We start from the raw sequence: 1,153,433 nt of genomic DNA, 5'->3' as shown, positions 1-1,153,433 counted from the left end.
TTCTGCAAACTCAACATGAATTCACAAAACGTTTTGGCTGAATTGAATCTGCATTTTTCAGCAATTAAAAAAAAAGTTTCACTGAAAAATGTTTCCCAGTGGCAGCTTTCACATCACAATCACACCAACACACACATTTTAACATGTTTTTGCCCACTTTCACTATAAAACCATCCGATTTAGCTCAAAATGCCTTTCCTAACTGCGGGAGACTTTACACGGAAATAGTCACAATTTCAAGTTCATCATGAAGTGAGAAAACTATTTGTACTTCAAGTAGCTTTGCACGTTGGTATTGCCTCCTGTAGCGTGCACTGCCTACCCTGGCATAGCTTTCCTCCTTTGTTAGTTCAGATTAATAATACAGGGTCCAAAATGAAAGATAGTCTGTCCTGCAGAGAATGGAGGGAAACTAAGTAATCCAGCCGCTATAAAAACCCATGGGTGTCTTATCTATTGATTTCATCAGAGACTAGATTGAACCCTAGATTCCATCAAGAGGGTGAGACAATCCTGACTGATAGAGAAGTGGGTGATTTCATGAAATGCTAATAAATGCTTGGGATAGGCAGGACACCAAAAATGGGCAAGAACTGTCAACACTTCACAGTGCCAGAAATAAACAATTCCTGCGCCAGAACACTTGCAAGTCACTTGTGGCCAAAGTACTGTTGAAAGGCTTGTATAAGTGAGTAAGCATATATGAAAGACCTGGAGTTTCATGAAAAGTTTGTTATTGTTACTTATTTTAACTGCCCCCAGGGGTCGATGGATAAACAAATACAAACGGTGGAAGTATGTATAGATCATATGTGCACTGCATCTTTTAGGGTAGCCAGAGTTAGCACTAAACAAGTTTTATGTATTTATACCTGCTCCTGTATTTTCCACTCCATGCATCTGATGAAGTGGGTTCTAGCCCACAAAAGCTTATGCCCAAATACATTTGTTAGTCTCTAAGGTGCCACAAGGACTCCCCGTTGTTTTTGCTGACACAGACTAACACAGCTACCACTCTGAAACCTGTCACGAAACAAGTATCTGTTTCCCCAAACCACACACACAATGCGTATTATTAAATGCATGCATTCCAATATGTAGAGGACTGTGCATGATGCCAATCAGGAAATCATTCCATGGCCATGTGTTCTTCTGAGCTTCATACCTGGCTGCATAGACACTTTTTGTTTAGATCATTAAAGGCAACATACAGTGGAGGGGGAGCAAGCCTACCTGAATATATGTATAAATCATAGAAATTAGAGCAGCTAGTCACCTATTAGGTCACCTTGTCCAACCCCCTCCAGTGCGCGATTGCACCCTATGCTCCCTCAAGTGCTTTTTCTGTCTAGTTTTAAATTACTGAAACAAAGGGGAGTCGTCAGTGGATATGCTACATAGGCTTTTTAACAAAATAAGCCTTCAAGCATTTCCATCCTCAACGCCAGACACTTGAATCATGAGCTCATAAAAGTGGGGCTGATAGAATCATAACTAATATGCATGACAGCTCTCTCACCACATTCCCCTTTCAGCTGTGTAGCAGAGAGACACAAACAAATGGAGATAGACCAAGTCCAGCAATACTTTAATACACCCATTGAAGGAGTTGGGAGAAAGGGCTAGAGCCCTCCTCGTACTGCATAAAACAGGCAGAAACAGTTTGAGTCCACATAATACCACTCACTCTGAGAGACAACACAGTGAGGGATGGTGACCAGCCATGAGGGGTGTGGCATGGGGAACTACAAAATCAAGTATATCTCTTTGTTATGCATGAGTCTTCTTAATTTCTGGTTGTATGAAGGACTTTTTTTTTCTTGTAGTGTGCTTGCTGTTGTAATGTCAAGGGCAAAATTCTGACCTCATTTACACTGGTGTGAATGATCAGGTGTGAGTGCGCTGTAGCCAATGGGATTACACTACTGCAGATCCAACGTAACTGAGATCAGGGAAGGAAGGATAATAGCCTTGTGGATAAGACATTGGACTGGGATGCAGGAGAGTGAAATCCAGTTCCCAGCTCCTCCACAGGCTTTCTTTGTGACCCTGGGCAAGTCACTTCATCTCTCTGTGCCTCAGTTCCCCAACTGTAAAAATATTTTCCTACCTCACGTGGGTGTTGGGAAGATAAGGCCATTCGCATTTTTGAGGCACTGTGACACTTGGGGCCATAAGTACCAAGGATGGTTAAACAGCTAATGTGCCGTGAATGCTGCTTATTACATCTATCATAATCATATGCAAAGGTGTTGTAGCTGTGTTGGTGCCAGGATATTTGATTCTATCAAAGGCGTCTTTCTGTTCCCCGGCACTCTCCCAGTCTGTTGTGTGCGAGCCTGTTGTCTCTTATTTTACTTTTTGATTGCAAGTTCTCTGGAGCAGGAACCATGCTTTTGTTCTGTATTTGTACAGCACCCAGCACAATAGGGCCCTGATCCCTGACTTGGGACGTCTGGCTGCTACTGTAAGGCTGTATCGGACTCATGAGCTTATGTACAGTCTAGCCACTAGAGGGAGACAGAGCCACAATGCAGAAGTGCGGGCTATAATAATATAGGTAGATTCAAACCCTAAGCTGGTCAGAGTTGATAGGCCAGCTGAAAGAAGCAAATCTTGCAGAGTGACATGAAGAAGAACAAGAATAGGCTACATGGCACACTGCATCAGGAAGTATATTCTGGGCGAAGAGATGGTGTAGAAAAGGTGCAGCGTCTGTCCCGCGTAGGAGGAGATATGGGGATTTGGCATTTGGATCCAAGAGGCATTGGGAGAATTCATTAATAACCAATGTATCCTCCAGCTCAATCCAGCTTCAGAAACTTACAGCTTAAATAAACATAAGTAAATTTACTATTCTTCTGTGTGTCAGTTCTTCCTCACCTTCTGTCCAGCTCATTTACTGCAGCTAAATGCTTATAAATAGATTACATTCTGAAAAGACATCTCTTCCTGGAGGGTGGTCACCCAGGATTCCTCAGCTTCTGCCATGGCTGATGTTCCGCCACCACAAATCACTCGAATAACTGCCAAATGGGACAGAAAGGATGGCTGGGCCATTTAGTTCAACAGACTCACCTCCAGGGTCTGAAAGAGGAATGTGTTTGTGCTTTGCAAAATTTAGCTACATGGGGTGACCATACGTCCCATTTTGGCCAGAAGAGTCCCTTTTTTCAGCCCTATCCCAGCCATCCTGACTTTTTTTGGCAAAAGTGGGCATTTGTCCCATTGGCTCTTGCTAACTTCATCTGTTGGCAAGAGCCAATGGGAAAAATCCCCACTTTTTTGACAAAAGTGGGGTGTGGAGGAATGTGCAAGGGGCAAGCAGCAATGCCAGCCTTGTGCAGAGGGTAGGCAGGGCTCGGGCGAGCAGCAATCCCAGCCCCACATGGGGTGGGGGGCTTTGCAGAGCAGCTCAGCCAGCCCCGTGTGGAGGGGGCCTCAGGCCAGCTCCAGTGGGTGGGAGGGCTCAGGCAAGCAACTCGGGCCAGCCCCATGTGGAAGAGGGGGCCTCAGGTTAGCCCCACCCTGTATCCCGTTTTCCCTTTGGGAAATATCGTCACCCTATAGCTACATGTTGTATGAGCAGCAGTTGTGGGGAAAAATGGATATGGTCACTGGATGGAGCATTACTCGTGCTGCCATATGTTAATTTTGTAAGTGTAATAATGAGCTCTACATTTATCTCGTTTGGCCTGCCCCGTTGGTTATCACATGTACATACTGTGAAACTAACAATTTGGAGTTTACTCCATTCTGGCCTGGTACCAAGATATTCTGGTAATTCAGATACATTCCCCCAAACTATTCTCATCACTGGGGTTTCTTTATCTTGTTTTTAACTCAGTCCATGCTGAGCTACAGCATAACCCACATCGGGGGAAGAACAGCTAAAGAAACTCTTAACAAGATTGACTTTTGCAATACTTTGTTTTTAGTTGCAAGAGCTAAACTGAGATAACGCAGACAAGGACAGAGGTTATGATGATTTCAAATATAAGGGCCAGATCCTCAGCTGGTGTAATGACTATAGCCCTGTATTTCTGATCTCTCGCTTACTGCCTTTTAAGGGGATGTCCCATTGATGATCTCACTGTCAACAAAAAATAACATTCAAGAATAAAAATTTCTTCCACACATGGATAAGGGTACCTTTGTCTCTTTTAAATTGGGTTGAGCCCTTGTGTTCCTTGTTTGCTGCCCCCTGAAGGACCAGCCAAAGCAAGCTCTGGAGTCTGATCTGGCTTCCAGATGCATGACTCAGGGGTGCGGAATGAAACAATAAGGTCTTCCTTAGGTGTGAGGGAAGAACGTAACACTGTCTGAAATGAGCCCTTAGAATGATTGTGCAAAGTCACTGTGGGCACCACAAATAACTAGTGTGTCCCCGCTTGTTAATTTCTAAAAGTCCCCTCTAGAAAACTAGTTTCTAGGCATTTAAAATTAAAGGCATCACTGTGTGATAACTGTGTTGCATCCGATGAAGTGAGCTGTAGCTCACGAAAGCTTATGCTCAAATAAATTGGTTAGCCTCTAAGGTGCCACAAGTACTCCTTTTCTTTTTGCGAATACAGACTAACACGGCTGTTACTCTGAAACCTGTGTGATAAATGTTATCCAGCAAACAATATTTGCATTTACCACAAAATCTCTAATACCCAGAGAGGGAAAGGGGGGTAATTGAATGCCTATTCCTCATGAAGCAAGCAGTTTATTTTTAAATGAGGATCCATGCTCTGAACTTTATAACCAGTGTATTGGAGCCAGAGAGTGGAAACCCATGGTGACAATGCAACCAAAACTGAGTATTTAGCGGTGTTTACCTGCTCCAATAATTCACATCCCAGGGTAGAGTTCTGTAGATTAGCTCCAGCTCTCATTAGGCAGGATAGAATTATGTGGGTTAACAAAATAATACTCTTGGTTTTCTTATTCATTCTAAAAGTGGGTGGAGACCTATAAAATCCCTCTGAATCCTATTAAAAAATTCCTGTGATAATTTTTCATCCTGCAGCCCGGTTGAGCTGAACTAATAAATTAACATGTTATCTGCATGGGCATCCATTAGAGGATCAGATGAACATGATTTGAGTGAGTAACTAACAATGCCAGTCCCAAACGGTGGGGACAAAAACAGAGCCAGAAAGAGACAGGTACCCTATTCAGAGGCCAATGGATTAGGGTGTCATCCACACCACTACATGGCTCCAGGTCAAATCTGGCAGGCACCATAAGAGAGAGTGGCTGTTGCCAAAGGAGTGGAGCAGGATACCCAGAACAAAAGACAGGGGACAGGGAAGGTTGTCAGACAGGGAGCCATTGAAATCAGATTTGCATGAGAGCCCAAATGGAGGCTCAGAGGCGTTGTCCCAATCAAAGTCCCATCTTCACACAAAAACCTCTCCCTCGGCTGGGGTGGTGCTTTTCACTCACACTGGCTGGCTCAAGAGAGGGGAGAGGCTAAAACAAGAGTGCTTCCAACGCAACCACTCTTATGGCTGGCACATTGCTGGTCCACACAAGTTAACAGTGACTTCGCTTTGGCATGGAATACGTAACCATGTTTGCTATCGGTGCCCCTCCCTTAATGTCCTTCTCCCAAATTGTGCTGGGGCAGAGGTGTGGTGTTGATGAGGAATTTGTCAGCTTCTCATCCTGTTCATCCGTAGTACATTTTCCCCAACAGAGCTTAGAACAAAGAGAATTAAAACATCCACAGCGAGAGGGGAAGGTTAAGAAGACCTTACCCAAACATGACCCAATCTGAACAGGCCTGGCCAGAGTCTGAAATGTACTTTGAGGGGGAGCATACGAAGCAGGTACGCATTCCACTCCTCTCCCCGTAAAGGCATACTGGTGAGAATGCTCCCAGCTTCTCTGGTTTGGGCTTCTTTCATTGCTCTCCCCCGCAAAAGAGCTACCCCTAGCTGGTTTCCTACATTTTCCCATAAGCATTTTCAGTGTCTGGCCTTCTCAGAGTAAAGTCCCATGCCCCACATTTATAGCCTCACCCCCCTAAGCCTGGACACCTAGGCTCCCCAAGTTCCTCCCATAAGAGGCAGCAAGCAGTCTCCCTTGGCCCTAAGGAATCAGCTTCTGCCAAAAAAAGTCAAAGCTTCCCTCAGAGCAAGCTGCTCACAAGGTAAGCTTCAGAAGGTGGAGAAAATATTGCCAAGCTCTCCCTGGCTTGCTGAGCCCTCGAGCCCTCTCCCACAATTCCAAGTATCCACTCATTCATGTAGCTCTCATTTGCCTTATAAACACTAAGCCTCACAATAGCGGAAGTGCTTGATTTATTAGGCTGCGCCTAGACACAGTGCAGCCCAAGGTGAACTTCGGTACGCATCTCCTTCCTGCTAGTCTAACAATGATAATACCTAGCTCTTAAATAGCACTTTTCAAGAGTTGATCTCAAAGTGCTTTACAAAGAAGGTCACTATCCTCATCCCAATTTTAGACATGGGGAAACTGAGGCACAAGGAGGGAAACAAAAGTTGAAATCTCTATTTTTTTCCAGACTGACAAACCAAAAAAAATTGCATGTTTTGTTTCAGTTTTGACCACTTTTTATTTCTGTTTTTTAATTTATTTTAGCTTAAATTTTTAAATGAAATGTGATCGGCAAACCAGAATTTTCCATACTGAAAATGTCAAAATAGGCTGTTTCAACAATTTTGAAACTTTTTTTTTCAAAATGTTTTCAAGTCAAAAATTTTATCAGCACTGACCCTTTTCTTGAGAACAGTTTCACTTTTGGTGCATCAGTATTTTTCAACATGAAAACAGTTTGAAAAATTCCCAACCAGCAGTAGTCACAACTGCCTGATTGCACTCTCAAGAGGTGTGCAATGACTGTTAATTGCATGCACAAAATTAGAAGTCAGTTTGTGGCTGACTGAAAAAATCCAGCTCTAGTATGTCTGGCGTTTCCCTTATGAAGGAAAAAAACCCGGCATTGTTTGACAGTAATGGTCTGAAACATTACACGTTTACAATACTATTACAACAGTGTTTAGAGTCATTACAAGGGGATAATGTAGCTTTTTTTTTTTTATACAGCAATTGGGAACCAGAAGCCTAGTGAACCTTTGTGAACCCTTTTTAAATAAGCTAATTACTAATTTTAATTCCATTGAAACATAAATTGCCGTGCCTAATATCAAAAGAGCTGAGTCTTTTGAAAATGAAACTGGCTCGGATGCTTTACAGTATGCATTGAATAAATATATATATTTATTTTTACTGTATACCTATCTCCTGGCAAAACTGGCAGGTGATGCAATGTAATAAACCTGGGTATGAAAAATCTCTCATGTACACAGTTTCTTCACTTTTCTTACCTTAAATTCATCAATGCCAGAGAGAATACTCTCTTGGCACTGTTCTAGATTGCATATGTTAGAGGCATAACACACTCTGACCAGTACTTTACGCTTACGTGGTTTAGAATTAGTAATTATTACTGTCTGTCTTTCAGGGATCCAGACAAAAATGGAGCAACCAGACTTTGCTCTAGGGTGACCAGATAGCAAGGGTGAAAAATTGGGACGGGGTTGGGGGCTAATAGGCACCTATATAAGACAAAGCACCAAATATTGAGACTGTCCCTATAAAATCGGGACATCTGGTCACCCTACTCTGCACTCAGATACATGGTTACAACTTGTATTGATCTGAATTGGAGATGTACTTGTGTATTGAGGGTAGAATTTGTCCCATAAGCTGGAGTGCCATGGAGGGGAATGACAGATTTTTCATGGTGAAATAGTTGTTCCCATAAGAAATAGTTAATCTTACTGTGGTGTTGTAGGCTGGTATAAGTACGTAGACAGATTAAGAAACCACATCAATATAGCATCACTATGTTAGAAAACAGCTTTTGACCTGGCTGTAACAGGTTGCAACCTGCCCATAATTTTTGACCCAGCACCAGCCAAGAACTTGAGTCTCTTGAACTTGGTAAAATATACGCACTGCATCCACATTGAAGTCCTAGCCTGAAGGCCAAATGTAGTCCTATTTGGTGAAAATTGATTACATTTGTCAGGTGAATAAAAATCTTTTATTAAATTTGCCTGTGTATTTTAGTTTTTCAGTAGAGCACCGCTGAATTTGTCTGAAGTAGTTAAGAATATCATAAATGAAACATCAGTAACAATTGGACCAAGCCACGATACAAACCCTCCAGGAGAACATGCTTTGCCTGTGTGACTGAAGTCTAAATGCTGCTGGTTTAAATTTCTCCCCACCAGAGGGGAGCAGAAGAGAAATTAGGCTGGAAAGTGGAAAAACATATAGAGAAGCAGTGCCAAGAGGGACGGCATAAATATTTCAGAAATAGTCACAAAGTTCAGAAACAAATGTTTGCACCCGCAAATTCTAATCATTACATTTAGAGGAGCGGTCTATTTTTTCCCCTCTCTCTTTCTCCCCTTTCCCCCTCTCCCCACCATCCTCTCGTCACTGAATGCGTCTGATATGCTATGCCTGGGGAATTCATTTCAGTTGCCCGGGTCTGATTTCTAATTATGATGCAGGATGCAAGGTTATAAATTTCCTATGGGATGCTCATTATATAGAGCATATGAATGTGCTGTAATCAGGCGTATTTGTTGCTATGGAAAAACACAGCAAGCATGCAGCGCCTTCTGTGTGGCATCTTTAGTGTCCATGCACTTTGAGTACTTAGATTCCTTGGCAGCTCGTGGCATAGCAACATGTTGTCTGGCATGAAACCCAAGGACGGTACAAGTTTCAGCCGAAAATTTATGGGGCGTTTTAGTCTGGTGCATTTTCAAGAGGTGCGTTAAATGTAACAGTCTTGTGTTGTTCCTTTATAAAGGGAAAAGACCAAAGCAAAGTATTGTGGGCAGCTACGGATTGAATCTATGGCCCCTCTGTCTTTCCCAAAGACTGAAGCTGTTGTCTTCCTCTAATGTAGATTAACCACAGCCATTTACTAAGGGGAAACAGTTACATAACAGAATTGTTTGACCATTTATTCAAACTCTAATTTATCTGCCATTACGAAACAGCCATGGGATTGGATTTCTATGTGCCTAAACCAGGAACTTTAAGTCGGAATGTCACAAAGGACAATGTCCAGGTAGCATATGCTGGGCTCAGAAATAATCACAATGCCTATTAACTCCCTCACTAACCCAGTTTTTGAGCAGCTGGCTGAGTTGAGGGTGGATGTTGAAGTGTAATTCTTGCCATGCTACCCAGTGAATGGATCTCACCAGCACAAAGAAATACGCTGACCGTTCGTTTTACGCCTCCCTTATTTTAAAACACTTAACCTGAGCCCTGAGGCCTGTATAGCCAGAGTGCATTCGTGAGGGGATATACTCAGTCGCCATAGAGAGAGACTCAGGGTGGCAGCCATATTACTTTGTAACGCGTCCTGCCTGCTAATCGGCAGGGTTGTGTTGACACTGGATGCAGAGGGCAACACAGCTTGCCACACAATGGCTAGCATGTGGAGTGGGAATAAAAGTGGAGGAAATGGTGGCAGTGATACAAAATAATGGCTCTTTCATAAAGCGAATACTCATAAAGGGCATGATCCACAGCCAACTGAAGCCAATAGAAAGGTTCCAATAACTTGTATGGGCTTTGGTTCAGACCCAGAGTTCTTTATTTTTACAGCCTTTGACCCAAAGCTGTTTTTATACCAGACTCTTGCACTGAGACTTTGGAAGTGAACTGCTTGAACCCATATGTGAGACATAGTAGAAAACAGCTGCTTCTATAGTTATGCTGCTTATATCCCCGATCTGAAAAATTATCAGAACTATTGAGCGTGCCAAATGTGATACCCCCTGGTGTGAATCAGGTTCATTATTTGTGTATTCCTTATTCCAGAGTAAGTTAGCTGAAACTCTTGAAAATCCTTGTGTGTCCATTTGTGGCAAGCAAATTAGAATATATTGTTTGGAAATAAACAGGGCCAAACGTGCTTATGCTGCCGTAATAAAGCCCTTCTTTAAATTTCTGCTAAAGGAAAAGTCTTCAAGACTGGAGTGTTTCCTCTAAATCATGAATTTACCCATTACAAAACAGCTCTGAGATGTCTGTTCAGAGTGCATGGGGACTTGGGGGAAAGGTAGAATATATATTGGCGTAGTTCAAACGTCTCTTTATAATGGAAGACGATGGAGCAAATTCATCTTTTTTTTTTAAACGGACACATTTCTATTTGATTTGATGGAGTTAAAGTAAAGCTTGCTTTGGTCCACTGTGCTATTTTGAATGGTTCTGAGAGGCTAGCTTCCTAGAACATACACTTTCCCTAAAGACTAATAACTCAGAGCCCACCAGGAGAATTTTTGGAGAGAGAGAAGATGGGCGGGGGCGGGTGTATGTCTTCCTGTTTCAGAAATAAAGCATGGTTTGTCTTGGTCTCTCTCTATCCTCCACCTCTCCAATTCCTCCTTAGGGTTCTCTTTTTGCCACTTCCTGTGTATGTTCCACGGTATTCAGAGCCAAGTTGACGAGAGCAGCAATGATTAGAGAAAAAAGAAAAGGAGTACTTGTGGCACCTTAGAGACTAACCAATTTATTTGAGCATGAGCTTTCGTGAGCTACAGCTCACTTCATCAGATTAGAGAGTCGAAAGTAGCAGCATTTGAATGACAGCACAAGCAGGCTCTGGCTGGATTAATGCAGGTTCTCACCCTGTCTGTCTTGAATCTAATCCATTCCGGTCTGCTTTAGGTGTTGCTATCAGAAGCTCATGTCTTTACAGATGAATTAAATGTGAAATGGACATTTGACTCTGAAATTTACACTATTAGCTGATACAATGGAGGGCATGGAAGGAGGGAGCTGCCATTGCCCACCTCTAGAACATGGTAAGTGTCTCCTCTTACAGTAAAGGAGAATGGGTGCACCTAGATGTAGCCACTACCACACTTTTTAATTTCTTGCTGATGAACTTGGCTGATAAAGTTGAAGTGCCTGATAAAAGAGGAGATAAAAGAGGAGCTATGACTGGACCACACACAGATTAGCCAGAAGTGACTGCCTATTCTGCAAGCTTCCCCTCATGGGCTACGTGACTCAGAGGGGGTGGTAATCCTTTCAGCTGCAGTTCAAGGACAGCTGATATTGCTTCAAGCCACTGCTGTCTGATCAGTCTTTTGTGGCTTATGTGAAATAAGCTGATGGAGTGTCAGTCCTAGTGGACAATACTAAAGAAGTTTAAGTTCCCTCACAATTGGCATCTCTATTAACAAGCGCCGCAGAGAGGCTAAGTTTTGCACAAAGAATGAATTCACCTCTTGCTCCTGCAGCAGTCAGTGCAGATCTGGGCTGAGACAGATTGATGCACTGTTGCTGCCTTTGCTGTACTTGTTCTAACCATATCTTGTTCTTACTGTGCTTTAACTCCAAGGATCTCCATGCACTTTACAATCATTGCAGTGGGTGGCATTCTCTCAATTTTACAGAGGGGAAAACAGAGGAAGAAAGGATAAATAACTTGTCTAACATCACAAAATGAACTAGTAACAGAGCCAGGAATAGGGGTTCTGAATTCCACCCCACCCTCACTTAGAAAATTCTCCCTCCAGTACAGGAAACTAGAGGCAGTGGTACATGGCTGCTGAGTATAGGGTCCCTGGTTTGGGACCCAAAGTAGTGGATGGGCTCAGGTTCCACCATCGGAACGAAGTGACCTAAGCCGCAAGAAGGGGATAAGGCTCACTTAGGAACCCAAGTAAAGCATGGGATTTATAGGGGCCAGAGACAGGGTTGAAGACCCTAGTAAGGGGAGATGCTTGTGTTGGACTTTTGCTACCCTGGAAGCATTTTTGATTGTGTGACGTGGCTGATTTAATGTGTCGACAGATACAGACCGCTAAAACTTCCCGTAATGAACTGTGGTTTTCAGCGGTGGTCAGAAACCTCAAACATAACAGGAAATGAAGCCGGGGTTTTGTTCCCCTCTCACCACCACCACCAATTTCTTATATGGGGTGAAGTCACTATCATTTAATGCTCTGATCTTCTCACATTTGGCCGAAAAGGGGCCACCTTCTGCTCTCTCTGACACACGCATCAATCTGCAATGACTCCATTAAAGTCAACGGAGTTATTCCGGATTTACCCTGCTGTAAATGAAATCCAAATCTGGGCTATAGAGTCTAGCTCTTTTTCAGTTGCTGTTTTGGAAAATGCTGAAATATTTTTTCCCTCTCTGTGTGTCAACGGCAGCTTCCCAGCCTTGCTGCTAGGTTACCGGTTTGCTTTATCTCCATTTTCTTTTATAAACCTGCGCAGAAATGTCATCTCCATTTGATACCAGTATCAGGCTTTTATCTCCTCCCATGTAAAGATCTTGCCTATGAAATTGGGACGGGGGGGGGCGGGGTGAGTATTTTTTTCTGCTCATACACAGTTTCATCTGATCTTTGATCTCTCCCCACACCATTCCCTCCCCCTCTCTTTATATGAACTGATACTGTGTAAAGATCAATTAATAGAAACCAAATAAGGGGACAAATTATCCCTCTGCCACCCCCCCCCCACCAAAAAAAAAAAGGTCCATTTATTTTCTCAAAAAATAAGTTGCTGGAGGAAATATCTGCCTCTTGGAGAGATGTAGCCCGTTGGGGGGTGCGTGTGTGTGTGTGTGCTGTGGGTCCCCCATTTGCTGACTGCAGAGGCAGAGTCAATTAAAGCTCCTAGCGACAGCGCTTTCTTTCTTTAGTTTAAGCTGTAGCCATGCGTTCTTTTAGTTCTGGTAATCCCCATTTCAACCCCAGGGTATGTCAGCCGAGATGGCAGCCATCACATGACTAGGAGAACTTTTTTCCAGTCTCTAGTGTATAGTTTGATGGTCAAAATGGGTGAGTAGGTACCAAGGGTCTTGGGTTCTGTTCTGTGCTTTGCTACTGATTTGTGCCACCCTGGGTCAAGTGACTTAATCTCTTCCTGGACTCTTTAACATGGTCTAATGCTTACTATACTTACTTACTGATATTGTGTGTGCAAAGGCCAGACACAATGCATGTGGAGTGGAGAGTACAAAAATCCTCATTCTTTCTCTCCACCAACTCTAGCATCCCCGCCCAGGAGCTAAGCAGGAGTGCAGTCCTTGCAGTTACACCCCCCGCCCCCCACAGCATGGGAGCAGATGGGGCAATGGTTCCTATGCTGGACTCCATCTGGGCCATCTCTGCTTGCAAGGCTCAGAACCAGCACACACTGCACCCATTAAGAGGTTGGTGCAGCAGCTGTGCCCTTAGGAAGCTGCGGGAGGCATTGTGTCTGCCTGAGGCCCAAAGGCTCGAGCACAACAGCAACAAGACCCACTCCACCTCTCCATGTAAGGCTGTGCTTCCTATGCAGGACCAAGCCATGAATGTTTGATAAGGGGTTTTGAAGCCCGGAACATCATGCCGATGTGCAAAGCCTTGTCAATAATTGTTTTCATGCTGTGGACCATGTGGCTAGTAAGGAGTCAGATGGTTTAGTTCACCTGCAGGCTTTTTCAGACTTCTCAATCTCAACTGGGAAAACAAACTGAAAGGAAGTAAAATTTAAAAAAAAAATAAATCTACAGCATGCTGATAAAGAAAGAAGCCTTTGAGATGAGAGACACAGCCCTTGGAACTCACCAGGAATGGCCGAGTTACCCAGAACCAGCGCAGTTACAGAAGTCAAATTGCTTTTGCTTTGAAAAAGAAAAACAGATCACGAGAGAGTGCAAAGTGAGTTCCTGGAGATCCAACATCAGTTACCCTCCATTAATACACTAGCAGCTAAACTTGGGAAATCGGTACCTGTTTCTAATTCAGTGGTGTTGGAACAGTTTTTATAGTGGGGGTGCTGAAAGCCATTGAACCCAACTGTAAACCCTGAATGTGATAGAAACCACTTCAAGCCGGGGGGGTGCTTCTGCACCCCCAGCACCTGTAGTTCCAGCACCTGTTCTAAACTGTCTGCTGCTCATAGGAATGAACTCTCTCTAGTCCATGACTATGGCTGACAGCAGATCCAGCTCCGTTTCCTGAATACCATGTCGCTATGAGAGGAAGGGGGAAAAAAAAAGGTGGAGGGGGGGAAAAAAATCACAGGGAACTGATTCTGGTCCCTGATTGGACCACTGCACAACCTTCTAGTGCCAATACTTGAGGCCAAATTTAAAACCGGTGGCCTGAAAACTACAGCTGCATGAAAGTGAACACAAGGATACAAGCAAATTTTTAAAACTTGATGGGCATATTTGCAGACAGTGATTTTTTCCCAATATTTTTAACTGCAGTCAAATTAGCTATTAATATTGCTTATTCATTTACATGGTATTAGTAGTCATATAGCATAGCACCTAATGGCATTAATATTAGCCATCTGTGCTCTATTGCTAATGTTCTCACAAGCCTTTATATACACAGGAGCACATCCTGCTCCCTTTGAAGTGAATGAGAGTTTTACCATTAGGGGAACAGAGAGACTAATCAAATGAGGTTTCAGGCAGCGTAGAGGGGAAAAAAAATGAACTTCTTTTCAAGGATAGGTTCCAAAGAAACAGCGTGAAAAAACCTGGGGCTATACCAGTTTGGTAATTCAGCCTGGAGCTGCCATAAATAAGGTCCACGGGCCAGAATGCATTAAGGAGGCATGAAGATAGGTTTCCAAAGGATAAAGATGGTAATCTCTGCTCAGCTGCAAAGGGCAACAGCTGCTGAATAATTCTTGCAATAGCACTGGCTCCAGAGGCAGCTTATCACCCTGCCCTGTTCTCTTGATGGGAGATTAAGGTTGTGGGACTGACTACTGAGAGAGACGGAAAGAAGAATGTTTAAAGGGGGCAAAGAAATGGCAGCCAGAAGTTAGAATAAAGGAGTAATATTTCCCCCACCCCCAGATTCCCACTGCACCCTCCTGCTATCAGAAAATAGCAAGGGTGTTGTTGTTGTTGTTTTAAAGAGAAGGTTTTCTCCTAGCACACATCCCAAGTGTTAGAATAAAGAAGAGCCCTGGCTCTTGGGCTAGGATTTAAAAAAAAAAAAGCAGCAGCCCTGAGGGAGTTAGATGCCATTGGATTTGGGAGTCTACCTACCTTGTTTACACTGGGCATTTGCCCTATTTTCAGCCATTGGTGTATGGCTGCCACTAGAGCTGCAAATGCAAACCCCTACTGTAGACCAGCAAAGCTGCTATAGTATACATCATGATTTGCCTCAGTGCAGTTTCCTCCAGGCTTGTCTACCCTGGAGATCTGCACTGAGAGCTGCACCCCAGTGGAGACTATGGCTTAGGAAACAGAAATAAAAATGAAATATGATAAAAATGAAGAGAACTCTCAAGCCTTCTTTCACCAAAGGCACAGTGGCTGCAGAACAAGGGGCAGGGAGGTGAAGTGAGAGATCCCCAAAGGCTCTGACAGAAATATGTAGCGCACACACACCCCTTCTTCTAATGAGAGGAAACAAAATATTTGCACAAACCTCAAGGAGAAAGTATAACAGGGTCCTGTGTTTTTTTTTAGTGTTCAGCTGAGCCTCCAGTAAGGCAGTAGGACCGCATCCAGGCAGGCAGAGTTCTGGAGTGACCACTGCCAGCTGATCCGTTGAGCAGCGCACAGCTCAGGAAACCTCCCCCGCGCCTTACATCGAAAGGATGAGCTACCTGACTGTACGGTGGATGGAGCAAACATCTCACATCTAAGAGTACTAAGGGCCACCCGCAGCTAAGACCAACTTTTTCCTCAAACACTAGAAGATGGTGCTATCTGTTAGGCCCCAGTTTAGTAGAACATGTAGGTACTTGCATGAGTCTCATTGACCTCACTAGGAATTAAACAAATGAATAAAGTTAAGCACATGCATGAGGGTTTTGCTGACCTTGCCTGTCCCAGCAGCCACTAAGAAATGACATATCAATAAAACCAGAGGGAAAACGATACATTATTAACACAGATGTCACAATTTAATCAATGCTACATAGGTAACACAAATAATAATTTCAAATATATTTGCCTGTCCTCCAGGGACCTCAAAACAATTTACAAAGACAAGTTAGTGAAGACTCACAAGTCCCTGACAGAAGGTACTGGAGCATTTTACAGATGGGTAAACTGAGGCATCAAGTTTAAGAGTGAGATTCTGAGCTCCATGCCCCTATGGAATAGTACTTCATTCCATAAGGAGTACCACTGAAACCAAATGGGACCAGTCATGGATTATGGGACTAAGCCACAAGAGTGAGGGTATTGAGCTAGCCATAGCAATTTGCACCAGGTTAAACAGCAAGAGTGTGGAAGACACAGGAATGGATCTGAAGAATCTTAACTCTCAGCCCCCTGGTGTAACTACAAGCTACGTATCTCTCACACGCGGCACATAAAGAATCACTGTCTATATACTGACAGGTTTCAGAGTAACAGCCGTGTTAGTCTGTATTCGCAAAAAGAAAAGGAGTACTTGTGGCACCTTAGAGACTAACCAATTTATTTGAGCATAAGCTTTCGTGAGCTACAGCTCACTTCATGGATGATGAAGTGAGCTGTAGCTCACGAAAGCTTATGCTCAAATAAATTGGTTAGTCTCTAAGGTGCCACAAGTACTCCATTTCTTTTTGTCTATATACTCCTCCTTGTAATTCCTCCCTGTATTGTACAGTTGACTTATTGGCCCTCTGCAGTGAGGGAGGGGTGATGGATTCACATTAACGTGCATCCCGGGAAGCTGGCAAATCCCTGGGAGAGCAGCATGATTCATTTTTAACGATACGGCAATTCTTCACCGAGTCTGTGAGCCCCATAAGCCAAGAATTACAAGCCTCGAAAGTCATCATCACTGACTGAGCAGTTGTTGGTGTAGGAGTCTTTCCAGCCCAAGAGGGAGTCGTTAAAGCAGAGGGATCATTTCAAACTAAGTGACAAGAATACATTAGGGGAGGGAAAATTATACTTTTCAACAACAACCGGCAAAGAAAAAGAATTGCTTCCTTGCCAGAAATTCTGATTCAGAGACACGACTTGAGTGCAAATCACTCCCCTCTGTCGATGCTGCATGGAACAAACCTATACACGTAGGTCAGAGGCCTAGCAAGAGCCTGAGGCTAAACTAATTATTGTGGTTTGCTCGTCTTTTGTAATTAATCTAGGAAAGGCTTAAGGCTGTTAGCAGCTTTAAAGAAGTAAATCTGAAGGACCAATTAATTAAAAACAGCAGTGCTTAATGAGGACCTTTTGGTTCTCTCATGTTGATTGTTATATTTGTTGAAAGTTTTGTTTCCGCTGTCTGTCAGATCTTGTCTGGTCTTGTAAAATAGATCTTCTTACTTGGTGCTTAAGCCACTTGACACTGGAACAAAAGCTTTCGATTACAAAGCAATTTGTGGGGATTATAATGGAATGATCTACACCCATGCTCCCTGATTTAACAATCAGTTTGAGTCAGTGTTAAGTTCAAGTGGGAAACATTAGGCTCATGAAACTACAGTTTGGAATCTGCCTGATTTCAGCTTCTTCTCCTTCTGTCTGTGTCCTAGAGATACTGACCAGGCTCCAAAATGACACGCAATTAAAATCTCTTCTGGAAATAGAAATAGGAGGCAATTTTTCTTTTCCCTTAGCCTTATCTATGTTTGCCCTGGAAACATCCATCCATCATGCTGCTATGCAGGTGCAAACCCCATGTGCAGACAAACAAAACCACAGCTTGCACCAGAGGATCAGCTTTAAAGTGGGGGCAGCAGAGGATCAGCTTTAAAGTGGGGGCAGGGCCAAACGGAGGGGAGGAACTCCACCAATGCAAAATTGTGGGCCTCCTTGTTTAAAACTAAGGTTTGCCCTGATGCAGCTATGTTAGTAGCTGGCCATACAGAAAAGGCCTGAACTCTACACTGAATGGGAGCGTGAGGTGGTTTCCATACATTTCTATACAGGTTAAACACTCAGACACTGATATACCAGCAAAAACAAAAAATGTTGCTCATATTACTTATTTTATTTGGAGAGAAGGTACAGGCTATATCAGGAAAAGCATTATGCCACACTGAGATGCAGGAAATTTGGTTTTTTATTCCCAGCTCTGCCACCAATCTACTAGATAACCTTGGCCAAGTCATGTCGCTGCTCTGTGCCTCAGTTTTCCTATCTGTAAAATGGGGATAGTGCTACTATCCTCTCTGGAAAGTGCTTGAAGATCAAGAGATGAAAAACACTACTTAAGAGCAAGGAATGTTACCATAATCATCATCATCAGCCTCAGTAGCGAGACTAAGTATTGAACGGAAATAAAGATCCCTCTACCATCCTAGGGTTTATCTACACAGCAAGCAGCAGTCCACAACATCCAGCCTCAGAGCCCTGCTCTACAGACTCGGGCCCACACTGCGGGGCTAAAAATAGCAGGGTCATCGTTTGGGCTCAGGCTAGAGCTCCGAGCCCCACCCCGTCCCTCAGCTTCAGAGCCTTAGCCTAAACGTCTGCATAACTATTTTTAGCACCATAGCACAAGCCCAGATCTGTCGAGCCGGGCTCTGAGACTCACGGAGGCAGGTTGCCACTCACTGTGGAGACCCATCCTCACAGACTCATAGACTTTAAGGTCAGAAGGGACCATTATGATCATCTAGTCCGACCTCCTGCACAAGGTAGGCCACAGAATCTCACCCATCCACTCCTACAATAAACCTCTCACCTATGTCTGAGCTCCTGAAGTCCTCAAATCGTGGTTTAAAGACTTCAAGGTGCAGAGAATCCTCCAGAGCTGGCCCTTCCCAAACAGAAGTGAGGTATTTTGCAGGGCCATATGGGAAAGAGCTAATACAGCCACTCCCCATCCTGGACTTGAACTATCGTCACTTTCTACAGCTATCATTTTTCACATAAAGCACATTCATTTTAAATTCCCTAGAGGCAAAATATATTGTAGACATCACTTAAAGAACAACCAGCCAACTTTCTGATATTTTATATTCTTTTTTATATTGTTAGATTTGTTTTAAACAAGCAATGTGTTTTATCAAACACAAGCTCCAGTAACTCACAAAAAGAATATGACATTTTTCTCTCCAGGATATTTTGACTGACACATGAAAGGGTTTATCATCTTTCATAGGCTCAAACTGTCCATGTTAACACCCACACGCCTGGTGAATAAGATCTTGATTGCATTCTACACAAGGTGTAAGCTGCCCCCACCAGTGTGCCTAGCCCAGGGAACATTAACACCTCGCCTAGTCTGGTTTAAGATCTTTTTCAGGACTTCAACTTTGTTTCTTCCAGACACCACAAATTCAGCACATCAGTTGTTCCTTCCCCTCAATCCACTGTCTTCTGGAGCCATGTATCTATATTCCCTGCAGGTTCCCGCTCTAGCAGCTGCTTGCCTAAGAATCACCCTCCTACCTCATCCTCCCTTCCAATCAGAACCTCCTGATTCCAGGCACCTCTCTCCCCCACTCCTCAACTGGGGGGACTTCACAGCTTTTATAACCACTTGGTCCCTAGCTGACCAGTCTCAGCTGGTAGGTAGCTGATCCAGGACAGCTGAGGCCGAGTACAATTCCTTATAAAGGGCCAACCACCTTGTGGCACAAGGAAACATCTGACTCTTCAACAAAAAGGGTTTCCCAGTCCACCGAATTACTTATGCGGCATCATATGAACCTTACTCAGTTTGAAAACCCTCCCAAATCAATAAGATTCCCTTTGGAATCACCACTGTAGACCAGGTCACTCTACTGTCCCTGTGTAACAAAGCCAGAAACTGGCATAACCAATCTCTGGTGTCTTATTTGCTGTATGTGTAGATGGTAACATCTGACTGCTTACAGTAAACACAGGACAATCTGTCCCCTATGAGGGTTTTTCGCAGGCAGGAGAGTGCAAACTTCCTGAGTTTTGACCCATTGTTTCTGACTGATTGCTCCATTGGGGGTTGGGAGAGGCAGAAATGGGGCCGTATGGGAATTCAGCCCTGGCACCTGCAGATCACAGGAGAGCTGCTGAAACCAGGGCTATCTGTGTGGGGACACCAAGCCTGACTGCCACAAACTCACACCTTGTGGACACCACAGTTACCAGTGTGTGTGAATGGTAACAGCCACTTAGCCCTGAAATGGGTCTATATTCCACAGCCCTGATCACTGTCTCCACTGCAAAGTGTGAGGGAATATGCTAGCCAGTCAAGATGGCAGCGTCTTACTCTCACTTTGCACAGGTGATGACACTGGGTGCAAGGCAATGGAGAACCCAGGCCCTTCTGCCAGAATAAGGCTTTCCTCTTTCTCCCACCTCTAGTCACCATATCCTGGCATAGAGTTGTGCTGCTACTATCTCTCTTCTAGCTCAGGCGGAAATACTTCTTTGAATTCCCCTTCGAAATCCCATTTGCAACATAGGCATTCTTCACATCCAGCCTGGATTGCTCACGCTCTCTCTGTACCTGGGTGGCATCTGACGGCGACTGGCAACACTGCACAGGCCCCTGCGCAGCCCACTCCCTGCCAGGTCTGTGAAGATCACTGTGCTCTTCTGGGACAAAGATATACCAACAAACACATCCCCAGGCAGACAAGCCCTCAGAAAACCCAGGTTAAGTGTGAGAGAGCTGGAGGCAAACCATTCTCATTTCAGGGGGTTGACCCTCTGCCAGCAGAGGTCAAGCTAATCCAACCCTCTGACCATGTTCAGCACGCATGCAGTGCTGTTGTGGCCACTTTTAGGGTGTGCTGCAAGACACCCCTCAAAAGCAAAGCTTTCCTGCCATAACCAAATTAATGGAGGAGGGAAAGAAGACAGAAGATTATTATTTAATTACGTTATGATGATGCCAAAGGGCCCCTAATCAATATAAGGGCCCCACTGGGCAAGGCTCTACACAAACATATCATAAGAGACAGTTCCTGCCCCAAAGAGCTTACAATTTAGATAAGATAGACAAAGGGCAGGAGGGGAAAACAGAGGCACCGAGAGGTGAAGTGACATGCCTAAGGTCATGCAGCTGATCGGTGGCAGAGGCAGGAACTGACTCCAAGTCTGACTCCCAGTTCAGTGCCCTGCCCACTATAGCACGCAGCCTCCCAAGATTAAGTGGCTTTCCAAAGGTCACATAGGATGTCTGGGACAGAACTGAAAAATGAACCCAAATGTCCCAGTGCATTGCCCTAAACCACGGGATCAGCCTTGTCTGTGGTGCAAAGCAGGGAAGGCAAGAAAGGAAAACACCCATACAGGTTTCTCCCAAGCTAAGCTGGGACGGGAGAAGAGCAGAAGACTGCTGAAACCCACTAGGGCCTGGCCATGTGGCTACGCTCTCAGGAACTATAATGATGGGCTCTATAGAAAACCCAGAAATAGATTATATGGAAAGAAATCCAGTACTTCAGGCAGCACTGACATGTTTTCCTTCGGTTCTGAACCAAATTCATGCCTTTCCCTGTCCTTTCATCCCCGATGTGAGGAATCTTGGAGAACACCCCTTCCCATTCGCAGGCAGATGACATAGGCCCCTCATTACAGCCCCACACCCACTCACAGTTTCCCAGCTAAACTGTCATTGATCGGCATTGCACAAGACTGCCATTTATACCTAATATTGACCTATTCCCATGTGGTGAACTAGCAGAGTTCCAAGAAGCTACTTCCCAGCCCGGCACTCTGAGACTGCAAGTGGGACTTAACTGCATGCATACTCCACATCCCATGCCGGGGTCTCCAATTCAGAGAGGATGAGTTCCGCCTCCGGAGTCTGCTGATGTTCAAATCCCAAATTATTTAGCCCTTCTCAGGTCCACATTGAAAACACAAATAATTATGCAATTTATTCAGTCCTTCCAGGCAATAAGAAAAAAGAAAAAAAAACATGCCAGAGAACAGATAAACCCAGAGAGCTAGAGCCAGAGATTTTCATCTGTCATGATTAAATAATGAGGTAGCCAGAATGCCTCTTTACCACACACAAAAAAAAAAACAAAAAAACAAGAGCCCTCCCCTCAGTTTTATCTTCACTTTCAAGGAGAGAGCTGAGGGGTTGGTCGGGTTTCCTTCTGTCTCTCCTTTGTGGACAGTCAGTCCATTATTAAACATTAAAGTCACTTGTAGACAGTTTCCCACAGCAGAAGGTTGCCAGGAGTCTAGTCTCCAGCAGACCCCAGCTTGACACAGTCAGGAAGCTCCATAGGCACATGCACACAAAACCACCACCTCAAAAGCCTGGAGATAGGCATTTTAGGGCCAAATGAAGCTCTCAGGGGGAAGCTACAAACCAAATGTTTTCTGCGTGCAGTGCCTGCCTTGGCATTATGTCCCTTGTTGCTGCCATCCATTAGCCACTTCAGTCAGCCACTGGCAGGTCTGGATGCTATTGCAGGCCTCCCTGGGGAGCAGGGCTTCGAAGGGAATACACAGCGCGTAAACCATGCATCAGCCCTCTTCACGGTTAGAAACGTCATTCCATACATCAAAGAATTAATCCACTTTCCACGCTGAGGAGCCTCCAGCAGCCTTATCTCTCAGATGTAACTGCTACAGCACAACGTGATTTTTTCGCTTTTGTTTTGTGACTCCCTTCAAGACCATAAGAGGAGGGGGAACGTTTTTTCAAGAGTGCCTAAGAACCAGATCCTCAAAGACATTCAGAAACATTTGACAATCTTGGTCCACGTGACTTAGGAGCCTAAGGCCAGTTGACTTTCAATGAGGCTCCTCAGTGCCTAAAACTGCATTTGAAAATGCAATGTAGGTGCTTCTGAAAATTTTGCCTGAGATCTACATCACATTTGAGCCTTCCCAAAATGCATCAGATCTGTTTATATGTGGTGGCCAAATTCTGCCTTTTACATCTGTGCAACTGCATGCTTTACCTGGGTTGCACTGGTTAAATGAGAGCAAAATTTTGGGCCCAGGATACAAAAAAGGCCTGATGCTCCATTACTCTGGGCAACTGGAAACCAACCAATCAACCAGAAGCTAATAAATGCCTCAATGATGGAATATGAGATACACGATCCAGAACATGCTGAAGCTACCAATCCCAGGCATCAGATTTAGACTAATAGATTATGAAGCCAGAAGGAACCATTATGATCATCTAGTCTGACCCTCCTTTACTATGATCCCCATTTTACAGATAGAGAATGGAGGCACAAAGACACAGGGTGCATCTACATAGTGAGCAGCAGTGAGTCTCAGAGCCCGGGATTGACACAGGCTCACGTGGCACTAAAAATAGCAGTGTGGAAGTTTCAGCTCGGGCTGGAGCTTGGGCTCTGAAGCCTTGGGAGGGCGATGGGTTTCAGAGCCTGAGCCACATCTTCACAGCGATTTTTAGTGCCGTAGCACCGGTGTAAGTCTGTCAACACTGTGTCCAAGACTTACTACCATGGGCTGCTGCTAGTTGTAGACATAGCCTAAGTGAGCTGCCCAAAGTCACAGAGCAAGGAATTGAGGCAAGGTCTGAGTTCCAGTTTAACACCCGCCCTGATCCCTGCACTACCCTTCCTCTACCCTATTCTCTTCCATCCTTTGGAACCTCAGTTTCTGGTCAGAAGGGTTTGAGTATGTTTGCTCCTTGCACCAATAGCCCCCACATAAATTCATGTTGGCATCCTGCAGACAGCTTTGCGTATTTCTAAAATGTAGTTTGGCGAAGGAAGGTGGCATGGCAGAGTGAAAGGACACTCCTGTTGGATGGCTGAAGCAATACCTTGCACGGTGTAAAGTGAGAAGATTGCCTTCTGGGGCACAATCAGTTTGTTTCTCATTTGTGTATATCTCACCTTGATAGGGTCCTAGCTGGGGATGTGCCCCTACAATCGATAGAGGTATCAGAAATACATTGATTAGATATGATCAATGGGAACCATTCCTCAAAGTCTGAAATTGAAGGTCACTGCTGCTCCAACATCCAGAGGTCAGCAGAAACTTGGAGGACAGTGCTGAAGTAGAGCTCTGTGTAAACTTGAAAGCTTGTCTCTCTCACCAACAAAAGCTGGTCCGACAAAAGATACTACCTTACCCACCTTGTCTCTCTTAGTACATGCTTTTCTACTTTAACAAGGGTACTGATTTTTTCAAAGCCAATCAAAGCTGAACAGGGGCTTTATCCTGCTCAACCTTACTTGTGCACAGGAATACAGTCCAAGCCACAGTCTAGCCCATCAGAAGGATATCATCCTTACTTCATGATTGGATCTGAAAAGGCATTATATGATGAACCTCTTCCCCCTGCCCCTGAGCCTTTACCCGAGAAATGGTCCTAGAGTTTTGAGGTTGCTGTCCATTAGCTTACATGTTCTCATTTCTAGTTTATGAGATCTGGGAGACTCATTTGCTATTAGACTAAAGGATAAAGATTAGGTGTGCTGTAATTTAGTATTTCCTTTGCCTGTTGCATATTTAAACAGTGCTTGGCAGAGAGAAGGCAAGGGAGCAGTCAAAACAGATCTTTTTCTGAATCCACGGGACCTAACGAGAAACCAGACTGCGTCACTTGATTCTGGTTAAGAACTTTTGGCCATGTGCCTCTTCCAAACTCTATGCCTGCGCTGCATTCACTTTGCCATCAAACCATGTGTCTGTTTGAACAATCCCATGAAAAACACATTAAAAAATAAACAGAGGAGCTGATCCAGATGTTCTGAAATGCTAAACATAGTGCCTCACACACTATCCTCCTGATCTAGCTAAAAAAACACCAGAAAACTCTAAAGCATTCCTGAGCTGGCTTGTAATGGGCCATTACTTCATTCTAAAAGCGTATATTCTAACACAGGCTTGAGCAATCAATCTCTCTGACAATAAACAAGATCACCCAAAACTCTTTGAAGGTTTGGATCTGCTGCATGAAAACAAAATTCTTTGTTCATTTTTTTTTAAATGAGATTCTTGTGTGTTTTTGGCCTCAGATAAAAATTGGTTCTCTGTAAATAAATGCACATATGTAGGGCTAAGATCAGGGCCAGCTCCAAGCAGGAGATGACATAGCGTGCAGGGGTTGATTTTCCATGATTCTTGCATGGGCATGCAGGGAAGAGGTAAAGGCTTCTTGCACTCTGTTCCCTCGGTGCACCCATGCACAAGCCAGGGACAACCTAGCCTTTAGGATTCACTGCCCCCTATAATTTTGCATAGAACTATCCTCCTCATGCACCTGGGCTCATGCAGCTTCAGAAAACTAGTTCCACCATAATCAAAACAATATTTAGAGCACCAGAGAGCCCTTCCTCTCCCACCACCCCACACCTTAAATCAAATAAATAAATCATCCCTATACCCTGAAAAAGCCAGGTGAGACAGGGATGCCATGATTTCCCTATGGCCCTGCTGACAACTGTTCTATTGGGGCCTAAACCTGCAAAGTGCTAAACCTCATTCAGCAAACCACTTAAATACATTCATAAACTTTAAGCATGTGAGTTTTCTTGACTTGAATGAGACTGGTCAGGAGCTTAAAATAAGCATGCACTTAACTGCTTTGCTGGATCCGGGTCAGAGTGCCCAGGCAGAATCAAGCCCTAACCTGATTTTATGCTAACAGTGTTATAAGAAGAAATTCCAGCCCGCTAAGACTTAATATCTCCTTTGTCTAGTGGCATATGAGACAACCCTTTTCCCCACTGCTGTCTGTCCAGACCAAGATGTTCAGCTCCTTAGTAACTTATCTCCATGATAGCAGCATCCTTTTTGATCAGCCTGTGATAGGTCATTCTTTGTCCTCCGTGCCTTCTCTTCCTTCCTGGTGCAATCCAATCTAGGATGCACCCTGGGCTTCTTCCACAGGTTAGCCTGGTGACATGACCAAACCCCTGTTGCCATCTTTGTCTAATTATAGAGTTTGCAATCTGCTGACTCATGTGGTGCAGCGCTTCCACATTGGTTGTACAACTTCTCCATTAAATTCCCAAGATTCTTCTTAAACAATACTGGGGGAATGCATTCAGCTTCCTATTGTATATTTCCACCATCTGCTACGTTTCTGAGGCATACAATAGTGTTGGAAGAACCACAGCATTGTCCAATCTCAGTTTAGTGTGTAGATGTATCTTCTTACTCTTCCAGATGTTTGACAAATAGAGACTGTTCCACTAACTTTACCAATGCCTTCACCTCTTTAGTGAGTTGGCCATTAGCAGATATTGTACTTCCAAGATAGATTAAGTCATCAACTCTTTCATACTCTTCTCCACCAGCCACACAGCCACCAGGGTTCACAGCATTCTTTCCTATATCCATAATCTTGATCTTCTGTGCATTAATGCAAAGTCTCACTTTGGCAGCTTCTGCTTTTATGCTTCTTTCCATTCCATCCAAGACAGTATCCAATATAACTAAATCATCTGCAAAATCTAGATCTCAATCTAAATCCCAACCAGAAACCCTGGTCAAACATTGCTACTGACGACAGCACAGATTTTGCTACTTCTGCTTCAACTCTAGTATGGTCAGGTGCTCCACGGCAGCTAAAAGATCACCTTAAATTCTGGGATGGAGACCACGGCTGATAATTATGCTCCTCTGGCACAATGGAAATTTACAGTGAGGGTGAAGCTCATCTGTTGAGAAGACAGATCTTTCCCAGGGGCTGGTCCAAGACAGTTGAATGAACTTCGCCAGGAACTAAAGACCACTACAAACCTCACCATTTTCCACTCAAAGTACAGGCATGTTTCTTTGACCTGCCTTACCTAATATAAACATACATATTTTAAAAATATCCCAAAACCCTACCAAAACAAGAGAGACTCTGCTGAACACATTTCTCCTCCTGAGGAGCGGGTGAGAACAAATATCACATGACAGATGTAAGTCACTTTGCTTCATGCAGGGCTGGAAGGCACTCATACTATGGTGATGAGCACAGAATAAGAACCTATATAGAATAGAAGTTAAGCAGGTTTTCAGTGGGTAACCTGCTTAGGCCCCTTTGGTAGTCTTTGTAGGCACCTGTCTCCATTTTTAGATGCCCAAATACCTTTGAAAGTCTGGTCCTTAATCTCTCTGTGCCTCAGTTTCCCCATTTGTAGAAACTGTGGAAAATTTAAAATGGTTAAATTCCTTGAATGAAAAGGGTACATGTTTTATTTTGTTGTTTAATTTCTTTGGGATTTTTTGTTTCTGTATGGTGAGGGGAGGGGGTTGTGTGAAAAATAGCCTTTTTTCAAACATGATGATTTTAAACTAAAAGTTGTCGACAGTGTGAACACTTAATTTTTTGCAAAACACTTTCTGCCTTTTTCTGACATTTTCTTTCATTTGTTTTAAAATCAAGAACTCTTTCAAAATGGTAATAAAAATGTTTCCATTTTTGAAATTCTGACATCATGTGTCTCTCCCTTTTCTCTGTCCCATTAGCAAAAATCCCATGCCTCTGAATTCAGACGTAGTAAGTGTTTACAATGTAAATCTAGCATTGTGTACATCCCATCAGTGAAAATTTCCTTGATAGTCTTCTACCAAAAAGAAATAGCATGTCGCAGCCCACACACAGAAGTCATTTTTTTTCAGGAATCTAGATCTTTGGGGCTTATCATAAATGAATGTTGCAGACCTGTTTTAAAAGCAATTCCAGAACATTTGGAAATTATTATAGTCCACTAGCACTGTAATTCTAGAATCCTGAAATTACTTTGAAGCTTCAACTATGCAGGGCTCATGCCACAATTATGCTACAGAACCGTTTGCAACCTAATTATCGACAAGTGTCATATGTTTATATTTGTGCATAAACATGAACTATTTAAGGACAAGAAACTACTGAACATATACCTTCAGGTTTTTCGGTTAATATACTGCCCCATAAAACAATCTTCAATAAACTAAGAAAATAATAATACATTACACGCTGGTTTAATTGTTAGTTATAGTTTTCCTTGTAAAGCAGCACATATAAGAGGGCACCGTGAAGAAGTGGTATGTTTTACTGAAGAGGCCAGAGAATTACAGCTTAGCAGTATGGAAGTGATTAGCACCTGCATATCAGTGCCAAAAAACAAAGTCAAGAAACCATGATCTCAACTCCTGGCAAAATAAAGAGCCTGAAAAGTCTTGGTTTTCCCAGACATTAAGTGCAATGATGACTGAGATGGTATTAACATAAAATTAACTTCCATCATTTATGTGCCATAGTATATAAAACCTTCTGCAGGTCTCACTGGCAAGACTTTTAAAGGCAATATTTCTCATGAACAGGTGAGAGGGAGTAAATCATTCACCTAAAGCCTGATCTTGCAACTCTTGCTCAGATGAGTAGTCCTTATTTATGCATCTGGTCCCATAAGTTTATCAGCACTAGAACTGGTAGAAATTTTTTCATGGAAAAGTAATTTTGATGGGAAGCCAGATTTTTGTCAAAAATGAAGCTTTTTGCACAACAAAATTTTCTGTTTTTTTTTTTTAATTAAAAACTGGAAACCAATTTTTTCTGTAATCTTTTTAAAGTTAATGAAAACTAAACTAAACGATTTTCAAAAAACAAAAACAAAAAATTAGTTTTCAATATTATGTTGAGAAAGAAGTGTGTGGGAAATTTCATTCAAAATGAAAATCTTTTTTTAATTTCCTTTGAAAAATACTTGCCATTTTCTGACCAGCTCTAATCAGCTCCACTTACATGACTGAGGCCTACCCGTCAGAGCAAAGGCTACAGAATCAGACTACGTGGGTGTACGGTAGTAGAAAATCGATAGAACAGTTGTTTCCTGACAGAGGTATTATGGGGAATTGTCACCGGCTACTGCAAAGCCATCTGAGAGCTCAGTTCAGCAGGACAAATCTATTGCCTTCTATATCATATGTATGTATAAACCTCAGACACTCACAAAGCCCCATTTACATGCCAGTCAAGCTATTCACTAGCAAGCTTGCTAAAACATGATACTCATTTATTTCCGGTGAATCTGGTCTTTAAATTGGAAAAGCAGCAGCAGCTGTGGTGAAAAGTTTGGCAGGGAGAGGACACAAGCGTGGGCTGTAAAAAGAAGCAAAAATCACCAGGCTTTCTACTGATGAAGAAGGGAAACAATCTTCCTCTTCACAATCAAGAGCATGCACCAGGCTCTCAGTTACATTTGCACTTCTTCTGAGCTTTGGGCCAAGTTGTGCCTTCAGTTTACATTCATGGCACCTCCTTTGATCCAGTCAGATTGCACAGGGGTAAGAGGACAGGAATTAGTCCTTTGCTTCCATACAGAATCTCTTTCAAGATTGTTGTGACGGAGGAGCTAATGTCAATCAACATGGGGAGAAGAAAGACCTCTCTCTAGAGTGACCATATGTCCCATTTTGGCCCAGAGAGTCCCTTTTTTAAGCCCTGCCCCCAGCCATCCCGCCGTTTTTTTTTTTTTTTTTGGCAACAGCAAATGGAACAAATGCCCACTTTTGTCAAAAAAGTAGGGTGTGAAAGAACATGCGGGGGGCAAGTGGTGATGGCAACCCTGCACAGGGTGGGAGGCAGGGATCATCAGAGTGGCTTGGGCCAGCTCTGCGCAGTGTCCCATTTTCCCTTTGGAAGAAAAGACTTCTCTCCCACCTAACAATGCCTAGGGGCTGGCAAGGTCACTAGAGTCCCACATACCTTCACAGAACAGCAGCAGTCCATGTGGGATCTGGAAAATGAAGTCAAGCCTCCTGCCTGGATTCATTAAGGGCCCAGTGTTGACACCCTTGCTCACCTTCAGTAGTGTGCTTGTATCATAGGAACTACTCATTTAGTAAGGGTGTCAAAATTAGGCCACAAACCACTAAGTGCCTCTAAGCATCACTTGTTTTCTGATATAAGTCTGTGGTGTTCTGGATACCACCTGTGATATGTAAGTATCTCTCTGATATAGAGCAGCATCTTGTGCACCCAATATCCATATAGAAGCCTACTGTAAGCACCTGTCAGGGTTCCCTCCCCACTCTGAACTCTGGTGTTCAGATGTGTGGACCCGCATGAACCCCCTCCCCAAGCTTATTTCTACCAGCTTAGGTTAAAAACTTCCCCAAGGCACAAATTCTTTGTCCTTGGATGGTATGCTGCCACCACCAAGTGATTTAGACAAAGAATCAGGGAAAGGACCAGTTGGAGTTCCTATTCCCCCAAAATATCCCCCCAAGTCCTTACACCCCCTTTCTTGGGGAGTCTTGAGAATAATATCCTAATCAATTGGTTACAAAGTGAGCACAGATCAACCCTCCCTGGGTCTTAGGACACTGAAAATCAATCAGGTTCTTAAAAGAAGAATTTTATTTAAAAAAAAAAAAAGTAAAAGAATCACCTCTGTAAAATCAGGATGGAAGATAACTTTACAGGGTAACAAAAGATTCAGAAACACAGCAGAACTTCCTCTAGGCTTAGTTTCAAAGTTACGAAATACAGGAATAAACCTCCCTCTAGCAAAGGGAAAATTCACAAGCTAAAACAAAAGATAATCTAATGTGCCTTGCCTTACTTACTTACTCACTCTTTTTGCAATATTGAGACTCACTTGAGGATGGTTTATAGGAGAAGGAGTTTTCTGACCTGATGCTTCTCTGCTTCCCAAAAGAACACACAAACAAAGCCTTCCCCTCCCCAGATTTGAAAGTATCTTCTTTTCCCATTGGTCCTTTTGGTCAGGTGCCAACCAGGTTATTTGAGCTTCTTAACCCCTTACAGGTAAGGAGGAATTCTAGGCTAGCCTTAACTGTATGGTTATGACAACACCCTTGAGCAACAGAGCTCCTTGTTGAGTTCCATAGATTTCCAGAGACAGATTTCTGGACAAGGTGTTCTGCATTTCTTTGACTATACGCCACCTGAATAAAAATAAAAGATAGTAATTGCTCCTTGGGTGATACTACTGGTTTTACTTAATTAAAACGCTTTAGTAGGTTTGTCTCCCATCCTTCCCTGTTAGAGAATATGTCTTATTCAGAGTTGAAAAATTAAAACATACTTTTAAAAGTACTTTCATGTGACCCAGAACAAATTAAAAATTAAAGGAATTCAGTTACTCACTTATAAAATACAATGCCTTTTGTAAAAACAACAGGGAGTCCTTGTGGCACCTTAGAGACTAACAAATTTATTTGGGCATAAGCTTTCATGGGCTAAAACCCACTTCATCAGATGCATGGAGTGTTTCTATGCTATTCATTATTTTTCTTTTAGCTTGTCAGCTGATACTTATGTTTTAAGGCATTTCAAGGCTTCTATTAAAAGAATATCCCTGTCTTAAATAACCCTCAAATCAAAATAATAGTGTTACAAGTATTAGAAAGGGGATGAATGTTCCCCATTCAGCATTGTTATGCAAAACTGTAGAGATGTCTGGTTGGTTTACAGATCTGTTTATCCCAGAGGCTTATTTGAAAGCCATGTCCTGTTGTGTGATAGTATGACTTTGAACCAGAATTGATATAGTATCACAGCAAATATTAGCAAAGCCTGTCAGGATTAGGAGAACCACTCAGACATGCCCCTAAAACAGAATACTGCATTAACAGAGGTTTGAAAAATTAGCACTTTAACAAAAACTAACCATGTGGGGGTGAATTGTAAAAACAGGCAGAAAAATGTTTGGTTTTGTTTGTTTTTTACACCCAAATACAAAAATTCTTTGATGATTCACAGTAGAAGTTCACTATCTTTCCCCTTCTCCAAGTATTCATGTGGCACTGATTACTGTAGCATCTGAGCGCCCCACAACCACTAATATATTTATCCTCACAACACCCCTCTGAAGAAAGGAAGTGTGTTTTCCCTGTTTTACCGATAGGGAATGATTGTCTTATAGGACTGATCCAAAGGAAGTTTGTTCTCATCAATGGGCATAGGATCTGGCCCTAAACGACTTGCCAAGTGTCTACAAACACAGCTACTACCTGAGTGGATCAGACCCCAGGTGCCTCTAGTCCCGTGATCTGTTTCCAACAGTGGCCAGCACTAGATACTTCAGTGGAAGGTGTAAGAATCCTTTAGTAGCATATGTGGAATAATCTGCCCACGAATTAGGTTTCACCCTGGTCTCTAATTGTGGCTTAACCCTGAAGCACTTGGTTTAATATCCATTCCAAAATTGTTACCATTAACAATGACAACTCAGGATATTCTTGATGTTGATATAATTGTTCAATTCCCCTTTGAATCTTGCTAAATTCTTGGCCTCAACAACTTCTTGTGCCAGTGAGTTCCACAACCTAACTATGGGTTGTGGACAAAAGTATTAAACCAGGAAGTCTGTGGCAGACCTAGGACATGAAGAAATATCTGCGGTGTCTGGAACGAGTGGCTTATCCACAAGACCATCCTTTTTTTGCTTCACCATCTCACTCCCCCAGCGCTTCTATTTTGCGGTGACATTCCAGGTGACAAGTGTAAATCTATTGGTTCAGCTGAGTTATTCCCGATTTACACCAATATAAAACCAGTGCACCTGAGAGGAAAATCAGGTCTTCTGCCTCCTCTTTTATCTTCCTTCCTCCATTTTCCTTTAGCCCTCCCCCACCTCTTCCTACCCCAGCAACAGTGACGAAGTTGCCCGGCATTTAGCAAAGGAGAGTCAGGAAGAGCCAGGAGCTCAAAAATCAGCCAGGGCAGTAAATAGATATGATTTTTAATATTTATCACTTGCATACTATAAATAAGCAATGCTGTGATGTGAAACACAGTTCAGTCCCCTAAGCAGCTATCACTCAGAGTCAGTACGTTTGTGTGAGAGAAAGAAAGAGAGAAGGGAGCTATTTTGAAGAACATCCGTTGTTTGGCTGTTGGGTCTGTTTCTCTCCCTTCCCAAGGAGACAAGCTGCCATTTCACTCCTCTGATAAAACTCCTGGTTTGGTAAATCAAGCATCAAGATATAAAGATTTCAGTGGGGTTATAATTCCCCATTGCTCTAGCTGTGAAGTATGCCCATCAGCAATCTCTCAGAGACGGATGCTATGTGTAAATAGCGAATGCTCAGCAAGTTCCAGCAAGATAAACTCACCACAGTTGCTCCCTCTCCAAGCATTTATTTTGGACACAACATTTCTCATCAGAAGGAAATATTCCCTCTGCCCTCTAGCTTAGAACAAAAGGGGAAAGGTATTAAGCAGAGACTTGAGATGCTCCCCTGTGGAGAGGTTTCTTATGAAATGCTGAACCACTTGATCCCTCTCCAAATGTTACATCCTGTTCCTACAGGAGAACACAATTCACTTCCTATTTTTTTTCTCCCTGTCTGAAATGTAATTCCAAGCCACTCGCCACAAAATAACCTACTTTAGTGGGGAGCTACATGGACCCAGTAAGGCCATCTTTACTCTTTCAGACACTGCTGTTCCATTATTTTTCTACTGAGTGATACGAAGACCAGAAATTCGGCTGGATAAAGGGATATTAAGCAAAATAGTGATCAAAAGGGAATGAACTTTGCAATTCTCTATAAAGCACTCCTTGGGTGAAATTCACAGTGGAGAGGACCAGTGTGATGGTGGCTGTACTGGGGATTAAACTAGGAACCTTGAAAGCTAACAACATGAGCTCCCACAGCTTGAGCTAAAGCTCCCTCACTAAGGCTACAACAGACTCATATTCCCTGTTGTTTGGGCACAAAAGGTGACATGTAACACATGAGTGGGTTACACAAGCACAAGGTCTATGCACAACCTAAACTTTCAGGGCCCCATTGAACAGGGTCCTTTCAGCATAATACGAAAGAAAGCCAATACACACAAAAGCCGGATCCTGCTCCCATTGAAGTGAATGGAAAAACTCCCAAAGATTTCAATAGCCCAAAATCAGGCCCATATTTCTTTAGGGGAGTTGTGATCAATGGTTAGGTTACATAGGTTAGCAATAATTGTATTGACTCTTTACTGATATACTGTCAGATTAGATTAAGTGGCTGTAGGGGACATTCCCTCAATAACATCATCCTCTGATCTGGGGACCAGAACAGCAATTAAACAGATTGGGGCTCAGAGCATTTTGAGCTGAACATCCTTCAGTCTCTTCCCAGGAACTTCTCTTCCCCCATGTAACTCCAGAGCAGCCCCAGTGTTCCCCTTTACCAGCAGATTCCTGCATCTCCCTTTACGTTTGATGTCACTATGGATAAGGCAGCCCCCCTCTTCCTTCCCCTTGCTGACATCAGCAGTTCTCCAGATCTCAGCAGCCACCGGCCCAGATGCAACTACATATTGTGAGAACATCTGGAAGCTATAAGTCAGATCAAGGTCCAGTTGTGCTGGGCATTGTCCAAACACATAGTGAGAGACAGACCCTACCCCAAAGAGCTTACAGCGTAAATAGACAACATGAAATAAAGGAAGTATTGTCACCGGCATTTTACAGATGAGGAACTGAGGCACAGATATTAAGGGTATGTCTTCCCTGCAGAGTTAACTGAGCTGATCAGCACCCAGGTCTGAGCACCAAGGTCATTCTAGCTCGGGTGTGAACAGCCATACTGAGTTACTGCATCCTCACTGGGGCTCCATTCACCCATGTGTGTCATACGCCTTCTGGGAGTATATCCTACAGTCCTTTGTGCTGCAGTAAGCAGAGTTGCTCTATGATTCTTTCCCAGTGAATTGTGGGAGAACTTGTCTCCCCTCCTGGGCTAATGGGAGTAAATGAGGGAAGGCATTGGAGGACAAGCATCACACAAGCTGTTTCGTCTGCATTCTCCCACCAGTGTAGGCAGGTCACCAGCCTGAGGGAAAGCAGCACTCATCTGAGCTCTAGCCTATGCTCCCAGCTGGGCCAGCTAGCCCAGGTTTAAAGCACCACCAAACTTGAATGAGAGGATTTTGTGTATGGATGGCAGGAGACGCAGGAATAACTCCCAAGAGCTCAAGTTAACTCTCCAGCAAAAGCATACTCTAAGCAACTTGCCCAAGGTCACAGAAGAAGTCTGTGGCCGAGGCAGGAAATATACCCAGATCTCATGAGGCCCTAGCCCAGTGTCCTAAATTCAAGAGCATCCTTTCCCTCAAGTGCAAGATGGATTTAACAGACAGCTAGAGTGAATCTGATTAGACATTTTAGTACTGCAGCAAAATAGCAGCTACTAATGATGCATGAGGTTCTCTCCAGATTCTAAGGATGAGAATGCCAAGCCTTAAATTAGACAAAGAGCTATTTCTCACAAGTCTTTACTGGATGTTGCATGTATCTCTGCCCTTCCCCAAACCTCCCCCTCAAACCACACTCATCTTCCACTCCTTTCCTTCATGGGTTTTTTAAAATAAGAACTTGGCATATTTTATGCTGGATTTGTAATCTGCATTCTGGAAAGAAAGACTGTGCTCTGCAACATGCTGACCTCTCCACAATATTGTCTCGTTAGCTGCCATATCAGATGGGAACGGAGGAGTCTTTTGAGGGAGTGAAGGTGCAAAGCTTTGGAGGCATCACTCAGGAAACACACCCTAACCTCTTCAGTGAAGAGGGAGGAGTGCTTCCTGAATGTAACCAGCCCTCTTTCTGTGGGAATTTATTCTCAAAGCACAGTTCTCCAAGCTTTATTCTTATCATGGATTTATACTAATCCATCTTGCATATAAATTACACAGGAAATCCTTGAAACACCTGTGTAGTTAATATCTGATGAGCCATGTCTTCCATACCTGACATCTATATCAATTTAATCAGTGGCAAGACATCATTATCTTGGCTTCAGCGGGGGCGGTGGGGGGCAGAAATCTATAGAGGAAAAAAGTAATTATAATACCTTTCAGAAGTAGAGGAGAAGCAGCACTGACTGAGGGTGAGATTGAAAACTAAAATGCGTAAATTCTAAAACTGGCTCAAAAATAAAAATAAAAATTCACCCCCCTCCTCCCCCCAAAAATCAACTTTTTAAAGAGTTTGCAGGATTTGAAAAGGACCCAGGGAGAGGGATTCAACATTTTTCAGTTTTAAAAATACTTTATCAAAATTGTTATCTAAACTATTATCCATTTGTATGTGCTGCATCCATACATCTCTAAAAGTCTATCTTTTACATGGTCCTTATCACCTTAGTATCCCAGTACCTTGTAATCATTAAATGCATTTACCTCTTTGAGGTCAGGAATAGATGTGTGTAAAGAACACATTTTTCAGTTCATTGGCAATTCAAAAACAAAAACAAATACCAGGTTGACCCAAAAATGAAATTTTTCAAGTTTTTCAGTTAATTGAAAAGTAAAAACAGAGGAGGGAGGCTTGAATGAAATATTTCATTTTGATAGTTTAATGTCTGATTTTTTTCTAAATAAAACTGAATGAAATTTCAAAACAAAAAGCTGTTTTGAACCAGGATTTTCTTTTTCTTTTCTTTTTTTTTTTAAACACAACTCATTCAGCTAACCAGACACAAAGTCATGAAATGTTCCAGTGTTGCCAAATCTGCATTTTTTGCTGAAAAATAAATAGTTTGACCCCCCACAAAAAAATCACCCAGCTCTAGTAGGGAATTGCTATGTTCACCATGTTACAGATGAGGCACTGAGATATTAAGTGACTCTCAGAGGATGTTTGTGGCAAAGGAGGAATTGAATCCAGGTCTCCCATGACCCAGACTAGCACTCCAACCACTAGACCATCCTTCCTCTCTGCTGGCTGTCATTTCTTGTAGGCAGAATTAAGGCAGCCTAGTTATTTTTAGTGTATAAGGAAAATCATTCAGACTGAAAGTACATGCTTGCCTTTTATAAATGGTTTCAGAGTAACAGCCGTGTTAGTCTGTATTTGCAAAAAGAAAAGGAGTCCTTGTGGCACCTTAGAGACTAACCAATTTATTTGAGCATGAGCTTTCGTGAGCTACAGCTCACTTCATCAGATGCATACCGTGGAAACTGCAGCAGACTTTATATATACACACAGAGAATATGAAACAATACCTCCTCCCACCCCACTGTCCTGCTGGTAATAGCTTATCTAAAGTGAGCATCAGGTTAGGCCATTTCCAGCACAAATCCAGGTTTTCTCACCCTCCACCCCCCCCCACAAATTCACTCTCCTGCTGGTGATAGCCCATCCAAAGTGACAACTCTTTACACAATGTGCATGATAATGAAGTTAGGCCATTTCCTGCACAAATCCAGGTTTTGTGCAGGAAATGGCCTAACTTCATTATCATGCACATTGTGTAAAGAGTTGTCACTTTGGATGGGCTATCACCAGCAGGAGAGTGAATTTGTGTGGGGGGGTGGAGGGTGAGAAAACCTGGATTTGTGCTGGAAATGGCCTAACCTGATGCTCACTTTAGATAAGCTATTACCAGCAGGACAGTGGGGTGGGAGGAGGTATTGTTTCATATTCTCTGTGTATATATAAAGTCTGCTGCAGTTTCCACGGTATGCATCTGATGAAGTGAGCTGTAGCTCACGAAAGCTCATGCTCAAATAAATTGGTTAGTCTCTAAGGTGCCACAAGGACTCCTTTTCTTTTATAAATGGAAGCTCTGGGGCAAATCTTCAGGTGATGTATGTCGTCAGAGCTCCATTGCAGTCAACAGAGCCATGACAATTTGCACCAGCTGTGGATCTCTCCTCTGTATCTAAATTTCCTCATCTGTGATTAGGGACAATACCTGCCTCCCTCCATGGGCAGCTGTAAGGGTAAGTTAAGGGTTGGAAATGTAAAGCCCTATAAAAGTCATAATAATCATTCATAGCCGCATTTACATTCTATTTTAATTCTGCTGCACAGGTGAGGAAACAGATCTCCAGTAATAAATTTGTTAGTCTCTAAGGTACCACAAGTACTCCTTTTCTTTTTGCAAATACAGACTAACACGGCTGCTACTCTAATCTCCAATATGCGTTTTAACTCTACCACAACCGATTGTGCATTGTGTTGTAAAACTTTTCAGTGCCATTTATTTTTTATTTCACTGTGAACATATCTGGCAACCTTAATTCATGTTTTATGAGAAAAGGATAGCTGTCTAGAAAAAGCAAGTCCCTGGATAGGCTAAGTTTAGCCCTGTAAACATCTTTTGTGGCCCTTTATGAGGGAAAACTTTCCCTGTAAAGTTCTGGCTTTACTGCAAATCCACTTTCCCTTGAACTCATCCATTTGTAAGCACTTTCATTAAAATTCTACTTTCACAAAGAAAGAGCCAGGCTAATTTCATGGGAAACTGGCTCTCTTTTTCACCTTGACATCTTTGACTACGTAAAGGCAGTCGCTGTTAAAATGGACCCTGTCAACAGGCTAGCTATGGGTAAAAATCCTTGTGCTTTTTTATATGTGTTGAGGGGATGGGAGCAAGGGTGGTCCAGTGTAAACACTCCACAGACACAGTTACTCTTAAAAAGGAACAGGAGTTCCGTTTGCACAAGCAATCCTATAACAAACAAACCTGTGTACATGGAGAAATGCTGGAATATACAAGCTACCCCCTTAGGCTGGTTCCGAGGCAGGGGCATCAGGGCCAGCTACTGCAGAGACACCCGGGAGGGTTTCCTCCCACATGCCCACTCGGTGGCAGTAATATGAAAGCACTGGGAGGTTGTCGATGTCAAGTAAAGTAGGCAGGGGAGCCCCGTATGACATTAAATGTTCATGCTTTCTAGATGAGAAGGAAGCAAGGAGCTTTGGGGACAAGGTGTTCGGTTTGATCCCAGCTGAGCAGAAATTACTGCCTTTGAGGGGAGGGAGATTCCACAGACATGTAAGTTCTGCATAGGACAGGACAGGCAACACCAAGGCACCTTCAGCCTCAGCCACAGGGTCAATGTGTAGAGTGAGGACACAGTAGAGAGCAGGGGTGGACAAACTACGGCCCGCAGGCCATTTTAAGCCGGCCCGTGAGCTCCCGCTGTGGCGCTGGGTCGGGGGCCACATCACGCGGCTCAGCCCCGCTCCAGCATTCCAGCTGGGGCGCAGGGTTGAGGGCCTTACCATGCAGCTCCTGCAAGCTGCGGCATGGCCCCACTCCAGCTCCAATGGAGTGCTCCAATGGGAGCAATGTGCTCCAATGGGAGCTGCAGGGGCGGTGTTTGTGGATGGGGAAGCGTGCATAGCCTCCTGGCCATGCCTCCGCGTAGGAGCCAGAGAAGGGACATGCCACTGATTCCAGGAGCTGCTTGGGATAAGCCCTGCTCAGAGTCTGCACCCCGAGCCTCTCCCCACACCCCAACCCCAGTCCTGATCCTCCCTCCTGCCCCCCAAATCCCTTGATCCCAGCCCAGAGCACCATCCTGCACCCCAAACTTCTTATCCCTAGCCCCACCCCAGAGCCCGCATACCCAAAGTATCCTTAGTGCATAGACCAGGGGTTCTCAAACTGGGGGTCGTGACCCCTCAGGGGGTTGCAAATGTTATTACTTTGGGGGTTGCAAGCTGTCAGCCTCCACCCTAAACCCTGCTTTTCCTCCATCATTTAGAATACTGTTAAATATAAAAAAAAATGTGTTTTTAATTTATAAGGGGAGTCACACTCACAGGTTTGCTGTGTGAAAGGGGCCACCAATAACCTCTGCTGCAACTGTCCTGGAAACACACAGAGGTCACAGATCTTCAGAGGAACATTTCATACCCACTAAAAATTCACAAGTATGTATGTGAGAGGGAGAAAAAACATGGTAAATAAGTGGAAGGCAGCATGACCCGGTGGATAGAGGTGGGAGTCAGGAGGCTTGGGTTCTGGTCCCTGTTCCAAAGATTTTATAATCTAAATAGACACGACAGATAAAGGGTGGGAGAAAGAGAGAGAACGATTATCCCCATTGCACAGCTGGGGAGACCAAGTGATTTGCACAAATTCACACAGGAAGTCTGAGTCTGAGCAGTATATTGAGCCCTGATCATCTGATTCCCAGTCCATTGCAATACCAGACTATCCTCCTAGAGCAGAGGTGGGCATACTGCAGCCCACAGGCCACATCCAGCCCACGGGACCCTCCTGCCCGGCCCCTGAGCTCCTGGCCTGGGAGGCTCGCCCCTGGCCCCTCCCCTACTCTTCCCCCTCCCCCTCAGCAACACTCTGGGCGGCCGGGCAGCACAGTTGCAGAGCCACGGTCTGACCCGGTGCTCTGGGCGGCGCGGCTGCAGCACCACCAGCAACCTGAGCTCCAGGCAGCGCAGTAAGTGGGCAGGGAGCAGGGGGGGTTGTATCGAGGGCAGGGGAGTTGGGGGGAGTTGTCAGGGAGCAGGGGGGGTTGTATCGAGGGCAGGGGAGTTGGGGGGAGTTGTCAGGGAGCAGGGGGGGTTGTATCGAGGGCAGGGGAGTTGGGGGGGGTTGTCAGGGAGCAGGGGGGGTTGTATCGAGGGCAGGGGAGTTGCGGGGGGTGTCAGGGAGCAGGGGGGGTTGTATCGAGGGCAGGGGGTTGGGGGGGTTGTCAGGGAGCAGCGGGGTTTGTATCGAGGGCAGGGGAGTTGGGGGGGTTGTCAGGGAGCAGGGGGGGTTGTATCGAGGGCAGGGGAGTTGGGGGGGGTGTCAGGGAGCAGGGGTGTGGTTAGAGGTTGGGGCAGTCAAAGGGCGGGGAACGGGGGGGGGGTTGGATGGGGCAGGAGTCCCAGGGGAGCAGTCAGGAAGGAGAAGGGGGGGTTGAATGGGGTGGCAGGGGGCAGTTAAGGGTGGAGGGTCCAGGGAACAGGGAGAAGAGGTAGTTGGATGGGGTAGAGGTTCCAGGGGGCAAGTCAGGAATGAGAGGGGGGTTAGTTGGGGCAGCCAGGGGTGGAGGGTCCGGGGGTGGTGGATGGGGTAGGAGTCCCCAGGGGGCCATCACGGGACAGGGGGGGTTTGGATGGGGCAGGAGTCCCAGGGGAGCTGTCAGGGGGCGAGAAGCGGGCCGGGGGGGCGGGGTCAGATAAGAGACAGGGGCCTGGCCATGCCTGGCTGTTTGGGGAGACACAGCCTCCCCTAACCGGCCCTCCATACAATTTTGGAAACTCGATGTGGCCGTCAGACCAAAAAGTTTGCCTGCCCCTGCCCTAGAGCTACAGCTGAGTAATTAAAAATGATAAAAACAATGCATTCAAGAAACTAGTCAACATGCAAATGTCCTATGAGCTGGGGAGGGACTGAGTTCATCAGAGACAGTTGGCAGAATTAGCAGATAACATATGATCAAATGTATACAAATTAGGAGTTTTCTGATATCAGGCTTTGTATTGCAGAAATCAAGAAAGTTTTTAGTCTGGCATCCAAGAACAGTCTTCAGGGGCAAGCTTTGGAGAATAGCACAGGGGCCCTCAGCAATTCTAGCGCTGGGTTTAGGCAGTGTGAAAAAACAAGGAAGACAGTTTCTCCATCTGTCCCTCTAAAAATATGTATAAAAAATTCCATCTGAATTTATTTTGCATTCAAGTAATGCATCTTTCTGGATTTCACCAGGAAAACGTCCAAGGGAAGTGGCAGGTTTATTTTTAGCCTCTCTAATCTTTCCAGACTATGGCGGCAGATTGCGGCCCATCCTGAGCTTCCTAAACTCAACTTGGGGGGAGGGATAGCTCAGTGGTTTGAGCATTGGCCTGCTAAACCCAGGGTTATGAGTTCAATCCTTGAGGGGGCCATTTAGGGATTTGGGGCAAAAATTGGGGATTGGTCCTGCTTTGAGCAGGGGGTTGGACTAGATGACCTCCTGAGGTCCCTTCCAACCCTGAGATTCTATGATTCTAAACCTGGCCAAGTTACACTGCTAAAAAAGAATGGGTTTGGATCAATTGTTACATTGCAAGGATATGGAGATGTTCTTAACAGCTAACCCATTGCAGCTATAGGAAATCTGATCATACGCATTTCATTCTCAGTGTCACATATAAGTGGAAGATACATTTGTCACAGGGTAATACATTCAGAATTAACAAGAAGAACCTGTCAGGTTTTGGCTGCAACCACTAAAGCTAAAGCCTGGAGCGAAATAGACTGTCAAATCAGAGCTTTGTTAAAAGGATTAAACTCATTCTTGAAGGTGGAGCTGTGGAAAAGCTTTTAAGCTCTGTATTTACACCTGAAAGGTTTTAAACTGGGATTCTAACAACAGCTGATGTTAAACAACATTCTTAAAAAACAACTCTCCCTACCCTGCTAGTGGGACAGTTCTAGAGCCAGCTATACTGTGAATTGTGCACTGAGAAACTCCACACAGGCTGGATGTTGAAGATTATCACTAATTATTGGCTAGGTTTTGGCATCTACTCAAATTGCTGTAGAATCAGTAACTGTTTTGTAAGTTACTCTTATTACAAAGTTAATATAGTAATTGCGTTGCACAGTGGCAGTATAGTGGCTCATAAAGCTTTGTATCCAGGCTGTGCATATATGTCTGCATATGTTTTACTTTAAGGATGCAAACCATCCCTTTGAAGTTAATGGGTCTACCTGCATGCTTTAAGTAGAGCATGTGAGTGTTAGCAGGATCAGGACACTAAATAGCAACTTTCATATAAGAATCTCAAAAAGCTCTTCTCAAATTAAATTACACAATTAAGACCCATAATACATTTGTGGGTCAAGTATGCACTGTAACACTCATTGTGTAGATGGGGAAGCTGAGACATGACAGAGGTGAAGCAAGTTGCTCAAGGCCACTGAGTGAGACATTGGTAGCAGAGGTATAAACAGAACACAAGAGCCCTGACACCACCTTACCAATTGGCTGGAGACTTGCCTTCATCGCTAGGGATGCCCTGGCCTGTCTGAGGAGACAACCAATAAGAGCTTTGCCACGCAAGTGACAAATGTGGTGATTGTTTTGTCTTGGCCCAGTGTCCACATCGCACAAACAACCTCCTCTCAAATAGACCACCAGTTTGTTTGTCAAATGGGAAGAGCTCTTGGTCCCAACTGACCTGGAAGTGAAAACTCCACGGTCTTTCATTGCTAGTCCCCTTGAGTCATCCATAGCTCCACGCTCTATGATAAAAGATAAAATATTATTTTATTTATCCAAATGTCCCGTGAGACCCAGACGCTTTCAGATAAACAGAGTTTCCAGCTAACAGTGGAAGTCAGTTAGCGAAGGCTGCATGGGCCCAATTCTGCAGGAGTGGGCTGAGGGCTCCCAACGGCTCCTAAAGTCAATGGAAGTTGAGGGCACTCAGCACCTTGCAGGACTGGGTCCCATTTGCCTTAGCAGTGTGTAATGAAGAAGAGAAGGCCTACTGACTTGGCAGACCAGATGGCTTTGCTGAGGCAAATGTATTAATGCCTGGGACTTAGCAGGTCTGATAGGCACAAGATGGCACCACTGGATTGGGAGCAGGACACTTGGAATCCAATCCCAGCTCTGCCACTAAATTGCCGTGTGACCTTAGGTAAGTCCCTTACCCTCTCTATGCCTTTGTTTCCCTCCATACTTAATCTGTCTCACTCTGTGTTTGTCTAGTCAGTGCCTAGCACAGTGGGGGCCCCCAAGCTTGGTGTGAGCCTTTAGGCATTACTATGATAAAATATTCATATTACTAAATAATCATAAAAATAGTCAACTGATGCAATGGTAATAGAAGGAAAAAAAAAACAAGATTTGGGATGCTTTGTTTTTTGGTTTGTTTCTGAAGCCAATCTTGGGTGACAGAAATTAGTTTGTCCCTGTTGTTAGAAAAGACGCCACATCGAATCATCCTTTCTGATGATCAGTCCCTGGCTGTTGAGAATCAATCAGGCCTCCTCCCTACTTTAATGATGACATACGGGATATTACATAGTGTCATTCCTTCTCCCAGCCCATACAATTACCCCTCCTGCCATTTCCACTGTGCCTTTTAAAAACAAAAAACAAAACACTGACTTAATCATGAGGAGTGCTGTGCCCACGCTGAGATATCAACACGCCCCTAGTGACCGCCCCAGCCATGTAATTAGGTTCGTCGCTTTCATAAAAAAAGAAGTGTAATTATAGTTTGGAGAGCCTGGGTATCAACCCTGCCATTCTCGAAAGTCCTCTGGGGAAACACAGGAGAACGACTTATTGATTTCATCCTTCTGACGATGACATGCAGGAATGTTGCTTGAAAACAGGACCCAGTTGCTTGAATTCACCAGCCTTGTGGTGGAAGAGAGAGAAAGAAGCTGTTTCTTGTATTTAAAGAAAAAAAACAGAGAGGAAAAGAAAAAAGAGAAAGAGGGCAACAGTCTGGGCTTTCATTATAAGCCCTGTTATATCGACAATGGCCAGGGAACAAAGGAAGCCATTTCCACGAGTCCCTGCTTCAATTAGTTATTTGAACGAATGAAGATTGTGCCACTTTATCTCCCCCTTGTAACACGATCATTGTATTTTACATCTCATGAGAAAAACAGGCAGGCCAGAGGCCATTATCTGGCTTGGTGTCATACATCACAGGAGATAACATCGTTATTCGTGTCAAGAGGGATGATCAAGGTCTTCCTGTTTTATCAGCGATGAGCCAGGAAAGAAAAGCTGCTGCTGCTTTTGGCAGGTAGCCAGGCGCTGTCTGAGTATTACCCCCTCGGTTCAGTGAGGGGGGGAAACCGGCCAGCGTTACTCATGGTGCAACTGCGCTGGGCTTTACAGCCCAACCCAAATGGCTCTTTAAAAAGTTAAAACCCCTGGCTGATAGGGAGGCTGCTGCATTTTCATTAGCTGACAGCAGCATCAGGTGCCCTCTGGGAGCTGACGGCCAGAGTCTGCTCTGACTTGTACCACCGGCGTATATCACCACTGACTGCAGCAGAGTCCAACCTGATTTACACCAGCCAGAGCGAATGGACTCCTAGAATGGGTTCTGGGCACTTACGTGCCTTTAAAAATCCCAGAGAAAATCATTATGCTGTTCTCTCCACCCATCTCAAACTAACACCAAAATGAAAAGGAGGTAGCTCACGAAAGCTTATGCTCAAATAAATTTGTTAGTCTAAGGTGCCACAAGTCCTCCTTTTCTTTTTGTGAATACAGACTAACACAGCTGCTACTCTAACACCAAAATGGATATCATAGGACTCAATTCTGCCCTCTCTCACACAAGGTGACATCCCATTTTGTTCTGGGGGGTTGCACCAGCTTTTTAAGCCAGGGCAGAATTTAGCATCTCCCTGTGCTATTTGCTTATTTATTTCGTTTTGTTTTCTCAACACCTATCCCAGACTCAACGCCCTGCACTAGTGAAAATGTAGCATTAAGTACCAGATTAAAATATTACAGCTCCTTCGCTAATTGGACTAACCCAGAGCAACAGAAGAACTAATCCACCATACCCCAGCCAAAAAACCCACTGGGAGTTTGAGCTTTCAGCCTATCAACGAACCATGCCTCAAAATGTTTTCAGAAAGAAAACTGTTCAGACAACGTCTTTGGTCTAAAAGAAATATGAAATGAAACCAAAGAGGGCCATTCTACTATTTCTTCTAAAAGTAACCCCAGTGCTAATCTGCGACTCCTTGAATCAAGGAATCCTTTCCACTAACTTCAATGGACTTTGATTTTGTGTGTGGTCTTGTTGCTATGCAGAGCCTCAAACTGTTCGGGGAGAAGGATCTGGTGAGGCATTTCCTTCCCCCTCCCATTCAGTCATTTGAGGGGGAGATCAGTAGTGTACTACTGCAGAGTCATTACAAGACTCAGAGGCCCTAAGCAGTCACTTTCATTTCTTACACAATTCTGGATAGTCAATTTAAAATTCTTAATAGAGCACCACCAGCCTTTTAAAAATATACTTATATTAGCCAGAGGAACTCATTGACACAAGATATTATAGAAGTAAAGTTCTTAGCAGGATTCACATAATATGAACCAGAAAACCTGCAGTTACAGAATAGAAAATAAAAGTGTATAAAGAAATTATATCCCTTTATGTGATTTGGGGCATAAAATAACTGCCTGGAGTTGGGAAGAAATTGCCCCCTGGGCACATTAGCACATAATTTTCCACTCCGTGGGTTTTATATCTGCCTCTGAATCAGCTATTATTGGCCACAGAAATAGAAACATAGGAATTACTATATCAAATAAGACCAATGGTCCATCTAACCTACTATCCTTGGTATGACGAATATGCTAATAATAATTTTAAAAATCGTGAACAAAAAAATTGTTGAACTTGGGGAGATGTAAAAAGAAAAAAATACTGAACCGCAGGTTCCCTTAAAACGGAGATAAAAAATTGAAAGTGACTCAGCAACAGTGAGTCAGGAAGTGAGACTGTCACACAGAGTTAGTTCAATGGAACTTCATATGAAGAGCATGAACTGCTAACACCAGAGTAGTCATCATTATCATAGCTGAGCCAGCACATCTGAATCATCATCAGGAGGTGGCATGGGACAGACACTTCAGAAAGTTCATCATGAGAAACTTAAGAATATCAGATGTTCCTCCAGCTGGGTCATGAAAGAGAAGCATTTCTACGGTCAGTCTGAGCTGATGTAAGAGCGGGCAGCTGGGGTTCTCCTTAAAGGTCATGCAGTCAAAAAAGGTCATGCAGATACCGAGTACTCACTTTGGGGTGGGGGGGGGAGGGGGAGTTGTTAGAGTGCAGGACTGGATGTCATGAGCAGTGGGTTCTATTCCTGGCTCCGACACGAACCTTGGACAGCTCTGACCTTAGACAACTGATATGTTTAATCCTCATTTTACCCATCTGTAAAGCACTTAGCTACCTCACTGGAGTGCTCCGAGAGCTAATTAAGGTTGTGTATGGGGCACAAGCCCAGTAGAAACTGTTCCAAAGACCTCAAAATGTCATTAGAGAAGGGAGAAGCTTTCCCCTGCATGATGATTCCTCATGCACTGAATGTCCAAGTGGAAGAGCTTAGCAGACCCTGAACAGACCACAATGACGGAAAGAGGAAGCTATACAGCAATGTCCATATTTGGATATGGATTTTTCAAACAAAATTTTCATGGATTTTCATCTGTTGTATTAAAAAAAAAGTGACAGGTTTCAGAGTAACAGCCGTGTTAGTCTGTATTCGCAAAAAGAAAAGGAGGACTTGTGGCACCTTAGAGACTAACCAATTTATTTGAGCATAAGCTTTCGTGAGCTACAGAAGTGAGCTGTAGCTCACAAAAGCTTATGCTCAAATAAATTGGTTAGTCTCTAAGGTGCCACAAGTCCTCCCTTTTCTTTTTTAAAAAAAAAGTGGTCAGATGTCCCCCTACAGCAGAAAATCCTTCACTCAGGTCTCCTTGCAGAGTTCCTTTCGAATTTTTACCATTCCAAAGGGAGGGGTTTGCATCTTTGCAAAGTCAGGAAGGGGGTGGCTTGCAGACTCCATACATCCTGTAGACCCACAGGGAAAGCAGCAGCCAGCTGTGCGGATCCTGGAAAGCACTACAGTGGCAGTACAGCTTTCCTGCCCTAGCACAGCAAGGACACAGATTTTTCAGTAGTGGGCTGGCATTTGCAAGCCTCACGGACAATACAGTTTGAAGAGGATGGCTGCCACAGCTAACCTGGGATGAGGAGGGAGATCCAGGGGGAGAGGTTGAGGGGTGGGGTTGGAAGAAGGCACAGTGCTGTAAGCTGTAGGAGTCAGGACCATTATGGTGTAGTATCACTGGGTAGAAGTAATTCTTGGGGATAGGGTGACGGAACTCCAGTAAAAGGGAGATTAAATACATTTTCAAGGCACCAATATAATAATATTGCACTGTAGAAATTGCACAAACCATTTCTAACCAAATGTATTTTTTTTGCATGGGTTTGCAGTGAAAATTAGCAGCACCAGTTCGGTTTTTATCACTACGCTAGGATTGCTAAAGTTTCCATGAAGATACTGTTTCAAGTACCACCACCAGACAGAAAGCCTGCTCCAAAAGTTATGAAGTAACTCCTGAACATGTGTATGGAGGAAGTAAAGTAACATCTCTGTATCTGAAGGCAAAGCCTCTGACAAATGCCACAGATTCAAGAGATAAGAGGTGCGACAGCACCCTTCTGTGCCACCATCAGCATCCTGCTCTCTCTCTCTTCCACAGCAAGAGTGGCGTGATCAGCTTGATCAGTTTATAAGCTTCCTTTTCTTGGATCTCACCATCTGCAGTAACTCAGTTTCCCTGATAGGGTTCAGATCATTTCCTGCAAACAATATCCTTCTCTCTACTTCCATTCCTTTCTAACTTTCATTAGTTTCCTTTATTTTTCTTTTCCCCCTTGGCTCCCCCTCCCACCCACCCAGCATTTATATGATCAGTGAATCTGTGTGCCATTTCTGTCCAGGAATGTGAGGTGTGATCTTGTGACATGCTGAGCACCTGCTACTATGCACTGAGCATCTTACCTATCACGAGTGTCAAGAGTCAGGCTCCTGGGAAAAAAGCTTAGTGAAGAGTCTGCTGCTTCACACAATCAGCTTCATCACCCAGTATCCAATCTAGCATCACCACAGATTTACTTTGTCTGGCATCTTTCATGCAAACCATATCCACTTTACAGAACTAAATAACATTATTATAGAGCAAAATTACCAATAATGGTGAGGGAGAGAGAAATTAAGGAGGTATAAGTGAAGAAAGAAAGCTATGTTGTGTGCCAGGATTCGCAATGAGCTGAAAAGTTGATGAGGCAGTGAGATATGGGAAGGCTGTTTCAAAAAAAAAAAAACAAAAAAAAACAGAAGTAATAAAAAATAGATCCCCAATGCTCACTGGACAAACAATTCATTTTCTATGCATTGGAAAAGCTTCTGAGCTTGATGTCAGGAATTATCCAGGCTGGACGAGGACACCAGAGAAAGAAAACAATGACATGAACCTTACTTTCAACAAGAAATCAGGATGAGGGGCAATAAATTGCCAATCTAATAAGCAACTCCTGCCCTCTCCTTGGAGGGTTTGGAAGGCTTGCTGGCAGTGGATGTGGTGTTGCAGAATGCCAGGAGCCCACACAAAAGATCTATACCCATGGAGTTATTCTCATTCTACAGTGCCATAGAAATGGGGGTTAGGGACAGGCAAGGGGTTGGCAGATGCAGGAGTCGGACAGTGGAACTTCCCATTGAAAGGAAGTGTACCGGCCACAGAACAGTGATTGAGGAGGAATGTATCAGATGAAGTGAGCTGTAGCTCACGAAAGCTTATGCTCAAATAAATTTGTTAGTCTCTAAGGTGCCACAAGTCCTCCTTTTCTTTTTGCGAATACAGACTAACACAGCTGCTACTCTGAAACCAGCAACTACAGAGTGGCCTGGAAGGAGGGTGTTCTTGGCAGGCTTCCCCTGAACTGAGTGCTAGGCCTGGGGAAATCTGACGACAATTTCCTTCATCAGGCATCACACATCATGACATCAACCCATTTTGGTCACACTTGCCTGGATACTTGATGGCTAGAACATCTCAAAAGTTAGCAGAGCAACTGGCTTAAATTGCTCAGCCTTCACTTCGTTCTGGACTTCTGCTGTGAAGGACCCATTCCAGAATAACGGTGTTTCACACTTCAGATACAAACAAACAGAGCATCTGTACTACTGGTGGGGTTTCCTGTTCTGAATAGTTTACATCTAAAAGGAACTTTAATACACTGTCTACAAAGCTCAACTCTCCCTTCTATTTGCATCCATAGAGTATTTTTTAAGTAGTTCTACATCACACACAGATTGGTCTATGTGCCTTTAGCCTCTGCATCTTGTATTGCCAACTCCTCGACCCACAAGCTAAGCAAAGTTGGTACTTGGATGGAAGGCCTCCAAAGCACATAGGTGTTGCAGAAAGGTAGTAGTTTTCCTTCGGAGTCCACACTAACCCCAGCATGATGTTAGAGGCCCCTGCGCTGTTGGAGGCATCATCAACTAGATGAAACGTAACCCCACTTCTGACCACGTTAGGGTGATTAAAGATTCTTTAAGACTTTATCCAAGAGCTGAGGTATTAACCCCGATATCTGAGCCAAATTCCATTGTGGATAGTTACACCCTTAAAACTCCCCTTTGGCCTCAAGTGGACATGTTATTCTTCTTCACTTCCTGATCTGTAGTGGTTGCGTTGCAGTGGTGGCTACATGATCCCTGTGTTCTAGGCCAGATTGTGAACCTCTTACACACATTGACATCAGCAGGTCTATTCCTATGACTAACTGCTTGCCAAAATTAATGAGAAATTTCATATTCTAGCCCTGAGTTCTCCAAAATATCAAGCTCCAACACATAGAATTCCCCCTCATTGTTCTTGATTCTGCATTCAAAGCATTATCCTGTCTATTCCATACTTACACTACATAGGTCAAAATCAGTAATTCATACTATCACTTTGGCTCAGCTGATAGCGGAGAATCTACACGAACAATGGCCATGTGTTAAACCACTGCTGAGTTATCTATAGTTTGTTTATATATAGACTGATGACAGTATTAGAGAGCAGCTGGACAAAATAAAGTCTGGTGAAAAATGTTTTAAGTGTAGATTGTTTATACAGAATTTTTAGTGCTGATAATAAAGTTGGCATTTGTTAGCATGATACATAAGAGTTCTGAAAAATAAATTCAAGGCGGCTATTATTTTGTGACAAGACAGTCATAATAACTCAATGACACTTAAAAACATACTTAATTGGATATATTAATGAAGACATTCCCCAACTTCTAAATTAACTATATTGATTAGATCTATGTAATGAGGAAGGATGAGATTTCAATTTGAGTGTTAACCTGATTGCTGAAATAATTTAATGCAGATGAAAACATTTCCTAAGTCAATTACATTCTGGTCGTTTCGAAATGTTGACTTTGAAATACTTTAAGGGAATATTAAGATTTGAAATAAGATTATTTTGAAGTCCTCCTCAGCTTGCAATCTGCAGGGAGATATTTGCTTAAGGATTTCTTTTGGCAATTTTACTACAAGTATCCCATGTATACAGAAAGTGTACCCAAATCTGATCTCACTGAAGTCAATGGCAAAAATCTCTGTGACCGTAAAAGTTCCCTACTTCATAGGTGATACATGAGTTTTTTGAGAGGATTCAGCACTATCTCTCATTCTTTTCACACAGATTGGCAAAAGATTCTGTATTTTAATTTCTTAGCAATAAAGCAAGACACACAAGAATGGGAAGAGTCCAGGGTGAAAAACCCTGTTATTTTAGCAATGAAGAACAAGAGATGCAAAAGCCTTCTTCAATTCTGTTATAGAGTAATTATTTTAATCTCTAAAACATCATAAAGTAAATTACTTAATAATTCCCTCACAAATTTGAATATGGACACTGGGAGAGAAAATACTTGTCTTTAAAATTGTACGGGGGGCGGGGAGGAGCTAATCTGCATCTGTGAAGCAGGAATACAAATTTACCAAATCTCCTAAACCTGTGTTTGCTGAGGAGAGTCATAATGCCCGCAGATTAATTAGCTTGAATAAAAAATTATGGAGAATGACAACAAGGAACCTTGATTCCCTGTTTGCTATTTTCTCACCCTTCTCTGTGTTAGTTCTCCTTCAGTTTAATTTTGAGTTAGTCCATGAAACAGAAGAGTCTACAAATAATTACAATCTAACTTCCTGTTTTATCTGACTTGCCCATAATAAAGTACTTGAAAATAATGCAATCCAGAATCAAGTGTTCTTTTAATGCACCTAACCAAGAGGAATTCTAATCTATATGTTAGCAATGCGTGCTTGCTCCATTAAAATGCCTTACTCCTACATCCGTGACAGAACTATTTCCTCTGGACTAGGTGTTGCAATGTGGTAATACACCATGACCAAATTTTGATCTCTGTTATGCTGCTGTAGACCCAGAATAACTCTACTGATTTGCACTGGTATAAATGAGATGGGAATCTACCCCCTACAACAAATCATTAGAGGAATTTTTCAAAGTCCCAAGTCTCACAAGCACTTTGTCCGATGTGCCACAAATTTTGCCAATACATTTTCTTTTGACTACAGACCACATATTTTGAAATCTCAAGCAAAAAAGACTCCCCCTATCTCTGTCTCTTTCTCTCTCCCCCAAAAAAGTTAGTGAGATTTTTGGAAGTGTATCAACATCATGTATATCATCACATTGTCCGGAGCTTTTCAACTATGAGGAGAGCTAGACAGCTTATGTTATCTGCTGGCTTCCTAGATCTAGGGTTTATACATATAACGGAACACTAGCTACAGTTTTGACTGTGGCTTCCCAGTTGCTCTAAATTGCACCATCTGGAAACACTCAGATTTCTTTTGGCCCAATCCTCTAATTTGTCTAGGGCCCTCTGTATCCTATCCCTACCCTCCGGCATATCTACCTCTCCCCCCAGTTTAGTGTCATCTGCAAACTTGCTGAGGGTGCAATCCACACCATCCTCCAGATCATTTATGAAGATATTGAACAAAACCGGCCCCAGGATCGACCCTTGGGGCACTCCACTTGATACCGGCTGCCAACTAGACATGGAGCCATTGATCAATACCCGTTGAGCCCGACAATCTAGCCAGCTTTCTATCCACCTTATAGTCCATTCATCCAGCCCATATTTCTTTAACTTGCTGGCAAGAATACTGTGGGAGACAGTGTCAAAAGCTTTGCTAAAGTCAAGGAACAACACGTCCAGTGCTTTCCCTTCATCCACAGAGCCAGTTATCTCGTCATAGAAGGCAATTAGATTAGTCAGGCATGATTTTCCCTTGGTGAATCCATGCTGACTGTTCCGGATCACTTTCCTCTCCTCTAAGTGCTTCAGGATTGATTCCTTGAGGACCTGCTCCATGATTTTTCCAGGGACTGAGGTGAGGCTGACTGGCCTGTAGTTCCCAGGATCCTCCTTCTTCCCTTTTTTAAAGATGGGCACTACATTAGCCTTTTTTCCAGTCGTCCGGGACCTCCCCCGATCGCCATGAGTTTTCAAAGATAATGGCCAATGGCTCTGCAATCACATCCGCCAACTCCTTTAGTACTCTCGGATGCAGCGCATCTGGCCCCATGGACTTGTGCTCGTCCAGCTTTTCTAAATAGTCCCGAACCACCCAAACATCTGTACAGGAGGCAGAGTTTGCAAACTGACAGCTGAATGGCTCAGATCCTTCTGCTAGTACAGGCTGAAGAGTCTGAACTGTCAGCTAAAGCACCTGAGTTCAAGGAGTTTACAGACTCCACTGGTTTAGGCAGCAGAGTTGGTATATTCCACCAGCTGCAGCACAGATTCCAGAAGGTTACAGATACCACTAGGGCAATACTGGAGATGAATACTACGATGTCTCATATTTCATTCAATAGTGTGTCACCTCTACACCACATCAATAACTACAGCAACATACCGTGACAGATATGGACATTTCCTACAATATTCTTGAACAAATCTCGTTGAATTAAGTTTAAGTAACTTTGGAGTCCATTGTACTAAATGCAAAGGTTATGTATTATTGTGGGCCAGGATTGTATGTCACCCCTCTAGGGGGGATATGTGATGTGAGCCCTGGAAAGTCTTAGGAACTTGAAAGGACTGTACTGAACTCTGTGCCAGACAAGAAGGGATTTTTGGGACAAACAAACACTGTCAAGTGGTTTGCCTGGGGAATCTTGAGAGGGAGGTGAATGTAAATGTTCCCCCTCTGGTTATGCAAAAGCCCAGCCTTTGGAAGCAATGCTCTGAGGATGAGGTCACCAAAAAAAGAATTAGATAAATTCATGGAGGTTAGGTCCATCAATGGCTATTAGCCAAGATAGTCAGGGACGCAACCCCAGGCTCTTGGTGTTCCTAGAACTCTGACTACCAGAAGCTGGGATTAGACAACAGGGATCATTCAATTGCTCCGTTCATTGCCTGTGAAGCGTCTGGCACCAGCCACCGTTGGAAGACAGGATACTGTACTAGATTAACCATTGGTTTGACAGTATGGCCATTCTTATGAAGGACTGACTCCTTCCAGAGCCTGAGATTGGAATTGGGGGGTGGTCTCTGGTAAGCTTATAGGGTCTTTTACTGTTTTTAATGTTTTCTCTGTAATGCTTTCACCAGTGTTTAATTTGTGCCAGGGCTTGGCAGGACTGAGCCCTGGCACCTCTAGGCTTGGCAGTTCATAGCCGCTGCACCTCTGGGCTTGCTGCATCAGTTATGAATGTAAAAACATTGCTTGAGCCCTGGCACCTCTTTCATTACAAATTAAGCACTGGCTTTCACCTTAAAGAATAATTGTGCTTGCTTAGAAAAGGGCTATATGGTCACTTTTAACTGCTGGCATTTTCAGGTGTTCATAGCCCCCAAATAGAAAGCAAAGTGCAGATGCTGGTCTTTTAGGCAGACTGGCTTGCTGGGAATATTGTAGATAGAGAATTATGCAGCCCGAAAATAACCAGCCAGGAGCGAGAGAGATGTGGGTCTCTACCCACGAGAGGTGAAGGCTGAGGAGCTGAGTGCCGAGCTGGACCAGAGAGTAAGAATCCAGATGCAGTTGCCCTGAACTCTGACACATACATTTCCTTTGGATGAAGAAAAAACAGAAAAACCTGCTTAGATGGAACTCTCTGGTGAAACTCCAAAATAGACTGGAAGTCCCAAATTGCTTCCATGCATTTCAGTGGGCTTTCATGCTCCCTATAATGAAAACTTCACTTTGCTTATTGTACTCCAGGTTAACTGGGTTTCATGGTTTGTCTCCTTCAAGTACAGCAGTTATTAGTGGGCCCCACATACTACATGACACAAATTCCATGGTAAGCACCCCTGATTCCACCCTGCCACACTTCCAACTCCCCAGGCTTCCTTGCTTCAAATTGCACTCTAGCTCTGGCTCCCTGACCTCTTCCCTGGCTGGTTCTATAGAACAAAGAAGGGAGCAAACGCTGTAATCCAATGAATTCCCCCTTATAGGGAAAGGTGCAAAGCAAGAGGCAGCTGCAGGGAGATGGAAGACAAAATGCTGGGTGCCTGATTCTGCAGCTAAAATGTTGGATTCTGTGGGAAACTCAGAAAAATGCCAGCTTCCAGGGCCACACAATGACAGGGTCCACGAGGTAGGTTACACCTCAAGAAGTCATGGCTTCAGACATTTTGCAGTCTCAAACCAGTATTGGTTACGCTCGGGGCTTGTCGGTATGGGGACATCTACCAGCATCAATTATACCGGTTATCATTACACTGTTCTAGTTATGAGACCGATTCAATCTGAGCAGAAGAGGAAGGAGTTATAAGAGAAGTTGCCAAGAATCCCCAGCTTTTGGTCTGGTTACAGCTGCTGTCAGCACAGTGTGAAAATATGGAGCCTGGTCCTCTGCCACCACTAGTGTGACTCTAGACCAGCCCCTCTGAAGTTAATGGAGTTTATGAATTATGTTTCTTTAACAAACAGAAGTCAGCCAAATCCTGTACGTTTTCCTTTTATGGAATCTTACCTGCCAGTTTCTAACGTCTCTCTGAACCATTTGCAGCTCCCCATTATTATGCCAGCTATTGTCTCTTTCCCACTGATGATTCTCAGAGTCCACACTGGAATTCAGCTGGCAAAAACCAAGGGAAACTTTCATTAAGTGTGATATTCTATCACAGGACCCATTTAGCTCTCCCTGCAAGACAAGGCGCCGCATACATTTCAGAAGCGGAATTGCTGCATGTTCTGGGATCTTCATGCACCATTTAAACCGGGTCCCTCCCATCGCATCCTTGCTCCATGCCCAAAGTACTTGAAAAGATACAGCTAAGCCTAGGCATAATTCCAACACCATTCCAGACCCACACAGAGACCTGACCCATTTTACACCTTATCCCTGCCCCCAAGCCCTGGCAGGTCTGTACCACAGTTGCTATGCTTCCAAGGAAAACTGTGTGAAATTCCCTTCATTAACCAGTTTCTGGCAGTCCATCAACTGCTGAGTGATGTGAGGCCATGAATGTCCCCAGGGACTGAATAAAAGATCTCCCAGTCAGTCCTTTGATTGAGAGCCAGAAGCAGGAAATCTAGACTCTCTCTTCTGCATTGCAGAGTCAAGGCTACCCCACTAAGCTAGGGTTCTGCCAGACACCCTACGCTTTAGACACCCACTATGTTTAGTCCATGCTGCCCAATTTAACTCACTGGTTTATCTTCCATATAAATGAGTTGCCTGAAAACATCCAGCACCTGACCACTTGATTTCCCTGATCTTTATTTGCACTGTAATGATGTGCAAGGTAAACTGCCACCACACCAGATGGGTTAAATTTCTCCTGACCTTGCAATTTCAGTGATCAGGTAGGCTCTCCACTTTGCAGCTGTCAGCTTCCCTGACAAGCAAATTGATGCTGCAAATAGGAAAAGCAACAAACAGGGGAGGAGGAGGTAATGACAAGCCTTTTCCTGTCTCGCCCCAGGTGAGCATTGTAAATTGGCAGCAGCATTCAGGGAGTCTCCCAGGGTTGTCATGCCACTATATGATTATTATACAAGCATCCTAGCACTGTTTTCACCCATACTGTATAATTAACCCCTTGGAGCCATTGAGTCTGGCACTTTCGCTCCTAGGCCCAATGTCAAAAAGACTGCGGCATGTTGCACTGTGAAATCCTAACCACCGCCATCAAAGGTTTAATTGTATGCAATTTAGGTTTTCACGGTTTATTACATATTGGAGCTTGCTGTAGCCTTCCCTGTTATCATGCCGCAACATGCAACAAATCAGTGTAATCTCCAAAACAGCACATTGTCTCACAAGAGTCCTTTCCCCACAGCGTAGATATTTTTAAACAGTCTAGACTAGAAATTGAATAGGAAGAGGTGGAGACTGGGTCTGAAGGATACACGTGTAGCTCCTTAATTGGCCAGCACTGATACATTCTTATTTTAAACTCCTGTAGTTGTTTGGAGCACCCAAAGAGGGCAGCTGAGATTTTTAGCCATTCTTGGCTCTAAATGTTTTTAAACTTTTATAAAAATGCAGATTGTTTTTCCCCCACAATCCGCTTGCTGGCACCTGATATTTGTGCTGTGTCAGAAGATAAATGGACCCATCAGGGATCCAAGTTAGGTAACAAAAGGAAAATGTTTATTCATACAGTATACACGTTCACAGAGCAGGTGTCTCCTAGCCTCACTCATGACTGGCCAGACGAAACAACCTCTATTATTATTTATTTGTAATCTGGTAGCTTCCAGAAGCACTGAGTTGAGGCCCCTTTGGGCTAGGTGGTGTATGTCAGTGTTAACTCTCCCACTTCTCACCAATCTCATGACATTTGGGGCTTTATTAAAGCCCCACCTCCAGAAGTCGGATGATCACATGAAACTCTCCGCTTTCATTTACAAAGAAAAATTAAGTTTCTTCATGGTTGTAACATTGCCAGCACCAATCATTAAACAAAAAACAAACAAACATCAATCATGAGTTGAGCCTCTGAAAAAAACACGAGTTTGGCTTAAAAAAAAAAAAAGTAGTATTTAAAAAAAATACACGTTGGGTGCTTTTTACTTGTCACCTGGTTTTTGAGCTGTTAAGGAGTGACATTTTCAAGCTTCCCTCCACAGAAACGAGGGCTAGAAACTTACATTTAAAAAAAAGGGAGATGAGGTTCTCCGGTCATCAGTTCACTCAAGAAGCTGGGAGAAAAACAAAATATCACAAAACTCACAGTCGTCACTAGAATTGTCAACATTAGACTGCACTAGGCATAGCTATTCTGACACAGGCTCCATAGCATAGGCAGGCCTGTACAATCTAAAGAGACAAGACAAACAAAAGGTGGGAGAAACAAAGTATTATTGTCTCTGTGTTACAAATGGGGACTGAGGCACAAGGAGATTAAGTGAAAACTTTCCCAAGGTCACACAAGCAATCTACAGCAGAGCCAGATATTGAATTCAGACCTGCACCTGAGTCCTCGCTCAGGACCTTAAGCAGAAGGCTAGCCTCTCTCCAAATGTTTATAGTGACAATGCCAGACAGAAGCACACAGCAAGGTCACAGAGGGGTCAGGCTGTCAACAGACTTTCACCACAACTTGTAACGGAACGTTTTTCATCATGCAAAAGCAACTGCTCAAAACCAAGAGGCTCATGCAGAACAGAGTGCCCTGGTGCTCCAGTGAGCTTTGCCGAGCCAGCTACCAGCATTGTGCCAATCTAACGCTGAGTTTAGCTACCTCACTTTGCTTACGTCCTGCGTGAAATGAGTCCACGTTATCTTTCCACAGGCAATATTGCCTCAAGTGACAATACGGTGATGGCAACATCACATGGCATGTATCTCATGATGTGACATTTGGTTTGGGACATTTCAGCCCAGAAGATGAGTCCACCATTCGAACCTTTCAAATTAGACCCATTGAACAGCATGCGGCATGCAGAGGGCAAGGAGAGGGTATTTCAGACGGCACTTCCGAAGGAGACTTATTTGCAGGAGCATTAATACACCAGAGAATTTTTCTTATGAAAAACACCTGTCCTGATGCTCCAGCCAAACATTTCCTTTCCTGAAATGACCCCATTCCATGGGGATCCATCAATAAGCCATGTATTAAATAAAAGCGCCTTCTAGGCTGCCACAGGGTTAGGTATTAAGGGCTATGAAAACACAGGAGTTATGGGACCTCTTACACAAGATACTCACTACGAGTAAGCACTGCAGGGTGAGATGCTTTAAACATCTCCATTAACAATATGGACGAGTGGGCAAACAGCACTCCGATGGAGTTTATACACCGCATGCAGCCAGGCAGTAAGGGAGGGATTAATGTGGGAGTTAGCACTAAGGAGCCAGAAGGACATCAGCTGGAACCAAATACAGCTCTTCTAAGCACTTGCCTGTCAGAACAGAGATTTCTCCTGGAAACCCAGGAAGAGGGAGGAAGAATTGGGGGGGAGCGGAGGAATTCTTTGGGAAAGAGGCCACCTAGTTAATGTCTGGACAACCCAGACTGAGTGGCTAACACAGGCAGGCTGGCTTAGGAATTGGTAATTATGTTGGGCTGGAGAGAGTAACACTTTTTGTGGGGCCTAAACTGATTTTAAAGTCTTAGTTTGGGGATGTACAGACTTAGCCCTGCTAAGATGCAAACTGCTTATCCACTTTCTCAAAATGTGGCTTGAAAATGAATCCCTTTTGGCCTCATTCTATCAGCAGGGCTCTCAGCTACTGCACAGATCTATGGAGCTTTGAATGGCTTCGTGGTTTTGTTAAATAGTGAAAAAAGATCCAGCTGATGAGCTTTGCCACCAGCTGGATTTTTCAGTTACAATGCTGTAGTGTCTTGAGACTCTGTCAGTAAGTTTCAGAGTTAAAGGCTCAAGAAAATTTTCAAAAATAAGTTTTAAAAAACCCAACACGCAGATTTCGCAGTCCCCACTGCAAATTTGTCTCACATTTACCACCCCAAGGACTGGGCTATCAGATCTTTAAATCTTATATAACAGCCCCCTTTTTCGCTGCCATATTGTTGTAGGTATATGCTCTGCGCAACTACTGCGCTCTCCCTCATGAGTGGGAATGAATAATGCATTCATTACTATACAATGCAAACTCAAACAACAGAGGAAGCAGGCGGGAGACTCCAGAGGTCACAGAAATAATTTGCCTCACTGCTGCTAACCCTCAACTACTTTACTACCTTTGCAGGTGTGGCTGTCTGCTATATATAATATCCTTTGCTTCTCCACTCCACCTCCCTCAGCCTACATTTTGGCTTTACACCAAAAAGCCTATACAATATGCTAAGTGATTAATATAATTAAACAACAGTTGTAACAGGGAGAGTAGTGTTAGGGTGCTGATACAAGCTGGAACCCCCTTCATCTCACTCACGGCCCTAAGTAAAGGCAGTTGTTGCTTAGAAGTGATCTTGAGCTTTTGGGCCAGGGGTGTCTACCTGCCACTGTGGAATTTTATGAATCACAGATCGGATTCCACCCTCAGCAATAGTCTGCCACTTGACACCCCGCCTAAATGCCCCCCTCCCCCTTTGCAACTCCAGTGCTGCCTGGAATCAGTGGGGCATTTCTGTCGAGTTCGACTCATCCATTTTCCACACTTCACAGGCAACGACTGTCCCATTCATCCTGCAGAAAACATCCTCTCTAGATCCCACTGAGAGCACAACATGCTTCATTATTGCTAGGGCTGGCAGATGACTAATCTGGTTAAATTGAAGAAAGCTGTTATGGGAGAGGGGGCTGTTTGACAGGACTTACCACCCCCAGAAGCTAGGCAAGATATATTAAGAGCAGTATAACTGGGATGATGCAGTGAAACTGGCCAAAAGGAAAATTTAGTTTAAATATTGAGAAGATCTTACTGTTAGGAGTTTTATTAGATTACAGAACAGTCTCCACAGAAAGTTTTGCTAGCACTAGTAAATGTACAAGGAATGAACTGAGAACAGAATCCTCGATCCAAACTCTCCCTGTCCGTTTAAACCTTGAGAAAGTTAGATGTGGGTCCAATCTTCACTGCTCAAGCCTATCCTAGTAAGAAGCCCAAACCAGATGTCCCCCAAGCTTGTGGTTTGAACTCATCTCTAAAATGACACAATCTTCCATCAGCAGATTATATGGCCTACAAGACTCTATTTTTCAAGATACAAACATTTCTCAGCTTTTAGGTGCACCCCGCCCCCTCTCCCCCACCACTAAATTACTGCTGCCACATGGTATGAAAATCAATTCCAATTAGCCCTCCAAACAGGAGCTAACAATTCATGTGCCACATAACCTGGAAGTAATTTTGTTTTACCTCTCAGTCCTGGGATCATAGTAAAAAATCATGCCTGCCACACAACCTTTCAGGTAACATGGCAGGCACCACAACTGCCTTCCTTTAATACAACAGCTGCCATCTATTTTAAAAAATACCAAAAGGAAATAATTAATTAAACTCACAAAATGACAATGCTGTACAGTAATTCCAAAAATATATTCAGTATAGAACCACCAAAGTAGTCATGATTGCTCTGTTTTCTGTTGCCAGTGCTATAAATACACACACATGTGCACACTGTGAAATCCAATGTTTCTCTTGAGTTCAGAAAAGGAAGTGTGACTGAGTAGAGTAGTGTTTTGTGGGTATGTTTCACTTTCTCCTTGATTCGTCATAAAACTGTATTACTAACAGCTCTTGGGAAATCACTGCACACTATTAGAATACCTCTTGATTAACATTAGCTTCATCATACCTTTCTCATCAACAGTGAATAGATATTTTTACAGTTGCATAATGCCAGTAAGTGTCTTATGAGATGACCCTAAAACCCAGATACATTCATTTTAGAAGGAAAAAAGTGTAGATTTAAATATAAAAAAAATGAGTTATGCAGAAGGAAGTTTGATACAGAGAGAAAAAGAGGATCCACTTTTCTATCATCTTCTATCTATCTCCTCTCTAAACCTGAGTGCAATCCCCAGGTCTTTAGTGGAACAGAGAGCTTCTTAGGAAGATGGTAAGAAGCTATTAAAGTTTAAAATGCAATCAAGTGCATGAAAGAGAGGTCATTTCTTCACATAAGTTCAAGCTCAGGCTAAAGTGTGTAGGAAATGGGAGGGGGAAAATACATCTCAGGAGATCAAAATACATCAATGGAAAAAAATTGAGTGACCTGTTAATAGAGGGATAGGGAAAGCTAAAATCCAGTATATTTGTTCAGATCATAACGAATGTCACTTTAAGAAAGTACCGTGCCCAGGATGGGGAGCCAGGTGAAACTTGGTTTCCAACGTTCGTTGAGCCACTGACACACACACACACACTCTGTGACCTTCGGTACCTCCCTTGTCCTTCTTGGGCACCATTCGTTGACCTCAGTGGGCCTGTCTTCCCAGCTGGACAGTTGGGTAAAGGCAAGGAATTGTTGAAAACCAGACGGTGCCTGGGAGATAAACTCTCCTTCGTTATCGTTAATCTTCCAGAATCAAATTCACATCAGTGCAGAGGGCCCACATGCAAAATGAACATCCTGCATTAAGAGGCAAATCTACCTCCCCCCACCAGTGCTGCATTCCGTTGGCTGAGCACTGAGAAAATGCCCAGAGGAGGGAAGAAAACATGGAGGAATTAGAGTGTGCCCAAGAGAAACCCTCTGGCCCTGCACATCTCCATGCTCACCCCACCCCGCGTGCACTGCAATGTACGAATCCTCCAAGGAAACTGGCTCTGGGCTGTCCATGGGGATGCACAGCATCCACTTCTTCCCTTGCACAGAGGAACTACACCAGGACCATTGGAGGTGGGGCTGATTTGTGCTTAGGGTTTCAGACATGCCCAGAGCTTCGCAGGGGTCACTGCACTGGGATGAATTTCATTCCAAATTAACAGGATGGTGGTGATGTTAACACAGCAGGAGCCTGTGAACCAATGGAGGAAGAATACACAAGAGCATATGGAGGGGACGTCTTTGCTGGATGTCCTTACTCCCTGAACAGGGGTTCTGGAACAAATTTATATAGTGGGGGTGCTGAAAGCCATTGAACCAAATGGAAACCACTTCAAGTTGGGGGGGCTCCAGCACCCCCAGCATCTCTAGTTCCAGCACCTATGCCCCTGAAGTCTAGTTTCTGAATCCAGTCTGAACATTAAAATTGAGCCAGATTTGCAAAGGATTTTAGCCCCAAATGTGCTAAGCTCTACTGAAAACTTAACCCTAAACCCACACAAATCTCTCTTACCCTTTCATCTGGGCACCTCCTTGGTTCTTTGTAGCCAGGAACATTTTCAGAGGGAGGAGGTACTCAGGAAATGCTTTCCCTTCTCCTTTACATCCTCTAATATTTTATGCAGTCAGCCCCAGCCGTTAGCTGATCACAAGCATGCCTGTCACAGGTTAAGCGTGCAAAATCTTGGGCAAGTTTTTTTTAAGTTCTGCCATGGATCCAACTGAATCTTGCACTTCCCTGCACGAAGCAGAGTGAATCAAAGCAAACACCTGGCTCTTCCATGGGTGGAAGTCAGGTAAATTGGACCAGAAAAGGCTGAAGCTCAGATGCAAAGAGTATTAAACTGGCACATTTATACAAATAAGGTGAACAGAAATAGAGCTTGCAGATAGACAACTATTCTACCCAGGGCTCCCTTTTGCAATAAGGTGTATTTACAAGCAAGTCCTAGGGCTTGTGCTATTCAGGAGGTCAGGCTGGATGATCAAGTGGTCTCTTTTGGCCTTATCTATGACACTATAAACAGTGGATTACCTATTACATGCAACAACAAACAAGTTGCTCATTTGCAAGTGACCAAATTCTCACAAGGTGTTGGGCCACATTCTCAGCCCTAATTCCAATGTTGCCAACTCTCACAATTGTATTGCAAGTCTTGCCACATTTGGGGTTTTTCTTAAAGCCCCAGCTGCTGGAGTCAAGAGATTGCATTAAAAAAAATTCTAGCCCTCATGGCTGCACCTTGTCAAGGTGAGTGCAGCCTAAATTATCAGAAACCAGCGGGCAAAGAAAAAGAACCCAACTTTAAAAAAAAAAAAAAAAATCTCGTATTTTGGGAACCAGACTGATGATTTCTGATCATTTGAGGTTGGTACAACTGCAGTTCTGTCCCCTAAGTAATCTGGACACAGATCTCCCTTTGAGAATTCCTCTCATGGAAAGGAGCTCTAAACTGGCATCAAATTAGCAGACTGGGCTCCTACACCAACTTTCCCCCAGCTCCCGTGGCATGATAGGATCAGGGAAGGGGCTCCTCTATGTTACAAGAGTGCAGTACAAAAGCTATGTCTGTACAGATGTAGATCGTTAATAGATCGTGTGCCAGTAGAAGAGGCTTAACAGCATGAAGCACTGTTCATAGGTTTTCTACGACCAATCAGCGTTGTTACTGCACACTGCCAATGGCTTCTGGCATGCAGCTCTTTAGCCCTGATCTGCACTTAACAACTTAGGTGGACATAGCTACATTGCTCAATCCATCCCTTGAGCACCGTAGCTATGCTGACCTAACCTCCAGTGTAGACACAGCTAGGGGGATGAAGAATGTTAGTTACCACTCAGGGAGTTGGAATTCCTATAGTAACGGAAACACCCCTTCCGTCACTGTAGTCTGCATCTACACAATGGGCCGTAGTGACATAGCTACAGCACATAGCATCTGTAGCATAGATATGGCCTGACATTGAGCTTTTAACATGCTATGGCAACTCTCAGCTTGACAGTCTCTGGGCTGCTGCAACTTCCATCAGGGCTGCTGGGTTAGGCTTGAAATCAGGGAGCCATAACCTAGTAGTAATTGTAACTGGGAGATTCTACATCCCTGCATAGACAATCTCAAGCAGCAGGACTGCCGATTGCTTTAGAAACTCTGGTGAAACAGTGAACTGATACATTATTTCACTCAATTGGAATGGGTGGGGGCTTTTTAACATTCGAATATGGTTAGCAGGATGGCTCCATCTGCCCCAGACAAAGTTCGGTGACTCATGTGCTTATGATCAATTCAGTTTTAAACACATCTGTTGTCTCTCTCTAGATGTCTATACGGCACCTAGCACAACAGGGTCCTCATCTCGGTTGGGGGCTCTAGAAGCTGCTTTAGAACAAAATAACAGCATTGACACCACGAGCATTTCAAAGCCTGCTGTTGCTCGTGAGTGAAATTCATGCCAGTGCAAAGTCCCATGAACCACTAACTCTCCAAGTATGCACAACGGAAACCTGATTCTACACCTTATGCTCATCCAGGCAGGGAAAGTGACTTGCCCGCATGTGCGATCAAAACTCAGCCCCACTCAAAATTTCAGATATCAAAGGCTCACAACAAGCTGCTCTCACAAACAATCTATAAATCAAGCGTCATTTGCCAAGCATTTTCAGTGAACAACATTACAGGGAAAAAATTGCAAAAAGACTGAGGCTCAAAGATATTATTCATCACAAAAGTATTTGTTTAGCTCTGCCTATAACCAACCTTTCCTTCAGTGATGGTTTTGCTCCATCCAGGGCTGGGAAGCCAGTTGCTATTCATTTAAACATGTTCTATTTCCACTTTTAGGCATTTTAAGCATTAAATGTGCCCTACCGTATGTGGGATAGAAATTGTGGGGGAACAAAGCACCATCCGCATGGAGACTGAAAATAGAGCTATTGGGATGTAACTACCTATCTGGCCTGTGGACAGAGATAACCCTTGTGGCTCAGTTTAATTCAATCAATAAGGTCTATCATGAGAAGAAACATACTGGAAAACAGCCTTAAATCTATTAAAACCCCAGCTGCAGATTTCATCGCTGACTGGAAAGAGTCTTCAGGGTTTCAGTAAGTGAAAAGCAGGGTGCAGCAGTGGCTAGCAAGGAAGGCATCTTGGTCTCAGCTCCTCCCCTTTTCCCCAGTTAATTGTAGGCTCTCCTTTCCTCCCTTCAGTTCCCCCTCCCCTCTTTGGGAAATGTGCTGAGCTGCTCAGCAGGCTTTCTGGAGAGCTTCCTCCAGGCACAAAAAGAGAAAGTGAGAGGAAGAATTTGCAGTGGGTGGAAGGGAAGCTCTCTCTCTAAACTGTTAACAGACTGGAACTGGCAGCCAGCTATTGTGCACAGCAGGGAGTCCACTGTCTTACAACATCAGAGGAGAGGTGCCTGACAAACCCAGACAGAAGCTCTATTTGTTATGCAGATTCAGCACCATCTCGCATTATCTTCTGTGCAAGGGAGGGGAAGGTAACTGACAGTTCAAAGGTTAAAGGCACAATGTCCCCATCTTTGTGAGCCTCAATTTAAGGACTGTATTCAAATAGCTGGGGAGAAGACAAAAAGAATACCCCTGCAGCTTCCCAACTCCATGAAATAACCACAGTTGAGAAGTCTCCATTCCTCATTCCAGGAGAAGATATGTTCAGAATATTTCTTTATTGTAATTAATATTTAAGTGCCAGGTTCCATGAGTGTTATTCAATGTGCATAAAAGTATCAGAATTCAGCCCTAAACTAGTGGATCTAATAAAGAGATTTCTGATGGCTGAATTTAAGAGCAGATGGCTGTATATATTGTTAGTCTACTTAATATTTAGAATAGACAATTGGATATAGATCAGGAGTCCAGAGACTTGGGCACTTTTACCAGCTTTGACTCCAACTCAGCTTGCCCAGGGTCACACATTTATCCTACGTTTGCCTTGGTTTCCCCTTATGTTAAAGCCGGGATAATAATGCTCAACTCCCTTTCTAAAGTACCAGAGAAGTCATTGGAAGTATCTCCAATGAGCGCTGAGTCAAGCCCTTTGAGATCTATGGGAGGTAAGTGGTATGTGAGTATTATTATGATTACATAGTTTATTTCCATCAGTGTAAAAAGGTGACTATTTTTTGCTCTGTGGTGTATTTTATCACCACTGCCTCTCCTTGAGCTTTTAAAGCAAAGGCACCCTGTGGAGAAACACAACAGCGATGTGAAAGAAAGTAGACTTTTCCCATGGCCGGTCAGACATATTGGGCCTGTTCTTTAAGACAAGCTCACAACTGTTCACACAGAATACGTGTGCACTTGAACACAAATCAAGTAACTGCATGTGCAGACTACCAGTTATCCAATTTGCACTCACAGTAACTGCATGTGCAATCAGACATGCAATTAGGTTCCTAGTGCTTTTAACAGTCAGGCCCATTATGTCCCACCAATAGAAAAGTCACTCCTTATATATTCCTATTTTGCAGTTTTTCCATTTCATTGATTAAATCATGTGAGTGAATATAGCACTAATGAAAGTCCAGGAGTCTCTTGCTAGAGCTGGAACTAGTTCAGGAAGCAATCTGCAAACTTTTCACGCTTAGCCACATCTACTCAGCACAGTCCTGACTTGCAGAACTCCCTGCTCTTCGAGCTCTGGCTCAGCAGAAGCGGTCATTCGTGCTGAGTTGCAATACATTATGGGGTGGGGTGATTTTGTGCTGTGCGCAAATGGGACCTAAAATGAGGTCAGTCACGACTACCAAAGGCAACGTTCAGGTATGGCTTAGGCCAGGGCACAATTTGCACAAGGGAAAAAGAAGGATCAATGGCTAAGACACAGGAGTAGGCATCTGGACTCCTGCTGTCTATTCCTGGCTCTGGTTCACACAAGTGATTTGAGATGCCCACCTGATTTTGGGGGGCCCACCTTTAGACCACTAGGGCCTGAATTTCAGAGGTATTGAATACCAGCATGTACCAGCATACCACCATGGACTTCAATGTAATATTCGGTGTTCAGCTTTTCCACAAATCAGGCCCCTTTAACATAGTTAAAGTTGGGTATAAGCAACCAAGGAACCCAAAGTCAGAGCCACACTATGAAAAAATGGACACTTTCTATCTATACAGGTACTTATAGTGCCCACATTACCAAAGCCTCAGAGCCCTTTAATCACTACCCCTGATCTGTAAAATAAGGCTGCAATGTTCAGGTGGGGCTTAGGGCATGATTAGTAATAGTAGTAGTTAGTAACTAATAGTAATAGGAAAGCTAAATTAATTCCTATCTATCTGTTAAATGCATTGGAAAGGCAGTGCTGTAAGTGCAAAGCATTATTGTTAGTCCAACTGAGAGGAGACTCAGAGCGTTCGAATTTTGGTATTCTAGCAGAATGTTAAAATAAGCTGGATAACCAAAACTTCTGAACGAAGAGGTGATGATGAGATAGGTGAATTTTAAAAAAGAGCACAATTATTTGAAATCCCAAGTAAAAGAATAGCATCTTTTTGTGCACACATAGCAACTTGCTTCCAGCACTCATGCTATCAGGCACGGTCGCAGGCAAACCATGAAGAAAAAGGAGGAGAGCCAGTTACTGAACGAGACATCGTCAGATGGACTGGTATCCAAAGGAGAGGGGAAGTTTTAGAACTTTGTTGCAACTGCAAAAGGTGGAAGGTGGTGGTTGACAACCTCTGCATCAGACATGTAACTTGAAGAAGAAGAAGGCGTCCAACACCATTCAAGCACTAACTTACCGCAACCCCCCAGCATATGCTATGTGGCTTCTCCCACCTTTTCAACATAGTAAAATATTTATCTACACTCTATGCCTTTTTGCAGCAGCTGGGAAACTAGACTATAGTTGACATGGCATCATTCTCCTCTCAGGAAAGGATGTTTTAGCTTTTCCAGCATGATGGGAAGCAATAGTGAGAAACACAAGCCCCAGCAATCAATCAATTCCCCAATTAACAGAGACATGTTAATAGGAAGATGACATAACAGTTGCTGCTGCCATGAAGTTTTAGCTAAAAGATGAAGAGGTATATCTTGTTGATTCAAATAGATCCTAGAGAGGAAATGGCCCACTTGTTACAGCTAGTTGTGCTCTTACCTGTAGGTTTCCTGGAGCCTGTTCCTGAAGGCTATTTAATTTCCTGTGTACTGCTTGTGTTCCGGGTCACCCCATCCCATCAAATGCAATTCATAAATAAGTCATTGTGAGCGCCAGGCTTTTGGGCTTTGCACTCTCCTCTTTTAAAAAAAAAAAGAAAAGAAAAAAAAAGAAGATGTCTAAGTTTGTTCAGCCAAATGTAAAAGGAAAGGAGTCCTGTGGCACCTTAGAGACTAACCAATTTATTTGAGCATGAGCTTTCGTGAGCTACAGCTCACTTCATCAGATGCATACCGTGGAAACTGCAGCAGACTTTATATATACACAGAGAATATGAAACAATACCTCCTCCCACCCCACTGTCCTGCTGGTAATAGCTTATCTAAAGTGAGCATCAGGTTAGGCCATTTCCAGGTTTTCTCACCCTCCACCCCCCCACACAAATTCACTCTCCTGCTGGTGATAGCCCATCCAAAGTGACAACTCTTTACACAATGTGCATGATAATCAAGTTAGGCCATTTCCTGCACAAATCCAGGTTCTCTCACTCCCTCACCCCCCTCCAAAAACCCACCCCCATACACACACAGACTCACTCTCCTGCTGGTAATAGCTCATCCAAACTGACCACTCTCCAAGTTTAAAACCAAGTTAAACCAGAACATCTGGGGGGGGGGGGTAGGAAAAAAACAAGAGGAAATAAGCTACCTTGCATAATGACTTAGCCACTCCCAGTCTCTATTTAAGCCTAAATTAATAGTATCCAATTTGCAAATGAATTCCAATTCAGCAGTTTCTTGCTGGAGTCTCGATTTGAAGTTTCTTTGTTTTAAGATAGCAACCTTCATGTCTGTGATTGCGTGACCAGAGAGATTGAAGTGTTCTCCGACTGGTTTATGAATGTTATAATTCTTGACATCTGATTTGTGTCCATTTATTCTTTTACGTAGAGACTGTCCAGTTTGACCAATGTACATGGCAGAGGGGCATTGCTGGCACATGATGGCATAAATCACATTGGTGGATGTGCAGGTGAACGAGCCTCTGATAGTGTGGCTGATGTTATTAGGCCCTGTGATGGTGTCCCCTGAATAGATATGTGGGCACAATTGGCAACGGGCTTTGTTGCAAGGATAAGTTCCTGGGTTAGTGGTTCTGTTGTGTGGTATGTGGTTGTTGGTGAGTATTTGCTTCAGGTTGTGGGGCTGTCTGTAGGCAAGGACTGGCCTGTCTCCCAAGATTTGTGAGAGTGTTGGGTCATCCTGTAGGATAGGTTGTAGATCCTTAATAATGCATTGGAGGGGTTTTAGTTGGGGGCTGAAGGTGACGGCTAGTGGCGTTCTGTTATTTTCTTTGTTAGGCCTGTCCTGTAGTAGGTAACTTCTGGGAACTCTTCTGGCTCTATCAATCTGTTTCTTTACTTCCGCAGGTGGGTATTGTAGTTGTAAGAAAGCTTGACAGAGATCTTGTAGGTGTTTGTCTCTGTCTGAGGGGTTGGAGCAAATGCGGTTGTATCGCAGAGCTTGGCTGTAGACGATGGATCGTGTGGTGTGGTCAGGGTGAAAGCTGGAGGCATGCAGGTAGGAATAGCGGTAAGTAGGTTTCCGGTATAGGGTGGTGTTTATGTGACCATTGTTTATTAGCACTGTAGTGTCCAGGAAGTGGATCTCTTGTGTGGACTGGACCAGGCTGAGGTTGGTGGTGGGATGGAAATTGTTGAAATCATGGTGGAATTCTTCAAGGGCTTCTTTTCCATGGGTCCAGATGATGAAGATGTCATCAATATAGCGCAAGTAGAGTAGGGGCTTTAGGGGACGAGAGCTGAGGAAGCGTTGTTCTAAATCAGCCATAAAAATGTTGGCATACTGTGGGGCCATGCGGGTACCCATAGCAGTGCCGCTGATCTGAAGGTATACATTGTCCCCAAATGTGAAATAGTTATGGGTAAGGACAAAGTCACAAAGTTCAGCCACCAGGTTAGCCGTGACATTATCGGGGATAGTGTTCCTAACGGCTTGTAGTCCATCTTTGTGTGGAATGTTGGTGTAGAGGGCTTCTACATCCATAGTGGCCAGGATGGTGTTATCAGGAAGATCACCGATGGATTGAAGTTTCCTCAGGAAGTCAGTGGTGTCTCGAAGGTAGCTGGGAGTGCTGGTAGCATAGGGCCTGAGGAGGGAGTCTACATAGCCAGACAATCCTGCTGTCAGGGTGCCAATGCCTGAGATGATGGGGCGCCCAGGATTTCCAGGTTTATGGATCTTGGGTAGTAGATAGAATATCCCAGGTCGGGGTTCCAGGGGTGTGTCTGTGCGGATTTGATCTTGTGCTTTTTCAGGAAGTTTCTTGAGCAAATGCTGTAGTTGCTTTTGGTAACTCTCAGTGGGATCATAGGGTAATGGCTTGTAGAAACTCGTGTTGGAGAGCTGCCGAGCAGCCTCTTGTTCATATTCCGACCTATTCATGATGACAACAGCACCTCCTTTGTCAGCCTTTTTGATTATGATGTCAGAGTTGTTTCTGAGGCTGTGGATGGCATTGCGTTCCGCATGGCTGAGGTTATGGGGCAAGTGATGCTGCTTTTCCACAATTTCAGCCCGTGCACATCGGCGGAAGCACTCTATGTAGAAGTCCAGTCTGCTGTTTCGACCTTCAGGAGGAGTCCACCTGGAATCCTTCTTTCTGTAGTGTTGGTAGGGAGACCTCTGTGGATTAGTATGTTGTTCAGAGGTATTTTGGAAATATTCCTTGAGTCGGAGACGTTGAAAATAGTATTCTAGGTCACCACAGAACTGTATCATGTTCATGGGGGTGGAGGGGCAGAAGGAGAGGCCCCGAGATAGAACAGCTGCTTCTGCTGGGCTGAGAGTATAGTTGGATAGGTTAACAATATTGCTAGGTGGGTTGAGGGAACCATTGCTGTGGCCCCTTGTAGCATGTAGTAGTTTAGAAAGTTTAGTGTCCTTTTTCTTTTGTAGAGAAGCAAAGTGTGCGTTGTAAATGGCTTGTCTAGTTTTAGTAAAATCCAGCCACGAGGAAGTTTGTGTGGAAGGTTGGTTTTTTATGAGAGTATCCATTTTTGAGAGCTCATTCTTAATCAGGTGATTCGTCTAGAAATCAAGCAAAGCAACGAATGTGCTACTGTTACACGACCAGCTCCAGGCAATTTGGAGTCAGGACTCCTGGGGTTCTCTTCCCATTTCTGTCATTGACTCATTTTTCCCACTGGACTTTCTGTGGTTCTGTCACTCCTCCGTAAACAATCCCTACTGCATGGGCTGCTGTGAAGCTCTTAATTTACATTTGCCAAGTGCTCTGAGATTATTCTTTATTTATATATCGTACCAGACGAATGATATGGCCCTTCTCCTGGACAGATTATGGTTTCAGGGTTAAACTGTGCCATTCAGGGAATGTCTTCACTGCAGAGTTAACTCAAGTTATCCACACTCAATTAACTCCTCTCGAGTTGGCCTAGCTCAAGTGAGAGTGGCCTCACTGTGAAATACCAGTTGAGGTGCTATGTCCACACTGGCACTGCACTCACTCGTGTGTGATGCTAGGGCTCCTGGGGGTACAGCCAACGGCTCTGTGCACTGCAGTGAGCTGAGCCATGCAATAAATTCTTCCCCAGTGAACTGCAGGAGACATTGTCTGCTCTTTCTGAGCATCAAAGGACTAGCAATACTCAAGTGGCGCTAACCTGTGTCCGCACGACAGAAGGGTCTTGGTAGCAGTTGATGTGTTGTTCTCACTTGAGTTTTAGGCTATACCCAGTTGAGCCACCCAACTTGAGTTAAAACACCATCGCACGCAAGTGAAGGGCAACAGTCAAATTATCATTCGAATGAACTTCGCAGGTAAGACAAATGCTGCGGCACAGTCCTGTTTCAGCGACAACGCAGAGCTGACCCAACTCAAGGGAGAAGGGGGGTGTTTGGGAGGGACTAGGCCTTAGGGAAGAGCAGGCAGATTGTATGAGTTGGTGCTGCTGACAACCCTGTTCTAACCCCAGCATTCAGTGAGCCCCTGAGAAGGAGTCAGCAGAAGGGACATAGTAGCATGCCCCTGACTCCTCCTCACTCCTTTGGAGAACACAGAGGGAGTTGGTCCTACACACTCAAAGGCCTGAGGTAATAAGACCCTAAGATCCTCAGATGAAAAGAGAGACTGGAGAGAACATGACAGTGATTATAGATTGTTTGAACAGGAATTAGTGTGGGGATGGGGTCCTCCTCTGCTAAAAGAGAAGAACAACTGTCTCTGGCCTGTGGGGCGTGCTGCTGGGATTGGAAATACCAACTAGTGATAATATCGTACCATCAGGACCTCTATAAAAGCTGAGTCCAAGGGCAGCCCTGGTTTCACACATTGGCCTGACTCGAGGTCTTTCTACCACTACTGCTCATTGCCAGCATACTCTTCCTTCCAAGCCCTGCAGAAGAAGACTTAGCAGGTCATAATGGTCCTGGAATAGCCCCAGTTAGTCCAACCACATTTTACTACTCAGACCCACTGTACAGACAGAGACCCTGCCAAAACAACCAATGGGCAGACAGCCCTTGCACGCTGCTAGGTCCTGGAGTCCCTGAAGGAGCCATTCATTGTTCACCTAACATATGGTAAGACTGCTGTCTCCTTTATTCCTCCCCAGAGGTCTGAATAAACTTTAGTTGCATCCTAGAAAAAAAGAGCTGGAGTGTAGTTCCCCATATCTGTCACCTACATGGCAATCATTTTCCTTTCTCCCTCGTGTAGGAAATTCCATGAACCCAAGTGCCATGGCCTTCCTGTCCCTCAGTCCTTCTTCTGTACTCAGGACAGGTCATCCAAGAGTTTGGGCTAAGCATCATGAGAAGGAGGAGATAAAAGAGAACAGAACTATTCCAACCAGCACTGATTAACTTCACTAACTCACCATAGTTGATTAACAAAAACATTTCCACAAACAGCTCCTAATCACTTTGCAGTCTGGGTTCCTGACTCTCCTACCAGAGGCAGAAAGTTCCTGCCAAAGCCACCTCTCCAGACAAAGAACATTCCTTTTCTTTTAGTTCCTCTACCAGCCTCTCCATTTGAGTTTAGACTTTCATCAGCTACTAGAGTTAGTGACAAGATGGAACATTCAATCATTGCCCTTTTTGGGAGGAGGGTAATTTCGGAGTACCCTTGGGTGGGTACCTGGAAGGGTTAACAACTGATCTGGAAGCCTTCTGCTTCACACACGTGAAAAGAGAAAGGAAACCATCTCTCTGAGTAACCTTGAATAACCTTGCACACACCACTAATTCAGACAATTCCAAGGAGGCTGCCAGGGAGGAGGAGGTACTAGCAAGGTCTGATTTCTAACAGGGAAATGTATTATACATCTCATACTTTGGGGAATCTACTGAGAAGGCTGAGAAAGGCTGGCAGTGGGAAGCTATTAAATATATTGCAACTATTACTATTAATACTGTTGAGAAGATAGGCATTGGGATACCATTGAGAGAGACTGAGGAGAGGGTATACAAGCAGCATACAAGCAGACACATAGGAAATTAAGCCACATTCAGCAATCAGCTCAGGGAAATCCATAGGCAAGGTACAACTAGCTATAGCAAGCAGGCAATTTTTGTTCAAATGCCACCCAATTCATCATACACTCTTCTCACTAAATCTCAGCAACAGCCAGTTCCACATTTAACATGGAAATAAAGTGCTTTAAAGCTAGTAAAACCCTAGCGCAGTAAAGAATACATGTCAAACGTGGGCCTCAGTGGCCAAAAGAGGCTCACTGACTCATGGGCCCACTGCGCCAGGATCATCCCAGATGTAACTTCATTGACTTGGATGGAGTCACTCCACAAATGACCGGATCTGGTTAGAGTAGTGTTATCATAGAATCACAGAAGTTTAGGACTCGAAGGGACCTCAAAAGGTCATTTAGTCCAGTCCCCTGCGTTCAAGGCAGGACTAAGTAATAACTAGACCATTCCTGACAGGTGTTTGTTTAACCTGTTCTTAAAAACCTCCAATGATGGAGATTTCGCAGCCTCCCTAGGCAATTTTTTCCAGTGCTTAACTACCCTGACAATTAGGCACTTTTTCTTAATGTCCAACCTAAACCTCCCTTGCTGCAGTTTAAGCCCATTGCTTCTTCTCCTGTCCTCAGAGGTTAACAAGAACAATTTTTCATCCTCCTCCTGGTAACAATCTTTGATGTACTTGAAAACTGTTATGTCCCCACTCAGCCTTCTGTCCTCCAAACTAAACAAACCCATTTTTTTCAATCTTTCCTCGTGTGTGTGTGTACGGATTTGGGAGTACATTCGAATCTCAGGCTCAAGGATGCATTTCCACAGAGATCAAAACTCCATGGTCAACCCTAAGTAATAATGGCACATGACAGACTTAGCTCCCATGATGCTGCAATGGATTGTGCTCCCCGGAATCAAAGAGCTTGATCCAATGGAAAGATTCCCATAGACTTTAACGGAGACCAACCCAAGCCCAAAGTGCACATCATCCCTCTTAGTTCTCAGGAGGGAAAGACCGACTCAGACAAGAAAATGCTAAGGAAAGAACACATAGGATTAAGACTGCTACCTTTTGGAAATGGAATACAAAACAAATAGCTACTGCAAAGGACGATGTTTGTACAGCACCTAGCACAATGGAGTCCTGGTCCATGACTAGGGCTTCTAGGTGTTACAGTTATACTAGCATTCAAAGGGCTCCAGACCCTCTTGATCCTGTATAAACTTCAAGGTTTGAGATTCCCTGAGTAATGTCTGATCTTTTGCTGCCCTGGGTAAATCATTCACTAGAAGATAATCCTTATAACCCCCAAACCCAGTAAAAATTACCATCAAATACAATTTACTATCAAGCAGGAGGTGTATGAGTAAAAGTTGGCACCACTTGAATCAAAAGGCTGTACTTGGTACCTGAGATTCATTGTTAATTATAAAAAGAAAAGGAGTACTTGTGGCACCTTAGAGACTAACCAATTTGTTTGAGCATAAGCTTTCGTGAGCTACAGCTCACTTCATCAGATGCATACTGTGGAAAATACAGAAGATGTTTGTTTTTATACACACAAATCATGAAAAAATGGGTGTTTATCACTACAAAAGGTTTTCTCTCCCCCCACCCCACCCCACTCTCCTGCTGGTAATAGCTTATGTAAAGTGATCACTCTCCTTACAATGTGTATGATAATCAAGGTGGGCCTTCTCCCACGCCCCTTTCTTTTTGCGAATACAGACTAACATGGCTGTTACTCTGAAACCCATTGTTAATTATTTGTCTGATGGTGGTACGTAGGGGCTCCAATTGAGAGTAGAGCCCCATTGTCCTAGGTATTGTACAGATTCTTATTAAAGATGGCCCCTCCCAAAGGGTATAGAATAAAATAACCCCAGCCTATTAAGGAAAGGAAAGAACTTTGGGGGCCTGTTCGTACTCCTTCCTTTCACTGCATTCACTAGGAATGTCGTCATCAGCTTCAATAGAAGCAGGACCGGGCCCTTATAAAGAACCCATCAGCAAACAAAATGAAAACCACTTCCACTTCACTTTGAACCTTACACACTCTCCGCCTGCTTAAACACTCTGTACAACCTAACCAAGCAGCTGTCATCTGCATCACATGTCAGGAAACGGCAATAAAAACATGTTGCGAAAACAGAAGGCGGTGATCACAAAATACTATTTACTTCCTTCCACCAGCCGTCTCCAGAGTCACTCTTTACCCGTTACTGACAGAACGCTGACATACTGCTGCAGCTTCAAGCCATCCTTTCTCCCCGCTCTCCTGCAGCATGGAAATCAGGACAGCTGCTCAAAAGGTGGATCACTCCTACAGTCTATGTGACAGGCAGATGTGGGGGAGGCAGTGGCTTTTTCCATGACTGCTTAGTGCAGGCCCTGACATCAGGAACTGTGTGGTGATATTAGATATCAGCTGTGTTTAGTCAGGGTGAGATCTATTTTAGGCACTTTGCTGGTCCTCTTTATTGTAGTATCTGAGCACCTCACCATAACCCAGTGAGGTAGGGAGGTATTACCTTCCACATTTTACAGACCTGGAACAGAGACACACAGAGATTAAGCAACATAGCCAAGGTCATTCAGGAAGTCTGTGGCAGAGCAGGGAATTGAATCAAGCTCTCAAAAGTCTCAGGTTAGTGTCTTAGCCACTGGACTATCCTTCCTCTCTAAATAAGAGACCCAGGAATAACTACCAGGTCCTGTCTGTGACCAACTACCCCAATAAAAGAAGCAGCCATGCTTTCCAAGAATTCAGTTTCTTCAATGCACATTGGGTGCTCAGCTCTTTTGAAAATCTGGCCATTAAGTGTTACAGTAGGAGTTGATTGGGTACTGAGCACCTGGAAATCTGGCTCTGAGTTTGCTACAAAGTCCTGTGTCACTTTATTCCACAAGGGGTAATAATTTTTATTGTCTTCTCATGATGGACTCACTGTCTGCTTTAGCAGATACTTGCTTCAGCCTTCTACTCAGTCTCTGAGAAGGGCATTAACATGCTACTTAGAAGTAGTTGAGAAAGGCAAAACCCCTCAGTCATCCTGGCACAGCTTTAGGCTTTTAAGAGCTATGATATCATTTCAGTATACTGAAGTATGACTCTGGCAGCAGAAAATGTGGTTGTGAAAATGAAGTAGCGGGTGGATAGCGCAAGCAATGAAAAGCAAAAGAGCTCTCTCAGTGTGACATTGAGAAGTACCTCCTCTAAGCTGCAAATGCTATTTTTTAATGAAATATGCAATTAAAATAGGCATCTTCAAACTGCTGGCTGAAGGTGACACTGCTAGAGAGTCACATCATGTCCACACCGGTAACATGGGGGCCTGGGCACGGGTAATTATACACCAGCTTTCTTTCTATTTCTTCTAGCCAAGGGAGTCCTTTCCCATGTAATATTCATGCTCTTTTCATCAAAGCAAGATGGGAAGAGGCGTATGATCTCTGACACTGGGCTCCTCCCTTGCATTACCAGTGTCACAAATGATAATGCCTCACTTTTTATGGAGCCTGGAAGCTGCCAGCGGGAGGCTCCTTAATGCAGATTCCCATAAAAAAAAATCCCTCATTTCAAATACAATTTGTAGTTTCAATATGGAGGGAAATGCTGCTCATTAGGGGCCATATTCTGTTTGGTCCTGGCACCCACGAGCCCCATTCACTGGGAGTTGTAAGTGCCCAGTGACCATTGCGCCCTGCACCTCTCCTGATCAGATTTTATAAAAGCATTCTGCATGCCGAGCAAGATGAATGAAGCTTCCTATTAACAGCCTGGTCAGGCCCGGGCGAGGGCTTGGTTTGTAGGTAGGTCAGGTCTTCTGACAAACATATCCTAATTGACTTCAGCATAATCTATGACACCATTTCAGGCAACTAGCTCCCCAACTTTCTCAGCATCCTTTGAAAACCCCAGCCCTAAGGTTTAGCTTTTCCTATTTCAGATGGAAGTAGATTTTGCAAAAGGATTTGAATCAGACAAATCTGTCTGCATTTGGTTTCATGGAGCTACCCAATCCGCACTGCGGAAGCACTGCTTCATTCTCTCTATGGCATGAGTGTAGTGGTGTTCCACTTGATCAGATGCTGCTCCCTTTTTATCTTTTAATTTCCAGCCCTGCAAACAAATACATCTGCCAGACTGAATGTAAATAGAATAATGGGCTCTCTGGCCAGCAGGAGCATATGACTCATTAATTGCTTTACACCACAGAACAGAAGCCCATCAACTCCACTACAGCCAATCTCCTCCGAGAAGCGACTTGCATTAGCATTGCATTTTTCAAAAGGAGCTTCTGTGTGCTTTGCCACTGTTTGCTATGCAAATTTTGGTGTTAATTGCACCAAAATGAGAAGCATATTACTTAAGTCAGCACACTCTTCAGATGGGCATCAGTGCGTGTGCGTATGATATTCCACCAGATGTTATTTTATGACTGGAGTTTAATACCTAACCATCTGCTTCCCTCTTATTTTGTCATGGTTTGTATTATCACAGGGACCCTTTTTTCTGTTACACTGGTTTTTATCGTCCGCATTATGTATTTGTGTGGCCAAAGCTAAAAGCTGGCAAGATCCTGAGCACAATATATGCCTGGCAAAGCAAAGCATGAGCAGGTCATAACACCAAAACAGTGACTTAATACCTGTCACAGTTCAAGGCAACTTCATCTGTATTCCCCCTCTGTGGTCCACCAAGAACACCCACTGAAAGGTTTTCAGCTCCCAGCTGTCACCTCTCTTGGGCAGCAACTCCCGTTTCTTCCCCTCCTGACCAGGGTTTTTCCAAGCTACATAATTTCCTGCCTATACTGTGATATCCCTAGCAAGCCAGACTGCCTAAACAGACCAGCGCCTGCATTCTGCTTTCTCTCCGAAGGCTATGAAAAGCTGTAATTGCCAGCAGTTACAAGTTACCTACCACACAGCTCTTTCTAGGCAAATACATTTATTCCTAATATATTAAAAGCAATAAACCCACATACAGGCTAAAGAGCTTACCAGAGGTCACTCCAACTCCAACCTCAAACTCCGGTAGGTGTCACTCCTTCAAAACCCACAACTGGGTTTTCCCCAGGGTTCAAGTTCATAACAGTCTGGTTCTGAATCTAAGACAGTTATGACTTTTGATGTCCAGTCTTCAGGAACGGGTAAGTCAGCAAAGACCCTCTCCCTCAGACCATTGCTTCAAAAGGAAGGGTTTTTGCATAACCACAGGTGGGAATTTGCATTAACCTCTCCATAAGTCTTTCCCAGGAAATCCACTTCACCAGTATTGTCCCAAAAGTCCATTCTCGTCTGGCATATTGTTCAATATAGACCTTTGATTATCCAGGCCTTACATCCCATCTTCCCCTTCAAGAGGTTACATACAATCCCGGCCCCCAGTAATACATGAACCATTCATTAAAATGATGACCCCAAAGATACTTAAACTTAATTCAGTAAGATCTCCCAAAGATATTGCTGGCAATTGCCATATCTGTCACCAGAGCTGTCCCTAGGTACAGTAAATCAGGGTGGCCACCCCAAGCCGCACGCTCTGGGGGGCCCGTGGCAGCCACCCCAAATCGCCATACCCTAGGGACAGCTCTGTATGCGTGTTATGCAGGGGGTGCTAGGCCGGCCCAGAGAGGGTGGGGTTAGGGTGCGGGGGGCCAGGCTAGCCCAGGGGACCAGCAGGAGTCCTGGCGCTGGTAGCGGGGGTTGGGCCTGCACTCACTGGCGGGAAGTGGCAGCAGTGACCCCCTCCCACCCTGCTGGCTCCTGGCGTCGCTTGGGGGAAGGGTGGAAGCCGGAAAGAGGGGGGACGGGGCAGAGCAGGGTTTGGAAGAGGCAGGTGGGGTGGGGTCTGGGGCAGAGGAAGGGGGTGTCCCAGGCCCCACACCCTTCTAGGGACGGCCCTGTCTGGCACAATACCAAAGAGAAGGCAGAATTTAGTTTTTTGGGATTATTCTTGGTGCAGAGGTAATGCCAACTGGCCCCCGTTGGAAGTGGAGTCTCATTGTGCTAGGTGCTGTATGGACAGACAGGAAGACACACAGACCTTATAATCAAAGTCTAATAAACAACTCTGTTTAAAAAAAAAAAAAACACCTATGATGTGTGGTGTCATAAGGTGCTTCTGTGTGGACCACCCTCCAGCAGCAGAACAGACATGCCTGCCTCAGTTTCCCTTCTTTAGAGTCCCTAGTAACTCAACAACAGCTCTCTTGCCTAATAATATCCCTCCTTGGTGCCAGTTTAGGACAAAAATATAAGGTATATAGTCCATAACAAAGTCCATAAAAAACAGTCTATTTATCACCCCTCAGTGCATAGAGGCCTTAAAAATCCCATGACATGACACCCTGCATACCACACTCCAGCAACTTCCATCACATTCAGACTCTTCCCAGCAGGCCCACCCCCGCTCCCACTAGTTCATCCTCCTCACCCAGGGGAGCATCCCTCACTTCCCTTACTCCAGGACTCCTAGAGTGGCTGCATGGGAGATCTTACATCAGTACCCTCTGGCTTCAGCTCTCCAGCATGGAGATGTCAGCAGATAACCATTCGCCCTCAGCTGCTCCCCTGCCTTCAGCTTTCTCCACACTTGGCTGCAGATTGCTGGCCTTCAGCCCTCTTGGCCTTGGTTGTCTGGTTTGGGGAGGTCAGCCAGCGAACTCCTCTTTTTGCTTGCCTGCCTTCAGCCTTCCCCCAGGAACAGCCTACAGCTTCCTTTGGGGACCTCCTGCAGTCTCCTGCTCTCCCGGAACTCTCACCTGCTCACTCCCAAGTAGCTCTCACCTGCTCTTTTCCTGACTGACCCATGGTAGGGCCAGGTCCCTGGCCTTAAATGCAATTAGGAAGCAGCTGATGAGTCACAGGTGCATTGGCTTCTTCCTCCTGAAAGGGACCATGCCACCGTATGACAGGTATAACAAATGCATTTTGTTATATACTTTGCTTGAAGAAAATGAATTTTCTTCTCTCCCTCCAGACTGTATTGCTCAGCCGTGCAAGTGGCTAGACACAGACAACAGTAGGAACAAAGAAAGAGGACTGGCTACCGTAGGCCTGATTCTCCCATGCCCAGCAAGATGTAGTCTTTATACCCACGCAATGAGAGTGTCCAGTGGATGTAAAATACAAACATTTGGATTATTACCACTCTTTTTGAACAATGTAAATAACGGCACAAGGTGTAAGGCAATGGAGAGTCAGACAATGAAGAACTATGGTCCTCTCTTATATTCACTGATCAGGGTTCTTATATTCACTGATCAAGTGTTGGGGATTCCATGTTCCAGCAAGAATGATTCTGCTACCACCCTCTTGGGGAAAAGTATAATCCGTTCCTTCCATATCTGAGGTCTATGTTAGTGACTCCCCTTGATGCTAGTGAGCAGGACACACCCAAATTCAACATGTGACTGTGGACCTGCTCCTGTCTCCTAGTCTTAAAGCCTTCCACTATAAGGATGACATTCACAAGAACGCCCCTCCCCCACTCCTAAAAAAATCCCCTACTGCCCCAAGAGAGAAAAATGACTAAAAGCTAAAGATAAAATATCCAAAACAAAAGCCCTACCCCAATACTAGTATCTGAGCATCTTCCCCTTAAAACTGATAGCTTTAGAGAAGTCCCTGATGGACTTCATGGAGTCTCTGGCAATTCTCCATTTTGGGGGGTAAAAACTCTGCTTGGGGAAGGGTTTTTGTCTTTGTACACTAAAGATATCCCAGAATGCACCATCACTGTCATGATATACGGAATCACAGATCTTCTTAAACAGAAGGCTTTTGTAAGGAGAACTACTGTACACATAGACAAACTTCCATAGAATTTCAGTCCCAGCACTGTCTCTTTTGTTTACCAGTGATCACACCTTCTCTGGAACTCTGTACAGCATACAGATATATCTATATTTGATAGTTGAATAATATACTTCAGGTGAACATATCACAATCACAAATGTCAGAAGTCTCGTTGCTCTCCATGGCTTTTGTGATGTCATAGAGATGCATTCTGGGATACATTCTATCCCAAAGCAGTACAAAGAAAAAAAATTAAAAAGATTAGTTAACATTTGTGCCCTATGCTGGATGCTCCTCAACAGCATGGTGGGAAGTTCACTCCACTGAAATCCGTGCTAAGATCATTTTTCATCTTATCGATCTCTCTTGGGATTTTATAGTAGTTTTCTTTCACAAAAAGCCTCCTGTTTAGGAAAGTCTGTTATTCCAACTGAGACTTAACTTGATTTTCACGTTTGTTTTGCAGTTCACCTTTATGAGGAAAAGAGAGAAAGGAATGGATGGAACTGCGTTTAGGGAAGTCTGGGGGGAAAGGCAGGAGGGCTTTAGGAATCATAACAGTGGTATTCACAACCTGAGTTCAGTGGCCACTACTGCCACAAATCTCCTGTGTGATCGTGGGCAAGTCGCATAGGGCTTGTCTCCACAGGCCGTTATTCCAGAATACCTGTTCCTGATTAACTCCCTGTCTGGATGCTCTTAGGCTAGGTCTACACTAGCACTTTTGCTGGTATAAATTTTGTCGCTCGGGGGTGTGAAAAAATACCCCCCCCCGAGCGACATAAATCACACCAACAGAAGCGCCAGCGAGGGCAGCGCTATGTCGGCAGGAAACTCTCTCCTGCCGATATAGCTTTTGCCACTCGTTGTGGGTGGTTCAATTATGTCAATGGCAGAGCTCGCTCCCGTCAGCATAGAGCGGCTACACGGGAGATCTTACATCAGTACCGCTGTGCCCCTGTAAGGTCTCTGGTGTAGACATAGCCTTAGTTTGGAATAAGAGTCCCTTGTTCCAGATTAAATCATTCTACTTTCTTCTCTAGTCTTATCTTCTCTGGGAGTGGATTAGATTAATTAATTTAAATTTATTCCAGAATAAAAGCATCACATGGAGCACAAATGGAGTTAGTTGGTAGGAGTAAATCCTCTTTAAATTCAAAACGCACCTTATTCCAGATCAATTTTCATGTGTAGACAAGCCCTTAATTTCCCTGCCTCACATCTCCATCTGCCGACTGAGAATAATTTTCTCTCTTTCCTCCCACTCTCTGGCCATCTTAACTATTTAGAATATAAACCCTTTGGAGGAAGGACTGTTTCTTAATATGTACAATGCCTAGCACAATGTGTCGTGACCTCAGCTGGAGCCTTTAGACATGACTGTAATGACACACAAATAAATCAGAAGAAAAAGGAGAAGCTGGAGAGCTAATAGTCTCACTACGGACTCCCAAAATTCCTAGCTCCAGCCCTGATTTCTTGGTTCAGTCTGTGGAAAATAAATTTCTGGTTTCTTCACTAAAAGCACAAGTATAATTTGATTCCCACTAGCCCATATCAACACATGTGGTTTTAAAAATCACCACACCATAGAAGCAGATGTTTCCCAGGATAAAGCTCCCTACAGTTGATTCCCGGGCTCACATATATGAGTATTTTATTAATAGGATTGGAAGGGTTAGATTTATATTGGTAAATGCCAGTAAATGCCTATCTCACTGTATGCCACAAAGTGATGAAAAAGTATTTCCATTGATCATTACAATTTACAGATATGTAGCCCTTTTCTTACTTTGCCTAAGAACTTAAGAGGCAAAACTCAAGAATGAGGGCCTGCAGCTGGGGCTGAGATCAGCTAGCTAACCGCAGCTGAAACCCCTAATCGGCCAGATTGCCTGATTAGCTGAGCAGCACTGCCAGGACAACTCCAAACGTAAGCCCAGCAGTAGCCCTTGGCCAGTGGCTACTCAAGGCTTACGCTTGCAGCTGCAATAGCTCCTGTGCCTGTCTTGTTCCCAGCTTTGCTCAACCTCATTCCTCCTTAACTCCTGCCCTGCTCAGTTTCTGATCCCATCTCTGACCCGGGGCTCTGATTCCAGGATCTTGACTCTGGCTCCACCCACTAGGCTGGGCCACCCAAGCCCCAGTCCTTGATGCAAAATCCAAAATCTAAAAAAAATGCTTAAACTCAGACATTGATATTATCCATCAAAATCATAAAAATTGAATTCTGCCAAGCCTATTTATTAAGCATAAATTGTTGCTGTCAAATTAGTAACATTTTCTGGGAATAGGCATTCCCCAAGTACCTGCTCAGCCTGCACCATTTCTTCACATGGGGTGGAAAGGGAAAAAAAAATAGGGAGGAGATAATATAATCTTATTCATTTATACTTACGCTGCTCTACAAGGATGGTATTATGTTAGGGTGACCAGATAGCAAGTGTGAAAAATCGGGACAGGGGCTAGGGAGTAATAGAAACCTATATAAGAAAAAGCCCCAAATATCAGGACCGTCTCTATAAAATCGGGACATCTGGTCACCCTATATTATGTACTAATCTCTAAGGCTCCAGTCCTCCAAAACTAAGCATATGTTTGAAAGATTGTGGCATTAGGGCTCATTGAATTCAGTGGAAAGACTCCCACAGACATCATTAGTCTTTGGATCAGGACCGTAGAGTATAAATTCTTTGGGGAATGGATGGATATTCCTGTGTGTTTGTATAGCACCTGACACAAGGAAGCCCCAGTCCTGCATGTGTTTTTCTTTAATTACCATAATAATATTTGTTCTAGGTGTGGGTAGGAAGGCTATTGTGTTCTACTGGGCTGACTACATGACATCCTCAATGTATTCTGTTGTATGTAAGTTCTTATCCCACCCTCATCACTGTAGTATCTAGTTTCAGAGTAGCAGCCATGTTAGTCTGTATTTGCAAAAAGAAAAGGAGGACTTGTGGCTCCTTAGAGACTAACCAATTTATTTAAGCATAAGCTTTCATGAGCTACAGCTCACTTCATCGGATGCATAAAGTGAGCTGTAGCTCACGAAAGCTTATGCTCAAATAAATTGGTTAGTCTCTAAGGTGCCGTAAGTACTCCTTTTCTTTTTACTGTAGTATCTGAGTAGCTTCCAGTAGCGCAGTTGACTGAGTATACAGATACACTGTAGTATCTGAGTATCTTCCAGTAGCAACTTGACTAACATCTGTCGTGTGGTTCATTCTCTATTTCACCATCTCCCCAGAGAGTGAATTGGGTGTGCAGTGAAGTACTTGGGTTCCACTATTATCACATCTTCCATCTTATAAACTATGTCTTTCAGCTGTCATCCACCCATTAACTATGAAGTGTAGAGTCTAATGCCTCCAATCTGTCAATGTATTTTTAATGGATCTTATGAATTTCATTGTTTATCATGGGCTGCACTGATAGTTTGGAATGCTCTCTCCTTCAAGATTTTAGAAACAGTCAAAGATCTTACCACAAGAGTCAGACAAATGAAAGTGCTGAAGGTGACAGAGGCAGCCAAAGGGACATGGAAGTCAAAGCAAATTTAAAATAAAATAAATAAGTCACTTTAATTTTTCAAGTCAGTTTCATGGGGAAAATTTTCAAAGGCTTAATGGCCGATCAGGAAGCCGGAGCCCTAATTGTTGTTCGGCCCTCTTTACAGAGCCTCAGAGTGTGCCTTTGAGATATTTTAACACTCACATTCCCATGAGTCAGTTAGGTTGTTCAGATGGCTCATTCATCAACACATGAAGTATTATTTTCAATAGCTGCCTGGTCTTTTGCCATTGTATTGGCTAATAAAAGCTAATGGACAAAAAAGCACCTTTCCTCTTCTTAGTAAGCTGCCATTAAGCTACACATAATATTACTTAGCACTTTACATCTTCAAAGTTCTGTACAAATATTAAGTAACAGGACCACATGGTAATTGTCAGCTACAATAATGAGCAAACAACATGGCATTTATGGTAACCGTACCGAGCAGCCAGTTTTAGGGCGTATCTACACTGTAAGTCTTTGTCTCAAGGGATTTCGTTATAACAGGATTGTACCCTGACCGTTATAGAACAGTTTGGACCTCACTGTATTGTAACCATGCTGCAAGAATACATTATAGCCCTGTAAAGACCCCAGGACAAGAACAGCTGTTCAGCATAGATGGTTCATGGCTAAATTCTAGGTTAAGAACCAAATTAACTTACAATTGATTAGGAATTAAAAGCACAATGGCGAATCTAATCCAAACGTCCTGTGGAATGGACACCAGCCCGGAATAGTGGAAACTCTTGCCTCCAACCTTCAAAGCTAACAACAGCTTTTAACCCCAGCATGATTTTTTATTTAGTGTTAATTAGGGGACTGGCAGCAAAAAATCAATTAATTAATTACATGCATAGCCACTGTAATGCACACAACTGAAATCAAAGGCAGTCAGATTATCTTGCATCTGTGGAGGAAAAGCTGTTGCAAGACTACTGGACAATGGCACTCCATTTCTTTACAAATTTCGAAAAGGAAAAAGCGTGGTTAGGCAAATAGGAGGCAAACGAAGACTCTTCCTGGCCTCTAGTGAAGGTCATTCTCCTGTCTAGACACCACAAAATTATGCCTGTCATGGGTGACAGTTATCCCTGGTTTCTATGCTTATTTTTGCCTTTGGAATATACCAGATTGCAGGAATTTTCAAGATACTATCCTCGGGATGCATCACCTCTAGATATGCCACGTTGCTCTGTAATGCCTGCAATTTAAACAGCGTCCAAAGAGTGAGGTAAGGTCCTAGCATTCCCCTCTAAGGGCTATCAGTTCCCATTCACTGAGTTTCATCCTGGTGCAGCAATTGTTCTGTTTCCACCTACATGGAAGTCACAAGGGTTCTGGCTTCCAATACCCCTGGATTCCCAAAACTGCATGAAGGGTCCTGTGCCACTATGGTCCCCTCTCCCACTCAGCATTCTGCCACTCGGTGGATGAACAGCACACAGGAGATACCATGAGTTGCCCCATAGACCACCCCCATAGAGGAGCAGGGTTCCAAATTTCAAGGTGGGAGAGTGGACAGTGGATCAGATAATGAGCCCTTTGGGGCTGGTGGAGTGAGAGAGATCTTTTGCGTGGCTCGTGGGGAGGGGGAAATGATGCCACAAAGGCAGCACCCCTCTTTCATGTCTCCCCAGCCCCGATCCACTCCAGGGGGATACAAACATTCTGATATTTCACCTACTTGAGTAAAATTACGTAATAAGTTTGTTAAAATGCCCAAGATCTGATTAGCTAAATAACATTAGAGACAGTGATCAGTGGGTGTTAATCAGTACTAATTACAATAGAGTTCCTGTCAAATTATATGTTGCATAAATATGGCCTGACAAACTCATTCAATAAAAAAAAGAGCAAAAAAGAGAAAGAGAGAGAGATGGCAAGTATATATGCTGCTGGGAATCATCAACTGGCAGACATCTCACTCACACAGAGGGATGTGTGATAAAACAGTCAATTCCTACTAGCAGTAACAGCACGTGCAAGCTATATAAAAGGCCTAAGCTAAAGTCCATTTGTGAGGCAAAATTATCTGCCAATATCATTATTGTCTGGATTGCAGTAGCCTTTATAGACCCCAACTGAAATCAGGTCTCCATTGTGCAAGGGGCTGTACAAATATATTATAAGAGACTGTCCTTCCCCCCCAAGAGCTTACAATCAAAATGGGCAAGAAAGAGGAAAAAGGTTGTATGCCCATGTTTCAGATGAGGGAACTGAGCCCCAGTGATCATATGCAACTTACCTAAGGTCACACAGTGAGTCTATTAGAGCCCATATCTCATGGCTGCTAGTCCAGTGTTTTAACCACAAGGTCATCCTTCCTCTTAGTTCAGCTGTGTGATTTTCACAATGGAACTTGTATCCAGGTAAGGGCAGGAGGAAAGTAGGGGGGAGTTAGAGCTTTTTGAGTTGAAGATGTGAAAGCAAGAGGCTTAAATATATGCATGTGTGCATGCAAATGTCAGTTCTAAACAGAGCTCTGGATCATTTTCTGATATTTTGTTTTGCTTTGGCTGTATCTTTTGTGCTGTAGAGAACTTCAGAGTTCATTGCTTGGTATGATTTCATAACAGCCGGTTAACATGGTTCTGCACATCCTAATTTTGAGTATTTTGATAGTTAATCAACAAATACTCCCATCCTAATTGTATTTCCAGTCTGCCCAGTGTCTACCAATAACAGCCAAGTTTTGGAAGAGACAAATGGAAGTGTTACTGAGCCTCTACCCGTGGCCTTATAGGCTCAACCAATTTATCAGTGCCATGAAGGAGAATAAATATTTATAAATGGATGTGTCAGCTGTAATGCGATAAACTATCTCCAGTTGTCACATGGCGGGATCAAATTGCATTAAAATACTTCTAAACACTAAGAAAATGTCTGAGGCCAGTGTATGTGAGGGAGAAGGAAAGAGAATATATATATCAGAAAGGTCCTACAGAGGTAAAGGACAAATAAACCATTTACTGTTTTAACTTTGCACTATTCTTTTTGCTCTTGGTTTGCGAAGCGTAAGTAACCTGCTGATGTATATTAAAACTCTCTTGACTAACCCCAGTTTATTGTAAATATTACAGCAAATCCATTGTAAACAGCAGCAAGAGGCTTTTGGGAACCCATTAATCAAAATAAACTGCTCTGGAAATACCTTTGCTCAGCTTGTTTAACTGGGACTGCAGCTCCACACCGCATAGCTGATTTCAAAATATACAATTTATTGCCTTGGATGGCTTTGCTCAGGGCTGGATCTAAATTCCTCTGGGTACTTTAACATACAGTTAATCAAAACACAATGCCACCTCTATCATATTTACAATCTGGCAGGCAATTAGTCAATAATAAATAAAATGCATTGGAAAGACAAATGATATTGCTATGTCTGTATCAATGTGCTTATAGGCTCAAAAGATTTATCAGTACCACTGGAGAGAATAAATATTTATAAGTGGATGTGTCACTCATAATATGATAAACTATCTCCAGTCATCACATAAAGCATGCATATTTTCAAGTTGACATACTTTATTAACTACCTAATCATTTTTCAAAAGGTGTTTTTCAACTTTATTAGCCACACTTAACTGGAGGAATCTATTCTTATTTTGAATATATGTAAAGCAGTAGCACCCAGGAGCCCCAGTCAGGATTTGGATCCCATTGTGCCAGGAGATGAACAAAGAGAATAAAAAGGGATTTGGGGCTTTGAGGGCTTTGGTGGGTTTTTTTGCAAGGGGTGGGAAGGGAGCTTGTTTTGTTTTTTAAACCACAACAGAGCACTCTGGCCCCAGACCTGCAAATACTAATGACATGCCTAAGATTACGCCTGCATGTAGAGCTGCCTAAAAATGGGGAGGGTGGAACTATTTCTCTCTCGCTCACTCACACACACACACCCCTCCTGGGTTTTTTTTTTAAATGTCAAAATTACCAATGTCATGATCATTTTGAGATTTGACATTTTATCAACATTGCAGATATTTGGACTAATTCAACAGCTGATTAAAAAATGGGAGGTGAAGTTGCTGAAAGAGTTACATCAAAAGTTTTCCAGCAAACTTTTTTTCCCCAAAAATTTGAAACTTCAAAAACCATGAACTTTGCCTATAACTCCTGTTGATTTAAGTGGAGTGACTCAGGGTAATAAAATTAAGAGTGGGCATTAGGCCTGATCTACACCAGAAAGGTTTATTAGTATACCGTAGTTATTTCTGTTTCCAAAATAGTTATACCAGTAAAAGCCACAGTGTGGACACAGTTCTACTTGTTGAAAGGTGTTTTATACTGGTATAGTTATTCCTCTTCCAAGCAGGAATATCTCTATCTCTGAAAGTGCAGTATAAAGCTCTTTTATACCAATATAACTGTGCCCACACTGGGGGACGAGTACTTCTGTAACTATACTAGCCTATAGTTAAACCTGTATAATTGTCTAGTATAGACGTGGCATAACTGTTTGCAAGATGAGCTCTCTGACTGTTTCCTTGTAGACAGACAATTATCCACGGATTAGCCTGGCTGCTATTTACAAGAGAGTTTTTTAGTTTTATTTTATGGTCAGCATCTGATTGAAAAGATAAAAATCATCTGCTCTAAAATACCTTTCCACCGTTTTACAAACATTAATGGCCCAATAATTGTGCTTATGCTTAAAGGGAAAACAAGAGATAAATCCTTGAACTAGTTCAATAAGTTACTAGAATACTCAAAGGACAGATGTTTCTTTGTTTACATATGCACTCAGACACTGTTCCTCTGGGTTTTTCCTGCCTCAGGGGACTTTGCTGTACTTGACTTGCGTGTTGAAGTTTGTGGGTAAGTAGTGGAAATTGGATACTTTTCACATTTGCAAATCACTGTCATATCAGTTAGACCTGATAAAATTTTAAATACTCCCTTGAATGAAGTTTCTAAAATGTTGCTGTTGTTATCCCATTCGTTTTACATTTGAGTTTGGCAACTGATGCCCTTAGTTAACGTTCAGTGTCAACAATGTCATGCTGTTGCTCTTAGAAATGTGTCAAAGTACTGTAGCATGATCTTGTTGCATTTAAAATTAACCACAGGAGTAGTGCTGTGCCAATTTGTTGCATTCACTAGAGGACCAAGCCAATGTATTTGTCACATACATAGAGAGAACATGAACAGCAAACATTTAGAAGGAGAAACTTCCATTCCCTCCTGTTCTTTGCTCGTAGCCTGTATTTTCAATTAATTGTAAAGTTTGCTTTTCCTTTGCCCATCATCAGTTCATACCCTGACTTAGTAGGGGCAAAACAGAGGTAAGATTATGTTGGAAGCTAAATAGATGGTACAAGTTTATTGGGGTAATAGGATGAGGCACCTGAGTTTACATCTCCTGCACTGATTTTCAGCTTCTTTCTTATTCTGTTCCATATCTCTCAAAGGAATTTACACTGAAGTTAGGAGGTAATCTTAGACTTTGTGTTGGCTAGGGGGAAACATGCATTTTTAAGAAGTGTTATTTAACCCACATTATTTGACACTTCTTAAAAATGCACCTCTTCCCCCTCCTCCCCCGAATATGGACACAACCATAGAGCTGCTGTCTGCAAATTACTGCTCTGTATAAATCTTCAGTTTCTTAGAAGCTATATGAATGATGGTTCTCAGTATTCTAGTACTGGATAGTCTATGCCACTTTAGTTGCAGCATTGTCCACTCAGCGTTAGACCTCTATCTAGTTTGCACCACTTGCGTTTGAGTTATAATATCATCCTTTGTAGAGCCTCCTGACAATTTTTTTTCTGCAATTCACACACCCCAAAAATAGCCATTTGTTGGTTAGACAAAACACATTAAATTATTTTGCTTATTCACCTAAACACAAATAAGATTTTAGGTCAGAAGGAAGAATCCATGAAGTCTATCATGTCCATTTCTGTCATTAAATTAAACAGTGGTAACACACCATACTACACTGATCTTGGAGTATGTACCATTACCCTCCAGAGAATGGAATCAGAACTGTGTATTGTTTGGCATAGGCCCCATACAATCAAAAGCTAATGGAGATTCTTTGGCTTGAGTGAAAAGGACCTCAAGTGGTGGAACTAAGCATGAGGATCCGAGTTCCATCCCAATTATCACCATGAAGTTCAGCGTAGCCATGAGTTTCACATAGTAACAATTATACAGTTCCATGTAGCCACCAATTTGTCTCATTTTTAATTTGCCCTCTAAGTAATTCTATATTGCTCCTTTATCAGATTGTTTATACTATATATTCCTACTACTGCTTTTAGTCATTCATGATTTTTGTGTGCAATACTCTCCATAAATGCCTTTGGCATTCATTTCTCCCCCGGCTTAAGTTCACACATGACTGCTTTTGTCAAGTTACTTAAGAGAGACTTAAAGTGGACTGAAGTAATGATCATCAGGATCATTCACTTCACCAATGTGTTGAACTCCAAATCTGCATGTCTACATATTTCCGATGACGTGGCTCCTAAAGCAAAGAGCGTGACTTGAAAGAAACATTAGCAAAACACACCATTATTTCAATTTCAAACAATCTGAAAACAGTATTATCCTTGTATTGCCTACATTTTATAGGTTTCAGAGTAGCAGCCGTGTTAGTCTGTATTAGCAAAAAGAAAAGGAGTACTTTTGGCACCTTAGAGACTAACCAATTTATTTGAGCATAAGCTTTCGTGAGCTACAGCTCACTTCATCGGATGCATTGAGCTGTAGCTCACAAAAGCTTATGCTCAAATAAATTGGTTAGTCTCTACGGTGCCACAAGTACTCCTTTTCTTTCTACATTTTATAGGCGACCTTACTAAAGAAGGGTAGTTTCTAATACTGTATGGGGACCCTCCAATTAAAAAATTCAGGGATGGGATTCTGAAAGGAACACAAAGGAGTCAGAGACTCAACTGCTGCTGAATTTCAGCCTAAATTGTTTTCAATTGAATTAATTTTAAAAAATGAGACTGGCATATTGGGCCTGATCCAGCATCAGTCCTTACTCAGGCACAGAACTCCCATGGAAGATGGACGGTTATACTGAATCAGGCCCACTATGTTTTATAAAACCCCTTTTAAAATTCCAGGCTCCTGCCCCAAAAAAGTTGGGTCTAGACAAGTAGACAGCATCCCTTTAACAGAAGGGAACAGCTCGTTATTCTAGTAGATAAGCTTGATTTCAGTAACTTGCTTGTGATTGTCATCCTAAGACTTGTCCTCGCTGGGTTGTTGGAGGGGAGGGGTTTTTTTTGGCAGGGGGAGGTTGATTTGTTTAAAGGAATGGGGCAGATGGGTCACACAATGTAAGCCGCTCGTGCAGATACACTGCACCAGTATATTAAGTAATGCATACTGGTGCACCTGATCCCAGATTCAAATCAAAGCAAGCTGCACTGGTGCAAGTCACATTTGACAGTGATACAGTGCAAAAAACCCCTAAAACAACCACAAAACAAGTGAAGGTAAGTTTCTAGAGAGACTGCAGAAGGACTACACTAGAGAGGTCCCAGCCATTATGGCTATCGTTGAAGGGTGGATGCAATAGGACCATAAAAAAACAGCTGGCGTGTTCTCTGAAGCAGTGAGCCAGAAACCTGCTTGTCTATCTAGTGTAAACAGCAAAACATTTCCTGGAGAGAGAACAATATACTGGCTTTCTGGAAATGCTTGTAAAAAAACCCTCCATGATCTGGGAAACACCATGGGGACACAGATGACAGCTCACCAAGAGAGTACCATACCATACAAGTGAGAAAACAAGCTTGGCTGCATAGCTTAGTGGAGGGAGCTGGTTTAGGGTAGCTGAGACACAAAAGGATTCCATTGTGTGGTCTATACAAGAGGCTTGGAAGTTCCAGGAAATAACTTTCCCATCTCCACCATTGCACAGGGCCTCCATGCTGCCTTCCTGGCCCTGTGAGCCTTCTAGGGCAGGCTAAGTGTAAGACATAGGAGGCAGGGGATAACTCCATACCCATGGGCTCTCTGATCTAGGGCTGCACCTTAGGGCTGCCCTCAGTCTGCTTCAGCAGCTGCACCAGCCCCCACAGCTTCTGATCAAGGAAGGCACAAGCCAGAGTTGGATCCAGGGCCTGCTCCATGGATATACCCAATGTGTGACTGCTAAGGGCCTTACCTAGTGCATGGACAGAGACAACAACTATACACCAAGCTAAACAGCCAGCACCTATGAGCTGGGGGAATGACTCAGTGAGGTGGGGCAGGGGCAGGAATGGGTCTGCTGCAGTCCCAGCAGGGTCTTTTCTTCAAGGTTTAGAGTCTATAACAAGAAAGTAGCCTCAGTTGCCAGTCTGAAGGTTCATATACTCCCCAGCTGCTGTTCAGCTAGTCTCATGACCCCCTGAGTGTGGAGATCAACCATTTTCCCAAAGGATGTCTCCCAAACGCAGTCCTCCCGCACAAGTACCTGTTCCAGGGTAACGAAGCAGCTTAGCTGGAATTATCCTCTTGTACAGTAGGGGCAAGGTAATATCTCTGGACCATATCACAGGGTCAGATTCTGGAGACCTCGGGCCGGCATAAAGCCCATAAACTTCATTGCAAGTTTCCCTGCATGACTGGGCATGAGTGGGACAGGGTGTGATCGGAGGACAGCTAAGTACAGTAGAACCTCAGCGTTACAAACGCCTCGAGAATGGAGGCTGTTCATAACTCTGAAATGTTCGTAACTCTGAACAAAACGTTATGGGTATGTTTTCAAAAGTTTACAACTGAACATTGGTTTAGTACAGCTTTGAAACTTTACTATGCAGAAGAAAAATGCTGCTTTTAACCATCTTAATTTAAACGAAACAAGCACAGAAGCCGTTTCTTTGCCTTGTCAAATCTTTTTATTTATTATTTCCCGTTCTTTTTTAGTAGTTTACATTTAACACAGAACTGTACTGTATTTGCTTTGTGTGTGTGTCTCTGCTGCTGCCTGATTGCATACTTCCAGCTCCAAATGAGGTGTGTGGTTGACCAGTCATTTTGTAACTCTGGTGTTCGTAACTCTGAGGCCCTACTGTAAAGGGAATCATTCCACCTGTGCAAATAAGCTGATGTTTGCTGAGCTTGCATAAGTTTGGGATGAGGCTCAGACTGTCTGACCATGAACCCCAATTTCAGTGCAAGTGGATGCCACAGAGGGCATCCCAAATTTGGCTCCATCCCATTCCCAAAGAGGATTTGAATAGGATATGCAATCCTGCACCCACAGTGAACTAAGCTGCCAGAGGCAAAACAACCAATCAGGAGTCAAAGCTTTGCCTGTGGTTTGTTTGTTTTACACGGGATTAACTGCAGTGGCTGTATTTGTCCCAACTTCATCTCGCTAAAACATTCCTATAAGAAATACCCAGTGACCTGCAACAAATAGCTCCAGAGCTTAAGATAGAGCTCTGGTACTGGGAAGTCTAAGTAGCAGGGACAGATAATGCCTGAGCTCATACACAGAACAGGAGAATGCTCTGATTGTGAAAGGTTATTAGGGTGTTTAGTAACAGATGGGGGCCCAGATGTAGAAACAATTGTTCAGCTAAAGATCTTTCAGGAGAAGATGATTGGTTTATTCAACAATGTCAAGATTCAGAAGGACATTTGAAGGAGCAAAATTCCTTACGGCAGTGTACTATACCAACCATCATTTCATTTCTAGTAGTTGAACAAAATTGCAAACAGCTGGTGGATTGTTGGAAGATTTTAAAACACTTCTTTCCAAGGTATTTTATTACTGTTATAAAACACATACACTCACCACACATTCCCCTCCTCTCCCAATAGTGAACTTTTATACCACTCATCAATTTTTACTTTTAAAAACTTCTGATTCATTGACACTGCAGCTCAGGAGGATTTCTGCCCCTGTTTCTGCACAATAGTGGGTTCTCAACCTTTTCCACAGTGACACCTTCACCCCTTACAACAGAAAAGAGTTCCAGGACCCCTCCCATCTAGTCATGAAGAACAGGACGGTGCTCACAACCTCCTTGGGGTCATGACCCAAAGGCTGAGAACCCAAGGTTTGCAGGAAACTGTTAGGTAGTTTCTAAAATGAGACAGAAATTTTACATTCTGGATAAGTGACTTGCTTCCCATCATGCTGTGAGGGTTCTCCAAGCATCACAGCAACTAGGGCTAGATTTTCAATATTATGCCATTTCACATGTTGAGATATGCTCGTGAGCGTTCACTTTTGTGCCTCATAACCTTTGCTAAGCTTGAAAAGGCAAAAACTAAATGCTCAGCTTGCCGCGTGTCCCCCGCATATTCTTTGTGGATGTCTTACCATCAATTAGCTCTCAACATGGCCAAGCCTTCCTTCTCCCCCAAAAGTTCTTCGCTTTCCCCGTATTCTGTCCCCATTGGCACCATTACCATGCTCCCCGGTAACCCACATACCTGTTGAGTCTGTCCTTTGAACACGCACATCCTATATCCAAATCCTGCTGCTCTTCCTCTATAGCATGCCTAAGACATAGTCTTTCCTCTCTTTTTCTCTCCCTCTACACAACTAAAATACCTCTATTTACCCTCATCACCTTCTCTCCTATGTACACGAACCTCCTCTTCTCTGGTCGTCCCAACACACACATCACTCCCTTTAGGTCCGTTAAGAACATTGCTGCTAAAATCTTCTTCCTTGCCTATCCTGACAATGTCACCTGCTCCCTGAGTCCCTCCACAAACTCCCCCTCCACACCATATCAAATACAAGCAGCTTGTCCTGCTCTCCAATGCCCTCCTTTCTCTGGTATCCTAAGCAGGGAGAGGCTCTCAAGTTACCTCCCCAAACACCTTGCCACTCCACCTACCCTCTGCCTCACTCACCAGTGAGACCAGCCTTGATCCACATCTCCCAGAAGCACTACTGTTCCATGCTGCCACTTGTGCATGGAAGCCCTCCCTGAAATAGTTGGTCAAGCCACAATCCTTGCTTCTTGCAAATTCCCCCCCTCAAGATACCAGTTCTGTTGTTTCTCGTTGAGTAAATTGCCAACTGGTAATAAACAAGCAGGAGGCCAGCCAGGATTACTGACACCAGTGATATCTTTTGTCTGCCTACTGTGGGATTCTTACACCTCCGTCTGAAGCATCTGGTACTGGCCACTGGGGGAGAGAGGATACTGGACTACATGAACGTGGGGTGTGATCCAGTTTGGCACCTTCCATGTTCATTTATAGCCAGAAAAAGCTTTGAAACTTGCAACGTGTGTTAAGAGCCAGAATCTAGGGCCCCGTGTTCCCATCACTGTTCCCCTGATCTCTCCTTCCCCAGTCCCCCCATTTATTTGCGAAGGTCACTTGTTAGGTCTTATCCTAATTTAGTTTGTAAGTTCTTCAGGGTGGAGACTCTTATGATTGCGTAGCAGCAAGCAAAACAGAGCCCTAACTTGAGTGGGGCCACTGAGCACTATTATAAAAGCAGTCAACAGAAAAAAGTCACCCCAGCGTAGCACATGCACACAGTGCTGTGCACAAACCTGTGGTGATGTCAACACTCAGCATTTATACATGGTAGCACTTTTCATCCAGAGATCCCAAAGCACTTTACCACCCTGAGGCAACACGATGTTACGGAGGGGGAAACTGAAATAAGGCGACATGAAAAACCAAGGTCATCCAGCTAGTCAATGGCAGCCAGGTGCCTGTAATTCTGTGACTGGTGGGGCAATACTGTGCTTTGTCCCATGAATTATACCGTGAGTTCAAATGCAATTCATTATGACAACACCTCCACCACATTCCTAATAGCATAATAATGGTATTTTGCAGCCAGGGTCATAACTGAACTTCATCAAAACCCTTTAGAAGTTGAGAATGAACAACAGCAATGAAATGTGCCTTCTGCAAAGAACACAGTACACTGTTTGGCTACAGGCAAGTACAGTCAAAGTCAAGAATAAAGCAGGGGGTTCAAATTGCCTTAATTTTAATGGCAACTTTAACCAATCTGTTGGAAGCTTTCTCCCATCCTGACAGTGACTCCCTTAACTGGGAACTAAATTTATATATGTAATATCTAGGCAAATTAGGGTGCCTGGAATTACAAACTCAACTCTAGTAAAACATCTATGGAAGATTACATCTACCACAGTCAAGACTCTGCCCCTCCAATGAGCCCATACCCAGCCCCATTAAAATCAGAGGCTGTAGTGGGGCCTCAGGGATCTGACGTGCAGAACTCATTGCAGGATCAGAACCCAGCTTAGCAACTCCCTCTTTTCTTCCTCTTCTGTAAAACTAATGTGAGCACAGAGACTACTGGGTGAGCAGAGTCAGCGCACTCCAAGTGCTTTAACAAAGAACTGGCCAATGACTTGTCAAAGAGCCCCGCTGTCCCTTACTTACATTCCTCCTACAACATAATCTGGTCCTTTCTGCTGATTGGACTACCAACAACTCTACAAGTTCAATCAGAGTGGTATAGCTGCAACGATGGAAGATGTTTTTCCATAGTTGTACAACCACCACCTCTCCAAACACCCATCATTAGGTTGATAGAAGCATTTTCTGTCAACCTACCTCCATCTATACTGGGGGGATAGGCTGGCACAGCTTTGGTCCTCGGGGGTTGGGTAAGGGGGGAGATTTTTCACAGCCCTGAGCAACATAGCTATGTCAACCTAAATGTTAAGTGTAGACCAGGCCTCACTGGAGGGGACATTCTCTGGAGGTGAATGCTTTGATTCTTCTAAATTAGAGATCGGCCGAAGCTGTGGAGTCCAGCAGTTCAGCAGAGTTTAGGATCCAAGGGTTTGGTCTGAGTCTCTCTAAACCAGTGGTGGGTAACCTGCAGCCCATGGGCTGCACATGGCCTGTCAGAGCAAGCCACTGGCGGGCCATGTGCGGCCCGCAGGCCACAGGTTGCCCACCACTGTTCCAAACACTGAAACAATTGAAAATGAAAGTTTCACAGGGTGGATGCTCCTCAAAAACAATAAAATAAAATCTGTAACCAATGAGTCTAATTTTGTAATGGATTTGTTTCAGCCACACTCTCACCCTTTGCTTTGAGATGAATGTTCAAGGAAAGCAAATGTCAGTTGATACTCATAAGTGTTTATGGAAACTAAGTGTTAGATCCATGCACATGAGGACTAGTATCAGAGATGTTTGCATAAAGACCCTCAGATACCATGACTTTCAGTGTTAAAAGCATGATCCTCTACCACTTGAATGTAAAAATAGCAACTTCAGATAACAGCTGTAGTAGACTTTTCTACTCTTACGTGACCCATTTATTAGAGGGGAACACTCTTCTTGTGCAGGCTGCACAGACATTCATGCAGCTGTGGAACAGAAACATTACTATGTGACTTATCCAACACAATTGGAAGTGACAATATTCAAAGAACTGCTCAGAATCAATCCAGTATGTCTAGTCAATAGGGGAATGGATGGAGACTCAGAAGAGCTGGGTTCTATTCCCATTTCTGCCCTTGACCAACTGGGTGACCTTGGGCAAGACGCTGTTACCTGTGTCTCTGTTTCCCTTTGTCTATCATGCCTACTTACACTGTTAGTCCGTATCCTGAAGAGCTGTCTCTCACCATGTGAATGTACAGTGCCTAGCACAATGGAGCCATAATATCTATTGGGGCCCTTTGACACTACTGTAATATAAATAGTATGCTACAAATAAAGTTTGAAAAAAATCCATTAGATTCCATCCAGAACAAATAAACTCAAGGAAATCACCGCCTACATGTGGATATTCCTTGAGCAGAGAGAAATTCTAGTTTCATCAGATAAATTATTCATAGCAAATTATGCACTCAGCTCTAGCAGTTTAAAAATTTGCAACAACCATTTGTTTTACAAACTCACAGCCTGGATGCAAAGTAATCCTATATGGTTATCGCTTTCAATGCATAAATGCTCAGTGCTAAGCTAAAATTGTCTTCTGCTGGCACCTCCCAGCCAGCCTAAGTGGCGAGTCAGGCTTTGGAAATACAAATTCCAGCACTGTCTAACTATAAAATTGTCTATACTCAGGCAGATTCTTAATCCCCAGACCACAGACATCCATCTTAAAATGTTTCATTTATATGGTTGTAAAATCTCGCAACAACACATAAATCCTGACGCCCAAAGAAAGCTTTAAAGAGGAAGCCTGTTTAATTTGCAAGTTCAGCATGTCAGGATGACTGGCAATACACTCGAGTCCTAAATTCCCCCTGAAACTTCTTTTAATAACATCATACCTATCAATGTGTTATGCACAAGTTCTTACTCATCGTGACAGTAAGGGAAAATCTGTTCCATACCTCTTTTCTGCATCATAGTAGCACTTAAGACCCAGTCAGAACAGGGGCCCCATCATGCTAGACACTGTACATACACAAAGAGCTTACAATCCACACAGACAAGACAGCCAAAGGGGCGGAGAAAGGAAGTATTACTGCGCACACGTTACAGAGAGATTAAATGATTTGCCCAAACCACACAGGGAGTCTGTAGCAGATCTTGAAATGGAATCCATATCCGGTGAGTCTCAGTCCCTAGCTCAACCACAAGACCAGCCTTTCTCTTCCCCACATGCTCAATAGGGGGGCCCAGTTTTCAAACTCTGGTGTACATGAGAAGTACAGAGACACCATCAACTTCCCCAAGTGCCACAAAGGTGTTTAGGTCCTAAGATAGGAGTCCTCATTCAATTTTTGGGCACTGACACACTAAAATATCCCTTTCAACCATCTTCAGCATGCAGGTGTGGAATTTGGGGGCCTAATTTAGGTCCTCAGGTTAACTGGGCTCACACACCTAGTGTACTCATTTTATGACGTTCCATTTATCTTTTCCCTTCCCTCATAGACTATGAATCTACATGCATTTCTGTAGACATTTGTAAGGCACAAGATAAGAAGAGTTTTGGTGATGCTGCTGCTTTTCTGAGAATGGTGGGCCACAAATGTGTGAAACTTCAGTGTAAATTGATGACTATGCCCTAAACCTTTCTTTAGTTAAGTTGGGCAATCTGCACATGTTTTTATGCATGTACCTGCCTGTTCAGCTAGTCATTACTCACAGAACAGCTCATTCTGGTTGCTGTAGTCTTCAGGTTTTATTGTTTTAATTGGGCAAACACTACACACCTTGACTTTGCTCATGAAGTCTGTGGTGGGGCAGTGCCCCACCCCCATGCCAGATTGGGCTACAACAGGCTAGAGCAGCTGCGCGAGGTGGCAGCCAATCAGGGAGGGCCTGTTAGAGAGCCAGTCAGGGCCAGTATTACAGCCAGCCAATCAGGGCTAGGCTAGTCCCTATATAAAGGCTGCCCAGGAAAGGAACAGGCAGTCTCTTCCAGGCCTTTAGAGGGTAAAGGTCTGTATCTTGTGTCAGGAGACTAGCACCAGGGACAGTGTAATGCTGGGCAGGTGTAGGGAGCAGAAGGGAACTCCCACCTGGTACCTGCCGGGCTGCAGGCCCTGAGAAAAAGGGCCTAGCCGGTGCAAAGGGGCTGAAGGGGAAATGGCCCAAGGAGAGAGATGGACAAAGAGAGAGAAAAGGAGGGCAGGCAGGAAGGCTGCTGCCAAAGGATCCCTGGGTTAGGACCCAGAGTAGAGGGTGGGCCTGGATCCACCCTCCTTGCACTTCCACCTGGCTGTTTGGAGTGGCCATTATGGGCTGCACCAGACCCATGCCAAAAGGGGTTAGACTTTGGCATGTGGTTGGCCATTGTGGCTGGGGCAAAGAGAAGGACTGCTGATAACACCAAACCCTGGGAAGGGGGTGAGATGGGAGCAGTGGGCACTGCTGGAGGGCAGTGTCCTAAGAGGATGCTGGGAGCAACGTGGGTTGAGATGCCAATCTCGGGCAAGAGATGGGTGGGACACCACTGGCAGAGGGTGTGCTGCAAGAACTGAGCTAATTCCCAGAGTGAACCGTAGGAGGCGCTGGGGTGGTGAGTCCCAACCCCGTCACAAAGTCCAAAGCCAGCTTGTCACACCTCTATTAATTGTGTGTATACAATCAACTCCTAGTAATGAGTTACATTCTGTACATCTAATCTAAACATCTTTTTGCAAGCTCCTGATCTGCAATGCAAATGTGTAGATTTCTGATGAAGCTTTGATTCCATTTGAAGCTAATCTTCAAGGGCCCAATTCAATGCCCACTGAAGTCAGTGAGAAGACTCCCATTGGTTTTGGATGGGGACCTAGCTGCACTGAAAGAACAGTGCTTCTGAGTTTCACAAAATGCGTTTCACCATCGTTTGTGAAATGAGGAGTCCAAAAAACAAATTAGCAGCAGCAGGAATATCAGTTAATCCCCAAATTTCTTCTTTCTTATGGTACTTCTGAAAGATCACTGGTATATTAAACATGGAAGAGCTCATTCCTTATGCTCTATTGACACTAGAGATGGAAGCTAAGACACACCCTAGAAGTCAATGGCGCTGTGCAAATTTATGGTAGCTGAGTCTCTGGTCCAGAGTCTCTGCTCTCCATTTATCCTCCAAAGCCGTGACAAGCAGACAGTGACAGCATTCCTTTCCTCGCACTGCTCTGTCTCACCTCTGAGCTAGTGAGGACCTTTCTTGGTGCGAGAGGATTGGACTTCTGTTACTGTTCAGTCATTGGTCTCTGCTGAATCTGGATGCCAAGCTCAGCCGACTCAGATGGTACTTTTGTGACATTGACACCAGTCACAAGGAAATAGACCGAGCCCACTATTGTTGTTTTCCAAGAGAACAGCTGAACTGGAGACATCTGACTTAGATAGGTGCATGCTGCGTTGGACTATTAATTAGGAGAGTTGCTAAGAAAGGTTCAGAAAAAGGATCAGACATTTGTATGAATAAGAGTAGTGGCTGTACATACACTAGTTAGGGAGAGACAGAGATCATTTCTCATGCTTAAAATACAGGTCTTGACCCCCTCCAACAGGGGGCAACTGCAGGTTGTATGTAACTACATAATACAGTGCCCTTGTTTCCCCCAAGTATAGCATCTTTAAGTCCCCAGTCCTGCAAACCCTTATGCATGTGCTCAGAAATAAGAATATACATAAGGGCTTGCAGGACCAGTGCCTAAAAACTAAGCACTCGGCAGAGAGAAGCATCCATTTTGTGATGAGCTCAGTGTAGACGTCAAAGGGACACACACACATTGCTCTCTCATTGAGACTTCACTTTTGTTTTTATGGTTCCCTTAATCTAAAATAAGGTACATTCTAACAGAATTGATATATTCTCTTTGAGCATGGACTAGTATAGCAAGGAGTACATTTCACTTCATACTAGAATATTGCAAAATCAAGCGCACCATGGAGTTTTACAACTATGTAATACCTAGTTAATTTCAAAGACAGGATTCCGGCCTAGATGGTCCATTGGTCTGCTCCCTGCATGACATGTCTTACATGCATGTTTACTCTCTTGTAACTGAAGATTGTCTATTTCCATGTTTAAGTGAGGGACAGTAGTCAAAACAGCAATTTCCTTCACTCACCATTTTCCAGATTATTACAGAGAATCTGGTATACTCTAGCTAGCCATCCTATGCTATGCTATGGGAGCCAGAGTGTGGATAATGCAATTGGAGCACAGAGACTGTGGGTCCTAGTCAATGAGCGCACAGACTCTGCTCATAGATGCTATACCATCAGTGATGCATCCCAGAGGCAGAGAAATGTGAGACAACAGGCCATGACTCTTCTCAATACCTCCTCTGGCCCTGTGCAAAGGAGAGCACACCACACCACCCTCTCCCAGGGCAGTGGAGCTACTACTTCAACACACGCCTATAGGAGGCACTCAAGAGCAAGTCTAAGTTACAGACTTTGCACAGGCTTTGCCTAACATTTCCAAAAGAAGCCTCTGATTTTGGATGTCCAACATGAGATGCCTTGGGTCTAACTCTCGGAAGTGCTGAATGTTCACTGCTCCAGCTGATAACAGGAGCTCTAGGTCTACCAGTGCCCCAGCTGGGCGTGGGGGAATGAAACTTGAGTTGGGCACCCAAAAGTCAGAGACCACTTTTGAAAACACTGGCTTAATTCTTTTAGTACTCATCCAGCCCTAGAGAACTGGAGAAAGTAGCTCACGATAAATAGACACACACAATTAGCTTTTGACTAAGGCACACTGAATTAAGGGGGGAGAAAACTGTTTTCATTCTAGGATGCAAATAGCATCTTTTTTAGAAGCTGAGAGAGAGAGCACCTCAACTAACTAAAATTGCACATTGACTGAAATATGCGAGGCTGTCTTTCAGATGTATACTTCAGACACAAAATGAAACGTATCAAAGTGCCTGATTTGACGTGGCTTGCAGCTGTAAGGCAAAGTGACTGTCCCATTTTTTCCCCCCTAAGGCAAACACACAAGATTTTCTTGATATCTCTGTCTTTCTAGAAGTCTTTGAAAACCATCTGTAGAGATTCATAAAGGGTATTTGTGTTTTAAGTAAACTGCAAAAAGGGATCTATACTGAACAGATGGAAACAAATCAAAAAGCTTACCAGGATGCAGAAAAAACAGCAACACTTGGAAACCACCAGATACGAATGAGTAGGCAGGTTGTCTGCCATTTTTATTACACTGAGCTTATGCATCTATTTCCCCCCACTTCTTGCAGTGGACAGTGTGGTGTGATCATACCAATATTTTGTTTCTCTTTCACTTTTCCAAAGGCTATAAAATATTTCCCTCAGATGTCCTCGCTATTTTGGACCAGCTCTCCCTCTGCATGTCATTTCAACAGGAATTGTTCTTATTGTCAGTGTCTGTTCACCAAAGTGGCTAAATGCAGCTACTTTTGAAGTGTATTGTATGTGACAGCAAAATTTTTCCATGGAACGCCAAAACATTTATGAACAGATAAGTTGGGGAGAGATGTGCTAGACAGTACAATCAATCCAACAGACTACAGATTTTGTGTTTGTTTTTGGGTAGTGGTTTCAGACACATTTCAAAGAAGTGCAGGATTGTTTACTCAGTAAAATGCTTTCATAGGAGGCATAATAAGGTACGAAATGGTGTGTTACTGGATTGCGTGGGTATTAATGGGACTTCCTGAACGTACCAGCAAAACCCAAAAAAAGAAAAACCTAAAAAAAAAGTCCCCAGTGTTTAAAACGTTTACCTTGATTTTCAGATCTAGGCTGCTTGTTCTTTTATCAGTGGGCTGTTATTAGTCAGAGTTTGCATGTGCACATGTAAGAGAGGCTTCTGTGCTACTGGTGAAAAGCGTTTGTCCCATTTTAGATCAGTCGTGTAACACGAAGTACAAACTGTACCCTGGCTTTGTCTTCACCGCCAAAAAGGTGTGTTTTTACAGCGAGACAGCTCAGTAGGTCAGTGGTGCAAGTACAGTGGTCCGGTCCAGTATGCCGTACCAGTGAGATATTTATAGCTGGTATGGCATACCAAAAAGACACAGGAGAAGCCCGCCCCCCAACCCGCCCCCAGCCCTTCCATGCAGCTGCATCTCCTGAGTTCTCCTGCCTGGGGTCTGTACAGCAGCCCCACCGGAGGACAGGACTGGGGAGAGTAGGGCTGGGGGCAGAACATGCAGCTCCTCCGGCGTGGCTGCTGTACCGCCCCCAGCCCTGTCCTCTGGTGGGGCTGCTGTACAGACTCCAGGCAGGAGGACTCAGACACAGTTGCGTGGAAGGGCTGGGGGTGGTACAGCAGCAACGCCAGAGGAGCTGCACGTTCTGCTCCTTTCGCCACTGCGGTTCCTGCCTGGGGTCTGTACAGCAGAAGTGTCTGGCGCAGCAGAAGTCTCTCCCCCACAGCTAAGGTGGGATGGATGTGGATCATGGGGAAGGGACGGGGAGGGCATAGGGGCCCCGGGCTGGAGGCAGGGCGGGGAGGAGTCATGTGGGGAGATCACACACCCTCTTGTGTCCCTCCCATGAGTGTAGCATACCGGCAAGAAATGATTTCTACTTGCACCACTGTGTAAAGTCCCAGTGCAGACCAGGCACAGGTGGAGACAAACCCAAGGCAGTAAAAACTACTGGTGCTTTGTCTTCATTAAGAGCTTTCCCTCCCTCCTCCCCCCAAAATGAAGATCTAGCCTCTTTCTCAAGGACTGCTAGGAAGAACCAGCAGACATGGGCGCCAGGTTTGTATAATTTTTGGTGGTGCCTAGAACGGATCCAAGTCCCACCCCCACACCTTCTTTTGTAAGCTGATATATATCCTTATCCCTGTCCACCACCCCTCCAGCTGGGGCCAGGAGCAGGGCCATGTCTCCAGGAGGGGGGACCTGGATAGGGATAAGGGGGCCGAGCTCCGGGCGTAAGCCGGGACCCCAGGCATAGGGCCAGCAGCAGAGTCCTAGGCGTCAGCCGGTACCCCACGTAAAACGTGGGGGTGCTTCAGCAGCTCCTGCATCCCTAGTTCCCGTACCTATGAAAATAAGTTTAAGCGGGCCCTTCAAGTTGATGCTCAGTGGACAATTATGAACAGAGACATTGTTCACATCAAAATGTATGTAAAATATAAGCCCAAACATTGGTGGAGCCCTGCCCACGTTCCTAAATATTGGTGGAGCACGGGCACCATGGGCCCATATAACTCACTGCCTATGCCAGCAGGTTTTACTCTGACTCTCTTTTTCTGCAGACCTTTTGCTTCCGAATCTGTTTCTCACACTACTTACGAACAGGGCTACTAAAAGTAGTTTTGTCTATTTAGACTGTCAGCAATTTGGGACAAGGACTGTCTCTTGCTATGTGTTTATAGAGCTGCTAGCACAACAGGGCGCCAATCTTGGTTGGAGTCTCCAGGTTCTAATGCAATATAAAAGGACAAGAAGGGGCCAGTTCAGAAAAAGAAGAGACCTGGAGCCTGTCAAGACCTCCTAATGCTCTTCAACCCATACACATTAACCCCATATCCCAGAGGTATGGATTTTTCAGCATTGACCAAGTCTGATACTACTGACTTCAATGGGAGTTTCCCTTTGACTTCAGTGACAGCAGAATTTAGGCCAGTGCTGAGAACCTTTGAAAAATCAAGCCCACTCAATTCTCTGAAATGCAATTTCTTGATGTCTTTTCTTCCCAGAGTATTTTAACCCTGTGATGATACCTCGTTCTCATACAGCATTTTTCAGTAGATCTCAAGTGCTTTACAAAGTACATCAGTATAATTATCCCCATGTTACAAATAAGGCACATAGAAGGGAAGTGACTTGCCCAAAGTCATCCAGCAGTTAGTGGCAGAGTCAGGAATAGAACTTATGTCTTCTGAGTCCATGTCCAGTGCACTCATCTCTAGCCCATACAGGCCCTGTCCACCCAGCTTCCAGTATTGGTTGAAGAGACCTGACAGCAACTGATGGAAAAATAACCTTCAGCTGATGATGCCCATTCACCAATCTCCAGCCAAATTGTTGTGGTCTTCCATGCAACATTTCTTACCACCATTCTAAGCCACATTACTGGGGAAACTAAATAAAGCCTATGAATGTTCTGTTCTTTCCAATAATGGGCTCACTTTCATTCAGCATCATTCTGTTCCTGAAGGACTATACTTCAAGAGCAACATTCACTTCATGTGGATCAAATCAGAGTCATGGCACTTTGTGTAGGTGAAGTGTAGTGGTTCTGGTGAAGCACAATACCTCCTCCTACCCACATGACATGGACCCAAGACATGGACTTGCGGCATCTGCCTGCAAAGCCACTGAATGATCTTTACTCCAGCCTAAAACTCATGCATGTAAGAACCAGGGCACTTGGATCCATATAACTGCAAATCAGCTGAGCTCGGTCCAACTTAGGCTGGCGTAGACACTTTCTGGTTGCACTACAGTGGGGCCCATTTCACCCTAAAACAGAGGTAATGTTTTTATTGTGGGGAAACAGGGATGTTGTCAACATTGCTGAGAAAAAGGTTGAACAGCAGCCATCTCCATCCCAGCTGTTATAACAGAAGTAAAGATTTGTAAATCAAGGCAGGGTGTTCTGTAGAGGGGCCACAAACCCTGCAGGCTGCTGCTTCTCCTCCTCCCCATAACCTTTGCCTGCAGCAATTAAGCTATAGGCCACAAGGCCTAGTGCTCAGCGACGCATCACTGTGTTGGGCTCTCCTGTCACCACAGGGCCCAGATTCCAAGGATCTCCCTTTAATCCCCCCTTGAGTAAATGACGTGTTTTAACATCTTTCAGGAAGTCATTCTACTAAACAATATGCATAGCAAGCTGTTGCAAAGTGAGACATGCATTCAATCTTCCGCGTCTTTAAAGCCCTAAGATGACAGGAAGTTCTCCACCTCAATCTAGGGTGCTCTAAAGGCCACCGAGGCTCCCACCATGTTCCTATCTTCATATACAGTAAATAGAGCTAACTGAGTTCCTCCCCTTGCTAGGTCCCAAGCTTCCTGCCTTGTGCTTCTTGCTGGTACTGAAGAGAAAATGTTTAAAAGTCTGGAGGGCCTGTCCAGTTTAGCACCCCCAAATTTTTATCTGACATGAGTCTGCAAAAATGATTTCTTTCACAGCTTTTCTGGGACACAAGGGACCATTATGATCATCTAGTCTGGTCTCCTACATAACAAAGGCAATAGTATTTCTGGTTGGTTGGCGTTGTAAGCACAGACCTTACCCCCTGCATCTCCAGCACGTCTTGCTTCCAGATGGACCAAAAATCCCACTAGTGTGGGTGAGTGCTTCTCAAGGTGTGAAAGTGTTACAAATAATCAGACCCATCTAAAGGAACACAGGAACTTTGCATTCATGAGAGCCTACGTGTGGGCTGGATTTTTATGCTGCTTTCCTCCCCCTCTGCTACGCACTCTGGTAACATGCCTGATGTAAAACTCCACATCTTCTGGAAGCTGTTTAGCAAATAAAGCAGGGCTCTGATACATCAGCAGGCATCCTACTAATGCCTTTCACTTTGAGAAGTAAACAGTAGAGTTCCCGCCATTATGTTCGATCACTGTCCAGAAGTTATTAGGAAGCTAATTAAAACGAATAGATTGCTTTAGCATTCAGAGTTCATAGCACATTAATTCAACAGCACAAGATACAGAGGGAAGACAAAGGCTGAAGAAAAGGCCAAGGACAGTACAGAAATATTCCCTAGTATGGTTTTTTTTTCTTGTTGTACAAAAGACAAGCGTGTCTCCTGGCTTATCTAGGTACACTTATAAAGATTTTTTGAAAACCCACTCTTTTCTCTGTGCATTTTGCTGTAAATTATTAGCCTGTGATAAAATTAAATGAAAATACAAATGCTAAACTAGCGTTAAAGGTTCCAATTTTAAGAATCACAAAAGCCAGGAAATTCAGCACTGATACTGAGATTCCCTTTGCTGGACTGGTCATGCTACCAGGTACTGCAACTCATCTGCCCTTCTCAAGCACCTTAGATAGTCGCACAGGGTGAGATTGAACAAAGAGGCAGGCTCTGCTCAAGGAGCAAAACTAGACCCAGTTTCTGCATTGGCACAAAATGGGGGTGTGCATATGAAACATCCCTGCCTGATGTCCCCCCTCAGGGGCCATGCACAATGGCACCCACTGAAGTCAAGTTGCACAGAGCTGCTGTTGGCTGCCTGCATTTGTCTCTCAAGAGAAAGGAGTGGGTGGCCCCAACTGAACTTGCTATTAGGCATCGAGGGGAGGTGGTGGCACTGCCCCCTCTTTCTATAGGATCTGCCAGACAGGGTGACAATTGTGATAGGGGTTTTTAACGTGGACATTTGCACACTAGGAACTGGATGAGTCCACTCATGTAGCAGACAGATACCCAGACAGGGAAGACTTTAGGGATCTGAATATGCAATAGACAGCGGGATCCTTGCATCCTCATTGAGCCCCACTGCTTATAATGGGCATCCATCTGTATGGAGACAATTGCAGGATTGGGAATTGGATCATTTGGGCTGGAGTCAAACAGGTTTGCTAGGGTTGAAAATATGGGAGGGCTAAATCCTGCCCTAACTTGCACCCTGACAAACCTCGTAGGCTCCAAGCGGGATGCACAGGGTACAAGTGAGAGCAACATTTAGGTCAAATACAAGATAAGACAAAACACAGCTTTAAAGACTCATGAAAAATAGCTGTTGCACAACCTTGGATCCTGCAACTAGATCAACACTGATACCTGCTCAAGTCAAAGGAGGTCCCTCTGGGCAGAGCAGTCCGTCTGCTTGCATCTGATTTCAGGGACTTAGAGTGGGAGTCTCAAAAGCACTTAGGTGACTGTCTGTGGGTTTTATACTACCACCTCAACACTGTAGTTCAGGGACACCTTCCAGGTAAAATCACACCAAGTCACTTTGGAAAATACTATGCTTAGTGTCTATTTTTTTTAAATTACATCAAAGTTTCTTCTAAATGTTTTCCCCCCCCAAATATACCATAGTGTCATAGGCCTCATTTATAGCCCTTTCACTGAGAAAGGTGAAGCTAGTGCTATGCAAAATCATATCTTCACTCATTTTTCAGGTCGCTAACTAAAAATAATAAATATAGAAACAGAGACACAGTCTAAGGAAGTTTGCTTGTTTTAAAAATACCAGTGACATGATTTCTTTGCCATATTCCAATCCAATGCAAATTAATACATCTGAATTAAGAGAACATGAAAAACAGCATTAATTATAGAAATGTCAACCCTGCTATATAGAAGCTCAACCACATGCTGCTATAATACATCCTAAAATTAAGAGGACTCCTATTAGTGACACACAGCAGGAATAAATAAATAAATAAACCCAGCTACCTAAATTGAACCTTGTGTAATGTACGGTTGACATTTGTTGACAATGCTAATCCACCATTTGTTAATCCTGGATCACTCGAGCAATGTATGTATATGCTTCAACTATGACCTCAGAGCTTATATTTAAAGCCACACTGACTTTAAAAAAGAAAATTGTTCAACTATTAAATTGGCTAACAGATAAAAATATATCAGATGGAAAGTACTGATTAGAGTCTATTGATTTTTAAACTTGGCTTCTTCAGGTAGAAAATTAAACTCAGATTCAACATCCATTAATTTTTGTCATGCTACAGATAGTAAAAAATGGTGCCACCTTCAGACTGGAGGTAGTATTACAACTTCCAATACCGTATTTAAGAGAATGCAAATAGAAAAGTACGGAATTTAATTGAAGACTCAGAGGTGTGCAGAGCAGGAGCAGTTCCTGATGGGAAGAGGTTAGCAAGAGATTCAGGAACATCCCTTCCTCTACCTTTGCACCCCAAATTTCCACATTTCATAAATATTCCCCACTAGGGATCAGAAGTCAGCACTAAATGACTGACATTTTCAACGGGGGGGAGGGGTAAACAGAGAGATGCTAAGCAATGCACAGCTCTTGAATAACAGTCCTAATGCCCATGGTGAAAGTCCTGCTCTTCAGGGCTAAATGAGGTAATCGGATGTATATTACAGTACATGTACGCCTGCAATAAAGATACCAAACTCGGATGCTAATTCTCATTAATTTTAAGTATCTCAGTCCATTACACGACGATCTTCAGACCCTTTACCCACAAGAGCAGGTTGGGGTAGGAAAGACAAAAAGAGGTACATGTTTACCCTTATAAAAATAAGTATCATCACTAGATGCAACCTTACCTGGCAAGCCATAAAGAAAAGAAATTAAATGCAATAGCAGGTACTCCTTGCTGAGAAGCCACTTTGGATGTAAAGCTTCAGGGGGAAATAATTAAGTTTAAAACAGAGGCTGCTGCTTGTCAATGAAGAGAGATGGTACAGGACGAGAGCATTCTGTACTAATGTAGTAACACAGTTGCAGTGTCTGGCGCTATTGCTTCAATGCACAGTTTTAGAAAGGCATCCAATTATCTCTCCTAGTTAGGAAGGGTCAGAGTTTTTCCTGTTATTACAGGCAGTATTTTTCTCTTGCTATTAACACCTGAATTCATTCGCCGTGACCTGTGCATTCTGACTAAGGCTATGGCTACACTGCAAAACTTACAGCTGTGCTGCTGTAGCACGGCTAGTGCAGACTCTCTAAGCCAGTGGGAGACAGCTCTGCCATCGACTTCATTCCTCCAGCCCCTGCGAGCGGTGGGAGCTATGTCAGCACAAGAAGCTCTCCCACTGACTTAGTGCTGTTCGCTCTGGCGCTTAGGTCGGTCTAATTTACATCGCATGAGGGGTGGCTTACTCACATCCCTGGGTGATATAGTTTATACTGACATAAGCTGTAGTGCGTACATAGCCGTAGTAGATAGCTTTCCCTCTCCTCCAAGCAATCAGTTGGCTTCAGACATCAATTCGACATGCAAGGATGAGTTTACGTTGTACAATTTTCTTTACCACAGAAGTGGTATAATCTCCCCAATCAGCAGCTCCATTGTCTCCTGTCATGGCAGTTTAAGTTCAGAAGGCAAGGACTTGAAGAACATGCTGTCTGGAGGGGATCTCTCTAAATCATAGCTGTGCCACATTGGGGAGGCACTGCAGGGGAACTATCCTGCAACTGTCTTTAATGTACCAGCCCTGTGAATAAACAGAGGTTTTCACTCTCCATCTTTTATGAACATTAATTCTTCCTGCCGTCTTCCAATACTAGTGTGATTCTGGCAGACCAGGTGCCAACTCATGACAAAGCCCCCGGGTCTCACTGAACGCTGACAATGCATAGCTGGAAACCAATCTGGCTCACCCATATGTTAGTATTGTTAAAACAGGGTTTAGATTTATAGACACATTTTTAGTGTTTGGACTTTATGAAATGCTTGTGAGTTACCGCACGTATTAATCTCACTTATAATATCTGTATCCCATGTTATAAAGTAACAGTTAAGTGTTTGCTTTGTAGCTATAAAAGTGTTTGCTATGAAACTGGAAACATACTTCTGTCCCAGCCCAGTCAGGAGAGAAGCATTACCAAGTGTGAAATACTAGTTTACCACAAGAGGGGTTATCTCCTGCCCAACAAAAGAAGGCCCACAGACACCAGACGAACCATTATGGAATATCAGTGGACAAAAGACTTTGTTGATTGCTCATCCTGCACCCACGAAGAAGGGAAGTGCACAAACCCTCCTCCCATCACAGTTTGAACTCTGAGGGAAGGGAATAAAAAAATCCCTGAACAAAAGAAACTGAATCACAATACTGCTTGATATTTGGAGAGGGCAATATTTCTAAGCATAAGCAAGAAATCCCAAAGCTGCTTAGCTTGTGTTAGCCCTGAAGGACATCTAGAGTTTGCATACTATAGCAGATTCTATTATCTTTTGAAACCTGAGATTAACTCATTTGTGTGTGTAGATTTACCTTCTTTAACCTTGTAAATAACTCTTACTTCTTCTTCCTAGTTAATAAATCTTTAGTTGGTTTATTACAGGATTGGCTACAGGCATTGTCTTTGGTGAGAGATCTAAGGTACAATTGACCTGGGGTAATTGACTAGTCCTTTGGGACGGGGAGTAACCTGGATACTGGTGTGATTTTTGGTGTAAGGGACCATCTATCACAAAGGTAAGTTTGCCTAGGTGGCAAGATAGACCAGAGTGTCCAAGGGGACTGTCTGTGACTCCAGGCTAAGGCTGTTATAGCACTTGACGAGTTCACTTGGTTGGTGAAATGTAATTCTAGAACACAACCAGTTCGGGGTTTGTGCTCTGGTTTGTAACAGTCTGCCTGAAGTTGGCACCCACATTTTTGAGCCACTCCCAACCTCTTGACTACTAGAGCCTACTATCTTCCGTGAAACATAGGAATGCTACTGAATCGCTTTGACTGGGTGCATGGTTGACTCGTTTCCACAGTACATGTAGTGCACGCACTCAGCAACGGTGCTTTCAATTGTCATTTTCTTCAGTGGATGCAAAGCAGTCACCTCACTGTCCCCATCCATGAAACATGGGTCTTGTGAGGGTCAGTCAGTCAATGTTTGTGTCGTGCTTTGATGTTCTCAAATGGAAGGTGCTCTAAGTGCAAAGAATTGTTTTTATACCGTATTTATCAGTACAGTTAATATACTATCACAGAGTTGTTATTTGAGCATGTACTGGATGTTAATAAGAACAAGAATATTGTTGCATGTAGGCACTAACTTTTATCATAAGAGCAGTTTATAAACATTAACTAATACTCACCTCATTCCCGTGAGATAGGGAAGTATGGATTAGCTCCATTGTACGGTTGAGGCACAGAGGCTAAGGCTAGGTTTTTCAAAGGGGCTAAAGAGAAATAGGTACATGGGTCTCATTGAATAGTATGGTATATTGCACCCTAATCTGGAATGGTAAAGCTAGTATATTATGGTCCTAATCTGTTTGCAGTTCTCAAATACAAACGTTGCATGGGATTTTAGTTAACATACATCCAAGAATCATCAGCAACATCCTAGGCTGATCAGACAAATGGGAGGTAAGGGTCAGTTTAGCACAAAGCTTCTGGAAAGTTGGCCAGCTGTATCCCTATAATGGTACTATTGTAAAGAATGCTAGGCAAATTAGTGCTTCTTAACGGTCATTTCTCAACTCCAAAAAACATGGATTATATCCACTCCAATCCAGAGTTAAGATGTTTTCTTCCTTTTATTGATAACTCACATGGGGTAATTCAGTCAGATTCAATGGGACTCCTCACATAGTGTTTGCATGTCTCTGCCCATCAGTTGTTGTCACTTTGACACGATATTTTACACTTTACTGATATATGTTAAGATGACAGTGGCATAACTGAAGACGAAAATGTCATTTACAACACTTCATCAAAACGCATTACAGTTTTCTTCAAGCCAAGGTATAAGACGTAAACATGAAGCCAGAATGAAGGAGTTTGTCACAAGTCAGCAAGACTTGCTAGGTCTGCAAACAAAGATTGCCCTCAAGAAACCAGAATCACTCCTGTGTGAGTGGCATATATTGGGGTCCAATTATTCCTTCAGATAGAAAACTCAATATTGCCAACCCCAAATGTTCAAAAATCATGAGTCAGGCTCACCAAAAACATGATTTTGAAGCCAAAGATAATAGATTTGGTGGTTTTTTTATTTGCCTTCTGCTTTTTGAGCCTTTAGAATGCACTGCGGGGGGGGAGGGTGTCACATTTTGAAACTTTCTCCATAATCACAAAGGCTAGAAACTTACTTTTTCTTTAAGAATGAAGGCTGAAATCACCACACATCCACTTGACTCCAGGAGCTGGGGCTTTAAAGAAAACAATAATTATCATGAGACTCATAACAAAATCAGGAGAGTTAGCAACACTGAAAACCTTATAATTAAAATAAGTCCGATGGCTTTCATTCCTGTTGCCTATGAACTCCTCATGAATATGAATGGATAGGGAAAAATTATTAACCCAATTTTATAGATGGGAAACCAAGGCACAGAGAGTAAAAGACTCGCCCAAGGTCAAATAAGAAGTCACTGGTGTAGTCCAGAATTGAACGCAGCTCGCCTGTGTCTCAACCCAGTGCCTTAACCACTGCCCTAAATTCACCAGCCCCAATGCTTTCTGTGACAGTTTGTGATGGAGGTAAGCAGGCCTCTTATTCCTGCCTGACAATAAAATAATTTCCCCTTCCCTCCAGTATCCCCCAGCCCATAGCTCTTGCTTTTAACCATAGGAACAGCGATTCTGTGTGGCTTGTGTGTGTACCTAATGCACTGGGTCTGTTTTGTGTTTAAATAGCTGTGAAAAGCACTGTGTGTGTTTTACCCAGAGATATATTACACTTGATTAGGCAGTGCGCTGGAGCGCAAATGCTACAACAGGAGACGGACGTGCTTAACTAGCGGTTTCAGCCTGTGCTCCGCTAACAGGAGGTCAAGGGAAAAATAACTGTATCTGACTGCTGTGTCAAGACACTCAATTGGAGCATTTATAAACCCATGGAACTAGTTGCTTCAGACGGCGTAGCAGATTTATTTTCCTCAGTTTAACTCCCTCAAAATAATGTGGCAGTTGGCAGGGCTTTGTTTGCTTTATGCTCCTTCCAAAGGGCAGGGGGACCTGAATCTTCCAGATGAATGTCTGTGGGTAACTTAGCAAAAAGTTGTTTCTAAATCTGGCTGTTGTCTTTCACCAATACAATGTTTGGGGAAGTGAAGCAGTTCTGAGCTACCTGTGCAGTTGCCTTATGGTAGATCATGAAGCAACACATTTTGATTTCAATTGCAGAATATTTAGCAAATATAATAGAGAAATCCAACATTCCTCTTTTTAAATTATTGAATTATGAGGTGCGTCTTAGTCATAAGAACAACAGCTATTTTATGGGCAGTCCTGCTTTAAAAAAAATAAACAATCAAACTCTTATGGAAAACAAGGTCCTAATCTTTCTATCGGATGAGTTATTTAAAAAAAAAAAGCTGTAGAATTTTGTATGTATATCCCTGTTATGATAGTCCATGAGATAATTTTAAAAAACCTATAGAAAAGATCTCCTTCACTGTCAAATTCTTATGACAGAAGCCTATTGAATTTGGGGTTGTATTTTATTTTCAGGTATAGCTGAACTGTGAAGGCCCAATTACAATCACATTCACACCATTTAACCTCCATTGATTTCAATATTGTTATGCCTGGATTGCCCCGATGCAAGTATTATCAGATTTAGACCCCATATTTTAATAGGCACATTAGTACAAGTGATACAGCTAGACAAGGAATGGTTTTGATTCCTTATTGCCACAAAATTCATGAATGCGCCTCCAAATCCAAACTTGTTAAATTTCATTCAAATCTAAACTTGTCATCTGATATCCAGCTCAGCTCTGGCTCCAACCCTGCCCATCTCAGTTGCCATTATAAGACATGTAACAATGACTAATCCCTCCCTGTATGCTACTGCTACGTTAAAGCTTTTGTACTAATAGTAAGACTTACCAGCAACCAGCACAGATCACAAAGAAAGGGGCAGAGGGTGTATCTGATATGCCAATTGGCAAATGCCCATAAAATTAATATTTCAAGGAAGTTCCTTATGATAGTGACATTGTCTTTCTCTCTTGGGTTCAGTACCAAGCACATTGTCGGCTCTTTAAAGAACAAGAACAGAGGCATCGCCACGCTTCACAATAGCTACCATCTACCTACCAATTTGTTTTAAATCTATACTACTCCATTAACTTCACATGAGAGACAGATACTAGTGATTTCTAGGGTTGCCAGCCCTTCAGGATTGTCCTGGAGTCTCCAGGAATTAAAGATTAATCTTTAATTAAAAAGATTATATCATGTGATGAAACCTCCAGGAATAGGTCCCACCAAAACTGGCAACCCTATTTACACCAGCGTGAGAAAAGTCACAATCAGGCACTGTGAGAGGTTTCTGAGGGTAGCCTCAAATAAAATACATTATGGTAAAACAGAGCCAGGGTCCCAAAGGAAGAGAAATAACTTCCCTGTGTCTCAAAACATGACACCTACTTTCTATCACGGCTGAAACCAGAGCTCCCCTCCCAAGTGGCAATGCCTTGGCACCAAGTTTACAGGAAAGGATCCCCTTATCAGGTCCCCAAAGACTCTCTGCATGTAATGTGATGCGATAGGCAGGCCCCACTGGAAGAGTGGATGCATTGACACCCTTATGATCTGACTGTCTGGTGCAACAGACACTGGCTCTAATACAGTGGGTTTTCTCAGAGAAAAATCAATTCCTCTGGGCCCATCTCCGATTTTTCTTACACAGGAATTAGGGGGCAATCAAAATTCTACTGAAGTCAATGGAAAGTGCCCTATTGACTTCAGTGAGTTTTGGATCAGGAGCAACTGCACCAAAGTCAACATCATTACAGCCTGGGGGATGAGACCATAGGCAGGCCTACTACAGCACTCCTGTCATGAGAATGCTTATGGGCAGGGACAATGTGGATGAACTCCACCATGCTGGACAGAGCTTCAGAGAGGCAACTGTATTTTTAAACTGCATTTAGCAGAGTTCTAACTTGCAGATTTCACTTTTTAAAAGGTAACCACAATCTGTAGCTGCCGGTGAATGTTTCAAAAGCATTTAAATGAAACACTTTTACCTTCATGCCTTTTGGCTACATAAACTGAGACAACAGCTGAAATCGAGTTACTGTGGAATAGTCCCAAGTGCATTTCCATAGGTAATTGGTTAGTCAGCTGGAAGATACAAAGTAATTTTTCTTTAGACTATGTCTACCCCACACTTTCATTATTAAAATTTTTGACACTCAGGGGTGTGAAAAATACACCCCATTGAACAATAAATGTTTTAACAACGAAAAGCTCTCCTGCCATCGAAGCTACTGCCCCTCATTGGGGGTGGTTTTATTTTGTCATCAGGAGAGCTCTGTACTGGCGACAAAGAGCGACTACACGGTGTACCTTACTACGGCGCCGTCACAGTGGCACAGCTGCAATGGGTGCAGTGTAGACATAGCCTTAGGTCTCTTTCTTGCTACTGTTTCCGAAGCCCCATGATAGAGATCTTGTACTCGAACTACTGTTCAAAAGGAATTCACATGGCACCCTTCTTCCTTGGAAACGTGAAGTGCCATTCAAAACAAAGCATGAGACCTCAGAGACTTGGATCTCCCACGTGTCTCTGATTTGACAAAAATTAACTAGTTGTCCTGATATTCTTGTTATCATCCAAACTTCTCGTTATTGTCCAAACCAGCCTGACACGAAGTACAAAGACAAACAGCCTAAAAGTATTTTCTCCTTCAACATCTTGTTTATTGATTTAACAAAAACCTAACACAGATGTACACAGGTTGTAGAGACAAGCAGTAATGTAATTCTTTGATCTGCTGTCACTCAAAATTACGCAAGCTGAATGTGGCTGCCAGATGGGGAGGAGGGACAGCCCATGCTCAGTTTGAAAACAGTCCAACTGCTTAGGGCAAGTCTACCCTGCCCCACAGTTTGGACTACCGGGTTGTGAATAGCAGTGCACTCCAAACTGTTGCGACATAACTCTCCTGTGTGGATGCTGAGAGCACAAACGAAAAGGTTTCACTTAGCATTAATGTAATCCTGTTAGACGAGGACTACATTAATACAAAATAGGAATCTTTCCGCTGATGCTCTTAGTCTGCCCTCATTAGGAAGGTTGCCCTACGGTTTAAAACCCATGTACACAGCCATGCTGCACCGGGCATTATGACACATACTGCTGTCAATAGACAACATACATATGCTATGCGCATGTACACACACACACACACACACACACACACACACACACACACAGGTATATATATAAGGGAGAAAGAGAGAGAGATTCCCACACCATTTATGCATCTTATACCTAGCTTTTTTACAGAGCTTTTCATTGGTAGATCTCGAAGTACTTTACAAAGGAAGTCAGTATCATTATACTCCTTTTACAAATGGGGAAACTAAGACACGGAGAGGGGAAATGACTTGCCCAAGGTCACCCAGCCAGGACAGTGGCAGAGCCAGGACTAGAGACCTCAGATCTTCTGTGTCCCAGTGCAGTGCTGTACTAAGCCACACTGCTTTTAGTCTCTCTCAGGTATACCAGGAACCAGATCACCAACTGGTTCCAGCCACAGAGTCAAGGAGATAGAAAGGGAACCCCTTTGCACAATCCCTCTCCAAACTTGCACCAAGCACTCCTTGGCTCTGCTGGAGAATCGAGGCCTGTGGCTTTATAATAAAGTCTTGGGTAATGGGTCTTTTGCTATTCAAGCATCTCTAATGACCCAGGGTAAGATATTAGTTTCTTCTGCAATAAGGAACCAAAGCTCAGAACGGCAGGAAGGCTGCCAGCTAGTGATAATGCAAAGGACTCTGAAACCTGTCATAAGAACCTGTACATCTACACATTTCAGTTTGAGGGGATAGTGTATCTGCAGGAAGTGTCTTTCTTCACAACAATTTTCCCCTCAAACAGGAAACCATACAAGCCTATGCTGCCACCAGGATTTCAAGCCAATAAAATATTAGCGGTCTAAAGCATATCACCTGCCAGATAACACAAGGGCCTGAAACAAGTCATATTCATTATCCTAGGCCCCATCATGGGAAATAGGACTGTATAAAGAAAATAATGGAAGAAACTTAGGCCCAGTCTACACGTAAAACTTAGGTCAACCAAGCTACATTGCTCAGGGGTGTGAAAAATTCATACACAAGAGACATAGTTAAGCCTACTTATGCCATAGATACCATTAGGTTGATGGAAGAATTCTTCTCTCCACCTCGCTAATGCCTCTTGAGGGAGTGGATCAACTACAGTGATGGAAAAGCCCCTTTATAGCAAGTATCTACACTACAGCAGCACAGCTGCAGGGCCATAGCTGTAGCATCTGTAGTGTAGAGATACCTTTAAGTCAGGAGGGGTTGAGGGCACAGCCAACAAAAGAACATAAAGCTGCAAATTTCACAAATAATGTAGGGCAAATTAAAGCTTCTGACTTTCTCCTGAGAGCCACTGCTTTCGAATGATGGAGTTAATGTTGAACAATAATTCCCTACCTATGAGCATCTCATAAAGGCAGGGTTAGAGGTTTGGTATTATGGATTGTCTACATTTGCCATTGACGGTTCAAAGGGTGAGCAAACCCCAGGATTGGGACTTTGTTCTAGTGAAGTGCTACTATGTCCTGCATGCCAAACCTTCTAACCCACAAGAAAGTATCTGAACATTATCCATTTTATAATCAATGCACATGCACACAGCCAGGGAAAGGTAAATACAGACCATGCTGCTCTCCAGCACACACACACACACACACACACACACACACACACACACTTTGCCATGGTTCACTTCCCAGGATAATCACTCAGGTTCAAATCTGCAGCTGTGATGAATGGCAAGTTTCCAAGGCTTAATGCACCAGAAAGAGGAACTATGGTTTGAAGTGGTTATCTCCCAGTGGGAGGGGGAAAAGCAGAGGGAGGGCAACCTTAAACCATGAAGTCACCATTTGGGGTCAGCATTGTGACGTCTGCTGAAAAGCTAACTGCTCAACCACTGGATGAGGAAGAGCATGACTACCATTTTGTAAACAACTGAGAGAGTGGCTAATGGAGATGTGCAAGTCCAATCAAGTCCTTTTCTATGGTAGTGTTTGTTTTTTTAGGAAGCGGTGGCTGGTCTTTTGGATATAGCACTAGACTGGGAGTCAGGAGACCTGAGGTCTATCCCTGGTTCTGTTACTGACCTGCTAGGTGACCTTGGGCATGTCTCTGTGCCTCAGATCCCCCATCTGTAAAGTGAGGGTGTCACAGATACAGGGCTAGCTGCACCTCTGTTTCCTGTGTGGTCTCTGAGTGTACCTCCTCAGGGCCAAGTCTCATGCCTTTCACAGTTCTCCCACTCCTGAACAGTAGCAGGATCAACCATTCTTATTCTGCAGATCTGACCGAGTTCAGACACCTGCCGTTTTTCCCTTTGGGATTCTGTGAGCATTGGTATACAGGGTTCAGACAACTTCCCAAAACCAAAGTCCTGTTTATTTGAGCAGTAGGAACTGGATTTTAGAACAGTCTATGTGGGCATCTTTCTTACCTAAAGTTTTAACCCCAGCAAGCCTAACTTCTTCAGACACCCACCGGGGAGTCCCTGTGTCTCAGTCTAGCTCTCCTGAACAACTACCACCTCTCAAGCGAGGGCCTCCCTTTTAAGCCCTAATTTGTTCCTAGGTTTTAACCCCTCTGGTCAAAATCAATCTTGTAGACTCAGCACATCAAGCCAGAACTTTCTGAACCATTGGCCCTGCCATTGCCCCTTAACAACCGACAAATATTTGCTCAAGGGTGGCTTATCAAGAGCCATTCTTTTTCTGCCCGACAGTTTTTCCAGACAAACCCCTTATGAAAGGGTGGACTCACCTCAGGAGCACCTCCTCATGGCCAGGCAAGATGTAGCAGTTCTCTCCCTGTCTGGGCCCCCCTCCTTGCCCCCCGCTGATGGCCACTCTGATCCTCTGCCTCTTCCTGGGCCATGACTTAAGTCCACCCCTTTCAGGGTAACTAAGTCCAACAAATCAATGTTCAAGACTTTGATCAGGTCTTCAGCCCCAACTCTGGGACCTGTGGTTCTCACTCCCTTTACTCAGGGCTCTCTGTTGTCCTTGTCTCCTTCTCCAGCCTTACACCACCATACCAGAGGCTCGTAGGGGAACCCATGCCTTCCCACTAGCCACGACACCAGGTTGCAGCCCAGGGACCCTATAAGGAGTCAGGCCAACTCCTTGCTACAGCTTCCCTGGGCTTCGGCCCTACAGTCCTCTCAGGCCTTCCTTCCCCTTCCCCCACTCACAACATCTCTAGGTTCACCCTTCTCTGCAGGCCAGGCCCTCCCCTGGAATCTCCCCCACAAAGTTCCAAACTAAAAGTACAAACAAAAACCCACTTGGGCTTGACCTTACTTCCTTCTCAATTAAATCCTTGCAGGGCTCCCTTCCTGCAAGTCTGCTTTCTGCCCTTTTGTCAGGGCCTCCCACCCCAGCCTACTCCATTCCAGTGGCTGCAGTACATCACTCCTGACTGCTTCCAGCCTCCTCTACTCCAGGGAGCATTTCAGGACTTAATCTCCCCTCTTGCTTGGCCCTCTTGGTCTCTCTATTTGCTCATCCCACAGAGTTTCTCCTTCCAACCCCATTTTGCTCGAAACTTCCTGCCTTTGTCATCACAACCAGTTCCCCCCTAGCAGGGCACCATCTCTAATTACCATCTCACCATCTCTGGCCTACTCTCCAGGTACAGCCCCGGTCTGTTCATTGGTTTCTCAAGCCCATATTAACCCATTCAAAGCCTGTGTGGGGTACACATCCCAATCAAACTAAACTAATATATTCATGCAGTAAACGTCCCGATAGCCAAGTCAACATACAGTATTCATAAATGAGCAGCCCCATGTCTCCCAGAGGGTAATAATATTTACCTCAAGGGTGTATTATGAGGCTTAATCCATTAGTATAGGTAAAGCATTTGGGGATCCCACAGTCGAACGGCTAAATTATACCATATAATATATTCGGCCAGTTCAGCTTGTGTTATATGTTCTATTACAAGTTGGCGTTGGTTTTAACAGGGTGCCATCTTGTCTCCTCTGTTCAATATGTAGATGGGGCTAGGGAAGAGGTGTGGCCTGTGGCGCTTTTAGAATGCTGATGGCACCCAATCCTCTCTCCCACTTCATCCAACCCAATATGAGATGCTGAACATTCAATGCCTGAATGAGATGGGACAGGAGTAAGAGCTGGCTGGCACCAACACTCAGTCCAGGTAAGCCTGAGGTGACTTTAAGAGACCAGGGCAAGTCACTGTAAAACGTGCCACTGCATACCCACTCCAGAAGGAATTATCAGGGGCCTGGCAATCTGGATTGAATCAAGCCCCTTATGTTTTGTACCATGTCTCTCCTGCTGGGAGCATGCCACTTAGATTCTTGAAGGGATTCATCCAGTGGCTACAACCTCTATCCTTTCATGCTACAGGATGAGAAGGAGCATATAGGTCTGGCCTCCAGTACCACGCACAGTCATCAACAAGGGGCTCAGACTGGGGAGCAGTTTAATCAGGTCCCTAAACAACCCTGACTTTTTCCGTGGTTACATCTCCAAAAGTTAGGGCCAAATTCTGTCACCCTCAGTCAGGTCAATTACTGCCTTACTCCCAGGGCCGGCCTTACCTAAAATGATGCCCTGGACAAGGCTGGGGGTGGGGCAGGGTTTGGGGGGTGGAGCTCGGCTGTGAGATGAACAGGGGTGGGGGATGGAACTGGGGTGGGGGGGTGGCAGGAGTCTGTTATTGTGACACTCTCTTGATGGCGCCCTCTCACACACACGCACCGCAAGCACGGCACCCTGGGCGGTCGCCCACAGTAACCATCCCTAAAGCCAGCCTTGCTTACTCCACTAGTAGTCCTGTTGTTTCCAGTGGAACTACTCACAGAGTAAGATACTACTCGGCCTGAGTGAGAATGGCAGAATCCAGCCTTTAGGATCTCCGAAGCACACTGAGAAGGGAGCTATTCCTGCAGCCTTGTGTTTAGAGGCAGGCCAGGATGCTACTGTTATATAACAGCCTGGTAAAATTCTAGCAGTTAAGGGCAAGGAATAGGTTTGACAGGCACAAAGAATATTAACATTTTCTTTATTGCTTGTATTACAGTAGCTCCTGAAGATCCCAACTGCAAGCAATCAGGACTCTATTATGCTAAGTGCTGTGCAAACACATAGCAAGAGAGAGGCCCTGCCTCAAAGAGCACATAATCTAATTAGACAAGACATGCAAAGGTTGGGAGGGGAAAACAGGCACAGAGATTTGGCCACGGTCATGCAGCAAGATCAGTGATGGTGTGGAAATAGAAGCCAGGTTTCCCAAGGACCAGTCTAGTGCTCTAGCCACTGGACTTCATTGCCCGTGTTGTGGTAAAAGTGAGATGAGCAGATTTTGTACTTGGGCTGGTACATTTGTGTGGCATGTTTGCAAGGACGTACAAAGGGAACTGACTAAGCCACTGACTTAAAAAAAAAAAACTGTTAGATTGAACTTCTTTCTTCCCGTTATTCTTAATTGGGCTTTATTTCTTGTTTGGTGTTTTCTGCACAGTTAAACAAGCTGACAGACCTTTTTCTTCTTGAATGAAAATGAGATTTTGCATGAGACATGCATGGTAATGAAAGATATGTGCAAGAGCAGCTTTATTGTACAGAATGTTTCAGGGAGAAGATTAGGAAGTGGGGGGACAAAATCTGCCAAAAAACAGAATGAAATCAAATTCTCATGCACAGGTGAATCTGTTCGATGGACATTACAACGGGGACACTTGAATTTCTCCTGCTGAAAGAGGCTGTAAAAAAGCAAGAGGGGTATTAAGCGTCACCTAGGCTAGCCTCTTTGTGCAAGCCCATTAGGAACCATTGATCAGCTGCTATGCACTACATGCCTAGCGACAATAGAGAAACAGGGAAGTATTGTTAGGCTAATGGAGTAAGTAGGCTGCTGCTTTGCACTGCTCAGGAGGCCAGACTTGCAAGGGAATCAATACAAAGCTCTGATGACTAGCCACGGATCCATAATTGATGTTAGCTCTTATAATAAATAAAATTTAGTGGCTAAACTCAGATGGTTATAATAATAGCGCACTGAACTAAGCTGTGTTGAAAGGGCAAAGAGAAAGAACTATTCGTAGCACAATGTATGAGAAAGAAACACATTCCGTTAGCAGCTAAATACTGGTTACAGTGAGGTCAAAGGCAAACTTTTCATTGGCTTCAGTTTTACCAAGATAGAGCCCTAATGAGCAGAAGTGGCAGCTTGCTTTCATTTGTGAATCTCTGCCTGAACTTTATTCATGGTTGGAACAACGAAAGAGGCTGATCCAATCTCTCATGCATTCAGTGCAGAAGCTACAAATCTCTTTTGACAGGGAGTTTGTAAATTCTGCAATGCAAAAATGCTGCCAGGATCTAGCTAAGGTACTTCTATGGCTCCCCATTATGGTAGGATTTAAGCACTTCACAATCTTTTAAGGTAGGGAAGTATTTTACAGATGGTGACTGGAGGCTAAGTGACTTGCCCAAGGTCATACAGGAAGTCAGTGGCAGAGGAGGGATACTCATGTCCCAGGTTTCCTCAGTCATAGGCTAGTCAGTGCCTTAATGACTACCACTCTTCCGACCAGCCCGTTGGATGATCTATCCAAGGTTCCCTCTGTGAGGATCTGGCAGAAAGTTAAAAGTAATTAAAAGCGGGACAAAACCATAAAATTAAGATCCTTATTCCAAACAGCCCAAAGTTTAGGTTGATTTGGAAGTAGGATTGTAGATCATAAATGAAAGGGACATCAAGAAGCCAAAAAAGGGTATATACTCACTCTTTTCCCTCCCTTTACAAGTCACTTATGAAAACTTTTCTGTGGCCCACTCAATACACAGAAATTGCATCAATTTAACTACAATGATTTTGCTTGCTTCAGTAACAAACCAAATTAAGTTAAAATCAATATCAGACACTCAAACCGATTTAAGAGCGTCCATACAAGGGATTTTCACCAATTTAAATAGATCCGTTTAGGGCTTGTCTACACAGTGCTTGCAAAGTGTGAGATTTATAAAGCCTCCTATGGTGTTGCTCTCTAACTGCCCCTTCTGGCACACTCTAAAACAGCGGTTCTCAACCTTTCTAGGCTCAGGACCCACTTGTAAATGTTTATGGCCTATCACGACCCAGTAAACAGTCTGAGGGTGGAGCCCCTGGGGTGGTTTCAGTTGGGTCTTGCCACCCCAGGGGGCTTGGGTCCTGCCCAGCACTCTCCCCACAGTGGCCGCTCCTGTGCTGTGGGGCTGGCTGGGCTTGGCTCTCGGCACCCGGCATTGCAACCTCCAGGGTTGCGTGCCACTCAGATCTGGACTCACCCCACTAAATGGACCAGATGTGTGTGAGTGGAGTTGTGACCTGGCTCACAGGGTTTCAGTGGCACTCACTCAAATTTGGCCTACCCGGACTCCCATCAAAATGATGGCTGGGCCAAACCTGAGTGGCGCTGGGACCCCAGAGGTTGCAGTGCCTGGAGCAGGGAGGCGAGCCCAGCCGGTCCCATGAGACAGGGTCTGCCAGTGACCCTCTGAAACATTCTGGCAACCCAATTTTGGATCCCGACCCACAGGTTGAGAAACCCTGCTCTAAAAGGTACCTAGTTCATGTTAATGTAGGGCTATGTCTCAGTGTAGGGCTATGTCTCTCAGTCGCCATCAAAAAAGTATAAAGTTCAAGATACTAAAAACAACTGCTTGGAAAGCAGAGTTTTGTTTTTTCCCCCTGGAATATTTATGCTTCAAGAGATATGTATTGCAGGTAGCTAGACATTCTATAAATCTGCCTCAGTGGCACTACATAGTTCATTTTGTCACAGCATCCAAGTGACCAAGGTTAGGAAACATAGCACAGGAGAGAGTTTCTAGCAATGTATATCATTGTAGCTCAGTTGTGTTTTGACACTTTTTGTTGGTTTAATATCTTGAGGTCTCTTTGTGTGCAAGAGTGGGCTGGAGAACAGCATTCAGGAATAGAGCTCTGATTTCCTCATATAGCATTACATCATAGTGTCATAGATTATCCTTTGAAATAGGCTATCAAACTCAATATGAAGAAGGAATGGGCCTAAGAAGAAAAAGGATTCTCTTATTCCAAATGAGACAACATTATAATATTTAATCAAGTGATGCTTTAGGGGCCCTGCTTGACACAAGCACTAACTGCAAAGCTGAAAGACAAAGGCCACAACTAACTCATTGTTTGAAGAAAGAAAAGGAGTACTTGTGGCACCTAAGAGACTAACAAATTTATTTGAGCATAAGCTTTCATGAGCTATTCAAAGGATAATCTATGCTCATGGAAGTTTATGCTCAAATAAATTTGTTAGTCTCTTAGGTGCCACAAGTACTCCCCACCTCCCCACCCCCCAGCCTCTCCCTATGGATATGGCCCAGGTGCCTTCTCAAGGGATATCAAGCAAAACCCTTTCTCATAGATGACAGAGATGGCAAAGTCCTATTTGCAATATGCTTTCTTAATGCTTTGCCAATTCAGTTTATAAGCATCTAAAGCCACTTCTCTTGAAATGGTTTTCAGTTACTAACAGATCTCTATTCATTGTAGTACTTAGTACTAGACTGGTGCCCTGTTACGCTAGGTACTATACACAGCCTCCGGTAGCCACTGCCCTAATCTAAATCGACAAGACAAAGGAAGAAGTATCTTCCCTATTGTACAGATGGGAAGTGGAGGTACAAAGGAAGATAAGGGAATTAGGCACCCAGCTCCCATTGAATATCACTGGGATTTGGGCACTTAACTGACACAGATTCTTTTGGAAATACCAGCCTAAGCGACTTCCAAGGTCACAAAGAAAATCTGTGGCAGCATTACTAATTTAGTGTTGTATTTTTGTGTTCCACCTGATCCAGTCTGCTGATCATTGCTAAGAGCCAGAGTAGATCTTTACAACTAGAAACAGAACCATTAAAGAGGTTTTCTGAAAAGTATGTTGGGAAGTTTTTATTAGCGGACAAAAATGTGAATGTTCACTTTCCTGCTCACTCTGGAGACCTCAATGGAGCTGCAAGAGCTGGCATCTGTCGTCAGCTTTAATACTCCAGCTGAAAGACAGAGTCAACATTTTCTGAACTGTAATGCACTATGACAAATTTCAGATCAAGGACACTGACCATGTGACTGTGATTATCATCATCCTGCTGATTTTACTGGCAAGGAAAGCTAGCATGTTTTTTGCATCAGCATTTTAAGACCTGTCTATGGGGATGGGGTGAGGAGTATCAGTTAGCTGAACTGATTCAGGCTAATGTGGGTTAAGGTGCTTTCTCTAGTCAGCTTAGACCAGGCAAAAAAGCCACATTTTTGTGCAAAGTAATTGCATCCATGTTAATCAGAGTGCTAATCTGGCTACTCAGAACTTCATGGCAAGCCAGGATAGAATTCACCATCTTCAGCTCCAAAGCCACCGCCCCTACTGCATGCACTGAAAGAGAATTTCTCTTAGAACTAGAGGGCCAATGATGCACAGGTGAGCAGTTCTGAGTCACATATTGGGGAGCAGGAGTACACACTAACTGGTTTACAGTATTAAACCAGAGATGTGGATTCAATTCCTGGCTCTGCTAGTATTCCTGTGTGACCACAGACAAGTAACTTAGGCTAACATTTTCAAACTCGTGCATCTATAACCAGGATTTCAAATCCAGCTATAGGCTCCTAATTAAAAGTGGCCTGATTTTCAGAAGTGCTGAGTACCCATAAATGCTACTGAAATCAGTAGAAGTGGTGTTTAGTACCCTGAATAGTCAGGCTACTGCTATTTAGATGCTAACAATGCATGTAGGAGTCTATCTTTAGGCCCCCAGGTTTAAAAATTCTCTGTCTCTCAGTTTCCATCTGTAAAATAGGAATAGTCATATTTCCCTAACTCTCCTAGGTGTTATGAGGATAAATATGTTAATATTGGCAGAATGTTCAGATACTATGGTAATGAGAGTGATCACTTTAGATAAGCTATTACCAGTAGGAGAGTGGGGGGAGCAGGGAGAGAAAACCTTTTGTAGTGATGGACACCCATTTTTTCATGGCCTGTGTATGTAAAAACAACTTCTGTATTTTCCACAGTATGCATCTGATGAAGTGAGCTGTAGCTCACGAAAGCTTATGCTCAAATAAATTGGTTATTTTCTTTTTGCAAATACAGACTAACACGGCTGTTACTCTGAAACCAGATATTATGGGTTGTCACAGTTCAGGGCTACTGTGCCCGTATTCCCCCGCTATGCTCCAACAAGGGCACCCACTCAAGGTCCCCAGTTTCTCAGCCATCACCTCTCTTGGGCAGAGATATGCATCTCTCTCCCTCCTGACTGGGGTATTTCCAGGCTACACAGCTCCCTGCCTATACTAATTCCCCAGCAAAGACAGACTGCCTAAGTGAACAGTCCTTCAATCCCCACTCAGGGGTTTTCCGGTGGTTACTTGTGTATCACTCATTTTGCTCAAAAAAAAAGAAAGTCGGTGGGCCTTTCTTTATAGAGTTTGGGGGGTGGAAGGGGGTTTATCTGTCCTCCTATAACAGGTAATCAGCCAACAAAAGGTCCCCGCCTCTGGCTCAGAAGGAAGCTTTGAAAGGCTGAGTTCTTGCATAACCTTAGTAGGTGTATTTGCATACACCTCCCCCGAGAGATTTCCTGCAAAACCAATTTAACTTTAAAACTTCATCTTGTCTTGGCCTATTGTTTCAAATAGTCTTTTGAAGCTCACAAGACTTCCCAAGGTTTAAATAAATCATGTCTCCTAGACAAGTTACACACAAGACCACAATAACCCATAAACATTTGCATTTTTAATCCAATAAGCTCATAAGATTCTTAAGATTATTTTAGTGAGGTTTGTCCAGGATATTGCACATGGATGATGGGGGATATTTATAAGAACGGCCATCCTGGGTCAGATCAAAGGTCCATCTAGCCCAGTATCCTGTCTTCCGACAGTGGCCAATGCCAGGTGCCCCAGAGGGAATGAACAGAACAGGTAATCATCAAGTGATCCATCCCCTATTGCCCATTCCCAGCTTCTGGCAAACAGAGGTTAAGGACACCATCTCCACCCATCCTGGCTAATAGCCACTGATGGACCTATCCTCCATTAATTTATCTAGTTCTTTTTTGAACCCTGTTTTAGTCTTTATATTCCTAGATAGATAGGTTCATCCTTGCCAATGGCCCAGCACTGATTATTATTATTATTTGCATTGTAGTAGCACCTCCGAGAAGATCAGGGACCTATTGTGCTAGGCACTGTATGTACACATCATAAGGACAGCCCCTGGCCCAACAAGCTTATAATGTAGATAGATGAGACAGACAAAGGGGTGGGAGAAAAATGTTATCCTCAATTTGCTGGTGGGAAATTGAGGCGCAGAAACACTGTCTGTGGCAGAAGAGGGTATTGAACTCAGGACTCCTGGGTCCCAACCCTAGGTCTTAACCTCTCTTAGGGTATGTCTACGCTGTGATTGGGAGCGTGCTTCCCAGCTTGAGTAGATAGAAACACACTAGCTCTGCTCAAGCTAGCATGCTAAAAATAGCAATGTAGACAGGGGTAGCAGGGTGGCAGCTCAGGCTAGCCATCTGAGTACAAACCCACCCGGACCCCCTGAGTAGATACTCAGCAGCTAGCCCAAGCCACCACCCATCCTATCCCGAGCTATGCTGGTATCTTTACCACACAAGCTCATGCAAAGCTAGCATGTGTCTGGCCACTCGCTCTGGGAAGCTCGTTCCCAGCAGCAGTGTAGACGCACCCTGAGTGACAATCATGAATATGTAGCAGTTTTTATAATGATGGGTAAAATTTAGTAAGAAAGGTGATAGTTTCTATTTTATTTGCTTAGTTGTCTTTTCTTTTTTTGAAAAAAATCATGGATGCACACAAAGCCCACATTCAGTGGAGACATCTCAACTGTTGAGAGCACACTCAGTTTTTGGTATTTACCATGGTGTGGCTTTAGCATTCAAAAGCTAATTGGTAGGAAGAGTCAGATATTTAGTACAATCCTTTCCATTTGAGTATGTGTATTAAAGTACATTTTTTCCCTCCATGCTAAATGCATTTTTTCACTGGGAAGACTTAAAACGCAATTGTCAAATAACCCATGTGCAATGATAAGAAATTCACCCTACTTCCACCACCTAATCTCATTTATTCAATAAGGATCCTGCTATCCTGTTGCACTCACTGTGGGCTAATCTGTAACAACATGTTACATTCCATGCAAATTGGTCTGCATTTTTTTCCCCCGTCCTTCCTGCTCCCTCCCATATTCTCACAATCACTCCTTGCAAGACACCGTAAGAGAAGAATAAATGGAAGAAACCCCCAGCACTCTGCAACGACTCCCTTGAGCCAGGCATCAGAATCCACCCTTTATCTTTATGGTATTTACAGCCAGTCCTTAATTCTAGTTGATTCTTAAGAAATGCCACAAACTACTTTTTGCAGGGATAATGTGGTATGACTTAAAGGAAAAAAAAGAAAGAAAGAAATCAGCATTTGTGGTTTCAAAGGAAGAGCTTAAATGCACATCAATGGCATCATCCCAATCCTTGTTTCTATCCATTTCTGATACAAGTTAAACACACTTAAGCCTTTCTGTTTCCTGCAGCCCAGCTTGCAGTGCACAGTTCAGTCAAATAGGGTGCATTTCAAGCCTGAAGCAAGAAGAAACAGAAAGAGAGAAAGCTAAACCTTGCTGCTTTAAAATAATAATGTTTTGCACTTCAGTAGCACCTTGCATTCACATATCTCAAAGTCTTGGTAATCAGATACAGTCAACCAGTCAATCCTATGCCTTAACCGGAAGGCTATTAGTCTTCCCTGTGGCCTAGCCCCTGCCTACGCTAGATAAATTTTCTAAATATCTCCCACTCTTGTGAACACTGGCTCCGCACCAATGGTATTAGTCATGGGAGCTCTACTGCAGAGAGTGTCATTAGTAATAGTGAAGCTGAATACAGGGTTAGCTGAACAAGTGTAATATGCAGCTGAGTTACTCCCAGCCTAACTCCCACCTGTTCCCTCAATAAGAGGCTCTCTGGGGAACATGGCCCTCTGACTCCAGTTTCACTGATACATCTTCCCTATTTTACAAAACATTTTAATGTAAACATTAAAAACAAAAATGATGCCCAGATCCCTACCCAGTGTCCCTTCAGACAGAGGTTGCTAGCACATAGCTGAGTTATATAGTATGATATAGCTTGATCACCTCTACCGGTGACCACACCAGGAATGAGCTCTGTCTTTCCCCCCACATCACCTGTCTCCGTGTCTAGCTAACTCTCTCTCTCTCTGGAGTCTCCCTGTGTGTTTGGCCTCCAGATGGCTCTCTGCCTCTCCATTCTGTGATGATCTTTGTCGGCTCCCTATGGATGTTGTGTCTGCTGGCTCCTAGGCATCTCCTCTTCCTTTGGATCACTCATCCCTTTTGTGTACTCACCTCATATGACCTGGGTGCCACTGCACTCTCACAACACTTTCTGGTGTCTCTCTAATGGCTGGATCCCTTACACTCAAGTTCTTGGCTCACCTGTTGAAGCAAATACTCACCAGCTACCACACAACAAAACCACTAACTCAGGAACCTATCCTTGCAACAAAGCCCGTTGCCAACTGTGTCCACATATCTATTCAGGGGACACCATCATAGGGCCTAATCACATCAGCCACACTATCAGAGGCTCGTTCACCTGCACATCTACCAATGTGATATATGCCATCATGTGCCAGCAATGCCCCTCTGCCATGTATCTTGGACAAACTGGATAGTCTCTACATAAAAGAATAAATGGACACAAATCAGACATCAAGAATTATAACATTCAAAAACCAGTCGGAGAACACTTCAATCTCTTTGATCACTTGCTTACAGACCTAAAAGTGGCAATTCTTCAACAAAAAAACTTCAAAAACAGACTCCAATGAGAGACTGCTGAATTGGAATTAATTTGCAAACTGGATACAATTAACTTAGGCTTGAATAAAGACTGGGAGTGGATGGGTCATTACACAAAGTAAAACTATTTCCCCATGTTTATTTCCCTGCCCCATTCCTCACATGTTCTTGTCAACTGCTGGAAATGGCCCACCTTGATTATCACTACAAAAGGTTCCCCCCACCCACCCCCCTGTTCTCCTGCTGGAAAAAGCTCACCTTTCCTGGTCACTCTTGTTACAGTCTGTATGGTAACACCCATTGTTTCATGTTCTCTGTGTATATAAATCTCCCCACTATATTTTCCACTGAATGCATCCGATGATGTGAGCTGTAGCTCACAAAAGCTTATGCTCTAATAAATTTGATAATCTCTAAGGTGTCACAGGTACTCCTTTTCTTTGTACGGATACAGACTAACACGGCTGCTACTCTGAAACCCATGGTACTAAGTAGGCTGAGGTCTCTCTATACCTAACCCCGGACCTTGTTTAACACTGTTTAATGTTGGACAGTGACAGGGTTATGTTAACACCTTTGCCAATTTAGTGAATCTAAATTAATACAACTGCCCTCTGACTCCTGTTCCATTGATCATGATTAAGGCTACATTTTAATCACGGGTATTTTTAGTAAAAGTCATGGACGAGTCACAGGCAGTAAACAAAAATTCATGGCCCGTGACCTGTCCATGATTGTACTATACCCCTAACTAAATCTTGGAAGTGCTGCGGGTGCTGGGGGGGGGGGTGAACCAGGGGGTGCTGCGGGTGGGCCTGGGGGGGCGGCGCACATGCTCAGAGGGGAGTAGCCCAGGACCCCCGCTGGTGCTGGGAGGAGGTGTGGGGAGAGTTGGTGGGGCTGGCAGGCTCCCTACCTGGCTTCTCGGAAGTGGCAACATGTACCTCCCTAAGCTCCTAGTTCCACATGCTGCCAGCTCCGCAGCTCCCATTGGCTGGGAACCACAGCCAATAGGAGCTGTGGGGGTTGTGCCTGTGGGCGGAGGCAGCACACAGAGCTAGGAGCTGAGGGAGGGACATGTCACCACTTCCAGGGAGCCTCCCCAAGGTAAGCTCCACACAGAGCCCTCACCCTCTCCTGTGCCCCACCCCGCAGCTCTGAGCCCCCCACCCAAATTCCTTCTGCTGCTGGGGGGAGAGGGGGTGGCCTGAGACTGCCCCAGCAGCAGCCAGTGCGACTGGCCATGGGGCTGCCTGAGCTGGTTGGGCAACCCTGGAGCCAGCCACACGGGCTGCTACAGAAAGTCACGGAATCCGTGACTTCCATGACCTCTGTGACAAACTCGCAGCCTTAATCACGATATACAGAGGGGCCACCAGCTGTTTTAGCCACCATTTAGCCCTGTTCTCAGCAGGTCTAATTGACAGGATTAAAAATGCAAATAGAAGCTAGCATACCATCCAAACCAGGGCTCCCAACATTGCTAGCACCAAAGAATCTACAGATGGGAAATATTTGCAAGACTTTCCTTGGGCATATACGGCCCATGATGCTATTTCAGGGGCTGATGAATCAGCCATCAGGGCTACTGGCCAAGTTTTATTATTATTATTTGTATTGCGGTAGTGCCTAGGGACCCAAACCAACATCAATGTCCCATTCCATTAGGGATGTCCAAACAGAATTAGAGACAATCCCTGCCCCCAAAGAGCTCGCTATCTAACTAGACAAAACACACAGAGGGTTGTGGTGCATGCAGAGGGGGAAGGGATATCAGCTACAGCCTTTGTGAACAATGTGATCATTTGCAAATGTTACGTTGGGGCCATGATTTTTTTTTGTGTGTATTTTTTTAATCATGTGGGATGTTGGTCCAATACTGACATAAAATTAAGAGCATCACCTACTGTCTGACCAATTCCAATTCTAGAAATGTCAACAGCAATTATATAATATCATCATTTATTATTACTGTTATTTTTTTAAAAGGAAGATCTGAAACCTTTTCCGATAGTCTAACAATAAGTTAAAAATAATCATTTGAGATATTGGCCATAGACACATGGACAAAGAAGAGGATAGTTGTAGGTATCCCCCGATGTTACCAGACCTTTCCATGAGTAATCAGAGCTAGAGGAGAACAGGTTCCCGAATGGATGATCTGAGAACAAGAATAGATTGTCAGCAAACCAGGGCAGAGGGCTGTTTCCCTCAAGCACTTTCCCCCACTAGTTCTCCATTTTCCCCTTTTATTCTCCTCTTCCTCACTCCCTGTTGCTCCACAAAAAGATTTTCCTGCCCTGGCTAGTAAGGAGCCACCTGGACCCAGAGGCAGCTTAAGATGAATTGGGGCCCTAGGCACAAAGAACATTTGGACCTCCTACACCCCAGAACTGGGAGGGCCAGGGGTGCCATTCCCACCCACACACACCACTTTTATAAGCAGGAGGGCCGTGCCTGCTGCTGGGTGATCAGCTCCACCATCGTGAAGCCCCTGCTAGCAATGCCAGCCTCTTCTCGGTGGGGGGCTGAGGTAGGCCAGAAACTGGAGCCAGGCTGTGGTAAGAGCCGCCCTGGGAGCCCAGGCTGCTGTGGAGAGCCCTGGACCCTCCACCTGACATGAGCAGCATGCCCCAGTGGCAGGGACACGGGCTGCTCTTGGGCACCACAGCCCCCTGCTCAGGGCAGGTAGAGGATCCAGGCATCCCCACAGTGGCTGCCTTGGCGGCACTTACCACAGCCCGGCTCTGGCTTCCAGCCTGGTCAGGGGACGTCGCCCTGGGGGAAAGAGGAGGAGCAGCGGACATGGCCCCAGAGGGAAGAGGAGCAGGGTGTGGGGCCACAGTTCCAACGCCGGTGGAACCCCTCTCCCACTTCTACACAGGTTCTGGCGCTCCTGTGGAGGCCCCCAAATTGGCTGGGGCCCCTGGGCACGGGTCCTGTGGGCCCATGCATTAATCCACCACTACCTGGACCCCACCACATGAAGTGAATAGTAGTGACAATGCCATAGCACAGGCTAGCAATGCTATTACATACCCAGGGTCCTGGCAGGCTTACACAGACAGCACCACTGCTATTTCCACTATGGTAACTAGATTAAAACTAGTGCAGCTACACCTCCTCAAGCTACAATCACACCTCTGATTGCAGCGTGCTCACAGGGTGAGAGCCAATCCAGTGCTTCCCCTGTCCATAGCTCCCTGTCAGTCTGGGATGAGCAAATGCTGGGTGTGACCGGGTAGACAGTGCATAGGACAGGGCATTTCCCACTAATCAGGGCAACGGTCTTTGGAAACAGCAACCCTAACCCAGCTCATTTGGCACAATAGTGTTCTTCCTGGAAGTACCATTTCCAGAGGTGGCGAATCCTGCGTAAAGGAAAAGGCAATATGCAACTGCCCACTGTTTTGGAGGAAGAGTGGGCCCCCAAAATATCAGGTTTTAGGGGCTTTGTGAGTTAGTGTATTAGCCTCTCACGTCCAGGTTCAGACCCAGGCTGCCATCACAAGTGCAGTGAGTTTGGTGGTCCCATCCTATTTCCCATTTGTGCTTACCACAATAGTACCACAGAGACAACAGGATTACTGAAGGTCAGCACTTAGTGGGCATTAGTCAGTGGTTTTGCACTACCCCTCATTAAAGCCAATAATTTAAGTCATGAAGGAAAGAGTGTGATGTAGTGTTAGAGCTAGGACTCCTGAATTCTATTTGCAATTCTGCCACTGATTTACTAGGCAAGATTAAGCATGCATCCTGTCAAAATGGGGATAAAAAACATTTACTAATTCCAAAGGGATACTACAAGGCTTATTCAATCAGGAGTGACAAAGCATTTTGAGGTATTCAGCTACCATTAAGTGCAGAGTAATTTTATAATGAGAAGCAAATTTAGAGACTTCTAGTATGATTTACAAAAACCCCTAAGTAGGTTAGGGTGCCTAATACATAAATCCCTCTAGGCACCTATCTGCATCTTTCAGCGTCTAAATACATTTGTAACTCTGGCCTTAGGGCCAAATCCAGCTTCCATGGAAGTCAGTTGAAAGACTCTCATTGGGTGTCGGATCTAACCCTCAATTAGGACCAAACTCCTAAACCTCTAGTCATGCCTACATTCCCAGGGCAGCCTCAGTTTGTCAAACCACATTGGCTCCTGTCTAAAATTGAGTACCTTGCATCTGAGAATGAAGACTCTAAGGGGAGCAGACAGAATTTCTGAAGCATTTCTACCTTCCGGACTAAAACATGTCTTAAAAAACAAACAACCAACCTTTGAAGCAATAAAAGGGAGAGCGATAGGATTTATGACTTTTTAACGAGTGCCATAGAACATCCATTTCATTAATTTACAAGGGAGGCATGGGGGGTTGTCAGTTCAATAAATTCTCCCAGATTATTCCTTTGAAACAAACAACTTTGTGCATTTGGGCTCCGGATGTCACCGTGGAGGCTTTTATCCAAATGAGCTATGTGTTCTCGAAGGAATGACTAAAATGCCTCAAGAAAAGAAAAAGAATAAAAAAAAGAGAAGCCGCTCTCTGCAAAAGACAGCTTATCACGCTGACACATTGTTTGAACTCCCAGAAGAGGATAAAAAAATAAAATAAATAAAAGCCTCAACCATAGCTGCAACTTCAGCTTGCGCTGCTAGGTGTTATTTTCAATCTGAGGGAAGACAACATTTGCTAATGTCTTTTTTTTTTTCTCCCTCTCCTAGAAAAAAAAAAAGTTTGTTTTTCTGATACCCAGTGTTTACCATGCTGATGTCAGGACTCTGCTGTGTGGGGACTGGAGAGAACAGTGACTCTGCTGTCTTGGGACTCTTTGCAGAGGGGTAACTTCAGAGAGGAATTATTAGCATCCTGATTTATTGGCTAGGCTGGAACAAATAAAAGAAATAGTCTTTTTTCCCCCCAGCACATCAGGATTGCAGATGTGAACAGTGAATATAAAATTCCCTATTAAACCTCAGCACTTCTATAACCATCGTAAGTAAATAGCTCCATATTTGTTTACTTAGTCATTTAACTTTTTAGAAATTCATTCTGTGCTACTGAAAAAAAAAAAAAGAGTGAGAGACTAAGTCAGGTCTACACTACAGACTTCTGCCAGCATAACTATGTTGGTCAGGGGTGTGAAAAAGTCATCGTCTCATCAGTCTGCCTCAGTTTCCCCTCCCACCTTTTGAGAGTTTTGTCTATTTAGCATGTGAACTCGGACCATCTCTTACTTTGGATTTGTGCAGCACCTAGCACAACAAGGTCCCAACCACTGCTGAGGCCTATAGGAGCTTCTGTGATACAAATTAATAGTGATTATATCGATACCTATTTGGCTGAGTTACATGAATTCGGCACCAAATGCTGTGAAATCCACTTACAACTATTTCCACTCTCAAAACTAAACGTTACAGTATATGATCATTGCCCAATCTAAGATGCAATAGAAATCTGAGCCAAAATGAAAAGAATTCTACACCCTCCCCCCTCGCCTTCAAAACCTTCCTCCAAACCCATGTGCCCAACTCCCCATCGCTAACCCATGCGACAGGGCTCTCTGCTTGTGCTTCGTGCTCAGCCTTTAAAAAGTGTTTAACTTCAGACCTGTCTAGCTGGAAACGCTCTGCTCTGGCACCACATTTATCTATTGCTTGCTGACATCATTATTTGCCTTTTGGGGTGCCGAAGCCTGTTTCCATTCAAATTAATGACAAAATTTCCACCTATTTTGCTGGGGCCAGGAACGGACGCTTTGGGCTAAAGCCTGCAAGTGTTTAGTAACACATGTAGTGCGAAATACCCTAAATAGTCCAATGGAAATCAGTGGCATTACTATTACCCATACTAGTCAGCACTGAGCCTGACAGTGACCACAAGCTGCTTGAGACATGGATCAAGTCTCCTGATATTTCTGTGCCTTCATGCACCATTACCAGCTATTTAGGACGAGGAGAAACCCTTGTCCCGTGAATAAGTGCTGCAGGACAGGCACCCAATGTCATGGCTTTACATTAGTAACCTACCCAAAGGTTGTGGTGGAGCAAGGAACATAGGCTCCAATTCAGCAACCTTAAGCTTGAGAGTAGTGCTGTTGAAGTCTATCAGACTGCTCACACACTTAAAGTTTCAGCACCTAGCTAAAGCAGGGCCAGAGCTCAGATCTACTGATTTATTATTATAATTTATTTTACCCCTGAAGGCCACAACCAGCACTAGGGTCTCATTATGCTAGACACCACCCAAACGCATAGTACGAGGCCGCCCCTGCCCTGAAGAGCTTATAGTCTTAACAAAAAGAGGGAGAAACAGACACCTTTGCCCTCTCACCTTTTGTCCTCCCAACTTTTGTCTGCCCAAGTGACTTGACCAAGGTCACACAGCAGTTCAGTGGCAGAGCCAACAATTGAAGCCACAGCTGCTGAGTCACAGTGTGCTGTTCACCCCACTAGACTACAATGCTTCTCTGGCATCTAGTCTTGTGGTTTAACTGCATAACCAGCCTCTTTCTCCATTTCTGTTTCTCTTTTCAACTTTCAGAACTGTTTCTTCTCACACAAAACAAACCAGGATGCAAAACAACACAAACATGCCCTTATTTTTGCCATACAAAGGCAAGAATATGCCAAACAATTCCAACATCAGTAGCAAAAACATACTATAATATTGCTCTCTCTCCCTATTGATCCCTTTGTATTTTGTCAGAAGTAAACCTTTCAATCACAGTGAGTACTTAGCAGTAATCAGTCAGTCAGTCACAGACTGCATTTTTCCTTTCACTACAAAACAAAGACTATTGTAAAAAAGTGCCTGATAAAACTTTTTAAAATAAGCAAAGCCCTGATCCTTTAAATGAGTTCAGCAGGCAGACCCATGTATCACTGTGAAGCCCTGACAGCAGCAGGATACTATGCAGGCTCAAGGTTCTGCCCATCAGAACCCCTTACACAACCAAGACTTGTGTTTCAGATCCCAAGTCAGTACAGGCCAGATTTTCAAAGAATTTGGGTTCCTAAAGATTCAGGTAGGGACCCAGTGGAATTTTCAAAAGCATCTAAGGAGGATAAGCACCTACTTCATGGAAGTTAAGACACCTAACCTGCTTAAACACCTTTGAAAATCCCAGTAAGCACCTATAAAAATCTGGCCCTTACTGATGCTCTTTTCAAAAGAGCTCCATTTCCTGTAATCTAACGTGCCCATATTTTGGGCTTGTATCCCTCCTAAATAGAGATGAAGGACAATAAACACCTGCAATCAGCTGCTTTCCCCACTATAAGTCACTATGTTCCTTGTTCTGGTCGTACATGGTTGTCTCATTGTCTTCTGTGATATAAAAGGATAAATATTTCAGTAGAGTTGGTTGAAATTTTTGGCCATCAAGACATTAGACAACAGATGGCCTTTTGATTAAAATGAATATTTTCACAACATTTTCATTTTGGTCCAGTTTTTCAGTTGAAAAACCAAAAACCATAAGCATTTTTTGTTTGCTTGCTTGTTTTCTTGTGAAAATTTGTAACCTGAAACTGAATTTTTATTTTATTTTTTACCAAAATCTGAACATTTTAATCAAAAACTACTTTGTAAAAGAACAATTTTTTTCCTTCTCTATTAATTATTTCTTCCCATGATTTTTTTAAAATTTCCCAAGAAAACTGACATTTTTTGACCAGCTCTAATTTAAAGGCATTTCTATAATCATTTTCACTGCTGTATCTGAGCACCTCACAAATCTTAATGAAGCCTAAGTCACCCTGATTGATAGAGAAATATTATTATCCCAGTCTCACAGATGGGCAGACTGAAGCACTCAAGAGACTAAGGCCTACATGTTCATACTTGATGGCCTAAAGTGAGACCCCTAATTACATGGCCTGATTTTCAGAGTGCTGAAGTCAATGGGAGTCATAGGTACTGAGCACATTTGACAATAAAATGGGTCAGAAATATAACACACTGTAAGGTGACACTGGGAGCCTGTGGTAAAGCTAATTTAACTGGGCTATGAGAGCTAATTACAACTGCTCTTACTCTTCCTTTTCAGGGCTTCTGCTTAACTATTTGGGAAGCACAGGCTAGGGCTGTAGCTTTTCAGAAAGCATTACAGAGCAAACCCAGGACTGTTGTATTTAAACCCTGAATTTAGTTTTTCGTATTAGCTCCCCCATCACCTTCTACTTATTGAAGATACTTACACATGGACCCTCTTACCACAGGGTCTAAGCCCCTCACATCTTTACCGTACTTATATTCAGAACACCCACACCCTTGTGGGCAATGCTATTAACCCACATTTTACAAATGCAGAATACAGAGACCTAACTGATTTGCCCAAGGTCATAAGCATGCAGCAGAGCAGAGAATTTTTACCACATCTGTGAGGGACTAGCTAAGATTTGAACCTGTGACCATTTAAACACAAAGCAGGAAGCCACTGTACTGCCTTCAGAGAAAGAATACTATGCGACTGCTTAGTATACTGTTTGTCAGAGAGACAAACGTATTTTGCATACTGCTATAAATACTTTTTTTTAAACCGGTGTATTTCTCCCACATAGCATTTCAGATACTTTTTACTGCATGTGCAACGTCTATCCTTTTAGAGCTCTCAGCAGAATAGTCACTCTCATTTATTTTAGGGTATGTAAGTGTGTGTGTGCGTGCACCTTTTCTCCTCTGACCTGCTTAAAAGACAATTGCCTAGCTTATATGATAGCCTCCTATGTAATGTGTGCCCCCTGATGTCTTCAGTTGTGACCAGCATGAAAAGTGCAGCATCAGGTCATATCCAAACATTTGTGTCTTGCCAGCAAACTCTGAATCCTTTTAGCTAGTGGTAGTCAGTCTCCTGCAAATGGATGTCTCACTTTTCACAGTTTGGTCAGACAGAAAGTCTTGCCTGTCGCTAAAATGTCACAGATAGGAGACATCAGCACATAAAATGTCGAGGCCCCAGATTTCGACTGGGCTCCAGTCCCACTCTAGAGGGCATTACCCCTCCCCCTATAATCCCATGTAAATCAGATCAGAGATTTACAGACCCTCTTCTGATTGAGCTTTGCCTCTGTTCTGGGCCTCATTAGTTATGAGAGAATCCCTATTTAAATAACTAGCTAATAGCTAAATCTAACATCCATAGCCCCAGCAGCCTCCAAGGCAGCAGTTCCCAAATTTTTAATAGCTGAGTCAACATTTAAAAAAAAAAAAAAAAGTATTTGCACAACCCTTCAACCCAACTTTGTTAGCAGGGCAGCCCCCAGGGAAACTTTCACTGCCACTGTCCCATGCCCCCATTCTCAGCTAGTCTTACACACACAAACACACACACACACATTTACTCCCCTGCTGGGGGGTAGGAGATCACACCTCCAACTTTGGGAAACACTGCTCTAAAGGGCATCAAAAATCCCCACTCTGTGCTCCCTCTAGGTCCGTAAAATGCACCCAGGGGATCATATGCTATTTTTACAAGGAATTCCCTATGAAATAGAGACTGGAATGAGGCTCACCTGGAGCCAAGATGTAATTGGCTTAAGATCCTAACAGGAATCATGTTCTTGTTGCTGTCCACTCTCTGTCTAAACCCACTATAAAACTTTCTCCAATCCTCATCCCCACCTCTTCAGCACTGATAGGCCACCCTTAATGGTGGTGTCTATACTACCTTCAAGCAGCTGTATTTTCCACTGAATGCATCCGATGAAGTGAGCTGTAGCTTACGAAAGCTTATGCTCAAATAAATTTGTTAGTCTCTAAGGTGCCACAAGTCCTCCTGTTCTTTAAGCCTGCTCAGTAGCTACTAACAATGCTTCTGCAGAGTTCTTGTAGTTTCTCTGCTCCCTACACGTATAGGAAAATATAGATGTTCCCACCAGAACTCTTTTACTGCTCTCCCTTTATCTCTACTTTTAAAAAAATAAAATGATGAAGCATAAAAACAGGTGAATTACACTAGGAACAGGGCCTTGGTCTTCTGGCACCCAGTCCTGTGCCAAGATGCCATCTGTCTCGCCACTCTCTGTACCTTGGGCACTGACTCCTGGGTTCTTTCCTTTGCCCTCTATATCATGGTGCCATTGTACCTTTCACAGGACCCCGAGCCTTACTCCATTTCATCTGCTGCCTTCCATTGCAGACAGGGGCAGCAGGTTTGTATAATTTTTGGTGGTGCCCACAACGGGTCCAAGTCCCACCCCTGACCTGCCTCGTAAGTGGATATATATATTTTTAAAATAATGTTAAAATGGACTGGAAACAATAAGTGTTTAACAGTTTCCCGATTGCATAATGTGGGGGTGTGGTGAGGGGGTGAGGGCACTGGCTGGGGTGTGGGCTCTGGGGTGGGGCTGAAGTGTTTGGGCTGTGGGAGAGGGCTATGGGCTAGGGCAGCGGGTTGGAGTGTGGGGGGATGAGGGCTCTGGCTGGGGCTGGAGATGAGGGCTTTGGGGTGTGGGAGGGGTTCAGGGCTAGGGCAGAGGGTTGGGATGCAGGGGTAGGGCCAGGGGAGAGCCCCTGTCCCCCCCAACCAGCACACTCACCCGGCACCATCATTGCACATGCTCCCAGGGGCTAGGCCAGGCCCCTCTCAGGTCCAGGAAGCCCCCTCGCCTCCCCTGCGGCAGATACTGCGGTGGGAGGGGGCTGCCATCACATGCAGCCTCCTCCCCTGCTGCAGCCTGCTGCCCCTCACCATAGCGTCATGGGGGATGGGGCTGCCCCTTGCCCAGCATAGGGCAGAAGTGGTGGCTGTGGGCAGGGCTGGGGGGGGGCAAATCACACGGTCGGACACTCACCCAAGCCCCAGCAGCTGCTCAGGGGAGGTCCAGACTCTGTCTCCCAGAAGCCCCTCAGCGTCGCCTCCTGCTGGGTGCCGGGGGAGGGGAGGTGCAGCAGCCACCTCACCCTTCCACTCTTGTGTGGTAGGCAGCAGCGGCCGGCGGCCGCGAGGGAGCACAGCGCAAAGCAGTCGGCAGCCCCCCGTTTGAGGCAGGGACACTCCAGGGCTAGGGGGAGCTGCAGGGGGGCAGCAGGCGGGGACGGGGGGACGCTCCAGGGGAGGCAAGTGGGGGCGGCAGGAAGGGCCAGGGGAGAGACCCGGCTCCGAACACTGGTGAAGTCGGGCCCCCAGGCCCTGACTATTCCTGGAACCTGGGCACCACAGGGCCGGACAACTCACGCCCCTGGATGGATCTACTCTTGCACTTTGCATGGTTTCTCCTCTCCTACTTAGCTGACGTGCTCTAAACATTCTGCTTGCTAGGGGCAGACCTTATTTCACCACTTAGAAAACCATGCAAGACTTCTAGTGAGACCTGCACTGAAACACATTAAAAGTGATAGTATTTAAGGAGACTGAATAGCTGCCCAAACTGGTAACTGGACACAGAGAGCCTTAAACTGGCAGTGGCCAACCGCTGTTACTATTTGCTTGCTGTTGTGTGAAACCAGTTTGGTGAACTATCCATTGCCTAGTGGGAAAGGTCCACACAAGAAGGAAAACACCATCATAACAGCCACCCTTGGCCTGAGAATCCTAAAAGAAATTCCTTCAGGGCGGATTTGAGGCTAGGAGAATGAAGCTTTAACTTATTTCCCATGCTGCCTCTCTTCTGTCGATATTTGTTTTTATTTCTACCATCAGAGCAAGGGCTACCCTCCAACATGCCCATGTAAAGAAGTAATAACCCCCTTGCTCCTTTTCACAGGCTACCCGGACCATGGGTGGGAAAGCATTGGAGTAAGCAAGACTACTCACTTGTTTTCTCCCTCACCAGAGCAGACCTTGGCTTCACACACATACACATGCACTTGCTGGCCAAGTGAGCAGAGTCAGTAGGGGAGGAAGTAGTATTGCATAGTAATTCACTGTAGGTATTAGTCAGCAGTACTTTACTACCCATCTCCAACGGAACAAGCAGAAGAATTGTGACTCTTGAGACATATCTGAGTCATGTTGCTCCCTGGGCTATTCATGGGTTGTTGCATCTTACACACCACCCTTTGCTCAGGGACATTCCTGAGGTCAGAATCTAGCCCCACACAGCTGAGAACAGAACGAAGTCTCTGTCTTATCTGCTCAGCAGAGCTGAAGATGATTTCTGAGCCAAAGCTATGGAAAAATGTGTGAAATACTTAAGATGAACATAATAGAGACATACAGCAAAAGATACATGTGAAATATTTAATAACTATGGCTCCCTAAAGAGCACTGTATGAATATTTCTAACTAAATATTGAAAATTTATTTATTTATACTGTTTGGGAAATTAATAACCCTAAAGTGTTCTACAAGTACTTTTCTCTCACCTGTCTATTCTACAGCTCCTGTGTTTTTTTGGATGACATGCTCAATACTTCAGATACTAATGCTAGTATTTTAATTGTCCCAACTAGTCTTTGAAGTTAACAGCATGCTTAAGTGCATTATGGGAGTTCTTGTGTTAATCTCTCATTACTGCAAACCCAGTCAACAGGTGCGTTGATTTATCTTATATCTTGGCAACAGAAAGAGTTAGACTTCTGCCGTGTGTGTGTATTTGTCTGGTTATTTAAATGAATGTTTAGGGTGTGAGGAATACAGAAAACAATCTTATTTTCAAGGACTCCAGAGATCTCTTATACCCTCAGAAATGTTTTCTTTGGCTGAGTAGATAGAAGTATCCTCTGAGCAAAAAGCATTAATAAGATAGAAAATGAAAGGGAGTCTGACTAGTGGTTAGATTTAATTGCTGCAAGCTTGGACTCCTGGATTCCATTTCTAATTGTTATTTATGATTTGTATTGTGGCAGTACTCCAGTCCCATTGTGCTCAGCACTGTACACAGACAATGAAGACAGTCCCTGCCCCCCCAAGGAATTTAGAATCTAAATATTAGACAACAGATACATACAGCAAACTGAGGGTGGGATCACATGGTAGCAATGAGACCATTATGAAATATGTGATAAGGAGCAGTCACAGCCCACCAGCTGCCTACCCACTAATGCAAACCTCCCACTGTCTTTATTTGTGACACTGGGTAAGTCACTTAAGAGATTTCTCTTGCTCTGTGCCTCAATTTACCCATTTGTGAAATATTGTTAGTAATGTCTTCCTCACAGGAGGGTTGTGAGACTTATTAAATAAATGCTTGGAAAATGCACTGAGCTCCCGCTAAAAGGCACTATAGAGGGGACTAATAAAACAATTAATGCAGAAATCTCTGTTAATGTTACTTTAAGAAGTAAATTCTCACTCAGGTGCACATGGGGAAAGACAGGGTTTTATATTATTCAGGTTTTATAGCCAGTTTCTCTCTGGAAAGTCCCCACCCCAACTCCAGATCTCCTATGGCACTTCACAGTGAAGATGGCACCCAGCCTGGAAGTAATAGGCTCCTTTATGACCCACCCAATGTTCATTGTAGCGATGTATGGTCAGTGATGCTATATGACCACTGAATCTGCTGTCCCTTACCCCTCTGCTTTCTTCACTGAGAACAATGGCTGATGTAATCAAAACTGACTTCTGTGGTCAGAAAGAAACTTCTTACACTAATATGAGTGTAACATGGATGAGGATGACTGAGAGCGTCAGTACAGTAAGGGCTTGTCTAGACATGTTGTTTGTGCATGGCCAGCATGCATGTAAATCTACAGAACACTAACCATCGCTGATGTGGACCCTGTTACCATACACTGAGAGTACCCTACTGCTCATGGACATACGCCCATTTCAAAGCAGAATAGATCAAATCACACTAGGGAACTTTTAATGTGTGGTAGTGTAACCTTTGGGTGGGCTAGAGTTTACTTCACTGCCCTTCAACGGTGCCTAAAAAAAACCCAGCTCCTATAGAAAAGCACCTGGAGACCCAGATTTCAGTGACTAAAAGGATTTTCAGCAAGGATTGCACAGGGTCAACCTCCCCCCATTCAAGTCCAAAAAGAACAAAAGGAGTGAACTTAACTCTGAAGTGTCAACTTTATAAAGAAAAAGAAATATAACTACTTAATTTCTACAACCTAACATGGCTACTTTATAATCCACAAACATTATCTTCACCATTATGCATAAAGAAAAGAAATTAAATCTAAACAGAGTCCACACAGAAACCCAGTGAGAAAAAACTCAAGAGTTCCCAAAAGCTCAGGTTGAGTTTGCCTCTCAGTTACAGTCTTTGATCACCAAAATCTATACAGTCGGCTGAGTCAAAAGCACTGCAGCAACATCTTCCCGCCACTTGCTTGTAGAAATCTTCACCTGGAATCCATGCAGACTCTTCCTCCTCCTCTGCTGAAATCACTCAGTTAGCTAATCGGCTAACCCATTAACCGACAACTCAGTTTAAGTATATAGATTAAAAAAAAACCCTGTTACAAGAAAAATACAAACTGAGAATAGCAAAATATAAGTGACACTTTCCCCATCATCACATTCAAATAAAAGCAAAGTTGGTGAATCATACTCGTTGAGACAATTTAAATAAAACAGTCCATTCCAAGCATACAATTAAAATGAAAGAAATTAATTTTTCCTCCCAATTTCTCCTTTTTACAATTAACACTGCCAGGGCTTCCCTGCTGGAGGGTTAACAACATCACTAATCTGCTGCAAAATGCTTCAGAGTTAGCGGAAACAGCCTGCTTTCTGCTCCTACAGCTTAACTTCTCCCAACCCACACAGGGCACATGACCTTTTGTAAAGCAGCTCCCCTCACTACTTGCCCTTGTGGAATCTGAACCCAGTGACAGGGAATCTATTGCGCATACCCAAAATTTCCACACCCAGTCCAGAAACTTCTGAGTGTGGAGTGCTAATTGTGCATTTGCCTAGCAACAATGACCCAGATGCAACTCATTTCTACCCACCCCAATAGATCTCTTAAAGAAAGATTTTTCTATTCAGGCAAAGTTAAGTCAACTTAAGTTACATTGACTTACAGCCACTACAGAAATTAAACTGCTTTTGTATTTCCACACTACGCACCTTGTGTGCGCGGTGCACATCCTCACCAGGAGCTCTTGCACCGATTTAACTGTCAGAGTGGGCATTGTGGGACAGCTTCTGAAAGGCAGCAACAGTCGATGTCAGTCTACACTGACACCATGTTGACTGAACTACATCGACTTTAAGCACTATGCCTCTCCTGGAGTTACTAAATTGGTGTAGTGGGCAAGTTACATCAGTCAGAGCTACACGGTAGTGTAGACACTTACAGAGTTAGGTCAATGTAAGCTGCCTTACATCGACCTAACTGTGTAGGGCAGACCAGGGCTTAGGCACATGGGTTACAGTAGCAGGGTCCACGTAAACATTTAATGCACAGTATTCTAGCGCAGGGGGTCTCACAAGAAAATGTTGGTGGCCTCAGAGTGCAGCCACCAACTCTTGCTGGTGGCCACTCTGGCGATTTTCCCTAAAATACTTAATTAACTTTAGGAAAAACAAATAAATATGCACATATACGCATCCAAATCATTGGAATTTATTTATGCAGGTTTTTATTGCAAACTCAATAATAAAAATAATGTACAGTTGTCTCTATTCTTTGCTGAACAGAATAGAAGCAAACAGAATAGAAACAAATAATGTGCTTTGCATAGGGTGACCATCCAGCAAATGTGAAAAATTGGGACTGGGATGGGGAGGTAATAGGAGCCTATATATGAAAAAGACCCAAAAATCGTGACTGTCCCTAGAAAGAGGGAGTTACATATTGCATGTGACCCAGCAGACCTATGCTTTAGGGTATGTCTACACTTGGAAGTGGAAGAGTAATTCCCAGCTCACAGAGACATACCCCCTAACACTATCGTAATGTAATTTTGCATGTGTTAATTTCAGTTTGGGGGGGTTCCTTAATATCAGTCATTAAAGATGCAATTCTGGTCTTGCTGATGCAACTCCAATCAGAGGTAACTCCATTTACATCAGTAGAGTTACATTGGAGTAAAAATGGCATCAGGGGGATCCGGCCCTGAGCTTCTATTCGCTGTGAGGAAAAGAGTCACAGTTCTACTGAGATAAGTAGGTGAAGAGGTTCAAAGAAATTAGAACCCCTCTTTCTTTCATTTCCCGTCCCAGCTGCCTTAACCTTTGTCCATTATTAGAACTAAAATTGAAACAACCCTTTTCTGTTTGAGGTTCTGAAATATTCAGCTCTGAGTCAAATTAGTGAAAGAAAGGAACTGATTCAGACAGCCACAAGCTACTGTTTCAGTTCCACCTTAGAGCAGTTACAGTTCTCAGCTGATCTTTCTCTGCTTCTCCTAAAATCCATTTAAGTACTCATGATAGCTGCCAGATTGACATCTCTGGAGACTGAGGCCTTTATTTTCAAAGAAGACTAAGGGAGTTAGGCACCCAACTCATTTAGGTTCCTTTGAAAACCCCAATCTGAGTTCATTATCTATCCACAAAATGAATACATCATGGGAAGAAGCAGTGCAAATTTCCCCACATCACCGTGTCCTTAGAGGGACCCCCTTTAATGGAGATAAAGCAGGCCAATCTCCATTGACCTGCCTTCCTGCTAAGAAAACAGTGATGTGTTGTGGGACAGTACTTGGGACTAGACTGAGACTCCTCCCACTTTCAGTCACTTCCCACCAGCATGGACAGCCTGATCTTTCAGTCACAGTGCAGGCAAAATGGCTAGTCAATGGAGGGGTGCCTAAGGGAAGACTGCAGCATCAGCCCCAGGTATTGCACTACAGTCCGAGATTTGTCAACACTAGGCACTTTTGCACCATTGTAGGTGCACTGATATAGCTTCAACAGTGCAAATCCCTAGTGTACACACATTGCACTGGTGTAAAAAGTGGCTTACCTTAAATCATATTATTCTGTTGTCAGAAAAAGGTAAGCTGCACTGGTGTAAACACTTTGTGCATCAGTGCCACATTTCTGCACCAGAGGTTTGTTCTGGTGCTGCTACATTGGTATAACTACACCAGGCAAAATTCCCCAGAACAGACAAGTCCGAGGGGAGAAAGGCTATTATGAGTTATCTGAGTCAACATGTGCCCTCTCCAGTTGTTCTTAAATCTGATACTGATCCATACTTTCGCTACATGCTACTGTAAAGTAGTCGAACAGGGTCCTTGTGTTGCATTTAAAACCCTATTTTTATCTAAGGCGATTTCTCTACATTCTTAAACATAAATATGCCATACAAGTTTCAAAGAGCCTTTGGAGTAAAAAGATTCCTTTTGTAAGGAAGTGTCTGAGCTGCCAAAGTCTGATATTTGAGGAGTTCCTACGCAAAATAACATGGACACCTGTTGTTTGTTTTGGCATTTATTAAATCGCAGTGTTCCCATAGAATATAGACACACACGCATGCACACTCAGTATCTAGGAGTGTTGTCACACGTCATCTAGGAAAGGATGTCCAGTGACTTTTAAAAAGATCCTTAGGGTTTTGTGGGTGATTTGGAAAAGACTAAGTGGAAAAGCTACTCTGTCGCAGTCAAGTAAACAGCTAGAGTCAGCATCTTAAGGCAGAGACGTAATTTCTTGTCTGCAATGGAATCAGAATGGTGGTAGCCGCAGCCATGTTTAAGAACAGCTGTAGCTAGCAAGGTTCTAGTATAGAATTCCCTGACCAGCAGGGATGGGAATTGCTCTCTGAGAACCATGCTTGCTAAGCAGCACTACAAAGATCAATCAATCCTGGCTTCTCCCAACCAGCACTGAACACGGGTGTCCCAGTTTTGCAAGCACCTATGGCCAGGTTCGACATCTATTTTTACTAGTGATGGGCCCAAGATGCAAAGTTAGGATCCAGATTCCAAGATCCACAAGGTTCATGGGTGACTGGATCCAGGGTATTGGCTTGGTCTTCTCTCTAATTTTAACAAAGAGTCAGAAATCCATTTTAAAGAACCACTGACTGAATTTTCTTTGTTCAGTGCGGTCAATCCATCTACACCAGTGGGACAACAGGGTCATCAACTTTCAAAGGGGAAGAACCTTGTTTGACATGTGTCAAACATAGCTGAAAATCCAAAATGTAGACACAGACTAGGCCATGTAGTATATAGCCCACGACATGGGTCTAATATTTCTCATTTCTTTGGAATTCTGCATGGGGTGGTAGTTTGGATTAAAGGAATGGGAGACATACCCCTACAAACCAAGGGCAGAATCCACATGAGACAAACTGAGCTAGTATTCTTCTAACAACAAATGTGACTGGCGCTAGCATAGTTCTGATAAGAACAGCCATCCTGGATGAGACCAGAGGTCCATCTAGCCCAGTATCCTGTCTTCCGACAGTGGCCAATGCCAGGTGCCCCAGAGGGAATGAACAGAACAGATAATCATCAAGTGATCCATTCCCTGTCGCCCATTCCCAGCTTCTGGCAAACAGAGGATAGGGACACCATCCCTGCCCATCCTGGCTAATAGCCATTAATGGACCTATCATCCATGAATGTATATAGTTCTTTTTTTAACCCTATTATAGTCTAGGCCTTCACAACATCCTCTGGCAAGGAGTTCTTCAGGTTGACTGCGTTGTATGAAAGAAATACTTCCTTTTGTTTGTTTTAAACCTGTTGCCTATTAATTTCATTTGGGGACTCCTAGTTCATGTGTTATGAGAAGGAGTAAATAACACTTCCTTATTTACTTTTTCCACACCAGTCACCATTTTACAGACCTCTGTCATATCCCCCCTTAGATGTGCAGACAGGACTTCAGATGGATTTGCATGTAATCTATGATTTGCATTGTGCAGGCAAGCTCCCAGCACCACTCGATGATTGGCAAACACAGGAATAATGAACCAGTTATTACAATCAAGCATTTTATAATATTTCAAGAGCAATAGCAAAACCATGCATGATACTATGGGGTCTTCTCTAAGGACAGAGCAAGTTACCCAAGCACCCTGTTCCTAGTCTGTTGGTGTGTCTTCTGTTTAGCTTTTGCTTAGAAAATTATTGTATACATCAGAGAACAGTTGTGATCACTCACCTTCCTGTTCAGCATTCATCCATATGCCTTGTATAGTATTTAACGTACATAAAGTCAGCTGGGGATAACCACATTTGCCCTTTTCTATACTATTGCTCTGACATTGCCTTTGGAGTGTTTCTACAGAGAATTCAATAAATACTATATCTACTGACATTAACTGGTTAAAATGAAAAACCAGTGTCAATTTGCACACCCTTCTGTTTAGTCAGTCACAATATTCTGTTTATTAATTGATGAAGGGTGGTTGTTTTTAAAAGCAGAAGATGCCATTAGTAGCCCTACTGAAAAATATCAAACTCATTACACCTAGCATTCTCCATATAACCCAGAAAGACTTGTTTCCATTTCAATGCAGAAAATATATTCTACCCAAGTTGTCTCTCCACAATTCACGGGCCATAAGAATGTGTTGTTTTGCTCCAGCCATGTTCCCAAAAAGAAGACTATCCCAGACACCAGCTGTGTTATGCCCAGCTATCTTGGCCTGCTGCTAATTGTGGAAAATCTTCACTAATCATCTCTAGCATCTCTGTTTTGTCCAAATCCGCCAGTGAGAAGGAATTGCTGGTGTGAAAAGTATTTTGTTAGTATGTTTGCTACATGCCCCGTGTTCTGTTTTCAAGTTTAAACTATCAGGTTGTTTCCATTATTAAATGTTCATCTTCCCTTTTGCCTTTATGTCATGGAAACACCATAGAAGGATTAGCAGGAAAAACAAAACAACTTAGAAGACTGTCTGGCTTGAGAGGAAGAGGTGTCCTCAGCATGGAATCAAGAGCCTTCCCGGATTATGGGGCTTTCTTTGGTATTTAATAACGATTTGTTTTTCCAACAATAAAAAGAAACATCTGCTACAATGTAAGTGGCTGCCCTGCTTTAGGAGACCTTATTTTTGTTCTTGCACAAGAACAGTCGGATTTGATTAAGATTCAATCGTTTTGTGCTATATACATCTCCGGCTTGTTGAGATTTCACCTGAAATCTTTTGAAAGTACACACATTAAATGAAAGTCTTCAGGACCCAATTCTTCCCTTTGGAAACATGTGAACTCCCATTGACTCTTAAAGAAGCAACTCTGAGGGTACAGTTTGAGTCTGAGGGCCTTTTACACTACTCTGGCAGTCTGAAGGGGCCTTAAAATTGGGGTGATGTGGGCTTTTGTAATATATGTGGTACACACAGGCCTAGCCTAGGAGCCTTTACTCAAGCAAAGTTTTCTGTGAAGTCACTGAGGGCTAGATTGGTGCAACCCCTTACTCATAGCTGCATTTTCATATGTAGTTTCAGTGGACCTAACTCCTGTAAGGAAGTATTCACCAACGGAGCAAGAGTCTTACAATATAGCCCTGAGTAAGGGCTGCAGGTTTTTACCCAAGGGCTGCCAGAGAGGTTGACTTTCTACTTCACACAGGAGCAGAGGGCTGCACCCTGCCATTTGAGGGCCACTCTGGACTCCACACAGAAGTCAATGGAAGCTGAAGGTGATCTGTACCTCACAGGATTGAGCCTTCAGACTGAAGCCAGACAGTCTTTCTATCGATTTAGCAAAGCGCTTGCTGTTTCCATTCCAGAGGAGCAATAATAAATACAGAGCAAAGAAAATGAATCTATAGCTACTACTTTGTTACTAAATACAAAGCTATAAAAGAGAATCGGCAGACCTGTGGGCTCCTGCCTAGTCTTATGTGCAAAGTATCTGTAGGTACATAAAAATCTTTGACAGCTACATCAGCAGCAATTTTTCCATCCCATAGAATGTATACAACTGGGCTTTTACTGTAAGATCTCACTTGTTTTTTAATCTATTCTACTTAGTTGTGGCTGAAGAACCTGATCCATTTTAATGTTGGTGAATACTTAACGCTAGGCAGGGTCTGTTGTATTAATTTAGATGGAACAAATGGGGCCAGAGTCAAAGGTGTTAACATGCCCCTGTAACTGTCCAACATTAAACAAGGTGTGATATACAGAGACCTCAGCCTGCTTAGTACCGTGGCAAACCTTATTAACATTGTATTAACCTTTGATTAAAGACATAGAAAAAGGAAAGAAACAGAGCATTTGAAATGTAAAGTAGTACGTAAGGCTTTCATTCTAACATCCCTTGCTCCCCACTTTCGCTTTAGCTGGAGAGGAAAGGAATCTCCCACCATTCGACAGCCTTTTAGATGGTACTAAAGATGGTAATAACTGTCCTTTTGGGGGAAATGGGATGAGTCAGTTGAGATGGGCTGGAGTAGTGTTGTTGCTATTAAATCATAGAATTGTAGGATTGGATGGGACCTCGAGAGTTCATCTAGTCCAGTCCCCGGCACTCAAGGCAGGACTAAGTATTATCTAGACCATCCCTGACAGGTGTTTATCTAACCTGCTCTTAAAAGTCTCCAATGACAGAGATTCCACAACCTCCAGTTATTCCAGTGCTTAACCACCCTGACAGTTAGGAAGTTTTTCCTAATGTCCAACCTAAATCTCCCTTGCTGCAATTTAAGCCCATTGCTTCTTGTCATATCCTCAGAGGTTAATGAGAACAAGTTTTCTCCCTCCTTCTTGTAACAACCTTTTATGTACTTGAAAACTCTTATGTCCCCCCTCGGTCTTCTCTTTTCCAGACTAAACAGAGCCATTTTTTTCACTCTTTCCTCACAGGTCATGTGTTCTAGACCTTTAATCATTCTTGTTGCTCTTCTCTGGACTTTCTCCAGTTTGTCCACATCTTTCCTGAAATGTGGCACACAGAACTGGACACAATTCTCCAGTTAAGGCCTAATCAGCACAGAGTAGAACAGCAGAATTACTTCCTGTGTCTTGTTTATAACACTCCTGCTAATACATCCTGGATTGATGTTTGCTTTTTTTGCAACAGTGTCACACTGTTGACTCATGTTTAGCTTGTGATCCACTATGACCCCGAGGTCCCTTTCTGCAGCACTTTCCTAGGGAGTCATTTCCCATTTTGTATGTGCGCAACTGATTGTTCCTTCTTAGAGGAGTACTTTGCATGTGTCCTTATTGAATTTCATCCTGTTTACTTCAGACCACTTCTTCAGTTTGTCCAGATCATTTTGAATTTTAATCCTATCCTCCAAAGCACTTACAGCCCCTCCTAGTTGGGTATCATCTGCAAATTTTATAAGTGTACTCTCTATGTCATTATCTAAATCATCTATGAAGATATTGAACAGAACCAGACCCAGAACTGATCCCTGCAGGACCCCACTTGATATGCCCTTCTAGCTTGACTGTGAACCACTGATAACTACTCTCTGGGAATGGTTTTCCCAACCAGTTTCCCAACCCACCTTATAGTAGCTCCATCTCAGTTGTATTTCCCTAGTTTGTTTATGAGAAGGTCATGTAAGACAGTATCAAAAGCCTTACTAAAGTCAAGAACTACCGCTTCCTCCTATACCCAAGTTTTGTTACCCTTGTTAAAGTCTGATCCCATTTCCGAGAAGACAAAAATAAAAGAGGAGAGAAAAGAATAACAAATGCAGCTTCTGTTTCTGGTGTTGCCTTCCACTTGCAACCTCACTGCTGGAGAAACATAGGCATGGAACATGATCTTATTAGCCACTCCATGATCTGGCAAACCTGTACCAGCATCAGACAGTCTTGGGCATTGCTTTTATCTACATCTCTTGTCACAGGCCTATAGCAGTGTTGCAAAATATTCAGTCTTTACCAGCTAAGCCAGACTCTTGTTAGACAAAAGGCAAAAGAAGAGGGACAAAAAAGAAGAAATAAGGTAAGTCATCGGGCTTTATCCAGAGCTGGTGGAGGTGGCGATGTCATCTGGGTCCCTTCTCTGTCCCAGTCTAGTCAGGATCTCTCTCAGGATCAGAATGAAGACGATCTGATGTGCTACGGTACGTTCCAGGGTCCCAGGACCCAATGGGGTGGCAACCATGAGGGTGAAGCTTGTTCCTTCTTCCTTCAATCAGCAATTCTTGTGTTTGCTTCTCCCAATTTTCACTCCCAGAGTCTCTTTTTGTGGACCCCAAAGGGGGAGTGATAGATGGACTAACCCATCCCCTCATTATTTTGTTCACCAACACACCTATTTTAGTCCAGAGCATGGGCAGCGGGTATTGAAGGCAGTGAGAGGCTGTGCCTCCCCAAACAGCCTTGCATGGCCCTGCCCACACTCCGCCTCAAGGCCCCTTCCTGCTTCCCCTCATGGCCGAGGTACCAGGCTGGGGTGCTAATGTGGGCCGGCCTGTGCTCCAGGGCTGGGGGAGGGAAGCTATGCCACCCTCCCAGTGTGCTGGGGGGGACATGCTGCCTGCCCTTCCGGCTCTCTGAGGTGGGTGGCAGGCTGTGCTGCCTGCCCGGGACTGAGACACGTGGCCTGCTCACCTGCCCGGCATTCTGGGACTGCGGGGGGGGCAATGCCCACTCACCCACCCAGCATTTCACTGGTTTCTGGTCCTGCACTCTGGTTTGGGGTTGGGGCAGGGGGCTGTGCCTCCCACCCAGGGTTGGGACGCGCTACCAGTTCACCCACCTGAGCATGATCTTAATACAGTCCTTGAATTATACCATTAGGCCGTTTTGTTTCTATGAATTCAGCCTGTCTTCCTTTTCCACCTTCTCCCACTCCCCTCAACATTTATTTATTATGGCTAGTGTGATATTTTATGATCTTTTTCATTATTAAACTCACAATTAAGGTCCATTTATAGGCCCAATTACTACAGCAAGTCTTGCATCATTCAGGCAGGAGACCGGTAGTAGTGTTCCGGTAATGCCTATAAGCCTCAGTCAGGATCAGGACCCCATTGTGCTATGTGTTATACAAACTCGTAGGGCATGATACTGCAAACACTTACATGCTTAATTTCATTAGTGTGAGTGGCTCCATTGCAATCAATGGAACGACTCATGGTAGGAAAATTAAGCATATGCATAAGTGTTTGCAGGGTCAGGGCCATAATAAGAGACAGTCTCTGCCCCCACAGAGCTTACAGTCTAATGGATAAGGCAGAAGGGGAAGATAGGAGATGTTATCCTCTCCATTATACAGATAAGGAACCCATGCATAAGGCTCCTTCAAACTGCTTAGCTGACACAGGTTAGGAATAATCCGCATTGCCTCTCCTCTCAGATAAGAAACCCTTGTCTCCCCACACACCAAAGGTTGCCATTTGTGTCATATCATGTGGTACATTTTATAATGTGGACAAAATATGCACTAGGGATTAGGCTGGAACCACTAAACTCCTTTCACTTGTAAGATAAGAAATACTTAAACCGAAGGTCTCTAGAGGTATGAAGCTAATGCATTTACCCACTGCGCTGCCTAGCAACACCCCCTCCTCCTTCCCCCCTTTGGTGGATTCTAATTCTTAACCAGAGCCACTAAACTGACAAGTCACCTTGCCAGCAACCAATGTCACTGATCTGGTTAGCATGGCTTTCCTTTTGTGTATTTTTCCCCCGGTGCCTGCTCCGACATTAACACAAGCATTAAATTAATTTCCATCCTGTAGTTTAATTGCCTAAAATATGTCACAGGACTTGGGGGGGAAAACACAAACAAACAAGCTAAGCCTGCAGAAATGTCACGAAATCCAACCATGATCCACTTCTCTTTGCAGAAAGGAAATCAATCTCGGTTGCTTCTGCAGAACCGGCTTATTAAGCCAAGACAAGAGAGCTATTGGAGCAAATAATTGAAGAATAATATGATAGAACACAATATTAGTGATAACTGCCTTTACAAATTGGCCCTTGTACGAGATTTGCTCTGTGTGTGCTGCATGTGTCCCACTCACTGTCATTTCCTTGCTCTAAACAGCTTTGTGAAGATTTCTGTGCTAGTCTGTACAATGTAATATTTACAGCATTCTAGTCAGATCTTTTGTAGTTGCAATGTACTTAGACTTTGGCTCCCCAGGGGGTTTCTAATGCAGCTTGATGGTGCATATTGCACACAGTGCAATGCCCTGTAGCCACCTGCCTGCTAGATGGGGTTGGATTTAGGGGGTTTGGTACCTTCTCACAGACATGTTGGTCCTGAATTTCAGAAGTGCTGAGCAGCAACTCAGCTGGAGCTCCGAATGCTCACACATTGAACAATCGAACCCACGTCTCAAGCTGGGCATCCAAAAAACTGAGGCACACAAAATCACTGGTCACTTTGGAAAAAGATGGTTGAAGGATCCAACTCTGCAAACCCCTATTCTGACAGGGCCAGATCCAGTGTTACTATAAATTGGCTTAACTCCATGTGAAGCCTAGGGAACGATACTGATTTACACTTATATACTTCAAGATCAGGCCACAATTCACCCATGATTTATAGGAGAAAAATATAGGGCCAAATTCTGCCTTAGTGAAAGCCACTCAGCTCCCACAGAGTGCATTGGAAGTTGCAGGGTTATAACTGGTGGCCGATCAGGAACAGGTCCTCAGCTGGAGCAAATCAGCAAAGCTACAATGAAGTTCATGATCGTAGAGGATCTGGTCCAAAACAAGGTCTCTATGCATCACTATGTAGACAAACTACAAAGCCAAGTGACCATCCTACATTGATCTCACACTGCTGCTTTTTGAAGATGATCAAGTTGAAATAGATTGTCAGGATGTTATCCTGAAGGGGAAGAGCATCTGCAGCTGCTGCTGCTCCTCTTGAAATATCCTTTTTCTGGATGTTCAATTTCTGATACGTTAATCTATTGTGGAATGTCATTTAAATAAGCATTTTCAGGGTTCACGCTAGGCCGTGGGATTGTGCCATAGGCAAGCAACACCGGCCTGAAGTTGCGATAATTAAGGCCCCCAAGGACAGCTTGGCACATTTTCTAGTCAGAGAGCCAACATCAATATGCCAGAAGTGGTACTAAGCACTACCATGTTAGAAGCATTCAGTGGAGTTAGGAGATATGGTTTCCCCAATCGTACAGAAAATTTATCTAGAGGGAATAAAAAAAAATGCATGTCAGTTTCAAAAAGGCTTTCAAGGAAATGAAACAAAGATGTTAGAAATGCTTTGGGCATTGCAACACCTGCTCGTGTTTATAACCCTTCTAAAAACAATTATTGACTGTTAAAAATACCGAGGGCCAGCCAGACTGCTATGTGGCCATACGTTGGAGCCAAGCCTGGGAGCAGAGCTCAACCCAGGATTTCTGAGCAGTGCCATGGAGGCCACATCCCCAGCCCTGGCCAGACCTCCTTTTGGGTCAGATCTTCTGCTGGTTTAAATCAGTGTAGTTCCCTTGACTTGAGTGGAGCTATGCTGATTTACCAGTCACACCTGTGCCGCCCCCAAGGCACTCAGTGGGAGCTGATCTCTACAATGCAAGGAAGGTAAAGGAGGGAATCCAGAGAAAGCCAGGCACCCAAGAGGGCCTCTGTGTCTTCAAGTCTTTCAGCTGGGTCTCTAGGCAGGTTACATGATCTGCACAATTAGGGGCCATGTCCAGGCCCATAAACCATGCAAAGCAAAACAGCTCCCCTCCCCTGTCTCTCCTCCTCAAATAGCATATTCTGCAGTCAGAGTCATTCCAGCTGTTCCCACCCATCCCCCATGCTCTTCTCCACACACCTCATCCTTCTCTTTCTCCCCAGGCAAGTCACCATCCTCTCTGGTGGGTTTTTCCTTGCTGTCCCTGGGATACCAACTGTTTTCCCAATCGCACTTCACTCTTCTTTCCATGGGCAATATACTCCCCTCCACTGTACAGTGCACCGGTGGGTAATTTGAAAAAGATAACTGCAACAACAACAACAAAAAATAAGAAGGTGAAACCCCCTTGCACAGTGGATAATTGTCTCGGTGACCTGCTCCCCTCCCTCTGTGGCAATGCACAGTGTCATGGGGGCAAAGTGTATCCTCAGTAGGTCCCGCAGAATCAATGGTATGGGGCCAGGTAAAAGGAGTCAAGGAACATCATAGGGCCCTGGGAGCTCTGATATGTGCTGGGCTAAAAATCTGCCCTGAAACCAAGCTCCCAAGGAGAAAAGGGAGCAAGTCTAGGTGACAAGGTGGCTAAGATTCTGGCAACTGCTTGGAGTCCTTTGTACACTAGGGCTCCTACAACTGATCCCACCTTTGGAGAGGAACCAACGGGAAATTTTAAAGAGGTTTAGTATAGAGGAAACTGCCCCCCGTAATACAGCAGGAGGACTGAAGCACATTTGCCTGTTTCCCTCTTTCAGAGTTCTCCGAAATAGCCCACACATTCTAACTTAGTACAAGTAGCCCTTGTGGGGTGACTTTGTGACAAAACAAAGCCCGATGCACATAAGCCATAACAGACCAAGTCTCAGCACCCTAGTCCAGATCGTACCTCAAGTATCTTAGCACCCAGCACCATGCCCCACGCTCAGGCACCCCGCAGCATATCTCACTCTAGACCCAGCCCTCTGTGGCCCTCCAGCTTCAGCTCTCAGGCTCCAAGTGCCAGCAAGCACCTCCCTCTGCTGGCCTGAGCCCTCAGCTCTCTCCTGCCTTCTCTGGCAGTGGCTCAGGAAGGTCACCAGGCTCGCCCCTCCACTGGCTCCTAGCCATCAGCCCTTTTCAGCATCCTAGAACTGGCTTTGACTTAGGAACCTCAGCTCGTCTCTCCACTGGCTTCCCCATAATTCCTCCTGCTTTCCCAGGAGAGCCTGCAGAGACTTCATCCTCCTGTCAGCCATGTCTCTCTCTCACCGGTTCTCCCCACCTCCCTGTCAGATTCTCCCTGATCCTTGACAGCCCCAGGGGCTGGCCCACCCTCTGAGTTAGCCAAACTGGCACAGGGGTGCTTGATCTGCTTTATTTACTGGGGCCAGCCACCCTATGACTCCCCTCCCCTATCCCTGCACTTTGCTTCAGAGGCCCACAGTTCTGGCCTTTGCAAGCACTCGACATCCATCAGCATAGCTGTGGGGCGGGTTAGAGCAGGCCTTTGGACTGCATCCACCGCCTGCTCTATGCCAAGTCAGTTTTGTCAGTTCAATGTAAATCAGAAGCTACAAAACTGCATTATCAGTACAGCTCTTTTTAACCAGTTCAAGGTACGGATGTTTAAATACCTCCTGTCCCAGAAAGGAAATTGCTGTTTAGACAGAACCTTCTTCCTCCGGCATCTTTTCACAGCTCCCTGCTCCCTCCATACAGTTTTCTGTGGGTCAGAAGACGACAGCACTCAGGCCCCAATCTGCAAAGACATTTAGGCTCCTAACTTCCATTGACATCGATGCCTGGATTGTGGATCTGGGCCTGAGTCTTTATCCCCGAAGTTATTCATCCTGTAGCTTGTGCCTCATTTAGTGATATAACCATTTGCTTTACATCGTGTCTGTGTTCCTTTGTATACCATTAGCGATCCCCTTTATCCTTAATCAAACTGAAAATAATGCGGATGAGGATGTACAATCCAGCTACCACACTCAGCTGCCTGGGGCTTAGAACGCTTACATTACAAATGTTTACAAACTTTTGCATTTTAAATTAGTCTCTGTGACATTGCCGATTTTGTTTCAAAGGTTTTTTATTGTTTACGGAGATAAAAATACATATGGTGCAATGAGGATTATGACATTACAAAGAAGAAGAGAGGAACAATATATTTAGCTGAACCACTATGAATAACAAGGGCAATTCAGGAAAGGGCTAGCTAAGAAAGGGAGGGATCGATAGGAGAGGGCTGCCTATTTATGTAACATACTTTAACGTTAATATTCTTTCCTGGCTATTAGATTTTAAGCTCTTTGGGACAGAGACTGCCTTTTGTTTCTGAGTTTGTACAGTGCCTAGCACCATAGGGTCCTGGCCCATGACTGCGGCTTCTAGACACCAGCACAAGACAAATAAATAATATCCTGGTCATTCCTTTCTCCCTGTATATCTTTCTATTTGCTAAAAATCAGGAAATAAGGAATTCTTTCCCCTCTCCTTTTTTATCATTAGGGACCTTGAACTAATAGAACTAGCACCTAGCCCCTATTATTTCCTCTAACACCTCCTTGATGGAAAACCCTAGTGAAATGTGTAGTGTCCTGGCCATTTAACATCTGTTTATAGAGAGACTCTTTGTAATTGATTCACTTGACCGGTATCATTTTTACTTTACTCACGTGCTTGGAGTTAAACCACAGGAGAGGTCACAAATTAGTGTTTGCAAAACGTAACATGAAGATAAGGATTTAGACCCTTGAGACCCCATGGTGGAACACAGCTGCCAACTTTCACTCGGTAAATAAGCACCGTGACTTTCACAATAAGCCAAAAATCAAGCTAATCCCTTTCAAAACAAGGCCAAGACAAGCCAATCCCTAAGAACCCCAACACTCTATGTGACTAGATCCCCCCGGTGTGCACTCTGGGACTGTGGTGGGCCTGCTGTGCACCCCTGACTCTCTCCCCCAACCTTGCCCCTGCTTGCCCCTTGCCCCCTCCTTGCCCCGCTTGCCGGGAGCCAATCAAAAAAAACAACATGCTACAACAGGCAACAACCTACAAGCGAAACAAGCAACAAGCCAAAAACTAACCAACAAGCAACTCACAAGCCAATTAAGCCAAAAATAAGCCCAATTTCTGTGGGGTTTTTTGCAGGTTTGGCATGTCTGCAGTGGAGGTCAGAGACGGATTACAGTAGCAGCAGTGTGGTAAGTATTCCAAATGTAAGAGCCACCAATGAGCAAGGGTTAATTTTGCAATACTCAGCCATCAACTTGGAGGCACACAGTGGACCAAAGTCATTTTTGTGTTTACGTGGTGCAGAATGGAATTAAACAGAAAAACCCAAAATCAGCCAAGCTAGGTGACTGCTAGATCTTCTCACACACAACAGCCTGTAGAAATGAGACTGGCACACAGCCCGTTAGACTCATTAGCACACTTAAACAGTCAGCATCTCATAGTTAACCTTGATTGTAAAACAGCATTGGACTCAGAGTGAAAGATGATTACAGCAAGTTACTCTGTAAAGGGCTTGATCCTAAGAGCTGCTGCACATCTGCACCTCCCATTGACTTCAGTGGGAGAGGCAGGTCCTGAGCATCTCTCATGATCAGGCCCATGAACACGCATGTGCCAGCTAGGATGTGTGGTGGTTTAAGGATTTTGTTTTCTTGAGGTGACATACAAAGGGGAGGGGGGCAGAGAAGTTACCCTTGTTCTTTTGGGGTTTTTTGTTAAGGAGAAAGGGTTTCTTTGTTAAAGATCCAACCTCCCAAGTCCTTCCATTAAAGTGTAAGAGATCACATTACATATCTGGCAACCCCAGGACTTCCTCCAGTAAAATAAGGCAACACAACATTAGACATTCATATTACTTCTCATGTGAAAAAACAACAGCCCCCACCTTAGATTTAACAACTAGACCTTTCCGGCCCCAATAATTATAAGCTTCATACAAATGCAACCTTCCCTTTTTGATACCAAAATACCAACTTGGACTTACTGATTTGCGGAATTGTTCCCATCATAACTCCTGCCTTCAATCAGTGCCATTAGGATTTATTGTTCAGTTCAATGTAAATCTTAAGCTACAAAATTGCATTATCAGTACAGTTCTTTTTAACCAGTTCAAGGTACGGATGTTTAAATACCTCCTGTGCCGGAAAGGAAATTGCTGTTTAGACCTGATTTAAAAAAAAAAAAAAGATTACAACATTCTCACAATTACTTATCTTTCAGAGAAAGATAAAATAGTCACAGCTGCTTTTTCAAAGAACATTTTGTACTTTTTGCTATCACAGCCACATTTTAAGTATAGCCAAGATTTTCTCTAATTCAGAAAGCCTGCTTATTGCTGACTCTGCTGGGTGACGGCATGGCAGCCTTAGTTACACTCATGCCAGAGATATTTATACATTGTGACTCACCTAAGGATTCCTTCCTTTCTTGGGCTGCAGCTCAGCAAACCATTGATACACATGAAGTCTACCCTTATCCAGGAAAGCACTTATTTGAATTATCCTACCACCCTAGGAGGCCTAGTCATGGCCCAGGACCCCATGCAGGTAGGGGTTGTACACACCCAGAACAAGAAGATGGTCCCTAACCCAAAAGCTTAAAATCTAAGTAGTTAAGAACCTACCTAAAATTAAGCACATGTTTACGTGCTTTGTTGAGGATTAATATAATAATACCTAGCTCTTCTATGGTGCTTTTCATCCATAGAGCTCAAAATACTTCACAAAGGCAACCACTATCATTATCCCCAGTCTACAGGTGGGGAAACTGAGGCACAGAGCAGTGATGTGACTTGTCCAAGGTCACCCACGAGGCCAGAGCTGTGGATAGAACTGAGTTCCAGTCCAGAGCTCTATCCACTAGGCCATACTGGATTTCTGAATCCAGGCCTTGAGAAGGTGTCTACACTAGCCCTTTTCCCACCTTAGCGACAGCCATAAACCTGTGGGAGCTCTAGAGTAGACCCGGCACAGGCCTTGTAACTACCATGGCATCATCTAAGTCTGCTCAGGGTAGGTAGGTCTCAAAGATCTCATTTCTACCCATCAATCCAGCTCTTGCTGCCAATGGAGGGACTGCACCAACTGTAGCAAACTAGGAAAATTTACTGTTGTCAGCAGGGCCCCGCAATGCTTTGAGGCCAGCTGCCATATCTAGCCATCTAGCTTTCAGGAGCTCCACAAGAAGCATATAGGGTCTTGTGTTTAAGGGACTGGAGTGAAATTCCGGACAATGAATGAAATCCATTCCCAGCTCTGCCATAGACGTTCCTGGGGCAAGTCACCGAATCCTTTTGTGTCTGTTTCCTCAACTCTAAAATAGGGATATCACTTCTCTAGCTCCTGGAGGCGGTGCAAGGCTAAGTTGCTTGGTGTGTGCTCAGCTATTAGAGCGGAGAGCCACAGAGAAGCCCACAAGTAAATAAAGTAAACCATAGTACATAGACTACTAGCAATTTCCCCAGTCCCTAGTATCATCCTGCAATCACCCGGAGATATGAGCCACCTCATGGGCAGCAGGAAGGATATATGCTGGAGTAGGAGAAACTCAACAGTATTGTGCAGAGATTTCCGTGGAACTCCAGAGTCTGTCTGGAGTGTCTTTGGGCTGGGATTTAGCTAAGGCCCTTGAGCATTTAAAGGGGAGGGAACCACTTTACAAGGGACACCCCTCCAAGTGCCCCACACGAGGGTCAAGGACAATCGCAGTCCCTGCCCTCCACAGATGACAGCATCACCCCAAAGGGGACAGGAATTAAGTGGGCCCGTAGCCACATTCCTATTTCTACTGACCCAGGAGGAGCAAGCTCCATATTGTTACAGGATGCTGTAGCCTGTGGCGCAGCAGGATGCTCAGAGAGGCTCTGTTCCCTCCCCTTCTTTTTCCTGGACCCCCCCTTCCCTCTATTATCTCCCCTTGCTGCAGCTCCACACCACCCACTACTTAGAAATGTGCCTTTAAGACACAATCTACCCCTTAGGGAATACGTTAGGAGGCAAACCTGTGAGGCTCTGAGTGAACATGACTCGCGCTTAGGTTAGTAACTAAACATCTTGGCAAGCCAGTAGGAGATGAGGCTGCCTGGAACCTTGCAGTAAGCACATTGTGCCATGCAGGGTTGGGCCCTTAGTTTGGGACGGGCTTACATCCAAGTCAATGAATTAGTCAGGCTAATCAATGCACGGGGTCAATAGCTAGCATCTAAACATGAGCACAGAGAGAGATGAGATAAAGCACGAGGGCAACATTGGGTCCATAAAGATAAAGATAAACAAACAAAAAAAGCCGATGAAACCACTGGGAAGAAAAAACACATTCAAAACCATGATCATACGAAAGATTTGCATGCTTCAGTAGCTACTCAGAAAGATCCAATAGAATTGCAAGTGCCTGTCCCTACCACATCAATCCCCCATTGCGCTCCTCAGACACTGACTCCGGAATTGAAACGTAAGCTACGGTTGCTTGAAATTTTACAAGATGGGAACCCAACCAAACAGTGGAAGTGAAGCACCAGGAGAAAGAAAGGGGGAGGAATCCAAGATCTCCCCTCTGCACTGATTGCAAATTGTTGCCCCAAACCACAGTGTAGTGATTTCACACCATTCATAATCAAAAACAAACAGCTAATGTGATTCCCCGGCTAAACATTGAACTTAGTAGCACAAAGGCTCTCTGATGCCATGAACACCACTGGACTACCAACTCTGAGATGTCAGCCTCCCTCCCTGCATTGCAAAAGTTCTACTGCTAGTTTTGACATCTGGCTTTCAGGGAGATGTATTTCTAACAGAGCAAATGCACATTGACAAAGCAGAGGCCCTCCGTGTATTTTGGTGAATTGCAATCCGTTATGAATATGTATCTTCCTATATTGAAATGTTAGTTTTGCAGTTGTAGCCCATGCTGTCCAAATATCTGGTGGGAATATTTTCCAACAGTACTGTTTCGCTGTGGATCACACAGCTACCTCGTTTATGTATCCCTAAAGTGTCCTCCTGGATGGGTCCCCTCCACCCCCGCCATCTGAAACATTAACCATTTAATGTTACATGGGGTACTGTCAAACTAGGAGGTGTTAGAACAAAAAGCTAGCAGGCTTCAATAAATCCAATGAGATTTATGTGTATTGAACAGTGCCCCTTTTGGGGGCCTAGTTTATTTAACCCACAGGTGGAACATTAGGCTAGTAGGCCTCCACCACTGTATCTCTAGCTGGAGGGGGAAGGGGCTGAGTTAACTTTAGTCCATTAATCCCACTCTTGTCCAGGTCACTTACCAGCAAGGCCCTCTTGACCCAGAACCCTCTTCTGGAGCCAGGGCCTCTTGTCATCAGCCGGAGGAGGGTCTCTCCTCTTGGATCAAGGTCTCCACAGAGGTCAAATTGCAACAACCCTTCCTCAGAACAGCCTCTCCTTAGGTGCTCTCTCTTCCAGCATTCTGGGACCTGTTCCCCTCCCCAGGAGCCTCTGTTCTCGAGCCTGGCCACTCCACCCCCCTGCGAATATCTTCTTTCATCATGCCCAGGTGCTTCCCTGCCTAATTAATTGCCTCCCCATTACTCAGTGAGTTTGCAGTGCCAGAAGAACAGCAGAGGCCTGTGCCCAGTGAGTCACCAGCTACTAGGAGAGAGTCTCAGATGGGGCTGGTGGTGAAGGTGGATGCTACTTATATGGAGCTTGGTTTGATGGCAGCATGCAGGAGAGATGTGGATGTGGACATGGAGCAGAGGAAAGCGAGCAGGTTGGGATGAACCAGACCGGACATAGAAGAGGAGGAGGAACGAGTGGGGTTGGAGAAGGCAGATCAACTGGGCAAACACAGGATAATTTCCCTGACTGGGGAATGAGTTCCCTCAAGAGAAAGGGGGAAGGGAGCTGGTGGGGACGTCTAGCTTGGTCATTATCGATCAGTCATGTCCAGCGGTGGAATCGCACCATTCAACTTAGTCCCCAGCCAGTGGGAAGGGTCTGTATCACGTGTGCTCAGGTTATTCACAAGCCATGGAGGCAGGGCAACAAACAGCTGAGAAAAGCTAATAAGAAAGCACAGAGTAAGAAGGGAGTGAGCTTGAAAAGAACTGAAGGGTGAATGAAGGAGGGAGATTTGAGACAATGAAGATGGGGAGGGATGAATGCCTGATTCTAGGGGGAGGCCTATCAAACATCCTTTGAGAACTGCCGATGGCATCTTCTGATTGTGTGGGAGAATCCCATGACTCGTTGGGCATACAGGGGAGCTGGATGCTGTAACAGTGGGGAAATTGAATGTGAATAGTATCAGAGCACTGAGGACATAGGTGTGGAAGATGGCAGTGTTACAAGACCTGCAGCAATGAGACAACACGTTCATGATTCAGAAAACCCAAGCCTGGGTGTGTCCCAGGCAACAGCTGTGGTCAGAGGTGGAGCATCTGTTGGAGGAATGCCTGTGGGCCCAGAAGGTGCAGGTGAGATTAGCCAGGGTGTTGAAAGTACCAGTTATTTTAGACTAAGAGAGGGGACAATGGGGATATGGGGATTTTTCCGCAATGGGAGGGGGAGACCCTCTATCTCATCGGCACAGCCTTATGTACATTTCTCTGGAAGGCAAGGTGAGAGGTGGTGTTCCAAATGAACCCCCTGCCAGGGGCTTCTCCGGAGGAGTTGGTGCATGCAGTCTGGAAGGAGCTGGGCGTGCTGAGGAAGTGTGCAGAGAGGAAGTGTGGCCTGGAGAAGGAGAGGAAGTGGTGGAGGCATATCCAAGTTTAACAATGGTTTTTGTTTGGCCTCTCTCCTTTGAAGTGGGGGAAGAAGCCAGGTTTGTAATCCCAGAGGCCTTCAGGAGTAAGTTTTGGGGGAAAGGTGAAGGGGTTAGAGGCTGTTGGGGAGTGTTTTAGCTCGTGATACGGTGGGAATTCGAAAGAGATTATTGCAATGGGTGGGGAAATTATGCTGGACCAAGTATATGTTTTTTACACTAAATATTGGTATCAAGTTCATTACCATTGTAGTAATTACAATGGTTTTTAATATCATGGCAACTGGATGGGAATAGCCTTCTGTCTAAAAAAAAAAAAAGCTAAAACACCTTTGGGGCCTGATCCAAACCCACAGAAGGCAGTATAAAGACTCCTCTTGACTTCAGTGGGCTCTGGATGAGGCCCCTAGTGAGTGAGGAGTGCATTAATATTAATCCTTAATGCTGCTCTCTGAGCATGATGTGCCCCCAGGCTCACTGCTTGTTTTAGCATAAGCACCATCTCCCACTTAGCCATGACAGTATTTGTCAGCTATAATGCTGATTAGTCCGCTGTGTGGTCAGGATAACCACACTGCACAAACACTCGGGAAAATCAGGTAGAAGCCAGAGCACTAGCCTTTGTGGTCAGTTATACCCATCAACTTTAATGACACCAAGGAGAGCTGTACAATGGAAGAGCTTTTCCAAGGTTAAATAGCCTTGACAACACACCTTGGCTATGAAGAGCTGCAATGAAAAATGTAGCTCGCACCTCCAGCCTTCAACTAACCCACGCAGTGATTTATTGCAAGCATTGAGTCTAGTGGTTTTTCTTTCAAATACTTGAATAAATAAAAGACATGCTTTCCTGACCTCAAGTGCATTCTGATGTATTCTTCAGGGGGTCACTGTGTTGATGATACTTAAACCTAATGTTTAATCAGAGAGAGGAAGTTCAGGAGCAGATGAAAGTTATTCAGCTCAGGGTTCACTTTCTTCTGAATATGTTTTTTCACAGGAAATGGGAGCGGGGGAAAAAGCTAATTCCATCTCCAACAAAGCTTGTTATTCTGCGCCCACATTCTCGTGCAGAGAACCATGGCTCCTAGCCTGCAATGTGCTGCCTAGAGCTGGTTGAAAAATGCTCAGCATCTTCCATGGAAAACTTGGAGAGAAATTACAATTTTTAATTTTCTCATGGAATTTTTCAGAATTTTTTAACCGTTTTTTAGGTTTGCAATTTCCTGCCGGTTTTAAAGTAGAGGGCGGTAGAGGGAGGCGAAGAGGGAAATGAAAATTCACAGTGTCATTAAATAAATCAGAAAATCATGGCAAAAAATGAAAATGTTTGCCCTGGAAATATTTAATAAAAACATCCAACACCACATTTCAACCTGTTCTATGTGCACACAGGAAAATGCCTACACCTACAAAGAGCGCTCGGCTTTGGCCAAATTCTTCTCTGATTGAAATGATACAACTTCCATTGACTTCAGTGGAAGCAGAGTTAGTCTAATGCTGAGTTTTAAAATTCCCTCTTTCTGTGCTTGTACAGCTCACGGAACACTTTGGGCACTGCACAATGTAAATAAGTGTTCACAGCAACATTTCTCTAGCTGTCCAATTCAATAAAAACACTGACTGAACAACAATGACTCGCTGGGGCCAAATGCCGACCAGACGACTGCAATGAAGTCACTCCAGTTTTACATGGATATATCTGAGATTACAATTTGGGCCATAGTCCCTATGAAATTCATATCCTTAAAACAATATTGAAACAGTGCCACCTTCTCTCCCCAAACCCTGAGTTGGCACGGGGTTTACATTTTAATTATAATGTTGAAATAGGTTCCACAAACGTCTCAGCCACAAAATAGAGCCGGTTTTGGGCCTTGACTCAGTAGAGCACTTGCTTAACTTTAAGCACATCCTTAAATCCCATTGAAGCCAAAGTTAAGCATGTGCTTACGTGTGCTGCTGAATATGGGCCTAAACTAAACACATATGGAATTTTTAGTCTCTAGTTCAAGAAAGCACTTGATCACCTGCTGAAGCACATCCCTATTCCGGAAATCACTTAAGCACAATGCTTAACATTAAGCATGTGCTCAAGTCTTAAAAATGTATTTAAAGTTAAGCATGGATCTGATGCTTTCCTGACTAAGGAATGCTCTGTTGAATCCAGGTCATAAATTTGCTTGACGAATGGTACACTGATTTCAGTTTGACTGGCATCCATCCTCTTTGAAAGCACAGCTTAAGAGAGTATTAATATCAGTGCCCTGGCCAAATCCCGCTGCATGTGATTACCTCTGCTTGCCTAAATGGCCCTGAATAAATGTAAGTTGCGTGTGCACTTGTTCACGGAATAAATGGCTTCTGCAAACAGCAGCATTTAAAAGTTGGTACGTTCTGTCTCCGTGAGGCGCAGCTCAGTCAGACTCACCATCTATCCCTGCAATCCATTTATGACCACTCTCCAAAACTGACACATTCCTGATGGCCTGAAGCCTTTTCTTTTTCTTCTTTTCTTTCCAGCATGTGCTCTTGTACCTACTGTGGCACTTATAACATTATTTAGATTGCTGCCTGCAATATTTTCAAGCTAGCGGAAGACAGTTGCTTAGAGGTTTTCATCATGTTTTGAAATGCTGATGAGGATTTAGCATTAAAATTAAAGGCAGCTAGCCGCGGTCTTTCAGATGTACCAAGACGACAGTATTTTCTGGAAGCAAAAAATAAATAAAAAGGGGGGTGGGGAAAAGAATGGAGATATAAATAGCCAGAGTTGCTTTTCTTCAGGCAGGATCCTTTTAATCATGTAAAATAGATTTTAAAGATTAAAGACTCAGCTCTGTTCTGCCTTTGCTCATGTCTGGGATCTCAGATCGTTGTGCAATGTGAATGCAAAAGGAAGCACACCATGCTCTCATTTACATTACCCTAAACTGGTATTTCACCTGCAAGAATGTAGGGCCCCCTCCCGCCCCCACTCTCCTCTGCCTCCACCACGGGGAGTCAAAAAGCCACTGATCTGGACGGAGAAGCACAGAACATGTTTGTAGAGAATGCAAGGGGTTTAGGTCGTAAGCGTTTTGGGGAAGGGATTGTCCTTTTGTTCTGTGTTTGGACAGTACCTCGCACAACAGAGGCTTGGTCCGTGACTCGGGCTCCGAGGCAGTACTGTGAGACAAATAAATGTGCCTCTGGCACCGGTGTGATCCCCAGCGATGTCAGTTGCATTGTAACTGAGAGGACAAGCTGCTGGCTCAGAGAACAAAAAACTCATAGAATCATAGAATATCAGGGTTGGAAGGGACCTCAGGAGGTCATCTAGTCCAATCCCCTGCTCAAAGCAGGACCGATCCCCGACTAAATCATCCCAGCCAGGGCTTTGTCAAGCCTGACCTTAAAGGAGATTCCACCACCTCCCTAGGTAACACATTCCAGTGTTTCACCACCCTCGTCGTGAAAAAGTTTTTCCTAATATCCAACCTAGATCTCCCCCACTGCAACTTGAGACCATTACCCCTTGTTCTGTCATCTGCTACCACTGAGAACAGTCTAGAGCCATCCTCTTTGGAACCCCCTTTCAGGTAGTTGAAAGCAGCTATCAAATCCCCCCGCATTCTTCTCTTCTGAAGACTAAACATCCCCAGTTCCCTCAGCCTCTCCTCATAAGTCATGTGTTCCAGTCCCCTAATCATTTTTGTTGCCCTCCGCTGGACGTTTTCCAATTTTTCCACATCCTTCTTGTAGTGTGGAGCCCAAAACTGGACACAGTACTCCAGATGAGGCCTCACCAATGTCGAATAGAGGGGAACGATCACGTCCCTCGATCTGCTGGCAATGCCCCTACTTATACATCCCAAATTGCCATTGGCCTTCTTGGCAACAAGGGCACACTGTTGACTCACATCCAACTTCTCATCCACTGTAACCCCTAGGTCCTTTTCTGCAGAATTGCTGCCGAGCCATTCGGTCATTAGTCTGTAGTGGTGCATTGGATTCTTCCGTCCTAAGTGCAGGACCCTGCACTTGTCCTTGTTGAACCTCATCAGATTTCTTTTGGCCCAATCCTCCAATTTGTCTAGGTCCCACTGTATATTATCCCTACCCTCCAGCGTATCTACCACTCCTCCCAGAGAAGGACAGATGTACAAGCCTATTTTACAGACTGTTCTCTAAGACAGCTCGAAAACCTGGAACCTGTGGGTAAGGGAAAGCTTGCTCCAGACATCTGGAACTTGCATGGCCAGCACTGGCTTGGCAGCTCCATTCCTTTCAGTGGAAATGGCAGCATTTCAGGGGTCACATTTTCACACAGATCTTGTTGTTCTTGGAGAACTTTCCTAATGTACTGAAGCAAAAACAGCATTAAGCAGGCAGGTTTCCCTCCCCGTCTAACAATCTTCAAACATAGTTATCGTGACGGTTGCAAAGAAAATCCCACTTTCCATTCTTTTATTTCTTTCTATTAATTTCTCTTGCTTTTCTTTTTGTGCGTAGGAATGGGGCAGTGATGGGGGACAGGCTCTCAGTTTGCAGTTCAAGCTTTCCCTCTAGCAGGGAATCCCTTTCCTGATTCTGATGCCATAAAAATCAGTGGCAGAGTTTATTGTTCACTATTTTTGCATTGTTTTACTCAGGCGGAATGCAGGGATTTCCAGATGATTATCCGTATCCGGGCTTGTGAAGATTCACAGCATCCCAAGCTCATCCTCTCTCCTGTGGCTGAAGTGACACCACCAGCAAAGAATATGGAAGCCTCTGCTAACTGAGCATCAAAAGCTGAAAAAGACTCTTTCTTCCATGCATCTCCCCTTAGCCAGAAAAGTTCCTTTGCATTTTTCCATTGATGCTACTCTGCAGAAGAATAGCACATCAGTGTGTGTTGCACTGAGGAGCCTGTTGTTCAACTATACATTCCAGGGGTGAAAATGGCATGAATCTTCACAATCACATTTGGAATTCACATTCGTCAAATCTCAGCCATAGGCTGATGGGAGTTTTGTTTGTTCTAATGGTTTGGTGACCAGTGTCATGCAGCCAGCACATCCATTCTGTGGTGTAAAAGAGCTGTGTGAGAAGGATACATGGGAGCAAGTAAAAGGCCAGAAATCAGCACTTCGAGATAAGGAAGCTATCTTGGTCCTCGGGAATGACCTGTTAGCAGGAACAGTGTTATCAGAATTAAAATAAATGTTCCCATCTCTATTTTTTTTTTTTAATGGGACAGTAGCTGCATTGAAAGATATTGTATTACACCACTGGGAAATGGAAGTTCACAAAACCAGTGTATCATGGACAGCAGCAGCAGTGCAAGCCAGCGTAACTCAAGGCAGCGAGCAGCATGCTCTCAGTCTCCATGGTTTAGCCTCTCTGCTGAAACTGCCAGCGCTTCTGTTCTGGCCTGGGCTAGTTTTGTGCTGTGAACAGGGGTCCCCTTGGAATTGAACCGAATCCACCACCCTTGTTTCACACACAGCAAGCATGCTCTGCTCTTTTAACTGACTCCTTAACAGACTGCAGAGCAGTGTCAAGGTCCCGACCCTGTTTTTAAAGCCCTTAACAGGCCAAGCCTCAGAGACAGCATCCAACTCAGCAACTAGAAGCAACAGCTGTGATTCCATTGGGACACTGAGACTGACATTGCTGAGGGTGAAGCTCTCCTTGCGATCTACATCCTAACCTCACGCTGTCACATCTCCACCTCTGGTCACTGAGCAACGCCTACGCATCCTGCTCTGGTCCTCAGACTTTAGACAGGGACCTGTGTATTTCAATGGTCTGTTAAACACCATGCAAACTAACAGGGACATAGCAAGACTACTTTCCAAAGAACTTGTTTCAGCATTCATGATTTCAGAGGCTGCTGCTGCTGACCAAACGCCGAGTCTCTTTACGTAGTAGGGAAAGCAAGCTCCTGGTAGACCACTCAGTTTCAGAAAATCAGCTTCTTTTAGATGACAAGGGAGCATTTACTACTCCAGCCCAGACTACATCACCCAGGTTTGCAATCCAAAGAAAAATCATTAGTAATGCAGCCTCATGACCAAACCCAAAGGAAAGGTGCTGTAATTTAATTGTTTCCCATTCGCTTTTAACACTGGTATTAAATCTGCTCATGCAATACATGGGCCTGATCCTGTGAGGTGCTGAGCTCCTTTAACTCCCATGGAACTTGATTTTCCTCTCACTCATTCCAGTGTAAATCAAGAGTAGCTCTATGGAGTTATGCTGGTGTACCACCTGTGTGAGTGAGAAGAGAATCAGGCTCATTATTGGTTTCAATGGGGGCAGGACTGAGTACTCATGTGGAGCCATTTCATTTTCGCTTTGTACTGCTGTTATGACTAAAATTTAAGAGGACAGCACACTTAGATCAATTTACACTGCAGGTATTCAACTGGAATCAAATGTGTTGGAAGCAATGCAAGCCCCATAGTGTCTGTTCTCCCATTAATAAACACAGGGGATTTATGCCACTAAATTATTGCTTGAGTGATAACTGGGGTTATATAGAAATCCTTGTGCATCGATAGAAAAACAGAAGCCTGCAGAATCTTAAGTGTTTATAAAATAGGGGTAATATGGTTGCTATGTAGAAGAATAGGGAGTGAATCCACTTTTTCATTTTTAAGAAAATATGAAGCCTCATTAGAAGCTCTGAATGCTGCCCTATGAGGGGAAATAAAAGGTTTAACTGATTCCAATCCCTTGGTTTACCACAAGTGACATTTAAGCTGCCACCTGGGTAAAACTCCCAGTGGGACCACTGACAAAGCTTACCATTTGAAAAAGGTCAGATCTTCTATTCTTGCCTTGAATGGATGATGCTGACCTTAAAAATCTTCCACTCTCAATCCCTCTCCCTTGTAAGCACATGATGGAGTTGCTAGCTACCGCATTTCCACTTGACTAGAGACACACAGGATTGCTGCTCTGCAGAACGGTTCTGGCTCCTTGGTTCCCTCTTGGCAGATTTATAGATAACTCACTAAGCTGGAAACGTGTTCAGGGCATTGGTCACTTCAGACATGTGCGTCTGAGCACCGGAGAGAGGCTTTGGAGGGCACATGTCCCTGATGTGAAAGAAGATGCCTGCTTTTGTAAGTGACTAGCGTTAGCATTAGCGTAACCGCTCGAGGCCCTGTTGGGCTATGCACTGTATATAAACACAGAAAGGGAGAGCGATATCCCCAGAGAGTGTACAGTACACAAAAAACAAAAGGCAGAGAAATGAAGTGCTACCATCCCCATTTTGCAGATTGGGGAACTGACTTGCCTAAGTCTATAGTAGAGCCAAGACTGGAAACGAGATCTGCCGAGTCGTAGCCCTGGGGCTTACCCACAAGCCTATCCTTCTTCCCAACAGCTTATTCACGCAACCAGTCTGCTCCCTATGAGTATTCAGTATCATCCCCGCTGACTTCAGTACCAAATATTCCTCTTGTATCCCTGAGAGCTGCATAGCTAACACAGCTCTAGGACAGCTAGCTGGATTCTAGGATAGCTTGCTCACTGACCGTGTTTTTGGTGAATAGTCTGATTCTGCAACACTCACTATAAAACCGTAGAGTAGCCTTCTGAAGCATAGCACGTACTATCCTGAGTCATCCTGTGGACTGCAATAGGACTATGCACAGTGAGAAGCATTGACTTTGCTATGTGGTTAAGATCAGGTCCTAAGTTCCAGTTGCTGGAGTCACTGAGGCACAGTAAACAGGGAACCCCAGGTTGCCATTTTTAATCACTTTTCAGAGCAGAACTTTGACTGTCGTTCTTGCTTCACAGTGGAATGGACAAATTGCTGGTGATTTTTAGGTTGACTGGTGATTGCAAAAGCATTATTACTGGGATATCAATGGCTACTGCACACCCAGCCTTGCCGAAACCTGGGTTGCATGTGCAGCTGTGCAAAGCACATCCCTTTTAATTCACATGGAGAGGCTCACCTTGTGCTCAGTGCATTTTGGGCCCGTAAGTTCATTGCAAGACTCGTCTGAAACCAAAAACTGCCCAAGATTCTCCTGAAAGATTTGTGAACCTCCATGAATTTAGCTCTGGTTTCGGGTTTGCAGTGAAGCCTAGTATGTCTCACATGGTTTGGGGTTTCATTACAAAACTTTCACACTGCTCTAGCAGCAATCAGCATGTCATGGAGACTTGCAAACCTCCAGGCATTTGACTCATTTTAAATTGCTCTTACTCCAGCATATAAAGAACGGTTCCACAGTGCAGTTCTCTTAAGGCCTGGCCCAGCAGCTGTTGAAGTCAGCGGGAGCCTTTCTACTGACTATCAGATCAGCTCCCGAACGGGGAACCTCCACATCATTTTTCCTTGTACAGTTTGAAGCCATCATTCCCGGTTTATGCCATTCTCAAGGAATTGTGAGGAGGTGGGAAACTAGCTGAAGGGACTGAAAATTTTGTGGCAAAAAAGGCTTGATGGCTTGAAAGCAGAGAATGGGAAAAACCTAGATTACACATTAGAAAAATCCTTCTAAGAGTGAGGAGATGGAACCCCCAACTCTAGAGAGAATTGAATACATTGGATAATAAAACCCAGGGGAGAACCCTGCTCAGACAGAGGGCTAAGCTAGACGGCACACTGCTGTCATCCACCAGTGAGTATTATCTTGAAGTCCATATCTGACAGATACCATACCACTTAAGAAAGATGGATTGGCTACTGATGCTTAAAGCAGCTGACTAGGAGTTAGGTCTCCCAAGGTCTATTCTTGGCTCTGACAGTGACTTGTGGAATCTTGGACAAGTGAGTTAAGATCTCTCCATCCACCTGTAGAATGGGCGGTGTAAAGGCGCTTGTTACTACTTCGTAGTTAAGGTTGCATTCTGGAATGGGCTTAAATAGGGTAAAAATCCTTTATTTTCCCCCTCTTTCACACATACACACACACACACACACACACACACTTCTGCTGGAGTGACAACAAGGTTTATGGATACAAAAGCAAAATACTGACCATTTCAAGTCCTTATTTACCTTCACACAAATCTTCTTGTTTTGGTATAAACCAAGATGCTACTACTTAGACAGGGGGTGAAGATTGCAAAGCATTTTGAGATCCACTGGAAAGTGCTATAAAAATACTAATTATTATTACTGTTGAACATAGTGTGCACAACGTATACAGAAATACAAAGGGCCAAATGTGAGCTGAAGCTGGCCAGAGTCTTAAAATCTAAAAAATGACCTGTAATAATCTGCACTGGGATTTGGGGAAAAAAACGTACCCTCGTTTACTGTTCAAGAGCCTTCTATACTCAGTACCATCCGTACTCAATAAAACTCCTGCTGACTTAAGGTGTGATTTGTAACAGCTCTTAATGAAGTTATCAGCCCAACAAAAACACATTCCCTCCCATTCCAATAGAAATTTTGACTTGAGATGGAATTTGGTCAGAGTTAGGACTCCAAATGGTACCTTTTGGTCCCTAGCTATTTTAACCACTGACATCCAGACTGGAAGTGTTTTAAACAGCTAACCTAGTGTACACTATTGGAAAGCTCCCTTCCTACAGGCGACTGTGTTCCTAGAATTTGGGGGCTGGGAGGGGGAAGAAAAATGTTCCCGAAAGGTAAGGGAGAATTTTTTTTAATATCAAATGGATTTCTTTTTATTTTGATAAGGGAGCAGTCCCGTCAATATAACTAGCATTCGGCGACCACAGTACAACCACAGTGAGTAAATTAGCCCTGCAGAAGAAAGCTAAAAACTACAGCAAGATTTGTTTCCGCTTCTAGGAAAGAATGAGGAAATCTTTTACGAGTTGCAGGAGGGGGTGGGGGAAAAAAGAGAACTGAGACTATACGGATAATGATAAGCGAAAACAGAAATATCACAGTGCAGGGAGGGTGGGTTCATTCTAGTCCCAACAGCCTGTCACTGCTTCTATTCATGCTTGATGAGAGTCTTTTTCTTGTTCTTTGTTAGAAAAAGCCAGGCAATAATGCTAAGAGGTTTCTATCCTCCCCCTCAGTGCTCTGAAGGAGAGAGTGTTAGGGATTGGAAGGTACCTAAGAGATTGGAAAGTGTGTGTGTGTGTGTGTGTGTGGTGTGTAAAAATAACCTTTGTGCGAGTACTGACTTGCCATATTGTTATAAATTCACCAGTAGTATAATCTTGTCCCACTGTTCCCCTTAAATAGTCCAGCTAGGAACATAGTTCCACTGCTTCAATCCTGAGCCAGCACAATATTTAACAACAAGAAGTTCAAAGTAAATCACGAGAATTCGGGGGGGGGAGGGGCGTCGTGTTTTTTGGTTTGGGGTCGGGGTTTTTTTTTTTGAGGGGTGTCAAGGTTCCTCCCCCACTCTGAACTCTAGGGTACAGATGTGGGGACCTGCATGAAAAACCTCCTAAGCTTATCTTTACCAGCTTAGGTCAAAACTTCCCCAAGGTACAAAGTATTTCACCCGTGATCCTTGGAATGGCCGCTACCACCACCAAACTAATACTGGTTACTGGGGAAGAGCTGTTTGGACGCGTCTTTCCCCCCAAAATACTTCCCAAAACCCTGCACCCCACTTCCTGGACAAGGTTTGGTAAAAAGCCTCACCAATTTGCCTAGGTGACTACAGACCCAGACCCTTGGATCTTAAGAACAATGAACAATCCTCCCAACACTTGCACCCCCGCTTTCCTGGGAAATGTTGGATAAAAAGCCTCACCAATTTGCATAGGTGACCACAGACCCAAACCCTTGGATCTGAGAACAATGAAAAAGCATTCAGTCTTTTACAAGAAAACTTTTAATAGAAAATAGAAGTAAATAGAAATGAAGAAATCCCCCCTGTAAAATCAGGATGGTAGATATCTTACAGGGTAATTAGATTAGAAAACATAGAGAACCCCTCTAGGCAAAACCTTAAGTTACAAAAAAGATACACAGACAGAAATAGTTATTCTATTCAGCACAATTCTTTTCTCAGCCATTTAAAGAAATCATAATCTAACACATACCTAGCTAGATTACTTACTAAAAGTTCTAAGACTCCATTCCTGGTCTATCCCTGGCCAAGCACAGCATACAGACAGACACAGACCCTTTGTTTCTCTCCCTCCTCCCAGCTTTTGAAAGTATCTTGTCCCCTCATTGGTCATTTTGGTCAGGTGCCAGCGAGGTTACCTTTAGCTTCTTAACCCTTTACAGGTGAGAGGAGCTTTCCCCTGGCCAGGAGGGATTTCAAAGGGGTTTACCCTTCCCTTTATATTTATGACACGCCCCCCAAATCTCAGCTAGGGTGAAACACTGGCTGGGATTTCTTCCTGGAGCTCTAGGAAAAACAGAGTTAATAAGACACATGCATCTCTAAATATACTACCAAGTACTTAAAGACTAACAATATTTTCCACATCTCAAGGACGATTTTAACCAGTTGACTCTGGGAAACTTTCACGGGAGAGTGCATCAGCCACTTTGTTAGAAGCTCCTGAGATGTGTTGGATGTCGAAATCAAAATCTTGGAGAGCTAAACTCCACCGAAGAAGTTTTTTGTTAGTTTCCTTGACGGTGTGAAGCCACTTCAGTGCAGCATGGTCGGTTTGCAGGTGGAAACGCCGTCCCCAAACATATGGGCGTAGCTTTTCCAGAGCGTAGACAATGGCGTAACATTCTTTTTCAGTGACTGACCAGTTGCTTTCCCTCTCAGACAGTTTTTTGCTGAGAAACACTACAGGGTGGAATTCTTGATCAGATCCTTTCTGCATTAAAACTGCTCCCACACCACGCTCGGATGCATCTGTGGTTACTAGGAACGGTTTGTCAAAGTCTGGGGCCCTTAGTACAGGGTCAGACATGAGTGTCGCTTTAAGCTTGTTAAAGGCCTTCTGACACTTTCCGGTCCACTGAAGAGCATTTGGCTGTTTCTTTTTGGTTAGGTCTGTCAGTGGGGCAGCGATTTGGCTGTAGTGCGGTACAAATCGTCTGTAATAACCGGCCAAGCCTAAGAAGGATTGAACCTGTTTCTTTGACTTTGGGACAGGCCACTTTTGGATAGCATCCACTTTGGCCTGTAGGGGGCTGATAGTTCCTTGACCCACCTGGTGTCCAAGGTAAGTCACTCTGTTTAGGCCTATTTGACACTTCTTAGCCTTAACAGTTAGTCCTGCCTCCCTTATGCGCTCAAGGACTTTTTGTAGATGTTCCAGGTGGTCTGCCCAGGAATCCGAAAATATGGCCACATCGTCAAGGTAGGCGACTGCATATTCTCCTAATCCCGCTAGGAGACCATCTACAAGTCTTTGGAAAGTGGCGGGTGCATTTCGCAGCCCGAAAGGGAGTACATTAAATTCATACAGCCCGAGATGTGTGATGAAGGCTGACCTTTCCTTGGCAGATTCATCTAGCGGTACCTGCCAGTACCCCTTTGTTAAGTCCAAGGTAGAGATGAACTGGGCCCGTCCCAGTTTCTCTAACAGTTCATCTGTGCGTGGCATTGGATAGTTGTCTGGGCGAGTTACAGCATTTAGCTTACGGTAGTCCACGCAAAAACGTATTTCCCCATCTGGTTTGGGAACTAGAACCACTGGAGATGCCCATGCACTTTCAGAGGGGCGGATTACACCCATCTGTAACATATCCTGGATCTCCCGTTCTATAGCAGTTTTAGCTTGAGGAGACACCCGGTAAGGTTGGACCCTAATTGGGTGAGCATTACCTGTGTCAATGGAGTGGTATGCCCGTTCAGTCAGTCCTGGGGTGGCTGAGAACGTTGGCGCGTAGCTAGTGCACAGCTCCTGGATCTGCTGTCGCTGCATACGCCCAAGGGTCATGGAGAGGTTCACCTCTTCCACACCACCAGCACATTTCCCTTCGTAGTAGACACCTTCAGGCCACTCAGCATCATCTTCTCCCTGGGCTGTAAACTGACAAACCTTTAATTCTCTGGAATAAAAGGGCTTTAGAGAATTAATATGGTACACCTTAGGCTTTCGGTTGGAGGTGGGGAATGCTATGAGATAATTAACAGCTCCCAGGCGCTCCTGGACCGTGAATGGCCCTTCCCACGATGCTTCCATTTTATGGGCCTGGAGCGCCCTTAAGACCATGACCTGGTCTCCTACTTTGAAGGAACGCTCTCTGGCATGTTTATCATACCAGGCTTTTTGCTCTTTTTGAGCATCCTGTAAGTTTTCTTTAGCAAGGGCTAAAGAGGTTCGGAGGGTGTTTTGTAGGTTGGTTACAAAGTCCAGAATGTTAGTTCCTGGAGAAGGTGTAAATCCCTCCCATTGCTGCTTCACCAACTGCAATGGCCCCTTAACCTCACGGCCATATACAAGTTCAAATGGGGAAAACCCTAAACTGGGATGTGGTACAGCTCTGTAGGCAAAGAGCAACTGCTGCAACACTAGGTCCCAATCATTGGAGTGCTCATTTACGAATTTACGTATCATGGCCCCCAAAGTTCCATTAAACTTCTCCACCATGCCATTTGTTTGATGGTGGTAAGGAGTGGCAACCAAGTGATTTACCCCATGAGCTTCCCAAAGGTTTTTCATAGTTCCTGCCAGGAAATTAGTCCCTGCATCTGTGAGGATGTCGGAGGGCCAACCTACCCTGGCAAAAATGTCTGCTAGTGCCTGGCATACACTTTTAGCCCTGGTGTTGCTTAGAGCTACTGCTTCCGGCCATCGGGTGGCAAAATCCATGAAAGTCAGTATGTACTGCTTTCCTCTGGCTGTCTTTTTCGGAAAAGGACCCAGAATATCCACAGCTACTCGCTGAAATGGAACTTCAATGATGGGGAGTGGTTGTAGAGGGGCTTTGACCTGGTCTTGGGGTTTTCCCACTCTTTGGCACACCTCACAAGACTGGACATAGGTAGAAACATCCTTGCCCATTCCCTCCCAGTGGAATGATCCCCCCAAACGGTCTTTGGTCCTGTTCACCCCAGCATGGCCACTAGGGTGATCGTGGGCTAAGCTCAAGAGCTTGGCCCGGTATTTAGTTGGAACTACCAACTGTCTCTGAGGATGCCAGTCTTCCTGGTGTCCACCAGAAAGAGTTTCCTTGTATAAAAGTCCTCTTTCTACAACAAACCTGGATCGATTAGAAGAGCTGAGAGGCGGTGGGTTGCTCCGTGCCGCCGTCCAAGCTCTCTGGAGGCTTTCATCTGCTTCCTGTTCGGTCTGGAACTGTTCCCTTGATGCTGGGGACATCAGTTCCTCATTGGATTGTGGACCTAGGCTTGGTCCCTCTGGAAGCGATATAGGGGATGGAGCTGTTTCTGTTGACTGTGAACCGCTCTCCGCTGGTGCACTAGGTTGGGATTCAGGCTCCGGCTGAGCCTCTTGTGTAGGGTTATCGGCTGCTGCCAGTTCAGGTTCGGTGGGGCCCTCTGGTGTTGAGGTTGCAAGTACTGGATTCAGTGCTGGCACGGGGTCTGGTGTTGGTTGTTCGGCTGGTTCCGGTTCTGGGACTGGTTCCGTCTGGGTCTCTGGGACTGGATCCACTACTGCTGTTGCAGACATTGGCCTGGGGTCCGGGTCCATCACCTCTGACTGGGTCCTGATAGAAGTTTCCGGAACAGAGCTAGGCCTCACGGCTTGTTTAGCCTGGCTGCGGGTGACCATTCCCACCCTCTTGGCCTGCTTCACATGATTGGCCAAGTCTTCCCCCAACAGCATGGGGATGGGATAATCATCATAGACTGCAAAAGTCCACATTCCTGACCAGCCCTTGTACTGGACAGGCAACTTGGCTGTAGGCAAATTGAAAGAGTTGGACTTGAAGGGTTGAATCGTCACTTGGATCTCTGGGTTGATTAAATTGGGGTCCACTAAGGAAGCATGGATAGCTGACACTTGTGCTCCGGTGTCCCTCCACGCGGTGACCTTCTTCCCGCCCGCACTCACAGTTTCCCTCCGCTCCAAGGGTATCTGGGAGGTATCTGGGCCTGTGGACCTCTGGTGTGATTCCGGTGCAATGAACTGTAATCTGTTGGGGTTCTTGGGGCAGTTGGCCTTTACATGCCCCAGCTCGTTACATTTAAAACATCGTCCAGCTGACGGGTCACTGGGGCGAGGAGGGTTGCTGGAGAACGGGGTGGCAGGACGATAAGGGGTCTGGAGGGTTCTTTGGGAGGTAGGTGGGGCCTTGGGCGGCCCCCGGTAATAGGGTGTGGTCTGGGGTGGTCCCTTCTGGTCTCCGCTCCAACTGCGACCAGTTTTCTTCTTCTCTGCCACCTCCACCCATCTGGCTCCAATCTCTCCTGCCTCGATTACAGTTTTGGGTTTCCCATCTAGGATGTATCTTTCTATTTCCTCAGGAACACCCTCTAAGAATTGTTCCATTTGCATTAGGAAGGGCAAATTTACTGGAGATTCAACACTTGCTCCTGATATCCAGGCATCCCAATGTTTCACAATGTGGTAGGCATGTCGGGTAAATGACATGTCTGGTTTCCACCTTAGGGCTCTGAACCTCCGACGAGACTGCTCGGGTGTTATCCCCATTCTGACTCTCGCCTTGGATTTAAACAGTTCATACTTGTTCATGTGTTCTTTAGGCATTTCAGCTGCCACCTCAGCTAAGGGTCCACTGAGCTGCGGCCTCAGCTCTACCATGTACTGGTCAGTAGAGAGGTTGTATCCAAGGCAGGCCCTTTCGAAGTTTTCTAGGAAGGCCTCAGTATCATCGCCTGCCTTGTAGGTGGGGAACTTTCTGGGATGGGAAGTGGTACTTGGAGAAGGATTACTAGGGTTTGTTGGGATATTCTGCTGAGCCTTTATCTTCTCCATCTCCTCCACATACTTCCTCTCTTTTTCCTTCTCCTCCAGTTCTTTGTCCCTCGCTTCCATAGCTCTCCTGTGAGCAGCCGCTTGGTGTTGTTCTGCCTCCCTTTCTTGTTCCTTCTTCAGCTGCATGAGTTCTATCTGTCTTTCATGTTCCCTTTGTCTTTCCTCAGCCTGAAATTTGGCTAATTCGAGCTGTAGTCGAGCCGCGGATTTGGTCATTCTAACCTCTCTGTTTTTAACTAACTTTACACCCGAGGTTTAGAAATAAACAAACAAAACTTGGCTGTAAAATTTTGCTGTGCTGGAATAGAATACCTATTCTCTGATAGTGATTGTCAGCCTACAGAAAAAGACAATTCCCTTGTCTCTGCTCTGGGCCCAACTTAAAGCAAAAAACCTCCAAACTACTTGGAAACCTGCTTACCCAGCCCAAAGAAAAAGCAAATGGGTAGAACACACACCCCCTATTTACTTTTAGGAAGAAAAGAAAAAAAAAAACCTCTGGGTTGGAAGACTGTGAATTTCCCTGCAGGAGTTAAGTACCCTGCCTCCAGGCAAAGAAAACCTGCAATTCACAAGATAATCCCCTTTTGTCTCTGCTTGGCCACAAAGCAGGGAAAACCCAAGATGCTTTCAGTTTCAAAGCTGCTTCAAAGCCACAGGAAAAAAAAATTCCTTTTTAAAATCTGTATTTCTAGTTCAAAAAATCTCAACTGGATCTCAAAATGATTTCAGGTTAATCCCACCGCTGCCACCATGTCAAGGTTCCTCCCCCACTCTGAACTCTAGGGTACAGATGTGGGGACCTGCATGAAAAACCTCCTAAGCTTATCTTTACCAGCTTAGGTCAAAACTTCCCCAAGGTACAAAGTATTTCACCCGTGATCCTTGGAATGGCCGCTACCACCACCAAACTAATACTGGTTACTGGGGAAGAGCTGTTTGGACGCGTCTTTCCCCCCAAAATACTTCCCAAAACCCTGCACCCCACTTCCTGGACAAGGTTTGGTAAAAAGCCTCACCAATTTGCCTAGGTGACTACAGACCCAGACCCTTGGATCTTAAGAACAATGAACAATCCTCCCAACACTTGCACCCCCGCTTTCCTGGGAAATGTTGGATAAAAAGCCTCACCAATTTGCATAGGTGACCACAGACCCAAACCCTTGGATCTGAGAACAATGAAAAAGCATTCAGTCTTTTACAAGAAAACTTTTAATAGAAAATAGAAGTAAATAGAAATGAAGAAATCCCCCCTGTAAAATCAGGATGGTAGATATCTTACAGGGTAATTAGATTAGAAAACATAGAGAACCCCTCTAGGCAAAACCTTAAGTTACAAAAAAGATACACAGACAGAAATAGTTATTCTATTCAGCACAATTCTTTTCTCAGCCATTTAAAGAAATCATAATCTAACACATACCTAGCTAGATTACTTACTAAAAGTTCTAAGACTCCATTCCTGGTCTATCCCTGGCCAAGCACAGCATACAGACAGACACAGACCCTTTGTTTCTCTCCCTCCTCCCAGCTTTTGAAAGTATCTTGTCCCCTCATTGGTCATTTTGGTCAGGTGCCAGCGAGGTTACCTTTAGCTTCTTAACCCTTTACAGGTGAGAGGAGCTTTCCCCTGGCCAGGAGGGATTTCAAAGGGGTTTACCCTTCCCTTTATATTTATGACAAGGGGTATGTGCACTCAATTGCAAATCATGGAATAATAACCCTTCAGTCAAAGAGTACCAGCAAACCAGAAGTCATGTCAAAATGAATTAAGGTACCTTTTTAATCTCTCCACAACAGTTTTTATTAGTTTCAGAGGGTTGTGTGTCATTCACTTTCCTCCTGAGTAATCAGACTAAGTGATGGGGCTTTCTGAGGTGCAGTAATAGGATGTAGGCAAGGAAGTGAATATTATTTTACCCATGTTGTGATAATCCGAAGGCACCACAGCCTAGCATCAGAAACAGTGAGGCAAGAAGTCTTAAAAATAGTTTCTAAACCCCCATGCATTTGGGGTTTGATTAAACTTAGGGGGGGAGGGGAAAGGGACTGGAATTCGGGTAACAGTGAGTATAAATCTTTACATGTCAAAGTAGAAGCCAAACAATATTGTTTAGATTCAAGAAGGGGAGGGAAGAATGAAAGCTTGTTTTTCATCCTTCCTGGAGGATAGATGGCTACTGAGAGCTAAAATCGACATACAGAATAGCAAGTGGGAGTGGGGAGAAAGCAACAGTCATTATGCACAAGAGTAGTTTAAAATTATTTGTTAGTTTTGCACTGAGAGGCTATAATTAAGGAAAGAAACCAAGGCTTACCAGTGACCATATGGAGCAGGGAGACTCAACTATCTGAGCCCTTTCCTTTCCCAGCCAACCAGGGGGACTTTCTCTGGCTCTCTTTAAATGAGCCTCCTGCCAGGGAGGAATCCCACCACCAAGTGACAAGGCCCTTCTACTCCATGAGGAGAGAGAGAGAGAGAGAGAGGCAGGAGGCTCTGCACCTGTTCCAGCAGCTCACCCAGCCCGGGACGGAGCTGGTCAGAGGACAAATGCACAGAGGCTTTTCATGTAGAGTGTATTAGGAAGGAGAAACCCAAGCATGACCAAGGGCCTTGCGGGTGCCACTCAAACACAGATTGTGGAGAACCATGGAAATAACTAAAAGAGGGGGGAGTATTTAGAGGCAGCAGGAAGGCTCCGTTTAGTCCTGCAGTTTCTCCTGAACTAGTAAAGACAAATAATCACTGATCAGGGGAAATGGCAAAAGGACCATTATTTTTTAAATATAAAAAAGCAGCTTGTTTTAGCATCCCTGTGAGTGCTGCCTTTGCGTATGCGGAGTTACTATCACACATCATTTTCAAGATCCAAGGGGAGGCTTGCCTTTCCTGGAAGGGGACATTTTATCGGATTGAGCCCAGAGATTTATTTCCAAAGGGGAAGCGATGGAAGTCTCCATGTGTTCTCATCCTATCAGAACTATCTGTACCTGACCATACATGTTCAATAGCCCCCCAACCACTGCATGGAATTTCCACTCTCTCCTTTATATGATTTTCTGTAGTTTGCGAATTATGGCCCCAATCCTGAAATGTGCCCCTTGGGAACAGACCTGTGCACACATGCCACTGACTGAAGCCAAGAGAACTTTGTGCAGGTACAAGAGTCAGTCCGGATCAGGGCCTATATTATGACAACTGTTTAATGCTGTCTGCAACTCCAAAAGTTGTCATCTGTGTCCTCTCGACACCCACGGATTCTACAAAGCACTGCTCAAACCAGCTGATGAAGCCCCATACTGACGTTAGAAGGATGAGCACATAGCTGATATGGAAAACCAACACTTTGTTCGTCTTATAATTGTAATTATTTGTTTTTCCATACATGTAGAACAGATACTTTCAGCCAGAACTACCTTTCTTTTTGATTAAGATAACAAAACAAGAAAGAATAAAAGTAAAGTCTCATGGGAGAGCGTACAGTGTGCATGTGTGTCTTCTCTGACAGTCTGCACTGAGCTCTGAGAATGAAAATGGCTGCTGAATGTTGCATGAAGGGAAAGGATCAGCTATTTAAAGGCATAGTACACAGATAACAAAAAGGCATCACAGTTTGATAATTACGTATACTTCAGTTATTGGCTGCATTTCTAAAGCTCCCATCACAGTATCTGGGAGCTCTTACGTAAAAATGTCTAATGTATGGCAAACGAACCCACTGGGAACACACCACCTCAGTCTCTCTTCACAGCTTCGCCTTTTGGCAGTACCCCTCTCGTTTTGCTCATTTTTAGTGACAGTACAGTGACCTAGCCATTATATGCGTGCTTTTTAGTTATTTTTATAACTCATGCCAAATAACGAGTTCTTTGGGAGAGGCTGGATAACAGTGGCTAAGCTATACGTGCCAAAGGGACTCAGGAAGTAACCAGCCTCTGTGGGATTGCAACATGCCTCCTGAGCAACCTGCAAATGGAGAAACCAATTGCTTCCAAATTACTAGGGGTGATTAGGTCTGCGAAGCACAACAACTTTGCAAGACAAGACAACCCTTCTTGAGGCTTCAGATGCAAAACTCCCAGTTTTATTCTGAAAGGATGATTTCACGCCACTAACTTGCATGACTAAGGTTTTCAGAGAAGACTTTTGTTCAGAAAAGGCTCAGAGATGCCCTGAGGCTTGTATCATAATGCTGTGTATAGAGACAGGTAGATGCTTTCGTAATCCATAGGCAGTGGTGTGATTTTTACCAGTTACATTGCATAATTACTTATTAGCAGGTTTAGGGAACACTGAGCTGACTCTTGACCTTTCATGACCCCCACTGTCTGGTTAGGAAGCTAATGGAAAGCCTGCCTTTGCAACTGGAGCATTTTGGTACCACAGACACGGTTGGTCCCGGCTAGTTTCTTTGTGCACCCCCTTTCACGCTTGCCAGTCACTGCAATGTCATTGAGGTAGCTGCCATATCCCGGAAAATCTGCTCAAAACCTGATGCAGCGTCCTCTGGAAAAAATCTGGGGCTGACGATATTCCCAAAGGTAAATGATAATATCAATTACAACCTCTTCTGTGTTGTTATTTTGAACAACTCATGGAATTTTCCCTGCACTTGTATTAACAAGTCTGCTCTCCTTGCATGATCTGTGATGCTCCAGCTAAAGAAGTAAAAGAATCTTCATTTCCAGAAAGCACATATCACTCTGTGCATAACACTGGCTTTACTATCGTTGTGATAGCTCCATACATTCTGATGCTGTCCTTTGTTTAGCACTGGGAGAGACCCCTTCACTATGTGTGACAAATCACAAAATTCCTGCCTTGACTATTCTGGATATATGCTGGCCCTTGGTACAATGGCATATGGGACTCCAGGGATCTGATTAACCTTCACAGTGCCGTTCACAATTGAGCTGGAAACTTCACCTCTCACCTACCTAGTGTTCCTGAAGCTATTATTATTTATATTACAGTAGCACTTAGGGACTCCAACCAAGAATGGGGCTGTATTGTGCTAGGATGTCCCTTCTCTGAAGATCTTATTGTTTAATAGACACAGGGTGGGAGAAAGAAAGGTTTATCATCCACATGAGAAATTGCATTACAGAGAAATTAAATGACGTACCCAATATTATGTATGCAGTGCTGTTGTCGGTCCCAGGACATTAAAGAGTTGTTCCAATAAAAACTATTACCCAAGGTCACACAGCTTTTGAACCTAGATTTGTTGAATTCCAGGCTAGTGTCTTAATCACACGACATCCCCCCACCCCCATCCCCAAGTTTTCATGGAGTCTTCAGACAACAGATAATCTTACTTCTGTGTAGCATAGGGGCTGAAATACCTAGGTCCAGCAAAGTAGACGTCTGAATATCCTAAGCTTTTAACAATTCTCAACATTTATTGGAATTTTGCGGGATGGGGGCGAATGTGGTTTAACCATTTTAATGCAGTCTCTAGAGGGAAAACACACAGTAACAGTAATAATGAACTAATACTTTGCATTTACATGGAGCATTTCATCCAGAGATGTCAAAGTACTTTACAAAGGTGGGTATCCCTGTTTTATAGATGGGGCAACTGAGGCACAGAGAGATGAAGTCACTTCCTACCAAGGTCACATAGCAAAGCAGTGACAGAAGTGGGATGAAATGCAGGTCTCCTGACTTCCAGTTCCATGCTCACATTAGCCCACAGTAGCAACCTTACTAACCCAAATGAGGCCCAAATTCAGGAAAACACTTCAGGGTGTGCTACATTTTAAGTATGCGCTCCAAGCCCAGCGCATAACTACACGCAAAGAAAACTCCGCTAATTATTTCTGTGAATGTGAACAAGAACCAATAGTCTCTGAACAGCATGATATTGTGTCACAATATTACCAGAGTTTCATGCTGTATATCTTCATGGGACACTTTCTGTTCTATCCAGCTTCAAGAGAACTATTTAAGCCTTCTTCAGGTCATACAAATATCAATTATTTTCTTGTGAAGTGGAGGTGCCTCTTTAAAATTAAGTGATCTGATAGTTAGTACCATTAACATAAAGCTACACTTTCTCTAGGACACAACATGCCTTGTAACTGACAAAAAAGCTGTCATTTTCGGTAGCTGTGGTAGAAAGTGGGGGGAAAAAATAGAAAAATAAATATGTATCTAAAATAAACTAACTCTGAAGACTTGAAAATGAAAAGGAAAGTACTTTCAATTAGGTTGCTTTGCTGACAACATCCAAAGAATCCCCTTTCAGAGAAAGTTGACAGGTTTAAACGTTTTTAAATGGTTTTTCATACTCTCGCTTCTAAATTGGCCATGAGCTAGTCATTGTAAGTGATTCTGTGCCAAAGGGATAGACTCTTCCATTACTGCAAGTTTAGAGATTCTTCCCAGCTTCAGCATTATCCTTATTCAGCAAAAAGGGGGGAAATAATATGTCTTGGGCTTTATCCCACATTTCAAAATCCACTGTAAAGATTCTCCACCTACTTCCTAAAACCGTTTGAGCAAGAGCTGCTTTGGTGTGTACACTGCAAGGACTTTGTTCTGCGTGGCACACATCAGAAGTTTTGTAACAGCACCATCAAACAGGTTTCAGAGTAGCAGCCGTGTTAGTCTGTATCCACAAAAAGAAAAGAAGGAGTTGTGGCACCTTAGAGACTAACCAATTTATTTGAGCATAAGCTTTCGTGAGAGTCTTAAAGAGTCTAAATTCCATTTTGTGCTAGACAGCCAAATCTATCTATGCATCCTCCAAAATATATTATAACACCCCATAATATCGTCCTATTTACCACCTGACGTTGACCAGACACGACATCATAAAGGACTTAACATATAACCAAACAGAAACTGAGGTCTTTGAGACGGAGAGGGACTTTTTATTTTGTGTCTGCAACACCATGGAGGCCTGGTCCTTGGCTAAGGTTCCTAGACATTACCACAAGACAAATAACAATAATACCCTATAAGATAGTTATTTTCATAGCTAACACATGCTGGCCATATACCTTCAGATGAATAAGGATATAGCGCTAAGGCTGTCAGTGGAAATGTAAATATGAAATTCCATATGTTCAGATGTCTGGTTTTTTATCAACTTTGACCATTATTTAGTTTGTTGTCTTTCAAACATTTGCTCTTTCATAATCTCATAGTTCTAATTCAGCTCTGTTAAAGTTCTCTAATTGATATGTATTTGTAAAACCTTCACTCGCTCTATGTGATGCTTCTTCTCTCATCTGGGAATTTTAATTTTACCAGGAATTGATCCCTTAGTGGTGCAGAAGCATTAAAAGGAAGGCTCAGTGAACTTGGGGGTCAATAAGTCATGCATGTCTTTTGACTAGTGTTTGTTCTTGACAAGCAAGCTGCTCGCAAATCGCTTTTGCAAGTTTAAGGCTGCATGTAGCCTGCAGAAACAAAATTAGAATATAAACATGTACTCACTAGAGAAAACAAGGGAGTTATTGTCATTGTAAAGAAGCAGGCTTCTAAACCATATCCCCTCTGCATTAATTCCATTATTATGCAGCAGCAAGCTGACAGTTATACCACAGAGTAAACTGCAGTTATCTAACCAAATGATCGTTTAATGTTCTTTATTTTACTTTTTTTCTAAAGAAAATTGATTTCTTGCTATTTATGTTCAGGGTATTTTATTTTGCTGTGATTGTAAACTAGACCGAGAGCACTTCCATTGACTCACTGGGATGTGTGGTTTATAAACGTTCCTGTTTGTGAGATATAGGATGTCTTTTTAAACTGCCAGTGTGACTTTTTAAGAAATAAAATGCATACTTATTTTGTTTACTGAGACGCTTTCTATAAGTCAGGCTGGACTCCATTTCTAAGGCAAGCCATTACAGGCTGTGGAGAGAAATATCATTGATAATGGCATAGAGTCTGTTAGGTAAATGAAAAAATAGTCCACAGTCCATTCAACTTTAGCCAGTATTTGCAGATATTTAAAGTCTTCCTCAGAGGGCAGCTCTTGAGTCACGTTTTGTGTAGTATCTGTCACTTGGGTCTCAGGCTTACCCACTATATTTTCCATTCCTTAAATCATTTCATAATTCAGTGATTCATAAAAAGTTGTACAGTAGAACCTCAGTTACAAACAGCTCTGAAATGTTTGAGCTGTAGCTCACGAAAGCTTATGCTCAAATAAATTGGTTAGTCTCTAAGGTGCCACAAGTACTCCTTTTCTTTTTGCGAATACAGACTAACACGGCTGTTACTCTGAAATCTGAAATGTTTGTAGCCCTGAACAAAACGTTCTGGTTTTACAGTTTACAACTGAACATTGACTTCATACAGCTTTGAAATTTTACTATGCAGAAGAAAAATGCTGCTTTCCCCCTTTTTTTTTTTTAAATAGTAGTTTATGTTTAACACAGGACTGTCTTGTAGTTGTCTCTGCTGCTGCCTGATTGTGTACTTCCATTTCCCAATGGGGTGTGTGGTTAACTGGTCAGTTTGTAATGCTGAGGTTCTGCTATATTGGGAAGCCAGCTCAGTGGCTGGTGGTTGTGCTCAATGTTGTTGCACAGGATGTGCCTCCAAGCCTGGGGCTCTCGTACTGGGAGTGTTGTGGTGAAGAACTGGCTGAAAAATGAAAACTGATTTTTGTAAAAAAAAAAAAATGTTTAGGGTATTTTCATTTCAATGTGCTCAAAACTGCCTCACATCTTTCTCTTTTCATGTTGCCCAATTTTTCCCGCCAATATTTTTTAAATACCAACCACCCCCACAGGTGGTGATGCAGGATTTGGGGACTTCAGTCTATTCCGTGTGGATATCCATTCAGGCCTAGCAAATAAAGCTCACAGATTTTATGGTTTTCTTATTTATATTATTACAGCCCCTACAGGCCTCAGCTGTGCTGCTAGGCACTGAATAAACAAATAATAAAATAGTGACCTAAAGAACATCTAGTCTAAATAGACAAGACTATTAGGAACCATTAGGAAAGGGATAGAAAATAAGACAGAAAATACCATAATGCCACTATATAAATCCATGGTATGCCCACACCTTGAATACTGCATGCAGTTCTGGTCGCCTCATTGCAAAAAAGATATATTAGAATTGGAAAAGGTACACAGAAGGCCAACAAAAATGATTAGGAGTATGGAACTGCTTCCCTATGAAAAGAGATTTAAAAGATTGTTTTCCCCTTCTTCTCCACATCTCAGTGTGCAGAACCTATTGCTGTCAAAATTAATGTGTAAAAATCAATCAGGGACCTTTGCAAGCGATCAAAAATCTAACATAGCACTGTGGGTTTACAACCGCCAGTTAAAAAAAGGACCCCCGTGTGCCTGTGTGGGAAATTATTCCACATGACATGAGGGGTAGGGGGGGCAGAGGTAGAGAGTATCTCTAAACATCCAGCACTTATTTACCTTCAAAAACCAGTCACCCTCATGAACACACATCCATATAAACGTCATTTCACTGCTTGGGTTTGATTATCCCATCACTTGGTAAAACCATCTCATGTAGAACTTAGTCTTTAAAAAAAAAAACCACCTTAAAGGGGATATTTACAATACAAGCAAAATTTTTCCTTAGTTTTCCCATAAGAATCCATTTTTCATCATGAATAAAGAGGCCCATCCACTCCTCATCACCTGCTTATGTCATCTGTGATTCTCATCATTGGTTTCCAGGACACAAATGCCTCGTTATCATTGGTATGGCTTTTGTTCTTATTATTTATTTGTATTACAGTAGCACTTAAAGGCTGCCACCAAAATCAGGGCCCCTTTATGTTGGGCACAGTGCCTACAGATAGTAAAAGCCAGCCTTTGCCATGTATGGCGTACAGTGCAAACAGTCCAGGCAAGCAAAGGGTGGGAGGAAAAGCAGAGAGATGAAGCGATTTGTCCTAAATTACACAGAAGGTCAATGAGAGAACCAGGAATGGAACCCACAGCTGCCAGCTCCTCTTTCATCCCTACAACCATTATCCCACACTGCCTTTCAGCAAGGCAGAGACTGAAAACTTGAAAAAGGGTTTTGGCCCTTCTGTGGGTTCAGATCTTTGTGGTCTGACTGGGTTTTTTTTCTCTTTCCCCTGTGATATTTAGTTCAGGTTAAAGTCCAGCACTAATTGCCCATGATGAAATCCAACAGCTGTTCCCTTCTAATACCAACCCTTATGTCTGTAAAACTGCATGCAGGGTTTTAGCCTTGCCATTCCCACTGACATTAATGGAAGACACATGGCTTGAGTGTCCATGGGCTGCATTTAAAATTGTGGGGCTAGAATTAACCATTAGTGTTGAGTCAGAAGCCGCATTTGAAGGGCCCTAAAATAAACAATATTCTGGGGCTTGCACACCATAGAAAACTGCATATAGGTCAATCTCTTTTGACCCAGAGCATCAGGAAGATATAAACAGCCAGGAGCTGTGCAGAGGGTAGGGAGTGCATGATCTCCCAAACCCTGAGCAGGACTGCTCCTTATTCATCGGTGGTCACTCTCCCAGTGGCTGGGGCCAAATGGGAAGTAGGACTTACTACTTTAGGGATGCCTCAGGGATGCAGTGCAGCCTTTCACTGGTGTTGAGGGGCCATAGGATGTGGCTAGATTCAGACTTTACCTCCCAGTTATATGGTTGAGGGGAGAAAGCCTCTACCATCCCAGGCTACTTTATGGGGATTCATACAGACCAGGCTGGGGAACTGGGTCAACTGGGGGCTCCCCATTCCTGGTCACCATTGCAGATGCAAATTTTGAGGATGATAGGCCCTGGCACCTCTCCCTGACTCCATACGACACAGAGCCATTCTCTTCAGCCTCGGGGTCAGTAACACATGGAATCCTAACAACTAGGATGCTGCTGTACTCAGCACTTTTTCCAGTGTCCAACCCCACCACCACTTCCAGGGCCTTCATACCATACCAAATCATGAGGAAGGGGGTGGCATAAAAGTTTACACAGTCCTGTTCCGAGGAACAGGAAGCTGCTTCCTCAGCTGCACAATACTGCAAAGGAGGCTCATGGAGCCTCTACTGAGTAGCAGTTGTGGAGACAGGTGTGGGATGAATGGAGGGCAGTGTGAGCAGGATCTAAGCCCCAGGGATTGGTCCCAGCAGGAGCTGAGTCCCCGCCCTTTTCCTAAACTAAACTGGAATGGTCTGACAGCTCTACTGGAGCAAGATTGCAAAGACTGTAAAGCTGAAATAAAGTACAGAAATCCTCCCTGGAGAGAAGGTGGGGGAAATAAACTCACCTTAATCTAGCCTTGCAAAACTCTGCTTCTGCACATGACAGGGACAAGTATTTTTTCCAAGGGGTGAGTAAAGCATCATTAGGCGTATATCATAAGTCTTAGTGGTAAAGGGCAGGCAAGCTGATTTCTGCCTGGGCGGCAGAATTTTCCTGACAGTTTTGCAAGATTGAGTTAATCATCAGTGTGGCCTGACCTGCTCTGCAGGGCAAACCCTGGTGTGCGCGTTCCCCAGGTCTGACCTGTGCTGCAGCATTTCAGAAGCTGATTCTCTAGTGAGGACATAGATATAGATTTCCATAGCAGCAGGAGTGTAACCTTTACTGGGTGAGTGTTTAGCTCTTCCCGTTCTTGAAACAAGGCCATTTCATCTTGACTAGCATTGACACGTTCTTCTTTGTGTTGGAGAGCTGGGCTCCAAATAGCGCCTTTCAGATTCCCACGTACGTCCTTTTAATTTATCCTCCCTAAAATGACAACCATATCCAGGAGTGCCTTCTTTGTTGGTTACATCTGTTTCCCAGCATTCTCAAAGGGAACAGGGAAAGAAGGATAGTTTGGATGAACATGCAGACCGCACAAATTTGCATGCACTCTCTTTGAGGGCTATTCATGTTGCATCGACAGGTCACTAGTGCAGCTGTTTTCTGGTCTGAACTGAGAGGGAAACCCACAGTTCTAAGGGTTGAGCCATAGGAGTTTGATTCTCTGTTGCTCTAAATATTCATCAGTGCACAATACATGCAAAGTGGGCTGTAAAACACTACCCTTTAGATCTGAGGCCTGATTCAAGCCCCATTGAACTCAATAGGAGTCTTTTCATTGACTTCATTGGCTTTGGATCAGGCCCCTGGTGAGCATTTGCAATCACTTTGCACTGGTGAAGGTATAGGGCAATGACAAGTCAGGCCCTAGATTTCCAAGCCACTCTCTCTGGTTAGACATGACAGTATGGCTAATAAGCATCTGAACTTGGTACAAACACACACTGAATGGAGCTATTAAAAATGAGAGTCGCATTGCAGATGGGAAATGTCAGCAGTTGTGAAAAGATAATTCTCCCACTCCCTTATTTGATGTAACTAGAAACCATCAGATATCAGATGTATTGACCAGGAAGTCCATAACACCATTTATTATGGGTGTGTGATAACTTTAGCTTGATCATGGTTTTGAACTGACTCTGGTGTAAATTATTTTGCCGTGGTTCATGGGGGAATATTTTGTCAGGTTCTCCTCCCCTCCCATGGAGTGGAAAGATGTGTGGTGTTATCTACAGCCATGTGATTTAGAGGTACAGAGTCAGCCCACCCTCCTGTGTGTGTTGCATCTGGTTCGTGTGTTTATTGTGATAATGTGCCTGATAAGATCATCATTTATTGTTGCCAGAGAATATGTTTAAAATACGAAGCTGTAGTTGAGGATGTTTTCCAAGAGAGCGGTAGAAGGCCTAAGGCCACATTTTGAATGAAGACACTTTTTTCCCCTCTGCTGTCTGAGATGTATTATAATGTCAGCTGTTGCCCAGGTCAGCATGGAGACCTTTAAGTAATGGTCACAGGTTTGGCCACCATTTTCCAGTTGGAAAGCAGAAAATCCACTCGATCTTTAGCCTGTGTTAATGGCCCCATCAAGTGGCTGCCTCATGCTCACATCCCCAGTTAGGCTAGAGAGGAGCAAAACTAGAGACAGAAGGAGTAATTTTCATTATGCAAAAGTCGAACCCCAAACCAGGAGTGGTTCAGAACTAGAACCAATTTGATCCAAGCCCTGCGTTTGTTAGAATAAATGGCCCCAACTGACATTTAGTATGAGTCCAGCTTCACCATGTATGGATAGGATGGTAGAATCCTCTCCACCTCCTTCTCTTTGGTGTTTGCCCTCAATACACTGAGATTAGTATTAAGCAAGGTACTCTTATGTGAGTGGACACAAAAACCGCTGCATTCATTCCAGCTCTAATTCAGCAAAATATTTAAGCATGTGCTTAAATCCATCCCTGTTTAGCAAAGCACTTACATGCATGCTTAGTTTCATACGGTAAGTACATGCATAACTGCTTGGCTGACTCGGGATGGACTGCTGATCTGGGGCCTGTTATAGCAGCCTCTAGATAGTATAATTATATGTAGGCAAGTATTGTTATATATATATAGAAAGAGCTGCTTTTAATCTCAGGCTTTGGGGACTCTCAGTAATTACATAGCCCTGCAAATGAGCCATGTTTAGTAAAGTATGATTCAAGCATAATTACATACATCATTCAAGTTGCTTTCCATTTTCCCTAACAGGAATCTGTCCCCGCAAGGCAAGGCAGTAGCCTGTGCTTTATTCCCCTTACTAGCACCTGCAATTGTGCAGTGTTTCTGTTTCTGTCAGACTCAGGGTGTGGAGGATTACACACACATGTAGATTTATGACTTGCTGCTTGGAAATATACAATGTCAAGTGTCCTGCTGAGTTTTATTGAGTCTACTGTGGCGGCATCCAGTACTCAGTACAGTATGATTATTTCAGGCGTTAATCCCGCTTAATCCTATTCTGTGGAGCGGAGAGCGGGAGGCTTCTTTCTGGCCGTTTTGGCATGCAAACCACATGTATTCTGGCATTTGGCTTGAAAATTAAAATTGGCTGTGTCTCTTAAACTTGAGAGTTACATGGCTGACCACAGGCAGTGCCCGTGGCTCAGTAGTGCCTTTGTAGCATAACCTTACCTGAGCGACACAAGAAAGTGCTCAGAAAAAAATCACTTTGATTCAACTGCATTAATTTTGACGGTCAGACTTGCCACTCTCATCATTTTGCTCACTTCCCGCTTTAGTTAGCGACTTAATATATTTTCACTTCATTATAATGCAAACTCTTTGTAAGTTATTCAGGGAAACAATGAAAAGGTTTCAGAACTTCTGGAAATCATGTGGATTTTCTGGTTTGCTTAGGCTGGTTTTTTTTCTTTTCTTTAGCAAAGCGACTATTAAAAGGTTAAAGCGCATTATTGCTAAAATAAATAAAATAAATCAATCCTGTTCATTAAATGCACAGAGGTATTGTATAAAAATACAGTAGTTAACGGCATCTCTGCCCTCCACTCAGTGGAGTAGCATGGTTTAATTGTGTCATTGTCTCTATAATGTTGTCATCCAATGGAGATTCTCCTTCATCTCAGATACCCACTTCTGGTGCTTTCAGAGCAAGAGGATGAGCATTCCACCCTTAATGCTGCTGTGAAGTTCTCATTGGTCATGATAACAACTACATAGCCACAGATTTGTTGAATTCCCTCGCAGCTGTATTTAATGTTGAAAATGTTTTACTTCCCTCAAGGAGAGAGTTATGCCTTTCCCCCACCACACCAAATGGAGAGAAGGGGGCAAATTGGCCTGCAAAGAGTAAGTCCATTAATTAAAGGGGAGAAAACTGCATGACATTGTAAATAACTTTACATGTAGATACGCCAATTGTATATAATTACAATATTATATTCTAATGCCCTGACAAACAGTGAATTTCACAGACCCATTTATAGAGCCGGCAAAGCTGATGAGACTGCAAAAGCATCATTTCAAAACTATATAGCCAGTTAAACTTGATTTCGAAGACAAATGGCATTAAATGAATAAATGCTCAGATGAGGCGACTCACCTAGAGCATTGGTCCCTTTGTTGGCATACAGCAGATTACACTTCCATATGCGCAGCTGTGAAAAGAAAATTGCCATGGTACCCAATCACCTCTTGTTTAAAAAAGGATGTCTCCAATGAGTGGGTGGAGAGAGTGTGTGTGGAAGGTACGTTTGTTCATATTTGGTAGCAATGTCCCAAAGCACAGGAATGTCCATGCCAGATTTTAGGCTGTTTCCAAAGGTGCCTAAGAGTGTTTGGAACCCAGCTCCCAATGAATGCTAATGAGATCAGGGGTCCTATCTTTTTTTGGCCTGCAAATGCTTTCACTCCTTCTGAGCACATCCAGGTGTGCTCTGGAGGTACGTTGAGAGAATGAAAGGCTGGTCCACTGGTTAGGACATTAGCCTTGGACCAGGGAGGTCAGAGTGCTCTGCCCTGCTCTGCCACAGGCTGCTCTGCAACCTTATGCAAGTCATTTAATCTCTTGCTCAGTTTCCCATCTGTGCGGTAGGGGTGACGATGATAATACTGTTCTACTAAGAGGAGTATTAGGAGGTTATCTGCAATAAAATATTGAGGTGCTCAGTACCACAGCGATGAAGACCAGGCAGGAGATAACCCATCCCCAGGATAATATATCATGATTCAGAATAGCATGGGATAGTCTTACAATGGAAGGGTTCATGGATAATCTGAGCTGGGCGTTAATAGGCTTATTTTTAAACATCTGGCTACCAGTAAATGAACACAAAGGGTCTGATCCCCAGCAGGTGTCAATCAGTATAGCTCTGTTGCAGTCATTGGAGCCGCTCTGATTTACAGTGGCTGAAAATATGGCCCAAAGAGCCCTGTAAACGTTGATACTATTTAGCTTCTCTTCTAATAACCTGTGGGATTAAGAAACCTGATGAAAGCTAAACCTCTCCTCCTGCATCAGCACCTTCTCCCCAAACCATCTCACTACCGGATCTTGCATCTAAAAGTTTGCAAACTGTATATATAATATATATATTTAATTTAAATATATATATTTTTAATTATCTGCACTTTGTTCCTATGGAAAAATATTTTTTCCCTGGGCATCTGCATGGTTTGTATTGCAACACAACTCTCCTTTGGTACAGCAGCCCTCATATATTACAGTTTAAAAATACAGTTATATAGTAAGTAAGGGCAGAAGGATAGAGACATTCAGGACTTGAGACGAAAGAAATAAAGATACATTTTCAACTCAGATCGGAAATCAGACACAGAGCGGATAAGGCAGACGAATGCACGGAGGCTTCTCCAGACAGCAGGATCTGCTGAGGAACAAGAGAAGGTGCTCGCACCAGCAGTAAAAAGGCTTGATACAAGACAGAACTAGACAAGCACAATGAGCACAGATGGTAGCCAGGAGAGATATGGTCCAGGAGGCAGGCTGGAGCAAATCTGTCTATTGTGCTTTGTCCTTATTTATGACTTTGCAAAGAGCTTCAAAGTCGTGCATGCTTATCAGATAGGAATTGATAAGATACCATAGGATAGGACTCTTGGCCAACTTTAATGTATGTGTGTTATTCTTTTCTCCTTTGTCTCCCCAGACCTTTCTTATGCTGCCAGGGTTGTGATCTCCAAAGTATATATATATATAAACTATACAGTGATGCTCCCTTTGGATAGTTTGATCAAAGGTGCAATTTAAAGTGGATGTTTAATAGCATCATGATGATTCCTTTGACACATAAGGGTATAGCCCAAACTGTAATACACAATGTTCTGCCATCAACGGGTATGCCCAGGTAACTCAGCCTGTCCTATGCCTATGGCCCTCATGATCTTAAAACGCCTTCATTTCTTTCTGATGCCAATGCACACTCTTGGGTTATGGAACAGATTCTGCATCTTCAGATGCCTGTAAGGCAGAAGGTTCAGTCCTCTCTGTTAAAGAATAATTGACACCAGATGCTGGAGTGCTGGGGGGTAATGCTACCAGAATATAATGGCTAAGAATCAAGAATCTGTATTTCACCACTGCCCTGGGAACTGGGGGCCGAGGGTGTGAATGGAGAGAAGGATTTCCACTGCAAGAGTCAGAAGAGGCATAATTTTTAAAGGTCACACAAACCTTCATTACACTGATGTCAGAGAAAAAATGTTTTTGTGCAATACTTAATCAGGAACAGTATAACTGTGTGAAATGGTGGCCCCTGCCATACTAGCAAAGCAAGTGAGAACTTAGCTAACCTGATAGATATATATATATACGTTAGTTAACAGTACTATGATCAATGTACGTGATCAATTTTTCTAAGATTTCAAGCACTCTTGGAGAGGAAAATGCTAACTGACTGAGACAGTAATTCCTTCTTTTTGCATTCTCTCCCCACTTCCCTTACGGGATAAGACCATTTTCTCTGTCAGCCCCCTCCCTGACTAATGTTTCAAGTTGCCCAGCATGTTATTACATTCTAACCACTTATTCACTGCATTGACATTTGCAGAGAAAATACAATTGCAAAGACATCTGAGCCATATGAAGGGCCCTTAAATGCTGCCCATGTTTCATCTCCATGCTACTGAAAAACTAGTCTGTCGCCACTTCCTTGTAGGGTTTTCTCCTGGTTTTGTTTTGTTTTACCCCTCTTGTTCTTAATACTGAATACGGTTTCAGGAAGGTAGGATTTCCTGCTCGGGGTGATTCTCTGTTACTCCTCAAGTGTGGTCAGGTGCACACCAGTTTGGGAGACAAGAGATTTGGATCCTGACTCTACCACTGACTTTGGTGGGTGACCTTGTCCCACTTTCAAAAGTCACTTAGGCTCAGCTCCTCAAAGATATTTAGGTGCCTAAGTTCCATTGATTTCAATGGGAGTTAGGTGCCTAAATACCATTGAGGATCTCGGACTTACATTAAGACTTAGGCTCCTAAGCACTTTTGAAAATATTACCCTTTAGGAACTCATTTAACCTCTCTGTCCCTTTCTTCCCCAATAATACTACACTATCAGAACAAAGCCAAACACCCTAGAGCCTAATCTTGTTGTTTGTGATCTCACAGCTGATTGCTGTTTTTAATACTCTGATGTCTTGGAGAATTAGGAAGTCAGGCAGGGAATAAGCAGCAGCAGCTGATAAACCCTTAAGAAAACAAAGGCCCTGTTCCAATCCTACATTTGCCATTGATTTCTAAAGAACCAATGGGCTCCGGTTGTATATGAGCTCAACCGTGCAGTCCTTACCCATGTGAATTGTCCAGCTGGATTAATAGGACTACTTACATCAGAACTGGACCCTGTATTTTTCTTCCTTTCCTTGGAATTCCCTTTTGATCATAGCTTAGCCCTAAGAATCCCCCACAGATTTCTTTTCTAATGAATATTTTCCTTAAGAACAAGGGAAGAGAAATACAGAAAATATTATCGCTTCCTTACCGGAGTCTTGAGGATCCCCACAGATCCTGTTTCAATGCAGATTTCCTTAGTAACAAAGAAAAAGGCAAGAGATACGGAAAATCTCTGCACAGAACTGCCAGTCTGTTTCTGGAGAGTTCTCAGCTTCTCTGATCTGCTAATGATCCAGTATCCATCCCCTTCAACCTTCACCCCCATGGAACCCTCTTAGTGCTCAGACCCTCTGCCAAGAAGTGTTTCTAAATAGGATTTTTTTTCAGTGTTGTGGTATCAGCTGTTCTTTAAAGAGATTATGGTGATAACATTCCTAGTATGTTGACTCCACTGTGCAGTGAGTTTTGTGATTAAACAGCTCAGCAATGGGGGCTTCCAAGGATAAACTGTGCCAGGGTGATCACCTTTCCTCTCTAAACCGGGGAATCTAATAAAAAGAAGGGCAAAGGAAGACGGCTGCAGCTCTACAGCTATTATTAGTGACTTGAAGCATTGTCACTGCTTTGCCTATGCTGTCAGGTGTCACTTTGCATCTGTTCTGGGCAGCGGTCAGACGGAAAACAAAAGAATGGTGAACCTTATTAAATGCTGGAATGCATGACTGAGCTCTGCAGCTGGGCAGCACAGAGGGTTAAGTGACCCAGTAATGCTGGAAGACGCAGCACTCAACAAGTTCAAGGGGCACCCCCAATAAGTTATACAAACACCTTTGTGTGTATAATGGTAACTTGGCCCTCATCTCCAGACTATTCTAGCAAAGTATTAAAAATGTGCTCAAACAATAGATGCTAGCTGTCTGTGCCTATGATCCCCTGCATTTGTGCACTAGCTCTCCCGTCATTTTAAAGAAAGAAAATGATGAATAGTAAAAGTAAAGTTCTAGGGTAACACGAATTCCCACCCCTTTTAGCACAAGCTATGGGATACATTCAGTTTGAGCCCTACAGCATCCAAACTAAATGTGGTAGTAAACACAGTATTAAAACAACACCTTCCCCCCACCCTGCCTCCTTCACTGAAATTCTAGTCAGTACTATCATTACTTAGTGTAGCACTGCCCTTTTATAGTAGATTCTTTTCCCCAGCATGCCTTTCTGGGGCTAGCCCTTTAAATTTAACAGAGCTGAGCAGCCCTAACCTGGGGGTTGGACGGGACACATTTTGTAGTAGCTGGCTGCTTTTCTCCCTACCTTCCACCCCAAAGCAAGCAAGTACCTACCTACCTGTTTGGTTTTTCATCTCCATTCTCACGGAATGCCCTGATTATCACAGGTTCTTTTTTACTGCCCAGAAGGACTGATGGGAGAGAAGGAATCCCTATATTTTCCAGTTTAGTTTGTTGAGAGAGTGGTAAGATATAACTGTACTTGTACTTATAACTCAAAGTATTCAGGGTCAATCTGAGGACTACATTTATTCTGTAAGTGTTCTTGTTACAGTTTTTCAAAGGGCTATATTTAAAAACACACACATGAAATAAATGTAACTGGTTTCAGTTCTGACCTTAGTTAGCTGCTAGAGCACTTTATATTTGTATATGAAAATTTCAATAAAAAAGAACTCTTTTTGCAAAAAAAATATGGTTAGCTGAATGCAAGGGCAAAAAGGCAGCTTCAGAACAAAACAGTGAATTTTAATGTTCTATCAGAGCATGCTGAAACTGCTCCTTAAAATTCTAGCTGTAGAAGCATGCATTGTACTTTCTAGGTAAAATGGGGGGTCATTTTTAAGACCCCTTTTAAAAAGAAAGGCATAGTGTGATGTGGTAGATATTATCAGGCATTTTCTCACATTGACAGTTAGCAAGATTTCATCCAGATTTGCACCATAATTCAAAGTGCTGGATGGGTTATGTTTCAAAGTCCCTGGATAGATAAACATTCCTCTGATGCTAAAGATACGATCTGAATTTTTTCCCCCTGTCCTTTAAATCAGACAAAGCAGAGATCTTTGTTTGAGTTAATATCCTCTATTGGTCTAACCGCACAGATTAGATTTGAGGATCTAGAAAACAAGTTGGGATGTAACATTATGGAGACGCAGTAGTTTCCCCATAGGTAAGACTGAAGTCAGAGTTACACCAGAAGTCTTTCTCAGATACACGCATATACACAGACACACTTTTCACTAGAACAAGGATCTAGGCTTGGGAGGGGTAGAGACACCATCAGCTCTTGGGACTCCAACTAGTCATTTATGTGCCAGTGCATAAGGACAGCACTGAAGCTGTGAGAACCAGCAGGGAACCTCTGAGCTTCTGTCAGAAGACTGGTGAGTGGCTGACCTCTGCTTGAATATTACCAGGATAAACTTAGGTTGCATTTAGACATGATTGAGTGCAATTTCACCTTGATTAACATTGACATAATGCCCTGAGAAAAGGTGATAAGAGCACACACAATTAAGGTACTGTTTGCTTTTAGCCTCTGGAAGCTCTCCTATGTGCAGCACAGGAGAGTTCCCCTCTATATTACTGAATTTTTTCCCCCTCCCCAAGTCAGCATGGTAGCTCAACTGGTGAAAGGGCCAAGACTTGCTTGCTTTGATCACACAAGTAGTCCCTTTTGAAGGCAAAGTGGATTTGGCCCTAGATCACTATTGTACTGTGTTGACCCACTCATTATTCTGAGAACTGCAACTGGAATTCCTATCAGAGCCTCAAACAGAACTGATTCCTGGCAGTTTCCAGATCTAGCTGCTCGAAGAGTCTCTCTGTGGAGACTGGTGACCTCCAGTGCAAGGAAGAAGACTAGATGTGGTGAGTAGCTATAAAAGGAGCCAGTAGCCCTTTCCAAGACATTTCTCCTCTGGAAATTTAAGATAGGTGTGTAGATAAATAGGGGAAAAAAGGAAAAGAAAGAACTGGTCATAAGGAGAAATCCCACTTTCTCTTAAGCAACACAAACACAAAACCACCACAAAAATCCCGAGTAACTTCTTTGAATTGCTTCCATAGACTGGGAACTGGCATTTGATCTCCCAGAGCAGTGGTATTTGGCTTCTGACAACTGAAGAAACACCTGTGTCACCCAATGGCGTCTCAATTGTGGGATGATGTCCCATTGTTGCTCTGTAAAACTTATTTGTGATGTTGCATTGTAACAACTTGAGGTGAAGTCACAATGCAATAGCATCACATCCCCACCCTCTCTGTGGCTGCTAAGTAATGATGGCAGGTTCCGGTCCCTCTTTCCTCATCCCCCTCTTAGCAGCTGGAATGAAGGTATCTTCCCCTCTTTCCCCCGTCCCCTGACATTGGAGGGCTGGGGTGTTGGCACATTTCTTCTTTCCCCTTTCTTGTGGTTGCTGAAAGGAAGCATGATCCCAGTGGGCAGAGGTTTCCATTACTGCTCCATTGCTTAGTGCTCTCTGCGCTGCCTTATGCGTATCAAGCATATCAGGGAATGCTGTGATCCATGCTTCACTCACTGCTCCTGAAACTGACAGTCTAGCAACAGGAGTGACCAATCCTTCCTGTGAGCTGTGTGCAAACTGAGCAGTGGGTTATGTTCCACTGGAACAGAACTAATAGGATTTAGCAGCATACAGTGCACCTCTGTGCTGGTTCAGAGCCATAAAGCAGAGTGATTGAGGAAATTCCAGTTTTCAATTACAATTGAGGAAAGTTGCAAATCAAGCTTAGAATCTAAAGTGACCTACATAGCAAATATCCTGTGATAAGAGCCTCATGTTGAGATAGCAGAAAACGGAGACTGAATCTGACAATGTTACCATTTTACTGAAACTCCAGACTCTCGTGTACATATACAGTAAATTAATGCCATTTTTTCAAGTAGATTATTAGGATAGTTTCCATAAAATTAATTAGTTTAGGAACTGTCATGGTGCTTAGACACCAGCGTTAGTATATAAGTTACTGGGAAACCCAGGGTATAAAATAAGAGGCATTGTATTGCAATGCAGAGTGTCTAGAAATCAAATGCCAATCTATTCGCTTCTTGTAGTATTGCATAGTTCATTTTTAATAGACTGCTCACAACTCCCACACAAACACAGTAATGTATGACTTATTTTGCCATACAAAATAGTCTTCCCACTTCTTACGCTGACCACACACCAACTGAGAAAGTTCTTTTTTAAGAATACATTTGTGCAGTGCTGAGAAATTCCATTTTAAGCATACAATTTTATTGCAAGGAAGGGTTTGTGTATTATGTTAGCAAAGACAGAACGTGATGAAAGTGAGGATGGAGAAATAAATCCTTTCTCCATTCTCTTAGCTGGGGTGCATGATAAATCAAACTTTAATGCCAAATTCTGAGGTGCTGAATGTCTGTAACTGCTGTATTCAGCACCTCTTGAGATTTGACCAAGAGAGGGACATAGCTGTAATGATTTCATAGTTCCAGTCAGTGGTGTTCAGTACCACTGTTACATTGATTTAGCTGGGGATTGGCCCTGCTTTGAGCAGGGGGTTGGACTAGATGACCTGCTGAGCTCCCTTCCAACCCTGATATTCTGTGATTCCAGTGGCAAGGAAATAGAATACAGTAAACAATAAATATTCACTGAAATCGGTTTGAAAAGGACAACAGTTAATTGCACAGCTTGCTCTCTTGCATTGCAGAGCTTGCATTTCAAGTTAGAAAAGGTACAGATTATTATTGATCTAACTCTCTTGAAATATGTGGTATAAAACCATTCAAAAGACTTATGAGGGAGAAATACATGCTTCCAAAGGAAGTCCCATGGCACAAGATTGTGGCAGGCTACTGTCTCATGAAAGGCTTTCTGAAATTCAATACCCCACCCTTCAAAACACTTTCTGCCCCCCATAAATTGAGACAACTTCCTTCCTGTGCAAAAGTGAAATGCAATCAGTGAATCAGACCGGAGGTTGGCAATCTATCTGAGGCGCACATGAAAAATATCGTGCTGTATGTTGAGAAGACTTTGGTACTTAATACATGTTTTCTAAATGTGAGTAATCACTTGGACTCTTTCCCCCCTTTCTCTCAATGAGCCTCTCCAATTGATCTTGGATTTTGAAAAATGTTTCCAGACAGATGGCGTGGGATTTTTGCCCATTAAAAGCAATGCATTTTGTTCTATAGATCCTGTGTGCTGCTATTCACGGTGAATCCACTTCTTAATGTACGTTTTGAAAACTTAGTTTGGATGCACAAATGTGTGAGACGGGAGAGAACATGCATGCGCTCATGGAGAAATATCATAGACCTTGCCTACTCTGGCGATTTGTCCCTGTCACAGCCATCGGCTATCGATAGGGCAAAAACTCTGTTTAACGCTAGTACAGCTAATCCTGGCTTCAAGCAGAGGTAACCCGAGGTGGTACAAATCATGTGTCACGGTGTTTTTGCCTGTCTACATTAGGGGTTTCTACTCTTGTAGCTGTGCTGACAGCTGAAACCTCCTATGCAGAGACGGCCTTATCAGTAGTCACCCAGCTACTTCTAAACTTCTCCCTTCCAGATACTGTAATTAAGACGCGCTGTCTCACCTACAGTTGTGCTAAAGAAACAAAACATTAATGGAGAAAATACTTGCAGAGATGTTTTAGGGCCTGTTTAATTTCTCATAAGCAGCTGACTGCATGTTAATTATGTTCACATTCCCTGCCAGCCTCTGTTGGAGGAGCTCCGAAATAGGTCTGTTGCCAGAAATAGCCATTCTACATTTTTTTTTTAAACTCATATCAGTGAATAGACTGGAAAGGTACACTGAAAAAAATAGTTCCCATTTGACAGTGTTTGCTGTTTGTTCTGTAGAGGTTTGTTTTTATAACTATGCTCAGAGAAGTGCAAAATAAATGGTATCTCGTGGACTTTCATAGACCGTACAATGGGTATGTATTGCAGTGAACTGGTAGCTAGTATTAATCATGTATGCAGCACTGAAAACATACATGGTGCTTTACACATATTGGATGTGGTCTCTATCCTGAAGAGTTTTGTCTTCTAAAATCTGATTCATGTATATGGACTTGTGGGGCCCTTGCAGACCATCACCAGTCAATAGGGCTCCATGCAAGAACAGGTGTCTGCCTACCTGGAACCTGTTCTGGGACTAGGGCCTGAGGGACACCAGCCAGACCCAAATGTAGGACAGTGGTGGGGGAAGAGGGATGCAGAGATTCTTTTTCGATAGGAAAACTAGGTAGGAAGAAGTTTCCTGGAAGAAGTGACCTTTTCTAAAGAAAGATCTGAGGGAGGAGATAAGATGCTTAGCAAACAGGGAGTGGTGAACTGTCCCAGCTAGCTTTGCTATCATTCATTATCTTGGAGAGCAGAGTGCACCCCACCTCCTTGTTATGCGGATGGAAAGTGTGGCCTAGTGGATACAGCACTGGATTGAGACTTGGGAGACCTGTATTCTATTTCTGTTCCTCCATTACCACATCTGTAAACTGAGGGTAATGATATTGACTTTTCTTTGTAACATATTTGGAGCTCTGTGGATGAAAAGCACTGTATAAAAACTAGGTATACTACCGATTAGCTTCACCACCTCCCACCCAGGACGGGGAAGGGAAAAACTATCTCTTCTGAAGACAACAAGGCAATGAATGTATGGGCCACCCCTCCACCTCCTCCTTCACACAGCAGCTGGGGAGAAGTTAACTTCCAAACCATCATCATGTAGGCTTTGAGAATGCCTCTTGCTGGAAGATTTTCTTTGCTCATTCTTTGTTCACCTGTAAGTCTGCATGTGACTATGTGCTCCCTGCTCACTTGTCAGCTGAGTCTGACAATCTAAGTCGAGTGTGTTGCTCTGGATCAGGAAGAGAGGTGACTATGAGAACTGCTCGAACTAGGAACTTTTAAGCCAATATGGCATGGGCTATACCTCTACCTACCACTTCCCCAGTTTGCAAAGTGCAACATCTCTCTGATGTCAGCATGTGGGAATAGGTGAGTATTTAGTAAACCAAAAATAGGTCAGATCTAACCCTTTTTTTACCCATTGTAAGTGGATGCTTTTCTCCCAGAGGTAAAAATCATATTTGAACCCTTAAGAAGCAGGTGGGCTGAAACTGATTTATTGGGATGATTTAGAACTGTTAAAACAAATTTAATTCTGAATACGTTTTCATGTCAATTAAAAGAGTCTTGAAAGTGTAGCAGTTAAGGACTCTCTCTCCAGCACCATAGCCAAAGATGGAAGATTTATGAGGCTGAGCTGCTATATTGGAAGCAACTAATTATTTGTAATGATTCTTTGTACTTTGACAGGGATTATGTATTTTCACCGGAAATGACCATGGTGAAGTAAGTGATAAAGGCAGTTCATATTAAGGGCAAAGGTAATAACCAGTTAAAACCAGCTCATTTTTGGACAAGCATAATAGGTAGTAAACAAAACATCACCTAAAACAGCTTATTTAACATCATAAGAATACTGAAATGTGGCACTGTATAGTTTCTATGTCTTTTCATTACTTTCAGAAGTCTTGTATTTAATTTATTTAATCTATCCAAACCATTTAGGCCAAATCCCCCATTCCAGCTCCCTGTGGGCACAACAATCTCTAAATACAGTTTTCAGAGTAGGAGCCGTGTTAGTCTGTATCCGCAAAAAGAAAAGGAGTACTTGTGGCACTTTTCTTTCTAAATACAGTCGGACCACATGGATCCACTGTGCAGTGTTGGGGGCAGGTTACAGAAAGATCATGCAGGGGAAACTTTGCAGATTTGGAGCCAGATTCTCAATGACACCAAGGCCCCTTCATGCTTCTCTGACAGCATAAAAGGGGGTGTATAGACTTTAAACTCAAGCCCTGCTCCTAGCCCCACTGGGTAGGAAGATAGGGTGTGGCTGGGGTACTATGTTCTATGACTATAAGCCCCAGGAAGCAGAGGGTGTAAATTAGAGCAACCTCACCAGGACCCAAGTAGATTCTCAGGACAGAGGGAGTGCAAAGGTGGCTTGCCACCACCATCTTTCTCCTCTTCTCCCCTCCCATGCCCTCTATTCCTGTGCTAACTATGGGAATGGTGTCACTGAGAACTGGGCCCCCTGTGCGCTCTAGAGCAGAATGCCACGTTCTCACTGGCTGTGGCACAAGATATTGTGGGACACGATCATGCACCGGAATGGGACAGGATGACCATATTTGCTACGACAGTAGCTGCTGCTTTGATGTTCCATGCTCTGCTTTCTCGGGGTTTGTCCAGTGGTCTAGTATTTGGTCCTTTGAAAGCAAAGGCATAGTGAGTGGCAACCTTAGAATCTGCAGCCATAAGTACGCAATTAAAATGTTAATATCAATATTGTAATAAAAAAGAGCTGCTAAGATGTTTGATCTTTTTTTCCTTGTCCTAGTCACCTGACATAGGCCAGCTTGTACACCTGTCACATGGCATGGATCAGTATCCATTGACTCATGTGGCTTATCTTACACACCCAGTTAAACATATGTGTCCTGTGATCACTGAAAATGGAAAATCAGTCCAAATGTGTTGCTGATGTTAACAGCTTTATCTATCATAGGCTACGTCTATACTGAACCAGGGTAAATTTCCCCAGTGAAAGTCAGGCTTCAGATGTTTCTGTCTCAAAGCTATTTGAATGTTTCCAGTCTATCCAAAATGCAGTCGGAAAGGTTCTTCTCTTGCCTCATTGACCCTGTCGTCCCTCTTCTCGAATCTCCTACATTAGCTCCATTTGATGGAGTTTCACCCCCTTAAACCAATGGTGAATTTGGTTCTTGTTGTCTATGTACCAAAAGAGCTCTAGACTAAAAGGTTTATTTTCAGTAAATTCAGAATTAACGAAGAAGGCCTCCCTATTGTTGCAATGTCTAATACAATTATAAAACTGAATGAACAGACTAGGCTGTAGTGGAGAGCTTCCAGGATCATGGTGCAGAATTGTCTCTTTTAACATCCATCTGTTTTCATTCCCTCTGATCCATTATCATTCACCCAGTTATAATATGATGAATATCATTATGTGAATGCAGGAAAATCACTGTAGAATATGTCTCCTATTGAAAACGTTAAACTGACGTGGTCGGGGGGAAAGCCACAATTGATCTATAGATATTATTTCAAATAGGTGTCTTGATGTTTGATTTTGTTAATTTCATTAGTCAATACTTATGCTGTAAACAAAAATAGATGAATATAAAAATTAGGGGTTTCCCATAAACATGGTAAACATATTACTGAAGGTAGGTAGGTTTTCTTGCAATTTTTTTGACCACTGCTGAATTGTTAAAGTTAATGTTAAATCAGTTCTCCACAATTTTCCTGAAAAGGCAAACTCAAGTGAAACCTGCTGCAGCATCAAGCTAATACAAGTAAACATGTAACTGGGATGAGGATCTTGATGACTATGGTCACAAGTATTAATGTAAGGAACTGCGCAGACAATTTCCACCATCCTTGCTCATCAGCAAAAGTGAACAGAAAGAAATTAGAAAAGCATATTAATGATTAGGGCTCTAAAAATCACAGAATGATTGTAACCACCACTACTAAGACAAATTGTTACATTCACCTGTTACTTATACCTCTTTATGACAATGCTCTTCTTCAAGAGCAAGATATAAATTGCTTTTTAAACTAGGGATGAGGCACAGAATTGCATATGTAAAAATAGCTTATTTGATTCCAGTGAAAGGGTCTGGTCTGGAAACTGAGTGTTTGTAAAAGTGTTTGTAAAACAAATACAGTTATTAAACTTCATCCATTACTGTACTTAACTAGCTACATTCAAATTGAGATCCTTTATTGATGACCGCTCTGCAGGCCTCAATTTACTCCTTAAAATGCCAAGGATCTCTAATTTTACAGATTTAGTCTTTTAAAGATACAGAAGAGGGAGAAATAGTCTCTTTCTGAACTGTACAGTCTAGCAAAGCCAAAGCAGCCTGTAATTACCAAAGGAAGTTGTTAGATTTAGCTATCTTCCTTGTTTCATTGGCACATAAATGATTATAAGATTTTTATTAGAGCACAAATGACACAAATACAAGCATGATAGAAGTGCACAATGCACAAATGTCTATTTGCATTAAGCAGTGTAATACTAAATACAGAACTTCTGCCTATTATTTAAAATTACTTTTATTTGACATTTCTACTTTTTTTTTCTTTAAAGGATGACTTTGAAGTCATGTTATGTAGTATTTGTTGTTTAAATAGGCCAGGGCAAGGTTGTGGTTATATGTTAATAGCCTTGTGCAGGGGGAGGAGTTGGGGACAGGGAAGAAGGAATGACCAGCATCAGCTACTTCTGAGAATTGGCACACTGCTTCTAGCTTGTTTCATTACTGTGCTTAGGGCAGGATGGAATATGAGGACTTCGAGGAAAGCTGGGAGAAATATGGGCCCCAATCACAGCCTCTTACAAGGGGGTGTCCCACATCTAGGTGCCAGCCTCATTCTTCTCATTAGTGTGAAGAGGAGACACCCCTTTGGGGAAACTAACACCCCTGTTCATGTTTGACTTCCTTAGATCTTGTGCACAATGAGTGCAAGGGACCAGGATGTGGGATGGGAAGGTTTCTTGGCTCCCATCATTTCCTCTGGGGAATTACTCCACAGGTTCCCTGACAGTTTGCCCAGCTAGTGTGGGACCTTCCTCAGAGGGTTTTCCCATGTCTGATAGGAAGTCTTTCCTGATACTCCTCTTCTGGTCTCCCTTTCATAATTTCATTCCACTACTCCTAGGAATGGGACTAGGGGTTGCCCCGGGCAGAAGTTGGAGGTAGCAGTGGTAAAGTTGTATGTGTGGCAAAGCCAAGGCAGCCAAAAAAGTTGCATGGTGGAGGAAAGGTGGTGTATGGGTCAGCACATAAGGGAGGGGGAACATGGTTATAGACAACAGCCAAGCAATGGGGTAGGGGCTAGGGGGTTAACAGAACAGCAACATGTGGGAGTTGGGGTGAGAGGTGAAGAGGGGGAGCACGGGACCACAGGTGGAGCAGAGTGTGAGGGGCACAGGGGGAAGGTGGGCAGAAGGAACCGCGTGGAGGGAACAAAGAACAGTACAAGTGGGAAACTTCTGCTGTTCTGGTCTAGAGGAGCAAGTGGGAGCTGGTGGGTTCTAGGCTGAGAAATACAGGTTTGACGGGAAAACTCCTGTGGTGCAAGGCTGGAGAAAGCTGGGTATGGAGCAAGCTCCCAAGGATTTGGGATGAGGGGTGGTGGGTGGAAGCTCCCAGGGTTCTGGGCTGGGGAAGATCCTAGGGGTTTGTGGGCAAGGCAGGGAAGGTCCCTGGGTTCTGTGCTGGGGGAGGCGGGGAAGCTCCCAGGGTTCAGGGTTGGGGAGTTCCTGGGTTATGTGCTGGGGGGTGGTGGTGGCAAGAGGAAGTCTCCTGATTCTGACTGAGGGGGTGAGAGGGGAAGCTCCCTGGGGTTTTGGGCTGAGGGACTGGGAAGCTCCCTGGGTTCTGGGCTGGGGGGGAGCGGTCCCAGGGGTTCTAGGCTGGGGGCGGAGCAGTCCCAGGGGTTCTGGGCTAGGCAGGTGGGCGTTGTGGGGTTCTGGAAGTTCCCTGGGCTTCTGGGCTGTGGGTGGCGGGGCACTCCCCGGGATTCTGGGCTGGACGGTGATGGAAGCTCCCCAGGGTTCTGGGCTCGAAGGGCGGGGCGCCCCCGGGGTTCTGAGCTGGGGGTGGAGCGGTCCCAGGGGTTCTGGGTTGGGCAGGCGGGCGCTGCGGGGTTCTGGGCTGGGGATGTGGGGCGCTCCCGGGGTTTTGGGCTGGGGGGATGGAAGCTCCATGGGGTTCTGGGCTGCGGAAGCGGGGTGCTCCCAGGGTTCTAGGCGGGGTTGGAGCGGTCCCAGGGGTTCTGGGTTGGGCAGGCGGGCGCTGCGGGGTTCTGGGCTGGGGGGGTGGGATGCTCCCGGGGTTTTGGGCTGGGGGGGTGGAAGCTCCACGGGGTTCTGGGCTGCGGAAGCGGGGCGCTCCAGGGGTTCTGGGCCGGGCGGTGGTGGAAGCTCCCCGGGGGTTCTGGGCTGGGGGGGGCGGGGCGCCCCCGGGGTTCTGGGCCGGGCGGTGGTGGAAGCTCCCGGGGGTTCTGGGCTGGAGGGGCGGGGTGCTCCCGGGGGTTCTGGGCTGGAGGGGCAGGGAACCCCGGGGTTCTGGGCTGGGCGGTGGTGGAAGCTCCCCGGGGTTCTGGGCTGGAGGGGCGGGGCGCCCCCGGGGTTCTGGGCCGGGCGGTGGTGGAAGCTCCCGGGGTTCTGGGCTGCGGGGGGCGGGGCACCCCCAGGGTTCTGGGCTGCGGGGGGCGGGGCGCCCCCGGGGTTCTGGGCCGGGCGGTGGTGGAAACTCCCCGGGGTTCTCGGCTGGAGGGGCGGGTCGCCCCTCGGGGTTCTGGGCTGGGCGGTGGTGGAAACTCCCTGGAGATCTGGGCTGGAGGGGCGGGGCGCCCCCGGGGTTCTGGGCTGCGGGGGGCGGGGTGCTCCTGGGGTTCTGGGCTGGGCGGCTGTGGAAGCTTCTGGGGTTCTGGGCTGGAGGGGCGGGGCGCCCCCGGGGTTCTGGGCTGTGGGGGACGGGGCGCTCCCAGGGTTCTGGGCTGTGCGGTGGTGGAAGCTCCCGGGGTTCTGGGCTGGAGGGGTGGGGCGCCCCCGGGGTTCTGGGCTGGAGGGCCTGAGTGCCCCCGGGGTTCTGGGCCGGGCGGCGGTGGAAGCTCCCGGGGTTCTGGGCTGGAGGGGCGGGGCACCCCCGTGGTTCTGGGCTGGGCGGTGGTGGAAGCTCCCAGGGTTCTGGGCTGGAGGGGTGGGGTGCCCCGGGGTTCTGGGCTGGAGGGGCGGGGTGCCTCCGGGGTTCTGGGCTGGAGGGGCGGTGGTGGAAGCTCCCGGGGTTGTGGGCTGAAGGGGCGGGGCGCCCCCGGGGTTCTGGGCTGCGGGGGGCAGGGCGCCCCCGGGGTTCTGGGCCGGGCGGTGGTGGAAGCTCCCCAGGGTTCTGGGCTGGAGGGGTGGCGCGCCCCCGGGGTTCTGGGCTGGAGGGGGGCAGGGCGCCCCCGGGGTTCTGGGCTGGAGGGGCGGGGCGCCCCGGGGTTCTGGGCCGGGCGGTGGTGGAAGCTCCCGGGGTTCTGGGCTGCAGGGGGGCGGGGCGCCCCGGGGTTCTGGGACGGGCGGTGGTGGAAACTCCCTGGAGTTCTGGGCTGGAGGGGCGGGGTGCCCCCGGGGTTCTGGGCTGCGGGGGGCGGGGTGGTTCTGGGGTTCTGGGCTGGGCAGCTGTGGAAGCTTCTGGGGTTCTGGGCTGGAGGGGCGGGGCGCCCCTGGGGTTCTGGGCTGTGGGGGACGGGGCGCTCCCAGGGTTCTGGGCTGGGCGGTGGTGGAAGCTCCCGGGGTTCTGGGCTGGAGGGGTGGGGCGCCCCCGGGGTTCTGGGCTGGAGGGCCTGAGTGCCCCCGGGGTTCTGGGCCGGGCGGTGGTGGAAGCTCCCGGGGTTCTGGGCTGGAGGGGCGGGGCACCCCCGTGGTTCTGGGCTGGGCGGTGGTGGAAGCTCCCAGGGTTCTGGGCTGGAGGGGCGGGGTGCCCCGGGGTTCTGGGCTGGAGGGGCGGGGTGCCTCCGGGGTTCTGGGCTGGAGGGGCGGTGGTGGAAGCTCCCCGGGGTTCTGGGCTGCGGGGGGCAGGGCGCCCCCGGGGTTCTGGGCTGGAGGGGCGGGGCGCCCCGGGGTTCTGGGCCGGGCGGTGGTGGAAGCTCCCGGGGTTCTGGGCTGCAGGGGGCGGGGCGCCCCGGGGTTCTGGGCTGGAGGGAAGGGGCGCCCCGGGGTTCTGGGCTGCGGGGGGCGGGGCGCCCCGGGGTTCTGGGCCGGGCGGTGGTGGAAGCTCACGGGGTTCTGGGCTGCGGGGGGCGGGGCGCCCCGGGGTTCTGGGCCGGGCGGTGGTGGAAGCTCCCGGGGTTCTGGGCTGCAGGGGGCGGGGCGCCCCCGGGGTTCTGGGCTGTAGGGGGCGGGGCGCCCCGGGGTTCTGGGCCGGGCGGTGGCGGAAGCTCCCGGGGTTCTGGGCTGCAGGGGGCGGGGCGCCCCGGGGTTCTGGGCTGGAGGGGCGGGGCGCCCCCGGGGTTCTGGGCCGGGCCGGGCCGGGGGGCTCCGGGCGGGGGAGGCGGGGCACGGCCGGGCCTGCGCCGGCGACTGACGCGCAGCTGGCAGCCCTGCTCATGCGCGGCCGGCCGGGCGGTGCTAATCGTCCCAGCTCGGGGAGAATGGGGCGGAATCCGGGGCGCGCCGACTGAGACGCGTCCAGGGGCTGGGGCTGCGCTGGGGGGCGGCCGGGCTGGGGCGGGGGGCGTGCGTGCTCCGGCGGCGGGCGGGGGCAGGCGGGGAGCCGTGCCGGGGGCGGGGAGCCGTGCCCGGCAGGAGGGGTTGCAGGCGGCGGCGGGGGCTGCACCGGGATTTTCTCTCTCTCGCTCGCTCTCTTCATTGCAACAAAGTTGCGGAGCGAGTGATATTGTTGCAACCCCCCGCCCCCCGTGGCTGCTGGCGGTGCGGATCGGGGGCCGGAGCCGGTCGCTGCCCCGGGGGAGGGGGCGCAGAGCCGCCGCCGCTGGATTATCCCGAGCCGGGTCGAGCTCTCCTGGATCCCGTCTGCTGCTGCCGGTGTGAAGCCGAGGGGCTGAGATTTTCTTTTTTAATCCTGTTTTCTTTTGGAGGGGGGGCGTATTTTGTCAAGGTCATTCCGTGGATTTAATTTTTTTCTATCTCTTCCCCCCCCCTCCTCCTCCCACCACCACCACCACCCAGCCTTGCTCTGTGGATTATAATCTCTCTGGATTTTGAGGGTCTGGACAGGAGGATTTTTAGGGCTTCGGGGGTTGGGGAGGGGAAGTGGTGAGTGAGGAAGGGGGGGTGATTTTTTTTTATCTCCCCTTTCCCTTTTTCTTTTTCTGTTTTGGAAATGGATGGGAAAATAAGGCAAAGCCGGAGATCAAGGTCCCAAAGGGACCGCGTGAGGAGAAGGGAAGCTAATGCCAGGGATCCCCGAAATCAAAGTCCTTCTTCGGCATCCGAAAAGGAGCAAAGCCCCGGCAAGGAAAATACAAGCCAAAACTGTACAAATCCCCCAAACCAAGCTTCTACCGCCAGAAATGTCAGACCTCCGAGGCGCAGGAGACGGGAATCGAGCTCCCAAGAAGAGGATTTAATTGATGGGTTTGCTATAGCCAGCTTCAATACCTTAGAAGCCTTGGAGGTAAGAGATCAGAATGATGGGTTCTCTTGTGTTCGTATGTTTCATGGTCCAGAGCAATGGTATTGTTTCCTGAAAAAGCATGGGACCTTTATAGAGGCGCTGAATCTAGGCTCCACATTGTAAATACCAATTAACTTTCTTCTTGTAAATTACCTGTGTGCATTAATCCTGATGTCAGCCTGAAGGAATTTAAATGGAGGGGGAGCTGTGTATGTATGTGGTCAAAGGGATGGCAAATGAACACCAGTGTCTTTCTTGAGTACTTGTATGTCTATTCATAAGTTGCTGTAGGCCAGTATTTGTGGGTAATCCTATACTTTCCATTTCAACTAATATCAAGTATCAGGGCAAGTTAAATGTTTGTTTAGGATTTTAATCGGCTGACAAATATCTGATGGGAGTAATGCAACATATTTGTGCATCAGGGTGTATTGACGGTCACCTGACGTTGTGAATTGTAGAGTCAGTACTTAAAACCATTTTTTTCTAGGCCTTTAAAGTTTGTATTTGTATTGCCAAAATGTTACTTTATCTTTCTCAGGAGACTGTTAGCAAATGGCCAGTGTTTAACGTTTTCTGGAAAAAGAGATGTTTAAATGGATAATAATCCTCTGGTTGTAATTCCCAAATTTTGAAGTAATTGAACAAATTCTTCATCTCTTATTGACTGTACATATTTTCTTGCTGTTAATAGGTTGGCAAAAATATTGCTTGTCAAACTTATCACAAACAATATTTGTTGAGCAAATACTGCTTGTCTTGTCTGAGCTAAATTAAGCAGGAAACTTAATATTCTCAGAGGACAATGACAAACTAGCACTTTGTGTGGCTTTTGATTTTTGTTTTGTGGGTGTGTGATGGGAAAATTTGAGTTGGTAGGAGAAAACCTCTATCAAAAGGCACTTATCAAAGAAAATAGTTCACCGTGTTCTCAATAAATATGAGCAATAATAGTGTCCTCATTCACTTGACCACATTTTTTTAATACAGCACATTGAATAATGTATTTGGTTATTCATACTTTGGATTTCCTGCCATTTTAGTATCTTTCTTAACAAGGATTACAGTAAATTAAAATCCTAGACATGTTTCTCTGGCCCTCTCCTACATCAATACAGCATTCTTAATGTTTACACACACATATCAAGATCTTATTTTGTCAGAAGGTTTCCCAAAAAGCCTGTCTGATTTCCAGACCAAATCTCTTGGGACACAGGCTCCTTCTCCCATAGTTTGTGGCCCCGTGGCTACCATGATTTTTCTGCTCACCCACACTTTGTTAGTAGTGTGTTTATAAAGTCTGTTGTAACAAGTAGCTGATGATCAGAACCAACTTCTTTGGACCATAAAGATGATCCTTTTACACTTAAGAGAAACTGCCACCTCTTTTGGACCTAAATTTCCCCTCTCTATCCCTAATCCCTGAGTATTTTGCTTGGGAATTCATTACTAGGAGGGTAAATGGTGATGGTGTTTGGAAGGGGGCAACTTGCTCAGCAGCAGTATCTGGACCTGTTCTGAGAGCGAATGTTTCTAATGCATGGTGCCCTGTAAATCTACAGTGGGACTGAGCTGGCAAAATTTTGGTTCAGGGAAACTGACTTTTAATGCGTGTATGAAGAAAATTTGGCTGAGTCTCTGCTGAGCAATATTGAATGTGTAAATGCTGGAATGTTTTAAAAAGAAAAGATTTATGATAAACTGATGTGTGGTGTTCTATGGCCTTTAGCAGAAACTGTTGTGAGATAATATCTTAACACTTAAACCAACTCATATCTGTCTGAGTTGATAATGAGCAACTATCCAGCTTTGTGTTGCTTTAAAACAGATGGTCTAGACCTGTCTTGGTTTTTTTCTGGGCATGCTCATTGTCAAGCACACATCAGCAGATAGGTCCAATTAAACCACTGAGTTTCTCAGAGCTGTCAGTGAAGAAAGTAAAATTCATTTTCTTTGGGAAATTTTCTGCCATGATGAGCACATTATCGGGAAATATAATTCAAATGATGGTACAGTCCCTCCAGGGGCAAAAGGGGGGAGGGGGAGCATTTCATGGTTTGTACATGGTACCGGATTAGCCATCAAATCAACCAGATGTTAAACTGGGCAATAGTATCGCGCACAAAGGAAGAGCTGTGACATTAAAAACAACAACAACCCCACAACCCTGAAAACCTTTTTGTTTTGGGGATGAACTATGGTAAAGATGCTTTATAGGACAGTCCCCTCGGAATCCATAGTGACATTTCAGAAGCAATCAATTTCTGCAGTCTTTATCAACATGCAAGAGAGTACATGAACTTCATTTTAGATTTTAATTGGCTCGTCGGAATAAATAGTGTAAGCAGAATTCACTTGTTTCTTTCATGTGTTGCACTGGGAGACATGTCACATGTGAGGTACTTTTGAAAGCCCTAGTGATCTGTGTATTTAATAAATTCCAGTAATACGCACAAATTTACTATGCATTGTGAGAATTTTTCTTACAAAAGTGCAGTGCTGTTTTTGTCAAAAGATAATGCCTGGCAGATTTCTGATGTAGCAGCAAGCAAAAAGAATTAACAAGACAAAACTCCTTTAAAGTAACACATGCCCAGATAAATTACTGAATCTGTAAGGTCATTTAGAATACTAAGAAGCAATACTCTGTAGTGTACTTGACTACAACAGGTGGTCTTCCACTGGTTTTGAGGAGAAGCATCTTTTACAGTGCATAAATTTTTACAAAAATGATGCTGTGATGGCCGCTTAAATAAAAATCATATAAAATTTGAGGAGAATGAAGAGAATAAAGGTTAAATTTCATATTCAGCACACATATGTTGCCTTCTTCTAATTTTTTTCATTTTTAAGCCAAAAAAGGAGCAGTTGTTTGTGTATGTGGCAGTTCTTCATTATGATCCTTTCTCATATTGCTGCTTTGCATTGTTTTTCATTTGGTTTTACAGTGACCTGTGATTAGGTTAAATAGGCTCGCTAAATTGTGGGCTTCCCCTGGGAAATCGGATTGCTATATGGCTAGAGAGAACCTCATGGTAGAAAAGTCTGTAACATGTAAGGTTTTCTTTTTCTTTTTATCTCAAATAATGTGAAATCCCCTTCCCCACTTCAAAAAAATTCTCACTACCCTTATGTTCTTGTAAATGTAGGGTGTTATATATACTCTTCCTGTATGTTGAACTGAAGATGCCAGCTCTCTGAACCCAGCAGGAGTTAATTTTGCTGTTGCCTACAAGGGAGTTAGTTACTTTATGATGTTTCATTTAATTTTTTTAAGTTTTAAGAAGTAGCGCTTTGAATTTTCATTAAACCTCTACAGAATGCTGCCAGTGGCATTTGGTACCTGATGATGTTGTCTCAACTCTGCATGTGTCTATCTACTTGTGGCTTCATTTTAGGAATCCCAAGTTCTAGGTATCCTTTACTCAAGAGAGAACTTAAAGCAGATAATGTTAAAAAAAAAAAAAATCAGTCCAACTAAGATGAAAACAAAAAGTAGTAGCAAACCATCAGTTCTTCTCTGTGCATAAGAATCCGAAATTACCCCAGCTCATCATCTGCACTTAAATATCCTTCACCCACAATACAAATCTCTCCTCAAACCCAGGGTAAAATGCAGCTTTATCTTACAAACTATTAAGTAGAATTCAACAGAATTTCAGAGTTTAAAAGAAATAGTAGAGGGACTTAACTAGCAGGTAAAGCAAGTGAGATAAATGTTTTAATCTGAAAGGGAGAGTCAGTGAGGAGGCAGAATAAGATGGACAGCTACAGGAAGTGAGAGAGACAAGCTTTTGAGCCACATGGAGTTCTTATGGCTCAAAAGCTTGTCTCTTTCACCAACAGAAGTTGGTCCAATAAAAGATATTATCTGACCACCTTGTCTCTAATATCCTGAGACCAACACGGCTACAACTACATTGTAAACGACAGGAATGCTATTTAGATGACCTGTGCTGCAGAGAAGAAGGTTCTTGCACCAGTGATCTGATTGAGATCAGTAATATATGAGCAGGGAGAGAAAAAGTGAGAGGTGGTCTGTGAAGGAGGATGAAGAAAATCCTTGGGAGGATGTTTAAAAACAGAGGGGAATTTTGAACAGCATCTTGAAATGAATGGATATGATATGTGAGTATTTCTCTCTTCGTATCTATTCATTTCATTTAGATGAAGTTGCTAATTATTCTTGAAGGTGATTGGTGAATCACAGTGAGGAAAACCAGATGAATGAGTCTGTATTTAAGGGCTCGTCTCTCTGATCATACTTGTTCCTTTCAAGTATAAAAACAATGCTAAAAAGGGAACTTCATCAGAATGTAAATGAATGAGATCTTTGAGACTAGTTGTTCAGTCAAAGCTTTTGTAAATGTTATATCTGTGTGCTCTTTGGCTTTTATTATCAACTTTACAAAGCTCTGGAACTCTTTAAGAAAAATTTAAGATTTTTTAATTTATATTATGGTAGCTCCCAGCTGGGATCAGAGCTCCTTTGTGTTAGGTGTTGCAAAAACATAGCTCCCAGTCCTGAAAAGACATAGACTTTTGCTTAACTTTACACAAGTTAGTAGTCCCACTGAAGTCATGAGGCTGCACGCACTTAGGTGTTTGCAGGGTTGGGGCCATAGAGGTAGATAGTCTCTACCCTGAAGAGGTTAACATTGTGTTAGTTCTCTCAAACCTTCCTTTCCGAAGGGATCTAACAGAGATACCAGGTAACGGTTACTTGTTGTGGGTTGCACTTCGGACTAGCGGGTTGGAAAGTATAGTAGTGATGCTAAATTTCTGGGTAGACTCTGTAATTGCGTGGTCTTCCCTTCGGCGTCTGTCTTGATAAGGCTGTTTCCACGAGTGTGTTGTACGCTGTGCTTTGCTCTGATCTTTTAATGATGATAAAACCAGTGCGTTTAACTTCCTGTTCCAAAGGTTTTGTGCTAGTTCCACTGACCTAGCTGTGTAACCTTTGATTTATGATCATATCTTACGTATGTTTTCAAACGTGATGTAATGAAGTCTTTTCCATAAAGCAGCACTCATGTTTAAAAGGGCAGGTTCCCAACATTTAAAGTACTTTCGTTAGTGTTTAATTGCCTAATGACAATTTATAAAGTCAGTTTTTTGAGGAATTATGATCCTAAAAAATCTTGTACTTTTAAAGATTCCACTTCAGATGCTTTAGACTTTTGATTTAACTGCAGACTTATTAGTAGTCTTCGATTATCTGTTTTTATAGCAGTGTGCTTTTCAAGATTAAAAAAAGCAGGTTAATTATGGCAGTTAATTGCTTTTTGCAGATGAATACTAAAAATCTGCTTTAATTATAATAATTTCTCTTCCATGGATTTAAAAATACAAAAGGATGAACCGATATTGCTAATATATGTAAAAAGTGGACAGCTGTAGTTAGTTTCGAGTTCACTCAGAAACTCACCCAAATGCTTAATTTTTCCAACAGAACTTGGACACTAGTCTTGCCATGAAGTAGCTGTGATCTGAAAGAAGAGTTGGATTATTGTTATGGAAATCAGCACCCCCACTTTGCTTCTGCAATTCCCATGTCAAGCCTTGCTCTAATACGTAGCTTTCTTTGGTGATGTTACTAGGATAGGAATTGTAAAAGCAAAGTGGGATGGATTACATGAGCACATTTGGATGTTACCATGCAGCATGCTGTTCCAACTCAAGTTCTGGGAACATGTGTATAACGTTTTGACATAGAAGACAGTTTGGTTTCTGCCATTTCGATAACTGATCCTTTTGGACTATTTTCAAATTGGAAAAACTGAAGTGCTGAACACCCAGCTCCATAGGAACCCCATTCTGTGCTTAAAGTTCTTCGATGAAAGCTATTTTATACCATTGCAAGCTAAAGTAAATGTCGCTCAGGGAAATTGTGTGTTGATGGCACAGATAAGATTTCACTGTCTGATACTATTAGTCAGATTAGCTTTGGATTTTTTTAAAACTTAACAGATGCTGACAACTTTTTTTTATTTTGATCTGTGCAAGCCCGTTGTGACAGTCCATAGAGCAATATATAAATCAATGAAAGATGACCTGTAAAGGTGGAATAATGAGCTTGTGCCTTCTTGCACCTTTATGACGTAAAAGGAGGCCAAAGATATTTTCTTGTGCTTATTTTTTACATTAGATCTTGTCCACCTGGGAAAACTCTGAGGTGACTGTAGAGCTAGTAAAATGAGCATGAGCAGCAGAGAGGGGACCACGTTTTTAAACAAACTTACTGCAGTTTGGGGAGAGGGGTTATAAGCACCTGTTTAACTCAACTAACTAGCCCATTCTTTGGAGAAGAGATGACTTCATTAAAGATTTAGCACTTCTCCCCCTTCCGTTAAGGGATGAGTGGTCTCAATCAATGTCTGCCGCAAGCAAGGAAAAAAAAATCCCTTTGAAAGCAAAATGCTTTCAAGTAATATTTAGACGACATAAAGTAATCAAAAGAGAGCATAGATTTTATTATAATTATTTCTTGATAGGCTGCTTTAAGGTGCCCATCAGAAATTCGGCTGACATAAATTTTGCATGCTGAAATGCTGGTTTGGTTTTTTTGTTTTTTTTCCCCCTTGAAACTTGTGAACTGAAATATGGGTACAGTCAGTCTATTAGGGTAGCATTATTTGTAACTTCCTCTCTTGAAGCATTTTGTCTTTTTGTAAAAAATGGGTGTCTAGTTAATACTGGATCTCAATCAATCAATCAATAAATAAATAAAAATGTAGGCTCCAATTCTGGAAGGACTTAAGCATGCACTTAACTTTATGCATTCTGAATAGTACATGGGGGAATGTAGCCCTGGTCTACACCATGACCTTATTTTTGGTATAACTATATCCCTGATGGGTGTGAAAAATCCACACCCTGAAGCGACACAGTTATACCAGCAGTAGACAACGCTTCTCCCATTGAAGTAGTTACTGCCTCTCAGGGAGGTGGAGTAACTACGCCTACAGGAGAAGCTCTCCCGTTGGCATAAGTAGCATCTTCACTAAGCACTACAGCGGAGCAGCATAGGCAAGCCCTTAGACTCTGTACAAACCTAATTATGATTTGGAGCTAGAAATGAGTAAGAATCAAGCTCTGCAGTCCCTATTGGGACTCTGTACCTCCTCAGTGGACCTGGCTATACACAGTGAAATCAACGGACATACTGTTGCATATGAGTGTGTCATTCAACAGGAGTGATTGTGTATTGTAATGGGGTGTGACTGCTCCATGAAAGCAGTGGTGCATATATGGATCATGTTAGTTTTATGGTATTACCTGGGTATGTGCTACTTACTGTATTTGTAGATTGATCAGAGAAAGAGATGGCTTATTGAGCTGAGCATCAGGTTTTGAAATTTTTCATATTCTTTGAAACAGAAGCTACAAAATGCCGCAGAGTCAGTTTTATCCTTGTGAGGCAGATACACTGAGTTCTGCACTTTGCTGTGTGTATGGTCCAAATTCAACGTGACAGTCCCTTTCACACAACCTAAGACGAATGGAAAAAGTTTCAATGCATATTTTCTTTTTTAAAAAAAATTCCCTTAGAAAGTTACAAATGTTCTCTTGCGGAGTTCACAACAAGAACGCTTCGGTATTCTACCTGGTACGAAAGAACATACGTAACGTTGACTGGAATGGACTTTAAACAAAAATCAGTTCACCAAACAAAGGAAAAATCAAATTTAAACCTTATAAGTAGTGAAAGGTAACTGTGATTTTAAATTATTTAGCATATAATAGTCTAAGGTGATGTGTGTGTAGCTCAGGAAAGGATGTTTTATAAAAATATATTTTTTAAAAATGCCTGACAGCATCCCATTTAAAAAAAAATTAGATCTTTACTAGTTCCAGTTAATATGCATTTGACTTGTAATGAAGGGACCAGTAAAATCTATATTGTCGCTCCCTGTATGCTAATGGAAAAGGAGTACTTGTGGCACCTTAGAGACTAACCAATTTATTTGAGCATAAGCTTTCGTGAGCTACAGCTCACTTCATCAGATGCATACTGTGGAAACTGCAGAAGACATTATATACACAGAGACCATGAAACAATACGTGTGTATGGGGTGGGAGGTGAGAAAACCTGGATTTGTGCTGGAAATGGCCCACCTTGATTTTCATACACATTGTAAGGAGAGTGGTCACTTTGGATAAGCTATTACCAGCAGGAGAGTGAGTTTGTGTGTGTGGTTTTTGGAAAAAAAAAAAAAGGGGGGGGGGGAGGATGAGAAAACCTGGATTTGTGCTGGAAATGGCCCACCTTGATTATCATGCACATTGTAGGGAGAATGGTCACTTTGGATAAGCTATTACCAGCAGGAGAGTGAGTTTGTGTGCGTGTGTTTTTTTTGGGGTGTGTGTGTGAGAAAACCTGGATTTGTGCTGGAAATGGCCCACGTTTGATTTTCATACACGTTGTAAGGAGAGTGGTCACTTTGGATAAGCTATTACCAGCAGGAGAGTGAGTTTGTGTAGGGGGGGTGGAGGGTGAGAAAACCTGGATTTGTGCTGGAAATGGCCCAACTTGATTATCATACACATTGTAAAGAGAGTGGTCACTTTGGATGGGCTATTACCAGCAGGAGAGTGAGTTTGTGTGTGGGGGGGTGGAGGGTGAGAAAACCTGGATTTGTGCTGGAAATGGCCCAACTTGATTATCATACACATTGTAAGGAGAGTGATCACTTTAGATAAGCTATTACCAGCAGGAGAGTGGGTTGGGAGGAGGTATTGTTTCATGGTCTCTGTGTATATAATGTCTTCTGCAGTTTCCACAGTATGCATCCGATGAAGTGAGCTGTAGCTTATGAAAGCTTATGCTCAAATAAATTGGTTAGTCTCTAAGGTGCCACAAGTACTCCTTTTCTTTTTGCGAATACAGACTAACATGGCGGTTACTATGAAACCTGTATGCTAATGAAAGACCAGTTTTACCATTTATCTTGGCTATCTCAAAGAAATGAGAGAAACTCTGTCTCATAATGATGTGTTCAGGAAAAGGATAATGTAAAATTCTGAGGGTATTTAGAGCAACATTAGCCCTCTCGGCCTGAAATTTTCTTAAACTGAATTCCGGCTTGCTCTGTGTCAGAGTTGGTTGACACAGATGTTTTGTACCACACTAAGTATATAAATTTAGAAACTGATATAGTTAAAGTGATACAGTCCTGTAGTAGACATAGTTGTACTGTTATGAAGTTGCTTATAGCTTATTCCAGTGAATTTAAATTTAGGGATTTATCTTGCTGTTTTTGACCAAAATTTCTACTTTCTACTCCATTGTAGGGTGTGTGGAGTTTGCTGCACTTGGTGGTGGTTGTTGCATGCATGTAGATTCTAAAGTGAATCCTTTGGATAAAGATTGCTGTAGAAAGACTGTTCAGCTTTTTCTAAAAATCATTCTTTGTCACGGTGATTTAGGAGAGGGGAACTTTGTTCGGGTATCCTTAGTGTGGCAGTCTTTGTGCATTGCTCAGATCAAGTTGTGTATCAGCAAAACTGAAACATGGGATGAGCTCTTAAATCAAGCTCAGTGACTTTTTAAATAAAGCTTTGAAATACAGTAGGGAAGCCTTGCATCCTGGTATCTATTGTACATGAACATCTTGCTGTAAGTGAGAACAGTTTTCAATGCATTGCACTTCAAAGCCTCTAGTTAATCACAGTAAAGATATGAAAGAGTTTTATGAAGGTGAAGTGGCTGTTGCTATTTAACTGTTTGTTGGCTTGGCTTTGCTGTAGTACAGAGGGGTGTTGACTGTTTCAGCAGGGCTGCTTACACACAGTGAGGTGTCTGAGTTCTGCTTTATTGGGTACGTTCTCTCTCTTTAAAAAGTTGTTTCTTTCCCAGAACAAATGAGCTGTTGTTAATACCATTCAAATGCTGAAAGGAGAATCAGTCTTCACGCTATTAATTCAAAATGCTTTTAAGAGGAAAAAAAATTCAGCTTATGTTAAAATGAGAGTCTGTCTTGGGTGACTTAACTTTCAAGGCTATCTGCGTGGGCAACAGTGGCACCTGTCATGCATCACCAGTTCAACTCTATTTGTGCTTGCATGGTGAAAGCTGGCATGTATACTGACCTCAAGGATCTTTACCCTGTTCTGAACAGGGATAGCTGACAGATGGGTAAAAAGAGCTGGGACCTCTCTATGCTACAACTTCCAGTGTTGTTGTACCGGTAGTGAATTAGTGCAAGCAAAGCTGAGTCTGGCCGGGGCAATGTTGGGTGGGGAGATATTTCAAGCTCTGTGGAGAGTATGGGGAAGGGTGTGGGTAGGGGAAGGCAGAAGATTTCAAGGACTCAGAGAGGCTGACTGTCATGGACTCTGCAGAGCATTGCTGGGGCAGGGGTCATACAGTAATGCAGGGAAGTAAAATAGTAGTGGGAAAAACAACCAGATCTTTTGGGTACCGTAGGAGAAGGAAGGAAGAGGAGTGGGAGTGGGCTGGGAACAGCAGAGGCTGGCATAAGTCACCTCACATGTTCATTAATTATTTCAAATGAACTGCCACAGAAGCAAAACTTTAGGCACCCTTAACAACCCCTACAGTTACTAAAGCAGGTACGTGTACAGCTCTCCTGAGTCGTTCAAGGTAGATGTAGCCTGTTTCATTTGTAGTTCCGTTTTGCTCCAAGCCAGAAAGACTAACTTGAACAACAGTTGCATCTGCAAGGTCAGTGCTCGGCATGGATAAGGGGATTGGAGGGATCAAAATGATTCCCAGAGCCATTGGCTGCGAAAACATGGGCTGATGGCACCATTCCTGTCTGTCTCTTTGTGTTCAATGAAAAGCTTTAAAATCTTTTATGAGCTATATACAGTTACATCAGCAACATGCTACATAAAAGATAGCAATTTGAAGTCAAACATTCTATTTTAGGGGACTGTGGGTCACTGTCAACAGGCCTGTACTTCATTTTGTTCTGTTATGTCCTGGACATGCTTTGCAAAGGGGCTATAGAGAGATGGCTTTTTCTGTCCGAATTTTGAATGAGATGTGTGCAGGAAGTCTCTTTGGTATGTTCAGGTGCACCTTGGAGTCTGCTGAGTATGAAATTTAGTGTTAGTGACTGGTTATCACAGAACTCTTGTCCCCCCGACCAAACTTTCTTCATAGATGACAAACAAGAAGACTACTGTTCATTTATTTTTATTTAATATCAGGGCAGTTTTTCCCCCAAGCATATCCACAAACTAGTAACCCCTGTGTAATGAGGAAGTACTTAGCTTGAGAAGAGGTGGGTGGCCCATGCAGGGGGAAATATATGGATAATTTAGACTGCAGTAATTGCCTTATGACCTACAGAAGGGCTGCAGTTTGGTTACTCCCTACTGTTGTTAAAACTGTGGGTTAACGGCAGTGTTTTTGTTATATACTACAAAGCTAAAGCATTTTTTGTGGGGTGGCTGTTTTATCCTTTGACTGCTGGTAAGTTTTGGCTAATAAATACCTTTGACTTGGAATCATGAATGCATTTTTTGTGTGTGAATGTTTTAACTGGGTGTGCAGCTTCTTCTATAGAATCTATCCAGACCTCATGCACAGGGGGAGAGAGACACTAAAGATAGTATGGAGTGAAGAGGTGTTTATAGAATCAGTCAAACCTGAAATAAAATAATTATGGTGTTTTGACAGCTTGTTAATAACTTGCAGCCATTGGGAGAAATATAATTGCAGCATCCTTAGTTTTTGATGGATGCTTGACATTTCTTTCAGATTGTAAAATTAAATAATGTGAAAAAAGTTGGACATGAAGCCTCAGAAAAATGATGGGCCAATTAATAAAAAAAACAAAACAGCAGCTTCATTCCAATTTAGTTTCACTGTGGTTGTTTTTCTATGCAATTCAATGTATTAATGGAAGGGGTTCAACCCCGGGTCCCCACCAAACTGTCCCCAGAGTCTTTAGTTTTGGGGGGGCTATCCAAAACCTTCCGTGAATGAAGTGGAAATAAATCCTCATGCATATTAGATATGAAAGAAGAGTCTTGTCACCTGTAATGACTAAAATCCCCTGAAGTGTTGCCAGCATGTATTTTAGGAATCATATAATTATATGATTATTGAAAGAGACATACAAGACCTCATGGCAAAACTAAAAAAATAAAAAAAAACCCACATGCATAAAGAGAGGGACAAAATTTGTCACCATCTTTTCCAGTTGCTTTTTCACAGTGTCTAAAAGCCCAATAATTGCTCTTATCAAGAGGGCTTAATGAATTTGGAGAGGGCGGGAAGGAGGGAATTCTTGTGTTATAGGTGGATGTTACAATGCTATCTTTCAGATTTATTTTCAGCTTAATTGAAATGTGTTTTAAAAACTTAAATGAATTGTTTTCACTACCAAGCTGAGAATATGCTCTAAACGATGAACTACAGTACAAAATATTCATTTATTGTAATATTGAACTATAACAGTAGTGTTGTGGTCTAGTGGTTAGCAGGGGGACCGGAAATCTAGATATCTGGGTTGTTTTTCTGACTCTGCCACTAATTTCCTGTCTGAGCTTTGAGCAAGTCATTTAACATCTGTGCTTCACTTTACCCACGTATAAACTCTGTATAATCATCCTTGGCTACCACATGGGGAGGACAGATTCTCAGCTCGTGTGATTTGGTGAATAGCTCCGTTGACTTCGGTGACTATTCAGCAATATTCATCATTCCCTTATGCTGGAGAATGTGAGGGAATACTTCTCAGATCAGGGGATATGTTGTGGTATGTGTGTGAACAGTGCCTAGCACACTGGAATAGCTCTGCAACTCCAGATAAATGTTTCTCATTTCGTGGAGGGAGTGCCATGTCACTGGGCGTATATGTCTATTATTTCGGACCTCTTGCTCATCATTCTAGTATCTTGAACTTCAATGTTACTTATCTGAATTCATAAGGCTCTGGAAAAAGCTGGAAGCAAAGGTTGAATCCTCCTGTGGAGCTACACACAGAAAGATCTTGATCCCCCAATGGCTTTTTTCTCTAGGTCACTGTTACACCCCTCTCACATGGACTATAGCAAATTCTGAAAGTCAATCTCTTGCTGATACAGTGTACAAATTCTATAGAATGTACTGCACTTATAAAATGTATGTATTTTCCCAAAAGATGAACTGAAGTGTGCAAGTGACGGCTCTCCCTTGGCCACCTGGTACCTTTCCTCCTAGAGCCAAGGAAACAGGCTATTCAATCCATCCAAGATGGGGTACTGAAATTTTTGTGGGTCTCAGCTTTCCCTCCACAGTACTCCTGATCCGCAGTCTTGCTTCTCATAGCAGAAGTCACTCCTGTGTTCATTGGATAGCGCTCTCATGCAGTTCAAATCTCAAGGGAGACCAATGCACTATGAAGCAAGATAGACAGTCCCCTTCTGTTTTTCTCAAACTTACCAAGAACCCAGAACATTAAAAAAAAACAAACCCAAAACACCTTTAATTGCATTCAGTGCATGCTGTTGTGTACACCAGTGAACATTAAAAGCAACAAATGCCTTTTGCAGACTCCTCTCCAGGAAAAAGGCATACCATTTATTCTGACATTCTGGTTGAAAGCTAAATAGCAAGTTGTGATTTAATATTACTAATGTGATTTTAGCTGAAAATAACAATGGCTTTCCAGACAGATGGATTCCATAACTTGCTTGCTATCAGCTCATCCATCAAACTCTACACATGTCTGCAGATTCATTATAAGGCACACATGGGAATGTTGTTGATTACATCAAACAAACTTGTCCAAGTCCTATTAATGTTTTCCCTGCAGGCTGCAGCCCCCTGATGTGGTATGTGTGCGAGAGGGGAAGTGTATTTGGCAGACCTGTCCCAACAGTACTAAACAGTAAAATTTCTTAAGCATGGTTGCTTTTGGAAGTCTCCATCTCGATAGAGATTGTTTTCTATCAGTTCTTCCATTCTGAGCGTCTTAGTACCCCTTAAGATGTAACAGTTTGAGACTTGCTGATGCAATAACACGTTTACATGGGGATATCTTAGCACTGATTCCAGGAAGATTGATGCTAGTAAAGTATTCTCTCCTGCCGGCTTCCTGCAAGGAAGGGATGAGCTACACAGCAGCTGCTAAGTGAACAAGCTTTCCAAAGCCTTGCTCCCTAACATCAAGCAAAGTTCCTTTTGCAGCGTGGGGGTGAGGCTTTTGGGAGGTAAATGAGTGCCATCTCTAGAGTTTATGCTGCAATATAAGCAGTAGGGAGTGGGTTGCTGTGTATACAGTACAACTCACCCACAAACTGTCTTCAAATAAAGTCCTAAACATGTTACTGTTTAATAGGATGCCAAACGGTTATTTCTGAACTCAGTATTTTTAAATAAACCACCACTTACACGAACTATTTCCAGATGAGATGTTTTTGGGTTCTGCGCTTCGTCCTCCTTCAGTGCTAAGTACTAACTTAGAAGTACTAAATTTGTGAGATTACCTAGCACGTTTGCTTACTCCTCCTAAAATGTGGACTCGATGTTATCTTTGTGCGTCTGTTTCTAGCCATTTATTTCTCATACAGCTTTGGGGCAAGTCTCATCTTATTACAAACTACTTGTTCTTATGGTGGCTGTATTAGCTATGCAGGAGTTAGGCTCCTGCTAATTCCAAATGAGGAAGTTAGGGCCAATAACAAAAGTTCTATTGGTAAGACTTGCTTAGAGATTTTTACATTGGATCAGTAGTCCAGTTTTTAGATGAAGATGTAGGACCAGCACATGCATACGGGGGTCCAGTCTTCAGGTAGTCTTGTGGGGAATTCCCAGAGGACCTCTCCCCCGCCCCCCCCAATACCCAGTCTGTGCTCCAAAATTTGTGGGGGTGGGAAAGTATGGAATTTTTCTTTCTGAAACTCTATCCTATTTCTTACACAGTCCCTGCTAGGGTTGACCTGCTTGATCTTAAAGATGTGCTACTACTAATTTGGAAGAGGAGTCTCTTGGTTTTTTCCTCTGAACGTGCTAGATAGCATCATATCCTCTGAAACCTATCTCCTCAACAGGCACTTATTCCCTGATTTCCAGGTGAGGATGCCCTGAACTCCCCCTTAAGACATTTATCGTCTCGGTTGATTGTCACTGTGTCCTGGTCAACATATATCACTCAAGCCACTGTGCAGCTGCTAAAATAAAAGCTGATAAGGGCAGCAAGAGCCCTCAAATCAACAGCTGAAAAATTTAGAAAGGGGAAGTGTGGAATTTTGATTAGTTAATAAGCATTTGACAAATATGGGGCCCTGAATTTTATTTTGAGGGGAAGAGGAAATGGTTATGGGGCCTTTAGGCTTAGGAATTATGTGCATCACTGATAGACTGTCAGATTAAGTTACAGATGCTATATTTCCATGTGGAGGTCTGCTAGATACAACTGTGATGACATGTTTAATGTTACTGAGATACTCAAGGTCCACAGTCAGGACCAATGCTCCATTGCGCCAGGCACTGCATAAACACACCCAAAGATACGGCTCTTACACTCTTCAGGACAACATTTGTAATATTTCTTTGTATTCTCTTTGGGATTTTTTAAAAAAATCAGATAAGGACAGGAGAAGGATTGCTCTAAACCCTTTGCAGCACTGGAGTAGGCATTTGTGTTTTCTTAACTATAATGTAACTAGCCATCTAGAACTGGATTATTGAGATTCTTGAATAGTAGTTGAATCTGTAGAGAGTGCTGTTTTCTTTCCTTATTACATATATGTACCAACCAGCAGGTTTTACTGTTATCACTTCCTGCAGTGTTATAAAGCTAGTTGTAGGTTTGCAGGTAGAACCCGCTGGAGGATAAAGGAATAACAATTTGTTTAATGATCATTAGAAATAAACCAATATGAATACAGTAAAAATAAATGAGCCCAATGTATGTCTAAGACTTGAACAAAAAGAAAAGGAGTATTTGTGGCACCTTAGAGACTAACCAATTTATTTGAGCATGAGCTTTCGTGAGCTACAGCTCACTTCATCGGATGCATACCGTGAAAACTGCAGCAGACTTTATATACACACAGAGATCATGAAACAATACCTCCTCTCACCCCACTGTCCTGCTGGTAATAGCTTATCTAAAGTGATCATCAAGTTGGGCCATTTCCAGCACAAATCCAGGTTTTCTCACCCTCCACCCCCCCCCCCCCACAAACTCACTCTCCTGCTGGTAATAGCCCATCCAAAGTGACAACTCTCTACACAATGTGCATGGTAATCAAGGTGGGCCATTTCCTGCACAAATCCAGGTTCTCTCACCCCCACACCCCCCTCCAAAAACCACACACACAAACTCACTATCCTGCTGGTAATAGCTCATCCAAAGTGACCACTCTCCCTACAATGTGCATGATAATCAAGGTGGGCCATTTCCATACTTGAACCAAACTGAAGCCAAGATGTCAAGAAGTCCAGGAAATATTCAGCTGGAACTTTAAGCATAAGTACCATGAGGCTGGCTTGTGTTTTGCTGTTTTTTGCAATATTTCCTGTCTGGCCAGAAGCAGGAAGAACGGGAGCTAGGAGTCAAGAGACTCTGCCACTGATGTCTTCTATGCCCTTGGTGGGTAGAAGAGAGGAAGTCATGTAACTCTCTCTCATTTGTAAAGTGGTGGTGATAATTTCGGCCTCTCAGGGTTGTTTTCTGAGGTTAATAGGTGTTTGTGCAGCTCATTGGATGGAGTGTTCTGTAGTACTGGATACAGCATCTCGACTTCTGTGGGTTTCTCTCGACGCTACTAAACCTTTCAGCCTTATGACCATTTATTACCATGCAGATTAATTAGGGGGAAAAGTGCGTTGGCAAAATGAACTCGACTGAACAGGAGAAAATATTCAGAAGAAATTATATGCCTGTTCCAGAAACAATATATGGGGGAGAGGGGGACACATTGTTTTCCTATATCTCTATGTAAAAATCCCAGTCATGTATGTATATTCATATATCTGAAGCAAATACACTCACAAGAGGGTAATTTCATAGTATTAAATTTCTTAGGTTCAGAGCACAAGCAAAATCTGATTGCTTCAGTGTATCTCTGCGTCATGTTGCAGGCATAGCAGTTTTAGGACTGAGGCAGAAACTGAAGCATGAGAGAGCATGCAGATAAGAATAAAGAGGTGAACAGAATGTGTCTATTTTAAAGGATGATGGCCATTTTTGGCATTCTACTGGAAAATACTTGGATGTGTCTGGTATTTCTGGGTAGGAAAGGGTTAATCTTTCTGTACAGTTGGCCTCACTGCACTGGCAACAAGCATAGCGTCACATGAGTGCGTTTCCCCCCCAGCATTAGACAAACAGATTGATGTGTCTTCAGAGGATGACAGCTTGCACCGTTTTTATGGTCCCGGAAATAGTAACATACTTGGTTTTTGTTGTCTTTTCTTGTTGCGTTGTCTTTCTCTTCCTGGTGATCAAGCCCTTTATGAAAGTAAACCCCACACTGATAGATTGAAGTTGAGTACTGTAATGTGTTCCCGAGCTGACAAAATGAGTAGAAATTAGCCCGATATTTTCCTGACCAACAAATTAACTCCACATAATTATCACACTTCTTAAGTATCCCCAAATGCAAATATAAAGAGTGCTTTCCTAGCCCCCCCATGGTTGAAATGTTTCCAGGAAGGTAAGAATTTGGGCTACAACTGCATTAAAGGGTGAAATGTTTGTGCCAGTATACTGTGTTGTGTTTTGTTTGTTTTTTTTTTTTAACTGTAGTCCTTTTTAATAAAACACACTGTCAGGCTTCAAAGCTGAGTGAACTTTAAATATCTGTATGTTAAGCCATTTAGTCTTTGTACCTTTTCCCATTTTATTCAGCCTGAACATTGAAATGCTGCTCAGTTCCACTTCAGATTATGGGCATTTCACTTCCTAATTCTCAGGCCCTAAGAATGTTTAAATCCCAACAAATAAACCTCTGTGAATTGGTGATCATGCCAACGTTTTCCTATAAATAAAGACTTAATATTTAGGCCCTAACCTTGTTGTCACTTCTCCTTTATGATGTTAAAGGCTTTTGTCCTCCTGTCTCATGTGGATTATATAACAGTTGACCTCAATGCACACACTTTTTCTTTTAGTTATTAAAAACCTCTGGGCACTGATGGAATTTAATCATGAGTTTTGATAGTTCAGTAGAGTGGACTTATAGTTATAACCTTATGGAAAGTTCATTGTAAGTATCAAAAATAGTAATGAAGCAAATTGAACGGATCCACAAAGTGGTGCATGTGCATGGTTAATGTACTGACTTTTTTAAAAATTAAAGAAAATGTTCAGAAAGTAGTCCATATTCTGTGGTTTTCATTATAGATTGGAGTAAGAAGTGGGAAAGACTGGCATGTGATTAAAATGTGTTTAATGGTAAATCATTTGTGCTGTTGAAAAATTCAGATTTTGAAAAATGGATTTTGCTCAGCTAAACATACTTTTTGACCCATGGTTGGATACTGTTTGGATATTATTACTTTATGACTAATAAAGGTTCACACCTGCTTTTGGAAAGCATTATAGAAATAAATATATGCCTTATTGTATATATCCTAATTTTAGTAGAAGGGAGCTGAATTTGAAATCTGCCTAGTAGAACTTTGCAAACCTGGCTGTCTTCCTCATACAGGTATTGTAGGAATTTACCTCATGCATTGGGCCAGGACTGAAATGAATTATCATAAGGAGAGGTGAGAGAATTATATGAAAATCATGCAAAATATAAAAATATTCTGGTAACAAATTGGGGAAGATGTAAACTCTTCTTTCCTGCATGTGCTTATGTTTAGAGTTAGCGAGGTAGCCTGCTGTTTTTTGAATGCTTATTTTGCATCTGTCTCATTTTTTCCCCTCTCCCATCCCAGCTTGTTGTGTATTTTCTTTTGACCTTGGTTTCTCTTCTCTTTTGTGGAATCACTCTGTCCACACTGCTTAACTTGTTTGCCTTTGCAGGGGAAATACAAACAATCCTACTTCTAACACCTTGAAGTGTCCTCCTTTACTCTGTTCAGGATTTAGCTACTTGGACAACTGGGAGCCTTGTGACCCTCATGTTCAAAATGCTTTAAAGACAGGAAGCTAGTAAGAGGAAAAACATGCTGTGAAAATGGCTCTGTATTAAACAGATTCCGTTTTGCTAAGATAAACCTCCTGATCTACGATCCCCGCTTGGTTATTCCCACAATCCCAGTTATAGAGATGTCAGGAGTGAGCTGAGTTTGCAAAAAGATGGGTGAAACCTTATTCGTAGCCATATATTCAGGTTGACTTCTAACATTAGAGCATCCACTTGAACAGTGCTGAATGATCATATATAATTATAATTAACCTTCCACTTCTGGTGCCAGGTAGCGTTATTTCCAAGGCTGGGAAGAGATGAGGGAGGTTGTGGGATGTGTAAGAAGCCTCTTGGAAGGACAGATCTTGCATGCTATTTAACTGCTCTGAAAACAGGTGGCTTTTGCTGCCTTTTGCGCACTTTTTGTTTTGTTATTTTTAAAGCAAGGAAATAGGATGGATTTTCTTGTTTGGGTGATTTTGATGGTGAGTGTCTGAACTACTTCTAACTTCTGGCTGTCTGGGGTTGATGAGTTTTCCTCTATTTGTTTTTTATTTTTATTTTTTCTGCCGATGCTTTATAAAGAAGCAGGAAATATATATGGTAGATCTAAAGAGGAGAGTGGAAAGGCCACACAGATCAGTGTCTCCTTCACTATTGCAAGCACATTGTAAGATTGAGAGAGACTCTGGAAGCAAATGCGTTCGAAAACTATAGGCTGGTGGAACCCCGGATAATTCCTGTGCTTGCCTTGTTGTGGACACTGTAGATGGCTGTTCATGCTGGAGGGGGCTTTTACTAGGATTGCTTTGGAGGAAAAAAAATTCTGTGTTAAGATAATGTATATGAACCTTGGAATTCCTAAAACAACCATCTTTTATTGAGTGGCCCTAGCTGATTTAAAGAAAAATGCATAAACTTGCAACACATTGAAGATTTAAGTATGAATATGTAACCTCCCTGGGCACCCTAGTTACTGACCTTGTCAGAATTTTGCCATTGGATGCTGTGTGCAATAAAGTGAGTTGCCACAGAGGGTAACACACACTCTGACCAGATGTGGTTATCTTTAATCTGAGTATGCACATCAAATCCCATTTCCAGCAATGCATATAGATTCATCAGGCGAGACAGAGGGAGAGATAAGACAGAGGGAAGCAAAGCAATCGAACATGTGCCAAAAATTATGGGGGTGGGGGAAATCTGAAAAATAGGGATTTTGCTTTAATTTAAGGGTGTAAGGACAATCAACATTATTACTTTGTCCAGACCCTCATTTCATTAAAAATGTGCTCAGAACTGACTAATGGAAACTTATAATTACTGTACAGATTCAGTGAATAATTTCATAATACTTGAAATGATTTGCAAGCCATTCTGTCTTGCCTGAATTCCCCCTTCTCTGTCATTTGGATACAGCATTCTCCTTTCGCATTCTGCCTCAAACTGCATCACATACGTTTCATATACAATGCTTAACTGTGCATGTACTTTTATCATGCACATGGATATAGTCGGCATGAAAAATGTACAATGATATAAATCTCAGGTGTCTCCATGTCTCGAGGAAGAGATGGGGATACAAAACAAACAATACCTGGGTCTGATTTACACCACTTGAGACTCTTACCCATGAATACTTTACCATGTTCCCTTTTACTCCTGAATTAGCCCTCCTCAAATTCTGCTTGACTGGATCTTCTCAAGAAAGGGATCACTAAAGGGAAACTGACATGGATGCTTACTATAAGAAATGGCATTTACATCCCCAAAGAGAGCAAGAATTCCCCCCTCCCAATACAAACAAACAAAATAAAACCCCAACTGGTTAAATTGCGCCATCTCTGTAATCCCTGTCGCTTCAGTTGAGTGCGAGCAAGGTTGTATCAGCTACTAGTGCAACAGAGTTAAAACAAATGAAGAATCAATCTGAAGTTCACTATACTGACAACTCTCTCAGCACAAGGCCCAGATGTTACGAGGCTTAATTTAAAAGAGACAGGTTTGTGGGAAGGAGAGAGAATTTTTCAGAGACAGGTATTCTCTGAAACCATGTATAAAAGCAGCTATTCAGAAAATTCTGCACGTGATCATGCAAAGGCTGCATATTTAAGTGGTTGGCAGTACTGAAACACAAAACCCTTATTTATTCATACTCTCACATGGTACCATACACAGTGTTAAAATGCTGCCAGTCAAGCATAGATCAACAAAACTTGGGAATTCGGGTCTTGTCTAGATGAGGAGAATTAGCACCAATGTAGCAAAACTGATATCGTTGCACACAAAAACCCTAATGCACACAGACTGCACTGGTTTATAACGTGGTTTACTTATAAGTTACCGGCGTAAGTCATCCTGGTGCAGTGCATCGATATTGAGGGTTTAGATACACAGTACAAAAATACCCACTAGAGAGCTGGTGTTTGAGGATGGGCTGAAATTCCAAGGTCTAGTTAGTCTCTTCACACAAAGGATTTTAGTCAGTTAAATCCTCCCCTTTCCCTTCAAGAACGGAGATAATAATAGACTTATCCTTTGTGCCTGGGCACGGCACCTTTCAGACCAAATAAGATCATCCATTGCTTATCTGTCTAGGTTCTTCTGTTGGTGCCCATCACAGTAGTATCTGAGCCGTCTGTGGTGACCTCACGGTAGAAGCAGGGCCAGCCGTAAACTTTTTTAACAAGCCTGCTGCCTATACGAAAAGAAGATATGAGAGACTCTATGTAATTGGGTTGGTCAGCAAGACTTGGGCTGAAATTATTTGCATCAAGTTGGGAGACTGGAACAGATTTTTGAAGGCTAGTGATGAAGTTCTGAAAATTGGGATTTGTAATAGGGCTTTGCTCTATCATTCCACTGGGCATATTTTTAATACTGGTTCTCAGAGGTGTGTTTGAAAATATTATTTGTAAAACAACAACGTCTAAACTTGTTCTCAACTAAGACTGTGGCCCGGTTGTGCCAAGCACTGTACGAACACATAATAAGTGACAGTATCTGTCCCAAAGAGTTTACAATCTAAATAGACAAGACACACGGAATGGGAGTGGAAACAGGTACAGAGAAATGAATTGCCCCAGGTCAAAAAGCAGCTGCAGAGTATGGAATAAAATCTGGGTTTTCCAATGCCCAGTCCAGTATCCTGTCTACTACACTATGCTACATCCCAAATATTGGGCCTTATTTTCAGAATTAAGTGTTTGAATTGTGAATTAAAAAATATACATGTAGTGGCTGTGATACAGAGACAATAACTAGCTAACTGCATGTTATTTGCCCACTCAGTTATCCAACTTGCATGTATAACTCTACCATGGTAACTCTACTGTCAATTTAGGTGCAGAAATTAATGCACATGTACTTTGACCCTTTTGAGATTTGGGCTCTGTGACATACCTAGGGTACAATCCAGACTAATAGGAGGTCAGGGGGTGACAATGCTACTTATCTGTGGTGCCCTTTATCATGCTTTGCTGCTGAAGTCTCCAGTCCTGGACTGTTCACAAACAGCCTCCGGCATGTAAGTTACTCCCCGCTATGTCTGTGTGTGCTGCAGCCAGTCACACGTTGACTCTTACTAGCCTGGCTATATTGCAGGGTGACCCCCAACACAGCCCTGGACTCCCCCCCTCCCCCCCAAATGTATGTCCTGTGCTGCCCAGCCCCCTCCTGGGAAATACAAGTTTATATAAAGTCCGTCATTGTATTAATAAAAAAAGATACATATGCATCTTGTTCTCCCAAATGGAGTTTCCCAAACATTTCAATTCAAACACAATTAGATAAAACAATAAAGCAAGTTTATTAACTACAAAGAAATAGATTAAGTGAATACAAATAATGAGGCATAAAAGCCAGAAATGGTAATATGAAAAATCAAGATAAAACACAACTAGTGCCTAAACTAACTAGGTTAAATTTAAAGCAAAGTTTTATTGTTTTCTCATCACATGCTCTCAACAGCCTTACTGACAAGCTTCTTAAGTCAGGACCCTTTCTTCTGTTTAATGGCTGCGTCCTGTGTTCTGTCGGTGCAGTGAATCGATGGACAGAGCGAGCGAGGCGATGGGGCCCACTGGGGTGTCTGCCCCTACTTGTTATAGTCCTGTCTTTCCTTTGAAAAGCATCTCCAGTCCCTTTCCTGCCAAAGAATAGCCACTTAGCAGGTAATGGCCCATTGACGTTGTTTACACTTGGCTGAGGCATCGGCTTGCCCTTTGTCTCCGAGGCCGGGTCTACACTAGAAACTTACATCGGCATAACTAAGTCGCTCAGGGGTGTGAAAAATTCACCCCTCTGAGCGATACAATTATACTGACCCAAACTCCTGTGTAGTCAGCGCTATGTTGATGGGAGGAATTTTCCTGTCACCATAGCTACCACCTCCCGCAGAGGTGGGTTAACGACACTGATGGGAGACGCTCTCCCATTGGTGTAGTAGCGTCTTCACTGAAGTGCTACAACTTCCCTGAGGAATGGGTTCGGCTGCTCCCCAGACTTGGAAAATGTTTTAGTAACTCCACACAATGGAATCCTATAACTTTACATATAATGTTGCCACAGGCATTTCACCAGCACAGCCATGACAAGCCAATCGTGAGTTCCCAAGTGAAACCTCACAAGGCATACTTTGCATACAAATTATTACAATAGTAGATACAGGTATATTCTATCACAGGGCCCTCTCTGGACTACTGGGACTGATTAACTCTCCCCGCAAGTCATCCCCCATAAAAAGGAACCTGGAGGAGTGTGTCATTTTTATTATATTTTTTATGAGGGCTGTCGATTAATCGCAGTTAACTCACGCGATTAACTCAAAAAGTCGTCATTAAAAAAATTTATCGCGGTTAATCGCAGTTTTAATCGCATTGTTAAACAATAGAATACCAACTGAAATTTATTAAATATTTTTGGATTTTTTTCTACATTTTCAAATATATTGATTTCAGTTACAACACAGAATACAAAGTGTACACAAAACAAAAGAAACAGTATTTTTCAGTTCACCTCATACAAGTACTGAAGTGCAATCGCTTTATCATGAAAGTGCAATTTACAAATGTAGACTTGTTTTGTTTTGTTACATAATGGTACTCAAAAACAAAACAATGCAAAACTTTAGAACCTACAAGTCCACTCAGCCTTACTTCTCCTTTAGTCAATCGCTAAGATAAACAGGTCTGTTTACATTTACAGGAGATAATGCTGCCCACTTCTTATTTACAGTGTCACCAGAAAGTGTGAGAACAGGCGTTTGCATGGGACTTTTGTAGCCGACATTGCAAGGTATTTACGTGCCAGATATGCTAACCATTCATATGCCCCTTCATGCTTTGGCCACCATTCCAGAGGACATGCTTCGATGCTGATGATGCTCATTTTAAAAAATAATGTGTTAATTAAATTTGTGACTGAACTCTTTGGGGGAGAATTGTATGTCTCTGACTCTTTTACCCATATTCTGCTATATATTTCATGTTATAGCAGTCTTGGATGATGACTCAGCACATGTTGTTCATTTTAAGAACACTTTTGCTGCAGATTTGACAAAACACAAAGAAGGTATCAATGTGAGATTTCTGAAGATATCTACAGCTCTTGACCTAACGTTTAAGAATCTGAAGTGCCTTCCAAAATGTGAGAGGGATGAGGTGTGTAGCATGCTTTCAGAAGTCTTAAAAGAGCAATGCAGATACTACAGAACTCAAACCACCAAAAAAGAAAATTAACCTTCTGCTGGTGGCATCTGTCTCAGATGATGAAAATGAACATGCGTCAGTCGGCCCTGCTTTGGATTGTTTTTGAGCAGAACCTGTCGTCAGCATGGACACACATCCTCTGGAACGGTGGTTGAAGCTTTAAGGGACATATGAATCTCTAGAGCTTTTGGCATGTAAAAATATATTGTGACGTTGGCTACAACAGTGCCACGAGAACACCTGTTCTCACTTTCAGGTGACATTGTGAACAAGAAGCGGGCAGCATTATCTCCTGCAAATGTAAACAGACTTTTTTGTCTGGGCGATTGACTGAACAAGAATATAGGACTGAATGCACTTGTAGGCTCTAAAGTTTTACATTTTTTTATTTTTGAATGCAGTTAATTTTGTTCATAATTCTACATTTGTAAGTTCAACTTTCATGATAAAGAGATTGCACGACAATACTTGTACTAGGTGAATTGAAAAAATACTATTATGTTTTTTTACAGTGCAAATATCTGTAATCAAAAATATAAAGTGAGCACCGTATACTTTGTATTCGGTTGTAATTGAAATCAATATATTTGAAAATGTAGGAAACATCCACAAATATTTAAATAAATGCTATTCTATTATTGTTTAACAGCGCAATGAAGTGCGCGATTATTTTTTTTAATCCCTTGACAGCCCTATTTTTTATGTGATGGGACAGTGTAAGGTGGACTCAGATCTGTAGAAATAGCAACACAGATTTCATTTCTATTGGTAGTCTCTGCTGCACAGTTGGAGAACACATTGTTCAAGGGCTGGGAACTCACTGGAGCTTTAGTGTATTTCATAAGAGGTATAAAAGAAAGGAGAGCTGGGGAAAAAGAAGGAAAAATAAACTGAAGTAGTGTGCAGTGATCAGTGACTTCAATGGGACAAGATTTCACCAATGGCAAAAACGCCAATTGGCTTCAGTGGGGCATGGATTTCACTCAACTCCCTGACGTATCTAATTTTATCTTTCATTTAACTTTCAATGTAGCAGTGCAGTTAAAGTGGAAAAGAAAACATTTCAGTCAAAGAACAGATTTTATTGTCCAAGTAGAGAGAGTCGGGTGAACTCTTAATTTGTGTAATTGAGTAGTTCACTATCTTTTATCAGGTTATTTATTTGTTAAATAAAAGCTCCACTTTTGTCTGCCCTATGGGCCAATATAACGTGTGGGCCTTGCAGAGTCTCAGATATGGACTGCCTTTGAAGGGCAAAATAAGGTTTAAAGGATACTTGCAAGTAACTGCCCTTTAAACTTCATTTGCTTCACATGAGCAAGCTAAAACAGTGTGTGTGAGTGCAGCAATAGCTAGATACTCTTCTGAGGGGAAAGGGGTGGGGGGAGGGAAGGCATTTTTTACATAATCTCTCCAGTAGTTCATCTGTAGTTACCCTGGTCTCCACTGTGTATAAAACAAATTAAGCTAATAAAACAGTATCTTGTAACATCATAGCAAATAAATTGGCTAATCTGTATGCAAGTTTGTTTGTTACCAGATTTAAACCAGTGAAATACTTCCTTCATGTTGAGGGATAGAGATTAAGAAGGTGCCGAGGTTTAAAAAAAAAAAAAATTAGTAAGAGAGCATATTATTGAACCATTAGCAGTTTCTCACTGTACTACTAATGAACTGGAATGCAGACTGAGATGTTCAAGAAAAATCAATGTTTTAAACTTCCTTGAATATAATTAAGAACTTAATCTCTGGTTTGGTGATATATTAATAAATAGGTTTTGTAAAAATCTGCACCTCTTCAATTCCTGTTCAGTGCCTTTCTCTAAATGTTTAATTTAAACCATAGCTCTTTCCACCAGTCTTTGTCTCACATGTTGTTCTTATACAGTAGGTAGGTTGGAATTAGAGCTAGTTGGACAAGGTTTTCTTCTCCCCATGGAAAACGTTACTTTCTGTTTAAAAATTGACAATGTTCAGGTTTTCAACAAAAACTCAAAACTTTCAACAGAAAGCAGATACACATGTCTCATAAAGATTTCATTTAGCCTAAAGCCAGTTTTCCATTGAAAAATAGCTTCTATGGAAAACTTTTGACCAGCCCTTGTAGGGGCACCATTTAATTTTCATGGCAACCGAGTGAGACATCACAATTAGAAAATTATCTTATTTCATGGACTAATAACCTTGAGTGTGTCCAAATCTTCCTCTTCATGTACCCTCTCCTTGCTGGATGGAACCAGATCTGTTTACCTGTGTCGTAAGCCCCTTTGCGATCAGTTTTTCCTTCCGCCTGTCCTTTTGGAGCAGAAGGATCCTAGTTTTAGCCTTGAACCCATCATGACTTTCCAAATAGGTATGGTGGGTAGCATAGTAACAACTGTAAAGTCCCTGGCTTCCATGGATTTGTTTCAGTATTCACAACTGCACTCTGGGCAAAGTGTTTAAAATAATGAAGCCAGTTATTTATTTACCTGTTGAGTCCCATTACCCATCAAAGGTTGGGTGAGTCTTCATGTGTGTCCTGAGAAAAATGGACATTGATGTATATGTAGGTTTTCTTAATCTGAGATATGAGTTGTTGCGAAGTAAAATTAAACCAAGAACTCAAACGCTTCAGTGAGTGCATTATTGTTGCGGAAGCCTGTCATAGTGGTTAGAGAACAGGACTTGGTGTCAGGAAATCGAGGAGTTCAGAGAGTAGGAGAGTCAGGATGTGCCACGGAGTTTCTCTGTGACTTTGGGCAAGTAATTTAATTTCTCTTCCTCAGTTTCTCCATCTATAAAATGAGGATAGTTGATCTCACAGGGCCTGGGAGACATTATTCCTTGATATATTTGTGAAACACTCTGGAATCTTACCATAGGAGATGCAATAATACAGGAGTGCATGATTCATAGGTATTAAGGTCAGAAGGGACCTTTATGAACATCTAGTCTGACCTCCTGCACAAGGCAGGCCACCGAATCTCACCCACCCACTCCTGCAATAAACCTCTCACCTATATCTGAGCTATTGAAGTTCTCAAATCATGGTTTAAAGACGTCAAGGTGCAGAGAATCCTCCAGCAAGTGACTCATGCCCCATGCTGCAGAGGACGGGATGTTCTTTCCTGAAGAGGTTTGAGGATGAAACCCTCAAGCTCCATGTTTGCTTGTTTGCGATAGGGTTGGGAGATGAAGTACAAACAAACAGGCATCAGCAGTGGCCATGTAACTCACAGCTTTACCGTTTCAAGTAGGTTTCAATTTGCAGCGATAAAAGGAGGAAATCAGTATATTCTGCTGGCTAAGAAGTGGCTACATGGGGTACAGCTTTTCATGCACTTCTCAAAACCACACTTTTATTTAACTCTACAATAAGACTGATTTTTTTAAAGAAATTAACAGTCTGTAGCTACCAGTGCAGTTAAAAGGGCCATTTCTCCAGGTTTTTTGTTACTGTGAATGTTACTTAGATGAGCCAAAACATCTCTGACCAACATTTCATCAACTTTTCTCTCTTCTCCCTTTATTATCCTATATTATCATGCACTAGCTTATAAAATCCCATAATTTAACTTCATCAGTTGACGTTACAGAATACAAATCGCAGAATACAAGAAAGCAATAGATTGCTTGTAATTTTCAGTGACTGTTCCTTTCCTTTTCAGTTTTGTAACACAGTTCTGAATTCATTCTCGCCCCCTAAGAATAAATAAACTTTCACATTGCTCGCTGGTGCATTCAGAATTTCTGAAGCATGTGAGAGAGAGCATTTTACAGAGCTGCCCAGAGCAAAGATTCCTTTCAGTGCATGCTGCCCGTGGGGTTTGTGCATCTAATATTTCTGAGGTCTGGCAAGTGCAGTAGAAGCACTACTGTGTATGGCATGTAATTTTGTTCTTGAATAGTGTTTAAATGTGTTCTGTGTTTTCAAGATTTAATTTTTTTGCTTGATTGACACATTTTTTGAGTGAAATGGAGGGACTTGTTGAAGGAGCATAGCAGGGATGGAGAGTGTCTTAATGCCTGCAAGAAAAAATTTTAACAGCAAGAATATCTTAGTGCTCTTGGTAACCAGATTTTAAAATCTGGCCTTTAATTTTCCATGGCAGCCGCAACAGGAAGTTAAAACAATTGGTTATGCAGATTATATATTTGTATTTATATGTTCAGGATTTTTTTGAGCCCCTTTATCAATAGCAATTTTTAAATCTCCTTTGTTGTATGATTATTGACTGACTCAAAGCATCTGTGCACAATCTCAAAGGTTTTTCAGACCTTCTAAAAATAGTAGGTTGCTAGTGGGTCGCCATTTGACTTTCTTTTGATTTCCCAGGAGGAGGGACTCTCTACCATTGCTTTTATGTCATTCTCACTTAACCATATTGAGCTTTATGGAGCTGTGTATCATCTCCAATCTGTGGTCTTCACAGCTGTTTATGCAGTTTACATCCAACCAGAGGGGAGAATTGTCCCCAAAGCCCTAGTTGTCTGGCAGAAGCAAAAACAGAAACTCACAGGATTCAGTTAACCAAGGATTTAATACTTACTTGTTAGCTTTAACTGGGATCCAAGTGGTCATAGTCCCTTTAAATCAAGGTATCTGTATTTGCATTTACTAATACAAGGAGTTTTAACATTCCCTCAAGAGGCAGAGAAGTTAATGGAATCTCAGGGTTGGAAGGGACCTCAGGAGGTCATCTAGTCCAACCCCCTGCTCAAAGCAGGACCAATCCCTAATTTTTTTTGTTTTGTTTTGCCCCAGATCCCTAAATGGCCCCCTCAAGGATTGAACTCAAAACCCTGGGTTTAGCAGGCCAATGCTCAAACCACTGAGCTCTCCCTCCCCCCAAAGTTATTTAGGTTGTAAGCTCTTTGGGGTCTGAACTGAGTTTTTGTTCTGGTGGTACAACATCTAGTACAATAGAGGGCCTGGTCTGTGACTGGGCCTCCTCGTTGCTAGGTTACTACAGATAAATAATAGGGCTACGGCGGCAAGTTGAGCAAGGGGCAAGATTTTTGTTGTTTCACTTTGTTCGGGCTGACAGAATGTTTGACCAGTTTAACAGACCCCACTCCTTTCCATGAGCTCTAAGTGTAAAATGTTGTTCTGAAAGTGTGTGAAGTGCGGCATCACCAAGGGAGAAAAGCAGAGAGTCAAAAGTCATGCAGGAAGGTATGACATGGGAATATACATGGCAGATGGGAATGTTAAGGTAACATTGCCTTTAGGCTGCTCTCAGGACAGGTTTAAAATGTTACCGACTTGGAATCATTCTGGTGTCTTTGTAGATGCCCATGTGTCGCGTAGGAAGAGCCACTCTGCCTCAAATGAGTGGCTGTCTAATCTGGTGGCCTGCTGCTGATAGGGGCCAGGGACCAGCTGCTTCAGAGGATATGGGTTAGCAAGGAAAGAATTACTCCTTCATGATTTCATTGCTGTGTATTTTACTAAAGGTGCAGAGAGACCCCTCGTGCCCCCCGATAGGCAGTGTATGCCTGACTATAGGAAAGACCACAGGAGTGCATACTGTGGGCATTGGTATTTTTTAGTCTGAATTTTCTTCTTCCTCTCAGTGGTGTTCAAAATAATTCTCTGTATCTCTGCTCGTCATGTGCATCATAGGTGGAAAAAGCACAGGGAGAGTCACACAGAGCTGCCTTTCTTGTCATGTGAGATTTAAGCACAAATGACAGTTGGACAGAAGCGAGGGGGGAGCGAGGTGGTGGAGTTTTTTTCTGGTATGGAAGGTTTGTGGTCAGCGTTGTGGGTGAGGAAGCACCTCATGGTGCAATCCATATCAGATCTATAGCCAAGCGAGCATGATTTCGTCTCAAGTGCCAATGTATCTCATCTCGAGAAGGCTCTGAGGGATAGACTCTGCCTTTGGTTCCTGATCCAGCTGTTGCTGCTGAATGAGGGAGGAAATTCTGTTTTTTTATGTTTGCCTTTTTTTTTTAATTGGGTATTTGAGGGGCAGGGGCGGAGGATGTTCTAAATCAGATTAATTTGTTGTGACACCACTTCAGATTTCCTCCAGAGCCAACCAGCCAAGGCCAATCATCTTTGCATTAGCATGAATAAGCTGATGTGTTCCTACAAATCCTGACATGTTCACTGTATCCACAATTGGAAAACCACGGTTTAAGTGTGCTTGTGATTTCCTGGCTTAAATACAAGAGCCCAATTCCTTCCTTCATATGCAGAATCGATAGGGCAGCTCTTCATCTGATGCATTCATTGTGCCTTTATCAATTGTACTTGAGAAATGCCAGAGACTTTCCATCATGAAAGATCATTAAATCCTTCATGTCATCTCCATGTTCAGTATTGCAGCTGTACTGTGCTGATTAACAAACTGCAGGAAATGGTAACACTGTACTTCCTATATCTGCCACCCACCCCCAACCCTTTGCATCCCCATGGCTAAAAGCATTTATAGCTATAGATTTAGTGCTGAGGGAGGGAGACCTTTCTAGAATTGGTGCAATCCATGACACATTTTGGGGGGGGTTGATTGGTAAGGAGTGAAATGGGTTTGGGGTGATGGTGTTGTGCTGGTGGAGTGACACGTGCAGCATCTAACTCAGTGTGATATGGTGTGAATTGCAAGTCATCATTAGCATTCCTTCATGCAGACCAAGTCCTGACTCTCCACAGAGATGTGGAACAGCGGGTGCGCTGTCACAGCAACTCGGATTTTGCTAGGGATGAGGTGGGGTTCTGAGGGTGGTATTTTTGTTTGGAAAGCCTTCATCTTAACTGCAGTTAAAGGAAAAAATCCAAGTGCAGTGTTTCTGAAAGACTGGCAAAGCCTGTTGGTAGTTTGGGTTTTGCAAAACCTCATTGTCAGATTGTTGATGTACAAAACCTGTATCAGGACTGGCTTTCATCCGGTTCCCATTTAGTCCCGTCACCACCAGAATTTGGGGAGTGGGTTGAAGAAATTTGGATTTATTGTTCCAGACCATCTCTGAGTGTCAGTAAATGAAAAATAGAGGTAGGTCTAAATCCAAACCTCACATCCAAACGCTCCTGGATTTTGAGCAAGTTCCAAACTAGATCTTAGTGCTTTCCAGCTGTAATGAAAATGGTACCTTGGCAACACCTTTGAGCCAGATAAGCAATCCTGCTATTTTTTATGTTGGCCCAGAGCAAAACTTTTCTCTGCACGCCAGTGTATCAACATTCCCACATCGATGAGATCTATTGTATAATAATGTAGGCTCTTCAGTGAAGGCAAAAGGAACTTGTTTCAAGAGAAATCATGTTCTCCACAGCATCTGGGAAAGAAAATGTGTTTGAGAAATTCCTAATTTCCCATGGACCATCTGTGCTCTGTAAAATACCATACTCTGAAGTTCAGCAGGACTTCATAAAGAATAACTTACCCTATATTAACAGGGCATATTGTCATTTATTTGCTTAATGAGGACAATGTGCTTCACGCTGTGCAAGTAACAAAGGTTATGACAGTCCATGCCCAAAAGAGAGATTTCTGTTCAGTAACGTTGCCCCAGAAACAATGCCAGAGAGTATGAAACAATAATGTGGCTCAGCCGTCTCCAAATATTGCAAGGTTGAGAAAACAATAACAACACCATAAAGCAAATGAAGAAAGGGGAAAAAAAACAATTAAAACTTTAAATCTCACAACATAAGTCTTGAGTTTGATTTTTTTATACGTTTCATAATGGTTATGCCTGTAAAATTTCATCAATGTTTTAGAAAAAAGCAAGCAACCAATCAAACATAGTAAGTAAACATTTAGAGGTTGATCACTGCAGAGGATTAACACAATTTCTGTGTACCCTGTGATAAATAAATGTTCAATTCATCTCTCCCCTTTTCTGGTCATTTTAAATCTATGAAGAAAGAGACTGAAGAAACATACCTCTTAAACCCAGCCAGGCTGTGCAAGACTTAAGCAGAAAAAAGTCCTGGAAGAGATTCTTTTGTTGTTTGATATAAAATGTTAAACTTAGAGGCGTGACACCTATCTCTCACAAGACTTTCTAGAAGGAAGATCCAGTGTTGGAACCAAATAGAATATTTCAGATGTCCCCAGTCTAAGGCTAAAGTTAGTGGAGGTGCAGTTTCTGCCCATATGCTGTAAACTGCAAGATTGGGGCCTAAACTTGCATTAAGGAAGATATTTGGGATCTGTCATGGTCACCCCTGTCCCAGTCCATTAAAAACTGTCAGGTAGGGCAGTGCTATTATCCTCGTTTCCCAGAGGGGGAACTGAGGCACAGGGATGCTGAGTGACTTGCCTAAGAACCCACAAAAAGTCTGTATGGAGAAAGCGATTAAGCCAGGGTCTCCCAAATCCTATGTCGGGGTAGTCAATAATTTTTTGTCAAGGTCCAAATTTCTTGGTCAAGGTATAGTCAAGGATCAGACTCCAGAGAAACACTTTTCACACTGCAATAACGATGATGATAATAAGTAAATAAAAAGATTTTGCAGTCTATTCAAAAGCTTGTTGGCAGTCTACACGTGGCCCTGCATGTGGTGAATGCCCTAACCACTGGACCATCTTTCATAGAATCATAGAATATCAGAGTTGGAAGGGACCTCAGAAGGTCATCTAGTCCAACCCCCTGCTCAAAGCAGGGCCAATCCCCAATTTTTGTCCCAGATCCTTAAATGGCCCCCTCAAGGATTGAACTCACAACTCTGGGTTTAGCAGGCCAATGCTCAAACCACTGAGCATCTTTCTTCCTGTAGTCAACAACAGGCCTGTGCTGAACACCCTGCATGGTGCTGTGCTAGCTTTGCCAACCCTCCAGGATTGTCCTAGAGTCTCCAGGAATTTAAGAGTTATCTTTAATTAAAGATTGTCATGTGATGAAACCTCCAGGAATGCATCCAATCAAAATTGGCAATTGTAGCCAAACCCCTGGCTGTGTTTTAAGCTACTGTGCCTCCTTTCCTAACAGTGTGAGAACAGAGGAAGAATCTGTGCAAGGAGGGAGAAGTACTTGACCCCTGTGTCTGTTCCTTGCCCTGCATGAGACAGGAGAGGGACGTGTTCACCCCATAGCATTCTACAAGTCCTAAATCCTTAATATTCTTCTTTCTATTGTAGTATTACCTAGGGACCCTATGCAAGAATTAGGGCCGCATTTTACAAACCTATCAGAAAGGCACTCCCAGTCCTAGAGAGCTAGGATGTAGACAATATGCCGACAGGTGAACAAACAGGCAAATGGGAGAGGGGACGACAGCATAAGGTAGCAGTAGGCAGCTGTATGTCTCATAACTTAGGCTGAAGACCACCTGTGATTACTAACGGCCACAAAGATGCCGGTCTCCAAATACAAATACTGGTCTTCAAATACAAATAGACTGATGTACATCCTTGTTAAAAGATGGGCTTAGGGAGCTTTGGATCTGGGATATTTGTCTAACTTTGGGCAAGTGTCTGATTCTAAATCCGAAAACTTTTTGTAGCTTGTGACCAGCTCTGATCCCCTCTGAATATATTTGTTGTTTTCTCTCAGCTTTGGCATGACTTGAAGATGCGTTATATCTCTTGCCATCCCTGTCTGTTTCCTTAGCTCTTCACTAATAGCGCTCAGTTAAGTGGAGAGAGTAGTTTACAAACCCACACATGTATGCACACCCTTTACCAGTAAACTGGTTTCACCACTTTGCTTACTCCAAAGTGTGTATATAAATAATGCAATTGACCAAAGCAAGCTTAATAATTGGTTTTAGCTGAGCAGTGAGCTTTGCACTGTCTGAAGCTTGTGAGTGGGTCAAATTACACCAGGCCAGTATTTGTGCCAGCTTAGTCCAACAGGACACACAGTGTACTAATGGCTCTTTGGAACAGGCTGAGAGAGGTGCCATTGTTTGGGAAGGCATAATGTGTATACAGTGTAAAAGTCAGCTGGAGACTTGACACAAGAGAATGCAGTGTACAAACTAAAACAGAATATAAGAGCTATTGACATAGCTAACGTTTCTGTTCACGTTTATGTGCTTGCGATGAGATGATTGATAGAAGTGGTGTAAAGGATGTCTATTTAATTTTGTGAGTTGTGTTTCTGCACATTCTAGACACTTGCAAGGTCAGAGGCAATTCAAGGCTTCAGCAATTCAAGACTTGTTCAGTTAACCGGCCACTCGCTACTGTGCATTGAGAACCTAACGATGACACTTGTTGGGTGGGATGTAAGGCTTGCTTTTTCTTTTTTTCTCCCCCCCCCCCCCCCCCGAGTACTTAGTAGATACTCCCATATCCCCTCCTCCCCCCTGAGAGCACTTGGGAAAAAGAGCAGCAGAGGAATAACACTGATTTTGCGCATGTCCCAAAAGGAGTTGGCGAGAGTACAGGTTCACTGAAGTCCTATGACCACCTCTGGTTTTTTGGAGCACTAGGATGCAAAAAAGGCACTTGGGTCATTGAGGAAAATGAAAATACAGCTCGCATTGGCAAGATGCCCTCTCTGGAGTTCAGGGGAGGAACTGGATAGTTAAGATTTACAGTTAATCACTGAAATATCAGGCTCCCCACCCCCAGGAATCTCTCGTCTGTGTCCTTTTCAGAACTCGGGGAACTCCTTCCTCCTTTTTACCTTTCCTTGATCCCTTTTCCTCCTGCTTCACATCACTCTAGCTCAGAACCTTCGGTTCACCATCAGACTTGCAGGTTTTCTCTGGAGCACATTGGTCAGAGGACTGGTTCTTGGGCAATGTTAGTCATTTCCTCACCCCTCCCTCCCTGTCTGTCCCAAAGTCTGCCTCTAGCATGGGGCAAGCAAAGCCAGAGAAATTAAGGATCTGCTAGAGAGCACAAAATTTGCAGAACTAGAACCCAGAGCCGCCCTTGCCTGTGCGCCAGAGGTGGGCTCTTGAACTAGTCTTTTAGAATCAAATGGCCATCTTATCTCCGGAGGGCACTGAAGATGGGTTCTGGAGGCATGGGCTGGTATGGCATGGGCAAGCAGGTGGCAGAATGTGACCCCCTGTATCATGGTGTGAATGTCTGTAAAGTGCTAGACTAATCCTTTGTCTGACAAACTTGCTCAGTCCTGAATGTGGCTGGCTCCTAAGTTGGGTCTTAGATTTCCACCCACACCATTAGCACTGCATGTTTCCTGAATCTTTCTGGTTCAATATGGAATGAATATTGATAGAGTGTGCCTGAGCCAGAGAAGGAAAACGGTGGCTGTAATGAGAGCTTGCCTGATTGAAGAGCTCAGCTCTGGCATTGAGGGACCTGTTCTTGAGAGCAAATGAGGGGAAGGTAATTGTTTTCTTTGCAGACTTAGCATTCTCTCCACAGGAGAAGGAAAATTCTTGGATCTGCTGTGGCGAATGAGATACCAGCATTTGTTCTGTAACGCAACTGACTATTTGGTGCCGAGGTGGCATACAGAGTCAGGAATAGGCAATGATCTAGTTGGTTGGTAAGCAAAACTACCAGCTTAGTTCTTTGAGCCGCTTCAGGTGAGTATCAGATAGCCTCAGTAGGAAGCACCAGGGCTGTTCTTTATACTCTGAGCCAGTAGAAGGAGGGGAGGAGGAGAGTATTTGCATTGCCGAATTGCGATGTGTAAATATGACATCCAAGTGCCAGACTTAAGGAGATTCATCAGATTAGATCCCGAGTTGCCTCATGATTGTCTTATTGCTGTAAACACCAGAAGATCATGCTTGATGGAGATGAATTATTGCTAGTTTTCATTAACTATTATCCTATAGAACAGTGCCTTTTTATGGGTCATACTGCCCACAGTTTTCAACAGGATTCCAAGGTTGATTTTTGAAGTCAATGGTCCTGTGTTCGCAGAAACACCCCCCACAGGCTAGTACTTGTCATCACTGGACTATCTCTGTACTTCACCATTCATTCTCTTGCTTATTGCCCAAACTTTAAATGGTATAAATGCAATTTTTGTAAACATTAGTGACTTACTTTGTTTTTACAAATCAGAAATAGACATAAAGTTACAGAGCAGAGTCAAATCCAATCAAGCATGGACAAATATACTTGGAATTGGTGTATTACAAACAGAAAAAAATGTGTTTCTGGATTGGTAATGTGTCTCCGGTGTATTAAACGAAAAAGTAGGTAATGAAATTGGAATCATTTAGGTTTGGGTTTAATTACAGAGCCCAAACTCAGACCAGATTCACTGATTTTTCACAAATCTGGGCTGATTTAACCATTTAAAGTGGAAAGTATGTAAAACTAATATCGGAGGAAGTGCGCTGCATACTCTGGCGTTTGCGTGGTAGGTGTTCAGTGGTTCTTTTGAAACAGCAACAATCCACGTGCATTTTTAGGAATAGAAAGGTGGAAGAAACCATGACAGTGACCATCTTCTTGGATTAGCTAATCTCAATAAAAAATAAAATCAGGTTTGACTAATATTAATGTCATCCAAGAGAGTGTTATGAATCTGCAAAATGTTTAATATATAATGCCTGGAGGGGGAGCAAGGAAATGCAACCACTGAATCAAGGCACTGGTGAGACCTCATCTGGAATGTTGTGTGCAGTTCTGGTCTCCCATGTTTAAGAAGGATGAATTCAAACTGGAACAGGTACGGAGAAGGGCTACTAGGATGATCTGAGAAATGGAAAACCTGTCTTATGAAAGGAGACTCAAAGAGCTTGGTTTGTTTAGCCTAACCAAAAGAATGCTAAGAGGAGATATGATTGCTCTCTATAAATATATCAGAGGGATACATACCATGGAGGGAGAAGAATTATTTAAGATCAGTACAATGTGGACATGAGAACAAATGGATATAAACTGGACATCAGGAAGTTTAGACTTGAAATTAGATGAAGGTTTCTAACCATCAGAGGAGTGAAGTTCTGGAACAGTGTTCCATAGGAAGCACTGGGGGCAAAACACACATCTGGCTTCAAGACTAAGCTTGATAAATTTATGGAGGGGATGATCTGATGGGAAAGCCTAATTTTGGCAATTGATTGATCTTTGACTATTAGCAGTAGATATGACCAATGGCCTGTGATGGGATGTTAGATGCGGTGGGATCTGAGTTATTTTAGAGAATTCTTTTCTGGGTGTCTGGTGAGTCTTGCCCATGTGCTCAGGGTTTAACTGATCTCCATATTTGCGGTCGAGAAGGAATTTTCCTCCAGGGCAGATTGGCAGAGGCGCTGGGGGTTTTTTACCTTCCTCTGCAGCGTGGGGCACGGGTCACTTGCTGGAGGATTCTCTGCACCTTGAAGGCTTTAAACCACGATTTGAGGACTTCAGTAGCTGAGACATAAGTTAGGGGTTTGTTACAGGAGTGGGTGGATGAGATACTGTGGCCTGCGTTGTGCAGGAGGTCAGACTAGACGATCATAATGGTCCCTTCTGACTTTAAAGTCTATGATTCTATGAATCAAGATCCTGAAGAAGCAGTAACCCAGTAAATAAAAGTTCAAGCTGCTATTATGTAGTTGGCAAGTGATCCTGACTCTAAGCAAAATATAGTCATCTCTTCCCTTCCCTTTGCTTCTGTCTGATTTGCGTAAGAGTTTTATAAGCTATCTTTTATAATATTTCTTATCCAGAAGGATTGAAGAATACTGCAGTCTTTTTCTCTGTAGGAATTAATTCTCACATCGTTGAAGGGCTGTCACCTCTGGGGTAGAGCATGACGTGGTTTAATAGCCCCATCTAGCAATTTAGGACAGGAAGTGAACAAATGCTACGTGCAATAGGAGCTGGATGATATACCTCTCCATTGCCCTTCATTTAGAGGGCTGTCACTCATTTTTTGTTCCAAAATCATCTACAATGCCCAAACGTGTGTCATCCTTTCACTTTTATTGTTCACAATTATTTAAATCAGAAATAAAGAATTATGAAACTGTAGTTATAGAAAGTTATTCACACTAGAGAAAAGAATCACAAAGAGGTTTCCCTACATGAATAATTATTTGGGGTCTTTGTCACACATTTTGCCCCATGTTTGGCTACTGGCAGATTGAGAGGCATGCGTCAGGGAGAATTCAAGAATGCAGAAAGTAATTGCCCTGAATAGAACTTGGCCAAGACCCTGGCATTAACATCCCTCTTCTAGCTTAACACAAATAGGTGGTGGGGAGGCATAGGGGAAGGTTTGGGGGGTAAAGGGTTCCTTAATTATCAGAACTGTCCATGACCTCTGTTTTACATTTCATGTCTAAGGGTATGTTTACACTGTACTCATGGGGTGTGATTGCAGCTCATGTAGCTAGCTAATCTAGCTAGCTCAGGTTTTTAATTTGCTTTAATCTAGCTAGCTCACGTACCAGTTGTAGCAAAGCCATGGCAGCCCAGGCTTCAGCTGGGCTGGCTGCCTGAGTAATCCAAGGCTCTGGGTGAATATGTGCTGCTGCAGCTTCCCTGCTAGATTAAAGCTATTTTGCCTATGTCTACATGATTGCAGTGTAGACGTACCCGAGGTCTGCATCTCCAGCTGCAGAGTGTCTCCTAAACACCATGCTGTGATGTTGATTCAGTGTCTCCTCTGTCAGGATCTTCCATCTTTTGTTTGGGAAAAAAAATTATTGCGTAAAAAGTCCTTTTCTTTTATTTAGTTTGTTCTTGAGCTGTTTAACATGCATGGTTTATTTTTAGGGAAGACAGTGTCAGCCAGATTTGTGCTTATTGTTGGCAGCAACAAGTTTGCCCCTCAGATCCTGACAGGGAGACAATGTTTGGTGATTGCATTTGTGCAAAACTAAAAATGGCTTTAATTAAACAATCCTGAAATGTACTTTGCAATGTAAAAGTTGAGCAGTGTTCTTTGTGCACAGTTGGTTTTTTTTTTAAATTTTTTTTGTTTTTGTTTTTGTTACTCAGCGGATTGCAGGTGTTGTGTGACAAATTGAATCTGTTTGTGTTTTGCCTTAAGTTGTTGTTGCTGGATGTATGAGAATGAAAATGAAAACAATCGCCCCGTCCTCATTAAAATGAGTCAGGGATACACTTTTTTCTTCTAGTGTGGCAGGTACTGTATGCTCAGTCTCTTTGTTTGTTTGTTTTTTTCCTTGTTTGTTTTTAATTTGCTCTGGTTGGTTGCTTTGCATTATTTCCTTGGTAGAGTGTTTGGCTGATTTTTATCCTTGAAGGCTTCAATTCATTACATAATGCTGGGGAACAACTGAATGGCAGCTATGCAGAGATTTAGCACTGGTGGTTTTTTGCTCTGCCTTGGAAAGCAAAACCAGTCTGCCTGTCATTTCTCACCCTTCTTGTCTACATAGCAGGCTCCAGGCCATATTGAAGCACTGCAGACATTCAGCAGGGGCCCTTGGGTCTATCATGAGACTGCAACGTCCCATTGAACATCAGGGAAAGCCCTGCATGTGCATGGTCTGTAGGTCTCTGGGGCTAGTGGCTGGATGAGTCCTGAGAGTGCATTTCTGTTTTTCATATTTGGGTGGAGAGGAGGGAAAGGAGGCCCATCATCCGCTCCATGTGCCTATGTTAAATTATAGGTGGGGTATGTGTGGGAAGGGGGAGAGGGATGTTTGCCATTCCTTTAGTACATGTGTGACTGATAAATGACTGAAATGAAAGGATCGCTGCTTGGAGAGAAAGCGGGGTGAGGTAATGCCCTTTATTGGACCAACTTCTGTTGGTGAGAGACACAAGCTGTCAGGCTTACACAGAGCTCTTCTTGGTTGCTTGGCCTGCTGTCTGGTTCCACCCACAGGGAATGCTGAATGGCTCCGTTATCGATGGTCATGGGAATGGGCTGGGTTGAGGAAGCCCTGAGTTTTGCCATGTGGTACAAACAGTTCACAACCAGCTTGCCCGTGTAAAAGTTGCCCTTACTAAGGGGTGTGTGTGCGTGCATATGTTGTAGCCCTTAGAGCCTCTGTTGGACTGCCCAGTTACAGGTGTCATATAGTGACTTGATATCCAGAGAGCAGCTCCTCAGCACTCTCTGAAAATTGGGCCCCTTTTAAGGCCATTCAAGCTGGGCACCTGAAATCATGGTTTGTGTATGGAAATATGGACTATTAACATACCCCAACTGGCTGAGCTCAGCCTCCTTGTTCAATGGACAAGTGCACCACAGTGCAATTAACCCATCAAATAGGCAGCTGAAATGAGTACCTTCCTCAGGAGGCTTTTCTTGTAGAGACTTTGTCTCAGGCCCCTTGGTCTCTTCTCCAGTGTAAAAAGAGGGAGGATGTATCTTGCCCAAAGGGGGTTCACCCACAAGGCTGAAGTGGCCTGCACACTCATGGGGTATCAGTGTTGAATTCAGACTGACAAATGCTACAACGGAATAGAAAAGTGGTGAATAAATGAGGCAGAAAGGCTATTCTGTGTGCTTGAGTGGGTTGGAAATAGGGGTGGGATGACTCATTGTTCATCCATAGAACTCAAAGCACCTCACAAAAGGTCTGTATCACAATCTCCATTTTACAGATGGGGAAACTGAGCCACGGAGGGAAAGTGAATTGCCCAAGGTCAATGGCAAAGCTGGGAGCAGAATTCCCGTCTCTGGACTCAGTTGAGTGCACTGCCTCAATCCGCTCTCAGGGACATGGCTACTCTGACAAAACAGGAGTAAACTCTGTGCTAACACCCCCTGCCTTCTGTGGCAAGAACCCCTAAATTCCTCAACAATGTTGAGATTATTTGGAGACAGAATAAGTTAATTCTCATCCTCCCTATCCCAAAGCACATGTGCACACACCCGCACTAAGCTGTGGCTCATAGTGCCGCTGGTCTTCAAGAATGATGGATTATTTTTTGATGGTTTTTTTTCACTATGTTCTCCAGGTGGCCCGGGTCCAGTATTGTCCAGGCAACCTGGCTGAAAACCTCCTTTTTCCCTCCCCTCCCCCATGTATGGCAGGGAGTTTGTAGCCAGCTTCAGCTGTTCATGCCTCAGCTCCTCCACTATTCACCAGGCAGCATGGCTTCCTAGCGCACGCTGCTGGATCTCCCAGTTCCCTGGCTACATGGACAATTCAGGAAGTATGCACTGTTACCCAATTTAATACCCCTGTGTGTGGGGAAAGCTGAGGAGCAAGATGCAGCTACAGGGAGACAGAGCACAAAATGTTGGATGCCTGTCTGTAGCCAAGTGGCAAATTTCAGGACTTTATGACTGAGTTGAATGGAGGCAGTTCCTATCTGTGATATTGTTTCAGGATCTCTTCAAACTTAGGACGATTATGCTGCTTTAGTTACACTCAGCTGATATATTTCAGGTGATATCAGCAACTCTTGGGCTAGAAAGTCTTTTGTAAATGGAAGATGAGATTCTAAAACAATTCTGCATCAAAGGATGAATCCCTTGGCCCTGTATATTCCACACTAGAGAAAGAAGCAATTGACACAATCTGAGGCCATTGGAGGGAAGGAAAACAGTAATTTCCCTAGTCACGTCTGGTTGATCTTCCATGTGTAGACTGGAAAATTAGGCACTGAGTCCTTCAGTCGAGGGGGGTGGTTGTGTTTTTTGGTTCCGCTCTTTTACCAATCAGCTTGCTTGCAGTGCACATTTTAATTAAAGATGTTTATCTTGTAATATACATCGGTTTGGGTTTCCTCGGGTCGCTGTGTATACAAAAAATACTTCACGGAATCTTGGGATCCTGTGGACTCCCTTTGTTCTGAATGGTTCTCCGGCATGGAGATAGTCCGTCTTTTTGGAGGACTTGAATTAATTAGTGGAAGAAAGGGACTTGGGGCTGTGTTGTCCCATGAGAGGTGAATGGTTGTTGCACAGCCTGTTGAATTAACTTGGTGAGGTTGGGAGTGTGCTTATGCGCCATATGGTGTGTTGTCACGTTTCATTATAGTTTTATAAAATCTTAATAAAAAGGAAGGTTAGGAGGAAAAAAACCCAGAATGATAAATGTTCTCCAATGGGACATTACTGTTAAATTTTTTTAATTTGATTTTTTTTTAAGGAGCTGTATTTGTAGGAGGTGATGCATGTGACTCCAGGGAGGTTCCTGCTAACAAGCCCTCCCCTCCTGTTATGACAATTGTATTAAATGATTTTTTTAATATGAAATCATGGTTCTGTTACACTTCCTTTCCCCTTCTAAAATCCTGCTGAGATTTGGCCTGAAACACCTTTTTTAAAAGTTTGTGTTCTGTAGAACAATGGGGTTTCTGGGTTTATTTCTTAAAAGTGAAGATACTTTATATTTTTCACATGATGACAATATAAATATATTCTAGAATATAGTGCAGCTGGGGGGGTGGGGGGAGGGCACTGCAGCTTGGCTTAGACCTCAAGGCTGCATCTTGTCTGCCTTAATTCCCTAGCCAGTTTAAAACCACTTAGAATTAATTACTGGGGCCTTAAACCTCTTCTTTCCTAGCCCCTGCCTGCAGCAGTCCGTTACAGGAAAAAAGTGTAGGTATAAATAAATGGTCGGAGTTGCATTCCCTATTTGAAGACATTTATTTCTCTCTTTTTAATGTGTAACCTTTCAAGTAGAAAAATGACCTATTTAAATGTGACTGTTAGTCTTAATGGTAGGACTCCACATGAGCTTCAGACTATTTGTACAGTAACAGAACATAGGAAATTGTGTTTCAAAGATCTGAACAAATCGGAAAGGGAAGAGAATTTCCTACAGCGTATTAAAATAGCCCAGTTTTAAAGAACCTTACCTTTCAATGGTGTTTTCCCCCCAATGTTGCTTGGCTAGACAAGAATTTTCTCTTTCCCATTTGTATTCTGAGCAGCCCGATTCCCTGGAACTGTGTAAAGAGAGGAAGGTTAGTGTAATATGCGTCCATGGAATTTTAAATCAGTTGCGTCCCTTTCAATTGTATTTTCATTTCTTAAGCACACTTTTTTTAGTGCCAGTCATATACTCCTCAGCATTAGCATCACTGAAAGTTGAAATCCCACTAAATCCCACTGCCTCCCTCATCCCCATTACATTAAGTGCCCGTCAACACATACAACGGTCCCTCAAGTTTTGTAATAGTATTTTCACTGAACTGTATTTTATTGCATTGAGGTGTAAGAGTTGATAGCAGCTTGCAGTTCAGTGGTTTATTGGCACCTGCTAAGTGTGTTTTGTTCAGGAATGGTAAACATTAGCCATCTTCCACTGATAATATGTAGTGCCTTTCATCCAAGCAGATCAGAGTCCTTTATAAACAACGGATACCGCTGTAATGGTGGATAATTTATCAGCCTCATTTTATAGATGGGGTGGGGGGGAATGAGGCTTAGAAGACTGCAAGTGAATGACTGACTCGGTATAGCCAGGAGTAGAATCGAGGTGTCCTGGGTTCCATCTCATGCTTGAACCCAGTGATCTCTAGACTTGGTTGTGGTCCGCAGAGATCTGACTGGTCAGATGGTGCTTAGCTCTTTCTCTCCTGCTGATTATACAGCCCTTGCAAGGAAGAGCCCAGAGGCCTGTAAGAACAAAGTAGGAGACTCTATAGATGCCTTAACTGAAAGCCACTGGTATGTGAGAGGGAGGGGGAAACAGGAGCCCGCCTCCCTTTGGAATTAAGATGTCAATTGGAGAGGAATGTTCGGGGAGTGTGGAACAAATGAACTGGGCAGTATCTCTAGAGAAGTAGGGCAGGAAAAAGACTAGGAAACTGGACCTCATGCTATAGGGTACTGGGAAGCATATGCAATGGGGAGAGGAGACCAACCGAAAGAGAAGCATGGAAAGGTGGGGCCGGGGAAGAGCAATGGAACAGAACAGATGGGGTGGTATAGCATATAGGAATAGGGTAATATTCTGTAGTTTGTAGGTTGCCTAGTGGCACTGACTGTTATATTGAAGCCATCTGAAACCAGTCAGAGGAGCAGCATGTATGTAGGCCTGGAGTGTTTGAGCAAACAGCGAATTGGGACCCAGTTGTACCCATGTTGATGATGTGTAAAGAACAAAAGACACGAGGGTGGGGGTGGAAAGGAGATGAATTAAACAGTAACATTTGACAGTGTGAATAACTCTAATTTAGTACGTCGTTTTAGAAAAAGACAGCTGACACGAAATACCTTCTGAATGTAACTTCTGGTCATCAGAGTTGCTGTAGATTCCAAGGTCTGATGTGAGACTGCAGGGGGTAGTGGCCTGTGTGATGGGAGTGCGGGGGTGGGGGAGGGAGATTACCCACAAGACAATATCACTATTAAGATCAGGCTTCTTACTATAGAAAAGTTGTACAACACCTGTCGTAACCACTAGGCAACACCACCAGAGAGGACCGCCTGAGAGGCAAGAAGCTGACCTGGACCATATTTTGAAGAGTAACCTCTGAACAGTTCTAGAAACTTGGTAATATTCCTGCTTTGTAGCTTTAATCAGGGCAGCTCCACCTGATAAAAATAGTGAGATGGAAATAAGCTAAGGAACTAGCTGGTCACAGGAAATGTTGCAGCGTGTTCCAGTTAGACGGCCTAGGCTGTGTCCCAGTAGTCTTTACAAGAAGAAAAACATTGAGAGAGGAAAAAGAGAACCCCAACAAGCAGCCAGCAAAGTCTGGACTGTTTATTTTTGGCAGGAGCTGCTGAAATGGAAGCTGTTTGTAGTTAATGTTCTTGGTAGCAAGACACCGCCAGGGTCAGGTTACAGCTCTGATTCAGTGACAGGTTGTAAACGGCTTTGCCCTCCCTCTTTTTTTTTTTTTCCTGTTTTTTCCTTTTTGCATAGACTGTTGGCAGACTTTTTCTTTCTCTCTTTCTTTTTCTCTCTTTCTTTCTTTTTCTTTTTCTTTTTTTCTTTTTCTTTTTTTTTCTTTTTCTTTTTCTTTTTCTTTCGTTTCCACCATATGTCCCAAACGTAAAAATCTGCTCCTGCTAGGTTGCCCCATGAGGAGAATGCAAAGTTTGTAGAGCGATGGTCACTGCAACCCTGTTTGCCATGTAAGCTGCCACAGATCAGAGAGGGAAACTTCGACGTCTCCAGTGATGCTAGCACTGTGGTGACATTTTAAACATTATTTTAAGTGATCGGGTCGCTGTGCTAGCATTGGTGGGTCTGGGCCTGGGCTTGAGCACCAGTTGGAGATTTGCCTACAATCCTCAGGATAGATAATGCCAGACAGTCGCCTGATAAAACAAAGGGCCAGTCAATACTGAAGTGGAATTTTTGCCTGCATAGGGATTATGGGGATCATGCTGCTTCTGGGGGGCATTGTGTGTTGTGTTGACTTTTTTTCAATGCAGCTCTTGTGTATGCATCCAAAGCTATGGCTAGGCACATTTTAAATATACTAGAAAATAGGGCCATACTTCGAATTTGGGTCTGAAAAGAGTGTCTTAGTTTGTTCTGTGCCAAAACATGCACAGAAGTGATCACTGGGGTCAATTCGTATTCACCTCAAATGTGAGCTGAAAGACAACATGTGAATTTTTAAAAAAACAGCCTTGAAGATTCGCCTAAAGCAGAAAATACACTTGGGGTGGAGGAAAGGAGGGAATGCCATGCGTGCAGCTGTAGGGGGGTTGTCATCCATCACTTCCCCCATTCCTGTGTCACACATGTGACCAGCCTGGCACTGGTGTGGCTGTGTTCTCTCCAGGGGGAAATGTAGCAGGTAAAGAGGTATAAGACTCCAGTAGAAGCCGGCACTGACCGGCCCATGGCATCCTTCTGAATACGAGTTGAGAATCTTGATTGCCATGCTATCTGGCTGTGGCAGGATTACGTCCTTTCCTCTTTAGCTGGACTCAGTTGTTGTCATCAGATTCGGCTGTAATTTCTTTTAACCTGGGTTTGCAGCCATCCTTGCTCTTCTCTGAGTCAGCGCTCTGATACACAAGGGTATCTGTCTCTGTCTAGGACAGCATTTGAATGGAAAAGGGCCACAGCAACTTTTAGTATAATCTGCACAATTGATGTTAAAAGCAGATAACCTTCTAAGACATAGACCCAGTAGTATGTGTAAATATCACTCGTGCCCACATGCCTTTTTTCTTGCGCTTTTTCTTCATGGTAGTCACAGTATTTCAGGGAAGCTGAAGTTTGGCATTTGACTCCAGAATGTCTGTGTTTCAGTATTGAGCTAAACAAGAAGGAAAAATGCAGAATATAAAATCATCAACCCATGTGGATTATAATTGTATACCTGTGCCATGTCAGTCTGATCAATATAATTAATGCTTGCACTTAGCCATTTGCAATTGCTTTCATTCTTCCATTATCACATGGTTCTTAGTGCAGCCACAGCAACGATATAAGGGGGAAAATATATTCTGAAAATACAGCAGTTAATTGCTAAATTCAGCATACAAAATGCCAGCTGTTGCAACTAGATAACTTATGGGTAGGGCTAAGACCTGGCAATAAGGAATTCTCGAGATCACAGGGAGAGCTGCTATACGTGGTTGGATGTATATGTATGTTTGGTCCCTTTTTAAATTGTAATTAAATTATATTGTTGCAATTGCAGGAGGGGATGGACCAGGACCTCTTGTGTTCTTTCCTATTAGCTATCTGATGAGCATGCCACATCATTGTACCTCAGTTTCCCCATGTGAAAAATTGGGACAATAACTTATACATCTGACTAGTGCTTTGAGATTCAGTGGGTGTTTATAAAGCATTTAGGGATCCCCAAATGAAATATATTAGCTTGCACTTCTTTAGCCCTTTCCATTCAAGGACCTCAGAGTGCCTGATGAACTAAACATTACAACACCCCAGTGCATTATTTCCATTTTATAGGTAGATGTTGTTAATACAAGAGGTATGACTTACCTAAAGTCATTCACTGAGTAAGGGCTTGTCTACACTACCAGCCGGATCGATGGGCAGCGATCGATCCAGCGGGAGTTGATTTATCATGTCTAGTATAGATGTGATAAGTTGACCGCCGATCACTGTAGTGTCGACTCCGGTACTCCACCTCAACGAAAAGCGCTAGGGGAATCGACGGGAGAGCGTCTCCCGTTGACACACCGCAGCGAAGACACTGCAGTAAGTAGATCTAAGTACGTCGACGTCAGCTACGTTATTCACATAGTTGAAGTTGCGTAATTTAGATCGATTTCCCCCCAACCTCCCGGTAGTGTAGACCAGCCCCCAGTGGTAGCGTCAGGAATAGAAACCCAGGTCTGCTGTCTCCCAGTCCTGTGCTCCAGCTCTGTCTGTGAAAGGTGCCGTGTTACACTGTTGCTATTATTGATATACAGAGCTATTTATTTTATTTCAGATTATGCAGAAAGAAGCTCCCATCCAAAGAGATGGCTTTGACAGTTGCTAAAACCCCCAACATCAATCAATCAGAGGAAAATAAATGACCGCAGTCCTCATTCCACCCCATAAAATGCACACGTTCCCAAACCCCCAAATGCTGATCTAGAAGCGGTGGGGGAAAGTATTGGATCAACAGTCGGATTTAGGTCTAAGTAAGAATTAAATCTGTGTATGGGCTTAGTTTAAATGGTGATTTTCTGCTCTGCTCCAAAACTATGCGAGGGTGAGGTCTCAAAACAATTAAAACTAAAGCCTTATTTGGGGCAGGAAAGCGCAGGTGCCTTGTCCTAGCTCCAGGATGTAAGCATGAAAGCCCCTCCTCTGAATGCCCGAAGTCCCAGAGAGAAATTTGAAAGCCCTTCTTTTTCTCCCATGCCCTAATTCTTACCTGTGTATGTCTACTCCTGCAATGAGCCATTGTATCTCCTGACAGCAGGAGAAGAACTATATTTCTAAACAGGCTGTCAAAGTTTGCTTCATTGACCCCTTGGGAAGTGTCATTTCCCTTCTAGGATGCAGCAAGATGGGAACCTGGAGTTGCACACAGCCTCTTTAATATTTGGGCCTGTGTGTGTTTAATCCAGCTAGATGAATTTGTAATTCAAACTGTGCACCATGCTTAAATACTGTGCTGGCTCAGTATATTCTTGAACCCCAGCACATTTGCAACTATGTCAGGAGGAGCTTAATTACAAGGAGCCTGTTTTAAAGCTGCTACAAACTGCACTGATATTTATGACTGCTTTCTTTTGTTTACTCCCTTCTGGCAGATTAAAATGAAATGAAAATTAAACCTCACTTCTGGGGTTCTCTCCCCCTTCAAAGAACTCATCAAGAGGTGTTTTTGTCTTGCAAATATTTCACTTATTACGTTATGCTGTTAGTTGCTGGAGTGAAACAGATGCACGTTTCTTTTTATTTCCCCTTTCCTAGATTTTCAGGATAATTAGCAAACAAATGAGATTCAAAACCTTGAACAGATTTTGGATGTTGATAGTGCATTATGTTTTACACATTTATTGAGAGCACAGAATCGGGACAAGCACACGAGACCTACACCTATGGTGTCCCATTAATTACTGTCTGATTACTTTCTATACTCACTCTCTAAAAAGCCTTGTAACCCAATTATTGGAACTGATGTCCTGTTGGGTTTGCATCTTCACCATAGTTGGATGTTGCCATGGTGATTGGCATAATGGAACTTAAAGATGCTACAGATGTAGCATGACAGGATAGTCAGGAGAGTGTGGGATAAGAACAGATGCAGTGTTAAAACCAAAGTTGGTTATTTTTTCCCCTAGTTGGCTTTCCTGAAAAGTGGTGCAGATGCCCTTCTTGTACATTATAGGAGAGAGACTTTTTTTTCTCCAAAAGAGTTCATGGAGTTGTTCAGTTAATTGTTACTTAAATAATGCACCAAGCAGATTGGAGTTTGTGTGTATTGACCTTCAGTGCAGCACCCTTAATATTTACTTACCATTTGTATTTTCTTGGTTGAAGCAGCAAAAAAAAAAAAAAAAAAAATCCCCCACCAGATTCTTGCACACATATTTAGATGGAAGCTATTAAATGTGTGGTGTTTTTATTAATACCTTTTGCTGCACTGTTGCCGTTCATTAACACCAAGTTGGGAAGTTTTAAATCCAGACCATAAATACTTGCTAATTAGAGTTAATGGGCAGATTCTAGCAATAATCTTTTGATTTGCTTTTTTTTTTTTTTTTAAACATTGAAAATGTTTTCTTCCTGTGTGGCAGGATCATTGAAAAATTGGTCATCCACAGGGAATGTCAGAGGTGGGGTGTGTGTCCCCCCCGCCTCCCCCATTCCTACCAATCAGTGAGTACAACTTGTTCTGCTTCTGAAACCTTGCTGGAAGCTGCATAAGAGTTCAAATATGAAATACAACGTTTACATTTCTTGTAAGCACACAATTGAGATGCATTGGCTCTTGTGCCAGAAAGCCCTGATACATTTTTTACATTCCCATTTAGTGAGAAGGCGCAAAAAAAGGGCTTTCATTTCAACCGGCCTGCAATGTTTTAAAAAGGAACTAAAAATATCTCCACACTGAAGCAAATGATTGAAAGTTGTTTTTTTTAAGGAAATCAGGGAAAGATTAGAACTCTCCAGTGTAAGGAAAATCTCAACTCTGGGGAAAATAAATAACCTCAGCCAAAGAAATCTGTTATTTCGGTTCTCTGTATGTGTAGTTAGCCATACGTTATTGATACGAAATGACCATTAGTAATTCTTATGAACTGGACATTTTGATTTAATTCCATCCCTTTCCTCTTCATGCATGGGCTGAAAGTTGGCCTACACTGGGGATTACATCTGTTGGTAGCCAGCACTGGTGTACATCTGAAAACCGTTAGCATAGATCAGCATAGCTGTGACTTGCATAAGCGGAGTTTACCCCTACTTTAAACCCCAGCAAACTGTGCTAGCTAATTATGGAACTGAGCAGGTTGTACTAAGGCTAGGTCTGTGCTCGAAGAACTTTACCTGTGTAGCTGTTCTGGCAAAGTGCTCCTAGCGTGAACACAGCTTATGCTGGCAAAGCTTATTTCAGCTTTATTCCTTGGAGGGAAATAGGTTCTACCAATACACATGCAGTTTTGCAAGTATAACTTGCATATGCATTCCGGGGTTTTGCCAGCACAGCTATGTCAGACAGCGTTCACACCGCATCACACCCGACCCTGGCTTTGTTGGCAAAAGTTTGTGGTGTACATTGCCCTGCGGGTTTCCACTGATACAGAGACACAGCTGCTGGCCACCAGTGCCTGAAATTCCCAAAGTCTCCTCACAACTTACTGTGTCACTTTAGGCTTGATCTGCCAAGCTCTCCCATTGGCATAGGTAGCATCTTCACTAAGCGCTACAGCGGTAACTCCATAAGTGTAGACAAGCCCTTTACCTTTATCAGCATACGTTTTTAACAATTTCATGTTCCTGAAGTCAAGAGGGGAATGAGCACTGCTCAAGAGGCCTGAAAAACCTACTGCATCGGAGATAAAGGTTGGCAGGGAACTTGGGCTAAAAGTTCAGAAAGCCAGCAGGTGTTGTGCGAGGATGAAGGGTTAAAGTTGTAATGAACACAGCCCTTAGATGTGATGTCGATGGAAACTATAGGGAGATTTTTTTTTTTTTCCAGGTGCTTATTCTTTCTGGCTGTTTTAAAGCTCCTCCTTGGATTTTCCCTTGTGAATGTGTAGGAACAGTTTCTTTCCGTGTGTTTGTTCATTGCCTAGTGCACTTAGATGCTTCCATAATAATATATATAAATTATTCTCAGGGGTCGGGGCTCTGTCCATTGGACTGGTGTTCTGAGACCTCCAAAATGTCATTTGGAATCTTCAGCATGTAGCCCTGGATCATCCATGATCTCAATCTTTAAGTTAAACTAAGAACAAGAAAGGGATCTGTATATAAGGTTATTAGTATTTTGCTTTGTATCTTCTCTGATATACACATTTGTGAGCCACAGAGATGATGCTTTCCAGTAATGTGTGGTGGTTAAACTTTGCTAAGCTAAGTGAAATAGAACTCTCTACAAATTGCCTCCGGCACTTTTATGATTCTGGGGTTCAAACGATAATTAGTGAACCTTAAATATTTAGCAATTTTTCCCTTCCCCCAGAGAAATTTTGAGTGGTCTTCTTTTGCTCTTCATCTGTTCCTATTTGGCACAATTAATTTATTTAATAATCAGCAACCCAGTTAAATTTATGTTCCTTCCTGTTTAACATTCTTAGTAGATACTTTAAAAATCCAGATAGGAAACCCTTGCATTTTTATGAGTGAATCTGAAACCCATAATTTAAATGTACAATGTATCAAGCTCTTACCGTGTTTTGGAAGGGGGTGGGCAAGTTAATTCTCTCAGGTATGCAAATGTATACTCTTAATGAAGTTACTATTTATGCCGCTGATCCTGCAAAGACTTAGCATGTGTGCTTGGTAGAAGACCCATGGAGAAATCATTGGAAGCATAAAGTTAAGCATGCATGTGATCAGGGCCTAAATCCTTACTCCCTCCCTTACTTCAGAAACACACATGCTTTAGATACTAGGTGATAGGTTCATGGGAAATGCCTAACCACCGCCTTTCTATTCTTTCATTAGCAGGAAACAGAAGGAGGCTTGCTTGAAACTGAACACTAACACTGTTAGGTGATTTCTTATTCACAAAGTTCTGGAATGATTGCTAAATTCTCTAGTAAGCTGTCAAAGTGAGACACGTTTCCCTGTTGCTAATGTAAACCTTGTTAATGAGACAAAACAAGGAGTGAGAATTTGTTCTATCCTTGGTGTAGGGCGGGCCACTGCAGTTTCCTAGCAACACCTAATACCGAATCATAGCTCTGTCATCCAGTCTCCTCCTTTCCCTGCGCCTCACTGTCTTTCTGTGTTATACTCTGCCATTTCAGTTTGTGCTAAGAAAGAAACAGCAAGTGACTAGTATTCTTTTATGCAGCAGAAACCTGTAGCAAGGAAATCAGGGTATTAATAATTTTAAATGCTGATATTAACTTACCTTGAGTAAAATGTGGTACTTTTATATGTAATAGTTTTACTGTTCAGAGGGATAAAATGCAATGAAATTATTGTGGTCAAAATGACAGTGAACATAACGTTCATACACTCTTGCAAACTTCACATTGAAATCTCTTTACTAAGTACATAGTTATGCTTAGGTGTTGAGTGCTGAGTTATAGGCATACGTTTTATTTTTAGAATGGGGGGGCTGTTACTTCTAGTACAATAGAATCTAGAGGTCCTAATTAGGGCCTGGTTATGCTAGGCACTGTACATACTTAAAATGAAAGGACACTTCCGGTCCCAAAAGCTTACCTTCTAAATATATAATGAGACAACAGGTGCATACAACTAGAAGTTGGGGGTAGAGAGGGGAGGACAAGGTTAATGATGTTTTAGTAGAATTAATGTAAAACAAGAATTGGAGTATTCTGGCAAAAATAAAAAACTAACATTGACTTTGCGAAGATATAAGAAAATCAAAATGTGTCAGATTTTTTGAGTACACCTACCATTCTTCTATCCTCTTCTTTATAATAGATTTGCTGCAGCTTTTTTAAAATAAAAGCATCAGTGAATTTGTGAAAAATAGACATTTCACACACACACACAAGGCGGTTTTTTTAAAAATGACCTTCAAATTGTCAGGAAAGGGACTGTCACGTAAGGCTCACAGAGAGTTTACATCAACTGCTCTTCACAATACTGGGGTCATAGAAGACTGAATTAAAAGCTTGAAGAAATGGCACAGTTTGGCCCAAACTGTTCACCCAAGTCACAGAGATATATTTCATATTCATCAGGTAGGTCACTTTTTGTCTTTAGCAGATATTCAATTTTTAGAGAAATAGGAGTTTCACTCACTGGATCTCTTCCCCCGTCGTCTCTGGGGTATGAGCCAGGAAAGCTACGATCTGAAAGGTCTGACAGCTACTCTAGGAGCAAAATGCTAACTTGATCATCAGCCATAGAATTCAAAAGAGGACATTGCAGGCTGAAATATTGCCTTGTCTAAGCACTATGCTGAGTGGAAAAAGTGGATTGAAAGTGAACTATTAGAGTTGAAATGAATAAGAGGAGCCATGTTTCATCTGCTGTAGGTAAAATGGAGCTTTTTGTTGTTACCTTTTCTTGTTTTGTGGAAGCATCAAACACTTCCCTTTGTTTTCCTTCTTCAGAACCAAGAGGAACATTAAAAATGGAAGAACTTGGCTAGTTTTGTTTGTGACTAAGCTAAAGGGGTGAAAGAAAGCAACTGTTAACTCTACACACATGACATTGCATGTGCGTGGAGAACAAAAGGTTTTGATGACCTTAAGTAGAAAAGTACAAGTGTAATTATTATTTATATTACATCAACACTCAGAGGCCCTGTTGTGCTAAGCTCTGTGCAGAGAAGTCTCCCCCTCCAGTGCCTTAATTCCAAGACTATCATTCTTTCCAAGCAATCTGGAGAACTGACCCTTCTGAGGTCTTCCCACTAATAATACTCAGCAAGGATTTCTGAATGTGGTGCATAGATGGTGACTGGAATGTAAACGGCTCTTGAGATTTTTACACAGGAGATTTATCTGAGATGAAAATTACTGAAATATAACTTGTTTTTTCTTATCAAGAGTTATTCCCTTTGCCCTTTAATATGTAGATTTGATGCCTTGGGAAATGGCATTCTTTCTTGTCTGCAAGGTCAATGAGTTCCAAGCACTTGCAATTAAATCTCTTTCTCTAGTGTTTTCTAAAGTTCCTGAATTCGTTCCAAAGCTCATTTCCTAATTTGTCAAGAAATTGTTTTGCCGCCTTATTGCCTGAACTGCAAAGTAGTCCTGAGGAAAGGGGAAGAGAGTCGTGAGAGAGCATCTCTTCAGTGCTTTAGTAACCCTGGTATTGGGCAAAATGCTAGCTTTTTGTATCCTCTGTCGCTTCCAACAAAGGTTAAATTGATTCGAAGTAGGGCTGTCAAGCCATTAAAAAAATTAATTGCAGTTAATCAAACGATTAATCGCACTGTTAAACAATCTCAGAATACCATTTATTATAAATATTTTTGGATGTTTTCTACGTTTTCAAATATATTGATTTTACTTACCACACAGAATACAAAGTATACAGTGCTCACTTTATATTTATTTTTGATTACAAGTATTTGCACCATAAAAAAACCCAAAAGAAATAGTATTTTTCAATTCACCTAATTCAAGTACTGTAATGCAATCTCTTTATCGTGCAAGTTGAACTTACAAATGTAGAATTATGCATTCAAAAATAAAACAGTGTAAAATGTTAGAGCTTGCAAGTCCACGGAGTCCTACTTCTTGTTCAGCCAGTCGCTCAAACAAGCAAGTTTGTTTACATTTGCAGGAGATAATGCTGTCCACTTCTTGTTTACAGTGTCACCTGACCGTGAGAACACATGTTCTCATGGCACAGTCGTAGCCAGCATTGCAAGATATTTGTGTGCCAGATGCACTAGATTCATATGTCCCTTCATGCTTCAACCACCATTCCAGGGGACATGCGTCCATGCTGATGACGGGTTTTGCTCAATAACAATCCAAAGCAGTGAGGACCGACCCATGTTCATTTTCATCATCTGAGTCAGATGCCACCAGCAGAAGGTTGATTTTCTTTTTTGGTGGTTCCAGTTCTGTAGTTTACGCATTGGAGTGTTGCTCTTTTAAGACGTCTGAGAGCATGCTCCACATCTCATCCCTCTCAGATTTTGGAAGGCACTTCGGATTCTTAAATCTTGGGTTGAATGCTGTAGCTATCTTTAGAAATCTCACATTGGTACTTGCTTTGTGTTTTATCAAATCTGCGGTGAAAGTGTTCTTAAAATGAACGTGTGCTGGGTCATCATCCGAGACTGCTATAACATGAAATATGTGGCAGAATGTGGGTAAAACAGAAGAGGGGACGTACAGTTTTCCCCCATTGAGTTCAGTTACAAATTTAATTAACGCATTATTTTTTTAATGAGCGTCATCAGCATCAAAGCATGTCCTCTGGAATGGTGGCCGAACCATGAAGGGGCATATGAATATTTAGCTTATCTGGCATGTAAATACTTTGCAATGCCATCTACAGAAGTGCCATGCAAATGCCTGTTCTCACTTCCTGGTGACATTGTAAATAAGAAGAGGGCAGCATTATATCCTGTAAATATAAACAAACTTCTTTCTCTTAGCGATTGGCTGAACAAGAAGTAGGACTGAGTGGACTTTGTTTTGTTTTGTTTTGTTTTTTTGAGTGCAGTTATGTAACAAAAAGATCTACATTGGTAAATTGCACTTTCATGACAAAGAGATTGCACTACAGTACTTGTATGAGGTGAACTGAAAAATACTATTTCTTTTGTTTGTCGTTTCGACAGTGCAAATATTCGTAATAAAAATAATATACACTTTGATTTCATTTACAACACAGAATACAATATATACGAAAATGTAGAAAAACATCCAAAATATTTAATAAATTTCAGTTGGTATTCTATTGTTTAACAGTATGATTAAATCCACAATTAATTGCAATTAATTTTTTTGAGTTAATCGCATGAGTTAACTGTGATTAATCAACATTAATTCTAAGGCAACTGGAAAATGCAAAATTGAAGCTAATCACACCAGCTGCATCATTACTAGTAAGACTCAGTTTGCTAAATGAGAGACTGCAGTAATTCGGTAAAGATGTGGGATTACACTGAAGGTGAAACTGCTGAAGGTTTCTCTCTCTTCATCTAGAAGCATGCCTAATCTGATCTCTGTTCTGACATCCATGCATAGTTATTTGGATGTAAGATTCTGGCTAGTAGTGGTTTATAATGCTTGGCTTTCTGGAGCACACCTCCTTTCTCTCCACTTTTAGTCATGTAAGTTTCATCTTCCGATTCCGTCACAGAAAACTGAGGTAGATAGAAGCATAGAGCCAATCTGTGATGTCAGGTTTACACTCCAGTGTAAATCTGGAGTGGTTCAATGGATTTACACCAGTAGGTAAATGAGATTTAAATACTGCCCATTTAGGGAAGGAAGGTGCGGGGATCTTTATTTAATTTTGGAAACTGTATCTCTTTGTTTCTGTATCCTCTGCAGTAGTATCACACTTTTAATGTGTAGCATGTTTTCCTGCAGGCTGTCTGGACATGCTTCTAGTGGAAAAGTTTGCTAACCAAGAGATAATGGCTGACTCCAATTAATGAGTTGAAAATGTTTCTACTACATCTGTGTCGGAGGGTTGAAAGGGAGAGGGGTTCTCCTGGCTGTAGAATAATACAAAAATTATTATAACAAGTAATTTCCAGTAAACTAATAAACTTTCTCCAGGTCCACGTTCAAATGAAATATATACATAAAACAATGATGAAATGCTAATACATTTTAAGGTATTGGCCTTCACTCCGCACCCAGCCAGCCTTACCGCCATGCCTGTGAAAGCCGAAGAAGAATATGATAATAGACAGCTTCTTAAAATATAGCCATATGCAAAGCCAATGAGAGATTTTAGGGAGGTAGAAAGTGGAGGTTAAAAGGGATGATAGTTCAAAGGTGGCTATTTTGGTATGGGGAAGCTACAAGCTGACTTGTTCTTAAAAAGCAAACCAACCAACAATAAGGACAAAAAACCTGAACCCTTCACAAAGCACCACTCGGGGATTGTTGTTTCTCTTGTGGTAGTCATGGCCCAAGACCCCATTGTGCTACTTGCTGTACAAACACAGAATAGACATGGCCGATACTTAGCAGTCACCCCCAGTGTCTCAGGGAAAGAGAAGTGCACTTGGAGAATGAACTCTGCTCAGTGTCTGTGGTCCAGGAAATGAAGCAAAAACAGCATCAGTTTCCTGGAGCTGTGTGGTGGAAATGCTCCTGGGACTATAGCCTGAGGTGATGAATGATACCATCTAATCAAGAGAGATGTCATCAGCATGATATAATACCTTGTGAGCATTGTTATTCCCACTGCTCTACCACAGGTCACACACATTAGGGTGTATCCAAACTTGCACCTTCAAAGGATTTTTTTTTATTATTATTGCTAACTAAGTTAAAACAGCGAACGCAAACCTCAACTTGAGCTTAGCTGTTGCTAACATTTTCCCCTGTAGGAGAATCATTTGCCCCTACTAGAGTCCCTCTTGCCTTTCAACTTTTTACATTCCTGCATTGGAGCTGATGGGAGCCACTTGATCTGGCTGCCAGGGTGAGTTGTCAGAATAGGACTGCATCTCTGTGCATGCAAAGAGTCCTGTGGTACCTTATAGACTAACAGACGTATTGGAGCATAAGCTTTTGTGGGTGAATATCCACTTCTTCGGATGCAACTTTCTGCATGGCCGCTCTTGCACGGGTGAGGAGGCCCAAAAGGAACCTCACCCCACCAGGAGGGCATCAAACTGTCCCAGGGTGGTGGAAAGATGCATATCATCCCCGAGGGCAAAGCACATCAAATACAAAGACCGGAGGGTCCATCAGGCTGGGAAAATACTTGCTGAATCTTGGTTAAGTGTGCCCATACTAACGGATTGTACCACTTTAACTATATCTGTTTGTAAACTAATCTATCTAAAACAACACCCAAACTGTGTGTAGATCAGGCTTTTACATGTTGTAATTGCTACTGGGAGCACCTCTCCTGGCTTGACTGTATCCCCTATAAGCAGGCAGGCATCAGCCCTTCATTCCGTTCTGTCTGTGTCGCTGAACCACAGCAGCTGCTCGCATCTCGTCATGTGGAGCCTTAAGAAAGATACAGACACCTGAGGCTGTCGAGTGCCACAAGTGCCTGAACTGGAACAATTCGGTGCTTCTTGAAAATCCTCCGGAGTGGCCTGGTCTGTGCTAAAACATTAGGTCAGCCCAGCTATGCCCTCCAGGGGTGGGCCGCTGTGGCGTTTCAAGTGTATCCAAGCCGTCTGAGTGGTCTCCTGGCATTTCCTGACCATCTGAGCAGGTTCCATAGTAGCCGTTAGTAGTGCAGTGAAATGACTGTCAGGTGAAATGAAAAGGTAGCGCAGGTACCGGTAGGATACATACCATAAGGCCTCCTCTCCTTATGTCCTAATCCCCCAATGTTAAAGAGAAATCCTAGCCCAAATTTGGGGACAAAAGGACCTTTCACAAATTCTTAAAGGGCCTGGGGAATTTGCAAGAATGATTCGTGCTTTGGTTCATAAGCTCTTGCAATGCAGAGGAAGGAGGGCACATAAAGATACCATTCCAAAGCTGATAAAAGGAACCAAATATGTGAACTTTTCCTGAACGTCTGAGGGCTAGCAAGAAAGACTCATCCCAAACAATATCATGGGGTTGGAAGAGCCGTGGGCTCCACAGAAGGGGTTTGAAAAGCTGATACCTAGCTGAACATCCATATGCTCACAAGTGGGGTCAGTGGCAATATCAAATGAGAGATTTTTCCAGTCCTATTAATTTTTAATCTGAGGGATAGTGTGTGTTGATCTAACCTTCCCCCTAGAATCTTCCTGTATATAGTGGAGCTGGTTGAGAAATGGGGGGAGAGGGGAATATTTTAAAAAAACTTTCTGATCAGCTTAAGTGTGAAATTTAATAAGCTTTTTGTTTCTTTGCCTGCAGGAGGAGGGAAATTATTACTCCATGTACAAAGGTTAATTGTTTGATAGATACGGTTAACATCCCACCTGTTTGGGAACTCTGGCTGCTTCCAGTCACTGTTATAAAAGGCGTTGGAGCATTCACCTATGGCTGTGAAGCCCCTGCCCCTGCCTTTGCTCCAGCTTTGCTCCTGCCTTGCCTCACTCTAGGTAACCCAGTCCTGAACCTCAGCTCCAATTTCTTTCTTTGGCTTTGATCTCTGGTGCTTGGCCTCTGGCCCTGAGCTCTGATTCCTAACACCAACCACTAGGCCTGACCGCCCACGTCCTGGTCACTGACAAAAGGGACCCAGCTCATCTGTGTAGGACCATCAGATATCAATTCTAAGAAAAAGGAAACTGACGTGTAAAGATTCCCCTCCCCTCTGTGCTTTGAATCTGAGGTGGTATTTAGCCCATGAGCCAACTAACATTGCTGCTTCCACCCACTTCCAACAACCCAGCACAGAAGAGTTTGAATTCAGTTCCCCTGGAACACCGGAGGGATTTCAAACCTGTGTTGTTGACTCAACAGCCCAGAAAAGATTTCAGTAGGAAAACATGCTTGGCTACCTTTCAGCAGATAGACTGGCATTAATTCCTGCTGTGACTATTTACGCTCCATGAATCCTTGAGGGAACACAAGCTAAACTTTAGCAAAGCATCCAGAGAAGCTGGATTCTTCTAGCCCCGCTCATGGCTTGGACATCAAACCCAGGCTTTTGTGGTAGGGAGGATAGTGAGTATTATTCTCATTTATTGCTTCAGGTGTTTACCAAGGGCACGTACAGCCCTCATTCAGGCAAAAGTGAGGGAGGGATAGCTCAGTGGTTTCAGCATTGCCCTGCTAAACCCAGGGTTGTGAGTTCAATCCTTGAGGGGGCCATTTAGGGATCTGGGGCAAAAATTGGGGATTGGTCCTGCTTTGAGCAGGGGGTTGGACTAGATGACCTCCTGAGGTCCCTTCCAACCCTGATATTCTATGAAAAAACAAACCATGCACCCCAAAAGATTTGGAGGATTATCTTTTGGGTAATTGTACACTATTAATTTTCCTGGATAAAGTGGGTACCATTAAACATTTATGTTCCTGTCTCGCATTGACTGGGGAGAAGATAACTCACTAATCTGAGCTGGGATAGGAGGCCTTTGATAATTACAGTACATCAGATAAGAAATTACCCTTATAATTTCAACAGACATGTTGCTGACAAAACCTGAATTACAGCAACACTTGAAATTGCTACTGCAATGGGAGATGCATTAAATTAAAGAGCAACACAAATTCCAGGTGTGAAGTAATTTTCCTCATTCTGTTCTACACAACAAATTTATGATGGCTGCTTTCCCTCCACCCATCTTGTCTTGCCAATCTGTGTTCTAGTATAATATGTTCCATGATAATTATATTTTCTTTCAGAGTAACAGCCGTGTTAGTCTGTATTCGCAAAAAGAAAAGGAGGACTTGTGGCACTTTAGAGACTAACCAATTTATTTGAGCATAAGCTTTCGGTTATGCTCAAATAAATTGGTTAGTCTCTAAGGTGCCACAAGTACTCCTTTTATATTTTCTTTGGTATTTGAAATACTGTGGTGTAGACAATGGCCTAATGTTTTTACAAGTGACTAGTAATTTTTTGGGTGCCTCAGTTGCTGAAGATTCAACTTGAAACAGCTTAAAGAAGCCTGATTTCCAGAGGGAAGGTGCTCAGCACTGTCTGAAAATCAGGTCCTTTTGAAGTGTGTCAGGTTGGGAACTTCAATCACTGGACTCTTCTGAAAATGCAGTTCAGTGTGCCTTGAGAAGGGGAAGTAGTACAAATGATATGTAATGTGGGTATTAAGTGAACTGGACCTAAAGCTTGTCTGGTGAGGCCATAAACAAAAAGAGCCATGCTTTAAGCAGCATCTAGAGAATGCAGTCACCAGGAAGTGCCCCTGTTTATTAAGCTCCAGACAGCAACACGTGCTGGTTGTCTTGTTAACTGTGGAGGATCAGGTACTCCAATAAGGACTCCACAAAACCTAATGGAATGAAATGCAGTGATTACACTCTCAGAACTCTTGTATTCTAATGCATGTTTATGGAAATGATAGTGCAAGTCTCTCATGATGATTAACGGTTTCAGCCTTATTAAAAGACTGAAAGAGAAAAGAACCACAATCTCTTCAGAGGCAATGGCCAAAACCAAAGGGAGAGCAGCGACGGATACACACACAAATGTCATAGTTTAACTCTTAATAGGCTTTGGGGGGATTTCTTTTTCAGACTGATTCTCTTACTTTTACTAGGGTCTTTGCCAAGTTGTGCCATTCTTTAGCAAAGTAAAAGCCAAATTGGAGCAGAAGTTTTGACTCTACATTTTCAAGTTTAAATTGTCTAAGTTACAAATAGCTTTCAAGGTCAATTTCTGGGTGCACGCTATGAAACTTAATTGATATTTTCTTCCCTAAAGCACCAGTTTATTAAGAGGCAACCTATCACTTATATAGAATCCCCCTGGAAATACTTAAATTTAACCTGGGACACTTCTGTTCAAATTAAAAAGGCTTATTTTTCCAGAAACACGTAGCAAACTCTTCTACTGCTTCCAAAGTGGAGGGGACATAACTGGAAATGGGGGAGGAGAAAGGTGGTGAGTTAGGAATTCAGTGAAAACGGGTAGTTTTCCAAAGAGAGGTTTTTAAATTACAAAAATGGTATGATGGGCTAAATTTTGCCCATTTGAAGGAGGTTGGGGATAGGGAAAGTGGAGAATCTAAAGTTCAACATTTGTGTGTTCAGGTCAAAAGAACTTGTACCAAAATATTTTGCTATTATCTAGCTGTTACCCTGCACCTGTATCTGGGTCCAGGCAGGCTTTTATAATGATCCTGGGACTGGTCTCCAAACACAACCCATTGGAAATAACAGTCTGCTTCCCAAAGAGTGAGGGTCAGTTACGTCTCTGTATAAGACCAAGAGCTAACTTTCAAAAGCAGCTATTGATTTTGGCTACTTTGATTATTGCGTGGCCAGCTTTAGACACCTCAAAGGGAGCTAATTTCCAGAGAGTGGGTGTGAGTGTTTCCTGAAAATCAGTCCCCTTTAAGGTGTCTCCCATTGGGACACCCAAAATCATTAGTCACTTTTGAATATTTGGGCCCAAGTTTCTAATGCATAGTGAGAGTTCTCCACAATGGATAATACTAGAATGCACATACAATAACAGGGAAACCACACATAAGCCAGATATTGTGTGATTCCGGTGCTGTACTTTGTCAAGTCATGTTTGCTCCTTGCAAGAGATTCTGGTGTTGCATATGGTGCTCCTTGCAAGAGAATGTGGTGGTGTTTGTAGAACTCGGTGGCACATGACATGTGTTTTACTTCACTGAGAGGCAAGACAACATGTTGTGAAAAGTGGCAACCTTCCTTTCCATAGGCGTTTTCCACTACATTCAGGAGAGCCATTGACATCTGAAAGTGAGCAGGCAAAATTGACGTACGGTGCACTCGGTGCCACTTTACAACAGCAGGGAATGGTCGTTTGTATCTGATCCAAATGCCATGTATTTATTATTATTTACTAATAAGACAGGGTGTTCTGTCTACACTCAGGAGACTCAAATTACCTCTGGGCACTCAGTCACTCAAACAGTAAGTAAAAGGAACAGTATTTTTTAACTTGCATTAATAACCAGAATTAAATTATTCTTGAATTTATTATTAAATGAACTTATGATTAAATATTAAAATAAATATTGTCAATTATATCCATCTTGGAGAAGAGGGGAAAAAATCCATAATATGGATGAGTTCAGTTTCTGGATCTAAAACAACCCAGGCAGTGTCAACCAATACATCCAGTGTCCCCGAGTACTAGATGTAGTGTATATGCTGTAGATGAGAGAGGTTTGTTGTGGGGGTGGAGGAGGGAGAGGAGGAGGAAAGATTCCTTTTGACTTGCCCACAAAACAGCTGTTGTTCCACATGAGAGTTCAATGCTGGCAGAATTGTCCAGTGGTAGCACATGAAGACTTTCAGTGTTCACCATTATATTCTACTCTTGGTTCCTTTTTAAGACAGACCAGAGTCCATGCAGGGGACCCAGAGGTAGTGCAGGTCTGATGAACTGTACATTTTGCAGAATGCTGGGAACTAATGTTTATCTTGTGCAGCTCCTGAAACACCTAATTTATTCTGATTTTCTGAATTAAATATGTATGTGTCTTAGAGTAGAAGTAGACCCTAAATGTGAACTTCTATACACTGGGTCCATAACTATTAGATTTTGGTACTACAGTAATTTCTAGAGATCTCAGCTGAGATGGGGGCTGTGTTACACAGATTAGCAAAAGCCACTCCATGTCCCAAAGGGCTTACAGTCAAAACACAAAGGGTGGAAGAAAGGAAATTGTAGTTCCATTTTACAGACTGGGAGCTGTCCTACAGAGACTTCAAGTGAATTAGTATAAGACACAGTTTGGGTCAGGCACAGATCTTGCAAGCATAGGAGGCTTCATGGAGAAAACAGCCCTGTATTTATTCTCAGGATCATTAAAACCAACTCTCCCTCTCCTCCCCCCAATTCACATGTTCTTTTGTATTTTTGCTGAGGAGTAGTCTCCTTCCTTTATGTCAGAAATAAGCATACTCCACTGTCACGGAGTGTGGGGGAGTCCGGGCCCTGCACTCCTCTTCCTGGGATTCACTGTGACTCTCAGCCAGCCAGTAAAATGGAAGGTTTATTGGACAATAGGAACACAGTCTAAAACAGAGCTTGTGGGTACAACCAGGACCCCTCAGTCAAGTCCTTCTGGGGGGCAGGGAGCTTAGACCCCAGCCTTGGGGTTCCCTGCATTCCACCACCCAGCCCAAAACTGAAACCAAAAACCCTCCAGCAGGGTCTCTCCTGCAGCCTTTTTCTAGTTTCCCAGGCAGATGTTACCTCCCCCACGCTCGTCCTGGCTCAGGTTACAGGCTCTTAGGTATCCCATCCCCAGTGAAACTCCCCTGCCACATTCCCAGGTCAACACCTCTCCCTACTGCATCACATCCACTGTCTTAGACTTGTGGAGGGGAAGCTAAATAGGTAGGTATGGAATTCCACTTACTAGAAGCACAGTATCTTTAAAATACCCCACTGAACTTCCTAGAAGAAATGGAGGTCAGAAATGCCTCCAACTCTTCTCTTCATGCTGTGAGTGACATTGGTCATGTCTTTTGATTCTCAGAGGAGAGGTAGACATTACTTTCTGTAAATCATGCTGATGGGGGTATGGACTCTTCAGCCTGACTGGGTGAAATTGGAGTCCTAGAAACATTGCAAAGTGGTAGCTTGATTGCTGATATTTAACCAACCCTTTACTGTATTCACTTATGCATTGAGTAAGAAGATGCTCATAATAATGGAAGGATTGATGGGGTATATAGTGTATGGCCAGCTGCATTATATTAAATATACTTTATAACAGCAAAGGTTTCTTTTGTTTCAGTTACGGTGGCCTATTAAAATTGATTGCTATAATAAAAGGACTAAAACAGAGAGATTACAGTTCTTAAAATCACAGATTTCAGAATTTTTAAACTAAAAATAAATGCCCTGCATTTATTTCTCCAAAGCAGTTTCACTAGTGCAGATAGTCACAAACACTGAACTTTAAGGCCAAACATTCATCCACAATAAATTTTCAAATTGCGGAACTAACCAACAAAAGTGCAAATTCTGAACTCTCAATTCAGAGTTCTCTATAGAACTTCAGTGGTGGTAATTACATCATTCAGTGAAATGATAGAAACACCACCATATGACTCATAAAACGGAGGCCTGCATTTTGCATTGCATTAGCTTCAACGAGACTCCACACTGGCATACCACTTTGCAGAGTCCCTAACAGAGTCTGAATTTCAAATATTTGCATGAATAATCTGCAGATCAAGAATTAGCCACTGATTTGAAATCCACACAGTTTTGAGTGCTGAATTAATTTAAATAATTTGGCAATCTCTGCAGGGACGATTTACAAACAGAGAAGATGAACTTTGTCAAAAATTTACAAATTATTTGCCCAGCTCTAACCATGACAAATTTGGTAGTATCAGTATTGGGAATCCTAAAAGTTTAAAAAGCATTTCCCAAAAACATGAGATTTGCCCAAAAATCATATTGAAAAATGTATATTGTATTTGTGTGTTGGTCTTTTGATTTTTGAACTCCCTGTTGCTTATCTTCAGTACGTGATAGATCATCAGCTTTGCCAGCTTCGACAAATGTACTGAATATGGTGATTTCGGCCCCCGCTGCAGGAGATCTCATTGGCTGCCTGATGGTGCAAAGCTTCTAGCTTCTCCCAAACCCCCAAATTCTAACAGATTAATTGTACTGCCCCCATCTGCTCATCCCCCGAGCCCTTTAATTAATTACATACGCCCCTAGTTAGGGTTGCAGTTTGCAAGAGGATTACCCCCAAGATTGGCCCCAACATGGACCGAAATTGTACTACTCATGAACAAATTGTGAAAGTTGGTAAGATTAGTATGCTTGCTTTTATAAATCTGATAATAAAAAGTGGTACTGACCGGGGGCTGTTGCTGTGGGATGTATTTTGGCAGACGTTTTAGCATTTAACCGTTTTAGCTATTGAAACAACTGTGGCTTATTACCATATTGATCTTGCTATTACTCGACTTAAACCAGGGCTACGCGGGAGTCCTTACAACGGCGTAGCTGCACCGATGCCGGTGCGCTGCTGTAAACTCTTCAGCGTAGCTTCTCTAAGCTGGCGGGAGAGAGCTCTCCTGTTGGCTTAATTACTTCAGCCCCTGCAAAACGTGGTAGTGGTGTCAGTGGGAGACGCTCGCCTGCTGTCCATACCAGTGCTTAAATCAGCATAAATTATGACGCTTTGGGAGGGTGGCTAATTCACACCTCTGAGCGACATAATTTTTGTTGATTTAAGCTGTAGTGTAGCCGTAGCCTCAGTCAACACACGTGACTGGAAGTTGCTTTAGAAGTACAGATATGGCTTATAAAGTCCACATTTTATTATATATATTAATGACAGGTGCATGCTTTTTTTGTTTGTTTTTTTTTTTTTTTTTGGCGTGCCAGCCCCTACAACTGAACGGCAGCCAGCAAGTAGCTTTTCTGGAGCTGTACTTATGAAGAAAAATCCTTTATTTATCCATTACTCCTAGAATGTAAGATTGTTGCCCATGCAGATTGCTGGGTTGTTTGTGTCATTAACGAATAGTTTTGTCACACAACTTGCTGAACTGTGTTTGTAAATGAGATTTGGATAGAGTTTGCTGTGTCAACAAACCTAGGGAATGACTCTGGCAGTCAGCATTTAAACTGCTAGTGGCCAAAGTTTGGAAGTTGCAATTCTTGCTTCATAAGAACCATCTAAATTGTTTGCTATTTAGATAAGTATAAAGTGAGTTTTGTGAGTTTCCTATGAGTATTTCTTTCTCCTTACCAAGTTACACACCCTGAGTATTTGACTGTCATTCGACAAAAGGCCGTAAGTTGTTCTTTCTTCGATTCTGAAAACCACTGTGGGTTTGGAAACACTGATATCAAATGTACAAATAAGTTACGGGCCTCCACTAACCATACTTTAGTGCTCTGATTGACCAGGACTGTTCGAGCTCAGCTGATCCTGTGTGTTTTCAGTTAACTTCTGTACATTTAGCTTCTCTCACTATCTGTGATGGGCAATGATAAAGAGATGAATTGATACCAGACAAGAAGCTCTTAAAGCTTTCCATTGATTGGGGCAAGTGAGAAAGGGACCCGGGTCTCAGCTGTTGTGTAAACTTGAGTAGCTGAGTCTTTGTGGGGCTGATTTTTTTTTCTTTCAAAAGAGCCCAGCACCCATTTAGGCACCTAAAGAAGTGGACAGATTTTTCAAAAGCTCAGCATCCACTGGCTCCTGTTGTTTTCAGTGGAAGCTTCTAGGTTGTGAGTGCTCATGAAAATCTGCCAACTTTGTTTGGTGCCTGAATGGTTGCTGAGTGTTTTTTGTTTTGTTTTTGAAGTCTGGTCCTGGTTGTGGGTGCTCAGCACGAATGAAGATCCCATATGTTTAGGGCGCAAAGTGGGAGCATTAAAGGGGTTTCCTTCAAGACTTTTTTATATTCAGTTTGATTTTCAGGGAGAAACAGAAGGAGGCTTTCCATCCATACCTGTGAGCCCTGTGTGCTCCATAGCAAACTGGAGCTAAATTCTGCACCATGACCACTGTGTTGTGCGACATGCTGACGACTGGAGATTCTGTGGCACCTTCAGATAAACTAGAAATATGAGGTTTTAATTAAGTATGAATGTGGATACTAGTTCTCATATCTCCCCCCCCGTCCCTCCAGTACATAATGTGATATTAAATTCTATTTCTTACAGTCTCTCGCTTTGTAATTTTCAGTTAACTACAGATTTTTGTAATGAAAACACACATTTTGGTGGAAGCTATTGGAGGACGTTGGAAGCTTTGAAAGGGGGGGACTTGAGGCTTTTTTCACGTCTGTGCAGATGAGAGGCAGTTAGAGATAGTGGGAGATAATGCACGCTACTGGATGCTAAAATGAGCAATAGTGAAACAACATTAATGGGAGTGCTGAAATTTGCAGTTTCAGGCTTCCTGCAAACATGACTTCATTGCTTACGCTACGTTTGCATCTAAGTCACTGTAACTGTAAATGCTTTTGTATGCATTTAGTTTCTTAAGTACAGAGCTCAGAAAAGAGGTGGATCCTGCATCCGATTCCATGGTTGTGGAATTGCTGAGTATGTGGGAGCCCTCATTTGAAACAAAGGAGACCTTCATTGGGGAGGGACCCTCTTCGCTATGTTTTGGCTCTTTTATTAATGTTTGGAGGAGAACTCTCCAAGATGAAGAGAGCATCGTGGCCTTTTTAAAAAACAAAAAAACAAACAACTTCTTAGGCAAGCCAAATAGCATTTAATTTCTTTCCTCAACTGAAAATATCCTAGTGCCAAATCAGAATTAAACTAGAATTTTACAGGATACAGAAGATCAGCAGAATTCTCTAACCATTTAAAAGGATTAGAGCTGGTTAGTGGGATTTTTGCCACAGAATTAGCCAGTGGAAGCTGTTTCAAAGGGATGATAGTATATGAATCAAATGCATGCATACGTTTCAGTTATCCATCTCTTGCGGAAAGCTGAGATGTCGTATTTCCTCCGTATAACTATGGTCCTATACATCATTGATGAGTGGCTTTGCTGGAGCCTCTGCAGGATTCCAAGTGTCCTGCTTATGGTTAGTCCTTCCTGTCTTATGCTGAGCTGTGCACTTCCGAGGAATACTCTTTCTGCCTGTGATGATGCTCTCTGGGGCATCCCTTCTTTTTCATTTTGACTTTCCCTCAATTTGTTGCAGATTTTAATTACTCTTATTACCTTTCCCATCTTGCTTACCTCCCTTATCTGAGTTGTCTCCTTTGATCTAAGCTTCCTTCCACATGCACTTCATTGACCATCCCTCTAGTGCAGAGCCTGTTTACCTTCTACCAATGATTAAAGACTTAACAAACTGTGATTGTCTAAACTTTTTTTTTTTTTTGGGCACATATTCAGTAATCGGGAAGGTTAAGTCTGGCAGCCCTGGAAATTGAAGCTTTTGATTTAACCATGGGGCTCACAGACACTGTCATTTTCAAGTTTCGTCACATTTCTCTGGGCACCGACCTCCACCTCTTACCTAGAAGGATAAAATTATACAGGACAGAAGGCTTTATTTGGTTTGAACTTCTTCCAGGTGAGAGGCTGGATAAAATTGGCTCGGCAGGATTCTTGTGAGCACAGACTTGGTGTACCTGACCCTGGGGGAGGAGAGGAATAAGTCAGAGCCTGCTTGCTCTCTCAATTCAAAAGAGCCATTTACTTCCACTAAAAAGAAAAGGAGGACTTGTGGCACCTTAGAGACTAACAAATTTATTTGAGCATAAGCTTTCATGAGCTACAGCTCACTTCATCAGATGCATTCACTGGAAAATACAGTGGGGAGATTTATATACTAGAGAACATGAAACAATGGGTGTTACCATACACACCGTAGTGAGAGTGATCACTTAAGGTGAGCTATTACCAGCAGAAGAACGGGGGTGGGGGGGAGACACACTTTTGTAGTGATAATCAAGGTGGGCCATTTCCAGCAGTTGACAAGAACATCTGAGGAACAGTGGGGGGTGGGGAATAAACATGGGGAAATAGTTTTACTTTGTGTAATGAGCCATCCACTCCCAGTCTTTATTCAAGCCTAAGTTAATTGTATCCAGTTTGCAAATTAATTCCGATTCAACAGTCTCTCGCTGGAGTCTGTTTTTGAAGTTTTTTTGTTGTAATATTGCAACTTTTAGGTCTGTAATTGAGTGACCAAAGAGGTTGAAGTGTTCTCCAACCGGTTTTTGAATGTTATAAGATTTCCACTGTGTCATTACAACTTTACTCCTTTAAATTGTAGGGCAAAAAGGTCAAACTGGGTGTATTGCTACACTTCCCATTCCTAGAGACTGGCTCAACCTGTAAGTCTAAGAGCCTGATCTTTTAATCCTTACACATACAAGAAGACCAGTGGAGTAAATGTTATTTACAGTTTAGGATTACTCGTGTGTGTAAAGATCAGACCTTAACTTATTTCATATGAGACTCAAATGGACGCTTGTTTCTGATTTATCTCCCTGAATTGCATCATCTTTCTGTCAGTTATATTCTCCCGTGGCACCTTTTGTACTGCCAGTAAAACTGACGAGCGAGGGTTATATTAACTGAAGCCATTCTGAGAGCAGGAACTTGCTTTAATCTTTGCATACAAGATTCTAGCGGTTCAGTGGGTCACCTTGTCCTGCATTTCACTTTAGCCTCTTTGTGCCTCAGTTCCCCATCTGTAAAATAGGGAAGTGCTGTTCTCTATCTCCCGGGCTTGCTGTGAGGTTAAATGCATTAAAGATTGTGAGGTGACCAGATACTATAGTAATGGGGCCTATGTAAGTACCTTAGAGTGAGTAGAAATGACAGAACTGTGCTCTGCTGTGGTTCCATTTCGCAAAGGATTTCAAGATTTGGCTTTGATCTGAATTGGAACAAAAACGGAATTATTATTTTTTTAAAATTTTGGGAAGGAAAACTCGGAGTGGGGGAAGTAGTCATTTGAAAACCTGGTTTCTATTTCTGTTTTATTTTTTATATTATATATTATAATTCTAATTTTAAAGGTGGAAATAGTCATTTCAGTAAAATTAAAACATTTCATTCCAATAGTATCAAAATGGGGCATGTCAGCATTCTCAGGATTTACTCAGTTGTTTCCCTAAAATGAAATTCTGTTGAACTCACCCAGAGTTTGCCGTGTTCTGATTTTGATGGAATTGCATACTCTGATGGAATATGGCTCAGCTGAAATTTCTCTAACCAGCTCTAGAAATGGCCTATCCAAGAAGACAAATAGTCGTCACCCTATCCTTTGCTTGTGATGTGCTAGAGCCAGGAGGGGCTTAGTTCTCCCAGAGGCCCAACCAGCCACCTCGAGAAGACCCTTCTGAATTCAGGGCTCAGTGTGGTTGATGCCAAGTGCTGCCAGTATCTGGATCTGAATCTCTAGCTTTAAAGCATGATGTTAGATTAATATACATATTAATATAATATAATATAACTACATAAGAACTTCCAGACTGGATCAGACCAATGGTTGATCTAGTCCATTATCCTGTCTCCAACAGTGGTCAGTTCCAGAGCTTTGGGAAAGTGTACAGAACAGGGCACGTGGTGTGATCCACCTGTGTCTTCCCCTCCCAGCTTCTGGCAGTCAGATGTTTAGGGCTTGCACCCCTGACTGTTTTGATTAATAGCCATTGATGGATCTGTTTTTTTTATCTAGTTCTTTTTTGAACCCAGTTATACTTCAGTGTCTTCATAGCTGCTACTTGCTCTTAAGGCAAGGAAAAGTTGTGTTAAATATACAGATTTCATTCATTATATATTTAATATCTTTAAAATAATAAACACTTCCAAAATAAGGTTTAGTTTGATGGGGATTTTAAGGGGTCCATTCAAGAACAAATTCACTTCTTAGGAAGAAGATCACTCAGTGCTTGTAGCACAACACCCTATGTTAAACAGCTCAAGAGTTGCCCTGGTCTGATCCCATCTGAATGGAATTTGTATCCAGGAATGTGGATGGCTGCCCAACTAAGGATAAGATTAAGTTGAAGTCAAGTGATTTTATCTTTTGCTTTTTAAGAAATTAAAGACTTAGTTAAGGCACTGAACTGAGACGGAGGGGTTCTGGGTTCGGTTCTGAGCTCCACTGTAAATTTCCTGCGTGACTTCAGGCAAGGCCCTTCGTCTCTTTGTGCTTCAGTTCCCTAGCTCTAAAATGGGAGTCATATTACTGTCCCTCAACCGTTATCTGCCTTGTCTATTTAAGTTTTAAATCTCTGAGGTAGGGCCTGTTTCTTACTATATCTTTGCCCAGCACCAAGCACAACAAAGTCCCAATCTTCATGGAAACCTGTAGATGCTACTGTAATACAAATAATGATTCTGAGCCCCTGGATTTCCCTTGCCCGAAATGATGGGAATCAGTTGGCCCAAAGAAATGGAAGTATCTGAAATGTCCCAAATTCTCTTCTAACATTTGCCGTGCTAATAGATTCACGAAGCTTCTCTGGTTTAAAAATCCAAGAAACCCTGTGCACTCCATGTACTGTAATTAAAACCTCTGTAAGAGGCCTCTGTGGTTCCTTTCAGGACCTATAGAAATGTGAGGCTGGCTTTTGAAAGATGGATAACGATAATGAAAGGAAAAGGCCTATTAGATCATAGTCCATTTTGGAGCAAGGACACACTTGCTAATATACTTGACATGCTTTTCCAGGTGAATACAACCTTTGTGTCAGGGTTTTTCTCAGAACAGTAAATGTCTTTCTTATTGTGTGTATGGGGTGGGGGGGGGGGGTGAGAAAACCTGTATTTGTGCTGGAAATGGCCCACCTTGATTATCATATACATTTTAAAGAGAGTGGTCACTTTGGATGGGCTATTACCAGCAGGAGAGTGAGTTTGTGTGTGGGGGGGGGGGGGGGGGGCGGAGGGTGAGAACCTGGATTTGTGCTGGAAATGGACCAACTTGATGATCACTTTAGATAAGCTATTACCAGCAGGAGAGTGGGGTGGGAGGAGGTATTGTTTCATGGTCTCTGTGTATATATAATGTCTTCTGCAGTTTCCACAGTATGCATCTGATGAAGTGAGCTGTAGCTCACGAAAGCTCATGCTCAAATAAATTGGTTAGTCTCTAAGGTGCCACAAGTCCTCCTTTTCTTTTTGCGAATACAGACTAACACGGCTGTTACTCTGAAACCTGTCTTTCTTATTGACTCAGAACCTTCTCTCTCTGACTACGCAGTTTTATATTGCCCTGCAGTGGATCACTTATGACGATGTAACTGAGTTACTGAAGTGAACAAAGGGAGAGTTTTGCTTTACTAAAAATAAAATGCTTTTTGCTAGCCTCTGGTTTGAGAAAGTGGAACCTCTGCACGTTCAGAGCCCCTGTCACGCTGTTGCCAGAATTAGAAATGGTTTGTCCTCTGTCTTTGAAATCCAAGGTTTTCTTTTCACTTTCTGGTTTGTAGACTTCTGTATCACAATAGTGGTGTTTCTCCTCTGCTGCACTGTAATATCCTTACCAGGAGAATTTGACTGGTTAACAGTGCCAACACAGCCATAGCATGACTTCAGCACAAGGTTGCCGCCTGGGGGTGGAGAAAAATCTGTGGATGTATGTCGCTTATACTGAAATGGGCACAGAATAACATTTTGGTTCCTCAGGAACGAAACAGTAGAAGCAGCAGTAATATAGAATATATAGGATAACATTTAAGAACTGCCCCTGTGGTGGACAGAATGAGAAGATTCTGGAATCTGGGGGAATGTAACCTCCCCACCCAGGGAGTGGATCTTCCATGACTACTTATCAAAAAGAAATGGAGTACTTGTGGCACCTTAGAGACTAACAACTTTATTTGAGCTATAGCTCACTTCATCGAATACAGACTAACATGGCTGCTACTCTGAAACCAGTACTTATCAAAAGTAAGTCGTGATTATTTGTTTATGGGCATCATTGTAGCATATAAAGGCCCCCATCTGAGATCAGTCTTTGTTGTGCTAAGTTCTGTACAAACACATGAGGGCCCTACCAAATTCACAGTTCATTTTGGTCGATTTCACGGTCATAGGAATTTAAAAATCGTAAATTTCATGGTGTTATAACTGTAGGGGTCCTGACCCAAAAAGGAGTTGTGTGGGGGGGGGGGTCACAAGATTATTGTAGCGGGGGTTGTGGTACTGCTACACTTACTTCTGTCCTGCTGCTGGCCGTGGCGCTGCCTTCAGAGCTGGGCAGCTGGAGAGCAGTGGCTGCTGGCCAGGAGCCCAACTCTGAAGGCAGAACTGCTGCCCACAGAGCTGGGCCCTCAGTAAGCAGCAGCCACTTTCTGGCCACCCAGCTCGGAGGGCAGCAGCACAAAAGTAAGGGTGGCATGGTATGGTTTAGAGAACCAGAAAGCCACTACCTCCATTGCCCCCATGGTCAAAGTGGGCTGCATAGATAGTGTCCTTTATAAAAGAATAACCAGTGAAATAATTGGTGAGTATATGGTTGCAACATGCCGTGTGTAGGAAGATATTTAAATGTCACAATAAATTAAAGAAGAGCTATGTAGTTTTGTTTCTTTAGGAAATATATCTGTTGAATTTGCGCTATATTCCCCATCTCTTTATGTTCACTGTCCCTCTGTTCCTGACCACGCAACTATGCAGTCTCATGACTATCTAGTCCTCAGCTAAAAAAAACAGAACATGCCTAAAACCATTGAAAATCCAGCAGGAGATGACCGCATGAATTTTCAGAAGTGTCTATAGATGCCCCAATTCCCATTGATTTTAGTGAGCATTAAGTGTTCAGATCCCTTAAGGCACGCTCTGAAAAATCTCCAGCCTACATACAAAAAGAGGCTGTGGATTTCGTCATTCAAAATGTTCTTCTTTTCCTGGGGTAAGAGGTAGGAGTCCATTCCCCCTGAGGTGGCTGCTAGTGAGAACATAGAAGAAGGGAGCTGGGCTGGTTGGGAGCTTCCAGCTGGAAAATAGAATGATTGAGCAAAAGCAGAATCTCTGCAGGTACATATTTAAAAACTAAAATATTACAGCAAGTTAAAACAACTCTGGCAGCGTGTGCAAATTGCTTGGCAAAAGTGTTAATTTCCTTGTTAAACTTCGGAGCAGAAAGGGGCTTTGATCCCAACAGCCCTTCTGGGAGGCCCTTCTAATTGTTATCAAACTATCCTATAGTTTTAAACAGATAAGACGTAATTAGGCAAAACGTTGTTGCATTTTTCAAAATAGAGTGCCCTCTTGGTGTTAAACACCTGCGTTTCTGCTCTTTGTGCTAGAATTACAAATTTGGCACCCTGCCTGTTGCTGTCAATGGCTTCCTGCAAGTCGGAGATGTAATTGTAGCTTTCATTTCACCATCAGCCAGAGCACAATAAACAAATGGCCCTTTAGATGGGGGAGGAAGTTTTTATCATTGCAGATATGTGTACAAGTGGCCAGGTAGAAGGGCCTCCTCCTGCTCCAATTTGCAATGTGAAAAAATCATATTGGTGATATAAAGCTTTAGTTCCTCTCCTCAATATAAAGAACCTTCTCCACATTGAAAGAAGAATCTAATGTTTAATAAAGAATTCCTTTTACTACTTTTAACCTGAGGCTATTAGTGAGGCCAGGGAAGAGGGGAGGCAGAGAGATTGGAAATGCAATATTCTCCCTTCTCACCCATCTGTTTCGAAAGGGAGAACTGAAAGCATTAAGGATTTGATTCAACACCTGTTAGGTTACTCAAGGAAGTACAAAGTCTTTACCAGATGATTAAGAAGAAACATATGGTAAGCAGGCAAGTGGAAACTGTGCCAATTTGTCTGTTTAATCAATCAAACTTGTAACAATCCATGCTATTGTCCATACCCTTGATAAATAATTGTGTCCATGCAGTACTGTGTAATGTAATGTAGATCTTTACTAATTGCCTGTCGGAGTGACTAGGATAAAAGAGGCAGTAGCTTCTCCCTTATTTTATCTTGTTGGTTGCACGGCACTCCGTAAAACATGGACGTTGGACCACATAAGAGCAGGAATCATGCCACCTGTAGAGCTTTTCCTTTAGGCCTTCTCAGGCAAATTAGGAAGGGAATCAGTGGTAGGGGGACCCGGTAGCATTGAATTCATTTTATGGGGCATTACTGGAAGAAGTGGTGTGATAGTGTCATTGCAGAGGCGCTGAGGTTTTTTGTTTTCTTTTTGTTTTGTTTTTAAAGGTATAAGACAAACTTCTAGGAAGCAGGTAAAACATTGGTCTTTCCATACCGGCTTTAACACGGACTGCCATACGTTGGGGTAAATCTGGAAGAAATAATTCCATTGACTTTAGAGGAGTTACTTTGGGTTTATATTGGTGTAACCTGGCACCATCATTTTGGGTCCAGTTGAAGATCCATCATTTTGGGTCCAGTCCTGAAGAGGTACTTTACATCCACAGCATCCATCGAAGATGCTGATAGTTGTGGGTATTGGGCATCTTCCAGGATCAAGCCCTGAATATATGTTTCATTTTCAAATATATATATAACTTTAGCCTCCGAATAACCCAGATGCATACTTCAGAATCCAGCCATCAGAGAGCAAGTAAACAATTTAAGGACACTTTGTATTAATGAGTCATATGAAGGTGGGATATACTAGAATAAGCAATTTGGCATTGTATGCAATGCATCCAATGTCTGGCATTATCTCACAGTATTATACTGCCTGTCACATCTTAATGATTAATTACAGCCTCGCACCATGTGTTACCAGGCAGTATACATTCGCTTAACAGTCAACTACTATACACGCACTGCTGGTTTAATCCCTGGTGAGTGTTTCCCAGTGCTAATAGCTCTTAACAATGGGAAATCATGACAGCTTGTGGCAATTGATTCCTTTTTTTTTCTTGCACATAGTGAGTTGGATTTTTCCCATTTTCAACACTCAATTGGGGCCCCAAACACTCCCATATCAATGATGCTAGTGAGTTAAAATTGTTGTCAGCATCATTGGGGTAACTTTGAATTACAGAGAGAAACGGGAGAATGTTCTAGTCTTTGAAATTGCTATCGAGGTCTGGCTACCAAGACAGGATCTTTCCCAAAGAGGAGGAGTGATTCATAAAACAGACAGGGAGAACCATCAGCTCAAGAAAGCAGAATTTTAGTTCATATTAGTTCAGATCTTTTTGCATTTGTAGCACAAGGTGTTACAGAAAAAACGTGTTTAGACTTGGATTGGCGTATATTTCAGCTGGCAAGTCCTTTGCCAACATGATGCTTATCTAAAACATACGTTGATCCAGGTCTAAATAAGCCTTTCTGTATTGCCTGACCTTGTTAATTAAAATATCCTTCACTGCAGGAGTTCATTGTGGCAAGTACCATCCTGTTTGCTCAGTGGATCTTTACTGGCATTGGGCAGAGCACTACAGGTAGTTTTATAATTGACATGGAAGCTGAGTGCAAGTCGAGCTTTGTGGTCTGTGTTGTGAGAATTACCTGAACACTTGATGCCTTAAAAAAAACTAAACCGTGAATTGTCAAAATGGAAGGCTTAGTTAAACACAGGTTTACTGTTAGCTACTAACCTGAATAAAAGGGATGGCAAATTTTGAGCTTACTGTGTAATCCTGGCCTTGACTGCCTTCACAGTGCAAAGGGATGGATGGTTCTCTACTGTTGCAGTGTCCTGAGAGCCAGCCTCTCCTGAGTGAACTCCAGAACATGCCCCGTTTCATATCGGTGAGGGCTAGTGTTTCTGTTTAAGCAAGTTGTCTGTCACCCTCGTGAACATTCCTGAGCCTTGACTTATGAAAGACAGAGACTTTGTCTGTAGTTACAGCACTTGAACTACTTAAAATAGTTAGGTTCTCATTCAGGTAGCTGAGAAAAGTGGAAGTTTGGTCAGAGAGCTTTAAACAGCTGCATCAAATTCGTGGGCCAGTTTGGGTGTTCAGTGATGAGACACTAGGATCCTTCCCAATTCTGCTACTGCTTGATTATCTTGACTGCTTTGGGGACTAGAGATGAGGAAGAGGAGCAATATGCCTACTGGAAATTCCACATGAGCAGGAACTAAATGACCACCTTTTTCCTCCCCGCCCCCCCCACCCCAACACAAACGAACACCCCACCTACCAATCTCTTCAATCCCCCTTGCCCAAACGGAATCTTCCTTCCAGTACCTTCCTTCAAAAGGGTTCCTTGATCTTCCCTTCTTAACCTCTAGAATACATTCTCGGTTTTGAATTCAGTCCTGGAGTAGAAGCAATTGTATCTTTTACGCGAGAGTTACATTATATCCCTTTTGGAATTTTTTGACTGACTTACTGTTGTGTGCTGGGCTTTTTTCAGATCACTGGATGGTTTGTCAAGCACCCTTTTTTAATTGACCTCAGCAGGGGCATGACTATGCATCGGGCACCGACCTGTCCATGTGTTCTGAGTCCTGGGTGTGTGTGTGTGAAGGAGGGGTTTGCACTTTTCTGTTGAGATTGTGGATGACCGTACTCTTTTCTTTATGTGCGGATGAGGGCTCGCTTGGGTCATTTTTCAGTGTTACATGCCACACCTTGATGGATAGATTTGTTATGAGAATTAGAGCCTATCATAGTCCACTTTGAGTGCATACATGAGAGATACCGTTGCAGTGGGACCTTGTCTCCTGCCCCAGTGGCTGAAGGAGAGAGCTCTATGAAAATGCCCTAGAGTACAGTCTATCCTAAGAAAGAAGCAAATTCTTAGTTACTTGTGAGCTAGTATTTACTTGAAATATTTGTATTGTCCAAGTCCCAGTCATGGACCAGGTCCACAGTTGTGCTGGATGCTATACAAACACAGAACAAAACAATAGCCACTGACCCAATAATCCCTTGTCTACAGGTTATTGATTGTCTGAGGCCACCGCAGAACAGTGATCTAAGACAACAGGTGCTTGTCTTTGGGGTCACAAGCTAGGGAAAACTTAGAATAGATAATTGCAGTGCTTGGAGAGGCTACATGGACTCTTGTATGAATGGGGGTGGCAATAGACAGCTGAAACATAGTACTTCAACTAGCCCATCTGCTGCTTTTCCTGCTTGCCTTGGTCCCTTATGTGCTTAAGGTGTCTACCAAAGATGCAGAGAGACAGAGTAATGGAGGCAAAGCACCGAGTAAAGAACTAGAGCATGTAAAAAAGGAGCCGAGAGTGTCAAAAATGTGAATATTTTCAAGGAGGACAGATGATTTACTTCCTCGGATTACTTTCCCTGATGTGCATTGTTCCACTGGAAAAAAGCCTTCATAATGCAGATGATTATGAAGGCATGTGCATTTAGAATTAATGTCTGCTTTTCTAGACAGCTTCACAGTGTCTGTATAAACTAATTGTGACCATAGATAAAATGGAGAAGAAGGGTCCAGATCCAGAAGAGAAAAGATGGCTAGATTCTGGGTTTCATGCCCTGGTGCTACTGACAGGAGTGAACAATAAAGTCATCGCTCATGAGGGGAGAAGAAAAATCCTCCTGGATCTGTATTTGCCAAGTTATAATTACCTTTATCTCTTTGTGATTGGTTTCCTTCAGCATGATTAGTAGTTTTATTGGTACTGCGTAGCAGTAACATTTAGTGGTGCTAAAAATAGCAGTGTAAAAATAGCTACAGGAGAAGTCTGTTGAGTTGCTTCACGGCATTCGGGTGAGCTAGGATTGCCAGGCATCTGTTTTTTGACCGGAACGTCCGGTCAAAAAGGAACCCTGGAGGCTCCGGTCAACACTGTTGACCAGACCGTTAAAAGTCTGAGTGGCGGAGCTAAGACAGGCTCCCTCCCTGCCTCGGCTCTGTGCGGCTCCTGGAAGTGGCCGGCATGTCTGGCTCCTGCAGGCATGGGCAGCCAGAGAGGCTCTGTGCTCTGCATCCTCCCCAAGCACCAGCTCTACAGCTCCCATTGCCTGAGAACTGCAGCCAGTGGGAGCTGCGGGGGCGGCGCCTGCGGGCCAGGGCAGCACGCGGGGCTGCCTGGTTGCACCTCCGCCTAAAGGCTGCAGGGACATGCTGGCCACTTCCATGGAGCCACCTGAGGTAAGCACCGCCCGGCTGGAGCCCACACCCTGAACCCCCTCCTGCACCCCAACCCTTTGCCCCAGCCATGAGCCCCCTCCTGCACCCAGACTCTCTCCCAGAGCCTGCACCCCAATGCCCTGCTCCAGCCCTGAGGCCACACTCCCCCCCACCCAAGCCCAGAGCCCCCTCCTACAGCCCAAACCTCTCATCCCCCACCCCAGTGCCCACACCCCAGCAAGAGCCCTCACTCCGTTTCACACTCTAACCCCCGTCTCAGCCTGGTGAGAATGAGTTGCAGGAGGTGGAGACTAAGCAATGAGGGGAGGGGGGATGGAGTGAGCGGGGCAGGGCTTTGGAGAAGGGGCAAGGGTGGGGCAAATGTGTTCCATTTTGTGCGATTAGAAAGTTGGCAACCCTATGGTGAGCAAGACACCGGGAAGCGTTTAAGACCTGTCTGTGGAGCCCCCAACTGTGTTTTAAATACATTTTTCCAGAGAAGTATTATTAAAGGACCTGGTTGTTTCGTGAGGGTTGTGACCCAGACCCTGGTGTGCCTGGGGTAAGGGAAAGGAAAATAGGGGTGAGTGCTGGGTTATTGGCATTGTTCCACTGAGCTCCATCAGTGAAGATACTGTGGGATTGTGCTTCAGGGCTCTTCATGTTTTCCCCGAGTAAGGTAATGCAACTACATTGATTTTTGTAATCCTTCCCCATAGTTATTTTTAGCCATAGGAAGAAGCTGAACTTTACACTTGACCGGAAGATGATCTTCTCCGTGGGCTTTCTTAGCACTTCTGGAAGGGTGTCCCAAAACGGCTGCCTGTGGCCTGGTCTACACTACAGAATCACAGCGTCACATTATGTCAGCGTCCACACTGCAGCCTTGTTTCTGCTGATGTAAGTGCTGAACTACATCGCATTACTCCACCTCCACGGTACTTACGTTGGCTGTCAGTGGTCATTCTTGTCAATTTCACAGCTCCTGTGCTGGAGCAGTTTGCTCACCCCTGGCTTAGGCTGTCACCCCGGGTGGGTGGCGGGCTCCAGCTAGAGTTTGGCTGCCTCCTCACAGGCTCCCCGCTCGGAGCTGGACTGCCGGCTTCGTGGAAAGCTCTGTATTCTGCCCTCATTAGTCTCCCTTGATTCTGGCCTTGGAGGGAGAGGTGACCCCTGAAATAGCTCTGGCCCATCCCAGTGAATGCTTTTAGGATGCATATTAAGACCTTGCGTAGGATCTGTATGATGCTATAAGGAATCCGTGTGGTAACCAAGCTGTGGTGATTTGGAAGAGGCACAATAAGCATTTCCCACAACACATGCAGGCCGTGGTGGTTGAGAAGCAGCCCTGGTCTGACTGTATGGATTGGTCTGCACTCAGTAATCTTTAGCTTTGGTTAACTGGGGCGCTCCTGGGGCTTCCCTAGCAACCATGCTTGAGGAGAGAATCCAAAATATGTGGATGTCTTAAAAGTTCTGTATCTTTCACAGTTCTAAGTGTCATGGGGAGGATATACAGAGCCAAGCCTGCAGAGCAAGGATGGATTCCCAGCTCCTGCTGCTGAACGCCTACTAAAAATTGGCAAAGGTAGTGGGCCTTTCTGGTGGCCTCCCAGGCTGGAGGAGAAGAGACATAACACATGGCAAGAGAGAAGGGGGTATTGGTATCCAAGGCAGAGGCTGGGGCAAATCTGGAGCCCTTTAGTGAAGGGGGAAAAGTATGCAAACAGGATCATCCCAAATCTGGGGTCTTTGTGGCAGCTTTGAGTTTCTACACAAACTATTTGAACAGTACTAGTAAGTAATTTGCCGCAACCGTTTTCTACTGCTCAATAGAAGTAAGATGGTGAATTTTGTTCTTAATGGAATATATAACCTTCAGGCCACAATATTGTTGGTTGCATGCATGCTGTAGCTTTGCAAATATGAGAGAGAAAAGTTCAAAAAGTTCAACACTTTTTTTTTTTTTAAACAGATTACTGGGAATCTGGTCTCTTTATTCATTTCACTTACAAACAGGCCTCACAGTAGAGATTTGTGGGTAAAAGGACACTGTGTCAAATAGAGATCTAGTTAATTTAAAAAGGAAAAATAGAGTTAAAAGTAGATTCAGGCAAGTATACCTGGTCTGTGCCCCCCCTGCCAATTCTGTGTTTTGCAGTAATGTTTTCCTGTTGTTTTAAAACTGATTTTCTTCTCCTCTGTCACTGAGAAAGACCCACACAAATAAGGGAAATAGTTTCACTGTTCCACTTGTATAGCCTAACTAAGACCGTGATCTACTTTTAAAACAGGTCGACATAGCCACAGTGCTCAGGGGTGTAAAGTATCCACACTCCTGAGCACGGCAGCGATGCCAACCATAACCCCCAGTGTAGACATGGCAAATCAACAGAAGAATACTTCCGTTGACCTAGCTAATGTCGCTCGGGGTAGTGAACTACAGAAATGGGAAAATCCTATCCATCGCTGCAGAGTGCAGCTGTGCGACGGGGCTGTTGTGGTATAGCTGTGGCACTGTAGTGTACCCATGGCTTCAGGTTCTGTCCGATGCACAAAGTAAACAAGCGGAAAAAACTTTTTTTTCCTGTAATCTGTATCAACTGCCGTCTTCTTGTTCACTGTAGGTGTTAGTTGTAATAATGAGAGGGGGAAAAAATCCAGACAGACGTGTATGGGTCTTCTTAAGTTGACAATATCCATTACATTAAAATGCTGAGTTATTAGTGTTAGAGCGAAGCTTAGAGTACGTACCCTATTATATTTTTTTTAACCATTTTTGGTGTTTGGTGTTTGTCGTAATACTCTCCTCTACAGCTACATGCATATTGCCATTTATGCTACTGTAGTTTGTAGTTGATCTGCATAGAGTGTTTAAAGTTGATATGTACTTATACAGTTGTGAGACATCATCACTGACTCCTGGCCCTTACTTGCTTTATAAATAGGGTTAGCCAAGGCCAGTATCATTGAGAGGTTAGGACAAAAAGAGAAATTGTATTTTCCAGCCTAAACATTTATTTCACACATCCTAGGGTTGGCATGCACTATGGACAATAGTGCCAGATATTACTATTATATAATTATTATTACCAGTCTGACCATTCCAGCAGTCCATCTATGTAGGAGAACATGGAATGCCATAGATAACTTATCAAAAGTATGACCCTGAAAACTCAGTCTCAGATAGAGTTTGGGGATTGGGGTGGGGAAATGGGTTTGTAATAGTAAACTAGATGCAAACCAACCAGTTTGTACATGAAATATGAAACGGTTCTTTCTGTGGCGCCACTTAATATCTGTGATGAATGGTAGCCACAGGTCAAAATTTGGTGTTAAAAACAGGGCATTGATATAATTTTCTTACCTGGAATGTGCTCAGTTAAAACTGAATGAGAAACAACTAAATATCAATAGCAAAAATTAATGTGCTCATGTTCTAATTGTAATAATATCTTGTGTAATTTCTTGGCCCACTAAGCATGTTTTTCAGATACTTAAATGTATTTTACAAAAATGGCAGCATTCATGTAGGAAGGATGTTATTTTAAGCAATGGAGTTTAAGATCTCTTCTGTACATCCATCATATATGTTCACTGTCTTTTGGTGTGCATGCTGAATTCTTCTGTCATTCATCTGCATACTGTACTGAAAGGAAATAACAGGTAATGGGTTGGGAATTGGAATGGTCTGGGGTGAGAAATGAGTGAAAATATTAGGCAGTTACCTTAAGACATACTATTATATATATGCATGTAGCTGTTTATCTCTCAAGCCTTCCATTATAACACTTCTGAGTTTGCATCTCCTGCTGTCACGTTGTAACTCAGTCTCCTTGTGTCTTAACAAGAGAAAATCTTGTTGGTAATGAGCTTAAATGACATTGCTACTAATTCCTTTCCCCAAAAGTACAACTCTTCCGGCATGTTTATGTAAGAGGAACAGCTTTCCATCATGGGGGAGTTGCAGTGAACAAAGTGACAGTTTGAGAAGCAGACAATTGGATCAAGGTGCTAAAACATGCCACTCTAAGGCTGTTTAAATCATCATAATGTGAATTTATTACAATACACACCACCTCAGGAGACAGCAGGGTAAGATCTGAAAAGGTTGTTTGTAAACATGTAAAACAATAAGCATTTCCTGCAGTGGTGCTGTAAGAGAGAGCTTGCATGCCTACAGAAGAGTTGATGTGAAGGCAAGATGCAGCCCACCTGAGGCCAAATGTCTCTCAGTGGGTCAGGTAACAAAACAAGCTCCATGGTAACAGACCTTCTTTCTGCAGCCAAGAATGTTTCTCCTACTTCCAAAAAAGTTCTTGCTGCTGTGTTCTCTGGTACAAAAGCTCCCGGAGCTGTGTTTATCCATGTATAGGCCTTAATTATTTAACAGATGTCGAAACCAGGTATTACCGAGTGAGTGAGAGAATGCATTTAAAAAAAAGGGCAGTTGAGTCTACCAGTCTGTGTGTGGTTGTGGGATATATATGGATATGACCAATGCTCATACAGTCAACACGACACCCATGCAATGCACGCAATTGGTGCTGAATTAAGACATGGGTCATTTTCTTTCCGAACGAACATAGATTCTTTAAGCTTTCAGCGAGGTTCTCGCCTGTGACACAGCGTATCCATGTCTGTTTTATGAGCTGATGCACCACAGATTTAGTGCCTGTCTGGGGGAGCTCCGTGAAGCTCACACTGAGCGGTAGCACTCCGCTTTGCCTCAGGGCTCAGCTGCAAGTGGAAGCTTAAACCAACGGTTTTTCCTATAAATACCGGATTAGCATGAACAGCAAAGACTTCTACTGCATTGGGGTTTTCTCTTTTGTGAGTGGTGTACATGACATCATCCATACAGTTGTGGGCACATAAGATGCGGAGACTTTTGTCAAGAGATTTTTGTGGAAATATTTATCACGATTCACTGGGTTAAATTATTCTCCAATTCATTTTTTTTTAAGGCTAGAATGGACCATTATGATCGTCTCGTCTGACCTCCTGCATAATACAGGCCGTGGAATTTTAAACAGTAATTCTTGCACTGAGCCTGATAACTTGTGGTTGAACAAGCTGTTTTTTTTTAAAGAAAAACATCCAATCTGGATGTCACAATATGTATTTTATGAGGTGGAAATGGGACGCATAGCTCTTCCTGTGCACTGGGCAGGATGCCATGAACCAGAGGGGCTTGCTACAGTTGGGAACAATACATAGGTGCATTTCCCCTTCCAGCAGTCTCACCAGCTCTTGCTGGCCTGAAGAAAGGATAAGGTGATGGCCCAGTTCCCACCTCACTCAGATATATCCTGATATATTCTGGGGGACATACATGTTGCCGGTACCCTCTACATACCCTATCGAATTTTCATGGCTGTTAAAAATGTACCCAAACAGAATTTTTCCATTTAATATTTTGTGGGGGAAGGAGGAGAATTTGTTTCCTTGCTTTCTCAAAACTGTAGTCTGTCCTGGTCTCTGATCTGTGTCTAAGAATGAGAAGATAATTCATTCTCCATTCACTCAGTCCTTGACCTATTTCTTGAGATCATCAGCAAGGGTGCCAGTGAAGACAGTGCTTTTGGAAACTCTGTCCCACAAGGAACTGAACTGAGTTCAGCGAATCCACATAGCTCATTGAACAACCATCCTATAACAAATTTCTGTCATTACTGGCCAGAACAACATGCAAAGGAACCAGTGACCTACAGATGAGTGACTGTCTTCCATTACCAGGATGCTGAGCTATTCAGTCCCACAAGTAAATATCCCTGCATGAAATATGAGAATGAGAATACTAACCAGTCAGGGCACTCCATTTTCCAATATTTTTGGTGAAGGGCAAGACCATGCTTCTGGTATGTCAAGATATGCATGCTTCAGAGGGCTCAGAAATGGACGGCATTGAATAGTGTGGAGATAATGATTTATAAAGTGGAGAACCTAAACTTAGTTCAGTGTGCACTGACAGCAAGCTGGCTGTCCTTAGAGGGCTCCTAAATATACTGCATTTTAAGGCGGCAATAATTTGGCTCCAAGCTATATTTAGCCTATTTATTCTTTGTTGGTGTGTAATGTGCAGCTCGGCATAAAACTCTCTCTCAGATTCCTTCTCTTATGGCTCTCATTCTATATTTGATTTGTTCTTAAACACTTTTTTTATAAAAAGTGATTAATTGTATTGTCTGGATTTTTTTTATTTTGCCTTTTGGTTGTTAACAGTTTACTTTTTCTTCCGTCTAGCCTCATTTTAGTCATTGCTGCATTTCCAAGAATACTCCACCTAAAAGGAAATATACTTTATCCAAACTTTAAAGATCTTAACAGAAACATAATTATTTCTAATTAATACAGGAGCTGGTCAAATATCATAAAAATCTCAGGTGTATTCTTACACTTTAAAAATGAAGCTCTTATTATTATGGTAGGGCCTATGAATCCTAAGCAAGTATCAGGGCCCCATTGTGGTAGGCAGTATACAGAAAACAGCTGCTAAGACAGTCCCAGTCCCAGAGTGGTTCCACTTTAGTTGGGTTTCATTGTAACAGCCATGTTAGTCTGTATTCGCAAAAAGAAAAGGAGTACTTGTGGCACCTTAGAGACTAACCAATTTATTTGAGCATAAGCTTTCGTGAGCTACAGCTCACTTCATCGGATGCAAGTGAATCCACTTTAGATGGATTCACTTTGGCCATGCTTGCAGCCTTTCTGACTGTTCAGTTTCTGCAAACATTTTACTGATGGAGCTTTACACACATGAATGCTTGTGGAAGCAATTTGCTAGCTTGCATGATGCATCATGGAGAGATGATTCCCAAGACCATTCGACAGAGCCCTGGCACAGAGGCAATTAACCCAGCTAGGAGTGCAAACATAATCACTTTGTGTGAATGAGATCAGATGAAATTAAATTTATGCTCTGCCCCCAGCCAGTAGCCAATGCCTTGGAGGAGGTCTCTGTGAGGCGTACTGATGCCCTCGACCTGGAGACCCCATCTTTTTAAAAGAAGGGGGGCTGGCAGTAGAACGTTTGCTGTGAGAGGCAGTCAGCTTTGGAACTTATGTTATTCTCCTATGTGAAACAGCCTAGGTATGCTAACCTCAAGGGCACACTGCAAAGCTTTGTTGGTGGTTAGGCTTTTGAAGGAGGGAAGAACTAGATAAGTGCTGGTTTTTTTTGTGAAGGAAGGAGAGTTTTTTGTTAGGGGGCTGGTGGAAGATTAGCATTTATTATTTAATTGTTCATTCCGTTCATGGCAAGGAACTCTCAGGTGTGAGGTAACTGCCCTTTTCTGTACATTTGATAAAGAAATAACGAAAAGGTTTTTTAAAAACCTCTGCTTGAAAAAGCCAAAGTTCCAGTGGCTTCTTTAAGATGCTTTTGATTAGAAGAGTTACAGTTATCCAGTCAGGAGACAGAAACAGTATCATGTGACTTACAGGACCAGTCACAATTAACCGACACAACTCAAATCTTGGTGTTCTCAGTCCACTGCAAGAAAACTCAAATAATGACTAAAACTGGGGAAATTCCAGTGTGTCCACAGAATGTCAGCTAGCAGGGAAAAAGCTCAATATATAGAGTACATGATTTGCTATGAATTATTTGTTCAGCTTTGTTCAGTACACAGATCTTAGAACACAGGTGTCTTAAGTCAAAGTATTGCTTTGAAAAGGCTGCACAAATAAAATCAAGGTAAATTCCACGTGGAATAGAATTACTTCAATTTCTTATGAATTTTAACAGGCGGAGAGGCCTTTATGCAGATAACATTGACTTTGTTTTAATAATGTTATATTTAAAATATTACTTTTTATGGTTACACAGTATTTTTTATCTGTTTCCATGGTGACTGTTCATCTGTCTCCAAAATTATTTTACTTCCTGGAATTATGCTATCTATTATTGTCAAGAAGGCCAGGGTGGTTTAGGGTTGCTCTGAGATTCATCAAACAAATGTGATACATTTCTGCTTGTTAAAATTGTACCTGTATTAGAATCTAAACTTCTCTCTAAGACCCAAATGATAAAAATCTGTACATGGAAAATTACAATTTCATGTCATACTTTATACATTAAAACAGCCTGCAGTGAAACTTTTCAACACTGATTACCATGTAAACAAAGCCAAGGAGTATGCAGATAGCAAGGAGTCTGGCCTTCAAAGAGAGATCATTAAGCTGGTTAATCAACTCTGTCGCCTTTTCTGCTTGGAGAGTTTGAGTTGTCCGGTTTGTAGAGAGTGACTGACTGCCTGAGTGCCCAAAAAGTTAGAGCAGCATAAAGTGTAACTGTGGCATGTTCATGGAATGATCAACTCCTGAAATGCTTCACTTAAATAAGGGTCCTGTAGTGTGAGACCTATGCTGTGCCCTGAGCAGATAGTCTGTGACCATCGCAGTATGAGGCTCTGAATGTTTTTTTAGTACATTAAAAGAAAAAGCAGTATCCAGAGAGACTCCCTAAATGAAATGACTGAACAGTGGCAAACTAAAATGATGAGTAGCTTACTTAATATACACAAAGAAATGCTGAGGGATACTTTGGAGGCAATTGAAATGGAAAATGCAGGCTACCTTTCCAGCCATCTTTAATCCGGTTTCACAAACCCTCTGTTTAATAAATAAATAAATAAATAAATCAGTACTAAGGAGCGTTTGCCAAATCTGTTAGTGGGGGGAGGAAGTTGTTAGTTCAGTTTTATTACAGGTTGGGTTTCTGGAGGCCAGATTCCATCATTATTATTGCTATGGAACTAAAATGCCATTCTTTTAAAGTATTTTTAAACATGAATTTGGATGCATTACTTTTAAGCATTTAGGGAGTTTAAAAATATTATTGATGACTATTATTCCCTCCAGTTGCCTAAGCCAGGTGCCTTATTCACCAGGAGGCCAGCTAACCAATCCCAGAGGGGGAGAGAAATACATGGTTAAAGGGGAAAAAAATCTTGACATATTCTTGCACAATGTTGTCCTGGCTTCATGGGACCTCTGGGAGCAAATAGCTTTTCTGTATATAAAAACATTGTGGGCAAAATCCTGGCCCCATGGAAATCAGTGGAAAAACTCCCCTTGACTTTAGTGGAACTAGGGTCACCGTGACTCTGAAGTCCAGTACTTTATGAACTTTTGGGAATAGAAGCATGTGATGTGTGTTGTTTCATCGAGAAAGGGGGTTCCTACCTCTTCCAACATATGACGTTCTCATTCCTCTAAATCAACAGGGTCATGAAGTATTGGCCTTTTGAGCTTGTCTTTTATGCAACAGTGCATGTTAGATGAGGTATTCTTCCTTTCCTATCCTAAATTATCCTAAAGTCACTCCCATAGACACACATTCACACAGCAGTCTTAGTATCGGTTTAAAGTGCAAATCCATAAATTATAGAGGCACCGTAATAAATCGGAGGCACTGCAGGTGCACTTTGGTGCTGACGTCTATTAAATCCTTATGGCTGAGAGTTTTTCCTTTCCTTCCCCCTCACTCTCCCCCTAGCAGTTAAGCACAAAGTCCTTTGGCTTAGCTTCCATCTTCTTGAATTCTTCAGAGTCTACATCAGTGTTTTTAAACAGTTTGAGATGTTGGGGAACTGAAGGTATTAGGAGAGCTCTGGGATTTATTGGCAGATTGACAATCTGATGCAGATTCTTTCCCTTTCTTCTTTCCCGTTTTGTTGCTGTCTGAGTCTTTCCTTTTCATTCTCTGGAGGGGGGTGGGGAAAATCCCACTGAAACGTTAAACATCTCTCCAGCATTTCCAGTGTGCAAAACATCCGATCTTAGCTGACTTTTTAAAAAGCCTCTCAGGTTCACTTTATCCCTAAAAGGTGCATAATTTACAAAACTCCTTCTTATAAAACCTTGTGTTTCTCTGGGACACTGCAGTGGGTACAGAGCTAATTAAAAATGAGTAGTGTAAAAAAATGTTTCCCCCTTGGCTTGACACTAATATGAAAATCTAAGGAAGAGTAGTGCTGCCTTAGCATGAAGGCAGAAGTGATATCCCCGGGAAGCTGAAGATCAGCAGGATTCTGAGAGGTGTGTGGAGTTTTAGGCTAGTTAACTGAGTGGAAGGATGCAGCGAAAATGTTGGGCTGGGACACAGATCCGGGTTCAATTCCCAGCTCTGCCATTTTACAAGTGATCTTGGGGAAATTGCTTAATCTCTGTGCCTCAGTTACCTATCTGTAAAATGTGGATAATGTTACTTTTCTCTCTCCCACCCATTGTCTGTCTGTTTTGGTTATAAACTCTTCAGACAAGTGACTATCTGTTACTATATGCAATGGAGCCCTGCTTTTGGGTGGCCCCTAGGCAGTACCTGATATAACTAAATAATATCTGATAGCCAAAGTGGTGATCTTGGCATTTAAGGTGTAGAGTGTATTATTCCAGACCAGTTAATTTTGATCCAGTAGAAAAGATACAACAAAGCATAAAGTCTTTAGATCAAAAGGATATGCTGCCTGTTCCCTTACCCTTTCTGCAGCTGTTGTCAGACCTGACCTATGTTGATTTTACAACTCAGGGCAAAAGAACAAAAGGTAATGTAGCTCCCGGTAGACCCTTTGTGTCCAATGGATAATACCTCAAAGCTCCTTCTTGCTGTGCATTTTTAAAATGCACAACTGTACTAGAAGATTCAGTTACTCTGAAAACAAGCAGCTAGCCTGATCCTAACTTGGTATTTTTTTCACTTCAGGGATTGCCAGTTTTCTCTGATTTTGGTTTTCACTTCCATTTGTTTTTTAATGTCATGAAATTGTATGGTATTGGATTAGATTCAACAGCAGGAGGCTCTGAGGCTGTGTAACATTTTTAGGCAGGTTTCCCTGAGACCACTAATTTTTCTTAATCATTTCGGGACTGGGGTCTGGTTTCATTGTTTGTTGGTTTTGTTTTCACCAGCTGACTTTTTACTTGGTCAAAAGGTGTCAGATGAAGCACGGATACATGTGGCAGCGTGTAACTATGCAGAAAAATTAGTGCTATTGATTCTAGGAGAGATTTCGGATATATCCGGTTGAAATTTTTTGCGGGGGAGTGGGAGAAAGAAAATCCATTAAATCACTTAAATTTTTGACAATTCCTCCCACACCTTGCAGCAGACCTATTGCAAGTGGACAGTTTTTGAAGACACACAATACCTAACCTTTTTCGTCAATAGATCTCAAAGCACTTTACAAAGGAGGTCATTGTATCGTTGTCCCCATTTCACAGTTACGGAAACTGAGGCATGGAGAGAGCCAGGAATAGAACCCAGGTCTCCTGAGTCCCAGTCCAGTGCTGTCACCATTAAACCATGCTACCTCCCTTGAATGGACTCAACTAGGGCTAAGGTTTTCAGAAGTGGCCAGTGATTTTTGGGTCCCTGAATGTTTGGGACTTGAGACACCTAATTTTTAAAGGGTGGGTGCTCAGAATTCCCTGAAAGTCCAGGCTGCCTTACAGAGTCTCAAGTTAAGTGTCCTAAAATGGAGGTACCCAGAATCACGAGTCACTTTTGAAAATCTTGGACAGTCACTCTCTCAGTTCACAGGATTGGGGTTGATTGAATCTTTCCTCCTTCCTATCACTTTATTTTTCTAAGTATGGTTTATTGGATGGATCATGTTCATGTAGAAACTGTGAAGCCATTGAGTTTTGCCTGGCTTACACCCAGAAGCATATATTTGGCCAGGCTTAATCAGAATTAATTTTCAGTTTGAGAGACAGTATTGTCATGTTTCAGAGTAGCAGCCGTGTTAGTCTGTATTCGCAAAAAGAAAAGGAGGACTTGTGGCACCTTAGAGACTAACAAATTTATTTGAGCACAAGCTTTTGTGAGCTACAGCTCACTTCATCGAATGTATTCAGTGGAAAATACAGTGTCATGTTGTAACCCTTGTGCCAGGTGGCTATGGAAGCAGCAAGGGTTGGGTTTAATATATCTAAGATCTCTTGACAAATAATCTATGCTGGCCTGACCTCCCCTCCCACCCCCAAGAGAAACTTGGGAAAACTAAATGCATTCTCCCTGGGTGCCCTTAACAGGCAGGACTTCCCCACTCACAAGTGCTCCAAAACTGTACAATCAAGGAAATCTTTATTGGGGGAAAGGGAGCATAGTCATAAACTTGGAAAAACTCATCAACGGACTATATATGCAAATAAAGAGTAAAACATCCTCCTTTCCCAGTAAGGTTGGCTATTGTCCATCTAAATCCCTTCCCATTCAGATGCAAGAATGACTCTCAGTAATCCCATGGCAGCATGACCTTGCTCATGCATTAGATACCACTCCTGGTTTGGATCAGGGAGTAGCAGTAGTAAGAGTGTCTCTTCACAGCTCTGTCTTCTGTCCCAGGGAAACTGCTTGCCTGGTCCTACCTGAAGGCACCACCACCTAACCTAGCTTTAGTGAGTCAGCTTTATTAAGGTGTTCAGTGGGCAGGGCCTCACAGAGTCCACTGAGCTCTCGCCACAGAGTCCCTATGGGAGGGGAACCAAGAATACTTAGGACTGTTGAGCAGAGACCTGGCTGATTGGAGGTGAACTCTGCCACAAGGTAAGAACCCTTTCTCCTCTCTGAGAACCCACAGCCGCACCCCTGCCCCCAAATCCAATTTGGGGAGTCACCATAACAATAATCCTCACAAGAGGAATTGTAGGTAGGTCACTTATGCAAATTAAGCTCTCTATGGCAGCACTTTTCTCTTTTTGCCCCTAGAGGGAGTAGAGCGCTCTTTTCCTTCTAGCGCTTCTGGCGACAGACCTTATATCATGGTTAGAGGAGAGAGGTGAGAATGTTGGATTCCAATCTTGGCTCTGACACTGGCTGTGTGACCTTGGGCAAATTAACTTTTTTCTGTGTCGGTATGGTCTTTATATTAAGTGTACTCATCATGGAACACCTCTTAAGGACCTGACAATGAATGAAAATTAATCTGACTAAAATTTGTGGTTAAGTTTTGTTACAGACATTTATCCAAGCTCTACTTCCTACCCAAGGGTCCTTGTTTCCCCTGCCCTGTAGTTCTCACGCTACTTTTTATATATATATATATATATATATATATATAGTTGCTGGCATTTACATCCATATCAGCTTCCAACATATGCTGTTGGCACAATACCAACAGAGGCTGTTAGGCACAATATCAAATCTTAAAGTGCAGATATACTCTGAAGTGTGACTCTGTAAAAGTGGCACCATAGGGCTCCATGTCTGTGTCTCACTGATTTGCACATTGAATTCTCTCTGTTAATACACAAAAGATGTTGTTTTAGCAGTCCTCTCAGCAACTAAGCTTGGAGCCGGGTTTCTTTTTCTGGGAAATCTCTGCAGAGCTGAGATGAGAATTGGAGGAGGGGGGGCGATTTACATTCCTTGCACCTTGGCTTTTTAACTCCTCCTTTTCTCCTACTTTATGGGCTTGGCTATACTTGTGAGTTACAGTGCAATAAAGCAGGCCCGGGCACCCTAGCTCATTCCCCGTCCACACTGGCAAGGCACGTAGAGCGCTCTGACTCTGCGGCTACAGCGCTGCTGGTACTCCACCTTGGCAAGAAGATTAACGCTTGTTGCGTAGTGGCTGAAACGCCCGGGCATCAGTGTGAACGCAGTGTTGCGTTACTGTGCTCTGATCAGCCTCCGGAAACATCCCATAATCCCTTTAAGTCAAGTGGCCACTCTTCTCGTTGTGTTGAACTCGCCTAGGAATGCGGATATGCCCTTTGAAAGCTCTGTTTCTGACAGCCGGCTCAGAGACAAAGCAAGCCGTTACTGTTGAATGTTGTGGGGGGGGGGTGCAGGGAGGAAGGGGAGGTCTGTTGCTGTTTGAACTTACAAGACAGCACGCTGACATGCTTTCAGCCCCTCAAAAACCCACTCTTCCCCCCCCCCCCACATACACACAACACACTCCCTGTCATACTCCACCACCCCCCCCCCATTTGAAAAGCGCATTGCAGTCAATTGCATGCTGGGATAGCTGCCCATAATGCACCACTTCCAATGCCGCTGCAAGTGCTGCAAAGTTGGCCACACAAGTGCCGCAAATGTGGCCACACCAGTGCGCTTGAAGCTGTCAGTGTAGGCAGATTGTAGCGCGTTCCCTACTGCACTCTACGAAGGCGAGTTTAACTCAAAGCACTCTACAAGTGTAGCCATAACCTATGTCTGTCTGGTCTATTTAAATTGTAAACTTGTTGGACAGGGACTATCTCTTCCTGTGTGTGTATACAGTATCTAGGGAAATAGGATCCTGATCTCAGTTGGCCTCTAGGCACCACCTTAAAAGAAATGCAAATATTAAGGTGATGGCAACCCACTGAAATGTTTTCTGAAAAAACCAACACAAAAACTAAGGGAAAAATCCTTCCAGAAATATAGCTGAAACCTCAGTATTGTCAGGTTTACTGAAATAAAAAAACTTGTATGAACACTAAATTAATATTCTTTCCCTCCCCATCTTTTCTCTCCCGCTGTGAGCAGATTTGCTACACAACTGACTTTTGCTTTTTGTTTCCCATCTTATGAAGTGCAGTGGCACCTGGAAAATGGACAAGTGGGGAAGATTAGTGGATAATGAAGAGCACCGTTCATTTTCTCCAATAAGATTTGGACAGAAAGCAAACATTTTTAATCAAATTTCTGTTTCTGAATCATATTGACTACTGAAAACTTGCCAGCAGTGAACTTTTTCCCCCCTCCCTGAAATAAAATTCTAGCCTGCCAGCCTCCATCAGGTAGACTTATGGAGAAAGTAATACTACTGACCCTTCCCAACTTCTTCATGAGGAGCAGGGAGGAGTGGGGAGGGAGGACACACCTGCGCATGTGTTCATTCATTCTGTCTGTCTGTCTCTCTCATAGGCATATTAATGGAACAGTTCTTTTAAGGACCTGTTCTTGCAATTCTATTACATGAGCAAAATATCCACTTACTTTAAGAGGGACACCTAAAACTTAGGTGGGAAACTTTGCATTTGTAAGGGTGTTTGGAAAATGTGTACCCACTGCTACCCCCTTTTGTTCCCTCACCTACTCCATCCCATCTGTATAATTGCTGGGCAGTCAGAGGATTCAGGCTGAATTCCAAGCGCTGAGTCCCATGGGTTGGAGGTAGCCCAGATTCGATCCTGAGTCAGAGCAAAAAGAAGATTCAGTGTGCCCTGGCTGGATTCTGTGAGAGGAAAGACCAGTCAGGATGTAGGAGGCTGAACTGGATTGGGCTGGGGAAATTTAGAATTGTTCTGCTGAGGAAATGAGATGAAGACTTTGGGAGAGGAGTGGGCTTAGCTGGAAGATCAGGAGCTTCAGGGTGCAAAAGGATTTGAGATGGGAGCTTGGCTGGAGGAACCTTGTCCTTGGGCCATTGAAGATACAAAGTTTAGGAGAATCTAGACCTTTCTTGGTTTTATTCCACCCCAGGTCACGGTTGATAAGCATTTCCGTTGGTTTATGCTAAGATAAAACAGATCATTTCAATATTAAATTCAGGTGCCATTTATAACAGTAAAAGCACATTAAAAGGATTTCACGCATAGCAATGCATGACAAAAATAAAACTTTGTGAAAAGGATACGGGAATGTAGAGAGAAATTGGATCTTGGGGCCCTTTTATATGTAGCAAGAAATTTATTTTCAATGGATATTTTTATTTTAGGGTTGCCTCTTGAAGACTTAATAATGGAGGCCATTAGTTTGAAGCACCTGGTTTCACAACTTTTTATAACTATCTTTTCCTTACACTGTACTTAAGTTTGCTGGAAAGTTTTTCATTGCACATGCTGTCTTTGATTCCCAAACACAGAGATAGTAACTTATTGTGTCTCAGACCTCACACATTTCTGCATAACCCTTGCATCTTGTTCAGTACCCCTGAGCCCTTGTTGCCGATAAGGCCTGGTACCTCTATATACTTAAATGACTTCCATGACTGACTTACCCATTTCAGAAAGGTTAGCAATGCTTTTCTCCACTCCACCCTATATCCCAATCCTAGGAACAGATGATGATGAAGTGGATTAGTTGCCCTTTGTCCTCCTGGCATTCATGGCAGTGAAGTTGCTGAACCACTGACTGGATCCATTTGTCAGCAGTAGCACTTTTGCAGAGCTCAGCCTAGAGTGAAGTTGCTGCTCTGTCAAAGTTACACTTGTTGACTCAGTAACCTGGTTGCAGCACCTTCTGGTTATAACTGTTCCTTTAAAATAAAATTAAATAAGTATAATTGTCTTTAAGACTAACAGATTTATTTGGGCATATTATCTTTGCATCTGAAGAGGTGAGCTTTTTACCCACGAAAGCTTATGCCCAAATAAATCTGTTAGTCTTTAAGGTGCCACCGAACTCTTTGTTGTTTTTGTGGATACGGACTAACACAGCTACCCTCTGATACTTGTAATTGTCTTTGAAGCTCCTTCAGCTTTCAGGGTTGTAGCATGCTAGATACTATGGAAGCAGCATGCTTAGTGTCTGGTAGTGTTGAATGTCTTCAGGTGCTATACTAGAATTGCCTTGCGGAGTGGTGTTTTCCTTCTCCCCCACATTTTTACTGCATTCTGCCTCAAACCCCTTCTTCCTTTTATTCCCCTGGCAGTGCCCCTAACTATTCCTGCAGCTGCTGCTCAGTTACGGATGGCCTAACCTGGGGGACAGTTTGGCAGGGTGCCATAGTTGAAGGTCCTTTCATTGGCAGGACCAATGTGGTAATCTAGTCTGACCTCCTGTGTAATACAGGCCAGATAACTTCGCCCAAAATAATTCCTAAGGCAGATCTTTTAGCCAAACATCCAATCTTGATTTAAAATTGAGATAATTTAGTAATGGCCATGTTTCAGATTAGTTACATTCATGTTCTAAATTTGAATTCTGCAACTATTAGGCAGGTCTTAGGCCCCTAGAATTAGGTTAGTCCTTGGGAGTGAAGGAGGATTGTGCATGACTGGACTGAAGGGGGAGCTATTATCAGCATGGCACTGAGGAAGAGATAAAACTAATTGGGAACGGGGAGAGGTCTTTGCCCACATAGAAAGTTTCTTACAACTGTCCAAAAGGTACAGGTTGGCTTGTGCTCTGAAGCAGATGGGTTTATGTCCCTTCCAGGTGTTTTTTTGTTTTGTTTTATTTAAAAATCCTTGCTGTTAGAATTCTGGATGCCCTTGTTATTCATCCAAACCTCCTTTGACGCCTTCTAAACTCGTTGACTCGATATATTGTGGCTGTAAGGTCCATGGGCTAATTTTGCACTGTGTGATAGTTTTTCCTTCTTTTCGTTTTACATTTTCTGCCTCTAATGTTTTTGTTTTTTGTATCATGTGGGACAGTAAACTGAATATATTTCAGAAATAGGGACATGGATGAATTGTTACTTTCTTACCAGGAGAAAATTTGGGTCTTTCCGATTTTAATACTGGTAGTAGAAGTGCACCTGAGTGGTATCTAATCAGTTCCTGCAATACAAACGGAAAAGGATGCTGGCTGCATGTATATCTAGTCTCTCTTTTCCTTGAAACCTACTTTCTTTCTCATAACAACAGGATGAAAAGGAGAGGCAATAGAAAAGCTCTGAATGTTTTATTTCTGTTCTCATGAGAATCTCCACAAAGGATTTTTTTTTTTAAAAAAAAGTATCAAGTGATGCTGCTAAATGCCTGTGTTTTGGATTCTGAGAAAGCCGAGAGCGATTTGCCTCTCTCCAAGAGCACAGCAGTCTGTGCTCTCCAGGTTCTCCGTGCTCTCAACAACGATGCAGTGTTGTGTCAGTCCGGGAGCGACCCTGTCAAGTGCTCCTTGTGGTAAGCCACAGAACTTTAGTTTGTTGAGGGGCTTAACTAGGTTTGATGTGTGAGAACTGCAAATGTTCAAGTACGAGTGCTGCAAAGAGAGCGCTCTTGTATTTTCATGTCCAACAGAAATCTATCACCAGGCTGGAAAACAAACACAGATCTGCGCTTGGCAGTGATGTGAGCTGTGCTGAAGGCTGGGTTAGAAGAGAGCATATCTGATGATCTATACTGAGAGAAATGTATACTTAAAATGGCATGGTCGCCAGCAGGCTGGTCCAAAGCTCCCTGACGTCAGTGGGAGGCTTTCCATTGTCTTGAGCGGGCTTTGCACTGTGACCCCAGAGCATAACAGCAGCAGCATAGGTCAGCTGGCATTGACAGTGGGGTATAGGAAGACTGCAGTGCAGTAAACTGAACGCGTTCTGGGAAATTCAATAACCATCCTCCGAGCAGGAGGAGAGATGCTCAGACATCAAAGCAGCTCACTTTGCGTGCTATTTCTATTGGAACATCAAAATGGGATATCTTTGCATATGAATAAATGGCTATATTTTTACAGGTATTTAGGCACCTAAAGATGCAGATAGGTGCCTCATGGGGTTTTCCAAAGCACCTAGGCATCTCACATGGATTTCCATAGGAATCAGGCACCTTGGTACTTTTGAAAATCTCTCCGAGTACCAGTTTGCATCTTTAGGTGCCTAAATGCATTTACAAACCTGATCCCAAGATCTGGGTACTAATGATGTGCTCTAACTCTAAATGGCAAGGCTATTGGAATTATACAAGGTCCAGCACAGTCAGCTTGTGGTCACAACCACCTTCTCCTTAATAGAATAGCCTATGGCAGGGGTCTCCAAACTTTGAGATGAGGGCCATATTAGATTTTTGAAGGGGCTTCACAGGCCAAAGTGACTGTGAAAGAAATTAACTATATGCAAATATATGCAAAATTGTTTAAAAAACCAACACTACTGTGTCAGTGTTGCATTGCATTCTAAATCAGGCTCCCCTTTTTGGGTCTGCTCTGCCCCATGCCTGCTCCCTTCTCCCTTTGCCTGCTCTGCTGAAGAAAATGACAAAGGATTGAAAGTTTGGCTGTACTTTGGTAAGAGAAGCTCCAGGTTCCCATTGTTGGTTGAGACTGTTTGGTTCTATTAGTGCTGTAGTTAAAATTTAACCATTGTGAAATTGTTAATTTCCATCTTCTTTACTCCATTTATTGGAGATGTAATTAAGCATCTGGCTTGTATTTTTACTCTAAGGCAGGGGTCCGTGCCTGCTCGGCTGCGGCAACGTCTCTCCCCTAAGTTGGCTCCCCTTTTGGGGGGACGCTGGCTCCCAGAGGCACTCACCCCTCTGCACAGCTCAGCTGTGCTGCTGTTCCGCGTGAGCTGCTGCCGGCGGCCCCTCCCCCTGCCTGCTCGGCGCGCCTACTCAGCTGTTCGCTTCTCCCCTGTTGGTTGGAGGGCCGGACACATGGAAGCCCCGGGCCGGATGCTTCCCGTGGGCCGTAGTTTGGAGGCCCCTGGCCTACAGCATATAAGAACTCCTGTCTTTCCACCACAGGTGAAATCTAGACTCGTCTGCTGACTTGAGGACATGAAACAGGAGGGAGAGGGTCTCTTGAGAGATGGTGCAAGGGAAGATCCTAGAAAGGGAGTTGTAGCCAGGGGCTCGCTTAATGGAGGAGGGAAGCCCCTGAGCTCCAATGAAGCAGAGCCTTTGTTCTGGCAGAGGTTAAGAACTCTACAGGTCAGGCGTATCCCCAGCTGCAGCAGAGAAACAGTCTTATTTACCTCTGTACTGCTCTTGGATGAAATCCGAAGCCCTGACACTCAGCCACTTTTGAGCTGTGCATGACAGGCGTGGAAAGTGGCAGCTGCGGGAAGCTGGTTGTGGTTCCCTGATTCAGAACTGGCCAGCCCCAGCAGAAGTTAGAACTGTACGGGGGCAGCCCCAGTTTATGCCACAAGTGTATGGTCTGGCAGCGTAAGTTGGTGCTGCCTTGGTGCGTACTTCTGCCTAGTGAAACTCTGTTCTGCCACACACTTTCCCTTTCCTGTCTCACCCAGGCCCTGCCCCGATATGCCTCTTTCTTCTCCTTATATTGGGTGTCTGGGGCTGGAGGTAGCAGACCCTTCTGCACAGCTGCATACCCAGTGGAGAATTCTGTGTGGCAAAAGTTCTCCGCTGCCTATCTCTGACTTCGTGAAGGCCACTGCTTCAAGTGATCTTAATACATTGGGATCCAGCCTCTACAGTGCAAAAGAAGGAGCCCTTGACCCATGCACTGTAGGAGCTTCTCAGCTAAAGAAGGCTCTTTCCTTATAAGGAGCCTTAGAGAAACAAGAAAGCATCGTAGTCATTGAGTTTTGAGCTGCATGTCCCTCACATACTGCTTAATGGCATATTCTGCACGTAATCCGTAATGCTGGGGAATAAGGGTATTTGTCTTTAATCCTTGCAGATCACCTTTTTACTTCAGACTCCTTAGCTTTCCCCTTATGAGAAGTGAGTTTTTCTACTATTGGCACATTGCATGTGTCAGTCAGCATGTGGGTATTGACTGCCTGTTGCCTGTATATATCAATTAATCTCATTTTCCTCCCCATATCAAACCCATATTGCCCACTCCTGTAACCTGGTTGTTAGACTGGCTAAGGGAGGGCTCATCTCTGTCCTTTTACTTAATTACCGTTTTAAAACATGCTTTCTAATAAGTTCCAGCCTGAACTTATTGAAGTTTGGTCTGGCCACCAAGCCAGCCTTGGGAAGATGTGGTTTTGTTGTCTCTCTAGGTATTCTTACCTCTCTTGGGCATTAGGGGCATGCCACAGCTGATGAGACGAACTAGCATCATTCAGAGTCAGCTGAGGATTAGTTTGGGGAAACGCACTGGATTTGACACTGAACTGATGAAGTGAAAGTTTAAGCCTCAGCAGACTTCCTGGTTAAGGGTACATGCACAATAGTCATTTGGTAGACTTGTATATTGTTAGTTTCCACCCCAAACTACGTGAAAAACCACACACCTGGTTTTGGTGCATGTGATTCTGCCTTTGAAAACATAGTTAAGTTACAGCAGGTAGACGGGGATGGGCATGGGGAGGCCTTAAGATTGGCATAATACATAGCTTGGCTCACCGGAACAACCAGATGTGAATGTTGTTGGTAGAGAAAGTGCTTTTATGACACACACCCTGTTCTTAATTCCTTCGGCATTTGTTGTAATGGCACCGATCAAAGCTAATTTATATGGTAGAGATGGTATTCCCTGTTGCTGACATCTTCTCAATGCAGGTCAGCTATCAAGTGGGATCTTTAGCCTGTCTGCACAGGTGTGCATGTTTTTACTAAGGATCCTAATGGGATAGAGAGGTTTGAAAAAATAATAAACCCATGTTTGTGTGTCATGTCTCCTGACAGAGTTACACACTGCTTTTTTATACAAATTGTAGTCGTGTATTAATGTGGGTTGCAGCTGCCCTTTCTGTATTTCTAGTTTCCTATACACCATTGCAACCTCCAAGGTAAGTGACTTGTGGGGAATAGAAGTAGTTGAACGGATCACTAGTTCTGTGGTATAAATTTAGGCCTTGCTTGGTTTCTTGTTCACTGTTTAATTTTAGTTAAACAGTATGCAGTAGAAATAGAAGAACCCAAGGTGACTGGCTTCCAGTGGTCCATTAAACACTAGCCCTCTGATAAACCACTCAACAGGAGATCAGGTTTAGTCTCCTTTCTCAGTGAAGCTTGTGAAACTTGGGGTTACGTGGAACAAATGCCTCGAGTGCTTTCTCAGAACCCCCTAAAGAAACAAGTTCTTGAACTCAGGTAGGCAGCTGGTACCAGCTTGGTGGCTTGGCTGCTTTGTAGCTAAACACTCTCCTATTCCTGAGACCACCAGAAGAGGTCATGGAGATCAAACAGAGTTTAGACTCACATTTTCAAACTTGGGGGCCCTAAAAAATGAGGCACATGGTGGCCTGATACTCGGAGGCATTGACTACATGCAGCTGCACTAAATATAATGGCAGTGGTGGGTACTTAGCAACTCTGAAAATCAAAGCAATGCATATATATTTTAAGCATTTAACATTTGATGCTCAGAGTGCCTGTAAGTCCCAATATCTTAAAATCAGGACACTTATTTAGGTGCCTCATTATGGATTTTTGTGCCTAATTTTAATCACCTAAGTTTTAAAATTTTAGCCTTAGTCACTGGCTTTCAAACTTCTCTTTTCTTTTTTCCTCCCCTTCTCCCCTCCCACAGACTATCAAAGCATAGTTAAAAATGGGCATATTCTTTCTGAGATAGAAAACTGTTATTAGGGTAACAGTATTCTTGCTCTGCTCCCAGCCTAAGTGAAATACCTTATTAACTCCCACTCCATAATAGGTACCTCATGATGATGACTCATGCACATAAACCTTGGCTTTGACTATCTTTCTTATCCAGAAGGAAAGCTGCAAAATGACACAACGCTTGAATGGCATTGCCGACGTCATGCTGTCCCACAACAAATCGTTTGACACCTAGTGGGAGACCATCTTTCCTCCCTCCTCTTGGCTCCAGTTCTTTGCTACCTTATGTTCCACTGCAGCTTCCCCGAGACGCAACATCTGTCAACTAATAATGTAGTGCTTTTTCAATTTACTTTCCTTTGGAGTAAAGCTGGCCCAGGTGCCGTGTCCTGAGGCTTCCTTTTTGTACGTCAAAGTTGTTTCTTGTGCTTTCACCTTTGTACAGCGGTGCTATTTTGGTGCATTACCAAGATCACTAATTTCAACCTACTGTGCATTTAAAAATAGAAGTGAGTGACTTCTTCCTCGTTACTCTATCACTTACTAGGAAATCCAGAACCATTTCTCAATGACTTTCATTGGCAACATGAGCCCATTTGACATCCAAGATATGACATTAATCACTTTCCTGATGAAAGATGATGTAGCAGATTTAAAGTGTGACAGGATCCCCGGGGTGCAGCCTGGAACTGTGGGACCTCTGTGCCCTTAACTCTCCAGCCTAGGCTGTCTCTCACAATGCTTTGTTAGTGACAAGCAGCAAACCCCTCCAGGCACTGTTATCACTCAGCACAACCGCATGTGGAGCCCCACACCCAGCATTTGCATGAATGCTCCCATGAATCACACAGGGAAAGGAACCAGCCAAATCCCCCCAGCTTCCAGCCTTGTACCTCAGGAATATACTGGCTTGCACGGCTCAAGACGGGCAGTGCAAGTTTATTAATTAGTTCACCACTTCAACAATGGAAAGTGGATATACCCCAGCCTTTGTAAATCTGAGTAGATTTATCAAACACTTCAGGCAAACTCACTGGTAAAGATAAACTATAAAACAAATTTATTGATTACAAAAGATAGATTTTAAGTGATCATAAGTGATAGGCAAAAAGTCAGAGTTAGTTACCAAAAGAAAACAAAATATAAGTACGTAACCTAAACTCTCAACCCTATTAGACTGCGCAACATCTAGATTAAGCAGTTTTTCTCACCCCACTGGATATTGCAATTCATAGTACACAGGTTTCACCCTTGAAACTTGGGCCAGTCTCCTTTGTTGGAGTCTTTAGTCTTCTGAGTGTCCTTGTTGCTTGCAGCATAGGTGAGGACAGGAGAAAAGGCCAGCCAAGCATGTGGCCACTGTGTTCTGTTTTATACTCTTAGTCCATGTGATTGGAGGACACAAGTCCAGGCATGTCTGGGGGGCATTGCTGAGTCACAAGGTGAAGCAATACCCCAGTGTGTCTCCTCTGAATGAGTCAATGAATTGTATCTCCTCTGCTGGACAATGGCTGGTGATGTCTGTTCAGCATCCACCCGGGCATTGGTTACCTCTTCCCTTGTCATTGTCTCTGGAGAGCTAGTATCTGGTCGCTTCCCAAACCCACAGCATATTTCAGTGAAAACCATACAACACAATTCTTATGTTATATGCATTAATGATACACATATTTAGATGGAACAATGGCTTTCAGCAGATCATAACCTTTCCCATGATAGCCCACATGGCATGCTTTGTGTGCAATATCACAATTATATGTAAATGAGGAATATGGGGGTTAGAGGGCGCTCCCCCAAGGTATAGAATGTCCCCTAAAGGCCCCCAGTTTTTTAACCCCCCAGATTATTTTCGGCCTCTGTCATGAAAACTGCATCCATGATGGATGTTGTCTAAGAAATGCCACGCTCTTCCAGTCAGGATTCTGTGGGACCCTGTGTACAATAAGATAGGTGGGGCTCTGTGGTATAATTTCATAATCCACATAGCACATCTGGAGGAATGGATGCATCTAGTAGCTGGCCCATGATGGAGGAATTTGGGATTAAGGGGATGCAAGTCTCTTTTGTCAAGCGTGGTAGTTGGGGAGCTCTTTGGTATCGGGGGGTTTCAGAACTTGAAAAAATTAAGGGGCAGGATGCCATTCCAGGGCCCCAGGAGTGGGAGGGAGGAGAGCGTCATGGGGCATTGGGTAGGTGAGTTTGTGAGTGCATTGTATAAACGGAAAGGTGCTAACAGATTCTCCAAAAGTGTGCATTGCTTGGCATGTGCTTTGGACTAGACCTGTAAACCGAATCCCAGGACAGCTGCAGTATAGTCTGCACAATTCTTATTCTTCTGCTAGTAGGAAGGATACCCTACAAAAGTGTGTGCGCTTAATACTGTTGTGAAACTTATGAGACTTTAATTGGGAAGATAAAACCCTAGATATATTATACAGGCCTTTCCAAAAGAACCTTCTTCGTTTAGCATTTAAACTGTCTCTATCATTTGCTGCCTTAACAAATTTATGCAAAGGATGGTTGGGTGGGACATTAGCTACGGCTCCAGATTTATTTTCTCATCCTTTGCTCTGCTATCCTTCTGAAACAGATTTGTGTTGTAACTTGCATGTATTGTGCCAAAGCAGTTTCTATATAAAAAAAAAAAAACAGTGCCCTTATCTTTTAAGAGAGATACATTTCCAGTACAGGCTAATACTGGGACATCTTCACAGGCTCCTAGCTGCACACAAAGTAACTCTTCCAAGATACTGCATTCCACATTTAACAGCGCTCCGCTGCACTCATTGATTTAACGGAGCAGATGTCTGTTAATCTTTGAGACGTTACCTTGCCATTTTATCAAGTTCGGTGTAGAGGCCAGATGTTTGATGAAAGTACTGAAATATTTAACTAGCATATTTTCTCCCCTGCAGTTGAAATTGCTTGTGGTATTTATTAATCTTTTACAAGGCTTGCATCTGCTCAGAGAAGCAGGTTGTTTCAGACTTCAGAGAAACTGTGTGCGTGTGTGTAGAGTGCATGCATGTAAATGCAAAGAGTGGTATAATGATCATACCTGCTTTGTGTGAGTAAATTCACTGTACGTAATAGAGGAGCTCATCTCTCTAGCATCTAACTCCTTTAAAAGTTATAGTTTGTATTACAACCTACATGCAAAGCCCTTTCCGCTATCTCTGGTGTAGGCCTGTCTCCTCCAGAAGTTTGTCTGCACTCTGGTTTTAGGTATAAGTGGGATCCTGACTTGATTGTCCTTGTCACATGAAGTACCGTGGTAAGAAACAGACACTTGTGTTCGGTAGATAAGGTCCATTTTACTATTTTATTTGTTCCTTTCTATAATTGTCTGTCTTTCTTGCAAGAAGTATTTATGGATCAAAAGTACCTGTTCTGGGGTGTGTTTGTTTAAATTAACTATTTGTTCCAGCTCCCTGCCTGGGTGATGAGGTTCTTGGTAAATCATGCCTTCGAAAGGGATTTTTATTGATAGAGTTTTCCTTGGAAACTGGCTTAAGAGCCTTCTTTTCCAGGTAATGTGTGTTTTCAGAGAACATTCTTAAGATACTTAGTTAAATAAGGCTTGGCTTCAATGGATCTTGTGTTTGAACTCAAGGGTTGGGGGAGGATGTCTGGAAAGGGATATTTTCAGATTTTAGCCCTGGAGCTCAGTCTATGGGAATTGTTCTGCAGGATATTTGCTTTAATCTTTTTCAAAAGACTGCGAAACAATTAGATGAGAGAGGAATTATTTTGGCTGCATCTTTTGAGTGGAGGTCCATATATGTGAAGCTAAAGTAAGAGTGAGTTGTAACCATTAGGGGCTTGATTTTAAGTCTGCCTCCAATGTTTCGGGAACAATTAGTCGACAACACAAGTTCATGCATCAGCCAGTAGATGGAGCTGGGGCAGATTTTCAAAGACATGAACAGACTAACACGGCTGCTACTCTGAAAAAGGCATGAATGGAACTTAGGCACTCCACTGCCATCCAATGATTGTTTGCCTAACAGCCTTTTTGCACCTTTGAAAACCTCCTACCCCAAACCGTAGCATTTGCACTCTTAATTGATTGTGTTCACATAACTGGAGGTCAACCTGATGCCTATAAGAAATTTGCCCCTAAATGGGGTGTGATAGTGATTCTAGTCACCAGCTAAGAGAGTGATCCTGGATATTAGGTGTTTAGTCTTTAGTCATATCTTTTACTTCGTAGCTTGAGAAGTTTCATAAGGGGAATGGGAAAAACCAGAGGGTAGTGGCACCAAAATCCTGATCCTTATTGTCTGGATTCTACTATTCTTCTATGAAGAGCTCAAGAGGGGGTGACTATTTGGGCCATATTGGTGGATCGGATCCACAGAAATCACATTTTCAAGTAAGATTGCCTTTTTGGTAATGCTTAGTTCTCCCACATAAACTTCTTTGTGTTCCTTTGTTCATGTGTGTTCCTCACCCACTATGGTTAAGTATTTCCACTTTCCCTATAGCAGAGTGTCTATGGCTCTTAACAGCCTTGCACTGAACATAACAGGTGAAAGACTTCACAGAGAAGTAGCAGTGATGGGAAATGTTTTACACACTGCCACTGCACTTCAAAAGAAAAAAAACACCCCTAACCTCCTAATTAACACTTAATGAGGGTTAATACTTGTAAAGTAATTAAAAGGAGCTCTGAAAGCATACTTGTTCATTCTCTGCTGCTGATGCTGATGCCAACTTAATGGCCCATAGTTTGTATTCTCTCTGTTGGATGTGCACTGCAGTACACGTGTAAAATATGCTTAACCCCATTTTTATTTGAAGGTTGTAATTCCCAGCTTCAAGATTGTCGTAAACTTTAAATATCTGATGGGAACAAAATCCAGCTTTTACTTTCTTTAAAATTAGTTTGTTTCTCTGTCTCCTCCTCTTTCTTGTGTTTTTGTGCTAACTGAAGCAGAGTTCAATGGGAACTTATTGTAGAATAAATCCATCAAATTTCTTGGTAATTTTAATAGATAACCCTTCTCCTTAAAGGTGAGAGGACACCCTAGTTAGAAGAGAACTACTGTTTGTACGGCCCTAGCACAATGGCATCCTGGTCTACAACGGGTTCCTCATTGCTACTGTAACACAAATAATTAATAATACTAGTGAATCGGGATTGTACTAAATGCTTTGAGAGCTTGGAAAAAGTAAGAGTATTTCAAGACTGCCAAACGAGGAGGTTAGTGGGTTATGATTACATCAGCTGCTGTTGATTTAAGAGACCACGTCAGCCTAAGGAAGTCCATAGACAATAATAAGAAATTACATACAAGTAGCAACTCATCGTACCAGCACGTGTCAAGATGCTTGGAAGGACTGTGGTCTAGAATGGTTACAATGAGAATCTGAGTCGAGACTTGGCTCTGCCACGCACTTGGACCTTGTCAGTACTATTAACCTTCATAGCAATAAGTCCCCACCAGTGGACCACCTGCAGTGGAAGTTGTAGTGTAATCAGGATCCAGGTGTCTATACTGGTCTGGTGTGTTGCCTAATGTTGGGAAGGGTTAGATGACACAGGGAGGTAAAAACCCTTAGATCCTCTACATAGAACAGCTCCCTCCCTCTGTTGGAACTGTATCGGGGTGAAGCCTTGCTCTGTGTAATAACTTCTGCGGTCCCTGGTTGCCATGAGGCTTAATTGTTTGTAAAGCGCATTGAAATCTGTTGAAAGGCATTATGTTAGTGCAAAGAATTAATATTGTTGGCATGAAAAATATTGGTAATGATAACGTAAGTAGTTGGCCTACTCCCTTAGTGCACAAAGGGGTGGTGTGATAGAAACTCTCCTATCATACTCAAACATTTTATCTAACCCAACAGCGTTAGCATGCAGAGCAGCTCCACCATGTATTTGTTTTTAATGGCAAGGCTCATAAAAAAATGTTCAAAGCATAAAAAAATCAAAGGCAATATAGTCCTCTTTGCTTCAAGAAATAATATGTACCTTCAGGAAAACCCACCACATATTTGATTGATGTCAGGAATATTCAAAGAGACTTAATGCTGTGGAAGAATCAAATGAATAGGGTAATAGGATGCACAAACACATGTGATCATTGTTTTAAAAGGAGAAGAAAGAAGAACATAATAGTAACCTTTCAGGCTTCACAAAGTAAAGCTGTTCTATTCTGCATTTCCAGTTTCAGTATGATCCGTCATTTTCTTTATACATGTGCCTTGTTTCCATTCACAAATCCACGTTGGGTTCCGGGAACAGCTGATAGTGTCTTAATAGGGGGAGGTGCCATTTTGTGTATACAATCTGTACTTGTGTCTGTGTCTCACAAAGCTGCTTTTTCCCCCCCTCCCCTTTTGCTAAAATTTCCCACCCTTGGTACCACCCGTTGATCTCCACCAATAGCGGCAACAGTGGAAGCACTAATGTATAGAGCAGGCCTGCCAGCAGCCACTGGTGTTTCCAGCACTGTCGTTTAACCATTCCCAGAGAAGATCTATATGACCCAGTGCTCACAATGTGGCCACTAGCTTCTTCTTCAGACTGTTTGCTACCACTGGCGGAGCTCAATTGGAGATGGCAACAATGGGAAATCTTGGGAAGAATGTCCTAGTATAGATCAGAGCACAGTTATTAAAGACTTTTGTAGCTGGATAGAAACAGGGTTTTTTGTTTTATTTCCAGAGGGCACTTATTTCCGTGACCTCTGTCATTCACCGTGCCAGCTATCATGGGAGGAAAGCTAAATACAACTGTTTAGATCCCATAATCTTCTTATTCTTCACAACCACAATATATTTTGTATTTGTGCTGGGAAGTGTCAGTCCCTGTTCTGCTGCTTCACAAGGATGTTCCCTTAGCAAACCTGCCTTGCCTGTGTCTGTAATGGTTGCTGAAATAGCATTCCAAGCACTTACTCAACAAGAAAAATATTGCCACAAGGTATAGCAAAGAATTTTTAGTAAATAAAAATGTGTGTGGATCGAGCAGAATTTTTTTGCGGGGGGAAAAATACTGATTTGGTATGTGACAGTTAGTTTCCCAAATAACACCGTAAGTCTTTTTTTGTGGGGTGAGGTACAGACGCTAGTTATTAGCATATCACAATTAAAACTCTGATGTCTTGAAATTGCTAATTGGAGACAGGTGCAAATGAACTGCTCAGGTGATCTTAGAGGATCTTTGGGTAATTAGATTTGAACTATCAGTTCCCTATCATTTTTGCTCTCTTCCATTTAAATTCCATGAGGTTTCTCAAATCTGTTGTTAGAAATTATAATTTTTGGATTCTTGAAGTATTCGATATTCAGACTTAAAGCAAGCTTTTGATTGGACATCGTAAGTTGCTTGTCCGTTGTTTGGAGCCTTGAACCAGCAGAGAATGTCAACACATGCATGTGGATAGTCCTTTTGAAGATCATGAAATGACTCATATTCTTGAAGTTCTTCAGGTGCTTACGTGCTTTATGGGCTCAAGCCCTGGATGTGTCAGCTTCTAAAATCGGGTTTCTCCTGTGAATAATTATGTTTAAAAATTAAACTAACCTTCTGCACATATTCTCTAAAACTTGCTCAAAACTCATTTGATTCCATGAACTTTGCTGCCATTGAACTGACTGGCTAGAATGTTCGCAGAAAGTGAACACAGACTTGTCTTGTCTGAGTGAACATGCCCAGAAAATGTTATCACCCAGCTCTCACAGAAACTTACTTCCTTGTACAATTCATTGTCTTTCCCCCATATAATTTTTATTTATATATAGCCTCATATATATCAGTCAGTTGGTTGAGTTTTCATACATCCCAAGGACCCAAATGGGTCTCTGAAGAGTCTTTTCTGTCTGTCTGTCTGTCAGTACCAGAGCTGGTTGAAAAAACTTCAAAATTTCATTGAAAAAAATCCACTGAAAATTGTTGTTTTTTAACTGGCTCTACTCATCATACGCTTGAAAAATAAAATGGGACCTCTTCCCACACCCCTTTAAAAAAAAAACAATAAAAAAGCACTATATAGTGTTAATAAATTATGTTGTAAAATATGACAACCTCATAGTCTTGAGAACTTGAAGACAGCTCTGACTGAAGTTAATAAGCCATGTTTATTCTGGCAATATTAAGTTAAATTGCTACATTAAACTTACATAATTACTAGAGCTAGTAAACTTGCCTTGCCTGTCAGCCTGATGGGATTCAGTGGTGGCGTATGTATGAGGAAAGACTACTGGAGCTGGCTGCAAAATATGTCAACAACATCCAATGTCTCAGTTTTGTAAGCTAAAAATAATCAGATGTGGTCGGAAGAGGTAATCAAGATTCAGAAAGCAATCCATATCTTTATTCTGAATAAAGCTCACTTCCTTGCAATATTGCATTATTTTCTGCTTTTGCAATCTAAGACCATATTGAAGGACAGCATTGCGTCAAGGGAAGGACAGGATTGCAGTGGAGAATATTCAAAAGTATAGTGAACAGAATTGCCATTTCTTCCTAGCATTGGAGCTCTTAGTATTTTGTGCCAACAGCTCTTTATATTTCCACATGGGTTTCAATTTTCTGTCAATGGAGTTTCATCCTTGTGATTATGAATGCGCTACAGTAAGGATACAAAATTCACCTTAATGGTCGAGAGTTGCCTCATCACACATCAGTTTAAACAGCTCTGAGCTCCCTTCATATATAGCTAATCTTACATCTGGGGTGCTGTTATTCATAGTGATTTATACAGATCTCCATCTTGTGGTTTTTAAATCCAATCAATGTTGTAGTCACTCACTACCCTCTGCTAGTTCTACACTGTACAGGCTTATCTATTCAGAATGCTACCTTGTTGACCATGAAAGAAAGAAGAGAAGGGAAATAGATGGGTCATGAGGTGGAGAACGGATGCACATGTTAGGTGTTTGAGGAGCTGATCCAAAACCCAGTGAAATGAATGTTAGACCATGATCCTGTAAATATTTTCACTTATGCTTAAATTCAATGGATCTGCTCACGTGCTTAAAGTCAATGGGGCTACTTATCTGTTCAAAGCTGAGCACATATGGAAGTGTTTGCAGGATCAAGGTCTTAATCTTTACACTGACTGCATTGGGCTTTGAATCACACCTTAGCTGAACTGCCCTTTTTGCCCCTTTTTGTAGTTGCAAGTACTCATTAAGGTTATCGTCTGTAATTATGTAGGGCACCTAAGCTTTTTATTAACTTTTGTGTAAAAGTAAGCAACAGAAACATAAGGAAAATAAAACTGAAAACAGACATTTTATAAAAGATCAAACTAAATTATACTTGCTAGGTTCTGTTAATCAGAACACACCCCAGCTGTGACAGTGGGTGATTCTTTCTTCAGGTAAATAAAAGATTGCTATCGATCATTAACAGTGTTATGCTAAAAGGAGAATCGTTTCATTAACAGGCCTTATATCTCACAGCCTGATCATCTCCATTACTAGTTGGATTGCTTGCAAATAATAGGTTTGGCACTTGGATCTCTGGGAATGGAATTTTGTTATGATATTCTCTCTGGTTATAAATCTTTTCTGGCCCATGAAGTGTGAAAGATTAAAGTCCTTTCTATGATGAAATTCGTGTAATGTACAAGACTTAAAAAAAAAATCTTAATTCAGAGGTGGAAGACTTACTTCATGTGTCTATAGATAACCTTATATAATGTATAAAAACTGTTTTTTCCAAAAAACATTTTTTGGCTTTTAACACTGTACACATTGGTAAATAGCAAACCGGTGTCAGCTGATATTTTCTAGTCGGTTATACCAAAATAAAATACCACCGTTGTTTTCAGTTCAGTAAATTACTGCTTATGTGGACAATAAAACCACAGGTTATTGAATTATAATAATGGAAGTAAATCCACATAGCCGATTGACCTCATATGTATCTGACATTTTATTAAATTATTTTTTAGGTAAGAAATCTCAATCTGTGCTCCAAGTGATGCAGAGTAAACTGAAAAAGCAGTCCTTTCCAGTTCATGTTCATACAAATGTGATCAGAGTTTTAGATCCTCCTGACCAATGTGGTTGAGGATACATGGGGGAAAAAAAAAGTTTGAAAGCAATAGAAGTAAATTACAGTGTGGTCTCCCTTCAGTTTGATGTTTCTAGCTCTATAATTCGTGTTACAACCACAATCTGCTTTTTTGTTGTTGTAGGCTAAAGTTGGAGTGAGCAGATTAACTTTTTTTTTTTTTGACCCATCCACAAATGATTCATACCAAATCCTCCCAAACCAAATCAGATAAAAAGCTCAGTACATTTTTTCTTTCTGCTGATTCCAAGTAGCAGAATCTGAGAGCTGCAATTATTTTGTGTGTAAATGGAGTGGTTAAAATAGCAGGTACAACAAAGAGAAGGTAGATTTTATTTAAACGTCTAAATTTTTACTGTAGGTGCCCATTCTGTGTTCCATAAATTAAAATTACAATGTAAGGACCTCCCATAACCACATATCCAGCTCAGACACCCCTTGCTCCTTAGGAAACAGAGAAACAAGATGAGCTTTGCAGCATACTTAGGAGTTTAACAAATATGAGCTCTGGTGGACCTTCAAAGCAGAGAAGCCCTTCCAGCTTTGATGCTATATCTTGTCCCATTATTAATGATAGTGTCCTGAAAATTGATCTCCTAAGGGAGCCTTGGTCTAGGAGAAAAGAAATAAAAAACCAGAGAGTGTATACATGTTGCTAAGTCATTCTAATCAATGCTGGTGGGAAATCTGCTTGTACTTAACTGTTCTAACTCAATATATTTAAATATTGATCAGTGTCTGTTTTCTGAACAGAATTTCAAGAGGTAAAGGGAAGTTTGAATGCAAAATTAGTTTCTATCAAATTAGTTTTAAGGGGTAGGGGACTCTTTGGGACTTAAAAAATATAATTAGATTGGTCAGTCCAGTGGTAGTTGGTAGAGTTGGCAGTGCTCTGCTCTCTGTCTTGCAGAAGATAGGAGTTTGATTCCTAGTCTTGGGGCCTTCTTTCAGAGACCCGCAAGATCTGTATTAGGTGGAGGTGCAGAATGCACAGACCCAGGAAGGAAGGAAGGGTCTTACGCTATTTATTAGTGATCCTTCCAATCAATTCATCATCAGCAGTGGTAATAGCATTTTAAGGGAGTGGCATCCAGTCTTTTTTGGCTTGAAGGGCATTTGCTATGTGTGGCCACAAGAATTAGAGTTTAAACCAAGGGAAAATGGGGAATTTCTCAGACTTCTGTTACGGAGCTAGAGTTCCTTTTTACTGCCTCTGCCAGAAGTCATATGAATCATATCCTCTCTTAAGGCCCTAATTCAACTCCTGTTGAAGTCAATGGAGAGATTTCCCCTGACTTCCGTGGAAGATGACTCAGGCTACATATTCCTAAATCCTACCAGTTGTCCAGCCAAAGGGCTCCCAGTGGGAGTGTTGCTGAGTTGCACAACTTGGATGTTTGTGTTCTCTCTAGGGCAGTGGGTCTCAAACTTTTTTTCAGGCTGGGATCCCCGTTGGACTCACCTGTGTTAAAGCTTGCTCACCCGCAGATTTAGTATTCAGTTTGGCTTGCCACAAACAACCACTCCACCAGAACAGTCTGCTTTGAAAACTATGGGTGGGTAGTCAGGTCTGGATTAACCAATATGTATTCAGTGGACTTGCACAGGGCCCCTATCTCAGGGGTTGGCCCTGACCACTGGACCAAAAAAGGAATGGGCAGCTGGTTTCTAGAGGCCATATCCGGCCCACCAGATCACTTTATTTGACTGCCACCGTATCACCTCATGTGCTGGAAGAGGGGAATTCCTTCCCTCCCCAACTCCCGCACTTCCCTGATCTCACTGTGTTGCTCCTGTGTCTTCTATGTGGAGTTTTGACCTGCTCATGGCCTTAGAAGGCATGGTGCTGCTGAAAGAGTGCTCTCTCTGGTCGAGGTTGATCCCTCCTAGCTGCCCCAAGAGCTGTTTTGTTTAGAAACTTCCATACATTGTCTTTGTTTTCCTTCATCTTGTGCCCCCAATTATGCTTTCAATTGCAACCCACAGTTTGGAAACTGCTGCTGTAGAAGAAGAACATACACATTATCGTCTGCAGTAAAAACAGCAGAAGTGTACCTGCCGGCCTACCTAGAAACCAGCATATCTTCAAAGACACAAATAACACTTGTTTTTGTCCCGCTGCTGAATCCTTTTCCTCCAGTTTTGATTGGAATTTGGTGGGTTTTCATCATATATTATACTATTATTCTTAGCTTTTGAAGGCTTGGTTTTGTTTATTTAAATTTATTGTGGTGGCAGAAGGAAAACAAAATGAAGCAATAGATTTTCTTTGTATTCTTCCTACTGTCAGTTGGGTCTTAGTGGTATTGTTACTCATTTTATGACACGCAACATACCCCACTGAGCTTTAGTTCTTTCTCAGTCCACATGCCAAAATTTCAAGCCCACTTTTGTTGGCTCCTATACATTACAGGAGTATAAATGTGCTCTTGTAATACGTATTTTAATCTGCTTCTGAGTTTTCGACTCCTCTCCTCCCCCTCTGCCCCCCCTTCCCACCAGTCTGTGTTTGTGAGAGCTTTACAGGGGTGAAAAGTGAGCTTTATCGCTGTTGACACAGCTAGTTGTTTCACAGTGTGAGTGCGACAGCTACCCTGTGTAGGTCTGATGAAATGCGATTGCAGAGCACTAATGGATCCCAAAAGAAAATTGTAATAATTAAAGTGGCTGAGGGATCTTTCTTGCTTCAAACTTGCACAAAGTTGTGGGATAATCTAAAAGCTTTCTCTGATTTGTATGGACTCTCTCCCTTGCTGGCTGTTATCTGTATGGTCACCTTCTGATTTCTGTATTCTATCTGATTTATTTTTCTGTTGCACAATCTTCTTTGCTTGTTTTTATACAGCTACCTTTGTTTTTGCCTTTCTATTTTACTGATACACCTCTACCCCGATATAATGCGACCCCGTATAACATGAATTTGGATATAACACAGTAAAGGGGGGTGCTCTGGGGGGTGGGGCTGCGCACTCCGGCAGATCATCAGCAAGTTGGATATAAAGCAGTTTCACCTATAATGCGGCAAGATTTTTTGGCTCCTAAGGACAGCGTTATATCGGGGTAGAGGTGTATTTTTAACAATGAGCTGTTTCCGTTTTGCTTTTTTTTTCTTTCTTTCAAATCAGTGCTCTAAGTGTGGATTTTGTCTGCCTTAGCTGTATCTATCTTTCTTTGCCTCCATTTGAACTTCCCTTATCTGCATTTTATAATCATGATCTGTAGTAACAGATGTAACACAAGGACTTCAATGCATTAGACACCAAAGTATAAAGTTTAAACAAGTACCAGTCATTTCAAGACAAAGGCCTTTTCATTTCTGAGCTTTTATAATGATATGGAAAACCTGAATTTTATTTAAATGCAGCTTCTTTTTTGTTTTTGGTACCAGCATCTGAACTGAGCAGCTGAAAGTGCTGAGTGTGACAAAAGTGTTTTTCACCTACCTCTTTCCACAAAGACATTGTAACATTTGTGGATCTAAAGTAAAGCTGGTCCCAGCAGGCAGTTCGATGCTAGAGTCAAGGGAAAGCTAAAGGAATGCACATGAAAGAAAAACACGAGTCACTGAAAACACACAAGGCATCGTAAGAAATATTCTCACTAGTTTTGCTCTTCTTGTCATCCATAGACTACAAAGCATTGTCGCATGTTAGCTTTGAGTCCCCAGTTGGCTGAGATGTCACCAGGGCTTAGTAAATTAGATGGTGGGAAGAGTCAGGCTTCCAGGACAATTGGAAAAAGTGTCTCTGTTGCGAACCTCTGCCCTGAATGGAGAAAGGGGTTTCTGTTGCCACTAGCTCTGAGAAGCGTTTGGTGTTCTTACCACCGTGTAACTACTTCTCTAGCTGCCACTGCCCAGGATGGCTACAGACTGAGCCGCTGGCTGTTGATCATTTGGGAAACTTGGTTGATCTTTCTGCATACAGAGAATCACGGCATATTTAGAACTGTTTCTTTCTGCTCTCTCTCTCCCCTTATAGATTCCAACTAAAAATCAGCGTGTACAATGAACTTGATGTCTTTTTTCATAAAGAAACCACATTTCCCCCTCTCTGTGTTGTTATATAGTTGATGTTAGAGGTTATTTACCATTCTGACTCAGCAGTCTTATAAATCCTGTAGATTTTTTTCGTAGTAGTATATAACTGTTGTGAGCTGCAAAACTGTAAAACATGGGGCAACATCCTAGACCAGAAGTTGAATAAAACTCAGGGGGATTGTGTGATTAAACTGCATCTCCACTATAGAAATACTCATTCAGGCTTTTAAATGAATTTGCATTGATTGTGTTCACACCACTTTGAGGTTAGTTTCCGTGAATGTGAATATTCAAACAAATGAGTAGATTGCCTGGCATTATGGGCCAAAACAGTGATGTATTGGAGGATATTTGAAGAAAGCAAACTTCAAATTTATACACACAACTGTTTGCACAGAAGCCTTAATTCTAAGAGCTAGTCTTCTAACTTGTCTGTCTATCTGTCTATCTATCATGTTCCATTCTATGCATCTGATGAAGTGAGCTGTAGCTCATGAAAGCTATGCTCTAATAAATTTGTTAGTCTCAAGGGTGCCACAAGTACTCCTGTTCTTTTTGCGGCTACAGACTAACATGGCTGCTACTCTGAAACCTCTCATTGAACTAGGGTGTCAAAATCTATCATGTGACCTGTCTCTAATTAATTTTTTTTTTTTTTATTTTAGAATAATTACAATGGACTGCTCATGAGCAAGCTACAGACTAAGAATTACTTGCAGAAATAATTTGGCTGATGTCAGACTACAGATAAAATAGGATCTGTGGTAGACACTGGACAGCTGATGAGCAGCAAAAGATGGAAAATCAGTCCAATTAATTACTAACTATTTTCTGTTCTCTGGCGGGCACAACATTAATTCAGAGACAGGTCAAAAGTCTTCATTGGGCTTTTCCAGCTCTTACCTTTTAGAGTGCCAAACCACTCGTTTATTTTTCAGATCATGAATCTTACTGCCTTCTGTCTTGGCGTGAACTCACATACTGTATCTCCACAGAATGCAAGCTCACATGAGCCAAGACTCATGTTGTCAATTTTAAAATTAAGATAGAAGATTTTGATTTAGTTTAGTTAACTTCAAAAATACAAACATCAAGAAGGCAAACCAATATCAGCATACTACATCATCGCTATGCTGTGTTTAGGGTTGTAAAGCCTACTTTCATATTAAAGTATGAAAGATGCCAAGACAGGCATCTGTTTCATTTTAGCTCTGGTGGCCAAGAATTATCGCAAGCTACTGTACTTCTGATACATAGTCAGATAATGTAGGGAAAAGAAGGATTAACCAAGAAGGCCACTCCTAACATGTGACTCTTCCCCGTGGTGAAATTTCTCTGTGGATCAGTGAGTATGGTTTAGGATGTTTATAGATAGTTTAAACCATGGTTTGAAAGAGAATTCTTTTGAAAACAGTAATTTCATAATTAGCTCTTAAAATTACAGTGTAGTGGAAAGTCAAGAAACATTAAAGATCACAAACCTTAAGCGTCGTCTTACATTTTGACTGTTATAAGTCTTGTAGCTTATTGCTCCCCTCAAAAAGGAACTGATAAAGATGATGTGTTTTGAGTTGGTGAGAGATTTATTTAGGAGAGTAAAGTAAGGATGATTAAAAGTGGCCACCAATCTGAGCAGATGCTTCACTTGATCCTTAAAGGAGAGAGAGTTATTTTTGCGTAGAATCAAAATAGAGTATGTGTTGTACAGGTGGTATTCCCATCTCGGTGGTGATTACCTTTCATGATCGCCGTTGTAAAGAGACCCTCAGTTTTGAACATCCTTGACAAGATGTTTTTTCTATCGGCATTGATTAAACCGTAGCACTTCATAGCTTTCTATAGAATCTGCCAGGGTTCCTGCCAAGAGTTGCATGGGACGCATGATCAATCAGGATTTGTTGTCAGAGAAAATAATGGAGTTTGAAGATGCCTTTGTGGAGTCGTGGAGTCATGAAGTATGAGCTGTGATAGAGAACTTTTGTTATGTTTACTATATTGTAACAACTTTGGCTATGATCTCTTCCTCTGTAAGCTTGTGCTGGAAACCCAAAAAGGGGCAGAAGATGACAGGGCTAGAGATATTTTGCTCAGTCACTACATTGCCTCTTATTTTCATTTCCTCTAACTTCCCTCATCCCTCCGGGGATAAGATTGTAACTGCTTACAAGGTGACAGGTGTGTAATGCGAAGCCAATCTTTTTACCATCCAAGTCTTCCAAAAGCACTAGGCCTTGTCTACACCGTTTTTGCACTGATGTTTAGTAAATCAGTTTAGAAAACTAATTTGAGTTAAATGAGTGCAACCCTCCAGCCCCTCTAAATCAGTTCAGCTTAATTCAGTTACAAACCAACATAGGATAATGCTAATCTGATTTAAAATATTTTTAAATTGCGGTGTGTCCGCACACACAATTGCACTTGTTTCACTAAAGGGACTTAATCACATCTTTAGTTAGATCAGGCCTTATCACACTCCATCTTCCAGAGTACATGTATGCCACCATGAGTAACCTACAGCATGAAGAGTTGGAAGCAACGTGTAGCTGCATCTTACTTTTCTGCAGCTCCACCCAAGAAAATGTTATGTGTTTTCAGAGAGGACCCATGAACTCAAAAAGGGGCAAACATCAGGGTAATTCAGCATCACCGTGAATATTTGTCCAACTGTAGTGGTGACAAAAACCAACAAAAGCCAGGAATTTAATATTTACAGTAAATTTCCTTGAGTGCTGTTGCAGAAAACGAAAAAGATAGTTTTCTTTTAAAACAGCTCTACCCTGGAGAGAGGAGCATTTTGACTATCACACAATAAAACTCTTCATCTGTAGTATAATCTTTAATTAATATGCCTTATCAGATATTTTATTTTCCGTTTAACCTATGCTGAGAGTATAAATTTAGCTCTTCACTGGAAGAGTTTACTTTGTTGAAACACTTTTTTTAAGAGTGAATGAGGTGATGTCTAGTGTCAGTTTCTTACCCTGCAATGTAGTTGCTTGCATAGTTTGTGGATTCATTCTGGGGAGGTTGTCACAAAAATCCATCTAAATGAATAGGCTGTCAGGCAAAGGTCTTTCAGCAGCATCTCATTGTATTAGTACAGACCACAGAGTTTACCCTCCGTCAGCAAAAACACTCTTCTCTAGTGTATAGCTCTAGCACACCAAATCCTCGTATTGGTTTCGGTCCCATGGAGGTGTCAGCATGGGACCCATGATTCCACAAGTGTCTGCCAGAGCACTAAGGGTGGGGAGTGTGGGGGACACTGTTGTTTTTTCTTTCTCACAGGAATGGGAATTACATCTTTCAAAACAGCTTTTGAAGTGCTCATTCTAGAATATGTAATAGAATAGGCCTGAGTTCTAAGAGGGAGCCTGTTACTTGGATCTACAGTCTTCATGAATATAGGGATATTAAATAATTAAAATAAGGAGGCACAAAAGTGCTGAAAGTTAGCAATGGAAGTCTGAACAGCTGAAATGGTGAGCATGTCATGGCACCTGTGATTAGAGTACACTGAACTCATTACAAAAGCAGATTGTCAGTGAGGCCACCTATATTATCTTAGGGAAAGGGAGCACCACATTAATTATATCTCACGTCAGACACAGTCTTGCGTAATTTGCGAAATTTGTAGGTTTATCATCTCTCAAGTGTCTGGTCAGGATCAGGATTTGATTGAGGGCAAATTGGCTGAGACTCAATGCAGAACAGACTCAGGTTGGCTGCAAGAAACCAAAAGAAATAGATTTGCTTCCTAGATTAATGCCTTTTGTTACTCAAGCTTGCAACCTACAGGTTTTATTAAATCCTCAGCAGATGCTGGAGACCCAGCTAGCAAAGATGGCTTGGTGTATTTCACATAATCTTCACTTGGCCAACTTTATTTTTCTTTTCTTGAAGATAAGACTTCATCATAGTACTCAGTGGCTTTTGTCACTTTGTCAGATTACTGTAATGTGCTCTCCAGTAGGGTTGCCAATTTTGGTTGGATGTATTCCTGGAGGATTCATCACATGACCATCTTTAATTTAAAGATTAATTTTTAATTCCTGAAGACTCCAGGACAATCCTGGAGGCTTGGCAGCCCTAGCTTTCAATGGGGTGACATTGTAAAATGTCCCTGAAATGTAAAGTTTTTTAATTTAATTTCTAAGGTGTATGACCTATCTAATGTAGACAAAAAGTACATAGGTGTAAGTGATTGCAGGACAACATCACATGGCCACCCTGTACAACTATAAACCTCATGGGTTTTATAAAACGGTTGCATCTGTTGATTCAAAGAGCAGTAAAGGAACATATCATGCTACCTGGCAAGCCAGTTCTGATGTACTCTAGTCTGTACTGTACTATATGCTGAGTCTTTCTTTGGCTGCCTGGATGCTGAGCAGTGAAAGTTATGTAAGCAAGGATATTTTCTGCAGGCGACTGACACTCTTCAAACCTCACAAATCCTTCACCACCTCTAAATCTGGAGTAATTTTCTGTGCTGCCTCTATGAGAGGAGCTATGTAGCAGATGTACTTTATCTTCTGTATTGTGATCTGGGGTGCCTTGGCAGTTGAGAAATAAAATGTATTAATATTAATATTTATAATAGCACCAGCACGATGAGTTGTGTTTATTATTTACTTACAGCTACCCTGGCTCTTCCCCTTCCTACATCTGCTGAGGTGCATGGGGGGCTGTTAAATCCATGATAGATTTAAAAAACATGGAAATGGGGGGAGGGGGGAAGAAATCTTAAATTTGGAATGAGTAAAACAAGTTGAGGTTGATTTTCTACCAGGGCAAGGAAGGGATGGGAGTCAACAGTGTCCCTGGTCAAACGAAAAACACCCTCCACTTTGGAAACAATTTGAAGAGGTTTTTGGTAGCTGAGGGAGATGGAGCGAGACTGAGGGAAAAGGGTTTGAGTTTTGTAACACAAGTTCAACGGCGTACCAAGTTAAGTTACAATGGAATCCCTGGATAAGCAGAAATACCCACCAGGACAGGGGTTAAGGAAAAGGTTTCAAATGTAGCCAAAGCTTTTTAATTACTGTACGTTGTTCATTCACCACTGTAGCACCTACTGGCATCAGAGCAGAGTATTGCAGGGGTTCTTTCACTTGAGTGGCCTCTCTCCTTGGTTGATCTGGTTTTGTCATGGTTGGCTTCAGGGTGACTTGGCTCTGTGGCCAGATCACTCAAGATCAGTCCCCTTCTGTGGTTACGAAGGTCCCAACATGTGATCCTTCTGCAACTCTTAGGTTTCTCCATAGCCTATTCCCTGGACTCTCTTGAACTCCACCCTGAGCTTAATAGTCCTTGTGTCAGGCTTGCTGCCTCTAGGCCACTGATACTATTTTCCATTAGCCTGTGGTTAATAAAAACCCTCATCTGGCACTTAGATTCCCTAGGTCTTCCCAATCCCTTGTTCCTCCCTTGAGATGCAAAACTAGAGGAGAGTCTTCGTGGGTCTTGTCCCTTTACCAGGGCCTACCAGAGAACTAAAACAACTCCTGTAGCTTCCTGGTATTTCCTTTTCCAGGTAGAGGAGAGTCCCCATCTCCTCTCTCCTGGGTCTCCTCCTTCCAGAACAGGAGAGAGACACCCCGCTGTTCCTTTACAGGGACCATCCAGTCTGAATCCAGCTGGGTCTAATGCTTAATTAGCTGTCTCCTCTCCAGGTGCCACAGAATGGCCTGATTGGGCCCTCAAACTCCCTTTTTGCCCTTTATTTGCCTGGATGGAGGCATGTGCCTTATCATAGTTACCCTGGAGGTAGTGGCTATGCCTAATGTCTCACTGGGAGGACTTCCCGTTACTGCCTGAAGAGCACGTGAGAGCTGGAAATGTGAGTTGGCTTTACCCATGGAAAGGTCTGAAATGAGTGTTTGGTACTAAAAGAAAATAAATTTAGCTGAACTAGCAAATAAACTGCGGCTTTCAACTGCTAGCAGGCAGAGTAAACTCTAGGGTCCTGAACTTATAGGGAACTTAATGGAGAACTTGAATTTCCAGATTGAAATAATTTTTCCTATTTATGAATATTCCCAGCATTTATCAGCTGACTTCCCCAGAGCCATGTTATGATTCTCAGGTTTTTGTTCCCCAGTTGCAAGCCACCCTGAATGTTCATTAACAAATAAAAGCACTACACAGCCCAAGAGCTTGGCCAGCAGTGTCCCCAGCCACCTTGTTATCATTTGAAATAATACTATGACTTTTCCAAGCAAGCTAAATAATTTATGTTTGGAGAGTTGAGCCAGCTGGTCCTGCTTCCAAAGGAAACATTGTGTGTTTGCCTGCCTTGCCTATAAAACAAAAGGGAAAAAAAGTTTGGCTCATATTTGCTAGGCTACCCCACGGGGGCTTTGAAAGAATATTTTGTTCAAAAAGGAGGGTAGTATTAGGGGCTTGTTTCCATAATTGGCGCTCTTCTTCTGGATCCATTACTACAGAACCTTGGGTGCTTTTCTCCTGCCAGCACATGCCTTTCAGAGGAACCTTTCCTCCACCACCCCATTCTCCTCCTCATGTCAGGATTCAGGGTGAAGCCGGGAGTAAAAACGGAGCTGCTGGTATGTGTTTCTGATTTAAAACAAAAATTAGGCTCTGTGCTTTGAAGCAAACCTCTGTGGGTACTGATGAATGAACATCTGGTAAGAATTAAGCATTACTCGCTGCAATAAAAAAAAAAAAATCCAAGGTGGCTGGCAGCTCATGAGATGGATGATAAAGGGCGGTTACACTCTGAAAACCACATTGAGCTCTGCTTCCCCTCCCCCCACCACAAGCCTTGCTCACATAGAACTAAGTCGCTATTGTCTCTGGTCGTCAAGATTTTTCACTATTTGAGTGGTTTCCCTGCCCCAATTAACTGTGAGCTCTCCTCTGGGCTGACTGTGCCACATTTTAGACTGTGTAGGGAATGCACTTTAGAATATTGGCTAGGACTTTCCAGAGCCACTACTGATTCTGTGTCTTTTTTTTTTTCTCTGATTTTTTTTGGATGCTCAGTTTGAGATGCATGTTAGCAGCCTGATATTCAGAGGTTGGGTTCTTAGCACTCCCTTAAAATCAGAATACCTCAAATTGGGCACCCAAAATCAAAAGGCACATATGAAAAATAGTGGCCTTTTTACTTTAATGCAGCATGATTGCTTAAGATGGTTAAATCACCCACTGGTGTTCAGTTTCTCGCAATTTTGTGTGTATAAACTTTTGGTTGAAAACCTTTTTCATGTGTTAGGCCAAACTTTTCAAATCAGAATGCTGCAGTCCACACCTACTATGTTAAGGTAACAGTGTCCTATTAGCAATTAACTTTGTGAACTTAGTGGCATTACAAAGAAAACTGTGGGCCTGTACCCTTAAAGAATTTTAGAGTGTCTTTGTGAAAACAACATAAAATTTCAGTAAAATAGAGTAATATCTGTGGAAACCAACAGATCATCCGTTGACAGTGGTCAAGTGTCAGCGGTGACTGGAGTAGGGGGTGAGCAGTGACTAGAGAATGTTCGCTGGACAATTTCCATAGCTGTTAAATTTGATGTTTGGATCTGGGGGTTGCTTTAGCCATATAGAGTTAGAGACCATTTATTAAAAATAACAAAAAAAATTGGCCTAGACCCACAATTTGGAAATATTCAGATCAAGGGTTTTGCTTTGGGCCACCTTTGCAGGAGGAGAGATTCCTTCCAATGGAAATGGAAATTTTGAGGTTTACTGTTCGCTGCTTCTGGTTGTTAGAGGTTCGCTGCTTCTGGTTGTTAGAGGAGTTCCTTAGGCTGAAGTGCTAATATGGTCCTGTATTTCCAGACTCTCACCTGTAGGTAGAGTGGATTGAAGCCATTTTGTTGGTGAAAGTAAGAAGAGGAGAGCCAGGGAAAGCAGACTTGTAGGTTATTGATAGGTTTCAGATTAAGATTTTAACAAAAACATAAAATGCTTTTCTGATGTGTTTGTCTCTTGATCATTTAGTAAGAAAAACAATATAAGCCCATGAACCTGCCAGGACTTGCACTCATGCTTAACCTTAAGCTAGTCAGATCAGTGTAAGTACTACTTCACTGTTTACAACTAAGCATGGATGAAAACGTCTTCAGAAGATCAGGGCATACATCTGTAATTTTCACAGGTGGAAAACATTTTTCTGTTGGGGTGAAAAAATCTGTTACTGGATGAGAGACTGGGATATTTAGTACCAATAGATCTTTTTGTGTTAACAGAAGTACATACCAGTTCCCCTACAAGGTTACAACTTGTTTCCTGTTTTAGGAATGCAGCCTTATTGAGATTGCAGTGTCACATAGCAAGGTTCATTCCCAGAGGCAGGGCACTGACAGGTCGGAGCTGACCTTTGGGTAAATGTCTGAGTAGTTGCTATAATTTTGAATGCAATAGAGCCCCAAATGTGCGAAATGGTTACCAAACATGGAAAAGTTTACTTTAGAAAATGTCTTTGAAATAGACTGGTCTCGGTATCTCTGGTCTTTCTCCCCTTCCACTAGTTGTTTTTTTTTTTTTTTTTTTTTTTGACCAATTTAAATAAATTGACCTTTGGTGTTCAGATAGATGGGAATAAAGTGATGTCTGAAATGTCATGAAAACCACTAAGGCACCTCTAGAGATCTCTGTGTTGTAGTTTTCTTTCCTTTTGTCTTGAATTTTATTCTCTTGTGCTTTGATCAAAGACGTTGAACATTAAAAATGTGTTGGTTTTTTTTAATATGTGAGTGGTCACTAAAAAGTGTGTAGATTCACAGCACGTAAGGCTTTCTCAACTGCTTTTGATATGTGACTATCAAAACAGACAGACAAAAAAGCTGTCAGACAAACCAATTAATAATGGTACCTAGCTGTCATAGCGTTTTTCATCAATAGAGCTCAAAAGATGAGAATATCATTTTTACAGATGGGGAAGCTGAGGCACAGAGAGGGGACGTGATTTGCCCACGGTCACGCAGCAGGTCAGTGGCAGAGCTGGAATAAAACCCAGGTCTGCCTAGTCCCAGGTCAGTGTTCAGTATTAGTGCATTCCTCCCCTTGGGCATTCAAGCTGACACACTAAGGCAGTGGTTCCCAAACTTGATCCGCCGGTTGTGCAGGGAAAGCCCCTGGTGGGCCAGGCCAGTTTGTTTACCTGCCGCGTACGCAGGTTCGGCCAATTGCGGCTCCCAGTGGCCGTGGTTCGCTGCTCCAGGCCAATGGGAGCTGCTGGAAGCGGCGTGGGCTGAGGGACGTACTGGCTGCTGGTTCCAGCAGCTCCCATTGGCCTGGAGCAGCGAACCGCAGCCACTGGGAGCCACGATCGGCTGAACCTGCGGACGCGGCAGGTAAACAAACTGGCCCGGCCTGCCAGGGGCTTTCCCTGAACAAACAGCGGAACAAGATTGGGAACCACTGCACTAGTGTGTCAGCTTGGATGCCCAAGGGGAGGGATGCACTAATACTGAACACTGACCTGGGACTAAGCAGACCTGGGTTCTATTCCAGCTCTGCCACTGAAAGATGGACATCTTGTCTACACTGGGATTTCAGCCCTAGGGATTCAAACTGGGGCAGCTACAGCGGTTGGTGCAATCCCAGCATCAGCAAGGCCTTCGTGAGAACAAGAGAATGCCCTGCTATGACTGGGGTACACAAGGGTGTAAGTAAAATGAAAAGGAGTACTTGTGGCACCTTAGAGACTAACAAATTTATCTGAGCGTAAGCTTTCGTGAGCTACAGCTCACTTCATTGGATACATTCAGACATACCTTAAAACAGAGCTTTTCTACTTATATTCTGTGGACACCTGGGCATCTGCAGAGTATGTCTAAGATTTCCAGAGGGATCTACAAATGAAAAAAAAGGTTGAAAACCACTGCCCTAAAAACCTTCCTATTTTCTACTGCATTGCTCTGCACAATTCATACCCACAAAATGGTGCTCTTTCCCCTTTACTTTCTTAGGAAAGGACGCAATAATGGAGCTACTGCCATTGATATTGCTAGGACTTTACTGAATAGACCCAATGTTTTCTAGCATGCTATGTAGTATTATCGTAAGCAATTAAAATTAAATTACACTTGTCAAATGCGTGGCAAACGATACATTAGCCTTCATTTTAAAATTGTGTTTATTCCGTTACTCGCTCAGTCGTTCACAACAGGTTTCCTGTATGCTAGGGTGAGTTGGCAAAGTTTGCTGCACATGCTGCGAGACCATGCTGAATGTGGTGGAAAGGAGAATGCAGCTGGGGAGAAGGGGTACTGTCTCTTTGTGATTCTGCAAGGCGATGGTTCCTAATAGCTGAGCATTTTGATGCAGTCAGAGAACAGTATGGCTGGTTCATCTTGCTTTTAAAACAAGGGCAGGGAAACGGATATGGATATTCTAAGAAAACGTAACAGGAAATGGCTGTGCAAATTACTTTGCACCTTGCCTGTTAGCCTCTACAGTAACCATTCGTTTTCTTGGTGAATAGTGAAGTGAGGTATAATTAAATCAATGAGAATGGACAGGGAAAGCGAGAGGTAGACAAGCAATCAATCAGCCAGAATCAGATATTTTTTAAGCAGGCCAAGTAATTTTGAGTATTCTTTTTCCCCTTTAAGGTACCCTGTCAAGATTGACAGGCCCAATAATGAAACATAACAGTTTTCATCCTGATGCTGAAATCTTCATTGGCTCTCTCCAGAGAGAGAGCTGAGACTGCAATGAAATGAGGTCTAATCTTGGTGACGCATCTCCGCCAGCTCCCCAATGAGTCCCTGGCAAAGCTTTCTGTAGCAGCAGGTGCCTGCCCTGCCATCTGTGTTGCATGCATAGGAAGCAGAACAGCCAAATTTCAGCCACAGTCTGGTAGGAGACTTCCTCTGGGTGATGTTGGAGACTGAACAGGACTGGAGAGAATTTCCCACCATCCTTCCTCACCTTCCAGCTCTGCTAGCAGCATGGGACAGTTGCTTACTGCCAACATGTTCTGTTTCCCCAGTCACTGGGCTGCTGGGTACTCCCTGCTCTTCCTGATGCACACAGCCAGGATGAGAAACAGAGAAGAATTGGACGTTGTATGAGTTAAACATAATCATCCTCTGATTAGTTTTTGGCTTCCTGCTCTGGACTTGTGGTTTCTGGCAGAGCACGGACAAGGAGAGTAACTGAAGGAGAGCAATGGATGGAGGGTATCGTTTTTAGGGGGAGAGAGGGGCAATAGTCTTCCTTTCCTGGGCTTTTTCTTCTTCCTTGTCCTTTGCTTCTCCGCATTGTCTCTTGCCTCATTCCTAGAGGCACTTCCCTTCCCAGACTTCTGTGATGTCTAGACACCAGGACTTCAAAGTGAAACTGACTAAACGTTTCACTTCTGGCCCAGCTACCCTCCTGTGGGCTGGGAGGGGAAAGTGAAACTTGCTCACCCACCATAGTGAGTTTCGGCAGGGGTCGACAGGAGATATCTGCGCAGCTGCCTGCTGACGTCACAGCACAATTTAGAGCGGCTGCTGCTGTGTTCAGGCAAACTTTGATCTTACCAAATCCCAATTAAGCTATCGCTATTTTCTTATTTCCTTTTCTGTAACTATGGGTTTCTAAGATACTTGTTTAAATAGAATCTTTCTCTTTTGTATGCAGTCTGCTCCCTGCGATCAGTTCACAAACTCTGCTTGTGACAAGCACAAACATTTTGTTTATACGGCATAAGACTGTGCCAGTAACTGAATCAGAAAGAAGAAGCTTATTGATTCTAACAGAGTGTCTATTCACACATGGATATCTTAAAGCCTGATTCTTTAAATACTCTGGTCCCAGAGCTGTACAAGGCCAAACACAATTTGAGGGACTCTCATGAGCTTCCATAGTGTGCTGGAATACTTTTAATCCTGGCCCACAGTAAATGTGAATGATGACTGAGGCAAAGGTAACTTTTTGGTTGCGGGGAGGGACTTGAAATTCAGCCAGTGGTAGTGGAGTGAAAGTAAAAGTGGTATGCAATAGAACGTGAGGTATTCTTCTGCTAATATATCTGTGTGGTACTTACATGACCCCATCACCATAGTATCTGAGTACTTCACAGGCTTTAGTGTTTATCTTCACAGTACCCCAGTGCAGTAGGGAAGTGCAGGTATCCCCGTTTTACAGATGAGGAGCTGAGAGAGACAGACTAAGTGGAAGGATATGGAGGAACGGGAACTTGAGCCCAGCACCCTAACCCCTGGACCATCCTTACTCTCCAACATAGCTGAAGTTCATTTCTTGGAGGTAGAGCTGGCCAGAATTCTTTGAAATTTAATTTTGCTTCAAAATTTCAATTTTTTTGGCAAAATGGGAACAAGTGTAAATATTTTTTCTCGCATTTTTCATCTGGGTCTAATGAATACTCTCTGGGAGAACTTCTCCTGCACCTTCCCCAAAAAGGCTTCTGGTTCTTATTTCAATATGGCTCATCCCAACCATGTTTTCAATCAAAGTATCTCTTGGCCATTTTACATGGAAGGCTAACTTACTCGGTGTATCTCTCATTTTTGGTTTTCTTTCTCTCCCTTTGTCTCCTCCCATTTCTGTATCTGGTTTCATCACTTCCTCAGATTTTTTTTTCAGCCTTCTCAGAGGATAATTGATTTATCACATGCATTTTCACTGTTTATTTTTCCTCCTTTCTCCCAGATGTGTTTTCTTCTGTGGTTCATTAATACATGGCTCGTTATTTTTCCTTTCATTATTCCTCTTCGTTTTCATGGTGTTATGTATTCCTTCAAACTTCTCCATTGAAAAGATTTTCCTACCCTTCCTGTCTCCATGGGTATCATCCAAAGGTCACTGAAGTCAGTGAAAGACTCCCATTGAAGTGGGATCTGGATCAAGCCTTAAACCTATCCCTCCTTCCACCTCTCTACCTTTTCTCGCAGTCCTTTCCTTCTTTTCCCCTGCCTCTGATCTCTGATTTTCATTTTCAGTAGCTTCCCAACTTCCCTTTCAAATTCATTTCCTTTGCCCCACTCCAGACAGTCCACCCCCTTCCGTTTCTTATCACTGATCCAGTCATATGCCTGGCCAGATCTTCTCTTCACATCCTGCAGCCTCAGTCAGTTGCTTCCTGAAGATATTTGCCCTGAATCTTTGGGCTCTGATTGGCCAAGTTTAACATAGAACTTCTAGGGTCTTTGTGTCTGTCACCTAGGAGTGATAAATGGTGATACAGGGTAGGAGCTGCACCTGAGACAGCCTTTGAAGATACTGCTTCAGCAGGCCTGGTGCTCTTCAAGTCCTTATTTGGAGACTCCTCACTGCTGCTGTTTCCTGCACTGGAGCTCTTCTAGAGGTGGCTCACGGTGACAGGTAATTTGGGGAACAAGGTTAATTCCCTCCGGACATCCATCCAGCTCTACCAGGGATGACGGGGAAGGAAATGTGGGGAAAAAAAAATATATCATTGGTGGATATGTATATATTGGGGTACTTTTACAGTTGGCTGGCATTTTTCACTCGTAACTAGAGTATTTTATTGAACAGATGTTGCACAGACCCGATTCTTTTAAAATACATAGCTGACATTAAGTACACATAATTAAACTTAATTTCATTTGAAATTCCATTTAATTTTTGTAATGACTTCACAGGCCAGTTTTCTATGTGTCTCTGGCTGTGGGGAAGTGTCTGTAGGGAGGGATTTGTATGGATGGAAGCAAATGGTTCTATCGTTAAGCTTCTCATTGGCAAAGCCCTTTGTCTTAAAGAGAGAGTGAGGGATGCCAGTGCTGGAAAGAGACTCCGATCATTTAAAAATAAATGTGTGGGGAGAATGAATTACCCATTTAATGCAAGTTTATTATCTTACCCACGTATCCCAATTCATGTTTTAGCTAATGTGATCATTAATATCTATGTAGGGTACTTAAACGACTTCCATTACGACAGTATCTGAATATTTCAAGATCTTTCAATGTATTTATCCCCAGAACACTCTGCAAGGTAGCTTTATACTGACTCTACGGGTGGGGAACTGGAGCAGAGAGACACTCAAGTCTGGTGAACACTGCAGACCTATATCGGTAGGACTGTATTGCTCAGGGTGTGAATAATCCACACCCCTGAGTGACGTAGTTACACCAATCTAACCCCCTGTGTGGATAGCGCTGTGTTGGCGGGAGAGCTTCCCCCTCCAACATAGTTACTGCCTCTGGGGGAGGTGGATTGACTATGCCAATGGGAGAGCTCTCTGAGAGCGTCTGCCTTAAAGTGCTACAGCGGCACACTTGCATCGGTGTAGCTGCACAAGTGCAGCATTTTAAGTGCAGACCTGCCCTAAGCGACCTGGCTAAAGTCACACAGGAAGCTTAGAGCAGAGCAGGTCTTCTAAGTGCAAAGCTAGCACCCTAGCCCCTAGGCTGTCCTTCCTTGCTAATATCCAGTGGTGTAAAGCGTTCTCAAAACTAGGAGCTTTAGAAGAAATTGAACATTCTGAACCGGGGCTTTTTTAGAGGGATTTTTTTTTTTTTGTAATTTAAAGTGCAAAAACAAAAAGCCAACACTTCTGTTCAGTGTAAAATGACTTCCTTCCCGTAGCCAGTGAAGGGAACAGGATCTGCAGTGTGACCAACGTTTTCACCCATCAGTGACTTTCCCAGCAGCTGTCACAATGTTATTCTTTTCAACAGCCTCTTTTGTTTGGTTAAGAAATTATATCAAACATTTCAGTTCTGATCCTGTATAAAGGAATTAAAGTTTTGGCAGCTGGGTTTCATCCAAAAAAAAAAAAAAAAAAATTAAAAAAAAAGTCCTCTATGTTGGTTAGGCCTTAATTACTTTCAGCATCCCGAGGCCTAGTCAGCCCTGGAGAGAGCTACGCTAGGGGCCTTGCTTTCTCTGTGTCTGTTGAGTGATGTGCTAAGTAAGTGGAAATGATAATGCCGTGTGACAAAGCAGCCGTAATAGACTTTCTGTGTTGTGAGTGAAGGAGCCTTTAATTAGAATTGAAGGTTATTCTTGCTGTGGGATATGGTTCAAAAGCCAATGCAGTTTGTCTTGAAGTCTTGTTTTGTGAAATGCTGCTGGCAAAGATGCGCAATATAATCACTAATGATGGGGGAAAAAAATCCCTGAACCCATCATTATTCGTGGTGTACCGCGGCTTACTGGGACATGACTGATACCAAAAAGGGCTTAATCGAAAGTTCTTCTCCTTTTGGCCATTTGACCCTAATATCTCTGGAGCCAGCGGAATGATCTGAGTGGTAGTGGTGATGTGACTCCAGCTCATGGAATATCAAGTCTCCTATGGGCCAAGTGGTGGGGTTGGGAGAACCACAGAGATAACACTGGCAGGTGCTGAATGTAGGCTTCAACTTTCTAAAGCATTTCTTGTGTGCAGTGTAGTTGTAACTGTCTAGGTCACAGGATATTAGAGAGACAAGGTGGGGTGAGTAATATCTCTGGAACCCATACGGGGTATCATCAAACAACTACAGTCCTTGCTCAATAGGGACTCCACCCTGAAATAATTTTTTCCTGAACCCCCACTTCTGGCCTTCAAAGAACCCCCCTGACGTCTCCGAGCTCATCATCAGAAGCAAGCTCCCCACAGACCAAGACATAACTCAAAGCAGCACCAAACCGTGCCAGAACAATAGATGCAAAACCTGCAGACGTATCTCCACTACTACAATGATCAGCACTTCTCCCATGACACACCTTTCAGGTGTCATGGGTCCTAAACATACTGATCACATGTGGTATACCTCTTCGAGTGCAGTAACTGCCCCAATAACAACGATGTGGTTGAAACCAGACAATCACAACACTCTCGAAGGAACTCTGTCATTTTCCGGTGACCAGACAAAAACACACTGTCGCCTGTGGGTGAACACTCTTTGCAAAGCGATCGCTCTATAGCTGACCTATCGGTCCTCATCCTCAAAAGAAACTGGCACAGCAGTTTGAAAAGAGGAGCCTAGAGCTTAAATTCTTTGCTAGGCACTAAAAATCATGGACTGAACAGAGATGCTGGATTTAGATCTTTGGCATGTTAGAACAGTCTGTAACCCACTAACCCCCTCTTGTCCTATGACTGTAGAGGTGTCAACGAGCCACTCTACCTTGACTGGTCCCTTACAACACGTGCTATCTACTTGTGCTAAACAATCTGTTTCACCTTGAATTTAGCTGTGATGCTGGGAGTACCTTTCCCAGACCTGGAGAAGAGCTCTGCATGGCTCACAAGATTCTCTCTCATGAACAGAAGCTGGTCCAATAAAAGAGATTCCCTCACTCACCTTTTCTCTCTCAAGTACTTCTTGGTAGACAGCCACAGAATGGCATAATAGTTTTCTTGGATCTCACAGGTTGGTGTAAAAGTGGTGAGAGGCTGCCAACGAGAGACGAATTTAGGTTGACATAAGGAGTGCCCCCAACACTACCCGTTGGGGTTCTCCAGATCCAAGAAAACCCCCTCAGGCCAATTGCACTAGTTCTTCTTCCATCTGGTCTGACCTGCTCTCCTGCTCCTCTTCCGATCTGTAGCTCTTTTCAGTTGTATTCACACTGAAGCTCCTCAGAGTACTCTGGCATGTTTTTGCAGCAGTTGAGAGCTTCAAAAACTCCTTGTGCAAACAGCAACACTTTCTTATTGTGGAGGCTCCCTCCCTTCCCGCAATTATATGAGAAGACAGCCTATCTCACAGAAGATCATTCCGTTTCACTAATGGGAATGTCAAGCTCATCCTTCCTGCCTTGGGAAGACCTCATGTTCATTCTAGTTGTTCTGCACCTGGAGGGGGACTGTAACAAGATCAGTTCACTCTTTGTTGGTAGAAGTAAGACTAGGGGACAGCCTAGGTGTCTTTACCCATTACCCACATCATGCCTGCTTGAAACTGGGGATCAGAATATGGTCCATTTGGGGCTTTTTTTGTCTATTCTTGGGGCTTGCGCTGGTGCAGCTATACCAATATCTGACACCGGAGCTACATCACAATGTAGATGAGGTCTGAATCTTGACTGCCTTGCATCTATTACTCTTGAACAGAGTAAGTGCGAGGTGGGTGCATAATGCTACCAAATCAGAATAATAGAGATTTACACACATTTTGCTCTGAGGTAATGGTTACGCCAGGTGCAAAGAGGCAGAATCAGTCCCACTTGCTCTCCTCCACTTCTCAGTCAGAGCAGAGAAAGGGCAGGGGACCAGTCTGTGGTATGAGACTTCTAACTGGTAGATGGCAATGTTCCAGGAGGATTAATTTCGTGGAACTTGCTTATGTTGGAGAGAAATCTCACTGCGAGTGATGTGAAAAGTCCATCAAAGCAAGATGAGACTTGCTCTACATTTTACTATAAATGGGTTGGACCCTAGCTGAATTTGTTGTAAGCAGGTCCTAGTGCATTTCAAACATGTAATGCGTGTTGGGGCACTTCACTCTGAAAAGTATCAGGAGGTAGCCCTGTTAGTCTGCATCCACAAAAACAAAGAGGAGTCCGGTGGCACCTTAAAAACTAACAGATTTATTTGGGCATAAGCTTTCGTGGGTAAAAAACCCCACTTCTTCAGATGCATCTCTGAAAAGCAGCTTGAATACCAATATAGATTCAGATTTCAGACACCTCAAGGAATGGGGCCGTTTCGAATCTGGGATTTTTGTCTGAGCCCCTTTCTACTTAAAATAAGTCTAGTTTCTACACAAGTGTCTGGATCGGTCTTGGATGTTTCTCCCTTTATAGAATGTGGATTTGCCTCCCTTCTGGATGCAACTTAGGGAAATGTAATCAATCAGTAGGCATAGTAATGACCTGTTCAGCATTGGTGACAGCTGGAGAGATTGCTTTACATTTAACAAGTGCTCACTGGTGGGGATGGAGGTCAGAGGTCAGCACCTCCTGACTCCAGAGATTCGTTCATTAGGTGGAATTTGAGTAGGGGGAACCACTGGTGTTCAACTTGTAAAGAGCACCGTGGTCATGGCCTCAAATCGATGGTCTGCTGGAGCTGGTTTGGCGGTCTCTGAAAGAGGTGTGAGTATGCGGCTGGGGGGGTTCAGCAGTTATGGCTTGGCAGTCAGGAACATGGTGAAAGGAAGGCAGGGAAAAGCTTTGTGGGATCATGGTCAGATTGTGTCTCTGGTCAATTGTACGGAACAGATTGAAAGGGGTGGCATTTGTCTTTGGCAAGATAGTAAAAGAAGTATGGTCCAAATGCTTGAATGATGGGGAGTGAGTTACCTAAATGCCAAGGAGATGGGTTTCATAAAGGGAAATGCCAGTGCATAATCATTAAAGAATTCTCCTTTAGCCATTTTTAGCTGTTTTTATAGAGCAGCAGAAATCATGCAGTCAAGTTAGACTGTAAGCAGAGTGTGAAGATAAAGAATGCTGTGGCAGGTGCAATCAATTTCTATAGTTTTATTTTCAAATTGTTGACTCTTCTCTGTCAGGTAGCTAGGCCACTCCAGGCTTTCGGCAGGCCACGATCGTCTTATGACAGACAGTTGGCTGCCCTGCAGATGTCTACAACCTTGTGTCCCTGGGTCCTTTCTCCAAAAGCAGTCATCCTGTTTCTTGGTGTTTCGTTAGCTATGTCATTGTACACCCCCAGGGCAGACCAATAGTTGATGTAACCCCAGAGTGGCTTTTGCAGAAATGTATAGAAACTTTGCAAGCTTAAGAAAATAAAATAAAATATATGCATTAAACAATAAAATAAAACATGAGGTTTTTCCCTGTCTCTTTGTCAGGGGGCATTTTGTTTGGATGGTGCCCTACTGGCTCTTTCTGTCTTGCTTGGGTGACTAGTTGCCTTATTTCTCCCATTGTCTGTAAAGAAATGCTCAATTCATTGAGGCTCAAACTACCAAAGCCATTTTAGTTTTTCCCTTTCCCTGTCTGTCTGTCTCTCCATCTTTGTCTCTTCCTCTTTGTTTCAAATTAGCATCACAGCTGAAGTGTGAAGCCTGCTGGCAGCCAACCAGTAATTACTGTATAATGAAAGAGAGGAACATCTGTCTAAACTGGGACTAGATAACAGCTGTAATTGATTGCCACATCATGGAGTTTGACCACCAGCAGATGGTGAGGGCCAGTTTTTATAACTGATCACAGCAGTGAACCCAGGGACTTGATAGGACTCTTCAGAGGTGAATTACACCTGTTATGAAGCAGCCATGCAAGGCTAAGCCATCCCCCTTCTCCTTTTTTAAAATACTACGCTCCCCTTTAGAGCCCTAGTATAATACATCGTATACTGTTGCTAATCAGGAACAAGGAGGAGGAAAGAGCCACTGTCCATGAAAATGTACAATTGGACTGTAATTAAGTAGTGGTTCAGCAGAAGCTGGTAACACTTTTAGTTGCAAGATGGGAAATACCTCCAAACGAAGATGCATTTGCCAAGCAAGTTCAAATTCACTACAAAGCAGAAGAATCGCATCAGAGAGAGGCTTTTAAAAAGCAAACGACACAGCTGTTTGCTATAGGTAACGTGGTCTCCTGCACCAAAGTTAAAAGTCATGGAGTAGTTTTTCTGCAAATTCACAACTTGTGTTCTCAACTCTGCATTGTATTTTGATGGCACAGTTGACAGGAAAAGGTCTGAGTTCATCCCAGCATCAGTTCGTAAACCTACAGTATAACAAAAGGCCTGTCATTCTTCCAACTTGTTAGAAGCTTATTTGTGGCAGAATCTCTCCTGCATCAAGGTGCACTCAGTGTAGAAGAGGAAGAGGGGATGTCAGGGAGCCTGTAATAGCTCCTAGATTCTCAAACTGCTCTGGTTCTGTCATAAATTAGAGCTGCCTCGGAGCCATATGCCAGCTGAGATTTGCCCTGTGGGAGCTCTGTTCTGCTCCGTCCCCCCCCCAGCACACGCCCTTGTTGGGATGGCGGTTGATGTCAGAGCTGGCTTGGCTTTATGCCAGCTGAGAATTTCCCTTTGCCAGAGGTGTTGTCCTCTGGCCAGCTGCAGCCAGATTGTGTTGTCTTTGTGCTACTGAAGCAATGCGAAGGAGAAAAATGAGAATTTGGCCCAAGTGGTCTGTGTTGTTACTGAGACCCCTTGGAAGGGATGGACTTAAGTCCCTGTATTCTCTGGACTAATGCACCGGTTGTGACTGAAAATAAGGCTCAGGAAGATTAGACAGCCAACCAGAAACACCAACAAAGAAGGGGGAGAAGGAAAACAGACTGTGTTAGGGTATCATTCCCAGGCCTCTAGCTCAGACAGGCAGGGCAAATCTGATACGAGTTTCCATGGAAAGCAGAGCTCTCTTAAGTGGATGAATTACAGGCAGAACGAGGTGTGATTCCTAAGCATGGCAGAGGTTCATCTTTCCTAGTGTTCAGTCATAGGGTTAATTGTGAGGCAATTGGTGCTGCATTTCAGAGGTCAATATAGGACCAATTAGCTCAGGTATCTGAAGCAGTTTCACCTTGCGTGATAGCCCCTCTTCCCTTCTTTGCTGTGACTCAGTTGGACAGAGAGCTTCCCTGAGATATTGTGTAAAACAGCAGCCTGCTTTAAACTGTGCAGTCTGTCATTAATTCACCTAATAAATCACAGCATAAGAACAAGAATCTCCCAAGATTAACATCTACAATCAATTGGAAATTACAACATTGGCTTTCATAGCCAACGCTGATCGTTAAGTCACAGAAAATTTATTACCTTACAAATCTGCTTATAAAAAGTGTGTTGACTTGAAGCCTTTATAGATTGCACTTATTGTTGTTGGATATTCAGGGTTTGGGGTTTTTTTTTATAAAAAGGTTAAATAACTACAGTTATCATGCTCTGAAGTCTCCTTGTATTACAAAACTTGACAGGCAGGTGTTTGGTGCAGGTTGTTATTTCTCTGCGAGAATCCTATTAAGGGATGCACGTTTATGGTGATTCTCTTCTCCTTGTGAATCTCAAAATCCATTTACTGTGTCGAATGATACATTAAATGTCAGATGGGGAGAAAAAAATCTTTAAAGAATCCAAACAAATCAATTTTCATTGGTTTGTGCCAGCCAAACTGTCACAGTAGGACATATCTTTCTTTTTACCCTCCCTGGTTGCAGTAGGAGAAGTAATTCTACTGTGAACACAAAGACAAAGCTATTGTTTAAAAAACTTTTTACTTTTTATTTTATTTTATTTATTTTTTTGAAAGAGCAAGAATAAAAAATATAGCATGCTCTGCATTGTTATGGAGGATTCCAGTTAAAAGGAAAAACACGCTCTCTCACTCTCACACACATACACTCTCTTTCCCCCTCCACATTGCATAGGATACCTTAGGCCCCAGATCTGCAATAGATGATGAGATTAATGGAACTACTCATGTGATTAAGTTTAAGCATCTTATAGGCATGTGCAGGATCCAGGGCATTGGTCATTTCACTGCAGACTTTGCAAAAGAACCAGTCCTTTATGTAATGTGTGGACATTTTCTACTGATTGGAGGAAGACAGGTGTCATGGATTGGATCACAGAAACCACTTTGGAGCTGCCAGCTGATGGGCCAAGACTACTTCTGCCCCTGCTTTCCCTGCCAGCTCGGGAGTCCAGCACCCTGTCTTGCTGAGCCAGACAGGCCAGTCTGCTCCAGCACAGACACAGGGCCTGAACCACCTGCCCCAAGGCTGCAGACTTAATTGAAAGCAACTTAAGAAGTGTTCCTGTCTCTAACACTCAGATGCTCAACTCCCAGTGGGGTCCAAATCCCAAATAAATCTGTTTTACCGTGTATAAAGCTTATACAGGGTAAACTCATAAATTCTTTGCCCTCTGTAACACTGATAGAGAGATATGCACTGCTGTTTGCCCCCCCCCCAGGTACTAATACATACTGTGGGTTAATTAATAAGTAAAAAGTGATTTTATTAAGTCACAGAAAGTAGGATTTAAGTGGTTCCAAGTAATAACAGACAGAACAAAGTGAATTACCAAGCGAAATAAAATAAAACACACAAGTCTAAGTCTAGTACAGTAATAAAACTGAATACAGATAAAATCTCACCCTCAGCGATGTTTCAATACGTTTCTTTCCCAGACTGGATGTCTTCCTAGTCTGGGCACAATCCTTTCCCTGGGGCACAGCCTTTTTTCCAGCTCAGGTGGTAGCTAGGGGATTTCTCATGAGAGCCGCCCCCTTTGTTCTGTTCCACCCACTTACATATCTTTTGCATAAGGCTGGAATCCTTTGTCCCTCTGGGTTCCCACCCCTCTTCTTAATGGAAAAGCACCAGGTTAAAAATGCATTCCAATTCAGGTGACATGATCACATGTCACTGTAAGACTTCATTACCCACTTGCCAGCCCACAGGTATACAGGGAGACAGAGCCATGGACAACCAATTGTCCTGGTTAATGGGAGCCATTAAGATTCCAAACCGGCCCACACTTTGCATAACTACAATAGGACCTCAGAGTTATATTTCATATTTCTAGTTTCAGATACAAGAGTGATACATTTATACAAATAGGACGACCACACTCAGTAGATTATAAGTTTTGTAATGATACCTTACAAGAGACCTTTTGCATGAAGCATAGTCCAGTTACATTATATGATTTTATAAAAATATGCTAATTAGTGTGACTATAGAGTGCAACGTCACAGTAGGTATCCACTCAGCTTGCGTATACGATCTAACTTCATGAGGTGTGTATGTGTGTGTGGGGGAAATTCCTTAATTTTGCATAGCTCTAGTTGAAATGGAACCAGGATGTTTCCACAGTTGCTCACCACAAATTAAACCAAAAGCTGAAATGTCTAATAAAAATTCATCACCTTGACTTGTATTTGAAAAAAAGAATCTTAAAGGTTATTGTGTTACGTCTATCTGTCACATTACTTGTGGCCCTGACCACGGTGTTATCTCAGCATTTGAAATGTTCTTAAATATGCAGGAAGCATATTTTTTAGCTCATAAACAGATGGGATATCAAGGTTCAAGTTTTGGCAAGTGGCGGAGGTGGGTGGGGCGGGAATTACTTTTAAATGCTAAAATGAGCCTGGCTATGTTCTGCTGTTTTATTTAATCTGGCCTAGGAGGTCCTCTCATATTTTTCTAAGTCTCCTGCTGCACTACTGTCCTACCTCTTAATAAAGGAATCAATGCAGATTAAACCAGAGCTGGGATGGAGGCAGCAGGCTGCAAATTAGAAGAACAGCGTTTTAGAAGCAGGATTTGGATCCCAGCTCAGCGGAGGCTGAGGGCATTAGCTGAGGTGATGTCAGGATCTGGGGAGTGTACCAATTGAGTGCCATTCATGGTGCACGCCTGCCATGCAGCTTTGCTGGCAAGAGTCTCTGGAGAGAGTAAGGGGAGGAGGAGAGGGCACAGGAGAGAATAGCTTGAAAAAGAAAGAGGAGACAAGAAACCCAATATAGAATCTCATTGTGGAGAAGGACAATCTTTGCATGAGAGTGGAAAGATCCAACCTGAAAAACCCACCCACCTCTTTCTTACGCAAACCTGCCTCTTCCCTTGCTGGTGGCACCTCAGGGTTAAAAGTCCCTTTGCATTTACATGCATTCCACAGCAGCGGAGATGGCAGCAGCCTGCACACTTGACATGGAGAGCCCCTTTGTGCTCCCAACTCCCGCATGAGCAGTGGGTCAGCGAGTGAGCAGAGTTTGAATAAGCAGCTCTTGTGTCTTCTTATGTCTCTCTGATCCCTTGAAAAAAACCGGCATAGGAAAGGCAGCGAGGCAATGCCAAGGCCTCCTAAATGTCACAGTAATGTCAGCAGCCCTGGAAACAGAGCAGCCTCCAAAGAGCAAAAAGCTTTGTAATATTTATAGAAACAGAATCTGTTAAAAAACCATTTGCCTGTCATAGTTCAGGCATTCGGAATCCTCTCGCTCTTTTCAGCTTTGGAGAGCGGGTGGTGGGTTGGGGGTGAGTCTGTTTTCTGGGCATCTGCTGTGGTTTGGGGTTAAGTTGTTAGTTAAAGCACATGTAGCCAATCAGGATCCTGGCAGGTGTAAATGTGACAGTTTAGTCCTTCATACACCAATAACAGGGGTGGCGCCTGCCATCCTTAGGGGATCAAAGCGCTTTATAGGCTTTGATGGAATAAGCCTCTGGCCCCAAATTCAAATATCAAGTGGCTCAGTATCATTATCCCTGTTTAGATGAGTGAACGGAGGCACAAAATGGTTAAGGGACTTGCCCAAGGTCCTGCAGTGAGTCAGTGGCACAGGCTAGGAGGCGACCTTTTCCCCAGTCCTGCACGTTATGTACACACAGACCGCCTTTCCCTTTCCAGGCTGTGCGCACAGTAGTATAGGCTACTGACTGCACCACCACACTTTATTTTTATTGTAGCACCTGCTATGTTTAAGTGCAGCCTGAAGTTGATACGTGCCCCCACACCACCACCCTCGGTCTTCCCCCCCACACCCACACCCCGTGCTGGAGGAAGTGCGGTTCTGCAGCTGTGACAGAATGTACTCAGAAGCAATCAGTAAACTGGAGGAAACAGTGTTGTTATGCTATGTACAGTCATCCCGGCTAAACCTGTCTTCTGTCCCACACTGTACTCTAATCCCAGGGATTGCCATAGCTCCAGTCCACAGAGTCTGCCCATTTAGAGTTCCATAACTTCAACTTTCGGTAGGCAGCTGACATCCCAACCTGAATGGGCTGGCAGCATTCCTTGGCATAGACCCAGTCTGCTTGAACAGTTGCCCGAGATCATCTCCATGCGCTACTGTGAGTTATTTAGGCTGGTGGAACTTGTTAAAGTGCTGCCGTTCCCTTTGGATAGGTACGAATTGTATTTGACACCCACCCACGCGCTCTCCTCCAAGAAATTCTTTGTAACCCTTTTTTGTATTCACTTGCCCCTACCCCCATCGCTACACTCTCCAGACACAGCACCGAAGCCACGGTCCTTCCAGCCAAGGAGGGGCTCCTTCTAAATGTAGTCAGTGCTTCACCAAGAGCTACTAACAGATATGCTGCTAAATGATGCAGTGGACTATCCTCTACCCTTATGAGTTTCAGTCCCTGTTTTGGGTGAGCAAGAAACTGGAACGTTAATCGGATCTTCCTGGTCTCCAGTTTGGTGCTACAGAGACCTGGGTTTGCTTGAACTCTGCTGGTCCAGTTGTCAGAGCTGTGTTTGTGTGAATGAAAAGAGATACGCACTCAGGGTTAGCCTCTAGATCACCTGCAGTCAGCATCTGTTTCTGGCAGAGATGTAAATTGGGATAGGGCTGATCTCCAGTTGGGGAGGGGGAAATTATTCTTTTGTTCTGTACATTTCACTCTGAAATATTTCAGGGTGCCAGATCCCCTGAATGGTTAATGGTCCTTGCCTCTCACTGGGCCTTATTCTCTGTTACACTAGGGCTCCTTTACACAACTCTGTCAGCATAAAGTGACCCTCAGTGAGTGGAAATAGCCTCCTAAAACTACTGTCTGGGCAGGGAGCCTTTCCAGCTAGTGTAGAACTGGAGTATGGTCTCTCTGCTGGCCCTGCTCCCAGCATAGGGGGCAGATCAGGGCATGGCACTGCACTATAGCTATTTGCTGTTTCCCAGGGCCCATAGGAGGCCTGGGGGCTGGGTAGGTCATGGCCCCGGCACAAAGTTGGCTTAAAGATGTCTCTGTCCCCTCATCCATTCCGTGCTCCGAGTGCAGAAATGGAGCAGCTGAGAATCAGACCCGCTAAGCACGACTTTCCTTCATTTGCTTGTGATGGCTGTAGAGTGGATGGATGGAGCCACACCGCTTATTGGAGTAATCGTGGTTCACAGCAGATAGTGGGAGCTTTGATTACAGTGCATTATTTTCCTACTAACCATTTGACTATAAGTAGTGAAGGATGTTTTAAAATGTCCTTTTAAAATTAATTTCAGGGTCTGTAGAGAGAGAACATTCGCATTTTTCCCCTCCGGCGTATCCTTAACAAGCCGACTGTACCTGCCTATGGCACACAGCATCCAGCAGTATCGGCTGTGTGATTTTCTTTGTTTTATTTTACCGTTCTCTTCTTCTAGTGGGGAAATTGCTTTGGGTGATGGGGGGAGAGAAGATGGAGGATGATTAACTGAGTGTTTATCCACCTTAGTGCCCTATTGATTGAACATATTGTGGGTATTTGACGCACGGTAGCTACTGTTTGCATAAATCTGTTCCTGTCTCGAATGGGTATATTTATTTCTGGCACCAAGTTATTGGTGATGCGTACCACAACGACCTATTCCTTTCTCTTAGGCTGTCGTGTAGACACAGCCAGTGTCGGCAAAACTTCCATGGCTTAGGGGTGTGAATATTCCACACCCCCCCCCCCCCGAGTGACAAAAGTTACACCAACATAAGCATTCGTGTGCACAGCTCGCGGAGGTGGGTTTTACTTACGCTGTCAGCCTAGAGCTTCTTCACCACATGCGGTGCAGGTGTATTTGGTACAGCTGCGCCATTGCATACACGTCCTTTTGTGAGTGAACCATTCCACTTGCTTCTCTGTTGTCTGGTCAATAGGCCAACCCCAGTTTGGCTGCCGGTGGCTGCAGACTCTACTGCCCTGTGCTCTTTTTGAATCATCAGTTTTGAAAGGTGAGAAATATAGAGGTTGAACAGTACCAATGTTGTCAGGTCTCAGGAGGAAGCTGTAAATTGCCTGCCCCAAAACACCAATGCAAAATGCTGACTACTAGTGCTTGGAGACGGGGCGATCTTTGTTTTTACTGTTGCTCTGGCTGAAAAAATGCCATTGCTTTGACTCATTAATTCCCTGAAATATGGGAGAACTCTTGTAGTAAAAGCTCTGCTCTCCTCCAACCTGGGAAGAAACAATTCAATTAAATCTTACAAATGAATGGAATGAATTGTGTTTGGTGCTGTACAGGGATACATTAATCCGGGTACGATTTCTCACCAGCTATTTGTGCACGTGCTAGCAAACGGCACAGCAAATGAGGGGGGATGGCTAAGGATTTCACCAAATGCATGTGAATTTGACTCCAGGAGGCTTGAGGCAAGCACTGCATCTTGCTGTGGCCTTGATCCTGCAACATGAGGTGCCTGGGGTAGTCCTGGTGATGCCCCATTACAGGATCGATGCCTGTGTTTGCACAGCACTGACCATGCTGGTGGTATTCAATAAGTAACTCCCCCTTCGCGCTGCCGTGACAGGCTGGGAATGAACATTCCTCTTGGAGTTCTTCAGAAAAGCCATTTGCGCTCTGTTCATATTGCAGAGCATGTGGTCCAATTTAATGATTTTTTTTTAAAAAAGGGGGAGGGGGGGATTGAGGAGATCTGGGTTCACTGTCTAGGTCAGATGTCTTGTGTGTCCCGGAACAAGTTCCCGTGCCTCGGTTTCCCTCTCTGTACAATGGGGATAATATAGATCTACCTGGCTGGAGTGACGTGAGTTTTAATTAGTGTTTGCAGAGCCATGTTAAATGGAAGACACTGTAAAGGAGCAGGGGTGACCAACTTGAGCCTGAGAAGGAGCCAGAATTTACCAATGTACATTGCCAAAGAGCCATAGTAATATGTGAGCAGCGCTCTCCCCACCCCGCTCCCAGTGCCTCTCACCCAGCGGCAGCCCTGCTGATCAGTGCCTCCCCCTCCCTCCCCTCCCCTCCTAGCTGTTTCGTGGCGTGCCGGAGGCTCTGGGGAGGAAGGGTGGGAGCGAGGGCATGGCAGGCTCGGGGAGGGGACGGGAAGGGGTGGAGTGGGGGCAGAGCCAGGGGTTGAGCAGTGAGCACGCCCCGGCACATTGGAAAGTTGGCACCTGTAGCTCCAGCCCCGGAGTCGGTGCCTATACAAGGAGCCGCATATTAACTTCTGAAGAGCCACATATGGCTCCGAAGCCACAGGTTCGCCAGCCCTGGTGTAGAGCATCTTGGTGTCACATGGGGAAATTGAGAGGCAACATAGTGACAATCCTTGCCTTCCCCCTTCTGCTCCTACCCTAAATATTTTAGGAATTGTGGGGACCCTTTTAACTGTGAAGGGGATTTTTCAATCCAGTGGGAGATAAAACCTTCCAGTAGTGAGTAAACCGAGGAGGCGATGTCCCTTTAAAACAGCAGCTGCTGCCAAGGTCTGAATGCTGTGGTCACTAAATCATTTAGAGCCCTGCTGTAGCTGAGGGCTTCCAGCGTAGCCTTTTGTTGCTGTCACACAGTGGGATCTGGAGGGAGGCCAGGGCTGCAGGCGCCTATTGTGTGAGCAGGCCGCACATCTGCAGTGGAAGGCGAATGCTGGATGTCAGCTGCCTGAATAAAACTTTTCAAAAGTGGGTGTTGTAAGGGCCTGAAAAGGAGGCTGAGAGGGTTTTTTTGTTTGTTTTTTTAGGTTTTTTTTTTTTTTTACGGTGCAGCCTGGTAGTTCAGGTTTCAGGCCATGTTTTGAATCTTGATATTCCCATAGTTAACTTTCCTGCAAGCTTTGAAATCTTTTTTTTTTTTTTTTTCCTTTTAGCAGAGGGGGTGGTGGCAGCAAGGGAAGAACAGCCAGAATCTTTATAACTGTAATAGACTGCAACAAAAGGGTCTATTCACTTCTTGATGAACCAGGGCTTTACGTACGTTAAATCCCCACCACGTACTGAGAGGTGAAAATTGCGCTATGAATAGTGAAAAGAATCCTCCATTCTGTGCCCTCCCTCCCCCCGCCAATACACAGCACTTGACATTGCTGTGTAGTAATTGGGAATCAGGAGACCTCCCGGGTTGGGGTGGGTTGAAATGCATTTCTGCTCTTCACTTCACCAAAGCTTCATACACAAGCTGCAGGAACTTGTATGGTTTTCTATGAATTTTTTTAGTTGGTTCAAATGTTTACAAACATATAGCCCACCAAATCAGGAGGACGAGGTAGGTGAGTCATTTCTAGAACAAACCACACAAATATCCAAAACGCAAGACCGGGTAGTAATAGGAAAGGCTTAACTACCCAGCCATCTGTTGGAAAAGTAATGCAGCAAAACACACAGTTGTCAATAAGTTCTTGGAATGTACTGGGGACAAATTCTTGTTTCAGGAGGTAGAGGAAGCAACCAGGGGACAGCCATTTTGGACTTGATTCTGACTAACAGGGAATTATGCATTTGAAGAAGGAAGGCAATTTGGGTGAAAATGATCACGAAATGATAGATTTCATGTTTCTAAGAGCATGTCTTCACTAGCAACGTTAAAGCGCTGGTGCACTGTCTACACTGCCGCTTTACAACGCTGAAACTTACAGTGCTCAGGGGAGTGTTTTTTCACCCCTCTGAGCAAGAAAGTTGCAGCGCTGTAAAGTGGCAGTGTAGACGAGACATTAGGCAAGGAAGGGGAGAGACCCACAGAATAAAGACTATGAACTTTGAAAAAGCAGACTTTAACAAATCCAGAGAACTGACGGATTCAGAAAAGGAGTTGAAGCCGGGAAGGAGAGCTAATAACAGATGACAAAAGAGAGGCTGAGGTGTTTAATGCCTGTTTTGCTTCATTCTTCACTAAAAAGGTGAATTGTGACAAGCTATTTAACATAGTTAATATTAACAACAAGGGGGAAACAACACAAGCCAGAACAGAAACGGAACAGGTTAAAGAATATTTAGATATATTCAAGGCAGCAGAGGCTGATGAGTTTTATCCTAGGGTACTTAAGGAACTAGCTGGCGTGATCTCAGAGCAGTTAGTAATTATCTTTGAGAACTATGGAAGACAGGTGAGGTCCCAGAGGACTGGAGAAGGGCAAACACAGTACCTCTCTTTAAACAGGGGAACAAAGAGGATCTGGAGAATTATAGACCTTTCCCCCTAACTTTGATACCTGGAAATATACTGGAATAAATTATTAAACAGTCTGTGAGCACCTACAGGATAATAGGGTAATAAGTAATAGCCAACATGGATTTGTCAAGGACAAATCATGTCAAACCAATTCCCCTTTTTGACAGGATTACTGGCCTAGTGGATAAGGGGGAAGCAGTAGGTGTGATATATCTTGATTTTGAGTAAGGTTTCTGATGCTAACTCACATGGCATTCTCATAAGTAAGCTAGGGAAATGTGGTCTAGATGAAATTACTATGAAGTGGGGTCATAACTGGGTAAACAACCGTACTCAGAGTATTATCAATGGTTTGCTAACAAACTGGGAAGATTTATCTAGTGAGATCCCACAGGGGGTCTGTCCTGGGTCAGATACTACTCAGTGATTTTCATGAATGATTTGGATAATGCAGTGGAGAGGATGCTTATAAAATGTGTGGATAACACCAAGAAAGGAGGGTTTGCAAGCACTTTGAAAGACAGAATGAGAATTCAAAACAACCTTGAGAAATTAAAGAATTGATCTGAAATCAACAAGATGAAATTCAATACAGGCAAGTGCCTTAAGAAGGAAAAATCAAATGCACAGCTGTAAAATGTGGAGTAACTGGCTAGAGAGTTAATGACTCACAAATTGTATATGAGCCAACAATGTGGTACAGTTGCAAATAAGTCTAGTTTCTGGGGTGTGTTAACAGGCATGTAAGATACAGGAGGTAATTGTTCTACGCTACTCAGCACTGGTGAGGGACCAGCTGAAGTACTGTGTCCAGTTCTGGGCACCAGAAAGATGTGGACAAATTAGAGAGAGAGTCCAGAGGAGAGCAGTGAAACTGATAAGATCTGATCTGTGAGGAAAGGTTAATAAAACGGAGTATGTTTGAAGGGAAAAGACTGAGGGAGGACGTGATAAGTCTTCGAATATGTGAAGGGCTGTTATAAAGAGGATGGTGGTCAGCTGTTCTCCATGTATACTGGATGTAGGACAAGAAGTAATGGGCTTAATCTGCAGCAAGGGAGGTTTAGGTTAGATATCAGGAAAAACTTTCTAGCTATAAGGGTTGTTAAATTCTGGATTAGTCTTTCAAGGGAGGTTGTGAAATCCCCAGCACTGGAGGTTTTAAGGACAGGTTAGACAAACAGGTTAAGGGTAGTCTAGGTATACGTGGTCTATCTTCAGCTTCGGGGGCTGGATTTGATGACCTCTTGAGGTTCCTTCCAGCCCTATATTTCTGTGGTTCTATGTATTCCAGTGGGGATGGGTTCACATCAAGGCCAGGATACTTGTTAAACTTTTTATACACACAGACAAAAAAAGCATGCATATGTCTTATTAGTGCAGTCAAAATAATTGCTTTAAGTTTGGTATTAAGCATATACATTGTACTAGTTCCCAGGGAGCTTAAAGCAGGGTCATGGCCCAGGATGCTAGGTGCTGTACAAACACATAGCAGGATGTGTTCTCTTCCCTGAATCGAATATTTGGAACATTAAAAAAGAGTGTGTGCCAGCAGGGTGGAAGAAGTAATCTGAGGAAATGGGAGAGATGTTGGCCCCTTCTATTGAACTTTGTAACTAAGATTTGCAGCCTTTGAGCTTGTTTGGCTCCTGGTTGATTACATATCCAGAGAGCAGCGGTTGCCTGAAGTGCTTTTTTCCATCACAGCTTAATTCAGCAGTTCTCAAACTGTGGGTCAGGACCCCAGAATGGATCACAACCCTGTTTTAATGTGCTCTCCAGGGCTGAATTAGACTTGCTGAGAGCAGGGCCAAAGCCCGAGCCCCAAGCCCGAGGGCTTCAGCCTTGGGCAGTGGGGCTCAGGCTTTGGCTCCAGCCCTGGACGGCAGGGCTCAGGATACAGGCCCTCTGTCTGGGGCTGAAGCCCTTGGCTTCAGCTTTTGGTCCCCTGCCTGGAGCGGTGGGGCTTGGCCTTTGCCTCCCCCTTCTTCCCCCCCTAACTCGGGGTGGCAGGGCTCAGGCAGGCTCAGGCTTCAGTCCCCCCTCCTGGGGTCGTGTAGTAATTTTTGTTGTCAGAAGGTGTTCATGGTGTAATGAAGTTTGAGAACTCCTGGCTTAGTTAGAAGGCTGTGTCCTTTTCTGATGGAGATGGGGAACTCAACCCAGTGATCTGTCACCTCCACACTGAAATTGCTGTACTTGGATTGCTCAGAAAGACCATTCAGACTTAAGGTGGTGTAGGTGGTTGCTGGCTCAGGGAGCATATTACACTGGTCCTTCACAGGTTGCCCCAGCCTCCATTTTGTTTTCTGGTGCGGTTCAAAGTGATGTTTTTTTACTATAAAGCTCGTGGGTTGAGGCTTGGCTACCTTAGAGTTCTCTTCTCATATTCATGATCAACAGTTGATATCAGCTTGAAAATGTACTGCTTGAAATATCCGCCAGACATAGCCTGAGTTTGCTGATGTTCCTGGCATACCTTCAAAGCCTATCTCAGGTCTTTCCTCAGGGGATGAGTTAAATGGGGACAGTTCCCCTTTTCTTTGTGGAGGGAATATTTTTAGGGTTGCAATAGGTGTTATGCCATCTGTATGCAAATGCCATTAGAAATTTGATAGGCACAGGATTGAAATAGTATTTTTTTTATCATGTCCTACATGTTCAGTCTGCAGTCGTTCAGAAACCATTTTTTTCTGCGTAAAGGTTATATTTTGGAATAAAGGAAAGATACCTCTTCTGCTCACCACCACAACCTTGTTAGCCCAGCCTTCCCTTTTGTACTCTCAGGGATTTTGGGTGGGAAGGACAGGTGGAGATTGTGTTGTATCTCCTTAGAACTAAATGAAGGGGAGGGAACAAACCTTACAACTGTAAACCATCTTCTCTTTGTGCACATATGTCTTTTGTTAGAATGCTGTTGGGAATCGTGTTCATGCATAGAATAAACATTGGATTGTAAGCTGCTTGGGGCAGGGACTGTCTTTTTGTTCTGTGGTTGGTACGGTGTCTGCCATGGTGGGGTCCTGATCCATGACTCGGTCTCATAGGTCCTATCATTCTATATAAATAATAATAATTAATAAAATAACAACTTTTCTAGTGACCTGGAAAAGGCCGAATTTAGAAGTCGGGTTTTCAGCAGGGATCCAAAACTCTATCCCTGGAAAAATGCAAGAAAAAAACATGAAACATATTTTTATAGCCACCCTTACCTTGCACTCCCTAGATTCTGGTTCATGGAATCAAAGCTTTCTCTGAGATTTCACACCAGCTGCTTCTTTCTCTGGGAAATATGCTAGGAAAAGTCACTGGATTTATGAAACCACTTCCTGTCTGGCCTAGACTAGCAATATACTTGGCAACACAATTGGTTTCCAAAAGTTAAAATTAACTGCATTATTTTTCACTTGTCTCTCACTCAGCGGATACCAGTAATGATTAAAGTGGAGACTCAAAGATAACAGTAAAAGTGAGTTTAAATCAGGTAATGATTCAAGACCTATTAAATCTAAATAAGTCACATTTTTTGGTTGAAATTTATTCATCCTTCATATTCTCTTGCTATAATCAATCTCCTCTGTTAATTCAGCACTTTTATTCCCAATATGAGTTTGGTCTTTGTCTACTCTAACCAAAGCCGAGTTTGTTTGGGGTTCTCTTTCTCAACATTTTCACAGCAATTCAGACCTATTCAGCTATTGAGTATTCTAGGTAAATTCTGGTCCTGGAACCCAGGTTCATCGTCTTTCTTCACAACTCTGTTTCTATTCAGAATATCTCATCAGGAGTTCGAGTTAATAGAACTTTTTATAGAACAGTGAATTTCCCCCGTTTCTGTGTAATTTAGTCCCTCAACTGATGCCCAACGGACAGATTGGGTTCCAGTTACTCTGCTAATATTTCAGTGAAAAATACTTCAGCTCATCTAATTTAATTATCTATCCACCATATATTTCTTAGCCTTTCTTTGTTCTCAACTTTGTCTAATCTCATAGTTTTAAATCACAGCTTCATGGCCCGTACACTATATCATATAAAATCTATTGTCTGTAACTCAGTTCTCTGGGTTTTATAGTACATTTTCTCCTTTTTTTCGCATCAAAAGCATTAAACCTTTTCTAGGTAGCAGGCAAAAATATCATTCCACCACCATCTTTAGCTTCCTAAGGGCAAGATTCAAAAGGATTCTTTTTCATCAGGAGGAACTCAGATAGGGGCTAAGTGTAGCTAGAGAGCAAAAACGTGGGCCAAATTTTTATTGGAGTAACTGTGATGGTTCTTTGGTACCCAGGACTGAGAGTCACCTTGTTACCCTATACCGCCAGTGAGAGGGAGACCTGCTTGTACTTAACTGGTTATCCGCTTCCTCACTCCCACCAGCCTGATAGCCAGCCATACAATCTCCTCTGGGCTATGCGAGCCCTTACTTTGCCTTGCAGGTTAACAGTAGCTGTACCCCAGTCCCTGAGGCCCAATGAAGTGTTTCCCTGTAGTGCCCAGCGCTGTATCCACTGAACTCTCTCAGAAATACCTGGTCTGTTGTCCCCAAAGGAACAGTGTACGGCTCCAATGATTCAACTCAGGATCAGCTCTGAGCATACTACACAGCACTGAGATATATTTATAGTAAAAACAGTGTGGTTTTCATCAGTGTGTGAATAAAGATAATGGACTCAAAAGGGTTACATATAAAACAAAATCATAACAGGATTTATAGGTGCTCAACTTAACCGGCTAACCTTCTGCCTAAAGAGGTTTATTTCTCCCTAAATGTCCTCTGTGGTGTTGTTTTTTTTTTTTCCAACCAAGTTTGGTTGAGATCCCATTTGCATGTGCTTTCTGCTTACTTCCTGAGTGCAAGATAAAGGAGTGTCTCCTTGAGTTCAATTTATATCCTCAAAGCTCATTGTCAGTCCTCAGGGACAGTAAAATCTCCCCGTCGCTTGTTTTTCCCCTGAGTTTTGCTTCTTCCCTGTTGATTTCACATCCCCCGCTTGACTTGGTATGTAAATAGGGCTTTTATGGTGTTGCCTTCCATTACTTAATTTACTTGCCGATAGACAAGAGGTTTATTCACCTATCTGTCAGGAAACCTGTTTGTCAACTCTGCCTTGATACAGACTTTAGGAACATATTTTCAGCATACATTCAGAATTCCTCACACAGTGTCTGTACCCACATTTCACAGCAATATTAATGTCCAGCATGACCCTGGCTTTCATTTGAGACTTCCCATTATATTCTTTGGTGAACCAGAATGTATATACCAGGATTAGGATATTCGTGTAACCCCCTTGCCAGTCGGCATTGAGGGGTCATAGGTCACTGAAGCAAAATGTTGGATGACATTAAAAGGGCTTTCTATATTCTGGGATGGAGTTTGCATCCCCAGAGAAAAGGCTCTGAAGTACTATGTTGACCAGTGTGGTATAAATGCTTAGTTACATTTATATAAAAATAGGGGTTTAATACATCTGGGCATGATCCGGTGAATTATTGGAACCTATCCACCAATGATGGATCACACATCAGAAGTGGCTGGAGAGGAGATTGCCAGCTGTTCCATCAGTGGCTTATAATCCCCAGGCTGATAGTAATGTACTGTTGCAAATACTGGTAGCTAGTGCATTAAATGTTTGACTTAGGTTATGAAAATGAACAGTGTGCATTAGAAGTAGTGTGTAATTTTTGGTGCAGTGCATGGCATAAGCACTTAGCTCACGCTTTTTCCATTGATATTCTAGAGAGTTGTCTGTCTAAACCGTTGCAACTTACTCTGTACTTTTGCACATTAATAACCGCTTGACGAGATTGGGAGTGACCATTTTAACAGCATCCTGTGTAAATACTATTGTTCCACTCTCAAATTGCTAAAGCTATTTAGTGATTGTAACATGATTAAATCTGGCTGTATAAAAACGTTTAAAGTTCAGTCCAACCTTGTAAATAACGTTGTTTTTTTGTTTCCCCTCCACGTGCAAAGCTGGTGTGGTGCAAACAGGAGTGCTTCAGAAATAACCCTAATTAGCAATTAGCTGCTATAAATTTGGCTTGGTATATGTAGTCAGTGCTGTTGAATTTGACAGTATATATGGCACAAGTTGTATAATAGACATTTAAGTGTCTGATCTCCTAGCACTATGAATAACATTAAGTAAAATCTCTAAATGTCCTGTGAATCTCTGAACTGTTTGGCTTATAATACATGTACGTATTAAATAGAAAAGTTACAGTTCCAAGATTATCACCTCCTCCAATGCTTGATGATTCTGCATGGCTGATATACTAATGTCATTACTCAGTGTTTGTAATATTAATGCTTTGTTTTTATGTGCATCTCTGTTTTAAATATCATTGTGTCACACATACAAAAAATACCAAGAATAGTTATAGGGGTATTACAGGGCTAGTAGGATAAGTCAAAATATGAGCTGTCCTTTTCTTATATGTTACAATATATTAGTGTTTTAGTATGATGGCTAATGTACGTGTAGACTCCATTGCCCAGTAGTGGAAGCAATCAGAACTGCTCAGCTTTGTGTCACAGGCCCCATACTGCTAACAGTTTTTAGAGATTCCCCTCTACTTCAGGAGGCAGGAGCCTGTGGTTTTGCAACAAGCGGATATGTGGGTTCTATCCAAGCTGCTGTCCTGAAATACATGATGGCCTGATGCACTGTGTAGTGGCAGCTATAAAATACTAGGACGCTCAGAATTTGTCACTATGTGAAATGTGCTGTTCTTGAATGTAGCTTTAATTTTCCAGTACAGTTTTTTAACGTTGGAATTCCTGAAGCTGTAGCATGCTATTGGCAGTAGCATCTTGCTGGATTGTTTCATTTGTGATACCCTGGGCTCCTGTATACTTAGTGAGAGACTGCAAAACCATTTTCTCCTCCTTCTGGGGTCTGCTCCAAAGTGTATTGAAGTCGATCGGTGTCTTTCTATTGAGGTCAATAGGCTTTGCATCAGGCCCTAATTAATCCATTAAAAATTATGTGATTGATTTTAGTAATGCATACTAAACCAAATGATTGTTCAGTCTTACAATAGCATTAAGGATGGGGTGTATGCTCAGCTTTCTATGTCTTACCTCTTATTGGTTTTGTGTCACAATGTTGCCTAAATGTCCGTTTTTATTTATTTATATGCCTTTAATATCTCTCTCCAAAGCTTCCCACTGTTTTTAATCTGCTGAATGTTGTGTTAATATAGTTTTTGATTTCTTTTTGGTTTCCTTTGTGGTTTTGTTGTTGTTTCTAATGTCAGCCTGATAGTAGTTGTAAAAAATGCATTGCAATAGTAAATCTTGAGGAAGCACATCATTTTTAAACAGAGAAGAGCACCAGGGTTATCCCATTATATACATGGTATAGTGATAATTGGTTTTCTTCTATATGTTGCAGCACTTCACAAAGGTGGGTACGTATTAATATCTCCCTTGTGCAGTTAGAGAAAGAGGTACAATTTGTGACTTGCCAGTGGGGTTGTGAGCTCACACTAGAATCCTGTTCTTTTGATTCCCAGTCCCACGCTTTAACCAGTAGGCTGTTGCCTGCAGACTTAGTTTTATTTAAATTTGGTTCTACGTGACCAGTGCTGCTGATGTTATATAACAACACTGAACAGTGGTTTCAGGCCCTAGAAGAGTGGCAATGGATTGCTCTAACATTTTTTTATTTCTTTCTGATTTTAAGTGAGTTAGAAATGTGCCTTCTTTTTTTTTTTAAAAAAAAAATCAGTACTATAACATTGCAGTAGAAAAGAATGGTGATGCTAATATGTCTTAGACCTCAGTTGCTTGTGAAGGGAAAACCTAATTATTACCACTTAAGATGGGAGAGCCTTTATTTATCACCAGCCTGGTTTTCAGTATAGTTTGCCTCATTCCTTAATTGATTTTTCTCTACGTTGAATGAGTAATGAGGCTCTTTTTATAGGTCACTCTTAATACTGTACAGGGGCTACATGTAGCTGCAGTATATCAAGGCAAGGATTGTAACACTGTGAAACGAATGGGGGGACATGAGAGAGAACCTAGGGTCCAGTTTTGCTGAGGTCACAACTGAAATGTGTTTGGCTTCTCTTCATTCCCTAGTGAGTCACAAAAGCACTGCACAGCATGGTCCTATTCAGCAAAACAGAGGGTTTCCACTCAGACACAATGATCTTTCCGAAGTAGGGAAAAGTCAGGGTAGTGCATTCATGAGGGAAATCAAATAAAATCTGTAGCCACAGCCACTTAACAGGAGGTGCTCTTCTCAGAGTGCTGGAATTTACAAATTACCTTGGAAAGAAAAGAATTGATGGGACATTCTTAAGATTTAGGGTGCAGTTTAAATGCCTCCTTTGGCATACCTTGCAAATTTGAAGCTTGCTTCCTTTGGGACTCCTTTGAAAACTGTCTATTTTATCATTCTTTATTGTTTTGCTGCGTCATCCTGTCTGTTCCATCGTTCCTACTAGTGCTATTTGTGTCTTTTTGTCCCAGCTGGTTTAATGCTAATTTTCAATGACTGGGTCAGTGAGGTGTCTATGGAACTGAATAATAACCTTTCTGGGTTCTAAAATGGGTAGCCATTTGCTTTGATTTCTCCTTCGTTCTCCTCTAGATTACAAACAGTATAATTTAGCGCTGGTTGAATTAATGAATCAGATTATATCGTTGACCATGTATTTTTAACTGAGAGGGTCAGATATGCTCTCGTCCAGAGCAAAGCACCTGTTGTGGCAGGATGATTTCTGATTAAATGACTATAGGGACTGCAATTGGAACTATGCTATGGTTGAATGTTTCTGGTTAATCCATTGTGCTTTCACATCATACCCCAATTTGTATTGACTCACATCCTTTGCTTCTGAGAAGTCTGCAGATTTTTTTCCCCATCAGTTCAAGAGAAGGGTGTGGGTAGTGTATAAGCTTTACTCTTGTTTTTTTCATTAGTTAAAAACCTCTTTGTTTCATTAGTGCCTATCCAGCTTCATTTAGTGCCTGTGTGTTAGCACAAATACTTTAGTTTCTCACTGTCTGTTTCTGTTTCTCACTAAAACTTCTGTGACCTGTGAAGACATAGCCCCATTAGAATACCGTCTAGGTGCATTCTGCCCATCAGGACCAGAGCCCAAAACAGAAGCATTTAGAACCTATGCCAAACAAAATGTAAAATGTTTCTATAGCCAGCAATCTATTGTGAATAACAACAAAATATCTAGATGCCCCAATATAGACTGTTTTGTGAACTTGTACATAAGAAGAATCTTTAGTAGATTGGGACAAGGGGTTTTTGACACAGCGTTTTAAAAAATCACGGCAAATGTAGCCGCAAGAAACGAAATCCCGGAACAGCTTTCAGCTTTATCTGAAGTTTGTGTCCCCTCTTCACTGTGTCCTCTGCCCTGTTCTTATCAAACTAGCCAACGGTGTGCCAAATAGTAATAGCTACACTGATAGTATTGTCAGGAACAGCTCTCTCTCTTTGCAGTTTTTATTGTACTGCATTATTTACTACTGAGATTAACACTATGTGTATAGTGTAAAGGTTCTCACAGTAATTGTGTGTGTAAACTAGCTGTAGGAAATCAAGGTCTCAGAAGTGTAAATGCTAAGGAGAAGACTTTTTTCATTTAATTGGCTTTATCTATGGCTCCAGATTTATTCATTCTTGTCTTTATCTGTAGTTTAACAAATAATCATTCTCCATAATTTTACACATTGTATGGCTGAGTAATTATGGTCTAATTATGGAATCCCTTAACTGCAAGGTATAGTTTCACAAAAGGTCCGAGCATTTGTTAACCTTAGACACATTTCAATTGGATCTTGGTTCAGATTGTTTGATTTTCCTTTCTTTCTTTATTTTTTAAGCTCTCAGTACCAGACAACTGTTAGCTTCATAATATCATTTCTTATGATTGGAGTGGAGGGAATTGGGAGGGATTCGGAGAAGGGGAATGAAAATATTACAGGGCAGTTTTCAGTCAGCCAAAAAGACATGGGTTGGGGTTTCCAAAGGAGTACAACATCCACATTTCAGGGAAATTCAGTGGGATCATCTAACTCCATTAGGCCTTGCTGACAGTCTCAAACTAGATAGGCTGAAGTATAAAGTAAGCCTGGGCTTAAAACCGCTCTTAACATCATATGTACTAACTGTTTTTCCTTATTCATCCTGTCATAGGTTGCTTGGTAGTATCAAGAAAGTACTTTAGAAGCTGCTGCTGTAGCAATCAGATGAAAACGAGCGATAATAGGTCAAATGCCTCACAGCACTTCCCAAAATGAACCTCAGTGGCTGACACTTAGAATAAAGAAAGAAATTATATTATGGCTAGGCACTTAAAATATGATGAGACCAGACCTGGTCAGGAGTGACCAGAAGTTATTGAGGTGGTTGTCTGGTAGCATGCCTGAAATATTTTTTTGTCTAAGTCCAGTTCCTAGTGAACAAGTGTCCACTGATGCTTTTCTGAATTGTGGCCTTCTATTGTATTAACCCAATTTGTAATGTTTGGGAATTGTTTCCTCCTCATTTCTGCACTGGTCATTTCCAGCATCATACTGCTTTCATGTTCCTTTAGGTGACAGCTCCGCTGGCTTTCATTAGGACAATTATGCGGCAACAATGAGATCAGTCTGGAAGAAGTATTGCTGTGCCAGTTATGTCAAAGGTGCCTCGTATGTAAGGTCATTGTTAAGGATCCACTGAGACTGTTACCAATTGTTGCACCATTCAGTGGTAGTCATTGCAGTGCCAAAGCAAGCATGCGTGGGTTGCCAGTCATTCCCTTCTATTTCAAAGCTCTTAATTGCAAGGAAAACCTGCTCAAGGACTGGTGACTAGTGTGTAGACTGCAATGTTTGATACAAATGAAGAAAATGTATTCTATAACTCGCTGTTTAAATATTATTCTAAATTATCTGCCCTGGTTCTATTAAGTTGTTGTAATGTTAGGATCTTGCATCCAATAAATCCTAGACTTGTTATGAAATGTTGGATGTGTTCCAAATCTTTTAATTGGCTGCTGCATTTGTAGACAAATCAGGACGCAAAGTACACTTTCCACTATACAAATTACAAATAATGATAAGTATAATTTTAACTGATGCAGTGTTCAATTCTGAGTTTATTGAATAGTTTATGGTGTTGTTCAGAGTATGTGGAGATCCAGAAGTAGAGAATTCTTTCATTTTTATGTGGCGATCCAGAAGTAGAGAATTCTTAAAGTTATATAGCACGTCGTACAGTACAGATGCATTGTTGCATAACGGTCAAATCCGTTGACTTGATGGTAGAGCCTAGATGTTGCTTCTGTTTGTTAAAATTCTGGTGGTTTATATCCTGCAGAAAAGTCTGTTATGGCCCTTGGTTTTTAATGGGAATTGTGCATAAGCCTCAGGGGGTAGAATTTGGCCTCTTGCATGTGTACTGTAAATACTTCAGGGAAAAGGCCTTAACTGATACATTCATTTCCTTGGGATAATTCCCCAGCACAGATGCCATTAAATGGTATTATCTGCCATCTTGTGCAAATGATTTTCCAGTCTTCTCTCTTAGTTCAAAGTAGCTCTTTGGAGGGTCCTTGATGATGAGTTGAACTCAATTTGCTCAGAGGTTAGCATGTTAAATTGGTGTTTGGTTTTCATTAACCTGTGCAGTAATGTCTTCTCATTAGCAGAAGTGTTGTACGGGATCTCATGATCATTAATTTTTGGTAGGCAGTTGTTGAGTTTTTTTTTCTTTTCCTGCTTGGTGCATGCTCACAGCAATGTCATATGAAGAGCCAACTTGCCTAATTTACAAGGTAAGAAGAAATCCTATGGCAACAGCTTCGCTGTCACCCAGTATTGGTTGGTCTGTTCTATTGTGGTTTTTGTTTTTAACTAATGTTAGGTCATCAGCAAGGTATTTTCATCATTATAATTGCTTAGGAGAAGAACATTGCTATTAAGAGAGGCAAAGCTGAAAGATTCAAAAAATTGCACTTTGAGGAAAAATCCCAGGGAACTAGCCATTAGCTTTGGATTGGCTGGGCAGAAGCACCTCTGATATTGTTTTCTGAAACCTAGTTGCAAATTGCTTAAGATGGTTATCGAAACAGTGTCTAGCTTAGGTATGTATATGGCCCCCCATTACAGTCGGCAGGGAAAGTGCTGCTGTTCCCATTTTATAGATGGAGAATTGAGACACAAATAGGCAAAGTGACTTGGCCAAGAGCATATAGGAAATCGGTGGTCTGGCAGGGAATTGAACTCAGGTCTCCAAGTCAGAGACTACTGCTCTAACCAGTGCACCATCTTTTCTTTCTGTCCTTTCACTTGCAAATGTAGACTTATGGGAAGTACGATAGTTGGGTTTTTTCTGCATAATTGTTTTGCCTGGGGCCTTGGGAAGAACTTCGATAGTAGTATTGCTCTGACAGTCACTCTTGGCTTGGTCTTATTTGCAATATTTTGGTGCCACATGGCTAGATTTTTACTGGCTTAAATGGATAATTTGTACTTGAAAGTTATTCACGGTTAGGCAGAACACTTTAAACCTTAAGTAACTACATTGTGTAAGAACAGAAGTGAAAAAGCATTCCCTGAATGTTTTAATTCTTTCAAAAATAGTTTCATGTTTCCGAGAAAGTTAACATACATGGAATTTTTGGCTGTGTTGCTTATGCTGATCCACTGTGATTGGTGTTTGCCCATTAAACGCTAATCCTGCTGCTCTTGATCTACGTGACTAACATAAAGCATATGAACAGCCCCTTTGTTGAAAGCAATGACATTTCTGATGTGCTAAGCTCTCTAGGACAGGGACTGCCTTTTGTTCTGTTTGTACAGTGCCTAGCACAGTGGGGTCCTGGTCCAGGACTGGGCTCCTAGATGTTACAGTGATACAGCTAATAAAGGATAAAATTGAATCGACATGGAAGTGTTGGTAGGATCGGGGCATTTGTGTTCGGATAATGTCTGTCCACCCACCTGAATATTTCTACACTGTAACAAAGGAGGAAGGGGCCCTTTTTTTTTGTTTTGAAGAGCTGTGTTTGCAATTTAGCACATCTGTAGCATTAGAACGGGACACTTGGAAAGAATGGTTTCTAATTCCATTAACACATGCTGGACATAGAGAGCTTTCAAGAGAGATAGAGTGGATAATGCGAAATATACTGTCATTTAAAAAAAAAAAAAGTATGGACTTTCTCTCCTAAAGAGCTGACAATTTACATGTATACCCACAGCATAGAAAATAAAGGTATTATTCCTCTAAACCAGTGGTCCCCAAACTTTTCCTCTCTCGCTCCCCCTTACCAGTAATAGAATGTGTCTGTTCCCCTCTGGCCCGGAGAGCGGGGGGCTGGGGCTGGTGGTGAGGCTGGAGCGGAGCTGGGAGCAGAGCAGGGATGCGTGGCGTTTCTTCCCCACCCCCTCGTGGGGGCAGACCTGAGCCCCACTGTGTCCGCCAGGTAGGGGGCACAGTTTGGGGACCACCAGGGCTGGCTCCAGGCACCAGCTTTCCAAGCAGGTGCTTGGGGCGGCATTCAGAATGGGGCGGTGGTCCGTGTCCCGCGGTGGCAATTTGGCAGCAGCTCTGCCGCTGTTCTGGGGGCGGCGGCAATTCGGCGGTGACTGCTTGGGGCGGCAAAATTGGTAGAGCTGCCCCTGGGGACCACTGCTCTAAACGTAGTTGAGTAGGCCTCTGTGATTGATGTTACAATATATATTATCCTGGAATTGCTACCTATCGAAACTGCATTGTGTTATTAATATAAGGCTACATATGGTTCTAAAACTCACCTATCGTATTTTGTTCAAAACCTCATTTTCAAGTACAAGCATGTTTCTTTCTTCCCCTTATTGTCCGTATCTGTCTCTCTTGCACCAAATTGGTAAAATGCAACAGCTTGGAACATAAATAAAATTAATGGAGCAATAAAACAAAAGAAATTGTGTTCTGCTAAATCTTTTCAGTCACAGATTGCTGTTGCTTAAAAGAAACCAAACACTTATCTGGAGACAAAGAAAAAGCATCATAAGAGGAGGTCTAAATCAAGCAAGTTGTGTGTGTACTCTCCATTCCAAAAAAAGAAGAGCATCTATGTGCAATGAAGGCAAAAATGGCAGCTTAATGTTTGGTTCCTGAGGCAATAACTTGGTCAACAGATGAATTTTTCCGTCGACCTCGTGCTGGCTACTTTGTGCTGGGACATAGTCTGGCTTAACTGCATCGCTCAGGAGATGTGAATTTTTCACACCCCTGAGTGACATAGCTGGGTTGATCTAATTTTCTAATGTAGACCAGCCCTCAGACTTGATGGGGGCTGGGAGTGCTCTGGGGGAAGCACTCGGGAGAACCATTAATCAGACGGCTGGAGAGGCTCAAAGAATTGGGAAAATACATGAATGGAGTCTCAGACTTCAACCAGGATTGGGCTGGGAATGAGAGCATCAGAGCCCCACCCTGAGGACTTCCCTGAGGGGCTTTTTGAGCAGTAGCAGCATGGTGCTGCAGCCTTTCCTGCAGCCTCAGCTTCTAAGCTGCCATCTCCAGAGCTCATGGAGATCTCCTGCCCTGGTAGAGGTTCGTTCTCACTTAGCCAACCAGACCCAAAGTCAGCTGCTCTAATTCCCAAGCTGGCAGGCAGATAGAGGGGCTCTCTTCAGGGTCATCTGTTTACCATCTGGGACCCCTCCCATTGTATCTTCCAGGGCTGCATTACCTTTGTGTCGTCATTTCTCTCCAATGAGGGCACTCTGCTTGGGGGGCCAGAGGCATAGTTTCTCAGGACATTATATCATTCTAGGGTGTGTAACATTCTCTAGATCTTCAACACACTACAAACCCATACTGCTGGGGGAATTCTGCACCAAAAAATTAAATTCTGCATACAATATTTTAAAATCCTGCAAAATTCTGCATATTTTATTTGTCAAATAACACAATATAATCACGCTGGTTTCAATTATTTTGTGAATGTATTTAAATGACAATACAATGGATGAAGAATGGGAGTGGGGAGCATTGGAGGAAATCTCCACTCCCTCTCTATCTAATAGTGCTAGTATTGATCCTTCTAGTTATTAGCCAACAACTATATGCAGCTATATGCTCAGTGTTACATCATAGACAACTAAAGAGCAAGTGAGTGCTGGGCACTCAAACTCACAATTTATATTGGCTAGTGACCATCTCCAGAAAGGTCAGTAGCAAACAGTTCATGGAGCACATTTTGATAAGAAATTTTTTCAGTCCAAAAATTTAGACCAGCTCTAATCACTAAAGCACCATAAGCATTTATAAGACCACACTGTCCTTTACAATAAGGCTCCTTTACACCGCTCTGGCAATGTAAAGGAGCCTTAACATTTTTACTCTTGGGGGAATTCTCTAAGAACAATGGGAACAATTCACTAAGCAGGCAAGCTGCTAGATTCTGCTCTTCCTGAGGGGACAGAGTCTGCCCCACACTTACCTCCCCAGAAACACCCCAAAGCAGAACGAGTGAGAGGGACAGAGTGTCTTTCTCTCACATGTATGACTGCGCAGCCCTCTCGTCCCAACAGTGATTTATGTCTCTAACGGCTGCTTCAGGAGCCCAGGCTGTCCTGCCTGCACCGCTGGGGAGGGGTGCATGACTGCTCTTGCGGCTTCCCTTTGCTTCTCCATCAAAAGTCATTTTTCTGTGGGGAAGTAAAGAACTCTGCAAGGGCCATGAAGTCTGTGCATGTGCAGTGATGCAGAATTCCCCCAGGAGTAGCTGAAGGTCAAAGCAAAGCAGCCAGGTCCTTTCTCCCTTTTGAAACCTGTGGGGCTAGCTCCTCCTAATGCTGCTAGATAACATCTCAGCAGGTAGGAAGTACAGCAAGTTTCCACTCATACCAAGAAAAAGTGCTCGTGCTCTTCCCTGGGCAGTATGAAATCTGTCTAAGCAATGAACATCAGAGGGGTCCTAAATACCAAGGGCAGACTGGTTGAGCAGGATCAAAAAATCAAGGGGAGTGGAGCCTCAACCGAAAGGTATTCAGGTTAATGACAGTAATGATGTGCATTAATTACAGTAATGATGTGGGTGAAAAAGAATTGGAATTATTCTTGAGAAGAAAAGACCATGGATCTCAAGATTTTGTGGATATCATAACTTCTTTATTCTTCCTGGCACCCCCACCCCTCAAACATCTACAAAAGATGAAGAGACTATGGCAGGACAATTTTAGTTGCACCTTTTCTCCCACCAAAAACTGGACTTCACAGCCCATTGTAGGAATTGGGACAAGGAAACTTAGTGTCTGCCACAAAAATCAGTTCTCTCTGAGCAGGTAACATACGTCTTCCTTTTTCACCTACCCTAAGAAAGAAATATGTATCTTGCCTGTCATGGAAATTCATACCAGCTTCCAGTATATACAGGCCCTTGGAATAGCTTGGCTTGAAGTTGCAGGAAGATCTCATGCAAGTGCAGAATGTTCAGCAATAAAACAGTTTGGTGCAAGAATTGGCATTGCACTGTTTATCAAAAATACCCCTCTATGGCCACAGACACTGGTGTTTGTCAGGGAAGAAATAACTCACAAATGGGGGAAGACACTTCTAAAGTGCTATGTCTCTGCAACATCCCAGAGCTTGGCAGCCTGAAAGTAGAAATCAGACCTGGATTTACTACATGGCAGTGCAGCTCTATGGGCCAACCCTACAGCATTTTAAGTCAACAAGATTTGCAAATTGAGGTGTCTGGATTTAGCAGTGGGACAGCCACTCTTGAACTCTTAACTAGAAGAATTAGGTATTTGTAAATAGCTGAATTCCTATTTAATCTTGAAAGAAAAACCTTCACTGAAAGCTCACTGACAGCCTGCATGTGCCAGTATAAGCAAAGCTCCAATTTACACTTTTTTATAGCACAAAAAAGAGACTGGATGGGGTGGAGAAGAGCTGGGATTTATTACAATAGCCTTGAAATGAAAAAGTAAACAGAACTTATGGGCCATTTGCTCTGTAGAAGAAAGAGCTGTGTAGTTCCAGTTTTAACTTGCTCAATTAGCAATAATTTCAGTGGTGTGGGATTCTTAATTTTCTGGAAGATGATTTGTCATAGCAAAAAATTAATATGGTTCTTTCTGTAAAAAAGCAAAACAAAACTCCTCTCTACTCAATAGCCCACCTCTTTAAAAAACAACAACAAAAAACTCAACCCTCTCAAGCTCCATTAAACAGGGATTTAGAAATCCCATTAATAGTTTTTTGGTTTGTTTTTTTCTGGTTAATTTACCCAAATTGTTGTTTTTTAGTTAAATAACATGAACTTTCTTATTACTTTTAAAGGGTAGCAGAGTAGAGAAATAGAAGCCAGATTCATATTCAAGCTGTCTAGAGCATATCATGTGCATGTATATACAAACACAGTGTCTTCTACATTTTCAGATGTAATCATGGGAAGGAACGCACATTGTGCAGTGTACAGAACTTGCAGTACCATTAGATTTTGGTTTATAAATGTTTCAGTTCTAAGAGGTTTTATCTCAAATTGTAAAAATCTTGCTAATAGGTCATGACGTGGGTAAATATTGTAAAAGACTGTGTCTCTGGGAGGATCAGAATAAATGTAGATGCAGTGACACAGTTCCATCAGGTCCATAGGCATTGAGATCGGTGATCTCTCGCTCAAAGACCTCAACTACACTAGTGATGATAGGTTTCAGAGTAACAGCCGTGTTAGTCTGTATTCGCAAAAAGAAAAAGGCACCTTCGAGACTAACCAATTTATTTGAGCATAAGCTTTCGTGAGCTACAGCTCACTTTACAGAAGATCTGCATCCGATGAAGTGAGCTGTAGCTCACGAAAGCTTATGCTCAAATAAATTGGTTAGTCTCGAAGGTGCCACAAGTACTCCTCTTCTTTTTACTACTGATTATGATCTTTTAGTACAGAGCCGCAACAGGTTTCGTGAGGCACTCCAGCATATGGAGGAGGAGTCAGCTAAGATTGGTCCATGTTTCATGGTCAAAGACAAAATTGCAAAACCAGGTCCACCTGCGACTCCAATCTCTTTGAACAACGAAACCGTCAAATCAGTTTCCAGCTTTTGCTATCTGGGCTCTATACTTACCAGCTCTTCCAATTCTCACATGGAGGTTCTCCATCGGATTGGCATTGCAATAGCTGCCATGGGCTGTTTACAATGGATATGGAATTAACATCATTTTAGTATGACAGCCAAGTTCAGTCCCTGGAAAAATCATGGAGCAGGTCTTCAAGGAGTCTATTTTGAAGCACTTGGAGAAGAGGAAGGTGATCAGGAATAATAACATGGATTCACCAAGGACAAGTCATGCCTGACCAACTTGATTGTCTTCTATGATGGGATAACTGGCTCTGTGGATATGGAGAAAGTGGTGGACGTGATATACCTTGAGGTTAGCAAAGCTTTTGATGCAGTCTCCACAGTATTCTTGCCAGCAAGTTAAAGAAGTATGGATTGGGTGAATGGACTATGAGGTGGATAGAAAACTGGCTGATTGTTGGGCTTAAAAGGTAGTGATCAACAGCTCAGTGTCTAGTTGGCAGTCAGTATCAAGTGGAGTGCCCCAGGGGTCAGTCCCAGGGCCTGTTTTGTTCAGTATCTTCATTAATGATCTGGATGATGGGATGGATTGCACCCTCAGCAAGTTTGCAGATGACACTAAGCTGGGAGGAGAGGTAGATATGCTGGAGGGTAGCGATAGGGTCCAGAGTGACCTAGACAAATTGGAGGATTGGGCCAAAAGAAATCTGATGAGTTTCAACAAGGACAAGTGCAGAGTCCTGCACTTAGCACGGAAGAATCCCATGCACTGCTACAGGCTGGGGACCGACTGGCTAAGTGGCAGTTCTACAGAAAAGGACCTGGGGATTACAGTGGATGAGAAGCTGGATATGAGTCAACAGTGTGCCCTTGTTGCCAAGAAGGCTAACGGCATACTGGGCTGCATTAGAAGGAACGTTGCCAGCAAATCGAGGGAAGTGATTATGCCCCCCTATTCAGCACTTTTTACACATGTCGCATAGATGCCACAGGATGTTCTAGTGAATGTCGTTCTCCGGGTGGCTTGTAACATCTGGGATAAAATTCCAAGGGGTAGAGGTGGTCCAGAGGCTGACCCCATATTACATGGGTTCATCAAGTTCTGATGTTGGACTCTCAGGCCTCAAGCCTTCGCGGTTGCACAGGAACAGACCAAATGACGAATGATCGCTAAGGCTGACTGTCTGGCTAAGCGTTCAAGAAGAGAAGAGAAATGATACAGTTTAGAACTCTGTTGTTCATTCAACAGCTGCCCTTTCACTCATTAAAAAGACTTTGCATTAATGCTAACCCTGTCATTGGCAGAAACTCTCCCCAAAAGTTTTTTCTCCAGGAGACCCCCTGTGCTGTATACATTTAGGAATAAGTGTACTTTCTGATCTATTTCAGCTAAATGCAGTCCCCTCTTCTTAAATTACAATAGAAATACCAAATGTTGCAAGGAAGGATCTTTTTTCAGTATCGACAAATAAGGAGCTTTTGAATTCCACAACCAGATCTACAACTTGGCCCAGAAAAGATCCTGTTTTCAAATTGACACTGACTGAAGCAAACACTCCTGTGAAACATTTATTTCTTAGGCCTACACCAGTTTAAATCAAAGGTATTATAAGCAAGGCAGGCCTGGTCTGAAAGAATCATTGGAGAATGTTTTAGACCAAGCTTTCAAGGACTAAGACTGGAGCAGTTGCTTATCTAATCTAGAAGTGCAGCTCACCTTTGCTGAGATAGTTGCATTCCAATTTAAAGGGCTCTGTAAAATAGTTCTTAGCCCTGTAGGTTTCATCTCTTTTGCAGCATTTTCCTGGGGCTGTAAATAGGCACCTATTTCATAGAAATCAAAATAAATGAATCATCAGTGCCGTGGTACTATGCCCAAGTTCCAGAGGTTTGATCATATCAGACCCGGATACAGCTAGATTAATCGTGAATGTTCCTGTTAGGTTTTTTTTGTATAAAATACGAACTGATTTAAACAAAACTGGTGACAGTAAAAAAGGCTTAAGCAGACAAACTCTGTACTTGGAATATCTGCGTACAGCCATTGGCTAGGCAAGTGACATATAGTGACTTCCGTTTTTCTGCTGAACTCTGTTTTATTATCACCTCATCCTCATCCTCTCAATTTGTTGGTCTGTTTCATCCACCTGTTACGTCCTTTCTGATGTAGAGCTTGTGGATGCTCGGGGGCAGGGACGGTGGTCTTTGTTACTTGCCTGTACCATATCTCAGACCTAAAAGTGGCAATCCTTCAACAAAAAAACTTCAAAAACAGACTCCAATGAGAGACTGCTGAATTGGAATTAATTTGCAAACTGGATACCATTAACTTAGGCTTGGATAAAGACTGGGAGTGGATGTATATTACACAAAGTAAAACTATTTCCCCATGTTTATTTCCCCTGCCCCTATTATCCCCCTCCCCCCCCCATTCCTCACACATTCTTGTCAACTGCTGACAATGGCCCACCTTGATTATCACTACAAAAGGGTTTTTTTTTTGTCTCCCCCCTCCAACCCCACCGATCTAGTAATAGCTCACCTTACCTGATCACTCTCCTTACAGTGTATATGGTAGATTCATAGATTCATAGAAGGTTAGGGTTGGAAGGGACCTCAGGAGGTCATCTAGTCCAACCCCCTGCTTGAAGCAGGACCAATCCCCAATTTTTGCCCCAGATCCCTAAATGGCCCCCTCAAGGATTGAACTCACAACCCTGGGTTTAGCAGGCCAATGCTCAAACCACTGAGCTATCCCTCCCCCCCCAAAGTAACACCCATTGTTTCATGTTCTCTGTGTATATAAAATCTCCCCACTATATTTTCCACTGCATGCAGCCGATGAAGTGAGGTGTAGCTCACGAAAGCTTATGCTCAGATAAATTTGTTCATCTCTAAGATGCCACAAGGACTCCTGTTTGTTTTTGCTAGGTGCTACTATAATGCAAACAAAAATAACACAGATTCATCAGTTTGAAAACCAACACTTCTCCCAGTACAGCATAGAAATTATTCTTGCAGCATAAGGTAGACCCTACCCTCACTCCACATCACTTCACTCCAAATACTCTCCATTATTTGATTTTTGTTTTGTTTTGCAATGTTGAAATATAAGAAAGTGGTACATCTCCCCATAAGGAGTAGAGAGATTATTTTAAGTAAAAAATAAATCTGTAAATAAAATCTTGGATTGGCTGTCTAAATTATCCAAACATCTAAATACAGTCTGTTTCCCTTTGGGTAAATATTGTGACCCAGGGAGCTCTGGATGCCAGCTGGCACATGGGGTGCATAAAGGGTTACAAGAATCCCCAGGGTTTTGTATTTCATGTGCTGATTCACCAAAAGGGGTCATGTGAAGTTTCTAATAAAAGCCTGTGTCACGCTTGTCATCGGCATCATTGCAAAATGAATGTATGGCTTTTGTGTAAGGAGTTATGTAAATTATACACTGAAAATTATGTTCTTAAGGTCTGTCTAGGGCCAGGCCACCAGCAAAATTCAAAACCCGATTTTCTTTCAGACAAGTGTTTGTCTGTTTACATGTAAATTCAGAGTTGTCTGGTTTGCAGTGGGCCTCCACTCAACACTCTGAACCAAATGCTAATGAAGGATTGATTGTGCAATCTTCAAAGAGTAAAGGAAAAGATCGACAGGGTTGTGGGGGTGGGTGAACCCTATCTTGAAACGGACATGAAACGTCTGTGCTGTTATATTTAGGGATGCAGAAAGACACCCTGGAATCATTCACCTAGGAAGTAAACGGACAGTGAGTTTGTTTCATGGAAGTGGGATCTCAACCAGGCATGGCTGAAGATGCTGGAGAGAGCTTTGGCTAGGATAAGCTTCTTCAGACAGGAGGGTAATGAGTTAGTTAAGTTTAGTTTCTAGAAAGTGGGTGTTATGATTTTGTTTTATATGTAACCATTTGTTTTCAGTATTCTTACTCACTATCCCTTGAACCTCTGTTCTTTTATAACGAGCTTGTTCTCGTTTTCACTGTAAATATATCTAAGTGCTTTGTGTTCTGCAGAGCTGTGTTCTAAGCTACAATTAGTAAACGGTGGTGCAGTATTCCTTTGGGAATAGCAGTCTTGGTAATTCTGAGTGTTCGGTGGATAAGGGGCTGGACACTACAGGGAACCTTCGGAGGACTTGGAATCGGTATGTGGCTATCGCTAGCCTGTACAGAGAGTGAGGACTGCAGAGATTTGGAAGGCAGTGGTTGAGTTGCCAGAGGCTGGTTGTTTCAGGGAGCTGATCCTCCCTGGCACAGACATAAATTCCTCACACTAAGGCCAGGTGGTGGTGAGGTGCTTGTGAATCCTGGTTACCGCAGGGAAGTGTCACAATTGTGTACTGTTAAGGGGAGAAATAGGACATCATTGGTTAGTTATGTGAATGGTTACAAATTAGAGGTGGCTGGATTCTCCTGTACTCAGGTGTCTGAACTCTACAGGGAGCTGCAGGTTAATGTTGACTCAGCGGGTCAGGTGTGGTTTGTTAGATTCCACCTAATATATATGGGAGGTGGGAGTTGTGGGTGTGTATTGAGGACTAGGTTGGAATTGCAAGTTATCACTTTAAGAGTGTGTGTGTAGGGGGGGCGGCGCTTGATTCTGCCTCTGGTCTTGTGGGCTCTCTAGTGAAGCTTCTGGGATCAGAGTCAATCTGGAAAGAGCAGCCAGTTTAAATCAAGGGCAAGTGAGTTGTCCCTCTCTGTTTTAGGAAGCAGAGCAGCCTGCCTTTTCTCTCTCTGGCTTTGGGTTCTTATATGTAAGCATTATGAATACTGAGCAGTAAAATAGTGTTACATTGCAATCTTCCAGCAGAGTGTTTGTGTTTATCTAACTTTGCTCTCTGTGTATGCTGTGAACATAATAGGAATAGCTCTCTGGCAGAAGGAAACAGGGAGTTGGACAGACAGGTGTAGAGGAAAAGAAACCGAGGAGCAGTGAAACCTAAGGAGAAGGTTTAGGCTGGAATTCATATAGTGTTTTTATAGAATTACCATTTAGCTAATAAAACATGTCAGGAGGGGGATGGCTTTTTTGACTACAGTAACCAGGCAGCTGTTTTGAGGTAGGTGAGAGCTAGACCAGCTTACGTGTGGTCTTAGGAGTCATGGTTTTTTGAACCACCTCTAGAAAAGGGGGTGTCAAGAGGAAACTGGAAGAAGCAATGAAAGATGGCAGAGCAGCAGCTGCAGCAGCAAGCTGAGACTGCAGCCTTTCAGCAGCAGCAAGGAACACAGGTGGCTGCCCAAAGGAACAATTTTTTTTTTTTTTACTCCAGCAGAAGTGTATAGCTTTTGCTCAGAGCTGGCTGGGGGTTCCAGGGCCTGTCCTACAGCCCTTAATCAAGCAGGGCTCCCACTGGAGTCAGTGGAAGTTTTATGTGACTGCAGAGAGACTGGGCAGGATCATGTTCCAGCTTCCTTCCGTAAACACCACCTCCCTGCCCTGTGCTCTTGATTGCCAGTTCCCTCCTGTCCCTGCTGGGTGGAAATGGGCAGAAACATGCCAGAATCAGGAGAGGGAGAAATCTGACCATGGTCTTGTGTTATGGAAGGGAAGGGATGGGATTGAAAGTGAGCATGGAGGTAAGGTCAGGAAAACGGGGCTGTGCAAGTTGAAAGCAAAAAAGGCGACAGGAAACTCTCACGTTTCAGTGATAAGGCTTATCGGCAATATGGTGTCCTTTGCTCACGTGTGTATCATCCAGTGATCCGAACTGGGGCGTGAACAAAAGCGTGCCTGTTTGCTTTCCAGAGCTGTATATGATGATGATTTTGTCATAATGGTACAGTAGACAACACGGCCTAGGATGTCTCCTCCTCGCAATGAAAATACAAAAATTAACATATAAAAGCAAGTTGTAAAGTTTTCCAAAGAAAATCCTGCCACCAGGCGCATGGTTTCATTTTTCAGTATTGAGATATTGCTAGGTTTAAGTAATTTAAGGCTGGGATTTGCAACATACCCTAAATAAGTTAAACACCCAAATCCCATTTGGAATTGGTCACCTATTCCTTAGGCTTTGTCTACACACGAACGTTGTACCGCTTTAACGACCCCCTCGCCTGGACAGTTATATTGCTATATATAAACTATGCAAGTCAGTATAAAGCACCTTTGTATCAGCAGAACGGTGTCCACTCTAGGGTTGTACTGGTATAATTATATCATGAAAAAAATCACACCCCAGCCAACACGTTATAACATTACAAAAAATGGGCGTAAACCAGGAGTTAGGTATCTCTGAAAATCACAGCCTAAAACCATCATTAAAAATTTGATAGTGGCCATTTAAACACCTTCTATTGTGCCCCAAATCCCAGGAGTTAGAGACAGAAAATACTGATTTGCGTTTTCCGCAAACGAAAGAAAGAGAGGATGTACGTACACGTACTTCTTGGTAATGAGGTTTCCATTTTTTTCTCTTAGATCCTTCCAAATTTAAACAGCTCTCTCACTCTCTCTCAGAGGATATTTTTTTCCTCCAGGATCTCCAAACAAAAAGTGTAGCAATACTAGAATAATAAGGCTGGACTGAGAATTTCAGTCATTAATTGAATTATTCAGTTTTTGACTCATTTAAACTGAAGCTCTAATACGGTCTGTGTTTTATGTGTGTTAATTTTCTTTATTCTTTTAATGATGACCAAAAAAAAAAAAAGCTTTTCATGAGAGCCCAGAGAGTTTCTTTTAAATGATGGATTATTTACACAGTCATAATGGCTCCTTTGTAAATATGTTGTTTGAAACTTTTTAACAGGCATATTATCATTTAAATTCACACACCGAGACTATTTAAAATATGCATTACAGTGTACATATGTATTTAGGGACTTGGGTGTATTACTTTAGCCTAATGTATAATCCATCTTTTCAATGTGTATTTAGGGACATTTAAATCCATGGATTATTCAGCTGTTGAAGATGCACATTAGCTCTGTGACCTGAAAATAATATGCAATTTTTATTATTTAACAAAAGAAAAAAGTGTGTGTGAACAGTAAACCGGTTTTTCTAGGGGAAATGAGATTCACCTCAGTCCTGCAATTGGATCCAGGGAAGCAGACTCCCACCCAATTAAAACTAGTAGAGTTCTTCACAGTTGCAAAGACCAGTCCATGTGGATCTGATGGCTAAATTGGTGCCAGATGTTTTGGATTATTTTTCCCCAGTCACCCTAAGTGACATCTACATACTATGAATGAACTGACTGAAAAATGGCATTTGAAATAAAACCTAACGTATTTTCAATTGCACAGTACAAACACAAAAAGCCTAAGCCATTCATATATATTTTTTATTGTTAAAATGGCTGGCGAGATTTGTTTTCATCTTTTTGCTTTTTTAAACTGTTCCCAGACTGAGATCTTGTAATACACAATTGCTGACTGGAGGAAATATTTATGGGCATTCTGGAAAATAAGGATGCATAAGACGACCACAGCCTTTGCTCTAATTGTTGGGCTTATAAATATTAGCAAATATGTTTTTTTTAGAATCTTACTCTATTGGTATCCAGAAAAATTAGGAATGGTGAATTCTTCCTCCCCGGCCCTGCAATCTCCACGCATGCCATTTAGGTCCCCACAAAACGTAGAGAAACTAAACCATTCAAATTTTAAGAAGCATGCTACACACTTAGTTCTTGGCAACCGCTATGATTGCTAGGGAAGTATAAAAAGCGTTTTCTTTGTCAAAGTTGCTGTCATTTGAGAAGTAGTGGAAGTTGGCATGATTGGGAACTAACAATTTATAAAGCCTTGATTTTAGGTCTTCTGTCTGGGATTCTTCCAACCAAAGATTGAACAAAGTCATGCTCAATCGTGTGTGTGTTCGTGTTCTAAATCAAGGAGACACAAGTATGTAGGGACAAAATTAGAAAGGCCAAGGCACAAAATGAGATCAAACTAGCTAGAGACATAAAGGGTAACAAGAAAACATTCTACAAATACATTAGAAGCAAGAGGAAGACCAAGGACAGGGTAGGCCTGTTACACAGTGAGCGGGGGAAAACAATAACAGAAAATGTGGAAATGGCAGAGGTGCTTAATGACTTCTTTGTTTCGGTTTTCACCAAGAAGGTTGGTGGTGATTGGACGTCTAATATAGTGAATACCAGTAAAAATGAGGTAGGATCAGAAGAGGCTAAAATAGAGAAAGAACAAGTTAAAAATTACTTTGACAAATTATATGTTTTCAAGTTACCAGGGCCTGATTAAATGCATCGTAGAATATTCAAGGAGCTGACTGAGGAGATATCTGAGCCATTAGCAATTATCTTTGAAAAGTCACGGAAGATGGGAGAGATTCCAGAAAACTGGAAAAGGGCAAATAGAGTGTCAATATATAAAAAAGGAAATAAGGACAACCCAGGGAGTTACAGACCAGTCAGCTTAACTTGTGTACTGGAAAGATAATAGAGCAAATAATTAAGCAATCGATTTGCAAACAACTAGAAGATAATAAGGTGATAAGTAACAGCATGGATCTGTCAAGAACAAATCATGTCAAACCAATGTGATAGCTTTCTTTGACAGGATAACAAGCCTTGTGGATAGGGGGAAAGTGGTAGAAGTGGTATATCTTGACTTTAGTAAGTCTCTGTAAGATACTGTCTTGCATGACCTTCTCATAAACAAGCTACGGAAATGCAACCTAGACGGATCTACTATAAGGTGGGTGCAAAACTGGTTGGAAAACTGTTCCCAGAGAGTAGCTATCAGTGGTTCACAGTCATGCTGGAAGGGCATAACGAGTGGGGTCCCGCAGGGATCAGTTCTGGGTTCTGTTCAATATCTTCATCAATGATTTAAATAATGGCATAGAGATTACACTTAAAAAGTTTGCGGACGATACCAACCTGGGAGGAGTGCTTTGGAGGATAGGATTAAAATTCAAAATGATCCGGACAAACTGGAGAAATGGTCTGAAGTAAGTAGGATGACATTCAATAAGGACAAATGCAAAGTACTCCATTTAGGAAGGAACAATCAGTTGCACACATACAAAATGGGAAATGGAGTACTAAGGAGTACTGCAGAAAGGGATCTGGGGGTCATAGTGGACCACAAGATAAATATGAGTCAACAGTGTAATGCTGTTGCAAAAAAAGTGAACATCATTGTGGGATGTATTGGCAGGAGTGTTGTAAGCAAGACACGAGAAGTAATTCTTCCTCTCTACTCTATGCTGATCAGGCCTCAACTGGAGTATTGCGTGCCGTTCTGGGCACCACATTTCAGGAAGGATGTGGACAAACTGGAGTGAATCCAGAGAAGTGCTACAAATATGATTAAAGGGCTAGAAAACATGACCTATGAGGGAAGATTGAAAAAATTGTATTTGTTTAGTCTGGAGAAGAGAAGACTGAGGGGGGACATAAGTTTTCAAGTATGTAACAGGTTGTTATAAGGAGGAGGGAGAAAAATTTTTTTTTTTAACCTTTGAGGATAGGACAAGAAGCAATGGGCTTAAATTGCAGCAAGGGAGGTTTAGGTTGGACATTAGGAAAAACTTCCTAACTGTCAGAGTGGTTAAGCACTGGAATAAATTTCCTAGGGAGGTTGTGGAATCAGTCATTAGAGATGTTTAAGAGCAGGTTAGAAAAACACCTATCAGGAACTGTCTAGATAATACTTAGTCCTGGCATGAGTGCAGGGGACTGGACTAGAGGACCTCTCAAGGTCCTTCCAGACCTATGATTCTATGCTATTGCTTTCCTACCTTTATCAGCGCTGCTGACTAACCGTAGAAAGCCTGGGTATCTAGAAACAACTTATTTTCTACACTTTGCTTCGTTTGCTTTTTGTTTATTTCCAAGGATATTTACATGAGAAAGGATCTTTGTTTCTTAACAGTTTGCTCAGTCTTGAAGTGTGGACACGGATCAACACTTCTTGCAACTCAGCAAATGAGAGGAAGCAGCCTGGTAATATTGGCCATGTGACTTGCTCATATTTAATAAACCACATATTTGTAGTTGATCATTCAGGATTGTGAAATAGAGACACACATAATCAAGGAAACAGAGTCTCTGTTTGTTTGTTATACATAATCCTTTCCCCCGCACTAAACCTCTCTTCTCAGCAAAGTCTTCCGTTTTACCAGCCTTGTCCTTAATCTGCCTAACTTTCTGTGCACCCAGCACTATCCCCTGTCTTGCCTCCAGGACTGGTTGCCTCTAGGTTCTGGACATCTGTGACCCGATTTTTTTCCACAGGTGCTGAGCACCTACAACTCCAACTGAAGTCAGTGGTAGCTTTGGAGGCTCAACAACTCTGAAATTCAGGACCTTTTCTACAAAGTTTTGTTTCCTTCTTGACCACCTGCAGAAACTTGTAGGTATAAAATACAGATGAGAATAACTGATTGAGGCTGCTGATGTATCACTTTATTGTAGTTATATTGTGGTTATCACTGCAAAATGTTGCAGGGTGTGTCTAGGGTGACCAAACGTTCCGATAAAATCGGGACTGTCCCAATATTGAGCAGTTTGTCCCGCGTCCCGACCGAAGTACGGCCGAGACACCATTTGTCTCGATATTTTGTTTCGGGCACATTTTTTTTTCTTTTCCCTTAGGCGGCGGTGACAGGGAGGGGGAGCGCTTTTTCAATTGTTACACTCACCTGGCACGTCCGGGTCTTCGGCGGCGGGTACTTCTTTCTCCGCCGGCAAGTTTTATTTCCTGCCGCCGAACGTGCCCAGTGAGTGTAAGAATTGAAAAGGCGCTCCCCCTGCAGCGGTCCCGATATTTTGTATTTAGTATCTGGTCACCCTAGGGGTGTCAGAGAGCTGAAATATTTGAGGTGGAAATAGCAAAGCCCCTTCAAAGGAAGAGCAGTGTGACAGGGCAGGAATCACCCCTGTAGCGCCTCCTGCCAGTTGTCCAGGGAATTAGCTCTTTCCAGCCCCGGACCCTGGTGCCCTTTTACCTGGGGTGTTGCCCCCTTGCAATACTCCCACACGCTTCCTGGGTCTCCCCTTCCTGGGGGAACCCCCATCCTCTATCCCCACCTTGCCTCAGCCTATGGGCTACTGCCAGTCACCATCTAGCCCCCTTTCACTGGGGCCGACTGCAGTCTGTACAAGCCAGGCATCATAGGCAAGGGAGGTTTGGACCTGCTGCCTTCCTCTGCAACCCAGTACCTCTGTGGGGCCTTGAACAAGGCCCTGCAGCCTGGGGAGTTGCCGGCCTGGAGCTCCCCAGCCCCTCTGGCCTTTCCCCAGCCCTGCCTCACTCTGCGTACCCTTAGGCTTCTCCAGCAGCTAGGCCCATCTTCCTCCTTGGCTAGCGTGAGACTCCTCCCAGCTCCTAGCTTCCCTGGCCTTAATGGGGCCAGCTGGGACTGTTTGGGGTGTGGCCCCAGCTGTGGCTGCTCCACCAATCAGCCCAGCTTTTCCCCTGCCCCAGCCCTCTCTCAGGGCTGTTTTAAGCCCTTCAGGGCAGGAGCGGGTGACCACCCCACTACAAGCAGGTATGGAACAAGGCTGGGGGTAAGCCACTGAAAAGGGGAGTGCAAAAAGTGGTGGTAGTTAGTCTCATTCAGAAGCAGCGTCGGATGTGGAAATTCCTTCCCTCCAATCACGTTGGCTGAACTGAATTGATAACAGGAGCCCTTCAGTATCTCTGCTATACACGTCTCTGTTAACCAGTAAAAGTCAGCTCTTTAGAGTGCAAAAAGAGAAGATGCCTTGGAGAAACAGTTTGAGACAATACATCTCAGGCCTGGGAGCACTCCAGCCTAAAGAGGTGCTGGATTCTAGGGAATGAGCAGCTTTGGAAGGGTTTTCCTTCTAACCCACATCACCAACAGATTCATTCTTTTCTCCCTCTTTTTAAAGCCCCAGAGTTAAAGTGCTCTCTGACCATGTCCATTTCTCATTCTATTAGTTGTTGTTTCAACAGTGCTTTGAAGACGTACAATGCCGTGAAAATGCCATTAGAGCCTTTCAATGGGATTTGTACTCCTAAACCCCTTAGACAGCTTTGAAAATCTCCCACAAAATCAATAAGGCAAAAACCTTCAGTAGTTGTGTGTTTTCCCTGCATATCCGCCCCCTCACACACACATTCTTACAATCATCTACTCCCTTTGCTGATAAATATTTAGCTAGTGGGAGCCAGCTGCGTAAGTGAATCTTCCATCCTGCTTATGGCTGTTCCCCCTTTAATCCTTAATCCCTTTGCACTATCTTTCATGTCCCTTAACCTGCAGAGGACTGACTGCCTTAATTCTTACACATGCTCTGGAGCACAAATGGCTTGTCAGGTTTAAGATAAAGTGAATGTGTACTGCTATCAGTAGAATAACCAGGCTTTTTGAGATCAGAGAACTTATTGCCAAGGCAGGCCAGGGTAACCGAAGTACGAATAAATCCGTGAATGAATAAGTGATTTCATTGCGTTTCCTTCGTCAGCAAGTACATTGACTTTTCTAGGACAAACTTCTTACCTTGGAAATTTTGTTAGTGCTATTCACATGTCCCCCTGCTTCCTTGTTTCTAGTCAAGCAAATACCGCAATTGCAAGGATGGCACAGTCAAAACAATGGAGTAGGAAGATGATTTTTAGCTGTGTCCAGGATGGACTGCAGGTGGAGAGGAGGAGAAGGGGGTTGGGGGGTAATGATGTGTGTTCCAAGAAGGAGGGATTTACAGTAGGCAGATATGAGATGTGGAGGACCTGGATAGAGGTTTTATCTGTGTGGACAGAAAGATCAAATCAGGGGAGTATTGTGAAAGGAAAAGCAATATGATTCATCACTGACAGGTCATGTGGAAAAAGGAAAATGAAGATGTCAAAGGCCACAAGCTTCTTGAATTCCCTTTTCGAACCACAAAATCTCAGACTTAACTTTCTTTTGAAGCTGCACATAGCTCAGTCTCTGAATTGGTGGATGTGAATGAAAAACTATTTTTCCTCAGGTTTCAGAGTAGCAGCCGTGTTAGTCTGTATTCGCAAAAAGAAAAGGAGTACTTGTGCCACAAATACTCCTTTTCTTTTTACTTTTCCTCAGTTATAAAATGGCCTCCTCCTCAGTGCTTTCTTGCTTTGGGGTGGGGGACTAGGGTTCAATATCAGCTAGCAGTAGTCTTGGTCCTTCTTCTTTTTTTCCTCCATCCCAGCGCGTTTTCCTCATAAGACGATCACTTTTTTCTGTGCAATTCACACTCTGTTAAATTACATGTTCTGTTTTTAAATAGGAAGCTAAGGATTCAGACCCCCCAATCCTGTAAATGGTTCCGCTTGGACATATCCCTGTACTGAGCCAGTGATACGAACGGGGCACTGTGCAGACACAGGACATGGAGAACAAGTTGCAGGACTGGGGCCTAAATATATATATATATATATTTTTTAAACAAAAGATGGCATGGTGTTCCACCGACTGATTCGCTGCCTAACTGTACGTGTCTTCTGGGGCTTTCATTTCATGGTTGTCTGTAGGTGGGGATCACTTTCAAAGAAAGGGGGAAGGAAATCCAACATTCTAAGATGGTCTGATTTGTGATACTGTTCTGGCTACCAGTCTGCTTAACACTGACCATTAACTCATCAATAGCCAAAAGACATTGAGTTCTCGTCCTCACCCTAAAATGAAGTAATTTGATTCTATTGTCCTCTTGACTGCAAGGATTTCAGGACCCCAAATTCTAGAATATGGTCCCTTCTATTGGTCTTCCTGTCACCGTACATAAGCACTGTTCTTGAGGAGGAGGAATACTGTGAGTTTTGGGGACTGCATGTAAACATGCAGCTACGTCACTCAGCATATGAGGCACGTAATTGGTGGTCAGAACATAGCTGATATTATTCAGCTATGATAATCATATATTCCAAAAACTTCCTGGATTGTCTATGCACTGCTGTATTGCTCTCCCAGCAGATATCAGGAAAATTAAAGTCACCCATGAGAACCAGGGCGTGCGATCTAGTAGCTTCTGCGAGCTGCCGGAAGAAAGCCTCATCCACCTCATCCCCCTGGTCCGGTGGTCAAAAGCAGACTCCCACCACTACATCACTCTTGTTGCTCACACTTCTAAACTTAATCCAGAGACACTCAGGTTTTTCTGCAGTTTCGTACTGGAGCTCTGAGCAGTCATACTGCTCCCTTACATACAGTGCTACTCCCCCACCTTTTCTGCCCTGCCTGTCCTTCCTGAACAGTTTATAACCATCCATGACAGTACTCCAGTCATGTGAGTTATCCCACCAAGTCTCTGTTATTCCAATCACGTCATAATTCCTTGACATCACCAGGACCTCCAGTTCTCCCTGCTTGTTTCCAAGGCTTTGTGCATTCGTATATAAGCACTTGAGATAACCTGCTGATCGCCCCTCATTCTCAGTATGAGTATGTGGTGAGGAATTCTTAAGCGGTCTAAAAACAGCTAGAGATGAGCCCAGACAACACCTTAGTTCTGAGCTCCCCAAATTTTAGAAGACTCCAGATCCAGAACTCGCTTGGGCCAACCTCACAGGAATTGCTGAGCTCTCCCCTGCTTTTTCTGCATGTTTTTGTTGTTGTCCATTTTTAAAGGCATTTCATAACTGTTTTCCTTGTATACTTATCCACTTCTCACCTTATTCATTCTGGCCTTGAGCCTCTCCCATGAAAACAAATGGGAACTTAATCAATAGGGTCAAGCTGTCATAAGATTGCTGTGTCTCTGATATCAAATTATCACCACTCCTTATTTAAAAATGTAATGCAGTATTCTGCAGTAAGGGTCCTGAACTCTGCAGTGTAAAGGATTGGCATTGCAATGATTCTCCAAAGATTGTTGATATTTTTAAAATTATTTTAAGAAGCGCGTTCTGATGTCACCAACCTCAGGTTATGACAGAGATTGAATTGGGCAGAAGCAGCAGATTGGTTTGTGAGGAAAAGAACTGGCCAAGTGAAAAGATTTTTAATTTTATTTTATTTTATTTATTTTCTTATCAGTAATAAGGGTGGAAAAGTCTGCATGGCAGCTTAATGGGATTTTCGCAGTGACATTTTTATAGTATTTTATTTTAGATTTCTGCTGCTTAAAAAAGGGAGGTGTTTGTCCAAACACTACAGCTGTCCTTGATATTACTTGTACATACTGTCGTCCACCACAAGCAAGCAGCCTCCACCATAAGCAAGCAGCAGTTATATCTTTTAATAGTACCCAACCAGGTAAATGAAAAACCCAAACCACCATCTCTCTCCAGCAGTTCCCGGTTAGTTGGGCCTGAGCTTGGCAGGGGCTACTTTGAGTCGCCTTCTCTTACATAGCCAGGGAGAAAACTTTTACAGTTGTTTAAAAATAAGTAGTACTCCATAGATTTTCTTCAGAGAAAAGGAGTCCCTTTTCAACATGTATCTCCAACAACCGCTCTAAGCATCGTTTCAATGGCATTTTATCACAGGATTAAGCTAATTTTAGCTCAGCACAGTTAAAAGTTCGCAGCACAATGTGTCTGCTTGCCTTAACCTCTCCCCCCCAAATAGTCCAAACTTTCAAACACTGAGCACACACAGGTCTCAGGACACCATCTGCCCAATGGCAGAGCCAGTCTTTATGTGCTTGAAAACCACACTTTCCACTGTGTGCCTACACCAGCTGCTTGCATTTAAATGCAGGTCACATTCGCACAGACTAGAAAGCATCACAAACCCGTACAAATTGCTAACATGGGAATTTAGGTCCTTGCAACCAGTGCACTGTAGCCATGGGGCAGTCTATCATTTTCCCATTAAATCTTTAAATAATAATAATAAAAAGAACGGCTTTCTTTTTTGCACAAGTTACTGCTGGCTGGGATAACTTTGCTACAGTTCATTATTTTTTGAACAGGTTGACAAATGTATTAAGCGGCCATAAAACTCGAGAGTTTAGTGGTCTGAGGCAGCACCAATCTTCTTGTCAATCCACCCGTCACCCTGGATACAATGCCTGCAGCGTATCGGGGTGGGGGAAGGGAAGCTGGGAGGGAGCAGTCATTGCCGTAAAATGGTTTTAAATTGCTGATCGGCATGGAAGATAACAGAGAAACGTACGTTTGAACCCAATCCAAAATCAAGGTTCCCTAAATGTAGCATGGACAAATTTTACTGGTGGGAGCGGAATGAGAACTGGAGGTGGAAAAGAGAAGTTTTTCTGCTGCGTTCTCCATACCCAAGAATTGGACATGTTCTACAAGTCCCTCCCCAGTAGTGCGTAATTCAGACCAGCTGGGACCATAGTTGGGAGAAGAAATAGTCTGACCTACTAAAGACAATCGCATGACTGACTCTATTTTAACTCAGTAATTTTCTTCCCGAGTGCAGTGTGATTCGGAGAAAATTTGTAAATGAAGCCTTGTTATCAAGAATATAAGAGGTGGGTTGTTGGTTTAAATACACCATAGCCTAGTTGAGGGTCAAAAAATATAGGTTGCTTTTTTTTTAAACCAGGTGTTAATGTTTCCTGGCAATTTCCACTGGATGTACTGAAACTAACAGTGGCCAGAAGTTAACTGTAGTGCATACCTCATAATCAGAAGAGCCATACAAAAGGAGGGAAAGGTAGCTTTCTCCTTGATGTGCCTGTCAATAAGTTGTTGTTTTTTCCTGTGATTGAGAATCTGAAGGGCTAGCATTTGCTTTATCATGAGACTGGTATAGTAACTTAGCAGATAAATGAGGTCACTGCTGAAAAATACTTCCTTGTCATGGCTTGGTTGTGCGTGGCCAAACCTAGTAGTTGGAGTCAGAGTCCACAGACATGGGACAGGAGTCAACTGTTGGCCGGGTGAGGATACCAGGAGGCCCGAAGTAGGGAGACAAATTGCAGATTAGAACCACGAGTCGGGAGCCAGGGTAGCAGGGATCAGAGGCAGGAGGCAAACTTGAGGCTGGGAGCCGCAAGTCAAATGCCAGGAATCAAGTTGGGTTGGGATGCCAGGAAATCAAGATGAGGAAGCAGGAGCAGGAAGCACAGTCCACAGCAGGGTGGAGGCCAGTTTTTTTGTACAGTTTCCTGTTCCTGATGCTGGCAGGCAGACCAAGTAGGGCCAGCAGACCAATCAGCAGCTCTGGGACTCCACCAATCGGGCCTTATGGGCAGAGCCTCTCACTAGAGCTGGACTTCGTGGGTCTCAGGTAAGCCCATGCCAGCTGGCTACATGGTGGAGAGTTGTGGACACAACCCACAGGAAAAATGGCAAAACAGCCAGATGGTGTGAGAACTTCTGCGAAATACCTTCCCAGGTGATCGGAGACCTGTACTGATGAGGAGAATGTGTGCAAAACAAAAACAAACTGTTCCACCAAGAGATCCCAATGCTCCATATGGAAGTGGCTTGTGCCTGCCTTAAAGAAAATATGCCAGCTTCTCCTAGAGTGGGTGCCATTGTAAAAACCTGTGGCAGTTCCCGCAATGCATGTCACTCCTGGAGGATTGGATTACGCATACTATGCCCACCAAGGGCAAAGAAAAGGATCCTCTCCCTTAAAAGCCTCATGTTGCACCCAGTGGTGATAGCAACATGAGGTGTAGGTTTCTATGATATTGCATAAGGAGCACACACGTTGCTGGTGCATCTGTCGTTTTGTCGGACAAACTGGTGAGCCTGTATCCCTGCTAGGGAAGTCTGTGTGTGACTTGTGCAGTTTATCATGGTGTTGAAGAACAAATGAGAACCATGTTTCTGCAACAACATCCTCCAAACTGCTGCTTCCTGAAAATGTATATTCTGTTCTATTCAGATTTTTATACCATAGTCATCACCCTAGTATCTGAGTGTCTTCCAGTAGTGCATTGAGCAGTGTGACTACACATCTTTCATGTGGTGTTTGTTCTGTCATCCTCTCCCAGAGGGGGAAGATGTGGAGTGTCTTGTTTTGGTAGGGTGATTTTTTTTGGTAAATATACCTGTTACGTGTGTGTTTTAGAAAAGGCAAGATCAAACAAATGTGGCTTGCACTTGGAGCAGAAAGTGCTGAGGTTAGTGATGGTCCTTATTCCTGTGGGAGTTCATTCCACAATTGCAGATCACCCCTGGAAAAGGTTTGGTCTCCTTTACCAATGAGTGCCTCTTATTCTTGAGAGTTCTTTTGTGGCCCATTGGTATGAAGTAAGTACTTGTTAGCCCTGGCAATCTGGGGGCGAGAGATTTAATTTTTTTCTAAGCAAGCCACTCAGAGGACACTTCCTCAGTAAGGCTTCACGTTTCCTGCCAGCTTGAACTTATTTCTCTTGTATGCCTTATCTTTCCCCTGGTGCAGTCTCTTCTATGCCTTATCAGTCCCTTGGTGTTGCCAAAGGCCCCCCACAGTTTTTGTGGTTGCATTGTTTTGCTTTGCTGGTGCTGTTGATAAAGTACTTTCTTTTAATGTTGAGTAAAATTCACAAGCATGTTCCCTTACTTGGCCGATTTCAGAGAGAGCGACGTATTTTCTTCGCCTAATCCCAGCTGTAGTAGGCAATCATCCTGATATAAACGTCTAAAAGAATTGCATTGGTTTTTACAGTTTATTACATGCAGTTGGGAGCTCAGATGCGATCATCAGTTATTCCAAATTAGAGCAAAACTAACACATACCCCTGTACCCCTCAACTTTTAAGACAAAGAAGGATGATGTCTGTCTCTCTCCTGCATCATCCACATCTTTGTTACATTAAGGTGTGACGATTATAATGGGCTATACTGGGGGCTGACACTAGAATGCCTTTTGAAAATCTGGCTAAATGTAGAAAACAAGGTGTCTTCCTCCCAAGTAGGGCAGCAAAAACACATCACACTTATTCTCTGTTCTCTGCACTGGCTGCCAGTAGATCCATGGGTGAAAGTTATGGTAGTAGCCACTGTTTCCAAAGCCTAGAATGGCTGTAGTCCCAAGTTACTTTAAAGGCAAGATCCATATAATTTGTGCTCATCTGGAGCACTTTAGGGCTAAAGTTGCTGGAACTGGTAGCTTAGTACTGATTAGAAATATGTGTGAAACTAGCCATATGCAGAAAGATGAGTGGGCATCTATTTGCCCAGACTTTCTACTGCTTTTGATCTATGAAATCCTGTCATGTAGTTCTGCCCATTGGGCTATTTCCCCCCGACCCCCCCATACTAAGGGTCACAGAAGCATGTGGGGTTGTGAGAGCCTGGTGACAGCTATGCCTGGTGAAAAGGAGATTGTTACAGGGCGGGATGGCCCTTTACAGGAGATGGTCTTAGCTTCACCTGTGACTAATCAGCTGCCTTCCAGGTGACAGGTCTGAGGCCAGGAATCGAGTGATAGCCTGCAGGGAAAGTGGTCCTTGCATTACTGGCAAACATGTAGCTCAGTAGAGAGTGGATCATTCAGGATATTCTGTTGCAGGGGAAGGAGCCTGTTGCATCTATTTTGTGCTAAACTGTTTTTGATTTGGAGAAATAAAACTTACCTCTGGAGAGAAGGGACTGAATTCCTGCTGCTGGGCAAAGCTGATGCAGTGGCTGGGGTGGTGACCCACCAGTTGACAGTAATGTGGCAAAGGAAGTTCGGCACACTGTACCTGATAGTCTCGTGAGTTCTGCCAGAGGAGAAGCCCTGCCATGAAATAATCCAGAGGAAAATTATCTAGAAGATTGCAGATCAGTATTCTGTTTACACTCCCTATTTTGCTCAGCTGCTTAATTTAGTGAAGAAAGCTTGTTTTACGTAGCAGCGTTTGGTAGTCAGGTGAGATTTAAGGCTGCATAGTTGAGTGGGATCAATTCAAACTAAGGCTGATTAAGTCTATGTAAGTAATGGGGCATGCCTTATGCATTATTTTAACTATACTGCAGTACTCATTTGGTGTATATTGTTCTCATTGCACTTAGATCCCTTTACATTAAAGATAATCTAATTCCATCACATTAAGATTGGAATACCCCACTGGGCAGAGTAAGAGCACCAGATGCTACATGTCTCAAAGGCACAATCCCAGATTTGGGTTTATTTAGTCTATCTGCTAAGAGTGTGGTTTTCAGTGAATGTATTTCCTCTGACATTTGTTCCAATCTGCTGTGGCAGCCCCTAGATGTTTGGTATGGCACATTCTGAAGCTCAGTGGATCTTACCACAACTCTCCCAGCTTTATTATTTTTGTTAATGCAGCATTTAACAGGCACACCACATTACATGGGTTAAAAACTGGATTACATTTTGATGGGCCTCAAAGTGTAAATTATCATTTGAATGGGTGTGTTTCTAGTGGGCTTCTGCAGAGATCAGTTCTTGGCCCTAAACTATTTAATGTTTTTATCAATGACCTGGGGAAAAAACATTGCAAAGTTGATCAGTAAATGATGATGACACTCTGACTGGGCGACTGGTGAGTAATTAAGAGGACAAGTCACTGATACAGGGCGATCCGGATCCTTTGGTAAACTGGCCACAGGCTAACAATGTGTCTTTCAGTACAACTAAATGTGAGGTCATACATCGAGGACAAAGAATACTTACAGGATTGGGGACTGTACCCTGGGAAGCAGAAACTTGGGATTCATGGTTAATAATCAGATGAACGTGAGCTCCCATTGCAACTCTGTGACCAAAATGGCTAAAGTGATCCTTGGATATATAAACTGGGGAATGTTGAGTCGAGGTAGAAGGATTATTTTACCTCTATATTTGCCACTGGTACAACCACTACTGGAAAGTCTTGTCCAGTTCTGATGTCCACACTTCAAGAAAGTTGTTTAAAAAATGGAGAGGGTGCAGAGAAGAGCCATAAGAATGATTGAAGAATTGAAAGATCTGAAGGAGCTCAGTCTATTCACTTTATCAAAGAGATGATTTAAGGGATGACTTGATCAGTCTGTGTGGGGACAGAAATTTTATAATAGAAGTCCCTTCAATCTTGTGAACAATGGTATAACAAGATCCAATGGCTGGAAATTGAATTTAGACTAGAAATAAGGCACCATTTTTTAGTAGAGTTAAGCACCGGAAAACTTACCAAGAGTTGTGGTAGCTTCTCCGTCACTAGGAATATTTAAATCAAGATTAGATGTTTTTCTATAAGATACACACTAGTTCAAGCAGGAATTAATTCAGGGAAGTCCTATGACATGTGTTATACAGGAGGTCAGGGTAAATGATCAAAATGGTCTCTTTTGGCTTTATAATCTATGAATAACATGCCCACAAAAGAGGATTTCTAGGGGGGGAAATGGAGGACTTGTAAAAGCAATCCATAGGTCCAAATGCAGCAAATCAATGGGGTTTGACAGAGGAGACAGTTGGCACCACAGTGTTTAAATATTAAGGAGTCAATTCTCCTTTACGTGTGCATTTGTGATTACCATTTATTGGCATGATTGTCAATGATATTGAGCACCCACAACTTCCCTTTGTCTCAGTGACAGCTGGGGACTCAGCATCTCTGAAGATAGGGCCATAATCTAGTTTGGCTGTACACCAAAAAGAGAGGAATCTGTCTTCCTCATGCCACTTTTCTCAAAGAGCAGATTCAAAACTAGTGGAGAAGTGATTTTGGTCCTGATTTTCCAGGCTACAAGTGCTACCTTTTGTGACTGAAGTCAATGGGAGATGTGGGCACCCCAGCAACTTGAAAGATTGGTCTGTTTTGTTTGCATGGATGAGGATGATCATTTGAGATTACTTAGTGTTTGGTTCTATTTTTTTTTCTTAAATCCACCATTCTATCTGTCTAGGTTCCCATTCAGCACCTCTCCTGGTATCTGAGAGCCTGAAATTCATGAAATATATATGTTTTGTAATCCAATTAAGTGTCTTAAAGTACCAGCAAGGGCATCCTTCTAATCTTCGTAAACACTCCCCCCCTCCCACTTATTTACAAGCCTTATGCTTCTATTGCTCATTGATATTTTTTTTTTCCTGGTTTGCCAGAAAAAGGGTGGTGACTTAATTTAGCTAGCCCTGTTACTAATGCTGGACCAAGTCTTCAGCTGGCTATTTTTAGCATTCATTGCTGCTGTTGAGAAGCTGTTGTTGCTGAAAATACCTTGGAATGATTTCACAAACAGTATTGTCTGTGGTGGAATTTGAGCACCAGCTGTCTGTCTTTAGGCCAGTTGATTGTGTTGACACGCATTCCCTGTGATTTGTCATCTCTGACTTTGACTTTGCTAGGGCTGTGACAGGCACTCTGTCAGTGTCTGACGGGAGGGAGGGAGGGAATGAGTGAGTGAGTGGGTAAGTGACAGAAAAAGCCTCATTACTGTCAGCTTGGGAAACACTGAGCTCGTGCAGAGAACTTTGGCCTGCTCCTCCATTCAGTTTCCCCTTATAACACATACCTCCCCAGTGCTGTGTCATGGGACCGCTCTATCTCAGGGCTGAAATCTTCTTGCTTTCCTTTAAAATGACTAACAAATTACTGAGCATTATTTGATAATGAAAAACCATGCTTGCAAACTGTATCAACAGAACCCTTTGCTAAGAAAATGGCTGCATTGGCAAGGGCCCAGCTGTATTTGAGTACTGTGGCCCAAAGGATGGGAGCAAGGGGAAACTAGGTTCTGTTTGGCTCTGCCAGTAACTCTCTGTAAAAGACAAAGTCACTTAATCTCTTTGTACCCCCATTTCCCCAACAGAAATTAAAAATGGGGGAAAAATGCTTCTAGACTTGCAGGTCTACACATGAAAAATGCATATAAATGCGAAATTTTATGATGATGAGCTGTTACTCCCGTGTTAACTGTCTGCTATCCATCATAAACAACCACCCATTTCCCTGAAAATCGAAGCAAATATAATTTTATATCCTGCAAGGACCTGAAAAACATCTCATCGATGATTTTATTAGCAATGGATATTATTTCAGTTAGTGTTAAAAAATAATGTACTGGGCTTCTAAAGTAGCTTTCATCCATGGATTTCAAAGTGCTTTACTAATACTAAGTCTTTCAATGCCACTTTGAGTTTTGCAGATTGGTAAACTGAGGCACAGTTGGTTGTATGACTTTCCAAAGTCAAACAACAAATCAATGATAGACGTGCAAATAGAACCCAGGAGTCCTGATTACCAGATTTTGTAGTCTACTGTGCAGCACCGGTTTAAAACAAAACAAAAGAGGGCATGTTTACTTAATTTAAATCCACATTTTTCTCTGTAGAAATCAGTATAAAATAGGGAAGTGATAGAGGGGAGTAGACTGCACACGGTGAATTATAATGCATTAGCCTTTCGCCTCTGGAGACCTTCATTCAAATGTTGGCTTAAGTCCTAAGAGGAAATGAGTTTTGTTTTAGACCAATGCCTGGTGGACTTTTTGTCCACATTGCAAAATAATGTGTAGCTCATTTGACAGCCTCCCCTCCAGAAAGGGCTGAGACTCAATTAGCAGGGGGTGCAGTAGCAGAGCTAGCAGAGGAAAGTTTTTCAGGTAGAAGGAGCCTGGCTCTAACCAGTACAACGAGTCTCTTGTTTTCATAAGCACCAAATTCACTGTAAATTACAAAAATTAAAAGTATAGACATATTGTCAGCAGTCATCGTACTGAGGGTCTTCTAGGAAGGAGTGCAGTCTCTTTTACTGTGTCTAATAGTGTTTGCACAGTCTTGTTTTATATGCAGTATTGGATATCGGATCTTTAGCTGGTGAGTTTTGCTACACGAGAGCCTCTGTTCTAGCACATAGGGATCTCTCTCTCTCTCTCAAACTGAGTGAGACACTGGACTGCCTTTCCTGAAGGTGAAGGGACTTTACTGGTGGCACTGAAGAACACTTAAGACCCATGCACACCCTTCCCAAACATAACAATTGGCAGGTATCTTGCAGTTCTATGTACTATTAAAAATGATCACATCAGCAGAGGGCCTGCTGTGAGTGAAATGATGGTACTTTGGTCCATCTCTTTTGAGACCTGAAGCTCTGCTTGTGTCACTGGCTGGGTTTTTTTTTAGGAGCTAGGCAGTCTGGGATTTTCAACATTTGTTTTCTGATGACTGGGAATGTTTCCATATGCACTGTGACCTGCAACAGTTCCCAGGGGACTACACCAGGAACAGTCGGAAACAACTTTGATCATAGAGCCACTCCCCAGGTTGAATGAGAATGGACACGTTCTACCTCTGCTTACATCAGTCTGTCAACAGATGGATGCAGCAAATACTGGTTGTTTTGTTTCTTGATGTCAGCCTTATATTTGCCTTTGATGTAAGGGGAGTCTTAACACTCAGTGATCCTGTCTTGATTAGGAGAATAAAGCTCTGTTTAAAAACCCATTAGCTAACATGTTTTAACTAATACATTTGTAAATACAATTGTAGATGGGGTTTAATACCTTTAAAAATGTGTTAGCTGGTTTTGTGCTTGACCCTAGGTATTCTGTGTTCGTGTTAACTTAGTTAGTCCATCTGACCTGTAACAGAGAAATCCTGAGCTAAAGTTGTGTGTTGTCCTTTTATCAGTACGTGTACGTACGTACACACACACACACACACTATTAAATCTTCCCATGTGATTGTAGGGTAAGTGGCCACGACACCTAGAACATCATGTACTTTTGTTGTTGCAATCTGATTGATGACAGGAACTTTAAAAGGTGCATTGTTGAGTGAGTTGCTAACTCAAATTTCCTGCCACTGAAATAAACCCTACCAAGAACCAGAGTGGTCACAACTACATGCGTATACATTTAGCAATTAAGCATTCAAATAGCCTTGAAGTTCATGCAGCCTGGTCTCATAGAATGGATCCGATCTGATTTTAAGAAACACAAGAATTCAGCACCATCCTTGTTTCAGTCAAGCCTCACGTAACTTCATCCCTCAGAGTGGGGAGCATGATCTCTTGCAGGAATTGAAACTCTTCAGTTTCTTGAAGAATAGCCTAAAGAATCTACCTCTTCTTTTAAATTGCCTGTCGGTGTATAGATACTTATTGGTAGTAACTTTTTTTTTTCTTGGAATAATCACTTTACCTGGACAAAGACAAGTTCTTAGCATTGTTAAAGCAGAGTCCGAGGATGCTGGGGGAAGAAAATTCCTAGGGTTCTTGTTACCTAAAGTAGTTGAAGGGAGTGAAGATTTCATCCTACGCTGAGCTTCCTCCCGAACTTCTGGTTTCTATCACAAATTGAAGTATTTCCTCATGTACATCATTGTGCAAGTAAACATAAGGGGAAACATGGATGAGCTTACATCACAAGGAAGTAGCCTCCCTGTCACATATCCCTTACTGTATGGGAATAAGTGTAAGTCCATTTCTACCATATAACTGTGTCCATCATTGGGGAGGTGGGGGGTTGTACCACATTAAGTGTACTGGTTATAGTTAAAGCAGTACAATTTTTCGGTGTGGACAAGGCCTGTGACTCAAAACTAGGTCAGGGCAGTTAGCTCACATAACGATTTTGTTTGAAATCCTCAAATTCTAAGGTTTTCAGATTTCATTTGTGATTTCAGGGGAATGGTGTGATTTCATTAAAACAGGCAGACAAGGTTGAGAAATGTCTCGTGGTTTTTTTTGTATTGCAAATGAGAGCATTTTGAAGTTAAAATGAGCCCCTTCTCCCATCCCCAAGATAGAACCATGAAATTCTCAGAATTTAGTTCAGGTGATGGTCCGTTTCCGTGTGGGAGTGTTTTCATCTAGGATAGTCTGGGTGCAGAAGTGGCCACTGGGGTGTTTCCATATCGAAGCAATAAACTCTTTGGCACAGAAACTGCCTTTTTGCTGCGTGTGTACAGTGCCTATAACATCACACTTCCTTGACTGAGGCCTACTGGTCTAGTATAATAACAAAGCTGCAAAATTGAATATCCAGTGGAAGCTGGTGCTGTTTAAAATTGGATAAGGGGGAAATGACACACCCAAGTTAGCAGAAAACCATTTTACAACAGTAGGTAATCCTAGTGCAGTAATAGTGCATGAATTTAAGCAGAGCCAGCCCTGAGGATCCTCAATTGCCCTTTCCATTATTATGTTTCTCATAGCACTCACAATGTGCCTGGCAAAGTTTCTGTCCACAAAATGTGCATTCTTTAGGTGCCAAAAATTGTGGGCAGAAGAGAACCCTCAAATCTGACAGGTGCAAAATTACCTAAAATAAAACTGATTCTCCCCCTCTCCCTGCATCATTTCTTGCTGACTTGTTAGTTAACAGCACAGCCCTAAATGAACCCCTTCATTTTTGTGTGGTTAGTTTTAACTCGTGGTAATCAACCATAAAACATAAAGTTAATGTTTCTTTCCTCCTTGTCTTTCATCTCTGTAACCAACAAGCTATGTTTTCTACACAGAGAAATTCCAAATCTGTTGCTGAAAGTATTATTCTTGTACTGTACTGTTGGGGATCAAATGTCAAAAAGCACAGAATCTCTGATTCTCCTCTTTTCTTCTAGGGAAGGTCCATATTGCTTCGTCTTGTGAAGTATTAATAGAAAAACAGTTAATAGACTTTCCCTAGGATATATGTTACAAATGTCTGTCTATCTTAGGTACTTTTATGGTCCCTATTACCATGGTTTTTGAGCACCTCACAATCTTTAATGTATATAGATCTTCATAACACCCTTGTGAAGTACTGTTATTCCCATTTTACAGATGGGGACCTGAAGCACAGAGAAGCTAAGTGACTTACCTAAGGTCATACAGGAAGTATATGGCTAAGTGGGGAATTTAACTACGTCTCCCAGGTCCAAGATTAGGTTACTAGCCATTTTCCCTTTCTTCCCTTGTTAACTTTAAACGTTGGCTTATGGGAGTTTTTTCTGAGGTGCTTTTCAGCTTCATTGGCTGGGGCCTCGCGAGGAGCTTAGATAGAAGTATTGGTTTGATAGGTAGGGAGTTTCATACTCAGTTACACTCAATAGCTATACCATTTTAGGAGACCACTGCTTCCACAAGATGCACTAAATTATTTGGAAGGACTAAGTGAGCCTGAGAATCAAAATGCATCAGGAATCTTTAAGAGCGAGTCTAAATAAATATTCTTCGTCTCTCCTGAAAGGATGTTCAGTAGCTTTGTCAGCAGATGTTTCCATAAAATGTTAAGTACTGTGCCTTCCAACTCTCCAAAATGATTGTAATCTAATAGCAGGACAAGGAAACCAGCTTGGGAGGGTATGTCAAAGAACAGCAATGTGTATCAGTGCCTTAGGGTATGTCTGCACTGACCAGGAGGGAAAAAAGGCGTGTTGGTCACTTCGGGTATGTCTGCACTGCGAAGTTATTGACAAAACTTTTGTCTTTCATGGGTACTTAAAAAAGCCCCTCTGTGAAAGACAAAAAAGTTTTGCCAACGCAAGCAGCAGTGTGAACGCTCTCCTGCCGACAAAGCTAACGCAGCTCACGGGGCTGGAAGTATTTTGTTGGCAAAGTTGCCGACAAAATACAGACAGAGAGCGTTTATACGTGCTGACTTTTAGAGACAAGGCTGTGTCGACATAGCCTTGTTGCTAAAAGCTGGTTAGTGTAGATTAGCTGACGTGCTTTACCTGGCTCTGGTTGAAATAGCAATGAAAACACAGCAACTGGGCTCTTAACTTGGGTTAGCTCCTCAAATTCAATCCTAGGCTCCCCTATAAGGCTTTAACTTGAGCTGCTAACTCAATTTGGTGTGCCTTCGCTGCTATTTTTACCAAAGTTAGCTAGCCCGAGTTCAGTGTACACTTTTTTTCTTCTGTATAGACATACCCGTAGGGAACTAATGATTCAGGTCCATAAAAATGAAGGGTAATTAGACCCTGTGAATTAGCACCTCATTGTTATTCAGGGAGTAATTAAGGTTACACATAATCCATTCACATTGTTTTAGCTTTGTAGAACTGCAATGCGTGGTTTGATTTAGCTGAAGGGACCACAGGAGAGACTGTCTGGTGGTGGTAGTTTGGCTATCCAGTCAAAGGTTAAGAAAGGAATCTATAAATTCCACAGCAGGGGCTTTTACTGATTTGAACGAAATTGTTTTTTCTACCTATTTAGGTCTCCAAACCTGAGAGTAGACCAGCTCTTAATTCTGCTTTTTGGTTGGTGTCCATTATATTATCCCTAAAGACCCAGCAGCATGGATTCCCCCTTCTTGCCATGGCTGGTGGTAGCCAAAGGCCAATTCAAACAGGGTCATGAGAATCCCCCATCTCTTATTTCTCATTACATGAAAAATATGTCAAAATTTTGAAAAAATTTCTGTGCCAGTTCAGCTTTGCTTCACAGATCCCTCTTCTAAATCCATAAAAATGAGTTTCATGTGCATCGTTCCATTCATCCAGGAAATGACTTGCTTTAAGGGAAATTCAAGTTGTCTGCATTATTATTATTTATTATGACCATTTCTTTCTATTGTGGTGGCGTGTCACAGCTCCGTCATGGGTTGGGGGGAGGGAGGGCCTCCATCGTGCTAGGTGTTCCAAAGGCTTCAGAGCCCGAAGTCCAGCCTGAGCCGCAACTTTGAGTGCTGTCTCCACTGCTGATTGTAGAGCATTAGCACAAGCCCTGCAAACCCCTGTCTGTCAGGGCTGCCCTGGGCTGCGTAGAAGCACCCAGAAGGTCAGTGGCAGAGCTGGGAATACAACCCCTACTGTTCCAGTCTCCCTGTTCTCTCACCTCCTTACCAGGCAACTAAAACAATTAGCACCTTAATCTTAATTGCCATGCTTGTGTAGTCTGTTTTTCTTTCAGATGTTTGAGATGCCAAACCTGTGATAGTGTAAACTGTAAAGTACCATAAAGTATGATTAGATAAGGGGACCTTAACAAAGGAAAGTGCAGGCAGAGAGCAAAGCTGTTGGAAATAGCAGGAGACTCTTCAAAGGAAATGCATCTACATAGGGCAGATTCTCCCATCCAGAAGGGGTCACTGAGCAGAACCCGCAGACAGCACCCACTGCTCCTCAAAGGTGTCTAGGGAGGCTGCGGACGTGGCCCAGAGGAACTCTGCCTGGATGTGTGATCGAAGGAAGGAGTGGAAATAGACCCCACAGTTACAGGCCACCTTCCCATCCGGCATCCTCCTCCTGGTATAATAGATGGCCACCTTGTCCAGCGCCCGGAGGAGATTGATGAAGAGATCTCGTGACTTCATGGGGCATTCAGCCACGGGGAGCAGTATTTCAGCCTCTTGCCCTGTTTATTCCAGTGTGTGTTTTCTTCAAGAAAGAAGAGAAACTGTGATGTTTCCTCGCTAAGGCAGGCAGTATGTGCCAGTGGGAGAGGAGCTCAGAAGGCCTGGGGTCTATTCCTGTCTGTGACATCAGGCAAATTGCTTCACCTCAGTTTCCCCACCTGTGAAATGGCAAAAAGGATACTTTCCTCCTTTTGTAAAGTGCTTTGATCTCTATGGATGGAAAGCCATTAATAAAAACAAGGGTTTTATTATATTGTCTGTAGTTCTGAGGTGCTTTACAAAGATATTTCAGTATTGTATCCCCCTTCTTTACATATGGGGAAACTGAGGCACTGAAAAGTTAGATGAGCAAGATGACAGCTGGGAAAGGATCCCTGGTCTCCTGAGTCCTCAGTCCCTGAACAGTCCATTAGAGATCAGCCCTTTTAAAGAGATAATTACTTGTTCACTTCCACCGTAAGTATAGCTACCCCTTGGTTTACTTAAAAAACCGTAGCACTATAACTCACTGTTTTTGTACACCTGAGCTGTTTAAAGAAAAAATCCAGACTAATCCCTTGTTGTTTTTCTTTGCCTTTGTAGCATGCCTCTTCTGGTCACTCTGTGGTTTAAAGAAAATGCCAGTCTAATCCTCTGTAGAAAGTTTTTTTTTTGGTAGCGAGAAACTTTGAATGTTTAAACACGTTATAAACTAGATTTTCATGACGGGCTCATTGAGGAGTTTAGAAACCAGGGTAAAGTAACTTCATAACAAAATCTTCTGGGGGAGGGCGCAATGAATTTCACATGATGTATAAAGATAGCAGAAGGTAATTAGCGCTAAACAAAGATGGCATTCCACAGCTCCCAGCTTTTTTGCTTTCCTTGATTGCCAAGGATTGTCATTAATTTGAACCTCTTTGTCTCTATTCCTCCTTTGTCCTGGAAGAAGTCTCCTCCTGTTTCACTTAGAATCATAGAATCATAGAATATCAGGGTTGGAAGGGACCCCAGAAGGTCATCTAGTCCAACCCCCTGCTCGAAGCAGGACCAATTCCCAGTTAAATCATCCCAGCCAGGGCTTTGTCAAGCCTGACCTTAAAAACCTCTAAGGAAGGAGATTCTACCACCTCCCTAGGTAACGCATTCCAGTGTTTCACCACCCTCGTCGTGAAAAAGTTTTTCCTAATATCCAACCTAAACCTCCCCCACTGTAACTTGAGACCATTACTCCTCGTTCTGTCATCTGCTACCACTGAGAACAGTCTAGAGCCATCCTCTTTGGAACCCCCTTTCAGGTAGTTGAAAGCAGCTATCAAATCCCCCCTCATTCTTCTCTTCTGCAGGCTAAACAATAAGAAGAACTTCAGTAAGAACTTCTGAATGGAAAGAAAATAGTATATAGGGTTGGCTGGTTGGTTGGTTTTTTAAAAAGACCCCTGTGTACGGTGCTGTACGTGCTTTTAAAGCCAGCTAGGAAGTGAAGTCAGTGAGAAACCTGTGTCGTGCTGCCAGGGCCTGAGCAGAGAAGGCGGCAAGCTAGAGGCAGCCGTGTTTTCAAATAGAAGTGCACTGGATGGTACATGTGCATCCTCTGTGCTGCAGTCATTGAAAGGTGGGCATCTCCCCGTTTTCCCTTTCCACACAGAGTATGTGTGACAGAGATAGACAGCGACAGTCAACTTAGCACTCACACTCCTATCTACAAATAGCTCGCTGTCATAACAAGTAACGCCTCTTATCACTGCGAGGGGAACCAGCTGGGAGGTATAATTCCCAGCTCAGGTAGATGTACATGTGCCAACTCTGACAGAGCCAGTGCACTAAAAATAGCAGCGTGGCTGTGGTGGCAGGGGCGATGGACGGGACTGTACTCTGGGACTAGCCCATGCTGATACAACCATGTTGCTATTTTTCATGTGCTAGCTCTTATGTCTACCTAAGGCGGGGATTATGCATCCCGGCTTCAGCGTAGACATATCCTATACTGAAAGAAACTAGAGGGGGACGAAATCATTGCTCAGCTTGTTCACTTTGTGCATTTGACAGTATTTTGTGTAGAGTCACACGGTTTCCCCTGTAGTCAGCCCATTTCCCCTGTTTTTTGCTTGGATCTTTCATATTGGGGGGGGGCCCCACAGGGACATTGTAAAGCCAAAATCAGCAGGAGGATCTTGGGGCATGGGGTATCCCAGAAGCCGCTTTAAACTCATTTTTAAAAGGGAATTTCAAGTCTGGATTTTAAGTTGTGTGTGTCTTTTGATTTGAAATAGACTGTTGTGGAGCATTGGGTTGTGGGGGTTTTTCTTTCTTCTTCTTTTTTTTTTTTTTAAATAATTCTTATAGTTATTTAACCCCTTATTTGAGCAACAGCAAATGCATCAACAAAATTCCCAGGGGTTTCTGCAGCAGTGGTTTTGAACCCATGGCCAAGCTGGGTCTGGGTATTTTCCGATGGAGGATTCTCTTTCTCTGCCTGGATTCTTATGCTGGGTCCCTAGTGGGATGACACACTGTGCAGTCTCAGGGACTCCCACTTCCCAGGATGCCAGAGACAAAGAGCCTGATTCTCCTCTCCCTGCCACCAGTGTGAATCAGAGGCGACTCTCTAAGTCAATGGAGTTACAGCAAAGTAAAACCAGCGTAGGCGAGCAGAGAATCAGGCTCTAGATATGATACATGCCATCACATTTGTTCTCTAAGACTGAGATTTAGGGGTCTGCTTGATCCTCATTTTAGACCCATGCTGGACCCAAGCCCACCCAGTGTGAGAGGTCGAGTCATTTTCTGACCAGCTTGGACCTTTCCCCCAGAACCTGATCAGCGCCAGCATCTCCCGCCTTTGTAACCTGTGGGGTTGGTGCCGGCAGTGGCCGCATGCCCTGTTGCTGCCATTCACTGCCCGTGGTATGCTGTGTGTGTATGCTGCGGAGTGAGGTGCGCTGCAGCAGCTTGGCAAGGTGGCGCATAGTGAGGTGGCGGTGACCTGCAGGCTCAGGGCATGCAGATGCTGCCGCACGGATCCCGTGGGCAGGAGTGGAGCTGACCCTAGTCTCAGAGGATCTGGTTGTTTTTCCTGACCCAGGCCTGACACTTTTGTATTCAGATCCCTTCAGTTTGAGGTCGGGTTGCAGGGCTCTCCAGAGGTTGCCTACTACACTGCTGTCTTAGCACCCTCCTGCCAAGTCTCCTGTAGATTGCTTTGAAAATGAGGTTAGAAGAGGTTGTGCATTGTGCTCTTGCAGCTGGAATGTGAGGTTAAAGGTCTATGCAGGGTGTAGGGAAAAATGAGAGCCCATGTTGGTTTTGACTGTGTTGTGAAGCCAGAGCTGGGGTGTGGAAGAGTGAATGCAGAAACAGAAGTAGAAAAATCCTGCTTTTGAATTTAGAGATTAGCTATCAGGCTGGGGAAGGGAGTGTGAAACCCCACACTTTGCATCTCTACTAGGAAAATCATTTCACATATCTTTGCAGCATGAGTGATTGTTTCTGCACACAAAGCAAATGTTTATGCAGAACCCATGCCCATATGAAAAGTTTTCATCCCGCCTTGCTCAGCCTCATCACGCCTGGTGTCACTTAACCAGCCTCTTTGCTTTCCAAGCACTGGTCCAACTATATACTCCCTTGAAAGAAAGGTAGAGTCCACAGTATTGTACTGATGTCATTTAGCTGTCATCCAGGACCCTGTTCCCTGCCCCCTGTGTATATACACACTCACATGCTGGCCAGATGGTCCTGGGTTTGGGCAGTATCCAGAGCAGCAAGTTAGGAAGGCCAGGGTATGTGTCTGAACACAGAAGCCAAGAAAGCCTGCCAGTTCTTGCTCTTTCGGTAACAACTAGTTTGACTTTATAAAGCGATGTTGTTGTTTTTCGCTGTCATCGTGTCAATTTTAGCTTTGGCCTTGTAAGTTATGAAGCAACAGGATGAAGTCAGAAAACCCTTCCTTGCTCCCTCTTTCACAGCTAACATCAAGGCTTGTATTTGCCACACACCATAGAAAACCCCACATCTACCACAAATTATCCTTTGTAATGTCAGGAAAGTAAGCAATTGAGGTCATCTCTCTGCCTCAGTTTCCCCATATGCAAAATTGGGTTAATGATGCTGACCTCCTTTGTAAAGCGCTTTTAGATCTCTGCATGAAAAGAGCTAGGTATTATTATTATTATTATTATTATTACTATTTATTATTTATTTATTTATTAAATGTCTTCCCCTGCTCTCCCCCTGCTTTACTTTTTGGCTAGAGGAAAACTTTCTCTAATGAAATTTAAAAGCCAGAAACCTCATAGTTTATATGAATAACAGATTAATGCTTGGATGGGAAATCTATTAGGTGTGGAGAGAGACTGAGAGAGGAATTCCTTTTCATGCAGATTTATTATGCTGGCCCTGTGTTCTCCAAATTGGCTGCCTATAAAGGGTGGATTGATCTTTAAGTTGGCCTTGCTGTTTTTTAACGCCTTTAACAGCATCGGCCCTGGCTGCCAGCATAGAGGAGACCTTTCCTTTAGTTTCTTCACAAAGGGTGTATTTGTCCTCTCATGGCTTCCCATCTTTAGGCGACCCACCATTGCACCATACGTTGGCAGGCGGTCATGCTTTAGCTCAGACGGACCTATGGGACTTGAGCCCACTAAATAAATCAGCCTTTTTCCTTCTCGCCTTTCAAACACACATGGTGGGGGATGGACGACTCTTCTTTTTCAAATGTATTCTTCATTTTGGTCACTCTTGGCCCTGGAATGTGGAATTTTTCCACTCTCCCCCTTGGTTTGTTTGTGGAGATTTTTGTTCTTATTATTGCCTTTTATTTGACCTTACTGTCTTTACCATCATACGGCTCCCTGAGCTCCTTGGCAGGGAGTGCTTTATGCATAAAATTATTAGTATTATTAAGATCCACACAAAACAGAAGCTCTACCCTATAGGGGTCCTGTATTTGGAATACACTCAGAACCTGCTCTCTGGGCTGGTGGCAAAGGATGTATATTGCAGATATGAGACACTTAGTTGCTTAGCAACAGGCTCCTGAGATGGAGATTGGAAGGAGAGCTCTTGCTGTGCCACTTATATAGATCCTCCTCCAACAACCTGTCTGGGGAGGCAAATTTAGGTATCAGCCATGCACAAGATGAGGCTACATTGCTTAGTGCAGATGTAATGTGCCACATTAATAGACTAGCAAAAAAGGATGTGGATAACCAGTATGATGGCAGTGGGAGACCTTTGTTAATAAACAGTACTAAGTTTGTTGATAGTTCTTTTCACCTTGGAAGCGCTTTACAGATGTTAATTATCACAGCATCTCTGGGTGTCCTGCAACCATTAGCCTCTGTGTCTGTAAAAAGCAGATAAGTGTTTGGCACACACTGAGTCAGTGGCAGAAGCGGGATTAGAACCCAGGAGTTCTTGGCTCTTTTGCTCACATTATTGTAACATTGGGAGCCACTAGATGGCCCCATATTGTAGACGGTCTTGATAGTTTTGGTTATCTGCATGAGTAAGGAGTTAGCCCTTGGAAAAGTGCTTACTGTCAGCTGTGGTACTGCTGTTTAGAAACTGATCCCCTCCCTACTGAAGTCTGTTCTCCAATCATCCTACCTGAATCTGTTCTGTCTTAACCTCTTTCTTTCTGACTAATTCTTAATTGTAGTTGTTGCTTGTGAGGCAAGTAAAACATGATGGGCTTCCTCCATTGTGTGGGGCTGTTGGCCTCACTGAGGCTTTGAAAACTCCATGTTGTAACTCCTCACTCTCTTATTGCTAGGGAATTATTTCAGAAAGGATTAACAAATAGATAGGGTCCTCCTTTCTGGTTGGGGAGCTGTCAGTGCAGATAGTAAAGCTAGCACCACTTACGGGATCGAAAACAGAACAAAAGGGAAAACGAATGATTTAAACGGTGCAGGTTGAGAAGACGGAGGCAGTAGCTTGCAAAGGCCTCTGTTCAGCACTCTGTGCTCAGACCAAAACCCTGCTATGAAAAGCAGGCAGCAGAGCAGAATTAAAATGGCACAGTTCACACTGGGTTTGGTGAGACTGCAGGCAGGAGTGATTGATTGCACCTGCTCAGCCAATGTCTTTCTCTTCAATCAGTTATCCCCCTGTCAGCTAAGTGTGCCTGAGGCCTTATTTTACATGCTTGGGTAAGTGAACCACATCATTTTGATTCTGCACATGTTCCTCCTTCCGGAGCTGCTTTGTTGTTGTTGTTTGTCCACTCTAGAGCCTTAAATGTTTACAATTCTGCAGGGTAATGCCGGTTGCACTTTCCTTAATGTCTGGTAAGGCTAACCACGAAGAGCACTAATTTTAGTCCTATCAAGAACGTTAATGAACATACCCATTAATTAGTTCTTGCCCACCTTGCGTGCTACAAACTGACCGGACCAAGTATGCTAAGATGTTAAAATGGGTGGGTGTCTCTTTTTGATCCCCCAGTAGCATGTCCTCCCCAAAGCACCACCCCGGCCCTCTACTTGCCACTCTCACTCACATAGAAAAAGGGGGAAGAGGGATGGAAATGAGACTGATGGTGGTGTTTTCAAAGGAGCCCAAATCCCATCACATTTCAGTGGAAATCCTCTAGGCTTTGCTGTTCTCAGCTGAAATTCTTTAATGCTAAAACATGGAATTTCCCTGTGTGAAATTCATTTCTGGCAAAGGATGCGTTCGGAATTAGAGAGGCATTATGCTGCCAAGATAGCATTGCTGTCACTGCAGGATACCTCTCCTGTACAAAAGGATGTTGCTGGTCTATCCTGCTTCAAAGCCTGTTCTTGGGGCTGAGCTGCTTCATCTCTGGTTGAAGTCACATGCTGTGCAACTGACAATTGGAGTCAGAATAAATAACCTGGAGTTGTTGGTTCTCAGTACTTCCCCGGACTGCGGATGAGAAAGGGAGTCTGGTGATACAGGTGGTTTTTGTTTTTGTTTTTGTTGTGTTTGAATAGGGCTATACTTTGGTTGGAACGCTTTCCAAAACTCCCCATAATCCAGGGGTTCTCAAACTGGGGGTCGGGACCCATCGGGGGTCATGAGGTTATTACATGGGGGAGTCGTGAGCTATCAGCCTCCACCCCAAACTTCACTTTGCATCCAGCACCTATAATGGTGTTAAATATATTAAAAAGTATTTTTAATTTATAAGGGGGGGGATCAAACCCAGAGGCTTGCTATTTGAAAGGGGTCACCAGTACAAAAGTTTGAGAACCACTGCCATAATCAAAGCCATTGTGGATTAAGTTCCTTGGTTTGTGTTATGCAGGAGGTTAGTCTGGAGGATCATAAAAACCTTAAAATCCTATCCTTAGAATCTATGAATCCGTAGAAACCAGGGTAAATTGACTTGATGTCCTCTAAAGATTTATTGGAGATCATCACACTTATACATCTGAAGAAATTCATAGACTTCAGTGGAAGTCCTTATTTTTACGTCTGTTTTGTGTCTGAAAGCTTGTAACAAGAGCATCCTCAGCGAGTGCATTGGATGGGCACCAAACATTTTAATTCTCTAATCAGACAATCATTTTAAGTAGACGTCAGTATCTATACGTTAAGCATCTATAAAGCACTTAAACAAAATTGAGGCTGAAAGCTATATGTGGCACCAGCTGGTGTGATGTTAACAAGATGCAGTTGTGGATTTGAGAGAGACTATCGTAAATCAGCGGAGATTTGAGATGAAGTGAATAGAAACAGCAACTCACTGCGGATTTGCCACATTGAAAAGAATAACCTTGATTGCCACTTTCTCTAAACTGTTGATCTTTTCTTTTTTAAACAGCTTTGCCCTTGTTTTCCCTGGTATTTTAATAAGAGTTGTAAAAGTAATATATGTGTAATTAGAATTTAATAAATGGTTTGTGTTACCAGATGCAGTACATAAGCTGGTTTAAATGATGGTGTAACCTTTGCTTTGTGTTTATCTAATGTTGAGATAACAGCTGGAAGTTGAGAGACTGACATGCAATTTTAAAATTGCATAGTTTGAAATTGCTGCTGTCTGCAAACATGTGACAATCTATTAATGACCTTTATGCTTTCTGAATTAAGTGTATTATAACATAAAATACATTAAAATTGTTGACTATCCTGATGTATTTCTCCCTTTTATCAGTGATTGTTTGGGATATGAATGGATAACTCATTCTGACGTGGCTGTTAGGGTGTTTGGAATTGTCCTTTGGAACCACATGGATATTTGGCAACATTTGGATGAAGATTATTTATTCTAGCAACTATTTATAGAGATATTGCACCCAAATACATCCCATACACCAATGCTCTAGACATGGGAGAAAAACAGCTGATGGCAGAGATGACGGCTTTAGACCTACAGCCAGCCTCTGTTTCAGTGGGAACCAATTCAGTGCTGTGCAGTAGAAAGGACAAGAGTAGGTGTAAAAACATTGGCCCAAATTTTTGCTAGGAGGAAGGGTGCAGCTAGAGCTGCATGTGACACCGTTCAATATAATCATGAAAATATCGGTCAGTCTTTTCAGCAGATGGAATCACTCTGCAAACTCATTTTAGAACTGCAAAGTTTGGTCTTCAGTAAGATACATGAAGTTTGGAAAATATTCAGAGCACACAGGACACCCCAAGAACAGGGTGATATTTAACCTGTCAGTCATTCCCATAGGATAAACGTTCTGGCCATGTCTTGTTTTGTTAGTACCTTTTATTCCTTATTTCTCACTGTTCTGGAAGGGATTCCATCAAATAATAAAAGAGCAAAAAGTATTCTACTCTTACTAAGTGCCATGACCGCCACTGGCATGTTGACTGTTCGCCAGTGAAGCACCAGAACTTCATTCTGTGAGGTTCGGATCATCTCAGAGAGTGAAGTGCCTTGGACGAGTGATTTTTGCAGATGGATTTCTTTACATATTTCTTACCAGTGGATCGATCCTAAAATAATTTCCCTGCTTCCCAGTCAAAAGAAATTACCAGAGGATTAATTGCTTAATATTTTTTATAAACACACTGGGTAGCTGAACTGAAAACTGTTGTAGTGGAATCTTTGATTTTAACATAATGCATTTGTTGTCCCAGATTTCCATAAATAGTGCAGCTTTTCCCTGTGCTATAGTCCAGTGCTGAGGGCACAGCAAGGATAGTAAAATCTCCTCTAGTGTTTGTTTGCAACTAAAATAGCTTTCATTGTCTGCAGAGTCATTCTTTCCTTATGTGGTGTGTTCTTAGGGGAATTATTATTTTTCATAGCTACATTTTAAAAGCACAAATGTAAAATAATAAATGGAGGCAACGCTTGTGACTGACACTATCACTGGGTAATAAATTTTAATTTTGAGTTTGTTTTTTCGCAGGATGAAATTGTTAAACAAAACCATAGGTCAAGATTTAAAAACAACCCAACCACGCACAAACAAACAGACATCCCTCAAGTTATGCTCCTAAATCCATAGCTACGCACCTAATTAAGTGGCCTGATTTTTAAAAGTGTTGAGTATGTTCCAGCTTACATTGGAATCAATACAGTTATGATGTCAATGGGAGATGATGGATGTTCTGCACTTTTGAAGATCAGGTCATTTAAGTGCCTAGATATGGATTTAGGAACCTACTTTAGGTATCGGCTTTTGAAAATTTCAGCCACAGGTTGTAATAGAGTCTGCTTAGTTTGCAGTCATCTCAGCCAGACTTCCAGAATCCAGCTCATAAATGCATGGCCTCCATCTTTCAATAGGGCAAAAGAATTCCATTGACAAAGAGCTTTTTCTCATTTTGCCATTAATTTTAAACGAATAGACAAATACGTTTACAAGTGCTGGGCTATAGTAGCAAACGTGCTGCAGGCATCTGTAACTCAACAGCATCCTCCTGCTTTCTCTTTCCGGACCGGTATAAGCTGATAATTGGTGATGGTAGGAATGTCCAGCTGACTGACTTGCTTGTGCCAAAAGAGTACCTGGCCCTCTCGTCCTTGGGCAGTTCAGCGCTGGCCTCACGATTTTCTGGGCTCCAGGTGCTGACGCTGGAGCATTTGGGTTGTGAGCTGCCTCTGACAGAAGGGAAGGGTGACAAATTTTCTCCCCCGACCCCTCCTCTCCTCCTGAATTTTAAGCAGTGAACTTCCTTCCCTTCCAATCCCACTGCTGCTAGGTGAGAGAAGGCTGGCTTGTGAGTCATGAAGTTACTGCCTGAGAATAATGCAGCCCCAAGCTGTCATTTGCATTACTTATTATTTCTTGTCTTCATGGTGCAAAAGTATAGGACTCCTGGGTTCTATTGCTGACCCTGAACAAGCCCTTTCACCTCTGTGGGCCTGGTTCCCTGTCTGTAAAATGAGAATAGCATGTGGGCTCTCTGAGGCTTTTTCTATTGTTTGTAAAATACTGAGAGATCCCCTGCTGGAAGGTGCTGTAGACTAGAGCAGTGCTTCTCAAGCTATCTGATGTGGGGGACCAGCAATTTTTTTTCTTCCAATATGCGCGCAGACAGGCAGCTGATGGCACGCGGACCGGCACCAGTCCACGGACCACCACTTTGAGTAGCACTGGACTAGAGCACAAACTATTATTAATGTACAGAAGGGAGGTGAATGGTGAGGGGCAGAGGAGAGGAATGGATGGTGGCTCAGAAGTGTTGATAATGGAATATATAAAGCATTTAGATTGCTGGTGCATGGTCAGTAGGGACAGAAATTTACCATCTGATGATCAGTGGCCTACATGATATGAGTTGATGGCTTCTGTCTAGTTTTCAGTGGACAAGACCATAATCACAATTGGCACCCTTGCCTGCAAATGAATAGACCATGGCAAACGCACCACCTTTTCATTGCTGAAGACGGTCTTTCTATGGCAAGTTGATGGGGCGCCTTGGGGGAAGCTTGCCATGCTCCTGCCGTGGCTGTGCCTACCTTGTGGAATTGTCCTTCAATGCTGCTGACTGGGCATTTTTCCACAAGGGCTGGATTCACGCAGAAATAAAATCCCACCTCCTCTCATCAGCGCCCCAGGGAGCGTGCTCTTCATTCTCAGAGTTCGTACAAAATGGCAGTGCAGCTGAAATGAGTTGAAGCAGGCACTGTCAACAAACACAGGCTTGTCTGTGCATCCTTTATACGCCCCATAAACCAGGCAGGCTGATCTCATGGTGCTGGCTGAAAGCAGCACTGTGCCAAACATGCTTTTATTGTGGAAACTGAGCAGGTTGGCCTTGTGGTGCCTGGTGAATGGAGATCTCTTTCAGCACTCTGTAGACTGTGAAAGCTAGGCAGGCTGGTCTCACAATATGCCTCATTTCATCTACCTGAAAATGGTGCCCTGGCTTCCCTTCAATCATTTAAGCTCCCTTGCTCTCTGACACACTTTCCACTGACAGTAATTCTGTGAGTGCTTGTTGGGCATTTACTGCCATCACTAGAGGAATTACTGATGGCTTAAAATGGGATCATTTCCTTTCTGATGGACAGCAAGCACCTGTGGGAGTTTTAATAGCTGTATGGTGTGTCTGTCAGTAGGTAGCAGGGAAGACGTGTGCAATTCCTTGCAGTGAGGCATTCACAGGCTCTGAAATCCTGCAGGGAATCAAAAGGAAGGGGAAAAAAATGCACCCTCCCCCGCATGGTGAGAAATTGTTCCCTGTCTTGAGGAACCTGCAGAATGTGGGTTCAGTGGATTTTTCAGCCATCTCATCAGTGGGTGATTGTTAGGAATATTTGTGCCAAAATATGGGCAAAAACTCCCTTGTGCACACATACACATGAGCAGAAGTTATACAACAAATACAGTTACTGCTGCAGAGATGGGTTTGATGTTTATATTCAACAGAAATTACTTGTAATTAAGAAAAAATAATTCTTTTAGTTTCAGGTACTTGGTAATGCCACAAGCTATTCTGATTAGCCAGAGAAGAATGGAGAAAACAAAAAAAGAAGCATTTGTGACAAATGCCCGCCACAAGATTAATGAACTACTAATAGAGAACTCAAACACAAGGGTCAGGTGTGTGGTATAAGAATCTGAATAGAATAGGCCAGACCAAATCTGTCGATTAATTTGGAGACACTTGCACAAATTTAATAAATATTGCGAGTTCAGGACAGTTATAAAGAAAAGTTTATTGAACTGCTATATTGAACTTCTTAAACTACATTATCTTGTCTGTTTTGCCTGAAAGGTACCATTTCCATGAGGCAAAAAAATGCCTTCATAGCTGCGGCACGTTCCTGGCACGTCTTCATTGTCAGCAGGAAAGGGGTTGATTCTTGGCAAATGTAATGGGTATTGGCCCTTTAAGGCCATAGGAGGTAGCTTGAGAGGCCAGTTACGCTATTCCATGTGTCCAGGGCAAGCAGATGAAGCAAAAATAAAATAATGACTGAAGTAGCCATTGGGAGAGAGGAAGGTAGTCCTGGGGAATAGTCGATGGCCGGAGGAGGGAGCTTTAGGAAAATCCTGACCCAATTCCTCCCCGGACCAGGAGTCTGATAGAGTGGGCTGGGCAAGTCCCCCCTCTCTCCTGTGTTGGGGGTTGTTAGAACCACCGGGGCAGTGTGAAGAGAGTAACTGGTTGACAGGGTGAGTAACGAAACGGGAGGCCCCAACCCCAGTCAAGGGAGGGAGCTGCTGAGGCTCTCTCTGCACTGTCAGGGCTCACAGTTGCAGCACTGCAGCTATACGCTGTAGACGCTCGTTACAGCGACTGACGACGGTTTTCACTCCCCACAAGGTAGCTAAGTCGACCTACGTTTTAGGCGTAGACTAGGCCTGAGAGGGAGAACGCAGCCAGGGCACAGCCCCAGGCAGGAGCACTGTGAAACCCTTGAACCTGAGGGAAGAGTCGACAGACCACGGTCCCAAGGCGGACAACTGTGAACCGTCCACCTGAGGGGTGAGCAGAAAGGGGCATTTTGAGGAGCTGAATGCTATTTAGGCCCCAGGGGAGGGGGAATACTGTTTCCAAGACTTTGTCTGTGACTGAATTATTTCCAGGAATCTGCAGGGCATGAGGCAGGAGACTACAGTGGCACGCTAATCTGCTAGGGATGTGCTTGGAGACTGCATACATGCAGAAGACGCAGCACAAGGCGGTTCATTTAGAGTACATGATAGTTTGCTCTTCAGATTTCCACTGGTAAATAGGATCCCAGTCTCTAGTAATAAATATGACTGTTTTCATTATGCTGATTTCTATGGTTTTTAAGCTAAAGCATGCATCATAAACCTGCAAACCACTGGCAGCTTCAAATGGCTTAACCTTTCCAAGGTTATCTATCAGGCAGTCCTCTTATTCTTGAGCCAGACATTTGACAGGATCAGAGCCAACCTCAGGCACACAGAAGTAACACCTGAATTAGTCTGGACTATGTCGTCTGGCAGGGTGGAATTGTAGTCTAGGGTTAAACAAGCAAGGATTTTACTTGCATTCATTTTAATTGATATTGATTGCATTGCCTGAATTGAGGGTCAAAGTGTGAAAGCCTTTTCAAATACAGGCTACTCTTCTTTAAAGCTTTAGTTGCGCTGGCTGAAAGGCCAAAGGTTTGAGTTACACTTTCAGTCAGTTTCACAGTAGGGGAGAAGAGAGGGCGGGAAAGTAAAACAAACAAATGTGTGTTGTATTAAAGGAAAGGTGAGAACTCCCTGCCCTCCCCAAACCTGCATCTGGAGAGTCCAACAGTCTGCCTCCCAAATTGTCCTGATGGGGTTTTGAGATTTGTAAGTCTGAGGGCGTTGCACAAAAAACGTGGGACCATCTACATTTGCCAATGACTTTTTGCAGTGAAACTCAGAAATTTCATTGCAAAAAGAAAACCACCTCCACGAGAGGCGTACAGCTCTTATCAGTGATGCTTTTGTGGTGATGTGCAAGTGCTCACTTATCGTCTGGCCAGGTGACAATGGCTGCTCCACGGAGCAAATGATCCCCTGCTTGGAGCAATGCTGAGCTACTGGAGCTGATCAGTGTTTGGGGAGAGGAGGCTGTGCAGGGACCCAGGATGCCCCGCGATCACCCCGCGCCCTCCCTTCCCACAAGACCCATCGTCAAAATGGAGAGAGCTGCACGGTGGGAAAGCTGCCCTCAGTGTGCTGCTCTCATCATGGATGGAAGTGCTGCAAATGTAAACACTCTCTGACGCCTGAGGAATGAAATGAGTACACAAACCTGCGCTTTTCTTTCACCGGTTCCCTATCATCGTTGAAAATGACTGCGCAAAAACTCTGCAGGTGTAGACAGCCTGATCCTTGCTCAATCAGCTTTTTGATGAGCTGTTGCTATGCCTAACTCCCTGCCTTGGTCATACCTTAATTATTGTGTCCTCCTCCTCCCTCCTCACTGACTTCCCTACCCCTGCAGTCTGTCCGAAGTAAGGCTTTCAAAAATCTCTTCCTCTCTTACTGCTCTAAACATATTACTTTCATCTTCATTCTCTTCATTCGTTTTCTTCTCTTATCACACCAAGCTCCCACTCATTGTCCCCAACTTCAAGGCTCTACATAATCACACTCCAGCCTAAATCTCTGTTTTAGTTACCTCCCCCTCATACCCTACTTTCCTCCCCCTTGCTCTGTCCTTATTAACTCCCTTCATCTCCTCTCCCTGTTGGCTTCACATCATCTTTTATGTTGGCGGCTGTTCTTGGAACAGTCTCTCCCGCCTTGTCTGCCAAGGGCCCTTCTTTCATATAGCCTCATGTAAATCTCCTTGCCAATATTTTCCATTTGAATGGATAGCTCCTGTATTACTTTTATCCATCTGAAATGGATTGTAGGCTTCTCTTGGTAGGGACCTCATCTTCTATGCATTTGTAAAGTGCTCTCTACACTTAGAAAGCTCATAAATACTAAGTCATAACAATAATGAGTAACATGCAGTGTATGTTGTAATTCAGTGCTTAGTTTCCACAGAGATAGCAGCATTAGAAATACCTAAGAGAGAGAGTGATATAATTCATATCTGGGGACGAGTAGTTCTCCAGGATTTTTCAAAAACAGACCTGACAGACTCACTGACTAATTGAGTGACAACCCTCACAGAAGGGCACGTGGTGCTTAAGGCTGGGGACCAGTCCTTTGCTCCCTGCTCTGCCGGGCTGTGGGGACACTGTCTAGACACAAAGAGACTCAGTCATAGAAAGGAGCAGTTTTTCACATTTCTCTCAAGTCATCCCTCTTTGACCACTGGAGCCAGCGTTCCATGTTCCCCAGCCAAAGCGATAGCCGCTGTAATGCACAGCCTGGGAGGTGATGGTGGAGAGAGATCCGGCAGGCCCCCTTCCCTTTTAATAAATGTGCCTATGTGATCTCTTAAGGAAGTGGTTCCCAAACTGTGGGTCTCAACCTCAAGTGGGGTCATGTCATCATTAGGTGGGTCGTGATCCCAATTGAATAGACAACCCAAATTCAAACACATCCAGACCTCCTCTACAAAAGGCCATGCACCATACGTATGAGGCCATGCAGTGTGGAGGAGGAGATTTCGTAAAGCACATATTTTTGTAGGCGGCCGGTGGAGGCACAGCATTTGATTCAGCCTGTAGCCATGAGTCTAGTGATGTCATTTTAGGGTGGTGGGAATCAATTCTTCTCAAAATGGGGTCGTGCAGTCAAAAAGCTTGGGAACCGTTACCTTAGGAATAGGAGGAGAGGGGCATTCTGAGGATAATGGAATATAATTAGCTATTGGCTTTGCTTTTTAATATTTGCAACCTTCTCCCATCTCTACCTCAGAGTTAGGTGAACCATGCAGGACTTTAACTTTGCCATGTATGAAAGCAAGGGCTTTTCTATGCTATAGAACCTTGGCCAGTATAGTTATCCTGGCAGCTCCCTTGTGTAGATGCAGTGAAAGCTGGCAGATGGAATTCTTCTGCCAGCATAGCTTCACCACCTCCCCCGAAACAGCATTAGCTATGCCTCTAGAAAAGTGTTTCTCCCGGCCCTCCCCTCCCCCCCCCCCCCCCCCCCCCAGCCAACATAGCTATGCTGCCAAAACTTTGCAGCATAGACCAGGCCCTAGTAATGGTAAATGCTGTTTGGAAGGTAAGGGCATTTCTATTTAGTTAAAACTAAAGTATCATTCTGTCTTCTCTACCACAGCATGCTGGATGTTTTTCCTCTAACTGTGTTGCTTTTACTTCTCCGGCTCCCAGAGAGTCCTCTCATGTGACGGATATTCCCACCCCCGCCTTTCTTACACTCTCTGAAATCTCAAAGTGCAGGATAAACTAGGAGGATTAAGGGAAAGTTTGAGCCTGGGTTGAGCAAACATGCAGTGATAACTCTGGCCAGCGGAAAGCTGTGGATGTGAGTTTCAGAGCCAAGGACCTCTAGGGCTGATTGTTCTTTCCTAATCAAACAGAGAACATGGTGTCAGCTGTGCATAAATCTCCAGTGTGTTTGCCCCCCTCCATTTAATTGTCAAAAGGCTATAATAAAGTGGCATGTACGGTGAAGCATTACCCTATATAGGTATGTAGATTTATATAGAATCCAAGCCCCTCAGCACCCCTCACACACATTTACAGGAACAATAGTAAATAGGTTACTTCCTCCACCCCCCACCCTCCGATGATGACCAGGAAAACTCACTCCCCGACAGAACACTCCTCCCTCAGGTAGCCCTGAACCCCATCAAGTTGTCTCTCTGCAACAGCCAGAGCAAATAGATGCACCTTGCAGCACGGCATGAAGGTTAATAGACGTGGGCTCTTTTAGACGCGGGAGGAAGGATCTGGTTCCAAAACCAAGAGCCATGTGTGGGTAATGTTTTGTCACCAGCTCCCTCTCCATGTGGCTGCAGTGTGGCACAAGGTGAGAGGTAGCTTCTCAGGTGGGAATGTCCCGAGCCATTGAGGAACCATATTATGGATCCAAGCCAGCACCTGAAATTCAATCCAGAAGTCCACAGGCCTCCACTACAGATCATGCCATGGAACATTGGTATTGTGTGCTGGAGCCACCAAGAAGCACTGCTTACTAGCAGTTGAATGAAAGTCCATCTTTGCATAGAGTCCATTGCAGTGATCCAGTGTACCTTAGGTATGCATCCAGGCTTTGTGAGAATCATGGGTGGTGGGTGAGGCTAGCCCCCCTGCCCTGGCTCTTCCAGCCAAGACCCCGCTCTTGCTCACTGCTGCCAGCCCCCGCCCCATGGCCGTGGTTGGGGTTGGGGTTTGAGAGCTCAGTCAGGGCCACAGAGTGGGGCTGAGAGCTCAGCATCAGCCGGGATCGAGCTCTCAGCCCCAGCCAGGACCACGGTGCCACCCTATTCCACCCCTTCCCCCAAAGCCCTGCCCCCTTCCGCCCATGGTCCCACCCCCGTTCTGTCCCATCCCTGTTCCGCCTCTTCTCCCGAGGCCTCGTCCCTGCTCACTCCTTTCCGCCCCGCTGCGGCCCTGAGACTGGAAAAGCTCTGTGCCCGTACCGTGGCCCCAGCACCATGGTGGGGGGAGATTTTTCTGGAGGCTTCAAATTGGCCGGGGTGAGGTTTGGGGAGGTTAGCCTCCCCCAGCTTCTATTACGGGCCGCCCATGGCAAAAATCACCTACACTCAAGCACGGATGCATACGCAGCCTTACTTAAATAAATGATATACTCTTCTGGACAGGGCTTGTGTCTTCCTGTGCAGCAGGGTTTCTCAGCCTGTGCATTGTGAACCCTGGGGGAAAGGTTATAGCTGGGCAGGCCCCTCCTTTACAAGGCGCACAGGAGAAGCAATGGTGGAAGAGAAGGCTGATCTCGAGCAGTGCTTCCTCTGTGAGGCTGCTGAGGAGAGATAAGAGCTCTCTACTCACCAGCACAAACACAGTGCGAGACTCAGCCAGTACAGGGACAGAATCCAGCTTTCCTCTGGCCAGTTGCAAACCAGGCAAGGATGATGTGCTGCCTCCCCCATGTACCTGGGCCAAGTGGGTGAGAAAGAAAGGACACCCACCAGCTCTCTCCAGTGCGACGGGTAGGGGAGAATAAAGGTTGTGCTAGGAGGGACAGAGACCCCTCCTCATTGGGGGCTGGTAAGCTGGGATGCAGTGGGGCAGAGAGGTTGGGGGGAGGCAGAGATGGGGATCCCTCAGGTCTCCATGGGCACCTCCCCCCCCCAACCCCTTATTGTTTATGTTCTGCTACACACAATAGCTGAAAATGGTCCTGTGACCCAAATCCCACAATCCTTTGCACACAGTTTCACTTCCCAGGTTATGTTCAAATATCCTCAGGGAGGAAGAGTGGACTTGTAGTCCTGGCTTGTGGCGGAGAGGTCTGAGATCTATCCTTGGCTCTGCCGCATGTGCTCTGAGACTTTGGACAAGCCACTCACTCCCTTTAAGACTCAGTTTCCTTATGAGGAAAATACAAGTAATAACCTTCATCACAGGGTGTTGTGCGTCTTAATTCATTAACATTTGTAAAATACTTTGAGGCTAGGGGCAGTAGAAGCAAATGTATTATTTCTTTGGCTTTGATCCAGTTGTGCTGGCATCCCCTGAATTCATTTCACTCTCACTTCTGTGATGGAACAAAACTCTGCATTTCCAAGCGGTGAACGTTGCATGAAACCATTCATGACACCAGTCTGTGTGTACGGGAAGGTTTTGTAAACCTAGCAGAACTTGTCAGTGAATATGATCTGAAGATTCTAATGGCAGTGCTATTAGTGCCTTAGAAAATCTCCCCACAAATTCATACTAAAAGTTGGAACCAGACACTTTTCTTCCAGTGGCTTTTGTTTCTAATATTTTACATGGCTATTTGAGCATCAGTTAACTAGCAGGGCAATGTAATTTCTAGTTACATTACTTTCTGATTAGTTATCAGAGCTTAAAAAGTCGATTTCTGTCTCAGCAACATCCCAGCAAGTGGGAGGCTGTGACCTTTTCTGAGTTGCACCGCAAACTGTTGCTTTAGAGAGAGATCTTCAAACTGAAAAAGGCAGATAAGTTCCTAATTCTAACATTTACAGAGAGCAACTATTTTCCTGGGGCTTTCTCCCTACTTACAGGTTTAGCAGGCAGAACCATAGTCCATTTTGCTCTGCACTTCTAAGGGACATTGCTGATTCTTTACAATGCGCTCTTTATCGCGCGCGCGCGTGTGTGTGTGTGTGAAGGAGATGCTGTTAGCCCCTTAAACAGCCTTATGCTAAACTATACAGTGGATTTGGCTGTGTGCGTAACAATTGAGTGTCGACTTAGCTGAGGAGAGAAAATTAGTTGTCCTACTGGTCCCTTCCCCCACTTTTTGTTGTTGTTGTTATGAACCAGATTCAAACTCATACATTTATGCATTTCACTAAAATGTCAGTACATCATCTAACTGCAGAAGGAAAGAAAACTGTAAGTGGTGAATGATTTGAAATGGAAACAGCATGATGCATACTTAGAAGCCCAATCTGCAAATTAAAGGAGGGAAAAATAGTATGGAGCAGCCAGCAGGGCATTTTGTTCCAATTCCCAGCGCATCCTTTGGTGTGGTGCTTTGGGTTTCGACACATAGGAGGCTGATGTAACTCTTGCTGCATTGAAGGTGTGTGTATGCCAAAACGAATGGGTGCGCTATTGTGAACTCCATTCACACAGGGTATGAATGTTGATGAAGTGATTGTGACTGAGTCAGAAGGGGTGGCCTGCGGATTTAAAAAGAAGCCAAGATTAACTGTCTGAAGTTGACAAGTTTTGGCTTGATTAGTATAGGTTCTAATGCATCTCCTAATCTGGTTCAGTTAGCTTATGTGAAAAATTAATAGGGATGGTGAGTCTGCAAAGCATTTGAGAGAGTTTAAAGAACAAGGAGTACTTGTGGCACCTTAGAGGCTAACACGTTTTGGTTTCACAAAAGGTGTGGCAGAAATCTAGCTGTCTAGAATTAGATAGCCATAACTATAGAGTATTTTTGTATGTTGTTTTTTGTAATAGCCAGTTCTTTGCCGTACATTTTTCCATGTGTGTTTTGCGTATTTTTTCCAATAATCAATTTTATTCCATTCTTTAAGGTGCCTTTTTCTTTAACCCCACTAAATTATGTTCTTCACAAATGTACTATAATGTATCCTTTTCTCCGCTCTCAATATTTCTATGTTAACTTTGTTTTATTACACACCATACCAGTGTCTTCAGTGTTTTACCTTCAGCGCATTCTGGCCCTGATTCAAGGAGGCACTTACGCACTTGCTTAACTTGAACCACACATTTAAATCCTTTTGACTTAAGCATCCCTATTCAGGAAAGCGCATACGCATTTGGTAAACTTCTTTTCCCCAACAAGGATGCTTTTCTGAATCAGGGCCTCTATGCCTTATTCAATTCAGAGGTTAATACATCACTGGCTATGATACAGAACCGTTAGTGCCAAGCAAACCTTACAGAGCTTGCTTCTGAGATGTTTAGATGTTTGGGTGCTTATAAGTGAAGTGTGGCTTTTGAATTAGTCAGAAGTGAACTCATTGTCATAACTAGTTCTCTGAAGTTGTTTCCCACATAGCCTGGAGAAAATTCATCCCACTTGAGTCTAATATTTGTTTGTATTGCATAGGAATAGATTGCTCATTTTCAGCTTCTCTCTTAAAGTCGTATTTTATTTAATTTTTTTATTTATCATTTAGATTGCTTTAGAACCTAAGGAAAGGTTGGAACCCATTGTGCTAGGTGCTGTGCAAACATATAGTACATTCTAGTCCTTACCGCAAAGAGCGTAAAGGTTTTACTCTTTATTTTTTTCCTCTCCACAGAAGGACATGTCATTAAAGCCTCAGGAGCGAAAGGAAAAATGGGAGAGGCATCCAGGAAAGAAACCACGAGAATCTGAAAACTATGTGTCCGCTGAGCCCAGTGAAAATGGCCATAATAACGATGCCGGGAGCTCTGAGAGAGAGACTGAACGAGGCAAAGAGAGGGTGAAGAAGAAACACCCCTTGAAGATATCCAAGCAGGTAGGGGAATTCTTTTGCCTCTGAAGTGACTGTGTCCTAGTATCGCAAAAAGAAAAGGAGTACTTGTGGTACCTTAGAGACTACCAAATTTATTTGAGCATAAGCTTTCGTGAGCTACAGTTCACGTCATCGGATGCAATAAACAAACTATGCATCCGATGAAGTGAGCTGTAGCTCACGAAAGCTTATGCTCAAATAAATTGGTTAGTCTCTAAGGTGCCACAAGTACTCCTTTTCTTTTTGCGAAGACAGACTAACACGGCTGCTACTCTGAAACCTGTCCTAGTATAGGCTGTTGTCTTCTTTCTGCTGGGTGGAAGCTGTTAATGCGTCTGTTTGAAAATCTCCTGGCTAATTGTACTGGGCGCTGTAATGTCTCCTGTGTGGATTCTGGTCAAGTGAGTAGACAGGAGTGGTAGGAAATTCCATTGGTTAAAATGAAAAAACAAGCGCACAGAGAGAGAGGCAATCATCTTAGGAAGGAGCAAACTGCCCTGTAGTTCTGCATCTCCAGGACAGCATGGTAACTCACGCAGTAAGTGATACAAACGCAGTGTACATGTTAGGCTGTGATCCAGTCATCTCCATTGGTGTGATCCAACTGTCATCTCCACTGGTGCCTAGGACTGGGGAATGCAGGGTTGTTAATGCATATCTGGGGCTTAGCAAACGTGACACCAACGTGCACGTCATGAGCCAAGTTCCTCTGCACTCTGTCAAACAGTGAATTAAGACTGAGGGGAGCATTATAGGAGTTAAGAAATGAAAATAGAGACAGAAGAAAGGGTTTGTCCCTTCCTTCCCTTGTCAGTACAGGTCCCTTGTGCATTTGAAACCAGGCAATGCATTAATACACTCTGTAGTGGTGGTCTAGCTGTCGTCGTCACTCTGAATGCCACAAGCATGAGGAACATGGCCTCAAAAGCTGTTGTCTGAACCAGCTTGTGTGTGTGCTTTTATAGCCAGGGAGGTAAAAGGGAAAGGCACAAGGGGTTGGCAAGCCATTTATCACTTACTGCAGCTCAACTGGGAGATTTGTTGGAGGCCTGAAATGGGCATAGCATAGCAGAGTATATCTAAGAGCAAGCACTTGCTAAGTACCTGTTACCTAGCACCAAATGGAAATTAGCAGGTTGACCAACATATTTGTCCTTACCAAGCTAAGAAGTAATTGTGCAGTGGAAAAGTATTTGCAGCTGTACTGCATAGTACTCCAGAGAAAGGAGCTTATTCAAATAAGTAGGACAAGCCTTCCTTTCTATGGGTGGCGATTTTGCATGCGTCTCAGATGACAACAAAAGTTTAGGTTCTGTGGTCATTGTAAGTATTTTTAATTGAATTATAGGTTTATAAGGCCAGAAGGGATCATTATGGTCATGGAATCTGATCTTCCGCATTACGCATGCCATGGAACTTTATCCAGTGATTTCTGCATTGAGCCAAATAACTTGTGGTTGAACTTGAGCCTGTCTTTTAGAAAGACACTGCACCAAATCTTGAGTTAGACTCCAAGGTCATGCCTACACTTACAAGCTTACAGCAGCACAGTTGTATTGGTACAGCTCATGTAGCTGTGTTGTTCTGACGGGACAGAGCTCTCCTGTGTTTACATAATAAAACCAGCTCAACTCGGGGTTGGGTGTGTGTTTTTTCACACCCCTGGGTGACAAGAGTTTTGCCGACATAAATGCTAGTGTAGACATGGCCTTAGTGACAGAGAGTTTACCTTGCAATCTGTTCTGATGGTTAATTACTCTGGCATCTTTTCTGTTTGTGTTTTTGATTTAAAAGATGGATTGCTATTGGGGAGGAGGAAAATACTCACAACAAATGACTTATCTGATAAATCTAGCTTCATTTTTCTGCTTGTGGACATTTTGGTTGCAAATCAATTTCCTCCAGTCAGATTGGCAATGGTTTTGGGTTTTTTGCAGATTTTGAAAACACTCCGAAGTTATCACAAACACTTTGTTTCCAGGATTCATTCAGTATGTGGTATATAAAATTTGAGCTGAGTGACTTATTTATGGTTGCTCAGATTAATCACATAGTATTGTTTTGATTCCCCAGCTGGGTAAGCGTACAGTCATGTCCAGTGCAAATGCTCAACATGTGTGAATTTAAACTTCATTTTCCACAGATACGTGCATTTTACATTTGAAATCTGCTTTCTGTGAATATTTGTGCCATTTTAACACTTTGTTCAGATGTTTGTAGAAAAGGAGTGCAAAAACTGTGTGATTATGGACAAAGCTAGCTCTCTTTTACTGGTCTCTTCAATCTAACCATATTAATGCTGCAGAGATGTTTCTGCTAAACATTCATTTGGGTGGCAGCTTAGAAAATATTCACTTGCGGGTTAAAATTGCATAAACCAGACTGTTCTTTGAGACGTAAGGTAAAATTCTATCAGTTCTTTGCTGTTTAGGTAAATTCACTCATACATGGAATCTACTAGGCATTTATCCAAAATGCTGCAGGGAGCGAGGCTGGTGATTCAGTAGGCATCACTCATCCCTCTGAGTCAGTAATGAACGAATGCCCCAGCACGATGTACTGGAGAATGTACTGCTGGAGTTGCCGTCTTTCAGATGAAATGTAAAACCAAAGTTTCCAACCCTTGTGGTCCCTAAGGCTCTCGTGGCACTTTCCTAGCAACCACAAGGGTAAAAGACCCTTGTGTCCTGGCCAAATTCCAGTTTGAGTAATTACATTCTGCTCCCTGAATTTGTCTAATACTTAATTTCCCTCAGTACATCATGAATAATGAAGACATATCAAAAGTTAACTGCATTTTCTTCTGGCTAACATGATTACCACTGGTATTAAAAAGAACGGGGAGTACTTGTGGCACTAACTTTAGAGACTAACAAATTTATTTGGGCATAAGCTTTCGTGGGCTAAAACCCACTTCATCAGATGCATGCAGTGGAAAATACAGTAGGAAGATATATAAACACAGAGAACATGAAAAAATGGGTGTTGCCATACCAACTATAAGAAGACTAATTGATTAACGTGGGCTACTATCAGCAGGAGAAAAAAAACGTTTGTAGTGATATCAGGGTGGCCCATTTCCTTAAGAAGGTGTGAATAACAGTAGGGGGAAAATTAGCATGGGGAAATAGTTTTTACTTTGTGTAATGACCCATCCACACCCAGTCTTTATTCAAGCCTAATTTAATGGTGTCCAGTTTGCAAATTAATTCCAGTTCTGCCGTTTCTCATTGGAGTCGGTTTTTGAAGGTTTTTTTTGTTGGAGTATTGCGACTTTTAGGTCTGTAATTGAGTGACCAGGGAGGTTGAAGTGTTCTCTGACTGGTTTTTGAACAGTATCATCTCTTATATTTCCCCCCACCCCACCCTCCCCAGATCATTCCTACATCTTTTCTTGGTTCATTTTCTGCATAGTCTCTTCTGCTTCTCTGTAGATAGATGTAACAAGCTTCTGTAGCGGGCAGGGAGGTTACATGGAGAGAGTAAAACAAAACCTGTGATGAATGACCCATTAAACACAATTGGCCTTTTGGAGCAAGTCATGTTCAGAGTTCAGTGTATTCTCAATATGGTGCACACCAGTATTTAAGTCTATAGAGATAATGCTTGTTGCAGATATCATCTGTATTCTTCTTGGTTGTTAATGACTCGATTAGATGAACTATGCTTTGCTCAGGTGTAACAAGTAAAACCATTTCTCCCTTAGCACAAGCTTTTTGAAATTTATATTCAATTATGCTTTTTTTATAACCCTGCTTTCTTTTTTTGCACGATTTTTATAGCCATGACATTCACACCCAGGTCTAATATCCTCCAAGTTCAGGGCTGTTATGTTTCAAGTCCACTCTAGAAATAATGGGCTTGATGTACATTTTTCCCATGTTTTTAGGATGGTTAGGATCTGAGATTCCAGTCTATGCTCATCCCTAATTTGGTAAATTTACTATAACACAAATAAAAACATGCATCAATACAATTAAAGACACTGCTGGTCTGCTTGAACCCTCATGCTCTCTCTCATCCCTTCTCTCTGCTAAGCTATTGAATTGTCATCCTTTCTGTGAAGCCTCCTTTAATAGATCAAATTGGGCATTATAATTATGGCACTCTGCTAATCCTTGTAGAGAGGTGCAAAGTGGTAAGCTGATTTGAGTGCCAGGTTGTCTGGTTTGTTTAGGAAATTAGATTAATACGTCACTCTTTTTTCAGCAAAGAAAATGTCCGAATTCCTATTTATCTCTGATTATTTTGTTCTTTTCACTTTGGGATATGAAGAAAAGGGGGCTGGTAGAGATAATCTACCTTTTCCAGACCACAGCTCCAACCATGTGTGAAGTGGTTTAAAAGTTTTACATCCTGCAGTAACCATATAGAGAGAATGCAGGGCATTGTGGGCATTTTGTATGACATAGGGATAATTAACCAAAGATTTACATGGCTGAGGGTTTGTTCTATTCTGCTCTGTCGCCTTCCTCCCCCCCCCCGACTTTTTTTGCTACTGCATTCATAGCAGGGATGATGCATCACCATGTTGGTTTAAGACAGCTGTGTCAGAACTTTTGCTCTCTGAATGGTGATGATGAAGATCTGGGATATCTAAAGAAATGAGGGATTGTCCAAAAATACAACAAACTTTGAATGGGGCTAGAACCCTCACACAGCAGCACCTTCTTCCCCAAAAGCTGGATAGAGACAGTCCCACCCACAAAAAAGACAACTTGTTTCTATTTCCTTTTCCTCCCAGCCTCTCCTCTCTCTCAAACCATCTGTATCCCTGTTCATGGGTTTGGGGAAGTGCTCTGCACTACAACCAAAGACGCTGGAAATTAATAAAATCTGTTAAGCCATCTAGCCCATCCCTCTGCAAGGGCTGGTGCATCCCCTACACTATATTTTTAAATGAGATTTGATGAAGTATGAGGAACGTGGTCACCGTTGCTGCTGTTACTACAGAGAATTCTTTCCTGGGTATCTGGCTGGTGAGTCTTGCCCATATGCTCAGGGTTCAGCTGATCGCCATATTTGGGGTCGGGAAGGAATTTTCCTTCAGGGCAGATTGGAAGAGGCCCTGGGGGTTTTTTGTTTTCCTCTGTAGCATGGGGCATGGGTCACTTGCTGGAGGATTCTCTGCACCTTGAAGTCTTTAAACCATGATTTGAAGACTTCAATAGCTCAGACATAGTGAGAGGTTTATCGCAAGAGTGGGTGGGTGAGATTCTGTGGCCTGCGTTGTGCAGGAGGTCGGACTAGATGATCATGATGGTCCCTTCTGACCTTAATATCTATGAATCTATGAATCTTGAGAGGCTGTTCCATAACCCAAGAGAAGAGAGATCTTCTAAGAAAGATTCCTGATATTCCTGAAAACGGTCCATCTTTATTTTGTGTTTTGTTAGTGTAGGTGATAACCCCTTGCACTGCCCTAAAAGACTTTTATTCTATCATCTCCTTAGCTGTCCCTTAATCAAACTGTGTATATGTCTCTCTTTTCCTTCTAAATCCATCTGTCCACCCCTCTGACCATTTTTGCTGCTTTCTTTTTCTGCTGAAATCCTTCCATCTTGCTAGTCTCTGTCTGGAAATGAGGTGCCCAGAAATGAGTGCAGTTAACGTAGCTGCTGTTGCACCAAGCATCGTGACCCGGTGGCACTCTGTATGCAGCCCAGAGTTGTGCTGGTCTTTTGTGCTACTGCGTCATGCTGCCAAAAACAAGTGAATAGAAAAGAGTTGGTGCTGCTAAAAGTGAGCTAGCCACAAGCGCTGAGGCCAGGCAAGTCAGAAGTAGCGTATTGTGTTGAACATGTTTGTTTATATGCTTCTGTAGTGACAATGGGATACTTAACAGCAAGCAGCCATTCAGCATGGAGATTACCATTTTTCACCTCTTCCTTCTCTTTCACTCTCACCATTGAAAGGTCCCAAGGTGAGAAGGCGTCACAAGAGGCTGAGTAGAGAAAAAGAGGTGCCATTAACATCTTTGATGTGGGTGTAGTGCACGGCTTATGAGTGGTGCTGGGTTGGGACCATTTAGAAAGCTGAAATCCCCATTGTCCACGGACGAGATGCAGTGTGGCATGTGAGAGTTCAGAGCCACCAGTGGGACTTAACCCTGTCTTTTGGGGACCTGCAGGGGAAAGGAGTTAGTTTCCATGTCCTAGTCGATGTGCAATGAGATCGCAGAACTAGTATGATGATTACAGGTTTCAGAGTAGCAGTCGTGTTAGTCTGTATCCGCAAAAAGAACAGGAGGACTTGTGGCACCTTAGAGACTAACAAATTTATTAGAGCATAAGCTTTCATGGGCTACCACCCACTTCATCGGATGCATAGCATGGAACATATAGTAAGAAAAAAATATATATATATATAAACACACAGAGAGAGAGAGAAGGTGGAAGTTGCCATACAAACTGAAAGAGGCTAATTAATTAACGTGAGCTATTATCAGCAGGAGAAAAAAATTTTTGTAGTGATGATCAAGATGGCCCATTTAGACAGTTGACAAGAAGGTGTGAGGATACTTAACATGGGGAAATAGATTCAATGTGTGTAATGACCCCAGCCACTCCCAGTCTCTTTTCAAACCCAAGGTAATGGTATCTAGTTTGTATATTAATTCAAGCTCAGCAGTTTCTCCTTGGAGTCTGATAATTAATGCGGGTTGTCATAGGGGCTCTTGCTGGGTTGGAATCTCCAAATGAGTTTCACATGTATTTTTGTTTACTTGCTTGTTTAAATTACTTACAGCAGGGGTGGCCAATCTGTGGCTCCAGAGCCACATGTGGCTCTTCAGAAATTAATATGCGGCTCCTTGTATAGGCACCAACTTTCCAGTGTGCTGGGGGGGGGAGCTCACTGCTCAACCCCTGGCTCTGCCACGGGCCCTGCCCCCCACTCCATCCCTTCCTGCCTCCTCCCCTGAGCCTGCCCTGCCCTCGCTCCTCCCCCACAGAGCCTCCTGCACCCCACAAAACAGCTGATCAGGAGGGAGGGAGGGAGAGGCGCTGACTGGCAGAGCTGCCGGTGGGTGGGAGGCGCCGGGAGTGGGGGGAGCTTATGGGGGGGGCTGCTGATGTATTGATGAAGTGAGCTGTAGCTCATGAAAGCTTATGCTCAAATAAATTGGTTAATCTCTAAGGTGCCACTAGTACTCCTTTTCTTTTTGCGAATACAGACTAACGCGGCTGCTACTCTGAAACCTGATGTTTTACTGTGGCTCTTTGGTAATGTACATGGGTAAATTCTGGCTTCTTCTGAGGCTCAGGTTGGCCACCCCTGACTTACTGGCTTTTTGTAGTGCTCATCACCTTAGTATCCCGTGCACATTAATTAATAGGCCACTAAATAGCCATGAGACAGTAGCCACTTCTAGTCACAACTGACTTGGCATAGATTTGAACAGAACACCTAGAGGTGAAAGACTCTCTGTATCCCCACCAGGCCTCTGACATGATACGTGCAAACAGATCAAATGGTCAGATAAAAATTGTGTTGACAATATGCTTTGTGCTCAGACTTTATTCCCTACCCCTTTTTGTATTGTTGGTAAAAATTAAGAATTTAATTAACAACCCATACAGCACAGAATGTTGGTGTGTTTTATTTTGTTTTTTCTTCATTTCACTGCATTTGAACAGAGAAATTAGACAGATCAGTTTCTTGGTGGTTTCACCTTTTTCTTTAGCAGATTCTGGCATTTGTTTTCACAGAACATTTAAAAACAAAACAAATGAAAAACTGTTCTGGTAGCCTCTTTTAATCAAACATTTCTGTTTGTATTATTAGAGCTTCTAAAATCAGGTCCACTTTTTGGTCTTTTTTTGGTTGTAAGTATATAAATCTAAATTTTGGGCTTAAAGCTAGTTGGCAGCAAATCTTTTAATATGCATATGTGATTACTTTGAGTTACACCATTAATTGGATACTTATTAGCAAAAGAAAGATTTTACACTTTGGTTAAGATGCCTGGAAATATCCAGGGTTGTTGACTGAGTTTGCAACCTTGATTCCCTTAAGCTTGTGCCAAGCAGACGAAAAAGCACTTAGGGATTGATTCTGTAAGGTGCTGAGTACTCTGACCCCAGTGCAGCAAAAGACTGACCATGTTTGCGCTTAAGCATGTGAACAGTCCCATTGGCTTCAAAGCCCTTAATGAGGATACAGAGCAGGGGACCCTGTCACAAGGGGATTTTCATTGGTGGTCCTTAGTTCAGGCTGAGAGCTGCTACACTATGAAGACACAGATGGTCTTCCCTTATTCTTTCATAGTAATCTGTGAATACGGAGAGTTCACAGCTGCCTGCGGAACCACTGGGGAGGCCCAGCACAAAGTACTAAAATGGGCAATACAGTATTTAGTCATTAGGTTTGCTAATCCAAGGCCTAAAATCAGCCTCATTTCAATCAATAGCAGTCTGTTTGCACTGTTAGGAACTAATTCAAAAGTCTGCTTTAAGTCCTGGTTATGCACTTCGTATTCTGTTTTCTGCATCGAAGTGTAGGGAAACAATGGGCATAGCACAGGAGTGGCAGCAGTTTAAAAAAAAAATCCATTGTAAATAAATACTGTGTGTTTATTTTCCAACTCAAATCTGGCTAATATAAAGATGTGCTGTTACTTTAAAAGAATTTACCCAGTGGTTTTAAAGATTCTTGAAGTAGGTGTGGAGGATAACCCTACTGTACATTAGAAAGAGAGAACTAGATGGTAAGGCTTTGCTTGTCTGATATACCTCTAAGTGCATTACAAACCATAAGCAATTCAGGTTTCTAATATCACCGTAAAGTACACAGTGGACAACTTTATCTGTCGCTGAGATGGAGCCACCTCTTCTGTGGAATGCAGGAACTGTTTTAACAGATTTCTGTTACACTACACATCAGGGCAAATGGGGGGGTGAGGTGTGGTGAGGAGAAGCCATATCCACTGGAAACTAATTTAAGGAGGCACAGTGTGGTTATGTGAATTGGCATGTAGCCAGGACACTCAGGTTAGAATATATTCAAAATGTGGAATGTTTCCAATTAAAATTGGAAGCTCAAATCAAAAGGAGTTTTGAGTTACCTGTTGTTCAAGAGGGTTTCTTCTGCGAAGTGAGGTCCTGTGTGTCTCTCCAGATCCAGTCCAATTTTAAACCACCACCGACTCCTCCCCTGGGCCCTGCGTTGCATCTGGCATGATGTACACCGAGAGGAAGGATTACCTTGCAATAGAGAAATAGAACTGAGGATCAGGAGACTTGGGTTCCATTCCCAGGTTTGCTGTGGATCCTGAGCTCCACTCTGCTCTCAAGATGTCACCATTGACTTCAGTGGGTTCTGGATTAAGCAGTTAGACTGTGCCTGCAATGCTGGATTCCCCTCCTGCCCCTGCTCAAAAACTCCCACCATTGCTCCCACCAGTTCAACTCTATCAGCAGCATCAGCATTAGCACTGGCATAGAGAAGGTTCCAGAATGGGTGACCAGATGTCCCGAATTTATAGGGACAGTCCCGATTTTGGGGACTTTTTCTTATATAGGCACCTATTACCCCCTGCCCCATGTCCCGATTTGTTACACTTTCTCTCTGGTCACCCTGGTTCTGGCATTTTAACATGTGTGAAGGAAACCCCGGGAGTTAAGATGCCAGCAGCCACCAACACCTTGTCTATTTTAGTGCTCCCAGTGTTACCTGGGGTGGAGCTCAACCAATGGTGGCAACTTTTAAAAAAATTATTCCTAGCGTAGGCAAGGTCTTAATCACTGTTTCCTCATACGTAAAATAAAAAGGACTTACATACAGCAGTGGTGAGTGTAACGACCTAAAGGGAAAGTACCCAGGCATTGGTGAGCTGAACACTTGGGAGAAAAGATATAATAGATTCACCATTCCTCTCCCAACATGCCTTCCTCAGAACATCAGCAGAGACCACAGATCGGTCATAACAGGTTAAACAGAGCCTCAGTCTTGGAGCAGAATATGTAGTTGTTTGCTAAGTAGATGTGAATGGATCTCATTACAATGGCTTATTTGAAATTAAGAGATATAAAGGAAATTTCATCGCTAACAACTTTTATGGCATCAGACTCTATAAAAAGGTGGTTGGTGGTCATTGCTTACATTGTGATAAAAGAAGAGCTAAATGGTTTGTAATTTAGAGAAGTGGATTTAATTACATGAAGTAATTTACAGAAAGCTATAACTGCTTGTATCTGTCTCTCTCGTATTTAATTGGCTAGTGCAATGCAAAAGTACTTTTACTTTTTTTTTTCTCTTCAAAATCTTTTTTTTTATTTGTATTTGCTTTGGGAGTGGGGGAAGGCAGAGGTCAGAAGTAGCACTTTGAAATGAAAGGAAGGGAAAAGCGGCCATTACATCTGTGTTGTTCTCTTCCATCTCTTCCCGTTCAATACTAGGCATGCTTCCTTAATGCAAAAGGACAACCATGATTCCACCAGCTCCAGTGACACTGCATGCTGCCAGCTGGTCCATGAACTATGCAGAATCACCAGCCAAAGCTCTTGCAGAGTGGACGTGCTGCAGACAGCAGGTGCTATTGCAACCTGGAAGCTGCAGGAGTAAACCTGCAGTGGCTGCATGGTTGGCAAAAAGAAAAGGAGTACTTGTGGCACCTTAAAGACTAACAAATTTATTTGAGTGTAAGCTCAATGCATGGTTGGTTGCACCCTTGTTCTGACTTGGCAGGGAGGAAGATCCTAGTGCAGATGTGCACCTTCATTCGCTGGCCCTCATCCTCTTTTAGGTAGCTCTTTTATGTACCAGGGTTGAAATTCCTTAGGGATAATTGTAACCGCTCTGTTCTTATACCTTCTTGGGCTTTGCACATAATACCTTCAGGAAAAAACAAAGCCTGAGAACAGTAATGGATCAAATGTGGCTTTTTAATTCGTGAGTAGCCTTAATTCAGGCTGACCTCAGGTTCTTTTGTCTGCAAAACAAACATAATCAACACCAACAGGGCAATATAGTCTGTCTAGGTTTTTATACCATGCTGTTCACTGGGATGACTGATTCATCCATCCTGTTCTAATCTGCACTCCGGAAACAAACAAAAGAGATACAGCCCTAGATGGGTCACTGCTGAGAGAGAATTAAATATATTTTTCTAAAGCACTGTGAGTTATTTCAAACAGGCAGAACAAGCTGTGCTTATTTGTTGCTAACCAGTGATCCCAATGTCCACAAAACGGTGAAGGTTTTACATGTCTGAATCAGTGCATCACGAGCTAGGGCAGAAGCGATGGTGGTTGCCAGTTCTTGGGTAAAGCCTTTTAATGATGTTTGTCCAATTCAGTTGGGTTTTCTTGTGGAAGCATATCAAAGAAGATGCTGTTTTCCATCGTGCAGTGTCACTGTCCTCACAAAGTGCAGCCTCAGGCTGTCTTGCAAACACCCCCTCCCTGTCTCTCTCTCTTTCTCTCTCTGCATTGATTCCTCCGGGAGCTGATTTTCATACTGCAAACTGATGGATGGTTTACATGAACTGTTGAGAATATGCACAGCTTGAATAAGCATGGCTTTGATTTGAAGACATCTCTTAGGTAAAATAAGCACTCCTTGCTCTGTGGTCCATCAAGCCAGGTTACTTGTAGTTGTAGGGGTGATGCCTGAGGGCTATTTATTTGGCTTAGCCAGCATTTGAAGCCCTTGGTATTTCTTCTGCAGTTTTATCTAATAGAGGGAAGTTTAAAAAACTAAAATAAAATCATCAGGGAGTTTGAAAGCCTTTAAGCTATTCCAAACTTGCTGATGGATGGACTCCTGGGGGATAGTCATATGTGTACATATTTGTAACTGAGAGATGAAATATGCCCAAAGAAATGATCACTTGAATGCGGCCTCTTTGCTTTTAAAATTCTAAATGGATTTTCAGACTCTTTTTTTTTAACAGGTTAGACTTTGGAATTAATTTGTTCATAAAAATAAATCCCACCAAGAAGCATATTTCAAGTGTTAAGTGCCAGGAATGAGTCATATAAACCCCACTGTTAATGGGAGTTGGCCTGCTTCATTCTTCAGTCCCCCTGTTGAAAAATGACCTCCCAAGAGTTGCCTTATGTGCATAGGTGTAACATCAACAGACCCTGGTTGTCGGTGGGTGTGATCGAACCTGGGACCTTTGGAGCTTAATGCATGAGCTAAAAGCCAACTAACTGCCTGTTAGCTAAGGCTGTAGAGCAGACTCATTTTAACTCTCTCTCTAAGTGGTCTCGATACCACTAGATAGGACAGAACACTACACCCAGAGGTTTGTGGGTTACACAGGCTTTTAGTAGCATCATCTTTTTCCATTGTTTCTCTCTGATTAGAGGTGGTTCAGATAACACAGCAGAGTGTCAATGTTAGCTGCTTGGTGCTGAGTCCAGAATTGTATTAGCACCCAAAGTCGGAGCTTCAGAAATCAGGCAGCTAAAGGTTAGTTAGCAAATCCTGCTACTTGAACCCTCCTCTCAGGCTCCACTTTCTCCATGGTGGCAGTTCAGTAGTTTGAGTCCAGAAGAGGGGAATGAGTGACAGAGGAGCTCCATCCTTCATCCGCTGTACAGCCTGTATGGCAGCGGCATATTAATGCCTAGGCCGACAAATTTGCAGGGGCGGCAAATTTATAATCGCAGCCAGAGGCTGCTTCCCCTGGTGCCGGTTCGCGCCCTCCGCCCCTGGCCACGCCCCAACTCCACCCCTTCCCCACCCCCTCCCTGCCCCTATTGGTCCCCTTCCCCAAATCCCCGGCCCCGTCTCCTCTCCTGAGCGCACCGTGTTCCCCCCCCCCTTTGCGAAGCTGTTTCGCGCACAAGCACTGGCAGGGAGCGGGGAGAAGCAGGACCCAGCGGTGCGCTCAGGGGAGGAGGTGGAGGCGGAGCGGAGGTGAGCTAGGGCGGGAGGAGGGAGGGCGATTATTTCTGGGCCTATGGGCAGCAAAATCATTAATCCGCCACTGCTGTGTGGGAGAATGCTGAAGGATAACATGAGTTCCATTTAGATTTTTCTAATCTTTCCTCTTCTGACCCCTTCCTGACCCTTGGACAATGAGCAGCAAGTAGAAGATAAATTGCCTGTAGGAGCAAACCTCACCTACCAAACTCTGTGGCGTGACGTAAATCAAGGAATCTAAGGATGGAGTAATGCTAACCTTCTGAATGCTATATACAGTCTGAAGCGTTGGAATCCTGTAATGAATTCCTCTGATTCCTCTACACTGCAGGTCGTATTGCAGCTGTCTAAGAGGGGGGGATGGAGCCCATAACATTATATTTCTATAGATTCTAGTAATTTGCATGTTGTAATTTGTCATGACATTTGTTAGCTGTGTTGTCAGTCGCGTGTCTGGAGCTGAAATTGCTGTTGGGACATCAAGCTGAGATAGTTCAGCTCATATCAGATAGGTGTACTCCTGTGGAGGGAAAGACAGTGACTTATTGTTTTAAAACACAATGTGTTGGGGTTTTTTCTCATTTATACGGAGCAGTTTCTATTCATAAATGGTTTTTCATGGTGCTGACAGAATAATACCAAGGGAATCCCAGTCTGGTTACAGGCATCCCATGTCTTTGTGACTGACTTTATTTATTTTGTTACTTTAGGTTTGTAGCTGATGTTTTATTTTTCTTTCCAGTACATGAGGACAAAAGTAAAAACCATTCTGGCCTTGCTTACCACATAGCACCTAAGAATAAACCTTAAACACCATCTTTTGCTATGGGAGGGAATAGGAAGTAGATTCACATAAGCACTAACCTGCTCTTAAAAACAAAATCACCAATGTTTTTCCCCCAACCAATCAGTGGTTGACAATATGGTCCCTGGCACTGGTCAGAGGGATGGGATGGCATAAAGACTGCCTGCCATTTTGTCGTTCCCCACCCTCCTCCTCCCGCCCTTTCTCCTCTCTTGCTTTCCTTGTGGCTCAAGTTTATAATTGAGTGTTTGACAAAAAAGTGTTTACACACGGTGTTTCTGGTGCGTGACTGCCTAGCTGAGGGGAATAACAATTTGGGTCTGAACTTCAGCCTGTCTGTCACTGTCATCAGCAGTTTTGCTCTCTGGCTTGGAGAGGCAGGTTAAAATAGTTGCAGGGATGTGCAGTGACAAGCATGCTCTCTCTGAGATACGCAGATGGTCACATGAATTTCCAGTCAATGGTTTGTTGTTGTGATAGCTTTTTTTTTTCTTTTTTTTAAAACGGGTGAGTATATTTGCTCATGTGTTTTCCAAGCGTTTGAAGTGAAAAGATTTGTTGTGCAATGTGCAACTTAGCTCAGACGTGATTTGCAGTGGGCAAGTCACCAAGCACTTAGGGGCCATGCCCAATTTTCATAAAATGATTACAGCTCTCTTCATACAGGAGTGGAAGGGGTAGAGAGTGTAGGTCTCATTATGCAGTGCCTCTCCTGCTGTATGCAGGGGCACTCACTGGGTTGCCTTCAGCATGCAGGGCTGCACCAGTTTGAGTGTTTAGGAACACCCCCTACCTCTAAGCAATATTTGTTGCTGGCACCTTCAACTTTTTCTCTTATTGCATATGCTGCATTCTTGACCAATGTGGCTGTTCTTGTTCCCCAACCCCAGGATCTTAGCAACCAATGGATTTGAAAGAGGCCACTTACAAATGCTTCTCCTGCATTTATCCAGCAGTGTGGGTTCTTGTTCTGGAAGTTGCAACTCGCAGGTACTGGGAAGTTATGACACCCTTCTTCTTCCCTTATATTATTAAATAGTAAGTAGGCCCTGGCTAGATGGGAGTATCCTGGTATGCAAAAGGTGAGAATTGCTGTAGTAGGGGGTAGAAAGAAAGCTCTGAGAATAGTTTTGCAGTTTATGCCCTCTCTTGTGCACTAACAAGCACGCTAACTCTGTCACACACACACACACATACACACACACTCACACACACACCTGCCTGCCTGCCTGCTCTCCATATGCTTGGGAAGTGGCAATCCCACTGCAGCACCAAGCAAGCCAAATCCCCAGCTTTCTCATGTGAACAGAGCTGTGGTCTACACTGGCAGTTTGCCACGGTTGCATCCGTTGCAGACCATCCATCAGTGTCACTGCACTACTGCAAACCCCTAATGTAGACAGGCAAAGCGGCCACTGTAAGCTGTGATTTGCATCATTGCTGATTACCACAGTTTCAAGACTTTACCTGTGTACACTAGGGCTTTGCAGTGTTGCAGCAGCACCGGTGTCCAGCCACCACTGGCTGGAACCTCCAGTGTAGACAGGGCTTGAGTTATCAAAATAAGAGTCCTGGCCAGTTATCACGCAGAATAAAAAGAATTGGGCTTGTCAGTTTGCGTACCATGTGGGTTTGTAAATTGTCTGTGCCAACGCCCTGCTCCAAACCATGACAAGGGGGCAGAGTGTGGAAGGAACAGAAGTGATGAAGCCATGCATGAACAAGGGACAGCTCAGTCTTTATTCAGCCCTATTAAAGGTCACTTTCCGAGCTAACTCTCTCTTTTTAAAGGGGTCTGCTCATTCGGTGCTTGTAGGTATTGTCATGTATTAGTCAGGAGCAAGGGGAACTGGTGCCTGGCAAAGATCTGCTTGGGAGGCAAAGGAGCTCCCAGGAGTACTCAGGCTTGTCTTAATCTCTGGAGGCATGCTAGGTTATGGTCCAGCTCCAAGTCAGCAGGCTTTAGAGGGCAGCTCCACTAATGCTAATATGAGCTGTGTGGCTAAAATCCACACATGGAGCTGAAAGTAAATCACAACATATGAAATAGAAATCATGCAATCAAGCATGAGTAAGCTTTGCACTTAATTTTGTTGGCCTCTGGCATTAACTCTTCTGTGCTGCTTGAATGTGAATATGTCCTTGTAGCCGTTCCTATAGCAAGTCCGACTGTATCAGAAGCCACGGGAATGCTTTTGCTGGGTGTAGTTGTTATTTAGTGCTATAGACTAGGCCGTAGAGGAGAACAGACCAGCAGTGTTTTAACATGGTGGTTAAACAGCTGGCAACCTGTCTACCCTAGAGCTACTACCAGTCAAACTGCTCTGGTGCTAGCCATGACTGGGATTGTTAAAATGTAGTGTGGGGGAAAAAAAGCCATAAAAAGTAATTGCTGATCCAGAGTGTCTTATGTTTGTTCTTGCTTACCTTGCAGCTGTTTAAGTGGACTGACTGGTTCCTTTCCTTATCACTGAGTCATACTCAGAGCCAGGCTGTTGGGCAAACCAATGTTTCTTTCATTTTTTATAGGCTCATACACATGCTAGAGCCATAATGGTTTCAGTGCCATGCCAACCAGCATAGCTGCTCCCTGTTTACCTGAATTGTCAAGACTAGAAGAAGAAAAGAGAGTCTCAGTGACAGCATATTTTTCCAGTGAAGCAGAGAGAATAAAGGGTTTTTTTCAGACACAGTCTACCTGCAGCAGCACCAGGGACCTCTAGTGAATTGATCAAGGGACACATTTGACCCTTGGGCTGCTTGTTAGAGAACATTGTTATAGGCATGTTGTAATAGCAGATGTAACAAAGAGTCTGCATTGTCCCAGAGAAAAAAAGACATGTTGGGGGAGGGGAGGGGGTATTTTATTTTATTTTCAGTGTGTGAACTGAAATGATGTCTGGGTCACCTGATAAAATAGGTTTAAGCCTAAAGCAAAGCCAAAGGCAGAAGAGGTACAAAATTGGCTGTAGGTAAACTTGACAAATAACTGGCTATTATTGTTTATTGAAACAGAAAGCACCAGGAAAATTAGATCTTTTGAAGTTATTTTAACTGCAGAAATAAAATCGTTAAACAAAGTGACTGTCATGTCATTCACTAGGCAATGACAGAGACCCTGGATACTTTGTATCAGTTCCGTATTTGTGCTAATTTCACTTAGAAACAAAGAAAGAGTCTTCTGGAGATTGCGAATCTGGCCCAAGGTCTAGTATGCGCACAAAAGAGCTCAGCATCCCACATGCCCACAAAATGCTGGGCAGTATTTAAAATCTGGCCACTTTCTGGGGTGCCTAAATATGCAGATGGGCACCTAGTGGGCATTTCACAAGTGCCTAGGCACCTAACTCTCATTTCAATGGAAGCTAGGGGCTAGGCGGTATTGCAAATTCCTCTAGGTGCCTGTTTGTGTCCTTGGGTGTCTAAATACTTTTTATAAGATGGCCTTAAGTGATTTAGGAGCATTCAACAGAATTTGTGCATGGGTTGTTAGGTCAGTATAACTGTGTTGCTCAGAGGTTGCGAATTTTTCACACTCTTGAGCAACTTAGTTGTACCTATATAGGTCCATAGTGTAGACCTGGTGTTGGCCTACACTACCAACTTACATTGGTATAGCTTTGGTGCTCAGGGGTGTGGAAAATCCAGACCCTTGAGCGAAGCAGTTATACCAACCTAACCCCCCCGTGTAAACACCGCTATGTCGTCCGTAGGTCTTCTCCCGTCAACATAACTACTGCCTCTCAGCCCTGTAAGTGTAGACAAGCCTTTAGACTCTTTTGAAAATCCCACCTTGAGCACTGGCCCTGTAATTCCATACAAGATTTTCATGCTGTTACCAAGAGAGAGACAGCAAATGCATTCCCTTCATTCTGATAGAGTTCCCAGCAAGAGAGATGTGCAAGCTGTTGCAAGATTTGTGCTCTGTTAATGGGGCTTTTAATAGGATTTCTGGTACTTCGAGAGGCTTCTTTCTGAAGCACTATCACACCTGAGTTTTCTATTCGGTGTTCAGACTCATTTTCAAAAGATATTTTATTTTTAAATAGTCATGGTAGCTTGAATTTGCACTGGCAATGCTGGGTTTTTCCATTACCTCACAGTCCCGTAGAAAAGCATTTGTGACTTTTCGGGATGGAAGGGACAAGACACTTATTTCATTTCATCCATTCTGCTTTTTATTCAGATCCCCTGGGGTTTAAATTGGTCAGGTATTTCTTATAATTCAAAGGACCTATGGGATATCTCTGTAATTGTTTTTAAAAGTATCTGGTAGAGCAAGCTAGTCTGGACAAGGTTTTTGTTGTTGTCCCCCCTCCCCCCCCTCACCAACCAAGTCCTTTTAAGATGCAGACTGCTAGTACTTTGAAGGACATTCTAGTGTCAATATGGCCAAGAAAAGAAGACCTCTTTTTTAGTTAATTGCTTATAGGTGTTTACCATAGCTTACTGTGGTTTTGGCAGGATTAGATTTTAATCAGTATTAGTCACTGAGTCATCTGTTTCTCCCTCTTCCTTCCCCAAAATCAGAGAGATTTCTAAAGTTAATTTAAATCTACTGCGAGGGAAAGCTAATTGTATGTTATATTGCAGCTGTAGATTATTGGTGCCCTCCTTTGCTGTCATTTCTCTCTGGCAGTCAATAAGAAATTAATTTTACGAGATGTGATTTTATTTCTGAATTGGATATGAATCTTGACTTCTAGTGTAATGGCAGTTTCAATTAATAACTAAGCTTTCCTTTCTTTCTGGCTACTGCAAAAATGTAAACTGATTTAAAAACCACCACAACGGTCCCTTCCAAAAATTTTAAATAAACATTTTGTCAAAATACATAAAAAATGTAGGGACTCTGGAGATAGCTGAGGAAAGGGGACAATTTCCTGTGGAAGTGCTGGAGGAACCAACTAGGGGTGGAGCTCTTCTTGACCTGCTGCTCACACATCGGGAAGAATTAGTAGGGGAAGCAAAAGTGGATGGGAATCTGGGAGGCAGTGACCATGAGATGGTCAAGTTCAGGATCCTGACACAAGGAAGAAAGGAAAGCAGCAGAATACAGACCCTGGACTTCAGAAAAGCAGATTTTGACTCCCTCAGGGAACTGTTGGGCAAGATCCCCTGGGAGAATAACATGAGGGGGAAAGGAGTCCAGGAGAGCTGGCTGTATTTTAAAGAATCCTTATTGAGGTTACAGGGACAAACCAGCCCGATGTGTAGAAAGAATAGTAAATATGGCAGGCGACCAGCTCGGCTTAACAGTGAAATCCTTGCTGATATTAAACACAAAAGAGAGGCTTACAAGAAGTGGAAGATTGGACAAATGACCAGGGATGAGTAAATAAATATTGCTTGGACATGTAGGAATGGAATCAGGAAGGCTAAATCACATCTGGAGTTGCAGCTAGCGAGGGATGTTAAGAGTAACAAGAAGGGTTTCTTCAGGTATGTTGGCAATAAAAAGAAAGCCAAGGAAAGTGTGGGCCCCTTACTAAATGAGGGAGGCAACCTAGTGACAGAGGATGTGGAAAAAGCTAATGTACTCAATGCTTTTTTTGCCTCTGTCTTCACGAACAAGGTCAACTCCCAGACTACGGCACTGGGCAGCACAGCATGGGGAGGAGGTGGCCAGCCCTCTGTGAAGGAAGAAGTGGTTAGGGACTATTTAGAAAAACTGGACGTGCACAAGTCCATGGGGCCGGATGCGTTCCATCCGAGAGTGCTAAAGGAATTGGCGGATGTGATTGCAGAGCCATTGGCCATTATCTTTGAAAACTCATGGCGATTGGGGGAAGTCCCGGAAGATTGGAAAAAGGTTAATGTAGTGCCCATCTTTAAAAAAGGGAAGAAGGATGATCCTGGGAACTACAGGCCAGTCAGCCTCACCTCAGTCCCCGGAAAAATCATGGAGCATGTCCTCAAGGAATCAATTCTGAAGCACTTAGAGGAGAGGAAAGTGATCAGGAACAGTCAGCATGGATTCACCAAGGGAAAGTCATGCCTGACTAATCTAATTGCCTTCTATGATGAGATAACTGGTTCTGTGGATGAAGGGAAAGCAGTGGACGTGTTATTCCTCGACTTTACCAAAGCTTTTGACACGGTCTCCCACAGTATTCTTGTCAGCAAGTTAAAGAAGTATGGGCTGGATGAATGCACTACAAGGTGGGTAGAAAGTTGGCTAGATTGTCGGGCTCAACGAGTAGTGATCAATGGTTCCATGTCTAGTTGGCAACCGGTATCAAGTGGAGTGCCCCAGGGGTCGGTCCTGGGGCCGGTTTTGTTCAATATCTTCATAAATGATCTGCAGGATGGTGTGGATTGCACCCTCAGCAAGTTTGCAGGTGACACTAAACTGGGAGGAGAGGTGGATAGGATACAGAGGGACCTAGACAAATTGGAGGATTGGGCCAAAAGAAATCTGATGAGGTTCAACAAAGACAAGTGCAGAGTCCTGCAGTTAGGACGGAAGAATCCAATGCACAGCTACAGACTAGTGACCGAATGGCTAGGCAGCAGTTCTGCAGAGAAGGACACAGAGGTGACAGTGGATGAGAAGCTGGATATGAATCAACAGTGTGCCCTTGTTGCCAAGAAGGCCAATGGCATTTTGGGGTGTATAAGTAGGGGCATTGCCAGTAGATTGAGGGACGTGATCGTTCCCCTCTATTCGACATTGGTGAGGCCTCATCTAGAGTACTGTGTCCAGTTTTGGGCCCCACACTACAAGAAGGATGTGGAGAAATTGGAGAGAGTCCAGCGAAGAGCAACAAAAATGGTTAGGGGACTGGAATACATGAATTATGAGGAGAGGCTGAGGGAACTGCGATTGTTTAGTCTGTGGAAGAGAAGAATGAGGGGGGATTTGATAGCTGCTTTTAACTACCTGAAAGGTGGATCCAAAGAGGATGGATCTAGACTATTCTCAGTGATAGCAGATGACAGGACAAGGAGTAATGGTCTCAAGTTGCAGTGGGGGAGGTTTAGATTGGATATTAGGAAAAACTTTTTCACTAGGAGGGTGGTGAAACACTGGAATGCGTTACCTAGGGAGGTGGTGGAATCTCCTTCCTTAGAAGTTTTTAAGGTCAGGCTTGACAAAGCCCTGGCTGGGATGATTTAGTTGGGATTGGTCCTGCTCTGGGCAGGGGGTTGGACTAGATGGCCTCCAGAGGTCCCTTCTAACTCTGTTATTCTATGAAAGGCAAACTGTGGTTTACAACAAGGTCTCCTGGCTAGCAAGTTTAGCTAATAAAACTATTCTACCTTTTAAAAAAAATTTCTGTATTCCTAAGAGTCGGCATCCTTGTTCCCAGCAAGGCCTGGGCCTCGGTCATAGTGGTAAAATGTTTTGTGCTACCCAGCTCTGCCATTGGATTACTGGGTGCCCAAGGCAAGTCATGTCATCGCCCTCTGCCTCAGTTTTCCCATCTGTAAAAGGGGGTAATGATGCTTTTGTCTCTTATAAAGTTCTTTGCGATATGCAACTAAAAAGTGCTCCATGAAAACTGGGTGGCGGTAGTACTGTTAAGATGCAGGGAGATCCGAGGTCATCCAATTTGAGGCGTGAGAGAAGGACTTTCGTTACTGTAGTGGTGGCAGTTCCATTTGGTGGAAAAACTATAGCTGCCATGTTCTGAGAGTCTGATCTGAGGTGCTGAGGGCCCTCTAGGGATGGTAGCTGCAAAATACTTTGCACGGAGCTGTAGCAACACTGAAGGGAGTTTAATCCGAAAGTTATCTCCAGAATTAACTTATGGTTGCGATCTAGGTGTAAATACTGTGGGTGTTCTGCAGTGTACACTCAGGGGAAGGATCTTGATACCACACTCGCTTGGCCAGTTTCTCAGTCAAAGCATTTTGTTTTCTTAATTACAGACCTCCAAGGTTTCCTAGGGAGAAGGGTTGGTTGGAAACACTCTGGGTGTATAATTAATGGTTGTCCGTCTTTAGTAACCAATTTCTCAGGAAGATTCAGGAAAGACTAACTCCACTTTTATATACTTGAGGAAGGGCTCAGGTATCTATTATTTTGAAACAGCTCCACTTGGTCACGCATCTTAGAGAGTGAGAACTACATAAAGCTGTTCGCAATGAAGTAAAAAGGGCTGTCAAAGCACCAGCTTGCCAAGAAAAACATTTTCAGTAACTCAGTACGCATTCATGCCGTTTTTCAGCCCAGGATTTGTCTGCACTGTGTACTGCTTTTGATTCAAAGAGAGAGAAATTTCCTGGCTGAAGTGGCTTGTGCTCATACAAATGTACTCATTAATTCTACCAATTTAAAAGATGCATCTGGAAAAAGATCAGCTTGTGTATTGCAGGTGGGTTTGGACGATAAATGGGTAAAATAAGCCCACAAAAAAATAAACATGGTGAAGTTTCACCAGTAATTGTCTATTCTAGGAGTCCATCCTGTGTTTTCTCACTGCTACATCCCAGAATATGCTCATTGCCGTGTTCTGCTACAACCATTTGCACCCTCTACCACCATCATTTAGCGCCTTTCAGTGCTGCTGCTTAAACAGTCTCAGGATGTGTGTGTGTTGGAAGGAGTGAGTCCCAGGCCAGACATTTAGGTTTCAGATAGTGACGACATAAATAGCAACCTGGTTTAACCATAATAACCCTGATTTCCGTGGTAACGATGACAGGCTTTCAACTCCAAGTCATGAAACCCAGCTCATAGACCCCAGTGTAGCAGTGCATCTGCTCCCCTACCCCACGGGATGGACTCTTGGCAGGGATTGGTGGGGGAAAAATGTGATCGTCCACCATGCTAGCTATACAGGGTAGTCGAAGTTCACCGCAGCACAATGGCCTCCCACAGGGCCCTCCACACCACTTTAGCTAGCCTTATGGTTCCCTGTTGAGCGCAGTGATGGGCTGAGTGGCTGCCCAGAAGGCTTCTGCAGTTGTGTCCCTGAAGTGGAGGGCATGATTTGGGGTGAGCCAGGTGAGCGGCCACCAGATCTGTGCATGTGGGGTTGCTGTAGCCTAAAAACTTGCCCTAAGAGGATTGAATGGGTAGCTATCACTATTCCAGCTCAAAGACTGGAATGGCAGGTGGGGGGGCTGTCAGTGGGTTGATGGGTTTAAATTCTATCCTTCCAAGTCCCACCGAGTTTCCCCACACAACACCCAGTTACTCTGGCTTTGTGCTTGTGTGTGTGTGGGGGGGGGGGCGGGGGGGGTGTCACCTACCCCAGTTTTACAGCCACGGTACATTCCTTCAACATAAAGCCTAACTGTTTCATTCACACACAATTTAAATAACTGTGGTGCAGTCTGATTTTAATAATGCAAACCTTAATTTCAAATGTAATGTTAATGTTCAGGGGGTTACAGTTTATTTAAGACTTCTCAGCTCGGCTCTAGTATTTGACTTATAATGGGATCTTGCTTCTTACCCAGTTCTCAAGCTGGCTTGATTGAAGCACCAGGAGGTCAAGTGGCTTGTCAAAGGTTGCACAGTAAGGGAGAGGCTCAGATGACATTTGAAACCCGGAGCCTTCCGTTTTCAAGTCTGCTGCTGAATTACGCTTTAATCCTCGGGTCTATGTAACTGCTGCCTGGATTAAACTATAACCCATCTCCATTTCAGTGCAAAATTATTTTAAGTTAGACCTTGCAAAAGAAAAGTAATTCTTCCACAAACACTACTTGGGTTTTGTCCATGCCAACTGTTTCATATGCTAGTTCAGCGTCACTGAATAATAAATTACAGTTATTGAGAGATCAGTTCATCATGTCTCTGTGATACTGTAGCCTGTTCCACTGCATTGACCGAAGCCCTTTGCTAACCAGCTAATGTAGTGCTGCTCTACTTTTTCTTGTTCCGTAATGATGGGATACCTTGTACCAATTTGAATCCTATTAGATTGTAATTAATTTTTTCTCTGGGCCAAACTGAGGCTGAGTCAAATGATGTGTGGTGTTGGGCAGAGAACACACATGCAGCAAAAGGGTGACGTGCTAAGAATGATCCCATTATTGTAGGTCAGTTAACTGCTCACTTACCTTTTGTATTGTCAAGATATGTCTGTACTTTGGTTTTGCTGCTTAAAAGCAGTTTCCATCAAAAAATCCCGTTAGTGTAAGCCACACACCTCCTGCGTGTGGTGTTCTGTCTCATCTAGTGGCACTGAGACGAGAGGGAGAGAGCGAGCGAGCTTTTAGTTTATGCGGTAAAGGTTCATGCACTAAGCTCCAGAGGTCCCAGGTTCGATTCCACCCACTGATGAGTGGGGTCTGTCAGCTTTACAAGTGGGGGCTCGTCCGGGATTTCAACTGAGAAGTCTCTGAAGCTCGGGACGTGCTTCCTCAGCTAGGGGAAGTATGTAACCCACACATCTACTGGGTGTGGTGTTCTGGCCCATCTAGTGGCACCGAGACCACTGAAAGAGAGAGAGAGAGACTAATGAGTTTGCTCTACAGCCTTAGCTGCCAGCCAGTTGGCTTTTAGCTCATGGGGTAGAGGCTCATGCACTAAGCTCAAGAGGTCCCAGGTTCGATCCCGCCCACCAACGAGCAGGGTCTGTTGGTGTTAATTAGCAGAGCAGGATTCTTGGGGATTAGAGGAGTAATCTGTGCTGGCCAGGAGAAAAAAGATCTGAAGTGGGGTTCTCCGGGGCAGCTCTAACAACTCATACGTTGCTACCCAGAAAGCTCAAGTTTTTTTCTGCGGAGGGAAGGGATATCTACCTTGAGGTCTAAATGTCTGCTAACCACAGTCATTGTCTGACTTACTGGAGTACAATATCTGTCCCACTCTCATAGACCCAACTGCAAACCAGATCCATGGCCTATTTAATGAAAGATCTGAGACCTTCCTGTTACATAAGTTCCTCCCTCCTACCCCCTTCCATTCTTGCCTAGCAAAGCAGAGAACCACCAGACATCCTGTTTCTCCCTCAAAAGCTTGCAGTAGCATGGCACACCATCTCTAGGTCACTAGTTTGGCAGTCCGATCCTGCGGGAGGAAGCAATGATGAAATGAATATACTCCCATAAAACAAACAAAACAAAAATAGATCTTCTCCATATCTTTTTAAGCTTTGACAAAAATTCAGGTGGTCCAATGTCAAATGGCTTCTTGCTCTTTTCTGCTGAATTATTGGTGTCTATTAATATCTTTCCTAGGCAGAGTCTAGGCAGGCTGAGAGATACAAATACATAGTGAGTTCACCTGACGGGGCAGTAAATAGTAAACCAGTGCCTTTGAGAAAAAACTTGCTGAAAAACCTCTCAGAGAGAGCCTGCTCTTGTCCCTCTCCTATCCGTTAAGATTCCCCTTCCACTTTGTTAATGCAGTATTTAATGGGTGACTGCGGAGCTAATTTGTAGAGATACATAGGAGTCAATATGCACCAATAGGACAATGCAGAGAACTTGTTTGTGATTTAAACTTTTATTTCAGAGAAGAATGTATATGACTGCAGTATCATGAGGCAGTTTCCACTGGATATGCTGATTGTTGGGGATAAGGTGACCTAACATGAGGTCTGATTTAGAATATGGCCTTTCTTTGCAATGTTTGTAAAGCAAAAAAACAAAAACCTGATCTCTCTTTATTGCAATAGCAGTTTTCTCTCTGCTGATCTCAGGAAGTCCTACATTGAATTTTTCCAGCTTAAAGCTTTAAAACCAGTTTGTTTTCCCTTGTCGATGATAAAATTCCCATGCTATAGCTTGACCTCGCTGGCTGCTTTCCTTTGAAAGACTCATCAGAAGTTTCAGCTAATGCACAAAGAAACCCTAGTGCACCTTTAAGTTTGCTTTGCACGGGAGCCCTATTCACTTCTGGGTACATTGTAAAGTGCTGCTTATCTATAACTATAAAGCACCAAAGAGCTTTATAGTAGCAGTTGCAATTGCCTTCACTGCTCTGTGGTCTGTACCAAAGCTTTCCAAGTAAGAGGGACCAGCTCTTGGTTTCACTTTCCCTTGCTGTTAGTCAGATCCAGAGACTGGTAGTCTTTAAGACGCAATGGAAGATGCATTGTTTTACTCTGTCTTCTAGCTTAATATGGGTCCTTTTTATGAGTAGGTAGAAGTAATAGAGAGGGGTTTGATCTGTACCAAATGTTGCCAAAAAGTTACTTCTAAATATTTGGATACAAGCTCTTGAGGATAACCTACTGTAAGGATGGAGGCGGAATACGTTTTTAAAAAATGTCAATACCTTACACCTTAATTTAGGCCCACTGAAGCCAATGGGACTGCTCATGGAGGGAGGTAGTACTCAACATGTGTTAGGATGGTACAGTCTATAACTAAATTATTATGGGTATGGGTTTAGAATTGTGCATTGTAGGATGGCCACTGATGCGTCCCCAGAATATCAAACACTCTGGTACTTCCAGGAATGTCATGGGACTGCCCCCACCTGCATGACCCCATGCCATGACCCCACATACACGGAGGACACCATTTTGAAGAGCACCCCACCTCCACCGCTCTCATGACCTTGCATGTATGGTGTGTGTGAGGTCACACCGGCAGAGTGACACAATATCAGATAAAACCATGTCTGGTTTTATATCTGTACTGGACAGAGGACAAATGTCAAAAAAAATAAGACGGTCTGTCTTAAAATCAGACAAATAGTCTGCCTAATGTATTGTAGGAAAGGGAAGTTAACCCGAAATTCAGTGGGCAGCGTGTTCTGAGCATTTGTGTAACAGCCAGTTATACTTGTGTATTTCTTTCCATGGGCCACTCATTTATTAACACATTCTGAAAATGTGAGTTTAGTCATTCAAATCAATACAGGACCGGTCCTTCAGAGCCACACCATCAAAACTGTACTGGGAAAGTATAATCTCCTTTAGAAGAGAATTCCAAATTAGTTATATTTCCAGGATGTCTTGGTTTTAGTATGTAAATTTTTAAAGGTTATTCTAACTTATGTTTCCCATCACATATTACATGATGAGCCTCTTTGGTGCAGTAAAATGATCAGGAAGGAAAATGGATGGAATAAATAGAATAAACCCAAAGAGGAGAATGAACAAACACTCTGCATTTTTTGGAATTCCCATTAAAAATCAGACACCTTACATTCTGTCCAGACCTCAGGGGATCTTAGCACAGAAACTTTTTCCCTGACATATGCAAAGTAAAAAATGGAGAGAGGAAACTGTTGGCCAATGCAGATGGTTTAAGAAGGCTTCTGCTAATTTCTCTAATGCCAGATGGAACGGTGTTAACTGTAACTTGTAGCGGGAATTTTGAACATCATGTGCGCTTCCTCCCATCCCTAAATCATTTGGCTCTAGTACAGTTGTGTGTGTGTATGTCACTGCTGTAAGTAAATGGCTAAAATAAGGCCAAAAATGCCCATAAGGCAAGACTTCTTCAATTTATAAGAAGTTGATCATATTTTCAGTTGTAGACAGTGGCACAATGACAGTTTACACTAGCTGAGAATATGGCCTCATGTCCATCTTTTGTATCATGACCTTTGAAAGAGTTGCAAGCTATGGAGAAAGTCTAAAATAAAACTGGACATTTCCTAGTATGCACTTGTCATGGTTTTTGTCTTTTTGTGGTCTGATTATTTTTGTGGACTGGCTGCTGTGTCTTAGAAATGTTTAGTTCTTGCTATCACTCGACATTTTTTGGTTTGCTTCCAGATCCAACTAAATGCTCATGTGGAAATTCTACTAGCCATAAAAGGGAGAGATTATGAAGCTTAATGGTCATAGAACCCTGAGGATGGAGATTATAAATTATTTTGACGTTACAGTCCCAACTCAAGGCTTAAAGTAATAGTTCTTGTTGGAGGTATATTGGTCAGTGCAGAAGGTACTTTTTATCCCCGTATGTTGCATTTCAGTCATTCTGTGCAGTTTGTTTAATTTCAGTAACGTTGAAAGGACCAGGGTGGTGCCACTTATGTGTACAATGGGGAGGGGATGGGGTGGGGGGAAAGGAGGCAACAGGCGTAGAGATTATTCTGACCACTAATACCATGATCCTACAATTTTTGTTACTTTGATTCCTTTGAGTCCTGCCAATGTTTGCTTTGTTCCCCTGGAGAGTGAGAGTATCCTGTGAGTTTCATAAATGGGAAGATTAACATAAATAGTGCACTTTCCATTACCACTTATTTAAAAAAAAATTGAACTGGATGCTGGGCTGAATTTGCTTCACCGCAAACTTTCCTTTAAAAGAAAAGGAGTACTTGTGGCACCTTAGAGACTATCCAATTTATTTGACCATAAGCTTTTGTGAGCTATAGCTAACTTCATCGGATGCACTTAATCAGAAGCTCACGAAAGCTTATGCTCAAATAAATTGGTTAGTCTCTAAGGTGCCACAAGTACTCCTTTTCTTTTTGCGAATACAGACTAACATGGCTGTTATTCTGAAACTTTCCGTTGTGCTCTCAACTTAACGGAAGGGTCTCTGAACATAGAGTGCTGCTACACGGGAAAAACAAGCAATAGTTAAAACTTGTTTCTGTCTTACCATCTTCTTTCTGCCTCTGATCTGCAAAGGCAGATTGTCAAAGGTGTCTGACCTAGCCTCTATTTGTGTCCATTAAACTTTACTTGCACAAGTTGCTCGCATGTAGAAGCAATAGAATTTGCATGCCCCAAACCCATTTGTGCTCTCCTTACAGCAGGGGCGAGCAAACTTTTTGGCCTGAGGGCCACATCGGGTTTCCGAAATTGTACGGAGGGCTGGTTAGGGGAGGCTGTGCCTCCCCAAACAGCCAGGCATGGCCCGGCCCCCACCCCCTATCCGCCTCCCCCCCCCCCGGACCCCTGCCCCATCCAACCTTCCCTGTCCCCTGACTGCCCCCTGACACCCCCGCCCCTGAATGCCCCCCACTGCCCCATCCAACCCCTCCTCTCATTCCTGACTGCCTCCCGGGGACCCATGCCTCATCCACCCACCCCTTCTCCCTGACCGCCCCCGGACCCCCCCCCATCCCTGACTGCCCCCCACTGCCCCATCCAACCCCCCCTCTCCTTCCTGACTCCCCTCCCGGGACCCCTGCCCCCATTCAACCGCCCTGTTCCCCACCCTCAGACCGCCTTGACCCCATCCACACCCTCGCCCCCTGACCACCACCCCGAACTCCCTGCCCTCTATCCACCCGCCCCCTCTCCCTGCCCCCTTACCACGCTGCCTAGAGCACTGGGGGCTGGCGGCACTACAAGCCGCGCTGCCCAGAGCACCAGGACAGGCAGCCGCGCCGCCCGGCTGGAGGCAATCACCCCAGCGCGCAGCCCAGAGCACCAGGTCAGGCCACGGCTCTGCAGCTGCACTGCCTGGGAAGAGCTCGCAGCCCCGCTGCCCAGAGCATTGGGCTGGCAGGGCACTGAGCTGAGGCTGTGGGGGAGGGGGAATAGCAGAGGAGGGGCCAGGGCCTAGCCTTCCAGTCCGGGAGCTCAGAGTCTGGGCAGGAGGGTCCCGCGGGCTGTAGTTTGCCCACCTCTGCCTTACAGGGTCTCCTTTGGAAAATGTATTCTAAAATATGATATTCTAGAAAAATGATGCTGGAATGTATTTCAGAGAAATAAACTTGCAATGAATAATTCCCACTGTAAAAGCATCAAAGGACACTGGGAATATTAGGGCAAGGATTGTGGGTTAAAAGGCCATTCCACCTCATATAAAACTGTTGATTGTGAGCCTGCTCTCACCTATATAAATGTTAATCAGATATGTGCACAACTTTATTGAAGTCGCTGTGATGTAAGAGCAGAATTGGGCCCTTAACCTTTGAGAATTCCTCAGTGTGTTTTGCAAACAGCCAGAAGTTTTTAATAAAAGAAACCAGTGTGCCGCTTACTGTTTAATATAGCAATAAGCAACACAAGCAATGTGCATTGGTTCACTGGTATTACTAACCCCAGGTATTCAAAAACCAGGAATTAGCCCCCCCCCCCATCACAAGAGATCAAAAAATAATGAATTTTTGCTTCTTTAAATTTGTTTTCTAAGTTTTGAGTTTGTAAGGGTCATGTTTTCAAGCTTTTCTCTTCCACCACAAAGGCTAGAAACTTAAGGGTTTGTTTTGGGGTTTTTTTAAATGGAAAAGCTGAGATTCTCACCACATCACGATTCCACGCGCTGAGGAATTAAGAAAACCACCAAATATCACAAGACTCGCAATAAAATTCTGAGAATTGATTATCACCTTGATTATCATACACATTGTGAAGAGAGTGGTCACTTTGGATGGGCTATTACCAGCAGGAGAGTGAGTTTGTGTGTGTGTGTGGGGGGGAGAGGGTGAGAAAACCTGGATTTGTGCTGGAAATGGCCCAACTTGATGATCACTTTAGATAAGCTATTACCAGCAGGACAGTGGGGTGGGAGGAGGTATTATTTCATGGTCTCTGTGTGTATATAATGTCTTCTGCAGTTTCCACGGTATGCATCCGATGAAGTGAGCTGTAGCTCACGAAAGCTCATGCTCAAATAAATTGGTTAGTCTCTAAGGTGCCACAAGTACTCCTTTTCTTTTTGCGAAGACACACTGACACGGCTGTTACTCTGAAACCTGAGAATTGACCATGTATTCTCTCTTCACAATGCTTGTGCTCTGTTTTGAGTTACGGTGTTGTCTAACAGCAAGCTGCTGTTTTGTTTTTATAATTCCCAAGTGAAGATCTGTTTGCAAAATAAACGTGCTGTTCCTTTCCTAAAGGAAGATCTGCATTGTAGGTCAATTTTTGATCTACCCATCTCTGCTCCACCTTCTTAATAGCTGTTGCATAGATATGAGCTTCTCCTAAGCATGAACAGAATGAAGCTGCACTGCTTCAATTTACTGCCACTTGTTGGAAAATGAAGTAAAACCTCCTTACACTTCACCACCATTTTGACAGTCTGGCAAACAAGTTGCTTCACCCTACTTCCAGCTAGAGGAGTTCCCCACAATGGAATGGCCTTAGGATAATTCCACCAAAATTCACTTTTACAGCTGCAGTCCTGATCTGGTGCTCAAGGAAGTAAACATTTCTTCAGACATTCTCCTTTGACAGTGTTCTCCCTCCCTGCAAATAATTTGCTCAAGTTCTGTCCAGATTGTTTTTTGACATCTACATACAGTAGTAATGATGCATAGTGACCATCTAGCACTTTTCATCAAGAGATCTAGAAGCTGGACAAATTCAGACTAAAAATAAAGCACCCATTCTTAACAGTGAGGGTAATTAACCATTGGAACAACTTAATTAAGGATTGGGTTGTTTCTCCTTCACTTGTGTATGTAAGTCAAGACTGGGTATCTTTCTAAAAGATATGCTATAGCTCAAACAGAAGTTATAGGCTTGGTGCAGAAGTTCTTGGGTAAAGTTCTTTTGACCTGTGTTATGCGGCAGGTCAGACTAGATGATCATAAAGGTCCTTTATGGTCCTAAAGTTTCGGAATCTTACAGCACTTTTCAAAGGTGGAGAAAGTTTACAGATGTGTTATGAGGTTTAACCAATACATGGTTACAAAGCGCTTTGATTTTTTTTTTAAGATGGGGAGCTCTGTGTTCAGAGAGTGCAAAGCAGTATTATAGACCACTTTACAATGAGGAGATAATTTTCTAGAAGGAAACCATGGTAGAGCAGTCAGCTACAGTTCCCACATGGTGGTGTCGGAGTCTTTTCCTACGCCTAAGAGAGAACTGCTGTAAATCATACAGTAGTACAGGGAAACTGTGGGTAAACGCTGATTTATGGTGTTTAAGTGCTTCTGCTGCATGAGCATGCTGGGGTGCTGAGGTTGTCCCATGTGTGTTTGTAGGAAGTATAGTAAAGTTCAAACTTGTCTGAGATTTAAATTTGCCTCAGAATCAGCAAAGGATAACACCCAAAGAGAAGAACGTCTTTATGGTCAGGTTCTCACTCTGCATGTAAACCTGTTACAAGGGCTAGGTGACGATGACGAGCTAGAAGGGAAACCATAAACCCCTGTTCTAATTGTAAGTGAGATAAGTAGTAGCAATGAAAATTCATGTCTAGTGAGAGATCATCGCTGAGACAAAGTATATAGGCAGTGTTGAGACCCAGCACAGTATTGGTAAAATTGGACCGGAATCAGGAGTCTTACTGACAACTTATGTAAAATCTGACGTGCTTTCCTAGGACATAAATTAGAAGAGAAAACAAGGGAGTAACAACAAGAGCTGAATTTACAGAATGTCATCAGATCCTGACAGACAATGCATTTTATGATTCTATTGTTTCAGTCAGAATTAGCACACGTGCTCTTGCACAACACAAACACATTTCACTTGGAAAGAGCAAATGGCCTAAGTGTTTCTGTGCATTGCCTGCCACCGACTTGGACTCATTTAGCCATATCTGTGTTGGCTTAACTAAATATTTACTGTATGAACCACAAGCAGTCAGAGCCATTCAGACCCCGTCTGGAAGAGTTGAAAATGTGACAGCATGCACAAGTGCCTTATGAGGATATCAAAATGCTGAAATAACGTGGATAGCATTGCATTTGAAAACCAAGGTGGGAGGATTTACATCAAAGCAAAACACACAGACAAGCCCCAAGGGAAGAGAATACACCACAAAGAATAATTTCCTATGGGATTTCGACCCAAGAGCACAGTCCTCTGGGGCTACTTTAAAGCATTTCGTCAAGACATCTACGGAAAGAGAAATTCATAATGCTTTTTTTCTTTTCAACAAATGACTGTAACTAAGGCCATGTCTGTGCTGTGGGCACTACAGCAGCAAAGCTATGGCACTGTATCTATACTGCTGTAGCGCTGTAGGGAAGACACTTCCTGCAGCGATGGAAGGGGGTTTTCTGTAGCTGAAGGAACTCCACCTCCCTAAGCAACAGTAGTTAGGTTGATGGAAGCATTCTGTCTAGCTGCATCTCCACTGTGGGTTAGAAGAAAAGGAGTACTTGTGGCACCTTAAAGACTAGGTGGATTTCGTTTATGGCGCTCAGGGGTGTAGATTTTTCCCCTGGCACCATATGCCGACCTAACTTGTAATAGTAGACTAGACCTGTAGTTTAGGCTAGACGCTGTACATGTTACTCTCATGTAATTCTTTCTCTCAATCTGACAGTTTTTTGCTTTTGTAAATAGAAAATGCTGCCATCATAGTCAGAGTGTTCTCTGGGAATTCTTTTTACTTTGTATCTGGTATACAGCAGTAACCGTAGCTAGTTATCATATGCAAAACTGGGCTGTTTTAAAGGAATATGCAAGACATAGAAACCCTGGTAACTGCCAGAACAATATTGCTGTTACTGCATTTGGGAGTTTCCTCTGGGTTGCCCGGTTACTGTTTAGGTATTTATTGAAAAGGCACTTTGGAAGGACCAGATCCCTCACACACTCACAAAGGACCTATCTATACAAGCATTTAGAGAGAGATTTAAAAATCAAAGAAAAATCTTCACCTTTGTGGATTTAGGTTCTTTGTAAACCTTTCATGCAGCTCTGATCTTCAGAACATGTGTATAGAGTGCACAGGGAGGTTGCCAGCTGGAGTGTGTGTGTGTTCTGTGTTTGTACAGCATCTGACACCATGGGGTCCTGGGGCTCTGAGGTGGTACTGCTATACAAATTAATACTAGGAGGGAGGTAAGTGTGTAGATGTGGTGCAGAGATAAGGTGTATTCACCAACCTTTGCTCAGAATTTCCTGGCTTGTATTTAAATTTCCAGTCTTTTAGTGGGCACTAAACAAGCATTTTTATGTGGGATTATGTACGAGAAATGTTTAGCACAACATGCCATCTCATTTCCAGTGTGCACAATGTGGGAATACCTTTTAAAATTGCAGTCCCGTAGTGGAATATTGTGAGGCTGAGGAATATGTACTTTTAGTGCAGCAAGCACTCTGAAAAGAAGCACGGGCAGTTTCTAATACACAGACTGAAACAAGATGTTTGGAAAGAGAGAGAGAGACTGCCAGTCCATGCCCGCTGTGTGGTTTTATATAATCTATCATCACCAGTGCAGAAAATAAGCAAGAGCTCATAAGAACCTAGGTCCTGGCATGGTTTCCTCAGCAGGAGATCAGGACTGCTGCTAACTTTTTCAGGGCCACAAAAAGAAATTTCTTCTTTCTCCTTGCTGTGGAAGCCCATGTAAGGTGACCAAGGCTGAGGTCTTTGGGCTTCCGGAGTCTTGCGTGAGGTAGAAGTGGGATGTAGTTTCCTTCTGCTAAATTGGCACTGGAACATTGAAAACAACAAAACAGACACATGGGAGAGGCAGGGTGCTTTAACACTCAGCACATTGAAGGAAGGCAGAGTGAAGCAATAAAAACCTATATTTACTATGTTATTTGAGGCTCTGCTCAGAGCTGCTTACACGTAATTTGCTCGGTAATTTTATGCCATATCTAAAGTCACTCATAATGCGTTACTCTTAAATATCATAAAGTCAATGTGATCCAACAAGTTGGGCACTGGACTTGAGGCCTGGTCTACACTAGAAAACTAGAAAAATCCTCACCCCTGAGTGGTGTAGCTAATCCAACCTAAGTCCCTTTGTAGGCAGTGCTAAGTGGTGGAAGAGTTCTTCTGTCAACATAGCTACCGCTTGTTGGGGAGGTGGGTTACCTACTCCAATGGGAGAATCTCTCCCCTCAGCATAGGTAGTGTCTACACTGAGGCACTACAGTGGTGCAGCTGTGGTGCTATACTGTTTTAAATACAGACGAACACGGCTGCTACTCTGAAACCTGTTTTAAATGTAGACATACCATGAGTACCTGGTACCAGGGTACCTAGAGTCTACTCCCAGCTTTGCATTTGATTTTGTCTTGCGCAAGTCACTTTACTTCTCTGTGCCTCAGTTTCCTGATGTAGAAAATTTTGGATAAGGATCCTGAACCTCTTTGGTAAAGTACTTGGAAATCAACAACAGAAAAAAGTCTCTATATACTAAGAACTAATATTATTTTATTATCGGCATGTTCATAAACTGGTGGCCTGATTTTTCAAAGTAGCCAAGAATCTGCCGTTCTTCATGGGCCCATTGAATTAAATGGAAAGACTCCCACTGATTTAACTGGAATTTGGATCAGATCCCAATGTTGCCAGTTCTCGTGATTTTTATTGCAAATTTCATATTTTGTGTTTTTTCTTAAAGTCCCAGCCCTTGGAAATATGTGATTACAAGAGAATCTCAGTTTTCATGTGGAAAAAGATAACCTAGTTTTTAGTTCTCTCTGCTGCAAAGAAATCCTTGAAAATATGAATGCTAAAGGCTCAACAACCAGAAGAGAAATAAAAAGAACCAGGATGTATTCTTTTTAAAACTCCTGTGATCTGTAAGCCCAAACTCATGATTTGGGCTTACAAATCATGGACTTATGAATTTGAATATTTGGGGTTGGCATACTGCTCTAGGCTTAACTTTATGCATCTGGTTTTGGCTTGTGTAAAATATTTGCAAAGAGATTGAATAGTCAGGTAATTGAAATATCCTGTTGGAAGGCTTACTTGCAAGCTATAGAATTGCTAGCGTGCTAAGAGCTTTAACTCTGAATGTTTTGGCTTTGGTGAGTTTAAAACTTCAGCCTTAATATTACACTATTTGAGCCTTACAGAATTCTCCTTTTACCTGCACAGGGTAGATCACATGTTTTTGGATGCATGAATTAAAAATGTAGGGTTGTATTCTAAGCTGGTGTAAATTGGCATAGCTCCACTGACTTCAGTGGAACAACCGCGATTTACATTAACTGAGGATCTGGCCTTTTGTTCGTTCTGAATCAGAAATTAGAGTAAAGGACATATAATTTATGTTTGGGGAGGGATGTTCGAAAGTGCCTAAGTGGCTCACGTGCACAAGTCCCATTGAGTTTCGGTGGCCTTTTTGTGCCTAAGCTATTAAAATGTCATGACAGTTTTGCAAGGAGGTATGAATGATTTTCTTGTGTTTAGTTTAAAAGATACTAACACTTGTATGGGTAGGACAAATAGTAATAACATGTAGTTCCAATAAAACTAACACCCTAGCATGAAAGGAAGTCCTGCCCAATGGATTTGGTAGAAAAATGAGCCCTATGATAATATCTTTCCTTGTCACTAATTGTTTTGCTCTTTGTTTTCTTACATAACATGACTGCTCTACCCATTGTTATAACACTTGAAAAAAATTCAGTCTGTATAAATGTGCTTCCAGTTAACTTCCACTGGCCCAGAGGAGCCAGAGTCCCTCTAAAGGATTGTGTGGATAAGCGAAATGTATTTGTTTAGTCAGTCTTGTAAAATTATTACTAACAAAACCAGTTCTTTTAGCTCAGCTATGTAAAATATGACATTTAACAACCCCTGGGAAGTGTTTGATGATCTCATTGCCAGTGAGCGCCCACAGCCTGGTCTTCTTGTAAAGCTATAAATATATCTTTGAATGCTACTTCGGTCCAAATATGCACTGTTCAGCTCTGACTGAATCCATCAGTCTAGAAGTAAGGGTCTGGGAGGCAGTGTGTCCTGTATTTACAGCAGTGAGACTCTTGGGCTCTGTTACTGAGTCTGAAATAGACTCTCTGAGTATCCTTTGGATAATTATTTACAGCATTGCCAGTCCCATGCGTTCAAAAATCATGAGTCAGCACCCCCAAAATCATGAGACTGGCTTCAAATAATTAATTTGGGGTTCTTATTTGCCTTCTTGTTTGGGGGCCTTTAAGTTCTTGTTTTCAGGGTTTTCTCATAACTCTATGGACTAGAAACTTATTTTTGTTTAAAGATGAGGTTCTCACATAATCACATGACTGCAGGAGCTGGGGCTTTAAGGAAAACACCACCCAGTATAGAGGGACTTGCCATAAGATGTCAAAGTTGGACTTTTACATTTAATTTCTGTGCCTCAATTTGTTCTCAATACTTAAGTGACTCATTGGGTTATTGAGTGAATAGGGGGTGGATAAAGTGAAGGCCTGCATGAATATTTGTGTTTGGGTTCAAAGACTCACGGATAAACTGGATTTCAAAGACCCTTTTCTTACGAGGGAAGTATCTTAATGCCTGACCTAAGCCCACTGAAGTCAATGGGAGTGAATTTCTGTTGATTTTTCAGTGGGCTTTGTATTGAGACCCTAGTTCTGTAGCATGGATCTGTGCATGGCCATGGTGTGACTGGGAATTCAAGCTAGCCCTACTCTACATAAGCAGGTGTCTCACTTCTCATTCATAGACGTGAGTGCCTGGGGTGAGCCTGCAGGCATTGCCCCACTCAGATCACTCTAGAGCAGGGATTCCCAAACTGTGGTACTGTACCCCTGGGGGTACGAGAGACCTCTCAGGGGGGTACGCAGGAGAAATTGTATAATGGAGGGTTTTGTTTATTTATTTTATTTATTGCATTTTCACAATAGGCTATTCAGACAAAGGTTTAAAACTCTGTGGGAATTCGTTACATAAAATACAGTAGTTAATTTACTTAAAGATGTACCAGTGAGAACACAGAGATAGTGACGAACAGAGCTCTCACCTCCAAATCACCTTACAGTGTGGGTTCAGTTACCCAGCAATTGTCCAGTCTAAGTGAGCTCAGAACTGAGTCAGGGTTGTTCGTTATATACATCTCACTGTAACAATATCTGTACGTGACAGTGAAATATGGGCAAATGGCTAAAGACAGGCAGCATTAAGAAGAAGACACAAAGTATCAGTTCTGAGAAGTGTAGGGGAACGCAGGCAACTGGTAGAGCTGGAAGGGGGTACTCAATAAGAAAAGTTTGGGAACCTCTGCGTCTAGAGCCTGCCTCTACCTAGAAAAAAAGCAATAATAAGCTAATTCTGACTTTGTTTCTTTTGGGGTGGGTCTCCTGAGTAGAGCAGAGGTCAGAGTTGCTGGGCTGTGGTAAAATGGGTTTAAATTAGATTTTTTTTTTTCTCACCACAGGGAGATGAAAAATTGTATTTGGTTGTATGTCCCAGCCACTTCCCCGATTAGATTAGCTAATCAGTGTTTGTCATGCACTTTGCAGGAAAGGTGCAATAAAAATGCAGCATGGTGCAAAAGAGGCTCCTGGATCAGAAACATAACAAACCAGAGTTTTGTTGAAACCTCATTTCTTTGAGCAAGAGCAGAGTCCATGTGTTTTTTAACCGATATTTTTTTTTTATTGGTAATAGCTTTCCTTTCCAGTCCCCCTTACCTATACAGATGATATATACCCTCAGGTTAACACAGCAGAATCTCAGCTCCTTTCTGGCCTCCAGGCTCGTGCTGTCAATCCAAACAGTGTTTCCATGTGCTGCACCAGAACTAACCCTGCAACACCAGACAGAAGCTCCTACATCGCGCTGGCCTTCTTTGACCTTGTGTGACTTTGTTTTATGAAACTATGCCAGCAGCTGTATTTAAACACAGAGCAAATTGCTACTCACATTTTTTAACCTGTAAGGAGCAGTTGAGGGATTTATGCAGAAGGCATGAATCCCTTCCATGCTATTCTGGCTGTCTTTTATACCTTCTATCCCTCAAACTGATAGTAATTGTGACAGCATTTAGTGGATTAAAAATAAGGGAGTGACTAGAAACTTACCTAGTGGGAAGTATCACAGGGAAGCTGGCAACTAAAGAGGCAGTTTTAGGTTTTTCTGTGGAGCTCCATACTGCAGTGCCTCGCAAAGAGGTGTAAAATCAGGAATGTTATCCCAGTGACTGCATAACCAATGAAGAGCTATGTGCCTCTCCTGTAGAGAGTCTCTGCATGAAACTCTCTGTTAAGATGATCCTGCAATGAGACTTGCTTTGAATAAGCCTCTCTTTATCGTCCTCACTTGTGAGACCCACAGTGCAAACTGTGTAGTATGCCCACAACTCCATAGGATATCATTACACAATCTGGCAGTAGGGCACCCAACTATTTCATTTTCTCATTAAATTGCTTTTTTGTTTTTTCCCTACCTCCTTGCTTTTCTTATTCCTTAGGTTTAAACATTCCTATATATGCACTTCTGGCCCATTAGACCTGAATTGCGATGTGGACAGAGGGATATGGTTTAATACTTTGCACCCTCTTAGGCTCTCAAAGTGCTTAGCAAACATTAATTAACAAAGTTTCCAAACACCCCTTTGGGGGTTGGGAAGTATTACTATACGCATTTTATGGATGAGGAAACTGAGGCAAAAGGCTAAATGATTACGGAGCACAGCAGAATGCAGTGTGGTTGTAACTGTCAGTCCCAGGATATTAGAGAGACAGGGTGTTTGAGTGACAGAATGAGAACTGAACCCAGACATGCTCTCCCAGCTCTGTGCGCTAGCCTCTAGACCTTTACATTGCAGTTAAATGTGCATGCTAAAGTGGTGATAGACACAGGACCCTTGATATAGCCACCTCAATTTTTTTCCTATCTCACTGGGTGGGGTAGTTATTTATGGGTTCACCATAACTCAGTATAACAAATTTCTTATCCTGTCTCCAGTTTGCCTTCTTTTGATCTTAACCAGTGATCAGTACTAATGGGCAAACTTTCTGCTGCTATAGCTGAATCTCTGTCATGCTAAGCACTGTACAAACACTTAGAGACAATCCATTCCCTGAAAAATTTACAATCCAAATAGACAAGACAGACAAAAATTGGGAGAAAAGAAGTATCATTATTATCCCCATTTTACAGGTGGGGAAATAAAGCACAGATATATAAAATGATTTGATGCCTAGAAAGTCTGTGGCAGAATTGGGAGTGGAGCCCAGATCTCTTAAGTCCCATTTCTTGTTCCTTAACTACAAGACTATCCTTCATCTCCTGGGAACATGGCAATGTAAATTATGAACACTTGATGTTTCAGCTCCCGGATGTGGTCTGACTGAATTCCAATGGCTCCTGCTGGAAATGTACCCCATAGCTCATCCACCACACTGTCTTCTTTCCCTCTCCCATGTTCTCACGCTCACATTTTGTGCCCAGAGTGAAAGCAACAGTGTTAGGTGTCAGCCTCCTAAAAGGAAATTCACCTTAACAGTTGCTAAATGCTGTTTATTTCGCTATGTCACCAACACCCAACAATTTTGCTACAGATGACTGGTGAGGTGAATATGTGATATGTCTCTGGGCTATATCCTGCCCTTGTGGTGGGATAGACTTCAGGATCTAAGAGGTAGTTTGTTTTCTTTCCCTTCTAAGTGCTGTAATCCTGTTTCTGCTGGAATAGGCTTTCAGTTTTTTTGATGTTGAAACGCTAACAAATCATCGAAACAGGAAATAAAAATAGAGAAGCAAGAGTAGGTGAGATACTGCTGCCTGCCTGGCTTGCGCTTTGTGGATTTTTGTTATAGCAAAAAAGTGACATCAGCTCTGCTGCAGGCATGAATTAAAGATGAGAACTTAATAAAACTTGGTTGTGGGGGACAGGGAGAGAGTAGACTAAAGCAACAGTGTCTTTATTTTTAAGCATACAGCACCACCTCTGCTTCAGCTTCTCCAGTGCCACAAAGAATAGGAGACAATACAGCTGAAAGTGGTCTGTGAATCAAAAGTGCCATCTGCTGGGCAATCCTTGCATAAGGGAGCATTTCCAAAAAGCGTTTCCAGTCAATAGCTAAAAGCTTAATTATCTTTACTCACTGGGGAAGGGGCTGGCTGAAATCCAGGATCCTTTCTGCAGTTGCCTTTTCCGTGCCCAGTCGGGATTACAATATGAAACTTGTCAATTGGCATGGGGTGGGTGTGGTTGTGATTTTTTTAGATCTAAATATTGTATGTGAGTGTCAATATAGCCATATTGATAGCATGACTGAGCAGTCACCAGTCTGTCCGGTGTGAGCAGAGAATGTAAATCTGCAGTCACCATAATGATGTATGAAGGATATGAATCTGGGCATTAATATTAGCTATACGACAACATCGGGTTTTTCAGGCAAACACATGGCAAAGAGGAGAGAGAGATTGGACGCTTATATCTTCAATAGCTGTGAATGAGCTAGTCCCGTGTAATATGAATGGCTCTGATAGAAAAAGCGCTATTAATGGCATGCTCTACACTGCTCCAATGGGGCCTCATGTTTGCTGGACTAGAGAGCATGAATCCAGGCACCACCTGGCTTTTGAATCTGAAGATGCTGTTATTGTCAGCTGTAAGTCTGGTTGGTGAGTTAATAGTGTTGCCTATGTCAACTGATCGAGCAGTACTTGGTTCTACAGTCATTCCCATTTGTATGGGAGTGCTGTCTGTGGAACAGCTTTAGAATTGGGCCTTTCACTTGGTGTACAGACCACTGAAATACGGAGAAAAGGACAAGATAGGATGCAGGGGAGGGGGGAATGCTAGGGTATGTGAACAGAAGAAAAATCTGCAGATAAAATATTCAGACATTTCATTAATGCAGGCATCACAGGATGCTCTAGATGTCCAACTTTCCTAACAATAATACATTTCTTTTCTTCTTGTAAGAAGAGTTATTCTCAAACTAGATCACTAGATGCAAGCCCTTTGGAACTTTAGGAAAGTTCAGATCCCCATCTAGATGCCCACTTCATGGCACGAGCCTCTCACTTCTTGTCATCTGAAGAATTAATATTTGTAAGCAAATTGTGGGCTCCACTCAGCTGTGAATGCAACAAGTATGATAGTAATGCGCTGGTCGCCATACTTCAGTTCCTAGCTGATTGCTATCCACACAGAACCACCAGCAAAATTAGAACAGTTGGTCCTCTTTGGTAGATCCAGCACTCAATGGATATAGGAATAAAGCGGTCTCTAAAGGTGACCCTTGCAATGTCACAAGAAATGCATGAATGCAGAGCTTCGTTATTCAGCACTCTCAATCCAGTGCCTCTAAAGAGAATTGAAAATTCATAGGGCAAGAGTGGGGAGAAAATATAATAGTGAGGCTCCAACCATTCATTTGTTATTGATGTAGCTAACTTCTAATAGTATTAACTTGACTAGGGGAGCATAAGCTGAATATGAGTGTGATGTAGTTGCGAAACAGGCTGATATAATTTTGGAGTGTATTAACACGAGTGGGCTGTGTAAAACATGGGAGGTAACTGCCCCACTCTACTTAGCATTGGTGAGACCTTGGCTGGAGTATTGTGTCCGCTTCTGGGTGCCATACTTTAGGAAAGATGGGGATAAATTTGAGAGAGTCCAGAGGAGAGCAACAAAAATGATAAAAAGGTTTAGAAAATATGACCCATGAGGAAAGGTTAAAAAAACTGGGCATGTTTAGTCTTGAGAAAAGAAGACTGAGGAATGGACCTGATAAGTCTTCAAATATGTTGATTGTTGTTATAAAGAGGACTGTGATCAATTGTTCTCCATGTCCATTGAAGATGGAACAAGAAATAATAGGCTTAATCTGCAGCAAGGGAGATTTAGGTTAGATATTAGGAAAACCTTTCTAAGTATAAGGAACTCTGGAATAGGCTTCCAAGGGTGGTTTTAGAATCCCCATCACTGGAGATTTTTAAGGACAGGTTGGACAAATGTCAGTCAGGGATGGTCTAGGTTTACTTGGTCCTGCCTCAGCACAGGGGCCTGGATTTGATAACTTCTTGAGGTCCCTTTCAGCCCTACATTTCTCTGATGCTATATTCTGTTTCTCCAGTGTTATCAATATTGCATTACAGTATTACATTTGCAGCCTAGTTAAATAATAGTTTAACTTGCCATCTGCAGCAAAAAAAACAACAAAAAACCCACACCCCTTGTCAGCTAATGACATTTTCTCTTGTCAACAGGATAGTTCAGTGCTGTCTGATTTCCTCTTTGCAAGAGATCTAGTTATGAATGGGATTTGTGTTCCTAAAGATGAGTTGCAAATACTGTATGTCCCTTTCAAACAACTCCATAAAGTACGGCTAAGGAAATAAAAGGCCATTTTAATACGGTCATTTTAAAACACTTGGCTAAGAGAGATGGGCTCAAGCCGCAAAGTTCAATACAGAACAGACTCTAGATCCTAATTTTCCCAGAATTCAGGGGTGTTTTGATTGGGTGGGAGTTAGCATTTAGCTACTAATTCACTTGAGGAAAAATATTTTAAATGGATCAATAATGGGACAAGAAAAAATGGAATGAAGGTCAATAAAATAAATAAATAAAATCATAGCTTAAAAATATAGTAGCAATGTGCTGTCTCTGTCCCTGGGAATAGAGGTGGCTTTTCAGTACAGAATGCTGATCCATCCAGCGACGTAAGGCATGGTATTGATGAGTAATGAAGGAAGGGCTGGACAGGAAAGGGAGGAAAATAATCCTCAGGGTTATGAAAGGAACTTTCAAATCTCCAGGGATTTGTAACAGAACATTTTTTCAAAGGGGAAGTGAAGTTAGTGTCCTGAGTTTCATCTTATTGGTAGTGGTTGACTTTGGTGAGGAGGAGTTTTTCCTCTAATTGTCCTTAGGAGTCCTTTGATCATTCTGCCCGCAGTTGGGGGTGGGAAGACAGTTTTATTTAAGATGGAATATTTAAATATTTATTGTCCTAGCAAACTCACCATATCTGCAGCTCACAGTGATTTCAGTTAGAAGAGGGTCATGCAAACTTTATTTGTTGGGGCTCATGTGAATTTCCAGCTGCTGAGCTGGAGTTTGTTTGAGTGAACCCAAATTTTCAGAGCAGAGTTCACCAAAACTGTGTAGTCTTGTCTGCCTGAACTTACTGAATTTTTCATGGTTTGCACCTGAAACCAGAAATCCCTTTCTAGCATCCAAAACTCTGCCCAAGTTCTCTAAATGGTTTGTAAACCTATGTGAGTCTTTTAGCAAACCCAACCAGTGCTTGAAGTTAGTAACACAACCAGATATATTTCAACCAGGTTTCATGTTTATTACAAAGTAATAGCATTGTGATGTGTAGTAGTTCCACCATATTTAGGTACATCCTCTTGTGGATGAGTTGGTACCAAAGGTTCTTTGGATTATAAACTGATTCAGTGATGTCTGTCTAATTCTGCATACTGCCTGAAACATTAGCTCTGAAAGGTGTAAATTACCCCTGTTCATCTCAGTGGGCTGTTGCCTCTGAAGCCTACTGATAATATTGACAAATTATATAATACTGATAAATTACATCAGAAAGAAGAGGGAAGATCATATGATGAAAATATGCACAATATACTCTGGGGTGGAGTCTTGTTTTAGTATCTCAGGTAGGTGACGTTTATTTGTGGACATGATTCCTTCCCATTACCTTTATGATGGTTGGCAGCCAGGTTAGAAAAAGCAGAAGAATACTTGAGAGGATGAACAAAACAAGCAAAAATAAATGTGTAAATGTTGAACAACATATGGAGCCTCAAACTCAGAATATGTTCTCTTTGGAATCACAGGAATGGAGAAATATACTGCAGGAAGAGAATAAACACAAACTGACACTAAAATGGGGCTTTTATAATTACTTTCTTTAGGAAGCATGGTATCTATCCAATCTAAATGCCCCTTTTCATAGTTATCCCTAATCCACTCAGGCCACCTTCCTGCCTCTCCACGCCTGAATGCTGCCCTAATGGGCTTTTTACTTCTCGCACAGGACTGATTGATTTTGAGTCAAGGAGATATAATTCCATCCCCTTCCAGGTAATAAAAGGGAATTGGAGAAGAGTAAGCTAAAAAACAAACCCCTATATCATAATAGAAAGCTTATTTCCAAGAGCTATGTGCTTGGCACATTAGCAAGGAAGAAAGTTTTGCTGTGACTGTAATGTTTTCAGTGGGATTTGATTTTAGTTGAGAGGCAGAATACAGTAATCATGTAATGGAGAGGCTTATACCAGTATAAAGGGTGGCTGTAGAAAGGCACCTGCTAATGGCAGGCTTTTTGGCATAGAGTAGCCTAAAATCTCCAAGTGTTTCTCCCTGCTCCATTAAAATACTTTTCTAGATATTCTGTGCATGTATGCTTAGCGAAATGATTCACTGAGAACTCACGTTTCCCTTGCAAAAGTGGAAAAACAAAGCAGTGATCTGTGGGTAATGCCAGCCCTGTGTTCTGACTGCCATCTCCCAAGACAGAAAACCAGTTGATGAGCCTTGGCTTTAGCATCTTAGCACACTGAATTGTAGGTTAACTGCATGTTTGGTCAGGTGGATGGACTCATGTCCAGAAAGGGAAGTGAGAAGTCTGACAGGGAAATAAATGGCTCTGCACAGTGAAGGCTGCCATTGACTTCCTGAAACATGACAGAATGACTGAACTGGCTTCAGTTTCTTAGTGCGTGTTTTGGTTTTCTCTGGAAAGGTAAGTGGGTGTTTCAAATTGCAGTGGAGACATCAACGCTGGTGTTTGTACTCAGTGGATGAGAGGGGGTGCACAACTTAAAGTTCAGGGAACATAAAGAACAACTTAGTTTCTTTGGGGCCTCACATCTCGAACAGCAGCCTTAACACTGTAGCAATTGAGGATGAATTTCAGGGATTGATCCATTAGTTCAGTGTATGTGCATCATGGGTAAAGCAGAGGGAATCCAGTTTAGGGGAGTAACAAACAGGGTGGGTCAGACAGATGAAATGAGTCCTATCAAGTGAAGTAACTTGTATTTGTCTTGTTAACAAGATGGAAGCAGGTGGAGCCTCCATCCTGCTCTAAGGAGACAGTACACACACAGTCCATAATCCAAACTACCCCTTTTGTGGTGTTCTCCTTTACTGGTAACTTAAATATCAGCAGTAAAACACAACTCAACATAAGCTGTCTCCCGAGCTTGGCTGTTCCTTGTAGGACCACTCACTCTGCCCCACCTTCCATTTTCTTTTCTCTCTAATATCCTGGGACCAACAGGGTTACAACACTGAATAATGTGTATCAGGGCAGGGAAGAGCACAGCACAAGTTGCTCCAAACTCCACTATGCCTACATGTTTTGGCCATTATCTCCGAGGTATCATAATGCTGTATGGGATAGGAGCAAAAGTCAGATAACTTGCATTCCACTCTTCTTTGTTGCTGTGCTTTCTTGTCAGTTGTATATTTGTTGTGATTTAGCAAGGACCAGCCAAGTGAAAGCCTGCTATGTATCTAGCAACTCCATTTCCACTGAGAGGAGAAACTTCAGAGTTAAATTCATCGCTTGATTTCAGTAGGGTTATTATACCAGGGATGAATTTAGCAATGCCACCTCTCCTTTCCTCTCTCTCCTAGGCTGCTGCTAATATGAGGATCTGCTGGTTGTTAGCAAGAAAAGTCTTATTTTTCTAATCATTTGATTTTCCCCAGTGAGAAGATGCCTCCTTTTGCACTACATGAATAACTTTTTGTTTTTCGTTAAAGAAAACCAAAGCTATTGAAGTGTTCCTCATTATTTTTTGTCTTTTTTTTTTTTTTTTTTGGGCGGGGGGCAGAGGTTTTTTCTAATAAGACACAAAATGTAAATAAGATTTTATTTTGTTTGTTCTTGGAGCTGTTTTATTTTGAGAGGAAGAGAAATGTGGTTAGTGGTCTCCCCTCTGTCAGTGAAATAGAATCTTTTCCTGTACAAACAACTGCACTTGTCAAATCCTCCTTGGGCTTTATCACCTCAAGACACCTTGTGATCTTTGTTGTGAGGCAATATAGCAGGTGTGTAAAGGGAAAGGGATGGTGGCTTTTCTCACAGTGAGATCTATGAGACTGAGGGACAGGCTCAGAAAAGCAGTGGTGGTAACCTGGATTTTTGATCATATAAAACTAGACTGGACAAAGCTCTTGACAGCATATTGCAGGGGACACTGCTGTATTTGTGAGCAAATGGAGTAGGTCTGTGTAACTGCGTGCACATAGATTCTTAATGTTCCTTTCCTCCATTTGAAACATTCCCAGGGCCAAGGGAGATCCAGTCTGACTGTCTGTAGGAGGAAAGAGGCTGCACAGTTAACCTTTAGGAGTTGGAGGCCAGGTCAACACTACAAAGTTACACCGGCATAGCTATGTTGACGAGGAGCATGAAAAAAAAATCTCACCCAGCGTAGCTGTGGTGACAAACCCCTCAGTGTAGACACCACTATGCTGGCAAAGTGCTTCTGTCAGTTGACCTAAGGTTGTTTGGGCAGGTGTTATAGCTCTGCCGGCAGAAGAACTCCTGCCAGCATACACTGCAGCTACGCTGAGGGAGTCTGCTAGCTTAGCTATGATGGCATAGGCTCTGTAGTGTAGATGGCACCAGAGTAAGAAAGGTGAGGCATTGGTGAAAGAGGTTCACCGTTGCTTATCAGGGCAGGCAGCCTGGCTCCCTAAGAGTTTGTCCTTAAAGGGAAGGTTCATTGGTAGCATGTGAGATTTCATTCAGTGCCAGTCTTGTAATGTATTCTGAATCCTGTAGTTTGGACCAGGCCCCTCTGGTACTAGGCGCTGTACAAACCCAGAACAGAAAGACACTCCCTGCCCCAAAGAGCTTACAAGCCAAGTATAAAACAGGAGACAATCAATGGATACTGGAGATAGACAGGGAAGTTCAAGGAAACAATGAGCCAATATTGTTGAAATAGGAGAGAGACAGGGAAGGGGAAGGGCTAGAATGCACAAGCAGAGTGGGCAGTGTGATGGCAGCAAACATCATGTTAGTTCCAGGATTCCTTTTTGGGGGGCAAGTTGTGTTGGGAAGGATTGGGGGCAGGGAGGGACAGGATGGAACCAGGGGAGAGGCAGGTGTGGAGTGAAGCTGAGGTGAAGAGATTGTAAGGGAAGGGCAGTTTGGAGCAGTCAGTCAGCACATGAAGTCAGAGCACTCTACTGTTTTGGCTGCTCCTGGGCCTATGGGGTGGAGTCTGGCTTGCTGCTCTTTGCAGTTGTCCCCCAAGGCCTAGTCACACTAGCACAACCCACACATGTAAAAGGAGGCATGGGGTTAGTAATGGCCCCATTAGGCAGGACCTCATCTGAAAGGCTGCCGCTCAGACAGCACAGGGAAGAACCCTTACATCACGCTGAGGTATTGGCTCAGGGCTGAGCTCAGGCCAGGGACGGGGGGGAACCTTCTGAAGGTTCAGAGGTTCTGTCTTTCTAGTCATTCAGGGACATATCCCAGACTTCTTCAGGCTGGATAACTGGTAGGAAGGGAAGCAGTCTTGGGAGAGCTTCACTGTTTCCTGGTGTAATACACCCTGTCAGGATTCTCCCTTGGGACCCAAGTCTGTTTTCCTGCTATTTATAAGAGGAATTTGATGGGACCAAATCCTGCCCGTAGCTCCCCACCCTTTTTTTTTCTTCTCACCTCTAAAATGTTTTTTCCCTCTAGCGACTATTTTCTCCCTTTGAGTGGGAAAAGTGGGACAGTTCCTCTCTGATGAAACACCAGTGGTTTAACACTGTAAATCTTCTTCCTCCTCAAGTCTCATTTTCCTTCACGCAGCCTTGCTCCTCTGACAGCTCCATGTCTGCATAGATTCCCCCAGTCCCACTGCCCACACTCGCGTGTCCCCCACATGCCTGCTCACCCCTCCTGGCTCACCGTACATGACCGCTCACTTGCCCTAGGCTCCTCATGGCACTGCTGCTGCTCTGGGCGGGAGTGGAGGGGGAGGGGAGCAGGAGGCGTGAGCAGGGATGTTTGTGGAGCCAGTGGGTGACTGGAGCCCTGGGGAGCAGGAGAGCTGGGAAGAGGGGTGCTTGGGGGAACGGGTGATAATGTGGGAGGGAACCTGAGTTGTGTAGGCAGATGGGGTGTAGGAGCAGTTGGTGCCTCTGCACTGAGGCATCAGCGCTTGCAGGGTTCCTCTGACACTGCGACCTCTGCTCCCCAGTGCCACAGCAGTGCCGTAGGGGCCCTTGATCACCAGACATCGTGGAGCAGAGACACTCTGCTTGATTCATGGGAAAACGGTGTCAGCAATGCTGGGGGGATGTGGTGTCTCCCTGCCAGGGTCTGGTGCTTCCCGTGGTATTGATGCTGCAGTGTGGTGGGGAACCAAGCCAGCACCTGGAGGGCCTTTGAAGAGCCAAGACTCAGCATTTAGGTACAATGCACCTTTTACCCCAGGACCCCTGCACAGCCACATTTCTCCCACCCCTTATGTGCAAGCCTGTTCTCCCCCGCCCTGCCCCCGTTACAGATCTCACTCAGATTGTTGTGGCCAATTAGAGGAATAGGGGCTCGTGTGCTTAATTTTAAAATTCCTGAAGTGCCCTGCATCTGAGATGCTATCAGAACATGTGTGCGTGTGTGTGTGTGTGAGAGAGAGAGAGAGAGAGAAGTTTGGAGTTTATGGGGCTGTGGTGGTTTAGTTACAAAGTCCAAAGAAAAGTGAAGACAACTGGCAATGTTTTACGAAAGGGGATGCATCCTACATCCCAAACTCCTCATCCCCAGCCCCACCCCAGAGCCCCCAACCCCAGCCAGAGCCCTCACCCCACTCCCCCAGCCTGGAGCCCCCTCCTGCACCCTGAGCTCCTCATTTCCTGCCCCACTCCAGAGCCCGCACCCACAGCCAGAGCCCTCACCCCCTCCTGCACTCCAACCCCAATTTCGTGAGCATTCATGGCCCGCTGTACAATTTCTATTCTCAGATGTGGCCCTCGGGCCAAAAAGTTTGCCAACCCCTGAGTTAACACATGTTGGTCCAATAAAAGATATTACCTCACCTACCTTGTGTCTCTAATATCCTGGATGAACACAGTTACAACATGCCAACAACAATGGATGCTTTTGTAATACTGTAATATGTATATATATATATGTGTGTGTGTGTGTATATATGTATATATATATGTATATTTTACACACAGGCACTTGTCTTTGGTGAACTTGCCTACTGTAGTGCCCTCAGTTTGCTTTTGAAATACTAGTAATAACCAATGCAATCAGCAATTTGATCTCTTGCAGGTTGAGCTCATATTTGTTAATGTTCAAAGATTACCAGCATTCAGATTTGCAAAGTGCTGTGCTTCAGAAAGTAAAGCTCTTTCCCTCTGACCTGTCTAAAGTGTTTAAGCACATCTTCAGAGGCAGGATTCTCCCTGTCAGGACTACTTATGGGCAGTTAAAACAAGTCACTTAAACCCTTCCATAGCTGCTGTTTATTAAAAAGAGACTGGAGCTCAAGAAAGCTATTAGTATGCTAAGGGACTTGTGCTGTCACTTAATTTTGATGCAAATAACTTACTTTAAATCAGTGCTATTAAGCATCAGAAATATTTCTCTGAAGGTGTTTTGCCTACTGATAGAATAACCTCATTTCAAACTGAGCTCTGAGGCTTCATGTGACTTCTCCTCTTCATTGGAAAGTTGCTCCAAGTGACTTAAGGTTCATGTACTCTTGTTAGTAGTACTGCTCCTTGAGACTTCAGCAGGCAGACTATCTGCTAAATGGACATCTAGTTGTTTACCATGAGGTCAAGCAGAAGTAGCAGAACCCTAGTTGACATTTGCACCCAGTTGTGAGTTTTATGAAGATGCCATCATGTGACCAAGATCACCCAAAGTTGTTATTTAGAGGGATGATTTATAATACCTGTCCAAACCTGGGAAAATAACCCTAGCTGTTTAGTGGTTCTTTTTGTTTTTGGTTTTCTTTGTTTTTGATGGCTGTATGCAGCGTTAGAATTAAGAGTCTACTAAAGTGGTGATCGTTCCTTCTCAGAGGCATCTTAAAAAAAATTGACTCCAATAATGTGATAAGCTAGCATTCTGGATAGCATTGCAGAGCACATTTTACAAAGATAAACAGAATGATACAGCTTAGGCAGGAAGAAAAGGCAAATCAAATACAAGCCACAAAGCAGAGAGCATATTGCGTCAGGTATTCAGTAGTATGAAACCTCAAATCCAATACTTACTTACTGCAGTTTACAAACTAATAGTCTCCTGTATGCTACACTCAGCAGTTCCCTGGCTTCTATCAAACAGTTATATTTTGCAGATTATTCTATCGCACAGGGCATTACCCAGTGAATTTACACCACCTCTGTGATCTGATAGATCCATTAAGCTCAGTCTGAAAGTTTCAGATGCCATCATTGAGCATACACAAGAAGGAAGATAAATCCTTGTAAAAGGAGCATGAACACCTCACAGGAAAGGCAAAGCAATCTCTTTCTATATATTTTGGTGTCTGAGGGCATGATCCAACACCTGCTGAAGTCAGTAGGACTCTTTCAGTGGATGTTTGGTCAGCCTCTAAGACTGTGAGCACAGCTGAGGAAAGTCCCATCCCTGGTGAGGTTTTGAAATTGCATTGAAACTGATATTGAAATTATTGTTGCCTGAGGCCTTGATCCTGGAAAAACTTACTCGCATGCGTAAATGCATGCACCTTGGTTTCAATGGGACTTCTCCTGGTGTGTAAAATTGAGAACATGCTCCCTTGTGCCCCACCAATTAAAAACGAAATAGTTCACAAAATGGAATTGGTGGAAGTCAGATTGGCACTTGGCTGTGGGATTATTGGTAGATCTATCTTGTGAGTTACTCAAAGAAATTGACTTGTCAGGAGCTGTTTTATTTCTGAAAGCTCAGCATGATTTTAAACAACTCTTTTATTGACCCAGGCAAATAAGTTTTTTGTTTTGTTTTTTTGTTTAAATAGGCCAATCAGAATATGCTTATTCAGTAATAGCACTGTGGGCAATTGTTATTGCATTACATGGTGTCCAGCAGGCAGAAATGACTATGGTAAGAGACATTGCATGGTTGCTGTAATAGTTTGTCGTGGTTTCAAAGTACATGTGTTTGCTGTGTCTGAGAACTTATTTTCCACGTGTGCTTTGGTTTTGCCATTGCTTTGATAGTCTAACGAAGTCCTGTGATGATTTTCATTCTCACAAAAAACATTTATGTAATATGTAAGAAGTGGTATTTAGGGTTGTGGTGGGGTTTTTTTTTAATAGAAACCTTTGATATTTAGTACTTGTGGCACCTTAGAGACTAACAAATTTATTTGAGCATAAGCTTTCGTAGCTCACGAAAGCTTAGCTCACGAAGGCTTACACTCAAATAAATTGGTTAGTCTCTAAGGTGCCACAAGTACTCGTTTTCTTTTTGCGAATACAGACTAACACGGCTGCTACTCTGAAACCTTTGATATTTAGTTATAGTTTAAGTAAATTATACAAATAAAACTGCTCTGAGCAGCAGCTGTGTGTATCACATGGAAACACAGCCCTTCACTTCAGCTTCATTGAGTGGGACATATTCTACCCTTATTTGCACTTGGGTAACCTCCTGCTTTGCGTGTGGGTGTATGTATATAACGAAAGGGCTACATTCATGGTCAAGGGGTTATGCATGTAAACTATGTCACTTAATTATCTCGGTGTAGGTAAAACTGCAAAACACCCCTGCTATGGACACAGTTATACCAATATAAACATGCCTTATACTGGTATAATTTATTTTGGTTTGGGAGTTTCACTTCCCAGCTCACTGATGGAAGAGAGTTAAGGCTCCACCTTCGTCCTATACCTCCCTATTCACCTGCTCTAGAAAGGAGTTGGAAGAGTAGCTAATGTAGGGATGGAGCTTACTCTCCTTATGCCCAGTCTCAGGTTCTGGGTAGCTCATGCAGAGACATAAGAGGTATGTCTACACAGCACCTAAGCACCTGCGGCTGGCCTGTGGGGCTTGGGCTACAGGGCTGTTTCATTGCTGTGTAGACATTCAAGCTCGGGCTGGAGTCTGGATTCTGGGACCCTCCCATCTGACAGGGTACTAGTGTCCAGGCTCCAGCACGAGCCTGGAAGTCTACTCAGAAATGAAACAATCCCGTGAGCCCCAGTCGGATAGCACTGGCCAGCTGCAGACGTTTAGTTGCTTTGTAGACATACCCGGGGTGGTTCTTATTCCCCATTATGTCCATGTGCAACTGCACAGTTCAGCTCACAATCTAGCCCTGAATGGAAGGGGAATGTTTTAAAATGCCACCTTAATTATAACTATATATTGTGTTACTGCAGTGCCTGTGAGTCCATGCCAAGGACCAGGACCTGTTTTGGTAGGCACTGTACAAAGAACTCTTGTTGTTTATTTTGATCTAATGCCGCCTTGGAAATGGTGGAAGATACTTGGCCATCAGCAGCAGCTGGGAATCCAAGCACTTGTTAATTTCAGCTGCTGGATAGTAACTCATCTGTCTGTCAGTGGAGAAAAAGACTTCCACATTTTGACCATCTGCCTCGTTTATTGTTTGTTACCAAATGTTAGTTATAAGTTACTACAGTAGTAAACTAAGAAAACATTTTCTCGGTTTATGAAAACAGAACGCTTTCTGCATAAATTTTAATTAAAAAAGAACATGTAATAATTTTTGGATTGAATCCAATTTTGTATGCTGTTTAAATAGACAAAATTATTTCCATCAGGCTTTTAGCTCAAGGTTTGTAACTGCTGGATCATTTCCCTTTTCATGAGTTTCTGAGTTTTAAAATGGTTTATAAACTTTAGTGAAATTATTTAGAAATGGATTTCATGCAGAATGGTTAATAAATGAATAACACACCCGTGTAGTGAAATCAGTCTTGTTTGCATCTCAAGCAGCACAAATTTAAATGAAATGCAGGGCCTTGCATAAGAGCAGTCATTTTAAACATGGGTGATGTTTTTCAACCAAAGCCACCTCCAGTATCCTTAATTTTTCACAGGGATATCTTTGGCAGCAAGGAAGATTTTCAGGGACTGATTTGAGGTACATAATTGGAGCACTAAGACTACACACACTAAGTGTCACTTAATGGATGAGACTCATTTAATTGTAGGCTGCTCAGGAATAACCCAAGAAACACTTCACTGGTAGCTAAGGCAGAAGTGTAATTAAACTTCTGCGTGAGTGTAATTAGGCTGATTGCAGAGAAAGAGAAAGAATTCATAAGGTTTTAAGTCTTAAGTTTTAAGGTTTTAAGTGTGGGGAGTCATATTGTCTCAACTGCCTTGTCTCTGAGCTTGTGGCATAACAGTGTTGAACTTTAACAAGAAAATAAGAAGAACAGGAGCACCACCCAGATATATATGTTACTTACCTTGTGGCATTTTGTAGTTTATTTAGGGCTTGATCCAAGCCCTTTGAAGTCAAAGGGAGTTTGTTCACTGACTTAAGTGGGCTTTGGATCAGGTCTATTATGAATAGGAGCTAGATCAGCCAGTCCATCGTGAAAAGTGTGTCTCTTTAAAGGGACATGTCATTTATTGCTGGGTAGCATGGTGTCAAGCCTAACATTTCTGGAGAATAGATTTTGCCCTGCTCACTTCTCATCAGCAGGTACTGTGTGCTCAGAATCTGACTCAAAGCCTGTTGAAGTCAGTGAGTGACCCAGTGAACTTTGGATCCATTTCCTCTGCTCAGGTGGCCAGTAAAATGTTCTGAATGGTTGCTAGCTAAAATAGGGGCCGGATCCTGCCATTTGGAGAGACCTGCAAGCATCCACCAGTCCCACAAATTAAAAAGGAGTTGAAGGAGCTCAGCGCTCTGCAGGACTGGGCCCAGAGAGGTCAGTCATTGCGATTAATAAAATGGAGTCCCGGTGGAAATAGAACTTACATGGCCTTTCTGAGGCCCTGGCTACTCTGCAAATACAACCATGACAGTTACAGCATGGTTAAGGTCCAGTCTATGCTGCAAATTAGGACCATCTTTATAATCAGGTTATGGACTAATGTGGTGTTACCAGGCTCCTGAACACAGTTACATTTGCAGTGTGGATAGATCCTTAAGAATGAGAGTTATAAAATCAGTGTATTTAAAGTGATGGGTTGCCAAACTGGGACCTGCTTCTGAGGCAGAGGACCCCCAACTTCATTTAAAGGCAGCAAATTGGGGTTACATTTTGTCCTGACTTAATCTTCGGTGTTTGCATTTGGAGGCTTGCAGGGGGCATTCGGATAGTTGGTGATAAAAGACTGAAAATTAGTATACTTTTTATTTTTTTTAAACTTTTTCGTGGTGCTGTCTCTTTTGAAAAATGGTCATGCCTTTTTTATATTCAGTGTAGCAGATGCTGTCCAGGTAAATTGACTTGGTGTCAGACATGTTGCTGTGCAAGTTGTTTTATCGAACATATATTATTAAAGCGTAAACTATTAAATTCCCTAATTGATACACATCAGAGTTCCATTAACTACAAATTAGCTGCTTGGTTTTTGTAATGAAATGACTTAAAATATTAGTGTTTTTTTCTTTAATAAGATTCTATTATAAAAACTATAAATAGCCAAATATGGGATGTAGAAAAATAATTTTAAGCCTTTTGATACATTGTCCCTATTACAAATAGACAAGCCTGACTACAGCCCTATATTTGATTGTTTTTAATCTCCCTATTGAAATGTTTTCAGAACTTCCAGGATATTTTATCTTGCCTATTAATAGTGTAAAAGTGCATCAGAATATAGGAAGACAAATCATACACAGTGTGCTGTATCAGTTTGGTTACCGATGAAAAGCTGACATTCCACATTCTTCCTTGTCAAAGAATCACCTTTTAGCATGCTGTACAGTAGAAATGAGGTTATGTTTAAAAGATTAACGTTTACACTCTGAAGCTCAGTTGGATGAAAATCTCTGTGTTTGCTTTGAAAATACTCTGGCTTCCTGCATTAATAATTTACTGGCAGCTATCTTCTTCAGATGGAGTTGCTCAATGGGTTGGGTTGTGGTATATATTTTGAACAGCTTTAGAACAAGCTGGATTCAGTTTTTACCAGTCTGGTTTTGAGAAATGCCGTCTAGCATTTTTCTACATTGATTTAAGATGTCATAGAGAGAGGAAGAAATATGCAACTACACAGAGTGCTAAACAAATCTTTTGAAATACCCGAGACAATTTTGGTCTTCATACTTCATTGGCATTATCTTTCAGCCATTTAGGGTATGTCTACACTACAATTAAACACCCACGGCTGGCCCATGTTAGCTGACGTGGGTTTGTGGGGCTCATGCTGCAGGACCATTAAACGGTTATGTTGGTGCTTGAGGTCCCAGAGCCCGGGATCCAGCCCAAGCCCGAATGTCTACATCACAGTTTTACAGCCCCGCAGTCTGAGCCCCGCGAACTTGAGTTTGCGAACGTGGGCCAGCCGTAAGTGTTTAATTGTAATATACAGACTTGCATTACTGTCTTAGGCTATGTAAGCCTACGATGGTCCATCCACTGCATATTTTAAGCCAAGAAACACTGTAGCTACTCTCCCATATGCTGGTCAGGCATGCAAGATGTTATGGTTACATCTACACTGCAAGGGTAGTCTATTAAGCCCAGGGTTAGCGGGACTCAAGTCAGCTGACCCTGAGTTTGGGTTAGTGCAATTTGTGTGTAGACGCAAGTGGGGGTTGGATTTGTGCCTGAATTTGAACCCTGGGCTTACATTGCAGTGTACACATACAGTCAGACTAACTAATTTTCCATTGTAAACAAAATTACAGGACATTTACACATAGTCTGTTGGAGAAAATAATTGGGAGAAATTTGCATAAAGATTTACAGGTCTAACTTTTTAAATTATCTATTACAAATTTAACCTCCAAAACTATCAGCCATTTTGTCTGTAGAATGGATGGTGCAGGAGATAGACATAAATGTTTCTGCATTCTGTTACCTAGGTAACTGGCTCCAGTCCTGCCCTGCTTGGTGGTGACCAAAACTGTCCGACAGCTGTGCAGTGACTTATATGAAATGGGTTGGTGGACTCAGTCCAGTTCCCAGCGTGCCAGCATCTGTAATCATACTTGGCTCTATTTGTTGGCCGTCTCAGTAGAGAAGCCAATGATTAATTCAGCACAGAGCCTTGAACTGTCCTCTCACCCCAAGAGCTGGTCCTTTATGTCAGTGCTGAGACTCATTTGGATACTGGGGATGCTCACATCTCCGTTGTTTATGCTGGACTTATTCTGTGGATAAATAGATGACTTAGGTCTCCAGGACAGTCCATCCAGCACCAGCTCTACATTCACTGGAAAATAACATACATAGAGGATGTGCCTCCATCCACTGGTCCTTGACGCTAGTGCAATGTATATGACACAAATACAGCTCAGGATTCGAATCCCTAGCCCTAGTCACTTTGTCACTAGGTGATTTGTTTTGTTAAGATATCTTACAGGTTTTGTCTTCCCTGAGGGGGAAAAGAAGTGTTCTTAACTCAAGTTAATTAACTTGAGATAAATAATGAAATGGTGATTTTTCACACAAGTTAAAATCAAGTTAAAGCCTATATGCGCTCCCATAATGTGACCTGCTAACTCATGTGAAAACTGCAACTTGTCTTTGTTAGTATTTTCTTTGAGTTAATTAACTTGAGTTAAGAGCACACCTTTTTCCTGCAGTAAAGATAAGGCCACAGTTACAACTGAATGCTTGTTCCCTAATCCTGAACATCAGTTTACTGTGGTGAGGGTTATACAGGTCCGTCAGATAGCTGCAAGGGATATTCATTATCTGCTGCCACAAATGAGTCATCTAGTTTCTTAATATCAGTATGAATCCATTCTATATAGACCTTGCAAGTTATTTCTGAAGCTAAAATCTCTTTTTGCTTCACGTACTCTTGCTTCTGTGCAGAAATTACCAAGTACAGTACATCAGGTTGGTTGAAGGATGTATTTGGAAGGTGTTTTGATTGAACCTGAAAGTGTTCTCATATGTGTAGTGAGGTCATTGCTTTCTGTGGCTCATCAGGATTCACTTAGGTTTTAAGACTTGCTTATTCAGCTGCTTCTTATAAAAGCAATAGCAAAAGAATTTTTCGGTGCTCATTGTAGCACTTTTCATCCTCAAAGAAAATCATAGGCATTAATTAACTGACCTTCACCACATCCTGCTGAGACAAGTAAGCATTATAACCATGTTACACCAGGGAAACCAAGGCACAGAGTGGGTGGGTTACTTTCCTAGGACTGCAGAGGCAGTCAGCTCTGTAGCTTGTATTAGAATTTAGGAGATCAATCTATTTTCCAGCCTTGTGCACAGACCACTAATTCATGCTGCGTGCTTTCACCCAAAACTATTGCCTTTGGCCACCCATCCACCTACAGCCCACTCTTCAGGGTGAGGACCTCCTGGGATGGGAAGATGGATCTCTGTCAGGAGTACATCTTTTGGATGTTGAGGAGCAGAAGAGGAGAGCTGGATACTTTTACTGCTGATCTTTCTGAAAGGGCAGTTTTAATATTCTCCACCTCTAGAGACAGCGTGTGCGCCCTGTACTTCTGTTAAGGAATTCTTTCTGAGGCTGTTATACAGGTTGGGGTTCAATCCACATATGGAGCAGAAGTACAGAAAATAACTTTGGCAGACTGGAACTTAAGTCCTGCCTTCAATGGGAAATAGAGCCTATGTATTTGCTCACTGCTGGCTCACCTGCACATCTACCAATGTGATCTATGCCATCATGTGCCAGCAATGCCCCTCTGCCATGTACATTGGCCAAACCGGACAGTCTCTGTGCAAAACAATAAATGGACACAAATCTGACACCAGGAATCATAACATTCAAAAACCGGTAGGAGAACACTTCAGCCTCTCTGGCCACTCAGTAAAAGATTTAAGGGTGGCAATTTTGCAACAGAAAAGCTTCAGAAACAGACTCCAAGGAGAAACTGCTGAGTTTGAATTAATATGCAAACTAGAAACCATTAACTTGGATTTGAATAGGGACTGGGAGTGGCTGGGTCATTACACATACTGAATCTATTTCCCTAAGTTAAGTATCTTGTCAACTGTCTAAATGGGCCATCTTGATTATCACTACAAAAGTTTTTTTCTCCTGCTGATAATAGCTCATCTTAACTAATTAGCCTCTCAGTTTGTATGGAAACTTCCAACTTCTCTCTGTGTGTGTGTGTGTGTGTGTGTGTATATATATATATCTTCTTACTATATGTTCCATTCTATGCGTCTGATGACGTGTGCTGTAGCCCACAAAAGCTTATGCTGTAATAAATTTGTTAGTCTCTAAGATGCCATAAGTACTCCTGTTCTTTTTGCAGATACAGACTAACATGGCTGCTACTCTGAAACCTTCCCTTCTTGGGTTTCTCTGTACCATTTAGTAGGGTGTGAAGGTTGGGGGTGGGGGGAGAGATGGAGATCGATACATTTACATTTGATTTTTCAATCAGAAAAATATCTGCAGCTTTTGGAGAATCCACACAGTGGCAAGATGCAGACACTCTATAGCTGTCTTCTTTGTGACCAGCCTAGAATTCTCTCTCCCTGCTCAGTTCTGTTAGCACCGTAAGTATCAAAGTGATAGCAATCAGAGTTCTCTATGGCATTCACGGCAGCAGTGAGGCTGAAAAATAGTGGCAATTTTGGGAACAGTCCCTAGGGTCAGGGAAATCCCCCACAAAAGCCTGAACCTCAAACCAAAAGTCCCCACTTGGTTTGGTTCTGACCAAACTTACATCCCATGAAGTATTGCAGAAGTAACAACTAGCAGTTACTATAAATCAGTGGCCTCAAACTATGGTTCCTGGAGACCTTCAAGGTTACCTGTTAATTTTCCACAGTAATTGTGAAGCATGAACAGTTGAAACTGGAAGTGCCTCTGCCATCCTGTGCATATGTCACACTTCAGGCAGAGCTCTCTGGCATCTCTGCGCTGAGCAGATTTGTCTTCCTTCACGTGTTTGGTTGTTGCATGGGAACTGAAGTACACTGAAGAGCACCGTTCTTTGTCGGGTGCTGCTTCGGTAGAAATTCAACCCTGATCAAACTGGCTGGCAGCACCTGTGCTGCAGGTGGAGTAGTAAGCCCAGAGGAGAATAGAACTAAACTTCAGAGTGATCTGGCAAGATTAGTGCTCTTACTGCTTGCAGCATAGGCTGCAAGCAGTAAGAGGAGATCCTGTGGCTGGTGCTACATTTAAAAAGTGTTGCTGTTGTAACAGTTGGTTATAAGTGTGAAAAAAATAAGTCCCTTAGCCAAATGCTGCTGTGCTGCTGAAAGCAAAAAGTCTGTTATATTTCCTTTGGGGAACTGGTTTCAGCTACACCGGCAAAAGCGCTATACCTGTCTTCACTGTACTGGCAAACCCTTTCTGATGTAGGCAGGGCCTGTCCTAATAAATGTGCACCCAAGGAGAGAATATACTGTTAACAGCTTAGACAGAAAGTGTGGTGTGTGGGGATTGGGGTGGGGAGTACCAACAAACAAGCAGCAGCTCCCCCTCAGTTAAGGCAAGTTTAATTTGTCCCGACGTTACCCTTTTTTAGGTGACCATTACACTGTTGTTGCAGGGAAGCTGTGGGATAGGGGATTGCCGTGGAATGGTCTGCGAGAGGACCCCTGTGAATAAGGGGTCTGCAGAGGGGTAAAGTCTGGGAACTACTGCTATGAGGAATTTGTGTGCTTTCCCCTCCTGATCGCAAGGTGACTGACAAACAGCTGCCAAGTTTGGGACAGCTTTGACACTTTGCACCAGTGAGCGATAGTCTGTCATTTTCCCCCTCAGGGTGCCCAGAGCAGTTGGAGGGGAAGGCAGGATCTTGGGGCTGAAGGGAGGCAGGGGCAGCTTGGAAATAATTGGGGAGGCTAGGGAGGGGGCTGTGCCTGGAGAAGCTAATGGCAGGAAGAAACAGTGGCAGGGAGTTCATGGGTAGGAGGTGTGAGGCAACCTGGCAGAAGGTGGTGGTTGGGGTGGGAGACACTGGAGCAGCCTCCTCATTATGCCATTGCTTCCCATCCCATTATCCATCTTCTGCTCCATCTCATTAGTCTTGTCCAGCCTGTCCCCCCTCCTGTCTCTTCCCCCGCCCGTACTCCTTCAGTTCCTGCTCCTCCCCTCCCCCACCTGTCCTTTTCTGGCCCTGTTCACCCCAGGCCTCCCCACCCTCTGGCCCTGTCCCCTCATCATGTCTGCACTGCTGCTCCTACTTTTGTTACGGTCAGTGGAGCTGAACAGGGGATACAAGGGTGGGAAATTATATTAAAATTGATATTGATTAATATTTGTAATGCAGCAGCTCCAGTGAATCAGGGTTTAATTGTCCTCGATGCTATACAGACATAATCAGTGGCAGTCCTTGTCTAGAAGAGCTTTAGAGAAAGCTCAAGAGAAAAAATTCCTACTATAGTCAAGGTCTTAGCCTTTCCCTTGCTACTTTTGGTCTTTTTTGCACTAGATCTTTTTTTCACCTGAAAGAAAACAGAGTAGGGCCATGTGAAAATGCACTGTCCTGATTTGCTCCTTGTAACTGTTCAGCTATCTTTAGCAGTGGTTTTCAAGCTTACTGTTACGGGTTTATGAAATGGAAGGGTCTGTCTGCCAGGTGCTAATAGGTTGTGTGACTACCACGGCTTGTCTGTCTTTGACTTCTAGCTCAGATGACTCTTCCAGGCCTTAGTAAGTGGAAAAAACACCATCTGGCTTCTTTTGCTAAATGCTTGGATATTTGCATCTTTAAAGCTGCTGTCCCTTTACCATTTGTGAAAGCCTAGGGAGTCATCCACCCCCCTTTTCTTTTCCTGAGCTAGAAAATCCATCTTACTGTCTTATTTACAGCCCTTTGCTCCAGGCATGCTTTGTCAGTGTGCGTTAACTGTACAGAGCTGACATAACACTCCACAGTCATACTTTACTGATTCCTTCCTTATAGACTCCTGATAATTCAGGGGAGAGAATTCAGGTGATCGCTCATTGAAATATATTATCAAGAGGGTTGTTTTTTCTTCAAAACAGGATACACACACACACACGACAATCGACCCACTTTGGTACAGTTCAGGGTACTCATGTTAATTATGAAACTATAACATGGGGACATATATAGATATAGTTGATTTTGCTGTGCACAAGTTTAACAGTAGCAGCAGTTAACTGGAGAGGTAAGTAACTGCATTTCTCTACTTGGTTGAGAGATTGTTTTCGCATATATAGATAGATACTTAGCTGAGGAGAGCTGCAGAGAGCCCCAGGTGAGGAGAGCTGCAGCAATATTCTCAGCCTCCTGTGATATCATGATTTCAGAACCTGTTGAGGTTCAAAAGTTTGTTTTTGTTCTACAGTGGAACAAAACCAAAATCCTTCAAATTTTTTTGTGAAGTAGACTTGTGTCGAAACAGCCGTTTTTGGATCAGAAAGCTGGGATTTTCATTTTGGGTCTCTCTCTCATCAGAAGTGACCAGAGAACTCTGGATCTCGGACACCTTCTTGCTGGAAAAAGTCACTGAAATGGATACGGCTCCACATATTGTTTTGGCTTTTGTGAAACAGCACAGTTCAGCCTTGCTCTAGTCATGATCAAAGTCTCCCCTGCCCCCCAGCCAAAAAACCCCAAAACCCAAAAGTTGTTATATTAAAAACAGAATAACAATGTTGAGGCCATTTTTACGGTCAGCTTCTCCAAATGGAGCTATGACCATTTACACCAGCTGAAGATCTGGCTCCTTACATCATAGAGGTGCGAAACAAAGAGCAAAACCACAGATTATATTTTATTTGTTTTGAGTTTCACCCTTTAACATAACACCTCTGCCATTGCAAAAAATGACGCCATTTCTTCTCTAGCCATAAATAGCAACCTCCAAGCATAATGTGCCTTAAAACCAGGCCCCCCAGGCATTCATTCAGTATGTGCTTAGGCCCCAAGCCAGCAAAGATTTATGCACGTGTCTAATTCTGTTCACATAAGCAGTTCTGTTGAAGTCAACAGGATTACTCATATGAGTAAGTCTTTGCAGGATAGGGCCTTAGATGGGAAGATAGTAAGTCACATACAAAAAAAATTCTGCACCACGTGGGTATTGCTTGGAGCTTTTTCATCCAACTACAACCGGTCCTAACCCTTCATAGTTTGAAACCTAACACAATCACAGGCTGTGGGTGTGCAACTTCAGGCTTTTGTTATGAGGATGTCCATAAGTAATACTCCTCCGTTGTTTGTAAGCTTTACCGCTCATATTTTGACAGCAAGTGGAGTTATGAATTCCTAGTTGTCAGGCAATGCAAGCTATAACAAATGTGACTCTTGCAATTAAAACACTATATATTGATGTGGGTAAAAGTTCTAGGGTTACTTTTTTTCTGAACACGTGTGTGAGTGACTCAGTGTCAAGGATTAATCTATCTGTGATGAGTGAGACATAATCCTTTGTGGGAATTTGACCATTCCTGTGGACTTCTAGTATGAGTTAGTGCCAACTGCACATGTAAGACAACTGGAAAGGGAGATGTTAGAATATATTAAAATGCAGTTTGCTAACAGGTGCCTAGTAGTATAAAAGGTGTGTTGACTACACTGGAGGACATAAATGTGCTCACAATGCCCAGCTTTTACTTTTACCCAACACATCTTTCTTAAAGGCATAAAAGATTTGCATCATCTCTGTATTGCTGCTACTGTAATTAGGTGCCTGATCAAAACCAAGATTGTATTGTTTGGAATACAATCGAACAAAGTTCTGGGTACTTGACATTCCCTAATGATTCTCAACTGTGGAAAGATCACAAAAAGTGACTGGAATATGGTAAATCAAGTTGGTTAATATTACACTAGAGCAGATAAGATATAAGATTGAAATGTCCCTGAGTTTTTACCTCTCTTATCAGTCTCTTTAATAGTCATGATTTTAAATTGAGTAACCTGCTGTATCATAAAATAATTTACCACTTCTTTGGTGCATGATATCATTTTGCTTCCTATTTACTGTCAGTTTGTTAAGCGTGGAAAAAAAAAAAGTCAAAGGTCAGTCTTCTGTTTTTTCTCGGAGCCTGAAGCTTTGTTTTTCAGATCACAGTAGTAAAGGCTGTTCATAATGTGATATGGCTTCCACTTTCCTAAACAAGATTTAAAGGGATACGGCCCACACTGAAAGACCTTAAAGTTAGGAGCTCTGATCTGACCATGGGTCTGGGAGCATGTAGGACTCCTGAGTTAAAATACTAGTTCTTATGCTGCCTCTCTTCATTGCTTTAAACAAGTCACTTTCTGCCTTAGTTTCATTGTCTGTAAAATGGTAACCAGACTTAGTCATGTACCTATGTCACAAGGGTGCTGTGAAAACTTTAGTTAAATGTTTGTAAAGGGCTTTGAAGATTACAAGTTATAAGTATTATTAATAATTAACCTGCATGAACTTGTACTGTAGCTCTTTCTTCAAGGAGTCCCATACTAAATTTCTCATTCTCATGGTACTAAAAAACCCAACAACCCTGTAGTCTTACAGAAAATATCTTTTGCTTCCTGAGCCAGCTATGTAAACCCTAGTGGGTCATGGAATCTGGCTGTGTAGGCGGTTAACCTACAGTATACGCAGGAACCATGGGCTTGTCCTGGAAGCTAGTAAATACAAACTAGGCAAACTGTGGCTGTAAGCTGTTGGGAGCTGACCTGAAGATGGAGGTTGCATGCAAATGGTTCTGGCCCTGGCTTCATGAATATGCGATTAAAAAAAAGTTCTTGATCGTGATTCTCAGTGTGACTGTGGTTCAGGGGATGATGGAAAGACTCCAGTTTTTCCTTGATGATTCAGGTTTCCTTTTTCACCTCCCTACCCTTTTTTCCCCTTGGATCTTTACATTTTAAAAACAAAGAAATAATGTGCTGAGTAGGAATCCCAATGTTCTAGACTGGTTGAGAAATGGAGACTTTCAAATAAATCCATCGGTCCAAATAGAACCCTTTTATTAACAGTCCTAGGATGATAAAGCCATGCCTTTGGTAAGCCAGGGAGACCCAGAAGTAGACGCCAGCAGCTCTCAGAACCCAATGTAGAAATAGTGACTTAAAGAAGAGCTCTATGTAAGCTCGAAAGCTTGTCTTTCTCACTATAAGAAGTTGATCCAATAAAATATACTACCTCACCAACCCTGTCTCTCAAATATCCTGGGACCAGCATGGCTATAACACCACTGCATAGAAATAGACCTATCAGCCAAGATGTGAGACGGATGGGTAGGATCCCCTGGGGGACTAACATGAAGGGGAAAGGAGTCCAGGAGAGCTGGCTGTATTTCAAGGAATCCCTGTTGAGGTTACAGGGACAAACCATCCCGATGTGTCGAAAGAATAGTAAATATGGCAGGCGACCAGCTTGGCTTAACGGTGAAATCCTAGCGGATCTTAAACATAAAAAAGAAGCTTACAAGAAGTGGAAGGTTGGACATATGACCAGGGAAGAGTATAAAAATATTGCTCGGGCATGTAGGAATGAAATTAGGAGGGCCAAATCGCACCTGGAGCTGCAGCTAGCGAGAGATGTTAAGAGTAACAAGAAGGGTTTCTTCAGGTATGTTGGCAACAAGAAGAAAGCCAAGGAAAGTGTGGGCCCCTTAATGAATGAGGGAGGCAACCTAGTGACAGAGGATGTGGAAAAAGCTAATGTACTCAATGCTTTTTTTGCCTCTGTCTTCACTAACAAGGTCAGCTCCCAGACTGCTGCGCTGAGCATCACAACATGGGGAATAGATGGCCAGCCCTCTGTGGAGAAAGAGGTCGTTAGGGACTATTTAGAAAAACTGGACGTGCACAAGTCCATGGGGCCGGACGAGTTGCATCCGAGAGTGCTAAAGGAAATGGCTGCTGTGATTGCAGAGCCATTGGCCGTTATCTTTGAAAACTCGTGGCAAACGGGGGAAGTCCCGGATGACTGGAAAAAGGCTAATGTAGTGCCAATCTTTAAAAAAGGGAAGAAGGAGGATCCTGGGAACTACAGGCCAGTCAGCCTCACCTCAGTCCCCGGAAAAATCATGGAGCAGGTCCTCAAAGAATCAATCCTGAAGCACTTACATGAGAGGAAAGTGATCAGGAACAGTCAACATGGATTCACCAAGGGAAGGTCATGCCTGACTAATCTAATTGCCTTCTATGATGAGATTACTGGTTCTGTGGATGAAGGGAAAGCAGTGGATGTATTGTATCTTGACTTTACCAAAGCTTTTGACACGGTCTCCCACAGTATTCTTGTCAGCAAGTTAAAGAAGTATGGGCTGGATGAATGCACTATAAGGTGGGTAGAAAGTTGGCTAGATTGTCGGGCTCAACGGGTAGTGATCAATGGCTCCATGTCTAGTTGGCAGCCGGTGTCAAGTGGAGTGCCCCAGGGGGTTGGTCCTGGGGCCGGTTTTGTTCAATATCTTCATAAATGATCTGGAGGATGGTGTGGATTGCACCCTCAGCAAATTTGCGGATGATACTAAACTGGGAGGTGTGGTAGATACGCTGGAGGGCAGGGATAGGATACAGAGGGACCTAGACAAATTGGAGGATTGGGCCAAAAGAAATCTGATGAGGTTCAATAAGGATAAGTGCAAGGTCCTGCACTTAGGACGGAAGAACCCAATGCACAGCTACAGGCTAGGGACCGAATGGCTAGGCAGCAGTTCTGCGGAAAAGGACCTAGGGGTGACAGTGGACGAGAAGCTGGATATGAGTCATCAGTGTGCCCTTGTTGCGAAGAAGGCCAATGGCATTTTGGGATGTATAAGTAGGGGCATAGCGAGCAGATCGAGGGATGTGATCGTCCCCCTCTATTCGACATTGGTGAGGCCTCATCTGGAGTACTGTGTCCAGTTTTGGGCCCCACACTACAAGAAGGATGTGGATAAATTGGAAAGAGTCCAGCGAAGGGCAACAAAAATGATTAGGGGTCTGGAACACATGACTTATGAGGAGAGGCTGAGGGAACTGGGATTGTTTAGTCTACAGAAGAGAAGAATGAGGGGGGATTTGATAGCTGCTTTCAACTACCTGAGAGGTGGTTCCAGAGAGGATGGTTCTAGACTATCCTCAGTGGTGGAAGAGGACAGGACAAGGAGTAATGGTCTCAAGTTGCAGTGGGGGAGGTTTAGGTTGGATATTAGGAAAAACTTTTTCACTAGGAGGGTGGTGAAACACTGGAATGCGTTACCTAGGGAGGTGGTGGAATCTCCTTCCTTAGAAGTTTTTAAGGTCAGGCTTGACAAAGCCCTGGCTGGGATGATTTAATTGGGGATTGGTCCTGCTTTTGACTAGGGGGTTGGACTAGATGACCTCCTGAGGTCCCTTCCAACCCTGATATTCTATGATTCTATGTAGCCCTGTTAATTGTTCCCCAGATGACTTTCGTTTTTTACCTTCTAAAAGATTTGGATACCCACTCTCTTCCACTACAGTAATTCCTGTTTTCCCAAGAAGCCACTCTCCCATATTCGCCCGTTCGAAACAACTTTCCCTTCAGAAACTGTTGATCCCCTCTATGGCTGCAAACCACAGTAATCCAGCTGCCATGCGCTACCAGCAGCACAGGTTAGTTTGGGCTTCCTCAAGCCTACGTAGAGTAGCGCTTCCCAGAAGGGTTGTTGCTGTTATTTATTACTATTATTATTATTTATTATTATTTATTACTATGATTTTTAGCTCAACCCTACACAGGTGATCAAGTAACCTATCTTGATGTTAGGTTTCAAATCCTTTCCTTTCTTTTCCTACTCCCTATATCAAACCCCAGTTCGAAACACAACTCCAATACATTTAACAAACAAAATGGTTGCCAAGTCTTCACCATACACATTAGATTGTATGCTATATTCCCATCCCCTGCCCTTGGTCTCTCTAGATAGCAAGCCCTTCAGGCAGGTATTTGTCTCTTTTCCATGTTAATATAGAGCTCGGTACAATGGGGCTTCAATCCCAGTTGGAGCGTTTGGGCACTACAGTAATGACAGATGGAGGTGAGAGGGTAAGTTGAATCTCTGTGACACATTCACTCCTTGAATTTTGATGTGATTGCCAGCAAAGGTGACCATTAGTACTGATTGTGATGTTAGTTTTTGTGACATCAGACATCTGCCTGGAATTGGAAGAGAGAACCAGCACATTTCACATAAGCCATTCAACAGCTGTAGAATTCTTTCCCAAGTATAAATGCTTTAGGTTGTATTGGCTATACCTAGAGCAGAACTACTTCACCTGTATTCCAGTGTCTCATGAATAATGTAATAAACCTGCATTATACTGCATTACTTAAGTATCAGGTATGGTATAGTGGCCAATGAAATGAAATGAACTAGTTTACATTCTCCTCCTTGCAGAAGATTAGCTCCTTCATAATACAGACCTGACAGTCTTCCATAGGAATAAAATGCAAACTATATTTCTGAATCCTCTACCAATTTGGGAATCACATCCCTATTGATCAAGAAACATTGCATGGTACAAAACATGAGGGGATGTATGGGTTAGTGATTGTGCTATGATGTTATGAATACTAAATCTGTGTTAGCAAGACTGTTTGCAGGCTTCAGAAACATCAGACTGCAAATGAGAAGAATGAGTTATTCTGATTCTCAGTTGACTTCATATACAGTAGATGGTTAACCTTCCTTCTGAATCTTTGCGCAAGAGGTTTAAATTCTCAAAGCTATTGATGAACTTTCATCCCCTGCCAGTTGCGGGGGGCATTTGTGTATATATACACACCTGTGAATGATTACATTGAAAATGTACTCTAAGAAAAGGAAGCATTTGCTAGTAGTTACAGCACACAAATGGAAATCAGGATTTCTGGGTCCTGGATCTAGCTTTGCACCCGATTAAATGTATGACTTTCAGCAACTCACTTAAACTCTCTCTGTGTCAGGTTCCTTTTGTACAGAATGGACATAATACCTGTGGGGGAAGAGGGCCTTGTAAATTACAACTGTTTGATGTTTGTAAAATGCTTTGATATACTTGGATGAAATGTGCTGTAGGAATGCTTAGTGTTATATATTTGTGTTAAATAATTTTCGTAACTAACCTGGTGACACAAAGAATTTTATTTTATTGTGGGTTCTCCCTAATTGTAACATCTCTGTTAATTTCAATTCCTCCAAAATTTGCTCTTTTCAATCCTTTCTCACTGAGAGAATCTCTGATTTTGCTCCAGCGTCTTTGATGCATTTTTCTTTTCTTTTCTTTTTTTTTTTTATTACCCTCATGGGGGAATTCAATTTGCTGCAGTAAAATAATCTTAGTACAGAAATAACAGATATATTAGAAGTATGAATTACCTTGTTGCCAATAAAGGAGAGGTTTTTATTGCTTGCTTATCATGGAGGGCTTGTGTTTATGAGTTCACAGAGTTACAAGTGCATTTCATTAAAGCTGAATTTAACCTGGCCAGATGATAGCAGCAAATGTAGATAAACCATTTGCATAAAGACAGTGCAGGTTCCTCTATCAATGGTAAAAATGTATGAAAGCCCTCTCAGTGCTCTTCGTACCAGACAAAGGAGCTGTCAATATTATCATAATAATAGGCAAATAGCTATTTGTAAAGACTTTGATGATAAAAGCAATAATATAGCTAATCAATAGGAAAGTGCTTTTGGAGCCAGAGTACTATCTTCACCTCAGCAGAACCTCACAATACAATAAAGGAAGAGAGTATGGAAACAAAAGCCTGAATAGCAGCCTGCTCTCCAGGGACAGAACTAGCATCACATGTGCGATATATCCGGCAGCAATCTTAGGTCTCCTCTACACAGGGAAATTGGCCAGAATACTTTCCCATGTGGTCTCTTCTTCCAGAATAATTATTGGGCTTTAAATTCATAACCATTCCTAGTTCTAAAATAACTTCCCTATGTAGATGAGCCCATAAGTTATAAATCAGGAGTGTCCCAAAATGAGTTTAGGCTATTTCTACACTACACCTTGTTGGCAAAACGTATGTCGCTCAGGGGTGTGAATATTCCACCCCCCCTCAGCAACATAAGTTACACCGACATAAGTCCTTGTGTACGCAGTGCTATATTGGCATGAAAGCTTCTCCTGCCGACATAGCTTTTGCTACTCTTGGAGGTGGGCTTTTCACTGCCTCGCTGCTGTGCTGTACATATAGACATGGCCTTAGCCAGAGTTCTTGACCAGCATACTTGAGTGACTGTGTGACAATGGAATGCTAGAAGGAGAGAGAAGGCCTCAAAGAGGAAGTGACTTTTTGTATGTTTTTATCAATATTACCTGCAAGTAAAAATGAACATTCATGCTCCAGCTGATTCATCTCAACAAAATGAGTTAGAGATTAATGGCAAATTACAAACCTGGAAAATGTCATTCTTGGATCGTGTTGAATTAGGAAGGTGGGGAAAACCTCCACTTGTAGGTTACTTTTTTTTACAGCATCTCTCTGAATTAGACATTTTGAAATAAACTATGTTTTACAAGTGTTCCAGGATTAGGAATGGGGATTGAATTGGACAATGTAGTCCATAGTAGCACTATTGTAATTCTGTTGAAGTGCATGGAAGTTTGAGCATCAATAAAAGTTGGATCACATGCATAATTCATAAAGTGAAATTATTGTTTCTGTCAGAGATTGTTTTTTTCAGTTAGTGAATAAAAGAATGAGGTATCCTATTACTCTGGCACATCAAGGGCTGTCAGTGAAAGGGAATATTCCATATAGGCACAAAAAGCAAATGTACTTTTTGAAGTGAACTTTATTCCTTGTATTGCTCAAATACCAGGTTAATTCACTTCACGTGCTTTTGTATTGTGTGTACCAGGAGTTCTTCTGTTGGTCAGAGCCTGCTTTTTCCTTTTATGTGCAATATAGAATAATGGTTGGAAAAGGTCCAAGTCTCCTCTTAAAAGGAGGAGGCCAAGGCAAATAAGAGGAGGTCTCTCCTAATGTTTTTGTTCTTGCTTGAGTACATTAATTTGGATAATGGAAGCAGTGTCTTAATGCCCAAGAACAAAGACCGTCATGACTGAACAGTCACTTGAATCATACTTAAATTCTATCCAGTTCATCCTGCAATTCTTATTATTTTTAAACAGGCATATTGGATTCAGTTGTGAGGCGGTTTGACCTTCAGCTTGTTGCTAAAATGCAGAAAGCTGCTTGTAAACAGATGTTGAATAGACACTAAATGTAAACACTTCCATGCTGACACATTGCTCTACACAGGGTCTGGGTGCAAGCACTATACAGGCAAGAAAATCAAAAGCTAGGGCCAGGTCCACAGGATATTTGTGAAGTTCAGCGGTGATGATTTCAATGTGCTTTGCTAACCATAGGGATTTGTTTTCAAGGGCAGATACTAGTAAGTTGTTCAGACTCTGTAGAGACCTATGTAGCTTTAATTGAAGCCATATGTGGTGGTGTTGGAGCAGAGGTTACAAGGAGGAGACAGCAAGGTGTAACCTTATTTTTGTTGGGCTACCTGATAAGCAGCTGATTTGATAAGGAATATTGCATCATAGGTTGGACTGCAGGGTGCAGATGTCCTGTGATAAATATGTGTTTATGGCCTATCATAAATGTCTAGAGTGACAGTTTATGGCAGATTGGTTGGGTGCTCTAAATACTGAGTGCAAACATCATAATTGTGCTTTTAAGGGGCTGGTTTGCTGTCTGGTGATGGTGGGGGGAAGAGGGGAGTTGAAAAGCATAGTCCAGTCCTGCTGGGGAGGTGGAACTGCCATTTTGGAACTACTTCAGTACATGGGAGAGATGCTCATTCCTTGCCAATAGCCACCTTTTTTGGACCAATTTGATTCGTGAATCCAATGCCAATAACCGGGAAAAAAACAGTATAATTCCATACACTCACTGATCAACTGTGTGTAACTCTATTCACATAAATAGTATCTTGCCACGCTTTCCAATCAGATACAATCACATGGGAAGATGAAATCACTAATCAAATGCTAGGCTAAAAAATTATGTCTTTCAGTTTAGTTTTGAAATAGCTTTAGAATTTCTAATAACCGCAAGACAAATTACACGTATTAGTACCACAGGACTTTCAGTTAGGGAATAAACAACAGTCCCGCTTACATAGTAAGAGATATTGTAATAGATAGCTACACTAGGTACTTATGTAGCCCCTCCAGTATTGTAGTAGCTGAGCGCATCACATTCTTTAATGTATTCATCTTCACAGCAGCCCTAAGAGGTCACAATGTATCATTATTTCCACTTAACGGACTGGGAACTGAGGCAGAGAGAGATTAAAGGCATGTCTACCTGCAGCGTATTATGGGGCGTGTGATTTCTAAAGAGCACTAGAATGTTGCATACTAATTGGTCTGTGTAGACCCTGCTGGTGTGCACTGAAAGATCCCTTGTGCACTTTAGCAAAGCATTGTTTCAAACAGTACTACATTAAAAGGAATTTTTACTGCGCACCGGCAGGTTCTACACAGACCATTTAGCATGCAACACAGTAATGTTCTTTAGAAATCACACACCCTAGTATGCATTGCTGCACTGGGTACACACGCCCTAAGTGACTTGCCCAAGTTCATGCAGGAGGTCTGTGGCAGAGCTTGGGCTTGAACCCAGATCTCCCAAGTCCCAGAACAGTGCTATAATCACTGGATCATCCGTCATCTCTGTGGAAGCAACTAATATATTAATATGGATCAACTAAATGTAATGAAAATAATTCTTTGGACATATCTAGGTCACAAATATATGCATCGGGTAATTGAATGGACAAGCAAATGATTGTTGTGTAATTACAGCTTTGCAGTTGAAGGTACAATTTGTGCTGCTCACTGAATTGTTGCATGGGCCTTTGATGCTTGGGCAACCATGCCTGAAACATGAAGACTTTTGCATTGCTATCTGTAGAACAGGTGGAGGAGATTCAACAAGAAAGAGTGGGTTGTCTTGTGCACGTGTGCATTTGTGAGAATAAGAGCTGAATCTAAAAAGAAACACAAGATGAGTCTTCCCATCCCATTTAAAGTGAAATTGGGATACAATATGACATCCCCATCTGATCCAAACAGAAACCAGGAAACTACCAGCCTTTAAAGTTAATGGAAAGGAAAGAGCATATTTGATCCCAGGCTAATGTGGAAGAGACTATATTGTATTTATAGACACTAACATTGCGGGTTGAGCTGGGTAATTTTTCCTGAAATTCAAGATATATTTTTCTGATTAAAAAATATGAAGGCATCCTCTTATTTTTATAACCACGTTGACTGTTGTAATTTAAACAGATTAGTTTGCATTTCACATGCCAGACACAAAGTGCTTTATTAAGAAAAATGTTTTTCTGCATCTGGTTCTGTCTCTTGATTCATTTAAATTGTGATGGAAGAAAGTTTTTGAAACAGGGAAATTCCATGACACTGTTCTCAGCTGAAGCGATTGCTTGTTTTTTGCAGCTGCCAATTTTTTGTGAAAATATGCCAACAAATCTTGCATTCTTGGTTCCTAATTCTGACTGTTCAAACTTGGGGGGGAAAAAAATGAAGTGCAATGTTGTTTAATGGTGGTTGCACATGGAGACAGCAACCTATGACTGTGGCGCAGTCATTTGTGGTTTAGTGGAATGTATAGCAGCATAAAGTAGCCCTAAAGTGAACAGAAATAGCCCCCTGAGACTAAGCCCTGTGCAGAGAGCCTCCCTGGCCTGGGTTGAACTGGCACAGGATTCTTCTCTAGTCCTGCTCCCAGCCTTTGGTGTAGCAGCAGATTGGTGGGGTGATGAGGTGTGGCCAGAGTTCACTGCATAACAGCCTGTCCCTGCTCCCCGGGACCAATAGAAAATCATGAAAAGCAAAGTTAGAGCAGACTAGAAACTGCCCTGATGTGCCCTAGAGGCCAGGCAGGGCCCTGTACAGGGGCAAAATATTGGGAGCACAATGGTGGCTTAAAGCTACATTAGACCCCCCACCTTTACTTAGACCCACATACAGGAGCAAAATAATTTGGAATGAGGCCCAGGCAGTGTCTGAAAGGAAATAATATCAAGCCACTAACATTTCTGTCTGGCTGACAAGTAGCTTCTGTTTTTTTATAGACTAGTTGCCAGCTACATTTGGCAACAAAATGTTTTTTAAAATGTAGTAATACAAAGCCTGGCTTGGTAGCAGAAATCTGTGACAAGCACAGCTGTATCCTTGCTTGGTGATGCCTGCAGCTAGAAAAGAGGCTTGTTTAAGACTGAGAAAAAGACACGGAAAAAAAGACAAAAAATATTCGTCTCTGACTTTCCTGTGATGTGAAGGGATTAAAAGGGAAGTGATGAAGCCATAAGTTTCTGAGCAAATTCTGCTCTGTGATACATGGGTGAAATTCCTTAGGTGTAAATTCCACCGAGTTATACTCCAAAAACAGTTCCATTGAGTTATGTCCATTTAAATCAGGACTGAGTAAGATCCCAGGTCATGTTGACGACTGTTGATTTGTTTTTTTCCTTTCCACTCTGAAGTATGTGGTGGCTTCTGCTGCTTCTCATGGTGAATCTATATTAAAACAGGGAAGGCTGCCGCTTGAATTCAGTGAGGAAATAATGCCTTTGATTAAGCAAAATGGTATCAGTAAATGAATTGCACACACCAGAGGGGAGAGCTCAAAGGGCACCTGTCTGTAAACGACAGCAGGAAGTGCACGCTGTTGTAAAAAGCGGGGGGGGATAAATTGACCACGTGTTTGGAAAGAACAGAGGAAGAGAGTGAGGTTACAGGTTAAAGTGTAAAGAATGTTAAAATATTCTCCGCATATGATGGCTGTAGCTGTGGAGTTGTAATTGCTGAAATTACCTTGTCAGGATATCTTATCAACTGCTGTTCTAGTGATTGTTTGTTTAGATAAGTACCCGAGTGCGATAAAAACCTTGATAACATTCTACAGATTACAGCTCTTTTGAAACTGCTAGCACTTGCTAGGGGCTCAGTCAGCTGCAGAAGAACTAAGGCTGAGTTTCTCCCGCTGCACATCTTGTTCTTTTTTCTCTTCAAGTGTTTTGGAATTTGGAATTTTATTATTGTTTTTTAAAACACACCCCCTCTGGAGTCCTGTATGGATATGGCACATGTAGTACATAGACACGGTGACCTGTGCCGAAGAGGGGAAGTGGATGTTGATGGGAAGAAAACAAACAAGGTACTTCTGCACCTCTTGCAATCTGATTTGACTTAATTGCACGGTACCAGAGTGTCGGAAACAAAAAGGATACCAAAGGCTTAGCAGTTTGGAATCTTTGTGGGACTGTATTTGTACTTTTAAGAATACAAATTTCTTGCAAAATTTTACTCACCCACGGCAAATATAATATAGTAAAATATTAAGTTTTAAAATTCTCTCCAGTCACGGTGGCAAAGGGCAAGTGAGTAGTTTTGTGCCCCATCTGATAAAATTTCATGACACATTTATTTGTAAGGTAGAACTGGTAACTCTCCTTTATCTTTCCTCTTTGCAAACTCTGTTACATAGGTAGAACAGGACAAAAAAAAGACTATGGAAATCTGTGGTGGATATTTTTGTCAGCTAGACTTACCTGACCCAATGGCAATATATATTTAATTTGGAATGAAGAGTTAGATGGGACTGCAATATGGCCCTGTGTTGGGGTATGTTTTTCTTTGAGTAAATTGTGCAAACAGCCTCTCTGATCTTTCTAGAGGTAAGAAAAAAAAATTGCATACATCAATATTTCTCATTTTTTTAGAATACTACTAAAACTCCTGTTATTCATATTAATAATCTGAAATGAGAAAGTGGAGAAATTACCAGAACTTGGAGCAATGCAAAATGTATAAAATCATAGGACCATGTTTGGGATACAGAAATAAAGAGGTAGAAAAGTCAATGTTAATAGTAAATAACCTTAAACTTTGTGCCTGTTCAAAAATGACAGCCCTTTGCATTCCCATTGCTGTTCTTTGCTGAGCTTCTATTTTATACTCTACGGGCGTGATGAGACACTGAATTCAAAAGCTCAGTGTCTACAAACATTTTTCTAGCTAGCCCAATGAAAGGGTGAATAGGACAAATTATAACATAGTCGAGGAAAAGAGCAAACTTTGCAACTGGAATAGTTACACATCTTCCTAGTTTAATAGGACTTTACAGAAAACAAACTGAAAATCTTTGGCCACTGTTATCACGTGCTGCATACCTACAGCACTTGGAGTAGGGATAAAACTCAGATTCTCCTACTCAAAAGCAGTAGCTTTCTAAAAGAGAATGTCCATTAGCTATTATCATTATATGGTATCCGTGAGACACAGCAGAGTAGACCTACTTCCTGTAAAGGACGGTGGTGTATCTCCAGTACAATAGTAGAGATCAGTTTTGTTGCCGTAAACAAACTAGCCCCATTCCTCTGTGTTGTAACACCAAGTTGATATTTTTTCCTTTAAAGTCTCCCACTGTTACTGGGTGCAGTTCCACGGGTGCTAGCAATGATGGTAGCAGTGATAGGTAGGCCACTACTGTTTTAACCATCTAATCCTGCTCAGTGCAGGTGTTTAAGAAGCCACTGGTACCTTATCTACCCTAGAGCTGTAAAGGTGGGAAATTTTAAGGGAAAACATTTGGGGGCAGACAAAGCTTTAATAGCATATTGAAAGTTCATTTCTCTGTCTTCCTTTAAAAAAAAAAAAAAAAAAAGAATTGGCCGAGTCTGTTCTGATTTATACCCCATTGAGTTCCCATTGAAATCAGTGAGATGTCAAGTGGTGTAAGTCAGGAGAATCTTGTTCATTAGGTCCACCCATCAGACTGACTTTCAAACACAATGTCGCTCCCCCCCCCCCCCATTCTCCCCTTTGGCATTGGTTATAATCTTCTTTCATGTAGCTAGCTGGATTCCAGCAAATTGCATTTGGAACTGAGTGTTATGTATTCCCTATTCCACCTTCCAGTGAGAAGTTTAAAACAAACAACAAGCAAGTCATCTTCCACTTGGTGAGACTGTGATCATATTGTACTGTTCCTGTTCCCATCACAGTGAAATCTTTTTCCACAAGGCCTGGAGCAAAATACTGGTCTGGTCCAAAGCAGTCTGACAGTCTGAGACATATTAACTCTGTGCTAGTGGGAATTAATTGGGCTTGGAGAGATCAGACTTTGTTTTGTTGGAGCTTTTTTTCATGTGTTCGATTTTGACCTGAAAAACAAGAGCTGTGTATCTTAGTGCTATGTTTACCTACAGTATATCAGAGAGAGCTTTTGTTAGTTCTTTTTTTAAAGATTACATACTACACATGCATGCCTGCAACTCCTGGAAGACTTAATCTGATGAAATCATAAGCATGAGGAGTTAGTTTAGTGTAGTTTGCTTAGAAGAGGTTGATAGTTTTGTTTACCAGTGATGTCTCAAAACATTATGGAGGTACAGTTTTGCAAGATCATTGATGCCAAAAGTTTTGCTTCATTTAATGATGATAAGGTATGCATTACCCAATACTTTTTAATTGTGGTCAGGGTTTGTCTATGGGATGTACATTTCCTGATGTTAGATATTGATAAGTTTTGAGATATTGAAGGAAAGACTGGAGTTGTGTTCTTAATATTAATATATGGTAGGACTAAGGCAGCCCTACTAATGTCAGGGCCTCATGTTATGAGGTACAGAGGATGGATCGCTTGGTGATTACCTGTTCTGCTCCTTTCCTCTGAAGCACCTGATATTGACCACTGCCAGAAGACAGGATATTGGCCTAGATGGACCTTTGGTCTGACCAAGTATGGCTGTTCGTTCTTATGAACCATCTAAACAGTCTCTCTCCTGAAAGAAATTACAATCTAGATAGATAAGACAGATGAAAGGTGGGAGAAAAGGAAATCTCCGTATTCCCTTTTATAGCTGGTGAACTGAAGCACAAGGAGACTAAAGGGCAGATTTTTAAAGGTATTTAGTTGCCTAAATCAAAATGTAATGAGTGGAAGTTAGGCACCTAAATTGCTTTAAAAATCTGATCATAAATTACTTGCCCAGGTCAATGGAAGAACCTGGAATTGAATGGGGAGCCCCTGAATCCCAATCTAGTGCATAAACCGTGAAACCAATGCTCTCCAGTATTTGCTGCTCCCAAGCATTCAAGTAATTATGAGTCAGCTACCCCAAAATCATGAGATTGGCTTAAAAATCTTGGGATTGGTATTAAGTACTATCTTTTGCATTACTTTTATTTGCCTTCTGGTTTTTGAACATGCAGGGTGCGCATGGGTCACATTTGCAAGTTCTTCAATACAATCATAAGGTGTAGAAACTTACTTTTTTATAAATGAAAGCTCAGTGTTTCATATATTCACATGACTCCAGGAGCTGAGGCTTTAAGAATAACACCAAATATTGACAGACTAGGAGTAAAATTTTTTAGATAAAGGAAACGCAGTGGATCTAATTTACTTAGATTTTAGTAAGGCGTTTGATACGGTGCCACATGGGGAATTATTAGTTAAATTGGATAAGATGGGCATCAATAGGAATATTGAAAGGTGGATAGGGAATTGGTTAAAGGGGAGACTACAACGGGTCCTACTGAAAGGTGAACTGTCAAGTTGGAGGGAGGTTACCAGTGGAGTTCCTCAGGGATCGGTTTTGGGACCAATCTTATTTAATCTTTTTATTACTGACCTGGGCACAAAAAGTGGGAGTGTGCTAATAAAGTTTGCAGATGATACAAAGCTGGGAGGTATTGCTAATTTAGAGAAGGACAGGGATACCCTACAGGAGGATCTGGATGACCTTGTAAACTGGAGTAATAGGAATAGGATGAAATTTAATAGTGAGAAGTGTAAGGTCATGCATTTAGGGATTAATAACAAGAATTTTAGTTATAAGCTAGGGACGCATCAACTAGAAGTAACGGAGGAGGAAAAGGACCTTGGAGTATTGGTTGATCATAGGATGACTATGAGCTGCCAATGTGATATGGCTGTGAAAAAAGCTAATGTCGTCTTGGGATGCATCAGGAGAGGTATTTCCAGTAGGGATAAGGAGGTTTTAGTACCGTTATATAAGGCACTGGTGAGACCTCACCTGGAGTACTGTGTGCAGTTCTGGTCTCCCATGTTTAAGAAGGATGAATTCAAACTGGAACAGGTACAGAGAAGGGCTACTAGGATGATCCGAGGAATGGAAAACTTGTCTTATGAAAGGAGACTCAGGGAGCTTGGCTTGTTTAGCCTAACTAAAAGAAGGCTGAGGGGAGATATGATTGCTCTCTATAAATATATCAGAGGGATAAATACCAGAGAGGGAGAGGAATTATTTAAACTCAGTACCAATGTGGACACAAGAACAAATGGATATAAACTGGCCACTAGGAAATTTAGATTAGAAATTAGACGAAGGTTTCTAACCATCAGAGGAGTGAAGTTTTGGAATAGCCTTCCGAGGGAAGTAGTGGGGGCAAAAGATCTATCTTGCTTTAAGATTAAACTCGATAAGTTTATGGAGGAGATGGTATGATGGGATAACATGGTTTTGGTAATTAAATATTCATGGTAAATAGGCCCAATGGCCTGTGATGGGTTTTAGATGGGGTAAGATCCAAGTTACCTGGGAAAGAATTTTCTGTAGTATCTGGCTGATGAATCTTGCCCATATGCTCAGGGTTTAGCTGATCGCCATATTTGGGGTCGGGAAGGAATTTTCCTCCAGGGCAGATTGGAAGAGGCCCTGGAGGTTTTTCGCCTTCCTCTGTAGCATGGGGCACGGGTCACTTGCTGGAGGATTCTCTGCTCCTTGAGGTCTTTAAACTACAATTTGAGGACTTCAATAGCACAGATATAGGTGTGAGGTTTTTTTTGTAAGAGTGGTGGGTGAAGTTCTGTGGCCTGCGTTGTGCAGGGGGTCGGACTGGATGATCGTGGTGGTCCCTTCTGACCTAAATATCTATGAATCTATGAAAATAACAAAAGTGGAGAACATTGCCTCGGGCTCGCCTGAAATATGCAAATATTTGTCTCAAACCCACTCAAACTGAGCCTTAGTTTGAGATTTGGTGCATGGGTGAACCTCAGCCCATGCTGGGACTGGGGTTGTTTATATAGTTGTGAAGCCAGCAAACCAGCCTTCTTTGGACTTTTGAGAGATTGGAAATGGGAGCTCCAGGAAACTCCTGCATCTTCCAAGAGAATCTGCAGGTGTTGCCGTGCTTTTACTTTCTGCAGGCCAAACTGCAGGCTCATCTTGTGAACCGAGCCCTGCAATGATTTATGCAGTCCTCTGGTCTGTAATAAGCAAATGCTAGCTATCCGAAGTACTGCCCCATTCCCTGTAATAGCTGTTTTATGAAGGTTCTCCTCCTTAGCTCCCAGGTTTCAAGGGAGATTGTTTCCTTATGCTCCCACTTCTACGTTCTGATTGCTATTTTGAGGGAGGCGAGGTTATTGAAGCTCTGAAGCCATAAAGATCTAGAGGTTAGATCTGTGTCAAACTTGGAGGTTTCACTTTACACCCGGTGAGTTTCATTGTGAGTTTTAGGTTCATTTGAAATGAAGTTCAGTGTGAAACTCAACCAGATCGGCTGAGTTTTTGCATAGTTACAAAGAGAGGCGAATCCATCAAGCTTCATATAGTTTCCACTAGAAGCCTCAAGTCAGATCCTTGTGGCTTTTATGCTGCTCGCATCATTTGTCTTCCGGAGTCAGATGTTTGACATGCTCCTTCCTCCCACCGAGTGACATTGGAACCATTTTTATAGTGGGGGTTGCTGAGAGCCATTGAACCAAACTGTGTAAACCCGGTATATAATAGAAACCACTTCAAGCCAAGGAGTGCAACAGCGCTCCCCTGCACCCCTAGTTCCAGCACGTATGCTCCCACCTGAGCTCTTCGGGGGGGGGGGGGGGAATGGCTGGCATGCTCCTCTTGGGGAATCAGGAGGTAGGTCTGCTGTCCCCATCGCTCCCAAACCCAGGAAACAACTTATGGAGCAGTGATACTCAGACCTCAGTGGTTCAAGAGCCAAATTAGCGATCAGCATTACCCAAACGAGCCACAATTATGTGAATTCATTGTTTCATTTACTATAGATTCATATTTAAACAGTGTGACAGGGGAAATATTTCTGATCACAAAATGACTGACCAATTGTTGTTGTTTTATCAGCTACAATTGGTTAGTAATAATAAAGACATCCCGACTGGTTAATCCTTAAATCACACAGTGTTTTAATATCGTGTGCTGCAAACATCCACAAGGAGACACATTAAAGAGCCACTGGTGGCTCACAAACCGCAGTCTCAGTATCAATGTTCTGGAGGGTTGCAATTCTAAGGAAGGAGGGCACAAAGGGCCCCACTAGGTCCAACTGCTGCTGTCTTGGTGCTTTAACTCAGATCATTCTTTATGTTTACAGTAGCTGCGGGTATTGACATCTGCCTGCTGGTCCCTTATAAAACTCTGCTCTGACTTTTGATGGGAAGCAGGGGAATGACAGTAGACCTGCCAGTTAGGATATCAATGGTGCTGAGGGGAAAGTCATGCTGTCTCTGCCCCTGGAATCTGCCTTTGGAGTCCTAATACAGTGTTCATCATTAAAGTATTTCCATTTACTAGGAATTCAGTTTACTTTTCTATACCCAAAACTGCAAATACTGTAGTGACTTTAATTAAATGCAAGAGGCAAATGCAGAAGTTTTTACTGGTGAATACTGTAACACTTTACCTCTTTATGAAGAAATGGATGGTGGCCTTTTTGTTAAGGGGGTCTCTTGTGCCACTCTGTTGGCTCTCTTATTGATGTAGATGTAGTCTGTGTGTTTTATGTGTGTGTGTGTGTGTGTGTGTATATATATATGAAGAGGCTTTCTTTTCTGCCCATGTGTAACACCGACAGACCCCAGTAGTTGGAGGACAGGATCGAACCTGGGGCCTCTGGAGCTTAGGCTCCTCTACTGCAGGAGCTGCTACTGCATGAACTAAAAGCCATATGCCAGCTAGCTAGCACTATAGAGCAGACTCATTAATCTCTCTCTCTCTAAGTGGTCTCAGTGCCACTAGATGGGACAGAACACCACACCCAGGCGGTGTGTGGGTTACACATGCCCTTACGAAGAATAAATTACCCACGCTACCATACAGAACTTTATTAGGCCTTTACTGTGTGTGTAGCTTTCTGAATAATAATCAAATTCTTAGCACTTAAATAGTGCCTTTCATCCCAGGATCTCGAGGGGCTTTACCAAACGTGAATGAAGAAGAGTTGGAATTCTTGCCAAAGGCAAAAAAGGAGCACAAATTCTTCCCACTATCCTTCCCTGCCTGCTTTTGCAAAGATAAGTTCTTTATATGAAAACTTCTAACCATCACAGGCTTTTCTAGAGTGGCTCAACTTTGTATCTGGGTACTTTCCCCCTTCCCGAGCTTTTTGCTAACAGATTTGCAGGGCTCTGCTAAATAAAGCTTTCTGCTGGGTGGTGGGGAAGGGGAGAGACTCACATTTCACCTGAATGCTCCTTCCAGTCATGTGAGTAGACAAAGTCAATCAGGGACCAAGCCTTCTCTTTAGTGACTCAAGAGCTTGTCTCTCTCCCCAACAGAAGTTGGTCCCATAAAATATATTACATCACCCGCTTTGTTTCTCTAATATCTGAGTACCAACATGGCTACACCGCCGCTGCATCCTTTCCCCATTGTAACATCGCTCATTTCACTTTGGCCCAAGATTTTACAACAAATATTTAATGGAATGACAAAAATCAGGTTCAAAACACCTGTTTCGATCCACAAAGAGGTGAATGCTTCATATGTAGCCGAGCTAATTTTGATTCTGGGTTTGAGCCCAAAAGCAGCTGAGATTCATGCGATTTCAGGCTTCGTAACAAAGGATCTACACAGTCCTGCTATTAAAAACCATGACTAAGCTGTACTCCTTACTTTAGATAGGGAAAGGAATTAGTTATTCTGGTCTTTTTTCCCTGCTAACCCATCAACAAAGGGGAACTTCAAGCTACCATATTCAGCTGGTGTTTCTAATCAGTCACAGATGTGTATTGGGATCTCTCCCATCTCCTGCAACATCTAAATGGAGATAAATAGGACTTAATCAGTTATAAATAACAGCATGTCATGCCTGTGGATCACTAACCTTCTGTGAGACTCCCACAGGAATAGAGTTAGGCTTAATTACTTCAGCCGACTACAAACAACAAAATAATCAGCTGCTGGATATCACACTGATGAAGGGAAGGATTAGGAGGCAAATCAACAAGCGTGGACTGTGATCTGATGCCCAGGACACAGGGTGTCTATCATATTTCAGGAGCAGGGAAGTCTCTGCATGTGAATTCAAGCTATTGGAAAGCTAGAACTGTGTCTGAATATATGAAATTTGCACACTTTGTCTGAGATGCAGATTTGAAAAGTGTTTCTTTTCCCCCTAGGGACAACTTCACAGTTTTCCCCTTGCTGGAATAAAATGATTGCAGTTGTGAGTATCCTTGAGACTGTGTGCTCCTACAATTCTTGTGTGCAAAGGAAGGTTGTTTCTTCATGGCCACCCTATATTGCGGGTGGGTTTAAGGAAGTGGAATCACAGCCATGGGCTGGGTTATGGTAGCTGATGGCAGCCCTCTTTGATTAGGGAGGTCACCATTTATTCATTCCTGGTGTTACTTTTAAGTGCTGGGATCAGCTGGCCAAAGAGGGCTCATCTACAAAGGAACTACAGCATGGGGAATTGAGCTGCTTCAGATCCACTTTCTCCTGCTGGAAATGTGAACTAGCTGTGGGTAAAGAAAGAATTTGGAAGCCAACCCCCACCTCCTATGTTGCTATGACTTTAAAGTGTTTTCTGGCACTATTCAATGCAGCACTTCATTATCACCTGTAAATTTGACCTGCTGGGTGGTATGCCTCTTGGTGAAAATACCATAGGTTACCAGTTAGGGTAACAGAGTAGCAGCCGTATTACTCTGTATCCGTAAAAAGATAAGGAGGACTTGTGGAACCTTAGAGACTAACACATTTATTAGAGCATAAGCTTTCGTGAGCTACAGCTCACTTCATCGGATGCATTCAGTGGAATATGTAGTGGGGAGATTTTATATACACAGAGAACATGAAACAATGGGTGTTACCATACACACTGTCATGAGAGTGATCAGGAAAGGTGAACTATTACCACCGTAGTGGGGGGCGGGGGGAGACCACCTTTTGTAGTGATAATCAAGGTGGGCCATTTCTAGCAGTTGACAAGAACAGTAGGAGGGGAAATAAACAAGGGAAAATAGTTTTACTTTGTGTAATGACACATCCACTCCCAATCTTTAATCCAGTTTGCAAATTAATTCCAATTCACAAGTCTCTCCTTGGAGTCTGTTTCTGAAGTTTTTTTTGTTTAAGAATTGCCACTTTTAGGTCTGTAATCGAGTGACCAAAGAGATTGAAGTGTTCTCTGACTGGTTTTTGAATGTTATACTTCTTGACGTCTGATTTGTGTCCATTTATTCTTTTATGTAGAGACTGTCCAGTTTGGCCAGTGTACGTGGCAGAGGGGCATTAGGGGACGAGAGCTGAGGAAGCGTTGTTCGAAGTCCGCCATAAATTGTTGGCATGCTGTGGGGCCATGCGGGTACCCATAGCAGTGCCGCTGATTTGAAGGTATACATTGTCCCCAAATGTGAAATGTGAAATATGGGTGAGGACAAAGTCACAAAGTTCAGCCACCAGGTTTGTCGGAACATTATCGGGGATACTGTTCCTGATGGCTTGTAGTCCATCTTTGTGTGGACTGTTGGTGTAGAGGGCTTCTACATCCATAGTGGTCAGGATGGTGTTTTCAGGAAGATCACCGATGGATTGTAGTTTCCTCAGGAAGTCAGTGGTGTCTCGAAGATAGATGGGAGTGCTGGTAGCATAGAGCCTGAGGAGCCAGGCAATCCTGCTGTCAGGGTGCCAATGCCTGAGATGATGGGGATGGCCCACCTTGATTATCACTACAAAAGGTTCCCCACTTCCCCCCCCACCCCTGCTCTCCTGCTGGTAATAGCTCACCTTTCCTGATCACTCTCATTACAGTGTGTATGGTAACACCCATTGTTTCATGTTCTCTGTGTATATAAAATCTCCCCACTATATTTTCCACTGTATACATCTGATGAAGTGAGCTGTATGTAGCTCACGAAAGCTTATGCTCTAATAAATTTGTTAGTCTCTAAGGTGCCACAAGTACTCCTTTTCTTTTTACAGTTTGGGTAACTCATCCATGGAAGTAGCTGTTGTAGAAGCAATTCCACCTTAATGGAAATATGTAGAAGGTTTTTTCCCCTCTAAGAATCAGTCACCCCAAACCATCATCATCATGAAACTCTTGTCTGAAACCGTAGTGATTCAGTGGTTTGTCAGCTTCCATGAAATTTTTACAGCTCGGACACTATTATACTTGCATTCTTACTGATTCCATCGTCTAGCTTTTAAGTTTCAGCTCTTCTCCGGGAGATAGCTGATACTTTGAAATTGACACCACATGGCTGTCTGGGCTAGAACCAAAGGGCCACAGGAATTTGGTTAACCAGTGTGTTTGATCTGTGCATTTATTGAAGGGCCATCATTGTTTCTTTTTCGAATGGCAAGTGTGAGAGAGAGAGAGAGAGATAGAGAGAGAGACAGAGTGTGTTTCGGAAGCTGTTATATCAAGGTGAAACATTTTAAAACTGTTTGCTTTCACGTAGAACACGCACACCACAGAATCTTTTCGTCGTATTTTCCTTTGTTCTGTGGTCCAATTTGTACTTTCCTTGAGTAACGCTGATTAATACAATTGCTCACCATTCATTTTTACTTTCTGTTCTTGTGTTGGGAAAAACAGGAAACAAGTAGATCTAAACCTAAATGTATGCTAGATTTTCTGCAGCCAATTGTTCCAACTACAAGGGGATGTGGGCAGTGCTTAATTTGTCATGAAAGAGGTGCTGGGGCTCAAGCAATGTTTTTACATTCCAGAGGTGCTGGAGCTATGAACTGCCGGGGTGCCAGGGCTCAGCCCTGGCAAGCCCTGGTACAAATTAAGCACTGGGTGTGGGTTAGATAGTCTTCCAACGCCTCTCCCTATTCAGAAGCTGTATTAAGCTTGTGTTTGAGAGGCTAAATGATTGGAGAGGCTAATTGTTGGGCTAGCACTATGCTCTGCCATGCATAGGATATGAGTTTGCCTCTTAATCTTGATTGCTGGCTTCATGCAACAGCAGAAGTTGGTAACAGTATGAAGTGACATTAGTACTCATAGTGCTGGAAGTAGGAGTGCTGGGGGTGCAATAGCACCCCCGGCTTGAAGTGGTTTCCATCATATGCGGAGTTTACAGTTTGGCTCAATAGCTCTCAGCACCCCCACTATACAATTTGTTCCTGCACCCCTGTTAGTACTTTAATACTGGGCAAAGGCATTGTGCTGTAGAGGAAATCTTACTTTTGTAACTAGACCCAAGGCCTTAGGCGGCAGCAGAAACAGATAGAGTGGGTGGAACTGGACATGCTGCTTTGCAGGATTGGTGGTGTTCTCTGTCAGGCAAATGCACTTTTTTGGTGTGGAAATGGCTTGAGGAAATAGCATGGTTATGAAACATGGAGCGCTCCTGTTTCCTGCCGTCTCTGCTCTAAATTTAGGCTGGGATCTTCAAGGGGATTAGGTACCCAACTCCCATTGGTGCCTAACTTTGAGAATCCCAGTCCTAATTCCTGGACAGGCAGGCAAGGCCCCACTCTAGTAGGAGTAAGCAAACCAAAGTGAAGGTGAGAGAGTTACTGAATGGCTAGGCAGCCTTTAACCCCTTATCACCTTCCAAACTAAAAAACGGTGATCTAATCTGTGTAGCACCTTATACCACATCAGTCACAATGATATCTAAGAGCCTTGCAAGCAGAGTTCTGAGAAAAGTTGAGATAGCTCTATCAAGAATTTGGGAGTCATTAAATCTTGTTATCTGCACAAACAAAAGGCACTTGCAAGGACTTGCCAAAAGAAAGTTTACAATGCTCTTAAATCAATCCATGCTCTTAAATCAATCCAGGCTTTGGATGCATGCTGCACAGACTGTGTATGGTAAACATGCAATCCAAGCTCGGCTTGGCAGACTGCTGTGCATGTTCTTAATGTTTTTCCTTTTAAATGAAAGAACAGGTATTCAGGGAATAATAGGAAGCTAATGTCTTCATGGAATTACAACCCTTGAATCCTTCACATCGTTCCCTGACTTCTCACATAGGAATAAAAGTAGCAGCTCATGTCCTTAAAGGACTGTCTGTCTTATAGGAAAGGTGCTGCAATAATGGTCAATGCTGAGAGGGGTGATGGTGAATTTAGAAAGTGCAGAGTTTGCTCGGATGAGTTGTGGGGGCTTGATGAGAATATGGACTTTACAATTAACGTTGGTCTACGCATTTGCTTTTTCTTAACTCAGTGTAAAGTGTGAATTTCCTTTATGGAAAACTAATTAATGCTTAATGTTGGGTGAATGCTTACACCAAAGGGTTAAATGTCTTTCATACAGAAGCTTCCTTGCTGTGAATAAAAATGTTAAAAGACTTGGAATTCAGACTCCTCTTCTGGGTGTTCAATCACCAGCTGCCGTCAATAGCCTCTGTCAGAAAGCATTTAATCACATAATACTATGCTTGCTTTATTTCACATTCAGTGGGCAAGGCTCAAGGAGGCAGAAGAATATTTTTAAACTGCCCATACAGATGTTTTCATTGTGGTTTGTGGTGCATTGGTGCCACTTAGTGGGGGGAGAACTGAATTGACTTTTTTCTAACATCATAGGGGGAAACTAGGGAAGTCAGGCTTAAAGACGCGAGGGTCTTTTTGCAAGTTTTTTCTCTAAATAAAAATAATAAATCAGTATTTTTATGCTATTTAATTAAGTGAAAGATTGAATGTAATTACATGGTGAGCAACATACTAAGTGTCTGGAACATATAACGATGATTTTAGCTGACTGGATGTGTTCAGACTGTACAACAAAACAAAATCACTGCTGAACATTGCATTAAGTCATCTGGGTTTATCCATTCAAAAACTGGTCCTGCCAAGTTATATCATGAAATGGTATCATTTTTAAGTGCCCTCTCTCCCTTCCCCAAATCAGTGTGGGCCATTATTTCCAGTGCTTTAAATATAACAGGATCAGGAAACTAAATTGCCTCTATCTTTGATTTTAGTTTTTGAGAAGACAATCTATATGAAATGTTAGTGATGTATTTATTCAAATATTTCAAATATTCTGTTAATTATATTTCCACTAATGGCTATTGTTAAGTAGAGTATGTGCTTAAAAACAAAAAATTCCTCTGCTGAGAAGATATTGATAGCAGCGCCTCCAGATCTTAATTAACTAATAAGACATGACAAGAGGCATATTTCTGGATGTTTACTATATGCCTCAAGGCAGAGTTCAAAGGGCAAATGATGATAACCATTCAAGATACACATTAATTTATCAGAAAGACACTGGCCATGTGTCCTATTTCTGTTTTAAAATGGAACATATACATAAAATGAGAGGAGGTTAGAGTGGGCAGTTTAAAAATGGCAATCAGCCAGTCAAAAAGCTCCACTTTTCTCTAGCGGTCTAATGCAGTACTACACTCAGTTGTATTTCATATGCAGATCTTTCATTTGGTCAATATTATATCATCCTCTTTGCTGTAGGTCATCTTTATGTAATAGTGTGAAATGACTGCTTTCTCAGGACACTCACAACAATCTCCTGGGTATTCATGTATATGCAGAAGGAAAACACATAACAAAGGGCAGTTTAAAACAATTTTTGCTTTTATAATACTTTATAAGGAGGAAATCTAACTGCTGTAGTTCTTGCTGTATTGTGCAATTTCTCCATATTTTTCCCTATTTTGCACTCCAGTATAAACAATTACGATTAATGAAGGGCCTGATTCTGCAGTTGCCTGACATGCAGAAATCCTGTTGATTCCAGTGGAAATTTCTGGGCATGGAGCAGTGACAGTTTGGGAACAAAAGAGAATATATTCTTGTATGTTGCTTGAAGCTCCCTGTGGTTCTGCACCAACTTTGCCTTTCTCAAGCTTCTTTTTATTTGTATAATTGTAAAGTTGACATTTCTTTTGTTAAAGATGCATTCAATATACAAAGATTTGTTGTCCTAAAATTGCTGAATAAAGCCTCATTTTTAATCCTAGACATGCCTGTCTTGCACACTCACCAGAGGGCACTGCACGACATGTTGCAATGTTACAAATAACCTCTTAACCTGCTTAGCTGCTTTATGCTCAGTGGCATGTTTTACAATGTTACCTGGAGTCCTTGAATGCAGGTTCCCATGGCAACCTGATACAGCATTTTTATTCTTTATTACTATCATTCTTTTATTGCTTCTTCTTTCAAATGTACTGTCATCTTTATTTTGCCTTGGTGTGTGTGTGAACCACAAATCTGTTTCTAGAAATTATATTAAATGATTCAGTGAATTTGGAGAAAGGGTAATGAACTGTCATCGATGGTTTAATTTTAACTGCAGAAACTCACCATAAATGGAAACAAAAAATAAACTGGTCACCCAAATATGGATTAATGTAGGCAGTTAAGGTATTTCAAGCAGTTGCAAAGAGCTAGCTTAAAATAAGGAAGGAGAGGTTGTCTGTATGGGCCAACATATTCAGAATATTCTGAATATTTAAGGCCAAATCTGGTCTACCATAGGGTTTCAGACATGTAAATAAGGGTAGAATTTGGCCTTTAGGCCACGTCTACACTACCCGCCGGATCGGCAGGTAGTGATCGATCATCGGGGATCGATTTATCGTGTCTAGTGTAGATGCAATAAATCGATCCCCGATCGCTCTGCCGTTGACTCTGGAACTCCACGGCGAAAGGCGGAAGTGGAGTCGACAGGGGAGCGGCGGCCGTCGATCCCGCGCCATGAGGACATGAAGTAAGTGATTCTAAGTCGATCTAAGATACGTCGACTTCAGCTACGCTATTCTCATAGCTGAAGTTGCGCATCTTAGAGCGATATATTCCCCCCCCCTCCAATGTAGAACTGGCCTTAGAGGAAAGAGAAGATGGAGGGAGGAGAGAATTCTGGTTGCCTTTCAGATGAGTGATAGAATGCACTAAAAACTGCATTTGTTCAGGTGAATCCTGTGGGTGTGTGTAAGAGAGGCCTTCCTATGATCATAAAATAATAGAAATGTATGACTGGAAGGGACCTTGAGAGGTTATCTAGTCCAGCCCTGTGTGCTGAGGAAGGACCAAATAGACCTGGATAAGGTGGACAGAAAGCTGGCTAGATCGTCAGGCTCAACGGGTAGTGATCAGTGGCTCCATGTCTAGTTGGCAGCCAGTATCAAGCAGAGTGCCCCAAGGGTTGGTCTTGTTCAATATCTTCATTAACGATCTGGAGGATGGTGTGGATTGCACCCTCAGCAAGTTTGCAGACAACACTAAACTGGGAGGAGTAGTAGATACGCTGGAGGATAGGGATAGGATACAGAGGGACCTAGACAAATTAGAGGATTGGGCCAAAGGAATCTGATGAGGTTCGACAAGGACAAGTGCAGAGTCCTGCACTTAGGACGGAAGAATCCAATGCACCGCTACAGACTAGGGACCGAATGGCTCGGCAGCAGTTCTGCAGAAAAGGACCTATGGGTTACAGTGGCCGAGAAGCTGGATATGAATCAACAGTGTGCCCTTGTTGCCAAGAAGGCTAACGGCATTTTGGGCTGTATATGTAGGGGCATTGCCAGCGGATCGAAGGACATGATCATTTCCCTCTATTCGATATTGGTGAGGTCTCATCTGGAATACTATGTTCAGTTTTGGGCCCCACGCTACAAGAAGGATGTGGAAAAATTGGAAAGCGTCCAGCGGAGGGCAACAAAAATGATTAGGGGACTGTGGAACACATGACTTATGAGGAGAGGCTGAGGGAACTGGGATTGTTTAGTCTGTGGAAGAGAAGAATGAGGGGGGATTTGATAGTTGCTTTCAACTACCTGAAAGGGGGTTCCAAAGAGGATGGATCTAGACAGTTCTCAGTGGTAGCAGATGACAGAATGAGGAGTAATGGTCTCAAGTTGCAGTGGGGGAGGTTTAGGTTGGATATTAGGAAAAACTTTTTCACGACGAGGGTGGTGAAACACTGGAATGCGTTACCTAGGGAGGTGGTGGAATCTCCTTCCTTAGAAGTTTTTAAGGTCAGGCTTGTCAAAGCCCTGGCTGGGATGATTTAATTGGGGATTGGTCCTGCTTTGAGCAGGGGGTTGGACTAGATGACCTCCTGAGGTCCCTTCCAACCCTGATATTCTATAATTCTCTGACCTAGACCATCCCTGAAAGGTGTTTGGCTAACCAGTTCTTAAAAACTTCCAGTGACGGAGATTCCATGACGTCCATTGGAAGCCTATTGGAATAGCTTAACTATTCTTATAGTTAGAAATTTTTTCCCTAATGTTTAACCTAAATCTTCCTTATTGCAGATTAAGTCCATTATGTCTTGTCCTACCTTCAGTGGATAAGGAGAACAATTGATAACCATTCTTTTTATAATAGTCCTTAGGGGGTGGGATAGCTCAGTGGTTTGAGCATTGGCTTGCTGAACCCAGGGTTATGAGTTCAATCCTTGAGGGGGCCATTTAGGGATGGGGGCAAAAATTGGGGATCCATCCTGCTTTGAGCAGGGGGTTGGACTAGATGACCTCCTGAGGTCCCTTCTAACCCTGATATTCTATGATTAACATAGTTGAAGATGCATAAGATCCCCTCTTATCTTCTTTTCTCAAAATTAAACATGACCAGTTTTTTTAACTTTTCCTCATATATCCGGTTTTCTAAACCTTTTATCATTTTTTGTAGCTGTCTTAGAGACTCTCTTCAGTTTATCCACATCTTGCTGAAAGTGTGGAGCCCAGAACTGGACACACTACTCCAACTGAGGCCTCACCAGTGCTACGTAGAACAGGACAATCACTTTCTATGTCTTACATAGGACACTCCTATTTATATGCCCCCATATGATATTGACCTCTTTTGTAACTGCATCACATTGCTGATTGATTTATTTGAGACTCACTTTAACTCCCCAGATCCTTTCAGCAGTACTGCTGCCTAGCCCATTATTCCCATTTTGTAGTTGTTTTTGATTTTTCCTTCCTAAGTGAAGTACTTTGCACGTTCTTTATTGAATTTTATCTTGTTGATTTCAGACCAGTTCTCTAATTTTTCAAGGTCATTTTTAATTCTAACCCTTTCTTCCAAAGTGTGTGCAATCCCTTTGAGCTGGGGGGTCATCTGAACATTTTATAAGCATACTCTCCGCTCCATTATTCAAGTCATTAATGAAAACATCAAATAGTACTGGACCCAGGATAAACCTCTGCGGGACCCTACTAAATACATCCCCTCAGTTTAACAGCAAAACATTGATAACAACTCTTTGAGTAAGGTCTTTCATCCAGTTGTGTTTCCACTTTATAGGAATTGCATCTAAACCACAGTTCCCTGCTTTGCTTAAGAGAATGTCATGTAGGACTGTGTCACAAGCCTTACTAAAATCAAGATAAGGCATGTCTACTGCTTCCTCCTTATCTACCAGGCCAGTAACACTGTCAAAGAAGGAAATTAGGTTGGCTTGATGTATTTGTTCTTGACAATTACATGTTGGGTATTACTTATTAGCCTGTTGTCTTCTAGGTGCTTACAAATTGATTGTTTAATAATTTGTTCCAATATCTTTCCAGCTATCAAAGTTAGGCTGTCTGGTCTAAAATTCCCCAGGTCGTCTTTGTTTCCCTTTTTAAAGATAGGTATTATGTTTACCATTCTTTATTCATCTGGGTCCTCACCTGTCCTCCAGAAGTTCTCTAAGATAATGGATAATAGTTCCGAAATTGCTTCTGCTAATTCTTTAAGTAACCTAGGATACATTTTGTCAGGTATGTCATCTTGAATGTATGTAATTTATCTAAATATTTTTAAACTTGTTCTTTCGCTGTTCTGGTTTGTGTTCCTTCCTCCTTGTTGTTAATGGTGACTAATGTGTGAATTACAATTAATTGTAATTCACACAATTAATATTAACCTTCTTAGGGAAGACAGAAGCAAAATAGGCATTAAACACTTCAAACTTCTTGATGCTATACATTATGAGCTGTCTTTCCCCACTGAGTAGGGGTCCTACACTTCATCTTTCTCTTGCCCCTAATGTATTCAAAGAACCTCTTCTTGTGGCCTTTTGTGTCCCTTGCTTAGGTGTAACTCATTGTGTGCCTTCACCTTTCTGATTTTGTCCCTACGTTCTTGAGCTATTCTTTTGTATTCATCCTTAACAGTTTGTCCATATTTCCACTTTTTGTGGGGTTCTTTTTTGATTTTTCAGGTCATTAAAGGCGATATTGGCTTCTTGCTGTTCTTCCAAATTTCCTTTGCACTGGGATAGTTTGCAGTTGTGCCTTTAATATTTTTTGTTGAGAAACTGCAGCTCTCCTGAATATGATTTTCTCTTACATTTTCCTTACCTTACCTACTAGTTCTCTGAGTTTGTTAAAGTTTTTGCTTCTTTTGAAGTCCGTTTTCCTTATGCAGTTATAACTCCTTTCCTTTACTTAGACTCATGAAATATATAATTTCATTATCTTTTCACCCAAGTTGCTCTCAGATTCACAACCAGTTCCTGCCTCTTGGTCAGGATCAAGTCTAAAATGGAAGTCCTCTTGGTTACTTTCTCCACTTCCCAAAGGAAAAGTTGTCTCCAGTATATTGCAAGAACTAATTAGAAATTTTGTATTTTGCTGTATTATTTTTCTAATGTCGGGTGCGGTGGTGCACGCCTGTAATCCCAGCTACTTGGGAGGCTAAGGCTAGCAGATCACTTGAGCTCAGGGGTTCTGGGCTGTGGCATGCTATCCCGATTGGGTGTCTGGTGCCATTGACAGTCTGGCCAGCGGGTGGCTGAAGGACTGGCTAAAACAACATGAATGGTGTGTGGTGATTGGTGGCCTCTCTGTGAGGGCTGATGGACCAATCAATCAAGATGACAAGGTGACTTTTCCAACAGATGTCCGAGTAGTTAAGTCTCCCATTACCACCAGGTCTTGTATTTTGGATATTTCTGTTTGTTCTAGAAATGCCTCATCCACCTCCTCCTCCTGATCTGGTGAGCTGTCGTATACCCCTACCATGAGATTGCCCCTGGGCTTTTTCCCCTTTTGTCTTCATGTAGAGGCTTTCAACTGATCTGCCTTTTGCCTCCTTCTGGACCTCAGAATAAGTGTGCATTTTCCTGATGTATAATGCAACACCTCCTTCCTTTTTTCTCTGCCTGTCCTCCTTGAACAAGCTATGCTTTTCTATTCCAATATTCCAGACATGAGATTTATCCCACCAAGTCTCAGTGATGACAGTTACTCATAATTTAGCTTACGTACTAAGACTTCCGGTTGTTCCTTTTTATGCTTCATACTCCTTGCATTTGTATGCAGACATTTAAGATGTTAAGCAGATTCCCCCACTGTTTTCCCTCTTGTTGCTTGTATGACCCTATTGTAATTTTCCATTTCCCCCCAACATCTAGCCCTCTGTTGTTGTTGTTTTTTAAGCCTACCTGTGGGCTTTTGTCTCCTGCTCCCTTGAGCTTAGTTTAAAGCCCTCCTCACTAGGTTGGTCAGTCAGTGACTCAAGATGCTCTTCAACTTCTTGGTCAGTGGACACCACCTCTTCTCAGCAGCCCTCCTTTCTGAAACAACATATCGTGGTCAAGGAAGCCAAAGCCTTCCAGTCAACACCAACTGCACAGTCTTGCATTCATCTCCAGGATGCATGTGTCCCTGCCTAGGCCCTTGCCTCCAACCAGGAAGACAGAGAAGAACGGCATCTGTGCCCCCAATCCCTTCACCCTTGCTCCCAGGTGCCTGTAGTCATTTCTGATCTGCTCAGGGTCATATCTGGCAGTATCATTAGTGCCCATATGGATGAACGGCATGAGGTAATGGTCAGAGGGATGGAACTGTCTGCAACCTTTTTGTGATGTATCAGATGCGGGCTCCAGGAAGGCAGCACACCTACCAGGACGTTAGTTCAGGTTGGCAGATGGATGCCTCTGTCAGGAAATGCCTGACCACCCTACGTCTTCTCTTCTTGGTGGCTGTTGAGCCTCCCAGCTTTGGGGATAGATGGCTCCCCTTCTTCGGACATTGGGGTCTGCTCCGTTCTTCCTGGTGCCAGCAGAGCATACCATCTTTGATAGGTGCATGAATTTGTGGCGACACAGGTGCCCTCTTTCCATTTGTAACTCTACAAATGTATGAGTTGAAAGTATCCCATCTAAACTATACTCGATATATCTAATACATTGCATTTCATTACAGTAACGCAGCAGCTTTCCATGGGCCAAATATGGGCCAAAATGACCCCGCCTCCTGCTTCAGAATATCTTTTTTAATGTACACAAGTTTCTTAAATTGGGTTAAACAGTATTAACCCAATTTATCCAGACCTGCATGGCACAGAGGTAAATTAACTTTAATACTGATTATTGTGAGGGGCAAGGGGAAAACCTGAAGTTGCCGCAGGCTATGACTCCACACCATGCTGAAGTATGCAAACCACCGATCATCCTCAGCATATATTCTCACCGAAGCTCCATTAATAAGCTATTCCAGCACCATATCGTTTGTGAGCTTGATGATGGTTTGGTTCTGGTAACCCCACAGCAATAGACATTAAGCATGCTCTGAAAGCAGCTAATCACTGGGTAAGATTTTCAGAAGTGCTCGACATTGGCCTAACTGCACCCTGGGGTAAACATCTATGCTGGTAGCCTTTCCTGCTTCAAATCTCATGCCGCCTAGAAGTAAGTGTGAAGGCAGCTGTGGGTATGCAGTGATTCTGTTTTTGAATAATGCCCCCATTAGAACAGAGTATAACAAGTTATGACATTCAGTGATAACATGCCATTGTAAAAGCTGATTGGCTATGATTTCCAGAATTAATGCTTTTAGGGCATTTCTGGAAACAATAAAGCAAGCAGAGTTAACCAGGGCACTGTGATCTTGCACACACAGGAGTTGGCTGGCAAACCCCAGATAACTCATATCTGTCTAACCACATGTTAGGACTGATATTGTTTTCACTGTCTCTCTTGTGCTCTGTCTTCCTCCTTCCCACTTTATGTATTAGGAGGTAGCTGTTAAAATATTTGTTCTTTCTTTCTTTCCTGGTGCCTCTGTCTTTAGGCCATTTTTTGCTATTGACTGCTACTGTGCAGCAAAGCATGGCAGTAGGATATAAGTATCCCCTGAGCAGAGGGAGGATGTTGAAAGGACTGGGGTCAGGGCTACCCCCTCGAGGGTGATCTCTCATATTTAAGGAATGGAGAGGCATCATTTGGAAAGGTATAAATTATCTAGGACAGCACATAGAATTTTACAGCCTGCACTTAAATGCTTCATTATATCTTGTACCAGCAGCAAGGAGGATTCTGCAGCGTTTTCTGAGGACACTAAACCAGAACACTTGGGTATCCAGGAGAATGGCAGTGCCCTTCTTGAAGGGACTGTGCTGTTTTTTGTTGTGCTTAAATTACTCTGCAACATTTTACTGGAAATATTTTATTAAAAGACAATTTGTGTGGGACATTTCGTTGGAAATTTTCCTTTCCCATTAATGTCTCTGCAGTTTGGACTTAAAAACTAAAGCTTGATGCAGCTCTCACACCAGGTAACCGCACAGACTTCAGTAGGGTCACTCCAGATGCACACCAGTATATATGAGAGCAGAATCAAACAGTATGTTTTCAAGTCCACACTGCACGTTTAATTAATGGAGCTAAAATTTTATCTGGGCTATTTTATTGTAACAGCATTTTTGGCTCCGGGATTACATATGCAGTTGAAATTTTAGTTTTCTGACTATACTGTACATGTAAGTAATGGGAACCAAAAGACCAAATGAAATGTCCTAAGGTTACAGATCCCCACTTAAATAAAGCATGACAATGCTGTGTCCTTCCAGTGAACAGGTCTGAACTTTGTGTCTGAAAATTTCTTGCTTTCTGGATAGACTTAGATTACTGAAACAAGGAAGATATATGGTGTTTGATTTTTTCCCCCCTACCCATTAGATTGTGTTAAGTCTAATTCCTGTAGAGATGCCATCATATTTTGGGTGTTGCAAGTGACGTTATGAACGGTGGTTGCCTGCCGAGATAATCCCATCACATCTGAAGAGGCATTACTAAGGCTATGCCTACGCTACCATGGTAAGTTGACCTATGCTACGCAACTCCAGCTACACGAATAACATAGCTGGAGTCAGCATACCTTAGGTCGAGTTACCGCAGGGTCGACACCGCGGGGGGTCGACAGGAGAAACACTTCCATCGACTTACCTTACTCTTCTTGTCGGGGGGTAGAGTACAGGGATCCGCTGGAGAGCGATCTGTTATTGATTTCGTGGGTCTTCACTAGACCCGCTAAATCGACCACCAGTGGATTGATCTCAGAGCGTTGATCCCAGCTGTAGTGTAGACATAGCCTGACTCACTTTTGCTTGCACTGTCTGCTTCTACTGCTTCCATATGGTAAGACACGCTTTGTACTAACTGTTAAATAGAATTGTAAGGTCCTGGAAGCTCTTGCTGGACATGAAGGGATGACAAAATAACATTGTTTTCTTCAGAGTGCTAAGCTCTGCTGATCTGCTAATTGTTGAAATCTTGGTGGAATTCCTCAAGGGCTTCTTTTCCATGGGTCCAGATGATGAAGATTTCATCAATGTAGCGCAGGTAGAGGAGGGGCATTAGGGGACGAGAGCTGAGGAAGCGTTGTTCGAAGTCCGCCATAAAAATGTTGGCATACTGTGGGGCCATGCGGGTACCCATAACGGTGTCACTGATCTGAAGGTATACATTGTCCCCAAATGTGAAATAGTTATGGGTGAGGACAAAGTCACAAAGTTCAGCCACCAGGTTGCCATGACATTATCGGGGATACTGTTCCTGGTGGCTTGTAGTCCATCTTTGTGTGGAATGTTGATGTAGAGGGCTTCTACATCCATAGTGGTCAGGATGGTGTTTTCAGGAAGATCACCAGTGGATTGTAGTTTCCTCAGGAAGTCAGTGGTGTCTCTAAGATAGCTGGGAGTGCTGATAGCGTAGGGCCTGAGGAGAGAGTCTATGTAGCCAGACAGAAAACAAACAGTAGGAATAAATGGTCACTTTTCAGAATGGAGAGATGTAAATAGTGGTGTCTGTACTAGGACCAGTGCTGTTCAACATATTCATAAATGATCTGGAAAAGGGGGTAAACAGTGAGGTAGCAAAATTAGCAGATGATACAAAATTACTCAAGATAGTTAAGTCCAAAGCAGACAGTGACGAGTTACGAAGGGCTCTCACAAAACTGGATGACTGGGCAACAAAATGGAAGATGAAATTCAGTGTTGATAAATGCAAAGATAAATACACATTAGAAAACATAATCCCAACTATATATACAAAATGATGAGGTCTACATCAGCTCTTACCACTCAAGAAAGAGATCTTGGAGCCATTGTGGATAGTTCTCTGAAAACATCCACTGAGTGTGCAGTGGCAAGTCAAAAAAGCTAACAGAATGTTAGGATAGGGATTGATAATAAGACAGAAAATACCATAATGTCACTATATAAATCCATGGTATGCCCACGCAATGAAATTAATGTTCAAATTTACAAAAGGATGTACTACTTCACACAACACACAGTCAACCTGTGGAAATTAATGCTGGGGAGATGATGTAAAGGCCAAAACTATAATGAGGTTCAAAAAAGAACTAGATATGTTTGTGGAGGATCGGTCCATCAGTGGCTATTATCTGAGATGGTCAGGAATGAAATTCCCTACTCTGAGTGTTTCTAACCTCTGATTGCCAGAAGCTAGGAGTGGATGACGGGATGGATCAGTCAATGATTGCATGTTCTGTTCATTCCTTCTGAAGCACTTGGCACCAGGCCCTGTCAGAAGACTGGATATTGGGCTAGAAGATGGACCATTGGTCTGACAAGTGTATGGCCACTCTTATGACTAATATTTCAAATATCTCCAGAATGTTGGTTCAAGTCCTCCTATAATAGAGGTTCAAGTCTGAACTCTTCTTAACTTTGAGGACCTGGAGTCTGAACGTGTCCTAGATTGTATTATTGGAATTCAAATATTTGGAGCATAATTTATAAACAGAATTTCATAACTTTTTTTTGTGGGGAGTGTCTGGTGTAGAGAGAGGAACTGAATTATTGGAGCATGAGTTTTTTGCCTTTCATGAAACACTAATCCACATTGCCCTGAAATATTTCTAAAGAGTTTTGGTCCATCTTTGATTTTCCTCACCTCCTGTGTAGCTTTGAGGGTGCTTGAGAATCTATAAAAAGAGGGAATAGACCGAAAAGAATTCAAAAGGGAGTTGGGGAATGTAAGTGGTATCTGGGGTGACATCAGAATTTGGATCCCCCTCCTTTAGCCTGAAATCAGATTTAGGATAGGGATGAAATCATGTCCAGGAGTTTTCATGACAGGAAGTGTCTTCAGACATCAGAAGAATCTTTAATTATGGACAGAATGATTCATTCAGTGGTTGGCATCTGTATCTTATTAAAATATGAAATCCTTCACTGTTCCTCCTTTAAATATGAAGGTATCTCTGTTTTATCCTTTTTGGCTTAGTAGAGCCATATTTTATGTCAGAAGGTTGCAGCCAACCGTTCAAGAGAGCCTATGAGTTATGTGCACCTTATTTAACCCTGAAAATGTAGAGCAAATGTGGTGCTAGTGTGTTGCTTTCATGAGAGTCTTGTCTCCTCACACCACCAAACACAACAGAGAAACAGTTCAATAATTGATTTGAAGGCTCAGTTTCAAATTATGGGGGCAGGGGGCATTGACTGCAAACAATAAACATATGTCTCTCTCCAGGGTCTCCCCTATTGACTCCAGGGCCAACAATTGGGATGTGTCTGTAACACAGTTATCTCAACACTCCCAATCCAACTTCCATTAAATACAGTGGAAGAACTCCCATTACTTCATTGGGACCTTCTTTGCACTTACTCTCAGCATGAGAAAATCCTGATGCTCCCTGTCTCAGGTTTTACAAGATAGAGATATGCAGTTTAGGAGCAGCAGAACTCAGGAGTTTATGAGGCTGTGCTTGTTTCAGGCCAGATAACCACAGACATAAGCAAAGAACTGCCCTTTCCTATGATTTTCTTTTCCCCTAGAAGTAGTGTTGCTAGATTTAGTTTAGAAGACTATGTGAAGCCACTGTCCTGTTTTTTTTTAAAAAAAAAAAGTCATTACAGTTAGCCAACATCAGTCTCTTCTTGCTGTATCTTAACTTTTTTTTTTAGAGAGAGTGTACACAGAATTCTACAAAACATTCAATACAATTAGGTTTTTTCAATTTTCATACATCAGTTATTACTAGTGGATGAGCCTCTTACACTGCTGCCTATTTCCAAGACACCTTAAGCTGGTCAGATCCAAATTGGGGGCATCAAAGCGCTCTTGACATAGGGTCAGTAGGTAGCCTAAAGTGCAAATTGCTCTGCATTTTCCCAGTATGCTACGTGCCAAGCAGAAATTATGTTTAAAAGGCAATATTTTTATTTGGCCAGTGTGTGTGGATCCAACTGTAGTCAGCAGCTGTGAGGTTAAATTCTGGTTTGCCAGTTGGCTTTAAGGTTTGATAGAGAAACAGCAGCAACAGGTTTTTCAGCTTTGCCAGAGCTTGTAACTGACGGAGGTGTGCAGAGTGATATGGGAAAGAATGGGATGGGGGGGAGGGTGGGGTGGCGACAGAGAGCAGAAAGAGATCTGGGTTTATCAAGGGCAAGCACTTAACAATTGTAGCCATTTGTCACTCTCCAGGTTGATGCTGTTGTCTCTCCAAAAAAAAATTTAAAAATTGGAGATAGCAGGATGGAAAGTTTGGACAAAAATATACAATAAGTTGGAAAGAGTGTTGCCTGCCAAGTTCTCTGGTATTAGAGTTGGCCCACAACTTTGCTCCTTGCTTGTCTTGGCGCTCTAGTTATTGGATTAATATATATGTATTTTATTATTGTTGTCTGTGAAATCTGGCTTATGGCCTAGGGAATAGTGCTAAGTAATAATGGGAACCTCATTCTCATGAATTAGCTATGAATGGGAGGTAGGACAGAGGTGATGCTTTCAGTGCAGACTGCACATGAGGAGTTGCATGCAGTATAGTTACAGCTGTGTTGATTCCAGGATATCAGAAAGACAAGGTGGGTGAGGTAATATCTTTTATTTGATCAACTTCTGCTGGGGAGAGAGACCTGAAGAAGAACTCTATATGGCTTGTAAGTTTGTCTCTCTCACCAAAAGAAGTTGGTCCACTGAAATATATTATCTCACCCACCTTGTCTCTCATAAGGAGTTGCAGCATGCATTGTGCACCATGTTTTCATATATACTTTACCATTTGTAAATAACCATTAGTGAATGCAGCCTTGCAGATATTTGTCTTCTCATCTATAGTTTGCTTTAATCTCTGCTGCTGTGAGGGAGGGTGATACAACGCATAAAGAGGAGGGTTTGGAATGAATGGAAGGTATACACCCTTAAAACTCCCATTTGGGTTGCTAAGTTTATGTACTAGGCAGTCTGGGAAATAGGGGGCAGGATATTCCAGTGGTAGGGTTCTAGCCTGGGACTCAAGTTCAATTCCCTGCTCCTCTACAAAGACTTAGTTCCACTGTGCCCCAAATCCCCATTGGTGAAATGCGGATATTAGCACTGGCTAACTTAGAGAAAGTGCTATGAGGATAAATACATTACCGATTGCAAGGCACTCGGATACTAAGGTAATGGAGGCCATATCTGTACCCCAGAGAGAGCACAGAGAGGCGCACATGTTTGCTACACAACAGGGATAAATGCTTTATTAGTAATCACACAGACAGGAGGGACCAGAAGGAGAATCACTTCTAGGTGTAGGAAGCACAAGCAGTTGACAGGTATAGGAAGCTCAGGCAGTTGACAGCCCTCTTGGCATAAATCATTTTGTTAAATAAATGACACAAGGGAGAGCATGCTTCCTAGAGGAGAAGAAAAGAAGTCCCTAATGGGCTTAATAAACTGAAAATTTGGAAAAGAATAATCCAAGTCTAGAGGGAGGTTGTGTCTGTCTGACAGGAGCTGTAGTCTGCAAATTAAGCAGATGTCCAGGTCAGCTTCAGCAATCTGCAAAGGGAGGAGGTTATTGCTGGAAAAAAAATCTCAGCAAGAAAGCAATAAAATCTGGACTATCTAGCTGCATTTACAAATACCAAAATCCAAGGTAATTATTGTAGTAAGAACGCAAATATTTGTTGAAAAGCGTTGTTTTTAAAATAGTTGATTTTAATATATTTGGATTCATTTTGGAGAAGAGGGGGAACTGGCCTCCAGGATTCTTCCCTAACTCTTACCCTCAGAGGCCACACAGCATAGCAGCAATCAGGGCTTGATTCAGGACCCCTCTAAAAGCAGCCAGTGCTGTGTCATATATCCATCGCAGGGAACTGCACAGGACAGATGGTAGATACTTACTGGCACTGCCTTCATGGCTCAGAAAAAATAGATCTAGCCCAGGAACAAAACTCATACCCTGCATGTTGCTAGTTTACTATAGCGCTAGTTTAATAAATCTTTACCCTCACCTGCCAGGTACCTCACCACCATCACCAGACCACTCAGGTTATGGCTCCACTGAGAGCATTGGAGCAGCTTTGCCACTGTAAGCTCTCTAGTGTAGCCACTCTAAGCCAATGGAAGAGAGCTCTCTTGTCAGATTAATTACTCCAGCCCCTGCGAGCAGCGGTAGCGATGTCGGTGGGAAAAGCTCTCCTGCCGACATAGCGCTGACCACACTGGGGCTTAAATTGGCATAAATTATGTCACTCTGGGGCGGTGGCTAATTCACAGCCCTGCACGACATAACTCATGGTGAATTAAACTGTAGTGTAGCCAGAGCCCCAGTGTTCCTTTCAGTGAAGGAGAATTGGAAGCACCTTCCTGCAGAGTCACTAGTATTCCAACAGCTGGCTGAGCTTGAGAGTGAGAAACCGCCTTCTGTCCCTAAAAGGTTGAGTGATGGTATCTCTGTAGTTCAATGGCCCAAGCCCGGGACTCTTGTTTGTAACATACAAATGGAGTATGCTGCCATTAGACAGCCGAGCTAGCTCCAGTCACTTTTTTTAGAAATGTATTTCTAAAATAGGCAATCAGCATAAATAAATAAGCCATTAATTAAACACAGTAAACTTCCCAACACTAATGACTTCAAGTGAGCAGTAAACAACTTCAAGCAATTCAGAAATGAATTGGCTGATTTGAGTGTGTCCATATTATAGTAACATAGATGTGAATGATAACAAAAGGTTATCCAGTACAATGCAGGATTGTTCTGTATGATATCCCCCCCGACCCCGACCCCAATGCTCCTTGCAATGAGGTTTCTGCCACTTCCCCTAAGAGATTATTTCACAGCTTAATATATTTTGGTGCCAGAAAGTTTTTTCCCTTTCATATTTAGCCTTATTTTTGCATTACTTACTTGTAGCCAATTGCTCCCAGTTATGCCTGTTTCTGCTATGTTAAATTCCTCTCCCTGGTATTTACACTTCTCAGATATGTGTGAGTTGTTACTGCATCCTCCCTCCATTCTTAGTCACTGCTTAGCCAAGCTATGCATACACAAACTGCTGAATTTTCCTCCTAAGTCAGCCTCTGAAATATTTTTTTATTACTCATCTGTGAACTCCGTTTGGTTTGTTAGTACCTAACTGATAACAAGGTGCCTTGCATTACAAGTTCATTCACAGAAGAGCTCTGTAGAAAGGAACTATTCTCTCTGTTTTGCATGCCATGATGCCTTTGTGTACATTCAGTCAAAACCTGGCTTTGTCCAGTTTTGCTTCTTTATCATGTTGCAAATACCTGTCTCATTTGCTGTCTGTCATGGTTCCACATATAGGATCACATTAAATGATTAAAAGATGAGCTCACAGTTTTTAAGATGCAAAGACAAGACCAGTTAACTTCTAAGTTGCCTTACCTTCTATCACATGATATCAAAACACGCGCTGCGTGGTAATCTTCTTACAACTAACCGGACGGTTGGCAACAGCCTGTCATTCATCCAAGATGGGAAACCAAGTACACAAGGAGCCACAGGACTCTTTCCCCAGGAGCCAATGTAGTTGGGGCATATGGCTGCAGCATTCTGTTGGGGACTGCACAATACACTCTACTGGTATCCACTGCTGCTTGACACAGGAGGTAAATATAACCACTCTGGCCAGGGAGAGATCAGCCATTAGTGGTGCCTTACTATTTTTATTCCAGGATTTAATGTAATGAGGGAAAATCATAATCCCAGAATAGGGGAAGATGAAAGGTCTCGTCTTGGTCAGAGTTTAGGTGTGTTGAGTGATGCAATTCTTGGAGAAGGAAGAAGGTCCCTCCTGCAGTTAAACAAAAATATAGGAGTACATTACATTAGAAAGAGAAGTTTTCGAAGTTTTATATGCCATCCTGAAGCCAAGCAGGATTGCCAACTGGGCAGAATAACACAGTTTAGCCATTCCCTCTGCATCAAAACAGGACTGCTTTACTTCTTGCTCTCTTTCCCCAGAACAAAAGAAAAAGACGAGAAACAGCTCTTGAGCAGATGTTTAGCAAATTAGCATCTGGCGTGTGGTGCTGTGAAAGGGCAGTCTGGCCTCTAGACAAAGCTTTTGTAGCAAGTGTCCTTTGTGCACTGCTCTGGGTAAGTAGCCTGTATTCTGCCTAGGAAATTCCTTGCTCTCAGTAATGGAATTCGTGGGCAAGACCACAATCTGTACCTGGGAGTTCTACCTGCACCTTTCAACAAGGAAAATCTAGTGAGTAATAATTCACTTTATTGTCAACCTATCTGTCAATTCTTCAGAAGGAAAATGAAAGTGATAGATAGTATCCAAAGGGAGAGCGCAAGGGAAGGGACTGGGAAAGGGAGTGAAGAAAGAAAGAAAGAAAGAAAGAAAGAGGCTGGAGACAAGCACCTGGAAGACAAAGGCAGTTGGTATTTCTGAATTAATGAGATGACAGAGAAGCAGTTTGCAGAGTGGCATCAGTGCCAGAGGGAGCTGGAGTTGCTGTAATTCTGATTAAGGTGGCAGTGATGGCTTGGGATTTCCTAGCCCATAGCCTTGAGGAGAGTGGCTGGGCCCTACATGGGGACAGGGGGAAAGTACAGTGTCCCCACACTCATTCCAGATGCCCTGGTCATTGTGAGGGTTGCAGGGTGATAGTGGAACCTCTTCCTGGGAGGGAGACTCAACAGACCTGGTTGACAAACTAAAATTGCACCAGTTTAACTAAATCGGCTTCTGAACTGGTGTCATTACCAGTCCTAAATAGGTTTAAGAGCAGCTAATATAGACCAACTTAATGTAAATCAATATGAGCAATAACTGACTTGGGAGTGTCCATGCAAGGGATTTGCACCAGTTTAACAACATCAATTTAGAAACCAATTTAGTTAAATCTGTTCAACTTCTGTGTAGATCAAGCCTTAAGGAGAACATCCAGGAAATAATTTCAAGGGACATATTTTTCACTGAAACAATGAATGTCAGACAACAAAAATTATGCAAATATATCAAAAATCTTTCACAATAGAAAACAAATTCTTATTCATTTAGCATGGACTTTGTAATGCTGCTATCTTTCTGTAAGAGAAGCAGAAGTGGGGGAAAGGTGTGAAAAATTTGTAGGTGAATGTGAATTAAGTATTTTAAGTTTACATAAGGATCCTAGGAGACTTGAACTCTGAGAGAGGCTTTCTCCCCAAAATGCAAAGCTTATTATCTCTGCAAGGATAATCAGGACTGTATGGCAATCAGGTGTTTTAGCATGTGAGGATTTCCTATAAAGTGAAAAATTAAATACAGAGTTTCTGCACTCTGAAGGGGTTGTTAATGTACTTGAGGTTTTTATCACCCCCAGTCAAATCTGTTTTCTAATGTAATACATTTCTCTTGCTTTCTAAGCTTGATGTCTCTCTCCCGCTCCCACCCCCCACCTCTGTAGCATTAATGTACTTCCCTAACAACAATTAAAATGTTGACACCTGGCTTGGCTATGCAGATGAGGATTTGATTTTCTGTAATTATATGTTATCACTCACATTCAGTAGCAATTTTACCTTCTGAATAGTATGATAACACTTATTAATTCAATAAAAGAAATCAATTCACAGGCAATTTCAAAATGTAACACTGTGGTAACTGAGCACCAACCAATCAGATTATGTATCTGACATTGTGCCTTGTCATTTAATCAGTAATGGGTGATTGCAAAAGCAGATATATGTCAGATGTTAATTAAGAATAACACTGTTTGGGACCATAATGTTAACAGTGGCTGTTTTGTTATGATGCTGTTCTGAACATAGCTAATATTTGACTTGCACTTAAGTAGTATTTACAGTAAATGGAACGATAAGGATATTTATTCTGTCTTTGTGTTCCAGTAGACGTATTACATTTTCTTTTTAATCAGTGGAACAAACTCACTGTTAATGGACCACATTGCAGTGTGTGTGTTTGTGTATGTGAGGTGGTAGTGATGGTTTTGTTTATAGTGAACACACATGAGCTTATCTTTTAGAAGACTGTGTAGTCTCACTTTTCCAGGGCTTTTTTTCTCCCCACAGTGTTGTACTTGGCACTTACCGATCACCTTTTTCTTCAGGTTAATGTTGTAACAGTGAAAATTAAATGTAAAAGTTTGCATATTCACCACCTCTGATCCCTACTAAATCCCTCCCCTCCTCATCCTCCTCCCATTCTGCAGGGGATGTTACTGACATTCTCCAAGAGATAATCAACAACCACCAATGTGACCTCTCCCTTGCCTTCCATTATTTTCTCCTCAGTTGCTGGTGGTGTGTCGCTCACTTTTCTGCTCTATCCCTTTTCTTGCCCTAGCAACCCAATTCCCTTTGGCCTTCTGATCTCCCTACCCCCATTCTCACTATGTTCCTCACTTTCCCCTTAACCTCTCACTTCCATCAAGTTCCCTCCATTCACAATACAAACATGTTATGTTTACCCCCATCCTTAAAAATACCCCACCCTTGACCCTACTCCCATCCTTTCCCTTCACTGATTCGTAGATTCCAAGGCCAGAGAAGGGGCCATTGTGATATCAAGTCTGACCTCCGGTATAATATAGGCCATAGAATTTCCCAAAAATAATTCCGACAGCAGATCTTTTAGAAAAATATCTAGACTTAATTTAAAAATGGTCAGTGATGGAGAATCCACCATGACCCTTGGTAAATTGTTCCAGTGGTTAATTAGGCCTCGTCTACACTGGCAAGTTTCTGCGCAGTACAGCAGCTTTCTGCGCTGTAACTCCCAAGATGTACACACGGCCACGCCACTTCGTGTGCAGAAACTGTGCAGTTGCAGCGCTGTAAAAAAAAAAACCCACCCTGACGAGAGGCGTGGAGCTTTCTGCGGCAGGGGTACAGCGCCGCAGTGCCAATGTAGACACCCTGGTCGATTACAGCCTTGCGATTGGCCTCCGGGAGGTCTCCCACAATGCCTGTTCTCGCCTCTCTGGTCATTGATTTGAACTCTACTGTCCTGCCCTCAGGTGACCAACCGTGCGTCCCACCCCTTAAATTCCTTGGGAATTTTGAAAGTCTCCTTCTTGTTTGCTCGGTGATGCGTGCAGTGGTCTCAGCGCATCTTTCCAGGTGACCATGCCTGCTCCATGCACCAGGCGATCCCCTGCTTGGAGCAATGCCGAGCTGCTGGACCTTATCTGCTTTTGGGGAGAGGAGGCTGTCCAGTCCCAGCTGTGCACCAGCCATGGAAATTATACCTACGGACACATTTCATGATGCGTGACGGAAAGGGGCCATGACCGGGACACACTGCAGGGTCAAAATGGAGGAGCTGCGGAACGCCCACCACAAGGCGCTGGAGGCAAACCGCCAGTCTGGTGCTGCGTCCATGAGCTGCTGGCTCTACAGAGAGCTGGACGCGATGCTCGATGGTGACCCCACGTCCACTGCGAAGGCCACTGTAGATACTTCAGTGGCTCGTGTGCCAGTAGAGAGTGGACAGAGCCAGGAGGAGAAAATCCTGGAAGAGGATCAGAGGCAGAGGACGACTCGGAGGTCAAAGATGCATGCAGCCAGGAGCTCTTTTCTAACCTGGAGGATGCTAGCAAGACACAACTGTTGGAGCTTGGCAAAGTGGACACGCTCCAGGTGCGACTAACACTGCAAACTGAGCAGCACCACGCCTGCCCTCCCCTGCAGCCGCTGTCACAAAATTCTTTCCCATGCATCCCTCCCGTCCCCCGACGCTGCCAACACACTCTTATCAACCTCCTGGCTTCAATCTGTACCCGCTGCATTCCACTCCTCCCTCGTCACAGTCCAGCACTGCGGACTCCCAGTACCCACTGCACTCAACACCCGGTTAGCCCTTTTGAAGTACAATTCCCTCTGCAGGTTAGCCCTTTTGAAGTACAATTCCCGCTACACTGTACTCCAAAGGAGAAGGTTGGATATGATTTTTTTAACCATCCCGGGACCCCACCTCCTCCTGGGACCTTCCCTTCCCCCATCCCCCTCAGTGCTGATGTGTTTTTTTGTTTGTCTCTCTCTTACAGTTGTTGTTTTTTAATAAAAGAATTGTTTTTGTTTGAAAGCAATTTTTATTCTATTAATTGAAAGCAAACGGAGCCCTTCATAGTGCATCGTCTGCGCCAATCACAATCACCTCCTAGCATTACAAGCGCTGCACTCCCGAGCATAGCAACAAATATTAGTGGCTTTCAGCTTCAAATTGCTGCCTCAAGGCATCCCTGATCCTTATGGCCCCGCCCTGCACCCCTCTAATAGCCCTGGTCTCTGGCTGTTAAAATTCAGCCTCCAGACGCTGAGCCTCAGCGGTCCGGCCCTGAGTGAAGCTTTGACCCTTCCCTTCACAAATATTATGGAGCGTACAACACATGGCTATAAGCATAGGAATATTGTCATCAGCCAGGTCCAGCCTCCTATATAGGCAGCGCCAGCAGGCCTTTAAATGGCCAAAAGCACACTCAACAGTCATTCTGCACTTGCTCAGCCTGCATGACAATGTGATCCCTCCACTCGTTGCTTGTTTCCGAGCCCAAAAGTGGCATTCCATTGTGGTCAGCACCTCTGTGAATGCCATCAGCAATCTTGTGTTGTACCTACTACGCATGGTGAGATCAATGTCAAACTCCTCTTGCCGCTCGTTATGTGTTAGTGAGAGCGAGCATCATATTGGTCAACAGTGCAGGATCCATTCCTGCAGACGGAAGAGGCAGAGCGTGCAGTACACAAACCAATGAAAGATGGTGCCAAATGCGGGACGGAAGCACAGGGATTGCTGGGATGCGAAGCAATGGATCATGGGACATTGGGACAGGACACAGGATGCCCCGCGACCCCCTCTGCCTTCCCACTACTCTTAGCAGCAGAAGAGGAAGAGATGCTCTGTGGGATAGCTGCCCAGAGTGCACCGCTCTGAATACCGCTGCAAGTGCCCCAAGTGTGAACACGCTATTGCTCAGGCAGCTGACAGTGTGAACACACAACAGCTATTTCCCTTCAGCGCTCTCTAAGCAGCACTGTACCTGCCGGCGCAGTAACTCTGCCAGTGTAGACATACCCTTACTTTTACTGTTAAATATTTTTGCCTTATTTCCAGTCTGAACTTGTCTAGCTTCAACTTCTAGCCATTGAATCATGTTACACCTTTCTCTGCTAGATTGAAGAGCTCATTATTAAAGATTTGTTCCCCATACAGATACTTATAGACTGTGATAAAGGTACCTGTTAACCTTCTCTTCGTTAAGCTTAAATAGACTCAAGGAGCTCAATCTATTTCTATATGGCATTATCATTCTTGTGGCTTTTCTCTGAACCCTCTCCAGTTTATCAACATCCTTCTTGTATTGCTGGCACCAGAAATAAACACAGTACTCCAGCAGTGGTCGCACCAGTGCCAAATACAGAGGTAAAATAGCTTCTCTTTTCTCCTCTCGAGATTTCCCTGTTCATGCATCCCAGGATCTTATTAGCTCTTTTAGCTACAGAGTCACATTGGGAGCTCATGTTCAGCATGATCCCCAAATCCTTTTTAGAGTCATTGCTTCCCAGGATATTGTTCCCCATCCTGTAAGTATGGCCTGCATTGTTTGTTCCTAGACATATGCGTTTACGTTTAGCCATGTTAAAATGCATATTGTTTGCTTGTGCCCAGTTTACCAAGTGATCCAGATCACTGTGAATCAGTGACCTACGAACTCACAAAACTGAATGTGCTATCAACAGATTTCACTTCAAGTTCCACTCCTCTATAGCTGCCCTTCAGTCTGGTTTTCACTCTTTCTACTCCAATGAAATTGTTCTCACACAGGTTGCTAATGACTGTGTAGTCAAATCCAAGGGCCCTTTCCTTCATCTTCCTCCTCCTCAACTTCTGACTTTCCTTTTAAGCCTTCAGTCATAGCCTGCTTGGAATCATGTCTTTCCTCGTCTTTCATGACTCACTCCTTTCTTAGTTATTCTGCTTTTTTTCTGGAGTGTCTCAGTGCATCCGCTGCTTCCTCCTCCTCCTCCCCTTCCTTTCTCTTTCTCAAGGTACGCTCCTTCACTCACTTTTTTCTGAATAGCTAAAGCTATTGTCTGGGCTCTCATAATTTCCTGCCTTCCTGTCTTGACTACTTTAACCAGTTCCTTTCTAGTCTTCACTTCCCCCAGGTTTATTCAAATCTTTGTGGCTGTGATCATTTACATATACATATTTTCTGAAGACCATCCCACTTTCCTCCTTTACCCAAGGATTCAGGGACAGCCCCAGCCTGAGGAAACCTTGGTAACATGGCTGCCCACAGCCAGGAAGCTGATCAGGCCAGAAGTGGTATGGAGGCATAGGGCCTCTTGTAGATGGGTGTGGCCTCCCATTGATTTCTGGGGATTGACAATGCTTGGGAGCAGGCCACAGGGATATTGAGAGGGTCGATATCTGTTAGGGGATTCTCACAGAGATTTGCCTCCTCTGAGGCCTTTTCTATTCCCCTCCCGCCTCCACAGATGGGGACGATCTGGCCACTATTACTGACTCTGGGCCTGATCCTGCAAGTTTACAGCACTTCCTGATATGTGCTCTTGACTCTCAAAGGTTTCACTGGGCGTTGAGGGCACTCAGACCCTGGCCCTCAGTTTTCTGTTTTCACTCTAAATTTGAGGACCCATTTGTTCCGTTTGATTAAAACCCACCAATCCAGGTAAATTAAAATGAGAACAGGTAAAATTTGCCTTGAAAAACCTGCTACAATAAAGCCTAGCAGAATGGTGTCATGTTCACACAACCTTCCTTTCCAATTAAGTTAGAATGAAGGCCACCAGCCATTAAGTTTCACAAAGCAAGAGAGAGATGCAAAGAACCTCCAATAAAGTTGTAAACTTCAATTACAGAACACCAGCCCAGGGTTCTGATCTTTCATTGGACAGGCAGCTAATTTTATTACAATAGCAGCATCATAAATGAGCAGCTTTGGGGCATTGTCTATTCATTTAATAGTCTGAATAGTCATTAAATCTTACAAATTGGCACCAAGAGTTTGATGTTTTAGCAACTTATTCATTGAAAGGGGGAGGAAAAGCTCAGCTTTAGATCATTTATGTTTTCTGTTTGTTAAACCATTTTCCTTTATTGGCTGCCTAAAATACAGTCATTTTTACAACCTAGGGTAAAATATCCAGTTAAAGTGGTTCACTAATGGCTGATTAACAGAACATCAAGTGTGTAAAACCATTTGGTGTGAAGTTCCAGCAAGGAAAGAGCTTATTCTCTGGCCCAAAATGTCATTGATTTCGGACAGTGGGAGAAGGATGGCAAGTTCAAATAGGTAACCCCGTCACCCAGTTTTGTGAGATCCCTTTGTGTCTTTTCAGAGTCATTGAACCGCACTAGTCCCAGTACAGATCCTTGGAGGACACTGCTATTTACACCTCTCCATTGTGAAAACTTACAATTCTTTTCTAGCCTTTGTTTCTGATCTTTTATCCAGTTACAGATTCATGAGAGGACCTTCCTTCTTATACCATGATGGGTTACTTTGCTTAAGAAACTTTAGTGCAAGACCTTCTCCAAGGCTTTCTGAAAGTTCAAGTATACTATATTACTGGGATCACCCTGGTCCACATGTTTGTTGACATCCTCAAAGGAATCCAAATACATTGGTGAGGCATGATTTCCCTTTACAAAAGCCATGTTGACTCATCGCCAACATACCAAGTTCATCTATGTGTGTGACAATTCTGTTCTATATTATAGTTTCAGCCAGTTTGCCTGATACTGATGTTAAGCTTACTGTCTTGTAGTTGCCAGGATCGCCTCTTGAGCCTTTTTTAAGAAATCGGTTTTACATTAGCTATCCTCCAGTCATCTGGTACAAAGTCTGATTTAAATGATAGGTTACATACCACAGTTAGTAATCCTGCAATTTCATATATGAGTTCCTTCAGAACTCTTGGGTGAATACCATCTGGTCCGATGACCTATTACTGTTGAATTTCTCAGTTTGTTCTGAAACCAACTCTACTGACACCTGACTCTGAGACAGTTCCTCAGATATTTGACCTAAAAAGAATGGCTCAGGTGTGGGAATTTCACTGACATCCTCTGCAATGAAGACCAATGCAAAGGATTCATTTTGTTTCTCTGCAATGGCCTTGTCTTCGTTGAGTTCTCCTTTAGCACTTTGATAGTCCAGCGGCCCCGCTGATTGTTTTGGCAGACTTACTGTTTCTGATGTACTTCTGATTTGCCCCAATGTGTGTGCATTGGGTTATTATTGCAGGTTGGCTCAACCATACAAGCTTGGCTGCAGTGGGTTTTTTAAGAGGAAGAAGATAATTTGTTTTAAATTATGCACAGAAAACGAAGTGATTACATGAACTTTGCTAAAAGATAAGTTAAAAAAAATATAGATCAGATCTTGGGACTCACCAATTTTAAACGGTTAATATTACTTATAATTTGTTTTGTGTTAGTGCCTAAATTCCCCTATCAACCCTATCATTACGGTAGACACTGTACACACACACACACAAATATAAAAGACAGTCGTAGTGGATAGCCAAGATGGTTAGGAACATTGCCCCATGCTCTGGTTTTCCCTAAGCTTCTGATTGCCAGAAGCTGGGAATGGGCAACAGGGGATGGATCACTTGATAAATTTTCCTGTGCTGTTAATTTCCTCTGAAGCATATGGCACCAGCCACTGTGGGAAGACAGGATACTGGGGTAGATGGACCATTAGTCTGACCCAGCATGGCCATTTTATGTTACCTTATGTTGTTTTATGTAGCCCCAAGGACCTTACAATTAAAACCACCACATCCCTTTAAATTAAGTTGAAGATGCGGGGGGGGGGTTGTCATTTTTACTTGTCTTTCATATGAATTTTCACCAATCTTACCCAACTCTGTATCATAAATGCAAAATCTGGAAGTAACTGGGGGCTGGGGGGGGGGAGAGAAGAAAAGGGAGAGACAGAGTTAACAGATCGCTAAATATTTTGACACACTTGCATGCTTCCACCAGTGGAGGAACTGCAGATGTTCTCATTAGTGCACGCTTTCTACCTGTGGCATATTCTGTGTTTTAGGGATGTCAGATGTGATTTGCTGAGCAGAGTTTTTCCAAGAAGCTCCAAAATAGCCTTTACTGCAGAAGGATAAAGATGGGCTTTCAAAATTTAAATAGACCTGGGCAAGCATTCGGTCCATTTATCAAAGCCCCTGCAGGCGCCATAGCAAAGCAGGGGAAATTTTAATCAATATTGGGAGTCAGAGCTGGGGAAGCAAAAATGTTACTTAATAAGTCACCGAATCTTAAGGGCTTTGATTGCTACATGTGAAATTCCCTGAGAGAGAAGGGTTATGCAATATTAAAATCATCAGCTCAGGCTGGTTTCCTTGCCAACTTCTTTTTCTTTATATTTTGTGAACAGATTAAGTAATTAAATAACAGTAAAAAAAATATTGGCATCATTCAACAAGCCTCATGGCAATTTGTTGTCATATGACACAACTCCACTACTTGTGATCCAGTTGGTGTAGTCTGTGGATTCTTCAAAGAGAGGCTGAACAAGGGAATGGGACTGTTACATAAAGAAAAACTGACTCTTGCTTAACCCTTTCTTTAGTGCCAAATCCTAGACCCACTGAATAGCAAAGTTCCCATTGACTTCAATGGGATCAGGAGTCGGCCTCTAATAAATACTTGTATACAATAAAAATATTGAAGTTGGGGTGGGTTAGTGGGTGAATGAGTATCTGTGAGGATTCTGCATTAAAGACGGCACCACTGCATTTCCCCCTCATTTCTTCTCTTAAGTCTGGCCTTGATGTACAGCGTAATTCTGGCATTTTCTCTACAGAGCTCAACCAATAAATGTAGAAATAAATAATGTGCAATTAGTTCAAGCTAACTGGTCTACAAAGTTTGAGATCTGTGACATAGTGATTAGACCTTCTATGAATGGATTTAGAGCAGGAAAGTGTGTGTATATTGGGGGAGGCAGTTCATGGGCTGCAGGGTTTGGTCAAGGTGGTACGGAGTAGCAATTCGTAAAGGCAGTGCCAACAGAAGCATGGTAATATAAATGCACAAGTAACCTCGCGATATGGAGGGATTTTGCCTTTAACTTGTTTACGCCTTTATGAAGTATGGAATGGTTTAGTTGCCTAGCTAGATAGCATTAACTTGCTATTATCTGAGAAATAATACCCATTAGTAAGCTCTGACTTGTATATTTATTTCCTGTGTTTCTTATCTACTGTAGATTAATATAACTTCTTCCCTCGAAATCAGAACTTTGAGTTTCCTCTGGCAGGAATTCAGATACCGTACTTTGTCCATTAGCTCTCAGGCCTAACAGGTTTACCCCTTCCTGTTCAATGAATATATAGGTATTTCTGTCTCTTGCTATGCACCAAGAATATCCCTTGGCACAATAATGATCTTTTGAACTTGTATAGAACCTTCTATTTTGAGGACTTCTAAACATTTTACAAGCACTAATGAATCAACCATCATAACCTCATGAAATATTACTTATTCCCATTTCACAAATGAGAAGATTGTGGCAAAGAGATAAGTGATTTGCCTAAGGTCAGAACTTGGAATAGAACCTAGGACTGGTTTCCCAGTCCTGTGTCTTACCCACAAGATTATCCTTACTGCCAGCAGGTCTCATTTTTACTGTATATCCTGTTACAGATCATATAAGCAAATCTATTGGTGAATGGGGTGTCACCGCCATCGACTTTACAACAAAGGACAGATCTGTCCCTTCTAAGCCATAGGCTTTCCCACACATGGATTTTACGCAAAGCCGGTTATTTAGAACAACCAAACTAGCGATAGACCATCTACTCAAGATCGCCATCTTCTGTAGTCAGCTACCCCTGCACTAACTGACTGAGTTACCACTGCTCCTGGTCACTGGTACCTTGCTGAGTTTTAAAAAACTAAAACAATAATGTACATAAAAGTTATATATTGAAGACCAGGATGTTGTTTCATTCCAAATATTTAAATAATCCTTGTCTACCTTTTGCCTGTGATGTATGGTTCTTAACCTTGAGATTGCCTAGCAGTTAATTGGATTTTCTAAAATTCCCCTTTATTCATACTCAAGCCAGTATTTAGCATACATCCCCAAAGTTTTATCTCAATCTCCTGGTCACTAAAAGTTCCATTATACTTTGAGAGCTCTCAATCCCTTTGTTGTATTACAGGCTTAAGTAATGTACATAATCATTTCAAAGGCAAGTAAAATTCTGACCTGCCATAAGCTCTGTACTCCAACAAATAACATTTCAAGACTTCGGCATTCTCAAATAGATTTGGACAGCGATTTGAAAGGATACAATATAGATCTTAAAATGCATGGTTGATTTAGTTTAAGCTGTGATATTAAAGGTGGATAAAATCAGAAATAAGCTTTCACTTGCAAGGTCATTATTTCTTTCTTCTAGGTCATTTGATATATTTGCCAGTATATTGGAGAGCCCAACAACCGAACAAATACTTATCCATGGTACCACAATTTCCCCACCATCCTACATGATATCATTGGTTCTCAGCTTTCAACCTGTATGGTGATGCATAGTGACACTAGATAGTAGAATTGGGATCTCTGCTCTGTATTGAACAGTGCACCAAAGAGTGCTGTGAATTTTTACTACACTTCTAAAATCCCTTTTCTCACCTGTTCTCTCTGTGGAAAATCTCAAGTCCATCCTAATACCAAGGCATTTCACTCAGAGGCAGTCTGTGGGCCTCTTGAGCAGGTGAAGGAAAGCTGGGTTTAATTAAAGCCGCATTGTGAAGACAGTCGTTGTCTTTTTTTATTTTTTGCAGGATTTATCTGGGAGGATTTTTCTATCAGGGAAGAACTCTTTCTATCGTAAGTGGCATCTTGGGGACTTGATCCCTGTATCTCTTCCCTCTAAGGCTGTGGTTTCCAAACTTGGTTCGCGACTTGTTCAGGGTAAGCCCCTGGTGGGCCGCGAGACACTTTGTTTATCTGAGCGTCTGCAGGTACAGCCACTTGCAGCTCCCAGTTGCCGCGGTTCGCTGTTCCCGGCCAATGGGAGCTGCAGGAAGGAACGCGGGCTGGGCCACCTCTTAATACAATGATAATAGTTAATCTTCAAGACACTCTTGATGCCACCAGTCATGTAGTCATTCCAACCTCAGCCATTCTAACTGTCTCCTTTCTTCACCACTTAGACACTCTCAAAGTCCTCTCTTTCCTCTGTAACATCACAAATCTTTCCCTTTGTTACACTAAAATCCTTTTCCATGTGCTATGTCCTCCTTATTTTATTACTTTTTCTCTGGCCTCCTTCCATGTCAGGTCTCCTCGACGACTTCAGTCCAAATGAAGGACTTTCTTCTATCACTCTGACCACCTGAACCCTCTCTTGGATCCTTTTTGTTGCCTCTTCCTCCATCAAAGTCAAGCTTTCCCACTTTTTATGCTCTGCATAATCTCTCAACTGCCTAAATCTCCACTTTCATTTTTCCCACTGTCCTCCTCACTCCTGATTCGTTTCTCATCACTGATCCCCTTATCTCCTATTTGCACTCTTTGCTTTTTTCTTTTTCATGTTGCCTTCTAGGATTGGACAAGTCTCCAATTTCTTTTCCACCAAACCCCTTCCAAATCAATTTCTTCCATGATAGCTTCCAATATTAATCTTTCCTGCAGTGATAAATCCACACCTTCCTGCACCTAAACTATTCCCCCATCTTCTTTTAGGTTTGGGATAGATTGCAAACTTTTTAGGAGAAGGGCAGAGTCTTTCTGGGCTTCCTTGAAGCACTGTATACATTTATTTAACTATATAAAGAATAATGAGGTAGAGCAGTAAGTAGTGCAGCTCTGAGACCGGTAAAGCAGTGGAGAAAAAGTAAGAGGACAGTTGGATCCTAAAAGATCCAGAGGAAAATGCATGGGGATAAAAAATGGCAAGTTAGAGTAAGGAAGTACAGTAAGTAGATTACAAGATGGAGTTGTTCTCTGTACAAGGGGACAGCACAAGACCTGTCTACCACTAAATCTTCAGAAAAAGGCTTAAGTGGGACTTGAAGATGTATAAGTCTTGTGCTGGCCTTCAGCATAGGACTGAACTTAATCCTAGAAGTGTTTCACAATTACTGCTCTCCATCCAGAAATTTTTTTTAGAAAAAACCTTTCGGTGGTGGGAAGATTACAAGAACTGCTCTCCATTCCAACTCACAACTGCAAGAGCTTCGAATTTCTTCATAGGTAGGGGAGTGAATGGGTGGCTTTAGTGTAGAGCACCAACAAAACTAGACCACTTGGCTATGCTTAAGGCTGCAGCTAAAATATAAAGAACTTCCAAGCTCATGTGACCAATCTGAGTGATTTCTCTGCCAGAAATACATGATGAATGCCAGAGAGGATGATGTCAAGGGTCTCTTGTAAATGTCCATTGCCTAAACAACAACACTCTTGGAGTCATTGCAAGAAACTAAAGACTGTTCATAGAGGCTAATCACAAGTATGTTGCTTTCATAGCACCACAAACTTCCTGTGTGGTTCCAAATATGTAGTTTTCATGGTGTATCAGGAACAATCATGATGTATCTGATTACAGAGCCTGTTTGAAAAATGATCTTCAGTGAAATGGGAACTTACAAATGTGGCATGTTTTTCTTAAAAATAAAATTGTGCTTTGCACATAGTACTATTAAAGTATAAAGCTTTAATTATGCCCTAAATCCTCTCCTTTAGCCGTGGGGTTCACATGATTAGCAGCAGAAAAAGCATCTGGAGAGGCTGTGTGGTGCAGTGTTTTCCCATATGTGAAATTTTATACAGTGCAAATTATTAAACTCCAAATCTCAGGAGAACGATGGTAATGAAAAATTTAGCACTTCCTCATCAGGCTGCTGATAATTTGCCTTCTGACTAGGTCTGAAAGAAAAGCAGGGCAGCACTGGAGGAAGTTCTTGATGGATCTCCAGCAAGACGAAGCGGCTGCTGTTTTAGTATAATTCAACAGGAGGAATAGTGTATCCCTTTATTTTTATTTTGTTGGCCAGACTGAAAAAATACTTACGGCAGAAAATTTAACACTTTTAGGCAAAGACTGCCTGCCTGCTAGCCCCAAGCTCCCAAATCATCTCTCATGACAATTCTATGTAATAAAGATGTAAACAGCATAGGGAAGGAAAGAGGATTTTAATGCATGTCCTCTGCAGTAGCTGCCGTGCATACTGGGTCCTGGGCCTGTCACATTACAGTGTATTTTTCTGGCCCCTCCTAACATGCATGTTCGTGTCTGCATGTGCACCTGTACACTGTCTCACTCCCCACCACACACTCAGGAGGATATGGCAAAGAATCTGCCTGCAGCTGACTGCCCTAAAACAATCAAATGTTGAACCTTCCGTACTTGAGGGCTTCGAAGTTGAGGACGTAAACAGCTGTTCAGGCATCCACTAGTGTACCAAATGTGACAAAAGCCAACTGGGCTGGAGGGTTCTCTCTTCTCAGTTATCCATTCTGAATACTGAAAAACAGAAGCAGTCTGGATTGCTTTGTTACAGGAGAACTGCATTTTAAGGGCCTGTGCTATGGGGATGCATTATAGGAAAGCACTGCAAAGCCACAACATAGAGTAGTCGCACAGCTTTACTGCTGCTGATTGTGCCCAGGGAATTTGCTGGTCAATTTGGAAGTAGAAGAGTCTATTGCAATGGAAAGTTGTTCTTTTTCAAAATATAAGGTAAAATATTGTTCGTGCATCTACAGAGTTATGTTTTACAGAGTAAACATAGCTGTTTGTTAAAAGCTTTGGATTACGTTTTCAAATCCTTGGCAAGGATTTCACCCATTGATTTTCCCAGGCACTGATTTGCAAGTTTAGCCCTGCAGATTTTCGTGGGAACATATTAACTGGATAGGTCAAGCAAAATGATGCTTAAAACTAGCCTGATGTGAATCGAGGCACGCACTGTGTGATTATGTATGATTAGCAGTTCTTTCATTTTGCAAAGTGGTTATTATAATTACATTCTTCTTCTTTTTCTGGAGAAACCTGTGTAATGGCAATTGTCGTCATGGGAGGAGTTAGGTACCTTTTGCATTAGTGGATGGAATGCGAAAGGGCAGTCATTTTGTCTGGCATCTTTTTCCCTTTTCCATCTCCGAAAAAAGAAAGTAGCATCGCCTCCATTTGTAAATGCGTCCAGATTAGTTGGATCAGCTCTTACGGTCCCTTCCACCTCCTCCCCCAAAATAAATTCTCAAATCCTGATTTTACAGTTTATGACAAAATAAACGTAGCATTGGTGCAGTGCTGTCGGGTGCTGATTAATAATTAGAACTTGCAAATCTTCTGCCAACTTATGTGAAGTCGAAATTGTCCATGTGAGGCATCCTTTTTTCAAAAGAATTCTACCGTGATTTTCACTGTCGCCCTCGTGGCATAATTCCCCATGAAACAGAGAACCCTGTCAGTGGCAGGTCTGCACATTGCACCTGGAAGTCAGCGCAGAGGTGTGAATGCTAACATATAAATATGGAAAGGGGACTATAATCAGAGATCAAGATTTAAAACTCTACATTCATCCAGTTTTAGATGTTCCCAGGTTGGATACAAAGTTCTTTCCTCTATGTAAAATATATTTTGATTGTTTCAATTAAGTGGATTTCTTAGTAAGGCTAAGATTTTCAAAGGAGACTGGAAGAATTAGGACCCAGATCCTCTATGTTGTCAATTGGAGGTGGATGCCTAAATACCTTTTGAGGAGCTGGGCCTATGTCCCCAACTCCCTTAGGCATTAGGAACCTAACTCCTCTCGTAGGCTCCTTTTTGAAAATCTCGGGCTTAGTGCTTGGAAAAAGAAACAGTCTAAACCTCTTGGCACTAAATGAGTACAGCATGAGCGGTAGTGGTGCAAGCTTCCCTACTCCCCCTTCCAAAACACTCAAGCTCTAGGTGGTAGGTGGCTAGGGCTAGGGGGGGCTCAGTTGACTGCCCCCCATGCACCAAAAATCTGTCTACCAGATCACCATCTGCCCCCTGTGGTTGCGGCACAGGAAAAGCTCTGTATCTCCTGGTACTAGGGCCGGGGGGAAGGCCCTGCCTGTACGTCACACTGTGGCATGCTTCTCCTAGTGGAGAGAGTCAATGGTGTGGAGTGGGCAGCCATGAGGGATTGGAGCCACTGTTGTCAAGCGTGAGTGTGGGGCGGGGTTGCTCTTGAACTCCCTTGCACCCTGGGGTCCTCCCTTCTGCACCAGCCCAGGATGGAGGCTGCACAGCAGCCCCCATATACATAGTGGAGAGCGGGTCCAGAGAGCAAGCTCATCGTGCACATGTTTGGGCTGGGGGCGGGGCGGGCCCACTCCATGCTTCTAAAGAGTCCTTTCCCACAGAGCCAGGAGCCTGGTTGCTCAGCCCTCCCCACTCAAAAGAATATTTTCATTGTACTCCTATGCCCCTAGCCCTATCCTGGAGGGAACCACCTTTAGGAAATAAGAGGTTCGTTCAATGAGTGCCTGTTCATTGCTTGACCGCTCTGCAGGGACTGCCTGCCAGGAAGGATGCCAGTTACTGCCAGCAACGTTTAGGTGTTTTCCCCACCCCAGTTTGAAACATTGCGTAGGGATCCCCTGGTAATATGCAGAGCAATTCATTGCCCTGCTGATGTGAGCCAGTCTCATCAGAGATGGCCATGTTTGTGAACTACTGTCTTGCCAGACATTTCCATGTTTTGTTGGCAGTTATTTATTATTGTGGTTCCTTGTTCATAGATTGTTTGTAGGAAAAAATGGGCTTGATTTTGGTCTCATATTAGTGTAATTCTGCACTAAATTTCTTTTCAAGTCAGTGGAGTTATACTGGTTTAAATTCCAGTGAGTATGACAGACTAATCGGGTCCGATGTTTTTAAAGTAGACCCCACCAACCAGAAATGTAATCGTGTTCCTTTCCTATAGCAGTACTGAGCATCACTATGGCAGGGTATTACAAGAGAAAGTGTGCAGTAGTGGGTTTTAAAAACACATTTTAAGGGATTTTTTTTAAAGAACAGTGTGCAAAAACTAGCCTTTTACTACTTGTTTTCTGAAAACATTTAAACCTCATTTGCATGTTGTTTTAATGTGCTCTACCTATTGAGCTGCAAACTTTGTCAGAGGACTTCAAGTAATACTAAAGCTTTTAAAATACAGATGGTGGTAAAATTCCAGTGGAAAACAGACTTCTTTTTCAAATTTAGGTTCTGTTTTTTTCTCTTCTAGTTCATGGCAGGTTTTGACAGATCAGAAGAAATTTTCACAGCTTGATGCAGCTGGATTCTTTTTAGGCATGAACAAAAACATCTGGCCCCAAAACCATGCCTTTTACCAAAGGGTTGAAATACATGCACATACATCTGTTGTGCTAACATATTTCCTTGTAAACCCAGAGGTTAATTGTTTTGTTTTGCACAGACAACACTGTTGGTTCATTGAATCAGATTGTTTTTTAAATCTAGAACATTTTAGCAAAAAGGGGTATTTACAGTATGTGCATGTAGTATTACATAGATATTTTCTGTGGAATAGATTTAGAGACAACCGAGATTACGTTATTGGCATTCTGCAAAGATTTCTAAGTAAAACTAAATCTCCCATAGGAGAGCTGAAATTCCGCATAATAACTTTTTGAGGGTGGGGAGTTGTTTGCTTTATTTAGTTATTTATTCTCTCTCCCTCTTTTGCATTTCCTCTATCTGTTTATCCACAGACAACAGTTAAAGGGACATTACAGATCCCATTAATTCTTTTCCTGCTGCTATTCTGTAGCTAGGTCTGTTAAGCTACCTGACTTGGTTCATTTAATTATAGTTCTTGTGGGTTGTTCCTGTTTTTCTTTTCTGACCCTCTGTGGGCTGATCCAAAGCCCTCTAAAGTCATTGAAAGTCTTTCCATCGTTGTATGCAGTGTTGTTGTAGCCATGTTGGTCCCAGGATATTAGTGACACAAGATGGGTGACATAATATTTTCTGTTGGACCTGAAGAAGAGCTCTGTGGAACCTCAAAAGCTTGTTTTTCTCACGAACAGAAGTTGGTCCATCTCATCCAGCTAGTCTTTCCATTAAGTTTGATGGACTTTGGATTGGGCTTTTAGTTTATGCAGTTTTCTTATAACTGTTCTGAAAGTCCGTTTTGAAGCAGTCTTGGCCCTAGTACTGCATGTGAAGATAGCCATGGTTATCAAAATTGACATCAGATATTTTTCTTATTCCCCCATTTCTCCCAAGAAAAAGTGGTGTGTTATTTTTAAATTGTGTAATGAGCGCATGTTTATATGTAACAAAGAAAAATGTCTCACTATCTTGTAGTCTCACTTTTCAAACCAAGTATGGATTCCTCCATCAATTTAAATATATAAGCATTTTCAACTGGTGTCACCAGATTTACAGGTGGTGTCTTTGAAGTGTCAGTCTCTTAAAAAGCATTGCTTTTTCCTCCTTCTGTACATTGCATTCAGTTAACAACATATTGTAAAACAAATAAACAAAAGCCCTTCTAAGAAACATTTTACTGTATGTCAGCAAAGAGGAATGATTGGTTAAGACCCAGGATGTTTACTGTTAAGATCTGCATCATAACAGATGCCTTTAGGCATAATTCTCTTCTCCAGCAGATCTGGATCCTAATCCCAGCTCTGCCATAGCTTGCCTGCAAGACCTTGCACCTCATCTGAGAAACTGGGATAAACATTCTTATCTGTTATACTTCCATAGGGTTATTGTGAAGCTTAATTGATGTTAACAACAGCCTTTGGAGATCCTCTGAGAGAAGGTGCTGAGAAGTGCAAAGCGTTTCTTGTTCTTTAATATATTACTCATCAAAAGTGACCCTATTTGTAGTTTTCTATACTCATCCAGGAAGCAATTTTTTAAAACAGCAGTAAATACATAACAAGGAACGTGTGGTTTTGCTATGTCTAAGGCCTTGTCCACATGTTAAAGTTGCACCAATTCAACTTAATAGTTTTATAAATTCATTTAGTAAAACTGATGCAACCTCTTTTATAGACTCTCATTTTGGATGAAGAGTCGTTTAGTTTAAACTGACTTTGATGTAGCTTAAACCGATCAATTACAACTGAACTGAAATAAACTTGCTTTAAAACAAACTAAAAGTGTCCACATAGGTGTTTGCACCAGTTTAACTAAATCTCTTTAAAATCACACCTCTAGTTAAACCCATGCAACTTTTTCACGTTGACAAATCCTTACACACAAAATAACCTGCGCCTGTATACTCTGAAATGGTCTGCAAGTTTGTCTGAAGCAGTAACAAAGTTTGGGTTCATATTCAAAGCGTGGTTGAGCTATTGGAATGTTTGAGGCCCTGAAGTCCCTTCCCTGCATACAGCTCACTCTTAAACAAGACATGTCTCTTTCCTACCATCTGTCTTCAAAAATTAAGCAGCACCTTCCGCTCCCACGTCAACACAGTGTTTCTCTGCCACTAGTTTTCCTCTTCAAGGTGTGGTTGCATGGCCCACTTCCTCTTGCTTTCTGTGGTCAGGTGAGTGTTGGAGGCCTCAACAATCATTCCGCTGTGACACTGTCTTATAAAATTTAAAAACATTCTGTGTGATTCATAGCAACTTGCATGCAACTTAGGGTGCATGGTAGCACTGTAAACTTCTGGACAGGTTAGGACCTCCTCTCTATAGAGAGATTACTGGATCCCAGTGGCACCTACTGGTTGTCATGGCCATTCCCTTTCCCTGAGTGGAGAAGCAACTCCCTCTGTCAAAAGGAGATCCATGACTGCAGTTAGATCATGGGCCTTTGTGAGATGAGGGAGGTAATTTTTGCTAGTTAAGCTTGAACCACAAAGTTTTGAACACACACAGGTCTGGAGGGGGTGTTCAGAATCAATATTTTGGTTTGGCCCATCATAACAAAACGGAGAACGCACCACAAAATCCAGATCCTAGTTCTGTGTTAGTCTGGGCCCATTTCTGTTCTATGAAATTTTTAAAACCTTCCTTTACAATGCAGCTCTAACACAAACCGGTGCAGAACTGCTTCTCTGTGGCAAGTAAGGGTGCAGATCTGCAAAGTACTATATGTAGATATGGTTGTCTGATGCCCCCATTGAGAGGTGGCACAATATATAATATATAGATAAAAGAAAACCCTTCCCCTTAAAGCGTGGAATTGCAGTTCACCTCCATCAAGCCTTTTCTGCCTTGTTTACTTTACTGTGTCTTTGGGTAATTCAGTGTATCCCTTGTATATATTAAGTGACAAACAACTATTCCACAGAGCTCTGTGCTTGTCCTAATCACAGCACTGTCTTCTGAAAATTTGTTTCCTATTCCTTGGCTATGAATGTTAATCTCAAAGCAAAACACAGTGGTAATTAACTGAAATAATTGTCACCCTTTTTAGTTATTCGGGGCAGAAAATTATCAAGGGGCTTCACCTGAACTGCTTTAGCTTTAATTATTCTTGTGATTTTTTTCTTCTTTCAGGATGCCTAAGAGTAAACAGGATGTCCCTCAGGTATTCTAGGGAAATTGTATTTTTCCTTGTGGAGCTAACTTTGCTTATTATGACAGGTTTCAGAGTAGCAGCCGTGTTAGTCTGTATCCACAAAAAGAAAAGGAGTACTTGTGGTACCACAAGTACTCCTTTTCTTTTTGCTTATTATGATCGTTCTAACGCATTTTTTCCTGATCACCACATCTTTAATAGTAGAGTGGGACCTATAACCTTTCAGGAAGTTTCCACGGCAACACTCTGTAATGTTTTGACTGATCATAATGGGAGATCACAATTTTGAGTCAACAAGCAGAGAGCAAAGATGTTCTCGGTGCTTCAGACATGCTTCTGAGCACCTGCATTCAAATGCAGATTCTAAGAAATGATTTTGAATCTGTTTGTGTTTGACTTCATTGGCAGGGCCCATCTATTGACCCCTGTGAGCAGGTGGTGTAACCCAGCAGGGGAATGCCGACTGATTGCTGTTGGCACTCATTGTGGCAGGTGCAGGGATGGATTAACCTTTTGTGGGCCCCGGCGCCAGGACTGCGGCCCTGTCCCCCTCCACCCATACTCCACCCTGAAGTCCAGCCTCCCTTCGTCGTCTTCTCCCTGAGGCCCCACTTGCTGCTTGCACAGGAGGGAGGGGGAGCAGAAAGGAGCGAGCAGGGGGTGAGCCCGGGAGGGTGAAGAGGAGCGAGTGGCAGGCGAGTGGGGGAAAAAGGAAAAAGCCGAGTGGGGGCAGGGCCTCAGAGTGGAGCGCATGCGAGGGGGTGGGGGCAAGGCCACGGTCTGGGCATTGGGGCCCATTCTGAGTGTGGGCCCGGTGTCACAGCATCGCTGTCATCCCAGTACTGGGCAGGAGTGGTGCGTTAACGGCATTCTGGGGGTCATGGAAGTGGCTTCCAGGCTATAGGAAACTGGGAAAGGAAAGAAAGGTTTCTGTGGAAAAAGTCTAGGAACGACCAAGCTTAGGAAAAGAGTTTAGGTTGAGGTTTGTGGCTTTGGCGGTGTTTGTGTTATTGATAAAAGCAAATCCTAGGGCAGGATGGAGGAGCAGGATGGATACATTTAAAATAAAAATACAGGTGGCTTGATGTTCCGCCCTGTTACGTTCACATTGCACTGCAGCCAGAGATTCCCCCTGAAGAATTGGCTCTGTGTAGGGAGAGCCTTCTAAAGTATAAAGTTGATGGAATTAGGGTTCTGTTGCCTTCTATGTCAACTCTGTCACCTGCTGCCAGCTCCTATGGTGGAGCTGTCTTGCTGGATGTAAGGGGTCCTTTAAGGATGGGGAGGGAAAGGGAGATTACTTAGAGGTCATTTCAGGAGGCAGGGCTGGGGAGAGAAGGGAGCATGGTGGAGTGTAGCGTAATGTCTGATTCTCTGCTGGTGGATGGACCTCCACCAGCTGCTTAAGTGTAAACTGCTCCGCTGCAGCTGAAACTTATGCCAGAGCTGGGCAGCAAAGAATCTGGGAGGTGTGATTTGGTCCCTGCCAGCCCCCCCTCTCTGCTGCATTTGAGCTCTTTGCTCAGTGGAAGATTGAGCCCAATGTGTGTGGGATGTATTCAGAGCCAGATGTAAACTCCACCTGCTGGCAGACAGATGGAAACTCCTCCTTCTGACAGGCTGTACTTTTGGTGGGGTCATTGGTACCTGGATGTTGATATTCTTTCTTAAGTCTTTCAAAATAAGATGTTAACTTGTTCATTTTAAATTATTGGCCGCATGAGCCTCTCCATATGGCAAAAAATAAGTAACTTGCACGAGGACACTAGATCAATAGTATGTGTTTTATATGTAAGACTTATGTGGGATGGTACTGACTCATGAATTAATATGAACAATATATTACTGTCCACACGCATAACACATGTAATAAAAATTGGACATCCTATGAAACACACTTCTTTTTAACTTGAGGCACCTGAGGATGCTTGAGTGAAATGCCAGAGATGTGAATGTCACTCATTTTGGTTCTGTGAGCTATTAAAAAGAACCTGTCATGTTCATAGGCTATTATTAAATAATTAACTTTGACCCCACACCATGGTGTCTGAAACACCACTGTTATAGGGGAATTATGCAGTGTATCAGATTTTGATAACTATTAGCAAACATTGACTTTTTTTCGGATGGTGACCCCTGTATTATTATTCGCAAAAAGAAAAGGAGTACTTGTGGCACCTTAGAGACTAACCAATTTATTTGAGCATGAGCTCACGAAAGCTCATGCTCAAATAAATTGGTTAGTCTCTAAGGTGCCACAAGTACTCCTTTTCTTTTTGCGAATACAGACTAACACGGCTGTTACTCTGAAACCTGTATTATTATTGTGCTCCATCCCAGAAGTGGCTAGAGGATTCAAGGACTACAGTCAAAATTAGTCTCCTAAATCTGTCTATAGTTGCCATTTCTTGCTATTGCAAATGGGAAAGTTTTACTGTTGTGCCTGAGGCCATGCCTGGCACCTTGCCAGTCCTGTACGTCCTAGGTTATGACACCGTTAGCCAAGGTGGTCTCTCTCATTGACCTTACCAGTAAGCGCGAACGTGGCAGAAACTATTAACCCTCTAGGATTACTTGTAGAGAAAATGAATCCAAAACACACACACTCAAAGAGAGAGAGAACCCTGAATGCAGTAATGTGGCATTGGCTGTTGGAAAAAAGCAAAACAAAGCAGCACAACTTGGAGCATGGACTGTGTCTCATGTAAGTGCACCTGAATATTGCATTTGTTTGTGCACACCAAATCGACATATTGAAGGGAGCTCAGATAACAGCAATAAAAACCATCAAGAGATCTGAAGGGATTGATTTAGGAGGGAAGATAGAGAGAGTTACTGTTTATATGTATAGCTTGTGTAAGCGATATCTGGCATGTAAGGGGGTGGGCAGGAGATCATAAGTCTACAAAAATATTTTGAAGGGTATAAATATCAAGTAAAGAGAGAGATTATTTAGTATGAAACATAGGGTGACATAACTTGAATAAATGAATATAGGTATAATATAAGGAAAAATTCTTGACAGTGTCATTATTTTAGGCTGTGAAATAATTTCCTGAAGAAGTGATAGCAGCCCAATTGCTTGGGGCTTTTAAATCGAGATTGGACAAAGTGCTAAAAAATTGCCCTGTAAGGAACAGTGTGTTACCTCCTGGCGGGGAGATAAGGTGGAGAATCCATTTTCCATATTTAACATCTCTGGCATCAATTCTGCAAGTGCTTATGCCTGTGTTTTCAAACCTGTGAGGTATCCATGGAATTACACGCATGAGTAACTCCATGCATATGAGTGTTTTCAAGATCAGTGCCTATAAGTCAACGATCCTGTATGTTCTTGGGTCAGGCTTGTTGTCACTTTCCTAGGTAATGTCTCCAACATCTGGATCAATAACTTCTCACACAAAGCTCAAATTATAGATGTCCTTCCTGGCTTATGATATTTTCTTCAGATCCAGTGTCAGATTCATAAATTTAAATCCATCAGGGACTATTAGACCATCTAGTCTGATGTGTATATTACACCAGTAAATTTCACCAAGTCATTCCTGTATTGAGCCTAATAACTTGTTTGACTAAAGCATATTATATTTTTTATTATTTGTTTTACTGTAGCACCTATAAGTCCTAATCATATCTTCCAGAAAGGCATCCAGTGTTGATATGAAGACACCAAGACATGGAGAATTCACCACTTGCCTTAGAAGTTTGTTGCAATGGTTCATCAGTTTAAAATCACTGTTAAAATGTCGTGCCTTATCGTGCCTTCCAATTTGAATTTGTCTGCCTTTGGCTTCCAGCCACTGGTTCTTGTTATACCTTTTTGCACTAGATTAAAGAGCCCTGTAGTACTCAGTATATTCTCCCCAGGAAGGTACTTATACACTGTAATCAAATCACCTCTCAGTCTTTAGGACAAGCTAAACTTAGTGAGCTTTTAAGCCTCTCAGTATAAGGCATTTTCTCCAACCCTCAGATCATTTGTGGCCCTTTTCTACAATCTCTCCATTTTTTCAGGATCCCTTTTAAAATCTGGACACCAGAACTGGATGCACTATTCCAGTATTGGCCATGCACAGAGGTCAAATCATCTCCCTAAACCTACCTGCTACTCCCTTGTCATACATTCAAAGATCCCATTAGCCCTTTTTGCCACAACATGGCAAAGCATATGTTGAATTGGTCATCTATGAATCCTAAATTCTGTGATTGTTTTCCAGGATAGACTCCCCCAATTTTGCGGTTATGGCCTGCATTCCTTGTTCCTAGATTAGATGTACAACTTTGTATTTGGCTATATTAAAATGCATTTGATTTGAATGGGCCCAAGTTACCAAATGATCCAGATCTCATTATTTACTAGTCCACCAATCTCTGTTACTTGCAAATTTTACCATCCGTGATTTGATATTTACTTCCAGACCATTAATGAAAACATTGAAAGGCATTTAGCCCAGTACCGATTCCCGGGGAACCCAACTAGAAAAGTTCTCATTTGATGATGATGTCCCCATTGACAACTACTTTTTGAGATCTGTCAGTTGACAAGTTCTTACCCCATTTAACGTATATTCTGTTGATATTGTATAGTGCTAATTTTTTAATCATAACGTTATGTGGTACTAAGTCAGATGCATTACAAAAGTCTAAATGTATACATCTGTGCAGTTACCTTTGTGAACCAAATTTGTTATCTCAACAGAGAATGAAATCAGGGTTGTTTGACAAGACCTATTTTCCATAAAATCATGTTGACTGTCAATAATTATATTCCTATCCTTTAATTCTTTATCATTTGAATCCTGTATCAGCTCTTGGTTTTTTTATTTATTTTTATTTTCTTGCCTTCTCCCCCCTTCCCAGCTAACTGGCCTACAGGTACCCTGTTCAGCCTGCTTGTCCTTTTTGAATATTGGCACAACATTAGCTCTTGTCCAGTCTTATGGAATTTTCCTTTTATTCCAAGATTTATTGGGGGTGGGAGTTGGAGGGGGACCAACGTCATTGGGCAGAGATCTCCTCAGACAACTCTTTTAGAACTCTAAAGTGCAAGTTATCTAGGCCTGCTGATTTAAAGACGTTTATTCCTAGTAGATATTGTCTAATCTCCTCCTCAGTTACTAATGCACTAGAAAGTACTTTGTCATCCTCATATGATAGGAGTATATCATCTGGCTTGTTTCCAAATATAGAACAGAAATATCTATTGGACACTCTTCTTTTCTGCCTCATTATTAACACCCAGCTCCAGGTTTCAGAGTCTTCCTTTTCTAAAGTTAATTTCCAGAATTTCAGTTCTTTCACTGTTCACTCAGGACTCCTCATTTTTGATTAATGAGTTTTGTAGGAAAGAAATGCACCAGTAAATTGAAGGATAGTTTTTTTGGTTGAATTTCCTAGCATATTATGAGACATCTCTTGCAGCTTTGGACAATCTAATATGTATATCAAATTTACTGTTGCTTTGAACAGAACAGCTATTGATATTATCCTTTAATAGATGGTATCTATACGAGTATATGACAACAATGTTAAATCTGTCAGTTCTGATCGCCTCCTACATAATGTTTAAAAGCATTGTGTAAATTCAACCTAATTTACTCCATTGACTCCAGCCGAATGCGTGCTAATTTCAGTATGGTCAGAAGCACCAGCATTGATGGTATTAGGCCATGGATCTCTCTTGTAAGAATATTCAGTTTATCCTTTCAACCATACAAATTTGTTACAGTTTATCCAGCGTGTACCAGATCTACTTGTCATCAAACATGGACTGAGTAGCACTTTATAGTTGAGAGTCATATATCCAAACCAGATTAGTGTGCAAGTCAGGGCTACGAATCTTATCTAGTAAGTTGCTAAGGACTTTGAACTCTCTCCTGAAGTATTTATTGGCCGTTATTCGTTTCCTGACAAATAGCTAAATTAGGGTGTAGTTAAAGCATTTGACTTCTGACTGAGAGTCCCAGCAATTATCAGAAACTGCCTTTTTAGCACGGATCGTTATAAGTTTCTAGACTATCCAGTTGCAGTATTGTTATCTGTCACCCTTGTAGCCTGTTTCTCTCGTCACTGTGTTCTGGTGGTTGTGTGGCTATAGGTTTTTTAATCGTGCTAAACACAGACAAATGTGCTCTAATAAGTTTCTTTTATTACTGTCAAGGTTTAAAAGATTTCTTCACTTAATGAAAAGAAAAGGAGGACTTGTGGCACCTTAGAGACTAACAAATTTATTTGAGCATAAGCTTTCGTGAGCATCCGATGAAGTGAGCTGTAGCTCACGAAAGCTTATGCTCAAATAAATTTGTTAGTCTCTAAGGTGCCACAAGTCCTCCTTTTCTTTTTGCGAATACAGACTAACACAGCTGCTACTCTGAAACCTGTCGTTGTGCAAATTCACGTAGTGCAAAAAGTCCTTTCTTTCCTCCCACCATTGCTTATATTTTTGTCTTCACAACAGGATGACAAATTATCACTTGCAGTGGCCACTGGTTTGTTACATGTCTGTGTTTGCGATGTACTCTGTGAGATTTGCTGGGGCGCAGGGCAGAAAGATGAAGTCCCACCGCATGGGGCCGAAACCCAGGGCCCTGAGCCCTTCCACCTTGGACTGAAGTCGAAGCCTGAACAACTTAGCTTCCTGGAGGCCCCTGTAGCATGGGATCCCAGGCAATTGCCCTGCTTGCTACCCCCCGGTTCCGGTCCTGGTTTTTATATGCAGAAAACCAGTTGTTGTGGCCCAGCAGGGCCATGGAGTTTTTTATAGCATATTGGGGGAGCCTCAGAAAGAAAAAGGTTGAAAACCCCTGTTCTATCTGACTCTCCATACAGAGTAGAGAAACCTTTAGATATTTTCTGCGTACCTCTTTGTGGAGATAGGCTTTAGCTATATTGGTTAGGAATGACTGAGAGCTCAGCTATGTGCCCTCCATGAGGCTCACTCTCACGCTAGCCAGCTGTAACCAAAGCAGATCTACACTGACACACTTCATCATTGATGTATGTCAAATCCAGATTTTCCCAGCTGTCTAATATCATCTGCCAAGCATAGATGGGGGCATATAGAGTGCAGTTTGCTATTAGCTGTGTGGCAGCTGTAAAGTCAGGCAGTTGTGACCATTTAAGCATCAACTCTCTTCCAAAATAAGTATCCGCTCCTGGATTTACAGTAGGCCTCCCAATAAAGATGGCATAGCCCATTGTACAAAAGCATTCTAGGCTTTATTCCACTATAAAGGCTCTCCTCCAGCTAAGAGCTTGTGAAAATCTTTGCACCTGCTTCAATTAATTGGTTCCATGTAGAAAGGTTGACATCTACTGACAGTTATGGCCTTTCGTTCTGCAAGCCATCAATCAAAGAAGCCACTCAGTATATGTCTACACTGCAGTTAGCTACCGGGGACTGGCCCATGCCAGCTGATTCGAGCTCAGGCTCTGGAAGTCTCCCACCTTGCAGAGTCCTAGAGTCTGGGCTCTAGCCCAAGCCCGGATGTCTATATCGTGATTACCTTACCCCAAGCCCTGTGAACCTGAGTCAACTGACATGGGCCAGTCCTGAGTGTCTAATTGCAGTGTCAATGCAGGTCTTTAATTGCAGAGGCCATCTTTAATTGCAGACCATCAGAGGCCCCAAGGGCACTGGAGCACAGTTCCCCTCCATGCGCAATTCCTGAAGGGGAAATCAAGCTGAGAGTTCCTCGTTTTTTGCTCACATATCTAGAAGGGAGAGCTAGCCCATGAGTTGCAAAGTCTGTATAGGGCCCATTGAATGTTTGGGGCTGCAAGCCACTGCTTCCATTGCTCATACCTAAGGCCAGCCCGGCATAGTAGCACAGTGTTAGCATATGGCAATGTGAAGGTCTTGACAGAGGGTTAGGAATAGGCCTGGAACTGGTTGAGGATGAGCTCATAGCAGGATGGTGGTCTGACTTTAGGGATAGGTCCATGGACCTATCAGCTCCACTGGCAAAGACTTCAGAGCCAGTAGTCTGCATAAAATAAGGAGCGGCTGACTGTTTCATCTTTTTTGTTTTTTAAACAAAGAAACCAAGGAAACTGAATGTACAAAAACTAGAACTATTGTTAAGGTTGCAACATCTTGTTCTTTTGTAAACAAATGTGGCTAAGTTAACACTGTATACAAACTGTTGGAATTTCCTGATTTTTGTGTGCTTGGTTTTGTGAACTTAACATTGCATCCATACTACTTTTTGTGTTTTATTATTATTAGTAGTAGTGGTAGTATCATCATTTGTTATTCTTTGCACTTCTGTAGCACCTTGGATCAGACGATCTCAGGTTACTTTACAAACATTAATTAAGCCTCACAGTTCCCCTCTGTGGTAGGTAAATATTATTCTCCGTTTTACAGACTGGTAAATTAAAGTACAAGATGTAAACTTATTTTTCCGGGGTCACACCAATGAGCCAGGATTAGAATCTAATATTCTGGATCTCAATCCTGTGTTCTAAATCTTAGACAATGCTTCTCCCTTGAATGAATGTAGAGATAAGAACAAATATCCTTGTAAATCACAGTTTACCGCCGTTGACATAATTTTCTCATCACAGTAAGTAAAGATTGACGTGACATTCTAAAAATTAGTTATTCCAAAGGTAGCCTATTGCAGGATCCACAGCAGTGCCATCCAATTAGAAAAAAATAGGCTAATCTAACCTGATGCTATTATCATTTTTTTAAAACGAGTCTTAGTTCAATTATAAAATCCTTGTACCATAACGTTGCTTTCTAGGCCATATGTCCTTATTTAGAAAGAAAATGATTGCACCCTTAATTCAAAGGGAATGTTTCCCTCTGAGCCAGAACTCAGTAAAATGTATCAAGAAATTGTGGAAAAGGGCAAGCAAAGAAAATCAAATTGCAGCGTGTGAAACGATTTAAGAAGGGACCTGGGGAATACATAATCTCCAAACTGCCAAGTTAGAGCAAGTATAAAATATACAAACAAGCCTGATATTTTTCCCAGTTGATCTCATTATGCGGTATGCTTGGGATAGATAAATTCAGTTAGAATGCATTAAGGCTGGATTTTCAAGGAAACAAGTCAGAAGTAATATGTTTAGCTGATTCCACCTTGTTTTGATACATGGGCTTTTTCAAGTTTAAAGAAGTGCATTTTTGAAGCCAAGTGGTTTGTTTTGTTTCAAGCATTAAAACAAGAGGCAACTCAGTGACTATTTTTTTCCCTTCTGGAAAATACTTTAATAATTTCATCATGCCCTTTAATAATCGGTAGTAGACCGCTGAACAGTATATATCACTGCCACTTATTGTTGCCTGCTTAAAATACACTGAACTAGCTTCAAGTGCAATCCCTTAACACAGTTTCATCCACAGAGTACTTTTTTCCTGATCTCCAATATATTTTAATTAAATTGTCCATTTATATTTATTAAGCCAGTTTGTTGTCTCCTAATGCAGAAGGTTGCTATTACTGATATAGTTTACCAAAGAGAAGCATTAGCTTAGCTGTGCATGGATATTAAAATGGAAGAGAATGCAAACAAAGAACTTCTCCCAAAAGTTTCCTGAAGGGCTTGTCTACCCAGGGGATTCTCAGGGAAGTTAGTGCAAAATAGCTAGGGTGTGAACTATTCCGCACACATCTGTGTGCTCACCTATTCTGCACTAAAAGGACCTGTTTGTGGTTAAGGTTAATCCACTTCCAAAGTGGATTAATCTAAACCACACAAAAAGCCACTCTTAGTGCATAATAAGAGTGGCAAAAAGCCTGGAATAACTAGAGCTGAATAGTTATTCCGCACTAGCTCCCTGTGTGGACAATGTCAACAAGCCCTTAGATATCATTGTCCTTCGGAGTTTGATAAATGTGTGTGTGTGTGTTGGGAAGGGGACAGACCTTGAAATAGGGACTTTCCAATTTCAATAAGTGTTTGGAAGGAATAGACATTCTTACCAGCTCTGATAGCCTCAGGTTAGACATAATCTCTGGCAATATGAAACATAACTGCAAGGAATGCTTAGTCTCTGGACTGCCACTCAAGAAACACTGAAGTAGATCTCTTGGCAAGCTAGTTTATAAGGCTGTCCATTATACGCCGAATCCATTCACCGGCAGTATGGCATAGATATGTGAACTGTAGAGATAGGTCTGCCCCCAGAACTCCAGATCCAGAAGCTTGGCTCCAAATTTTTCATGTTGGGGTTAATTCAGGAGAAAAGTATCTGCTTTTCTTTGAGCTGCCTCTGCCGACTTAATTTTTGCCGATAAATTGGAAGGAAAATGGAGTTCATCTGAATTTTGTTGGCTATAGTTGATTCGTCCCTTCACACAACACAACTCAAAAGCTGATTTGTCAGAGCTTTTAAAGCAATCAAACTATTCCCTCAGGTTACCTTTGTGGAACACCATGTGGAGCGCCGTCTGTCATTCTTGTTTGGATTTGGAAGCGAGCATGTTCAGTATTGTTTGTTTGTATTATCCTGGCACCAAAGAGCCCCGGACATGGACCACCAGGATCCTACTGTGCTGTGCGAACAGGACCAAAAGACACCCCCTTTTTCTGTTTCCCAGTTTATCTAAGTGCTCACAGTCAGTACACAGGATGGGCAGCTGCCATCTCTACCAGGTTCTTGCCCAGTAACAGAGGCAAGAGGATTAATGGATTAATAGATCCATCTGAGCCACCATAGAAGATGAATATTAATTATGTTGTTCCCTCAAGGGCATTGCTTTCTCTACTGCTTCCATGATGCAGCCCCCAAATCAAGCCTCAGTAAAATTAGAGACTGTGTCTGCAGAAACCTTTCTAAAAAAAAAGAAAAAGAAAAAAACACCTTCTCACAAAACCAAAAATGACAAGGAGTTAAAAACCAGACGGCTGTGGCTTTAAGAGAGATAAAAAAGTGTTAGGGAATGGGAAAAAAATCCCACAGCCTGTTGTAGCAGCTGTAGCTTCAGATCGTGTGGAAAATGAAGGCAGATGATTCAATTTGGCCTGTGCCCCGAGTACATTTCCAAATGCTTCTGTGTGCGTGCAAGATAATGAACAAATATATTGAGATGGCACAAGATCAGTCCGAGTTTGCCGCTGTGCAAGCCATGGAGCTCCCAGTAGGAGCGAACTAGCTTTGCTAGGTTAATGGGGGTGAGGGTCGGAAAGCCCAGCACCTTTCAGAACAACTTAAGAAAAGAATTTGTCTCCTTTTGCCCCAGGCTCCCCATGGCACTCAAACGGAGCTTTTGATAAATCGAATGTATTTATTAATAACGAGCAGGGGCAACGTGCCTGTGATTTGAAAATAGGGGCACCAAATTAAAATGGGCTTTTCTATGACATCGGAAAAGCGTAAGTAAATGGAGAGTGGAGTGATCTATTATGATTAAAAAGCAGGGTCTGGGAGCTAGCACAGTGATAAAGAAAAAAGCCCTTTTGTAGAGGGAAGACCCCATTCTGTCCACGCACATCTTTCCCCCTCAGGAAAAAGAGGCAAGGGGAAGGGCGGGGGACGAAGGCAGGTGCACTAGAGAAAAACAGAACTGGAATATAATGAGAGCTGAAGTTATCGCTGGAATGAGTTATGGTATTTAATCATGCTACATGTTGTCCAATGGCATGAGATTCATAATTCTTGGCTCTGAATGTGGTTTGGGATTGTCCATGAGCACCTGGAGCATGCCGACTGATTGTGGCCTTTCATACCTATCCACACCCCCTGCCCACCCACACCCACACATGCTCTTTCTCCTGCCAAACCAGCCCCTAAGCAGAAATGGCTGTTCGGGATTCCTCATATTCTGAAAGCTGGGCCTTTGGTTGATGGTGAGAATTGCAATGAACTATAGAGATGTCCGGGACCACTAACTGCCAGCTTTGCACCATAATGTGCATGTTCTTTGATGGGTCGTGTGTCAAGGAGAAGGCAGCATTTGTGCATGTTCTGAGTAACATTGGGTTCTAAGCAGTGGTGGAGACAAATTCTGCCTTCACACAAACCTTCAGTAGTATTCACGCCCTGATTAAGCAAAGCATTAAATGTGTACTTAAGAGTTTTGTTAAATATGGATGGACTTAAACACATTGTTGATTTGGGACCTAGATGAGGGTGAAATTTGGCCCTCGGAAGAGGTAAATTTTCAATATGCTTGGAAGGATTAGAATTGTATTGATTGATGTTGGTAAACGTTAGTTTCGCCATACTCACAAAAACAGATGGAAAAATATTTCTATCAATAATGATTGAAACGTACAGGTTGGCAAAGTCAGAAAATGCTTCTTCGGAACTTAATGGAGTTTGATTTCACAATTTTTATTCTTATATTTTGACATGTGGTATTGACAATTTGTGTTATAAAGCTTTTTAGCTTGTTGAATCTCAGCAACTACTGTAATTAAATAACTATCTGACCCGCCCCCATAATTTCTACAACTGTGAAATTTAAATAGATAAAAATAAAAAAATGCTTAGAACCCATAATTTTGTATAACTGTGAACATTTGCAATCAGTAAAAATCTAAAAAAAAAAATGCTGAAAAATAAGCGTGGTTATCCATCAAAAGTATAAAAAACCACAATTTTTGCCAAGTCTAATTATCAAACCTTGTAAGTCTCCCCCTTGTTTGTATTGCTGCTCTGTTTTGGTTTAACTTTCCTAAAGGGACATTGTCAACCTGAATTTTTTTAATTGACTGACCAAAACAAAAGGGAATGTCCTAAAAGAGCTCTCTTTCAAGATTACTACTTGATGTTTGTTTTCAGTTTTTTTAGTTTTTGTTTCCTGCTCCCCTGATGCTTAGAATGGTGTTTGGGGCAGACCCAAGATCAACACTATCAAATAGACTCAAACCTGGCCCTGGTACACTGCTGCCTGCTACTTCTTTACTTTCTCTTTCAGCTTTGTGGCTACTTTTCCTGGAAACACCATATTGCAGGGCCTGGAGGAGGCGTGCGCAATCAGCAAAACGGAAAAAAGGGCCATCTAAAGCGCTGTCAAATTCACCAAATCAACAAACTGAAAAAATAGGTTTTTTTTCCCTTTATTCTCTTGTTTCTAATAATTCTAAGGCCTTCCTGTAACAGTAGTAAGCACAGTATTTTCAGGTGGAAATGAAATTTTCAAGTTTTCCAGGCATAAGTTATCCTGAACTTCTAGACTCTGGTTTTGTTCACACTTTAAAAATACATAAAGTGGTCGATGTTAGGGTAGTGTCTGTGTAAAACAGTGGCACTGTTGGATGCTCCACTTGGGCAGGGCTTCTCAATCCTTTTCTTTCTGAGCCCCCTCCCCGCCCCCCCAACAGGCTATAAAAGAACTCCACAGTTCTCCTGTGGCACACCTACTAATTCTCTGCAGGTTACGGAGTGGCAAGCATTGCAATTGCCTGGGGGCCCCTGCCACAGGGGGCCCCCAGGAAGCTAAGTTGCTCAGGCTTCGACTTCAGTCCCAGGTGGCGGGGCTCAGGGCCCCGCGGTTCAGCCCCATGCAGTGGGACTTCAGCTTTCTGCCCTGGGCCCCAGTGAGTCTAACACTGGCCCTGCTTGGCGTCCCCCCTGAAACCTGCTTGTGGCTCCCCAGGGGGCCCTGGACCCCTGGTTGAGAATCATTGCACTAGGGCACAGCAGCTTACTATTGCTGCCTGTCAACTAAGGCTGTGTTTACACTGGCACTTTCAGCGCTAAAACTTTTGTTGCTCAAACCACACCTCTGAGCGACGAAACTTTTAGCTCTGAAAAGTGCCAGTGTAGACAGCTCTACGCCACCACCCCTCTTTTGGGTGGTGACCGGACAGCAACTGTGAAAAATCAGGGTGGGGGTGGAGGGGTAATAGGAGCCTATATAGGAAAAAGCCCCAAAAATAAAATCAGGACATGGGGTCACCCTATTAGGGGTGGTTTTGTTTTGTTGCTGGGAGAGCTCGCTCCTGGTGATAAAGAGCGACTACACAGTGCATCTTACAGCTGCAGCGCTGTAAAGTGTGCTGTGTAGACATAGCCTAAATTACTTCCTGTGACCAAATGGCGCAAGTCTGTGCTACACTGTGGAAAATCCAGGTTCAAATCCTGCTGAAGACCCATTGTGAAGCAACAAAACGGGGAAAGTGTGCATCCTCTGGCTTTGTTACATTTAGGGCTTTTGTGCAAAGATTTCATGGTCTCCTAGGGCTAGGACCATTCAAAGGGATGGAAAAGGGATGTCAGTATGCAAAGTAAGACTCAACTCAAGGATACAGCCAGAGGGAATTTTTATAGCTGAAACAGCAACATCTAGAGAAACTAATTAAAAATCAAGCAGTCAAGCCAGGAGCAACTTCAAGAAACAAGGTTTTGACCAGTTCACTAATCTCCAGATCTGCAAAAAGTGCCCATGAAACTGATGCATCCATTTAGCAGAACTCCTTGTCCTCCTAGTTCAGTCCTGCATGTGGCTCATTAGGGTAATTACTGATGAATTAAAGCAGCTTGGCTCAGCACTCAGGCTGCTGGTGTGTGGGCTCCCCTGCTGGCAGGCAGCAGGTGTAAATGAACAAGATCTGTCAAAAAGGCTGATGACCCTCTTAATTCACAGCAGCAAACGGGGGACAGAGGTAGTACAGCAAGTTTAATAATTGATATTTACTCGGAAAGGTTAATGGCAGCAGTGATGCTTCTAATTTGTTTGCCCGTGCGAGACCTTGTCAGGTCAAATTGTCTCAATTTGTTCCTGTGTGTAGGTGTAGTTTCTTTCCTCCAAAGTTTATTAAAGGGAAACAGGTCAGGTGAGGGAACGGGGGGGGGGGGGGGGGGGGGGGCATGCTACTGTTCAAGAAAGATTGGGTTCACTTCGGTAACAGATTGGGTGAGACCTTGAACTTGTGAGGTTTTCTTCTTGTTACGTGTTTCTGGTGAATATTTGAGTTTGAGATTAAGGAATTAGTAACATTGGGAATGGTGGACGCTCTTTTACTGTCTCTTTCTCTCTCTCCCCTCCTCCTCTACAACCTACCCTCCACCCCTTTGGACATGTCCAGATGTGCTGTAATCTCAGCCCGGAACAGCACCCTCTCTGGAGCTAAGCGGTATTATATTCTCCAGACTAGCTCAGTAGTTGGCCTCAGTCTGCGAATAATGCCCTGCACATTCACTGGGAAGAAACCGAGGCGTTTTAACTGCTGCAGTCCCAAGTGTTGAATGGGGGCTCTGTACGGTATGTACTAGAGCATTTCACTGTTGAGTGTGTGCACTGAAGCACCTCAGTGTTATACTAAAGGGCGCCGTCTCCATGGGCATGGAGTGACAGTGCCCTCAGCGGGTGTTAACATATGCTGGAACCACCAGGAAATATCTCTGGCCACTGAATTGCAGATTATGCAATGAAATTGCAACCAGGGAAACAAGGGAATTTTATTGCCATTAAAAGTACCAATTTGTACAAATCAACATTTTAAATAGAAGCAGACTGATATGAATAGAACCTATTAATAAATTAAACACTTCCTTCCACCCGGTATTTCACAAGGAAATTAACAGAATAATTTGTTAGTAGATGATCTCAGGAATGTGGCAGTGAATGACATTTCAGTTCTGTTCTTCCTCCCCCTTTCCTCCCCTCCCCTTTTACAGTTTTTGCAGAATGAAGCGCTGTTATTGCTGTGATTTGAGACGTTATCCCTTTTACTTACTGTCCTGGGTTCAAATGTAGGCAAGACCATAAGTGAAAAGGTGGAAGGATAGTCCAGTGGCTAGGGAACTAATGTAGGATTTAGGAGACCTATGTTCAATTTCCTGCTCTGCCAGACATCCTTAAGAGGCATTTAGGGTCCTAGTGTGATTTTCAAAAGTATCTAGGCATGAAATCTAGGCAGTTTAGGTGTCTAGATGCTTTTGAAAATCCTGTTAGGTGTCTAAATACCTTTAAATATCTGGCCCATAAGCCTCTCTGTGACTCAGTTGTTGGTCTGTAAAATGAGGATAAAAGCATTTCCCTGTCTCAGAGGGGTAAATACACACATAGTCAGGAAAATTACATTGAAGCTTTTGAGGTGATGGTAGCTTGTCGAGGAATGAGTTGCTGGTAGCTTGTCGAGGAATGAGTTGCTCTGTCTCAGTACAGAACTATGACTTCTTTTATTATTACATAATGTTACTGCATACTGGCTGGAGACTCCACAGTAATATCTGACACAGTAAATTTGATTCCACATAAACAAGCAGTTTCACTCTATTAGGGAGGGGAGGGGAGCTTTGTTTCTTTTCTTTGAGACCCCTGATGTGCTTCTAAACAAGCAATGGTAGCTCAGTATGGGGATGGGAGCCTTCAACATGTGTGTATTATTAATTCCTCACAGTTAGGAGTATTTTCAATACTGAAGTGGTTCAGGTCTGAACTGAGATGCATTAGTAGTAGATTGTGAGGGAAATTTGCCTATTGTCTTCCTGGTCATAGCTACTTGGCTCAGCCTGTCCCACTTCCATGAGTGCTAAATTCACCTATTCATTGAATGTTAACAAAAAGGGATGCAGAAACAAGTGGGTAAGGCACTCTTTGGAAAAGTCTCATGAACTCAAGAGCATCTTCTCCACATTGCAGTGAAATTATAGGTTTGAACACATTTGGGAAACTGCTTTTGGTGACCTCAGGAACAGGTGATGCAGCAGTGCCTGAAAATCCTCTGTTTGTTTTTCGTTGCTCCCTCTAGATGAAGGTTCCTGCAAGCAGAAGTGGCAGAAATAGCGAAGAAGACAGCATCAGGGAGGCCACAAGCTCTCAGCGGAGCAGCTCGAGGGACCGTCTCAGTGATGTAAGTACCAGAATCAAGCGCCGCTTCATTGCAGCAATTCCCACTGCTGACATGGCTTTTCATAAATCTCGCTGAACAAATGTTGGCATCCAGAGGTCACTGTGTAATAACTTTTTTTTATGTCATGATTGAGTGTTATGGCATAAGTGGTTGAGCTGCCTTGCAAACACTATAATCATGGTGCAAATAATATGATAAGTGAAAGATCAGAGATGGGAAAACAAAATGGAATTGTTATTCCTAAGGGGAAAGATGGCTTGAGATTTTTTTAAAGAAAAAAGTTGTGTAAAAAGCTTTTTACAGATGCTTTTGTTTTTAGTTTCTGCACAGAATTATGGTGGAGGCAAAGCTGGCTCACCTATTGTTATGCTTCCTGCCTCTGAGAGATGAGGAGCATTTTTTGAGTGGTGGTGGAGAGCTGCCTTTCTCTTAGGAAACTCAACTCTACTTTGAGTGAAATGTTATGATAAAACAAAAGTAAATGGTGCCTTCGTGTGTAAACACACAAATGGGCTTTTGAGTCACCAAGAAATCAATGGCAGTGCTGGGATAATTTTATGTGAAGGCTTTTTGTGTTAGCAATTAGCATTTCGCCTTCATTAAAACATGATTTTTTACTAATTAGGACCTTTCCCGTTAGGAGAGATTTAAATGAAGAACAATAATCAAACGCTGGCACAAGCATGTCTGAAATATTAAATTTAACATTTCAATGGCAAGCCACAGAAATCCCAGAGCGAGCGGTTTTCATGTTGAGTTCTATTAATGTAAAATATGCTTCATAACTAAAACCTGTCACAGAAAATGGCTCACACCAGCCAAATTCAATTGGACAGTTAATTTAGCTTTAAAATTGAAAACACTACCTCTGCTTCAGGATGCAAAAGGAAGGAGGGGGAAAAAAGCCTTTGATAAGTGTAATGTATTTGCCATTAAGTCTTTCAGAGCCTATTCTACAGGAGAAGAAGGTGGGGGGGGGGAGGAAGAGGGGAAAAATGGCTCCCACAAATGTGTTTAAAAGCTGAAAGTATTTATTAAAAATGTCAGCAGAAAAGTGCTTCTGGCAGATTAAAGCGGGATTCGGCTTGACAGCTCTGACAGGGAAATGTGAGGGGGGAAAATTCTCTCTACATGTTTTGAGTGTGAATGGGGTGCTGTAAACAGCCTACATAGTGAGAGGAAGGAAAAAAAAATCACTGTTTCTGTGATTTGCTTCTAGAATAAAGAATCTGCACACACTGGAGAAGAAAAAGGGGGAAAAAATCCCTTAGGGGAAAATAATCGTGTGTGTGTGTGTTTATGTGTTTTTGACTGTGTGTTTGGACAGTAATAGTCTTTCTTTTTTTTTATAATTCTCAACCTCTAGTCACTCTTGACAAGTATGTGATCTGAGGCAGCTGGTAACACTGATGCTGCTTAATACAGCTGGGGGAAAGAAAAAAAAAAGATTCAGACCTACCAATTGATTTCAGTAGTTTAGGTCAAAGTATTTAGATGGCAACTGGTTAGCCAGTCTCACAGGTTCTTGGAGGAGCCTGTAACGTTGTAGGTGGGGAGAGAGCTATTTTCTCTCCACACCCACCACCAGGGGAGATGAGTTATATGGGCCCATGGTGCCGAAGCTCCAGCAATATTCAGGGTCTGGGGGCCTGGCTCCACCAATGTTCAGGGCCGGGTTTCTCCCCTGGCCCTGCCTGCCGTCCCCGCATGCCTCCCCCGAGCATCCCTGCCTGTGCCCTGGGTGGCTGCACCTTGCAGTTCCATGCTGCGCTCACCTCTCTGCCAGCTCCCGGCATCAACTGCCGCCGCAGGGTCCTAGCCCCCGCAACCACTAGTACCAGGGCAGGCTGAGCCTGACCCTGCCCTTCCGCCTCAGATGGATGGACCCTTCCCTTTTCCAGCAGGACCCTCCACCAGTACAGGGGGCCCCCCACCTGCAGTCACTGCTCCTGCCCCATGCTGGGCAAGGGGCATCCCCATCCCCCACCCCCAGTGAGGCTACAGTGAGGAGCAGCAGCAGGGTAAGAGGTGTTGGCAGCCCCCCCCCCCCCCATGCACCCACCACAGGGGAGGCAAGGGGGCTTCCTGGACTTGAGAGGGGTCCTAGGAGCATGTGCAGTGACAGTGGTGCGAGGTGAGCGTGCTGCCGGGGATGGGAGGGCTGGGGGGAGTCCTCCTTTCTGGCCCCAGCTGGGGGCACCCTGCCAAACTCCTCATCCCTGACCCTGCCCCACCTCAGAGCCCGCACCCCCAGCCAGAGCCTTCACACACACTCCCTCACCCAACCCTCTGCCCCAGCCCACAGTGTTACAGCATGAGAGCCTAAAGAACTTGAGCTTCATCGAATGTCTAACTCTGTAGGCTCCTCACAGGGACTTATTCATCCAAGGAAATTCAGTGCGAGTCGGGTGTTCAACTCTTCCAGGCTCCTTGGAGACTTCCAGCATGGTGCCTGTGGGCAGGAGCATACAGTAGAACCTCGCTTATGTTGCTCTAATGACCCAGCGACCCATTACAAAGGATGCAATTTTTCCAGTTAGTGACTAATGAAACTGTTTGAAGAGCGAGGTTTATGAATCACAAAATGCCCTTAGTTTGTTATTTCATGATTGCAGTTGAGTTTTAATTTACTTTTCACAACAATTCATCACAACGTAGTAAATGCTATTTAGTGGCAGTTAAAAGTAAGCCTTCAAAGGCTGCACTGTTGCAATCTGCTGGTACACTCTTGCAGAGAAGTGGGGAAGAAGACCCAAGATTTTTTGTGTGCATGCTATGAGGAGTGTGGATTAAAACAGGATTCTACTGTCCATCCCATATAGTTCTATAGGTGCATCTCCTGGCGTATCGTTCAAACGGATGGTGTGCAATTGAACGGACTTGACCCCTTATGTGTGGCACTCAGAGGATTAAACCCCCATTGTGCACTAAAGATGTAAAGGGAAAGGGGTTTTATTTTCTTCCCCTTTAGGGGCCGCTGGAGGGATTACAAATTGAGGCTCTGAAATGCAATTGTCCTAGTGCTGTTACTTTTTCTTGCCGACATATCATGCTGCCTCAGGCATCTGGCCCATTGCTTGCTCAGTCCAACTAGCTGTCCTGCTGTTCCTCAGTGTGTTTGGGCTCAAAACAGTCTTGTGATGCCTGCTTTGTAATGTCTTCATCTCCCACCTCCATCCCTATTAACTTGTGGCAACAACCAGAGTAAATGAAGCAGGTGCTAGCGGATTTGGCTGCTATACTGTGGCACAGCAGGGCCATCACGCACATTCCTTGGTTGCTCCTCTCTCACTTCAGTGCAGTTCTGCATTTAGGAGGTGCTATTAGGAGCAACTTAGTTTCTTTGTATGAATTGTTTCCTGAGATGACTTATTTAATGGGGTGCCAGTAAGATGTGTTTTATTTACATTAATGCATGTCTTTAGTCTCTGATGGACCATGAAGGAAAGAGGTGGCCTGATCTGTCATGAAATAATTACACCCTAAAGGAAACTGAAGTCAAATGATTGACTGAGTGTCTCTCTCTCTTACTCACACACACAGACACCCGTGCACACCCCCTTTCTCTCACTCACACTCACTCTGCTTTGGCACAGTGAAATTTCCATGTGGAAAGAGCACTAAAGCTTTGTAGTATAACAGTAATACTCTGTGTTGTACAGTGCATCTTTCCAGATGTTCCTGGGAGCTCCGTTTATTATAGATCATTGAGGGGAAAATGTATATTTTGGTCTAGTGAACTGATCTCTGACTGCAAAGATTTGATTTGTTGGGACTGGTTTCTCATCGATATGATAAGCCTGTTATGGGAAAACGAAGTTTTAACCAATGTTTGCATGACAAATAATTCTTATTTAAAGGGGTGGGGAAGGATGAGAATTTATACTTGTTTGTACTTGCAATGGTCAATGGTAAATTCCCTTTTAATGTATTACAAAGCAAAGGTCTCTGCAACACATGTTCTTGGTGTCCTGTCAGGTTCCTTTTAAACCAACACAGAGTCAACAGCTTTTTTCCAAAACAGGATTTTTTCCTATCTTTCATAGTAAGGTAATTGAAAGTTACCAAAGGACTAAGAGACAGATAAGCCCATTGCTGCTTGTTATGTTGACCCAAGTAAAGCTGGGAGGTTTGGGTTTTGCTCCCCCCACCTCCCCGCATTCTGTAATTGTCCTAATCTTTTCTGATGTCCCAAACAGTGTAAAAAATCCACACAGACCTTTGTATAATGGCTTTAAAAAAGGTTTTATCTTTTTCTTGACCCATCAGCTTAAGAACTGCCTGCATTTTAATGGATTTTCTCCCTCGCTAAATTGAATGGATCGTCCCTCATTATCATTTAAATAGAACCCTCACTCCCTGTGAACATGGAACATTTGAATGTGGTAGTGGAGCTGTGATGATTTGAAATATTTGCAAGGTGGGGAGAGGGAGAGGAGGAGGCAGCAGAGGACAGAATTGCTGAATGTAATTGTCATGGATTCTCAATTTTGTTGCCACAAGATGGGAAAATAGACTAATAATTGTCTTCCAACCCTGGTAGAATAGTTGCCCTAGTTAGCTGAAGCTAACACTCTAATTGTCATGGGGGCACCTAGATGAATGAGGATGTATGCAGGGCACAGCAAGGGCTAAATTGAGTGATATACTAAGGCAAAGAGCAAATTGGCAATTATTGGCCCAGCTGAAAAGGTTGGCAGGTGTGCTGCTTTCTCATGAGCCCTTAGGGGGAAATTGGAAATATAAAATATCGACCATAAATACTAGCTGATTAGGAAATATGTTGCAAGAGGTGCTGGCCACTTTAGAAACAAAACTCTCTTTTGCAGGAGATTGACTTTAGGCTGTGCACAAAAATACAAGCCCCTCTAGTAAGTCATTTTGGGCTTTTTCTCTCTTTTCTCCCAGCTGCCCGCTTTGAAAATGTTTTTACAATGCAACAAGCAAACAGAAATCCCTGTGTTAGAAAATGCTGAGTCCTCCCTCCCCCCCCCCCCCCCCCGAAAGGTTTTTGGATTTGTGTTGCATAGTCTAGATGTGAAATCCTTTCTCCAGTAGAGGAGTACAATAAAGCCCTAGTGATTTTCCAACCGCACATGTATCGCTCTTCTTTGTGTTCCATCAGGCTTGCTGGTTTTCTCCCCTTCGTGTTCCTGCACTATGTGCTACTCTGCCCACTGCTGGGGCAAATGGATGAGAGCCGCTGCAGGTGTAATAGCAAGTGCAATACTGTATGCCAAGCCAACGACCTAATGGGTATGCTTAGGGCTTAAGTCCCTTCCCAGGACCAGGATCAAACATCAGAAGCAAAAAAGGGTCTCCACCCTTATTTGTCCACTTCCCAAAACCATCCCATAGTTTGGCACATGTCACTTCACAGTCTTAGCTCGGGATAGAAGAGGGGGTTTGGAAGAGAAATAGCAAAGGGTGCTTACAGGTGAGGAATAAGGTGCATTGATAGTGCTCTTTGGGGCTCAGCAGTGGAATAGCAAAGGTGGTGTAGCCTGGGAGGATGGTGCATTGGAGGAGCTCCATTGGAAGCCTAGGCTTCCAGTATTTAGACTGTAAGCTCTTTGGAGCAGATGTTCTCCCTTATTTCACATTTATACAGCAGCTGACAAAACGGGGTCCTAATCCTGAATGAGGCTGCTGGATGCTGTTGTAATACAAATAAATAGTGCTAGTTGAAATTTAATAGTGAGAGGAATTGCAAATTAACTTGGAGGTGCATTCAAGTGCTGTTGTGGGGCTGAGGAATGGCTAGGAGAGGACAGGGCAAGTCAGGAATTGGATGCATTAACAAAGCTTATGTGGGAGGACAGAAATAACAGAAGGTATCGTCAGTTGGCAGAGATGTGTATGGAAATTTGCATAGCATCTGAAATTTTTTTTAGTATCTTCATGTTTTCTTGATTGACTACTGATCTGACCCCGGAGGGAGAGGGACAGTGCTGAAATGGATGTACTCACACATGCATACCAGCCAAGGCCTGCCTGTGGATAATGGTCACGAGAAAAACAATTTAGAAGCCCCACACAATGACTGTACACTGAGCAGAGACTCACTAACAGAGCTATGGGCAGGAGTGTAGTAAAGAAGGAGCAAGAGTTAACGGGGTGAAAGCAAGGTCATGAAAAGGAAAGAGGATTTAGCTGAGTTGGGCGGGAATAGAAGAGGGATGGTCTTTTATTGCAGGGGGAAGTGTGACCTTACAAGGTGAGCCCAAGCCTGGGAATCGAGAACGTCCGAAGCATAGTCTCCGATCTTCCACTGACTCCCTGCGTGGCCTGGGCCAAGTCATCTTGGGCCTGACTTTCAGAAGGGCTTAACATCAGGGTGTGTCTACATTGTAAAGGAAAACTCGTGGTGCCAAGTCTGATGCCAGGTCAACTGACTCAGGCCAGTGAGGCTTGGGCTAAAAATAGCAGTGTAGACGTTCCCACTCAGGCTGGAGCCTGGGCTCTGAGACCCTCCCAGCTCATCCGATTTCAGAATCCAGGCTTCAGCCCAAGGGGGAACATCTACACTGTACTTTTAGCCCCAGAAGCCCAAATCAGTGGACCTGGGCTCTGAGACTTGGTGCCATGGGTTTTTCTTTGCAGTGTAGACATACCGTATAGTTCCAGTTGAACTCAGTGAAAACTGCTGGGTGCTCAGGCCCTAATTTTCTCAGCTGAAGTTTCCCCATGTGTGAAATGGAGAAACACATTTTACTGACTGGCTTTGCAGGGTGATATGAGGATGAATTATACTGATTTGTATAGAGCTCTTTGAGAAATGCTAGATAAGAGTGGATTGGTGTTGGTTGGGAGGTGGGTACTTTATACTGGTAACCCCAAAAGTTCCATGACTCAGGCCCCCATAAATGATTTTTAACCCAAAATAGTAAATTTGGGGTTATTTAATTTTATTTTTGGTTTTTGACCCTTGAGGATGCACTTGAGTCACATTTTCAAGTGCTTCTCTTCAAGTATGAGGACTAGAAACTTACTTCTTTTAAAACAAATGTAAGTTTAGATTCTTTTATAATGAGTTGTTTCTAGGAGCTGGGGCTCTAAACAAAACCTCAAACATTGCAAGACTTGCACTAAAATTGCGAGAGTTGGTGACACTTGTTACCTGTAGTGAGGTTTGTAGCAACCTGTGTGGGATATGGAGGGGGGAGCCCAGGTTGCAGAAGGGCAGAGTTTTGTAGGATGCACCAAAATCCAGTCTGTTTGCACATGGCTTGAATGCCAGTTGCAGTTGTAGTATCTCTGAATAGTTCTCTCAACAAAAACTAGGTTAGTTTTAGAAACAGTCATCTCATGTTATTACCTAGAATGCAGTGTATGAAATAAGGTTCACACATCACCAGGGATCCTAGTTTTCCATGATAAAAAAAGCAAAATTCTCTGATTTAAAAAAAACAAATCCGCATTTTTCTGTGATTAAAATGAAACGCTGAACTTTAGTTTCCCTAGCCACAATGTACATATAAGTGTCAGTGGAGCACAATGATATACTGTAAGTTGAGAGGCAGAGCCCCGCCACCCAGAGCTGACAGCAGAGCCTTGCCTATTCTCCTGATTATCCGAATTTTTGATTATCCGATCCGGCCCTGGTCCCAATTAGTTTGGAAAACCCAAGGTTCCACTGTATCTGTGTTTATTTTTTTCACAAAATGTAAAAACTAAAGATTCTCTGTAAAAACGCAAATTCTGTGTTTTTCTGTGGCAAACGGATTTCTAGGATCTATCCGACCATCACTAGTCATCAGTTCTCTTTACTTGTTGTTTCTGTGGATGCTAGTGCTGGGATTGTAATGCCCTCTTTCGTAGGAGGCTCTTTTTTTCCTAAAGCCAATTACAGATGTTTAGAATTTACATAATTTTATATCCATTAAGAAATCCTTCTAGTTTTTAACTGTTGCAAACATTGAAACCTCTTTGTTTATATGAGCATATAAAATAGGAAAATTAAGGAGAGAAGATGAATCAAGTTTTGCTTAACATCCAGAAATCACATTGTGTTGTGGTTATCCAGGCAGGTCCTGGTTTCTAATCTGAATGAATACTTGACGCACTGTCTGACATTTGGCAAGTCAATTGACCTCATTGCGTTAGCACAGAGAGGGATGTGACTAATTGCATAAAGATGCTCCTGGTTAAACTATAGGCTTATTCCCAGCCTCTGTTGTCCCATTCCTCCCGTCCAAAGAGTGAGGTCTGGATTTATAAAGCCCATCCTGGGAAATAGAAATACTAGATCCCACCAGTATTTAAAGGCTGAAGTTGAACTAACACGATGGTGATGAGAGTGTTATAAATCCCTGGAGGACAGATGGAGAATTTTACCTCATTGTATCTCAACTTATCCTGCTTCTAAAACTGGATAAATGGCATGGTGATTTTCTAGGAGTTCTAGGATTTGGGTGACGCGCAGTGTCACAACCTCCAAGTCTCTCTTGTGTATCTGGGCCTTAGCCTTTCTGTGTCTGAGTTCCCCATCTCTAGAATGGGAATAAGAGCACTTCCATTCCTCATAGAAGTGTTCTGAGGATAAGTACATTAAAGATTGTGAGCTGCTCAGATACTATAGTGATGGGGACTATGCAAATTTCATAATAAAAAGGATAGATAAAAGCTTAATACCAAATCGTTACTATCCCCAATTTGTAATCTATTACCCAAACTATCAAAGGGGTTATCTCTTTTGCTTAATCAAAATACAGTGGTATGAAGACATTTGTATTGATACAGTGAGAGTGACTCTTAATAGAAGCTCTTAAAATCCAGCTAAAGATCTTTGGCACAACCACAGTTTTGTCATGATTCTCCCCGACCCCCACCCCAAATTACAAGCAATGCAGTGTTTGTCAGGAATAAAAGAAGAACTTTTGAAAACAAAATTAGTGTGACAGGATGGCTCAAGGGTGTTGGTAAGGGGATAATAAAGCCTTTCAAATGTAATGGGTACATCTACACTACAAAAAACACATGGCAGCAAATCTGAGTGTGGATCAACTGACTCAGGCTCATGGGCTCGGGGTGTATGTGCGATAGGGCTAACAATTGCAGTGTGGATGTTTGGGCCTGGGCTGGAGCTCTGAAGTCTGTTGAGGACGGGGTGGGTCTCAGAGCTCAGGCTCCAGCTTGAGTGGGAAAATCTATGTTGCTATTTTTAACCATGTAGCGAGAGCCTTCCTAGGACTCACTGCAGTGGAGGTTTGTTTTTCAGTGTAATCATACCCAAAGTCCACGGTTCAACTCCATTCAAGGTTGGAAAATCACTGGAAGGCATTTGACGCCCCCTGTGACCTACACAGAATGAATTATTACTTGCATCTCTGTTCCTTATGGACAGGTGCCCATATCAAAGTATCATCCAATCACAATTAATACTAATTGGCACCCTTGTTGGCAGACAGGCATAGGATTAATTGGGCATGAATTACCCTCTGCTTCTTAGATGTCACCCCTCTAGAGCAGGGTAGACACAGATTAGTGGGCAATATGAAGAAGTTTGCACTGCTAGTTGTTTCACAAATGACTTGTTATTTTTACTGTTTGTTTACTACTTTGCATTTCTCAGAGCTTGCTCAATGAAATTGACACCAAAAAATCATCTCTCTCTCATTTTCAGGCAGCACAGTGATGCAGCATTATGTTATTTGGGTAGCAAACCAGGGGAAATGCTTATTTGGTAAAAACAAAACTAAAACAAGGTAAAATGATTTGCTTTGATTCAAGTGGGAGAGGCCTGTATTCTTGATACTGGTGCTGCCAGGTTCTGTTTCTGCTGATAGTCACGTCTCTGTGTATGCAGTGATGATCCATTACATAAGGGTTGAGTAAAGGCTTCCGGACTGGGGTCTGTCTGTGCGTTTAAATGGATTATTCTGAAGTAAAATCAAAGGGATCTCATTTTAGGAATGCCAATAAAATGCATGGATGTTACTCTGATACTCGTATGGCACTTTTCGTTCAGGGCTTCTAGAGGTTCTGAATGCAGCAGTTGGATATAGATTGTTTTTAAAGAACTTTGAGTGTTCCCGGTTCTCCCAGGAAACAACAAAAGTCGGGCCTATATCAGGGGATGTCCATGCAAACTGCTGTGCAAGCAGGGGTCTTGGACTCACATGAGTCTAAATATGTGAGATGTTGGAAGGGATGTTAAGAATTAGATCCAAATTATTACCAATGACTAGCTTTACATATGCAGTGAAAAGGCTATAAGAGAAAAATATCCTTTTCCTGGTCCAGGAAATGTTAATATTAAATTTGGGGGAAGAGGGAGTATCTTTGTAACAGTGAGCTTTTTAGCTGTGAAAAATGTCAATGAAGTGGCATTCGATCATCATTATTTCAGGTACAGCATATTATGCACTGATTGCTGCTTTTGTCTTTTTAAAACAAAGGATGCTCTGAGCTGCATTTAAAATCCCATAAGGGAGCTGGTAATGAAACCTCCTGTTCTTCCGTTTTGCTAAACTCCTTGTCAGTGTCTGTATTTAAACTGAAAGGTCAAGAGAGTTAATACAGACCCCCCTCCCCCACCTCCTACGGAGCAAATATGGTGCCTCCTTCTCAGTTCTTTGTATGCCTTATTTTTATGTTTGATATGTTGACTATATGGGCAAGCGATCAAATTGGCAGAACAGGTAATGTAATTTATCTGCTGAATATCTTTATGCAAATAGGGCAATGTTATTAACATTATGATGAGTTCCCTTGTTTTTAGCTTACTAGTATTTGGGGGTTGTTGGTGTTTTTTTGTTGGTAGCAGCTCAGAAATCCCATAAATGCTATTGTCCTTCATTTCATCATACAGTAGCTTTATTTCCAGCCACTTTACATTAAAAGACTTATTTATAACCCGGAACCCTTAGTAATGTTTAGAGGCAGAGGTCAGATCTGTGTGTAACATGCGAGAGGCTAAAGCCTAAACATTGTAAGCAATTTAATTTATGTTGCTGCTGTCAGAGAGCTCCCAGTCAAAGCTTCACTGTTCGTATGCAGCTTGGAAGCCTAGGATCTGGGGATATCTGAGTGGTGTGGCTTCTGTTAGTAAGCAGGTGGCGTGATAATACAGAATAGTTGTTAAATTACAGGGGGAAGGGGGGATTACCGCTGATTACAATTTTGCAGTCACCTAGCATTAAAAATGCAGGGTGTTGGTGCTTTGTAACATTCTGGTAATGTGGTCAATAATTCCTGTCATAGCTGCAGTGTGACAAGGAAGTCATCAAGGTAAACCTTCAACAAGCTGAACTTGGGACAAAATGGATGGGTTTTCTCTCATGCTTTTCTACTCCACATCTCAGCTATATCAAGGCATCTGGGACCATTAGATTACCTTGGAAATGGGCAACTAAGACTCCTGGATTCTATCTTGAGCTCTGCCACTAACCGCTCTGTCATGCTGGGCAGTTCTCTTAACCTTTGTATAACTGGGTTTACCCTGCATGTAAAAGGGGGTTAATAAAACATAGCTATCTTGTAAAGCATCCTCAGACCATGCCAATTGCTGGGGGACTGGCTGGTCACCTGATGCTTTTTCCTTTTCTTGGCTTCCTGCTGCTTCTACGGGCCTCCGGACTCGTCACTGCAAGCCGGAGCCTGGAGGCCTGAAGCTGCAGCTGGGAACAAGGAGGAGGAACCAGCCTAGCTGCCTCTACTAGGGCTCAATGTTACGAAAGAGGAGGAGTAGAGGTGTCAGCCACAGAGAGAGAGTAAAGTCCACAGAAACAGGCAATGAGGCAGCTCCATAGCATATCCAGAGGGAGAGGAGGACCAGGTGGCTGGACCACCTGTCCAGTGGAGAAAGGGAATCAAGTGGTAGAATAGCGTGTGCAGGAGAGAGGAGAGTAGGGGCTCAGAGACATGGAGAAGTATGGACCGGGGGAAGGGAGTGGATTAGAGCAGATGGGATGGGGGAGATGAAATGAAGAGCAAACATAGACACTATGGTTTAATTGTACTCAAAAGGGACAGAATTTATGAAAGCTGCTTAAGATAGATCAGAGCATTCTCAGTATTGCTGCTCCATGCAAGCAGTTAGTGCAGTTATCACAGGGAGCTATCACAATGAAGAATGGGAAGAGGTGGTGGTTCATGCAATCACTGGCCAGCGTAGAGGGGGTTTGCTCGGTTGTGAGCGGGCGGAGAGGTCTGGCTGCACAATCTTAAGTGGGAGGGGAGGTGGTGCATGAGACAATGTCTGGCCCCAATTCAAGATTCCTAAGGGCAGGTCTACACTTAAAATGATGCATCAATTCAGCTGTGGTGCTTAAGTGAAGACACTCCTATGCCAACGGAAGAGTTTCTCCCATTGGTGTAGTTAGCTACGACCTTTCACGGAGGTGGATTATGTCAACAGGACAAGCTCTCCCGCCGACATAGCGCTGTCTACCGTGGGGGTTAGGTCGGTGTAACTACATCACTCGGCTGTGGATTTTTCACACTCCTGAGTGACGTAGTTATGCTGATATAAGTCTGTAGTGTATACCTGGCCTTGCAAGCGTCTGCTTAAGTCCCTTGAGGTATGTCTGCACGGCAATCAGAGGCTAACCTGTGCTGCCAAACTTCTCTTCTATTGTAATTTACATGAGCTAGATGAGAGCTACCTTGGGTATGTCTGCACTTGCTACAGTCACGCCTTTGATTGCAGTGTAGAAATACCCTTTGAAGTCAGACTTCGGGCATGGCTACACTAGAGTGTTTACAGGGTGGAGCTGTACCCATCTCCCATCGGCTTAACTACTTCAGCCCCTGTGAGTGGCAGTAGCTATGTCGGTGGGAGAAGCTGTCCATACCATTGCTTATGTCAGTGTCACTTACATCTCTCGGGGGAGAGGGGTGAATAAATCACCCCCCTGAGTGACATAAGTTACAGGGACATAAGCTGTAGTGTAGACATAGCCTTAAATTCTGTACTGGATAGGGATGAACTTAAGCACATGCCCGATTACATTTTTGCATCGGGGCTTCTGCTAAGATGTGGGCCACACTATGAATAAATGTGAGAGACCCCACCTCAATTGAAAAGAGCTATTGAACCCCAAACGCCCACCCCCAAACCCACAATATAGTTTGTCACAATTTAAGTGTTAAAATAGCCTTTGAGCCAGCACCTGGAAATGCTCTTTGACTGTTACAAAGTGACGGGGGCAGCAACTTGGAGAATGCCAGAAAATAACTGAAGAGGTGCTTAGTTGTAAAGTTTCCACCCCAAAAAATTGGGTTGGGGGGAAATCTCACAATGTTACTTATATTACATTACACATAATCTCTCGCATTACTTATTGTGGCATATTGTTTCCTTCTACAGAGTTCTGCTCAGTCGCTTTCAGGAAGAGGCTATTCCGTAAGTCATTTTACAGCTAATTCTTTCACTATTGTTGCTGTTGATTGCAGAGGTTTATATTACCTGTTGCATATCCACTGACACTAAGGGAATACAAAACATGAAAAATAAGCTTTGAGCAAAGCACTGTCTTGTGTTTCTATCAAGAGACACCTTCTACACACGAGAGAACGCTGAATTGCCTATTTTCAGGTCTCTTGAATTTTGTTTTCTTCATGGTTTTTTCCCCCCAACAGCTTTTGACTAGTCAATCAAGTAATGAAAATTAAGAAAGAAAAAGGAGGAGATTTTTTAAGATAGATGCCTCTCTCCCATTGATTTTCTACATCTCTTTGTGCCTTTGAAAGTATTCCACCCAAAATGAAACCAAACAAATTTTAAATTCTCTTGCTGGCTAACACTGTGCTGTGTAACTGATCAGAACAGAATAAATCTCACTTGATTTGAAAACGGGGTAACATGATTGTTTTTGCCTCCAGTAAACCAGGATGCCATAATTATAGGCAATGTTATAGGCCCTGAGGTTCAAAAGTAGATGCATACAGATGCAGTTCCACAGTGGTGTTTAACTGGCCATTTGTATGTGCAGATACTCAAAGTTATTTGTATGCACAACAATGGTATTTTTCCATGTAGATGTGTTGCACTCATTTGTACATGTGCCTTGCACTCACCCACCTGAAAATTGGGCCTACAAGTGTATTGTATGGAATTTATATGAGACAAGAGAGACACAGGTGTACGATGTTTATTTAAGACATCACTAAAGTCCTGGATTCAGATTACACACAACTCTTAGAAGAAACGTATGGCATTTAGATGCATGTAGTGACATTGCTGGTCTCCTGTCAAGTCATGTGTTCTCTGATTACTGGTGCAGAGGTTGTAAAGTGAAGTTGTATGATGATCTGAATTAGAAGTGTGTTAACCCATTTAACAATCCCTACATATACTAACTGGCAGTAGTCACTCCTGTTGTAAGTTCTATCATGACATAAGTTTTACCTTCTAGGTGAATGACCCGGAATGTGTGTCTGATATCAAGAGCTGCTTCCTTTTAACAATATAATTTAAAAAGGGGGGCAGGTTGTTACATATTGTTTATGAAGTTGGTGTAACATCCCGACACACAGTCTTTTAAAGTAATTGAGAATGATTTTTTTTAATGATGTATGTTGTACATTTGTCCATTTGACACGAGGGAAAGAGAGAGAGAGATTATTTGAGTAACGTGATGGAACTTGTGCGCGTCCAGCTGGTGTGATGTACACATTAACTTTGGGAAGCTGTTAGATGTGTCCCAGTTTCAGAGTGACAGCATCATACATATATCCTCTTGTGACAGAGGCACAATGCAGCGTCAAATGCATTGGCATGATAGTATCATATGATTTGGAGTCTAAAGGCTTTATAAATAATATTTTGGATACTTCAGCTGATGTTTTGTTTGACATGCATCTCAAATATCTTGCAGTCAAAATATTTATTGTATCTCAGGTGAGTATCATTGCTTAACTCACTTGCTGCATGAGATCTTTTGCTCGAGCATGAAGACTCAAATGTACATGTGCAAAATAGAGCAGTTAATCTCCCATACATATGAAGGGCTGGATCCATCTAGACTAAAAGCTCTTTAGGCTATGTCTTCTGTAAAGTGCCATGCATGCCTGTGGCATTATATAAATAATAATGAATCGCCTTCACAAATTTTATGTCTGGGAATTAAACAATTTCCCATTGGCCATAACATGGGTTTCAAAATCTGAATGGAAAAAGGCCAAAGGATTGTTCAGAAGCCCCTAAACCAATACATCATTGGGCGATTTTGTCTGTTGCTGACTGAAAATAAATCTTTTTTTTTTGGTCTTTAATAACTGATCTTCAGAAATTATTTATCTCCTTGTCTGAAAACTGGTTTTGTTCTGTAGTGGTAGTGTCTCATTTAGCCAACCCAGACCTTCTCAAGGGAGGGGTGTGTTCTTAGCATCCCCGAGCAGTGTTTTGAGATCATGAGTAGCCTGAGCTGGAGTTGCTTTTCCTTCTGGGTTATCATTTTATCTGTTAAATTGCCTTCTGCCTCACCACATACCAGCTGCTGAGGCTGATCATTTCCCTTAAGACTATCATGCTATTCTAAATTGATCCAACATAAGGCCAAGACTATAGCTTCTAACACTGCCAAGATCCCGTTGGCCCAAACTTAGCTTGGAACCTGACTCTCCCAGGTGGCACTAAGATGTTCTAACCACTGACTCAACAAGACTGGCCAAGCTAGAGATTGTCCTTAATATATTGCAAAGGTTTTATTTTCACAGGGAACTTGCTGTATATTAAGCACTAAATCAGTATTTTGGCTTGGCCTTCTGTTTATATCAAAGAGCCTGTTTGCCAGACATGGTGAAAGCATGTTTAAAGCATAGCATTCACAAGAGTAAGACAGTTTCTTTTACTTGTGCCCTATTCTCTTGATACTTGTGATGGCTTATGTTGTTAAAGATTGTCACTTACAAAATGGTACATAGTTACTATGCAGGGTGGTTGCTCTGGGTTTCACAAAGAGCTGGTTAAATATCATAAACTATTTTTTACATTACATATTAGGGTTTGTTTTTTTTAAATGAACGCGCTTTGGATCTGCACCCTTTTGTGTTCGCTTTTTTCAATTATCCTTGCAGATGAGTTTACTGTCAGGAATGTTCATATAAACAACAAGTTTATAAGGAGATAGTTACTGGTAAGAAGATAATTTGAAAACCAGAATCATGAGCATTTGCCAAAAACCTTATCCAAAGATTTAAGCTCATCCAGTCAGGAAACAGAATGCTATGTAACCTATGTGTCCAATCGCAACATCTCAAATGTTGAATGGGTGACAGCTTATATGAAAACTATAGACCAAAGACAAGATTTTCAAATTGGGAGCCTAAAGTTAGGTAGAAAAATGAATTTAAGCATCTATACAAGAGACCTAATTTTCATTTGCTGATCAGCCCAGCGACTCCCACTGACTTTACTCCTAAATTGGAACATTTTGACCACAGAACTACTGGTGGAAATTGCTGGGCATATAATTTCACAGTTTGTTCACAGATAACTAGTGATGAGAAAAAGAGGTGAAATTCATTGACTAACATGTTTGTTATGAATTTACTGCTCAGCATAAAGTTTCAGACAATGATTAATTTTACCTGGTACAACAAGGTTATGCAACATATGTAGATGTGTGGATTAGCAAGCTGTTTATCTCATAAGCAGTGTAGCATGAGTTTTTCATGCCTTTTTCTGTTGCACATCAATTGTGTATTTTCTCTGTATTGAGAAATGGAATGGTAGCATGTTTTTGGAGGGTAATAACTTACTCTCCATTGCTTTATTTTAGCAAGTATGTGATAAGGTATTATGCTATGCCTCTCATGCACATGGCTGAGATCAGACATTTTAGATTTCAGCCATTCTGAGCCAGAAATGTGTGTTTCTTGCAAGCAGAAAAAACAGATATTTTGGGTTACAACTTAAAATATGCAAATCCTCTTTCATACATTTTACTTGTAGGCGTGGAAATTTTGGGAATGCTTCACTGATCCTGTGTCCAGTTTCTAGATTTCACTAAGGTTGCACTGTGGAGCATTTTAAAAATGTATTCTTTATAGTTATACATTTGTTTGACACAGTGTGTTTAGGAACTAGTGACAATGAATACAATAACAAATTCCATGGACTATATGAACACAGCTAAAATGCCTCAACTGTTTGAAATGTAGAGCATTGCATACAGATAAGTCTAGGCTAAAGTTGTGCTTGGCTCATTTTTGTACAAAGGAGAAGGGGAAGAGGCAGAAGTGGGAATACATGGTAATAAAAAATCTTCAGATAAATCATGTAGCTTGTTTATAGAACATCTGTATAGCTGTTCCTCTTATGAAATGGAAGGGGATAAAATGCAGAAGAGAAGAAACTTGAAAGCACATGGCAGATCCAGGTTCAGTGAACCAAGTTGTTTCTGGGTATCCGCTGGAACAAAGTGTTGAAGGATGGAGCTCTTTGTTTATTTTTTTTTTTTGCGGAAATAAGATTTTTTTTTAAACTAATAACAATAACATGCACTTGGCAACAAACGCAGCTGATTTTTACTCTATGCTGCTGTAAAATATCAAACTGTGCAGCCTCGTCAAATTCCTGGCAGCCCATTACCTCTTTTTTTTTTTTTTTTTTTTTTTGGAACACCGGAAACCAGTATCCCAAAATAATTTATATTTGAAGATCATGTATATCAAGGTATGTCTAAAACACATAAGGCTCACAGAGAGAGATCTTGAGGTGATTCTTTCTCTGTTTGGGGCATCCAAACTCATCGTGATTAGTGCACCTTCCCACCATGTTGTGACTTCTCATAAAAGTGAAGTACGTATACAGACAAAGTTAGAGCCAAGCATAATATAGGCAACCACTTACAATTTTCCTGAATGCACATGTCCACCAATACTCCTGATTCTTGCTTTCTTGCTATGGAACACATCTGCAACTTTGCTGTAGACACTTCCTGAGTGTAGAGTCATTCCTGTCAAATTGTATTGAGATATTGAGAACGGGTTTCCAAGCAATTAGTGGCCATCTTTAAAGCCCTCTGGATCCAGTTATCTAAGAGACTGCTTTTACTGTCTACTCTATCTCAACAGTTAAGCTCTGCTAGGATAATCTCATCTGTCTGTGTTTGATCCTTGGCTTTCCAAAGCTCAGAAGCAGGACATTGCCAATTTTAGGTCCTGGATTTGGCTCTTTCTGACTGTCCATTATAGTCAAGTTGGTCAACTTCTGATCACTCTGCAAGGCTTTTTTATTCATGTCAGGCTTTTGCTGAATGTTGGTTTTTTTATTTCTCTTCTGGTTTCTCTCTCCAACAGCTTATTAGCTGGAAGTGTTAGATCAGTGTTAAAGCCCAAGTCATGTTGTAATAAGAATTATGGGCTCAATCCTGTAAGGTACTGTGCACTTTCAACTTGCATTGAAGTCAGTGAAAGTTGAGGGTGTACAGCACCTTACAGGATTGATCCCTAAGTAAGATGATAAATAAATAAATAAAACTGGACAAATAAACATAGTCCTTGAAGGGACTGAAGAAGCCACTAAATTCATAATGATATTCCAGCTAGCCACTACTCATCGGGTGTTCTTAGTGCCTCAGCCTGAAGGGGATACTCTTTATTATAGCCACATGCAGAACTTCCATTGATATGCTTTCTACTGTTCAGAAATAAAATCCCTGGAGGCTGGCCTTGATGTAGTACTTTGCAATGCCACGTTCTCACATCCCATGGTTGTCATCTTGTCATGTCCTCATATTCTTCCCGCCACAACCATGCACATTTGATTGGCCAATTGTTGCACTTCGCCAGGTCACTGAAAGAGCCTTTGTGCACAAGCAGCTGGGGTCATAGGAAATGCTTCATATTTTGAGGCTATCTGCTGCACTCACAGGTATTGGGGCCAGTGCTGTAGTCCCACTTGATCATTACATCTCTAGACCAGCTAACTCCAGCATGGAGTCAATTTAAGGTAATGGCAGGTAGTCAGGGCTGATCTGTAGCGGGTGGGAGGTGCTTGACTGGTGGGAACTGGAGCCCACAGGTTACAGGGTCGTTCCCTACTTTTGTTTGCCATAGCTGTACCCTTGTCTGTTTGAGTGACAATGTTAGGGGCTTAATGGTGGTGAGAAAACTTTGTTGTGACTTCAGTTGACTCAGCATCAGTGTTGTATCACATAGCGGATGTCTTGGATCTGTGCGTTGCATTGTGCACTCGACTCTCCTAGCAACTTTCCAGTGTTTATCAGGAGGAGCAATATCTGCGAGGCTACAGAGGCTGTTGACATGGGTAGGCTTAAGGTATCTTGTAATATTGCAACAGGCAGAGGGTTTAACTTTTTTGCATGAGGGGATCGTGCCCAAACTGCACAGGCGTATTCAGCAGAGAAGTAGCAAAGTGCGAGTGTAGTTGATCACAGAGTCGAGGGGTCTGCACCCCACTTTGAAGTAACCAGGTTGCTGAGAGTGTTGTTTTGTATGCTAACCTTGGCTTTAGTTTTCTCAATGTGGGCTCTAAAAGAAAGTGTGTGATGGAGAGGAATACTGAGGGATTTATGTAACAAGTAAGTTTTGTCCCATGCCAGCTGTTGTTGAGTTCACATTTGACCCCTTGGTTTTTTAAATGGAATGCATGGACTTAAACCTTTGCTGGGTTTGCATGCACTTCGTTGGCTGCATAGTACTTATGTTAAGTGCATTCACTGGAGTACTCTCTAATATGCCAGCCTCCTTGTGCTGTGCGGTGACATCTGTGTAGATAAAGCACCTTGTGCCGGGATAGCTTGTCTGGTCATTTGTGTAGATGTTGAATAATGTAGGTGCTAAGACACTCCCTTGTGGAAGGCCCTTCTGTTGTTGTCATTGGCCCCGTTTGCCACAAAAGTGCACAAAGGATTGTCTGTTCTCCAGCATGGTCTGTATTAGCTTCATTGCCATAGTACCTTGGCAAGAAACCCACAATGATTGACTGAGTCATAGACAGCTGAGAAATCAACAAACACCGCTCTTGTCATCAGTCCCCTTTTATATCCATCTTCGATATATTGCGTCCAATTCAGAAGCTGTTCAGTGCATGACAAGCTCGGTTGAAAGCCAGCTGTTTTGTTGATTAAAAAGTGGTTCAATAACTAGTGTAACAGTAGTCTCTCAAACAACTTTAAAAATCACACAGGATTGAGAAGGTTGAAAGGGTTTTTTTTAAGATCAGATGGTTCCTTACCAGGCTTCAAAAAGGCCCCCATGCCTTGGTTTGTCGCCGGATTTTCAGTATCTTGAGCTGGATGAGACAGATATTGAACATAGTCTGGAGCCATTTCCATGTGTGTGAGCTGAAATTTTAGATCTGCTGTTTGGATGTCATGTAGGCCTGCGTGCCCTGATGATGAATGTACTATGAGATAGATGGAGGAGGGAGATGCCAGGTTAGACATCCAGGATGGGGCTCTTGCTCCTTGGGATGAAAATACAATGGAAATAGTTCATTCAGCCAAAAAGGGGATGGACAAGAATGGGAAAGTGCCCCAGTCAGTTAGAGAGAAGTGTTGATGGGGTTCTAAACACACTCCTATCCAGTTCTCCTCAACTGGGAGAATAGTACCTGTTACCTAGGGATGCTGTGTGTTAAATGTGGAAGGGAATACTTGAGACTCTAATACGGATGGAAAAAGATCTCCTTGGGGATGGGAAAGAAAGACTGTGCCAAGACTATTCTTTTATAACTTTTGTGCTGTTTGTGTGCACTGCTAGAAAATCCCTCCTGTCCTACAGTGGATTTTCTACCCTGCGGGTTTAATTCCATAGGCTAACTCTGAGTTCCTGTTTTTAAAAATTAATAAATAAGACTTCCCCATCCTGGAGCACAGGAGGAATCTTCAAGGTCCAGGACTATAACCGCACATCAATCTGACTCTAAAAAAGTCTGACAGTTTTCCTTTATTAGGTTTCCAGACACACCCATTTTATTCTGCATGAACCTGGTTATCCTTGTGTTGGGATTAGCCCAAACAAGCCCTTGTTGCTGAATAAATGCTCTTAGTTTGTTGTATGGACTTCACTTTTAATTCATTGTGCCATGTGAGATCTTGAGTCAAGCTGAATTCAGTGGAGGTATGTCGACATAAATCCACTAAGGATCTGGCCCGTTGTCTTTTTGTGATACTTCTACAATCTGGGAATTTAAATGCTGCTGGAAAATTAGCACACTTCGCATTCTGGGCACATGAAGGGCTTTTGGAGTCTTTGAAAAACCCCATGGAAAACCTAAGCCTAAATAAATAAATAAATAAATAAATAAAATAAACTCAAATACTTGAATTGTACAAATAGGGATGTGCATGGACTTTACTAACACACATGTCCTTTAAAAATTCCCTTCTCTCAGAATCTGTTTCCTATTAAATGACATTCTGCTTTTAATTATGATGAAAAGTCCCATAAATTTTCACTCATCTCAACAGCCATAAATAAGCACAAAGGGCCCTTGCTGGCTAAATTTCAGTCTGTCTGAGTCAGTGGCATTGGCAGAGGGTCTGATTGTGAGGCTCACAGAGCAGCCATATTGACAACATAACAGATACACAAGGGCATCCCTTTGTTTATAAGACATGAGCATAATTGGATGACGTTGATTTACATAAACCAACAAGCATTAATGCAAGTGCAGCCAGCTGACATGGCAAGACTCTGAGATCCCCTCGAGGGACGGGTCATATGACTCGTCTCTGATTTTTACCACATTTTTAACCCACTCCCCCTCCCAATGGCGTGGTGGGAATCCTATCTCTAGTCTGACTAGAAAGCCATGATTATTATATAAACAAATTTCCAGAAGGTCCCCCCATTAAGCACTTCTCCATAGGATAGCCTAGCTACCCGCAGCCCTTGCATACTGGAATAAAGAGCTGTCCTAAATCCATCTTGAATTCACTAGCCTGGAAAGGATTACATTCTGCTGAAGAGGAAAGGCAGAGGGTTTTGAGGAGATCTGGTCTTCATTTCTGGACCTTTATGATTAAGAATGGCCTAAGGCGGTTGTGTTGTGTGTATCTCATAGCTTTTCTTATGTAATAGGTCAGCATGTTTCATTGTCTTCGTCTTCACATTGTTTGTCCTATGCACTCTTCTTCTCTGTTTCCAGTTTTTCCTTACTTCCCTTTCTGTTTTAAAAACAAACAAAAAACAGATTAGCAATTCATCTCAATCAGGATCTCACATGCTTGTCTGATGCTAATGTTGCACTAGGCAGTGGTGTCATTTGTGGGAGAGTGGGGCCTTTAGATTTTTTTATTTCATTCTGTCACAGGGTTGTGTGTGAGCTATGACCACACAGACAAAAGTTTTATATACCCAATCCCTGTGGACTATACAAAAGCAGAGATGGCCTATTTATTACACTTCATGCTGTGGTGGGCTTATCAGAAGAAATTAACATGGTGGGGGGAATTTATCAGCTTGTTTTATCTCATATCTTACATGTTTTTATTGAAACCTACACCCAAAACCGCTGAGTGAAGAGAAGCAGCAGAGGAAATAACAGTGACATTAACCCAAAACACTGGCACAAAAATAAAAGAAAGGGAAAATGATGTGTTATGTTGGTCTAATTAACAATGGAATAAGAAACAGTGGGGGAGGGGAAAGTGGTCCAGTAACCCTTGCATATACTGTGTTTGCCTAAGAGAGTGTAAGCTAACGTATCAGTTGACATATTAATCGATAAAGATGATTTAATTGTGTAGCTCAGTAAATTCTCTCTCCCCCCATGCACACAATTTTTGTTAGCTAGTCCCCAAATAGGTGTGTGGTTGTGTTTTCCATTCATTGAACACCAGCCACAAAATTGTCTGTAGTGGAAAACAGCTGTTTAATTCTTGTCTGCACTGCAGATATGTAGGTAAAGTTTCACCTGCTCTGACTCTGTCCTTCCTGCTCCATCCCATCTATCTATATGTATGTTTGTTTGTTAAAGGCCCGAGGCAAATCTTCCTGACCAGCTCCATCATCTCCCTAACAGAAAACAAGGTGCAGCTTTGCAGCTAAGGAGACAATAAGCCCGAGTCATATCTCACACCCTGAAAGGTTTCTAATAACACCTTAAAGGTTTAACACAGTGTTACTAAAGCTGCAAATTGCAAAAATAAAATAAATAAAATCTAGTGTACTACATGGGCTGGGATGTTTTCCCCCTACTGTTGCAGACTGACTGCAATTTAACAAGCTATTAAAAATGTACAATACCTTGATATATGCAGTTGCATTTTCAGAAGGAAGATAACATTCCATTCACCAGAGGATGAACCTAAGTACAGAAATTACACTGCTTTCAGCTTTAAAAGAAGGGTGGGGTAAGCATGCAGCTCAGCCTCACTGGCTTCAGTAAGAGAACAGCAGCCTGTGATCCCCAGAAGTGGACCAAGATTCATGGTCTACCTTGCTCTGAATGGCTAGGAAGGGGATCTTTCAGCCCTTGGAGGTGAGGGAAGAAGAGGTAGTGGGGGATCTGACTGTGGGGATTGGATTTTTTCCGCCATATGAACTTTTTTGTTAGAGGATAAAGGCGGTAATCCTTGTCAGCTGTACAGGATGCTGTTTGCACAATACTAGTGTTTTCACTTGCCACCTTCTTAGAGATCCAGCTTCCCATTTCCTTGTGGTTAACTCCAGATACATACGGTGTGACTTGATTGGCAACTTCTCTGTTTTATGGCATATAAATAAATGGAAACATAAATGACTCCTCCTTAAATAACACACAGGGACTGACTTCATCTTGCAAAAGCCAGAAAATTCAGGGTAGGGGCAGAAATTTATACCATTCCCTTTTGCTTAGTTATTGCATCAGATGTGAGTCACCCATGTCTGGGAGACCCCCTGCAATGCAATATGGTGACCTATAAAGCAAAATATTTTGTCTTTTGACCTGGCTATTCATTATGGTGAATGACTCTAGTGTATATTTCGATTGCATGATCTAGAAGTATAGTAATTGCCATGCTGTAAAGATGGCTGTTCTTAATCCCATATTAAAATATTCTAGTGGTGCCAGGCTGATTTCTTGAGGGAATTTTTAACTGCCAGTTTAAAGTGTCTAATATCGGTTTAGATTTCCACTGGTACTGGCTATAGGTGTGATCATAAGTCTTTTACTGCATCTGCTTTCTCATCTTTTCAGACAATCACAGAACAGGAACTCAGGAGCGCTGAGGTCTTCTAAAACTACTTCCAACAATCTTAACCCTATTTTGTTTTTGTGTGACTATTCTGTTACTTTATCCTGGTTTAGTAATCTCCTCCTGGCATAGATACAAGCACCCAGAGCTTCTTTTGATCACCCCCACAGTCCTTCTGGTTCGTACATGCTAATGACATGGCTGCTGCTTTTGATTAGAAATACATTTTATAACCTGCTGTGGGGGGTTTGTAACCTGGAGGTCAGTTTCAAGCACAAACTTGCTTTTGATTACCATTTAAGTTACACAACAAAAATTCCAACTAGTACTGCAGTGGCCAGCACTTTCTTTTCTTTTCTTTTGGAGAGCAGGGGCGGGGGGGAGAATGCTGATGAGCTATTTATTTGTTTTCATCACATCTCTGCTAGGTTTTAAGGAAGTTCAGTATTTTATGGAAGCCTTCCAGACACTGTCCTTTCAAGTTAGTTGTGACTTGCCCAGAATTCTGCAACTAGAACAATAAACTGGCTGGAAATTCACATGACACGTGACTCACAATTGATGGTTTCCAGAGAAACCTACTCTAACTTTTAAATTTGTTTCTTCACCGTCTTCTATCCCTCCCCGTGTTGTATGATGGATAGTGCATGGTCCTATACCCCTCTTCAAGCTGTATATTGACTTACTCCATATTTTTCTGGGCATTTGTGGCCCAGACTCATAGTATTTTAAGGAGTTTTTAGAGGATGACAGATTCACGGGCTACATTTTTTTCTTTTTCAGGAAGCTTCGCAACATTTGTAGCCCTTGTGGAACATGTCAGGAGTGCATAGGCTCCAGGTGTCTGGAAATGCCAGCTGAAGTCACGTTGCATATTCAGAGCAAAGTTTTGTTCAAACAGAAGTTATGGGCTTGATGTAGAAATTACTGGGTGAGGTTCTTTGGCCGGGTTATGCAAGTGGTTGGACTAGCTGATCATAATGATCTCTTCTTGCCTTAATATTTATTAATCGATGCATTTTTAAAACTTTATAATTAGTTCAGTATCCCTTTGGCCAAGGTGTGGCACCCTGAGCGTTGTAGATGCAGGCTGATATAGTACTGCACACTATATTACTTTATATCATGATGCATTATGGGCGTAGTAACTAAGGGCAAGTGGCAAGGAGTGAAGGAAAAATGGTGAAATGAGCTGGCTAAACTGTGTGTGTGTGTGTGTGTATAAAATACCATTGCCCTCTATTGCAGTGGATCAAAACTGCTTGACTGTGTCTCATAGGCCCTATATCACTAACAGCTGAGTAAATCATTAATGACATATAATTTTAATAGAGGTTGTTTATAGACTTTCACCTCTCTTTCTGTTTGCAAAACGTGATTTATTAATCTTTCAAAATTATTCATGAATTTGTTGGTGAACTGATTTTTCCTCTGTGAACCGCTCATTGTGACAATTCATCGTTAGAACTTTGGAAATGGGGCTGAGCTGGTAGTGTACCTAAACAGTGTCACATTGTTTCTGTGTCATGACTAGGAGATTTAAGGCCTGGTACAATGCAGTGGGAGTCCTTTTATTGTCTTCACTTGACATGGGATCAGGCCCTTGGGTGATTAACCAATACAATGCGAATTTGAAATGAGACAATCAACTACAGTTTGAAATTCACTTTCAGAGAATATTTGTGCTTAAGATTCACCTTTTTCTGAGTATTCTCGCTAGCAAAACTTGAGCACTCGAGTGTTTGATATACACACACATGCAAGGGTCACGGTCAGTGTCAGATCAAACCTCATTTTCCAATTCACAGAACATTTTTTCCCCACTAGTCACCCAGCTCTTCTTAGCAAGCCAAAGGTCCTTATAAGATTTTCGCCCAAGTCGTAGGAGGCTGCGTTTGTAGAGAAAGTGGTGCGGATTCTTGAGTGTTACAATGTCATTTGAAGTGACCATGAAGTGCCACATAAGTGACAACCGTGAACTCCTTAAGGGGCCATAGATGTGTTCCAACATTAACACACACACACCCTTAAGGACTTGCTGGCATTCTCTTCGGAGCCCTAACTTAGTTAATTTCTAGAAGGCTGGGGTGTGGGGGAAAGTGGTAAATGGTTCCTGTTGACAACACCACACACTAATGTATGTATGTCATATGAGGAACCTGACAGCTTGTTTAACTAACTGAGTCAGTTTCCTGCTCACGATTCACTGCGAGGTGACATGTGATTGTAAGAGCACTCAAACAGGAAGTTGTAACTTCACCAAAACTGTTTCGTTATCGGTGCAATATCTGCGGTCAGTCCTCTGTACAGCTTGTGGCCAGCTTTTGGTTAGCAGAAAAAGACACTTTGAGCTGAGCTGGCATCAGTTCCCACCTACTTAATCAGTTAAGCAGTGAGCTGTGTGGTTAAGACAGGTCCCCTGGTTGTTTTGTGGATTTCCAGTGACAGGAAGGTTGAGACGTGTTGAGTGGTTCAGACAGGAATAGCTTGGTTATCTGATGGTCACCCCAGAGGCTGATAAAATTATGTGAGCTCTTTTCTGAGAAGACATCAAAAAAAAAAAGCAGAAGCTGTTGCCTGTAACCACCTGAAGAGTTTACAACGTCAGGGGAAATTTTACTTATCTTAAATGGCTCAAAGCTGTTAACCCATCTTCACCACTGTGGACTACAGTAGCGGTCTTAAGATTTGCAGTGCAGAAAATACGTTTAACAAACTGTCACATAAAATAAAGCTATAAAGAAAACCAGCATATCTTTCGGCTTGTCTACATTGGCACTTTACAGTGCTGCAACATTCTTGCTCAGGGGTGTGAAAAAGCACCCCCCCTCCCCCGCCCGAGCGCTGAACGTTTCAGCGCTGTAACGTGCCAGTGTAGACGGTGCACCAGCGCTGGGAGCTGTGCCCCTCGGGGAGATGGTATTTTTAGAGCTCCCCCAGCGAGCTGCACCGCGACTACACAAACCACGTTAAAGTGCAGCCGTGGCAGCGCTTTAACATTGCCAGTGAAGACATGCCCCGAGAAACATTGTGGCTAAGCCTTTCAAAAGTGGTTTTGGGTGCTTCAGTTTTTCAGCCAACCAACTTGAGACGCATCAAAGGGCCCTGATTTTTAGAGGAAGCATGCGCCATGTATTCTGAAAGTCAAGCCTCTTAAAGATTCCCAGGTTGAACATTCAAAAGCTGAGGCATGCAGAATCACCAGCCCTTTTGACAATCTGGGCTGTAAAGTCCACCTGTAGTATAAGGGCTTTGTGTGTAGGATGGTGCCCACAGAGAGCTAAAGGTTTACCTGCTCCTTCTAGCTGAAGAAGCTCTCCTTTAGCTCAAATGGTAGGACTGTGCTTTTAGAATGGAAGAATGGGGATTCTACTCTCATCTCCCCAAGTATATGCGTTTCGTCTACTGATGTCTCTTGTTGATAGCTCGTGGATTTGTTACATACCCCAGATGTCAACTGAGTTTTTGGTTTTGCATTAACAGGTGAGAATCCCGCACTCTTCTCTGTCACCTATGGATGGAATTTTCAGAGATGCTCATGGGAGATAGGCGTACAACTGCCATTTAATTTCAGTGACGCTGGGTGGGCCTAACTCCCTTCGGCAAACTTTGAACATTCCCGTGTATATTTTTAAACGTGAGCAGCAGCGGTTTAAAGTTGTGCTATGAAGTTGGGAACAGGGAAGCACTTGACAATGTCCTTTTACCGCGTCAGTCAATCCTGGATGTGCATGGCTCAGCTATGAAAGTACAGCACGTGACAGGCCCCTTATGCAGCTTAGCCTCCTTGCTCCCTTTAAAAAAACAAACCAACCTGCACTGTGGGCATGCTCAGTGCCCTGATGGGAGTGCTTTCCTTCTGCCTCTGGAATCTTGCTCCCTAGACCTGTCAGGGAGCTTTGCCCACTGCTTCAGGTGGAAGGAATAACCCAAATAGTTCAACAGCTTCTATTCTTGGGGCTTATTAAGAAGCTGCATTGGTGGCTTCTCAGATGAGTTTGTTCTAGTCCTAACTCAGAGGGTAGTAGCTGTGGCATTGGCCTTTGGGGATTAGAATACAGAAAATGGGGACATCATTCAGGCTGCTAGGGACACTGGATGCTTCTCTATCCGTTCCACCTTGTGGGAAAGTCCATTGTCCAAGTTTGATTATGCAGATTGGACAACAGAATATTGGGTCACGATAAAGCATAAAGGCATCAAGCACCAAACAGAGGAATGGTGTAATGTGATGTCTCCAACTGGATAGTGAAAGGCCTCTCCTCTGCTGCAAATCTCTGAGCTAAAGTGGACAATGTTCTGTTTCAAAGAGAAAAAGAGAGCTGGGTGACCTTGAGCAAGTCACTTCACCGATCTGTGCATAAGTTTCCCCACCTATAAAATAGGGACAATGACACCTCGTCTGTATAGTGGTTTGAGATCTACTGATTAAAAAGCACTGTAGGACAGCTGGGTGATATTACTTTATTGTGGGATCAGATGGTGTGATCTATGAGTTATAATCATGTTGATTGTAATAACAGACCATCATTTGTTTATATATTTGCTACTGGGTTTCACCAAAAATAAATAAATAAATGTGTGTTTGTTTAGATACATCTATAGGATGGGATGTGTCCTTCTGCTTTGTCTGCTCACATTGCACGGCTCAGACACTCGCAATGACAACCATAACAATCAATGGGTTTCTGACTCAAAGCTATTTCCTTTCCTGGCACAGATTACGTCTGGTATGCATAACGTGTTAATTTAACAAAGCAGTTCTTTTGATACAGCTTTAATTTTGTACCAACAGCTCAGAGGCAATGATGTACAGATTATATAGTGTCAGTTTCCCAATTAAAGTTTTACAGGAAAATACTGTGTTTTTGCTTTAAGCCTGCTTTGAATGCTTCCTTCTGGCACTTGTGCAAATGAAAACTGTGCTATTGCAAAGCATCCATTTGAAACCTTGAAATATTTATTGAGGCTGCATTGAATACTGAAGGAGGAATCTTCCTGTAGGCTTGTTGATATCTGTCATATGCATATATTTTGTAATCAAATGTCGAGAAGCTTATTGTGTTGTTTTTGTTGTGGTTTATTTTTAAAGGAAAAATATTTAGCACATTAATTTTAGAGCTCTCATGAAATCTTATCGAGAGTGAGACTGTGTCTTTGAAGTATAGCCTAATAAACATGAGGCTCCCGTTAATTATTGTGTAGAACAGTCTGTAACGAAGACTAAGCTGCTGCTCATCCAGTAATGTCAGTGAGTATTACAGATGTTGCGGAGACTGCCTATCCAGAGTATGTGCCTTTTGGGCAAAAGGGTGTGTGGTTGGAGAGGTTAAAAGGAAATGCCCATGATTAGAAGCTTACACACAAACTGAATGGTTTCAAAGTAGCAGCTGTGTTAGTCTGTTTTCACAAAAAGAAAAGAAGGACTTGTGCAACCTTAGAGACTAACAAATTTATTTGAGCATAAGCTTTTGTGAGCTGCTGCTCACTTGATCGGATGCATTCAGTGGAAAATACAGAGGGGAGATTTATATAGATAGAGAACATGAAACAATGGTTACCATACACATCACTTAAGGTGAGCTATTACCAGCAGGAGAGTGGGGGGTGGGGGGAGAAGAAACTTTTTGTAGTGATAATCAAGGTGGGCCATTTCCAGCAGTTGACAAGAATGGCTGAGGAACAGAGGGGGGTGGGGTGGGGGAATAAACATGGGAAAATAGTTTTACTTTGTGTAATGACCCATCCACTCCCAGTCTCTATTCAAGCCTAAGTTAATTGTATCCAGTTTGCAAATTTATTCCAATTCAGCAGTCTCTCGTTGAAGTCTGTTTTTGAAGTTTTTTTTGTTGAAGAATTGCCACTTTTAGGTCTGTAATCGAGTGACCAGAGAGATTGAAGTGTTCTCCGACTGGTTTTTGAATGTTATAATTCTTGACATCTGATTTGTGTCCATTTATTCTTTTACATAGAGACTGTCCAGTTTGGCCAATGTACATGGCAGAGGGGCATTGCTGGCACACGATGGCATATATCACATTGGTAGATGTGCAGGTGAACGAGCCTCTGATAGTGTGGCTGATGTGATTAGGTTCTATGATGGTGTCCTTTGAATAGATATGTGAACACAGTTGGCAACGGGCTTTGATGCAAGGATAGTTCCTGGGTTAGTGGTTCTGTTGTGTGGTGTGTGGTTGCTGGTGAGTATTTGCTTCAGGTTGGGGTGCTGTCTGTAAGCAAGAACTGGCCTGTCTCCCAAGATCTGTGAGAGTGATGGGTTGTCCTTCAAGATAGGTTGTAGATCCTTGATGATGCGTTGGAGAGGTTTTAGTTGGGGGCTAAAAGTGACGGCTAGTGCCATTCTGTTATTTTCTTTGTTGGGCCTGTCCTGTAGTAGGTGACTTCTGGGTACTCTTCTGGCTCTGTCAGTCTGTTTCTTCACTTCAGCAGGTGGGTATTGTAGTTGTAAGAATACTTGATAGAGATCTTGTAGGTGTTTGTCTCTGTCTGAGGGGCTGGATTAAATGTGGTTGTATCGTATCGTAGAGCTCTCCCGCTCTCCTGCTGGTAATAGCTCACCGTAAGTGATCACTCTCATTACAGTGTGTATGGTAACCCCCATTGTTTCATGTTCTCTATGTATATAAATCTTCCCACTGTATTTTCCACTGAATGCATCCGATGAAGTGGGCTGCAGCTCACAGAAGTTTATACTCAAATAAATTTGTTAGTCTCTAAGGTGCCACAAGTACTCCTTTTCTTTTTACAAACTGAATGGTGTTTTTCAATCCCTGATAACAGGAGACCAGTGGCTGTTACTGTCCATGTCTCCTGTAAGCCACAGAAGACCAACCATGTCAGAAATAGTCTGAGCTGCTCGGTCAGTCTTCAGGAAGTTGCTCCCCAAGTTTTGTCCATAGAATGAAACATTTTGAGGACCGAGTAGTGGGGTAGTAGGATCCAACACTTAAGGGACAGCGTAAGTGACAACAAGCAAATGCCATTGTCCTATAGCATTTTCCAAGTGATTAGTTGTTGTTTTTTGTATTCTGGTAACACTCACAGTGTGCTGCTAGGCAGTTCACACGCACAGAAAGGCACATCACTGTCCAGAAGAGTTTACAGTCTAAGTGTAAGTCGTTTGATCAGAAAAAGCATTGAAAGCATCTTTCAGATTGCAGTCCATAGACATTTGGATTGAACCATCGTTAATTCCATGCATTTCCTCAGAAGGTGCAGTATGCAAATCTTGGAAACTCAATTTTCAAATTTAGTCTTTCAAAAGAAGGGCCATGTCACTCAAAAGAGAATTTTTCAGAGGGGCAAAAAAGGGGGTTTAGAAATTGGCTACTCTTGCTGGATGGGGAACATTGTGTGTGAAAATGCTAATGACCCAGAAGCGATAGAATCAGGATGACAACTTTCTGGTTTCTGCCTGGTGTTGTTTAACATTTAATGAGAACCAAAAAAATGTTCTCTTCTGCTGAAGGGAGAGGAGGGCCGTCTATCCTGTTTCCAAAGTGAAGTGCTGCAGTCTCATGTGTTTTGGCACTCTTTTTCCAGCAACCTCTCTTTTCTGTTGTTTGATAATCATGCACTCCTTATTTAAATCTTTTCTTTCAAGCTTGGCTGCATCATGTTTGTACCATCTACATATGATTCCTTTTGTATTTAATTGTTTTGGAACAGACTGTGTCTTTATTTCTATACTTATAATTCACAACAAACACACACCAGTGTTTCTTAGCACACATGTTTTCTTCAAATATTTGTCTTAAAAAAATAAAGCTTGGCTGGGCATGCCAAAATCAGTCTCATTATCTCCAAATGGATCTCTCCTGTTTACAGAAAATTGCAGGGAAATGAAAGATGCTGTTTCCAATAAAGACTTCATGTTGTGCAATGTTAGAAGATAAGGCAAGAATTGATTAGTATTTCAAGGAAATTGGAGAAGACACAACAGGTCCCTGGACAATTTTTTGGTTAAGAGCTAGCCAGATACTGTGTAAACTTTACAGGGCATCTAAAATATATATAGAGAGAGATTGTATCCATTATTTCTTGGATCAGATGCTGGAGCAGAAGATGGTTATGATCTTACAATAGAATATAGTTTTGGTCCAAAGCAGAGAGAAAGAATGCTGGAGGGGTGGAACAGGCATATAGACTAAGGGATTATGTAGGGACCATAGTGGAATCTAAATAAAACAAATCTCCACAATGTCACAGAATTTTTGTGTCTCTCCTGACATGCACCTTCCCCCCCCCCCCCCCCAAAAAAAAGCACTTATGTGGAAAATAAAAGCCAAGACGTTTATTTTCAAAACCAAGAGAAACTGATTGTGCAGCAGTGTTTTATTTCAGTGACTTTATTTCTGTAAAGGCCAATGATTGATGTAGAGTTGATCATTTCTTCTGAAGGATGTTAACGCTTTAGACTGGCAATTAGTCTTTGCACCACTGACTAGCTGCATTATGATTGGCTTACAGAACAAAAGTATTGTGTGTATTTTAGCCTGTCAGAAATCAGCTTCTCCGTAAACTTGCTGAGTTTTTAAAATATTTTTAGGAAACAAGCAAGCTTTTGGTTGTCTGAAGAAATTTTAACAAAGAAAAATACCTCCCATCATTCAGCTGTTTGGTTAGATGGCAGGATTTGAAATGGTCGTGGCCTTTGGAACATAGTACTGAAATCCAGATGACCTCACAATATACTGGAATTCAGTGCCCTAAACCTTTGAGTAGCTATTGGAGATCTGAATGAGGTATGTAATAGTTGAAGTTAATTTAAGCATCCTACTTTGAATGAAGTATACATGGTCAAGCATGCATAAAATGGCGTGAAGTGTAATGCAAATGAACCTGAGACTAATATGGCATATAGGAACCAGGGAGCTGGTATGCTTTAAAATACAGAATACGCATTCTAGCCATCTTGTTGGCCGAAAGTACTATGACATGTTATTGTGCCACAAGATCTAATTGTTTAACAATCCCGTTCAGGTGATTGGATCAGAAATCAAAACCAGCTTGTTGGCAGAGGGATGGCAGTTCTGCAATGAAAATTCATGGAAGGCAGCTTGTGTTTTCACAGTGTACAGATAAGGAAATTACTGGAGAGCTAGGGAGAGTAAGTAGTGGAGGAAGTGGGTAAAATCATGTGTAAATACGCAGAAACAAAGCTGCTTGCTGCTCTGACTGCCAGCTGTCTGTGTAGTGTGCTTCTGGGCCAGCAGCACAGATTGTAATCTCTGGGACGTGGTATGAAGGGTGCAAATGGTTCAAAATGTGAATGGTAGGCATGACATCTGGCAGTTTCATTCATTTGTGTTTAAAATGTGTTGTGAATGGCAAAAACAGAGCGGGAAATGTCCTCAGCGGGGCATTGAGTCTGCTGCTTCATATTTTGATAAATCATAGGTCTGTGTCTGTTCCATGTTCTTCCCATTGCCCTCTTTGGCGAGCAGTTTCCTGAGCCTCCCTTCTACCTCCACTACTCTACAGGCCACTTTTCATCCCTTTGTGCAGGGAGGTGGATGGGATCATAGGAGGATTTCTTCACCTGTCTACAGGTGACCAACAATGGGGAGTTACAGAGGTCCCAAGTAAATCCAGAACGTGCCACATCTATCTGTCTCAGCAGGAGTACAAGGACAGTGGTGGTGCCAACTTTTGCTATCTTACTACAAGTCTTCCAATATTTGGTATTTTCCATAAAGCTCCAGCCCCTGGTGGCAAGTGATTTTGTCAGAATCTTCTTTTTCATTTAAAAGAAAGCGGGGTAGGAGAAACACCCACAACAAATTTCTAGCCCTTGTGGTTGTGGAGGAAAGGTTGAAAATGGAAACCGTAGGGCTATAAAACCAGAAGGCACATAAAAAGAACACAAATGTATTTTTTTTAAAGTGTGATTTTTCAGCCAATCTCATACTTTTTTGGTGGTCCTGACTCATGAGTTTTGATTGCCTGGGGCTGGCCATGCTGGTGGAAGCATGTAATTAAAGATTGCATCATGAAGGGCCAGACTGAAAGTTGAGCATGGAGCCTTAACAACTGGTATTTCCTGATTCAGACATGCGTAGCTCTGTGACCTTAACATTCTCTTGTTTGCTGTAGAAAGGGGATCTCAGGCAGCTCTGTCTCTTATTCTGTGCTTGTACCATTCCTAGCACAATGACACCCTAATCTTAATTGAAACCTCTCGACTTTGTTGTAACAGAAATACCACTAATAATAATGAGTAACTTTTCATGTAAAGTCTTACAGTGAGGTTGTTCTAGGTATTCAGTCAAAACATCCCTTGGGTGGAAGTGGGAATTGTATGTGCATAGAATAACTTGTAGAAATGGGGCAATTGTTACATAGGTTTTTAAATCAAGTAAAAATCAGGATTATTTTTGACATTCTGTCGATCCCCTTATTGCCATGTGTTTTTATTGAAATGCTGTCTGCTAACACCACTGTAATATGAGAGCTGTCAATGACTCCATTATACACATAGATTTTATAACTTGACTGAAGAATTTTCTCTTGCCTGCAACTCAGCCTGACAGTCAGCTTGCTCTTGTAGCCATTTGAATCCAGAATGGTACAAGCCAGTTAATGATTTTACAGTCTGTGCTTTTTTTGCTCACTTAATAAACATTACTCAAAATCGGCTTTTTTTCTTCAAAGTCACAATCTTTAATGATTATAATTCCAACGTCCTGTATGTTAACCAGAAGAGGAAGCACAGTCCTGTGTTTTAAAACACAGGACTAGGAATCAGGTGGTCTGAGTTCTATTCCCAGCTCTGTCATAATCTTATTCTGTGATTCTGGGCGAGTCACTTAAGAGATTTGTGCCTTAATTAACTCTTTTGTGGGATTGGGAAGACCCTCAGGGTGTGCTGCTAGGCCTAGTGAATACAGAACTAGACTGGGATTCCAGAGACTTAAGTTCTATTCCTGACTCTGCACTGGCCTGCTTGAGTGACCTTGGGCAAGTCACCTCCCCTTTCTGTGGAAAGGGGAATAATGATGCTGACCTCATTTGTAAAGTGCTTTGAGAGCTATTGGTGAAAAGTGCTAAATAAGAGCTGGGCGTTATAATTTATTTAGTCAAAGTTTATAGTGCTTTGTGACATTCTCAGGTGAAAGGTGCAAAAATATTGATATTCTATAGTGTTAGGGGTGCATGAATCTGTGGATTTAAGAAGTTAACCAAGTAGCTCATGACTCAGAGCCTTTGCAGTTCTCCGGAGGTGAAATTCACCACTGTGTGGAGTGCCAGCAGAAAATTTGTTCACCTCTTAAATCCTAATCTCAGTGTTTAAGTGGTGCAAAGCCCTCACGCTACCCCACTGCTAGGAGTAAATTTACCCCATGGCAAGTAACTTGGAGTCCATGATGTACGTTTTGGAAAGACTCAATAATCCATGTTTAAGAAGGTTAACTCAGGATTTCTAAAAGTTTTTTTCATGAATCGCCGTATCCATAATTTGCATGCTAGGGGCAGGATACTTCTGCCCAATGTGCCCTGTGGAGCGTTACTGTATGTTTTGCATGTGCAGCTTCCACCATTATTAGCGAGAATCCTGAATGCTGAATGAGTATAGAATGTACAATAGAGATTTGCTCCATATTTTATCCTGAGTCTAACATTTTCTGAATTAAGATAGCTAGTCTTTCTAGTACTGTTACAGTCTAAGGTCTGTCACTTATCATTTTGACGATAAAACAGCATTTTCCCCCATTATATTTTAATACATTTTTGGAGGGGTAGAATCACAAAAGCGCAGAAAGCAAAGCAATGATTTATGCTGAAATTCTCACCTTAACAAACTCCATTCTACCTCACTGTTCCAGAATATAAGATTACCTTGACAATTCCTGCAAAGCCTAGGCATGCTGAATGAAGGGTTGGCCTCTTGTTAACGCTGAATGTTCTTGCTTTCTTTGCTTTTTCAGGTTTGAGTTAGGCCCCTTGATGTTATTTCAGAGTTGTCTTTTTGATGGTTTAAAATGATAATAGTCTGTGTCATCTGCCCTTTAGATGGTGGGGTTATGCCACATCCTTTATTCCTTCGCTCTCCTTATAAAATCCTTCCCACAATGCACCAGAGCTGCTTGCAGGTGTTCACGTAGCTCTGCCCTCTCACATGAACAGCAAATTAGTAACAGAAGCTAATGGCCCAGCATGGGGCCATCAAAGGACTGACAATTCCAGCCTTTCCAAAGGGCCCTTTATGTCAAAACCCCCCATGAGACCTGTCCAGCTGAAAAGACTATTTATCTGTCCCTGTGTGCGGGCCTGCTTCAGCAATGAGGCCTGCTGCTGGCCTCATGCTGAGACCCTGACTGTTGCTGCTAGCAACAGATAAAAATCACTGTTAACCACATCAGGGCCCACAACACATCAATCATGTGGCCCAGATAAAGGCCTCGGGCCTTTGGCCCTATACTTTGGTTGTTTCTAAATAATTTCCAGTGGCTGAGCATACTATGGTGTAGGCTGGGTAATTCAGTCCAGAAAACTTCATTTCACTGAAAACGCTTTGATTTTTTTAAAGACTGTTTTTGTTCAAATAGATGTTTGTTTCAAAAGGGGGAATTTAACTGATGAAAGAGATGCTGTGGAAAGTTCAGAGTGAGAATAATAAATACAATTTCATGCTTAGCTGCAAAGTATGTTCAAATAGGCTGCAGAAAACATAGCATTTCACTAGTAGTAAGGGGGGAAAAAAACACCAAAAAACCCAAAAGAAAATAAAAACCCAGCATCAGCAACACCCAAGACTTTGTAGGAATCCTCTCTGCCTATCTTTCATTTTGCCTGAATTTATATGCATTTAAATAGAGATTAATCTCTCTCTATAGATAACATCATGCCCACCGCACTTTTATTAAAGAGATTTATATCCAAGTATCAAATTACAATTTTAATACAGCCCAATTGATTTTTGGTAGCAGCAAATCATATTTGTAACTCTGAATAACTAAATAACTTTGACAGTAGCAAATTTTCTCCATGGCACAGCTAATTCTTCATCCTGTCTTAGTGTTCCACAGCAAAGCCATAAGAAATTGTGATATTTGGAGGCTGGCAGTCATATTTGTTTGTTTGTTTTCTTACAAGTTAGTGATACTTCGGAGAAGAGACTATTGCACATATCAATTGGCTACATGGCAGATTCAGTAACTGGGAGATGGTGGCATCTTTTGATAAGCAGCATTTTGTAAGCAGTATTGCCATCTTTGCGGCGTACTTGTGTTGTGTGAATAGAAGGTGCAGGGATAGATACCAAAGGGAACATAAGGCCATGAGTCACAATAAAAACCCCAGTGGGAAAGCCAAATATTAAACCTCAGTCAGATAGTCTTCTGCATGTGCATCTTTGCATGCTAATTCCTTGGGCTTATAATATTTACAGTGCAATACTGAACATTGAAAACGAATGGGAATTGAATATCTAATTCTCTTAGGCTCCTTTGTATATCCCAGCCCACAGGCCTTTCTTTAAACACCTCAGACTTACAGGTGCCTGTTCCTGTCCAAAAAAAAAAAAAAAAGTTGGGAATTATCTCAAGATAGGAACCTGAACCCAGATAACTTCACTGGGATTGCTCACATGAGGAAGAGCTTTCAGAGTCAAATATCCCAGGTAGCATTTTCTAGTTTGACATTATAATGAGCACTTTCTCTAAATAATGTAAGGCAGATATGCATTGGGGGAAATCACCACCTTAGAGTGTTTTCAACTTAATTAGTTTTAAGATAGAGCTTGGTCTATTTATGAGTAGGATTGTATGAGGGGTTGCTTATGGTGAGGGAGGGCTAGGCTCAGTGTCCCAGGGAGTCCCTTCCAGTTCCGTGGTTTGTATTCCTAAATCTCATGCTTCATGAGATCACCTGTAAGGGTCAATGACCTGTTATGTGCGGAAGATCAGACTAGATCAGCGGTCACCAACCGGTAGATCGCAATCGACTGGTCGGTCCTGGAGAGTCGATCACGATCTCCAGCCACTAGAAGTCCAGCAACACAGCAGGGCAATGACAGGCTCCCTGCCTGTCCAGGCCCCGCACCCCTCCCAGAAGCGACCACCACGTCCCTGCGGCCCCTGGTGAGAGGGGACGGGGGGTCTCTGCGCTCTGCTCCTGCCTGCAGGCACTGCCCCCACAGCTCCCATTGGTCCGGAACAGGAAACTGCGGCCAATGGGAGCTGCGGGGACGGTGCCTGCAGGAAGGGGCGGCATTCACAGCCACGTGCACCCCCCCCCCCCCCGCAACGCACACCCAGGGGCCTGCAAGGACGTGCTGGCCACTTCCGGGAGCGGGCCGGGGCAGGCAGGGAGCCTGCCTTAGCCCTGCTGCACTGCTGACCAGGAGCCGCCCGAGGTCAGTGCTGCCCCGGGGGAGCCTGCACCCCTCCTGCACCCCAAACCCCTGTCCCAGTCCTGGAGCCAGCACCCCATACCTCCTCCTGCACCCCAATACTCTGCCTCAGCCCAGAGCCCCCTCCTGCACCCAAAACCCCTACCCTAGCCCCGAGCCCCTTCCCAGAGTCAGCACCCCACACCTGCCCCAGCCCAGTGAAAGTGAGTGAGGGTGGGGGAAAGCGAGCGACGGGGGGGGGGGTGGGGGGGGGATGGAGTAAGTGGGGTGGGGCCCGTGGAAGGGGCAGGGTAGATTTTGGGTTGCACTTAAATTCAAAAACTGATCTTGTGTGTAAAAAGGTTGGAGACCACTGAACTAGATGATCTGGTGGCCCCTTCTGGCTTTAAACTTTAGGCCTAACTATACATACTCCACTTTGAATGCATTAGCAGTTCAATAGGTTTTTATATAATCAGGTTTTTAAAAATAATTTTATAACTCGTTTTACTACTAGAATTGGTACAATATAGTTAGTGTTTGCATCAACTACAAATAACCAAATTTGATGCAGGAGACTATATTTATTTGTTCTTTTATCTACTGTTCAGACTGGGATTTGTCTTTATAATGCTTATAGTTATTCAGTATTTAGCAGAATACTAAACATTCACATTTGGAAGAACACTGTGCTACTTAGCTCATTTGAAATCCCTTGATTTCATAATCTGACCCAAAGGTAAAGTAAAATGTGTGATTTATAAATGAGATTTGGATTTTTAAAGACATAAATCATTGTAAAAATTTTTTTTGAAGAACTGAAGATATAGTATTTCTGAAGCATCTCAAAAATAAATTGAGTTTCTAACAAAAATAAGTAATTTGTCATTAAAATTTGCTGTTATACCACAGGTCTGCAGGGTAGTCCTTGTTCTAATAATAAGTGCACAGGCTGATATCAGGTTAATTGCTTGAAACAATAATTAAGATAAAATTAAGAAACATTTAAAGAAGCATGATATGATGGGAGTAAACCATCTTGGTTTCTCTAAAGAAAAATTGTGTTTCTCCAACCTTTTAAGAGGGAGTCAGTGAACTAGTTTGTAAAGACGCGAGAGAGAGAAAAAATAACATTTATTTGGACTTTCAAAAGGCCTTTGATAAAGACCCTCACAAAAGGCTGTTAAGAGAAGTCACTGGTCATGGGGTGAGTGGGGTAAAGTTCTGTTATGGACTATAAACTTTCCAAGATAGAAAACAAAGTATTGGACTATGTGGTCAACATAGAAGGAGGTAAATAGAGTTTCCAGCATGGAAAGATCCTGACTAGGACTTGTATTTAGTAACACTTATTAATGATCTGGAGAATTTAACTGTGAGGTGGACAAAAGTGCAAATAATTCTAAATTATTTAGGTAAATCAAGACCAGAAAGGAAGGTGAGAAGCTTCAGAAGGACCTAGAAAAGCTAAGTAATTGGGGGTCTAATTAGGTTAAAAGGTAGTGTTAGGGACTAGAATCCAGGGGGTGAAATCCTGGCCCTACTGAGCTTAATGGGAAGTTTACCTTTGGTTTAAATTGATTTCACCCCAGATCTCCTAACAGTCTGCTGTGGGAGTTGCTGAGAGTCTTGTTTGCTTGCTTTATGGAGCATTCCTTTCAAAGTTATATTTTGCACTTTATCAGATTAATTCTATATTGAGTTTCCTATTAAAGTAAGAGAGCAACAACAGCATTACAGAAAAATACATAGTGTCTAGGTCTTTCAGTGTCATTCTCCAAAAACAAAAAATATGAAAAGTTTTACATTTTATCACAATCTTTCTTGACAGCAAGGTCACAGTAAATGTTGGCATCAGATCTTGCTGAAGTTACCCCTCCACCTGTTTTTTCTTTTAAAAAACAAATCCACTGTGCAGTCCTGCCTAAGAAATAATGCGGGGAATGACAGAGAAGGCTAAGCTTAAATAACCCTTAGGGTGCTTACCTTCCTTGGTATTAACTTCATATCTACATTCATTATGTGAATGGGCTGGGAAAACTATTTCCTGTGACAAATTGGAGTGCAGTGTAGGTTGAACAGACTCAGTTCAATTTTAGGTAATGGTATACAATCATCTATATGGTTATGTTCAATGTATGATGCAGTCCCTCATTTAGAGAAGTTTGAATGCATAAAGCCCTACAAGAAGCATCATGATAACTCAATTCCTTATTTTTAAGGAGAATTGTAGTTAATAAGATTACCTCCTTTCTCTCCTCACCCCTTTTAATAACACCACTAAACCTTCCTTCCTTGAATGATACTATTTTGTCAGGGTTGAGCATTCAAGGAAACTGTAGTACCAAGGAGGATGGGAAGCAGCAAGAGACAGATGGGCCCATTGGTTTAGGTCATTCTCAGTACGTGGGAAGTAGGGCTGGATACTCGTCCATTGAACTACTTGGTGCATGTTTCATACAAAGACAGTTTCAGTTTGAATGGAGAGATGTGTGGAGTGGGTCTGCTATTCTGCAAGCCTTCTGATAATGTGGCAAAATAGCCTCAAGAGTCTAAACTACAGCCAAGTACATTTCTGAGACTTGCTGTAGGATATTGCTCATATTTCATTGAACACTTGCGTATGTAACATGTAACAGTATCTGATGATGGATTTTTTTGGTGGTAATTCACCACCTTGTTTGCAGACAGATGCGCTGACCTAGAGCTTACCATGTACACATGCAAATCTCCAAGACAGGATCATTAACTTCTCCTTATTCATTTCAATGCCTAAACCTTCTCACCAGTTATGCAAAACAAGTGGCATCTACTATGGTGGGGGAGGGAAGAAGAGACCAGGTTGCATAAACTTAGTGTGTTAAAGAACTGCCAACACCTGAAGTTTTTGGTCAGCAAAAAGCACAACTGTTCCTTTTAAATAATTGGATACAAGCACAGTAAGTAGTAAGGAAGGACCAATAGGTCAAGACACGATTCTAGCCTACCAGATTTGGCTATCCATATATCATAGTAGCAGAGCTCTCAAATAATGCTTTAAAGCCAGAATTGTTTCATTTTATTCACTCTGTTGATCATGTCAATCCTACTGTGTAATCTGTAGTTTTAATGCAGATTGCTCATGTACTATGGGCCTAGTCTTGCTCATATTACTCTTTGAAATAGTCCTACTGAAGGAATTGGGTCACTTGTGTGACTAAGTGGAAAAGAATTTGAACAATCCAAACTTATATCCCTCCAGTCAGCACACAAGTCAGCTAGCCACCAGATCATTTGAAGAGTGGACCAATTATCATAGAATCATAGAAGGTCATCTGATCCAACCCCCTGCTCAAGCAGGACCAACCCCAACTAAATCATTCCAGCCAGGGCTTTGTCAAGCTGGGCCTTAAAAACTTTTGCTGAGTGAGATTCCAAAATCTACCTAGGTAACCCATTCCGGTGCTTCACCTCCCTCCTAGTGAAATAGTTTTTCCTTATATCCAACCTAGACCTCCCCCACTGCAACTTGAGACCATTGCTTCTTGTTCTGTCATCTGTCACCACTTGTTCTGTCATCTGCCACCACTAGCTCCATGCTCTTTGGAACGCCACTTCAGGTAGCTGAAGGCTGCTATCAAAGTCCCCCTCGCTCTTCTCTTCTGCAGACTAAATAAGACCAGCTCTGTCAGCCTCTCCTCGTAAGTCATGTGCCCCAGCCCCCTAATCATTTTCATTGCCCTCTGCTGGACTCTCTCCAATTTGTCCACATCCTTTCTGTAGTGGGGGGCCCAAAACTGGACACACTATTCCAGATGTGACCTCACCAGTGCCGAATAGAGGGGAATAATCACTTCCCTTAATCTGCTGGCAATGCTCCTGATGCAGCCCAATATGCTGTTAGCCTTCTTGGCAACAATGGTACACGTGGCACGCTTGGCAGAATGGCACGCTGTTGACTCATATCCAGCTTCTCGTCCACTGTAATCCCCAGGTCCTTTTCTGCAGAACTCATCAGATTTCTTTTGGCCCAATCTTCCAATTTGTCTAGGTCACTCTGGACCCTAACCCTACCATCCAGCATATCTTATCGTGGCTCATTACCTTAGGACATGACCTAGAGACCACTGAAGTCAAAAGGAGTCTTTCCATTGACTTCAGTGAGCTTTGGATCATGTCCTGATTTCCATGCAATGTGAATAAGTGGTCATCAGCCATTGAATAAGATTACATTTTTAATATTCAAAATTAAACCTCCTAATGTAAGGAAAGGCGTGTCTGACACCAGAAAGACACCTTCCTGGTAACTTGATTAGATTATAGTGCGCGTGATGCTGTCCTTAGTGCTACAGATGAGCTTTCATGGTTCACGCTTGTTCTTTGAAGGTGGAGGACGGAAAGTTATTCTTAGTCTACTATTCAAATTCGCATGTGGCTTGTGAATAGACTTGTACATTAGAAACTGATCAAATTTGCATGTGATTTGTGAGTAGACTTGTACATTAGAAACTGATCTAAGCCCCAGTATCTAACAAACTTTTATTGCCCATGAACCAGCTATACTACAAAATGTTCTACAGTAGAGTGTCAATCACAGGGTATCAGTTTTAGTTTTACTTTGGTGAGTGGGAGTTGTGTGAGGCAGATAGGCAGCCAAATAACTCACCTCATACGGAGTAATGTATGTATCTTGGTCTGTTCCTTAAAAGAATGAGAAGCCTTTCTTTCTAGATATGAACAGCATTTAGAAATAAAAGTTTTTAATTAAAGCACATTTTCTGAGCTCTCCCTGGCAGCCCTCTTACAGAAGAGAAAAGTTGGTGGCACCGTTACAACAGGAGGCTAGTAAAACAAAGCAAAAGACTATCCTGTTTTAAATACTGGTTTTATAACCAATGGAAGATTCATGGCTGTATACTCAGCTGGAGTCCTTGCTGATAATGAATTCACGTACATAGTGAGTTTGGGTCCAAATCCAAACCTGCAGTCAAAACACTTCCAAAGTTTGGGACAACCAGGATGCAGTTCTGAACTTCATCTTGGGCTCATTTCGAAATGAAATGTCTTGAAATGTGAAAACAGTGTCAGTTCCCTCTCCTGTTCTTCAGTGACAAATAGACTGCAGTGTAAGAGGGTTCCACTGTGCTTTGAGTGAACTTTTCAAAGCCATTCAGTGTTGATCTAACTCTGCTGACCACTTCTAAAGATTTAAGATTTAAAAAAATAAAAAATAAAATCTTGCATGCTGTAATTCTGATATTTAGTCTGGATGAGAAAAGAAACATGATGTTTGATGTGGGATCACGGAAGGGGTAATTTTTGATCATAATGGCTACTACCAGATAGGGGATCTTATTTCAATTTCAAATAAAAATTACATACAGATCACTGTATGTGCAGACAAGACCTGCTTCCCCTACTGTGAGATTCAAATTGCTCCCCTGGCCTAAATGGGTACAACTGCATTTTTTTCTTTCTAGTCTTAGTGGTTTAGTTCAGCAAGCCTGCTGGTTATTGTATGCCATACTTTGCGTTACGGATCGCTAGATGCCCATGACTGTATCTCTAGTTATGTTTAAGAGATTGGTGGCAGTGGATGGAAACTATCCTAATGCCCATGGCATCTTTACAAGATAGGTGTGCTAACTTTCAGTTTAAAATGCAGCATCTGCGGCAAAAAGACTTTGAACCTCAGATTGATCCTGTCACCTTATGTGTTTAAATTCTGCCTAAATTGCAGTGTTTTGAAACCACAAACTGTTGCTTAAAGAGCTTGTCTCATAAAACAGCTCATTACTGTGTGTTATTCAGAGTTTGCCAAAAATCTGTGGTTTTTCTTCCCATCTCCACCCCTTGCTCCTTTCTCCACCATCAAAATGTCCGCAAGAATGAGTGGGCAAAGCTAATTCCCCTGTGGCTGGTTCAAACTACATAGTACGGGCTCATCCTTTGATCCCTCCTCATGACTTTATTTCATTATCCCTTAAGTATAAGGAGGAAAGTTAATGACATCATAAAAAACAGAACTCTATAAAAGATGTTTCTGCTGATTTACGGCCAGTGTACTAGCAGCATGTCATATAACTGCCTATTAAAGATGGTGAGTTGCTCGCTTGCCTGCAGCTTTCCTTATTGCCAGCACATTTATTTATGACCAGATTATAAGGATTGGGTGTGCACTGTAAATCATAAAACTTATTTTTATAGTGCATATAATTAACCCTTTAATTATTGTATTAAGGGGCAACTCTCCCTTTTTTTTTAGGTATACTTAAAGATGCCTGCTTGTGTTCCCAGGGAATAATTTATTTTTAAGGGAATAAAATTCTTCCTTTTTGACTGTGAGAAATGCCTTTGTTTTCATTTAAGCATTACCCAAGGCATCCTGATCAATGATGATTGTGCAAGAGACAATTAGAATTGCATTAATTGATTATACAACATTGAGTTTTAGCTACCCACTGAAGAAGTCCCAGGAAACTGAACTTCACCACAAAAGGCTTACCAAACTGTCCCTGTTCTAAGGAAACCCTCTTTCCATACTTTAGAGCAGGGACTCTGGATAAGTGATGTCAGAGGTTATTATTCAGGGCGACATTTTCCACTGCATTATTCAGGGCCTGATTTTCAGAAGTGGAAGTGTTCAGCACTTTTTTCAAAATCAGGCCCTTTTAAAAAAAGTGTCTCAAATTGGGGACCCTAAAGTTGAGGCACCCAAAATCACTAATCATTTCTGAAAATCTTGGCCAATGGGACTGCTCATATGTTCAAGGTTAACCAGGTTCTTTACTAGATTGAGTCTATAGTCTCTTCTATTAATGTGAATATGCCATTGAGGTGGTAAAATATTGGCATTGGATTTAGTCCTAGCATAAGTATGTATTATCATCAATTTAAAGTACTTACCTTGTCAGACACTGTTAGACATTTTCTCCGTTGTACCTAACTGGGTTGTTCTGGTTTAATTTTGTTGGTCACTACTTGCTGACAGAAAACAGCTCTTCCTCAAAAGAAAAGAAAGAACAAAGTTTTCTGTTCTCTTCATGGTCAGGTCAGTTGTTCTGTCTTATATGCTTTGATTGCTTCCTGAGACAGGAAAGGAAAAAGCATTTGATCGCTGTTTCATTAAGCTTTTTCTTACCTATTGTATGAATTTTGGATTTCAGTGTACAATATTGATAGCAGGTCATAGGAAATCTATATCCATACTGATAACATGGTGTCTTATTTCCACCAGCCAGGAAAAATAAGCTCTTTGATATGGCTGGTTGTGTTTTGGGGTTGTTTGTTTTCTCTCTCTCTCTCTCTCTCTCTCTCTCTCTCTCTCTGTCTGTCTGTCTGTCTGTCTGATAGGAAAATCATATGTCTATGGTTGCTTGAGCTCTGTTTTCCATGGGTGAGTGATAGCAAAGAAGTCATAAAGAGGTTATAAATTATCTCCCAGTGCTTTGTTGTATAGTCATGATTTATAGAGAGGTATTTAAAAAGCCTCTACAAGAGGTCTATTCCATCAGTAGGTAGAATAACACTAATAATAATGTTTAAAAATAGGATCTTATTGTGTATAAACGGGATACTTGTTGTTGGGCTCCTGACATTTAGAATACAGTGGATATTTCCAAGGTCAAAACAATGCTGCCTCCCAAAGTATTTAACTCTAGCTGGCATATAATATTTTACTTATGATACATGCACTTTCTGGGAAGAATAAGGCTAATGGATTAGGTTTAGAACCTGTCAGAGTAGACAAGGCTTTGAAGTGAACCTGTTTTAACATATTTATTCTAAGAAAGGTGCTAACCCAGCTCCTTGGGTTATAGAAACAAGGTGGGTGAGATAATGTATTTTATTGGACCAGCTTCTGTTAGTGAAAGAGACAAGCTTTTGATCTTACACAGAAGACATCTGTGTAAACTCGAAAACTTCTCACTGACTAAGAGAAGTTGGTCCAATAAAAGATATTACCTCACCCACCTTGTCTCTCTAATAACCTGGTACTAATACAGCTACAACAACACTGCATACATTCTTTGGTTTAGCCAGACAACACCTTAGAAGACTCCAAGTTTGTGTTCAAGGCATGGTTTGATACTTTGGACTGAATAAACGAAGAGGTCCCTGTTGTCTCAGGTTCCGAAAGACCAGGATTTTGTTCTCATTGATAAGCTGTCCAAATGAATGAAGACTTGTTCTCTCAACTCTAGGGTACCAATTCAAAGAAAAACTAAGTTTCCAAGCCAACGTATTCATATCCTAAAACTATTGTGCATGTCATTGGCCTACTTGGGAAGAGTGTTCAATTCTACCCAAAGGAAGCAGCCTGAAGAATAAATTAACACTTATCTCTTAGAAGAGGTCAAGTGTTACAGGGAAACTTTGAATATTAGTGGACTAGTAAGAAGGGAACTTGTGATTCTAGTACCAGAATCAAAATTGGCTAAATATTTAAAAATCAGATTTCATTGCTGACAGACATTTACCTACCATGAGCGCTAATAAGGACAGTGAAAAAAATTAGAGGTTCAACAATAATACAAGGTTCTCAGTTTATAATGTGAGAAATAATCAATTAATACAATACCTGGAATAAAACATGCCCTCCAGCCTACCAGCTGCCACCATTTAAACTTGAAGATAATAGATTTTGAAGAGAGGTTTGTCATTATTTGCTAGGTGATTCTGCTTAATTTATAAAGAAAAATGCTAATACTGATAGCATATTACCCTGAGGCCAAGTGGAAATCACACTATAGCAAAAAGGGATAACATGTAAATGATGGTTTATGAATGATCTTCTAAGTTGATTGGACAGTCTGATCATTTTCCTTAAGCCACTAATGAATGCATATAAGATTAGAGAGAGTACTGGACAACATCACTGTAATTCTCATCTCGTGGGCTATTGGAAATATATGGTAAATATACCCCAGTGGCAGTTTTATTAATAAAAAATGATAAGGGCTAGATTATGGAATTACAACAGATTTATAGCAGCGTGACAGAAATCAGAATCGTGCCCTGCCACAGTGAAAAGCTTTTATGGAACAAACTATAAAGACATCTTTGAAATCCATCATATATGGGGATATATGTAAGCCATCTACCTGGAAAATATGTATGTACTGTACATAGGTGTTATAAGACATATTATATCAGTTTTGTCTGTCAATTTCAAATTAAGAACGTTATAACTTTACAGAGGCTGTCTAGAGCAGTGGTTTTCAAATGTATTTGATTGCGCCCCCTTCTTTGGGTCTGTAGTAGTTTATGCCCTCCCTCCTGCCATACAAGTACATATACTGATCAAAAAAATCAACATGCAGCTCTCACTAAATATTAAAAACAGTGAAGCATTGATTCAGACCAAGACAATGATTCTTTATAATAAGAGCAAAAGCAAAACTGTGATTGTGGTCGTTGCTTACAGTTAAAGATGCACACCGTGTCATAGCAAATGGATTAACGTACAAATGGCAACAACTTTGTATAATGCTGTGCAAGTGTAAGTGAAATCCGTCAAAATGCACAGCGCCATCTAGAGTCAACTGCACATCGCCGTCTGAGGACCTGATATGTCTGGAGGAATCACTTTGCTAGTTATTCATTGCTGTGGGTAAAATGTGTGCAGTAAGTCCCCCACTCCAAAAAAAAAAAAAACCACAACTTCTCACACCTTCCCTGACCAAGAGTACATTCCATGCGCCCCGATTTGAGAACCTCTGGTCTAAAGAAACTTAAATCCAGCTAAAACTAGAATTAATGTAATTGGTCTACAGAGTGGCTATGGAGGAAGGTGGCCAATCTATATACTAATCATGCATTTAATTGTTGCTAATATTGGTGTGTTGGAGAGTAGCCATGGGGCCTGAACCAAGAATGATGCACCATCGTGCTCGGCTCCGTACAAGCACACAGGAAGAGACAGGAGCTTAGATCCTAATAGATCATTGGTATTGGGAGAAACAGAGGCGGTGATTTATGCAAAGTCATACAGCAGGTAAGTGGCAGAGCTGGTAGCAGAATGCAGGTCTCCCAATTTCCAGCTCAACATCTTTCGCACTGGACCATGCTGCCACTCAAATTCTGCTTCTCTTTCCATATGATTCAATTCAGTGATCACCTAAATTCAGTGTGGATCTCCGTCTTCTCCATGTTGAATGGTCCTTTGAGAATTCTGCTCAGGTTCTTACATTGCATCAATCACCAGGGTATCTGAGATTTGCTCACCCATTTTATATCCAGCTCACCTTCCGTCTTATCAAGCCTCGAAATGGATGTGAGAGTGTGGAGAGTGCATATTTCTCTCTCCCCACATATCCCCATGTGGTCTTTCTATAAAATAATCATCCTCCTACACCATCTTCTGTGCAAAAAAGCTAAGTAACACATAAGCAATTGACTTTCAGTAGTCTTCCCCACCCCCATTCTCTTCTGTGATACTCCTGCTAGGTCACATTTAAATACTGTAGGGATCATTAGCCATAAAAGTTATAAGCTGATGCCTAACAACTGTAGCTCATATATTGTTTCAGAGACTGTAAATTTTCACTTTGATGGAAAAATCACTGCTTGTGTGTATAGCACAGAACTTGAGGTTTTATATTGGTATCAAGCAAATAAGCCTGAGGTTCACCTTCATGTGGTAGCTGAACCATTCAGTTCTCTCTCTCCCTCTGAAATTTTAAAAGCAATAGCATAATTTGATGCAGCCAGCCGGCCACCCGCTTCCCAAGTGCAGGGTGGTTGAACATCGGTCACCTGAACACTTGTAAGCAGATTCCAATCTTCTCCAAATTTCCCCTTTCGATGTAGTAATGAGCCCTCTGCACTAGGGTAGGTTAAATCACAGCTGCCAGATGGGTGTGTATTAGATTTGAAATTCCCCAGCTGAAAACCTTAATGGTTTTTGTTTTCATTTACACAGAGTGTTATTACATTTTGATGCAACACCTCGGCGACCGGCTTTCAATAAATGCCTGTCCTTGAGCAGTAGCTCTTAGCATATTCAATAGAAATAAAATTACCATGAGTAATAGTCTGATACATTTAAAAATTATCTGCTTTAAAGACACTTGCTAAGGATTTAAGGACTTTGGTATTCATTCCCTGAGACTGTATTCTTTCCTGTACCATTAAAATCATAAAACTTTTTAACATCCCAATAAAGCAGTATGTTCAAGCACCTGATGTATTTAAAATTGTAAAAACACCTCAAAATTACTGTGGCCTTTACTTTTAGAGTGGGATATTAATATTTTCTCATTAAGTTTTTTCCATTTTTTAACTAAGTATTTAAATTCTCATGTACTTTTGGTTTTGTTTTGGTTTGGGTTTTTTTTGGGAGGAATCAACTAATCACTGTTCCTGTCCATAAAATAGATCCTTACAAATCACAGTGAGGAAAGTCAGACATCTAGCTTAGATTGTCAGAAGTGAAATTAGCAGAGGAAATGGGTTCATATGTTGTGCACACTTCCATTGGGTAGCTGAATCCTCATGCACTACCTCCGCACATTTCTTCAGGCCAAATTAGTTTTGCCTCTTCCACCTCTGAGATCCTGCTTTCTTTCCAAAGAGAAAAGGCATCCGTCATTAGGGAGGAAAGAACAAAGCGGGATGGTTTCTCCTCTCTCTGCATTTCTGTTGCCCTGTCTTGTGTCTTCTCTTCTTTCATCATCACTGTTCCCTCCCACCTCCACTCCTTCCATTTTGAGGTTTTTTAGCTGTCTCTCATCATTAAATATTGTTGATAACTGAAACAGTTTGGACCAAGTTCTGCTCATGGATGGATGCTATACTCCAACAGCAGCTCCAGTGGAAGTGAGTAGGAGTTGTGAAGGAGTACCTGAAGGCATGATTTGGCCCTTTCTTATCAAATGCTGCTGCTGTCTAAGCTCTCTGATCTCCTTCTTTTCCCCTGGACACCAGAATCTGGCATTCATTAAGCATGCTTCCTATCAGTGACTACCTGGCAACACAGGGTCAGCAGTGTGTGGGACTGGAATACTTAGCAGTTGCATTGGCAACAACATGAAGAGGATTTTAAATCTCCAGTAGAATGCTTGATTTCCACTCCATATATTTGATGTGTCAGAGAAACGGAGGTATGGCAGAGTGCAGGTGTGGGAGCCTAGAAACAATAAGGCTAATCTGGCTCTGAGACACACGGTGGTGTGGAGCAAGTAACTACACCACTCTGCCTCAGTTTACCCATCTATAAAATTGGGGTGATGATTTTTAGTGTCCTGCCTGGCATAAAGATTAATTACTCAATGCTTGCAAAGTGCTCAGAAGATGTAAAAAGCATATTATAAGTGCCAAATGTGTTATTCGATGTCTGACATTTTACATAAGTTTGGCAGTGCCTTGGTTAATGAATTCCCGAGATTTAATTGTTCAGACAACTGCCTACTCACCAGCACTGTTCACACAACTTTCTTCTAAGCTAATTAAACATATGTTCTTTGTCATTATCACAGTTTTGTTAGTAATGTTACAGACACTTTGTTTTCCAATACTTCCTTTTGTTGTCAGAAAGGCTTTCTGGAGTGTTGCAGAAAGAGAGCAACCAAGTAGATGCTATACCATAATGCAAACTGCATCGCCTTGTTTAAATCTGGTTAGTTATTATACAGCCTATAGCCAACAGAAATAATTTTTATCTCAGCATAAAATACAATTTTTTTTTCCGTCTGTTCAGTTTTCATTAAGATCATACAGCTCCGTCAAGGTTAGGGGGGGATAGCGTTGTTTGATTTCTCTTTCATCATCTAATTTTAATTATTCACACCATTGGCTTCATTAAGTTAAAGCACCATAACATTACTTATGAAACAATGATCCTCAGAAAGAGAAAAATTAGTCTAATTTCTCTGAAGGCTGAAATCCCATCTTCACTTAGTAGCCACGTCCCCCTATTGATGACAATTTGATGCTACCTCAGTTTTTTCCCAGTGATTCTGTAGGTATGTGCACTGTTGTTTAATAACCACAAGCTCCTGATCAACCATGCAGTCCAGTCCTATCTGGACTTTCAGATGCATCAGGTGTGATTTATAAGGTCCATGCTACAGCATTTGCTGCCTGTTGTTTGCACTTCTGGAGCTGTGTTTACAAATAAAACTTAGCCAACGGGCTTAAACCAGATATCAATAAGCCCAGGCTGAATAAGGCACAACGGAGTAAATAATCAGAGAAATGTTGTGGCAAATAAGCTGTGTGATTATCGACATTAATGGGAGACATGAACCTAATCTTCTCATGCCGCTCTGACAATTCACCCTGAAGTATTGGCTCAGCAGAGTACAAACCAGGCAACAAGATCCTGAAGTTTTCAGGAAAACATCATCAGCTTTTAAATTCATTGACCTCCATTTCTTATTAGAGAAATATGACCTTTCCATTATGTCTCTATTAGCATCAGAATTATCCTCATAATTAACAAAATCTGAAAAAAAACCCCAAAAGCTAAAACCCCAATGTATTGTTGTCAAATACTCATTCTTCTATACTTTGCAAATTAAAACAGGAAGATGAAAAAAAAAATTTAAAGTTCCCTATGTTGTTCGTTTTTAAGGCAGTGTCTTTGGATTACTCCCTTGTTAATTGTAGTTTTTATTTATTTATTTATTTATTATGGTAGTGCCCAGGAACATACCAAAAATCGACCCCATGTTCAGTGGTTGGCTTTGTCCTTCTGATCAATATTGTCTGACTACATTCTTCAGTCTTTACCACTGTCCAAACTGCCAGGGGAAATTGTTAGCACCTTTCTAACAAACTCTTCCTCGATCTGTGTATTGCTATAAAGGTGCCAACTTGGTTTTCTGGCCAGTATAGACAGGGCCTTAATGTGCTGTAAGCCAGACTGTAAATAATGCTGTGCTCTAGGAACCAAATTAGTCTTTTGCTGTAAGCCCAGTCCAGTGCACAAATGATACCAAGCAAATCATACATATAGCTCTTCCTTGCACCAAATTTCTATTGACTGACTGAGTGGGACGCTCCACTGCACCACCATTCACTAGAGAAAATGATTGAAGGGAAAATTCTGCTCTCAGATTTGGATTGGTGATGGTGGGTCTCTACACCAATTATTCTGTTCTCTTTACGTACGTGGATCACCTGCCAAAGCCAAATGGAGTTGTATATTGAGAGAGCACAACATCGGAATCTCAGGTTTGCTGTGTAGATCTGAGAGGTCAATTTCTCCCTCCAGTCATATGGCATAATAAAAGATAAAGTGATTGTTATATAGTATTGTCACAGGGTCGGTGTCTGCTGCTTTGAAAATGAGCATCTTGGCTTCACTCTGTTTAGCATTGGAAGATCATTATCTTGTAGCAGTATTATAAATAGATTATATCTTCCTAAAGTTATCTCTTTAGTATATCAAATGCAAATATTTTAAGTGTTTTTAAAGGGTGACATTAGGAATTTCTAGTTTTGCTAGAATTTTTTTTAAGTTAAAATAAAATTGTGAGAACTGCAAATTATTCTCTTTGAACAGATAACCATGTCTGTCCCTGTGTAGTGTGCAGTGAAGCATGGTAGCAGATAGGGCAAGCAAATTAGACTGGCAAGCTATTTTCACATTTTTTTAAAAAATACATAAAGGAGCATAGGTATGTCCAAATCATTGCTTGGAGCTGTGTGTTTTTAACTACAGAGCATTTTTTCCTAACAGAGTGACAGCTAAAACGTTGCCGTTAAAGCAATAAACAGAATTTTCAGTCGCTTGTCAAAACAAGCAGCACTTTGGTGCTAAAGAGTCTAAAGATGCCTAACAATAGGAAGTACCTTTCAAAGTAACATCTTTATTATACAATCAGTTTCTTAACGTAATCTTCTCATACAAGAATAGTGGATTATTTCATCATAACACTTATATAGTAGGTGGACATTAAATTAAAGCCAAATGACAATGGAATTCCTGTGGAATTATGTACTACACTGAGATGAAAGCCAAAAAAAAAATTCTGCGTGATTTAAAAGACAATGGAGAGAGCTGGGTACTAATGGGTTGTCAGGGAGGGATGAGGTGAGCTGAGGATAAACAGACTACTAGATGTCGGAGGGAGGGGACTAGAAAAGCCACAAGCTCAAACCTGAACCCAAACCATAAATGTCAGGAGCTGCCTGCGTCTCTGGTTGTTGAAAGGAGAATGTGTTCCTTTCCAAAATGTCTGTCTATATTCCTTACTAAAATAAACGTCTCTCATTTGTGAGTATATATGAGAGAGGTGCATAAGTCAGTTTGAGATTATGGGCCATCAACTTGCATGCATTGTGATTAAAGGCAGAATTTGGCCCTACTCTTTAGGATGGGGAGATCTGGCCATGCAGTGGTGGCATTCAGAACTGAAAATGGACATGACAACATTCATTACACATTTGTCACTTGTGTATTTTCTTGTGCTCGCAGACCCCGTTCACAGGTGCATGGTTGCATTACAGTAATTTACAAATCTTTAAAATGACTTGCCATGTTCTTGGCCAGAGTCTGAATTTCAGCCTCATCTTTTCACTCCCCCACCAGTAACAGAAATGTCATGGAACCCCCTCAACTAGGAGTTTTGAGGGCACTGTGGGTGGAAAGCAGGTAGTGGGAGAAGGGCACCATAACCTGCAGTGGAAGAAGAGAAGGTGTTAGAGGGAGGCAATGTGATCAGAGCAGGTGGCTGAGAGTGAGCAGGCTTGCAGTGAAATCCTCACCCCATTGAAGTAAATGGCACAGCAAAGCCTTCCAGCATACAAGGTATTTACTGTCATTCCCTGTGTTCACTTAAGCTCTCTGTTGCCTTAGTTTCTCATCTGCAAATAGGGATAAACTATGCCTAGCTTCCTTGGAGGTGCTGGATAAAAGGTGATAGATAAATGAAAATTACTATAATTGCTACATTTTTCCTGTTTTAATAAGACCAAGAGGGAAATGACTCTGCCAACGCCCTGTTTAATTAGGGTTGTCACCCATCCTAAAATGCATTTTTTTTTCTTGGGTCTTTCCCACCATCCTTCAGCTTTTTGCAAGATGGTTCAAGACCCAGCTATATTTTGGGGAATCCACAGATTGAGGTATGATGTCTTGATGTAGTGAACCAGTTTGTGCATCAAGATGTGGTGGCTTTGCATCATGGCAAAACACGTGATTGATTGTTGATGCAATCCAATGACATGGCATGATTTAGTGCTGCAGTACAAAGGCAAGTAGGTGGCAGGTCTGCCATGATCAGTGGTGTTTCAGTCACTAGGCTGCATGAGGTACTCTAGAAATGAAAAATTAAATTAGAATAAAATACAGTTGCCTCCTCCCAATTCTGTGCACCAGACAGAGGTGTTACTTCAAGAGTCCACCTTCCAGATTGAACATCCTTGCTGCCACGGCTTCTTCGTATTGCAGTTGCGCAGATGACATAGTACAAAGCAACAGTAGCAGCACATCAGAGGGCATCCACCTTTTACTGAATCTCCCAGTAGCTGGAACAAAGGGCTGAGGTGCACTATAAAAAATAAGCACGTGCCACTTAGACGTGTTATGGTACCCTACTGTGATGGGTTGCACCCCCTGTCCGGGATGCCACTGCGTTGCTGGGGTTCCACTGAGCCTGCCTGTTCCACTAGCCTGGGCTTCCTCATTTTGTCCTTGCTGTGCCAGGCCCTGAAGCCTTCTCTGGCGCACACACACAGGTAAGGCCACACCTAGCTGCAGACACAGACTGAAATTAGCTCTGTGTGGGAGGATTCAGCTCGGGAATTTACCCAGCGTTCATGTGCACACCTCCTTTGGGGTGTAAATCCAAAATAATATTGTCTTGTGCTGTATAGAGAGATCTCTCTGTACTGGGCAAGCTTATAAAAATCACACACACACACCCCCAATGTGGCGGGAGATATGCACAACTTTTTGCTCTCACTTCCCCACCCCTCCAGATATGAATTGCATAAACTGGGTTTTGGTATAAACAAAAAATAAGTTTATTAACTACAAAAGGTAAATTTTAAGTGATTATTAGGGATAGCAAACAGAACAAAGCGGATTACTGAGCAAATAAAACAAAACACGCAACCTAAGCTTAATTCACTAATGAAACAGGTTGTCATATATATAAAGGGAAGGTTTCAGAGTAACAGCCGTGTTAGTCTGTATTCGCAAAAAGAAAAGGAGTACATATATATAAAGGGAAGGGAAAACCCCTTTAAAATCCCTCCTGGCCAGAGGAAAACTCCTCTCACCTGTAAAAGGTTAAGAAGCTAAAGGTAACCTCGCTGGCACCTGACCAAAATGACCAATGAGGAGACAAGATACTTTCAAAAGCTGGGAGGAGGGAGAGAAACAAAGGGTCTCTGTCTGTCTGTATGCTGCTTTTGTCGGGGATAGACCAGGAATGGAGTCTTAGAACTTTTAGTAAGTAATCCAGCTAGGTATGTGTTAGATTATGATTTCTTTAAATGGCTGAGAAAAGAATTGTGCTGAATAGAATAACTATTTCTGTCTGTGTATCTTTTTTGTAACTTAAGGTTTTGCCTAGAGGGATTCTCTATGTTTTGAATCTAATTACCCGGTAAGGTATCTACCATCCTGATTTTACAGAGGGGATTTCTTTACTTCTATTTACTCCTATTTCTATTAAAAGTCTTCTTGTAAGAAAACTGAATGCTTTTTCATTGTTCTCAGATCCAAGGGTTTGGGTCTGTGGTCACCTATGCAAATTGGTGAGGCTTTTTATCCAACATTTCCCAGGAAAGGGGGGGTGCAAGTGTTGGGAGGATTGTTCATTGTTCTTAAGATCCAAGGATCTGGGTCTGTGATCACCTATGCAAATTGGTGAGGCTTTTTACCAAACCTTGTCCAGGAAGTGGGGTGCAAGGTTTTGGGAAGTATTTGGGGGGAAAGATGTTTCCAAACAGCTCTTCCCCAGTAACCAGTATTTGTTTGGTGGTGGTAGCGGCCAATCCAAGGACAAAGGGTGGAATATTTTGTACCTTGGGGAAGTTTTGACCTAAGCTGGTAAAGATAAGCTTAGGAGGTTGTCATGTACCGTAGCGTTCAGAGTGGGGGAGGAACCTTGACAGGTTACAAATAGTAATTTCTCACCCTAAATGTTATTTTAGGCAGGTTGCAGAATTTCTGCAGCTTAGAGTTCCGGTTATTTCTCTTCAGAGGCTAGACCCCTGTCTCAGCCTGGACTCAGCCCTTGCCTTTCCCCAGCTTAGTTCCTTTGTCTCTTCAGGTGGTTTCAGCAGTCTTCCTTCTTGGGCATGGAGGCAATGGAGAAAAGCCCTGATTGACTCACTTCCCAGCCTTAAATAGTATTTACATAAGGTGGGAATCCTTTGTTTCCAGTGGAAAAATACCAGCAGTGTCCAAGCTGGTACTCCGTACCAGGTGACATTATCACCTGACCTTGCAGTGTCAAAGCAGCATCCCAGGAAGCTTCTCAGGAAGGTGGGAGATTAGTATCTTCATTTGTCCTTCTTAAATGGCCCATCCAAGCTAATTGCCTCCTGTCTGCTGGGCGTTCCCCCAAGTACACACACACAGTCATTGTTACATAGTCAATATTCCTAACTTCAGATACAGAGACGATACATGCATACCAATTGGATAAACACATGCAGTAAAGCATAGCCTTTCCAATGATACCTCACAAGACCCATCTTGCATAAAACATATATTAGTTATGCCATATTCATATCATAATAATATTTCTATGAAGAATATGGGGTGTAGCATCACACCTACCTACAGTCCAGTTAAATGGATCTTTACTGAAGACAGATTGAGATTACGAGCCAGAGGAATGGATGCCGGCATGTGTAGTCTAGGATTCCTAATAGTCAGTGTTTCAGTTTTAAATATTTAATTGGAGTAACAGCTGTACATTGCCAATGAACAGGGCAAAACTGTTGGCATCTTTTAATTCAAGGCTGGAGAAAAAGAGAAAGAGAAAAAACACAGCCTAATTCTCTAGAAGTTCGGCGTCCCCATGTGACTGTGCTAAACTTTCATTGCCAAGAGATCAGGATTTTCCTCCGGTACTGAGTTATAGGACCCCGGTGGAATTAACTTCCTAGCAGAGGGAGAAGCAGGCAAGGAGAAGAAGAAAGAGCAGCATAATCTGGCATCTTCTCTGGAGGTGTGGGAGGCGTGAGGGCTTCGTGAGTGAGAAAGCTTGGATAAAATTTGTGTTGTGCCTCTTCCACACAAGACTGAAAGATGACCGATGGGCAACTCGAGCACCCCTCCCCACCCTGACCAAATCCCTTCATGCTGCCTCTGAAGATACCACGTTTCATCCCAAGAGTGAGCATTCACAACCAGCATTTTCATGAATAAATTATGGGCTTCCTTTCTCATGAGCATTATTAACAGTCACTGGAAGTCAACAGAGAGTTCTTTTTTACACTATAAAGCAATAGCATATAGTTAACGTAGGGGAGTATGCTGTATAATCATCCTTTCCTTTCCTTGGTCGCAAAAAGTCTGTTCAGGGGCAGCAAGTTATATGGGTCTGTGGTGCCCATGATCCAGCAAATTCAGGGGCTCAGCTCCACCAATGTTTGGAGCTGGGTCTCTCCTCCGGCCCCGCATGCTGCCCCCCACAGTGTCCCTGCCTGCTCCCTGGGCAGCAAGTGGCTGCCCTGCAGCTCCATGCTGCGCTTCGTTGCTTGCCAGTGCTGGCTACAAAAAGGAGCGTGGCCAGCAGCAAGCTGAGCCGCCACCTGCAGAGGGAGGAAGGGAGGAGGCCACATGTGATGGCAACCCTCTTCCCCGGCACCCACCACAGGGGAGGCGAGGGGGCTTCCTGGACCTGAGAGGGCCCTGAGAGGTGAGTGTGCTGCTGGGGGAGGGGAGGGGGGAGGAGAGGGGTCCCCTCCCCCAGAGCTCGCTGCTGCCGGCCGGGAGAGGGCTGGGGGGGCTATGGAGTCCCCTCTGGCCCCAGCTCCGGGATAGCCTGCCTGCACCCCAAACTCCTCAGCCCCGCCCCACACACCCACACGCACATTTTGCAATAGGGAAATTGTTAAACACTGTTTCCAGTCCATTTTAACATTATTTTTAAAAATATATATCGGCTTACAAGGTGGGGCGGGGGAAGGTTTGGGGACTTTGACCTGTTCTGGGAACCACCAAAAATTGTACAAACCTGCCACCCCTGAGTCTGTAAACATTCCCTGTCAAAATTTACCAGAGACTAGGTCAGGAGCAAGGAGGGAGGAGTAGAAAGAGGGGAGAGAAAATATTTTTATTTTCCAGAGCATCTTCATAGGTTAGCAAGAGACTGAGTGAACTGTGTCACTGTTCAGCTCACCAGAAATGTAAAAGGGACGTAATGACCAGGAGGTAGGGCTTTTTGACCGACGTTGTTAGCACTTGGGCTGAAGGGCATTTGGAAGTAAGGAAGGGTTGTGAGACATTCGATTACAAGTGGGGTCATAGATACTTGATTACAACACATTAACATGACTTTCCATCCAAAATTTGAGCACAGGGAATCTCACTTCTCTCAGCAGAGACAGAAAAATTACGTGCTCCATTGAGCACCCCATCGAGCTGCATTGGCAATGGTCTTACAGAGAGCTGCTCATCCCATCCCTTCCACTGAAGGAAAGTGTAGGATGCTTATTTAAGACAATGGAACTGAAACCTGCTCTGTATAAAGGGTGTTGGTTTCCATTCTAAAATATGACCCATGCCTGATCCATGGTTGGATAGATTAGTCACTTTGCCTAGACGCATGGTGTCACCCGTGACAGCTGCTTAAGGAGCAGGAGGGCATGGATGTCCATTAATGGGTGTGTGAGGATGTTTTCCCATAGAATAAAGAAGTGTGAGAGGGAAACCTGAGCTATCTGGCCAGCTTTTGGATTGTGAAAAAGGATTGCTCAGCTGTTCTCGTCCATTGGATCACTATAGTTACCTCATCAACCTAGGGATGAGCAGTTCTCCCTCAGAAACACTCATTTCAAACCAGGGTAACACAATATCTTCTCCTTTCGATGCTCATATTTTCACCTGGGTGTGTAAAATGGGCATTTATGCACTGTACATACTGCTGACAAATTGCCTGTGTTCCCTTGCACCTCCTGGATGGATATTTTGCATGTACAGTTGTGTATATTTGCCCAAAATTAGTGATAAACCAGCAGAGCAAAAAATAGATTCCTTGTGACCTGATTTGCAGAGGTTCTGAGCACCTGTACCTCCCATTCACTTTAGCTGATTTCTAGGGTGCTAATCAGCTCTGAAAATCAGGCCACTAGTGTCCTAAATCCCTGTCCTGTGCACTGACCATGGGATGTTGCCTTCTTCATTGAAACAGGGAAAAACATACAGAGAAACCTGTCTGAATGTTTTATTTTTATTTTTTTGCAATTGATCTGCACTCAAAACTCCCACTGGTTTCAGTGGAAACGCTGCATGTGGTTAGCCTCTCTGATTAGGAGACATCGTTTGGGACATCTGTTTTCTCATCCTCACCCAGGAAGATAAATGCTACATTAGACCAAAGCCAGCCTGCAGGCTTGCTCTCTCTTTTAGAGATATTAATGTTGCCAGTATGACACTTCTTTGCTTTACGTGAAAATCATCACCCATTTGAAACACTTTTTAGCCCAATTTGGCCAGGAGCTCTGAGAAGATGTCAAAATAGAAGGAGTATAAGAGAGTTGGGGGAAAATGTTAGAGAAGAACTGAACCTTGCATGCACCCTTAATATCTGCACCGTGGACCCAGAGAGAGTGAATATAATCTGATATTTTAATAACCCACGTCACTGCTATCATTCATTTAATGGGGTGGTTCACCAACGCTTTCATTCTGTGACCCACAACCTGAAACAATGGCTCTGAAAGGTATACACTGCAGCCTACTCATCTGAATGATTCGTTAACTTTGAAACCTAACTATGATAATTTAAATGTCAACGTTAGTTCCTATTTCTGTGCTGATAAAAGTATGCAGAAAAGAAGAGAGATGATCATATGTACAGTGTTTAAGGCCAGAAGGGACTCTGACCTTCCCTAGATATTAAGAAATTCTGTTTAGCATCTCATGTTGAGCTGATATCTTCTTTTGGCTCAATGAGTGGTTGGGTCTTGGGATGGTACTGCTGCTTACTCTTTGCTGATACAACCCCTGCTTAGTAAAGTTGTAGTGCTGTGGGAAAGTTGGCAGTTTTGGTTCACAGTTTTGCTGACTCATCACCTTTGTGGCGATGGAAAGAGTCCCTTCAATTGAACATTTCTTGATAATAGTTTGCTGTCTCAAACTGAAAATTGAAATCTCACTTTGTTTTGAAGTAATGATGAAATGAGTAAAAGAAGTTTCATCCTTGTTATCAAGTGCTCCTTGGTACTGTCAAGATGCTGTAAACTAGCTGTATTAACAGAACATTCTGTTTCCACAAACCTGTCTGCATTCAGAAGGACATAATGTGATTTAGAAGTGAAAACAGAATTCTCAGATTTTGATGCTTCTTCCCCTGAAAGAGCTGCAATCTCTTTGTGAGCGATGCTGCTCAATCAGTCTACCCTGAACCTTTTATAAATTCTCTTTAGATAACTCATTCTTTCTCCTTCTGTTTGGAAAAATTTATTTCCAAGTACAGCCGAGAAACATTACACAAAACGTTAGTAGCATTGAACTTTTTCCTTTCAGTACCTCAAAGTTAACAATGACAGAATATAGCTGTACTATTGGCAAATAAATATAAAAATGGCAATACAATAGCAGTAGCCCAAAAATATGTCCCAGAAAGGGAATTCCAGCCTGTTCTTCTTGTTCAGAATGATGGAGACTGTGTTATGGAACAAGCAATTGTGGGACATAACCAGGTAGAAATAAGAGGGCTTCAGTAGGGATTAAGCACATATGTATAGTGGAAGGTATTCACCTTCCCCTGAACTATCAGACATAGGCCACAATCTTGTCTGATAAGAGTTGATGCACCATTGGACTGGTCTGCTACAGCAAGTCCTATGTTCCTTTCCCTGTGGTTAAATAAAAAACATACTAGTAGCTTGTCGGGACCCACAAATTTCTGTAACAGAGCAGGCGGTGTTCAGGGCTAGCCTCCAGGGGGACTGTTAAATGCATTCCATGACAAGTTTACCTAACTTCTGTAGCAAAGTATTATGAGGCAAATAGTAACAGCAGGAAACATAACAAACATTACTTGAAAGGGTTTAAATCAGCAGGGATTTTGTTTTTAACCACACAGTAATAAATGCAACATACAGCGAAGGAAAAACTAGCAGCAGTTAATACGTATCTGCTAGCAGATATTTGCTGTTTAATCCCATAAAAGGACAGTATGCTTCTGTTTAAGGTTGTAAAAAAGAAAAGTTCCTTCCTCCTGATGTTTTCCTCAGGAAGTGCCCTTCGCCTTTCATGCTAAATTATAGTATTTTTGTTGCATGCTGAAGCACTGAGCTACATGTGTGGAATTTTCCACATCCCTATCCCCTCTTCCAAAATAAAGCACTGTTGGGTTGCGGTTCCTTCAGTTCCGAGCCTGATGCGTTTCCAGTTGGAGCCTCCAAGGAGCTTGCCGGTGTGGTTTGCCATTCTTCCTGGATGAAGGCTATGTTACCATTGTGAATTAAACAATTCCCAGCTTGTAGAGTCATTTTCACAGAAATGCTAACGGCTGCTCACACTGCTGGTCCATTTTCTTCTTTTGCCTCCTTCCCCCCCGTGCCTTTCCTTTTCCAACAGCCTCATGTCAGAGTCACCATTCTTCTGAATGAGGACTTCCAAGAGGAAGGAGGGTCCGGTGGACTGAGACTTGGGTTATCTGGGTTGAATGCTTGGCTTTGCCACAGGACTTCCTGAGTGACCTTGGGCAAGTCACTTCATCTCTCATTGCCTGAGTTCCCCATCATTAAAATGGGCATAATAGTACTTCTCTGCCTTACAGAAGTGTTGTTGGGATGAATTAATGTATGTGAGGTGCTTAGATATTATGGAGAGATGGGGGCCATATAAGCAGAGAGGGGTAGACTGGAAAGGATCCTTCCAAATGTTTCCCCTTTGTCAGCCACATCATTGCTAGTTCTGAGTGAGCTCCTGAACCCTCCTCAATTCTCCTCCTGGGACCAGTAACTACACTCAGTTTGTCGTATGTGCAGTATTGCTAGGTCATCCAACTGGCCCTAGCTTCCATCTTCTCCTCTCCCCACAACTCAGAGAGAAATTTATTATGAAGAATGTTCTCATTATGTGACCTGTTTATCCCTTCCTAGCATTCTGCTGGGTGACTTACTTTAAAAAAAAGGGGGGGGGGGAATGGTTCACTGCTTCTTCCCACCATTCTGCTCATAAATTATATTTCATGCCTCAGGTTTAGCTTTAAGTTCAAAGACCAATAGACCAGATCCTCATCAGAAGAAAACTGGCATAGCTCCATTGACTTCAACAGAACGGTGCCAATTTACACCGGCTGAGTATCTGGCCCATCTCCTGGATTGATTTACTTATATATACAGTTGATTATCACCTTTTTGTAGACTTTCCATCATATTCATGTACTTTGTCAAAGTCCTTAGAGCTATGATGGCTCACAATGCATTTGGGTTATGATCAGGTGGAATTCATTTTTATAATAGACAACTGTTTGTTCCTCTCGGAAGGATAGGAGCCAGTAATTATTTTACTATATTCACTTTAGAATGTGAGTTGCTTTGTTTAAAAAAACAAACAAACTGTGTACTGTCCATAAAGTGCCTTAGAAATATTAGGTGAAACCCTGGCTCCATTGACAGCAATGGGATTTTTCCCATTACTTACAAGAGGGGCTGGCTTTCCCCCATTGTCCGTAAGACACTGTGGACAGATAATTAGCCTGAAATAATTGGGTAACCGTTTGTAACATACGTGACTATAACCCAAATGCGCTCTGAGTGGCTGTCATGAATGCTCAATGACATTGGAATTTCTATGAATTTGTGTATACACAATGAGCTAGATCCTTAGCTGGTATAAATCGGCATAGCTCCAACCAGTAGTTAAGGATCCAGTCCAGCATGTATAAACACGGAGGGGTAGGGGGAAAATTAATATAATTTAATGCTATCTCAACAAATACGAAAGGAAGCTATAAAGATTTGACAAAGTACTGTGTTTTGTGTTATATTAGTGAACATATTGTAAAGCTGAACAATGTCTACCAACATCATATTGTGCCGTCTGCAAATTTAGACATTTCTCTCCAGAGATTAATTTGAATCTGGAGTGACAATGATAAATATAGCACTTTTACCCCAGGATTTTTTGTATGCAAGGAAAGGAATGGTTACCTGTATTTAGGGTTTGGCGACAGTAATTATTCTCTTTGAAGTTTTAACACAATACATTTCCCCGTGCTAAATGACACAGGACGTTTGCCATTTGACCTTGTTTTATAGTACATACTTAAATGCAGTTTAATTTTGCCAAGATTTATTCACAGTACATTTCCAATTATTACTCACTTCTTAACAGCTTCTTTCAGAAAGCTTGAAGCTTTCCCCCAGCATATCATCAGATGTTCTTTAGCACTATAAAATTAGTTAGAAAGTAATTTTCTTAATTTGGTTTCTTGCGACCAAATAAATGAAAATCCATCTCCAGCTGAAGCTGGGGGATTTAGGGTTTTTCCTTTATTAAAGAGAAATGATAATCTATAAAGTAGGAATGTGGCTAGGGACGAATATTAACTACTAAAAGGCTTATCTGCCATAATATCTTTGAGATGCTTTGGCAACGAGATTCCCCACTGGCATCAGTTTATGTGTTTTACTTGCAACAGGAAATAGGGCAAGTCTTTTGTATCCTAAGAAAGGACGTAGGACTTGGTTAGACCTCCTTTTTTCTGCATGATTCATGAGGTATTGGCATCCGATTAGAAAGAGCCAGGGCCCTGATTTAATACAAGCTTGACACCGATTCAGCAAAGCATGTAAGGATGTATTTAGCTTCTTCCCCATTCAGCTAAGCACATGCTTAACTCCAGGCCCTTGTTGAAGTCCTATTAACTCCAGTGGAGCCTAAAATGTTCCAAAGGACACGTCTACACTATAAACTTTGGTCAACACAAGTTATGTCAACGTAAAGCTGCTGCAGTTGTATATTCCTCATGTACCGGCATGCTTGGCTTTTTGCATTGGCTCTCTGTGTACTCACCAGGAGTGCTTGTGTCAATGCACCATAGATAAGTATCCCAGTGTACAAACTGTGACTCCCCCCGCAGTCTTTTGGGAAGTTTTGGCAATGCATGGTGGGGCAGAAACAAGTCCTACAGGGGAGTGGCTGGGCGCAGACGAGTCAACTGCCCAGCGTGCAATGGTCTCCATCCCATAATCTCCTCTACATCACATAATTTTCACATCTTGTTTAAAAATCCCATGGACTCGTGTGACCCTCATCGCTGTCCACCATCTCTGACAGAAGCGTGGAGCCTGCCCAGCTCTGCACTGTGGTCATACATGTTTTGCAAGCACAGGACGCACAATCCCCCCATGTTTGCAGAGCCATGTGAAGCAGCGGGGTACGTGATAATTTCTTAGACAAGGTGGGTGAAGAAGAGCTCTATGTGGCTCAAAAGCTTGTCCCTCTCACCAACAGAAGTTGGTCCAATAAATATTACCTCACCCACCTTGTCTTTTTAATATCCTGGGACTGACATGGCTACAACAATGCTGCATACAAAAATTTTTTGGAGGACAGATTGCTGTGGGAGAAAGTGAGCATCAGTTCAAGGTTGCTAGTAGTATTCATAGAACAGCTGCAGATGATGGATTGCTACTTCTGGGCCTGAGAAATGAGCACTGACTAGGAAGATCACATCGTAATACAGTCTTGGGCTGCAGAACTTTTGGATGTGCAAGACCACATTCCTGTATCTGTGTGCCGAGCGCCCCTGAGCCCAGGAACACCAGAATGAGAACTGCACTGACAGCGGAGAAGTGAGTAGTAATCGCACTGTGGAAACTTGCAATGCCAGATTGCAGCCAGTCACTAGGAAATCATTTTGGAGTTGGAAAATCAACGATGGGGGCCACTGTCATGCAAGTGTGCAGGGCCATTAATCATCTCCTTCTATGCTGGACTGTGATTCTTGGCAATGTGCAGGACATAGTGGATGGATTTGCAGCAGTGGGGTTCCCAAACTGTGGTGGAGCAATAGACAGCATGGATATCCCTATTTTGGCCCCAGACCACCTTGCCACAGAGTACATAAACAGAAAGCGCTACCTTCTCTGAGGTTATGCAAGCCTTGGTGGATCACCAGGACGCTTCATCTACATTAGTGTTGGCTGGTCAGGGAAGAATGTAGGAATATTTAAGATCACAGGACTGTTCAGAAAGCTGCAAGCAGGGACTTTCTTTCCTAAGCAGCAGATTACCATTGGTGATATTGAAATGCTAATAGTGACTCTGGGGGACACAGCTTCCCCGGCTCATGAAGCCACACACCAGCCACTTCGACAGCACCAAGGGAGCGTTTAGCAGGTGCAGAATGAGAGTAGAATGCACTTTTGGAAGATGGAAGAGACGCTGCCGTTGTTTACTCACAAGATTGGATGGCAGTGGAAAAAAAATCCCAGTGGTAAAAGTGCTTGCTGTGTCCTGCATAATATCTATGAAGTAAAGGGGGGAAAGTTGCCACCAGGGTGGAGGTGGAACGGCTATCTGCTGTGTTTGAACTGTCAGACACAAGGGTTATTAGAAAAACTCAACGCTGAGCTATATGACTCAGGAAGGCTTTGAAAGAGAACTTTAACAGTGAGCCATAGTCATATGTTGTGGTATACTGTGTTCTACCTTGTTCTGCTGTTTTGGGGTCCGTTAGGAATCGTGTGGTGCTTGGTGTACATCTATGGATAGAACATGGTCAGTGCACCTATTAATTTTGCGTTGCTTGCTGGACATTTATGATTATTACACCGTTTGTCACTGAGCCTATGAGTTGAGTCATGCTGTACAGTAACAAGTAATTGGTTGCTTTCTGAGCTGCTAGGCACTCTGCAGCATGTGTTGTGAACTAATAAAGATGAATTATTTTCCAAATAATGGAATTTTATTCAGTAACAAACTCAGTGCAAAGAAAAATCTGTACAATTTAAAAGCAAATACATTAAAAACGTAATACATTATTGGAACAGAACTTAACAAGGGGAAAGAACATTCACATCCATTTTACCTACGCATACAGCAACTGTGGCTTTCATGGGTCAGTGTATGTGAAGCTGTGGTTGTCCTTAATCTCTCCAGGGTGGAATGGTAGGGCTAGAGATGCAACCCCTAATGCGGGTAGTTAGGGAGGTGCTGTAATGGAGTGTTCCAGAAACTGCAAAGGGAGGCAAACCCAGGATTATTGAACCTCTAGGCCCACAAGAGTCTGCAGCATCTGTGTTTGCTGCTGGAGAAGCCCCATTATGTCCTGTTGCATCTCCCTCTCCTTTTCCGGCTGGGATGCCTGGGCTTTTCTCCTTTCTGCTTTTTCCTTCTCCAGGCTGTCTGCAATGTCTCCAGGCCCTTTGCTCACAGGCTGATGCAGTCCTGCCTTGCAGGATCTCATCCCTAGTCCTCTTCTTTCTCCTCCTTATCTGGTGCAGGCATTTTGCAGGTGTAGAGGGGGAACCCTTCAAGGCTGCAATGGCAGCAGCTGCAGATAACAATATGCAGAGGTACCGTTGTCAGTATAGTCACAACAGTAAGCAAAAGTTAAGATTCAGAATTCCATTCCCTTGCTCCCCTATAGTTTTTAGCAAGACATGCTTATTGACATTTCTGCTTCCAAGTGTTTGTGCACAGCGCCACTCACGGCACCAACCATGGTGAGCATGGCCCACCAGGGGTGAGGGAAATGAGGAGGGAATTGCTCGGTTCCATGAAATAATGAGTGTAGGGCAGTGGTACTGAATACTGGCACCATTTTCCACATCCGGTGGTGATTTTAGCTATTGTCTCACTCCTGAGGTAACAAAGGCACAGAGAACACAGCTGCGGCTGGCATCCCGAAGTTGTCTGTACTTGTGTGCTGCTAGCCTGCATGGTAGTGCTGCAATGGTGCTTGCTGAAGGTATTGCTGTCTGGTGCAGGAAGGAGTTTTACTGCAGAGGAAGAAATAAGGTGGCCATTCATAGAAACCATCAGGGGAGGATTGCAAAGTACCTCTATGACAGTTTCTTCGAGCTCTCTCAGGAGGATTCAAGGGACATCCTTGTGTAAACAAACAAAGTGCTCCGCATGACCTCCCCACACCAAATTCTGTAGGGGCATCAAAAGCAGATGATCAATGCTACCTTCTCTGGTCTGACTAAATTAATGAAAAGTAGATAGCTGTGTACTGTTATCTCGGGGGTCTGGTCAATACATCCTTGTAATGAGAAATAGAATTATACACTTACCCGAGGTATTTGGCTTGCCTGTGCTCAACTGGCGGGACTGACTGGACTGTGGTGGACCCAGGCAATCTGCTCATAGATATCCACATTTCAATGGCTGGTCTGTACCTGTACTCTTCTCCCTGCAGGCACAGGAGATCATCATCCTGTCTGCTCCAAACCAGAGCGCATCTGGAGCATACAGCTGGTAGGGTCAATTGGGCAGTTGCACGCAACAATGGAGATCTAGGTGTGCTTGCCAACCTGGATAATCAGGAAAAGCATGTCAGAAATTCACGGCAGTTAAAGAGGAGTGGGGCCTTCTGGTTTCCGTGACCCCTGGGCAGTGGAGACCAAAATTGTGATCAGAGCAGTCAGTGTCAGGCATTGTGGGACAGCTGCAGGAGGACTGTTAGGGTCAACATAAGTTACTCAGTTGACCTCATTACATCAACCACAGCTCAGTGTATCTCAGGGAAGTGGTGTTACTGCAATAGGGAACTTACATCAATGGGAGACAAATTTAAATGTAGACCCATGTGCAGCTAGATCAATGGCAGGTGGCTGTTCCCTGATGTTGTGTAGACCAGGCCTTAGTATAAGCATGTACTTGAGAGCTTTGCTGAATAGGATGTACTGATGAATTTAAGCCTTTTTGACATTGGTGGTCTTCCATTTCTGGAGAAAAGAGAAACAATAATTCCCCTAGGACCCTATTACTACAGGAAGCATAATAATACTTGCAGGAGTTGACTGCTGATAGAAGTTACAAAATGACACATCACAAGTGTTACTTAGAAGTTACGGTTCAATCTGCTTATAAAAATGCTTGCAGTTCCCATTTCAAGGCAGATGAAATTATGATAGAGTACAAAAGCATATGTCCAAGTGTATCTGTGTCCAAATCTTTTTAAGCAGAAATGAGCCATATAAATCCAGTCAGAAGTCCATCTTGTGATAGCTAATCCAGGCCAAGATTTAGGGAAACTCTGTATAGTGACAGTAAGCGGCATAGGCTTTTAATCTAGATCAGAGCTGGGCAAACTATGGCCCGTGGGACCGTCCTGCCCAGCCCCTGAGCTCCTGGCCCAGGGGGCTTGCACCCAGCCCCTCCCACGCAGCTCCCCCTCCTATGCAGCCATGCCACTGAGTGGGCAGCAGGGCTGCAAACTCCTGCTGCTCTGAGCGGCATGGTAAGGAGGCGACGGTGGCGCGTGCAGCGGTGGAGGGGGGATTGGGTAGAGGGTCCCAGGGGACAGTTAGGGGTGGGGAGTCCCGGGGGGCAGTCAGGGGACAGGGAGCAGGGGGCGGTTGGACGGGGTGGAGGTTCTGGGGCGGTCAGGGGTCGGGGAACAGGAGGGTTTGGATAGGGTGTGGGAGTCTTGGGGGTCCTGTCAGGGGGTGGGGGTCTGGATAGGTCGGGGCAGTCAGGGAGCAAGGAGGGTTGAATAGGGGGTGGGATCCTGGGGGGGCAGTTTGGGGCTGGGGGTCCCAGGAGGGAACAGTCAGGGGACAAGGAGCAGGTGGAGTTGGATGGGTTGGGGGTTCTGAGGGGGACAGTCAGGATGCGGGAAGTGGGAGGGGATGAATAGGGGGCGAGGGCCAGGCTGTTTGAGGGGCACAGCCTTCCCTACCTGGTCCTCTGTACAATTTCACAGATGTGGCCCTCGGGCCAAAAACTTTGCCCACCCCTGGTCTAGATGCTGTAGAGAGGCAGAAAGAAATACTGGGCCCTGGCTGGAGCCAACACCCTCAGTAACAAAATCCATTTGTGCTTATTACATCTGAGTTCTGCCTCATCTTTCTTTCACAAGGCACACTATGGCCTCAAGTATTGAAATTCAGATCTGGAATCAAATCAGAATACCAACTTCTCCAAAGTCCTGGGTATTTAACCATTTTGGACTAGGAAAGCCTGGGTCATAGCATTTAGATCTGTATCTGAACTACCTCAGAGTTCAGTGGGGATGGTATTTAATTCTGGTTCAAGCCCATCTCCAGTTTTAATATTCAAAACATTAAACCAAATCACATCATTGCAGATTTGCCTCTTTGGGTTGATCGACCATTTTTGCATAGGATGACCTCATCCAGTTTCCGTAAACATAGAGAATTCACCCAGCAGCCAGCATCACCCAGGCCAACCCTTGCCCCCTGCCCTATATGAAATATATGGGACATGATAATGAGTAAATGAAGTGTGAAGGTTTTCCTTCTTCTGATTTATGTGCAGAAGTGTTGCTAATTTTCCTGATGTTATCTCCCTTTACAAGATATAATTACCTGATTTACTTGATTGCCTTCTGGGAATTTTTTTTTTATAAATTGACTTAAAATTGTTTATACTGTTGCAAACCGATAATTTCATAAAGTGTTTGATAATCTGCTTGAGATTGTTTGTTGTGTGTGATTTATTTCAGCCCCATTGCCTGTCACTGCTTTCATATGAAGTTGTTATAACAAGTCACCATCATTGTCTGAACTGTTGCTGAGACTAGACTATCTGGGCAGTAACCTGCCTGCCTTTGTCTTGACTTATACCAATAATAAGCTCTCGTATTCCTTTTCATCAAGTGCACAATGCAGGAATGCTAATTTTACAGGAGACTGCCATCCAGATCCAGCTAGAGGCACCAAAAGAGTTTCCTCTCTCCCTTAAAAAATTGAAAAGTGAACTTTAGAAACAAATGTTGGCGTCATCTCCCGTAGTTCAGCACCAGACATTTAATCTTTGGTTTTGAAACCAGGAAAGTATCCTTTTGGCTAAAGGTCAAATGAAATCTTAGTAATTGCATGGGTAACCATCTTATCCTCTGAAATATTTAAACGGATAACATGTTTTTAAAACAAACAAAACAACATAGAAGTACTTGAAGGTTTGTTTCTACAAACATAAAAAACAAACCTGTGGAAATCAGCTAATATTAGTCAGTGTGGTGATTTTGTACTACAAATGGTTGATTCTAAATGGTTTGAGTACATAGTGCCTGTCAACGCCATATCGAAAGATCCCTATATTTTATGTTTGCAGAAAGTGTGGCAATTCCCATAGGTATTTTACAGGTGCTTCATTCTGCTGCTATAAACTTTGCATCCTATCAGAGTTTTTCCAAACTCATATGAAGTCTCGATCAGTCAATTTTATTTCTAAATGCTCTATATTTATATTCTTGGTTCTGAGTTCACAGGTGCTAATTTACATTTGCTCTTCTGTATTTCTATTACTCCTCCCCAAAACCTAAAAATTCTGTTTTCTATTCTCTTCTGTTTTCTATTCCATTCTATTCAGGTTCTTCTATCGCACCCCTCACCATGATATAGAAGTGTCTTCTGTTAGTGCACTAAGTGTCTAGTGTAACACTACCAATGGCACTGCAAGAGCATGAGTACTAACCTCAGGGCAGACTGTTAAAAACAAGGGCACAAACCCCAAATTGGTTGAGAGTTCTAAACTTAAATTTCACCAACCAGATGCACCAAGTGTGCACTCCTCAGGCACTTTAAAAGCCGTAACATGGAATCACAGACAATTCCCTTGGATATGCTGGTTAGGGTTGCCATCTTTCTAATTGCCGAGGCCCCGCCCCTGTTCCACCTCTTCCCTCAAGACCCCGCCCTGAAGCCTTGCTTCTTCTCTGCCTCTTCCCCCCAGAATCCATCCCCCATCACTCGGTCCTCTTCTCCCCTCCCGCTGTCACTCACTGGATTGTCTCCACTCCCTCCGCCACCCAGCTGGGCTCCCTCTGCTCCAGGGCTGGGGTGGGAGCTGCTGCAGCCTGACAAAGAGCCCATATGTAGGAGGCGGCCCAGATGAGCAGAGACTGGTGCAGGTTAATGACCCAGTGCCTTCCTCATCCCGTCGTAACTGGGCTTTTGACTGGCCATTTCCAGGTCTCCTTTTTGACCAGCCTTACCAGTCAAAAAACCTGGCAACCCTACATAGCACCCGGACACAGAAGCCAAAAACGGAACTGTCCAGGTAAAACCCGGACCAGTGGCAACCCTAACTCTGGTTTGTCTTGCCACCCAGGTGCCCATATCTCTGTGACAGATGGCCCCTTACACCAAGAATCACAGCAATATTCAGGTTACTTCTGATCCCAAAGGACCAATCATGTACCCCCAATCAGTTGTGCTTTTGGTCTCATGCCAAAGACAATGCTTGTAGCCAATCCTATAGTGAACTATATGAAGATTTATTAAATAGGAAAAGAACATTAGAACGTTAATTACAAAGTTAAAGCAAGCAAATGAGTTAGTCTTAGATTTCAAAAGGTAATAGAGGTTTCTATAATCAGCGAGCTCTATTTGACCTTTTGGGCTAAGCAGCTGGGGATCTCTTCCTTATGCCTAGAAACCCCCTCTCCCCAGAGGTGGCATAGAGAAACTTAGTTCATTTTGTCCGGGGTTTTTATCCCCCTCCTTCCATGTGCTCTGAGCTTCAAAGTCAGCTGATGGGAGGAGTCCACTTGCATGACTGATCTTCAAAGGGAGGGGAACAGAACAGCAATAAGAGTCTTTAGTCCTTTTCCTCAGTCTAGATGTGGGGAGTTTCCAGTTGTAAGATCCACCCCTATCCTGTCTAACATTGATGGGTCTCCTCTTTTGGACGGATTGTAACAATTTCTGTAGAAGAGCAGCTCCTCACCCTAATTAATGTCTCTCTCCAGTATGGCAATTCATACGATACCAGAGGCTCACAATTCAACGACTCAAATATTATGTTACAATATTGAACACACATATTACAAGCAAGACTACTGCATGAAGCAACTCACAAGTATTCAGTAGAGTCTAAACACTTCCTTATAATTCTAATACCTATTTTATCAATATTCACCACAAGTGAGCCGGACAGATTCCAGCTATGTATCTTTTCATGTCCAGTTGAGACACAGGCACCTGGCCTGCCAGCATCACATCTGGCTTCTGCAACTTGTGACTGAAAAGGCCTTTATAGACACCTCATGATGAAACTCCAGTACGCTTCTGGATAGGAGTCAGAGTACTGACCCTGTGGAATAAGAAAGCGCATTTGATTGTGGTGTTTTATTTGGTTCTTGGCACTTCAGTTTTCAGGTTACAAGCTCAGACTTTTGTGGACAGCAGCAATTAAGGAACAGATAACTCACAGCATCAGAACTGCCCAGGGTTTTAAAAAAGAGCAATAATTATGGTCTTTACTGAGCTCCTCTAATCACAGGGCAGGCCTGACCGGAGGACATGTTATTCCACTGTAGTATCATAGAATGAATACTAAACGAAGCAGAGAAGCCACTTCATTCTTTCTTTCTCCCCTTGCTCTGTTTACTATTGTTGTGCATGTATCCCAGGTGCCTGTGGGGTTGTTTCAGTTGGAAACTTGCGCTTGCTGAATGATAGTCTCTCCCCACTCCCCCCCTCCCCCCCAAAATGGCATCTGATGCCTGCAGGCCACTTGCTCCTCCCATGTAGGCAATTGTGTGAAAAGTAAATAGCTATTAGGCTGGCATGGCCTAAATTAGCTGCAAATTGACAATTCAATTGTAAAACAAACAAACAAAAAATGACCTAGTAATTAACAGGATGTTTCCATAAAGCGATAATTACCATTGAGCTCTGTGCTGTTTGTACTTCCCTTTATTCTAATAAAGCCCTACTTCTTTTTTTGTGCGTGTTCCCTTCTGCCAGAGAAAATATTATTGTTTCAATCTTTGCCATTTTTCAAGCTGACCTTGGAAAAATAAATGATTAGACTGTCTGCTTCCCCCTCCTGTAGGAGAGAGGAGAGTTTGTTTATATTGTGCAACCTTCCTTTAGCGGAGGTTTTGTTTTAACTTTGAGATAGCATCTTAACGGTGCTCGTCAAAGCTCAAGGCCTTCCTCATTTTGTCACTTACAATCAATGGCTGTGTTTGGTTCCCCCTTCTGCTCTTCCCCCACCCCTCCTCTAGCCCAGTGAAATAATGGTACTGATGAGCTCTTATCTTTTTGTCACACAGCATAGCAGACAAATTGATTTATGTATGTGGCATCCTACTCCTGATAGTGCCATAATTTACCACTAAATATTGCTTTGACACAATAGTTTTGTAACAAATACATAATGCATATTGCTCTACTTTCCCTCCACCTCAATCGGTTTTTGAATTAATGGAGTGAGACTCCCTCAATTCAGAGGAATCTTATGTCCAATGCTTGCTTGGAGTCTTGCAGAATACCAATCTGCTCCTTCTCCTTGCTTTCTCTGCTTAGTGTCACCTTGAAATGAAGCTGCCCCCCCCCATTAGTTTTTTTTTTTCCTTCTTCCGTGCATTGTCAAATGAGGCAGCTCTTCACTCCTTCATGAGGAGCGTTGCTTTAGTCAAAAAGGCCTGACTTGATTTATTAGATAAAGAAATACATTGTGTAAAAGGCTGGAAGGCTTTTCATGTCCTTGCACAGAACTGACGTGCTTCTTGGGTGCTTGCAATCACTGGTTTCATTAAATTGGAGTAATACAGTGAGAAATGCAAAATTCTTTATGAATAAAAAGGACAAGGTCTTTCTGCCTGGCTTGGCAGATATATTGGTACCCCCTCCCGTCTTCATAGAAACACTAAGGCTATATAAAAAGAAAAGGAGTACTTGTGGCACCTTAGAGACTAACAATTTATTTGAGCATAGGCTTTCGTGAGCTAAAGCTCACTTCATCGGATGTAGCTCACGAAACTTATGCTCAAATAAATTTGTTAGTCTCTAAGGTGCCACAAGTCCTCCTTTTCTTTTTACAAATACAGACTAACACGGCTGCAACTCTGAAATAAGGCTATATACTAAGAAGTTGGGTCTGCATCATGAATAATTATTGTGGCAAGTCAATAGTTTGGCACCAGTTTTAACAAATCCCATCCATGTAGATTATACCACTGGAATCATCTTAATGTTTTCTCAATTTAAAGAACATAGCAGCGGAAGCAAATGTGAAATTGGAAAGTAGAGAGGACTGGGATGCTTTTCCAGATACATGGTTTGAAATGCAGATTTTCCCTGGGAATGAGACAAATTGAACTCAGTTGAATGTCAGTAGGAATATGACCTAATTACATCTTTTTATCTATACTGTTGTACATCAGACTTAATGTTGAATATAGTTTTCCTCAGATAGTCTTAACGGTATGGGAGAAAAGGTCAAGTTTTTTCTGTATGCAAATATTTTGAAACACAAGAGAGGCTGACCTGGATATGACATTGTTTGAAATGTGTTTATTTTGTGTTAGTCTGGAGAGTGTAATGAGCCTTCTGCTCCTTGAGTTTTAAGGCTATTTCAGACCGCTGTATTCTTGCCCTCAAGAATAAAGTCTGTTTTTGTTGCTAGTCCCTGAAGTAGGCAAGCATTAGGAAAGCCCTGCCATCCGTGCTACTGGGATTCTGCTTTGCTTCTCATCTACATCCCCTGGTGCCCCTTTTCCTTTCTTGCCAACCTCTGGCCAGGAGGGGGAGGAACTTGTGATCTCTGTAGAGAATAGTCAATTATTGCAGTTCCAAGAATTAGATGCAATATGGAGGTAGAAAAAGAAGTGTGGGGAGAAGCCCACATACCACATAGCCGTTGACAACGTTGAGCAAGGATTGCAGGAGTTCACAGAACTTGCTGTCAAAACCAGTCATGTTGCCCTTGACTGCTGAATTTCAGGTGTTGTGGTTGTGGGTTTTTTTTGACAACTCAAAGATAACCATGCACCTGCTCTGTAATTCCATCGCAAATACCCCATAGTTACATAATAATAATGGATACTTGTTCCCTGAAGGTCTTACGTTAATTTTCAATCAAGCGACAGTACGGGGGGGGAAAAAGAACTTCTAAAGTGATTGTGGGTTGTAATCCCTGTATGGCAAATTACTACATATGTCTATCACAATTTGAGTTGTCAGAGATACTTCTCAACCTATATGCTTCCAAATGACTTTGCCAGTTATGTTTCTTTTGGCATTTAATGTGGAATTACTATCCGCTTACTTCCCAATGGCTCCTCTTCTCTTCTGCAGCTTCCTTGTCTTGCCAAGTGTGAGGACCTCAGAGGAATCTGAGTTCTCAGACAGACACAAATGAAAAATTCTGTTTCATGTGATATTTTTATTTTCTAAATGGAAAAGAAATTATTTACATGCAGATCAAATTTAAATGTCAAATAATTGTGGAAAATAGAGATGGAAAAGACAGGTTGTCATAACCCATGTAGTTCATCCCTTTGCAAATGCAGAATTGTTTCCTGTAATCTGGTGCATTTGCAATCTGCCTTTCAGTGACCCAAGCAGAGGTGGTTCTAGCATTTCTATCAGGAGGCCATTGCACAGTCTGACTATTACAGGTAGGAAACTTTCTAATATGCACACTGAATTTTCTTTGACTTAATATACCCCTTTTCTTCTACAGTAGGTACACACACAAGTAATACCCTGAACAATTCATCTTCCTTCTTGGTGCTTAGATTTTTCAAATACTTCTGATTCCTGGCACTCCATCCCCTCTTAGTTGTCATTTGGCTAAAACCGACATATTTAGTCCTATTTAGACATATTTATTTCTATCTCTACTCATAAATCAACCATTCCAGCCCCTTAGTTATTTTTGTTGCTCTTCTCTTGGTTCCTTTCAGTTTAGTAACATCTTTCAAATACTGAAGAGCCCATTACTGATCATGATGTTCTTTGTGAGGTCTTGTAAGTGCTGTACAGGGGATATCCATTCTACTCTGTAATATAATGCCTGGTCATGTCACTGTGACTGGTCTCCAAACAGCCCAAAATCACATTGCCTTTTTTACCCCCATATTGCATTGTAAAACATAGCTGTTTGCTGTCCATGAACCCCCACTAGCCCATTTTTAGACTAATGTGTTTGATATTCTGCTCAGGACACCCAGAACTGTAAGCCACTTGTTATCCCTGTGCCTTACCAAGAGTGAGCTTTGGTGGAGATTAGACTGCATGTTAGCTTCCTGCCACACCAATCTGTCTGCTTCACCAGCAAGACACAAGTCTAAACCTTGCCTTGCAGGCAGCAATCAGTGAATGCCAGTTCCCAAGTTCCCCAGAGGTATCTCACTGGATTGTCCAGTCTCTCTCACTGTGACAGTTACAGAAATTGTTAAATTTTCTGCAAATTTTTCCTAAAAGACAGTATTGTACACACCAGCCTGCTAGGTTAGCTGAAGACTCTCAAGTCACTTTAGTACACAGCTCTGAGATGATTGTATAATAAAAAACAAATTTAAGTGATACTAAGCAAGAGAAAAGGAAACAGGTACAGTTACAAGCAAAACAAAATAAAACACACTTTCTAATATCTGAATCTTAACAGATTGCAGTCTTGGTCTCACCCATAGTCAGTTCCCAGAGACTTCAGCCCATGTGGTGGAAGGATCCACCTTTCACAGATTCCAAGAGGTCTGGCCTCTTTTGTCCTTTAAGTGATGAACATGTCTTTTTCTTCCCCTTATACTACCCAAAGTCTCTTGCTCTGCCTCAAGAGCCAGGAAGGCATCCTGGGGTGCATACTCTGACCTGTGGTGTATTTACTAAGTTGTCTCCTTTGCTCATGAGCTCGATGGCTTTGTTTACCCTATATGTAAATGTACTTTCATTGTCTCCTGCCTGTAATCAAGCTGGTTGGATAGGAAAATCCACATTCCTTTGTCTAGACTTGGTATATAAACTGCTGCCCAGACACATTTTAAGAACATATTTGCAGCACAGATACACTCACAACTTTTGGACACAACATGTATATGATTTTCGGGACCAGCTTGTCACCTGTTTACATATGATACTTTTCATCACATCTTTTAGATATATATTATGCCAACAGTGTGTTGGGGGTAGTGTGTGTGTCAGATCTGATATGGGTTATAGTATGGTGGGCCCTCTGCCAGTTTTGTTTAGGGGCTCTGAGGGTCACAGCTTGTGATTTGAAATTTTTGTTCGTTCTTTTGAAGGGTATTGACTAAAATGGTAATTAAAATGATCTGCTGATGCCTTGAAATGCAGACCACAAGAGTAAAGCTGAAACACAAATATAGCATAGAATGGTGTTGCAAAGTTGCCATTAACATGTTCCAACCCAGGCACAGAAATCTATTGTTCCACGCTTTACCAAGGTGTTTGCTAATAATGCAAAAATACTGAAGGTGTTTTACTCCTATGTCAAAAAAAGTGATTTGCCCTGGATTGAAAGATTGAATAGAACTTTGCAAAGTTGCCACAGAAGTATGTTCAGAAGATACTGCTGAGGAGGCCCAAACCCTATATTCTTTTTTGCAATTTTATTCCTTTTGCAGATATTAATTTAAAGGTTTGGGTTGTTGTTGTTTTTTTGACATATCTATGGCCACAGCCTTACATTTTGTAGTAGCAGACCTCTGGGTCTTTGTTGATTTACACCAGCTAGTAATCTGCACCCCTAGTTTTTGTCTAGTCAATGATCGGTTAAGTGTTTTGGTACTTCCCCCCAGTTTTCTTTTTTAAATCAAATATTCAACTTAAAACAGGGATATAGGAATTATCTGATACCAGTGGTCCACCTAGTCGAGTATCCTATGACTGTGACAAGTACCTTATTATTAAAGGAACCGCAATGCATTTCTGTGCACCATAGGTCTGATTCTCATTTATACCAAGTAAATTACATACATTTATGCCCATGTTAAGGTCCCTCTAGACCAGTGGTTCCCAAACTAGTGATGTCGCTTGCTAAGGGAAAGCCCCTGGCGAGCCGGGCTGGTTTGTTTACCTGCCATATCTGCAGGTTTGGCGATCACAGCTCCCAGTGGCCGCAGTTCACCGTCCTTGCCCAATGGGGCCTGCGGGAAAGGGCGCGGGCCAAGGGACGTGCTGGCTGCCCTTCCTGCAGCCCCCATTGGCCTGGAGCGGTGAACCGCGGCCAGTGGGAGCCGTGATCCACCAAACCTGCGGATGCTGCAGGTAAACAAACCAGCCCGGCCCACCAGGGGCTTTCCCTGAACAAGCAGCGCCCCTAGTTTGAGAACCACTGCTCTAGACTGCCAATACAGAGTAAAGGTGCCTCAGTGTAAATGAGAATTGGTTGCTATATGTTTTGTTTTGGTACTTGGAAAACAGGGTCTTTGATTAGGCACATTCTTCTAACAAGCATATTTAATTGGACTCCATTGTATTGGCCAAGATCCATAATAATCTTCCAAGTCACCAAAGATCTAACTTCTAGGCCAATCTGGATTTAGTATTTCAATGATAAAGCCTTTCTAAGGATGTGGATGAGGATATACATTTCTTTCTTTTTCCAGTTACCCACCTTACTCCAAGTCTCAGGCATGGAATTCCCAGTTTCATTCTTTTGCCTGGATAACTCTTACTGCTTTGCATGTATGATTTTTGCTCCCAATGCCTGTTTGGCTATTTAGCCAGCTGGCAGATGTGCTGAGATCTGTTGACTTCTTCTCCCCCTGTGATGTATCCATCCTCCTCTGGCCCAGAGCCTAGCCACCCTAATTCTGTCCCAAGTCTCCTCTCAGGTGGCACAATGTCAAATAGCTTTATCTTTTTTAAAAAATCATTCCCTTGCCAGACCTGAGCTGCAGTCACTGCACGTGGTCAATGATAAATCTGTGCAATGTGGACATTTCTATTCTGCTTCTTTGCATGTTTTTTGGGGTTTTTTGGGGGGATGGGTGGGGAGGGAAAGGAGAGGAGGTTGTCCTTGCCATATCTTGATGAGTCTTCTGATCACAGCTTAAGGGCTCCGAATAAACAACAAAAGAAAGTGAAAGCTTCATGGAGTGCATGAGGTTTTCTGTGTATTCAAAGGATTTTATTATATGTTCATGGTATATTAAGACTTGGTGCTAACAATGCCAATCAGAAAACTTTTTTTTTAAGGTGAGAGATGTTCTGATGCTACTGTGAAAAGAGAGTGGTGGCAGATCTTTTAAGTTACAAAAGGGCCATAGGGAGATTTGCTACTAAAATTAATCCACAGCCAAATGGAAATAACTTTTAGATTTTAATATACTATTATACCATGGCCTTATTTATCAAACCTCCAAATATTTATTGATAGCAGAGATGGGATTCCTTTTGGGGAACTAATTGTAGATGAAAAGCATGTAAGAATCAAAACAAATCGTGGGCTTTCTGTGGGCAGCTGCACAGTGTGGTGTTCCTACAATGAATACTGACATGTAAAGCTGAATCACCTCAGGAAATGATCTGTTAAATGCAGTATAGCTCAAAGAGCAGAGAAATGGCTATTTTTGTCCCATATTGCTAAAGTCCTTTAGATATCTAGATATTGCGGCCCTCAGCCTGTTGGGGAAGAGTGTGACTTTTCATCTTCACAAAGCTTTTTCTGAGGTTTGAGTTTTAAGTGGTAAAAGTAGCCACTCTCCTGCTGGTAATAGCTCATCTTAAGTGATCACTCTCCTTACAGTGTGCATAATAAACACCCATTTTTTCATGTTCTGTGTGTATATAAATTTCCTCACTGTATTTTCCACTGAATGCATCCGATGAAGTGAGCTGTAGCTCACGAAAACTTATGCTCAAATAAATTGGTTAGTCTCTAAGGTGCCACTTTTAAGTATAAAAAGACTACAGTGTTCATTCCTGGGGGGAAACAGTAGGTGTTCCTGGGAAGAGATGGCTATCTTACATATCTCAATGGCTGTGGTTCCTTACAGACCAAGATTGAGCAAGGGAAAAACAATACAGTAGAGCTCACCTCTCACTTGAATGCACTGGGAAATGATGGGAAAACCTTTGGGAGGCAGAGTACAAAAGGAGGTTCACAACCCAATCTGGAGAGCTCATAAAAATGTTGTGCTGATAACTTACTTATGGTACATGTATCATGGGATATTATTCTTTTAATACAATGGTAGGAAGTCACACCAATGTTCTGGATGATTTACTCCATTTTATAATTTCTGAGATGAAGCAACACAGCTTGTGAGCATCAAAGTTCTGAAACATAGGTGGTTGTGAGACTCCTTCTTAGTACTTGCAAGATCAGATTAATCGACTTCCTACATTTTTTCTTTATCTTAAAATATGTGGTGTTTGATTTCCTTAATAATAACATTTGGGTAGTATTCACAGATTATACATAACGTGCATTAAATGCTTGCTTATTATTGACTTTTGCATTGCAAGATAGAGAGAAAAGGTGCATGGCCAGGGGTGAGATTCTAACCGGCGCAACGGATCCACAATGAAGATCCATAAACAATATGTTGAAGAGGGTAGGATCTACTGTACTATACCATTTATGTTTAGCACATCAAAGGACGTGGTGACCTTTTATTGAATCAGATAGGATTGCCCTGGGTTTTTGTATTGCCAACAAAGCAAAGAGCCAGTAGCCAGGAAAAGTTAACTACCAAAGCCCTCTTGCATTTATAGATCTGGGATAGTAAGATTTGTGTGTGTCTACCACCTCATCGTACAATACTCAGAAAGCTGTGGTGTTGTAGGGGAGTGTATGGCACCTCTGGCACTTAATGCTCTTATCTTTTTGCTAAATTAGTGTATTGTTACTTAAATCTCTCTTCCTTTCCAAAATCACAGCATCAATTTACTATTGTCTAATATTGTATCATCATTCTCTTCTCTTTGAGCAATCCCTTCTTAAATTGGTCACTAAAATTATAGCATTTAGAGAGAGGGAAATAGTCCAGAGTCCTCAGCATTATCTCTTCAGTCTTAAGAATACCAGTGTCTTATCACTCAGGCAGTTATTGAGCAATTCGCCACTGTCTCTATACAAGAGGAAACAAAACAGCTGGATGCATATGTGAGGAACATTCATTATAATGCCAAAGTAATTAAGAGGTGCTCTTATGATAACTTTGCTGAGCTTTCCGATGTTCCTTAAGTAGACTGCCTGCTAAAGGTGTAGTTTACAAACTTTACAGTGTACATTATATTGTCAGCGTTGGCTAATTGTCTGTCACAGCCCCAGTTGAGCGTCCCCTGCTGGACACTCAGCAGGCTGTTGTGTTTGGACCCACTTGCTAGGTCTATGAGCCTTAATCTCTCCTGAATTAGGCTCCAGCACTGTCTCTTTCTGTGGCCACTAGGCTCACTCTCTGGACATTGACTCTGTCTGGCATCCCTTCTTGGAAGTGGGATCCTGCAGTTCAGCTGTCTTATGCCCCTAGGCCTGTGTTGACCTCCCCCTCCCCAAGCCCCAGACCCCTGTGAGTAGCTTAAGCACACCCTCTATGGTGAGTACTGTGATTTACTGTGTAACCCTCTGGGGACACATGATAGTTAAAGCCAATAATATATAGATTTTGCAGAGGGATTTCTAACCCAATCACTCTTCTCTTTTAGACAGCACAGGATAGACACATCCTTGCAAAATAAGAGGCATTCGTACACCATTCCATGCATCAAGTCTTGTCTATACTAAGACCATTTTCTGAATGAGAGTGTCTATATGGGGGTTTTCACTTGCCCGAATGTCCCCATGTAGACAAGCCCTCAGTTTCCTCACCACTCGCATTCTTTGGGATTCAGTCAGTATCATTTCATAATTCCAGGTCCCCTGTCCTGGACTTCACTCATCCACTCACAGACTTCTTTTCCTTTTCTAGTTGGTGAAAGAGAGAGTGCTTCTCCGAGCTGACCTAGTACTTTTATAACTTCAAGTCCCCTGTGTCATGTGACTCTCCTAGTCAGCCCCTCCCTCAGATGATCAAGGTCCCCCATCAAATGGTCTGTTACTTGGTAACCACCCACTTGGAGTCCAGACTTGAAAAACTGCTTTATTGAAGCTTTGGCCACACTCTGTAAAATAACTATTGTTTTTCTAGGGCAGGGCCTATGCAGCTGTTGTTGAACCTTAACAACTATCTCATTCAGAGCACACATCCAGGCCCCATTCCTCCTGTTCTTAACACAGGAAGCATAATGCAACACTACAACAGAAGAGAGCCCTAAGGCCTAAACATACGGAGAGTTCATCAAATCAAACTGGAATTCATAAATTGTACATGGACAGGTCTCCCAAATCATTACCCTGTCTTACAGATCATAAATGTTTAAGGAAAGACCAGTGCCTGGAAACAGTGAAAGTTGTATTTTGTGTGTGTGTGTGTTGAGGTAGACTGTTATGGAGATGAGCAAACATTCTTTAAGATTATGCGAGTCAGGAACAGGAGTTGTAGGATCCTCAGTTTTCTATTGCAGTTTTGCACCATATGAAGCAGCAATGCTTAGATATTTCTTAACTGGAAGGAACTATGCTGGCTACAAAGAATACTATAAAGCACCGTCTCTTATACTTTACTTGACTACATCTCCCCCTAATCTCTGTTTCATGCATTTAATTTCTGGAAAATTATGATTGAGATCTCATTTTACTAAAAGGAAAGGCTGGAAATAATGTCTGCTCATTAGAAGTACTGTTGTTTATTTAGTAACTAAGTGATTCTAACTCTCACCGTGATTGCATATGACTGCAGATGATCTGCAGTGAAGCTTTTATTTCAGGTATGTCAGATGGATCCTGAGCTAAAATGTTTCACTTAATTTGAAACCCAGCATATTGTTGGTTTGGTGTTGTGTGCCTGATTAATTTTTGTCTGGGATGGGCTGGGGGAGGGAGAAAGGTATGGATGGTTCTTACTTTTGCTTCCTAAATCAGAGCTCTATATCTGAAACTAAAATAGGCAGCTCACTGCCTTCTCCAACTTCATCAGTTCCTTGCAAGCTTTCTAAAGTTTCTTTGCTGCAAGATGTTGGTCAAGTCACTTAACCTCTCTGCTTCTGTTTCACCCTTTGTACCTGTGGTGCATAAATGGATCCGTATTAAAAGAGAATTTTTCTTTTTGTAAGGGAGCTATGTATATTTGACTAGCTGTTACTCTGCCCTATATTGATTTTAATATATATATCTAAAGTTGGAAAAGACATTTACTACCCTTCCTCCCCCAGCCATCCTAGTGGTTGCACTAATTCTGTGTACCATTATAATTCAGGTTGCTTAAAATCAGAATTCTGATCTGTACTAGCTTTTGAAACCAGTAATCCCCAACCCAGATAATCTGGGAATAATAACTTCTTACCCCCTTTTTGCTACTGATAGAATAAATCAACCTGCTTCCAGAAGTTAAAGGTTTTCAGTGCATGTGCAACTGGTCAGGAAACAATCATGCCTCCAAAGCATGGACAAACAACATCTAAAGTATTTATGCTGTGGACCTTGGCCACCTTAATATTTTCAGTGAGGGATACTGACAGTTCAAGTACAGTACAGCCAAATGCACTGTCTAATAAGGTTGTATAATTTTGATATAACAGCCTAGCTCTGTTGTACTATTAAAGCTTTAAAATATTAATGCTCGTTAATGGTGTCACTCAGCCATTTTATATGATTAGTTTTAAGTCTCTCTTGGGTAGGCAAGAAGGGGAATTTTTAATGAAATGTTCCCTGCTCATCTGACCTGCTGTATTACTGCATGAATGCCATTTTTATGAGGCAGGTTTATGATGTTCATTACTCTGCTCCTTGAGCCACTTCATGGCTGCTGTAATTTTTAAAGAAGAGATAAAAATAAGTCAGTTCTTTCTTTGCAGTCAAGAAGCACTGCATTCTAGCTTTGACCTTTAAGATGTCATGCATGGATTAGTCACATTTCTGCTGGAGATTGTTTTAGACTTAATGCTAGCTGTGGATTGATTAGTTTACTTGCCTTACTGGCTACTTCTTAAGGAGATTTGTGAATGATAACAAAAGCGTATTCAGACTAGTTCTCCATCTCTTACCTATCAACTCTGTCTGTGTGTGTATGTCTATGTATGTATATACACAAACATATATCAGATATACACATGTAATAGGGATGGAGGGGAGAGTATTTGAGTGTTCTTAATCCCTAAATTAGAAAGGTATATAATAATTTTTCCCAATTTAGCGAATGTAAGTGACTTGACCAAGGTCACACATTGAATCAGTTGCAGAGCCAGGAACAGACTCCAGAGTCCCTGGTTCTCAGTCCTGAACTGTAACTAGAAAAAAAAACTTCCACCCTAGTAAAGGTTATACAAACATGCAGGCATTTGTAGTACAGCCATTTTCACATGGAAGATGATAGTATTGTTGCCCATCCCTAAATTGATGCAGTGAAGTTAATTTCAAACAGCAGTTCTGTATTACAGAAGTTTCTCAGAACAATAGCTTGCATGCATGGAACTCCCGCTGTCATTAGCAGCAGCACAAGGTTTTTGACCTTTGATAAGCAAATCTGGTGGGAATGCTACAGCTGGGTTACCCAAAGGTTGGCAGAGACTGGATATTTCATGATTCAATGATCATTTAAAGAAAGTGCTTGAAGCAGAAAAAAAATTAATGCCTTTCTCAGAACCTCAAAAAGCAGTGCGGGGAAGGCTCTGGCCTGAAAGTGCAAAGTGATGAAGACGTGTGGAACAAGTTAAGTGAGAAATTCAGAACTCTAGGGAGCCTTTTTTTTTAACTTCATAGTTAAAATGTTATTTTCCCTTTTTTTTTAACCGAAGAATTCTCCCAAGCACTGGAAAATTCTGAGCATTTCCTGACACTGACATTTTTGGGATCTAAAATAATACATTCCCCAGTGTGTCCTGATTTCCTCCTCAGCTGCTCATGTGCTGATGATCACAGTACTCTACAGAATTCACCTTTTATTGAGTGTGTTAGGTAAGGATCTGTGTTGGCTCCTGTAATAGGAAACCTGCATCTCTATTTAGCTAACTCCTTTTAGTTAACTACATGAGGACCATGCCTCCAAGCATAATCCACTGCCTGACCGCAACTTCTCTCTTACACTGTCTGGAAGAGGTCAGAGGGTGAAGCTGGTTGGTGACTCTCATGCTGCAATTCTCAAGGGAATCAGAGAACTAGTGAGGAGTAAAGGAAGTCTAGTTTTACATGCATGAAACTGTATCAGTTTAAGGGGAACCATCAGCGCCATTGTAAATTCATGTAGAAATCAGGGTGTATGTAGGACATCCAACTTCCTGGTGGAAGGAGGGCAACATGCATCTTTCTCAGAGGTTATTGTTAGTGCTGATAGTTGTTTCTGGGTGTGCTCACACAGTTACACACTCAAACTTCTCACCACCACCACCACCTGTCCTGTCCTCCACAGAGCAGACAGTACCCCTGCCCTTTTGTGACGTCCGTTCTAATGGGCTCACATTGTACAAATCATGGCATGTGCTCATATATGGTACTATGGAAGATCATGGTAAAAGAACCTAAGTCAGGAGTTCCCAAACTGTGGTACATCTCTGGGGGGTATGAGGGAGAAATTGTGAAATGTTGGGGGGGTTTATTATTTTTATTTATTGCATTTTCATGATAGGTTACCCAGACAATGCTTTACAACTCTGGGAATTTGTTAAATAAAATTCTGTAGTTAATTTACTTTAAGATGTACCAATGAGAACACAGATACACGGAAGCGCCGACATACAGAGCACGCACCTCCAGTCACCGTACAATACGGGCTCAGTTGCTCAGCACCTGTCAAATCTAACTGAGCTCAGAACCTAATCAGGTTTTTTTGTATACATCACATCTGTACGTAACTGAAATATGGATAGATGGCTAAAGACAGGTAGTGTTAAGAAGAGCACAGAAAGTCTTAGTGATGAAAAAGGTAGGGGTTTGTGGGCAGCTGGTAGATCTGGAAGGGGGTTTGTGGGCAGCTGGAAGGGGGTTCGCAGTAAGAGAAGTTTGGGAACCTCTGACCTAGGCTTTGTCTACGCTACAGTTTATGTCAGCATAACTTACGTCACTCAGGGATGTGACTAAACCACCCTCCTGAGCGACACAGGTTACACCAATGTAAGCACCACTGTGGACTGCAGTATATTGGTGGCGGGAGAGCTTCTCCCACTGACATCGCTACTGCTGCTCACGGGGGCTGGAGTAATGAAGCTGACAGGAGAGCTGTCTCCTGTCAGCTTAGAGCAGCTACACAGATAGCTTACAGCTGCATTGCTGTAAGCTCTCTAGTGTAGCCGTGTTCCTAGGCAGGCAGATTGCTGAACCTGAGACTCCTGCATGAGGGTACAACACAACACCCTGACAACGTGCAGTAGCTGTGAAGTAAATAAAGAGTAAAGCATGACGAACTACAGATAGAAGGCTCCCCTTTTACCAAGGGTTTTCATATGATAATGTGTGTCATGACAACAGAGTTGAAGCGGTGTACATTCTTTTAGAAGAGCCTTGTGATAAAAATAAAGCTGCATAATACATGTTATTTAGATGTATTTTACTATTTGATACTTGCGAGTCAATAAAAAGCAAAGACATCGAATCCCAGCTTATAAAAATTCTATTCACAATTTATTGGACATGCTGTCTTTCATAATGTCATTGCACTGATGTGACCTTCTACACATTTCTTTTTCTCCCCCACTGTCCTGCTCTCATACCATAGCATAGTAAATCTGAGTCCTTTAAAGACAACCTACTGCAAACAGTACCTGAAATTGTTCTTAAATATTTAAGAACTCCACTTTTTATATATTGTGATGACATCTTGTGTAATGCTACTTTGTAATATTATAGTTCACCCTCTAAAATATGAGGCTCTAAAATAGTATATTTTAGAACGCGGGGTCCTGTACCTCTGTATTAAAAGTGCAAACAGCTACATTTACTAAAGTGACAGGTACTAACTATACTGCTCTCCTCTTCAATTCACCTTGTTAATATGACTATTGGACTGTTTCAGCAGAGCGCAATTTGAAGAACAGATTATATATTGGGTAGTTTTAATAATAAAACATGATAAATGAGCACCCACCTCCCCTAGATTTCATGTGAACTGTGTGACATTTTGGCAGGAGCTTCTTTAAAAAAATCAACACTGAAATGAGATTTTGGTTTGAAGTCAATAAGACTTTCTGACAGCCTAATTTCCTATTGACTTTTGAAAGGGTGGGGGTCAATTTACAAGTTCAAAGCACTTACAAACATTAACAAACCCCTCTGGTACTTGGTAGGTAGGTAATTCCCATTTTACTGATGGAAGAGGGAGGAATGAGAAATGGAGAAATTGACTTACTCAGAGACATGCAGCAAATCACTAGGAGAGCCAGGATTAGACCTCTGGGGCCCTGAATTCTCAGTTACGTGATGGGTATGTCTATACAGCTCACGATAGCGAGCCTACGAGCCCCAGGTGACAGACTTGGGATGCGGGGACTTGCACTCTACAAGAAGCTCCTTAGACAGCACTTCGATGTTGTGGCTTGAGCTGGAGGTCGGACTCAACTGAAGGCTGTGGGGTGGGGGGCTTCAGAGCCTGAGCTCCAGCCCAGGCCGCACCTTCAAAGCACTGTCTACACAACTGTTTGTAGAGCATTAGCACACGCTCTGTTAGCCCAAGTCTGTTGACCCGAGCTGGAAGGCTTGCTGCCAGGGACTGAGTAAATGTACCATATAAGGCCTCTTTACACAGCCAGAGTGGTAGAAAGAGGCCTTAGTAAAACTGTGAATCAGGCCCAGGATATCATAGTCCTCTGCTCAGTACATAGCCCACCTTGCTTCTCAGCTCCAGTTCCTGATGATAAATGTTTAGCCACATCAACTCTTCCATTTGGAGCCCTGCCAACTGGATCCTGAGCTTTTTGGCATTGAACCTGATTATGCAATGACTTCCTCTTAAATTTGGCAGCTGCAGCTTTATCCTGGTCTGACTTTATCTATTGCTGAGATCGCATTAACAGCCTTGTCTGTCAAAGGTTATGAAAACATGATCTGGTAACTCTGTTTGCCAGAAGCTGGGAATGGGCAACAGGGGATGGATCACTTAATGATTACTTATTCTGTTCATTCCCTCTGGAGCACCTGGCATTGGCCACTGTCAGAAGACAGGACCCTGGGCTAGATGGACCTTTGGTCTGACCCAGTATTGCCATTCTTATGTTCTCCTGGCACCTTACTTTTGGGTAAAAAATGGAGTAAAGCAAAAGCAAATCTAGTTCAACCAGTCCAAAATATGTCTATTACCCAGAATTTTCAGAACCCAAAGCAGTGGTAACTTAACTGTTTTTGTCCAGACGGTGTCAGAAATAAACCAATGGGAACACAGCACTTCCATCTGATAGATGATTGATACAAGCAAGTGTGCTCTTATTTAACACTACTATTGATTAGATATTAAGCACACACACGTGCACAATAGGTTTAGGACATCCCAGATATAGTTACCCACAGTCTGAGGTGGTTTTGAGTGATCACCAGCCTGGCTTCCATGGGTCCTCTTACCATCCAGCTGATGGGGAGTTTAAATGTCAGCTCTTTGCCTTAAGAAAGCTTCCTCGGACTGCTCCAAGGTAATTTACTTTTACTTAATTTTTTATAGCTAACTTTAATGAAGCACATAACCTATAGTGACTCTTTGATTTTACCAAAGTAGTTATTTTTTTAAAACATTTTAGCTAGAACAACAATATGTCAAGGGCACTTAAAACCAAGGTCGCTATTTATTCACTTTTTTCTATAATTTTCTGTGCCGTTCTGATTAGTAAACTGCAAGTATGCAGATGTCTGACTTTGTTTTACAAAGGCCTAAGATTATTCCTAACTGTGTGATATTTGGATTTCGGCTGGCAGTGGCTGAACATACAGAATGGCTGGCTGCAGTACTGTCAAGTTCTGGGGTACGTGCCGGAATGTCGAATTCCAGGGTAACATCTCCACCACTTCATTTTGAGATTTTTGGCTTAGCATTCTTTTCTCCTCCATTTCAGTTAGTAGCTCAGTGGTTCTCTCTTAAGCCAATAGATATTTCAATCAAACAGTAGGCAAAATAAAAATTTCTACATATTGGGCCAAATTTTCCAAGGGCCTCCAAAAATGCACCTACAGTACATGTGAGGGTCATCTGTTCATGAATGCAGAAGAGCTAATTGTGATTGTACAGTGAGTACCTCATTTGTAAGAAGTAAGAAGCCTGTTTGCATATGAAAATACCCTGTATGTCATTTTCTTATCTCCTCCTCCCCTTGTTATCGTGCATGGTCAGTACTGAAATTACTTATTAGAGTCACTGCAGGTAGCACTGCCTGTAGTTAAGGTTGCCTAATACTTTCCACTAGAAGATTCTGGTTTTGGTTGCTTATAACTTTGCTAAACTTCACCTGTTTGGGCTGAAATTTCCATGCTGCTTATTTGACTGAAGCTGGCTGTTTGTTTATTAATTTTAGTAAGAAACAGTTTGGCCTTTTCTCTGGAGAAAAAGTTGTTTGCCCATGTTAAAAAATGCTTATAGCCATTTCTTTGAGAAGCTCTAATACCTATGTGCTTTGAAGCTGGAACTTTAAATTTAGTGATAGTCTCACTAGTGTCGTTGTGCCTTTTGCTTTCCCTATGAAAACCCACGTAATTTTGACCAATTTATGAGCTCCTGAAAATCTTAGTATACACATGCTCAGTAGTGACTCAACTGGTTAGTTTGGCGGCTACATTCTTTAAAGATTCCACCTGTACTGAGTATGCTCCATCCTGGGGCTATAGGGGCTGTTAGCTTAGGTGACAAAAATCTGTGCTGTGACTCTAACCATGCTGAGGAATCTTGTTGGAGTTAGTAAGATTCCACATAATGGAATTCGTTTTTTCAGTTTGCTGCTTTTTTTTTTTAAACCAAGGAAATTACTTATAGTAGCTATATTAAAAGAACAGTAAGACTGCAAATTCAGAAGTTAGGAAATGCCAGAATTAAGATTATCCGTGCAACCTTAATTCAGCCCTTTGTGCATATGCATTATGATACAGTTTTTACTTATAGGATCCCATACTTTTTTGCAAGCCTGCTAACTGACTTTGCTGTGTGGCCTTGGGCACGTCACTTAACTTCTCTGCCTCTTTACCCCTATGTAAAATCAAAATGTTACCAACATTCCTAAAGTGCTCTGAGCTCATTGTAGAGCTCTATTGTAGGACAAATTATTATTTTTTCTAATTAATGGGCAAACCCCTGTGCCTGTATTGTACATGATGCTCTGACTGTTTCTTTCTCTTTTTCGTTAGTGCGTCTAAAAATCTTACATTGCATCCTGTCCTCTTTGCAAACTCCAGAAAAGAAAAAATCTGCCCGTACTATGTGTGCACAACACCGTCCCAGGATGCAGGCAGGGCAGCTTAATACAGTGCTGCAGACAGTAAAAGAAAAGAGTTATAATCCGGCAGCAGCACAACGTGTCTCCAAAAAGATGAATTCTTTATCAAAATCCCTTCAATCTCCTGCGTATGAGAGAGCATTTTCAAAGGGAAACTCCCTCCAGATGTGAGTGATTTTTTCCCGCCCAAGGATGTGAATTATTCCAAGGACAGACTCTGATCTCCATCATTCCCCACCTACAATTCCCTTCCTACCTTCATCCTCCTTTAACACAATAATCCTGGAAGTAGGCACAGTGTAGACTAATTGTGGTGGCCTTCCCATTGTACTGTATGTCATGTGCCTGTCTCTAGCCAAGATATAAATTCCAGCATTTATGTACCTTGAGCTTCCAACTATCTTTAACTTTTATTGAAAAAGACAACACTAAATTACAGAGTCTGAATAGATCTCCTCCTCTCCTCCTATTTGACAAGAGCCTGCTCTGCATTTCCATGTTATACGCTGTGGCTTGAAACTTGCATGAACCTTTGATGAATTCGCAGTTAGCCTCTTGAGGTTACATTTTTTTCTGTGATGTCAAATGCATTTATCAATACACAGTACCCTCATTTACATTTACCCTATCATAACGTCTTCTGATAAGCAAATACCCCATGTCAGTGGCTTATTTTAGAGTACTGTGCCTCACACTGATATGAGGTATTCCTGCTATGTTGCAGTAGACACGTTATTATACCAGGGCACAAAAATGCAGTAATTAATCTTTGTTATTCGGGCACCTATCACCGCACTGCTAATTAACTATATTTTATTTATACCTTGCTTCTTGAAATTTGGAACGCAGCCTTTCCATTTTAATTTGAAGCCTAAAATCTCCAATCTGTGAGAGAAAACCAAAACATTGTGTTGCTATGTAGCTATCTGTTAGGAAACCATGTAAGGAACAATTAAGATACAATGAGGGGGGAGGGACTGCTCTCCTGCACTGTATCTTTAAGGAAATACCAATATGTAGTTTGTTTAAAAGTTGCGATAATTCTCTGGCTGCTCTGTAACTACAAGAGATTTGGTACCTCGCTAAGGTTTGTTTCATCAGCATTTTGCTTAAGCATGTGTATCTTCCTTCTTTATAGAGATAAGGTGAGTGAGGGTAATGTCTTTTATTGAGTCAACTGCCGTTGGTGAAAGACACAAACATTCGAGCTACACAGAGCTCTCCTTCAAGTCCAGGGAGGTACTGTTTTCTTATGTGAGTTTCCTGCTTGGGCCAGTTGCTGTACGTATGTATTGCACTTAAAGGATGTGTACCTAGAGTCAACATTTAGAAAGACTTTAGCTTCTGTGGACTGAATGGCTAGAAAGGAGGATATTTGTACTACCATCAGAGATAGTTCATAATAGACCTCTCGGAGTTAGGGGTGAATCCACACTAGAAATTTTCATGTCCATTATTACAAAGGAGGTTGCACTCCACCTGCATTAGCACCAGTGGTTCTGTTGTACATAAGGCATGGGTATATTTAACACCATGTCATCCATTCCTGCATTCCGTGCTCTTGGAGCACTATGCATTGGTAATAAGTAGAGTCTCTGATTGCTAGGTGCTGGGACTGGACCACAGGGGATGGATCACTTGAGATTTGCTCTGTTCTTTGAGGCATCTGGCACTGGCCACTGTCAGAAGGAAGGGTACTGGGCTAGATGGACCATTGGTCTGACTCAGCATGACCGTTATTGTGGTTTTTTCCTTATGCTATTATAGTTGAAAAATGCAAAAAAAATTTTTCACAAAATGTTTTCTACATTTTCCTTTGAAATTTTGTCTTTCTGAGAAGTCCATCTTCTCTAGGAGCAAAAAAAAAAAAATTTTTTTAAATTGAAAATTGTTTAACATTTTTTGGTCTAAGTTTTTCAAATTTAAAAATTTCAACCATCTCTAGTAATAATGCATCAGTGGGGCTACTCACATGCTTCATGTTAAGCAAATGCTAAGTGCTTTCCAGGATCAGGACCAGAGTGCTTAGTGCTTTGTAGAATCCAGCCCTGAAGTTTGGGAATTGTCTCTACATCTTCTGCGACTGTTTGTTAGTGACCACTCTTAGCAAAGAATATACTTGAGATCTTCATTTGATGTGTGGGAAATCAGGTACAGTACCCAAAATATGGAACTACTGGGAAGAAAGGAGACTAATGCTACTGTAATAGTTATACTATGTCTGGGGCTTTCCTATGCAGTTGCAGACCCTTGAAACAAAACAAGTACTACAATGATATTTAATTTTTCTCTCCTGTTTTTCCCTGATGGTTTTTTTCTCCATCTGTTTTCTCTCAAAATTAATCAAGATGAAACCAATTATTATGCTTGTTTAGAAGTGACCAGAGTTTAAACCAGAAGGATCTTATAATGAAGCCACATTCATTTACTAAATTGTTTAGTAGTATCCAGTAACAAAATGATACTTTCATTAATTAAAATTTGAAGTCACCTGATTCTTGGATTTGAGATTACACACAGAAGGGCAAAAATGTTGCTTTATGATAATGGCAATTCAACAACTTTCTGGGATACAATAATAAGACAAAGGGGATCTTCAGGGTAGAGAATGAGATTTCCTGTGCACTTCTGACAATAAATACACCTCTTCAAGGAGGGTTGGAGGTGGAACAAGAGGACATTCATGTCTGTCATTAATGGCATGATTCTTATTGGGACAATGAAGAAGATGTTAAAGAATGTTATGCTTGTAAGACCACATGCAAGGGTCAGTTGTATATTTCTGAAAATACAGGTACAAAGTTAAAGCCGTCTCTTGAAGCATGTTTCTTTCGTAATTGGACACTGTCAGCTCTCTTCTGTTTGGGCAATACAAATCTTTCTTTTATTGCTTTTTCTGCTCTCCTTTTTGTCAGGTGGACTCCTCCTAACTTAATGACAGATTGAAATCTGTTCATTGATACAAGACTCTTTACAACTTTTCTCACACTCCTTAGGGAGCAGATTGTGATCTCCTTACTCCCATTGGTGAGCCATTAGTGGCACAATGAGACTAATGACGTGAGTAACTGCTCACCAATGGGAGTAACAGGTCCCAGTGTAGCCCATAAGGAGGGAGTAAGAGTGTAAGCTGTTTTATGCCAATGATACAGTACTTAAATAGATGTCATGTGTTAGTTGTTAGAAGACAACTAGATGGGCACGCATCCTGGCTGGGGGATCAAGCTGGCAGTCCTTGTCTACAGAGTTCCTTGTGCCTCCATAGCCCTAGACTATCATTTTGGAAAGTCTCTCCTAAAATTTCTTATTTTAGAATCATAGCATCATAGGACTGGAAGGGACCTCGAGTGGTCATCTAATCCAGAGCCCTGCACTCATGGCAAGACTAAGTATTAGACCATCCCTGACAGGTGCTCTTAATCTGCTCTTAAAAATCTCCAATGATGGAGATTCCACAACCTCCCTCAGCAATTTATTCCAGTTCTTAACCACCCTGATAGTTAGGAAGTTTACTCCATTTTTACTGTATTATTTTCAATTTCAAATATATTATTAAATCATCTGGTTTGCTAACTGGCAGCCTTGCTGATTTTGACTGTATGTCAGCTGTGAATGTTAATAAAGTTTACTCAGTCATAAATGTCTTTAATCTATCCTGTTTTATTTTATCATGCACAAGTAAAGAATATGGCATAACTGGCTATTAGTCACCTTCAGTTAGTGACCCATGTCTAGTTCGAACCACTATATTACTTGTCAATATTTATGTTATGGTAGCATCCAGAAAAATATACATTGAGGGTGGATGAGCAAGACACTCAGAATATCTTCTTTTCTTCCCCAGCTTTTTTAATGATCTTTTAAAACACAAAAACATAAATTATAGCACATCTTTAGTTTATATTCCCACTCGTCTATAAATGCATGTTGAAACCCTTTTATTTATTGGGGTTACAGACAGGTTAAATGAATTTTTTCTCAGTAAAGGCAGCTTACTTCTTTTGTAAATCCTGGATTCTATAATTGATCTAAATTTGGATCAAACAGCAGTCTGTTTTCCCTCTTGAACTGTTTTATATTTGCCAATGCTTATTTTGTATTGTAAATACAGAGACACTTAGTTTCTGTCATCCTCACAATACAAAATAGGAGTCATTTTAGCGTGGTATTTGCCATTTACATTTTGAGTGATTAAAATAAAGATCAATATCATAAGTAGTTGTGAATGTCACTATTAGACACTGATGGCAAATGAATGTGTACAATATTAAAAAAATCTAGGAAATCCAGTGGCTGGTATTTGGGGCTCTTTGAAGAACTAATGCATCTCTAGCTTCCAAAGTTGAGTCAGAACATATATCTCAATGATAAATACATATTCTCCATTTAATAATAAAAACCAAACCAAAAACAGCAATGTAAAATCAGAGCTTGATCTAGAGAGTCACACTAGGAGGCAAGGAGAGGGAGAGAAAGTGAATCGGAAGCAGCCAATCAGAGCATGCTGCTCATGCTTCCCTTTTGTTTCCAGTACAACAAGCTTTAGGTCTTCCTCCTAAAGCACTTGTTTAATTACAGCTTCAGGAACATAAAGCCTGTTATTATTTTAATGGAAGGAGCTGAGACTGAAATAAAACTGAGCTGGGCCCATGTCTTTTCTTGGCAACTTGTAATTTCGTGGATGGAAAAAACACCTGTTCAGTGGGGAATCCTTATCATTCTGTTTTAGATTTTGCCATTAATTTATTTTACAGTCTTTAAGCGTATATACAGATGGGAAGCAACAGCATTCATGGCTCCTCCTCTCTTTCTCCCAAGGAGGTACTGCAAGGCAATAGCTGCTTCATACGTTTATGGCGACCAGATTCAGGGTTTACGTATGCAGTGAACTGCTCAGAAGTAGGGAGACTTGGAAACACACTTAAAACATCCTCCATGAATATAAGTGACCTCAGTACACAAAAGGACTGGTTCAAATAGCGACTTTCATGTTATGTGCAATGTCATGATCCTGTAAACTGCTGTACTTTCACTGAGCCTGGTTGGCTGAACTCAGTAGGTCCCACACAGGTGCAGCAGTCTGCCCACACACTGTCGTTTGCAGATTAGGGCCTTAAATGTTGGTATGAACTGTTCACCCAATTGATATAATTCTGGGCTACGACTAACTTTGGGGCGTTACAGGTTCAATTGTCCCAGGAAATCCTGTTTCACAAATGCAGTTTCAAAATAAGATATTCAGTCTTAATTTGCCTTTTTGAAATGCTGTGCCTGCTGACCCAAACACATCTGCATCCAAGTGGTGAGGGAATTAGTATTGTCCTGCCTTTTTTGCCTGACAGAGACTCCTCAATAATAGGATCCATTAATTCTATTCTGTTTTAATTGCCTGTCTACAAAATTAACTTAGAAGAATAAAACTCAGGAGTTCAGCAGAGTTTTTAAGCCTTCTTAAAATAACTTATATTTTAAAGCAAATGTACTGCTGGCAAAAGATACAGCACGGACAGGTCTAGAGATTTTTTAGCTAAAAAATGGACTACGGCAGTGCCCTGGTAATTTAACAACCTGCCTCATCCATGAAGTAGAGACCACTCTTTAAGGGTGGGAGAGTAATGTAGTTGCCATGCCCCAATGCATCCATGATCCCCCTGTTGAAGGTGCCTGTAGGTGCTGGATAGAATGAATATTTATGCACTGGAATCTGCATTGAGGACTATTTACTGATTTCACAGTTAAGTCTCTGGATTGTCATTTGATTAGTTAGATTTAAAGCTTGAGGAAAATTGGGTGTTTAAACTTGGTTAGAGTGCTGCAGGCTTTTAAAATTTTTGATTGTTCTTCTATAAGCCCCTTAACCAACCTTATAAATGTTGTCTTCTCCTGGCACTGAAAACATCTGAAGAAAAAATTACTACGCTGACCGTCAGGGCGAAAACCGAGCAGCTGGAAACCCTGCAGCTCCAGCAGTGTTCACTAGAAGCAGAAATCTTGTACGAATGTGACAAACCTCTTTACAGGCTTCAGAGGAGCAGCCGTGTTAGTCTGTATCCGCAAAAAGGAAAGGAGGACTCGTGGCACCTTAGAGACTAACCAATTTATTTGAGCATAAGCTTTCGTGAGCTGCAGCTCACTTAAGAAATACATTGCTCTAATCCCTTGTACCTGTACATAGTTCCCATACTCAAACCCAATCTATCCCTCCCCATCAACCCCAATAAAAAATACGTATTATTCTAGGTGATCCTAACACCACCCTTCAATTACTTAAAGCCACCCCACTCTTTGACTCTTAAACAATGTTCTCTTACACTGCAATCCAAGGTGTGATTGTAGCATAGATAGACATACCTGCACTCGGTATACCCATGCAACCAGGGCTAAAATTAGCTGTGTTGTCACAGTGATGCAAGCTTCTGCATGTACTGCAAACATGAGTACATACTCATGGCGTGCTTGAACAGTCCATATCGAAGCCTCTGCCACCACCCAAGAGTTCAGTCCATCTCCTATTGAAGACCATGAGTGCTGCATTGGGCCCTATGTCACCAACAGCATGTCATGTATACAGTAGGCCCATTTCTGAAATCATTACTCTTTACCTAGGCAAAATTCCCATGGCTTTCAGTGGGAATTTTACCTGAGTTATTTTCAGAATTGGTTCCTAAAACATTTATACCAGACCTGGCACCAGCTATTGAATCACAGTGCCTCCTGCAAAGAAGAATCTCAAGTTACATTCGATGAAGTGCGTTTTAGTCCACGAAAGTTTATGCTCAAATAAATTTGTTAGTCCTTAAAGTGCCACAAGTACTCTTCGTTCTTCAGGTTACTTTCTAGCTTCTTGAACAGTTGGGCCATCCAGTACCCAAGAAACTTGTGCTTTCTTTTTTATTGTACAGAAAGATCAGTGCAGTCATGCTGTAAAGTACTAGTGGTTTTAATTCTCTGCATGTGGGATTATGAGTTTTTAATCATATTTTAAGCAAATGTTTCCATGATATGTATTAATATACCCCAATTAGATCAGAAAGAATTGAGACCAGTAAAAATTGAGACTTTAAGCTCTTCTGAAAGCAGACTTTTAAAAGACATATTGTGGTTCCAGATGTTTTGTGCAGCTATTTATTTAGCTTGTAAACAAGCCACCAAAAACATTCTATGCAATGATGGGAGAACCACAATTACATTGTTGTGGGAATTTTCAAAGAGCTTGGCATACCTTTATGATTTAGAGAAAAGAAAACTCATTCCTTCTGAGAGCTGATTTCCAGATTTATGTCTGCACTAAGAAATGCTCTGGGAATCATTGAAACAGTGACAAAGAAAAGTGATTTTCTTTATTAAAAGGAGGTGAGGGTGGGGAAGGATATAGGAGTCAAAAAAAAAACCAGAAAGCACTTTGCCTTCCTCTTTGACATGGGTTTTATGTAGGGCCAAATGCTTCTCAGCAATAATTGATGATTTTCTCTTTAATTTTTATGTGAATTTAGTGATGGTGAAAGGTGCCAGAAGTGGCAATCATAAAGCCTGTAGCCCTCGGTTCATCGTGTGGCCGAGGCACTGCAAGCCCCAGTACTTTGCCCCAGCCATATATTGTCTGGAGGACCTGTCTCTTAAGAATGAGAGAGTAGTTCAGTCTCCATAGCTCCAGCTGTTATTCCTTTATGGTGTGGACACCTGTCTGCTGGGAACTGGAAGGAAACCGCCAAAGTCATTTCACTTGGGCCACTCAAAAGTCATCGTTTGGTAGTACAAGTCACTTTGCACCGCTATTGACTCAGGCTGTATTCAAGCTGATTAGTCATAGGTGAAATACTCTGTATCTCATTATCAACCCCCTGAGCCATAGAGTCCCCATGACAATCTTGTCTTGTTTTGTGATTTGTCATACAAGTTAACTGTTTGAACCCAAATTAGGTTTAAGCCCTCCTCCCCAATACCAAAACTTCTGGCTTCAATTCTACAAAAGGTCACATAAGTCTCCAGATTAAATTTTTCAGGTCTTGTGTGGGTTTCTGCAGCACAAAAGTGTATAAACCCTGCCAACTTCTTTAGCAGCCACTTCATTCACTCTAAGGAGAATGGGGTATGCTTTCTCTCAAACGCTCTGGAGTAAGGCTCCCAAGGAGAGGCCTAACCATAATTATGATGATATTTTTTAGTGCCTGCATGTCATTTTTCATGTATCAGCTCATACCAGTGGACATCATCAGATATAGACATCCCTGGCGCACATTATGATCTTCTCAAGCATCCAGTGTAGTTTATAAAATCTTCTGCGATGAATTCATGTAATTTCAAAGGTTGATATGTTTACTTCTAACCCAGACTTTTCAGACATGTCATATCCACTGCCTCTTTAAACTTGTAAGAGCAACCTGCTTTTAAGGTAGATGAGAGCATAAAAAGGCAAGAAGATTTTTTTTTTTAAGGGATACATTAACTTTGCACACCTTGTGGCTTAATCAATGTCCTTCAAACTATAACACAGCAGAGTGGAAATTTTTAGCAGGGAAAATTACAGTGGAATGGCTCCTGTAATCGTAACTCTGGATTCAGTACCAATAATTTCTTGGGACCTGATCTAAAGCCTATATAATTCTCTAAACTGGCATGTTGTTCTTAGTGGATCAAAACAATTAATTATGCTTGGCTTTCTCCAGTGACTCCCAATATACAATCTAGTTTCTGGGCTTATATAAGGACTTAGTAAATCAATGTGAAATGTGTGATATTTACTGTAATGGTAAATCATAGTGGCTGGGTCTTTGCCCAGATTGGTCTAATACAGTAACTATGGTGATTTGAATGGAGTTGTCAAGTGTGCTGTTGGATTCAGTGTAAATCTGTGCATTGTATTCAGGCCCAAATACAAATCATTCAGAAGATACACAGCAAAATAGGAAGTGAGACAGCAAAAAATCTTCCCTGTGTGTTTTGGGAATATTCATACTGATCCTGAGATGATAATCAAACTCAAATGCAAAACTGATATGAGCATGAATCTGAATATTTAAAGAAAGAGGAGAAACTCCCATTGGGCATTTATTTATTTATTTATTTATATTCTCTTTTTTTGTGGTTTTAGGGAACATCAAAGATGCCTTGAACACTAGGTAGTTGTATGAAATATGACAAAATTCTCTAGTCTCTGCTATCAGCATTATGCTAAATTAGATGTTTGGCCTTGTAGCTGATTTTTGGGGGGAAAGGGGAGGGCCCTTGAGAAGCTGCAATACGTACCGACAGCGAGACATCGACCGATGCGACATGATTATGGTGGTTATGGACAGATTTCCGAGGGAAAGGTTACTATGCAGGCTTCTGTGCCTCTTGAGTGCAATAGAAAAGAAACCCCAAATACTCTTCTCTATGCATTAGCTCAGAACCATCATAAACCAACTCACAACACTGCTAAAGAGTTATAAACCTGGTAAAGATGGAACAACATTGAAAAATGATTAATCAATGGACCGCTATTCAAGTCTATTCCAGGAAAATAAATAAAGAATGCTAGATAATACTGTTTGGGGCACTGTGGAGATTACCAAAGCTTCTTGTAAACTTTACAAAATATAGGTTAGTTGTGGCATTGAGATAATTATCCTACTACTCTTTCACTGACCTGTAGCAAGGCATGAGTGCTTTAGGGGAAGTTTTCAGGTTGGGTCTACTTTCCCTTTTAAATGTAGCCTTTGGGAGTGGAATAGGAAAGATCCTGGCCTTGGTTACAGTCTGGTATTGAAATGGTTACTTTTAAAGCATGACTTGAGCAATCAAGTGTGTCTGCTGGGATGGAGTGGGAAAGAGAATTTGAATATCATACCAATAGCCTGAATTCCCCTCCTCTGATGTCGATGCATTCACTTCTATTTATTTGGTTCCTACTGATTTCAGAAACTTTGTTCTTTAGATTTGATGTGAGCGCTGCACGACTGGGAAGTTTTATGGGGAAAAATCTGGTGTAGACTAGGCCTTAAAGGGAAAAGAAAACACAACTGTACGTGTCCACATGGCATAATCACTACTATTAGTAAAAAGCTTGTAATTTTCAGACACATGGGCCAGTGACGATGTAGAGCTGCTTTTTCTGAAGACTTAGGGGACTTTTAAAATAAACCATGGCTCAAGCCAAAATATAGTTTCCATCAGTGGCCAGGGTATGTCATGTACAGGTTTACTGGACCTCTGTGGAAGGCTCACGCACTTGTCAAAAGAAAAGAGAAAAAAAAAGTCTACTTCTTCTATACTTTCTTCAAACCACCCTTCTTCCATGTGCCTTCCTAAAGCTGTCATAAAAGGTATCCCAAGATGGTTGTTAGTGAGCTCCCCTCCTGAGAGATGATTAAAGCCAGATGAGACACAGCCCCGAAACACAGTCCCTTTGTTAGAGAAAACAAAGGCCTCAGTAATTGGATTCACATTGAGTGAGGCACTTAAAACAGCAAAGTAACAAGAAAAATCTGCCGGGTTATGTCATAACTGCCAGGGTGGGTGTTGTGTTATTTTAAAAGAGCATGACCGTCTCATTTTTTACTAGCCTAGTCTGGTATATTGAAGTGGGAGACTAAAAAAATATCCCCAATTGTAACATATATTTTACACAACCGACAGGGAGAGTTCGGGACATTGAGAACAATGGGATATGAAGCAGGTCACTGCATCTGCGAAACAGCTATAAACCAATACGCTATTTTTATCCATTTGCCAATTTTGCAGCGTATGAAGGGTGGAATGTACCTTCCACGAGCCTTCAGTGAGGGCAAAAGTCAATCTCAGCATATCAGTCATTCTTAAACCTCATTTATTTGTCTCAAATATAAACTCTTCGGCTTCCAATGCAGTCATTTTGTGTAGTGCAGCAGCAAGCGTATGCAATTGGGAGCTAGTTGTCAATGACCTGTGGTGTGTTTGGGGAAAAAATTAATAAATACCAACTTTAAAGGCAGACTTGTGATAAATTAAGATCTTGTAAAATTATTTGTCTCAACCTTGCAGATCTTAAAAAGGTTTTGATCTGGGCATTAATAACTAGTCACTAGAGAATAGATGGATGTGCCAGGTTAGCAGGTCATGAGAAAGCAGGCAGAGTGTTGCTGTGCTTGTTATTGAGGTGTATTAGTAACATGTTACAGGGAGGATGTGAGGTGATTTTCAAGAACTGCTTTTCGCTATGCTAAGATAGACAACTTTAGCTTTAATATACAAATACCTACCAAGGAAAAGTATCTGGTTGGCAAAAACTGATTTCTGCCACTTTAGCCTCCCAAGTAAAAATAAAAACAACACAAAAGAAAGTTTAAAAAACCCTTCTGCTCAGAAGATTCTAGATCCCATAAAAAATTATCCTTAACCAAGGGCAAGCAGAGCAATGAAAAATATAGTCATCTTGTTCAATTGAAATTATGTTGGAAGTCTGACACAAAAAAGCCAGAACCACACAGTATAGCTCCCGCAAAACTCTGCGCTTGGTATTTCAGATTAAAACATTCATAATCAACTCTCTCTTGTTATAAAGGTGTGACCCACAGGAGTGTGGGTAAGAGTAGGGATTTTATTACCAAGTCCGAGTCACGTGACATGGGTGAGTCACCTAAGGGTTAATGCACCCGTCACTGACTCAGATGCTGCGCTTCTCAGCTGAGTTTTTCAAAGCTACCTATAGGAGTTAGACATCCAATTTTCATTTATTTTAATTGTGTACCCAGATCCCTTTGGCATGTTTGCAGAAGCTCAACCTTCATAATTCACAATTCATGTACTGCAATAGGAAGGCATGGGGGCCTGATTCTAATTTTGCTGATGTGGTTTTAACTCTACAGACTGTGATCAAAGATACCATGCTCCCAGGGTTGATTCCTACAGTCTCAGTCCCTGGCAGCTGTAGTGTAACTGGGCCCCACATAATGTGGTCACGGGAGTGCCGAGGCAGAGCAAACTTTCTCAGACACTTGGCACCAGATGTACCATGAGTTTCAGAGACAAGTGTTGCAAGCTGGTGCCTATAGGTGGCTAATTCTGCTGGGCTCCCCTCACTTATGGCTGCATTGGAGATCCTTTCACATTGTCCTCTTGTCATCCAGATGTAATGTTTACCCCCTGCCCCTATGCAACCCCATCCAGCCATTTCTCCTTATGTTTGCTTTGCAGCTGCTCCTTTCTGCTCAGCAGCCTGCTCACCCCTTTCACTTCGTCCTAGCTGGCAGTCATATCAGATTGATTGACCCTTCCCCCAAGCTCAAACCCTATCTATGCCTGGGTCATCTTGGCTCAATGATGGCTTATTTCATGTTACTGCCCTTTTAAGAGACTGGAAGGGCTGCTGCTTTTGTGCTCCTGAGCTTCACCTTCAGGTTCCCTCTCTGTTCTGCTCCTTGACTGCAGGACCCCCTGCCTCAGTCCTTGCTGCTTCCGCACAGGCTCTGTTCAAACCTGTATTCTGCTGCTGCAGTTTCTACCAGCTGCATCCTGCTCCTGTGCTGGGCTCTCTGGTTCTCCCCCAGTCTCCTTATCAGAGCTCCCAGTATGCCTCCTGCTGGAACCTGCAGGAGAATTCCCTTTTTGGGACCCAGCTTATGAAAGAGTTTCCATCCCCTTCCTCTGTTAGGAGAAAGGATTTGGGTCTGTTCTCCCTGCTCCTGCTCATCTGTGATCCTCTGGGATGGAGGGAGAAGAGTGGTGACTCCATTGCTCAGCACTAATTTGTCACAATATTTTAGACTGGGATTTTCAAAGGAGCCTAAGGGAGCTAAGTGTCCAAATCTCACTGATTTTTAGGACCTTCTTCGACTCCTTTGAAAATTGCAGGTCTGGTGTCTTCAGAGATCTACAAACCCAATAAAGCCATTAAATGTGAACTGAAAAAATAAATTTATAGATTCTGCTGGGTGGGGGAAATGCGGCTGCTGTGTTCCAGTGGCATATAAAATGCTTTCCATCCTGCCTACATAATGCTACACCTTTGTACTGAGCCCAAGTGCATCACTCCAGCTCACACCTCATTGAGTTGTGCTCCTGCAAGTGTGGTTCTGAGCTCTCACAGCTAATCTTTTTATCAGGTAAACATGGTACACGTTAAACCTAACCTGTGATTTGATTTGGTAGTTACCCAGAAGTGGTTGGGAATCACTGTTGTAATCCATTTCTCCAAAGGTTGCTACTGACTAGACTCTGTAAAATCATCCAAATGGGGAACAGCCAGGTTCCAGGAGAGAGCAAATGCTGTGGTCGAATGCCATCTCAGAGATGGAGAGATAAAAGGATAGATAAAACTTCCGTAGCCTTTGGGCAGTCTGCATAATCTACGGTCCCACATTGTAGGTGTATTGCGTCAAGTATGCCCACAGAATGTTAAAAGCTTTAGAAGCCCTCATGAATTTCCATACCACGTCCTTTTAGAAATATCAGTAGCTGTGTAATAATTAGTATAGCATCTAGTGTTGTTACGGTGAGAGAACAGGGTAGAAGAGAAAGAAGCAAGCTTTTTCAACTGCAAACGCATTCCACATTTTTCTCCAGTCTGGCTTCATGCTCGCAGAAACCTGAGCCGCCCGTAATGCACCAGATGTGCAGAAAGAACATCCGTTCCTCTCGTTATCATAGGCAGCCACACTTACAACAACAGTGACTTGTGCTTTGATTGCTTGTCTAAAACTAAAATTCAATTATGCAGTGCAGGCAGGCTTTGCTGTGACACAGAGGGTTAGAAATTAATGTTAACACTGTTTCTGGTTAAGACTTTTTGTGTTGATAAATAATTCATAAGGCAGTTAGCTCTTTGAGTCTGACAACACAAGAATATATTAATACAGTAGACTCAGCTAAAGGTCAGCCCTGAACAGTGAAGCATCTGAGCCATCTTTTATTCATTTTCTGACAGAGACTCATTAATTATTACCGCATTTGAAGGTCTGCACGGGAAAAACGCTAATGAGAAAAAGGATATTGGGCTTGATATCTGACACTCACTCTTTGAAATGACTTTAGAAAAAAAAATCAGAACAATACAGAACAGGCCAAGTAAGATGACCCCCCACCCCCCCCCAAAAAAAAAAAAAGTGTGTGTGTATGTGTGGGGAGTGGAGGGATGGAGGAGTGGGAGAAATCACTTGAACTGAACCAGATGCTGTTTGGGTGACTCGTAGATGTGTGGAGCTGGATGATGATTTTGGAAAAGTGTTTTCTACTGCAGTGTATACTTTCTTTTAAAAAATGCCACTCTTTTGCGTAAGATCATAGTCACTTTGCATCTTGTTTTTCTTGACTTCGAGTTTGTCTTCATCATTTTACATCTGGCTGACCCATTTACTTTTGCATGCTCAGAGTATAGGTTAAACTGGTTACAGATGGCTGTAAATGGGGACAGGTGTGGTTTTGTGTCGCTGTCTGCTGCTTTATCGGGCAGATTAAATTCCTTGCAAAAACCATCTTCATCCATGCAGCCATCTATCCTAGAAGCAAAGCTCACTGCTTGCTTTGTTTTTACTGAAAGGTGTGGAGAAAACTTTGTTTATTCACTGTGCAAATGAGACATCTCTCTTGCTTTTAGTTTAACAGCAAATGCACATATATATGTATACACACAGTGGACCAGATCCTCAGCTGTAAATTGAAGTATGGACTTCCATGGAAGTCAGTGGAGCTGTGGGAATTTACACCAACTGAGGGTCTGGCCCAACAGGTATGTGTATAGCATATACACATTTAGGTCCTGATTTTCAGAAGTTCTGAGCAGCCGCCGCTCCAGGTGATTCTCAGCACTTTTAAATATCAAGCCACTTGGGCTTAAGCCTACAAATATGCTCCAGTGTGTCTTGCCTACTCTAGCATTCACAGGAATTATTCAGGGTGCTCTGTCATATGTTTGCAAGATCGGATCCATATAAACATGTACACACAAGTATGTTTTTGGATTTTTTTCCGAATGAAGGCTACCCATTTTAAGTGCGTATACGCATGTCTGTGGGAAGCTGATCTCAGGTTTATTTGATAAATTGAGGTAAATGGAAACCTGTCGGTGCCAGGGTACCCCCCCCCCCCAAAAAAAAATCTGATTATTTTGTGTTTCAGTAAATTTTGCTTGGAAAAATACATAAATGTAATAAATTTTCTGCAACTGAGATTAAATTAGACTTTTTAAATGTTACTTTGTGGAAATAAAGTTACAGACACAGATGGTTCCCTTGTTGATGTAAAAAAATTAACTGCCAAAGTACATTAAAGTACTGCTATTTGTTTGACCTAAACTCTCAAGAGAAAAGGAGTTCGGAGTGAAATTTCAAGCTCTGCCCTTAACTCTCATCCTGTGATGTCTTGGTACTACCTTTGTCAGAGCTGAGATGACCCACTCTTTGAAGATCTGTCCACAGTCGAGGCCACAAGAAAATTTTTAAGCCAGAGTGAATGTTGAGTTGTAAACTACCTGATGCACTAACATACCTTCAAGTATGGTATCCCCTTCCTCCCCTTCTCATGGGAACTGCTATAACAAAAATATAAGATAATCTCTCCCTTTATCAGAACTCTGCTAACTAAGCCTCCATTTCTTAAACAAGCAAATGATGATTCAGGGCTGTGAAAATATTAGCATGTAATGTAACATCTCTGGAAATGTAGTTTTTGCTACAGCTGTGTATAAATTTGTTTAATGGGTCTCTAACTCACCATCAGACTCATAAAGGCAGCCACTGTACAGGCTATTAGGCTGCAGTAACTTAATTGCTCGTTAATTGGGTAATTAGTGCTTTGTTTTGCTTTAAAGCCTAAACACTCATAAAAAGTGAATTAGCTGAGTAAACAAGAATGGAATTTTCATGATATGCTGTCCCAGTTATTGCACATAATTAATCAACCTTTTATTATAATTCTTTTTTCTGGTGACTTCATCAGGTTGGTGGGGGAGGGAAGAATATGAATCCCAACACATTCAAAAAGCACCCAGAATTTACTTCATTCATCTAGTGGCTTCCTGAAGGCCCTAATCCTGCATATTGTTCCATATGGGCAGATCCTAGAACCCTGTTGTCTTCCATGGGGTTCCCAAGAAGAATAGGGGTCTAAACGTATGGATGACTTGCATGATTTGGGCTTAAGGCTGAGTCAGTATTAAGCAGGACATTCTCATGGGGAAGGGATTTTTTTTGTATTTCTTCCGTCCTTTTCCATCTCCCCATGTATGAATTTTAGTTCCACAGCATAGAGCAGTCTACCGAAACCCCCAGCAGCATGGTATACAGTGAAAACAAGTGTATTTCACCAGGGTCTGCGTTAACATGAAAACACGCAGTATCTCTGTGGTCTTTGGAGAAGAGACAGCCCTGCAGATGGATGTGCTGAGCAGATAAAATTTGTCCTAACTTTTTTTTTTTTTTGAAGGATAGTAACAATTAATACTGGTAAAGAAAAAATGAGATTTAAAGCCTGCTTGTATCCAATACTTATTCGCTTACTTCACACACACACACACACACACACACACACACGTCGGGTCACACACCCCCAACCCCTGCCAGCGTTGATTGTGTTCTTTGAATGTCGCAAAGCCTGCACTACTCAAAAATACCAACATCCTTAATTGGGCATCTCTGAAGAGTGGTCGTAACAATATTCTGTAGGTGCTCCATTGTGCTCTTTCCTGCAGTGCTGGACTTTATTGTTTAATGGTGTCATAATTGGATCCGAGACCTTCTGAGTAGTAGAGGAAGGGGAACAGAAGGATAAGCTTTTATTTTTATTCTTATTCTTGCTTTAGGGGTTGGATTTAAAAAGGAACATCAATGGTCTGTGGAATATTGCTTGCATATTTTATATATACGGCCACATCCTGCTTACATTTTCACTGGTGAAGTCAGTGGAGTTAACTCTGGATTTACACTAGTGAAGTGAGAATTCATTCCAAAGTCAATGTTGTCCCAAACTGAAGTCAGTAAAATATTTGCCTGAGGAAACCTTGTGTAAGAACTTTAGGGTTTGGCCCATAATAAAGTAGAAAACAGAGTAAGGTGAAATCTAATAATTTTTATATTTGGCATTTGTGGTCAGATGTTGATACGGTAAATAAAACTACCATAACATTAGACGTCTTTCATTGTCATGCAATTGAGGTTTTACAAAGAATGGTACTGAACCACAAAGACATTTTCCTAGCGAGCGGATAAAGGAAACATCTGTAAAGTTTGACACATACAAGAACTTTGAATTAGAAATATTTGCTCTTTTTGAGATACATGAAGTTAAACTACCTCTTCTGTGTTACCCTGTAGATATACAGCCTTCAGATTCCACCCTAAGTGTTGCTCCACATACGACTTCTATGACGATCCAGTTTCTTGCATGCTCTGTCTCTTTAACATCGTCAGATAACCAATGGTCTGGGAGTGAACAAGCCATTCAGTTCCCTCTGTCACACGTCTTTGATGGACAGCCTTCTGGGGATAGAGTTTCCTATAGATATTTTTCTGTGGGAGTGTTGGCATTTAAAATATAACTGCCAACAGAGTGGCTCCGTATGCAACAAGCAAGCCAAATGGAGGCGGCTGTTCTTTACTATATTGGTGTATGATACCCAGAACTAACAGTAAGGTAGGGAAGTAGAATTGGAGCAGCAGCATGTTTCTAGATTTTAAAATATTGGTCAAATGTGGAACAATGTATATCCTTATGGTTGAAGCAAAAGGGAGGACTAAGCAGCAGTTGAAATTGATCTGCTGAAATGACACTGGCTGGAAAACCTTGAGTTGCCATGCATCTTACTAACCTTGGGTTTCTTCAAACCAAGACATTCAATCAAAAACCCAACCTGAAGCAGGGCTTTCACCCCAAAAAATGAGATGCACCAGAGACTCCTAAAAGTTCACTAGAAACTTGACTGTTGCTATTGATTTAATGTGGTACTATGCGATGGGTGACCAACTATAAAACCTAAGACAAATACTTTTTTTTTTTTTTTGAGGGCCCTGCAGAGAGAGAGAAAATAGAACATGAGAAAATGAAACAAAATGAATTTGGGGAAAAATACATACACTCACACACACACACACACACATCTTTAAAGAAGATAAGTTTAAATGCTTGATATCCCTTGGTTTCAGTGCTGCCAACTTTTGTTACATACTCTGCAAAATTATCTCTGATGTGCTGACTTTATACACCTCAGTCACAATTCTTGTTTTTTTCATGTAATCTTGTACCCTTAACTTTTCTTGAATAGCATTACATATAAGTTTTGGAGAAGTGAAGAAAAGTATTGTGAAATTTTTACTATTCATATACTTATAGGGTTTCTTCCCCCTTGCAGACATTTTTCCAGTCAGCGATGAAATATTGGCTTCTCAGAAAGTGACTGGAATTTTTAAAATTGGCTGAAGATAATAAATGCCTGGGATTAACAAGTTTCAGCTTTTTTTATGAACATATTTTAAGCTGTGTGAGAAATATGTCTTTCTACCAAATAACGATTTATCATCCATTAACATTCAGGCTGCATTATTTGGCACATGCTACAGAAAATAGATGGCAGGTTTCCTGTTAAGGTAACCACAGCCTGCCTCTGTGTCTCCCCTACACCGCGTGTGAAAAACACACATCCACACTTATCCAGAATGCGGTGTGAATTTTTAAAGCAGACTATTGCAGAAGTGACGCAAAGTTGATTTATTGTTTCACGGTCACATCAGTTATGCTCATTTTTTGAAGACTTGACTTACACATACACACAGTTTCCAGCCTTTATCTTAAACCCTATTATTTATCAGTCATAAATAAAAAAATTTCCCATGGGTGCTTGGGATGCCTTTATACTCCTTGCTTTTCTCTGTGCCTCTGTTTTTTGCGGGGAGGGGGTTGTGCTGCTCAAAGTACGAAATGCCTCACTGGGAAGCACAGTATCACAAACGGACTCAAGCTCCTTCTCTAGTTGTATTTAGACACTATTGTTATATATTTACTGTTCACACAATAAGGGCCAATTCCCGCCCTCAGCTAGGAGCAATGAGACTCCCATTGACTTCCCCACGGATACGACGTGGCCCTTAGACTTGCATTAGTAAAAGTGGTCTTAAAGGAGAAAGTGAGTTATGATGAGACCATGTTCCTGAGAGACTGCAATAACTTTTGTTTGGAACCTCCTGTCTAAGTGGGGGGTAATTTCAGCACAAGAGTCCTTGGCAATATAATTCCAATAGCTGGGCTGCCAGATAACCTTCCTGAGTGTTTTGCATCCAGTGAATCACCTAAAGTCCATGAAGTTCTGGGACAGAACTCTTGTTTGTCAAACACCCATGTACATTTCCACCCTCACCCCACTCAGTGGACCAATTTAGGCAAGACTGGAAGGGCAGCCATGCAGTTTTTCCTGCAGGCCAGAGCAATCTGACCCTGTGTTATAAGTTATCCTTATTTCTCGTATAACAATAATAAGGGTGACGGTCTTGGCATGTTTTCATTGCAACCCTCTTCAGAGAGTCCCAGACCCTGAAAGCCAATGACTAAGTGGTTTGGCAGCTGTTTCTGTCTGTCTCTTTCGGAGAGTTTTTCAGAGGGACTATAATGGATGATAAAGGCCATGGGAGAAGTTCAAGCTGATGAATGGCTGGAAAATTCACACACACACACAAATCAGCAAATTTGAAAATACCTCATTGTGGCAGCAGAAAACTTTTTGTGTAGAGTTGGATGTGTGTTTTAAAAACGCTGGTTTGGTAAACACATCGGGTGACCAACTCTTCTGTGCCTTCACTTTACAGTACATTAAATTACTCCAGTCATTATCTGTTATAATTAATCATTTATATAGCACCTTTGCCGCACTTTGCTAGACATAGAGAGAGACTTAGTTTGCCCAGAAAAAAATTACAACCTGAGATACGAGACTGACGGGACGGGGAGTGGATAGATAATTGGTATGGAGAACTAGGTAAAAAGAATTTTTTGAGGAAATAGGGTTTAAGGAGCGGCTTGAAGGAGAGGAGAGTTGGACAAAAATTGAGACTAGAAGTGAGAGGAGTGGTATCAAAGAAATAGCAGAATATAAGAGGAGAAGAAGATGAGGTAGCCAGTAAGGAGAGAATGAAAAAGGAGAGACTATCTTCTTTCAGACTGCCATGAAATCTAATGCAGTATTTGACATTCTACTTTAATTAAGACCAGACTTCATGTTATAATGTATTTGAGGCATCAAAAAAAATAAACAACACTAAGGGCCTAAGTGCATAATATTTTTTCACTTTTGGGTTCATTTTTTCACTTTTTCACTTTTGGGTTAAAAAATGGGTTAGGGACATAAGTTAGATGAGTTTAGTGATTTCAGTTCAGTCCCCATTGGATAATCGTATGGTTCGCAAAAACATCACATCTTGGCATGACTCTGATTCTCTGCCAAAGCAAGGCTCAGTGTTAGCCATAGCAGGGGTAACAGCAAGGTGTGATGTAGGAATGTTGGCAGAAATATGTGGAGAGTGAAGCTTACAAAGTTTCTGCCTAGGAAGTGCTTTTTAAAAAAAAAAATCACCAAATTAACTCTCTCCCACTGAAAAAAAGGCTGGAAAAAAGGAAAATGCTTTTCTTATGGAACTGCCAATGCCCCATTTTCCTAGTAATAAAACTTTCGGCAGACTGGGTAACTTAGCTATTCTCAGAGTAACAGCCGTGTTAGTCTGTATTCGCAAAAAGAAAAGGAGTACTTGTGGCACCTTAGAGACTAACCAATTTATTTGAGCATAAGCTTTCGAAAGCTTATACTCAAATAAATTGGGTTAGTCTCTAAGGTGCCACAAGTACTCCTTTTCTTTAAACTATTCTCGCCTTCCCTCCAGGATACATACAGCATTTTAAATAATTTTAATAAGGAATATAGTTTCCAAATCAGAACATTTAAAAAAATAAATTCTAACCATAATAAAATGAAATAAAAAAAATCTACAGGAACGGGGCTGAAATCCTGGTCCTATTGAAATCAGTGGCAAAACTTCCATTGACTTCAGTAGGATCAGGATTTCACACCCACCCCACACTCCTGGTGGTGTAAGTCACTATTGCTGCACTCAAATTCATGGAGTCACATTAATTTGCACCAGCTGAGGATTTGGTTGATTGTGTCCAGACTATCCTCACCTGCGATTGCTTGCATTTTCCCAGTCCTTCAGATGAAATAATAGAAAAACTTAGGCTGCAAAAATCCTCAACTCTGTTTGAGTAGCTCTAATTTACATGACTTAGGTAGGCGTAAAAGATGAGAAATGACCTTTTCAACATGACTTCAGATATTAAAACGATCTTACAATCTTATTATCATGAGAACATTTCGCAGAGTATTAAGCTCAATAAATTACCTTTTCCCCAAGCTGATAACCCTCGATCCCTCAGGGGCAGCTGCAGCAATGATGTTGGTTCACGGCCTTCTTATTTTAGCTGAATTGCTTAATTGGTATGTGTTCTACATCCCCGATTGAGTATTTGGAGCACAAATGAAGGTTAGAACCTTTGCGCTAGTTATCGACTGAACGAAAATTGATTCACGCTCAGGAGTGCAACTGGGAGATGGTTCACAATCCTCCCTAGGAAGCGAAGAACCTGCTCTTTTCTTTTTCCCTAGATTTCTTGCAAAGGTCACTCTGGAAGAACAAAATTTTTAAAACAGTGAGCCATTGTTCAAGGGCCTTTGTTTCTGTTGCCAGACATTCTGGAAAGGAAACTAATCAAAAGAAAATGTTTAAGATTCACAGTAACGTTGACGCTGTTCCCCTCCCCCTGCCCACTGAAGAGCTTACTGCATGTAGCACTATGTAGGCAGCAAGGTTATAATTCACCAAATGCTTTCTGCCATTGCTAGATGCACTGGACGGATGTAGAGTACACCACCACCCTCACTCCCATCCCATCTGATGTATCACTTAGCAGCGATGACTCTCCAACGGCATATGTTTGCATTGTGTGCTGAGCTGCTATAGTTCAATGGGTGAAAATAACCATAAGTAAAGGTCATTCAGTGGTTAATTCAGGAATGCAAGAAACTGACAGTAAAATGCATCAAATTGCATTGTTAGAGTACTTCCAATTAAAGACGCCTGCAATGCATAAGGTAGTGATTAGCACCCTTATTTTCCTACTGGCAAACCTTTCTGCTACTGCACTGTATATATTTATATCGAGCGCTAGAAATGCCATTGTTTCCTGCCATCTTTATGAGTAGAACCTGAGCTTTTCTTATGCTCGGTATTAACAGAAACATCAAAATGGCATCGATTCTGCTTTCTTTTTAATGTTCAGTAAAGGGCAAACACGTGACTTAGCCAGCCTCAGCTAGACTCCCTCAGGGTCCATGTGCATGCCAGAAAGAGTCCAGGCAGCCAAAGCAAGAGGCATTCCTGGATGGCAGTGCAAGTTGCACATAATCCGGAAAGGAAACAGAAAGAAAAAGCTTAAAGTCAGGCAGATGTGGAAGGAGCATCAGAATGTCAGCTTAGCATGTTGACATGCTACAGTCTGTTAGCTCAGTCTCATTAACTCTTGGAGCAATAAGAAACTAGACAGACAGGGTTGGAGTGGATGATTTGGCAACGTCAGATGGACCCCCGACCCATTCACTGTGAAAAGTGTGAGATACTTGATCTGAGAAATGTTGTAAAGTTGGAATAAAATTGGACTGTTAACCCGAAATGAGGCTGTAACTTCAGCGTTTTGTTCATTAAGTATCAGCTGCTCTTGGATTATCACTGACCTCAGTTGCATAAGGGGACAAATGTAGCATGTCAGTTTTTGTCTTCTGTGGCTCACAGGCAGGTATTAATGGGAGGGGACAGGTAGGAGGATATTTTAAGTGAAGGGTCTTTGGATCTGGAACTAATTTCCCTCCTTTTTTCTCCAGAGTCTGGATTTTTTTTTGGACGTACTATGGGAGTCATCTATTTCTCAGCCATTTCTAGGGAAGGTTGATTGTAGAGGGCTGAGAAGAGGAGAGCTTGTTAGAAGCAATAAACAAGTCGTTAATGGTTGGTAGGCTATGAAGTTATATTACGTAATGAGTCACATGCTGTGAAGGGCCTAATACCAGGGCTGGGAAGGTTTTCAAGAGGTTTATTTTTCCGTGTTTATTGTGCTTTTTAAAAAAATGTAATGCAGTTGAGGCCTGTTTCAAAGTCAGTGGAAAAATTCCATCGGATCAGGTTCTTAAAACTTGTTTTAAGCACCAGGAGAGTTTAAATAAGTAAATATAGTAAAAGAAGCAAGCATGATGGGTAAGTCCTGTGGAAGTTTAATAGAAAATGATCACTCTTCTGTAGGTGTTTGAAACCATCTTGTGGAATTCAATAAAGTATATCCCTGCCATAGAATCCTATAGGGCAGTTTAATTAAAACTATAAAAAAGACTATGATCAGCTATTGAATTCTGTTGGTTTTGATAGTCATTTCTATAGAAACCTATTCAAATTCCATAGAACTGTGCTGGTTACATATAGGTCTTTGCCATAAAAGGATTCCTCCATATACTTTTGCAGTATTTCAGCATTGTGTTCCATCCAACGTCATGTTCACCTGCCCTGAGCTAGTATTATGCTTTCTCTTTAATACAGCAGAGGCTTGGGAGCCAACGTCAGAATATCCAATGATCAGTGACTGACCATTAATAATAAATAAAAAGAACACCTTCACCAGTACTTTACTTCTCCTGTAATTGTTTTGCTCACTGGTGTTTAGAAGAACCTCTTGGCAGCTTAAAAATGAAAATGTGTTTCCTTTTTGAAAATGTTTTCTCTTCCATCGAGTTTGTTACTGCACTATAGGGTTACTCCTGGGTGTTTTGTTAGTAAGGTGGTTTTTTTTGTTTATTTTTTGAGAAAAGAGCATTAAATCATTTGTTGAAAAATCCTCCTGTGTCATCTGTTCCACACACAAACAGTACAAAACACACAAAATATGGCTTATTTTGAAAAAGAAGCATTTGCTTTATCAGTTTCAATGCTTTCCCATTCCTGAAATGCAGTATCTGGTCAGTCGATAGCAACAGCACAATAAGGTGAATACTTTGTTCTTAATGAGAGTGGGTTTGGATGCATGCGTGTTCAGTTAATGTTTGGCCAGACTCACCTCTTTGGATGTAAAGGGTAAAAATTGCAACTTTCTGGGTGAAGGAGGCATTCACCCCCCAGGGACAGCTGGCAATGGTACTACCAACACCTCCCGCCAAAGAGCTCTGCCCTAAAGAAACAGCTCCAGCTGGGAATGCATTGGCAGGCTCCAACCCTTCTGGTGAGTGGAGTTTGCAGATGTCTTGTGCCACTGCAGCATTTCTATAACAGACTATCCAATGTTGGGAATACCCAGGCTGAGCTCCACTTTCACCACCAGAACCCAAGGAGTTGATCTGTCCGTTATGTAGTATATTTCTAGTGTCCCCCGTCCCTATAACTGAGGCACAACTGCACTGATTCTGAATCTGTGTGTTACAGAAAGTGCTGTGGTCTGCATGTCGATGTGCCAACTTTTCCCGTCTAAATTATAACTTTGAAGGTACCTTTTTGTACCTTTTTATACCTTCCTTATACCTAAAGGTTTGTCCACGCCTTTCCTTGCAGCACGGACAAATTCTTCTCCAAAACACAATCCACGTGGGGAGACCACAAAACACTTCAGGGGCCAGCAGGAGCTGAACCAGTGGCACGGGTGGTGGGGGTGGGGAAAACAGAAGAATTCAAAATGAAACAATAAATCCTGAAATAATAGGAAGTCTAATTGCATTGGTGTAACTGGACACTTTGGTCTAACTGCAACTGCTGATTGAATTAAGACAATAGGAATTGCTTTCCTATGGAGGAATTTTATCTTAAATGAATTCAAAAAATCATTCAGTTATATTATCGTTTAGGTGTAGTAAACCATTGGGCCTAGCATGAAAACACCATAATTTTGTTTTCCAATTAACTGGAAAGACCAAAGAGATTTATGTTCAATAATAAACTCTCCCTTCAAATCAGTAAGTTATGAATATAGATAAAGATATCATTTTAACCATAGAGTATAAAATGGTTAGTATCATGGCCAAATGTGCTTCATTATTCTAGTGATACAGTGACCGTCTCAATTTAGTGATTTTTTTTCTCCTTTGCATAAGGATCTCCCAAAGTACATGATAAGTTAAAACCATTTTGGGATGGTTCTTATGAATGATTTCCACGCACACTGTATCGTGGCAGCAGCTGAGAATTGTGCCTGTGGCTCTAGGGTTTAATTATGACACTTCTGTGTCTCAGTGTGCGGCATTCTGGGGGACGGGTCCATATTTTTTTCTTCCTAAAATTATTTCATTCAATAGTTAGGGCATCAGGGACACAAAAGTGCTATCCAAAGATGTCTGTCAAGGACTCACCTCTGCAAGGCCCAGACCAAGAATTTTAGTTTAATGGAGTTACTGGGTGGGATTGTGAGCCCATCTCCTCTTTCTTGAATACTCTTTCTTCTTCTATTTATTTCCCTTGTTCTGCACTGTATATATACTGCTGTCACTGTGTGGGTAAAATAGCCAGATTCTTACAAAACAGCAATCCCTGTTGTTCCCTGAGTCAAATTCTGGAAAGTGGAGGTCGCATAACAGTGTGGACACCTTCTCATCCTCCCCAACCTGAGCTGAACCTGACAGCTCCACAGGTGGAGGGGAGTGGAAGTCTCAAATTCACACCCACACAGGGATCTCCAAGCTGGTAAATTTCCATGGTGGCAGCCAAGCCCAGGGGGGCAGTCTCATATTAAATTTCCTAGGCTGGAAAGCGTTGTAAGAAAGGAAAAGAGTTAAAACAGAAATTGTGAAAACATGCCAAATGGCAGCCAGGAAGCAAGTGCAGAGTCTAGGCCACAGGCCAGCAAAGTCTTAGTACAGCAGAGCCTGACATGCAGTAATTAGTCATTAAGGGGAAGGAATCCACTACCTTGCAAAGGAACAGCATTGTTAACCAGGCATCTGCCAGCATTAGTGCCAATGATGGTTTCAGGAGGTAACAACCCTCCAGTCTTTTACGCCAGGAATATTGCCTATGCGGCTGCCTCTAGCTAAAGACAAGATGAAGGGTGTTTAAAAAAACAACTTGAGCGGAGCTTGGCAAGTGCAAGAATCCAAACCTCACACTTTCATGTCCTTTTTCGGTTTCAGAGTAGCAGCTGTGTTAGTCTGTATCTGCAAAAAGAAAAGGAGTACTTGTGGCACCTTAGAGACTAACAAATTTATTTGAGCATAAGCTTTCATGAGCTACAGCTCACTTCATTTTTTAGTGGCTTGTTTCCACCCTCCTTTAACTTCATACAGATCTTTAACCTTTTAAACAAAAACAAAGCAACAATTTCAGTTGCATGATACAGATGCATGGTGTGTAATTACAGGATGCAGTTACCTTGGGTTAAAATCACTAAGCTTTTTGAGCCACAGAGTCATGGGGCCGTATTCTGGAAGGAAGGTAACTAGATTAATTTTTCAGAACAAAAAGTTAGCAGAGAAACTTTGGGTGATCAAAACCTGATTCGTGTGACTAAAAGCTTTAGTATATTTTAAGCCAACGCTGCTATGTCCAGAATATTCTTTGAAGATTCATAAATGTTTAAGGTGAGAACGGATCATTAGATCATCTCGTCCTGACGTCCTGTAGAACACAGGCCACAGAGTTGCTCCTGTATTGAGGCCAGTAATGTGTGTTTGACTAAAACGTACCTTCCAGAAAGGAATCCAATCTTGATTTGAAGACATCAAGTGATGGAGGCTCAATCACTTTTCTTGGTTCATCTAACTCATTATTAAAAATGTGTGTTTTATTTCTAATTTGAACTTGTCTGGCTTTAATTTCTAGCCAAAGGTTCTCGTTAAATGCACCCCTTGGTGAGAGGAAGTAAAATCCCATTGTCAGTGAATCGCTTCTCACTCAGCAGTGGTAGAATCTACTATGACTAGCTAGTAATTGCTTTGCCAATGGCTGTGTTTTAACAACACAAGGGTGCCACTGGACCCATCAAGCAAGAAGATTGGTATTTCCAGGTTTTATTTTGTATAGGCTTCTATTTGAATGACTGGTAGTATCTTCCCCAGAGCTTGCAGTGGTCAAAGTGAGCAGGAACTCAAAGGAGCAGAGCTCTGGGATTTTTTTTAAAGAGGATATAGAGTTTTAGCACTGTTTTTGGGGTTTTTTTCTGCTTCAGTAGAGAGAGAAAAAATCTGAGAAAGTACAAACATAAAGGAAACAGATTTTAAAATTGAGGCACTGGGGGAGGGAGAACCTTGTATACATGATGCATCTTCTGAGGGGTTCTTGCCTGGTGAAACACTTGGGGAGAGAAAGGGAATAGTTTCACATCTGAGGGTTTTCTTAGATCTTTTCTTCAGTGCTATCTCCAACTCTACTCCTACCCCTCTTATGCCCTTCAACATTAAGGGTATATCTACACTGCAAAGTGAAGGTGTGATTGTAGCATAGGTAGACATACCCACGCTAGCTTTAATCCAACTAGCAAAGGTAACAATAGCACGGTAGACATGGTGGCACGAGGTTCAACGCGGGCTAGTAATCAGAGTACAAGCCCTCTAGGGTCCCTGGGTGTATACTCTAGTTGCTAGCCCATGCTGAAGCCTGTTTTACCATGTCTACACTGGTATTGTTGTCCAGGCTATAATCACACCTTCATTTTGCAATGTAGACATACCCTAGGCATTAACATCCTGCTTTGAAGCCCTACTTGGATTGCATTGTCATTTGAGCTTCTGTGGACTAGTTGTGCAACCTTGTTCCTCATGAAGCTGTAGTTATGCAAAAGCTAGTTCTTTTCAGTGGGGCTTTGCAATTTTTGTTCCTCTACTTCTTAGAAGGATAAAAAGAAGAAGCAGAGGTTTGGCTTGAAGCAGGAACTGAGAAACTGGATCATTGCTTTAAATATGATTTAGTGCAAAGAAAGACGGTAAAGATGCAGTATCTTTTTTTAAATTATGCTCAACCCAAAAACCTATTGACTCGTTGGCAAATGATCTGTTCGCTTTTATTTGCTGACACTTAACAACTTTTAAATTAGTAGTTTTAATCAGACTGAAACTGACACTTGTCAGAGATTTTGTTCCCTTACAAGTAAAGAAAGGGGTTAAAAAATGCCTTAATTTTATCTGATGAAAAATATTTGCCACAATTTTCTTTGTTGCCACTTTTGAGTGGTAATTTTGCATATTAGCCCTTCCCAACCCCCTCCCCCCCCCCGATCAGGAGAAATATATTTAAAGCTCCTTTGTATGACTCTGTAACATAATACAAAGAACTTACTTTTATTATTTTTTCTGAAAAAGAAATATTTTGAATAAGGAATGATTAGCGGGATATCCTTTGCTTCTTATTTTCAATAGAGAGAGAAATTCTGCTCTGTAGCCTCTGCTGATATCAATGGCCTTGCATTCGTGTAATTGAGAGCAAATTTTGGCCCTGCATGTTAAAACCAATTAAAAGGATATAGAATTCAACAAGAGATTTATTTCATAAGGTTCTTGTTTGAGATTGTAGATTATAGCCCAGAAGAAAGGGTTTGATATAAATCTGAGAATGAAAGTACAGATATTAAAACTAAAATACTCACTGTTTGAATAATACTCCAAATCCAGACCCATGTGTGCCAAAGAGCTTTGGAAGAAAGCTGGTAATTACAGGTGATTCCTGTGACATACATATCTGGGCAATTAAAGTTGCCAGATTACCATAAAATGAACCGGAAGGCTCCTTTAAGAGTAGGATGTTGAGTGTTTGTATTAAAGCCTTAGTCCTACTACTTTCTCAGGCTCTGTCTCTGTATTTAAAATATTGTTACATTGATTTCCTGCATTTGGAATGTTATTTGACACCTGAATGATAAGAATTGTAGGGGTAAGTGCTGTGTTTACTTAAACGGAACTTAGTGTCCAGGAGAGAGAGAGAGAGAGTAAACAGTTAACGCATTCAGGAAATAGACTTCAAAGTTTGTCGTGAGAGTAACATTCTTGCTTCTTGGAAGTTCAAAATGCCAAATTCTAAAAGCCACTCAGTGCTTCAAAACCAAATGTATCACAGTAATGCATAACCTCATAGCTAATGTGTTTCCTATGTTAAATAAAAAAGTGGGGATGGGGAGAGGTGGAATCTCTGGTACCAGATGAGAGGGAGAGTTTTGCTCTAGCCCAGTGATTTTCAACCTTTTTTCATTTACTGACCCCTAAAAATAATTTCAAATGGAGGTGCGGACCCCTCCATAGTTTGAAAAACACTGTTCTATGGTAACAACAACCTTTTGTGGACCCCTTAGATATAGCCCGCAGACTGCAGGTTGAAAACCACTGCTCTAATCCATTAAACACATGCAGCTGAAATAGTAGACAAAGGCCCAGAATTTGCCCTAGAAGATCACTATGGCGTTTTCTCAGGTCCTGTCTACACTACAGAGTCTTTGCTGGTATAGGTATTCTGGCAGTGCCCCCGGTGTAGATGTACTTTATGCTAACAAGGAGTAGTTTTTCTACCAACCTAGTAACATCACCTCCCCAAATGACATGAGCGGTGTGGACAGAAGCACTTTTCTATCTGTATTGCTGCATCTATACTGAGGGGTTGCTGGCCTAGCTGTGTCAACGAGAGGATGTGGGTTTTTTTCACACCCTGACATACACAGCTATACTGACAAAACTTTGTAGTGTAGACTTGGCCTTAGATATAATGAGTTCTCGTTGTAGAGACTGCTTCTTAGGATAGTTGCATGTAATATGAGGATCAGCTAAAATGGAGGGAGCATATTCTAGTCATTGGAGCAGGGAACTGATGGTACATCTACACTGCAGCTGGAGGGGGTGGTTGCCAGCTCTGGTAGGCATACGTGCGCTAGCTTTGCTCAAGCTTGTGTGCTAAAATTAGCAGCGTAGCTGCTGCAGCACTAGTGGTGGCTCAGGCTACTTGACAAAATACAATCCCATCCAAGGGCCTAGGTATGTACTTGCTCAGCACCCCTGAGCTGCCGCCCTGCCCTCACAGCCACGCTACTATTTTTAGTGTGCTGGCTCGAGCAGAGCTAGTGCATGTACATCTGCCCTCACTGGGAATTACACCTTCCAGCTGCACTGTAGACATATCTTGGGTGTCAGGAGGTGTGGACCCTATTGTGGGTTCTACCACTCACTGTGTGACCTTGGACAAGCTACTTCTCTCACATTCTCAGGTTCTTTTCATTTGTAAAATGGGGATAATAGTGCCTAGCTCAAAGGGGTATTTGGGGATTAGGCACTTAAAGATTGTAAAGCTTTTTGAGATCTTCAGAAGGCAGTTCAGCCATTTCATTATTACTGGTGTTTGGAATAATGTGATGGAGATACGCTGATGGAAGAGACACAATACCTGAGATTATGCCAGCACACATTCCTCCAGCTTCTACACAAACACAGGGTGCCAGATTCAAGCCCCTGCTATTGCCCTTTTGCTACAGCCCCTATATATACACCTAAAAGGGAAGCTGAGGAAGCTCATGGGATAGCTGGTTCTCTACAGCATCCACTCAGAGCTGCTGGAGTAGGAACCGGTGTGGCCAGGAAGGGGAGTGTGAGTCTGATACCCTCCAGCTTGTAGTTATTACAAGTCGGTATACCTTAGAGCAGTGGTTCCCAAACTTTAGCAACCTGTGAACCCCTTTCACTAAAATGTTAACTCTCGCGAACCCCCTCCTAAAAATGAAATTTTCCAAGGATTTTCTCCTTTACCTGAGTATAAATTATAAAAGCAGTGATCTTGGAAATATAACATTTGTTTTTATGACATACTTATTACACACTATTTATTACTAATTATTATTTATCATTACAGTATTTTTATTACATTATGAAAATGGCAACACTCTTCCAAGATCTCACTTTCATAGCTTGTATCACTTTGAATAAGCCTGTTATAAGACAAGGTTCCTATGTTTCATCAAGGAGTATCAGATGTGAAACAGCATGAAGGTATTTAAGCAGCCAACTCAAAGAGTTCCTCCTACACAAGCATTCAGGTCTTGAGCAGTCCAGGCAAACAATGCACATTACAACACAGCTTAAACTTGTTCTTCATAATAATTTTTTAAAATATTATACCTGCCTATTTAATTTTAAGAACAGCAAAAAATATCCACCTCCCTTTCCATTTCTTATAAGGAGTCTTGAAGTTTAAATCTCCTCAGTGTGATAGATATGCTTGCTTTGATGTGCTTAGCTCTTGGAAGTCCAGGGGCTTTGGGCTGCTGGCCCCATGCTGCTTGGGATTCATAGGGACAACTCTGTCCTCCATTAGGGAATTTTTTCCAAGAACCCCCTGTAACATTTCGCAAACCCCCAGGGGTTCCCGAACCCCAGTTTGGGAACCACTGCCTTAGAGCAGCCCTTGTTCCCACCAGGCCCAAAGCCCTGCACTGCAAGGAGCATGCCTGGGCCTGAGGACTGGGGTCGGTATGTGCATGTCTTGTGTCTCTGTTTGATTAACTCCTATTCACTTACACAAGGAATGGAAGTATTGTCAATGCTGTTCTTCCAAGCTGCTCCCTTTAATATATGTGATATCTCTCCAAGTTTGCCAGCTTCATTACACAGAGCAAAATCTGGTATTCTGCAGCAGCGATGAGAGGCAAGTTACCACTTACCTCAGTGAGTGACCCTCCCCAGAAGGTTTGGAAAGGCATTTGCCAGGTACATCACTGCACACAGATTTTTTTTTTTTTTTTAAAGACATGTCAAAGTTGGAGTAATCACTTTCATGAATCATTGTGGTAATAGAGAAATTCTCCTCTTTATTGACCTGGATAGCATAGCACTGAAATCAATCAGGACTCGGCACAGTGAAGGGAAGCTTTCTGAACATTAGTCATTCAAGCAGTAAACACCAAAAAGCAGCAAGGCTGCATTATGTTCTAGTTGCAGCATGCTCGGGGAAAGGGCTGTCCTTTATTCATGGTAGCTTTTTAATGTTTCATGGATTCATTCCCTATTATTATTCCCCTAACTGCAGCAAAGAAGTTTTAACCATTATTTTCCATATTAAATGTGCCAGTCCCACCTCATAAATAGGGCAAAATATGTCTTTAGTGATTAGATGATGGTTTGGAGGTTAATTTTAAAGTTACACCTCTACTATTAGGAAGAACATTGCTTTACACTTCTACTGGCAGCCAAGGTTAATTTAGCCTTCCCATACCTCCACAAAGTTGATGGTATTATCCCCATTTTATAAATGGGTAAAATGAGGTACAAAGAGGTTAAGCGACTTGGCCAAAGCTACAGAGCGTGAGCCCTGACCACAGAGTGGCAGTGCTGAATATGGACTATATACACTAATCTGAGAAAATAATATAGGTGAATAATAGAAAATAGAGTGGTAACATGGTCCAGTAGAAAGGCCATTGAAGTGTGAGTGAGGAGACCAGGGTTCTGTTCCTAGCTTTTCCACTGAAACTGCTGGATGCCCTTGGGCAAACCACTTCTCTGTGCTTCTCCTTGTCTCTATTTCTTCTCCCACCCGTCATCGGGCTTTGGACTGTGAGCTCTTTGGACACACAGTAAAGCAGACTCAGGCATTTGCAGGTAACCATCCAAGCTTCTCTTTTTCCAAGGGTTTGTGTACGCTACAACGTTTTGTGCCCATTTTTAGCTGCATGGGTTCTAACGAAAGTTGAAGTGCTAATGGAAGACAGGGCTTATTTTATCACAGCATTAGAGCATGGGGATTTTGTGTGTTAGATGTGGTAAAAACACCTGAGCCTGGTCTACTCCGGCTACGTGGTTATTGAAAAATGGGTACATTTTCTAGTATACAAAAGACCATGGAGATTGAGCATCATTGTTCTGTGAAAACGTTGCTACAGAACAGAAAGCAACAATTCTTAGTATTGTATCAGCAGGAAATAGGATACCTTAGAAGGGTGAGAACATGTCAGTTTAAATTCTGATGAGGAACAGATTTACTAAAGAAAATCAGGGTTCCTTGAACCACCCTGGATTCCTCACATATAAAGTAGTCCAGTGTTTTCAGTCTGAGTTTATGGAAAATAATATTTTTCAACCAGTTCCAGAAAGCTTCTGCAACAGAGATAGGTGAATTAGCAACAAAACACAGTGAAGACAGAGGAAGAGTACGACTGGCCACTAAGCATTTTCCCTGTATTCTCTCAGGTCTGATCAATGCCTCCAAAACTAGCTCATCAAACGTGCTGACCTGCATTTAGGAAAGAGTCCTTAGTTCAAAGTTTGTGGGAAATGGAGCGTCATATGAGCCATATGAATTGATGGTATGGCAGGCAGGGAGGCCGTGAGCCTTGCCTATTTCAATAAGACATTATGTATGTTTATTGTAAAATAGTTATCGGTACTGAACCTACCACTGTGGTTGGGGCTTCAAGCAGTGTTGTAATCAAAATAACAAATAATGCTATACTGATCCCTTGTTTTGAAGGTCACTGCTCTTATATTTCAGCCCACACTTCACAGTGGATCTGTGCTTTAGCAGTGTTACTGGACAGCCAGATTGTTACCAGGTCACCTGACATGGTTATATTTGCAGCTCTATCGGCAAGCTTAGGTATTTCTATTCAGCTTCTTGTCTCTGTTTGGAGCTTTTAGTAACATTTACTTTTTCCCTGTTCTTTCTCAGACACATGGGCTGTCCTTTGGACTGTTCTTCACTTTTTCTTTGTGTAAAGTACAGTAAAAACTGCAAACAGGAAGGATGTGTTTGATTGTCTTGCCTACTGGTTATGAAAGCTGCTGTAAGTGATGGCTTGGAACAAAAAGAAGCACTCCAAAAGACGACTGTAAAGAATCAAAGGATTAATGTTAATGCAGTTTAGAAATTCCAGTAACTTTCTTTAAAGTGTAGAATAAACTTTAGTGAATGGATTGAAACAGTCTGGAGGAAAAGAGGGGCTGTGTTTCTGTAAATTGTCCTTTAAAGCATTACTGAAGCCCCAATTTGAAAGGGGGGAAAAAAAGACACGCTCATATACCTCCATAATACACCAAGCCGGTTAACTACTATTATTATTTATATTACAGTATCACCTGCTTGCCTCAGTTGAGATAAGTGTCCTGTTGTGTGAACTGAACGCATAGGAAAAGATTAGTCCCTGCATTAGACCTTACATCCTTAATGGACAAGGCAGACAAAGGGCAGGGAACAAGCCGTATCATGATTCCCATTTTGCAGATGGGGACCTGTTGGATTAAGTTGCCCAATGTCACACAAGATGTTTTCGGCAGAACCAGGAATCTAACCCACATCTCCTGAGTCCTAGTCTAGTGCTACTAGCTACCTTTCCTCAGCAAGAGTCAATAATAAATGGGCTTTAAAGAAATCCCATTTTCCAATTCTTTCTTTTGAGCAATGAGGACACTTAGCCTCAGAGTGCTGTTTGTTAAGGTCCAATATGAAGGGTCAAAACTGTGACATCACTTTAGATGGAGACTCTAGGGTGTAATTCTTAAGTACTGTCCAGAGTGCTGACACAAGCAAGGTCATAGCACATGCAGGAGAGCACTATGTTCCCCAAGTCGGTGTTTTGGGGGAACGCTGCATTTACATTATTTTTAGACTTAGCATCAGGGTAGAGAGGAGAAATAATAAAAACATTATGAGGGCGCAGGAAACACAACACCCAAGATATCTAATCTTAGTTTGATTCAGTGTCAAATAAATTTTATCTAGGTCTCCTCCAGGATTAAAATAAAACACAGATTTCCCCACCTGGTGTTCATTACTATAGTTATCTGATGTAATTGAATCAAAAGTTGATGAAAAGAAGGTTAATTACCATATGTCATTGTTTCAGACTCAAGTGAGATACTGTAGGTTCAGGGAATAGTGCGATGGTATTCAGGCATTGCAGAAGATCCAGTACCAAATGTGTTACCTCTCATCAATACTAGAAAGTTCACCCTCTGTCTAATGCCCCGTCACTCCACCAGACATGAACACAAAGCTAAAGTATGCCAACTCCTTATACCAAACTGCTCTAGGATGGAAACTAACAGAATTTGGGGACAGAATCATTCTTTGTTTCATGGATTCGTGGAGACAAATTCCCTGCTGGTATCATTCCACTGAGGTCATTGGAATTACGACAGCAGGGAGTTTGAGGCTTATGTTCTAAAGCCAGAAGGATCTAGTATGATCATCTAGTCCAACGGTGTTCAATCTTTTTTCATTTGTGGACCCCTAAAAAATTTCAAATGAACTCCTTTGGAAATCTTAGACATAGTCTGTGGACCCCCAGGAGTCAGCAGACCCCAGGTTGAAAACCACTGAGCAAGTCTGATCTCCTGCACGGGCCATAGAATGTTACCCAATGATTCCTGCATCCAGCCAAACAATAACTTAGGGCTGAACTGTCTGTTAGAAAAACACACAGTCTTCATTTAAAGACTCCAAGTGATAGAGAGTTTAACACACAATGCAAGCATTTTGGGAAATTTTGGGTCTAAACCTTGCAACTCGTGTCCATTCCAAATAACCTCTTACAGATCTTTTGCCTTCTACATGCTCACAACATTGCCTGTGGTTAGTTTCTTTTGTTCATGTATTAATTCATTTAAATTTATTTGTTCTTAGTAATTACTATAAACAAGTTCCTATCTTAGTTCTTAGTCTGTGTTACATTTTAATCAGATGTTCAACTGAATGCAGTAATCTACCATGCATTACGAAAATTAATAACACTACCAATTTTAATTTATATAACACCTTTCATGCTACTATCTCAAAATATTTAACATATGTTAATGGATTCATATTATCTCATTTTACCAACAGGGAAACAGAGGCAGGGTGGGTTAAGTGAGTTGCCTGTGGTCACATGGAGGGTTAGTGACAGAGCTGGGAGTAGAGCCCAGATTTCCTGACTGCTAAGCTCAAGATCTTCTAGCCAAGCTAGGAAACTATTAGATACTAGTGTCCTCCTGAGAATTTGTCATGTCTGCTTATTACCTTCCCTTCTTGTGATGGATGGTCTAAAATAGGGTTGCTTTCACAACATTTGCATATAGAAGGCAGCTGTTATCAAGCTCCGAATAGACCTTATTAAAGAAATGAATCCACCCTGGGATGTTTATGTGGCTTGTGTATAATTTGAAGTTGTATATTTTTAACTCCAGCACACCTTAAAAACCTCTCTGGATAATTCCCCATAAGTCTTCCCATTGATCATATGGAATTTTCCAGCCTAAATCTGCTTTCCATTTACTTTTCACCTTCAAATTGCAGTTCCCCAAGGTCCTTTATAAAGAACTATAAATTGTAGATAGACTTTTTGATTCTTTTTATTCATGCTTAATATCTTGCTCAGATAGTGAACCCTCAGGAATTGCTATGGGGCTCCTTATAACCGGGGTGGTAATAAAGTGGCGGTTTTGCAGAAACCCTATAAAAATGTGTGCAACGGTAAATTGTATTTAGGCTACTACTGGGGAGAGAGGCATGAATGTACAATTATGAGAAGGATGTCCCTGAAGAGAGATTTCAATCCGTTGCCATAGTCTAAATCCTCTATCTTGTGGTGCACAAGGTAATTCAAGCAGAGAGCAGAGGATTTTTTTCTAAAGAGATTATATTACCTATCTCCTCTGTTGATGGATTTTATTGCACAGTTTCACTGAGAGTTTTATTATTGCATTACTTAATCTGTTTTTGAGGATCCTGAAACATTTTAAATATAATAATGAGTTCAGCTGTATGCCTTCTGTTTGGTTCCTTTCAATCTGTTACTGAGACAGAGTCTATGACCCGCTTAAACCATCCAATGTATAAAAATAGTCAGTTTGGAACCTCAAGGCAGAGTGTGTTTAAAAAATCCAACTGGTTGGCATGGTTTTGAGAATTATTTCCCTGGAGAGAGACAAGAATGTTAGAACAGAGTTGTAGGATTTAATCTAAATAATAGATTCCAGTTCTTTGCCTTCCTTCCAAAATAGGGCAAGGGCAAGTCATGACAAAGATAGAGAGATGACTGCAGGATATATCCCTTGATTGACAGTCTTGTTCTACTGCTGAAGTTTCACGTGCTACAGCCAGTTTTAAAATTCAGCCACTCTCATGACTGAGTGTCATTAAGGGGAATGACATCTGTCACACAATTTAAATATGTGCTTTAAAAAGTACATTCCTGGGTGAAAATCAGAATGTGCCAGCCTTTTACAGGACACTCTTATTTAGCTTAAAATAAATTAGGCCATTGATTATGATCTTCAAGAGTTTTCACCATATGATGTTAGGCTGGATTTTCAAATGGGACTCAACCCAGCCTCTCTAAATCAGAATGCATATTTAGCATACACGGTTTTCAGTGACCAAGTTTGCACATGCAAAACCTTGGTTTGCCTGCTCAAGTGCTTAATTTTATTTGTTTGTTCTCATAAGAGTAGGAATAGTAAATCTCTACCCATTTTAATATTTAAACTTTTCTGCCTGCTTACTGTGATTGTTAAACAAGTATTAAAAAGGATGGGAAAATGGATTCCCATATTGCTTGGGTCAAAAACAATCTAACGATTTAGCAAGACAGCCACCTCCACTAGCAATTCTAGCTGTGTGATGCCAATAACAATAAAAAAAAAAAAAAACCAACAGCTTTGCTTTGAAACTTGGCTCGTAGTTCAGGCATGGCAAGAAATGTGTCTCCCCGTGAACTTCCACTGCACTCAATGAGATAGGAACAGATTTCATTTCTATGGGTTTTTTAATTTGACCCTAAAAGATGGATTACTATCCTCATGCATGCCAAGAAGGTTTCAGCTTCTATCCATGCACAGAGCTTCCAAGGCTCTGTCACATGTCAGGATCAGGCGATTATTGGAACATCTGCCAAAAGCAGAAAAAGTAGGGAAATGAGGCACAGTCAAAGACTCAAACGCTGAAACGGTCACACGTATGCCAGAGTCCATTGGCACTACAGAAGCATATAAGCACCCTGGGGTGGAGACTGTAGAACACTAAGCACAATGAATTCCTGAATCTAACTGGGGCATCTGGTCAATACCATAATGGTGTAATAATAAGTGATCATAACTGGGCTCATACTAATATACAGTGGTCTGTGGGAGTGAGGGATATGTCTATGTGGGAGCAGCATTGTCTACTGTTTAGAGAAGGAGATTTAGAATTAAAAAGAGTGAGATTGTCTCTCTCTCATCATCATCAAGCCTCGGTAAGCTGGGGAGTGAGGCCAGGGTGGCATAAAAGGGCTCTCAATGCTTCAAATTACCCCACTGCCATAAATTATCTTTTGAGGACCCTTTCACAAATCCTGGTGTAGGGGATGGAGAGTCAGGGTAGGACGAGCATGCCAGGGAATGTGTCCATACCACATATCAGTGCAGAGATTTGGGGCACTGCTGTTGCCCATAAGCAGTCATGAATAGGCTGCTGTAACTTTAGACAGCCACCCAAGACCATTCATATTATGCCGGGAGCTGCAAAGCTTAAAAGCCATCCCAACCCTTCTAGGATATGAGTTCTGTGTTGGCCCACCTGAGAGTAGCAGCACAAAATTTCACCTAAAGTTACTTGGGTTCTGTTCCCACTTCTGTTAACTGTCTTGCTGTGACCTTGGTCAAGTCACTTAATCTCTTTGTGCATCAGTAGCCGGTGTCCCCTGCTGTGGGATAATACCCACTTCTATAAAGCAGTTTGGGATATTTGGCTGAAAGTCTCTATATATAAATTCAAAGTATTACATGTTTACTTAGTTTCTGAATGGTATTTTTAATGAATTCAGTGCTCATGAAAGTTGCCAGATTTTAGCCCTTGTGACAAAAGTCCTCCATTTAGCCACATGTCAGATACAGTATGGGCAGTAGGACAAGCCTACCCTACTCCCCCCAGCAACATGCCTCAGTTAATCAGATGGAGCCTACTCTAGGGAATAAATAGATCTGTTCTTCAGGCTCTTACCATCCTCCACCTCTCTGCTGAGACTGATATTAAAGGTGCCAGTGACGATGATGATATTTGTTGAGTTCTTCGCACTTGTGTACTAGGAGCTGGATGGAGACCATCCGCTCATTTCACATAATAGGCCCTTGGCTGGTAGAAATGTCCTTGGGTTGGACCCCTGGAATAGAAGCTGATCAGACTATGCCAGCTGCACTGTAACAAGATTTTTCTTGCACAATGGCAGAGAGTGCACAGCAGAGAAAACATTGTACAGTGCCTGAAATGGAAACAGCTGTTTAGCTACAGGTGAGCATTGCTCTTTTGACCAGTCATGTTTTTCAGATGAATGCATTACTACCCTCAACAGCACAAAGTTCTCTCATGCACAGCTTTCAGTAAACTATAGAGCTTAATGATACCAATTCATGTGTCTAAGGTGGGGTTTTTTTAATGTGAACCTGCACTAATGAAAAACGATACATGCAAATACAGACTTTTAACTGATTGCCTTATTTTGGAGAAAACCTTCATCAAAGGCACTTGAATGGAACTCTTTACTCTCCGCCTACAAAGCACTACTTGACATGCATAAGGCTGTAACATTAGACAAACTCGCCAAGTTAATTCATTCTTCCCATCTATTCCCTGCATGTTAAGAGCTCTAAGATCACTGAGTAAGCTAATCTCTATCAATCCTTTAAATGTGTGGGTAAACTAAAATGGTTTAACTTACTATAGAGATGTTCCCTCTGCTGGGTTTTAAGTGAAACATATCTCTGGAGTTGTTTTTATTTTATAAGCATGTTGAAAGGACAATGTAGTTTGTTCCTAGTGTTTCTTTCTGTCTTTGTTTAAATTGCCAAGACACTACTTCTTCCTCTCATTACCTGTGAGTTGCAAAAGCAGCTCTGTTCCCACTGCTAATGTCACAGCCTAAGACAAGTCATTGTAGCTTATACACTCAAAGAGTCCATAGATGTTACATTCAGCAGTCCCAAGGCAGATGCTCCATTTGTTGATTAGAGCTGCTGTACCTGATTACAATAGAATCTGTTCCCTATGCTGCAAGAATTCTGCACATGTTTTTCATAGGAAATGTAGGAAACCAGGTTAGAGGATGGGGAAACAAACAAAATAGAATGAGAGGGTCTGGGGAAAGGAGGGAAAATGTTCCATGTCTTGCACTATCAAGAATAATTCAGTTGGCAACCTTATTTAGCCAATGGCTAGCCAGGCAATAGTTTAGATGTAATGTGAAAAATTAATTTTTTGCAGGATGCCCTTTCAATTTGTATCAACGTCACCAATCTACAGTGTAGTTTAAACTTTGTTTCCAATTTCATGCAGTGAAAAACAGTTGAAATGAAAGCAGGAATAGTCAAAAGAAAACCCTGTGGTTGAAATATAAGACTAATGAGCAATAAATACCCTGGGTTTTAATCCCAGATGAGTCACTAACCCACTGAACGACCTTGGGTAAATCACTTCAGTTCTCTGTGTCTCATTCAGGCCAGCTGGAAAACAGGGTAAAGTCATGATCATCAGCCACTGCAACTGGGTTGTTTTCCTGGGCAAATAAACATACCATGGAGGATATAGTGATTTCAAAATCAAAATGGCACAGGTTTGCCACCAGGCTGGTTTCCCTGATTTTATTTGCTCTGGCTGTTTTGTTTAATCATAGCCCCCAGCAGTGATAACTTCTATTGTGTCTAGAGTGTTTCCTTTTTGTGGCGGACTAGTAGGAGGATGAAGTTTGGTTCTCATGAAAGTGAGAGCATGAATGAACTAACTGTAGCCAGACATAGCGCATGCAGGTGCTATACAAGTCTCCCAGTCATAGCTCTGCCAAGGCACCTCAATCCTGACCTGAAACTCCCCTGCTGTTCCAGGTCGAGGCTTGCCAATCATGCTGAACAGTGCCAAATTGTGTAATGTTTTTGGGATGTTGACAAACATCCACTGAGGGACTAAGCCCTGATCACAAATCTCATTTGCATTGCAACTTGGGCCAGATTTGTTTTTTTAACCCAGATCTTTAAAACATCAGGAGTAGATACTAGGGCAACTTAAACAGAGAAGGAAAATAAACCTACTAAATGAATGATAAATTGAATCAAATATCTTTGTATCCTAGAAATAGATGTGCTTTAATCTTCTCTTACTCTGACCCTTCAAACTGCTTCTTATTGTCCAATTCAGTGGTTCTCAACCCACAGGCCGCTTGTGGCCCAATCAACACACAGCTGTGGCCCATGTGACATCCTCTGGGCCCTACAGATAGTATATATTGTGTGGATGCAGCCCACACAATACAGAGAGAGCTGCAGATGAGCCCACAATGGTAAATGGGTTGAGAACCATTGGTCTAAGTCAGTATTACAGTAGCACCTTTCAGTCAGATGATTTTGAAGCAGAAATTTTCCCTTCTGAGTTCTTGCCTCTCCTTTGGGGCCTTTTCATATTAAAAAAAGGTACAAACTTGGAAAACAAATGTGTTTGGAAACAATTTTAAGATTTATCAGCATAAACAAATGGTCCTTGGGTGTGTGCAGGGGACGCTGTGCTATTTTGTTCCATGGAAGTTTTACTCTTATGCCTACTTTTTAATTCTGCTCGTAAGTGGCCGACTTTACACCATCTTCATCTTCAACAGCAGTATCTTGGCAAAGTCTCCTGTTTACCTTTTTGAGAGCTCAGACTTTAATTTCCTTCCAAGAAAACTTCAGAAGTTTTTTACCCAAACTCTTGAATTCCAGTGAGTATCCATCTAACACCACAAGATACATTCTATAAATGTAACCTACTGGTTGCAATTAGGCCTGTCTCTTCCTTGAGAGAGCTGGGTGTTTATTATGACATTTCTGGTAAAAGAAAGGAGCAGCAGATTTGGTCATCTCTGTAGTTATGGTGACTCACATTTAGCCACTTTCCTACCTGACACTAGAGTCAAGCCTGTGCTTTGTAATACTGCAATGATTCACACATGTGCTGCTTCCCACTCATTAGTGAGAGGTGGTCAGTTTTGTCCTCGATGCTGTGGACAAAATTTTGTCCTGATTCACACTCGTTATAACTCTACTGTCTTTGGTGGGGCTGTGCAGGATGTAGGGTCAAGCTAGAATTTGTTCAAAACACTGATTAGAAACTCAGTGGGGCATTTCTCCCCATTCTCGTTAATTACCCTGAGAGCAGATTAATTACTCTTAGCGTAACTGGTGTATCAAGGCTAAAGAACACCAAAAGGTTTGCCATTTTGTATTGAAACAGACTCCAATTGTCGTTGCCTAGTAGAGTAAATTGAAATGAAAAACTGTACCCCCCGACCAGCGTGGAGACTAAAAGTGAGGAAAGTACCGACAGGAGAAGAGATGGAGTAATTTGTATAAAGTCTTTAGGAGCCAGTAGGTTGAAAAATAGTCAGAGAAGGTTCACACTAACTAAAACTGAAAGTGACTCGTGGAAAAGAAGTGACTCATTTCAGAAGGAAGTTGGCCTGGATCTCAATAACCTCATTGTGAGTCTTTACCAATAGATGTGCAACCAATGTCAGTATAGGTTTGACTCATGAGCATTGCTGATCAAGCTAGCACTACCATTTGTAACTAGCTGGAAATAAGACACTCTGCATTCTGCTCTGATACTCCCAAACCTGTAGAAGGGAAGTTGTCCCAGAGGTATGTAGGGGCTTTATATTCTGGCTTTGGGTATAATATTTCTTGTTATGGAGAAATCTGTAGTACAGGGTGGAGAACAGATGAAACTTTTTGCAAGAGTTGGGCGATGGGAGAAATGATTTTCATAATGCTTCTGTTTTTTACATCAGGGAAGATCTTCGCTCAGAGACTTGTGCAGTGCGACTTCACAGAATGAAAACGCACACAGTGATATTTATGTGTGTGTAGAAAGGGGGAAAAGCTTTGTAAAACAAGAGGTGAGACAAAACTCAGGAGTATGGCGTTAACAATGAAGCCACTGAGAAGACTGCTTGAGTCTGTATATACTAGAAATGGGCTCAGACTGGAACACTGGATCAAAACCACTGATATTGAGAGATTTGATCCAGATCTAGAGCAAAATTCTGTACTACTGTGTGCCCCATTTGTGCCAGTCCACCAGCACAAAGGGGCCATCAAACCAGCAGTTCTGGCCAGTGGAGGATTCTCTCAACATGGAGGAATGCTACCTCCTAGACCACCTCCCCCTCATAAAGCATATGGCTGGGTAAAGAGTGTGTGGCCAGAGCATTTCTGCACTTTAGAGATCTGAAAGAAAGATGGTCCAGTGGTTAGGACATTATCTGGGACTTGGGAGATCCAGATTCAGTACCCTGTTCCACCATAGTCTTCTAGAGTGACCTTGCGCCAAGCCATTTAGTGTCTTTGGACCTCAGTTCCTTATCTGTAAAATGGGATAATAGCACTTCCCTTCTCACCTGAAATTTATACACTAAAGATTGCAAGGTCCTCAGAGACTGCATTAATGTGGGCTTTATAAGTACCTAAAATAGATAGATAGACGCCCTGTGGTGCAATGGCATTTGGCAGCTATAGGTAGCTAGTAAAATTTTACACCAGGGAATAGTCCAGCATAGAAACATCCTCAGGATCAGTGAACCACAAATAACTACTTTGCCCCTGGCCCACCTCCACTCAGTTGCACCCCACACGTGTGGATTGCAGATGAGACTTTATCGCCATCATTTTGCAGCTAAGCCCCTTCTCTATAAAATGTCATATGGAACAAAAATTTGTGTTCCAAATAGCATGAGATTTCATGTGTATGCCTGCATGCAAACAGGGGATGGCCCATGGATAAGAACAGGTGCGGGGAGTGATACTCAGGCTTGTTGCACCCAGAAGAGCTTAGAATGGTTGGTTACAAACGCTGTGTTTGAATTCTAAGTGGCTCAATGTTGCAATGTGAGAGCAGAGAGTGTGGTTAGCTGAAAGCGTACAGTGGTTAGAATTGCAGAAAATAGTCTAGTATGGGTACTTAAGAGAAACATGTTGAGGTTAAATGCACTTGCTTTTACTTTGTCATTGGCCTGAGATAAGAAGTTGATGAAACCAGCTCACACACTTTTTTCTCCCTGGGCTTTTCTCTTGTTTAACGTGTTTTCTATACCTACCAGCAACTATCTTTCAGTATCTGGGGCCAAATTAATCAGAGGTGACCTACAAAGGAGGGGAAAAATAGGCTTGTGTCCCATTCTGCTTCTTTATGTTACGTAAAGAAGGACTGAACGCTTTTTCTTTGGGGGAGGGGGGAATTAAAGGGTTTTTTTTCTCTGCTTGTGGTGTGAAAATCAGGTCCCATCTAGCTAGGAAGAACTAATGGAACGGCTATATTGCAAGAGCCATGACAGTTCAATTATGAGCTATTGTGAGTGAAAGGGTGATTAGTTAGTGTTTTAAAACTCTTTGTCTTTGGATTTTTTAAAACACCTATTTCATTTCAATGACCAATTCACTTTTGGGAAAAGGAAGCATTTATTAAACATTGTTTCCCCACTCATCCAATTAAGGTGTGAGAGTTTGCAGAGTCTCCTGCTCTAGCAAGTACACTGCAGTCTGCCTTTCACACATCTAATATTTTAAATAAATATTTAATAAAAGAAATTCCATTATTGGAAAATGTTCTTATATACTACCATGTTCCCAACTCTCGTGGTGTTTTGTGTTCTACCTTAAAGCTCCAGCTCCTGGAAACAAATGATTAAGTGAGACTCTTATGGGTTATATATAAAACTTTCTACTCCTGATGATTGCAGAGAGAAACTTGAACACATGACACAAATTATACCCTAAAGACTCAAAAACCAGAAGGGAAATAAAACGAACCCCAGATGTATTTATTTTTAATCTTACGATTTTTAAACTAATCTGACTACTGGCGGGGGAGGGAGCTGATTCATGATTTTTGGACCTTTAAGATTGGTGATACTGACACCGAGAGAACATCTCCAGGAGTCTTATGCCACAAACAGCAGCATGTTAATGAAATTAAGCATTCTGAACTAAACACAGAGATGCAGTAGGCCATTCAAATGGGCTTTACGTGACACACTGCTAGGGATTTCTGTGTCACACTCTAATAAAAAGAAAAGGAGTACTTGTGGCACCTTAGAGACTAACCAATTTATTTGAGCATGAGCTTTCGTGAGCTACAGCTAGCTCACGAAAGCTCATGCTCAAATAAATTGGTTAGTCTCTAAGGTGCCACAAGTACTCCTTTTCTTTTTGCGAATACAGACTAACACGGCTGTTATTCTGAAACTCTAATTAATAGTTTACTTCTACAGTAGCACTTCAAGACAGAATCAAGCCATTTGACCTTTTGGGTCCATTCACTGATTTGTCTGGTGTTGGCAAGTGGATTGTTTTTTATATGTAGGTTCTTGTCTAACTCTAGGAATTTAATTATAAAGTAAATCAGCTCTTCGTGTTGTTTTACTAAAATGGCTAGTTTACTAATATTTTTGAAACAGCAATGAATTTGAGGCAGTTTTTGGATTAACCGACTAAGGTCCTGATCTTGCAATCAGCTCTGTGTGGGTGAACCCCTGCACCCGTACAGAGATCACTGTAGGATAAAGGCTTAAGTTAAGAATTGGATGCACACATTATGTATGCAATGTATTTAGTATAAAGAATTATCTTTAGATAAGCATCTATATTCCAAGAGATCTGGCAGTTTTGAAGTTGAATAAATCCTTTTTAAATGCTTGGGGCAAGGGTGGAGTAAAGATTTTGATTTGAGGAATTATTTTAGTAACACATGTAAGGGTTCTGCAGTGTTAAACAAGGAAAGAAAGAATATGTAGAGTGTTCAGGCTTTGAAGAGCTCGTCAAATTCCTTTTGCTGCTGTAGTGGTTTTGATGAGGCAGGGGAAGGAGTTTCACAAGGTCCAAAAGCGTTTGTCTTATTCTTATTTCTTGTTAGCCAGCTAAATGGCATTACTCTTCTGGCACTGGATCTATACTTGACATAGGTGTCAACACACAGCAAATAATTTTTTCTAACCCATAAAAAAAAATCTTACCTGAGTTTCAATAAATGCAGGACTGACCTAAAGCAAGCAGCATGTATATGACTAATATAGAATAGTAGATGCTTTAATTTATGTCAGTTTCCTGGCCAAACTTGGCAAGATCTTCACCCAGCTCTCATGTAGGGTGAAATTCACTCCAGTGCAAGGGCCTGGCAAAACTCCTGTGTACTGTCTAAGTTCCACTAAAGACTTTTTGCTGGCCCTCTGCTCAGGGGTGAATCTCAGCCATAGAAAATAACCTGTATTAGAATTTTCATGGTGATTTTTTGACATTTATTCCTAGCATAAAACAAGCTATTCAAATGCTATCTTAATAAATGTGGACATATTGGAGCTAAGGGTGCTCAACTCCCTGTAAGATCGGCTCTTTGGTTCTTTTCTTTTATTTTTTTTTAAACTGGGATGAGTACCCATTACCAAGATGCTGTTGGGCAGTGGAAATACCACTGGCTGGATCACATGCAGCCTATAAAATTCCTGTTGCTTTTACTTCCAGTTGACAGGCATCCTTTAGACTTGAATATTGGTGCGTAACCTTCCCAAAGACCTCCGGAGCTGAAATATTTGACAAGAAAACTGAAGCTCAACGCCAAGGTCTCCCCTGCTCATGAATTTTTCATGTCTTTGTTTGAAAAATGCTAGGCATTAAAACCCTCTTGTTATCTCCGCTGTAAAGCACAGTAATTAACATTCGCATTGTAAAAAAAAACAAAAAAAAAACCTGTCTTGTTTTTGTTGAAGCTTAATTGCTTTGTTGATTTTTATCTTGTGGATTTGTGTGTTAGTGAATTCTCCCCTCTCTTGCTCTTGTTTCTTCCTCCTTCCTGCTGTCTTCTTTCTTATTCCCCGCCCCCCTCCCTTCTTCACAGAACCCAATCCCACCGTCACTGAAGTAAACGAATCGTCTGCCATTAACTTCAGTGGGAGTAGGAGCCCTAAGTCCTCCTCCTTATGAATTGGGTCAATTAGCCATGCTTGCAATTAGTTGGCATTGTTAATGCTTTCGTTTGCATTCAGGTGCTGATTAGCTGTTTTGTCATGATACCTGGGAAAGCCTTAGCTTGTGTGATTTCCACATCACTTTTTTAAAGAGTGCTCTATCTTGTATTGAGCAGCCAAAGTTGAATCACTAATACATAGCAATGACTCCTTTTTACTGTTCTCTTCCATTATGAAGTTTTAATAGAAAACTATATCCCGTGTCGTTAGACAATTCCGATGAGGTTTCAAGTTTACTTTTAGATGATACAGTTCTGCATATCTCACATTAGAAAAGGGCTGAAAGGACACACACAGAAACATATGTCTAGATCTCAGAGGCCAGCATCCTGACAAAATATTGTTGTGCTGGAAATGCATCCTGGGGAATAGCTTCTAAAGCTATTTTTAATCCCTTCAGTAGAAAAGCAAATTTCCATTGTCCTTAAAGCGAAAGACTCTTTATCTGATGTGAATCTCATAGGAAAGGAGAGTTAGATTATTTCGGGACTTGCTTTTCTCAGGAGACACAATCTGAAGTTCCCCACTGTAATACTTTCTAGTTTTGAATCCGTTTCGCTCTGTGTCTTTGCTATCAGATCTGAAGAGCTACATGTTCAGTGTGCATAGCATGACCACTCATTAATAAATATGACTGGCTTGGACTGAAGGCACACAATAGGTCACTTTATCTCTCTGTCTTTTGACATTAAATAGAGTGAATTATTCTCCTTGTTAAGACTGGGTCCCTTTTAACCCATGTTGTTGGCTCAGAGAGTCGGTTATTGGCAGCTTTTCAATAGATCTTATGAAGATCAAAACTTCTGTTCCTATAGCTTTCTGAATTTGCTATGCTATGATTATCCACACCAAATATGCCTCCTTCTGCATATTTGAAGAGATTCACACGTTGGGGTCCTAATGGCAACTGGATACAATAATTTCAGTTGTATTATTTCTTTAACATAATTCTCATGTAAGATGGTGCCTAGAAACCTGTTCGTTAGGGCGAGATAGCTATTTATATAGAACAAATATGGTTTTATTTACCAACTTGAAATATGACATCACTAATTCGTCACAAGTCATATCATCATCTTTGCTTTTGCATCCACAGTTACTAAAATTAATAGGGGTCACTCTCTTGATGTTAAAATTCTTTATACAGCTGAGTGGGAATAGGCATCCAACTTCCATGGGCAACTTTGAAAATCTAAGCCTTACTGTTTTCAAGAGGAAAAGGAGTACTTGTGGCACCTTAGAGATTAACCAATTTATTTGAGCATAAGCTTTCGTGAACTTCACCGATGAAGTGAGCTGTAGCTCGCAAAAGCTTATGCTCAAATAAATTGGTTAGTTTCTAAGGTGCCACAAGTACTCCTTTTCTTTTTGCGAATACAAACTAACAAGGCTGTTACTCTGAAACCTGTTTTCAAGAGGACAGCACTCTCTCTTCTGCACTAAGGACTTTCCCTTGTTCAGGAAGTCATATGCGCCAGGGTCTGGTCCCAAGTCAACTGAGTCTTTCTGTTGACTTCAGTGGGCTTTGGATCAGGTCCCTGGGCTGTAAAAGATCAAGAAAACCCATCAGTCAATGAGACTAATCTTCCTGTTCCCCTCAAACCCATATTCATAGCAGGCTCACCGCACTCAGTCGAACTGTTGTGATGCTTAAGGATGGACTTTCTGAAAAGAGCTCTGCATGGAACATTCTAAGCTCTTTTGAAAATATGGCCCTAATTGTGGTCGGTGAACCCTTCCAGAAATTCTGTCCTGAGTGTCCTCAATTCCCATTCAGTTCAAGAGGAGTTGAGTTTACTCAGTATCTTGCAGATCAAGCATTTGGATAGGAGATGATATTTTTGCAATGGTGCAGAAATGTCTCCATATGCCAACTTCTGGCTTGGATAGTCTTTATCTGCAATAGTTCCCTCTGCTGGCAAAGTGAATTTTAAATGATGTTTCAGAATCTGTGACAATGAAGACCGTCTCCATTGTGTTCCTCTTCTTTGATTTTTTCCTATGTTACATATTTGAGTTCTACGCCTAGGCTACGTCTAAACTGCGAGCTGGGCTGGGAGTCCCAGCTTCTGGCGACATACGCTGGCTCGAGGAGCACTAGCGTGAGTATAAATAGTAGTGTAGCCGAAGTGACACAGGCAACGGCAGCGCGGCTTAGCTGTGCGGAGTACAAACCTGCATGCCCCCTGTTGGTACGCGCTTGGTACAGCTAAGCCATGTTGCTCCTGCCCGTCCTACCATGGCTGTACTACCATTTCCACGCATACTGGTTCTCATAAGGCTCGTGTCCATGAGCTGGGAAATCACTTTCCTAGCTTGTAGTGCGGGCGTAACCTGAGTGTTATTCTAGGCCATCAGCCTAGGGCAGTCTATGCGAGGGAGGCTTCAGAGGTACAAAACAGACACACAGTAGAGCATATAACATTACAGTGACATGAGTGCGTTGGTATCTTATGAGACACTGCAGTCCCTGTCTGATGTATTTAGGCAATATGAGTATGGGTACTGTATCATAGAGACATTCATGGTGGCCCGCAAGAGTAAATCAGCTGGCATTGGTGACGCCACCTGCTTTATGCGCCACAAAAGAAAAGAAAAAGAAAATGTAATTGCTGGTGTTAATGGAGAAATAGAGAGGTAATTCTATTCTGCATGACTTTTTGCTGAAGTAAGCTGCTATTATACAAAATGTCAAATTACTGTACACTGCAAAGATAATACAAGGTGTTTTATGCACTCATTGGTATGAATGTAGGAGTATAGGAACTTGATAACCACAGTTCAGATGTCTGGCAAACTTATCTACCGTTTTAATCATTATTAATTCACCAACAAACCCCAGAGCAGACATTTTCAATGGCAAGTCCTAAACCTAAACCTTAATGCAGTTAAGAAAGGAAATGAATATGCTGATTACCTTCATGCCAATCTCTCCAGCAATCCATTGTAGGAGGAAACAATTACAACTTGAAAGATTTGCAGATCATTTGCTTTAACCAACAAAACAAAGCAAAATCTGTATCAAACTGATCATTATTTCTTAAGAATTTCAAACAAAAATACCAATATAATTTCAAAAGTTTTAAGTATAGTTTAGTTTTCATAACTGTATATGGAAGAAAAGTCTCAAAGACTGTCTCTCTGCTTCAGCTAGTAGTACAGTGGAACAGCAGATTTATCATAATATTTTAAAATATTTACTGTTACATGTGGAGAATGGTTAAAGGCTTTAGCCAGCAGAAGGGTCGTTATTATTAATAGTATTTTACATTTTCTTAATCTGAATAGGGCAACTTTAAAATAATTTGAAATAAGAGTATGTGGGACTTTTAGAGCAATCAGGAATCTCAGGGAGTTTAATTATCCCATTAAAGAAAATTCCACTGTGGAATTTAAGATTGATGAGGAAGAAAGGAATTTAGCATATTTTGGATGATCAAAGAACAATCCCTGGAACAAAAGCTTCTGAACATAATTTTTTCGCTTACTGTAGATGGTGAAGAGCATTAAGCCTCTAAAACTTTTAGTTAATATATGTTACCTCCCGCAGTTTCATTTTCTTGAATCTTTGAGCAGATGTAGTTCACATTTGTAACTGGCATGATCTTCTCTATCTGAGCTTTCGTGATTTTATGAGGTGAGACCCCTGAGACCCAATGTTCTATTCCCTTAGGGTGACATGTACCCCCGAAGTGACTCAGAGTGAAAGCTTATATCTGTTACACTGACTAAACTTTCCCTCTGTAGTGGCACCAGGACTGTCAAATCAGTGGGCGGCATGCTTTGATTGACAGTACCGTTTTGAAGGTCGTTCAGCTGAATGTATTCAAAGTGAGACAGATGCAGCTTTTTTTTTTTTTCCAGTTCTTACTCTGATTAATTGCCTCATTCAATTTCGACTCTATTGCAGTTAAACATTAATTCAGTAGGACTTAATAATGTATTCATTTATGATCTTGCTTGTGCATTAATGACAATGATTTGCTGTTTTTTTAATTATAGGGATCCATGCAATGCGTATTTTACATCCACTTACTGAAAAATGCTATACTCTTGTTCTTTTATGTCAGATAAATTAAATACTCAAAGAAGTGCTGAAGTACTTTGTGAAATATTTCATTCTAAATACTTGCTACAAATATGTATTGCGGCAGATGCTGGTTTAAAAAAAACAATTGGAAAATATTTGTAAATACCTAGGAATTACATCTTTTTTATACTTTGTGTGAGTAATTGTCCTAGTCATCTTTGCAAGAACACAGGATGGAAAAATGTACAACCTACTTAATAAGAAAGTGTCTTTGTTTCATTTTAACACTAATTAGAAGGTTTGATTTGTTTTGGCTTTCTTCTGTTTAACTTCTTTTCAGTAACTCAAGCATTCTAGGATGAGTGATTAAATATGGCTTCAGCTTCATCACAGCATGCCTTCTAATCAACAGGCATCGATGATGTACCCCCATCTTCCTGTGCCCCTGCATAGTCTTTTTGAAGTCGGTTCACAAAGGAATTTGCTAAGCTTTAAATCCTTACTTATTCTCTGAAATGGCTTTAAGTTTCCATACTTTTTGCATTGCTAAGATTTTCATGGGTCACATTTCTTCTTCCTTAGAACACAGAGCAGTATAAAGCCAACTTAAATTTTATAGACCACTACCTGCATTTCTGTGCCTTGATGATAATTTACGTACACATTCACGTGATGGGTGTTTCATTGCTTTGAGCCTACTCTCCTGCTACATTTAAACTTGATGGTTATATCAAACTCATGATTTACGTAGGTGTGAATTACCATTATATGCATTCCTTATTCCCAGGTGCCAGTCTATCCAATCTATTATATTTATGCTCAAGTACACAACAGTAAAGTTATATTACCTTTCTCTGCATGGCACTCAGTATACTCTAAGTACTGGCACAGTGGTACTGAAGATGTACCTAGAGGTGAAACTTATTTTTTGCCTTATGTGTTAAGTAGTCATGTATCAGGGAGTAGCCATGTTAGTCTGTATCCACAAAAACGACAAGGAGTCCGGTGGCACCTTAAAGACTAACTGTTGTGTTAGTCCACCGGACTCCTTGTTGTGTTAAGTAGTGTTACTCTGTACTAGGATTCTCTATTGATGGTGCTCCTGCCTGCACATTTATGCCTTTCCTATGGTAGCATTAATACTACACACAATTCCTGCTAGCATAATTACTTAGTTTAGCTTGAAAGGTCTGATCACCTACAGCTAAAATGACACTTTAATGGGGATTACAGTTTTCCAGCTCAAGTGTTCAGCAGCTTTAATTAAGCAGGAAAAGGCCAGATCAGTAGCAGAGTCAACATCACTCTGTTGGATGTCATTCTATTTCTGTCCTGCACTGTGTATTGGTCACATGCGAGTCCTTGTATACAGAGTGCGTTTTTACCACAAATGGCTTTACTTATTCAACTCTTTCATTCACATTCTTGTGTCTTTCTATTTTCTCTTTTTCATTATTTGTTTGTACAGTTACTATCTTACTTTTTCATCTACTGCTGCTTGGGAAGCTTCTACCACTAAACAGTACACATTGTCCATGTCACCTCATTACACTTTTGTTCTTCTTTTCATGTCCCAGATTGGGATTCTGATTTTAAGATGAAGACTAAAGTGGATTTCCTTCTCTCTTTCTCTCCATTCCCCCCGCATCCCCCATCTACAGCACATCCATTGCATCTTCTCCACTGAACACTGTAAAGCAGAGCAAAGTTAATATTGTTGTCTTGTCCTTAGACCACAATTCAGGAATTTGCTTAAGTATTTGCATAAATTCCACTAAAGTCAGTGGGTCTTCAGCCTGGGCTTAAAATTAAGCACGTGCTTAAGGGCTATCCGGAATCAGGGCATTAAGCTTCTCCATTTCCACTATCTGTACTTTGATTTAGAAGGCTCCATCAAACTCCAGTTGCAGTTAATAGGAGTCTTTTTTTGTTGGCTTTACTGGGAGTTGGATCGGAGCATCTGTCAGTATTATCAGCTTTGGTTATTTTTTCTTTCCTAATGAATTTCAGTAATGCCCTGACTCTTCTCTCTCTCTCTCATTTTTATTTATTTATCCACTTTAATTTTAGAATGTTTAATAATGTCTCATGGGTTCTTCAATCTTCGGGCAGTCTGTATAAATTTCTTCACAGGTTTTTTTTTATTTCCTGATCTGGATTGCAGTGGGGCAGAAACCAGACCAATCTAGAAATTCTAATTAGCACTGTAAATCTTCAAAGCATTGTACAAACATTAGCTAATCATATATTAATCATGCTGAATTTTACAGTGATTTATGTATTCTCTCTCATGTAGTGTACGTTACAACCTTTCACGTTACTGGGCATAGCTCTTTGAAAGACGAGTCCCAGTTCTTTGGGATGCTGATCTTCTTGCGGGGGGGAGGGGAGGACGGACAGTTACCCAGTAATAATTTGTCCTTCTTCTCTCCTCATCTTACCCTTTTGGTACTGTTGTTTCTCAGGTAGTTCCTAAAGCAACTTATCCAAAGCCAGTGATGATTAGCCTGATCGGCTCATTTTGCATACTGATATTGATTTCTGCTATTATGGGGATTTTGGAGTTGCTAAGGACTATAGGTTTCATTTATGTTGTAGGGGTAAAAAGCATGCCATATTGCCCCAGAATCAATTCTTCTTTTCTGTTGGGCCTATTTAATTCATTTGAATCCATCTTTCCTCTCTATCCTTTTCCAAACAAAATAATAAGAATTGGTAAGGTGTCAATCACAGGCTGTGCAATGAAAGTATAGTGCCTCTATGTTAAGATTATCTGTGTAAATGTAATCCTGTTGTAAGTGCACTGTAGTCTGATTCACATCTTCAGAATGTCAGGCATGATCTAACCTCAGGGTCTAATACCAAAACCGGTTTATTTTTATTTGGTGGGACGATGAGCAATAGAAGAGAGAGGAATTAGCTAAAGAGCCTCCACCCATTAAATGCTGGTGAAAATTTGGACCCTCATCCTGCAATATAGGGACAGATCACTCCAACACTGTGAAGCTCATTGCAGGATGGGAGCCTTAGTAATACCAAAACTTCTGACAGATATCTCTACTGGATAATGTGTAAAACCTCATTCCTGTGATAATTAATAAATCCTGCCAGAATCCAGGCTCATGGGGAAGGGTCAGAACATGTATTAGCTACACTAGCACTCAGCTCAGCCTGAGATTGCTGAGGATTCTAGGAACAAATATTTCACACTGGGCATGCTCACAGGATTAGTGGCGTTATTAGTCTATTCTAAGATTCCATGCTCTAATTTGCTTAAAAATGTCCATGCTGGTAACTTGTTACCTCTCCATTCAGTTTTAATTGATTAAGGAAGCTTTCTAAACTCTGAGCAAAAAATATTTAGAGGTGTGCTCTTGTCACAGTGTTTAAAACTTTTGTAGAGGAACACCTGGCATATTGAAGAGAGACTGTTTCCCTTACAAATTTAAAAAAAAAAAAAGGTAATTCTGTGTTTTAAAAGAAACAAATAAAAAAATCAACTTTAGGTAGCCAGCCAGCCAGTTTAAACTGCATTAAGATGTCTTCCACTTACAATATACGTTTTATTCATTTGCTACCGTTTTAGAAAGTGCACTAAAAACTTTTGTACCTAATTGAAGAAACCTCTTTAAAGTTCACAGTCACGACAAGAATGTGTGCATACACTGACGGGTTGCAAATATACATACATTTTAAAATAAAATAAGAGTTCCACATTGAGGTTACCTGCCAGGTACTGTGTTTCATGGCATCCTGTTCACCTAAATCAATACAGGGAGAGCAAAAAAATGCTTCATTGTAGGAGTTTCTTTCATGAAGGAAGATGCAGATCACTGACCTTGGGGCTTGGCAGATAAGTTTAAAAAAAGCAACTGGTTTTCCATTATTTTATTCTAATATGTAATTATTAGTAATGTTCAAATGTAACCATATCTCATTGTTTATTTGGAATCTTCATTTAAACAAGGGGATACATGGAGGCTTAATAAAAGCTTTTCAGCTAATAATAAAGTCACAGAAGTAGAGGGAAAAAATTCACCTCAGGCAAAATCTTTTGAAAAAAGGAAAACAGAAATATTAATAATGTTTTACCCTTCTGTAGGATTTTCCAGTAAGGTTCACAAGAGTTAATTCCCACAACATGCTTGCGGGAGAGCACTCTGTGTGTGTGTGTGTGTGTGTGTGTATTACAACACCCATTTAACATTTAGGAAAACTGAGCCAGGGAGAGATTACAAAGCAAGTCAGTGGTAATGCCAAGAATAGAACTCCTGAGTCCTGGCTCATAGTCCTGTGTTCTAACAACACTTCCTCTTCTAGCTTCAGTATACTTACAGTGCAGTTAGAGCAACTTGACTTTCAGTATTAGATATTGTAATGCACTTTTTTAAGAATCAAATTAATAGAAATGATTTTATTAACTTACCCTACAGGCATACCTCATAATATCTGTGACTGAGGAGTGGCTAAAAGGAAAGAAGAAGTATATAGCAGGGATAGCTATATGTATGCAGCACAGCTTCACTAACTGTATTTATGGCAACATCAGGACATTCACTGATGCAATGATCATGAGCCTTGAGTATCAAAGCATGCACTTAGGGAGATAAATGGGAACTCTTGATGGGTTCCCTCATCAAGATCAAAGCTCTTTATAAATCTTTCATTAATTTGGAAACAAGTACTTAGATGATTGGTATAGTACATCAGGCTATTGATGAAAATTGGGATTGAAGCAGATTTTTTTAGATATTTCAAAGAAGGGCCACTCAACACAGTCAAACACCTTTTTAGCAAGTAGTAATAGTAAGTCATAGATGATTTCATTGGATCAGGCAGAGTAGATATTGAATACACTCACAGAGGCTGTCAACAAAAGAACTCATCTTTGATCAGCTCAGTTTGTCCTTTGAATAACCAGAATTGTTAACCATAACTCACAATTTTTAACAGTGAGAGTGATTAACTATTGGAACAAATTATCAAGGGATGTGTTGGAATCTCCATCTTTTAATGTCTTCAAATCAAGACCGGAGGCTTTCTTGCAGATATGCTTTAGTCCAACACAGGTTATTGGGCTTAATACAGAGGTAACAGGGTGAAATGTAATGGCCAGTGGTGTATAGAGGAGGGCAGACTAGAATACCTAATTCTCCCTACTTACAAATATTCACGGAGTTTAAGGTATCTAGTCTGCAAGATAAAAGCTTCACTTATAAAGGAGCTGATCCTCCTTGGTTGATGAAAGAGATTGGACTATGTAATACACATGGAAAATATGAGATTCTTCTTACATAATAGGAGAGATGATACATTAGCCATACAATGAATAAATTATAGTGTAGCTGATCCTGGGGAGCCTTATCATGGTGGGAGAGAGCTCTTTCTGTATAGATTCTGACCAAACTGTCTAGAGCTTACTCATAGAATCTTAGAATATCAGGGTTGGAAGGTACCTCAGAAGGTCATCTAGTCCAACCCCTGCTAAAAGCAGGACCAATCCCCAACTAAATCATCCCAGCAAGGGCTTTGTCAAGGCTGACCTTAAAAACCTCTAAGGAAGGAGATTCCACCACCTCCTGAGGTAGAAGAGGCTTCATCGGATTTCATATTTTTCACAAGCTCCAGGCATTTGCTCAATTGCAGTGTATATTTCTTTAATACTGAGTTATCCATTTCAACAGGGATTAACTTGTGCAACATAGGCAAGTATGTTCTAAACTGATGATGTTTTACACAGCACTTAATTGTTTTTAGAGTCCCACATAGGATACTCTGATGGTCCCTAAGGCAGCGGTAACTTTATTCTATTGGGTCTTTGAGTCTGCTGCTGATATTCTGGTTGGCTTTTCATTTTTAATTGACAAGGCAAAAGACTGTCTGCCTTTCTTTCCTTCTTTATAATGCAGGCTTCTCTTTAATAACATCAAACACTATGATTCCTCCATTAAAGGCGAATTAAGTTCTCCTGTATCTCAAATTAGCTCTCTGAGGGTGGCATCAGCTCAGTCTCTTTTATGTTTCAGTCCTAGTTTTTTAATCTGTTTCTAATTCATTTCAGCAATTTTGCATTTCTGTTTTAGTGGAAGCAATGCTCATAAATTCCTTCTTACGACATCTATAGCTGCATCCTAGATTAAACCTATTCTAATACAGCTCTTCTCATTAAGTGTTAAATATTCTTGCAAGGCTACTTTCATTTCATTCAACATCAGTAGATCATTTAATATAGAGTTGTTAATTCTCCATCATATGGCAAGGCCACATTATGGTGATGCTTTTAATCACAAGATTATCAGGGTATGATTTGAGAAGGATATGTTGACTATATTTTGCCTTGGGGTAGATTTTGAAATGTGAAGTTGCCAAGGAAACAAACCTGGGATAACATTACTAATTCCTGACTCTAAGAGTTGTCTTTCCTGGTAATATCATGTTCAATATACATGTTTAGAAAAGACATCAGTTAGCAGAAAAACATAATCTAGTACCCCATGAAGTGGTTTTATAACTCAGCCTGTGGTATTACTCATAATAATATGTTTTTTCTCTATGGCGCTCAAAGTCCTTAACAAATATAGGTAAATATTATTATCCGTATTTTACAGATGGGAAAAATGAGGCACAGAAAGATTAGGGCCTACATTTTCAGAAATGACTGAGGATTTTGGGTGTCTAAGTTTTTGACTGACCATCTTAAGGCACCTTAAAGGGGCTTAATGTTCACAAAGTGCTTAGCACTTACCTTAAAGGGGCCTCATTTTCAGACAGTGTCTCATGCTGAACATCCAAAATCACTAGTCTCTTAAAAACGTAGGCCTAGGCAACTAGCTTATGACCAAACAGCAAATCAGACGCAGAGCCATAAAAGAATCCATGTTTCCTGACTGAGTACTATCCACTGTGCCACACTTTTTTTTGTTATTTACCATTCAAGGTAGGAAGCAATGTTACAGGATTGGCTACAACACAGGAAAACCTTTATATGGTGGAACTTAATGAAATTAATGTACTTCTCTGAGTCTGCCCTTCTGTAGCCCTCTGTGCATTCTTTTGGGAAGAAATCAGTGCTTCTTTTAGAAAAATGCCAGACAAAGGGATCGGTGTCAGATGTTGTGGTAGATTCTTTCCTTACGTTTCCATTCTGACGTATGCTGCATCAAAGGGCACTGCATGATGAACGCAACCCTGCCAATCAAGACACTCTGTTTTATATCACTTATTACTAAATTGAAAATGGTGTTTTACTACAGCAGTAAAGGGCTGGTACAGCGTGAGGTACATTTTTATACAACTCTGTGAACTTTGTCATTGAAAACATTATAGCCTTGAATTTGAGAGCACAGGGGAAAGCAATATAATTTGATTACCTATATTAATCAAGTAGAGTACAACATATAAAACCAGTAATGCGTAAGTCTGACTGGAGCCAGATAACCCTCTTGTGCATCTTAGAAAGATTTATTTTCAGTAATATAATTCATTTGACATGAAAGTATCATAATTGCAGTTGCTAGGAAGGACTTTTTTGGGAGGAGTGGGGGAGGGGAGTAGGGAAAAAAATTGTCAGGGTTTCAAGAGCAGCTTCTTCTTTTAAAGCTCTGCTTACTGAAAATTGAAAACAAAGATTTGTTTTTGCAGTTGTGACCGTTTTTCATTAACCAGCTGGGCCAACAAACTGGTTTGCTTTAAATGGTATTTCTGCTGCATAAACAAAAGTGTGCTAGGTGTGATTTAAAATGAAAATTTAAAAGAAAATGTACTTGGGGGAGACTGCATTCAGTTCCTGCCGTTCTCTGCATGTATTCCAAAAAAGCTTGCCAGAAGCCCCTGGGCTTTTTAGTTACCTGTGCAAACATTTCATGTGAACGCTGAGGAGACTCTTCCCACTGTGTAGCTTCATTAAAAGGCTTTAAAGCAAATTTAAAGGCATCTAATTACGCTGCAGTCGATGAAAACTCTTCCTGTTATTACATGTGTGGTAGTGACATGCATTAATAATGCTATTATTGTGAGTTGCTATTGATGCATTTTACTGCTGCTTGTGGCTACGAGCCATTTTCAGCAGATGTAATGGCTCTGGGGTACCAAAATGCAATATGAAAATCACAACAGGTACAAAATTTACTTCCAGTACTATTGTACCTCCTATGTATAGCAGCAACAGGCCTGTATTCTTAACTTCAGTATACTAAGTAGAGAGTCGTTAAAATGGACAGCATGAAGGTATTTTCCAGTTTCTCAAATAGATTTTTATATTCATTCTTGCTTATACTAATTGCTTGCAACTGAAATCAGTTTCCTTAATGGAATATTTTTGGGATGATGACTAATACATACTAGTTTGTTCCATCTAATCTAATCATAGGTGTTTCTAAGGTGTGGTAATTATGCTGAATAGCAATTAAAGGTAGCAATAAGCATGGAAGGAGGGCAATATTTGTAGTCCCATCCCATTGCTAGTCCACAATGGGGGAGAAGGGGTTGTTTTTTGTTATCTTTGTTCTTTAATTTACTGTTCTTCATCTACTCCTCCTCCTCTTGAGGTGTTCCTTCTTTTCTTCTACTTTTCAACCATCCTGTTGTGGGTTAGTCCTGGAGAAAGATATCACTACTGAGGAAAGGCTTATCAAAGAGTTGGGGATTACATTCATTGTTGTCAGTTTGCTTGGGGAGACCCAGCTGTTAACATCCATCGATCCATCCATCCATCCAAGCAGACATTTGCTCTGAAGAAGAAATATATGGAAAAATAAATAAAAATATTAAATTTGCAAACAACAAAAAGTGGGTTGACCCCCAAACTAATTTTAAGTGTTACAGGAGGGTCAGTTACGGAGGGTTTCAAATGCACGTTAGGCTCCTTGAGAACTTTCCAGAGACTCCAAACTCCATCTTTGAGGTCAGTACAGGCCAGACTATCTTTCCAGTGGATACAAATGGAATGCAAAGGTAGGTAGACGCTTCCGTAGATAAAGTTGGGTGGAGCATTGAGGATTTGCAGGTTGGCAAGAGCAAGTTGGGTACCCAGGGGTTACTGAAAGGGAAGTGAAGGAATGGGTGAGATGAGAAGGTAGAGAGTATTCAACGTTTCAGATAAGCACCCACAATTTCTAATCTAAAGTGAAACCTATCATTTTCAAGTTTGTCTTTCAATAGTTCAAGGCAAAAGCTGGTTAATGACAGGGGCCCAGTCCTCAGATACTTCACTGCATAACATTCAGTAAAAATACACATGGGAACACTCCAGGCAATGGTTTTCTTCACCTCCATGACCTACCTATCTCTACAGCTTTGAGGGCTGGATGGAGTGAAAGGAGGGAGTCTGTTCAAATTTGACTGTTGAAGAGTTGCATTGTATGCATCTAAAATTTCTGTTCCCTTTACACCTTGGATTTAAAATGTTCTTCAGCTGCCATCTTAGTAATTTTTTGCCCAGGGCCTGTACTACCTACTAGTACAATCAAGGAGGCCAGGCTGTCCTTCCCTCAACAACCGTGATTGAAGTGTTTTAGCACATACGCTGAAAGCTGCCTCAGAGAGGAAATGGGCTTCTGTAGATGATTCCCTGGTTGTGTTAAATCATTAACCAGATTGAATGATGATGTTCATGCAGACATGACTGGTAGTTATTATAAGGTTTATCCTTTATTATCAACAACAGCAAACAGTTTTTTATGAGTTAAATTGCAATGGGATTAAATAACATTGATTATAATGTTAATTATACATAAGTCTTCTAAGTCATACATGCGACAGCACCAAAGACTTTCCTTTTGGGCAGTTAAAAGGCCTTAACAGAGCCATGTATCTGAGTCACCTGAGTAACATTAGGACATCTGCTGAAATTATTATATAGTGTACTTTGTTTTCCTGATTTAAGACAAATAGGGAATGCTGTAGGTCCTTCTCCCTTTGATTAAATTTCAGGTCCAAATTCCAAATTGAACATTATGTAAAAATAATGTGTATAACCATGGGAATAGATTATCTTGTATGCAATTTGCGAGCTCTGCTTGGTGTCACCACTTGTCCTAAGATGGCCATACCTGTAAAGTTGTTAAAGAACTTGTGCCCAACATTTTCAAATTTGGATACCCAAAGTTGGGTTTGTAAAATACACCTTTTTTGGAATTAGGTGCCCAACTTTAGGCATCCAAGTTTGAAAATGTTGGGCACAAGTTCTTTAACATCAGTCTTGGCCCAGTTTCTTTTAACTCCTCCCGTGACCTGGAACACACATTGTGCATATGTGTGGCTATGTGCATGTGTTGATGTGTAGCCCATTCTGTGGTTTCATTGCTGCCATGTGAAAACCAGTAGCTCTACTTTTTAAAGAATGTGTCTGGATGGGGAGAAGCAATGGCTTGCAAAGGAGTTAAGTTGACAGGATGATCAAATGGGACAAATGCAGCTCTTTATTTATAAAGTAAAATAAAATAAATATTCCCATGACTTAGCCATAACAAATCACAGCATATTCCATAGCCACAAGCTGCTGTTCATTCTGGAAGGGTCAGTTTTATTAAGTATGATATGAATAGATTAAAAAGCACTTTATCTACTGAGTTCCTTGCTGAAATTTCCTATAACAGCTTCCTGCCATCTAATAGACAGCCATGCATGTTCTCCACCAAATATATAGGTAAATGAAATTCCCAAACAGAGTTACATGCAATGCCGCAGGAGAGCTAAGAATATCTAAATGTATTCCAGTCATAGCAGAGGCACATTTAATAAACCCTTGTTATTTTTTAGTGTTTTAGTGCTTTTGCTCCTTTTGTTATCCTATTGTAACATGGATATAGCATTTAAACGTACACCTGGACTAGATAAGGCCCAAGTAGAAAAAAAATTTGTAATTACAATAAGCTTGAGATCTCTGGACAGATAGCTATGGTTACGGTGAGGGATTACCATAGAATGAAGTGACATAATGACTTTTGGTCAAATCCAAATAACCCAACCTCCCTCTTTAAATTTAGTAAGGCTTATGTAGTCAAACCACAATTGTCTTCACCCTTCACCATTGCAAATAGTTTGCTTTTTGAGTTAATATTTGCTGTTTGCCTGACTCCACTTCCTGGGACTAGGACAAGGACTAGAGTTACTTCATGTTAACATCTAGGCTATAAGCAAGGTCACTGTTGAATATTATACACAGAATACGCCAGCTGCGAGGATGGGATGACAGGGCTGGCAGAGTAATTGAAAATTCTCTCTCCATTTTACTCTCTCTCTTTCTCCTCTAAGGAGCCATCTTGGAGTGTGAGGATATTGGGGAGCCACAATCTCATAAAGCTAAGTTGGGCAGAACCAAGAGGCTAGGAAAGCCCAAACAAGCAGTCTGATTGGAAGGAGGGGTAGGATGAGCCACCTGTTAGAAGCAGGTGAGCTTAGTCACATTTTAAAACTACAGAATAAAAAAGAAGTAATGAATCTTTCTCTAGCTTCTCAGTGAAAGCCCATGTAGAGCACTGACACTGTGATGTCTCCCAAAGCGTCTGCCTAATGAAAAGAAAATGACTGACAGGTCACACAATGCCATAGTAAGTGTGGAATGAAAAGAACTTGTCATTGCCTCTGAAGAGGGACAAACCAGACTTCTTTTCTTGTCAGAGTTCCCTCCGTGTTGTAAATTGATGAAATGCAGTGTCAGCCATTCAACTTTGTGTGCGCTGTCCTTTCAATTATCCAAAAGCAGCCTTAGATTTGCACCATTGAGCAGTGTAGAAAAGAATTGAAAGAGGAAGGGATGAAAAAACTTCAGTTCATTATTTGCCTGGTATGTGTAAATACTGGGCCAAATTCTGGCCCTTAGTTAAACCAAAGGTAGGTACCCCATTTATATCAGTCGTAGAATCATAGATGGTAGAGAGAGAAATGATCTACTGGATCATCCACTCTATCTCCATGCCAGTGCAGGCTGTAATTAACCATGGAGTTGAAAATGTGTGTCTGTCTGTCTTAGTATTTTCCAGTGAATGCGTCCGATGAAGTGAGCTGTAGCTCACAAAAGCTTATGCTCAAATAAATCTGTTAGTCTCTAAGGTGCCACAAGTACTCCTTTTCTTTTTGTCTGTCTTAGGGTTCCCTAAAGCATCTATCACTATAATGTCAAAGCACTGTAATGGAGGGGAAAATTTGTCAAATTGTCAGTGAATGGACCTCAGCACTTATGCTATGAGGTCCATACTTATAACATTGTTGTTAAGAATTGAACTAAGACTAACTTTTCAATTTTGGATGCCAGAGCTAGATTCACATCTTTGGCTGAAAGAGTATGTTACCAGTACCTCGCAAGTTGGTTTAAGAAACACAAAACCTAAGTAAGATGCATCGCCTGGTGTGCTGACAGTTATGGATAAGAAAACGCTTTCAGATTATCAATTTTACATAGAAAGAGATTTTGAGCCAGATTCTCACCTTTGGTCTCCCTTTCATGATCACAGATTCTACCGTGTAGGTTTCTCACTTGTGTCTAATCATGCTGCAGCACGGATAGATTCTGGAAGAGAGACCATTTAGTCCCTCCAAAGAGTCATGGAGTGCCTGTTGACTGGTATACTAAGGCCTGAGGCCAGATGTCTGATGAAACCCCAGACCTTCTGTAATTCAGTCTTGTATTTTGTGATTCTAGCTTGTTTAGCCTTCAAGAAGGATTCTTTTGAGTGAGGTGTGAGCAGTACTCTTTGGACGACATTGGGTGCTCATATTCTTTGTTTATATGAATTTGTTTTTATTAAACGCCCTTATATTACAGCAGTGTCCATCGGGTTACTCTAGAGTAGAGCAGAAGCTTGCAGTGTGCCATAAGAAAAGGTGGCACCAGATTTTATATTTCCCTAAAGGTAGAAGAAGTTTCATATTAAACGAATCATTTTTAGACAGAGTATGAAAAACCGGCAGCTCTTAGAATCCTTGAGGATCTTATGAAATAATTTGGAGTTAATCCTTTTTTTAACAAAATTATTTCACGTAAGAGAGGAAAAAAAATCCATTTTCAGTAGAAAAAGATGTGCTTGTCAAACCCAAGCAATGATTTTCCAGTTGCTGGCTTTTTTAGTTGTGCAGCCTTCTAATATTTCTGCCTGAATTCTTTCACGACAGAAGCAAATGAAAATTACACCGTGGTTTTTAGGTCTCTGTTCCCTGATTTTTGCTTGTCATGTCATGAACTTCTTCGAAGCAATGAAATGGCAGCCATCTCCCTGAGAGCTCCAGACAGATATCTAAAGTTGTCTTGTTAACAGCTTGTCAGAAACCTACATTTCAGTCTCACTGAGTTTACATCATGCAAAAAAAAAAATAATAATAATAAGTTGCTGGAAATTATGATTTTTACAAGTTCTGACATTTTTCTAAAGAACTGAAATGCTCAAGGCTGCTCTCTCCCTTAACAGGCTGTGGTGTTTTGGGTAATAATATTCTGCGTTGCAGCAATTGAACATCAGAGCAACATTCAGTTTCTTCCCTTTAACATGTTCTTTGAATTATTTAAGGTATTTTGATGTAGGCTAGAATTTTTAACAAAGTCCTCCAGCTTTTATCTTAAAAAATCAAAAAGGTTGAGGTTTTTTTCCCTTTCCCCCCTCCTCTTCTCCCCTCTTTCTTAGCTCTCTTCCCCCCCCCACCCCACCCCCGCCCTTTTAATAGATCCTAGCATGGATCATCAGGGGACTGTCTTTTATGTTGTACAGCGTGAAATGACTAAGTGTCAGGGTCTTCCTTGATTAATTTATGAATGCTAAGGAAAAGGAAAGGGGGGGGAAAAAACAGTCCATGAGGGATTGACCCTAAGATGCAGCAGATAAACTTGATTTTTGAAATTAAAAGGGAATATTAAACAGTATTTTAGCATTGGTTCCTTGACCCAGAGAGGTAAGGAAGCTTGCACTGTCTGACGGAGTCACACCTCATGAGAGGAATGCATCTTTCAGGATGGGTAATAGAGTGGAGGAGGTGCTGAGCATTTTTAGAGTTAAATCTGAGGCAGATTGGTGGATTAATGTGCTCTGCCTCCAAGGTACAACGTTCACCCACCCCCCTCCTTCTCTCCTCTCAGCTTGCAAATGACAGCTGTTGGTCACTTAACAAAATGTCCTCTTGATTGCTGCTTCACAACAGGGGCCCCCTCAGACCAAACAGCAGACAGACCATATGATGCATCATTGCCCCTCAAAATTAGTTATAGTGCTCAGAGCTATCAGCTATCCAGGGCTGCCACTACTAATACACTTGTGCTGTTCTCCTCCCCCACCACCACTTCCCCCCTACATGCACATAGACAAAGGCTCAGCATATACATTCGTAGTGCTCATAAACTCCCTTTCCCCTAGCCAAATGCGGAGGAGAGAAGGGGGAAAAAATTGCTGCCCTGAGGCTCAATCTGTTTCTTACAGCTCTACCCTAGTACTCAGAAGCCTAAGCTGGTCTAGCCATAGGGCGATCCTGACTCATTTCATCAAACTGTCAAGGAGCCAGTGGACCTAAGAGGACTCATTCCTGCCTGGGGCAAGTTCAAGTCAACATTTGATTTCCTTCTTCTTTCCACCCCCGCTCTTTTCTCTTGGCCGTCTATGTGCTGTGGATCTAAACTTCCCCCCTAGCTGCAGCAGCTCATGCTTTCTTGCCAGCAGGAAGGGCTTATGGGACTTTATAAAGAAGGACACAGTGGCAAAATTGCTGCAATAAATCAGTGGCCCTCTGACACTTGGCGGTAGCTTAATGTTTTGGCACTTTCTTTCGGGTGTATGCCTCAAGTCCCATTAGCAGGCTTTTCTGTCAGCTTGGCTCATGATAAAACTTCCTCTTCCTATCATCTTAAGCAAGCCCCTGCAGACTTGAATCTGATGCCAGACTTAATAGGAAACAACACCCCTACACACACATTCACAACCATTGCCATAAGCACCTCCCTGCAGCTCTGGAGAATTAATTTGGGGGGTGAGAAGAAGGGAACAAGGGGGAGGAGTCTTTAAAAATATGGAAAAAGAAAAGGAGTACTTGTAGCACCTTAGAGACGAACAAATTTATTTGAGCATGAGCTTTCATGAGCTACAGCTCACTTCATCATTACAGTGTGTATGGTAACACCCATTGTTTCATGTTCTCTATGTATATAAATCTCCCCACTGTATTTTCCACTGAATGCATCCGATGAAGTGAGCTGTAGCTCATGAAAGCTTATGCTCAAATAAATTTGTTCGTCTCTAAGGTGCCACAAGTTCTCCTTTTCTTTTTGCAGATACAGACTAACACGGCTGCTACTCTGAAACCTAAAAATATGTAGTATTTTATTTTGCTTTTAAACAATGCAAGGTTTTGAGCCTGATGTTTCCAGCAAGCTGGCCATTAAAGGGAAATGAGATGATAATATATGGTTGGAAATAATAACCACAAAATATTGTGACCATCTTTTGGTACTGTATGAGTGGGTGTGTGAGCTATGTACAAGTGGGTGTAGAAAAAATTACTACTGTACTACTTGTGCTGTGCAAATCAGGAGTATCAGGACTGTGCTCTATTTGTTTTAAGGCAGAGACGCATCCACACATCGTCCTACGGATAATGTTTCCCTCTCTTTCCTGGGTGTCTGGCTGGTGAGTCTTGCCCATATGCTCAGGGTTTAGCTGATCGCCATATTTCAGGTCGGGAAGGAATTTTCCTCCAGGGCAGATTGGCAGAGGCCCTAGGGGTTTTTCGCCTTCCTCTGCAGCGTAGGGCACGGGTCACTTGCTGGAGGATTCTCTGCACCTTGAAGTCTTTAAACCACGGGCCAAATATTAAACTGGAGTGTTTCACCACTGAAGTAACTCCTTGTCCGTCTTTAAATCACTGACATATCCAACTTTGTTGTGCTCACCGCATGGAAGAAGGCAAGGACACATGTGGTATGGTTTTTAACCAGGCCGCAACTTTATTAGTCAAATTACATCCAAGGGTCCCGTCAGGGGGCAGTTCAGACCAATTACTTGCACCCCATTAAGCTTTTGCCAATTCTTTGGCTGCTCCCACCACAGTGGAAGCCAGTCACCATGCTAGGAGGTTCTCTGGGTGCCTCTACCTGTCTGCTAACAATCCTCCCCTTTACGAAGGTTGAGGCGAGAGGGGACCTTGACCCCCACCCTGCTAGCACTGCCGTCAGTCACCCCGCAACCCTGGGATAATGTCCCGGCCCCTGTTTCACATTTGTCCCAGGGGGCTAGACATGTTTCCCCCATCTCATAAGAAGATGCTCTCGGGATTCCTACTGTGTTACCCTTTTTTTAAGCCTAAATCAGCAGATTTGTGCACTGGGCACCTGCCACAAGGAGCTGCCAGCATCAGTTTGGCTGTCTCCACTTGGAAACAGGAAGTGGCTCTGAGTACAGGGCTCCCTTTAGAGCTCCAAATTTCATGCCAAGTCCCGCGAGACTCCCAGTATTCCCTGGAAGTCCTGTTGAGGCTAGAAATCTTGCAAGAACCCAGCCCACCTTGTCCTTTTATGCCCTCTCCCATCACAGGAGCCACCATATTCACCTCTTGCTGGGCTCATAGCGCCAGCCAACCCTAACTCCAGGTCTTGAACTGTGAGGCAGGAAGCATAGGGGACGGCATATTGAAACTATTCCCTGCCTGAAATCACAAACACTCGCACAACAGCCACAGAAGACGAGGGCTGTGAGCCTGCACTTTCTAGAGTAGTCTTGTCTCTGATTGCTCAGACGTGAGGCAAGATAGTGGGGGCAGATAATAGTGCGTAGGGAATTCTGGGATTACATGTGTGGAAGGTAGAAAACCACCACTTTTACCCTCCAAAGCAACCTCTGCCTCATCCTGAATCTGATCTTGCACCATAGCAGTTGATGAGATTGTGATCAAGTCCTCTTTCCATGTTGATTTAACAGCTAGTTTTGCAATCTCTTCAATGCGCTAACTGCAATCCATTTTGACAGGTTTCAGAGTAGCAGCCGTGTTAGTCTGTATTCGCAAAAAGAAATTGTTTGCCTCTCTGCTCCATACCTTACTAGAAAGTTCACTTCAACCTCATTTAGGGCAGGAGGATGGGAAGCATATATGGCCTCTGTGTGGCAGATTGAGCCAGTTCCACTGTGTTTTTCTTTTTCGTTAACTTTCCCTGACTGGAACCTTGTGTTGGAGGAAACTGTTTACAAACTCTGGGGCAATTAGGGTCTGCTTTGCAAACATTCTTGGTGGAATTAAGAGGCAATTGGCAAAATTCAGCAAACAATCCTTTTACAAGCCTGTATGAACATAGTACAATGGGCTGTTTACAGTTTTGCTTATAGACCAGGAGTGTTAACAGGCCTCTAGGAATATCCAGGTAATTGAAGCTTTTGTCTTTCAATGAGCCCCCATAGCTGTCAACAGTTGCCATTCTTTACATTTCTTTAACTTTGTATTTTGACAAGGGCTTTTGTCCCATTGACAACAGCTGCGTGGGAGGTAAAACTGTGGAGAGCTGCTTTTTTTTTTTTTTTTTTTTTTAATTCCTCTGCAGTTGACATTCCTTAGACAAAGTTTGTGTGGAGACTGGTTGTGTGATTTACACCATCTTAGTTTGCTAGTTCTTTTGAGAGTACCTCTGGAACCCCTCCCATCATCCCAGAACAGCCTTTTCTCCATAGGTCCCTGAGAATCTTGTGGGTCAACTTGAAGTTTTTCCTATTACTTAATTATTCATTTAAACCTCCTCTCAACACAAAACATCAGTCTTTCTCTTTTGACCCAAGGCCTTTCTTTTATCATGGGGAGGGGGGCATAAGGATACTGAAGTGTGTTACCACAGAAACTAAACTGATCTATTGAAATCTACTTTTTTGGGAGGGTGGGGCAGGAAGAGATGACATTGGTTTTGTTTTTCATGTATTTCCCCAGGCGGAATCGCTTTTGCTGTAGTTGCTTCTTTCTTTGTGTCACTCTTGCACATTCAGCAGCCTGAGAGTTCCTGTTTCTTTATGTGTATATGAATGTAAGTTTCTTTAAATTGTTTAAGAAAAACCCCATACACTTAATAAATATTGTAGCTTGGCTTTTCACTGGAGCTGGCCATTGATTTCCTTTGAGAATGGGTGGGAGGTGGAGGAAAATCTATTTGGGCTTGTTGTACACCCTCCATTTTCCAGAGCTTGAGCTTGTTTTTACACTCTCCATTTTCCAGGTCATTCTATATTGATCAGTAGTCCAAATCATACACTGATAATTATAATTATTTCTTGCACACTGTAGCATTCTTTTAGCTCTATTAGCAGGTTTGATTCAAAGGTTAACATACATAGAGCGCGCTGGGCTTGTTTCTGTGTAGAATCACAGAGATTAGAGCCCAATTCCTGCAAAGACTAAGAACGTGTGTACATTTGCTGACTTGAATAGTTGCAGTGAAGTCAGTGGATCTACTCAGATGAGTAAAGCTTACGTACGTTAAATCTATGCAGGATTGGAAGAGATTGGAAAAGAAATCTAGCCTCTCTCATCTGGTCCATAAGATAAACGAAGTAGTTGTTGCTTGCTGTCCAAAATAGTCCATTTAAAGGCAACATCTTGCATTTGGCTTCATGCGGATGGAGCCAAATTTGCAAACTGCTCTTCACCCACGTGGTGCTTCGCTGGCTTTTTCAATTGTAGGATTGAAGCCTCGGTGTTTAAACCAAGGAAAATGTAAATTAAAATGAAATGAAAATCTTTGCTTTCCTTTTCGTTTTTAAACAATTAATTATGGTGTATTTTCAGATTCTGAATTGAAAAACTTATCCTCAGATATCAGATGTTTGTTTCATTTGTATGTCAGTTTATAAAATTTAGATTGCAGTTTTGATGGTTCACTTGCTTTTTACAGCTTTCACTTTTCTATGTCAGGCAAAGTTGTGTATCACACAGAGCAAAATTAGGTATCAAAATAAGGCAGTTCTGCACCTTTTAGTAATGGAAGCCATCTGTAATGGATTTTTATATTCATTATGGTTGTGTGGGTCTACCAGATCTATATTAAGCAAGCAAGTTTCCCGTCGAGCTTTTTTCCCTTAAAGCACAGGTAAGATTGTTTTTAGTTTTCTACAGTGCCTTTTTCATTTTTTTCCATGTTATACACTACTCAGCTGTAAATAGAGAGACAACCGTGAATCTTCAAAAGCCACTAATACTTATAACCTCCTAGAAATCACATTAGATTTGGATAATAATGGATATTTACATTCCAAAATTATTTTTTAAAAAAATCTGCTTTCAAAAACATTTGAACTAAACTACCATGTTTAGAGAGGCTAACATTTATGTATCAAATCTATGAAATATCTTGGCATGACTAATAGGCAAAAATATATCAACTTTAAAGAAATTTTCAAGAATTATTTTAAAATAAAATAATACTTTTCTGGGCTTGGTTAATTAGAATTTATATCAAGTGGTACAACTGGGTTCTTTTGAATAAGTCTCAGCAAGAATTTCTATTAATGCTTGTGAGATACAGAATTCTCAAACAAGAAGTGGAAATTACTTGATTAGTTTGTATGTATAATTTTTAAATTACATTTAGAGCTGTTACAAGGTGATCGGTTGGCAGCCTGGAAAGTCCCACACTTATAGAACCAGTACAACATAGGATATCAACAGTGCAACCTCCCCCCCCACACTACCTCTCAGATTTACTTCAAATTTGTTTCAAGTTGGTTACTGTTTGGGCCCTATTTAAAGAGGGAAATTTTCTAAAAAAATTCCCTCCATCGCTTGCCCCAATTAATCCACACTAGGGGTAGATTCAGCGTATATGAGTAGAAACCTCCAGCTGTAGCCACCACTTTAGCCACTGAGTCATTTATCTATCACTTGGGGTCTTTAAATCAAGACTGGGTGTCTTTCTAAAAGATATGCCGTAGTTCAACCACATGTTATGGGTCTAGATGCAGGAAGCATTAGGTGAAATTCTCTGGCCTGTGTTATGCAGGAGGTCAGACTATATGGTCAAAATAGTCTCTTCTGTCTTTGAAACCGATTAATCTACTAATCCCATCTCAGTGCAAGTCTAAGTGACACAGCAGTCAAAATGATAGCCACAGTGTTGTGTAGACAGTGCCTTAAGTGTGAAAAGATAATTAAGTCTTTTTGGTTCATTCATTCTGTAGCTTGTGTACACCTAAAACACAGTTGAGCCACTGCAGCAGCACCACTGTAGTGCTTCAGTGTAGACACTACCTGCACCGATGGGAGGAGTTCTTCCATCAGCGTGGGTAATCCACTTCCCTGAGAGGCAGTAGCTAGGTCTATGGAAGGTTTCTTCCATTAGTCTAGCTCTGTCTATGCAGGGACTTAAGTGGGCTTAACTACCTTGCTCAGGGACATGGATTCTTTGCACCCCTAACCGATGTAGTTAAACTGAGCTAATTTTCTAGTGTAGACCAGGCCAGAGAGACCACAAGAAGTAGTATCAACTGGATGGTGGTTTGGGACCGTGGACCCCTTCCACTATAGGAACTGGACTAAAGTAATCTGTTTCATATTGAGCTCCAAACAGCTGTTAGATGATACTGGCTTTTGGTCACTACTGACTTAGGCTGGATTTCGACCACACAGCTGGAGATGAAAAGCTCCCAATCCCCTAAATCATCCAGTCTCCCTAAATAGTGTATTTATAGAGACCATAATTAGCTTACTGCTCTGACTCTATCTCCCTTTTCTTTTTCTCTTAAGCTTTTCGATTGATGCTTTGTCAGTACTGTGTTGAGCCAAGTTCAGGTTCAGGCAGGTGGCTACACACCGTGTGCTGCCAATGCACTTTAATCACGAGGTGCAGTGCCCCTTCGGTCTTAGGCCTGGGCCTCCCCAGAGCAGAAAACAGCACAGCTTTGTTGTGAGGGTCTTTCTGAAGTCAGCAAACATCCACTGGGGCTAGGGACTAGGATGAGAGTCTCTAACAAAGTGATTTTGTCTTTTGACCGTCAAACATGATGTGGAAACCCCCGGTCTCCAGAAGTGACACTAACCCCTTCTATTTATTTGTTTATTTCATGAAACTTAGCAACATAAGTTGAAAAGTAGGGCATGTGTGAAATTATTTGAAAGGACCAGTCTGTATAAAGTTGGGGGGAGGGATAGCTCAGTGGTTTGAGCATTGGCCTGCTAAACCCAGGGTTGTGAGTTCAATCCTTGAGGGGGCCATTTAGGGATTTGGGGCAAAAATTGGGGATTGGTCCTGCTTTGAGCAGGGGGTTGGACTAGATGACCTCCTGAGGTCCCTTCCAATCCTGATATTCTATGATTCCTTAGTGAAGTTTTAAATATGCTGAAAAGTAGGGGGCAACAGCATCTTTGAAGGTTCTGTCACTGAGAATTTAGGTTTCAGTCTAGCAAAACATTTAACCATGTACTTAATGTGTAGCACAAGAGCTGTCCACTAGGCATTGGCTTCCAGTGGTTTCTGAAGATTACCCTGACAGTGGTAATGATTTGATAAGCTGATGTTTGAAGATGTGCAAAATACAAATGTAGTGCAGCCTACCTTGTGACATTTGGTTCTATAAGCACAGCTCTTGAAGGGAACAGGGTTGCATATCTCTGAGTTTGCTGCAGTTTTTGGATTGTTTCTTTCCAGAATTTCAGTTTAGGCACGCATGGCTATCACAGCATCACAGGAATTTTACATCCTTCTTTCTTGCAGTATTTTCCATAGATTCATAGATTCCAAGGCCAGAGGGGATTATATAGTCTGACCTCCTGTATAACACAGGCCATAGAACTTCCAAAACATAATTCTAGAGCATATATTTTAGAGAAAATCCAATTTGATTTAAAAATGCTCAGTGATAGAAAATCCACTACGACCATTGGTAAATTGTTTCAATGGTTAATTACTCTCACTGTTGAAAATGTACACCTTATTTCCAGTCTAAATTTGTCTAGCTTTAACTTCCAGTCATTGGACCAAGTTGTAACTTTTTCTGCTAAATTGAAGAGCCCATTATTAAATATTTGCTACTTTATACAAGTGCACTCCTTTTATAAGAATTACATTTGTCCTGGATGATTTGATTCTTATAAGCAGTTGATTCTTTCAAGCGGCTTATTTTAGTTAGTTTAGGAATGATTTTGTTCCAGTGGTTTTGATAACTATACGTGGTTGATTCTAATATCAGTGATTCTTATAAATGGAGTGCACAGTGTAACACATGGAACAAATGTATTTAGCTCTTTGCAGTTAACTGAATGACTGAACCTTAAGGGCACCTGAAAGTTTAACAAAGTTTGTGTGTTGTGACTTTCCTTCTTTTCTTTCCTTTAAAAAGTGAAACGGGGCTCAGAAGTGAAAATAGAGTTGCCTAAACCTATGGTGGGCTGTGAGGGGAGACCCAAGTTGCCATGGGATCCTATTTAGCTCGGTAGCCCCATCTCCTATTGAATTGCTTACATTTTTATACTTTAAAATAGGCTCGCCGCTCTTCTACATTTGCACAGAAGGTTCAGGTGCTGAAGCATTCAGCTGGCTAAGGCTGTTCTACCTGAAGCACCACATTACCTATAGAAAGAAAAGGAGTACTTGTGGCACCTTAGAGACTAACCAGTTACCTATAGAGTGTTCCCAGGTTAACCTAACCACTGCCCGTTGCTGCTGACAGATGGATAAGTCTCGCTGAGTAGCGTCATTAAAGAGAGATCAAATCAGTAGTAACCAAGATTACCAACTTCTTTGCTTTGAATTCTTGTTTCTTCAGAACTGTGAGAGACACGAGTGCACGGATGCACATGCTGATGTAAAACTGTGGCATTTGTCAGTGAAAGGAGGCTGAAAATCAGAAGAGGCTGTTACAGTTTGAAGAAGGGACGGGTCATGCCACTTTTTAAAGACTTTTGAAACATCTGAAAAGTGTTTGTTGAAATAACAGCCAAAAAATTATTGACCACCCCGCCCCCCCATCCATGATCCACATACATTTTTGGGTGGGAATATTATTACTGCAAAAAGTTAGGTGAGAATAAGCTTTAGATTGGAAACCTGTGGCAATCTTAACTATAGAATCATGACCGACGAATGCCAGGTTTACTGTGTGCTTTGTACGTATCAAAGAATACAGAGTCGTAGGGTCCTTGGGGATGGCCACTTCATATGCCAAAAGAAAGGAGAGATTGTGTAATTTCTAAGGCAAACCACAGAAAGGCAAGGGAGTCACAGCATAACTGCATTATGTTTCACAACGTTCCAATTAAGCTAACTTATTATACAGTAAGGAACAATCCTCTTTCTCTCGAGATTAGAAGATGGGGACTAGATGACCTAAGAAAAGGTTTCCTTTTCTTACTTCGGTAATACAGATGTGCAGATTTCTCACGTCCAGTTTCCATACTTGTGGTGCATGGTCTCAGCTTGTTGAGCCCCAATAAAGCAGTTCACAACATGGATTCCCATCCTAACCTCTATTTGCAAATGTGCGCTGCAGTATCCACGCACGGTGAACTAAAATTCCAGTGGAATCCAGAAGCCCCACAACAACTAGACGTTTCTACTCTGTGTGGATTTATTTCTATCTTGCAAATGTAAATCTTTCTGACCTGTGGCCAATGAAATCCATACACCCCTAAAGATTCAGAGTTCTAGTTATCTTGCCATCGCTTGTGCAATGAAAATGAAATATTCCCTTTTCAGAAACAATAAAAGAGTTTGCTCTGAAACTCTTTAAATAAACACTTTTCGACTTGGGTTTGCAATCTGATTTTAAGCTAAACTATTCAAAATAATTTATTTTAAATATTTTCAGTTACCATTATGGGTACCACTAAACTGATTTAGAAACTGTTGCCACCTTCACAGTTTCCTCATTAAATGACAAAGTGCTTATCAAGCTAGGGGCATCCACAGCTGTGTCTATACATTTCCAGAGTTTTGGATGAAAAGAGGCCAAGATTTGTATTGAAATATCCATGTGACATCCAGTGGTTGTTGCAACATATAGCTGATTGTCTCATTTGATTAAAGCCGACTTTGTGTGTGAACATCTAATTCAACTACTAGCACATTGTATTTTTATTAAAAAAAAAGAGAAATCTGCTGCTAGTTTGCATATTTTATTTATTTTGGCAATGTAAAATGTATACAATGAAAGTGTACACTCTGTTCATTGAAATATCTATTAATCAGCCACCTGAAAGATTGTAGATGATGATGCAGGAGTTTCATTTATATACAGACATTTCATGAAGCCTTTTCTCTCTCTCTTTCTCTAATCTGCAGTGTGACAGCGAGAGTGATATTGACGATAAGGTAAGACTGAATTCCCTTTTTCCATATGCTTCACCAGCTTGAAAATTCCCCTATGAGAAAAATAAAAATGAATCTAACAGTAACATAATATTTTCTTTTAGCCTTCATGTCAAATTTAGAAATATCAGTAACTTGTATCCGCTTCACAAGATGATAGTCTCAGCCTTTGCCCTAAGCTTAGACATGCAGCCAAGCTTTCTGTTGCTAACACAATACCCCTTCTTGATTAATGTGCCAGGGTTTGGTAGGATGCAAGTCACTGTGTTGGCACTATCTTTTTGTTTTGGAGAAAGACTTCCCTGATAACTCCTCAAGAGCCAATATTTTATTTATAATAACCTTTGAACATGTCAGTTTTATAATGGGGTTAGAAGATGGACAACTGGTACTGCACTGTCTATGAGGATAGGTAACTGTCAGGGAGTATTTTGTCATGTTGCATGCATATTTATCACGCAGCAGTGATTTTTCTGACCTTTTTGTTTGATATGGATGTTAGACAGTGGGAGGTTATAGCAATATGTTTTGGTATATGTATAGGGACTTCTTGTTTCATACCATTGACCTCCATTCTTGTGCTTGAGCATCACCTTTGCAGTGAAAACAGACAACCCCTAGTGGAAGCAGCAGCTGCTACATGCTTTTGAACATCAAGCATTTTTAAGTCTTCAGCGTCTCCATAGCCATCTGTTTTAGCAGATATTAGTCTCAGGTTAAATCTTCGTCAAACCTTTGTTTTTCCAGTCCCTTATATCCATGCATGAGAACCAACAACATGCACAGATTCCACTGGATCAGCGTTACAAATGTAAAGGCTGAGTTCTGAAATTCCTTATCCTGTTTGGCAGCACAATTGCCTGTAACCATAGGAAGAAGTGAATTCAAGATGCTGCATTGAAAGCTAATGCTAACTAAGTTTTATGAGGGTGGGTTGGTTGTTTTTTGGCATGGGTTTAAAACCAGGAAAATGTATGCTGTCCTTCATTTTTTCATTGTCTTCTTTTAAAAGTCCACTCAAATATCTAATTTTCCCTGAATGAGACAACAGATACATTTTGGCAAAAAGTCTTAAACAAAGAGGAATATTTTAATCATGGCTCTTGAATGAAAAAAACAGTGGACATTTTTAGTAGACATTTTGTTTTTGCAGCATATATTTCTATGGCTGTCTGCCGCATAAGGATAAATAATAACAGAGGGTGATTTTTGGCAGAGAAACAGGTTGAATTTACTCTCCCAAAGCTTGGGTACCATATGGTTAAAACATTTCTTACACTGCGCAATCAGAGAAAGTAAAAGCAATCATTTAGAAAACAGTTTAAAAGATCTGCCAGTCAAACCTCAGATGAAGTTGTAAGTGACATGTAGTTTTATTATACAGCTATGCTATTAATGATTATCTAAATTACACTGGTAGACCCAGCTAGCAGCATTACATCTGAGACTGACGTTTGTTAGATTAGGTTTGACTTCACCTTGTAGTGAAGAAATTGAAATCTGAACAACATTGATTAGCTTTCAGAATGTGGGATCTGAGGTTACCTTTAGAGGAAGCGGCATTGTGTTTGGCTGGTAACTTACTGTCCTTTACAGCAAATGAAAGACCATTCTAGCATTCCATACCATTATTATAGCATTTCATATATATCTGTAATTGGACCATCCAGTCTCATACATGTTCCAACTACCCCCTCCTTTTAGTAAATCCTGCCTAATCAAAGTACTTTCTGTAGCAAAAAGGGAGAGAGAGCAATTGTCTTTTTTTATATCTCTTCTCTGATCTGTAAAGACATGAGGCAAGACATCAGTTTCATTAAGTAGGTCTCTGGCATTAAGTAAGGTTGCCTTTTGTGTCCGCAAAGACATGTGCATGCAGTACCAAACTATAAGCACCATTATGGCTGAAGCGGAGGGATTTCAGTCTTTCCAATGGGCCTGATAGTGCAAATGCCCTTCATGTGGAATTCCGACTAAATTCATGGAGCACATGGAGAATCAGGCTCTGTTTACATTTGATATTATACATAAGGGGACAACTGTTGGTTATAGATCTTAATCCTGCCCTGGCTGATACAAGAAGGAGCTATCAAAATGCTGGCCTGAGTGGCCTCAACAAAGAATTCTTTATGGTAGCCTGAGAGATTGCACTGGGGAGTATTTCTACTCCTCAGAACATTAGCAAAGTGTGCCCTCTAATAACATTTCCTGCCCTTTGCAGCCAGTGGTAGGGCTAGACATATGCTCTAGCCCACACACCACACTCTCTAAGGGATAAGATGTATGGACCCTGCACCTTTCTTAGCATTTTGAAGTGCTACAGAGAGATCCTATCTTGCTGCTTGCTCAGCAAGAAGCTCTCTGTGCCATCTTTATAGATAATAATACACACATACCCTTTGAGCACTAATTAAATGCAGGGCAGCATTTATTAATAAAATACTTTGCACTTACATAGCATTTTTCATTTGTAGATCTCACATCACTTCACTAAGGTGGGTTAGCAGCAGCCGCAATCCCATTTTATGGGTGGGGAAATGGGAGAGGGGAGAAATTGTCCACAATTACACAGAGTCAGTGGCATCAGCTGGGAATAAAACTCAAGTCTTCCGACTCCCAGTTCCATATCCTATCCACTGCCTGCTACTTATCCCTTATTTATTTAGCCCATAGATATAGAGGTTGTTAGAGCTCCCAACATTTTAAAAATGCATACGTTAGAGCAACATTTGTAATTTTTCTTCCGTGTACTAGTAGCTATAAGCAGACTCTTCGTAGTTTTTACTTTTATGCAGTCACATCCAGTACTCTAGAGGGCAGTGGCATAGGGTAATCAAGTTTGAGCACAGTTAATTATAAAGAAGATGAACCAGAACTGAAGAGTGATATTTATAGTTGCATGAGGTGCAGTCTGATGGCAGATTGTGACAGTGCTTCCAAATGATGACTCTGCTGTTTTTAAAAGCACAGAGACTTCAGGTAGGTATACTAATGAAGCCAGGAATTAATGCACCCCTTCCACTTTCTGAGGGAGAGTGCTGCGAATTTCCACCAACTGTTGCCTCAAGTTTCTGTTTCACCACAGAACTCTCCAGGGAAGCGAACGGGGAAATACTTTCTCTCACCCACTTTCCATGATTTCTAAGAACTGTTTTTTGTTTTTTGTTTTTTAAATGACACAATAAACTGAGCTTTTCTACCACTGAGACAAACTAAGAACTCTGCAAACCATGCATTCCCAATGTCGGTAACATGAATCCCATTACTTCTGCCTTATGTTCATTGAAGGGCATGGATTTGGACGCTACCGTTGTTAGAAGAATTACAGGGTAGTTTTTTGGTAGCTGTGGAGAGTATGTCACCTTTTTTTTTTTGGTGATGAGGAAAGAGGAGGGGAGTTCGTCTGGTAACGGTATTACACTATGTTCCAAAATATGCAGTAGCTGCTATGCGAGGCTCATGGTCCATAAACATTGTTACAGAAAATATATACTCCTTTAATAGCAACAACAGCATTAACAGATAGCAATTACCCTTCATTTTCAGGAACAATAAAGTCTCCATTAATTCAAGATTTATGTAGTTATAGCATTTAACACAGGAATAACACCACAGAGAATTGGTTTATACACATGTAATGAGAGAGCTTATGGCATACTTTAGTGAACATTAACATAATAGAGTAATATAAACCATCAACAGTTCCACTTATTGTCTCTTACCTGCTTTAGCAACACTATGAAAAGTGGCTAGCAGCTTGGTAATGTGCTCTGTTAAATGGCGTTCTGCAGAAAGCCAAAAGTCAAGTTGCATAAAACAAGGGAATGAGTAAGCTCTGCTCATTACACCAAAATGTTGTTCTGATTTTTTTTTTAATAACAGTGCTCCCGACCATGGGGTTTTTGGTTTTTTGGTTTTTTTTTAAAAGCCTCTTTCTTTCTAAGTAATTCAGCGTTCATGTTCTTTCATTCTTGGGCTTCTGTCTGCTGTGTGTGAAATTATGGGTTGTCAGTTTAATTGTATGGACCCTGGGTATAAGCAAGCTCTCCAAATCAAGGGTTAGATATCAGGCATTTCTTCATTTAATGTGGTGCTAAATAAGTCATAGAAAAAATGACATTGTGTTTCCAAGTTAATTAAATGTTCTCTCTGTGTTTATGCTGCAGTTCAGTTTTGTGTTCTAGCTCTGGTAGGAGAGCGTCAAGTAAGTAATATCTGAGCTTGAAGTGAAAATTAAAAAGGGTATTGGTGGAGCTGCCAAAATAGTGTTTTCCCAGTTCTCTTTGCAAAAGCACAGTACGTTTGCTTCAGGTTCCTTTGTAGCCCATTTGTTAGACCTTATTTGCGCACCATAATTTAGTTCTTCAAATTCAACTTCACCCTGCTACGGTTATTTACTGGGCACTGACAATGTGTTCAGCACCTTATAAATATATGACGGCTTACAGTCCTTGCTCCAAATAGTTTACAGTGTCAGCACTGCCCAAAGTCTTCAGATGTACACAGTACATAGAGCGCTAGTACAAATGTGGGTGATGTAAGAGTCTTGCAAAGGTCATTTTTGAAATGCTTCTTGGAGCAAAAATATTCCCAACATATAATCACAGTCTTTTCAGATAAACCTTTCTGAATGTTTTTCCCCCCATTAATTTCCACTCTGTCATTGATGTTCAGCATTTACCATCAGGAACACTGGATGGAGAACTCACTTTGTAGCTCATCGGTGCCCCTCCATAATCAGCTGAAAATTTTTAATAGCAGAAGGGATGGGCAATGTAAATACCCATCCAAATCTATGTCCGTTCCCAAACCAAACCTAACCCTCTGTTCAGTTCTCAGGTTGACTGACTGTGTCTTAAGCTTTCATCCTCCATGCAGGTCTTCCTTTGTCCAATACCTGATGCATCCTCAGTTCTTTGGCTTCCCATTAAAAGTATTCTGGGGCACAAATAGCCAGAAAGCTCCAGACTGCAAAGTGCATTTCACACAAGTCCAGGTGAGGCTGTCAGAACTACAGAACCCTATCTCACAAAAGCAGAAGTTACAGGTGCTGGAGGCTTTCCCCTAGCTTCTTAATTACTTTGTCCAGAAATGAGTTCTAGGTGTGCTACATTCTGTTTACTAGAGCAGCTTAAAGACTAAGAATCACAAAGAGCTGAGTCATTGCAGTCTATTGTATCAGCCCTTGTACTCCGGAGCCTGGACTGGTACATGGGTCAGTGTTGAAGTCAAGAGGTTACATTTGCCTCTCTTTGCTTGAGAATGCACTTGTTACCACCCTCCCCAACCAAAATGCAGGATGAATGTACCTGTAGGCTGGTAGATTCTGCTTGTCAGATGCTGTTTCAACTGCTCCCTTGTGGTTTAGAAGATGAGTAAAAAGCTCTTGAAAGAATTGCAACAATCATGCACTCTACCAGGGATCATGAATTATTCTGTATATACTATAAAGAAAATGTAACTTAAAAAGTAAAGAACTTTAATGACATTTCATAATATCCTGACTCTCTTTACCAAACTCCATTTTTTGACGAGAAACAAGATGGCCTTCTGAACAAATAGATTATGTTGAGCTTCGTAATGCCTGAAAACTCAATTTGAAAGCTTCACTCTTTTTTCTGTGCTTTTAAAGAAGTTTGCTATACTTTCTCTGTTCCATTGGGTTTCCTCTAATTTTGTGTGATATTTTTATTATTACCCATGCATCGCGACTCCGCAGTGTATTGACAGTTGCAAAAACACTTAAGAGGGAGAAATGGTTGAATGAAGTTTTTTATCAGTTCACTTCTGCTTAAGAATAAGATGATGGGTCCGAGCAGGATGCAGTGTAGATAAAAGTGGTGGTACACTCAGCATTTGAAGCTTTGCACTATTTATCGGTGCCCAATGCCAATTTACAGCCATTTGGCATCTGGAAGTTTAAAACCATATTGAGCCAATGTACTTAATATGTACTTTATGTACTCAGCTTTACTATACCCCATGATGTCCCATCCCAGCATTTGCATTGCATTGGTTTGAAGTTTGTCAAAAATCATAGAAAATATACACAAAAAACATGGTTCCCAAACCTCACAGACCTACTTAAGGGCTCTATTTCCCTGGCCTTTCTCACACCTGTGTCAAAATTAGTTGGAGATCTTTGCCTAAATCTTTGGCAGCAGCTGACTTAATTTGTGGTTTACTGCTCCTGACAGTTTATTGGGGAAGCAAAGCGCGCCTTCATCTCCAATAATAAACAGCCCACCCGCCGACACTTTGACAGACTTAATGGTTTTTTATACAAAAATGGACAGACTTAATGTTTCGACTGTAGCGATCATCTGTCCTGATCTCCTTAATGAAATTAGATTAAGTGCACCTGGGAAAATGCTGAGACGGCACATTGCTTTCATCACCTCCTTTAATTTAAAACCAATTTGCGGCGAAAATATTCTCTGAAGCCAAGGGATGCAGAGAGAAAAAAGGAGGGAGGGAGGAAGGGAAGGGGATTTTAAAATCTATCTGGATAGCTGCTGGCAGTTTTAATTCCTTTTCCTGCTGGCAGTGTGAAATATTAACAGCCTTAAGAACTGAGAGTTTAAAGACTCACTCGCTATCCCTTCTGTCTTTCATAGGGAGGAAAGAAACAAAATAAAATCTTTACAATCAAGATCACATCCAAGGACAAAGTCATTTGCATATTAAGGCTTTTAGATTGGGGTGGCGGGGGAAGGAAGGCCTGATGGATTTACAAAGGTTTGCTCACCTTTCCTGCTCTTCAAACAGCTGGGATGAATTTTACTAAAATGTATCATTTCCTCTGATTTTTTTAACTATATGGAAATATTCTTTATTGATTGCTATATACCTTGGTAATGATTCAGTTGTCCAGGGGGGAGGGATAGCTCAGTGGTTTGAGCATTGGCGGGCTAAACCCAAGGTTGTGAGTTCAATCCTTGAGGGGGCCATTTAGGGATCTGGGGCAAAAATTGGGGATTGGTCCTGCTTTGAGCAGGGGGTTGGACTAGATGATCTCTTGAGGTCCCTTCCAACCCTGATATTCTATGGTTGATTGTATGTAAACAGTATTTTGCTAATGTAGCTGTAAAACCAGATGCAATATGTACAATATAACATGGCAAAAGAGCTGAAAACTATTAGAAACATTCCTTGGGTTCATGCTGATGAGAGACAGAAACATGTATTTTTAATTAAAAAAAAGTTCCAAAGACTAAGCAGAATCCCTTTTCCATGAAGGATTTTTCTTGTTTTCCCACTCTGTCTTCACTGATTGGAAATGCCCTAAAAATTTGCTGAAGGGCTTTCACAATTGAGCTACAGTTCGGCTTTAAAAATGCCTGGAATAGGTTGGACTCTTCCTGTATGAGGAAAAAGATCTATATGTGTTAAATGCTTATAGCTTTTGGCATTTCAATTACTCTGTAGTATTGTAGGGTCAACAGCACAGAGCTGCTTTATTCACTACCTGCCTCAGGTTTCCATCTTGTTGTATCAGTAGCATTCAGACTATGGGCAAGTAGTTTGCACAGATTTGGAATCTTTTCCAATTCACTTTTATTCAGCTTCGTTCTTCCAACAAGATTTTCATCAGCCTCGGTGTTCTGTCAGGATACCCACCACATTCTGTGCCTGTCCCGTATCTGACACAGCCAGTCCCCAAATCAAAGAGCAAAATCCCCTCCCCAAATATCTCAATAGTTAAGGACACGAATGCAAAAAATGTGCATCTAGCACAGTCACCAAATCTTATATTTTCATTTGCCTGTCAATAGTCAACACTGAGGCCTCAGTATAAGGAACACTGGAAGGGAATTCCAAGAATATTAAATTTGACATTCAAAATAACAACATGACTGGGACTTGTTCATGCAAATCTTTATCTGTGCAAGTACAGCCTAGTTTTCAAAAGTTCTGAACGTCCACAACTCTAGTCAAATTCCGCTGGAGCTGTGGATCCTCAGCATTTCTAAAAATCAGGCCAGTCGTCATTAGTCACTTGACTGGTCCTATAGACCTCAGTGGAACTACGTATGTGAGTAAGAGTTCTTGTCAGCAGGCCGCTTATTGTCAATGCATCATTCAGGTGATGTAAGTCTTAGTCTTAGACATGCTGCTCAACAAGAAAGATCAGCCCCAAATGTCCTTGTCCGTAAATACTCGTTCATGGGAAAAGTCCACATTTGCTTTAAGCATATTCATTTATTATTTAATGGAATCAACCTGATAAGTGTTTTTAAAGAGAATCAAGCAGGTGTATGTAGCTGGAATATTATAAATAGAAAAGCAATAGGCTGAAATTGAAAGGGTTCCCATTCATATATAAACCAAGTTGGTAATATCACTAGATCTGAGTTTAATTTATAGTGTCTGCAGCTCTCAAAACCTAAGCAGTCTCTTAGTTCTGGATATAAATATGCTTTCTGAACTATTTATTTATACTAATTGCTGAAACCTGCCCTGTGATATATGATATGCACCACTGTGTATCCTGAACAATCAGACTATGGTTAATAAGGGACCATGAGTCTCTTATTCCCCTAGCCTGAACTTTTTGTCTGTCCCTCATCCTCCCTCCAATCCCCACGGAGCCCAGGACAGGGAAAGGAAACAGAATTGCCTGTTCTTAGGATTGTAGTCGCTATTAATGAGGAAGGCTTATCAGAATGATCACTGAGCTTTCCCCCCTGCAAGGGCAGGTTATAGTCACGCAGTAGAGGACCCTCGTGCAGCCTTCTTTCAGTGCCTCCACTGGCACTGTCTTTTCCATAAAATGCTGGTTTCTTGTCCTCCTTTCCAGGGCCCCTCCCAGCTCTGCCTCTGTCCACTGATCCCTTTTTGTTCTAATGCATCACCCACACCTCTTCCACTCTGCCAGTGCTGCCAGCCTTTCTTCCTTTTGATCCACCTCTCCCACCACTGTCTTCTGGTGTTATTGCTAAGGCCAAAATTTTGCCGTGATTATTTTTAGTAAAAGTTATGGACAGGACACAGGCAAGAAACAAAAATTCACAGAAGCCGTGACCTGTCTGTGACTTTTGCTGCTGCGGCTGCATGGTTTCCCCTGCCACCATGGTGGATGGGAGCTGAGGGGTTCCTCCTCCACCCACGGCGGTTGGGAGCTGCAAGGTGACCCTATTTCCCAAAGAGAAAACGGGACACTACCAGCTGCTTGCACGAGCCACCTCCCCTTCCCCTCTCCCCCCCGAGACTGTTACCCATCGCTGGAACCCTGCAGGAGGCCCCCTGAGGAGGCTTTTGCCCGTCTCTGGAAATCCAACTCCAGTCCCTCGGCCCCTGAAGCTGAAGCAGAAAATGTCATGAAGGTCTCTGGAAGTCATGGATTCTGTGACCTCCATGACATAAGCGTAGCCTTAGTTACTACACACCACAATGCATGCCTTCCATGAAGGTATCTCCTCCTTCAAATCCCTTCTCAACACCCACTTCTGCCATGAGGTCTACAAGAGATCATAGCTGGGCTGATGTGCATTTGGGGATAGTTGATATTTATTTTAATTTATTCTGTTTTATGGGGCTCCTTTTCTTCCGGTGAGCTCTTCAGAGCAGGGATGATGTCCTGCTGTGTGTGTGGAGGTGACCTAGCATGTTTTAGGCACTACTGGAATACAAATAACGCACAATAATAATAATGTGTGCTTATATAACATTTTTCATCCAGAGCTCTCAAAGTGTGCTAAAAGATGAGTAAGCATTATTGTCCTCATTTTACAGGTGAAAAAGCTGAGGCTCAGAGAAAATAAGTGATTTGCCTATGGTCACACAGTGAGCTAGTGGCAGAGTTGGGACTAGAAGCCCAAATCGCCTGACTCAGTCCAAGGATGTGACCACTTCCTCTACCAGTATTATTATTACACTCTTATTACAAACAGTCTTCCCCAAAACTAATCATTGGACGTTTGCCTTGTGTATATTTATTTTCTTTAATAATGACAGGCATTCCTTGAAAATTAATTAACTTTTAGCTAAAGTGGGATACATTTTGGATTTGTTTTGTTTAAAATTCATGTTTTTCATGTTACATTGAAAGTCTTGTTCTTGTTGGGACCTTGAAGCTTGTTCTCTTAAGTGCTTTAATGTGGCGAGAAGTATCAAGATATTGTTCTGATCGCTGTCTCCTTTGAACTCTAACAAACAGTGCATACGAGATCATTTGTGCAACTGCAAGAAATTAAAAGGTTGCTCCAGAAGGCGAGCTCTTTTGGTAGAAGTGGAAGCTTCTTGCCGCAAGTGTCTGTATTTAGTCAAATTAATATTACTAGTTCTTCTCAGCCTTCTGAAGTCTCCACAATTCTTTGAAACTCTGGCTCTGTTTGTGCTTCATACATCATTTCCAACAGCCATCAACAGTTTAAGTCCTCAAAAATAATCTCCAGCTAGGACAGTCGGTGATGATGTACAGTGTAAAGCATCTGAAAGGGCAGTGTGCTTTAAATGGATGAGTAAAAACTTGTTTTCACCTATCCCCTTTGCCCCTCACCCCATCTAATATATATATGAGAATGAGGAAGGAAGGGGGAAAATACTCTGTAAGTATAGTAATACTAACAGCAATACTCGGTAGGTAAAGTAAGATATTTATTCTTCATAATGCATATCTTAAAATCACTGCACAAGCATTGATTCATCCTTTCAATATCAATGTAATTATAGGTATGTTTCCCATCCTACAGATGGAGAAATTAAGGTAAAAGTGTCTTGCTCCAGATGGCAAAAGCAATTAGAAGCAGAGAGAGGAGCTCCTGACACTCAATCTCCTGCTCCAATCCTTACACTATTGCTGCCTCTTGTACACTCTACATAACAAGTACATTTATTGCTATGTAAATGAGGAGGGGCTGAGATTTTATTTGTACTGTCAGTTCATTTTGGATGGATGGGCTTTGCTGTAATGCTACCCAAAATTAAATAATTCAGTGTAAATCTAAGGGATGATTATCTGGAGCTCTAGTGTCCTGTGCTGGGAGATAGCCTTTCATTTTGGTCGTGCAATCAATCATTATGGGTTCTTTTAATATTTACTTGAATACCATACAGCATGAACCCTCCATTCTTGTTTAACATTAGCTTATACGCAGCTGAAATGCAATAAAGCATTACCCTGAGTTTCATGTACTCAAATCCAATTTCCCTTAAATAGCAATTTAGTACAGATATTTCTTTCCTATATGTCCTAGGATAATTGTACATAATTAGCACTACTCCAAGTGGAAAGAGTGAGCATCCTATAACAATAAGACAGGGGAAGTGTGCACAAGGCAGTTAATGACAGATTTCAGAGTAGCAGCCATGTTAGTCTGTATACACAAAAAGAAAAGGAGTACTTGTGGCACCTTAGAAACTAACAAATTTATTTGAGCATAAGCTTTCGTGAGCTACAGCCCACTTCATCGGATGCATTCCGTAGAAAATACAGTGGGGAGATTTATATACACAGAGAACATGAAACAATGGGTGTTACCATACACACTGTAACCAGAGTGATCACTTAAGGTGAGCTATTACCAGCGGGGGGGGGGAGGGGGGAGGGACTTTTTGTAGTGGTAATCAAGGTGGGCCATTTCCAGCAGTTGACAAGAACCTCTGAGGAACAGTGGGGGGTGGGGATGGGGGTGGGGGGAATAAACATGGGGAAATATTTTTACTTTGTGTAATGACCCATCGACTCCCAGTCTCTATTCAAGCCTAAGTTAATTGTATCCAGTTTGCAAATTAATTCCAATTCAGCAGTCTCTCACTGGAGTCTGTTTTTGAAGTTTTTTTGTTGAAGAATTGCAACTTTAGGTCTGTAATCAAGTGACCAAAGAGATTGAAGTGTTCTCCAACTGGTTTTTGAATGGTATAATTCTTGACGTCTGATTTGTGTCCATTTATTCTTTTACGTAGCGACTGTCCAGTTTGACCAACGTACATGGCAGAGGAGCATTGCTGGCACACGATGGCATATATCACATTGGTAGATGTGCAGGTGAACGAGCCTCTGATAATGTGGCTGATGTGATTAGGCCCTATGATGGTGTCCCCTGAATAGATATGTGGACACAGTTGGCAACAGGCTTTGTTGCAAGGATAGGTTCCGATGAAGTGAGCTGTAGCTCACGAAAGCTTATGCTCAAATAAATTTGTTAGTCTCTAAGGTGCCACAAGTACTCCTTTTCTTGTTCCTGGGTTAGTGGTTCTGTTGTGTAGTGTGTGGTTGCTGGTGAGTATTTGCTTCAGGTTGGGGGGCTGTCTGTAAGCAAGGACTGGCCTATCTCCCAAGATCTGTGAGAGTGATGGGTCGTCCTTCAGGTTAGGTTCTAGATCCTTGATGATGCGTTGGAGAGGTTTTAGTTGGGGGCTGAAAGTGATGGCTAGTGGCGTTCTGTTATTTTCTTTGTTGGGCCTGTCCTGTAGTAGGTGACTTCTAGGTACTCTTCTGGCTCTGTCAGTCTGTTTCTTCACTTCAGCAGGTGGGTATTGTAGTTGTAAGAATGCTTGATAGAGATCTTGTAGGTGTTTGTCTATGTCTGAGGGGTTGGAGCAAATGCGGTTGTATCATAGAGCTTGGCCATAGACAATGGATCATGTGGTATGGTCTGAATGAAAGCTGGAGGCATGTAGGTAGGAATAGCGGTCAGTAGGTTTCCGGAATAGAGACTGGGAGTAGATGGGTCATTACACAAAGTAAAACTATTTCCCCATGTTTATTCCCCCCACCCCCAGCCCCCCCTGTTCCTCAGACGTTCTTGTCAACTGCTGGAAATGGCCCACCTTGATTATCACTACAAAAGGTTTCCCCCCCCCGCCCTCCTGCTGGTAATAGCTCACCTTAAGTGATCACTCTGGTTACAGTGTGTATGGTAACACCCATTGTTTCATGTTCTCTATGTATATAAATCTCCCCACCGTATTTTCTACGGAATGCATCTGATGAAGTGAGCTGTAGCTCACAAAAGTTTATGCTCAAATAAATTTGTTAGTCTCCAAGGTGCTACAAGTCCTCCTTTTCTTAAGGCAATTAATGATTGTATCCTAACCCCCAGCTTAAAAACTTTGGGTTTGTCGCTCGCTTTCCTGGATGATCTCTCTGAACTGGGTCTTCCCACTTCTCTCCTCAGCTGGTCACACCAAAAGTCCATCCTGAAAAACAGCTTTATACAATTCACCTTAGTTTTCACACTTAGCAACATTTTATTGAAGCAAAGGGCACTTTCCTTTCCTTGAGTTAGTGACAGTTTTCTCTGCTAAGCAAGTACTAATGACTAAAGAGATATTTATGTAAACTGGAAAACTCTGGGTTTTTTTTTCCTCTGTTCCTCCTCTCTGGCCTTCCTGCACCCCTCCCTCCTAAAAGTTGAGTTTCAGGAGGCAAACCGGTGGCACTGCAAGCTTTCTCTCTGTAACAACGTTGTCACCAATAATAGAGAATCTCAACCTGTCAACATTGTATGAAATGGCAGGTGGAAGAGGAAACTGGGGGATGTGGGGGAGAGAAAAGGATGATGCCTATAGTGCTGTCTTTCCACACTGAGACATGTTCAAGGAGAGTAGACTGCCTGCTGGCTAGATGAATAGATAGTTCTTTATAGAGACTCTGTGAAGTCAATCAGACTTAAAACTGATCTGTATTAAAAGTTGGTTCATATTAAGAGCAGTGCTGCTGTAGCTACAACTGTATCTGCAAATAGTTGTCAAGGACCTGTGGATAGCGTGGTTTTAGCATAGTGTCACTGTCCAGTGTGGAAAGGGATGTTTTTAAACCAGCTTGCTTGCCCAAAACCTTACCCTATTCATCCTCTTTGCAAATCTTTAGCATTATTATTAGTATTGTTGATTGTTTTTTCATTGCTGTCAACGTGCTTTGTGCTAGATGGGTGCACAAAGACAGAGAGAGTTTTTGCCTAGGTGATCTTACAATTTCTAAACACAGTTCTCACCTGTTTGGTTTCTGTACATAATCTGTGTTCCAACCATGATTAAAAATGGTTCCAAACACAGTTATAAACCCTAGTGTGGCAGTGGCTAGGCCTTAATTTCAAGTTTTTCCCCAAACACTGGTTTACATTCAAAACAGTATTGTGTAGTGCAGATAAATGACACAGTCTGGATTGGATTGGACAGGGTAGGACACAGGGCCAAACCCGGATGTCCTTACTTAGACTCTGATTTAGCAATCTGGATTTCCCTATTCAGCAAAGTACTTAAGCACATGCTTAAGTCCAACACATCTAAATTTAAGCATGTGCTTAAGTGCTATGCTGAATGAAAATGGATTTAAAAATACAGTTAAATGCTTTGCTAAACTGGGGCCTTAGTTCTTACTCAGCTGAAACTTCACTGCATGCACAAATTTGTTTAGAGTAAAGTGCATAGCATGTCCAACGCTTCGGTGTGGTTAGCTTTCTTAAATTCCTCTATTCTGCAATCCTCTGTTATGGCTAGGGTGACCACCTTTTCAGAAAGCAAAAGTGGGACACATGCAGGAACCCCTCTTCCCCCGAGCCCCTAGCCCCTGCTCCTCCTCTTCCCCCCCAAGGCCCTGCCCCCTGGCCAGGCCAGAAGCCAGAGCCAGGCCACGGTAAGAATCGCCCAGGTAGCCTGGGCCACTGTGGTGAGCCCTGGACCCTCCACCTGCTTTGGGCAGGTGACCGTGGGACCCAAGAGCAGCCCCCGTCCACCGGGCGTGCCGCCCAGGGCAGGATGGAGGTTCCAGGGCTAGGCAGCTCTTACCCCGGCTCCGGCCTGGTCAAGGGGCAGGGCCTAGGGGGAAGAGGAGAAGCAGGGGCAGGGCCTCATGATGGTGGGGGCTAAGGCGACACACACACACACACACTGGGAAGAGGCTGGTGCTGACCCTGAGCCTTGGGCAGGCGTGGACTGGCACCACAGGGAATCTGGGACAAATCATTCAGCCCAGGATCGGGACTTGAACTTTGCATTTCGGGACTGTCCCACCCAGTTCAGGACCAGTGGTGACCTTCATTATGGGCCTGCTCAGCACTTGTAACTCAAGCAAAACTCCTATTAGTTTTGCCTACCCAAAGAGTAGGCATTTTTGGGGAAAACTACCTTGCCTGAAGATCCCAGAAGAACCAAGTGATAAAGGAGGTCAAGTTTGCTGCCTAATTCAATAGACAATGTCCCTGTAAACATTATGCTCATGTTATCCTTTGTGAACTGAACTCCATAGTTCCTCTAAGAATAACAGCATTGATTGAATCTGGTGGGTTTATAAAGCATTTCTGGTCCTCTCTGAGCCATATTCCACAGCACAAACTTGGAGAAGCCAAGAAAAATGCTGGCCTAAGTTTGGAGAGAGTTTTGTTTGGAGGTTTAAAAGCCTTTATGTTCTACAGACACCCCACCCCCACCCCACCCCCAGATCACAGTTAGCCTAAGTTTTATGGAAAAGCAAGTCAGCCAGAATACAGGGATCAGAAACAGTTGCTGACCAGATCTTGATTTATTTGACAGTTTCAGTAATAAAATAATTATTTGTCTAACTCTTCCTGATTAGTCTGAAGAGTCCTGCCAACCTTAAGAGGATTGACTAGTCAGGAAACCACTGGCATTTTGGCTGCTCTTTTTGTAGGGCTGCAATATTATTTGCAATAATTTTTTCATTTATTAAGTTTGGCATTTCAAAATAACTCTCTGACGTGATGTGAACATTTTCCACACCAGCTATAAATCTGTTACGGAGAAATTTACAAAAACAAAATGACTCCATATTGCTTGCAGATGTATTCTGTAAAAATAATTGTTTTTCACTGGATTTTAATGTTTCTGAGCCTTTGTAAACATAATGCCTAAGTGCTTTTATTCAATAAATGTGACCCATTCAGTAATTGCTTGCACATTGCAGTCCGGTAAATAAGGAGCAGATTTTGACCAAAATCTGTGTAGCATTTAAGTTGCTTAGGTCACAGCCTTAGGGGAGAGACGGTGAGAAACTTGTTTTTTCAGACATAGAGGACTGTGGCTTCAGGAACCAAGACAAATAAGCCATTTCTCTTTCATTAGTGGATTCCTGCTTTTAGGCAAGGTTTTCTTTTTTTTTCTTAGTTCAGTAAGGCTGGGAATTTCAAAGGAGGCAAAGGATGTTAGGCATGCAGTCCTGTTGACATTTTGTGGAATTTGGTGTACCTAACTCCCTCAGGTTCCTTTTAAAATCCAAGCAATAAAAGGTTGTCTTCAAGTCTTTTTGTGGAGAGTTCTTCAGATAGGAAACACCATAAAAGAGAGAGTAAAATAAATGCGTGTGTCTGCGTGTGCACACGTGCATAGGTCAAAAAGGTGTCTGTCCCAGGTACGTATACCTTTCATTTTCATATTTTTTTGTTTTAAAATGTTAGCAGCACTAGAGCCTGCAACAAAGCAAGAAGGATGGTTTGAATAAGCATCCTGTAGTCTTAAGCTTGGGAAAAATGTCAGTTAAAAAAAAAAGTCCACAAATAATTAGATATTGCATGCTATGCAAGAAAATGACCATACAAAGCAAAAATATTCCAAAAATAAAATTCAAGGAAAAACAAAACCAAATAAAAACCACATGGACTGTAATTCCTGCATGAGATTTGTTTGGTACAGTCCTAAATGGAAGGCTTCAATCAATCAGTTTGCAGATAGCATTGATGAGCTCTAATCACAGTTTATGGAAATTGGTATTATGGGAGATATTCCCCTCACCCCTGTTGTGTGTGTGTGTGTTGGGGGTGGTACCCCAGAGCTTTCTTGCAAGGTGCTGAGTCCCCTCACTTCCCGTGGAAGCTCAGCCAATGGGACTTGAGAGCACCCAGTATCTCAGGCCCTCTGAGAGTGAAGGTGCTGAGTTTCATTGGAAGGTGATATCTGCCATTCTCCAGACACACCTAACAAAAGACAATGGGTGAAATCCTGGACCTTTTGAAATCAATTGCCACATTCTCACTAACTTCTGTGGGGACAAGAGTTCACCCAATGTCACCAAGAACATGCCACATCTCCCATCCCCCACCCCAACACCCTCCACTGCCACAGGCATCACTTAACATAGAAGAATGTGAAGTCTTCCTTTATATGCCAGTGAACACAGATCTGGAGAAAGTATATTGCTGTCTCGTATTGCCAGCCAAACACGGTGATGCTGTCCTAGTTGGCAGGCTCTCAGGAGTAAGCTGGTACAAGAAATGTTAACTTTGTGTGTATCAATCCTTGATCCTGTGCTGCTATTAAAAAGTGAGTGACAACAGCCCTCTTAGTCATCAAAGACCATCCCAAACTAACCCAGCCTGTCTGTGTCTAATTCCTTCCTTCCCTTCACCCCCAGAACTAAAACCCTCACAATACCCCACAAAGATTTGCAGCTGTTTTTGCACATAATTAAATCGTCATAGGTAATCCTTGTCTGGTGGCCTTCAGTACATAAATGGGGAAATTGGAGTGAACCCACTGGCCTGATTTAATTCATGGGATTCCTGTGCAGATTAGCTGTTTCAGAAATGTAGCTATAATGATTCCAACTCTGTCTTCTGGGGTATGGCTTCTGATGGCAAAAACAATGAAATAGATGCTGGGTTTCCAACTATCAGCAAACCACAGGAAAGGGTCATTCTGCACAGCAGCTGCCCTCTCATTCGAAAGGTTGGAGATGATGCATAGAGGGAGCTTCCTGGAGTAACTTTGTGATCTGAACTTGCACTGCAAGTGCTTGAATAAGAGCTGGGACTTGCGCTATGCAGTGGTGTATAGACAGTGATGAAGTCCTGGAGATCAAGCCCACCCCAGGCCTGGTGAGGAGATGGTGATGAAATCAAGCATGGATGCAGCGGGGATAGATTTTGGTCATCTACCATCCAGCAGTCAGAGCTCTTTCCTGGGCAGAAGTCTCTGTTGATATCTACTTTGTGTTTGGAGGGTGGGGATAAGACATTAGAAAGAAGCAGAGAGGTGAAAGAGATATAGGGTGTTAAAGCTAGAAATAAAGCAAGGAACAGCCCTATAATCTTATTTGTTATAGAATGTGGGAAAATGAGTGTAAAACAGGACTGACTTGCATCAGAAGCATGACCAGAACTCAGTGTAAGTAGCAGAAGCACTATGGGATTTCCTTTAACTTTTCTTTAGTCAAAAAAAATTAGCTAATGAAGCTATCATAGTATCTTTTTCACCAGTTAAAGAGTTGGTCCTACGTCCATTTGCAATAGGCTCTGATCTTGCTGTGGATATGCATTTCTCACTAGTACTGTGGAATCTGCATATAATCTGGCTTCAAGGAAGTAGAATAATTTGCATGCATTATCTGAGACATTTCTATAGTGCTATAAATGCACAGAGTGCTTTGCAAAGCATAGACAAACATAGTCTCCATCCCAGAAAGCTTACAGTCTAACACACATCTTACAAACTAACATAATAGGGCTGGAAAGTCGAGATGCCAATTTGCTTAATATGGGAAATCTTGGCTGTTGGTTCAAGACTGTGATTTTGAGTTTGGAGTATTTGGCTGTCATTTCCCGTTGCATCTAGAAATTCCCTTCTGTTACTGGTTCATATTTTAAATGTGGTACCAACTTCTGCTTTTAAATCTAAACACAAATCTGTTTCGTATGATCTGGCTTTCTCTTAAACACTGAAGATGCTGGGCTTGCTCATTTTTGTAAAAGAGTTTGGGTTATAATGCATGGCATGAAAAGCACCTTAGAAGAGAAAATGAGGGTTGTTTAGTACTGATCCTTGAATATTGGGAACTGTACATTCCTTCAAGAGTCTATGGAGGCTATAGCATTTCTCTATGCTGTGAAATAGAAAGTTTTGTGTAGCCCTGCAGTGGGGGTGGGATTTGTTTTGTGGGTGGGTAGGTTGCCGTACGTTGTCCAACCGCTAAATCAGTGAGACCAGTGTGAAAAACAGGGACATACCAAAGACATTTTCTCTCACAGGATAATCCCTCTAGGGAATTTTATATGTTGAGGATTGCCATGATGTATGCTCTTTATTATGTTTCTCAGAGCACAAAAGCACTGTTGAAAGCACTTCCATTCATGCATTATCTAATCTCTGACATCAGAGGTCAATGAATACAGGCCAAGGTCCTGGCTTGACATATTTCCAGGCAAAAGTTTTGCACCCTAGAAGGAGAGTCTGTTTCAAATTGAGCATGAGCAGAGGATTTGCCTCACTCTCTGGCCAGGAATTCAAGCACTGAAAAGTTTCTTTGGTGAATCTGTTCGCGAGTGGGCCAGCTGGAGCTGAAAGTATACCAAAGGTTACAGAAGAAATCCCTATAGGGTTATGCTGGAAATCCTGTACTGTCTATTCTCCTGAGGCAAACATCTTATGGATAATTGTCCCCCAGACAGTTGAAGAATGATGAGCATAGGGGTTGACATGAAGGAGGGTGTAGTGTACAGTCAATTTATACAGTAGCTATGTTTTGTAATAACCTCTGTACACAGGGACAGAGGTTTACAGCAATGAATTATCATTAGAAAAAATACCCTGGTTGATAGGCTATCCCTGTAGTCTGAATAGATGTCAGTGTTCAAAATAAGTTCACATGGGAGTAAATGGGTTATCCCATAAATCACTGGATTGGCCAGTGACAGTGAGTGAAGGCTTGCAAAGCGCTGCTGCTTTCTTAATTGCCGCTTTCACCTGCTGGTAGGAATGGAGAGGTGCTGTGAAATGACAGTCACGCCAACAGGGTCAGTGGTGTTGCTCATGAATCCGTATTTCACTGCATCCTTTGGCCATTCAGTAGGCTTTTTATTATTATTATTATTATTATTTTGTTTGTTCCTATGATTTACTCCAGCACTGTTCCAAAGCTGTCACTGCTCCGTAAAAGATGCTTGTATTTCTGTGTATTTGTACAAGTGTAAAGTTCAGGGCTGTTTTCAAAAGCGGCCATTGGTGCAGAAAATCCTGTCCAATCTCAGCAAAATTTTTCCTTGAAACATTTATCTCTGTCACATGCAGCTGCCTTCATTCCTTTTGAGAAACTACTAATGGATGAGTTTACTGTGTATCCTAAAAACACATTACCCTTGTTAATTTGGGAGAGTTGGGAGTGAGGCACCTGTTCTTCTTCTTTTTATCACTTTACCCACTGAAGTCTTTTCCCCCTTACCAGTTGTTGTTAGATAGTGACATCTAAAATTCAGCATGCCTGACATTTTCCATTATAAGGCCCTGTTTTCAATTGCTTATAACTTTGCCAAAACTTTATCATTTGGGATTAGATTTCTCTTGCTGGTTGTCTGCCTCAGGTGGCATTACTTTGGATAATTTCAGTTTAAATGGTTCAACCATTTCTTAGAACTAGGTTAGGAAAAAATACATAGTTTTGCCAATGTTGAAAAATGTTTACAGCCATTTCATTTAAAAAGCCCTAGTGCGCCTGTGGTTTGGGACATGGACTTGAAATTTGTCAGGAGTGTCCCCCTGGTGGCAGGGATGTGCCTGTTGCCATCCCCATGTCTGCCAGAATTTGGCCTAGTTATGAGCCCCTGAAACTCTGTTAGCACATGCTCAGTGGAGCTGAGCCTTGTTAGAGTTTGGCAGCTGAATTCTTTTCAGACTCCATCTTTACTGAGCATGCTGCAGAGACTGAGTAGGACTTTCCTGGCAATTGCTCCTCCTGACTTCTGGGGACAGTGACCCAGGCACTGAACACAGGGACTGAGAGCAGGGAAATGATCTCTCTTGTGCTCCCAAAGATCCTCTTACTGGAATCCAGGCAGCATGGAGAAGGAGCATGCAGCCTGGCTGGGTGCAGCAGGATGAAGAGCTGGGTCTAATAAGATGACAAGGGCGTGGCGGGAGGGACTTAGAGAAGGGCCTGGGGAGAGTGAGGGACCAGGATGCAGCGCGTAGGTGGGTGTGGGTGGGGTTGAGGGACTAGCACTGGGATAAAACATGAAGTTGAATTTTGTTAAAAATATATTATGTAAATTGGGGCGGATGACAGGGGAGGCAGAAGCTTGCTGTGAATGGGGGGGATGGAGGGATTGCAGGGTGAGCAAGGAGAGCTTCTCAGGTGGAGGGAGTGCAATTGACTACAGGTTGGGAAGTGGGGGAGGGTTCCAGCATTTCCTATCTGCTCCCTAGCCTGATCATAGGTACTGCAGCAGCTGCACCAGCCCCTGCAGGTCCTGCTCTCACCTCTCTGTGTCCCCCGTGCACAAGTTTACATGGGGTTGGAGCCACCACAATATTTACTTTGTGAGGGTGCTATTCCCCACTGCTCCCCCATCAGTTCTGCCACCCCCGATGTAATTGAAGACCTTACCATAAATGCTTACACAGAAGGAGGCCAAATTGAGGTTGCATGGGCAACTTTAATTCTGTGATTTCCTCACTTTTGAGTGCTTGACTTTGCAACCTTAATAAACTTCTTTTAATACTGTTTTTTCAGTATAATTATTTGTGTTATAGTGACACACAAAATGGGCTGTGCTGCAAAAAAGAGAGGAGTTGAATATGTGTGAGCTAAGGGGCCATAGTAGGAAAAGAGACCTTATTAGATGGATGTGACCTACTACGGACCCTTAGTTCACAGCACTGAAGTTTTCTATTTGTAATTTGTATGAAACCACAATTTACCAAAACTGCCCTCCCCTTGTATGGTAATAATGGGAAGATTTATTATTGTTATAGGGGATGGAGCAATCTCCTGGATATCAAGGTGTTCTCCAAATCTCACAAACTGGTTTTTATTTGAGGGATTTGCCAAACTAGTTCACAGTTGTAAACCTTTGTTAACTGTCATTTAAACATATGATGATGAATTTCAGGGTGATTCAGTTTCTTTAAAATAAAAATGTATTTCCAGTTAACTAGAAGGAAACCTGCCCCATATACTAGGAATAGAAGAATTTCCACCTTTCCCAAAAGCTAGTGAATGGCCTGAATACAGTTGGTTTATTTAGTCTTTTGACTTTTTGCTCTGAGTTCCCCTCTTCTTCCGTTTTTCACAGTCTGTCCTCAGCAGAACTTGAACCCCAAAAAGTTTTAAATTGAGCTTTCAGCCCCCCATATTTTTTGCCTTATGTCAAACCCACCCAATCTTGCCCATCCCTGATGTTACTCTTGCCTAGAGCCAATATTAATTTTAGATAAACTGCTGATCACGTTGACTGAGCATCTGTGAAGTGGTTAGTACATTTTAGGGGAACTTGTTCTAGTATGAAGTGCAAAAGGCCTTGAGTTCAAATGTGACACCAGGTGTTGTTGGCTTTGAAGTTATGGCAGGTGCGCAGACACCACTGGGGACAGTATGAGAACTTGAACAGAACAGATACACTATACATTACAGTTACCAAGATTACAGTTGAAATTAGCCTATATTTAATTCTCTAGCCTAACCTCACTAATTTGCTCTAATGACCCATTGCGAACAATTAAATTTTTTAATTAGTAAGCAAACAACCAGCGCAGCGTAGCACAGCTATGCATAGCAGGGATAAAAATGCACTTCGTTCATTTCAAGTATAGTTTAAATTATTTATGATACTACTTGTAAATTAGTAAATGTTCTAGAGTATGTCGATTACAAATAGTGAAGTGTTGGTATTAGAAACATTGCAAAGCTACTATTAAATCACTGGTAAGCACTGGGAGAGAGGGTGTCTCTTTTGTTAGTTTGCAAATCCTGGGTAGTGCAGATGAGTGGAATGAGAATTAGCAATTCTGCTTTTTAATATAAATGCATCATCAGGTATTTGTAGTCAGCCAGGGTACATTTACACAAGTCCCAGACACCTGTATAAGAAGAGTCACAAAATCTGTTCTTGGAATGAATGACAAGCTGAGACTTCCCCAAAGCCCTCCTTAGATTTCAGCATAAGTGAATACAAATGTTCTGCTGTAAATAACCCCCAGGTGAATACAGTTATTCTCTTCACAGCTCTAAAACATGCTTCAGGCTAGAAAGGCTCCCTGGAGACTGAATTTAGCATTCTGAGTCAAAGGTCAGGGTCAGGTCACTCTACTCCATTTGAAATTTGGCACCTAGTACATATGGCAACTGCATCATACCAGGGGCTAATTTGCCAAATCAGACTGCATCCTTTTTTATCACTCCATGCCAAGCCCTGGTGTCAGGCCTCTCACAATTAAGTGAAATATAGAACATCCAAGGCCCGCTTCTAATGCCATCTATCTTCAACTGCTGAGCTGTACTTGACGGGAAGTAGAGCGCCATCCTCTCCACAATGATAACACAGAGAGCTTTTCATTTCAAAGCTTTCTTCAGCATCAGAGGCAAGACTCACATGGGTGAGTGTGCAAGGAACACAATGCTAGCCTCTGTAGAACCGAGCACACCCCGATAACCGTAAATGAGACCAAAGGCTGCATCCTCTTCCGTAACAGCACGGTGACTGTCCAGGAGTTCAAAAGAATTTACAATCTAACCAGAGATATGATGAGTTGAGGAATATGGGGCATGAAACATGGTTTCCAAGTGGAGGAGCATGATTTAGCTGAGTGATCCTGTACACTGCTCACTTTTATCACAATTTACCTCTGTTACATTATCGCAAAACCCTGGGGAGTAGGGAAGGCTATGTCTACATTACAGACTTCAGCCAGCATAGCTGTGTCGGTCAGGGGGGTGAAGAGGAGTGGTTTATGACTGCATAGGTGTGCCAGGAAAAGCCCCTCATGTAGATGCAATTATACTAGCAAAACAGCACTTTCATCAGAATAGCTTGTTTCAGTCAGTAGAGGATAAGATGGTGGAATAAGCTATACCAGTAAAAGTGCAGCTTTGCCAATATAAGCTGCAGCCACACAAGGCGTGCTTTGATGGTCTAGTATACTGGTATACATATACTGGTAAACTGCTCATTCTGTTTCTCATTATACCCATTCTTAAGGATGGAAAAAATGAGGCACAGAGAAGTTAAGTTGAGGGGTGTCACTGTCAAAGAAAAGATTAGAATTCAGGAGGCCTTGGCTCCCAGTCCTACTTTCAGCTTTTTGGGGAGTAAGGGTGGAGGGATGTGAGTGAGAGAGGGGAAGACTTCGGAGTGTTCAGTGAATGCTTGGGGCCTCAGCTTACTTGCTGTAATTAGTTGGAGTCCCTATTTAAACCCTCTTCGTGCAAGGCATACCGCTTTGATCTTCTTAAAGGAGCAATGCTGGTCAGCGAAGTAATACAACACAAAATACCTGGGAAAGACAGTCCATAGCTTTTGTGCCTCTTTTCGGAAGAGAACATTGGAGATTTTTAGCTTCTCTTTTCTTCAGGCCTTAGAGATAATACACATACAGAGAATGCTGTTGTTTTATCATACATATTGGTAACATGTTTGCTGCCAAGATCTGGCATTTCCTGATACAAAACCGATGCCTGAAAGTTGCTAGCTCCAAGGGGTTGTGATTAAAACGATTGTTTTCTCTACAGAATCCTTGTGTGAACAGAGTTTCTGTGTACTGGGTTCCAAACAGGATAATGCTGTGTACCCCTTTGCCCTCTGCTTCTGCTGAGAGGTCATTTCACTTGATTTGTAGTGCTCTTGTCTGCCTTTTAAAAAAAAAAAACATGACAGAAGGTTTAGTTGTTTAACCTTTAAAACCATTCTTCCTAGTCGCAATTCCCTGTGTCAGCAAGATAAGGATGATCTTCTGAGCAATGAAATCTGGGGGCAGGATAGGACTTTTCAACAAAAGGTCATGTTTACTTCTACTCCGTCCATATCCAGGTATGATCATGGAGGGGAATCTACCTTGCATTTGAATGACTGACACCTCCTACACCAGCTGGCATAAATTTCTCTCAGGTTAACTGAGCATCAACAGTCCACTGATATTATTAATATTGTGTTCTACTAGCACTGAAGAATTTTGGGCTAACCAGGCTACTTGGAGCAAAGATGGGCTAAGTTTTCCCTAATTCAGTACAAATAAAAGCTGAACCAACTGTTTCTTGTAAAAAGCTGAGCCTTTGATCTTTCCTAACGCGCAGTCTGCATGAGTAATCCCAGCTGTTACTTCTCTTAGCCTGGTTCTTTTCTCCCTTATCATAACATTTTAAAATTGTTTAATTTCATTCATGTCAGTGGAGCTGCTCCAGATTGACACCAGCAGTATAGCTAACCCCTAAAAAGTCCTGAGTCAGGCTCCAAAAATCAGGAGATGGGGTTCAAAAACCACGACATTTTAGAAAATGTTGAACCAGGGATGTTTTTATTTGTCTTCTGGTGATTGAGCCTTTAGGGGATCATATTTTCAAGCTTTTCTACACAGCCAGAAGGTCTAGAAAATTTATTATTATTATTATTATTTTCTTTAATGAAAGCTGAGATTCCAACTTAATCACATGACTCTAGGAGCTGGGAGAAACCATGAGAAACAACAACTGTGGTGAGACTTGCAATAAAACCATGAGGATTGGCAGCACTGTACCAATATGAGAACGAACAAACAGCCTTCCTGCCATTGGTTTCTCTGTCCTCATGATCTTATTTCGTTAAGGCACAGGCCTACTATGAAACCTCACACCATGAGAGGGGTTTTGGTTTTTTTTTTTTTGTTTTAAACCTCAGCATCAAAAAGGTAGCTGAGACTTCAAGCTCCTGGTGGGCTAATATTTATACTGATGGTTGAGTTAGTTAAACTGCATGACAGGAAATCTGTGTATGCGTGCACACAGATCTAAATGATGCTTCCTCATCTGCATATCGGAAGTCAGCCAGATAATCCGGTGATTATGGTTTTGTCTTCCCATTGCCTGTGTCCCGTGCCTTGTATTGTTTATTTAGGAAGTTAATGAAAACAAGCTTAGCACAGGGAGAAACATCCAGTGGAGCCGCCGTCACCGGCACAGAAGTTTCTTCTTGCCTGCTCATAATGAATGCCTCTTCCAGCAGAGAGCCGCTTCATGTAGCAGAGCAGGCCAGCCTATGCATCCGACAGTTGGAACAGTGATATTGACCGTGGCTGGGAAGGCTGCCTTATGTCAAAGAAATAACATCTTTTTTAAAAAAAGCCCTCCTTCTTTTACTGCCCCACGCCTTATGTTCCCCTAGCCTACGTATGTGTGTTGCCGGTTAAAGTGCCTGGCTATTCCGAAAACCTGTTGAGTGGGATACAGTGTTTTACTGGAGTACTTGTGGCACCTTAGAGACTAACCAATTTATTTGAGCATAAGCTTTCGTGAGCTACAACTCACTTCATCGGATGTAGCTCACGAAAGCTTATGCTCAAATAAATTGGTTAGTCTCTAAGGTGCCACAAGTCCTCCTTTTCTTTTTGTGAATACAGACTAACACGGCTGTTACTCTGAAACCAGTGTTTTACTGATATACTTGTACAGTCAGGAGAACTGCCGTGTGTTGTATTAAAAGCAGTGAGCGGGTGTTTTGTACCAAAATTAAAGGGCTGGAAATGAACATTATAAATGAACAGAGTTATATGAAAACTGGCCTGGATGATTTGTTTCCCTGTTCATGTAAAAATGTTCAGTATAGATAGACAAAATGTATAGAATAAGCCATTATATACATAGCGAAAAACACACATATACAAAATAGAGAAAAAATGAATAGGTATCAACCTCTGCGGAGACATACGGAGGTAATTGTTGCACACTTTATATTTACTATGATGTAAATATTGACCAAGATTTTTAAAAATGATCATTGATTTGTGCACTTTGCGGTGCCCAGCTTGAGACACATCAAAGGGACCTGAGTCACAAAAAGTGCTGAGCACTTGCTCTCTGAAATACAGGCTCCTTTAAGGTGTGTCAGGTTGGAGACTCGAAAATGGAGGCACCCAACATCACTAGGGCCCTGGGTTTTTAAAGGTATTTAGCGCCTAACTCCAATTGATTTCAATGAGAGAGGAACCTAAATACCTTTACAATTCTAGGCCTAGTTGCTTTTGAAAGACTTGGCCTTGGGCTTTGGAAATGTAATGACTTGTCACATGAGTGTTCTCAGCCAGTCACGAACCAAGATTTTTCTCATAGATGTGTAACAATTAGAATGTTAATGTAAATATTAAAAGTTACAGACCCAACAGGAAATTTACCTCAGGGGACAATATTAGTAGTGTTAATTTTATTTTCTCCATTATGTATTATGTAAAAAATACACACACACGCACGTGCACACACACAGCAAAGCTAACACATGTGAAATCAGAAATATGACAATAGCAGGACAGTTTCTCACTTTGGAAGTTAGTCTTATGAGAGAAATAATAGGTTTTATTGGTAGGTTATTATTCTCACTGGCATGCTGGGGATATAAATTTATACCAACAGGGACTGGAGTTGCTGAAAAGTTATTGCTCCATGAATTGCAACACTGAGACATAATAATGAAGCCGGAGACTAATGGTGTTATTGCTAAATTAGAGTTCACATTTCTAGCTCAAGGGGTAATAATAGTTTCCCATATTATGGTAAATATCTGTCCAGGGTCTGCATCAGATAACATTCAAAGTTCTGGTTTCAGAGTAGCAGCCGTGTTAGTCTGTATTCGCAAAAAGAAAAGGAGGACTTGTGGCACCTTAGAGACTAACAAATTTATTTCTGCATAAGCTTTCGTGAGCTACAGCTCACTTCGTCGGATGCATTCAGTGGAAAATACAGTGGGGAGATTTATATACATATATACATAGATAACACGTCCACCTGCACATCTACCAATGTGATAGATGCCATCATGTGCCAGCAATGCCCCTCTGCCATGTACATTGGTCAAACTGGACAGTCTCTATGTAAAAGAATAAATGGACACAAATCAGACATCAAGAATTATAACATTCAAGAACCAGTTGGAGAACACTTCAATCTCTTTGGTCACTTGATTACAGACCTAAAAGTTGCAATTCTTCAACAAAAAAAACTTCAAAAACAGACTCTAACGAAAGACTGCTGAATTGGAATAAATTTGCAAACTGGATACAATTAACTTAGGCTTCAATAGAGACTGGGAGTGGATGGGTCATTACACAAAGTAAAACTATTTCCCCATGTTTATTCCCCACCCCCCACCGCTCCTCAGACGTTCTTGTCAACTGCTGGAAATGGTCCACCTTGATTATCACTACAAAAGGTTCACCCCCACCCCCGCCACCGCTCTCCTGCTGGTAATAGCTCACCTTAAGTGATCACTCTCGTTACAGTGTGTATGGTAACACCCATTGTTCCATGTTCTCTATGTATATAAATCTCCCCACTGTATTTTCCACTGAATGCATCCGATGAAGTGAGCTGTAGCTCACGAAAGCTTATGCTCAAATAAATTTGTTAGTCTCTAAGGTGCCACAAGTATTCAAAGTTCTGACTTCAATCCCAGAGAACATACTTGCATCATTGGCTTTGTCTATACCTTTTCTTTAAGAGTTCTCATTGTTGGCAGCTCTAGTTTAGATGAGATACTGGCAGCTACCAACCTTTTTTACCACCATGTCACCCAGGTTTGCTCTGATCAGAATTAAACAACATGATGGTACCATGGCTGCACCAGATTTCTTGTTATTGTTACCCCTGGGGGACCTGTACCAATTATATTGTACTAACGGGAAATTTTAAGAGAAAACCCAATGGAGATACCAGTGGAACAGATCCCCGGGTGATATAAATTTGGCCTATCTGGTAATTTACACCTGCTGAGGTTCTTTCCCTGAATGGCAAAAAAGACAGCATCCATTGTTTTCTGATAAAGAGAGTAAAAATATTCACTGCCTTATATGATGGTTTTGTGGAGTATCTAGAAACTAATGCCTTTGATCCTGCATCACTGAAGTCAGCAGAGCAGGAGCAGACTCCGAGAACAATGTGAAATTAATGTTAACATCTAAGCAAACAGTAGTTCTCTGTAGGAAAGAGGTGTGACTTTAGTCTGTGACTAGATTTAGGGTCTGACTAGTGACAAGTGTGTGAGTTAGTACCACAGACTGGGTGAGTTTATGTGATTCTGTCTAACGAACTGGATTGTAAATTTCAACCAAAGCATTTTAATTAATACATATAAATAATACATAACACATAACATTGTCAATATTCAGAATTAATGTATCCTTACAGTCCTCTGTGAGGTCTGTAAGTACGATCCTAGTTTTATGAAAGGAAAGTAGATAGGGTTAAATCCTGGTCCCCTGGAAATCAATAATGAAACTCCCACTGCCTTCAATGGGGCTGGAATGTCTCTCAGAGAAATCAAGATGGCCTACTCCCATAGATCCATAAAGTCTGACTTCTGTATAATACAGGCCATAGATATTCATAGAATGAGAGTCACACTATACTATGCTAGTAGCCCCATTGAAATCACTTAACATTACAGTTGTTGGGTACCACTCATGAGTTAGGATAGCAGAGTTGGGCCTTGTGTGATCTATCAAGGTCCCAGGAGTCCGTGTCCAAGCCAGGATTAGAATGCTGGAATCCCGTTTTGCAGTCCCATGCTCAATCTAGTAGGCCATACTGCCTTTAATATGTTTTAAAAGTTTATATCAATATGATCAGTAATACATTATGCTGACTATGTCCTTGGGGGGTTCTAGAAGATTAAGTGTAACTGATTCTCTTGGTTATCATTTCTTAACTTTTGGCCTGTTCCCTGGAGAAAATTGTACATAACACACAGTTAGTAAGGAGCAGGATTGAGGGAGGAAATGTTGTGCTTTTCCAAACACTGTTCTTTTTTCTGTCTTTCTAACTTACCTGCATTGTTTGATTTTTTTTTTAATATTATTTTATTGTTATTTTGGACTTGCAAATCCTTGAGTTATGTTTAAATTTAAATAAGGAAATATCTATCATATGTGAAAATCCCTACAAAGATTAACAGTGGTGAGGATAACAATATATTGGTCTTATTTAGTGCTTTGTATCCGTATATCCGATGGGTGGGAATTTGCATATCCTTTTAATTGGACATATCCTTTAATAGTCTAGGTAAAGATTGTATTACAGTCACCCAAAATGTCTGGAAAGTTATTCCAGATCTCTCTGAATAATGGGCAAGTCTTTAAATTCTCTAGAGTACTCATGATTTAATCTGTGTTCCCCTACCATAAAGCTCTTTAGTTGTAAAGTTATGCCTTCTTGCATTTCTGCTTCACAGTCCTTCACAATACACATCATATCTCACGATAACATATATGATTCTTAACTCCTTAAAAACAGATTCATAACAATGGCGTATAGACCTGACATGTGGGAGTGCATTACTGTACTTATAGATGGAGCTGGTAGTGCTTCATAGCGTTAAGTTTGCCTTACACTTCCCATTATATAAGACCCTGATGGCAGCTGCTTATAACTTTGCCAACCTTAAACTGTTCAGGCTGAAATTTTCCATGCTAAATGTCTGCCTCTGGGTGAATTTTTTTTCGGAAAGTTCTAGCTAAAAGTGTTCAGCCATTTCCAAGAATGAGATTAAAAGAAAGTACATTGTTTTGCCCATAGTGTTAAAAAAAAATCTTATAACTGTTTTGTTCCTAATCCTGCATGTGTGTAACATTTTCCTGCATCATAACTGAAGCAATTTGTACTAGAATAATTCACTGTTATAATGAAAAAAAAAAACAGTTCAGGGAAATATTGACGTGTCTCTCTTTAAACCCACAGAAGTAAAGAGGTAGAAAACTAAGACTGAAGTGTTTTGGTTTTTTTAAATCTTTGGGAACACTTGTAATGCCAGTAAAGATTTCTCAGTTGCATTGGACTCATGTTGTGCCCTAGGTTTTAGAGACTGTATAGAGACTAAATCCCAGCCCTGTTCATTTTTGTGGCAGAGACAGGCATGCAGAAAGTGTGTGTTAATGTGCACTATATTCTGAACCATCTGCTGGCCCCATGCAAGTTACTCCTTGCTGTGGGGCTCTGCTCCTGGGAAAGCCTGCAAATGTCACATGGGGACAAAAGCCTTGCTGCAAGCTGGAGTGGAAGGACCACCTGTGAACCTTCCCTCCTCAGCTACACTTCCAACGCCCCTTTTTCAGGGGAAGGGTGAGGTGTGGTGATATGTTTGGTTAATCCCTGTAAAAATGAATCCATTGGCTGAGCCTCTTTCAGAGCAGTATAGGGGTGCAGACCCTCTTCAGAGGTTTCTAGTAACTGGTGCACACATTCCAGTTCTGCTGTGGTTAGGGCCGTACAGGCCAGTGGGGAAGGGTGGTCAGCCAGGATTTGCTGCAATGAGAGGGGCAATGCGTGGAAGATATGGGGAGACCAGACATGGTAAAACATGCTGGTGACACCCTCTGGGCTTGTGTCTGGAGGGATGCATGGAGATTTGTAGTGAGGTACAACAGTTGCACGTCTCTTCCCCCACATGTGCAGATAAGAAGCAGCCTCAAACTTATCTCACGGTACGCACAATTACCCACTCTCTGAAGTCGTCCATTCTACCCATTGAGGGCAAAAGACAGTGAATTCAGAGTTGACTTCTGACCTTGTCTCTGATTTGTCCTGACTTGTTTCTGTGGGTTGAAGTCAAATCTTTACACGTAGATTTTGCTTTTTGTTTCCTTTTCCTTTTACAACACTAGTTAAGTGAATAAATTAGTATGATTCTGGTGTGGCACATGGAGCCCAATGTGACAAATTGTAATAGATGTGTGAGGGTGGTTGTAGTGTGCTTTTGACAGCTCATTGTGTAAATGCAAAAATATGTGTCATTATATATTTAGACTTTTAATACAGTACCGTAGTGGCCTTATACCTAAGTCTTGCATCAGAACAAGGATGTGGAGTCTGTACAACGTGAATACAATAACATGTATTTGGTAACATTAGGAAGTTATTGTCTGTACGTAGTAGTTAATTTGCAAATGTTAATAACTGAGAACAAACAGCAAATACCCAATGAAACCTGATCAACATTACAGATTAAACCCAGCTGTTTCAAACTTGGGCCCCATAAGTTAGGCACCTGAATAAAAATGGCCTTATGTTCAGTGGTGCAGAAAACACACAGCACGAGCACTTGGCAACTTGGAATTCATAGATACTTAGGCCAGAAGCTAAGAAACTAGTCTGACACCTGTATAACACAAGCCACAGAATTTCACCCGGTTACCTCTCTATTGAGCCCAATAACTGTAACATCAGGCCACTTTTATGTAGGTGCCTAAATATGGATTTAGGATCCTAACTTTGGAGACCCCAGTTTAAAATGCCGGTCTAAATTCAAAGGGCATTCAGCAAAACAAAATGCTTGGGGGCAAGACAAAATTCTTTCTGTGGCAATTGTTCTCAAGTGCATCACAGTGTACGACCTCCCCTGTTCACATGCCAAAATCATCCCCCACCCCAAAGTAAACAGATTAGATCTGTGGGAAGGCCATTTCCCAAGAGAAACTGGGCTTTGGATGTAAATTCTAAAACAGTAAAGACCATCAGAAAGGGGATGAACACAGTTTATGGGAGTGAGCCACAGAGCTGCATATGTACCCTCTTCGAGTAACCCAAGAAATCTCTTGTTATCCAGAATGGTCCCGCTATGTTGGCACTATTTAGGACAACAGAATCAAAAAGAAAATATCTATCCTGCTTTAACCAGCTTGTCAGCACTTGAAATTGCTGTCCACTGCAAAATACTACACATTTCTGCCTCCCATCTGGATACAGGTTGAAATCCTGGCCTCGCTGAAGTCAGTGGCAAAACTCTCATGGACTTAAATGGGGGCAGGATTTCTAGAGTACCACAGCTTCCAAATAAAATCGTGTCCTATGCCCAGCTCCCTCTGGGTCCAGATCTCCTATTTGCATCCCCAGAGCTCCTGATCCTGTGTATCTTTCTTTCCTGTGGACATCACCTGGACTCAAGTGGTTTTTCTCACAGTTACAAGAACAAAGCCTTTTTTCTTTGTAAGAAAGTATATTTGTTTGGGGGGGGGGTTCTAAAAATTATGGACTTCCCAAATAATGGTGAACCATGTTTGTTTTCTTGAATTCTTTTTTGTGGTGTTTTATCTTTCATAGAATATCAGGGTTGGAAGGGACCTCAGGAGGTCATCTAAGTTTTTATATATATATATAGTTTAGAGGAAAAAATCTTTTTAGGAGCAAGATCTGGTATGCCAAATTTTAGCCCAGAGCAAAATTTTTACAGCCTAGTTATAACCTTATAAATAGTAGGGAACAAGAGACCACTGAGAGACCTATAAGTATAGCAGCACTAGTATTGGGTACCACTCTAATAGTGTTATCCATAAAGGTAACACAGTAACCATAAAGAAGTAGCAGTACTGAGCAGAAAAAGAAAACAAGCTGCAGTGCTGGGACAGCCCTGGAACCCAATAATATGAATTTTAGGATGTTCTTTAGCCAGATGTGGATTTCCCCAGCTCACAAGTCAACTGTACATGTTTGGGTGCTGAATGAGGAGGCTCCTGTTATTTAATTCTGTAACCTAGTAGAGTCACTTGAAAATTCTTCCTTCTGTTTTTCCATCAGCCCTGCCATACGGAAAGTACAATTAAACTTGCTTGAGAGCACCTGCCCCTCTGGCTGATCCTGCAGCTGCAGAGTTCCACGTTGCAGTGCTGGGACCTTAGTTATAAAAGAGTCTGTAAAACATAAAGCTGTTTACAATACACAGGTAATCTACCAGGCTTTAGATGGAATTAATTCCTAAATAAAATGATGATAAAATTAAAATTGGATTCAGAGCAAGTTTCCAGCTACCCTACTATCTCCTCTGAGGGCTGAGAACTCTCGACAGGGATAGAATGTGAGAGAGCACAAGCAAGTTCTATAAATCCTATTGTGTTAGACTTGTGTGAAGGAAAGCCTTTGGGCTAAATCATTTGGATGGAAACCATTAAGATGAAACTAGTTTTTTCCCCCTTGCAATAGTTTATTCCCTGACCACATTTGAGCAGCCAGAATGTTTTGCTTGCTAGAGTGTGTGATTGTGGGGAGGTGAAGAGCAAGGGATAGGGAATTGGGACTCATTTTTGTGGCTATCCCAAAATAACCCAAATAAAGACAAACCGACGTGAAACATAAGAATTCCCAGAGGCTGGTTGGCCAGTGGATATATTTCCACATCATATTATAGCTGGTCCTGAACTGGAGAAGACAGAGGCAGTATTGGATAACTTGTAGTTTTACTGCTCAGTTGTTTATTAGCCATCCTGCTGTGCAAAAGCATTGAAGAAATAGAAGTTATTCAGAGGCAACTCTTGAGCCAGACTTGATTGTTAGCAGCTTTAGGGATTTGGCTATTAGCTGGTCTGTTCTGCTGTAACGAAATACTGTAAAAATGTTTATATAAAAAAAGTGCAAATATCACTATAAAAAAAAACTCCCTCACATTTCTTAGGAACAAAATTTACTAAATATGGAACAAGACACCAAGTTATTCTGTCATGTTTGTTTGTTTTTTAATTTGTTTTGCTATAAGCATGGCTCTTTATCCTCCACTACACATTAGACCCAAATGATACCATTTCAAACTCCAGTATGATGTGACATGATCTTCCCCTCGGTCCAAGACCACAGGACCCTAAACATACGAAATTATTGTTTTATTTTAAATGAATTTTGATATTAAAGTCAGTTCCTTTTATGTTGCCCCCAGACTTCCAGTGTATTACAGAATTGTGTATGGAAAGTGCATCACTACTGTTTGGATGAAGATGGTGATTTAGGCAGCTGGGAAGGGGACATTTGGGGCCTTTGGCTCTCGGGAAGGGCTGGAGGTCATTTTTGGTTGGCATCTTGCTGGCAGTTGACGTTTTTGCACAGTGGGGAAAGGATGCATGCCTACTTTTTCTACAGCTTTCTGGTCAGGGGTGGAGGTGACTTTAAAATTGGAGCACAAGGGTTGAACTTGCCATCTCGCCAATCCTTGACAGCAGCTAACTGCTCTACCACCCAATATCTGCCACTATATCAAATAAAAATGGAGATGTACATTAGTTGGGTGTTTCTGCTAAAATGATCCGTAGTGACTTAGCCAACTATATTAGTATATAAGGTATCATCAGTAGATATCAGAGTTAACACGCATTGAGAAGAATTGGAACATGCTCTTCTCAGACCTATTGTTTTAAGCTGTCTCCATGCTCGGGCAGACATCACAGCATAAGTTTACATTATGAAGGTTATCTTCACAACCTTGAGGGCTAGAATAAGCTCAATATTTTGAATGAAAACTTAATTTCTGGAGTACAATTATGGGGCCATTTCCATGACTACATGCATAAGGTCCTTGCCAAGAGCAAGTAGATTTTATAAAAATTCCTCCAAGTCTTTCTTTCTTTCTTTTTTTTTTTTTTTTTTTTAAAGTCAAGTGGTTTTAAGCCAAGCTTTCCCTCTTGCCTAAAATACCTGCCCATGCATTCGGAGATCCAATTCGAGTCACTGGTTCCACTGTTCCAAAGGGTCAGTGGAATAACCACTAATTTGTTGTCCTGTTACTTCTTGTCTTGAAACACTGCTGCATGGAGATAGCAGTACAAACACAGAACAAAAAACAACCACAATAACAACAAAACATGGCCGGAAGCTGCTTATGCTCATTCGGATGGAATAGATCAGTTTCAGCCATAATTCTTCTCTTTCCTCTGTAGATACTTTTGAACGCTGTCCTTATATTTTCTCAAAAAGAAAAGGAGTACTTGTGGCACCTTAGAGACTAACAAATTTATTTGCATTCACTGAATGCATCCGATGAAGTGAGCTGTAGCTCACGAAAGCTTATGCTCAAATAAATTTGTTAGTCTCTAAGGTGCCACAAGTCCTCCTTTTCTTTTAGCGAATACGGACTAACACGGCTGCTACTCTGAAACCTTATATTTTCTGAATCTCTCATGAGCTCACAGCATGGGCCAGTCTTTCCCAAGCATGGTGGTAGTACTGGTTACACAGCTCCTTTCAATGCTCATTTAAAATCTCAGTGTGACTTGCCCAATGTTGCCGGTGGGGCTCAGATACTTACAATTAGCTCACTTAAAATGAGGCCGCTGGTGTGCTAAGACACTTAAAATTAGGACCAGAAGTTAGGCAGTTAATCTGTAAAGCTCAATAAAGTCCCCTGTTTCATCCAAGGGTTGTCAGAAAATTCGTTCCACATCTGTACAAAAAAAAAGCGAGGTGTAAACTGCCAAGAACCATTTTAATGATGGCTGGAGAAAAAAGCAGCCAGATGGCAGGCTCTGCTGTGGCTGCGGTTGGTATTTAACTGCTTTTTTATTGGAAAAATATGGGGTGAAAAATTGTGTGGGACTCATTAGGCAGCCTGCTGCGATTCTGATCAGCTTGCCAATCTGTTCTGTGTGGCAAAGATCCAAACATCCATAAATTTTTAGCAGCGGCTTAAAATCTATGACTTGGTGCTTGTTAAACCTTCTCTACTCCCCCTATTTTTGTACACTGCTGGGGGGGACGGACTTTTTTTTAATTTTTCTTTTTTTTTATAAAAGCTTCAGGGCTCAAGCTGTGCTGCAAAAAAGAAAAAAAAGCCTAGTGAATAGCACTTCTCTTTGCTTCTTCGCAAAGACTATTACACAAGTTTGATTTTTCTGATCCTGCATGTTAACTAAAAATAGGGTGTGTGGTAACATCTAAAACAAGACTGAATGGTGTTATCTTTTCCCTAGCACATAGGAGCCATGGAAATCCTATTTTTCCTTTGTCGTTTTCAGAGAGAGCAAGGTTGTAAGACAAGATGATTATTTTAATGGGCAGCCAGTTCCACTATTGTTTACCTTTTTGCTGAAACAATCCTGAAGAGACAAATATGCAAATTTTAGAATTTCATGGCTTGGAGCAAAGTGTTACGATCACAGAACGACTGGCGCGCAGGGGAGACGGTAAACTGCTGGCAGCGTTTTAATTTTCCATCCTAATGGTGTCTGGATTCTGAAGGATTCACAAAGGATCCTAAGAGGAAACTTAAAGCTTCCTTTCTCTTAATATTTGCATATTATAGAAATCGATTTCAGACAAAGGGAAAAGAGGTTTTAGAAGCTGTTGTGACATGTTTCCAAGTAACATATACAGAACTATTGATCTGACCACTTTTACAAAGATGGAAAATACGTAGCCCAGGATTCCTTCATGGGAGCAAAAATATTGGCTTTAAAAAGGTTTATGGAAACCAGAGGCCAGCTTCAGTCTATGAAGTCTCTCATATATGCACAGTTCAAAAATACTACAGTATTTCTTAGCAACTGCCCCAAACTCTGGAGTAAAATTGTAGGCTGTAGAGTTTTCAGTCCTAACAATCCAATACTGAAGTGTTTTTTTTAAATGTAGTGTACGTATGTGAATATTTTTATACGCATACATACTGTGTATATGTTTTAGTACACTTTAGAACACTTGTTCAATGTTATTTTGAGGGAACATTTTAAATGAACAGAGAGCAGAGATCCGTTTGCAAAAATGTGCATGCAAATACATGACCACATTTGAATGCACACTTACCATGGATACACATGCATATTAGGTAGCTCAGTGCAAATGGCTGGAATGTAATTACTCTTGTTGGGCCAAGACACAGGCATTAGCAACCCAACTCTTGCTGAAGGTGAAAGATTTAAAATGGTTAGGAGGATCTTGAGTTTGCATGTAATTCAGAAGACAGCAGGTACAATTTTCACACTTAAGATTTACATTGGCATAACTCTGTTAGTTAGCGCGTGTGATTTTACGCTAATCTAACCTCTAGTGTAGACAACTATTCTGACAGAAGAATGCGTCTCTCAGCATATCTAATGTGGTTCGGGGAAGTGGTGTTTGCTGCATCTATATAAGGGGGCTATTCTGGCATAGCTGTGCTGACATGGCTATGCCCACAAAGGCCCTGTAGTGTAGGCATAGTCTGAGTGGCCTAGAAGCTTAAATTCCATTGATTTAGGCTTTTGATAATTTCCCGTAGCATCTCCAATAGCACATGCCCTTCTCTCTCAATGTTGGGGCATCAGTACAGCCACATCACAGAGAGAAGAGTTACCAGTAACCCTTCCTGAAACCTATCTGGTTTCCTTGGAGGTCTTTCATACCCGTACTGACCAAATCTTTTCTTCTTTAGCTTGTGAACTCCACCAGTCTCACAGCCCACAGTGGGATGGCTAGTCTTCTGATAGCACATCTCCAAACCTTGTCCCCCGCACACACATCCTTTTCTTTTCCTCCACTAAGAAATGTGTTACTTCTGGCACAACTAGTCAATTTCTTCTAGACATTATCTCTGTCTAGGGTGAGAGAAGGCATTGAAGATAAAAGTTCCTCCTTTCCTTTCACTGCATTTACTGGAAAGAACAATATGGAAAATTTCAGGGAGGGTTTTCTGTATTTTTTTAACATTTCCTTTAAATATGTCGTAAGTGGTGCAATCAAAATATCTTTATGCTTTGGGGGAAAGATAAATAAGCAAACAGTGGCGGCAAAATCCAAGACTGCAGTGGTCAACAGTTCTGAACCTTCCCCCCCCCCATCCCCCTCCTCTTAGTAGGAATAGATGCCATCTACCTTTCCAAGGAAATTGCCTATTTTCTTGTCAGTGTAATAAATTATTTCATGAAAGACTTTTTTTTTTATGCACACTACCTCCTCTGTGTTTACAGAGAGGTTTGCGTTTTTTGGACATGTCTGACACTTGGAGTGGGTTTTCTTTAAACAAAAATTTCAATCACGCCTCTGTCTCTCCAGCTTGGCCACAGAGTTTGCAGAGACAGCCAATTTTTCTTCACTTCCAGGCTGTTGGGTATTTTTGTCTTCCCCATATATGTATATATGTGTGTGTGTGTGTATTGTGACAAAGTTCCTCCTCTACCTTGGTGGGTCTTGCGCTTATTGACGGATTTGCTCACCATGGAGCTTCACGGTAGCCCTTAATTTGTCTGTTTTCGTGAACCTACAGTCCAGGTCAACTCCTCCTGTGTCTGACCAGGAGTTGGGAGGTTTGGGGGGAACCCGGGCCCGCCCTCTACTCCGGGTTCCAGCCCAGGGCCTGTGGAATGCAGCTGTCTAGAGTGCCTCCTGGAACAGCTGTGCGACAGCTACAACTCCCTGGGCTACTTTCCCATGGCCTCCTCCCAACACCTTCTTTATCCTCACCATAGGACCTTCCTCCTGGTGTCTGATAATGCTTGTACTCCTCAGTCCTCCAACAGTCCGTGTTCTCACTCTCAGCTCCTAGTGCCTCTTGCTTCCAGCTCCTCACACGCACACCACAAACTGAAGTGAGCTCCTTTATAAACCCAGGTGCCCTGATTAGCCTGCCTTAATTGATTCTAGCAGCTTCTTGATTGGCTGCAGGTGTTCTAATCAGCCTGTCTGTCTTAATTGTCTCTAGAAGGTTCCTGATTGTTCTGGAACCTTCCCTGTTACCTTATCCAGGGAAAAGGGACCTACTTAACCTGGGGCTAATATATCTGCCTTCCTCTACTCTCCTGTAGCCATCTGGCCCAACCCTGTCACAATATATAATATAAAAACACAGCTCCGCACAGTCAAAACCTACTCCGCTGCCCTTCAGCACACAGTCCATCCTTAAAATGGTGGGGTGGGGCTGTAAGCTCCCCTGCCTCCCCTCTCCTCCTGTTTCTCTTCAGAACTGCATGATAGTGTGGGTGGCCATGACAATGGCTTTATCACTGCATGTCTAAGAATAAATTCCATGGCTTTTCACCAAGAAGGTATTAGCATAGAGTACACCTGTCACTCACAGCAAGATTGTGGTGAGATCTGCAAGATGGCATCTAGTCACTAATTTTTGAGGGGAAAGGATGTAGACAGAGAGAGGACTTCGGGAGGTGGGGGGAAGAAAGGGTATAAGATATTAATCCGCAGGTTTATTTTATACTAAGCAGAATTGCCAACTCTTGCAATTTTATCACAAGTCTTGTGATATTTGGTGGCGGGTTTTTAAAGCTCCAGCTCCTGGAATCCTCTGTTTAGCTGAGAATTTCCGCTTCCTTAAAAACAACAACAACAACGCTTTTAGCCCTTATGGTTGCACAGAAAAACATGGAAATGCAACCTGAGTGCACTATAAGGACTGAAAAATCAGAATGCAAATTAGGGAGGGGGAGATTGACTGATTGATGTGCAAAATCTCATGATTTGCTAAGCCAATCCCCCGATTAGGAGGTTCACTTATGGTTTTTGAACATTTGAGGCTGGCAATACCATTGATAATATCTTCCATTCCAACAGCTTCACACACATAGACCTTTCCTCCTTTGGTTTTGAATAGTAAAGCACAGTGTGGGATAATTGCTCTTCAGCATTCAGCTTTATGTTGATTTGACACCATCTCTGCTGTTTCAACTCAAGTGAAAGCAGCCTATAGTCCTTCACTCCCACTGCTGATTTGCTCTGCATAGAAAAACATGCCCACTTAGGGCCTTGGTTAAAGCAGAACCACTAATTCTGAAATAATTTGATGATGTTATTTAAAGAGATAGGTACCTCATAGAGATTCTTCCAGCAGCAAAATTACAAAATATTTGACTTCTTCCTCCCTCAGCTTCTTTGTATGTTTTAAGCTTCCACATGAATTTATTGCTCTTGAAAGAGAGCTGATTGCTTGGAAGCTCAAGTCCTGTTTTCAAGAAAGAACAAGTGCAACAGTGGCAATGCACGCGTTCCTTCACTGCCCCAGCTGTTTGCCCAGATCCTGAACCGGAAGGACCACCACTTAGGGATGCCACTAGTATTGAAGGGCCGCTGCCATGCGCCTGGTAAAGATGCTGTATGCTGACGGGAGGGAGCTCTCCCGTCAGCATAATAAAACCACCTCTGCGAGTGGCAGTAGCTGTGTTGGTGGAGGAAGCTCTCCCACCGACATAGCACTGTCCATACCGGCATTTACATTGATGCAACTTATGTCACTCGGGTGTAAATAAACCACCCCTGAGTGACATAAATTATGCCGGCATAAGGTGTAATGTAGACATAGCCTAAGTCTCTATGCCCACTCAGATCTGACTTTTTCTGCTGAGACTGCCAAAAAACGAGGACAGCGAGGGCCAGTTCTGGTGATGGGCTTTGTGATGTGGCCACCTGCTCACAGGGCACTGGGGTTGAGACCTACCAAACTGATTTTATGTAGCAAGGCTTCCAACTAACAATAAGATGGTAACAGCCTGGACTGGATTTGAACAAGTAACCTAGAAGAGAGAGACTCTGTAGTCCATTATGAATCCTTTGAATGAGCAAGCCCCTTATCTCACAGTACTTTATAGCCAGGGATTCTTCACTTCCATACTGGGGTGCTAAATTTAAAACAAATAATTAAATGACTTGAGGGTGCTACCACACAGGGCTGTGTCCCGTGGTTTCCTGGGCAGGAGATTCAGAATCCCAACAGTTCCTACCTTATTTGGCTATGCCATTCTGCCACCTTGCAAAGTCCTATGACTTCCCCTTCTCTAGCTTTGCCTCTGGCCAGTGCAGACACTAGAGAAGAGTACCCCTTTTACTACAGTATGGATCCTGACTTTGTGCACAAGGGCCTGATCCAAAGGCCATAGAGGTCAATGGGAGGAAGTGCTTGCACTGAGTTCAATGGGCTTTGGACCAGACACTAAGAACTACAGCTCTCTTTGGCATCTCTAGGACTTAGCATTTTGCAGTGTCAGGTGGGACAGAAAAGAATTTTCCTGTAGGGCTGAGGAATTGCCCTAATTGCTCCCTTACCTGCGGCAAGGCTTTTTAATTGAAAGCACTAATGAGAATGCAGTTTGCTACACTTGATCAGTATCATTTTCTCTGTGCATCGTCAATGTGCGTAAATGCTGATATTAATCAGAATGCCCTGCATCCTGGCACAGCAGTGTTCTACGGTAAGATCGTCTATTAAGTGATATCCATTGTGTATATGGGGGAGGTGGGAGGGTTTAGTGCCCTAACCAAAGCTACAGTCAGCTCCCTCTCTCCCATGCCACGTAAATGGGCACACTTGGTGTCTCACTCTAAGGCAATCTTCGTAAATAAATAAATAAAAATAGAAGCTGATCCAAGTCCTTTACTTGCTAATAACATTCAAGTCCTTTTGGCTCTCCAGAACATCCCTTTAGAGAGGGGATTCTGCATTAAGCAACTTGTTCTGTCACGAACGATTCTTTCAGACAGTCTGGAGAGAGAAAGTTCTCTTTTGTGTACTGTTGGAGTGTGGAGGATGAGATTCTAAGTGAAGCAGATCCATCAGCTACAAAAGGACTCGATCGTCTCTATCTTTTCAGATTTCTAAGCTTTCAGTGGAAGGTCTAATTTTCTAATACAGCTAATTCAATTAAGATGTTTTAATTAGGGTGCTGAAACACTGATTTTTTTTTCATCCCTCTAGCCTGCAGCCTTTGCACAGTAGCACAGTCTCTTATTCTGTCGCTTCTCTTTCTCTTCTCTGCTTTTTTAAAATTCTAAATCATCTGGGCAGAATAAAGAGGGGGAGACAGAGCGGGGGGAGGGGAGGGAACGGGGACAAAAAATAAATAAAAAACACAGCATGTTGTGTCGTTAAAAAGTGCCATGTATTACCCAGGAGCTTCTCCATCTGCTTTCCATGGGCATCCCAGGAGAACTTGGCGATTATGAAGGAATTCTCAGAGGCCATTACTGGGAAGAGGAAAAAAGGCTTGCTGAAGACAGCTTAATGGACTAATTTGTAACTGTGAGAGCAGGAGAAATGAGTTGTTGGCCGCGTTTTAATTTGACAGCGAGTGGCAGAACGAATGCTAAATGTGATGAGTGAGCAGGCGTGTTCATTTTCGCGGTGCACTTTGCTAGGGCCTATCGGCTTTCCCGAGGGGGCTGTCACTGTTATTTTCCCCTTCCACACCAGTGTGAGGATGGGGGATGTGGAAAGGCTGGGGGAGGAGAAGCACGATCAAACAAACAAGGCTCAGGACTGAATTTTAATATGCGTGTTCAAGAGAGACACAGGCAGAAGAAAATAGCAATGTGCCTTAATTCTGTGCAATGGATGGAAGGAAGATGCCTGATGGTGGGCATTTTCCTCTTCACAGTCGCTGCTGGCTTTGCTACACTCACACACATGTACATCATCACCCTTTGTTGTCTGCTGGTTGATGCTCATCCAAGGAATATGGGTAGGGCTTTGCTTAACCCAGTGATTTATGTATCAGTCCGTTGCAAGGAGGAGTTGGAGGTGGGTTCAGAAACCCAAAGCACCAAATTGTCCTTTGTTCAACATCTGCTTCCCACCCCATGTTCTGTTCAGTGGCAGTTAGACATGTACAAAGGCGCACGCACATTTGATTCAGACTTTTGAAAGTATTATGTATCATATTCTTATCCAGGACTTCTGACCAGCAGCGCTTCTGGCAGAGTGGCAGAGTCTTGGAGCAAGACAGGGTCCAAAGAAAAAGGCCCATGCAGCAGACATTTGTAATCTAATGAGAGGGAACACCACATTGTTGTTACTTTTAAAGTAGATGTTGACTGCATGAATATTGACTGAGGCTCACGTTTAGCTTTTGAAGCTTTCAGAAAAAATTCCTCATTTTCGAAGGGTCTTCTAGATAAAGTCCCACATCAGAGTGACCTTCCAGATGGACAGAACTCCCTTCGGAGCCCATCGCTCCCCAGGCTCAATTGGAAGTGTTCTTCATGCCTCTCTGTTAATGTTTGGGGGTTCAATTCCAGGTGATCTATAAATTGGTATATGATTTGGGTCCTGGGAAATGTAGAGACTGGCATTCTCTGCAGGCTCCATCTCAGCAGCTCAGATCAGCTGGGACACTTTTGCTTATAGTTCCCAGACTTGACCTCTGGCAAAGCGTTTGGGGGAAGGGGGAGGCAGCGGCTCAAGTCTGGAATTTGCTACACACACACACACCCATTCTCAGAGCTTGGTTTTGTGGACCTCAAGGGCACATTGCAAGATCTATCTGTCTACTGAGACTTTTTGCCTGAGGGGGAAGGGAGGGGTTGTGTTGAGTGCAGTAAGCTTCCGCTGCATGTAGAGTTGTCTTCAAGTTGACTCCTGGTCAGACTGGTTATTCTTTAACTTGTGATACTTTAAAATTGATGTGTCTGCACCCAGAGGCTGCAATGGAAGCATCCTGTATGAACTGAACGATAAATAAATAGTTATAAGACACTACCTTCTCAACAGCCAGTCAGTACCCAGGGTCTGCCAAAGTTCCCAGGCACTCTTTTTTTCATTACATGTCCTTTCATGAAGTGCTCACATAGTGAAGAAATTCTCATTGGCCGGTGTGTTTTCCACTCAGTGGAACATTTTATTCTAGATGGATAGTTTTTGAGTCGACTTTTTTGTTGTTGTTGAAAGAATATGTTTAGAAAGACAGAGAGAAAATACTAACTCTGACCAAACAACTGAGTGGAGGGATTTATAATAAATTGATATATGTGATCTGAGATAGTTGTTTGTGGTTTTATCACCCTGCCTCAGAGTAGTAAGATAACACTTATGCCGTAAATGGTACCTCCTCAAAGAATACAGGGCCGGATATTGCCTACCACTCACGTTGGTGTATAGTGGATACAGGGATGGGTGTGAGGAGCCTTGTGTTTTTTGCAAAAGCATGCAGGGAAAAAATGTGTTTATCATGGAGATCAGAAGTACAGGGTGAGGGAGTAATGGGCAGGGGAAGCACAAACGCTTTCAATTCTCTGACATTTGCGCTACCCACTGAAGTGAACATTCAAGGTTCAAAGACCTGTATGCAGAGAATGCAATCGTGCTTTCCTTATGTCTGCAAAAGAGATAGGTCACCTCCTTGGGCATTGTAGGGCTGACACAAGCTGCTGTTAACAGTATTTTCTCTAAAATTGAGTGCAAGGACATCAGATTATCTTGGAAACTAATTCTGAGCATTTCAGGATCAGGCTGAAAACAGTTGTCCCTTATAATAATTTCAATTTTGTAACTCCTCCTCCCCGCTTGCCCCAGCAAAAAAAAAAAAAAAAAAAAAAAAGGGTGTTGACACCGGTCCAAACCCATTGAAGTCAGCAGAAATAGTCCCACTGACTTTGATGGGCTTTGATTCAGAACTGTTATCCTATTTCCAGCATTCCGGTGATGATGATAGAGATGCAGAGTGTTTTAGGGAGGAGTTGCTATGATCCAGTGGATAAGAGCACCGGAGTGGGACTTAGGAGACTTGGATTCTCTTCTGCCACTCACCTACTGTGTGATCTTGGACAAGTCACTTCACCTCTCGATGTCACTCTTTCCCTTCCTGCCTTTGTCTGTCTTGTCTCTTTAGATTAAAAGAAAAGGAGTACTTGTGGCACCTTAGAGACTAACCAATTTATTTGAGCATAAGCTTTCATGAGCTACAGCTCACTTCATCGGATGCATACTGTGGAAAGACACACATACTGTGGAAAGACAGCTTTTATGCTCAAATAAATTGGTTAGTCTCTAAGGTGCCACAAGTACTCCTTTTCTTTTTGCAAATACAGACTAACACGGCTGTTACTCTGAAACCTCTCTTTAGACTATAAGTTCTTCTATGTACGGCCTATCCTTTCCCATGTGCTTGTACATTACCTAGCACAGTGATGACCTGATGTTGGTTAGAGCTTTCAGAAATTATCATAATATCAATAACAGTGGATTGAACACAAGAAAGGAAACAAGGAATACATTTCTGCCATTCATGTACTGAGTGGCCTTAGACAAGACAGTCACCTCTCTGCCTTAACTTCCCCGTCTGTAAAATGGGGATAGGACTTACCATGTATTGATGTTCTGTATTAAAAGACACATAAAATGTTTTGAAAACATAACTTTTTTTCATAAACATTTTTGAAAAGCTAAATGTATCTTTTATAAAACTTCCAATGTTATAAGATTCACTTTAAATATATGCAGTTCTGGTCATTGAAAATGAAAAATCCCTGCTTTCTTGGAGGAAGGAAGTTAGTTCTCTGCTTTTTAAACAGGAACTAAGTGTTATTTAATGGAATTCACCCGGATCTGTGTAAGCAGGTGCAAGCGTCCTCTGCAAATATTCCTTTGTGTTCCAGTCCTGGGCCTCTCTGGACCAAATGTAGTGGCTTTGTGATGTACACAAGTGTCCTCCAGAGGCAAGGCTGAGGCCAGCAACTGCTTCCCACCTGTGCCTTCATCTACACTGGTGATAAGAAAAGCTCTGGAAATGTGGCATTTCTGTTCTGTTTGGGGAAGCATCCTTAATGCTTGGGTGCCTATCCAGACAACTGAGGCTTCCAGAGTGCTAACTCTTATCCCCTCTCCGTGATCCTCCAGTAATAACAACAATGCTGCTTAGCTCTTGTGTTTTTAAATACCTGTGAAGGACACCAAGATCTGGGATAGATGCCTTTTTTGTTTGTTCTTCTAGATAAATGATACAGCACTGTTCCTCTGTACTGTACATCTCCATGAGCTTTACAAGGGAAGGCAAATATTATTATCACCACTTTATACATGGGGTAAGTGATGCACAGAGAGGTGCAATGATTTACTCCACGTTGCGCAATGAGTCAAAAATAGTATTTCGTAGGTCTCCTGACTCCCAGTCCGGTTCCCTCTCTTCGGGACCACACCGCTTCCATATTCTTCTCCCCCAATACGCTACCTCCTGACTCCTGCAACCTTCCAATAAACCACAACTATTTTGCTCCATCTGGTGCTTCCTTCCCTTCAAAAACCTATACTAACTCTGAAGTGTCTACCAGGGCCAGGCTGTTCTGGCAGGCTCCCTAGTGGGCATTATCTGGTGCTGAATTACTCTTTTGCACATACCAGTGCTTCACACACCAGTTTATATGTGAAGTGGTGGCTGGAGATCAGTAGAGGAACTGCTGTGACTTATGATGGGGTCTTCAAAGGTCAGAGGGAGGTTGCCAGTGGATGGATATGGGGAACCTACTGCAGGATTCCAAGGACGGAGAGAGGAAGGTGGCAAAAGGGCAGGAAGGTATGTGTGGCATGGCATGGAGAGGGCATGACACAAAGAGGAAGATAGATCGTTTTCCCAATCAGATACAGGATTGAGTTTAGTATCTGTCTCTGGTCATCAAAGAGCCCATCTCTGATCTATGTCTGAACCCAGATCTTCAGAGGAGAGAGGGTTATATGTGTGCAAACCGTAATCCTGTCCTGGGATGAGATCTGATCAAGACTCAAGGAAACTAAGTAAAATGACGGCTGAGTTATGAGGTCTGTATTTATTGGAAACACCAAGTGAATGAAATGCATGCTGCCTTTGGGATTTTTTTGTTCATACCTTGACCTTATTGAATTTAAAAGCACAATCCTTAGGTTTCTCAGCTGGATGCACAGACAAATGAATTGAAAGCAGAATTCCCAGGTACCAATATACAAGGCCATTAATTTTTACCAAAGCATGGTGTCGTCTCAGCTGGTGCCGTTAGCTCCAGGTTGAGACCACTGTTTGTAAGCAGGCTTGCACGGCTCTGAGCAAGCTTGAATTAGATAGGCTTCAGACTGTTTTGTTCACAAGAGAAAATTTTGTTTAAAAGCTTATGCATGGTAGCAGAGATCTACTCTACAGGTTTGCAGTACCTTTAAAACCAGAGCACAAGGTACTGTAGTTCTCTAAATTTCTGCCTTAATGTAGCTTCACTTGTCAAGACAGCGAAGCTCCTGCTGTTGGTTTTTTTCCCCTCTCCCTCTCTCTTTACCTTCCAGCTCACTGCGTCTGTTCCTGGGGGCCCCGAGAGGCTTTAACAGGCACTAGATTGTTAGTGACAGTCAGACACTTTAACACTTAAAGTAGAAGGTTTGATTTAATCGCAAGGCTGTCATTTATTATTTGTCTGCTGTGTTCCGCTGGGGCGCCTGCTGATCAACTGCCTGCTCCCAGGAGTGCTTTTTTTTTTTTTTAATGTCTAAATCCTCAATACAAATTGCAGAGCTCCTAGATCTCCCAGCGGGACCCATTACCGCCTGTGGGGCATTAAGGATCATTAATAGTGCTGTCAGCAAGCTAGCCAGTTGGTTAGCTTCTCATAAATAGGAAATTAATCCATCTACTTCATTAATAATGCCGAGTGTAGCTATTTTGTTGCACTTGATATAAGGGGCCCTGTGTTTGTCTGTAATGCGATAAGACAGAACTCCAAATTAGCATTGAATGTCTGATACAAGAGAGCAGACTCAATTACTTGGAGAAGGATTCCCCCTCCCCCCCCCAACTGTCTTACATGTTCTTGAGCAGTAAGGAAAAAAAAGACACTTATTTACTTCATTGTTAGTATTTTATTGTTTTGCAGCGTCTGGTTTCAGCGGCCGCTCTCTCTCTTTTTGGATAGTAAATTGCAGGATAAGGAAGCTGGTGGGTTCACGAATGGGTTACTATACCTGGTAAGAACAGCAAGGTGCTGCAATTAGAGCTAGGGCTCACTAAAAAGAAAAGGAGGACTTGTGGTACCTTAGAGACTAACCAATTTATTTGAGCATAAGCTTATCCTGGCTTCTGCACTCTGTTTTTCTAACTGCTGTGGACTGGTTAAAGAATCATTAAGACACTGAAGGGTGTTATATTTCACTTGGAAGGAGGAGCTGCAGCAATAGTCAAGGTTCAAGGAGAAAATGAGCCATGCTAAGAGCTATACAAATTTTACAAAAAAATCGTTTGCCTGCCTAGCAAACGCAGATTCCCCCATGTGTGATACTGGAGCTGCTGTGAGAGTTTGAGGAGAGCTGAGGACATCTATCTATTTCATTTCTAATTAGCCCCTCAAAAGCTAGGCTCCAGACACAAAATTGAGGGTTAGATTAAAACTGTCCACAAAGGACTCTCCTCTACTTCATTCTTTGATTTTGTGTTGTTTACTTACAGCTTCCTGTCTTTACTTTCTATACCTTCCTCGGCAGTCCCTGAGAAAATACCAGTCATTTTCCAACCTTAATTATTGAAGAGAGGCTTTTCAGTAAAGGTGGGCATGTTGCTCTTAAAACTGTGCTTTTTATTGACATCATCTGTTGTGGTTTCACTTCATCCCCCTGAGTTTGGGGTTTCAAACAAACACAGAATGAAATTCCTTTAAGTTAGCCAACTTTTGCCATGCCAAAATGCAAATGTGAGCAGGTATCTTTCCCTACCTGTGTTCTAGTATGATGCACATGCTATATAGAATCCAAACTCAGCCTCTTCCTTGGCTTTCTTAATATAGAAATTAACAATAAAATAATAAAGTTCAGCTTAACCCTTCCCTAGGCTTGAATGCTCCTAGAGTTCCTCTCTCCAGACTCCTCAGCCCAAACCCTGGATCCTCCCTCCCTGTAGAGAGCTACTCCTACTTTCCTTACATCTGGGTGAGGAAATAAGCAGATAGCTTCTGTGAGTCCGCAGAACTCTTTCCCAGAAGGATCAACACCTGCTAACAAGGTTCATTACAAAAGTTTCACAGAGATCTAGTTTTGGCATAGAAAAGTCTGAAAATGATGTTCATGATGGATGTGATTGTGTAAATAATTGTTAACTAATTTACATTTTTTCCCCAAAAGTGAGACTGGTATCTCATGACCTTTGCTGGCAATCTGCCTGACAATATTAGGAAAACTCACTTTGACTTGGCTTTGTGCATTATATCAAATAGAGTGGTACAAGGAAAAGAGATTGTAAGCATTTTAGGGCAGGGACTATCTGTCTGTTCTGTGTTTGTACAGTTTTTAACACAATGGGGTCCTGGCCCAAAACCTGTGCTTGCAGGTACTACTAAATAATAATAATAATTAATAACAATTAAAGAAGATGGTTCATTATTTATTTTCATCCTAGGAAGCAAATGCACCTATGAAAAGGCAAGATGAAAATTTGAGGACAAAGGAAATAAGATGATGAGATAAATAGGTTTGGAAACATTCCAGTTCTCAAAAGCCAGTAGCCTAGGATGGGTATTTTGCTGCTCCTGAGCTGCCTGAAGAACATGAGCTCTGTCATAATTTTTACCTCATTCTTATAATAGACACACATCCTCCATAAGGGATGTGTCTCAGGAATTACTTAGCAGCTTGGAAATGATGTACCATGTCTGGGGATGGCATTTCTGGTAACAGCATCCATTCAGTAAGTCTACACTACAGAGTTAGGTCAATGTAAGGCAGCTTTGTAATCTACACGATAATGTTGCTCCTGCCGATGTAAGTCGCACACTACACCGACCTAATAACTCCACCACCATGAGAGGCATAGTGCTTAGGTTGATGTAGTTAGGGCAATGCAGTTTCCATGTAGACACTATGTTACTTACATCGCCCGTTGGCGTTCAGCCTCACATGGGGCTCACAGCTGGAGACTGGGGGGCTCCAGCTGTGAGCCTGGTGAGGGTGCACATCACTCGCAGAAGGAGGGTAGTGTGGACATGAAAAAAAGCCGTCATTACTGCAGTGCTGTACGTCGACCTAACTTAGGTTGACTTAATTTTATAGTGTAGACAAGCCTTGAGATGTAGCCTGTTGATGAGAGGTACTGCATGACAGGAGTTTGGGAATTGCAGTTCCAGCCAATCTAGACTTCTGTATTTTTATGCTATATACAGTAATAGTTGACCTTGTTTCTGAATAGCCTTCAGGAACAAAAGATACCACAAATATGGTAAGGATTGACACAAACCAGAACTCTGGCTCTGAGCACCCTCAGACTTTGGGGGCATTTGGAGTTAAAAGTATGGGTATGGGTCTAAATTTCACGATTGGCTCTCAACTCTCAAATAGATAGGAACAAAATTCCAGATCCAAACAACTTTGCACCTTGTATTAGCAAGGGAGGTTGGAGATCCACATCTAAATTTTGCGCCTTTGCTCCATCTCTAGAATTATTTAAATCCTCTGTTGTCTTTTCATGTTCAGAAAATTGTAGGCAATCTAAAAGGACTGAACTGGTTCATCTCCCCTTGCATTAAACCAGCGGTTCTCAACGTTTTGCTTTCTGAAGCTCTCCAATATGCTATAAAAACTCCACAGCCCACTTCTGCCACAACAACTGTTTTCTTGCCTGTAAAAGCCAGGGCTAGCGTTGGGAGATAGCAAGCAGAGCAAATTCCTGGGACCCCATGAATCTAAGTTGCTCAGGCTTCAGCTTCAGCCCCGGGTGGCGGTGCTCCGAGTCCTGGCCTTCAGCCCCAAGCACTGGGGCTTTGGCTTTCTGCCTTGGTCCTCAGCAAGTCTAATGCTAGTCCTGCTTGGTGGACGTCCTGAAACCTGTTCGCAGCCCAGGGGGCCCCAGACCCCTGGTTGAGAACCACTGCATTAAACTTTGAAGGAGCTGCCATGTATTATCCAAGTCTCTGTCCAGTTTCTCTTGAGGTTTCCACATACGAAATTCTTTGGAAACATTTTTTTTCAAACACTTAAATGTTTTATAACTGATCCGCAATCTCTACACCCCAGTCCATTTGAGCGGGGGAGAAGTGAGGGAATGGGAGGCATCTTTTTCCCCTTGAAAATAAAATGTCAAGCCGACATAAGTTAGAAGCATTGTTGTTTGTCTGTCTGTCTGTTTAATTGTGAACTACAGGAAAGGACTTTGGCAACGTGTTGAAAGTGTCAGATTAAAGCATTCCCCTTCTCTCCCTCATCCCCCGGCCCCTTCTGCCATTAAAGACCAATGCTGCTGTAAACAATTTATAGCTTTCTTAAAGGAAGTCAGATAATCCTGGCTGATTTGTAGCTGTTCCTTTATTGCCTTGCCAAACTCTGCTTTGTCATTTCTGGTGGGAGGAGAAAGCGCACAAATCCACATATGTTCGAGTTACTGACCTCAATTTGACTGCTATGAGAAGGTGAGCATGTGTCTTATAAAAAAAAATCTAAAATAAGAGAATAATTTTTCTGGTAATTATGTTTTTAAAAAATATGAGGTATAAAATACACCATTAATTATTTTACAGTCTCTCAACAAGTCAGGCAGCTGACCAAAGCTTGAGGAGAACACCACCCCACATTAGTGTCAAAATTGATGTTTAGTCTTGTGCAGCATGGTGAAATTGGAAGTGGAAGAGAGCCAATGCTTTCTTTGGGAAAGACGGTGGAGAAAAAAAATCTCTTTCTCTTGTTTTACAAAGGTTGCACTCTCTCTAGGGATGATGAAAAGGGTAATTTCAGTATCCATCTCCAGTTCAGTTCTAAACCAGTGCATGTGGCAGGGAAATATAACCCTCTTCTGTGTGGATGCTTGATGTCTTCAGATACATTTGTGAGAATAAAAGGAACATTTATATATATATATTCCTTCTTCCCTTCCCTCCACCCAAGTTAGTATTTTGGGTAATGGTGTTACCTATGCTGGCTAGTGTATATTGGTTGTTATAGGTAGAGCTGACAGCTGGAGAAAGTCCCAGTGTAGACGTAGTTATATCAGCAACAAAAGTCATTTTGTTTAGGGAACTGGTATAAGCTATTCTGGCAAAATCACTCCTTTGCTGCCATACCAGCAATCCCTTGCTAGTGTAGACAAAGCCTAAGTTACATGCATTCACAGAAATTAAAGTTGGAGACCATCTTTTAGGTCATCTAGTCCAGGGATAATATTGTTCCCTACAGTATATTTTCTAGTGCATGTCAAGTTCAATTTTATATGTTCCAAGTGATGGGGATTTCCTGACCCCCCATTAGGAGACTGTTCCACGATCTAATAGTTCTTATAGTCAAGAATGTTTTTTTCCTTACATTAGGGCCTGATCTCTTTTAAAAAAAGAAAAGGAGTACTTGTGGCACCTTAGAGACTAACAAATTTATTTGTGCATAAGCTTTAGTGAGCTACAGCTCACCTCATCGGATGCATTCAGTGGAAAATACAGTGGGGAGATTTATATACACAGAGAACATGAAACAATGGGTGTTATCATACACACTGTAAGGAGAGTGATCACTTAAGATGAGCTAATACCAGCAGGAGAGCGGGGGGAGGGGTCTGTAATCGAGTGACCAGAGAGATTGAAGTGTTCTCCGACTGGTCTATGAATGTTATAATTCTTGACATCTGATTTGTGTTCATTTATTCTTTTACATAGAGACTGTCCAGTTTGACCAATGTACATGGCAGAGGGCCATTGCTGGCACACGATGGCATATATCACATCGGTAGATGTGCAGCTGAACCAGCCCTCTGGTAGTGTGGCTGAGGTTATTAGGCCCTATGATGGTGTCCCCTGAATAGATATGTGGACACAGTTGGCAACGGGCTTTGTTGCAGGGATAGGTTCCTGGGTTAGTGGTTCTGTTGTGTGGTGTGTGGTTGCTGGTGAGTATTTGCTTCAGGTTGGGGGGCTGTCTGTAAGCAAGGACTGGCCTGTCTCCCAAGATCTGTGAGAGTGATGGGTCGTCCTTCAGGATAGGTTCTAGATCCTTGATGATGCATTGGAGAGGTTTTAGTTGGGGGCTGAAGGTGATGGCTAGTGGCGTTCTGTTATTTTCTTTGTTAGGCCTGTCCTGTAGTAGGTGACTTCTGGGTACTCTTCTGGCTCTGTCAATCTGTTTCTTCACTTCCGCAGGTGGGTATTGTAGTTGTAAGAATGCTTGATAGAGATCTTGTAGGTGTTTGTCTCTGTCTGAGGGGCCACCTGACACCACTGTGGCAGTATTAAAGAGTATACACATGTAGATTACATTTGCACCCACATTAAGGTCTTTTTACATGATTAAAATGGTATCAAGTGGCCTTTGTGTAAATGTGAATCAGGCCCATGAAGTCTGAATTGTCCAGTTCCCAATTCAATTCCTCATTACACCCCTATAGTACCAGTCTAAATGATTCATCTCCAGCTTTGGCAATCATTCCCTTCAAATAGATGTCCCATATTAGTAGTTTTGGCTTCATTAAGCTATGCTTAAGGCTGTAGAGATTTGTGTCTCAATGGGGTACATCTTCAGCTGGTGTAAATTGTCATAGCTCTGTTGACACCCAGACATTCTGGGTGCCTTTCTTTAGATCACCGTGAGTCTGCTTTTCAGAGTTGTGGAGCCCTTACCTCTGCCGTTGATTTAAGTAGGAGTTGTAAGTGCTCAGTTCCTTTGAAAATCAGGCCCTATATGTCTCAGGATGGGCACCCAAAATTAGTGGACAACTTTAAAAAAAAATTGTACTAAGTTTCTTATCAAGTATCACATAGTACATCTGTGGCACAGCCAGTCTTCCTAATCCCACTGTGCTTTCACTGTTTCTATAAGAATAAGGAATACCAGAATGGAGCATACCATTCCTTCTGGAAAAAAGAAACTCATTTCCACTCACTAATCAGCCAGGCCGGGTTTCCCATCTTTCTCAGAGAAGCATGAGGTGGTAACTAGAAAATGTTGAGGGATTCTGAATGCCAATAGGCTGGTAATGAGAGGGTAATGATTTATATTGCTCAAAAATGGGTTCTGCAGAGAAGGAGTGAATGGTTTTACTGATGCTGTCCTGTACCTATCAGCTTGTTTTCTCTCTCACTTTTCAACCTAATGATGTGTACCACAGTGGGCTATATTACAGATAATTTGATTGTAATACAACACTTGACTAACTCTATTAAAAAATCGTCAAGAATTGCAAGGTTTGCTGTGGGGCTGATGTGATCATGGTATGAAATCACATTCCTTAGAGAACGTAATAATCCCCAACATCCAGCTACAGAGACAAATTGTCTCCAACACCCATCCACATGGACCCAGATTCTTTGTTTACAGTTACACTGAGGGAAGCTAATGTTCAATAAGCTAAGGTGTGAATTTAAAGTGATATTCCACCCTGACTCCCTGTGTGGACACTGGGAGTGCCCTCAGCCTGCTTAGATTACTACACATTGAAAGTGCATTAAGCTAATGTATACAGAGGTACCCCAAGTGCACACAGGAATTTAGTGAAGAGTAGCTGGCTTTTTTCCTGTGTAGACAAGCCCTGAGAATTGATGGTCTTCAACCCCAATGGACTAAAACAGGAGTTACGGAATCTCAGAGGCTCTGAGTCACACCTTGGCTATGTTACTGTAGCCACTTTCTAAGAGTGAGTGAATGGGACTCTTTGGAACCTGTTTCCCATCCTGGTAAATCAGCCAGAGGACTATGTGCCAGCCAAGAAAGCAAGGGACTGTGGGTTGGAACTGAGCTTATCTTTCCAACATGGCATTTCGAAGAACTAACCACTGGACACTTGCAACAAAAGGTTACTAAATAATAATAATACTCTTCTCAGGACTCAGAGTAACAGCCGTGTTAGTCTGTATTCGCAAAAAGAAAAGGAGGACTTGTGGCACCTTAGAGACTAACCGAAAGCTCATGCTCAAATAAATTGGTTAGTCTCTAAGGTGCCACAAGTCCTCCTTTTCTTCTCAGGACTGATATCCTCACTGCATTACTTCAGTTTTGTGTTTGAATTGAATTGGAGTTACGCTGGCATAAAACTGGAGTAATACAGTTGTGAAAGTGGCCCCGCCTCTTTATAGTTCAGTACATTCACTAATTCCCTCAATGTACCTGCAAGGTCAGTACATAGGTATTGGTTTCTCCATCAGTAAAATGGTGGTAATAAGGAAGACGTGGTATGATGTCCAAACCACAGAAATTATCTGCGTCAAAGCCAGGTTTAGATCTTAGGACTTCCTAGCTCCTGGTCCTACAGTCAGTCCACAGGAGAACAACTGCATCCAAATTCAACTTCTTTCTTTCGTCTGCTCAAAAAAACTTTTTTTATAGAATAATATAATAAAGCACTTGTGTGATTACTCATTATTAGTAATAAATGTGTCACTCCTTAAAGTATATTTTTGTTAGCTTCTTCCTAGCACTAGGTTGCTTCTTCCTGATTTTCAGTTAGAGTTGTAATTTGTTTCTTCCCCATTTTATTCTTTGCCTTCATAAATTTTGGAGTGCTTTATTTTAACATATGCAGGCCTGATTATGGTAAGTGAGAATAGCCTCTGAAGATGTTTGTGTACTGAACTGTTGTTTTCAACCCATTTTTGTAAAATTAGTTATTTGTAAAATGTTGTGTTTTTAGAGCTTGTGCAATATTTGTTGACAGTGCTTGTGGGTTTGTTTGTTTTTGTATTTTTATTGTGCGGAGAAAGGTTAAAGTTCTAATAAATTGAGCAGGCTGGAGTAGAGTATGTGGATTTGTACTGATAGGGAAAGCTTAGATAAATTTTTGAAATATGTCATCCATACTGATGATGATCTAACTTAACTGATAAAGGTATTTTCCCAATCACTCTGTTTTGATTATAACATTCCATTCCCCACTACAGTGGCATGAATTTGTGTCCCACCATTTTCTACTCCTTGCCTCCCAAAAAGTTCTCCTCTTCAGAAATTTCCACCAGCAGCTAACGTTCTGCATTGGTCATAAGTGCCACTGTATTATATGGCCAAATGGGAATGCATATAGATTCATGCAGTGGTATCTTTTTTACTCAGCCCCTTACCTGTACTGTACGCCACTATTTTGCCTGTCTGTGTGTGGCTATCCCAAGATAGATCCTGAGCCTGTTTCCCCTCATTTTCGTCCAGTCATGAGTCAGTGCTACTTTTTATTGACACTTTGTCTTTATCAGACTCTCAAAGTTCAACAGGGCCTAAAATACTCCAATTAGGCTTTAATAATTTGTATATTTTTAATATAAATGTGTCTTTTCTTTTAATTCTGTCCCTTCTTAGTTTCTTATAATATAGTGAATCCTAACCTAAGGACACTGAAAATCCACGCATTGCAATTGTCTGGGGATTATTTCTCTCTACTGCCATGTGGAAAACCTGAGTTCAATTCCAGCTTGCTTTCTTCAATTCCGTTGCTTTCTTGGTCAGCATGAACCCATCTGGCTGATTTCTGAGTGACACTAACAGGTTCCAAAGGGAATCCCATTCAGTCTTTCTCCTCCAGAAGGTAGTGGCATGACTTAAGGTCTCAAGGGTTTAGGGGGAAGGGATTAGGAAAGGAGGGAAAATATAGGAGGAAGGCCCCATCAGTAGCCCACAAAGTTTCCCCAGAAGAAAGAAAATCCTCAAAGACACACTTCTCAGCACTCTTAAGAACTCAACATAAAATGTCCCTGCAGTGTCAGGTTAAAAACCTGTAGGAATAAGTTTTTGTGGCATATTTTTATTCTTTGATGTTTAATGTCTACCCAGTCAATAAATAATTATTAAGCAATGATATAAGAGCTGCAGTCTGAGAAAATTCACACTTCAGTTTCTAGAAAATTAATTCATCCAGGAAAAATACCTTTGTGCAATAAAGACTTGAGAAAGTAAAATGAGATTCTCTCTCCCTTCCCCCCCGCCCCCTTACAACCCCTGGTTGGATATTGCTTTATCGATACAGTTCTGTCAATAAGCTGTGAACAAACGCAGATCTTGTCCGATTTACTAACTAATCACAGAAAAGCGTTGGCAGGGCTGAAAGGATTGAGTGACCAGCCATAGTAACTCATTTTGAGTGTGTCTGTGTGCTTTTTTCTTTTCTTTTTTTTCCTCTCTCTATTTTTGCCTCTGAGCAGATGAAGTAGCAAATATCTTCATCTGGCATCTTCTGCCACGGGGAAAGAAAAGGCACATGCTAATATCATGGGGCTTAGAGTCCTTATTCCACTTTGTGCTTAGGGTTGGGCCAAATTTTCAGCTTGTGTAAATGATGTAGCTCTGTTGACTTCAGGTGGAGCTACACTCATTTGCAGTATCGGCCCATTCTGTTTGTGAAAGATAAAATGACTGCATTAGAAATCCTCTTTCTCTCTCTCTCTCTCTCTCTCTCTCTCTCTCTCAGTAATTTCTGTCATAAATTCCTCTATTTTTGCTCTTTGTTCCCCTGCTAGCAGTTGCCATCTGTAGCAGTTTTTCTCCTTCCAGAAGGATTGGCAAGCATCTCCCTCCAGTGGCAGCATGGGTGCTGAGGAACTGGGCTGCCTTCACCTTTTCCCCATTTCCTCTCCAACCTCCCCTGCTACCCCCGCACCCCACCCCCGTTCACATGCAAACAGACTCAATATGTTGCTTTTTGTACAAAGCTCAGCTGCCAGTAACCCGGCAAATGCACCAACCTGTCTTGGGATTCCTCACATCTGCCAGTGGAATTTTCCTCAGGCCTGGCCTAGTGTGAGCATAAAGATTTCCATTGCATCTCAAAGAGATGGAGATGCCACTGGTGTAATTTATGTGAATGTTGTTGTTGTTGTTCGTTTATATGTGGGGAGGGTTTATATTGAAGTTAATGCTCATGAAAGCTACTGGATTGACTGTGAAGTCCATATCCACAACCAGGTGCTGTGTAAGTAGCAGCCATGCAAACTTGCACTCTGCTCTGGGATTCGAGCTGAGGTTCTATCCCATTAACTCAATAGCTCTTTTAGAAATGGCCCAAAGTTGCCCTTTCTGAACAGTTGAAAGTCAAATAAAGCAATTACACTGCAAGAGAGAGCCTCTCCTTAAAAGACAAATATTCAGTTTCACGACATTAAACTGCAGGCGATGGGTAAAGGAGTGAGGGAAAGTAGATCAATATGTAAATGAAAATAATTTGTCAACTAGCAAATGGAGGGTAATGTCCCATAGGGAAGGGGGTGATCCACCACCCATTTATGCACATTAGACATATCAGCCAGTGGACTTGGAAACTACAAGAAGAACAGTTGTTACTTTGTGCCTAATATTTTTATTTATGAGGTCATGAATGAAGACCACAAAGGGAAAAAATCTTTAGAATCTGAATCTTGCAAAGAAAAAATGGTTCAGTAAAAATAGTAAAATGTAAAAACATGTAAAAATAGTAAAGTTCCAAACAGATCCATTCTTCAGCACTTAAGCAATGAACTGCATGCTAGACACTCTCTCTCAAATTATGCATTTGGCTATGAACACACAACTTGCAATGAGTTCAAGGACATGTTTTGGACCATTAACTTCAGATTGTATTTGTGTTACCCGCAAAAACATGCAGTCTGTACAAACACTTCCACCTCGCTATAAGGAACATATTAGTCTTCCACTCAGAAATATAGTACATGTGATTCCGTAAATGTATATGTCTGTAAATACAGTTCATGTGGTACTTGCATGGTAAGTTTTCAGCACAGCATGTAGGGAATTAGGCATACGACTGTCAATAGGAATCTGGCAATTGAAAATGTGCTCTTGCAAGTGGGAGACTTGTACCCAGAGTTTTGAACGTTATCTTTGCTGGTTTTACCAAAACAGCGATTGTCTATGAATGGGAATAGAGAAAGCTCATTGAACTGAAAAGGGAAAATCTTTACAGAGTGAAAATACAGGCTGATCCTGGTCCCACAAAGATAATGGGAGTTTTGCTTTGATTTGGGGCCCTAATTCTTCAGGCTTTTGCTTATCTGGAATGGTATTATGATTCACTCATGGCTCCACTTCATTTTCTCACTTGAGTGATACTGTAATATCAGAGGCATGATTTTATTATTATTCTCTTCATTAGGGTATCCTCAAGCCAGATCTTCTGGCCAGTTTTAGCCTTTTGGGACGGGTCCATCTGTGTGGACCTCTCCAGTCCTAAGTAAAGATAGGGGTGCAGTATCAGGTGCCTCCTCAGCAGCACTGCTTTCTTCCTACCTCATACCTTACTGGATTACCATGCTGGGTTGGGGATCCACACATGGGGCGGGGTTGTCATGTGGAAGGGAAGGCCAAAGTACCCACCAAACTCTGTGTAGAAGCTAGAATAGAACTAATATAGTTTGAGACTCCTTTGTAAGGTTTTCTATACCTTCCCCACACCCTCTTCTGTGAGCACTGACAGGGGGGTAGGTTAATCAAGTGTGTGTGTGTGTAATGTAGGGCCAGATCCCTAACTTGTTTAAACTGGTCATAGCTCCATAGATCAATGGAGGAACACCTTTCTACATCAGTTGATAAAACTCACCCATATCGTATGAGAGAAAATATAAAATGGACTAGCAAAAATACCTCTGAATCAATTCTATAGGTTAGCGATGAACTCCAGGGTTTCACAGGTGATACTTAAGGTTGAGTTCATTAAATGAGTTAAAAAGCTGGAACTGAATCCAGGGCTTTCACTTATAACGTCATATTACTTTCATACAATGTGTAATTGCCATTCTGTCCAGTCAGGTACATAATCAGGTATTTTTAATATTTCTGAGCCCTGACATGTAGTTGGGATTTGTAAATCTCTTATTTTATTAAGATATCCAAAAATATATAAATAGCCCTGTTCATTGTGGGTTTTTTCCCATCAGTTTCCGAGCAGATAGGTGATGTAATGACTTATAAACCTGCTGTTTTGACTGATGTATCATTCAGAACATGTGTATATGTTTTTGATTTAAAATTGGATGAGGCAAACTTGGAAGTAGCATCAGTGATTAGGGGTGTGTTTGTAAAATTAACATTTGTCATTATTTAAAGCAGCCACAATTTTTTGACACTGGCAGAGACTTTGTTTCATATCTTGAAGGAAGCTCAGGCAAAAGCAATGAACTTGTAACTCTGTAACAGTGAACACCACCACTCAGGTAGTGGTGGTGATGTGGCTTCTTAAGGATGTTTAGGGGTAACCAACTACATCATAATTTTAATATCTTAAAGAACTTGGGAGAGCTGGTGTGTGGCATCCCCAGGAGGCCCAGCACACACAGGTGGGGGCAAGGCAAAACTGACTGTATGCCATGTTTGCTCACATGGGATTCTGGGTTTGTTGGGAGTCAAAACAACCCTCAGCATAACTTAGCCTAGGAAGCTGCTCTAAATTATAGCAACCCTGCCTGGGCTGCCCTGCCATCTGAAGCTGCCCAGAATCTCTGCAGTAGCGTGCACAACAGTGATCGCCTCAACCCTGCCTTGAAGTCCCCTCATTTTGTGTCAATAGACAAGATTTGCTCTTGGTGCTAAGTATATATGAATATGTGTGTAAATATCTACATATAGTGAAAGCGTGTGTATCCACACACACACACACACACGTACACGTTGCTATAGATAATTGGTAAATAGATAATTACAATGAAAATAAAGCAATCCTTTATTTCTGAATTTGAAAGACTGACAGATGCAGAAGAAATAAGTGATGGTCTCCAATAGGACAGTGCTCGTTACTGTGATTCTGAGGCAAATTCAGCTTCAGCAAGATCAGTTGCCTCTCCTATTGAATTCAAAGTCCGCTTATGTCAGGGCCAGTGTTTGGGCCTCTCTGCACAGTCAGGGTTCAGTGTTTGCACATGGCCTCTGAAGTGAAGAGTCAGAGTCAGAAACTTGTCTTTCCTGCAACATTTTTTTATTTCCTGAAATCCCTGAGCTTTGGCTCCAGCATTGCTTCATAGGCAGGTTCCGCTCCAGTTTTCTTGATGGGAGCCTAAAAAAATCTGAACTTGGCTACCTAAAAGCACCTAATAGAAATAGAGTGGCTCATATTTCACCCCGTACTTAAAGCTTCCTTCTAAGAAGCAGCTGAATGGCTTTCCCACAAAGTCTGTGTTTTTAAGAGCAGCTTCAGTGGCGAGAGCTCTAGTGAAAGCCTAAGAGCCTCTCTCTCACTCCCAGCTGTCAAGGAAACTTGAGGAGGCATTCAAATGAGAGACACATGGATGTTTATAATTCACAGTTTTGCCATTGTTGTCACCAGAGATTTGTTCTTCCTGCTTGGTGAGAGGAAAAAAGGAAGGATAAAATTGGTACCATAACATGGCCAGACATAACTTGTTTGAAAGATGGGCCTCCAATTATTTACTTAAGGAAATAGTGGGAGATTTATTAATAACCTCTGGCGACTTAAATAGCTCTAGTGATTTCCATGTGTGACCTGAGGCCTCAGCCTTCCCGGCTGATTAGACACAAAACTCAACTAAAGAGCTGACCTGGTTGGTTTCAAGTGCCCTGCTGGTTAACTCCCAGATGTGAGGCCTAGGAAAAACAATGTCTGTCAGAGCCATTATAAAGTACTCTGCTACAACAGGTTTAATCTTACCTCTGATTTCAAGGAAACAGTTCAGTAGGAGGCTGAAACTATAATGAACTCTTAACACAGAAAACTATTCTGTCCATGCATCTGGGAGTGAACAAAAATATAAATATATATCACTACTTGAGAATGGAAGTTTCCATTATTGTTCGCCAAAGCATCACTCTGTTTCTTTTGTCTTGATGAAAAGACACTATTTTTGGATGGAATCTGGAATACTGTAGTTTTCATCTGGTTTTTGCAGACAGTTTTAACATGTGTACCAGCGATTCCCTCTTTGATGCAGGATTATTTTGCCAGATGTTGCCTATATAAGGTAGCTGGTGACCCTGAAACATCTTTTAGGGGCTGCGTCATCACAACAGAATCCATAATTTCTTTTCTTTTCTTTTCTTTTCTTTTCTTTTCTTTTCTTTTCTTTAAAAGATGTTCAGTACTTCGGTGGAAGCTACCTTAGGTTCAACCTAATATATTTGTCAAAAAAAAATTGGCATATGGTAAGGGCAGTGTGCAAATTACTAATCCAGAGTTACAACTTTAGAAATAGGCGGTACAGTCCCTGATCTGACTTCTGGGTTCAGCCCCTTTGAGCGTGGTGTGGGTAATTTATTAGTATGTTACTAGCTGACTGAGATTCAGGAAGAAATGTTAATACTGTCCTGCTTTAAAAGGCCTCTATTGCTGCCTAGAAAGCCTTGAGATCCCTTACCAAATTTCAGGGAGCTGAAAGATGAAAACAAATTGGGGAAAAATAACAGAAAATAAAAGGGCTTTTATCACTATGCATTACCATTGCATACTTCTGATTGGAATTAAGTAGGTGTTCTGTTACCCAAATGGCTGCTGGTATCTGACCTGAAAGCAACCAGCAACTGATGCAACAAATTGAATAAAACAGCACTGAAAAGGAATTTAGATCTACTTAAAGAATATGCTGATTATAAGGAATTGAATGCTTTGCTGGCATTAATCTTGATATCTGTATTTGGGATGGATTCAGTATCCAGGACTCTCTCAAACTTTGTGAATTACAATACTTGTGACCAGTAGAAACTGCATGAAATAAACTTTCATGTTGCCTGTCTGTGACAGCTTTAAAGGTGATCTGCAAAGGAAAAAACATTGGGCTTTTATACTTTTTTTTTTTAATGTATAAAGTAAGTCTGAAAGTTTGCATGATGGGGAGGGATGGTTGGTTTTAAAAAAACAGCTTTTTTAAAATTAGAAATTCAGATCTTGTCTTGTTTGAAAGGCTTTTTAGTTACTGGAAACTCACAAAATTATGACGTCAAGAGACGGAGTGTTGAGCAGTTGAGAAGAGAAAGTAATTTTAGCCCTGCTCTTTAAAGTTATTTGATTTTTGTTAATACCATCTTCACTGACTAACGAACATATTGGAGAAAGGAAGTCTCCAATAAAGCATCAAGTATCATAAGACTTCTGATAAAATTTTGAGAATTAACACTGTAAGGAGTTCTGGACCTTGCAATATCTCCATATGGATCTGTAGCAGACTCTTCCAGTATCAACAACTCCAGTAATGTTGTTATTGCAAGACATTTTGACACAGTGCCCTTACACGAATTTGGGTCGAATAACTCCATTGAATACATGTAGCTGTTTCTCCACCTTGTGTGGCAGGTTCAAAACATTGCTAATATAGCTGCATTATACTAATGGGAATACGTGTAATTTATTCTGTTATGCTTTGCATTCTTGTTTTTAATTTTTTAGTTTGATCCTAAAATAACCATAAGTCTTGATTTTTTTTGAAAATAACAGGTACAGTAGCTGCTAGGAAGGCAGTTTAAGAAGTAATGAATATTTAAACAAATAGCGTTGTTTATTATGCTACCAAGATTTCTCCCTTGCAAACCAATCCTTGATCTTGGAAATCCTAAAAAATATTCTTGGATCAGTTTTTAGATCTCTGTCGAGAGCCCCATCCACTTGGTTTTATGGCTGCTATTCAGCAAAGCACTTAAGCAAGTGCTTAATTTTAAGCACATGCTTAAGTCCCATTGACTTCTTTTAAAGTTAAGCTGCTGAACTGGGGCCATATTCGGTGCTAACTGAGGTTAATGGGAGTCTTTGGATCAGGCCTCATCAGAATTAAAAGTACTTCTAGTGCCAAAACCAGTTTTTCTTGAGGGACAGAGATGCACACTGCTGCTAAAGTAGGTGATGCAAAGAAATTTGCTGATATGGATCACAGGATGAATCTCTGACTCATGCAGTCTCTTCAGTCTGATAATATCAACAGTGCTAGTTCTGACCGCACATTAATACTCAGCATAGGATTAGGGTGGCAGCTCAACATACGACAGTTTATGGTGTGGCCTTAGGCCCCAGGAAACTTCACTGGTAGTAAAAAATATTAGCATGAATAGTATTTAGATTATTTAGTGTTGGTGGTGGCGGCGGCAGCAAAGTATTCTCCAGAATGGACTGCTGTACTCTCTGTTTGTCCTGCTTTGCTTTTTAGCATTGGCCTATTGGGTACTTAACTAGGTAAGCTCCACTGGCTCCTGGTGACACGTTCTTCATATGACTGAATACACGTTCCAAGATTCCAGTCTCGGAAGAAAGAGTCCAAAATGTACTTTTCCCTGATGAAAAGAGGGAACTTTTTGGAGTCCTGATTGTCATCTGTTTTTAAACAAAATGGGAACAAAGTTGCACTCTCAAAAAAACAAACAAACAAAAAAAAAACACAGAACAATTGATGGAGTCTTCAATGAGTTACCAATTCAGTGGTAGTGGATTCTGTAGCTCGTAAGCCCTGTCCTTATTTAGAAATTAATAGGAATTGCTGATTTGTGTAAGGGACTCTGTGAGAGGCAGCATTCTTAAAAGCAAAATAAAAAAGTAGAGTTAATAAAATAGTAAAGTGATATAAAATGGGAAATAAAATAATCTCAGTTATAGATGAAAAATGTAGCTGAGTCTTTCTTCTGCATCATTAATATGGTAGTCCATAATTGTTATTTGGATAACCAGAATTATGGATTTTTTAAATGAATATGTACATCTCCCCTACTGTTGACAATTAGGTAATGGCTGATCAAAATAGGACATTTTTTTCTGCTGTCTTTTAAGTGAAAATGGAGAGGGAATGTGACCTTTTGTTTTTGTTTTTTATCATTTCATCTCTTAATTTCTCATTTTCTCTTAAGCATGAAAGATTGTTCTGCAGCTTCAGGGGCTGCTTTAAGATGACAGGAGTTGCAAAGGGCAAACTTCCTTGTCACTATTCATTCTACCTTGTACGACCCAGGAATGAACCTCTGTATGACACAGGGAATCTGAGTAGCAGTGAGAAGAGACATGAGTATTGTGTCAATCACCAAAGCAAGGATCCCTAAGTAGGTATTAATATACACAAGTCAAGCTAAGAATATTTGCCCTTCCTATATATTTTTTTAACCTGGCTGCCTAAAGTCAGGTTTCTAAATCCTTATTGAGGAAGTTTAGCTTGATTTTCAAAGGTGTTCAGACCATGTGTACTTAGGCATCTGAGGCCCCACTTCAGCAAGGTACTTAAGAGTGTAGCTAATTTTAAGCACATGAGTAGTCCCGTAGAAATCACAGGAACCACTCACATGCTTTCTGAAACATATGCTTAAACATCTTGCCAAATCAGAGCCTAAATATGGATTTAGAAGTCTAACTTAAGGCAAGTCCATGTGGTAAATGGTGACCTTAGTTCTTGTAGAGCAAAAACCCCCAACAAAACCACACATCTTGGAGGAAAGGATTTTGTTGTTGTTGTTGTTATTGTTGTTTTAAGGGGATTCCCCCCTACCCCACAGTGACTTTTTTTCACTCTGGATCCAAAAGTCAGGAGTCTGGTTCCACCCTTCAGAGCATAATTCTGTAACATATGGTGGCTGTGTCTCTTCTGTTCAGAATGAGCTCTTCCCTCTCTGCTGACCCTCGCCTCCCTGACATCCATTCCCCTAGCCTAACAATGACAAATGGAGTTATAATATTGGTTGTTGAACCATAAGCTGTAGATAAATGTGCTTCTGAGAATCACCATTAAGTCTCTAAATGGATTATATATATTTGGTTTAGAAACCTAATATTTAATATTAGTGTACTCTCCAGCGGCTGCCTTTATTTCTCTTGATAATCTATTCCCACTCCATTTCCTTTTAGATTTCTAACCTCATTAAATCTTTCATATCACAGTTATTTTCTGTTCTAAACAAAATTAAAGACATACCATCTCCAGGTTTTAAGAGTATAATTTTACTCCCGAACTGGAGAAAACACAGAGATAAACATTCTTTTCAATGATGAATTTTAAAACCGCTTTACGAGTCAGCTGGAATTGCTAACCATATTGAGGCTTGTAAAAGTCTGTGAAAGGCAGCATAATAAACGATGCTTGAAATAGCATTTGTTGTATGGTTGTTCAGATGCTTACATGGTATCTTTTCTGTTCTTGTTTTTGGTGTGTATAAAATAGGATGTAAATCTCACTGAGTACAGTACCTTAAGAATTTATAACGTTTTGCTTCTGGCCTGATTGTCTGCAAAGAATCTGAGTAACCAGCAGGAGGGTTCCTTAAATTCACATGGCCAATGAAGAAGTGTCTGTGTAAAATACTGTGTTCCCAGTAAGTGCATTAAACTGGTTTTCGTGATCGAAAACACATTTCTTCCTTATCATACTCTTTGGCACATTGCTTGTTCTGTTATGTAAGTATTGTACTCTGCCTTCCCAGCTGCATTAAAACTGCTTATGACCATTCTTCCTATTAGCCAATACACTGGAATTCCACAGAGGCTGCTTTAAGAAAAATGCAATATATGTGGTATTGAAAAGGGACGTTCAGGCTGGAAGAAGGTTTAAAATATATCCTACATTAGACCAAATCCATGTACCTTTCACATCGTTTCCTGTAATGGTGGTATCACTTCTGCTAATTATCAAATATATTTGGTATTAAATCAGGGTTATGTACTTCACAGCCCATCTGCTCCTCCTATTTGCTCTTGTGCCGGAGTCATATCGCTGAATTATGACATCACATCAGTGCATGACATTTCCATGGCACCTGACGGTAATCTCGTAAATACAGGATCATGACTTCACTGTTGGGTCAAGCAGAGGTCGACGCCGGGCTGCAGGGAAATAAAGTTTTCATTCAAAGAGATAGCTCATCAGTAATTGCAGGGCTTTACCTTTGCAGACAACGTAAATGGCTACTCTTTTCAAAATGGCCCCAGTGTGAAAATCCCTTTTTAAGATGTAAGTCTGTATTATAAATACATTGTATTCTCTGGCTTTGACAATGGGAAAAGTTCACGTAGTCTTTACTGCCTTTAACGTTAGCTTCAAGAAATACTTGTTGAAGTATTGTCAAAGAACTTTGTAAATATTAACTAATCAATCTGAATACCCTCTTGCCCCATGCTAAAGTAGGTATTATTATCATCCCCCCTTTTGCAGATGAAGTTATGGCAGCCCAAAGGGGTAGGTGACTTGCCTAAAGGCACTTGCATATCAAATCAGTAGCAAAGACAGCATTAGAATTCAAAGGTTTCTGGCTCCCTGTTCTTTGCTCCATCCATTAGACTGGGACTTATTGGTTCTTTACAACTAAGGCGAACATTTTAGGGATTAGAACTAATTGCCACTGAACTTCTGTGGAAGCTGGGTGCCTAACTCTTACAGGCTCTGGAAAATCCCAGCCCAAATAAATATTGACTGATTGGAGTCCTCCAACGTTAAAGATTTTGGGGCCCAGTTTTGCAGTGTGCTGACAACCCTTAACTCCTACTAGGCCAAAAGGAGTTGAGGATTATCAGCATATCTCAGTGTTTAGGCCCTTTATCAGTAAACATTTGTTTGACACACAGGAAAAATAGTGAGAATTGGCTGTGCAGCTTCTGACCACTGCAGCCCTTGCTGACAACTTTGTGTTAGTCCTGTTCAAATTTACAATTAAGAACAGCATGGTGTTAATAGACCAGGAGCTCTGGGAGAAGGCTGGTCATGAGGGTGCTCATATGAGGAATGATGTCATGAAATGATAGAAAAATAGGTCTTTATCCTGACCCTCTTCACCTCCCAGTCCAGTTGTATGGAAACAAATAACTCTGACCAGAAGTTTTCCATGCAAACTCTGAATAGCAGCCATGCTAATTTACATTTGTTATTAAGGGTTCAGCATCATTGTTTTTAATAGGACAGTCTTGCCCTGTTGCATCTGTTTTTGAGGGCCCTCTATTTATGTTCTCCCTCTTGTTTTCTTCAACCATACGTAATGTCATTCTGATGAGAGCAGAGTCCTTGAGTGCACTGTTCTGCAAGAGGATTCATTATTGCCACAAGACTATGTTAAGCCCATTTCCTACAGGTTTATTACACCCTGTGAATTCATTATATTTCTGATCACCTGTGTTAGATGCATGTGACGGTGTTATGGTCTTCCTTTTAGAGGGCAGAAATGGTTGACTGAGCTGCTTGGTTTTAAGATCTAATGGCTGCTTATTTAATACAGTTTTATCTTCACCCTCCCATAGCAATCATCACTTTAAAAAATCATCTCCGTTATATCCATTCTGTTCTCAGCTACAGAACAAATCAATGCACTTTTGACAGTTTGAGATTGTTTAAGTGTGTTGGAATTCTGAAGAATCAATTGCACCCAGGTGCATTGAGGAGGATTAGTGGTTTTCCCCAGAGAGAAATGGCTGGTGAGATTGCCCCCTGTTCTCATGACTCAGCAGCTTCATTCCAATTTCCCATTTCAAAAATATAGCAGCAAGCTCTAAATCTTCCATGCCTGACTGCAGAGTGGAGAGTCCAATACAAAGTTACATTTCACTTTGAACTGACAGATGGAAAGCCATAATAATGTCCCTTTCTTCATGATGAGTGATGGATTCCCAGGATGTGATAGACTCAGAGTGCTGTTGTAAAGGAACCAGCCTTGCTGGTTCATTTGGATGTCTGTCCAGCTCTGTTGCCTTGTGTGAGAACTGCTCTTCTTTTGTAGAAACTGCACTTATATTATTTCCAAGGAGACTGATGAAAGGGGATTTCCATCACCATAATTTGGGAGAAAAGTATAATTTTACATACACCGGAAAGAACTGTGTGTCTGGTTGGGAACTGAATGGCACATGTGATTTAGTAAGGGAGATACTAAACTTTTTCAATTCCAGGTTACTGGTTTAAATCTGGATTAGAAACTCATGGGTGTTTGGCATCATGTACAAAATGGGTTAGTTACAGTCCACTTCCTGGTACATATCATTCACAAAAACCTAACCGCACACCTGTACCCTGCTGGCATCCCAGAAGGAGAGGCCAAGGATTTGAAGATTAGGCATGGCAACCGCATGCGCACACACAGACGCACAATTCTTCTTCCCTGTGCTCTTCCATGGTGACACTAGAGGATTGCTAGGAGAATTTTTCCAACTCACTCTCCAGCGTCATACTCCCGCAAACTGGTCATGAGATTTAGAAAATTTCCTTAAACAAATATAAATTACATTTCTTTTGCCTTTTCCAACAGTGTAGGAGCTCTTTACTGGGTCCCGTAGCAATGGAAGAACAATTTAAGAAGGATATATCCCCCTCAATTCCTGGGTCCACAATTCTAATCCCAGTTGGGTCACTGAAGCACTATAAGACTTTGGGCTTGTTGCTTGACCTCTTTGTTAAATCAACCCATCTGTAAAACTGAGTGGAAAAGCAAGCCCTTACCCAACCCCAGATGATACAGGTCCCCTGTACTTTCCTGCATAAATAAATTACCAATAAACTACAACATCCACAACTTTACTGCTAAATATTTGCTATGAATAATGTGAATGAAGTTGTTAGTTCACCTACTTTCTCCTTGGATCTGTATTTTCTGCTGTAAAAGTTACAGTTTCTAAAGGTAAAGTAGGTTTTGGAGGCAGTGTTGTAATGAGAAACCTCTGGCTCTCTCTTAACCAGGACTTCAACCCTGCAAAACAATCAGCTCTTCCCTTTTCATTGAGAGGCACACAGCGTCTAATCAGGTTTCACTCCATTGTTGTAGCTATTGATCCTTGGCACTGTAAGATGCAAATTGCCATGCCTGACAGGATTCAGGGTGTTTTATCATCAGTGGAGAGTAATTATCCTTGGCTGCACCAATATTGGATTGTTAAGCCCCAGGATAATGCACAAGGTAAAGACATTTAGAGGCAGTCCACCTTGGGGATTTGTGTAAATGTGATGGATAGAGTAAGAGAAGGATAGCTGAATTACAGCCCTGAGGGACTGACAGCTGTGTGGGGGTGTAGCCTTAGTAATCCTTGTGGAAGAGATAGTGCTGTAGTTGGTACTGAGACAGAGTATGTCTAAAGCTATAACTTTCCATTGCTATTTAATCCTTGTAATGTCTATATGCTGAAGAAAAAAAGACATGCAGAAGTTGTAAATGGATTCCATGGGCTTGTTGACCTGGTGGTTTGTCATGTTATTTGTTCAGCTAACGATAACGTATCCATTTGATGCAGAAATATTTTAGAGGCATACCAGCTTAAGGTGCTTGTTCCTTTGTGTACGGATTCCAGGTTGATATTGAAAGCAGAACTATAAATGAATAAATAGGAGACGCTGTTGTTGACATGAGAATCTGGTTAACCTTTGCAGATTCTGATGCATGAAGTAGCTAAGTTGTTTTAGCTGGGGGTGAGGAAGGAAATGTATCTTACAGAGATGCCACATTAGCTGACTAATCCGTGACTCTGATAGCAGCAAACCTGTAAGTAGATTCATGGAAGAAAATCTCCTTTCCCAGAGTTATTCATGCCAACTGAATCTCATACCTGTCAAATATTTGTATCTGTGAAATTTTTTAAAAAAGATTGTTACTGAAAGAGAATTCCTGGTGAGATGAATGTTGTCGGGTGTTCCCAAGAAATGTCAGGCTTTAAATACAATACTGAATTTGAAAACAGAGAATTTGTTAGCATTTTAAAATTAATTAATTAATTTCTTTTTTAGCTGCTGTGCTTTTTTTTTGTCAAACAACTGCTTGTATTTGACCAAAGCCATGACTAAGACCAGCCTACTTGCTTGGCATGCAAAGCATGTTTTATTGTTGTTAAAGCTGCTAAGGACACTGAGGAGTAAATGCCAGAAGCTTAAGCAAATAATCCATGCTCTGCCAGAATTTGCCAGATATTGCAGCTATGTACAAGTTTGCCTGTGTTGAGCAATGAGTGCCCTGTGCTACTGTTTATGTTTTAAGATTACTGTACTCCAGTGTGATTTCTTCTGACACTTTCAAAAGTGCCCCTGGCTGGTCAATTTCACACTTTATTATCAAAGTGTGTTTGGAGCTTCTGATATTATTTCGTACCTTGAAATAAGCAGGAATGGATCTTGCTCTACAGTCCTTTTTTGTGTGTGTTTTAGTTTTGAAATGGAAGATATGAGAAGTAAGTTGTCCTTAAAGATACCTAAACAGTGTCAAATTTAGAAAGAGAAATCTCTCAGCTATTTTGGTTGTCAAATACTCATAAATACAACATTGTAAAATCATTAATGGTCACCCAAAAGGTAAATGCTCATTAAGAAAATAGAATGAATGGTGCTGTTCTCCCCTCCTTTTTCCTCCACCTGCCAAAACAACACTAACAAACAAAGAAACACAAACAGTTTCTGCAAGTAAAGAAACAATAATGTGCTTTAGATGGCATAGTGCCTGATTCTAGTTTACGCTCTGCCCCTTTTGTGTCACTTGGGCAGCACAAAGGAGATAGATTCTAGCCTTAAGTGGCCCTAGGTTCCCTGAACGCTCTGCTAGTGTAAAGCTGAAGAAATTGGCTCCTGCACTTTTATACACTCCTTTTGCCTGGCCTATTGTAGAGGTCGTAGCTGAACTCCACTATTATATGCCTTTCGTCCTCTGGCCTTAGGTCGCTTATACCCATCCCTTAAGTTAAAGCAGCCCCTAGGCTGCTCTAATAGATGCAGAGATTGAATGTTGTAGACTCAGGAATCAGTAATTTGCTCCCTCCTGGGTCCCCCTCTCCTTTCCCCTGCACTAACAAGAGGTTGGCTACAGTGGAGAATTTAGCCCATAGTGTTTATACTACATTAGTCCTGTGAGACTGCATAGTGTCTCCTTTAGAAATACTGTAACAAGTCCACAAGCAGTCCTGCGATGTGCAGACATGTATTATGATGCCTGAGCATGTTAGACAAGATAAGTCCAAAGTAATAGTGTTCACGGCTTAAACTATATTTCCGCAACATTTCTGCCCTTGCCTTTCTCATGCTTACAGGCAGTAATGGTATGGAATATACAGCAAAAGAACAAAGTACCCCAAGCTGTACAATTTATGGGTCTGATCCTGTAAATGCTACTCAGAATAGGGCTTATTTTCTGAATAGCTCTGTCATTTTTTTTTCTGGGTACAATTACAGTCAAAATCATGAGGTTCTGCAAAGTGAATCATGGCATAAATTTTAAAATACCTTAAGACAGACATAGGGCCAAATTCACTACTAGGCCATAGGATTCTCCCAAGATGCTAACCACTCCATTTGGTACTGACTGCAAGATTGGGCCCATAGTTGTATAATGTATTAATGTATCTTGAGATGGACCCATACCAAAACCCCCAGGTTCAACGCACCTGAATTTTGGAGAAGTTCAGATGTAGATCCAGACTTTGTGGCTCACACCCTGACCCTATAATAGACCAAACCAAAATGCCAGATCTGACATTCACTTCCCACAAACATTGAAGAAATTCACATTTAAAATCAAACTTTACAACTCAGACCTAATTCTAATTATAGCATAATACTACGTGGCTTTATACTATAAAACGTGTAAGTCTGTCATTAATAGAACTTGTGGCACCTTAGAGACTAACCAATTTATTTGAGCATAAGCTTTCGTGAGCTACAGCTCACTTCATCGGATGCATACTGTGGAAAGTGTAGAAGATCTTTATATATACACTTCATCGGATGCATACTGTGGAAAGTATAGAAGATCTTTTTATATACATTTATATGTATATAAAGATCTTCTACACTTTCCACAGTATGCATCCGATGAAGTGAGCTGTAGCTCACGAAAGCTTATGCTCAAATAAATTGGTTAGTCTCTAAGGAGCCACAAGAACTCCTTTTCTTTTTGCGAATACAGACTAACACGGCTGTTACTCTGAAACCTGTCATTAATAGAACTGTTTCAGGTACCATGTATTATAAACATCAACACGATATATATATTTAAAAATAAAACACATACACATGTATTTGGTGTATTCCACATTAAAGTAATTTTTTTGTTGTTGTTGCTGCTGTTGGGAAAACTGTTAGATTTGATGGTGGTATGTAATTAGTAGTTTGCCAGCAATAATTACAGGGTTGTGCTCCAGAATAAATTATGTAGCATTCCTGTGCATATAGTATGGTATACCACAAAATAGGAGTTGGAAAAATACAACATTGCTGGATCATCATATATCTGACATGATGAAGTTTTTTTGCTGCGATAGTTTGTGAAAAATAGTAAGTATGGTGCACTGGGAACCAAAAGACTTTCTTTGTTAAATTAACCACAATTGCAACCACAAATTATGGCTTCACAAACTGTAGATTTCAGTTCAGACTTTTTGTAAATAGTCTGTATTTTGTATTTTAACAAAAACATCCTTAAAAGGAATGCAGATATATTATGATGCCAAAATAGCACTTTCAAAATCACCAGCCCATTCAGACCCACTCACAATATTTGTTTAAAGTGGAAATTTGTAGAAATCACAGGATCTTTGCCCCCACACTTTCTATACAGTTAGATAAAATACTTTTTTGAGGTATACATTTTAAAAAGAAATAAAGTTTCCATTTGTTGTATACATTTTTAGTTTTGTTTAGAGAAAATATTAGTTACAACCAGCAGGTTCTGCAAAATGAAACATGCATAAAGTAATTCCTTAACAAATTCACCACCAACATTATTGGGTGCAAGTAGGTCAGGGCTTTCCTCGAAATTAAAAGATTGCCTTTGATTTTTCAGTGTTAAAATACCTTACAAATCGTTAGCATGCTCAGCTTGATTTTGAAATGCATCATTTTGGCAGCAGCGAACTAAGGAGGGGCTTCTGTTAATATCTTGGCTTTTGCAGAATGCATTTCCTTATGCTAAACCCTAATGCAAAATGCAATTTCTGATGTTTAAAGTTGTATATGTTACTTATGCAATGCATAACCATACACATGCTCTATAGTTTAAGATGAAGAGGCTGTAGAACCAATTATGCAATCCAGTATAAACACTCCTACAGAAACTATACATAATCCTTTTTCTTTGTTGTGCTATGCCATACTGTGTTTTAATATCTTGTCATATCTGATATTTTTGTACCCAAGCTCCCCATACACACTGTTGTTGAGTTGAATAGAATAGCATGGGATATTATACACCACCTCACTTCTTATGTATAATAACACCAGTAACTAATCTGTTGCTTAGTCACTTCCAGGTGCACAACCAGAATGTTGTGTATTCAGTCTAACAGAATCTCTTAGAATTCTACATTTTCTCTTTGTTATAACAGCGATGAGGAGGAGGACAATAATCTGGTCAGGGGATGTCTCTTCCAGAATGTGTTGTACTAATTGCAAAAAGTGCAGTTTAGGGTTTGATATTTTGGAATGACTGATCATTATTAAACATTCACATATATTTTTGTCGATTATCTTGGGAGGGAAATGTGATTATGTTCTTGGAAGCCCAATGAGCCATTAATTCCATTAACACCTCTTCACCAACATTCCACACAAAGATGGACTACAAGCCGTCAAGAACACTATCCCCGATAATGTCACGGCTAACCTGGTGGCTGAACTTCGTGACTTTGTCCTTACCCATAACTATTTTACATTTGGGGACAATGTATACCTTCAAATCAGCGGCACTGCTATGGGTACCCACATGGCCCCATAGTATGCCAACATTTTTATGGCTGACTTAGAACAACGTTTCCTCAGCTCTCGTCCCCTAACGCCCCTACTCTACTTGCGCTATATTGATGACATCTTCATCATCTGGACCCATGGAAAAGAAGCCCTTGAGGAATTCCACCATGATTTCAACAATTTCCATCCCACCATCAACCTCAACCTGGTCCAGTCCACACAAGAGATCCACTTCCTGGACACTAGAGTGCTAATAAATGATGGTCACATAAACACCACCCTATACCGGAAACCTACTGACCGCTATTCCTACCTACATGCCTCCAGCTTTCACCCTGATCACACCACACCATCCATTGTCTACAGCCAAGCTCTGCGATACAACCACATTTGCTCCAACCCCTCAGACAGAGACAAACACCTACAAGATCTCTATCAAGCATTCTTACAGCTACAATACCCACCTGCGGAAGTGAAGAAACAGATTGATAGAGCCAGAAGAGTTTGCAGAAGTCACCTACTACAGGACAGGCCTAACAAAGAAAATAACAGAATGCCACTAGCCGTCACCTTCAGCCCCCAACTAAAACCCCTCCAACGCATTATTAAGGATCTACAACCTATCCTGAAGGATGACCCAACACTCTCACAAATCTTGGGAGACAGGCCAGTCCTTGCTTACAGACAGCCCCCCAACCTGAAGCAAATACTCACCAGCAACCACATACCACACAATAGACCCACTAACCCAGGAACCTATCCATGCAACAAAGCCCGTTGCCAACTGTGCCCACATATCTATTCAGGGGACACCAACACAGGGCCTAATAACATCAGCCACTCTATCAGAGGCTCGTTCACCTGCACATCCACCAATGTGATATATGCCATTGTGTGCCAGCAATGGCCCTCTGCCATGTACATTGGTCAAACTGGACAGTCTCTACGTAAAAGAATAAATGGACACAAATCAGATGTCAAGAATTATAACATTCATAAACCAGTCAGAGAACACTTCAATCTCTTTGGTCACACCATTACAGACATGAAAGTTGCGATATTACAACAGAAAAACATCAAAACCAGACTCCAGCGAGAAACTGTTGAACTGGAATTCATTTGCAAATTGGATACTATTAACTTAGGCTTGAATAGAGACTGGGAGTGGCTAAGTCATTATGCAAAGTAACTTATTTTCCCTTGTTTCCCCCCCCCCCCCCCAGACGTTCTTGTTAAACCCTGGATTTGTGCTGGAGATGGCCCAACTTGATTATCATACACATTGTAAGGAGAGTGATCACTTTAGATAAGCTATTACCAGCAGGAGAGTGGGGTGGGGGGAGAGAAAACCTTTTGTAGTGGTAAACACCCATTTTTTTCATGCTTTGTATGTATAAAAAGATCTTCTGTACTTTCCACAGTATGCATCTGATGAAGTGAGCTGTAGCTCACGAAAGCTTATGCTCAAATAAATTGGTTAGTCTCTAAGGTGCCACAAGTACTCCTTTTCTTTTTGCGAATACAGACTAACACGGCTGTTACTCTGAAACGTGTCATTAATTCCATCATCATTGTTAGAGGGATGTTGGGGTTTTCTTTTGTTTTTGCATATGTACTTATTTTTCTAAAATTTTAACAAAATAATAACAAGTTGAGGCATTTTTCCTTCAATCATGATTAATGTGTTAATAATGGCCTTTCTAGGAATTCCAGATTTGTTTTGCCTGGTGCTTTGTAGAGTGTGACCAAGAAAAAATAAAAAGGGACCATCCAGCGCACTTTCACTTAAGCTCATCCAATAAACATAAAAATTAAAATGGCCTATTAAACTCTAATTGTCCATTCCCAATTTGGATGTTAAACGATCATAGCTAGTTTTTTTTCATGTCTAAAGACAAATCCCTGACATCCTGAAGATTGTTCCCTTTTTGGCCACCGTGAGGAGGTTGGTTGCAATGCAGTTTTCACAGTTGGACAGGTCCGTGGGTATCTGGAAACACATTAGGCATGTGACTGCTTGTGAGAGTGTGAACTAGTATGGAAATGATAGATAGTACAGGGGCTGACTTATTCAGGTGACCATGAATAGCAGGTGGTCATAACTACAGGTTTCATTGCACTGCATATGACATGCTGAAATGTCAGATACAACATCTAGTTCTGCCTCCATTATTCCAAGATAACAGAAATTACCCTTGGGACTTTCACTTTAGTATCTGGCAGTATGTACAGATGAGGTATTTTTCTATCATAATTAACTGCAAATAATCTAAATATATTTCAAAGATACATTTCTTCATATCATTTGGAATCTTTTCATCTGCAGAGATATAAGTTCATGAGGAATTACTGAGATATTTACAGGTTTCAGAGTAGCAGCTGTGTTAGTCTGTATTCACAAAAAGAAAAGGAGGACTTGTGGCATCTTAGAGACTAACCAATTTATTTGAGAATAAGCTTTCGTGAGCTACAGCTCACTTCATCGGATGAATGACGAGGATAGTTATTCCTATCCTGGCTAGTTTATAATAACAAAAATTGTGAGGGGAAAGGCTAAAGAAATGTAGTCTTAAAAACAAATGTGTAATTGTTTTCTTGGGAGTTAGAGGGAACACTTTAATCTTGAGACTTTGCTACCCCAGGCAAGAGCAATCAAACTGGAGGTACCACCTCCTGTATTCTTGTTCTCTTTAATTGGAGCCATAGCTTTGGATGCCCTGAGGCTGAGTGCCTTCTCTATAACTGTATGCTATGCTGCTTATGAAGGTTTTAAAGCGCAGTGGGGAAAAAATCTTTTGTTTAGACAGTTTCAGGTCCCGTCTCCTCCCCTCCCCCCCCCCCATTTCCCATTTGGCAACTGAGAGTTCTGTGTTGAAATTAAGCTGCCTGGCTGCTATAGATTTTGAATGTAATATGATACTCTAATGCTAAAATAGTTTTGCTACATGTATATTTTTAGGCCTGAAAAAGCAACTACACAAAACCAAAAAACACCAGGCCTGGTTGCTGAGGTTGCACTCTCAGGAACTCAGGGCCATGGTTTGCCTTGTAGGTGCAGCACTGATAACTTCAGGTATTTATATAGCATTCTGGAACTCAGATGACTTTTTTGGCTCTACCAGAGTACAACTTTTTTTAAATAAAAATATTTAGTGCATATTTTAACAATTTTACTGCACACCCGTGTGTCACTTTATTTATATTTTTAGGCTCTGATGAGAATGCACAGTTACAAGATTCAGTAAAACAACCAATAAAACCTCGCTCTGGCTTCAGCCAGCAGAAGCTCATGTGAGGGGCTCACATGGTGCAGAAGGTAGACAGAAGTTGGTTTCTTGTTGTTGTTTTAAATTGAACCTAGCCTTTAGTTTGTCCAAGCCCTTCCCGAGTGTTTTCCTACCCCTCCCCTGCTAGTGACTGTAAAACAGAAAGATGTAAAGTCCTGATTTCCTCGTGATATGACATCTTTATGTAACACTGTGGTTAAATGCTTTCTTTTTCTATAGTCAGTACTCTGTGTGTTAGATTCATTTCTATAGAAAATGTTTTCTATTTAGGACGAGTGTCATTTTTAGAACTGACAGCTCGGATCCTGCAATCTTGATGCAGGCAGTGCTGTTGTAGGCTGAAGCCGATGTCAGATAAATGTGAGTAAAAATGATAGTTATAGCCATTTAATACTGTATCTAGCTGATCACTTATACCTGCTCCTCAAAATCATATCTGAGCACCTTAGAAATTATCACAGGCATGGTATAAAGTCCCTCATATGGTCTAGTTAGTCTGATACTGTGCTATAAGTAAAAGGTATTCCTGAAAGGGCAGTGTTATATGAAGAAAACAAACAACAGTACATGTCTTCATCTCAGCTCAGTTTTCACACTGCACCTCCAACCTGATACCTGACCACCCTGCTTTGAGGTGGAAGGTTAAGCAAATACCACCGAATTTTATCATCTGGATTTGTACATTAGGGGCTGAACTAAGAATGCTAAATAAATCTCTGGGGTTGCAATCTCTATGAACCACTTATCCTTCGATCCCCCTTCCTTTGTGGAAAAGTGATATGTGGATTCTACTGCCTTCTGTTTTTACTTCACATTCCTACCTTCTCATTTCAAACCAGTTTTCTCTCTCATTTTTTCTCTCTGCAGTCAGGAGGCTACACAGGGAAAGTGTGCAGATCCTTCATCGTGGAACTTTCCCTATTTTGCCCTTTACTATGCACCTCCTCTTGTCCCCTCTCCAGTTTTTAAGAGGGGCCTTAAAACTTGCCAGCTTTTCTGAAGATGAGGTTGCCTTGTGGTCTGCAGAATTTGCACTTGTACTGTGCTTGTATAGTTGATATCATAGAATCATAGAATATCAGGGTTGGAAGGGACCCCTGAAGGTCATCTAGTCCAACCCCCTGCTCGAAGCAGGACCAATTCCCAGTTAAATCATCCCAGCCAGGGCTTTGTCAAGCCTGACCTTAAAAACTTCCAAGGAAGGAGATTCCACCACCTCCCTAGGCAACGCATTCCAGTGTTTCACCACCCTCTTAGTGAAAAAGTTTTTCCTAATATCCAATCTAAACCTCCCCCACTGCAACTTGAGACCATTACTCCTCGTTCTGTCATCTGCTACCATTGAGAACAGTCTAGAGCCATCCTCTTTGGAACCCCCTTTCAGGTAGTTGAAAGCAGCTATCAAATCCCCGCTCATTCTTCTCTTCTGCAGACTAAACAATCCCAGCTCCCTCAGCCTCTCCTCATAAGTCATGTGTTCTAGACCCCTAATCATTTTTGTTGCCCTTCGCTGGACTCTCTCCAATTTATCCACATCCTTCTTGTAGTGTGGGGCCCAAAACTGGACACAGTACTCCAGATGAGGCCTCACCAATGTCGAATAGAGGGGGACGATCACGTCCCTCGATCTGCTCGCTATGCCCCTACTTATACATCCCAAAATGCCATTGGCCTTCTTGGCAACAAGGGCACACTGCTGACTCATATCCAGCTTCTCGTCCACTGTCACCCCTAGGTCCTTTTCCGCAGAACTGCTGCCTAGCCATTCGGTCCCTAGTCTGTAGCGGTGCATTGGATTCTTCCGTCCTAAGTGCAGGACCCTGCACTTATCCTTATTGAACCTCATCAGATTTCTTTTGGCCCAATCCTCCAATTTGTCTAGGTCCTTCTGTATCCTATCCCTCCCCTCCAGCGTATCTACCACACCTCCCAGTTTAGTATCGTCCGCAAATTTGCTGAGAGTGCAATCCACACCATCCTCCAGATCGTTATGAAGATATTGAACAAAACCGGCCCCAGGACCGACCCCTGGGGCACTCCACTTGACACCGGCTGCCAACTAGACATGGAGCCATTGATCACTACCCGTTGAGCCCGACAATCTAGACAGCTTTCTATCCACCTTATAGTGCATTCATCCAGCCCATACTTCCTTAACTTGCTGACAAAAATACTGTGGGAGACCGTGTCAAAAGCTTTGCTAAAGTCAAGAAACAATACATCCACTGCTTTCCCTTCATCCACAGAACCAGTAATCTCATGATAAAAGGCGATTAGATTAGTCAGGCATGACCTTCCCTTGGTGAATCCATGCTGACTGTTCCTGATCACTTTCCTCTCATGCAAGTACTTCAGGATTGATTCTTTGAGGACCTGCTCCATGATTTTTCCAGGGACTGAGGTGAGGCTGACTGGCCTGTAGTTCCCAGGATCCTCCTTCTTCCCTTTTTTAAAGATTGGCACTACATTAGCCTTTTTCCAGTCATCCGGGACTTCCCCGGTTCGCCACGAGTTTTCAAAGATAATGGCCAATGGCTCTGCAATCACAGCCGCCAATTCCTTCAGTACTCTCGGATGCAACTCGTCCGGCCCCATGGACTTGTGCACGTCCAGCTTTTCTAAATAGTCCCTAACCACCTCTATCTCCACAGAGGGCTGGCCATCTCTTCCCCATTTTGTGATGCCCAGCGCAGCAGTCTGGGAGCTGACCTTGTTAGTGAAAACAGAGGCAAAGAAAGCATTGAGTACATTAGCTTTTTCCACATCCTCTGTCACTAGGTATAAGGATATAAGATATAAGGAAATACCTTTAACGCTGCAAATACCAAGGCTGTCTAACTGCATATCGTTATTTAGCTGTTTTAAGGCAACTGATGAGTTTTAGAGGCACCACTGTTTGTGTATTGATTTCACTCAGAAATTTGTAATAGCTGTAGAGATTTTATTTAAAACTACATTTTATATACATCCTTTTTGGTAGTGCAATTTCCAGTGCTCTTGACCTGAGTTAATAGAATTAAACTTTTGTGTTTCATACTTAAGTACTTCCCTACCATACATATTTTTCACATACCATTTTTCACCATTCACATACCCCATTTTATTACAAGTTGGGTGTATGGGAGGATAGCGTGATATGTACTTGGGACCAGATCCATGTGTCTTTATGTATATGTAATTCCCATTAAAGTCAGTAGGCATTGGTGTGCATAGGGACAGCAGGATCATCAGATTCCTTACTGATGATTTATATTTAAAAATTCAGAAATTAGTGTTTCCCCCTGTATTTTCCCTTGAGAAATGAGAGTAAGGAGGAAGAGCTTTTTGATATTTATTTACAATGTTCTCACATCTGGGTGTCATTTGTGACATCAAATTTCTTCTTGTGACATTTCTTCCTTTTTTTATCCCTGTGTCTTCCTTTAAATTCACTTGGAATTTATAAGTTGGGGCAGGATTAATGGGTAGTAGTAGGCCAATCTATTTAGCGGGCCTGTAGCAGGGCAATAAAGAGGTACCTCAGGTCATGCTGTGCACTCTTGTAAATGTATCCCAAATTAACCCTGATTGGCATCCAGTTCTCTTGCTGAAAAGATACAGATGTATACTCTCTCCAACATCTGCTCTTTCATGAGAAGGTGTACCATAAATTCAGGAACCGTAGTGACCTAGGGTCGAGGTATGGGTTTGAGACGCTTTTACTGCCCTGCAGCGCAAGCAGCATTTGAGAACCTGTCTGTGATTATTACCTGCATTGGAGCCAGGTTGCACAAGAAAGCCACAGTTTCAATATCAGGATGCTGGTCCAGAGTCATAGCCTACCATCTATTTTTATGCAAATCTCCCTTTGACTTCAATGAGTGTTCTGCATGTGGGTGTTCTGTGTGTGGAACAGTAGCAAGATATGGCCTGAAGTGTATATTCTTTCTTGTGGTTCCATCTTATCAGGCAGGTCTGAAAATCCTTGTCCAACTGGTTTCTTTGCAGCTTATGTTAGCTAGTTCTTCTGCATCTAATGCTTTTAAAATTTAACCCAAGGCATAGCAGAGTGTCTTTACTTAAGAAGGGGGAAGGAAACCAGCCAGCCTAGCTAAGAATCACAAGAAGTAATGAAACTTCATACATCTAGGGTCCCACAATCTGTATGTGGAGTTCTTTGTTCCATGTGGTTTAATAATAAAAATCAATGAATTTCTAAATGTCAATAGAAATCCCTTGAAATGTACTTATTGCATCTACTATCATACATAATGATTTAATAATATAATAGTCACAATAACTATACACAGAAATATAATATACTAATAATTATAAAATGCTCACACCTAATGATGTAATAATATACCAGTAATTTACATATATTTATTACATTTGAACCGGAAGGATCTCAGAGCACTTTACTGACTGATATTCACATTATATGTAAAGAACACTTCCTCCAACACTGAAATGCAGCCAGTTCTGGGGCTGCCTCAAGGCACTCTCAGTGTAATCCACAGAGTGAAACTGCAGGCTGAATTTAGGTGTGAGTACATAATTACACAAGACAGGATTTGGCAGATACTGGAGATAACATCTCTCTTAGTTATTAATCACGTTTATTATGGTAGGGATCAACCAAGATCTGGCCCTATTGTGCTAGGCGTTATACAAACAGGGAGGAGTAAATGGTCCCTCCCTGAAGATCTTATAATTGAAGTAGGATAGGTGAAAGGTAGGGGAAAGGGCTTAACACACCCCTTAATAATATATAATAATAACTGTCATCTTTTTTTGAGTACAATATCTATCTAGGAGTACATGTGGCACCTTAGAGACTAACAAATTTATTTCTCTAAGGTGCCACAAGTATTCCTTGTTCTGTTTGCTGATACAGACTAACACAGCTACTACTCTGAAAAATATCTATCTAGTTAGTTATAAATTTCATTGTCTGAACCTCAGTGATCTGCCCCCCCCCATATGCACACTCTTCCAAAATGGGGTTACATCCCCCAATGTCTGTTAATGATGTCACGCTTTCCACTGAGAAATGGGTAATAAAGGGTTAATAAATGATCAATAGATGTTGCAGACATGAATAGTATGTGTGTTATAAGCATTGCTGTTGGTTATAAGCAACCCGCCTATCAGACTCGAACAACTGAGTAACCATTTATTAAAATATATCAGTCATGCAGTGATTATATATTGAATAGACCGATTACCATTCATTTATCAACGGAGCCTTCATTTCAAGGTGACCATAAGTCATTAGACAGCCCCTTGGTGGTGTCCCCCCCACCCCCCCCGATCCGAATTTATCCAGTGTCTCCCCCGGTGACATTTGGACAAGCGAGGTTGCAGAACGCTTTCCCCTTCCAGCTCTGCTGAGGACAAGTCCCCAGGATCTCCTGGGGGAGGAAGACGCTGCTGTGAGTGGGGGAAGGTTTCTCTGCGCAGCCAGCCTAGCTCTGGGGAGGAGAGATCCGCCTCTCGTGCCTGGATTAGTCTAGCCTGGCTCCGCGCTGCCGCCACCGCGAGTGCTGCCGCCGAGCCGCTCGCAGTTGCCGCCGGAGCAGCCTGGCCGGAGCAGCGCTCGCCGGAGGAGCAGAGCCCAGCGCGGGTTCTTGCAGCCCGGCCGCCGCCGGTTCGGGGTCCCGTGGACGTCCACGCGTGGGAATAATGGCTCGCGAGGCTTGACGGCGGGAAAGAAGGAGCGGAAGAAATCTCCAGCCGGGGGGAGTCCGTAGATGCTGGGGGCGGGGGGGGGGGCGGCACGGTTCTTTGCTCTGCCGCCGCCGCCGCCTGCCTGATGCCGGTCGGAACCGGGCTGGCTTTGGCTTGGCCATGACCGCCGCTGCCTGGATCAGCACCATGGGCCCGCTCCTGCTCCTGAGCTGAGTTTCTGGATACAAGCGAGGGGTGTAGGGGGGAGGGAAATCAAACCACCCCCCCCCCCAGCACAACACACCACACCAACAGACGGGGAGGGAGGGAGACACAAACTTTGAGTTGGAAAAAAAAAATCTCCGAATTTTTTTTTTGGGGGGGGGAGGGGGAGGTAGGGGTGAGGGACGACGACGACGGGACAGGAAATAAAAACCAGCGCCAGAAAGCGGCTTTGCCCCCTTTCCTTGCGCCCCCGCGCCCGGCATCCCGGCGTGGAGCCCGGAGCGCCCCGCTCCCGGGGCCAGGAGTGCAGCGCGCCCGGGCAAGACGCGGCGGCTGCAGCTGCGAGCGGAGGGGCTGGAAGGGGGAGCCGGGATCCCAGGGCATCTCCCTGGGTTGTTGTGTTTTATGCTTCTTTGTGCAAACAGAGCCAGGCTCGCCTCCCCCCCCCCCCCTTCCACCCCCCCTGGTAGCACCCGCCGGAGCTGATCAGCGCATTTTGTCTATGGATTAAGACTGATCTGGATTCCCGCCCGAACACCCCCGGGGTGTGTGTGTGTATATACATAGATCTATTCTTTTTTCGCATTGTGGATTATCCCTTCTTCCTGAAGTTGCCCAACTGTGCTTTTGATTGTATTGTAGCGGCTCTCCGGCAGCGTTGCAGCTGGGGTAAGTAAAAGCACATTTGTGGGGGGGGGGGAGATTGGGGAAGACGCATTGTGTCGTCGTCCCCCCGCATTACTACCCCTACCCCTGCCTTTGCTCCACGGCCAGTTCAGAGCATGTAGGCGTCATGTATTGTTTCGTTTTTGCACCTCTGTCTGGGGGGGTGAGTAGGGTTAGAAATATTTTTCCCCTTGCCTCAGGAGATGATGAGTTAAGTGGCTTTGCGGTCAGACAGGAGAAGGAAATCGCCCTATTTTCTGCCTGGTGCATGGTGGTTGGTTGTGTGTGTGTGTGTCTGTGTTGTTTTGTCTCTGTCAGTGAAACTGACGAGGTTGTTTAATTTTCCTAATCTTACCACAGGTTTTGTCCTTCTCATTATTTCTTCCTGCTTTCCATGGGGTTTCTTTTTCTTTTCTTTGAGTGAGTTTTCCAGATGCATCCGTTGTAAAAGCGCCAATAATCAGAAACTGTGTCCGGCTGCTTTGAAACAAACAGGCAAAAATAAAAAATACTCAATGCAGATTTATGGAAGTTTTTTTTTTTAAAAAAAATGTTTAAACCAGACTTAGCAGGGAAGAACCTTCTGAGATGTGCTGGGAAGTGTGTCGCTTTTTCATAGACAGCCTGTTTTTCAATCTGTTTTGCACATTCCTTCTGTGCAAACCACATATTCCCCTTCAGCTTAAGAAGGGGGAAAATAATAAATAGTGAATTGTTGCCTTCATCAGCAAACACAGGGCTGTATTTCCAGACCAGGGCTGCCGGAATCAGGGATCTGGGAATGATACAACATTTGAAACTTTGCCTTCACAGAAGGGACATGGGAGGAGATTTCTCTTGCAGATGTAGTGATTGTGTACAAGAAGGAAAGGGGTGCATGTGTTTCATTACCTAGTTTCCCTGTCTGCGGAAGGATGTACGACGGGGAAAGGGAGATAAACGTTGAGGTTTCACACACAGTCCACGTAAAACAGGAATAGTTAAAACAACACATAAGTAGAGAAACATTTATTAAATCCAAGCAATAAAGTAATATTAGCAGACCCCCCAAGGGACACACCTTCTTGTAATTTACAAGGGATCTTCAACATCTCAAAGGAAGGCATGCATAATGACTGAGAAACTTATTAGAATCAACAATTCCAAGCATAATTAACCAGGGATACTGAACCTATTAAAGTGCCATATAAATGCCCTCAAACACAAGGAAGGAAGGAATGAAAGTAGTAACATGATCTCAGAATGACCTATTTATTCCACCTACCCAAACCAAATCTGTATATTCATATGTAGAATGCTTCAGTACAATATCCACAACTTGTCTCTTTTGGGTATTTTCTTGGCAGTTTTGTCCTTGTTCCAGAATACTGTGTAGCAGATATATTTGTCCAAGAATATTGTTAATTAATTATAATAAAAATAAAGTTAAACCTCTGTTAGAAATTTTAACTGTATAAAGTAGCTGATAGTTAACTCATTCAGCACAGTTAAAATTCCTTAGTCACAAAGGATAAGAAGTTAAAAGTGGTCCTTAAAAATCTGTCCATTTTAACGTGGTGTCATTTGGCTGAACAAACACCTCAACAGCATTCCAAAGTCTAATGAATTGTGTAGGCAAAATTGAAATACAGGGTTTGAGTTGACTGCTTGGATGATGTGATTGTCAATGTGTCTACTTTTCCCCACCATCTACTTAACAGGAAAGAAATATTTAATCCCATTAAAAATTCAGGATTGAATCTTTAAAAGTTATCAGTTTTTCAGGGATGAAGTCACTGGGTAATCAAAGATGTCTTGAAAAGGGAGTTTGGAAAAAGGGGGTATTTGAATTCATTTTTAAACAGTGAACTAATGTTTTAGGGGATGGCAAAATCTTACAGAAGAGTTCTGTGTGTATGTCATCAGGCTGATAAATAACTAACCTCTGTACATATCCTTATTTCCTGAAAGATTATAGTATCAGAGATCCTTTTGACTTCATCATATAGAACAAATATTTCTAGATATCTAAGTTACTTACTGTTCTCAATGATTGCTTTGGGTCCTGGAGATTGTCTAACACAAGACTCCTCAGCTGGTCTACCCTCCACAATACCTGCTGGATTTATTTGCTTCATTATCCACCCCTGAAAGTAAGTCTGTCTCAACTGGAAAAGACTGTTAAGGTATTACATGGAAACAGAAGCTTCCTATTCTTATTCCTAAGGAGTTAAATCTCTGGTCATCCCTGGTCAGAGTTTACTTCAGTGGTTTGTGTATATGTATAAATCCGATTTTCCCCACATGCAGACTTGCAAGGAAGGGAAGCTTGATTTCAACACACAGCATTAACTTCTTATAAATGATACACTTTTTAAGGTTCTTTTGAAGAATTTCCTTCATTAACATCAGTTCTCTAAAACAGCTGCCCCATTATATCTAAAAAATGTTATTTTAAAGGTGGATTACATTGAGTGAAACTGTAAGACTTATTTTTGCAAGGGATGCTGAGTCTATTTTTGTAAATGAACAGCAGAGTATGAAATGAGCAAAATATATTCCCATGTTATTTTATCAGCTGGCTTTGCATAAAGAGAGGCAATCCATTAGAACTGGTGGTACATATTTGCCTAACATAATAGCAGCAAGACAAATAAGTCCAGTACCCTAATGTAGGAAAGGCGTCAGTGTATACTTTAGAAGTCTGTTGCTAACCTAGAGGTATTTAATATTAATTGGTATTTGCTGACCTTGAAATTGTACATAGGTTGAATATGAGGTCAAATACTGAACTTTGGTAAAGAGTGGAAATATTAGATTATTTCCTAACCAAAAGAACTACAAGAGATTTAGTGGAGTATGTGTTGACAAAAATTACACATGAAGGAATTAATTCCTTAGTGAACTAACCTTTGCTATGTAATACATTGTTAAAGCATAGGCATATACTTCATTTTATACCTTAAATAGGCTTGCTTTTCAGCATCCTCGCATTGAATGACCCATAATAACCAAACACTCCAATCTGGATATGAGGCAGAAATTGGTCACACTCTCTCACACAGATTTTAAGTAATCACAGAAGATTCTTTCAAAGTTAAATTATTTGTATAATCAGAATAGAATACACATCCTGGTTAACTTCAATGACTGTGTAAAATTACAAAATGACTTGAAGTCAGTCTGACATGCTATTTACCAGAATGTGTTCTCTCTCACCAAATAGCACTGGTCAACAAATATTACTGGTGAATTAGGGAAAACACTTTGGTATCACAAATGGAAATATATTTTGTTGTTTCTTGCGATCTTTTGTGATGCTGAGTGTGGGGTGGAAACAGTGACCCAGGTAGGGAAACATATGGATTTATCAGAAATTGTTTCCTAAGCTGATCAATTACCAGGAGATGTAATGAGAAATATAATCCTTAGGGAGAGGAAGGAGAAATTGCCATTACATAATATCTCTTGGGAGAATTTGTACATCACATAATGAAGTTGCTGTGGAGCATATTTCTGAAATGCCTTTGCATAATAATTTATACTTCAGACTTCTGTGAACAAGACAATACTGTAAAAAATTGGCAGTGATAGTAAAATTGGCATATTACTTTGAGATTTTTGGGGGTGTATCTCTCTTTTTAGTAATTACATTTACAGATGTTTCGTAACTTACTAAGAAATTAAAACTTCCAAAAAATATGAAATGGCAGTCATTAATTTTGTGTGACATATTTAATGCCAAAGATTAAACATTAAAAGGTTATACTTCTATCACAGCCCTCATTAAGTTATTTCTGTTTATCTGTGGTAGATCGATCTGAATGAAAAGATAATCTCTAACCTTAGTGAGGTAAACTCATATGGTTTTATCCACGTAGGGACAAAATTTCAATACTTCTCTAAATAAAAAATATGTATGCATAATCTTGTTTGATTTAATATGCCTAGTTAGCTGGATGTGTGTTTTCAGAGTCCTAGTAGTTAGGACTCCAAAGACCTGAATTTCACCTATGGAATAAAATAGTTGTTAAAATAATTAAATATTTTTAAAGTTTCACTGCCAATTGTTTTAATTGGGAAATTATTCATTTCCACCCTTCCCCGTTCTCACCAGTTCAAGATGTTTATATTCATATTCTAAATAGAGCTTTTAACCCTTGGGAGCTGAAAATCTAGACTATCACAATGTTATATATACTATTACATGTGGATTTAAAGTTTTTTAAATCTGCGGATGAACAGAATGAAGACTCATAAGAACTCTATAGCTAATGGGGAATTCCTTTCACTTGAGTGCTAATTTAACATCTCTACTCATACTGGCAATTCCAATAGGTTTTTAAATGGCTTGTTAAAAAAAAAAGTATCAGGTATATTTTCTGCAGATAAAAACACATTAAAGTGTTATTTTTATTTCGAAAACAACCATCAATGTTACTGTGCTAATTCTAAGCAGTGAAGGCAGTATAGTGCCCCCTAGTGGTGATTTTGGTAATTGTCATTTGTGTAGTTAAACAATTTTTACTAGAAATAAAATTGCAGTTGCCTTGTTTGAAGTCCAGACCCTCCTTACAACACTTTATTGATAATGTTTTTTCATATTTTGTATGCCATCTTGTGATTATTAAAGTACAGTACAATAATTCATTCAGGCCTGTCTCCCAGTTTCAAGGAGCTGATAACTTTACAATACTATGAGAGTTTTATTTTTGTTTCTTTAAAGTGCCAACAGTCTGTTCAAATCTACCTATCATGTCCTAAGTGAGGTGGTTCAAACTTAAATCAGTGTTGTTATGCTTGTTGTATCAATACAGTATTTTCAGAGCTGGAACAGGATTTAGTTTTTCCGAAAAGATGCAAATTAGTGTTAGGCTTCAACATTGAGAGGTTAGACGAAGGACTTACTGAAGTTTCTGAAGCCTGTAGCAAAGGTCAAGAAGTACACCACTACCATCAGAGAGGCTCAAAATCTTAATATTATCAGCTGGAGAAGGAACTTGACAAGACAGCAGTGCTTAGGGATGGTAATCAGAACCACAGTCATGTGTCACGAAACTGCCCATGTCTTTGCAGCTAGTCATTCCTGCCTTTACGCTTTCACATGGAGAAGTCGAAAGATTACCTTCTAGTGTTTCTTGATGGTTGTAGAAATGTGCTATTCTGTTTGTTTCCTTATTTAAATATGAGTTCGGATAGTATTTTTATTAGGGCATAAATTGCAAAAGAACGTAAGCTAAAAAAGCACCCTGTTCTTCTGTTTAAGGTTGTTTCGAAAAGGCTAAAGCATAATACAACGTTTGGTCTTTTAAAAATAAAACCTGCTTTTGTGCACATGCAAAGTGAGTTGGAGTGACAGTTTACTGTAACTCCATCATTTCAAGACAACTGAGATTTTTACATTGAAGTCAAAGATTTTCCTGTCTAGCTTGTAAAGTGTAGATTTAAAAAAGATGTTTACTCTTAAAAGCATACAGTTTAGTTTGTGTTTTTGTGGAAAGTGTGTTACAAAGGATCGTTTATGTGTTATTGAAAATGTGGCTGGCTAACCTTTACCAGCCTCATCTCATCATTGACTTAGATTGCAGTCCCAAGTAGCTACAAGAATTTTATCTTGTATTAAGTGGGGTGGGAGAAAAGGATGGTTATTTGAAGCCAAAGGCTGGTAATTTCATAGTGCTTCTGTGGGGAAAATTAAATCTCTACTTGGACTACACTCCTGCAGTGTCTAGTTATAGTTTTCTAGCACTTGATACACAACGCCCTCCTGCCCAGAAGACATGTTCTGTACAAATCATTATTCTTCCATAAGTAATCAACAACAGAATAAAGAGTTTGCCATTAAGTCACCTACAAGTGGATCCTCACTCCAAAGCTCTAGGTTATAAAGCTGTAATGTAGTTTGTCTGCAGAATAGTTGGAAATCCTTCACAAATACCTCTTTAACACCTGCCTCCTATCCCACTGTATGATTGGCTCCCTAGAAAAGCCTTCCATAGATGGTGCACTGTAATCCTTTTATGTTACTTCTTCAGTGCAGATTATGCAGCAAGAAATAATTAGGAGATTAATTTTCACCTGTCACTGCCAATAATAGATAACCTTGATGCAGTGACAGGGAATTTGGAGAACGGGAACGCATTTAACCCTGTAGCGATAGCCAGATGAAAAGTGGTTACCAGAATATGACCTCCCTGCTTGCTGGCATGAAAACTGAGAGAGATATTGGTCTTTCAGTGTTCTGGTCTCTTCATTGCCCTAGTTTTTGCTGTGTTAAACTCTCCCTGTACTATTAATGTGCCACGTGTGCACAGTCTAATCAGACACAAGAAGGCTTTGGAGACCTCTGTCGTCCAGTCTTTTTATTCAGATACAGTTCTGTTGCTTTTCATTATTTCAGTTCCCAGTCTGACTGATACACGTAGCAGCTAGAGAAAGGAAGATAGTAATGAAGATGGCTTCATTAGGCAGTGTGCAGTGTTGTCCTTGCCACTATCCACCAAATGCAGCTGAAGAAACGTCCCAGAAGTAATTGTGCATTTGGGGATTTTCAGAGAAGGAGAATTGAGGCTTTTCTAGTCCCTTTCAAAATTAATTGCCTGCTCTTTTCATGTGAGCTTAAAAATACATGCTAGACACTAAGGCAACAAAGGTAAATTTTAAAATAAATCCTCTCCCTCTCCTTTTTGTGTGTGCTCAAGTTTAAATCTACAATCTGTTGAAAATGTAATGGGAAACCAGCCTACAGAAAATGCCATTATTCATATCATCCCGAGCTCATTTATTTTATGTGCAGTAGTAATGATAAGACAGTCTGCTTGGCAATGTTGATAAGCTGGGAAATATCTCAGAGCTATTTGTATAAGTTAAAGCAGATCTTGGTACTGAGCGATAAGGAAACTGTGATGGGCCTTTTGGCAATCTGCTGAGCTAGAAGCTAATAAAGATTTTAATGGGAAGACCTCATTAGGATTAGGGAGAAGATCTATTATCTCAGATTTACACAACATAAACATTGGGGCAACTTTAAATTTTTCCTTTTTATTCATTAAATACTATTGCTGAATGTGAATCCTTATAAATCCAGTCTGAATCTTTGTGTGTGTGTGCCAGGAGCCATTGCCAGCTGTTTGCTGAGCAAAGATACAAGGCCAGCTTTTGTAGCATTGCATTTGCAGTACATGCAAGGAATAACAGAGCCTCATATTTTTAGGGAGCTGTTCAAATTTTGTAGGGACAGAAATGTAATCGATGTTTGGTGTTCGGGAATCGTGTCTAGGAGAGCAGCCTTCCTATCCCTTCTGCACGGTGAAGGTTGTCTTCGTAAACAGATTTGCCCACTGCTGTCTTGTGTATCTACTGACAACTAGACTGAAATAGTAGGGATGAATGGGGTGTTAACCTCAAATCCTATGGGGGGTCATATCACCAGTGCAGCTAGAGCCACCTTCAGTGTAACCAGGTTGAGTCAATTGACATGCTTCGATGGCCCCATTTGCACAGCAGAGCTGAGTTAAATCCCAGCTACAGCCTGATAATCATGTTACAGTCCTGCTCATGAGCAAGGTTTAAACATGGACCATTCACACTGTGAGGAATCATGCTGTGCACCATGTCTGGACTCAGCCTGGTTACTGCCTGTATTTAGTAACTTCTGTATGTGCACAGTGCATATGGGCCTCAAAAAAGCCTTGATTTACACAGGCTTTTGGGGTGTGTTTTACAAGCTTGCTTTAAGGACTCTTCAAACTATATTGTGACTGAATTGGATTATAATATGGTTTAGATTGCCAGCATGAATGTCAAACAATTTTATGTCCAGGTAGAAAAACATATAGGAACATTGTTTAGTTTGGGGTTTTTAACTCTGCTTGAATCTGTTCACACTATGTCCAAGCCATGTTGGAACCTGGTTCTGCCATAAAGGAGTTTAAACCATGTTATTAAACAAAGTAAAAATCCCCATGTATACAGGGGTTCTGTCACTTTGCACGCTGATACGGGAGCGCCTTTAGAACCTTGTTAATTATTATTATTTTAAAGATTGGTTGTTACTACAGTTAATAACAGAGATTCCACCATTTTTTTTTCATTATTTGAGGCAGCTCTTAATAGAGTTATGTCTTAATAGAGAATGTCTGATGGACTGTCTCCCCTCCCACCGATGATCAAATAACGTCTTTGGCAACTACAGCAATTGATTATGGGGAAAAGTAATGTTAGGAAAATATGGTAAAGCATTTTTAGTTTCCTTAATGTGATACAGTGGCTAGAAACCAAAAGGAGAGCCGGCAGCCTGCGACCAGCCAGCTTTCCATGAACTATAAGCAAGTGTTCTCCAGACCACTGTTTGAGAACCACTGATTTATTATGTTTGTGGGCCTTAAAGGGACACTCTGTACAAATTTTGTATGCCAGCATTTCTTTGGTTGGGGAACCTACCCACTATGGCATTTCCCTACCCCTCTTCTCTCCTTGAGTATTTCCATCCCCTAGCCCCTCACCAGCATGGAACCAGATGGGCAGAGTTGGAGGAACAGTGCCATGCCCTTACTCCTAAGGACAAAGAAATTCACTACCCTGGGTTGGTGCGAAACAGCACTGTCTATTTAAGCCACTAGGGCCATGCATAGATAATATACTGCTGCTCCAGGAAGGTTGCCATTTAAACAAGGTTTCCACGATTTGTGTTTGATATGAATGAAACTTTTTGTTTTGTCTGTAGACCTCAGCGGAGCTGGAGCTGCCTCGTGTCAGGAGTGGCTTGATAACAAGCAAGGTATGAGATCAAGTCTCTCCAACATGGGCACTGGAGACTGATTTAGCTTGGTTTCTCTCAGTTGAATTGGTCTTTTTCTCTGTCTTTTGTTCTTTCTTTCTCTCTGTCTCCAAGCCAGTGCTTTGCTGACAGTTCCATGGCAGCTAAAGGCTAACTTGTTAGCTCAGGGCCTTGTTACAGGCTTGTCACGTGCCCCAAGTCAGCCTTCCAAAACCCCAAATTCTCCATCATTAACAAACGAAAATGGAATGCTGTAAAATGAAGTGGCATCTGCACCCAATAATAGTTTTTACCAATTTAATTGTATGGTTAAGGGGAAAAATTTATGAAAGTAAACAGAAACGTTGAGTTAATGCAAGACACATGCTAGTGTACTTTAACACTGGACTTTCTGTGATTTTTTTGTCAGTTTCACTGACAGACTGGTTCGAACTTGTCCAACCCACAGTCTTTCCTGTGGCAATGTCATTATGAGCTGGATAAGTCTCGTGTGACTTAAGGGGGAAAAAATCTCTTGTTCCTTCACTGTAGGCTTTGAAGAGATAATCTTGTCAGTAAAATTTGAAGATGGGAAAGTATATGGGGACAGGATTCAAAGCCAGGTTATTTCTTCTAGTTCTGTAGCTCAACAGAGTGTTGGGGGTCTTATGTCCCCCTAGGAGGTCTTCTCTAAAAACTGCAATTGCAAAAACTTGTCTGTTACTGTAGAGAGAGCTGTGTATTTAGAGCTAAACCTGTATTAATAATCAGTGAGGGAAAAATATGGTGCCTTCAGTCCAGAATTTCATTTATTGTGAGCTATAGCAAGAAGATAAGGGGAAATAATTATCTTAACCTCGTCATAGTAACAGTGGCAGGGTTTCACGCTGCTGTTGACCAGGATCATGTGATAGCAACAAAGAAGCAAGACTATCCTTTGCTGAAATTCTGATCCTTCTACATTATTGTCCAAAACAGAACATCCGGGAACAAAAGAACCTCATGGGTTTCATTGGTTGGTTGGTTTAATTTTCTGACTGTGCCTCAACTATTGCTACATTCCCATCTTCTGATGATAAATGGACTTTGCAAATCAAAGATGGAATGAAGTGCCTCTCCTGGCTGTGGTTTTTTAAAGAAATTTTTAAGCCATTCTCCTCTCCAGTTACCTTTACACTAATCTTTCGCTGTTTTCTTTATCGATTGTAGTAAATACCTAATCATCGCTAAGCTTTCCTTTCAGCCGTGAGAGCCAGCAGGCTGGGCTGGAAGAATTATAATCCATGATGGTTTCTTGATTAAATTAAGACTGTCAAAAGGTTGGAGTCCTCTAAACCATTTAGTTCAGGGTGTTCTTTGTGGTAGGCAAATAGCTCAGTCTCTGGAAGAAGATTTTGTCCTATTATGTTTGCTTGCTCACTCGTTTTTTTCTTTTTATGTTTTATGGGAAATAATAGAATTTTCCTATTTTTTTTTAAAAAAAGAACTACTTCCACATTCAGTAAACATTTTTAGAGCCATCCTAATATGCCAGAAACTCATTTTTGAAAGGTCGTAGACTTTTTTCTGTCTTTTCACCATTCTTGTTGATTATCAAGATGGAGGGGTGTGTGTATATAATCAGCAAAGCTGTCTAACATTAAAGTGCCTAGATATTTATTATTATGTATTTGTCTGTGGTAGCACTCACAATATGTCCAGCCTTGCTCACACTGGAGCTCCCTCCTCCATCTCCTTCCACTTAGCAATCTGAAAAGAGCAGGATCGTCATATCCATTAACACCTGTTTATGAGCCTCACATTGAGAATCCATGTGGTAGGCTCTATCGAGACATTCTAGAAGAGACAATCTCTGGCTGGAGAAGCTCACAGTCTAATGCCTAAAACTTTCAAAATGTTACTAGTATAACTGTTGTCAACAAAGTGTGTGATTTGCAGGGGTTTGTTTTAGCCAATATAGTTATGCCCGTAAAAGCTCTAGCGTAGACACAGTTATACGGGTATGAGGGCACTTTATACCTGGTAACGTTTATTTTACTTCACTAACCTTTTATACTGATATAATTGTGTATATCCTGGGGGGCGTTGCCACTTTAACTGTACCAGCATAGTAAAAGCTGCATGTGGACAAGGCATAAGGGTATGTGTGTCTATAATAACTTGGAATCAGCCTCCTAACTTCCAGTGGACAGGTCATTTTGTTAAGCTGCATTAGGGTTTGACATCACAATTTGTGACAGTATACAAAACATACAATATGTAGCTGGCAGTAGAGCCAAAATTCTGGATGTGGCCCAATACATTTGTCTTTTTTAAACTCATCCTCAGCGTGGCCAGGGCTCTTTAAAAGAGCTAAACCTTCAAGCTGTATAAAATGTGATTGCTGTAGATTCATTTTATAACAGCTTGCTTATCTCCTAGAAATTAGGCTGTAATGAGGTTTGGTTTATATATTTTACTTCTCTCCTCATTAAAGGGCTATCTTTCAGAAGAAACGCTTTGTGTGTTGAAATATTGCACGGTTAAAATGAAGGCAGGTTTATAAGGTTTTAATGTACTTGGGAGCCAAGGTTTTGCAGCTTTATAGCAAAGATGTTGTAACAAAGGGCTTTATGGTAAGAGTGTGCTGTATTTTAGTCATGCAGTTGCACAAGAGAAATCTTTAGTAAAATGCCTAGCAGTCAGTCAGGAGAAACTCTGAGGGAAACAGCTGCCTCTGGATTCCAAGCTTGGTCTTGGCCGATATTAAATCCATTATTCTTAACAATCTCTGAATCCTAAACTATTTCCTTTTTTTGTCTCAAAGATTACATAGATATTGCTGCATTTTGTAATTGTGCCACACCGTTTGGGAGGTGTATTTCCTAGGTAGCATAGGACTCTCGTTTAGTGCTGAAATAAACCATGTGCACATGCTGGCTGTCCGTATCCTAAGAAAGATGTAGGTCTGTATACACTGCTTACAGAGCACTGGCAGAACGGTATCCTTGGGTTGTCCAAAGGCTGGATCTACATTGTCTTCACAGTGGAGATAGCACTTGCTCTGGCAGCATTTCATCCTTTCCACCATTGTTCCACCCGTGACAGCAAGCCCTAAAAAATAGAGAAAATAAACAATTTGGTTCTCAAACCTGGGGAAAGGGAGGAATATGGCTTAGTGCCTCGGTAATTGGAGCAATGTATAATGAGGTGATATTGGCAAGTGTGTGGAGTGGGGTCTGAATCCTTTATACAGCCGCTGCAACATCTCCTTTCAGTCATAGACGTTACTAATTTAAAAGACCTCAAAGGCCATTCGGTTTATCCCCCTACTAATGCAGAGTTGTCTGCTATAGCATATCATCTAGTGCCTTCTCCAGTCCAGTTCTAATCATACCAAGCAAATACTCCCTGCTTCACACAGGAGACTATTCCACAACCTAATCCATCTCACTTTTCCGGGTTTCGTCTTCACATTGAATATCATGGCTTTGGATTATTTTCTCCCAGCTATTTAAGATTTGCATTTTACCCAAGGTGAATATGATTTTATTTTTCTGCTGCTCTTTGACTTGCTGGCTCTCTTGGTATTACTTCTCCATCCCCACTGGTACGTGTGACTCCTCCTAAATTAGTATTATTGTGGATTTTGTCACCTCGCCTCCGTTTGTCACCAGTACAAATAATTCTGGAGCAAATGTTGAAAGCGAGGATGGAGGGCAGCTAATCTGGTCATTGTCTCGAATGCCAGTGCAACTACAGCATTGCCAGCGCATCTATACTGTGGGTATGGATAACTATCTGCTGGGAGCTAGATCTATGCTGTGCCAGATCGGCCATTAAACAGCCAGTATAGAACCAAGCCAGATTTGAAACCTTGACCTTAAACTGTAGGCTTTTTCTCCAATTATCAATCCCCTGAGCTATCTAGTGCCCACGTATGCCATCTTTTATTAGAGTCTTCATACAACCAGTCACCTTGTTTGTGGGACAACAATAAACACAGCATAAATGTATAATTGGGCCACTTTTAATACAGCCCAGCTCTATCTCCTGAACTCTCTTTAGAGCAAGTGTATATTGAATGGCTAAGGAGACTATACAGGGGTTTCTATGCAATGACTAGAGGGATTTGGAAGACTATTTGTGAGCTGTCCAGTCCATAGTAAACAGAGAAGAAGTGTTATTTGTGTAGATGTTAATTTAAATAGATTCCATGTGGGAAGGAAAGAAATATAAATGAGCCATTTTGTTAGCTCTGGAGTTGTGTGGAGCTGTCATGAGTTTTCTTCTTCCATCTTCCAGACACTTGTGTAGTGATGTCTCCTATTACATCTTGAAGCTGTTAATGAGACCACCAGAGATACAGAGTCACCTCTGTAGTAGAAAAACATTTGGAAAGAAGTTTAAGTGGCTTTTATTTTTTCTCTCTTTTACTGGTGATATGCTTAAATTAAAAAATGGCTAAGATTGATTTTATATTGGTTTTAATGTCTGGTATATCCTTTATCAAGGGAATACGGTTCTGCATTTGCAGCTGAATGGACTTGGTCACCGTTTCTGTGATAATTATGAGATCAAAGATAAACCTTTGGCAGGCTACCTGATTGTTAGGGGCATAGAGCGTGTCTATAGCACAGTTAGGGTAACTTGTTTTTCATGGTGGTGGAATAGAATCAAAATCCCTCATGCTGCTTTGAAATTTTAGAGAGATGTCAGAAACAGCCATGCTAGCACAGTTCCATCTTCAGCCTGGAAAAGGTCTTTATTATTATTAATATTGGTTATTTGAATTGTGGTTGCACCAAGGAGACCCAGTCATGAATCTGGACCCTACTGTGCAAGGCACTGTTCAAACACAGAACGAAAAGTCAGTCCCTGCCCCAAAGAGCTTTGGCTTCTTAAGTCTAACTGTGATTACATTTATTGCTAGAGCCCATTTAAAAAAAAAACTGTTCTTCTTTTAAAATAAGTCGGCTGTCTTTTCTTTAGATCATTGTAAACATATCAGGAGATATACTGATAGGATGGTGCACTGAGAATCCAAGCCAGGAGCCACCTTCCCCACTCTTATGTAGAGGACAATACCATGTAGTGAGGTGGAAAGCAAACTTTTATTCTATTTTGTGTCAAAAAAACCCTCCATTATAAAAGATGTTGGTGGGGGTGAGGGAGGGTTGTGGTTTCAGTGCCTTGTTAACGAAGAATTGCCATGATCCAACTCATTTTTGCAGCTAGCATGGGGGAGAAAGGGAGAGAGGAAAAGAGATGGGCTTTGTGTGTGTATGTTGGCTCTGGCTGTCTAAATTGGTAATGGTGTCTGGAAGGAATCCAGGCTGTTGTAAATATGAACTTTTGTCAATATTCTCCACGCTTCTTTGGACTCTAGGGTGGGCTTTATTAGCTGAAGGTCACACCATTGTGTTGTCTCCCCTCCTGAGACCTCTGATACCTTCCTGAAAGGATGCCCATTATCCAGGGCTTAGAAGCCAGTGGCACTGAAGCTGATAAGCTTAAGAGGCATATTTCATCCCCCCCATTGCTGCTTCTAGAAGACAAACAGTGTTTATCATTCCTGATTAATTCCAGCTGAACAAAAATATAAAATAAACTAGGAGGCATGAACGTACGCACACACAATTACCATTTTTAGGCCAGCCTTCTGGCAAGGTGTCGACTCATCATAGTGGTTGCAACAAGCAGTGCGTGTTGCCACCTCCTTGTAATCTTGGCCGAAGATGAATCCGAAGATGAATTTAGCAACATGAAAGGATCCCAGGCTATGATCAGTTAAAAGAAGAAGGGTGGGGGGGGAGAGGAATAGCAGCGTGAGGATCGAGGCTGGAATTTATTTGTGACAATTAAACATTAAGATCCTGGGAGAGTAGGGCCACCCGGTGCGTGAACGGCTTTACATTACCTGGAAAAGATGAATGGCCCAAGGAGAGAGAGAAGGGCAAGGATTTTACTCTCTGCTACATGAAAAGAATCACGAAAACATAGCATATCGTGCTTCTGTATCTCACAACTCCCTTCATCACAGTTCAAACCCTTTCCTAGGAATAGCGTGTAAGAGAATTGAGAGATTTAAATGGAAGTTTAAGAAGCTCTTTTGCTTCTTTGTATTCAATTCTTTTTTTTTTTTTGGAAATGTCCTGCTGATTTTCAAGATTTTGGTGTTTCAGTATAAATCTCTCTCCTCTGTGGCTACAAGCTCCGTTTACTATTATTTTTACTTTGAGCAAGATTCAGAATGTGATGTATTTCAAAAATCTCAGAATTAGCACATTGTCTGGTTTAACAATAACTAGAGATCTACTACGCAGCTTTGTGCATCTGTAAAAATACACAAGCAGCATTATCCAGTGGATCTGAGAGTCAAGAGCCCTGGGTTCTGTTAGCTGTGCCACTGACCTGCCATGTGTTGCAGGGCAAGTCACTTCAGCTCTCTGTGCCTCAGTCTTCCCATCCGTAAAATGGGGATAACACAACTTATCTTTGTATTCAAAATTGTTTGAGATCTATAGGTGACGAGTCCTATAATATAGCCAGTGCCAGGTATTTGTGTTAAAAACATAACTTAGTCCCTGTCCCCAAGAGCTTAGAAATGCAAAGATACAAACAAATATGATAGAGCTGCATGTGCAGTTCAAGTGGCTGTTTTGGAATGTGGGAGGGAGCACTTAGTGAGCCTCGACTGAATGTCTTTTCCAAGCATAGGAAATAACACAAAAGGCACCCTTCGGAATCGTGTCCTGTTATAACAGGATCCTCAGCCAGGTCTTTCAAAAGTGACTTGCTTTTGGGTGCCCAGCTTGAGATGCCTTAAAAAGGCATGATTTTCAGAGATTGCTATTAAGAAACAGCATTGTCAGGGGGACTATAATTTTTCTGCTTTAAAAGATTTAGCATTTGCAACTCGAAACTTTGCATTTCCCTGCATTGAATTGAGAATTCAGAAACAGGTGAATGTATCTTCCACAGCACAGTGTAGGCCTGAGAGCCTCATAAGACTTTTCTCAGCTCTCCTCATGGCCTCCACAGCAGAGCTGCATGGTTTTGTGAGGATCTGCTTAATGCAATGTCATGTTTTGCAGCATGGATGCTATACACAAGGATTCTACACAAAAAGCAGATCTATCACTCAATGCATGTTGCAGTAAATCCCTGCCGATGCTTGAATTTGATCCATGTTTAAACATGACGTGTGGTCTTAGGTTGCAACTAACTCTGTTTCCCTGGCCAGAACGCACAGGGATGGAGTGGGGTTACAAACCATTTTACAAAACCGTGTTCACTCCATGCCAGGAAGAACCATGTGTAAGCATGGATCTTGTTAATTTGGCTCCAGCAGGAGTGTAGACAGGGCCTAATAGCAAAAGCGGTCAAGTAGTAGAGCTGTTGGTCAGCTTAGACAAGAAATGCAATTTCAGTAATGCTGTTTAAACTGCCCTATATCAGAAGTTCCAGCCAACAAAACTAATTAGAATTCCCATTTTGAAGTGAATACAGTAACTTCACTGTAACCGTGAACAGTTGTGGCAATGCAGGCCTTTAATAATAATTTTTTCAAAGGTAAACTACACAGCACTCTCTGAATCTTTTGTTTATTTAGTTTTGATTCAGGGATTGGATTTAACTTGTCCCCCTCAACATCAGATATGATACAGTTAATTTTATATGGCAATCTTTTTAGACATACCACAAAACCCTTTAAAGAGAGAAGTAGACCAGAGAACAAAAATGCTTAACCAAGCCAAGTGTACAGTAAAAGGCACTAAAGTTGCCAGTATGGATGTTGCTGCAGAACTGATTATGGTGATGCAGTAAGGAGGGGAAGAGAATAGAGTTAGTCATATGCTAAGGTAAACGAGATAGAGTGACTCAGAGAGAGTTCGAGGTAGATGCTGTATTTTTGTCAATAGATACAGAGGGTCAAATTCAGAGCTGATGCCTATAGTGGTGTAAATTACAGGGTCCAAGGAAGTCTTAAATCAGTATAACTTATACAGTAAGGGGTCAGAAAAGAGGAAGGTAGCAGAAAAAGCTGCTTGTAGCTGGATGTGAAAAAGGGTAGGTACGCACACTTCTTACGCTGTGTTCAGGCTCTTCAGCATGTAATTTAAAAACCTGCTCCTGTTGAAGTCAATGGCAAGAGTCTTATTGATCTCAGTGGTGCAAGATCAGGGGCCTAAGGCAGCTTAGGGTATGTCTACACTACGAAATTAGGTCGATTTTATAGAAATCGATTTTTAGAAGTCGATTTTATGCAGTCCATTGCGTAAGTCCACACTAAGCGCTTTAAGTCAGCAGAGTATGTCCTCACTACTGTGGCCAGCATCGACTTACGGAGCGGTGCACAGTCTCCGCCGCCCATTGGAATTCTGGGTTAAGCTCCCAATGCCTGATGGGGCAAAAACATTGTCGCAGGTGATTTTGGGTACATGTTGTCAGTCGCCCCTCCCTCTGTGAAAGCAATGGCAGACAATCGTTTTGTGCCTTTTTTCCTGGGTTACCCATGCAGACACCATACCACGGCAATCATGGAGCCCGCTCAGCTCACCGTCACCGCTGCTGTTGTGGGCAAGTCTGCTGTGGGGGCTGCTATGATCCAAATAGCCAATGAAATCATTGACATTCTGTTATCAAGGGTAGTGACTCTGGGAAATGTGCGGGCCTTTTTAGATTTTAGGTGCATCATATTCCTGCCCTTTGTTGCTGGTGAAGAAGTCTTGCAGCCATACATTCCAGTCCGGTCGGCACTGTAACACCCCATAGCTCTTCTGTGGTTGACATATATAACAGCTCCAGGGCTCCTGCTCTTTTGCCTTGGCCGAGGTACCTTGCCCTACCAGGACCTCCAAGCATTCGACACAAGCACCTGCAGCAGCTGGCATTGCTACACAGCAGCAGCTCCTGGGTGCCTTCGCAGCAGATGGTGCAGTAGGACTACTAGCCATCCTCGTCCATGGTGTACGGCTCCACCGCTTCCGCTGCAGCTCTGCTCTCCTGCAACTCTGCAGCAGACGGTGCAGTAGGACTGGTAGCCGTCCTCATCAGACATGTAGCTTGGCCGGGGCTTCTGAAAACGTCTTCCCTACCCGGCTCCAAGCAACTTCCAGGGCCTGGTGTACGGCTCCACCTCTTCCGCTGCAATTCTGCTCTCCTGCGAGCTGAAGGCTTCTGCCTCAGGCTGCTCTCCCAGCAGGCAGCACCGCACGGTTGCACCTACCGCAGCCTACCCCTTGCTCCCATGACTCATAAAGCCTGGACAGTAGTAAGGAGCAGTTCAACTATAGGTTGAGCAAGTGCAGAATGGTGGTAGAATGTGCCTTTGGATGTTTAAAAGCTCGCTGGCGCTGTTGGTCAGACCTGAGCACAACCAACATTCCCATTGTTAAAAGAAAAGGAGTACTTGTGGCACCTTAGAGACTAACCAATTTATTTGAGCATAAGCTTTCGTGAGCTACAGCTCACTTCATCAGATGCATTCCGATGAAGTGAGCTGTAGCTCACGAAAGCTTATGCTCAAATAAATTGGTTAGTTTCTAAGGTGCCACAAGTACTCCTTTTCTTTTTGCAAATACAGACTAACACGGCTGTTACTCTGATTCCCATTGTTATTGCTGCTTGCTGTGTGCTCCATAATATCTGTGAGAGTAAGGGGGAGACATTTATGGCGGGGTGGGAGGTTGAGGCAAATCGCCTGGCATCCGATTTTGAGCAGCCAGACACCAGGGCGATTAGAAGAGCACAGAAAGGCGCGCTGCGCATCAGAGAGGCTTTGAAAACCAGTTTTATGACTGGCCAGGCTTCGGTGTGACAGTTGTGTGTGTTTCTCCTTGATGCAAACCCACCCCCTTTGTTGATTTTAATTCCCTGTAAGCCAACCACCCTACCCCTTTCGGAATAATGTAACTATTGTTTTGAAACCATGCATTCTTTCTTTATTAATTTAAAAAAAAAAGAGATAATGGACAAGGTAGCCCGGGTGGGGTTGGGGAGGAGGGAAGGACAAGGCCACATTGCTTATTGTAGCCAGACTAAAAATCAAACCGTTTGAATGACAGCCTTCTGTTGCTTGGGCCATCCTCTGGAGTGGAGTGGCTGGATGCCTGGAGCCTCTTCCCCTCTCTTCTCCCCTTTCCCCCACGTTCTTGGGCGTCTGGGTGAGGAGGCTATGAAACATGGGTAGGCGGTTATACAGTGGATGCAGCGGGGGTCTGTGCTCTTGTTGGCTTTCCTGCAGCTCCAACAGATGCTTCATCATGTCCATTTGCTCCCCCATTAGCCTCAGCATCATGTCCTGCCTCTGCTCTTCACGCTCATTTAATTCTTTCCTGGCCTCCGCCACTGAATGCCTCCATGCGTTAAGCTGTGCCCTATCAGTGCAGGAGGACTGCATGAGCTCGGAAAACATGTCATCCTGAGTGCGGTTTTTTTGCCTTCTAACCTGCGATAACCTCAGGGACGGAGATGATATGGAGAGCGTAGAAACATTCTATGCTCTACAATTCTGGGGGGACTGCATGGTCACCTGTGCTGCTGAGTTCGCCACACTGACCAAACAGGAAATGAAATTCAAAAGTTTCCAGGGCTTTTCCTGTGTACCTGGCTAGTGCATCGGAGTTCAAAGTGCTGTCCAGAGCAGTCCCAATGGAGCACTCTGGGACAGCTCCCGGAAGCCAATACCGTCGATTTGTGTCCGCACTACCCCAAATTCAACCCAGAAGGTCGATTTTTAGCGCTACTCCCCTCGCTAAGGAGGAGTACAGAAGTCGATTTTAAGAGCCCTTTAGGTCGACGGAACGGGGTTGGTTGTGTGGATGCAGTCATTTTTAAATCGACCTAACGCTGCTAAATTCAACCTAACACCATAGTGTAGACCAGGACTTAGACTCAGACTGACTTACACACCCTTACTTGGTGTCTGTGTTAAGTGTTGCTCTGAATTTGGCATAGGAATTTCGTGACTTTGGTGGGGAGTGAAACATAATATGGCTTTGATGAGGCGTTCTCTTGGGTTCTCTTAAGGAGCTAAATAGTCCTTCCATGTTCTCGCTAGATATGATTAGGTGAACTTGTGCTACCCAGCCTAGCATCAAATGGCTCAACCCCAAAAATGAACAGGGTTTCTTAGTGTGGAAATTATTTTTTTCCCCCTGCCTTTGAACTTGGGGCTGCAAGAGGATCTAACAAAACAGCCTTTCCCTGTTGTTTTGTTTTGGTTTGATTGGGTTTTTTTGCCTCCTGTATTACTGGAAGTATTTTAGCACTTGATGAAATATGAAGCTCCATTTCCTTTATTAAAATGAAGAGCCACTTTCTTAAATGGCAAAGTAATAATAAAGACTGAAATTGGATCTATAACTTCGTGAAAAGAGAGAGGATTGTTTTAAAGGCAAATCATGCATGGTAATACCATCCATTGTTCTCTTGCTGTGTGCTTTGTGTTGCTTAACTCACTCCGAACAAAGAACCCATAACTGGAATTGTAAAAATAATCCAAGCATTTAAGTCAAAATTCAAAAGGCCTTTGGGAATTCCACGAAAAGGTGTGTCTTTGAAATAGTGGTTAATGAATTATCTAAACAGGCTCAAACATCCTGGCCCTATTGAAATTAATGGGAGTTTTGCTGCTGACTGCAGTGGGGACAGGATTTCACCCTTGATGCTCTGGTGTTTAAAACTGAACCAAAGTTTCTTTGAGTGCCAATGTCCACTGAGCCGAGCTGGTTTTCAGTCTTTGAATATGTTTTCTAGCAAGCAGGGGGGTTATTTTCTAGTTGCACTTGTAAATTATAAATAAAGAAGTTGCCCATGATCCATCCATCTCTCATTTTATAAACAAAACAAGTTTGTAAATGTTAGCTTATTTGAACTTCAGCAGTAGGACCTCTTAAAGGCATCTCTACGCTAGCACAGAGCTCATACTGATTGGGGAAATGGTTGCACATATGGCTTAAGAATATTAAATTAAATCAATTTGAAAACCATATTGGAGCACCCACATTTCTGCTCTGCAAGCGAAGTCAGATGGCTCAGCCACTCTAATGGGAATCACGCATCCCCTAGCAAGGACTGAACACAGTTCTGAAACAAGGTTGTAGTATAAATTAAAAACTGTGTAATGCTCACTCAAACCAACGTGGTGGATATCCACTGGGTTTTAAAAGTCCCATTTCTTCTCTCGGATAAAACACATGCAGCTCCCATCAAAGTCACTGGGAGTTGCAGGCACTTCCATGAACAATAGGATTTGGCCCATAATTTGCACAACTCCCATCAGAACTAGCTATGGGGACAGCACTAATTTACACAGGAGACCATACAGCGGCACAGCTGTAGCGGTATAGCTGTGCCACTGTAAGGTCAGTAGTGTAGACATAACCTAATGGAAACTGCAGAGTCTTAATGTTCCTGAAGCGGGAGTAGAAACCTAACCATTGTGTCACAGGGTTAATAGAGCAGCAGGAGAACTTGGCTTAAAAGCTAATGAAAATAAAAGCATTTCACAAAAATACTTCCCTCTTAATAAAGGCCACCCGCACTAGGGATTATTGGAAAATTTCAGAGAGGTAAATGGTTAATTTTATCCAAAGTTCTCTCTCTTCTTTAAACCCCAAAGAGACGGGCAAAAGAACCCCCCAAGAACCCTCTCTCCCCCAACACGCACACACACACACACTTAGGAGTTCCTTACAAGAGGCATATCCTGAGGGCTTTCTTTAATGAGCTGTCTCCTTCTGTCCAGCGCAGAGAGGAAAATAATAGAGGTAGAGACTTTCCTTTGTCCCTGTGCAATTTTAATCTGACTCACTCTTTTTCTTAATAATCTCTGAGGATTATAAAAACAAAACCTCTTAAAAATTTGGTCCTTAATTCTTTTTTCTCTCCCAAACATCATTTGTTCTTTTATCATGTTGCATTTCTTCACCAGTGAATCAGCTGCCTTTTTCTATTTAACAAAAGTGGGAAGGGGGGGGAAGGAGTGGAGCTTTCTTTGATTTGTTCAGCAGCACAAGTGTTCCTTGGCCTTTTATGCTAAGGAGTGGATGTGGCTCTTGAACAAATTGGCCCTCCTTGTTTGCTGGCCTAGGCCATCTTGTTATCCAGCCAGCTGTGTTTTGATCTTGGAGGGCCGTTTGAAGATTAAATTGAGACATCTTTTGTTACTATTAAGTGCAGTAATTAAATCAGCTCAGTGTTATTTAAGTGTGGAAAATGTCGCTTGGCTGGCCCATGGGTGCCTGAAGTTGCCATTAGACAGCTGTGTTGCTTCCAGTGCTAATGATGAAGAGGTAGGCAGAAAAGAGCCCAAGTGCTCTCTAAATAATTTTCAACTCTTTTCTGAGTTATGCCAGCTCCCCCCTTTTCCCCACCTTTTCATGTGGTGCTTCTTTCTCCCCCTCTCTGCACACTTCATGACAAACGTCGTTTTTGAAAGTGAATTCGAGCTTCTGCAAGCGGAGAATTGAAAGTACACTTACCCAAAACGAGGAGCACTGTTGTTGAACGTGAGCATGTGGAGTACGTGGCAAGGTAGCTGAGTTATCCAAAGGAGCAGCTGCATCTCCAAAGGGAAATGCTTGTTGACTGTGAGTTTACAAATTCTTGGCTCTGTGAATAATGCAAGAAGCTTTCCTAGCATGAAGAGTACAAGGTAGGCACTAAGGGCTGGTCTACACTGGGAACTGACATTGGCGTAGTTACGTCTCGCAGGGGTGTGAAAAATCCATACAGCTGAGAGACATAGTTATGTTGACCTAACCCCGGGTGTAGACAGCACTAGGTTGATGGACGAATTCTTCTGCTGACCAAGCTACTGCCTTTCAGAGAGGTGGATTACCTGCTGGCATGGCCAAGTCCAGCAAGGTAAGTCAGTCTCTTCACACCTGGGTAATAGTAATGCAATTTAACACGAAACCTGGTTTAATGGTCAAGTGACAGCACCTGTGAGATGATCTAAGGTCTAACTCAGCCTAGAGGTGACCTGGTGCTTTCAGGGGGGAAGCAAGTTCCCCTTAAACATCCTCCTGTGCCTTCTGCTTGCTGAGCTGATTGTCTTAGAAGAAATCGTAGAAGGTGATGATTGCAATTGGGAGCTGGGGAAAAGAAGCAGGAAGAGAAAGTGAGATCCTCAGTGGGAGAAACAGTCCTTTAGAGGTCGAGTGCATTTTAATGCTGGGTTAAGTGGGGATGCAGCATTGTTTCATTGCTACTAGTAAAGCTGATTACTTGTGTGGGTGGGAGGGTGGGTGTAGCTTAACTCATTCTTTAGAAGCCCCATCTTCTCCTCCCATGCCCATGTGCACACGCTACTGCTCTTGTGATTCCTAACCATTATGAAATTCAGTGACTCTAGCCTCTTAATATGGGAGCAGCAGGCTTAGCAGATGAGATCTCCCAAGGCATATTATAGCTACAGCTGACTGCTAGCACAGAATTGCACACACCCACAAGAATATACTCCACCCGCACTACAAAGCTGGCTTGTTAGTCTATCCTCCCAGATATAAGTGGATGTCAAGCTTCCATCTTCAATAATACCACCCAGCAATATTGATTTTCATCACTTGATATGCTTGTGTTTTACAGTGTGGGAAGGATATTTGCATCCAACTGGTGCTTTTTCAGCAGTGATGAGGGGAGAAGTATGGCAGATGGGTGGGGATGGGAGACTCAGGAACCTGATAAATCTGTTTTCCTTACCTTGTTTAAAATAGCCTGTTAAAATTCAGCAGCCGCACCTCCGATCAGCCTAATGGTGTCTGCCATGTTGCGAGAATGCAGTCATTAGTTGGTCCAATTCATGCACACTGAGGTAGGCGGGCAATGTGAATGCAAAGGAGCTGGAGAGAATAGAGGGGGTGGAGTGAAGGGGGGGATGCTTGGTAATACAGTGACAATGAAACATACGGTAGTCACACTGGAAAACTTTCTCCTTCATTAGCAGGGATCTGTTGAGTTTCTGCTCACATTAGGGTAATTAACACAAGTACAGATTGTTGAACATCTGTGCAGTTTAACTATATGGCCGGTTCCCAGGCTTTAAACAGGGCTGTGAGGAGCCAAATGCAAAGCAGTATGAAAAGCCCACACATTATTCATTTTACTGAAATTAGCATTTCTGGATGAAAGCTGATGTTGCAACACGTCGGCTATAAATTTTCTCTGGTCTATTGCCAAGTTGGCTAATGATCTGAGATTAGTGTTTGTTAATAAATTTAAAAAAAACTTTGTTACTTTTAATATTCTGGAGGGGAAGTTCCTATTGCCTTTTTTAAACATGTGTGGGTGTATTACATCTAATATGCTCCTAATGATCTGCAATGAGAACCCAGGAAGTAATTCCTGTTGCAGCCTCAGTTAGGGGATGATTTTGGCTTGATGGCTGCATCCTTTTTTTAATATATTTTTGACAAAACTGCAGTTCTCATTTCCCAGTCTTGTAAATTTGCCCATGGGGCTGCGCTTGTGGTGTGCTGTGAATATGATATGTTTAAATATTTTTAAAAAATCTCTGTGCAAGAGTGTGTTGTTTGTGTTCTATTCTGCCATAGGATACTCCCTGCTTCACTCTGGATATGTCCATACACAATGTATGTGTGTGGCTACATCTCTTGATGCAGAGGACTTGTCTATATGGCGGGGCAATGCGCACTTCAGGGGTGTGATTTCTGAAATGCATAAACTTTGTGCGTTTTAATGACACTGCGTTAAAGCGTACTAGGGAACCTTTAGTGCCTACCAGCAGGGTCTACACAGACCAATTAATGTGCAACACATTAGTGTGCTCTAGAGATTGCATCCACGTCGTTCACATTGTCCCACAGTGTAAAAAAGCCCAGAGATATAAATAAATGTATCTATGGAATTTCTTCCATATTGTTTATCCAACAGGGCAGGTGTTTTGCCCTGGCATTTTGGAGCAACCTGTTTCCTCATGCTTTACCTTACCAGTTGAGAACATTTGGGACATTGTTGCTGACCACCTATAGATTTTTATGACTAACAGAAGTGTATTCTCAGCAGAGGTCCTTGACTCTAAAATTATCTTCTCCAACTTCGTCCAGCGGAATCAAGCATTGCTGGCCTTCAGGCCATATAACTTGACAGACTTACTCCTTTTTTTTCCATGAGGGGATGGGGACAGGTCACCTTTATTTTATGGGAGGATTAGGGTGCTTATGTGCCTTATCTGATATTGTCTTAATTTGCAGTAATATTTTTGCGTGTGATTTTAGATGTTTTTTTTTTCTTTCTGCGTCTAGAGAGATTGTCATTTGGGAGAACAACACACACACACACACACACACACACGTTCTTCATCACAGGGATATTTAAACAAGTCCAGTCTACTAAATCCATACATATTCTCTCTCTCTCTCCGTCCGCCTGCCCACATAACTCTACAGCCTTTTCCCCAGACTAGAAAGTTAGAATTGTCATGAAACTGGCTCATCCCCCAACCTAAAACTCTAAGGCAAGCCAGAACAACTATTTGGACTGTATAAACTGGAAAATAAATTTGAAAAAATTTAAAAGTCATGAGATCAAAATGGTGAAAAGGTCAAAAATTGTGGAAATATATTTATTAAAAAAACAAAACAAAAAACTTTCATCGTCTTTGTCCCCCTCCCCACAATACACAAAATTCAGCTAGTCACTGAAGTGGGAATAAAATTTAAACCAGGCTTTGTGCAGTCATAACAGTGAGCTGATCAGGACACAGCTGACCTTTGCTAAACCCCCTGTTTAACTCTCCAGATGTCGTTAAAAGATTTTAACTTGTGGAAAGAAGGGTACTGACCACCCCAGAGGAATTAGAACACTTGTTGAGAGTTCACTGGTCTGTTTCTTTTGTGTAGCTGCAGTGGTGTTGCTGTGAGCTCCTGCTGTCTAATAGCCTCTCATGCAGCCCAGAGTTTAGTTTCGCAGCATTTAGGGTTCTCAATGAAATTGTGTCAGTTCATCCACGAGCTCTCCCACACAAAGTTGTCAAAGGTCATGGATATAGATATAGATATAGATATTAATAAAAAGGACTGCTATGTCAAAAATGCAGGCATAGAACCCAGTCCTGCAAAAACATTAACTTCATAAGTAAAATTACTCATGTGCCTATGACGCTACTAATGCTCAGTAGTTTAAGTATTTTCAGGATCGGGCCCTAGGAAAAGATGTGCTTTTTGCTCTAATAACGCCTTGTCTGCGTAAGAAAGTTGAGATTTAAACTGCTTTAGTTAAACCAGCACAAAAGGCTGTGTGGACATTCTTATTTTGGTTTGACTTAGCGTAAGTCAGTTACGAATTGTGTTAAGCCAATATTCTCAACTTTTTCAGGTTGGGCAACCCCTTATTCTAAGTCAAAAAAAATTATGTCCTCTCCTCCCCCTTATGTATACTATACAAGTATTGTTGATAAGGATAAGACCATATAATTTATTGTTGTGAGTAGTTGACCGAGAATACTTGACTTTGAAGAACAGTGAGTTGGGGAGCAAGATTTTCTTTGCTTCAGATTCTAAATACAATTTTCAGTGCCTCTTAGTCTCCCTGAAGGAGTAGTTGTGGCACCTTAGAGACTAACCAATTTATCTGAGCATAAGCTTTCGTGAGCTACAGCTCACTTTGAAAGCTTATGCTCAAATAAATTGGTTAGTCTCTAAGTACTCCTTTTCTTTTTGAGAATACAGACTAACACGGCTGTTACTCTGAAACTTAGTTTCCCTGGTTGCTTTCCGTGACTCCTCCCTTGAGGAATCACGGCCCACCAGCTCAGAAACACTGGTTTAAACTCAACCAAAATAAGTCCCCCTTAAATCACAATAAAAGGTTTGCCCCAATGTAACTAATCTGGCTTAAAGACCAATGCTTCTTTCTCATGTAGTCAAGGCCTAAGGTCCTTTGAGACCAGCTCCTAGGTCATCATGCCAAAAGAATGGAGGGTCATGGCTCCAGGGTTTGAGAGAGAGAGAGCCAAATCAGCTCCATGTAGATACAAGAAAGTACTACATGAGGAATTTTGAAAATCAAATATGACATGAGTATACTAAGAACGACAAATCTATCTTGACTTGATAGAATTGAGTATTCCCTTGAGTCTTGTCTCACTACATCACTTGTGTCTGATGGGGACATTCTGTCTCATGAACGTAACTTCAATACCTGCTTTATTGATACCTCATATTCCTATGTCAGGATTTCTCCACCAGTGAGGCTGGCCTTTCTAGGGAATCCCAGCTTCTCCCAGGAAAGATGCAGCCAGTTCAGAAAAATGTGTATTATTCAAAATAATAATAGTTCCTGGGTTATTTTCATTAAAGATTCAGTAAAAACCAAAACCACCTATTTGAACATGTGGGGAAAATCATCCTGCAGAAAATTAAAGGGCTGCTCTGTCTGCATATCTATTGCCAAAAATGTAACAAAATAAGCCTTTATTTTCTCCCTCAAAATCTTTCCAGAAAGAAGACAAATTTCAGCACAACATACTTTTTAAAAATGTCTGCCGCAGAGTGGGCCAAAATGTTTATTCCATTCCTGAAGAGAGAAATATGGCAACTAAACGGGTAAATTGTCTTTAGAATTTTGCATCTTGGAGTTAGTGAAACTCTGTGGCTCATGAAGTAGAATGAAAAACATTTCATTGTTGTCCTGCATCATAAAATGCAAATGGCAGGCTCAGGTACAACGAATCTCCACTTCAATTACTTTATGCAAGAGATTTCCAGTGGATATGTCATGCGCTTATGACCCAAGTACACAGGATAGACTGAAGCTGCATTAAAAACCTTTGCTCTCAAGATGTCATTTGAAAGTATCCTCAAAGTTTCCAGTGCCATTTTGTTTCACCTGTTGTTAGATCAACTTCTGCTAGGCAATATGTTTTTCCTGTCCCCTGATTCTTTCATTTATTTCTTTAGATTGAAATAGCTAAGATGCACATATCCAGTACTTTTAGGCACCCTAATATACACTAACAATACCATTAAATCTCACCAGCATTAAGATAATCATTTTAACATGAACCCAGCAAGCCACCTACAAAAACTCCTTTCTGCCCTATCGTCATCATCTAGGAATTGTACCTTCAGTCTCCTCCATAATTCTTGACAAACCTATAGCACAAATGCCATTTGAATGCATTCTGCAAGCATAAACTAATCCCACAAACATGGGGTTGTAATTCTCTCTCCGTTTTACGGATAGGGGAATTGAAACAAAGGTTAAGTGACTTGCCCATGGGCTAATGTCAGAGTTGAGAATAGAACACAGAAGACCCTGGCCCCCAGTTGAATGTTGAGACTGTACCTCTTTCTATCTGGATGTGAAAAATAAAACAGAGAAGGGCAGGCACTGCTCTGTGTTTGTTGTGATAACAGTGTATGTACAATCCCAAAAGATATTTGGACAGTGATGGATATATCGCTGTGAAAGTATAAAAGCAAGGAGAAGCTAAAATGGTGGTGGTTGTGCTTGCTGATGGACACAAGAACAAGCAAAGATGTAAAATGAAACCAGCAGTGTTATCAGCGTCCATCAACCTCTGTGCCAGCCAGCCTATTTGCATTCTCCTGTCTGGGAGTTGGAAGCTGCCATGGAGCAGTTTATATTCCAGCCTGCTCTGGCCTTGAATTATGCATGACCAATTTATCATGCCCCCAGCTGAAAAACTAATTGTGTCCCTGGGATATATTTACTAGAAATTGTAGTTTGCTGTGCTGGGGTCCCCAGAGTGTCCGGCAGAGCAGATGACTGGGAAGTTACAGCTTTTTCAGAACAGGGCTCTTGGCTCGGCGTAAGCCTGGAGAACACCGATAGATTTTCACTCCTATTTCCTTTCTGAGGGTTTTTCCCCTTCCTTTTTTAAAATGTACTGCACTACCTCCAGTTGGCTGGCATGAGCTTCTCCAGCAGTGTCAAATATTGAAAATCGCAGGAAATTGGTTCGGGAAGAGGGAGGTATGCTGGTAAATTAATCACCAAGTTCAGTCTGTCCTTCCTCAGTTGTCATGGGAAGAGGATGTCAAGGAGTTACTCACAATGAAGGAGGCATTGGTAATATGATTTCTGTAGCAGAAGAGCCTTCTGGAATCTTTTGCTTCCTCTTTATTATACATCTTGTCCAGTATCATCGAATTCCGTGTAACAGTTTACAACAGACGGTGTCTCTGAGGATGACAGGCATTGTGACAGCTTTTATCTGTTTTGCTTTATTTATAACTGCAAGAGCAGATAAATTCTGTGGGCCTGACTTTCAGAGATGCTGCGCAAACTTTGAAAATCGGGTCCTTTCTTGGGGTGTTCAGAAATTACAGTGCCTGGGTGGAATAGCAGTGAATCCACACAAGTAAAATAGAATTCAATGTGTGTGTCCTCCCCAGATGAAAGCTGAAGAAAACTATTTGTGAGGGTTCTAAACTGGGCTGAAAGAGAAGTGCTGTCAGAGATGTTTTCTTAAGTAATTTCAGGCATGTATGAAGTGGTTTGAGGCAACTCTCTCTGCAACAAGAATGTGCAAGATGGCCGAAAAGAAATAGAGACGTGTCCATTTTCTGGTACGTTTCCAAATGCGAAGGATGTGCATAACATCTTAAAAACGTCCCTTCTTCCATTCTCCTTCTTTTTATTTATATTTCTGTTTTCCAGTAAGGTCTTAGGAGAAGATTCCATGAAAGTAAATACACACCTTGCTACAGCGTAGGGCAAGCAGATTTGCATTATGGTAAAGTTATGCCACTTCATTCTGGTATGTGTAAACACATCCCAGCTAGACTTATGGCTTGGCTTTTATGTTTCTGTACAGTGGCCACTGCATTGTAATAATTAATTATTTGTTCATGATAGTGAGCGCTCTCCTGCCGACAAACACGTGTCTTTTAGCAACATGGCTGTAGCAGCACAGCCGTGTAGCTAAAAGCTGCATAGTGTAGACATAGCCTTTGTCTTCACTCTAAAAAGAAAAAAAAAAAAAGTGTGTTTCCATCAAGACAGTTAACTCGAGATTGCTTTCTTAATATAAAATCCTCTGGAAGACAAGGTACCAATAGTTTTTACCTTCAATTTAGCTAATCAAGGTCATTCCCAGGCTGGGAGGGTGGGGCGGTGCGGGGTTTAGGGTTGAGCTGGGCTAGTTACGTTGAGGTAATACCTACCTGTGCCTTCTCTCCACTAGGATTTTACAACAAGTGAGTTGTCTCAGGTTAGCTCTGTTGATGTAAACACACACTCTTTTCTTTTCTTTTCTTTTCTTTTCTTTTCTTTTCTTTTCTTTTCTTTTCTTTTCTTTTCTTTTCTTTTTAATTTACAGTGAAAGCATAGCCTGGGTTTTGGGAGGGGGGGTGCGGGGGGAGAGAATATTAGCACCACAGTGTTATTACCTAATAAAAATAAATAAGTAATTAATCAGGTGTCAAAAGTGACAAACACCAACAAAAGGGAAGGAGAGGGAATAGGATATCATTAAACCTTCAGGGATGCTCTGTGGCTCCAATTGTTTCAAAAAAAGTTCCATGTTGCAGTTTTAATGTGTCATTTTTCTTTGTGAACAAACAAAGGGCCTGGTGAGTTGGGGAAGGATAGGAGAATTATAGGAACTTGGTGGTGAGGTGAATGGAACCAGGGAAATGTGTCCCCGGAGAGCTGTAATTTTGAATGCGTGTAGGATGTGTTATTTTCTGTACTGCATCCCCTCTCTGTTGGAGGCTGTTTTGTTCTTTGTGGATGGAGTGTTAATATTGTTAAGTTTTCAGATTTCGCAAGGGCCATGGAGCATTTTGGATTCAATGTAGAAAATATTCATGTCCCAAGTGGTTCTGCAGCTTCTTGTTCAAAAAGGCTACATTGTTTTTTTTTAAATAGGAAACCTTGTAGAGTATGTCAGTAATTTGCTTTCGTGTTGGATAGTGTGGCATTTATGAAATTACTGTGCTTCCAAGCAGAGGGGAGAGTGCAGAGAAGGCGAAATGGGAAATAGAATTGAGAATGACTCTCTTGTACTGTACAGTATTAGTGGTGGTGGTGTGGAAGGAGGGGTAGGTAGGAGAGACGACTCAAATTGCAGTTTCTCCTGTGATAGCATTTTCAGTTATAGCCAGATAGGCGTCTGTGCATACTTTTGCCCTTTCATTATTCAGGAATGAGACCCATTAGTGAGTCCAAGTTAGGGCTCCTTTGTTGGCGGTTCTAATAGTCTGTTAATGATCTTCCGAGGCTTTAAATATCTACAAATGTGTATTCACAAGAGCTCAAGGCGGGCGGCTGGACAGACAAATTGCAGCCCTTGCAGCAGAGCCACCCAAAATTCTGCTGGAGACACCTTCCATGTTATGTTGCCTTCCCAGTTCCTGTAAATGTCTTTTACGTGCTGAGAAAAAGAGCTACTTTATTCCACTAAGAAGGTTCAGAAGGGATGATACCCCTCCCCGCATAGTTTTTCCAAGGAGCTAATCCCTATGGAAACTGCCAACCTCTGCTACAGTGCTGTGAGCAGCTCTAACGATTTTGCTCCTTGTATTTATTATTATTATTATTATTTTATTTATTTATTACCACCACCCTTTTGGCTTTGCTCTTTTCTGCAGTCTGCTGCTCTGCTCTTCTCGAGCTGCCTGAGCTGCAGCGTGCTGCTTGGATTTCTCCCCAGATGCTTCTGGCTGTGAGCATCAGGAGCCCTAGAAGGATTGGGGAGAGCCGGAGCTGCTTTGAGAGGCAGATCCAAGGACTGTAGAAAGTAGCAAACCAGGTGTGGCTGAGGGGAGGACTTTACCAGATCATGAAAATAGTTTTGTGGAAGGCTCAAGAGAATAGAATAAAATAGAGGGCCTAATGCTGCTAGTCGAAGAGGGTTTTCTAAGGCTATGTGTACACTGCACACCTTACAACGGCACGGCTTTGCCACTGCAGCCATGCCGTTGTCAGGTGCGCTGTGTGGCTGCTCTTTATCGCCGGGAGAGCTCTCTCCTGGTGACAAAATAAAACCACCTCCAAGGAGGGGCTCCTACTGACGAAGAGCTGTCCACACCAGCGCTTTTCATCGCTAAAACTTTTGTCGTTCAGGGGTGTGTTTTTGCACACCCCTGAGTGACAAATATTTTAGCTACGAACGTACTAGTGTAGACAAAGCCTAAGAGAATACATCTCATAGTTCACTACCACCATTGCCCCCTCCTCCAGCTCTGCTCTTTCAGTTTCTTCACCCCTGGATTTCCCCTCTCAATCCTTTCTCTGTTTTCTCCCCTCCCCCTGTAGCCTATGTATTTTGAAGTCATCATATCCATGTATGTTTGCACACATGTAAGTACATATAAAAATAGGTTCTGATCAGTATAGGAGATTTTGCTTGTGTTTTTTAAAAGGGGAATTTATTTACTTTTTGTGCATTATTCTAATTTGAGGTCCAGAGTGGTTAGAGAAACTGCTAACAGCAGCCATGTTTATTTATGGTTGCTGCTGCCACTGTTTCAAACCAGTATGAGCAAAGTCTGCTAACGATACCATACTGGCTTGGGTTTGTGCCACTCGGGAATTTTTCCTGAGGGGTTGATTCCTACATCCTTAGGATTACAATATGTCTCTATGCCAAGATGTCTCTGTTATCTCTAATTACATAGCCATCTTCCTTCTAGTCAGGAATGAGAGGTAATGAAAATTGAAGGTGGGGGGAAAATATGTTTTCCTGGTTAAAATATTGAAATATCAGAGGTTTTGTGCATACAATGGTTACAGCTGTGACCCTCACTTACAGGGCTGTGAAGGAATTTTAAGAGGAGTGCAAGAGAATAAACCTCATGGCTCAAAGAAAGCCTTAAACGTCCATCAGAAATGCTGCAAGTATTCTGAGGCTGTTGAAAGCTTTCCAGTGTTGGAGTCTTTGTCTCTATCCATCACAGGCACTGCAATCTTTGTGCCCCCAGCTTCAAACAAGGACTTCACGCTGTCCTTGCAATCTGCCTTTATGCAGCGGAGTGTGGAGGCTTCTAATTACGAGGCCGAGATGCACGGCGGGTGGGGAGGCGTGCTGTGCCCCACAGCCGTGCACCTGATTATCCATTGCTGAGGTCGTTAGAAGGGTTACTCCTGAGTTTAAGCCTGCTCCACAAGCCCCCTAATTATAGGCTGCTCTGCAAGTTGCATTAAAAAGAAATTGTTGAAAAGACAAAAGACAGAATAACATGTCCTCCCTCATCTTCCCCCTCTCCCCCTAAAACACACACAGACACACACTCCCCCACCTCTCCCTGCTGGGCCCAGAGCTACTTTTCACGCTTGAGTTGGTGCAAGCTCTGATAAAGCCATTGAAAGATGCAGCAGGGAGACAGAGCGCTCCCAGGGATAGAGGGAAGCAAAAGAGGAAGCCGAAGGAAAATGACCCCCTCCCAGGTAGATACAGCCAGGCGCTGCTTGCTGAAGGAGTTGTCCCACAGAGCAGAATTAGAGAAGAGATTAACCGTCCTTTATTGTTTTGTTTCATGTCCTAGGGAGCAATGTAATGTAGTTTCTTCCGTGGCGAAAAGCGTGCTCCTTCCAGCTTCAGCTGAAGCTTTGGGAAGCCTGGATCTCTATAGATAACACATTCAACGTGCAGTATCCCTTGCACATACTGCTAGTTCTCATTTTAATCTCTTCAGACATTAAAAAAAAAAAAATCCTAAGCTGTGCAATTCAGTGACATGATTGTTGTGCCAGTTGCAGTGCAATTTCCGAATCCAGGACACGCGCACATCTACTCTCACCTCACAAATGATGGTATTGTGTGTATCCTCCATGAGTGTGTGAAACACACCACTACAGACACATTGATGTTAGATTGTGGCGTTACTCAACATGCCAGGACAATAGCATCTCTAGAATATTAATAAAACTAAAGATGTATCTATACTCCAGTTAAATATTTCCTGTACCTCTTGTTGTGATTTTAAAGTTTAGGTGAAATTTTAGCCTCATATTCAGATTTTCATGGAGACATCTGCTAGGAGGAATGGTCTGGGGTAGAATGCTCCATCAACTTGAAGAATTTGAATAATTACTGTTATTTAGTCCCTAGGAGCCCAAGTCATGGAGCAGGACTTCACTGTGCTAGGTGCTGTACAAACACTGAGAAAAAAGACGGTCCCTGCCCCAGTAGCGGACAGTCAAAGTAGAAATATTTTAGGAGTGTTGTTATCCTTAATTTGATGCTTCTTGCTATGGGAGGAAAAGGGATTAGATAATGGCTACGTTTTACCGAGTAGGAATTGGTCATCCAGGTACCTTAAAGTGGCTTTTGCAGTCTCAGCCAGGATTTCTATTTTTTCATTCTGAAGGTATATTTTAAGCAGCTCTTTCCCCGGTCCTTAAGAGTTGTGTTGGTTGGAGGGCTGGAAGACCAACCAGAGATCTCTATATCAGAATAAGCATAGAAATTTCTGGATGCTTATCTGAACCAAACTTTACAAAACGTTTGAGGTTCCCATGCTCCTAGTTTTTTGTACTCTTAAAATGTTATGGCAGGTTTGTTGGATGGTTTTCTATGTAGTTACAATATAGGGGATGCTGGTTTTTACCCTGCATGTTCTTGTATGCGATTTTACTACATTAATGTTGGGGTTTGGATGTATTTTTGTCATTGCCTGGGTAGCCATAGAAGTAGGCCAAGCAATATTTGCAGAGGAAAATGAGAGAATTATTAAAGTTTGGGAATCACATTTGAGCAGGTGAAACTTGGAATGTGTAGCATACTCCATTTTCCTGTAGGTTTTGATAAACCTTGACCCATCTTCTACTTTATGGAAGTGACACCTTATTTCCTCTTGACTATCATTGATTTAATTTGATATATTGCACACATAGACTTTAAGGTCAGAAGGGACCATTATGATCATCTAGTCTGACCTCCTGCACAATGCAGGTCACAGAATCTCACCTACCCACTCCTGCAATAAACCTCTCACCTATGTCTGAGCTATTGAAGTCCACAAATCATGGTTTAAAGACTTCAAGGTGCAGAGAATCCTCCAGCAAGTGACCCGTGCCCCACGCTGCAGAGGAAGGCGAAAAACCCCCAGGGCCTCTTCCAATTTGCCCTGGAGGAAAATTCCTTCCCGACCCCAAATATGGCGATCAGCTGAACCCTGAGCATGTGGGCAAGACTTACCAGCCCGATATCCAGGAAGGAATTATCTGTAGTAACTCAGATCCCATCCCATCTAACATCCCATCACAGGACATTGGGCCTATTTACCACGAATAGTCAAAGATAATTAATTGCCAAAATCATGTTATCTCATCATACCATCCCCTCCATAAACTCATACGCTGGAATTTGCTGTGATCTGTGGCACCCTGCAGTGAGTGGAAAAGGCTGACTCAGTTACTGCTGCTCCCCGATGATATTGTTACTACACTTCCATTTGGCAAACTTCAGTCTTTGTGCAGGGCAGAGCCACCTCTTAGTCACGTTCGTTAAGGCTTTGGCTAATGCATTTGAAGACGAGGGACACATCACACTGGCAAGTAGGTCCCTGCAGCATAGCTACATGCTATTTCTGTATTCATTGACATATCCCCATGAAGGGATAGCTCAGTGGTTTGAGCACTTGCCTGCTAAACCCAGCGTTGTGAGTTCAATCCTTGAGGGGGCCATTTAGGGATCTGGGGCAAAAATTGGGGATTGTGCCTGCTTTGAGCAGGGGGTTGGACTAGATGACCTCCTGGGGTCCCTTCCAACCCTGATATTCTATGATTCTATGAAGCACAGGGACAGGCATCAGGTACAGGGTTAAATACACTCCTCTGTGAGTTACCTTGTGGTTCATCCACATGGTTGTATCCGTAGGTGTGGCCTACCCACATTCCATCCATTTAACACAAGACTCTTTCTCTATCCAAGGTAAAGTATTCACAAACCTTTGCCACTTCTTTCTTCCATCATCTGCTGCATCTCTCCTCTTCCTTTTTTCCTTCTGTTTGCACCTCTTTCCTATCCTTTCTCATCCCCATCACAAAAAGAAATGTATACGTGTGTAAATACGAAGATATTTTCTCACTCTGTCTCTACCACCTCCACCCAACAAGAGGAACAGTTCAGAGCTGGCTGCCATCCCACTCAGCTTCTGCTCAGAATGCTGAGTGAAAGTGGCCTTTGTGCTTTGGCATGATTAAATGTGAAAGGTATCAGTTGCCTTGAAATTTCAAAGTGAAATGTTCATGTCAAATGGTATTTTATTGTCTCACATTTACTCCTCGTGTTCTCATTGCATTTATGTTTTAAGAGAGCTTGAACCAGGGCAGTAATCTTGTCTTAAGTCAGGTTCAATAACAGTAGCTGGTGTTTCAGTCAGTAAGTCCCATCAACTTCTGGAGCCTCCTTTGTTGTGCACATTGTAGGTAGTCACAAGTTTCTTTCTGGCTTTTTGATTTTGGTTCCATAGTGTGTCTGTGCCTAAGCTGGCATAGGGTGTGTTCAGTTTTCCATATTCAGTTTCTTGGTTTCTTCATTCCCATAAGGCCATTGCACTAGTCTGCCTGTTGTCAGTTTCTAGCTGGAGTGTACCTATGCGTGAGGCATTCCGTAGTGACTGGAGATAGCCTCCAGCTGTGTGTTGCTGAACAGTCTCAGGGTGACTGACTTCCTCATTTTATTAGTTTGAAAATAAAATAATGTAAATCCAAAACCACTGAAGATAGAACTGGATTTTATTGTGGCAGTTTTCAAACCCCAAATGCGTGCAGGAAAACTGAGCAGCCATTTGCACTGAGCAATAGTTTTGTCACTGGAACCCATTTTAGTGAATGCAGTGTTACCTATTTTTGAAAAATACTGCTGTATTTCCACCTGGACACCTGCCAAAGAGAGGTGGAAGGGACCTGAGGTTAACATCCCAGCTGAACAGTGACACCTCGAACTGTGGTAATTCCTTTTCCTCTTCTGTATCAGAACTTGGATATAGACCCAAGTCTGACAGAAGAACTCTGCATCAGAGGCCAAATAGATGCAGTTAATATCAATGAGCCTGGGATTGGGGAAGGAGGACGGGGCTACTTCGTTGTTCTTTCTCTGATTAAGGTGTTAAGTTTATAAGAAGGCTTGCACTAATGGGGATGGGATATAATATCACTACTCTAGGAGATGAACAAGTAATGTTTTGGCAGGTTAGTATTTCTTCCTCATTAGTTGCGGGTACATTTTGGAATTATAAACACAAGATCTTAAAGGTGTGTGCACAAGTGAGGCCAAAATATCCATCTAAAGACCTTTCAAGGAAAAAATATCTGTCACTGTGACAAAATGTGAAAAACAAAATATCCATAATGGATGGACCAGTCCACAATTGGCACTGGCATGATGTGGCCTAGCACCCCTGAAAGGATGTGCTGCCATATATCATGTCATTAATTCCCTCCCGGACTGCTTCTGATCACTGCAAATTGATTTAATATATCAGAATGGCTCTAGCACATTTACGTTATGAGGAGTTTGTGGCAATGATCCCCATCCATTTCAGTTCAGGGCCTGGTGCTTCAAAAGCATGCTGAAGTGCTCTGAAACAGCATGGTGTATACAGAGCTGATGGTATTGGACAGCAAAGGAAAAGGTGCAGGAAAGAGACAACTGTACACATTAACTCCTCTGAATTTCAGTTGAGACTCCACACTGCCGCCACTTGTTGTGTTGCGAATTTCCCCATTTTGTGGGTTTAAGGCAAACCATAACCTTTATTTTAATGTTGAGGTAGATCTCTGCATTTTGAATGCAGTTTGCTCATTCATATTTAAAAAAGGAGAGCCAGGGTGGAAGACTGTGACTCTTCTTTCCTTCATTCTCTCTTTTTGCTTTATAAAATGATCATTGTTGAGGTAAATAGTATTGCTAACCCCAACCATTCAAAAATTATGAGCCAGGCCCCAAAAATCTGAGATTGTAAAATATAATAAATGTGGGGTTCTTTTTATGTGCGGTCTGGCTTTTGAGTCTTTAGGTTTATGTTTTCTGACTTTCCCCGGCAGCCATGAAGGCTAGAACCTTTTTGAAATATAAGCTGGAATTCTCATGGAATCACAGAAATCCAGGAGGTGGGGCTTTAAAGAAAATACTGCTTACCTCAAAAGTGAATGAAACACATGTGTTTTAATAAATAAATTAGTCCTTACCTGTGTTGCTAATAACATCTTAGCTTCTATAGACTTAAAGCATTTTATGATTCTAATTTACCGCTTCTGCTGTTTATTTCCTCTTTGCGCTTCACTCAGCTTGATGATCTGAGTTTCATTGTCTAGTTCTCGTACACGGGTGCAGAGTTTCCTAGCTTTTGGGTCCTGACCCCCACAGAGGTCGCAGATAGACTCCAACAGGGTTGCAGGAGATTACACAAAAAAGTACCCTGGTAATTGTGTGACCCCTTAAGGCCACTGTATTGTTGTAACCTGAGAAACCCAACAAGTCCCACTGTCCTTAGATTTCTCTTCTGACATTTCACACCATTGCTTCAGCCCCACCAGTATTAATGGCAATATCTAAGCTGCTGGTGGCCAAGTATGTTTTAATCACTGTGATGTTTGCAGCTGCTCTGAGCCTTGTCTTCACCTTCACGTCTGCTGCTGGGGGAACTCAATCAGATCAAAGCTATTGTGGACACAACCCTAGTGGTCCACATAGACTAGTGCAGGATATTGTTCATAGAATCATAGAATATCAGGGTTGGAAGGGACCTCAGGAGGTCATCTAGTCCAACCCCCTGCTCAAAGCAGGACCAATCCCCAATTTTTGTCCCAGATCCCTAAATGGCCCCCTCAAGGATTGAAGTCACAACGCTGGGTTTAGCAAGCCAATGCTCAAAGCACTGAGCTATTCCTCCACCCCCTGCTAACAGAATAGTATTAAACCTATATCTTGCAAAGATGCCTAAAAACTCAGCGTGGTGGATCACTAGACGATTAAGAGCTCCTTGAATAGCACGGAGCCATCATAGCAACTGTTAGGCCACATCCTCCTAGCTACCAGTACAAGGAACATGCTGGAATGGCCTTTTGACCCAGTGATGATCCCCCGTTGTCCCAGCGTACTCAATGAAGCCCTCAGACTGCTCTGTTTTACACAGGGAAACGCCCAAGCCCCTGGATGGTTCCATACTGTGCAAAGAGAGTATTTCCCCTCTTATCCCCCACCTGCACCAACCCTTTTTCAGCTGAAGTCAAGGATTGGGCCCATTTTCTGCTCTGATTGATTTGTGTTTACTTTGGGTATTTAGTATACAAGATGTCAGTTTCCCAGTCTCTGTGGGCAATGCTCTCCTGTGCCCCCAAAGCCTCCAGTATTGATGGATGTGACAAGATAGATTTTTTTTTTTCTTTTTTACACAAAGGAGAAACTTAATTGGGCTAATTATCTGGTTTAATTGCCTGCTTAACTATGGTTCTAGGAGCTGTGTAAGCTGATAGTACAGACCAACAGTGCTTTTAAATCTTAACCCCTTTCCTTTCTCTTAAAAGCTAACGTTGGTGTTAATTTACATTCACTAATAATGTAGCTGATCATACAGAGTTATTACAAATTTCAAATCTGGTTGGCTCTGCTGGTTTCAGTGCATAGTTTATCTTGTTTTTCTCTGGCCATCAGATCATCATCTCGCTGAAATGTGACTGAGGCCCAAGGTGGAGACTTCCCTGCCTTTTATATTTTTTAGAAAGGAGGGTGGGGAGGAGGACTTACGAAAACAGATTTTTCATGCCTTCCTCTCTGCTTTCTTTATGTGCATATGTAAATGTATGTAAATATATACAAGGGATGTGGATCTAACCCCCCCACACATACAATGTATGTGTTAAACTCACAATCATTAATCAATTTTGGGGGCAGAGACGACTCTAGAAAGGCTCTTTGATGATAGATGTATACAAGTGACTATGCTTGTATTTGTGTTTATTAGCCAGCACGGTGCTATAAAAAAATAATAAAATAAAAGCACCCTCCAGGTCCCTGAGGATAAGAATCACTATAGGGAATAAATGAAAAAAAATCCCACCTCTCTTATAGCAAACTCCACTATCTTTTACCATCTGTCTCATTTTTTGTACTGAAAATGAAAAATGTGTCCAAATGAGATGTTTGTTACATAGAAAAAAAATTTAGAAATAATACAACTTATGGTAGAGCGGTAGTGAAAGTTGTAACTAATGTTTTATTTGTTACAGACGGAGCTGGTAACACCACATATTGTTAAGGTTGCCGAATACTTCCCATTATAAGACCTATTTTCAGTTGCTTTGCCAAACCTTAACTGTTTGGGTTGAAACTTTGCATACCAGATCTCTTCCTCAGGCAGAATATTTTTGTAAAGTTTCAACCGAAACTCTTCAGCTTTTTCCAAGAACGAGGCTAGGAGAAAATGTTGTTTTGCAAGGTAAAGAACATTGGTGGCTTGCTCTTTGAGCAGCCTTAGTGCCTTATAGAATAGAATGGAATAACATTGTTATTCTTTGGTGTGTATGCTTGTTACCAACAATTTAAACCATAATTGATTTATAAAGTTACTTAAAAAGAAAAATCTTAAGGACATGAGCAAAAGTGTCACTATTATTCGTTAAGCTCCGATAATCTGCTTTTCATTGTTCAAGACACAAATTAAAGGCAATTCCTGCCCTGAAGAGTTTATAATCAAGTGGGGGGGAGTTACAGATAAGAAGAAGAAGAAGGTTCATTGCATGTCTCTTTCACAGTCAGCCTTAATATGTGTCCAGAGCTGCTGAGCAATGAATTGTTTTGCTGTCTGGTCCCATTGGTGAAAGGGTGTATTAGATAGACAGACCTCCTTTTTCCATTTCTGCTCCAGACAGCAAGAGCAGGATGCACTGAATCCCAGAAAACACGAAACCCCAAACATTTATTGTACTGAAGGCCAGCCCAGCCAGTCTTGTAGAGTTGCATGTGATCTTGTACAAAACCATGTTTTCCAGAAGAGCCAGACTGCAAAATTGGACTGTGCATCTGTTTAAAGAAACCAAACCTAACACCACCACCAGCGGGTTTCTTCTGTAGGGTCCTAGTGCTTTGTAGGGATAATCAGCAGAAATCAGGTTCATTTAATCAGTTTGGTCTGAAACCAACCAAATAAGGGGCTTAGATTGTTTTCTCTTCTTCTTCCCCTTTGCTCTTGCATGTGTCTATATCCGGGGTCGGCAACCTTTCAGAAGTGGTGTGCCGAGTCTTCATTTATTCACCCTAATTTAAGGTTTCACATGCTGGTAATACATTTTAACATTTTTAGAAGGTCTCTTTCTACAAGTCTATAATATATAACTAAACTATTGTTGTATGTAAAGTAAATAAGGTTTTTAAAATGTTTAAGAAGCTTCATTTAAAATTAAATTAAAATGCAGAGGGGTGGCCAGGACCCGGGTAGTGTGAGTGCCACCGAAAATCAGCTTGCTTGCCACCTTTGGCACGCGTGCCATAGGTTGCCTACCCCTGGTCTATAGTGTGAAATATCCAATAAAAATATATTTTAAGTGAGTGTAAAAAGTGGCTTTTGCTCATTAGGTACAAAATTGCTGTACCTTCTACTTAGCATTCTTGCAAAGCTAATCAGGAGATGCTGGGGTATGACTGAAACCCTTGGAGTTCACAAGAAACAGCAGACCTGATTCCATCTGCTCTAAGACCAACAATCAGTCACCAGCCAGGGAGTGGGGAGCGGGAATGGGAAGGGGAGGTAAATGGGAAAAGAAGAATCCTATTTTCTGTACTGTGCCCAACACTGAGAAACAGATGGGTTTGCAGCACTGTGCCAACTTTGTCAAGGTGTGTCTGGCATTATTTTAGGAAAGCAGAAATGGGTTTTGACTTTTCCTTGATGCTATCTAGAATTCCAGAGGGAACACTGAGTTATGGAGGTCAGTAGTTTGGAAGCAAGCTTGACTTTGCTTTACAGTAGTTATTGGTAGTTTGTATCATCCTTTTTGTATTTGCGATCCTTGAGTCTGCCAAGCTACTGTGTGGGGTCTCCTGTGCTGTGCTTCTTTGGGTCCAATGTAAGTTCAAAAAACCCTACAAATGGGTCCCTTCCCTATTACTGGAGGTAGCTACAACTTTATACAAGTTATTTTAAAATGTGTAGTATAGTGATTTTTTTCCTCCCCCTCACCAGAAAAATACAAAAAACTGAAACCTTCAATGTAATGAGCAAGATGTTTGGTTTAATATAACAGTCATGATTACCAACATCAGGAATTCACACACATGTCTACTGCTTTATGCTTTTAATTTCCTCCTCCTAGCATTGTATCTTTAACACAGCAAAAGCCCAGCATAGAATCATAGCTTCCATATATATAGGTTGCATCCTTTGAATGGTAACCTTGTCTTTAATGGTTTCATGGCCAACTATGAAATTTATTATTTTTTTTAAATGTGAAGCATACACATTTGTGTTGGATAAATTTGGACTATGATTTTGATAAAACATAGCAGATTAGTCCACTGTGGTGGTTTCTCCAGATTTCTTTCCTCTTCCCTTCTGTTGCCAAAGTCAGCACTTCTAGTTTGTATTACAGTTGAGCTGAAGCCACGGAAATTCAGACCCAGATCAGAATTTTCCTAAACTCTTGGGTTTTAGTTTGGAGACTTCTCCTCCATACTTTTATTTTTAATAGAAGTAGAAAACAAAAACCCAATTCTGGAAAACACTTAAGCATCTTGGTTTCAGTATGATTTAAGCACATCTTTAAAGCTAAGCATCGGCTTAAGTGGTCTCCTGAATGGGGGTGCTCTCTGAAAGCCTTTTGTGCATTTTAAAATGTTTGTGGAGATTCATTTCCCAAATCCCTCTGCATCACGTACCTGGAGATCATTTTGGGGAAGGTGTTAGTTGGTGTGTTTTAACATGAAGGATTGTTAAGCCCTTTAGTTTCATCACAGCCTTTTCATCTCTTTACTGAGCAGATTGGGAGGGTCATGTCTGTGCTGAGGTCACAAAGCCTTCTAACCACACACCACACGCACTTGCACCTTCTTCAGCTCAGGAAACTGCAGCTAAATGTGGCTTTAGGTATTGTGGGGCTTCTGTAGATACATATGGAAAAGGGCATAAACTTCAACCCTTTACCATTAACAGAGGCCACAGGAAAATCAACCGGGATAAAACTATCAGAGCTGAACAGTTTTCACACTTCCCAAGGACTATCCAACTTCTGAAGATGTTATTGTTTAAATAGAAGTTAACCCATTAATTGCTTGTCAACACTATTGATATGTTAGCAAACGAGTGCATCCAGTCTGCTGAACGGAGACCATGTACATCTTGCAGTCCTGTCCCCTGACATGGGCATCCCCTGTTCAAAACTGCAGCGTGGACACATGCACCAAGTATGCTGGTGGGTCAAGTTTCTTCTGCTCCACAGCTACTCGGTGCTTTGGAAAGCCACGCTTGTGAGTATTCTGGCCATTTTCCAAGAGGCGGCTGAGCATGGAAAGCATTAGCTGCTGATTCATTCGAGCCTGTCTGCTTCTGACATCAGCACAAAAGTAGAAGAGCAAAGCCAGGTCGCTGACACTATTAACAGGCCAAGTGCAAACATTGCAGAGCATTTTAGAATACTTTTACTTTTAAAGAAAACAAACCAATGAGCAGGCATCCTACATTTTTCAAGCTGTGTCAAAGTACATGGAGTTAGAAACACACCTGGAAATTGAGCCTTATCATAAATTTACAAGGTGTGTTTGGCTCAGCCAGGTAAAGCTGTGTGAAGAGCAAAATGCCTTACACAGACATAAGAGAACCCAGTGACTTTCTCTCCCCTGTCATGGTAATTGTCATTAGGTGGGGAGTCCTTGTCTGAAATCGTGGGAGTGGCAGCAGAGCATTCTCAGTGGAGGACCCTCTCTCTAGAATTCACTTTCTGGAGGCTCACCAGACCCCAAGGATGGCAAGCTTTAAAACAGAGTATGAGGTGCATCTGTTTAAACTGGTTGGTTAGGGATTTGGGTTGATGGCTAGGGGAGTTGCTTCTGGCCACTGCATGGAGGAATAGTCTTTTTTTGTGGCCGGTGCTTGGCATTGGATATATAGACTGTTTTGTTTTTTAATTTTTGTATCCACACACAGACAGTCACAGTGGGTGTGGTACAAAGGAAATAAATCATTATGTTTGGGAAGAGCAGTCTGCGTGCAGTAGGTCAAATATCCACCCCATGAACCTTGCTTTGTCTTCTATAATTCATATATCCAGAACATCCACCACACACTATGCTTTTTAAAGCATAGTGTGATATTCCCCATATCATGTCTGTGTGTCAGAATATAGAAGGCTTTCCCACTTGAACTTGCTGGTCACATAATCCTTAAAGGTTTTGGGCCTTCTTTCTTTGGTCAGTTTGCTTTTGAGTTGGATTGCCATAGGAAATGCAGCAGGCATCATACGAAAAGGAAGAGTTTATTACAGAGATGAGTAGCCTATTGGAAGCAAAAGACCATTCAACCTATGGACAGTTTTCTAAAGTTAGGAGTCTGGGGAGTGGATCTGAGTATATACTAACAGCAGAGAGACTAGAAGAAAGGAGAGTCGTAGAGTCTTTTCCCGCTAGAGTAAGTGGGCCCTGGGAATTAAACTGTCCTCTCAGTTTAGAGGAATTCCCTCCTGCACTGGATTGTGGTGTGTTGGGGAATTGACAGTTATTGTGAAGAAACTTGGTTTTCCACTGCCTGTATTGTTCCTGTTCTGTACGTTAAAAAGATAACTTCACTTTCCAGTTGAGTCAGTCTGGAGTATTCATGGGCATTAAAATGTTCTTGAAGACGGCAATAAGATTGAGAGGACAGCCTGTAATGTGAGGCAAGATGAGAAAATTCAAGGTTAGACATCAAAAAACTAAAACACTGGACTCCAGAGATGCGCAGAGTGGTATTTCAATCTGTGACGGATGGAAAAGAGACTGAGCTCCACATCCTCCAGCATTACACTCGCATACACCCATTCAGGAGGCTATGTCAATCAGCACACCCCATCTGTGTGGCAGTCTGGGGGCAGATTAGGATATGGTCAGCTTCGTCTGCTTTAACTCCCGGAGGGAAGGCAGCATTTGATTTCCCAGGAAGATTAATGAGACACTTCAGAGCCTCCAAATCTGGCTTCTTCCAAATGAGGGCATTTGTGCTTATGTCTGTTCTAGAGACATGAGCGGAGCGGCATTTAGAGAGAAGTAAGCGACTCTCCCTCCCTTGATTCCCTTTGGGCCAGGAGTTCTGAAGTGCTCTGTCAGAAGTTCTCTCTTACTTCCCACCCTTGGTGTCCCAGTTCCTGGTGGTGTAGTCTCCTCCCTCAACTCTTGCTGGGAAGAAGCAGTGATGGCGACAGCAATGTACCTGTCAAAAGATGGACCGAGATAGATACCCCATTGCTGAAAAAAGGCGCAAAGGAGCAGATGTAAAACCACAAGCAGCAATCAAAATATACACCATGTTTAAAAATAAATCAATGGTTCTTGAAGAAGGAGACAAGGCCCTGCCAGGCTGTCACATGTTAAACAGTAGCAGTGGAAGGTGCAGGTGATACTTTCAGGTGAGCAAAACCCTTAGAAGCTGGAATTATGCTTCGTTCAGCATCATGACAAAGGAGGAATTGTCATCGGTGTCATGTGATGCTTAATATAAGAGAGGAGAGAGCTCAAATGCAGGAAAGGTCTGAGAGGGCTTCTTGCCTCTCCCATCTCCACCCTCCCCCGAAAAATAGGCACCAAATAAATCTTTGTGTCCATCTCCTTGGAAATGTATTAGAAGTAAAACTGGCAGGAACATATTGCCTCCCCAGCTACCACTTGCAGTATAACACCAATTTGCAATGTGTTCCTTTCTAATCTCTCTCATTTTTACTCTTCTGTAGTGCCTCTCATCTTAGTATCTCCAAATACTAAATCATTTGACCCTCACAACACCCCTGTGAAGCAGATATTATTTTTATCCATTTTACAGATGGATAAACTGAGGCATGGGGAAGTGGGGGACTGGGGTTTTCAAAGGAGTTGAAAAGAACTCAGTGCCCAAGGAAATTTAGAAGGATTTCAGCGCCTCACTCCCTTTGGGCTCCTTTGAAAATCCCAGTTGTTGTGATTTGCCCCAACTGTCACACAGTAAGTCAACAGCAAAGTCAGAAAGAGTATTAATTCTTTTGCACTCTGAGTGTGTATGTAGCTTTACAAAGAGCTAGCACATGACCCCTGCAATAAAGAATTTGCAAGCAAGGTTGAAACAATATGCACGAGGGATGTAGACAAACACTGGAGGCGGAGTACTGGTAGGATGACAAGACAGTTGCTAAGGTCATCAGTGCAGGCACTATAAGGCGTCATCTGAATTTTTCTTCACTTTCCTTCTGCCTTTCTTTGTGTAGTCTGGCATATGCACATACAGACACTTTCAGCTGCTAAGAGGAGGGTTAGAGTCTTTAGGCCTCATGAAAGAAGTTTGATTTAAGGAGACACTTGAAGGAAGAGAGGATGAAGGTCTGGTGGATAGAGGCCAGTAAGGGGTTTCATGCTTTGGATGCTGTGCAGGAGGAGGCCAAGCTAATTTATCTACTTAGGGTTTTATGCCTCAGTTCATTACCATGGCAACTGAGCAAATGGAGATGAGAAGGCAGTAAAAGGGATTGGTTGTTAGACTTGCTGGATGGGGTGGGGGGAAATAGGGGATGTGGAGAGTGAAAAGGTATATACTAAGTATAGTTGAGGTCAGGGGTTCTCAAACTTCATTGCACCACGACCCCCTTCTGACAACAAAAATTACTACACGACCCCAGAAGGGGGGACCGAAGCCTGAGCCTGCCCGAGCCCCGTCACACCGGGCAGGGGACCAAAACCCAAGGGCTTCATCCCTGGGCAGGGGGCCTATAGCCTGAGCCCCACCACCCAGAGCCCTGGGCAGTGGAGCTTGGGTTTGGGCCTCGGGCGGTGGGACTTGGGCTTTGGCTTTGGCCCTGGGCCCCAGCCAGTCCTGGAGACTCCTTTAAAACAGGGTTCCAACCCACAGTTTTGAGAACCGCTGGTTTAGGTCCTTGAAGGCAAGGATGAGACACTTAAATTTGATGAGGAAGGAATTGGAAGAGGGCAAGAATAAAATTCAGGAGGCCTGCTTCTGCCACAGGGAGAAAATCCCTTCCACGTCTGGTTTGGAAATAAGCCACCAACGTAGCAGTAACAGTAGCTTCCAGACTTGTGTGTCTGCTCCTTTGGCTGGTTCTTACCAGAAACTGTCAAATGGAGCAAAATGGAGCTGTCTGGTTTGGAACCATCTTAGCTAGAGTCAGCTCCCTGAAGACAGTTAATAACTCACCTCACACCAACCCTCCTCTTTCTCCCTTCACACCCCAAGAACTGGGCAGCAAGGCTGTACAAGAATTTGGGGCCTTCTAGGATAAGCTAGCAGCCATGGAACTGGCCTGTACCATGTGGTGGCTGAGGTGATCTGCTAAAGCTATTGCCATTTTGCGAGGCATCCACAGTTCAAAGCATAATCCTGTTTAGACACTGGGTTGACTTTCCCTTTTTTAATGCTTTAAACAGGGTTATGTGTTTAGCAGTTATTTGTTTAAGCGTTCTCCATGGTATTTGAAAAGCCTCTTTAAAGAGAACTCCCGGTGTTGGGGTTTTTTTTTTGTTTTGTTTTTTAAAGAAAAAGGAGAGAAAGTGATGCAAAGAGTGGCAGACTAGCACATTCCCTCTGAGTTGGCACGCAGATAAGCGTGGGTATCATTTCAGAGACACTGCGCTATACACAGACCTGCCAGGGCTCCCTCACACCTGGTATTAAATCAGCAGAAAGCCTTCCACCTTCTGTTGCTGGGAGTTATGCTCTTTAGAGCTGAGTTCGACAGTTGTTATTGCAATTTTGTGGTGCTCTTTTGATTTACAGCTGTTTTTACGACCATGGAGACAGCCACAAATCGAGGAAATCTCATAAAACAGAGAGTAAACGTCTCCTTCACAGCCCAGGCAGCGTTTTGGCATCCGTGCTTATTCCATAGAGCAGGATGTGTAAACAATATTGTGTCCCCTGAGTGGCTGATATCAGTACAGTTAAGTGGTAACAGCTTGAAAAATGCATTTCTCGTATATTAGCGGTAAAACTCAAAACGGGCCCCTAGGCTAAAGTAAATTGGTGACATTTTGCAGCAGAAGGGGAAAAAAAAAATAAGGGCAGGAGTTGGAAATGCGGAGCCCCAGCTTTGAAAGCAATGGGATTGGAGCCAACATTGGATTTATCTGCATTATTACAGTACAAAAATAAATCGATCCACCAAACTTGTTGCAAAGCATGCCTAATTGGAGAAGACAGATTATATATGTCCGCTTTAAAGAGGAGAAAAAAGTCATCTGCTTTTCCCCCCCCCCCCCAATCCTACCCAAAAGATGAAGTCAGGAAATTCCACATTTAATCGAATTGTCATGGGCAGTAGCTTCCCAGTTCCTGTTATTTAGCACATTGAGAAGTGCACAGTGCCTGTGTCCTCCTTCCTTGCACCCCTACACACATTGTACCTCACTCAGTTGTGCATTGTGACTGTAACTCCAAAGAGACAGCCTTCCAAGCTGCTACACTGTGAAACCCAGTATGACACTGATAACACACTTCCAATTATAAAAATGTTTACCACTAATGCAGCGCTTTTTGTCTCCAGAAAGGCTCACAAACATTAATGAATCCTCCTGATGATCCAGAGAAGTAGCTAAATATTTAATTCAAATTGCAGATAGAAAGACTGTGGCAGAGATCGTACATGATTTGCTCAAGGACATGGAGTAGTCAAAGTCAAATCCTGAACTAGAACTCAGGAGTTCCAGACTCCCTGTCTATTCAGATCACTGTGTCATGTCTCTGTCCTGACCTTGTTGAGGAGGGTGATTTCTCTAATTCAGGCACATAGTCTGTGCACCTTCCCATTTCCCTACACAGTTTTGATATGTAGGGAGATACTGTACATTCTCTGGCCTTTTCTCTTTTTCAGGAGTTTCTAATCTTTTCGGTCTTTTCTAGTAGGATTTTAATCCCAGTTCTGTCCCTGTTATATCCAAGTGCCTCTAGTGGCCAGGATATATGTGTGTTTGAACTGCAGTGTTGTAGCCATGTTGGTCCCAGGATATTCGCGAGACAAGGTGAGTAAGGTAATATCTTTTATTGGACCAACTTCTGTTGGTGAAAGAGACTGCAGCATTTAGAACAAAAGCTTTCTAAAGGGTAGAGACCGAGTAACATACAAGCAAGTGAAATGTCTGTTGCTTATTGACCTGCATGGTAGATAATAAGATTATATAGGTATCATATAAGTACCTGAGAGAGAGACTGGTTCTGCTATTTCACCATGTTTCAAGATTAAAACATACGTGTTGTTTACATATTGAATAGTTTCTGCTGTATTCACGTGTAGAGCCAATGTTATCTGATTGGTGTGACTGGAGGTAGCAGTTGTTGTGTGACTTGTTAGTTTAATTACCCAAGGGTCTATTGAATACCAAGCACGGTGATCCAGCATCGCTGAAATCCATTGTCTTTTCAGCTTGTGGAGCAGTACTATCAGAGATCCTTACACACCCGGCTTCTTATGGCAGAGAGAGCTCTAGAGCAGAGAAGCTGGCTTCTTTTTCCTGTGCTGCTAATCACAACCCACTCTTCTCTTCCCACTCCCAGTTAGCATAGTGCATTACATATAAGCCTTGATTCCTACAGTAATCAGTAGCAAGATAAGCAGGCTGGTTCAGCAGAGGGTCTGCGTATGGGTTCAAGAGGATGAGAAGATAGCTGCTCATGCTCTTTATTTTGTTATATATATTTCACTGCAATATACAGTCCTCGTTTCCTTTTTGTTTTGCTTCATCCTGTATTGTTTGGAAATAACTAGCTTTGAGGTTCAAAATGGCTGTGGGACTTAATGCATCCTGACCTTACAGATCCTCAGAACAAGAAGAAGGGGGTTGCTCATCAAAATTATCCTATTGGTGTTAAATCTGCAGGAGTCTGCTGTGCTGAAAGAAATTTCTCATCCAGAAATTATTTGGGTTTTGGTTTTTGTTGGTTGGTTTGTTTAATAAAAAAGACCCAGGAAAATCAGCGTTTCCACTTCTCACGATTTTATCATGACTCATGATATTGTTTTTTTGTTTTTCTTAAAGATACAACTTCTGGAGTCATGTTACTGCATGAGAATCTCAACTCACTTTTTTTTTTAAATGCAAGTTCCTAGCCCTCATGGTTATGGAGAAAAGCTTGAAAATGTACTCCCTAAAGGCTCAAAACTCTGAGGAAAATAAAGGGAAATTGAGTGCAACATTTTATTTTTAAAATCTCATGGTTTTTAAACCAATCTCATGATTTGTGGGATCCTGATTGGGGATTTTAGAGTGTTGGCATTGTTCTCAGACAGGCATGGAGATGGGGGCTACTGAAGGCGCTATCAGTAACTTTGATGTAAAGAAAGAAAAGACATGTAGCCACTGGCCACTTAGAATATCAGATCTGCCACTGCTCCCAGCCCTCTGCCAGGACACAGTAGATGAAATGCTCAGAATGGGTAGGGCTGGCACTACTCTAGTATGATTTATGGTGTCATAGTATGCCCATTGTAATAAGAACCTCTCCTACACACTCTGTTGGCGGGATAGGGAACTTTCCAATAAACCTCTTAACTAGGAATGTTTAGAAGTTGCTGAAATGAAAAGAAGGAAAAATTACATATGCAGCGAAAGCTACAGTGACTCTCTCACTGCAGGTCCAGGTTGCAGCTGCTGTCAGCAATTCCAAGAGTGAGAAAGGAACATGGCGGGCATTCATCCCAGCCCTCCGGTTACCCCTTTATAAAGATGTACCCTTTGCGCTTGGCAAGGGGGCTTAGCGTATGCCCGAACATAGCTTCCAGCATGGTTCCAAGAATGCATTGCGTATATGTTAAGTACTGATGAAGTGCTGTATTCCCTTCACCCTGAACAAAATGGGCAGGTATGGAAATGGGCAAACTCCAAGGGGAAAGGAGTTTTATCTCGTTAGCCACGAATCTTGCAGTGTGGGATTTCAGCATCCTGTTGAGTCATCCATGTTTGAAAAGTGAGCCACTGGATTTTAATTATAGGGACGGGTCTGAATATTGTCACTGGTCTTTTATCTCTTGAGTGGGCCAAACCAAAAACTGAATCTGAACACTACACATTTGAGGGAAAGTTCAGCTATGGGCCTGAGCTTGGCAACTCAGGATCTCTGCTCAGTGATGAAACACCTTGTGTATCAAAGGGAAAATGCGACGTCACATCACCCTCTTAAGAGTTAGTGTTCTTCACCCCTGGAGGATTGTCTGAGACATGCTTACAGTTGTCTAGAAACCCACCCAGCCTGCCTCAACATCGGGTGAACTTTTTGTGACCAAACTGAATGATTTTCTATACACAAGTGGAGCCTCTCTCCTCCGCCCACCTTTCAATGCCCCTTCCTTCCTTTGGTTTGAACAGCTGTGAAAGGAGTGGACCCCAGAAAGAACGGTGCTTTTGTGCAGCACAGTTATGTGTTTAACATAATAAATGTTTATTGTCCTCTGGAGCAAAGGAGCAATAGGCTAAATTATAGCCTGGGGAGAGAAAGCTAGAATCATGAGGTAGAGGCTGTTAATTATCTTTTTTTAGCTGTCATAATGTACTGGTGTTCCCCTCTAGCCCACCCCCTCCCCCTAATCCATTGCCTCCATCATCACTATCTCTAAAATATCTGCTTCCCTTACTATTGCATCTTCCTTCTCTTCCTCCTCCTGCTCTTTCATTTGTAAGGCATCTCTGGTCTCCAGAGAGATTTGTGACTTCTCTCCCAGCAGCCGCTTAAGGTGATAAAGGCCCTCAGGCTGCCTCTCTCTGATTAATCAGCCCTTGTGCAGCCTCGATAGGGTGTTAATTTGTAAACTCGGTGGACAGGCAGCCGTGATAAGCCTCAACAGCTGCTGTACGTCTGCCATGGGGGATGGGCAGATAAGGCTACAGCCCTGGGATACAGCCAAGAAATATTTTGGAGCAATGAATTAGAAACAATGAAAAGAGCCTTCTGCAAAGAAGCTCCTTTTGGGATGGTGCAGATAATATAGCAGATTTCAATAGTAGTGAATAAGAGCCTTTTCCCTTATAAATTCCATGACCTCCTAACCCAGAATAAGCCAGATAACAATCAGATTTCACAAATGTAAAAGACAATGGAACTTTTGCCAGAAGTATTTGCGTCCAAATTATGAACATGTCATACACCATGATACTGGCTAGTAGAACTACACAAACCCTTACATGCATCGCACAAATTCCGTTCAACCAATTTTTACTGCAGTTAGCCTGATTCTTTAAATGGGGATTTGACACTAACTCCGTATGAGACTGTTTAGCAGGAAATGTAACTTGCACAAAATGGCTGGATGCAAAGGGAATGCAAAATATCTCAGGGGGCCCCAGTAGGTAAAGGTGTATTCCTAAAATATAGATAATGCATGTGTGAGTGCACATATATAAAATGCCAGACTATATATGTCTCCAGCCTCCACACAAACCATGTGAAGATAACTTTTCCTCTGACTTCAAAAGCCAGAAAATTCAGAATCATGAGGTATTGCAGCGATCTCTGAAGGAGCTAGGCATGATCTTCAATTCCATGTAGGATAACTAGGAAAGTTGAAGTGAGTCAAGGACAAAATGAGAAGCATTTACTTTGCTTATGCGGCAAGGGTGATTACAGTCAAACATTCCCATTGATTTAACATACATTAATTTTATTTTTTATTTAATCAAGGATATATCCCTAAAAATTGAGGGGAGGAATATTTTTTTGAATTTGTATCAGCTCCTTAGTTCAGCTGAATCCCAATAACTCTTCCATTGTTGACTTCATTGATAATACTCCTGTTATCTGAGAACAGATGACAATATGCGACAGATCACAGAAGCTGTTCCTTCCTTGCCTGCCAATGCAGATTGTTACTTGGAGCCTTTTTGTATTGCAGCCGTTCTCAGACCGTAACCTTTATATGAAATCAGATGTCTTGCAAAATCCTCTTGGCCTCCAGAATGTGATTTGCAGCCGTTTGTGTTGCTGCAGGTTCCAGGCGGGATTTGGGTGACCCATAATTGGTTAAAAGAGAAAATAAAATTAAGGTTGCCCTTGCAATGATGGCAGGTGGTACAGAAATGAATTGCTTGGCAGTGTAGATCTGGCTCTTCCTCTCCCTCCTCCTCCCACCCGTTTTTCCCTAGGTTGCCAAGTCCTGTCTGGCAGGCCATTACAATGATAAATGCAGGTAGCTGGCAAGGACCACAGTTAGGAGTTTATTCTAGTGAGCCAAGCCTTGCTTGGCATTCCCCATCGGTGCCAGCATTTGCATTCTTACTCAGTTTAATGGAAACCAGGACATGAGGTGTGAATTTATGTCTGCATCCGTCCAGAAGAGCTGGGATAATGAAATGCCAATTCAGCCCTGGGAGCAGCAGAGTAATTTGGTGGGTACCTAACAACAGTCTGCCACCTGTCATTTGCAAGACTTGCCCTGCCCTCCCCACATCACTCCTCTCTGTGATGCAGCCTTTGAATTATAAGACGTTTTAGGTAATTCTACAGAGAGCACTTTCCATTCCTTTGATTTAACACAAATAAAATCTGTGTCCCGGCCAAATGATAGCTTGGCTGGATAGTTGCAAGCTGTAATGACAATAATACAAACTAGTGTAGTAGTGTGTTATTACAGTGTTCCCAACCTTTCCTAATCATAGACAAGTTTCGTCCTACGTTTTGTAACGAAAGCTGAAACAGTAGCCAACTCTATGGCTATGTATCAGCATCGAGGGGGTCATGCAATAAAATTTAGACTGCAAATACAGGCTGAATATCAGAAAAACCTTCCTGACAGTGAGCTCTTGTCATGGAGTATAGTAGCCCTTCAGGAGAAGGTGTGAAAGCTCCATAATTTGAGATGTTTCAAAGTCGGTTGGGCAAAACCCTGGAACAATGCACCATAAGGAATAGTTCTGTACTAGCTGTGGGGCGGATTAGCTGATCTTAAGATAGTGAGTCTTTCCCATCACTAATCTACAGGGAGAGGAGACAACCTGGTCAAATGAGATGTCCAGAAGACTCTCCACTCTTTATAATTCATAGACAAATATTGTCCAGAGACAAAGCTGGTGCTCTTAGCCACTGGGAGGGAATTAAGAAGATAGCCTAAGGAAGAGTCGAGTGTAATCTTGCCATTTATCACAATTTAAAATAATTTCCTACTAGAAAGAGTTGGAAGAGAAAAGAAAGCAGTTTCTGTTTCACCTCCGGAACTTCTGGCTTTTCCGCTGATTATCGACATGTCTTTGGTGTGGAAGATCTGAAAGACACAGTGGCTGGGCACTTGATAAAGAAAATACCAGTGCCAATTAGGAAAGGAAAAGAGGAGCGTAAAACTGTGATGAGCCCCAGCAGCACTTTTAGAGGTAGTCTTGGTGAGAAGGGCACTGAGATGAGAGAGAATATTACCCCATAGTGCAATTTCATTTAAAGTAACTAAGGACATGCAGGCTAAAATGTAAAGTGAAGCTTCTTGGCTGTGTTTAACAAGGACAGCTGGAAATGCTTCTCTCTGCTCAGTGTCTCTGAGAACAGCTTAGGGGGCCTTCCACAGCTGTAGGACCAGTCTTGTCGAGGCCCCATGAACTTTCTGACCTTTTTAAAAAATGCATTTATTTATTTACTTATATTGTCCAGAGACAAAGCTAGCGCTGTGGCGCGAGGGTGGGGAGGAGGAGGAGTTTGGCCTTTTCCTCTGGGAGGCAGCAATTGCTGAGAGGAAGCTGAATCACAAAGCATGGCTAATAGAGGGAATAGGAAAGGGAAACAGCGGGCTGTAGATGCTCTCTAGGGGTGGGTTTGTGGGGGAGATGACAGAAGGGGGCAGGGAGGAAAGAGGAGTTAGCAGGCCTCTGCCCTGAGGCTCTGATAACAGACATGCTTGTAGGTCAGGCATTGTGCTGCTTCCAGAGCATCATGTCAGCAAAGACTTCTCTTCCAGCGCGGAAAGGAGGGCACTTCTGTGCAACAAACCCAGAGATCTGAGTGGCATGTGTTACAGAATTACAGTTACTTTTTAATCCAAAATAATTCAACCTCCTTCAAAATGATTGTAAAGTGGTGGGGAAAGTGCTCTGGATTCAAAATGTTGTTTTGTTTTTCTATACAACACACCATTCTGTTGCCAAGAGAGTAGGGTGAAAAAATAGCCATAAATATAGGGCCTACATTAAAAATTATGGGCTTGATTCACCATTGTCCTGCAGCTTGTGCACTTGTGTATGTAAGTGCAACCTGGGTGTAAAATGTTACCATGCAATTCTGATCAGGTTGTGTTTCGCATCCACTTGGCACTGGTGTGCATGACTACACACACTGCAGTGCAGCCGTGAACTGCCCCCGTGTCCTGTGCTTTCAGGCTCCCCACAGCCTCGTGCAGCTGACTCGAGTCCCAAAACTGTGCCAACCTTGAGGATGCTGGGCCAAGGACCAAGAAGTTAAACACAAGAAAATCTGTGTTCACTGAAGTTCTGGGGCTACTGAGAAATAAAAATTTTCAAGTGGAAAAGGGGCAGAGGTGATGCCTTTTTGAATAGAAAAAAGATGTGCTATGAAGTGCCCTTTTCCATGACAGCAATATAACTGGATGCACACACTACTTATGTCAATTAACTTGACTTTGGGGCTTTGCCTGACATTTGGCAAGAACAGAATATAGTCTAAGAAGCTTCCTGTTACTAGTGAAGCCTCTGTTAAAGTGAACCTTCACCCCTAATGCCCAACACCTATCAGTTGCTCATAGAAGGGCCTTTAATGAAAGGTCAGAATTGTACCGGAAACCTTTAGGCTATTTTAAGGCAGTCACTTTATCAAGGAGTTGCCTGTTGAGTGTAGTTCATAGTGTGGATTTCTCCACCATATGTTATCAGATGACTGCAGCACAGCAAAAGTTTTTGTATTGTAAATTTAGATAGATCTGCACAATGCATTCTTTTGCCTGTATTGCCCAAATCTGGAGTTTTTTCTTGCTTAGGGGTTATCACTTATTATTAGTGAGCTTGGCATTTAAATAGATACAACCTTGGCTTGAAGGTGAGTGGCCAGATTTTCAAAAGTTCTCCTCCATTTCAGCAACTGGAGTTACACTTCCGAAAGAGCTTATTTACCATTTAGGCACCTAAAAAAGATTTTCAGAAGTGCCCCTTGCACTGTTGTTTCCCATTATTTAGGTGCCCAAGTAGACTATAAATCTATGTAAAGATAATCTAGACCATAAATTCTATGTAAAGTTCACATGGGGACAGTGTCTTCACAGTCCAAGGATGATCAAAAAGCAAAATGTAGCTGGAGTGTGTGTAGTGTATCCTGTTTCTTCTTGCTTAATCCCTCAGCACAGCTGTCTAATATTCCCTGTTGGTCAGTTAATTAGCCCTGTCCCCATCAACAATAATGCTTCCTAGACGATTTCAAGAAAAGGTCAGTCACATGCTTTGCACCTCAGATTGATTTCTCTTGTGGTGATGTGCGAAATGATCAACTTGCAGTTCTCATAGTCTTTCTAGCTGACTTTATTCTGTTTATTTTATTTGTCTTCGTAATGCATCAGAAGTTTCTGTCAGATGCTGATGCTGTTTTTGAAAGATTCAAAGTTCTAACAGCTTCTTCAAATGTTAAGGTGCCACAAGAACTCCTTTTCTTTTTGCGAATACAGACTAACACGGCTGCTACTCTGAAACCTGTTCCAATGTTACATGACTCCTCAAAATATATGCAGTGATGTCCTAGAGCATTACATTTCTTCTGTACCCTTTCCTGTGTTTGGTGCTTTCTTGTTTACTGGGTCGTTTGGGGGAACTCCAGGCTACTTTTGTATCTTCCCATGTGTATCAATTTCGATTTACTTTAGAAAACTTAGTCTGCTCCTAGCAGTGAAGGAAGGAATTTGGTATAAAGCGGGAAAAAGGGACTTCCAGAAACAACTTGCATCGAGCAAAAGCCTTAGCCACCCACATATAGGGGGGAGGGCTAGCTCAGTGGTTTCAGCATTGGCCTGCTAAACCCAGGGTTGTGAGTTCAATCCTTGAGGGGGCCATTTAGGGATCTGGGGCAAAAATGGGGGATTGGTCCTGCTTTGAGCAGGGGGTTGGACTAGATGACCTCCTGAGGTCCCTTCTAACCCTGATATTATATATGGTGAAATTCTCCACTGAGCAAGCCATATAGCAGCTGCAGCGGCTCAGAAGAGGTGGGTAAAATCAGAGGAAAGAGAGCAAGGGAAGAATGAAAAGCAGTCAGAGACATCCTAGTAATTGGTGAAACTCCCAAGTCTTGCAGGTCTGCCCTGAAGGCTTCTTGGAACATATCCATCCCTTTTAGTTTGGAAGCTTCCCAAGAAGAGGCTTTTTTGGTGAGATTTCCAGCACTGGTTGGTTTCAGCTGGGTGAGTTTTGTTGTGAGAAGAGCCTTTCTTGAGATTGGATCCTAGCTGCAACAGAAGGTGTCCACACAAGAGATCCACTTCCTGGACACTATGGTGCTAATAAGCGATGGTCACATAAACACCACCCTATACCGGAAACCTACTGACCGCTATTCCTACCTACATGCCTCCAGCTTTCATCCAGACCACACCACACGATCCATTGTCTACAGCCAACCTCTACGATACAACCGCATTTGCTCCAACCCCTCAGACAGAGACAAACACCTACAAGATCTCTATCAAGCATTCTTATAACTACAATACCCACCTGCTGAAGTGAAAAAACAGATTGACAGAGCCAGAAGAGTACCCTGAAGTCACCAACTACAGGACAGGCCCAACAAAGAAAATAACAGAACGCCACTAGCCATCGCCTTCAGCCCCCAACTAAAACCTCTCCAACGCATCATCAAGGATCTACAACCTATCCTGAAGGTCGACCCATCACTCTCACAAATCTTGGGAGACAGGCCAGTCCTTGCCTACAGACAGCCCCCCAACCTGAAGCAAATACTCACCAGCAACCACAAACCACACAACAGAACCACTAACCCAGGAACCTATCCCTGCAACAAAGCCCGTTGCCAACTGTGTCCACATATGTATTCAGGGGACACCATCGCAGGGCCTAATCACATCGGCCACACTATCAGAGGCTCATTCGCCTGCACATCTACCAATGTGATATATGCCATCATGTGCCAGCAATGCCCCTCTGCCATGTACACTGGCCAAATTGGACAGTCTCTATGTAAAAGAATAAATGGACACAAATCAGATGTCAAGAATTATAACATTCAAAAACCAGTTGAACACTTCAGTCTCTTTGGTCACTCGATTACAGACCTAAAAGTTGCAATTCTTCAACAAAAAACCTTCAAAAACAGACTCCAACGAGAGACTGCTGAATTGGAATAAATTTGCAAACTGGATACAATTTACTTAGGCTTGAATAGAGACTGGGAGTGGATGGGTCATTACACAAAGTAAAACTATTTCCCCATGTTTATTCCCCACCCCCCACCGCTCCTCAGACGTTCTTGTCAACTGCTGGAAATGGTCTACCTTGATTATCACTACAAAAGGTTCCCCCCTCACCCCCCTCCCCCGCTCTCCTGCTGGTAATAGCTCACCTTAAGTGATCACTCTTGTTACAGTGTGTATGGTAACACCCATTGTTTCATGTTCTCTATGTATAGAAATCTCCCCACTGTATTTTCCACTGAGTGCATCCGATGATCTGATGAAGTGAGCTGTAGCTCACGAAAGCTTATGCTCAAATAAATTGGTTAGTCTCTAAGGTGCCACAAGTACTCCTTTTCTTTTGCGAATACAGACTAACACAGCTGCTACTCTGAAAGAAGGTGTGCAGCCTTTCCAAAAATGAAAATTAAGCTACATTTTACAACCTCCTTTCTTCTCTCCCCCAAAGGGAAATGGGTCTGAGTGTGGGGCAAAGGTTTGGTTCTTACATATACAGAACCAGTCCACCTGGCCCTTGTCACCATACAGTTTTGCTCTTTTTGAATCCAAAATTTGGAGCTAGCTAGCAGAAAAGTGCCTTGTGGTCGGATGCTTGAAGCACCAGGACTGGAGCCAGCGTTCAGCAGAGCTATGTTGTCTGATGAATCAATTCTGGATTGGGAAACTGGTGTTTTCTGCTCCAGGAAGATCTATATGGCCTTTATTTTCAATGCCAAGCAAGCATTGATTCCCTGTTAACAATTTTTTAGGCTGGGGGAAAAAAATCAGTAACTACTGGGAGGCCTGACGTAGTTTTATTGTGCTGTCTTTTGTGTGATGCCGTTGTTCTTTCTTGTATATAATCCTTAAATTATTAATCTGTAAAAGGGCTACACATTTCAGATGTCCTGTGTTAGCAGGAATCAGGACAAATGAGGCACGGATTTTATTATACCTCAGTATTTGTCTTCAGGGAGAAAGGATGTGCTGCATCATTTGTGGTTTTCACCTTCCATTATTAAAGCAAAAACTGCCTTTGCTGGGGCTTCTGTTAGCAGGAGCTGAAAATGTGAGCCCCAGTGTGTTCTGTTTGCTATTAGTTTGTGTGCAGAAGGAGCAAGACAATGAGGAAACAGCATGGGTTTTCTTTTTTTTATTTCCAAGCCGGGAGGGGAGGGGGGAAAGAGTAGTTAATGTGTAGTAGTTTCAACACCATTTGAAGTTAAGCCACAGAGCTGGGTGGATACTTTTCCTCTTTAGAACTGGGAAACGTAGGACACTGGAGTGGAAGAAGGAAATAAGATCAAAACAGCAGCAGTGAATTGGCAGTTGTCAGCAACCCTGATAAATAAGTCCCGCACCCCCCCCCGCCCCCCCAAAAAAAAGTCATGGTACAAATCTGCAGGCTCCCTTAAATGGAGGCTGGAAGGATCTTAAAAAGTTTTGTGTGATTCAGCTGTGTGAACCACCTTGAAGACTCTTTACTATCCTGTGAAATTGTGTGTTTGCGCACACGCATGCTCATTTTGGGGTAAGAGAATCAGGGAAGAAGTCTGCAACACATGAAAAATGTAGAGCACTCTATCTCATCAAGAAAGAGGTCTTGCCAAAGCGACAGCTTTAATAAAACATATCTTCCTCTGGCTGCACTGTGAAAATGAAAGAGAAGAGTAGTTAAGAGAAGGACAGGCACCAAATGCACAAGAAAGACTAGAAGTGTCTTCAGTCTGTAGGCTTCAGGCTGAGAATGTCTGCCTGCATCATCCAGTGATGAAAATAAAATCTGGTAAGCAGCAAAAGACCCCAGGAGTACACAAATCATTCTGCTCTGTAACTCTGTAACTGTCCTCCCCCATTCCTGAGACTTTGCTTCAGGTGGGCAGGGAGAGGAGGAAAGGAAATCCCTTAGCTTCCGTGCTCCTAAACCAAACACACACACACACATGAATTCCTGAATGGCTTGAGCCATCCATGTAAAGGGCTCTTAACTGGCTGAATTGCTCTCAGGGGAGGAATTCCACTTTTTTTAAAAAAATCCCTTCTGAAACATATGCAAATGAATTGCTTGAAACAGCAGAAAATGTGGGAGGGCAATTGCTTTAGCATATGCTTTGGATTGCTAGATTTTTGCACACATTAGTGGGCTTGCTCAGATCCATAGGTTTTTGTGTCTGTTTTCTTTAAAGGGAGAGTAATGGAATTGAATGATATATTCGGATTCTGTCTCATTTCTACCTTCCCCAACTTCCTCACTGACTTTAGAGTAATTCTGTGAATAAACTGTAGTGCAGGCATTTTCTGTTTCAGAAATGGCCCTTAAGCCAAAAGCAGTACCGATCCGGAGGCAAAGATCTCTATAAATGTATGCAAAACTTAATGTAAACACTAGGTATGAAGGTTTATGTCTATAAACTGTGGCTGTGATTCTGAAAACCCTGTTCTGTAAATGCTGACTCTTGAATGTTAAAGCTTGTTTTTCTGTGTCATTCCCTTTGTCTTAATCCCAGATCTTTAATTTGCTCTTTAACCCTGAAATTTCTTGCTTGTTTCTCTTAACTTCTGTCATTTTAAACTATATTGATGAGTTCTTTAGCTGATGATTTGATGTTTTCTGGCAACAGTGGGAGTCTGTGTCATCCCTCTTTGCTGAATTATGTGGAAAGGTGCCATCCTTATGGTTGGAGCAGGGACTTGAGCTTCAAGATTCCTGGCTCTGGTGCTGACTTGCTGTCTGTGACTTTGTGCAAGTCAGTGGCTTCTTTTTGCCAGTTTCCCTATCTGTAAAGTGGGGTAATATTATTTACCCACCTCCAGTGAGCATTATGTTGCCTAAAGTTTATGAAGCGCTTTTAGGCCAAATCTTGTATGTATGTAAGTTGTTGGTTTTAGGAGCCGTGTCTGAGCTGCAATATTCAGCCCAAATTTCAAACATCCTCGTGTGTAGACCCAGGGTTTTGATTCAGATGCATTCCTGTTTTCTGTCAGATGGTGGTGGACATTGTTTGACAATATCTGGAAGAAAGTCTTCCTCATGGATAATAAATTCAGAGCTGGCTCTAAACTATTTTATACACTGCTGCCATTGCAGCATTACTGTGTAGCAGGAAATAACTAGCCAAAGTCAAGGAGTAAATTCTGCCCTCCGCTTCACCCGTGCAGCAAAGATGATACAAGTGTAATTCAAGGCAGAATTTGGACCATTATCTTGGATCAATTTGATAGAAGGTATGCAATGACCATACACACCAAGACTGAAGAGGCAGGCTCAACTCAGAATATCCATACTTATTTTGTGAGTTGATGTCTCAACCTCAGCATTGTTTCATGTTGTGTTCCCTCTCTGTTTTTTATAGCTTTCAATATGATCGCTGCAGATTGTGACTTTGTGCTCCTTAGAAATAATACTGGTAGAGATGACTCTTTCTTCTTTCTTATTATATCTGCTGCAGATCTTGGTGTATTTTTACTGTCTCTTTCTAAATCACTGTCTAAAATATGTAGCAGTGCAATACAAATCATCGCTCACTTATCATGCAAACCTCCCAGGGCACCTTAGAATAAAATCAGTAAAATAAAAAAGAAAATCAACCTAATTCAGCCCTGAGTTGAATTAATTATTTTTTAAAGCAGTGTTGGAGTTGGGTTTTGGTTTTTTGTTTTTTTTTTTATATTTAGCTTCTCCAGTTTTGTTCTCTCTGTATCACATTTTTATTCAGTTTGATGCAAACTTGGAGAAGATATTGATAATTATCACTCTGACATTAGCAACATGTTGATAATGCCCACCTGCCCAAAAATTAGCTTGTCAGTCTCTATGGACCCTTTATTGACCAGGAAATGATCAGCTAGTGATAAACGATAAATTTGTTTATGCTGAAGTAGATGTACTTTGTTTGATAGCTGGAAAAAAAGTCATCAAATAACTAATAAAAGCTTTATTTACCATGAAGGGTTTTTTAAATGTCTGTCATTATCATCCCGGTTGCAACACAGTGACCCCGATTATCATGAAGCTGTTTACACGGTTTAGGTTAATTGGATTTCTTAACTACTTCCCAGAGCTGTAAGGAGCACAAGTACAGTATGATGGAGTTGAAATAGTATAACACAGCCCATAACCAGCTCAGTGCATAGCAGCTGTGTCTGTCATTTGGTATGATATATGTAACACCTCTATTTGTGCAGATGCATATAGCTGTAGCTTGCACTGTCACTGCACAACTACGATTTGTGTATTCAGTAAGAGAGGAGGTTTATTTTCAACAAGAGAGACTTTGAAATGTTGTTACTTCAGCTTGATAGCCAATTCATTTGTATTTTCATATGAAGAATCATGAATAAAATAGCTTGTGTGTTGCATGGGTGCCTGAATAAAAGAGACAGGAGGATGTACTTGAGTGAGAACAGGACAGTGCTTTTATATGCTTTTCTTTCCTCTGCTCAAGATTCCTGCTTATTCTTAAATGGCACAACATTGCACCCTCCAGGTGCAGTGTGTAACTGCAGTTATGAAGATTGATTCGTTCTGTAAGGACTATGTATTTTTGGTAGAGACTCCTATATTCTCTTTTAGAGTCAGTAACCCTCTTTCTGTTTTGTTTTCAGGCTTCTTTAGGCTCCGAGAAACTGTTTTCCCCTGCAGCAAATAAAGGTAGGTGCTTTGGAGAAACACTTTCCTTTCCTTATCTTACCATAAGAACAAGCAACTCCTTCAGTGTATGAACCTACCAAAAATCTTGTGTGTGTAACAGGAATTGAATTTAATAGGAAGCCATTGACTTCAATCTTGCCACGTAGTGTTGTCAAAAAGAACAACCTCACATTGTCACAGGCTTGCAATGGTTATGTTAATTTTCCCAGCCACCTTGTATTAAGATGAGGCTGGTTTTTTTCCCCTACCAGATGGTAGACTTGTAGCAAATGTCTTAACGAGAGGGCTTATTGACGAAGCAGGAATCAACTTTAACTATAGCAGAGCTGCCACTCTGCTATAATAGAAGCAAATCCTCATTTAAAAAAAAAAAACTAAGGAATATTTGTGTATCTATATTCTTGTCTCAAGGATTCAAATATCTTTTCACCCACCAGCATGCAGAACTTTTATATCTATAGGGCTCAATCCTCCAAAGTGAAGTTTAAGGTGCTCGGTATATTGCAGGATTCTAGCCCGTAGCTCCCATTAGTATTAATGAGAGTTACCTGTGATATACACTGGGTGTTGCTAAGAGACGTGGCCTGTTCAGATTTCCTTTGGGAATTGTAGTAATACATTTTTAAATATACCAAGCCCTCCCTTTAGGACTCAGTCTGTCGGTAATATAAGGCTACTCTGGCTTGTTGCTCAGCTTCCTGTGGATAATCTCACTCTTGGTTGAAAGCTGTGGACAAAAGATATTTAAGGAACAGTCTTGTAGAGAAGAGTGTTGTGTACAATTGAAAGCATTATGCTATGAATGGTTCTGCTCTGTCGTGCAAGAAGGCTGACATTATGGCTTTGTATACACTGCCAGTAAGTAACGCTGTTCTGCAGTGTTTCTTATATTGAACTACAGAATAAAAACCATTTCAGAGCAATGATGACTACTAGGGAGAGACAAATGCCTTGAAGGGGAAAAATGAGGCTCATTAATAAGAAATTATAGTGTGGAAAGGTTATTTCAAGAGGACCAAGAGGGGACTCGTTTACCTCACCACTGTATAGGAATAGAAGCTAGCTAAGAAAAGGTTTTTTGGTTATTACTTGTTGTGTGTGTCTCAGGCTGGTTCCAGACACCATTGGGCTGGCCTTTTTAGAGGCTGTAAGTGCTAGAAATTCTTTCTTTCCAAGTCTTGCAAACTTTAAATGGTAAATGTGAAAAGTGATGGTGAGTGACATTAGTACATTTACAGATGTTTTCACAAAATTATGCAGTCTCATAAAAAAAAAAAAAAAAAAAGCAAAGGACTGTGGGGGGATGGACACCATTTGTCCTCTCTCCACCCTATTGTGTACCTTAGGTGCCAAACCTTGGTAAGCCCAAATCCCATACAGCTCGCTCTCAAAAACAAAACTCCAGGAGTCTGAGTGAAAATGTGGCCCAGTGATCTAGTTTAGAGGATTACATTCAGGTTTCAGCAGCTTTGTTGGTTCCTGCAGGTATTGAAGTCTGATTGGTTTCTTTCCCCTTGATATCTCAGAGCCACTCAGCAACATGAGTTTTCAGGTTGCTGTCCATCATGTGCCGGTGGCAGTGAACTTGACAACTTGGAGTCATCTACTCACTGGTGTTTCCATCACTGGAGCTGAAAATTATTACCCGTTTATTTTGCCATGGGTCCAGATACTACCAGGCTTTGGGAAAGTTTCAATCCAGATATGAATTTTGTGGCTCATCTTTAGCTTCTACATAGATCTTGGTATAGACACATGTCTACCAGGCTGTTTGCCAAAGGTTGAGACTGTGTGGGCAGACTACCTTAGGATTGGCATGGCAGAGCATAGCAGTTGTATTGCAAGGTCAGGTTGAGTAGCATTGATAGATCTATATGGAGAAGCTTGAACGGCACTAAATTCTGACTCTGGTTAATGTTACGAGTCCTGCTATACGATTACACCAGAGTTTTATCTCTCTCATATGCAAATTAAAGGCAGTGTTAAATGATGAAGCCTTTGTGATACCATATGGGCAGAGAGAAGGTGACCTTCAAGGACTGACATTTCAAACTCCATTAATAAGATACCAAAATTGACTTAAGTCCTAAGTGCGAGCAATCATGCAGGCAAAGGATTAGTTAAACATACAGTTTCCTGATTTGCACGCATAAATGGTGCAACGGGTACACACTTCTCTTGCAGGCGTTCACATTGTGCCCTTCTTTGAAAATCTGTGCTTCGGGAGAAGGGCGGGGGGATTGCAAGGGGTTACAGGCCCAGCAAAAAGCAATAATTAAAACTCAAGCCAGGTCACTGAGGGGGTGCACTTCAAGCATTGTTTTACCAAAGCTTGTGCTGCTCAGATTATGGGAGACCACTCCCTTTTTTCAGACCACTTTACGCACTCACTGCTTGTAAATTCTCAATAAGGTTTTTATTTTAATATAATATAATTCCATTTTTTCTTGTTGAAGAGCATCCAGAATTCTGTAGAGAGTAATCTCTTAGTTAGCAAGTTCTAGGTTATCTGCATTTTTGGCCTTTTTTACATGACTTTTTGTGTGTGTGTGGGGGGGAGTGTTCTTAAACACAGTAGGTCAGATTCATTCTTGATGTAACACCATTGACTTCTATACAGTTACATGAAGGATGCATTTGGTGCAGTAAATATATTAGTGTCATTCTAGTTTACCAACCGATTAACAACGCAATGAAGTATTAAGATGGGCAACTTTTACTTTTCCATGTCTGGAATCGTTGTAAAATGTAACTTTTTACCACCCTGCTCAGATTCTCAAAAGGTCTTAGGTGCTGAATCTTTTGTTTAATGTTCCCAGTGGTACATTTGTCTTCCCCTCCTTACAACAGAAGGCCATTGCTGCTGTGCCCCTCTTTTGACACAAGCTGATGTGTGACAACAGATGTACTATGTAGCAGTCAGCTTCCCTGGAACATTTGCCATTATGCAGGGGAGAGGAGGTGTCTTGACCCAAAGTGACCTCAGTGGTCACAGCTGTGAAATAGACTGAATTAGAGGACTTGGAGCTTCCTGGAGAGAGAGAGAGTGATTAAACACCCCACACAAGAAAATAGTAATGAAAAGTAAAAAGCGTAGAGGCCCATTCGTTCTGATACGTTATTCTTTTCATGTAGGGTTCTCCCAGCCAGTCAATGGTGGGAGGGTGGGAGGAGAGCTTGGCGGGACCTGAAAAAATAAAGTGCACAAGCAAGCTAGATCAAAGCTCCATGCTAGCCAGATGGATAGGAGAGACTGAGAAGAGGAAAAAGAGAAAGAGCTTCTGAAACAAATTCAGATTTGTCTGGTTTCAGAGTAGCAGCCGTGTTAGTCTGTATTTGCAAAAAGAAAAGGAGTACTTGTGGCACCTTAGAGACTAACCAATTTATTTGAGCATAAGCTTTCGTGAGCTACAGCTTACTTCATCTGTCAGCTTGCACCAGGCCAGAGGAGCATTTGCCCATTAAACACCCATAGTGACCACAATCTGGCTGGTGTTTTGACATTTGGGGTGTTGAGTTTTTTAAGGCTATACTGGTGCACTGCAGCTACTGATTCACTTTTAGGCAAGTCCCTTGTTCATTGGAGGGAAATGATTATGTCCTGTGGTACATGCAGATATCCTAAGGGCCTTTCTTCTTGGTGATCCCCGGTGGTGCCCGTCCATGCAGTGCCAGCCTGGTGCCATTTCTTTCAGTGAGATAACCAGTAGGGTGCCAGAGGAACAAGGAGAGCTTTTATTGCAAATAAGCCTTGAAACCGAGATCCTAATGCTGAGAAAATTTGGGGAGATCTGAGTTCTCTCTTGAACCCAGCTCCTTCCTCAGCCAGCGGGAGTACTGCAGTCTGAATGGGCTTCTTAAAATAGATGTTTCTTTAGTGGATTTAATGCTGGTGAAAGGTTCCTGGAGAGTGAAACCCTCTGTCCCCAGAGCAAGCAGAGCATGGGAAGCTGCACTGAAAGCTTCTCCATACTAATCCCTGCCAATGTGTTTCAGTCCTGACCTGGAGCAATAACTCATGGAAGTGAAATGGGAATTCAGTGTCATTGTCCACTGAATCGTTGGCACCGCTTCCAAAGCTTCCAGCAAGGATGCCAGATGTGGATTTGTAAGATGACCACCTATCCACTAGGAACCAGACTAAGCGCAGCACCACAACTTTGCACAGGGCCTGGAACAGCCATCAGGGATGGTTAGGAAGTCAATATGAGCTGTGGGCGCTCAACATCTGCTGAGATCAGGCCCAAACTTTGAATTAGGCAGGCAATGTTGTCTGACGCATAGAGTACCTGACTGGGAATCCATGTTCCTAAGGTCTTTGTCCAGCTGTGCCACATACTTGCTGGGTGATCACTTAACCTCTGTGCCTCAGTTTCCCCATCCACAGAATGAGGGATAATACTTGCCACTCCAGCATGCTGGTAGGCTTAATTAATTAATGTTTATAAAGTGCTTTGAGATCCTTTGTTGAGAGGTTTTGTGAAGAGTATAGAATATAAAGCATTGTTCTTACTGTAATAATAAGTGAAAATAGGTTTGGTGGTTTATTTTTTTTTCTTTTCTCCATTTTTTTTCTCCAGGAAAAAAAATGCTTACCACACACTGTCACTTTTCATTGAACATATAGGCATAGAGCTCTGAAGTGCTCTCTCTCATCGTGAACTGTACGTGTCCCCAAAGCTCTAAAGCATACAGTCCGTGTCTTAACCCTTTGACAAGAGGGAGCCAGGCTTGTTCGGCACGCAGGCCATAATTGTTAGCCATGGGATGCACCATGACCACCCACTCCCATGGATTAATGCAACTTATAATTCTTTGAAGTTTCCTTCTTTTATATTTTGTCCTCTTGACCACAGAAGTGTGCCGTGGGCCAGCAAGAGAGATTTCTTGTTAAAAGACAACTCAGAGTCCTGACGAGCGCATCTGAACCAGAAAAAAGAACCCCTGTTCCTCTGAGATCAGTGCTGCATAATATTGTTGCCTTAAGGGGACTGTCTCTCCTTTTTCTCTTCTCTTTTCTTTTCTTCTTCTTTTTTTTTCCTTCTGCACTAAACTGTCACACTAAATCATTTTAAAAGCTTGAAATACAAAATCTCCGGAGTAGGACAGAGACTGTCTCTCATTATGTGATTATATAAAGCCTTTTCCACTGGGGTCCCAATGTCACTTGGCATCTCTGGGAGCTACTAGGTAATAGAAATAATACACTGTAGAGCTTTTCACCAGAAGATCTTGATGTGATCTGTAGCATTAAGCAAGTCTTCCAATACCCTTTTCAGGGAGGTAAGTAGCAGAATCATGTGTGTAAAGTGAGGCCAGAGACGTGTAGTAAACATGTTCATGGTCATACACCAACTCAATGGAAGGGCCAGGAATACAGATACTAAGGGCTCTGCCATTGATTCCTCCAACTTCCTATTTCCCATTTTGTAAAGTACCCAGGCTTTGATGAAATTCCAGTGTTTTTTTCTATGATGCCTGTTAAACCTAGTCCAATAATGTTTGCAGCCTGAATTTGAAGGCGGTGATTTAGAGCCACATCTGCGAATGAGAAGCCACGTTAATCACCGGCAAGGAGGGAAATCTTTTAACAGAAGCCTTGCTAGTAGTATAACACTTAATATACACTAGATGGCCAGACTGCTCATAAAGCCCCTCCCCACCGGTATTCTCAATGTCACAAATCTCACGTTATTTGGTGTTTTTAAAGCCCCAGCTCCTGGAGTTGTCATTACATGAGACTCTGTTTTGAGTTTTAAAAATAGTAAGTTTCTAGCCTGCTTGGTTACAAAGAAAAGTTTGATAATGTGACACTCCACCAAACACTCAAAAACCAGGTGGCCGTGAAAAAGAACTTCAAATGTATTATGTTTGAAAACCTCATTTTTAAGCCCGTCTCATGATTTTTGAATGCTTTGGGTGGCAATACTGGACACGCACCAGGATCTGGGATACAGTTGGATCCAGCACCTGAACCATCCAAGGCCTCCTGCCTCTTTCCCTCTCTAAAATTTGTAATCCGATCTAACCACTCCTTGGATTAATTAATACATTAGCTATCGGGCTTCCTTGAATGTGCATGCATACATCCGTATATAATATATACAGTGATCCAGAAAGGAGGAGGACTCTTGGGTTTTCAGAAACCATCTGGGTAACCATGACAATCACACAGGTCAGAGCTACTGAGTCACGGTTTTTGAAAACAGAGTAAGAACAACAGCCGTTAAGAGTGGGGTTCTGCAGGAATCCTTGCATTGCTCAGGCGCTGGAAGGCACTCTGCAGTCTCTTTATAACTGATAATGCATCTGCGTGGGGGGGGGGGTTGCTTGCCCATGTAAGGCTTATTTAATAGCTGTCTACACCGTGATCTCTCTCTCTATAGTGGGTCCAAGGAAAATGTCACAATAACATGGAAGAAACCATTTTCCAACCGCCACTGTTCAATTCACTGAGTAAAGCTCGACTTACATCAGCCAGAAATGTCATCAGGCGAGTGGGCTACGGAGAAAGGCAATTTATGATTTTAATATTGATACAAATTTACTGTTGTCTAACGCAATTAGGCAGATTCTGTTAGTACCATTTCTCTCCAGCCCCCCGCCACCCTCCCACTCGGTCAGTTAAGACAGCCACCTCCACTGTAATCTGCCAGGATAAAGCTTCCTTTGTCCTGTCGGGCTACAGCCAAGAGGTGAAAAGTTGAATTACAAACATTTCTAGGCCTTCTGGTTGGTGTCATGTGTGTTGTTTTGTTGTTTTAAGGTTATGGGGGTCTGTAGCTGTGTTCCTGTCAGTGGGATTAGAATGAATAGAAGCAATACTGTGAGAGATAAAACCATGTTTAATTATTTATTTGAGTATTACAGACTGAAATTGCTTTTTGATTTAAAGCATACAAGCCATGGATATATTTTTGGAGTAGAGAGAGAGAAAGAGACACATATACACGTACACATGCGCACACACACACAATTGCCTAGGGTAATGTAAAAGTCTGTTTGCTCGACTGCCCTTCCTCCACAGGATTTGTTCATTTCCTTAAATATTTTAAATTTTAAATGCAGCTTTGTTAAATATTGTGGAGAGCTAACTGAATGCAGTGCCGTACCAAGAAAAATAAAATAAACAAAGTCATGGTTGTATAAATGTTATGAAAAGGATGGTTTATTTTCTTTAATTATAGTTTTTATTTAAAATAAAAAAAACTTTTAGCAGCAAAGAAAATATAACTGGCATATTCATGCATAAACTGTAGTGATTCACTAGGCACATTTAAACTTTCCAAGTTCATGTAAAAGTAGCTAAAGAGACCATCAGATTATAAATCATACATTTAAAAAAATAATTCCTACTGGCTACTAGTAACATTACTGAAGTTAAAAGATTTTTTTTAAAATCAGGTATGCTTTGCATCCTTTCTTCTGTTTGTTTACTTCTTGCATTTCTTTCTGGTGGAGCAATGAAAAAACAAACAGGTCAGTTTCCACTTTTGTTTCCAGTTGATTTCCCATTCTGATCTATTAATAGGGTGCTAATGTTTAAATCCAAGCCACCCAAACACAATGTCCGTTTTAATCGCCCCCCCCCCTTTTTAACTTTGAAAACACTGTCTATTTGTATTAAATTTTGTAAAGCTTTTGTTAACCAGAAAACTAAATGTTTAGTCTAAATCCATTAACTAGTGCCTCATCAGTGTGAGACTGTCTGGAACCAGTGTGTCGGGTATGAATGCCCTGGGCCTTCTGAGGAAAGTCCTGATCCAATTCAGGTCTGTTCCTAGTAAAATAGTGTCATCCTTCTCTACTGCCTAGATACAATGCATATGCATTCTCTCAGGTTTCAGAGTAGCAGCTGTGTTAGTCTGTATCCGCAAAAAAGAAAAGGAGAAGTGAGCTGTAGCTCACGAAAGCTGATGCTCAAATAAATTTATTAATCTCTAAGGTGCCACAAGTCCTCCTGTTCTTTTTATGCATTCTCTGTGTGTGCTACACCATGTGTTTGTGATCTTTTTATAGCTCTCTGATGTTCCTTTCTCTGTTCCCCTCCACCCCCATGCTTCATACTTCTATTTGGGAGAAGCAGTTTGATAGGTGACCAATATTAAGCTGTCCTGAGTTGTATAATAGCTCATTAGGGACTCCTGCAGACACAGTAACTGTGTGCTTCATGCAGGTCACTAGCATAGCAGAGGCCAGACCGACAATCGGCAAGTAATTTGACAAGACAGCAGGAGGGTAAGGAGGTGGGTTCATGGGGGAAGCTGGAACTGACCCTGAGGTCATCCTGCTTTTCCCTCTGAGCAATCAATGAAAGTGATCAGTGAGACCACCGTGTGTTCTTTAATTGCAAATGGATCTGGTTACTCTTTTGTGCACACAGCTGGTGCGGTCGGTAATTCCCAGTGAGTCACCAACCTCCAGCAACAGGGTCTTTATCATAAGCAGAGAATACCATTAGCAAGCTGCTGCTTCGCCCCTTCCCCCTGGAGACTTGAGGGCCCCCTCCTAATCTGGGGAGGCACAGGGTATGAGGTTGGTGAGCAGGATGCTTGCTATCCTGATCAATCTGTGTGGCAAGCAGTAATAGTTCATTCTCCACAGCAGTTCTGTAGTTGACATGCTGTATGTTTCGGTAATTGATTTTCATATTAGCTTCATTTGAAATGTGTAAATCTCTGAATCACTAGCAGCAGCCTGGCCTGGCCTCTCCTGAGGGAATGAGGCAATATTGAGGGGGCATCCTTCAAGCCTTGAATGTTCCTGCCTCTTCATTTCTCCTTTAAGTCATCCTAGAGACACACACACTCTCCCTCTCCCTCTCTCTCCCCTCCCTTGCTGGTTGACAAGGGCTGGACACTGTTCCCTGCAGAGTATTTTAATGCTGTTCTGAGCTGGTCAGATGAATTGCAGCATGAGGACTTCCCTTCCCTTCCCTCCCCACTCAGAACTCAGACATTTCCTGTATACTGTGGGCTAGAATCTGTTCTCAGTTACTCCAGTGTAAATCTATAGTAACTCCATTGACCTTACTTGGCTTTATAGCAGTATAGCTGAGACTGGAATTTGACCTGGTATTTTTTTGTGTGTTTGTTTTTCGCCCTGTTTTTCACAATGATTGTTTTTAAACTTGGTCAGTGTTTGTGCTGTTTAGAATTGAACTCTCTATCTTCATTTCATTTTAATGAACTTTATGGAAAAGTCCTACAGAAGTTAATAGGAATATAAGCTTTGTATAGGGGTTTTAAAAACTGTCCTGTAGAGCTTTTTAGAGAATCGTATTCCTGCTATGAGATTCTGTAGGACGGTTCCAAAGCTTGTGGAAAGTTTCTCATTCTTCATTCAATTTTAAGGGTTTTTAGACTAATTTTTATAGACCTCTTATTATGTTTCTGAAGAAACCTACTGGTTTCATCACTAATAAATTCTATAGGGCTTATCCATAAGGAAATAGTCAGACTTGTGGATCTCTTTCTCCTGTGAAATGGGTGTTACATTTCAACAGAGCAAAAAGTTAACAGCAGGGTGAGGTACAAATCCAAGAAAGCTCAGATAGAAAAAGTACATTTACTAGTAATGTTAAATGGCAGGCCTCTTGCCATCACAGTCCCTATATCTTGGTTGGGTTAAAGAAATGCAATTTTAAAAACATCATATCATTACTCCCATTGTTGGTTTTATGACCCCGCTTCCCACTCCTCCCCAGCCGTGGGTGCTGAAAGTAACCTTGTTTGTAATAGTTGCACTATTGGCATGGTGAAAAACTGTATTTTTAAGATATTGTGTAGTGATAGTTCACATGTTCCAGCAACCCTGAAAAAAGCCAGCTCTGCTTGTCCAATCCATCCAGGCATTAACATTGGAATTTTTATCTAATTAAATGAAAACGTCATTGTGTATGCAAGCATCTTGCTGCTTGTATCTTTCATGTGCAAGCCCAGAGCCGCCCAGTGACAGGTGAGTAGGCTGGAAAAGAAGTAAAATTATGTAATTGCCAGTTTCCTTCAGTTTCATTCTCTCTTTCATTTTGCATAAGGAAGGCTATTTAGATCTCAACTCACATGGTTTTGGTGGTAGCCAGACGTCCATGAAACTGCATCTGCTGCTGTAGTCTCTGCTCACTCCGTATGCATCTGTTTGCATTCACTGACGATCCAGTACTGAGGGACTATGCTTTCTGCACGTGGCAGCCTGACAGTGTCTCCTAAAGAGGACGGCTTGTCCATTCTTCTGGCACTTGATTCCTTTCTCCTGTGACTTGGTTTGGGACAGACGAGGAAGAAATTTAGAAGCAGGCAGCACCAATCAAATCAGGTTGAGATTAAAGGTCAACAGGCTTTGCAATGGGTTGATGTTTGCACACAAAACTGCTAAAATTAACCTGCACCCTGGGAACCTGTCCACAAAGCACGGGTGATAGGAGAGGGCCAACCTCATGCAGACAAATAGGCAGCATTTTAGTTCTCTGTTCTATGGGGCTTGGCTTCCAAATTGAAGGGCTGTCTTTGTTCAGTTGACCTTTTATGTGGCTGGCCTTCTCCAGACACTAGTGATGGGCTCCAGGGGTGGGGGTTCTACAAAGCATCCTGACTGAATGAGTCTAACAATTGTGTGAACATTGAATGTTGTTATTTTTATTATTGAACCAGTGATTAAAGCCAGATAGAAACCGGAAACAGACAGCTAGAGTGTGACAGTTAAAATCTGTACAAATTGGTTGAATGGATATGGTAAAGTAGATTATTTGATACTTTTTATACCAATTCTGTGAGCATCCTGGACATTTTGGTTGGAAGGCTTCTGTGTTAGAGGCCAGACCCTGTCGCAGACTCTGGCCCCTTTATGCCATTCCAGCAGCATAAAGGCACAGTAAAGCTTCCCTAAGCAGACAGCTGTCTCAGGATTCCCCCCCAGCATAGGGGGACACCCCAGTTGGCATAAAGCCTGCACAGTCAGTCCTATATCAGCTCTATGGCATAGAGAGGGTGTCTCAGGAAAGAGAAAGAGCATGGCTCCAGCAATACATAGCAGCAGAGCGCCTCATTGCAGGTCACTGCAGCCAGGCGTAATTTAGAGCTGCTTTAAATTACACTGTGGTCTGGAGGTGAGCTCTGGTGCAGCTAAAAGTACTGGATTGTTTGCGCTGCTCACTTTTTCTTCAGGGACCTGTATTGCTTTCAGATCCACCCGTACTGCAAAATCTGAATTTGGAAATACCCCAGCAGCCCCAGTAGTTCAGGAGCATTGGATCCAGGTTTTTGGTTCAAACCCCTGCCTGCTGCAAACATTTCCTTCAGTGAATGGAGGCAGCTACGATAACCTTTTTCTGCATCATTTCCTGTAGGCCTTTACTAAACATGCCACCCAGGTGTCCCTGTATAAAGCTGCTTCTCGCTGAGTCTGCTTCTGTTGCTACTGGCAGGCTTACCCTGCCGTGCTCATGACCCGACTCTCCCACCACAGTGTGTTAATTTTAAATAAACAGAGTTGTGGGTTGTGATTTGGGAGGGTTTTCCCATCAGGCAGTATTAGAAGTTCTGCAAAGGGAAAAAGCTCAGATTTTATTTGAATTCTCTGCCTCCCCCCCATTTTAATATGATCGCTCTGACATTGTTGTCGCTGAAGTATTGACTGGCAGCGCTATGATTCTCCTACACACAGGCAGGAGCTGCCAGCTCTTTCTTACTCAGCTAGCAATCAAGGCTATGGATTCTACGGTGCCAGAAGAGCTGTTGATCCAAAAGATTCTTAACATCTGCGAGTCATCTGTGTCCAAATTAGACTGAATTACCTCCCTTCTCCACACACTCGCAAAAATGTTACATTACCCTGCTGGAAAACATGTTAAATAACTTTTTGATGCAGCTGACCACTGTTGCAAACCATAAACCTATTTCAGTTAGCCATGGGGTTGCATCTCCACTTCCAAGTACATTGAAACCCAGGATAAACACACCAGTCCCCCTCCACTTATAATGCATAAAAACATTGGCTTCCTTAGGGAGCACACACAGGGCAGTTGTTTTTTCCCTGCTCCGTAACTCGTTTGCTCCAGATGCTGTCGCATGCTGTCAAAAGCTGCTGTTGTCACAAGCCAACAAGGGGGTCCTTGTCAGAAAGCTCTAAGCAGTCTTCTGTCCTGTCTGATAGTGAGACAGACAGACACACACACACACACACAGACATTGTGCTAGGTGGGAAGAAGGTGAGAGAGCTTTGTGTTCCTGCCTCCCCCCTCCAATTCGCAAGTCAACTGTTAAATAATTAATGTGCCCAATGGGATGGAGGAAAGCAAAAGCTGTTGTGTGCCAAAGTTTTCTCTGGCTCCAAAAAGCACAGCTCATAGTGTATTCTGGCACCTAAGAGCGAGGTTTCTTCCCTCCTCCCTCCCGCCTCTATTCTTCCGTATGTATGCTGGACAGGGAAGTGGTGTTCCCAGCCCAGCGGGGGATGACTGTTATTTCAGACCAGCAACAGGGAGAAAGGAACAGCCTGTTGCCTGATTGATGTTTGTTTTTTGTGGACAGACACCAAACCTTCATTAGAGACAGGAGAGGTGGGAGAGCGAGGGAGTGCTCTTAAGGAACGATTGTGCTTGGACACAAAAACTACTCTGCACTTTCTTTGACTTCAGCTGGACTGTTTTGGCCCTGGTGACTTTAAGAAAATATACACACCACACAGAAAGTTCAGTGAAGGCTTTTTGAGAGGGGGAGATGGGGAGGGTGGACAATCCAGTTGGATTTTACAGTAATTAGTTTCAAATATGCTGCTCATCTATTCTCTTTGGATTTCAGAGAGGAACATGGGATTGCAGGGCTTGGTTTTCTGCATAATGCAGTCCTCTCCTTCCCCCTCCAGTAAAGCTCCATTTTCTTCTATCTATAGATTCTAACATTCAGGTTGCATTTAAGTGCTGTTTCTTTGTATGCATCACATTTTAAAGCAGGAAATTATCTCTGGGTCAAAGAAAAATGCAGGAGGAGAGGAAGGGAAGCTATTAAAGAGGCTTTCCTCTTGCCATGCACCTGGGATACAAGAAGCCATAAGAGACCGAACAAGCCAGTAATGGGTATAGCCGATTACTTTCCAATGTACTAATGGGGCGTAGTCAATCAAACAACAAATGCCTGTCATCCCTGCCTCTGCTTATAAAAAGCTCCGACGGTACACTGGTGAAGATGACAGTGAAGTGAATAGAGTTACCTTGCTTGTTTGTAGAACAGGGCTAAGCCTATCTCTTAAACTTCATGTGGGAGATTTTCCAAAGCCCAAATAAAAATTAGGTACCCAGTTCCCACTGACTTTTCAGTAGCAGTTGGGCAAGTAACTGCCCTTTGTGCCTTCGAAAATCTCGCTGATTAATAATACTTGGCACTGACAGCACCTGAGCATCTCAAAGCGCTTTAGAAAGGTCAGTAAGGCTTAGGATCCACATTTTTCAGGTGGGGAAACAGGCTGCAACTGTTTGTGATCTTAGGGGAGTGGGGAATCCAGATCTTTTGATTCCCATTTCACTGTTCCATCCCTCAACCATTCTGCCTTCAGCCTTGTGTTCCGTAAAAGTTTTGGCTTTGCAGATGTTGCAGAATATGTTGTATTTGTTTCCACTGCCTTCACCTGTTAATATTTCTGTTGTCATAGGACCATAAAAGAAATGGAAAGTAAAGTAAAAGAAATGAAAAAAGGTCCATTAGATATTTTAAGCTTTATCTCCCTCAAGAGAAGACCGATCAGATGTTAAATTGGTACTTCACTAGATCACAGCCACGAGGATGAGTTACATGGTAGAGTAAAGGATTAATAAAACAGAGCCCTGAATTGCACTAAATGGTATTATTAATGTTTATTGAAACAATGGGAGCTGCTGGGGGCTATGAGCATGTTTAGAAGTAGGACCACTTAATTTGGGTTCCTGAATGAGCCCTGAGTCCTTTTGAAAGTCTAGCCCCAGTTTTGGGTGCTAAGCACCTCTGAAATTCTGCCCCAGAGACCAATTCTGTTCAGCCCCAAGATGATAAATACACCAAACACACATGAGATTGAGGCTTATTTACTCTGTAATCTTAAACCTATGTTAATAAGGTGGGTTTGTGTCACTAAGACTGTATATAGTTCTGGGCTTGTCTTGGGGAAATTATTGACGTGAAATATCAGACCACTGGGTAAGAATAAGAACGTGCCACAGGTTTTCAACCCTTCCTCAGTAAACTGACTTTCTTTTGTTTCTGGATTATAGTGATGCTAATTTAGGCCTGGATCCTGAAAAGTGCTTATCAGCAGCATGTCAGAGTAATGGAGCAGTTGGCATTTGTGAGTGTGTTGAACCACTTCATGGCAGATTGTAAACAGGCTGCAGTGGGGCAAAAAAATAAACACTATTTCTAAAAGGCCTGTGAGTTGGAAGCTATGTGTGACAGTTTCCTTAAAACCCTTTTCTTTATGAATTACCTCTGCAGGAAAAGGAAGTTGCATTTGGAGGAAATTCAAGTCCCTCCCCTGGGGAGAGAAACCCATCATGAAAAAGGGGAGAGACTGGAGTCCTTTCCAGGTTTCATTTCACAGGAGGAAATATTGCTTCCTTTTAACTCTTGAACAAACAACTGCAGTGGCCACATCATAGGAGAATATCCCTTAGATCACATTCAGATAAGTCTGCATTCTAACGTTTGTTCTTGGCCCAGGAGCTGAACAACAACCTGGATTCTCTCAAGTATTCCTAGTAGAGACTTGGGCTCCCTCACCCTTGGCTAGGATAGGGAACATATTCTTGCTGCTTGCATACAAGGATCATAAAACATTGTTTTGGGTTTGACAGGAGTCCTTTTAGTTCTTGATCTTTGATCTTGGCCATTACTTTCCCTCTTGTCTTCTTTCTCTTCTTTGAAGTGCTGAACTGGCAGTAAAGAAGAGAGATACCTCTGTACCATAGCTATAGCTTGGGGAAGGAGTTGGGACTAGCCTATTAAAATGCAACAGTTCTCTTCCCACCTTTAGGAAATGTTCAGTCTTGAACTTTGTCATAGCAAACACAGCTTGCTGCAGCTGTGCCCCAGAGGTCATTTCCTAATTAAACGTCTTCACATGTTAATCATAATGCTATAGATTATACTAAGTTGTTTGCTTCATTATATTGGGTTGCTTCCCTCCTGAAAGGAGGACAGGAAAAGCAGAGAGAGATGTTTAAAAAGCAATAAAATAAAACCCCGAGAAATGTTTCTTAGGCCTGGCCTGCTCACAGTTCTTAAGCCTCATCAATGCAGAAAATTTATGTCGGCATAGCAACATCGATCGGGATGAGAAAAAACTATACCTCTGACTGACATAACTTCGCCAACCTAACCCCCAGCAAAGACAAAGCTACGTCGACGGAAGTATACTAGTATAATTAAAGTGATACTGCTTTTGCCTGTGGACAAGCCCCTAGAAATTTCTGGAGCTTCCATAAAATTGAATCTCAGGCCTTCTGGATGGAGGACCTATTGGAGAAGATGGGGACCATCCATAGCCCATCAAGATTTGGGGCCGATATTGAGTTCATAAAACACCCCATCAGTGTGCAAGCTGAGATGTCTCTGGGAAGCAGAGAGTGCAGCTGCAAGAAGGGAGTTTATTCTCTCAGCCCTGCAGCTTCACAGCTCTGCGCTGAGGGGTCTGCTAAAGCACATAGAAGCGGCAGATGTGCCTAGCGTCCGGAACTACTCCCCCTGGTTCTTAATAGAGCTGCAGGAATAAGAATTTTTTCCCCCTTTTTTATTAAAGATGATTTTTCTGTCCTTTTAAAGGACTCGGCCACCTGTTCCAATTGCTCAGTGAGGTTTGTTTGAAAAGCCTGTCTTGGTCTTACAAAGAAAGAAGGAAAAAAAGGAGATGCAGCTCATTATACCAATAAGGATTGGTGTTTTGGATTCATGAGGGAAGAGCAAGAACAAAGAATACTATAGAGAGGTATTAAATGAGGCCCTTTTGTTTCTTGGCTTGTAGAGCGTAAAAATGCCCAAGGCATGAATGCTGCATTCAGATTACCCTTGAACATTTCAACGTCTGTTCTGGTATTTTATAAAATGAAGGTGAGGGGCTGAGTGGATGCCTAATACTGTACTAAGAGGGAAAGGGACCTTAAACTGACACACACTGAGCATCCAACACTGGTAAACAGGGAGTGTCTTGTTCTGCATTAATACGGAAGGAGAGGGAGAACTGTCTAGCGATTAAGGCAGTGTTTTAGACCCAGTAGATCTGGGTTGAGTTCTACTGCGTGACCTTGTGACAAGTCATTTAATCTCTCTCTGCCTTAATGCCCCACCTGCAAAATGGCGACAATGATGCTTACTTTCTGCCACCCTCTGTCTTGTCTCTTTTTAGATTGTAAAAGCCAGACTGGGACCATTTTATCCTTTGTATAAACGTCACCTGCCACAATGGAGGACCAGTCTTGATTTGAATACAAATAAATAGTAATAATAAATGCGTCCAGTACATGACAGCTGCTGCAGAATGGTCCTTTCCTCCCAACTATCTCTGAGAGCACTTGGGAGTCTAGGCTGATTCTGGGGATATTCTGTTACAAAAGCCTGAGGACGCAAATATTCAAGAAAAGAAGGGAATAAATACCAGATCTCACAAATTAATTATTTTATAGTTTTACTTGCTGCTTTTCAATTGGCTAATTAATAAGTAGGGCCCTACCAAATTCATGGCCATGAAAAACACGCCACAGACCGTGAAATCTGGTCTTTTGTGCTTTTACCCTATATTATACAGTTTTCACAGAGGAGACCAGCATTTCTCAAATAGGGGGTCCTGACCCAAAAGGGAGTTGCAGGAGGGTCACATGGTTATTTTAGGGGGGGTTGCGGCATTCCCTTACTTCTGCGCTGCCTTCAGAGCTGGGTGGCTGGAGAGCAGCAGCTGTTGGCCGGGTGCCCAGCTCTGAAGGCAGCGCCCTGCCAGCAGCAGTGCAGAAGTAATGATGGCAACACCATACCATGCCACTCTTCCTTCTGTGCTGCTCCCTTTAGAGCTGGGCGGTCAGTGCCAGCAGCAGCATAGGGTACCAATACCTCAACGCCCCCCTACAATAAACTTGCAAAAAAAAAAAAACCAACCCCACTCCTTTCTGGGTCAGGACCCCTACGGTTACAATATCGTGAAATTTCAGATTTAAATAGCTGACATAATGAAATTTCAGATTTTTTAAATCCTATGACCATGAGATTGATCAAAACGGACCGTGAATTTGGTAGGGCCCTAATAACGAACTAATACTCTGCCCCTTATTAGGAGTCAGAAGAATGGCTTAGATTTTGTTTACTTCAGCTATCTAGCCTAGCAACTCTGCTGTCAAGACTAGATCAGACTCTTGCTGGTGTTCACACAAGATATGTGACACATTTTGAAAACAAGCATATTAATGTGGTGCCATGCTGGAGCGAACCACAGGCAACTTTCAGTGTCATCTGCAAAACAAAACCATGTGCACAATGGCACCACAAATCTGGACCGGGTGAGAAAGCATTTTGTTTATAGTCACTGGCGTTATTAACCCTTTTGGGTCCATTAGTGCATATGTATTTCACACACAGAAATCCTGATGTCTAGTATTTAGGGTTTAATCTCCCATTTAAATTAGTGCAGGCAGTCGCTGTTAAATCTTTTTAATGTGATCAAGTGAACTTAAACTTTAAGAATATGTGGAACGGACAGTACTGGCCAGAGGCAGTCACAGTACAAGCAAGACACTGTTAGATTTCCATAGAAAAGTTCTACCAATACAAGTCATGCCTGACTGTAACGTCGCTGTTGTTCTATTCTTGAGCCTGTCCTGGGTGGAGACCATAAATTTCTAATTGTGGGGTGGTTTTTTAATGATCACAAATGTTTATTACCTAAGAACCCTTACTAATTTAGAGGCAGCACTTTTGCAGTATATTGCCAAATGAATCCTAAAATCGGAGAGCAAGGATGGGCCATAATAGATGAGATGGCTTGGTAATTCTAGCGCTCGCTTCCATGTTTACGATTTGGATTTGATTCCTGCCTGGAATATTTCTGAAGAATTAGTTCTGCCCAGTCTCAGCATAGGTTGGAGTACGTGAATGTCAGTTCCACCTTCACTTCAGAAAAAATCACCTTCCAAAAAAAAAATGGAGACCCAGTGAGTGAAAACTGTTGTCTTGGGTGCTGCCATAAAATGTCAGCCAACATGGCTGGCAATCCGTGATTGTACAGTGACTCCATGCGTTTTCTCACAGTGTGCAAGGATGCAGCATTCTTGTTGAAATCAGAGCAGCTGCCTACCATGAAACCATCTTAGTTTTTGTAGGGTTAGGAAAAAATGTCTGTGACAATGGGAGGGTTTATACCAATAAATAAATAAATAGTCTCTTCGTTCACATGACAAACCGCTGAGAGGAAACGTTCAAATTACTCTGAAATTATTATCTTGGAAAAAGCTCTAGGGGCCAAAACAACTGTTTTCCTGTTCCTTCCTTTCACCCAAAATTAAAAAAATAACTATGCATCAATTTAAGTTGAAGTGCTTGCTATGATTATACTTTAGCTAGAAACCTCTGTTTACAGTGTTCACTAATATATTGTAGCTTTACTTGGTTTACCAGTTGGGAGCACAGTTAGTATCATCGGAGCTCCTGCCTAATTACAGCTCAGCATGCGTAGTTGGAAATAGGAGAGAGATTAGTGACTTTTTAAGACTGCTGCTTGCTAATTTCAGGGACTAGTTGGGGGAAGCCCTACAGCTCTGTGTGTTCCGGCGTTCTCCGTTGAAAAGAAAAGCCAAATAAATCAGCAGTTCAGTACCGTGGGTTAGCCAGTGAATATTCCGTTTAATAAATGCTCTTCATCCACACAAACAGCACAGATATCTTCCAAATGCCTTTGAGTACCCCCCAGAATAGGAATCAATCCCAAACCAGCAATTTCTGTAGAATTTGCAGTCCAGAGGTCCCTGTAAGAGCTGCTACTATGAAATCTGGCCTCAAGGCAAAACAGCAGAGATTAGCATGGAGAAGAGAGTATTTGAGATAAATGACAGGTTTCAGAGTAGCAGCTGTGTTAGTCTGTATCCACAAAAAGAAAAGGAGTACTTGTGGCACCTTAGAAACTAACCAATTTATTTGAGCATAAGCTTTCGTGAGCTACTTCATCGGATGCATAAACGAGGCCAGTTCGCTGCTCTTAGAGTGATTGTTTCAGGCTCTCTGTAGATTCAGGCCAGCTTCAGGGCATCAGTTACGTTGACATTTGTGAGGTTTTCCTCCGTAACCATAAAGGCTGGAAACTTTTTTTTAATGGAAACAGGGATTAAGGAGTGTGATTCTGCATCAAGGGATAACTCCGTGGCTGTGGAATATATAAGGTCTCTTGTACTGTGCTGCTTTCTGGTGGCAGTAATTCCAACATTAGCATAGCCCCTCGAGGACACTACTCTTCATAAAAGGGGCCATATGGAAGGAGCTTTCCCAACTGCCTATAATGTGTCTCCTGTGTATGCGCTAGGCTTTGATCATGATGAGAGACTTTGGGTGCTACCACAATACTCGATATAAACCAAGAATAGGTGCCTCTTTCTGTCAGTACACTATACTCCTCTTCCTCTTATGAGGATGCTTTGGAACTATTCCAAAGGTTGGTCTTCTGTAGGGCCAGCAAAGATGGGAACAAGTTAACGGAAAAGGGAAGATTTTCATGAAGAAGCTCTACAACCAGCATGTGCCAAAAGGGAGAAGTCCAGCATGTGATCACAATCCATCAGGGTTTAGCTGTTACAAACTGAAAGCAAGCTCAAGCACCACAGATCACATATTATCTGCAGCCGGTACATGTGGCATACAACACAATAGCATCTTGTTGATCTTCATAGTAGATGCATTTAAAGGGAAAATGTACCCATTGCAGGCTTAAATAGCAAAAGGCCATCTGTGGCTTCCTAATGCTGTTTACAGACCTTTTCTGCTTCTGCTCTGCTTGTCAATAGCTGTGTTTATTCATTGCTTACTTGGTGAACTAAAATGTTGAGGCAGCTCTTGACAGGTTCCTTCCAGCACATCCTTTTGGAGCAAATATTTGGTTGCCATAGGGACCAAATCTAAAGGGCACACACCATTCAAATAAATGCTCCGTGATTCACAATGTGCCGCTTATCCCTTAAATATTTTAATTATCCTTGATGCAACTTGAAATATTGTTTTATGTATTCAGTCTGTTTCTCTCAATATCCCAGTTTTTTTAGGCCACGAGTCCGGTAGGGTCGAAAGCTGGATGATCACAGTGCAGTTACGCTGTGCAGGGATTTTATGGCTTCGGTTCACACAGAACAATCTACATCCCCAAATGTGATGTGAGGTGGAGGAGCAGTGCTCCTGCACAGCTACCGCCGCATCAGAGGAGGCAGAGGTGATGGCCACAGATCCAGGAACAGCCAAACAAGTGGTATTTGGCTGCTAATGAATATAGGGAGGAGAACTGTGTGGCTCTTACTAAACTTGAGTGAGAGGCGTGACTACAGCTTGGCTGCAACTGAGTCTGTGCAGGGATGGGGGTAGGGTGGGCGTGCTTGGCAGCTCTGGCAGGGAAATGTCATTCTCAGCTACTGCTGAATCTCACGCAGTGTTTTCCCAAATTATAACTGTATTAGCACTAACCTGACAGCAATTATTGAACCATGAGGGCCAGCTTAGCACGCAAATAAGACGGGATTTTGCTAATTTCTACATGGTAAATCACTCCTTTTGGTTCCTGTTTGGCAAAGACAAAGTCGCCGTCCAGCACAGTTTCCCATTTTCACAATACCACCTATAATCAAAGCCATAAAGTCCCTGCATATCATTGATTAAGAAAGTCAGGCAAGTTACTGAACTTATTCCTTTCCAAATCAAGATGATAACTAAACTTAAACCCTTGAAACCTTTCCTTTCCCTTGCTGATGGCTCCCCTTTTGCCTTCTTGTTCTGAGTTCCCTGGCAATGATAGCATGCAAACACAATACAGGTCTTTTTCTGCAATCCCCTGACATCCAACAAAGACCACTCTAGATTTAAACCCATTAGAAACAATTGTCACACGCTTGTTTTCTTTGAGAATAGAAACCACAGAGTTCAGCACAGAGTCCCCTTGACAAAAGTGCAATGTGCTGAAACAGGGATTCTGTCAGACACAAGGCACATGGGAAGTCGCCAATTAATGTGGCCTGTTAGCTGTATCACAGCTCCAGAGGTAAGCTTTCCTCACTAGTGCATGCAGCCTCCCACACCAGAAGCTTAAAGTTCACTCAGAAGTTTACTCTGTGTACGTCCCTCTGAACTGTTCCTCGTTATTCACTTTTTGGATACCATGTTCCCAGGCAGACTTTATGCAGTGTCACTTTGAATGCCATTGTTTAGTTAGCTTTAGTTGTATCATAACATAATACAGGATCCTCCCTAGTAGAAATTCCCATTAGAACCTTCCTACTAGTTTCTCGGTTTCTGTTGGTCTTTGTTGGGTTTTAGTGGGCTCTTGTTTTAAGCTTGGAGGGTGAGCAGCCCAATGCTGTAGATCCACTGAGTTGTACCAGAACCTTGTTGGCCAACTAGGGATCAGTAGGAAACAACTGAGCATTTTAATTGGAATTTCCACTGGGCTAACGACGAACTTGACAGAGAGACGTACCAGCGATAGAACTAGTAACTGAAATCACTTGCATTCCCTAATCAAAATTTTCCCTGCCAGTCCATCTCCTCCTCTCTCTGTACAGTGACGTATCACAAGAAATCTCTACTAATGACCCTCTTGAAATATTAGTCTTCCATGTGTGACATGCATGCTGCCCTCATTGGCTAAAGGAAGCAGATCATGATTACGCAGAAGGGATTACTGAGGTGAGCTGAAAGGTCGGCATCTCAGCAGTATTGCTGCTCTCATTTTTTAATCAAGAGGATATTTTTAAAACAAATGAATTTCAAGACAGACTAAATTTTGGACTTTTCAACTTTGACACTGGCTCTTTAAGAAATAATTGCCAAACATTCTACAGTGTCTTTTTGGTACATAGAATTGCCATACTAGATCAGACCCAAAATCTGTCTAGTCAGTATCTTGTCTCTGACAGGGCACAGTATCAGATGCTTCAGAGGAAGGAGTAAAAGCCCCGTATTAGACAGACATTGGATAATCTGCCCCCCAGAATTGGTCTGTTCCTGATCTCTAATAACTAGAGGTTGTCCTGAAGTGGGGTTTAATATCCTTTCCAAAACATTTTTGTGATCATCAATTGTAATAATTCTGGGTATTCATGATATCCATATAATGGCCTATTTCTTTTCTCCAGTGTGAATTGCTTTAGCCTTCGTAATTTACTGTGTATTTTAGTTGAAAAAAACTGTATCACATGGTGCATAAACTCAAGAAATATCTAGGCATGGTCCAGTGCAATTTATAGAATCAGGCACAATCATTTTGAATTAATCAAATCTAATTAAGGCAGTGCATTGTGGGCTGTGAGGTTAGAAATAAATACTTGCCTAAAGCCATTGCAATGATAAATGACTGCAACATATTCAGGGCAAAATCTCACCCTTGTTTTAGGGTTATCCATGTGTGGGGAGAACAGAGTGAAGCAGTGGTGTCACTCAGCTTACACTAGAGGTACCCTGCATAAATTGCATTGCCTTGCCTTTAAAAGCAAACATGTGCCTCCAGCCAGTGCAGGTAGCTGCATACACATTAGCCAATTGAGGTGGATGGGGATGGGGATGGACAAGCCCCCAGGCTGGCAGACCACATCTCCTTATAAAACCAATACTAGATAAGTATTACTGTTATTACATTAGCAAGACAATGTTGCCAACTCATGTAATTTCACCATGAATCTGGCAATATTTGGTGGTGGTCTTAAAGCAGCCGTGTGAATACATGAGAATCTCTGCTTTCATGTTAAAGGGAAAGAAAGTAAGTTTGTAGCCTTCATGGTTGTGTAGAGCTTTGTAAATGTGAACGGGGTGAACCCAAAAGGCTCAGAAACCATAAGGTAACGAAAAAGAGCTCCAAATACAATATTCTTAGAAGATCTCATGATTGTTAAGCCAACTTCATGCTTGGGGTTGGCAGTGCTGGCTAGGTGTCTCTCCAGACACGTCCTGTGGATCAAAGAGAGAACCTGCCCTGTCACTTACAGTGGAGAAAGAAGCTGGTTTTGCTCACTTTGCATACCCACCCAGAGTGGAACCTTGTCCTTACCCTACAGAACAAACTGTTAAAACTTTGCTCTCTGCTGAACAATTGATAAGATGTAAAACAGTTCATTTTTAACTATCGTACATTTGCATTTACAGGAAAAAAGCAGCTCACGAACGGTAAACTGGGGAGCATTGCACAGAGGCTGCTTTCAGCTTCAGGTGCTGTTACACAGCTGAGCAAACATGCCTTGCTCCTTGTATATTTTTTTTTCCTGGAGAAATGTTGGGGTCCAGGATTAGACAGTGGTGGTTATTTAATTTTAAAATAAATGTCCAGCATAAATATAGGCACAACTTACCCAAATCTGTGAGGAATTGTAAGGGGGTGGTAGTGATCCTGTATTGTTTATTTGAAGAACCCCCACTATATTAATGAAAACTTTAATAAATATAATATTTTACCCAAAGTCCTTTAAACTGCCTTGTCCCTCCCCTGTATTTCCTTTCCCGTCGTTGCTTGCCAGCAGGGCGAGCCACCGCCTCCTGCCCAGTTCATTCAGTGATGTCGCGATCCAGCATTTGCAGTGTCACAATTCATTGCTGTAGAGCTGATGCTGCATCCTCAGATGGTGGATTTTGAAGTCGCTGCATGAACAGCCAGGAGAAGCAGGCAGCTTTTAAAGGAGAGTTTGTGGACTCAAGTCCTGTACTGAATATCCATATACTCAGACTGAAGGTAAATCAGTAGGGGAGTAATGCTGCATTATTGTGGTGAAAGCTGGGATTTTCCACTGGTCATGTTCTTCCTGTTAGATCTTAAAGTGAGAGCCCTTCCGCCCATCTCTGGTGAGTAACCAGGTAGAAATTAATGATTCCGTGGCATTCGATATAATTTTCTTTAAAAAAAAAAAATAGGAAATAATCTTCTTGACCTGGTCAAGGATCTGGCTTAATTAGAGCAGTGAAAATCATCTTAGTAATAAAGACCCTATAACCAGGTCAAACTCACCCTGGGTAAAATTTTCGAAAGCACTTACTTAGGGGCTTAAGTTTCACTGAAGATCAGGCTCCTGCATGCATAAATCCCTTTTGAAAATTGAATTTAGGTGCCTTTGTCGTTTAGGTGCTTTGGAACATTTACCCCTGGTTTCAGATTTTGATAAACTCAAAGTTTAAGCCAGGTCCGCTGCATCCAGTTTCAAGCAAACCTGGGTCCAGTTACATTTCAGGTGGAAATTGCATGCAAGTCAGTGATTTCACATGTATCAATTCAAAACCCAGCAGTAAGTACCGCTTTAACCGAGTTTGTTTTTGAACGCTGGGTATGTCTCAAGTGAAACTCATAGTGTGCTGAGCCCTCCCTCCACTCCCCACCAGAATAAAAGATTCCTACAGTCTTCTGCAAACTGAAAACATTGGTTTCCTACACATAGCTAGTTCTTACCCTTAGCTTGAGTGTGATCTGGGATGCATAATGGGTACTCAATTTGCCTACTTAGTCACTGTATTACAGCTAACTCATTCATTATTTAAGATCTAAATGGAACGGTATAAAACAATATCCCATTTGGTGAACTCATGATCACCAGAGCATGGAGAGGAGAGAGGGTGCTCTTGGTTTGGCATTTTGGTTAGTTATATAGGGCAAAACTCTTCCTTTGGATTTAAGCCCATTTAGAGCCATGTACATGCATCTGAAGGCAGAATTCGGCCTTACATATTAAAGTCCTCAGTTTTGCTGTATGTTTCTAATGGGTTTAAGAAATGATAGACTAGCCATCTCAGAACACAAAATTTGGTTCTTAGGAATGACCTTTGATCTCGATGCAGCCCAGCTACAAGGGGATGGGCACTTCCATAAGCATTGTGGTGATGTGTACAATACACACAGTGATGATGTGTATAATAAGCAGAAGCCTGAACTGACATTTCATATGCATAGTGCATGCCACATTCTAGAAAAGAGATAATAGCCTTATTTGATCTTCCCAGCTCCATTCTCCACCTCCGACCTTCAGGGGGGGAAAAGATACCTGCTTTGTTCTTTGGGTTCTCTGTGTGGCAGTGAGATGGATAAACTCTCTCCCTTGTAAAAGTGTGTTTAACCTGAATAGCATGAAAAGAGGAACCATCCATGCTAAGGCACATATTGCTGTGCCTCGCTACTTAGTTGCCATGTCCATTTTCAGGTGAGAGCCATATTGCTCTGCATATTGCGTGCATGATTCTTATTGGCGCATCCCTTCCAGCAGGTCCCTGAGCTGCTCAATCTATCATCCTTCATTAGGAAAGCTATTGGCAGTTAATTAAGTGGTGATGGACCCAAGCCATGAAACTAATCAAAACGAGTTCGTATATAGTAACCTTCAGGCTGTGAACGGCTGGCTGTCGCCAATGAGGAATGTCACATTACTTTTTCTTCCCCCTTGTGGGCTCTCTCTTGGATCTGTCAAACCAGATTTGGACAGGAACCAGAGTGGCATGGAGAAATTATAACAAATCAGGAGCAATACAAGATGATGAGCAGGTAGAGGGAGTAAGAGAGTAGGTTTGTATGTTTCAGCACTGTTTCCTCTTTTGGACAGAGGGGCCAGAGAGGAAAGAGAAGCATCAGTGATCTTCCTAGTCAGAGAAAGAGGAATGGCCTTGACCCTGTGCCTGTTTGGCTGGATACTGGGAGGGTTCTTGAAATCTTGCCCCATTCCCAGCAAAAAAGAGACCATTTGACAGAGTTATTTTCCTTGGTCTATGAGTGCTCTTTCTCAGACCTTGTCTACACTTGCGGTGATGTGAAGGATACATGTAACTACAGGCTGCAGTGAAAGGCAGGCTGCGTCCACATTCACTGTGGTGTGTAGCGGGGAAAGGCTCCAGCAGTAGGGAGGCAGTTGGGACACTGTGGGGCTAAAGATAGACCTGGGAGGCACTGCTGGGCATACAGAAAACCTTGTAGGGTATATACCTTCGAGTTCAGGGCATGCTATGCCTATGCAGGGGCGCACTGTCCACACCGCTGTTTATACAATGTGCGAGCTGCGCGTGCAGGATTTGTACTCTACAAGTGATCCGAAGTGTAGGCCTACTCTCAGCTAACCATTGATTTAATTTCTCTACTCCAGATTGTCTGAAAGATCATTCAGACTACTTTGGAGGAGATCTAGCTTTCAGATTTACTTTTAACAATTTTGTGTGCGTTCAGGGTTCTCTGATGTCATTTTTTTTTTTTTAAATCAAAACCTTGGTGAGATTGTTCAGATGAAATAAACTTGTTGTGTTATCCCAAACAGGATATTCAACAACCTGGCAGATCCTTTTCTTGTAGCAATAAGAAAAGGATTTGGCATTTAACCTCTTGAAATTAAACCAGTGTGAACTTCAATAGCTCAGTCTTATCAGGGCTTTGCTATAATAACAAATTATGAAAAAGTGTAATCATGTTTCCAATGTGACCTTGGCAAATCTGCTTTCTTCTGTGATGTAAGAGAGATTAGGTGATCCTAAACAGATGTCTGTTTTGAAAATTATATATATATATATATATATATATATATATATATATGAACTGTATATGAAAGATACAATTTAAAGGAGCTCTATAGAACAAGCTGTTCTATTATGCTGAACAGTAATTGCTCTTGGAGGTTTTGAGCTATTGATTTATTGGTGGGGGTTCAATTTCAGTGTAAAGACCTGTGTTCGTGATTTAATTGGAGTGATTAATAACTCACTCACAGGGCCAGATGGGAATCAATATGGATTTCAAACAGCAAAAGTAGTACGTTTTCCCGTATAGTGTAGCAGCTGATAGTTTGTTATTTACACTTGCTAGACTAATTAAAATCACAAGATTTCTTGATATACAGCAGGGTTTTTGTCTTTTTAAAAGCTTCAACTTATTGAGTTGAATACTTGGGTTTGCGGTAAATATTTGTGTTTGTTTGGGATTTCTGGTCAGCTCCTTAATAACCTATATATCCTGCTTCATATCTACCACTTCAAAGTAAGATTGTGCCTACAATACAGTACACGCTGCAAAAGAGCCTTTACCTAGTAAACACAAGATGCTTGTATTGTTTTGTGGTCAGGGCAGTAGAATGCCTCTTACGTCATTGCTTTTCAGCTAGCTGGCATCCGCTTAGGAGCAGGACTGAAGGGATTTAACATTGCAGTGTTTGATCCAGTGTTATAGTCCTGGATTAAAAGACAGCATGAAGCTTCCAATCTCATTACAACCCCAGCATTCGCAGTAGGTACCTGGGCTGCAAATCCAGCTTCAGTTTTGCATTGAATCTGTGCCAAAAGCAACTTTACTGTGAAAATGCAGCGTGACTCATTTTTCTGAGGATTTGAATGGTTTCCCTTGTTCTTTATGCCCTGGCCCCAATCCTTACGTTTGGTGCCCATTTCCAGTCGGCTTTTCCAGCTTCAGAGTGTCGTCATGCATGCTTGCAATGAACATGCCTGGATATAGCACTGCAAGCTTGAAATCTCCAGGAATTAAACACCCCATTAAAGAGCCATAAAGCAGCAAATCAGCATCAAGTCCATAGATCTGAATGCTGTTAGGAAGCATTTCTGAAAAGAAAAAGAAAAATCTCCTTTGTTCTGGAAGTTTTTCCCAAAATCCACACAGCTGGTTAGGAAGCAAAAATGTTTATATAACATGGTTTGATTTTATATAAATGTTTCTCAAGGAAATCTTTCACATAGCAATCTGATAATGCTAATGGGATAAATTCAGCATGCACAGGCATTTAATTGTTCACTGTTAAAAAGGTAAACCCTATTAGGAAATTAGGCTAGATTGCAGTGTATATAGGGCATATGATATTCACTGTTTCCTAAACCACTTTTCTGAGTTAGTACTTCTGTGCTGGTAATGCAGTTACTATGTCAGCAAGGAAAACTGTCATTATGCTCCTGAGGGAGGTGGTCTATCCAGTTTTGAATTAAAATGTTGGAGAATCGCTACTCTCACACTTGTGGGTCATCAGCTCTGTGTTAAGACTTTGAGATGCTTTCCTTATCATACCACACTGCAAATGACTTTAAATGATCTTGGTTTTCAACTTGGGTGCTTCAGAAAAAACTGTACGCTTGAAAGTTAATTCTGAGGACTGAGCTGACTGCATTTTGCCACTGTTGCTTTCTTCCAGTTTGAGAAGCTGAAGGCTTGTTACAGCCCCAACATACAGCAATCCAGCAGGTTAAATGACTTGGGCAACACAGTTTATTAAAACTGGCAAGTGCTCGCTCCAGTTCTTTTCCTGATAGTCAAGGCTGTCTGCAAGAGTAATTGATAGTGGCAGCTGTTCTAAGGGTGTTTTAGATTGTGGCAAGACGATTTGACTTGACAGACAGCTCTGTATAAATGAACTGAGTGATAGGGGCTGAATCCAACTTGATTGCAAAAGGAACTTCCTGTTGAAAGACAGCAACAAAACTCATTCACCAGAGACGAACTTTGGGAATCAGTGGCAACAACAAAAAAACTTCCCTCTCTCCTTTGTTCCAGTGATGCAAGCTCAAAGCAAGGCATGGGGATTTGTGCTTATATTTGGCCCATTTTCCCCTATGAGAAGAGACTTTCATATTATTATCTGTTGAAAGTTCACTAGGTGCCTTGTGTGTTCTGAAGAGCATGCACCTTGGAAGAACGCTCTTAACATAATGGCATTGGCATGGGATAACACCAACTAGCCTGTGGAGCAGATCATTAGAGTCACCAGGGAGATTTAGTCTTTGCATCATGATAGTAACAATTCACATTCTATGGCGCCTCCCATCCAAGGATCAACATTAATGAATTAATCTGCATGGCCCCATTGAGGTAAAACAAGATCACCCCATTTTTACAGCTGGAGAGCCTGAGGCATAGAGAGGCTGCTCACAGTAATACAATGAGTTAGTCACAAAGTTAGTCATACTGCACCCAGATCTCTTGACTCATAGCTTCGTGCTGTAACCATGAGGACACCTTTCCTCAGTTAAACTCAGTGATGATATGAAAAAGATGAGATGTTATCTCAAGGTGCGAGGGCATATAGGTTATGTTACTGCATAGACTTAGTCCCTGGGTAGTTGTGTGCAGTTTTACCCTCCTACAGGTCACTTCTCTGTTATTGGCTCATAATCCTTGCCTATATTTCTATATTAAATACATTTTACATATGTGATACCATTAAGAAAAAAATCTGTATTTTTAGCTATAAGTGGCCAATCTTTATTTTCTTAACAGTGAGTTGCAGTTATTAGATATATATGAAGGGCCATTTATGTTGGTCAACTTCTACACTTTTGCTCTGATAGCCTGAAATATACAGACCAAGCAAGATAATCCATGGTATGTCTGATATTTTAATTAGTGCTATCTTCAGATAGTAGCCTTGGGGCAAAAATGTAGAAACAAGAGCAAAAGTCACTTCATTATCCAGAGCTGTCACTTACATAGCTCTTCTTACCTTCTACCCACTTTACAAACATCAGCTACTGTATTGTGTCCCAATGCCAAAGCAAAATGTGTTGCACCACCACACACTTATAACTATATATTTGTGCTGATGATGTTACATATCCACCATACGTAATGCTGTACACATACAAAGCACTATTTAAAAATTGTGGTGTAGCTTGATTGGTTCGGCTCTTCCTTTGGATATTTTCTTTGTTCATTCCAGTTGCTGAAAATCTTGTTTTTACTTGACTGATTCCTCATGCAATGAGTTCAAAAGCTCACCTCTGTGGCTCATGAACTCATTTCAATATATATGTCCCATTAACTCTTGTTACTATGGTTCCACACATTGCTTGTTTCAGTTACAGTAACCATGGTGTTTGTATGGTTGAGGAGTAGTAATAGCTATCATGGGTTAGGTCTGTGCTCTACAGGAATGATGGAAGTGAAGTGATGGGTGTGCGGTTAGATTAAAATAGGTTGCTGTTGGAGTTTTTTTATAAGATGCCCTGGAATGGAGAGAGTTGGAGACTTCTCTCTCACGTTATCCCACCATCCTTAAGTTTTGATCTCACAGAAAGAAGGCTAGAGAGCGCGTCCAAATGACACCACTTTCTTATTTCAAGAAACAAAGGAAAGATGCGCAAACGAGATGAGATAATTTCCAATCATATCCGATAGGAGCTGACAAATTCCTTTCCATAACAACCTGCAGCCACAAAGAGCAGGAGGCAGGGCAGCCGGTCTGGAAATGCTGTTGCCCTAAGTACTGTTTGTATAACAGCAGCCACCTGTTGGAGTCCTCAAAGCAGACTTTGCAGATTTAATCCCCTGCACTTGAGCAACACTTAATCAGCTTGAAAGCAAATTCTTGTAATAGAACAGGTTTAATTTGTGTTTGGGAGTTTTTGTATTGTATTTTGTTTGTGATGGTGTATACCTACATCTTGGATGCCAGTGGGGTTGGGTGGAGAGGCAATTGTTTTTTAATTTATTCTCATAACGGATTTTAAATCCAATCAGATTTTACATCAAGTATGTGCAGCAGGTTCATTTGGGCTCAGATAAACCCTTCAGGAATTTACTTTCCACTGCACAATCACTTGTGTGTGTTGGTCAACTGTCCCTCTAGGACTTTAGAATCGATAATACTATATATGCTCACAGATTTCCTGAAAGCAATAGCATAAGCCCTCACTACTGTTTAAAAATACAGACATTTTCTTCTTAGCAAAGTCAAATCTGAAGAGTGCAGCAGCACACTGCTGATATTTTGCAACATTGCAAGTACCAGTTGCAGGTGATCAGGCAAACAAGAGTTACCGAAATGAGATAATTTTTATTTCCTTTGTTAAGCCAGTTTCAATCATGTCCTCCTCTCTTTTTCTCCACTCCCCCCACAAGAAGCAAGGTGTGTTTAACTGTCTTATTAACAGAAGAAAACTCTCTTGGTGGAAGAAGTCCCATGAGCGTGGTTAGAAAATAAACAAAGTTGGCATACTGAAAAGGGGTAACATTGTGCATGGTGGGGAATGGCAGATGCGTTCCAGCCTTTACATACCATGGCTGAAACATGAATCATTGTAAATGTCAGATTTCCTGTGAAAGGAAGAGCTGAACTGACATGCGTTCAGCTTTAATTAAGCTTGAGTTATTGGAGCTGACTGTCAAGTCTTAGGCAAATTGGCTCAGCCTGTTATCATTAAGCATGAAAATTAACTACTCTAGGACTTGGTAAAAATAAACACATTTTTGATGCTAGAATGTTCCAGTGTGCTATGGTGAATCCAGGGCTTGTTATGGGAGGCCGGGCTTGGTCAGGTAGGTCTCTATGATCAGAGGGGACTGAGGTATGTGACCCCAGTGCAGAAAGTCTGAAAGAAGATATAAGAGGCCCAAGGAACAATTCCACATGTGAATAGCAGTCATCTCTGATCAAGTGAAGGCAACTTGCGCAGAAGAGGTAAAAAATTCTCTTAGAAAGAGAGTGTGAGGTGGAAGGTCTTTTAGGTGTTTTGCAGAGGAAAGCTCTGAAGTTCTGGATATTGTTCTGGATGGACAATGAAATCACTTGAAAGAATAAAAACCCAGTTTTCTAGTGGAGCTCAATGAAGTTGGAACAAAGCTGATTTAGTTCTCCTGTGCCGCCTGAATGTACATGAACACACATGTAGATCAAGAGCAGAAGGGGGAGTTTTGGCCAGGAATTTTCTTAATAATCAATAAGTCTAAAAAACAAAGTAAAGCATTTTGGAGGGTTCGTATGATTTTAGTAAGATGTCCCAGGTAGTGACTGGGACCTCTTACTATAAATGTGGGGAGAGTTATGTGTACGTAGCTGGGGGGGATGCAGGAAGGTTTTAGCGGGTGATAAGTGGGTATTGATTTTGGGCATGAAACAGAGAGAAAAAAACACTGTTTTGGTTAGTATTGGCCTGGATGCCCCAGGAAAACAAAGACATTGCTAGAAAAGTGGGACATCTGTTCACTCTAAGCATATTGTGTATCCTGTAGAACCAGTGTTCGGGGCATACCCAAGGGAAATTATTCTGCAGAGCTAATGGTTGCTAGTAGCCCTATATACATCTCTGGTGAGAAGGGTTCTCCAAGTACACCTTTCTAGTGGAAATACACGTGTGTTGTACGTCTAACAAAGACACATGACTAAAACTGAGATGTGTCTCCATTTGGGTAAAAGTGTCCTATGTTCGCCTGACTCTGTCCTCCCTGCCAGAGACTAAATCCCTGGATCTGAGCAACCCTGGTCTTTCAGCAGGTATGGAATCCAACTTCCAAGCTAGGGTCTGGATCCAAATTTCACACTTTGCCTGCATCTCAGTAACAAACTGAAACAAAAGCATGGACCCAAACACACCCCATATCTGAATATTTGGGCTTGGACACATAGGCGGCGGGTGAACATGCCGTTGGGGAAGGCCAGCTCCCGGCCCTTCCCTCTCTGCCCAAGGCCTCTCTTAAGAAGAATATAAGAACAGCCATACTGGGTCAGACCAAAGGTCCATCTAGCCCAGTATCGTGTCTTCCGACAGTGGCCAATGCCAGGTGCCCCAGAGGGAATGAACAGAACAAGTAATCATCAAGTGATCCATCCCATCGCCCATTCCCAGTTTCTGGCAAACACAGGCTAGGGACACCCTCCCTGCCCATCCTGGCTAATTACCATTGATGCACTTATCCTCCACGAATTTATCTAGTTCTTTTTTGAACCCTTCTACCTTCTCCCAGCCCCAGAGCACTGGGCAGGCGGTTTGGCCAAAGCACCCCCAACCCCAGGCCTTTTGTACACCAGCCCCAGCTTGCCTTTCCCAGCCTCTGTGCCACAGGAGAGAAGGAAGGAAACTGGAAGCAGGCAGGAGGGGGCTTTGGGGCAAAACATGGGCGGGGCTACGCAAAGCTGTTTGGGAAGGCACAGCCTTCCCCTGCCTACACTACTTGCTACCCATGCTTGGACCAGTCTCTGCTCTCTTCTGCTCTCTCTATGCTTTCAGTTTTACTTATGTGCACCTACCTGCCCGCCCCCTAGTAAATCAAATACATGAAGAGGTTTTATTTCAGCACGCTGTACTACAGTTATTAAAAAATGGGAACGGTGATAACCAATGATAGTTAGACCCATCCATCCATATATGACCCTCATTACCATGGAATCTGGTGTATATGGATTTCTCCCTGTAACTCGCACCAGATCTTTCCTTTCTAAATACTTATATGTTTGTACTTTACATGGAGTGAGGGGAAGGAGAGTCTCCTTTCTCATGCCTGGTGCTTTCCTGCTGCAAACAAATATGTATCCTAGTGTTTCATTAGTTCTCGAATTGTTCTCAGACAAAAACTGAACACAGAGAAGCATTTCAGTGTTGCAATTTGAGAGATGTGAGTTGCCAGTAAGAATTAGACACATGACCACAATATTCTACAGCTGATTGGTCATTTCAGTCAGCAGGGAACTATAGGCTTTTGCTTTGAGAAACTTGCAAACGAGATCTAATGCTGGAACCACAGGGAATCAATAGTTGTGTATAAAACTGGTCGGACAGCTGCTTTTAATGGAACAACTCATTGATGTGTTTTGGATCCAGCTGATTTATTTTTTAACTCAGCTTCTTTAACTTTTATGGTGCCGGTGTGTTCATTAGTCTATATTGCCTATAATTACACTGTCTAAAGTTTAACTCTGAATGGGCCTATTGGATGGAATGAGCTAATAGGATTTCATAGAACCTATGGTCAGGAATGGAACCTGAGTGTTTTTTATGGGATGCCTCTAGATAACCATGGGATCTATAATTGTGAATATGCGTCCTTTGAAAAGCATATTGGGTGGCATTCTGGCCCTGTTGAAATCAGAGGTAAAACTCCCATTGACTTAAATTTAGCCAGGATGTCACCCATTGGATTTAGATGCATTAATAAAAATCGATGAACTGTTAGATTAATGAAAATTTAATTTTTAGAAATAAGTACAGTCACTTTAAGCATTAACTACAATAAAATCTATTTACCATTATCTTTAAGTCCATAAACCAAATCACATTTGAAAAATACAGTGAAACTGACTATGTGTAATACTTTATATAGTAATTGATTTGGGACATCAGTAGATTGTCTCAAAATGGGGATCAGCTGACAGGGGTTTGAACTACCATTTGATCCACCTAAAGCACTGGAATTTCTTTGGAATTCCCACTCATTTCTGCCACTCGTGAGTTATGCAGTCACAACGCTTCCCGAGCTCATGAGAATAGCTTGTTTATTTCAGTGCCTTTGTCCCACTGTATTCTGGAGATCAGTGAGTCTGTGTGTGAGTGAAATTGGCTTTTGCCAAAAGAAGGAGGAAAATAATCTGACATCACCTTGTCATTGGATGTATATTTTATAAATACAAAATGATTTGGCATATTACAGGGAAGCAGAGAGCTTGATTCAATACTGCCTCCCTCTGGTTTCATGCCAGTATAACTCCAGTGAAGTCACTGAAGGCAGACAGTGATGAATCAGACACAAAGTAGAATAAGTAATGCAGAAATCGCTGCATGTTGTGTTCAGCTGTTCCCACACTTCATACATCATGAATATATTTCAGTGCTACCCGGCCCTTTTAAAAGTTAAGAGTTAAGGTAATTTCATAAGTGGAATTCGTCCATGTTAGTGTTGGGAGCATGGGTGGGTGGGTGTCCGTGTCCCTTTCTCACGTGTTTCTCTGTCCTATTCTCTCCGACATCTTGGTTGGGCTGAAGATTATAATAAATAAAACCCTAAAATTATTTTGATATAATAAAAACATGTACAGTAAACTTAACACTTATAGATCTAGTGAGGTGCATGTGTTGGAGAAGCAAATGAATGGCAGACTTAGTCAATGGAAGGCTCCTCTTGAGATGAATTATGGAGCATCCCTGCACTTCAGGGGTATGTACATAATGTTAAAAGGGAGTTGTCTTTGGAAATTGAGTATTCAGCATGTTGCATGTGGTTTCTTTTCTTATTTTAGGTCTTTTTTTGTATTCCTTGGTCTGATTTTTTGTTGTTGTTGCTGCTGTTTAATCCCGTCTACTGGCTTGAGCTTCAAACTTCATTGGAAAAATGAAGACACAGCATTTTACTTGGAAAAAATCTGTGAGGAATTTAACCCATTAAAGAAACTCATTTTGATTGGTACCTATCAGCTATTCATTACCGTATTACTTATGATTTTGGCATATGTTACAGCAGTTAGTATGTTCTTTGATATCCACAGAACATTTAGGGTAAACAGGACTGCCCTACTGTGCTCATTGTAGGTTTTCATAGACTTCTTATGTTCCATCTTCATATGTGAATGTGCATCCAATGAACAATCATTGTGCCATCCTCTCTCTCATAAAGGGCCTTGGTATTCATCTCAGAAAGCATGCTGAGGGGTGTTAAAGCATGCTCTTGTCAGTGATTAGTTACCATCCCCATAGCTATGAATGGCAAGATATACCAGGCAGGTTACCTTGAAAGACCATTGAGAAAATAAAAAAACCGCAACTCTTGTGATCAGATTTACGGTTGTGGGATTTATCATCTATTCCAGGAAATTAAATTTGGTGGGAGATGCATTAGCAGTAACTTGAGAAGCATTCCTGCTGTATTTAGTGTTCTACAGTCATAAGTAAGGTTATATGTGCTTTGCGTCAAACACCCCCTAGACAATACTTTGATCTTTTACACACACTTGAACAAGTGCCGTGTACTGGACAGACTGACAGACGAACATACCATCGTGTTGTAATGATATTACCACAAGCTAAATATGACTTTGTTCTTACCGGGCAAATATTCTGCAAAATTGGAAAATAAACAGGGATGCTTCAATATGTCACTTTTCTTCTTCTTTTTCTGTAAGGTCCAACCTTGACTGACAGACCTGAAGCGAAAGCAGCGACCATCCCCAAGGTGTCAGGGCTAGAGCGCAGCCGGGAACTGAGCACTGACGTGCCCTTCATGCTGCCTATCCCCAGCCCCCAGCCAGTTGCTGCTGTTGTGACTTCCACTTCTTCTGCGCCCACGTCAAGCGCCAGGGCAAGCCCGCTGTTGAAGAAGGAACCAGTGATCTCAGCACCAGCGCCGCCAAGGCTCACACCCCAGCCGCAGCCTCGACCCCAGTCACAACCTCAGCCACGACCACAATCTCAGCCTCAGCTCATACCTGAGCTTCGGACCCAGCCTCAGAATCACATCCCTCCCCCTCTCAACTACCAAGTGCATCACCAGGTGGCCCACAACGGACTTAATATCAGGTAGGGGAAAGGGTGCTTGCATTGCTCCTTTGTGAAGCACTCAAACCCTGCTTCCAGGTTACAGTTAATTGAAAAGGTATTAAAATCTCTATGGAATAGGCCATAGGCTTTCTCATTTCCTGGGAAAGGTGCTCTACTTGTGAGAGGCATTGTGTTCCTCTAGGCCAACACCACATAGCCATGTATTTCCAGCTGTATTGGGTAGCTGCATAAAAGAGATTGTGACTAGAGCTTCCCTAATGAACAGGGTTGTACGGCTGTGGGGCAAAACTTTCTAGGTCCAGCTTCCAGTGCATTTGCAAATTTTTCCATCAGAACCACTCAGCAGAGGACTTTGTACACCTCTACCCTGATATAACGTGGTCCTCGGGAGCCAAAAAATCTTACTGCGTTAGAGGTGAAACCATGTTATATCAAACTTGCTTTGGCCTTGAGCATTTCCATTGTTAATAGTCACTTCCCGCCCCCTGACTGACCCCTCAGAATCCCCGACCCATCCAACCCTCCCCCCCACTCCTTGTCCCCTGACTACTCCCGCCCCTAACCACCCCTCCCAAGACCCCACCCCCATCTAAGCCCCCCTGCTCCTTGTCCCCTGGCCACCTCCTCCAGAAACCCCACCATCCCTAATCACCCCCAGGACCCCAACCCCCCTGCTCCCTGTCCCCTGACTGCCCCAACTCTTATCCACACCTCCGACTCCTGACAGGCCCCCCGGGACTCCCACGGCCTGTCCAACGCCCCCATCCCCTGACCACCCGGCCCCCAGAACCTCCGAACCATCCAACCCCCCATCCCCTGACTGCCCCCTGAGACCCTCTGCCCCTTATCCAACCCCTCGGCCCCGGCCTGGCACCCTTAACACAGAGCAGCATGTCGGAGACAAACACACTGACGTGCTGATCTGCCGGAGCATGCTGATCCGCCCCCCAGAGCGCTGCTGCATCACATTCTATCCAAATTCGTGTTCTATCGGGGTAGCGGTGTAATTGGGAAACAGTTTGGGTTTTCACAAAACCATTTTTTTTCCCCGGTAGACTGCAATTGCAAACCATAGGCAGTCTTTGGATTTGGCATGGTCACGTGTATTCATAGGACATCGGTGTAGTTTAACTGGTTCACCAGAACTATTGGGAAAAAAACAAATTCCACACCCCATTTGGACGTTTTTGCAGGGAGCACAGTTCAAACTGAGGGTGCATCAGCTAACAGCAGCCTCAGAGTACGACTCTCCATATAGAGCAAAAAAGATACTGCAAAGTAACATGTTCACCGTAGCTCTAGGGCTAGCACGAGGCTCAGTTTCTCTTTCAGATAATTTTCATCCAGTAGGTAAAATGCAAAGATTCATATTTCTTGAGTAGAAATAAAATGGGGGTGAGCTTGGCGAGAGAGGAGTCAATGTACAGGAATAAACAGGGACCTGGACAGTCCCTTTGTTGGTGCAGAAAACACACCGTTCTCCCCAAATCAGCCTATTGAGTTAGATTAATTCAGTGAACAATGTGTGCATCATTCCATAACTTTTTAGTTGCATAAAGTACAAGATATGGGACTGTCATTTACGACCAGTTTGTCTAGCAACTCACACAGTGGGGCCCCTCCCTGGTTGTGGCCTTTAAGTGCTACCGCAATATAAATATTAATAACAACATCACATCGGCACTATTCAAACAAACACTCAAGTATCTCAGAGTGCTTAGATAATCTCAAGACATTGGTATTGTGGAAGATTATGGTAAACAATAATAATTGCATTGATATTGCCCTTCCACCACCCCCAACAAAGCTTTTAAGGTGCTGTGCAACAGAATAATAATCTTTTAAAAACAATATAATTACAATAATACAATATATACTGCTATATCATATTGAGTATGTATAATACCACTGTACAGAATGCAGGGCAGGCATAATGTGATTGCCACAACTCATACCCCATGGCACTCTGAACATACAGAGTAACAGTCACCGAGCCTTGTGATCGCAAGGGAACGCGTTGCCATTGGAAGGTCATCACAGGCTAAATAAAGGTGCAGATACAGCTGCCATTACAATACCTCAGTCAGCTCACACACAGCTCTGAGAGCGACCCCCTGTTCAGTCATGAAAGGGAGTGTCACCCAAAAGAACCCGAGCCATACCCTGCCCTGTTGGGAAAGGTCATAGAGATCTTTAACGCCCACCTGGACAGCTCCCCGAAATGGGCAGAAACGGCCGTGGTTTCATGCCTGGGTGAGGTCATTGTTATAGAGCCTGGCTGTCTCTGACCCCCTGCCATTGTGACTTTCTTGTATTGTAACACACTTCTTTTCTCTCTCCTCCACCTTTCTCTCCCCACAGCAGGAGCAGCAGTGCCAGCAGCACAACAAGCATCAGCCTCCCCAAACACCTTCCGCTCTCCCCCCAGATCCCTCCTCACCACTCCTCTGGCCCAGCCCTGCCCCTCTCCATCTCTAATCTTGCTACCTCGCACTTCCCTCTCCGATCGCAGACCCAACACCAGCACCATCCGGCCATGTTCGCCACCCCACCCACGCTTCCACCACCACCAGCGTTACCCACCAACAGCCTTGTGATACCAGGACACCCCGCAGGTAGGTCCTCCTCTTTACACCAGGGCTGGTCTCCTGTGCATGCACAGTATTTACAGAGGGGTTAGGGGGTACGCAAGCAAAAAAACCAATGCAAACCTCCCCTTTGGCAGAGACTCCTGAAATAGCCAAGTAGTATTGTGACAGGTGAGAGACATGGAATTAGCCCTACGTGCTGAGGCGTAGTTTAACCTCCAGGACAATTGCTGTATATTCCTCATTCTCTGACTAAAGGAAGAGGGGGAGAGGAAGTGAATCTGAGTATAAACTATTATTAAAGCTGGGATTTTCCATAGAGTTTAAGGGAGTTGGGCTCCCAACTGGATTTGGGCACCACAATCCCTTAGGCACTCTTGAAACTCCCAGCCTAAATTTATGTTCTCATTTAAACATGTTGCAGTCTGTGTGTTTGCTGTTGCCTTTGTTACCCAGCATGGGGAGGGGGGAGCATGTGCTCTTTGTAATAAGCTTTAGTATGGTTTGCTAAAAATTAGTTACTTTCTAGAGGGGGCAGATTGTCCAATGGTACATTTCCACCATCACTCAGGTTTTGCCAGATATGCTGAGCTATGCCTGCCTTTCTTTCTGTCTTTCTTTCTGTCATGCATTTAATAAATAAAATTGGTACTCAACTGGGAGAAGCTGCAGTTTAGACCTTATTTGAAGAAATTGTTCCTGGTGAGCGGGCAGAATAATAAAATAGATTGGAAAGTGAGATACCCCTTCCCCTCCCTCCCGCCCCCCGTTAAAGTCACCGAGGTCTGCCGTTAGACTTTTTATTGTTATTTTTGCAGCCTTTTTGAGAAGTTTCCTTTGTTCCGTCCCTATTGTCACTTCCGCCCTAAGTGCCCCGTTGATAGTTCCTCCATTAGCCTGTAGCTGTTCCTGTGGGAGAGCCTGGCAGCTGGAGACTTCCTTGAAACTCTGACTTGCTGGGCCTCCTTTTGATCTGGCATTTGACTCTATAACTAACTCAGCAGGGATTAATGAGGACAAGGACTGACAAAAATGTACCCTTCTGTTTCCTATAAAGGCAGTTAGAAAGAGTAGGGAGAGGGAAGATCTGCTGCCAAAAACTCTGATGACTTGGCATCCTGCTTTCATTTTCAGGGGCTCAATATCCCATTATTTAGAATTACTCTTTTAAAGGGGTGGGAACAAGAATTGCCCGCAAACAAACTCTCAAAACAACACTAGACTAAAATATTCTGGATCCCAACCAGGGCTGCCCTAGTAAGATGTCTGCTTTCAAAGACCTGGCCCTGTCTAGAATTTCAGCCACATGGCTGGGGACACGTTGGGCATCACAGTGGGGATTTATTCTTCTTCCCCTGCTTAAGGCAAAGAGACTTAGAATCCCAATTATAGACATCTTGGCCGTAGTGCAGAGAGATCATGAGAGGAGGAAATGAGAACGTTGTCACTGACAGGCCAGTCCTGCATCCACCCCTGAACTCAAGTGGCGTTTTCACTATTGACTTCAGTAAGAGCAAGATGAAGTAGCCTGCTCGCATGTCAGTAAAAGACAAGAGCTCTGCTCCTAACAAATAACTGATGCAGTGGGTTTGCCAATCACCTCTGGAGTGCTAGGTTCAAACTCCTACCACCACCTTAGTATGGTGTCAAGTTGCTTGGTAGTACGTGTTCACTCAATAAAAGCACCAGGTTAGAAGAGACACTCAGAGGGAACATGGGCCCTTTGGGTTTTTCTTTCTTTTCCCCTTCTAGAAAAAAACCCTGCTTGCTTCTGTCCCTTTAAATTTAAAGTAACCGCTCCCCTTCGGCGCTTCTGCTCAGGTTCCTAGGCAGAGAGGCAGAGTTCACGTTGGCTTCCAGTATTTGCATGTCAGTGATGCTAATAAGTTAGGTCTGTGCATATCAGTGTAACAAGGAAATGATATGCTTCTACTAGCATCTTTTTCTCTGGAAACCCAAAGCTTGAGTAGGTAATTTACTAGTGACACCCACATGGGTTCCTTGTCAGGAGCTCCCTGGCTGACCCTGATGTATGCTAGCCAAAGCTTTCTTCCTCCCTTTTGAGTTTTAGGGGGTACTAACAACCTTAGCAAAACAAAATGGCAGCCATTAGTGTTCTTCTCTCCCGATCCCGGCCGTAAGTGTACTCTCACACAGGAAACACAAATTATTGGGTGCTAGGGACTTAGCAGTAATACAAGTGACTGCATAGCTAGCTGTGTTATTGTGTGGCCAAACCCATTGTAACAGGCATCACTGATAGGCACAAATAGCTAGTCCTGATCCCACTCGCTAAAGCCCAATTTGCAACTGGGACACGACTCCTTTCCCCACTGCGTCATAGTCTCTTTTACAAAGCTTCTTAATGCGTGCCAACCTGCTCCTCCTCCAGACTCTTCAGTGTCTATTCTTTTACTGACAAAGGCAAAGTTGTGGTGTGGGGCTAAAGTCTGGAGCCAGCCACAGATCCACCAGACTGGCTTCAAGTCTCTTGAAGAAATTGGATATTGAAGCACTTACAGCTGCCAGCTCTCTTTTATCCCTCCTTCCAAAAAAAAAAAAAACATGAAGTGGATTATCTTGATGCTAACAGAGAGATCCAGTTTCTTTGAGTCATGCCCAGATTAAAAAAATAAATATATTTATTTTATTTTCAACAAACTACACTGTCTTTAAAGAGGCTAGATTTTAATTATAGCTATTTGCAGTATATTTTAGCGCTCATCCAAAGAAAATCTCACTGTAAGCTCTTTACGTTCGAGTACCAAAAACTTGAATATTACAAGTAGTTTTGTTTCTCTCCATTTCTGCCCATGTGTTAATCTATTATTATCATTTAATAATCTTGTAGCATGTAAATGATGCTTTACAAAGATATTGCACTGGCTCCTAGACTCTTAGGATACATTTTTTTAAAGTATCCTACAATGACGCAGGCTTCTAAGTCCTATTTTCAAAAGTTATTTAAGCACTTAACAGCCTAATTCCCATTGACTTTCAATGAGGCTTAGTTCTCAAGTCCCATTTTCAAAAGTGATGTCGGAACCTAAGTCACTTATGGGTACTTTTGAATGTTTTACCCTTACAGGTGAACTAGAATGTCAAAAGATTCATTTTCCCCTCTCTATGATTCTGCTGCAACTTAAATGGGATGTTTTCTTGAAATCAGTGAAACATCAGGACACAAGTCTCTTCAGCAGCGTGTGTGTGTGTGTGTGTGTTATCAGCATACTTGATACAAGGACAGCAGCTGTTCCATGTGTGTGTACAGCACTTAGCACAATGGATCCAGAACTGGGGCTCTCAGGTGCTACTGCAATGTAAATAATGAATAATTATAATATGCCTGTCAGACATACTTACCGTAGCACATAGCAGATGAAGAGGATACTTGCTCTCATTATTCTATTTACTGCAGATGATTTATAACATTTCAGTATCTTCCATAATTCTAACAGACCCGAAGAAGAGCTCTGTGTCAGCTCAAAAGTTTGTTTCTTTCACCAAAAAGATGTTGGTCCAGTAAAAGGTATTATTTCCCACCTGCTCTCTACCATTCTAGACAACATTTAAATAAAAAATAATCAGGAATCTCCTGGATTAATGGAGAATCTGATTTAAAATTTGAGATGAATCCTGTTCATTCCCCCTTCCAAAAAAAAAAAGCTGAAGGTTTAACTGAGTTATTCATTACAAATTGAGTATTGTTGAACCTGGTTCATCTAAAGACATTTGCTCCATGGAAACCACTTCATAGACTTTTCAGATGCAGAAGTTAAACATTTGGGATAATGCTAATGTCACACATATATCATGGAAAAGGAAGTGTGTCCAATGCATAAAATAATTTCATAGGAAATGAAGAGACAAGTCTGCTAAAACTGATTCCACTCTGAATCACCTCCCAACCATATCCAGACCACCTCAAATATATCAGGGTAAACTACTGAAATTTTCATAGTGGATGAAATTAATTCCTTTGCAGAGGGCCATGTTAATCCGGCGTTGAAGATTTTAGGGGACATAAGCACTCGATAGACCTTGTGAGTTTCACCCATAGTGCCTCAACAAAAAATCTAGCTCATGACCTTTGCATGGCCCAATGTAATTACAACTAAGAAACATCAGACACCTAGCTATGGGGTCACTTACAAGTGCCCTATCAAGAAACTAGCTTTTCAATGCACTTTAAAAGCTAGAAACATTTATTCCATTCCAGGAGAGGGCCTTGTTGAAAGTAATGTTGTTTTCCTTATTATGGGCCTGATCCTGCAAAACGCAGATTGCCCTGGGCTCCTTGTGTTGGAATGAATTGGAGTGGAAGGTACCCTGAGCCTCACAGGATCAATCACTATGTCAGGGTCTCTTTGCAAAAGTGGTGTTAGCTAAGAAAGGGGGAGACACCTATTACACTGAACAAAAAAAACTGTCATGCTGGGCTAAGGGCCTGATTTTCAGAAGAGCTCAGCACATAGAGTGCTTAGTGCTGTTGGAAAATCTGTCCCCATCTGGGGACCAAGGGCTAGTTACCCTCACATATTGATACTGAAGGGAGACCCTGTATCATATGATGCATTTTTCTTTTTGTAGCAGCTGCAACCTTCTTCAGATCTTGACCCAGTGAAATGAAATGTGTCTCCTCCTCCTTCTCCCCCTCTGCTCCCCCCCAGTTTTTGCATGGGAGAATAAATTGGAGGCAGAGGAGAGAGAAATGTCAAATACTATCTGACAAAAGAGATGGAATGTTTAGAAATGCAGTATTAAAGATGTTGAACTCTCCCAGAATTGGTACATTATTTGGAACAGGTACCTGAAGCTTCAGAGTCCTCAGCACAAGTGTTCTCGGGTGCACAATGCATGCTCCCCGCACTGGTTATATCAAAAGGAGGAGAGCATGTCCAAGCCTGTGGGCGATACTGTGGAACATCAGCCTGAACTCACAGGCCCATGTGCTTAAATACAAATCCGCCAATGAAGTGTGTTAATTTCATGGTATTTTCAGCCCATCCTGGTTGGTTAATGGTTACCATTCGTCACCTGGTATACCCCAGCTTCATTCCTGAGCTTTGTTTTTCACCTTCCAGACCAGAGAGTAAAATGAAGGCAGGAAGCTCAGCCACAGCCCAGAGTTTGAGGCTCACTGTACTGTGGATCAGATCCTGCCAGCTGAAGTGAGGCCTGTGGAGTTGCCTCCTGGCAAAAAGAGCCACTTAAAAATGCTATCCTGTGATCAGGCACTAACCTGGCTGCTTCACACACACACACACAGAACCCAGTGAAGCCAGTCATGTCAGACTGTTTGTATATCTCTGTGGATTGACCCTTGTTTTCGCTGGAGGGATGGTGAAGTTTATATGCTCTCATTTCTCCATCCCATCACCTTTGCTGTGGTTTTTAAAGTACTTTTTTCAAAGGGACACCGACAGGTTAAATGTGGCCAAAAAAGAGAATTTAACCAACTTAAGACCAATGCAAATGTTCCCCAAGGTTTTTTTTTTATTTCAGTGGGAACAGGTTTGTCTTGCTTATTTTAAAACCAACCAATACTCCTCTGCAGTGCTCCCAACACAAACCTCGCAGCCTTTTCCTAGTGCGGGAAAAAGCTGGATTTGAGTCTGACTAGTTTATTTTCACTGTCACAGCTGAGGCTAATGCACCAAAAACAGAAAAAGGGGAGATGTTTAGAATTCTTCCAGTGTTGATAATGTAAAGTGGGGTTGTAGCCTAGGGAAGGGGAATCTGTTGTGGGTTGGGAGGAAAGGGAGTCATTCCAGTTGTGTTTTTTAACTTGATAGTGTCCCTTTTAAAGTGTCCTAACCTCAGTATTTGTGACTGGGTTGGGGGAGCGGGGAGGGGCAAGCTTGTTTATGCTTTATGAAGCCCCACTGTGTTTTCTGCTGTGATGACTCATGGTGTTCTCTCTTGTCTTTAGATACCAGCCTGTTGATATCATTCAACCAACCAATCATGTATTGCCAGCCTCATTCGGGGATTCTGATTGGTACTTTGTCACAGGCATCTCTCTTACCTCCACCAATGAGTCCTCACGTAGAAAACCACCACAGCATGACCTGCAGAAACAGGGAATGCCAGGTGAATATCTGACTCTCTTTCTTCTATGTCTTTGTGGAACTCACAGGCCGATGGGCCTTTGTGTCTTTTTTTTTTTCTCTCTCTCCTCTAGATCATGAGCTGCTCAGGCAAGAGCTGAACAACCGGTTTCTGGTTCAGAGTTCGGACCGGGCCGGTGCCTCTCTTGGCCCGGTGCCATTGCTGAGAGCGGAGTTTCACCAGCACCAACACACCCACCAGCACCAACACACCCACCAACACACATTCACTCCTTTTCCATCCAGCTTACCCCAGACGCCGCTCATGCCACCCTCTGCACCTCCCATGGTGCATACCCCAGCCCAAAATGTGAGGATAAGTAAAGAATCTTGGGGCAAAAGCCTAACCCACCGTACCAAAATCAGTCCTCTTTATTTCAGACCGGCTTCCCCTGTACCCCAGGAAGCCCTGCTCCTGACTTGAGCCCCTCCATTCTTGAAGGATGTTCTTCTTCCCATTCAGAACCAAGAACATTTATCATCACAGTTCCCTTGTGCTTCTACCAATAAACAGATACACTGTTGTGTGCGGTTCTCAGCCCCCTTTATCTCTCCTTCATGGTAAACTGTCAGCTCTGTACTTTTGTTTAGATTAACAACCCATCCTTGGAGCTGCATCAGCTGGCTCAGCTCCTTCACATGCACACACATGCACAGAGATATCACAAGAATAGAGGTTTCTAATATAAAATAAAATGTCAAGAAAGGTTTTGTGGAACAATATATTTGACTCTATCCTGGAGCTATAATGCAGGTCTGCTTGCCATTCTTACTGTAACTCAGTACTTGCACTGTTTGAGTTCAGTGTTGTCGTGTTCATTTTATTTTCTACTTCCCCACACTGTGTCCAGTAGACAATTTGGGTATTTATTATTTGATTTGGTCAGCAAACACTAATTTATATGTGGCTGACTCTTCTTCTGGAACAAAACCTTCTGGCCATTGAATAAGCTTTGTCATTTCTTCACTGACAGTGCTTGTAACACAATGGGGATTTTCTGCTGCTGTTAACAAAATCTTAGAGTATCTGGCATAAACCAGCTTTGTCAGTTCTTGTAACCACACTCTCCATATGTCCCTGGCAATTATTATTTTGTTAGATTGAAAAAGCAGAATTCAACTTGTTCTTCCTCCATTGCATGCCACATCTAAAACATACAGAGTCCTCTTCTACTAGGACTGGCAAAATTGAGCAATAACCATTAAAGGCAACATTTGGAGAAAACTACCAAGGATTCATGGGAAATAATATTTCTCACTTCTCTTTCCTGGTGTGAGTTGCATGACGATGTTGTTCAGTGATAATCCACTTAGCGACAGAACAATGAAAGTAATATCTCCCGCCCCAAATTGAGCCCCAGGTGCTTGCACAGCGTAGCCATGTGCAAATACCTTCTTCCCTTTTCTTCTGCTGTGTAAAACAACCCTCTAAACATTCCTTGAAACCTGGTGTGTTATTTGAGAACCCTAATATCTAATCCCGCTGACAGCTCCCTCCCCACCCACCCGCGCCCTGTTGATGTCAGACTTTCTAGTGAAAACAGCTTGCAAGGCTCTTTTGTTGTATTTTACTCACATCTTCTTATATTTCACTAAATCAGGTTTATTAACCCTAATGCCAGAGAGGAGTGTTGAAACCTCCAGCTGCATGTGTTTAGTAATTTATGGTATTTACACTGGCGGGTACATGGCTCCAGTAATAACTGTAATTAATGAAATTACATATCTGCTCTCCTGCACGTAGGATAGCGTGTAACAGCAGCTGACTTGCCGAATGAACAGCATGGGGGGGGGGGGGGTTGTCCTTGCTCACTGTCGCTCGCCCTCTCTGGTCCCCAACATAATACTTATTGTTCAAAGATTAAACATATGCATTATTTTCTTCAAAAGATGTTCAGAACCAATGCTGGTGAAAATAAATATGGGACCCAGGTCACGTGTGTGGAGGTGTTAAAGCCCCATGCTGGGAGGCTGGGGGCATTCAGAGTCAGGCTTTCTCCAGTGAGCACTGAACCTCTACTTTTTTAGGAGTGGGGGGAGATTAATATAATGATCTCTATGCCTGGGGCCCTTTCCAAAAAGCTATTTTAACCATATTGGCATTGCCCATACAACAGGGAAGGGGAAATTGCTGGCTGCTCTAGATATTTTGTATTTTGGTTTTATATTAATTTGACAATTAGAGCTGGGCCAAAGTTGCAGAATTAAGATGTGGATTAGAATCCAAACTTCCCCAGCGTTCTAATTTAGTGCTGCACTTCAGCTCATTCGAGAGAGATGCCAGATTTGGATCTGGGAACAACTTCCCTACATTTTTTGATGGAGTGAGTGTTCCAATTCAGAGGTGTCTCTTGATAATAAGGAGGGGACCAATTTGTGCAAAGTTTGTTACTCAGAGAGGCACTTCGGGGGCTGGTACACAACCAGGTGCTATAACTTTACCACTGCTACTCAACAGCTTTGGGAGAACTGGTCACTCCCTCCTGAATGAGTGTGGAATAGTCAGTCTCCCATGTTCTGTTAAATGCTGTTCAAAGGGGCCATGATTCACTTATGCATGTAGAAATCTGGTTTCATTGTGTGTTGTGGAACGCAAACTCAACTTTTCTTTTCTCTTTCACTTCCAGTTTGACAAGTACGCTCCCAAATTAGACAACCCTTACTTTCGACATTCCAACGTGAGTGCTGATGTTCCACTGTTTATGCTTCCGCTTACTACTGCGTTGCTCGAATGTCTTTAATCGATACAGATGGCGGTTTCGATTCATTCGTCCATCCACCTAGTTTTCCTATTCGTGTTTGAATTTTTTGTAAATGTAACATCTTGTCCTTTTCAACTTTGTCTTCTGCATTTTCTTTGCTTTAGTTTTAAATTGCCGTGCCTGGGAAGGTGGGGAGTGCACAGAGATTTCTCATAGTGTGGATTACTGCAGCCCCGGTGCAATCAGAGCTTCACACAATGCAATGCCACAGAGCACACGGTGTTCTCACAAGACAAAGGGCACATCTACATGGCAATGAAAGACCCGTGGCACAGCAGTGGCTGGCCCAAGTCAGCTGACTCAGGCTCATGGAGCTCAAGCTGCAGGGCTAAAAATTGCAGCGTAGATGTTCAGTCTCAACTTGGAGCCTGGGCTCTAGGATCCTGCAGGGAGGATGGGTGTCAGTCCAGCTTTGAGCCAAATGTCTACACTGCAAATTTTTAGTCCAGGAGCCCGAGCCCCATGAACCCAAGTCAGTTGACCCAGTTCTGAGACTTGGTACTGTGAGTTTTTTATTGCAATGTAGACATATCCAAAGTGGGACTAGTGGCCTCATCCTGCTCCCCATTTCTCCACATTTTTGGTACTTATTACATTCTGCGTTCAGGAGAGGCCCAAGCAAATCTTAATACGGTGCTTTCACCAGGCTATGTACATGTTGTACAGTTACTCTGTAATAGCAGACTATATATCCAGGGCTGATATTTGCTTTGTAAAATGAAGCGATTTCATTTCTAAAAAAGGATTGATTAGTTATAGATTTACTATTTCTATTCCAAAATAGTCAAGCAAAACAATATTTTTCCATTTCTAGAGAATGAGGTGGAGGTTGATCCTTTATCTGTTTCAAAAATACAGCAAATTCTATATAGTCCACCGTGTTCGAAATTAACAATAAAATGCATCATATCTGCAAATTTTCACGTTTTATTTTGGCTTTTAAAAATTTTGTAACAGTGTTTGACAGGCTTAGCTCCTGCCTCAGCTGTTGTTCATTTTGTCTTCTTGTTTTGTAGTTCTTTCCAACCTATCCTCCGGCAATGCCTGGAATGCCACCGATGCTTCCACATTCAGGACCTTTTGGGTCACTTCAGGGAGCATTTCAACCGAAGGTACAAATTTATTATTGTTGCATTAGCACAGACGTTGTTCTTCGAGGGGAGACTGTGATCAGAATTGTACTTATGGTGATTATCTGAATGACCTTTTCGACTAGCTCAGCTGCTTTTGGGGCCCAGGGGTTGTTCTTTAGAGAGGAGTGCAGTTGTTCACATGGAAGTCTAAGGCCTGGTCTACAGTACAGAGTTAGATCGATGCACGGTAGCTTACGTCGACCTAATTATATAAGTGTCTACACTAAAATTTCGCTCCTGCTGACATAACTGCCCCACTACGCCAGTTTAGTAACTCCACCTCTGTGAGCGACATAGTCAGTGTCAATGTAGTGATGCGTTGCTTACATCGACTGTTACTCGCTTTCAGAAGCCATCCCCCAGTGCCCAATGCTGACACTACAATCTGTACGAGCGCTGCTGGTGAGGATGCACACTGCTGACACAAGGAGCATAGTGTGGACACACAAAAGCGATTTAATTACTGTATGCCAGCGGCTGTATGCCAACGTAATGTAGGTCAACGTAATTTTGTAGTGTAGACATGCCCTAAGTCAAAGCTAGCTAAGCAGAAACTCAGGGTCAAATAAATTAATTAGTTCTAATACAGACCAATGAATCCCAAAGCACTTTGCAAATTAAACAGACTCATGCACAGGGGTCATTCCCCCAGCTAGATAGCAGCCAGCTGTGGGGATGAAACTGACTATCAAAGCACAGGAACAATAGAGTGGAATGCTTTTTAGTGGTTAGAGCAGGAGTGAGGCATTCAGTTCCCAGTTCTGCCACTGATTCGCTTTCTGACCTCCAGCAAGTCACTTACCCCTCTGCACTTCAGCTTCTTCATCTATAAAATGAGGATAATTACATACTTACCATGCAGTGGTTTTGTGAGGTTTATTTAATGTCTGTAAAGTGCTTTCAGATGCTTGGATGAAAGACAGAGTACAGCTGCAAAGCATTATTATAACTAGGACAGACTGGCAAAATTTGCAAATTTCACCATTTTAACTTTAAAAAAAAAACCACTCTGTGGCACATACTTTTTTCAAACTTAATGTTCTTTTTTTTAATTTAGAAAATGTACTGAAAATGTTTACATCCATTCCAAGAGAAAAAATCCATAGTACACAGAGATTATTGATGACATTCTTATAAAAGTGACACTCAGTCTTGTGATAAAGCGTGTTTATACACGCTAAGTGACGTGGTTTTATAGATCTCCTGTCATTTCTAAACACATCTCTGCAGAATCGCTGTTTATTAAAGGGCTTCAGGAACCAGCACTGTGTGTGTTATGCACTGTTTGCATTTGGAAGATCAGTTTTGCAACAGACCAGCAAGAAACTTAGGGTCATGGTGTGCATTTACTTGCACTGGTAAGCAGTCACTCACATGAAGTTGTTGGGAATGAATAACTACTTACCACTATGATTAAGGACTTCACAAGATATTTTAATGGAAGCTAAAGGAACTTTTCAGAGGTTTATCAAGCCTCTGTGAGCCTTTTTTTGTAAATAGTGTAGAATCCATAATAAATGACCTATCTCAACTAGAACATTACACAAATTAAGTACAGGAATGGAAGAATAAGTTCTCCAATTAAATCCAGGTGGAAGGGTGGGCAGGGGGTGGAATTTAGGAATGAAGTATGTAATTACCTAGCTTGGAATTTGGCCAGAACACCACGATTAATGTTCCTATTCTTGTGAAGTACTCCAAAGGATCTCTAATGACCACAAGTGGTAAGGACCTCAGTTTTACATCTCATCTGAAAGAGATGCACAAACCCTATGGAACTAACACTGTTGTAAAATACCTCTGACATCAAAAGACAGTACAGTTTTGCTACAAGACTGCCTATAATGAGACAACCTCTGATACACTGATAGTGTGCTCTTCTGGTTTTCATCTTCTTTACCAAACTTTATAATACCATCTTGCTGTAAAATACTGTGAGACTCACAGAGAAACTGTTCTGCAGTAAAAAGGAAGTAGTGAGCACAGGTCTTTCACGTTTCTAAGCAGTTCGAAGTACTATGTAACTAGGTTTTAATTTATTTTAGAGATAAATACATAGAACACTCACTAGTCCAAGGTTAAACTGCACAAGATCACAGTCTGCTGCAGTGGTTAATCAGGAACATGGTATGGGCACTGGGCAGTGCTGTATTTACATGGAAGCTAACATCTGGAGGGACATGAACGAGATGAAAAATTGATCTGCAACTTGTCACATTCTTTTCCAGTTCCATAGAGGAGATGGAGCTGAGCCTCTGGGTGAAGCCACACAAGTTACTGTCACCTCTTTTCCCCCCCCCCCCCTATCTTCCTCCCAAGCTATTGGATTAAATTCTAGATAATTAGGACAGACCAGTGGCTTGATTCTGGCAAAATGAATTCAGCACTCCCTGTCCTACAAAGCAAAGGGTTTGCTTTTGTCCCCCCATGCCTACCATGTCACTTGCCTTAGGCCGGTGTATAAAGCCACTCACATAAATGCAGACTGACTATAAACTTCTCAGCGAGTTTCCCAAAAGCCATTCTCACAAGCTAAGAACTTGAAAAGGTCAAAAGTATTCAATTTCCTTTGCTGGAGGAAGCATTCACATCTGTCCTCAGGGGAAAGGAAGACAGAATGACACACCATCATTAATGCATTGTGATCTCAAGACTCTTGACTGTATCATAGCTGTGACTTTTGTTTCCTCCCTAAACCTCAGCTGACCGAGACCCTAGGAGCCCTTTGAATGCAGGTCTGTCAGGGGAGTGTGCTTCTTCACTTAGACAATTCAGAATCGTCTTTAAAATAAATGACGGTTTTAACAACTTGACCTGAGAAAATTAAACTAAACAAAAAAAACCTACATTCATTGATTGCTCCTAAAACCTGGCTGTTTGGAATCTACAGTCACATGACCTAAATTCTGAGTAAAGCAGCCAACCAGGGTATTAGCCCTAAGCTCTCTCTGCACTCAGCTTTTTGGGAGCAACAGGTGAAGTTGTTTGGGGAGTCAAAGACTGATTGTTTACGTATAATTCCAGTTCTTGGGGTTCTCTTCCAAGGGAGGGCTCTGTGAGCTAGTTTAGAACTGAGAAAATCCACATGGCAACACGGAGGAGTAGTAACTGGGATTCTACACTCTAAGGGCAGTGATGGATCTATTGGGGATCGATTTATCGTGTCTCGTCTAGACGCGATAAATTGATCCCCAAACGCACTCCCCATCGACTCCGGAACTCCAGCTCACGAGAGGCGGAAGTGGAGTCGATGGGGGAGTGGCAGTGGTCGACTCACCGCTGTCCTCACGGCCAGGTAAGTCGACCTAAGATACGCCGACTTCAGCTACGCTATTTGCGTAGCCGAAGTTGCGTATATGAGGTCGGAAACCCCACCCCCCGCACCCCAGTGTAGACCAGGGCCAAGTGTTTAATCCTCCTTGAGGAAACAATAGAATAAATCAATTGAAAAGAAGTTGGGAAAGTATTGTTATAAAGTACCTACTAAGCTCACTCTAGGGTTTACCATGCCTACCTCTAAAGCTATGACTGCCCTAGGCTCTTTTTCATAAAATTGCGCAGTTCTACCCACGGCAATGCTACTATAAGTGGGCTGTCTGCATTTTAGCCATTGTGTCTTCTAGCGGCTCAGAGAGGCAGGCTGACCCAGTGGACAGAACACTAGACAAGGACTCAGGAAACATGGGTTTCGTTCCTGGCTATGACATTGACAAGCGGTGTGTGACTTTGGGCGTGTCACTTCATCTCTCCATGCCTCTGTTTCCTCTTCCACCACTCGTCTAGTTAGACTGTACACTCTTTGGGGCAGGGCTCTGTTACCGTGTTGTACAGCACCCAGCACAATAGAGCTGTGATCTCAGCGGGGTCTGCAGGTGCGACCACTGCTAAATACTAATAGATGACATTAAACATAGTTGGGAGCCAATGTGAGAGAACATTTAGCACTAATATAGCAATATGCATGTCAAAGCACAGTACAAACATTGACTAATTAATGCCATTTACTACAGCTACAGATATTAAGTGTGCTGCAGTACAGTGTCACTCATGCTATTTTCTTTTCTTTTAGACTTCAAATCCAATTGATGTAGCAGGTAGACCTGGCACAGTCCACCACACTCTTCTGCAGAAGACTCCGGGGGTAAAGCAACAATTTGAAACTTCTCTTTTACACTTCCTTTAATTCCAGTAAACAGTTTGATTGTTTATAATAAAGAGAATACCATTCAAGAAAGAACTAGCCTTGGGAGATTGAATGTGCTGTTATGGCAATAACCTCCAACAGTTCATGAATGCAGGGGGATTTACGGACTCATTTAAACAAAGTCCACCGGAAGTGGAGTGGGAAACCCTTTAAGCTCTTTCCTCTTAGCCTTGTTTAGAGAGCAGCAGTTTTTAATGCACTCCATTGTAGGAGGATTACTTGGTTCTGAAAAACCTTGGCACTGTTTGGTTGCTGGCATGCAACTGCTTTATCTGTCATAAAATCCTGTTGTGTTTGGTGCAAGAAATGAAAGAGACAAGTTTTAATAAAACTCCTCTCTTAAGCCTTTTGGGGTTTCCTATGCCACAAGGGACTTCTCTAGAACAATGCCTTCCTGTATGTTTTCATTTGTTCAGAGGAAGGAAGTTCCCTACCCTTCCATATATTGGCCAGTTTCAGAAAAATCTCTAATTTTTACTTTTGCTTTCTTCATAGGTGTCTGACCCCTATAGACCGCCAGTAAGAGTAAGTGAGGGTTATGGGGAGGTTGTACATTTTTATTAAGTAAGTCCACACGCTTTTGAAACTTAAGTCTTATGTTCATCCTTTACTTGAAGAAACATGTAATAGTTCGCTCTCAGCTGCAGCTGAGGAATATCATTCAGGGTAAAACTCAGTCTTGTTTTGCATGGAACTGTAATCAAATGAAACTTATAGTTAACAGATGTAATAATATTCTTCATGCCATTTATTGTGGCTTTTTAGGGTGGTGATACATAAGTCAGAAAGAACAAAGAATGGCTCTTGGAGCCCAAGGTGTCAACTCTGAATGCTGATGTCCACCACTCCCAATCGGAGCTGGTAGTGAAACTAGAAAAATATCACACCTTGCTTCTCAAGCCCCCTTTATTTAAAAAAAAAAATTACATTTAAACAATTTCAAGACACCAAAAAATGTTGATCACCTCCCTCTGCCAACTTAGCAATTAGTCTCTCTCACTTTTAACAGTTTTAAAGAAAGGGAAGTAAGTGGTTATATCAGATGTTTGTAGACCATAAGCGCTAAAGTAAGCTACATTCTTATCCTTTTGATTGCAGAAGCCTGGGAAGTGGTGTGCAGTTCACGTACAGATTGCCTGGCAGATCTACCATCACCAGCAGAAGATAAAGGTAACAGAGCCAGTTTAGTCAATGAAGCCAAGTCTTCTGGCTTATTATAGGCTAAATTTTAGTGACTAATGAGCAGGAAGCAGAATACTAGTGATGACGCTTCAGCTTGTGATGAATAGATTAACTAAGGCTTTCAAACTTTTAACATCTCTGGCAGAAACTGTTACGTTTGTCTGAGGGCAAGGAAATTGGGTTGAATGGTAGCAAAAACACACAGCAGATATTAAGTATGAAGCCAGAGGAAGTTGAGAAGAGGGGGAGGGGGAGGGTAATTTTGCCCAAGATCCAGCTTTTTACGAAGCATACATGTTTAATATCATTTCCCTTCTGCACTAGTACCTCCTGTGGAATATGGAGTATTATCCTATTCAGAATGAAATGACCGATACGGTGAAGGACATTTTACAAAACATAGAGCAGGCGAGTAGAATGATAGTTACTGTGTCAGAGGTGGATGGGTTTTCTTCTTTGATTCTGTGGGGGGATGGGAGGGAATTTAAAAACTGAAGAGGTAATAAGATTAGGTACATTGGGTGCCATTACAAACTCAATATTCCCCATGTCAGGTGCCTACACTTAGAATAGCAGATACCACCACAGTAAAACAATCTCTATCGTGATTTTTTTTCATGGCTCCCACTGTAGTTTTTGTCCAGTTAATAATGAATATTTACTGCTTTCCCTTGGAGCTTTTTCATTAATGCCATTAAAATGGCCAATGTAAATTTTAGTAAGTGAAAATATCATTTCAGCTGTACATTTAGAAAGACTTATTTTCTCAGCATAGGTGAAGTCTGTCAATGTATCAGTCTGGCTCTTTGCTAGTAGCCTGGCATACTCTAGGAGAAGGTTAAAAATCTCATCCAGAGTCTCAGAGGCAGTTTTCTTCATTCCTCCACATCTCTTCTCTCCCCCTACTCCTTTCATTTGGTGTTTACTAGCTGTAGAAAAGGAATAGTCTGCAAAAGTCTCTCTCGCTCTCTCTGAACTGGAGCAACAAAGCACAGAACTCTGTCGTCGACTCTTAAGGCTTCTGGTTCTGTCTGTAGCTTTCAGCCTGTGGAATGTTTTTTGTCAGGTCAAGACTGCAGACTGATCCTAGGGTGCAGTGCACTTAGTGTATCATGTTGCATGCTCCGCTGTGTATGCTGTGGGGCTAAGAGCTCACTTCAGACCTTATTCATGTGAATGAGGCAGGCAGCTGAGAAGCTGTGGAGTGAAATGGCCTTATAGATGTTGTCAGACCATGACTACGGTATGTGACCAGAGACACTGCTGTCATACTCACTAACTCTCCCTGGCAGTACTAAGCAGCAGTGAGCCTGAACTCTCTCTTTTCTCCCCATAAAGAAAGGAAATGTATAATGAGATTGTTCTTGTATCATTTGACAGCAAATGCAGCTGGATCCCCACAAGCTAGACATAGGCGGTAAACTTGACCTGTTCAGCAGACCTCCTGCCCCTGGAATTTTTCCAGGATTCCATTACCCACAAGATCTTGCCAGGCCTCTGTTTTCCACGACAGGTAAGAGAGAATAGACATTTTTGCAGAAATGTCACGCACTCAATGGATTTCATGTGTTTTCTCCTTTTACTATTATGAATCAACAATTATAGCAGTACAATATGTTAGTCTGCATAATGGTTTGAAAATATTAGAGAATATTGGTAAACTATTCTTTTACAGCAGATCCGTCTATTCTGCTGGGTCTTCCTGTTTCAGTCCAAATGGAACTACATGTTACCCCATAAGGCAAGAGATGATGACAAATTACAGTAAACTCTGATAGGAATTGCTTCTTGAATTTGGGTCTCTCCAGCTGGCTTTTAGTTTAGTTTTCCACATGCCGGATTAACATGCTATATGAAGCTGGTCAAAAAATGATTTTGCAAAAAAATTCAAAGTTGTTTCCATTGCAGAGGGTTTGAAATTGATCCGTTTTTTTAAAATTGTCCATGCTGTATACTCCCCCAAATTTTTGTTTTTTGTCTGCTGAAAACGTGGTTTTCTGAGAACAAAAAGTTTCAGTAACAATTGATTTAAAAAAATCACAGAAAACATAAAAATTCAATGCTGACAATTTTTCATTAAAATCTTTTTTTTCCCCTATACCAAAATACCATATAATCCACATTGAATTCTTCCCAGTAGCTGTCACTGAAACAGTCTGCAACTCTGATGTTCTACTGTGTATGGTTATTGTTTTATATTCAGGAAGATTTCCAGCTGCAGAATACACTCTCTCTTCTCCCCCTACGGTCCTTCTTTCCCCCAGCCCACTTCTGACTATTTCCTTATGTTAGATACCTAAGTCTGCCCCCAGAGCGAGGCGTGCAGTTTCTAGCTGCAGTCAGTGAAAGCTGTGCACTTGGATAGGATGACAGAATACAATTTTAGTTTATATAATTAACTAGTGGGTAATTTACATGGTGTTTTTATTTCCTCACCTTACTCTGTTTTTAGGATTACTCCTGGGGAATTCTGTGCCACTGCACAATGCAGAATTTGTGCAGAATTAATGTTCTATGCAGAATTTCATTTTTCTCTGAAGAATTGGTGCTGCAGAGCTGCTGGCTGCCACTAGGGGCTGCTGGACCCAGCAGAGCCTGCCTCTCTAGCTCGCAAATACAGGACACTGATGGGGGCGGTGGGAGGAGGGACCGGGAGCTGGAGGTTCCCAGCATGTACTGAAGGAAGGAGGTGGTGTGCAGGAAACTCCATACAAGCCGAGGACCCAGAATCTCTCTCTGGATCTGTGGGCTCTCGGGGGTACAAGTATCTGGGCTGCCTAGTGCTGGGGGGTAGTTTTCTCCCAAGATATGCCCAGCTGGCACGTGTGACACACTCAGACTGAGGCACCCAACAAAAGCATAACAGAAACAGGAACTGGGTTGTCGTAGGGGTGTCTTTAATTCTACTTCTGGAGGAATCTTTTTTGTTGTCTGTATTGTTGCAGACATACTTGTTGACAGGTATTTTGAAATAAATTACCAAAATAATTGAAACTGGTGTGATTATATTGTTTTATTTTGACAAATAAAATATGTAGAATTTTGCAGAATTTTAAAATATTGTGTGCAGAATTTTTATTTTTTTTGGAACAGAATTCCCCCCAAGAGCATAGGGTTGCAGTATCACTTGTGTATATTTGTGACCAGTTTAATCAAATTCATCCCCAGTGTAACCCCATTAAAATTCATATGATTAGAAGTAGCATGAATTTTTTCCCAAATCCTAAAAAGAAAACTAACCAGGGCATCAGGTTGAGATTCAAATACCAGCTTTGTTGAAGGCTGCATAACTGGGACCTGTTTGTCTGTGTGCAATGATTTGTGGAAGTGAATTACAAAGGGCGAGTGACTGGTGGCTTCACCACACATAAGCAATGTGCCCGTTATACAATTTTTATGCTGTATGATGCCACCTTGCATATGTAGGTCTCTAAACAGGTGCCCAGATGCTATGGTGATGTCTTTATGTGTGTATGTGTATACATACTGAATACTTTAACTATGGGAGCTGCTTTTCCTTCCACTATCTTCAAATCAAACCCTTGTTGTTTTTAAAGATGTCCGCATGATCTCTGGTTTTGCCACAGAGGTCTGTATTATAGTACAGTTTGCAGTCATAAACAGAAATGCAGCAACAGTGCTGTCCAGTTAGTATCTTTAACATTTCTTTAAAGAAGGAAGCATGCCTGAGAAATATCTATATCGCTAATGATTTAATAACGACAAGCTTATCTCTTAACAAAAGCAAGAAGAGAAGTAGCATGGAATAGATTTGTTTAGAGAAGGCAAATTAATAGAATCCTTTACTTCAACTGGAGATAAATAACCTTAGAGCAACTAGTCTGTGAGTATATTAATCACAACAGCCATCACACCGTAAATCTAGGTAAAGTGTGCTATCAGAGAACAGCAGAGTGAACAAACATTGCAGCAGTAATATATGGATAAATAAATCTTTTACTCTACAATATCTGAGGCATTCTTTTCACCTGATTGAACAAGTGCGTAGTTGGTGTGAATCATTGGTTCTGCTGCATTGCCTTGTTACTGTGGGAGACATAAGTTATCTTAGGGCCACCTGTCTTCAGGACGGATGTTCAGCTGCCTGGCAGACGTTATATTTAATAACTACCTGACAGCCCACAGTGCTTCTCCTGGCTTTCTCCAGAGGATTTTTTATTATCAGCCCGTGTAGTTGAGTTTGTAAGCCATCTCCTTTGAAGAAATCTACCATCCGTTATACATCTTCTGAAATCTTAAAGGATTAGATAGATGACAGTCGCCATCCATCTTGAAGCAGTGGAGCGGTTGGAATGTTTATAGATAACCTCAGGTTTCGTTGCTGTGGTCTCTCTTAAGTTTCCTTAATTCATTTTCTGGCTGCTTAGGTTTGTCGTGCCCAAGTTGGTGTGGGACTCGCGTGTCTCTGGGGCTTTAAAGTCTGCTCATGTTCAGGACACATCACTCTGTTTAACATTGATCTTTTATGCATCAGTTCCTGCCACAGATAATGGATAGGTACATCCGTGTCCTGGTTTGGGAGGTGGAGATTGGCCATGTTTGGGTAGCAGTTTCTGCTCTGAAGTTTAGTTACTACCCATGTGACTCTTCGTAGTGCCACATCCCTGTGGGGCCATGTTGGTACCAGGTGCTGCAGACAGACTCTACTTCTTATTCCAATCTTAATGGAGGGGGGAAAGTTAACTTTTTATTGACTACATTTACAATGCAACTTGAGAAAAGCTAGCAATAAAGCACTGCATCTGAAGGCTGTACTTAGTTCTTGGTCAATTTTGGGTACAGCTAAGGCTGGTCTCAAGAAAGTGCCGGTTCTGTCATTGCCTGATGGAGTCCTATTAGTTCATAATGAAATGTGGAGATGGGGAAGCTTGTTTTTAGAGGTAGACATGTTTTTGTTTCCTTTGAGCAAGGCAGGAGGGTATATTTACATTAAACCATTGTCTAAAGAATTTCCCAGCATTTCAGCGCAATAATGGGAATATTAGCACAGGCAGGGCTTCAGCTGGTCACCAGCATTTTAAACAGCATGTCATCTAACCCTGCATGGAACTGATCTACCCAACCCCTGTGTTTAAAATGCTGGCAGCCACCCGGGCCTTTATATAAGCTAGGTCTCCCACCACTGAGACCACCAGTTGAGCTGAATTAACGTTAGCCATGATGGGAAATTTTAGGAAAGATTTTCTACCATAGACAAGGCCCCAGAAGCCTTGAATCCCAGCAACTCAGCAAAGTCTGGCGTGAAGCTCCCCAGCTGGCAGTGGACAGTGTCACCAAACTTGACAACAAATGGGCAGGGGGACCTCATGTGATTTTAACGCTAGTCTCAAAATGCAACACACAATGCATTCAGGGAACCTCAAGGCCGATATCCAGTTGCTGTCCAGTTAGTATCTTTAACATTTTCAATGCATTCAGGGAACCTCAAGACAGATACCTGGGATAGGGATGATGGGTGTTGTGCTCCCAATGTGCCCATCACAAAGTGCTGCTTCACATGCATCCACGCCAGCAGCTGTCCCAGTTCAGAATGGTCTCGGTCTTGCTCTGTGACCTTGGGTGACCCAGCCCAGTTTACATGCCGTGAAATAAATGACCATGCTACATGAATCTTTTATAAAAAGGCATCAAGATCAGAGTTTTTCAGAGAATTAGTAAATTTTATGCAAGATTTCTCGTTCACCCTTTGTCTTGCCCTGATTTAGGGAACAGGGAAAGAAATTCTTCGTGTTGCTAGATTTCAGATGCCACCTCTGTGGTGCTTAAGTATGTCCCATGCCTTTGTATCTACCTAGTGGACTCGATGGACAGGAGCTTCGACTTTTCATATTAAACACTTACCCATCACTGGACTAAAAACATATCACTCCCTTGTTGCCACAGGTGCTGCACATCCAGCCACCACCCCTTTTGGACCCTCACCTCATCACAGCAGCTTCCTGCCTACCAGCCATTTGGCAGGTAAGTGTAAGTACACCCTGCTTTCACATTTATTGTTCTATGTAATTCATTCCATGGATCAGCCGTGTCTGAGATACCATAGCACTGAGGGGTGGGGTTTAATCCCCCACAGGAAACAGAAGCTATGTAGGAATCTGTTCCTCCATCACACCCTTTGTTTTTCCACCTTCAAATTACTTCCTAAGGTCAGCAGCCATAGTAGATCCCTCCACTGCCAATGGATGGAGAGTCTCAGAAAGATGGAACTCCATGAATGATAAGCTATTGTGGGTGCTCACTTACATCTTGATGTAAAGGTTTATTCCATTCTGTACAATTAAATGTGTGTGTAGTGGGCTCAAAGAAACAATAAGGATTTGTGCCATTAGATGGATAAATAATTAGAAATTAGAAAGCTTATCAAAAGGTGATCAAAAGAAAAAGAATAATTTAGCACTTCCAACCATTGGCAAAGTATGTCTCAAACAAAGCATAAGTTAAAATGTGTTTCTCCCACATCCCTTCCCACCTATTAAGTTCTTGGCTGGGTTTTTTATTAGAGCTGGATGAACAATTACCCAATATATTTTGCTTGCTTTTCTGTTCCCCTAATTGGCTGGAAGCAGACCCTGATTTTCTAAAATTTCTTCATTCTAAGTTATGCACAAAATCAGTTTCCCTTTTTCGATATAGTGCTCATGAGCAGTTCATAATATCACTCAAAGTTCAAGCTGTGTTGGGTAGTTTTGAGAATACGGGTTTTTCTACTCATGGAGTTATTCAGGAATAAGTATGTCTTTCTGTTTTTTTGCATAATCCACTTCCAAAGTGGATTAAGATCATTTGGAAAAAAAAGGACATTTGTATTCCAGAATCAGTGTTATTCAGGAATGGCCATTCCACTTTAAATTCACACCCTACCTTATTCTCTACTAACTTTCATGTGTTGTCAAGCCCTTACTCTCATCCAGTCAGTGAACAGAATATGCCCTATGATGACCTGTTCGAATTCAATTTCCAGGGCAAAAACCCCTTGGTAACTTGTTTTCTTTGAATTTTTTCCAACACTCAATTAAAATTTACTGTTTCTGCAAATGAGTCACCCTAATATTCAGTACAAGAGTAGGGTGCAAACACAGAGTCAATTAGTGTAAAAATTCTAATTGATGTATTTGTGGAAAACTTCGTAGTGTTCACCCAGCTCTTGTCTGTTGTTTAAGATGTTTTAGGTCTGGTCAGAATTCAATGGTAGCAGTGTACTGAGGGAACTTAGTGCCCTGGCTTAGCAAGGCCTTACGACTGGGGTCTACTTCCTCCCTAGTGAGCGAGGATAAACAGTCCTCTGAGGCTGACTCTACACCAGCCCTTTTTCCCTAGTTGGAGCGCTAGTGCAGACCCTTCTCCGGCGTGTTAGCCAACTGCTCATCTAACCGGACTCAGAGCAGGTCTAAAAAGCCAGGTGGCTGACAGACAATAGCCCCAGTCTACACTCGCGCTCCCAGTGTCACTGCGGCTGGTGGCTCTGTACAAGGACTTGTAGTGCTAAAGGCCCAGGTGTATAGTGCTATGGGGATGGATGTCTGTAGTGATTCACTTAGGGTTATGTCTGTGAGAAGGTTACACAGTAGACGGTGCAGCGGTGCACACAAAAGCGATAGTGAAACAAGATGGCCTCTCAGGCCACTTGCCGAAGTGCCTGTAGTTCCCCTTGCAAGGTAACTGAAATGTCGTAAGTAGTGAGCAACGAAAGCTCATCTGTATCAAAAAGCTTTGTCCTCACAAGCCGTCAGCCCCCTGCTTACTAGAATGGTTTTGTGTTTAGTTCCTCCACTAACTGTCTAACGCTGCCCAAATATCAGCTAGCAGCAGTGTGGTGTTTGTGTCTGGCCTCGCCCTTTCTCAGGTGTAGGGTTACTAATGCAGGAGCCTTTTGTTATCCTATACCAAGGCTTCTGGATGTTGTCAGAGCTTTATTTTAAATTGATGTCTACACTGTAACATGGTGCAGAACCCAGAGTAGGCTCGGAAAGGGGCTGGAGAGCAAATCAGTATATCCAAGTCATCTTATGTCCTGAAAAGGTTATTGCAAGGCCCACTCATGCCAGTTTACAGCTCTTCATTGCTACATGTAGCTTAGTAGCTGCCACCCCAATTTCAACTATTAGAACTTAACTTCTAGCTCCCCTCTGACTGGCATACAAAAGTTGACTGCATCTGTTTGTGTAGTAAGCACTGAATCCCTTCTCCATTTTTAACATGCTGGGAATTTTCTGTGCAAAGAACCTTGCAATAAGGAGGATCAGCTTAAAGTCTGACCTAATCCTACGTGGATTCAGAGCATTCAAAAGGGGAGGGGTGCGTTTCATTCTCCAACATTCTTGGCTAAATGCCTGCTAAATCCCTGTTTGCCTTTCCAGATCCATTTAGCAGGTCAAGCACCTTCAGCGGCCTTGGGAACTTAGGCAGCAATGCCTTTGGAGGATTAGGCAGTCATGCTCTGAGTAAGTACTGGCTGGGTTACTGCAGACAAACATCCCTTCCAAAAAAGCCACATGCTAATATTTACAGCAGCTGGTGGTAGTTTTTAAAAAAGTTATTTCCTAACCTCCATTATCCTATCTGAAAACACTGCACCTAAGATTTCCAGGTCTCTGCGGTGGGAGCTTTTCTGCATGTCGCGTGTATCAGTAGCCGTGCTTCTGCATCTCTTCACCGCTCAAGATTGTTGCCTTGTGTGCTCTTAGAGGTGCCAGAGCCGTGAAACTCTGCCAAGCTCTGCTACCCTACTGGCGTGTAAAGTGACACCCTTCAACAGCGAAGACTTGCAGTAGAACAGCCATTGATATCTCTCCTAAATCACTGTGCAGACGTACCCCCTCCCGCCAACTCCCATGGAGTTCCACATATAGAATGATTTTCCTTTAAAAGCACATTACTGGCAGGCGAGGCATGCTTGGCAGACGCACGTAGGGGATCATGCATGTGCATCTCAGGCAGAGCAGGGGACGAATTCTGGATTGGTGGACAAAAATCAAGTGACTGATCATGCTAAAAGGAGAGTGTGAACCACGGCCAAGCTCTGTTTAAAAAACAAAAAATACAACTACCCATCACCTGTGCTTTCCTTAACTAACAGGGCCCCGAGTCCCCAGTGCAGGTAGCTGATTTTCTGTAATTACCTGCAGCCTTTTAGTTTACATCCGTGACGGGAGCTAGTGAGCACTGGTTGTGATGGATCCCATGGTGGCGGGGAGAGAAGGAGAAGCTGGGCGATTCTGAATCATCTCTCATGGCGTTAATGGTCTCATTACCTTGCAGGAGTTACTCAGATCTGTAGTTAAAGCTACCCCCACAAACAGCCTTAAGAGCGGCTGTGTCTTTCACCAGTTATCAGAAGTGGTCAGAACTTCCTGCTAAGAGCTTTCCCTGAGCCCAGAATGAGAAGCCTTGAAAGGATAGTTATGGTTATAATTGGCACTTTACAGAATTTATTTGGGATAATTTGGTGTGAATTATTTCTCAACTCTTGTTCAAAAGAAAGAAAAAAATCTGTTCCCTTTTGCCCCCCACTATTCTAGCTCACAACAGCATTTTTGCTCACAAAGACGGTCCAAACCTACAGAGCTTTAATAATCCCCACGAGCCATGGAATAGACTCCATCGAACCCCACCTTCCTTCCCGACACCTCCACAGTGGCCTAAGCCAGGGGATTCCGAACGAAGCTCCTCAGTAACCAACCACGACAGAGACCGGGAGCGGGAGTCAGAGAAGAGGGATCTTTCACTGAATAAAGATGACAGAGAGAAAGAGAGGTACGTGGCTTTGGGCACTTTCTTGTACCCCTTAATCTTCAACTCCCCCTCCAGTGGCCTTGATTTCGGTATAATTGTAAATCTGCTGCTGAGTGATGTGAGGCTCTGAAGCCATCAACAGGCCTTCTCCACCACTCAGCACTTCCATAGGCATGTTTTTGGCAAGACCGAAACAAACAGACCGTCCTCGAATGTCACTCTCTGTGGCAACGTGGTGAACAAGTCCATCCTCTCCTGCCACTAGGCCATTTGTCAGGTAGACTCTATCCCCGAAGTGCCTCTCATTAGACAGCTGTAATACACAGGCATGGAGAATGAGAGCTGCTGTGGGCTGCAGCGTTTTCTGTCTTTCAAAACATCTCAGGTAAGCAAAGGTTTGCAAACTGCATTGTGATACTGTGATATGATCTCTCTCATTCCCATACACTGAGCTAAGGGCAATGCCTTAGCCAGGTATCTCAAATAAAACCCAAACAGTTCTGTTGAGAAACCAAGTAGACTGGTTTGGCAGGATCCAGAAAAGAAAAAGCCTACATGGGATTCCTCTTTAGCTGTTGCCGGTCTAGTGCTAACATGATGCTAATGCATAAACCAAGAGGTGAACAATAAGTCATTAATTTTAGTTCTATTAGGAACATGTCCAGAGATGAAAATAATCTGTGAAGCAGGCAGATTTCAAGCTCCTGTGAAAAAATGTCCCCATGAAAAAGAAACTTAAAAAAACTAAACCAGACCAATATCTCTCGTGTGAGGCTTGCAAGGGAAATTATCAATTGTAGAATCAAGAGAACCTACTATCTTTCACTTCATTGTGAATGTAATGCTTATGAAAGATGCTAGAGTGACCAATCTGCAGACCAATACATTCCATTTACGCACAGAACAGGTACCTTATAGCCTGGAAGGTTCTCCACACCCTCCTCTGTGCTTCCTTCCCTGACTTGAAGCGACCAGGGTGTGGAGCTCAGACTCATGGCCCATTCGGATCCTGTTAGCAGTCTCACCAGAGAGCCCAAGCATACCAACTGCTCAAAAAATGAGCTGGTAGTTTTGTGAGATGGATGCTTGTAAAGAATGTCAGCTAGCACTGCCCACTAACAGTTGCACATGCTAGTCTGGATACTTCACAAACGTTTGTTCCATAGTACTAACAGGGTAAATGCAAATGTCTGTGGAGCATGTGCAAAAATATTAGGGAACTCATGTTGATGGGCAATCCATCAATTTGAGTTTAAAAACAGCTCTAGTGTAGGTTTTAAGTGGTGACTGGAATATTTCACCTGTGCTCCACGTAGTGCTTTGTCTTCTAGGTGTATGATTTTGATTTAACACGCCCTTCGTGACTTAGGCCCAGTTAGCTGAGCAGCTAACTCTGTGTGTTTTACCTTGGCAGTTGATACGAACCAACTATTCCTAGATTTGTATGCCTGATACCAGCACATTCTACAAAATGCCCTCCACTCTGGAAATGGCTTTTCCAGCTTCACTTGTTCCACACACAGTCAGACCTTCAGGGCAAACTGCAAGGCCTTTCTGTTTACTTGGAACATTTTTGAGCTGGGAGGGTATTGCTGGTACTTCAGGGTGGTAATGACAAAGAGTTGTCATCTGGACGGGATTTGACCTGGTGAGTTTGGAGATGAAAATCTGGCCCAGGGCATTAGTAATGAAGTATTTATGCAGTCCATCTCTCCAGTATTATGTACAGAGGCGAGGTTAAATTCTGACCTCTTACTCTCATGCACTAAAGTCAGGAAGATTGTATAGGAGTAATTGTCCCAGAATCCTAAATAGCATAGAGCTATAGTCTCTGGTACAATTTACAGACGCACATTTTTGAAAGGGGAAGAAGAACTCCTTTGCATATAAATTTAGAGCTTGTCTGCATGGGAAAAAGAATAGGAGTACCTGTGGCACCCTAGAGACTAACATTTATTTGAGCATAAGCTTTCATGAGCTACAGCTCACTTCATCGGATGCATACAGTGGGGATATTTATATACACAGAGAACATGAAACAATGGGTGTTACCATACACACTGTAACAAGAGTGATCAGGTAAGGAGAGCGGGCGGGAAAAACCTTCTGTAGTGATAATCAAGGTGGGCCATTTCCAGCAGTTGACAAGAACGTCTGAGGAACAATGTGTGTGTGTGGGGGGGGGGGAAATAAACATGGGGAAATAGTTTTACTTTGTGTAATGACCCATCCACTCCCAGTCTTTATTCAAGCCTAAGTTAATTGTATCCAGTTTGCAAATTAATTCCAATTCAGCAGTCTCTCGCTGGAATCTGTTTTTCAAGTTTTTTTGTGGAAGAATTGCCACTTTTAGGTCTGTAATCGAGTGACCAAAGAGATTGAAGTGTTCTCCAACTGGTTTTTGAATGTTATAATTCTTGACATCTGATTTGTGTCCATTTATTCTTTTACATAGAGACTGTCCAGTTTGCCCAATGTACATGGCAGTGGGGCATTGCTGGCACACGATGGCATATATCACATTGGTAGATGTGCAGGTGAACGAGCCTCTGATAGTGTGGCTGATGTGATTAGGCCCTATGATGGTGTCCCCTGAATAGATATGTGGACACAGTTGGCAACGGGCTTTGTTGCAAGGATAGGTTCCTGGGTTAGTGGTTTTGGTGTGTGGTTGCTGGTGAGTATTTGCTTCAGGTTGGGGGGCTGTCTGTAGGCAAGGACTGGCCTGTCTCCCAAGATCTGTGAATCTGTGAGAGTGATGGGTCGTCGTCCTTCAGGATAGCTTGTAGATCCTTGATGATGCGTTGGAAAGGTTTTAGTTGGGGGCTGAAGGTGATGGCTAGTGACGTTCTGTTATTTTCTTAGGCTTGAATAAAGACTGGGAGTGGATGTGTCATTACACAGAGTAAAACTATTTCCCCATGTTTATCTCCCCCCCACACACACACACACTGTTCCTCACACGTTCTTGTCAACTGCTGGAAATGGCCCACCTTGATTATCACTACAAAAGTTCCCCCCCTCCCCCCCCCGCTCTCCTGCTGGTAGTAGCTCACCTTATCTGATCACTCTCGGTACAGTGTGTATGGTAACACCCATTGTTTCATGTTCTCTGTGTATATAAATCTCCCCACTGTATTTTCTACTGCATGCATCCGATGAAGTGAGCTGTAGCTCACAAAAGCTTTTGCGCAAATAAATTTGTTAGTCTCTAAGGTGCCACAAGTACTCCTTTTCTTTTTGCCAGTACAGACTAACACGGCTGCTACTCTGAAATCTGCATGGGAAGAAATTAAGAAAATTAACTAAAGGTTTGAATTTCAAAGTGCATTAGTTAAAGGGCATTAAACCCCTGTCTGGACATTCATTTCAAAGTAAAGTGGCATTAGGTCACGTTAGCTTAATTCACTTCACTAAAGCGAACAAAGATCACTTTACTTCAGCGTGAGACCATCCAGAAAGGGGTTTAAATTGCTTAAACTTTAAAATTAGGCCAACAACTATGTTGGTCAGAGGTATGAAAGAAACACATGATTGACACAGCTAAACCAACCTAATCTCCAGTGCAGAGGCGGCTATGTTGCGCAACAGTGTTTGTGTCAATGTAGTTACCATCATTTGGGGAGGCGGTGTTCCTACTCCAATAGAAAAGCCCTTTCTGTCAGCGTAGGCTATGTCTACACTATGGGAGTACGCCATAGGGTCCGTAATGTAGGCAGGCTATTAGTAAATCAGCTTAACTGACCTAAAAACATCACCAGGTGTGTCTACCACAGCATCTAATACCTTTTGCTGAACCAATACCAAAGGTTTGCCAAAATTCAGTGCCCTGAAAAATAAGCAAATGGAGAGAAATACTCACAGAACTCCAACAGCACCTGCTAGTTTTCACCATGAGAGTCATTCAGCTCATGACAGTAACCCAACAAAAAGCTTGAGCATCATTAAGTTTCTCACTTGTCTCGTACTTTGCGTTTAGCGCACCTTTTATCCAAAGATCACACTTGGATAAAGGGTGAGCACTTTGAAAAGGGTGAGCATTACTTACTCGTCTCCCCTTTTAGGGATAGGAGCAACTGAGGCACAGTGAAGTTAATTGATTTGCCCAAGGTCAAACAACACATCAGTGGCACAACTGGGAATACAACCCCACTCTCATGCTTCCCATTCCCACTCAAAACGCTGGATATCATCCCTGCTTGTGTGCGAGGGTGCTCCTTTAGTCAGCACCAGTGCATTAAACTGTCTGTGCCTCAAAGCAACCCTTTTTGAAAGGCAGTCTGATCAATCCGTTTCATGTGCGTGTGTCTCCAGTGCTTGGGATTTTTTTCTTAGACATCTTAAATAACTGCTGAAATTGCAGCACTGAGCTCAGTTGAACTGAACTAAAGAGGAGATCTCCCTAGGAAAACAAATGTTACCTCATGTTCAGGCTGCTCAAGCCCCAATATAGGAGAGTTTAAGATGGATTTGTTTTATGAAGAATTTAGTGTAAATGTGCGTAGAACTTGAGACTAAGTTGCCAAAAGATTCAGTGTCTTTGTCTTAGAGGCAAGTCACACGGCATCAGTGCAGCCATCGAGGTAACTCAAGCAGATCTTAGAAAATTAATGGCTAGGTAATAAATTATATTTATTGATTGATAGCATAATGATTAATTCCTTGGTTGGCACAGTCTAGAAAAATATTTTTTAAATAATCTACTGACCCTTTTGGCCCTCCACTAGCCTGTCTCTTAAGGAGACTAAAGTTTAAATGGAGATAAGGTCACCTGTTAAAGGTGACTTTGGTGTTCTCATATTCATGTCCCATTTTGCAAGTCACCAAACAAGTGCACATTTAACATTCTTTGCTCATGAGTAGCCCATAGCTGGAATAGCCGGCTGCAAGATAGTGCTCAGCATTTAATACTGCTATACCTGCTGCTAGCCAAAGCTGTTAGTCCCTCATTTCAGAAGGTCTGTGTTGGCCCACAATTTTAATGGTAACATATACTTCTGTTCATCGTTGGCATAGGTGTTTGGTGTAAACGAGCACACACCAACAATAAGGTATTTTCTCTTTAAACAGGGATCTCATGGATAAAAACAGACATTCAAATAGATCCTCACCGGCATCAGCTCCTGTGACCCATCAGATCAGCAACCTCATCCGCAGCAACAGTCAGACCTCCAGCGATCCCATCAGGCAAGTTAGCATTGGTGAAAGGGAAAGGGCCAAAGAACCAGAGAGAGAGCACCCTGACCGACTGAGAGAGCTGCCCATAACAGAACACAAGATAAAAGAGAGCCGTTCCCCCGTGAAGGAAACTCCAAGCCATGATAAGAGACCCTCCGAGGACAACACAAAGCCAGTAATTCAGTCTGTATCTCCCTACAGCAAACCCGCACTAAGCGAGAGCTTGAAACTTAGCAATTTAATGAACAAAGATATAGAGAGAAAGCCAGAGCTTCCAAGTGACCTCCAGAAGATTAAGAATGACATCAAGGTCAAAGAGGAGCGCAAGGAGGACAGTGATGTGCTGGTGGTGGGATCTGAACCTTCACAGCATTCCAGAACAGTGGAACATCCGCCACCACCTTCTTTGCATGGATTACCATTGCCCCATTCTATGGCCGCCACGATGCCTCTCTCCATGAGTAGCGTTCACCAGATGAACAACATGAATGTTCTAGACCGCAGCAGAATGATGACCCCTCTCATGGGCATGAATCCTTTGTCAGGAAGGGAGAGACTGCCACATCCTGGATTTTCTTGGGACCCAGTGAGGGACCCATTGCGAGATGCCTACCGGAGCTTAGATTTGCATCGTCGAATGGACTTCCAGCTCCGGACAGATCCCATCCACAGGTTTCCTACCACCTCTGGATTTTATGACCATGAACGTTCTTACAGAGACAGAGAACCGCACGACTATAACCATGAAAACCTTCTTGAAGCCCGCCGAGAGCAGGAGAGGTTGCGGCAAGTGGAGGAGAGGGAGCGCTTGCACTTACGGGAAGAACTTGAGCGCGCCAGAATGCACCACCTGCACTCGTCCCCTATCGAAAGTCATCTGGCACACATGCCATCGTTCATGCCTCACTTAAGCGGGATGCATTATCCCAGACTCAGTCCATCCACTGCCATGCACAATGGCATCTTAAATAGGAACCCACCAACCGCAGCGTTGAGCGCCCCGCCCCCTTTGGTACCAGCAAGCAGTACTAGACCTGCCTCCCCACGCAGGACTACCCCACTCACAAACTCAGAGTCCAGGGACTATTCCCCCTCTAGGAACCCCAAAGAAGTAGAGGCACGATAGTCCCCAACAGGGCGAATTTTAAACTTGGCTGTATATAGAACAACAAAAATCTTTTACAAAATGCACTGCTGTAACCCTTTTTTTTTTTTTTAAATGTAAAATTTATAGAAGTTAAGCACAGTTCCATAAATAATGGGGGTCCGGGGTTTCAAACTTTCCAACAAGAAGGTTGCTAAGAATGGGAATTTAATATATATAGGTATTGATTTTTTTTATTTTATTTTTGTTTCTGTGCTAAAATTAGTTATTAAAAATATCAAGTTTGTACATTTTTTCCCAAATGTGAGAAACATTTTTAATGGATTTGTATTTTTTTTAATTTTGTGCTCTTTATTCACTTAAAAAAAGAGAAATTTTGCTTTTAGTTAAATTTGCATTTAAAATGCCTCAGATCCTTAAGAAAATTACCCAGGGTTTCTTAAAGTATTATTTATGGAAATACTGTAGTTTCTTACAGTCCACTGTGAGGTTCCCTAACTGAGGCCAATCGATCACTTATCTTGGTACTTTGGAACCGAAGTTACAGATATATATTAAAATATTATTATTAATAATAATAATGTACAAAACTGTTTGTTTTTTGCCTTATAATATTATGCAGAAATTTAAGAGGAATTTTTTTTGACTTCTTGTTTTAAACAAACAAACAAAGAAAACAAACTGTAAATATTCTGTTAATATAAATGTACACCAATATTAAATTCTTAACATAGGTAGACTTTATAAAAAAAAAAGGTTTCTAGAACCACTCTGGTTATTTGTTAACATGGTTACAACTCATTCTTGTCACAGTCAGAAATACACACTCAGAAAGCAAAGTGCAGCATATATACTTCAACTATGCAAGAACTTGGAGGCAGGTCTTAGTGGATGTTGGGGGGGAGGAAGATTTAAAAAAAAAAAAACCCAAAAAAACAAAACAACTTGCAACTCTGGAGACAGAATGGAAATGGCATGTGAACAGAAAGAAGGATGCTTGTGTTTAACAAAAAAAAAAAAAAAGAGAGCGAGAGAGACTGCATTTTTTTTGTACAAACACAAGGGACAGTTCACCAAGGAGAGAGACGCTCCTGGGAGGAGATTATGGTTTCCTACTTTTCAAGATGGCAAAGACAGATGGAACTGGCACAGTACCCATGCGGCAGACCCTTTCTTTAATTTTTTTTTCTTTTTTCCTTTTTTTTTCTTTTTTCCTTTTTTGTGTGTGTGTGTGTGTGTGTGTGTGTGTGTGCGTGCGTGTGTGTTGTGGGCAGGCTCGCTGGCAAGCAAGGACAATTTTCCGTGGACCCCTTGTGCTAATTGTGCAGTGTTCTTATTGGAATCTGTATACAAGACAAAGTAGAATTTTAGGAGTGCAAAAAAAAAAAAAGTCTAATGGTTGATTTAAAAAAAAGAAATTCTGATGTATTATCTATAGTACATGAAGACCATAAGCAAATGTTTGTTGCAGTGTGGTTCTGCCTTGAACTGGCTTTTTGGAATGATTTTTATTTTTTATTTCAAATTTTACTTTTCATTCATATGTAAATTTTGCCATGTTTTACTTGCTGTACCATTTCCCCCTCCTTTATTTTATTTTTCAGTATCCATGTTTTATATATCCTGGGCTTTTACTCTCTAGTTAATTCAGCCATCTGCTACTATTTTCTTTCCTTGACTCTGTATCTCGTTTCCCTCCCTCCCCCTCCCAACCTCCCCCCTGCACCCCTGTAATTTTAAACATTCAGTTTCCTTGTAGATCAATGAAGATAAATACAACATTGATTTTGGATGAAAAAAGGTAGTTGAGTGTTTGTGTGTCATAGCCAGTCCTCTTGACTTTGAGGCTAATGGTTTATCGACAGATTTGCTGAGCCCTTTAATACCAGTCGTGCTTCAGGTGCTTTGATGGCCCAGCCACCCTGTGATGAAGAGGTTGAGGGGTTTGTTTAAAATCCTTCCCTGATTAGCATCCCCTTACCCTAAGAACCTTGCCCATTGGCCAAGGATTTAGCTCTTAGCACTTCAGACACAATATCAAAGGTATCAGAATGAAGATCTTGGACAGCTGCTAGAATAGCTGCGGTGTGTGAAACAGCTCAAATTGTACTCTGTTGCAGAGAGTGGCACTTCCTCATACACAAGCCGTAATTACAAGTTCTTGATGTCTCTGTAGCACATACAGGTTTATGCCACCTTTTGGGGTTGTGGGGGGGTGGGGAATAGAAATGCAGTTGTTTCATGGGCAACAGCTTGCTTAAAGAACAATGCTGCTGGCATAGCTCTGGGGAGAATGGGAAGGTTACAGCCCCGAAGCTCAGTTCGCCACATGCATTTTCATGTATTTCCCCCTTAGGCTGATAGAAGACATCTGCAGGAAGTGGGGGTACTCTGAATTCCCCTGTCCTCCTTCCTATCAATAACTAGCTGATTTAACAGTGGGCAATGTTGTTTTAACAGCATGTTACAGCTTCTGTTTTTAAGTTTGTGTGTGACTGAATTACCCAGTGTTAAAAAAAAAAAAAGTGATCTTTAGGCTGATGTGAAAGGAGACAAAATAAAATAGGCATTAAAAATCAGCACCTGCTACCCCACCAGAAATTGGAGAAACGTATAACACGTGGTGGAAGTGAAAAGTGTCTTGGCCTCAGCACAAAGAGCTATTAGTAATCTTGGCTCATGGATAATGTTGGCATTGATATTCTCTTCCACCCCCATTGTGCAATGGGCCATCTTGTTTGACAACACTTTTACAGTAGAGCCCGAGGCAAACTCAGCATGTTACAACCTTAGCGTCCATTAAAAAGATCGTATAGCTATATCTTTTGAATGTTCAGAACTGTCAACAAGAATGGAGTGTGTATGCAATCCAGTTAAAAGCCTACTGTACAGTAATAGTCCATGTAATACCTAATAAGTGGGCATTAATTTAGTGGCCAGCTACAATAGAATTCCTGAAGAATTCATCATGAATGGTATTCAATCTGTCACAACAGCAAAGGAAGTCCGTGATTTGCCGTTTACTGTATTGTGAAGCATTTTATGAAAGTGTAACAGCAATGGTTCATTAACGCTGCACCACCGTGGAATTCCTATGGAATTATACAGTACTGTTCAACTTCCATAGCAAAACGGTTCATCATGATTAATCATCTTATTACACTAAACAGAGAAACAAACTAACTCAGCTTTACTCCTTTAGCTACCCCAGTTGAACCTGCTCTTACTAAGAGGGGAGTACTACACAGATCTTTCTGCTTGTTCGCAATTTCTGCTCCATTTATGCTCTTTCAGTTTCCCACCCCCATTTTTGATTCTTCCATTTTCAGCCATCATCTGGGAGATCTTTCCCCACTCGCTGGTAGAGGTGGGACTTAGTGGAAAAACAGCAGTGGTATTGACAGCTGCTGAAGGAAGTGCATGGAATTCAGCAATCTCATTGCTTTCACTTGAAGGTCTATTTTCACGAAGAAGCTACAGAAAGAATAAGGAGAGGGAAATAGGCTCTTGTCTACATTAACTCTACTTTTATCTGAGACATCAGGAGCATTTAGGTACCAACTGGAATACAGTTGGTTTCCTGACATGAGGTTTATAATTATGAATGTACTAGCTTCTGTTCATAAACAGTTACTGCAACTGGTACCTCTTTTTTTAATTGAACAGTCAAATAATGAAAAACTGTACTGATTATCCATCTGATGGGCTGGGTGGAGACAGTGGATTATAGGCTAAAGCTAATTCCTAAAACAACAGGGGATTGTAGGAATCCCCAAAGTTACGTGGCAAAAAAATAAGCATTAAAGAATTTGACAATAAGGTAGATCTGCTGCTCCCTTACCTAAAGAACAAACATCTAGGGAGCATCCACATTAACTTAAAAGAGTAAAACAAAAAGTTTGTTCCCTCTAGGAATCCTCAGTTGTCCAGGCTGTCACAGCAGGAATTCTCAGATTTTGAATATGCATCTCATTATTATTAATTAGTTTACAGAAGGAGCAAAGGAAAGAAATTAGAGAAGCCAAAATAAGCAGAAATGGAATGTCCCAACAGTTTAGGAAGGAAAGGCAGACCCCAGCACTCAAGAATCATGTCAGGCTTTTGATCAGAGAGTCTTACATCCGTCTCCTAGGTCAACCTCATGTCTGAACCAGCCGGGGGAAAATGAACAAATTATGAGTCAGACTCCTTGAGTTAGACAAAAGCGGATGCCTGTTCTAGGGAAAAAAGGGACAAAGGGAAATCAAGAGCACATTTTCATCAACTTACACTGAACAAAAAAAACAGAGGAACTCTGATAGCTCCTTTAGAAAAGTTCATTTTGCCAAAGCCACAAGAATATAGATGTGACAATACTGTATGAACCCACCCCTATTCCGCGACTAGCCAGCATGTGAATTCAGACCTCCCAATCTAGGTCATGTGCCTCAATCAGACCACATTATTTCCCCTGAGAACTTAAGACGCTAATCTCAGCAGACTGGGCCTGTAGAATTCTACTGAGTGAAGGGTAGGGAAGCTTAAAACTCTCCGATAAAGTCAGTTAGTTGTGATAGCTTTCCTGAGAAGTAGCTGGCACTCAGGGGGAGCCTTTAGCTAAACCCAAAATAGACTAATTATATAGTCTGTTGTGCTGGCCTTGAGGTTTCTAATGCATTTAGGTGTAGCCAGCAAATACACAGTCTCTCACATACACTATTTCCTATAGCAATTAATGCATTTGTGAAAGGGATGTATTCTTTCTTCCTTCACCCTTTATTCCTAAGGAACTACCTCCATTCACATGGATCCAACTATCGACTTTCTGCTGATGGCTCAGATGTCTTAACTCTGTCTCTATGCAATACCACATATCCAACTTTCTCTCTGCGAGGTCATCCTGGATGGCCGACTGAATACAAACATGCCCTAACACAAGCACCTTAATTCTTCCTCTCTACATAGCGGCACGCACCGCCATTTTATTCCCATAATCATAACTTAGGCTCCTACACTTGGGATCATGCTTTGTATTTCTCTCTTCGCCCCACGCAGCCAGATTCTCTCCAAAGCTTGTCACCACTTCTTTCATATTTTAAAAATCTGGCTCTTCCTTTGTGCCAACTGCCGAAATAATAAAATAAAATTTTTAGAAAGCACTGGTCCATGCTCTAGTTATCCCCTGCCTTGATTCCCGCAGCCTCCTTCATGCACACTTGCCTTCCAGCCAGAACACTAAAGCTATCTCCCTGGCTCATCTGGCAGTTGGTACTTAAGAACGGCCATCCTGGGTCAGACGAATGGTCCATCTAGCCCAGTATCCTGTCTTCCGACAGTAGCCAATGCCAGGTGCTTTAGAGGGAACGAACACAACAGGTAATCAAGTGATTCATCCCCTGTCACCAATTCCCAGCTTCTGACAAACAGAGGTGAGGGACACCATCCCTGCCCATCCTGACTAATAGTCATTGAGGGACCTATCATCCAGCCCCTGCCCACAACTTTAGTCCCTCAATGACTCCTCACCCCGTGCCCCCATTTCAAATCCACACTACCCATCGGTGCCATCAAAGAACCTGTTTATTTCCAGCCTTGCATCTTATTTCTTAAGCTCCCTCTTCACTCTGCCACCATCACAATGTTTGCTGCCACCCTTGTTTCCTTCTCCCATCCCTTCTAGGTGCCTTCTTCCTTGTTGTCCCCTGTGCATGCTGCCACCTCCCACTCCTAAGGGGCCAGGCCCAGACCCTGTCCTCATTTAAATCCCTCCGAACCTCTCATTTTTCACAAGGCACACACACATGAGCCCATATCAATCCGATGCCTCTGTGCCAATAGAACAAGATTAAAGAAGACCTAAGTTAACAAACACCGCCTTCTGGGTCTCCAAGGGCAGCTTCTCTTATCTATCTTGCTGTATGTGCCATTTAGATTGGCAGCTCCTTAAATTTTATCTCATACAGGACTGAGCACATTGTCACTTAATTTTTTTAATACTGTTATTTATGCATGGGCTGATTCAGTATAAAACTTATAAAATACATGTAACTTTGAGGGAGGAGAGGCAACCATGTAGAATCTACCTTTTGTATTAATTTTGAGAGGCTTTGCAGCCACTCATTGAAGGAAGCAATCCCTTTTTACTCTCGATTGCCTTCAAAGAGAGGGACAAATTGTATATTCTCTTGAGTCAGAAATAGCTACGTGAGCCTCCCCCCAAGCCTTACCTGCTGGAAGTAGAGTGATCCTTTTCCTTGCAAGAGTGAAGCTTAATACAAAAGGAAATGCTTGACATTCCCATGATCTTCAATAAATTCACGCTGCTAATTCCAGCCCCTGATTTGGAAAGCAACCTCTTGCTATGTGACAGATGTAATATCCTTTTCAATGCTTCACAGAAGAGCTGCTGATAGGACACTTGCTTTGAATTCTCAGCAGAATGCATGGAGCACAGGGAATGAGGATTTTTGATTGCTGTATTGTTATTCCTTATTATTGTCCATGGGATCTCTATAGTGCTTGATGCAGGCCCACCCATGAATCAAGGTCAAGTATCCAAATTTCTCAGGTGAAATTGATTATCCCCTTACACTGTCACCTCACTTGTTTGGGTTTTTAAAGGCAGATTTCTTTTTGTGGGTCGGGAGGCGTTTAACCTGGGAAATAAAGGTAAGTCAGATTTTGGCAAGTGGATTTACGAGATATGCACACATTTTCTGGAGGTATTAGCCCTGACATTAGCTCTCAGATAGCATCAACATCTATCTACCTCCTAAGGAACAATACGGTAGGTGATGGATTCCGCTTTTAACAGAGTTATTGAAGGCCAAGGTAACACTCCATATCAAGTTAGCTCCTTCCTGCCCCTGTCCCTCCTGAAAGATATCCGAGCACTGAAGTGTCATCCCCCTACTGAGTTCACAATCCTTTCAAACCACAGAAATCAATATTTCATCTGGAAGATGCCATCTCTGGTAACACTGTGTGACATGAAATAGAAGAAATAAAAGCCTGGGGACCGGGGGACTCTATAAATTACAGATTTACAAGCCTAATTTACATACTTCCATTGCTGAACATAATGAAAAAGCAAACAGTGGTCTGAGCATAATCCACAAAATTCTCCCCCTTTCAAGGTAACCTGCAGCAGAAGAAAAGGGGTTATCCTTCATTGCCTTTGATCCCTGCCGTTGAAAGAGCAATCTGCGCAGAAGTGGCTAAGACACCTCTTTGTAGGTGTTGGCAAGGCAATTTATTTGTCTTCTTGCAAGGCCCTTCTACTCCATTAATCATCCCTAATTGCAGTATTTATCATCAACCACCCTCTGTTTTCTTCCTTATTTAACTAGGACATATCAAAATAGTGATATGCAGGATTGTCCCACTAAATGGCCACTAAGAAACAAGTCCCGAGATGCAGCCTCTTTCAGCAGGGGAAGTGTACTCATTTTTACTCTTGAAGCTAGCTTGCATGATTTACAGAGCTTAACCATTCAGACAGCAGGTAACCAGTCACCTGGCACAGATGGATATCATCTGGCTTTGGTAGACATCATGAAAGGGTGCACAGGTAGGTAAGATGAGAAAATGGATGCCCCACTCTTCTCCATCAATGTCGTTCCCCACACCGGCTATCCACCTGTGGATCCATATGTACATGCGGGGAACAGCTGGTTCAAGGGCTGGGGTGGAAGTAAGGGGTGCTTACTAAGAGTTTTGAAGAGGGTTGGGTGTCAACATGTGACTGGTCCAGAGATAAGAGGTCCTCTATTCACACATGCACTTTGCCACCCATCATTGTTTTCATGAGTTCCTTCAAGTGGCTACTCTGCAAGAGAACTTTACAAAAGCCAGGCCAAGGCCATGAAACTATGAAAGAAAGCAGCCTTCCTCCAGCAGAGATCATGGAACTGCATTGAGGCTAGGGAGGTCCACAGCTGATGAGGTGGCAAAGAGCACCTGCAGGGTTTCAGGATGGGAGAAGGTGGCCTCCCCTCTACTCTCTTCACCTGCCCCAACAGAATAATTTCAAGAAAAGCACACTTTTCCTTCCTCTCAACCCCTATCCCTTCATTAGGTTTTTCCATCTGGAAGCGGGAGCCTGGTTATCTCCTCTGCCTTTTACAAATACCAGAACAGTGGTACGCACTGAGATCAAGAACATTTTCAAACTGGGGCCTCTAACGATAAGCAAATAAAGTAAAGTTACCCCTATGTCAATAGCTAGCTCTTATGCAGCATTTTTATTTCCTGGATCTCTAAGCACTTTATGAAGTAAATATCATCATCCCCATTTTGCAGCTGGGAAAAACAAATATAGGCACCTCGTAGGTTGCCAGATTTTCAGGTGTTGAATGCCCACTGAAATCAGTTCAGAAACAAGGCCACTTCTATTTGTTCACTATCAGGTACCCTAGTTGGAAAATTTGGAGCTAGGTGACTTGCCCAAGGTCATACAGGAAGGCAGTGGCAGTGCGGGAAACTGACCCCAGATTTCTTCAGGCATAGGTGTGTATTTTATCCACAAAACCCTCATTCTTTTCCTAAAATGAGAAAGGTACTTTGTCTATTTACACATCCCCTGCCACACACAACCATTCAGAACACAACAGGTCAGGAAAAGACTTAGTCCTCTCTTCTCAATTGTGAGCTACCTGAGGTGTTCATGTGAGAATAGCCCAGGCTGTATTTCAGTGTTTACATAACCAATGAAAGAGAGGATCTTCACCCATACCTGTCATGTCTGTTTACTTTGCTTCTTAATGAGAATGGCGGGACACGTTTTTGATTGTATTCGCTGTGCTCAAAACTGAGGGGGCTTGCTCTCTACAAACGATGCTTTTTGGTTTTTGTTTTGCTACTTGAAACTTTTGCTTTGTCAGCAGTTTCAAGTAGATGACACAGAAGGGCTTGGATCTCCCTCCTCTGCCCCGTGGGATCCATGTTACTGTGGTGGTGAGCAGCCTGCTGACAAATGTCACAAGGATTACAAGCTAGGGCAGAGACAGCTGGAGCGCCAACTCCTGAGGGACGTTTCCCAGCTTTGCTCTTGACAGCAGGTTCACTTAAAGTAAAAATTAAAGGAAAATATTTTGTATGCTAAGCCAGTACAACCTCAAGACGCCAATCAGAAAAATGGAGTTTGAGATGTTGTTTGGTTTCATTGCTCAAAACATTTCGTTCATAGTGTTTATATTGGGTGCAATTTTATTTTGCCTCAGAAACTCTTTTCTTAAGAGCTATCCTCAGAGAAGGCTTTGCACAAACACAAAAATCTTGCTTTGGGAGGGAAATGGACTTAAATGGTCTCAGCAAAGGAGCCATAAGTTCTGGGAGCTGGGTGAATTGTGACCAGGTCTCAGGGCGGCATGACCCCCTCTCTTTATGACTAGATGGGAGTTGAGATCCTGTAACTTTTTTTCCGTTGTAGCATGGGGTCAACTCCTCCTTTCTCACGCCTAACACACATCAAGTAAGGATACTTTCTTCTAGAGTGGATCTCAGTCTGGGGTCTGTGGACCACAAAACCTTTCTTGGTGGTTTGTTGGGTTAGAGAACCAGGCAGGGGGGCATTATGCTTCTTGGAGGGGGAGGAAGATGATGTTTAAGAGCATCTGGTTTGTAGAAGGAAAATTGATGGAAAACTGACCTAAAGCATTTCAGGCCCCTTCCTGAAAGTAAGATTATTTCCCTCCTCCCCCAGTATTTACCATCTGCTAATAATGCCATGCCTGCATCTAAGAATGTACCCAACATCTTGTGTAAAGGCTACCACAGCGAGCACTTGACCAGTGCGTAATTTCTAATGAAAGAAGGGCCAGGGCTCAAACAATCAGGTGCTGGGACTCAAGCAACATTTTTTACTTTCATAACTGAGGCAGCAAGCCCAGAGGTGCCGGGGCTATGAACTGCCAAGCCCCTAGAGGTGCCGGGGCTCACCCCTGGCAAGCCCTGGGACAAATTAAGCATGCATTTGACCCAAATGTATTAATCCAGTCAGATAAAGGAAACCGTGCAGTCATCTCTCTGTGTCAGCAAAGAAATATGAGAGACACACAATCAAAGAGGTTTCTCACCTCATAAATGTTCATACTTACGCCAGAGACCACTAAAGAGATCATCTGCCTTCTTAAACTAATGAGAATGCTGATGGACATCATTGCTCTGAGAAAAGTAATATGCAGGTACAGTCAGGAGGGAGAAGAACAAAACCATGGGGAGTTTGTAGGGATTACAAAACTAGGAGCTATTTAAAAAAGTTTCTGAGAAATTCAAAATATCCAGAAAAAAGAAAAGGAGGACTTGTGGCACCTTAGAGACTAACAAATTTATTTGAGCATAAGCTTTCGTGAGCTACAGCTCACTTCATCGGAGCTGTAGCTCACAAAAGCTTATGCTCAAATAAATTTGTTAGTCTCTAAGGTGCCACAAGTACTCCTTTTCTTTTTGCAGATACAGACTAACACGGCTGCTATTCTGAAAAAAATATCCAGAGCACATCCCCAACAGATTGCAGTTTTAAGAGTAGTCATATCCGGGCCCTATTGCCTTAATACGAATAACATTAAGTCTTTTGTTTTAAAAGCAACCTCTATCCTCATTATATATTAAACTGATAGCAACAAAAGTTTAAAATCAGAGAGACAATCTAGCTGGATTGACAGTCTAGCCTTGATTCTCCAGCTGGAATTGGGGTTTCTGAAACTGTTTGGACATCCAAGGAATTGTCCATGAATTATTTACATCTTGTGGGGAGAGCTCTAAAGCTCATATACAAATCAGAATTCCCCAAAACTCAGGTGTAAACTATTCTGGGACAGTTTATTGACCCACTTTCTAAATTTAAACCTTAAGCCCTATCTATCACAAGTGATATTCAGCCTACTGATCAACATAGGCTTTGTCCTACACATCAGGACAGTGGGCTACCCAGCCTTCAACAGTGACGCATCTCCTTGATGTTGCAAACCAATGTGAAGGGCAAAAAAAAACCCCACCCAGAACTCACCTAGGCAATTATACAGTATTGAGGCATCATGTGACAAAGGCAATTATACAGTATTGAGACATCATGTGACAAAGATACTGGACATTTTTTGCTCCCTGCAGTGGATGAGCTCATTGGATTACCTCACAGAGCCCTTCAAGCAAGGCATGGCCAAAAATGTGCCTCTGAACTCACTAATGAATTGGTTTAATTGTCTGCCAAACCTGAGGGCAGCCAAAAGCAACAAATTAAAGTTTATGATCCTGTGGTCTCATTTACAAGGGGATAATACAGAAACTGTTTATTCAGTGAGGTGTTTGAGTGAGCTGGGAGAAAATTACAGCCACTCTATAGTATATAATAAAAAATTACTTTTAATGGGAAACACTGATGGTTATTTTGCTCCATTAACTTGCTCTGTTGTTTCAGTCTGGCTGACTGTCAACTCAGCAGGCCTGGTGGTGGTGATCACCAGAGTGGGAGACTGGCTTGACAGCCACAATGGCTCAGAACAACTTCACACTGTAAAAGGAGAGCTTCAAAATCTGAATGGCAGGAACACGGATACCGTTCTGTGGAGGAGGACTGGTGGGAAGAGATGGCAGTCCACCTGATAAAGAAGGGGAAGATCATCTTAGGACACTGACTCTCCAACCTAGAGAGGAGGACTTTAAATTAGGTCAGGTGACAAAACCCCACATGTAAGTATAAAAAAAGGTGACCTACACGGAAGTCAGGAAGTTGCGGGGGTGGGGGGGGTAAGAAATGGCAAATTACAATAACGGCATAGGAGGAACAAGGGAAAACAGTGTGGGAATCTATTCAACATATTAGATGTTGATAAAGAAATGCAAGGAGTGTGGGGAATAAGCGGGAAGAACTGGATATCTTAGTACACATACAAAATGATGTTGTTATTGGCATCACAGAGACTTGGTGGTTGATGCAACCCCTCCTCCCTTCCTGAACAAGCTCTACCCTTCAATATCAATATTCCAGACATGGGATTTATCCCACCAAGTATTTATACATTTGAGATCCAGAAGGAGGTGAGAAACAGACCAGTTGAAAGTCACTGGGTAAAAATAAAAGGGGGTGGTGAAAACAGGGGCAATGTCCTCATAGGGGTCTACTATGAACCACCAAATCAGGAAGAGGAGTTGGATGAGGCATTTACAGAACAAACAACAAATATCCCAAACACAAGACCTGATAGTAATGGGGGACTTAACTACCCAGACCTGTGCTGGAAAAGTAATACAGCAAAACACAAAATGTTCAATAAGTTCTTGGAATGCATTGGGGACAAATTCTTGTTGTGGGAAGGAGAAGGAAGTAATTTGGGGGGAGGCAACCATTTTAGATTTGATTCAGACTAACAAGGAGGAATTAGTTGTGAATAAGAAGATAGAATGCCACTTGGGAAAGTGATCATGAAATGATACACTTCATTATTCTAAGGAACGAAAAGAGTGAGAGCAGTGGAATAAGGACTATGGACTTCATAAAAGCAGAGTTTAACCAACTCAGAGAACAGGTAGGTAAGGTCCCATGGGAAGAAAACCCAAGGGAAAAAGGAGTTCAGAAGATCTAGAACTTTCTCAAAGAGACAATATTAAAAGGTACAACTTTAAACGATCCCAATGCCAAGAAAAGATAGGAAGAACAGTAAGAGGAGCTCTTTAATTACCTGAAAATCAAAAAGGAATACAATAAAAAGTGGAAACATGGACAAATTGCTAAGCAGAAGTACAAGACAATAGGAAACAAGAAGAGGTTCTATAAATAGATTCCTAATAAGAGAAAGATGAAGGAATGTGTATGTTCACTACTTAGCAGGAAAGAACCAGTGACATCAAGAAGGCTGGGGTGTTTCATGACTATTTTGCTTCAGTCTTTCTCAAAACAGACCCAATTTACTGAGACTGATCAGAATAACACAGATGGCAATGAAGATTTAACATTTTGTTGCCCTGCGGAGGGAGAAATCATCATTTCTAAACAATGATTATCACTTTCTTAATGGCGATGGGAGTGCTCTTGCACAAACAGGCTATTGAACAAATGCCTAGATCTGACAAGTCCTCATTCACAGTGGGATACGGGTCCCTTAATGTGACTCTCAGGACTGGGAGTCCCCCGTTTTAATAGTGGTGGTGGTGATCAATTGGCTCCATGGCTTATTTCCTAAAATGGGCTCTCAGTGGAGAGGTGAGAGAAAGTTACGGTGGTGCAGGAAAGCTACAGTAATAGGCCAATCTTTCTGCAAAGAGATGGGGCCTGTGTGAATGGGCTCAGCAGCTGTCTGAACTTGTTTCTCTATGAAGGCAGCTGAAAGGGAAAGAGAAGGGGGAGGAGAAAATAAACAAAGAAAAAAATGGATCCCTCCCTAGTCAGATGTTTCCCTTTATTTCACTGTTTTTAATGTAAGGTTATCAGGTCTAACATCACACTTCTAACAAATCAAAACATTTCAGAGCTAGCATTATGTGGGATGCTCTGAGGTCGAGCCCACAGCTGTAAACTCATTAGTCTTGTCTTTTGTGAGAGAAGAAAGACTCCACATGCCCCTCTCACCCCCTTTCCCCTAATTAAAATTAAAGTATTTCCTGGCCAAAAGTCATTCCTACATTCATTCATCTCCATTCTTTTCTGTTTGGATAAACCACGCTCCAGTACTCAGAGGGTGTTATGTACACAAACTATAAACTCTTAACAGTCATGCAGTGTATTATGACTGGCTGAGCAGGCTCTAAAAAGTGGTTCTTGGCAACACTGTCATGTAGTTCGGGCTCATCAGTCATATGCAATTAGATATTAGAAACACTTGACGGAATATACTGGAGGAGAACAGCACTAGGGGAGATTAGGAATTTACGAGAGAAGAGGCAAACAAAGACTATTGCTCTGCGCAGAAACTGCCATTACAAAAACAAGTGGTCCAGCATGAGGCTTGTTTGCATGCGGAGTTCTACAAGGTACTCACACGTTTAGAATTTAGGTGTGGCTCTCTGAGACTACAGGTCTCATCAGACAATGCTCTGTCGTCAAGTCAGGTGGTCACTTTTGACCCTCATCTTTAATAAAGACACATGTTACCATGGACATAACAAGCCTCTATCTTGAACTGAGCAACTTTTGTGTAGAGCAAAGTGGAGAAATGCATGCTGGGATCTTCATATTAAAGGTGACAAAGGCAGCTGCAATCTGCTGTGTTTTACGCATCTTAGGCTTGAGAAGCCTTGTCAAATAACTAGCGTTTCCCTCACATTGCTACTGTGACAAGCCAGTCTCTACAAGTGAGACCTCTAACATTACTGGACTTGGACAGACTTTTCCATACTAAAAGAAAAAAAAAAAAGGCAGCCACCCACCTTAGTGAATGCTGTGTATTTGCAGAAGGGGGAAGCCATTGTACTGTCTGAGAAACCAGTTACTCACTCCAGGGAACACATTTCCCTCTGGCAAAAGTTTTATGCGCAGCCATTTTATCCATGTTGCAGGTCTCTAACAAGCGTTTGGCCTCCTTTAGACCATGTGAGTATGGGGAAGTGTTCCCGCAGGGGGGATTTTCCATTTAAAAGAAAAGGAGGAGTATTTTAAAAAATCCAAACCTATTTTCTAGAAGGCCTCCAATTCTTATATCCACAAATAACTGCAGGAATTTTAGAGCCCAGAGAATGTTTAAATACCCTGATTCTGTCTGTAGATCAGATAGATGTCCAAGGGCTATAAAATGCACCAACAATTACTGAAAGGCACAAGCATGAGGGCATAAAAATATGGAGCTGTCCTGAAGCTCTAGAGAATCAGGGCTTTAGGATTCTAGGCACAAACATTATTAAGTGGTGCAGAAATGGACAAAGGAAATGCAGTAGATGTAATCTGCCTGGATGTCAGCAAGGCATTTGATACAGTTCCACATGGGAAATTATTAGTGAAACTGGGGATTAATATGAGACCTGAAAGGTGGATAAGGAACTGGTTAAAGGGAAGACTACAACAGTTCATGCTGAAAGGTGAACTGTCAGGCCTGAGGGAGGTTACTAGTGGAGTTCCTCAGGGATCGGTCTTAGGAGCAATCTTATTTAACAGTTTTATTATTGACCTTGGCACAAGGATTGGGCTAATAAAATGTGCTGGTGACAAAAAGTTAGGAGGTACTGCCAATACAGAGGAGGACCAGAATATCATCGAGAAGATCTGGATGAGCTTGAAACTGGAGGAATAGAAATGGGGTGAAATTTAATAGTGCAAAGTGCAAGGTCATGCATTTAGGAACTAACAACAAGAATTTTCGCTATAATCTAGGGACTTATTGATTGGAAGTGGCAGAGGAGGAGAAAGACCTGGGTCTATTGGTTGCAGGATGACTGAGCCGTCAATGTGATGTGGCCATGAAAAAGACTAATGGAGTCCTAGGATGCATCAGGAGAGGTATTTCCAGTAGAGACAGGGAAGTATTAGTACCATTATCCAAGGCACTGATGAGACCTCATCTGGAATACTATGTGCAACTCTGGTGTCCAGTGTTTAAGAAAGATGAATTCAAACTGGAAGGTGCAGAGAAGGGCTACTAGAATGATCCGAGGAATGGAAAACCTACCTTATGACAGCCAAAGAGCAAAAGAAGGCTGATTGCTCTCTAGAAATATATCAGAGGGATAAATACCAGGGAGGGAGAGGAGTTATTTACGCTAAACGCCAATGCAGACACAAGAAAAAATTCATATAAACTAGCCATCAACAAGTTTAGGCTCAAAATTAGATGAAGATTTCTAACCATCAGAGGAGTGACGTTCTGGAACAGTCTTCCAAGGGGAGCAGTGGGGGCAAAAAATCTAACTGGCTTCAAGACTGAGCTTGATGAGTTTATAGAGGGGATGGTATGATGGGACTGCCTACAATGGCATGTGGCCCATCAGCAACTACCAGTAGCAAAAATCCCCAAAGGCTGGAGACGGGACAAAGGTTGGGGAGGGCTCTGAGTTACTACAGAGAATTCTTTCCCAGGTATCCGCCAGGTGGGTCTTGCCCACATGCTCAGGGTCTAACTGATTGTCATATTTTGGGGTTGGGAAGGAATTTCCCCCCGGGTCAGATTGGCAGAGACTCTGGTTTTTTTGTTTTTTTTTTTAACCTTCCTCTGCAGCATGGGGCACAGGTCACTTGCAGGTTTAAACTAGTGTAAATGGTGAATTCTCTGTAACTTGAAATCTTTAAACCATGATTTGAGGATTTCAGTAACTCAGCCAAAGGGTATGGGCCTGTTACAAGAGTGGGTAGGTGAGGGTCTGTGGTCTGCAATGTGCAGGAGGTCAGACTAAATGAGCATGATGGTCTCTTCTGACCTTAAAGTCTATGAGTCTATAAATGGCATTCTCCTAATGCAACCTGAAAATGACTTGGCTGCACCACACATTTAGGGTCGGAGGACTAGACTAGTTAGTGGTGTGACTGGTCCAATCTTACAAAAAGATGAACAGCATAATTTTTTCCCCTCCCTCCTCTTTATACACATTGTCCAATTCCAGACAGCCAAAGGATGAGCACTGTAGTAGCTAGTCATAATTTTTTTTAAAAGAGGTTAATCCAGCACCAGTTTAACCATCAATCTGCTTCTGAGGATTCTCCCGCATGTATAAATATTGACTTCTTCTCTGAATATGCTCAGTTGCATTCTCTTACATCACGTGTGAGAGAGAGAGAGACTGACTTTGACTTCTTACTCTGCCCCAGTCAAAAAGTTTTGCTAAAGACCTTGTCTCTGTCGGAACAGTACCCTGCAAGCTTTGGCTCCTGAACAGGAAGTGACAGAGAATACTATAAAAGAAAAGGAATACTTGTGGCACCTTAGAGACTAACCAATTTATTTGAGCATAGGCTTTCGTGAGCTACAGCTCACTTCATTGGATGTATTCAGTGGAAAATACAGTGACCAAAAACTCATTTTGATTTGAATGGAGCCCTTAGTCTGCTTTTGCATCTACTTTAGCAGTAGACTAGCCAAAGTGCAGCACACATTAAATTAGGCCCTCTGCCTCCTGACAACGCAGAACTGCATGACACTTGTTGCCTACTTCATAGACATTTATTAATACTTCCCACTTCTATAAGGCTTTCCATCCATAATTTAATTTGAAGAGTCTCACAACACCCTGTGAGATAGAGAAGGGATACGGAGAGCGCATTTCAGCACACCCTGAGATGCAGCAGTTGTTAAATTGATCTTTACTCTACACAACAGTTTTGAAACAGGAAGTGAAGGGTGGGGGGGGGAACCCATTGTATCCAGTTGAAACGTCTGGGTGTATTTTAGCTAAGCAGAAGGACATTATCCCAAGAAGTAATTTGGCCAGGTCCCCAGGGACAAGCTCCACCACCACCACCACCTGATAAAGAGCGCTACACACTAATGCCAGGACTTCAGAGAGAGAGAGTGTGCACCCAGCAGCACAGAGCCCTCAAACTCCATGCTGGATCACTGGTGCAACAGCAAATCAGAGGGAAGACTGCAATCTGCTGAGTCACCACCGCCACTTTCTACAGCACAGCAGTAATGGTTCTTGCAGATCTCCTGTGCAAATACTGAAACAGACCCACATGACTTAGCTTATGAAATTACATGGGATTGTAGCACAAGAAGGGACAACAGGCCACTTGCCCTTACCTTTTGTGACGGGGCAAGGCCAGATAGCTATAGAAAAGTAGATGGAGATAGATATATTAGCTCCAGGCTAAACAAATCCCTGGTACCAGGATAAGTGAAATGGCAGCTGCTCCAGGTCAATTAAGACACCTGGGGCCAATTAAGAACTTTCCAGAAGGCTAGGTTGATTGGGACACCTGAAGCCAGTCAGGGGCTGGCTGAAACTAGTTAATAGCCTCCCAGTTAGTCAGGTGGGGGTGCATGTCAGGAGCTGTGGGAGGAAGTTGTGCTGTTGGTGAGATTGAGTAGTACACACCATATCGGGTATAAGGAAGGAAGCCCTGAGGTAAGGGTGAAGTGGAGCTTGAGGAAGTGAGGGCTGCTGTGGGGGAAGTGGCCCAGGGAATTGTACGTGTCATGTTTCTAAAAGGTCAGCTACCATAGCTGATACTATTAGGGTCCCTGGGCTGGAGCCCGGAGTAGAGGGTGGGCCTAGGCTCCCTCTGCCCTTCCCCCCCCACCTTTGGCCTCTGATTAATCACTGAGACAACAGAGACTGTGCAAGGAAGGATAACTTCTCCTCACCTCCCTCGCTGGCTTATGATGAAAATGGCACAGTAGACTGTGACCCTTGTGCCTAGAGAGAGAAGGGTTATGTGGAGGGTCACAGTGAGCCTCTGAGGCTAGCGAAATCTGCCAGGAAACGTGGGTCCCACGTTGGCAAGGACAGAGCTTTGCCACACTTTCCAAACTGTTGTGGTCACACTGTCCCCTCTACCTGGCTGCTATTAAAGAGCATAGGCTAGGTCTCATGTGCAATGTTTTGAGTAATTATTGCCTTTCTGTAAATTTCAGGTGCTAGACAGAATAAATAAAAACAAGGTGCGCTCACCGTCTGGTGACCATCTTCCCAAGGCCAGTTCAGACCGTGCAGTTACTTTTTTTTTTTTTTTTTGGGGGGGGGGGAGGGGTTGAGAGACAATGCATGGTGATCGTTGCATCAGCTCCAGAACTTCAAGTTGGAAGCAGAACCCTTGACAGAAAATGTCAAATCGTGGGGAATGTGGCTGTCTTATCTTTGAGCTTTGCTGCATCTGGGGCACAGCCAAGGGTTCCTTCTTCTTCCTTTTCACTTGAGGAAACCACAATCTGCTAGTGCCCTAGCTCTCTTCCACCTTCCTGTCCCTGGATATGTTCCCCATCCCTACCCACAGTTGCTAAGAGAGTAATTTAGGGCAAGTTGAGGGTGGAGTACAGGTTATACACTTAGCCTGAGCAACTCTGCTTGAATGAGAGCCCTGACTTTTTTCTTCAATGGTATTTCATTATATAAATCTTGTACATTCAGCCATCAGAGATTCATTTCAATGGGTTTTCTAGAGCGCTAATAGGGTGCGGTAATACATTCATCTCTTCTAACTTGCCTCTGTTCTCTCAAATAGAGGCATAAGTGGGCTTCTCCAAGCACATGTGATTGCAAATAGATACTGAAGTTGTCTTGAATCACTTGTTAACCGGCCCACCAATTTAGTGCATTATTAAATTGGGGAGAGGAAGAGAGCAGCATTCTCCTAGAGAAGAAAACACAATCTCTCATCAGAGAAGAGCAATTCCCCCTCATCATTGCACTCCAAAGAAAGGCTTTAATGAGCCATTTACACCTGAGAGTGACAGTTTTAAGTCTTTCTTTTATACTTCTGAACAATCCTCATGCTCAGAGGTTCCAATTTTTACTCTCTGTAACAGGACACAACAGATTTTACTTAGCGCCATATAGGAATGGTTAATTCTCATTTGCACCTTCAAGAGTGCAGTTGAGAGCCTACTTCCAATACCCTATACATCAGAATTGGATCTATGGTTAATAGCAGGCTTTGGGATGTGTCTGGTTAAACACTGAGCTGGTGCAATTAATGCCGAAGAACCCAGTCCTATCCTCACTGAAGTCTATGGGAGTTTTGGCATTCTATCTAGAGTCTTTTAGAGACAAATGTACGCAGGATTGGGCTGCAGGTATGAATTCAGCTATCACATAGTAAGGACCCATCAGTGGATGCCACTTGCTGCAAGAAGAAATAAATCTGGTGATGTTTTCTCTGTCATTTTAAATAGAAAAATATCCTTACTTGCTTCCTGAACAAGAGATGCAGAAGTTAGAATGTATTTGCTTAAGGAGTTAAACAGCTGGAAAAAAACTTCTTCAGTTGCCTACCTTACCCAAGTCCTGTGACAATCATTTCAGTATGTCTTGGAACCTAAGAGCTGTGACACGGTGAGAAAATGCCGCCCTAACAGGTTGGGAGGCTGTGTGTACCCCACCCACCTGACCTGTCAGTCAGGCATGCTAGGAAGGCAGGTTTTACAAGGAGGAAGCTGCGGTACTCAAGACAGGAAACACTGAGAAGGGAGCAACTAGCATAGGTCCTGGAACAGCAGGAGGATCCTTCCTGCTAGAAGCCTGCCAGCTCTAGGAGGAGTTCCGCAATGCCAGGGTAAGGTAGGGAGGGGCTGATGCAGCAACCCAAAAACTCCAGCAAGGCACACCCGAAACAAGGTGGTGCCTCAGGCATTTTTTTGTTTGGCCAGGTTATCTACCCCAGGAAGGACTTGGTTTGTGTTGCCCTGAACTTTTGTTTTCGCTCCCTCCCTTCCCCCAAAGTAAAGTAAGCAGGCCCACAAGGGTGGGGCCACGACCACAACTAAGTCTGTGGCTTGTACTAGACCAACCACCAACCCTGAGGTGGAAACTCCAGCCCAGCTAGAAAGATGTCCTCTTTTTACAAGAGTGATTTTAGGTGTTAGAGGAGACTAGAAGTCAGGAACCTGGATTCTGGTTCCCGGCTGCAATGGTGACTATGAGAAAACTAATTACTTTGTGCCTCAATTTCCTCATCTGCAAAACGGGGATAATACCACCTACTTCACGGGGATATTGTGGAGCTTCATTAGTGTTTGCAAGCATTATATAAATGCAAAGCTAACATAGGATTTGCCATCCTGGCTACCACTGTTCTATTAAGTTTGGTATCCTGCCTACTGGAACATTTAGGCATCCATAAATATCAGTAGTAGCCACTGTATGTCATCTCTTGCATGTAAGAGTTGTGTTTAGGGCTGGCTGCCTAGCGTGTGGCCATGCAGGGCATCTGAGTTTGGGCAGCATGCTGAGTCCTGGCTGGGGAGCGAATGCTGCACATTTCTCTCTTAGTCCTATTGCCTGGCTGAAACAACAGTGCTAATGAGCTCCAAAGGGAGCTGAATCAAACCCTCCTTGCTGGAGGCAACAATCTTTGAGGGAGGGAGGCTAAGAGGAAGGGAGAATAAGAAGGTTAGGTTCCAGGAAGCTTCCTTGGGATGTAAATGTTGTGCCTTAACGGAACAGCAATATTCACTATACTTGCATACAATATATTAGCAGGGTGCAAGGGCCTAACAGAGGAGGCTGAAGATGGGCAGGCAAGCCCAATAGGGTCAGTGTGTGTGCACATACCTTAAGAAGGTGTGGATGGATTTTTTTTTTTTTTAAATAAATCCTCACTTCCTTATTTTCAGTCGTACCCATTCCCTTTGCAGGTAGGTTCCCCTTGCTCTTAAGTTCGTGTGTGTGTTTTGTTTTCCCTTCTTCCCTTGGGGATGCCAAAGCATTGTCGGCTCTGAACCAGACTTTGCTGCAGGAAAGAAAAAACATGTTTTCTTTGCTGCAATGGTCCATATACACATCACAATTCTACATGCTACTTTGCAAGAGCTTCTAACTATTGTTCTTAGGACTGCAGAAAACACTATCAAGGCTGATACACCCCAAAATTAACCAGCCTTAAAAGGGAATCTGATCTTTGTTTGTGAGATATTTTAAAAGAACAATCTTCTTTTAAAGTCAGACTAAAATCCCAGCTCTCAGCAGGGAGCCAACTCATCACCAATCAACCCAAACACATGGTTTATTGCAGCCACATGCCTGTGTGAGATGTGCATGTCACAGTGTCCCTCCATTCCATTCCTATCAAATACTACATCAATGGGACTACAAACAAGAATTTAGTTGATGTAACCTGCTTACCTGATGCCAATATATGGGATCTTAAGAAATGCCTCAGGCCCTGCCTAAATTATGGAATTTAACTACATTGATTGCTGTTAGGTAACAATTCCTTAATGCAGACAAGGCCTTTGATTAGATGATTCATAAGAACAGAGGCACACCTTCCTGGCCACGCGCTCATGCATGCACCCACCCCTGTGATCACAAAAATCCAGAACCCTTGCATTGAATTCTCAAGGTAAGCTCCCAAATGAATCTATCAATTTGGCTACACCATCATGTAGGAGTGAAATAGACCTTTTCAGAAGGTGATGTAGCACAGGGCCATTTCCAAGCCGTTTGTGCTGGATGTTGTAGAGAGATGCTTGAGTCTTTAGTCCTTCCCAGAACACTAGTAAAACTTTCTCTTCCCCCTCAGCAGAAGTAAACTAGCTGCTGTGCATAGAATAAATGTGATTGTCTACAAAATCAAATGCTGTTTTCTTGCTCCATTATTTGCACATTCTGTTTGTGCAGAACTATATTCCAAAACTGAGAGAGCGAGATCCTGGTTTGTGTTTGAAAAAGAAAAGGAGGAAAAATGTTGTGTGGTTTTTTTTTCTTTTTGAGTGCCAAAATATACAAGTTTTATGTGGTGTGATGGAAAGTTAAGGTGAAAAGGTCTGGATTTACACAAACTTTTTCTTTAAAAAATAAAATTTAAGAACTAATCAGGATTTGGTGTTGCGTCGAAAGCGTCCTGCCATTTTACAGGCCATAAGACAAAGGCGACTAAGAGCCCTTATTTCCCCGAACGTGCGTATTTCCAGGGCTCTGTTAAATTGAATATGCCCTAACAAAGGGAGGAGCAGCTGTGAGGTTAGAGCTCCCTTGTGAACATGTTGGTACCTTTATCCAGTCCTGTGGACCAATATCAACCTGAAGCTTGTCTGTCTTTAAGTCCCGATTGTGCATACTGCTCTGCGTGGGCAAAACCCTGTGCCCAAGCAGGGTGAGGCTCCAGGTACACACAGGCCCCCTGTAGAACAGTTTGTAGGATAACGGGCCCCTCTCTGTATTTATGCTACTTGAATCCTAAGGTGATAGGCACCATATAAAAATAGCTAGACAGATAAGGAGGGCCCCAGCCATTCTTATTCTACCATGATGGCTGGTATTGGCTACAAAGGCCTGCAAATAATGGCCATAACATTCTTACAGGCAGGCAGCTGCTCCCTTTCAGGTATGTCCTTTAAAGTTGGTAAATAACAAGTCAGGATCAAGTAGACTACCTTCCCCTTCATAGGTTAATAGGCATTACGTGAGCACATCTTACAGCGAACAGACTCCCTTCGATCCAGTTCATGGGATGGTTAGGGTTTTCCTCTAACAGCAGAATTTGTGTTTAACAGTAAGAAAAAATGAAAATAAGCAGAGGTCCTGCTCTCTAGCACTGTTTTGCAGAGATCTGATCAAAAGCAAATGTAGGTCAGACTGCTAGTCCTAAAATTGTTTATAAGATACAATATAGATGCTGGATAAGCTGTCTCTGTATAAATGGAATCCTGTAAGTTGTAGGACATGAGTGAAATTTTAAGGATATTTTCTCATTTTAATGTCTTCCACGTCTATTATTCCATGGACCTAAAGTTTTAAAGTGATGTGCAACCACCTCAATGGGGTTGTTTTGGTGTGTTCTTCCCACCATCCTCTTCCCCTTGCAAATTATAAAACAATATCTGGATTCAGTCATTTGCTCTAAAGGTCAGGCATTTGGCTAATGGTATCATAATTTTCTGGCAGGAGCAGTGGCTGTGGTTTCTAAGTTATTCTCTTGGGTTAGGGAGTGTTTGGTTGAGGAGTGTGGAACATTATAGGGAGCCCAAATATTAAAAGGCAGAAGTTCTTAAAGTACATTTTAAATGTTTAAAAAAAAAATCCACCTGAAAATAATTAGCACAGTCATTAGAGTGCTTGATAAAATGGATGCTTTTAAAATGTAGCTATTATCAACCATTAAAATGGGTATAAAAATCTGAATAACTGGCAGAGATACTTAAAGGATCCAGACTTGAAAGGAGCTCTTTTAAATGTCTTATGCTGTTGATTTAAGTTTGTGCTTTCTAGACACAATCAAGCTTCTTAACTTGGTTACAGTAAAGTGAATTCCAAAAATGTTTCCTCCAACTCACATCAAAGCATTTGCAGTTAAAGTTAATTAAAAATGTTCTAACTACTTTTGTAATTAGGAACAAGTGGAAGGTAACCTCCTTCCTCGATGCATCTGAATCCCAAAGATTTCTCTTTAAATGTCCTGCAGAGCCCCAGAAATACCTTCTGCCTCTTTTTCCTCCCCCTCCTAACCTCCACCATTCCTTTCATATTTGCTCTTGCAGCTGCAGGGCAGCTGATCCCTGTCAGTAAAGGTGCTTGGCTAAGTTGGGTTCTTCTAAAACTGGTTCAATTTGTTCGCTGCTGTTGCAGTCTGTGAATTTGCCTCATGCAATCCCCTTCTGGCATCATATGTGAATAAGCAGGACTCACTCGCAGATTAAACACCGGCACACTTCTCACGCCCAATTTATCATTGTGTAGGCCAACAGGCAATGAAGCTACAAGGTTGTTGGGGGTTGTGTGTTTTTGTTTTGTTTTGGGGGGAGAGGGGTTAGTGTGAAAAACTGATCTTTATTTTCCAGAAATATATAAACTTATTCTCTCATTTCTCCATCTTCTTCTTGTACTCCTCTGATGTACAGGACATTGTTACATCTTATCAAAACTTCATCAAGGTGTCCTGACAATACACCATCTATGTATTCTTCTGTGCTTGCAAGCTTCATGTTCATGTAGCAGTCAACAGACACCAGGTAGCCCTTGTAGTCCATCGCCCACTTCAACTTCACCATCACCGGCTTCCCCGTCAGCCCGTTCAGGAAGGGCTTGGGGTTCAGGGGCAAGTGCATCGTAACACGGCATGGCACAAGGCAGCAGGAAAAACAAAAATTACTCGCAGGGCTGCATGTGCACCTGCTGGAGTCTGTTGCCAGTCTCCTCCCACCCTCCCCACTTAATCTTTCTGTAGGGGTGTGTTAAACTCAGTGCCCTGGCTCAACTTCAATTTTTAATTACCCTTGGCCATACTGAATCCCATCCCTGCAAACTCAGTGTTTTTTCTTTACTTCCCATTCTAAAATGGCTGTGAGCTGTTGAACAGCCAGTAGTGTATATACCCCTCCTAGCTAATCCGTGACCCATCACTGGTGGTTTTAGACATATGTAACAGCATAGAGCATTGTTCTGCAGGGGTCCACCCCACATGCTGCAAGGCTGAACGGTCAGAGGGGCTCTATCTTCCTTTCCATCTCGTCCTCAGGAAGTTCTACTTCATCTTCCCAATCCTTGCAGAGACAGTGTGCCCCACCAAACAAGGGAGGGAGGGCATTTCTCCTGTTCGAGGGAGAGGGCAGGGAGATTTGTGTTGCTTTGTGTGGGTGGCTTTGAAGAACTGGGGCAGTTGAGCCAAGTAATCCACCCTCTGTGCAGTCTCTCTTTTATACTTTGTTGCATTCAAAGTATACTTACAAGTATAATTGATTATACTTGTTGCATGCGAATTCTCTGTAGAGTAATAGTGATGATTGTGAAATCAGAAGTAGTACCACCACTAGTCTAAAACTATTGGCATGGCATAGATACCTGACTCACTGTATGCCTCAGAGGTGTAATTTGTGAAGTCAAAATGGCTGAGAACTTAAATTGGATGGTAACAGATTGTGAAACCCAGTGATTATTCAGCCTGGTAATATTCTGAATCAAAAAAGCTCTGTCTCAACCATGCTTGTGGCTGTTTCCATCACTTCACACTGAGGGCAGGTCTACACCATGGGGTTAAGTCGACATAAGTTACGCAACTGCAGCTACGTGAATAACGTATCTGGAGTCAACGTAGCTTAGGTCAACTTATTGCAGTGTCTACATCGTGCTGAGTCGATGGGAGAAACTCTCCCGTTGACTTACCTTATGCTTCTCATTCCAGTGGAGTACCGGAGTTGGTTGGTTGGTAGATCGGCGGTCAAATTAGTGGGTCTTCACTAGACTTGTTAAAATCAACTCCCGGTGGATCGGTCGCCACAGCATGAATCCTCAGTAAGTGTAGACACACCCTGACTCTATAGACATTCTAGGCTTTAGAGTGACTATCCTGGAATCTTCTTATCTAGATTATTGTGCTGCTCAAACTGGCTGCTGTAGCCACTTCTACTGTATTGGTAAGACCCTCCCAGTTCAGCAATCATTAAAACATGCATGATCCCATGCTTTCTCTACACTATAGAAATGACTCCATTTAAACCATGGAGCTGGAGCATGTTTCTGGCACAATAGTGGCTAAACCAGGTTGTAGCACAGATTGATTGGCCAGGGTTAGTTGTGCTTAAGTGCTGTAGTCTGGATTGCTACCTGAACTGAAGCTGATTTTAAAATCAAAATCTAGTAATGAGTCGGCCCCAGCCTGCTGACCAGCAAAGCCCTATGAAAAGTAGGGTCAGCCACAATTGTTTTAACCAAGTTCAGGCATAAATGTTAAACTTGGAATTTCTGAACACTGTCACTGCTGGCTTCTAAAGGCCTGACCCTGCCTTCAGTGGCATAGGGTTGGAGCCCGATTGCCATTTTCCTCCTAAACAAAACACACGTTTGGAGAAGTTCAGCAAAACTCTTCCAATCATTCTTCAACATTTTACTTCTTAGTTTGCATGACTGGAGTTCTTTAAACAAAACAATGATGGATGAAAACTGGAGAACACTAATTGTGCAAGCCAAAGAAGGTTACTGATGGGGTCTTATGTATATGTACTGGCCTGAACTCCACCAAGTGGGAATACATGGCACATCCCTCAAGTTTCCAGTGGATGAGATGATCTCGCTCTGTCCTATTGAACTCACCTCAGATTCTCTCTCTCTCTCTGACACACATTTTTAACCGCTCACTAAATAGGTCTGGAATCAGGGCATTGTTTTCCACGTTTGAACCTGCTCTCTCTGATCATCCTCCATTTAAGATATTTTTCCATTGGCTGCTCAGCGGATTACTCTTTGTAGCCAAATAGACTCCATTTAATTACACTGAAATGTAACTTACCTTTTGGCCAAATTCCCTTCAAATACAACAACAAAACGGAGTGTTTCTTATGACCATTAGCTTTAGGGGCATAAAGAACTTTTATCAAAAGTTTATGATGGGAATTTCCAATAATATTTCTGCCCCTCACCCCAGGATATCATAGCCTCGAAGGATTTTAAGGCAGTCTGAGCCTCCTGCACTATTGTAACATTGCAGTTCCACTAGTGCTAGCCCACAGTGATGGCCTGCATTTTTACCATGGGGTTGTCTAGTCATAGAATATCAGGGTTGGAAGGGACCTCAGGAGGTCATCTAGTCCAACCCCCTGCTCAAAGCAGGGCCAATCCCCAATTTTTGCCCCAGTTCCCTAAATGGCCCCCTCAAGGATTGAACTCACAACCCTGGGTTTAGCAGGCCAATGCTCAAACCACTGAGCTATCTGGTGGGAGATTTCCCTTAAAGTCCTCAATTGTCAATATAGTCTGAGTGGTTGGAACAACATGGAAGATGGCTAGCCAGACTTCCACGACTGTGGGAAAGAGGGTCACTGATAAACGGGGATATAAATCCTTTAATGGGATTCAGAGATTATAAACACTATGTAATATCTTGCAGTAATATTAGTACTTTGACTGTACACTGCATTTTAATTTTAGGATAACATGACCTCCCAACATTAGACCATTTAGCATCCCTGCAAGGAAGATATCTTTATTTTATAAGGACGTTAACTTAGCCACAGAGAAGCTAAAGTCAATCTGTTGCAATCTGGATGCATCCAGGCTAAGGCCACATTTAGCTCCTAAATAAGAGTGGCCTGATTTTCAGAGTTAACAAGAGCTGGGGGTGCTATCTCATCAGATAGGTGAGCATATAGCTGCCTAACATGAGGCACTGGAATGGCATGTATAAACCCTGCATAGTGATTAACCAGGGATTAACAGGAGCCTGAGCCCAATTAGGTCATTGGGTGCAGGGCCAGCTCCAGGCACCAGTGTTCCAAGCAGGTGCTTGGGGCGGCCATTAGGAAGGGGCGGCAGTGTTTCCACAGCAGGGGCAATTAGGCAGCATCCCCTCAGTCCCGGCGGCACTCCGGCGGCAGCTTCTCCCATTTGCCATCTTGGGGTGGCAAAAACTGTAGAGCTGGCCCAGATTGAGTGGCACCTGGACAGGTATCAGGCATAACTGGTAATCTAACCCAGCTGGGTCTTCATAGAGGCAGGAGTACAAGGCAGTGGAAGTGACCCAGAAAGGAGATCCCAATGAGAGGTAGCTGGGAGTTCTCCCTCTTGGGCTAAAGGCTGAGAGAAGGCTGAAAACAGAGCTAGAGGAGCCAGGAAGAAGCCATGCTATGAAATGAGTAAGAACTTTTGCAGACATTAAGCTGAGCCCCAGTGGGAAGCTCTGATGAAGAGGAGGAAAGGGATCTGGAGAGGAAGCTTAGGAAGCTGAGGGTGTCAGTGAAGGCTGCTAGAGGCAGGAAAATCCTGGGTACAGACAGTTAAAAGGCAAAGGCTACAGGAGATGGTGATTCTCGCTGCAACAGGCTTTCTAGGGGGCTCAGTACAGAACTGAGACCTGCCAAGAGGTTGGGAGAAGAGGGGTTCTCACGGTGAGGAACCCAAGACTGGGTACAGTAAAATACTGGGCAACAGGTACTTGAGTAAGGATTTCTTTGAGTGGTATACATTGAGGTCTGGGGTGAGGACCCATGGGTCTTAGTAACACCCAGAAAAGGGGGCAGAAGAGACTGGAACTTTGGATATTGTTTTATGTGGACTTGGAGTTCCCTGGAAGGGGAGAGACTTTGACATGACTGGGCTGGAGGGTCAAGCTGTGGGAAAAGGCAGACCACCCAGCACCAGAGCTAAGGTCAGCAGGGGATGCTAGAGAGGAAAGCTGCTAAGCCACACTCAGCAATGAGAGGGCACACCTGTGCTGAGTCCTCTTCTACAGGTACTTAAGTTTGAAAACTTTTAACTAAATGACATGCCAGGTCTCATCTATATTATGGGAATCCATCACACTGGAGGATCCGGTTACAAAAGAATTATGTTGTATGGGACTAAGCATCCTCTGCTCAGGTGGGATTCAGCACTAACAATATTCCTGAGTTGTGTGGCAAACTTGGACTCTGCAGGGCCAGATAGCATCATGCTATTTAGTAAGACCATTAAGATCCATTTTGGTCCCATCTATACTGGAGAGACCAGACATTGTTTGAACTGCACCTGGCACTATTTTACTGTAATTCAGTAGCTCTCAACCTTTTCTATCTAGCAATATGAGAAGGGTAGGATGGTCACGACTTCCTGACACCCATATGTGATCCCCAGATCGGTAGTCTATGATGCAACTCCAGTGGACTGGTCACAGTGGAGCCAGGACCTAAATCAGTGACAGATTTGGAAAAAATACAACCTAGAAGTTACTTGCTCTATCCACAATACTCCTTATAAGTAACAGGAAAAGCGAAAGGTTACATTTTGCTACAAAACATAAAATGCATCGCTTAAAGTGATCAACAAGATCATTTCTAACTCTATTCAGTGCATTTCAAACATATTTGTGGCAGTTAAGAACTGTAACGTACTATGACTATGGTATTTTAAACTTTAGTTGCCTACTTGTGTGCCATGTACCACACTGTCCCCAGCATAGCTGTTACTGCCAGCCTCTGCTCACTTGTGAGATTGTGCACCAAAATGTTTGCAGTTGGCAAGAAGACCACTTGCTCATGAGTGCAATGAAAGGTCTGAGCTCCATGCTAGAGTGCGCAGTTGCCAAACATACTGCAGGACACTACGCAATGCCACATTCCCTGTTGATTCTCTCTCTCACACAGGAATCAGTTGCAGACCAAGACAAAGAATTCACCCATGCTCAATTACAGTAATATCAATACCATAGTCCTAGTCCCAGACCAAATAACTCCACACAAACAAGAACCCTACATTCAGAGGGGGTTAAGCTTGAGAGTACATATCAGTAACTAAAGAGTGAAAGTAGTTACAGGGATGCTGTAGTTATCCTAAAACCAAGCATTAAAGACCAAAACCCAGACATATTCAGATAAGAAATGAACAGCTAAGGCACCCGGAACCATCATAATGCTACCCTGTGACGGCATCATGCAGTAACCATAGAATTGTGACTAAAGCATTTAACATTTGTGATCCTAGATTTTAGATTAAACTGATTTTTAAAGACACCCCTGCGCCCCAATCCCCTGTTTGTGGCATTACTGTACAGCAGCTTCCGTAGTACACCATTGCAGCCAGAGCACACTAGCCACTTAAATTGGATTTATAGCCACTTTGCCTCACTGGAACACTGAGTGTGACAGCTATCAGCTTGGTCAATGGAAAAGGGACCTTCAGAACTAAAACCATGATCCTCTTCAGCTCAAGCTAAAGAGCCAAGGCGCTCTATTTGGGGCAGTTACAGATTCCCATCCTCTACAGATTGGTAACAAACACTCACTAGTGAGTTACAGGTGCAAAGCAGGCAGAAAGTGTACTGGTGGATCTGGAATTTATTTTGCAATTAACTTCCTGGTTTAGAAGGCTGTGTCAATACCAGTCTGCCTATGTAAAGAGGAGGCAGGGAGAACCTAGTCCCAGAGTCCAAATGTCTCTGTGCTTTAAGGGTTTCCTTTGAATTAGTGTCTCATTTCCTCCAACAGTGCCATGGGGAGCCTTTCATACACTGATGCTCAAGCTAGTATGCAGGCCTGGAATATTTCTTCAAGAGCAGGGGCAGCTGGACCAAGTAATCTATCACTGAGATATCTCGCAGTTGCACCACTGACTTTTTACAGCTAACACAACCGTGCATGTAAATTAGCTACAGAAGGAGGGTAATTGGTTGAGTTCTCTGATGTCAGAATGGCCAAATGTAAGTTACTTGAGCCTGTCTAGCTGTATATAATCACAGCAGTTAGATACAACCACCATTAATAAACTTACTTAATTTCTTCAAATATAGCCTAGGCACAAGATTAATTTATTTGAACTATATGGAAAATTTGAAGTCTGCGTTATTCTGTTTAAAATAATTTGGGACAAATTAACATGCTAAATTTTGTAAAGGACCCAGTTAAAATGAACTCTGATGGACTTTCAATACGTTCTCAGAAAATGCATTCTGTACTCAAAGGGTAAATGTTTACATTTGGTGAGGATACACTGTATTTTTCATACAGAACAAAGAGGGTGAATCCTTCCTTTAAGTGCAAAATGAAACTCAGCCTTAATTATGGAGTCTCAACCAGTGTCTCCATAATATGGTATTTCATTTTAACTATCCTAGAACTGGCCTCTAATCACTGAAATACTACAGTGTGGACATAGTTTTAGCAAACTAACAGTAGGCAAACCCATGCATTGCAATAATTTTGCCTCTTACTAGCCCAACAGCTCTTTGAGATTGAAATGTACCATCCACCAGATTAATTCTGTTTGGTCTGAGAACAAGAGGCTTTGTCTGTTTTGGGTAGGTTTTGAAAGCCATGTTTATAATCCCTGTTGCTCCCACGCGATCACTCCTCTTGTAAACAGAACCATTTCTGGAGGTTCCCCCCCAAAAGGCAGAAACTTTGAGTCTTTTTTTATATAAAAGGCTTTATCTTATCTGGAGTAACCGGTATAGGATAACCAGGCTTATCTTATCACTACATATTTATGTCAAGGTTTAAAAGGACTTGAGGCTGTTATGCCACATGGAGCAGAATACCTACACTGATAAAGCTGCAGTTCTATGATCTAAACTACACTTTCCTTCTCCCCCAGATACATGTGAGAGAGGAGTCAGAAGCATTTCCCCTAACACAGTGGAATCCTGTTCTGGGGTGTCCAGACAAGAGCAGATGGGCAAGGTGCCTAGGTTTTGGGGGATCACCACTGGTTATCTGACAGTCTGAACAAAACTGCAGCAGTCAGAGGCAGACCTGCCCTCAGAGGAAAAAAAAGTCAGAGGGTGACAGGGCTGACAGAGGCCCATCCTGCCTATAATTTATGAGCAGGGGCATGCTAAGTATATCAGGCTCATAGAGATGCTAAGGGATGAATTATGGCTCAGTCACTGAGCTGTAAGCAGCTGTGGCAAACAAGCAATGGTAGAGGAAAGGCATTCAGCCTGCCTAAGGCATAACTCCTCCAGGAGCACCTCGGGCAGGAGGGTGGTGTGCACTCAGGAAAAGGCATTTACTACAAAATATATGGCATGAACTCCTCTAGCACTGCCTGACTGTCTTTAGCTGGTGGGTAGGGCAGGGCCCCAAACATAACTCCAGCCAACACTAACATATCATCTTTGGCCTATTAGCCCTGGCCGCATCACCAACAGGCAACCCTCCCATTCTGCTTTGTGCCCAAAGAAAACACACAGCCACACTACAGACACATCCTGCACAAGGACATTGGTCAGGAGAGACTCCCTGCACTCTTCGGCACCCTCAGCCACCAAAATTTGGCCTTTAGTTAATAGGTCTAATCTTGCTGGGGCCTTTTCCTATTTATTTCATTTGGAGCAGCCCCGATGTAGAGGGTCCTGCAGAAGTCAGGACTGTGGGGAACTGTGGATGCTGCAGAGGCAGCTCGTATGAGTGTTTTTATGTAGAGGGATCATCCATCTCCCTCCACACACTCTTGTTGTTCCATGCTTGTGAGATTCTAGGGCTTGATCTTGAGCAATGCAGGCACAGAATGTTGCACGTGTATATACAAGGCAGAAAGTGATAATCAAGATAAGGATTAGCAGGGATCCCAGACCTGCATTAACTAGTAGGCAATGCTTAAATGGGAAACATACTTAAGTGAAAAGAAAAGGAGTCCTTGTGGCACCTTAGAGACTAACCAATTTATTTGAGCATGAGCTTTCGTGAGCTACAGCTCACTTCATCAGATGTGGCTTGTTTTGCATGCTGAGGATTGCACTTAAATCCATTCTCTGCCTATGCCCCCAACTCTCTTGCTTTCAAGAATGCAAAGTAAGGATGTATGAGATTTACTGCTGCTCAGCACTTAACTTTGCTTGCACCCGTCAGGTAGACTCTAGTCACACTTGTGTAACCTGCACTAAATGTAGTCTTTGTCCCCCTTTAAACTCAGTAACACTTGCTGAGAACATAGCTAGCAGTCTGAAGGCAGCTAAAAATTCATGGTTGCTCCAGTGGCTAGCTCACACAGGAGATTAATGAATCTTCTACAGATGCTAGCTACAGTTCTTAATTCTTTAATACAGTGGTAGAGTCTCATGCTGAAGGTACCAAGTTCAAATCCTACTGACACCCCAACAGGGGTCACTTACACTTTCACCAAGGAGGGATGTACAGGACCAAGAGGCCTTAAACTCACGCAAAAGAAACTGACTTGGTTTATTCGTTCACGGAGAGAATATCAGCACTGGGAAGAAGAATGACTTTTTCCTGTTGCCTGTGTAATATGGATACCTGGGGAAAGGTTGTTAATGTGGAGATCCAGAATGCATTGTGAACACCTTCTGTGCATTATTGTGAATTAATAAACAGTTTGAATCAAGTCTCCAGTAGGAGCATATGGATCCAAATGAAAGGCATGCCAACAGGTATAAAATTATGAGAGAGTGTGTGTCAGGGGTACACTAGATATTTCAAGGGTTTGGATTCAACTAGAACCAATGAGGGGAATTCATTTTTTAAGCAACCATAAACTCTTAGCTGCCTCAGGCTGCCAGCTAATGATCTCGGCAAGTGTTACTGGGTTTAGATTTTAAAAGAAACTCAGACTTAAACAGAGCTTTTGCAGAAATATCATGAGTGACAGCATGTGCTACATCTCCCTTCTGTTCTGAGGCAGCCCATATGCCCAACAGCTACAATCCAGCACAACTCCTCTGTGCAAAATCACAGGGATTTGTACATTTCCCATAGTCAGTTGGAGTGTGCTTCCACACTTTACCAGTCGTGGGGTGGGTTTGTTATTGCCCAACAGTGGTCAGGAAACCAACAGCCCAGCCTAACACATTAGTATTAATTATGCTGAAGTTGTCAGGAAACTTACTCCAGTGCAGTGGGCCGATACAATGGTCTCTGCAAGACCTATGTCTCCATTCACACTCCATGTTAAGGGTTTAAGTTATGTAGAGGCCCGTGAGCTGGCCCTCTGCCCTAGAATAAATTGCACCCTTAACCCCCAGCATAATATGAATCACAGCACAACAGCCCCTTTTATTTTGCATTCTGGCCTTTTAAAGGGGGATCTTTCATGCTGGAGAAAGATTTCAGACACACTAGCCTTATACGTAACACTGCGTGTGTTCATCCACTGACTTGTCTCCCTCACAGCCCAGAGTGGCTAAGTGTGTTTTACATCATTAGCTATCTTAATGTACTGAGATGAGGTGCAGATACTTTTTATCTCCACATAGCTACTTGAGGTAAACCCCAGGTGGGGCATATAGGGATGCAAGAGGCACTAGCATCATACACACTATTGAGCAATAAGTGAGTTTGATAATGTAACATTTTGTATTTGAATATCATGCAAAAGGGGATCGATTGGGGTAGCTTCTCTGATAACTCAAGCAGAACTGCCCTGACTAGTCAAAGGGCACAAGTATCAATTATCACAACTTAAGACAAGGAGCATACTTAGTATAGGACACCCTTGCATGTTTTGCGTGTGACCCTCAAACCTTGGCACTTCATCTGCTCTGCAATTCCAATTAAAATTTGATTGAATTAATCTATTAATAAAAATGCACTTGTTCTCACTCTCCCCTCCAGTCTCTGTCAACAGTTACTGCAGATACAGCATCCAGCTACCCCTCCTCTTATTGCCCACTTCCTAAAATGAAGTGATCCAACAAGTTTGCAACCTAATGGATAGATCGCACAGAATGAGAAAGTGGGCTGTCAGGCAGATTATTGAAATAGCTTCCATTGGCGTGAAAGCAGCGTGGCCATATTATGGCTTGGCAAATTTATTTTATGTAAGCCTTAACTTTCCCCTTCTCACCTTCCATTTTCCTCTGTTGTGAAAGCCTCCTCCCCTCCATCCCCTGCCGCTCTCTGGGCACCAAGAAAAAAAGAAAAGTACACTCTGGGGTAGAATGTAGAGGTGTGGAAAGGACTTGTAAAATACAGTGCTTCCTCTCTCACTAGCTGCATGTTCTCCTTAAATTTCAATGTGGAATACTCCATCCAGATGTAGATGTCATGATGCATATGTTTCAACATGCATCTCTGCCATGCTGCCTTGTGTTGGCAGAGCATGATTCCCAACCACACCGCAGGGGAGAGAGAGAGAGACTGAGACTGCTGCTACAGTCTCAGAGACCAGAATTGTTTGTTCTATGTTTTTTATAAACAATAGGTGGCAATTTCACCAATTAAGTGTGCAGGGAAGCAGCATGTTCAGATCAGATGCACACAGCAGATGCCACAGCATGACTATGCAACATAGAGATGCTGTGTGCTCTTAACCAAGGCAGAATTTTTTCCTAAGGTAAGATTAGCTCAGATAGCATAAAGCACCATTCCATTTCCAACATCACCCACACTAGGGAAAGCCTATCCATCCCTGCATTTAAACTATGTCTCCATCCTGCAACATTAATTCTGATGGCCTGCTGCTTTGCAGTATTTTATAGGATAAGCTTACTATTTTAGCAAGTTTGTGTGGTCAGACATGGACTCTAGGGGCATTCAGATGCCATGATGGATGTTCCAAACACGAATAAATGAGCAATGAGGTTCTGCTGAACCCATGGTTTAAAGATTCTAATTGCCAATGCTCATATTTTAGCTGCGTAAATAATAAATGTGGCATATTCCCTATTTTCTTTCACCACTGTATTATTAAGACAATAAAGCCGTTTCAAAGGTTTGGTTATTATGAGCTAATGGCACCTCTAGGGGATCAGTAACACTCCAGGAGACTTCTTATTCTAAAACAAAAACCCCTCACCACCCGCTGTCATTCTCTATTAGTTAATTTCTGCGAGCGTGTGTGCTCAGAGCTTCCTGCTTCCACATGCCACTTGTAGTGCGGGACAAGTTAAGTGATACAACTGCAGGCATAATTAGGTCATGAGGAGCTTCCTGAAGGACAATTTAAAAGAGAGAACGTGGTCAACAAATACAGCTTGGCTAATGCATGCACCCTAGGTAGTAATACCATCTGAACAACGTCTGCAGCTCCTTTCCCTCTGTGGCTTCAAGGCTATCTTTGAAGAGAGCTCCCGTAGAACAGGAAGGACTGGGGACTGGGCTCTGCCATGCGGAGAGCTGCAAACCCTGCACCTGAAAGGCCTCCATCTCCATACAAACAGCCCAGAGAAACATCATTTACAATAAGGGGAAGGTGACTTTGAAAGAACCGTCAGCCTGCCTGGAAGCATCACTAGATGAGATTTTAAATGCATGTTGACAGAGGAACAGGCTGTGAAGATAGGCTTGCTGCCTGCCGCAACAGATGACTTGAGAACATTCTCCATGCGCAACTTTTTTGTGAGGTATCCTCCCCCCTTTGCCAGCTGCCAATCTCGATAATCTTGGCATGACATTATTGGGATGTATGTTTGATTTATTATCCGCTGGGGCATTAAGACAGACTTATTTAACACATCAAAACAGCAGCATTATCAAACAGACCTTCATTTAAGGTGAGTATGCACGGAGGAGAGACTGCCTTATCTTTCATCTCCTGTTTATTTTGGTACTGCAGCAGTGGGTTCTGTAACTAATACTGTCTCTATCAGTTATCAATGCAATAATGAATGGGGAGGATGCCAAAACACACGAAGCTGTAGCACAGTTTAATCCACGCAGTTGGGGTAGCATGGAAGGGGAGCTGTGAGAGTGGGGACCTTTGATGGAAACGCTCTCCTCTCTGTCTGTCTGTCTACCAGGAATGCTAAACTGTGACTCTGAATGAAGGAGACTTTCAAGCCCATATCTTACAAATTCTTGTGCAGCATGCAATAGAGTGCACAAGGGGGTTATGCTCCAGCGCAGTATTCGTGGGTGGATGCCAAAAAAAAAAAAGGTACTAATTAGACATGGTCATCTGCAATGACTATTAATGAATTCCAAGTGTCTTACATTCCTGCTGGGTAAAAATAGAGGGGGAATTTGTGAGGGCCAGAGAATAGAAATATTCCAAGGCAACTTGGGCTCAAACAAGAACATCATGCCAATACGATGCTTAGTTATGCATTCCCATCTTTGGTGTATCTCTCACTTCTAGACTGATCTAAACTCATTGAATCAATGGGTGGCTTTAATGGGCAGTGGATCAAGCCACTACAGATCACCTAGCAGCAGTCTTACTACTATGAGATCTTGTCCCGTTGACCTTCCAGTCCTCTCCCTCCTCCCCTAGCACTGTGTGTGAAAAAAATACACCCCCACCCCCCGAATGACAAAAAATTTAACGACAAAAAGCACTGGTGTGGACAGCGCTTCATTGGCGGGAGATGCTTTCCCAGCAATGAAGCTACTATCCCCTCATTCGGGTTGGTTTTATTTTGTTTCTGGGACAAAGAGCAGCCACATAGCACACCTTAAGGTGCACAGTGTAGACGTAGCCCTAGACTTCAGCCCCACCACTTTCTCAAGAGGTGTTGTGCAGTACTAACCACTTGGAAGCTAGGGTTGAAGGGATTTTGTGTAAAATGCAAGAGGATGTCATGGGAACCCCTTTTTGTGCATCTTCAAACACCCATTCCTATCCCCACAGGTTTCATGTACAGATAAGCTCCAGGATACAAAGCTAAATTCACTTAAAGCTCATTTAATCCAATTTTCAATGTGTAATTGTAAGTCACAGAAGTTTTTGCAAAGTTATGCTTCAAAATCAAATCTACTTGCCCTTTCACGGGCATATTCACAGTGCTAGGGGCATGGATTTAACAGCACAAAATTTAACAAATATTCTCCTTACCATGCAGTTGAATCCTGGAGAACTAGGGAGGAGAAAGGAAACAAAACAAAAAAAAAAAATGGAAGAAAAGTAAATATGGTACAGCTCTTCAAACAGGAAAGTGTGACTGTGGGAGTTACCATGAGCTTAACTCCTCTCTCTTGTAAAATGAGAGAGAAAAATCTTTTATCACATAACCACAATTGATAAAAACCATATGGGTTTTTATAGCACTTAAGAACAACATTAATTCAATTTGCTTGGATATGCGCTCATAATCCACATAGAAGAATGTCAGAAGGACTATAAACAAAGGACGTGTTAAAAGGCGAGTAGGTGTCCAACAATGTATCCTGAGGATCAGCATTTGGCTTACTCCTAGTTTTCATGTATGTTCTACCACAAGGGGTAAACCAGGATAGTGATGAAATTTGCTGATAATACTGAATTGGGACCCTTTGAATACATCAGAGGAATACTACAAAGCAACCGTGAGAGCTGAGAATTATGGGCACAAAACAACAATGAGCTTCAGCATGGAAAAACTGCAAGCTAGTGCATCTCGAGGAAAAATTATCCAAAACACAGATGTTCAACTAGAGGGAGAAATCTGGAAGGCAGTAACTAAAGGAGATCGGGGCATGAGTGGACAGCAAATGATACATGAGTCCCCAGTGTAATAGGGCCGCTGGAAGGACAAGTACACAGTGTTGGGCTGCATGTTCCTTTTCTATACAGCTTTGGTATGAGCTCTCACTAGTAAATTATAGCTAGTTCTGGGCACTTTCTTACCAGGATGATATAGATAAACTGGAGGGAGTTCTAAGAAGTAAAACAAAATTATTATGGGGCTGCAAAGATTAGCTCATTGGGGAAAGAGGAAGACAGCAAAGCATAGTGTGTACAACTTGGCTAAGTGAAAACTAAAGGAAGGGGAAGATAGGCCTGTAAATATCTAAAAAAGTTTAACACAGCTCCAAGTGAGAGGCATTATTTTGGGTGCTATAGATTACTTTAATTAGCATAAACTAGATGCAATTAAAAAAAGGAAACTTCAATTTGAATGGCAGGTAGATTGCCTCGCTATAAGCTCTAGAACATTTTTTCAACAGCAGTAGTGAGTCCCAGTGTTTAGGAGTTTTAAAACTGAACTAAAATTAGAACTATGTAATGACATTAACAATCCTGCATTGGAAAGGGCCAATGGACTAGATGGCATAGGTCTAGTTTTATCATTAATCCTAGAAGGCTTTTCAAAATCTGGTCACACTATCTACCCAGGTCACACTATCTACCCAAGACTTACCTGTCTGCCAATTTTTGGGACAGACAGACAAATGCCTGCACCAAGATAAAAGATGTAAGAAATTTAGCACCCTAAAGGGCCCATTTTTAAAATTAATTTTAACGAAAACTAATTAACAGATTGACTTATAAATTCTCAACGTTTTTTCCACACTCAAAGAGTCAGTGAATCATATAATCTCAGGGTTGGAAGAGACCTCAGGAGGTCATAGAGTCCAACCCCGGTTCAAAGCAGGACCAACCCCAACTAAATCATCCCAGTGCTGTAATTCTGGAGAACAGATGACCTGTTCTTCACACAAAGTAATTGAATTCCTGACTGTTGCCTCCATAACTATGCTATGAGCGAAACTCACCTGCCTGCACCACACCTACACAGTTTGGACACTAGCACAATGTAAACAAGTTTCATTGTATACAAATGAGTTTTCCTGGCCTGCACCATCTCCACTGCCTGCTGCAGCTCTCCAGCAGTTGGAGGTTGCCACTGCAAGCAGATGTGCCACTCTTCTTACGTTCTTCATTTACTGGAATGTGTGGTATAACTCATTGTTAAGACACATCAGTCCAGTTGTCAGGCTGGAGGCTGCCGCTTTATTTTCCAAAGATCAGTGAAATCCAATTTGAAAAGAAAGGCGAGTTCTGCAGTTGTTAGAGAGGTGTGATAATGAAAGCCACTGGAGAGATCGCTGTGGTTTTTCTTTTCACATTTTATCTATAAAACAGCCAGAGGGCTTACAAAGAGTTTACAAGAGTGCGGGTGGAGGGAGTTGGATTGGGGGGGGGGGGGCTAAGCTTAAAAGATAACAGCAGCAATGCACAAACCACTAACTGAAATCTCCAAGCTATCTGCTTGTGCCAACCTTTCTGAGAGAGAATTGTCATTTTCAAGTGCTGCTAAAGAGCAACAGTGCCATCTAGTGCCAAAGGAGCAAACCGAAGCCTTGACCAATCATTCCATGCAACCAGCTCCAGCCTGAGAACAGCTCCTTGGTCTTTACTTCACAACTATGTCAACATCTGGCCTCTGAACTAAGCTCTGTTCAAACATCCAAATGAAAATGAGACAGAAGAAACAGCTCAAATCCCATAGAGTAGAGAGGAACCTAATCTCTGGGCTAAAGCCAAGGTTTTAACGCAGTTATGAGGAACATGGTTAGGTAACCATTTACACTACAGTAGCTTACCTAGGTCAGTCAACAACCATGCAGTAGCTTGGTCCCCCTAATTTAGGTATAAATTGTATCTTAGGCACATGCAATATAAGCAACTTTTTGGGATCTCACAACTTAAGAATCTCCTCTGACTTCGAAATTCACAAGTTCCTTCTACCACAACAGTACCAGAGGAAGAAGCAAATCTTGCCCTGATTTGTACAAACCACAGCAACACTGACTGAAACATGACATACCCCAGAGTCCCTTCTGGAAGAATCTATCACAAACTCCAGGGACACTAGGCCCTCAGGTAATTTGCTTTGTATGAGCTTTTAAAATAATTACTAATGACCAGCTCCAAAAAAGGTCTAACCTGCTGTTACTGTTCCCCAATTAATTATTAAAAAGGACCTAATATTTATATAGTGCCTTAGAGCTTTATGAACTACCATCTGTACCTACAAGGCTGGCAGCCTATGTGCTGTTACGTCCGATATACTAAGCAAGGTGAATAATTGGGTAAGAGACTTAAGGAATATCTAGGTGCAGCAAGAGTTTTTGATAATCCCCTAAAAAGAAAAGGAGTACTTGTGGCACCTTAGAGATTAACAAATTTATTTGAGCATAAGCTTTCGTGAGCTACAGCTCACTTCATCGGATGCATACAGCAGAAAATACAGTGGGAAGATTTATATACACAGAGAACATGAAACAATGGGTGTTACCATACACACTGTAACCAGAGTGATCAGATAAGGTGAGCTATTACCAGCAGGAGTGCAGGGGCAGGAGGGGGAGGGGGGAACCTTTTGTAGTGATAATCAAGGTGGGTCATTTTCAGCAGTTGACAAGAACGTCTGAGGAACAGTGTGTGTGTGTGGGGTGGGGGGGTGGGGGGGAATAAACATGGGGAAATAGTTTTACTTTGTGTAATGACACATCCACTCCCAGTCTTTATTCAAGCCTAAGTTAATTGTATCCATTTTGCAAATTAATTCCAATTCAGCAGTCTCTCGCTGGAGTCTGTTTTTGAAGTTTTTTTGTTGAAGAATTGCCACTTTTAGGTCTGTAATCGAGTGACCAAAGAGATTGAAGTGTTCTCCGACTGGTTTATGAATGTTATAATTCTTGACTTCTGATTTGTGTCCATTTATTCTTTTACGTAGAGACTGTCCAGTTTGGCCAATGTACATGGCAGAGGGGCATTGCTGGCACATGATGGCATATATCACATTGGTAGATGTGCAGGTGAACGAGCCTCTGATAGTGTGGCTGATGTGATTAGGCCCTATGATGGTGTCCCCTGAATAGATATGTGGACACAGTTGGCAACGGGCTTTGTTGCAAGGATAGGTTCCTGGGTTAGTGGTTCTGTTGTGTGGTGTGTGGTTGCTGGTGAGTATTTGCTTCAGGTTGCGGGGCTGTCTGTAAGCAAGGACTGGCCTGTCTCCCAAGATCTGCGAGAGTGATGGGTCATCCTTCAGGATAGCTTGTAGATCCTTGATGATGCGTTGGAGAGGTTTTAGTTGGGGGCTGAAGGTGATGGCTAGTGGCGTTCTGTTATTTTCTTTGTTGGGCCTGTCCTATAGTAGGTAACTTCTGGGTAATCCCTTGACATTCTCAGTAAGAATCAGGGTGTTAACCTTACTATGCTGGTCAGATTCCAGATCAGTTAATTCAGCCTGGCTAAATATAATTTGCCTGAGGGAAGAGGGCAAATGGAATTTTGCAAAGATGAGTTAATTGCTTTCTGCCTACCTGACTAAGTTTCCTTTGTAATTCGCAACTAAATATAGATTTATGATATTCTGTTCCTGATAATATTGTATTATATTTAGACTTGGAAAGATTAGATTTTTAGTTATCAGTAATTGTGGTGAAAATCAACATTCATCAATTCACATCAACCAATAAAAAATAGTTCCATTGATAACAGAAATTTACTAATTGGCAAAGTAAGAAAAATGCTGCTTGAGAACTTAGAGTTTGATTTAAAGCTAAAATTGACATATGACAGTCTGTGTTTGTTATAAAACTAACTTTTTGAATCTCAGTATCTACTCATTAAATAATTCTGACCCCTCCATAATTTCCTCAACTGTAAAAATTTAAACTGATAATCTAAAAAATGCTTAAAACCCATAATTTTGCACAACTGTGAAAATTTAATCTTAATTAATATTGATTTATCTATCACAATGATATAAAAAACTGGATTCTGCCAAGTCTAGTTATATTGCTGGGCAGTCTTGAACAGTTGTTACCTTCCTCCCCAGATGTGACAACATTACACTAGTGATGACATGATCCAGATGTATAGATGGTATATGTAAAGGCTTTTGACATAATAGATACTGTAGCCATATAGAAAGACCGATACTAACAAATGCTTTTCAAGTCCTTTCAAAGGACTTCCTACCAGTACAAAGTGTACTGAGTACTATTATTTGTATTAAAGTAGCACCTAGAAGCGTCAGGTGAGATCAGGAACCCCATTGTGCTTGGCACTGTACATATACTTATCAAGAGACAATCCTTGTTTCAAAGAGTTTACAATCTAATTAGTGAAAGACCAAGTATGGGAGGGGAAACGGAGGCATAGGCAGGTGAAGTGATTTGCCCAAGGTCTCTCAGCAGTTCAGCTCTCCTGACTCTCACCCTATCTACTACCAGAAAGTCAAGGCTACTCCATTTACAATACTTCTTGTCAGTACTCATTGGATTAACTATATGCTGCTAACATTTTAACAAAAGGGCTCCCAGAAAAGTGTTCCCTTCATAGCTACACAAGCCCATTGATAAACCCCTTGTATCATTGGAGTGTCTGCTTGCAAAAGAAAGATGAGAGATAGGAGAATCTATTAATTTGTTTTCCATTTGAACAAAACCACTTTCTCACAGCTGTAACTGAGGAAGGATGCAACACCACTTGGTACAGAAACTGATAATAGATGCACTTGCCTGGAAGTGTTAATACTTTATAAAACTATACTGAGCAGAATGAAAATGCAGCATGGTATTTAGCTTGTACCATATGAAGTGTAGATCTTCGCCATCTTTCACAGTGGTCCTTTACAAAAACACCATAGTAATCAGTTTATTCATATTTATAAAGAAAAAACACCCATTTCCCAAGTCTCTAGGTATATTTACATTTAAAATAAAATAAATTACTGGCAGCAAATCCCAATCTGCAATCTATAGATATCAGACAAACTCAAACAAGAAATATCCACCAATCATAATCAGAAGGCTCTCCCCTGAACCCTCAGTCACCCAAAAACCTGAAATAAACAGATTCTAAAGGTCAGATTCTGACTCTAATGTACTGAACAAGGGGAGTTTACATGTACATCAAGAAGATGATTCAGACATCTATAATTGGAGCTAAAAGAATATCTCAGCTGCCGTTCAGCCCTTAAATCCTGCTGCCTGGCAGGATGGAGTCCATTGAATTAGATTCCCTGTAATAAGCAACATCCTTTTACTAAGACAGGGGCCAGGACATTATCTTAGTCATTAGAGCAACTGTATTCACATATATCCATATCTCTGTGAAATCTATTTGGTGTAGACCTGCTGTGACATAACAGGAGCTGCACCTAATTTTTGGAAAGAGACAGGTTTTAGTTTTAGCATTACTTTCACATCTTGTATAAAAGATTTCAACTTACCTACAAGAGTTTAAGCCCAGACACTATGCTCCACATCATGGGTCAAATTCTTCCCCATGTAACCCCATAGATTTACACTGGGGATGAATTTGGCCCATTAAATTCATGATTCTTGTGGTGAATGCAGAAGGCTTATTGACTAGTGCTGTGCAGAACATAGTAACATTCAGCCAAGCACACAAGCCAGTGAACATCTGTTCTCTAGTTACCAGTCTCTTCAGCATTTGCCCCATAGAAAATCTCAGCACCTAAACTACTATGGGATATTTCTGCAACTACACAGAAAGCAGAGCCTAAGGCAATGAGAATTTTCTGCAGTAAGAGCATCTCTAAACTGATCATTCATATTCCACAGAAAGCCTATCAGAGGCATTTTATCCACCTGAATGTATCTGACCCCCTGTCCTCCCCTCCCCTTCCATCTTTTTTAACCCATTCCATGGTGTACTGTACTTTCTACAGGGTTAATTTAATACATCATCAGTAAACTTTCTATTAACAGTTTAAAAAACTTACTATGTCTCCATAGCATGTGGTTCCTTTGTTCTTTTTGGTGACTGCACATGCAGGAGTATCTCTTCTGCCTTCTTTTTCTACCACTCGGTTATTTTCTTGTATCACTCTTCCATCTTTCCGGCCCTTTCCTTTTCTTTTTCCTCACTGGGATATTTTTAAAATCAAACCTTTCCCTCCTCCCCTTTCTTTTCTTTCTCTCTATTTTTCTCACACCATTCACGCTCTCTACCCCTACACACTTATGCAATTGTTCAGACTTTCTTTCCAATGTTTCAACTAGGGCATGTACCTCCATTCCCTTGACCCATCCCCCATACATGCCCACTCAACCTCATTTGTTCCCTCCAGATATGCACTCAAAGGTGACCACTATGGAAAAGGAAGATTTCTTTTTTCCCTTTCTGGATTTTCAAAGGTTCTCAATACCTGATTCAGAGAAAGTACTTGAATCCATATCTCCTTTCCCATTTCCTTTTCTGAAGAAGAATTGATTTGGTCTCCACTCTGGGTACACTGAAATTGCATTCAGCTGGCTCTACTTGATCTAGCTGCAGCCTCGGCAGAACCAGCTTAGTCCAATCAGCTATTTACCAGGGACTCGGTGGTAGGAAGCTGCTGCAGGGAGGGATGTGATATTGGGCAGTGTCTGCTCAGAAAGTAGAGAGAAAATGAAAACATGAATGTATATATATGCTAGGCTGGACCTTGATGTAAGCAGAGGAGAAAACTGCCTCAGGGAAAGGGTTTTTTATGCTTTTGCCACCCTAGGTTGTAGCATAGCTTGCCTGTAAGGGAGGATTCTCTTTACGGTTTCAGGGAGATGAAGGATTGCTGCATGAAAAGTACAGGAGAATGGCTTACACCATCTATAGTGTTTTGTTCCTGGCACAAAATTCTGTGTTTGTAGAGCCCTTGGCATGATTATTACTGAGATATGGGACAAAATGTGCTTTATGCTGCTGATATACAGGTCATGATGTTAGGTGCTAAATGAATGAGGGATACGCAGTTCCCTAAAGTTTTGTTGTTGTTTCCTGAACTACTGTGTAAGTTGCTGTGAAACTGAGTTAGAATCTGTGCCTACCCAGCCCCTCTCTGAGAGCAATGTGGGCTGGGAAATGCAGTCCAGTTTAGCAGCCATTTTGATCGGTTCTGTGATGATGCATGAAGAGGAGGCATCTTGGGCTGTAGAACTAGTCTAGTCTAGCTGCTAGTACTCATGTTTGAAGCAGGAAGAAGTGCTAAATAACTGTGTGGATTGGAAAGCCTGCATCCCCCACTTAAAACCATGGTCTATATTATTAATCTACTCCATATACTTTAAAGAAATAAAGTCTGAACTTTTCCAACCAAGCGCACTTGCTGTCACCAGCTTTGCCAAGTAATGCTTGAGTAAGGTTATACAAAAGCCATTTTGCTTAAATGGGGAGAGAAGCCACTTATGTTTGTCCTGGTAGGAAGTATAAGTAACCTCAGCTGTACTAAAATAACAGAATATACATATACTTCATTTAAAAAAAACTGTTAAAAGGACATTAATGTTGCAAAGTCAGGGGTTCAGGTGAGGAACATCTGGAATTAAGGTTGCCCAGGCAACTTTGATTCAACCCCCTTGTGTGCATACATTATGATAGTCTATCACATACTGTTTTTTTTCCATGCCAGGGGCCTGTTATATGCTAATGCCCTAGCTCCCCCCTGAGCCTTGCATTTGAGTTGATGAGCACATATGTTCCAAATGAGCACTGAATGTGAGGGGTCAGAAAGAGAGAAACAGACACATACATTAGGTCCTGGATGGTTTTGTAGGTAGTAATGGGCAGCCAGCACAGAGCACAGGTGTAATAAATTTTCCTGGCCTACTCAGGAAACAGGGAGATGCATTCTGTATTTGCTGAGCAGGTTTCTAAATGCTAGTAGTTGGTCGCTTATAGCAAAGTGAGAGGTTTCAGAGTAGCAGTCGTGTTAGTCTGTCTTCGCAAAAAGAAAAGGAGTACTTGTGGCACCTTAGAGACTAACCAATTTATTTGAGCATAAGCTTTCGTGAGCTAAAGCTCACTTCATCGGATGCATTCAGTGGAAAATATTTAGCTCACAAAAGCTTATGCTCAAATAAATTGGTTAGTCTCCAACGTGCCACAAGTACTCCTTTTCTTATAGCAAAGTGAATCTCAATGGATCTCTCTGTGTATCCTACTTTTACCATTTCTCTAGGTGTGAAAGCATATTCCTGTCATAAGTCCCTGCTAAATTGGAACACTGGCATATTCTACACTGACCGTCAGAGTTCCTGCTCTTCACATGCAGACCTAAAATTTACCTGGAATCCTTGATCATTTTAAGAGCAGTTACTGTCAAGTATGAGGTTGTCTTTCCCCCCCACTCCAGCTGTGTCACTGACCATAACTGTAAACAAAGAAGGGTCGCTTAACATGATCTTGCCCTGTCTCATGTGACTTAAGAAAAGTAGATACAGTGATCTAAAGTACAAAATGGAAGGAGAATGTGAAAATCCAGATTAAGTTCTGGAGAAAAGATACTCTGCCTTTAAGTGAAAGTGACTTTTTATGTCTGTCTTTCTGCAGATACTATATTAGAGAGGCTGACATAAGATATTCCCCAGAGGCCCAAATCCAATTTTAAATCAAACATAAAAGACTATCTTGTGAAGGCCAAGAATGAATTGGTTCTGCCAAAAGAAAAATTAGCACAGACACACAAGTTTATTTCCAGCCAGTCTCTTAAAATAACTGCCTTTTTGTTTAATCATCCTGATCTGATTTTTAAGCGTAGTAAGGATTCAGAGCCTGAAATGACCAGTCTGTTCCAGGACCACATCCATCTGTAAACCTGTTGCACACAGTGACTCCTAGCCAGGATTACTTTAGTTAGCATTGAGATGGGTCATTCCTTGACCCCCTTAATTCGTATTCGCTGAGAATACTTTAACCATAGGCGCCGACTTCTGCTCCTGCCGGTGGGTGCTCGACCCCTCTCTTCCCCTGGCCTCGCCCCGACTCCACCCCTGCCCCACCCCCATTCCAACCCCTTCCCCAAAGTCCCCGCCCCAAATCTGCCCCCTCCCTGCCCCTATTCTAACTCCTTCCCCAAATCCCCACCCCGGCTCCGCCTCTTTCCCACCTCCTCCCCTGAGTGCACCACGTCCCCACTCCTCCCCCCCCCTTGCTCCCAGCACACCGTGAAACAGCTGTTTGGTGGCATGAAGTGCTGGGAGGTAGGCAGAGGAGCGGGGATGCGGCACGCTGAGGGGAGGAGGCAGAGGAGGAGGTGAGGCGGGACAGGGCAGGGAGGGAGGGGAGCTTGGCTGCCGGTAGGTCCAGAGCATCCGCTAATTTTTCCCCGTGGGTCTCCAGTCCTGGAGCACCCATGGAGTCAGCACCTATGGCTTTAACCCTAATCCAAATACAAAAATGTATAGGCTAAACAATGATGTGTCTCCTGCGTTTCCTTCCATTTTCATCTTTCAGAAACTGCAGCAGTTTTGCTTCTTGGGTATCATGTTACTTCAACACACAAGGAGTTCTCATGCTATAGCTATTGACCACTGGAGAAAGGTCAAGGTTAAGTCTATTATTACACCTCAGCACATACTGCCATAATGGATGATAATGCCATGAGATGACCAACAAAGCTGTCTGTTAAATATATTTATATAATATCATAATCTTCAATGCTTCATACTTCTGGCCTCATCACATTTCAGATTACCTACATTCAACAGACATGTACAGGTAACACATGAAGATGTTGAGTTAGACTCAGGCGCTTTACTATTACCTAAGCTGCTTTGGTAGCTATTAGTACCAAATTTGGAATTTGGTAGAATTCCAGCAAATTCATTGGCAGGATAAATCTCTGTAAGCTATTTAAAGTGATATAGTGATACATTTTCTGTGGCTTTATAATAATTTTACTCCAAGTCAGTGTCACCAATATCACCAATATATTTCCCGCAGACAAAGGCCAGTTTTAAAACCTCATTCCCTGATTCCTCCTACCTAAATCCTTTTTATTTTCTTAAAGATCCTCTGCTTCCTTTTTAGAGCCATGTAGATGCCCCATCTACTCCCTCCCTGTGTCACTTTACACTCCCACAACCCTGTGCTGTCACCATAATTCTTCTGGGCAAGGAAGAGTGATTGGGACTCCTTTAAAGCTCATCAACAGCTCTCTTTAATGTCAGAGGAAGTGTTGGTGAGAAATGTAGAGCAATCCTACCGTCCACTATCAGCTGAGTTCCGTGGCACTTCTAGCCCTAGTTGTTATTTATGCGAGTGACGTTGGTAAGATTATGCTTCACAGATGCAGGACAACATACTGAGAGTCACATACTCACCATAACTTTGTAGCGTTTCTGACAGATTTCCTTGGGGTAAACACCATACAGAACCCAAATAAATAGAGCACTCAAGCTGTATCACTGCTTCTCCTCCTTCCACTGTCTCAGGAGCTCCCACTAACCTAATATTTTTAAACCATGAGACTGTCCTCAAAGTCAGTGCTTTGATTCCCCACCTCACCCTGTGATGCACTGTACCTCAAAATAGCATTCCAAATCCCCCATATTCACTACTGTTATACGATTCACATGTTTTGTACAAAGTCTGCCTTGGAAAATTATAATCTGTTGAGCAATATTGTTCTGTCAAAATGTATGTATCATAATTGTACATGAAGCTGAGATTTTCTTTTATGTTTGTTACTGAAACATGTTGTATGTCGTGAGTCTGGGAAACGCCCACAGACGAGCTCTTCAATAGCAACAAAGGAGTGGCCAACATCCAGCCAGTGAAAAAAGCAAAGAGAATGTTAGGAATCATTAATAAAGAGAGAGGTTATAAGACAGAAAATATCATATTGCCTCTATATAAATCCATGGTATGCCCACATCTTGAATGCTGCCTGCAGATGTGGTTGCCCCATCTCAAAAAAGATATATTGGAATTGGAAAAGGTTCAGAAAAGAGAAACAAAAATTATGAGGGGTATGGAATGGCTGCCATATGAGGAGAGATTAAAATAAGACTGGGACTTTTCAGCTTGGAAAAGAGATGACTAAGGGGAGATATGATTGAGGTCTATAAAATCATGACTGGTGTGGAGAAAGTAAATAAGGAAGTGTTTACTCCTTCTCGTAACACAAGAACTAGGGGTCACCAAATGAAATTAATAGGCAGCAGGTTTAAAACAAACAAATGTAAGTATTTTTTCACACAATGCACAGTCAACCTGTGGAACTCCTTGCCAGAGGATGTCGTGAAGGCCAAGACTATAACAAGGTTCAAAAAAGAACTAGATAAGTTCATGGAGGATAGGTCCATCAATGACTATTAGCTGGGATGGTGTCCCTCGCCTCTGTTTGCCAGAAGCTGGGAATGGGCAATAGGGGATGGATCACTTGATGATTACCTGTTCTGTTCATTCCCTCTGGGGCACCTGGCATTGGCCACTCTCGGAAGACAGGATACTGGGCTAGATGGACTGTGGTCTGACCCAGTATGGCCGTTCTTATGGTGGTATTCCACTCCATTATCCACTCAGGCCCCTAGATCGGTGTCCATGACAATAATTTGTTAGATCACTATAGATTAACTCAAACACTAATGGAAGACGAACATCTTCATTCCAGTAGGCCAGCTGCTCCAGACCATGGGTGCTCATGGATCTATACCTGCAACTTCGAAAAAGGCACTGCTTTTATTTAGTAGCACTAAATCAGTCCATCTTGCCCTGTTTCTCTAGCAGTCTCTTCTTCTTCTTCAGTGCTTAGCCGAACAGTTGGCTGTAACAATCATTCACCATTTGGTCCGTTCCTGTGCAGCCACACGGGCTTGACAGCCCGGGAGTCCAACATCGGAAAGATTTGATGAATCCGTGTGATAGAGGGTCTGCCTGTGGGCCGCCTTCACCCCTCAGTTGGTAGAATTTTATCCCAGATGTTACAAGCCACCCGGAAAATGGCATTTTCTGGAACATCTTGTGGCATTCTCGCGATATGTCCAAAAAGCATAAGATGACATCTGTGGACAATGGCCCCAGTAGTATGTAGACTGGAGTGACCATAAACATCTGCATTACAAATGAAGTAATTCCACTTTATGCCCAGTATACGGCATTGGCATTTTGTGTGGAAAGCCTCCAGCTTTGCCCAGTCTGAGCAGCGTGGTTCCATGTTTCACACAGTATGGACAGGATACAGTTAAAATAGATCCTGATCCTGAATAGGTCTCTTCTTCCAGCCTTCTTACTCTGCCTCCAGTAAAAGGGAAACTCCCTCCTCTTTATGAAAGGCACACTACATTTTAATTACTCTATTAATAGCACAACACATTACAAAGTCTTGTAACACTTGCCACTGGCATCTGTGCTGGGATTGGTTCCTGAAGGAAAAGACAGCTTCCCTTCTCACTCCTATGTGGGGAAACAAAATACTGGGAAGAAAAATTTAAGATCACTATCAGCTACGTTTGCCACCTCTGAGGTATAAAAAACTAGGACATCCGGAATGATCCTGAGACCACAAAACTGGACATCTGGCATCATGTATTGAGCACACTTCCAGATTTCCTGACTGCTACCTCAAAAAAGGGACAATACTGGGAAACCCTGGACAGGTGGAAACCCTATTCTCATCATTTGTATCACTGGAAGAGCTGTATAGGACCCCCATGGAGTGCATTGGCACAGCTCCTAAATTGGCCAGAGGGGTCACGGTTAGTGTTGCAAGGCTTCAATTGGTAAGATCATATGCTTCTGCCTTTACAGTACTTCCAATTCTTGCCAGTCCAGACAGCAAGAGACAAGAGGCAATATTTTCAGCTGGCGAAAATTGGCGTGACTTCACTGACTTCAATGGAATTCCACCAATTCACATAAAATGAGCATCCAGTAGTGCAATTGTTAGATTGTGGCCATATCTCCTAAGTTACGGTGCAGGGTACTCTGACTCCAGCTGGTCCAAGATTTTCTTAATTAAACATCTGCAGGTCTCTCTTAATTCTGACAGTCTCTTCAGTTACCTTCACAGTTCACATTATGTTATGGTGAAGGTTAAGATTGTGTCACCAGTATTTTTAGTAAAATCACGGACAAGTTGTGGGCAGAAAACAAAAAATTAACAGAAGCCCATGACCTGTCTGACTTTTACTAAAAATATCCTGAGTGGGGGGTACCCTGATGCTCTTGCCCCGGGGGCTGCTCCGGCCCCAGCCACTGCTCCTGCAGTGGGGACTAACCAGCTGCCGCTCTGGGGGCTGACTGCTGGCCACTGCTCTAGTCCCTCTGCTGCTCCTGAGGATAGGGGTGACGGCTGCTCCAGCTCTGCTGCTGCAAGAGGCTGAAGCTGAAGAAGTCATGGAGGTCCATTAAAGTCATGGAATCCATGATCTCTGTGACCTCAATGACAGAATCAGATCCTTTGTTATGGTCTAATTATGTTGGTTTTCAGTGCTAATCTCTCTGAGTGAGATGAGCACTGTCGTTTGAACGTGAGAAAGATGAGATAAGTATATGTTGTTTTTTTACTATAGGAGTCTGCTAGACGTTTTCCACTTAAATAATTTTCCAGCAGAGAGATATTACTTTCAAGTACAAGAAGATAACTAACTACTCTTTCAGGAGTACTTTTAAATGGTGATGGATAAAGAATCCAGGCTGTTTGGACTGAGAAATTATGTTAATTTGTGTGCAGATAAAAGTAAGATATGAGCAATGTAATATATTATATATTTTCCCCAACAATCTTCTTAAATCTTTCTCCTGCTCCTTAATCTGCAAGCAGCTATAAACTGCATTTTATCATTTTTTAAATGGCTTGCCTTACTGAGCAGAAAGAGTTGAGAGATTTGGAGAAAAACATCATTCATTCATTGTTTGAAGCAGTATCTTATTCTAGTCAATAGGGCTCTTTTCCCTGGGGTAGATGAATCCCTTCACTGCACTGAAGTGACTTGTATAACCAGCATGCTTACTTTGGGCTGCATGTACTGTCAGTCCACACACACCTCTTAGACCTATGGGAAAATGTGGTATTATTGGCCGCCCTGAGTTTCTTTAGAAGAGCTATGAATCCAATGTATTTTTTTGTTTGTTTTTGCATTTAAACTGTTACCATTATTCATAAGCAAGAGTGAATTTAGGAGCCTATTTAGCCAATTTCACTACAATTTCAGCTTCTTCCCACAAACAAAGTCCTTTTCTCCGAAAATCCAGGATGAACTCTTGTCTTCTACACTGCCATCCTTAAGCTACTTTCCAAGTGGGGCAACACAATCTGACTTAACCCAGCAGGGGAAGTATCTAAAATTAGCAGTGGTACAAATTGGCACTCCTTTTGCAGCCTCAAAAGAGGAAAAGGACTGAATGGGCTGTAACTTATCCTCTGAATTCTAGTATCAATCCCTTTAACTCAGATTTGAGGGACGCGTTGGTGGGGAAGTAGGTTGACAGTATAGTATGGACAGTGGCCATGCCTGTTATGTGGATAAATACGGAATTTTACATTCCAGTGCTATCAGTACTTAAACCAAATGATAAATCTCCCAATTCTCAATGGAGGTGAAGGTTTGTAGAAATATTAATGTAATCTTCCTATGTGTCTTCAAATAATAAATGCTAGTTTTCCCCCTCCAGACAAAAGATATAAATCTAAGAATGTGACTAGAGAAGTTCTGGGGAATTTATGTAATGTCATTTCATATAAGGAAAATATGGTAAATCACATGTAAATCAAAAGAAGTATCTTTAAAGAGAGCTGGTGAAACTCAAATTTGTCCCAAGATATAAGGATCAATCTACAACCCTTGTTCACATGATTAAAATTTACTTTGTGAGGAAGACAGCTAATGTGAGTTAGGAATGGCCTCTGGGGGGAAAAACAAACAAACAAACGTAAGACCAATAGAAGTGTTTTCATTATTACTTTGTAATCCCAATGGAAACTTTTTTTTTTTTTAGACAAGCATTCTCACACAGTGTTTGCAACCCCAAGACTGCAGCATTGAGATCTTGAAAGTGACTCTAAAGAAAAGCAAAATTGACTTCACTTACTTTCATTTCCAAGTAGAAAGAAACATAAATAAAGGGCATAAACAATGAAAAAATTATAAACATTTTTTAAAAATCCAGTTTGAATATAACACAATAAAGTTGGTGATAGTAACTTCAGGAAGGAACTAATGTTTTTTTAAAAATGTTTTTAAAATTGATAGCATCCCTCTAAGAAATTTTATTTATTTAGCGTGTGCATAGTCGTCTAGCCAAGCGATGGCATCTTCAGTGGCATGATGCAGTTCTTCTAGGCCACCGCTGAACCTAGTCAGCAGGCATTCATCGACAATGTGTGTCACCGTCTGTGTTGCACCACAGCTGCACAAAGGGCTGTCACGAAAGTCCCAGTGATACTGGTTTGCTGCACAGAGACCTTGCCTGGTCCAGAACCTGTTCAACACGGACCATTGACGACAGGGTAGGTCAAAACCAGGCAGGCAAATTGTGGGGTTGGCGACAGGGGACTGGTTGGGGATTATAACAGATTCCCATTCCTCTCGCCAGAGGGTTTCCTCCCCAACATCCTGGCATGGCGGATGAGACCATAATGGGCGACATGACGGCAAACGTGCAGCTGGTGGTTTTAAAAGGTCATTATGCAGCGGCAGGCTTGAAATGCCTGATTAAACTTATAAAGGTTTGTCAAGTGGGTACTGAACGCTTCAGTGATGTGTACAATCACTCTGACCTGTGAAGTGTGAGCAGTAATTGAATGATCTTTGGCTTATGTATGATTGATATTTGGGCATAGACCTGTGTCTTGTCAGTTTTTAAAAATATATACATAAACTCTTATTGCTGTATTGTGGTTACGAAATTGACTTTTAAGATTACATCATCCCCCAAACCCATAGAAAAGAATTATGGGAGGGGAAAATGTGCTGAAACATGGCAAGGCAGAAGTAGTTTGCCGCAACACAGAGAAGATAGGGGGATGGAAGAGTTTGGAGGTCGCACGGAGGGACTATGGGCAAATTCTGTGTGCGGCATGGCAGTTGCTCCACATTGTTGCCTCCCCTTTTTGCCCCAACAGCCTTACCCAGACATGCCAACACTTATGAATTTATCACGAGAGATGCAATTTCTAAGTAAAATTAAGCCTCACTCATGATCTCAGGATAGAACTCTCAAAAGCCTCCAGGTGCTACTGCAATATAAATAATAAATATCTGATATGTGCATTGGGGTATGAGCTACTGCCTTCAAAGTCCTTTCCAGTTTGTCTGAGCTGTGTATTGATCAATAGCAAAAAGAGAAGGAGAAGAGAAAAGAAAAGAACTAATCTTCAGCTTCCTTGACTTCAGAATTTTATATGCACATGCAACCAACAAAAGATTTAGAGATTGAAATTCAATAATATCTTCACTTCCTGTCACAGGAAAGAGCAAGAGTGACACAAATTCCTCAAGAGTGACGAGTTCGGTGGATGCGCTCTAGAAGGAGTTCTATCTATTCCACCATGACCAGAAGATGATGGCTAGATATGGGGAGTGTTATAGATATGGGGAGGGATAAGCAAGATATTTGGGGTTCCATAAGGAACTCCTCATGGTGTGTGTGAGGGTGTGGAAGTAGAGTCAACATACATGAAAAGCAATAATGGTAGTGTACTGTTCAAATGCACGTAGTGCTGAATCAGTACATCTCTAATTATTATTTATCTGTCTGGCTAGGCAGCATAGCATTTAAAACCTAATTTGTTGTATAATTTAATTTGAATTGAATCTCCCATAAACACATGACTCACTAAGCTAGCTGTACATTTCACTTGCCATCTTTCTGCACAGGTGCTGTAGGAGCTGAACCAACCACTTGCTCTGTGCTATCACCGCGGTGCAGTAATTCCTTGGTGCGATAGTAGGGGATCTCTCTGCAGGAACATTTGGAAAATGTGTTTTCCTCAAAGCCACAATACAAAGAAACAAGTTTCTCCCTCTACTAATGCTATTGTTTACAAAAAGATTTGGGTATAGTGCTTGCAGCTGTATCCCCTCAAAGCTGTATCCCCTCAGGTAGTTAACATGTACCGCATATGCTGGCATTTTCTTCTGTTACTCCAAGATAACAAGTGTTAAAGGCATCAGCCCACAGTAAGGACTAAGTCCAGAGTAAGCCTAAAGTTTATAAACAAATTCTGTCTGAGTGATGCAAGCTGACTTTCATGACTCAAGGCTCAGAAATACTAAGGCTACATGGTAAATGTGTGTCAATAAAGACATTGTACTCTAAATGCTGATTATGGTCTTGGTCCTGAAAACCTTTATTTATGCACCTGAATAACTTTGCCCATGTGTGTAGTCCCTCTGAAATTCTCTTACATCCTTATAGCCAGCGGGAGGGGGAAGGTGCCAGTGAAAATTTTGCATGTGTGTGGTGTATTAGGGCTCAATCCTTCAATGCTTTGTGCCAGGAGTGATGCTGCTGTGGGTACTATGTACACTTTGATAGAGGCTGAGCACCTCACAGGTTCAGGCCCTCAAACATGATAGACTGAATGCCCTCCTTTCACACCCAAAAGTCCCAGGAGCCTTCTAAGAACCCAAGTCTGTAAACACGTGAGCAAGGGTGCTCAGATGGGAGGGAGGTTTCCAAAAAGTGAGTCCTGTACAACGACTTCAGAAGAGCCCAGTATGTGCCTGACCAGGAACACAGTCTGGTTTGTAAATCTGGGGCCCAGTCCTGCAATGTTTATTCACCTGAGGATCCCTGTTGAAATCAAAGTATGACTCTTGTAGGTACAGCTATCTAGCTGTCTTAGCGTCGCCAACTTTCATGAGTCTCACAATAATTGCTCTTAAAGTTCCAACTTGTGTGAATTGTGTGAATACTAGATCCAGTTGGAAGAATTCTGACTAAACATGTTCGCCAGTTTATCAAAACAAAAACCTTCTGTGAGGATTGTTCTATTTTGATGAAGTTCTGACAGAACCCAGGCAGGATTCAAAACCTGTGTGGGCACCAGGGCCGGATTAAGGTTATGAGGGGCCCAAGGCTAATGGGAGGGAAGGGACTAAGTATGAATTACATATTGCAAAAAAATTATGAAGTCATCAAACATTTATCTACATACATACTTACATATTTATTTACGTAAAATTAACAAGTTTATTCTGTTCTCACTTCACTCAATTCTTTAAACAGATACTTCTGAGTAAGAGGTAGCAGGAGGGATGCGATGCTGTCCTTCTCTTAGGCCTCCTTCCTCCGAGGTATGTGCTCATCTGTATGAGGATGAACACTGCAACATTCCCCATCCTGCTCACCTCTTTCCACCTGGTGCTTCTACCATCAGCTCTCCATATGGCACAGTGCAAAGCCAAGCCCTGTAGGTGTTTCCCCCAAGCTATGGACGCTACACCACATACCCTATCTCACTCTGACTGCAGTCTGGGAGGCAGCCAACTTTTATTATAAAAAGAAAAGGAGGACTTGTGGCACCTTAGAGACTAACAAATTTATTTGAGCATAAGCTTTCGTGAGCTACAGCTCCGATGAAGTGAGCTGTAGCTCACGAAAGCTTATGCTCAAATAAATTTGTTAGTTTCTAAGGTGCCACAAGTCCTCCTTTTCTTTTTGCGGATACAGACTAACACGGCTGCTACTCTGAAACCAGCTATTATTATGTAAAAGAAAACCACTCAGGTGTAAAATCCACTGAAGTAGAGGAAGTAGTAGTGGGAAAATTACATTGAGGGGCCTTGTATTTTAGGCTGTCTTGCTCTGAAAGCTGCCTCCCAGCGTTGCACTGTCTGAGGACAATGAATTACTGTTTTCACATTGAACCAACATATTATTTGTAGGATGATACCCAGTTTGTGTAGTTAATCTCCAGTGATTCACCACATGAGGCCATTCTGTCACCAAGTTCTTCCACAATTAGAATCATAAAATAGAATCATAGGACTGGAAGGGACTTTGAGAGGTCATCTAGTCTGGTCCCCTGCACTCATGGCAGGACCAAGTATTATCTATTCTAGAATGTGTGATAAGCAGCTCTGACATGAAGTTTTTAAAGCATGAGTTCTGTGTGCACTGGCTGCCTATGGTTTGCATTTGTTTGTTTTAAGCTTTCGGTAAGAAAGAGGTAACAGCTAGAAGTGACACAGATCTTTAGATGGTTCCCCAGACATAATATTTAGCACTTCTGTACTATGTTAGCTCTTCAAAATCACTGTACAAATATTAAACAAACTTAATCTAAAGGCTTTCAGCTTTGGAATGGCTAGCAGTTGACAAAACAGAGCTATTCCCTGTTGTGTTCTCTGCCCCCTGAACAAAAAGACTTCATTGAAAATCAGCATCTTAAAAGAACCATTAAGGATTCAAAAGAACAGTCCAACCAAGGCTGCTGTAGTGACACCCTTGTTACATTAGGTCTAGTATTTGTTTAAGGCTGGTGTAGAATGAAGGGAGAGCTTTCTGTTTTGTTTGCATGTGTAAATCAAGCAGACCTTGCTTTTTTTTTCTTCTTCTTCTTCAAGTGCTCAGAGTTTAGGGAAGGAAAGTGAATGAGCTTCTGCTATAGCAGGTGTGAAAAAGCAGAAGGGACCAAAATCTATTCTTGTGCAAAAATCTGTTCTCCCTGAAGTCAATAAGACTACACAGGTGTAACTCTCAACAGGAATTGGCCTGTGTTCTCATTCCCTTCTCAAATCACACACATTCCATGTTTACCCAACATTTTCCACTTGGGAAAGAAGTTAGTTTGAGTTGCGGCAGAAAAATGAGGACTAACTGCAGGTTTATTTAGCTTTACGTTTTTGGAATGAAACTCAAAAGAAATTAAATGTGAGGTGCTTTTATGATGGATTGAACTGCTAGAGAACCAGCAAACAGACAGAACCTCCATTTAGCTTATTCAGCCAGTCTTTCTATCATAGCCTGCTAAGAAGTGGATTTAAAATCCTTGAGGGAGAGGGGAGGGAGAAATATACACTGTGTGCTGAGCTTCCTCCACTGCTTTTGCAACCCCTTAAAAGTACAAAGATGTGTTGGCCTGTGGAACTAGGCTGAGCATAAGGAAAGAACTTGGTTGCCTGTGCATCCCAGTACAGAAAAATTCATCAAAGAAAAAAACTGGATTTCTTTGATTTTTAGAACAGTTCAATATAGTGCATCATAAATCTGAAGCCCCTCTACGGAAGGTACTGTAAAAGATAAAATACTGGTATCCAGAATGGGATGTTTTGTTTTGTTTTCCCTACAAATGTGTGAGAATTCATTACTTATACATGAAAGGGGCAAGAGTTCTGACTGGAGCTGGATAGAATGTGTGCAGGTTCTGTGCAAGCTTCCCCCCCTACTGCTCTGGTACTGCCTCTCCCCCCCTCCCCCCACCATCCCGTTGCCCTGCCCCGGCACTCACCAGAAACAGGACCTAGCACACATAGAAGATGATGATGATGGGCACTAGGACCCAGGAGGCAGCATCCTGGAGCTGCCTGCCAGCCTCAGCCCCGGAGAGGGATAGAGGGAGCTTCTTCCCTCCCTGACAGCTAAGCAGAGCTCCAGAGAAATCAGGGGTGGAGGGTACTGGGGGCGGGGACACAATGCCCACTCAAACTACGGCCACAGCTGGCACAGGTTCCCATGGTAACCAGATTTTTAGTGTCCGGTCACCAGTGTTAACCGGATACCTGGCAGTGTGTTCCTGCAGCGCGGGGAGACACAGACAGGAGGGAGCGGAAGCAGCTGGCTGCCAGCTGGGCTCCTTCCAAGCCACAGGGGCCTGCTTGCCTTTCCTGCTGGCAGGAGCGCTCCAGCAGGGCTGCATAAACAAGCTCGTTTCCCCTCACCCGGCCCCTGCCTGACCAGCAGGGCCTAAAAATAGGAGGGCCTAAGGCTAAAGCCTTATTAGCCTATAGGTTAATCCGGCCGTGGTGGTCACCCATCTCACTTGTCAGGGAGGCTGTCCCCAACCAGGAACCACAGGGTTTCCGGGGTCCTCTATAGCAGCCTGCCAGGTGGACTGCCCCGGAGTCATGGCTCCATTCCCTTTCACGAGGAATGTTGAAATTCTTTGTTTTTCATCCAAATCTGAATGAAACCAAACTTCAAAATATCAAAATCCTCTCTGAAATACAACTACCCAGCTCTAGTAGCACATGATATACTCAACTTTCTTTTCTTTTTTAAAAAGCAAGTTCCCACTCTCATTAGGGTTGCCAGTTTTGGTTGGATGTATTCTGAAGGTTTCATCACATAACATAATCTTTAATTAAAGATTAATCTTTAATTTCTGGAGACTGCAGGACAATCCTGGAGGGTTGGAAATCCTCTCCCTCCCCCTCTCTCTTATGTTTGCAGGTAAAACCATGAAAAGATGACCCAAATGCACCCTAAAGGCTCATACCAAAAGGCTCACAAAGAACCCCAAATGTATTATTATATTTAAAAAATATTTTCAAGCCGGGGGGAATTTGGGTTACTTCCAGCCCTCCAGAATTTTCCTTAAGTCTCCAGGAATTAAAGATCAATCTTTAATTATAGATTATGTCATGTGGTGAAACCTCCAGGAATACGTCCAACCAAAATTGGCAACTGTAGCAGGGAGGAAGGAGAAATACATGCTTTTCTAATATTTGGAGCTTTCTAAGTCCCACCCCATGCTTGTATTTAAGAGTCTCTAATTAAGTGTCTCTCAAGTATTTAAAACTGGAAAGACTGGGCCCGAAATCAATATTTAGTTTTTCCCTTTCAGTGCAGAATTATATCTGGAGCAATTCATTGGGAAGACCATGGTACTGGTTCATTCTGTGTCAGCTGAACTCTGTTGATTTTGCTATAGTCAAATTAACTGTAGCTTAATTACTCGATATTTAACAGAAATGACGGTATCACAGATAACAGCGGTCAATGTCTGTTATTATAAACATTATTACTCTTTGAGGGTAATTGTTATAGGACATTCATTTTGCCCATGACAAAGATGGCCGCCAGCGGGCTCTGTGATGAATATATTACCACAAAAGGGAACAGTGCCCACATCCAAAATGCCCGACGCACCCTCACCACTGGTGCCCACCTCCAAGATGGCCGCCGCTGTCCTTCCTCCGCCGCAATAGTCGGTTGGCTTCCCCAATCCAAGATGGCTGCGTAGCACAGAGGAAAGCGGCGCTCTAGCGTGGCCAGGTCTGTGATGGGACCGGAAGCCTTTTCTTCCCGTGCCTCCCCGCCCTCTGGGTTCTCTATGGTGACCCTGCTCTGGTCTCCAATAGGAGGCGTGGGGGAGCTCGGGGCCCCGCCCAGAGTCTGATCAGCTGATGGCTGGCAATGTCTGTTGACAGCAGCAGCCTCCGCGGCAGGACTGGGTGTAAGAGGCTGGCGGTGGGGGAGGGGATCGCTGCGAACCCCCTCAAGTCCCCTGGGGCTGGGGGCAGGGCGGTGAGCGGGAGGGACGGTGTGGGAGGGAGGACTGGGCCCTGCCAGCAGCCCCAGCCCGGCTCCTGTGTGTCTCACCCTCAGGGCTGTGAGAGGCCTTGGAGGGCCAGGCTCCGAGGGGGGCCCCGCTTGCCCTAGAGAGGAAAGGAGCGGGGAGTAGAGTGGAGGGACTTCAGCCCACACACCAGAGCAATGCAGGAGAGCTGGGGCTGGTGTGTGGGCAGGTGTCTGAGGGGCTGCTGCTGCGGGGGAGCGGGGTCTGGAAATAAAGAGATGAGAGGGGAAGTGATGGCTTGGGACAGAACAGACAAGAAGGGGAAGAAGGATAGGCGGGGAGAGAAGGCTGGGGAAAGAGAGAGAGAATCATAGCTGTGAAAGCTGCGAGAGGAAGAACAGATGGGAGGGGAAGTAGGAGGGGTATGTTTGTGAGAACTGGGGAGGGAAACCCTACTGTTTCCAAATGAAACTTTTCCCCTGTGTGTCTTGCGATTTATTTATTTATTTGATCAGATGTGAATCCAAATGGAGCACTCTGAAGGAGGAGACCAAAACCAGCAGCAGCAGCCTTGGGGGAAGCTGATCCGGTTAGGTGCTGATGAAGCAGAGCCCCATGTCTTACTGCTGAAAAGAGAATGGACAATTGGGCGGAAGAAAGGTAAGATGGCGTGTGATTTGCTAGAGGTCGGACTAGGTGATCATAGTGGTCCCTGCTGGCCTTAAAAATATATGAAGATGGACTCTGAGACATGACAGGTATGTTAGTATCTGGTGTGAGGATAAGGTGGAGATAGGTTAGAAGAGGCTCACCTCAATGCTTGCCACAAAATCCCCTTGTTCCCTACTCTGTCATTTCTATGAGAGAAAAGTTGTGATCTCTCCCTGTCTTTGACTTTCTTTTTTAATGGTGTTCTTGGTGATATCACAAACACCCAATCCCGTGAATTTGTCTTGTTGATTTCCCTGATTGTTTCTGTGCAAATAAAAAAGCACTACATTTCAAACCAAGTTTTGTCATGTCATACCCATTTTGTCACTACTCTCTCCTTTAGCTCTTGTGATTTAAAAAAAAAAAAAGTGGGGTGGGGCGTGGAGGGTCTGTACTGCTACATTTTCACACTTCAACACACACCTACAATCCAAAAAGCCTTAATTCTTCTGGCTGCATGATGGTTGCTAACATTAAAATAATTTCTGTGAGAGTTGATTTGAAATGCAAGTGTTTCTGGGTTTAAAAGTGTTGACTATTTGACTTAATTTTAAGGCAATTCCATGTTTAAGGCAAATTATCCACTTAACCTTGCACTGTGCCAACTGGCACTAACTTTAGTTGCCTGTCCATCAACTCAGTGCATATCATGTTGTAGCACCCAGCATCAATGAAAGTATATTATAGTTTATAGACTCTATATAGTCAGTCAAAGTGGAATTCATGGAACATATTATAGGGAAAATCTAAATATCTTTTGTCTGTTAAATTCAGTACCATACGTTTGTTGCCCTTTTTGATGACTGTATTGCTAAATATGGCTAATAACCAACAAGATGTCCACACTAGGAAATCTAGTTGAATTTCAGTGGGCTTACATGGCAGATAAAGATTGACTTTTGCCTGCTGAATTGCTCTCATAATCATTTAACAGTTAGATTACTAAAGTGTTCAGTTAGAAAAATACATAACCAAAATTTGCTATCTACTCCTCAGCAAAATATTGTTGGCACCATTATCCTATTAGAAAAATATGTGGGATTCTGGAAAAATTCATTTAGTCCATGCTGTTCCTCTCTTCTTCCTGGCCCTTACACTATATTCCAAGAGCCACAAAGAGTAGATGGGGTACACCGGTGTGAAAGTGCTATACTACTTCTGAGTGAAACTACGGCATTCTAATCACTTTCAGCAAGAATCACAAGGTCATGAAGTTGTGTGACACAAGTTGTACTTTGAAGCTGTTAATTGTCCCATGGACATCAGTTGTGGAAAAATAGTGGTAAACTATTATCAGGGGGTTTGGTGGGTGACTTATTTATTTCTAGATCTGCTGAACCCAGATGTCTCTCTGCCTTGTCTAGGGAGGATTGAATGTGCTGGGAAGTAATCCAGGGCCAGGCTATGAATGGGAGGATATGAATCATGTTCCTTAGTTATGGCCTCTCTTACAAGGGAAGTGGTGTTGCAAGATGGAATGGTGTCTTATCTGTGGAGCCTTGAATATGGCTGGGAAGGAGGGATTAAGGTAGTGTCAAAATGGTGAAGGTTCCCATCACCCCTCAAATCATTACTAACCTTCCCCTTAATACTCCTGGCTAATGGCAGTGAACTGCGCTGGATTTTAAATTTTCTTTGTCTTTAATAATCTAAAGATGGTGCTAACACATATAAGAAAATCTTATTTTTAAAAGAAGAGTTTTAAGTGGACTGATCAGTCTCTGTGATGGGATCTGCCTATGTAGATACTCATGGGATATTTATAAACATATTGATCATAAACATTTTCTTTTTAAGGTTGTGACTTGTCCTTTCCTGGCAACAAACTGGTGTCTGGAGATCACTGTAAGATTACAGTAGATGAAGAATCTGGACAAGTATCATTGGAGGATACCAGGTTAGCCCTGCTTTAAACTTTTATTACTGGTTGCTAGAGTAAAATTCTGTTTAGTGCTCATGAAAGGAGCTAGCTGTACATATCAGAGAGTAGTTGGTAAGTCTCTTATTTTTTAGGTGTTAGTTTTTTCCAAAAATCCCTAAAACTCATCCCCTCTCCCCCCCTCCCCCCCATGGAATGCCTAGCTTACTGGATGAAAAACAAACTGATGGTGGGGAGGGCCTGGTAGTTTTGTATACTGTGTGTCTTATTATGTGATTGCAATTATAGCATTGTGAAAAAAATTATCAGTGACTTTAGGAGTTTTTAAAAACTGTTCATGGTGAATTAGTATATGGCATACTCATTCCTTATATTATCTCTCTTCCCTACCTCCATCCCCAGCTTCGGGGGGGGGGGGGGGATGCATTCGTACTGACAACCTCAAAAACGTGCAATGGATATGAATAGAGATTCGTATTTGTTATTCCTTTTGGTGTTTAAAATATCTCTGAAGGTAGCTAGTATTTCATAGGAACTTTGGGGCTTGAAGGGTTGTCTGGATTTTGGCTTTATTTATAGTTTGAGCTCCCTTTTGGATCTATGGTAACGAGCACCGTATAAATACTTTGCCTATTTTTATTATATTTTGAAATTATTTTGTCACCTCAAGCACTTCAGGTGGAGAGAGAGGGGCCTAATAGGTAACATTATAAATCATTAAACTTAATTAAATAATTGAAATTGCTCAATACAACATTGTAGCTGTTGATGTTGCCATTAGTCATTTGTTATCAGAAGTTTTTTTTTTTTCTCGTTCTTTCCTCTAATCAGTATTTCAGGGAGTTATTATGTAGTGATATAATGCTTACATGAATCTTTCCACAACTAGGGCCTTTATGTGCTTAATTTAGGGCTTGTCTACACTTACATTTTATATAGGTCTAACTTGCTGGCTCTGGGGTGTGAAAAATCATCCCTCTGAGCGCAGCAAATCTGAGCGCTTTAAAGCACTAGAGTAGGCTGGCTCCGAGCGCTGGGAGCCGCTCGTCCCCTCGTGGAGGTGGATTACCGGGAGCTTCCCAGCGCTTGCGTGTGACCACACTTGCACTTCAAAGTGCTGACGCGGGAGTGTTCCCGCGACAGTGCTTTGAAGTTTCCAGTGTAGCCATGCCCTTAGCTCACCATGAGTAGTCAATAGAACTACACCACAGTGCATAAAGTTCAGCACATAAGTTTTTGCGGGATCAGGTCCAACAAACTTGCTCTTCTGGGAGAGATTATTTCCTGCTGGGTTATAAGAATGCTGGTGAGAGCTTATGCAGTGTTGTTCTAGCCATGTCAGTCCCGGGATATTAGAGACACAAAATGGATGGGGCAATATCTTTAATTGGACCAACTTCTGTTGGTGAGAAAGACAAGTTTTGAGATACACAGAGCTCTTCAGGTTTGGGAAAGGTATTCTCAGCATCACAGTTAAATGCAAGGTGGAACAGATTGTTTAGCATAAATAATTAGCACATACTGTAAGGGACTGGCCCATTGACACCTCTATAGTCATAGAACAAAAAGAGGGGGTTAGTGCTTTACAGCTTGTTGTAATGAGCCATAAATCCAGTCTCTCTGTTCAGTCCGTGATTTTTAGTGTCTAGCGGAGTAATACATTTAAGCTCCCAGGCTTGTCTTTTGAAAGTGTTGTTGTGCAGGTTTCCTTTGAGGAAGAGGACTGATAGGTCAGATATAGAGTGATCTCTTTGTGAAAAGTGTTCACCCACAGGTGATAGGATGTTTTTGACTTGTTTCATTTTCTAATCACTACTGTAGAATGAAGCGATTTACTGGTTTCACCCACATAGTTATTGGGACATTGTTTAAGTTAGCTGGGATGTATAATCTTTCTTGCCTGTTGCAGGATGTATGGGGTCTAGTCAACAGTTTCCTTTGGCAAAATTTAACTAAGGCCTTGTCTACACTGCCACTTTACAGCGCTGAAACTTTCTCGCTCAGGGGTATGCCCCTGAGCGCTGCAAGTTTCAGCACTGCAAGTTTCAGCAGTGTAGACAGTGCACCAGCACTGGGAGCCACATTCCCACCTCTGGTAGCTACTCCCCTCGTGGGGGTGTGTTTTTTTTTTTTTTTACAGCTACAGTTTTTTGCCGCTACTACACAGCCATGTTAAAGCGCTGCCATGCTAGTGAAGACATGCCCTTACTTATCCACTCCCTCCTCATTCTCTTGATCAGAGTTGGTAGATATGATGTTGCAAGTGGGATTCTTTCCGGGGCCAGAAACTTACTTCTGACACTGATTTAGGCCACGTATTTTTTCTTTTTATAAGGTAGGAAATACTTTTTATCTTTGTGTGTAGGGAAAAGTCTTGAACAAGCAGAAGCTGCAGAGTAGAAAGCACGAAGTATCATGAGCAACTGTAATCTGTCTGCCTAATAAAGGGCTTAGGGACTTCATCTAGCAGTTCAGCTGTCCCACAATTGACAAGGTTGAAAACGCAAAAAATAGACCCTGACAGTTCCAAGGGAGTTCCATTCAGAGGAGTGCTGCCTGCTGTGCTGGCAGAATTAACCTAGATCAGTGCAAAGTGCGGAGTGGAATGATCAAACCCTGAATGAACAGACCTGACCGTGTGGGAGCTACAGTCAAATTTAACAACGTGTGAATGGAATTCTCAAGCAGGAATTTGAAGTGGGTCACCGCATCCTAACCACAACATTTATCTTTGCCTTCTAAGGCTATGTCTACACTATGGACCTTATAGCTGCACCACTGGAAGGTCTCCTGTGTAGCTGCTCTATGCGGACAGGCGAGAGCTCTCCCACCGGCATAATTAAGTCACCCCCAAGAAGTGGTGGTAGCTATGTCAGCAGGGGAGTGTCTCCCACTGACATAGCGCTGCCCACAGAGGTGCTTTGTAGGTGAAACTTATGTTGTTCAAGGGGTCGTTTTTTTCACACCCCTGACTGACAAAAGTTTTGCTGACAAAAGTGCTAGTGTAGACAAAGCCTAAGTCTTCTCTTTCTACCCTTCTTCTGCCATAATATATATTCCCTCTGACCCTCAACTCACGTGTCAGATCCCACACACACACAGCTTGCTCTCCAGACACTCATGAAGTAGGAGAGCTCAGTTGGCTAGCTAACAAAAAGGGGCAGCCAGGAGAAGAGAGTAGCTAACTACTGAGCTAACTAAGACTTTGCTGTCAACGTTGCAAGAGTGTAGTTTGTGGAAGGGTGGAGCTAGTTGCACTGTTAGCCCCACTGAAAGGCTGCAACCCGAAGTAATGCCTCTCTTCCACAACTGAGAACATGGCATGTTATATTTTCACATACCTGACAAAAAGGAAGAGGGCCTTTTATATATTCTGTCTGTGCATGGGTGAGAGTTGACTTAAAGCACTGTAACCACACATGGAATAGGAAGACAGTCCTGACTGCCTTACTACTTGCAGAAGATTAAGCTTCTCCTCTCTCAGAATTTGTCTGAGACCTCTGATATTCAAGGCCTGCTGTCAATATCAGCTGAGCTATACAGAGTCAAACTGGCCATAAGAAGTTGTATATCTAAGCTTTTTCCACCCCGAAAGTGCCTTGGCTAGTCTACACTGGCAATACTAAAGTGCTGCCACGGCAGCGCTTCAACATGGCTTGTGTGGTCATGGCACAGTGCTGGAAGAGAACTTTCTCAGCGCTCTAAAAAACCCACCTCCACAAAGGGCGCGGCTCCCAGCGCTGGTGCACTGTCTACACTAGGGCTTTACAGCACTGAAACTTGCAACGTTCGGTGGGGGGGAAGGGTTCACACCCCTGAGTGAGAAAGTTGCAGCACTGTAAATTGCTGGTGTAGACAAGCCCTTAGCATTTACTAGAAGAAACAATACTGTATTAGATTACTTAATCAGTTTCATTCACGGAACAGTTGGCTTGTCCCAGGGAAAAGCAATTAATTCTTTCTTAAAAACAAAAATTAAAATGCAACTCGTGAGATTGAGGTAGACTTTTGAAGGGCCTTTCCCTGTCCTCCATTGGGCAGTTTTTGTGTGTGTGCCTGCATTAAATAAGCAAACTACACTCTTAACTTTTGGATTGGCCCTTCCAGAGCCAAGAGGCACATTGATGGAATCGTATGGGATAACTTGCACCGCTATACCCTACCCAAATGGGAATTGGGTCAGGATACAGAGATTTATATTTCTAGTCTTAAGAAAAGTGTTGTGGGATCTTTTATGACCTGGATTTACGTTTCATCTGATAGCTGAGTTTCCTTCTCCTCTCACTCCAAAACAATACAGCTGGTTGGCATTGGTTTAGTACTGAATCACAAGGAATGTCTGTTGGACTTGGGACATATTAGACTTTCTTCTTCACTTGCAGTGCAATGATTTGTAGTGCCTGATAAATACATAAATTTAGCCATTTTTGATGTTTGTATGTAAAAAATCCATTTTGTGATAGCCAGACACTCCACAAAGTGTTAGACTTCTCTGGTTAGAGCCCTGAAACTGGATATGACACACAAAATAATGTGACAATTTCCTGTATTATTGGCTAAGATCTAATTTTAAACACATTCAGTTTTCTTTAGTGTTTAGCAAAAACTTGGGTGCTTTTCTTTGAGTGATGTGATTTCCCCCCCGCCCCCCTTTCTATTAAACAAGTGAATCTCTGGGCAGCTGGAGGGGGAGAAACTTTGACCAAAGATTGCTCATCTGCTGCCCTACTGATTTCCTCATTTGGCTTTAAGGATGATGATTTGGGCCCTGGTTCTCCAAATGACTAGTGTAGTCAGAGATTTGTTCAAGTCAATGGGAGTCTGCAGGAGCACAGAGATTCACCTGCATGGAAATGTGTGTGGGATTCAAGCTTTGGTGTTGATTTGGCAGCAGTTTTGGCATGTTTTTTCCTCCCAGTAGCAAACTTCACTGTTTGATATCCAAGAGTGCACATCTTTCTAATAAGTATTTAGCTAAAACACCTTAAAGTCCCTTATGCCCATTTTGGGATTTGGCAGAACTGCTTAATAATTATGTTAAAGGTACTTATAAAACCCTTTGTATTGAAATTTTTTAAAGTTCATATATTTGCCCTCATTATGGCAATAAATCTTGGGGCCAGAAACCTTCTGAAGATCGCTAAGAGATATTCTTTATTTTGTCAGACTGAGCTGTTTTTTTTTCCCTCCACCTGATATTTATGTACACTTCAAAACAAGACTTGAGACTTTGTGTCTGTGGGTTTTGCGTCATCGCGTACATAGACCACTGCTTAAACACTCAGATATGACTCTTATTTCATTAGAGTAGTGGTTGTGTCCTTCTGTTGAAACCTGTCCAGATGGGTAATGTTGCAAGCAGAGTTGTTCCCTTTGATACTTTGCATGAGTAGCCAGCCTATGATATAACTGTAATCCAAATTAGTGCAATTGTTTCATTGTATAAAATAATCCCTGAAAATTCTTCTGCATTACTTAAAGGAGACTTGTAACGGTTTCTTTAAAAATTGGGCATTTCCCCCCCTTTTTTTGTTGTTACTGTTTTACTATTATGAAGAAGGCCCAAATGGTTTGGGTTTTTTTGAATTTGTTTGTTTGTTCTGGAGTTTTGCTGGCAGATCTCCAGCAGGTCTCAGTGGTCATTTTGAGCAATAATACTTGATTGAAGGAGATTGAAGAAGTTTTAGTCATTTTTTTTTAATCTTTAACAATGGTTTCCTTGATTCAAAATATTTCTTTGTCATTTAACATAGGTAAATAATAACAAATCAAAAATGTTCTTTTTCACAGTTTGACTAAAATTCCCTTCCCCTCCTAATTGCTCAACTTTCATTCTCTTGACTTTGGTGATGCACTTTGCTGTTTCTCCGGTCATCATAGAGTCTTCCAGCCTCAGCAGGAGCTGTATTTCTAATGTAAAAAGACAAGGAGAAAATATTTATTTAAGTTTTCTACTCTTTTAAAAAAATTTTTTAATAAAGGAGCAAAGAAGGAAACAAGTCCAATGTTTTTCCTCCCCTCTGCAAGGGACCTTCAAAACAGCATTTCTTGCAGTTTGTGCTGTGTTGGTTGACTTATCATGTACAATATAAAAGTGTCTGATGAGGGGGAAGCAATATATTTCTTGACTGAGAAATCACTTAGTGCCACCTCAAAAGTGATTTCTCCTAGCAGTGCTTCTGACTTCCTATCGTCAATCTTTCTGGATATTTAACAATCTCTTTACTTTCTCTTCTTGTGTAAATAGCTGACTGAAGGCCTTTCTTCTGAGCCGTTTTTGTTTAAAAGGATAAATAATGAGAAGAGAAGGATGGGATTTGTTTCTAGATAATTTTCCACCATGAAATAGAAACTAACTATGGTACGTTTGGGAAAATCTGGGCTGTGGTCTGGGTGAGTAACTAAATTCATCCACAAGATGGCAGTAAAAAATTGTAGTACCGAAGGTTGGCATAGACAACAACAAAAAAGCCCCAATGTTCTGTAGGCATCTTTATACATATAGTATTAGTTGCTGAGGTTCTTGGATGGCAGAAATCTGAACTCCTTTAGTTCTATGAGGCTTTTAAAAAATGCTAATATTGCAACAGAGCTGAAATTACTAATTTCAGTGTAATTTGACTTGATTTTAAAACACTTATAGCAACTATATGAAGTGGTACATCCCAAAAAGAATGAGTGAAGATAGATATAATTAGATATTTAGTCAGTAGCTGGTGGTACCGTGCACTGATGTGTTTCCAAATTTAAGTCTTCAGATAATTTTTTTTGAAGGTTGTTTCCACTTCAAAATGATTCCATCTAGCTTGGCTTTTAACTCCATTTAAGTGCATGTACATGTTCTTTCCCCCTATTAACTTTCTTAGGGTTGCCAGGTGTCCAGTTTCCACCAGAATACCAGGTCAAAAAGGGACCTTCCCCTGCCTGGTGAAAATGAGTGAGTGAGGGTGGGGGAGAGTGAGTGACGGAGGGAGGGGGGATGGAGTGAGCGGAGTAGGGCCTCAGAGAAGGGGCAGGGCAAGGGTGTTTGTTTTTGTGCGACTGGAAAGTTGGCAACCCGAAATAATTGAGGTAAACATCATTGGAAAAATAGATGCTTCCTTCTTTTCTTCCTTCTGTCAGTAATCCACAGGTGGTAGCTCAAGAGTGTGATATTGAAAACTTATAGACCTTAAAAAATAAAATAAAAAAATAATTCCAGCAATTCATTTTCTAACTCAAATAAGAATAAAATAACTGACTAGAGTCACTAATAACCAGAATCATTTCCAATCTTCAACCTTTGGCATTTTAAACTTTCAACATCTGAGAGGAGGAGGAGGAAGGAAAGAAAGGCCAGCATGCGGTCCCTGGTTGTACAGAAAATGGGTTCTTCCACCCCATAAACAGTTTAAAAGAGAGTCCTTCCTATCAATGTTAATCCCAACACTACAATTTAGCACTTTCAGATAGGTGGCTGAGATGTTCTACTACTTCTGCCCTTTCTGTCTTCCGTTTATCTTAGCTGTAACTCATTCCGTATGGAGCAATTCTCTAATTATTTTGAGCCATTCTCCAAATGTAAGGGATTGTTGTCTGTCTGTCTATTAGCCACATGTTTCCTTCCCAGGAGCCGCAAACTAGCAATGAAGTCCTTAGCAACTCTGCAGAACAGCCCCACAGGGCAGATTTTTCCTGTTCAGTTATCTGGCTTCTCTTAATCTTGGCTACATTTTTTTTTTTTTGAGTACCAGCAATTTTCTCTGCTAATATCTCTCCCCCAACCTTCTTCCTCTCCCAATCAACCCCCACGATAATTATGAAAGCATTTGGGCTAAATAACTGTCTTTCTCTTTGCAGCACTAATGGAACAGTAATTAATAAACTGAAAGTGGTTAAGAAGCAGACATGCCCTTTGCAGACTGGGGATGTGATCTATGTTGTTTACAGGAAGAATGAGCCAGAAAACAGTAAGAGGATATCTTTTTTTTTTTTTTTTTTTTAATGGCATTGGCTAGTCATAAGGGATACAAGGGAATATCAGATGGTGAGAATAGAGCTACTCAGTGAATGATAGAACAAGTAACTTTTTAATATTAAAACCACATTTTTTCATGATGTTGGGGGCCTTCTCTAGTTATCAGCATCATCATCTTCTATTATTTGTTTTATGGTAGAGCCTATAGCCCGCGTTTGAAATTGGACCCTCATTTTGCTAGATACTCTATAAACACATAGTAGAAAATAGCCTGTGCCCTACAAAACTTAGTCTAATTAGACAAGATAGATGAAGGCTTGGAGGAGAAATTGAGGCATAGAAAGGTGGAGAGACAAGCCAAAGGTCATGCAGTATGTCATTGGCAAAGCCAGAAATAGAATCCGGGTCTCCTGGGTCCAACCCAGTGCCATGAAATTGGTTATAAAGTATTTAGCATTTGTTACTTTAGTAGAAAACGTTCAGTTTTTAGAGGTTTCCTTTATAATAGATGAAAGGTATAGGTATTTTAAATACTAAATTCTAGCTACTGTGTCCAAAACAGGAATGTAAATCCCTGAAATGAAATTTTATAGTGGGCAGATTGGGAGTGTAACAAGTTATTACACTGTCATATGCTCAGGAATTATTATGAAGTGATAGCTGCTACTGTAACGGGTGTGGTATTAAAACCCCAGATAAAACTTAAGCCCCAGATGAATTTGGTGCCTTAGACTTGTCTAAAGTGTAAGAAAGTATAGATGTCTTAGAATTTATGTTTGCAACTATGCCACGACAGGAAAATTTATAAGCTGTTTGTCCACAGTTTATTTTAGATGCATATAACTGTTGGAAGCTGAATTCCCTTTTGTAACCTCACCATCAGTTTTTAGACTCTGGATTTATCAATTTGTGATGTCGGTTTTACAGGAAAGCAGTGACACGTGCACACACTCTAAATCTATATCTCTATATCCACTGTCTCTTTTGTTGATCCTCTTTTGGGGATTTCACTGTAGTAGTCAATACTAGTTGAGGAATTCATTTACCCCGTTGTTCCAAGATAGATTCAAATGTTCTGAGGTATTAATTTTCTTTTAGTTAAAATGTATTTGAACAGGGCTGCTTAGTGCCTAAGTACCTATCATTCAGTTAAAGTTCTGAGTCCTGATTTTTTTCATCCCCTGTGCCTTGAAGGACTGAGAGTGAGCTTAGCTTTGGCATGTATAGTTGTCTTATTTAAGCAATTCTGAAGCAGACTAAAAAGAGTCCTGCATAATTCCTTTGCTAGTAAGATTGATCACAGTGCAGATTTAGAGGGTGTTGGAAGGACCTAAATGGTTGAGGATAAAAAGCAAGGGGACACAATGGGATCTCTGGGGTTCTGTTAGGAAGCTGGAGGGTTCCCACAGGCTGGAGAAGAAAAGAATTTGCTCTGATTTGCTTTGTAAGTAGGTTTTGGGTTAGTCGGTGAATAGCATTTGGGTAGTGGCTTAAAATGTTATATGGAATTTGATTGTTAACTTTAAACTTTTTACAATAAAATCTAAGGAAAATTATATAAAAAATTGAACTTACGAATAGTTAGAGCTCACCTCTCAGCCTTCTGGAGAGAACATCCAGTACAGTTGTATTAGTAAGAGTAGTCACAGCTTATCTTGACACACAGCAGAATTTATAGTTAGGAAGTGTTTAAGCCTCAATTTCTATGGTTGGCACAAGCTAAATTTCAGACAAAGCCATTCAGCTTGGTCTGAGAAGAATAGATCTAACTGTTCTGTTCCTAATTACCTCCTAAGTAGCAGCATTAACATTGGCTATAACAGCAATCTCTTGTTGTTGTAAAATACTCTCCATTTTAGGAAAAGTATGAGAAGCAGCCAACTGTGGGTAGGAGTTGGTGAGAGTAAGAGGGAGAGAAATAAAAACACTTTTAAAATTATAATAAAATTTCTGCCATTTTCTCTCCTTTCAGATGTTGCTTATCTCTATGAATCCTTCAATGCAAAACAAGATGTAACTCAAGAACCAGTAGGTAAGTAAAACTATTAGTTCAAGACTAAAAGGGAGATGAGTGGTTGTGACTAATTGTAGCCGTTTTAAGAGAGCTTGATTCCTTCAAATCTTGTTAATTGACTCTGTTGAAGCCATGACCTTTTGAGGTTGCCTATCAGAGAGATGTTCTTTCCACTCCCTTTTCTGTTACAGAAGCTAATGTAGAAAATACGTGCCATCTGACCAAAGATACCTCACATATAGGAAGAAGTGATGATGGAACCCAAATTACCTCATCACTGCCAGCCACTCAGTCTTGCTATGAGGAACCACAGCCATCTACTTCTACATCTAACCTCTTTAATGCTTCTTCTACCTCTCTCATCGAGCGGGTATCTGCTGAGCAGGATAATCCTTCAACATCTGGTAAGGTGTTGTGTGCAGTGTTTGTAAGGTTGGTGCCTCAGAAATTATGACTCTTCTGTTGAATCCTAAGAAACTAATCTCTTACTGTAGAGGATAGAATGATAATGATCAAAATCCCTGCAAAAGTTCAAGTCAAAGCACCTGATCGGTAGTTAATTTAATAACTTGTTCCATAAGAAAATCATAGGCTTAGTCCTAGTGGCTCGGAGAGGCAATTGAGAATTGTGTGAATTCAAGGACACAGAAGATGCATTTCAATCATTAAATGTTTTAATTTTGCAGCACTCACCATCTTGGAACTTAGGTGCAGCTGTTGGGGATTTTTCCCCTCATCAAGCTGGAGTGTAAACTTACTGAAACTATACAGATCACATCACAAAGCTAACTACAACTGAATATTTGCACGCATGCAGTCGCTCACTGAGGAACCATTCTAATCCTCACTGTTGCTGCTGCCATTCACCAGTCCACTTTTTCCCATTCAGAGATTTTTAAGATCAGAAGGGACCACATTGATCATTTAATCTGACAAATAGAACAAAAGACAATTATTTAGAAGATGTAAATGATGTTCCCAGAAGTGATCCCCAGTTCGTCTACCCACCTGCCACCCATTTTAACCAAGTGAAAATCCACTCTCATGCTGTCTTTCCAATTTACCAAATTACATGATCACTGCAGGCTGCGTCCTGACCTTCAGTTTATCCTCAATCTTCTGTGCACCTATACTGCAGTCTGTCTCATGACCTCACTCCATCCCCAAATTGCTAAACGCTTCAAATACTGCAGCATCCGATCGCAAGTCTGGCTCTGCCTGCTCATACTGGCTTCTTTCAAAGTATTGCTCAAAATGTGCCTTAGCCTTGATGTACTCTGCATATTTGTGCTCCCCACAGACTCTTCAACCACTTCTGTGGTAGGCTGCATATGTGGAAAGAGGTGTGGGGGCTGGGTATGTGTGTGCATGTGAGAGAGAGAGAGAGAATAAAATCACTCCAAGACTGAATCTTTATTACTAAGTACGGGCCTGGAGCATATTTTTATGAATGAATTATAAGCACTTCTATTTAGATGCGGAGCATTTACAGATTCTGTACCAGTTTCTTTACAGATCCTCCAAATAATCCGGTATATTGCGAAAACTAGGACAGATGATATACCATATAATCGTGCAAATGATGCCAGCACATTTCTTGTTTGACATAGCCTTTTCTCATTCAGATGATGATTGAATTGGGATGGGCATGTGTCATGTAAAATATCATAGTTTTTCTCCAGTGTTCCCTCTTTGTACATATCTGTTAATAATCTGTGCTTTCGTTTTACAGGATCACAGTCCTCTATTTTCATTCCTGTGCCTGCTTTCCCCACTCTAGAACCTAGGTGTCCTGGAGCATCACATGAAGAACAAGGACAGCTGTATGCAAATAGTGAAACTTCCACTATCACTTCAAGTATCATTGATAAAGAGAGAAATGAAAGTTCTACATCAGAGCCTCAAAGGGAAGAGGAGGAGGACTTGGAGCCTGCAAAGAAGAAAATAAAAGGAGGCTAGTATATTACCGTATTATGTGACCTACGATGTAGCCTTCTATTTTAATCTTTTGTTAAAATGATTTGAAAGAAGACTGACACTCAGCAATGTAATCAGAAGCTTCCAATTACGTACATGGCTGGTTTGTTAATTTTTCACAGAATTCCATTTGGGTTAAGTGAAGCACAGGGATCTGAAATGACTTACCAGGGCTCTGTAGGCTGTTCAGTGGTTCAGTCTAGATTAGAATCCAAGACTCTAACTATATCTTATGAAAGTTTAAGACTATTATTACTTTTTTTCTCTGAAGTGAAATGAGTCCAAAATGCACTCCTATAACCTAGAAGAGCTTTAAAGGATATGTTTAAATGGTGTGTATATAAAACCTTATTCAGAACACTATGGTTTTTAAAAACACATGCCCTCAGGCTTCTATTACATCAGGGCAAATATGTTTACTTTTAACAAAGTATGATTTAAAGGGATCAAATATTGTTGATTTTAGACCTGCTCCAGGCTTCCTGCTATTCTGTTGCTGGCTCAGTGAAAGTAATGGCTGTGACTGTAATACTGTGCAGAGATCAGTCTGCAAAGCAAGGACATCAGCTTTGTGACAACACTAGTGATGGAAGCAGATATGAATCATAATGCTTAGCTTTTTGGCTTAATTGAGTAACATTAAATAGGAAGGCTCTGACACCCATGGTCCAATTTCATGTATGTTATAACACTGAGACATGTCTTCTCTGCAGATGAGAATGCTAGTCCATCTCTTCAGATGACAGCTCCAAGTCAATGTATAATTAAAGCTGGATTTGAAGGCGCAAAAACAACAAATGTAAAACCAGACAAAATGGAAGAAACACTCACTTGCATTATCTGCCAGGAATTGCTGCATGACTGTGTCAGGTACCTATGGTTTAAAAAGAACCTTCTGTAATTAAATGGGACTTAATACAGAGAACACAATAACTACTGTTTGGGGTAGTGGGGGTTTGTTTGTCTTTTGTAAAATACTAGTTTCTCTTGAGAGTTGGTAAGATTTTCTATTTTTATGCAGTGTATATACCAGGGTTTCAACATGTACGCTTCCCCCACCGTACAGTATTGAACAACTAGCTAGCTGCTTTAGACTGGGACTTTCAAAGAAGCTTAAATGGTAGAGTGTTCACCATCCTAAAAAGCTTTGGGCAGAGACCACAGTCAGAGGCATGATACAGGATTTAATGGACCGTTGAGTCAATCTGGTATAGCAAATCTCATGATGAATTCTAGTTCACTTGGCCAGTGGCCGGTTAAACAAGGCTTTGACTCTTCTTTAATCAACATTACCATTTTCTGATGGGAAAACTCTACTATCCAGCTTTCTCCCACTAGACTGAAGTTGAGTTTATCAGGTATCTTAACCAGAAAAGCAGATCAGACTGAACATGAGATGCCAGTTGAAGTGTATGATTTTAATGGATTTTTTCCCATCTCCATATGGGAAAGGTGAGCATCTTTGCATCAAGCATATATTTGGAAAAGGCTCAAAATTATAGGGGACTTGTTTTAAAAGTAATTGAACAATTATTAAAGTTAATTTAAAAAATGAAGAAGTGTCCTTCAGTAATCAAAAGTGCTAGATTAATAGCACAGCAGTCTGGGAAGTGTGGATGAAGAGAGTAGAGTGATTCCAGCTCCAGTCTATATTAAATCCTTGGTCTTCGACAAGACTTACAATAATACGACGCTAATTGTGAATGTGGGTTATTTTATATTGTAGACAAGCTTTCTACAATCTACTAAATCCTGAGATTATCCACTAATTTCCAATAGACTGCTAAACATCTGTCAGCTGATTGGTAACAGAAATGTGGTCACCAATTCAAATCTCCTGTGTAGTATTAGCCCCTTGTGAAACAGATCTTCACTGTAGAAAAACTATTGGAAAAACAGACTTCCGTACAAATCGTTATGTAAAGTTCTTTATGGTATTTCTTGATTATCTAAACAGATATCAAAGGACCATGCTTTTAAAATACTTTTGTATTTAAAGCTTATGTAAAAGGCCTGTTTTGAATTTTGGGATTTCTCATTGTCCTTGTGATGTAAACTTGTTTGTGTTTCCAGCTTACAGCCCTGCATGCACACCTTCTGTGCTGCCTGTTACTCGGGGTGGATGGAACGGTCTTCTCTCTGTCCAACTTGTCGTTGTCCAGTTGAACGTATCTGTAAGAACCATATACTGAATAACTTGGTTGAAGCCTATTTAATCCAGCATCCAGGCAAGTTGGAAGTGTATTTAATATACTTACATATACAGCATGTTTCAGATATTAAGTGTGAAATAGGTGTATAAACAGAGAAAAAGATCTTTATCCATAAAACCTTCTTTGCCTATCTTACTATTTTGCCTGTTGCTCTCATGTTGCCATAAGAGAAAAAGAAAGCAGTTTATTACAGGAACCTTTTTATAATACTAGACCTAAAGGCACTTAACAAATGTTAAGGATGCTGTGAACTTTAAGCACCCACTCCTGCAAATTTCATCCTAACTGACTTACCCAAGGTCATACACTGCCAGGGAGTGTATGGAACTAGAGAGCTGGAACTAGAATTATAAATTACGGGCTTCAGTCTTACGCTTGTGAGTTTATAAAATGTCAGATACATTTGGTTGTTTTACATAGCTACAACTACTGTAGTCACATGTTCATAAATACTGTGTACATTGTTTAAAAACTTGCAAGGCGATGGAGATGATTTTGCTCTGGAGTAGTCGATTTGGTGATTTACAGCTATTTTTTTCTTCACGTTCATATTTGTGTTTCTTTTGCAGATAAGTGTCGTAATGAAGAGGATGTACGTAGTATGGATGCTAGAAACAAAATCACTCAAGACATGCTGCAGCCTAAGGTGCGAAGGTCATTTTCTGATGAAGAAGGAAGTTCTGAGGATCTGCTGGAACTGTCGGATGTAGATAGTGAATCCTCAGATATCAGGTATGTGCATTGGCTTAGCTTTGTTTGGGTCTGAGCGCTGGCAGTCTCAAACCAGGCTAGAGCACTGTGTTAGCTGCAGCCGTTTGCAAAACTGGGGTTTAATCTTTATTGCATCCCACATTTTGAAGCCCTGGCAGTATGTTTTCATGAACATTGTCAGGGTTCAGTTTTGATTTATTTTTGTTTTCAAGTTTGTTTTGGAACCTCTATAATAATCTCAAAACTGATAAAGTGCTTATTTATAGAGGCAGCAGGGAACTGATCCAGATCTTGGCACAAGCTAAAGCAGCCCAAGATCACCAGAGTATAGCTCCAGCCATGCTACCTTCTGCCCCTGGCATTTCCTCTCCACCAGAGGTCCAGTAGTGGGTGATGTTGAGCAGCGAGTGCTTTACTGAAGGATTCCCAGATACAAGGAGGATTCCCAGCTGGTTGGCTAAGCCAAGTTTCTGGTGCCAAAGGGGATGGAGTGGAACAGAATGGTGGATCTGGCCCTAAATCACCACATACTGTTGTAACTTTTTGTCCTCCTTTTCCTCCATCCTACGCCTTCTTGGATTGGAAGCCAAGGCAAGCATTGTGTCATTTGTAGGTCTTGGAAAGCATCCAGCACACTTGTGGGCTCAGTGTAAATTACAACAATCTAGGGCTACTTGTACTCACTTCTGGAACTAAAAAACTTTAAATGCTTCTGAAATAATTGTGGCCTTTTTATTTTACCCTTTCTAATTTGAAAGGAACAAGGAGTGCAATACTTAGCTTCACTGCTCTATGTTGCTGAATGTGTAAGCATCCCTATCCAGATTTTATCTACTGGGTTTAGGCTAATATTTTATAAAAACAGAAACAAATAGCTAATTGAATCCACTCTGGAAACAATATATGTATAAAATCCAGTAACCTGATTGTGTCTGTCCTTTCAGTCAGCCTTATATAGTGTGCAGACAGTGCCCAGGATATCGGCGACACTCCATTCAGCCACTTCCTTGCCCAGGCCAAGAGGGGGAAGCAGGAGGATTGCAAGCACTGGGAGATGCACCATCGACGTCTGCCGACTTTCCTGCAAGTCAGTGTGATGAAAAGCTTGTTGTTAACGTGGTACTGGGACACTAAGAAATACATGTCACTTATGAGGAAAGGACACTTTCTTGGGGAGTTGTGAAAGTTGGCATCTTTCTTAGAGTCTTGAGATATGAAGATGATTTTCCTAGGTTACTGGGGGATAAGTCAAGCCTTTCCTGTTTATTTAACAAATACTGTGTGCTCTGTCTTTTAAATAGCTATCCGTTATAGCTGAGTGGAACATTTTCTGTCACCCTTGTGGGAGTATAGAATAATCTGTGTCTTTGTGAATTTCAGCAAAGGGCAAACCACTGCTACAAAAGCAGATTTACAACACTCCATATTGGAGTTATCAGTGCTGTGGGTTCAAAAGCTTACAGGATATGTAGTGCATACAGGGTGAGTGTAGATGACTCTAGTCAGAGTAATAAGTAATCCACTAACTACTAGGGTTTATCTGGATTTCCCAGGGAGGGGAATAAATTGTAGAACATCAACTGATTAGGGTCATCTGAAATTGTTCTCCATTCTTCATGGGTTGACCGTCTTGATTTTGCTGCTGGTGGATAATCTGAATAATTGAAGGTTTCATCAAAAGGTCATCAAGCTTTTTCTCCTGTTTCAAAAAAATCATTCATTGGTTTTGATTTATCAACTGTAGAGTCTGCATGTATATGTGTAATGAGAGAGGTATGTACTCAAATGTACAAGCAGAAAACTAAAGAGAACTTACAGCTGTGTTGCCCAAAATACACTGTTTAGGAGCAATTGGTTCTTTTACTTCTTAAGCTATTTCCCTGTATTGAATAAAAGTTTTTTGTCGTTTAATAGTGTAAAAGGGTGTATTGTTTAGAAGCCTTAATGCCAATTTCCCTATTTTTCCATATAGCCTTCTAAAAACTTTAGTGATATTGCTTAAGTGTCAAGTTCCTCAGCTCTTCGGATGCTGATGTATGTGTCTAACACTCATTGGTACTGTGGTCCCATATTATATAATTCTTCGGGGTTTTATTTATTTCAATCTAGCTGTCCAGGAGTATGTCTGTCCTTCTCAAGGAAGTCATGTAATATGCACGTGCTGTTTTCAGCCAATGCCAGACCGAAGAGCAGAGCATGAACAGAATCCCAATATTGCCCCTCAGCAATGTGAGTAAATTTTATTGTCCTAAAAACAAATTTAATTCTTATTGTTAATCCTAGGTCTTGAAAGACATTCTGACTATATCCGATCATGTGCTGTTACAGTAAGAAAGGGTCTTCCTGCTTCTGTGGGGTTTAATTAAGCGGGGGGAAAGGGAGGTTGTTTTCTCCTATATCTGTACTATACGCACAATTAATGCAAATTGTTTTGAAATATATTAGCATTTTTCAACTATAGCGTGGATGGAAAGACTTATATCTTCGTTGTCATAGTGATGCAGCAAAATGCATTAGCTGACTGATTTTTTTTTCTTTTTTTTTTTGTATTGTAACATTTCTCATATAGCCACTATTTATGTCATGTTAGTTGTACAGTGGAGCAGTGTTTTGTGTAAAACCCTATGAGCTTTGGGTTATTGTGCTGCTTTGTAAGACCAATATACCTGGACAGTGGTGATTGCCTTGGGTTGATCGTAGCTTTTCTTTGTGTTCACAGGCACAGTTTGTCTACAGCCGTTCTGTCATTTGTATTGGGGCTGCACTCGGATGGCATGTTTTGGCTGCTTGGCACCATTCTGTGGTATGGCAGGAGAATCACTGTATCAGCTATAGCCACTTTGCATACAATAGTGTCTCGGTTACCTGGATTTTACCAAGCTTAATTTTTTAATGTCAATGTAACATTGTAGTTCAGATTAGCATAAGAACAGTGAGAGCCAGATCTTAAAATGTTAGAGAAGACCCTTACCCACTTCAAAAACGTTTAGACTATACCGTTAAAATGTGTCACAATTAATGGGTTATTGTATTGTTAATAGATGCTGAGAAACAGTGGCCCCTGTGGACTGTAATGAGTAGTGGGGTGCTTAGTACCTAATCTTGGATCAGTTCCTAAAGTTGGGATGTTATATGATATGCTTCAATATGTGTTTGCATAAACTCATATACTGTGTTCATAAACATCCATCTTTGTTACAGAAGAAAAACTTATTTAGAAATTGCAAAACAAAGATAATTTCTCCTCTTCTTAACAGAAATAAATCTTGGTGACAAGTGTTTAGATGGAATCCTAAACAACAACCATTATGAGTCGGATATTCTAAAGGTATGTTTAAAAATCACTATGTGTTGGATATGAGCAAGAGAACATGTAACATTGAGATTGTGACATACAAGGTGTTTAAAGCAAGAAATCCAGAAGGAGATACTCTTCTCCTTTATCCATCCCATTGTGCGTAGGTCCGGCAGCAACTGAGTGATGTTTGTTCATTCACTGTCTGGAGATGCCAGTAGTGTCTAGGCACAACTAACATTCTTTAACTGAAATTCCATGAGTTATATTTTGTTTTACATTTAATCACTCCATCCTCACCCCCACACTCAACATCACTTTAACACCATTTGCCTAATCCATTAACTCTTACTCAGACAAATATTATTTTCAAAGACAAAGTGAGTTTAGAAGACTGAATAAAGACATCAGGAATGTGTTCAGCCTTTCATGTTGGTACATCTCTTTGAGAAGAGTGCAGGAGAAGACACAATGGACAGTAACTGCTCTGAGCTGTTAATGAGCCAGGTTTCTGCTGTATATAATAATACCTTACTCTGATGTAGTGTGATAGTATTCCCATTTTACAGATGGGGAAACTAAGATGAAGTGGCTTTCCCAAAGTCACCCAGCAGGCCAGTGGCATGAAATAACATATATGCTTAGATTGTGTATAAATACATAGTGTTCACGCAGTGGAGTGTAATTAATATCTAGTGTGTGTTTATGTATACATACCTGTACACACACACAGACACACATAGGGATTTTATATTGTAGTCTGTCAAGCCTAAAGTGCACTCCATTCCTGGATGATGAATTGTAATGGATTTTGGCTCAAGGTGTCACTGTGTTATCTGCTCTGCACCAGCACTAAACTGTTACTAAACATCCTTTCTGCAAGAGGGGTGGGGGGAAGGGTGTTCACTAGCAGTGTTGCATGTGGTGATCTTTACAATAGGGCTGTGTCCTGGCTGGCAGTTTTAGGTGTGCCACCAGTGGGTCTCTGAAAGGCAAACTGAATAGTCCTTCAGCTTTCAGCAGAGGTGACCAAGTATAAAACTTACCTCACTGAGCAAATGGCCAGCCGGAAGTATTGTATTTATTTCTGGGTCATCTTTTCGCCATTTCAGTTTCAGTGCCAGAGGAAGTGTAGAGATTTGAACTAGAATCCCCTTCAAGCTATCCTGAGCCCTCCAAGAAATCACGTTAAAATTAAATGACTGAAAGACACATTCTGGAATTCAGATGCATCTAGCAAACAGGTGTTACAGCTTTATACATATAAATGATGACTTGCTAAGAAAACCAGTTCCTAAGGTCTATTAAGAGGTGTAATGTCCAAAAGATTAATAATGGGAAAAAATCTACAAAGAAAAGTAGGCGTATTACAATTTTTTCCTCCACTTGAGTTAATTTTAACTTAAAGTATATGCCAAATATTATGTACCTGACCATAATCCATGTTGTCTTTAGCTAAGGACACTGGGTAAAATCCTGGCCCCGTTGAAATCAATGAAAGTTTTGCTGTTGACTCTAATGAACCAGGACCTCACCTTGCTCAATTAGGCTTCAATCCTGTGAAGTCTTACACACACACTTACCTGCAGTGGGACTACTTGAATGCTTAAAGCTAAATACCTATGTTAGTCTTTGTGGGAGAAGGGTCACGGTGAACATAGAGTACTGACTTTAAGTATCGGTGATCTGACAATGGTAATATTGGTAGTCAGGTTAAAGAAATATCAATAATTTGGATTAAAAATATAGAATGAAATGCATTTTGAAAACCTATTTAGACTTACCCATTTTTGTTACATTGATATCTCTTAGCCTGTTCTAAATATACATTTTTAAATTCCTTATTGCAGGATTACCTGGCATCCAGGGGTTTTACATGGAAAAACATGTTAAATGAAAGTCTCTTAGCTCTTCAAAGAGAAGTTTTTATGCTGTCAGGTAAGTCTCTTCATTCTTATGTTTATTTTGAGTGGGATGCATTTCAGTAAGTAATAGTGGATTGCGCTAAACACATCCTGCTTTCCTAAGATGTCTATGTACATGCTCAGAGTGGTCACTGCATTTTTTTGAGACATTAGATTAAATGAGATTTAAATTAATGCTGTGTACAAATTGGCTTGTTCTCCAGATTACAGAATTACTGGGAACACAGTGCTTTGTTATTGTTGTGGCCTCCGCAGCTTCCGAGAGCTTGCCTACCAGTATAGGCAGAATATTCCTGCTGCTGAATTGCCAGGTGAGGAATGGGGAAAAATTAGTTTGGTCCCATGACTGTGAAGGCCTGTGAACGCCGAGTCAAACCTCTTTCAGTTAAATGGATCCTCCCATGCAGGTCCTTACACCTAGGTGTAGTCCCGTTGTGGGTAGTTGGTGGTTCCCTTTGCAGGAGTGAGGTCTTAGGTTGGTTACCTTACTCATGAGTTGTTGTAAAGTTTGTGTGTTACCAGTTCAAAGAGCGGCTAGTGCCAAAATCTTCATAGGGGATTCTTTGCCTCCAATATGGCTTGTTGTTTTTTTTTAAATTTTAAATATTTGAGGACAAAAGTGCATACTAAAACACTTCAGAAGTAAAGCATAATATATAAGAACAACTAGCTGTTGACTATAATTTAGCTATCATAAATTCTTTGCACATTTAAATGCAAATCAGGTGCTGATATTTTCTGAATGATATCAATTATATTGGCTGATGTCGTTTATTGGTTACAATAATTCATTCCAACATGCGTTGTAAACCTGTTGAGCAGTATAGAGCTTCGTTATAAGATAGTAGGGGCAATTGTATCTTCTTCAATTCCAATGTGTCCACAGCCCGTTGGGGGCAGATGAGCCCTTCTGTTAATCTACTTTTAACTCAGTTATGCGCTGCAACTCTTCTTTTTCCCAAACAGTCCTTGTTGTTAGCAACAGCTTCGCCACTCAATTACCTGCTAAGCATGCTGCTGCGAGTTTCAGCACAGCATGGGGCAGACGGGCCAGCCTAGTGTGTTTAATTTTTATAAGTAACATTTTATCTGCCTAGGGAGGCACCTTTGACTGCTCAGCTTTACATTCATTCTGTGGCAAAACTGCAGAAGCAAAAATAATCACTACATATTTTTCTCATGTTCTGTTTTGAAGTATATCTAAACCGTAACTGGTGAATGATGTCTTATGTATTTAAGGACCGATCCTGTTTCCACTGAAGTCAGTGGCAAAACTCCAAGTGGCTTCAATGGTGCAGGATCAAGTCATTATGCAGAGGGCTGGTCCATGTTTGCCCCCAATACGTGATGGGTTTTTCTGTGCTTCAATATGTATTTTGTAAAAATGACAGGAAACTGGTATAACTTAAAGCAGCTTCTTGCAAAAGGAGGTCTTTTCTGTCCCCAGCAACACCTAAGCAAAGCCATTTACAGCAGTGGATCCTAATGTATTTCAGCTACATTGATTTTTGTCATCTGCTACATCTTTATTCATTACTTTATGCAATAAATGTGATATTATGGTGGTTTATTTTATAGTGACTGTCACATCACGTCCTGATTGTTACTGGGGGCGCAATTGCCGGACTCAGGTTAAAGCACACCATGCTATGTGAGTTGGTTTTTTGGGTTTTTTTTAAGCTTGAACTTAAAACTATCAAAAATTCAGACTTAATGGAGTAGTTCTCAAGTAGTGGGTCCTGTCTAGAACTCTGAGAAACTATTTTTTGCAGCACAAACCAAAACTGCATGATTTTGCCTGGTTTCTGTTCTAGAATTGAAATTTATGCCAGGTTCAAGGACTGTGGAACATCTGTTGGTCCAGTTTCAAGTGAGCCTGCTCTGATTTATGGTTCCGGGTAGAAACCACATGATATGTAAAGATTTTGTACAAACCTGAAACTCGAAGTTAGAGCCCCATCCATGTGGAAACAAAGGAAACGGGTCACACAAGCACCTGTGAACTGAAATAGCCAAATTTGGCACAGTTTTGATCCTGACTTCCCAAGCCCAGACATCACTTCCCACGGAATCAGACTTTCTAAGTTCTTTGTGCCTGGGTTCTCCTCAGATGCACTGCATAAACCCTGTTCTGGTCCCTATTTTGAAGTGCCATGGGATTCCAAGGATACTGGGATGCATCTGAGGACAAGATTACTCTCGTTGAAAGTGGTTAGCTGACATCTCCCTGTTGGAAACAGGTTGAGAACCTGTAGCCTTAGGAGTCTGACGTGGCCTGCCATTCCTTGTCGCCAGAGTGGCTCCAAGAGTTTCATTCCCTGGACTAGTTCAACTTGGGCTCCTGGCGAAAATGAAGAATTAAGCTTGAAGAGAGGAGGGGAATCCTTCACTTTTCAAGTGTGTAACAATTCTAGGGAATATAGACTCCAAATCCACGTGTGAAAGACAGACCTTATGCAAGTCACCCACTGGCAGCTGCATAAGACTGCATGTCTGATATCTTTAAAAAGAGTTTGATTCCTTTAAACACTAGTCAGCTGGGTGAGAATTTCTTGATCATATCTTCTTTTGTTAGAAAAAGAGACTCCAGTCAGTTAGTTAGCGGAGGACAGTCTCAGGCCTCTTAAGGTACATGGTCATGCAAAAGAACTAACTAGAAGTTAGAAATGCCTATCTGTAGAATCAAAAAGATCTTTTTTCCCCACAAAGGGCCGGATTCAGACTTAGCATAAACCTGTGTAGCTCCACTATATTCCGAGGAGTTGCTCTCATGCCCAAGCCTAAATTTGGCCAAAAGTTAAAGGACTTAACAGTGTGCTTAGCTCAGAATTGATTGACTCCATTAAGCAGGGTAAGGGGAGGCAGAAATACCGTTCCTCACTTGACCAATAATGATCCATGTTCTCAGCTCCTAAAAAGGAGCTGTCACTTTCCCTCTACTGAGAGATCGCTTTAATGAGCAGAAGGTCCTGCTCTATCTATCTAATTCTCTCAGAAGACTATGCAGTTATCATAATTTTACTTTAATTCAGACTATTGTGGTCTGAAAATCATCCATCTGTGCAGCTTATACAGCCAGATCATTAGACATTAAAAATGTTCATCCACCAGTCTCTTCCAAGGGTGAAGTTTGTGGAGTATATTCTGGAAAATCTAATTTTCTTTCTCTTTCTCATAGATTTAGTTTAGGTGCTTTGATATATTTCTGCAAGAGTTATCTGTAGTACTGGGCTGCATTATTGTTGCTAGGGGGCATTTTGTTGTTTGATGCACTTGGGAGCTGATTCACTGTCCAAACAACTGCCAAACTTTCCTATTCAGATTGCAGTTGGGTTTTTTGTATCCCTCTGGAATAGGAATTGAAGGAAGCTTTAGTAATGATTCAGTGCTCTTTCTTCAAGCATTAGCTGTACAACTTTGGACAAGCTTCTTCTAGTTCCAGAAACCCATGAAACAAAACAGTCCTGACACACCACTGTTGCATCATCCATCGCCTTCTGCATGAGGATCCATCGCCTTCTGCTAACTGGTGTGGGTTTGAGACCAGATTCTTATTAAATAAGAGGGCTGAGAGCCTCAGGCCTACTACTCCATCTCCTGCAAACCTCTACACGCTCAACTCTCAACTTGTGCCTTAAATATATTTTGGGGCACTGAACCCATCAGGGAGAACCCAAGAACAGACAAGTGCTTGACAGTAAGAAAGTAGTACATTTATAGAATTCTGTATTACCTGTCTAATCCAGGATGATCAGTATGCCACTTCCATGGAACCCAAGTCACTTGGGAGGATGCATCCTTCTTCCCTAAAGTGAGAGAGTTTTCCACTCTTCTTTATTTCCAGAAATAGATTCCAAACTCATCTTGGATCTCAGAAATCAAAGAATGTTTATGTTGAAATTTATTTATTAGCCAGATTAACATGTCCTGAAGGTTGTCTAACAACTTCAGTTCCCAGTGACTCTCATACTCTCACTCTCTCTTCCCAGTGACTTTCAGCTGACTGCTGAAAATTACCAGTGTCTGTCAGGTCAAGATTAATTCTGCTTATGTGTCCTGTTTTAATTGACTCCTGGATTTAAAGTATGCAGTGGTAGAGAGGAATGCAGTTAACAGGTTTTCAGTGTACATAATGTAATTAACAGTTGTTGGGTAGAAAAAATACTGAGAATTCTATTATGAAAAACTTTATGGAGGGTAGGCTTCAGCCTAAAATAACAGGCTGCAATGTCTTCAGGTTCTGATAGTATTAATATGTATATGTGCTGCTTTAAATTTTTGTTTGACTTTAAAATATCCTAAAGCAGGTTTGACTCTTTCATGGTGTTGTACTTCTCAGAGCAATTTTAAACTTTTTTTTGTTTTTATTTCAGGAAATTCAATCACATTTGTGAACAAACACGTTTCAAGAACTGAACTTTCTGAAATTGAAGCTGTCTGAATATTTGTAGTCTGTAGAAAGGGGATGAAAGCCTGAAATACTGATCATATAGGAAATATTATCAGGGGATTTTCATTATTCCCTCACAGCAGGGAGTCAATAACTTTTTCATCAGGTACTCTGGTGTGACCTTTTCAATTTGTAGAGTTTAACAGTTATATATGAGTAAGTGAGAACCTCTTGAAAGAAAATCTGACAAGCATTGCATTCCATCCTCATTATTACAGTGTTACTATTTCACTATACTCAAATCAAGTAATAGCAGCCATACATTGGAGGACCTAAGAATAATCAGTGAGGAGTGTATTTGCACTAAATGTGTCTGAAAATAAGAGAAACCTTTATTAAAATGGAAATGCTCTGTACCAGTAACTTAATATCCAAGGAGGAAACTCAACACATGTTCAGACTTGTCCACTTCTATCTTGTCATTAGCGTTGCAGTTGGGATGGAAATCTATTAAAGTTCACTTTCACAAAACAAGAAGGTGATCTGGTATATGTTCATCAGAATTGTTTTTTTGTTAATTTTTCCCCCTATTCATTAAACAAACAACAGGTTCAGCTTACAGCCTCAGATCAGAACAGTGCTTTGCAGGAATGCTATACAGGAAAGCATTTTTTGTTTTAGTTTAGTAGTATTGATGTGTTTTTACCATTAGAATTAAATATCACAAACATTTGCACAAATATTTACAAATCAGACTCAAATTTGGGATAGTAATTGCTTATGAACAAGCGTCTGCTTTTAATAACTGTTTAGCAGTTTTCTATCAAACTAAACCATTATTGACATAGAGCAGACAGTAAGACAAGTTGGTGCAATTTTTTTAATGTATTTTTTGGTGTGATATCGTATGTTAGCTAGGCATGTGTAGTTTTATCTTGCAGCTGTGCTCTAGCATGTGCACATTGGTAAAAGCGTAGAAAGGCTGCCACTTCAACAGAATATAACAGATTTACAAGAAAGAACAAATGTTACCTATGAAAAGGTCCACTGCAGATGAACTTTAGCAATATGGAGAAATTCTTTTGATGTGGGGGAGATTTTAAGGGGGAAACTGGTATCTCTAACATGTTGAGTATGTAGACTTAATTTTTCACTCCTCTATTTTTTCCTTAATTATGTTCAGAACATTTCCTGAGATCATAAAAATGTGATGTAGTCATAAATATTTCCTAGTCGTCTGGCAACTAATGTTCACGTGCTTGATTTGGACCAGCTTTTCATAAGTATCATACCCAGGAGAGCAAAATAGAATGGGAGGAAAGCATACAAAGTTACCTCTGTATATATCGTGTTTTAGGTATGCCTTATTTTGCAAGCAAGGTTTATACTCTATGCTATGTGTTATCGTGCAGCACGGGGTGGTGTAGCACATTGTATCTGTTAGTTAATTAAAAAAATACAATACTGCACATGTTAATATAAATGCTAATTAAAAATAATGGATTTCTGTTCATATTTTTATTTTAAAAGTAGCTGCAGCAATGATGGATCTGTTGGTAATATCCATAATGCTGTTAAAAGTACACTTGGGTGTGGACTTCTCTTCCTAATCTCTGGGCATTTCCTCCTGTGAGTAGGGTTGAAATCAGATCTGGAATAATACTTGAAACTTGTTAACAAAACGTTGTTTCTACCTTTTACTATTACTAACAATGTTCTATTGCATCTGTATTCATATTTTATGTTTAGAAAGTTGATTTTTTTAATGGTTATTATATCTTCTCAGGACAGCCATTCCCAGCTGTTTGGTCTCAATTTCAACTCTGGCTGTGCATGTAAGCAAATTGCATATATTTGTGGAAAGAGACCCTTTGCACATTACATGTAGAAGTGTGCTTTGCATTCTCACTCACTACTTTCCATGCCCCACATTGGCTTTTAGCATAGACTTGTCACTATGCTAATGTTCAAGTCCCTAATGTGCTGAATTTTTTGTGGATTAAGAATAACATCTACAACCCTATGTACAACTTCTCTTGCACCTGCACAAGCTGTTGGGACGTATTATGTGACATCTTAAAAATCTGCAACAATCTCAAATACTTGACATCCAAACTACCTGTATAATAGAGGTTCCTTATATACCTTTTATGTACCCCTCTCTTCCCCCCCCCCCCATAGAGAATAAATATGGCTTTCTATGCATAGGGGGTTGAAGTAGTGCAATGGAATGAGAAGTTTTTTGTGATTATATTGTACTTGGAAGAGCTGAGAGATTAACTTGCAAATGGGGAGGGTGAATAAATCCTGATCTTTATATGCTCTTAAGTAACTAAGAGCATCTGTCATGGGTATTACATACTCTTATACATTAGTCCTTTTAAAATGTATGGTTGCCAGGTGATATTTAGATAATGTGATAACTGTATAAACTATACTTGGTGTAATTGTTTAAATACTGTAAAGGTGCACCATATTTTTAACCTATCTAAAGCACATCCCCACCCTCTTCATAAGAGACATTTGGGAGCAGAGCATGGAACCTTGTAGAATAGATGTTGTGAAAACAAGGGTGATTATGATAGGGTTTAATGTAGTGGTGAATAAGATACAGTCTCCCTCTATGAGAAAGTTCTTTTATAAAGAAGGTGGAGTGCAGTTCTTCCAGTTCTTTTTGTGATTTCCTGGACTAAAAAGTTATTAAAAAAATTACCCATTTAAGCTGTCTGTTTCCATTTCATCTGTGCTGTTTAATCTCTCCTCACCACAAACTGTGCATAGATGATGTTGTACACATCACCTTCTAATGCTCAGTCATATTGCTCATCACTTGAAAGTTACTGAGTTTTTACAACAAGATACCAGACTGGAACTCATGATAACTGAGTATAAGGTATTACCTGGAGGGAGTCCTTGTCTGTGGCATGTGAGAGATCTGGCTTAGCCTCCCTTATATACCTGTCAAGATAAATTTGCAAAGAATCTCCAGTCTCTCTACAGGATTTATAACAAATGAGCTGTACTTCAAGCCAGCTCCATTGTACTTGGAAGTAACCACACAGACATAACTTTTGTTTTAAATAAGAAAAATTCAATACAAGGGACAGGAGCAAAGAGTTTTTCTTCCTTTTGTAGAACTGGATTTTCTTCTAACTTCATGCAAGAGTATCTAGATACTGTGATCACTGTCATTCTAAAACTGCTGACAGTACTAGAATAAGATTTAACAGCAGGCTATAGAAAATGAATATTGCAGTGTTAAAAGACAATCTAGATAGTCTAGTTTATATGTACACATGAAAAGATTCTGAATGGCTACTAGAGATGGAGAACTTAAGTCTGCTGTAGGAAGTTGCATACTTACCAACTTGGAAAAACTTTTATTCACACCAGACTTCATTTGACTATTTGGTGAAAATAGTAAAGCCAGCCAAACTTGTTATAGTTTCAAGTTTTTATGAGTTAGGATCTTAGCATTTCTGAATTCTTAACAGTTCTCACACTAAGATGGAAATTGAAATCCTTTAATATTGTAGCTAATCCTTACTGCTGTTTTTTAAGCCAGCTGTCATTTGTTCTTCAAACTAAATTGAAAAAACATTAAAACCCACACTTTAAGCAATATAAAGTGAAAGTATAATCCTGCTCTGTGACCTGTAAGAACAAGAGACCTGTAGTCATTCAGACCTGTAACTGCTTTAGATGTTCTACCAGCATTGGCGGGTTGAAGTACTCTGTACTCTATTTTAGCATAGACTGTCTTGTCTCTAACTCAATTCAAAAGGAAGCGGTCAATTTTTGGTCTTGCCAGGGTGAAGTCCTGTCACTTGAACAGCTGTAGGATCATGCAAGCAGCTGTGCTTTACCCTGCTTATCCATTGTGGAGGGAGTACCTTATGAAGTGGTGTGAAAGAAAAGAGCAACATTTAATGTAGGTTTTACAGTGTTCACATCTGTCTACGAAGCACTTACAGTCATTGTTACTCTTGATCATCCTCACTATGGGTTGGACTTCAGTCAGTGAGTGGGTAGTTTCAATTTCAGTTCTGAGCCATCTAGGCCTCAGTAATTTACACCTAAGGTGAGATCCTGCTCCCCTTAAAGTCAGTGAGGTTGGTCTTTGGCTATGAATAATAAATAGCGAGGTGGCTATACTAGTAAAAAAACACACTCTGTAATTGTTAGGGCAGTAGTTTTCTACTTTTAAATGGGGGCTTTAGTTTAGATGGCTTAAACTAGTGCTTTTGGATTTTTTTTTTCTTTTTGAAGTGGGAATTGGGGGAGTTCGCTCTGTGAGAAGAGGATCACCACCAAACTGCAATCAAGCCTTTTATTTATGCTTCCTGACAAAACTTTTTTGGAAAGATGTCTTATTTCATGCTGTCTGTCCTCTTGGGGAAAAAAATGCAGCACAGGGACTGTTTGCTTATTCCCCTGCTTTCAGTATCATTGCATTTTAGCAGTTCAAAGAGAATGAACCTGGGTGATTTTCCCGCCTTTTCCCCCTGAGTTATTTTCCCACCTTTTTTGCCTGACAGCCTTTCTGTATCAAGTTTGGGAACAGAGACCCCAATTACAATGTCTGGGACCAGCTTCTGAAGAAAACTAATTACGTTATTTCCTTTGGCAATGCCTAATGTGCAAAGATTGTTTCTAAATCTATATTTCAGATCATTTTGCTTTTTTTTATTGTTGGCTGTTCTTTCAATGAGGTAATTTCATCCTTAAACTCATTAGTTGCTATAGCATTTTTTGTAATTCATTTTCTAAGAGTGCCATATGAGATTTAACATCATACATTTCCAGAAAAGCCATGAATTTTTTGAAATTGCCAGTCAGCTATTCCTTTCAATGCTGAGTTACAACTGCTTGGATGGGTTAAGTGACTCCATTAGCTTGCGTCTTGTCACCTTTCTTTCCCCTTTAATTGTTTACATTTTATCCAGAGGATACATTCTATCTTTTTGACAAACTGTGTGTTTGTTAGAATTTATTAGAATATTTCAAATGTTTTGATAAGTGAGATCAGGCCAGACAACTATCTTGCTGCAAACTGTTTTTCTACCTCAGGGCGGGGAAAAGCAAATATAAGCAACAAAATTAACATTGATTGACTGGATTTTATAAAATGACTGAAAGGAAAGTAGATTTCTGCTCACAAACTGACTGCATCTTCCTGCCGAAGCAGCTCCCCGTATTAAAAATTTGACGTACTAACTGTAGTAGATATAAATATTAAATGCTTGTTTAAAACACAAATCTAAATCTTCAAGTTTAGTACAACAGTAACTGCATATTTGACTCTGCTAGGTGTTTAATTCCCTTAAACTTCTCCTTGCCATTTTAGCTACCTATGAGTAGTTGATTGCTTCTGAAGAAAACTAGTGCCCCGCAACCTGGTTCTGCTATATGGTGGTAGGGTCACTTCAAAGAACTGCTGCTACCTTGCTCTTACTACCAATGAGCAAAACAGGGCCCATGCCTTCTTCTGAAATCCTGTTACTATCAATTAGCTAACGTTGTGGGTGAGGGGGAAAGGTGGAAGGAATAGCTCAATCTCAGTATGAGCTACCATCTTATTGTGTTTCTGGTACGGACGCTATAGCTATAACACAGCCCAAAGATATTTCTAATCAAATATAAAGTGGAATATAGAGAGGCTTTCATTTCAAGTTTTACACACTACACCAGAATTCCCAAGTTACGAACATCAGTGTTATGAACTGACCAGTCAACCACACACCTCATTAGGAACTGGAAGTACACAATCAGACAGCAGCAGAGACCCCCCTCCCCCCAAAAAAGGAAATACAGTACTGTGTTAAATGAAAACTAAAAAAAAAAAGAAGGGGGGGGGTGAACTGACAAGGTAAGGAAAGTTTCGGTGCTTGTTTCATTAAAATTAAGGTGGTTAAAAGCAGCATTTTTCTTCTGCATAGTAAAGTTTCAGAGCTGTATTAAGTCAATGTTCGGCTGTAAACTTTTGAAAGCACAACCATAATGTTTTGTTCAGAGTTACGAACATTTCAGAGTTATGAACAACCTCCATTCCTGCGGTGTTCGCAACAGAGGTTCTACTGTACTTTTCTAGGTTTTAGATTCATAATCTGATGCTTTTTTCCACGTAACTGTTAAATTACTTCCCTCTTCCTGTTAGCAGTTTTTAATCTACTGTACCTAAGAAGAGTTCTATATAAACAAGAACATTAATTAGCACTGCAAACTGATGAACTTGTTTTAGAAGTAAAATGGGTGATGGGACAGGTTTAAATACCCACGATAGTTGAGTGCATTTTTGAACCCTGGCCTTTTTTTTAAAATAGAGGACTTTAATGCACTTTTACAAAAATTTCTTACAAAAGCATTACTAATTTTCTCTTTTTTCTGTCTTGCCTAGCTGCGCTGTATGCTGTTAGTTTGCCCAGCTGAGTGAGAGTTTGGATGCTTCTGGTGGTTTGTGTCTGGTCTGATATGCTTTCAGATACCGTGCTGATGGGTGTAGCATAAGAATATGAATAGAGCAGGCAGCTTTGCAAAGCAGACATATATGCTTCTGGAATAGGCTAGCTGTAGCTATGTCAGAGGTAATCTACCATAATGGTCTGGAAGCCAGTTTTTGGGGCAGGCACACTTGTTTTAGCCCGCCTCTGCCACTTCCTTGTCCTTACTTTTGCCTCAGTTTCCTCATTTACAAAGTGGAGTAACATCTATCTAAGTGAGGTGTCGAGGATTAATTTTTTTTAGAGTTGGTAAGAGGAAGGGCCAAATTATGTATATCGTACTGAAACTCTTCAGTGTGTGTACCATGGAGACTTCTTTTTTTCTTTTACTAATCCTAGTTCATGAGTACAGTGGAGGGAACACTATACAACTTTCCTCCACCAGCAGCCTTCATACTTTTCTAGTTAAGTGCTACCTACCTCTGTGATATTCAAACAGGTTTTTCAACAGAAACGTGGGATTATTGCCTGGGGGAAATCCTACTGTCCAATAACAGTGGGTTGGTTTTTAGTAGGAAAGCAAAGATGCAGCCATTCTTTTGAAACCAAGTTTAATATAAGAATCTGCATATTGTGGAATTTTCCTATTCTAGCTTTTTTTCTATATCCCACTTTTAATAGGGTGTCTGGCACTTCCAAAGTTTGCAGCAGCAGCTACAGCTTGTCTGAAAATAAGTACATATTCAAACTTGTATTACAATCTTCAAGAAAGGGAAAGTCTAGTGTGTATATATACTATCCGTGCTGGAGACCTGCCCTGCATCCCACCCAAGTCTGTTTCCCAGGTGGTTAGTGGCTGTGTAGGTATTATGAAGGTAGCACATGCTGTGAATGAACATGAGGGGTATATTTTATACAGCAAGATGCAAGTGTGACACCTTCCCTCCTTCGCTAGCTGTGGTGAAAGGCTTCAGAGAAGACAGACAGTCTACTCTTTGGCTACGAGGATAACTAGGACAGGAAGTCAGTGTGGAGAATATGAGCAATAACCTCATCTTAAGTAATGTAACTGGATAAACAAGATGTAAGAATATAAATCCTCTTGCTTCAGGGCATTAACTCAGGGGGTGTGGGGAAAAGCTTCTGTGATGAGCACATTATGCAAGAATGATTCATCATATTTCTTGCTGATTTCTCTACAGGCTCTGGTCCTGTTGGAGACAAGGTACTAGCATAGATGTTCATGGATTCCAAGGCCAGAAGGGACCATTGTGATTATCTAGTCTGACTTCCTGTATCACATAGGCCATAGAACTTCCCCAAAATAATTCCTAGATCATTATTTTTAGTAAAAACATCCAGTCTTCCTTTAAAAATTGCCAGAGATGGAAAATCCACCATGACTCTTGATAAATTGTTCCAATGGTTAATCACCCTCACTGTACAAATTATGCTGTATTTCCGGTCTGAATTTATTTAGGTCCCACTTCTAGCCATATTCCCTCTGCCTGAGGCAGTAGAGTAGTTACCAATTACTTGGTGGAGCACAAGTCATTCAATTCATTCTTACAACACAAAGAGCAAGTAATAGTGCCAAGGCAATTCATTCAACTAAAGAAATTCATACATTAATAAACGCTCATTGGAAAAAAAAACACGCTTCATTCTCTCTCTCCCCACCCAAGCAATTACCGAAGGTAACTGGTCACTTGAGCGTTTTCCAAAAGTAATTTTTTTAATACTTTGATATTTATTTTGCAAGTTGAAGTCTAAAAACAACAAAGCATAATGACTCTCCATTACAATGCAAGTGTTACATGTGAAACTCAATAGGTAGGGACAGAGTTCATTAAAATATATAGAGCACTGCGGATTTCTCTAAATATATTAGCTCTTCCCTTTAGTTCTTGTAACATTAATAAAAAAACAAAGCTGAAGCCAGAATTTTGTACTTTAAAATTCAGCTCGATGCAGGCTGGCAGTAATAGGAATTAACAGAAATCTGTGTGTGTAGTTCTGTTTTTCAAAAAATAAGTTACTATGGGATACTCTCTCTCCCTTCTCAACCACTATCAGATGCAATGCTTCTATTTCTACACATAAAACATGCTAGGCAAAACTAAGACCATGTGTTGTGCATCTCAGACATTAATAGGTGGTGGATGGAAGCTGGGATAGCAGATGAAATCTTAAATAAATCAGGGCCAAACTGGGGTTAAATATTTCAAGAGGCAGGCTTAGATGTCTGGGCATAGAAATATTAAGATCGCTCATTTGACTCCTGGTATAGTGGACACAGGGTAGATTGCATTAAGATTTTTCCCACCTTGGGCATCTGTTCATCACATATTTGGAGCCCTTTATCCATTTTTAGAACAGCTTAAACCAGCTACAGTCCCATAGCTCCATGTGACACAATCCTTTCAATTAGGAAAGTGAAATGCTTTTAGTTGCGGGTTAAGTATGCATACATTTCTTGCTAAGACAGGAAAATATCAGTGGGAGGCAATTAAAATACAGATTGGCTTATTAGAGGCAATTGAATTACCAGACTTCCGTTTGGTTCAGTTTTCCATTTCATGCGCTGGATTTGTAATCGGGGTGGCATAGCTACTAAGGAGTTCATTTCAAAAGCGGGCTATGAAGTCTGCCCCACTTAGTTTGCTTGTTGTTTTGTTTTAAAGCTTGCCTGCTAAAGGAAATAATTCTGCAGTCAGTAGCTGGTTGATACAGTATTAAAACAATAGCAGCTGCAAGCATCAGGATGCTGAAGACTTTATTGCTAGTGAATAGTATTTTTTGTATATGCCCTCCTATTGCCATGAAGGGTGCTCCCTTAATTGTTCAGACCTAGACAGTGCTAGCCAAGAGTGTAGAAAGTTTGACAGGGTTAATATTGGAAATTAGTATTAATTATTTTGATAGCATCAGAGTGCGCTCTCATAGAGTGTGCCTTTAACACTCTAAAGTGTTAGACTAAGGTCTACTCGTGCCCTTTAATGCTAAGGAAACAGAAGATACTGATATGAACAAGACTTTGTACTAAAGTGGAGAGGTTACCAACTATTTAAAAAATTTTACAGGGTTTTTTTTTTAATACATAAACATGCAAGTCCAAATTCTACTCTTGGATAGCTGGAGGCAACTTCAGTTGACATCAGTAGGGATTATGCAAGCGTACCTGAGAGCAGAATTTGGTTCATAACATGTAGCAAAGAACAAAGTGACCCTGAGGACTGGTCTACATTCCACACCATGTGCCGTAAAGTAATCAATCATTTGTTTTCCTGTAGTGTACCAGAACACAGTTACTCAGTATTAGACACCTTTGTAGGGGAGTCACTTTATCAGTCTCTTCCCTAAGCCACAATTAAAATTCTCTGTGGAAGAATGGAACCGAAAACGAGACCATGCCGTGCACATTATTAGGCCCAACTGAGCATGAGAAAAGATAACTTTGTTTTGCGCTTTGCTAGGTTACCTTTTCCCATAACTCCAATCTGCTGATGGGAAGGAAAAAAAGGTGCGTCTGTCCGCGCTTGCTACCCTCCATAGGCACAGCAGCTTCTTCTCCAGCAGAAGAGTGGACAGCTCGGGTCCTTATTGCATCTGTTCTCACAGACAGATTCCTTCAGTCACTCTGGAAGCCTCATTGAACCGATGTTTGACAGAGGGTATGAGCAGTTAAGGAATCAAAATTCTGTGGTGACTCAAGTGTATTGGTGTCTGCACTAGGCAAGCTGCACTGGCCCCTGGAAGAGCTATAGGTCTTCATGTGATTGCTATATAAATTGGGAGACTTTTCCCAAATGGGGAGATCCAGTGTGAAATTGGCAGGCCTGGCAGAGCTGCCTCCCCGAACAGTCAAGACCACTGGTTGTTTATCAGGCACAGCCTTCACTGAAGCATATACAACATTTTGCTCAGACAGCGTATCTCTACACTGACTAAAGTGCTCTGCAAGGACCAGAGGCTGCTGGTCATCCCCTTCTTCAGAAATAACAAAAGCTGGTTTGGATTTGTCCATTTCTATTGAGAGCTCCTTGGTTTTCGAACAGTTGATTAAGTTGCTTTTGAGGCCAGTGGGACCATGGCTTTGGTTATCAAGTGGAGGTGTCACCCCCATGCGTTTTGAGGGATCCAAGAGCCTCACCTCTTTGCAATCAGGGGAGCTGGTTAAAAACCCGAAATAAGGGTTCCCAAACCTGGATTTCTTCAAGCTAGAGGAGCTCAGTTTCCCCTGCCTTTGCGCAGATTGGGTTAGCGGGTATGATGTGGTGCTGGTGGACGAGTCAGAATAAACAATATCTGAGATTCCCTCTATCTCAGTGGCTGAAATTACTTTTCTGGTTGTTACACTCTGGTTTCTTGTGGATGAAGAAAGACCCTACCAAAATAATAATACAGTTAATAAACATACTTTGAAATGCAGCAGTCTAGAAAACCTTTAACCTTAGGGAATTAAGAGTTGAAATTCCATGGTGCGCTTGTCATGACCAAGAGGCTACATGCTTCCTTCCCTTCCCGAAAAGCAGTACTTTGTGCATGGGAGGATACGGAAGCATCATGTTAACTTTATAACAAGCACTCTTGGTTTGACATCTACAGAGTCAATCAGAGAGACAGCTAGTCATCATGGGTCTATGGATTCTTTGCAGTACAATACTAATATATCAATTAAAAGAAACTTAAGATATATCCATAAAAATTATGCAGAATGACTCAAGATGATCCATTCTGAAGAAATAATTTGTAAGTTTAAAGGAAAATAATCCTTTATCCAGAGGCTTAGCCCCAGGAGTTGCAGCTTCTCAGTGCTGCAGGATCAAGCCCCAGATGACGTATATTTTATGGTAATGTGAACTAACAGTCTCCATCTCTGTTGCATGCATGCACACATGCATTAAAGGCCTTGGACCTTTTCAGCTGACATGCTCAACACATGCACAAGGGAAAGGCAGAAGAGCAGGAAGAGGAGTTCACATCAAAAAGTAGGTGAGTCTTTATATTGCACAAAGTGCCCCTTTGGAAGTTGTCTTTAATGTTGTTAGGAGCACAATGTCTGAATCCCACACCTTCCCTCCTTGTGGATACTTACGCTGCTGTCTACCAGTTTAGTGAAGGGGCTGTTAGTGGTCCAGCTATACCATTTTTTCTGTAACTGAGGTAACGGAGTGAGTAAGTCATGAAATGTGCGGGCACTCCATGTCCGTTGCCTTGGATGATGGTTCTCTGCCTGCGTGTTCCCTTTATCCACAGTACCTGCTCCTGGAGCCACATGATCAGAAGTCAGCCAGTCTGATACACAAGCTGGACTTGTGACACTTCTCTTTAGGTTTTTGTCCTGAAAAACAGAGAAATCTTTCAACATCTCCAGTCAAAGGTCTCAAAAGTACTTTACATGCAAAGGCCCTAATGGCACTTAGAAACACTGAGCAATCTGTGAAAGTGACTCTGGCTCTTTAAACACATCTTTTCTTGGGACAAGATAGGTCAGTGGGGCAGCTTGGACAGCACCTGCCTAAAGCATGCCAGAACAGAAAGCATTAAACCCACCAGGTTCACCATTGCCTTGCCCTGCCTACACAAGAACATTTTTACCTTGATTAGCCAGTTTCAAAATATCTCCCACTCAGCTAGAAAACCCTTTGATGCCAGAGAGACTGTTCTCTCAAGCAAATGCATTAGGGCATGTTTACATTTCTCCATGGGGATATTTACCAAACAGCCACCTTCTCAGAATTCTCCTTAGAACTTTCAAGGACTGATTATTTCTATAACAATTAAATTTGATTATTTAAACCCAATCCAGTGTGCAGACTAATTTGTTGATTTTTTTAAGCTTGATTTGGTAGTTGCATTGCTTTATTTTCATTTTAATATAAGTAATATCAGCTTAGCTTTGGCACTGTGTTTTACTGATGTCATTATTAAGAGTTTTAATAAGATTTATTTAAAAAAAATATGGAGTTGGATTTCTTTCATTAAGCACTGTGAGTCCAGAACCTTTGAGGACCTGGTGGATATCAACCAGTCAACCCAAAGGCCTGACCAGCTCCCCTCAGTCAGTCTTTGGTTCTCACAGGTCTCCTGATCTAAAACCATGAACCTTAATGACCTGAGCTAACAGTCTTAAATTTTTTAGCCAAAGGCTTCTGTAGTCTTCCCCAGTGTTTGACGCTGGTCTCTGAGATATCCCCACCCTGACACATTTTAGGAAGGTAGCAAGCCAGTCCCTGGTACCAAAAAGGTTGAGAAACACTGGTCTAGCCAATAGAGGGGGACAGATCCACATTGTAAGATCTACTCAGTTTATATGCAGAATTAAACATCTAAGATCAATAGAGAGTACAATGCATGAGAAGGGGAAAGATGGTGGAGTGAAGGCAATAAACACAGGGCTAAAAGTGATTATATAAATAAAGCAGTCACATGGTTTCCATTCTCTATAGCAGTTGTCTACATGTCCTATATTTTCCCTTGGAACACATGTACAGGATTCATTTCCTCCACTCTTGCCAGTTCTTTCCCTCAGGGCCTGCAGCGTAGTTCCTCTACCCTCCAAAGGTACTGAGACGCTGCAGAGAAGTTTGTTTACTTACCCAGCACATTGCCTGGATGTACCCTTGACTCCCAACAGCAGATTAGCTTCTGGGGAGGGGGGGGCAGGGGGATGTTTAAACCCAGCCTGTCATTCTCTCACCCACCCCCCCTGCCCCCCAGCAAAACTCAGGCTCACACTCGGTGGGAGGCTTGGGAACCGCTGGCCAACTACTATTTCTCAGTAAAAGGATTTAGATAATCTTTGTGTAAAGCTTCTTATGATTCACTTTGTCTAGACAAGCATTTCAGTTGAGGTGAGTGAGTTTGGAATCCTTGTCTACTGTAAAGGCTCAAGCCTTCACACCTCCATAAACATTGGGATAATATCAGAGTAAGAGCCAAAAAAGCAGCTGCATGCCGGTGGATAACAACATGCACCATTTGCCTAGGCTGTCCTACAGAAGCTAGCACATACAAACCATATTATAGAGGGGAAGATAGAGTAGGAGCCCACCTATTCAGAGCAATATAAATGAGGATTAGAGGACATTTTTCAGGACCGCCTTCTTTCTGCAGATGCAATTTGTGCCCCCAACAATGTGCATCCGGTACATTCCAATCGTGAGTGCAAACCTGAGTAGCTGCACTTCTGCCTTGTAGAATGAGGGTGCGAATCAGCTTGTCTGAAGTGCCGCTGTTTAGATGTAGGCCTGCTGCAAGCCATTTTGTAGGTACATTTTGCTTCCAAAACAGGGAGGATGGGTCTCAACCATGCTGAAAATCTAGCATTTAGAAGGATTTCTTAGCCTCTTCCTATCCAGGCCTACCACTGTTATCAGGCAACAAGTATGGGTTCATAAACCCCTAATCCAGATTCTTTAGCTACCTAGCTAAGAACATGCTGTGGGAAGCACTCCTCAGCAGTAACATAAGATCGCTCCTTCTAAGCCTTTTGTCCAAGATCAAGTGTACTCTGGTTTCTCTTCAGATCAAAAAAATCTTTTGTCTTTTACTTTCACATTTTAAGTATCTTCTAGCAGCTGGGGGCTGGAGAGGAGAGGAAATAATAGCCTGATTTTGAAAGGCGAGCATCCACCGCTCAATGATTTTTATGGCATTTGTGGATGCTCAGTGTTTTTTTTAAATGGGAGGAAAGAGAATATGGATTTTCCATCTATCCACAACAAACTGAGGTTTCATCTCATCAGCACCCAATAGAGTTCTCACCAATAGAGTCATACTTGGCGAGAAAGCACAAATCTTGCCAATTTCCACTCTATCTTCCTATCCACCTCTGTGAAATTGTGCCACGGATGATGATGTAGGTGGAAAGGAGATATTAGAGAATGTAAGAATTTTAAAGCTATGCACAACCTTTAAAAAATTTGACTTCTACCTATGCAAACTATTTCTTCTCTTTTACACCTTAAATATTTTAAGATTTAATGCAGCTACAGAATGGTAGATTAGAGCGGTGTTTCTCAACGACTGCTCTGTGGACCCTGAGATCTTCCCTGAGATCTTCCTGACCCAGTTTAGGGAAGCAGGAAGCTGGTCCCTGATATTAAAAAGGTTAAGAAACACTGGATTAGAGCATTAAAACATTTTTAATGGGTCTTAGTGAATAAATCCCTGCCGATGATACAGAAGGCTAATTTAAGAAAAATAGCAGTGGCCCATAGTCATGTAAGTTTTCACTGTTCTACAGGCTGGCTGTTTTTCATTAATGGATGTAATTCTGTAGAGATCCATGTACATTATTAATACTTTAGGAAAATCCTAATCAATACTGTATCCTAGCGGACTGTGCTGGTCTCCAGCCAAGGCCAGGGATGCAGGCACCCCATACTTTGTACCCAGGGATAAAGTCACATGAGCTACATGACGGACTGGTGTGCTTCTGCACTATGTCATGCTTCTACACTTACATAGCAAGTGTTAATCCCAGAACGATTTCAGAAACATATGTTCATCACCACCCTGGGTGCTCAAGGGAAATGCAAGCAAAAGGATTTTTGAACCCTATGTGTTTGCAAAGAAACATCAGTAAGAGCTGCAAGGGAGTATGCTAAAATAACACTCACACACCCCAAAAAAAGTAGGGAAGCCACGTTACAGTATTTAAATTTTAAAAATAAATTAAAAAAAAAACGTTTGTAAAGAGCCCTGACACATAAAGCACCCAATTTATTGGCAAACGTTTATTAAGCTTCCCAACCTAGGAGCTACAGTAACACAAATCAGCCACAACAACAACAGTGCTGCAAGTTAGGTAAATAATATTACTGACGGATTGAGGAACTGTGTGGTTATATGACTTGCCCACAGCAAGTTAGTGACAGAGCCAGGACTGGAACCTGGGAGTTTTGACGCTCAGTTCCTTCCTCCAACCACTAGAAATCTTTTCCTGTGGTACTTCCACGTGTGTCTACCTGTATTCTGTATGTGGTAAAACTCAACCCGCTGGCACCAGGGCCGGTTGAAATAATAAATACTTCATCGCTCCCCGTTTCAGTGGTCACGGCTGACACAGGAGAGGGCATGTCTGGGTCAGTAGGCTGAGAAGAGTGTTCTGCGCTGCCTCCAGAGGAAGTGACTAAGGCAAGGAAAGACATAGAAAGATTTTTTAAGTGACCGTCTCCTTTTGTTTAGGCTGGGCAAATAGCCCACCTTCCTCTTCCCATTCTAAACCAGCCTAAAAAATCAGCCCTTGGCTGCCACCCAGATCTGAAAAAAATTCAATCATTCAACCACTTGCCTTGTCCTAATCTGCTGAAATTTGGCTAGGAAACCAGAAGGACTTAAAACCAAAGCCCTTTAGAGATCCTCTCAGTGACCTTTCCCAACAAAGGGAGATTGGAAACTGTTAGCAAGATTGTCAGCACAGAGTTGGGATTTTGAACTGGGATCTCACAAGAACTTCTGTGACACACAGGTGGCTTGGTGCCAGCTGGCAAAGGGTTTACTGGTCTGTAACAGCAGCTCCTAACAGGCCTGACAAACTCAGCTCAGCATAAGTAGTTAACACATATTTCAAGGTCCCATTTCAAGGGACCATTAGTGGGCTATTTCACGTTGAATGGTCCCTTGAAATATGTGTTAACTACTTCTGCTAAACCATCTATCCCACTTTGTATTTACCTGTGACGCTTGGAGTAGGTTTCCCAGTCCTGAAGAAGAGCTCTGTGTAAGCTTGAAAGCTTGTCTCTCTCACCAACAGAAGTTGGTCCCATAAACAACATTATCTCAGCCACTTTGTCTCTCTGGAGGGAAACATTGATGGACAATCTCCACCAACATTAGACCCAGTACTTCTGTATTGGCTTTTACCAGCCACGAAGGACCTATGAGTTATAGTCAAAGCATCCCAGCACCCACTACTGTCACTCACTGGGGTTCTGTAGATGGCTCGCTCTGGATCAGAGCAATTTTATCCACAACGTTAACATGAAAAAGCTTTGGAACTGTGACTGCTCCAGGGAATCTGAGTGTTCCAAACCCAGTACTTAGACAGCCATGCTCTCCAGATGACACAAAGGGGAGGGTGGTGGGGGAAAAAACCACAACTCTTGAAGATTTCACAGGTGTTTTTAAGCCAGCAATATGACAGAATGAACCAAGGCCACATTTGCCCTGCTAACCAAGTGTATGCATTGTGCCATGGATATGACAGTTTCTGTTGACAGAGTTCAGAAATAACACTTCTGAGTATTCCTTGCCAGGGAATTACTCTATCAGCAAGAGGGAGGGCAAAAGGGGGTAATTCCACACCAAACACTTTCTAATATGTGACAGCTCACACTGCATCTCCACACACACAGCTGAAGAGAAAGATTCAGAGAGAGAGACTGACTTGACTTAATGGGCAAGGAGCTATGGGTTGAAACAACATACTCTCCAGCTTACCTGCTTGGTCCTGGCTGACAGTGTGATTGTTGTTTTCATTCTCTCGAGTTGGCACCACAAGTTGGAGCTCATTGATATCTATGGCGGAGTTCTGGATCCCATTCTACAACTCAGAACACGCCCCAGTAAACATCTACAGACAGACAGCGTAACAGCTAATGTGCAAGAGAAACAAAATCACCAAAAGAATTAGCACTAACCTCCTGGTCACTGTGTGCATTGGAAGGGTTCCTTTTGAGGCACATTTTCTGCCTGAGGAAAAGACAGCAACAATCCCATGAATTAGCTAAGGGTCCATAGGAGAAAAGTTCTCATCCATGTTCATTTTAATAGGAGAAAACACAACAGAACAACTATGCACTAGCATGTCTATCCATGGCACTTTACAGCTTTCTCTGCATCAATGATTGTGTGCTAAGGAGCAATTGTTATCCCCATCTTATCAGGGAGTCCGCTAAGGCAGAAGAATTACTTTTTTAAGAATCTGCAAGGTATCTGCAGCAGAAACAGGAGTTTATTTCAGATATCCCAAGTCTCAACACCTGTCCTCCCTAGAAGGGTGGAACTTTGATTTCTCTAAGTAGAGCATACTGCAAAATATGTAGTCCCCCCTGGGTCTCAAGCTCTGGTACAGTTCATTGGCTTCACCATACCAGACATTTTATTATATAGAACAAAGCATTCTGAGATATTCTCAGCCAAGAAGAGGCAAATGTTATTTATTTTTATGAAAATTGTATTAAGGAAAACAACAGCAGCTCATTCCCAAGTAAGAGAACGTGTCAAAGACTGAAGGAAACCAAAAGAAGATTCCTTAACAAGCTCTTATCCAAGATTTCTTCTTCTAAAACTGACATTATAGAACAGCCAGCATCACTACAGTTGTGGTGAACTAGAACTTCAAGATGCCTCTGAAAGAATCAAAACACTCCCCACTGCTCAGAACTCCCCAGGTACTAACAGAGATCAAAGTGCTCTGACCTAAGATAATTATTTAGGTGTATAACAGCATGGCACTAGGCACTTTACAGACATGTAAGAACACTAAGGTCCTCCCCTGAAGGCTACAATCTAAAAGCAGACATACAGCATTTCCCCCCACATATAATTTATTACATTTAATAAAGATTTTCAGTCATTCATTAGCTAATGTTTCCCTTTGGGGATGCTGCAGTGGGACAAGGGTTTACCAGCAATTTGGAAGAGATAAGGGTCTTGGAGCAAGAAAGGTCGGAGACATTGGCATTGCTGACCTGGTCAGTAAAATAGTTCCAGGTACATGTAACTACATGCAAGGAGGACCTGAAGGAGTAGTTAGAAGCATGGCTTAAGTAGTGCTCAAAGGACAAGTGAAAAATACAAGAACAAGGTTGTGCCGTACCTCCAAGTCAGGGTCATGGAGTTTAATGTACAGAGACATCTTGAAACAAGGGTGCAGACAACTGAAATTAAACATCCTTATAAAAGGAGAAGAACATTTAACTCTTTTCTACAGTTTCTAAGTTTGATGCCAGAGAAGACAGTCTTGATTCTCATCAGAATCATCTCAGGCCTACAGGGCTACTAGAGGCCTCCTTCCATGCTATCTGCTCTGTTCAAGTCTCTGCTTGTCTATCCACTGTCCCAGAACCCCTGGAGTACCACTAGTACCGTTCCCACCGAGACTAAAGGGGAAGCAGTGTGTGTCCAGAAAGTTGGCAGCCAAAGATGCAATCCAGAAGAGCCCGCCCCCACCACCACCAAGATACCCACTTCATACCATTACATCACATGTCACATGCCACGTATCTTACTTCGGTTTCTCAGATGAAGTCATGGAAGGCAGGGGACATTCTTCCCCAACACCTCACCTTTAAAACGTCCTACAAGGGGAAAAAAAGTGCTCGGACTGGTATGGGTGTCCGTTGTCACAGCAGCATCACATGTTCCATGTGGCTGTATAATCCAATCTGTGAGGACTAGATCAAAGTGCTATCACAGGAATATGCAGGTTTCCACTGAAGATTTCACATGAAGCTTGGCTCTTTTTTCAATCAATCAATCAATCAATCAATTTTTCATGGCTGTCTTCTTCAGAGTGTTTATTGACACTTGCTTTCTATTAGATCTGTCCCTGGCTATGTCTTCAAAGTTATCAGTATTTATGCTGCATGAGGTGAAATTCTGCTTAAGGACATCTGAAGTGTTTTCATTGACATCCTCCCGCCTCCTCCATTCTTTCAGAGTTTCAATTCATCACAGAAAACTTTTTTGGAAATCTATCATACCCCATTCTGATAATATGATCTGTTCATCTAAGCTGAGCTTTCATGATCATTGCCTCAATGCTGGTTTTTTTTTGCTCTTTTCAAGTACGTTAATTATTGAGACTTTGTCTCACCAGTGGACCTTCAGGATCGAGCCGAGATAGCACATGTGAAAATTTTTCAAGTTTTTTAATATGTCTGTGGTAAACAGTCCATGTTTCACACCCATTTTAAATAGGCGGCTGTCACTGCTGCATTATATATCATCAGTTTTGTTGACTGTTTGATGGTGCATTGGTTGAGTAGTCTATTGAAAAAGGTCTTTCAAAGGCCTGTTTGCCTTTCATATTTATCTGATATTTATTGATCCAGAGAACTGTCACTTTGTATTGCCAAGGTTTATAAATTGGTTGACAATCTTTAGTTCTATACCATCGATGGTGATGTTTGGCTCGGTAGTAATTGTTGATGGAGCTGGGTGGAAGAGGACTTTAGTTTTTTCAAGGCTCATGGTAAGTCTAAATTATTTAGTTGCTGCTGAGAACCTGCCAAAGATAAGCTATAGGTCACTTTCACTATGACTAAGTACAGCACAGTCATCCTCAGAAAGGACTTCACATAGGAGTTCTTCAAGAACTTCTGTCTTTGCAGTAAGCCTTTCCCATCAGTTCTGTACATTATGTAGATGCCCTTTTGAAGCTTGTCCATTGTATAATTCAGAACAGCTACACAGAAGAGAACAAAAGGGAACAGTGCCAGCACACAGTCTTGTTTCACCCCATTAGATATGGGAAATGGTTTAGAATGGCACCATCTGAGATTACTTGACCAGTCATTTCTTCATGGAATTGATGTATGATATTAAGAAATTTGATGGGGCAGCCAAACTTTTCTAAAATTTTCCAGAGGCCACTTCTGCTCACAGTGCCAAATCCTTTTTTTAGATCAATGAAGATAGCATGCAGATCCATGTTTTGTTCAATAATTTTTTTCTGAATCTGTGTCACAATGAAAATCACATCTGTGTTGCTCCGACCTGATCTAAATCCACATTGGGTCTCTGGTAGAAACTTCTCCAACACTGTTTTGACTACCCAATTGAGCAAAATATGAGCCAGGACTCATAGCTAGGAGATACTCTGGTAGTTACCACTGTCACAGTTGTTGCATTTATTTTGATTTTTTATTTATGACTGCATCTTTACAATCCTGTGGAATTTCCTTGGCTTCCCAGTTATCCTTATTGATTTCACATAGATAGTTGACAGTTTGGGGGCCTGCAAGTTTAAAGATTTCAGCTGGTATATTCTCTTTGCCAGGTGATTTACCTGACTTAATTTGTCTGATAGCTTATTGCACTTTCTCAGTGGTAGGTAGTTGTGCAATTTCTTCACCTATGGAATGATGGCTCAGTTCCTTTAGCACTTGTAGCTTGATAATAGAGGGATGGTTGAGTAGCTCAGTAAAGTGCTACACCCATCTTTCAGAGATACCTCTTTTGTCCTTGATTAAGGTAAGATCCATTTGAACTTGTTAGTGGAGCTGTTCCCGGTTTTGATTATTCAAATTTGATTCCTTCAGGGAATCATAAAACATTTTTGTGTTGTTAGTATCAGCATAACACAGTACTTCTTAAAAAGAAAAGGAGTACTTGTGGCACCTTAGAGACTAACCAATTTATTTGAGCATAAGCTTTCGTGAGCTACAGCTCCGATGCATCCGATGAAGTGAGCTGTAGCTCACAAAAGCTTATGCTCAAATAAATTGGTTAGTCTCTAAGGTGCCACAAGTACTCCTTTTCTTTTTGCGAATACAGACTAACACAGCTGTTATTCTGAAACAGTACTTCTTCTGCCTTCTTTTCCAATCATTTATCCTGTAGGACACAAAACCATCCTTAAGCCATCTCTTTCAAATACTTGAATTTATCTTCCTTTGATGTTGATTCTTTGTCATTTTGCCAAGACAGAAACCCAGCATTCTTTTCCTTGAGGATCTTTTTGATTTCATTGTCATTTTCATCAAACCAATCCTGGGGCCAACTTTCATTTGTACCTAGAGTTTCTTCTGGGGCTTGAAGAATGGCTAATTTGAATATATTCCATATGTCAAGTGCAATGTTGCGTGATGATGTAATGCTATCTATTTTTTCCTCTAAGTTTTCCCTCAGCTTTTCTTGGAGAAATGCCTTTGCTGTGTTCTCAGCTTTGCTATGTTTAATTTTGGTGTAATCTGTTCAGCATTATTTCACTGAGGGGTAATAGCATGTAAATTAAAAATGGCTCTGATCATCCTGTGGTCAGTCCAACTGTTTGCCCCTTGGCATGGCTCTGGTGATCTTAATGTCCTTTTGCTGTATAGTAACACAGTCAATCAGGTGCCAGTGCTTTCATCTTGCATGCATCAAAGAAGTTTTGTATTTGTTAGCATAGCTGAAGGTTGGGTTGGTGACAACGAGCTCATGAGTAGCACACTTGCTGAGTAGGAGGAGACCATTGTTCATTTTTCTGACTCCATTGGTTTTTATTACATCACTCCAAGCCTCACTATCTTTTCCAACTCTGGCATTAAAGCCTCCCAGAAGAATGAACTTGTCTTCACTAGGTACAGATTGGAATATCTCTCTCTGGACATGCTGGAGACTGGGGTGAAGGAAGAGTGTGAAGAAACATTCACCTTCAAAATTCAAAACTTGGGACACCCTTCTATAACCATGAACTTGGGCCAGTGTGATGGGGTGTTTACTCCACACCATGTGATGAAAGGGTTAATGTGCGACAGAGAGGCCAATCAACCCACGGGTCATTCCTGGAGGGTGGGGTGGATGAGGCCCAATTAAAGATGAGTACCAGCTGGATAAGGAGATGGGTGATTTGTATAAAGAAAGGAAGCCTGGAGCACACAGGGACTTTAGGGAGACAGAGAGTGAGAGCTCTGCAGTCCCTTTCTAGCTGCTGGCGAGCAAAGGAAGCACTTAGAGAGAAGCAGATGTACTGTAAACCTAGGGAAGAGATGAGAGAAAGGGTCTGAAGGAAGGCCAAGGTAGGAAGAAGTCCAGGGAGACAGTGAGAAGTCTAAGAAAGCAGATTTTACCTGCTGATCACAGGGTCCCTGGACTAGAACTTAGAGTAGGGGGAAAGCCTGGGTTTCCCTACTGACCACTGAGAAAGGTGATGTGGAAACCCCCTGACAAAAGGGGAGACAGACTGTAGAATTTGGAGCCAGGTCACCAGGGAAAAAGCCCTGAGCGGTGTTGGTCTGCACTAGAGTGGCAGACAACCTTACAGAACCTGGGGAAGGGATGATGACCCTGCTGAGGCATGAGCTCAGATAAGGGTGGAGAATTTAGTTGATTGGACTCTTTATTTACCCTGGACAGGGTAGGACTAAATGTTACCTGGGTGGAGGGCCAAGTCATGAGGAAAGGCAGATGACTGTCGGACCACTGCCACTATTGGCAGGAGTCACGCAACAGGAGAGAGATGCTGGGCCAAACCCAGCCCCAAGGAGATGCTCTAGCAGTGAGTCCACCCCTTTACAACCATGAACAACCCAGTCTGGTTAGGGTAATCAGGATTACATTACTTGGAGTGTTTTTGACTAAACTAAACCCACAGATCCTTATACCCGCCCTTGGGCCTGGGTATCCAGTGAGATTACGACTCCCATGATGCATTGCAGCAGCTCAGTATACAGGGAGACCATGGTGTATCATGGGAGATTTAGTCTGGCCAGGCAGTCCCATCCACAGAGGAGAACGGGCGCCTTATGCCCCCACACTTCAGCTCATGTGAGGCACCACAATGACCTTTCTGAATCAAAGCTTTTAGCTGAAAAATTGGGGGTGGGTTGTTTTTTTTCTGAAAAATTGAAATTTTCTGTAGAAACTTTTGACAAAGGCAAATTTTTTCCAGCCCAGCAAGACTTTGCTGAAGTAGCAACAGCTCCATTTAAGTGGAAAGAACCAATGTGTAGAGCTATGGGCTAAACAAAGATGGAGGGCATTGAGGCATGCAGGCAAGGAGGGAGGGGCTTCTTGGATTCTGTATAGTACACAGCGCAGAGCTGCAGCAATTAGCAGATAACCATTCTGGTTTTAGCACACTTTCAGAGGTCAGTCAGATTCCCCAGAAATGTATTATAGCAGTAAGAATTGCCACCTGGCAACCAGTTGATCAGTCCTGCTCTATATCCTGCCCAGTCACTATTATTTGGGTCTTGTGTTGGATGAAACATTGCTTCATCATTTCTGCCCACCACGTGGAAATACAGGGAGGATATTAACTTTTAAATTAATGTATATGGGGTGTGTGTGTTTGGAAATAAGAGGCTTCCCTTCACGTGAAATGGTTGTAAACTGAGGGGTTACCATAAGAATCCGTTCCTTGGCAGGGTGCACAGATGTGAAATGTCTCTTCCCCCATGAGTTGCAACCATCGAGCAAAAGTCTGATGGCACTGGGCATGTTTAAAATTAAATAAGGTGAACATGTCTCTTATTCTTGGGGCTTGGGAAAGAAAATAAAACCCCCTGCTACTCAAGCCAGGCCTCATGGCCAAAAGTAATTAGAATTATTGGCCATCTAACAACTGATGCTTTCATTCCCTCCCCAAACACTAAACAAAAGCAACAGTGTAGCAGAAACTTGGAGTCTCCCCAGAAAGCTTCACTCTGGCTCAACGGAATAAACCTGGGCAGGCATTGCTGATGACTCCATTTATTAGATGGTGCTGGGTGCCAAGCCTGTCCTGTGCCATTTCTATCACTGGTGAGGCAGAGCCTGCTACTTCTAGCAGAGCAACAGTGGCAACTTAAAAAAAAAAGGGTGGGGTGGGGGAAGCATAACACAGCTAAGCTTCAACTTGCTCAGATACCAGAGGAGCAGGTGGAGTGGAGAGAAAGGGAGGTGGCAGACAAGTTTAGTAAACTGTCTGAAGGTTATTATTAGTATCTTCTGTTGAGGTTTCCTCTGCAACAGCACATTCCAGTCAGAGCAAGTGTTATTCCTCAGAGAACTGGACCTGTTGCTAAATGTACTGCCTCATTAGAGAATCTTCCTTCCTCCTAGAGTACTCTCTGACTAACGGGATGTTCTCAGGGGACAGGATATGCCATCATGGGCTCCACTGGACAATCCTGCCGTTTCAGCAAGTTCCCCCTTTGTCCTTAATTTTGAACTTCTTATGCTCTATGTAATGTATAGGTGCTGGAACAAGGGGTTCTGGCTTGTAGTGGTCTTCATCATATGCAGGGTTTACAGTTGAGTTCAGTGGCTCTCAGCACCCCCACTATACAAATTGTTCCAGAACCCTTGATGTGATGCTGTGGCCAGCTTCATTATAGAAGATAGGCCTGAACTGAAATCCCAGATCAAAGCCCTATAATCTGTACTTCAAAGCAGGCACTTCTCCCTGTAATGGGCCCAGGTAGGACTCTGAATTTCAAACCTGCCTTTCTAATGGATCCAGATCTGACCTTTCCCCAAACTTTACAGTGTGGGCATTCTCCTTCCTTATTCTACCATCCTCGATCTGAAGACAGTTCCTCTCTCATAGATTTGACTAATTAACGTTACCTGCAAGGAGGACAAGAGGGGGCTAATGCATCTCTGAATTCAAATCCTTATTTAGGCCACACAAAATTAGAAGTGAGTTTGGTGGTCTCATTCTGAGGCAAATTTTTGATGTGCTTAATGGATATCATACAATTTTACTCCTAGTCTGCATAAACCAACACAGTTGAGTAGCATTGGCAAGCTCTTATCAAAAGAGGTCCCAGACTAATAGCCTGGAGGTGCATAAACAGAACAGCAAGAAAAAAACCTTACATAGCATCTGCCAATACTATATAAACTGGCTAACTCAGCACAGTGGGGCCCTCACTTTCGCTAGCATCATGTTTCACTCATGCATACAAGTTTGGCACGAAATCAACATATGCCCAAAATAACCTATCCCTGGAAAGACAGGGAGGCTTGCACATGAAAGCGGGATAGGAAATGGCCTTTAAAAAAAAACAAACCCACAATACAAACATGCAGCCTAACTGAAAGCAGGTAATTTTTCCTGAAACCACACCAGTGCTAAGATCCAGGAGTCAAGCTACCAGGGACAATCATTTCCTGCAACCCTAGTTCATGTGTTAACACCCAACTAGTTCCCCATTTTAAAAACATCCCAGTTGTAAAAGCCAGTTAAAACAAATCCTGCCTCTTATCAGCAAAACAATATCTGTAGCAACTGAACCTTTTAAAAGTAAGGTTGCGTTTCAAAATGGGCTCGGTGCTTTTAAGTGGGCTAAAGCCAAATTCATGGTTTGCAACACCCCCATTTGTGTTGGGTATCACTTTGTGCCATGAGAAGTTCCACGAAATTCCTGGGAGTATTTGAGAAGTAACATCCTACTCAACATGAGAGAGTATTAGAATCTGGACCAATATGAGCAGAATTAGGCCATAACTGCTACTATAGTACAGGAAGCATTTACAAAAAAAAATTGGCAAGACCTTAAAAATAAAAAATATTTAGAATCTAGCACATAACTGCTTTTTACATAGATTGCCACATCAGTCAGTGCTCAGAATGGACTTGGGCTTCGGCTTCAGCTCTGGATGCTAGGGCTCAGGCTTCAGCTTCCACCCCAGCAAGTCAAATGCCACCCCATTAAAACGCAGTCGCGACCCACTTTGGGGTCCCAACCCACAGTTTGAGAACTGCTGATATAGAGTTATACAAGAGAAACCCTATTTTACTCATTAATTGGAGATTGAGGAGTTTATAAAAATCATAGTTCATAAAACAACATCTCAAAATTATAGTTGGTTCAGAGCCTAAGTTGCAGTATGCTGTCCTTTTTTGCATTTTTTCTTACCCTTCAAACCACTGCAAAGCAATTATCAATGCACTGGAAGCATCAGAATGTGAAGGCAAATTGACTTGCTCGTCATCAATATTACCTTTGTTGTGGCTTTTCCCACCCCGCAATCAGGGAAAAATGATTTGTATAAGGTCATTTATAAAATTGGTGTTCGTAAAGTTGAGGTTCTATCGTAGTTTCTTATACTTGTTACAGTCCTTGCTGTCCCATCCAGAGAGCAGTCATGCAAGTAGAACTCTGAAATTTACTGAGGTTCATTCTGACTTTGGTGCCCCTTAAGATAGTCACCATTCCTAAACACTCAGCTGCTCAGGGTGCAACATTAATCTAAGCATAAAAAAGAGATAATGGAACAGGGAAATTAAAAACATCCACTGATAAAGATGTCCTAGGTATGCTTTAGTTCTCAGCCAGCTCTAGAATTTTTGAACTGTTGGTTAAAGCAGGGAACTGGAAGCTGGAAATCCTGAATTTATCCCCAGTGTGGCTACTGACTCACCTAGGCAAGTTGTTTAGGGACAGATTGTGAGTACTCATCTTTGAGTAATTCCTTATGTTACAAATAGTTTCGGTGCCAATGGACTTACTCTTGGTGTAAAGTCTTAATCAAGATGACTAAGTGACACAATCTGGCTCTTAATGTCTGTTCCCCAATTTCGCTACCTGTAAAATGTGTATATTGAGACCTACTTGCCTCATAGGAAGTGTTAGAATTAAATGTTTGAATAGCATTTTCAGACTCTTGGATGCAAAGTGACAGAGAAGGGGAAAATGATTTAATATAAGTAATGGCATCTTAATTCCAAGAAGTAACTTTATCATGATTAGTGCCTCTGTAAAGCATTAGTGATGGTTATCACTAAAATATAAAAACACTAAGCAAGAAACAGATAAACTATAGGCATGCTGAGGGTACTTGGATTGGACATTCTTGGGGGAAGGGACTGGCATTTTGTTGTGTGTCTGTACAGGTGCCTAGCACAATGGAGTCCTGGTCCCTGACTGGGGCTCAAAAGGCATTACCGCTGTACAGATGAATACTCAAGAAAGCCTCCATCCCCCTGGCTTTTCTTTGAGAAAAAGATAATGGAAAGCATGTGAAGAGGGAACAAATGGACAAAACTGCAGGTTAAAATGGCAGTTGGTATTGGGCTCATATGAGCAAGTATCAGCAAGACCAAGTGGGAAGTTTAGGTTAAATTTCTGATTCTGGTCTTCTCCTGCCCAGTATTGATGAACTCACATGCTAACTGCTCAGGTATCAAAACAGACACTGCAAGACAGCTGCCAAAAGAATCCAAAGCCAAGACCATCAGTTTTTTGAGATATACCATACTACCAAGTAGTAATAGTAAATTATATGTAGTATTAACAAATACATCCAAGTGGAATTTACACAGATTTTATTCTGGTAGACAATTTATCTAATCAGGTTTGGTTCTGAATTAAATAAAGTAACAAAAAAACCCCACCCCTCACTGTCCTTTTCACCATTTCACCATTCCTTTTCAGTTATACCCCAGATTTCATGGCAGGCTCAGTTTCAGGAGCTTAGATCATTAAAAATATCTTACCTGCAAGTTATGCAGAGGGTAGACAGAAGAACAAGTGCAAAGAAGACAATTCCAGTTATTATTGCCAGCATCATTGTGTTTTCCTTTCCATCCTGCTTCACCACATCCATGACCTTAGGTTCTGTGATGTTCCTGTATTCAAAGAGCATCGCAAAGCCCCGCCCACGATCTGTGGTAGTGATCAGCTCCATAATAACCTCCACCATCTCCAGAAATGAACTGAAAACCATGGTCTTGTTTAAAGGCAAGTTTGTCCCACAGAAGCGAGAGGAAAATGTGATGAGGTCGGAAACATACAAGACATCATGGGGACACACATCCACTGAAGACTGCTGGGTGGTGGAGCTTTCTCTTGGTAAGGCTGCTGTGGAGAGAGTCTGACTCTCTCCAATGACCTCATCTGTCCTTCTAGCAGTGAGGTGGGCAAGCAGGACTTTCCCTTTCAAATCTCTGTTCATCTCTAGGCCACTGATGTTTTGCCGCAGCGTAGTGGTATTGCCAGCCACGGTGAATGGCAGTCCATCTGACCGAGCCTTAGCTATTTCTTTGGGTTCTTCCATCAGTCTGAACTGTTTTTCTTCAGATGTTTGTTTGTATTCTTCTTTTTTGGAGGTAGTTACTGGGAATCCATCGTAGCGGTTAGCAAGACCCTTTAACTGAGCTCCTGGGCTGCTATGTTTCTGGGTTGCCTTTGACAGAACAGAGGATTTTGTTGTAGCGAGAGTGATGGGAAGATCAGAGTTTGCTTCAGTAGGAAACATCTTCTTATTTTTTCCTTTAGAAGAAGAAAAAAAGCCATCCCAAGGGTCTGGAGTTTCATTTGAGCTCCCAAATACATCAAAGTCAAGAATTTCCAGGATAAGATGGGTTCTAACAGGAATGAAAAACTGCCAAACACAGTGTGTCCCTGGGTAGTAGTTATTTGGAAAACCTGGTGATAAAATAAGACCTCTTTCCATGGATTCCAATACTGCACCACAGGAATAATATACCTGGGGGGAAAACAGACAGACAAATAAAAAGCAAATTAAAATTAAAAATCACCTTTTTAAAAATGGATGTATGTTAGTGCTGTAAACTAAGGAGATAGTACTCAGAGGTCTAGGCCTGTTACATCTACTATTTTAAAAGTATCCATCTTCAGTTGATTGGCATACAACATCCCTTAGGAAATGAAAATTCATAAAGCTTTTAAAAAGCCAATCTTCTACATTCACCATTTGGAGCATTAATATTTAACACATATGATCACTTTTTGGAAGTGTATGTTGCATGCCCAGTCTCCCTTTCTTTAAGAGACACAAGTCTCAGATGGCAAAAGCTTTCATAGCATCAGAGTTTGCGACTGAGAGAAGGTGAAGAGACTTCTCTCTCACAGAACTTTCCTACAAGATTCCTCCATAGACACGGGGAAAGTAAATCTCACCTCTTCCTTGGGCAATATTCTTTAAAGGAAGAAAGTCCATAAATAATTAGGTCACCAGCCCCTGTCTAGGAGCCATGTGTTCACGAGTGTTAGTTGGATTTTTTTAAATTTAAAATGATTAGTCATCTTGGTCTGTTATCTGTTAAAACACAAAAGGAGCTTGGCAGAACAACAGACAAGTCTGTATATAGCCATGAGGTCAAAACAGTCCAGATTTTTATTCTCTTTCTCCCTCCCTTGGTTCATTGAAATTTAAAAAGAATTGCTTTGAAACTCAAAAATTATTAAATGTCCTCAAACAGTGGCCAGATTTGCTCTCATTTGCAGATTTCTAGGACATGAATAAGTGATTTTCTGCAGATGCTTTCCATTTTTTTGGCAGAGGGGAGTAGGGGTGGCAGGTGGGGATGAGATAGATAGAGACTGTTTTATGCTGGAATTAAAATACTGCATGGCCAGATTTAAATATCAGTCAAAATCTGTTGTTATCCTAGGTCTAATGAAATAAGCAACAGGCCATTTTTGTGTTTTAGGGGCATGAGTTAGGTTAAAGCATCAAGTCCCAAGTAATTAGTTTATCTATGGAAATTAAATTATTCACAATTCCATGTTATCAGGAGACTATAATTCACTGTTAAACACTGTGTTTCATACTCAAATGGTAAAGAAACTACAATTCCTGCATACACATGCAGGCCTTGTCTTCACTTGGGGGGGTGCATTCTTAACTTAAGTTAGCTAATTTGAGGTAAAATCCTACTGAAGACAGGGCAGTTCACATGCAGGTTAACAGGTAGAGTTAGAAACTATGGGAGAGCCTAGTAGAGTTAAAGCCTATGCTCTGATAGTCTCTTAATAAGTGGTGTGCAACCTGTGGCCCGCGGGCCGCATGCGGCCCACCAGGGTAATCTGACTGTGGGCCACGAGACGTTTTGCTGATGTTGACCGTCCACGGGCACGGCCCCCCACAGCTCACAGTGGATGTGGTTCACCATTCCCGGCCAATGGGAGCTGTGGGAAGCGGCGGCCAGCATGTCAAAATGTCTTGCGGCCCGTAATCAGATTACCCTGATGGGCTGCAGGTTGCCCACCACTGCTCTAATTTGACCTGATAACCTGTTTGAGAGCTACAAACTGCCTTGTCTTCATTATGAGTTTAACTCAAATTAGCTAATTCAAATTAACACACCTTTTTCCCTAGTGATGACAAGGCAACAGAGTGTATAGTATGGTTTCCTTGGTTGGGGAATGGAAGAGGGCTTCTATTTCTACATTAGAAGGCCTGGTCTTCTGTTTGATCTTTTATTACTGTAAAGTTATTTACATGGGAAAGGTCATGTGTTGATTTGGGAAAAAAATTAATACTTCTTACATCCCAACCACTGGATTGTTCTACAATTGTCACCTGAGTTGGACATTCTTTAGTAGAGCCCCGATATGAATTTATCTTTTATTTAAATTTATATGAAACTTGTATGAAAATTGCTAGAGGCAAATAGAGTTTATCTTGGGGCTTAAGTCTACTCGAGCTCACGGTGACTGGAAGTTGCTGTGTGACTATGTGAAGTGAGCTAATGGTCTCCGTCCAGGTTCTGCTGAACAACTTGGTCATCACTAGAACCGCCACTACCAGATGGCCTGGTTCACAGGTGTCTTCCGACCCCAAAAACGTGGCAGCGGGAGCCTTACACACTGTTACTTATGCTATAACAGTTCAACAGATCCAGGACTTTCAGTCCAATACAGTCCATCCAACACTTTTGACAAGTTCATCTCTTTTTCTGTCCTTAGTTTTGGCTTCCAGGTGCCATTCTGGGTGGATTATGTATCTCCTTAGTAAAAACCCCCATCAGTGAAATCTCAGATTCAAAAGCAGATGTCCAAATAGATTTCTTTTGATTCCCAGAACCACCAGATGATTGCCAGTTGGCTCCAATATCTAACTGGAAGACTGTTGAATGCCAGCAGGTAAAATGCTTCTCTCAGAGAGAGCAAGGGTGGGTGAATTGTATACTGAAAATTGCAAAATTAGGCTAGAACAGTCACCTCAATGGTGCAATCATTTATTTATTACAGCTTGGGAGTTTGGATTCAAAACTTTATCCCAGAAGAAGGACAACCAGAGAAAGAATATACAAGACAGAGCTGAGAAAAAAAGATTCCTGAAGAAGAAACAGGACTGATGAATTTATAATCCACAACTGAATGATTGACAAACCATTCAGTGAATTTGAGTCATCTGTTACAGAGGCTGAATATCATCTTTTAAGATGTTCACCACATTTACCAATTTATAGAGTCATAGACTTGCAGAAACATGCATTTAGGCAGATAATTTGTTTGACACATTTTATTTTTAATCTTTCCAAATTATAGGAATTTTTTAAAAGTGGTAAAATATGCCAGCATCACCCAGATAAATCATGGGGAAGGCTAATCTTTTGCATCTCATAAGATTTTAACAGCTGGTCAGAGATTGGGAAGGCGGCTCTCACATCAGTCTTCTGAGTTCTCATGAAGAATCTTATACAGAAGGAGTGCTATTGCAACGAAGAGCCATCAAAAGACACCTTAACACAATGAGAATGGAAAGGTCGCAATTGGGAGTGCTTATCCCCACCAGTACATGGAACTGAATGACCTACTCAGACAGATGAAGGTTCCAAGGGATGAGGTGAGGAGAAGAGGAAGGGCATCAGGGGTCAGTGAATGGTTTTATGGTTTCTAGGCTCCAGTTACTGGAGATCCTGTAAATAGAGAGAGAATTGAAAGGAGGACAGGGAAAAGGAGAATGGGAAGATACTCTCTATTAAGGTATGGGTAAGTAGAGCACCACTGATCACAATCACAAAGGAGGCTACCAGAGTGTCATGAGTTGTTCACTGCTTGTAAGTGCTCCCAGTCTGGCTAGGACTCTCATGGTTTTTAAAACTCCATTGAATGGCCAATTCCCAGTTCACAGTGGTCAGGTATTACCCTGCTTACCTCCCAAACTCAGACAGCTATCCCACACAGGTGATGAAAGTATAAATGTGGGCTGGAGAGGCCAATTAACCCACCTGGGTGCACCTGGAAGGTCTGCCAGGTCTAATTAATGATGAAACCCAGCTGGGCAGGAGCTTTGTGGTGCTATAAGCAGAGGAAGTTTAGTGAAGAAGGGGCCTGCAGGGAGAAACTCTGCAGCCAGTTTCCTGGTAGTAGCAAGTGAAGAGCCATGTAGGGAACAAAGAAGTCCCCTGAAGGGTGAAGAAAAAGCCCAAGAAAAGGCTTGGTAGCAAGGTAGCAGCAAGGAGTCTGGTGGAGTGAACCCCGATGCTCTTTCCTGGAGTCCCTGGACTAGAACTCAATGTAGAGGGCAGGCCTCCGTTCCCCTACCTGCCACACAGAGAAGGCAGTGTGAAACCCCTGACGTAAGGGGGTAAAGACTTTTGACAGCCCTGAAGGAGTGTACGGAACACTGGGCCCATAACTGAGGGCAGCAGACCAGATGGAGGGATCTGATGTTTCTGTTGGGCTTTCTGTTCCTAGAATCATAGAATATCAGGGTTGGAAGGGACCTCAGGAGGTCATCTAGTCCAACCCCCTGCTCAAAGCAGGACCGATCCCCAATTAAATCATCTCAGACAGGGCTTTGTCAAGCCTGACCTTAAAAACTTCTAAGGAAGGAGATTCCACCACCTCCCTAGGTAACGCATTCCAGTGCTTCACCACCCTCCTAGTGAAAAAGTTTTCCTAATATCCAACCTAAATCTCCCCCACTGCAACTTGAGACCATTACTCCTTGTTCTGTCATCCGCTACCACTGAGAACAGTCTAGAGCCATCCTCTTTGGAACCCCCTTTCAGGTAGTTGAAAGCAGCTATCAAATCCCCCCTCATTCTTCTCTTCTGCAGACTAAACATCCCCAGTTCCCTCAGCCTCTCCTCATAAGTCATGTGTTCCACAGTCCCCTAATCATTCTTGTTGCCCTCCGCTGGACTCTCTCCAATTTTTCCACATCCTTCTTGTAGTGTGGGGCCCAAAACTGGACACAGTACTCCATATGAGGCCTCACCAGGGTCGAATAGAAGGGAACGATCAGGTCCCTCGATCTGCTGGCAATGCCCCTACTTATACAGCCCAAAATGCCATTGGCCTTCTTGGCAACAAGGGCACACTGTTGACTCATATCCAGCTTCTCGTCTGCTGTAACCCCTAGGTCCTTTTCTGCAGAACTGCTGCAGAGCCATTCGGTCCCTAGTCTGTAGCGGTGCATTGGATTCTTCCGTCCTAAGTGCAGGACTCCGCACTTGTCTTTGTTGAACCTCAGCAGATTTCTTTTGGCCCAATCCTCCAATTTGTCTAGGTCCCTCTGTATCCTATCCCTACCCTCCAGTGTATCTACCTCTCCTCCCAGTTTAGTGTCATCTGCAAACTTGCTGAGGGTGCAATCCACACCATCCTCCAGATCATTTATGAAGATATTGAACAAAACCGGCCCCAGGACTGACCCTTGGGGCACTCCACTCGACACCAGCTGCCAACTAGACATGGAGCCATTGATCACTACCCGTTGAGCCTGACAATCTAGCCAGCTTTCTATCCACCTTAGAGTCCATTCATCCAGCCCATACTTCTTTAACTTGCTGGCAAGAATACTGTGGGAGACCGTGTCAAAAGCTTTGCTAAAGTCAAGGAACAACACGTCCACTGCTTTCCCTTCATCCACAGAGCCAGTTATCTCATCATAGAAGGCAATTAGATTAGTCAAGCATGACTTGCCCTTGGTGAATCCATGCTGACTGTTCCTGATCACTTTTCTCTCCTCTAAGTGCTTCAGAATTGATTCCTTGAGGACCTGCTCCATGATTTTTCCAGGGACTGAGGTGAGGCTGACTGGCCTGTAGTTCCCAGGATCCTCCTTCTTCCCTTTTTTAAAGATGGGCACTACATTAGCCTTTTTCCAGTCGTCTGGGACTTCCCCCCGATCGCCAGGAGTTTTCAAAGATAATGGCCAATGGCTCTGCAATCACATCCGCCAACTCCTTTAGCACTCTCGGATGCAACAGATCCGGCCTCATGGACTTGTGCACGTCCAGCTTTTCTAAATCGTCCCGAACCACTTCTTTCTCCACAGAGGGCTGGTCACCTCCTCCCCATGCTGTGCTGCCCAGTGCAGTAGTCTGGGAGCTGACCTTGTTCGTGAAGACAGAGGCAAAAAAAGCATTGAATACATTAGCTTTTTCCACATCCTCTGTCACTAGGTTGCCTCCCTCATTCAGTAAGGGGCCCACACTTTCCTTGACTTTCTTCTTGTTGCTAACATACCTGAAGAAACCCTTCTTGTTACTCTTAACATCTCTTGCTAGCTGCAACTCCAGGTGTGATTTGGCCTTCCTGATTTCCCTCCTGCATGCCCGAGCAATATTTTTATACTCATCCCTGGTCATTTGTCCAATCTTCCACTTCTTGTAAGCTTCTTTTTTGTATTTAAGATCAGCAAGGATTTCACTGTTAAGCCAAGCTGGTCACCTGCCATATTTACTATTCTTTCTACACATCGGGATGGTTTGTCCCTGTAACCTTAATAAGGATTCTTTAAAATACAGCCAGCTCTCCTGGGCTCCTTTCCCCCTCATGTTATTCTCCCAGGGGATCTTGCCCATCAGTTCCCTGAGGGAGTCAAAGTCTGCTTTTCTGAAGTCCAGGGTCCGTATTCTACTGCTTTCCTTTCTTCCTTCTGTCAGGATCCTGAACTTGACCATCTCATGATCACTGCCTCCCAGGTTCCCATCCACTTTTGCTTCCCCTACTAATTTTTCCCAGTCTGTGAGCAGCAGGTCAAGAAGAGCTCTGCCCATAGTTGGTTCCTCCAGTACTTGCGCCAGGAAATTGTCCCCTACATTTTCCAAAAACTTCCTGGATTGTCTGTGCACCGCTGTATTGCTCTCCCAGCAGATATCAGGGTGATTGAAGTCTCCCATGAGAACCAGGGCGTGCAATCTAGTAACTTCTGTGAGTTGCCGGAAGAAAGCCTCGTCCACCTCATCCCCCTGATCCGATGGTCTATAGTAGACTCCCGCCACGACATCACCCTTGTTGCTCACACTTTTAAACTTAATCCAGAGACTCTCAGGTTTTTCTGCAGTTTCATACTTGAGCTCTGAGCAGTCATACTGCTCTCTTACATACAGTGCAACTCCCCCACCTTTTCTGCCCTGCCTGTCCTTCCTGAACAGCTTATATACATCCATGACAGTACTCCAGTCATGTGAGTTATCCCACCAAGTCTCTGTTATTCCAATCACATCATAATTCCTTGACTTTGCCAGGACTTCCAGTTCTCCCTGCTTGTTTCCCAGGATTCGTGCATTTGTGTATAGGCACTTGAGATAACCCGCTAATCGCCCCTCTTTCTCAGTATGAGGCAGGAGCCCTCCCCTCTCATGCACTCCTGCTTGTGCTTTCTCCCGGTATCCCATTTCCCCACTTACCTCAGGGCTTTGGTCTCCTTCTCCCCATGAACCTAGTTTAAAGCCCTCCTCACTAGGTTAGTCAGCCTGCTTGCGAAGATGCTCTTCCCTCTCTTCATTAGGTGGAGCTCGTCTCTGCCTAGCACTCCTCCTTCTTGGAACACCATCCCATGGTCAAAGAATCCAAAGTCTTCTCTCCGACACCACCTGCGTAGCGATTCGTTGACTTCACGATTCGACGATCTCTACCCAGGCCTTTTCCTTCAACAGGGAGGATGGATGAGAAGACCACTTGCGCCTCAAACTCCTTTATCCTTCTTCCCAGAGCCACGTAGTCTGCAGTGATCTGCTCAAGGTCATTCTTGGCAGTATCATTGGTGCCCACGTGGAGAAGCAGGAAGGGATAGCGATCCGAAGGCTTGATGAGTCTCGGCAGTCTCTCCGTCACATCGCGAATCTTAGCTCCTGGCAAGCAGCAGACTTCTCGGTTTTCCTGGTCGGGGCGGCAGATAGATGACTCAGTCCCCCTAAGGAGAGAGTCTCCGACCACCGCCACCCGGCTCCTTCTCTTGGGAGCAGTGGTCGTGGAACCCCCAACCCTAGGACAGTGCATCTCATGCCTTCCAGTCGGCGGAGTCTCCTTCTGCTCCCTTCCCTCAGACGTATCATCTGGTCCACTCTCCGCATTAGTACCTGTGGAGAGAACATGGAAACGGTTACTTACCTGTATCTGCGTTGCTGGTACATGGACGTTCCCCTTTTTTCTTCTGGAGGTCACATGATGCCAAATTTCTTCACCATCCTCCTGTCCCCGATGTGCAGCCTGCTCTGAATCTTCAGAACCTTGTGCCCGTAGAAGCATATCCTGACGTCTGTCCAGGAAATCTTCAGTTTCTCTTATGCAACGCAGGGTTGATACCTGTTGCTCCAGACCTTGAACCTTCTCTTCCAATATGGAGACCTCTGGAAGGGGTGGCATTGAACATGTCCCGGGCAAAGAGCTGAGTCATGAGAAAAGAGACATAGCGTTGCAGGACCGGAATGGCTGTTGGTAGAGAGTGCTAGAAAAGGAGAACCTACTAGGCCATACCCAGCTGTGAGGAGGCAATCCAGGGGTGAGTGCGGTCTTCTACAAATGGTAGTATCAGGACTCAAAAAGGAGTTTTGTTCCATGTTTCTTGGGTAGAAATATGGTGGTTGCGATGGCAGTGTCCTAAGACCCCATGACGATGTATTTCCCTATTTCACTTTATAGAGACGCCTTGGAAGCAGAAATCTCTTCCCTTACTTAAAAAAACAAAGCAAAAAAAAATCCACCTTTCTCTATCATACATGTACAAGGTCTTATTCTGGGTTGCTCAAGAGTGGCTGACTGACTTTTGGCCCAAGAGGAATGAGGAGGTTGAGGCCTTTGTTTTGAGTTGTAGACACAGGTGTAAGGATTCATATGGACTCCACAACTGGATACAGTTTTGTGTAATATGAGATAGATCAAATCTAACGCCCTGCTGTCTTGAATAAGCCACTCTAATAACACTGTCTGGACTAGAGGGATCCTCCCAATTGGCTGTCATGCATTCTGAAGATGTAGGATTGCTCCACGCTGTTAATGCTACCACAGAACACGAGCCTAATACAAGGTATACTGGTCATACCTCAGTGCTTAAGTGGCATTGGAAAAGGAGATAAAATGTTAAAGAAACAGAGAACTAAATTAATGTACAATAGCTGCCCGTCTGCCAAACTGCCACAAATTTCAGAGACATGAGGGGGTGGGTTTCCCATTGCAGGAGAAAAATGAGAGATACAGAGTGTGCGTGTCTTCTCCATGTAATTTGATTTAGTTACACCAGTCCTGGAACAGAGGTGGTCAACAATGACAAGCAATCTTTTTCAGAAATCTGAGTCTGAATATCAGTGTCAGATTCCCAGGGTGCAACTCTGCCACAAGAATGGCCTCTACTTAAAGGGACCTAGGTAGAGAGCAAACTCAGCTATTTTTCCATAACTCCCACAAACAGTCAACGTTTCTTCAAAGACTGAAAGCTGTGTTCATGCTAATAAATAACTTGTAAAACTATGTGCAGCAGTGCCACCTAGTGACTCCCACCAGAACAGTGTTTTCAGGGGTGCCACAAGTAACTGAATGTGCTAATTAGATACCACCACTGCTCGCCACTTGAATGACAGCTGCAAATGTCATCTACTTACACTTGCATCACACCAGCAAGAAAACTACTGTCAATCAGTGAAGCATATTATAGTAGAATTTCTGCCCCTTAAGATCAATTTGTATAACACTCAGGCTTTGATAGTTCTAGTAAAATAAGTTACTAGAGAGAGAGATGCATGCATCAGAAATGTACACAAGCCAAATCTCCATTTTGCCAAGACAGAATGAATTCCTCTAGGCATTTTTCATGCGGAAGCCAGGTCACTCTAATTATTAATATTGTCTCTAACTGACACACCCACAAGCCGTAACTTTTTTACCTGCACTCAAATGGCTCTTCAACGCTGCTGTGAAATTTTTTCCTAACTTTGGAATTTATTTTTTTTACCCCAAAACCAAGTCACTTCCAATCCAGTTCCTAAAATCAAAATTGCCCCAGTGATCAGTGAGAATAAGAAACAAAAATATCATGCAGCAGTGGGAAATGGCTTTTGGAAAGTAAGATTTGACTAAGCTGAATGATCTCTAGAAGAATTAAATTACTATAAACAAAACTCTACTGCGATTTCTATAACTACACCACTCATTGGCCAAATCCTGCAGTTCTCATTCAGGCAGAGGCCCAGAATGAGCAGTTGACATCAATATAGTTGTGTATAGTAACTATGGTTCTGACAGAACTGTCCAGAAGCCCTTTCTGAGCCAGTATACTGCAGCAGACAGTATGAACACTTTCCATTTTCACAAGTTCTGAATGATCACGAAGCAGACAAGTGTCAGAGTGAAGCAAAGGACCAAGTGGTTTGTGCCTGGTCACTCATCCCTAACTCATGAAGACAAAGTGTAGTTCATATTCTCTGTAGCAGATAGTTCAATCTGAGGTTATTAAAGCCTACATTTCCAGGCGCCTGGGACTCTAGCTGAACCACTCCCGTTGATGTTAATGGGAATCACATAACTAAAACCCTTTGAAGGGGCCTGGGATTAGTGCCATCACCAACCTCACATTCTCTCCTTCCATGAGATGTCCACGGGACCATGCAAACCTGCAAGAAATACTTGCAAAAATCTGCAAATGGGCCAGCAGCCTCCACTTAGCTAAAGAGAATGGACCCTTTAAGATGTCCTCAGCAGGCACTGGGTGACAACCTTTGGCTGACAAGCAAGCTCAACCAAAAGGAGGCAGGGTGAAGGAGTTTGGCAACATGAGAGCTCTGCCCGCCCACAAGAGAGAGAGCTTCTGGCATGAGGTAGTGCAGTGGACACAGGGAATAGCAAGAGGCCGCAGTAGCATGTAGCTAGTAAGAGAGAGGGATGTGCAAAGAAGCACATTTGTTGAAGGTGTAAGTTCCAAAGGGAAATCCAGCTGACGAGGGGGAGACATAAAAGAAGGTAAGCTATTAGCTCATTTCTAGCAAGAACCATGTTTGAGCACAGTTCAAAAGAAAGGTGCCAACATGTTTTCCTTACCTACATTAGACACAGGGAACTGCAGTCTGCAGCAGTCTAGCTGCACAGTCGTCCCAGCATTGCAGGCAGTATCCAAAAAAATTTATTTTAAAGGGGGGGCGGGGAGGAAGAGACAAGAGAGTCCCCTCATCCTATCATCTTGAGGTTTGTGTAACTCCTCACATTCAGAATCTCAGATTCACCAGCTTGGGACCAATCCAATGTAGTTTGTTTTCTTTTATATTTACTCACCCAGGAAATATCAGCTCCCTTGGAAAAGCACCAAGAATCAGAATGAAATTCCCCATAGAGAAAACAGGACACACAATCTACTACAGTTTTAACAAACACACATGGGGGAATCCAAGTTGTTGATAATGATAATGTAGTCTTTGCCCTGCAACCAAAAACTTGGAAGTCCCAAAAAACTACTTTTTCCTCTCGGCCATACAAGTGCTACCATGTACATTCTAGCTTTATAGCAAAGGTCTCACCTTTCTGTTTGTTCCCAGTTCCAGACTGAGCAAACAGACTGAAATGTCATGCTCGGTTCTGGCCCTGAACAGGCTAACTAAATGAAACCCTTTCTCAAACCTCCACCCATCTAAATTTCATATTGGGGGGTGGAAGGGAGACCTGGCTGACCTGGCATTATAACGTTAACACTGAACACTCCCTCTAACTTTTCATAATGGTGTGTTATTACCTCCCCTTCAAGGCAATGATTTTCATTGCTTTGCTTTGAACAGCGTACAAAGAAGACTTAACAGGAAGGGCAGAAAGGGGCAAAGGTAAGATACACATGCACAGACTGAGGGTACACAATATTCTTAAGGCCCAACTCAGAAATTCACCTATTACCTTGTGCTGTCCTATCCTTTTCTGGAGGAGGCATCACTTCTTTGAAATTTTGGTAATTTTTCCACAGTGAGGGCAGGGAATATTGCATGGGGGGGGGGTTGTTTGTTTGTTTTTAAAAGTGCCTCTTCCAGGAACAGCAGCCTGATCCTATCTCAATATGCTACCATTTGAGAGATCTGTAGAAGCCTTTCTCATACTGCAGCTAGCTCAAGAAGTGCCATAGGAGGGTGCAATTAGGATCTACTGCTGTCAAAAAAACCTATCTTGGGGGCCAAGGTTTTCATGCTTGGATGCCCAACTTTAGGGACCTGACTTGAGGTATGGGCACCTCCAGCTCCCATAGAAATCACTAGAAGCTTCAGATGCTCAGCAAACTGTCTTAAACAAACCCCCCCCCCAATTTTCTTCAAATGTCCAATTTTAAAATCACAAGTTTGAAAGTGTTGGCAGGACTTACGACTACCTCACCAGCTCTCTCTCCTTTCATTCTCCCTCAGGGACCTCTTTACAAATCTCAGTTCTACCAGTAAATTCTGGGATGACTCAAACTGCAGAACAAGGTGCAGTGTCTTGATTAGAGATCTCTGGAACTCACTGAGCTGTTAGAGCAAAACCAACCAACTGGAATGAAATGAGGTGTGGCCTGAACCTTCAGACAACACCGGAAACACACACAGAACTTGGACATTTACCCAAAAAAATGTTTTTCTTCATTGTTTGTAGAGGTCTTTCTTGCTGACCTGGCATTAGCAGCAACACTCCCAAAAGTATAGTGTGATTTCCAGCTGAAACCCAATGTCCTTTTCTCATAGGGATTTCTAGGCTGAAGAAGTCTGAGCTTTAGGATGCTTCTCAGAATAGAATCTTCCAAGGGTTGCCCATTGACTAAGAGCTCTATACGACATTCATTTCACTAACTGACTGCTCCAGAGACCATGGAGATCAGTGGGAGTCTTTTGAACTAGAGCATGAAGTCAATGGAAGGATTCATATCTAGTGCTTTGCCAAAAAAAAAAAAAAAAAAAATTTAAAAAGCGTGTGTATTTGTTGTTAGCAGTTTCAGCTCATCATTCACATGTCTATTTTTCACATATCTCCATTCTAATATCTGAAGCTGTTTTGATGTTGGTGACTCAGTTCTTTGAGACGCTGTATCACGAGCTGAAGACTGCAGTGGAACTTTCATCGTCGGCCCTTGATGCTGTCTCCCCCAAATCCCAGACTGTCAGCATTAGCAAAAGATCCTACCATATTACATAATAGGATGAGAACTTTTGCACTCCCCTGCCAGGGCAGGGTTAGACATTAAGTGAAAGAGTACAGTACTAAAACTATTTAGTGGGAGGAAAGCATCTTACAGTTTTACAGATGGAAATACAGGGCACATAAGGCCCCAGATTGTGCCACACCGAAACCAAAACACAAAGTCTCTAGCATGTCTTGCCTTATCCTCCCACCAGCTTGGTCTTCTATGTCTGTCTTTAAACCCCAATCTAGTGGCCTGTACCTACACCAAGAAGTTAGTGTAGAAAGACAGCTGGAGAGTTTCAGAACATGTCTATACTAGAAAATTAGGTTGGCATAACTATGTTGCTTAGAGGTGTGAAAAATCCACACTCTTGCATGACATAGTTAAGCCAACCTAAGTACCTGCGTATACCATGCTAGGTTGATGGAAGGATTCTTCCTCAGTGTTGCGAGGAGAATTGAGGGTAGCTGGACTATGCAAGTGAAGATCTATTCAGCAGCACTTTTCATAGAGGAAGTAGAGAGCTTTTTCCCCTCTGGAGCATCGAGCTATAGGCCTTACATTTATTATTTTTAAAAAGGTGACTGCTCACAGGTCTAGGACATTTGATGTTAGATGTATTACAGGCAAAGGTAATACAGACTTGGATCCTAAAAAAGTAGTGAACCATGTTGTTATCGCTGTGTATGACACTACAGTGCCCTCAGTGCTTTACAGATAGGCAAGAAGATAGCAAGGGCCCTGTCCCTAACAGCTTATAATATCACATTGCATTCAAACTCTGTGTCACATGTGGGAGGTGTCAGATAGTCCACTTCTGAGACAGGGAAGTGTTAAATGTAGAAACCTTTATAGGTTGCATAAGACAGTGGTTCTCAACCAAGGGTTCGGGGCCTCCTGGGGGGGCCACAAGCAGGTTTCAGGGGAGTCCACTAAGCAGGGCCAGTGTTACACTCGCTGAAGCCCGGGGCAGAAAGCCAAAGTGCCACTGTTCAGGGCTCAAGCCTAGGGCCCTGAGCCCTGCCACCTGGGTCTGAAGCCAAAGCCTGAGCAACTTAGTTTTGTGGGGCACCCTGTGGTGTGGGGCCCAGGCAGTTATCCTGCTTGCTACCCTCTAAGGCTGGCCCTGGCTTTTGTATGCAGAAAGACGGTTGGTGTGGCACTGGTGGGCTGTGGAGTTTTTATAGCATGGGGGGGGCTCAGAAAGAAAAAGGTTGCGACTCCCTGGGATAAGAGACAGATTAATAGACATGTACATGCCTATCATGCAAATATCTGGCTATAAATAAAGAATGAATTGCTACTCTGGTAGAGGCAGGGAAAGAGGTCTCATTTCTATTCAGATTCTCAACTAGGATTCAGCTGCAGTGGCCTTCGAAAAATTCTTGTCAGTTACAAACCACAGCACTCCACACTTTATTTGATCAGGGACATACACACTATTCGTCTTCCTGCTACACGAGTAAATTCACCCACACTGGTTCTTACAGGATTCTATCTTGGGTTTCTGAAGCAGGGCAGTACAGACTTTAGTCCTGTCTACAGATTGCAGTTAAAGCCATTTCCAGCTCCCAGTCAGCTGCGTCTCTTGTGGACATGTGTTCTCAACAATTGGTAACATTTTCTAGAGTATATGCAACCCTTTGGGATTTGAGGAAAAATCAAGATTGCATTTTTGAACAGATGCTTTTGTTATTTTGGTAGGGAACAGCCGGTCCACTACATGAAAGTGATTATGGGATGTGACATTTCCACTCTGCAAATCCCATTTCTAGGAAAGAGTCCAAGCCTCTTCATAATCCTTTCTGGCACACACCTGACAGCTTTACAGGACCCTGTTTTTTTGTGTAGCATCAAACTTTCTACTATATTTTCTCCAGTTTACAGGAGAATGAAAAATGCAGGTAGGACTCCTAAGTAAGGGAAGACTATAAAAGCCTGTTGCTGCCAAAGTCAAGGAGGGCAATAAGATTATTAGAGTAAAGGGAGGGAGGGACTAAAGTCCAGTGGGTAGAGCAAAGAACTAGATGTCTGTACTCCTGGGGTCTAGTCTAAAACCTGCTACTAATTTGCTGTGTAAGTTTACGCAGGCACTTAACCTATCTGTGCCTCAATCTTTCTGTCTGTAAAATAGGGATACTATTTACTCACCTCACAGGGAGACTGTGAAGCTGAATTCATAATTCTGGAGGGCTTTGGAGACACTTACATTTCACCGCATAAGCCTTCATGTACTGTCTCTCAGTCAGGGGAGACATCCACAAACAAAGGCCCTTCTGATACCAGGCTGCATTTTGGACTCTTTGTTTCACAACATACAATAATAAACCTTCTTGCTGGAAGGTTGTAACATGACACTACTTTATTGCCTAGAATGCAGAATACACAAAAACCCCAAAACAGGAGTTCAGTTCTCTGCTGGGAGCCCAGGGAGGAAGGACTGTGTCTCTGGAGGGCTGAGAGAACGGCCAGCAGGGTGGACAGAGCAGTGCTGCTAGCAGGGACTGGGGGAGTGAGAGACAGCTCCTGGATGGCTGCTGGGGTTTGCAGGTGGTGGCTCTGAGGCAAGGGCAAAGAGGATGCTGGGGCCACGAGGAAGTGGCCAGACAATTCGCTGCAGTAGCCGCTAAGGGAAATGGCTGAACAGCAGCCTGCAGGTTCCCTGGAATGGGGGAGCACAGTGTGTGGCATGGCCGGAGGGGTGTGTAACTGAAGAGGAGGTTGCAGTCCTTGGAGAGACATGGGTCCTAGAGCAGGAGTGAATGCGGCAAGGCATGACCTGAAGGGTGCACTAACACACAGAGTGAATTCCCAAGACAGCCAGCAGGAGGCACCAGAGTGGTGAGTGAGCCCGGTTACAACAGATCTGCACAACTGGCTGTAGATGTGGAAGCAGTCACATGTTCTACATCAGCCAGCTGGACTGTTAGGCAGGCCACCCCCCAAGTGTGCATCAATCAAAGCAGCCGCAGAAGAGGCAGGATAAGGTCAGCAGTCTCAGTACAGAGGCCCTTGGCGTCCCCCCCCCACCACCTGGCCAGCTTCACGGATGCAGACTAACATATTGTGATACCTGGTCTCAAGCAGATTGCATAATTGTACCATGAAGTCACTGTCCCTCCTCTCCCCCACATTCTATTTTCTCAGACGGGGGGGCCTGCAGTGGGAGGAAGAAATTACAGAATAAACACGGGCACTCTGACTACCATCAAGCAGAACAACAAGGCTCTCCAGCTTCTACAGAGAACAACAGAACTGGTTCTCATTTATCTATAAGCATTTTCCAGATTACAAACAAATGCTTGTTCCCAAACGCACAAACAGAGGCTATTGGCGAACAGTAACCCACTGAACACTACAGCTGTCCATGATATAATCAGCAGCTCTTTAACAGCAACATAATCAGCATCTGTACAACATTTCAAGTCACAATATGTATTTGTGTACAGTGCAAGTACAGATACACCAAACCAAAATCCCAGAACTGAACATCTATGTTATTTGGAGAAGCTCAGGTGAGGAACCAAAACTTCAGAATCTCTAGCATAATTTAGAGAAGGGCCTTGACTGTAAATTACTATATAAACATGATCTTTGGGCAAAATTTTCAGGAATAGTCACAGATTTTGGCTGCCAAATTTGAGATACCTTGGGCCTGACTTTTAGAGAGGATGAGCACCTGTAGGTATTATTTACTTTAGTAGGACATGTAGATTCTCATTGCTTTGAATATAAGACCCAAGGTATCACAATGGCGTCCCAAAAATGGAGGCACCCTGAATCTTTCATAAAAGCAACCTGAGCAATAATAGCAAAAAATGCAACAATATTTTACTTCTTCGCGGTTGTCATATATAGAGAGACCTTTTCATATGCATCTAACAAAACTTCTATTCTTCACCAAGACAGCTCAACAATATAGTAGCTTTCACTTTACTATACAGCCTTTATCTTCTAGCTAAGAGAAAGAGCAGAAAGGAGAAGACCCAGCAGATAAAGGGAGATTAACTGACCTAATTTTACTGCTATAACTCCACATGAACACTCCTGTTCCAGTATAAGAATGCCTTTTCCGGGTTTAGCTTAAACCCTTTCTAAAAATGACATAAGCTAAACCAGGAAAAGGCATTCTTATTCCAGAATAAGAGGGTCCTCACAGGGAGTTATAGCAGTATAATTATACCAATATAGTTATGCTGGCAGATTTCCCTGTGTAGACAAATCTGAAGCACCCTGGAGGGGGGAACAGTAGACCTATTGGTGAGACCATGCCTGGAATACTGGTCAGTTCTGGAACCCTTTGTTATAGGGGAGAAACTGACAAATTGGAAATAGTTCTGAGAAGAGCAACAAAAATCGAGATCGGATGGGAGATTAAAAAAGAGCTAAATATGTATAGTTTCACTAAGCAAAAGGACTAGAGGATGGGGAAACATTCTACCTTTTTTCCCCCTTTGTTTCATAGAATATCAGGGTTGGAAAGGACCTAAGGAGATCATCTAGTCCAACCCCGTGCCTCAAAGCAGGACCAATCCCCAATTTTTGCCCCAGAGCCCTAAATGGCCCCCTCAAGGATTGAGCTCACAACCCTGGGTTTAGCAGGCCAATGCTTAAACCACTGAGCCATCCCTCCCCCCTGACAGGGCCTAAAGTTTTCCCTCTGTGTTTGGAAAGAGCCTAGCTCATTATGGGCACTACTGCAATCTATATAAATACCTGGTGGTACAACAGGTAGTAATTGGATGAAGTTAAGAGACAAAGTTTAGCCTGGCTATTTGCAGAATATTCCTGCAGTGAGAACTGTTAGGTTGTTGAATAGTCTCCCAAGGGAAGTGTGGAAGCCCCAGTACTGGAAACATTTATAAACTAGAGAAAATGCTAGTACAAGTGTACAATATAGATAAGAGTTCTGCACTGGCAGAGAAGTGGACTAGATCTGTGGTTCTCAACTTTTCCCACCATACTGCAACCCCATGTTACAATTTGAAGTTTCAGAATCCACTCCTCTCCCTAAATCTATCCAGGAAGAGAAAGGATGTTGAAAACCCTTGGTTCAGTGGGTCTTTACCACCTCTGGATTAACGTATTACATTAGAAGCAGAATTTCCAAATCCATTCTTAGAGGGTGGAGGAGGACAGGAGTTTTAATTAGCAAACAAGATCTAAAAGCAGAAATCTGTCTCTCATTAATAGCTCACGCAAACTAGTGTTACCCTATGGCATAAACTTCCAGGGTCATACAATAAGTTCAATGCAGATGCAAGTAGTCTTTGCTAATTGTTTTTTCCTCTCATCTTTACACAAACATTTGACAGCTATAAAGAAGCATACAATATACGTAAGATAACAGACACCATGGAGTGGTGGAGTTCATGTAGTTCACAAAAACAACTGGTGCCTTCTCATAGACTTTTTCTAAGTCCCAAAATTCATGGCTGATCCTTGGGAAAACAAGTTATTGTGAGACTGTAAATGCAATAGATTCAAACCCTATTAAGTCTGGGAATTGCTGAAATGTGTATTGCTTTCTTTAGAGAGGTTCTGTGGTTTGCCATATCAAATAAGATCCTACCTCCATACAAAGCTGCCATCCTGTTTTTCCCCGCTTATTGAAGCAAATGCAATGCCAAGTGCCCTCATTCAAAAAAAAAAAAAATTAATGCCTTAGAAAGAGAAACTTGTGTAATGAAGAGTTCAAGAAACCACGATCATTTGCTTCAGGGATTTAATAGGTCAATATAGGTCCTTTTTCTACTAGACTGAGCTCCAATTAACAAAAGTTACACAACACACCATAGAGAAATGTAATAGTAAACGATATGACTGGTGGAAATTGGTGGGGGTGGAGAAGGAACTCTCAGAAGGTCAGTCTGGTTTTCATTTTCTAGAAATTGAACAGGCCAGAGCAGCTCAAATTAAAAAGTAAGAGAACATGGTCAGAATGTGTTTGAACCTCTCAGCAACAAAGAAAAATGTACACTAACCAAAACCTATAGAGTTTCAGTAAAATAATATTGTTTGTAGTCCAGTATAGGTCAATAGGACAAGCTTTGTATGTCCATGAAGATACATTTGGATAGGGTGTTTTTGTTTGTTTGATTGATTGATTGATTTTAAAAAGTAGTCTTTTGTTATGGAAGTCTTTTGTTGAAAGAAAATTCAAATGACTAATCCACAAACAGCTTCATTGTTCAAAATTTAAAATAAAAAAAAATTATCAAAGCAGAAACGTTCTACCTGGGTAAGTCTCTTTCAAGCCTTTACTACATAGAGTTAGCGGGTGTTTTGATGACTATTTCATGGCCAAAAAAGGTTTTGAGCTTTAAAAAAAAATCCACAACTATACACACACATAAAAGTGCCTTGCAAATTAACAAAGGCTGGTTTGAGCTTGGATTTCTTTTTCAACCACATGAAGCAATTGTTCCTCATCACGGCACTTTGGATGCTTCACATGTTGGGTGTTTATGTTGTAAAACCATATGGAGAAGAAAACATTCCACATGTGAAAGCTCATCTGCAAACATTCCCTCTCGCCACTTGCACCACAGAATCATTACTGTGCCTCCTCAGATACTCTTCTTGTCACTCAAGGAAACAAGTTCAAGGTAAGGAATTAGGGATGAGGGGGCCCTTACATGAGAGGACATTTATGATGATCCTTTAATACTTAAAAACACAATTTTGGAAAATAATGTTTTGTTTACAACTACATTTTAAAATTCACTAGGTATCCAAAAATCTGTTATAGTTCAGATGTTGGTGTATAAATGGCAGCTCTTTCACTCACTTCACTGTGCCCAGGCTAATCTCTTCTTGTGTGTGCTGTAAAGGGAAATTTACAAGACTCCTGCTCTGCCAGGACTTCAGAGAGCAGGATGCTTGTAAATTTCACTTTACAGCCTACACAAAAGGACAGACTATTGGGGGGGGGAGGGGTTTGTGAGAGAGGTGGAAAATGGGGAAGCCTTAAGGGCACTGCAGCCAGAGAAAAAACTGAGCATTGAATTTGTTATTATAGGGTCCCAACCAGAGAGCAGTTTATTTTTCCTAATAAATCTGCTCCGCAGACGCCCTTTCTTCTCTCCCTTTCAAGTTATCAGGAAACTTGGAATAAGTTACTGTTACTTTTAGAAACAAGTCAAAATGTTCAGTCTACCAGGCTTGACATGGTCAAGGCCAGCCTTAAAAACAAACAGCTACATGGGGCCCTGAAACTCAAACAGGCAGGTCTTAACTCCATTTGAAAACACAACTCCCAGTCAGTCAGACACCCCGCTCCCCACCACACATACACACAGACCTATGCTGTTGGCAGCAGACCAGAGGACAAGCAACTCATGGCTTGATCCTCAGTTCCAGCAGCTTGAGGTCCCACATATTATGCAAACCCTGAAAATTATCCCTTTAAAAGGACCTGAACTATCACTCTGGGCTGAAGAATGTTCGGTAACTGAGGCAGCTCAGAGCCCTGCTAAGTAGAACATGTACAGGCAATTAACCCAGGAGGGCTCCTGCCCATCAGGTAAACTGAAGATAAGTAAGGGACTGGTGATCAGTCCACTTTAGAAAGACTCCCCTAACTCTGCAATTGCTCTGAATGGAGACCTGTGTTCCCGTTTGGTCTGATGTTGCAATCTGGCAGCTAATAAAAAAGAATGAGAAGAAAATTGGATGAAAATGCAGCTAGAGTAACAGGTTATAGCTGATTCATCAATTGCTTGCATCTAATTAACTTGCCTTTGTTTGGAGCTTTGATTCCCACCCACGCCTTATACTTAAGAAGTACTGGTGATCCACATGCTCCCCAGAACTATGGGTTTCTCTTAGTTTAATTAGAGATTTGTAAAGCTCTTTGAAATCCTAAAATAAAGATGCTGTAAAAACAAAGTATTAATGACCATTCTGCCATTAAAGGTCTCCATCTAATACTGAGTACAGATGCAGGCCTGAGTGCCCCACTTCTCCAGTGTCCAACTACTACCTACAGTCAGCAGCACCTACAGCCTGATCCCAACTCACCGAAATCCAGGAGAAGACTGTAATTGACTTCAGTGGGCTTTGGATCAGGCTTCTAGAAAGAAAAGAAGCACACAAAGGGAACGTGGCTTTTTCTTCTCACACTACTTCTTCTTCTTCTTCTTAACATATGTACAATGTGCCTCAGGTGGCACATGACCAGGATTCATCACCAAATTTGGACCGCTGGTTAGATCATTAGCTTCCCCGGCTTGGGCCGGGTACTGACAGGGAGTTCACCGTGAATGTTGACCCATGCCCCCCCCGCACACACACACCACTTGGATCACTTCTCACTATGTTTCATCGGGAATGGAATGAGTAGGGATGCACCTTATTGCAGAATGGAATACTGGACAATTCACTACTACAAGATGTAACAGGGATTAAGGTGTTCTCAAATGGAGTCTAAGTGATTTCAAGCAATGAAGGTACTAGTAAATAATTTGCCAGGATAACTTTTGTATAACTAGTCTACACATAACTCAAGATGCTATAGACCCACCAGTAATATTCAAGGACTTGTCCAAGCAGAAAATAATTTTGTTCTGTTAGCACCTTTCATACTCAAGGCACATCCTAACCCCTTCCTCCCATCTAATTAAGACTCAAGTGCTAATTATAGGTAGCAATATCATTAAATTTGACATTTAATGTTTAGTGTGCATAGTCCTAAGGGGCCAATGCAGAGCCATGTACTACTGCAGTATTTTAGCTTTGAAAAAAAAATCCTACAGGGCTTTAAAAATTCACAAATTAAACCATAGTAGCAGAGCAATCATGTAGGCAAATGAGGTATGCTCAACACGGAAAAGGACATAGGAGGGGGGATCTGATAACAGTCTTCAAATATGTTGGATATTATAAAAAGGATGGTGATCAACTAGTCTTCATGGCCACTGAAAGTAGAACAAGAAGTAATTGACTTAATCTGTAGCAAGGGAGATTTAGATTAGATATTAGAAAGTTTTTCCTAACTATAAGGATAATTAAGTATCGGAATAGGTCACCAACGGAGGTTGTGGAATCCCGGTCACTGGAGACTTTTCAGAACAGGTTTGCTAAACACCTTTCAGGGATGGTTGAGGTACTTCATCCTGCTTCAGCATGGGAGGGGTGGGATGGACTCGAGGATTTCTCGAGGTCCCCACTGGCCTTACATTCTGTGATTCTAGGAGGTGCTATGCTTGTTCCATTTAGGCCAGTGTTTGGTATCCACCTTCTGGTAGTATTTAGCACCCAATATTTTAAAGGCAAAACAAAAACCTTAATGCCCTCATGTCTGACATATGAAAGAAGAAAAAACCCTCACACACTACTATTATTTCTTGGTTACCACAGGAAAGGTGAAAGTGTCCCCTTCTCTTTTTGAATAGTGCTATGGGATCATTTGCTTCACGCTGGACAACTACCAGAGAGTCAGAAGGGACTTTCGGTACAGTTTTCATCCCAAGGACAGTTTGTATCTCCAGTGGTGCAGGACCCCATTCACTTCTATAATGTAAGTGATTCCATATAATTTCATGATTCCTCCACCGCTCCCTTGGCCTCTTGATCTACGTCAGGGTCTTGGTGGGGAAAAAAAAATCATGGTCCAACTCTAAAGAGAGTCCCATGTGATATGCAAGACTTGAAGCCAACCGTGTAAATCTTTCCAATTTTCAGCCTCCTCAATGCTTAAGTAATTAGAGTCATCAGGACTAAAACTTCTTTGGATCACATTGCTGATCAGTGTGATGTTAAAGAGAAGGAACTAGACTCAAAATATTCTCTCACACATAGAATTGCCTGGAACTAAGCATACAAACTCCAGGATCTTATTTCTCCAGAACCTCCACATGAACTTTATCCTCTAAGAGAAAATCTCTCTACATTATTCTAATTGAAATACCAGTCAGACCAGTGGCAAGATGCAGACTAACATGCATGAAAAATAAGAGTTCAATGACCTAAATCAATTATGGTTTAAGGGCACTGATTTGGACTCAGTAGGAAATATTTTAGACAGGAAAAAAGAACTAAATGGGATCATTCATTGAACTGACCTGGAAATGAAGCAGAAATGTTGTAAATAAGAAGTTCATTGCAAACCAGTTTTATATATCAGTTGGAGTGGGTTAAAAAAAGCAGAGATTTATTATATAACAAATGAAATAATGCTCCAGATTTGCGGTGTACTGAAGTGAGCAGTAAAGTAAAAGTTCCACTGTCACTACAAAACAAGTGTTACAAATTCCATTGCTGAAGATGGACCGTATAAAAAAATTGACTTCCAAATATAAACAAGTCGTTTATAGGGACTCTGGAACCATGCATTTTGATTAATCAAGACAACCCATGTTCTTTGTGTATATGCAAAAATAAGTGATTTAATTTACAAGGATCTGAGAGGAAAATTTAAAAAGCAACTGCAGGAGATCAGAATTAAATACTGTAGCTAAAATATTTTATTAAACTAATTATATGTACACACTAAGATTGGGGTAATCAGGTTTTGGGCTTCAGGATGTTAGGGAATTCCCCCTGTGGATTTGGGAAGCATTCACCACTCACCCCACATATAGCAGGACAATACTCTAGACTTGTATGTTAGCTACCAAGATAGGCTGGGTATCCCAACACTCCATGCAGCAAATACGAGCCAGTGCAATGGTAGCAGATATGAGTGTATTGTAAACAAAGAGGAAAGCTACTGCAGTAAAAATATTACCTGTTTTATTTAAACTTTATAATATTCTATTCCTACTGCATAGTTGCACAGATAATGGAGAGATTAATGTTCCTTAAGCTCATTGCTAGTGAAATCTTTAGCTTCTTTGAAGATGTCTTGTCTCAGCTGGCAACCAGTCTTTTATATATTTGTAAAGTTCTGTGTACTCACGCAGTTACCAATAAAGTAATAATTATATGAAACTGAAAAGCCAGTTAAAGTGTCACTAAAATAACTCAGCATACACCTAGAGAGACAAGGTGGGTGAGGTAATATCTTTTATTGGACCAACTTCTGTCAGTGAGAGAGCTTACAGACCTCTTCACAGGTCTGGGAAATGTACTCAGTGTCACAGCTAAATACAAGGTGGAACAGCATACATCTGGCTGTCTGGCTGAAAACCAGATTAGTAATAGTAGCCCTATTCTTTATCACTTCCACTATCCAATTGTTAGCTGTTATTTTAGCAAGAGGCATTCTTCTGAGTACAGGACACATCTGGAGATACCTGAATGAGCTACCTATTTTACCTACTGCAGTGGCTGAATTGCAATAGACTTTAACTATTGTGCATTCTTTTAAGTGTCTAAGGTTTTATATACTCTACTGTCTAAGGTGAATATTTTGCTGCTCCAGTTGCATAATTTACTAATTCAGATGCATGCTTGGTTGATCTGGCAGGATGCTGTCGTTCAGTAGTTGAGATTCCGGATACATTGCCAATTGTCCAGCACGCTTTGTTGATCAGCTGCAGACTTTAATAGCTGAAATTTCATACACTTTACTAATCAGGCCACATTCTTTTCTAATTGAGGTGCATATTTTTGTAGTTTAACTTTTTAATACTTGACTGGTCTTGGGAAGCATTCTGCTCCCACTGAAGACTATGGCAAAATTCCCACTGGTTTCAATGGGGCGGGATCAAGTCCCTAACTAGAGAATCTGGGATAGCAGAAGACCCCTTTCACTTTTTTTTTTTTAAATTAAACACCCTTTTTGAATGCAGCAAGTGGATAGCAGTATATCATAGGAGGGTTTATGTTTGGATAAATATAGATCTTGTCTTTTAGGATTTTATTAATGGAACTGTACTTCACACAGATTAGGAATTTTGACTGCCTGGCTATTTGTTTGGCTTCAAAGTTATATTTTCTCCAGGATAAACAATCCATTGATCTTCAGATCTTGTTCCACTTGCTGTAGACAAACAGGAACAACAATCTCCATCACGTCTTCAGTATCTCCTTCATTTGATTTTTAGCTTTTTTTTTTTCTTGTTAATGTAGTGCTTGGTTCACATTCCTGGAGACAGAATTCTATTTATCCACAAACCAGATACAGGCTTCAAACAGTCCAAGTTTCTCCACGTGGACTTGCCAGTGTGCCTCAACTCTGACCTGGACAGACCACCTCCAAGGGTGAAAGGGCAGTTCAGTCTCTCTGGCCCACACGATCTTTGACCTCTGTATCGAAACCAACATGGGGACCAGTCGGTGTCAATTTTGGTCATAATTTTTAATGACGTGAACTAGATGCCACCTAAAAACAATTCATTTATTGCAGGACATAATACAGTTTCCAGACAGCAAGAGCTTTTGTCTCTGCTAACTTGAATTGGATTTGAGCCATCAGCCTAGAGGAAAACTACAAATCCAACTCTTTAAGAATCCGAATCCAACCAAAAAGGATAAAAAACAATGACACTTCCAGTCTGAGGACCATAACACAATCCTTGATAATACCAAGCAAGTTCCGCTGTCTCACATACACACACGCTGCAAGGCAGTTTTCAAAGACCTGTGCTGAGATTCCATTACAGGATGCCGACTGAGGTTAGTGAGACTTGAATAGATGCATAGATATCATTCTGAAGAAAGAAAAGGCACCTTAGAGACTAACCAATTTATTTGAGTATAAGAAGATTGTCCTGTACTGTCATGCAAATTTACAGACCATATGCAATCAAAAAGGGTAAGTTGATGTCACAAGATGTAAAGTCTGTGCGGGAAGCTGCAACTGGATTCAGTGTGCTACCATTAAAAAGGCATCTTCTTTAAAAATCAGTACATAGCTAGATTAAACACCTTAAAGGAAATCAAACTGCGAGATTTCAAAGTGTGTGAACAATGGAAGTTGATCAGCAAAGCTGTTTTGCATCTACCAAAATATACAGCTTGTGCAAACATTCTTCCATGCCCCACCCACATGCAGAAGCCTGTAACTCAGCTAATACTAATTCCATCTAACTATATGGAAGAAATTATAATGCCAAACTAGTTCAGAAGTATGTAAAAAAATCAGGCAACTAGTGAATTATGCAGCTCAATAAGAGAAGCATGCAGTTGGACCAGAGAGGTGTGAATCCACATTAACAAAACAGATAATAAGCTATGTACCTTGTTTAGTAAATGATGTAATTCCATATAAAGAGCATTCAATTATTTTTTACAGAAAGATAACTACCATACTTTAGTTATCTCGGTATAAAATCCTATTAGAGAGTGTAGAGACAAAGCATCTGTGCTTTTTACAACAAGGTAGTTAGGTGAATCAGTGCTGTACCCTCCCACCCATGGTAAACCAGGCAAGGTCAATCCTGTGGTCAAATTACAGTGCCTTATCTCTATTGGGATTTTACAGCAGGATAGCTAACATGTGTGAGTTATCCTAAATTTAAAAAGCAGAATTTTTTTAAGTAGTGAAGACAGAGCTTTACATGCAACTTTTCTTATAACAAGGTGGTTGGGACAGAAAACAAAGATTCCATACCTCCTAGTTATCTCAGAGCCATTAACACTTGTTCCAAAAGGATCTAATCCAGCTTCTACTGAAGTCAATGGCAAAAGTCTTGTTGACTTCAGTGAGACCAGGATTACCTATTATTTCATCAAAATGGTAGTGACCATTTCTTGTTCAAGTGACTGTGCATTGCACAAGGATATGTACATATTCAAGCTCCCTCAAGGAACCATAAAGCTGATGCTTTTCTGTCCCGACCTATTTAATATGTCCCATCTTATACCTGTGTCCCTTTAGGGGAGGCACCACACATGGCTATTTACATTGTTTAAACCCTGTTTGTATTCTGGATTACATGCACACAATTAGGGAAGTAATAATAGATAGCAAGGCAAGTGATTACACCAGGCTACCCACATGTCTCAAGTGCTTTATAAATCACTTTATAAATCAAAGGGTAGGTTAATTCTACTGATTAGGTTCTGTTACTTCTATTGTAAACTTCATTTCATGTTATTGCTTTTATGTTTGGGGCAAATTTTTTTGTGTGCAATCCAGAGTCTGAATTAGCCAAATTATTTTTTCTGGCCCATTTTATACACAATATATTATCATAAACAGATAAGCTATTACCAGCAGGAGAGTGGGGTGGGAGGAGGTATTTTTTCATGCTTTGTGTGTATATAAAAAGATCTTCTACACTTTCCACAGTATGCATCTGATGAAGTGAGCTGTAGCTCACGAAAGCTTATGCTCAAATAAATTGGTTAGTCTCTAAGGTGCCACAAGTCCTCCTTTTCTTTTTGTGAATACAGACTAACACGGCTGTTACTCTGAACCTATCATAAACTAGTAATCCTTCTCTTCAAGTCATCTCCAAAGTATAGATAAGGGGAAACTGTATGCAATATCTGAATCCTCAGCCTTAAGGCTTGTGTACCTGGGAGATTTTTCTAGTTATACTATTATTCTAGTTATAATGAAACCACTGTAATTTCTGCATGTGGACACACTTATTCCAAAATACAAGTGGCTTTTTGCAGTTCACCTTAACCCTTTCCAAAATGACAAACGAAACTGGAAAGAGGCACTCTTATTTTAGAATAACTCCTCTTGTGGAATTATACAGGTGTAACTGTATAATTACAGTTAATTATTAACTGTAATTAAATTCATAATTTAATTCATTAAATTAATTCATTTATTAATGAATTAATAAATTCATACCCTACCTTATGCAAACAAACCCTTACTGTTTCCTGCACACTGCTCAGCCTGCTAAGGCACAAATATGGGTTAGAAATACAAAAATGAGTACAAGATACATTACAATAAGGGATTACATTTCCTTCGTATACATTGTGCTCTCTACAATCTCAAATTTCATCACTTGGCATTTCTGAGGTCAATAATTCAGACATGAAAGCAAGATATTACAAGCTAGATGTGGGCCAAATTTGGATATAAAACAATGAACTGCTGAGAAAGATAGTATTCACAGTAGAGAATATGCAGTTTGAAAAGCAAGCCACATAATATGTAAAATCTTTGAGACAAGGGCTTTTGCTTTTTATTTTTCTGTACAGCACCACACATGTTTTGGGCACTAGTAACACAAGCAAGCAGAGACATCGAAATATGTTAAAAATTAACCAGAAAAAGAGGTCCAGTAGTGTAGTACAGTGGTTGAAACAAGTCTTTGGGCTCAATGCTGAGCCCTGCTATGACCCCTTTGTACTGCACTGGCAATCCCTGCTTGGCAGATTGGCTCCTACCCTAGTTTCGAAGTGATCTCGCCACCTGCTGCTCTCAGCTGAAAGCCACATCTGACTCTCCGGTGGGGTACCCCCACCTCAGCAGCATGAGCTCTTGGAGTCAGAACACCAGCGTGCTAGCTCTGGCTCTGTCACACTCGTGTGACCAGGGATAATGTACAGCCTCTCTACCTCAGGTCCCCCATCTGTACAATGGGGATAACAACACCTGATGCCATTCCAAAGGATTAGGGTGAGTAGTGCAGCTCTTGGGAAAATATGCAGCAATATTTTATATATAGTCTGATCATTAGCTTGAGAGCTTGTAGGCGGCATGACTTTTGTCTCCCAGGCCCTCTCAAGACACAGCCAAGAGCCAGGAGCTCTCGGTCAGTTTCACAACTAATTAATTGGCTCCAGCAGTTCACTGTCATCTTACCAGTCCCTCCCACTGAGCACTAATCGGGCTTTCCAACGACTGCACTGGCTGCAAGGCGTGAAAAGCCTGTTAGATCTGAGACTTGGTCAAGCACTTGCAACTTAATTAAAAAAAAAAAAAAAAAGTCAACGTGTCCCGGCGGAACTTTTCGCACATCTCCGCGCAGTTTAGTACAGAGGCGAGGCAGGGAGATGCGGGGGAGGGTAGGGGGAAGAGGCTGGTGTTACTAGATGAGAAAGGGAATAGGTTAAATATCGCCCGGGGGTGACAAAGCCTTGACAAAGCGGCAGCAGCTCTCTCTCCCTCTCACACATGGGCACCATTTGCACATCAAAGCATTTCCCTCCCCGCCAGAGCCGTCACCAAGCCCTTCGCAAACAACCCCAGCCAGACGTGCCCGGGCACCTTCCCCTTCCAGCGAAACCAGCCCCTGCTCCAACCCCAGTCCCGCTCCCTCCCCAGCGACTGCAGAGCCGCGGGTCTACCCCCCAACGCCTGGGGGAGTGGGGAGCAGGGCAGAGAGGGGAGGACCAGCCCCGTTTACCTTGCCGTTGGCAGCCCGTAAGCAGAACGCCACTGCTGTCAGGAAGAGCCACCCCGAGCTGGACTGGGCGAAAGTTTTGTCCATGGTGGCTGGATCCTGATGCTCTGTTCGCTGTTGCTGCGTGCTGTGCGTTGGCTGCAGGGAGCGGAGGCTGGAGCAGCTGTTCCTAATACCTACCCCCCCTCCTCGCCAGCCTGGACCTCCCCCCTTTTCCTCTCTGCCTCTGTCCCACTCCTAAACGCCCTCCCTCCTCCTGCGCTGTATTTCTCCCCCTCCTCCAGGGAGTCACCTGTCTGGGGCAAGAGAGAGAGGTCTTGCATTTTCCTCCCCACACATTGCCCTGTGCCCCCCAAAGGAGCAGGATGGAAACGAAGCAGGATTTCAGCCTGGGAGAAACCGAGCGTGATTTTCTTCAGCTCTGGGAGAGACTCACAGGGGGCTACTAGGGTTGAAAGCAGGGAGGAGGGTGTCGTGTGTGAGAGAGAGAAAGAAAGGGAAAGAGCTGCACAGATGTTCCCCTGTCCCCCCACTTCTTGGTACACACGCGGTTCTTTGCGGGTAATTTAACTGATTGACAGTTTGGGGATGGGGGAGCTAGGGTAATCAGATAGCAAGTGTGAAAATTGCAGACAGGGGTAGGGGGTAATAGGCGCCTATATAAGACAAAGCCCCTACAATCAGGACTGTCCCTATAAAATCAGGATATCTGGTCACCCTAGGGAGAGCTCTAACAAATTCTGGCTTTCTCAACAGAACACACTTAAGAGTAGGTACAGCCACCCCAGCCAAACCAAATCCTGGTGCAGTGAGTCCCCGTTAGGGGTGGGGGTGCCTATGGATCCTGGGGCTTGGCAGGGAAAGGTATTTTTCTGGTAGATCATTGTTGCTGTTGGGCAGAGACTCCCCTGGCCCAACAAGTGCTGCCCAATTTCTTTACATGGGAATAATCTACTAACAAGGTGGTTGTGTAGATCTGAGATTGCTGATGCTCTGCTCTTTCCCCACTCTCTGAAGTGGAATAGGATAGCAAGCTCTTTGAGGAATAGGAGAATCAAGCAAGCACTGACTTTTCCATCACACACCACCACACCCCTATGTTTTCTGAAAAAAAAAAAGAGAATGTAAAATAGTCTTCCACCAAACACATAGCAGCAGTAGTAACATTGCAGTAGGATCTAGGGATCCTGATGATAGACCAGAATCCCATTTTGCTAGGTGCTACACAAAATAAAAAGTCAGTCCCTGCCTCTAGGAACTTACAATCTAGTATAAAACAAGAGGCAACAGCCGGATACAACAGAACAGATATGTGGAGCGCACGGAAACAATAAGACAAAACTGCATGAAAAGCAGTGTTACCACACACCAGCTGCATAACCATTGTCAAATTTGTTGTAGGAATCACAGCAGAGGAGAGTTTTAAAACACATAGTGGTTTTATGTATGTTTTCCACTATATATTCTCCCTGCTCCCATAATGCAGCCAGGGTACAGAAGAGCCACTAATCTAGCTAGCACAAGTAGCAGTAGCAGTGTAGACGTGGTGGCGTAGACATGGACTTCAGCACTGGCTAGCAACCAGAGTACATACCTAAGGTTCCTGGCAGGCTTGTACTCTGGTTGCTTGGCGATGCTGAAGCCCATGCCCTCTACATTGCTATTATTACCTGTGATATCTAGATTAAAGTTAGCATATGTAAACCTAACCATGCTATAATCACACCTTCATTTACAGTGTAGACATCCCCACAGAGCCAAAGATTCTCCACCCCCATAGGGGAGAGTTCTAAAGGATTCTGACAGCTAGAGTTAATGGTAATTATCTCTAGAAAGAGTTAAAACAAATTTCCGTAGAAATTAAACTCTTTGGTGAAGGAGTAAGGTTCCTTAAGAGAATTTGTGGGTTGTTGGTGGTGGTGGTGGTGGGGTTTTTTTGTTTTTGTTTTTGTTTTTTGGTATTGTTGAATTACCTTCTTATAAGAAACATCATGTGGAGGCTTCAGAGACCCAGGCACTAAATAGCTGGTTTCAGGGGAAAAGTTTCCACCCCTAGGAACATTATTCCATAATTGTCCAGTAGAAGGTTTCTTGAACTTTCACCTGAAAGCTCGAGTATTGGTCAATATTGGAGACAGGACATTGGATTAAATGGATCATTGGTCTCATCTGGTATGGCAATTCCTATGTTGCTGGAAGAACAAGAATAAATATGTTCCTCAGACTACAGTGGACTCAATGGAGCAATGAATAGACAATAAAGTTAATAGGGCTCTGCATGAGTGCAAGGGTCTTTGCACATGGTAGGACTGGAGCCAAAGAAAATTAATTTATCTTTACCATGAAAGTAAAATGTATTAATATAAAATGTACCCCCATGACATTATATTTCTTTCTCTGCATAGACACCCAAATCCTTGACTGTGTAAATAAAAAAGGTAATTTCTTAAAAATATTTTTTATAGTGAGAACATCCTTTTAGCGGGACTTGAATTAGGCACAGGACTGGTGTTAGTAGATATGGGTTCTAATGTTAGCTCTGACTCTGACTTGCTGTGTTACCTGGGACAAGTTACTTAACATCTCTGTGCTTCCGATGTGCCATCTGTAAAAAATAAATAATAGTACTTAGCACTGACATGTTCCTGAGAGCTGTACAGACACCACCTAATTAACCTTCATAGAATCATAGAATATCAGAGTTGGAAGGGACCTCAGGAGGTCATCTAGTCCACCCCCCTGCTCAAAGCAGGACCAATCCCCAACTAAATAATCCCAGACAGGGCTTTGTCAAGCCTGACCTTAAAAACCTCAAAGGAGGGAGATTCCACCACCACCCTAGGTAATGCATTCCAGGGCTTCACCACCCTCCTAGTGAAAAAGTTTTTCCTAATATCCAACCTAAACCTCCCCCACTGCAACTTGAGACCATTACTCCTCGTTCTGTCATCTGCTACCACTGAGAACAGTCTAAATACATCCTCTTTGGAACCCCCTTTCAGGTAGTTGAAAGCAGCTATCAAATCCCCCCTCATTCTTCTCTTCCAGCTAAACAATCCCAGTTCCCTCAGCCTCTCCTCATAAGTCATGTGTTCCAGTCCCCTAATCATTTTTGTTGCCCTCTGCTGGAAGCTTTCCAATTTTTCCACATCCTTCTTGTAGTGTGGGGCCCAAAACTGGACACAGTACTCCACTACTCCACTACTACTCTCTGAGACGTAGATATATTATTCCCCACCCTGTTTTGCAGATGAGGGGAATTTGGGAAGAATAATAATATGAGCTGCCCAAGGCCATGGAGAATGTCAATGGCAGAGCCATAATTATGAATCAGAACTCTGACTGTTTAATCTGTGCTCATTCTTCTACTAGATTGTGTTGCCTCCCTGAGGAGGAGTGGGCATTGGCATTTGTTGGTACCCAGATATCCTGGTGACGGGCACATTAAAAACATCTTGATAGATAAATTGGTTTGCCTGCCTGCCTTAAGATTGGCAATTGCAAGACTTCTATGTACAGAGAATTATTATTTCACTATTATATTTTTAGAAAGATTCTGTGAAACTGATATTTTGGTTCCTGAGCTAAGATGTTGTCAGTCATTTGTTCCAGATCCATGTTGGTTTATGTTTGAATTTTAGATCTTCCTCCTTCTGTGTAATGTTCCCATGAGTTACCTGTCAGTTACAATGTATGGTATTACTATATAGGATCTATTCTTGATAAATACACTTCCTGTCAATTGGCAGTCTTGCAGCATATTTTTACAACAGAGCTCTCCTGCTCAAAGCATAGTCTGTTGTTTATAATATAGGATTGAGATGCATTGCTTTTCTAACACTCACAGTTAAGTCTCAGATATCAACATAAATAATGTTAAGCTTTCAAAAATCCCTCAAACAAGGAATATATTATTTTCCACATGAGGCTTAGTGTGACAGAAGTAAATAAAGAGATTCTCTCTGGTGCTTGCTTATGCTTAGGTGCAGTTGCTGAGTATGTAAGTCAAGGGCTAGCAAAAAGGGGTATAAAGGGAGAACATGCCCAAGTCTAGCTCTTTTTTAAGGATCTTACTTCCTTGTTAGTTGGATTCCTTTCCCAGGGTTATCTGAGTGCAGGCACCCATAATCCTTTCAAGGCAAATAGGCTGCCATGTGGACTGTGCTGTAGTTTCAGACAGTAGACCTCAAACATATACCACACACACAAACATGTGTTGCTTTCTCATTTCTTGCTTAAGCTGTATTCAGACCCAGCTACCCCATCCATTCCCTTCAGTATTTTTTTGCTCTTCCCACCATCCCTCTACAGCACTTTGTATTGTAACTTCCTAATTACTAAATACTCAGAATTACAAATCTGAAGTTACACAAATCTGTTTTTAAGTAGTTTCACCTATGACTGGTGAATCTCTGAAGATTTTCTTTTTATGTTCAAGTTTATAAACTCCCCCTCCACAACTGAGTCAATTTTTTTTTCTAGCCAAAGAGAATCCTTGGCATGCCCAATGTCCACACTTCAACACCTTCCTTAGCACTCTTACTGCAAGTTATCCCATGTGAGTAAAGTCAGTCGGCCTCCAGATGTGCAGTGGGACCCCAGAGTGCCTTCCATGCAGAATAGTTTATAAGATTAAGTCCTACCATTCTTCTCCTATCTACTGTAGCCCACTGAACCTAATAACAAAAGAACTCTGCTGTCTGCACTGGCTCCCCATTAACTACTGAGTCTTAATGGAGGCTTCCATGTTCATTGTGAAACCCCTTCACAGGACTGGCCTGAATTACTTAAGGAACCACCTTTCCTAGGAGGATCATGAGCTCCCATGGCAGCGATGTTTGCCTGGAACAATGGCACTGTCAGCCGCATGACACACACACGTGGCCAAACATTCTCAACAAGTGGCCCACAACTGTGAAATTCACTTTTAAAAGAGATTCGAATGATCCTGAAAAGTAGACTAGTACTCACAGAACTAAATGTAAAAACTCTTTATTGTGAGAAGGCTAGGCCAAATAATGGTTTTAAAAAATGATTCCTATGGCCTGGGGAATGGAGAAAGAACTTTGCGAGTATACATCTTTAGATATGTGAGCACTCATAAGAACAGCCATAATGACTGATGATTGATCATTGATGATGATTGATCGATGATGAAGTTAATGAATTGGTTTTTATTTTCCACATTTAGTACAAAATAAATGTTTCCCCCTTACTGAGATGTGATGGGGAACTGGATGCCCGAGGCTGAATACAATGTGCCAGGCTGGTTAGTTACTTAACCATTTGTGCTTCGTGTGTGGTCAGGGCAGGGGTTTTTTTTAAATAAATAATGAGGGGAAAGGTTCTTGGAGACTGAATAGAACCAAATAAGAGGAATGTGTAAGGGGAAAATAAATCTAATAAGCTCAGGGGACTGAAGCATGCACATAGTGTTGTTGGTGGTTAGAGAACAAGATCTCTGTTAAGGAAATAATTAGGAAAACAAATCCACTTCTGTAACTGGACAATACACACAATGTCTATTGGCCTGTACACAGAGAGAGCCACCTACTGGCTCTGAGATGTATGTAGTTTTTCCATTGCATTTGATTTAGCTTTTTTGGCGAGGAGATGGGCAGAAAATGAAATATTTATGATTTTCTGCCATGTGAGAATCATGACTCCTGCCAAATACAAACTGTTTATCATCCAGGGCCTATCACTTGCAAGATCTCACATTCCCTTCTTTACTACTGCAATTTTGAGTATACATACAAAACAAAGTTTTGGTGCAAATATCTTCAAACAGATTGTATCTTAAAATGCTTTACATGGTTTAAACAATATATTTACAGATCTAGACTGCAATCCTGCAAAGACTAACATGTGTGAATAGTTCTACTGAACTGAATGGGACTGCTCACCTCCCTAGTTCTTTGCAGGGTCAGTCCCTTAAATAATGGGGGAGGAGGGAGCAAATAGTAGTAAGTAAAGAAGAAAGGTTTTCAACTGAGATTACTGCAGTGAGTTACAACCCACTCCACCCCTCAACATTTAAGTCAATAAACGTCACATAAAAGTTATCAGTTTACTCTGCACACAGAAGAGATATTTATTCACTAGTTTTTGCTCATACAGATTACCACGGCTACCACTCTGAAACTTATTCACTTTGGATGCACTTTACTAGTTCTATTCAGTTAAACATGAGGGTTTTTTTAAGGCTAGAAGGTTTCTTTCCAAAATAAATTAATATAAGGTGCCACAAGTACTCCTCGTGGTTTAAGCTTTACAAAGTAAACCATATTAGCACTTGGAACAGGTTCTGGGAAGAGACTGCCCTCCACTGGCATTCTGGTGATATTTCTATGGTTCAGAAGACTATTGTAAAGCTATAGTGCATGTCCTACAAAGGGCCATACATCATCCCTGTAGGTTATGGATTCAGAGTTTCCTCCGTATGTTGTTCCAAATTTTGGTACTGTAATTTATTTTGCTGCAGCGGGTAAGACCACGGAATGGCAGCTAGAGAAACAATTTCCTAGGAAACAATTTCCTACCCTTATATCTTACAATAGGAATACTTCAAAGTGCTGGGAATAGGTCCATACTTTTTACTAAGGATAGATATTATTTGGAGTGTCCTGTTCCGCTAGCTTTATATGTACATTCCTCATTTTTGTAATCTGTAGCCTCTCTAAATGGGTTACTGTCCCACATCCTTATTAAGTTCAAAGGATTAACCTAGGAATAATTTCATATATTACTATTGTAAATTTACAGGAATTTGACCTGTGCACCATGTTTTGTCCAATAACTGGGTTTAAATTTTATTTGCCCCATATTAATGATTGAGACACATCATTAATGAAATAAGTAGTTAGACTGTACTAACATTTTAACTTGCTAAGGTATTTCAAGAATTTTCTTCCTCTCCTGTTCCTGGTGAGTTGCATTTGTATATATATTATATTGTTACCTCATGTCTCATAAAGTATTTTTCTATAAAAGGCAGCCCCAAACACTTACATACAAATTTATGCGGGATTGGGAAACTATAGCTTCCCTCCCCACTACAAAGTTGACCAGAAATTCCCTTTAAAGTGATTTATTGTGATTCTATAGACCAAGGATCACTACCATATCAGAGGGCAGAAAAACAGAACTAGAGTGCCTGAATTTGTTTTAGAAAATATGAAGAGGAAACCTTCAGACCAATACCTGCTCAAAGAACAAAAATGATCCACAAATATGCTGCAAATCAAATGGTTATGTAAAAGGATAATCTGATTTTTAACAAATGCATCTAATCTGCAACAATCTCTGGCACCACATAGATACATGTACTCTGAAGGTAGGTGTGACGCTTCCCAAGGGTACCCAGGGCTCTGAGGCATCGCGCTACCACTGCCCTTTGCGTGAGGAAGCCTTGGTTGTGCCTGTTGGGGGTCAGCTCCCCAACTCCACCACCACGGGCAACATAAGCTCTTCCCTGTTGGTCTCACAGGCCCACTACACACGTTAGCTATAGGCACACTCCAACCCTCAAGCCCATCAAGTGTCTCACTGGAGTGTCCCACTCCTGTTCCACTGGACACTTGCAGTATTCACAGATTTGCTGCTGTCAAAGAAACATTACACCCCTGCTTACCAGTTCCCCCTCAGATCACTGCTCCACTTAACACACAGCACTTAGATATGTTTATAGTGAAATCAAGTATAAGTTTATTGAACAAAGCACAGAGTTTCAAGTAATAGCAAGTAGAAGTATTGGAAACAAATTATTACATATAAAACAAAATTATAACATGCATCCTACAGCCTAGACTTTATTAGCATGATACTTTCATGTCTTGCAGAATATCCAAAATCCTTGCAGTGTGTAACAGCCAGGCTGTCTGAGTGCCTCCTTTCATAAGACAAACACCCTTTTAGCTTGCCTCCTTAGTGAAGGACCTAGTGTGTTCCTTTGCTCCCCACGATATACAACTTCCATTATTTGTCTTCTTCATAAACAGAACACCACCCTACTGTTTTGTTTCTTCCTGGAGATTTTCTTTCTGGCAGATTTTGCAATCTCTTGAATGGCACCTGGCGCTGTCTGCAGATAGGTCTCCATTATGAGGCAGACAATGCACAATACACACTTGACCAGACAGAGATATAAGTCTCTGTTACCTCCTCCCTGAAAAGAACATATCCGAGGTATGTCACCTCCTAGTGATCTGCATTAATTCCAAGACCGTAGGAACGTAATTTTTAGTAGAGACACATCACTCCTTAAATATTGTTTTTACATACATTTCACAATAATTATGATGACCATTGGGCTACGGTCTCTCAGTACAGCCCTCACATGCCACCCTTTGGTGACCTATTATGCATATATCTGACCCAGGGGATCCCTGTAAAACCCTATGAACCCCCTGTGCTCTCTGCAGTTGGCACTAACAGCTTCCTGAGTCACAGTAGGAATCTAGGCCTTTGACTCCCATTGTTCATTCACTTGGACACAGATATATATACAAAGGGTCCCACTGACTTTCCAAAGTCTTATCTAACACATTGAGCATTGAGGGTGCCCAGCATCCTCCAAGCCACTCTTGGCACCTTGCAGTATGAGGCTCAGACTCTGAGTTGCCAGATTAAAGAATATATTTGCAATTCTGAACAGACAGAATGAACCACTGGGATAGTTAACTACCCAATAAGAATGCTCTGAAGATTAATCCATTTTTGATTAAAATACTGTGAATGGTACATATACAAAACAATTGGATCCTGGGGAGTGCTGGAGGAAGATGCAGCTGTGTACCATTGGTATTTTAATGAGGGAGCAGGTGTTTCTCCAATTATTGGGGCTCCTAAGGGAAGCTATTTCAAGTACCCAAAAACCGCTGCATTACTTGTATGGTAGCATCATACCAATTACCTGGTAACTGCCTAAATATTATAAGAGTGAGCTATTGCACGCAGTCTATGTTCTTTAGTTGTGCAACTCCTGCAGAATCTCAGTTTTCCACCTGTCATCCTCATAGGCTCTGCAGCATCACTGTCTGTCTGAGGACAGCTGAATACAATCCTTAGAGTAGCCTGTCAATATCACATTAAACTTTGCCCATTCAGGTTTATTTGAAAATTATTTGAAATGCTCCCTCTTTCAGGAACTAAATAGCTCGTCTCTAGAAGATGCCAGCCCCTGTCAGCACTGGGAGTTCAGGCCTTGAATTTGATGTCACAGAGAGCCACTCTGCAGTAGCACGGAGAGATGAACAAATTGGCCCAACAGGTCTTTTCCACTTCTGATTTTGAGGAATCGCTGCACTTTGACTCCTGTTTTGTACTAGCCCTGGACTTCCCCTAGCTTTTTAAACAGCTAACTTGTCAAAGTGTGTTGGTACAACCTATATTGCTAATCTTTTTCCATACGAAAAATTCTCTTCTTGTTTTAATAGACTGTTAAGTTCATTGCAGCAACATGCTACTGTGTTCTGTTTAATTGTGACAATATGTATTGTCTCCAAGCAAATGGCTATTTTTGTGGCCGGGATTCTCAGTGCCACATGACAGACCAAAACGTAAAATCTGAACTAGTCAGAGCATTACTCAAGCAATTAACTGTCTCAGAGAAGATGGCTCAAAGCCAATAGGCACACACTGGCAAATACTGAAACTGGAATGCTACCTTAGTGATTACCTCAAGGTCTTAATTTTTGTTACTTTGAGTTCTCTGGAGGAAGGCAACAATTCTTTTTACATTCTTACAAAAATAGATAAATCAAAGAACTAGATGTTTGAGTTTTCCTCACCTTAGGTTCCTTGACATCTTTTGTGGACAGACATCCATCAGAGATCACTCCCAAAGAATTTGAAACAAATTTCCACACATTCGGGTTCTCAAAGACTCTTCTCAAATTCATCGAGAATTTATTTGTTAATCCAGGGTCAAGTTTGCTGAGCATTTCCTTATTCAAGCATGTAAGCACTACTTTAATGGTTTACAAATTGTTTGTTAAATGTTTGCACACAGACAGGCTGCAGTTCCTACATGTTTGCACACAGACAGGCTGCAGTTCCTACTTGGTGGACACACATAACAAAAGGAATTAGATTACAGGGTTTATAAGCATCTGGGCCAGAGCATTGAGAATTGTAGTTCTGCATATTTTATATAAAATTGGCCCATCATGTGTTTGCTAGAAATCTACAGAATAAAGTCATCTACTGGTAAGAAAGCAGAAGACCAATTAATCTGAAATGGAACAATTTCTATATACAGTATATTAGGTCTTTTCCATTTTACCATACATCTACTCTAGAAAAAGTTACAAGAATTGGAAGAAGCTGCTATTCCTTGGACTAAGTTTATTTAGGTACTTTTATGGTCCCCCATCAATACAGTATTGTATTTGTGACCTTGTTCACAATAGAGGATATCCCTGAATCCCTTTCCTGAACTAGTCTGAAGACAACTACTCTTCCCTCCTTCACATCCTTCCTCAGGACCCAGTTTACTGTGTTGCTTAGAAGAGACCATCCAGCCACTGTAGCTAGGTGTGTGTCAGTCAACAATACCTCATTTAGGATTTTTTTTTAATGATTTGGAACCCAGAAGTGTGCAATTTCTTAACTATCCAACCATATGATCGTCTTTTTCTACTCTCATTCTCCCTTCCCTTCTTTCCTTTGTTAAACTCACTTTTTGTATCTTGTTCAAATCAGACAGTAAGTTCTTCAGGACGGGGATTGTCCATTATCATGCATGTACATAGCTCCCAGCCTAATGTGGACCCATGTGGAAAATGTAGGCACTGCTGCAATACAAAAATAGGAAGGATGAATGCAATTTTATATGTAATTTGAAGTCAACAGATCTCTTTTTACTAGAAGTAATGGGATGAAATTAAGAAAGAAAATGTAGGCCAACTACCCAGGAAGGCTTTGTGACAGAGATTGACATTAGGCTGAGGAACAACTTCTTAGAAATGAAATGGAAGCCCCAGTGCCTGACATCAGAGGGGTAGCCGTGTTAGTCTGGATCTGTAAAAGTGGCAAAGAGTCCTGTGTCACTTTATAGACTAACGGACAAGACTCTGGAAAGTGTACTATGGAGAACAATCCTGCATTAACAGGGAGACGTGCTTGATAAGAGGGTAGATTTTTTCACCATCAGTCTTCCATGATAATCAGTGTCATCAGTTGATAACCCTGATAACAGGGTTCAAAAAAGAACCAGATAAATTCATGGAGGATAGGTCCATCAATGGCTATTAGCCAGGATGGGCATGGATGGTGTCCCTAGCCTGTTTGTCAGAAGCTGGGTATGGGTGACAGGGGATGGATCACTTGATGATCACCTGTTCTATTTCTTTCCTCTGAAGCACCTGGCATTGGCCACAGTCAGAAGACAGGATACTGAGATAGATGGACCTTTGGTCTGACCCAGGATGGCCGTTCTTATTCTCTTATGTAATCCAGCATTCAAAAGAAATCCTACATAAACAAAGAAAATGACTGCAATGAGGGCTAGAGCCCAAATCTATCTTGTCGAGGGGCGACTGATTGGCAGGCAGAGTGAAAGCTGATGTGTGCCCTAGGAGGTTGCCCAAATTCATGTAAATTAGTTGCCACCCTTAGGCATTTGCAGAGGAGGCTGTGCTATTACACACACACTTACAAAGGCAGGGATAAGGAGGACTTGTGGCACCTTAGAGACTAACAAATTTATTTGAGCATAAGCTTTCGTGAGCTCCAGCTCACTTCATGGGATGCAGGGATCTGACTGCTCGGCTTGTATGAATTCTAATCCAGAGGATTTCCACTACTGTGACCACTGAAGTGGTGGGGAGAGACTAAGGGATGGAGGGAGCAAGTACATCCCCCTCGTTTTACATGTCCTGTGCAAGGGGGTTTCCACTCACATGACTCGGGGGAAGCCCTGATTCCTGGCATGAGAGAATACACTCGTGTCACCATTAACCACAGAGAGCCTACGGCCCCATGATAACGCTGCACGGGAGGAGCAGGCGGGAAAAGACGGAGCTGTCGCAGCGCGAGGCCCTCCATTGGGATATGTCGTGACACAGGCAGGGAGGGCGGGGTAACACTAAACCAGCCCGCTGCCAGCGGCACCAAGGCAAACAACAAGGTGGGGACCGCCCTCCCACTTCCGATCCCGGAAGGTCGCCGGCAAAGCCCGTCCCCGCAGCTGGGAAACAGCGGCCCCCTCAGCCGTTCCGCCCGGCCCCGCTGACCCCCGCTGCCCGAGCCGCGGACGCCCCCAGTCGGGGGAAGCAGGATCGGGGTGTGCGAGGGAGACAGACCCAGCGGGAATCGGCGCCACTCCGGGCCCCCGCGGCCTGCCCTCCCGGCGGGGGAGGAGAAACGCGCTGCACCGCTCCCCCTCCCCCGGCTGAGGCGGCGGCGGCGCCACGTCTCGGGCTGGCAGCTGGAGGACGGAGCCCGTCGGGAGCTGTCAGGTCTGTGGGGAGGGGACGGGGCCTGCTGGGGGTCCCGTGGGCGGAGCGCTGGGCCCCGAGTCCCCACAGGGAAGGGCTGGGGGGCAAGAGCTGGCGGAAGGGCCGGGGGTCCTGGGTGGGCCGGCGCCGGGGAGTCTGGCTTGGGCTGGGGCTCTGGGCTGGACGGGCCGGGTCCGGGCTGTGGCCTGGACGGGGCGGGGGGTGGTGGTCTGAGCTCTGGCTTGGGCTGGGCTGGGTGGGGGGTTTGTGGGCTGGGCAGGCCGGGATCTCGCTCAGCGTCCTTGGGGGCTTCAGGCCAGCGCTTTGTGTGTCCCAGGTAGGCGAATTAAACCCCGTGCCGTTGGTGCGGGGCGTGTCAGTCCTCGTGGACACCTTCCTGCCTTGCCCTGTGTGGAGGTTAAACCTTCTTCCCCGCACCAGCGCCAAGGCCAAGCGGCGGGTGGCTCGGTGGTGCTGAGCGTCTCTAGTTTCTTTGGGGTCGTGGTGGATGCAAGGTGCGATGTCAGTGCGGAATAGTATTGTGCCATCTCTCTTTTCCTAACCTCCAGCCTCCTGTCTCGGAGTCAGATAGAAGACTTCTGTCATCCTAGGTGTCCCTAGCTTATGCTTCTTGTCGCTTGTTTTTCTCTGCGTCCGATAACCATAGGCATAAGTTTTAAGTTTCTCAGGGTGTCCGGCTGTGTTGTGCTTTTACTAAAATGGGTTCTTTTGGGGTTTTGGGTTTAGTGAACGCCTGCGCTCTTAGTGCTGGCTATACACTCCCCTCCAACACTGCTCCTTTCTGTGTAAGGTGACTGATGGGAGCCTGTGATGGGTATGTTATAAAGAGATAATTTATAATGGACTTTAATAGCAATTAGAAGTCAAAATGTGATGACTTAATATGATTAGGAACAAGGAAGAGCCTTAGGAAGGGGGAGTACTGTATAGACACAGCCCTTTGTACAAACTTTGTTGTTATATTTTGCTACGTTTTAAAAGTCTCTCTGTGCAACGTGAATGTTTATGTAGAGGGCAGACACGGGTATTTGTTATTGCTAGGAATGTGTGACAAATCATCTAAAGTAGTCAGACTGGATTGTGTAAGGTGTAACTATGGTGATCGTAAACTCTCTTTACCCTATTGCTACAGTCAGGATCCCCTTATGACTTGTTCTATGTACAGTATCTGTTGTGATGTCAGCACTGGTAGCAGCTATTACTCAAGTTTAAGTTAGAGTTATATGTAACTTTAAAAAGTCAGCGGTTATTTGTAATGTATGCATATTTCTCTTTTGTGGAGGGAAATTCCATCCTAAAATGCCTACCCCAGTCCAGACACCTGTTGTGAAAATAGGCGTGGATTAGCTGCTGGCTCTCTAGGGTCATTGCCTCTTTGTTATCCATGTGATATAGACAAGGCTCTTTGGTATTGGGATAGCACTACGTCCAGTCCTGTGCATGTTAAATTTCTGTTGATTTCAGTGAGAGTTTTACCTTCTTGACTGCAGGATCTGGTCTTAAATGTGATTGTATTTTTCCCTTTACACCATTGCTCTTATCACCAAGAAATCAAGTGGTGTGGCACCTCAGATGTACTCTCTGGAGATGGAATAGAAGGTTAAATTGCTCAAATTATTTGATTGTGTGTGGAAGTGTAATTTACACTTTTAACAGTTTTTACACTGTTAGCTAAAATTTTGCTCTTTAGTCAAATGCTTTTTAGTGTCTTGTTTTTTGTAATCTTCTACACTTTATATTTAATTAGCCTATTGGTAATTTAAATGAATGCAATATTATTTTTATAATTTAACAAATTATCAGTTTATGTCTTGACCCATATTTAAACATTTGGTTGTTTGACATATCATTGGCAGAATGCAGTGTTTTTTGTTAGGAAATCCTCTGTAGCCTTGCCCTAAGAGAAGGCCAGCCTTGACTGGCAGTTGACAGTCAAAATGAAAGTTAACACAAGCTATAATTAGTAGGTCATGTTCCTGCAAAGTTATATGTGTTGTTTGCTGTGCAGGAACCTGAGCTACAACTGAATAAACAATAGTGTCATGATTTAAATAAAAAGTTAAATTCGAGCCACTATTTGCATTCATACAGGTAAAATAACAGACTTCAACTGGAATAACTCCCCAAAATGAAAAATACAGCACAGGAGTCCAGATTATTAATGAGTAGGGTGACCATATGTTCCATTTTGGCTGGGATGGTTCCCTTTTTAAGCCTTGTCCTGGACATCCTGACTTTTTTGGCAAAACTGGGCAGGTTTGCTCTTGCCAACTGATCATCATGCCCAGTTTTGCCAAAAAATGGTGCACGACCACCAAAGGGTGTGTGCAGAGGAAAGTTCATGGGGCTTGAGCAAGCAGTCAGCCCTGGGTGGGGGGGCCTGGGCCAGCCCTGCATTGGATGGGGGCGGGGTGCAGGTTTGAGAGAGCCCCAATGTGATGACCCGTTTTCCTTTAGGGAAATATGGTCAGGAATGAGTGACCACTGTTGGAGTAGGACAATTACATACTTCTAGTTTATTGGAGCTGATACCAGGTTTAAAATATATATTAACATTAAAAAGGACTTTAGGATAATGATCTTAAATCAATTGTCTGGGTGCAGAACCAATTTCTGTAGGCTTGCACAGGTCTTTGTACTGTAAAAGTTGAGAAATATGTTAGTAAATAATGTATTCATTGTCCAGGACAGTGGATTATTGTCTGCACTATCATTTCATACCTGATCAGCACATTGAAGTAAATGGATTGAGTGGGTGAAGAGCAATTTGTAAGTGCTACTTACTGTCTATCTGGTATCTTCAAAGTTGTGAATATGTTTTTTAAATAAATGTATTTGTTTCCAGTGAATGTAGCATCTTGGTAACTGCTTTTTTTACTCCAGGATATTTTATGACCTCCTGGAATTTCTGAGCTGCCTACTGTAAACCAACGAAAGAAAAGCCCACTATTGTGCTCCTGTATGACATCTCGAATAGCACTGCTGCTGATGGAGACAATCCGGACTTGGTAGTTCACTTGGAGGCAAATCATTCAGAAGAATTAATTTCCCTGGATCTGGGTCATTCTTACCATGGACTCGTCATCTGTTCAGCAAGATGCCCTGTTGGAGAACAGAGCTAGCAATGGGGCTTCTCACAGTTCAGAAGAACGGCTGAATTATAAGGCCAAATCAGATATGCCAACTGAAGGAGCTGAAATTAACAGTAAGTTGTTTCATAAGAATTGAATCTCTTTCTGATTATAAGGTCTCTCTTTCACTCATGATTTTGTCATACAAGACATTGACCATTATTTTGTTGGAATCAGTAGTGTATTTTGCTGTATAATACTACAGAATGTCTTGTGAATACTACAACCCATCTGTCTTAGAAATTCAGAAGAATTCCAACTTTTTAATTTAAAAACTGCTTCTAAATTTTGTTTTTAAAGCCATTAATTAAAACCAATTAATTATGATAGGGACTGCTCAATCTGTGTTATATTTCTCTTCTGCTGACATTAAAAGTGGTAGGATCCTTAAGGGCTTGTCTACACCTGGAGTTATTATGGAATAGCTATTCTGGCATAACTCCATGTGTGAATACTCTCTTATTCTAGAAAAAGAGTGCTTTTTTCCAGTTTTAGCATAATCCACAAACTGTTCCATTTTACGAAATAATGAAGTAGAAAATTTTGCACTTGTTCACAAGAAGTTTAATAATGTGCTTACCTAAATAGGCCTCCTTAGCATAAAGATTTATTGTTGAACATAAGAACGGCCATACTGGGTCAGACCAATGGTCCATATAGCCTAGTATCCCGTCTTCTGACAATGGCCAGTGCCTGGGCCTTCAGAGGGAATGAACAGAACAGGCAATCATCGAGTGATCCATCTCCTGTTGTCCACTGCCAGCTTCTGGCAGTCAATGGCCAGGAACACCCAGAGCATGGGTTGCATTCCTGATCATCTTTGCTAACAGCCATTAGTGAACCTAATATGCATATGTGGAACTGATTTAGTGTTGGTTGGAAATGGTTGAGTAATTAATGTATGTTACAGTTTCCACCTATACAGTTCTGGTTGTTTTTGTTTTTTGTTTTTGTTTTTTTGGTCATACAGCTACAACAAGGGGAGCCCAGAGCCTTTATTTGCATTTGTCAGACAGCCTTGTATCTGATTGCCAGGGTATAATCATAAGATGAATCATTCATCTTGCATGAAGTTAAAATTTAACTGTTTCCTGTCCTTATCTCTGTCAAGCATCTTCCTAACAATCATAGCTTGTAAGTAGCATGCTTTTTCTCTTGTTTTTAATCTATTTAATTATACTTTCCGGTGCTTTCAGCAAATTGCAGACATATATCAAAATTACTGTCACTAAAGAACATTGGCAATAGCATATAGTGTCCTGTGTATTCTGTGGCTATAGAATTTGTCATAAAATCATTCCCATGCTGAGAATTGTGCTCCAGAATCTTTTTTTTTAATGTATTTTTAACACTTTTTTTTTTTTATGGTTGAGGATAACCTTTAAATCATGAAACAGATGTAAATTGACGCAGCGTTGTCTGCAGATTGAGAAAGACAGGCTGAAACAGTCGCTCAAAGATTTGAACTGCCCAGTCATTTCTGAGGCGTTGTGGCTGAAGCCTATAAGTGACATAGCTATTTCACTACTCACCATCACAGTAGAAATAGCCAGCTAACATGCCAAATTGCCTCCCATGTCCCAACATAGCTTTCAAAATGGCTCTTTCCTCTTCACAACTTCTGATGCAGTTATGCATTCCCAATACAAAAATCTGAGACATATCAAAAACTGAAACAGCACCAGTAATTTTTTTAATATAAAAACCAATAACATGGGCTGTTGTAGTGTTTTTGTGGTGTTTATTTTAATATTTAGTTCAATGCAAACCTCCATTGATTATATTTAAATGAAAATGTCTGAAGAATTTCAAGTATAATGTTGTGAAGGCCAAGACTATAAAAGGGTTCAAAAAAGAACTAGATAAATTTCTGGAGGATAGGTCCATCAATGGCTGTTAGCCATGATAGGCAGGGATGGTGTCCCTAGCCTGTTTGCCAGAAGCTGGGAATGGGTGACAGTGGATGGATCACTTGATGATTACCTGTTCTGTTCATTCCCTCTGGGGCACCTGGCATTGGTCACTATCAGAAGACAGGATACTGAGCTAGATGGACCTTTGGTCTGACCCAGTATGGCTGTTCTTATGTAAGTATGTTGCATCAGAATGTTGGCAGGTCAGCACTAGACATTTTTGTTCAGGTGTGGTGGGTTTTTTTGGGGGGGGGGTGTTATTACGTTTCTATACTCGGAGAAAATAATATGTAGATAATTATATCAGCAAAAAATGCTTTTGCAAGTACAGTTTGATTTGTTTGAGGAACTGCTATCAGCTATTTTGGCAAAAAGCACTCTTTTGTAGGTATGTATCTTGCTAGTATAACTATACTGGGAAACCTTTTCTAGGACAGACTAGGCCCTAGAGATTCCAGGGATGTTGTCATGGAATTTGGTTCCATCTTACCACAAACTGCATGGCCCATGACCTTAGTTAACACGAAACGCAGTGAAGCCCTTTACAACAAGACATTTTCTTGGTAAGCAGTGGTTCGTTATAATTGGAAATACAAGTATCACCCTGCAGTAAATCTCAAACAAATGGGCAATACTCTATAAACGGAGTTTCACTATATCCTAATTTACTCCAAGTGGATTATAGTGTGTGCTTCATTTTTTTTAGTTAATCTTTGTATCTTGAATCAGTATATTCATTTGTTTACTGTCTTTTCATTTTAAAACTCTTCTAAAGTGTAATTTGACCATACTAAATGAGAAGACCAGTTTTTATGTAACAAAACAAAAGCACTGCCCTACTTGAATCCCCCCTGCCCCCCCAATGTATCTTATTTAACTTCAGAGAGGTGCTTTAAAGGTTACCACATCTGAGTATTATTATTGTTCCTGATTTTTGTATAACTTCCCTTCTTCCTTATCTGGTGCTTGAAATGATCCCATTTTATGCCAAAAGTATTTCATAGCTAAGCAGTAACTTTCATATCCAAGTGGAAAAAGAACCACTTTCTTTAATCATTGTGATCTATTTGCTTATATTTAGTTTCTGTACGTTATCAATAACAGCCCTCCTTTCTGAAAAGATGAGTGTGTGTCAGAAGTAAGCAGCAGAAACAATTCTATTTTAGCACAAGTTTTTTTCAGCTCTGTTTGTTCACATAAACGTTTTTGAATAAACTGTACCAGCTGGGTGGCTATTTCAACTTCCTTTTGGATAGATATTTTTTTCTCGAGCGATCTAGAAACATGTGTCTTAAAATTAATCATGAAGTTCTGCCACAACCATGTCTTAAATGTACATCTTTGCTCCATCAAGCAGAGAAGCAAGATGGAGGTCTTTAAAATATAAATTTGTATATTTTATATATAAGTGTTATGCTTGAATTGAGGATGTATTTTTTTCCTCATGTAAAATGCATATAGACACCGCCAAACAGGGATGAGGTCCAGATTTAGGTTAGTTCTTTTTGCGTTATATATGAAATCTAATAAAAATTAATTGGGGGACTTCTGTTTTGTATTTTCTTGCTTCATTATTTTGGTTCATGTTGTCTATTGTGCTGTATACATGTGATGCATCTGAGAACTGGGATGATACTTGCCTAACAAGGTTGTTGGGAAGGGGCTTAGTTAATGCTTTTGATGCCTTTTGAGATCCTCTGATGTAGGGCATAATAGGAGTGCAAAGTATATCTGCTTGTTCTGAATGGAGAAATAAACTTCCTCCATCTAATTTCTCTTTGAAGTAGAAATCATAGCAATTTGTAGACATTCTTACAGTCCAAAAACCAATCCTATTAATTTGTTGGATTTGGTTTTGGAAGTATGTGCAGGGTTGAATGGGAGGACTTATAGCTGCCAGTGTGAATTAATGCAATGTAACTTTCTTTTCAGCAACTAGTATTAATGCCAACAAAGTGCCAAATGAAGGAGAAAGTCTGGAGATAAACAGCAAACGGGACACTTACCAGAATGGACCAGAGGCACTCTATCCTGACCTCCCTTTGTCTTTTGAATCAACCAGCAGTCCACATGGTCAAGACTCTCCAGGTGTGGCTGGTTTCCATGACAACCTAAGGAAGTCTCAGGGAACTAGTGCTGAGGGAATAGTTCTTAGAAAAGAAGCTTTGCAGTCACTCAAACTAAGTCTTCCCATGCAAGAAACTGAATTGTGTAAGCATCTGTTTACTGTAGAGCCCCTGCTTCTCTTGCTGCCTAAAGCTTTTTTTCTCTGAGCGTGTCTGCAGAATCACTTAAGCTTGGACTAAAATTCATTTTTGCAATAAACCACTCTCTGCTCCCAGTAAAGCATGTGCCTTAACATTTAACAAGTTTGGTTGTTCTATTGACCTGCACATTATAGTGGATAGGAAGCTAAATTGCCCTAGTCTGTCCCACTTCGGGAGTAATGGAATGACACTGAGAAAATGACAATTTTAGGTTAAATAATAGCAGAAGTTTCTTACAGTGGGATGTCTTAGGCCTTGTCTACACTACAAGGGAAATTCGATCTAAGCTACACAATTTGAGTTACGTGAATAGTGTAACTCAAATCGACATAGCTTAGCTCTACTTGCCGCAGGATCCACGCTACATGATATGGACAGGAGATGCTCTCCTGTCGACTTCCCCTACTGTTCTTGATCTGGTGGAGTACAGGAGTCGATGGGAGAGTGATCTACAGTCGATTTAGTGGGTTTTCACTAGAGCTGCTAAATCGACCACCGATGCATCGACCGCCGCTCAATGATCCCCCCGGTAAGTGTAGACAAGCCCTTAGACTAGAATAGTCTCTCAAGGGAAGTAAGAGGAGCTGCATCACATATTTAATACTAAACTGGACAAAATTCAAGAAGATGTACTGTAGGGAACAATCTTACGCTAGCCTCTGAGGGATGGGACTAGAAACTGAATAGATTTTTGCCTATTTCCTTCATTCTGTCAGAATTCTAGTTCTAAAGCAGGTGGGATTTAGATGGTAAAAGTATTCTTGCTCTTACTGTGGAAGGTTTTGTCTCAGATCACTTGAAAGAATTGTGGCATTTGTAAATATAAAATGATTTAATTGAGCACTGTAATCTCAATGCTTACACAAGGACACTTTGGAAGATGGGGGAGTATTCCTGAGCTGCATGCTAAAGGGCTGTCCTTGAGAATGATGCATGCTCTGCTTAAGCATGAATGTTGTGTACATGTTGCTGATGGGAGAAGGGGTTGATGTAGGGATATTTTCCACCCTTTTTGTGTTGTTTGCCTTTTGAAGTTTTCTGAGTGACTTTAGAGGTAACTTTTGTACATAGGTTCATCTGCGTCTTCGCTCCCATTGGAGAAAGAGGAACAAATCAGACTTCAGGCAAGAAGGCGTCTGGAAGAGCAGCTCAAACAGTACAGAGTAAAAAGGCACCAAGAAAGAGTAAGCACCTTGTAGCAGATCCTCTGTTTCTAGGTGATCTCTGTGTAGGTGGAAAGCTAGGAAAATGAAGCCATACCTGCCCTAAACTGTCTGTTTCTTGGCTGTACGCATTCAATAACGTCTAGCCAGGAAAATGTATTTTTCTAATTCTCTTCTGTATGTGCCAAATTTTGCCTTCAGTTGCATTATGGTAATCCATGAAGGCTGCAGGGTACCACTAGAGTAATTGAAGGAAGAATTTGGTCCTATATATTTTTCCTGAGGTTGGAATGATTATTTGTTTTATATATTATGGTATCCTATTTACCGTAGTCCACAACTTTGAGTGTCTTCCCTCACTTGCTAGGAATTTCACAAAGAAATTGATGCTTCTAGGTTTTTTGATGATAAATTGGAAAATCTAGTGTGAAGAACAATAATATATGGTTGGACTAGTAGAAATGTTAAAAAAAAAAAACAAATTTTACAATCCCTTGTTAAGAAAAGCATAGATCTGAGTAAACTGCCACTGCTCTCTTCAAAAGTGTACAATGCAAGATTTCCATTTAGGCACCATCTGCAAAAACTGTACACGTTTCATCATACCACTATATATACATACTTTATTATTTGTTTATAGTGCAGTAGAGCCCATAGCCCCCACTGAGGACTAGGGCTCCATTCTGCTAGATACTGTTAGTAAATTTTACTCTGTACTAACAGACAGGAAGACATGGCTCCTACTCAAAGTGCTTACAATCTCAAATACAAAAATAGATGAAGCCTGGGGAAAAGGTACACAATACCCAAGCAAAGGCCATGATTCCATGATGACAGGTGCAGTCTAAACCTGAACATAATTTACCATGTAAGTAGTCCCATTAAACTCAAATGAGACTCCTAACATGCATAAAGTTACAAATAGTTGTGTTTGCAGGACTGGGGGCAGCAAGATCAAGAGAATGATTGGCATGTTTTATTTCCTTGATTTACAAAAAAGAGTGTAGGGGTATAGTGTGGGGGGAATGGGAGGAGCAGGTGGGAGAAGGGGGTAATCCAGGAGACAGAGAAGTGGAGAAGGAAGAAGATGGATGGAGAGGAGTACGCAGGGAAGATTAAACCCTTTGGAGATAAGTCCTGAGTAAAGGATTCTACAGTTCATATTTGGGTAATACTAAATTGACCTTGTGCTCATAATACTTTTGGTTATTTCTAAACTGAGTCTCTTTGCTCTTATGCATTTATCTCATAATGTGACATTTTAATCTAGTATTTTTGAGCATTTAATTGTATATTTATGTAATCAATATAATTGCACTTGATTTATCTAGTGTCAACATAGAATTGCATGCTGTAAGTAGAATGTGCAAATCTGATATATTATTGTGTATATATATATTATTGTAAAGAGAGAGTATTTTAAAGTTTAAAGCTTTGCAGTTTCACTTTTTTAGGAGATACTAAATATAATTAATCCCCATTAACTGACTTTCCATAATATAGTTTTTAAATGCCCGCCCACATCTAAATCATAGATGTTCTGAAAAGTATCTGAAAAATCCATATTCTTTTCTTTGTCTTCTCATAATACAAAAAAAAAAACCTTGAAAAATTTTGGAAAGTTTTAAATATAATTATTTAGAGGCTGAAGCCTTTATAAAGTTGTTAAAGTACTCTTTTGCAATATCTTCTGATTAGTTTTCACAGTTTACCTAGATTACCTTCACTGTGTCTGGATTGAGACTCAATCAGTTAGCTCTCCTCCATATCCAAATCTCAGCCAGGACTGGGTTAACTAGCTATTAAGAGAAGCTTGTTCGTGAAGTGCTACATAAGTCCAAGTGCTGTTATAAAAGAAAAATGAACCTTTTACAGCTTTCTAAATACAATGATAAGAAAAAATTGATGCGAGTTTAAGTGTAGTCTTCTAGAATTTATTGTTCGCTTCTGATTTCTTTTAGTCCAGCTACTCTACAACCAAAAACCGGCCCTCTAGTACACTAGATCCGGAGCTGATGTTAAATCCAGAAATCTTGCCAAGGGCCAGCACTGTAGCTATGACAAAAGAGTACTCCTTCTTGCGGACCAGTGTCCCAAGGGGGCCAAAATTGGGCAGCCTGGGACTTCCAGCCCCTTCAAAAGAGAGAAGAATCTCCAAATCTTCCAAGTCAAGTAAGATCCGGTCCTTGGCTGATTACAGAACTGAAAATTCAGATCCTGGAAATGCTACTAGGAATTTTGTGACTGCCGATGCATCTGGTGGGTCTCTAAAGGAGAATAGAAGTGGTCTGACTTCTGTAGTATCTGAGATCTGTCTCCGCTCTGAAACAGATGACCGACTGGAAAATTCCTCCATAGCAGGAGACAGTGTTTCAGAGATTGACGGAAGCGATTTAGGAATAAGGCTGGATGGAAATGAGAGTGACAGCTCTACCTACAGCAGTGTGTCAGGAAGGGGGACGTATAGCATTTTATTGAATGCAGAAGGCAAACAGGGCATTTCATGTACAGTAAATGGCCAGGAGATCCCTCCAGATGGAGTGGGGCAATTTCCTTCCATCAGGGAAGTATTGCAGGCTGCAGCAGCAGAGCATCATGCCCAGGAGCAGGAAGTGAATGGGGAAGTGCGGAGTCGGAGAGACAGTATTTCTAGCAGGTAAGACATTACGTTGCACAATACACACATTGCACTTCTTTGGCATATGTAACCTGATGCTTTAATTCCCAACTACAACATTTGGGGTATAACTAAAGTTCTGTTCAGTATGATCAGATGTGTGATAACTAATGAGTCCTAATAGAAACCACTGCACTGAATACATTTTTATTATAGATATTTTTAGTTTATAGGAACTGTCCCTGATCAAGTGATTAAAACAAGGGCACTGTAGACATGTGTATGCTTTGTCATCACGATTCTTAAAATATAGTAGAATTTGATTGTGGTGTCCACTGCTTGTATTATCCACTCAGCCCTATACATCAAAAATGGCTTTCCAAAACTCATATCCAGTTTGTGCTGGTGTGTTTACCTATCCTGTGCACTAATCACTGGCCGTTTGGTTTTCAGTATCTGATTGATTGAAGGGATTTCTTTATTTTCATAGAGAGGTAATAATTTTGCACCTTTCTGAGGACCACTTGGCTGAGACTAATAGTGTTACAGTTTGTGGGAGTGCCAATTAGAGCCAAATATAACCAGATTGGGAAATTTGGTTTTTCACAATAGTGATCATTCAGATAGAGTTGTCAGAACGGGTGTAGGTGCATGGCGAGGAGAGGGATTATTCAGGCATTACACGCTGAACAGTGAATGAGCAGAATTTTTAAGGTATGCATTTTTAATGGCCTAGGGAACAAATTTACCTAAACTGTAATATTTCAAATATTTGTAACTTCCTGTCATGATTCCAGTCAGGTTTTTAAAAGTTTCTTACTTTCTTTTAAACTTGTAGAAAGGGACCCTTTTGGTACACCCATACGTAACTTAAAAATACAGTAATACTGTATAAGTTTACCCACCACCAGTGACTACGGCTATGTCTACACTAGCACTTTTGTGGGTTAAACTTTTGTCAGTCAGGGGTGTGAAAAAACACCCCTGACTGACAAAAGTTACACTGACAGAAATGCCGGTGTGGACAGCTCCATCAGCAGCATAGAGTGGGTACACGGGGAACCTTGCAGCAGTTCAGCTGTGCTGCTGTAAGTTCTCTAGTGTAGACATAGCCTTTAGGCAACTTAAACTCAAATTGTCTTTCCCCTAACAATTCCTTCCTCTACTCTTTTCAGGTGCCTAGAGCTTTGCTCTATGCCCTGAAGGTAGTTAGATTTGGGCTTATTTTGGCCAGGAGGTGGGGGTTGGTGGGAGCAAATTTTAAAACAATAGTGCCTTCATAGAGAATGCCCTGTTAGCAGCCCCCCTCTTTCCATCTAAAGCTCTCTTTGGTCTCAGACTAGTTATGTATTACGTGCCACAGAATTTCATTGGACTGCACTGATTTTTTTAAAAAATGAAATGATATATGATACTGTCTTAAGAAACACTAATGTGTTCTCTTTGGTCTGTTTATAGACTAGTGATCTGTGCAGAGAAGTGTGTGGTTCTTTTATTTGTTTGCTTTCAGTCCTCTGTACTTGCAAGATGCCAGGATACTTGCCCTAGATACTCATATCCTCTTCAGACCTTTAGAAGGGGTTTAACTGTTAGATCCTCAGAAGTTTGTGTCTCTGACATCCTAACTATGGCTTAATATCTGTCCCTTACAGGAGATCAAGGTTAGACTAGCAAGCAGAAAACTAGTCAAACTCACAATACTATTGTTGTCTAAAGATGCAGTTACCAAAACAACTTGTACAAATTAAGAAAATACAATTATTTGTCTTATCTTTGGAAGAATTACAAACCTCAAAATTCTTAGAGCAAAATCAGTTGTCATTAGATAATCACAATCTATGCCTAATCCTGACAGGAGAGAAAGCAGAAGTTCTTGCCCATTTTCTCTGAACTTCATGGATTTGCTGAGTAAACTATACTGGGGAAGGGGAATAGGGTATACTCCATGCTGAATAGCTTTTTTTTTTTTTTTTTTTTGCTTTAGCTATCCATTTATTTTCATGTTAAAATAGTTTTGTGTGGTTAGTGCATGTGAAAGGTGCTTGATCACAAGTCACTTTTCCCTTGAGATGTCTGTAAATCTCTTGGTAAAGGGATGTTTAGTTTCTGAGGATAATAAAGTCAGCCCATTAACTTTCTTTCCTGGAGAACAAACATCCGTTCCATGATATGCCCAGTTTTGGGGAATTCAGATAGCTCCCAATCCAGCGTTTTTTCTGTCAGATGGCAAGTGAAATTTGTTTCGTTCTTTGTGGTGAGTCTTTCACAAAGCTAAAAAGACTGCCCAAAACTGTAGCTCATTTAGAACTGAGTTATTTAGTGGAGTTTGAACATCTTGTAATTTCAGCTTCACCTCTTTATAAATGGGTGATTTATAAAAAATCCTAACTCTTTAAATGCCTGTGGTTTCTGTCTCCAGTGTGTCTGTGGAAAGCTCTGTCACAGGAACTCATGATGAAATGTTGCAGGTCCTAAAAGAGAAGATGAGACTTGAAGGACAGCTCGAAGCACTGTCATTAGAAGCTAATCAGGTAGAAAATTAATCTGAATTTCTGTATTTAATCAACTACAGTCATACACTAATTCAAATTTTAAAGTAGATCCCACATTGTGTTTGCAGAGAGGTGGTTTTCATAAATGTTACATAAGATAGCTAAAAAGGCTGTTTATTTAAAATAAAGCTTTTAAAATCTGAAATAATAATAATAATAATAATAAAAAAAACCCTATACTGAAGTGGTCCACAAAAGAGAGAATAGAGAAAAAGGAGTGTAAAGAAGTAGAAGTAAACGTTGAGCCAGTGGTGGGCTCAACATATATTAAATATTTATCCTTAAAGTGGGTGGCAGTTTCAGACTTCTTTCTCATTCCATTTCTGTTTTAAAAAAAAAAAAAAAAAAAGTTAAGGACAAGTGAGTGTCAAACAGTAGCGGACATCAGAGCAGAGGAATGATCACTTGCAAGCATGAGATGGGTATTTAAAACAAGACTGAGACTGTCAGTGTCTAGCAAGCTATCTTAAGTACCAAATACCTGTGTCCGTCTTTTTTTTAAGGATACTGTCTATATTGTATGCACTTTTGTCTACATTTTTCCTGCATATTTGAGACATTTATTAAATACAGCGTGATTTTTTTTTCTTATTTTACATAGAAATGTTATCCAGCAGAGCAAAATATATATTTGGAGCGGATGACTCTTTTAGACAGAATATTGATATCTCTACCTCTCTTGCTAATGCACTATATTTATTTATTAGTTTCTCCTAAAATTATTTTTTATTGTTTGGACTTGTTCAGGCACTTAAAGAGAAGACTGAGCTGCAAGCCCAAATTGCAGCTTTGAACATGAGGCTTCAGGATCAGATGGAGCACAGTCAGAGCAGCCAACAGAAGCAGGATTCATTGAGCTCAGAAGTCGCTACCTTAAAGCAATCTTGCTGGGATCTGGAACGAGCTATGGCTGACCTGCAGAACACCTTGGAAGCCAAGAATGCTAGCTTGGCTTCCTCAAACAATGACCTGCAACTGGCAGAGGAACAGTACCAAAGACTCATGGGAAAAGTTGAAGATATGCAAAAAAATGTTCTCAGCAGGGATAACACAGGTGAGCTAATGTAAACTTGAATCTTGAAAATGTATCTTTTTTTTCTGTTCCACAAGCAATTTAATTAAATCTTACTTCTTGTGTGCACTATCAATTACTGATGTAACTACCTTGCAAACAAGAAAGTGATTAATTTGTGGTGTATCATGATGCTGCCTACAGGGTCTTACTAGATAGCATTTCCATCTTAAGACAAGGAAGAAACTGGTTTCCAGTTAGGCACGTTCGGCATTAAAAACGAGGGAATAGGGAGAAGTTATTAACTTGTATCTCATTGATATCAGATCCTTAGAGATTTGCATGATTATTTATTTTATTATTACTATTTCTTGTTTTGCGTTACAGGAGTTCCCAGAATGTGCTAGGCACTGACCAGATGCAAAGGAAGGCACAGTCAGAGTCTGCAGTCTAAAAACTGTTTGACAATTCATTAACAATTTTTTTTTCAAAAAGAGAAATATATTTTTATTAGCATCAAGTATCCTTTCCATTTCCCAGACATGTGCATACTCCCAAATGTTTTACTTATTTCCGCCCTTCTTTATGCTTCTAAGGAACTTCGAACATGCAAAGAAGTGACCTCAAAAGCTGTTTTCTCCTAATGACCCTAATTCTGTGGGTCCTGAAATTTCTTCTGGTTTGTGGGAATGGATGTTCTTTGTTATTTAGGCACACTTCCAATAAAAAGATGACTGTGGACATATGTTTAAGGTTCATTGCTACACTTAAAACCATCAAAAATTGGACATTGGAATAGCATAGTTAATTTTTTTTTGCCTTTTTTAGTACACGGTCTGCGACAGCAAATGGCTTCTTTACAGAACCAGCTTCAGCAGGTGCAGTTAGAACGGACCACGTTGACCAATAGGCTAAAAGCGTCTCAAGCAGAGATCGCATCGCTGCAAAATGTGCGGCAGTGGTACCAGCAGCAATTGGCAGTGGCTCAGGAGGCACGTGTTAGACTACAGAGTGAGATGGCCAATATACAGGTAAGTGTGTGAACTTTCCACACCCGCACTGCTTTCTTTCTTACATTAGCTTTAGCCAGTGGATGAATTCTTTCCAGACTTTTAAGGAGGGCCCAGTCTCGTTTCTGTATTTATGTAAGGTGCATGATTAGCTCTGTCCCTTTTACCTGTCATCCTTAGGTGTTACTTCCTGTCTAACACTGAGGCATAAACTTAACCAATGCACTTTCTGAAAAGCTTATTAAGCTTTCTCATGGATGTAGATCTATAAAGCCATTAGGTGACAGCTAAGGCCCAGGTAGACTGAGTCCTCTTCTCTGGAGCATTTTCATTGTCCACCCATGTTTTGAGTATTTGTATTGACTTTTCCTTCCTGCAGGCTGGGCAAATGACCCAAGCAGGTATGTTGGAGCACCTCAAACTAGAGAACGTGTCATTGTCCCATCAGCTAACAGAGACCCAGCACAGATCCATCAAAGAAAAGGAACGTATTGCAACACAGCTGCAAAATATTGAGGTAAGGTTGTAGGTGGCCTGTCTGAATTGTGTTCTGTTGTTCAAGTTTTATATTCCAGTTTAGTGATCACCATATTTTCAGATTCAGGAAGAAGGTATTTACACTGGTAGAAATGACTTCACTATGAGTACATTCAATTGGTGTGTATCTTACATGATCAAAGAGCCTTTTCAAATTTACATCCCCAGAAGGCAAGTGTTGCTTCTCCAAATTTTAAAACCACATGAAGAATCTTGCTAGTTAAAAAGGAAACTGTCAGCCTCTGTAGGTCACAAACTTACCTACCATAAAGAGACCCTGTTGACAGGCCTAAATGTAGCCCCCTTTGATTAAAGTAAAATGGAGCATTACAGACTGGGACCTGGAGTCTGAGGCCCTAATTTTACAGTTGAGATTAGCCCAGCCATGAGATACATTGGAAAACTTAATGAGCCACACTTTGGCCACCCTGTTGTAAACAATATACATGCGAGGGATGTTGCTCTGGATTATTTGCAGCAGATAAATTCTGCTGAGACTTGAATCCTCATTCTTGCACTCTGATATTACTAAATATTGGGAAACCCAGTTAATATTGTGGCTGATCTAAAACACCTTACTCATTTTAGTGTTGGTTAATAGGTCAAGAATTTCATCCATAAACAAAGGCTGGTGGCAAAGATTTGTATTTGTTATTGCAGATTAATAATTATTGTTATTTTAAATAGAGGGGTGGGGAACTTAACCGAAATTGGTCATATCCTTAAAGGGCTCTCTGTGAAAATCTCTCATGCCCCAGGCTTATCCTTCCTGTCCTCTAGCAGAAAAGATTAATAAAATTTTCAAAAATTCCTAGGTAATTACACTCCTAAATCCTGTTTTCAGAAATGACTTCGGAACCTAACTCCGAATCTCACTGAGATTCAATGGGACTTAAATCACTGAAGTTCTTTTGAAAATTTTATGCTGGGACTGCAGAAATGTTCGGTCTTCCCTTCTGTAGTAGCTTATCAATTTTTAAAAAATGAAAAGCACTTAGCCAGAATTCAGTCTCTTATGAATGTGCAAGATGCACACTAGTCATTTCAATGGGTGTGTCCTAGAAGCCCAGTAATCTTCAAATATTGAGTGGATAACTTCACTGAGGGCCAGGAGTGTAATACAAAGAACTGAATAATGTTTTACTATTTTGTTCTCCAATATTTTTTCTGACTTTTTTTTTTAATCCATTTCATCTGATATTTTTACCATTTTCCTAATTCCTTTGTAAATACTTCCTGTTTTTTCTGTGCAGGCTGACATGTTAGATCAAGAAGCTGCATTTGTACAGATCCAGGAGGCTAAAACCTTGGTGGAAGAGGATCTGCAGAGAAGGCTGGAGGAGTTTGAGGATGAGCGAGAAGAACTGCAGAAAATGGCTGATTCTGCAGCAGCACTGGAACAAGAACTGGAACAGGTAGACTTGATTACTGGATAGTGTCCCAAGGACTTCCTGGAGAACACTTAAGCTGAAAGACTAATACATGGATTTTCAGTTAGCGATGTTTAAAGTGCTGAAAGATTACTCTAAAAATGGCATGGAAAGATAAGCATGTTGTGTGTGTCATTGAATTGCAGCTCAAACTTGCTCAGTTACTTGTAAAAAGAGTCCACTTCTACCCACCAGTCCTTCAAATTCTACCTGGGATCAGAAAGTTAAACCATTATATTTCTTTCTTGTGCATCCTTAACAATAATAAAGATTTGGCAATTCGGAGCAGAGTTAGCTATTCTTTTGATGTGTGAACTAGAATAGAATTGAGCTTCGTCTCTCGGTGATTGTAGTTCTGCAGTGCCAAAAGAATTAAATAATAGTAAAAGTTAGATGTGCTAGTGAATTCTGCAGATAATGATTCTGCATACACACAGGGAGTGCATCTCTGTTGTTAGAAGTTGTCCTTTTAGATAGTCATTTTCCTGAGTGCAGCATCACTTTACACCAGTGTTTCGTAAAGGATTTCATTTGATGATGATGTGCAGGGGAATGGAATGAGGGTCTGGTGCGTGATAGAGCTCAATGTTCTGACCAAAAAGGATGTCTAAGGGTAATGGTATTTTAAGCAGAAGCTAACGTGTTTATATGCACACTGAACACTTAATTTAAAATAGAAATTAAAAAGGTCATAAAGTAAAACATGTAGTCTTCTAGGATTGTCAGCCTGATCAATGTATGCTCTGTAGTTGCACAGAATGGCCTCAATATAATCAACACTGTGAATAGAGAGAATCAATGAAACATAAGATCGCCTTCAGCTTTCTTTACAGTTATTTTCTATTAGTCCCTCAGAGATACTAGGTTATTTTAATTTTTTTTTAAAAGTACATTCCTAAATAAAAGTGGATTTTGTAGTTTTAAATTAATCTGAGATGGATTAAATCTTTTAAAAACTATTTTTTTCTTCAGGTGAAATTGACTCTGCATCAGCGAGATCTGCATCTTGAATCTTTACAGCAGGAGCATCTAGCGCTCATGAAGCAGCTCACCATAACCCAAGAAACATTGCACACCAAAGAACAGTCCCTAAATGACCTACAGACTCAATATGATGAGCTGGTGGCCAGGTTAGAGGAATTCCAAGGTGATATTATTTCCAAGGATGACACAATCCAATATTTGCAGAATGAAAAGATTGTCCTAGAGGTAGCTCTGCAGGCAGCAAAAGCGAGCAAAGAAGAACTCGACGATGGAGCAAAATGCTTAGGTGAAAGTACTGAGGCGGCATCAGAAATCTTGGCGCAATTGAGACAAGAAATAGCTATAAAGTCAAGCCAGGTAACGAATTTCTAAAATTATTCTTTTGCAAGTAACAGATGTAAGTGTTGACACAGGCTTGTGATAGAGCCAAATATAAGACTGGAGCATTGCAGACCAATGGTGTTTAGTATCACGTGCACATAAACTTTAAGATCTAGAGAATGAAAATAAATCTAGCTGTTTTATGACTGTTCCCCAATAGTGAATATTGCTCATTTATTCTGTTTATATCAGTGGAATGTTCCTATTATTATTTTATATCTGTGTCTGTGCTTCTGGATTCATAAAGTTTGTGATGTGCAACTGAGTTATTCTTGCATCTTCAGGATTTAATAAACAATATTTGTTCTTTGCCAAGAAACACAGATTCATGTCTGATATCAATTTTCAAAATTGGATTTATATTATAACTTTTTGTATAAAGTACACTTTTTGGAAATAGTATTTTTAGTGCACTGTGTTCATGAGGCAATCTCAGCAAAGAAAATGTTCTTATGCATACAGTAAGTTTAGATTCTCTGTGGGCACTCCTTTTGGAAGAATTAATAGCTGCTTCCTAACTTAAAGCATACCAGATCTCATATTTGTCCATTAGTATATGCTGAAAGTGGTTCCCAGACTTGGTTTTTTTCATGTACCAGTTTACCAGATAGGTTTGCTGTCTACTAAGGTTCTGTTGTGTGTGTTCTAACCCACAACAGAGCTTCAACTAAACAAAACTCGATTCTCATAAGTAAGTTTGGACCTACAGTTTGTGTAGAGCATCCCAAACTTGAGAGCAAGGTAGAGCATCTACTTTTCTACTGGAGGCTTGCACTGGGACATGTTCAGCAAAGAACTAGATAAGTTCATGGAGGATAGGTCCATCAATGGCTATTAGCCAGCATGGACAGGGATGGTGTCCCTAGCATCTGTTTGCCAGGAGCTGGGAATGGGCAGCAGGGGATGGATCACTTGATGATTACCTGTTCAGTTCATTCCCTCTGAAGCACCTGGCACTGGGCACTTTCAGAAGACAGGATACTGTGCTAGATGGACCTTTGGTCTGACCCAGTATGGCCGTTCTTATGTTCTTACGGGACCCAGCAAAGATTTCACATTGAAGATAGGGAGGAGGATTCTAGAGTATTGGTCACAGAAGTCCAAAGTACCTCTGCTGGTACATGCAGTATGAAAACATTTTTGTAGCTCTATAAATTATGAAGCACCTGCTATTTATTTTAATTTAACTTGAGCATGTAAACTTGAATCGGTGTCATCTAGATACACTATATAGAGCCTGATGTATCCTAAAACATGCATGCCCAGATAATGGGAGATGCTGCATCCTTGATGGTGGCTTTGGGAAGATTAACATTCTGAATCTGTCTCAACTATTTAGGTATAAAACAATTTATTATTTGCATTACGGTAGTGTCTGATACTACAGTCAGGATCAGGGCCCTGGTTTGTCTAAGCACTATGCATATACATAACAAAAAGACAGTTCCTGCCCCAGAGAATTTATAATCCAAGTAAGGCAACATGTCTGCATTTTTCTCTAATAGGTGGAAAATCTGCAACAAGAAAGTGCCAGCCTGAAGAAACAGACCCAAAAAGTAAAGGAGCAGTACCTACAACAAAAGGTGGGTATACATAGCCATTTCAATATTGTATTAAAAACAAGCAAAGATTGTGTGTTGCAGGGAAGGCATGTACTAATAGGTTAATGGCATCTTACTTCCTAATGACAATGGTATTATTTAACTTGCAGGCCATTATAGCAAATAGAAAGAATGTTGTGACACAATTTATTATATTTTTTATATATATATATGTGTGTGTGTGTGTGTGTGTGAGGTATATTTCTGTAGGTTATACATTGATTTTTTTTTTTTAAACTGTAATTGACATAAAAGCAGACACTTAGGCCAAATCATGTTCCCATTAAAGTCTGGGAAGTTTTCCACATGGACTTCATTTGGCCTACAATATGTTAAGATTTCTCTAGTTAATTTGTACTAGGTGACCACTTTTTCAACAATATTCATTTTTATTCAAAAAAATTGGGTAACTTTTCAAGTATCTTAAATTTAATGCAACTGTATGAAATTCTGTTGGCATGGGGAATTTTAATTTAAAAGAAATAATTTTTCCTCCAAATCTTGTTTGGAATGATATAGAATATGATTCTAATTTTAAACTAAAGATGTACCAGGACTTCAGATGTCCCCTATAGTGGCACCGTTGAGTGGTACCATTTGCTTGCCTATTAGTCCAACAACTGTTTTAGAAATTGTGCCCTGGTGGATATCTCTCTGATTCTGGTATGTGCACTAGGTAATGGTGGAAGCTTATCGAAGAGATGCAAGTTCAAAGGACCAGCTGATTAGTGAACTGAAATCTACAAAGAAGAGGCTGGACTCAGAAGTGAAAGAATTAAAACGGGAGCTACTGAAAATTCATGGCGAAAAGCAATCCATTGATGTTGAACGTTCAAGACTTCAGAAGGAAGTATCCCAGGTTCACCAGCAGATGGTGGAGTTAGAAAGCCACCTCCAGTCAGTGCAAAAAGAACGGGATGACATGGAGATACAGTTACAGGTGAGGAGGAAATCTAGTGCAGCTATCTCAAGGATAACACACATTTGAGCTGCAGCTAATCCTATTAATTATTGAGGTGTTGCAGGTAGCAGTAATCTTTTAAACTAAGGTTGTCAAATACATATTGAAGGCAGTTGTATGTTACTTACTTTTGATGGTTAAACTGAATGATGATGTATTGCTATGTATTGGTACTGTATAAACCCATATTGAAGTCAGTGGAGTTATACTGATTTTATACCAGTAATAGAGTGAAGAATTAGGCTTCAGGTATGGTATAGGAGTGCTGTGGAGGCAACATTCTTAGCTCCCAAAGTTGTCAAGAAGTGCAAGTGTCTTATTTTGCTCAACAACAATCTTTCATCTTAAGGACTTGTATTAGCATATGCCAAGGAGAGTACTGCTCAGTCTGTAGATGTCAGGATGGTGACTCGAATTAAAATAGAATTAAAAAGGGATGGGAACGGAGACTGTTTTGTACATGGAAGGAAACATCCTTCCCCTCTCACCCCCAATCCTTGTATACAGAAAAGGAAATAGTTTTGAAAATTACCACATTACTTTGTTGTTGATTCATTAAACTAAACCTTACCATAAACGGGTTGCCAAATATATACAAAAGTAGTCCTGTTTTTACCATTCTGATACACTCTGTGTGTGTATATATAGCAAACTGGAATGAGGATCTCTTTTGTGCTTACCGTATTTTCTCCTTCCTCCCTCATCTTTTTTCCCCCTCAAGTCTTTGCAGATTGATAAAGAACAAGTGACATCTCTTGCTGAGACGAATGAGGTACTAAAACTACAGGTAGAACAAATGCAAGAGGAAGCCAAAAAGTAAGTCAGCTTTTTGCACAAGAATAACAGTAGCACTCGCTATTCTTATTGTGCTTTTTGTCTTCAGTGTGCTGTACAAAAATTACTGTTTAGTTTTTTCCTCTACCCTTGTAGGACAGCTGTATTTCCATTTTACAGCTGGATAAACTACTTAACTTCTGTGCCTCAGTGTAGCCTGGGCACACAAGTTGTTGGCAGGACAGGAACTCGTGAGTTTCAGGTTCACAGACCACTCCTCTGACCATTCCTCTTTATTACCAAGCTTTGTGGAGTATGGCATGAGGCCAAAGGCACCTGAAATTGTACCAATAGCAAACTGTTGCTCACCAAAAGTGGCTTTTTGCAATTGGTATATATCAAAACAGTTACTACACAGATGGCAACATTAATAAATCTTATTTTTTAACAATGCCACCTTTCATAAACACTAAATTGAACACCACAAATATTGTTACTGTGGCTGTAGATGTGATGGGATGGAAGAAGACATGTAAATGGATGTTGGGAAGGAGAAGGGGAGCAGTAATATAGGCTCCACCACTGTAAAAGTACAGTGCAGACCTACACAAAAGTGAGTTTGACATACAAAGAGAGGCTGTCATGTTAGAAGGTAAACTCAGGAGTAGTTTTCCATTTCATTTATACGCGTCTCCAGCAATGCTGCCCAAGTCATGCACTCTCTTGTTGCTGATGCACAAGAACTGTGACGTCACCAAGGACTAACTATCAAATCAGAAAATGGCTTTCTGCAATTAATATACTAATTTTGTAGAGTAAACTACTTGGTATTGTCCCCTTCATATTTGAAAAACATGGTTTATGTGCTAAGCAAAAGCTTTAGTGGTTCTTTTATCAGTATATTTGATTTTGTGTAACTTTGGGAATAAATAGATTCTTTGGGAATCAGCGTCCTGTTATGGTTGTTTGCTATGACCTCTCAATAGAGTTTTGTAAATCTAAAAGTTTAATTGTTCAATACAGTTTTCAGGCAGTTCTCTTTGTGCTTTCTCATTCTAGGGCCATCACCGAACAGAAACAAAAAATGAAGCGTCTGGGGTCAGATCTGACCAGTGCACAGAAAGAGATGAAGGCAAAACACAAAGCCTATGAGAATGCAGTTGGCATCCTTAGCCGCCGGCTGCAGGAAGCCCTCACTGCAAAGGAATCTTCTGAAGTGGAGCTGAGCAAACTAAAAGCACAAATTGCTGATGGAGGAAATAACCAGGCTTCCCATGTAGGATGATGTCCTGTAACTTTGTTAGTAGAGAGATAGGATTATCTTGCATTACTACTAAATACTTAAAGACATGGCCTTACCTACAGGTTCATTTATCATATAGAGAAAAATTTTGGTAATGAGATGATCATCTTTGGGCAGGATTGTATTTTACAGGGTTTTACCTTCTACTGAAAACACTGCAAGTTTTTCTGTGTATCTGTATTACTTTATACCAACAACAAAGCTTCGTTCCCGTAGCCAGCTGTGAAATCTCCTTTCAGGACTTAAAAAGTTAATAACTATGGTGCCTTTCAAACTAAAATAAACTAGAAGCTTGCCCTTTAACATGCATTTAAATCTGCAGTAAAGATTCTATATGCTACGTATCAGTCACTGGGGAATTCACTTAATGTGTGCCTTGATTTATTATTTTAAAGAAAACCACTTCTGCAGTAAAGTATTACTTAAATATTGTGAAGATACTGCCAGTTTCCAGACCTATAGACCATGTGCCAGGGTCTCAAACTGTGAATTTCCTTATCAAAAATAAGGAAAATGTTTTGGCAATCTCCAAATATATGAGTAAAATAAACAGCCAACCCCCAGTTATAGCTTCACTTCAGAAGGAGTGTCAGCCGTAGCCCTGAATTCCTGTTAATGTTCCTGTTTAAGCACAGGTTTTCAGTATTTTCTTTTATACTGAAATATAATGAAGCCTTTTTTACTTATTAACTAATAGTTTCTCCTTTGCCTGCACCAAACACTCTGTCCTCCTTCAAATCCCTCCTTAAATCCAACTATTTCCACGTAGCTTTCAGATGCTAAAGCTCTTTTTTTGAAGTTGTGTGAAGAATTCTGTTCTCTTATTGTATATATTATGTCTGTCAGTGAAAGAAGGCAAGCTTCTCAGGGCAGAGATGTGACTTTTTTATATGATTTCATACGCCGAATATTTTTGGTAAAAAAGTGACGCATCAAAGAGTGAGGGTCGGCTTATAAACAGGTCTACACCAAAATTTGATGATTTTTAAACTCTATGAAATCATTGAATTGAGTATCTAATACATAGTCGTTTTGTTTACCTGGAGCGTCTGCAGGCATGGAGCCCCTCAATTCCCTGTGGTTGCGGTTCGCCGTTCCCAGCCAGCGGCTTACCCTAAGGGGCCGGGAGCCAAAGTTTGCCAACCCCTGAAATATAGGGTTGGCTTATGAAAGGGTCATGCAGTTTTTACTATTTTTCCTATCCATCTTGGGGGATCGGCTTATAAACGAAAGGGCTAATGAACGAGTATATACGGTATATTGCATCTATGATGCAATATAAATATATTCATTAAAAGAGTAATTTCCTTTTTAGCAAAATAATCTGTTAAATGTAGTAAGTTGTTTTTTCTGACCCAAAATATTGTCCAGTAAACATAATAAGCACTTTAAATCTATACCTATTGGAGGAATAGACTTGTTTAAAAAAAGAACAATTGCTTCTGCAAAACAAGTGTTTTACTAACTAGGCTTCTGATGTCTTTGTCTTTAGGAAAGGATTCACGCTCTGGAGACAGAGCTGCAGGCTGTTAGCCACAGTAAGATGATGTTGGAGAAAGAGCTGCATGAAGTAATTTCGCTCACCAGCCAGGAGCTTGAGGAGTACCGGGAAAAAGTGATAGAACTTGAGGATGAGGTAATTGCCTGCGCTTTCCTTGCAGACAGGGAGGTTCAGTGTACAACCCAGGGGGCAAAAGAAGATTTGGGACTGAACTGTTCAAATCTAAATGAAAGTATGTTATAATCTTACAAAGGGAAGATTGTGTCTGCCACAGCTAATTTTGCTGCAAGCTGCCAACTCCTCATGACTTTATTGGGCCCTTATCATTAATGCTATTATTTAGTCACGGGTATTTTTAGTAAAAGTCATGGACAGGTCACAGACAATAAACAAAAATTCACGGCCCATGACCTGTCCTTGACTTATATTATAAATACTCCTAACTAAATCTTGGGTGGGGAGAGGGGTGCTGCTGGGGGGGCACCCCAGAGGCCATTGCTCGGGGACCACCCCGGGGGGGGGGCACTGCTGATGGGGGTTGGGGCCAGCGGCAGCAGCTGCTCCGGCCACCCCAGAGACCACTGCTCAGGCAGGCCACAGGGCCAGCCGCACTGGCCGCTGCTCAGGCATTCCTGGGGCCAGCTGCCCGACCAGCAGCCAGTGCATCTGGCCCCAGGGCCGCTCCAGCCGCAATCGGTGCGGCTGATTGCAGGGCCGCCCCCCAGTGACTGGCTGCAGAGCCACTCCAGCAGCGGCTGGTGTGGCTGTCCCTGGGGCCACTGAGCAGCTAGCCCCGGAGCCAGCTGCTTGGGCAGCCCTAGGGTCAGCCACGCTGGCTGCTACGGAGGTCGCGGAGCCACCACCTCCATGACAAACATGGACCCCCTACTTATAATACAGGAAAAAAAGCGTTGGGGTGAAAGAAAAGAAGCTTCTACATAAAAGAGACCAACTAAGCCTGGTCAAGAGATGCTGAGTACCCAGGACTCCCATTAATTCACTGTTGAAACTCTAAGGTGGCACTAGAAATATGCAGTACTGACTTCTCTACCATCAGTAGCACATCCCTTCTTTTCATCTCCTGTGGCCTCTACTTCTAGCCAGCATTTTAATCTTGCAAAGAAAATCAGAATAAGAATCTGGTTGAACTAAATTTTAGAAGCATCCATTGTGAAAGTTGGAGAATTTTTCTAACATCTTATGCACAAAGCAATCATCATGTTTGATGAGTCTACCTCACAACTTCTTATGACAATAATATTGTGATTTTATTTATTTATTTTTTTTGGTTGCAGCTTCAGGAATCTAGAGGTTTCAGGAGGAAGATAAAACGTTTAGAAGAAATAAACAAGAAGTTGGCCCTCGAACTGGAACATGAACGAGGGAAGCTCACTGGTCTTGGTCAGTCTAACACTGCTTTGCGGGAGCACAACAACATCCTAGAAACAGCACTAGCAAAGAGAGAGGCAGACCTGGTACAGCTGAATCTCCAGGTATTCAAAGCATTTGACATTTTGATGTGACATTTTTAGAAGAGAAGGCTAATATTCTTCTGATTGCAGAAGGTACGGGAACTTGATTATGTCTGTAGATTTTCATTCAAAACACGTGTTTAAAGAAATGATGTGCTTTCTCCAAGTCCAGGTCTCATGTAGCTTACATTAGAATAATAATATAGGTATGAGAGACGTGTCATAAAAAAAATTTCCACTGGGTTAAATTATGAACTTTCTCAATGAAAACATTAACAAAAATTTCCAAGAGTGAAAGTGACAAATTTAATACAGCTCTTGTTAACATATATCTTGTATCACATAAAGATCTGATATCACTGTTGATGCTCTTACTTATTTTAATATTTATGTCAATATAGCACCTTCCCCTCCAATCTACATTCACCATTACTGAAATATAGCCATTTCAGGGGTGAGATGGCAGTGTGCAGTGAGAGTGAATAGCAGTAATGGGAGGGGAAGTTTTTGCCAAGGATTCTCAGGAAAACTCTTGCTCTTTCATAGGTGCCATGGGATCTTTAAAATGTGCAGAAAAGCAGAAAAGACCCACGAGCCTAATAAATTTCATGTTACTTCCTTTGGAAGGTTTTGTGGCGTTTTTTGTTTCTGAAAAGCAGGTCCTGTTTGCACCCTACTGTATTGAATTCTGAAAGTTAAATAACTCTGCATTTGTAATTCACCACCACCTCCAACGGGGGAGTTGGGGCAGAGGTAGAGAGGAAGATACTCTGCCTCCATCTCTGTTGGAACTTAGAGAATTCTCATGTTTTCCTCATTCCCCAGTGCCCTTGAGACTCTATCATGACAACAGTTTTTCCACCCGAGGGAGTCCACTTAAAAGCATCATTAGACTCTCAAGGCCATGCAAGTTGTGCAAGGAGTGGCTCTGATCACCTCACTAGATAAGGCATGTTTCTACAGTGCACCCAGCTCAAGGTGCAGGTAGGGGGAGGAAGTTGACCCAAGGTGTGTGAATGAATGATTAAAATTATACCTAAAACCAGGGATGATATTTTATTCAAAGCCAGCCTTTTATAAACCCTAAACCTTCATTTTTTAAAAAACAGTTGACACTTCATGTCTTACACAAAACTACATGCAAATGAACAATAGCTCTCTGGTCAGACTAGGCACTACTGCCTTTTTTTCCCCTTCTTCCCCCACCCCTGTGCCCCAAAATTTCTGCACGTTGTGCACAGACCCTGTGTTGTGCCACTGAACCTCTGGTTTTGTGATACCATAGGTTCAAGCAGTCCTAAAGCGTAAAGAGGAGGAGGATCAGCAAATGAAACAACTTATTCAAGCCTTACAGACTGCCTTAGAAAGAGAAAAGTCAAAAGTTAATAACCTGAAAGAGCAGGTAAGGGCTCAGATTCTGCTTTATTACTTCATAAGTGATTTAAATACAAAATATTGAATAAGTAGTAAATTCTGTTTTATGTGTCCGTGTCTCACCCATGTATCATCTCTACCTTTTAATAATCCTATAATACTGGTCAGATGAAGAAAAGCTGTCTATTTTGCATCTGTAGGTTGCGGCAGCCAAAGTAGATGCGGCACATAACCGTCGTCATTATAGAGCTGCTGTTCTTGAGCTGAGTGAAATTAAGAAAGAGCTCCAAGCCAAAGAACTGCTTGTCCAAGCCCTTCAGGCTGAAGCGGACAAACTACAGTAAGTATACAATAACATATACTCAACACTAGGTTTCTTAGAACAAGGTGAATAAAATGGTTGCAATCTATTAAGAAATCTAAGAACAACTTATGTATTTGGATTTTTGGTTTTGGTCCTCTGGTCTGTGTGGAATTAGTCCTGTCTGAGTCTTATCACTTGCCACAAGTGTGCACTGCTTGCAAAAACACTTCTATTTTCTGTCTCATGATTCTTGTACTGTATCTGGGATACACTTTCTTCAGACCATCTCACCTGCACTTCTTACAGTTTTGATACAGATGAACCCTGCCTCATATACTAGATGAGGTTAACACTCTTCTCAATATCTTGACTCTGTTGCACTTCCCTTTTCCATATCCCTGAGACCTTAATTGCAGGATGACCTTGATAAGCAAATGAAGCTTCAGCTGACTATCTACTTTTATGGTATATACCAATTTGTTTTGTTATGTGGAAATTTGAACTGGCTGCTTGCTGCTGAACATACTGGTTATTCCATCATGTTCCAGTGTCTTCAGAATGCAGGATGTGAAAATTTGAAGTACAAGACCTCAATGAAGCTGCTTACAGGATTTTGAGCTTTTTGGAATGATGCTTTTTTTTTTTTTTTTTAAATGTCAAATAATTTAAGGCTTTGTCTAAACACACATTGTACTTCTTTAACTATACCAGTATAGTTCCATCCACTGTGGATGGAATAGTTTATTCCAGTATGAGAAGGGTAATAAGCTATGCCAGTATAAGCACTTTTATACAGGTATAACTGTGACCACATTAAGAATTGTACCCGTATAACTATTTTGGTAAGAAATCACACCCCAGCTGAAATAGATATACCAGTACAAAAACTGTGGGTAGACCAGGCCTTATTCCTCCCTCCACCATAGAATTAACTTGTCATCTCACAGCCTCAGTCCTGCAGATAACACTGACATCAATGCCAGAATGGATCAATATGGGAACTGCTTCTTTTAAAATATCCTACTAACAGCTTTCCCTTCGTATGAAATATTATCAGCCATCAAGACATATGTCAAGAAGTATGTAGCTATATATCAATATATCTATCTTACTGAAATTCTGTCTTTTGGCTAAAATCCAGGGGTGAGCATATAGACAAAGCTTGTCAAAGAAATAGTTCACCAGACTTTGCTGCTAATTTTATAAATCCTAGACTATTTTGTGCCTCAAGCTGATGATCTATATCACGTACTGTTAAATATTTCATTTTATTAGCCATATCTGTTATATTATAAAGAGATAAAAATACAGATAATGGCAATTTGAGGTTTTCTGCCACTTCCGTTCTAGGGTTGAGGATGGGAAACATTCTCAAGAAGTATCACAGTTCCAGCAAGAGTTGGCAGAAGCCCGGTCTCAACTCCAGCTTCTACAGAAACAGCTGGATGAACAACTTAGCAAACAGCCTGTAGAAAACCAAGAGGTAAAAGCTTCTAGTTAATTCCTTACTCCCATACTGAATATGTCTTATTCAGGAGCATGAAACAGAAGGTTTAATTCACATCTCACCTGAACAATTTTTGTATGATTTTCTTTTAATCAGCAGTCTAAAAAGTGGGAGATGTTTACGGCAAATAAGTAACAATTAAAATACTCATCAAATTTATGATTGATTGCTCCTGTAATGAATTTTAAGGTGGTTTTTTTTTTTTTCCTCTCTCTGTAGGTTGAAGACCTCAAATGGGAGGTGGCACAGAAGGAGAGAGAAATCCAAACGCTGAAGCAGCAGTTGGACATGACTGAGCAACGCAGTCAAAAGGAGTTAGAAGGAATACAGCTAGTATTACAGGTACTTGAACTGGCCTGTATGACTCTGATAGACAGGTGTTTTCATTGAAGAGTAAATCTACAATTGGGGAGGAGATACTTAGAGGGATACTGTAAGGTTAAAAAGCAAAGTACTGTACCAGTGTTACATATAAAACTGTAGATGATTAAAACTGAGAGACTTTTTGAGATCTATCAGTTTCCATTTCATTATTGTGTTTGCTTTTTGTACTGAAACAAGCTTGGACAAGCAGCATAGGCTAGTCATGTGTTTCTAATTAGCTTCACTTTCTGGTTCTTCTGCATGAACACAATGCTGCTGTGCCCAGTTGGCAAATAATAGCAATGGAGTGAGATGGAGGGGTGGTAGTTACTATTGAAATTAAAGAAATGATGGAAACATTTCTTTTGGGTCTTGTCAAAACTTACTTTTTACAAAATCTAAATCTAAACTTCACTTCAAGAAACTTCAAGAAACCTTGCACTGGTGAATTATCAAACAAATGACTTGATAGGAATAGGTACTGTAGGACTTGTACATAATGGTTTAAATGATGCCAGTATCTGTCACTGCAAGAAGGAGCAAGAATATGTTGTTTAAATAGGTTGTCCTACAATACTCTTTCAGAAGGTAATACACTGAATTAAATGTTTCTGGCTTATATTAGTGGCATATCCTACACTGGCATCTGACTTCAGAATTTAGCAAGTAGTTGAAATATTTAAACTAGTAGAATATATAAAACTGCGAGAGTCATTCAGCTTGCAATTTAATGGTTTTTAGCAGTTAAAATATGAACACTGTACTAATAAGCTGGAATTTTCCACTTTAGACGGTTTCCCTCACACTGTTTTTAAGCTTCTTTAATGGTTAATTTTTCATTCTTTAGAATATCAAGACCGAGTTGGAAATGGTGCGGGAAGATCTGTCAATGACTCAGAAGGACAAGTTCATGCTTCAGGCTAAAGTGACTGAATTGAAGAACAGCATGAAGACACTGCTGCAGCAGAATCAGCAGCTGAAGACTGACCTGAAGCATGGCAAGATGAAGAAGGTATTTAAGTAGGAAAAATACTTTATGATTATATCAGGGTTCTCATGAAGTTATGCTACAGAAAACTTTGTTCCCAATTAATTTTAAAATAATGTCAGAATTACACGTGGGGATCTGTGGTTTTCTTATTTTATAAACAGTAATTCCTGGGGGATTTGCTGGTTTGTAAACAGGGAGTTCACTTCTCTTTCAACAGAATATCTTTCTTTCTGTGTATTGAAGCATCATGTTGCATTCACATGTTGATTCAGTGCAACAAACCAAAAAAGGAGAGAGAGAAATAATAAACGGTGGGCAAATCTTCACTCCTTTAGATAAGCCCTTAAAAGGGCACCTGCTTATGCAGTCTGTCCAAGTCCTTTCTGGTCTCTTTCACTCATATTTTCAACAGTTAATGGCTTCTTCACTAGTTCTCATATTTAGTACTTATAAAGAAAGGTACTCTAGCAGTGAGTCTCTCTCTTTTTTTCTTCTGCTGACTACTTAGTAAGAGAATCGTTCATGGACCAACTCCCCTTTCCATCTCCCAGTACTTGATTATCAAAATATTTCACCTTGAGAACAGCAGGAAGGGTTCTGCAGATCACTGGTGATCCACTGATTACAGTTTGAGAATCAGTGCCCTTCAGTGTAACCCAAAATGTCCAAAAGGATTTCCTTGACCTATGCCAGTATTTTGTCTGAACTGGCCTCTTGAGTAACATTCTTCCCCCCCCCAACCCCACCGTATAGTTAAACTTACCACAGAGGACCAGGGCAATTAATTGAATGCCATACTGTCTCAGTTGCCTATTCATCGGTCCCTTAATAGTATGAGATCTTGACTAGAGACTGTCCCTCTTATCTAGTATATAGAACTGAAGAACCTTTGACTCCACCTCACCTACCTGTCTAGAATATATTTGTTTATTCACAAGTATGACTGACAAACTAGACTGATTCAGTCTGTTATGTAGCTGAGTCTACTCTGTGAGTAATCTTCTATTATCCTCTGAACTCTGACCATTATGCAAGTATGTGGATATGGAGCAGGATTTAACACTGTTCCTATGTGGTAAGAGTGATGTCAGGGAACATGTTTTATTCCGTTTCTGTTTGGGTTTTTTTGTTTTTCCTTTAAACAGAAGAAGGAACTGAAGGGAGAGACTAATTCTTCAAATCCTGTGACTCCAGTGAAGATTCCTGACTGTCCAGTACCTGCCGCACTGCTAGAAGAGCTCTTGAAACCACCAACAGCTGTGAGCAAGGAGCCTTTGAAAAACCTGAACAGCTGTCTCCGCCAACTAAAGTATGACACTTTTTTTTTAAACCACATGTTATTTAATATTAAAAATATTCTTAAAAGTCTGCCACTAGTCTGTATCTGGAAGGTGACCCTTGTGTTAGTTTTCTCTTTGATGTGCTGCCTGGATTCCTGTCTGCTATAGAATGTTTGTTAAACATTTTCATTTTTGTAGCAGTTTTCATATCTCACCCTACAAAACTCCCAAGTGAGCTGTATTGCTAAGAGAGCTACACTCCCTCCCTATCCAAAGTAGATTCTGGGACGGCAGGTTGATTGTGTGTGCTAAGGTTTTTGTCTGTTCCTTATTCTGTATTGCTTTCTTCCCCTTCTTCTTCCACTTTATAGCATTATTTGCTCTCTAGCATATCAGTATGTTAGTAAAATCTACATCCAAGTTGCTGTCATTTAGCTGCTTGGGAGAGTTAAATGCTTCCACTGAGGCTACAGTTCTGCTTCATGCCTGACCAGGGGGATGTATGGAAAAGAGCACACTGCAATGTTGCCCTCTCCCTTTGGACTAAGTGTATCCTCTCCATGTTGCTCCCAGCCCAGGGATTAAGAATCCTCAGTTTCTTGGAGACTTAGGCTATGTCTACACTTCAGACACTGCAGCTGCACTGCTGTAGTGCTTCAGTGTCACTACAGCAACAGGAGGGATGTTCTCCCATCACTGTAGTTAATCTACCTCCCTGAGAGGGAGTAGCTAGGTTGATGGGAAAATTCTTCTGTTGACCTAGTGTTGTCTACACCAGGGGTTAGGCTGGCTTAACTTCATGTCTCTTGGGGCTGTGAAAAATCCACATCCCTGATACATTAGCTATGCCATTGTAAGTTTTCAGTGTAGACCGGCTCTCAGTTCTCCCATACGTAAGTGCATTGTGTTTCCATTATGCTTCAGGTAATTTTGGGTAGATATCAACCCTCAGAAATGATTTAGTCAGTGTTTAATCATGCCTTTTTTTTCCCTGTGAGACTAACTTTCAACTGATGATACTTCCGCTTTCTCTCGCACCATTTTCAAAAGGCAAGAAATGGACAGCCTTCAGCGTCAGATGGAGGAACACACCATAACAGTACATGAATCGATGTCTTCATGGACTCTGATTGAAGGGCAATTAATGGACCTTACTTCTACCTGTCCTGCAACAGCATCAGGCGAGCAGGAAATTCCTGCTGTGGACATAAAAGAACAGAATCACAATGCTGGTGACAAAGAAGCATTGAAACAATGACCGTTGTTTTTCATCACAACTGCTTTAAGCATGTACAAGAATCTACCATTATTTATTTGTTTCAGTCAATTTCTTTGTTAAAGGCAAAAGCAGAGCAAATGAATGGTTTCAAGGAATCAGCAAAACATTCACGGCGGACCATGCTGTATTAAGGTTTCATATGAAACCATCCCTCACCTCACTGAATTAGGTAAATCCATGTTGGGGACAGATGATAAATTTGGCCCATTTATGCGCCTAGGCAGAAATTCAGAGGAAGGATTTAAAAAAAAATCTGAATTATTATTAGAGATAGGCCAAGAAGATAGTGTTAGATTCTGGATCTGGATTTGTTTAATTTAGTTAAGGGATCACTGTAATCTTGCAACATCAGATTATCTCAAATTTTCCACCATTTTGGGCTGCATCCACATCATATCTAGAAAAGTAAGACTTTTTCCAGTTCCAACCATAGGCACTGGGTCAGGCTTGGGAATCTGAATCCAAAACCTCCACCCTCTTGAGTTCAGGCTGTAGGTGTCTGGATTTCAGATTTTGGTTCAAGCCTGTCTCTAGTTATGGCAAGCACGATTGCCCTGTAGTAAAAGAAATCGACTATAAAAGTTGGTCAGTGCAGACCAGTAACTTTCTTTGGCAATGTTTGCCCAGGACATTTTCTGGAGTGCCTGATTTCCCTCTTGCATTCTCAGGCCAGTAGGGAGCTTTGTTTCACTGCACAAATGCTTTTTTTGCACCTTTTTAGTTAATTTCTGAAGTAGACATCCCTGCTACAGGGTATGTATATAAATAATAATCATCTGACCTGGAGTGTCTGTTTTAATATGCTTATACAGTAAATTAAGATTGACATGGGTGTTTTTGTTACTGCCATTGTTTTAATGTTTGACATTTAAGTTTGCTGTTGGAAAACATTGTATATAGTCCTTAGGGAAACTAACCCAAAAAACCAGAGATTTTACAAATGTAACTATTTTATTTGTATCTTTTTAAAGACAAAATGATATGCCTATAAAATTATTTTTATTTGCATCAGCTTTAACTTTGTTTCCCTTTTCTCATCCTGCCTCCCAAATAGGTGCACATTGTTCATGCATGGGAGCTTTGGCACTACTGCAGTCTTCCTTGCAGAGGCACCCTGCTCAGTCTAATGCAAGATGGCTGAAGCAGTGGCCTTAGATTCATTTCTCCTTTGATCACATCCCTGTCCTGTTGACAGTGCGGGGACAGGTCATCCCTTCCTCATTCCTCTAGAGGTAACACGGATGCTTTGTTTTGCCTACTCTACAGTCTGAATCGCACTTTGCCACATGACAAACTTACATCTAGAGGAATCAGTGGATGCTCACATACATACATGTACTTTTTTGTTTTTGTTGAAAGATATAGAAAATAGGGACAGTTGCATGCGCTGTAGTTTGGATTTTTTGACCAATCAATACCAGTAGATTAATTTACTGAAAAAAAACTGATGAGGTTCTCGTGAGATAAGGATTGTTTGTTACTTAGGTTTTGCATTTACTGGGACACATTATCATTGTTATCTCTGTTCTGCAGATGGTCAAAATCCATCTTTTTCTAGAAAGGCAGTTATCTCTTTTCTTTGAGAGGGCTGCTCTTTTGCAATATCTTTATTTTAAAACAAACAAATTTACCTTCTATGTAAAATTGTAGTTCTCTAAATCTCTTTTACTCAAGCTCTAATCCTGCTGAACAGTTTGTACTGTCTAAACTGACTGTGAAACTCCAGTATTGGATTATACCTTTCTTTTTCTTTTTTTTTGCTAAAATTAAAATATGAAGGACTGATATTAAAGTTAAAAGTCAAGGATTTCAGGTTTGAGAGGGAAGGAATGGTTTAATGTGGCCTTAGTTGCCAATCATGTAGGGTTACTGAACTGTTTTTAAAAAAAAGCTTTACTGACTCGCCCAGATGTGCTAATATTTATATACTACTTAAGTCTTATTTTACAGAGTAAATGGTACGGAGTAATTTTGCTGCTGTTCATGTCCTTTAAGCTGCCTGTATATTGTGCTCTAAGAGGAAAAAATAAAAATACTGTCTTGTTAATTGATCAAGTTAAAACTACATAATAACTAATATATTCAGTGCAAAAAAATGTATCAAATGTTCAGGTTTTTAAGTAAAATACCATTTGTGCAGGTTTAATATTACTGTTCTGTGTGACAAAATGCATTATCTACAGGTTAAGAATCCATTATGTTTTAATTTGTAAGTTTGGCATCATTTGTACAGCCAAAGCATTTATCTGAGATTTGTATTGTACTAGTTATCATAATGCACCCTTTTTCAGGGCAGTGCTGCATCTTTCTTATGACTGCTAAAAGACAACAGAGCAAAGTACCTTAAGTGTATAGTTTTCCTCTTAAGAGATAATTATGTTAAGTTGTGAGATACACTAGCAGGGCCATCCCTATGGAGGTGCGGGGCCTGGGGCAGAAGTGACAAATCTGTCTCTTCCGGGACTGACTGGGCCGGCCAATCGCGCTGGCCTGTGGGGCCCTCAAAGCGCAGGGCCTGGAGCAGTCGCCCCATTCACCAGGGATGGCTCTGTACATTTGTTATGTGAAAATTGAATTCTCCTTTACTCCACCCACCTGTCTCTGAGGGTACCCAGTTTCCTTTTTTAGACTCTTAAGATATCACACTTCTTGTTCCTTTAATTTATATTCACCACCCTTTACAAAACAAAAACAAAACCCATCTTCTGGACCTAAAAGGGGTGGATGACACTTGAGGGTGCTAAATCCTATGAAGTGCTGAGGACATCCTTCTCCTAATGAAGTCAGCAGGAGTTGAGGGAAGTCAGCATGTCCTAGGAGATGCTCAGCACATTACAGATTCAAGCCTTCACTTTAGAGCCCTTCAATCTTATTCCTTAATTCAGAGAGGTGGTGATTGTGTTTTTTAAAAGGTTCTTCCTTCCACCCTGGGGTTCAGCATAATGTCTCCACAGCATTCCCAGATCTCTTGTTTCTCAGGCCAGTAAAACTAGGAGTGGGAATAAAAACCCTGGTCCCCCCTGCATGTATAAGAGCACTGACAAATAATTAAGAAGAAAATTGGTGCCTCATTAACATTGGTGTGCTTTTAGAAATTAAAGGAATAATCTCAAAGGGATCTATTTTTGCTGTGGTTTTGCACTGCAATAGAATGTAATTTCTATGTATGTTTCCTCACTCCTAGTAGTTGCTACTTCCCCAGCCAAGTTTTAATGATGAAAGAGAAATAAATGTTGCTGTATTGTGAAAAATTTACGAAGTGATAAGGTGGTAAAGTCTGCTGCATTATTTTTCAAAACCATGTATTATTTTTGTTTTTTTGAAGAACCTTTCCCAGTTGTATGTTTAAACCTATGTTGGAAGGATGCTTCTAGAGTTAGTCTCTGGTGTTGTATTTTGCATGAAGTTTAATTCCATTGTCTTCCAGGTTACTTGGAAGTTTTTGTGTACCACATTAGGTGGTCAACTCAGTCCTTCCTCTTCTTTTGAAAAGAGTCTGATCCCATACTCTTCACTCAGGCAGTACCCCTATTGAAATCTGTGGGTGTTTCATGTGTGTAAGGAGTACAGTATAGTGCCCAGAATGGAAATTCTATCTAGGGCATATACATTCATGTATTGCAAATTTCTCCTCATAGAATTGAGATTCAATGTTGTGAGTGTTTAACAGCAATTAAGCTATCCCACAGAGTGCATTGATGGTGATTAATCTGGTCAATATAAATTTGATTAAAAGATGGCAAATTCACTATTGGTTTAATAGATGCACAAACTGGTGATGTATGTTTATCTTAATTTTGGAAGTGAGGTGTGAATTCTTGCATGTCATACCCCCAGTGACCAGAAGCCTTTTTTATGGGTGCAGTGTTTTCATTATGAAAGCAGACACAGCCCAGAGTAACCATTAACGCTAGCCAGGTAGGATATGATGACGTTTAATTCCCAATAAAACATGTATCAATCCAGTCATGTGGGACCTTCTCACTTAGGAGCAGCCTTGTCCCTGTTACAGATGCAGACATTTCTTGGGGAGGGAAACATTCTAAATATTGTAAAAGAAATGCTGTCATGTTTTATACGTGATTTTCAGTCATCTGTCTAATTCAATTGTATTTATAAAAACATTGTCATTTCACAAAGTTTCTGAGTGGATAACCCAGGGGAGGGAGGAGTTATACTATGTACAACTAATGATTATGACCTTACAAAGCATGTAATTAAAAAAATTAAGATGTGCATAGGAAATCTTTAAAACTTTTTTGTGCAATAAACTATTTTTGGTAAAGGGTTTCATGTTTTTACTTTGATCGTGAAATAAGTACACATTTTTCAGTAAACTTTTTTATATATAAAATTCTAAAGATGCTGTACAGAAACTTTTTAAAAAGATCTTTTTTTTTAAAGAAATATTGTATATTACTTTACAATCAATAGTTTAAATGCTTTAAGATTCATTGTAATTATGTTTCCATTATATTTAATTTATTGAGCGTGTGCTGAACATGTCAGGAATGATGAAAGATAAGTGGGGTGCATCTACATTTGAAGTCAAATGTACAAAACTAAACAGTGGGGAAATGTCATCATGATTTTAATTTAAATTCAGAAATTTGAAAGCAAAAGAAACTAATAAATGACTGTACCTTGCTTTCAGCATTAAACAGTATACGTTAAAGGGACAGTGTCAACCTCTGAAGGCTTCTCATTTGAAGTTGTACACGCTGGCTGGTTTATTGTACAGTCATACCTGTACAATCCCTATAAACTCTCAAGGTAGATATGCTGTACGTGCCTTGTCCATACAGGTCCTATCATTAACTGACTGTGTCCTGAAATTGTCCTACAATAATGTTTTTAATATGATTACAGGTCTTACAGCTGTGCTGGCCAGCGTGAATGAAGCTTAACATCACTTTTTTTTAAATGGTGTACTATTCACAGTGGACAAGTTACGTTTACTAAAATAATTTTGAATGGCTCTCAAAGAATACTTTGATTCATGATCTGTCCACATTACAGACAAAACCATACATTTAATTAAAAACTTTGTTACAAGATTTTTTCCTAGCACATCACTTCTGTAACACAGACAGGACCAAACAGTGGGTGTAGTTTAGAGTAGACAATTTGTAGTACAAAAATAATTGATAGTCAAAAAATCAGCTTTCATGATGAAACATTGCCCTAGAAAACGAAAACTTATTTTCTACATTTCTCTGCCAAGTGCTTAAAATTTTTAATTAGATGTATGTTAAAATTAGCTGGTAGGAAAGGGAATCTAAATTTAATTAATCTGTCTTCACCCCTCTCACCCCTTTTCTGTTTTTTCCCCTTTGGCTCACTTTCCCATGACTCTGCCAATGATGCACACTCCAAGGCACTCTGACACCTCAGAGAGGCATCTGGTCCAAGCTATCTGTATTTCAGATTTATATATGTGAGACCAAGCTAGAGAGCAATGTCATGAAGTGGGTTAAAATTCAGCCTTGCCTCCAGCAGAAAAACCTTGGTTCGGTGATTGGTTCTTAGAGGGTTACTGCCCTCTGAAGTGGGTGGAGACTTTTAAAATGGTAATTTTATTTTAGCGAAAGGATAGCTGAAAAAACACAAATTTACTTTCTATCTAAGAAGAGCAAACTAAAAACAACTGTAGAACTATAAACTCAATCAGAGCCAGACACCATTGAGTGGTCAGGAGACAACCAGACTCCGGGGAAGCTTATCAATTCATCTGGTAGCCCGTTACCTGCAAAGTGGACTCCACCAACTAGCAGGTCAAGTAAACTCTGAGACATAAGCCAAAAGTAACCCCATGTCCCTAGGAGTCCACCATTACCAATACATTGTCCACAGCCAGCTCCAACCTTTTTTTTTTTCAAGTTCCTCCTACTGCCTTGCTGCTTTTATGATACTTAATAAAACAACAAGCTGTATGTTAGATCCTTTTCTGAGTTTCATGCAGTATCCAGTCTTGTGCCTGTCTTAGAGAGTAAGCTCTTTTGGGCACAATTTGTTTACATTTTCTGTTTTATCTAGCTCAAGTACGTTGTTGGCATGGAAACAATCACTGAAGCAGAGTAGGGCTTCTAAAACTAGTGGAAGAGCAGTGGGCAGCTGAGAAAGCTACCTATGCCCCAGGGGACACACCCCGCAGTATTTTCTGAAACAAGACCTGGTCTGGTTCCAAATATAACATGCATCTTGAGAACTACAGAAGGGCGGGTGGTCAGATTCTGCATATACTATAAATGTAGTAACTGGATAAAGGAATACTTTTTCATAAAAGTAATAATTTTGCTGAAATACAGGGCTTCTTCACCCATCTGCTCATTTTTAAATGGCTGAATCACGATTAGTGCTGTTTCTTTTGACTATTTTTAAAAATAAAGTTAAATTGTTTATCTGCATAACTTTTTTGTGGTGTTACTCAGGGATGCTGGAACAAATGTTATAGTGGGGGTGCTGAGAGCCATTGAACCAAACTGTAAACTATGTCTATAATGGAAACCACTTCAAGCCAGGGGGTGCCGCATCACCCCTAGTCCAACACCTATGGTGTTATGGATTCCCAAGTTCTTTGGGATCTAGCTGCTAATCTGGCAGAGACTCATGGCAGCCTTAGCTGAACATTATCAAGGGCTGGACTACACCACTTCCACAAGGACCAAATTTTGTTAACTGAGTGACAAATCTTCAGAATGACAGTACAAAATAAAACTGGAAAAAATCTTTCTAAAGATTTTAACATAAAGTTCTTAAAATAATGAAAGTATCAGTGTTAGAATAAAGTGTGATACAGCCATGCTAGTTCCAGAGTGGTAGCCATGTTAGTCTGTATCAGCAAAAAAAAACAAACGAGGAGTACTTGTGGCACCTTAGAGACTAACAAATGTATTTGGACATAAGCTTTTGTTGGCTAAAATCCACTTCATTGGATGCATGCAGTGGAAATATATATACAGAGACCATGAAAAAATGGGTGTTGCCATACCAACGGCAACGAGAGTAATCGATTAAGGTGGGCTATTATCAGCAGGGAAAAAAAAAACTTGTAGTGATAATCAGGATGGCCCATTTCAAACAGTTGATAAGAAGGTGTGAGTAGGGGAAAAATTAGCATGGGGATCCGATGAAGTGGGCTGTAGCTCATGAAAGCTTATGCTCAGATAAATTGGTTAGTCTCTAAAGTGCCACAAGTACTCCTTTTCTTCATGGGGAAATAGTTTTACTTTGTGTAATGACCCATCCACTCCCAGTCTTTATTCAAGCCTAATTTAATGGTGTCCAGTTACAAAACAGATTCCAGAAGGGCAGCTCCAGGCATCACTGTATCCTACACAATCCAGGAAACACTTGTCCAAATCAACTCACATTTGGCAGGAAAACCCCCTATTTTGTCCCCTACAACTCAACCTGCTATGTTTTGAGGCTGACAGGGCTGGGGGGAAGCCGGGGGGCAGAATTTAGGCAAGGGAAAGGGTGAGTCTAATACATACATAGTATGTCCACATCTTGAATATTGTGTGCAGTTCTAGACACCCCATCTCAAAAAAGATATAATTGGAAAAGGGCAACAAAATATTAGGGATATGGAACAGCTTCCACAGAGATTAAAAAGACTAGGACTGCTCATCTTAGAAAAGCGATGACTAAGGCAGAATATGATAGAGGGCTATAAAATCATGAATTATGTAGAGACAGTGAATAAGGAGGTGTTATTTACCCCCTTCACATAACACAAGAACCAGGGGTTTCACTCCATGCATCTGAAAAAGTGGGGTTTCTTTTTTACCCACGAAAGCTTACGCCCAAATAAATCTGTTCATCTTCAAGGTGCCACCGGACTCCTTGTTGTTTTAGGCAGCCTGTATAAAACAAACAGAAGGAAGTACTTCGCACAACCCGCCGTCAGCCTGT

At 42.2% G+C, this 1,153,433-nt stretch overlaps 3 protein-coding genes and 1 pseudogene across 13 annotated transcripts; 3 read left to right on the top strand and 1 right to left on the bottom strand.

The window, feature by feature from the left end:
* The first annotated feature begins 215,668 nt into the window (after positions 1-215,668).
* On the top strand, positions 215,669-955,946 carry FBRSL1 (fibrosin like 1). Of its 8 annotated transcripts, none has more exons than XM_077834756.1 (20): positions 215,669-215,962; positions 428,867-429,067; positions 570,038-570,139; positions 583,452-583,487; positions 736,264-736,293; positions 883,667-883,712; positions 919,732-920,125; positions 922,469-922,722; positions 928,880-929,115; positions 931,433-931,483; positions 932,584-932,679; positions 936,770-936,841; positions 937,400-937,429; positions 938,003-938,074; positions 938,411-938,494; positions 939,467-939,599; positions 943,991-944,068; positions 946,465-946,548; positions 947,626-947,860; positions 952,910-955,946. In XM_077834756.1, the coding sequence occupies exons 1-20, from the start codon at positions 215,669-215,671 to the stop codon at positions 954,141-954,143; spliced, it is 3,762 nt and encodes a 1,253-aa protein (XP_077690882.1). In that variant the 3' UTR covers positions 954,144-955,946. The 8 variants fall into 8 exon arrangements, with proteins under 8 accessions (XP_077690882.1, XP_077690881.1, XP_077690883.1 ...); XM_077834755.1 differs by having other exon boundaries at positions 943,991-944,074; XM_077834757.1 differs by lacking the exon at positions 928,880-929,115 and adding an exon at positions 928,628-928,788 and having other exon boundaries at positions 943,991-944,074.
* Positions 955,947-978,466: 22,520 nt separating this feature from the next.
* LOC144275704 (small nuclear ribonucleoprotein F pseudogene) lies at positions 978,467-978,721 on the bottom strand (annotated as a pseudogene).
* Positions 978,722-1,014,608: 35,887 nt separating this feature from the next.
* On the top strand, positions 1,014,609-1,044,672 carry CHFR (checkpoint with forkhead and ring finger domains). Of its 2 annotated transcripts, none has more exons than XM_077834819.1 (18): positions 1,014,609-1,014,635; positions 1,015,395-1,015,539; positions 1,017,388-1,017,487; positions 1,025,309-1,025,418; positions 1,027,399-1,027,458; positions 1,027,632-1,027,844; positions 1,029,221-1,029,394; positions 1,030,131-1,030,287; positions 1,031,491-1,031,645; positions 1,032,200-1,032,362; positions 1,033,286-1,033,428; positions 1,034,451-1,034,570; positions 1,035,061-1,035,144; positions 1,035,599-1,035,669; positions 1,037,487-1,037,574; positions 1,037,765-1,037,872; positions 1,039,140-1,039,212; positions 1,041,935-1,044,672. In XM_077834819.1, the coding sequence occupies exons 2-18, from the start codon at positions 1,015,407-1,015,409 to the stop codon at positions 1,041,975-1,041,977; spliced, it is 1,995 nt and encodes a 664-aa protein (XP_077690945.1). In that variant the 5' UTR covers positions 1,014,609-1,014,635; positions 1,015,395-1,015,406; the 3' UTR covers positions 1,041,978-1,044,672. The 2 variants fall into 2 exon arrangements, with proteins under 2 accessions (XP_077690945.1, XP_077690944.1); XM_077834818.1 differs by lacking the exon at positions 1,014,609-1,014,635 and adding an exon at positions 1,014,694-1,014,816.
* A 67,086-nt stretch (positions 1,044,673-1,111,758) lies between these two features.
* GOLGA3 (golgin A3) lies at positions 1,111,759-1,149,801 on the top strand. Of its 3 annotated transcripts, none has more exons than XM_077835473.1 (24): positions 1,111,759-1,111,809; positions 1,114,693-1,115,014; positions 1,118,786-1,118,941; positions 1,120,192-1,120,304; positions 1,122,245-1,122,939; positions 1,125,320-1,125,431; positions 1,126,200-1,126,506; positions 1,127,293-1,127,495; positions 1,127,854-1,127,991; positions 1,129,265-1,129,426; positions 1,130,414-1,130,782; positions 1,132,312-1,132,389; positions 1,133,084-1,133,347; positions 1,134,090-1,134,184; positions 1,135,202-1,135,418; positions 1,136,938-1,137,081; positions 1,138,242-1,138,439; positions 1,139,704-1,139,820; positions 1,139,993-1,140,132; positions 1,141,447-1,141,579; positions 1,141,823-1,141,945; positions 1,142,814-1,142,978; positions 1,144,103-1,144,266; positions 1,145,288-1,149,801. In XM_077835473.1, exons 2-24 carry the CDS (start codon positions 1,114,882-1,114,884, stop codon positions 1,145,493-1,145,495), a joined length of 4,434 nt encoding a protein of 1,477 aa, XP_077691599.1. In that variant the 5' UTR covers positions 1,111,759-1,111,809; positions 1,114,693-1,114,881; the 3' UTR covers positions 1,145,496-1,149,801. The 3 variants fall into 3 exon arrangements, with proteins under 3 accessions (XP_077691599.1, XP_077691597.1, XP_077691598.1); XM_077835471.1 differs by having other exon boundaries at positions 1,118,786-1,119,064; XM_077835472.1 differs by lacking the exons at positions 1,111,759-1,111,809; positions 1,114,693-1,115,014 and adding an exon at positions 1,115,850-1,116,074 and having other exon boundaries at positions 1,118,786-1,119,064.
* Positions 1,149,802-1,153,433: the final 3,632 nt, after the last annotated feature.

Source organism: Eretmochelys imbricata, chromosome 15, assembly GCF_965152235.1.
Source record: "Eretmochelys imbricata isolate rEreImb1 chromosome 15, rEreImb1.hap1, whole genome shotgun sequence".
NCBI classification, from domain to species: domain Eukaryota; kingdom Metazoa; phylum Chordata; order Testudines; family Cheloniidae; genus Eretmochelys; species Eretmochelys imbricata.
The sequence above is the reverse complement of the archived record's forward strand: the minus strand, read 5'-3'. Positions and strand labels throughout refer to the sequence as shown.

What these genes read in the sequence shown, in the direction of transcription:
- FBRSL1 (XM_077834755.1), top strand. Translation starts at nt 215,669, where the DNA reads ATGGATGGGAAAATAAGGCAAAGCCGGAGATCAAGGTCCCAAAGGGAC. An exon ending in CCTTGAAGATATCCAAGCAG is followed by an intron (nt 429,068 to 570,037) that starts GTAGGGGAATTC and finishes TGCTCCCTCTAG; the next exon opens with ATGAAGGTTCCTGCAAGCAG. An exon ending in TTTCAGGAAGAGGCTATTCC is followed by an intron (nt 583,488 to 736,263) that starts GTAAGTCATTTT and finishes TCTAATCTGCAG; the next exon opens with TGTGACAGCGAGAGTGATAT.
- CHFR (XM_077834819.1), top strand. Translation starts at nt 1,015,407, where the DNA reads ATGGAGCACTCTGAAGGAGGAGACCAAAACCAGCAGCAGCAGCCTTGG. An exon ending in GTCTGCCGACTTTCCTGCAA is followed by an intron (nt 1,033,429 to 1,034,450) that starts GTCAGTGTGATG and finishes ATTTCAATCTAG; the next exon opens with CTGTCCAGGAGTATGTCTGT. An exon ending in AGAAGTTTTTATGCTGTCAG is followed by an intron (nt 1,037,575 to 1,037,764) that starts GTAAGTCTCTTC and finishes CTTGTTCTCCAG; the next exon opens with ATTACAGAATTACTGGGAAC.
- GOLGA3 (XM_077835471.1), top strand. Translation starts at nt 1,114,882, where the DNA reads ATGGACTCGTCATCTGTTCAGCAAGATGCCCTGTTGGAGAACAGAGCT. An exon ending in AGAGACAGTATTTCTAGCAG is followed by an intron (nt 1,122,940 to 1,125,319) that starts GTAAGACATTAC and finishes TTCTGTCTCCAG; the next exon opens with TGTGTCTGTGGAAAGCTCTG. An exon ending in ATGCAAGAGGAAGCCAAAAA is followed by an intron (nt 1,134,185 to 1,135,201) that starts GTAAGTCAGCTT and finishes TTCTCATTCTAG; the next exon opens with GGCCATCACCGAACAGAAAC.